Raw genomic sequence first — 870,220 nt, 5'->3', positions numbered from 1 at the left:
GAATTGTCGAGGACGAAAGCGAGACATCATTGCTTTTCTGCAACTTTTAATTATTCCGGAAACTTGTAATAAACTCGTTCAGTCGTGTCTTGTTATTCTATTTAAATGATCTATCTACATCCAACATCTGTTCGACATCGAGGAAGATTCTGCTCCTTTCTATTTGCTCATTCACTTACGCTGCCGAAACGTTCTATACGAGTTATACCGACATTTTAATTTCCGTATAAAAAAGTATTATACCGAAAAATGGGATATTCCGAATTTTTGATGAAATATTTCATTTTGTGTCCTTTTAGCTTCTTCCGTGATAGTCGAGCCAAGCGTCCGTGTACCGGGGATTCTACTATAATTTCAAGTTTTCTAAGAGTTCGCCGGAAAGGAGTAAAATTCGTGATGTTGGACGTAAAATTGTTATGCAACTTTAAAAACTTCTTTCATTCTATATGCCTTAGAAAGTTGTTCAGAATAATATTAAATTTAAGCGTAATTCATGATTTTCCTGGTTGCACGGAACCGTGAAATACTAAAAATACGGTGTACGCCGAAGCCAAGTACTCGTGAGCCGTAGCACGATTCTACTTTTTTCAAAATAACCTTCCTCTCCTGTCTCTGAATTTTACTGCACGGTAATTTTCGTTAAATTCGAATAAAATTTCCTAATGAAATCTCCTCTCCTGTAGGCCGCACTTCCGAATATCGCTTCTGTAAAATTTCACGAATAACTTGCTATAGTTTTCTCGCGAAATAATTCATCGTGTTTGCAAACGTAATCCAATTCCGCGCAACACTAGTTCAATTTTACCTGTAGAAATATGCTCGATGTAGCTATACATAGCGTGCACCCGCGTTATAGCAGTTTATGCGCAGCTCTAAGGTGGGAAAGTTACGCAATCGAATGAAAATTAACATTCGCTCGTCGATGCGTTTCATTGAAATTGTTTTTCGGGTATCGAGGTTCTAAAAAGTTTTAACAGAATTCTTTCGCAAAACGAACTCCACGGTTCTTATTTTTAGAAACGAGACAAGAATCTTTCTGAAAACCTGTATTTACGAAGACAGTTTCGATCCTCCAAATAAAACCAATAAATCCCTACAGCACTCCACAGTTCTAGACAGGAAAAAGATCTTTTCGTATTGCACGATCTCGCGAGATCACACACGTCGATCTCGGAATGAACAATTTAATAACTGCCGCAACGAATTTCTTGAGAAATTGTGACTGCTAACATTCGACTAAAGTATTTTCATCGGAATTGGAAGATTTCATCCGGATAAGTTGGAGCAAACTATTTACTCGGAGCAAACTGCTTTGAGCGGTTCCTCTCGAACACCGTGAACCCATTCGTTACAGTGCATGGAAACGGGGAGAAAGTTACATGGCGTTAATTTCGGTGTAACGTTGGTTAAAAGGGAGGATCTTGGAGGTTCGGCAATCGAACTTTCGCGTCACGTTGGTTCCTTTCGACGAAGAGAAATTTCTTTGCCACCCAAGTCAAGAACTTTTCGTACCGCGTCAAAAGGTGCCGATGCCAAATTCTGCGAAATCGTCGCGAGTGTCGTTTACGAAGTTTCCGGTACGATTCGCTGTACGTATATGAACGGCATTTCACCCTCCGCGATTCGTGCGCTTCCCTCTCTGACATTTAAAATAAATGCAATTTTCGGCTATTCTTCTCTTTGAAATATGTCATAAAACTTAACGAAGCGAGGAATTGATCGTTCGTTTTGAAATATTCAAAATTTGTAATGTCTACACGGATCTAGGGAACTAGGTAATTAAGAAGTCTCTCATGTTTTCCTTCCTTTCGAACATAATAGCCATGCTCTGTATCGTTGGAACTAATTCACTGGAACATTACTTATCGTCTATTATTTTCTATTATCCCACGGTGGTGATTAGCGTGCGAAAAGATCCGCGAGAGATTCGCGTCCGCCGCCGCACTAATGGTATCCACTGTGTTTTAAATTGCGAGACAACAACAACTTACTCTCTTAATTAGTAATTTGCAAAATATCCTTGCGTTCCGGTAGATTATACATCAAATATAGATACTGCTCGTCAAATAGAGCGTGCAAACGATACCCCACAGTTCCGCGGTGTTGAAAAACGACGCAAATTTCTACGATCTTACGTATTAAGATTCCGAAACTATTCCGATATTTCTTTTTCAGTCCTGTTAAGACATTAAAACAGACGAAGAGCGAAGAAACTCGGTAGTACGAATATCAAGCAGCAGATCGGTGTAGTTAATGCCAGTCCTTCGACCTGAATGCACCTGACGAGAAGCATTCGGGGACACAGGTGAACACCTCAGGTAAAAGGGTCCCTTTTCATTCCACGCTATTGTCGCGGAACCAAGAATCGAAATACATATTCAGGGGAACAGGTATGTATGCGCGTGCTCGTTAATTTATTTGGAAGAAAGACTGTCGGTCAAAGAAGGAACAAGCCTCTTTCACGTGCTTTCGAATGGTTTCTTTGTAAACTGGAGCGACTGCTGCAATTAAGGCTAAAGCGTTTCAGAACCGCCTTTGCTCGAACAATCGGGTAACAAAACTAATAACATAAATAACATCAAAATCTGGAATTATCGCTTAACCGTTTACGTAGATATATAAATGTCACTGCATCGCCATTTTTCTCTGCCGTTCGACACCGTTCAGCACTGACCTTCCGAGCTGACACTAAGCTCCTTTTCCCTGAAGACACAAGGGAAGGGAGAGCCCCATTACTTCGGTACTCGAGAATTACGACACGTTACGTGACAGTTAGCGTGACGATCTATCGCGGGAATGTACAACGCTTTTGATACGTACAGTTGCACGCGTAGTAATTCCTCCAGCTACAACGCTAATTAGCAAAATATTGTTGGCGAACGTAATCACAGGCGAGCAGTGTTTATAACCGAAAAAGCGAGCGTAACGCAACCGAGGATACGCGGAGGGAAGGGAATTTTGTTGCATCGACAAATTTCCGTGTAGAACAAAGGGAATAATTGAATTTGTGTGTAGGGCATACCAAGCGAGCGACTACCGGTAGAATGCAGCGTAGGCATCTGGTTCGTGTTCCAGAGAACTTTGGCTGCGAGACATCGAACTGGTTTCTTTCGTGAAGTCTGCCCGTTTCGGAGACAATGCCTCGAAAAGTTCGTTGCACCTATTTATCGAGTGTCCTTTTCGGTTGCCGCGATGCTCCTTGAGCGTTCTCACGGTCCTCTGGCCATCACGTGGCGCGAAAACTTTCCGGACAATCGCGAACGGTTCTCATGGAAATCCAAAGACCGTTTCCGAGCATATGCTCGTCACGTGGATCGCTTCTTCCAGATAAGCGGAATTCAAACTCTCGCTACAGAAACTTCTGTCGCCTCCAACTTCTTCTTCGATGTACAGGGAATAGGAAAATAACAAAACAGAAGGAAGAGCGTATTTCCGCGCGTTTCGGTACGCGGAGATTTGCGAGAAAAGAATTTTTCCGACAAATTGATCTTCGTCTTGAGACTGGAGATTAAAGTTTTCTTTATCTCGATCAAAAGAGACAGAATTTCGCGTTCGTTTTCCACCAATAAATTGTTCGATCTTTCGCGCAATTTGGTCAAATGCTCTCTTATGCGCGAACGCTTAGCGTTGTTTGAATAATGTCAGAAAACGTTATTAAAACCTAGAAGTCGAGAATGGTGAACAAAAGATTCTAGCTGCGAGGTACCATTGATCTGCCCATTTAAATTCTCCAAATCGCTTCTTTTATGAGGACGTTTGCATAATTTACCACGTTCATTTCCAACAAATGGTATAGCGAACTTACAACGGCAAGTTGAAAGTATCTGTTAGAATAAAGTTGAACAATTTCGAAGAAAATCGTTCATACAAATATGCAAGAATCGCGTTATAATAAAATAATTTTTATTGATTTTTATAAAGCAGGAAGATTCTAACGAAAAAGAAGTCATTGAAATTTAACTTATTTTTGCAGGAAATATTTCTTCCTCCTATGCCGGAGAAATTTTGTCGCGCCCTCCATACATCTTTTACCTCCATGACAATTTGACGTATATCGAATAAATAGTTCCAGCGCAATTCCCCGTTCTCGTAAATCACCATATCACTCCATAGAGATTGCGTTTATCGAGGGTAAACGCGGTGCTGTCGTAGGTACGGTTAGGTAGCCGACTGATGGCAAGGTAAAAAAAGGTGGCTAAACCTCGGCTTGAAGGATTTCATAGCCTACAGTCGACGTATTTATTTTCCCCGCGACAAGGGGTAAATGTACGCTACTCGAGCCGGAGGAAGTTCGACTCGATGGGATCGTTAAGCCACCATCCCACGGGAACCTAAGAGGCTTAAGACAAGGCCTGGCTTGGCTTTATTAAACCTTTCTCTACCTACGACGCCCATAGTGCTCGTCCACCGAGCGATCTCCGAATTTTAGAACGTTTGCTACGCTTCTGCAAGAATTGTTTATGAAAACACCTAATGATCGCGATCCGATACGGTGAAAGTGTAATTCCAGTTATAATATTAGACTTTGATTCGTTCGATAGCGAGACTTAAATCGAAAGGAAAAATGGATAACGGTATCGTTACTTGAAAAATAGATTCGTGTCGTAACGAGATTCACTGTTAAATAATGTAAATCGGCGTAATTTGTTGTTCGCGTCCATAAACGGTAATTCTGCTGGAAAGTGAAATTTCCCGATACATTGGCGGAAGTTCGGGCGGTAGTTTCGACAAAGCACGAAACAGCGAGGCGAAGATAGCACCGACGTCTCTTCGGAACGGGAAACAAAAAGGAAAAAGGTCCAAGTGCCGCTTCGCCCCCCGCGTTCCTTCGGAGAATCCTCGAAAACTTTTCGAGCGAAGACTGCCATTCGAAATTTCTTCGAACGAGATCCGCGCGCGTAACTTTTCCTTCGTCGCAAACGGAGAAAAAAGACAAGATTTATTTCTGTGATTCGTGGCCGGAATACCGAGTAAAAAATTGTAGCAGATAAAACGCGCCCAAATACTCTCACCGGATATCGGTGTTACCCCTAGAACCACTGCTTTCGACATAATTCAATATTTTTATTGGTATTGTTTAACGTCGAAAACGAAACGAATGATTTACGAATCTACCGTCATTTATATCGTTGAAAGGTTACAATGAACAACTAATTTGGTAAATTCGAAACGCTGTAACTTTTACGACGAATCAATTTACGAAATGATCCCTCACGATGTTATTCCGATTCATGAACGAAATTGGGATTCGCAATAATTTTATTATCTACGATGAAAATTATCCAGATTTAATTTCTCACGATTGGTAATTTATCGCGAATAAAGAGAGTTCGGAATACTGGCGCGTTGACGATACAATTGGATAGGTATAAATGCATCACCGTCGATTTCGCGCGAATGTGGCTCGACGAAGCGTGAAATTTCATATAATTCGCAGGAAAATCGTTACCCCGTTATAAAATTTATCGTTCCACGGGCACTTAACGAAACGTTTATCGAGTTTACGATTCGACCAGTCACGCTTGCCACGCGTTTCGATAAACGATCAACTTATAAAAGCCCGCGAAAACGTCTACGTTGTCACTTTGTCGAGAAATATCGTGAATATGAATCGACACACGTTTTGGCTGTGCGTGATCGCGTTGGCGACGATTCTGTCCATCTGCTTCGTCGACCATGGAATCGCTGCACCAGCTCCGAAACCTCGAGACACGATTTATATCGTCTCTCGTCGACCCAGGAGGCATCGACACATAGTTATCGAGATTCATAGGCACCCGAAACGGAAACACAAAACCCAAATCGTGTACATCGATCCGTGAACGAACCGTGAAGCGGAAAATTCCCAGTGGGTATTTGCGAAAAGCAATCTTAGCGGTTTGCTAATCTACCGATTATAATCTTCATTTATGAATTAATAGGTACCTAGATCGTGAATCGATTTTCTGGAATGTCGATTTCGATACGACGACGCGAGACGAGTGCTCGCGAAAAGAAGACTACGAGTTTTATAAATTGCAGCGTGATTGGCTTCCCAGAATTTCAATTTCGATCCGGTAACGAGTATCAGGTGTTTGTGAAAAGCTACTTTGTACAATGATCGATTTCCGGGATGAGAAGCGTCGAGATCGTGAAAAGTTTACCGCGATAAATTATAATCTCGCGAATGCGTGCTGGATACTTGCGAAGGAAGTTTGTATTTGTACAAGGAAGATCGAAATTTATTGGAAAAATGTTTCTGGACTGATCCCTGTAACTCTTGATGCGTGTACAATATAATTACTTTATTTAAAGCTCAGTATTTTCTGCTAATTCCGGTATCTTCGTTCGTTGCTGCAGCTTATTGATCGGTGCTTTAACTCGTTTAGTCTGTTGGCAGCAGAAAACGTCGAATCATCGACAATTCCCGTCTCTAACGCGTAGAATCTAATCAACGATTATTCGACATCGTTTTTATCGATTATACCGTAACGAAACAAGTCGAACTTTAACGAGAACGTTAACAAACTCATTCGATGCCATAACGAAGAAAAAAGGAAAATCTAATTTTACAGGGAGCAGTGAAAAGTGCAACTGAGTATGAATGTGCGCATACAACGTGCTTCAGAGGCAACGTCTTACCTTGACCGAGCGCTTCCGGTATTCCCTTTGCTCTCCGTGTTTTCAGCGTGAACCTCTCTTACGCGATACATTTTGCGATACTTTCGAATCTTTGCTTTTATTTTCTTTATCTTAAGCAACCTGCTGCCCGGTTCTTCAGAAATGAAATTTACTGCGATACAAAATTCCTAAAGTACTTCTCTTCAGCTAAAAGTACTTCGCGAACAAAAGAGAAATCATCGGCAACATTTGTTGCTCGAACAATTATTTTGGCGTCGAAGTGGAAAGTTCGGAAAGCCGAGGATTAGCAAGCATCGCGGATAAATCGTTCTGAAAGTGTTAGATAAAACTATTGGTGATGATATTAATTTAAATTGAAAATTGCGATGCGCATAGTTGCACGTGTAAAATTAATTTTTAAATTTCTCAAGAATTCCTAGAGATTCTGTAGTTGCTCTGGAATTTTCATGACGAGGTATTTAAGCGTCTACAGTTACCTAAGATCGATGTTACTTATCGATGCCATCGAATTTCTCGCAACCAGAGCCAAGGTATCGAGCAACCGTAACCGAGATTCATGCAACAGATGTGCTACGACGAATTTCCGGCCGGATATTTATTAATTTCCGGCAGTGACGCGAGATTCTAGCCTCCTGTTGGCCGGTAATTAAGTTCCGCGAGCATCATGGAAACCGTTCAATCGACCGGTCCTACCTTTTTGTCAACCGTTCAAGCTGCCCCGTTTACCAATGACACAGTTCTTGCTAAATAAAGCAATCGACCATTTGACAAATGTCAAACAGCGTCTCGTTTAATTTTACTCATCTACCGACCGGATCCTAATTTAAAATAATAGAGGGTTCTCTAATCGAAAAGAAACATCGGGAGTTTAGACGATGTTTAGTTTATATTTGCCGGTAAATTGGAGGACTTCCGATTCTAGGCCTAAAGTTAGCCAATTTTGTGGTAAAAGTCGGAAAAACCGCGTTTCGCCTGAAGGGTTCGCGACGAGAACATTCACGGGGATACCGCGAGAGTTTCTAGTTTGCTAGTTTCGAGCGTTTCGAAACGTCATTCACCACTGCTACCGGAAACTTTAATCGACGTTTCGACAACGGGATCGGTCGTAAAAGTTTCGAGATCGTTTGTCGAACAAATTGCTTTGAAACAAATATGTCGTTCTCCTTTTTTTCCTAATTTCCTTCGATGGCGTTACGTTAAGTTTCGAGCGTCTGAAATTTTCGAACAATTAGCGACATTCGCTTCGAAACATTTGATTGCACGATTTTTCAGTTAAAATACCGTTTACGCGAAGCGTGTTTGTTTTTCGAACAAACGCAGACATCGTAAACCCAATTAACGCGACACAATAAAATTGACTAAGTCATCGTTTCCCTCGAAGGTGCACGTTATTTTAAACTGCGCAATTTTCATGGCTAATAAAGCTTCGATAACGCGTAGCTAGATTACATAAGGGACGAGTTTATGGGGAAGACTATTTACGTGTCGGACGATTGTTTTTGTCTAGCTGTACAGCACGCCCCGTAACAGATTATTTCACGACTCAATTAATAAAATGTCAAGAACAGGCTGCTGCGATCCTTTATTAGGAGAAAGTACGAGGACAGCGTAGTAAAAATTGGTCGCATTTTTCCTGGCCGGAGGGTCATCGATCCACTGGAAAATTGTTCTTTTCTGTCCAATATCTCCGTGATGGTCCACCGAGTTAAAACGGAGAAGACCACTCGCGATTAAATCTAACAAAAAGGTCGGTACGCGAGACTAAAATGTAATTTACATCGGTAGAACATGTGGTAGAGTGTACCAGTAAAAATGTTCGTTTAGAATACTCGTGTAAGTTTATCTAAAAGAACGGAAAATTTTGTTAAATTAAGCTATCGATTATTCAAAATTTTGTCCTCGAAAAGACGAGTTAGATTGAGTCGAGCTTAGAATAGAAATTTTTTGCGGTAATTCTAAATTACAAGAGTAAGCGGAGGCAATCTCGTAGCTAAAGAAAGTCAAGTCGAATCGCATTTACGCGATCCGCTGCAGAAATTGGCTACGCGGATACGATTAATTATCATTACTGTGCGAATTCCGGAAGCGTCGGGTTCGTTTGCAACCGATATATCGCAGTTGATAACGGACCAGCAACCGCATCTCGTTTCATCGGGCCGAGTATCGTCGTAGTCGTTCATCCTGATCGCGCCTTCGTATTTCCGTTCTCTGTTTGCTGCTTGTCCGCCTCTCGTTTAATCTCTTCGATGCATACCATAAATACAGACTATTTCAAAAAGGAAGAAAAGTATACCGCCGTAGAAAATAAGATGTCTTTTTGTCAAAACAAATCGAATATTTATTTATCGCTTTGCGGGGTATGACTTCGATTTTCAGATACAAGCGAAAATTGCCTGTTTAACATCCGGCCTGCTATACTGAAATTCTAAACGGTCGAAGAAAACTCGTGCTTCAACGCGGTAAAGGACTTTTCGATTTTCTTTTATGGAAAGAATATGGATCGATACAAATTTACTTGTCTCTTTTTGCTCCGTAATATTATTTATTAATTCTTCCGAGCAAAAATCTAAATCTTCGGAGATATACGCGTCGTCTAACTTCTGTTTCCGTATCAATTAGCCACGTACCTCGATCATAACTACGTTATGTCCTCAAAGGGATAACTGTCGCCTCGATCGCTAGTCAGGACCAAGATGAAAGCTCGTTCGTGGTCCGAGTATTAATCAGAATTAAGCAAGTTCTTAGTTTAATAGTGTTTGGACATCGGTCTTCCCTAAAACGCCAATAAAGTTCTCTTCGAAAGGTGTTCTTGACTTTGTCTCCTGGCGAACAGATTACCTTTATCCGCTTAAGCGTTATCCTTGATGTAAATAGTTAATCATAATCTTCCTATTAACGAGTGCGCTGAACTACTAATAATCGATATAATTTCACTTGTTAGAAACAAAACTGCTATCGTTTGCACGCGATACCGTCGACGACGGAGAAGGTGGCAACAGATCATGTAGAAAATGATGGAAATACAAGTTGTACGAACAAACTTGGAAGCAGTCTAGTTATAATGGACTAACGTTGATCTAACTTCAGCGGAGTCGACTCGTAATCGTGTAATCAAAAGTCCAAGCGTGTGAAGGGAAGTTAACCGAACTGAGACACGCTGAATCCCATCCAGGCTCGTTTCAAACTGAATGGAAACCACATTCTGCAGCTTCGGTTCAACTCGGGAAACTACGTCTAGATGATTCATTATTAAGTGTGATTAATAACATTATAACGTCTCGCACGAGTCATCGATCACGTCAATGTACTTGTTTCGTTAACCTCCGATTCGCAGCTCTAATTGTTCCAGATTGACTAGAAACGTCGAGAAGCTTCGACAGAAATACGATCCTTTCGGATCGAATAACGAAAAGTGGGAATGATTATTATCAACGATCTCGTCGAGTAGTTTGTCGTATAAAGAATTCGTGTCGTTTTCAGTGTTCGTTCGTGAGTTCTGGAAAAGGATGCCTGGGGACCATTATTTGGTAGTTTACGAGCAGTTGGCAGGGCTCTCGAGAACGTCGTTTCGCGTTTGGCAAAGAAATCGGAAGTCCAGGAACCGTTCTTCCTTTCGCCGCCGTCTTCACTCGCAGACCTCGAAACCTCGTTACTATTCTTCGCCGGTGTATTTTGCGAGCAGCGAAAGGGGAGCTTAGAGAAAGCTGCTTTTGCACGTATCCGTTTAATCGATCGACTTCCATTATTATCTTGGCGTATTTCGAAGAAATCTATTAGGTTATTGCAGATGAAATGGTCGCTTTATGGAGCTAAACTCTTGAAACCGATAACGAGCTATTCTGCAATAACTGTATCGGTTAACGCTTTATGAATGAATACCTTCATTGAGGATGCCTATCTAATTTCATTTAATTTCATCGAAATTACGAGGAGAGAATTATCGAACATGTCAACGAGCGTGCTCGTGTTTCTCTTTGGAAAGGAAAGTGATAAATTAAAGAAAATTTGTCGTCGTTCGTAAGAAGCTCTTTCACTGGTGTATAAAAACACTTCGTATCCTTAATTTACCTTCTATTTATTCCAGTCTCGTTAAAATCCCCCATTCATCGTCCCCGTCGCACTGGAAGTTATAGAAATCCATGCCAGATCGGTATAAACAAAATAAATAACCTGCGTAGCCAAAACAAACTTCGTGTCAGTTATACGAGAGCTTCCCAAACTTTTATGAGCCGAGATTCATCTTCGAAAATGGTGATGGTCCACGATTTACTCGCTCGCGATGCATTACTTTTCAAATTTGCAAACTTCTACGCTTCCTGCATTCCTGAATTCCTAAAATCCCAAAGTCCCGAAGTGTCAAAGTTTCAAAGCGTCAGAATTACAAGGTTCAAAGACTTCAAAGATCTAAAGTTCAAAAATGTCGATATTCCAAAATCTCGAACGTTCGTCACTTCGACACTCGAAACTTTAATATAGTTCATGCGATTCGCCCGAAACCAGCTGTGATTAATAATTTTTTAACCGACTTCGAAAAAGGAGGAGGTTACTCAATTCGATCAGTATTTTTTTTTTTTTTAAACACAGAACGCTACCGACGCAACAAAGTTTTGGCAAAAAAGGGAGTTCTTTTTTTCATTTGGTATAAAACCGCACACAAGCTTTCCAACGGCCCACCCAACAAAGCACTAAAACGCGCTCGACGTTGTTTGGCGGCTTCGGTGATCGAACGGGAACCGGCATACCCACGCGATATGACCGTTGGATAAGTAATGTGCTTGCAATCTACCGTATATTCTACCGAATACACTGAAATCGCGATCAATTGTTCTCCCAATAATCGTTTCCTCGTACGTATCGTTCATTTCATCCCGTTTCGAACCTAACGTTCCCACATTTATCGTTTAGTCCAATACGTCCGTTCAAAAATGATCGATAGAAATTTCGTAGTAACGTAGAGGCTGTTTCAGAAGAAATAACCTCGTCAAAATAAATGAATTCCAGTGAAACGATGATTCGAAATTTATGATCGGGTCTTGATTGACCCGAAGTAGCTGTGCAGGAATCATTGATACAGTTTCGCGAACTAACCACATTCATGTATATGAAAAGCGGCGATCAACAAGATATACAGAGCGTTTCGCATTTAGCTTACGTTAGCCGCACGGATATTAATTTCTCTTTCAGTCTACTTTGACGTTTTCAAACGTTAAGCGGGCTAGTGACTAATCCGATTTACCAGCGTTTCGTTTCGGCGTTTAATCGGTGCTTAAATAATTAAATCGTTGCCATTTCGAGTAGTTAGGATTATGTATCATGAAATTCCACAGATTTAGCCTCCTTTAATTCTTTAACAGAGCAAATGGCGTTACAAATAATTTGTACGTTTCTTTTAATAACCGTTGCAATTCCCTTAATGATACGTTTATTTTCGCCAGAAAAGTATCAGTTCCTTTTTCGAGATTTACGGAAACAATAGATTTCCAGACGAGGAGGTCGTTTTCTCGAAAGGGAAGAAAGGTTGAAACGAAAAAGGACAATATTCTTCGATCATCGCCACGCTGGAAAGTCGAATAGCATCTCAAAGGTTGGCCTCCTATCCGAATGAAACACGTCGAATCGTCGAATTCAATAACGATAGCAATCGCTGGGGTTTAAAGGGGTGTGTCGAGAAGTATCTCGTTCGAGCTTTTTCGAAAAAGGATTGCGATTTTATGGGGTAACGTGGCGCGTAGGAAACGAGTATTTTAAGAAAGTTTTAAGGTTAATGATAATTTACGATCCTTTGGGACTGCATAGAACCTAACGCGAATCCTGCTCACCGTTATAACAACGAATTGCTTGCCAACGAAGCAAACCCTTAGTCTCTCTTCCGGTTTCTAGGGTCACTTTGAAGTCGTATTTCAATACTCTCGCTCCATTTATTCGTTATTTGAAAAAAGGTATTATTGTTCATTTAGCAGACAATACGTATGTGGTAATTATTCGTGACGATTCTATCGGTACGTTCTTGAAGACTCGCACGTATGTAGGATGAAAAACAAGTTTTCCATTCAGGGTTCTCGTTTGTCAGGCGCATAGCTCGTAGAAGCTCGTTAACGAGGAATTTTCGACGAAATAAATTCCGTCGGAATGGGCTACGAAAATGGAAGGAAAGAAATAAAATGAACGACGTCGTGTGACATTGCGCAAAGGAAAAACTGGAGGGGACACGGTTTTCCCTGGTCCGCTGAAAAAGGTGAAGGAAGAATCGTTCCAGTTTCCTCGGATTCGGCCTCCTTTCAAACGACACCGCGACCCTGAGCTTCCCTTCATGAAAGGAATACGCGGTGCATTCATCTTTCCTCCTCGCTAACCTACGAATTTCTACTTTTTTTATTATTTTTAACCCCGATTCCGACGCGACCATGCCTGCAAGTTTTACTTCGAGGCAAAAAATGTTTAAAAAAGTCGCGCCAACCGTGGAAATGTCAAAAGGCACGCTTGCACGTATTAATTTCCTGTTTGCGATTCAATGCCGTCACGGTAACCATTGTTTTTCCTCGTCTTCTCGTTCATTCTTTCGGTACTTACACTTTTGTTCGCCGTCGCGACGTTCGTTTGATCGAACGCTATCTTTCTTGCGTACAGTGACATTCGTATCCTGAGGCAACGATCAGCGAAACTTCCTTTACAAAGGATTATTTTCACGTTTTACGAGTTAGAAAACTCTATAAATCAATCTTCTCGTTCTGTCAGGTCCAAAATTAAAAATGAGAATTTAAAAAGGAACGAAAGTGGTAATACAACGCGTAGAAGTAGAAATACATCGGTACGAGTAGCATGAGAAAATTTAAAGCGATAAAGCATATAATATTATATGTGGGAAACGTTTATAAGAAACCTGTTGCGTTAATTATACGATAGCTGGTAATAACTCGCGTGTATTTATGAACTAACAGCTTCGACGATTTAATGAAAACGGATAGCGCGCGATACATAGCATAAAAGCTCATATTGTAGCGAGAAATTTTCCTGGATATCGTGTTTTGTTGAAGGTCATGAATGATTCAAGATACCAGAAGGAAGGAGCGTTCGATTCTTTTAGAAAAGAAACAAACTGTCCATTGATATTCAGATCGTTATTTCCGCGTACTCGTACATCGACCGGTCTTTCTGCATACAACAGATACGATATTTTAAACAGTTATTCAAATAGGGGTTTCATTCAATTTGCTCGAAACTTTGGACGATGCATTCGGAACCTGTCTTGTTTCCATTCTGATCTTTCCAAAGAAGTTTCCATCTTCTTAACGATATTTTCATATTTTATCCTCTCGGGGAACGTAACATCGTTCTTCAAAATCATTTCATCCAATATTCTCGCAATCGACTTTATCTGTTTTTCGTTGATGGATAAATGTTTAAGTAATCGCAGCGACTGAATCCAGTTTGCCTTTAAATGTACGTTAATCAGGCGAACTCGATGTTTTAATTATGTATTCGAGAGATTGCATGCAGGAAATCGACTGAACTTCGACAATTAAATCGCGAGAGAGCGCGCAATACTGTGATCGCATTTTCACCTATTAATTTTGCACGAATAGTAGAGGGGCTAGGTTATCCGTGAAACGGTGGTGATACTCGTTTAAAAGCAATTCGGGACTATATTAAAATGCATTTCAAACTTTCGAACTAATATTTTTATTACCTTGCACGTTTTTAATTTAGGTTCCTTGTATATACGCCGGTACGCGAACTCGTTTACTTTTTTATTAAAAACTCATACTCTACTGGGCTGTGTCATTGCATAGGCGAAATAACGCGGGTAAAGTATATTCTACCTTTTTATGGGATTCGATAATCCGGATTGATTATCGATTATGCAATCTATTTAATCCGAGGACCATTCGAGAGATTTTATTTTTATTTTCCACGTGTTCGACTGATCGATTGGATGTAAATTGATCTAACTTCTTTAACGATCTACGGTAGTCGACGCTATAGAAAGATAATAATAATCGAATCGGCGGAAAATTATTCGATTAAAAAATTGATTGTTCGGGAAAGCCGTGTCGGTCTACATTCCAGGAGAGGGTCGTGAAATTTAGAGCCGTTCGAAGAACAAGCATCTCCCCGGACATATTTCAAACAGGACCATAAATTCTACTCCGCAAAACGGAACAATTTTTCTCGTGACCGTGTCCCAACGTGTTATCTCTCTTTTTATCGTCTTCCGGTTGAACCTCGGACAAAGAAAGAAGACGAATACCTCTGTCCGCGAACTCTACAAACTTGAAAAAAGGGGATTCTTACCTCAGCGTGGTATCCAGCGTACAAAACGAGCGTCGATCGATCGACCGATCAAATTCCAGGGTAATTAATCGAATTCAGCCGAACGACTGCTCGTGACGCACTATTTTTTTCGTTTTACGTTTCACTTTCACTCCAATTTCATGATTCTGGAACACGCGCAGTCGAAAATAGCATTTGCGTCGCTACAAGCTATCGAAGGTCTTCGAGAATTTCCCTAACGAGTTTCTGAACGATGGAAAATCAACGGAAATGGAAGGGAAAAAAACAGCGAGGAAGCTGGATGAAAACGGGACGACGTTGAATATTTATAAGGTTGTCTCGCATAAACGAACGCGAAATTATTTCATCGTTTGTCGATACAGCGACTATTTGTGTCGAGCGAATCAACGAAATCTCGGTGTTGTTCGCTCCTTGAAACGCTGTCTTTGAGTAAAAATGTACGCGATGCGGTTGAATGCTGTTCGTTCGAATGGAATTTCATTCGATTTCGTAGCGAAACAGTTACATCGGCACAGGTCACAGCGCGCGTTTACAGATTTGACGGGTTCTCGGCAGCATTCGTCGTTCGAATAAGATATCAAAATTCGGAACACCTACAGTCGATTTACTCTCGTTCGAACGAGCATGGAATTTGAACTCGCTCGTTCGATAAAGAGTAAAAGGACCGTCGAGTAAGTACCTTCGAAAATCGCGAAAAGAAACAAACGATCCGATAGCGACGAAAAGAAGAAGAATTCGTCGAGAAGATGAGAAGACCGGGAGAAGTTGGAGACTATAGGAGCAGACAGGACGCGGCGAAGGCTTGGCTCTGGGATAATCGGGTAACCATAATGAAAATCGCTTTGTCGTCAGGACACCGAGCCGAACTCCAGGCCGGAGATAGTTCCACAATGGGTTGGTATTAATCAGAGTGCTTTCGCCGAGGCGGAGGCCACACGCGACAGCAATTTCATTTATCCTGGCTGCGAGTGCCGTACCCTCGACGCGTTATTTGCACGTTGAAGTCAGGTATTACAGGCGGAACCTGCTTGGAAAGAGCAGAATTGAACAGAAAAAAGAGAATAAGAAATACGAAACAAGAAACCGAGTCCCGACGTTGAAAGCATCACTTTTTGCCAGAGGGAAGAGAACTTGATTCCCGATGGAAAAGTCGATGGTTCGCGAATTTCTGTCGTGTTAATGGAACGTACCTCGACGCTATCGAATTCGGGGGATTTTAACAGAGCTCGTCGCGAAAGAGAGACATCCTGTGCTCCAACCGGTTGAAATTGAAGAAAATTTTATGAGATTGAAGTTGGTCGAGAGAAATCGAGAATCATAAATGAAGCTTTTTAGAGAACAGCGCGGATTTCTTTAATTTGTTCCGGGTTCGACATAATTGGAGGATCAGTTGGTCTTTTTTTTAATTTTACGTTTACCGATCGACAATCAATGAACTTATTTTTGTAACATATTCACAACGGAATGCAACGGATATTTAAAATTTAATCCAATTAAAAAGAGCTATGATTGCTTGCAATTAAAATTAATAACATTGGTTGACGAACGATGAAGTACGAGTGTAATCGATTTCCTCTCGCAAAATGTACCAAGTTCCTAACCAAAGACGATATTTCAACGGCAAATTAACACTCAACCTTTTAAAAAATTCTACACCGTCCCACAAACGCTATTCTTCAAACGATCGGGCAATTACTCGTTATGCGAGACATCCAGGTAGCAAAACGAAACGGGAAATTAGAAGATCAGGACAGAGATAGAAACGGATGAACTACACGAAATAGGTAATAGACACGAGATAGCGACTAGTCACGTACGCCGAAAGCAAGAAAAAGAAAAAGAGTAGATGAAAGGAGAAAAACCCCGAACATCCGAACGGCGCGAGAGTTCCTGCGGAACTGACAGACGGCTTCCGTACGAGCGTGGAAAAATCACGAGACTACCCCCACTCGTGACCCGGACCAGTCACGTGACTGCAACCCTTCGCGCATGCGCCCCTCGAGCCCTCGGTCCAACAACCCTCGGCTCTCGAAACCGAGCACCGTATGGAAAATCGCTACGTTAGGTCTTCGGGTTCGATGAATGATGGTCCAAACTAGACCTGTCATAGCAATTTCGAAGAATCGAAAATTTACGCAATATAGCCAACCCTTCCACTAACGCCTGTGTGTCACGGTTGTCAGGAATAAAATCTACGTGACGTATCGCACAAAGCGTTATTAGACATAAAGATTATGTACACGCGCAAGACAGAGAATTACTATAATTAACAATTATATGACCATCGTAAACCATTACCTTATCATTTCATTTCAACCCAAAGAAATTAGGTTGATGGAAAGAAAAACGATCACCCACCTGAAACAGAAAAGCATGCGAAATCGTTAGATCGTTATATTAAAAAATGAAAAATTTACTATACAGTAGGGTCAATTTCGATAAATATTGAAGTCTGTCAAGCGTTAAACTTGGCCATTTGCTGTGATCGTCAGTGTTGTTCGATCTAACCTTGCCGATCCAACGGATCTGACGACGTCGTAGCGGACGCTGAGCTTTCTCTGCTGATTCCTCGGGCTTCTGAAAGCATCCCTGGTATCTTTGGGAAGCTTGACACTGCCACGAGAGATGTGCGAGCTCAGCGGCTGATAAGTGTCCGTGGTATAACCACCGATGCAGCTGCAGCATTTGGACATCGCGTTTCCAGAGATCCAGCTTGTGCCGTCCGCTTTCGGAATTGGAAAAACTGGAACGTTCCTTACCGAGGACGTTCAACCGCGAGCAGCCACGATGAAATACGTTTCGACGAGCTTGCGAACCGGCACACGTCGTTGGTGTAAGCGGATTTACACCAGGAACCACGAAACATCTCGAACTTTAATGCATCGCAGCGAAACACTGACCACGCGCGTCTTCCAATATTTCATTTATCCCGTTCAAATCTTCGATAAATTTCAATTTCTCTAACTACGTCCGACCATTAATTTAATAGTCGTTTATTCGTGTTTTGAAGAAACAGCTACAACGTGCTACACGGGCACCGTTGGCTTCTGGATTCCGTAAGGCTCGCGACCGAATTCCAAAAGAAACGGTTCTTTCTTATTTTGCTCCAACCGTGCTGAAAATATGCGCGTCAGTTTTTCGATTCAGCTGCGCTTTAAATTATCCACTTTATCGCTTTCGATCGAATAGTTGTAATATTTTATTGTTTCGTAAAATTTACAAACGAGTATTCTAATTGGAAGGGAATTTTCCAGATGATGCATTAGGTCGTATGTCAAGACAGGGGGAAATTTACTGCCAGGAAACGTCTAGGAACATTCGTAATGTTGGTTTTGAAATGGACACGCTTGTACAAACTTTGTAATAGATGGTCGTTTCTGGAGTCAACGGAGCACATAGAAACAGTCTTGAACAACATATAGATTCCGAGGTGTTTCAACACCTAACAATTTCAAAAACAAAGTGGAAACTTTAGAGTTACGTTTTCGTTAAGTGCTCGTGATCCAACGGTGAAGACACTTTATGGATGTAATTTATAATAGCAGTAATTTAATGCCAGTTTAATAATAGTACCATTGTACGAGAATTTGATAAGTATAAATAGAGATCTTTGTTTCCTAAATGTTTAATTATTCCTTTGCCATTTAAAATATTTCGCACTACGCGGTTCGAAAATTCTCGCCGTCCGCTACGAATACGTTCGAAGAATGAAAATGAACGAGTCGCGTCTAATAGCGTCCCGAACGAGATATCTCCGTGAACGACGTTCGAGAGCTGAAATCGGTCCCAAAGCAAACGTCCTAGGGATTCGTTCGCGATTTCGACCACGATCGAAATTCAGAGAGGCACGAGAGTTCGATGGAGTGCAACAGCGGAGAGTTGCACGCGAGTACAGAGGAGACGAAACAATGTTGGTAGCGACCGATTGCGTGGCGATCCTCATTGAACATTTCAGGCACGTACATAGGAAACGTCGTTCGAGGTACAAGCTTTTTTTTTATTTCTTCTCTATCTCTCTCCTTGTTCCGTCTCTCTCGACCGACTAACCACCTCGTTTAATAATTGTTCGACGATCTTTAATATTCACGTTGCGACTTCAAGGCTGATTCTACATCTCGTACGTGAGTCTAACGGTTCACCGTGCTCCTCGGTGACGCCTTTCGTGGAGAACTTGGCTGTTTCAACTCTTTTAGCAATGCAGACTTTCATTCGCGTAAAACGTTTTGGATTTTCTATCAAAGCACTACCGTTAAACGATATTCTGTAAATGTAATTATTCAGGTTACGACCGTTTTGGTTTACCAATTTAAGTTTTCCAATTACTACTTTCCAAAATTATCCGTAATTTTCCAGGATACCCGTACGAGAAGCAACCGTGTTTCGTATTTTAACGCGTTTAACAATTGGTCGTTCGTAAAGATTATTACCTCGTACAACTTTGCATAAATTACTCTCTAAACAATTGCAATTGAATTTTTCACCGATACGTTATCGATGATTTACAAGCGACGGTATGTATCCATCGACGATGTGTACGAAAGCTACGAGCACAAAGCGAGCACTGCACAGGTTACACCATTTCAAAACTATTTCCAAAATTGCTCCCAACAATCGTGAATCGTTTGGCCGAGGATTTTCCAGACGACTACTCGCGCGTAAAATTATCTATTCGAAGGTCCATGCACAAATTCCGGAACGAATTTGGATTAACTGGTTGACGCGGTGGAATTCGTTGAACATTCGCGGGTCATCGGAATCGTTGAGTTCTTTCACGTCGGCTGTTTGAAACGCGACTGACTGGCAGAAAGAAGCAGACAACGAAGAAATGGAAGAAGCAAAGCGAAGAGAAGAGGAGACACACGTGTTCGCGAGTACATCAGCTGGGGATGTTTGTCCGCGTGGCGACCAACGTGTAGAGAGTTTAACTGCTCGAATTAACTCTTCGCGCTCGAACATTTATTTGCTACAAGTTATTACTACTTTAATATACGGATAACAATTTTAGCGAAATAAAATCGCAATTTTTTTAATACGTTGCAAAACTCGATGTCCGCTTCTGTACTGGAAAACTTTGTCCTTCATTGTTTCCCCCCAGAAGGATTAAACTTTTTTAGTCAGGCTAGGAATTCTTACTTTTGCGGTGTCTTACTAAAGAAGTTGCCAGTGCAGCCTTCTTGGAAACAAACGTAACTAGCTACTGCGGTAAAAGTGCAAAAAGACTGGTCAGTGCGCGAAATTATCTCCTTCGAAGACAAACGAATCGATTCTGTAGCGCTTCGAGGAAACCACTGCAAATTGGCATCGAACTCCTTACGGGATAATTAAGCGTACTGCTTACATCCACTTAAACGGTACTTGTCTCGAATTCGAACCTCATCGACCGGCTGCGTCTTCTGACTTGTACATTTTATTTTAAAGCACCCTCCGACTACTTGAAAATTTATTAAAAGCGTTTCACGATATCGTTGTTCAATTGCGTGCGTACGTAATTCATCGTATAGCATAGAATCGGTTATGCATTTAGACATCTCGAACATATTTTCCTCGGAAAGAAAGACGATACCGAAAGAAAACCGAAACTGCGAACAAAGAACATTTCTCGTTCAAATTTTACTGAAAGCTCTTTTAAATAAAACATGTATTTCCTCCTTCCTACACTGGGCATTCTTGTTCTTCTATTTCCTACGATACGTATATGTACGAAAATGCGTTACTTTTGTAAAATTATCATGATTTCTTATACGTTTGAAAGTTTCTTTTGTCCGTCACTGTACATACTGCTTCTCAACGGCGTGTTCATGCTATACGAGTGGATAAAACGAGAAAGAAACTCAGGTCCTGAGGAACGTCCGGTTGTTGATCCGTCTCTGTCCGCCTGATGCGAGTACCACAAGTGCACGCGTCGAGAAAACGCATTCGCAAACGAGTGTGCACGGTTGATGAACGTTCTTATACGATGCGATCGCATATGTTCAGCAGTGGCTAAGCAACCGGTCGTAATTCGACGCGAATACCTTCTCCTTTAGCGGATTCTCCGAATATCGGATATTCAAAAGTCGTGCGGCATTCGACCGCTCATAAATACTCAGTTTTTCCTATCACGGACCACGTTCTGAATTTAAATAGCGATCCTCCGAACGAACGGACGCGCAATTACCGCGTCTGATCGCGATAGCGAAGGAATTCTGCTCTCGCCGTGCTAATATTACGCGTTAAAAGGTGTTAAAATTAGTTTTCGCATCACCTCCTTCGTATTCGCGTTTCCATGGGATGTTCCGCGAGTATTCCAGTGGTGAAATGAAATCAGAGTCAAAATTAACTCGGTGCAATCGTAATCGATAGACTCACGGTTGCGTGACTCGCAACGAACGCGTTTTCGATTCGATCGAGCCGTCTCACCGTTCACGCGATCGCGATTAAACGAAATTTTCCACAAATTTACAACTGTGAAATACGATATTTCGTTACACGTAACGACGCGAACTTGAAAGAGGATGGTCGCAAGGACACGTGCTGACCAGCAGCGAGCAGAATCTCACGCTTCGCCAATCCGGATGACGTTACTTTTTGTCGCGTCTACACAGTTTGCTAGCGTACAACCAACGCTAACACTCTCGTATAGGTAATACTTATGAAACATTATTCTCGATGGTTATGCGAAGATACGATTACGCGCTAGTCTTTTCCTCGCTGATCCGGTATAATTACTACAAGTCCGAATAAATTCCCGGCTTTTTGTCTTTTAAAGATCGGCATTAGAGTTACGGAAAATGAAAGAATATCAATAATAAAATAAAATGTTGCAAGAAAAGCGTAACTATATCGCGTGAAGCGACAATATCCAACATTTGACGTAAGATCAAACGTGCTCGGTAGCCTGATCTCTGTTGTGCGCGAATCGGTGGCAACAATCTCGAGTACAAGCGCTTTCATTGAAATCTAGAAACGGCTAGGTCGAATATTGCATGCACAGAATGCCAGGGCAGAGTGCGGTAGACCGAGCAACGGCGCATCGACTTCCGGTTCTCGAGGCAGGCTTAAATGACGCGTGCAGAACTGGAAGCCGGGCTAAACGAGACAAAATGAGACGAAAAGAAGCGAGAATGAAAGAAAAAGGACTTGACTGACCTAAGCGATTGATTTCTTTCGTTCGTTCATGTACGTACAGTCTTTCTCAAAACGCGTGTACACCATCGTATGAGTGCAAGCAACAAATTGTTCGTTTCGAAAGAAGTTTCGTTACTGCCTACTTTAGTTCATCATATTTTATACGTCTATTCAAACAGGTTGATCTACCGCGTTATAACCGTACAGAATCGACTACCAACTTCTTGGCACTCGGCGGTACATATTATTATGACTAATGTGGCAAATCTATTAAAGCAGAAAGCAAATTTTCAAAGTTTCTCTGTGAGATTGAAAAGTTTTCGGACGTTAGTATGTATCGAATGAGGGGGCCACGTAGGAAAAGGCAACGTCCCCGTAACTCAAACTGGCAAGCAATATCGAAGATCTACAGAGGCGCAACGGACAGCGTGCTTTCGTATTTCACGCGAAACAGGTGGATATTGCCGTCGATGTATCACGCAGACGGTGCACCCTAGCCTCTCCACGTGTTACCCACAGTTAGACCAACGTTACATACACTATGTCGATCGCTGCCTATTTATTCTTGTCGACGCTCGTTCGCTTCATTTTCGCCAAATATCCTCTCCATCGGCTCTTATCGATACCTATTAATCGATAAGGCATCTAAGTTGGATACAATCTTCTGTACAACTAATTTATTCTGCCTTTCGGTCATGAAGCGAGCAGCAGATAACGGGGAACGGTAAAAATGTTCGCTTTTTCGTCATAATTATACGTTGCTGCACCGCGAACAATCCCCCTTGTTACCTTACGCGTTGATGTGACACGATCTTTATCTCTCTTCCTTTCGCTGTTCGCCATATCCGCTTTCTCTTTCGTCGCTGTATTTACCCCGTCATTTCTTTCCCACGATTTCGTCCCGCCACAATGTTATCGCTTTCTTTTTTACCTTCTTGCGCGGTAAAGAAATCAGAAACATAAAGTCGACTGAATCGCAGAATATTATTCATCGATGTTAACGAAGCTGATATACCGCAAGTTTCGCTATACTTTTTGGTCGCAAAATCGTTTCATTGTATCTCGAGCAACAACCTAATCGTTCAAAGCTAAGCGCGGAGCGTTTAAAAAGTTTCTCTTCGAGGAAGCTTTTATTCGTTATTTGTTCGTCGAACAAAGTTAGAGGCTCGTTGGGAAGAGGCTGTAGGACACTCGCGAAGACGGTAACGATATGCAGCAACAAAGGCGTTAAACGAAAATGTTCGCGATGAACGCGGCTGAGCACAACCCGGAGGATTTAAGATGGCCGATTTTCTCGCGGAAAGTTTCTCGACTCGTCGTTTACGGCCAAATTGCAGCAACGAAATTATTGCCGTGCAAACGAGAACAGCGGGATGACCGAGGATGACGACAAACAATTATTGCACCCTCTCCAACTGCTTCAACTGCTATTGCAGCGATTTCAAACGCTCTGCTACTTAGCACGTACAAAGAAATTCAATTATTTCTATCGGTTTTGATAATGAAACGGAAGAACATGTCGGTATATTCGAAGAATACATATAATTACTACGTTTCGAGTGTTATTTCTTAATCGAATCCTATCTTCGTCGTTCGTTTCGAGCCGACAGCGAACGCCTACAGCCTCTTCGAAAATATCTTTCCATTTTCGACGAGATCCTGAGCAACGAACGTACAGATAAATAATTCAAGTATCTGGAGCAGGAGTTTCAGACATTGGTCGAGGCAGCCGGAAGTCTGTTTTAGAATTCAGTGAAATACACGTGGAACGTGCATTTTCAAGTTTCACGCGAAAATTCGTTCGTTTCGGTTAAGTGAAATGGAATATTATCCGTATCGTGTAGTATATTTTATAGGGAAACAAGCGTAGCGTTACACGCGTACTTAAAGTTGCTTGAAAAATGAGTATCACCGTGGAAAATCGAAGAGAAACTGCATCGAACGTTGATCGGCGATCGCCTTTGAAACGAGTGCACTTGTGAAAGTGACCGCATCTGCAACGATTGCAAAACGGGGTCTCTTTCGTTGGCAGTGTGTCAGAGACGTAACACTTTGCGACATTCTAACGACTAAACGATCGTTCCCATGAACTATTTCTTTTCCTCTATACATACCCCGACAATTCTGCTAGCTTTCGGAGGTATCTAAACAATGGAACATATTTCGAATGTTTGTCCACGAACTTGACCTCTGCATTTGCACCACACAATGGCAGCTCCATGATTCTCTATCGGGACTACCTCTATAGTTACTTAATTTCGAAATTTCTTTGGAAGATCGATATTGACGGGAATTATAAAAAATTAGCGTATCGTTGAACGATGCGCGTGTTCGACACGAGGTAATTTTTCAAGCGAGTATCATACGTTAAATTACGTATTGCACATTTGTCAGCCATAATACATAGTTGGAAATCCTTCTCGCCATTTTGCTGGCTCTGAATCATGGATTTTCTAGGCTGCAAGGGATCTTGAATTGAAACGGTTCCAAGACCACGCTGTTCGAGATAGAAGTTAAACCGCATAGTTGGATATACTATAAGCGATATTGGTTTAAGTAAGATTGAATTCGAGCTGCAGCGAATGGTGTATGCTTTTCCGTTGCTAAATATATCTCGATAATTGAAACAGAGTCGTAGATCTCGCGACTCGCAAATAACGTTATTTGATCCTTTCCTTTCATTTGGTGCAAATTGAATGGTTATTCGTTAGTATGTTCATCAAATTTCGAAGAAAAATTGTTCTCTAGCATAACTGGCATACCCGAACGAGGAGTTCCCGTGGTAAAAAATGACTCGTTGTTTCCAACTAATTTCGTTTCATTCGCAATTTGTATTCAAAGGTTGCCCGAGTAAAATTTTACTCGAATAACGCCCAACCGTTGCTTGTTGCTAGCGGAGAAAGAGAGGAATGCGACGCGGTGCGGTCGCAACATCAAAGGAACGAAGGAACAAGACGGCGAGCAGTTTAGCTACGAGCTAGCAAACACGTTAAACCTGGCAAAAGCTTCGTGGCCTATGGAGAAGGCATTGTTCGAACGCACTCCCATCGCGAAAGAAAGGATCCCATTCTTCGTGAAAACTGTGAATTCGATCGTGGGAATCGTTCGATACTTTTTCCGCGACGAACATTTTTTACGTCATTATTTGTTTATTTAGGAAAATAAGCACCTGCTGAAAATACAGCTTTCTACACGGTAAAAGCTGTTAACGTTTAAGCCGACTCGAAAGAAAATTTATACGCTGTTCGGGTAAGAACGTTCTCGTATTTTATCACAGCTGGCTCGAGTCAAAGCGAGCTCGACTGAATTCTTATTCATCAACTTACATCGTGATTTATCTTCCGTGCGATCTTTGTTTCGTGGAACAATGAAAACGATAAGAAACAAGGTTCCTCGAAACGAAGTGTTCGCTAAATCGCAATTCGAAAGAATATACTGGCAAGCAAGGTTATATTTCAATGCAATTAAAAGTGTATTAACGTGTTGCACGATGATCTCACGCTTCAGCGATCTAATTTCTTATTCCTCGACTCTTTAACGCTCTTCGTTCGATCTCCTCTTTCAACAGTTTAGATTCTATTACTTTTCCAATGCTACGCCAGTAACTATAGGATTTCCTTCAACATTCTTTTCACGAAATTGCTTTACACGAAAAAGGCAAATACCGCTAACTACGAGTACCAAAGTTCCCTCGGAAAATGAAATAACGTTCGAACGACGCGATACTTGGTTGACAAATTGATCGAGTCCGAACGTAGGCAAACGAGAACATAATGGCTCGTAATCGAAGAGAATAAAGAAGGAATAGAAAGAGAAAAAAGATTGATCGATGTACCGCGGTCGGATCGAGGCGTATCTACGCTTATGAATTTATTAGCCGTCGGTGGAATTGGTCGTTCGAAGGTTCGTACAAAAGCGACAAACTCCATTCTACGGTAAGAACGTGGCGAGAGAGGCAACGCAACATTCCAAGGAGAAGAGAGCGGGCACTCACCTCTGCTTGTGGTCTCAGCTTCTGCTTCGACGAATGGCCTCACGGCAGTCAGCATCCTCCGTTTCTCGTCCTCCTCGTCCTCGTCCTCATCATCATCCCCCTGTCCTCCCCCAACCTCCTCCTCCCGCGAGTTATCTGCTTACCACATTCTGCGTACACGCGTAATCGAACACTATGCCCTGCAACGGTACGGCTAACATTAGTTTCAACGTCGAAATATCAATTAATTTCAACGACTGTTCGTTCCAGAACAGAGGGATTCTGTTTCATATATCTAATCGTGACTCTCTAGATATTTACAATCTGAAGTTATGCTTTTCTCGAATCGTTGCAACCCTTCTGACCAAGCAGCACGTATGTTACGTGGAAGTAATCGCGACTACCAGGGTATTTACGGCGTAAACTTATAGTTTCCGCGATTATAATCCGAACAGACCGATGTCGAGTCAGAAGGCTTAATTAAATCGCGAATCTCTTGCCAAAAAGTATTGCTATGTTTACTTCAGATACGAGGGAATGGTAAAATCAATTAAGGAATAAGATTTCGTGGGTTCATATTTCAGAAATGTCGATAAAATCGAGTCTTTTGATTGGTTTAGCGTCGAGACGATCGAACAGCCGTTTCCTCGACGCGATCGAGCGCTAACGACACGAGAGGAATTCGAGAGTACGCCCACCATAGAAATGCCTACCTGCCCGAGTCGTTCTCTCTCGAGGTTATGAGTCACGAGGCCGTCGCACGCTTTGCTAAATATCTCAACATTTTGTCACGCGTTGTTCTCCCCTTAATCACGGCACGTTCGGCGAACCTCACGTTTTATGTGCCCTATTTGTTCGAGGAATCAGGTAATGCTACACAGTAGTTCACTGTTTACCGATTACGTTGCTATACATTCGCGCTCTTACCGACAACGAAAGGGAAACAAAATTCGCCACGTGTACACCCGAATGCACCGTTTATTTCTCCATTTGCTCTCGATCTTAGCGAAGGAGAACCTATGGAAATCTTACGACTATACTTTAGATCCTAGAACCTACGACAAATCTGATAGCTCAAGGAATCCTAAGCTCTAGGAAAATTCTATGTTGTTGGGAAATCCTCGGTTGTACAAGAATCCTGAGGTCTTTACAAATTGTTAGATCCAGCAAAAGTTTAGAGAATAGAGATAATTTTAGTAAAGCTTACCGTAGTCGAAGAGTGCCGTACGTAGGAGGAAATGCTCGACAACGAAAGTTCAGAAACGATTGGCCCGTTCAACGAATACTTTATTTCACTGCACTTACTTCACGCACATATATGTATAAACTTCTTTTGATAGGACACACGAAACTGTCAAATATCGAGACACGCACTTGATCAGACTCCCACGGACAACTGTATGCCGTTAGGAAAAAATTTTATCCTTTAAAACTCGTTCTCGTCGAACGATATTCGTCGATCGAACTCGATGTTACGTTATCGAAACACAATTACTAAAAGTTAGCTCGAACAAAGTGCAAAGTCTGGAACGCGAAACAATAGAAAACTGAAAACGTTTAAACAAATAATATGATCTACCGAAACGAAGATGAAATATTGTTTTTCCGACAATAACATCGGTTTGCAATTTCCGACAAAACTGATTAAATTTTGAGGACTTTGCGATCGAGAAATACTATTTCGCGTGTAAATACCGTTCGCGAAACGCAAACATGGCTCGAAAAAAACTTGCAACGTTTTATTTACTTTTAATTAACGGAGTATAATATAGATAAAAACCGTTATCGGTCGGGCATCGACAAGGTGCACCGTTAACTCGTGAAATTCTCCATATGCATCGGTTAGTTTCAATTAACGAAACACAATGGTTCTTCACCTTGGTATATCGTATACGTAAATGCGGTTCGATATCGTGTACGCGTTCGCAGACGATAATATCGTGAGAAGATTCGTTCCACGAATCACTGAACATTCGTAAAAAGTTTCACTGGCAGCGTCCGTAGATCATCGCGAGGAGGATGCTATTCGAAGAGAAAACCGTTCTCCATCCTGGTATCGAAGTTGAAATTACAGTGCGATCCTCAAACTCTCCTTCAGTTCGCGAACACTTTCGACCGTTCCCAACAAAACGAGTCGATAGTTTCTCTCACGCAACGCCATCGTCTTCGAAGAACCAACGAGTTTACCGACTATGCGATACACAGGAACAAAAGTCTCCTAAACTTCGCGAAGATACAGCCGCTACATTTAACCAGTCACGTATCCGATCGATCGACGGTGCTTTTAAAGATCACTGTACACGCTCGCGAACGGCTGATACGAAGATTAATCGAACGAGGAAAAACTGCTTTCTATATCGGAGAAGATGATCAGAAATAAATTGTTGAAATTCGATGAAAGATCGATGAATTTGTGAGAGAAAAAGACCGCGATGAACCACGCACGACCGTCGTGAAAGCGACACGACACTGGATGAGAACGGGCAACAGGTTCGTCGAGTTGCCCTGAGGAACGTGACGACGGTATGAACAGGAGGGGAGGAAGTTAGGTACTGGCCAGGTAAGCCAGTACCGCCATTGCTCCTGGCGCAGCATCCACCGATTTGCAGTGGCGTAAACACACCCGATATTCCGCCACAAAGGAGATTCCCTGCCACGTCGATTTGCTTTACACAATTTATACGTTGCTCCCTGCCTGATCAAGGTTCCCGCCTCCCGCTGCTGTTCCCTTCGCGACACGCTCCAAACTGTAAAATGTCTCCTCGAGACTCGACCACACGGATGCGTCTCACGCGAAACGTTTATCGGGAACATTGGAAGGTTATCGTGTAAATTATGGGAACTTGACGCTTTCGGTAGAACTTCCTACACTTTTATGGGCTGAGGCCCACTTTCGGAAACGCGGATTCTTCGCATTCCACTGGCATATATCGTATTATTCTCCACGACTCTGAAATTCCAAACGTATACACGATTCCCAAAACCCTAAAGTCTAAAGCTTCAAAAATTCCAAAGTCCCCGAACTCCAAAACTGATTCTGAAATTAATAGAGTCGTTCGCTCCAGACTCTCACAGGCTCTGCGACGTCACCGAGTACTGTTGCATGACTTTATTTTACATAAAATTTTCGTGTTCAAATTCAATTGACGTATTTAGAGTTTACTATGTTAAGTAATATTTTCTTGCAAGCTATTACATTAATATAAACTTTGGACGAAATTCTGATTACGCCACTGCAGCAACAGGTTGCCGCCAATGAGAACCGTCGTGAATGGGCGCATATGGTCCGTTTGATAGCAACGCGACTTGCCACTATGAACAAACAAGGCGATCTTTTAAAGAATCTTTCGAAATCCCATTATGAATTAATATTTCGCATAACTGATTCGTTAAATTCAATTTTACCAATTGGTTGTAAAATATAATTACATAAATATAGAAGAAATACAGATATATACGTGTAATAATTATTACACGAAATGGAGAAGTATTAAAGTATACTTGAAAATTCTATCTTCGCTGTTTCGTTATCGCGTATATAACTAATTATCGTGTCTCTATTAATCATCAAACATAGTAATTAATTTAGCGCCATAGAATCAGTGGTGGTTCGAACATTGTTTGAAGCTTATTTAAATTACAAATCACGAGCATGCATTTTTTCGATAATTTTAAAGTGTTATCTAAACGACATGATCCTCCATGCAAGGTGAAAATGCAAAATTGAAATCAGTCGGCAGAGAAGAAAAAGAAAACAAGCGCGTCATCGCGTAAAAATGTCGGTTAACAAAGACCGAGGCATAAAAATAACGTCGAACGTGATGGACAGTGTGAAATAAAACCGAAGGATTTAAAAGTCTGAGAACCTCTGAAAGAACAGCGACGCATACGCCCGTCTCGGGTCAGTGCTTAGTTTGATCGCAAGGTGGAAGCACGATATTCGTTTTGTCTGCTCAAAGTACTGTCAAACATGAATATTCATCCCATAAAATCGCGTTGGATTCCGAGCAAAGGATTGGTAAAAAAAGCAGCACGGTAGGTTCGCGAAGAGTACGATGCACCGAACGGATAAGAGGAGTTTCTCCCTCTGATGAAAAACAGTCGATATTGACAGCTCCCGCCTCGGTTCAGGATAACCTCTCGGCCCGATCGACAACAGTGACAACTCTTGCCACGTCTTTAGTAGATTGCCCAAAACGCTGTGAAACAAACGATGGCTTGTCTGTTGCTGAATCAAAAAAACGTGCATATCAAAATACCCTCGGCAGATACCGTTGACGGTGTCACATATTATTGCATCGAGGTTAGGGTTGCCTCGATCAAATGGACCGTGAAACACAGGTGAGCGCCTGTCAGATTCTTTCGTCGTTTATTTCGGATTTAAATACTCTCGTCTTCAATGATCCTCGTATCTTTCTATTTTTAAATCTTTCGTTATTGAACGCGTGATCTAGGATCAATTTCTTAATTTGAACAAATAGTTCAACTAATGACCCATTTCCTTCGTATCGACCGAAATTTATCCAAGATACGCGATAAACTTGTTTCTGTCAATTTCTTTTTTTAAGATGGGTGTATCGTAAACATACTTTATCGTGAAATTTCTTTAAAATTAAACTGGTTCTAAATGATAATGATAATGATTTTTCAATAAAATTAACAGTATAGAAACCATATTTATTTGTAATGTTATAGGTACAACGATTTTGCAGAGCTCCATGAGAAGCTTGTTTCTGATAACTATGTTAAGAAAGATATATTACCACCAAAGAAACTTCTCGGCAATAAATGCGAAGCTTTTGTAGAGAAGCGTAGACAAAGCTTAGAGCTCTACTTGAACGAAGTTTATAGTTATTTAAAAAAGGCAATGCCCAGAGAATTGGCTGTATTTCTTGATATGCATATATATGATATATTTTTTTTGCTACAGAGTTTGGCTTTAGAATTTTTTGCAGAAGGTGACAGTTTGTTACAAAAGTCCAAGAGTTACAAGTTCAATCCAGTACAGGTAAGGTATAAAGATATAGAAATTTGGAATTATAAGAAATTAGAAATAAGATATATAAAGATTTAGAAATATAAATTGTTTTATAATATAAATGTGAATGTTATGTTTCAGTTGTATGCGATCAGTGAAAGATTGAAGCAGCCCTGCCCATCGCTAGAAGTCGTCGATAAAAAATACGATTTCAGTCACGTTTTGGATTTTAATTCTCATTTAACCAGCCTGGTAATCGAAGGGACTTCAGAACCTTATAGAACCAGCAATATTTATTCGTCTGCGCTCTCGATCGAATTATCGACCTTTAAGAACATAGAAGATCTAACAATTGATTGCTATCCTGTAGATAAAATATATCACATGGGCAATCTTAGAGATACAGTAAAATACCTAAAAGTGAACAATACGAAACTCAGAAATATCGTCGAGTTGGCAATGTGTGAAGAAGTACACAAAAACCTCGAAAATGCCAACGACTCACACGTTTGGTTAAAGGTCACTCATCTGGACCTTAGCGATAATCGAATAGAAACAATAGACGAAGCTATCAAATTATTACCTCACATAGAATGTCTCACGTTGAACAATAATCTGCTGTCGGAAATTTCTAACGTCACTTTGCTACCCAGATTATCCCAATTGTACTTGGCGTCGAACAATTTCACTACTCTACCAGATGATCTGCACACGAAGCTAGGGTATATCGTGTACATCGATTTGTCTCAGAACAAATTAACGTCGTTATCGAGTTTCTCGAAATTGTATTCGTTGGAGGGATTGGACGTGAGTTGCAATCGCATAGAAAAAATCGAGGAAGTAAAAAATATTGGACATCTTCCTTGCTTGGAACATTTACGGTTGACCGGTAATCCGGTGTCGACCATCGTTGATTACAGAGTAAAAGTGTTAGAGCCATTCGGTAAGAGGGCCGCGGATATTTGCTTGGACAACGAAAAACCTAATCAAAAGGAATTGGACACAGTTTCTGTTCATCAAGCATTACGTATAGCAAGAGAGGGTAAATCACCAACGTTCACCGCGTCCGATGCACCGCTATTCTCTGCAGAAATTCCTAGTATATAGGAACGCATGTAAATTATATTTTTATTACAGACAATAGGTTTCTTACGTGAAAGAATACTTTGATAAGAATTTATACAATTTATCAGAATTTTATCGATTTCCTTGTCTTTGAAGAGGTATTACTGTCAGAATTTGGTCAGCCTCTGATGAATGCGTTGTTTTTGGTACAGTGAAGTCCCGCTACAAGTCTGGATGAGACTTTAGCGTAGTATAAAAGTGTAGGTAGCGAATCTAAATTGCTTAATTTGAAAATTTAAAAATTGATAAATTAAAAAATCTCGTAACTCTCGAATTTAAAATAATGGGAATTCGCTTAACTAGTGATATAAATGGTGGCAATATAACGAGACTGCACTGTATGAACAAACAGGTAATCTTACAAGCGAACTTCAAAATCGCTGCTTGAAACGACGAATATCCAAAAGGTCATCGTATTATCTCGCCTTATAGTCCTTTTTTATATGGTATTTGTTGTCGTGTCGGTGCTTTTTATCACCTTTTAACATGATATCCTAATCAGTATAATATATACCAAAACAATAACAAAATAGTTTAAGCCCGATTGGTATTTATGGTAGTTACAGTCAAATGTTAGAACAACTAATACACACGAGATAAATCTTTGTTCAAGGATAATGTGTGCCACCTACCTGTATAAAAGAAAGAAGACAAAACAAGATTTGTGAGATTCTGCTGTGTACATAATTATTTTTAAATTGTATATTACGTGTTACCATCATATATTTTTTATACGAGTTTGAAATATAAAACAAATCAATTAGATTTGAACGACGACGTATTTATTTGTAATTTATATTGAGAAGAAACTTGATTTTCGTGCAACAATGTAGTGGTTCTTGAATTCAGCTTGATTCACGTGAGAAAAACATGATTCAAGATCGCGAAACGTTAATTTTATGTTACGTTTACCGAGAACCATTGTAACTATAAATTATACATGAATTATTTTAAATGAACGTTATTTATTGTGCATTTATAAATATATATATGTATATGTGCTAAACACATGCATGTCATACGTTTGTCAATGAAAAAGTGGATCAACCAAATCTTTGATACTTTTATTCGATACAGTCTCAAACGTCTATTATCGACATCTGTTATTTATTGGATAGATGTGTAATGCGATATTATTTTAAAAAATGCATCACGTTTCGTGCGTAACAATTTTATAGCGATTTAACTCGAAAATATTCCTGTATATAAGATGAGAGATATTTTGTTAATAAAGAATATTAAATCAATAAACTGTGATAACATGTAGACAGAATTTTTGTTAATTTTTAATTTCACGTCGTCGAATGATAACATTGGCGTAATTAAATATTTAATTACGTCAGTTGAGGGCAGCAGGATATCAACAATAAAAAAGAAAACTGATCTTTTATCATTTATTTTTATTTAAACTTCCACATTGTTTCGCATTACCTTTTTAAACTTCATACGTATCTCGACAATAGTAAAATATTCATAAATAATAATAATTATAATAATAATAATATGCTTAAAAATTCTAAGCATTCACGTGTTATAGTCTTTTAATGTAGTACACCTAAAACTAACACATACATAAGTTATCATTTTACAGAAAAGATCGCTTCTGTTTGCGTTCGAAAATCTTTTTAATTATTTTTTACGAAACAACATCTAAAGTTATACATATGAAAGGCAATGCGTGTTTCTAGAAAAATTCTTGTCACTTTCGAAAAGGAAAAGTATCGAAGCTGTACCAAAAAAAATGATTTATCAAATATCTTTGATTCTCTACGATCTTTGCGCCGTTGTTATGCCTTAAGATTATAATCATTCTTTATTTATATATGTGTATATATATATTTTTTTTTATATTTCGCCGACCATAAATACTTTAAATTACAAATCGATTCTGGTCGAAACGATGGTAAAAACACGTGTATCTTAAAGAAGTATCAAAGCGACAAAGCTAATCGAAAAAGAAACACTGCATATCAAATAGTTATATATTAATTTTTATACAAAATTAGGCTGTTCTCAGGATAATCTGCCAGCTCTCGAATAAACGATTAGTGAATTTGAAAATTCATCTTTCGATATGATATCGTGGCAAAAATTATCCTATTCGATCTCGAACGTTTATTCGCTGGAGTTAAATTTCTCAAAAACAATGAATTAATTCTTGTTTTCGATGTACTTTCTTTTCAGCATTGTACTTTGCATCTTGGGACAAAAATTGGTCGAAAGAATCCTAAACTTTTTCTCTTCGTTGAATACGCGCCGTGAACCCCATTTACTTTGTTGTACATCTCACAAATGATTTCTTTTCGAACAAGAAGCGATTGATCTTCGTGAATTGAAAAGAGGACAAAAACTTGAAGTCCACAGCGAAAGAATTTAAGAGGGAAATAAAGAAAAAAAAATTGAGTTTATTATAAAGGAATCGATGGAAAGGAACAGGAAGGAGCGATCTGAGGGGCACACGAATGATGGAGCGTCGAAGGGAGTTTCAAGGGAATCGTTTTCGTTCATGGGGTTTCTACTGGTGCGCGATGGGGATGAGCTTCTCGCCCGTTCCGATCGCCGGAAGTGGAGCTTCAACGGTCAGGACACCGTCCTTGCTCAACGAAGACTTGATGCTCTCTGGATTTGTTCCTTTTGGCAACAAGAACTCGCGGTTGTATTCCCTGTATACCGATTTGCTTTCCGTTTTTTCTTCGTGTTTCGCGTGGACCTGTAAAGAATAAAGAAAGAAACATTTTAAAATCGCCATGTGTTATATGCAAAGAAAGGCGATCGGATGCAAATGGTGGATGCGACTTTGCGTCATACGGTTTTTTCCCTCGGCTCGTAACCAAGACACTTATGTCGATCTACTCTAACGTTGCATATAACACGGATATTTACAACATAACGAAAACACAAAACAATGATACATTAGATTTAATAATGCGGTTCGGTAACTTCTGTAACAGAACCCAAATAAGAGCAGAACGAAGGTCAAAATGTTGATGAAATGAAGTACAATGTAATTTTCTTGCCAAACTGATCGCGTTACGTTGATAAGATTAGATGAAGTCGTGTTGGTACACTTTTGAACGCTTGGTATTTCGAGAAACTAAGAGTATTTTTCTCGTAAACTGACGCAAACCTTGCGGAAGAAGTAGGTTATTATGAAAGGCAGGGATAAAACTCTGATATAAGAGAATGTTTTACGAGTGTCATTCAGAGAAATTGCTATCAGTTGGGTTGGCGATAAAAGAATGGGAGGAAGAAGGAGAGCGAAAAGGGTGGAATAATAACACGGAAGAAAATGGCGGCAGAAGGGCGCCGCAAATTCGGCCTTGTTTCGGTGTATCTCTGCTCTTTCAATCGATATTTACGGACAACCTTCTTTCTTCGTTGCTCGTATCTCTTTATTCGCAATTTTTAAAGTTTTTTTCTTTCTTTTAGAAAATTTTTAACTACTTTTCATTTTCTACCGGGTGAAATATCCGCTTGAAAATTTCTCACGAAAATGTGTATCATGAATTGTCCGTAGAAACCACTCAAAGGTAATTCTTCGCTTTTAAAGTGGTCAAGGTCGACGTGGACTGGGCCTCGTTTGAATTGCATATCGCATGTTAATGCAAACTGGAAGAACCACCCTCCATTTTGCCAACAGCGATGAATCATACGAAGAACGACGTATTTCGGCTGAAGTACCGGTTCCATAATTTGTCGGGACTCACAGAAAAATTGGGACGAAATTCCTCCAAGCATCGTGTCTCTGTACAGTCTCTTTACTTTAATCGAAACAGGTCGAAACAAAATGTACCTTTAAACTTTCTTTAGAAAGTAAAGTTCGTCCAAATAAGTTCAACGCAGCGGAGTTTATTTTCGGAGCAAATATCTCCGTATTTATCAGCGAGATACATTCGCAATCGCAATTATTAGCGATATTTTGACCGCGTCGATTTATCAACAAAAGCGTATGAATAACTATGACTCATACTCGATATAGACAAACTTGTGAATATTCGAACAAAGTTGCCAAAATCGATCGTCCATGTTTTTCGTCTCGTACATTCCGATCGTTGGGTTTAAAAACGTTGATCGACTTGAACGTTGAGCTCGCGTGATCACAGAAACGGACTTGTCCTAGCTGATTTATTAATACGGACACTTAATCGAACTGGCGACCTGAATTCGCGTAACCCTGCCTTGACACGCACGCGCTAGAAAATTGATAGATTTTCCAGGAAAGTAGATTTCAGCTGATCTAGCATTAGTCCATCAAACAGTTTCTTAAACAGTAGGTGCAACGTCTACTTCTATATCAGATCTATAATTAAAGATATGGAAGAAAAGCTTTCTTTGGAGCAGACTATGGAAGGAGTTATCTATCACGACCTTGTACGTAACAATGTACGTGACAAGTCCACTCTACACAAGCACCTGTTATATATTTTTAATATTGATATTTCGAACTACTCATTGCAACGAATGTTTCTGTTAAGCACGAGAAGGAAGGTAACTGCAATCTTTGAATCAATGCAAAAAACTGTACGAATGATGTCATGAATCTTATTAGCTAAGATTGAAGTTTTACGTCGATTCGCGAAATCGGGCAACGTCTAAACTAGCTTACACGAGAAAACACATTAAAAATAGAAGTTGCATCAGGCAGATGCCTAGCGTCCGAGTAGCGATTCGATGCCATGCAAATATTTTCCCGAGCAATCGACAATTTCTTACGGGGTTTCGTATAAATGAATCTAATTAGCGTGACTGTGAATTACGTCACGACGGATAATAAAACCGATCGCTAAAAAACAGCTATGTCATCGACGCGTTTAGACGCACCGTGTGCGATTAAGTCAATTTATCTGAAAAGGATCGAGCAATTATCCGCTACGAGTATCTTCCTGGTACACCGCGATAACGTAACAACAAACGTGATTTTCTCGTTAAGGATGCAGACTGCATCGATCGTTTCAGAGATATTACACAGATTGCATTTTGGAGCGAAAAATTCGTGTCTTCGCAGGAAATGGAAGTTCGATAGCGAATAAGTTGGTCAAGAAAGAAAATGCAGATGCAAGACACGTTCGACCGCACCCAAGGAACACGAAGCGTGTGTTAGCCTCGCCTTCTCTCGCTAGAACGCGCTAATTAAGTTACGCAAACGACGCTAATTAACTGTCTTTCGATGCCCTCCTCGTCGAGGTGTTCTCATTCTTGGACCACTTTGACCGCGGACGATCTATCCACGCGTTCGTAGCTTGCCAGCGAACCAAATAACCTGGCCTTAACCTTGTAAAACAAGTCGCGGAACATCTACCGATCTTGACGCGCTTCGATTCTCGTTGTGCAACACAATGCGCTATCATATTTCGATTTGATAACAGGCGTTACTACGAGCAACCGATAGTGCAAGTCCATTCTTTTTACTTGCGCTTTCGTTAAACAATCTTTGATACACGTAGCATATTTTGCTTAATTAGCGAACGAGAAGAAGAGCAGTGGAATACGGGACGAGAGCGAAGCAACCGGAGAATCGCGGTTTTTCTGTAACGATAAAAACAGACAGACTCGTCTGCTGCGGTCTTGGAACTCATCTTCGCTCTACCTTAAGATATTGCGTTACGGTCGAAACTCTGCAAGAAAATACGATAAAACTAGGCAAGCAAATATTCTGCTTCCTTTAAACGAATATTTGATAGATTATGGTTAGACGCAGCGAAAGTAGACACAATTCGACCACCCAAATGAACGAGTACCTCGAATGTCGATACCCGATAAACACGCGAATCTTCCAATTACGTTTCACCTCTAACTAATGCTAATAAAATTACCACCACCGCGTGACGAGATTACTGATCGTTCAAACGACTATCGATAACCTGGAAAACACAATAGTGGAAGTAGTTCATTGTGGAAAAAAAACCACCTCCTTGTTTACCCTTCGTTTAACCCTACAAGGTTCGATGCATTCTAGCCGCTTAGGTGGGCTTTGTTCTATCGAGAGTAACCATGTAAACCGATACTAGCAATGGGTACTTAATATTTTGATACTTTTAATACTTCGAGAAAGGCTGCTTTTTAAAGAGAAAATACGAACTGTGTCGCGCGGGCTTTCCTTTTTCGGTCAAGGAGAATGTGCCATTAGACGGTCCGGAAGGTAGTCTCGCGTTACGCCGACGCTTTAATTGACTTTCGAAAGGTGGGACGCACGATTCGAAGTCTGGCTTTACGAGCGACCATGGAACCAACTAGAAGCCGAGAAACATCGTCAAATTTTAATAGTTATATTTAGTTTATGAGTCAGAGCGACTACGCGTTCTTTCTCGCGATTGGCTGCTCGAAATCATTCACTTCCTCGAGTATTCGAAAGTTTTGCTAAGTTCACGAGGAAAGTTCGCGACTACATCGACGAATTCTAGAACAGCTTAGCTGTCGTGGAAACAGCAAAAATCCGCGAAGACACGCAGACTCCGGAAGAGTCGCGAAGATGTAAACCGTAAGACACCGCGAATGCATCTGAATTCGATGATCGAGTGTCGTTTAGTAGCGGTTTGCGTAATCCTCTCGTGGCCTGGTAAGACGATATTCCAGCTGGAAAGTTTAGATCCAAGGTAGAGTTGAGTTACCAAGAACAGCGTGTAGAAGAGCTCGTCCATTCGTGCCTCCCTTTACCCTGCCATTTCCCTTCATTTCCCTTTGGCTAGGGCTAGGGTTACCTGTGGCGTGGCGCGCCAGTTGCTTGCCTGCGAGCGAGCTCTCCTCCTTTTCGCTTTTCGTCTTTTACGGCCAACGCGATCGATATCGCGAGCACGCCGAGCGGACTTCAGACCACCGCAACCTAGACGCTTCAACGAAAAGCCCAAGGAATCCTCGATACTCTCCTTGCATCTGTTCGCTACGTCTAACGATCGCGTTCGATGCGCACGAGTAACGATTCCTTCTCAATTTCGGTTATTTAATTACGCTCCTTGCAACCATTCCGAGGAAAATGTCGACGTCGAATAGACAGAGAGGATGATTCGAAATAAAAATATTTTATCAACACGATAAAAGCGAGCGACCATATCAAACTTTCTTTTGAAATTTGAGAATTTTTCGGCAAACCGTGCGTGGTAACGAGAAATTAAGTGCAAATACATGTACGTTGGTAGATGGATTTCGTTAAATTAACCGTGACAGAATCAAGGTATATCGAAGTACGATCGTTGAAAACAGGTTGGCCACGATCCTATCGTGCTCAAGGTCCACTTCGAATTCAGGTCGGCTCTGTTCGAGAATCGTAGTCCTTAAAGGGTTGTTCCAAGGACGCGTTCCAAAGGATGAGCAACAGCCCGAGCAAAGAATGCGATCTCCCTCTTATTGTCCAAGTTTAACTGCTTGCGCGAGCTGATGTCATGCTTGCTCGATAAAGTAAGTACTTGCTGGATAAATAGGAACACGAGGACCGGTTTTATTTAAACGAGTAACACCGTCGAGCTACTTTGAGGGAACGATTACGAAACGGACGTCCATTTACGTTGTTTGACGGAAAACTGGGTCGCCCCTCTTTCGAATAGATCGATCTTCGACAACGATCATCAATTTTGTCACACGAAAATAACGAAACTGACCTCGTTCTAATCTGCACCGTAATGTGCATCGATTTCTTTCTGACTACACTTTTCCACGAGACAATACAATTTCCGACGAAATTAATTATCGAAATCAATTTCAGTTTGATTTAAGTTTAAGAAATAAATGATCTTCGCAAGAAGAAAGTAAATATTAGCAACAAAAGCACTATCGAACAAGCACTGAAATAATACCAGTCATCGTCATTTTATCGTAATTTAAACGATAAAAAAGAAATACAGCAGAGTTTATCAAAAGCAGACTGGCCGTTTAGCTTGGAAATCAGAATAAAGCCATGCTTGTTCGCTCTGAAATTCCTCAGTTGCTTTGATCTTCCTTTCATAGCTGCGAAACACGCCATATCTCGGTACAACGACCTAAGCTTTCGAGCTTGCATAACATCGAGACTTCATTTTTATTACCTTATACTTTGCAAGTCTATTTTTCTCCACAAAATTTTCTTCTTTCGTCATTTTTGTTGTAACATTTTTTCGAATTTTTTTCAATTCCCGATCGTCGAGTTAAAAAAATTATGACTTCTTTCGACGTAGAATTAAGAGAGGATGAAATAAATAAAAGCGACGGTGTAAAAAAGGAGTAAGCAGCAACGATGTTCGAGACTCATAATGGTCGAACATTATTCGGAGCCGTCGTCGCGGTGTGACGAGCACCGTAAACTTATTTTTGGTGCGGGTTATTTCCGTGCAGGTCGGCGGGAACGCCGGCCAGAGAAGAAACTTGAACGCACGCATTCCTCCAAGAAAATTCTGGCTTCGACATCCTGCGTAAATTCTTCAAGAAACGAGAATCTTCTTTCCTCTTTGGGCACAGTCTGATTCGTAGAAAAATTCCCGAATTCGATACGGTAAATATCGTATCTAACGTTATGAAAATTTGCATATTGGGGGAAAAATACTGAATCTCAAGTGACTGCCAACGTGTTAGGGAGTTACGTACATGTTCTCGACGAGACAGATGCGAGAAGAGAATCTGGTTAGGGTCGGAAGTACCAAGACGCGCGATACTTTTAAGTAACAAGAATTGCCCTTACGCCGGTGGAGCCAACTTCCTGCCGGAAGTGACGTAATAAGAGCAATTAGAATGTTCCACGTCGCTCATAAAGAGCCGTCGAGAGCATCAGTAAAGCGACATAAAATTCTAAACAGCATCCTGTTTATGGTTCGAAATGTGCACGGGATACTGTTCAAAGTTAAAACAGAAATACGATCGGTAATATCTGATTTAGGTTTTCAATTGAAAATCGAGGTAAAGTAGAAAACACGTGGTAATATTTCTATAGGATACTATTGGCACAACACAATCGCCATAGATTCGTATATGCGTCGATTGCGTAAAAAGATGAACCAGTTTCGATCGGTGCCAAGTTGTGCAACAACTAGACGAACGAAATATGTGCATGGCGCGATGAATCAAGCATTATAATTTCACGTAAACGCGAAGAGCATCGTCTCAAAGAAGGTTGCATGCCAATTCTCTTTCCGGCCCAATTTAGTGCCGGATCATTACTTACTGGCTAGAGCAACGTCTCCATTGTTTTAATTCGTATCTCGACTACAATGTTCCAAAAATGTTTGGCAAAACTTTAACGGAAAGTTCTTTAACCCTTTTATATTTGCATGTATCTACTTAACTCCAACCGTGTCGAAGGTACGAGCCTGTTAATTCTAAGTAGCCTTAGTGGCGAGACAAAAGTACTTACCAACAGTTTATTGTCCACGGTTTTAACAACAATTTCCTCCGGGGTATACTGAGAGACGTCGAATCGGAGCTTCAACATTTTGCTATCGCCTTCATCCTGGATCAGAGGGCTGTTCAAACCGTCCAACCAAGCGGAATCATGCTGAGGACTCAGAGAACTGCTGTTCTGAGTGCTCTGCGTGGTAGTGCTGAAAGGTATAATAATGAATTCCAAATTATCGAATGCATTCCGATCGTCGACGCGCATTTATCGGGACAGGTGCGCGCTAGAACGATGAACGAAAAAAAATAAGTCGAGTGTGGGTCGGACGACGATGACGACGATCGTAAAAAAAACGATACAAGTACGAAATGAAAGAGGAACGTGTCTAAAAGACAGACTAGCGTTCGTCTACGAGTGACCTATTGTAGATGCACGGTTTCAAAGAGTCTTACCTACGGTGATGATGATGCAACGAACGAGAGGAACAACATTAAAACTGGTCACGATGGAGAAACTAAAAATCGTGCTTAACTACGTGACAAGATCGATTAGCAGTGTTTGTTTAGAACGTTTAAATTAAATGCCACAAAATTGCGCCAAGCGTCACTACAGTGTGCGTGTACACTACTAGCATGAGCCGGTTAATCGTTTCACCAAGGGGTTAATTACTGCCAACGATCTACGTGAACAACGCATTACCTTTTTTCCTAGTGTTTTCGATGGTGTCCGGGGTTAGTCGTAAACTAACTAGTAACAAGGACAGAGGTAAGTCGCAGGAAAGTGTCGGTAACTGTTTCAACGATGGTCCACGTTGACTCCGATAAAGTTTCATCAAATTTATACGACAATCATTTAGATAGCTTTAATGCGCGTTGAACAAAAATTCCAAAGTTTTAGCTACCGGACCATCGTTTGCGAGTTACAACGCCACGAACAAGTAGAGTACGTGTCAATTTCTCCGACAATTGGTGCAATGTTAAAATTATAATAAAACAACCGATAGTGGTTTTGGTTAATCGAAGAGGAGATTCGCTGTTGTGTCTGTGTTTTTTTTTTCTTTTACAGTAGCGTCACCTTTTGAAGCTGTCGAATGCGGACCGCTTTGGCGGTGCTGCAGGATCGACCTTGTCCCAACCTTCGGTCTTCGAGGTCGTCGATGTACGGTGTTCGCTGGTGCTCGTGTGATGTCGACTTCAAGTTAGTCACCAACGTGCCAATGCAGAGAGCCAATCAGAAGGCGAGACAGAAGTCGAGCAAGAGGGTAACAGGGGATCATTATTACTTTTGTTAACTTTGCTTTGGTTAGTGTCTTTTGGTCGCATTTTCATGTCGAACTTGCTTACGACACTCAATTTTCTTTTTTAATTTTTAGACAAGTTCACCGTTTCTTGACATCAAATTTTTTAAATTCTTCGTCAACTTTGATTGATCTCTATTTGCCATCTAGCGAATCGAAAATTATCTTGATATAAAAAACGTGCTAAGGGTGTATAAAAGGAATCATTTATTTCAGATAGAAAGATGTAATGATGATCAATTTTTAGTAGAAAAAATTGAATGATATATGAGAAGAGATTCCTTCGAAACGATTTATTGCCAAGAAACGGTGCGTACATGAGGTGTTCCAAAGAAGGTCCATTCCCAGGATAAAAGAAACTTATCTCCGTATTTACATATAAGAGAGGTATAAGAGTAGCGTTTGGAAATTATAATCTCGTCAATCACTTAACACGTTTCGCAACAAATATGTAAAACCTGGTCTAAAAATTAATAGCATCTTCCATCGCTTAATTAAATTTGTGTTTTTAATAAATGTGCCGTCACAAAACGTGTTAAGAACTCATTAATAATTAAAGATATATACATGGCACTCTTGTTTAAAACCTCTGCGCTGCTTATTTGTCCTCGCGCTTTGCAAAGCGGTATAAAACACGACAAAATTGATACGCAGCAGTTCCTAAACCTCTAAAATTAAAAAAATACTTTCGTACGTCGAGCACATTCTCGCGAAAGAAGTGATAAATTTAGGAACCACTGACGTAATCTGTTCGTTAACGCTTCACGTTATTGCAGGTTACACGATGTTACGTCACTCGGCAATTTAGTAATTAAATAGGCTAAAAACCAACTTGTCCGCATCATGCCAATCAGCAGTATTAAAATTATTTTGATAAGCTAGCAATCGATCATCGTACACCCGCGAAAATTCGAGACATCCTGGGAGAAAGATCTCGACAATATACCAAATATACCGCACACGTTATGTATTTGTATAATAAAAGTAATTCCTAACTTCGAAACACGTATATTCTTAATTCACCGTTTCGCGCAAATCGTCATTTTTACACGATACTTTGTACGTAAATTTCTTGGGCACAGAAGTAACGATAGCACTTCATCAGGTAGATAACCTCTGATCGATCGATGCTGCACTAATTGCTCCGATTAATCAACGATAATACCATCAATTCAGTACGAATTAAGTGGCATTCACTGACGAATTAAATTCGTTTCAAGCGAAATTCAATTTATTCCGTGTATTCTTATTTATGGCAGGAAAAGAGACGTACTGCGGTTTTCTCGAAACCGATAACCGGAAGTCACGACTGTTCTTCGGGGAGGTCAACGGTCAGGAGGATTCTAAAATAGTACACACAGCTGTGACATGCAGCATCAGTCTCTGAAACTTAGAGTCTAAACGAACTCTGCAGCTTTTCGAGAAAAATTGAAAAATGAAAATACAATATTCGACCTCAAAAAATAATTTCTAAAATCTTCCTGCCCGTCGACCGTAGAAACGACTCAAAAGAGCCGCAAGTTTTTGCAAAATTCTCATTTAAAGTTACACAAAAGGGGAAGAGGGAGAAGTTAATCGGGTGCGCGGAGCGGCTGGTCGACAAAGGATGAGAAAGTTTAAAGCGAAAAGAAGTCCTTTCTCTTCGGGTGGTCTCTTTCACACGGAACAAAAGCGAAGCCATATCGAGAGGATCGCGCTGTCTGTCAAAATGTCTTTCAAGGTACAAACGCGAGGGAACTGCTGCGAAAGACAGAGGAGAAAGAAGGTATAGAATGCGGTAGACAATAATTATTCGAGTCAGGAGAAAGGTCCTATCTGGTCTGGTGAAGTCACGAGAGGTCAAGCATGCCGAGATCAGGATCTTGCGATTGTACAGCTGAAAAGGTCACGCGACTCGAAACACACCTTCTGGTATGAGTATACCTTTCTTCGAAACTATTTGTCAAACTATACTGTTTCTACGAAGTTACAAGGTTCTACGATTAAATGAAGTTAATTTGGCCCGGTTGCGATAATTAGTCTCATCAATTTTACGACATGGAATGCAAATCGTCGTATGCTTGGCCTAGAAAAGACCCTAAACGCGCAATAGTTCAAGTAGATAATGGGAGACGCACGCGGTGCGTCGGCAATTACATCAGAATATGACGTTCGGTGCGCAAACTGAATATTTCCAACAAAATATCTATCGGAAGCCATAATACGTTTGCAGAGAATAAATATGAATGGCTATCGTGATATACTCTATTAGCAAAGATGCAATTTACCGGATATAACAATTGCTTATAATTCTATTTTCTCGTTAAGCATCGAAACGATCAACGACAAGTTAGTTGCATAACTCAATCGGGAGAAATAAGTGAAACGAAGGAACAATAGATTATCCCGAGTCTAGACGCGCTGCATATACGTTATAAATAAACTTAGACACCTCTAAAAGTAATCCACTGACTAGGAAACCGCAAGTGCCACGTATCACTTTCAATAAACTAATATTAGCAACGCGTTGAATCATTTGCATGCACATTTCATACTCGATACGACCTTCGATCGATAAGATTACTTTTAATGGAAAAAATCTGTACAAGTACAGTCCCTTTTTAGAATCGTAAATTTCTCGTACTGAAAAGCAAATCCGTGACAACAGAACGAAAGTAGCGCAGGTTTCGAAGATAAAACAGTAGCAAGAACGTACGTGCTAGGTGGGTCTTAATCGTAAGTGGACATAAATCTTGACGGCTAAACTGTTCGCCTATAAAGTTTCGAGCATCGATTCGACACACTGCTCGTACGAAGAGAGAGTAACGTGTTACACGCTACCTGTGAGATTAATTTCCTGCAGTTCTGTTTCACCTCCGACACGAGCCTACCACCTCGAACGTCTTGTTATAATCTCTTACGAACGACGCGATCGAACACTTCGTCCAATTTCCATGAAACATCGTGTTCGATTAATTTAATGCAAGGTGCGACGCTATAAATACGTGCCTTTGAAGCTTCCAAACATTTACACCGGCATCTCGAGCGAATAAAACTGATGGTATTGATTTATTTAGAAAACACTTGTGATGCGTTGCATATGATGGACAGTGTAAGACGCATACCGTGTGTCATCAATTGCGTCGCATAAAGTAATGCAGCACGTACATAGTGCTCGATGGGTTGTAGCGTATAAAATAATGCAAGACATATATGGTGCACCGTCGAGTGCTCGGAATAATGTAATATAAGATGCGTCGTCGGTTACATCGGATGCACGGTTTAAGGACACATTCAGGGTATCGCCGATTGCATTGCGTAAGTAGTGCAAGACGCACACGATGTGTCATTAAGCGTAATGAATAATACTCGGGACGCGCAAGGTGCATGATCGACGTTAGACGTGCTAATTCGCGACGTTTCTAGAAAGAATCGCGCTCAAAGGTAAATGTATTGATTCGACTCGGAACTAGACTGCTGAATGTACATAATGAACCACGATTGTTCAAATCATATTCATATGCAAACTTGTTCAGCTCGTGGACTAAAATGTCGACTAGTACTCGATGTAAATTGAGAGTCGATAAGAAGAATAAACAAAACGATGTCACGTTCCTTTTTAAGGCTATTTGTCAGCTCGAAACGATCCGAACAATTCGCCTCTGATCGAACGACCAAAAAAATCAAAAAAAAAATGTCGAAACGATTCGCGGTGCTTCGAGATGACTCATCCTGTAAATGTACTAGAAAACATTTTCGAAAGAAGCTTGCGAGAACATTTATTTCGAACGATACTTGTCTATTTGTAGCAAGCTGTCCCTGAATAAGGATTACGTCACTACCACGCGAGTCCTCGGACCTCGCAATGCTCCATATTTACCTCCCACGAATCGATCAACGATTTATAATTGATTCCAAACACCTGTGTGCTTTCGACCGTTTTCGTTAAATTAAACTCGAAAAATCTTCTCGGCACTTTCGGAGGATTTAGAGCATAAAGCATACTCCCTATCATTTGGGAGGATATAATTAGAATCCTAGGCACCCGAAATTCTGAAGGGAGACTATAATGAATGAAGGAGAAGTTGGAAGATGTGTATCCATGGGTATTGCACCTACCGAAGCTTGATCACTGTCGTGTGTTCCGCTGGATATACATCCCGATCGACGATCATGCTGGTATCGCGTACTACAAACGATCGATATCTCTCGATTCGCGATTAGAAGGAATCTGTCGGCGTGCTGCTTTCAACGAGACAGAAAATTTACTGCGTAAAACTGCAGGGTTACCGCAAGCTCCTCACTTTTTCCGCGAGTTGCAATTGCAATTTAGTGCACGATTCCGGGTGGGGATTGTGCAACGTGTCACTGTCAAGGATGAACTGACGTAATAATCGTTTATACCTCCGGTAGTAACCACGTTACTACTGGACAACGATAGTATCGATGATCTTTGTAATCTTACGTAACGCGACTTGACCAAATTTCAGTTTGCCCCACGATAAATTGAAAATATTATGACAATTAATACGAATCGATGGTTTCTTCTTTAAACAAAAAATAATATGCTGCTCTATTTAGAGAAAATGTTCAAACTTCCATCGTTGTACCTCTAAAAGAAATTGCATCGATAAGAACAAAATTTTTACTTTAAATTCAAGCTAAAATCTAGCTTGTGCTAGCTCGGGGACACACTCCGTATAATGAAAAGTCTTTAATTACTTTCCGGAATGAAAGGGTTACTGCAAGAAAAAAGATACGATGCGAAATTCGACGTTGGATTACAAAGAGTTAATGTAATGAATGAACTTCGAGCCCGATGTAGTCGAACGAGGACAATAGACTGTAATGATTTAATCACGGAAGTGCAAAAGAATGTCGTATGAAATGTTCCTGTTCGATGACATGCCACCGCGAAGCGTTTGACGAGATTACAGGAAGAAGAGCGTTCTTTGTCGGCGCAACAAGTTGTTAAACGACTACCTATTATGCAATGCATCGTTCAAACAAACGGTGACGTTTGTTCGTCATTTACATAATGATCGTTATTCAAAAGCTGAAAAATTCGCCTCGCAATTCGATGCTAGAACCAAGATGGATCGGAACAAGTATTGCCGCCTTCTCTTTTCTTGTAGTCACGTTATTTCAAAGAAACGTGCATTATTGCATTACACGTATCACGTATACGATAATATTCATCTTGTAATAATATCCGAATCCTTAAATACAATCGGCGCAATGCAATCGGATGAAATATTGCCAATACTTTTTGGGTTCTCTATATTTAAATTTGAAATTCCTCCATTTTCTTCGATCATTATTTATGCATCTGCTCAAAGGCGAGAGACAGTCGATAATATCTGAGAAATTTCGAAATTTGACATGACCCAAATTCGCATCTGCCAAGATGAACTCGAATCCGTAGAATTTAGTCAGGGCTACCGGCGTTCGTTGCTATCGATAAAATTTATCGGCCAGTGGGGTTGGACGAATCCCCAAGCTAAATAACGAGGGCTCTCCAAAATTTATGTTCGAGGGTGAAAAGTCTCGAGCACGATATTGCGTATTATTTCTCTTCAATAGCAGAAAATTTGTTTACAAAATTAAAAACCTAATGTTTCGAAGAATCGATCTAATAGTTCCTCGGAACTATTTATCAATTGCGTTGAAAAAAAGTTATGACTACGGTAGAAAATAATACGGTACAAGGTTTCCTGAAAATTTCACTGGAAGAATGTCGGACAAGAAGTTCGAGTCGAGTTCGTAGCAGGTGCAAAATTTTGGTGGGTCGAAGGTTTGTTTTTCGTTTACCCCCCGGCAAGAAACTGCTCGCCGAGGGGTCTCTCCTCGCGTGTTCCTCGCACCGAACGCACTGACGAAACCTCTATAAATAGCGGGTACGTTACTGAAAAACGTGAAACGAATATACATACGCATGCACGCGTGAAAAAGACTCAGACGTGACCTTAATTTGCGTGCCTACCTCGCTACCGACAGATCCTTTCAATATCTTACATCGATATATTACTTAAGTTCTATCTAGGAGATACACGAGAAAGAATATACTTGGAAAATTTCAAAAAGTTCTGATCGGTTTCCGAAATTCAAACAGCCATATTCCTTTATTTAAAAAATTCCAGGAATGTCGCAGTACCTCTTCATACATTCAGAAATTTTGCAAAGCGTTGCAGAATAAAACGTGCTGTCGCTTGTCGAAGTGACTGTACTGTTATGCTAATTCGCGATAAAAATCAACAAGCCTTGTGCAACGGCACAAACATCGATCCGAGAAAAACTGTGCGTGTAAAAATGGCGACTGTTGCGCTTTCGTTTTTACCGTTTAACAGCTAATTTTAAACGATCAATAATTTGTATTCTATATCAGTTCCGTTATAACATTATTTTATGCGAAAGGGAAAAGTCTTGTTTTCCTTTCCATATCACGTTTCGATCAACGATAAAGTTTAAAAATTACATCTCGTTCGAAACAATCACCTGACTTTACTAAAACATTAATCCCCGATGTAAAGTAATCTGACACGAGAAGCACTTTTCTTTTCAAAGTGCAGCATCGATCGCTTTATTTTACCTCGTTGTAATTTATGTTTAAAACGAAGACTTCCATTAATTGCTAAAAACAATATTTATATACAGATTTTCTTTGTCTGATATTTGCGATGAATTGTACGACAGTAGACACTATTCTAGAACGAAGGATATCTACTCGAAATCCAGAGCCCCATGTAAACAAACGTTTCTAGAATAACACAAAAATAAATAACTCCTGTACTCGGACCGGAAGTTAGGTAAACTAACTGTGTGTACGTCGTTATCTACAGTTAACATATTTTTTAAATTCTAATTGTTTAGAGCTGATATAATATACAGTTCCTATTTTATACCGGTGCACTACTGTTTTTGCACATAACTTAACATTTAGAGCAAGAATTTTCAAAAATGGTAGTCTTTCATGGACTGTTCTTCTCAAAATCTTACAATTTTGAAATTTAAAAATTTCGAATTCCCAACGGCAACAATAACTTCGACAAGAATTACGAAGTTTAGGAAGCTAAACTTCGCGACTGCGAATTCTAAACATTAAAATGATCATCGCAAACAAGAGGCAAAGAATAATCGTGCCGGTCTGTGCGCGCAATAAAAAGGTTAGGTGCGTCCCGGACAAATGCCGGTAGCAACGTACCTTGTGGTGCTCTTAAAGAAGTTGTTGCTTTCGCGATTCATCAGCTCGCTACGGAACCGTGACATCTCGTCCTCCATCTTTTTCATCTCGGCGTCGAAGCGTTCTCGTATGTTGGAAAATTCGGTGTCGATTACGCTGAAGTCACCCAGCTTGATGGGAATATTACGCTTGATACCACTGTCAGCCATGATTTTCGTTTTGACCACACTCGTGTTCCTTTCACCAAGCCACTAAAGAGGTACTCTCTCTTATACCGATAGCACTTCTTCCGCGAACGAAGATATATATTGCAAATAACTGTCTCGGTCACGTACAACCGTGCTGCACAATGTCTCGCCTAAGAATGAGCGCGGCTCACCGAATGCTCCTTAAATAGTCGCGACGTATTCGGCCGGTAGTTCGTAGGTGTCCGTTCGCGCTCGGCTCTTTTCGGAGGCGCTCGAGTCTCGTGCATGCGGTTCGAATCGAATACGAAATTTTACGAAGTTTAAATCGAATATGAATCAAATTTGTTTGATATAACATTTATTAAACAGGTATTTGTTTGTATATCTTAATTACATTTAATAATTCTATACAATAAATTTATCGATACGACAAGTAGCAGTATTATAACTTGAAAAAAACAAACATTAATATTTTAATTAAAGATTAATAGAAATAATTCATTTAATGATACTACAAACATACATTGCTAAACATAAAAATTTAATAAATCCGTTTCAAATTAATACATTTTGCCTAAAATTGCCTTACACTTTTTCTGGTTATTTAATATTCATCGCGTTCAATTTTTTTTCTGCGAACGAAATTTTATGAAATATGATGCATTAAATTTAAAATAGAAACTACATAAACCCACATATAAGGCAGTTGTTCGCAAGTGCCAATAGCATTCAAAGTTTTTGAATAAACATGTGATCTAAGGAGAATTAGTGGGCGTTGATAGGTTACGATTTCACAGACAAGAAGAATGATTCTGTTCTATACGAGAAACGGTGACTAATACACCGCCATATGATCATTTCCTTATTGATTATCTTTCTTAAAGATGTACATAGACGTCTGCAAGCGAGATTTTATTTCCACTGGTATCCGATTTCGAAAAACTTCGTTTGAAACGACCAACGCGAAGGATGATTTCATGACACCGAGAGAGATCACCATCAGGTAATAACATTTTTACAACTTCGTTCTTAGGGTTTCTCGAAAAAAAACATAATGTACAACCTTGTGAAGACTAATCTCGAATGATCATCCGATTTTCACGATATTAATCGGTTAATTAGATTACACAGTGTATCAAGAGTTTAATGAAGTTAACGTCCATTAAAAATGCCTAGACCTCAATTACCATGACAATTTAATTATGAAGAACCGTTTTCATAGAGATTAGTTAATCGTTAGTAGTCACTGATTAAAATTTCCTGATGAGTCGATTATACATCGTATATTCGTCTTAATCTAAATAAGATGATGTATAAACTACAATAGAACGATGATAAAAAAGCATCGTTTCGAGTATTATTAATTGCTATTTTTAGTACAAAATGTATCTGTATATAAAGTAAACAATAAACTGCTGCCAAGTTTCTCAAGAACCATTAACAATAAATACAGACTTCTTCGAGTAACTGTCAAGGAAGTATTAAGCTGTTGAGATTGAAATAGAGAAATTAGTCATAAAACTTTCAGTCGCAATGATTTTATTAATATTAAAACGCGGATCAACGAACCTATATTTCATAAAGTCCTGACTGCTTATTTACATCTATCCGACAGTACTATTTAGACGTTCGTATCTTCTAATTGAAGTTTAATGAATTAAATGGTACAATTTATCTCTGTGCACGTCGAATTACCACGCATCATAATTAATAACGAGTTACTTCTCGTGACAATATAACAAAAATTAACTGTGTATAATCTTTACTAAAGAATATCTTATAGATAAGTTTATAATTATCATGACTGACGAACATTTATTTTGTATTAAAAGCATTAACGAACTTCGAGCTTCAAATTGATGTAGCACACATACTACCTCGAGATACTTTTTAGTTATTCAATCTTTTCAGAAGTTTATGATCCGAAATCGACCTAATAAAATAATCCTTTTTATTACCAACATACGCAGAAATAAATGACCTCATGAATCAAACAATAGACTGTTGCTACGTAAAATTCTTCAGGGAAGAATGTTGTCAGTGTCTTTAATCTTGTTCACATTTTCCTTCCCTCCTGTAATCTCGCACGATAAATCCGAAGCTATGCTCAAAATTTTCTTCCAACGAAAAAGCTCGACCATTCGTTTCCTTCAATATATTATCGCGGCACGTAGCACGATGATAATTTACGTTTTATTTCGTATCCAGCCCGCAACATTACCGGTGATTGCGAGCCGGTTACCAGTTGGTATACATTCTTGTTAATCACGCGCGAACATTCAGGTGTTCTAATTTGGACACGCGTTCAGAGAAGCGCGAAGGCCACCTATATAACTACATAACTTTCTGTTTACGCCGCGAGAACTGCGTAAGATTTTTTCTTCTTCTTCTTTGCCGGTTTAAATCAAGTTGCAAATGATGCCGACGCTATTTTCGCGCGCTTGCAGCGTCACACACATGCTTCAACTGAATGGAGCATCGCGTCACGACGCCTCCTTATTGTTCAAAAATAGTCTTGCTTGCCCGCCCTCGTCAACCATTTCCGGTGAATCAAACCGTGTGGAATGTGTTCTCGAAATCCGTATAAGAGCGTAATCAGGGGTGACAAATGCCAACAGGGGGTTGAATTTCACCCTCGTTGGAATAGCTGTATAGGTATGTTGTGCTATCTCGTATTTCGAGTACATGAGTAATTTCGTTGAAAAATTTGTTTCAGGATATGATGCAATTTTTATTTCTCTTCCATTCGAAGTAGCATAATAATATTTAGCAAGACATTAAAACGATCTCTTTCGATTCTTCGACAGATTAGAAAGAAATAACTTCTGAAAATTAAGAGGCGACGATTCCGTTTCGCCTCGCGAGATTTACCATCCAGTTACAAATCGTAAAACAACGATGACGGTGTCGGTGGTCGACATTGAAATTTATGGCGGCAAAACGTAAAAGCAAATAGAAGAGAGTGGTCAAGACTGTTGAGATTCATGATAAACTGTGTCAATGTCAAACTGTTCATGCCTCCAGACGATGTCTCCAGTTCTCTTCTACGATCGATTTGTTTCTTCCCCGTGTTTCTCTCTCGAAACGTACACGGAATTCTTATGTGCGTTTCTCACTCGACTCTGCGTGGGAGAACACGACTAACATGACGTCACCTTTGCGGGGGTTTCACTGATCGATAAAACGCGTCACAATGGGCCCTAATATGGATTGGACCTACGCTTGTTACGTAGCAAATTGTCGATGCACGTGTTCCTCCTTTCTCTGTAACATTTTTGTCTAGAAAATGGTGGTCGTAATTTAGAAACGTTATTTCTACGTTACTGAGCATCGAATATCTATGTCGTTTTACCCCATGTTCCTTTCTACGAACTTCATTCGTCGATATTAAGGATAATTTTGAATAGCGTTATTATTATGCAGCAGACTCCCGTTATATTGCTTTGCTCTATATCGTCACGTTCCGTATCGGCGCACCCTAAGTTATTTGATTAACTGCATTAAAACGGTGTCAATGGCTTCCGTCGTCACCACTCAACGTGTTAATGTTTATGAGGGCACGTAACTCGTTTGAAATTATTTATCGAAGTTTATACGAGAGAAGATTCGATTGTCTTGTAACGATTCAAGCAACGTTTATTTTACGATAACAACATTGTTAGATTCGGTAGACAAGAAAGAGGAACGCGATCGTTTGCCAGACAAATTATATATGTAGCTATGGTATGCTGAAGAAAACAACTAAACTAAGGTTGCTGAAAAGATAGTAGCTCCACGCTACGAGCCGCTAACTATTATTAGCTGACAAAAGTTCGAGAGAGCCATAGCATGCGAGGCCAGATTCAACCGAAGGAATTCTTTGACCATTCGACCCCTTCGACCGTCATTCTTCGGCGATTCAATGTCGAGGGTACGATCCAATCTTACACCGTGTCTTCATCGTTCGCCGTATTAATTATTTTTAATTATGAATTATACGAAAAATATCTGAACTCTACCTCGCTCGAAATGTGTATCATCGCGTGTCCCATATACGTCTCGGCAGAAAAAGTGTCAATTTAATATGTGCAAGACCAAATCTGACCCTGTACTTAATGGTACTTAAGGGTTAAGAGTGTATTCATTCGCTGTTTCCTTACCAACCGGACAATGAACACTTAATGGTCACTCGTATACTTGGCTTACTTAGAACGATTCAATGAAGAGATGGCTGGTGTCGTACGACGACTTCGCATTGCTGCCACTGACTTGAGTACAAATGGGATTTGAGGTTAACGCGCTGTGATGTCATTCTCTGGTATCATACAGTTTATCAAAAGGATTCGACAAAACTGTTGGTCTTTCGTCAAGATTGCCATCTGGATTTAAGTTAACTCATGACTTAATGTGTACGGTTATAGTTAACGCTTGTGCAATCCCAATTTAAACATGGAGGATCGTAAGCCGAAGAAAACATATTGCCCATGTAAATACCATGTCAGACAGGTTCAATTTACAAATGTAATGAGCAAAACAACTTAAAATCATTCTCGTGTTGTTTGAAACATTTGTTTCGATTTCATTGCCGCATGTTTTTTTACCAAATATGTGCAACAGGTTAAAACCTTCCTTGTTATTCGGAGTGATTTCACCAAATGTCTGTCCAATTACCTCGCACACATACCGTGATATCGTTTCATGATTAGTCAAATGTTATCATCCAATTTACAGCTACTACTATGTAAACTCGTGTAACACGATACTAACCGGTTTATTGTAACATTCGCGCTACGTGGGTTTGCAACTCGATCCGGCTGCAACTACTTATAGCATTCGTGCACGTTTGTACTTGCGACTTGAACGATACAACTCGAATAAACTTTCAGTATCTATATTCCTCATCTGTTGTACAAGATCTTAATATTTTGTGTTCGTGCTGAAACCTGTATTTTTATTATATCAATTTCAAATAATTAGATTTTGTAAATACTTTTTTCTCAAACAAAAATTTGACACAAAATTAAACTAAATCTAACTCAGACTCGCCAAATATAGATGCTATTTGACAGTACAGCTGATTACACTGTTTATGTTTAACATTAGATGAACATCCTTCATTTTACTCCACGTGTGTGAAGAAATGTCATTACACGCAGGCTAATACAGTGGTGGCCAATGTCACTGCCACGAATAAACCAGACAATACGTAATACAATGATAAATGGTCGTAGTATATTAAACTAATTGTGCAAGTATCACTTCTGTACAATTATCTTTTTTAATACATTGTGACAGTGTATATTAAAAATTCGATGCTACATATGTGCTACTGAACTCTTACGTTAGTTAAATTCCAATAACACTATCTTTAGATCTTATTCGGATAAGTGGTTTATTACTTGATAAGATAACAAAAGATTATATAAATTTGGTAATACTATTAAAATTTGTAACAATAAGATCACGACGTTGTTTGTACGTAATCATTCCATCACTCATAAAAAATACCGCTACATTGGTTAATACATAACTGCACATTAAGTAGAGAGAATTGCATTTGAATTACCGTCACTTGACGCGCTACTTGATTGATCTTAACCTCCCCCTTGCGTTTGTTGTCGGTACTACGTTAACACGTCGTGAAGACTGTCAACAATCATGGAGAATCGTATCAAGAATTTATCTAGCAAAAAACAATCAGAGAAAGCGAACAATGAAAAGAAACCGTTCAATAAAAAGAAATATAGGTTACAAAAGTACAGCAATGATTATAAAAGTATGTTTCCAATCCATGCAATTAACTTTTAGGTTAAGTTCCTTACAGATTATTAAATGTAAGTATTATTTAATTATGTTATTTTTAATCAGTTAACCAATGGGAGGAACGTAGAAAGAAGGCAATTTTACGACATTTTTACAAAGACTTGAAAGAAGATCAACGGCAAAACTTGAAAAAAGTATTGCCATCAAAGAGTAGTGATCACGAAGGAAATGCAGAGTTTGTATTTCTATGTTAATGTTTCTTTGTATGAGAAATAGTGAATAATACTCTTGTTAATAATTTTCTATTTTGAAGGGATAAATCAAAGCAGAAAAATTCATTTTATAAAGCTAAACAGGAATTTTTGCGTAAGAAAGATGAGAAAAGGAAGCAGAAGGAAGAAGCACTTAGGATAAAATTGGAACGAGAGGAAGCACTTAAAACATATAAAGAGAAGAAAATAAGGACATACAAGAAACTTTCGAAACATACAAAAAGAGGTCAGCCAGTAATGAAGGACAGAATGGAAATATTGTTGGAAAAGATACAGCAACAAGTATCAAACTAGAAGAAATGCTGATGGTTGTAGCTGTAAATGCTATCAATGAATGTTGTTTGTTATCAATCTAAGAATTTTTTGAATAAAGTATTTTGTTTATAAAATAAACTCTACTCTGTGTATAATATGTATAATACTTCCTCTCGAATCAAATAGTATAAGATGAATGGCCACTCAAACTGCTATGAAAATAACAATTTTTGGAAGACCTACACTTCCCTTTTTACTTTTACTTCCCTTCCCACTAAATCTATTTTTGAATAATACAGGACACCTTAAATTTTAAAGATTCAAAATTTTGAAGTTGTGTAGTTACAAAATTTCATGGTCCCAAAGTCTTAATATTTCAGAGTTACAAAAGTCTAATAAATGCATGACAATAACAGAATTGCAAGAATAAACGATCGATGAAACGCGTTTGATTCGAAATACGAATTTGCCCGCGCATTGATCAGAGCGCAAACGCAGTGGCATTTGACGGGCAGCCGTCAGCTAGTCAGCGGTTGCAAATGGCGACAGCCACGAAATCTCTGGCACCGACTCGCGAATAGTTTCACGCCTACCAAGTACTGCGTGACCGAGCTGTGCGTGAACGTTACCCTAACCCAGATTGGTATGTACTTAAAACTGCCACGTTAAAAAACCACGCGTATAATGGATAACATTTTTTCTTGGAAAAAAATCTCACTGGTTGCAGTCGCCTCCCGTGCGACAGGTCATCAAAAACGAAAAGCCACTGTTCGGTACACCTATCATTTCCAAAATATTATTTCTGTACCCTGGATCAATACAGTATAATTCTCGTTTAATTTCTTAATAATTGTTACTATAGCTCGTTGACATAATTCTAAAAATTTTTGTCTAATGGGAGCCACTATCTGGCGTTTGCACGGCACTGCTGTCAAAAAGTGTTTGCCGTCGGAATCTAGGACGCGGTACCGGCTTAATCGCTCGATTTTCCTTTCGAGCGTCAGATAGACCTTTGATTCGCATGTTCCTCCTTATCAGTTTCTACCGTTTATACACTCTGCCAATTTTATTGAATGATACTGCACTCGAATGTAGTGTACTGAGTTCGATTTTGAAGTTGGTTTCTCGACTGAAGGGTTCGTTGATTCGAGTACTCTTAATCAACGAATATCGTTTAGATCGTTTTCTTGAACTTCCCCCTATGCATCTATCGCATGTCATTAAATAACCATGTGTATTTGTCAATCTATAAATAAATTTATAAATTAACCCTTATGCAGTTGCATCAGTTTCATTGACCTCTGTATATTTTACTTTACATTCATTTTTTAATAACTGTAATTTTCTAGTTCTATTATGCCAGTTGGTTGTATCAAATATTTTAATGATTAATATTAAAGCATAGTTGTAAAATAAATTTTAATTCATTAAAGTATAATAAGTGATAATTCAAATTTTTTAACCACTCAAATGAATGTATTTTATTTTACAGGTGGTTTTAAGTAAAACAAGACAAGATGCCGGCTGTAAGAGGAGATGGTATGCGTGGGCTGGCAGTATTCATTTCTGATATTAGAAATTGTAAGTTTAAAATGTGCTCTTTTAATATTAATTAATTTTTTATATAACATTTAAAAGCACTAAATTATATTTTATCTGAATTAAAATGTTCGATTGCATCTTGATTTCGTTAGATAAACAAGAGATATAAGTTAACTTTTGAATCGTTGAAATTTTGAGCCACGTTTCATTAAGAGATACGTTGCCATTGAAACTAGAGTGACATGCTGAGTATTTAAAGCAGTGAAGAGTAGAAGACAGGGGGCGGAGTTCTGATACAGACATATCTGTCTGATTATAGCTTGACTTTTATACGTTAATATGTAATACTTGGCATAATTTAATAAATGACTACTGAAATTGATACCCTTGAATTTTTTAAGAAACTTACATGAAACAGAAAATTGTGACATGTACAAACTATACTTGTGTATTATTTATGTAATTTGCTATAATAAATAGTTGCATAAAATGTAAGATAAGAAACAGACTTTTATAGAGCAAATCAATACAAGTAGGTTTTGATACTAGTCCAAGTGGCATGCAGCCATTATACTTTTCTATAAAAACTATGACAAATGTAGTTGTGTATATTATCCATACATGTATAAATATAAATATATAATTATACTACAGTTGTATTTAGTTTATTTTTTATTGATAAGAACAAATAAATTTTTTATTTCCTATTTATTAATATTTTTATTATTATATTATTAAATAAAATAAACTGTGTAATACAAAATACTAATATATTTAAAGTGAAATATAAATTTATTCATTCTATTAGGTAAAAGTAAAGAAGCAGAAATTAAGAGAATAAACAAAGAGTTGGCAAATATTCGCAGTAAATTTAAAGGAGATAAAACGCTTGATGGTTACCAAAAAAAGAAATATGTTTGCAAACTCCTTTTTATTTTTCTGCTTGGCCATGACATTGATTTTGGGCATATGGAGGCTGTAAATTTACTTTCATCTAACAAGTATTCAGAAAAACAGATTGTAAGTATATATGTTATTTGAAATCTATGCTGTAATCCAATACAATTATCACCATTTTTCATCTAGCAATACTATAAGTATGGTACATAAAAATGTTATATTTTCCAGGGTTACCTTTTCATATCAGTTTTAGTAAATACAAATAGTGATCTCATTAAGTTGATAATACAAAGTATAAAGAATGATCTTGCATCACGTAATCCAGTTCATGTAAATTTAGCCTTACAATGTATTGCCAATATTGGTAGTAAAGAAATGGCAGAGGCTTTTGGTAATGAAATACCAAAACTACTTGTATCTGGGTAAGTTGAAAGAGTTAATAGGTATATATAAATTATTTATAAAATTATAAATTATATTTTTCACTTTAGAGATACTATGGATGTAGTAAAACAAAGCGCAGCACTTTGCTTGTTACGATTACTACGTACAGCACCAGATGTGGTTCCTGGTGGAGAATGGACTTCACGTATAGTTCATTTGTTAAATGATCAACATCTTGGTGTTGTAACAGCGGCAGCGTCTCTGATAGACGCTCTTGTGAAAAGAAATCCAGACGAGTACAAAGGGTGTGTCAGCTTAGCAGTTTCACGATTGAGCAGGGTATGGTATGATTTGTTAATCCAGTCTTTGGCTAAAAGATAGTTCTTTGATCTTTGTTCTATCTTGTTAGATTGTCACATCGAGCTACACAGACCTACAGGATTATACGTATTATTTCGTGCCAGCACCGTGGCTTTCTGTCAAGTTACTACGACTACTACAGAATTATACCCCGCCTGGTAAATTACTTCAAGCCGATTTTTATCGTTTAGGTTCTTGTACATAGTAATTTTAATGATTAAAGTAATTTCGTAAATTTTTAACAGCTGAAGACCCAGGTGTAAGGGGTAGACTAAACGAATGCTTAGAAACTATATTGAACAAAGCTCAAGAACCACCAAAATCGAAAAAGGTGCAGCATTCCAATGCAAAAAATGCTGTATTGTTTGAAGCCATTAGTTTAATTATTCACAACGATAGCGAACTGCCTTTATCGGTTAGAGCGTGCAATCAACTCGGTCAGTTTCTATCGAATCGCGAGACCAATCTTCGCTATTTAGCGCTTGAGTCTATGTGTCACTTAGCCACATCGGAACTTTCGCACGAAGCTGTGAAAAAGCACCAGGAAGTTGTTATTCTTTCTATGAAGATGGAAAAAGATGTATCCGTTAGACAACAAGCTGTGGATCTTTTATATGCTATGTGTGATAAGAGTAATGCAGAAGAAATAGTACAAGAAATGCTAAACTACCTCGAAACTGCTGATTACTCGATTAGAGAAGAGATGGTTCTTAAGGTTGCCATTTTAGCTGAAAAGTATGCCACTGATTATACTTGGTACGTTGACGTCATTCTGAATCTCATCAGGATAGCGGGTGATTATGTCTCGGAGGAAGTGTGGTACAGAGTTATTCAGATCGTTATCAACAGAGATGATGTGCAAGGATATGCAGCAAAGATGGTTTTCGAGGTAAATAATGCTATTGATTAAGGTCGTTAGTGTTAGGAATTATCCAATTTATTTTGAATATTTATAACATTCGTTAGGCCTTACAAGCACCAGCTTGTCATGAGAATATGGTTAAAGTTGGTGGTTACATACTCGGCGAATTTGGAAACCTAATCGCTGGCGATCAACGCTCTTCTCCAGCTGTTCAATTTCAATTATTACATTCCAAAGTAAGTTTCCCGTGAGATGTATATAATTTCTATGAAAACACCGTAACATGTATTCTTTTTATTTGCAGTATCATCTATGTTCCCCAATGACTCGAGCATTATTGCTATCAACGTATATAAAATTTGTTAATTTATTCCCTGAAATGAGAAGTCAAATTCAGGATGTTTTCAGACAGCATAGTAATTTACGCAGTGCGGATGCCGAATTGCAACAGAGGGCTTCAGAGTATCTTCAACTAAGCATCATTGCATCCAGCGATGTTTTGGTAAGTATTAATAAGATTATGTTAATTGCGATTATTACAACTTTGGTCTAATCAATTTTTTTTATAGGCTACCGTTTTAGAAGAAATGCCTGCATTCCCTGAAAGAGAATCTTCCATTCTCGCCGTTTTGAAAAAGAAAAAACCAGGTCGTGTGCCTGAAAATGAAATCAGAGAAAGTAAAAGCCCTGCACCAAATACTAATCACCACGCGGAAGTACCAGCTAGCTCGGTACCATCTGTTAATAACACGTCAGCAGATTTATTAGGTCTTTCGACGCCACCGTCGTCTCAGCCAACTAGCAACACAGGAGTTCTTCTAGATGTATTAGGAGATATTTATAATATGCCGAATAAAGTCGCTACCAATGGTGCCCAGAATACATATAATCCCAAGAAGTATGTTAATTAAAAACAGAAAAGTTACAAAAAACTGTATACGTTTCTAACGTCTACATCTTTCAGATTCGTGTGCAAAAACAACGGTGTACTATTTGAAAATGATTTGATCCAAATAGGAGTGAAATCGGAGTTTAGACAGAATTTGGGACGCGTTGGTCTTTTCTACGGAAACAAAACTCAGTACGCTCTTCATAGTTTTCAGCCTCAACTTTCCTGGTCCGAAGAGAATCAAGCAAAATTAGCTGTACAAGTAAAACCGGTCGATCCTGTATTAGAAGCTGGTGCTCAAATTCAGCAAATGATTAATGCTGAATGTATCGATGATTATAGCGGTACGACAAGTTACATAACGTTTCTAAGAAAGACAGAATTATACATTGTTAATGTATGTTTTGCTGTTTATAGATGCGCCAAGTATGCTCATCTCTTTTATTTACAATAACGTGCCACAAAAGATAACGATGAAGTTACCATTAACAATTAACAAATTCTTCGAGCCAACGGAAATGAATGGAGAATCATTCTTTGCGCGATGGAAGAATCTCGGAGGGTACGTAATATTTTAGACAAAACATTAAATATTAATTCAAGTGTTTAATCATCAAGAATTTTTGCTGTAGCAAGAGTCCTATTGAAATTAAAAATTATTATTATTAAATCATTATGTTTCCAGAGCGAATCAACAGCGTTCACAAAAGATCTTTAAAGCACAACAACCGATGGATCTGGCGCAAGTTCGCACGAAATTGCAAGGATTCGGAATGCAATTACTCGATGGTATTGATCCAAATCCTGATAATTTTGTCTGTGCGGGTATAGTACACATGAGGGCACAACAAGTAGGATGCTTGTTACGTTTGGAACCTAACAAACAAGCACAGGTGATTCTTTAGTTGCAAGTCTTCATTAAACCAATCATTTTGTTTCAATTAATAATCAATTATATTCTTCCACCATAGATGTTTCGTTTAACGGTACGTTCGAGTAAAGAATCGATGTCGGTTGAGATCTGTGACCTGCTGGTGGACCAATTTTAAACGGCCTAGCAGGCGTAAAATTAATTTAAGATGTATTAAAAAACGCCGTGGGAAGACATATCGTGATTTACAAAAGGGATGTCGTCTCTCGACGTTCAGAAAAGATACTGATGATTATTTGTTAAGAAATATTCGTTGTACCCAAGCTTACAATCACAGCGCGATCGTAAGAACTGAACCCATTAATGTAGGCGAAGCGTTGTTACCATGCTGCAATCCGAATAAAGCACAGGATTGCATAGAATATGAACAAGATAAATTGTGTATATGAAAAACTAAAAACAAAAAAAATACCAAACGGCATATATACTGACTATGACGGACAATATTTAGTCCACGAGTGAAGGTAACAAGTATATAGACATTACCCTAATTTCTTTTTTTTTTCTTTAATTTAATTCGTGTCTAGAAAAAAATCATGATTCGTAATGACGCGTAGATATTCGCCACGAGTATCCGCAAAAGAACATTTGAGTTACCGCAACATTGCTAACGTACATTTTTTTACGAACAATTTTATAAACAATTATGGTTTTCCACTATATATTTTCGATGAGTTTATCGTATGTAAAGTAACAGGATTTTTATAGAAATTCTTTCTTATCTGCACACACATTCGTATACTCGTGGCGCGTTTCCATCTATGTCTTCTAGCTATTTTTGTACGTACGAGTATTTTCCGTACCAATTTCATTTCTGAGATTATTATCATTGTTACGTGAGCGATAGTAGATTTGGGCACGATGACAGTAGTTGTATGATATTAGTTGTTTATCGTAGAATTTCCTTGTATTTAACGGAGCTGAAAATTCCTCTTGTAATTAGTAGATTCGACATGGTCGCTCCTGGATCCCAACCCTTACCCACCATTCCGTTCCTTCTATCCTCCTTATCCCGGATTTTCTTTACCTCGAACGTTGGTGTACAAAATCCATGGCTGGTTATGTTCAATGACTCACGGAGAGGAGCGATTAAGTTCAGTAAGAGGTAAACAAGCAAAGAAAAAAGTAAAAAATCAGTAGAATTTTTCTAACCGTCTTTAACGAGTCTTGTGTGAGATGTATATTTCAGTAGTATATCTTGTACAGATGATGTTCACGAATGCGTTGGAGATTAATTATATATGTTTTGTCGTAAGTGTTTAAGAAGAAGATAAAGAAAAGAAAGGAGCAGCTCTGAGCGACGTCTTAAGGCCGTGTTTACATTGCGATCACGCTTCACGATTATAACAGTGTTACGTGGAAATTGTAAATCTCTAATTGAATTGTACATAAGAAATCCACTGATTAATATGTACCGATAAGAAATCATTGCAGAAGAGATACAGAATCAAGTACTTGTAGGCCGCAGTGATCTGTAATATCGTTTTACTTTTCTCTCCTGCTGTTTCATTTATAATTTCTTTATCATGCGAACACGAGATGTATGTATATTTTTTTTATGTTCGTATAGTATAAATTTATATTCGAAATTTTTCTTCTTATTCCACCTGTAAATCCTTTGTTGTGCATTGTTCATCACAGCATGAGTAGAAAATGTAGCATGATCATTTACCTTTTTCTTTCAGTTTAATGCATTGACTGCCATGGTACCCAAGTGTGGGCAATACTTGTATTTTCACACAAATACGTCATTCGTATTAATAACAACTTTTTTATTTATGTAATTAGAAAAAATTATATTAAATGCTTGAAATTAATGGTAAAATAATACATCAAGTTTTTAACAGCTTCAGCATGACAGTCATTGTATTAAATATTTAATGTTATCGACTTGTTCTTTGTAACTGAAATTTAAAAATTTGAGAGTGTTATAAATATGTATCAAGATCAAATAATATTCGATCTCAAACCTACAATTGGTGCTAAAAATTTTAGTGCAAAGAACCTATTATAGATTAAAGATATAAAAGCATTCTTTTATTGGACACTGATGGATCAAATTAAGTAGAAGTACATTATAGACAAACAAAATTAAAACATTTGTCTTTTTTCTATTTATGATTTGCGTTTTTATTTGAATTTTTTATGCAAGAAATAATGCTTATATAACTTTACATGTGCTCTTTTAATCTATAAATTTCTTGCGAGTTATTTTTTTTATGTTTAATTCAGACACAAGATACACTGAAAGTATACTATATCTAAGAAAATTTTTGCAAAAATTTCTTTACATAATATTTGCCTAACAAAATTGCAGCTTGGTTTAAGAAAGTGTGACATATAAACATTCCTTACCTAATGTGGTATAAACAAAAATATGTGTACATGTATGGAGATGTATTTTATATTTAAGTCAGTTATGTAATAAGTGTGAACATCTATTTTTTTCGATTTAATATCATTTAGACGTTTAAACAATCAAAATTGAATATTAATATTTTCATCGATCATTATATAAATACCCCATTTACATAAATTTTATTCGGTTTATGTACATATATGCAACAAATAATATTTCGATCTTTGCATACCAAATTAATTTCATTGCTGAATCCAGAGAGATGATAAAGTTGTTTTTGATGCCACCTTGATTTTATCGAATTTTAATATCTTTTACATTTGTTCCTTTTATGAATAAAATATGTAAGCTGCTGATGCATGAAAATATACTCTGGCATATTTCATTTCCAAATAAGGTCTCTGGATACGCTTATAACCATTTCAAACAAATACATAATGTAAGTGTAATTAATATAACAGAGTAAAAATTCTCAAACACAATCGCCCAGTCATGGATTTGTTGAAATGATTTATGTTTCAAAAAGCTCAATGAGTTTCATGATTACTTTCCCTATATGTATATTTTCGTACGTGTCTGTATGTTTATCGCTACGAATGTGTGAATCATATTTGTTCATTCGATTAGATTTACCTTCAAACGACTCGTATATATATTATATATATACACGCGCGCGGATGCATATATACAAATATAAATAAAGTATATATAATTCATATAAATATATATATATATATATTATCGAGAAAGAAATGTGTGGCGACACACGATTGTTAGATTATTATGTTGCGGCGTCCTGATGGAACGACGATCGCAACGTATACAAATGAAACGCGTTTGTTACAACGCTGCAGAGGTTTATTCCGGTAAAAATTAGAGCTTTTGATTTGAATCGAATATACAAAAATTACCTGGTTACTTAGGGAATATCCAAATAAATAAGATACTAATTTGGCCGACGCTGATAGCCTTTCGGTCATTTTCGACCAACATCGGTAACGAACGGAAACGGTCGAAAGACGATCCACTCCCGAATCGAGATTCTCGACTATCTTACGCATACCCGCGTAATTTTTGTTTACTCGAATATCTCAAATCGACAGTTCTAGTAAAAATCTTTGTCTGTCTCGTTGCTTTCTTATTCCCGTGTATAGATTTAATGTAGGAATTCGAATAAGAATGCGATTCAGTAAACTCTGATAAAGACGAACGAACTATGTATGTAATTGATAACTTTTATTGCGTGTTGCGTACATAATTCAGGGTCGCAACGCGTAAAGATATGCAATTGATTTATTTCTAATTATCGTTTACTCTTTTAATCGGTGACTAGTATCGTCATAGAACTCGATGTCTCGGCGAATAAAGCCTAATATCGGTTTCCGAAATTTTCTGAAGAATCTTAAGCGAATTAAAAATATTTTTGAGAACCACAAATCGATTCGATTTATTGATAAAAGTTTCTTACAATAGCAGAACAAATTATCCTTAGATCTATCTTTGTTAATACAAATCAATCTGAAACAATCGTAAGACTGGAATATGGACCGCGCGAATCGCTAATGGCTGTGACGTTCTATAATCGTATTTACTGAAAAGTTACACGTGGATTTACAGTTTCTTGTGGAGTTATGAAATTTTATATTATTTTCTTAAGGGCAAAGAAGATAGGGAAAATTTTCTGCCTATAAAGGTATTCAAAATAATCGAATAAAAGTTCGCTGAGCCATCGACAATTGTAGAGTCCCTTATTTGTCGGTGTTTAGATTTAGCTAGCAAGCTAACTTTTATATTTACGGCACAAAGCATGAATACCAAGTGCGTTCGCGAATTTATATTTTTTTTGCTGTAAATTTGGAAAGTGTAACACGTAATTTATAAACGAATTTTCTACATTTAATCTTTACGCGAAGAAAGCTTTAAAATTTACTTTATAATTACGTTTATTTTCGCGGTCAATAACACGCAAAATCCATTGATGAGATCAGCCTTGCGATTTTTCTGCGACCATTGTTTGTATCATTTAGTCTCCACGTACATGTACGTTTGTAAAATGCTATTGATTTATATTATTAAACTATACATATATATATATATATAATTAATCTCGTACAAAGTGTGCCCTCGATTACTCGATTTAGATTCGTATTAGAATGTCGTAAGCGCCTGAGTTGAAAACTTGATATAGCTGCCAATCGACGTATCACGATCGAGCGAAAGAATATAGAAAAGCAAGTTTTTCGTTTACATGTTTAACTCGAATTGCAATTTGAAACGTATCAGATTGAATAACAATTGTTCACGATTCGTCCATTAAAAAGAAATAATTATACGAGAAACAGTGGTCGCTTAACAATGTACAACGAACAATAAGACCAAAGAAGCTGATCGATGATTAAAAATTATTCAAGTTGTTGTTCGAGTAAAAAGATTCAACTCTGGAGCACGCGACAATCGAAATCGTCACATTTTGATCTTGTCATTTACGTACACATTTCGTCGAGTATATCATAGTTACTTGTATAGACTTAGGTGTTCAATATCCGAGCATCGTGCCAAAAAGAAAAAAAACCACCAGTTTCTGCTTCTCTTTGAAAGTATGGAAATTTACACGGGGTCCACACTATACGTCAATGAAAGAAACAAATTGTAGGACTGTAAAAACGAACGTTGTAAATTTGCTCAGCAATGTTTCGCGAACCGCGTTCATGACATATACAGTACCAAGCACGTTCGCTTTTTCTTGGGAAAACGGCGAATTAAGGGAAAAAGACTCCGCGCCATTCGTCTTGGCACATTCGTTCTTTATAAAGAATAATTATCATCCGAATATCGGCGGATATCCGGTAGTCGATTGCTAACATGGAGGGGCCGAGCTCAAATCTCGATGTGGATTTTTTCACGACGATAAAGGAAATATTAATAGACGGGTAAAGACATCGTATACGCATCGTCAAGTTCACAACCTGAATCGATCCCGGTAGCCATCATTTATTTTCTCGAGACCTTCAATTATCGAAACGCGCGACGAGAGCTCTTTCTTCCCCTACATCGTCTTCTCCTTGAAGGAAGATTAGCGTGCTTGGCAGTTTATACTCGGGTGGAACGTAGAGCACTTCTTTCCTGAGTTAAGAGATTCAGGTGTTGGAAGGAGCAGAGGGATCCATCTATTGTTACACGTATTGAAATTCTGACGTCCCAAAGTTTAGCAAAAGCACAGCTAGAGAACGTAGAGTTAGAAAATACTCCTTCCTCTACGCTTTCTTTTAACTAAGGAAAGCCCAGGTTGCAACCGAGTATACACAAATTTACGCCTAACTTCAAGCACGTCCGGAACACGGGGTTCCACGTTACGATATTTTTCCAATAACGAACAGAACTGTTTTCATTCTCCTTTTTGCAAGTTTTTATCTCGACGCAAAGCCCCAATAAATTATTCGGTAATGTCAAGGTAGCGATGTAAATTAGTTTTTCGCTTGTCGCAAGGAAGCGTGTATATTATGTTCGATATTTAACGTAAATGCAATTTACAAATTGCTTCGCAATAGCATAGCGGAGAGAATAATACGATACATTCAATGAAACAGGAAGTAGCTGAACAGTTAATAAACGTTTTGTATGTACTCTTAAAGTTCCTTAGAAAAAATTAGACGTGTTAGCCGAGGTTATCTTAATTGCTAGATAAATAATTAATACCAGTTGAATCGATATAATATGCGAAGATCGTTTTATTTGCATTTATCTCATTGTGGCATACTTTACAGTGACTTATTTTTATAGATAGGTTTTACGATAGAAAAATATAACGACGTTGTTTCAAATGATTTATAAAGCGTTTATATTATCGATGTTCATCGATGTAACGATAACCGACTCACGAGAAAACTTATTTAGCACACGGTAGCTTTGCTCGTTGTAGGGACTTTTTTCTGTTTGCGTTAAATTATGGCACGGACGATTTCACTGCTACCGATTAACGAGAATCGGTGAAATTTTGTAACGATTTTCTTAAATTGTCGTTGCTTATAATTGAAAATCTTTATAATAAGGAACGATGAAAATTTTTCTAAGATTTTTAACTAGGTAGATTAAAATTACATTAACAAGTTATGTGGTAACAGTGAAAGCGTAAAAGATAAATTCTCAATTTCCAAACCTCCGCGGTATCATGGAACTACAGTTACCGACTGATATATCGTTAGCTTCTTCTTTATCCTTGACTTCGAACTAGAAAAATGTCGTTCATAAACTAAATCGAAAATCAAACCGCATTAAGAGGAAGAAAAGAAGAAAAAAGTTATCATCGAACTTCATATATTATATATATTATATACATGTATACAACATAACTCGTATTAACATCTCAAAACTATTCGCTTATATTTTTCTTCGATGATAATAACTGTTTGTATCGTAGCGCACTGTGCATAATAATGATATCGATAATACCTGATGAATCACGCAATACCTGATGCGAAATATACATTATATACTTCGAAAAAACGAGGCGACAATAGATAGTTTCGAGATTGTAGCGACGCGAACGTGTTTGTGCATCGAAGAAACGTGTAATTCTTTCTATCGTTTATTGAGCGTGGACTTAATATAGTCAGGGAGGAGATGTAATAAAAAATGAACTTATATATAGATTATTATATATCTGTACTTTATTGTGTCTTTAGTAGACGTCTCTTGCGGCTACCGTTCATCGACCGATGGAACAATTACGTAAATAAATAAAACGGATAGCAAGTACAATGGTGCTTTGGTGAATTTTCATTCGTAAACGAGATCTACGCGCGTTACTGTCTGTTTCGGACAACTATTTTTCAATTTTTGACGATGGAATTTTACGTACCAGCTTTACGTAACGACTGCCACGACAATCGCGAACACCTGTTGCCTCGACAGAGCGGAGAACAGTGAGTGCGCGCACCGTGTCGCCTACCATTTATAGGAGTGGGGAGTGTCCGTTATGCGCATGCGTGTCATCTTCCCCGCCACCATAAGACTTATTTAAATACGGTTAACTTTCTTATTATATTAACGCGTTAAACTTTCCACCTACTATTTTACTCTTAACGCGTTAAAATAATTTCACGATTATTTTAATTTCTCAGATATTTTCTTTCTTTAAAATATTTCGCTGCAAAGCATAACATAATTCACGAGTATGGAACGAGAAGATACGTAATTGCTTTTATAAATTTATATATTATAAACGAGAAATGCATAACAATTTTTCAGACAGCAACCGATTCGTGTTGTTATCGTTTCTATATTTACAGAGGCGTATTTACACACGATTTTACTGATGACGCGTTTACATAAGAACCATGCAAGTATTTCCGGTTATCCAGAAAGTCGAGGAGCACACTGAAATACGATTGGTCTCTCCAAGAAGAGAGCGTAACGAGAAATAATGGAGATCTCTGGACATAAACACTCGTGTACACAAATTCTCTTTAAAGAAAAATTTGTTCGCTTCCTTTTTTTAAGTATAACTTTCCAGAGTACTTTTACGCGTATCCAGAGATCACCAACGAGATCTTTGGATGTACATAAGTAGACTTATAATGTTGACTGCCATTGTGAAAATTTATACATACATATATAGTAGAATACTAGAACAACAATTAATCACCATTTAATTACTCAATTTATAGTTTTAAAATTTTTAGCAAGCATAGTGCGCCGAATGTTTAAGTTACAGTGATATAAAGAGTTAATAATTTCTAAAATTTTTCTTCTTTCTTCGATAACTTGATTAAAGTGATCAAATTTTAACGACGGCGACATACATAGCAGTCAACGCAATATACCATAAGTGTATATTTAGATGTAACATATAAAGTTGTATAGTCAGGAATGGAATAAGTTTCGCTTACGGTAATATAAATTATGTGAGAGGGCGAGTGACGCGACAAGTACGCGAGTATACTACTATTTGTATATTACATCTTATCGACTAGTTATCAACTAAGTGACTAGCAATCGAGGATCGAAAGACTCTTCTCGATCCTTCTTCGAACTTATTAGAACTTAATGATTAGTATTGACGGAACGTTGATAGAACAAGCACCAAAGTTGACGAGTAATTCTAAGAAATACAGAGTATTTAAAGACAACAGATTCTTGCAAGACAAATGATATTATAATGTTGTTTTCATTCACACGTTGAACGTTTTTTTTCTTTAAATACTCTGTAGGTCTCTAACAAGGTCTCAACCAACAAGGTTCAACCGGAAGCGTAAATTGAGGCTGCGTATTACAATGAATGATTTAGAATCATTCAGCCTATTTGTGATCCTCACAAGTGAATTGTTAAGAAGAGGAACAGATTCCGCATTTTGAAAGGAATGTTCAGTCATCTATTCTCTTCAATTAGAAGAGGACAAGACTTTACTTTCTACTATCATCTTCGCCTATTCGATCAAAGGACCAAATCTAGGTTCGCCTTCAATTTCCTGAGGTTTAAAAGAAGTTCAGGATCCAATTTCTATAAACGCTCTCGGATCCGCTAAATTTTCACGACTTCGATGATGTCTAGTCTTGCGAGTCTCGATTCAAATTCGAAGCAAAGAATCTCTGGGGATCATCCTTCGTATCTTGTTCCATGAATTCTTCAACTAAGCGATCTTCTTCGAGTGCCAGTTAGAACAGGAGAAAACACTTTCCTTTTAGTCCAGGTGGCTCGAGGGAATCGCTAGTATCTAGGAATACTTTCGGTCCTACTTTTTCAGCAACAAAAGAGAATCATCGTCCACCGTTTTAAATTCTTTCCAAAGATCTCAGCTCTTTGGACATAATCTCTGCTTCCGCGTCGTTCTCCAGGACCTCTTCTCCGTCGTTCATTCGGTCTTGAACATCGGGTTCGTTCACCAGGACGCTCTCTTCTCCAGTTTCCTGCGCGTCTTCCGGCGCGAGGAAGACGTTGGTCCTGCCCTTGCACTTCCTCTGGTAATCAGAATTATCGGGAGCCGGTCTGTGACAAGAATCGCAGACGGTGTCGGTGGTCGAGGTGCAAGGATGCGCTTCGTACAGTCCTGGACCGCATCTCGAGCAGATCCAACAGGGTTGAGTGCTATGATGAGGACTATAGGTGCCTGGTGCGCATTTTTCACACTCCGTATCGCGTCCACGGGTACAACGATTCACTACGCCCCATCCTGGACCGCACCTGCTGCAATGAGTGCCGCCTTTCTGGTGCCTGATGCGAGGTCTAGCTTCGCTCACCTGGAACAAGAGCAGATGCGCTTCATCAGAGGATGCGTGGATAGCTTTTACTGCTGCTTTTAGTTCATTTGCTATTTCAAGATTCCCGGAATTGTTGGGTCAATACTGGGTTCGGAAATGTAGTACGCAGAGGTGAAACATTAACGTGTCGACCCATTTCCTCTGACACAATCATAAAGATAGAGCATTTGATATTAGTCGAACGAATGACTTTACTACGAGATGAAAAATGTTTTAAAACGTTGTCAAAAGAGGATTAAACACGCGTGGCAGGACCGTAAAAATCGTTTAGTTATCCTAATTAATGCAGTGGCTGAACGTGTGTCGCTTTGTATCTTGATCGTGGTCCACTGCGCGATGAAAGAAAGGTGCAAGGTGTTCACGCGGTCAGGTGTCTTTATCCTTTGGCACCTGTTCTTCGATTGTATGCCATGAATTTAGAACAAAATGGTTTCCAAGTTCCATAGCCACGTTTCGACTAACGTTACTTGTATCGATACAGAGTTTCAGTCAGAAAAAAAATTGTACTGCATTTCGTCGTAATAAGAACGTCGCAATTATTGTTGCAATATAAGAAAGCTACATCGAGGTACGAACTCATTATCGGTGTATATTGTTTCGATTGACTATAATTTATCGAGTCATAATCGTTCGCGCTTTTCGAGATCAATAACAAAATTGAAGATCGTTATTGACGATGAAAAGAAGTTTTGATCGAGATCAAAGATGTGGTTTCATCGCTGCAGCTGGTAACAGCCGGCTACTGGCACGCGCCAACGGTCACTGGTGCATCAGGTGCATCATTGCACCGGGCCCTATTCGTTTGTGAAATCCTGTCCATCTTTTTCTCCCTCTCCTTCTCGCGCGTTTCTTTTATTGTTCTGTTTAACGCGATTCTTCATGGGCTACACGGATCAAGATTAATCCTTTGAAGTAGTAATTTATTTTAAGTAGGCACCCTAACAGGTAGAATTTGAATTTAACGATAGTTCAATTGTTAATGTTGCATTAATACGGAGTAAATAGAAAGATATATAAGAATAGCTTCTGATGATCATGCTATATACTTTTTAATAACTGTACATGTACAATGTGCGAAGACACCTAACATGTACAGGCGTAAGTAGAAGCGTCATCGTATCGGTCCTGTAACACGAGCCAGGCTCCCCACGTAAGGATGCACCCTGTCAATTTACCAGCGAAACGAGTCCACTGAAAAGGGTTAATAATAGCATGCCCCTGTCCCCAGGATAAGTTATCTGACCACCTCATCATATGCATACGACATATGCCGGCACCCCCTTAATAAAGGAACTTAGAGGTCGATTTGTCCGGGAGTCAGCTGGCTACGCAAGCCTTTCTTCCTCATTGTTCGTACAATGTATGACCTACGTCTATATAGGTATCCGTTATGCGGAGATAATTGTGTTCGCAACCATATTTTAATGCGTTCTTTTTGGAAACCTTATGGAATTCCTATACATATAATACTCTCCACTTTTTAATTCAAATGTTCTACAGTTAAATTGTCCTAATGTAACAAATGTAATGCTGACGAATGCATTATTTTCGAAAAACACAAAACTCAAGAATTCTAAAGTTCTAAGACAATGAAAATAAAAAATAATGTTCAATTTCGTAACCGGTCAAGAGAACCGAGTAGAGGAGTTCTCAAGTTTAATCAATAACAAAAGGGTTTGCACGGGAAGCGAGGAAATTACATCCTTGAAAGGAGGAGTCGCAGCGGTTGGAAACGACCTTTAACAATTTCCGATCGTTTTTCCAAAGTAACCGCTCATCGTAAAACGTTGGTCGGAGTCATGGTGAAACGTGAACCCAGTAAATCCATGGAATTTGCGGCATGTCGGTAACGACCAGCTCGACTGACCAGGTTTCGAATGAACACGATGAAAATAAGGGAGAAGGTGCTTCTTTGAAAACTAACAGGACTGCTCGACTCGAATTTCAAGAGATAATAATGATCTTTCCAGCACCGAGGAGTCAAAGTCGAAAAGGACGATTTTAAAGGAAATTTCGAATGAAAATTATTCGACGCTGACAGCGTGGTTGACAATGAAAACTAAAAACGAGAGAAGAAAGGGTAGAGAGAGGATGATTTACGATCGGTCGTAGATCGGTAACAACAATGACGGAAGTAACGGCGCTCATAGTGACGAGTATGAATAGAACTTCCGGCAGGACGGGCGAAGCGGAAGTAGTAATTGCGGTGGCTTTTGTATCCTTCTTTCTTTTTTTTCTAACGCAGCTATTCCACTGGCGCGTCGATAAATTCCAATCGAAAATCACTCCTTCCTGGTCGACGACATAAAAGTTCTTTTTCCCTTTCAATTTTCTTTCCTATAAATTATTCGAATCGCTATCTTGCAATATTCTTATGCCATCTTTAATCATCGATTATTTTTCGAATATGAAATCTAAGCGATTGTTAATTGAAACAGACATTTTTGTTTTCGACTGCTATATTTAGCAATGACTCGGGCGGATGCTAAGCTGAAAACGGTGCACGTTTTAATCGATGCCCTTTGCTGCATTCATGCAACGACGTGCGAGCATCGCTCGATCTAAGAATAATGTTCGATACAGTTTCACTTCGTGAAATTCTCGTTTTAAAATCTCTTCAACGGGTATCGATAACGTATGAATTTCAGCTGGTCCAATTGAAAATTAAAAGCTTCTTTACTTCTTTTTTTATCGGTAATGAAAATAACGCCTGGTCGATAAATAAAGTTTGTGACGAAACGACAGTTATAACGTATCGGGTTTTGATTCACCGTCCTTTTTTATTTGCCCCGATATTTCAGTTAAATTGCAAACTGCATTCACTGTATTTATGCAACGGCGCGTGCAGCGGTGAACCGTCCGACTTTTTGTCTCCACCTTCCTGTGTCATCGCTGGCTAAAAACAACGTGCAGGAAAATACAAGAATATTTTACCTTCCACGGCGAAACTACCTTTACCGTTATAAAAAAAAAATAATACATTTCAGAAACCGCGCAAATAATTGCCAAAAACTACGTTGTTACGACAAAAGTTAATAATTAAATTTTACCGTTTACGTAAACCCATTATGAAAGTGGTAGAATGTAATTAGGCAAAGCAACTTTCTGCACATCCTACTGTTTCCTATTACGGTGTACCATACGAGTCACAAATCCGAGTAGAAGGGTTTAAGTGGAAGCTCGATACAGTAATATTTGCTATAAACAGCAATGATTAAACGAACACGAAACCGGTTAGAAAAATACATATGGGATCGGACGGTCGTCAGGTTGGTTGTGCAACGGTCAAAAGCCATGGGGGAAAGTTCAGTGTGCCGTGACAGCGTACTTTGGCTTCGCTGTCTCCTCGACGACCTTTTCTGTCCGCTTCCTCTTGAACACGTGCACGAGCTCGCAACCCTTTGACCACGTTTACGCCTCGTACGCTGGCATGGCCCGTTGCATAAATGCAACAGGCTACGACGGACAAGCGACGAGAAGTGGACGAAAACTTTCTGACGGTGTAAGGTTCACGCGACGCTACCGCTTTCGAGTCGGTGCATCTTTTATTTGTACATACGGAAACTCCTCAATTTCGGTGAAATTTATCGAGTCGAACAATTTATGATCTCCGATAAGCGAATATCAGATTTTATAATTTTCGAACTTTCTTCTTTTCTAGGGCAACTTCGACATCTAGCTTTGATTAGCGGTAATCTCCGAGTACATAGAGGTCTTACTTTTAGTCATATTCGCGCGAATTTCAGTTCTACAGAAATTTCCACTCGAAATTGCAAAAGTTAACCAAGCAAACATTTTCCGTTTTAGCAGGAAGACCCGACTGGTTTCGCCTCGCCTCGAGGGTGAAACGAATCGACGCAGCTGCGCCAGCAACGCTGATAATTATCTTCGCTCGCTGCCACCCCATTGTTCTTCGATCCGCCTCCCTATATCGTCCACCACGTTGCCCTTACTAGCTTACCCTTCTCCCTTCTGCTTTTCAGGGCCCTCGGGCCCCGAGTTCCACTCGGCCTGACTCCTACGCAGCTGTGCTTCGATGGAGTATCGAAAACGGGCCGTCATGAAACTGTTGCGATCTTCTTTGCGAAAAAATATGCCGGCTCCGCTTCGTTCAATGCTCGGGGCTGATCTTTCGAACGAACCTTAGATAGAATTTCTTTCGAGCGAATATTCGAGGTAAAACAATTTCGAACTTCGCGTGTTCGGTTTGTCGATTAAAGATGCTTGGTTGTTCGAGCGAAGCGGTGCGAAATTAAATTTGAACGCTTAGCGTGCTTTCCTTGATACGTTGTAAAGATATTAAAGCACACCTCGTGCGTCTTCAATGTATATACGTTGTAATTTTATAAGTACCGAAAAGCGAATGGAAACCTCGAGTAGTTAGTGAATTATTCTTCGCCAACCGTCCATACAAATCTATCATGAATCATGGTGTTCGTAAATAACCAAACAGGTTCCAAATACCTTTTTATTCCCTGTCCACCTATAAAGTTTCATTGAAATCGACGCAAACAACTCGCGTGGTTCCCTCGATAGAGAAATACGCGTAGGAAGAGAAAGAATAGGTAGCGAGAATTCGAAGCCGAACCTTTCTAGTCGAACACCTTAAACGAACAAGCTGTTCAACCTGCAAACGAATTCTTCCTCTCCAAGTTTCATATACACAGGAATTCCATACAGCCTACGCTTCGCTCCGGCAAACATAGACGTTTTCAATTAGGAATATAAGTCTATAAAAATCTTGACAATTCTTTTCAACGTTCGTTCAAGTTCAATGCAAGATATTTTCACTTTTTTCGATGTTAAAAAAAGAAATTAGCTACATTTCTGACGATGTTTTTCATAACACCATAAGTGAAACGAAAAAGCCGAGTCTTTATAAACGGATATTTAATTTGAAAAGATTTTTTTTAAATGAAACGTCGACTCGTCGCTGAAAGGAAGAAGCGAAACTGGGTCTGTGTATCAAGATAAGATTAAAACATATTTTTAATTAAACAAATTCCTTGAATCCGCCTAGCCGTGTTTTCATCGCCGACAACGAGAACAGAGTCGAGAGGGCAGAAATAAATAAGGCCACTAAACCGATTGCTTTTCCACGGTTCGCGTAAGAGACGAACACGTACAGAAAAAAGAAAAAGGAAAAGGGGAAAATTGAAATCCGGGTTAGTTATTTCGAAAAGACGCACACATAGCTTGCCGCGTTTCATCGCGAAAAAGCAGACGTCACAGAAAATCATAACGACACTCGACGCGTTGCCCGGGCAACGCTTGAAAAAGTCGCTTTTGCAAATCGCTTAAGCGTGCCAGAGCTCGCTAACGAGCTACCCGAAATTAATGACTAACCTTAAGACGTTAGCGTCAGAGATAAGACTCCTGCTTAAACGTCGTCCTTTTGTTTTTAAAATAATGAATAACCAATGGCAATTTTGCATCTGAACCGATGCTATTTAATGAGATGTTCAACTACCACTATAAATCACTAATTAAAAAGACTATGAAACCTAATCGACAATCGAATAACTAAAGAAGGAAATTCGATCGCGAATAAATCTGTCGCAACGTTCAACCGCGTTCGATATAACCTCCTGTCTCGAATCAATAAATTTGCTTCAGAATCCATTGAGAATACCATTGTTCTCTCCGCGTACGTAGCCGTATAAAAATTAATGAATCGAGCAGACGGTAGACCGACATCGGCCTCTAAAGAACATCAATATCCATGGCAATTTCAATTCCCCTGCAACAGGGAGCTTTGTCTCGCGAAAGTAAAATTAAACGCTCCCATTCTGGGAATATGTTCGAAACCGGAAGAGGGCTATCCCCAAAGACCGAAGACGAGGTTCTCTCGAGGCAGAAGAGCGTAGGTTGCAGGTTGACGATGCGTGGGTAGAGTCGAGGGTCGGGCATGGTTCGCGAAAACCGACGGAACTAGCAACTCTGTCGGTTCCCATGGCATGCTAATGAGCCTCGTAAACCACCAAATACCCCAATGAACCGAATACGATCGCTGACAACATCTTCTGTTGAAACGGTGGCCAACTAGTGAACGTGAAACAGCAACTTCTAGGAATTTTCTTGCGCTAGGCTTTCATCGTTACAGACACAAGAATCCTCGGCTATTTTCTCTGACTTATTGCGTTCATTGACAACATCTTTCTTAGATTTGCGAATATACTGAATATATCATTTATCTTGACTTTTTAATACGTTAAAAAGAATTCATCAATTAAAATCGACGCGATTATGAAATCTCTAAAATATTAAGTTTAAGTAGAATTATGTACGAAGGAACAATAGATTCATACGTCGACGATGCCAAACGGTAAGATATCTCTTCGTGAAACAGTTATTGTCGTCTCTCTGACGCTATTCGAGTCACTGCATTAAATCAAGTGGCGAGCGAGAGTCTCCTCTCGAGTGGAAAGGGTTGTAATGGCTTACGAATGGAGTTAAACATTCAAGGAAATATGAATCCCAAAAACAAATATGCATTAAATTAACTTGTTTTTGTAGCAAACTGACTTCTATATTTTATAATGGAATTTTAATGTTTAATAACTCAGACGGTAAAGTTTTACCCTGCAACACAAGTTAAACACGAGCCCAGTGATTCCGCAGAGCGTTAAAAAGGAAAAGAAGTCGTCTGAAAATATCAGAAAAATCGTTGAAACAACATTGGTTAAGAAACGTCCAGAGTATCAAAGGTACTAGGCTCCGGTTGTTAAAAATTTTAAGCAAACCACAGCGACTCGATCTTTATTGCATATCCTCAACGTTCGCGAAATCCCTTTGGTAGTTCGATCTCTCTCTGTCCGACTACCTTCTTTCGCCGTCCTTTTGAATTTTCCAACCTCTTTATTAATCGATTTCCCTGTGCTTTTCGCGAATGTATACGTTAGCGATGCGCTTTGTGCATATACCCAAGAGCTTCTCGCTAAAATCCTTAAATATTCGATGGACCAACGAAATTTAACGCGAAACGCGTTCAAGAAGCTTTCAAAGTCGTGAAAGGAGAGCCGTTTATTGCATTACGAGAAGTAGGTTACTTCGAGAAATGCAGTGATGTGTCGCATCCACGAAAGTAAACGCGTTTCGCCGTTTGGTTTGCCCCGTTGATTTATTAACGCGCCGACGATGGCCAGGTGGTCACCACTGACCGCTGCTACGAATTCCATTTAATCGGCTAATTGTAAAACGGCAAAGTTAACGCCGCAGCTCTGGATAGTGTCGATGCTTCTGCATTACGCGAGAATCGCATTGTCGCTCATCAAATTGGTTTCGTAACGTCAAATAGAGAAATGGGGAAGAGCACTTACGACACATCGATTCACGGTTCAAAGTTCAAAGAGAGTAATAAGTCCGTCATTGAACTCATCCGACAGGAGAATCCCAAAATACTACAGATTTATCGAAACGTTTACCGTGCTAAATCGTGCTAACCTTTCCATGTATATCTCTAAACCAGATATTTAGCGCGAAACAGAGGAAAAGCTTGAAATAAAAATTGAGAGGGAAGGTAAGTTATAGTTATCTTCGTATAATATCTAAGTTTAAAACGCTTTCCACGATGTTCAGTCGTCGATTCCTTGTCCGTGTATCGACTCCGCCTTTAACTCGCGTGCAAGTGGACAGTGACAGTACTTCGCACTTTGTTAGCACGCGCGAGAATAGCTACCAACACGAAGAGGAAACGAGCTTTCTCAGGAACAACGGAGCCTTTTGTCAGCTCCCACGACTATCTTTGCCTATCTTACACTTTTCACCGATGCCTGATCTTTCCGACTCGATTCCCTTTTCCACGGTAATCCCTTTTACATTTTATTTCCTTACCTTTCCCTCCTCTGTCTTGCCTTTTAAACTTTTAATCTTTTTACTTTCGTTTCTGCGCGGAGGAATGTTACTTTTTCTTTTGCCGACGCACGAATCATCCGTTCGAACTTATTTTGTTTTTCTAAAGAAACTGTGAACTTTTCATTTGCCAGACATTCTTTAAATATACATACAGAATTAATAAACTGCACGAAATGTAACTGAAGTTTGCAGTATGATATCACGAGTTTGCTCTTGTACGTTATGGTTTGTAATCCTGAGTTTAATGTAAGTAGAAAATGAAGTATACCTCTGGCTTTACATTTTCGTGTAGCTTTAAAAAAAGAAGAGGTTCGCAGTCACACTATTGTAGTCCGTTGTTTACATCCGTTCATCTACCTAGAGACTTCAGTCTTCGCCGTCTTTTGATCCTTTGCTGCGTGTTGTTCTTGTAATATTCTATTCCGTTTCCGTGCAACTCCTTTTATTCTATCCCCTGAACTCTTTTAGACACGGTTGTTGTTGCACTCGGTTTCCACTTTTCTCTGGCTTATCCCGTCCGCGTTCGCCTCTTCCGTTCCTTCGTAGCCTTTCTTTCACCCTTCTGTCTCGTTTTCGCGAACTTTCATTAATTTCCCTGCCTCGACCCTCAACATTATCTCCATTGTACGTCGACCTTTTGGCCTGGATCCTAATGCATGCGCATACACTACCGTTCAAAAGTCTTGGAACACCTGTCGTATTTAACGAATGAACGAGGAAGTTGAGTCAATCGTGACCCACGAATATTAAAACGTGGTGTACCACTCCCTTTCCATTATTAAGTGTTCAAATGTTTACAGCTTCGTCTATCGATCATATACGGTAGAAAAGTATATTTCGAATTAAAAGTGGTAGAGGCGCTGATGAATAAACGCGACAGACGATGAGATCGACGAGAAGATTTAAACGTACTATTATTTTCTCTGATAACGAAATCTTACCGTCAGCTCTAATTATCATGACGGTCGGTGCAGCAAAAATTATCCAATGCTAATAGATAAAATCGGTTCCCACACGCGGCACGGGAACCGCGCTTTGAAGACGGAAAAGGGAATGCGAGCGAAAAAACCGGCAGGAAGAGAGCCCTTTATTTCAGATCTTTGTGTACGCGGCGTTGGTAATACTTAATTGCAACCAAACTGCAACGTTATCTCCTTAAAGTAAACTAAAAGTTTTAAGCAAACTGAAGTATATTTTTTTTTTCGTAAATGTTAGAGATCTTTAAGTAAAGAAGTAAAGATTGAAATCATGAACGCAAACTTGAATGTCTTGTCTCTAGAGAGGACCGTAGTACGTTTTGCAATTACGGAAATTATTCTTGATTCTATTCGAATACTGCGTCAGAACAATTGTGCAGCTTTCTCGTACAAGTTGTGCATTATTTTATAATAAACGAAATGAAAAGGATACGAAAGAAACCAAACTAGCGACCTGAATTACAGCAGGATACTTTTTCCACTTCTCGTAATTACCAGGGGTATCGGGCAAATTGCGATTGCTTAAAAGCTAAAAGGAGCGAGATACTGGCAGCGTTTTTATTCGTCTGCTCTTCTGTTTCGAACCGATAATCTAGCTTCGGATTAGCCGAACGAAAGAGATCTTTTCTCTCTGGATTCAAACGCGATACCGCAATGTTTCTTCCTCGATTTCGTTGAAATATTTACAATCGGTAGGACGTAATTGTTAAGAATTATCGTTTCCTCCGTAAGATCACCGCGATCTTCCTTACGCAATTCATCCTTCTTTCGATCGTATAATACATTGTATCCGTTCGTACACGACTAATTTTGAAAATTGCGATAAATGGTCAAAGTCAGTACCTCAAGTTACTTAAACAGTCAGTACAAATTGAAATTTTTAATTCTACAAATATTTAAAAATCGGTGCTGTACTAGGAAAATGAATACAAATGAACCTCTACCGTAAATGCAGTAACAAAATGCGATATAAATTTTTCTTACCTCAAAAAGAGCGATCATACAGCAAACGCCAAGGGCGATAACGATTAATCCTCGTCCAGGAAGCATTTCTCCTTTTATCTTCTTTCGTTATTTCACGTTGATGCAGACGCTTGGTTGCTTCGGCTTACAACATCCCACGTAAACGTTCGCAGGTGCACATCGATCACGAATCGATAATACGGTTCAAAGACGATTTGCAAAGTTCACGAACCGACACGATGCCGTCACGTAATTTCTTCGATTCGATCCGATTCGATTGAACAGCGCTGACCGTCACTGATCGAACGTTGCCGATCGCGATTAATCGGTGCAGCGTCGAACGAATAGATTAGCACAATGTCGATGAACTGTAATCGGTTCCCTTTATAAGTATCGAGATTTTAGTTTCGAAAGAGCGGAGGGGTCACACCGACTTGCTTCGACGGAGGCTGAGCGTGAATTGAGGGAAGAGCAACAGTGCAGCAGCTGTTATTGTTGAACACGCGCTCGGTCACGTGGTTTACCACCACCATTCCTCTCAAAGGACCATACAGAGCGAGTGGTCATCCTTCACTGAAAAGGGTTCTATCAAATTTTTTAATGGTCAATGACCGATACAATTTCGAGCCATTTTTTACGCTGTAATTAGGTAACTTTGTTATTGGTACTTTACTCTCGATTGCTTTCCTGCAAGATGCAGCTTTCCAGTAAACTGGGAAGTTCAAGTGAAAAGGAATAAATTTTATTCTGACGTTAAATTCGATACAGAATAATATTGTTATATTTCCAAATTTGTAAATCTCCGATACGTAATACAAGTACAGTTGTTTCTAACAAACAGATAGTTTGACACCTACCGCAATTGTTTATTGCAGGTATAGTGCATGGACTACTTAAAATACGATGCGTCGAAAAGTTTCCAGATCACCGATCGAGAAACTCGAAACCAACCTGCACGTTCCGCAGCTTCGCAAAAAACTCTGGATTTTTAAAGAAGTGTTTCGGAAACATGAAGCTGCCACGCGCCACAAGTTTACATCGCGTGTGTGACGCGTTCCGTGTAATCAATGATGCACGTTATCATGCATAATTTACGAATCTTGCTTACGTCTTTCATTACTAAAAACTCTGTTTCCAATTTCGATAAGCGTTTTATTAGTAGAGGAAAAAACTGTAGGTTATCAGATTTAACGAAATTAGCAAAATTATAATCTTATGACACCTACAATATGTTGTCCCATTCTTTATACCCTAATCGTATAATTTTGTAAATATTTCGTATTTCTTCTGTCAGTAAGCATTGACAAATTCTTTTTCATCCAAAGTGCTATCGTTAGCTCCCTGCGGCACACAAGCGGCCGTATGCCTTAGATTAGTTGCGTTCCATTAGGCCTGGATTCAAGAAACGCATACCACCTAGAAGGGAATGTTAGGCATTCGACCACCTAACGAACGAAATATAATCCATAGATAATATGTAGCGTGCAATCGATTGGCAGATTTAAAAATCTGTAGACTGCGAGACAGCCGGTCGAGAAATTCGAGAGGAAAACGCGCACGGTCCACGGATCGAAAGTGGACTCCTCCCGATCTATACATATATCGTCCACATCTCGTATGAAAGCGATCGGTTACCTCAGCTGCGGTAGCAGCTGACGAGCCTTCTGCCGTGCCACCTTCGCCACCGGTAGATATTTTCTGTAGGACAGGTGCTTACAATCTGCCCATGCGACAGCCGGCTTTCGTGACGATTCGTTGCTACGCCCGAAACATCGTCCGAATCGTTTCGATCGATATGGACCAATCGTATCGTGATGCGACTCTTCTTAGTAATAACTCCGACCAACAATGTACGATTTTTGGTAAACCCGAAAGAGTATGCCTTTTGTGTTCTACGTTGTAAGTCTAATACTTGATCCAAGTAACTTATTGTTATATTAATTACGAGTAGGAAATCTACGAGTCAGTCCAAGTAAAAGTAATAATATCGAAGAGAAACGGGAAAACGAAGATTACGAAAGAGGCAGTATAGCTGCTAATTCCACGATCCCTGTAGACTGTAGATAGTAGAACGAAGACCGACTGTTTCCCATACATAAATAACGCCTCGCCTACACCCACCGTATCCTATGCTCCCATTATATCGTATTATATCAACTACCCATTATCCGAGCGGTTTTCTTGTTGCTTCATCTCTTCTCGAGATATCGTTGGTTATACCAGATATTAAAGGGGATTTCGATAAAAGTCGTAACAGATTATTCATGAACGAAGAAAGATTAAAAATGCACCGGCAAAACATTTTCCGGTCTATCAAGCTCTGTCGTTTCAATATTGATACGTTTGCTTTTTATCAGAAAGCTATTGCGTATGTTCCGTAAAGAAAAGTTACAATCTCCCTGGCTCGTATCGATGAAAATAGGCTAATCTTATTCTTACGCAACTTCTTAATTATTAATTTAACATTCATTATTCCCTAAATGTTGACTTTATTCAAGAATTTCCAGTTACGCGCTGGCATATTATTTTGCCGAATTATGGTAATTGTACTGCCCATAAATACATAACAAGATAATGTAAGCTTAACGTTACAAGTTCTTTAGAAACCATAGTATTTTTACTAGCGAAGGAAGATAGAAACAAGAGCTCCATCTGTCAAACACGAAGCAATAAATGACTTCTCGGAAGGAAGTAAGGAACCGGAAATGGAGACTCGAACTTGGCCCCTTTTTCTTCGTTCACGGCACCGTGAACGATCGCGCGAATTAACATTTTGATTCCGGGAGTCGTAGGGTCGTTTTAATTTATAATTGAGACCCCGAGCTAATTGCAGTCAAGCGCAGGTCTATAGCCGCAATGTCGAATAATTAACGGATCCTCCGTGTTGCGCACCGACGTATTGAACAGAGTATAATAACCAGTGAACTGCAATTATGTTATACGATTTCCGATTTAATCGTCCAACGATCCTATCTCGATTCTTGAAACCTTCGTGTAATCCTTTGCTACGTCGAAGAAAAATCTGTCGATAAAAACTATGAAAAAATGGGTACATTTTTATATTTCGTAAATATATAAACACTGTTGTTCAAGTGAATTCAGAAACTTAAATAGTTACTTGCTACAAGTATAATGTGTCGCAAACGCTTATGAGTCTTTAGACGATTTGTGATACGTACAATTAAAAAAGCACTAAATAGATAATGTTAAATGACGAAAGAAATAATTAAAATGTTTTTTTACTTAGTCAGTTTAGTCTGGAAATCAAGGAATCGTGTTACTAAAAAGTGATTAATTTAATAATCAGGAAATAGAGCGCGAGCTATATTTTTGAATTAGGTTTGCTTAAAAATTTTTTTCAATTGCAATGACATTCCCTATATTACCGACAAAGAACAGTAAACGAGTGAACTGAGTGCACATCAACAGAAATGGTCGATAAAGTAGGAAATCACATGCAAAACCTGTAGGGAAAACCATTCTCTAGTGTTCTATTCTATGCTTCGCCTGTAGTATTTCTTCGAATCATGTTCAAATGAGGTAACTAGGTCTGTTTGATTGAGGCGCTCTGCGCCTAACCTAACAATGTTGAGCGAGCGAGTAAATTTCACGATAAAACAAAAATAGTCAACCGTGTCATTCAGTTGAATTGGTTGAGTGGTGCAAGAGAAAAACGTGGACAAAAAAGTCGAAAAGTCAAGTACATAAGCGCGAGCAAATTCAATTTTGCATTAAAGTCTACGGGGATATGGTTTTTCGGTAATTATTCCTCCGCGGCATGTGCGGGCGGTGCGCAGGAGGAATATACACGATAATGAGCATGCAAAATCGTTAATTACTCACTTTCTGAGCACAGTCTATGAACTTTTACGATTAAAGAATGATCAACAATGCATTATTTACATGGTTCGATCATAAAAGTTCATAAATAATGTTCGGGTAATGAGTAATTAATTATTTTGTTGCAGCCTTGCGATACGTACATGAGCCGCCTATGTCAATTCTACTGCGCATGCAAAGTGCAATATTTCAGCACTTTAACGACGTAGTATGGTTCCTGAGGCATTTAGAAACAAATTTCTATTAGGGTTTGATGCGTTTTGACGCCTTATAAAGCCAGAAAATCAATTTTTGTCGAATTCGGTCGAAAACGGTACAGGTGGCGCCATCTAGCGGCGAGCGGCGGAACTACGAAAAACTAAAATTTCGATTTTCTCGAAAACCAGGAACTTTTCCGAAAATCTGAGATATACAAATTGTTCCTTGTCGCCTACGGAATCCAACGAACCTAATTATAGCCTGCTAGGACCATTATTAAAGAAAATAGGAAAATAGCCCATTTCATGGACTAAAAAATTGCCGTCCATCTAGCGGTGAAAGTTGGAACTACAAAAATAGAAAATCTCGATTTTCTCGAAAACTAGGGACTTTTCCGAAATTCTGAGATATACAATTGGTCCTTGTCGCCTACGGAATCGAACGAATGCAATTATAGCCGGCTAGGACCATTATTAAAGAAAATAGAAAAATGGCCCATTTCATGGACTAAAAAATTGGCGTCCATCTAGCGGTGAAAGTTGGAACTACAAAAACATAAAAATGCTATTTTCTCGAAAATTAGCGAACTTTGAGTACTTCTGAGGCCCGGAAAGTGTTATGTGATCGCATTAGGACCAAAATAAAGCAATAAAAATTTCCAGGAAGCTTTAATAAAGAAAATTAAAAAAATGTCATTTTATGGAGAAAATTTGTGGCGCCATCTAGCGGCGAAACTGCGAACTAAACTGAAAAAACGTATGTCCGAACACGCGTTAAAGGGTCAAATAAAAATTTATTTTCTGGGCTTAATACGCAATAAAATGAATAACTTATTTAACAAAAATTGTTTGAAAATGTCTAAAGAACCATACTGCGTCGTCAAAGTTGCGAAATATTACTTTTTGCATTTTTCTTTAACGCGTTTTCGGACATACGGTTTTTCAGGTTAGTTCGCAGTTTCGCCGCTAGATGGCGCCACAAATTTTCTCCATAAAATGACATTTTTTTTATTTTCTTTATTAAAGCTTCCTGGAAATTTTTATTGCTTTATTTTGGTCCTAATGCGATCACATAACACTTTCCGGGCCTCAGAAGTACTCAAAGTTCGCTAATTTTCGAGAAAATAGCATTTTTATGTTTTTGTAGTTCCAACTTTCACCGCTAGATGGACGGCAATTTTTTAGTCCATGAAATGGGCTATTTTTCTATTTTCTTTAATAATGGTCCTAGCAGGCTATAATTACATTCGTTCGATTCCGTAGGCGACAAGGAACAATTTGTATATTTTAGAATTTCGGAAAAGTTCCTAGTTTTCGAGAAAATCGAAATTTTAGTTTTTCGTAGTTCCAACTTTCACCGCTAGATGGCGCCACCTGTACCGTTTTCGACCGAGTTCGACAAAAATTGATTTTCTGGCTTTATTAGGCATCAAAACGCATCAAACCCTAATAGAAATTTGTTTCTAAATGCCTCAGGAACCATACTACGTCGTCAAAGTGCCGAATTATTCATTTTTTTATTTTCCTTACAATCAATGAGGATCAGTTTTTTCGGTGATTATTGCTCTGTGGCAAGTCCTATTTAAAATTTTTTTTTTGTGTCCATCTGGATGTACATACGTATGTGCGTGCAAAATTTTATGAGAATTGGTTGAGTGGTGCAAAAGAAAAACGCGAACAAAGGAGTTGCAAAGTCAAGTATAAGAGCTTCGCTCGCCTTCGGCTCGCTCGCTCAATGAAATGTGTCACTTATGCGAAGGAATTGTCCATTTCGTTAACTTCGACATTGACCGTCAGATAGCGGTAAAAGTTCTATCTTCGAATCGTCCATTGATGCAAAAAAAGAAAACATGAGTAGAGATAAAACTTACACAATATATTCTGCTTACTAATTGAAATATATGTAATAGCGCAACGTGATCCTCTTCTACAATAAAAATTAAGTACTTATTTTATAAACCAAATTGCGATAAAAATATCGTACTCGAAATAAATTCCAATTCTCGTTGACTAAAATAATGCTATCATTATATTATGTTTCGAAATTTGAAGAACTTTGGTTTCTGTTTATCGGTCAGAAACACTGATTAGTGTCACATGAAATATATATGTACGTTTTATACGCGAATATATGTATATTGAGATTATTTTTGGTCGACATTAGAAGGGGAAAAGATTACGCAAAACACCTTTTATATACTTTGTATAACTTTGAAGTCTATCAATTACTGCACTGTACATACTTATGCGAGATAGAAGATGAATTTCTATAGATAGCAGTTTTTAATCTATACCTTCAGTGACGTATTCACGTTGATTGAAGTAATAACACGACTTTAGTCGAATACAAATCAAGCAACAGTTTTAGTTTTTTTGTTTCGAACTAAATTATCAAATGGGATAAAATGTGCACATTTAGGTAAGGTTATCATAAAAAATTTATCAAAAAATAAATTTTGAAATACCCGGTGTCTCAGATACATATATGTATAATTCATTTTGAATCTTAGAAAAACATAAAAGGTATATGTATGCAAGTACATGAATCAGTTATATTGAATTATTTACTATATTGTTAAAGTTGCCATCTATTTTATTCGTGAATTATCGTTATTATTATTATTGTTAAAAATGAATCATCGTTAGATGGCGCATAAGTTTGACAGAAACCCGTATCGAAATTTAAAAAGGATCTATATAACATGCATATTCGTGTTGTGATCAGTGCACTTTCATTACGTATCGATTTTGAAAACGTGTTGCGCTCTCTTCGGGGCGTAACGACCTTTACCGAATGGTCGTTATTTAAAGAACATATCCATTGAAATTACGATTATATTTGTACACACTCGAAGATGCGAGAAGCGGATATTCAAGTGCGATATATTCGCGAGATGTCATCCGATCCAATCGTACCTATCGTCTGATCAAAACATACGATAATTGTACCCGCGGCAAGTCTGCAATCAGTTCAAGAGCAATGTCGACCTTATTATTACTTTTTTAGGAGTCGTGGCATGATAATTCTCACGAAACAATATTTGTTTTTTTTTTAAATACCTCGAAGCAACAAGTATCTGAATGAAACTGATTGTTTTTCAAATTTCCCGTAAATTTTCATCATTGATAGTATAATATCTAAGAATTAAAATTAATCTTTCATTTACAATGCCACGCAGTCGTTTGGATGCAGTGTACAGAAGTATTTTACTCACAAAATTTTTTACGAAAGGTTGGGGTAGCCCTGAAAACTTGAAAAGGTAAGAAACATTATTTCTAACCTTCTTTATTTCGTTTAAAACAAACCTCAACACTATATTCAGTTTCGAGTGTGTTCCATATTATTTATAGAGTTAACATTTCAACAAATCCTACATTGCACTGACATATCTTTTCTTTTGCAGTTGTTTTTGTAAAATGGTAAATAAACTAAACAATTAAAAAAGTAACAGAATAAAATTATTAACACTCAAGTATTAAATTAACGACAGGAACAATGTATCTGATTAAAGTGTGGATACTAATCATGATCTGTATTTCAGGATTTTTGAATTTAGAAAAGTTATTGCCAATAGAGAAGCATGTTACAATTTAATACCTCGTGACTATCCCATCAATATAAGCAAGGTATAATAAAAATTATCATAGAAATGATTTTAAAAAAATAAGAACATACAGTTTTACCTACTTATAAATTCTACTTATTGTTTCACTTCCAATGTATGCACTTAAATGTAGGATGAAGAATGGTCAGATTGTCATATAATAGAAGGATCTTTTGAAAGCCCATTCCATAAACATCTTCCTGGTATAATGCCTAGAGAAACCATTACTGCGCATTTTCAATTGGTTCTACCACGTAGATGGAGTTCCCACAAAGTAAAGCCCATTTGTTTACACCTTGCGGGTACAGGAGACCATGTAAGTTTTATTCATTTTATACTCTGTAAACTTTATTATCTGGTATATAAATTTTAGATACTATATTCTTGTATTATTAAACTAATTGTATGCCATTAGTATTTCTGGCGGAGAAGAAATTTAGTCGCTAAACCCTTACTAAAAGAGTCTGGAATTGCGTCCCTATTATTAGAAAATCCATTTTATGGTTCCAGAAAACCTGAGAATCAAATGTAAGAATTTGTATATACAAGGTTTGTAGTTGTAAGAACATATTACATAATAGAATATGTTTATGTTTATTTTGACACTGGTGCACTTTATAGACGGTCTAGTTTACATAATGTCTGTGACATATTTATTATGGGAGGATGTTTGATAATGGAATCAATTGTGTTACTAAATTGGTGCGAACAGCAAGGTTTTGCACCTTTAGGACTGACAGGACTGTCAATGGGTGGTCATGTTCGTATGCTTAGATTTAATTTCCGTTTAAAAAAATCTGTAAATCCATTAGTAAATATTAATTTATATATAGATGGCTTCTTTAGCGGCAACTAACTGGCCAAAACCAATACCATTGGTACCTTGCCTTTCATGGTCGACGGCATCACCGGTATTCACGCAAGGCGTAATGAGTGCTTCAATTAATTGGACACTCTTAGAAGATCAATATTTTGCAAATGAGCTTTACCAAAACGATCTTGCTAAGATGGTGAGAATTATTGGTGAAGAAGTAAGTAGATACTATTAGAGTATAAGAAAGTAGTATAAAATTACGACCAAATACCAAACATTTCACTTATACCATTTCTAGGATGCATTTTTAGCTGGTCAACATTTTGCTCAACATTATCCTGCAAGTATGAAAAGAATAAATGAATTACAAGATAAGTCTGAAGGTGCTAATAAAAAAGTAGATACTATAACTGCCACTGAAACTGTGATTAACAAAGAAACAAATCAGGACGGTGCGTCTGAAAACGAGGACAATAACATAAAAAATGAAATTACCGAAGAGAAAGCAGCTAGAATATTTCCTTTGAATCTTATTTCTAATAGATTCAAATTAAAAGATTTAAGTGCTCTTAAAGGCAGGTACTTTGCATGTGCAAAAACATGTAGATTTTTCGTCGAAATAACTTAAATAACCATTCGTAAATAACAGATACGGGTAATTTATTTATTTCTTTTACTTAAGCATAAAGAAACAAAATTTATTAAAATTATGTTGAATACTTCATGATTATTTTAATAATTGTTACTAACAAGATCGCCTGCTACTAAATGGACACATTTTTTTTTGCTTCTTCTCGAAAAAGCATGGTGTGACATAAGCATGATCATCGTACTTGTTATCTTTGGCAATAGGTGTTTGTTTGTTACCAGTTCCGCGACATCCGTTGTTTTCGGATTGTAAATGGCGTGAACGAGAAGCACTGCAATTTATGTGTGGAATAATGGATGAATGTACGCATTTAAAAAACTTCGAAGTACCTGTTGATACTGAACTGATTATTGCTGTCTGTGCGAGAAACGATGCGTACGTACCACGTGATGGTTGTATGAGTTTGGATAAAATTTGGCCAGGAGCTGAAATTCGCTATATAGACGCAGGACACGTAACTGCCTATCTTCTTCATCAGAAAGTATTCAGGTACATAAATATATTTCTTTGTACATATGTACATATGTCTGTTTAAAAAAATATAATGATATTTATGTATCTTTTACTTTCATTTAATTTACTTATCACTTTCAGATCTACTATTATTGAAGCATTTGAAAGGTCGATGAAAAAGTATCCCTTACAAATTAGTTGATACAAGTGCAATTTTAGTGATGAACTAAATCAGTTAGAGACAATGTAACGAAACTTTTATAAGTGACTATTTTTGGGATGTAATTTTGTGTGCTCATTCATAGTATTATTTAATTCTCCTTTTTTAGACACTTTACAATTTCTACCACCTTTTATTTATAAGGAGTCGGCCAAACGTTGATATTTTTGTTTCAATTTTTGTTTTTCCTACTGAAAGATCCTTATTATCGGATCATTTTTGAGAAAACCAGCTTTTAAAAACTTAGCATATAGTAATGATATATTAAACAAAAATATCAACTATTAGCCACCCTGTTGTTAAACAATTTCGCTACATTAAATATTGAAAAAGATAATCACGTCCGTAAATGGACGTAATTCGTTATACTCACAATCTATACATGTTATATTGTTAAATATAATAAGATGAAGTATGTATTTTACGAATCATGAATAAATTGTAATATATTTTGTAAAAAGCAATAAACTGTTTTATGCTTTTATTATTACAGTTTGATTACGAACAAGTCCAAAAATTTATTTTAAATCACAATGTAGTTATACATATGGATATATTAATGTACTAGTAGTGTAGCGGTATGACCAACTAATAAAATAATATAAAATAGAATAGTTGCTAATAAGATAAATGCGATAAGCGTCGATTGAAATTTGAAATGATTAGTGATTCATAAATATCGAATAAAGAATAAATACCGCTCAAATGTTACGGGTAATACGAAACAGGAAGTAACGTGGCGCTACCTACAGGCTCGATGACAAAATCGATTAAACCGGAAGCTCCGTAGCCGCTCGCGTAAAGGCCAGGAGCAAGCGTTGGCCACATGTGTTTTGCAGACCGCTTTTCCGTGGAAAAAGATCGTCGAAAATGCCGTGTTTACGTAATCCGTGGTAACGTGACGTTGAAACGGTGCTCCTGAACTTGCTACTGTGGTGACAAAATTTTTAACTTATATCCACGCAAACCGAGGAAGATCCATAAAATAAGGAACGCGAGGAAGAAAAATTACTCGTACTAACGAAGTGCACGCTGATTGTCTGCTAGTTCCCTTTTGTACTTGGCACGCACGGTGTGTATCCACGGTGCATTTTATCAACACTCTTCGTCTCTACAAGGTAGATTTAATCATCGTTTAATAACTCTTCGTTGAACCATAAAATTCATACCGGCTGATTTTCGGTCATCTCATGAAATCGTCGAGTCAGCGTGTTCTTATCCACGCAACCGATTGCCTCGTGTAATATTGCATTCGAAATTGCTGAAACATTCAACTGGATCTGAACACGAATCATTTACATCAACGTTTCTGTCTGTTGGGGATTAAAAAAAAATTCTGATACGAGTGAAATACGAATTTCGGGTATTAACGACCGCGTGTGTGCACACCGCACCTTCTGGAAAAAGCGATCCCTCGTGACGAGTCTCGAGTGGGCGTTTTCTGACCGGCAAATAGCCAGTAGCTGAGATTCTACGATCATCGTAGAATTTTCGTTAATTCAGCCAGTTCGTGCAACGGCACGGGCTCAGAGGGAGAATGCGTCCGGCCCACGGCATGGAGGATGTCCCTAGATCGGTGCTTTAAAGTCAAATCGACGCAAGGAACATTTCGTGATCTTTGATCACGCGACGAGGTTAGCTCGGGTAGATTAATGTGTCCGAGGGTGTTCGAGGTTCCTCGGGATTCCTCGACTGGCTGAGGGGAAGCAACGTTTCGTAAAAATTCCTCGAGTTAAATCCTCGTGTTCGGACCTCGTGTTTTGTCTTTCGGCGCGTACTATTCAAGATGGCGGCTAAGGTGGCCAGCGGTACTCAGGGAGGTATCGAGAGGGAGGAGGGCCCCGGGGTCTCTTACGCAAGTATCCTTAATCCTAAGAGTGGTACCGAAAATCGAGTTGTAAATAAAGATAATAATAAAGAAAATATTAGTGGTCAAGTAGTTCAGCAGCAATCAGTACCCATTAAGGATCGTATAGCTTCCCAAACTCTAACTACTAAGGGAAAATCTTATCAAAGAACCGAAAGAAGATTTAATCCTCAAAACAAATTGGAGAAACAGTATGGAAACGAAGCACCTCCTTCTACCGAACAGAAACAATTGGCAGTCCAGAAAGACCCTCAGGTTGAACGAAGGCAGGAAATTGTTGTTGAAAATGAACAGATGAACGGAGAAATTGGAAGCGATGGAGAATTCCAAACGGTAGCACCAAAGAGCGCCAGGAGGAAAGAAAAGTTACGAGAACAGCAACGCGATCACAGAGAGCAACACAGACATCGAAATCACAGGCATCCGCTTCGTGGGCATAACGGAAGCAATGAGAGATCATATAAAGAAAGAGAGCGAGGAGACAGAGATCATTTTGTAGGAACTAAAGATATCGTTAAAGAGAAGGAAGAAACGGAGATAGAGTCTGAAAATCAGTCTGTGGCACCGGTTAAATACGTAGAAGCTCCTTTACCCACTGTTAATCCTTGGACCAAAAGCAAAATTGTAGCACCACCGGTACCTGCAAATTTGGTTACCGTTGCACCTGCAGTAGGTGTACCACCTGCTGAAAAGCAAACCGAAAAAGAAAAGAGGGTACTTCAGCCACAACAACAAGGAATTGTTGGTAAGTGTTGAAATACAACTAAATTATTTTGTCCCTTATTATTAGACTGCGGGTGTTTATATATTTATTATACATCAAACTCTGCAGAATATACATCTATTCGTAAAATATTTTTTAAAATAATTAAATCTAGCACATTTTTACAGCAAAGACAAGGGGTTTGTTTATTTTCATTTCTTTGATTTATTTATTATATTTCAATATAAATAAAACTTCAATTCCACATTTCAAAATTCATTGGTAAATTATGTATATTTTGTATTTTAACTCTTGCAATTTTCAGTTTTTGTATCTCTCCATTTTATAGCGTAAAGTAATGATCATTGATTGAAATTTTTAATTGTTCTCTTTTTCATACTTTCTATATCAAAGAAATATTGTACTTTGTACACATGATGAAAGAGGGTCTTATCTAATTTGAGCTATGAAACTATGCCTCTGTTCCTTTGAAGGTGCTGCTGATATGTAATCAGTATCAAGAGAATGGTAACCATACATGGTAACTTACTCAAACAATATTACATAATAATTTATTTGCTTCATTAAGTTACCAAAGCAATTACTTTCCTAATAAATGTCTCAGTTAAAAATCGATTAATTTAAATTGTTGTTATTGCACTTTTGTTAATCTTTATCTTTGCTAGCTAAAGATAATATCAAAGATTGGTGTATACCAATTAGTTTCATATTTTTTTGTATTAATGTTACATAATGAAAAGTTATCGTTTAACCGTTACTAGTCAAGTATTATATGATCTAATTTTATATTGCGAGAAAATTTAACTCAATTAAATTGCAGTGTAATTCTCGCGTAAAATATGGAAACGTATATTTTGCAATGCGCGAATTCGAAAAATAATTACGAATGTCCAATTATGGACACGAGGTATCGCGGAAATGCGAACAGTTGATCATAATCTTTTTATAACATTTCTGAATTTAAAGTTATATGCGTTAATATTGCGCGATTAATTAAAACAAAATTCTACAGATACTTGAAACAATGTGGGAGGTGTATGCGAGGTGAGATATTAGTTAAAAAATCGGAAACGCAAATGGAAATTTAGTTTACAATTTATTTCACACGATATTAGAAAGTTCATGTATTTCGAAAATATTTTATTAGCCATGTATAGATCACTAAAATAGATTAATAGTGCTCATAGAATACGTTTAGTTAACGAGCATTCACGTAACCAAATATGAACATAGAACGCAGAAAAATGAGAAATTCTTAAATCTTGAAACTCTAAAGTTTCCAAACTTCTAAATTTACAAAAGCTGCATCGTCATTCTTGGCGTGGAACGTTAACGCTACTAATACGTAATTCCGCGTAATCCGAATCCACCGGCAGAAAAAATTCTAATTACGAAAAGTATTCGTAATTTCATTTTTAGGAAAGTTACAATTATTTGTTTTGCATGTTACGAAAGCAGTTATGTATGTTATTCGCCACCAAGAAAGCGAACAAAATAATCTCCGTTTTTATATATAATATAACACACATGTAACAAGATTTGTTCAGTTGTCGTATCATTGTAGAAAATGGCTACACTTCGATACAAGTAACCGAACAAACGCTACACGCGTCGATAATTCAGGTGTTTGATCATTCCGGCGATAATAATAGGCAATTTCAAGCGTACGATTCGATCATCTTATCTGCCAACGGGTCCTCGGTACACGTGGCAAGAAAACAACCATGCTGGCAATCAACTTACAACACGTCATCTACAGTCTTTTTTCATTTGCATAACAAATTTTTGATCCGCATCTCGCGACAGCCCTTTCGTATTTCGTAGGAGTTTTTGCATGATTCGATATCTGCAATAGCGATGTAATACTTTCTCTTATCAAAATTTTTCATTTTCTAATTGCCTAATTTCGAACTTCCTAAATTTCAGTAAATTATCAAGTACAGTGTAACCGAATAATCATTAAACGATGAATAGTTTGGTTACATGGTAGATGTATCGCGTATGTCAGAGTACAATATAATTAGTCAGCGAACAGTTAACCGGTTAGTAACAGGTGTAAAGTATTTGATGATAACCGTGTCGCTATTATTCTTGCTTCTGTTTTATTAATTCAGGGCTAATTTTTTTTTGCATCACGTTTATTCGACTGCAATTTTACGCTCGTATAATAACCCTATAGCCAGTTGCTAACTGGTTAAGCGAACAATTGAATGTCTGATTAAAAAAAAACCGGTTTTGTTAATGGTATTATAATAAACTCGAGTCTTGTATAGGGTGTTGCAAGCTAGAATGATTTATTTCTATACGGAATTAGTTAAAGATGCGAGAATATTGGAACGTCCACTTATTATCGGTGGAAATTTTGAACGATGAATTTAGTTATTTGATCACCATCTATTGATCCAATTATTGTATTCATGCACGCAAATTGTAAAGACGACGGGGGCAACGACATTGACACTCTTTCTAAACGGTTGACAGTGGGTCGCAGTACGTGATGCAATTACGCGAACCTCGTAACTGCATTACATTTTTCGCCATAATCGCGACATTCACTCTCGAATTCCTTCGATATTTAATCGAAGAACAACAGACACGGTTGATCCGTAAAAGTAAAAAATTGATTGTCAACGATCGGCGTTAAAATCGAACGAGAAATATAATAATTTTACGCATCTGCGGGGAAAAAAGTGATCGACGGTTATCGATACTCTCATTACACGGGCGTTCGATATACATGTATCGAAATGTGTCGCAGAAAGTGAGAGTGGTGAGAGGTGAAACCAGTTTCAAGTTGTAGGCCTTCTACTTTCGATAAAAGTAGAATCGTAAAGGCCAATGAATGCCTTTCAACCGTATACATACGTAGAACAACTATTTCGAAATAGAATAAAAAGAGTGGTAAAAAACGAAGCGAAGTGTCAAGATCATTTCTCTTTGCTTTTGAACGTGATAAAGTACACGTAGACAGTCGTAAGAATATCGATGAACTTGAACGGTTGAAATACTCGCTAAACTTGCCAATACCTTTTTCACTTCCTTCGAGAAATCATATTTACGAAGAATCGACTTTCATCAAATTACAGGAACAGGCAGCGCTAAAGCGTGTAGCACCCGTTATAAAAATCGATATTGTTAAAAAACATTTGTAGTTGATTTTGGATATGTCAGAAAATTTGTTACTAGAATTATATCATGCGATATTTGATAGAATTGATTTTCATAAAATTCGAAAGATCGTAAGGGCGGGGCCCGGGACAAATACCCCATTTTCCTGTCGCTATAACGGCAGTAGTGGAAGTAAGTATGGAGAATCGAGTTTTTCTTCGTGTTTGTACGCGAACGGGCTTCTTGTATGGGTACCCATGACTTGTTCCTACGACGAATTTATGTATTGAATTAACCGGAAGTTGTTGAACGTGCGTACGTGCGTATTGTGTTAGCTGATTATCGATGTAACAAGACGGAACAAATCGGTTGCCATATCGAACCTTTTTTTACTTAGTTACTACACTCGCAAGAGACATTGATTTCAAACAACGAGGACGCCAAGAAAATTATGAGCAACACTATTTACTATTATAAAAAGAAATAGTTATTTTCTATATTCCATATTGAGTTAGTATCTTTACCGAAGTGAAACAAATATCTTTAACAACTTATTATGTTAAATTGTTAACAGACCTATCGCATTACTTTCTTTAAAAATATCGTAAAGCCTTGACTTTTAAATATTCGATAATTAATGACTGATAAAAAAAAAAAAGGTAAAATCCATTTCTTTTTTAACTTGTTCGCGATAAAATTATTGACAAGCGATTAAGTGATATTATAAGTATGGTCGTGCTTAGAGTTTGCAGAGCTCTGCGTTAAACTCGCTTATGATTGCAAGTACTTCATCAGATTTATCATTATATCAGTATATTTGTTCAACTGTTACTTTGTAATCTAACTCTGTAGATGTCAATGTGTTTGTTATGTCTAGATAGCTAGGTGTATTTTATTCGATATTACGTCAGTTATTATTTCAGTATTGTGAATTCAAAAGTATATAAATTTAAAGATTTTTCAATTTTTAAACATTATAAAGTTTTAGGACTTTATAATCGAATAAATGACTAATTGTATTACTATGTTTCGAAGGTCGTGCATTCCCCTTAATATACCAATTTCATAATCACTGGTACAAATACTTTTTGTAGTACTCGAGATAAAAACGATATCGCAATATTGCGAGAGATTCATCGTTTTAGTTGCTATCTGGTCTGTAACGGACTTCTCGAAATCGATGAGGAAAGGGCTGCTGGCTGGTTTGGAAGAAAACGAAAATTGCATTTAATGCTGGTTGGATGTCAAAAGACCTAGCGAAGCAGCTGCCAGTATTTACCGTGCTTGGCCGCTGCAAGCCTTCTTCGATTCTCCCTTTTTGCCAGCCAGCTCAGTGCACCGTTGACTCTCGAGCTGCAGCTGCGTTAACGGAATGGCGGGCTTTTCGTTGTGTTTTTCAGTTGAAAAGTAAAGGAAATTCTCCTCTTGGCAGTGATTCAAATATTTCTTAAATAATTATCAACTTACAACCCTCGAAATTGTACGAGTACTAAAAGAATAACAATATCGTAATTTAGGAGATAAGGGAATATTTCTTCGTGCGATCGTGTCGTTCGTTGCAAACGTACTTTTTACCGGTTTTAAGCCGATAAGGTTCGTCGTGTTGTATTCCTTGAAAAATAGTAATTATCAGTAAAGTATATTTATGTACTTTGTCCGTTTTTTCCATTATCTTTTACAAAAGGCAATGTAAAACTTTCATAGCATATGGAAGAAGTTTACGCTGCTTTTAATCGGCACTTGCAGCGCCTTTTTTATGCGTCTGCAAAGCCGGTGAAATAAAACTCGAGCGAATATTTCGAATTATCTCCTAAGAGTCGTTGATTTAATACTTTTTTTCTTTAATTGTTTTATTTCACCGTACGCGTGGCTTTCTTGTTCAATTGCTTCTACAACTTCATCTTTCGATTTCGAGTGGAGGCGGTAAAAATATTTAATTGCAGAACGAGAGATAAAAAGTGAATGAAGTCGTACGCCGAGCACACCTGTTGCACTATTTCGAAGTTTGCTCGAAATAAGCTACGGTTAAAGTAACCGTTCGACTGTTAAATACGAACACGATTGTACGTCGAGTATAACCGTATTGTATCCCTTTTTGTTTTTTGTTTTTCTGTCGTTCTTAGAAAGTATCGACTTTACGCGCGTCCACGTTTATGTAAACGTTATGTAAAACTTTGAGGTATCCTCTTCTACGCGCGAAGTGAGGACTAGTGAGAATATCAGAAAATTTAGTGTCCGGCGAAGAAAATTACGCACAGGGTACACGATGAAGATCAATAAAAATAAAAATGCCATTGTACAACGTGAGTTCCTCGTATCTTTTATTTTTATGTTAGTGATATTTTTGAAATGGTCGAGCGATGTACGACGTTCTCTTATCGTATTCGAAGGCGAATTTTAACATCAAATTAAATATGAAATTGAAAATATAATCTACGGTTTCTCTTCCACGTCACGAAAAAGATATAAGGAGTTTATATAGTATCCGTATTTAATTTCATTTTTAGTCGCCAAATGTCGATAATTGTGGACGCGGCAATTTTGAAACGATATTTTAATTATTCTGATCAAGTTTCTTCCTTCGAACCAACGAGTTCTTTAACATTTGATAACAAGAATGACTAATGTACTATTGACATATGTATATGTAATAACATGAAATTGCAGGTGTCCTTTATGCGGAAAACCATCTAGAATCGACTGACGCCTGCTATAAAAACGTCGTACGGTTATTAAACGTGAATCATTGCGTTAACATCTACAATCATTCAATATTGATTATTCGATCGTTATACAAATCAAAATAAACTTAGTTACACTTAGTCACAATATTCTGTGACGTGGATACGTTCGGTCAGTAATGTAATTTTCATGACTACTCATTTCTTTTCATTTCGATTTACTTTTATGTAATAATAAGCAATGTTCTGTAATAAACGCAAAGTTAGATAATTCGAGATGCGATCGCAAAGATGTAACAGAATAGAGATTACACGAGATTATGAAAAACAAAGTAATGTTAACAACCTGCGAGATAAATCGTTGATTACCGCGACAAATCGAACATCTTATAAAAAAGAAAAATAAAGAACGACATTCTGTTCAATGAAGATCGGATTCGAATCTGATAGTATGTTAACGTGATTCGAACGTTCTAGGTTAGGTTATTCCCGGGAGAATTGAAATAAAGAACTGTGCTCGAGCAGGAGGAAAAAGCTTCTCGAGCATGTTTTTCTTACGTTATGGTTCGACATGATCTCAGACAGAGTTTGAACTCATTGTTTGCTGGTCGTGGGAGCTATCTTAGAGCATTATCTCCTTGGCAGACTGGGCTACCTCACTTTTGTCTGGTAGCCAAGTTAACTCTCAACAGGGGCTAAGTCTCGTCAGAATAATAATGGCACGCTATACATAAACTTGTATTATCAATAACCATTAGTTCGAAAACAATACACAACATTGTTCGATACATAGCACTCGTTGTATCTGATCTTAACAATTACGTCGAATTAACACGTGTCGAATTGATCTGACGGACGAGTTCTTGCGTACATTGTCAAAGAACCGGCAAACAATCGTCGAGCATTCGCTCGTTTGGTACAAACGCCATCCTGAGATTGCACCTTTTTATTTGATATGCTCTAGAATGGATGAACTCAAACTCTCTCGTACGATCTTCCGTCGAGTTGTATCTTACAACATGCTAAATTTATTTGTCTTATAAAAAACTGACTCTTGATGGACGATCATTCGGTTAAGCACAAAGTGCTAACTCGTAAAAATAGTTTACAAAGAAATGTACACCTGAGATGATGATCATATCGCGTTACGCCATGTTTTCTTGGAATTCGACATCATAGATAAGTTTTGTCCAGCCTGTTGGTATGAGATAATCGAGACTGTAATACGAGAAGCGCACGGTGGCAGGTTACTTTCGCTTTCGCGCTGATTTGTGTTTTTGAAGCAAACGAAAGATCGACTCGACTGAAAAAGAGGTCAACGAGCAAATCTACGACTGTATCACTTGCGTAACCAAGCCGTGGTTAGAGTAGCTGTTCACTTCTAGCGCGCACGTTGCATTGCTTATTTATAGAAAATAAGGAAATCAACGATAATGTCAAACTCTGTCCTGCGACAGTATATTCGAAAAAAAATTTCGGAAATATTTATCCTTTATGGATTCTTACAGCAGAATTTTAGGACATTTATATTTAAGACAAAGATTATCTGTAACGATAAAAGGATAATAATTTCATATTTTATCGCATCAGTAATATACTGCTAGTTTGAAGTAATTACCCAATATGTTATCAGCTACAATGTAAAATTAATTTTTTGTTGGATCGGTTAACATTGAATTTCAATAAATTTCCATAAAATGTGATATCCAAACGGACATTGTCTCAACAATAAAAATCGACAATAGGCACTTGTTTCTCCACATTTTTTTAACTCTAGCGGAGAGTAGTTGTAGATAAAAATATTTACGAAACACATGCGTCGAAGATAATCGAGGTCACGAAGTTCTGTATAGATTATAAATGTCACGATAAGAATACGAGTATAAATTGAAACATGCAATGTTAATTATACAAATAATATATTGATCTAATTGTTTGTTACAGAAAACGGTATTAACGCAGTAAATCATCCAACCATTGTCACAGCGTCAAAGGACAGGAGAAAATTTAATCAAAAGGTTCGTGATCATTTTATCATATAATTTGTAAGTTAATAATTTAATTTGATGTAATAAAAGTGTTAACGAACGTAATGTCATATAAGTAAAATATTGTATTATGTAAATACTAATAGTGCAAAATAATTTGACTAATGCTTCATTTTTTGTTTACGGGACATAATTAGAATTTAGTTTGTAACTTTAACAGGCGAGCGATTTCTCAGACATTGGTGATTGGCCCACATTGGGAGCTCAAGGAGAGGTAAGTTGACTATATTTACTGTTTTTATTTGTGTTTATGTTTGGTTTTTGAAATAACAAACTTTTTGGTAGAACTGTTATAGTTAGCGCTCCGTAACAATATTACGGTACAGTAGAGTTTTGCTATAGCGTTTGGTTGTCAGATATCTAGCGTTCATTCTCTGCGGTCGAAAATAGAAAATTTCTAAATTTTTAAGAGCAAAAGCTAGAACTTGTAGAGTGTAATTATATACCTACGAGCGTAGAACTTTTGCTAAATTATTAGTGAATTTGGCCTCATTGCGGACAAATTTGTTGTCCGTAAGATATTATCCGATTCATACAAGTTTTTATATCTAGGATTGGATCTTCGAATTTTTTATATCTGTTACTGAACAAAAAATATTTTCCTTTAGAAAAAGACAACTGCGACCGCGCAGAAGCAGAATGGCGTGGTTGAACAAAATAACCCTAAAGAAAGTAGTGGGACTACCATCGAAAGTAAAGAAAAAGAAAACAAAGAGCAAAATCACTGTCAGGAGGACAGCGACGAAAATACGGATGTTACTGAAAAGAAAAAAAGAGGTAACAACGCTTGATTCCTCTCTTTTATAAATGATGTAAGCATGGGGAAACCTTGCTAAAGGACATTATAAATATTTAATATTTGGCCTTTAAATTCGCAGTGAATAAACAGAAATGGGTACCATTGGAAATAGATATAACAAAGAATCGTGGCAAAAGAGAACGTTCTCCAAAGTATCATAATCAAAGGGAGAAAAGTGGAGATGGTATTTAATTTATAGCTTTATTTAATATTGTAGCTTTAAATGTGACTGTATATTAATGTAAAAATTCCATTTTTCAACAGAAACAGACTCTTACAGAAATAGAGAACACGATAGACCAACCTATAATACAAGAGGTGGCCGCGGTGGAAGAAGTTACAGAGGTAGAGGAGGACGAGGTGGACGCGGTGCTTATCGTGGTAGCTTTAGGCATAGACAAGACTATTCAAATTACACAACAGATTATATGCAGGTAATTATTTTAAGCTGCTTTGTATTATCTTAATAAATAAACAATGAGCATAAGTGGCTAATAATAAGAATGATGATAAACTACATTGGGAATCTCTCAGAAAAGTATTTGTTGAGAAATGAAAGTAGACCTGACTTTAATAAATATTTCAAAGTAATGACTGCGGTTTCCGAAACAACTTTGACAAATAATTCTTTCTTTTTTATAGATGCATAAATTTGGTCATCTGGATCCTCCTTATATGATGCCTTACATAGGAGCATTTTATTACAATAGCACAAATTGCGTCGTAGATACAACGACGCTCAAGGAATGTATAAGGAACCAAATGTAAGTTACACGATTCGTTTGAAATTATATGAAGCTTGGATTTTGTCATATAATAATATAACTTTGCAGAGAATATTACTTCAGCGAGGAAAATCTTTTAAGAGACTTCTTCTTGCGTCGTAAAATGGACGCACAAGGCTTTTTACCTATTACCTTAATTGCATCTTTCCATCGCGTACAAATATTAACTATGGATGTAGGACTCGTTATCGAAGCAATTATGGAATCGGATAAATTGGAATTAGTTGATGGATTCAAGGTACATAAATATATATATATTTATAAAAATTGCACAAATTCTAATCTAAATCCAAATACACTTTACGTGTACTGGATTCAAGATTTGTGCTAAAGCAAATAGAAGAGGATTCGCTGACACCATTAGGGCTTAATTTAAGTCCAATGAATGGGGTTTGAAAGTAGACCTCGTCACAAGTTATTTAAAAGAAAAAGATATTTTAACGCACTTTAGTATTCAGGATAACGGCCGTATTTAAATTTCTCGATTTTCATTTATCAGGTTAGAACGAAAATAGATCCTCTGAAGTGGCCTATTTTGGATGCAGCTGGAAATCCTGTGTTTTCGGAATCGTCTGACACCGCAAATGTATCCCAAAACGAAGTAATACTCTCCGTGTCCGAATCATCCGATTTTTGTCCTGCTGCCAGACCCTTATCAACGATTCCTATTCCCCCAGTTCCATGTGTTCTTCAATCCAACCACATTGTCTCGACCGTAGGAAGAGTCAGTGAATCAGAAAGTATATCCTCGTCGGTAGGCGATAGTTTGAATCCTGACGTACCAGAGTTTGTACCGAATGAATTGACAAATAAGATTAATGAAACTGTTACGGCTAACAGTGAAAATGAATCTGTGAAAACTCAGGAAACGTCGGATGAAATGAAAAGCATTCCAGCACCATCGAGTAATAATGATTCAGTGTCTGTTTCAAATAAAGAATCATCCAAAGTGTCAGCAACGACCAAGTGTTCTAGTCCAACCCGCGAATCAGAAGTACAAATTAATGGAGACTCGCAATCTGGCGATAATGTTTGGAAAGAGGTAATTCTTTTTTCATACATTATCAATATTATTTTGTAAATGAAATTTTCGCGTTCTTTTTAATCCACAGAATAAAAACACAGTCCTCCTTTTACAACTTAGTCAAGATCTTAAATTGAACTATATTTTCTTACTTAGAAATTTAAAGAATACAATGAATTTAACAAGATATAATAGAATATATCCTTACTGATTAACTAAGTTAGTATTTCATTGAAACATCGATGTAATAAAAATTGTCACAAACTGTGAATCTATTTTGAAAGTTATTACTATTAGTGATAAGTAATAACTGAGTTCATGAAAATGATAGGTAAGGCGAAGGGTGAAATCATCACATAAGGAGAGAAATGAAGAGAAAGAGAGAGTTGATAACGTTAAAAGTGAAGAAAGGGAGGAGTTAGATTTTCAGTTCGACGAAGAACTTGATACCCCACCTCCAATTGGACGTCACAATGCTTTCTCTGAATGGTTTGTTGCTGTTATAATTTTTTCTTTGCTCAATATTGTCCACCGATAATTATATGACTGACGTTTTCGTGTAATAAATTCTGTAGGTCCGAAGATGACGAAGATTACGAATTGTCCGACGGTGATGTTAATAAACTGTTAATTTTTACGCAAACAACGGTACCCATGTCTACACGAATTCCAAAACACGAGGGTCATGATCGAACTGGTGATTGGACAACAAGAGTAAAAATGACTCAAGATCTTGAGCAAGCTATCAATGATGGATTGTATTATTATGAAGAAGATTTATGGGTCAAGGATGGCCAAAGGGTAAGTTCAGACATTCTAAAACATTTCAGTACTGTGTACAAATTATTTCCTCACATTATAGTATGGATCTTCTTCGTCAATTGGAAGTTACAAAACTGTTACTGTGATTAGCCAAGAAGACTTTGAAAAAATGGCACCTAAAGTACCTAAGAAAACTAATCCGGAAGTTCCCCCACCACCTCCATCCGCGATAGAAGATATCGAAATATCGCATTCGCTTCCAACACAGGTATCTTATTTTACATCCTTCTTGAACGTTAGTTAAAATTTGCATTGTTTATATGTATTTCTCGAATTTGTGAAACAAATAGGTTCCAATGAGTATCGACAGTCAAGAGAGAAGAGATCGTCGAACGGATAAAAATCGGTGGAATGAAAAGGCAAGAAATAGTAGAAGCGGTAGAAGAGGAGTGGTTCCTCGTTTCTTCGCTGTAGTAAAGGACGAACCATCGGTAGATCCTAGAACACCGAGGAAAAGGAAAACTCGACACAGTAATAATCCTCCTGTTGAGCATCACGTCGGCTGGATTATGGACGTTCGGGAACATCGACCGCGTACATATTCTACAGGGTATGTTCTTGTTATTGAACTCTTATGGAGGCTCAGTATATGGCCGTGGACTAGGCTGCAGGAGTGGAGATAACTGTAGAACGGGTTCCACGAAATATTTTATTCTGTATTTCAGAAGTAGCGCAGGAACAAGTCCAAACGAAGGTTTCCTTGCTAGCAGTTACGGCAGCGTACCACAATCTTTGCCTGCTTTCCAGCATCCCAGTCATGCTCTTCTAAAAGAGAATGGTTTCACTCAGCAAGCTTATCACAAGTATCATTCACGATGCTTGAAAGGTAATATGAATTTCAGAGTAACGCTTTATTGTATAGTATATGATTATAAGAATTTATATGATGATAAATATTATATTTTATGTCTTCTTTTCCCGGCTGAGGGATAGTTATGATGCGAAAAGATGATCTGAAACGTATCTTACTATGATATAAAATGTTTCAAATAATTCAAGGACGCCAATTATAATCCTCTTATGTTTTATTTTACAGAACGCAAAAGGTTAGGAATCGGACAGTCTCAGGAAATGAATACACTTTTCCGTTTCTGGTCGTTCTTTTTGCGGGAAAATTTCAATCGTACTATGTACGAAGAATTCAGATCTATAGCCAAAGAAGATGCATCCGAAGGTTATCGATATGGTCTAGAATGTCTTTTCAGATTCTATAGTTACGGTTTGGAAAAGAGATTTAGACATCACCTTTACAGAGATTTCCAAGTTGAAACGATACAAGATTACGAGAGTGGTGAGTGCATTTATTTAATAAGAGTAGAACTCGATGCACATATTAGGTTGTTTAGCTATTATTTTAATTATTAGTTAAATGGTTGATTTGTGCTAAAGTAAATGAAATGTATTTTAAACATCATGAGGATAATTACCTCGTGTATGATATGTAACATTGCAACAAATTACTTCATGTAATTTTGATAAAAATATGAAACATTATTTTAAGCTTTATAACATTTTATTTTATATTGTACAGGTCAATTATATGGATTAGAAAAATTCTGGGCGTTTTTAAAGTATTACAAATACTCTGATCAACTTCAAGTAGATCCGAAACTACAGGAATATCTATCCAAGTTTAAGAGCATTGAAGATTTCAGAGTAGTGGAGGTAAATACATCTTATTATTACATTAAACTTATTTTCTCGGGTCACTGAGTCATAGGGAAAAAATATCTATAAATTCCTGAACTTTTCAAATTACAGCCTCAGATAAATGAAATGCTGCAAGGATTTGCAGCAAATTCGCGATCTCAGGCTGCAAAGAGACGCAACAGAAGCGTGTCCGAAAGTGCCGGCGACGGTGATGCTTCACCTACAAGTAGAGTTCGTCGACTATCTGGTGGTTCCAGCACCGTAACACTGTCAACTTCAGGTTCAGAAAATAATCACAACGCGTTGAAGCTTCGTGTGGATTCAGTAAATCTTTCTCAGCTTCGAAACAGAGCAGGTTCGTTCGGTTCGGGCCGATTGGGGCATTCCAGAAGAAGGAACGACATCGCCTCCTCGTCAAACAGCCAACGAGACTTAAATAAACAGGCACCTCGAAGCAGACACAATTCTGGTTCGTTCGCGAAACCGCAGGAGGTGAGCAAATCTCAGACCACTGCCAGGGATCGGTTGCAGACGACCTTCAAATCTGAGCAGACGAAATCAGTCACGATCAAAACGGAGAGCACGTTGATTTCTCAGAAGTGAGGTTAACACAAAACCGAGGGGTAAGTGCACGCAAGGCACTTGCCCGATTTGCTAAAAGGATACGAACGCGTTGCCTCCTGTGTTCTAAACAAAGAGAGGAACATCACGTTTGAAGTAACTCAGGAGTATCGTGAACGCGTAAAACTATGAGCACAAAACTTTTCTGTACATAGACGAGAATATGTCAGCGCTTGATCCTTGTCGATGAGGATCGTTAGGGAAGAAAATAAGTGAAAGAAAGAAACCTTCGTCCCCGAGACAGAGTTCATCGAGCTGTTTTTTAAGGTAGTTCGTTAAGGTTGTATTTACAAATATATATATTCGGCTGTTCTCGCTTGTATCAGGACTGTACTGAACACGAATTAAAACTATGCTCAGTTGCCCCGTTAGGATGCTCGTTAAATACCGTAGCGGAAATGAGAAAAGGACCCAAGGTGAACGAATCAATGAAGAATCCAGGCACGATAGCGTGTACGTTTAAAATTGTCAGTCTGAATTTATGCGTTTGTTCAAAATATGATCGTTCGAGCGAATTTCTTTCTTTTCTTCTTTTACGAAAAGACAAGACACGAAGTCACAAGTTTGATGCATGACACGTAAACGCACGATTGTCATCGTCCTTCGAGTACCTTATCTATTGGCGGATAACGATTGAAAAAAAATGCTCTTCTGATTTTTTCCCGATATTTGATTATTTTCTTATTTATCGAGGGTAGATGGAAACTGTATAATTTTAAACAGCGAAAAGAAATTGAAAAATTACAATTAAGTCGAAGAAACATTTTTATACTTAGAGAGATTATGATTCCTCACAATTCTCAAAGTGAACGGTACTAAATGTCTGATTAATGTAAACTATTAGCAGACATGTGAAATTAATTTATTTATCTCTTTTCCAATGTACGGTGATCAATTTTTTGGCTTTCTTCGTGGGCATAGCAGGGCGGGATGCAAAATTTATCTCAAGATATATTTCATCTTATTATTGTACTACGCCTCCTAGCTACGCTCATGTCTTTTTTAATATAATTGTTCGTACTAGAAATTCTCATTTTGAAACATCGCTGACATTTGAAGTCATTTAGAAAGTCAAATCGTACAAATAATGTTTAGTGGCAGCGTTTATGCTAATTTCAATTTTTCAATTTATGAAACATATCACGTGTGTGGTTTTGTTATTCGTCGTTTTGAGTACCAAGAATTGTACTGTCCTCGCGTAGTTTGCACAAAGTGTTGAATTACTGATTAAAGAAAAAGCCCTGAAAGGCACATCGTTTTAGGTAAATGCTTCTTTAAAGAAAAAAACAAAAAAAAAAGCAAGAAATAGGAATAAATAATTAGATTGATAAACGATTTCAATGTTTAAAGAATTGAACCAAATATTTGAGCAAAGCGAACTTTTCATAATTATAAAGAAGTTGTATAAAAATATAAAAAATCTTAGTGAATATATTGACAAACGAAACGTACTCAGTTCGTGGCCGGAGTATAATGATATATTAATTTTGAATATGAAAATGTATATGACTAATTTTTTTTTTTTGTAATTCTGTTAATGGTGATGAAATCGATATGCTTAAAGCTAAAGAAAATAACTATTACCAAGAATCAGTTACCAGTGGTCAACAATTACAAAGTTTTAAATATATATTACTTTATTTCCTTGTGCTTGCATTGTCATTACTAGGAAAAATCAATCTTATCGTCAAAACATAAAGCTTTGAATTCAATTTGTTTCTGCTAACTTTTTATCGCTAAGCTAAAAGTAAGCCCTATTAAAATTTTAAATATTCTGCTCAATTTTATCTGTAAAATTAAATCCCATATTTAAATTATCCGCTTGAAATCCTCGTTATTAGAAATACTTTGCATTCTTGACATTTATTTCTTCGTTAACAGAGAAAGAAATATAGCTGTCGACTTTCTACTCTTTCGCATTTACGATAATCAATCAACCTTGAACTTTTGCTGGCCAAGAGTCGTTTTTCCTTTATAAATAACTACAATTCAGAAACAATTTGTATGTGTACAGATCATCTTTCTACAAGTACAAGCTTAAAAGAATTAGTCCAATTGAAGTTCGTAAATCAGGACTATTAATACCAAAATGAAACATCTAAGTTCTTTTGAAAGCATCACTTGTGAATTTAAGAAAGGTTCAATAACTTTCAATGAATATTACTATTAAAGAGAAACAATAGGAGCAGCACGAATCAATTCACTAGAAAGAGTATCTCGAAATACGAATGGCTGGCTCATTCTTTGGATACACGGTGTTCTCAGTTTCTGGTAGATAATTTTGAACTATTTGTTTGCAGAAAGCGAAAGAGTGGAAAAGTAGACATGTATTTATACCGCACACTTATGAAATGTCTAGACTCTCTTTGAAAGGTAGTGCTCTAGCTTTTTAAATGGTACTAGTCACGCGCTGAGTCAAAACATCGTCGAGATGCATCGTTTTGAACTTCAACCGACCAAATGTTGTTGCTGTAATACTATAATTAATCAAACAATTGGTAACACCATAGTTGTTTTATCGAAATCTTTTGTAACAAAGTTGAGTTTCTGTCGTCAAAACTTGTTTATCATTATTCGCGTCTTAGCGAAAAAGATCATCTTCGTTTACATCCCTTACCAATAGAGTACTTACAACAGAACAACTTATTCAAAAGGATTTCTTGTTTTCATGTCCCGGTACACATATGGATATTTCAAACGATTGAAAGTTTCAAGGTTTCGCCCTTTTTTTTAATCTGTTTTTTCAATGTCCACAGTATATTTCTTTCTGGTTCGATATTTGGACAAATCGGTCGTGAGATGTAACCGTTAGTTAACGCATAGAGAAATATTGACGGTGTTCAAGTAGCTAGCAATAATACGATTAGTTCTCGAAGCTTATCAAATTCTACGAAATTTCTTTTTTTCAGTGGCCTTAAGAGATGAAAACAATCTGATCGGGCATCGAACTTCGTCCGAATTCTGTTTATCCAGAAGTCACTGACGAAGTTTTCAAATAAAATTAGCAATATTAAATTTTTATCTATCGCAACTTGTTTTCTCAGAGAAAAAAAGGGGCAAATTTTATCTTCCGGAGAAGATGTAGGAAATTTTATAATAGAAAAGTAACACAGACTATCTTAAGTGATACAAATGGTTTTACCATCTCTCTGAATCATGTGTTCATAATTCTCCGATATAGCAAAGAACGTTTGAACGCTTCGCGTAATCAATCCAATGTCTGTGCATCGGTCACCATGTAATGAATTTTCTCAAACCAGAGATGGACCTAATTTTTTACATTTTGGAAAATTTGCATATATGTATTTACTAATTATGTGATCCTCCAAAAGTGAGTAACAAAAATATACAATTATTTATTTATCAGCTGAGCGTGATATAGACCCAACTAAGAATGCACATACGAATGCAGAGTGTCGATAGGAGATGTACCAAAAGTCTTTTATAATTGCTGTTACAAATAAATTTAAACAAATATGAACATTACCACGTTCATTAAACACCCCGAAGAGCGAAAGTTCAGACTGTTACTTGAAAGTTTATTAAATATTTCTGAACGACATTCTTCAAATTATAGCAACGAATTTTGTTTTTACACCAGACTCTTGGTACAACTCTCTTGAGCACGTAGCAAACGTTCCCTGCATTCTTGCTATTTCTTCCCTTCATCGTCTTCCCTTGAATCGTTGCTAGAACCAAACTTCAACATACGAAACTCGTGTCACGTTACAATTTTCCAGATTTCATTCACTACTTTATTTTTGCACCGGAAAAATGACAGATCGATGAGGCTCAGTAGATTCTCTTAGTTTCTACTGTTTAATGCTTGTTGCCTCTTTAAATCAATCATAGTTATAGAATATAGAATGTCCGTAAAAGAGAGTCTCCTTAAAACACCAAAACGTAAAATATTCAATGTAGTGTCAAAGAATCGAACAGTCAAGGAGACCATCTTTCAAAGGCACTCCATAGATTCATAATTGTACAAGTTACGATTATCTTTGCGTCGATTTTCAACAGACTAAAGATTTAACTTGTCTTTGGAAATGGTGATATAATTTTAGAGTTCCTATGTCCCGTTCGAATTAACCCTTGGATGATGCAGTGGACAATTTAAATTTTAATGTGCCATATGCCTTCAATTTTGGGAAAATCCTCTCCGCGCTGTTCTTCAGATCTTCCTGAGTATTCCTCAGATTCTCTTCCTCGCCTGGGATTTTCTAGGATATTCGTAAGGCCTTCTCTAGCTTGTCCTGGAGTTCTTTCTGGATTCGTACTAGGTTCTCGTCGCTCTAAACTAAATTCTCTTTAGGATCCTCCAAGATTCTTTTCGAATACTCCTTGGAGACCCCCCAAATTCTTCCTGGGTTCTTCCAAGATTAAAGGCAAGTGGTGGAAGACTTACACTTTCTTTTGTCTAAAGGAAGTTTAAGCTGCGACTTCGTAACAATTAAATTTAAGTCGAGTTATTGGTTTTCAGAAATAAATTTTGTTAACGTGTTCAACGATAGACTTCTGGTTGGTAAGATGTTAATACACGATAAATTGCATATATATTATTCATTTAATATCGTTTTTCGCAAACGTGTCCACTCAGTTTCTCGTTAAGCTTTTTATTTTTTGCAACTGTTATGGTAATTCACATTTTATTTAGATCGAAACTGTTTCTTGTTATTTAGGTTAAATTCCCCGTTATTAAGCGATACATAAATCCCACAGGACAGAGTTGCAGTATTATGACAGTTTCAAAATTGACTGGTCGTTTATCAAATCACCCGATCATGTCTTTTTTATAACTATTTTTCAGTATTCAGTGACTCAGAGTTTCTCAAACAGATTAAAATAACTGGCATTATCGTAAAGAAACACTTTTGTTCAACATATGGTCGATTAAATATTTACCGATGCAAAATCAAAACATTGTTCGCGTTTCAACGTAGTTTGAGAAATTCTGCAATAACTCGGCCAGTTTATCCTGACTTCGTGATTAACATGCAATTAATAGGTATATCTTTACGTGTAAATTATGCTATGATTCCATTCAAATTTCTTTGTTTGCTTTTGACTGACTATATGAAGAAGAATAACACTTGGAAAGTAAGAATTCTCGTACATCAACGAATTTAAATCAGAAATATTTGCTGTATCGAAATGATTGTTATACCGATTTTTATTCGTGCTAAAAGCTAGACAAAGAATGGGCGAAGATCGATTTGCACAACGCAAACGTTGAAAAAACGGTGCCAGAAGTTGAAAAAATCCGAAAATACCACGCGATTACATTATGTACATAACAGTCTCCGTTTTGCCATTTTGTACGCGGTGACGCATATAGGATTAGACAGACTAGCTTTTAAGCGAATGACGATTCTCTACTTTAAAAAAAAAAAAAGAAAATAAAAAAGAATTAAAAAATAATGTTACAAAACGAAAAAAAAAATTAATGATCTTAGGATTAGTCGAAATATGATAGAAGTATCGCGTCGATCTCTATCGTCTAGAGATTGATAGTCATGATTGCCCGTTTTGTATATTAAATTGAAAAAACAGCTTCGTCCCCTTATCGTACTGTACAGTCATTCTTGTTTTGTACTCTTTAGGGACGATCTTCTCCAATTTGTATTATACAGTTCTTATCACCGAAATAGGACAATTAGTATGATACTAAAATTTTACTGATTTTTTATCGGTAATAATGATACGAATATCGATAATTTATAAACGTAGAAAAGATTAGTGCTTCGATTACGAAGGGTTGTCACACTTGAATGTGAATAGAATTTATAATTTGCAAATAAACTGGTCGACGTAGTTAGACAATTCTGAATAATATAGAAAAATAAATTAAAGGTAGAGTAAATTTAGGAAAACATAAAGCAACGTACAGTGAACTTCATTTACGATGGAGGTAGAAATGTACGATTTTGATCTTGAAGAATTACGTTCCAGTCTTTCATCGGCATTGCACAGCTAATTCTGTGTTCGTTAGAATTCTAATTGTTTAAATAGGCTTTGTTGAGAAGCTACATTTTTGTGTTCAAAACCACTGTACTATGAAATGTGATATAAAAATAAAAGGGGTAGTTTAATTTGTTAGCGAAAAAATAAGGAAGATAAAAACTGTTCCTTATTTAATGAATTACCTCAATAGGAGATGACACATTGCGTTAGTGTTGTTAACATAAATATTAAGTTATCATAAAAATCCTGCTTCCAGTGAACAATGAAATGCATTGATCTCATCGTGGAGTTCAAAATATAATTGACTCCCACAAAACTTAATAAAAACAGTAACAATAAACAATAATGAAATGGTACGATAAGGGGTTAAAAATTATCTACAAGGATGGAGTGAAAAGTTTTGTTCTCGCCTCTGTAAAAACCTAATAAGTTAAATAAGCGAAAAAAATGTTAATTATTAAATTATTCAAAAATAACATATTTTATTTTCAGTGTAACCTTTTCAAATTGTTCAATGTCCATTACATAATTTCCCACAAACTGATTCGAAAGAGAACGAACTATTTCAATTCATCTTAGTACATTTCTCCACAAACGACTATTCTATAACCTAAATGTAAATAATTTTTACTGGAAGTCCTTGAAACCACGGTCACCAAGCCAACACCCTGTTATAAAGGGAAGAAAAAGAAAGATAGCACGTATTGCAAATTCTGATACTGTTACTTATATACATACATACATATATATTCTATATATATATTCTATATATATGTATTTTGCTAATAAAATATTAATTTTACACTTAAGGCTTACGCTAAACGTACACTCATATGGGTGGGGGGTTGTCAATAAAACGAGATTAAAAAATATGAAAATAAAAAAAATGATTCCTATATAAATTTTACTCCATACTAGTTTCGTGTACGTTGTCCGTCAGAAATTCTTTGATTTCTAACTTGATAAAATTTCGAAATTTTCTAAAAAGGATATGTTGCATTTTATTTATTATACATTAGATTGTACTTCTCATTAAAGTATCGCAGAACAAAGTTTATAATAATTTCGATGCTAAAATATCTTTTGATCCGTCGTATTTATTCGAACGTAGAAGAATGTTCTGTTCAATACCGTGGGTTATTTGGCACGGAACAATATTCAGGAGATTTAAGATTACTCTTCTTTAACGCATAGACTATATTGTTCCTATTTTTTACAAACACGAAAAGAAAATATTGCGATTATTTATTATTAACGAGAATTTATCTTTCGTTATTATAACGATCTCGTGTTTAAATCGATTTTGGCGCGCGTCTCACTTATAGATACATAGAACAGAATTAGCCAAATGCCATGAAAATTGCAAGTTGAAAGATGAAAGGATCGACTGGCGGGATTTTGGGAAAAAGTCACGTATCAAATTTATGAATACGACAGCAATTGTTGCGATGCAAATAGTCGAAGGAAAATTTGCTCTTTTTTATTGGTGAAAATAAAAGCTTCTCGGGTTGCAGGAGAAAAGATAGATTTTCGTTCGCGCGATCTTTTTGTCTTCGACGCTCGCCAGTTCGTTCTTCGGTTCTTCTAATTCTGCTCCGGATTAATGAAAACGTGCCTGACTGAAAAAAGACCGATTTCGAGCAATTTTTTCACTCGAGCGATCAATCTTCCCATCGCACAGTGGTTTCAAACGAGGAAAACGTTGCATGAATTCCTAAATAGCATTAAAAAATCAAAAGGACCTAAATTATATTACTTTGTTAAAATTATCGGTAGATTATTAACGCGTTGATTGCCCTGGGTGTCGTCAGCGATAGTCGCCACGATTTTATATTATACTACGAACGCGAGATATCAAACTGAAAAATGAAATAATCATATGTTTAGTAAATTATTGTAATTTTTCGATAATATGTCGTACTACATACGTCCATTTTCACGGTGGCAATTAACGCGTTAAAAATATCACGAATACAGTTAATAGCGAATACTATGCTCAAACACACAGTACGTAGAGAAATTGAAATATTTTCAATAATTTTCATTGAAAATTGTTAGCCCAGAAGATAACGATAAACCACTGTGTATCGATTGTCAAAGAAATTCTTCTGTAAGCCTCATAACCCTGAACTGACGAAAAATCTCCAGGAAAACGTTCAAAGACTATCATAGCTGTATTACTTCATAACGAGGAAGCCAACTCGTAAATTATTTACAATACAAACGTATTTAGTCTCAGCGAAGAGTTACGTTTATCGAGTAACGTGAAATAGGTTCGGCGTGAGAATTCTTAACACTGAAACAACCAACGTTTAACGATGTAAACATAGCGTTTAGATTAGGAAATTGAACTCGCATATAAATTTTTTTATCTTCATAAAACTCGACATACATTTTGATATAAAAACAGCTTAATACTTTTTATAATTTAATGTACGATTTTTGCAATTTTAAAACGTCGAAATAAGAAGTACGAAGTGAATTTTTTTAGGAGTTTTGGTTGCTTTAGTGTTAAATATTTGAACATTGAGAAACACTCGCCAAATCTTTTCGATAAAAAGAGGCGATTAAATCCGGTCTTTTTCGCTAGAACGAAGAATATATACCGATGTATTTTTTCAGATTTAGACGAGCACTTAGAGAACGATAGATAGCGGTTTCTTACTGATCTGAACGTACGACGATCTTTTTTGCATAATACACGATTTAAAAAAAAAAACGATGTCGAGCAAACTTCGACCATGTAAATACGATATACATACATTAGCGTAACGAGCAATATATGTATAATGAATAATAGGAAAATGAAAGGATATGCGTGAGAAACAGTTGCGTATGTGTACGTGTATGTGTGCGTGCGTGTGTACACGGTGAAAGCAAAATGAAAAAAAAAATATAGATATATATATTATATATACATATATATAATATAAGTTACATATTGTAGATGTAGTATATTTGCCTAGGGACGTACGCGAATTAAGGGTGTAAAATGTGGTGAAAGGTGTCGCGTGAACGATCTCCGAATCCTGTATGAATAGTAAGGTTGTAACGTTTGTGAATGTATAAAATAAACAAAAGAAAAAAAAGGACAAAAAAACGGACTGCAAAACAAAAAATCGTGTCGATTTCTTTAATTCCCTGCAATAAGATCATAATTACAATTTGCACGCCAGTGAAAATCGTGTGGAAAACACGATTCGATATTTCATGAAGTAGATCCGAGTGCAACGTAATGGGGTTGAATTTCTTTTTTTAGTATAAAGACGGAAAGAGGAGGTCGAGAGGGGAGGGTAACTACGCTTGTAATTCCTCGACCGGAACTACCGTGGGCCATGTGGCAACGTGGAACTCCGCTCGTAACCATAAAGCTTCGAAACATTGCCAGCAGATACAATTTAATCTTCTGCCTCTCTTTGCTCGAGTAACCACGGGACAGGAATAACGCCCGTTCGCCACCTACGTATTTGTATTTCTTTTAATTACATCATATACCGCTCTCCTTCGATATTTTTTCTCTTCGTCTTTTCTTCGTAATTCCATAGCATCACGTTCACGGGAAATAAATATCTGTTCGTTGTTTTCACAGTCGGTATAATTTAAACATAATACACATGTATCGATGGAAGTGATAAAAAATGATATTATATTGTGAAAGCAGTGGAGAAAGTACTAATGTGGTATTTTTTTAAAGGAAAATTAACAAGAGGTAACAATATCGTCGTTTTTTTATAATACAAATAAATACAAGTCCTTTATTTTCTCTTAATTACACTATGTATTTTATCTATCTTTCTTTCTTGCAGCCAGTCGAACCAGTCTCAAAAGCGCGAATCTTCGGGATACTGTCTAGATTTTTCGAGCATGTGTAATTGACGTCCCAGTCTAGGGGAAGGTGTCCACGGTACTCGACGTCCTAAACGGGGTGCGAAAAGGGGAGGAAGCATTTGCTCTTCGGCGTATAGTTCATCTTGATCCTTTGGAAAACCATACGAGAAGAAGTCTTCTCCCGATTCTCTTCCCAAGCGAGGGGTGAATTGAGTCGGTTGTCTCTTCTCTCCTCCTGTTACAACATTTTAAACATGTATTTCCATCCATTGAACAGTCGATAAAAAATAATCCGTAAGAATTTTATTCGGCGCCATTTTGAGCCACGGTTTCACGGAAAACACGATCGAGACTAAACACATCGAAATGACGAAGAAAATAAATATTTAACTGTCCGAGAAAAATACCTGGAATCGTGATGACGGTCCAACGAGAACCATCGAGAAAGTTCGCGAGAGCCTCAAGATCCGGACTCGTTTCCAACTTCCTGTCGGCTCTTCGTCGTCGTCCCAATCGCGGCCCGAACCACATGCCGCTGCTGATATCCTGTGTGGTGCGTTTTATGCACTTGCCATCGGTACACGAGCCAAACTCGTTGCCCGCTGTCCTCTCGTTGCTCACGCTGCTCGGCGATTCTCTACCCTCTGTTCAGAAAATTTTCTTCGTCGTTATACGAGAAAAAGTTTCACGGAAGAATAGAAACCTTCACAAGCGGAATCCACTATTATGAATGAATTTCACGAAACAGACGTACCGTATTCGCCGGAAGTGGATGACACCACGCAGAAGAAGCAAAGCAGGGCGCACACGAAGGTGGCGCGATTAGGCGAGATTACGATCGAATCGAGCATCTTTCGCTGAAATGCACCGTATCACGGAACTTGTCGCCGAATGATGTCGATACGGTCGCGAAGCTCAGGTTTTATAGGGTTGCAAGGGCTACCCTTCTTCGGGGGTTGCTTACGTTCGCGTTTCTATCGTTGTCTCTGTTTGTCGCTTTGCCCGCGACCATTTTTCTCCCTTTCGAGCGTTCGATTTCATTGGAACGCAAACACCCAACCCCGCAGGGAACAATCTTGACGGCTCACGAAGCGATTCGTCTCAATTTCAACCGTGATTCGCGCTCTTCCATACCTAATGAGTCGAAGAATGCGTCCTGCAAACCACTCCTACCACCCCTGCAAGCCGGAAACGTTCCTACAGTTCGGATTCATTGACTCGACCGGGATTTGCAGGAATTTCACCACTATTTGTTTCACGTTTCCCTTTGTTTTTCTTATTTTCTTCTTTCTCGCTCTCGTTGTTAAAATACATTTTTTTAATCGTCGTCATTTCGAACTTTTTATACCTTCTTTCAAATAATGCCTTGATATAACATCGTGGCTTTACGGAATTTTAAAACACAATTGGGACAAAACGTTTATGAAATACAGCTAGCATCTTATCATTATCCAAGTTTATAGAAGTTTGTTTTACTTTTCATTCGCTTACTCTTTCGTGTTATTTTTTATCTAAAGGGCGTGAAACATAATACCCCAATGATCGAATACGAACTTTTTTAAGCTGCTAATTGTGAATCGGTGATTTGGCGGAATCTAAAAGAGAGACGAATATTCGTGGAATGACTCGCGACGTTCAACTTTAAACGAAAATAAGATTGGAGCCGAAAGCGAGATTCAATGAAGCACCCTCAGTTTCCTATTCGCTGAAACTCAGGGGGGTTCCGTCGGGACAATCTGTTCTCGATTAAGCTTGTCAATTAACCAATTCAATTTCGGGATCGACGAGATCATGGCGTACTGAATCTCGACCTATAAAAGGTCAACTCTGCTCGCCGATATAGCATTTATTGGTTGACCGTCGAACGACGCGTATCGTTTAATCCGTATTCGAAGTGACGTCAATTAAAAAGAATCTGTATCGTAAATGTCAGCGCATGTACTAATGTACGTTATATCGAGAAGTATAGTTCTATATCCCTAGATCCTTACGTATAGATCCTTAGATATACTGGATCCTTCTTACTTTTATTTTCAGGAAATTCTGTACAAATGTTAACGAAGGATAAGAAATTTGATTGCATAAAAGGCAACATCGATTATTCAATGCGAAAAGCGTTCACGTCGCAACAAGTGTTTCCGTTGACTATTTGCGGGATACTAAATTCGACTAGAAGACGTGAACCATCTCAGAGAACAGTATTGTTTACCAAAGCGCAGTAGTTTCGAAGGATAAACAATTTGAAGGGAGATTTGTGGCGTTCCACGCATAGTACGGTATATTTCCTTACAACCGTACGAATTTAATTACTTAGCGCTATATACTTTAAAAGTCAAGTATCGTTACAATTATTAAGTACTAAGAGCACGAAATAAGTTCGAACTGGATAATCATGAAAATTTGTTGTTGTTGTTCAGGCAGAGTCTGTTCTTTGATTGTCGAAGAAGAGTATCGCTGTTGGACCAATTAAGGAAGGCAGAGCGACACATGCAAGAGAAGGGACACAGTTTTTCATGAGCAACCCAAGTGGCCGAGTTATTGCTCTGTACTTGGACTTCTCGTACGTGGACCTTCGATACTTGTCAAAGCAAACAAACGTTTGCTTCATACTTTTTCTTTCTTTACACATATGTACGTACATGCTGTTCCCTCGAATGTCCTGAAAATATTCCCACGTAAAGAAGTCTTTTTCTTCATTTTGCGTTCTTGCTTGACTTTACCAGACAGAGAAAGAAATTTAAGAACAAGCAATGCTTAGGAAGCACGCGTTTAACGCACCGACTGCCACAGGTGTTATCACTAATTGACGAATTAAATTTTGTACAATCGAGAATTCTTTAATCGCATTAATTTCTTTAATGACTAATTGCGAACCACATGTAGAAAGATCAGATAATGTCCCTTCTGTTAAGGAATACCTCGAGCGACGATATAAGCGTCCGTAGTCAAGATTTCAATCTGATGTGGCTGCAAGTTCGAAATTGACTGTACTTCCAAAATGACCAAATGGCACGGTAGCAATGACAGTGTTCCAACTAATCAAGTATTTACTGTTAATCTTGATCTGCGTTCAAGGCAGTGATCGATCGAACTCGTGTCTGCCACATTGGAATACTTCATCAATTTCTATTTCCCTCGACCCCTTATTCTCTTTTTTATCTCCCTCGATCGCACAGCTACAGATTTTACTACCAGAAAGCATAGAAACGTAAATACGAAGAACAATTTGTCTCCATTCGACATGGAAGAATTTTTGTACGTAGTAATGTTCCGAAGACATCTCTGATTTCAAAGGCTTTTGCAACGCTGGTAGGTAACATTTTGACAAGGAAGCAACGATCTCATCGCAGCTACCGAGAATAACCGAGTTCCTTAGGTGCCGAGGAGTGTTTATATCGTCGATTTGGGGTTTGGAGGTGTTCTGGGCTTCGTCAAGCAAAGAGTTTACAAAGCGGTACCGATTCACCTTCTCGTGTCTTAACACCTTCTAGCAGGGTAGCACGTGCCTCATCTTCCTTCTCTTTTTTAAATTCTTTAATACCATGAAAAAAAACTGTACATTTTGTGGAGTTAATCCTCAACTATCGTACGACTTGGAAATGTAATATGCGCGATAGAATCCAACGCTTTGAGTGCCATGTTATTCATATTCGTGTGAATTTTTATAACGTGTTATTTATGCAAAAATTATTACCACTTTGCGTAGAGGTCTTACTGCAGCGACGGTAAAGCCGAAGGCCGACATTAGCAGACCGATTGATGACTGTTTGTTTATTGGAATGTACGTCAAGTGGCACTATATTATAGCCACATACATAGACACTCGTTGCTAAACTCAGGAAATGTATTCTACGTCTTACTTTTGTACAAACACTTCAGTCAACTTCCTCGATCATTTCGAAGTGTTTCGATGATATTTATTTGTTTTATCGCTCATGTATGAACATATTTGTTACAAATTAGGGTCAAATAAGTTTGATGTAGATATTTGAGCATAACAGAATTGTAGCTGAACTTGTTAGCTAATGTTCCATCATGTGTTTAAAAGAATACAATTTATTTTCTGATAAAAAAATTTTTGATCTGACTTTAAATATTCGTCGTAATCATTTTATGCGATAAGTATATAATCAGTTATAAACACAAAATGGAGCATGCATTCTATTAAGCGAGAGATACGATTGTTAATTTGCAATAAACAGACTGGAATGTCGTCAGCGTGAAATTATCGAATCGATTAAACAATGGAAACATCGTGGATAGAGATGTCTTCGAAGGGTACCGCAAATATTTAGTCTCGATTCTCGATCGATCGTCGAACGAGTAATTGTTTATTTTACACTCGGCAAAGTGATGATGAAGAGGATAACTGTGACGACATAAATGACACTTCGAAGATTGCTACGTGTCCGTTGTTCAAACCTTGATAAAAACGATCTCGAATAGAAAATTAAATAAAATGTTATTTTTCATCGACATCAACGAATTTCTTCCAGAGATTATGCCTGAATATTTTAAACAAAGTTTATAGCAAGCAAGAGCGTGTTAAATAGTTTCGATATCGTTGTATGAAAGGCAAAAGTAGCTTCTTCTCTTTCGATGGACGTATCAGGGAGACGCGAGGATTAAAAGATCAAGTACCGGCGCCAGGATATTCAGGAAATCCGAAACCGTCGCCGTTGAACAATGCTTTCTCAGCATGTTGCTGAAGAAAACACGTTTCCCACGTAATGGGAAAACCTGGGGACCTTGAGGGATAAAAAAAAAGGAAATCTGCGCAGTTAAAATGTTTGCATGCTCTGCCGTGAAAATGACTCGCTCTTTGTTCCAAAGAATAAAAATCATCCGCTTTTTTTTAATCTTAAATTTTTAGGAACGAATATTTTATTTTAAATAACATAAATTTTGGAGATGGGTAAAAGAAAACTTTTAGAGTTTAAGTTACGACACTCCGTTTATTGCTAGTGACTTTTTGTACGTCACTCGCTTTATTTGAAAGTTTGTAAGTAAAGCCAGTCGAATGTTTTGATAATAAAAAACAAATTGTAACGGGTAGAACGGAAAGTGAATATTATCGATTTTAAATTTACAAAATGTTTCCTCGGGAAATTACAATGGAATGAATTATAATCGAGTGATTCAGTAATAGCAAATTTAATATTGCACTAAAATAATTAAATGTGTGGTCCTAAGAGTTACCTAAAATTACACAATTATACACCTAATTTGTCATAGGTTTACCGATATACGTTCTACGCTCTAATTAGTCTTCCGCACTTTTATTTTTATTTCTTCTTACTATACAAATTTTATAAACGAAGAAGTTTAGAATTTAAGTTGTTGCAAAGCGAAAATGTAAGTTAACGAAAGTTAAATGTTTACTCACCGTGATCGATGGTATTTGGTGATGGATAGGAATGCGAAGAGAATGCAGAAGACTAATTAATATTAATTATAAACTAAGAAACAAGACACTTCTATTTACATATGTAACGTACACTCATAAACGCGTATTTACAAAACGATCACTTATCATTTTTCTTTTTTACATCTACTGTGTCAGTGTAGTCGCGCTCCATTTTTCCATAACGCCTACGTATGAATTTCTAATAAAATATTCAGAAACAAAAACGAATCGTGGTGAAAGTGTTTGGTCGAGAAGAATCTAAAATACTGTTTCGAATTTTGGTTCGTTTGATTTTCGATAACTATACTTGAACAGAAGTTGAGGATATAAATAGAAGTTGGTGATTTTATTGAATCTGGTTGGTTGGCGATTCCTGCTTCAATTCGAAGGCCCACATATGCTGCGGCCATCCGGTTCTTCCTTTGCTCTTCGACGATTCCTCGGAACCCAGACTCGACGTTGCGTGCAAACACGACTCGTTCTGTAACCAAAAACAATAATTTCTAATTATTATTAATTCACATTTCAGCACCATAGTGTAACGAAGAATAATTTACATATCAGAACATACAGATTTTTCCTTTAAACCTTTTACACTAAAAATATTGCGGTGTAAATAGTCGTTACAGTTATTATCTGAGCGGTTAATGGAATAGAAGAAAAAGTAGTAAACGTCGACGTAAAGTTTAGAATTCGAAGCATTCGGTGAAGATCTAAGAAATTGGATTAGGAGGTCCATGACCTCGGAAGGGAAAAAATCCACCGTGGGTGGCGAGAAAATAGAGAAAACCACAAACTACCGGGTCCGATGGTTACACGTCTCCCCAAAAGTCAAATATGACATGATACCTGGCGATCCAACCACGATCCATTTCCGTTATCGTTTTACAAGAATTCTTTCCTCTTTTACACATTAAATTTTTGCTCGACTCTGCTGAACAGAGGCATTAAGATGGAATTTTGGAGAATAGAATAATAAATAATAAATTTTTAAACAGTATTATTTTTGACAGTTTGACTATTGGAAAGTCTTTTCTCCAGATTTATTCTTGTTTTCCAATTTCTCAACTCCACGTGTCGCAGTCAGATTAATATCCGTTACAACGTCGATAAAAAACGTTTTTGTGTCACAACACGACGGCGACAAATGGAGAATTCAACAGCACGCGAACGGGACAAGAGATTTTTCTTTTCTCCGTTCCCCTCCTTCTTTAACAACTTCGTGGTACGATGACGAGTTTAAGGTCGAGTTCTTAAGCGACGAAGAACGAGCCTCAATTAAAAAGGGCGATGTTTATTCGATGGCGACGCTTACGAAAGTGTTCCGGGAGAGATTTAGAAAAGTTCACAAAGCCTTATATTTATGTTATAAATGTCACTCCACGAAATTTTCGAAGAGAACTGTAAAGCTGAGGAAACATTTTCGTTCACATATTTGTTCTTATTCAAAGGAAGCCTACGTTACTAGACACTTGTCATATTTCTGAACAATTTATTTAAATAATCACCAACCTGACTTGCTTGAGCCGTTTTGTTCCTCCTCCCATTCGACAAAATTTCTGCTCGAAAAGTCTGCGGCTCCTCTCCTTCGTCGCTCTCCAGCACCGCCATAAGATATCCGATGTACGAAGCTGCCAGCCTCAACGTCTTAATCTTCGACAATTTCGTGTCAGCGGGGACGTTTGGTATGCAATCTCTGAGATCGGCAAACGCGTTGTTTATACTTTGCGTTCGTCTTCGTTCTTTCTTGTTGGCCGTGTTCCTCCTTTTGGGTCTGATCACTACACCACCTTCCCTCGTTCCTTGCCTCAGATGTTGCTGAAGAGAAACGTCGACCTGATTCATCGAGGTGATCGTAGAATAATTGCTGTCTCTTCTGTGGGCTTGTTGCTGTTGTTGCTGATGATGATGATGATGGTGGTGCAGGTGGTGAGGAAGCTCTTGCTGAGGTGGATACATTAGATTGGAGTAGTGTTGGTTGATCGAGGGGTGAGGGTATTGTTGCAAGGGGGAGTAACTGGTCTCTTGGACACCAATTTCTTCGATCAAGGGTGGCGTAGAGGCGGTGGGACTTCCTGCGCCGGAACTACCCCCGGAGATCCCAGAATCCGCACCCCAGTACGTTGATTGGCTGTCCGCGTCGGGAACGTTCAGTGGACCTGCATACAGAAATGGTCGCTTTACATTTCATATTCCGCGATTCGATGTCGCTGCAGTATACAAATTCTTAAATAAATTTTAACTCGGCGAGTTGTTGCGAAGACAAACTGTTCAACGTCGTTCATTGTGGCAACTTTTTCTAGAAGCTTGAATGAACATAGACATTTTTTAGCGATGAAGTAATTCTGAATGAATGCATGACTACATCGATAATTTCACAGAGTTATGTCAGTATTTCAAAATTTTTAATATTTATTGCTAACGACAATTTATATTAGGTAAGGCTTGAATGTAATATGAGAAGCTACAACTTAACAGTGTAGCATATACTTTAGAGAATTTACATCTAATACGGTTTTTGTCGTGAGAAGCGACGGGTCGACGAGTTTAAGTGGTTAAGTGCTTTTTCGCCACTTTAAAAATATTCGTTCCTTTTGTACTTTAAAGACTTGTTCAAGGATATTTTTGTTAATGTAGCCACTGTTAAATTCTCAAGAATCGTAAACGAAATAGTAACTTAATTTTCAAACATGGTTTATAGTTTCGTGCAAAATTGTCACATTTTCGAATAAATCGTATAACTTAGGAGGTCGTTTCAGCAGAAAGCAACGCAAGAAAAAGCAAGCTCTGATTAAACTTGGGAGAATCATCGAATATCGCTTACCATATGGTAACTGTGTAACATAATTGTAGGGTTGATGCCACTGCGGATAATAATCCGGTTGCGTCTCGTAACCCCCCAGCATTGCAGCCCCTTCACCACGATCTTTCACAAAACAATCCACCAGTCACCCCAATAGGACTATTCAATTTTCTACGAAATAAACTGTAACTTGTCACATTCACCACAAACTAAATGAATCCTTCGACCCGATCCCGTAATCGTAAATCTTCTTCGAATTTAAGAGGAAGTAACTTCTTCGTCACCACACAGGACAGTAACAACCGTTAAAACTAATTCTTCTGTCAGTGCAAAATTGGACTGGACTTATCAAATCTGTCCTAAATAGTATTCATGAAATTCAACGTGTCAACCCTCCTAATTTGGGTCGAATCTTCCTCCAAGTATACTCTTCGAATCCAAAGGGTATCAAATTTTTTGGCGTAATACGTTCCAGTGTTCGAAGACGATCTTCCCAAATTTTGAAGATCGCGAAACTGGAAACCGGAAGATCACGATTTCTGCACTGTGATTCGCAACGATACCAATGCTCAGATTCTTCCAATTTGAAAAATTGCAAAATCGAGACAGAACCGGCGAATGTTGCTCAAACAATATTCTTCAAGTTCAAAAGTGAACAATTTCTTCGTAATGACTCGCGATGATTCCGGCGATCGAGAATAGTCCTTCGTGTTCGGAAAGGGTGTAGTGTCGGGGTTGAAGCGGCAACGAAAAATCGTATAGGTCGCGAGGGATGCAAGAGACATGCGTTTCCGGATGCAGTTTAAGTATCACTGAGAAGAAGGGAGATTTGGGTGACGCGCAGCCACGGCATGCGTTGCTGCCTGCGTTATTCAATGTAGTGGGTGTAGACGAGCAAAAGGGCGGAGCTTCGTTTGGTCGACGCCCATGCGGACTTTTTTTTATTCAATTAGTAAATTGAAAGGGGAATCAGCGAGCAGAGGGCCATGATTTAGGATTCCACCACCGGAACATCGTCGATATCAGTCATACAATTATTATTACTGGAGGAAGTGGTCCAAATATGGGCTCCCACTTTTATTTCAGGACATGTTGCCAAGCATGTTCAATACTTTTAAGATGTAACACTTCAATGTGTATTTATAATTTATCTGCTACATGATATTAAGTTAAAATAAGCTAAAGAATGTTTGCAACAAATTGTGCATTTAAAATAAAAATACAAATGAAGTATTCTATTTTTAATTTCATTTAAAATAAATTGGAATAAAGCTATTTGTTTTTGCTATCTATTTTTTGCGATGAAGAGTATTCAATACAATCACAATTATGATTATATCGAATAATGAAAGTCAGATACGCCAGCTCCAAAACCAGGATGAATAGAGTAGATCCTGTTCCAGAATTCTCGCTACCACATCTCTTTTAAGCCGTTCAATTTCTTCCGAATCGTCGGAGAAAAGCGGATACATCAGCTTGCGTTTCTCTGAATTTTATTCGAGAGTGTCCTATTTTAAATTCGTGGCGGCCTTTTAATCTGAACCGTCGAGTCTTACTCGAGTGGCTTTCGATAAAGGTCGCTCCTTCCACGAGCGCCGTAATTAGCGGCAAAAACAGCTGAAAATAGTATCGGTCAGCGCACGAAGATCGCTTTCAGGCCAACTTACAAGCGTAAGTGGCTTTATCTGTCTTTTTCCCAGGGTGATGCTTCTCTGGATAACAAAAAACCACCCCTATGTCACCATGGATTACCCTTAACTCTTTCGTTCATCAACTTTTTCATCGACGCGCTCGCGACTCGATGTGCAACGAATCGATACGAGTCGAGATGATAGTAAATCAATTAGATTCGATGATCTAACTTTACATCGATTATTAATGTATAAGGAAGTATTCAAGGGTCAAAGACGACTTTGGTTCGATAACTTTAATCTCTTAAATTAATTTCGGTTCGACCAATACGAATCGGTTTCTAGGATTAATAAACCGAACGAAATATTTGTTCTTTCGTGTCGAAATTCTGTTTTGACCACGTTGCCAATAAATTCTTCGTGGTTCGAAGATGAAACGTTGAACGCGAAGTTTAGGACGATAAAGATGATTTAAAGATCATTTTCCGGGAAGGAATATCTTTTTCGGTAGCACGGCTGTCTTTCAACCCCTTTTCAAACGCGATCAAAGGACTCTTCGATGACTCGGAGAAGGCAGAAGAACGTTCCGTCGGTGTTTCTTGAAACGCGACACCCCGGTCGAAATTTTTATTAGCCCAGATCAGGGAACACCGTGTTCCTTTAACAACTAGCCACTGTGTACATCGTTCGGGAACAAAAAGGGTTTGTTTATTATTCCAGAGGTGAAGAGTAACCGTTTGTCTCGGCGAAGATCTCGTAGAACGATACTCGATGCTGCTTACCTTCTTTCGCTTTTCACCAAATTTTTTCGCGAGTTAATGGAATTACGTTATAGAGCTTTAGCACTGTACGTTGTAAAATAATAAATTTTCGAAGCAAAAAGGTTCGAACGGAGAAAGCAAAGAGCGTCCACGTGCATCCACGATGGCGTTCACGGTTTTTAAAGGGCTGTCAGATTTTCATGAATGAACCCGACAAGCGGACGTAGTAAGCAAGAGGAAAAGACGACCGTCTAGTTTATGATATACAGAGGACACGTGTACGCAATCCCAGTGTTTACGTTTTCGATTTGTGACACCGGAACAGAGCTCCAAAATCTGGCAGAGGATCCTTCATATACCTCTGCCAAGGATTCTTCTTCTTCACGCTATTTTAATAAATCTACAATTTATAACGCATTCTTCGTTCTCATATGACAGCTTCTGTCTTTCTACGATCCTGGAGGTAAAGTAATAATGATGGGTCTAACGGATGTTGATCTAAACCCGGTATTTTTATTCAATTATCCCCGTTTCTGGCTACCATTTTCATGGTACTTACGGAAGAATCGGGATAGATACCTGAAAGAATGATAATCGCCTGACAAATTAGGATCAAGACCACACAAGAGTTCAAAGAACCATTTAATCTCTTCAAAGACATTGACACATATGTATAATCTTTCTTTTTTTTTGTGTCAATATGTAGATGTTTCCTCTTTAGTTAATTGATATTTTCTGACGTTTCATTCACTTCTTAAATCAAGATTAAAAATCAACGATTTATTTTAGTAGATTTTGTAATAAACTCGATCGAGATCCGAAGGTTGCTCTATATCCAAAATGTTTATATTAGACTTGTTTACGATAAACGATGCATGTAAAACAAATCGATCTGCAAACGAAGGCAAAGTGTGTTAGACGACCTCGTTTCTATTCGACACGAATCATTAAAGCGATTCGCGGTGTATACAATTCACGGTACACAATAAGAGATACAGCAGATACATTACAAGATTTACAGAAATCAATTACAAGCGAGACTTGGATCAATAAACATTATATTTGAATTAACGAAAGATTTTTTATCCTTTGATGTGATATTAATAATGGGACGACAGATATTTTTTTAACCGGTTTGCAAAAAATCTGTTTCAAACGAATTCTATGAAGTAATAAACAAAAATTTAACGACAAGCTAAAATTTACAGTTATCATTTCGAGCATATGCATCTGAAATTGTGAAATCTCAACGAAATGTGACGAGAATGTATCGGTAAAATTAGAAAATAAGAAAATTGATGGAAGATGAATGGTATTATTCCGGATTTTCCGAGCTCGACGGGCAATACCGTGTCTGTCTTCGTCTTTTGTATGGAAGGTCCATTAATACTCGGTAACGCAATAAACTATATTTAGGGGGCGGCATGGCGTACACGTAGTATGATTTGATATCTCCTGAAACGCCACATGGCCCCTCTGAATTTCTCTCTTCTGTCTTGCTCTCTCATCCCTTACGATCTTTACTTCCTCTATCTTTATCCGACAGTGGAACCTCACCATTTACCGCGTAACTTCTGCTCCTCTTTGAGAGATTAACTTTTAACGATTATCGATCTCCGTACAAATTACTTCGAAATTTTTTCATTCTTTTCTCGAGATTACTGGATATAATCAAAGTTTCATTTCCACTATTTATCTATTGCCAGCGATAACTCTTTCTTCTTGTCTAGATAAAGTGCAAATACATAGTGTTTTTAAAATTTAATAATTGGTCATTCAACTTTTGCTATAAGACCCAAAAGTAGACCATCGGATTTGGACGATGTGAGATTACTAAAAATTTGAGAAGCAAATTCGTAAAAATTGAGAATTCGAATTAGACGGGAGGCAAAAGAAACCGGAGTAAATGAAGAAAGAAGGGAAGAGGAACCACGTGTCATCGTGCGGAAAATAAATAAATTCCGGTAGCTTCGCTACCGATGAAGCGCAGAACACCGTGGTTCAACTCTTTGTTTACGTCTGTCGGTGTTTCCTGAAAAAAATAGCCTACTTAACGACGGAAATAATAATTAGTGAACGGGTAAAGCCCATGAAACTCGGGTCCACGAGACTGGCACGCGTTTAGTCGGAAAAAAATTCCCTCCAAGTAAATCATCCGCTATAGCAATCGTTAAACGTCGGATATATTTTAGATATCTTTTATTAGAAGATGCTCCAATTCTAAATTATACTATTTTTTATTCTCCTGTCCCATTTTTATCCGTTCGTTCATGAACATACCAGATGAGCGATAATTAACATGCTCGTGTTCCGATTAAACTTTCCACATACCTCTTAAGCCTCTTCTCTTCTACCCTTATCACCGGAAGTCTGTTTAACCACGATATCTATTAAGTAATAATCGCGACAGTTCCACACAAGTACCAGAGGGTAAAAAAAGAAGAAGGGAGCGTGCGTCGCATGGTTGTCGATAGAGGGGGAAATCTCTTCCAACCCCTGGTATCAGCCCCTGAAACACGCTCGTCGCCCAATTCGGTGTCTGCTACTCGACTCGGGGGTGTAAAAGTGCCGAGGGGAGCATTTGGACAGTCACCCGTTTCGAAACGCCGGCGCTTTTACGGTGGTGGGATGCAATCCAGAACACCTTTTCTAATCACCCTCTAATCGCTTCTCTCTGTTTGTGGGAAACCGCATCACAGTCTCTCCCTCTTCCCCTTCTGATCGGTGAACGCTTTTCTCCCTTTCCATCCGTCTTTCTTTCACTTTTTTTGTTTATGGCCTTTTCGCGCGATTACTCTAATCAAATTTAGCGACACCTCTGTCACTACAGAGGTTGTTTCACAAAGAAATCGTGTACAATCTTTTAGAGAAATAACGTAAAATCGAAGAAACCGTAAGTGATGCGCGAGTAGAGAACCGACAAATTTCACGACTAATGTCGTGGACGGTGAAATTGTGGCGGAAAAGCGTGGTTCTCATAAAAGGCGTGGTAATCGGTCGTCTGGCATCAAAGGAAAAAATTAGTCGTGTTTAGAAGTGGTTACTCGATCGTGCGGCATTTTCTTTGACAAACGCCTCCAAGACTGTCAAGAAGTTTCTGTGGCCAGACTGCCGACCAGCCACTCGACCAATCACTTTCTTTGCTATCTACCAGAAAAACCAGAAAAAAATATGAACGAGAAAAAATCGAAGAGCAAGAAGAACGTACCTATACGTGAGCACGGTGAAATAATTTCAGAACTCTGTCTCGCGCGATTTATTTTATCGTGGGTTTAGCGCTGCTATATTCGAACAGCTATCTTCGTGCTTTTTCTAATTAATTAGTAGTTACTCTGTCTTGCACAGTTACGACCACAGAATTTTACTTAAAAGGCTATTAATACGACTGATAAATAATTTGTGTGAACATGTGTATCGTGTCTGGCGACAATCGGGTATAAAACCAGATGCCTACGCTTATCGCTAACAATTTACTACACCTCTTTTTCCTCATTAACTTCTCGTAACTTCGTAATATACGTTTATGAGTATGACTCGCTCGATTAACATTCTTCGATCGTCGATTAATGAATCACACACATACATGCGTATATACTTTGTCATCTGGAATTACACATTTTAAATCGTGTGCGTGCATAAATGATATGATTACCGATAATTAGCATGATCGAGGCGACGAGGAGCACGTGTGATGCTGGAACAGGAAAACAGGTGTCAACTTTTGTATTTATGCGACAGGTTGTGCCGGTCAGAGGAACGTCCCATGGGATTATTACCGATTAGGGTGAATCCCTTTGACGGTAAAGAATACTCCCGGACGTTCTTTCAGCTCCGGTCGTAAGACTAAAGACACGACAATTAATCGTAACGCGCCGGAAACGGTAAACATAAAAGTTGATACATCTCTTTTATACGCTGCCACTTCCGTACCACCGATCTCTTTACATTACGGCGATTATTATAATTTAAGGTATTCCGCAGTTATCCTCCATCAATTTTTTATTCGCAAAATACAAAAATAAACACGATAATGTAACGAGTTCAAACTGAAAATATATTGGTAACGTTAAACACGCCATTTTGGAGATAATGGATGAAGTTGAGATCGGTAAAAGCAGAAGAAGAAGAAGAAGAAGAAGGAGCTTGTCGAGAAGAAAAAGAAATTGATGGTTACGCCCTTGTCTCAAATTACTTAGGATGAGGTCGTAGCAGTAGTGGGCGTCGATCGGTAGGATCTCTTACATGAAACTCGATACGGATTTTTTCCTCTAACTAAATGACATGCAAACTTTTTACAGAAATTTTCTGACATTCGACGATCTTTTTATTTCCACGTTCAAATAAGCTCCTTTCTTCTTTACCCTTTTTGCAGCATCAAGCAAGCTTTCATTTTTCATCCCTCTATGTTTTACGGTATTCAAAATTTCTTTGAATTATTCTGTTAAAATCATTGCAAATTCTGTTGCACAATGTGTGCAAAATTTATAGATACATAGAAGTATCGAAGAAACAGATGAATATTTTATTACGAAAGTGATGGATTGTAAAGGGGGAAAAGGTTGACCTTCGAATTTCACTTGGCGCCAGCATCGCTCGTCGCAGAATTTCGGCGTTTAGAAATTTATGAGTTTTCCCTCGACATTTGTGAACGAAGAGAAAGAGAAAATAATCGCTGACGTAGGTAACCGAAAAGTTTCGTCCCTCATGTGCAACCACTTGAGATTCTTTCCTTCTCTCTTCCTTCCTTTTTTATTGCAGCCTCTTCGTATTTCACACTCGTTCGAACTTCCAATTTGTCCTCTTTCTTGTACCATCTTCTTTATCACGATGAAAGTGTTCACCAAATATGGGTCTTTTTAAGTTCATCGAACGATAATACTTCAAGCTCTTTGTTCCTATCGTTATTTACCACATTTGCGTCATGAACATTTGAAGTTCATAATGTTATTTAAAAAAGCTCTTCGAGTTCTTGAAGACATCTCTCGAAAAGACATCGGTCCCAATCGAAGTGTGGGACCGCAGAATTTTCTCAAGGTTGTGACTTAAATGAAACATCCACGTGCGTGCCAGATATTAAGAGGAACCGTATTTCCTTCGAGCTCCTCGAACTCTTACAAAGACTATGTTGATTTTGCATTGTGAGTAGGATAGCTAACGCCCAACAGATGCAGTCAAGTTTGTGGTGCATTGTGTCCTATGTATTCGGTTACGTTTTATTGCGTTACTCGTCTTCCTCGGTGACGCGTGACACACGTTCTTCCTCCATGAAAGACGCTCACCGAAGAAAAGAAAACTCCCTCGTCGAGGGAGGTCGGCGCCAGTCTCATCGAGCGATCCTTCGTTCTCGTCGATATCGCGAAAAAAACTGTCCAGGACACGAGATCGGTGTCCTCGAAATTGGAGAACGTCCAACGGGTGATCCGACACGGTGTCCTTGAAATTCGAGATACTAAGCCGGAAGCAAGATGCGTCGCGATGCGCCGGAACAAAAATTTTTACGCTACTCTAGCTTTTGTGCAATTTGTTAATTAAATAACGTGGTAAACAGCAACCTAAACCAACACAAATTACCCACAAACATCGATATGTTCTGTATAATCCCGTTAAGTAATTCTGAAATGAATGGGTCCATGCAAGAACGGAGTTCGTGGATAAGATCGTTATTCGCGCAACGCATTTAGTTATTACCGAACAACGAATGACAGTTCGTGATTGCGTAAATTGGGGTGTCGTTTGAAGAAGGCGGCAGAAGGACGAAAGGACGAACAGCACCCCGTGGCGACGAACACAAGGGAATGGATTTCAGCCGGTGGTCGACATCTGCGAGCCCACCGTTTTTCCGCAATGAAAACGTTACCGAGGCATTCGTCCTTTCTATTCTCTTCCACGATTTACTCGCTTCCCGCTTCATGAATGTTCGGCCGCCTTTTTTCTTCCACGCGTTATTAGCATACACAATGAACCGAAAAACATGCTTCCGAAAATATGCATCGTTACTATACGCATCAGGACGGAATATACTTCATCTGTTTGTGGCCGTAGATAATTAAATAATCATACTGTATTTGGAAAAGAAGAAATTTGAAGGTAAATGTTGAACAATTTGAAGAAGATTGAGGAGCATATTTTTTTGAAAAGTGTAATGACACTTTAGAATTTTACAAATGCACCAGCTTTTCCAGATAGAAACTGTGGTCATTAAGACGAAAGGTCGAAATACACTTGACCGAAGTGTTCGTGAAAATATTACGTCTATTTTCCCACGGAAGGGAGATGGTCCCAAGGGTGCTTTAAGCACGTGTTGCAACTGCACTTGCAACCCTTAAAACGCCACCGTCCTCTGTTAAATAGTGTCATCAAATTCCCACATACCAAACGTGTTTTGGCACTGTTTCACTACAATTTATGTTACCCCCCGTATGATTTTTATTCTCCAATCCATTAGAGGGTAGCTAAAATCACCCCTTTTATACGATCGATATCCTTGGAAGCATGTAAAATCAAATATTCAAAAATAACAAAAATAGATGGGTTTGAAAGGACAGCGACAACAAAAATCAACACCGAAATAAGAAGAAAAGAGGTTCGATTGGCCGAGAAGTTTCAGGAAAATCAATTTCTCAAAAGGCTTCTTCCTCGATCGTATCGTATCGATTTCTTCCACGGACAAAAACAAAGCTCTATTGTCTTCTAGTTTCACCAGCAGGTAGTTCCTCCTCGTCTAGCTTTTTGGAAAAAGAAATAGATACATGTACCTAATTTACGTATGCACTCGAGCATTATGTAGGCTTTCTTTGACAAAAAATAATTGTAGTAAAAATAATTTGCTTTCGTAATTTTTTTTTATTGTAAAAAGGTATAACGGTTTTTAATACAAGAAAAAGAAAACATTTCGCGTTATAAAACTTATTACTGCATATTACATTCATAATATTATTATATGTATAATTAAAACGAGAACATTCGATGTTATAAAAAATTCGTGTTCAAGTAATAATTAAGTTACAGCTATCGTATACTTGACAAGATTCAACGATCTTTATAGGTTTCGATTTCCCCGCTTCATAATTTGTAAGCTACAATTAAAGAAGATTAATATATAATACTGTACTGCGTATTGCGTTCAAATTTATTATCGACTAAATTCAGGATAAATAATAAGAATATTTGTTGCATAAATATTGAATATGTTAATCGACTTCTTTTCTATTAATCTTAACGTCTATATCTCGAAGCGTCCACAACCATGTAAAAGTATTAGTAGGAAGAACTATGCAACGTTAACAGCCAATTTGATATATTTTAAATCAATGTATTTACTTCGAATTTAAATTAAAATTTAAAGTATGTTAAAGAGTTCGGTTGAAATTTGAATATATAGAATTTTTATTTTAATTAGAATGCTAATTATTTTAAGTTGAAGGCGCTATTCCGTGTTATCGATTTCAGCTACCAATCATGACGAAAGACGACATATCATTTTACCACGGAGAATACATTTCGTCAGTTCCTAATTCGTTCATCAAGAAGAAGGCACTGTACGTTACAATTTAATCGATATCATCGTTGGTTTCACAGCTTATTTGTACCTTTATTTCCTAACTATAAACTATACAACCTTACGCCAACGTCAATGAGTCAACATCGACTACGTATACGTGCAGGATAAATTCAATAATCCTGTTACCATCATCGAAAGAACGATTCTTTACAGAAATATAAATCTGCTTTAAAAAATTCTTTTAACAAACATAAATATAATCGAACGTTCAATTTATTTTCGTAAAGAGAATCGTCCTTTTTCTTTTGATTATCGCATCAGAAATTCCATCGTTAGTAATTGATAATTTATAGATAGTTATCAGAATATTCTCTTTATAAGTAGTGCTTTTAAACGGATCCATTCGATTTAACAAACGCTTTTCCGATATTGTTTACACTCTTCCTGCATAAATTAGAAGAAGAAAACTCACTGAATTACTTTTAGACGTGTCTGCCCTAAAAATCTGTGTAAACATTATCAAAGAAGTCGTTATCAATAATGTCAAACAGATCCTTTTAAACTGCATGGTAGGATCACTAAAAATATACTGATTTTATGTAAAAATATAAATAGTAATAATAATAATGTGTACTCTTTTCACTAACCAGCTTTCTATCTCTTGGAAATATACATAACTGGGTTTTGTAATGTAGCGCGATCCTACATAAAACACCAGGTGAGATCGTACTATATTTTCGAACCCAACTATATTAACAACCACGCCCATAAAATATGTATAACAATAGTTCGAAGATGCTATTAATTATCCATATAAAGAGTCCTTGGAGCAACAACTTTTTCCTACGTTTTCCGATATCTTCCGCAATTGAATAAATACTTGACCAGCAAGTACGTTTAAGTTCGATCAACCAGTCACTCGATCAACTTCTGTTCACCGTCGTCGTTTCACTGGCTCTGTCTCTCCTCGTCAAATCATCGCTGATGATCGATTCGTAATCGTGACTAGGTGTTTTTTCTATTTCCAACTTCTGAAACTCTTCCGAGTCCGAATCGAAACCGTTGTTTCGATGACTATTCCGAACTTTTGGCCAGGTGTTGTTGTTTTTCGATTCGTCCGTTACGAAGATGAAGGGGCAGTTGTCCCTGTCGTGTTTCAAATCTTGCGAACAATTGGTGTCGAAGATTCCTTGCTGGTAATTAACGTTCCCGGCGGAATCGTAGACGCTGCCGTTGCTGGAATCGTTCGAGTCGAAGCTAGTTTGGGAGATGTTGGGCGACGATTCTTCCGTAGATCGATACATCCCCTTGCCGGAATCGAGAGAACCGAATATTTGTTCTTGATCCGGTTTATAACCGAGGTTCGATTGTCCTTTCATGTAGAAAAAGAACATGCGATCGAGGGTCATGAACGGCATCTCGAAACAGAGGGTCCAGATAACGGATAGCAGCAATGTGAGGCACAGATTGCTGAAGAAACTGCGAAGCTGAAAAGTTTCTTTGATAAGTACTCTGGTTCAGGTTTAATAACATCAATTTCTGAATATGAATTGCTACTTGAAATTGAACTTTGGCTTGATCATTCAACTACGAAATAACTCTGAACTTGAACTTGTACCTAAACTTTAAATTGAATTCAATTTGAATATTTGTAAAGAATCGAATACTTACGATTCCCATCGAGGAAAGTATGCCAGTGGTTCGAGTGGATCCAATGTCTGTCAATAAAAATACGTAGTGACAAAGGTAAGCACTGTAAGTCAGCCTGCTAAAGGGAACCCAACCATTCCAAGACAGGAACTGACCCACGAAACCTTCAAAATAAAAAAAAAACGATTGTGTCACTTGCTCACTCAATTAAATATCACTTGGCAAGTAGAACAGATTTGAATGAAAAATTACCAGCATATCCATGTACGCTACAAAAGATGATCCAAGAAACAGACAACGCAAAGATTTGCCTGTGGAAACCAGCGTAGAAGCTCGCTTCCAATCTGTCGTAAGGATGATCATCGTAATACATCCACCGAGGAAAAACAATGACGAAAAATGCAGCAAAGAATGCGACCAACCAGCCGAAAATTACGTACGTCTAAACAAGGAACGACGGGTGTCAGAAAAATATTCTTCGATGTGTTTTAAACGAAATATTTCAAATATGTAAATACTTACTCGATGTATTTTCACGACTTTCGTACGAAATTTGTACAAGATATAACCGACAGCCAATCCGATTATGTAAGATCCGTATCTGCTGTAAACCTTCGTGTAAATTTGTATGTAAACATCGGCGACGTCCGTGTTACTAATAACAAAGAGAAAAGAGTCATTAACTAAATGCTGAGACAATCTGTTCGTTTAATGTACTGCTACTGTTAAGCGGGTGCACGTGGAAAATAGTAAATGAAAAAGCGGATAACGCGAGAAAAGAAGTGGTAACTCGTGAGATAAATCGGACGCAAATAGTAGGTGGTAGAAGATGCGATGAAGCTGGTGAAAGTGAAATAAGAAGTGAAAAAGAAGGAGAACGATAGATGAGAGCGGGTAAATTATCTACATCTACACTCACTCCTTGTAATAGAGCATAGTTCCAGTGAGCCTGAGACTGAATGTTATTAAAAACGGTATAAGAATTGATGCAACGAGGCCAAACGCGAACACTAGCCAGAAGAAGATTTTTCGCGTGAACTTGAGCATAGGATACAAGAAAATCGGCGACAGCCAGACCAGTTGCATATCGGTTGCCAAATACCAAGACTGAGACATGCACTAAAAACAGAATTAAGAAATAACAAAATTATTGAATAGGGTAGCACGAAGGAGAGGCGAAATATTTACATATTAAATCAGCCGAAAATTCATGAAACGTATACTACTGCGCTAAAAGTAGTACGATATCAGCGAATCGAAAGGAAAAAAAATCCATATTTTGATTCTACTAGATTGGCTGACTAGTTTCGTTCGTTCTACTGCCGCCACGTTTCGTAAGTAGTAAACATTACGAAAACGCTGACACGCCCAACAAATTCATGAGAGCACGAAATTTTAGAGTTTCTCGCGTGCATAATTCGAAATTATTTTTAAATATATTTAACACAAGAAGTGAAACACCTCTTAAATTTCTTCTACAACTACATACTCGAAAAACTACGTACTAGAAAATTCAGTTCATGCGCGGTACAGAGTGCACACACCTAAACTCATAATTTTCGTATGGTACTTACCATTCTTGGTAGATGAACGTAATTGTTAACGTAGAGCAGATTCGACCACCAGTTTTCGCGACAGTATTCCCTGTTGGCGCCAACCCATTGATCCCAATGTGGGCCAGATCCGAATTTATAGAAGATGGTAGCATAAAAACCGATCATCATAGCATATGCTGGTGTTAATCTAAAGTAGCGATGAAGGTATAAACCGATCACGTTGAAACGTCTTTTCACATCTTCCCCGATCTTCATCATCGCGGTGTACGCCATTAGGACACCGCTTATGAGGAAGAACGTGTCAGTGACGATATTTGCGTTCAAGACAAACATGTTGGCCCAGTTTGTGTGCATCTATTAAAGAGAAAGTACGAATGTTTAAATATACAAACTCGCAAGCTCGTACAGTTACAAAATCATTAATTCACGAATGTGCGAATATTTCTTTGGTTCAAAAATTTTTAAACGAGATTCCAAACTCTGAAACTGCGGATCGTAAAACCTGTAAATTTGAAAATTTCTCGTACCTGTGAAATCTTGTTCAGATTCATTTTAACACCCACAACCTCGGTATAATGCGTGTGACCATAAATTATCCAACAAATGCTAAGGTAACGCAGTCCATCCAAACACTTGATGGACTCTTTCCTTCCGTTCGTTTTCAATAAATTTTTTCCATTCGTGTAGATCGAAAACGAAGTAAGAAGAACGTGTCTCCTACCTGAACAGACATGACTAATTTAATAACAATGTTATTTGTTAACCATAACAATTTGCTGCGTTCACAAAGGTGCGCGTGTAAAAAATGCAAAATATTATGAAATAACAAAGTTAAAAAATTGCAAATGTACAGATTCGCAAGCGTCGAAATGTTAAAGAAATTTGTAGAATTCGTGATTAATTTTCATTTACTTAAGATAACAAACAACCCACCTTGTCGGTTTAACGTACTCAAACGGCCTTGCTTAGCGATGTCGTAACTGGTGCTGGCGATAACGATCACTAGGAATATCGCGAGAACCGAGCTATAATTTCATACGATTCATATTAACGACTTTTTTGCAAAAAGAATACGTAATGATTCTATTTGGGGAAATGCAAACACACGAACACAGACACACGGACTATTCAGAAATAGTTCTTAGAGTGCAAAGAACTATAACTATATTTTGTTAAATACCGGATACATATAATATACAGTGACGGACAGAAGAAAGTTCAAAACAGCCACTTGCGTATGCGAGTATTTGTAAGTTACATAAGGTATGAATGTAGTACTTGAGCAAATGTAAATATGACATTAGCATAAAAACATGCAATTCAATTTACCTTTGTCCAGTTAGTTTCATCATCTGTTACAGTCTTTCAAATAAAACATGCACTTCTCTTTTCCGTGCTTGGTTTTTTGCTCTTTTTTTTCTACCCGTATCGTTTTAGATTTTCTTTTATCCACCACTGTCTATAATATAGCGATGGTAAGATCGAGTGTTCAGTCGCTGCTATTCTAATAATTATAAAATAACAAAATTTCTACGAAATAAAATCGGGATGGATTTAACCTTGCACTCAAAGTTTCTCACAAACAACGACACATCCTCGTTCCGTTATGGTAAAAACCACGAATGTTTGCAACTCGATAAATGTACGTACATATAAATCCAGTCGGTTACGTCAAAAACAGGTTGATCCGATTCTGCGGTGCGACACGACACGTTTACCACCATGTCCACGCGATCTTCCACCTTCAAAGGGTCGAGGGCGAGCTCAAGGGCTTCTTGTATATCCGTGTGGTTACAACTCGACGGAACACACCACATCCACTCGTAGATCACCGTACTGCCAGATTTCCATTTCGTGTGGCCCTGAATTCGCAAAAATTTCGAAAATTAACTCGTATTTTCGTAAAATAGAGATAGAAGACACGGCCGCAGAGGAAGCAGTTTTATAGGATAAATAATTCAGATCCATGAATTCTAGCGACTAGGAAATCTCTCGTATAGCGCTATTTTTATTTGCAATAAACAAATTCATGAAAGAGAAAGATAATATGGTCAATTAGCAGTGTTATTTTTACTGGCAAGTCATTCGAGTAATCTGAATTCATTTGTTTTATGTATTGATTAGGTATCGTTACATTGTTGATAAGTATTACGAAAGGGAAATTTCGAACGAATTAAGATTCGAAATTAATTGAATTTTGCTCCGGCTAAACTCCCCGATAACAAATTTTTGGTTCAATGATAAGTAATCTTGATACTGCGATACGCGCTGAATGACTTGATAAATATAATCATTAATAAGATCAGGCGATGATAATATTTTCGAACAATGACCGATAAGGTGTTCAATCGGTTCGGGGTCACGTGTATTATCGGAATAAAGAAAAAAAGATCTCGTTATCGTTGAATTTTCAAAAGACTTCTTTTTCTTTTACGAGAGCTAATTGATACGTTCGTTAAAGATTAATTGATCGTTAAACAAACGTGTTAATCGCGTTTACTTACCGATGCAATAGCTACGTTGACAAGCAGATCACCTATATCAGGCTCCCGTGGTTTACCATTGTCCTTGGCGATTTCGAAATTCACCATGGCGCTGCAGGCCTTCCCCGTGAATCCGTGTTCGCTTTTTACCAGCAAACACTCGTCGTAATTACCAAGCTGCTGGTAATTACCCGTGATTACGCCCGATGGAATTTTCACGGACGCGTCGTACACTGGAATTCAGAAGGAAGAAGGTCTTTACACTTTCTTCTAACTAATTATTTTCCTTTCTTTCTTAGCTTATCTTTTGCTCGCTTTTAGACCCATTCGACGTTATCGATAGACTATGAGCATTTATGCAAATATTTATTTTCATATTAAATTGTCGATTTCGAAAAAATAAGTAGCATCGAGTATCGCCAAAGATCAAAGTACTTGAAGTTGAATGACGAGGAGGATGAGGAACTGTTCGATGATTAACGGGTAAAGAAATATTATTTTCATCGATATTTGAGGATCGCGAAATCTTGCGAACACGTGCCGGTCTCTTTGGCATTTAATAATAATCGATGGCGGTTTATCAGAAATCCGCTGGAACCGGTTGACGTTGTACGACGAAGCGTCAAGGAGTTCTTCTGTCCTCAATCTTCTAGATGATAACAACATTTCACATTTTGAAAAAAAAAGAAGAGGTGATCGAACTGGATGCTTACGATTTACTTCTCGATATTCATTCTCGTTTTTTTCTCTACTCAGCATACGAAATTTTTTCAGTTTATGCATACATTTTTATCGCTCTGAATGTCAATATACTAATAAATGTATGTATGTACCTTAATCTCAAAATATCAGCGAACCAATTAATTTGCAACTTTCCCGTTCTTTTATCGGTGCAGGAAAGTTTCACAAAAATGTCAATAAATTTGTTGTCATTTTAATAATTCCTATACGACACGCGTATTAAATTTCCATGAACTGAAATCCTTTGACGTCGGTGCTCGGTGTACCGATAAGATACACGAACAATGAAAATGAAATATTTTTGCGACAAAACAGATATCAAAGTTAAAAAATACCATTACGCATTTTCCTGCTCGCTTTTTCCTCCTTTTATCATTATCAACTTCCTACTAAATTACCTACATGCATTTCTTCTTCCTTACTTGTTAAAATAGGCTGTGCAATCTTGTTCGGGTTAGTTTAAACTAGAGATACAGAAACAGAAAAGTACAAGAATATTACGGCACGTGTAGATGCAAAAATTGAACATCGACGGAAATGAAAATTCAGCGTGCTTTCGAATTCAGTATTGCCAGCAAAAGTCGAACCTGTATGGTAATAATTTGCGGAGAGCGACGTATTTAGGTGAGCGAGAACCGCATGAAAATTAAACAAGATGCAAAACGGCGATGCCTCGTGCGATACGCGTACCTTGACTTCGAAACGTGATTGGAAACGAGGGAACAGAATCGGATCACGTGTAAAGCAGAAAACAATGCGTAATTCCCGGTATAAATATGATACGGACATTATTGTTTCATGAACGATTATCATATTACGATAGAATATTCTCTCGATGCCTTGAATTTTATCGTTATATCTTTTCCTTCTGAACGAGTTCGAACCAATTCGAACAAAGGAAACTAGTCGTATCGATAGACCATCTTCAAGGTTTAATCGAAACGAAGAAAAGAAGAGGAAATTGTTATGACTCAAAGAAGTCGTGTGTATCGATGTTGATCAGCGATACGATACTGCAACGACTCAATGTCGCTCGTTCGATGCTCGCTGCAACTGCATTCACGGAAGTGCATCGCCAGCGGGTGCAAGATTATAGCAAGTTGACGGGAAGTACGCGGTGAATTACGTGAATCGTGAAACGGGTCGGCAGATAAATGATTAATGAGAAAAAAAATAACAGTCGCTAGTGATAGCTTGGATTTTTCATTGATTCACGATAGCGAACATGTGCTGGTAAACAACTACATTCGACCGAATACAGAGGGATCTGTTAAGTCATCTAATAAGTTGCATCCTATGCGCCCTAAGATAAAACAAACAGGTACCTTCGTATTCGCTAGTTGGAAATACTTCTGACGCTAACTTTGCGCGTCATGATCAAGCAACAAATAGGGAATTGATCTATACATATATATGCTATACACTTATATGTAAATGCGGAGTATTTAGACCATTTGTTCCGGAATGTTTAAAGCAAGGACAGTCATTATTACACGATGAAATTCATTACATAACTTATGATAAAACAATCTTTTAATGCCGGCAGTGTTATGGTCTTAACAAATTAGCTCATGGTTCAACAGATTATTGCTAAAAAAATAAAGCGAACGATCAAATATTTGAAGCAGTTGAAATAAGTAAAATCGCACGTTCTTCGAGACGACGCGTTAACAATGATATTAATAATCATTTGTTTCGTACTGTAATCAATGCTTCAGCTAGTCCGTGTTTAGATCGTAGCCTGTATTTAGACCACTTCCTCCATCGTAGTTTAACAGCCAGCGAAGGTGAAGAATTGCATGGCCGCTTCTTGCTTGCGAAACAATTATATTTCTTCCAAGATAATGGAAAAGTTAATATATGCCGATGAACGGAAATGTATCGACGATTGGAAACGAATCTCGCGTTGACCTAATATATCTATTTGACGAATCGCATCGATAGGAGACCGCGGCCGTGTAAACATGTCCGGTTACATAAACGCCGGCGCTGTTTTATATAGATATTGCGCAAAATTGTTGAACGTCGGTAGTAAAAAATACCAGAGACGAACAATGCCGAGTACATGTGGAATTTTTTGACGCTGATAATTTTCTGCGTCGACTTGCAATAGATCTCGCGTCATTATCGTAGAAACGATTCGTGGAATCGGATGTCTTTTACCTCTCCCAGGACCTTGAGATCGTTGACTCGATAGGTCTGGGTTAGGTTAGGTATTCCCCGCGGTACAATAACGCGCTGATATACCGGTTGCAATTTTTATTGTTTCGTATTACACTTTTCATGACTTTTTACGATCGGTAAGTGGCACTTGGCAAACAATATCTGTCGTAACATTGTTTAACTGCGTCATCGTGGTTAGACGAGATAAAGGAAGCTGCGTTCTCTTACGAATCCAGTAATTTAAATGTTATAAGTGTTAAGCATCGAACATGTAAATAAAGAACACGAAAACACCGAGGGTCAGAATATCAGGGATAAAGATGTTTATCGTGAAAATTCTAATAATTACGTAATTGTAAATGCGCAAATGTTCACTTGATATTCAAATAGGAACTTCATAAATCGCATACGAAGATTAATGATATCGGCATTCATCTTCCTGCGTCGTCTCTTTAAATATTCATCGATACATATTTGGTTTCGGAATAAAAATGTTGCATTCGACCATCCTTGAACTGCAGGTTGACTCGTGCAGTTTGTTGCCCGATCTTTATACGTTCGTTCCTCTAGCAAATATCTTTCGGATTGGTTCCTGAAAAGGTCCCGGAATAAACGATTCGTAGAAACGGAGAAATACGGAGGAAGAATGCCGAACAAAAAACAAGAAGAAATCGTGAGATTGATGGGACTCGTTTGACTTATCCTTTCAAAATTATTAATGCAGGAAGAAAGATCAACGCGTTGATTGACATCATGCATATTCTATACCTGACACGATGCGTTAAAATTGAAATTATCAAGGACACGTTCCAAGAAAATATTTCGCTTCACGAGGACTCGACCATAATCAATATTTAATAAAATCGTAAAAAATTGTAATAAACTACGCAAGCAAAGATAGAAGAAAAACAGTGGCTCTTTATGATGAATGGATCATCGCTTCTGCATCCGCAACAAGAGCGTTACAATGCATTCATAATAACAGCGATTAGTGTCGTCGAAACACGCGTATATACGTCAAAACGATAGATGTATAATTGTGGTGCCACCAATAGATAAGAGGATCGAAAATCAGAAAGAAATACATTAAAACGTTTCTCAGACTGCGACGCTGTACGTTCGATAACGATGTAGAAACCAGCAAAAAATGCGTTCAAATCGACGTATCGTCGCAAAAACGATATCGCTAATGAATAGAATCATTAGAATTAATGACGAGCAAACGATAACTTAGCCGATTATTTTACCATGAACAATAACATTGAAATAGAGAAAAGATTCTTCTGCTGTTATGCATATATGTATAAAAGATACACGATTATAAGTACAGTTGCACCCTTATTACATATGTTACAGTGGTATACATTGCCCTGTCTCATAATATTTGCTGATAAGCTTTGCTTCTATCGTTTGTTCTATATCTTTGCACCCTACGTCGCCTTGCCCCAAATCACCTTAGTCTATATAAACCTTGCCCCAGATCACCTCGGTGCTCTATCTTGTTTCGTTCTATGTCATTTTTCTCTGTATCGTCTTATTCTATCTCTCTGTCCTCTGTATCGCCTAGAATCAAATTCCACAGAGATCTGTAAAGATTTACTTGGATAATTCCACAATATCGAATAGGAAAAATATATTCGTGGCAATGTAACGGGAGTTTTCTGTACTACTATTGACATGTTTATGCAAGTCGAACGAGAGGAGATCCGCAATTAGCAAAGAGGAAAGATCGTTCGATCATCGATCAGCGAATAAAAAGATCGACTGCGATACACAAGGACGGTCAACGACACAGACGTTATTCCTTATTGACCCAGTTTGTATCCGTCTCATGACGCACATACCGATTCGACGTTGTCGCACGAACTTTTCGCCTTTCGCGATTCGCGTTTCGAAGTATCCTTTGTAGCTGGCATTTCCTCGTCGCGTCATCGTATCGGTGCGATTTTCATTCGAATCGAGAAACGTCAATGCCCGAAAGGACGATGCAAAATGTCAGGTAAATAGTCGCTACTAGCATGTGGGGTACCTGACCGGTTCTAAGAATTTCTTCCCTGTAATTTCCTGGAAGGAGATGTTGAATTATGCCGGTAAAAAGCGAAAGGGATGTGTTAGGAATAGTTTCGTCGCCGCAAATTAAACTTTCGGAGAGTCCGAAGACAACTGACAGCGATCGAAAGCGTTCAAGGTAAAGCGAAAGTGTCCAAAGGCAACCGGATGCGCTTGGAGCCGACCGAATTCAAATTCGAATATAATTCGTCTATTTCGTTGTAAAGTCTTGGAACGATTGAAAACTCAAATAAGATAAATTAAAGGTCGTGCGATGCGGTCGAAAAAATGCATCGAGCTATCGGAATATATGTAAGTGAACGCGGCGTGTTCTGTCGCTGGTCATCGATGCTAACTTAACCCGACATATTTGTTTTCGATCGAAGTTCTGCCGGGAAAAACAGCGTTATTTCAAGATATGATGAAAACGAAGACAAATCATCTTATAAATAATAATTATTCAACCGCGATATTGAATAACAACTATGTCGCTCTTTTAACGATCATATTTCCTTATTTACATCGCATATTAAACATAACCCTAAAAAGAAAAGAAAAATCTTATGGAATTCTCTGTCGGATCAGCTTAAATAAAATTGGTAAAAAATCTGTTTAGCAAAGTTGATTTTCCAACGAGATGCTGCAAAATATAAAGCACCGTAACACGGTAACCCGTTCGTTTCCGACAACGAAAAACTTTGTCGCTTGGAAAAAAAGAATTTCTTCGAAAAGAGATTTATGCAAAAAACATCGATCGCGAGCGAGGGTTTATCGGGTATTCAGGTATATAGGTTTATCTGTTCGCAAACTTGTCCGACATGCAAAACAGTCGGCGAAACATGTGTCACGGATATCCTTACAAGATTCGCCGGGGTTATCCTCGTCGCTCTTCCGGGAGACTTGTTCGATCCCTGGCCAACAAGTAATTTATAAACAAAAACGGTTGTATAGCACATTATGAGGTAACGTTAATCTGTACAGATTACTTTCAATGTCATTGATATTGCATCATCGAAATTCCGAGTATACAATGTCCATTTGTGTGCATACGTTGTCCAAGGACGATTTTATTAACACTGACGTATTCGTCATTTTAATATATACTTTTTCCCGTCATCGATCTTTCCAGAATAATGCTTTCTAGATATAAAATGAAAGAGAGACTTCGAAGAATCTTTGATCTCGATTAGCATAGCGCCGTAGATATTTGTAGTCAGGACATTTCTAATCGCGATACGAAAGCACGCTTCTGTCGTGAATAAAATTCTATCAAACGAATCGAAACTTTGAGTAATTGACGATTCGTGACTCGATACGATAATTTTCATTCTGCAGTATGTTGGACGTTACAGCCGACTCTACCGACAGTTACCAGTGACCGCCATGAAAGCATCATTTTTTAAAAATAACTTGGAACGTTTGTAAACAAATGAACAATGTTGCAAAGCACGCGAGAAAATATGCAACAAAATATCATTACGAACTATTATGCAATTACCGTGATCTTTGGCGAACATTATCAACGCAATACGCGTAAATTTCTCGTTTATCTTTATTAATGGATTTGCGGGTCAACAGTGCGCGGTGTAATTAAAAGCGTGAACAAATAAGAGGAAGGAATATTATTTTCATTGCACATAGCATTGTTTCAGTTCCCGACGTAATTTCCTTACGTCGTCGTATCGACATCTCCATTAAGATGATTATAAAGACCACCGTTTATTTTCATTTATTCGTTTCGAACAATGTTTCGAATCATTTCATTCTTCCGTTTTTTTACCGATCAATAATAATTTCGCCAATTATTTTTCTACGTGTCAAATGTTCTTGAGATTAAAAGTGCTAAATAACCATAGTATAATCAGTACAAATAATCGTCAAAATTATTTCGTCATTTCTGAATAATTGAACATTCTACAACTTTAAATCTGTATGCCTCTGGATTCCTAGGTCCCTAGAAGTTCGCTGGAACACTGAATTCCTAATATCGTGATAGGTTTCCAAAAAGGAGCAGAGAAGAGAAAAGAAGTTTATAGAATACTTCGATGATTCCACGAATGGCATTTTTCACGATATGTCGACCGTTCGTAACATTGAAGCTTGACCTTAAGCTGAGGCAAGTAATATTCTGCATAGACATCGGCAAGTACGTAATCGCGATAAGTATAACAAATGGCGCTACATTCATTGTTAAATCGCGTAATTCTGAGAAGAAAACTCGGTTAATTTTCAGCTCGATGATAAATCCATAATCGTTCTTTATTCGTAATTCGTCGATATCAATATTTCCGTGATTTTTTTTATCGATCGAAAATAATTCACCAGAAATTCATTCAAATGTTGGCAACACGGGGCGTTCTCGTCGCCTTTAATGTTACTGAATTTAAATTAATTACAAATAATCACTTTTCGATTTACATAATTAATTCTCTATCGCAAAATTATATAATTTTTTATAAATTTCATTTTACAGGATATTATGCACCAATGTAAATATTATTGTGATTAAAAAGAAGTCATTAAAAATAACTAATTAACTGTTGGTTTAAACAATTAATAGTTTTCTGTCGAGAAAATATTTGAAAATATGTAATTGATTATGATAATCTGTTCACGTATTAACGCGATCAAGATAGACGTATGGTAAACAGTGAACCTTCGCATAAAAAATTCACATAACGAAGTCATTGAAGTCTCTGAAATATGCGTAAATGTTGTTACTAAATTTCATTATTAATTTCATCTAATATACCTAATCTACTAAATCCCAATACTTTTACATTACTAGTATGCTATTCTATTATTTCATTTCTGGATAAAAAGATAGTCTTTTGGATTTGAGTTGCATCCTATGTTGCTTAAGTTAAGTACAGCGGACAGATCTGACATGAAATTTGTTAAATCAATATGTATCTTCGAAATTTATTAATGTTTCTCATAAATCTTAAAATTGCACCATCCTGGTTTTTGGCAATATTCATTAAAATTTCTTTATCCCATATAAATAGACTCGATTACGAAATTTCAAGGATTCCTTCTCGATTTCGTACGACATACCGGTTTACGTTATCTGCGAACATTTCTCAGTTCTTTGCCGTTTTATCGAAAGAATTCCATTCATCGGCACGTTAATCGCGTGTAATTCTTCGAGACCATTTCGAATAAATATAGGCTCGGGATTATAATATCAAATGACATTTGTAATATTATTAATCTTCCTTACCCAATTACACACTACCAACAATCAATTATTGTTAATTATAGACGGAGTAAAGTGAACAGAGATGAACGGTGATCATTCGGTTTCACGTGAAACAACAATGATTTTACATATTGAAACTATTCCACTGGTTCGATCAAGTATTCGCGGATTTGTTCTTTTATCTGTAGAAGGAATTTTAACCAAATACGAAAGGAAAGATGAAGAAAGATGGCCGACTAATGTATCGAACAAAATTTCTAACTAGGGTAATTGCCAAATCTTTTCACCGAAACGTGTTCATCGTCGATGTCTTAGTGTTCACGTATGTACCTTTCTTTCCAAATGTCAAACAGAATCGTTCACCGTTAGTAATGAAATGTAATTAACTTTTTTACGGAAATTAGAACGAAGCAGGAGAAAAGGAAAACAACGACTTCCTTTTCGTCGAGTTTCTGGACTTTTAGTTAAATTCTTTTTTCTAAAAAGGACCGAAAATAAATGAATGGCCATCTAACAAGTTCTAAATAGATCAAACGGTATCCTCGTGTCGATTTCTATGACTTCATTTCTATTCCGAAGTGTTTCGGTGACGGTTCACTGACCTGCGAAACCAATTGAGCAACCTATGAAAAGGAGTGCTGTAGCCAAAAATTATACGCGTGTCCTAAAAACGTACAGACATTACCGCTGGCGTGGAACTCGACAAATGCAGAAAAATCAAGTCATTTCAGACACCTGAAATTTATACCTTCGAGAACACCGTGAGCTCGAAGAATTCATGCAATCGAGATGTTCGGAACATTAAGAAACTCGCTAAATCCTTAAATTATCCTACCAGAGAACAATATTTAATTTTTTATGGGATTTTGAAACCGAACATTTTTTTACCGATCTTCGAAACTTGTTTCAGTTAGTTATGTGGGAGGTTGAAAAATTAAGAAATTTTGTTGGTGAAATTTGGTTAATCAGAGCGTTTAATCGGCCAAAGAATTCGCAAATCCTCTCATTTTCGTTTTTATCTTCCATTTACAGAAACACATGAGGTGACCACTAGCCCTCAATTATCTCTGGAAAATATTATTATCTGCAGCTATTATAACCAGTGTAAAGAAAATATTTTTCTTCGAGAAAATGCTGGAACGACGATTACATTTTATCGTTGTGGATTATGCGCAAACGAAGATGCTTTCATTTCATATTATGAATTTTCACCTAAGCGGACACACAAATCATTAGGTTACATCGAAACAAAATAAAGGTAGGATTCGATAGAAACATGCACGCGCAATTTAACTGAGTGTTCAAATTTTGTGTTTCATCGTGAAGAATTATCGATTAAAAAATAACGTTAAAGAGGATGTTATTAAATACGTTGCATAGAAAAATTAAAAATGAAAATTTTCTACTTCAAAACGAAGTACAATCTGGTATTAAAGATACGAACGATATCTCGACGGATTACATGCTCTTAATGTGTTACATTTTGAAATTCAAAGAACCGATAAATTATCTGGAGGCCATCGGAACGGACGATTTTCAGAATATTCTGTAATGTAATTAATCATTTTTGCACGATCGATTATCTTGTTGTTTTCGAAAAAAACAGGGTTCATTGACTTTTGGTTACTCATATCAATACGTTAACACGTTCGGTACTCGAAGCGAATGTAGCCTTTTGTCGTAATCGAATCTTCGAAAAGAAAAAATATTTCTAGAGAAAACGAAATTTACTTACATTCAAATATTGAAACTAATAATTATTACGTGAAGCGGATGAAGCTTTCATTAAGCTTTCCATTACAGAGTAGTGGAAGAAACTCACAAAACGAGATTAAAGTTACTTTTTTCGTGTAAAATGAGACTTCGACGGTCAATCGTTTCGAAGCGCATTGATAATTTTCGATTCATTCAATAAACTTACAATTAGCATACGTGCAAGTTTAAACGTATCAACAAGTAATACGTGACTTCGAAATCGATGTATCTTCATTGTGAATTAATTTTGTTTACATTCGATCGGTGGCAAAAGTAATAAGAAGAAAATAAGAAGAATACCGCCGTTCAGACTACAATCGGGATGAACGACCAATAGTTTGAACTTATAAATGAAGCGACCAAGTTCATCGAGATACCGATTTTGATTCCAAGAAAAATCTATTCCTGCTTAGCGATTAGTCTCCCTGCAGCTGCTTTAACAATTTTTATTCTTTATACATTCAAAGGTTGAAACATGAAAACCTCGCTTCGTTCCGCTTTATTGATAAACGCCTATTAGAGCAATGAATTTTTTACCGGCATTATCAAAATCTCAGAGTTTTCTCGAGTTCATCTTCGATGACAAGACCCAGCAATGACGGTGATCGCGGGTCTACATGTTCGCATTGCACCTCGAACTTGCCCGATAAATCGGTCAGAGATCCCATGTTGCGAACCCTAGCAACATACACGTGATGCATCTCCTACACGCCATGTTTTCTTTATTTGTCCCCTGCGTGCATGTTGTTTACGCGATACGAAGATCGATGTCGTTCTTCTTCCAGAAAACGAAACGACAATGACACAACTTCCCCATGTTTCTCTTCGAACTCTATGTGCACGCGCTAGCTTCTTTCAAAATGGCGGCATTCCTTCTGCTGTCGCCAATCTTTACGAATCACTTTCGATTATGACAATTAGACCAAAGTGATTATACGCCTTCGGACAAGGTGTATTATTAGTGTAATTGTTAATCGACAAAGTTCGATTAACTTACCTTTCGAATATCTTATTTCATTTCATTATCTTATATTTTATTATCCTATATTAATTGAAATCTTCTTTTCCCGCTACTTTACTCTGTTATAGTATAAACATGTGAAACGAAACAAACTTTAACTAGTAGATCGAATAAACTCACTGTACAGTGCAACGATTATCATTCTTATCTATCGATATCGATAGATGCTTATAGATACGAATCGTTGTACCACTTGATTTCCAGCATCTCATTCAGTCGATCGATTATTTTAGTAGCACCCAAATTGTATTAAAAAAAGAGCGTTGCAAATATATGTATATCGAACTGTTTCCTATCATTTCTATTGTTATATGTTATCGAATAACATTTTACGACAAAAATATTGTACGATACCGCGCACAAGTTAATATTTCGAGTAAAAGTTAATATTTTTGTCATTAAAAAAAAGAGTAATTCACAAAGAATGGAACACTAAGAAGACCGAGAAGAGTCAGAAAAGACTTACTTTGAAGCGCCCAGGGTGCATATCTTGCGAGTTCCTTCAGATAAATTCCGCTGTCCTTAAGGCACTCGGCCGACACTCCATCGGAGGGTGCAAAAGGTTTCGCAAGCAAATCGAGTAACACAGTTTCCGGCCTGTCAACTGCAATTGCCGGCATAAAGAGTCCGAGAAGCATAACAGCGATTAAACAGGGGCATAGGTGAGAGATATGCCGGTGTAAAACGATCGAACGAAACATTTTGATCGATGGTGTTAAAGACTGGCACACGCGTGTCTTTTCGGCCGAAGCACGTGGCGTGCACTGTCATGTGCCCACTCGTGACTTAGGCTGGTGTCCTACGCAGTAAAAGGAGCGTAACAGACGTCAAAACGTGAACTGTACGTTCTGTCAATCGACGGTGCATTTATATATTGCCTCGAGGCGCTGGTACGATGATGGGGGTAAGAACATTCGACTCCCCGATGGGTACCTTATCGATGCGACGAGGATTACGCGCGCGTAATGTGTCTCCTCCTCCTTCTACTTTGGATTCAGAAACATTGGCGTAACTAGATAGGGACCAGGGTGGGCCTGCCCTACATCCCTCAGGAATATCAAATAAAACATCCCTACGTAGCGTCAGCAAACATTCGACGTAGAATACCTCGTATAACTGGTGTCAGCAATTTATATATTTTCAAAGTTACAAGTATTCTCTAATTATTGTATTTCCAACAGCCGAAATTTTCAAGAACCCAATTCTTAAATTTCTAATCTTATCAATTTTCTATTTTCCAAAATGTGGCCTGCTTTTTCTTTTTTATTAACATCCAAATTTCCTAACGTCAGAACTACCGTTTCTCGAAATAGAAAAACGTTTAAAGTTCCAAATCCATAAACTGCAAAATGCCCGAATGTTTAGGCATCTCTGGCGTAGGGCATCGACAGTGCTCGTAAGGTCAGAGGAACCGTTCCACCCCAGAATCAAAAATCTTAGTTACGCCAATGATGAGAAACAGAGAGAGGAGAGTGGGAGAGCGGTATCCATGGTAGGAATTCGACTCGATGAGAGAAACGACTCGAAGTCGAGTAAGATGATGAGTGGGCCAGCCACGCGCTTCTCTTAGATATACCTGTCCAAGAATTTGCCCTCGTGGCAGCGGCTTTATCGCGAGTGACAGTGTTGTACAAATGGGCAATCGACGCCTGACTCGAATAAACAAGCGATCCATTCAATGAACAGTGCGAAAGAGAGAATAAAAGATTCCGAGGGAGCTTCCTCTATTCATATTGCCATTTCTATCGTCTTTGGCCTTTAAGTTCGTCTCGCGACAAACCGTGATGCGCTGAACCACCAGGGTAACTTGTGGATAAGCCCTCGCTCGGCTGAACCGTAAGCATCCCTTAGTTAACAGCTTCGGCTCTTCCTCGATACCCTTCTTCTTAATCAATGCATACGCACTTTAGCTATACTATAGTCAGCGCATTGTAGTCTCGTTAATCGACCAGAAAAACGTATTTTGTAAGAGATCAAAACAATTGATACTAAATTATATGTATATGACAATGGGTATGGAAAATTATGCGCTCGTTTTTATGAAACTCTATATCGATTATCATCTTAAAAACTATACAAAAATTAGACCACTGAACTCACCCTGAATTAGGGTGAAACATGACCAATGTTGTAACCGCACACAGGGTGTACTCTATGCGATGCTAAGTACTATGATGTCGTTCGGAACCGTTTCTTTGGAGTTCAAGTTATAGCTACACTTACAGTTCACATTTTATGGGTCGAAACAACTAAATCTCATAAATGACCACCATCTTGGAATATCTGTTTTATCGGCGGGGACAGAGTATATGATCAGAGGTAGAATGGATGATTTGAAATGAGTCAAATATTTTAATAGAATTGTTCTCTAATTACAGTTTGGATAGATTTAGTAGAAATTATCATGGTAACAAATTACATTGTGATAGAAGATTTATCGAATTTGTACAAGTGAAGGATTTCATGATTGTTCAAACTTCGCTAGATAAAAATATCATGTTTGACTGGGAAGATATTTTTGGGCCTTTACGATTTTGTTCATTGAGAAATTCTGTGACAACGATTTTCTTAACCTTGGTAACATTTAATCATTTTGAACTCGTACACTTACGTCACACGTTTAAAATGAACAACTTCCACTTCGCTCCAAATTTATACATCGTCGAATTCAAGTCGCAAGAATGAAATAAATTTACCAGAAAGAATTCAAGAAGTGGTTGGCGACAGTTCAGCGGGATCGGTTGAATTGCCTCGGTCGAAAGGAGTAGCGGAACTTCAAAATGGCTATAACTCGACGACAAGGGCAAGTAGGTCGTACGTTTATGTGAACCTTTTTTTATTGTTCCCTTTTAGTACCGAATGCTGCATCGAAGTGGGACTCAGCAATAAAAAAAATAAAGTTTCCAGTTACACATATTTTGTGTAACGCAGTGGCTGGAATTTCGACAAAATTTTCATTCCGCTTCCTGAATGACGGCTCCGCTCATACATTACCTTTACTGTTGTGGAATTGGAGAATAGAAACATCAAGAATTATAATCGAAATTATAATCGCCTGATAGTTCGACGAATTGATAACGCTTGATTACCGATAGCGAATCCTATCAGAATCGCAAGAGGAAAGCTTAAATCGACATGAAAAAGGAACGAGAAGGAAACATAAGAAAATTGAAGTGGCATTACGTAAACCCGTAGAACAGGCACGTGTTTATCGTGTAATTGCCGCATCCAATTAGAGGAAAATATCGTGAAAAATACACGACAGGTTCGTTGACCGAAATCACGTGTAGTCGTTGCACCTGAAACGTTTCAACGAAAGAGTCGATCTGTACTATCGATAAAATGTTAATTATTCAAACAACGAGTTAACAATGACATTGTCCAACACTGCATATTGTTTAAACAAATTTCAATCACTTATACATCACCAGCTCTAGGTAGTTATATCAAGAAGTAAGTATGATCCAGTGCATAAAATAGAGAATTAATTATTTATAACTAACGACGTCGTTTACTACGACTCAAGTTGTTTCGAAGCGAAAGGTAATGACGTTTGCAATGGCCGTGTCTTTATCTACGTCAGTTTGAGTTGACGGAAATATGTTTCTTCGAATTATTGTTATCATCTGCTTGTCACAATTCATTTTCGAACACTCGTCATAGATCATTTTCGTTGATAACGAAAGGGTTCGAATGACGAAGGTTTGCGATTCTTCGATCTATACTTTCCATTGGCAAGGAGGGAAATTGTCTGACGCATGAAATCAGCAACCGAACGAGGAAGGGAAAGGTGAATCCTCTAATGACCGTCTCTCTAATGAGTCACACAGGATATTGTTCATTGACTTGAAATAAGAAGTCATTCGGTCAAAAGTCAACTAACGAAGTAATTTCATGAGAAATTATTACTCTATTCGGGCGAGTTAACGTGTGAAGATTTTAGAATAATTATCTGATTAAGTAAGATAATTTATCATTTGATTAAACACTTTCGTATAATTTTATTCAAATAATGCCCAGATCTGGCCAGAGTTTCTCGCTGCCTCATTAACGATACAGATTTCGGCTACCTGGATGAGAAAGTTGAAAACGGGTCGATCTTTCTGTCGGTGAAGGCACATTAACTTGAAACACGAGGTAGCGGGGATTAATTTATAATCAAGCATCGAAAGAAGTCAATGATCTCTTCGATGCAGAATTCCAGTTTCCAGTTATGCCTTTTGTCTACGTTTAAAAATAAACTTGTTCATCGTAGGCGTGTTTTTTTTCGGTTAAATTTATCGATCAGTCGGAAGAGAGAAGGAATTTTGCTTGATTCGAAAAATAATGACCTTTGAAATTTCTGTTTTGCAATATACCGTAGGACATTCAATTTCTGTAATTAGCAAAATACAAACTTTAATTTGTTTCATTTCTTTTGCTACGATACTCCTTTACACGGAATGTACCAACGAATAATTTTCATTCCATTCGACAAAGTAATACAATTTTTTAAATGCATTTATATATGCAATTATAAGAAATACATGATTGTACTAATATTATACTTTCTGTACCATACATCATTTTTTAATTGCACTTAGAAGAGATCTTCAATTTGTGAAAAAATCGAATATGTACATTGTTTAATTAAGATCGATTCGTTCACATTCATACTGGCACGTGTTCAAAGTAGATATCTTGTTCAAATCTTGCATAAGAAAATTCCATTCCGCATTTTCAAGTTATTTTTAGATCGAGAAATCGTCCTCTTTTTCGGTAATAGCATGAATTACGAGGCAGAACCTGCCTTCTCTCGGTACGTACATAATATGTATATTTCGGAGTTCACTAATTCATCGACTAATAGACTAACAGGTCATTAGTAATTAATATTGTCTGCATTCGAAATCAGTGCTTAATTTCTCTTTGAAGAAAATTTTGGGAGAAACAGTTATATACAAAATGAACTAAAATGCATGCTAGAAATTAGATTAATAGAAAGAACAGAACAATATTTTATTTTATTTGAGTTCAACATGAATTTTCCTTTGTTCCCACAAACAATTGTGATGTTAAAGAAAAAGTAATTTTATTTCTTATCTGTAATTACCACGTATTTACGAAACCGAAAGTTATTTTTATTATAGAAATCGTTGGCGCCTACAATACCGCAAAAATGTTTACATTGAATGTGGGTTGCCATTCTGCAGGGGATCAATATCTATAACAACGAACTCGTTACGTAATAAATTTATATTCATACATTCTTATGTTCTATAATAACATACACCAATAAAAATGTAACAATCTCAAATAATATTTAATAATTGTAAATTAATCATTACCATCTTAACAATGATGATGAAAGTTCATGAAGATACAGTAAAAAGAAATTGGTAGCAAATTACTATCTATGACAATTTGTACATAATCTATTTTATGAAAATAAAATTTGAGACAAGAGTCTTGGCAAGGATTATTTAAAAACAAGTCACTGCTGCATTCAAAAGTATATTTTAAGACCGGAATGATCTACTGTTTTCATAAATGCAAAGAAATACAGTGTAAATTATACACTATACTGCTACAAATAAAATATTTCTATAAAATATATATACTTTTTAAAATGACATAATTAATATATGCAGGTGGAGTATAACGTGATCTCATTGAGATCATTAACAGCTACTCCATTACAATGCATCACCATCCTATTTTGGATAAAATTGCTTTAGCATCTCCAAATACATCGTCCGGTGATTGCATAGAATTTAGTTCAAAAACCAAGCCTTGCTTTTCAAAATATTCAATTATGGGCATAGTTTCTTTAATGTAAGTTTCATGCCTCTTCATTAACACTTCTTCATTGTCGTCTGTTCTTCCACTGCCTGCAGCTCCACGTTTTAAACACCGTTGGGAACATACTTCTTTGCTACATTTACAGAACAATACTCCTTTTACTTTACATTTATCAGCCATTGTCTATAAACATAAAAAAACACCTATTAATAGGTACCACAACAACAAATATCAATCATGTTTCATACATCTAGACACAACTTTTTTAATTGTTTAAGAATAACAATATGTTTTTATTCTTAATAATTGAAATATGTAATATTTTTAAATATTGAAGCATATCATTGCTTACATACCTTATTCCAACCGTCGACGTTATCCTGATTTCGCGGGAAACCATCGATCAAAAACCTTTTATGAACACAATCAGCTGTTTGCATGGCCCGATCCAGAAGGCTACAAGTGATTGCAACCGGTACAATTGTTCCATTTTTAATATGATTTTCGATCAGTTCCCCGTATTGTGAACCCGGCTTTGCACGTTCTTCTCTAAGTAAGTCACCAGCTGACAGATGCACATAACCATAATTTTCTGTTATATACCGGCATAAAGTACCTTTGCCTGCACCGGGACCTCCCAAAACAAATAAAACTTCGGGTTTTTGGGTTACAGACATTGTAAACAGTCGTAGTCCAGCTACAAATACCTTAAACATAAAATACCGAGATATTTTGTTATACACCGAGCGTGATTGTTCCTCGAATGTTGAAGTAATAGCGCTATTTTTTAAAACCTTGAAATAGAATTGGGCATTAACTACAGATATATAATAAGCTATGCATGCTTTGTTCTCAAGCATGAATCTGTGGCTCGGAAACGAGCGTCATCTGCTCTACTTTAAGTGAAACACTTTACACTGTAGCAATTTAACACACGGTAAAGATAACAGTAGTTACCTTGCTTTGGTATTAACTATGATATGATTTGAATCGATAAACTAATTGTATTATCGATGAGATATTATTAAAGACTGTAATTATTTATATTCTACAAATGTATTACATATTCGACAGTATAAACAAGACAATAAATTCAAATTTTATAAACAAGTCAATAGGCAATCTCATCTTATCAAATTATTTTTTACAATCAGAGTATACTGTTTAAATGGATATGGAACGACACGTATCAAATTTATATAAAAAATTAATACTATTTCGATCATTTATGTAGTTTAACGTATTAGTAGTAATTTATATACAGTAGTTTAGCTTACTAAATAGATATTTCTTTTAAATTATTCACATATTTAATGTTAAATACATACTTACCGAAATATATGTTCAAATAAAAAAGATTCTTGCAAATACAATGATCTGACAATTTCTAAACCTGTCATACAACTTCATATCATTCTCTTCCACTACGTCAAAATGTAATTAATATCTGCGCATGTCGATTTCAAATAATTATGCAACTGCATGGATGCAGTTTTGTTACAAAGCATGACGACTTAACCTTGTAACTTTGGTTTGCCAAATCAATTATATAATGTAAGGAAATGCTGACGAATTTTTCTAAACAATGTCGTAAAAATGATAAAACAAAAATACTGATATCATAACTACGTAACCGCACAAAAAAATTTGCATTTCTAATGAAATAAATTGAATCGAAACAGATTGAGGTTATACAGAATTCATGAATATCGTTTACAACGAATAGAAAACACAAATAATGATAACAGTGCGGTGGTGTCATCACTTATTTCGGTCTGGCAAATGTTTAATCTCTAACATTCAATCTAGTCAAAGCAAATGTGTTATTAATTACTTATATCCTTGTAATGCAATTCATGTATCATCTTTCGCGCACGAAAAACAACATGCCGAAAATTACAAAATATCAAAGCAAGATGTACTAAAACCTGCTAAATCTACATTAAATGACAAAGATGGAACAACGCAATTTAATACAACAAATGTGTGGTCACAACAAAAAAATGCAACATTTGCCGCAAAAATAGTTAATAATGCTCCACCCAAAGTTCAACCGTATTTGAAACTAATAAGAATGGATAAACCCATAGGTGATATAGTCATTATTACAATTATATTGCAGCTTTAAATATAGTAACTAATTTCATATTAACAATTGCTAATCCCTATACATAGGATCTTGGCTATTATTTTGGCCATGCGGCTGGAGTATAGCCATGGCAGCATCACCAGGTGCACTACCAGATTTACAACTGCTAGCTCTTTTTGGAGCAGGTGCATTTATTATGCGTGGTGCAGGATGTATCATAAATGATATGTGGGATCAAGACATTGATGGAATGGTAGTAATTGATATATATAGTATTTTAAAATTGAATATTACAAGAATTTTTTAATGTTAGGTAACCAGAACAAAAGATAGACCATTGGTTACTGGAGAAATTTCACCTCTACAATCATTGATTTTTCTTGGAAGCCAATTAACTTTGGGATTACTCATATTATTACAACTCAATTTATATAGTATTATATTGGGTGCAAGTTCAATAGGTATTTCTAGATGCTAATATAAACTACTTCTTAAGTACTTCCGAAATTTCCATTTCAGTAATTCCCCTTTGATTTAACACTTATCAGGTTTATTATAAAAGAAGGAAAATTAGCAAATTATTAGAGCAATAATAAAAGTATATTGATATCTATTTTCTGTAATTATATTAACTGTCCTCATAAAAACATTCAACTTTTCATTACAGTATTAGTAATATTATACCCTGTCATGAAAAGAGTAACGTATTGGCCACAATTAATACTTGGAATGACTTTTAATTGGGGTGCTCTTTTGGGCTGGTCTGCTGTGCAAGGGTCATGTGATTGGTGTATATGTTTACCGCTTTATATTTCTGGAATTTGTTGGACACTTTTATATGACACTATATACGCACACCAGGTATACAAGAACTACATTTTCTATTATATTTAATCCAGTATGTTTTTATTAATAATTTATACATTATAGGACAAAATGGATGATCTCATAGTAGGCATAAAGTCAACAGCCTTAAAGTTTGGCAGTAAGACAAAAACTTACCTATGTGGATTTAGCAGCGTTATGATAGCAGGTTTAATTATGTCAGGAGCATTAGTTTCTCAAACTTGGCCGTATTATACTGCTGTAGGAATAGTTGGTACTCATCTTGCCAATCAGGTACAGAATTAAAATTAAAATAAATATTGATATATTTTCTTACGGTGACAAAGTTATAATAATAACTAAAATCATTAAATATAAAAAATTTACTTTTTAGATTTATAATTTAAATATTGATAATCCTGCAGACTGTTCAAAAAAATTCATCTCCAATCATAGAATAGGAATAATTCTGTTTGCAGGAATAGTTTTAGGAAATATCATAAAAGATTCTAAGCATAAGAAAGATGCTGTTGTTGTACAGAAATTACAAAAACAATCTACTTTGACTGTATAGAAATAACATTAATTGCATTATTTTAGCGAATACATGTATGTACATATGCGCGTGCACCACATATACACATACATAAATGTGCATGTGAACAGAAGGAACATGTAAATAACTGGCTGGTCCAGTAAATTACAAAAGCTAGTTTCAATCATGTGCCATTATATACTTTCAGTTCGTAATTTTGTACAGTATCATTATGAAAATTATGAGAACTATAGGTTGCACTTTAAAGCATTGAAAGCGTATAGCATAAACGAAAATAATTTTTGTTTCACAACAACTTTAAAGAGGTACACCAAAGATTACACCATTGTATCTGACAATTAATTAAAAAATTACAAATTTAAAATATTGATTATAACAAGACAAGAAAAGAATAGTACAAAGAAACACGTTTCTTATTATTTAATATGTATGTTCTCATTTTGAAATACATGAACATTTATTAAAAATTAAATTAAAAATACATAGCAAATCATTAACATTTTTGTATATTAGCTGAATTTGAAGATAATGTATTTAGATTTTCATTACATCTAATTTGGTTTTTATCATTATTTATGGTTTCTGAATCATTGTTTAACAAAATTTTTGCACATGTTTTAGATATTTCAAAATGATTATCAGCATTTTGACTCTCTAACATCTTTGAGTCATATTGTTCTTGCGTTAATAGAAATCCCTTCATTTTATCTAAAAGTTTTATGTTTGGAAGCACTATAGCTAAGTACCCTCCTTTATGTGGAGGTTCCAATAAAAGTTTTGGATTATTTAATAACGCTTCATTTACTTCCACCAACTTTCCAATTATACAACATTTTATAGCGTATGTTTTACCATTTGAGCAAGTAATTATACAAATATTAGAATTAGTTTGCAATGGTTGTGCACCATGTTTACTCTTGCCTGATACTTTATTTAAAACTCTATCTAATTTACCACTGACTTTAAAGTCCACTTTTGTTATTTCTATATCACTTCGAAAAACTGCATGACTCGGTGCAAGGGTAAGCATACAAATACGATTAGTATGCATTAAAATACAAATATCATCTGCAGGGCCTTGTACATTTAATTTATAGTAAGCAGTAAAATATCGATCTGTAATTGTAGGAAAAAATCCATCATATTCTACTTCTTCCACCATGTCTGTAATATCGTCATCTGGAGGAAATGAAAATAAACCATCATCCTCATTGTTATCTAATAATGTTGTCTCTACAACTTCATCGTCCATTAAATTTACATTTTCTTGAATTTCAGAATTCTTGTCTATATTATCTTTTTCTTCTAAACTATTCGTCATGTTACATAAAATTTTATTTATATCGTCAGAGGATTTTGTTTTCTTTGCAGTTGGTTCATTATTGTCTAATTTAACATTCATTGTTAATTAATAAAATGTTAATATAGACAAATTTACAATGCAACGAAAGTTTATTTAAGTTTTTGTTTAACAAAATCAGCAGTTTTGTTTACAAATACAGTTAAACTAGAATGGTTTAGAAACTACACTTTTAAGATTAGTGTATCTATTTTCGTATTCTCTTCTTGTTCTTGAGAAATAGGTACTTTCCTCTTTATTAATTTTTTCTATAAAAAATATTAAATAATTAGATGTTTATTTACATGTATTTATCTTTAAATGTATACAACAACTGTTGAAAAATAAAGAAATTTTTTAATTTATTAACAAAACTTACAGTGTTATATTAATTACAACTAATTACAATTTTACAAATTGTAAAGTTAATAAAACAGATATTAAAAGAAACACGATACATTTAAAGGTTATATTCACATTTACGTTCCATATGCACAAATTATATATACTAGTGGAACGCACAGTGCTACACACGGCGAATTAATCATTTGTTCACAAGTACAAACAGAATTCTTCTTGATCGACGATTTTGATAACAGAACTCATCTTGACCGACGACACTGAATTTTAAAAAAACCGCCACAAATGCAGTTGACAGCGCCATCTAACAACAAACTGCTGAACTATGATGAACATGTGCAAAGTACCGACCGAATTCTATCGGTAATTAATTGATTACACTTCAAGGATAATATACCATCAGCGAAGTTTCTATTGTAGTTCCGCGTATCACTGCTAGATGGCGCTGCGTCAAACCTGCCTAAGGGGGCGTTCAGATTAGGCAAGTACCGGTCAAAATAGCCTAACGTGAACGACATTTAATACAACGCAAGAAAGCAATGGTGCGATTTATGTATTTATCACATTTTCTTCCATAACTTACAGTTTTCTTTAACATTTTACAAGCAAATTTATTGCTACATTATCTTTATTCTCACAACAGATTTTTATTAGCTTTCTAAAACATCCCGTACTACAGCGCACACTAATATGTACATATTATTTTGATAATTCCGTTCTAGAAATAAGTATTAATAATGTATCTATTTATTAATAAAATATGTTAAGTCATTTGATGTACAAAAGTGTTTGAAAATAAATATGAATAAAAACATGTATTTGCATATTTACTTACTTATAAATCCCGTCATTCCGATCCCCAGAAATTGACCCAAATTTCAAAAAATAAAAAAAATTCCAAGAATTTCCGGGCGCGATTTCCAAAATCCCACTGACCGATTTTGAAAATTTGTATCAGGAGAACATAAGTACCGAGGAGGTATCCTTCCAGGGCGGGATTTTTGAAATCCCAGCAACCGATTTTGAAAATTTGTATCAGGAGAACATAAGGTGCGAGGAGGTACCCTTCGTGCCACTTCTTGGAATTTCGATGACGTCAAATTCCAAGAATTCCAGGGTGGGATTTTTGAAATCCCAGCACCCGATTTTGAAAATTTGTATCAGGAGAACATAAGGTGCGAGGAGGTATCCTTCGTGCCACTTCTTGGAATTTCGATGACGTCAAATTCCAAGAATTCCTGGGCGGGATTTTTGAAATTCCAGCACCCAATTTTGAAAATTTGTATCAGGAGAACATAAGGTGCGAGGAGGTATCCTTCGTGCCACTTCTTGGAATTTCGATGACGTCAAATTCCAAGAATTCCTGGGCGGGATTTTCGAAATCCCAGCACCCAATTTTGAAAATTTGTATCAGGAGAACATAAGGTGCGAGGAGGTATCCTTCGTGCCACTTCTTGGAATTTCGATGACGTCAAATTCCAAGAATTCCTGGGCGGGATTTTTGAAATCCCAGCACCCAATTTTGAAAATTTGTATCAGGAGAACATAAGGTGCAAGGAGGTATCCTTCGTGCCACTTCTTGGAATTTCGATGACGTCAAATTCCAAGAATTCCAGGGCGGGATTTTTGAAATCCCAGCACCCGATTTTGAAAACTTGTATCAGGAGAACATAAGTTATGAGGAGGTATCCTTCGTGCCACTTCTTGGAATTTCGATGACGTCAAATTCCAAGAATTCCTGGGCGGGATTTTTGAAATCCCTGCACCCAATTTTGAAAATTTGTATCAGGAAAACATAAGGTGCGAGGAGGTATCCTTCGTGCTACTTCTTGGAATTTCGATAACGTCAAATTCCATTAATTCTCATGTTCTCTTGATACAAATTCTCTCTTTCGAATTTATAAGTTTTTATTCGGATGGGTTTGTTAGGTAACAATAAATACACAATGATTGTTAATAAATTTTTCTTTATTTTCATCATTTTTCATACAATGCATAACTTAATTATACTTATTGTCTAATCATTTAATTATCAACTTGTGGAACGGCCGTGATATGCACGCGGAATTAATCAGTTAACTTTGGCACCTTGCGCAGATCTAAATCGTAAGGGATAGATATGTGCAGTAAATTTTTACAAAGAAAGTAGTCAAAGTAAATGCAGCCGCAGCACTCTCAATGATTATGTAATTAATTTTTACGTATCCTTTAAAAAGTGTCCCTTAATAAGGGTGCAACGTCTCAACATAACTCACGGGCATGTTTCTGCATTATATATGATGATACCTAAACAATTATTACGTCTATGACTATAATAAGCTCAGTTTATTAGTTTTCTTCGATTTCAGAAGATGGTGTTTGAATCGCTATCGACTTGTGGTTTGTGCAATTGAATATACATGGTGAGACAACAGGAAGAAATTGCCAGAATTGATCATCAACAAAGATGATGTGGAAGAAAGATACGCTGGGTATATATAAAAAGGTCATTTAGAAAGATTATTTCTTTTATAGGATGAAGCTTAAAGGCGTATTTTCAATTTGCAACAAAAATTATTAACTATGATTCCCTAGACTTACAACAGTCTTATTGGGCAAATATATATTTCTAAAGAATTTCTAAATTAGTAAAAGTAAATGCTAAAGCTATACGGGGGAATAATATACTGCTGGAAAGGAAGTCTTATCTACAAAAGGAAAGTCAAGGAACGTTGTACAAAATGTAATAAAATGAACCGTCTATGATCATTCTTTTGTACCGTGGTCTGCTTTGATTCTTTTTAAAAACAAGCTGAAAATACAGAAAAAGTTCCTATTTTTGTATCTGTGGTTATGTTCACCAATGATTTGAATAAGTATAATATATACATATGCTTTTAAATTATAAACTCTGCCGAGTTCGTAGGTATTTTGTAAATGACTTAGCAAAATTCTACACTATTTTTATATATCTACCACGTCATCTGCCGAATGGGAAAATACATTAACGGTAAAATATGTGCTTACCGAAATATTTAATTTCGTAATTTGAGCGAAAATGTCAGAACGAAAAGTGGATGTTGGAATTGTGCAGAAGCAGTGTACAAACGATACAAGTCTCATTGATAAAGCTGAAATTATTAATATATCTGCTTTTGATTGTGATGACATTGATGGCTGGTAAGTGACTTTACTGTAAGCTTCAATTAGTACAGTGATATACAATTACAGTTAATTGTAATTTTTTTAATTCTTTTTGTACCTAAGAAACTTAATGTTTGAAGATTTAATTCCTGCAAATTATTTACTGATACAAGTAATCCGTTAAGCATTGAAACTTTTAAATAATCATACAATATCTTATTTTCATTGTCAAAGCGTGTTATCAAAATGTTACAATTTAGTATAATTATAATGCTCATCGACAGATATGGTGTATTAATGAAAATCCTATTACTAAAGCAGAGGCATCCAATAGTTTTTCCCATGACCATAAATTACTTATGCATGTTATTGCTTGTTTATTAGGTTGTATATACCAACACGATATCAAACAGAATCCAAGGTTCAAGATTTGTACACCTGGTTAAAAAATGAACCAGAATTAAACTTATCAGGTATTTAAAATATCAATTAATTTATTATTGATGTGATTTTATATAATTTTATATTTAAATTTAAATATCTTGTACATAGCTAATAAAAAATTTGTGGACACGAGAACTTTTACAAGACCTAAAAAGCGGTCTAGTAGATCTACTTTTGAATCTATTTTGGAAACTTTATCATCACCTGTAGCAAATATATGGAAAACCTCAAATTTTCCAAATGTAGATGAAGATGTAAGTTCATATTCGCATATACTAAACAGGATAAATGTACTTTGAACATTTTCATTTATACATATCTTTTTTGTTTAAAGTTAAATAAATATTCAGACACAACTACTGCCAACAAAGATGAAACTGTACCTCCTATGTTAAAAATGACACCTACAACAAATGTTAACCTTCTTGCCGATGAAGTTGCAACAACATCAGGTCAAGAAAGTATGGAAGTGTTTTTAAATATGTCTCACTCAAAAGGAATTGATTCGTTTATTAATTTAATGGAACCTGGACTTAGTGACCCATTGATGAATGTTTCACAACCATCTATTTTTTGTTCGTCTATTATCTCATTGCCTAGAGATGATTCTTTACATAATACAGATTGTGATAAAGAAGAGGAATTTTCAAATTCAATTCATACCCATGACAAAGGAATTAATAAGTATAAGGATAGTAAAAATTCAAATATGAATGAAACATTTTCTAAAAGCAATGAATTGGATAATAACGAAAGTTACTGCCTAAGTCCAGCAGATAAAACATTTACAAATGAATCTGATACAATGAAAAAAATGGAATTAAATGAAACATATGATGCAGAAGTAATTTCTGCAGGAGTTATATCAAATTTGGATATAGATAAATCCAGTACAATTAATTTGTCTTCCGCAGTTGTAAATAAAGATGACAGAAATACAAAATTGTTACAGCCAAGAAATATTGAAAAGAAAGATTTACCTGATTTGAATGTTATGTATCTACCAACTTCTCAAAAAGCTGATAACTCATGTACTTTAGATGCTACATATTCTGCAACAGAAACTGATAAACTAGTTACAGATATGACTTTGACTTATGAAAGTAATGCAGAAAGAGATAAAGATCAAACATATGACTTACAAACAAATACAGGTAACAATACCTCAAAAAATATGGTAGAATCTTCCACATTTTCTGCAAATTCTTCCTTTACACTTATGCATGATAATGTTTTGAACTCCACATTTAAACTGCCTCTTCATTCAACCCCAAAAAATATAGATACATTAAATTCAACGTTCAAAGCAAGTAATAAGCATTTAGAATCATCTCGAATATGGAGTTCAAATTTTAAAGTGCCTACATCATTAAGGAAAGAATTGTTAGCAGAAATACATAGAAGTGGAGATCATAGACTTGATTGTACATATAATCATACAAGCAAAGAACACCAAAGTAAAAATTCTAAAAAAGAAATCGCTGAGGAAATATCTAACCAGAATGTTAAAAGTGATATTCCCATAGAAAATAAATATAATACATATAAAAAGGTATCATCGTTTGATAAAATCGAACCACAAACTGAAACAGAAAATGAAATAGAAACGTGTATTCAAAACTTGCAGGACAAGAAATACTACACCTTTACAAAAAAAAGTAGTGCTCATGGTGGAAAGACTGATGTGGAAAACGCTGAATCGTTAGAGAATATGGATGCTACATTTGTGAAACCCCTTCCAAAGTTACAGAAAAAAAAGCAGCATATTCCACGAATGCTTTCGAAATTACCACAGTTCCTTCAAAAATCTAATCCCAATCTTGTGTCTAATTCTCTGAAAACCGTTAATATAACTAGTTGTACAAATGCTCCTAGTTATGGGTACATGAAAGGTTCGCAGCCAAATATCGTAAGAGATGTTGAAAGGAGTCTGGTGAATAAATTATACCCTCTAGGAAAAATAAAAAGTGGTTCCGAACAACGGTTATTAGAACTGAATTCAGGCGTAGGAGAACTTCAAATTTTAGGCGCTGGAGGATCTACAGAAAGTATTGAAAGTACTCAGAGCGCTCACAGTGCACCTGATTTAGATGACAGACTCAGTACATGTTCAGATAGTAGTCACAATTCATGTACAACACAACCAATGAATATTGAACAGTTACAACAGATAGTACGAATGCAGGAGGAAAGTAAGTTACATTCTACATTTAAGTAATATTATTATGTGCAATTAGTTTAAAATATTGGAATGTATTGTATTATGATCATCAGGTTTAAAACAAGATACAAAACCTCAATTAAATAGGCGAGTGTTAGAAAATACATGGATTGACGCGAAAAAAGATTTACATTCTCCTATAGTTAAGAATGGACTCGATGGTTGTGAAAGCGATGATTCACCCTTGAGTATAGATTTTACTGTTAAAACAAGTTCTCCAATATTAAGTCCAACTAGATCTAGTCAGTCAATAAATGCTGATGGTAGGTCAATATATTTGATTTATATTTTATAATGTTTACTGTCTAGAACATATAATCAATTTGTTAAATAGAATTAAGTAATAATATGCAATAAGTACTTAAATATTATTGAATACATTATATAATTTTGCACATGTTACTACATTGTTTAAGGTCAATCTACACAAACTGTAATGAAACATCAAAATGATATAGATGTTGGAAAAGTTGAAGTAAGTCTAGTGTTTGTTTTGTATAAGAATTATCAAAAGATATTACGAAAATAGTTTAACTGTTCATTGAATATTAAATTACAGGTGTTTAATAAACCAATGATGAAAATTGAAAACAAAACAAGACTGCGACAACCAACGAATTGGAATACTGGAAATAGACCTACAAATCTTATGAGTGCTATTCCTAGACCACCATCGCGCATACCAGCTCCCAGGTTTGTGAGGCCAACTGTAAAAAATGTTCAAAGTGATATAAAACGAGGATACATGTAAAATTTTTTGAGGGAGCACTAAGAATCAACGTATGCGTTTTTAAACAACATTCTTATTCTAATTTGTATTCGTAATAATAATTTGTATAGAAGATATTTTTAAGTTATGGTCTTGGAGGGATAGTGAAGATTCTTACCTAACATGATAAAAAAATTCAGTATTAAATTTCCAAGGGAATAAAAGGGTATAAACAATACTGACTCCTCAGCGTATTCCAATTTCAGTAGATCTGTTATAAAACTATTGCAGTATAACTTTTTATGATAGCTTTTGGAAGTTTAATTATTGGTTAATTATTTCAAAGTTTGTGATTTTTAAATCCTTATTTAACGATTTAGTTAGGAATAATGTGAGAAGATACTATTATTATTTAAACCAAAAATTCCCCTCCAAATCATTTTTATTTTTCTTATAACTATCATTTTTACCATATTTATATTTTCATTCTAATTGAAAGTTTTTAATCTATTGCAAGACTACAATAGTATAATGAATATAAATTGCTATATTCGCAATAAGAAATATCCCAATTACACATATAAAAATATGCGAATAATCTTTTATAAAAATGTCGTGAATATGACATGGAATTTTGTATCGACAAGAAACTATATGCTTGACGTGTATATTATATTTAAAGGGTTGAATGATATACCAGTAATATCTGTGTATAAATATTAAAAGAATGTTTTGCTACTTCTGATGCAGGTCACTTTTTAAAAAATTTATTAAAAATATATTCACGTACATTTTTATCTAATAAAAATAGAACTTTTCAGATAAGACATCTGCAATAATTTGTAACAGTAAAACACACCGTATAGATAGAATTTTAAAAATCACCTCTTTTATAAATTTTAAGTAGCATAAAAGCTAACGTGGAAAATACAAATATATGGCCTATACAGAGGTAGATACACAGCAATTTGTGATACATCATTAACTCTATATTTTAAATACCTTCAAGTATAATTTCTTGCTGATCTGTAGAGTGTATATTCCTAAATTATGAAGTTATCAAAAATTGGTTATAAAATTATTCACATATCATAATAAGATTGATGTCAATCGTAATATTAAAAACGTACATTTTTAATAATTCTATTTAAATAGTAAAATAAAAACTTTGTATGCTGAAAATTAAAAATTACACGTTATACAAAATTATAGAGGTGTTCCATGATACACTCTATAATGGCCTTCCATTGCATAATAAAAGAGGTATAAATTCAAAAAATGTAGTTCAAAATAAAAGACTGGAACATTTATGCAAGGATAAGTAAATTTTTTTGTAATACAAAAAAACACTTTAGCCAAACTATAGTAAGATACGTGAGAAAATAATATAACATTTTCTTATGTTTCCAAATATAGTAACTAGCTCTTTATCTCCTAATAAAGAGCTTTCTAAACTGTGCGTGTCAAATTTTATAAATTTAATTGAACGGAAAAACCTCTAAAATACATGAAGAATTGTCTAAAGAATTTTAATTTCAGAATGAAAAAGATAGATAAAATATTTATCATATACTTTATATATTTTATTTCCATCCTGAAATTTAATTTCTTTTTGCAAACATAAAGGACATTATTATAAACATATTACGATGTATAGGTATTCATGAAATTGTAATATCTGAAAGATACGTTTATGTTGAATTCAGATTGCAATACTATTTCAATTGCTAATAAAATAAAGTATTACAAAAAATGCATTGAACACAGAAGCTGTATAAATATACAAAAAACTAAAATAACTAGGGCATTGATAAAGAGTCTCTTAAAATGTAAAAAAAAATAGTTTATTATTGTGGTATAGAATTTTTATACAAAGCATTCAAAATAAATTTTAGAACCCATAAATTTCTAATATTTTTCAGAGATATATATTTAAAAAAGATTTTCAAATTTTGTTGGCTCTTTAAAAATGTCCTATATGTATACCTATACATTACATAGAATACATCTTTTCCTACTTCTTACACCAACAACTTTCGTTAGTTATCTTTGTATTTGACATTTTTTAACTTAACATTTCTCTTCTGTAATTCTTTGCACGAAGTAATAACAGCAAGGGGAATAACGAAATACTTGTATTCTAATATGTTCTTTAAGATATTACTGGTTTTAAACATATCGTTGCAACTTGTCCATTTATCATTGAATTTTAATGCTGCATATTTTATAATGAATTGTTACGCTTGTTGCGTTATGTTTGAATTTGTAATAAGATGTGCATGGATCTATAGATACCTATGACATGTACACTGCAGAGTAAGCTTGGCTATATTTAAGAGGTTTATTTGTTGGATGCCAATAATTCTATTCAATTAGTTTAGTAATCATATATTAATAAATAAGAAACTAGAAAATAAAACAATTAAGATGTCCAGTTTTACATGATCAGAGCTTTTAAATATTTTTAAACAGTATAAAATCATTAGCAAAAAATAAAACAATAGTGAGATTAATAATACGTTTAAATACAAATACAGAAAAGATGAAAATAATATTCTTGAATTAATGTTCTTTTTATTAAACAGATTTCCATGAGAACAAATTTTAAAATGTATTCATGTTGTAAATAATAAATATAAAGTGATAGTCATGTTATACTCTTTATTTTTAAATGTTAGACCTTAAGTGCCTTTATTGTATTACGATAAAAAGAAGTCTTTTTATACATTCAAACTGAGGAAATTAAATATCTGCTCATTAATTATACTGTTCAGTATTTGTGTAAAAATTAAATGTGATCTTTTTCTAATTAAAGCTTATAGTAATAAATATTTTACAACTGCAAAATACATATTTTATGTAACACCACTGCCCCAACTTTATGTATCATAAAACAATGTTGATTTAGTGTTATTGCATATTTTGTACTTTGTGTGAAATTGAAATTAAACTTATGCTAAAACATTATTTGCTGATTTCTAGAGTAATAGTCTTTATTACATAAACCGTAAGTTTAGAACTAATATATCAAAATTTTACAATCTGTGTTTATTTTTCAGTAATCATTAAAAATATGAACTAACAATATGCTTACTCATACACAAACGCGCGCGCGCATAGTAAAGTGACATTAATACATATTTAAATGCAGTTTAATACTTACATTACTAAAATGAAAAATAAATTGATTATGAAATGTTACATTTATAAAATATTTAATCAATATCTCAGACATTATTAATACTGTTTAACTATATAATTCCAACTGATTTCTTCCTTTCAATAAATTATTTTTATCTTTTAATAGCACCTTTTCATTAACAAAACATGATTTGTACAGTTACAAATTTGTTAGTATCCTTGAAGGTGTTTTGGCTAATTTTATTTTATTTTATTTTTTTTTTTTTAAATAAATTTACACTTATCTGTACCACATTTTTTGCTACAGATAATATTAGGAGTTATAAAATCATAATTAATTTTTACTTCGTCACATCATAATCATAATAATTAACTATGTATATTGAAAATTTAAAAGTATACTTAATAAAATTTGATTTTGAATGTGAAAAAATTGCAGTACATAATATTATGTAAAGGCACAATATTAATATAATTTATTAATTTTATGTATCATTTATCTATGTAGACATATCTTTGGTATTTTTTTATCATATTAATTATAATGATATAATAGTGATTCTTTTGAAATAATTATATTTATATCAATAACAACAATAGGGACCCCAATAAAGTAATAGATATAAAATAAATATAATATGTATTTAGAATGATAGTTCACTCAAACACCATAAAATAACATGTGCTTAACTTTGAGAAAATAGTGGTGCTGTAATAAATAATTTATTATGTATTCTACATATTCTCAATAGAAAAGTTCATTCTGATTTTTTTGTCTTGGGCAGTAAATTGTGCAATATTTTAATATACTCATTGTGATAAGTTTGAGCATCCACAGCACTATTCGCGTAAACATTATGTCATTTATGACATCAAATCATCAATTTTTTCAAAAACTGAACAATGGATTAATTTGTATCTTTTGTTATTATGTTTTATGATTAATTAATGAAACGTTAGTAATACATGTTTTGGTATGTTTGTCTTTAATGTCACGATTATATCATTTATATTATTTGTCGTGGAACATTCATATGCAATATATTATTATTATCATTTTTAATACAGCTTCAAATATATAGTACAAAACGGAATATATAATATAATACATAAGTGTTTGCAACAATGCAATCATAACTGTTGTCTTGACATATAAATCTGATTACCATATGTATATTTAACGTTTAAAAATGTTATCCGTATATAAGAAAAGTGAACACACGATTTATACTGATCATTTTTTAATCCAGTTTCGATAGAATAATTATTACGAATATATTTATAAAAAGAAATCACTGCAATCTGTTGATTGTCCATTGCAGATGTTTCTGATCGATATGATTTACTATTCACAAACGTGTAATAAATTGTGTACTTAATTATATATTATATTCTTATTCACAAGCTAACTTACTATCGAAGCTGCTCAGAGCAATCGCAAATGCTTGTAATGTGCATAATGGAAATCTGTAATCCATTGTAAAAACATCTTCTGCTACACGACCAAATTGCATGACAACATAATCAACTGTAACACAAAATTTAATATTAATTTTCAGAATCAATCACTTGTTTGTTTAAATTAAATGTAGAAAATACAAACCATCACTATCATGTACAACTTGAAAATTTTTTACAGAAGCTTGCGTTACGCGTCCGTGAAAATTAAGTACATACGATTGCGTATCATCATTCCACACAGGAGTTTTATTATGTAATTCTATTAAGTTATCCATATTTTTGGTTTTCCAACGTTCTATAAAAAAAAGGTTCATATTGATATCTCAATTTTCTTAACGATTTACCCAATAAAATAATAGTGAAGATATACCAAGTAAAGTTTCTGATTCATCTCGTGGACAAATTTCAACTCTTTTTTGATCTGATGTCATTCCAGGAATGATAACAGTCATTTTGCGTGGTCCTTTGAATCCTAAAACATTAGTGTCGTATATCACTGCAGCTAATTCTTGTCTTGGATTAAAACGATCGTCACGTTTATCGTCTTTTATTAATGAATATCCATTATCGTAAACAGTAAACTGCGTTCCCAAAAGATTCGACCTTAATTTTCCGATGTAAGACTCTCCCGCCCGTGAGAGATCTGTAGGATCAGTGGAAATTAAATAATTACTCGTCGTACTTTTTTTTCTTTTGCGCCCAGCTAACAAAAATATCTGTAAATGAAAGACTGAACGTTGTTTCTATTCTTTAACAGAATAACAACCATTATTTAACAGCTCAACTGATTAGAAGAATCAATACACACTTTTTTGCCATAATCACGTTCTAAGTGTAAAAAATAGGTTGGATAGAGACCACGATCCATACCCTTCCTGTCACGTGTTATCCTACATTTGTAATGCATTTTTTTATTTGCTGGTTGTAATACAAAATGCTCAATATTGCCTTCTACGTTTCCTTCCAGTTCTGGGCTCTACATAAAAAGTATAAAATTTTTTTCTTTATATTCTCATCTTACCTTATCTTTATATATTTATGATATATAATCGTTATTTGCTTACTGAAGAATTATTTTCTCTATTAATGAGCATGCTAGCCCCATCCGATGGTGCTACCCTAAGTGGTGAAGGACATGGTAAAGATTCTGAAGGTGAATGTATATCTATGGGTGATGATTCTTCATCTGCACAATCAGCGGCTTCCATAGTTTGATAAAAACCTCCTTCTGTACTTACTTCTGTGTTAAAATCAATATATCTTTTTATATTACAACTGAAGTAACATAAATTTTTAATCAATATCATGATATTAACATACCATTAATTCTTGTTTCTATATCCTTATTCTCTGAAAATGTACTTAAATCAGGGTTTGTCTGTGATATACTAAACTGTAGTGGCCCATCGTATCCTATAATAATTTTATGAAATATATCTAGAAATTTAATTTATCTGCATTTTTTATATCCTTTACAAAAATACCTCGAAGTTCTTTATTTGGATTCATCCATTTTGTAGAGTGACTCGTAAACTGTGTACTTGATATATTAGATGCCTGTACCATTCCTCCAGCACCACTCTGTCTTTTTTGTTTCATTTTTTGTGCAATTAATTGCCTCTATAATATATTGTTAATTATTAGTTAATAAAATAACTTGTAATATCTTACAGGTTCTTAATGTTCCTTGTTATTAGTTTACCAATATTTTAAAAATAAGCATTTTGTGCATCTTTTTACACTTGTATAAACAGGGAGAATTTAAAGCTTGTCCCTATTTAAACAACAGTTTAATAATACTAGTACTCAAAATTTGTATACTTTAACATAGCCTTTAATAGTAGATTAATTACTTGAATCATTATACTTAAATTTAATAATCACTTAAGATTGACCTACTTTTTATTTCTGTGTATATATATATACTGCGGTAAAAATAATTATAAATTTTCATAGAAAATTCATAAAAATTATTTTATCAAATTTTTGTTTTTTTAAATATTAAGCATATAATATGTATTCTTGTACTTTAAATGAAATTTAAAATTCTTAAATTATCGTATGCAGAAGCTTATATACCTGCTGTTCGAGTTTTTGTTGTCTTAAATCTAAAGATGTCATACTGGCAATATGTATTGATGAGAACTGTCATATACGATTGATTTTCAGAATAATTCAACTTATCACAGAACCAGTTTGTTTACGCTAAACATATACCGTCGCCCATGGCTACCTAGGCAACCGAATGATAGAAAATTGTAATACATTTTTAAGGCATAATCGCATCAAAGAAAACTGTCAGTCATTGCATAATGTAAATAATATTTGCTCGTTTTATTGTAGTTTTATATAAGATTCAAAAATAATTTCAGTAATTTTTTGACACACTTCTTTTAAAATTTATATTTATATTTTAGAAGGAAATAAAATATTACATGACCCATAATTTATAGAAAGTTTTAGTCATAAATTAAAATTGTTATTCAAATGTTATAACATTAATTATTTAAAAAAAAATTAATTGTATTAAATATTCATCAATGATTGCAATGAAAAATGTATATAATTTATTTCTGATATAGTTCTTATAAAGATATAACACGGTTATGAGTATTACGGATCTGTGAGTTGAGACATGTTTCATAAAACACAGTCTCATGTCTATATCAGTTTTACCTAAGTTATATGTTCTACCAAATACTTTTATGACTAATCGTTTAGATTTACGATCACGCTATATTTTAGTAGGAATCATAATGTTAAAAATCTTATGTCAAGGTGAAAAGCGTTTATCCAAATCCTGCATTACCAACAATCCGATGTTCTAAAATACCAATCGTTTAAAAAGAAGTCAGAGTTATCAATCGTTGATGGTGAACAATAATTTCATTTACTTAATAACAATTGTGTTAAAAAATTTCTAATAAAATGTTGAAAATAATTTATTATTTATTCGCTTATTTATTTTAACCATGTATCATTGTGTTTGAAATTTATTTCAAAGAGTTTATGAATAGTGAATGCCAAAAAATAATTATTTTATACCTAACCTTACTTTTGATTTGTTACTTAAACAAATATGATTATTTTTGTTACTCTATCAGTATATACAATGTAATCAACATTTATGAAAAAATCACATTGATATGCACGTAATTTGTTGCTTAGGTTCTATGTTTCTCATTGACAAAATAATGGATGTTCCTGCTCCAACTCCACAAGATCTTCAAAGAAAGCTTTATTTTTTAGTAGAACAGCTTCAACATATGGCTGGGGAACTTCCTGCAAAATACCAGATGCGTCTTCCTTATGAATTATTGTCTGGTTTAGCTAATTCACTATTAAATGATACAATCTTTGAAATTGTTAAAGGATTAATGGAAATTCAACACGTTACAGAGAAACATCTTTTCCAACAGCGTCTTCAATTATTGAACCAACAAAAAATTGAAACTCAAGAGTCTATATCATCAACATCTACAGAAGAAGAAAGAATAGCAATAAAAGCAGCATTACATAAAAAACATAAGGAAGAATTAAAACAATTGGATATGAAATTAGTTTTACAGCTGGATCAAAAAGTAGCTGATCAACAAAGCATTTTAGAAAAAGCTGGAGTACCTGGATTTTATGTCACAAACAATCCAATAGAAATTCAAGTACAAATGAGACTATGTGATTTTATAATTAGACTTAGCAAAATGGAAGTTCCAAGTTAATGTTAACTGTAATTTATAAAAAACTGTATATTAACACTTTGCTAGTATCTTTTCAGTTAAGAATTTATAATTAAATTCTGAATTATGTACTTTAAAATTTATTTTAACTAGTAAGTTATGCAATGAATTAATTATTTTTCATACATGCTATTTTTGTAAAACTATTTTTGTATTCATTTTTATATAATTAATGTAATGAATAAAATAATTGATTTTTCAGGTCTTCTGAAAATCGAGGTATTTGTAACACATTCATATAAAATATTCTTTTTATTAATCGAGATTTTTGGAAATTATATGAATTATGTACAATTGATGTCTATATAGTAAATAACACTTTGTAATACAGAACAAATGATGTTCTGCATATAAACGATAGATCGTATTTACATTTTATTATAAGTATTAATTTCAAGTATTGAATTATTACATTATATGCAAAGATAAGAAAAGATAGTATTTACAACTATTTTCAAAATAAGGCTTATAAAAGAAAATTATTAATGTATTGTGATAAAGAAATTGAATTTATCATATACTGAACTTGCTTATCTGTCTTTTAGAATTAAATAAATTAGTTCTCTATTTGTACAAAAAGATTGTATAATTCAAAAACTGCAGATTCTTTATGCTAAAGTAAATCAATAAGTTGTTTAATATTTTACAATTTGTTTTGTTAAAAATAGTAAAGAACTTTTCAATTTGATTTGGCACGAAGAACCTACAATTTTCAAGTCAGGAAACCTTTTCAAAATTCTTTATATATCTAAATGACATACATATAAAAAAAAGTATTTGCCAAAATGAATTCTGTTTAATCGTTTTATACATCCAAATGTTTCAAATGGACTGTAGGTACGTAAACCTGTACGCTAATTAGTTTTTAAAATATGCAAGTACTTAGTTTTTAAACAATTCAGTCTTTTTACTCAAAAGTGGTGCACTTTGTGGAGTTGTAACATTAACATCTAATTTCTGGTATTGAACATTATTAGCAGTTTGCGGTTGCTCTGTTTCAAAACATATACGATATACGTCTTCAAAATGTGAAGCAAAGTGAACTTCAAGACCATCCGTTATGTACTTGGGTAAGTCGTTAAAATCCTTCTTATTTTCCTCGGGTAAAATTACACAGTTTACGCCGACTCGTTTCGCCTTAAAGAAATGTAAATTTTATGTATTACATGCAATTTATATTTAAATAAAATATACTTATGATACTTACGGCAATTATTTTTTCCTTAATACCACCAACAGGAAGAACTCTACCCATGAGACTAAGTTCTCCTGTCATTGCGACATTCTGTCTAATAGCTTTATTTTTAGCTAGTGAAATCAATGCTATCGCGATAGTAATACCTGCACTTGGGCCATCTTTTGGTGTGGCGCCTTCAGGAACGTGCAAGTGCAAATGAGAATCGTACAAGAAAGTATTAGATGGGTCTTCCCGTTTCAAAAAGTTCCTTGCAACCGTCAACGCTATTTGAATAGATTCTTTCATTACATCACCTAGATGACCAGTAACTTCAAAAGTACCATCTGCCTTTCCTGGTATCAATGGTTTCCTAATTGTTGTTTCAATAAATAAAGTAGAACCACCCATGGCAGTCCATGCAAGACCCATAACTACGCCCGGTGGTGTAATTTCATACATTCTATCATGTGTAAATACAGGTTTCCCTACGAATTCGTGCAAATTTTCTGCGGTTACATCAACTTTTTCCGATTCTTTCTTAACTACTTTGAATGCTACTTTTCGATGAACTTTTTCTATATGTTTCTGAAGACTTCGTACTCCTGATTCTCGGCAATAAGACTTAATTAATAAATGAAGCGCGCTATCATTTATATTAATTTGGCCATTAGTAAGACCCGATTCATTCATAGCTTGCGGTACTAAGTACTGCTTAGCGATTGCAAGTTTTTCTTCTGCTACATAACCTGACATATCTATCATTTCCATACGATCTCTCAAAGGTTCCGGAATAGTATCAATTACGTTTGCCGTACAAATAAAAAGAATTTTGGACAAATCGACCGTTACATCCAAATAATGATCTAGGAAATTTGCATTTTGTTCTGGGTCTAACATTTCAAGAAGAGCAGAGGCTGGATCTCCTTGATGACCTCTAATAAGAAACAAAAATAATATTAACAAATTGTTTAATACTTCGTGATTATAAATCCAATTCATAAAATTCTACAATTACTTACTTTCCAATTTTATCGACTTCATCAATTAGAATCAATGGATTTTCAGTCTTGGTTTTTTTTAAACATTGAATAACTTTTCCAGGCATAGCGCCCACATAAGTTCTTCTATGACCTTTGATTTCTGCTACATCTGTCATACCACCAACGCTAAATCTGAAATACTCTCTATTAAGGGCACGAGAAATTGATTTAGCTATTGACGTTTTCCCAACACCCGGTGGACCATGGAAACATAATATTTTTCCTTGCGTTGATCCTTTCAGTTGACTAACAGCAATAAATTCTAAATTTAAAAGAAAACAAAAGATGTAATTTATGCAATGAAGAAGTGCATATTCATCAAGCACTTCATTACCTAAAATTCGTTTTTTTATATCTTCCATTCCATAATGATCTTTATCCAAAATTTCAATTGCTTGTTGAAGATTCAAATTTTCAGAACTGGTTACACCCCAAGGCATGGAGGTTAGCCAATCTAAATAATTTCTTGTCACACTGAAAATAAGATTATACTACCAAATTAAAAATTGAACTTAATACTATGGTATAGAACTTGAATGCATCAAAAACTTATTATAAAATAATTATAAAATAAGTACATACTTAAATTCGCTACTATGACTTTCTAAGAAATTTAATTTATTTAATTCTTCCTCAAGTACATCCATTACTGCTTTTGGAACAGTTTTCTCTCTTATTCGTTCTCTATACTTTTCAGCTATTGCATCTTTGTCGTCTTTTTCTAGTCCCAATTCTTTTTTAATAACTTTCAATTGTTCATGAAGAATATACTTTTTATGTTGTTGTTTAACTTTTTCCTCGACTTCTCTACCAATCTTTTGTTGAAGTTTACTTAGTTCATATTCTTTTTTTAGAAGTGCAAGTGATAATCTTAGCCTTTTTAATATCTACAAGTAAAATTATTGCTTTAATTATTTAAATAATAAATTACTTTTATGAGTGACGCGGAAAACAATTCCTTACATCCATTTCTTCCAATACTTGTTGTAATTCCTGTGCATCTGCTCCTGTCAAAGCTGCACCTAAATCGCTCAAGTAAACTGGATTATCCACAACTCTTTGACCTTGGTGTAACATTTGTTGCAAGGACTCACGGTATAATGGATTCATACTTATTATGTCTCTGATTGTTTTAATTAACTCTTGAGTTAAAGCCTGTACATTAATTTTTTTGTCATATGTTGTAACAATTTTATTATAAGTTATATTTATTTATTAAATGGAACAAACTTTATATGTTTACCTTAATTTCTTCAGTTTGCCGGAATTTTTCATGAGTAATATTTACAACTTCTACCATCAATAAAGGCTGAGGTGAATTAGGATTAGCTTGAGGTGAATTAGGATTAGCTTGAGGTGCAGATTCAGTAGCACCAACTTTTTCTTCATTTTTTTCAACAACTGTTTCAACATCTTTATTTTCTGAAATATTAATTTCTTCAACTTTTTGTACTTTATCTGGTTCTGCTATTTTAGGTTCCATCTTTTTACGTATAAAGGATCTACGATTTGGTTTACCACTTGTAACTGGATCATCTACGAAAACGTAAATTTTTATCTTTAGTAAATATCACAAATGAAAGATTAAAATAAGAAACTTTGGTATTAAAGATACCTTATTGAGATATCTCATATTTTGTTAAAATATTATAGACATAATATATAGATTTTGAGTTAAACTTTATTCTTACCAGGAGCAGATTTTTGGAGATCTTCTAAAATCTGACCAACAATTTTAATTCTTCTATGTGCCATAACAACTAATCTTAATCGATTGCCTAAATCTTGGACTTCATGAATTTGTGCAAATGTTCCAACTGAATAAACTTCATCTAAATTTTGTACAACTTCTGCTTCATTTCTACCAAAATTATGTATTATATTTAATAAAATTCACTATAGACATTCATTGTAGAAACAACAATCATAATTATGGATTAAATTAAATTATATTACTTACTCTTCTGTTTTCTTTAAAAAGATTCCAACATAAGGTTGATTTAATTTGACTTTTCTACGAATTAAGTCCATAAGTATTGGATTAGTAAGTTCAACAAGTTTTATAAATCGTGGAAATACTGGATTTCTATTAATTGCTATGACAGGTACATGAGGCCACTCTTCTGGAACAACAACGGTAGCTGGTAATGCAGGTGGATCACTCAAGTAATCTTCACTGTTTTCACTGAAAATTAGGATATACATTCATTACATGTTAATTTAGTGAAATCATAATTCTAAAAATATTAGTTATTTAAATTTAAATATGTAAAAAATGAACCTAGAATGTATAAAAGATTTACTTAGGCGAATCCCTGTCAGATTTTTTAGTTGCAAATAACCTGACTGGTATAACGGCTGCATTTTGTCGACGACTATGAATATTTCTACTAAACATTCCATGACATTCGGTAATTTTTATTCTTCTATATTGCGGGCGCAAGTATATTGATAATTCTTCATGATCTAAACGGTGATTTCTGGAGAAGGATCGAACGTTCATCATACGATGCCGAAAAACGGGTAAAAGCTTAAAATTCATCGCTGTCGCCAAACGCATTATTTCCAATTTTAATCACAACTTATAAAAATATTATTCACGCGTTGAAACTACTTATAACTTGTATAAGGTTATAATTTTCTTCCCTTGATCTGCCTGATGCAACTCCGCTAACCTAGAAGAAATTCGTGTGTCGACTATATAAATATTGTACACATTATAATACTTATTGAGTTGGTACAAGCTGATATTATGTATATAATGATATTACAATTTTAGCTATACAGTAAAAGAGTGGAATGTATGATTTTCATTTGTTGTTTAACATAATCATTGATATTTTATTGATGTGTATGTGACATTAATTTATATATAGAAGTATTTACATAAAATAATCTTCACAGAATAATCTTCGTTCCACAGGAGATTATATATATACCATCTGACAAATTTTCGATATTATATGTATATCAGCTTTGATTGAATCAAACTGTAAACTCTACTCTAAAGTATGAATTTCTTTGTGAAAAAATAGGCATGATGAAGATTCGAAGAAAATTAGGAGATATTTGGGAAATTTATCCTTCTTCCTATTGTATTCACACTCGAGTGTAAATCTAGCTTTCCTTGCGATATCTTGCATGTACGATGTACGATGCATATTAGTTTGAACCAAATTTCAAATCGAGTCCAATATTATTTTTATTCGTTGCAAAATGACCCAACTTGCTTTTGAAAGCAAATGTTTACTTGGACAAATTTTTTATCCGCTTCGAAAATATCTTTTGTGAATTAGGCATAATGACCGTCAATGCTCTTGTACCACACAAATAGGGGGATTCCCTCTTAAATCTACCTCTGAATGTATATAATTTCCAATTTATAGGCGAACAAATTTGATCAATATTTCAACAAAAAAATAAAATTAATATCTGGTGTCTAGCAAAAGTTATTTCTATCATGTAATGTATAGACTTATTTATAATATAGATCTGTTTTTAAGTAGATAGTCTTCGGAATGCGTATAATGAATTACACGCATGTAGTCCTGCAGTCAAGTTTCGAGATTTTAGCTCATTCGTGACAAGAATTGCATAAGATTTATTAAATATTCTTTTCGTTATTTCTACAAATGCAATATTTAAATAATCATAATATTATGTAAGAATTAAGTGAATGTTTAGTTATCACTTATTCTTTAATTAATAAAAATACAAAATAACAATGTCCGTTTCTCGCGTTGAAGAACTAATTAATTATTTTAAATCACATAATAAAATTAAAGAGCAACAAAGTCATTCTGCTAAAGTACACAGCGTGGGATGGAGTTGTGATGGAAAACTTTTAGCTTCGGGTTCTTTTGATAAATCTGTTTGCATTTTTTCTCTCGGACCTGATCGTTTGGTATATAAACATAACCTTAAATACCGGTTATTTTGATTCTTTAATGTTACATACTACGTGATTTTCAATTAACTTTTAATTTGTATTTTGTTAAAATATTTATTAGATATTTTTAACCTTATAATAATATAATTAATGTTAATCATATTGAGTTTAATTAAGTTTGAGGCTATCATTTTTTATCTTCATGATATTTTATTTTTATTTTCTAATTACGTTCTACAACTAATATTTGGCATGCTAATGTTTTATAATGTTAAAGTTACATGTAGCAATATTTAGACTATTTAAAAATAAACTAATTAAAAATAAATTTTTAGAAGCAAGAAACAACATTTAGAGGACATGGTGGTAGTGTAGATCAACTGTGTTGGCATGCCTTTTACCCAGAATTGTTATCTACTGCAAGCGGAGATAAAACAGTTCGTATATGGGATACAAGGACTCAAAAATGCACAGCAAATATCAGTACAAGAGGAGAGAATATCAATATATCATGGTCACCTGATGGAAACACAATAGCAGTTGGTAATAAAGAAGATTTAGTGACTTTCATTGATGCAAGAGTAATGAAAATTCGTGCTGAAGAACAATTTAATTTTGAAGTAAATGAAATCTCATGGAACAAGGATTCTGATACATTTTATCTAACTAATGGCCAAGGTTGTGTACATATCCTTAGCTATCCAGATTTGGAACTATTACATGTGATCAAGGCACATCCAGGAACATGTATTTGTATAGAATTTGATCCAACTGGGAGGTATTTTGCAACTGGTTCAGCAGATGCCTTAGTTTCTTTGTGGGATGCAGATGAATTATGCTGTTTAAGAACATTTTCAAGATTAGAGTGGCCAGTGAGAACTATATCATTTTCTTATGATGGACAGTTATTAGCTGCAGCATCTGAAGATTTAGTAATTGATATTGGTGAAGTAGAAACTGGAGAAAAAATTGCAGATATACCTGTGGAAGCAGCAACATTTACAGTTGCATGGCATCCAAAACAATATTTATTAGCATACGCGTGTGATGACAAAGATACTTACGATAGAAAACGTGATGCTGGTAGTTTAAAAGTATTTGGATTTGCCAATGATTAAAATATTATTCTTAAACTTTTTTATAAAAATATATGATTACATTAAAAAACTATATAATTTGATTTTTGTACCTTTCCTAGTACATATTTAATCGATTATTTTTACTAGCAAATTTACTAGCAACTAGGATTTTTAGAATTCAAACTTAATTAATAAGTATATATAAGATTACAACTTGTAAGGATTTGATGAAAAGTTAATGCTATACAATTTTTATTTTTAAATAATCAAAAATGATTGAAAAGATGTTAAAATTAATTTTTAAATATTATGTTGAATTTTGGAACAAGCTTCAATAACAAAATTTGTTCATATTTCATTGTTATGATATTTGTTGACATGGTTACCAGTACTCATTTATTGTCTGCCTTCCTATACCCACCAAGATTGCTGAATTTTTTATTTAAAAAAATTATATTAACTTGTCTTTATGATGTCAAGTTTAAAAAACCATGAAATTAATTGTGAGTGCCAATATACATTAACATTAATGGACAAGGTTGCTGAAACAAAATGTTCTGAAATGAAGGATAGTTTTAATCATGTGCCCAGTATTCATGAAGTAGACGAAGAAGATACAGATGAAGAACATATTTGTGATCATGAAATTGACACTTCCAAAGATACTCAACAAATTACGGAAGTAACAGAAGGTATAGATGGGGATTCTATTTATAGTAATGAATCATTTTGTTCCGATGAATCTTATAGCGAATCTGAGGAAATCAATAACAGTTCAAGATATTTAAATGATTCTCACTCTTCATCTCGAATCACTGCTCATAAATGTGATAAGAAAAATAATGAAGACAATGGTCCACAGTCTGAAAGTGTTACAATAAACAGTGACATAAATTCTATTTGTAAAAGTTCAGTCTGCGAAGACGGTTCTCTGGCATGTAAACAACTGAAAAGTAAACGAAAAAACATGAGTTTTACAGATGCAGAATTGCGCAAGATTGAATGGGAAAATCAACTTCTTTTAAGAAAAATAATGGCTCAACAGAAACCAAGGGACAAGGTATTTCACAAAAATATACAACAACCACGAATAAGCAGTTCTGCAATAAATAGAAGAAAATTACAGAGAAAAATAGAGAATGAAAATATAGTATGTATAAATATTTAAATTTAACAAGGAGTATGATTAAAATGTTTCACTGTACATATAGTTGCCATGAATTATTTTATTAAAATATTTTCAGTTGCTACTCCAAAGGATACAACAGGCTAAACCATGTGTTATGAATACTATGACAAAATCTGGCTATAGACAGACAATTTTATAATCTGTAACAAACAATTTATATATTTTACACTAATCAGAATGAAATATATTTGATAATTTTTTACTTCTTAACTCGAACACTTGTCGTACAAACCTTATGGTTGTGATTTATATATGAAAATATATAACTGTAAGTGAATGTTTTTTAAAATGTTAAGCACATAAAAGCAAATAAATATATAATATTTTCGTGATAATCAATTATAATAAATTATTGTAGTCTTCTTTTGTTACAATATATTATACTTACTATTTGAAAAATTTTATTCAAGATGAAAACGAATTTCTTGTCAAGTATCTAGTTTTATCCAAATGTTAATAATTCTTTGAAGTTTAAATACGCAATTAAATATTCTATATTATAATCTATAAGAAATTACTAAAACACAGCAATTACCAGTCTTGAAGAGTAGGTACACATTTTTATTTTGTTTTGTATACATCACAACTTTGTAAAATGTTTTGAAAACTTACCGAAGAAATTTCTACAAGTCAAGACTATAAAAATCACAGTTCTCACTCGTTCCAAATAACTTAATTGTTATTTTTTGTGTAACGTCAAGACCAACATCCTTTAAGTATTGTAATCATTTTTCATGTACATGTAAAAAGTACAAAAAAAATGATACAGAACCAAGAAACAGAAATCTATAAAATAGGAGTTGTGGTCACACATTTATATTGGTTTCTTAATTAATCTGTGCTTTTTGGTTGTGAAATCTTATTTCAAATTCAGGTATGTATACGACTTTGGTTGGTCATCTAGACTCGACATTATTAACAGAAAAATGTAATTTTGTTTCAATAGCAGAAATTTCAGTAACATATTAAAGTATTAATAATAACATAGGCCAACAATTGATAACATGAATATTTAACGAGTACAAATGAATTTTGTCTGAACTTATTCAATATTACAATGCGAGGTACTATTTAACAACATATCACAATACGCGAAACATCAATAATAATAAAAACCAGCTAGTTGTTTTTAAGCACTATTGATCACAAAAGTGTGACTAATAAATATATAATTACTTTTCATTTAAGAAAAGAAAATTCTCAATCAGGTCTAGATATCACAAGACAAATATCGAAAATTTTTGGGAACGAGGTTAGTCTTCGTGCTTCTTCTTCCAAGATTCCGAAGATGACGGTGTCCATATTGTACTGAGTGAACGAAATGGATCAAAACCCGATCTTTCCTGTAACACCAATTCAAGTACATAAATGCGAATTCCTATAAAAACAAACATTCTCATGCTGAAGAGATTAATGATTATGTTTTTACTTGTGTATCTGATTCAGTTGGTAATGAGGGCAACTGAGAAATAATAGGAGGTGTAGCTGCACCCCATGGACCAGCAGCCCATACACCTCCTGTATTTACACCCCAAACACCACTTCGTTCTTCACCTACGGCTGTTCTAGTATATAAAGGTTCCCAATTTGTTTCTACTGTTGCCCAATTGTCTGAAATGTTATATTTATAATATATTTGATATTTAGCGTGGTATATGTATACATACATAGATTCATGTTAGGTACAGTAGACTTTCGTTATATTACTGAATAATCTAATATTTAAAAATTTGTTTCTACTCAACATATCGGATACATTTCTAATATTTACCTTTTAACGTATCCGTTAGTATCGAAGATTTTTCCGGAGATTTTGACGATTCCAATTGAAATCCACTTGTGTTATCAGATAATAACTTGAGCATGGAATTATTATCTTCCCATAACTGACATCGTGTATCTTCCTCAGGACTTTCTAATTCCATTAATGGTTCATCTGTTTCTGGAAGATCATCGTACGGCACCAATTCCCGTTCAAACTAAAAAGTACCATTTACACTACGACACGTAGAAAAAATTACATTCACTTATGACGAATGAAACAATTACTTACCGGTGATTCTGTAAAAGCATTTATGAAGTAACTATTTGAGTGTTGTGTGTTATTCTGTATCTTTAAAGAGTCCTGACTAAGTGGTTTCTCTTTTTCGATAGATTGCATACAAAGAGGCGGAGATTTCGATATCACCCTGTACTCCTTGGTATTTTGTATCAAGTCTTGACTCGAATGCTGTTTCATATAATCTACATCTTTGGTGTCGTTAGCAAAGACCATTGATAAATTATGCGTATTCGTTTGAGTTTTGTGTAATTTATTTAAGCTTGAGAATGGTGAAATACTTTCTTGATTTCGTGCCACAACATCACTAAATCTAGCTCTATTTTCTCCCCAGCATGCTGGTGGCGGTGGAATTGGAGTAGAAACTGTTCCTAGTGTACGTGCCGAATCTTCCCTTTGGTTTGTACTTCCGTTTAATGATGTTGCTGTGAAATAAAATATTGAATTTTAGAAATTGATGTTTCGGGTTTTGTACAATTTTCAAATTAAATTTACTTTTCATATGTCCTTTTTCAATGCCTCGACGTTTTTGAGATCCTTTATCCTTCCTAGGAGGATTTTTATTTTGTCTAGGTATTTTAAATGACGATTCAACGGTGCGAGATGTATGAATGTGATGCTTTATGGTAGATCTCGTATTTGTTTTCCATCTGTTTGGATTATTATGTCTGTCCTTATCGTACTCGTCGTCATCGCAATCGCCCTCATAATTATCTCTATAATCTACGCATGGCACCGGAGCAATTGATTGAGGCTTAGTTTTTTTAGTTACAGGTTTCCTTTGTAACTTCTCTGATTTTCCACAAGATTGATCAAAATTCTGTAACAATATATATTCTGATCAAAATACTACAAAAAATATTTTGCTTACAAATTTAAATAATTTCGGGACTTTGCAATTTGGGATTTAGTGGTGTCGATACTACCTGAATAGTATCATAACCGATCGTTGTAATTGACAGCTAGTCTGTATGTGTATGAAATCTTTTATCATAATATGTATTCTCACCTTACATGGTGGTGGATCATCTTGAACAGAACTTTCTGTCGTCGTAGACGACGTTTCTTCTTCCGATAGATGAACATTATTTCTTTGACTACTATTCGAGTCAAACTTTTTAAAAGATACATGATTGTTATTGCTACTCGTAACCGTACTTTGTTTTCTTTTATTATCTAATTTATTACCCCGTGTATTATTCAAGAGTCCCGTTGTGTCAACTTGGACTTCATGATCAACCAATTTTGTTTCCTCTTTAACATTCCCTGCTTGATTAGATTTCCCCTTTCTATTTGTTACTGGACTTGTTTTCACGAATGTATTTACAGTATACTTTTTTTCCTGAGTTCCCTGAATATCCGGAAATATGTTTTCCGTCACACAATTATCCGGCTGAATATCCTGCACGTTATTTTGTTTTTTATTATTCTTTTTCTTGGCACCAAGCGTAATATTACTTATAATATTACTATTATCTAAAGTCGACTCTTCGCATCGTTTAAATGACATTAAATTCTTTGTCTCGGTGTCTAATTTAAATCTGCGTTCTTCATCCGCGGACCAATCAGGAATTTTCAGACCTTTTTGTACATTGTCTTTATCCTTAAATTTTTTCACGTTCATTAATGCCCAATCTGGGTAAGTTTCTTCTTTCTTTATTACTTTTTGTTTATCCTCGTTTATTAATTTTTCCTTCACGGAAGTTGATTCTTGCGTTGAATGTACAGGCATGTGCGATAACAATCTTAAATCTAAAGGTGGTTGGACCGGACTTTCTCTTGAAAAGCTAGCAATGGCTCCTCGTAATATCCGGTCTGCTTCGAGAAACGAAATAGCGAGAACGCATAATAACAGTATAGATGAAAGACTTATGGCTGCCCAATGTACAGCATATTCCCACGATGGCCTTGTAAGTGCAGCCGTACAAGCTTCCAAAGAATGTGGAGGAAGCGTCGCAAGTAAATTAAGTATTACCATACCGTTTTCGATATCGCTATCGGAACCTAAACTCGTTGATATTAAAAGTTTTCTTTCGACTCGTGACAAAGTAAAGTCTGGTGTGAATGCTATTTCAACTTTCTTCGTCGCATTTGGATTCAGTTTAAATGACATACAATTTAATACTTTAAAACCGTATCCTTCACACCGTAAACCATTAATATAAAAATCGTACACTTCTATGGGTAACTCTCCCGTATTTCTTGCCATGAAAGATCTTTTCACTGTTAGATTTGGAACTGGATTTCGCTTAAGTTGTTCTCCTGTTATTAAAAAAATAATGTGTTATAACTTTGTTTAACTGTTTGGATTATTGGTAATTATTATGATTTATTGGTATTATGTGATAATTTAAAATGAGGCATTCTCATTTTCCCATTTTACTTAAACAGTAGGACGGAGGTGAAGAAACGTACATACGTTCACAATCTTTGAGATGTTTATCCGCAAGTTCAAATAATAATGGTGTAGTTGAACCTGGTTTGCGATTTCCAAACCTAAATTGTGCATTTGTTCCTTGGCCTATCACGCGTAGTACTTCCAAAATAGTCATATTGTTTCTATGAAATTTGAAAAATACAGTATTTGTACAAACACAATAGCAACATATTTCCGCACAAGATATAATCTGGCCTACTAGAACATATACACTAAGTTTGCTAGACAGTTTATGATAATAAAGAAAGAATACCTTATATACAAAAGTGCAGATGATAAAGAAGGTGAGAAAGGTGTGTATGACACTCGAATTGTTTTCGATTCCAAAGGTTTTAAATATAAGGGAATCGATTGTGGGGTTACTGTAACATCCCATTCCTTTTCAAACTTTTCTCGATCTATACTACTTTCTTCTAATTTAAATTCTTCTGCAACTGTTGATCCACATTCCACACATGTGAATTTGAACCTGCACATAAATTATCATAATTATAATTCATAATACTATAAATATTCAAAACGATATTTATTAATTTATGAATGAACTACGTACTTGGCTGGTAATGAATGATAAAGTCTTGCCCCTTGTGGATAATTCCAGTCCATTACTAACTGTATTATTAAAGGACTGGTACTTGGATTGTACACTTTAATCGTACTATAGGATGTATTTCCAACTTGCGTTAAAGGAAACATTAGAGCAACTTTATTTTTATTATTACCAAAACCAGTCAATAAACTGGGCCAATGTGGTTTTATATTTAAATAAAATTTGTGCCCGCGAACTTCCGTTGTATCTAGACGCATCGTAATATTGTCCCAAGAACGACCGCCTGTTGAATTGAGAAAACGTGTGTATCTTGTGTTTAATAAATTTAAATCAGAATCTCTAGTATGCGAAGGAAGAGCTAAAGTATTCAACCACTGCTTGCCAGCTGCAACAAAAAAAAAAAATATTATTTTTACAATTCATTGTAATACTACTATATTATAACATTAATAATTGTACATAAGAGAACTTACCATTACTATCTAATGACAGACCTAAATAACAATAATGCTTACAAGCCATTGATGGCTCAATTCTTACTGACCCAATATAATTTTCACCTTTCGTTATAATAGGCATTGATGCTTCTTCCAAAGGAATATATTTTATTCTATTATCTTTATTTACAGGCGCAATTTGCGTTACCTGCATGGGTCTTACAAATGTTGAATATACTTTTACTTGTTGTACACAAATTGACCCCTGCAACATTAATTGTTACATCAGTAAATGCTTTCTTTATTATCGTTGCTGTAATTACTTACGGGAAAACAATCAGTAAAAATAAGTTTCTTTACAGATATTCTTCCATGCGCAACTCGCATATAAACTGGTAACGTAAATCTGTCGTAAGTTGTTCTAACAAATACATCACCGACAATGGTAGCCTCCTCGACCACTGGAGTTTTTACTTTAATTTTAAAAATGGCCAAGTAGCCAGGTTTTATGTATTGCTGTAATTAATATATTTTTCAATATATACCTCATTTGTCAAAAATATATTTTCATTAAAATTATATCACAAGATATTATATTATTATTATTATTATTATGGTAAAAATTAGCTAAAGCGAATTTTCTTTCGGCCTAACTTATAATTGCTGCTAAACATAATGATTTAGGAATCCAAACATACCGAAATTTGACGATATGTATAGATAATAAAGAAATATAGGAACCTAGATGTATAAAAATCAGAGAATATAAAGATCCTGAATAAATAATACATACTTACATTGCCTGTATGACTGCATACAGTTATATTACGTAACTCTTTATCTAAAAAATCTGCTGGACCTCTTTGGCAACCCATAAGTTCCAGCACTGCACCAGGCATGTTAACTCCCCATCCATGCAAATCTATGTTAATTGGATTTTGGTTTTCTAATGCAAAGATTGCTTCATTTTCAGTTCCGCTTCCTACAGTACCAAAATTCATCGTGCCCTCGTCGCTGTCTCTTTCTTCAGGGACAATTTTTCTTACTTTTCCATCGTAGCTCAGTAATGGAACTTCAGTTACCGAAACGTTCGAATGTATTATAATTGACGATTCCATTTTCACGTTATCAGTTTTTCTATCTTTTGCGAGTTGTAAAGAAAATATATTGACCTTTTGTTCTGGCTTTATTACTCTCGGAATAAAATTTTTTATCTGAAAATTTAATATCAACGTATGCTTTTACGAGAGAATAAGTGATTTTTTCAAACATATTTTTAGCGCATCTACGTACCGTAAAAAGTGACTTTACATGCGATGACATTGTGACATTTGTGATAGCTAACGGCAATTTAAATTTATTAACAACACTAAAATTTCGTGCTTGATTAGATTGGAGAGAACAATAATGTGTAATTGATGCGTTTACTTCTAATCCACCCTGTAGAACTTGTGCTATCCATGGGATTATTAGCTTTTGACTAGAGCCACCGGGACCTATCGCTTTTATTACCAATTTCCCTTTAAAATGTTGTAATTCTAAACCTGTCTTCCCTAAATAACAAATGTACTTTGTTACATAATACGAAAATATTTGATGAAAAATATAAAATTTAACCACATACAGTCATAAATTAATGCTCCAATAGCAATGGGTATATCCGTGTCTCCAGGAATTACCGCTTGTTCAAAATGAAGTTTCAATGCTTTAGAAACTGGAGTACTAATTATATTCTGTAAAAATACAATTATTATGAACTTATAAATAATTTTTCTAGACACTACCAATAAAATTCTTTGTACCCCACCATAATTTTAATTGGTTTTTTCGCCGAGTTTTTTAAAGCAATAGGATACTGAATGGGAGGTTGTAACGATCCACCCATTCCAAAATTAATTACTCCAGAGTTTCCACCCCAATGAAGACCAGCCCCATTTTTGACTTCGACTTCAACTGTTACAACAAGTATCTCTGATGTATTATTTACTTTAAGTCTGTAATGTAAAGAAGAGTTTATTAAACTAGATTCATTTCGATAAGGAGATAAAAAGTATAAAGATACAAACCTAATGTATGCAGTGTGATTTTTTTCTGTGTAAGCGTTAAAATGTAATCTTATAATAGGCTTGGTTTGATATGGTGGGATTTCCCATAATTCACGTGAACCTTCAGCCTCTCCTGATGGTAATTCCAATTGAAACTCTCCACCGCTACTATATACTTCTAAAACCTGTGCAAATACAAAAAGGATATTGACAATACAACAGTAATACAGTTAAACAGAAAAATTTTAATAACAAATACATACTTGTAAAGCTTCTGCATGTGGATTGTGCATGTATATAAGTGGAGTAAATGTTGCATTTAAAGGTAATTTAACACCCACTACAGGTCTGAGTCGGTATGGACTACTGACACTTATTCCTTTTACCTATAAAAGCAGCTATACTTTTAATATGGTAAAATACATTGAAAATTCGATTTTATAAGTATAATAAGATTGTTACTTGATATTTCACAGTTCCATCCACGGTATGTATAAAAAGATGTGTATCAATATCTCCCTCTTCACGACCAAGAAAAATAACGTCAAATGTTGTGTTTCCCAATGGTGGAATCACCTACATATATCAAACTGTGATCATTTACCATTCATGACATATTACATACAATGTATTGCTATTATCTATATGTTCTTAATTTTTATATAAATATTATAATATATATAATTAATTAATTTTTGTTTCTGTTCAAGTACAATTCATAGTTGGTTATTTAAATTATTAAGGATGTAAAATTTTAGATTATGAAAAACTTACTTTGTTTCGAAAAAATGATGCATGAAAATGACGTGTATTTCCAGAAATAGATAAAAGATGGATTGTTTTGTTATGATCTTTATTAAATAAGATCACAGTTTCTTGGTGGGGTATACCAAGTTGTCTAAGCAAAAAGACATCATCATTGTACCTAAATTCATATAGAATAATAAAACTAATTAATCATAACTTAGTTACCTTTCCTTGAAATCCAAAACATGTGGTTTGAAATGAACATAAGATAATGAATCTTGTGTTTTATCTTCTTCAGATGTTGTGTCCCTTAAAAAATAATTTTAGAATTATAACAAATTTGTTAATAATCCTTAAATTGTACTTCTAATAGTGGAAATTGAAAATAGGAAAGGTACAAGAAAAATTAGTTTGAAGTAATCACAGTTAGTAAAGCAGTGTTTAGAATTTGATAGCTGTTTAAATACTGTATTATGATGAAATGATTAAATGGTTTAATACTTGTTAAAACATTAAATCCTATGTATGCATTATATCCTATAGTATATTTTACAAAAATCTTATATTTACCACATTGATACCTATATAATTTGTGTATCATATTGCAATAATAATCAATTACTGAATTAATATCCTTGTTTTAAGTGACTATTAAATATTTATGCTACATATAATCAGATCATCAATAAAAAAACCATAATGTAATATATAAATATTTTTAAAGTAAAGAAGAGAATTTATAATAAAAACCTTTCCTACTTCCACTCACCATTATTTTAATGAGTATTATGCTTACCCAGCCCCATGTACTGTATTAGCAAAATCCTAAAAATTAAATACATTATGGATTATATGATATAGACACAAATAATTTATGTATTACAGTTATATATATAATATGTAAAATACAATATATCTGGAATATATTAATATATGTTATATTAATTATAGAATTAAAAGACTTTTCATCTTTTTAAAAAAGAGCTAACATATAGTATAAAAAGGTAATACACCAACCTTATGCATAGACATTGGTATATTGTCCAAAAGGTATTGAACATCATTGTCATCCTGTACAAAGGCTGTAAGTAATTTAATCATATTAACTACTATCGTAAATACAAACACAAATATAATCAACACAAAGTCATAATTTTTATGTTACTGTCACTATCGTCATATACATTATTATTAGTCAAATTATCATTACTGTTATTGTCAATAAAAATTTCTTATCATCGTTAGAAATAATGTATGTTTTATATTCCACTTTTATGTTAATAAAGATCTTCATAAATGTCAATATGACATTAATATGATAATATTATGATGAATGTCTTTTTAATTATTTTAAGCGTGTGATAGTATTTAAAATTTTATTCATTAAAATATGACAATAAACATTTCAAATTTCTATTAATATAATATAACACAGAAAATCCACAAAAAACTTTGTAAGAAGATCTAACTTTAGATACAAATTTATTCATATTAAAGTAATATAAGTTCACTTTCTCAAACAAACAAATACAACTTATTTCTCTTAAACAATAAATATTAAACGATTTTTAAATTACATATGAATAAAATACTGAATAAAAATAATGTTATGTGCAAATATTAGCTGCTTATATATTAAATAATAGTGTATCATCATTTTTTAAAATGTGTATTATTGTAACTAAGTAAAGGTAATTAAAATAATGTAAATATACGCTCACCGTTATTGTGCCCGTGTAAGGACGGTCGAATTTGTGACGTCAGCTCGAAAAATGTTAACAAGAAAAGGCAATAAAGTACTTTTAACTCAGTCATAATAATAGTCTCACTGTGTTGTTTGCTGTTTTGTCTTTAGCAGAAATGAAAATCCGCTTTCGGCCATACTTTTGCCACTATCGAATTCCAAAGTATCGATTGTACTTCCGTCCGATTTGAAACCTTTCCACAAGTGAATTTCGGTGCAATCAATCTGACGAGGACAGATTATATGTATTTGTATCTTTTATTATTATATCAATATATTGTTGATTTTTGAAACTTATTTATTGATTTGCTAATTGTATATTTCAACCTTTTTCCGTACAGAAATAGTCTCTTCCTCTCGAATAAATCAAGTCGTTAGTTTCTCATTTTATGCAGTTATTATTGTAATTCTAAGATTAAAATTACATGTTTTATTATATATATATATATATTGTTACTATACTGTTTTTTAAAGTTGTTGCGATAACTATGCACGTAATAGTAATAACACAATATATGTAATTTGTTTTGTAATTTGCTGTTTTAGATTTTGTATAATTATTTTTTATAAGTAAATCACAAATTGCGTTTTGTCGTTTAATATAAAATATAAATCATCCAATCATTTTACTATATATTTTTCAATTTTACTATTATTCGTTATATAAAAGATCATACTTTTTGGATAACGAGTTTTCGTTTATCCTGCGCATGTTAGTTTTGATTGGCTCAACACGATATGTAGTTGAATGGAATGCTCATGTATATTTAGGATATTTATGATGTTAAGTTTATATATCTAATGAATAAAAATCTTGTATTATTCTTTATATTATCATTTTTTCACCCACTGACATATTTTTGTCCACTACGTATATAAATACAAATTAAAAAACGTATAATAGTAGAACAATACTAAATGGTCGGAGCTTCATGAAGTTAGCCGCATTGTGCGGATTGAGTATAATCCTCCTTGAACGAATAATAGTTTGGTAGTAACTATAGATATATAATCTAACTTGTTCTACTAATAAGTTGCATGTTTTATATGACTCGATCAATTAGATGATCAAATTGTAATTGGCTGATATTCCTATAATTTCAGAACAATTAGATACACAATAAATACAGATGCATAGAAAAAAGAACCAATATTATGACATATTATTATTGAATAAAAATGCAACAGTGCTATCGTTGAGTAAAGAACCTTGTAGTCACTGCTGCCATCTAATTCTTTAATACATGTGTTTCATATAACCTGAAAAGTAAACAAATGTAAAAATGCAGCATTTTGATGCGGCATATTTAGTCGTTGTTTAAAAGCATAAATAATATAATTATTATTAAATATTATTAATTACTACTCTTTGATATTTATTGTTATTAAGGCTACAACATGGGAAATGGTGGTATGTAATATGTCAATATTTTTAACTGTATTTATTTCATGAAACAACCATATAGAAGTATATAATATCTATTGTACATAAAATAGGTAATAAGACTGACAAAAAGAAACTTTCTTGGATCTATAGAAAAAAGAAAAAATTACAGAAGTCTAAGAATGTGACAGAAAATAGAAATGATAATGTGACAGAAGATAAGACACCTAGGATCATTGTGCGTAATGTGCCATTTAAGGTTGGTGACTTCTTCTATTACTTATATAATTAAAATACGATATTTGTATTGATATATTCATTTTTATTGATCTATACTCTTAGGCAACTGAAGAAGATGTGAGAAAATTTTATGAACCATTTGGTCAAATAGTAGAAATAAATTTTCCAAAACGTCCAGATGGGGCACCACTTGGATGTTGTTTTATTCAATTTAAACAATTAGAACAAGCCTCAAAGGCAATATTTAATACAAATAAAAAAGAATTACTTGGTACTATATTTTTATGATTTTAAAAAATATAAAAATTATTGTTCATAATGATTAATACATTCATAGTCTGGTGACCTTTGAATATGACACATTAATTCTTATTCAGATGTCTTGTGACCTAATATGGGTCATGAAGTATAATATATGAAATATCTTTTTCTTGGATACGTAATAGAAGAGTATGTTTTCGGACCAGACTATGAACCTATTAATAATTACTAATTAATAGTGCATGAAAAATTTATTTGCAGGGAGAATAATAAGTAGTAGTTGGGCTATTTCTAAATCTAAATATTATGAAAAAATAAAAACTGAATCTGCAGTAAATTTAGATGCTGATAAAGTAGATGATAATAATACAAATGAAGATCAGACATCAAATAAAGACGATGGCGAACAAGGTGGAGATTTTGATAACAAAGAAAAATTAACTCAAATAAAAAGAGAAAGGAGAAAATTGCTAAAAGACAAAAATCGAAAGAAAAGAGCAAGAATTATAGTGAGAAACTTAGCATTCCAGGTAAGATGTGATCTATTTTTTATTTTTTTTATTTTTTGACACCTTTATTTTTATTGTATCCTTAGGTAACTGAAGAAAATTTGAAAGATCATTTTTCTCAATACGGAGAAATAGAAGAAGTAAAAATCTTAAAAAGAAGTGATGGTAAAAATGTTGGATGCGCATTTTTACAATTTGATCATGTACAAAGTGCAGCTAAAGCTATACATTATGCTAATTTACAAGAACTTTTTGATAGGCCAATTGTTGTTGATTGGGCTGTAGCTAAAAATAAATTTTCTAAGAACTCTGAAAATGAAACCAATGGTGAAGTAAAAGTGAAAATAGAAAAAGATAGTGAAGGATCTGAGAAGTAAGTACATACTTCAATTATCATTAACTTTTCTATTACTTTTCATTTAAATTTCAAATCAAAATATGTTTTAACATATATGGAATAAACATTTTGTAATTGTAGTGAAGATGAAAAACACATAGATATTGTAACAGATGCACATAATTCTGATAGTGATGATTCCGTAGAAGTAGAAATAAAATCAGAAAATGAGAATGACGCTTCAAGTCAAGATTCATCTGAAGATGACGAGAAAGAGGACACAAAGGAGATAAAACGCCCACGATATGAGTCACATGATGTATCTGAAGGAAAAACTATATTTCTTAAAAATTTACCCTTTTCTGTAAAAAATGAAGAATTAAAAAAGTATATGGAACAGTTTGGGCCAGTATATTATGCTCTTGTATGCATGGATCCTCTTACTGAGTATTCAAAGGGTACAGCATTTGTGAAATTTAAGGTAAACTTTTGCAGCTTTCTGACATTCAATAACAGAATTTAGAATTTATTTTAGTCAAAATTTAATTTCAGAATGTTGAAGATGCCGAAAAATGTTTATCAGCAGGAAATGAATTACAAATGCAAGATCAAGTACTCGAAGCACAAAGAGCATTAGATAAGAATGAAATTGAAAATAAAGCAAATTTAAAGCATCAGCGTCATAAAGACTCTAGAAATTTATATCTTGTGAAGGAAGGAGGTAATATTTAAAGAAATACACTTTTTGTGATAATATTTATTTTTGCCAGTTGGTAAAGGGTTATTTGTTGCATTAATGTTAATTTCTTTTTAGTTATATTGGCTGGAAGTCCAGCATCTGTTGGAGTTTCTGCTGCAGATATGGCTAAACGATTACAAATAGAGCAATGGAAGTCACAGATATTGCGGAATTTAAATATGTTTGTATCCAGAGTACGATTGGTTATTCATAATTTACCACCTACATTGAATGATGTAAAATTTAAAAAAATAGTTGCAGAATACAGTCCTCGCAATGCAGTTATTAAAGAGGTATCATTCAATTTTAATATAATTTACAGCACAAATTTTTAATCGATCAAAACGTATTTAATAAACTAACTTCATGAAGGTACGCATTATGCGAGATCTCAAGAATGTAGATATGAATGGTGTAGGAAAATCGAAAGAATATGGCTTCGTTTCGTTTACAAGACACGAAGACGCGCTGGAAGCTTTGAGGAACATAAATAATAATCCAAACATATTTACTTCAAAACGAGTACGTAATACAGTGTGTACGAGTACGTAATAAATAAAATTGAAAATATTTGTGTTTTACATAAATTTTTATGTATTTAGAGACCTATAGTGTCCTTTTCAATTGAAAATCGAGTTCTGGTAAATGCTAAACTGAAGAGACTGCAAAGAAGCCGCGAGAATAATCCTCTCTGTTCTGAGAATAATAATAAAAGAAAAGGAGGAAATGCAAATGGAGAAGTTGAAACGAAAAAGTTAAAACTTGAAAATGCAGATAATTCTAATAAAAAATCATATACTGGAGTGATTGCAAAACCTGGTGAGAATAAATTACGATCGAAATTTAATGTAAAAACTCAAGCGATTTTGCACAGTCAAACAGTGAAGAAAGAAAATAAAATGAAAAAGTCTTCTAAAAAATTAGAAATAAAACGAAGAGCGAATATTGCCAATAAAAGTGAAATTAAAGTAAGTATTTGTTTATCGATATTAGTGTATTAATTGCAGTATTATTACAATTTCAATGATTTTTTTACAGCCAAAACAAAGAACAAAAGTAAACGCGGAAGATGTAAAACTGGACACACTCGTGAATAAATACAAGAATACATTGAAATCGATAGAATTAAGGAAGTCAAAGTGGTATGAATCGTAATGCAAAATCATTTTGATTCATCCATCTTAATAACAATGTATAAATACAATAAAAATATTAACAAATTTAATGTTTTTAATATTATGTTTACCTTGTATTTTATTTACTTTAAGATACTAAAATGAACCGTTTCACTTTCACATTTAAAAAAGACATTGAAAATTAAAATCAATTTTTGATTTACCATAATCTGTCATATACAACATGCAAAAGTATTCCCAATAAATAGTAGAATAATAAAAAACATTATGATAAATAAGGAGTTCGATTAAATTCGTCTACTATCCCCCTTCTTGCCTTGTATCCCTCCTTCCGGCGATCTGTGTCGAAACGACTAACACGATTAAAAGGCATGTAATAGTTGGCGGGAACTCTTGAAGAATAAAAGGAAATCTTGTACTCTTGTTCTTCTCATTCAAAAGTTATTCGTCGCGTACAGCGTGTTTATAGTCAACATGTATATACTCTCTTAACAATCAATTTTAATAAGATGTAATGTTGATAATTGAAATAAGTAATCATTTATTTGAGTTAATCTTCTTCTACTTTGGTACAAGTGATTGTGGTAATACGTGATTCCTTTGTGTTAGGTTTTAAGTGCGAATGCAGTAGATTCAAAATATTGTTACAGATTGTAATCGTATCACATCGAATTTGATACAATTAAGACTTTACTTCTACTTAAGTACTTAAGTATTTACCAAATTAGGTAAGTTTTGTGCAAGTTATATTTTCTTTACATAACTAACTTAAATATTATTTAAACTTTTCAGATAATTTCCTCAAAATGGAGTCCTTCAAACACAGACATTTAATATTTTCTGGTGCACTTATTAATCAAATATGAACAAAGTTGAATAACTGTTAGAATAAGTAGAAAATTAAAAGAACAGATTCATTTTATTATACTTTGTTAGCATTTTGTTTAACTTTTAAAGAGAGATATTTAAAAATAAAAGTTAGTAAAACGAAATATTTCTCAAACACTTTTTTATACTACAAGAAAATGAATATCTTGCACTACGAATTTATTAATTTGCGGAGGCACATCGTTAAGCAATCGAGTAACATCGTAAGAATGTTAGAAACTTTGGCAACGGAAGTCGAAGGGCAAGATTGGTCACATTGTCGTCCTTATTCCGAAATTCCAGGACCAAGACCCATTCCATTTTTTGGCAACACATGGCGATTTATACCTTTCATAGGTATTATCAATCATTTAAAAATCTTATTACTTTTGCCACGATCGAATACAATCATAAAGGGATGCTTCGAAATGCGGAAGAGCTTTTTATACTAATGTAACGCTGCACAAAGGAATCAGAGATATAAAAATGATTTATTACAGGTGACTTTAAAATTCAGGCAGTGGATCAAGTGTCGAAGAGGTTGTACGAAGAATACGGGGATATCGTAAAAATCGAGGGCTTATTAGGCAGACCGGATATGGTTTTCATTTACGACGCAAATGAAATCGAGCGAATCTTTAGGCAGGAAGAAAAAATGCCTTACAGGCCTTCTATGCCTTCGTTAAATTATTATAAGCATGTACTTAAAAAAGAATTCTTTAACGAAAATGCCGGTGTAATAGCTGTGTAAGTTTTACATAGATAATTTAAATTTAATATTAATTAACACAAGCGTGACAGGTATAGTTCGGCATATCATTGGATATGTATAGGGAAATGTTAGTAGAATAATGGAATGAAGAAATAGTGGAAGAATGAAATAGTATAATAGCCCGTAATTTGCATGTTCAACGCAATTCACTTAACAGAAAAGAAAAGGGAACATTGACACGAATGAAAATTATACGCTTACTATCGTATCACCGAATTAGAAGCTTTCACTGTTATTGCTATAGCATGTTCCTTCGGTCTTCGATGTTTGAAACCAAGCAAAGCATGTGACATGTTTGCTTTCACACATGAATCATCATTGTGCAGCTTCACCGTGTTTGCAGACTTCATTACATTCATAATGGTCAAATATTTGAATTACAAGTCTTTTAGCAGCGTTGCTTAACTCCTCATTAAACAAATCACGAGAAGCGCAAATATTTGCCGTGCCAGCTGAAGCTGTACTCTTCTTGAACGCGTTAGAGCTACACTACTTTCCCCTTCTGTACGCTCTTCAATGCACGATATGTTTGTACTATTATTAGAAGAATAATACGCATCAACTGTTTGTAAGCACTATGAAATATTTATTTGTTAAAAAGCTTGGAAATAGGTCTGTACTTTCTAAAATGTTTTTCAAATTAATTGCATGCAATTGTATCTGAACGTAACACGAATAATAAAATCATCCGTGTCGCAAGGAGGAGAAAGGGTATAAGTTTGGTAAAGAATTTTGTCTAAACGAGGGTGGAACCATTGATATCCGTGTCGTGTCACATCATGTTACCGTTTAGAAAGCAAACCTTGCGTAATCAGATATGGGTGCACGTTGCGGCATTACTTCCTGCATGACAACTTTGACTGCAATTGCATTCGGGCGACATACTTATCTATTATTGCTGTAACCAAAATGCTAATCAGCATAATTTAAACTTCCGCTCATCATTCAAACTTTCCGTTTCCGAGGGAAAGCAAAGGGAAATTGTGTTAGTTGTACCAACTAAAGTTGCAACTATATTTTACCACTGTTTTATTCTTCAAATTATTCTTCAAGAAAAGTAATTCTGATAACGTCCTCTTAGAAGTTGTTTTAGTAAACTCGATAAACGAACACTACTGAAAGAAACGATTGCAGGCATGGCGAAAGTTGGTACAATTTCCGCAGTAAAGTGCAAAAGGTAATGTTACAACCGCAAACTGCAAGAATGTACATTAACTCTATCGAGGAAGCGAGTACCGCGTTCCTTAGAAGGTACATACACGTAAAATGATCTTCTTTTAAACGTTACATATGTATCTTACCTTTCACTAGTTTACATTGTCCTTATTTTTTCCGATGCCTACCGTGTTACGTTTCTCAAGCGATCGTGTTTGCCTCTAGAATTAGAAAAATACGGGACGAGAATGACGAAGTACCGGACGATTTTCTCAACGAGGTTCACAAATGGTCTTTGGAATGTAAGTCTTATGTAATACCTGTTTTGTTAAACAAAAGATTTTCTTTTTACCCAATTGATTAATTTTGCTATATTTATTGATACCTACCGATGATATAATAAAATAAGAAAGAAGTTAAAATTTCATTTTGTCTACTGCAGTGTTTAATCCTTTAACTAAGGCAACAGTTAGTTCTAGTACCAAGTACTTTTTGCACTATTCACTGACTCTTTACTCTCGTTCGTAAGTGAAAGTCGTCCTAAATTCGAATCTGTAGAAGGTATTCGATTTCTTTTTCAATTACTGTTCTACGAATGATACAGATAACGGTATTCTTAATAATTGGGTTGCATTGAGCCCCCGCACACTGTGACTCACTAGTGCAGTATTCCAAACGGCACTACTTACAATGCGATACAGTAACATTATTCATTATTATATAGTTGCAATGTTACTGCTATTAATTATACGTTCAATTTACCTTAAGATACAAATAATATGTTAAAGAAACGATCACCAATTTTCTTTTATAGCAATCGCAAGCATAGCCTTGGACGTTCGACTGGGATGCTTGGATGACGACGCTAATGTCGAAACCCAGCAATTAATAGATGCTGTTACTACATTTTTCAAGAATGTAGGCGTATTGGAATTAAAGATACCTTTCTGGAAATTATTCAGTACACCTACATGGAAAAAATACGTGAATGCTCTGGATACTATCGTCAGGTGAAATAATAGTTAATCTAATTAAATCGGTAATAAATACGAAAATTATTCTAAATATCATTTTAGGATAACATCAATGTACACGGCAGCCGCTCTTTCAAGGATACAAACGGCGAAAGACTCTGGCAAGGAAGCATCTCTCTTGGAAAGAATTTTAGCCTTAGAAAATGATACCAAATTAGCCACCGTACTTTCTCTTGATTTATTTTTAGTCGGGATTGATACTGTAAGTATGCCGTGACTTATAATCTAACGAAAGAGAAATACAATTTACACTGCAGCCTCGTTGTTAACTTCCTTTTTATGCGATCCGTTAAGCGAGTTCTCCTTTCACAAATCCTAGACTTGCTCTTTCACGCGATACAAGAACAGCGGTTAAATTGCTACGGCACCTTTTACGTAGTTAGGCAGCGATTCTCCATTGTAACATAACGTTAAATTCTACGAATAAATCAAGTTTACTTTATTCGTAGACATCCAGTGCAGTGGCATCGACACTATATCAGTTAGCTCTGCATCCTGACAAGCAAAGCCTTGCTTACAATGAAGTATGTAAAGTTCTTCCAAAGAAAGGCGAGAGGCTCGAAGGAAAGCACTTGGATCAGTTGAAATATTTGAAGGCTTGCATTAAAGAAACTTTAAGGTTTGACCGTTAATCCCTTAAATTCTCTTAATCTCTTCGGTAATCCTTAATCCTTCGGTTGATTTACTCAGTTTGAGTGAGGTGAAGGTATTAGAAACCGTAAATTCTTCACACTATAATGTTTAGATGTACAGTTAAAACAACTTTCGTTTAGAAAATGTTAATACATATTCGTTTTTATTAGGATGTATCCGGTAGTTATTGGCAATGGACGTTGCATGACCAAAGACACAGTAATCAGAGGCTATCGTGTTCCTAAAGGCGTAAGACAATACTTCTCCTTTTTACACCGTTAAGAATAATTTACTCTAGATTATTGCAATGTATAAACATTCGTTGTTTGTTGGTTTAGGTACAAGTTGTATTCCAGCATTACGTGATATGTAATCTTGATAAGTACTTTCCCCGAAGCAAGGAATTCGTTCCAGAAAGATGGTTGCACAGTGACGGGGTACGTCATAGTTTTGCATCGCTTCCTTTCGGCTACGGGAGAAGAATGTGTCTTGGTCGTCGTTTTGCTGAGCTTGAAATGCTCATCGTTATTAGCAAGGTAAAAATAATCTACAGTCACGCATTGTTATATTCCGCTATATAATTAATTTTAATTATGTAACTCTGTGGAGATTATTTAAAAAAAAAAACAAGTTTTAGAGCAATATATCAGTTGTACACATTTGTCACTTTCCTGAAGGAACTAACTACAGTTGTGAACAATTGTGTATAATTGATAATAACCTGAGGAAAGAGCTATTCTTGTCTGTGTAGTTTTATTGTGACATTGATCTTAACTACGATGCTCGTTAGTTTGTCAGCGGTTACAGTAAATGCTCACAAACAATGACCTTCCTGAACACCTGAATCTTCTCTCCTTATTACAGATAACAGTATACTCCTTTATGGTGCCATTAATCTGTCACCTTAATGTTGTAAGACTCTTTTTGTTATCTGTATATCAAGGAACTCCAGGGTACACTTCCAACTTCTTCTTATCTCTTTTCTATCAACTTTGCAATTGCAATTTAATAAAAATATATTAAATGACATAAACTATCAGAGTACCAAATAATGAAAATGCTACTTTCACGTAAAAGTAAGAATACAAAACAAAAGCGCAATCGAATATAGTATCTAGGTGATTTCACTCGCAATTACTTTTTACCTGGAAAGAAAGGAAAGCGATAATAAAAGTGTACCGCTTCTTCGAGCGGAACGTCTCACCGTGTCTCGTCGCGCTAGGTCCTTTGAATACAGTTTTATGATTTCGATGTTCCTTCGCATTTTTATTACACTTTCCTTCGTCGACATTTAAGATCTTTCTAATCTGAAGGGTCCTAAATACGGACTTTCCTAAACTACCTGTGATTTTACAGCGAAAAGAATAAAGTATCCTAAACTTGTAAAATTTCCCTGAGTAAGCAATATAATTGTAATACATCTAAATATTTATGGAATAGATAAGTAACATATACCGAACCTACGGCAATTTATATTTTACAGAAACTTTTATTAAAAGGACAAACATAAATTTTGTTTAATATCAATTTTTTATTTTAGATTTTGCAATACTACAAGATAGAATATCATCACGAGAAACTAGAGTATTATATCAATCCTATGTACACGCCGAAAGGACCACTGAACTTGAAATTCATCGACAGATAGTAGCATCTTCCACGGTTGTATGTACAAAACTGAAAGGGTAAACTTGTAGTCAGTATTAATATACAAGGTTTTTTGAGCATTTTCAATTATCACAAAGCTTCTCGCATATTGGGTGTTATCTTGGTAGTAGTTTAAATTTGAGTTCGCCATCAGGAGCGTACATAAATGTGACTTTGTACTGCAGCGGCTTATGATGGTACTCCAATTTATATGATCGTATGAGCTGAAAACGAACAGTAGAGAAATATTTTATATATTGTAAGCATTGCATTTTTTGCATACCTTAGCAAGTAAGACTTGCATTTCTAAATCGGCGAATCTTCTACCTAAACACATGCGTGCCCCATGACCGTAAGGTAACGATGCAAAAGGATGTAGTTTCTCATTGGAAGATTGCTTTAACCATCTTGCTGGCTTAAATGTTTTTGCATCTGTTACATATTCTTCCATGTTTCCTGTTATCACCGTTGGGAACACTACTTGTACCTGTAATATATAATTATATTTATTTTTATATTTGACAAAGATATAATACATTTGTTGGATGTCATGTAAATTAAAGAGAAATTGTGGGGTCAGTAAATTAAAATTGTATCAAAAAGAAACATAACGTTTAAGACATTGTTTCATTCAATGTTTATCGTTAACCGAGTATTTTAAAATTTTGTACAAAAGAATTAAAGAAATAAATTATTATTATAGATAATAATAGCCTCAATGCTCTGAGACTGTATAGTACTTTTTATCATTTATGTTTTAATAATAGAGAGTTAATGATATATTGCTTACACCCTTTGGTATTCTATAACCACAAATTATAGTATCGTTTTGCAATGTTCTTCCATTCCCAATCACTGTAGAATACACTCTGAAACAAATGATACTTGAATTAACGAACACTGAAAAGCATATTATGTTCGACTACAATTAGCTGCCATTCAGTAATGATTGCTTACATATAGGTATAATCAACTATACCTGAAGACTTCCCTGATAAAAGCTTTTGTATAGACTGCTTTGTCCAGATGGCTGGTAGTTAGAGGAACAGATGGATCAGGAAGAATTTCTACCAGTTCTTGATAAATCTTTTCCTGCTCCTCCGGTCTGGTTGCCAATTGATACAATATAGAACAAACCGCCATTGAAATCTGAAAAATATCAAATTAAATCTGTGACGTGTTCTTCAAATATATTTCTTTCAATCTAACAACTAATGAAATAAAAATTCATTTTTACGTACCGTGTCTATTCCAACTAAAATCAAGTCTAATGCAAGTATATAAGCCATTTTGGGATCAGTTTCTTTAGCTAAGATTCTTTCTATTAAGGACAGATCAGTTTCGTCCACAGATTTCTTAGTTTTCAATCTTTCTACTGCTGCGTCAATGTATTTCATGCATACTCTGAAGAATATATATTGTTATTACTATCGTATTATTATTCAATCTTTTTTAAATAGAAAATATTTTAAAAATCGACTCACTCGAGGAAATAATTCATATTGCGTACATATCTTGACCAGAGAGGAGTTGGTATATATCTCCAATATGGAGCTTTTAATTCAAGCACAGCTACATTCCTCAAGGCAAACTTTGCCCCATCGATGATCTTCTGAGGTTCTGAATCTGGAGTCAAGTTACCTCCTAGGCATCCTAATCTTACATCAAGGGCAACTCTACCTATACCTGTGCAATCATTCAAATGATCATTTTTTAATATGCGATTGAAGCTTAAACAAAGAATACTTGCAGGTAATATACTAACATTCTAAAGCCCATTTATGTATTTCATTGTCAAAATCTTTTGGCAATTCTCCATCCTCTCCTTTGATTTCCTCCATTCTGAAACGATATTATTTATATATTAAACAACAAAAAGATAAGCACACGCAGAGAAATTCATTGGCCATCTAAAAGTTAGACCTACATTTTTCTGTTTCATCTTAAAATAGACTTGTTTGATAATCGATACCGATGACTACATCTTCAAGGTTCTATGTTCTATGATTGTATTCAGATTCGACTAAAGTTCAAGACGCTACGTAACCGGTGCAAATATCCTCAAGTCCCAAGGACAAGTGTAATTACCTCTTTATGAAGTCAGACGTGACCACTTCAATTGGCGTTATATACTTTCTTACGGTTTGTGGCTGAAGAACTGGTTTTTGGACCCGTGTACGAAATTCACGCCACGGTTCTCCGTGCCTGAAAAAATGCAAATATTTCGTTACCTTCATTGATGATTCAGGGCCAATCTGCGAATATATAATTGGATTTAAAGGTCGAAAATGCTCAGGAGTGACGATATCCTCCCAGTTTAGTCGAATGGACTGAATAGTTTTTATAGAATTCTGATGTATGATATTAACACGTGAAATGTTAATATATTCGAATCGATGACGCAACATATGCGCTCTGTAAGAAATTTAATATTCCCAGTCCACACCTAACTGCTTTATTGCTTTAATAGCACTCAGTTAGGGCATATATTAATTTTACAATTTTCCAGGTTTATACGTACACTCCAACGACCCCAGGTAAATCACCGAAGAAATCCTTCCTAACGACGCTTTTGTAATGAACCAAACACGGCATTGACGGTCTAAAAGGTGTAGGTCCTTCCTGTCTATAGATTTTTTCTATCTCATCAGCATCGTAGACAAACAACAAATCTGGTCTACCTATCAATCCAGTCAAACGGACGATTTTCCCATATTCATCGTAGAATATCTGCGAAACTTTGGCCATGTCCGAAATTTGATACTGTCCTATCACCGGGAACAAACGCCACGTGTTTCCAAGAAATGGAATAGGTCTCGGTCCCGGGATTTCTTCGTAAGGACGGGCTTGGATTGTAACATCGTGATCCAACGTGCAATCTCTGGTAGCAGAGGTCACTGTACCTGCAGGTAACACAATAGAAAACGTACGTAGGACGCATGTTGAATTTGTAATAAAAGTAAATGGGCGCAACGGGTGACTCTCGAATGAGTTCCTCCGCGTAGAAGACAAATAGCAAACATATTTGCAGCTTTCAATCGTAGAATAGTGTTCGAGATTAATATTACTGATCTATTTAAGCGAGCAATCTTTATACTTTCTAAAGATCATATTCGTTCTTATATGAATATTTTATTATTTTTATAAAATAAGAGCTCAAAAACACTGAACGAGCACTAATTATGTTAATATATCGTAATATAATTGATATGTAAATAATGTACTTTCACTTTCTTTTAATTGTAGGCGGTTTCGTAACGTTGATGATTTAAGTTCATAAAATTATAGAAAGGATTGGTTTTAATTGTAAAACGATGCTTGTTACAGAATTCACATTTTGGGACACCGTTACATATTAATTATTTATTAACTTCTCATTACCTGAACACAAAGTACGTTGGAGAGTATCCTGACATTTCGAAAGTCGACGTATCAAGTTGAATTGTAGTTGGTAATTCATTCTATGGACAGTATAATCAGTTATTAAAATAATTAATTGATCAATGATTGATTTGTGTATTTTAACTGTCCACAGTTGGTGTAAACGTTTCGAGTTAGGCGTAACAGATCTACACTTTCCCTATAATGAGCGACGTCCTTACCTGGAATTCATTGAATACTTCCGGCCCGTTTCTTAGGGCTTTTCCAACGGATTTCCCGTTATTAAACAAAGTGGTCACCACAGGTAACACTTCCAAACCGAAATCGATCGCATTCTACCACGATTCTAATATTTCAAAACGATCGCCAACTTTCTTCTTTATCGTCTGCGACCGCGCGAGATTGGGAGAGGGAACAATGGTGAAAGAAACAGCCCGGATGCACCGTTTCAACCAGACTCTTCGTAAATCGAGACTGCACGAAGTAATCGAGGTGAACTCCCCACTTCGAAATCTCCCTCCATGGGTTACCTTTAGTATACATATGAAAGCACCACGTCTAGAAGAAAATTCATCGTGATAGTTGAGAAATGATACTTTCACACGTAATTAAAAAGAAATTTCTTTAATGTAAATATGATATATAAAATTCACCGATAGAGTATTAAGTCGACAATATGACAATTGTACGGTGAAATGGTATTCAGAAAAATAAATCTCATGCAATGTTTGAACAGTCATATTTAATTGGGGGTGTTTATTAAATTTTTCGAATATCGAATAAAGCAGGTGTAGCAGTCGTTGCAACGAACAGACATTTCTAATAAATACGAAGTCCCATGGAAATTGGAGGGATTTGGGGAAATTGTAAAGATAGCGGTACAACGAATGGTCGCTAAATTTACCTACCTCAAAATGACCCTCTATGTAGGATCAAATAAATTTTCTAAAAGCACCTACCTGTGTCGCTTAACGTTCAGGATTCTATTACAGACAAAATTAAAAGGCCTAAAATAAGTATGACAAAAAGTTAATGAATTGATTTCAAATCGATAGTCATTCATCTTAAGGAAACCTATTAATAGGCTTCCGGCGTATGACATGTTCACGATGTCTGTATACATTTCTATAACGTGTACATAAATACTCGTATGGTTATGCAATGTTTTGTTTAAAATGGGTCGCGTATAGGTGATAAGAACTAAAACCGGTTTCAAAACTCGCGCTTCATTAGTAATAATAGATAATTGCATAAATAAATAAAGCGAGCATATTACCCCAATTACCTAATTCAATACAAAACAAGGACGCTTTATTCTATGCAATGATGTCATGGAAAGTAAATCACACTTTTCTCTCCTATTCATCCTTCGATTCATTCTTTCGCTACGTTCGCGATTAAAAAATTGATAAAATATAAGATTTGAAAATATGTATTTGAAATATTCTATAATACGTGTACTATTCAAAATTGCTGAAGAACGATTGTAATCCCTTCGACGTCCCTCAATAAATCCAGGTAAAGTGTTTGAAAAACTGTTCAGCAATTGACCCGTACTGAACCTTTCTTCTAAGAAGTAATAAAATAATATACCTCGAGAACCGTCGAGAATCTCCCGAATCGTTTCATTTGTCGGTCGGCGGTAGGGGTTTCTACCCCATACTAAGACTATATTAGGAACTCCTCGAGGGTTAACACGGCATTTGTAATACAGATTTCACGAAAGTACTTGTTCCGAACGATACCCTGCGCGAGTAAGAAACGCGGGTGATGATTTACTTGGCAAATAACATCAGTGTAACACGTGAACAACTCTGTTTATAAACACGTATTTGATCGAAAGTGTCCGTTTAAACGTCGACTCGTATAATCGAACGAGTGAATTTTATTTAATCGGTTTTATTCATTTTTGTTTTAACAATTATCGTACAAAATGGTTGTGTCGACAATGTGGATCAGAAATAATATGCTGTTTTCCCCTGAACAATGTGTAAGTATTCGTGAAATTGCTTTTTTTTTATTCTAAAATTGAACATTTATCAGTGATACAGTGAAGAATTGTTACGACTTTGGTTAATATCGATTAGGATAAAACTTTTTCGTTATACCCATTTTTCTGTTTTCATTTCGAAGTAATTATATAAGAATATTTCTTGTCAAACATTCCTTACTATAAATATCTTCGAACTTTGGAGTTCTTAAAAATGAAAATAATCCGTTTGAATGGCAATATGTGAATAGCGAAAATTTGACGGTACTCGTGTTACAATGAATATTGATTTGAATCTGTATTGAACAGGGAAGACAACTTACGGATGCGGAATTGAAAGTCCAACGTTCTCTCCAGAAACTTTCTGTTCCGGATTGGTACTTGAACAGACGTTCGAATTCGCCAAAAATAGTGAACGATTCTCCGATAGAAATTCGTCCACCGTCCTGGAGATGTCCTACACCGAAAAAATCTACCAATAATTCTTCTTATTTATCAGGTACTTGTTACGACAATATATATTTAATATTTTACTAAATAACAAACACAATACAACATATTGTTAAATAATTTCTTAGTATCAATAAGTGAATTCTAATTCAATCTTTTATTTCAGGTATATATGTAACCTCAGAAACTCCCAAGAATAAAAACAAATCAACGAACAACAATGCATCGCGTCAAGAAAAATCTCCGGAATTGAAACATGAAAAATCTTCATGTACAAAAGAAGAAATATTTGACACCTGGATTCCGGAAGTGCACCTACCAACGAATGTTAGTAAGACGTTTCCAAAGGTTTCACCATCGAGGAAAATCAAGAATATAAATTTGGTTTTGCCTCCTGGACCGAATTTGGAGGACGAAATAATTTCAAGTAATTGCGATATTTTTCGTTCACAAGTGCAGTCTTCTTCAAAGGACAGCACATCTCATAAGAAGAAAAGCAACGTTAAGGAAATTGTTCCAACGTCTGTTAAGACTCCGATCGTGAACGGAGGTTACAGATTCCGAACCAATTCTTCTCCCAAATTCTCTCCGGCACAAATATTCTCGTCCACTGTCATCGAGGATGATAACCCGAAACCAAAGAAGAAGGTCTCTCCAAATATTCGAGAAAAGTCGTCTATTTTCGAAAGCAGGAATCCTTCAGAATCTTCTATTGAAATTTGTCAAACTTCTAAAGATTTTTCTCAGAATCCTCTAGAGAAAACGTTCATCCTCGACGGTTCAAGAGCAGATCAATCGTCCAGAAATCACGAAAGTTCATCGATGGGCATCGCCAAAGATAGCTGCATATTCGAGAAAAACATATACTCGATTGAACCCATTGTCTTCGAGAAAGACGACACGGCACTATCTATGTCAAAGTCCTCCTCCATGGTTCGTGAGATGGTGAAGAAACTAGAGATGTCTAACAACTCCTTTGAGACGCCTCATAAAATATCAACGTTGACCTGGAAGAAACAAACATCTAAGAAGTCCAACTATGAACTAAAACTGCCAAGCATGTTCTACCAGAAGAGGTTCGATCTGGCCCCTAAAAGTCCGATTCATCTTCTTCGAGAAGAGAAGCCGAGCACAAACACCCAATCACCGTGCACCAGATTCCTCAACTCCGTCAGGAAATCCACGGACCTGGAGAACGTGGTGAGGAGTAAACAAACGACCAAAGAGAAGGGTGTCGTTCGAGGCATCATCGAGACCCTGGCCGAGAAGGTGAACCAGTCGACCTTACCCCGGCAGAAGCAAGCGACCAAAGTTAACCAAAACTTTGTGAGGAAGGTGGTAACTGCCTTAGAAAACGTAGACAGATCAAGAACCGGAACAGCGTCCCACAACAGAAGGATCTCCTTAAACGAGGACACAGGAAGCGGCAGTGAATCAGAGTTCAAGTCTTATACGACGTCAAATTCTGCCAAAGATACTGACAGCGACTCTGATCAAAGGACACCCAGTTTGAAGAGCGACGACGATGGCAAATTCACTTTTGCTGGTCTAGCAACAACGAACGTTTATCAGGAGGACGATTCCGTCTACTGGATACCAGTATCCAAGTGCAAGCTTCCAAGGACCAGCTCTTTGTTGAGCATGATGTCCAAGTTGTCTGAAAATGGACATTCCCCTTGTCTCAGCCCCATAAGAGCGGACAGCGAGTTGGAGTACCAACACCAGCCAATGTGGGACCTTGTCTACACAAGAACCAAATTATCCAGGAAGTTGTTCAGGATCGACGAAACTGTGGTAATTGATTCTGGCTACTCTGACAAGTCGGATAGGTCTGGAATTAGTTCCAGATACTGTATGGAGGATAGTAGTGTTGGACCTTAGTGTTGGATTTTTTAGCATTAGTATCAGGAGTCTCTGATCTCCTGTTTCTTAACCGTATTCTCGCAGAATGTCTTACGTTAGGATTAGTTCTCTCACTTATTGAATTTGTAATTTAATTTAACAATCTTGTACAACTGCAACAGAGTATCATTATTGTAGGGAAGTAGAATGACTAGCTTTTTCATGTTTGAGGAAAGAAATAATCAATTTTGAATGGTCAATGCAAGTTAGGAAACTGATAGCATAAATCAGTAGTTCCTTTTGTTTAATTAAGTTTTGGAGGTATAAGGAAAATGTAGGACCATTTTTCGAAAGATTTTGTAAATTATTTTGTGGATAATTTGAACTTCGATTAAGAAATATTTAAAAGATAGTATATATTTATGTAAATCTTTGTTTCGATGCTTGAATGGATAATTTTTTCAAGAGCAATGTTTACTTTCGAGTATTTTTTAATATCCCATAAATTCAAGCTCGAAGAAAGACGATCAATAATCAATACCTTTCGAGTCAATTATTCATAAGTGATTTCGAAATTCGTTATTAAATCGTAGTTATTAATTAAGGTACAAATATAGTTTCGTTAACTCATATCTGTATATACCATTTGTATCGAACTGTACTTCCTTTATAAATCTTATAATATTCATATTGTATACAAGCGTGCGTGACTGTGTGAGAATGTTATTTTATACATGTTCAATGAAACATGTTATTATTCGCCAGATGTACAATCGATTCAAGTTTTAGATGAAAAAGATCTATAACTCGTAATTCGGGCAAGTGCTTAAAATTTGGAAACATGGCATCTGGCTGCTATTTAGAGATAAATAGTTTCAAGCAGAGAGGCTGAAATTCCTAAATGAAAATATTGTTATAATTTGATTAGCTTGCTGATCTTGCGATTTTCATGCATTAGAGTGCCAATCAAAAATTCTGTATAAGTTTAAGTGGTATGAAAGTTTCAAACCGTGAGAGATGAGTGCTATAAAATGAATTTTAACGTTGACTTATTTACCTTGCAGTAGATAAAAGAATACAAGAGAAGAGAATGTTTTATACTGTTTAATTGAAAAATTTGGTCTTACCAGGATCAAATTCCTACAATAAAGTCTTAAGAAATATTCCAATGTTTTATTTTATTAATGAATTAAACTTGTTTCTTCTTTAAATAATTGTAATGATATTGTTCAATAAATAAACTGGGACACCAAGAATGGATTTCCAATTTCTGTTTTATTTACAAAAATTGTCAGAGATACTTTTACAATGACTTTATCATAGTGCTATGATCGAAGTGCTTTTGCGTGAGAAATTCGTGTGTCGAATTATCAATTAACAATTAAAATTCTATACGATTAACTATTTTTTATGTAACTCGCGTGTGATGACACACGGGACTTCCATGAATAAATAATCCAAAAATATTCAGCTTTGTTCTTTGTCCGTATCACAGAATTCTCCGGAGAAAATTGTGGGAAGAAAACACATTAGCCATTGATTTTTGACTAGTAAATATTCAAATTGACAAACGCACGTTTAGATAGTTTCTTGTTGGAATTTTGGTAATTTCGAGATGTGATCATTTTCAAGTTTTAAATGAAGTATACATTCTGAGTCGACCTCTGCTTGTATTTACCATCTGATAGAACAACAAGCTATACTTGTACCAAATTAGTACTTTCATCGTTACGGTTTCAATCGTCAACGTAAACGCGTGAAATCTATGGTTACAGAAACTCGAGAATCTATAAAAATATAAAAATTCAATAGTGTGCGCTTGTTGGTTTTCATTCGAAAGTAAAAATGGCGTTAGGATTAGCAAATGGACGTTCCAAGTCCGCAACAGACATTCTAGACGGTATAACAACGCATAATAAGGATAAATTTCAACAAAACTTCACGGAAAATCGTTATAGAACGTACACGCTGAAAGGCTTTGAAGAAGAAAAACTACGTTTCGCGGAAAAAGAACCATGTACACCGAAATCGACACAGAACTTCGTGAAGAAAATAATAGCTTCTTTGGAAAAGAGAAACGAGGCCTGCAAAGCGGATGATGAATTTTTCGCTAAATATTACAAAAGAAACGATTGTTCCAACACAAACATGTATCAAGAAAATTTAAAGACTCAAAATGCGATTTATGTTCTATCAAAGAGTGAAGCTGATAATAATTGCGCAAACAAAACAGTATTGTGTAGTTTAAACAAAAAAAAGAACGCATATAAAGTAAACGATCAAAAGATGTATCATGATCGATATCACACTTTTCAATCGATATGCGAATCCAATGCAAGAAAAGAATTTGATAATAGTGGAAAAGACGAAGATTATATTCATAAATACGGTTTTTCTTCTTACGATCGAAATCGATATCGAGTTCATTTGCAGAGTCAGATGGAAAATGTGAAACCATGCTCATCCAAAAAAAGCACAGATAATGATAACAGAAGTACTTTAGAAAGAATATTTTTAAAATCAAAGAAAAAAGAAGATACAGGAAGAGAAACAAAATTTATTCGAACTCCATCTTTCAAAGATTTTTTCGGGAATATGATGAAATGGCGAAAATCAGGAAACAAGAAGAAACCTAAACGTTTTATGTCCTGCGATCATTTAATCGAACAATCCAAAAATGGATCAACGTTGTCGACGAGTACTTCTTTACAAGCTACTGTACTTAGGGATTGCGATGAAAAAAGTATTTTACGGGTAAATAATTTTATCGCTTCTTTTAATTCATAATGATTGTTTGCATTTTTAATAATTCAATAATATGCGTAGAATAAGGAACGTAGGGCGACAATTCATCCAATTTATGGTTGTAGAAGAAACGAACAACTTTTAGAAATATTATCCAATAAAAATGGAGACCTGAAATTCTTTGCAACGGATGAGGATACAGAACATCTTGTGAAACCTTCTGCGGTTAAAAATATAGCAAAATGTTTCGCTCAACTTCCGGATAAATAACCAATAAACAATTAGCTTAATTAATATACAGAAAAACATAATTGACAAAATTATATTTGTTTGTAAAGTATCAAAAATATTTTTTTATGTAGTTACATAGAAAAAGATATAACCTTTAAGTTATCATGTTTTATCATTCAACTTTGACTATGTATTAATAAAGTTAATTACCAAAAATAAATATAAAATATTTTTATATTCTCATAATTTAAATATTCCGCGAAAGAGAATGAAAACTATTGCCCATTCGTATCGACATCCTACCACTAGATGGCCAAAGCCATCTGAAAAATATTTTCAGCTTTATGTCAGTTTACATTTGTATCATTATTCGGGCTATCGAATAACTATAATATTTTTATTCATTTTGCACATATTGTACAATAAACAATCTTTTATTTGATATGTCTTTTATATTATTATGTTTCTCCTTCATTCGTATACTTTGCTCATTACGTATATGGCAGATAAGGTAGAAAACTAATCATGGTAGGGTAGATACGTGGTAGAAGCGAAGTTCTCCCTGGGATTTTTTTAAATTCCCTCTAAATTCTTGCTAGATTTACTGTAGATATACTTATCTTGGTTTTTCTTAAAAAATGAATGTAGTATACATGAAATTTATTATTGCTTGAAGCATGTATTTATTTTAGTTCATACGTCTCTCTATGTCAAAACATTTGATGCTTCAACAAATATAGGTATAAGTGTGTGTATGGAATTGTATGGAATGAGGTTCTTCGTACATAGTTATATGTCAAAATTTTCTAGTTTTTCGCAAGAAATTATTACAAAAACGTAATAATTTCCATTGTTCTTGAGTTACGCATAAGAGTTTGACAGACTATGCAGGAATTTCCGTGTGTTTTATCGGAATATGAAGAAATCAATCCTCTTCTTTATAAGCCTATCACTTCGACTCAACGAATCAAGGTATTTCTTCGAACCGTTGATTTATTTATGATTTATATTATTATAACTCTATTGATCGAGTTTTTATACTGTTTACATATGCGTTATACACTTCTCGATTTAATTCATTAGACGATAAGTACCTGTAACTCGTGTTACATCGAATACAATTGGAACGTATCGAATGTTTTGAATTTGACAGTTTAATGAGTTCCAAATAATTTAGGCTGTGTATGCCTAATAAATTTGATTGCGAATAAAAAATAAAAGTATAAACTTTTCAGTGTAAATGTTATTAATCTTTCTTTTTATCTTATAGTATACGTGTTTCAATGTATCTCTGAATTATATTATATTGGGTTCAACCAGTGGCAGTATTTATCTATTCTCCAGGAAACCATGCACATTTGTACAATTGATACCCTTATCGGTACATACAATTTTCGTAATTTACTACAGTAAGAAATTAACTAATTTAAATTACTTTAGTATCACAGTTATTATAAAAAATAGTTCATGAAAAAAATTTCAATATTAGGAAGGACCAGTTTCTCATGTTCTCATATCACCTGATGAAAAAAAAATTGCTTTGTCAACAACTCGTGGAACAGTTTGTTTGGTAGCTATAAAACCAACTCCAAAATTATTAGCCATATCAACAGAATATATTAATGAACAAATTAACTGCCTTTGTTGGAATGATAATAGTTCAGAAGTATATATCGCAGATGGCAATGGAAAAATTTCTGTTCTGGTGATGTCCATTTTTACGGTAAGGTAGCATTTCTCATATTTGCAATTGTATACATGTTTATGAAAATATGAAATACATGTACAATAATGTATTTTTGCTGAAAAAAGAAATGGGTATATTCCAGGTTAATGGAATGTTTCAAGCACCAGCCTGTACATTAATGAACCTTGATTCTGCTGTTGTACAACTCAATTTTTGTTCACCATTACTGTTAGTGTCGACACTGACACGTTGTTACATATGTGATACAGTGCAAGAACAATACAAGCAAATAGGAAATAAAACACGGAATGGGGAATTTGGTGCTTGTTTTTATAAAACAAATAAAAGTACCGTGGTTACCCCAAAGGAAGAAAAATTAGTCAGTAGGAAAGGTTCCTTCAATTTTATTTCAGAAAGTAACAATAGCCTAGAAGAAGCAAATTATCCTCAAATTTTTTGTGCGCGACCAAGTTCTAGACTTTGGGAAGTATCTGCAAATGGCACTGTTATGAAAACTCATCAATTTAAGGAAGCCTTAGCTATTCCACCTACAACAATATGCAGATCAAATATGAGAAAATCCATTTACCAAAAACCAATGGAACAAGCCTGGCTGCCACAGTCTATTAATTTTTCTCACTTATTTACCATTGCAGAAAAGTATTTATTTTCATTCACTTCTACTGGTATATATGTACTTGATCCTATAACTGCAACTGTATTATTATGGAACAATGAATTTTCAAACATACATGCTGCAGAAACAATAGAAAATGAAATATATTTGATGACTTCAGATGGAAACTTTCATTGTTTAATTCTATCTGTCTTAGATTCCTTAATATTATGGTTGTACAATAGAAAAAAGTATCATGAGTGTATTGAGATCTGCCTTGTATATAAAATGCAATTAAAAAAGTTAATAAATAGCACAGAGATTAATGCTATATGTGATATGGAGAACAAACTACAGATACTTAGAGACGATGAGTTATCAACGTTATTGCATCCTTTAATTCATTTGCTAGAATCTAATTCCAAAATAACTCCAAAGAAATTAGATTCAGGTATCGTTGTTGTTAATAGTGGAAACTCAAACTTGAAGGAGGAAGAAAAGTTTAATTCTGTACCTTACCGTCTTTCACAAAATAATGAAAATTCCCGTGAAATTGGATTGTTAGCAGGAAATGAAACATTAACTAATTTATCGAAAAATTCTGTTGACGAATTGGCAGAAGCTAAAGATGCAAATTGCAATACAGCTAAAGTACAAGAAGATAACAATGAAGAAACATTAAAATTTGATGAACAATTATCTGTGAATAAAACTGTAACGCATAGAATACAAGCAGATTTAGAAATTATTTACGCGTTAATCGATGATATTAAACCTTCTATGGATGAAGAACAGATAGAAAAAATAATTTTAGATGTAGATTGGAAAATGAATGTTCTCAAAGATTCATATGAAATTTTTACTGAAGTAAAAGGTTTTGTGTACGAAATATTAAGAAGTGTCGAATTATATTATTTCAATGCTTTGTTAGAAAACATTTCAGTACAACTAATAGAGTCAAGTGATAACGAAACTATTATAAAACAAGTAATGAAAGCTTTCGTTAATATAAATGCGCAAAACTATAAAATGTGTACCTGTGGTAGTCCATGTCCGACAGATGAATTAGTAGACCCAAAGTTCCTGGAAATCGGTAGATACCTTCTTAAAAAAACTATAGACGAAAGTAAAGAACAATGTATAATTTTATGTAACAAAGTACCTTATATGTGGCGAGAATATTTGTCAGTCTACGTGAATCGGCATGACGTATTAACGAATGATTTACTGCGTCAGTGCCTTCAAATTAGGGATAGTAATTTGCTTTCCACTCTCTTAGTGTTGTTAGATGAAAAGCACTGGTGTCTCATACCAAGGTATGTGAAGGAAATGCAGGAGGGGCTATGTTTATTCTGTGGTAAATCTATAAAAAAAGGTAGTAATGAAGTATCAATAAACTGGACTACTGTGGTATATGATATTATGAAGAAACAGGGACCTGATATTGCTATAATGATAGTAACAAAGTTGGTACAAGCTATCCCAAATATTTCTGTCGATAAAAGGTAAATTTTATTATTCTAGATGTTGAGTTTGTTATGAAATAATAATCATGAAATTGTCTCATTTGTTTCAGTATATTTCAGTCGCTGATATTTACAAAAATCTTGTACCAGCATGGAATGAAACATGCTATTAATTTTAACAAGGAATCATCTGAATACAATACAATATGTTCCACAAAGGTAACCGATATCTGTAGTCATTGTTAATTCAAAAACTTAGTAACATATATATTACAGATACGAAATCAATTAGTAGAAGTTCTTGAAAAAGATTTAAGTCGACCAGTCAATAAGAATATATTTGGAAATGGTGCTCATCATTGGGGAATGCATTATCAAAGCAAATTACGTACATGTCCTTGCTGCACCTTATCTCTTCGAACGCAGGTTCTACTAGGTAACAATGGAATTGTAATATTTGATTGCGGTCACGCGTATCATGTTAACTGTGTGATAGAAAAAAAACTTACATCCTGTAATTTGCATTCCTAAGTGCACATGCGCCAGAAACAATAAACCTAGAGAAAAATATTAAACGTACAGACGCTGCTTTAGTGTATATTTAAAGAGGAATTGCTCGTTCTTCATCTAGTCTTTATAAATTGCTCGTATATCTATATGTAAATGTACATGTAAATTTATTGTCTTCGTACAAATGGTTTTATCACAAATTTCACGATTTAACAATGCAATTGAAGAGATCTTAAGAAGTAAATATTTATACTTTTAGTCTTTCGAAATATAATTTGAATCGTGAGCAATTAGAACGTTATAAAGTTTTACAAAATACAATTTCATTTTATATAGAAAAACAAGTATAAAAATTACAATAGTAATTCGCCTTTGTAATGTAAAAAAGTACAAAGATATAATATAAATAAAAGTGAAATCGAAATTTTTGTGTCTGATCATTTTTAAGATGAATTATTCAAACACTTAATTACTAGTAATTAAAAATAACATAACACTTGAAATAAAATAACTATTGCCGACTAATTTTTTTACAATCTATAAATAATCTCATTATTTTTTAAAAACTAGTATACCATTTTATATTTGAACACATTTGGTAGTTTGTACTTTTGTTGATCAGTTACACATTTAATGTATTTTAATTAAACAATAAATTCTAATTTCAGTTCAACACTTACCTTATTATATTTTCGTTTTAAAAACAATTATGTAACCTGAGGCATCTTACTTATGTGCAAAAAATATAAAACAAATTGTTTGCAATTATGAAAATTACGATTCAACAATGCCTCAAACTACATATGTTACGGTAACGAGCCAAAATATTGTCAAACATTTAAAAGACAGAACTAAATCATTGTTATAACAAACGTAGCGATAATATTATATAAAATAACTTCTTATTTTCACGCTGAACGAATTGTGTTACGCAGTGACTAAATTTTCGAATTTCAAATTTTTTTTAAATTAAATTAAAAGCACATCGTCGCGTCAACAAACAAGGTACTATATTAAAATATTGATTTTCTGTTAACGACCATTCGACTAGATGGATAAAGCCTGTTTTATCGCTGAACACTTACATCTAGAATAAAAAAATTACAATTTTATAACATAGTTGTAACCAATCTGAATGAGAATTGTTTTTTCGTTTATCATCGTAAAAATTCATTTTATGCGGACATGGAGAAGTATTTTCGCAAAGCAGTATTTTTTCTATTTTGACACAAACAAATGATTATCACTTTAACATTTATGTAATTAATATATAGTTTACGTGAATACACATTGTTCTCGTGTTTCCCTAGTGATTTTAAAGAATATCTAATTCGAAACTTGAAAAGGCACAGACAATTTGAATCTAATTTATACGCTGAAAATAAAAAATTGTAACTTGATCAATATAACGATACACATCAAAATTTTGATCGTATAAAATAATACAATATTTATATTTCATATGTTTATAATAATGCTCAAATTTCAATTTTATTTTCTCGAGATTATTTCTTTTAAATGTTTGAATGAAATTTGAACATCTTTTGGGGTTTCAGGTAAACTAAAAATCTCACATTGTGAGCATGAATATCATCTTTCAAATTATCGTAAACATAACATTAATACAAAATAATTAATATGACAATGAAATATTTGAATTCTGATATACAGTACAACGGAGTCTCCTTGTATAAGCTTGAAGAATATTGAAGCCTTGTCTTCAGCGATTTGCTGTCAAGCATTTGAGTATTTAAAATCGTTAAATTTCTAAACTCGAAGATTTTCACGTTTAGAAATCTTTGTATCAGCACCACTAGTATGCATGAAAGTTTATGTGAATAAAAATTTGTTCAACAGACCATGTAAATGTAAGTTATACAACGAGACTGCACTGTAACTTCAGTCCTCTTAGAACTGATCTCCCTTCGTATAAAAATTAGGACAAACATTTAAAGTTTACGCTTGTTTTAGATGTAACAGGGATATCGTACGTTTTGAACAAAATTTTAGCTCGTGTATCGTTTGAAGACTTGAACATATCAGACGAATATGGATATTAATATATACAGTGCATCTAAAAGAAATGTGATACCACTGGGAACTGCAATTATAAAATCGAAAAATCCTTCATTATATCATTATAAACAACTCAAAATTGTATACGTAATTTGGGTGGTGTCAAATTTAAAGGAGTGACTCGTATCAAATTACATTGTAAAGCGATAAAGGATTTTTAAATTCTTTCATCGTGAAGAATTGTCAGTTTTAATGGTGTACATGTTCTTTGAGACACCTTGTATATACAGGGTATCATGTAAGCGGTAACTGTCGAAATGTGAAGATTCTATTTCAAATTATAATATCAATAAAGTTCAAGTATTATTTAGAGCCTTTTTCTCTTATTTCATTTTGTAATTATTCGACTAGATTAAATGCATGGTCGCATTGACTTCCGTGGCAGTATAAGACCGGACAAGTTAATTGAATACATAACTTTACGAGGATTAAAAGTTGATTTCTTTGTGAAAGTAAGCTCCATACAAAACAAATTCTATACATTGTACTTATTTTTGTATGCATTCTATTTACATTACACACCCTGTATATCGCACAGAAAAGAAGATAATCCAAGAAGAATCGATTAGGGCTGTACAGGATTTACACTTACCCCTTAACTCCGTTAACATTTCTGTCCAGGCAATTCTATATCTGATTTAATAAATACGAAGAGACTTATATGTGTATACTTAACAATTATAAAAGAACGACATGCTGGTGTGAGATAAAAAAAATTTGATCGATCAATGGAAAATATCCCCTTGTATGGTACGCGTGTGTATGTATCATCGAGGAATGTATAAATTCTTAAACGCAGGCTATCCGCTAAAAAAATCACGCATTTATAATACATTATCCACGATTTTCGATTACGATAATTGCAAACCCTCGTACGTCAACCGCAGGGTCATTTTGACCTAGCTATAAAAAATAAAATATGCAAAATATAAAAAGTTCGTTTCTTAAGCTCATGCAGAAAATATAATATTTACACCTGACTGTGTATTTCGAATTTTCCATATAATTCAATTTTCGATCCCACATATACGTTTTAGTTACGGGCATTGGTGTAACTATAAGATATGGGCCAAGGTGAGCTTAGACTGCAGGCTCTAACGATACACCGCGTGATCATACAATGTATGGTAATATATTGCGTAACTATACTACGCATGACGATCCAACATGTGGCCATATAACGCATGGCCATCGTTATACAAAAATTTTTATGACGCCAATAATTATGGGTCAAAATAATTATAACCCAGAATGTCTGTTTTCCAAATGTTAACCGATTAATACCCGGAGATAGATAAATATATCATTTCCAAGATTGTACTTTCTATTGCAAACAAAAATACATGCAGATAGGTAACACTAATAATACGACCAAATTGTTTTCTTGGCACCGTAGAAAACTTGTTACAATAAATAAGTATTGTTAAGGATAGCGAAGGTCGTGAGCCAACGGTTTGCACGAAGCGAGCAACGGGTCACCTTTTCGAAACCGTCCGTATTTCAAAAAGCAGTTAGTTAGTCTTGAACCGTCGCAAGTATCAGTATAGTTTCCGTGAGCGCTCTATCGTTTTTCAAATCCTGTATTTTATTGTATATCGTCCTTTATCAAATATATATATATATAACCGTGTTTATTCATATTCTGGTGTGCGTCCAATTATTTTATTCAAACAGGTTATGGGCCCAGAATAATAAATAGTGAATAACGATCGGTGAGGTTTAATTTCGAGTGAAGAACTCAAGAGAAACGGTTACCGCGTGGTCAGTGATTTAACGGGAAGACCGTTACAAGGGTTATACGGACGATTGTGGTTAGTCAATTCGAAAAGATGGCAACTACCATTCGAATAGATCAATTAACTGGCGATAATTATGACACATGGAAGATTCAAATGAGGGCTATTTTGAAGAAAAATGACCTATGGGAATATGTGTCGGGTGAGATGCCTAAACCGTCAGTTACGGATCCAAAATATGCAGAGTGGAAGAAAAACGATGGAAAAGCCGAGTCGGACATAGTTTTGGCTGTTAGTGCAAGTGAATTGATAGCACTCGATGGCCTGGAGACTTCTAAAGAGATCTGGGATAAATTGAAATCGTTATACCAGTCTAGTGGTCCAGCGCGAAAAGCGTCATTATTGAAAAAGTTGGTACTATCGCGTATGCAAGAGGAAGACGACTTGCGCAAGCACATTGCGGATTTCTTTGACGCCGTAAAGAAACTCAAGGAAATTGGGTTGGTGGTAATAGATGAATTACTTGCAATTTTATTGCTGTACAGTCTACCGGATTCCTTTTCGATGTTTCGAACAGCGATGGAATCACGTGACGAATTACCAACGACGGAGGTTTTAAAAGTCAAAATCGTTGAAGACTATGAAGGAAGGAAATCCAAGTGCGCAGATCATGGAGCAATGTACGCGAAACGGTTAAATCCACGCTTCCAACGGAAAGGAAACGAAAACAAAGAGAAAACCGAAGATCAAATTCAAAAGGGTAACAGTAAAACGGAATGTTACCGTTGCGGCAAATTTGGCCACTTCGCAAGGGAGTGTAAAAACAAAACATATAGGAGGCCAAAACAAAGCGCTCGACAAGCGGAAGATCGGGGCGAGAGTGCAAAACAAGGAGGTCAAAGCAAATCATGCTTTTTAACGATCACCACCGAAGAGGCAATGACCATCCAAGCAAGTAGTTCTGTATGGTGCATAGACAGCGGGTGCACGGGTCACATGTGCAACCAAAAAGAATTATTTAAACAAGGATTCACTACAATGAAAAGTGAACTGAGCCTGGCCAATAATAACAGCACACAAATAAATGGGATGGGAAAAGTAAGCCTCGCAGTGGACACGGGCAGCGAAGAGCGCCAAATTGACATAGAAAAAGTGTTCTATGTGTCCGATTTACGCACGAACTTATTATCAGTGTCGAAGATAACGGATCGCGGTTTTGAAGTAAGGTTTCGGAAAGACGGTGCGGTTGTGATTGACAAACAAAACAAAATACATATGCGTGCGGATAGAGTAGGTAACCTCTACCACGTGCGAATGTGTCAGCAAAAGGCAAACCAAGTTGTTGTGTCGAAAAGACCTATAGATGAGTGGCACCGTCGATTAGGGCATGTAAACGAACGTGACCTCAAAACAATGGCAAAAAGTGAACTAGTGTACGGGTTAAATATTAAAGAAAACGATAAATTATCGGAATGCGAAATCTGTGTAAGCCAGAAGCAAACGTGCAAGCCCTTCCCAAAGGGTAGTGTGGATCGTACACAAGATATGTTGGAAATAGTGCATTCAGATGTGTGCGGCCCGATGCGACATAGTTCATTTGCCGGGAACCGATACTTCGTGACATTTATAGACGATAAATCGCGGTGGTGCGAGGTATTTTTTGTGAAAAACAAAAGTGATGTTCTCAGTGTGTTTAAAGATTATAAAGCGGAAGTGGAAAACTTTACCGGGAAAAAGATCAAGACTTTGCAATCGGACAATGGGCGCGAATATGTGAACACTGAGTTTGACACATTTTTGAGAATTAACGGCATAAAAAGAAGGCTAACGGTACCCCATACGCCCCAGCAAAATGGAATAGCTGAGAGGAAAAATCGAACGTTGGTTGAAATGGCGAGGTGCATGATGCGTGAAGCAGGTAGTCCGCCAGCATTCTGGGCTGAAGCAGTAAACACAGCGTGTTACATACGTAATCGGTGCCCTACGTCAGCTTTAAATGGACAGATACCGTTTACAATGTGGAAGGGGAAGACCCCCACAGTCGGGTACATGCAGGTATTTGGCTCGAAAGTGTTTTACAAAAACAAAACTGCAGACAAGGGGAAGTTTGACTCGCGCTCAGAAGAAGGAATTTTCGTGGGGTATGACGTGGCTTCAAAAGCATATCGGATTCACAATCCCAGAACCAAAAAGTTGATTGTGAGTCGTGACGTCAAATTCATGACGGAATCGGCCTTCAGACACGAATACAAGGAAATACTTGACGAAAATGAGAGTATAGGTGAAGGCGAAATAACCGTGGATTTAAACACACCAAATGTAAACAATGAGGACGCAATCTCTATGAATGAGAAACGTGAGGAAGAAGGAGAGCCACGCAGGATACTACGAGCAAGAAGAGGAGGGGTATCTAGAGCAAAAACGAGTGACAACGAGAGAGACAGCGAGACCCAAAATCAGGAAGAAGTTTGCAGTGCACCTGTACGCAGGAAGAAGAGGGATGCAACGATCAGCTGGGATAAGCTTGTGGGGCCATCGAAGAGGGGAAGAGGACGCCCGAAGCTAGTGCGTAGCGGTTCGGTGGGGAGACCACGAAAAGTGTTTACTACAGGTACGGTAAATGTGAGTGACTGCGAAGAAAGCAGCGAAGAAGACGAAGAAGCGACGAAGACGCCAATAACATCGGAAAACGATGACGTATTCGTCGCGAATTACACAACCGTAGAACCGAGCACATGGGAAGAAGTGAAACAGACGACCGATGCTGATGCATGGAGAGGTGCTATGGAAGATGAATACATAGCCCAAATTAAAAACAATACGTGGGAAATAACGACGAGACCTCATGACCGAAAAATAATTGGAAGCCGTTTTGTTTTTACAACGAAAAATATGAACGGACAAGAACGGAAGAAAGTCAGGCTTGTCGCCAAGGGATGCTCGCAACGACCAGGAGAGGATTTCCACGAAACGTACTCGCCGGTTGTGAGATCAACATCGATTAGGTTAATATCTGCACTTTCAGCGGAACTAGGTCTAAAGATGCATCAGATGGACGTCATTACCGCGTACCTGAACGGTGAACTGGAAGAAGAAGTGTTTATGGAAGTGCCAGACCAACTATATGAAGTGCTGAATAAAATAATCACAGGTGAAAGTGTTGGTTTAAGTGGTAAAGTTATTCGCGATACACAAATTATTAAGACAGCTAAGCGTTGGTGTCAGGAACTAAACACGAAGAAAAACAATGTGTGTGTGTTAAAGAAATCGTTGTACGGTCTGCGTCAATCGGGACTACAGTGGCATAAAAAGTTGGTCAAAAAACTAAGTGAATTAGGGTTCAAAGCACTGCCACAAGACCCGTGTGTGTTTATGGCTCGAAGAAATAAACGAATAATTTTAACCGCGATTTATGTAGACGATATGATTTTTGCTACGAATGATGATGCATGGTTGAGAGATATCAAGCGTGAGTTGTCAAACGAATTCGAAATGGTGGATTTAGGTAACATAAAACGTTGTCTAGGTATTGAGTTTTCGCGCGACAAAGAACACAGGGTATATCTTAAGCAAACGATGTATATTGAGAAAGTGTTAGAACGTTTTGGTATGAGTGATTGTAAGCCAGCTCTTACCCCTATAGATCTAAGTAATAAGCTTGTAAAACCAAAGCATGTAGATGTAGGTATAATGAATCGGTACCCATATCAGAGTTTGATTGGTTCGTTAATGTTTTTGGCGGTTTCAACAAGGCCAGATGTTGCGTACGCCGTTAATTATTTAAGTCAGTTCAATACAAATTACAATGTTGAGCACTGGAAAGCAGCGAAAAGAGTGTTGCGATATTTGAAAGGCACGTGTGATCTTGGATTGATGTATGAAAGAACGGAATTACCAATATTCGGTATCGTTGACGCGGACTGGAGTTCAGATGTTGTTGATAGAAAATCGTATACCGGTTACGCGTTCATTCTAGCTGGAGCTCCAATTAGCTGGGAAGCGCGCAAGCAAAGAACGGTAGCCCTGTCCAGTACCGAATCAGAATATGTAGCTCTGTCCGAAGCAACCAAAGAGGCTGTATATTTACGCGGGATTTTAAATAACCTCGGATTCGAGTGCGAGTGCGTTACATTGTTCAATGATAATCAAGGTGCAGTGAAATTGGTACAGAATAACAATTTTCATTCGAGAACGAAACATATTGATGTGAGACATCACTTTATTCGCGAGGTTTTTGAACAGGGTATTATCGATTTAAAATATTTGTGTACGGAAAGAATGCCCGCGGATGTTTTTACAAAAGGTCTGAGTGGGACAAAACATCTGGAATGTTTGTGGAATATGGGAATGATTGTTATGTGAAGTGAGAAATAGCTCACGACTTCGAGGGGAAGTGTTAAGGATAGCGAAGGTCGTGAGCCAACGGTTTGCACGAAGCGAGCAACGGGTCACCTTTTCGAAACCGTCCGTATTTCAAAAAGCAGTTAGTTAGTCTTGAACCGTCGCAAGTATCAGTATAGTTTCCGTGAGCGCTCTATCGTTTTTCAAATCCTGTATTTTATTGTATATCGTCCTTTATCAAATATATATATATATAACCGTGTTTATTCATATTCTGGTGTGCGTCCAATTATTTTATTCAAACAAGTATTTATATACTTATAATAGTAAATAGGTAGTAAAAGAAAAAATATTGTAATCAGAAAAAATACACCGTAGTTTTGGGTATTAATAGGTTAACAATTTTGCTGCAAAATTTGCAAAAATAAATGGCTTTGATATCGTTTAACAATACGTTTCGTCAATTTGCTTAATGAAAATTCACAAGAAGAATAATAATTTTTCATTTTTATGGAATGTTTTCTATACTAATAGCATATGTTGTATTATGTACATTAGAATGTTTCTCTTTAGGTGCTTATCGAGATCACAGAAAATGATTCGTAGTTTCCATATAATATTTCTATAATATATATATGCCTATGTATGTGTGTTTATATATATGTTATGCTATTACACACTTTACTTAATTATATTTGATTGACAAATTTTATATAATGCAAAAGATATGTATAATAATTATACGAGCATGTATTATCGATTTCTTTCTAAATAGTTTGCAATGTATCTGAAAATTATAATTCACTTTTTTTATAATACAGGTTGAACATTAATTTCGACTTTGACACATTTTACAAATACGTTTGAAAAATTGCAGACTGATGTTTCCAACGTTATGAAATCGTAATTTGAAATTAATGGACAAATATTTGAACAGTAAATTGTGTTGGAAAACCAGATGAATTATCTGGCGCATCTAATACTTGAGCGTGCAGTAATACTTAATTCGTTTCTTTTTTTTGTTTTTATATACTTGTGTCTTGAATAACATACAATTCTAAATAAATTGAAACAAAAATAAAAACGGATTTCTTATGTGTTTCATTGAATCATACCTAAATGCGATATAATAATACTTATAAAAAATGTCTAATGTTTTTTCGATATTATAAAAACGACTTTCATCATGGTTTCGAGAGACAGTAATTATTTGATACTTTGTTCCTCAACAGCTGGTTTTGTAAAACACTATGTCAATTCTATGTATACATATATATATATATATATGGTAATTGCGAAACCATGCGTTATTTATAATACCATATAGTATTAAGCGCTGATGTATGGAAATGACATATATAATTATAAAAATGATCAATCATAATTATTCAGTAACAAAGAAACAAAATATAATTTTTATATAAATAGAATATTGTTTAAATAATATAAAACATTAAGAAATAAAGCTGTGGAGGAAAACCTGTTACAGCTCTTTGTACTATCGATAAAAAATAATAAAATTTAGAATAAATCAGTCAAAACGCAGTTATAATTAAAAAGGAAACACTTTCAATAAAACTTTGAAAGTATCTCTCTAATATAATACAATATCTTCTTTTTCTATTTCTTAAAGAAGAAATATAACTGAATTATACTAAACACTTTAAAAACATTGATGTGGCACAAATCATCCTTTGTTCGATTACAAAGTCAATTAAGAGCAGGTACTCCTTTAATCGAAATATTGAGCAAATTTCTATTCGTAGAATTGAGCTTTGATATGCTAACATAAGAAAAAAAAAAAAAAATAAAAACAAAAATTGTAAAACAGCATTTTGATACGGTCCTTTCTTTCTTTTTGCACTACGTAACAGAACAATATTTATTATTCTCCGATAAAAATTAATTGAATTTTGGCCATGTAGGATAACGTACTTTCTTTTAAGACAAAAAGCTCTTCGATAAATATAACAATAAGAAATGGCCATTATGAATTTTGTTGTTTCAGTAAATCGCAGTAAAAGATTTTTTGTCGGATAGTTTGTACATAAAAAATGATGTGTATGTGCATTTCGGAAATTTTTAACAACTAGAAATACATTCGATTGTCTAAAAACTACACTTAAAGTCAAATTATTATTCGTAAAAATAAATTTCATTGTACTCGAGACGTTTCTTTCTGGAACTTGGGTAAAAGTACACTGGTTAAATCCTTTGCGATTCACAATTCAAATACCTTTTCTCCGATACAATAAATTTTTGAAGAGGATGTTTTGCATCCATCAATTTATCAATAAATTGCATAGTAAGACATGTTAGAACCTCGGCATTTCAAAACAGCATTGTTCATGTTTTTACTCCTTGCTCAAACAAATAGTTTTCTGTGGCTATTATGTAGTACCATTTTTGTATTATTTACAATCATTCAATGAGATAATACAGGTATAAGTAACAGAGAATCACAAAGGATTAGAGATGTAATAATTCAAATAATTAAATCATGAGTACATCCTGTTTAATCCACTAGTATCTCTCATAATCGAGTAAGTTACTTATTTCTGTTCTTAAAAATAAAAAAGAGAAAATAAAAAAATGGCACATTGAAACATAGTCGTTCATAAGAACATATGTAATATCATGCAAATTGTTTTCTGGTAAGTTACAACATAAAAAATTTCGGGATTTTTTCTTCGTTCGAAGATTAATTAATCTTGTACTGTACTCTGTGAAAATCCTTCGTCCGTTTCTTGGTACTTGCTACTAATAGGTATCAGACGCTCAGCCCTTTGCGGTCCTCTTCCCTTTTCATTCTCTCTAAAAAATGACGCGTTTCGTTAAAAAAAAAATAAAGAATATATCCAATCACACTATTAAATAAATATTACTACATGATATAATTGATCAATGTTAGACAGTAAAAATCAAAAAAAGATGGGAACCGGAAAGGGTTCAGCTAAATAACGAACATATTCATTACAGTAAGAACTAATTATGTACAGGCTGGTCTCACAGAGCAATTATCACGTGTATTTTTGTAATATATTTTTTATTAGAACTCCCATCGAAAGGTGAACCATTCACGTTTGTGGATTTGTAGATAAAATTTATGGTACAAAAGGAGGTGATATTTCTTTATCAAAAATAAATCGAAATAACAAAAAAAAAAGAACTTGTTTCGTTTGAAGTTCAACTTTCAAAAGAAAAAGTTTTAATAAATTTATAGCTTATACAAGACAGTTTTAATAGACGTTTGTTACGTTAATTAATACAATGAATAATTCAAATTGAAGATTCGAAAAAAGAAATTTTAATTTTTACTCCAAACGAACAAAAATTTATGATATAATTTAGATTTATTTTTGTACGAAGTATCACTATCTGTTTGACTTGCACCACAAGTTTTACCACATTATTTTTTATATTTTCTCCTTTGGGAGGAGTAAATCGACTACTAGTTCGTTTTACTTCTTTTCAACTCTTTCATGCGCGAGTAAATGCTTGCAATACCTTTCCGTATTTGTACTTTCAAAATAAATAGAACAAAAGTAAATTGTAAATAAAGTGGAAAATTCAGAAAGAATGTTCTTTATCCATCTTTAATATGTTCCATGCCTCGTGAAATATTATATATTGACTACGTTTATTTTAAAATTTAACATAACATCTTTGATAAGCTCCTTGGGTAAGTGATGACCAACACAACATGGAACATGTTAAACATAAATAATTTTTTTAAAGAAAAAGCTTGAACCGAAAAAACAGATGTCAACACATTGATTGTTACGAATGTCTGCTACTGAATAAAACTTTAAAAATGTAATTGAATAACTTTGAATAACAGTACTATAAATCAAGAACTTGAAAATTAATTACTGACGTTTTTGTGTGACAATCAACGTGTTGAGCTTCAAATCATGCTAAGCGCTGATAAATATACAGTGGTAGATTCTGAAACATGAAAGAGTTTGTGTATATGTGTATTGTTGCACGAAATATATAAATGTTCTCTAATCCTTGTACAATCAATAAAAGTTACTAATTACATATTCTCAAAAATATGTATTATACGCTATATATTTATGTACATTTGATTCTACGAGGATCGAAGTTGTGTGTAATGCTCTGAGCCAGTTATCTAAGAAAAATGGCTTTTTGCACCATGATACAGGAACTTTTTGTTCTGTGAACATGTTAACGCTTTCATAATATGTATTGTGCACTGGTATAAACTTTCTTTATATAAAATGATATTTGAAACAAATGTAGAGAAAACAAGAATGATATTTGATAGTATAAAAACTGATTTTCCAAAAAGATCCAAGTGAACATACACCACATTATTCTTTCAATTTTACAAAAAGACTTGGACATTGTTGATAAATCAGCTTTCAAGTAGACGCCTCCTACATCGGAACAACCAAGTCTTTTCTTCCTGTTATCGTGTACCACGAAATAAAACAGATAAAATTATTCAATCGTATTCCTGATACCACATTTTTGATCCCCCTATAATGAACACCAAGTACAAGAAATAAAAACGAAGGGGATCGAAAATGCGTGAATGTGTCTGATACTTAAAAATCGGTTGCACCTTTCGAGTATAACCTTTGGGAATGTAGCACGAAAAACAAAAAAAGTAACATTTTTATCAGGAGATTGTGTGTGCTGATGAATAAAGTAAAGACACGTTTATCACGTATATATTTTTTTTTTTTTTTGAAAGCGTATATATGTATTATATTAAGATACAATCTTGCATCGTTACGGGCAGCCAGAAGAAGATCGATGAGTCCATAGTGAAATCTTCATAATTCTGATGACCTCTTCTTCAGCTTCAAAACCGCAACTGAATACCACACCTTATCGTCGTGCTTATTACTTGCTGTTAATTCTCATTGACAACACATACTTATTATTCTCCAAAACTAAACGAAGGATACCTTTTGCTTTAAACATTACATATTTATATATATATATATGTATATGTATTACGTGTAGTGTACGCGTTTCGTTGGTTTCTTAGATTAGTGTAAAGAATAGTGTACGTCGCTTAGAAAGAAAAAACAAAAAAAAAAATTGATGGAGTTTAAGGACAAATAGATAAAACTGTTTAACAGTCTCGTGATACGACCATATAAACCCCGTGATAACTTGCTCTAAATACTCGCGATAAAATTGTGATGAAAAGTTTTTATAGAGACACTTTCCTAATCAAACTTTTCTATCTTTAGATGTTTTACATACCCTATTCGTGGTCTGCATTACATTTAAAAATAGATATATCTTATATTTAAAACAAGACTTACGAACATTCAGTTATAAAGCGCGAATAAAATAAATTATAAACTAGGGCATGTACGAATGCTTTTTTCTGACATTTATCAGGATGAACGTAAATTACTTGTATTATTGAAAGATGTTATGAAATTCTGTACTTATGAAGAAACATCTATGGTTACTTTAACCCTTTGCAATCTGATATTAAGTCCGATTCTATGTTACTTATATTTTATAAAGTTATACCATATTAAATCCCTAATTTCAAAATACGTAGAGCCTGATACAACTTGATCACATAAAAGTACAATAAAATTATGTTCAGAAGACTCATGTTATTTTTTAATTACATATGCAAAATGATTCGTGCGTGTTATTCTTATATCCCTATAATTTCAAAGATAAGCCAGTTAGTTTATATTAAGAATATTGATGAAATGTTTATGGAACTATTTACATCAAATTTTAAGGTACAATATGATATGCTATAAATGTTATTATGTGATACTTTCACGTTGTCAAGCTGTGTCAAAGCGTCCATCATCTTTCAAAATCAGAACGTTGATATGGTACAACTTAATATATTAAATTACTTTAAGAAGAATATTCTAGTCTGTTTGATAGCAACACAATATTACGTCTAGCCATCTATAAAAACATTACTGGACAGTAGTAACTTAAAATAGTTTGAAATTAAATTTAGACTAGATTACAAATGTTAATTTATCTTAAAGAGTTTCCTAAGTGTCCCCTTTAGATTTTAATAAGCTTTGAGATGTTGATAGACCATATTATTGTAAATCTATTCATATGTAGTTTTCATTTCTATTTTTTTTTTTTATTTTTTTTTTAATATTAGAGGATTCTTGTAACAATTATTAGTGATGCTTTTAGCGAAATAAAAATACTTATATTGAATAAATTCTTGGAAATAATCTATAAAACTAAAGTTCTAATAAGATGCATGTACTCTTCTGCACGTAATCTATCAACATGTAAAAACCTCAGAAGATTAAAATTTATGGGAGAGACTTAAGTGGATTTCCTTGTTAGCTTCAGAATTTCATGTATTAACGATTCGCAGAAACGATCAGGAAAGTGTCTAGATACTCTTTAGATTGACTTATACGAGAGATGAACGTCCTTGTCCTCTTGGGTTTGTTCTGAAGAACTTGCAAGAAAATCAAACACGACGAGATCGCAGCTAAATACTGCATGCTACATCTTGCTGTTCTTCTTTCTCCGTGTGTCTTGAGTGAAAATTCTTTTTTCATTTTTCTGCTGTTACTCCCACTGTATAATCGTTTTAATGTCTCGAACGATGCGAAGAATCTCCTCTTTCGTCGCGACGATCTCTTTCTCGTTCTCGTTCCCGTTCACGCTCTGGTTCTCGTTCTCTCTCTGATGGTCTCCGGCTTGACTCTCGTTCTCGATCTCTGTCTCGTTCACGCTCTCTGTAGCGATCGTCATAATACCTACACAAGTCACGTCAGCCAATTATCTTACTTTTTAGCAATGTACAATTATTTTGTTTCTATTGTACTTTGTTGTTTTTTCTTTTTAACACTTTGACGGTCACGAGTTTCATGGAATTTGTACAAGTTTGTACTGTTGTGTGTAGTTTAGGCTGCTCATAAATAACAAGAAGTTAAGAGAAGATCAAAGGTTCTGCATAGATTTGGCTCTCTCTGTCTTTAGGTTGACCTCTATTCTCTCTAAACCAAAGCGGGATTTTCCCTACACTTTCTTTTGATGAAAAAAGTTGTCAATGTATTGTCAGTTTATTGTCAATTGATGCAGTCTCGTTCACAGCAATACATACAATCAGAGACAAGTACACTCGTTAGGATCCACCGGAGCACACAGCTTGCATTTCCGAGCAATTCTCATTTCCCATCACTATCATAGATCTCCCATACGACGCAGATTCCTGCGCGAATAAATACAGCAAATACAGCTAATTCTTTGTAGTTCCAATCATATGACACGGATTTGTTTCCATAAATAAACAGCTTCGCGTAATGCTTCTTATTTCTAAATTCAAACAGAGCCTCCAAATTGCAGCTAGTAGCTACTGCACTATTGAGAAATGAAATCTAAATTATGCATGATACACCGACCGTCAAAGTGTTAACATTTACATTTTCTTAGATCTTTACACGCCAACTCTTTCTTTAATTAACACTAACTTTTCTATTAACAGTTCTTGTGTTTTATATATATATATATATATACACATATATATATTTACATTGTCATTATAGAATTTGTGTTCGTTCGGTTATTAATCTTTAAAATTACCAAGCTTTGCATGAGAGAAGAGAAGAATATTAATGCGAAAGTGATTTAATAAATTATACATAATCGTAGTATTGTTATACCAAATTTGAAACTGTGATCAATGACTCTAAACAAAACAATTATTGAACTCGTGAAACTCTATCGTGATAACATTTATCGTCGTCAGGTATATTACAAAAAGGGAGAAACTATGATAAAGTCGAAAGCTTATTCGAACTCACAAATGATTTGAAAATCTTTCTCAACGTAAAAATTGAAATGGTCTTTATTTATAAATTAAAGTATCATATTAACTAGGATGCTAGCAGTAACTAGCAGTAATATAACGTTTATTGGATATTCATGTTAGCTCTGCTTGAATCTGTTTTTTAGGATTGAATAAAGTAAATCTTTTTGTTTTGTAAAAGAGTCTACATGCATTCACTTTAATGAAAAAAAAGTATAAATTACCTAGACGCCTTGGAAGACGAGACGGGAGCCGTCTCTGGCGGTTCTTCTTTTACTCTTGGCCTGGCTGACTGACGTGTCGTACTAATGGAAAATGCATACTTTGTTATGACGTATACGGTTACCAGGCTTAGTAGCGTTGCTTTAGTTAATAAAATCTAATGTTATACAAAGATTATATATTTAATTCTCTTCCTATCGAGCAGTGATTTCTCAGTGACCACTCACTTAACTGGAACTTCGCTTATTCGACTAACATAATACGATTATACAAATAACTAATATGCTTTTCTTTAGCTACTTTCAATGGATCATCAGGCATATTGACTAAATTGAAAAATATGTCATAAATTACACTAATGGTCCAATAACCGTATCTTATATACGCTACATCAATTAATAAATTATGTGTGAGTATATTTGCGTTCACATATTCATTCTCGTAAAAGCGTATAACAACCGATCGTTAATCTGTAACCATATTAAAAATTCAAGAATGATACAATATAAAATTGACTGATGTTATGATGCCTCTACTTCTATTGATATGGTTTTAGGATTACGATGTACCTAGTTGCGACAAAATACATGTGTCTATATATCATTAACACGTTAAAATCGATATTACAATAGTCCTATAAATAGCGAAGCGTCTTGCGATTCTTTATTACATGTATAAAATCAATATTCAATGATCTTAATGCTTAAATACTTTCTCTTTTGTTATAGTTAGCAGTCTGCACATTACTATAATGTACACAGTCTAATCTTTATCTGATCTCATTCTAAATAATTATATACATATTAATATAATGAACAAAACAATCTTTATAATTATTTCATTTTACTTATTCTATCCATGCTTGTGTTTACAAGCACATATTATTCAGTATTCTGCATGAGAATTAATTATTTAATTTATGAATTCTTATTTTCAATAGTCACTGATATTTATGAAAATATTATAATAATTTGATTCAAACACACACTTAGCACTCAATGTTTGAAATTAGAATTATAATTAGCTCAAAAATTAAATAATTAATCCTCTCATCATATTTTTTCAAACACATGTAACAAAGATCCTACTTGCAATATTATGAGTAAAAGTATTATAATAGACTATGAACAATCATTTGCATGTAATGTACTATTTTCAGAAATTGTACAAATATAAGTAACAAAAAGTATGCACAATGTTTTACTTAATTAAATACTTCCAATGATGACAAAAAGAAAGAATTATAACTACACAGAAGGAAACAAGAGGGAAAAATGATATTGATGTAGAGTATAATTAGTTTTAAGGTAGAAGCTAAAATTTTTTTTTTTTAACTTTACTTCAAATTAATTCATTTTCATTAACTGAAAAAACTACATTACGCAGCTTCAACCTTTAACTTTTTATTGATGCAAATTAATGCAATTCAAAAAACATTAAGTGCACTCGTACACACACTTCAAATACCTTATTGTGATAAAAATGATTTGCTGAAGTATTATTAACATTGAGTACAAGAGTTCATACTTCTTTCCTCCAGTTTACAGAACAAAATAAGAATGCTAATACATTTTTTAAACTATTGCAGTGTATATAATAAATGAACATGAATTGTTCTTAATCTACATACTCCATACGTTAGTCACTGAAATAATTCATATGACATTTAGAGTTTTGGTTATTCAACCTTTAAAATCTTTGATTTCAGTTATACTGAATATTCTCGAATAAGATCAATTCATTAAATTACAATATTCTCATTTGGTGTATAGTAAAATTTGTAACATTTTACAAGATAATGTATAACTCGCAAACCGAATTGCTACCTTAGTTATATCATTATTTTCATTACATCATTTTTATGTAAATATTTCTAAAACATTACACCATTCAAAACTTGAGATCGCAATATTATAAATTTCTGTAAGTACTGTAAAAAATTTCTTTATCTATCACCTTCTAAAGTAGCTAACAAGAATCAATGATTAATTTTAACAATTATTTATCACTTATTAATGTGACATTTAAAAAATGAAATTAAGAATCTTTGTATCTTTATAACTTGTATAAGACTGTTTTATTTTGTTCTTTATCATTTGAACTTGCGGTTGTTGAACAAATAATAAACTTGTTACTGTGTTAACTAGTAATTACTACCGTTTATAATAATACAATAAACTTTGGAAACATACATGACAAATATTTTTTTTGGAAATGTTCTTGTACGCATTTATATACGTAGTATAATATTTGTATAGTATACTAAATAAAATTTTATAGTAATGCAGTAGTTTTTAACTGTCTGATTTCCGCTTACGTAAAACATAGCTGATACTCGGATATCATTCATTATATTAATTTTAACTTATACATGTTTCCGAATAATCATACGTAGTAAATTACAGTTAACACAGAAATGAAAGTTTAATATCCATAATTTATCTGTCACCTTGCAAATAATCGGCAAGAATGCACAGCACCTGAATTAAAATATTTGATTGCAATATTAATAATATCCACTTTTTATGTGAAGAAACAACATTAACTTCGATACGTTGCATATTATCTCGAACCGTGTAATTTTACCATTCATCAACCATACAACATTTTTAATTAAAAATATACGAGGAATAAAAAGTAGACATTATTGAATAATCTAGTACTTAGAGCAACAAAACCTACTTACTTAACACATTAATTGCTGCTCTATAAATTTGTGAACTATATTGTAATTAGAATTCATTTCTTTTTTAAATTATTATAAGCTTATAAAAAGGGTATGTACAAAACGATAATATTTAAAACGTAGAAATATCTAAAAGCAATTAATGCGTCAATATGAAATTAATGTTACTTAATCTTGTCGCTGTTATTTTTACAAAACTGGGTTCCAGTCACTTAGCCAGTTAAAAATATTACAGATAATAATTACTAAAGACTGTCACTCAAATGTTCTATAATTAATCAGTGTAATTTATAAATTGCTTAATAATAAAAAGAAACTAGTGAACGATGCATAGTTCATAAATTCTGTTGCACATTGGACTGCAAACTGTAAACATTTTATAAATTATTACACGATTGTATAAAAATTGTCTACGACTTTTATCTGTAATTTCGTGTAATTTTTTCTTAAATAAGTAATTGATACAATTGATACGAAATTAAAAATAAAATTACAATAAATAATTTGAATATCTAAAATCAGTTAAGTTTGTCTCAACTGAATGTTTTAATATCTAAGTAATTATTACTGCTTTACAATAAATTCGATTCGTTAGTGAATATTCACACTATAAATTAATATATAGTGCAGTCGCGCTATATAGCTCTTTTTGATGTAAACCCTTAGATGCGACTTCCTTTCGTACAGATCAATTTTCAAATTCCCGGACTTTCGACGATAGAACTTGGCAATAGTGTTACCGAAAGAAGTTTCACTTTTATAACGCTTTCTATAATTTATTCTGTTTTATAGACCCACATCTAGAACTATATAACAAGACTCCGCTGTATTCTCTTCTAAACATCTTTCACAGTATTTCTCACTTAAATTACTTGCATTCTTGTGGAACTTTGAACTATTTATTGCTATATTAAATTGAGACACTCGATTTAAATGTTTTAGATGATGTTCATGAAAAAAGATTCTACAACTTAGTTTCCCCTATTCGAAGAACGTCATACAATCAGTGAACTTATCTTATCTAAGTAATATCGTTATTACACGATATCTGCAACTTTTGTGATGTTTATAAAATTTTTTGAAATGTAAGATACTATAACAGTTCCTATAGTATATTATGATTCATTACAATATAAGTAATTGTAATTATAAATTTATCGTATTATTTTTAAATCATACGTATAAGCGCTATGATTAAACGGAGGCTATCAATGAAGCAGTGACTGTCGATAAATTCTTAACTGAACTGGATAAGGTGTATCCAATAGTGACAGTTAAAATAATTATGAGATGTTGAGCTTACCTTTCTTCTCTGCTTCGTTCTCTATATTCACGATCTCTTTCGCGTTCACGATCCCTCTCTCTGCTCCGTGATCTCTCTCGTGGATATGGTTCACTATAATAACGTTCTCTATCACGATCACGATCCCTCTCTCTTTCACGATCGCGTTCTCTGTCGCGTTCTCTGTCCCTGTCCCTGCTTCTCTCCCTGTATTCTCTGTCACGACTCCTTGATCTTTCACGTCTCCTTCTATGGCTGCGTTCTCTATCGCGAGAACGGGACCGTTCTGAAAAAATAAAAGGGTAAGAAATTTTTTTTGTAACTGCAAATACAAATATAAACTGCTTTTTTATTTACTTAGATCGTAAATATTTATTCTTTGCGTCATCCTTTACAAGAAAAAAGAGAAATATATAAAAGTTCATATTATAGAAACGACACGCGCCTGCGTATGTATGCTATTGAGGTGTATATTAAAAAATTCCTCAACTTCTAGTTGCATATAAGGTTTACACCCCTACAATCCCAGATAATTATATTACAGTGAAATTAAATAAAAAAAATTTACCTCTACGTGCTGATCCGTAGCTTTTGGTTTCGACGCCGCGTAAAGTATCTTGAAGAGAACTGATTAATATTTTGCATCTATCGTCCGCGGCAACTTTAGATTGTTTTATTAAAGAAATAGCTGTAACTAAGGTTTCTATAGCACTTGCATATTCTCCTGCCGCAGCATCAGACACTGCTCGAGCAATGGCTGATGAAGAAACCGTTCTATTTCTGCCCATTATTTCTTCAAATTCTTGCTCCGTAAGTGGAGGAGGGCCGTCTGGACGATGGTCAGGTCCCGGAGCACCATAAGGTGGCTATAAAATATATATTTCATTTTGAGCCTCTTTCATTAAGAACTTCGAAAATATTTTGTTGCAATTTTTTAACAGTTTCAAATAATCCTGAATGTAAAGAAGTGTATAGTATACCTGTGCTGTAGGTGGACCATATCCGTGAGGTGGTACATGGGGCGGCCCGTGAGGCTGACCGTGCGGAGGCCCATGAGGGGGACCATGTGGTGGCCCATGAGGCGGTCCATGTGGCGGTCCATGAGGTGGACCAGGAGGACCTGGTGGATGCTGTCCTGGATGTTGATGAGGTGGTCCTTGCGGGAAGAATGCTGGATTTACGTGTGGTGCTGGTCCTCCGGGAGGTCCTTGCGGTGGTCCTTGAGGTGGTCCTCCGTGTCCCGGTGGGGGTCCTCCTGGACCTGGTAACATTCCTGATCAATATCTATGTTAGCTTAAAACAACGTATACAGCAAGCTTCCAAAAATACTTTTTTCTGCAATTAATTTGATAATCGTGTGTCTCTTCTGACTTAGGATATGTTTGCACAATGTTATAATACATTATATTTGATCAAATATTCAAATATTATAACCTCGTAAAATTCGTGTATTGACTTTACAACAACAAAAAATAACATCATGTTTCATGTTATTTTTGTCTGAAACACCTTGTACCATCATACTCCTAAGCATGAATTTCCCTCAATATCATGCATTATATGAAAAACGAATAATGTTATGAATATTCACTGAACATTCTAAATGTCTCACCACCCATAGAACCTGGAGGAGGTCCTCTCTGTGGTGGGCCTTGACCAGGTTGCGGGCCTTGCATATGTTGATGTTGAGGGAAACCTGGTGGTCCCTGAGGCCCGTGATGCATTCCTATGCACATTGAATAATTATATCAGTTACCTTTTTTACAGTAATTTGATTAAATAGTGCTTTGTTATTTAAGGTAATTTAAAATGTGTATATTTCATACTTGCTTTTCATTATCATTCAGATACTTTTATGATACATTTTACAGTTATCATATCACACATCTATTCCATCATGCAAATTATAAACTGTAGAATGAAAAAATTATACAACAATAGTAAAGAAAATTAAGGAAAAGTAAAGAACATGAGTCCAAGATGTTTCAGCATGTCAACTAACATAAATTATGATATTGCACAAACCTGGTGGTCTATTCCATTCAGGACGTGGTTGGGCACCTCTTGGATCGCCTGGAGGTCCACCAGGATGTCCAGGTGGACCGCGTGGAGGTCCTTGACCAGGCGGACCAGGCGGACCACCATGAAATTGCTGAATGGAAACAAATATTCTATTTCAATTTACCATAATTAAATTAAAAGCCATTTTTTATATTTCAATTGATACTATACGATAACGTTAAATGAATTATTATTACAGTACTTTACTGGGACAAACCAACAAGAAGTTTCTGTTCATTCTATTTGATAAACTTTATAACAAAAAAAGTATAATGTACTAAGATATCAGAGCCAGTTAATTCATTAAAAACTTTTCATCAATGTGCTGCAAAAAATTAATTAATCATTAAACAAATACTTATTTTCGAAAATACATTTATACTGAACTGCTTACAAATTTTCTAACCATATTGATTGAAAGAATTTTAATTTAGTATTTTTACATTTCAATAATAAATAACAGAATATAACAAAAAAAAAAACAAAATAAATAGATATTAATAAACTTAAAAAATTATTCAGTTTTACAACGTGAAAAGCAAAAGAACAACACATTGTGTGTTACCTGTGGTATATGGTAACTGGCTTCTGAAAGGTCTCTAGTGCAACTCTGTTTACGCGGAGCGTAAGACATGTAAGTGCAAAAAATATTCTTGTAACTTGTACCCTAATTATGAATCAATGTGAATAAAACATGTTACTGATACCTTAAAAATCAAACTTTGTTAATTTTCAGAAAATTATTACAAATAATTTTAATTTTCATCGCAGGTAAGGTTTCCCCTAATAATTCCATGGTAAAAACATATATAAGATTTTTAAAATATCACATTTTAAAATATCAAACATTAAATGTTACATATAAAACAAATTTAAAGCGCCGATTATTAATTAAAAACAAATCAATGCAATTATAAAGCCAAAATTCTTGTAAAAAAAAGTTACATACCATTCCAGGTGGTCGATGTTGTCCAGGACCTGGACCAGGTGGTCCTTGTTGAGGTGGACCACCAGGTCCACTTGGACCTCTCGGTGGTCCAGGTGGACCATTAGGTCTTGGGCCATTCCATGGTCCTTGTTGATATCCAGGAGGCGGAGGACCCTGATTAGGATGTCCGGGTAAAGGATGGTGTGGTCCTGGTCCAGGACCCATTGGTGGACCATGCATACGTGGCGGACCTTGTTGACCAGGTCCACCTGGTCCTGGTGGACCCATACCTGGAGGTGGCATTCTCTGTGGTCTTACTTGTGGAGGACCCATCATCATCCTAGGACCATGATTCTGTTGTGAATGTTGAGGGTGTTGGGGATGCTGTGGATGTTGTTGATGAGGTGGCATTGGTGGCTGATGCTGATGTGGATTATGAGGACGCTGACTCTGACTCTGCTGAGGAGCTGGAGCTGGACGTGTCTTACACTGAGACTCAAACTAAAAGCAGATACAAAAATTGCAAATTTTTGAAATATCTATAAAATAACAATAAAGCTGTCATTACTTTCTTTCCCACAATAATGTAATTATTTTCTGGGCAATAAAAATTGGTATACTTACTTGATTCAAAGCTTGTTTAGTAGGAAATGTTACTACTGGGTTCTGTCCATGTAATTCTTTTTTAGGTAATCTTTCCATACATGTCCTCATGCTTTGTTCCGAGCCCAAAGATATTACACAGAAACCTTTAGATTGTCCATTTGCACGATTTTCAAAGAATTTTACTTCTACAAAATCAGACACACCAATACTTTGCACTGCGTCTGTTATATCTTGATCGCTTGTCCACTATAAATGTAAAAATATGACATTAATATTATGTAATCTTAGTTTCTTTTTAACTAGCAAAGGAACCTGATAAATAAAAATATACAAACATTAAATTACATACCCAAGTCAAATTACCAACATATAATTGATGACGTCGTCCAATTTGGTTAGGTTGAATGTTATTTCCAAGTTGATGGTAAGGGGCACTACCATTTGTCTCCTCATTAGGTGAAGTGGTGTCACCTCCACCATCTCCACTGTTTCCTGTAGAAACACCACCATTACCACCTGCAGGAGCTGCTATCACATCATCGTATAAATCAACGCCATCACCAGCAAACTCATCCTAAAAAATATAATCAAATGTATTGTTTTACTTAAATGAATTATTATATGAAGCATTTTCACTGTACTAAAATATATTTATGAGTTTTATAAACTATGATAACAATTACAGATTTGATATTTCTGGTAATATACAAGGTGTCCTAAAGTTTTTTAACATATTAGAATATTAATATTCATAGTTGTATAACTCACTCTCACTAAATTTCTTATAAATTATAGGCTTCTTAAAATTAAAAGTACAAGGAAAAAGCTTTCCATCATTTGCTTTCAACTTTGCCCTTTGCGTGCAAAAACATGAAAGTTTCTATTTTTTCTAGGTTCTTAAAAAGTTGAAAGCAAATAGTAAAAGGCTACATCCTTTATCTTCACATTTACAAAGCCCACCTTGCACGCGAATGTAAATATAAAAATAAAGACTGTAAAAAGATTAATTTTATTAGGGAAAAGTATACATACATATTTATATACAAATCTTTAATTACAACTTAAGCATTTGAACACTTTAATAGTTTAAAAAGTAATAAAATCACTCTAAAAATATAGAAGTATTAATATGCTCTACAAATAATATGCGTCACAGACGCTCATTAATGTCAAGCACATAGGCCGTAAAAATATTTGCTTTCTAAATAACCGCGAATTGTTCCGTTGTAAATGAATAACGTTTTAATAAATCTACATATAAAAGAAAGTACCACTTATTAAAATAATGGACAGACTTTCGCATGCAATAATAGTGTGTCAATTAAAAGTGAATTGATAAACGAAATAGGCGAAAAAGTGCTACGACATTTGCCTTACCGCTAACACCATTTTGCTTTTCTTGCTGTGAATCTGTATTACACGTATTTGCTTTTAGTATTCCGATGCAATGAACGTGCACACAAAGTACACTAATTATGTAACATAATACAGAAAATGTTTATCAACGATAATAATCGAATGTAACAAATATTTGTCACGAATAAAATATATGTATGATGAAACTCATGGATCGCCTAAACAAGATTTAGGTACCGCTCTTCGAGCAATCGTTACCGTCTCTCCTCCATGACGCCGAACATCCCGCTCTACTATCGCGTTTTTCTCACAGTTTTAAACGGTTTTTATGAAAGCAATCGATTAACAACAACGTGTACCCACCAACTTGTTATTTATTAACAAAGATAAAAACGAATTACCTGCGCGAAATCTTGCTCGAGATCGTCGGCGTACAAATCAATGTCACCGTCCGCCATTTTACGTACACCGACGCTCACTGCATTTGACGAAGGCGCCAAGCCTAAAGAAATGGTGGGTTATAGGAGAAAACGTGTTGGCGAATTACGTTACGTTTTCGTCCAAAACGGACATGACGTCATTGCGCCATTATTCTATCTTCCGATAAACTGTGAATTGAAGTGTAACCAGATCCAAAGTTGCCAATATAAGATCAAGAAAAATTGATTTTTCTTGCTCTTTTAAAAAAAAGAAACATATTTATTATTGCTCCTATTTTCTTATTTACTGCTAAATTAAAATCTAAAAAGAGCGATCTCACAAATTTCGAATTTTTTTCAATTTCTTTCTCAAATTATTGAAGAGAATTATTGTTAGAAAGATATTATTTCACTTTTTACGAAATAGTAAGATACTTATGTTAAAATAATAAATTCTTAATAAAAAGAATATAATTTTTCAAATTCTACAATTAATACGAATATCACGAATATCAAAATTATAAATATTTGAAATGATTCTCCGTTCAATGAAAAGACCGTAGTCATTCGCGCAGTGCAGCTAACTTCAGTTAGCCCCGCACTAGTCGGTGTAACTCTACTACTAAATACTTTTTACTTCATTCGTCATATACACAGTGAACAAAAATATATTAACAGGGCAAAAAAATAGTAACAGAGCAGAATTACCTAACTTTCATGGGTCGACAAAGCATCAATGGCACGCGTGTATGTTTCATTTTTATATCATAGATGAAATGCTATAAAGTGTAATACCTTGGGCCCCTTGATCTAAATTTATGAGTGCTAATAAGATCTATTTTCGGAACTGACCATTTATCGCTACGCATTCGTTTATTAAACATTATTTTGCAAAATAATACAAAGTTTCGTCATTCTAAAGCCTCAAAGTCTTAAAGTTCCATTTTAAAAAACTGCAATACAAATTTTGAGAACCTTTAGTACAATACAGTGAATATGCAAGATTCTTGCTCACTGTATATATAAACTCAGGATCGCAATGCCGTAAAGACGGTACGCTCGTTGCTTTTGGTTGTAATACATACTCAACCAATCATAGTTGACATGCGCAGAATAAATAAAAACTCGTGAAATGATGAGTACGATTTCCTGTTGAACGAATAATAATTTATTTGCACTAATTAAAATTTTTTCAAATAAACTTAAAAATTTCATACATGATTTAAATTGGAAAATGTGAATTCTCTACGAGAACTTCATTTCAAGCGGAAAGTAACGTAGGGAATTTTAGTATTGCATGATACTAGCACTTCACAGAAAAGAACTAGAGAACAGAAAAGAATACAAGGGGGACTAATTTCGTATTGTGCGATTTACTATCTACCGACACAACGACCGGTTCGTTGTTCGACTGTGGTTCGTATCTTTTGTGATCAGCTTCAGTTCTGAAAGGTATGTTACCGCTAATTATTAACGGTTTCATTTCTTCATTTCAATATCTTGAAATAACGCTTTCAATTAAAAGTAACTGTATTTGGTTTTTTGAAGTTTTCACGCATTTATAACCCTGAAAATAGTTAATTTTTGTCTGTCCCATGTGCATGCTTTTTATGCTCAAAAATTGCCTTTGTGATATTTTCTCATTTCTTTAATCAGTTACTAACTTAATAAATAAAAAAAGAAATGAGGAATACAGCGAACTTAACATAATTATATCTATCAAGTAATTGAAGAACTAATGTAACTTCCGCCTTTTTTTCATGATCTACGCGTTCCCTAGCAAATAACCTTTCTCCCTCGCGAACATGGTGACTTTCAAATGTCAGTTTAACATTGTATAGAAATCTAATTGTATTTTCTTATATAAAATGTTTTTTACAATATTAAAATTATAGAGATATGTAAATAATTACGATTTAAGATCCTTTCATAAATTAAGATAGAAAATACAATATCGCAATGTGCAATTAAATTTTAGCACGTTTGTAAATTGATTGAAGATTTTGCTTTATGCTATATTATTCAATTTTATATAAAATTAACGTTTAGTTTCAATATTTTTATTTTTTTAACTTTATGTATATTGCATATATATTCATTTTATTCAATATGCTATTTTTCTTTTTTCCATTTGTTTCTGTTACAGAAATATTTCTTGTAATGTACTTTTTATTTTATTACAAGTTAGCTACTTTCGTTTTAATCTCAGATTTAAATGCAAGAAAAAATATTTCTATTGATATTTTATTAAATATCTTTTCATTACTAATAAGAATAATTTTATAATTATATTACAAAAGTAATTAATAGTTTTTATATAACATATGTTTGTAATGCAAATAAAAATCTACTTGTAAGTTTTATATTTATGTAATTTAAATGAGTCAAGAAACTAAAAATGTGTATATTTTAATCTTAAAGTGTCTACGTAAAATTCCATGACTTCAGTATTTTTTAATTTCTTATTTCAAATGTAGATATATCATAATAATATTAGTTCATCAATTTCAATTTAAACTGGGCTATATTTTCATGTTGTAATTTAAATATATTTAAAACTGATTTAAATAAATTAAACTTTCAGTCATAAGATTAATTCTATTTTATTTATATATGATTGAAAATTTTTATTCTTGTACCCCTTTAAATTAAATAAATGTTCTATGTTAGCCAAAATGGTTAAAGTCATTTTCTATGTTATGAGATTTATGGGTCAATCCAATCTCTTCTTTTGGTTAATAAATATTGATTTATCATTGAAGTTTATTCCTTCCATGCATATTTATAATGGTAATAGGAATAAAATGAAGTGACAAACCATTTAAATTTTCTGCATAAAATATTATTTTATATTGGATACAAAAGTTTTTGAAAATTATGTTTTTTATTAAAATTACCACATTTATCTCTTTTTTTATAACCTGTAACTGCCCAGAATATTTGATATTCTCTTTGGAGATACAATTTTTTTTTTATATAAAAAGAATCAAATCTGGATTATAGTACTATGACAACTGACCCAGAGCGCGTTGGCGATAAGAGTGATATGGAATCTGTTGAAGATGAAGATGATAACAACACTTCAGAGTTTACTTCCCAAATTTTACGTAGACCTGATGTGTTAGCTGCTCTACAAGATCATATTCCTGCCCCAGGAATAGAGGTATTCAAATTTTGCATTGTGAACTGTAAATAATAATTGATAATTGATTTTTATAGAATTGAGAGAAATTCATTAATTATATTTGATCATATTATAAATTATATACTTTTGTACAACTTTATTGTTAATTGTATGAATTTTTGTTTAAATAGTTGCATAATTTTTAACAGTTTAATGTTCAAATAATTAATTTTGTATAACAATGTTTTACATTATTTTAACAAAATAATATTATTCATTATTGTTATGCATTCAAATAATAATATGCTTATCAAAAACTTTAAGTATATACTATGCTTTATTTATAAAATTTACGATTATGAACATATTGTTGTAGAGAATAAATGCTATATAAAACTTATAATTTTATTTCACAATCTATTTTTTTAAATTCATATAGTTGTTTTATATATCTAAATTTCATTTCATAAATTATGATTTTATATAATTTTAGTTTATGTGCATTAAATATTGCTTCTTAAAACACCTATTAATATAAGTTATGTATGCATTGTATGCAGTAGTTTAGAGTATGATTTCAAATTTCGTATGTATTAAATGTTGCTTACTTCACAAAAGTGGGAAAGTATTTTAAAATAAGTGTGAAGTATTTTAGATATTTATGAACCTTATAAAATATTTCTATAATATTTCACACTTTAAGTAGGACTTGTACTTGTAGTTGAGTTCAGATACTTATATTTAAAATGTTATACAATTATAAATTTTGACATATATATATATAACAACTAAAATAAATAAAAGTTGTTCTTGTTGATATGTCCAATTTGTAACTCAGAGAAAAATATTTCTTGACTATCAAACTATCATCAACTACTATGTGTAAGCAATTGTATTCTAAATAGTATTTTTAATTTTTAGCAAATGCAGAATCTTCCAGCTTCTGTAAAACGCAGAATTAAAGCTTTGAAACAATTACAATTAGTTACTACCAATATTGAAGCAAAATTCTATGAGGAGGTACATGCTTTGGAATGTACTTATTACAAAATGTGTGCACCTCTTTATGAAAAGAGGAGTGAAATAGTATCTGGTGTTTATGAGCCAACGGATGAACAATGTGTATGGGAAAGTGATGAGGATGAAGAGGGATTAACTAATGATTTAAAAACGAAAGTGAAGCTCGAAGATGATAAAGATGTAAAGAAAGAAGAGTATGTCTATTTTATGTTACATTTATTTCATTGCTTTGTTATTTTTTAATTATGAAATTGACTTATTGTTATAATAGAAACAGTGTTAATTAAATCTGATTATTTTAGGGAGTTAGCTGAAGATGCAAAGGGCATTCCAGATTTCTGGTTGACAATATTTAAAAATGTTGGAACATTAGCTGACATGGTTCAAGAACATGATGAACCAATACTTAAACATTTGTATGATATTAAAGTAATATTCCTTGAATCTAATCCAATGGTAAGTAAAATATATGTATTTCATAAACATTATACATCTAAAACATAAAACATAAGTAAAGTACGAAAAATAAACGAAATTGCATTAAGATGAAGTAAAACTTTGTTTTTAGGGTTTTGTTCTTGAGTTCCATTTTGAACCAAACGAATACTTTACTAACTCGGTTTTAACAAAAGAATATATTATGAAATGTACTCCTGATAAAAATGATCCATTCAGTTTTGAAGGGCCTGAAATATATAAATGCAAGGTAAATGTTAGCAATATTTAAGTGCATATGTGCGTAAACAAGACAACATTAAAGATGGCGTTTAAAACGTTTATTTACTTTTTATTTTAAGGGTTGCGTAATAGATTGGAAAAAGGGAAAGAATGTCACGGTAAAAACCATTAAAAAAAATCAGAAACATAAATCTCGGGGGTCCATGCGAACTGTAACAAAAACTGTTCAAAATGAATCATTTTTCAACTTTTTCAATCCACCAGTTGGTACGGTCGAATAATAACTTCTGTGTTCTATATTTTTATTTCATATGACAATTAATTTTTCATATCCCTAAATTTTTTTTTTCAGTACCAGATGATGCAGAAGCAGAGTTAGATGACGAAACTCAAGCTTTGCTAACAAGTGATTTTGAAATTGGTCATTATATTAGAGAGCGTATAGTTCCTCGAGCTGTACTGTATTATACAGGTATGACATATTTTTTAATGAAATTGTAACTACTATGCATAGCTGTACACTCGTGACATAGTAAAAGTGCAAAAAATGTACAAAGTAAATTATACTTAAAAAATTAAATCAATTATAAAACTGGATATAAAAATACTAATGCTATTTCAGGGGAAGGATTAGAGGATGAAGACGAGGACTACGAAGAAGAAGAAGGTGATGAAGATGATCCTGAAGATGAGGATGAAGATGATGAGGAGTCCTCTCCTACTAATGCACCGTCAGGTGGGAAACAGCAAGGAAATGATCCTAATGAGTGTAAACAGCAGTAGAATTACATACAAATTAAGATAAGAAAAATCGTTCATGCGTACAATAAGTGACAACACACGAAATCTGACCGATAACTGCCTAGATATCCTACACCTACGGTTCCAAACCTAATCTTGTTCGCATCAGTCATCTAATCATATCATGTCTCCTATTCCAGATCAAGCCTAGAATCTTCAACATACCAGTGACAAAATTATGCATACCTTCCCCCTTTATCCGATGTTGACGATGAATAGAAATACGGCTCATTTAATAGCTAAGATTTAATAATATCATAAGCATAAACGATTGCGCTCTCAGCTCTACATAAATCATGTCATTTTTAATTGCTTTATTTTATACTATTGTTACGTTTATACACACAAAAAAGGAAAGTTAGTTGAATTTTTTTCAAAACGCACGTTGATCTATGAACAAATTTTTGGGTACTGTTAAAGCATTTTTAATACAAAAATTAAAAAAAACAGCAGACAGCGCTTTGTTTCTTCTCGCCGTATTATAAACGTAGTGCCATTTTCTCCCTTTTTACATAAACGTTTCTCCTCTTAGAGGTTCTTACAATTTTCCTTAAGTTATACAGAATTATATCCCTTTTATACAAATTTTATACTAAATTGTTTTTGCTCCAATTTGTTATGGACTGAATTATATTGGACTTTGAAATCAACAAAGTTTTTCTATGTTACCTTTATGATAAATTTGATCGACGTTGGATATAATATTTGCAGCATGTATATGATACAAGTAACGGTCGAAGTTAATATGGTAAGTATTATATTTAAATTTATTATAAGATCTTTAAGTGATAAAAAAATGACATAATTTAAAGGGATCATAAATAGTAGTACATTCTAAATCGAATAAAATGAATAGTACTTGCAAAACAATCTTTATGACTGTTATGCAGTAGCTGCGTATTCTTAATTATTAATCAACCCCAAAATGCAGTCATTTAATATATTAAAATGGTTTTTAATTATTTTACATGAAAAAATACATGACCACGTATACGGAGTAACACTTATTGAAATGAGCATTTACATTTTTCTATATTGCTTTTATTTTATTTGAGAAGAAAATTCAGTAGGGTTATGTTTATAGCGACATCTTGGAAAAATTATACGATACAAAGGTCAATGCTACTTGTTAAGTCTTTGTGCATGCTATGTGTGATATGATAATTTTGTTTGTGACTGATAATGTGAAAGTTGCATTGACTGTTTCTTTTTTTTGCAGATTGAAATATTGAACGTATTTTAATGTATTAATATTAATATTAAGTTATTAACATGTCGCAAAAGGATAAACAAATTTTGAAACAATTTTATAATTGCTGGATTTTACGTGACGGTAAAATTTTAAAGGAGGATCTATGGGTTCGTGATGGGAGGATTGTCAACCCCGAGAAAATTTTTTATGATGAAAAAATTAAACCAAATATTAGTATTGATTGTAATGAAGCACTAATTTCTCCTGGCTATATTGATCTTCAAATTAATGGTATTTAACGCAAGTATAGTTTAACAAAATTATTTTTCAGTACATATTAATACAATTTAAAGTTGTAAAACCTTTTTATATTAAATAAATTGAATAATATAATAAAAGAAGTAGACTATAAAATAGAAGATTCTTCCATAAATTTATTGAAAATGATAATTGTTTTATTTTATTTAATAGGTGGTTTTGGGGTAGATTTTACACATAATGTTGATAATGTACAAGAAGGAATAAATAAAGTAGCAAAAAAATTGATAGAATTTGGTGTAACATCATTTTGCCCAACATTAGTAACATCACCCAGTGAGACGTATCATAAAATATTACCAAATATTAAAAAGAGAAATGGTGGAAAACATGGAGCATCTATATTAGGCATTCATTTAGAAGGACCTTTTATTAGTCCTAGCAAAAAGGGTGCTCATCCAGAAAATTGTATCAAGCAATTTGACAAAGCAAGTTGTTTAAAGGTTTTCAATATGTACATACAACATACATATTAGCAATATGCAAACAACAAACAAACTTTTACACATGAGTAAATATTTAAAATACATGAATATATAATTACTCGTCACTTAAAAAACTTTTAAACACACTACCATTTATGTATATATCTACTATAATTTTAACAAATGCTTTTGATATGTTTTAGGGATTTAAATCGTTAATCGAAATGTATGGAACTTTAGAAAATGTATGTCTTGTTACATTAGCACCAGAGCTTCCCAATGCTCCAACTGTAATTAAAGAATTATGTAAAAGAAATATTAAAGTTTCTGTTGGTGAGATATAAGTTTAATGCTCATTTATATCATGGTATTCATTAAACACAATCATTTTCATGCAATTATTTTAGGACATTCTATTGCAAATTTACATGAAGGAGAAGAAGCTGTAAACAATGGGGCTTCATTTATCACGCATCTTTTTAATGCTATGTTACCAGTAATTATGCAAAATACAAAAGTTTTTTCCTTTCCTTGAGTAATATAAATTTGCAATTAAATTCTTATTTACAGTTTCATCATAGAGATCCAGGGCTTGTTGGTTTGTTAACATCTGATAAAATTCCTTCTGGGAAAATTATTCATTATGGCATAATCGCAGATGGAATACATACCCACCCAGCAGCACTACGTATTGCTCACAGAACACATCCTGAAGGTTTGAACAATTTCTAACATTACAATAAAATACTTTGCATCACATTTTTCTGTTTTTATTTTCAGGATTAGTTTTAGTGACTGACGCATTATCAGCACTAGGCTTAGAAGAAGGTGTTCATCAATTGGGTCAATTTAAAATTGAAATGCGATCAGGACGTGCATATATTGCCGGAACAGATACTTTGTGTGGTAGTACAGCAGAAATGTCAAAATGTGTTCGTCATTTTAAAGAAGCAACAGGTAATTATATAATATAGTTTGTTAAAAGCTTATGTTTTTCAATAAGTAAATTTTTTTCTTATAGAGTCTAGGGATATAAAAATATAGAGATCTAGGAATATGTGTGTTTTAATAGAAAGACACTATTATATGTTACAGGTTGCTCTGTAGTAGAAGCTTTAGAAGCTGCAACTCTTCACCCAGCAAAGACGCTTGATATTGATAAAGTTAAAGGAACTTTAAATTTTGAAGCAGATGCTGACTTTGTAATGTTAGATCAAAAGTTGAATTTGTTATCGACGTGGATATCGGGAGAATGTGTTTATAGTATACCAAATGGTGCCCGAAACTCTTAGTAAACAAAAAATTATGAAATATGTATTAAATAATACTAAATGGCTGTGAATATTGTCCTAGCCATAGCAACGTTCATTTACATATTCATATTGTTACATATTTTATGTACAAATATTTTTATAAAAAGTATTGCAAATTTTGATACGTATAAAAATGTTATGTATTTTTATCGTTACATATAACTACAGTAAAGTTTTGATATAAGTGAATCGTTTGGGAGCTAGCTGTCGCTTATATTGTGTAATTTCTACATTGATTGAAGTTTGCGAAGCGTAGAAAAGGACAGCGAGTAAAGGAAACGACCGAACAACCGAGCGAAAACAAATAATAATATGCCGGTGGAACAATCGTAATGCAAGTATAATATATTTCTTATTTTTTATGTTTATTATATATTTACTTGTAATTTCAAACATTTCGCTTATATCAAGGTTTCACTGTATGGATGAATCAGGAGTGTTTATATCTTACAACATAATCTGTTATAGAATTCAGTAATTTTTGTTTTTATTAAATCTATTGTATATGGGCCAGTTTTAATATAACGTGATTTGTACGTGAATTGTTATATGTATTATTATAATTAATTTGTAACATTACTACAAAGAATTCAATAATACACAGTATTGACGTGTTAATAAATACAAAAAGTTGTCACATTTTAATATTGTATCTTGTTTTCAATATAGGAAACATGAATTATATACAACATTTATGTTTATTTGTGAAGGATTTATTTTATTCCTTTTTAAAAGTAAACTTACTGCACAATTAAGGAAAAATGAAGGCAACTGGTTATTTTTATAGATTTTTTATAAAACAATATGTCTTTCGATTAGAATAAAAGTTAATGCTTGCACAATCAGTATCAGTAAATTCCTAATATCTTTTCTTCAGTGTTTCTAGATTGTTAGCAGCACCAAGCTTTTAAATATAATATTGTATAAAAGTATTCTACGATTATTTTAGAAGAGCGTTAAAAATTGTTTACTCATGCATCATATTTTATACTTAAATATTGTTACATGTATACTAAATATATATATATCGATAAAGATATATTATATATCGATTGTATATAATTGATAGTTTTAAGGTAGAACGATGACAGAATTTAGTTGTGTAAAACACTTATGCTAATAAACGACGTCCTTCAAATTGCACATATATGGTGAATGTCTAATGCCAAATGAATGTGCTGGAGGAATATCAAGAATTACCTGTAAGGAGTAATTTTATGCAATTTTATAAATACGTCTTTTATGTCTAAATAAATAGAAGAAAAAACTACGCTCGCAAAGTTTGTGGATTTACTTGAATCTAATAGGTACATTTGTTCAACTCTCTAATTGTCTATTTCTTTGCAAAAATAGATTGTTTAATATCTTAATACACTGAATTAGAAATTAGAAATACTTTTTCTGGACAATATGCTCCAGGTCCTGGTATCTGAGAATGGTCATCAGGTAGCTGATATCGAGCACTGATGCTATAGGCGGGACTTTTTATTCTAACTGCATCTGGTTTCACAGCCTCGTATGTCCCAGGTCCGGGAACCAAGATACGATCGTCTGTGAAAACTTTTTGTCTACCCGAGATAGAATAAGCCGGTGCTGTTTTCTTATTGCCTTCTTTTGTTCCGCCAAGAGCAGAAGGAATGTTGTAAACATTTGGAGCTAAAACAGAGGAAAAGTGAAAACGGAAAATTTAGAATAGATGGCACAAATATTTCATATAACTGACTGAAAAGTAAATGTTCAGAATATTGTACATTGATAACACTTTTTGGATTATATGTATTTTTCGACTTTATATGATTGTTAATAAATTAGAGTTAACTTACAATGTAGTGGTTGTTATTTAACAACGAACATTAATTAGATTACAGTAATTTATTTTTCAGGGTTACTTCTTATGTTCTATTATGTCAAAAATAAATATGTAGAGCATATTACAAATAACATAGCAATACCGCAGTGTAGTAGTACATTAGTACAGTAAAATAGTAGAATAGAGGAGCAAGAAACAAAATACAAAGTAGCAGGTACAGTTAATTTCTTTATTTTACCTGGAATATCATTTGGTCTGCTTGTATTTGTCCTTAGACCAAAAGTAAATCGCAATGCTTTTTCTAATAAAAGCATAGCTTTTTCTGGGCTGTATGAACCCGGACCTTTAAAGGACATTAAATCTATTGAACAAGCACATAAAGAAGAAAATAAAAAATAACAGGTTTATAAATCCTACTATACCTGGTATAGAATCTATTCCATGCACTTCAGTTTTAACTCCAAAACTGTATTGGGGAGATTTATTCAGATTTACCTTTTCAGGGTGGTAACTTCCAGGAGCTATATTTTAAAAATATAAATTACATTCTTTAAATAATAAATTACATACTATATCGAAATATTACTTACCAGGTGTATCATTGGGTTTCTCGATGAATGTTTTTAAACCGAACGAGTATTGAGGCGATTTATCTAAATTGACTTTTTCTGGTGAGTAAGTACCGGGAGCTATAAAATTAAAATAAAAATACTAATGTGACTGCTTAAAGAAGTTGAAATAGGCGTACATTTACTTATATTATTATTATTTGTAGTGCAATACTAATATCGAAGCTTTATTTAATTACGAGTAAAAGTGGTAGTAATGTTAAAAACAAGTATAAACAAGAAGTTAAAGAATGAAGATACTGTACAAAAAACTGTAGTAAACTTAAAAAGTAACAGCACATAAACCTTTTATTATTGTTATTATAATTTAATATTGTTATTAAAAATTACATGAGAATATTAAAGATCCAGTAGCAGTTATTAATAATGTGTTAACCAACACCATTACCTGGTATATCCCTAGGCATATCCAAGGATTTTCTACTACCAAAACTGAAATAAGGTTTATGTTCCAGATTTAATACTTTCTCTGGATAGTAATCAGCAGGGCCTACCGAAGCAATCAAAACATTACTACTTGTTCTTACTGAATGTTAAACCAATACCGATTGAATTTTTTAAATAAAAAACTCCAACAATTATCCGTGCAAATTCACCTGGATTGTCATTTGCTTTTTCTGGCCTTCCTCTCCCAGACATACTAAACTGAGGACCTTTATCTAAATTCATTTTCTCAGGACTGTATGTTCCAGGAGCTTCAAAAGATACAAAAATAAAGATAACATAAACAAAAAAAGACCGATATATTATTATGTTAACTTAAAAATTCACCTGGATTATCATTTGGTTTTTCTGACATTCCTCTCCCAGACATACTAAACTGAGGACCCTTATCTAAATTCATTTTCTCAGGACTGTATGTTCCAGGAGCTTCAAAAGATACAAAAATAAATATAACATAAACAAGAAAAGACCGATATATTGTTATGTTAACTTAAAAATTCACCTGGATTATCATTTGGTTTTTCTGACATTCCTCTCCCAGACATACTAAACTGAGGACCTTTATCAAAATTCACTTTCTCTGGACTGTATGTTCCAGGTGCTTTGAAAGATACAAAACTATATGTAACATAAACACGAAAAGTCCGATATATTGTTATGTTAACTTAAAAATTCACCTGGATTATCATTTGGCTTTTCTGGCCTTCCTCTCCCACACATACTAAACTGAGGACCTTTATCTAAATTCATTTTTTCAGGACTGTATGTTCCAGGAGCTTCAAAAGATACAAAAATAAATATAACATAAACAAGAAAAGACCGATATATTGTTATGTTAACTTAAAAATTCACCTGGATTATCATTTGGTTTTTCTGACATTCCTCTCCCAGACATACTAAACTGAGGACCTTTATCTAAATTCATTTTCTCAGGACTGTATGTTCCAGGAGCTTCAAAAGATACAAAAATAAATATAACATAAACAAAAAAAGACCGATATATTATTATGTTAACTTAAAAATTCACCTGGATTATCATTTGGTTTTTCTGACATTCCTCTCCCAGACATACTAAACTGAGGACCTTTATCAAAATTCATTTTCTCAGGACTGTATGTTCCAGGTGCTTTGAAAGATACAAAACTATATGTAACATAAACACGAAAAGTCCGATATATTGTTATGTTAACTTAAAAATTCACCTGGATTATCATTTGGCTTTTCTGGCCTTCCTCTCCCAGACATACTAAACTGAGGACCTTTATCTAAATTCATTTTCTCAGGACTGTATGTTCCAGGAGCTTCAAAAGATACAAAAATAAATGTAACATAAACAAAAAATGACCGATATATTGTTATGTTAGCTTGAAAATTCACCTGGATTGTCGTTTGGCTTTTCTGGCCTTCCTCTCCCACACATACTAAACTGAGGACCTTTATCTAAATTCATTTTTTCAGGACTGTATGTTCCAGGAGCTTCAAAAGATACAAAAATAAATATAACATAAACAAGAAAAGACCGATATATTGTTATGTTAACTTAAAAATTCACCTGGATTATCATTTGGCTTTTCTGACATTCCTCTCCCAGACATACTAAACTGAGGACCTTTATCAAAATTCATTTTCTCTGGACTGTATGTTCCAGGTGCTTTGAAAGATACAAAACTATATGTAACATAAACACGAAAAGTCCGATATATTGTTATGTTAACTTAAAAATTCACCTGGATTGTCATTTGGCTTTTCTGGCCTTCCTCTCCCACACATACTAAACTGACGACCTTTATCTAAATTCATTTTCTCTGGACTGTATGTTCCAGGAGCTTCAAAAGATACAAAAATAAAGATAACATAAACAAGAAAAGACCGATATATTGTTATGTTAACTTAAAAATTCACCTGGATTATCATTTGGTTTTTCTGACATTCCTTTTCCGGATATACTAAACTGAGGACCTTTATCAAAATTCACTTTCTCAGGACTGTATGTTCCAGGAGCTTTAACAAATATAAAACTAAATGTAACATAAAGAAGAAAAAAGCCGATATATTGATTTATATCGCTTTAAAAATTCACCTGGGGTATCATCTGGTTTTTGTGACATTCCTTTTCCATATAAACTGTACTGAGGTCCTTTATTCAAATTTACTTTCTCAGGACTATACGTGCCTGGTGCTAAGATTAAGGTGGTTCATTAAATGAAAATAAAAACAAATGCAACTAAATAATTAATACAAAGAATAAATAAAATAAGCTATACTAACCAGGTGTATCAATTGGTTTTTCAGATGGTCTCCTACCGCTTAAACTATATTCAGGACCCTTATTTAAGTTTACTTTCTCTGGACAGTATTCTCCAGGCCCTATACAAAATAATAGAAAGAAACTATTTTTGACTAATTTTTAATAACAATAATAATGAAACGTTTAAATTATAAAAGAATTTTATGCCTGGATTGCTATGCGAATTATTAAATGATACTTTTAGTTCGAAACTATATCAGTGCGATTTGGAGTACAAACCTGGATTACTGTCCGGTTTATCATGAAATGTTTTTCCACTTAAACTAAATTGTGGACCTTTATCCAGATTAACTTTTTCTGGACTGTAAGTACCAGGGGCTGTAAAGAAGATTCGTGTATATACCATGAGCATAACTACAAAATAAAATATTTCTGCTCAATTACCTGGAGTGTCATTTATCCTCTCAAGAGGTGTTCTCAATCCGAAAGTAAATTGCGGTGCTGTATCCAATTTGACTTTTTCTGGGTAATACGTACCTGGTGCTAATAATCATTTTACGCGTTAATGAAATACATGTATCTACAAACTTTTAAGATATTTCAAAGTTTTATCTCATAAAAAATAAAATTACATACCAGGTATGTCATCAGGTTTCTCCTCGCGGCCCTTTCCCGCAAGACTGTATTGAGGACCTTTGTCCAAATTAACTTTCTCTGGACTATACGTACCAGGTGCTATAAACATAAATAATCATCACATGCCAATGGTAAAATGTTTAGGTGAATTCTACGTCTCTTTAGACACAGATGTCACTTTAATTTTGACTATTAAGTTTAATAATTACCTGGGGTATCGTTTGGTTTCTCGAGAGGAGGCCTAAGTCCGAAAGTAAATTGCGGTGCGTGGTCCACTCTTACCTTTTCCGGATAGTAGGTTCCAGGTGCTAATGTCAAAACCAAAACGAGTGTATTTATTTAAGAAAATAAACATCGTTACCGTACTTTAAGCGTTTAATCTAATTATTTGCACTCTTATTTCTAACTAATAAAGCAATTTATTTGATTCAATAACCATATCGTTGATCTTACTGCCCATGCACAATTCTTAAAAAATCATTTAAAACGCTTTATCTTGCAATTTGCAATAATAAATCTCGTAAACTGCATCCTTTTTTATAACAGTATAAAATCAAATGTTACGAGTGCAAGTAATCACAACGTGACAGTATGATTTATTGCAAGCGCCATTCATCTATACAGGCCAAGTACGTACGTAATAGTCTACATGAGGAGAGGAAAAAAATGGAGCAGCGAGAACTAAACTGTTTAACAAGCTAAAATAGTAAACATATGCAGAAAGAAGCCAGAAGAAAGAATGGTTATATGTAGTAATTGAAAAAGTAAAATGCGATACCTAAGGTTTAATAAAGTTTACGTCTTGAAGGAGAGTTACATCTGCGTTCGCGAACTTCTCCATTTTAGGTGATTGCTAATACCTAACGATTAGTCGTTCAGCATGACGTCGATCTTCCTGAGAAATCATTTTCTCGTCAAAGAAAATTTTGCCGTGTAAGTGTTACGAGTAATTTATTGATTCGCTGCCGAAAACATATGCTAATGACAATTAAATTTACTTTTTCAGAGGAGACATATTAAACCTTCTATAACCGTGAAATAATTTTTACTTTCTTTAAATGTTATAATCATATAGTGAGCTATTATTCTCAAAATTGCTACAGTACTCTTAGCGGTTTCCTAATTACCTTAAAACTGATTATTATATTGCTGCGATAGAAAATGAAGTATTTCATGATTAGTAATTTATAGATTAGTAATTGGAGAGGTAGAATCGTATGATGATTTTTGTTTAATTACCAGGAATATCGCTCGGTTTGTCCAGTACAGGTTTCAATCCGAAACTGTACTTGGGGGTATTGTCGAGATTCACCTTTTCGGTGCAATAGTCACTCGGTGCTACGATCAAGAGAATTATCGTCTACGTTTTAAATGTAATTCTTATACACATAAAGATTAAAGGACTATTAATCAATGAAAGAATCATGTCGATGATAGAGCAGCAGAGGGAAACTGTGCCCGCGAGAATTTACATTCTCGGGCAGTAATGGGTAGACAACTTATTATTTACTTAACGGGGACATTCTCCAAAAATTGATATGTACAGTTATGAGTTTTTAATAATATTTTTCTATTCTCTATTCAAAATGTGTAAGAGACTCACCAGGTGTACAATCAATCTTCTCCGTCTGAGTTTTGATACCGAACGAGAATTTTGGTGAACTATCGAGGATAACTTTTTCAGCCTTTTCGGGATTGTAATCACCGGGTCCTGGTGTGATTTCTTGTTTCGTAGATTTTGTGCGTCCGTGTAAAGAAGATGCTGGGGCTGCATCCTTTCCTGTTATCAACAAATATAAAATTCGTTTAATCAATTTTAATGGTTACATGGCTGTTAATGCGGTACCCTCGAAACAGTGAAAATTTTATTTTCAAAATTTATAATTTCCTTTTCATCATAATTCAACTGTTATTTTAAAGTTTAAGAAATTTCGAGACAACGCATAAATTACAGAACTGGAAGTTAAGGAATTTGCTAAACGAGAGACATTTAAGGAACCTACATTCTTGCGGAGTATTACCGCTTTGAAGTTTGATCGATACTTTATCTAAACGTGGAATACCACCGTCTGCAACATTTTACTTTTCTCGGGTCTTCAATCTTGAATCGTAATATCGATTCTAATGAATTTTTTGGTCATTTAAAATTAATTACCTTTTGCGCTAAGTCCAGAAACGTTGTATTGACCTGGACCAGGTCCAGGACTATCATTTTTTGCCGAGTGTCTAAACATAGCAAAATATCGAGTGTAATCAACTGAATGATATCTATTTACACTATTAATTACTTTACCTGCTTCCAAAAGAAAAGGCTGGAGCTCTGCCTCGTTTAGAGTCTGGAATAGTTTTTCCTAAACAATCGATTCGCATTCGTAATTTTATCGAAAGAAAGAGAAAGAAAACTTGAAAATAATCGTTCGTATGGACATTACTTATGATTAATGTAAAATGGTGTTGCGTTCAAACCATACCAATCAATGGTGGCAAGGTTACACAGGCAGGTCCTGGACTGCTGTACTCCGCAGCAATAGGACCTCGCCTCTTCGTCGGGGTCCATGGTCTTTGCGTCATACCACCCATGTTTTCGTCGATCTACCTTTGGTTTCCCTTTAGTAAGATGAAAAAGAGATTATTCTTATAATTTGATTCAAGATCGAATAGCGAATATCCTTAAGCCTTCAGCTTAATCACCAGTGACAATTATCGACAGGTAAGTGCCTTCAAGAGTTATATTTTTTACTGCAAGATAAGATTTCTTCGGAATTGTGTAACGAACACGGCCTCGAAATACGGTCCACAGAAACGACTCACGAACAACCATATAAGAATATGTCCATGGTGGGTATCCAGAATCGCCCACCATTCGACATTGGACTGAATAAAACATGAATATCACAAATTGTATGGCGTTTAAAACAAGCCAAATAAATGCAGGTCGTACGAATGACTCATGACCTACTTATAGTACTTTATCGCGTGCACCATGTGCGTCTTACAATTTTCAAACGAGTTTGGATTATGAAAATGTATCTCTGGGTATTTTAAATTGCAAATACAGAGTGTGATTGAATTATACACGAATACAAATTGTGTAAATCAAAACAAGCTGACAAAAATGTTTTAATCTCATGACAGATGCAATGAAAGTAATCATGCCCAATATGGCATTCCATGATACGGATGATTAACACGTTGACTACCGTAGGCATGATCATTGGAGTAACTAGTACTTTTTTCCAAGGGAGGGAGACGCGTCTGTTACCTTACGTTATTATATTTGTCGCTTACCTGTTAATATTAACGATTTTGCAAATCTGAATAAAATGATGTTAGAATTTCGTTTGCATCGTGACTCGAGTTTTAAAACTAATGATTCGTCATTTGAATTGCAATGATTTAAATAAATCTAATGTGACTGAAGAACAGAATCGTTCCACTTTTGTTCATACTTCTTTCGACAATAATTTTTCTTTTTTTAAACACCGACGTTTTCAAATATTGGACTTTCGTAAAAAACGAGTTGAATTGCTTTGCAATAAACTCTCGTTACATTATTGAAACTTCCGCGAAATTGTACAAATGCTCATACATGACGTTTTTTTTGCAATTATCTCGAACAACGTGATGAAACATTATTTTTAGATAAGTCTATTACCTATATATTTATCTTATCACTAAATTCGAAACTGGCTGCAAATTTTAAGTTATCGCGAATTTTAACGATTCATCGATTTTATCAAAACAATAATACTACGAGATACACAGCCATTTATACCTTAGAAATGTCGTACAGTTAAGGTATTCATTAATACAAGGCGGTGACATAATATTTGTTTACAACATGCTCGATTACTCAGACTTACTCATCGCAGTTTCTTATGGTCCAGGTGTAATTGAAACTGAAATATCCTTGACGAGCAAATATTAAATCAGTCAATTTTTTAAAAAAAAAATGTGAAACAGAATTTGTCTTATATCATCGATAACTTCGTTATATAAAAAACTACGCGAGTAAAAGTCCGATTATATAAAATCGTTATTTCTTTGTTATTATCTATTTAAACTGGAATTCCGACTTACGTACATTTGTAACTTTTTAATTGCAGTTTAGACGTAAAATTAAAATTTTCAATATTAATCGACTTCTCTGTTATGAACTTTGATGTTATAGATCAGCAACCCTTTGAGAATTCTAAACTTATTTACACATCTAAAAAATTGAAATAGCACAAATATATTTGTGCACGAGCTACATGACGAAAATATCTGATAACAAAAGGGTAAATAAATAAATGAAATGAAATATATTTTATGTCGCTTACCTAAGTTTCACAAAATACGTCACGAGGGAGAAGATCTTAAGGGCAATAAGACAACTCGTTGAAACACAAAAGGGAAAGAGATGTTTATCGAAGAAACACGTAAGCACAAATGTGATAATAGACCTGCACCTGAAGCGCGATCCGGAGCGACTGAAGATTAAACAACGCGCTACTGTAACTCATAACATGTGCTCCTCACCCCTACTATTGCATCTTTCATTTCAGCACATGCGCACACTCCAATTGCAATTATCTTTTGCAGCGAGTCACATGTACCCTTTCTTTTAAATTTAATACAATTGTTACAGTTAATAAATGAGTATGAATTAAAACTGTACAACTTAATATATGATAATGCAAAAACAAATGCCTGGTTCTAACTGGAGCTTAGATCTAGCTTTAAATTATAATTTTTTTACATTTTTCCAATAAAGGAAGCTACGCTCGCTTGTCTGGAATAATGCGCCAATTTATAATGTTGTCACCGTACATATGTAATACCTATTTTTAGATGTATTTGATTAATTTATCGATACTGTTTGTCTCTGGTTCAGAACTCTCGCAGCCATGGTCAAGAATTTTCATAGTCATGGTCAAGAACTTTCATAGTCACGATCAAGAACTTATAAATGAAATTTAAACAATAAGCGCAAAGAACATTCAGAGGAATAAATGATTTTCTAAAGAATACCGTAAAAAGCAGTGATGTGTTCTAGAAAGTTGTGTTCAAGATGTCATTCGCTTACAAATATAAAAAAAAGTATCTCCTTGACTCCTTTATTGGATATATGTATACTCGATTTCGCAACCCACGCACCCTAACGCTCTTGGTATCTCCATCCTTGGGTCTTCCGACCTTGTATCTTGTGTGTTCGGGGCAAAAGTCAGCTAAAATTAGGGACTCACGTTACCGTTGTCAATGACAATATCCAAAGGTGAATGCTAAAACCTGTGTTGACTGGCTAAAATATTGAGAAAAACACATTAGATGGGTGACGCAATCAATTAATTTTGATCAATGTTTCCTGCTGAACGGTATATTTTTAATACTGATTCCGAAATTAAAAATGACAATGAAATGAAAATAACAATGAACGTACAAAGTTTTATCAAAATCGGAGGGGGATACTTCCGCAGCTTCCCTTGTTAAACTTTCGATTCTCTGCGTAACTCGAATTAATTTTCATTTTCTCTAACTATGTATTTTAACAAATACATTTTTCTCTCGGTATGTCGGTAGTTAATAAAAATAAAGAAAATATTTTGAAGTTAGCATACGTTTCCATAAGAATGGAACAGTATAGCCGTTGTTTATAATGAACGAAAAAAGAAGTGCCCGCTAAGGGATTAATATTGTACATTCAATTAACACTTCGAAATGCATGCATTCATAGTTAACTGAAGCAGCACTGTTACAACCACTGTCTGACACTTGATCATGTTCCCCTCTCCTTGCACGGTGACATCACGACACAGAGAACTGGTCAGCAAGAGTGGTTCAGTCCGCTGGTTGACAGACGGTGTACGTCGTGGGATTTTCATTTCCTTTCTATCGTCGTAGCAGGTCTATTCAGGTTTTTAATTTTCTTCTTATTAAAAGTGTTCGTACGATGTTCTGATAGATTAGATACACTTTGTGCTTAAAAAGAGATTGATATATATATACTTCTAGAGTGCTTTTATGAACTGTTCTCAGAGGTGCGTTGTTTGATATGAAATGATTAAGTCCGTATTATTATAATTAGATGCATACTGTAGACCATTTAATCTTGAGTGATATCATAGATCAAATTATCAGTAGAATGTACAATAAACATTTTTCTATTTGGTTCAATCGGTTCAATATAACGAAGTGTTAATTTCATCAACGCCGTTTTAAATTTGAAAAAACCGGAATATAAAAGTATAATCGACTGTTCGATCGAAGGAATCCCTTTCAGTTGTTAATTCCGAATGTTATACAATAACAATTTGATATTCCATCGCTGATAAGAGCAATTACGATATCGTCTAAATGATACGAAAATAATCTGATGACAGTAGCTTTCACGTTTCTCGTTTGTCCGAACTTGAATTAATGCTAACGACAGGAAACACATCCGGATAGTATTTCTGCTTCCCTGCATGATAAATGCCTGTCTCGCGTTTGGAGATCTAATGGAAATTAAACGCGTGAAAATGAAAAGATTCGTGCATTACTTCCATGACTTATACACAGGATGAGATGATAAAATATATCCATTATTAATAGGAGCACAAAATATTTGATATTTATTTCGTTCATTTATAATCGGCAACACGATACTTTAAGTAGCTTCGTATAACACATTCTTCAAACGAATTATCTGTAAGCAGATAATAGGATATAATACCCTCGTTAGACTCTTAGGAACATGAATCAATGACATCATTGCTGGAGCTATATAATGACGACTGATACACCCACATCAGATTTCAAATTCCTTATTAAGTAATTTTAAAAGAAGTTTTTTTAATTAATAATTATCACATAAAATCAAGAATAAATTTTTGTATACTTGCTAGTAATTCGTGTAATTAATATTGGAAGAAAGCGTTGTCTGAGATTTCTGAGCGTAAGCCGAGTACACTCCGTTGCAATGTAAGCGTTTTAAAGGTGAAAGGTAAAATTTAAAATCGGAAGTAAATGGTAAGAGGATCTCTCTATTGTGTAGCGATACAATACGTTGTAATATCACGTGCGGCAATACAATGCATGAGTAATACAACAAATGCGTGGATACACGATTCAATGTAAAACTATACAACGCGGATTAAAACGATCATTTCACAAAAGTATATTAGAATGGAAAATTAACATGGAAAATTAGCCTAATAACAGTGCAATCGATCACGTTTCAGATCTAAAGATGGAGCCCGAGGATGAATCTTTACAAACGCACCTTTTGCACGACTATACTACCGCGCCAGCGAGATCCCAAATCATTTATAAATTACTACTGGACAGTTTACGTTCAAAGGACATTAGATCATTCAAGAGTTTGATCGAGCAAAGTTTGAAAAAACAACCGTTCAGTATCGATATAAATCATCCATATGCAAATCGATCGGACGAGACTTGTTTAGATATCGCGTGTAAAAATGGCCTTTCGGAATTTGCCAAGTTTTTACTGGAAAAAGGAGCTAAAGTGAACAGAGTCAATCAAGCTCACAACCGTGGACCAATTCACTTTGCCACGGAAAATGGATACGTCGATACTCTTCGTGTACTCCTAGACGAACCTACGATAAATCCGAATTTAGAAGCTGGGCAACAAACTGCTCTGCACATGGCTGTGAAGAAAAACGATTTGAACTGTGCAGAATTACTTCTAGAAAAAGGTGCCAGCCCCAATATTCCAAATAATAAAGGATTGACGGCTCTCCATATGTCGGCTATGAAAGGTCAAAAGGATATGGTGAATCTGATCCTGCAGAAATCGACACATGTTCTAGACTTGGATAATTATAAAGACTATAATAATCAAACAACTAGAGACATCCTAGAAAAGAAGCTACCTGATATTCCGCTTCCTGCCGTACAAAAAAGAGGCGTAAACGTTCATGATTTGAAATATTATTTAAATGCAAACGACGAAGCTAATTTCTTGAAGTGCTTGAAGCTCGTTCAAGACGATGTAGTAAACAACGTTGCAGAAGATCTAATTGAAATGGCTGTTCAACGAAATTTCAAAGATACGGTCGTTGCGTTGCTGGAAAGGACCAAGAGATGTTGTTGCAATTTGGTAAAACCCGCGAACATAGCGATTCAACAAGGTTTACCAGATATCCTCCTTCAAATATTAAACATGGATTCTGAAATTGATAAGAATATGTTGCTTTTAAATGCTTGTATGGAATTGGGTATACCAGGAAAGGAAGGATCAGAGAATATGTCCAATCATTTGGAATGTGTGAAGATCATTCTTGAAAGAGATGACGTAGACGTGCGATGTGTAGATAGTAAGTACAGGCACTGTGACGTTTTCTATCTAATCAATGATTTAACTCTCGCGTTGAAACTTCTTGAACCTTACAACTGGGTATTGAATCAGACTCTGTGCAAACAGGCAGACATTGTTTATTATGTTATTTTACAGGTAAAGGAAACACTCCATTACATTATGCAGCCAGAGCAAATTGTCGCGAAGCAGTAACATTATTACTGGAAAAAGGAAGTTACATTGGTCACATGAACAACTTTGGAATACCACCTGTTGCAGATATTTCCGTTTCTACATTATCCCAATATTTCGATAACTGTATCCAAGCTAGGAAAGAACGAACAAATGAGTACACTATCGAGTTCAATTACAAATGTCTGATGCCTCATGATTCGCCTTACCAAGAAAAAAATTTCAACGATCATGGGAAACGAGAGATGGATATTTTCCGATACATTGCCGACAATACCAGTTTGAAGCATTTGCTGAAGCATCCTCTTCCATCTTCATTCTTGTATCTGAAATGGCACAAGATAAGACATCTTCTTTTCTTGAATTTTGCCTTCTATGTTCTCTTTTATCTATTTTTGAATGCATATATCTTACACGTAACTTATACAAAGGATCCAGAACTGGCGACAAACTCCAGCGATTCAATCGATAAATCAATGCAATCAATGTCCGTCGACGTTTTACAAATATTCACAGGAATTTTATTAACGCTCTTCGCGCTCAGGGAGATCCTTCAGTTGATCTCGTCTCCTTGTCATTACATATCTAGTTTTGAAAATTGGGTAGAAATGACTCTGATATTTTTAGGATTCGCTATATTATGTGGAGCAGGCACGCAAGTTGCTGCTATAACCATACTGTTATCTGCTTGGGAACTCGTTATGCTTATTGGTCAACATCCGCGAATGTCTACCGGTATCGAAATGTTCAAAACTGTATCCCTCAATTTCATTCGTTTTCTCTTTCTTTACGCGTTTCTCATACTAGCCTTCGCTTTGGCTTTCTTTACTCTGTTCAAAGACGATGACGACGATAACTTCCCTGATCCTGGACACTCGTTGTTCAAGACCATCATTATGCTCACCGGAGAATTTGATGCCAATGATATTCCTTTTGTATCGCATCCAGTTTTGAGTCATTTCGTGTTCATTTTATTTGTTTTCCTCATCGCGATCGTGTTGTTTAATTTATTGAATGGTCTAGCTGTGAGTGATACAGCAGAGATTCTTGAAAAGGCAGAATTAGTAGGATTGATTTCTAGGATACAAGTACTTGCTTATATTGAGAACATCGCAGTTGGTGCCCCTTTTACACATGGACCACATTGTTGCATTTGTTATGGTTTTTTGCATAAGTGGAAGTGGAATCCATTCACATTCCTTGGCGAAAGAGTACTTCTTTTCCCGAAGTATTTGAAGAACGGCATGTTGAGCGTTAAACCTTATGATAGTCTGGAAGCCTTCGGTTATAGGATGTACCATAATGGACATTCAGACAAAAACTCAAAGGATAAAGTGTTTCCTACTTTTAAGATGGATCCTACTGTTATTAAGCGAGCCAAAGAAATTTTGTCAAAGAAAGGCCAGGAATCAGAAACAGAGAAGGTAATTAAAGAGTTAGAGGCAATGAAGGAAAGATTAGCTTTAATGGAAATCAGTTTAAATGCCATAAAGCAAGGAATTGAAAATAATAATTTTAATGTTGCCAGAGAAGATGAAAATTAAAGTATTAATATTGTAACATTTATTATTTCTAATGTATTGTTGGATACGTTATCAGTGCCTACAGAAAACTGAAGTAGTAATTTTATGTATCATTAAGTGTCGTTTAAAATTGACTTTTTCTAAATTAAATTTAATAAACTATTTAATTGTACACAAAGTTGCTCGTGTATCCAGTTAATTAAAAGATGTATGCAAGACTCATCCTTACAAATCTTTCTGCAAAGACTGATATTAAGACTGAATCAATTTTAAATGTAACATCGTATATACTATTTCACGGAAATGCGATACATACGCGTGTAAAACATTTGGCATATTATACATATATGTGAATAATTAAATAGTTTATCAAAACAATTGAGATTAAGAATTACATAATGCAATTAATTAATCCATATTGTATTAAAAATGTTGATGTCTTTCATAATTTTATTTTATGGTCAAAACATGGAATTTGACATGGATTAATTAATAATTGCATATTTTAAATATTATGTGTATTGTTTTTGTATAATATACAAATTTTAGAAAAATATTTTCAATTTAAACATTCCAGCATAAACGTTATAGATGTTGAATCTTTATAAAATATATTTTATTTTTTAAATGACAAAATAAATGGTTGTTTTATAACAATTTTATAATTGTACAAGGTGATAGATATGAAAGGATCAGTGATGTTTAATAAATTGAGGTGGTAATTTTGATATCTTAAATAAAATATTGTTGCATAATTAAATTGAATCTTTCTTAGCAACAAGATTTAGTACTGTCTTAATTTTTGTGGACGTTTTAATACTATATACAAACATTATGTGAAAACTTGTAGACGGTGTATAATATGACTGTAATTATATAGTATTCTACTGGGCATGAATGATTGATATTTAACCCGAAACATCTTCTTGCGTCGTCTTTTCTCTTCCACGTTGTATCAAAATGTCGGTATAAAATAAATTGAAATCTAGCCTAATTAAAAAAGTTGTACAAATACAGTAGTAATACTCAAAAATTTATCGTTCATATCTTTGTTCTATAGAAAATATAAGTACTCATTATTTTTTATAATACTTACCTACAAAAGACGTTGAGTAGCTTCTCATTATTATTATCACACCCAAGATCACAGATTCTGTCTAAAAGACGTATTAATACTTGAGTAAATTTCTCATCTAGTAATACAATCATTTCCTCGAAACTGGCTGCATTTTCTTTAGACATATCACCGTCTTCGCCCTGAAACATTATACAAAAACAATGCTAATAACCTTGTATTTTATTTAATAAAATTGTAAGACCCTTTTTAGAACTAAGATTAAGAAGCATACATTATAGAAAATGAACATAACCGATATACATAATGATGTCTGTAATACTGTATTATAATATGAAATTCTAGACTAAAATGTTCAAAGCAATGTTATTATTTAATTCTAATATACCTGCTGCTGAAAATAAAATCATTAATTATTACATGTATACATGTATACACATTACAATCAGACTTTACATTTTGTCGTATAAGGTATCATGCTAATCTCAATTATTTGCAATTATTAACTACAATAATCGACATATAATCGCATTAAAAAAAAAATATTACATAATATTATCGGAATCTATACTTCTATTCTCATGCATTTTATAAAAGTGTTTATTGAAAATATATAGTACAAATTATTCTTCTTTAGATATACACAACATATACTCAAACTCGTATTGTCAAGTTGTAGTATCATTTGCAAGGGAACAATTAAAATATTTATGTTTAATATAAACACTGCATGCGCCATTTCCATTAATTAAAATATAATAATTTTATAATGAATATTATCACATCCTTACTCTACGAGTTAGAAAAAGATTAGTACGTTTTTTTGTAAAATGAAATATGCAACATCAAAATGAAAATAAAAATCATACGATGAATTGTTTCATATACCAACCTATATTTTGAAGAGCTCTTTATAAGTTACTTGTTATTTTATATCTAGAATGCAATGTCGATATCAATCTTGAATACCCAATTTACTACAGCATACTCCTAAGAGTCAACATAACATTTACATGTTCAAAAGTTGTCTTTTCATTTATTGAAGAAATGTAACTATTCCTCGAAGTTTATAGGTAATTCTAATATTAAATCTCTTTATTAATATGAAAGTACGGATGTTAATAGCAATGATTGCGATAGTGCATTTTATTATGTGATTAACAGCATGTGAAATGAACAATTTTAATTTATTAATTTCTCTTTATTATTGAAAACATTGAAATAAAAAAAATGAATGTGTTTATATTATATATACAAAACATGCGAATTTAAAAATGTATTCTGTATGCACGATACAAAGATGATTGTTATAATAATTTTTAATCTTTACTAAAAAAGAAAAGCTTCATGATACTAGTACTATACAAATGCATGGAAGCAAAGTTATAACTTTGGGGATATACCTCAGAATCATAGACATCGTCCTGATAGGCGCCAATCATGGAAGTCAATTCGGCGTCAATGTAGTATGGGCTCATACGCTTAACATCGGTAAAATATTAAAATTGGTTTTACAACCAGTTTTTATGCTTGTTATGGATTAATATAAAAAAATGTTAGACTACAACCATCAGATGTCAATAATTATCTCAGTAACAAACATCATGCAGACCTAGTTAACATTTCTGACAATGATTTATCTAGTACCAAAGCAATAATTTCGACTTCTATCGCATGTAGAATATAAGAGTATGTTGAGTAACACTTAAATAAAATGTCATTGAGAAATACCTTAATTATATTCACAGTTCGGTGTATAGTTTTATTAATATTTGTAACTCCTATTTAATCCTTTTTAATGATTAGGTAAAGAAAAATATTTAAAAGAATCTGAGCTCAACTAAAGAATGCAACTTAGACAGAAAATTTTTATATTTTATACATATACGTATATGTATTACGTATATAACTGCATATTTTAAATTACCTTTATATACTTATATATTTCTATACTAAAATTATATCTCTTACCTCCATAAAATTGCAAAAATCAAGACAAGCAGCACAGATTCCTGTTATGCAACCAAGGAGATCGGGATCTGTTAACATGCACTCTTTTAAGTAACTATCCTGCAGGTCTTGATGTACACTTAAAACATCGTCTACGTTACTGACCTGTGTTAAAATTAAACAAATATAGGTAAAAATATATATTTCAAAATTAATTATTTTCATTTGCTGCCATACCTTACTCATTTTATTTAGAAATGTTAACCAATTTGGTTCTATAACTTCAACCATCATATAATATGCCAAATGTTGAATACAGTCAAGCATTCGTTGCCGTAAAGAAAATGCTTGCCTATATGACATTGCTACATTGTGGGTAAAAGTTTTTGCAATTTTATTACTAACCCACACCCTAAAAAGTAGTATTATTTCAATTAATACACACATATGTATACAGCTATATATTTATTTAACTTACAAATGTAATCAATTTTAAATAATTATAAAATTATATAGCAACCTGCATAAACGTCTTTCAATATATTTGCAATAAAACAGATGCCTGAATAACATCTGATAACAAGCTATTGCTTTCCTGTTGAGTATCAAAGAAACAGGCCACTTAACATCGTAATTAAATACAAATGCTTCCAAACCAGTTAAAGTTTTATCAGTTTGGAAACAATATTCTAAAATAAAAGATATAACTTAAAATAATATCAGGAATTTTTACTATACACATAAATATATTAATAAAATATACCTTTTTCTTCTCTGGTTTGAATGGAAAGTATTCTAAACATTTGGAACTGTAGATCATATGGTAAAAGTTCAGGTTTCAGATCATCTTTATATGGATCTGAATCTGCAGTAGACAGACGCAATGCCACTTCTAAAAGGGACGCTAATCGATGAATGACAATATCGTACATACTTTTATTTAATTCCGCCTCGCATAAGTTCATAAACTGAACCTAAAATTAAATGCTATCATACATATCTATGTAAAAGTATTATACAAATCATTAATAAAACATTTCGTTATTTTAAACTTACTACAAAATCGCCTTGTGCAAGAAGGAAATAACTTTTTACACTACGAAGTCGCCCCATTAAATCATTTTCGTGTATGAGGACTTCTAATAAAGTTTTTGCAGCCTCAGAATATGCTCTATCAATAGCAGCTATATATTTTTGACCTTGATGTTGATAAATTAAAGGTTCTTGTTTTCCCCATTGAACTGTTTTACCTACAAATGATTGAATAAACTTTTTAACTATTTAATGAGTTTCAGCAATTCCACAAAAAATACCATATAAGTCGAATATTACTTACCACATTGTCTAATTACATTAAAATATTTTCCAGTTCTTAAAATAGTTTGTGCATGTTCATTAAGGAATGTGGGAATTCTCTCTGGTCTCATAGTATATCTTTTTTCCCAATAATCCGCAGAATAATCAATAGGTAATTCCTCTCTATGAATTAATTCATTATCTTCTACAAAAAACTGAATAATACAAGAATAACATTTTATAAACTGTACAAGAATAACATACAAGAATAACAATTTAAAAATAACATTTAACTCCTACCTCCTCGTATGGATCACATATCACACCTTTATATACCCATTTTTCCAATATTTGCATGTATGGGACACTTGCTGTTTGTATAAGAAACAAACACAGTTCTTTGAATTTTGCTTCCCCGCTGATATTATTTGCTTGTTCATGCAGAAGGCTAAGTACTTTCCCACCTTTTGCATTTGCCTAAAATTAAACAGTCTTTTAGATATTAATTAATTCCATAAAAGATGAGGAAATATAACAAAAATAACAACTAACTTTACATATAGTAGATGTAATTTGAAAAAGAATGGACATTGCAATCATTGTGGGTTGAATATAAAACCATAGTTTTTGCAAATTTAATTTACCACGCATATGTTCCATTTCCAATTGTACAACAAATAACTGAAAAATGTTATATATTAAACAATTTCATACTTTGTAAGCAAACCCATTTTAAACTATGAATATATATCAAAGTAACTCTTCTATTATACATACTAAATAATCTTTAAGTAAGCATTTTATAGCTCCTCTCAATGCATGATTCACTTGACCATCTTCTGGTAAAACTTTTTCTTCTACAAATCTAACTGTCATGGAGTAATGAGAAGCAAGAGGTAATATTTGTTGTGTCATTTGTTTGTACGATATACCTATAAATAATAATGGTAGTAATATTACTATACATTACTTAATGCTTTGCACTATTTCTTCTCTGTGCTTAATCACTACAAAATTATTTTCGTTTTTTCTTACCAACATCTGAAGATATATTAAATGTTTTTACTGCATATGGACTTGTTAGAGGTTCAGAAACAATGTAAGATCCATCTATACCCTTCAAGCAATATAAAATGTCCCAAAGTAATATAGACTCTTGGGATACCACTGGTACAACTTCTGTAAATATTTTTCCTTTTATTAAGTTGATTATATTGACTACTTAGTTAATTATTTAAAATAGTCTTTACTTTGGCATGGTGTCACATATAATTCATTGTAAAAGTCCCAAGTTATTCGAGGTCTCTCGTGGACCCAATTATGCTTTATCACAGATGGTTCTAACTTTTTTGTGACTGTGCTTACTTGCTTATTTAATTTTTTCTCTCCCTCTACTGCAGCTTTAATTACATTCTTACAAATCTACATTATATATAATATATGTGAATATATCAATATTAACTTGATCATACCTAAATTAACACTTAACAAATTAAAAATACCTGTGGTAAATCCTCTGTGGTAATAGCAGAATTTTTTGTAGAACTTAATGTTAATGCTAATGCTTGTTTAGCCAAATAATTTTTTAATTCTTTATCTTCAGATATAAGTTCCAAAACCTGAATAAATAAACCTAATAAATCAACCCTAAAATATAAATATTACTTATTAATACATTAGATATTATTACTTCATTATACAAATATATAAAAGTATTAACTTTTTTGCTTTCAATTCTTCATATTTTTGAAGAAATAATTCAGGTCTTGGAGAATGTTTTGCTAAATTACGGACAGAGCTTTGTGATGCCACAACTGTTAAAGCACTTGCACTTGTTGGTACACCCTCTTTCTGCAATTTTTCTACATGTTTTTCTGGTGCGGAAGATGATCTAATAATAACAAAAATACAACTACTAGAAAATATACTTCTTATATTTTTATATCATAATATATGTATGCTGTAATCAACAAATTTAGGAAACTTAAAATAATATAATCAACAAAAGATTAATGAAATATTTCATTTATACTTACCCTAGTAATCCAATTAATTCAACTATCAAATGATGTAATTTAAATTCACTCATTATTTTAAATTAATAGATATATTATATTCCTTAAAGAAACATTTATCACTTGCATACCGTTCTGATTGGGATGCTAATTGTTAGAATTATCAGCATTTTTAAATATATTTTTAAAAAATTATTTCACTCATCATTTGAAGTAACTGGTTCAGAATTAATACTAAAATACATTAGGTTAGTTTAAAGATAATAAAAGGTTAATTATATAGTACAGATGGTACTAGGCGGTATATAGTATAAACAAATAATAATATCTTTGAAACGTTAAGTTTCTATTTAATGTTTACAACCATTAATTATAAACGTCACTTATTAGTTTGAAATTCTGCCGAAAACATTCGAGTTCATTCACTGTCATTCATACGATATAACCAATCGTGAATGTACGTGTATGCTCACTTGCATAAAATTTAATAACCATACAATTAACAATCTTTCAATTTCATAAATGCACAATAATGACTTATTCAATAATAATATGATAAAAATGTAATGCTTTAAATTAAATACAAAAGAACATTTTATTTTTTATAAGTATGTCACAAAATATTCAACATTAATTACATCAAATAAAAGTATGTTTAAAATTAAGATAATTCTATACATCCATAGAATTATTATCTTTCTGATAATGACTTTTATATTATAGTATTTATTGCACTACAAGTTGAGGATTGTCCATCATCATCAATTGGGTTATTATTTGGAGGTGTAAGGTACATTGCATAAAGTAAAGATTCTTCATATTCTTCTTGAAAAAATGTGGTTTCATTGATAGATATTGGTAAAATATTCTTTTGTAGTTTTGAAGCCATTTGAAATATATAATTATTAGAAGGATTTCTGAAAATGCTTGAATTTTATACTTCATACATATATCATGTTTAATTATAAGTAAACATTTGTTTAACAAATACCTCAAATTTGTACATAAAACATTAGAAGGAATCTTATTTGTTTGTTGTAAAATATTGTTAGCATTGATATTTGTTACTACATTCTGTGTCTTAATCATATTATTGTACACATGATTAGTTTTTGGAATACTTATATCATCTAATACTTTTACAGAATGACTTTTATGATTCCTATCTTCTTTAAATCTTTTAATAATATTTTCAGTTTCTTCATCGATTATAAATCTTTTCCTTTTAAGTGAGCTTATGCTTTGACAATTATTTGGTTTATAATTTTCATTAGAATGTCTAAATAAAAAGAATTAAAAATCATAAATAAAATATGATTAGCATGATTTAATCAAAATTTCCTTACAAGAGATCTTTATCAATTTTTGATCTTATTTTCTGAAAGAATAGATCATCATCATCTGATGTAATTGGAACTATTGGCTTTTTCTTCAAATTCTGTCTGGTAATGTTATCAGAACATATGATTCCTACAATTAATAAAGAAGTTACTCAACTTTATTAATAAACAGTTGTCAGATAATTTTAAATTATACAGATTCAAATTTACTTGAACTAAACTTTGTTAAATCCATTGTTTGAGTTTATAAAATAACAAATAAATCTTGAATTATATTTATATAGATTATTATTTGAAGTCTATGTAAATAGATGATTTTGATTTATTTGAATTTATTACATTGTGCGCCTGTGCAGTGACGCGTTTTTTATATAACTATTTATACATCAGATATGAGATGTAAAGTATGTTATATATAGCAATATTTGTTGTTTTTTATTCACCAAAGGTTACTTTACTTCTCTTGTAAAAGTTATATACAAATAAAATAATATTGTAACATATTAATTTGTTAAAAAATTATATTAAATTTGCGCGATGTGGTTAACTTCAGTAAATTCCTCATCAGTTAGTGTTGTCCTACTATTCTGCGCCTGTTGGAGCACAGTAATTATGAGGCAGTAATCATTGAGTTCTGAACCAATTGTAGTATACATATACATGGGACATGAAGTCACGATAGTTGATAAATCTATTTTGCACCTTGTTTATGATTATATTCAATCAAACAATGCTACTAACTTCAATAAAGTTTCCACCAAATCTAGTGCCTTCTATTTCATCGGTGATATATATATATATATACATATAATGGAATAAAGGAGAACGATAATGATAATATGCAGCAAGAAATGCACCGAACAAAAGATCACTGTGTCTATTTGGTGTCATGAAAGTAGCAAATACAGTTGTAGGTTGATATTGGCTATTAAATGTGTTCGGACCAATTAAAACTAATACGTGCAGATGAAATAAAAACTTCTTGGATAATGAGTACAATATATATAATTTATTTTATTCGCTATAATAAAATTTTTATGTTAAGCAACTTTACAGTAAATTAAATGATCAATAAAAAGATGAATAAACAGCTTATTATTTTCAATTATTAAATTATTTTGAATTTTCACCATATATTTGAAACATTCTATTTGGCAACACTGTTGCATAGGATTTCCAGATGATTTTCCTACGAATAAGTATTCCATACGTGCATGTGCGTATGTACAATTGTGGTAAACTCCGCTTGTAGTTTGTGGGAGGTTTTTGGAGTTAGGCGAGGGCGAATGTCGAATTTTCTTACCGTGGGTCGAAGATGCGCGTGTCAGGAGACCGCAGGAAAATGAATAATGACGAAACGGCCAGGAAGTAAAAAATGATCGAATCAAAATGAGGAGAATGTATAACACTGCAGCAGATGCCCGAACTACTGATTGTCTCGAACAAACGAGACGTTTGCACAAGTAATATTCAACTACAATAACGTTAAGACTATTTCATTGATATAGATCAAAACGAATTAATATCTAGGAGAATTCTATTTGATATTATTAGAATCTTGAAAATCATTTATCGAACATAACCTATGTTATGTACCATATCTTCCATTGGCGCGCTTTTATATAAAGTATCTGTACTAATAAAAGTTATTCGATAAAATAGTGACGATCTATGTGTACGTTATAAATAATTTACATAAATGTTAAATTAAATATGGAACATATTTACACACGCGAATAATGTATTATTGTAATATAAGAAATTGTCAATATAAATTTTAATCAGATTTCTTCCCTGAATGGTTATTTATGGAATTAATATATTTTTTAATTTACAATCAAAATATGTTCACATCATTAATTTAAATATGTTAGTATTAACATTATATTAATGTAAGGAGTATGCAATTTTATAATGAAATTAACATGTAAATGAGTTTTGGCTTACATAACATGTATTTATATACAATTTTGTAATAAACATGGAATTTTTATGATGTTTGTACAATTAATAAAGCATATTTCATTAACAGGGGTATAACAGATATTGCCAAAAGATTAGACGAACAAAAAAGCCGTGCATTAACGATAACAGACTTATTTACCCCCTTGGGGGAAACATTACGCGCAAAATTGAAAGATTATTGTGTAAGATTAATAACTAAAGATCCTGTTGGGTACGCACGTAAAACTGAAGAATTATTATGGAGAAAGGCATTTTATGATATTGTTTGTGCATCTAAAAAATTACGAAAGGTATTCATTTTTGCATTTATTATAATTCGTGTTTAAATTGTATTTTTGTAATGATTCTAACTACAGATTTGGTTATAGGGTAATACTTGGACTGATGCAGAAAAGGCAATGTTATGTGTTCATTTGGCGGTAGGAGTTGGATTTTATCATCATTTAATACTGAAAGTGCAATTAGAATATAATTTAGATCTAGTTGGCACTATTGATTTTGCATTTATGCAAAGTGAAACTGGATCATCAAATGTAAGCTATGTTCAACATACTGTTATTGTGCCACATAACAAGTAGTAAAAGAATAATTATAATAGATATCATATTTAACAAAATTAACCTAATCATTTATTTTTGATATTTTGAAAGGCCAAAAGTAAGGTAAATCAATTGAAACATCACAATGAAGAAGTGAAACAGTGCGTTATACGTTTAATTCATAGAAGTTTGGTATGTCTTGGAGACTTAGCTAGATACAAATTAGAATTAGATCCATATTGGGATCCAATGATTGCAAACAGATATTATAAGATGGCTATAGCAATTGATCCAAATATTGGAATGCCACATAATCAATTGGGAACTGTGGCAGGCAATAAAAATTATGGACTTGATGCAGTGTACCATTACATAAGATGGTTAGAATAATTTTTTATTTTATATTGGATTATAAAATAAGAATTTTTATATTTTTCTATTGATTATTTTTAGTGTCTTATGTACTGAACCATTTGAAGGAGCAGAAGGAAATTTAAAACGAGCTATTGTTACACACTCTATTTGTACAGATGAAAAATGTCTTACACAAATGTGTGTATGCAGACTATTTTCTTTATTACAATTATGGGATTATGATGTACCAAATTCTGATAGAATAAACCAAGAATGCCAGGTATAAAAGATTAATAAACACAAATGACTAACATATGGGCACTTATAAAATCTAATACTTATTAATCTTTTAGGATCTTTTAACAAACATTGAAACTTGCTTGAGCATAGAACAATCTGAATCAGGTGATACAAATTGCAACGAAAAAGAATGCAGTATCGAAGTATATCTTCAAAACTGCAAAAATGTACACACAAATTATTTAACAGATGATATGATATTCAAAATTGTGGCTATATGCCTAATGTCCATTTCAAGATTAAAAACTAAGGAATCAAGTGAGGTACAAGGTGTTGTAGCTATAACTTTGGCAATATTATCTCAATTAATGCAATTTACAATAACAAAATTACAAGAGTCTTTTATAGACTTACCATTGCCAAATATAGAATTAACTATAAACAAAAAAGAGAACAAATGTAATATTGAATCTATAAATATTGAAGATAAAGATAACGTAAAGCAGTTAAATTTAGATGAAAATAACAAATCTATAAGTTTAAACGACAATAAAATGTCTGAAAAAGAAAATGCAGAAGACAACGATGTTCATAATGGTACACGAAAAACTCGGGACAAGCCTAAAAGTTTACTAACGAAGCTTCGACGAAGAAAACGAAAAAACAGTAGTGAATCAGATGCAAGTGATGGTGACCATACAACGATGGAATCTTCTAGCGACGAAATAAATTCTGATGTTTCTGAAACAGAAGACGACATACTAAGCGAAGAAAATGTTTTATCAGAGGATGCATTGTCTGAAGATATTACGGACGACGAAGGGACACGTGTACAAATAAATAAAGAAACTGCCGAAAATTCTGAAACGGAGAAATTAAATGGACATCTAGAACCAAAAACAAAAAGTGGAATTTCTAATACAGTCAATGATTTTGTACAAAACGGCGAACAAACATCTGATGATCAAATAGATAAGAAACTCAGTGATAAAGATTCAGTAACTAATTCTGGTAGTACGGTAACAATTAATTCCAATAATATATTGGAAGAAAATAGTGAATCATCGGATAGAGTAACGTATATTGCTCAATTAAAAAAACAAAATTTAAAACCAAATGAAGTGTTGAACATTTTAATTGGAAAAGAAGTACTCGCATCTATCAAAATATGTTGTGATTGGTTAAGGAGTAACCCGGATATTATTAGGATATGTGGAAAAAGTTCACGCACTTTATTAAAACGCGTTACAGTTTTATTAAATTTAATCAACATTAACGTGGATGCATTATTCAAAAATTTTAAGGATGATAGTATGATTTTATCAAGCATAGATAAATTGAAGGAATGCGCTAAAATAATTCCATTGCCGGAGGACATTGATTTAAGAGGGTTAAACCTTTTAGAAGATTCTCATAAGTCTCTTAATTGGAATATACTACACAAACATAAAATGAATAAACGAGAAGAAACTCTATTAAGGGTGCTTAAGTTGATCGAATTTGGACATTTTCTTAGCTCTGTAGAAGATGCTGGTGTAAAGTATGAACAGGCAAAACAATTATTTGTAACTGTTGATTTAAATGCTTGTAATTCAGCAAAGAGTAACAGCAAAGATTGGGAAATGGATCATTCGCGAGGAAAATTAATGAGACATATGGGAAAGTTGTGGTTAAAGGCAGAAGTTGTTGCTTTGGAGACTCGTTTAACATCTCGTCTCATGTCTCCTTATCTGGTACCTGATCATGAAGCTTTATCCAAGCATACACCAACTCTTAAGCGTTTAGTGTATGCTAAAAAATTCATCGTTGTGATTCCTAGTGTTGGTATGTAGATTAAGAATTTCAAGAACGTACATTTTATGTTTTATGTATTTAATGGTATACATTATTTTTAGTTGTTTCTGCGTTAGACGAAGTGAAACGCATTAGTGGCCGAGCAAGAGAAGCCACGCGCTGGTTAGAGGCTCAATTAAAACGTGGTTCAAGATTTTTACGTGCTCAAAGACCTCACGAGCGTTTAGCTTTACCATTTATAAAAGGACCAAGACCAAAGGATAAAGAAGCATGGTTATTTTTTCAAATTATAGAATGCTGTCACTATCTTACTCAACAAACGAAAGTTGGTATAACCAATGATTCGGAAACACCAGTTGTAACGTTACTAACGGGTTGCAATCCAGATGATAAAAAAGTTCTTTCCTTTAGTCCAGAGGGATTGGCAAAAAGTGCAGGTATTTTCTGTTGGATATAATTCCTTTAATACGCTTCTTGTATAAATTGTAAATTGTAAACTAATAGTATAGTCATATAATGAAAAACGAGTGAATTAGTAGAATAGTAACTTAAAAATATGCAAACGGACAGACGGACACTTCTCGTTTAAATAAAACAAGAGATTAATAAAACATAATTTCATAAATATATATTATTTATTTTTTTTATTTTAGGTGTCAATATTGAATATATTGAATCATTTCATACAAAATGGAAGGCATCAAGTAAAAGTCATGGTTGAGCCTATTGGACTAATGAAGATGATCATCTGCTGCTTCCTCGTACCGAAATGAAGGTAAAAGACTTGGCCCTTCCTGAGAGCTGCAAATACGGTGAGCTACGGCATTAGCTGAGCGGGCAAGTCAGAGAGGGCTGGAAACCCAGAAAGGAAAATCGACGGTTCTCCTGCAATACAGCCAGTGGAATTAATATTCTTTTTCCATGAACGAATTTTAAATAATAAAATGGTTTTCCTTTAATTACTCATATTGTCCTTTATGTTTAAAAAAATTGTATTTTTAGGTAAATATTTTTCAATAAAAGTAAATATGTCATTAAGGTTTTTTCAATATGGAAGAATTCCATAGTAAAACACATGGAGTCATAAACTAAATGAGTGTAGCGTTAAAATGTGTTTTCTCAATTATAATTAATTTTCATGGACATAAAAATAAATGATGTTATCAGTCTGCAAGATCAACAAATTTTATATTTCTAACCAAAAATGGCATCCTCAAATAGGGAATAAATGAAATTATAAGTTAATTCGTAGCTATTAGCTCGATATCGTTTTCTGAAGTTCATTTTTAGAGAAATTAGAAAACGATATCGATTACCAGGTCACACCGCGTGGAGGTTGCTACGATAGTGACCCACCCTATCTCCAAATCCCTACCACCCTCCAATTGCAACTACCTCATTTATCGGAAGGATAAATGAGTTTTGACTCTACTTAGCCCGTTGGCTCGCAAAAATATACAAGTTCTCTACCATAGTATAGCAAAGAACTTGTATCGCACGCACACACGCTTTACATCTTAAAATTTAATACGCTCATGGGAGCCCCCACTCACACTCATACTAAACGCACGCGTACCTCTCATTCTAAGATTGCACTCATATAATCTATAACGCCGTAAAAAAGCAAAGGGGAAGAAAAGAAAGTTAGAAGAACTTTCTATTAAAAAGAAAAGAAAGTTAGAAGAACTTTCTGTGAAAAAAGGGGATCAGTATTTTTCGCCAAGTGAACCTCGCCTTCCATGGGTCAAAGGGTAGTCCATAGTGTCTTACGTGAACCACGAGACAGAGATGAACCGAAAATACTGGCAAGAACCAGTGACACATCCGCGGAGGGTCTCCCATTTCTCCCCGCTTGCGTTTGAAGCAAGTCTGACCGCAGAGAGGAGACCCCTGCCGTGAGGCGGCAGATCGAGATGGTTCATCAATCGATCGGCCCCGCAGAGATGTGTCCCTGGCGCTACACCAGCACTTGCAGCTCACCTCTGCCGCGTGTTCACAGCGCTATGAACCCCCAATGATCCACTTGGGTTCGGAACGATTGACAAAAAATAACTGGGTATACTACAAGCTAACGCGTGCAAAGTTTGAGAATTGAGAAGACGAGTGCAAGTTAGAATAAGAGGCACTTACAGGGACCCACCCGCCCGCCCACGAGCACACTTTACTTAAAACTAACATACGCATAAATTTAACTTAAAACTATCGCATGCATCCCTCGAAGATTCCTCGATGATCCCTCGATGATCGACGTCTTCAATCTTCGCGTATACGCATTTCACACATGCACTCATTCACACTGTAATATATTACAATAGACGCAACTTAAAATTAACTTAAAATTACTTAAAATTAATTGATGAAGTCCCTCGAAGGAAGTCTTCAATGATGATCTATTCATTATCTATACAATAATTGGAGCTGAGAATAAAAAAAAGAAATAGAGAAGTACATGCAAGATTAGAAACGTTATAATGTTTAGGCATGCACAATTCATGCTAACATGCAAAATTCATGCTAGCATTTTCGGAAAAAAAGTGAAATAAAACTCGAGTCGACTCGATAAAAATACATAAATATAATACAATATACTTGGGACATATACAATTACTTACAATTTTAACCTGTAACATAAAAATGTAATTAAGACACATATGAAACATTTCATTACCTAATTAAAATAAGAACCTGAAACATCTGAATGAAATTAAGACAAAAATGAATTATTAAAATAAAAACCTGAAACGTATAAATGAAATTAAGACAAAAATGAATTATTAAAATAAAAACCTGAAAAATCTAAATGAAATTAAGACAAAAATGAATTATTAAAATAAAAACCTGAAACGTATAAATGAAATTAAGACAAACATGAATTATTAAAATAAAAGCCTGAAACATAAATGAAATTAAGACAAAAATGAATTATTAAAATAAAAACCTGAAACATCTAAATGAAATTAAGACAAAAATGAATTATTAAAATAAAAGCCTGAAACATAAATGAAATTAAGACAAAAATGAATTATTAAAATAAAAACCTGAAAAATCTAAATGAAATTAAGACAAAAATGAATTATTAAAATAAAAACCTGAAACGTATAAATGAAATTAAGACAAAAATGAATTATTAAAATAAAAACCTGAAACATCTAAATGAAATTAAGACAAAAATGAATTATTAAAATAAAAACCTGAAACATCTAAATGAAATTAAGACAAAAATGAATTATTAAAATAAAAACCTGAAACGTATAAATGAAATTAAGACAAAAATGAATTATTAAAATAAAAACCTGAAACATCTAAATGAAATTAAGACAAAAATGAATTATTAAAATAAAAACCTGAAACATATAAATGAAATTAAGACAACAATGAATTATTAAAATAAAAACCTGAAAAATCTAAATGAAATTAAGACAAGTATGAATTATTAAAATAAAAACCTGAAAAATCTAAATGAAATTAAGACAAGTATGAATTATTAAAATAAAAACCTGAAACATCTAAATGAAATTAAGACAAAAATGAATTATTAAAATAAAAACCTGAAACATCTAAATGAAATTAAGACAAAAATGAATTATTAAAATAAAAACCTGAAACATATAAATGAAATTAAGACAACAATGAATTATTAAAATAAAAACCTGAAAAATCTAAATGAAATTAAGACAAAAATGAATTATTAAAATAAAAACCTGAAAAATCTAAATGAAATTAAGACAAAAATGAATTATTAAAATAAAAACCTGAAAAATCTAAATGAAATTAAGACAAACATGAATTATTAAAATAAAAACCTGAGACATCTGAATAAAATTAAGACAAACATAAATTATTAAAATAAGAACCTGGAACATACAAAAATATTTAAGACAAACATGAAACATTCAAAATTACTTACTTAATATAAAAACCTGAAACAGACAAATATAATTAGGCAAACATAAATCATTGAATTACTTACTTGAAATAAAAATCTGAAACAGACAAATAGATAAAATTAAATTACTTACTTGAAATAAAAATCTGAAGCAGACAAATAGCATTAGACACATAGGAAAAATTGAATTACTTACTTAAAATAAAAATCTGAAACAGACAAATAGATAAAATTAAATTACTTACTTGAAATAAAAATCTGAAACAGACAAATAGCATTAGACACATAGGAAAAATTGAATTACTTACTTAAAATAAAAATCTGAAACAGACAAATAGATAAAATTAAATTACTTACTTGAAATAAAAATCTGAAACAGACAAATAGCATTAGACACATAGGAAAAATTGAATTACTTACTTAAAATAAAAATCTGAAACATACAAATTTAATCAGACACATGAAAAATTAAATTACTTACTTGAAATAAAAATCTGGAACAGACAAATAGCATTAGACACATAGGAAAAATTAAATTACTTACTTGAAATAAAAATCTGAAACATACAAATACAATTAGACACATATGAGTAATTAAAATACTTACTTGAAATAAAAATCTGAAACAGACAAATAGATAAAATTAAATTACTTACTTGAAATTGAAATCTGAGACAAATATAATTAGGCACATATGAAAAATTAAATTACTTACTTGAAATAAAAATCTGGAACAGACAAATATAATTAGGCACATATGAAAAATTAAATTACTTACATGATATAAAATCTGAAACAGACAAAGGGGAATTAGACAAACATAAATCAATAAATTACTTACTTGAAATCTAAACCTGAAATAGACAAAAATAATTAAGACAGAAAATTGAAGGAGCAAGGAACGAAATCTCCCTCCGAAACAAAACACTTCAAAAATCGAAAACGTAGATTTTGAAAACCTTAAAATCCTCAAGAAATTACGATGATGAAAATCTGAACTCCGAAATAAAAAGACAAATAAAATAGTCGAGAAATTAAAAACGTCAGAACCGAATAGAAATGACGAGGTGATCCAAAAACTTTGACACTCGAAATAATATTCACGCATAAAATGAAAGAGAAACTGAAATCAATGTGCAAGTAATAATAAAGTACTAATAAAGTAAACCAAATAATAAAGTAAGAGAGAGGAAAAAATAGAATCTTGGAAACATTGAAGCTAGAAATAAAGTCAGAAAGAGTATTAGAGGCCCTATCAGTGAGTACAGGACGCAAGACACATTCACTCACTCACACATACTGTTACATATTCTAAATGCCCTACATGTACCTCTTATTCTAAAATTGCACTCGCATATAAAACTTTGAAAAAAAGCAAGGGATATGAAAGAAAGTTGGAAGAACTTTCTTTCAAGTTTGTGAAAATTGAAAAAAATGACAAACTATTACTACAGTCTAATATGCAAGTTAAAAAATTGTAAGAAAGATGAGTGCAAGTTAGAATAAGAGGCACTTACAATGTGCGCAGGCTTTTCGCCACGTGTTGTGACGAAAAACCTGCGCCCGAGCCCACCCATCCTCCCACAAGCTCGGAATTAATGTAAAACTAATGCAATAAACAGAACTTACCAAAAATTAAATGCTGAAACAGACAAAAATTGATTAACACAGAAATTTTAGAAGAGAGAACAGTGTAGGAACTTACGAAAAATTAAATTCTGAAACAGACAAAAATTTATTAACATAGAAAATTAAGCAAAGGAGTGAAATATTCGAAATAAAATCGCGAAATAAAACCGTAGCTCTCAGCTCGATATAGTTTTGTAAAGACTTTAAAAAATCTTTAGAGAACTATACCGATTACCGGGTCACACCACGTGGAGGTGGCTACGATAGTGACCCACCCTAACTCCAAATCCCTTCCTCCCTCCGAATGCAACCTCATTTATCAGAAGGATAAATGAGTTCTAACTCTACTTAGCCCATAGGCTCGCATATACAAGTTCTTTACTACAATCCAGTAAAGAGCTTGTATCACACGCACACACGCACATACATTAACTTAATACTAATTGCATAGGATCCCACGCATACGCTTAACTTATTCTAAACGCCGCACGGTACCTCTCATTCCAAGATTGCACTCAAATAATCTATGACGTAGTAAAAAAGCAAAGGGGCAAAAAAGAAAGTCGGAAGAACTTTCTACTAAAAGAGAAGAAAGTTAGAAGAACTTTCTACTAAAAGAAAAGAAAGTTAGAAGAACTTTCTGTAAAAAAAGGGGACCATTATTTTTCGCCAAGCGAACCTTGCTTTCCATGGGTCAAAGGGTAGTCCATAGTGGCTTACGTGAACCACGACGGCAAAGATGAACCGAAGATACCTTTGGCAAGAACGAGTGATACACCCCAGTTGGCGGAGGGTTTCCCATTTCTGACGCGCGGGCGACTTATACAGAGGACACCCTTGCCGTGATGCCCCTTGGCAGTATGGCGGCAGATCGGGGGGGCACATCATGCTATGAGAGGTGCTCCCCCCGTTCGGCCCCGCCGGGCAAAGAATATCACTCGCGCTACACCGGCACTTGCAGCTCACCTCTACCGCGTGTTCACAGCGCTACGAACCCCCAATGATCCACTTGGGCGCAGAACGATTGGCAAAAAATAAGTGGGTATACTACAAGCTAACGCGTACAAAGTTTGAGAATTGAGAAGATGAGTGCAAGTTGGAATGAGAGGTACTTACAAGGACCCACCCACCCTTCCCACAAGCACACTTAACTTAGAATTAACGCACGCATACAATTAGCTTAAAACTAACGCACGCATACAATTAGCTTAAAACTAACGCACGCATCCCTCGATGATCCCTCGATGATCCCACGATGATCCCTCGATGATTGATATCCTCAATGATGACCTATTACCTGTAGAATAAATAGGTGTAACAATAATTCATACTGACATGTAAATTTATATTAACATTTTCAGAATAAAAATTAAATAAACCTCGAATCGACTCGGTAAAAACCTGAAACAGACAAATACAATTAAGACACATATGAATAAATAAATTGCTTGCATAAAATTAAAACCTGAAACATACAAAAATGATTAAGACAAATATGGAACATTGAAAACACTTACATAAAATTAAAGCCCTAAATGTGCCTTTTGTTCTAAAATTGCACTCGTGTAAAGTAAAGGTAAGTAAAGAAAAGAGTAAAAGAAGAAAGTTGGAAGAACTTTCTTTTAAGTTTAAAGCAACTGTTAATAAAAATGATAGGCTACTACTACGAACTAATATCTAACAAGTTAAAAAATTGTAAAGATGAGTGCAAGTTAGAACAAAAGGCACAATTTGCGTAAGTTTTTCGTCACAAATCGTCACGATTTGTGACGAAAAACTTACGCCCGAGCCCACCCTTCCTCCCACAGCTCGGAATTAACTTAAAACTAATGCACTGAACATAACTTACCAAAAATTAAATTCTGAAACAGACAAAAATTTATTAACATAGAAATTTGAGAAGAGAGAAGAATATAAGAACTTACCAAAAATTAAATTCTGAAACAGATAAAAATTTATTAACACAGAAAATTGTGGGAGGAGGTGCAAAATTTTTCTTTATTTCATACAAAAATTTCAAAAAATACGAAACGCAATGAAAATTGCGGATTTGAGGAAACGACAAAACTTAGCAAAGAAGAAGCACTAAAACCGACAAAAATTTGTTAACTCAGAAATTCGAGAAGAAAGAGCAATGTAAGAACTTATCAAAAATTAAATTCTGAAACAGACAAAATTTTATTAAGGCAAATATAAATTATTTCATTACTTACGTAAAATAAAAACCTGAAACAGACAAAAGTTATTGAGACATATAAATTATTTCATTACTTACGTAAAATAAAAATCTGAAACAGACAAAATTCTATTAACACAGAAAATTGTGGGAGGAGGAGGAAAATTTTTCTTTATTTCATACAAAAATTTCAAAAAATACGAAACGCAATGAAAATTGCGGATTTGAGGAAACGACAGAACTTAGTAAAGAAGAAACACTGAAACAGACGAAAATTTATGAAGACAGAAATTTGGGAAAAGAGAGCATTAACTTACCAAAAAATAAAATCTGAAACATACAAAATTTTATTATCCTATAAAATTGTACGAGAAGAAGCGAAACAACCCTATCGAGACACAGAAAACACAATGACAATTACGAAATTAAGATCAATCAACAATAAAACAATTCAAAATCAATTCCTGAAACAGAGAAAAATAATTAACACATAAAAATCAGGGAAATTAAAATCGCGAAGGGGTATACAAATCTCGAAGCTCGAAATAAAATCGCGAAGGGATATAAAAATCTCGAATCTCAAAATTTAATCGCGAGGGATGCAAAAATCTTTAATTTCGTACTGTAAACGCGAGGGATGCAAAAATCTCTAATTTCGTAATGCAATCGCGAAGGGATGCAAAAATCTTTAATTTCATACTGTAATCGCGAAAGGATACAAAAATCTCTAATCTCGAAATTTAATTGGGCGGGCATAAAAATCTCGAATCGTGAAGGCATGCAAAAATCTCTAATTTCGTAATGTAATCGCGAAGGGACACAAAAGTCTCTAATCGTGAAATTTAATTGGGCGGGCATAAAAATCTCGAATCGCGAAGGGATATAAAAATCTCTAATCACAGAATTTAATCGCGAAGTTATGAAAAAATCTTTAATCTCGAAATTTAATTGGGAGGGCATAAAAATCGCGGGTGGCTTTGCTCGTAAAAATTCGAGCAAAACGATACATTTTGTATCGTTCAAAAAAATACATGTAAAATACAAAAAAATAATTAGCGAGCATAGTGACAAAATGACTCTCCATCCTAAGATGGACAGCCATTAATAGTTCCCCTCTTCTTTGGCAATTTTTGCCGGGGCTCTTCGGCATATAGCCTCTTCTCTCTTCGGCAAAGCCTCATAAAAATCACGCGCGAATTTTTACGGTAACTCGGACATTCTTAGTTTTCACACTTACATAAATTTTCAATTTTGCTATCAATCTCCATAAAAAGATAGCAGACAATTTTATAGAAATAAAATTGCAATACTATCCATTTATTTCGATCGATAACAAAATCGAAATTTTATATAATATGTGTAATAAGTTAGTTTGATAAGAAAGAAAAATTAGTAAAAATAAAAAGATATACGGACAGCGATTCTTAGAATGCGCTGTCCGTAAAAGAATGTCCGAGCAGAATATTTTTTTTCACTGCACTTCACTTCACAGTGTACTTCATTTTTGCAGTCGGATCTAGAACCCGACTGCGACTTACAAACTAAAAGGCCTGGCCTGAACGAAAAATCGAGTTCAAGAGAATATTAAATAAATTCATATTTAATATTTTTCTCTTCTCGATTTTTCGTCAACCCCCCAGATGCAAGCATCTCACGTGTAAGAGAGGAGGAGAGAGAAACATGAATGCTTGCTCTGGCCCTACCTACTTAAAACTAACTCATTCACACCAGAAGTAAACTACCTGCCTGCCTATCGCTATATTTAAAAAATTGCAAAGTCCATTCTCACAAAAACACACTCCACGGTTCTCACACATACCACCCGGGTGCAAAAAGCCTATTCCTAGGGAGTACGTCCCGGGACGTCTCCGACACCCGAGTTCAATACAACATTCACACTCTAAGTTCATACCTTTTTGCTGAAATCGATCGACAATCGACAGTGAACATACATATTTCATTTTCGTACTCTTTCGAATATTCAATGTAATATGTACATGTAATAATTTTAACTACTAATACAATTTTGTAACTTAATTTATATAACTTTGAAATGACTCTACTTGCATTTTGTATGCACAAATATAACTTGAAAATGACTCTACTTGCATTTTGTATGCACAAATATAACTTGAAAATGACTCTACTTGCATTTGTATGCATAAATAAAATTTTGAAAAATTTTTATAATAAATCTATAGTTTAAAATCGACACAAGGTCCACGACCTAACCACACACACACACGTGTAACTTGTGTCGATAATTCACTGTCAATTTGTCGATCGCCAAAACATCTTAAAACTAAACCGTGTTCACCTGCTCTAACCCATGCGAGTAGCATCTAAGCACGCGCATGAGTTTAGAGCATAAAAGTGAACACGGCCAACAATATCTGGACCTACCAGTTTTCTTCATGTGTGCTGAAAATCCTGAGCTAAAAAGCATAATTAGAAACATGCTAATAAAGTGTCTCCCAAAAAAATTGACTCTAAATTTTGTATGCACAAATATAACTTTAAAATGACTCTAATCGTTTCAAAATGGAAAATGGAGATCACTTTGCAAAAATCTAAGTATCGATTGTTTCATTCTTAACAGATTTGTGATATCAAAGTAAATTTACTAAATGATCAAAAACATTCATAATTAACTTTGATATCAAAATCTGTTTTCCGCGAAATTTTCTTGTACATATGTGTATTTAAAAAGAGTACGCGATACGTAAAAATTGAAAGTGACTCTATAATTGAACTAGCACGAAATCGGAGGGTCATCCGACTTCAATGTACTAATTTCAATTTGATTCGTAAAAAAGTTAAGTTAAAACGCGATGTACAAGAAAACCCTGACCTGAGCTAATAAATATAATAAACAGTTTGTACGAATTTTACACGATCGTACAGTCGTGGTCACTATGCTCGCTCAAATAATAAAAATACAACCAGTTCCCGTGTCGCTTCGGACCATTCGTCCTACGACATGATGGGAACCGGAGGAACCGTAAAGCATGCGACTCACCGATCGTTGACTTGCATCACTGCGATCGTTTTACTGGTAAAGCATCTGAGAGGCGGCTCATCTGATTGACTGGCTGCTTGGTTGATTGACTGCTTGGCTGTTTGATTGATTGATTGACTGCTTGGCTACTTGGTTGATTGACTGCTTTCGTTAGATTTGGATTTGGCTTGTCCGTGAAGTTGGAGTGGCCTTCTGTAATCATAAAAGGAACACAACGATTAATTAACTGTGTATCGATTTGCATTTTGATTAACATGCAAAAGTACAATAACTACAGTACAGAATTCGGTTATAAATTTGCAAACGTTTGTCAATAGTAACATCGTGAAATATTGTAAAACATTTGAGAACGTATGTCAAAGCACTTGAGTAATTACTTCATAGTATGTTAAAACGTTTGCAAAAATATACCGGAACACATAGATAACTACACAGTAAAACATACTAAACATTCACAAGAATTTGTAAAAATGCGTAGGTATTAACACCACAAAACCCAGTAAATTATTTGAAAAATAACCGGTAAAACATTTATACAACTACACCATAAAACATATTAAACATTCGCAAAAATTTGTAAAAACGCGTAGGTATTAACACCACAAAACCCAGTAAATTATTTGAAAAATAACGGTTAAACACTTGTACAATTACGCCGTAAAACATACTAAACGTTCGTAAAAATTTGTAAAAATTCGTAGGTATTAACACCACAAAACTCAGTAAATTATTTAAAAAATAACGGTAAAACACTTCTACAATTACACCATAAAACATACTAAACGTTCACAAAAATTTGTAAAAACGCGTAGGTATTAACACCATAAAACCCAATAAAATATTTAAAAAATAACGGTCAAGCACTTGTACAACTATACTATACATTACACTAATGCACTTGCACAAACATGTCTGAACATGTAGGTAACCACGCCATAAAACTCATTAAATATTCACAAAAATTTGTAAAAACACGTAAGTAATAACACCATAAAACCCAGTAAAATATTTAAAAAATAATTAAAAAGCACTTGCATAACACTATAAAATACACTAATGCATTCGTATACACACGCGCAATTATAAATTAAAACACTCCGGTAAGCACTTTGACACATGAGAAATCACACCATAAATCGTATTAATACACCCCCATATTTATTAAAAAACACTTGATAAAACACACTAAACACTTGCACTAATACTGTAGGTAACACATAGATGAAAACTCAATCGGTAAAGTATGACTTTGACTCGTACCGGTAAGTGTTGACAGGATACATCCGCCCTCGGTGACAGCTACAACAAGACTGATAGACACATGACCTTTCTCAAGTGCGGCGATTGGTAATTTGCGACGACCAATAATTTAATCGCATAATGCACCAATAAGGTGCGACTACCTGAATTGAACATTGCAATTGTTATAATACTAATTATTTTGCAATAATTTTTAATTTTACAATTATTAATTAACAAATTAATAGTTATAAATGTTTAAATTTGTTGTTTTCGTAACTTTTTCATACTGATGTGTTACAAAATTATTATTAAGCATTATATTATAATTTACTATGTTATAATTATTAATTTTTTCAATTGTTTATTTATTAAACTACTATTATATTAGTTAAAATTTATCATTTTTTAAACTTTTACGTGTGGATATGTTACAAAATAATGTTTATTAAATTTTTATCGTATCTATTGGAATTGCAATACATTGGCATGTCACAACTTTTCTAAAATTATTTTGTAAGAGTTTTTTCGTAGCGAAATTTAAAAAACTCAAAGTTGTATTACTTTCATTATTTTAAATAACAAATATAAGGACACTGTGATATAAAATCGGTCTAAATTAATATGATAATTTTGGAATTTCTCCTTACCGAATCTTGGAATGGCAGTACACAGTCGGATACGTCGATAACTGTTGGCGATTGCTGCTAAATTACCGATACGTATAATTTTCTACAAAATTCAGAGAGAGCGTGCATAAATATAAGTTTTAAAAAGTATGTAAAAGTGAAATTTTCAAAATACTTTCAATCTTTAAATTAATTACTTCATAGCACGACACTGTGTTTGTTATAAAATGATCCAGCTTCTTTTTAAAAGTAAGCATTGATCTGAGAGAACTTATTAATCGATTTCTGCCAATTAGGTATGATACGTACTATAGCAGGTAAAAGTTCCCTTTTCCTTGGCTGCCATTTTCCCTAGAAAAACCAGTTTTACACTTGAGTATAAAACGCGCCAAATTTACAATGAATAAAATTTACAGCGCGTCGCAATATAACAATTACTTTAAAATAATACATCGTTATGAATTTGTATAGATAAACTATCTTAATATATTGCGTTTGACCAACTGGGAAATGGCAAATATAATTTAAACAAAAGAAAGAAATGGCGCGCCCGGGAGAATAGATGGCGCTTTCTGTAATGATTCAAATTAAACTGAAAAGTCGTTATGCTGTACTACATGAGGGGTAAAACTTGCATCTTCCTGTCTGCGACACGAAATGGAGATTGTCGTTGAAGTTTTCTTTTCTTTTATGTACAGTGTCACTGGGGGATATTAACTTTTTTCGCGAAATTTTGTATTTTATATTTTAACAATTTGTGAGCAAATACAGAAGGTAAGCTAATTTTTTCATAAATAATTTCCTTTTTATTATAATATATTCTTTTATGACTTTATTTCTTGGCACTGTATTATGATAATTGTTTAATTTTATTATATCTAAATATTTTGAACACTATTGGCATTGATACTATTGTAAATGCTAATATAAAAGTATGTAATAAAATGTTATCATCTATTTCTTGTAATATCATTCATGGTTAATAAATATATTTTATACTTGCTTATTTATGTTTCTGAAAATATCTCAATTACAAAGAATATTTTATATATATTTACTTTTAAAGTAATGAATATTTTTCTATCAATTTTGTATTATAATTGCTATAATGATATATAAAAATTTAGTGAATAAATTAATTTGTATTATATATTTTTGTAATTAGTTGCAGTTCTTAAAAATGGGGACCAGATCAAAGGACAGAATTAAAGCAATGATTAGTAAAGATATTTCAGATATTCATAATCGTTGCATGGAAGTTAAAAAATCTATTAATGACAATCTTGACGAAACCTTGGATTATTTACGTGCTTTAATTGCTCAAATACCACAATCAACATCTGGTCCTCTGATTGCAAAAACTCCGAAGGTGTTAAGGAAAAGGGGAATGCAACGTATTGAAACCATACCAGAAAATGAAATTATTGATATTACTAATGTAACATCAGATTTTACTACAACAGACATAAAAGGAGAAAATAAAGATTCACATGTAGAACATGCAGAAGAATTAATGCATGGTCGAACAAAGCGAGTAGCTTCAAAAAAAGCAGCAGATAATATTAAGAAGCAGCAATCAATGTCTCTTAGTTCAAAACTACGAAGACCATCTTCAATTTTTGATAATAATGATGTAAAAAAGGTTTGTATTATAAATAGTTTGTTAAGTATATGAAACTAATCTTTATACATGTACAGGTTTATCATTTATGTATTATTTGTAATATTTCTTTTAATTCCTAGAAAAAGCGTGAAAGCCGAGCCAAGAGAAAGAAATCTACTGTAAGCAGTTCGGATGAAGAAAGTACGAAAGCTCCTGCAAAAATTACTAAAGTAGAAGAAACAATTCTAGTAGAAAGTGTTCCAGAAAAAGTAGTAAATACAAATGTAGAAAAGAATCCTTCTACAGAAGAAAACACAATCCAAACAGAAAATAGAGTTAAACAGGAAAATATTGAATCATCCAAAAGATCTTCAATGACAACACGAAGTAGTAGTAGAAAAAGAACTTTCTCTCAGACTCAGAACCAGAAGAGTAAAAAATCTGATATTGCTGATGACACAGTTATTGCACCTACAACAAATGAAATTGAAGAACCATCAATGTATGAGGATGCAATTGAAAAACCTATGCCTATAATGAATTCCACTATGAATTTCAATTCTACTTATACTCTGCAGAAAATGATAAATGCAACAGTAGTTTTGGAACCTTTATCTGCAATAAAGTTAAATGAAACTGTTACAGTTAATAAAAAGATATCCAATAGTACAGGGGAGAAAACAGTTCAATCAAATGGTAAATCGAAATCACCTAGGCTTCCCTCAAAAACCCTGCTGGTCAGGTTGGACCAAATAAAAGATGCTTTAGTAAATAAGGAGTTCGACGAGTTACTCACAGAAGACGAATCATCTCCTGAAATAAAGAAACCTAGACAAAATACAAAATACCAAAAGAAAATATTGAAATCTAATGTGTCAAGTGAAGATGAGATTCTAAATACTCCAATGAAACCAACTTTAAAGGAACTGAATGCGGGCCCAGCATTCCAGGAAATAAAGAATACGTATAAATCAAATGCTCTATTCAGTCCATATGCTAAGGAATCTGTGAAGAAAAGAGTTGAAGCATTCGAGCAAGTAGGTATGAATAGTCCAAAACCCACTGCTGATGTCGATGTTCCAACTAGAGTAACCAGAACAAAAACACGAGCGCAAGCAGCTCAGGCAGCGCAAGCAGAAATTACAGAAGATGCAAAAACCACAGAGAAAACAATTGCTCATAAGTTAGCGCGAAAATCACTTGCAAAAGCTAAAAAAATTTCACTAGCAAAACAAGTTAAGGATACTGATGAATACAAAGAGGTACTTGAAAAATACCAATCCTGCAGTATTTGCATATTTATTAATAATAAATTAAGTGCTATATTTTTAATTTTAAATATATTCTGATTGTTTTAGAACAAAGTTCAAGCAAAATCAAAAACTCTTTTGGAGAAAGTGAATTACAAACCACAAAAAACAACTCCATTAACTAAAACAAAAATTCAATTACCGTCCTCTGTTAGTCGTATTCCACAAACTCCAAATAATCAACCGAATGTAATAATTTTTTCATTTTTTATATTATAAACTGCAATAGATTAAAATTTGCATATATGTTAATGATCATTGCTCTAATTGTAGCATGTAAAGGCTTTAAGCGCTACACGTACTAACATTATTACATCAATGGACTCATTCCTCCAATCTTCAAAACCAGTTAATACCCGTAGTTCGACTGACAAGACAGAAGATAAAAGGAGGAAACCAAATGATGATGATGCTAGAAAAAAACGTGAGGAAACATTAAGACTTGTAACAGAAGAAAAGAGAAGGTAAGAATACAATATTTAATTCTTGATGCATATTGTTTAACATCATAAAAAACGTATTTTATGTGAAGGAAGAGGCAGGAGAAAGAACTGAAAAATAAATTGGCGAGGGAAGCAAAAGAAAAACAGGATATGGAGAAACGACAAAAAGCTGAAAGGGAAAGGGAAGAAAAAGCACGTTTAGCGCAACAAATGATGGAGAAACAGCGTGAAGAAATGGAGAAGAAACGTCTAGCTCAATTACAGCGAGCACAGGTATAATAATTTTAAATGAGTCCAATATATAATATTAAAAGTGGTGGTTCAGTTATTTGAATGATTTGTTAATATTTAAAATAATTTCCAGGAGAAAGAAGAAAAAAGAAGACAAGAAGAACAATTACGTTTACAACGTTTACAAGAACAGGAAGAAGCGGAACGTATATTAGCAGAGCAAAGACGTCGTGAACAAGAAGCTGAAAAACGAAAAGAAGCCGAAGCAAGATCTCAACAACAGACTGCAGCTGAAGCAATGAAAGTTAAAAATCAAATTGTAACACAGGTGAGATTATATGCATATGTATTTTTAAACAATCTTGCTATCTTTCTATTCTATATAAATAAATAGGTTTCTCATAACTTGTATCCTATTAAATTTATTCGTATTAATTTAATGTTCCAGTCAAAGTATGGACACAAATATCACGGCCCAACAAATTATATTTTGGATAGTGAACCTGACGAGGATGAATCAGATGATGAATCTAAACCAAAGCATGTAATTCCGTATTGGGCACATCGTAAGTATATTTTACTTATTTATATGAAAATTAATAAATGCCTTCATCCATTCAATTTTTCTGCTGTAGACTAAAAAAGATAAGATACATGAAGTAATTGATCTTCCATTCATTCTAGCACAAGTACGCAAAGCTCAACTCGCAATGCAACGATACATTCCCGATAAGGCAATTTTTGCATTTTTCGGCAGTAGAAAATGTACACCGGATTTGGCGGAAATATTCCAAGGTATAGATAAGAGTAGATTAAAACGTACGTCTAGTGCAATTTGGAGGACACCACCACGGTTTTCAATGATAGGATCTGAGAGGGTATAGTTTATTGAATTTATTGTTGCCAATTCCACGTGTTTACAATAAGAGTGCCTGTAATATAATATAAACTGTTATATCATATTAACATTAAAATGAAATATTCCGATTGATATATTAAGGAATGTAAGACTTAATCTTTTTATTTTCGTTAAAATAATCTTTAAATATGTTATATTCTTATCACATATATACATCAAATTTTACGATTTCTCTTTTCTTACGTATATCGTATCTATTACAGTGAAAAGAGAACTGTTGTATAATTAATAAGTAATTATACTACCATGACTTTTAAACGAAAATGGATTTTATTAAATTTGATGTGTCTTCATTATCTTTATACATAATATATTATTTAGTAAAGTAATTCGATTAATTTACATCAGTATGATATTTTCGTGTTGAGGTTTTTCAAATCGTATGCTTTATTTGTATTTTCTTACGTGACTGCGTTTGTTTGCAAAAGGGAATAATATTTATGAACACTTCCGTGTATCTATAATGGTATTTTTGTTTTAATGTTAGTTATAAGATTATTAATATTGTTTTAGATAAGTTAATATGGTATATATATATTTAGTATTTGACAATTTAACTGACACAATGCAGGTAACTTACAATAATTGATTGTGTTTATATATAATTATGATTTTGGCATTTGAATTATTTCCAAAGGTCTTAGTTTTAAATGTGTATATATAGGTATCTGTAACATTATTTTTTAAAATATATTTACATTTGATAGTTTTTGATCAAGTGATTTTTGATTAATAGTTATAGTGCAATCTCGACTCCACTATACATACAATACAGATATATTTACATATGGTAAAGAAGTATCCAAAACTGGATAATCCGCGAAAATCATCAATACTGATCTATCCATAACAGAAATGGTTAGTCTTGTTCCATCTAGCATAGGCTGCTTTTTTTCAGGAATATCTTTCAAAACATGTAACATATCATCCTTATATTCGGATATTTTGATAGTGCCTCCTTCGAGAACCTTTTTATATTAGTAAGTTAACGTATCTTAAACTATTTTACAATCTGAATATTTAAGTATTATGAAGACATAATTAAATTACTCTTATGGTAGTAGAACTAGCGAATCTTTTAAGATCTGGTGGAAATCTGTAATTTTTTATATACTGGTATGCTGGCATTGTTGGCAAAATAGGTGACCATTGTCTGAAAGTTCCAAAGGTTGAAATATAACGTCCACCTAGTGTCCATAAACGTACTGTGTGATCTGCACTTCCACTTTAAAATAAGGTAAAAGAAAGGGTTATAGGTATTTCTAAGTTCATTATGTTATAAATACAAATTGAATGAAGTCGATAAATTTTATCACCTAATAATGATACGTGCATCTGGAATTATTTGAACAGATGTAATAGCTTTTAAGTGACCACGAACAGAAGAAAGCAAAAGTGGTAGAGTTTGATTTCGTACTGCTCTTTGTGCTCTTCCTTTAATTTTTCTTTTCCATAAGAAGGGAAATTCTAATCTTAAACGAGGCATACTTATCTTAGAATGATTTGGTATCAAATAATTTTCAAGATACCAGACTTTAATATATCCAGCACTGTGTCCTAAATAATTGCAAATAATAGCAATTTAATTGTATAAATAATTAATACAATTTATCTTTTACCTGTTACAAGAAACTGGTTTTTGGGATCAGTTGCTAATGATAAGGCACAATCACCTAAAGTGTGAATAACTGAAAAAGCCTGTAAAAATCCACCACCAGGGTGATGAGTCCAAACCTGTACTAAACCGGAATCAAGAGAAACTAATAGTGTTCCAATATCAGGTCCAACTGATCGTGCACATAAAAATATCATAGCTCGAACAGAAACAGTTCCTATAATACTTAATGCCGATTCTTGATGTTTTGATACATTATGTTTACTATACATGAATGATTAAACATGTAGTGTAATTCAGTAACTGATAATGATTACAATTATTATACCTTTTTATGTATGTAAACTGTTCTGTTGTAACTCTTTTTGGTTTCTCTAATTGAATCACTTGTTCAGTCGTGTCAAATCTTATACTGAACCTACATGATATTAATTATTTTCAATTACTTTTGCACATTATATTATTAACATTATTATAATTTCACCTTGACATTGGATCATCTACTTTATATTTCCTGTATGGTTGACCTGTTTCTAATCTCCAAAGTATTATTTCTCCATTGTAAGTAGCTGTAGCTAATACTTGAGGATACCAAACAGCTGAGCAAAGAATATCATCAGTATGTATTAGTCCCCAACTTTTTTTATACACATCTGTATCAGAAGTTGCAAATTCTACAACTTGACGGTTCCATCCACTACATAAAATTCGATTTTCTATCCAAACTAAACTTGTTACTTCACTACATTAAAAATGTAGAAAGTGTATAACAAACTATGAACATTTACTTCCATTTTTTGTAACAATGGATATAGTAAAACATGTAATAATAGACATATACCACTGATTTTCAATTGCCATGTTTCTTAAGCAAGTACCAGTGTTAAAATTCCATATCTTCAATGTTCCATCACGAGTACCTGTTACCAGTAGTTGTTCAGACTCGTCGAAACAAGCAGCAGTAATTTCAATATCATGATGTTGACCATATAAGAATCTACTGTGGGCATGTGTTACCAAATATAAGCGATTTCCAAGCCATGGATCCCAAACTATTATACAAGAATCATATCCAGTAGTAACTACCTAAGTTTATGAAGAAATGAATCAGATGTTTTATGACATTGAAATCTTTAGATATTATTGAGTTTACTCAATTAAATTTTTAATTATTTCATTGTGTTAGGCTTTGAAAGTAATACCACTTTATATAGATGATTATATAAAACACAGCTAACAGATTTTGTATGTGTAAAGCCATCTGATGTTTCTTCATTTATCACAGGATCACAAACGATAATTGCTATCATTGAACTAGCAACAATCATTTTGTGATTTAATGTATTGTAGACTATAGTCATTGAAGTATGTTCACCCAATTCGCTGGGAAGACCATTGTATGTCTATGTGAAATAAGAAAAGGATTTTAGAGATTACATTTATAATAGAAACAATCAATAATGTACATAAATTATTAGTAAAACCTGAATACAACTTTGAGCAAGGACATCCCATACTTTGATGCATTTGTCTTTTGAAAGAGAATATATACGTTTACCAGCATTTTGAACTATCAATGCACAAATAGCTGTATGATGACCATGGAATTTGCAGTTTGGCCTTTTTGTTACAAAAGGGTTCCAAACTCGAACTATGCAATCTGGTCCACCAGTTATTAATAACTGACTTTCTAAATATTAATGACTTTTTTTTTAAATAATTAATGTGTATTAAAATATAAAATTATTCAATAAATGATACCTTCGCACAAAGTAAAACAAGATATTCCCATATTAACTTTAAATTTATATGGAATCCTTGTTCCTGTGAGATCACTGACTAAAAGAGAACAACTGCAACATCTACTGCTAGACATAAAAGATCTTATACTTTCATAATAGGCTACTTGTTTTACCCAATCTGTATGTTTGTTCTTAAATTCTGTAATCTTTAATCCTTTTACTTCACCCTATAATGAACATTTAATAATTAATAAACAAAATGATAGTAATAATATCCAAAATAAAGTATTTGCCTTCAGCACAGATTCATAACGAACAAATAAAGTATGGCATTGAGGATCTTGTTTAAATGGACCCCTTTCTGCTGGATTAAAAGATATAATTTTGATAGATCCACTCATGTCTCCACATATAATATGAGAATCTTCTTTGATATTTTTACTAAAATGGTAAGCCATGCATGTAACTGCATTATCTAAGCTTGATATCTAAATATGAAGTAAAAAGTAAATACAATGTTTAATAAAAATTAATATTTATTAAAAATGTAACAAACCAATATCCGAAGGTCAAATTTTTTAGCTACAGTATCATAAAATCTTAAATCATATTCAGTTGAGCTTGTGCATACTATTTGCACATCAGGCATTACTATCATGTCAGTTATTAAAGTTGACTGCACTTTCAAATATGCTGCAAAGATAAAGTTTCAAAAGAAGTAGAGATATAAAAGGATTAAAAAATTAAAATACTAACGATTCACAGATTGCACAGTACGCTCATATTCTAAATCTAATGACCAATAATTGATAATTCCTTCTCTAGTTATTGTTAAATAACATCCTCTATGGAAACTTGCAGTTCTATCCTAACTATGAACAGATACAGTTAATAACAATCTATATTAATAAGTATTATGAAAACTGCTGATGTACATGATTTAAACTTTATTTTCTCAATGTAAATTTCTCAATTTAATAAAGTACAATATATATTATTTCATCAAATGTAAATTTAATGAATAAAGTTTAAATCATATTTCAAATTTCTTATGTATTTTGAATAAAATATTTTTGTACAGATAAAACTTCAGGACAAAAAACTATTTTATATATGGATGTACGATGTCGGGACTTTAAAAGTTGAGGAATTCCTGTTATAGGAAGTTTTAATATTTTCCATTGTAAAGCGGCATCTTTCTTTTGAAACTCTACTAACAAATAAGAAATAAATTCATCCCATGTAACAGTTCCATCTCTTTTTAAGTTCATCTAATAACACCAAATAATACAATATTGAATTAATTATATCAAATAAAGCAGCAATTAATTAGGATATTGAATGCATATTTTAACCTTTTTAAATAACACTTCAAATTCATGGTTGGGCATTTGAATATGTAATATATTTTCAAAAGCATCAAATAATTGAACACTATCCATTTCTTCATTTTCTGAAATCTGTATTATGGTACAATGGAAAAAATGAAATTTGTTCATATTTCTTCACATTAATTTTTTAAAAACATTTGATTTTTCTTAATATACCAGAAATGCTTCGTGTAAACGAATTAAAAGTTCTTCTGTACATTGTTCCTCAATACTTTTCTTTTGTAAAAAATCATGAAAAGCTTGTGCAATGCTAAATCAGAATGTATATAATTAATTTATTAATTTAGAACATGTTTAAACATTCACCAACCTGAGGCTACTCTCAAAATTTTCCATTATTTGAAATTTTATACAAGTACTAATTAGATTATTAATTACTTTTCATGTACAGTTTAAATATAAATAATATAAAAAATAGTTATAAAAAATACACATTTATCATGTGAGATGATAATCTCTTGAATTTTGTTATGATTTATTAAAAGTATGTGATAGTGTTTTGTATAATTTTGTATATTAAAAATCTTCAAGATTTATTAAATATTGTAAATATATGCATATTTTTGAAGTATGCAAAATACATTTTGAGAATAATAATTCCATATTACTTGATTTTATTATAATTTGATGCATATTTGTTAAAAGATATGAAATAGCATATTGATCTCTCCTTTTATGTATAGAAAGTTGTAAGCAAAATAATCAATATCTTGCATGGAAAATTCGTTTATATCCACAAGTGTATGTAGATACAAGAACACGTTTTATTAAGCATTTTACTTTCTCTCTATTATTTATTTAATTTTTCTAATCAGTTTCAATCAAATTTTCTATTGAATTATGGAATTTTTTAAAGCTTTAAGTTTATTTAATAGAGGGAAGTATGAAGAGTGTGCAACAATATGTACAAATTTATTAAGAAAAAGTCCACTTGATCAGGTAAAAATGTATTTATTATTAACTTACATCAATAGTAATGATCTACCTAATTTTCTAATACAAAATTTTCAATTATAGGCTATTTGGGTATTAAAAATGCGTGCTTTAACTTTACAAGTATATGTAGATGATATAGAAGGCGAGGAAGAAGGTATTGCTGAAACTTTACTAGATAATTATACAATATCATCCATGCCTAGACCAGGAACATCTTTGAAACAACCTGCTACCTCCTATGCAGGACAGTATCTTCGACCCAAAACACAATCAGGTTTACTTCTACAAATTTCTAATAAATAGAATGAACTGAAACATTAGGATATAAATTTAAAAACATAATATATTTTAAAGGTCGACCAGTCACGGGAGTCATACGACCAGCTACACAAGCTGCAACATCTCACTCACTTGAACAAACATTAAGGACACCAAGAACTGCTATGACAGCCAGACCAATTACTGCAAGTTCTAGTCGTAATGTTAGGTATACTCATTACTTTGTATCATATTACCTGGTCCAAATAATACAATTTTTTTTACACTTATATTCAAAATTGGTACATATATGTATGTATAGATTGGGTACAGCATCTATGTTAACAGAACCTGGAGGACCTTTTATACAATTATCACGTTTAAATATTTCTAAATATGCTAGTCAACCTAGTATTGCAAAACCACTGTTTGAGTATATTTATTATCATGAACATGATGTAAGATACGTAAGTTATTTAATATTCTCAATTACTAGTTAAATTAATAAGGCAAATGTTACGATTCTATCAATTATTATATTGCACATAGGCATTAGATTTAGCAGTTCAAGCAACACAAGTCTGTCAGTACAAAGACTGGTGGTGGAAAGTACAACTGGGAAAATGTTATTATAGTTTAGGCTTAGTAAGAGATGCAGAACAACAGTTCAAGTCAGCCCTAAAAGACTGTAAAACCATCGAAACAACTCTAAGGCTAGTTAGAGTTTATATTAAACTTGATCAACCATTAGCTGCCTTAGAAACATGTAAGAAGGGTCTCGAATATTTTCCTAATGATGTAAATATTCTTACCGAAATGGGACGCATATTTGATGGTTTAAATAATATGAGTATGTCATTAAAGTATTACAAAATCATTGTACAAGAAGATGCTTCGCATACAGAAGCGATAGCCAGTATCGGAATGCATCATTTTTATAGTGATCAACCAGAACTAGCACTACGTTATTATAGGTAAACATGCAGACAAATATATCAATCAAAATTGGTTTAAGACTTATTTTTATCTTATTAACTTGAATAGGCGGTTGTTACAAATGGGTGTATATAACACTGAATTATTTAATAACCTTGGATTATGCTGTTTTTATGCACAACAATATGATCATGTTGTATCTTGTTTTGAAAGAGCACTTAGTCTTTCTACTGATGAAAATATAGCAGATGTGTGGTACAACATTTCTCATATTGCACTTGTACGTATGATTTTTCAATTTCATTTGTAATAATAATGATTGATAATTTTAAATAAAAATTTTTAAATACTCTTTTCAGAGTATAGGTGATATGGTGATGGCAGAAGAATGTTTAAAATTAGCTATTGTATGTGACAATAGACATGCTTTAGCATATAATAATCTTGGAGTTATACAAATTCGAAATGGAAATATAACGGCAGCAAAAACATATTTTCATGCTGCCGCTAATATTGCCAATTTTATTTATGAACCTCATTTCAACAGTGCCTATTTAGCTTATGAGGTTGTACCATACTGCAGTATATATATTCTGTATTTATTACATAATCCAATATTTTACGGTATTCCCATATATTGCAGGTTGGAGATCTACAAACAAGTTACATTGCCATACAAAAATCTTTAAGTGCATATCCTGGTCACTGTGATAGTAAAACACTTTTTAATAAATTAGAAAGATATTTTTCATATATATAATTTTTTTTAGAAAAAGGATTTTATAAATTATTTCTTTTATTAATCTATATTTTTAATTATAGTACTAATGTTACTAAAACATATATGAAAAAAATAGAAAATGCATCGTGGAAAATTATATAAATGGAATGATTACAATCTTAAACCATTTAAATAACTATTTTCTATATCACATTATTTAATTATTTTTATCGCGATTGTGTGTAAATACATTACAATTTAGTAATAGTATTTAAATATTATTTATTTATATTAATATTAACACGTTTTGTATAAGATTAATTAATTGACATTTAAACTGGTAAGTTTCTAAAGATATATGCACATACAGCAATATACTTTTGTCTATGAAATACTTAGTCCAAGACGTATGTTTATATTAAAAAAAGTTTTAAAGTACACTGCAAGCAATGCTCTGCTTACCTTTCAGTTTCTTTGTTACATTGTGCATAAATATGGAATAATGTACAGTCCGGCATTATGATTGAGTTATACTTTATTTTATCTAGTACGAGATAAAACCAACCATGAAATGACAAAATAGAATAAAAATATTGGATAGACAGCTAAAGCTTTTCTCCCATATGGTTGGCTATCATCAAGAAACGCCATTGATGCTACAATAAAATATTATATAATCATATTTGTAATAGAACAAAAAACTTATTTATAATATAGTGTATATTAAATTCATACTAACCATATGCAGCCCATACGAATCCCAGCATAGTGATATAAAACCTTAGACTAAATAAATCAGTAGTTTGTTCCACCATCAATAAAATTCTACAAATAATTAAAGCAATGGCGGTTGGTAACAAACAGTATCCTAAGACACAAATGCTTTGGAAGAAAGATCTATAAGACATAAAAATTGTACAATAGTTTATAACACTTATTAATGTCAAAACAAAAGAAATTGAATATCTTCCTGTATGCTTACATATTGCCACCTAGTAATTTGGAATTTAATGTAACGATCATAGATCCAATCCAAACGATCACAAAAACCTGTGCAAATTCTGGTCCCCCCTCATTTGAATTGTTTGCTTTATCAGAAGAACCTTGTAATGCCCTAAAATAATAATATAAGTGGTTGATAACATGAAATTAAAAAAATCATAAATTATAATAAACATACATTGCCATGAATGTACATAATACTAATGGTCCCCAAAGATCCCCTGAAATTTAAAATATATTTTTATAAAAAACCAGTGAACTCTTTATATAAATACATCATTCAAAATATATTTACTTACATTCTTTCAATAAACCCTTTGTATCATTCAGAGCAAAAACAAGATAAAACTTTTTGCCTACTGCACGAACATCCCTAAGCTGTAATGCAGAAATAAAAATACAATTCATTCAATATTACAAGTACTATAAATTTTATAAACTTACAATTGTATCTCTGATTGGTTCATCTAAAGTATTAAAGTCAGGTTCTCCAAGATTTGCTTTTTGTTTGGGTCCTACTGTCATCTCACCCTCAATATTTTGAGGATCAGCATATTCCATCGTAACTTTAAACTTATAAAGAATCATATATTAAATTTATGTATAACACAACTTAACATTAATTTGAAATTACACATATGTAAATACTTATAATATAGCTAAAAATAATAGAGAATATTTGAAAATTTATAACATATTTACATCAAGTTTCGCATCTTCCGCTTCTGCCATGTTTGTGTTGACGTTAATTTCCTATTACACGTTTGTAATCTTGTGTACTTTAATATTCCTCTCGAATAACGTCACTAAAAATATAACACCATAAGAACATTATCTGTTGTTCATAGTCATCGTACGATTACAAGGTGACAATAAATCTCCTAATTAGTTTCGTGAAAATCAACAGTGCAAGTTGACACATTAGATGCAAAAAGTTGATAGATGGCAGTAGTGATCGTATAATCACGGTTATAAACTTGCGGCTAAATTTCATTAACTAATTATCGATTGAAAGTAGAAATATCTGTAAAAGAACGTGAATAGGATCGACATTCGATAAATATTCTTTACATTAATATATAATTATCGTCATTACTTCCACATTCGGTAACATGCCACGCTTCATTATTTACATTGCAGTCGTGTCAGCGTTGACACGTATTACGCATGTGCAACAAGTTTCTTCGGCCATAGAGGATAATACACCAATGACCGAAAAGCCGCAAAATGGTGGTTCATCTGAAATTACGGTCTACGAAGAATTGTGTATCCATTGAACATAATTTAACTAGTACAGATCAAAATAATATAGCTATAAAGATTTACAGCATATTAAGATCATGTTTACTATATTCTTACCTCGATATATGTTCTCATACGTTTCATGGAATCTCAAGTTATTTAGTATATAGTTGTTTCGCGTTATATCGCCGTTCTACTATCTTTCTGATATGGAAGAAAAGTTGCATGAATGGGAATATATGTCATATATCTAGTGACTGTCAATACAAAGTATCTTAGTGATATAACTTATTGTAATATCGTGGCAATATAGTGTTGCGATATAACGCGAGACAATTACTGTAGAGGTAACATATATTAAATGACACTTCATTCAGTTATAGTATTACCATTTTTCTTTATTATTAAATATATTTTCCTATATCGACTATGCAGTCAGAAAATCGTTCACGCATCAACGTAAAGAGCACGCAGAAGCTATAAAACGTCTTCAAAATATAGACAGCTATGAACGTTTATACAAAATGATAATGATTCTTGGTACAAAGATGATCGATGTCGTGGAAGCAAGCAAAACGTTGATCGAGAGCATAGGTTTTAATCCAGACGACAGATCGTTGCCCAAAAACGTTACTATACAAAGCGGTAATTTTATTTCTATGCTATTTAAAAAATGAATGAACAAATTTTAAAAGACATATATTTTTTCAGCAATATCCACCACGTTAGAGAATACAGCGTTATTCGGAGACATTCTTCTCCGTTTCCCAGACATTACGCATCGCATACTAAAAACGCAAAAGGAATGGAATCCAGTCATAAACTGGTCCTTAAATTTTACAAATCGAACGAAACATTTATTAGACGCGGAAACGCTTACTGTAGTTCATTTAGCAGCTCAAGAGTTGAACATAATCGAACGTGAACCGGGATACGTGAATCCTTATTGGAAATCTACCGGCTCCCAGGACGCAGACGAAGATAAAAAAAAGAAGAAAAAACCGAAAAAGAAAGTACAGAGGGGGCCTCGAATAACTAAAACTGAACTCTGAATTTTTTAATCATTTATCAGAATAAAAGGTCAGGTTTTACTATTTATTCTTTATTGCAATAAAAAATGTTATTATGACGCGTATCTCCTAAAATCCCTCCTTTTCCCTAAGGAATGCTAGCGTGTTCGACAGCGTACTTGTTGCACCTGATCCCATGACTTGCGAAGTACTTGAGGCCATCACTAACGGTGGTAGAAAGTGGTCAGCCAATGAGCTAAGAACGGTTCCTACCGTCTGGTTCCCATGTAACCATGGCAGAAGGTATTGCTGACGAACCCCGGTTCGCAGTGCTGTAAGAGTAGCTTCTCCGCCGATGACAAATCTCCGTGGTACCACGCACCTGAAGAAACGAGTGTTGTGAAATTCGCGAGAGAAAGAACTAATTTAACTTTAATTACACACTTGGTGGAAACCAACAAGAAGAATGATGATGTTAAGAAGAAGAAATCGTGTGTTGCTTTACGCCTTCTTGATCGTCGCAGGTAGGAAAACCGTGGATAATCCGTTCATTTCTGTCGTTGCCTCGATGAAAGAGAAGATCAAAGTGTAACCGCCTGGTGATCTTTCGACGATAGAGAAACTTTGCGCCGAAAATATTTCAAGCTGGAAAGATTCTCTGGAGACACATTCCTTGGGAACGTACGACTGTTTCGCTAATGTGTTTCACGAATCGGTGAAGGAGAATTCTCCGAAGTATAGGCTTAGGAAAAATGTGTGGTTTTTGGAATAAATTTGATTCTTGGAGATTCTGCGAATATTTTATACGCTTATTGGGAATGCAAGAAGGTTCCGTTAGTTTAATTATGTGGCTTTCATGAGTTAATTTAGAAACATTTGTTTGATTTCTAGAAATATGGTTGAGAGTAGTAAAATTAACAAGTATCTCTTGCTCTTCTTTTTCCAAACGCATTTATTATATTATTCGTAGCATACGTTTTCCATATTAATAAACTTGTTTGAGAAGAGCCTAAAGCAAGGATGAAAAGAACAAAAAAAAACATAACGAGTTTCTTTCATCCGTATCATTCGCTTCTCCACGCTTTTTATTATTTCGAACAGACAGTGTAGAAAAAATTATCTTTAACATTGCTAAAATTGAATCATGTAACAAAGTTGTCAAATTAAGTAGTATCAGAAAATTACTGCAAACGTGGGTGCAACGAAAGAACGACCTTCTGTGGACATTCTCTTATTAACTTGCAATACCTCGATAAATTACTCGTTTAAAACGAGTTGTCTTAAAATATCTATGAAGAAAATGAAATGAAATGATTCTATTGAAAGTAATGAAATCTTAATCGAACAGAAAATTAACATGTACACGATTAATGGAATTGTCAATATCAATTAGCTCCTAGTTCAATTATTAATTAAATATTTTTATACTTATTTTCTTAACAATACATTTGTTGCTAAATAATAGTGACCGCAAAATTGTGGATCAAGCACGCGATATTGCGTGATAAGACATTCAGCTTTGATGAGATTACACAATTTCCAAAGTAAGCAAACACACGATACATATGAAGCGCTAAAAAATGATTTACTCAAAATGGAAGTTAAGGTAATTCTTTCAAAGTTTAGGAGAAAGTTAAGATAAACGAAAAGGATCAATTATGAAGTAATCTTCCTGAATGATTTTTTCTGCGCTTCATTAAATTCATAGAAACTATTCTACACGCGTCTGGGTTATTGACACATACATAGAAATGAAATGTCCCTGAGGGTCTCCGGGTGTATATGGTCAATAAAGTTGACACAGATAAAAGTAAGAAGTTGGAAAAAGCAAGTCTACGACACCGAGGAGCACTTTTAAATTAGGTTCTCTCCGGAGGTTTCACTGCTGTTTACATAAGTTTTGTCGCTCGTGTGTATACACGTATTGTGTCGTACGTCGACGGATCTGAATTGGCGGTGTAAAAGTGTACGTACACACCACGGCCGATGGAAATGCTGCACCTGAACGATTTACCACAACGTCATTGTCAGAGCAGCACCTTCACTTTCCACTTTGCCGCTATGCTTGATCTTTTTGTAGCAATGTAACCGATCGGATCAATTAAAGTACAAATATAGCCGCAGCATCCAATATTTCAAATATGCGTCGTAGACACGAACCAGTTTCAGTTCTCTTGAAAACTTCTTAAAAAGTACATGTATTTATATTTACGCGTACATGTTACAATAATATATTACAATCACTGCGCAAATGTTAATTAATTTTTCTGAATAGTCGAAGTTAAAAAGTTTGCAAGTTGTGATACAAAAAATTAAATATGAAGCAATGAAGAATATCCAAAGTTCTTTAGTAAGCTTACAAGTAATTAAACGATTTGAAGTCTTCAATAACTTAAGTTTTAAAGACCTTGAAAGTTGGAAGACCCCGAAAGTCTTAAAGGTCAAGAAAGATTTTGGAAACCTTGGAAGTCTGAATGATTTCGAAAGTCAATGAATAAGTTATTAGTCAATTTCTTCAATTATTTGTATATGTTATAATAAATTAAATTACTCGTTTCAGTTCCTATAATTTATGCATTACGTTATAAAATGATAACGGTAGTTAAATTGAACATCGTAAACGCGTTAACGTTAGTTTCATGCTTAACTGTTATAAAATCATAGGGAAGTGTCTTCCTAGGATTCTACTTTCTCCTGCTAGCACATCTGCACGAGATTTCAATGTATTCGAATCCCAATATTTCCACGTCGAATTAAATTTCTTGTACGATCAAACTTTTGAGTATCAGTGTCTTTGCAGTATTCAAACGTTGATGTTCGGAAAAATAACTGTAACGTTATAGAACATTAAATCACTGTCGAAACGTGGCCTACATAAAAAGAATTCAAGCATAGTAAGAATAATAAGAAAGTTGCGATGGTATTCAATAAGAAAGAAAGTTCCAGTGTCGATAAATGTTAACTCATTGTTATCTAATTGTTACTGTGATGCATGAAATGTTCTGAAAGAAAAAAGGTCACACCGAAAGATCACTATGTCGAGAACAATTATCCAGGTCATGAAAAAGAATTCCTTTGAGAATGTGTAGTATTCGTTTCAAAGCTACCACACCTCGAACCGGTAGGGATAGGATCGCATCAGGATACGCCCTTTTAGTTCGCGTTTTGAATAAAAAGCATTCTGTTATTATGGATTCTACTCGCGATTATCGAACATCGTTTGCAGACCATTGAGACAGTATAACGGTGGTGAAACGGCTGGAAGGACGAATAAAAGCATACCTTGCAAGGCATCTCTTAGTTTGCATAGTTGAAATGATTCTCTGATTCGTAATGGCTAGATAGGTGAATGAAACTGATCACTGTATCTAAAGAAAGGATTTGGAGCTAATGAAACATTGTGGCTATTGTATTGTATACCATCTATAATCTTAGAATAAACGATTTTATAAATTTTCATTTCGCGAAACGAATTCATATTTTAACGATAGTAACGGAGTCAATGTTGGTCCTTGATCTTGCCACTGACCCAAGTAACGCGCTTCTAACATATGGATATCACTCTCACTTTTATTTCTCAAAAGCAACTTTGTCATTACTCGTAACAAACACGTTTAAACATAAGTACATAAATATCCTTGAACCACTCATTCTCTAAAAAGTGTTTCGAAAATTAAAAAAGATGTAGCTTATACCGAAAACAGAACAATTAAACCGAATCATCTCTTCATTCTATGTAAAAAAAATATTAAGCCTTATTGTAAAGTTCATGAAATATTTTTAATTCAAAAATGAGATATTTTAAGAATGTACGAATTTGTTTATTCACCGATGTCTATTAGAAAACAATGAGTAAGCGTAAACGTTTGATTTCCAAGACTCATATGGCTGTAATGTGTCTTCGAACGTTGGAATTCTTTACCACTATACGTTTCTCGCTTTCTCGGCCGTTTTTTTTCTGTGATACCCTTGGAATTTCTCTTGCGCATTTTCCATAAGTATCTTAAACTTTCTGTGTACAGTGTACGTGATGATACACGGAATGGATTTGCTTCTTGAAATTCTTGTCTCTGAGTTATAGGCAAATCCTCCGAGAATTTAACTTCGCTTATCTTCGTAATATAATTATAAATTACAGCGTGCAGTAACTTGATACAAGATTACAAAAAAAGATACAAAAATATTAATGTCTTCCAAGAAACTCAACCTTGACCTTTTGCTGGGATTCGAGATTTTCAGACTTCAAAAGTTTTATATTTTTTTATAGAAACGTTTTTCTATAATGTAATGATGGAAATTTTTTTACAGTTTCAGGACAGAAAAGCGCGAAAAAGGATGAAGAGAAGAAAGATGAAGAATTTAAATGCCCTGAAGGCCAAGGTAACGGTAATTTTGCAGATCCAGCAACATGCAGAAGGTTTTATCAGGTATTTCCAATTCTATTTTGTAAATAACTATTTGTTTGCAAAATATGAATATAATTTTTAATATAATAATAGAACGGTATTCAATTAGCTTTAATAGAATACTTGTACATGATTTCAACAGTGCGTAGATGGCTATCCATACCTAAACAGGTGTCCATCAGGATTACACTTTGATGACATCAGTAAATTTTGTACTTTTAAAAATGAAGCAAGATGTGGTCCAATTGCTACAAGTAAGTACTGTTTTTAAAAGTGTTCAACAACTGTACTTTTTACTATTCATTTTTATATTAATATATATTATCTCAATTTTTTAGCTCCAGCACCAGTAACTGAACCACCAACAGACTTAGCAGAAAAATGTGATACTGCTAATTGCCAATTACCATACTGTTTTTGCTCTAGAGATGGTACAATAATTCCTGGTGGTCTTCACCCAGAAGATGTATGTACATTCCCTTTCCATAAATTAATTTTTTTTAAACTTCTTATCAAATTTTGTTGTACTTTAGACACCACAAATGATAATAATGACATTCGATGGAGCAATAAATCACAACAATTTTGATCATTACCAAAAAATATTTAACACCGATCGATTAAATCCAAATAACTGTCCGTTGAAAGGTACTTTCTTCATTTCACATGAATATTGTAATTATAACATGGTTCAAAGTTTGGCGCACGATGGACACGAAATTGCAACTGAAACTATATCGTGAGTACTGGTACAAATACAATAATGAATGAAATTATTATAATCAATAATATTTAATAATATTTAGATTGCAAAAAGGATTAGAAGACAAAGGATACGAAGAATGGGTTGGTGAAATGATAGGAATGCGGGAAATACTCAAACATTTTAGTAACATTTCAATAAGTGAAATTGTGGGCATGAGAGCTCCATATTTAAAACCTGGAAGAAATACTCAATATAAAGTACTGGAAGACTTTGGATATATATATGATAGTAGTATCGGAATTTCTCCATTGAAAGTACCAATTTGGCCATACACGCTTGATTACAAAATTCCACATGAATGCAAAGCAGGCACATGTCCTACTAAATCTTTTCCAGGTACTAATAAACTTTATTTATATTTTCATAAAACCAATAACATCAATCATTTATAAAGATAATAAAGAAAATTTAAAAAACAAATAATGTTTCACTTGTTATCAGGTGTATGGGAACTGCCTTTAAATGCACATTATGTTGAAAGCTATGAAGGAGGTCATTGCCCTTACTTAGATCAGTGTGTACTTCACAATCACGATCCTGAGGAAGTATTTGAATGGTTACAAGAAGACTTCAATCGTTATTATGAACAAAATAGAGCTCCGTATATGATGCCTTTTCACACTAATTGGTTTCAAATAAAGGAACTTGAAAGAGGTTTATCAAAGTTCCTTGATTGGGCAGTCACATTGTACGTAAAAATGGTGTCCAGATAAAACAAGTATAAATCTTTAACTTAATAAATACATTTGCAGACCTGATGTATACTTTGTAACAGCTACACAAGCACTTACATGGATAACTGATCCAAAACCGACAAAGTCTCTGAACAATTTTGAAGGGTGGTCATGTAAAAGGAAAGAAAATATTCCTGGGCCACCATGTAATAATCCAAACAAATGTGCTTTAGATTTCAAACCTACAGAATCTAATTTTACTACTACAAGGTAAATGTTTCACGATGTATATGTATAAAATTTAAATTAACAGTATTTAATACAATAGTTTGCATTAAAATAATGATAAACATTTTACAGATACCTAGAAACATGCAGAGAATGTCCCAATAAATATCCCTGGTTAGGAGATTCGAAGGGAACTGGATTATACAATGATAATTATAATCCTGAAAGGAAATAGAAATTTTTATAAATTAGACAGATTATTAGACAGGGTTTAATCAATTTTCATTTGTTGTTGTTTAAATGAATGATATATATAAAAATAAATTTAAAAACCTTTCATTCGTTAAAATTGAAAAGTTAATATATATTAAAATAAATAAAGAACTTTTGATAAATGATAAATAAAATAAAAATTTATTCCACGAATTTTATCAATAAAGATATTAAACATTTTTATATAATCAATTGAGATTATAACAAAACTATAAATTAAGTAGCTTGCAAAAATATTCTACTTATTTTTTATTTTAATTTTAAATAACTTTAATTTCATGACATAACTTTTTATCATAATATTACTGAATAATTTTAAACCATGAAAGTACATGTAAATACATTGAACTATGTTTATGTATATTATTATTATATCATAGATACAAATAAAAATATAATTCTTAATATAAGAGTATGACATAAAATTGTGAACATACTTTCATAAAGTATAATTATCTATATATTTTACTTTCATTCTCACTATTACAATTAAAAGTACAAATATTACAGTAATTACATTACTTACAGCTGTTTATCGAATCGGGAACCATGGTTCAATTATTTCTGCAAGTTTTTTATTTCCTAAAATATAAAAACCAGATGATTAGTCAATTGTTTGCTTGCTGATTGTATAATGACCTTTTAAATTAGCTAAACCTTATACTCTCTACAATATACCAAATTATTATTGATTATAAAATTTTAACTACGGAAAAAATTTCACAAAATGCTAATTAACTCACTAGGTGGAGGAAAACGTTCTGGATGAAGTTTTATATAATCTACTATCATTGCATCACGTTTTGCAAATTTGTAATCAGCAAAAATCGTTGCTGTTCTTCCTATTGCAAAACCAACAGCAGTCCAAAAGAAATGCCAAGGTAATGCTAAAATGAAATGACATAATATTGTAAAACATTACTGATAAACATTCATAGAATTGATATTGATATTAAATGAATCAACATAATTGGATTCTGAGAAGTTTTAGAAATAAATACAAATTAAAACTTTGTTTTACTAAGTGTATGGATTACAAATGTCTATGTATGTGCATTATATAATAGTAAATATTGCTAGGTTAGAATTATGTGATTCACGATCATTTTATTGTAGACACTTACCACTGTATAAAGGTTTGTGCATAATAAAATTAGTAACAAGCATTGTACCAGCACCAGAAATTGTACATGTTATTTCTGCTAAATATTTAATATAAAATGCCTCTTTATAAATTGTTGGCCCTCGCAGAAGATCAAGTGCCCACTGAGCAGGAAACTCTTGATCCTGATCAGTCATCTCTTCTTTTCCAAATACTTTAATGAACTATAAAAACAATTAGTCAGATTTAAACAGTAAATACAAAATATTGAACAATAAATAACAGCAGAAACTTAGACTACAACCTTCCTAGTTAATTAGGTACCGTTCACGCATGCGTATAACGTGTACGTTGCTCCATTCATCGCAAAAGCGGAACCGGTTCGCGCAGCATAATTTAATATAAGTGAACGTCCCGGCCTTTTGTAATTGCCGGCTTATACTTGCAACCTTTCTGCTAAATACCATGATTGATAAAATGGATAAAATATGCATGTATCTTATATAATTAACAGGGAACAACGTCCTATTATTAAAGTTGTGTACAACATTTATTAACATTCACATGTGTTATTAGTTTGCATTTTTCATAAAGAGATACATACATTGAATGCTATTTAAGTGATTAATTAAGAGTTTGCTTTATACTATATACTAAATATTTAAATATAATATTTTTCCATTTTTCTCATAGTGGTATATAAAATATATTAAATACACAATATTTGGTAACACAATCAAACGAGCTATGATTCCCAATAGTAATCAATTCATTACACTTCTCCAAATGGTCTTGATAAAATGAAATATTTGTGTGACTATTTCAATTTTAATACATAACTGAAATATAATATATAAAAGAAACATAATTAGTTTCAATTTTTTAGTTTCTAAAATATTTGGCATATTTATGGAAGAAATTCATGATAATTAATGATTGGGAACCATTGAGATCATATTTACAGTTCTGAGATCATATTCAAGAACAATGGTAGGTTATTTATACAAAATATAATATTGCAATAAAAGTTATTTTCTAAGAAAATACTGATCCATATTTTGAATCATGATGTACTTTTCATAAATTAAAACTATTAAATTCCATTTTACTATCACTTTGACTTTTAATTACACTTACATATCACAGAAATGAAATATAATTCAATATTAATACTGCTTACATGCAATTAAACAAGGCAAGATAAATCTAAATGTTAAAAACATTAATATTTCTACAAAATGAAAAATAATCTTTTTCATCTTGTTAGTTTATATAAAATATTAATTTGTATATTACATATTATTGCATCTTAATTTTTTCCTACTATGCTGAAATTTTAATTTCATAAACGATTTAAAATACAATAATAAAACAGATGACAGTACTTTCTTTTTTTCTCCCTTTCCAATTCTCTTACATAATGCATCTTTTCAGTTTTTGAAACTGAAATATGGAAGTATTATAATTATTATTTGAGATAATTATCATAAGAAATACTCCAAAAGATTGAATATGTATTTAATTATATAAAATGTTAATAATAAATAGAAATGCATACATACTTTTCTGTCCCTTTATAATATAGCACTTGATTGCATTTAAAGTATTAAAATTAAGAGCAGTCTTTGTTATAATTGCATTAAAAAAGCTCGTGGCACTGTTTAAAAGGAACTAATTAAATTGTAATGTGTAATTATAATGGTCACAATAATAAAATCAAAATTTTATATTGATAACAAGAAACAAAATGTTTCTTTCAAAATTATCATTATACAAATTTATCAAATTCATTTCTTACAGTTAATCCTGATCAGATGTAAAAGATTAATTTATAATGGAACAACAAGACTATTTATTAACTCAGTATATACGAAATAAGACACACAATTGAAACTATTTTGATGACTTTGTTAAGCACCTTTCATGTTATGTGAAAAAAAGAGTATTATGTTACATAGCAAATTAAATTGGCTTGTAAAGTATATAAATTATTACAATAGCCTATCTAAATAAAATAAATACTACCACATTTTTAGAATATGTTAGTGTATATATCAACCATGTGTGGACCATATCTTCGCAGCAGACCTTTATGATAAAAAATAATAATTAGTACAAAAAGGATGGAAATTATTTTGTATCTTCTAAATATTAAAGTTTTAGATATTAATTGTACAACTATAAAGAGACTAATGTGTAGGAATAAGTAAAGTTGTATTATAAAAGTATTAATGTAACAGGTATGTACCTTAGACATGATTGAGGCATCGTATTCACTTGATGCCATAACATTATTGCTAAAAAGATGCTCCAAGTACGTAAAGGGCATACTATAGTTGCTAATGTTCCATATGCTAACCAAAAGAAATAAGCCATGCTCGTTTGCATTACAATTAATAACGTAATTGGTAAATATTCCCAGAGGCAACATATTTTAGATGAGTGTTTCTCATGAAGTCTGTTGATATTCTGTAAGCTGCAAAATCAATGTTTTACTTATTATACAATATTATTTCGTACTAAATGATATATAATGTAAATAATATAACAAAACTTATACTTCATCTTACCGTTTATCTACTCTGTGCGCTAAGATTAACATTAGCGGTAAATGGAAGGAAAATAATTGAAAAAATCCATAAGCATAAGTAAAACCGCCAGGCAAATAAGAATTTTTGACGAATGTTCCCCAAGCGAAAATTATTCCTGTGTGATTTTCTATTATTTCACCAATTGCCCACGGTCCTTAAAAATTAATTATTTTATCATGAAAAGAATTCACTCGCTAGTTTAAAATTAGATAACACATTTAAGTTACTAACTACTTACCGACTGTTAAATATAATGCGTACAGTACTAATGGATAAAAAAGGCGGTCAACTGTAGACAATATCCACAATTTTTTAAACCATGCTTGAATAAATTTTATCTTGAACCGCGGTCGATGCATTTGTTTATCTATAAAAGATATTTTAAATTTCATTTTTACATCAAGAAATTTTTATAATATATGATCGTTATATATCTAAACAGATGATGTGAGAACTACAAAAAACAATGTTCTGCAAGTAAATTTTAAACAAGATACAATTTAAGGCATTGTTTTCAGTTAATTACATTTAAATTACTTCTGTGATGTGACTGCAAATTATTCCATTACTGTTTATTTAACTAATTTTGTAATTATTTTATTTTCGAGTAAAATTGTAAAACATTTATAATTTACTTACTTTCGCAGAATATATGAAGAAAACGAAGTAAACATAATGGGATTACTAACAAGACTAACACTGTTCCAAATAAGAACTGAAACTAGATGAAATAAATATTAATATACAGATTTATATCCAAATGAAATTGTAATATATCATTTAATACTTACAATGACACTGACATTGGACATAAGTAGAATTCTAGGCAAAATACGAAACGATAAACGAGATCCATCAAGAGCAAATGGTTGAAACACTATTGTTTCCCTGCCATCTACATCTACGACTTTTGCCTGCAATTAAATTATTACATTGATAAAATAATGTAAAATATAAATTATTAAAAGTAAAACTTACAAACAGGAACTTTACATAATAAACAAAAAATAAAAAAAAAAATATAAATAAATATATTTTACTGAACTCGAATAGTATGAATTCCTTCACTATATTCTGTTGAATTCCATTTTAAGACATACAATGGTCCATTAACATGTTCACATTTCAACCATGCTGTACTATCTAACTGAACTTCAACAATTTTTATCGAAGCGATTGAAAACGCCAGTATCCTACAAGAGACACAACACTAAACAATAATAGTAATTACTATTTAAACTTTGTTACAAAATATTTTATTCTAACAATGTTTACCTAATATGTGTAGATTTAATAATAGACATTATATTTTCTTTTCTAGGCATCATATACAAAGCATGTTTAGGATTAGTGATCAATACCACAGGCCATTCTTTATGTTTCACATCAATAAAAGAAAATTGACCATGATCTATTGCTCCTAAACGGTACCTAAAAATAAGCACAGGTAATGCTAACACTTTCTCAAACACAACACACAAAATGTATATACAACTTATTTGAAATACTAATTCAGATATTACAGTTAATCTTACAAGTATTACATTACATGTATAAAGTATAAATACTTTACATTCTGTTATCTTTCCAATCTGCTAATTCTAATTCAAGAAATCCTGCTCTCTGTATTGTATACATGTTAGGAGCTATTCCACCAAGCATATGATAGTGTCCACAAAGATATGCCATGCTTTCTTTGTACCTTCCTAAAAATATATATTTAATCTTAACAATATTCAATTAAATTTATAATATAATATATAAATGCACATTCTACTAATTTCTACCTATAACATTTCTGATTCCTGTACTTGTTTGTGAGAGTATGCATGAAGTAGGATAGTGACCAAACCATATTATATAATCTGCATTATTTTCTTGGGATTTATTTACAAACTCCTGCATACTTTTAATTTCATGTTCATCTAATACACCAACAAAATTGAATGGTCTTTTTGGACCAGGATTCAAACAAGCATCTATTGCAATGAATGTATATAATTCAGTACCAACATTCACAGTATACATGTAAGATCTTGGATGTATTTTTCCTTGAATAGAATAATTGGAATAATAATTATTTCTTGCTTCAAGACTTACTACATTGAAATTATCTGGAAGTTTTTAAAATAATTTATAGGTAAAACTATTAACATAAATTTCTATCTATTGTACACTCAGATGCAATATAGGATTTATTTGAATAAGAACTGACATAGGGTGAAGAACCTCCCACCATTGGCAACTGACTTGGGGAAATCAAATATTATAATAAAACCAATGATTAATGCAGCTTCTTTCCCCTATATCAGAAATTTTCTCAGAGAAATCTTTCATGTCTACTGGTGTACATATTAATTATGTAATATGAGTTATACCATGATTGCCTCTCACATCTAACCATAAGGTTTTTTTACTAACTTCAGTATCATCTAAAATATGTTTATAATACTGCCATTCTTCTAGTATTTGTTTTGATCCCATTTTGTCTTTGGTTTTTGCATCAGTAAGATCACCTGTTAAATTTTTAGATTATATAACAAAGATATAAAATTTCTTACAATATTTCTTAATGACTTTTACCTGAAGCAAGTACAACAGGTGGTTTAATAGTGCCAACTGTAATGTTACAAAATTCTCTTAATTCTGTTATCCTTAATGGATCTTGAAATATACTTATATGTATATCTGATATCTGAAAACAATTAATAAGATCAGTACTTAATAAAGCATTCTTTCATCTTAATCCTTAGATTCTTTTTAATACTAATGTATTTGAGAAATTATAAATAATATGTAAATTAATGAAACTGCGTTTCAGTTTATAAGATATTGATTGATATTACTATCTCATTACATAAGAAATAATAAATAATTATAGATGTCTTGACTAACAAACCTGTAAGAACCAAATTAAATGATCAGAGGATGTTCCAATATCATAATATTTTGGGTTTGACCATTCATTTCTCACATTTTTGTTTGTTATAGTATCATCTAACACGTGAGTATCAACATTAATTAGATCAGCAACATTTGCTACAAGTATTGATAACACTAATACAAAGATCAAAAGAATAACAGTGGATTTCGTTATTTTCATTTCGACAGAAATTTGTGAACGCTTTACACAGCAACTTTCTTTGCACTATTAAAGTAACATATATCCCTTTTTTAGTAAACATTCGATTTTTTTAATAAAACCACCTCCTGTGCATTTCTAAGTTTACTAATTCTATGCGATAGGTTATATTTCACGATAGCTATGACAGCTGAAATGGCACAATGTATTGAAGTGGGAAGACGATTTAAGATTTCGATTCTTCATAGTTTTATCATTTTTTTTACAATATGCTTGCCAATTATTAATCAAAATAAAGACACCGCCGAATCATTGCAGAACGTCGAGTGATAGAACTACTGCATTCTGCGCATGTGTAATTTATAGCAGGAGTGCTCATTAAATGACACAAATTAGTTAATATTATTTGACAATATCTTCTAAAATTAATCAGATTTTATAAAATTAGATCATTTTTAACAATATGACTAATTTTATTTTCTATATGATTGGAATGAAATGTACAGAAGACTGAAATGTTGCCAAAGATATTGGTTTCATGAGAGATCGTACTCAATTTGCGCAACTTGTCTAACTTCAGTTGGCTCTCCGTCAGCTGAATTGCTCTGCTACACTACGATTTTAGTTCCAGTAGTTATATACGCTGTGGACAAAATATGCGAATAACAAAGAAAAATATAAATGGAAATATAATGAAATTTGAAATTTTTCAATCCTAAAAATTTGAAAATCTGCGAGGTTAAAAATTGGAAAATTAGAATCTGAAAATTTTCTTATATTATACCTAAAGTGGAAAGTATGTAAAATAAAAACACACTGGATATATAATAGATGTGTGCGCAGACTGAAGGAAAACTCGGTGCGATGCGGACGGTTTCTCGTTGATCGAATAATATGTTAATTATTAAATAACTATATGTTTCTATTTTATAATTTAATTAGTAGGTGACTCTGGAATCTTTAGAGAATTTAATATGTTTCTGAATTGTCCTGTTGAAACATTACATAAATTATATAATGAAAACCACTGAAGTACAGTAATTTCCTTGTTCATATTGAGAACATCCGTTGAAAAAACAAGGGTGCATAGTGCTTAACTGATTAACAGTGACATATGTGACCAATTTTTAATTGAACAACGTAACGCTTTAACTTGATGTTCTAATTTCTTTTTTCCGACAGTGCCTGGGTCTACTTGCAATCGTACGTCAATTTATTTGTTAATATGATTAATATAATTTATGTTAGATAATTGATTCATAGAAATATCTACACTTTAAAGAGAGCATTATAACATTTCTATAACCTATTTTTAGATGATCATTGATCTCATTTACATGCCGAATTACTACAGTAACATACTTTTGATTACATTACATTTTTTTATAAAAGAAATAATTAAAACTAATAGATATACAAATATGTATATACATCTTAATATAGACACAGTGATTTCTAAAATAAAAGGGTACATTCTGAAGAGATATAAATTGTGTCATCACCATTCTTTCTTCTTTTATTGTTTTTATATCACCAATTATTTTCGTTGCTATAAAATGAAAAGCAATTGTGTTAAACATATTAGTATAACAAAGTACATATTGTAAGGTTGTGTTCAAATGATAAAGAATTCGGAAGTGAAACTGTTTATGGAATGAAATGAGTGGTGACACAAATAACTAAGCACTTTATAATGTCATTAAACTTATCGCGATTAAATTTATAAAATTTGTATTATGCTTAATTTATTTTTAATTTCTATTTTAATTGATGAACACTTTTTTAAAAATACAATTACATTTTATAATTAATTATTTGGTTTTAATTATTAATATCTTGGTGCTCAGGATTAGAGATCAAATATTATTACACCAGTAATAATATTCAGATCGCTATATTATTACATTACTGTTTCATTGATTCTGTTATACAACTATACTACTATACTATTTATACATATATACATTAGTTCTAAGACTACAACCATTTGACAATTTTAACTTTTTTCCTAAAATTTGAAAAGTGTAACATTATAGCTGTAGTTTACAGATAGCCTACTGATCCAGAAAAATATGTATTTGAAAGTTTAATGTTTAAAAAATATGATTCATATGTTAATTCTACTTTCTTGTGGTATAATTTCAGATGGCTTCGAGTGCACTTACAGAAAAGATCAATAAAATTCGACAATTGAATGAGGAAATTAAAAGAAGACATGAGGTATTTATTATAAAATAGAACCTCAAGATACTGTCCATGTATATATTTTTTTTATTTTAATAATATTGTAGTTTGAAATATAATTTTAAACAATTATAATGAAAGCATGTGCATTCTGTTTATTATAAATTTATGTTAGTCAATTTATATGATTTTTTAAGTTTATTTTGTGAATTATTTTCCTCATTAGGAAGTAGAAGAAGATAAAAAAAATGCAGCTAAACAAAATGCTTTAGTGCAAATGGTACCATCAACAGATTGGCCAGAGAGGAAAGAACCACCAGAATTTACCAACTCACCTAAAACCAAACAAAAGCCAACCAAAGAAAGACATGAATATGTACCGCAGTCTCATTCTGGTGAAGGAAGGAAAATACATTCTTTTGCCCAAGTATGCATCAAAATTTTATGGCACATTTATTTTTTAACATGAATTATAAAAATGAAATTTTTTAGGGTGAAGGACCACCACCAGATCCTAAATACAACTTTTTAGCAGATTCTGAGCGAGAAGAACCTACTGAATACACAAAAGAAACTGTTGGAAATAGATTTAATAATAAAGGATTAAGAGGCAGTTTCAGGAAAAAGATTGGTGGAAGAGAAAATGTAGAGAAGGTATGAAAGAATATGCTCATAAATCTAATTTGTGGTTTTTATGAGCTATTCAAGATTATTCTATTCTGTAGCAGGATAATAAATTCAATAAGGGAAACTACAAAGGTGAATCACAGTCAGGATATGATGCTTGGAGAGCAGAAAGAAATCGAATTGACGAAGATCGTATTAGTAGACAAAGAACAGCAGAAGGCAACTGGCTTAGAGAATGGGATAATGATAAAGTATTAATATATTTTTATAGTATTTTGTGTCAAATAATATTCATTTTATAGTATTTTATTATTTTTGTTACATGTACAATAATTTATGTTAGTTCACAACACATAATAGAAATGATGAGTATGAGAGAGATCCAAATAGAGAGCATGCATCTACACAGTACTACTCTGACAGGCTGCAGAATACAGCACTGCCTAGATTCTCCAATGTCAGGAAAAAATATAAAGATTCCGGCAGGAAATATGATAATAGTATGTTTCATTGCTGTTAAATTTTGTATTTTGAAAAGCTCACAACTGTTTTGTCAGAACATGTTTCTTACAGACAACGAGCATGTTAATTACAATCAAGGTGGAAATCATCGCCCTTACCGTGGTTCAGCAAAAAATGTTCATGGCAATCATGACAATCGGTCTCATACTACATACAATCAGCATAGAAATAATGCACCTACAACTGTGAAAAGGTCTGAATCTCCAACTTCTGAAGAAAGAACTGTTATTGCAACTGATAAAAGTATTAAAGTGACACTAAATCAGAGCAGTGCAATAAAAGGACCAGTTATGAGTATTAAAGGTATTTTATAGATGTTTATTTTATATACTTTTACCATTATTGTATATGATAATTTTGTTATGTATTATATCATGTTTTGTGTTTCAGTGAATTCTCCAAGCATAGCTGGCACAGGTAGAGTTGGACCACGCCAAAGAACTCGTGTCACATATAGTCATTCAGATGTTGATACACCTACAACTGAAAATGAATCATTCTTTCGTCAAAAATCATTTGAAGACAAATCAAAAGGAAGTTTCTTCAATAATCAAAAGTTTTCTAACATAAAGAGATCTCATTCACAAAAGAAGAAAGACAGTGATTCTAGGCCTTTGTACTATCAAAGAAAAGAAGGCAAAAGGGAGGACGATACAAATTTTCACAAATATCACGATAATGAATTTAGATCTTATCCACAGAAAGACCAGCAAAGAACATATACTCCTAAATCGCCAAAACCGATGAAAGGAAATACGAGAATAATAAAACACGATGCTTCAAATGTGAATGTTACACAGAAAAGTTCGGTTACTGATGAAACAAATGTTGAAAATGACGTTAAAACAGAAAAGTCAGATTCACTTGAGGTAACTGAACTTGAGCATACAGAAGTACATACTATAGAAAGTAGCGAAATGGATGCTGAAAATAAGATTGCAAATGATATAGTATTGAAAAATGAATCAGAAGAAACTTGCGCGGGTTTTTCATCAGAAACAGAAAGTCTCGAACATGTTGATAAAGAGGGTTTGAAAAAACTTGATTTAAATAATGAAAACAATGGTGCAGAAGTTGTAAATAACATAACACAGGATCTACAAGAAAATAATAATACGTCTTCCGAAACAAGTAATGCTCAATCTAAAGATGTAGTAGGTGCGAATGAAAATGATGAAATCGTTAAATCAGAAGAAATTCTTCCAACTAAAGATGATCAGCAACTGTTGGAACAAGCGGAAAATACTGTTTGCAAGGATTCTGAAAATGAAATTTCTTTGCAAGAAACTGTAGAAGTAGCAACCAACAATTCTGTATCTCCATCGGAGACTACAACACAATCTGTGATAGAAGTTAATGATCAATCAGTATGTAATAATGAACTGGTACAGTATCAAGCCGAAAAAACAAATGAAAACGATGAATCATCCGATACAATTTCAAGAGATATTACAGTTAAGAAAGAGATAAATGTAGAGGATATAAGTAATACCAATATAAATACTGTAGAGCAGGAAAAAGAAAAAGATAAAGACATCATTAACGAAAAGGCGGAAGATGCAGGGGGGTTATAAATTATAACAATGAAAATGATGTCGATTCTTGATAATGTATTTAACGGATGTTTCATTGATACTTTTTCACAGTAGAATTATTTCTAATACTCGCTTCTTTATAAATATTATTTATGAACAGATTTTATGAAAACATTGAAAATCGTATATTTTGTTTTAATAACTGAATAGTAGATTGTTATTTTTAAATCTGTTATAATTTTGATACAGTTTTTAAAAATTGTAAATGGATATATATAATTCGTTGATGTTATCGAGAATCTGATATATTACTTTAGAGTTTAAGAGATATTTCTGAAGCAATACGTTTTAAAGTTATTAACTAAGTTAATTCAAATACTAATTGCGCACAATCGTTGGTGTTAATTGATGAGTCCTTTGTGGCTGTAGTTTGGTCACGTTGCAAATCAATGTTACTTCAAGTAATTGTATTTGTTATCTTTCTAAATACATTGGAAGTAATGTATTAATTTTATTTAAAAATACTGTTTTGTTTTTTCTTATGAAAGTTGTTATTATTGTAAAAGAATTGAAAGCTGCAAAGGATTAGCACGTTGCAATTAATTAACATAGTACTTTTACACATTTAGAAATCTACGAGTTATGATTCATATTTCTAATATTCGGTGTAAAATTCTATGACAATAGAGTGTAGTGAAGTCTTGATGTATGGCCCTAGATAAAGCTGTAGATATAAGCGAAACTCCTATGCAGTGCTTGGTCGACAAAGCTTTGCTAACAATGAACAAATTTGCAATTTTTATGCCTTCGCGTCTTTTATCACCAATATAATGTGAAAGACAGTACGAAAGGGAACTCATTAAGCAGAACACATACGAGGGTACTATATAGCGAGACTGCACTATGCTAACATCTGTTCAGATATCGCACTTGAGTAATATTTTTATAATTGACTATAACGAGCAATTATTATTAGAAGTGGATATATGCGTATATAAAATTTATATTTCAATAATTCAAAGACCGTTCTTTAAAAAGAGCAGTCATTTGCAGTGTTCTAAATGATAACATAAATGTTATGATATATATATTTATTTAATTTTAGCAAAAAAATAATACTATGTTGCAACTAAAATTCGAAAAATCTAACCATGCCAAATCATGTATATGCGCGCGCGCGTGCAAACACATGTACGCACGCAAATTTTTTTTTACTGAAAGATTATTTATTGCACGTTTTTTTTTTTTAATTATATAATATTTTGTTATTCACTTGCTAAACATTGGCTGAAAATTGCACCGCTATATATTTAGTGAAGAAGAAGCAATAATCGAATATTATTTGCCTTTTTAAAGTGTCATTCTTTATTTCTCGTCATTTAAGTGCCATCATTGTTCAAATTGTTCCTCAAATTCTTCTTTACTTTGACTGTCGTTGAAATCATTGGTTCCTGTCACTAAATCTGGTGGTGTATAATCCAAAGCCTCCATCATATTTGTTATTCTCAGCCACAGTTTTTTATTTTTAAGATTGTTCTAATATATGAAAAAAAATGAATAAAAATTGTTAGTAAAAGTTTGTTTTATTGTTATTTATTACGTTCTGTAATTTTTTAGAATGAAGAGAATTTTTCTGAGGACTATTAAACTTGTCAGGCAGTGAAACGAGATGTACTACTATATATAATATATGAAAGTATGTTAAAACAAGTCGCAGTGGGCCTTGTAGTTTCTTATTTTACATTCAGCATACAAGTATATTGAATGCAATCAAAGGAAAATATACCTTGATCATTTCTGCATAACACTGGACGAACTCATCATACCTTTCAAGCGTCATATTTAATAAACACAAATAGCCCCATGTGTCTGGATTACTATTATCAATTAGATTTGCTTCTGTCAGAGCCATCTCAGCTTCTTTAAACTGTTCAAGCTGAAGTATAGTACAGTGATAATGTAATGATACCTCAGGTCTTAGTGGTTTATGTTAAAGGTTTTGCAAACGAAAAAATATTTTCTTACCTCATAGCAACACATACCAACTCCTAGCCAGGTATGCGAGGTTGGTGAGGCTTTACATGCATTCAGAAACATCTTCTTTGCCGAATCAAATTTATCGACATTATAATGATGGTATCCAAGTCTGACAGTAAAAAATGTACATTGTAATGACTAATTTTAGAAATAAAATTAGAAATAATGTTACCTAATTTCTACTAAATGTGCCATTTCAGGTCTATCAAATAGCATACAAGCGAAATCATAATACTCTACAGCTTTCTCTTCATCACCCATTTTTAGATAACAATGGCCCATTAAGCTACTGACTGAAAAATCCTAAATAAATAATTGAAAAGGGTCAGCGAAGTTGACTTGTTTTTAAGTAATGGATAAGTTGAAGATACAAACAACTCCAAAAGAACATTCTATCTGTTTCAAATGGGATAATGTGTCTTCATATCTGCCAGACAAATAATGCTCCACTGCTAGGTAATATAAGGTATCAGTCGATGCTTCGCAATCTAACATTGTCTGTGCTAGTGCGATCCCTGCAAACTGAAGACAATCAAAACATAATTTTGAATGGAAAGAATTTTACCTCACAAAATATTTTACAATATTTTACCTCACAGAAATGCAATTTTAGTAAAAATGTCGCCACTAATAAGTATATATTATCCGGAGGACAGTGAATCATGGTCCATGAAAGTGGTTCTTGATCAAGAACTACTTCTCGGTTCTTGTCTGTCATACATTTTTCTGCTATCCGAAGTGTCAGATCTATTCCTAAGATGTAAGATAGTATTTAATGAAATTTTATATAAAATTAACGCAATGATACTTATTGTACCATTGCTGACTAATGTCCGCAACAGATTAATGAATTTTAATATTCTCGTTACCTGGATAATATTCTGTTCGTATATAAAAAATGTGTAAAATACCCCAGCATTCAAAAAATCGTGGATAAAAATTAGTGACGGCTTTCAGAAAAACTTCTGCTTCTCTGTATTCATTATTTTCGAATAAAATCAGCGCATACATTAACAATCTGCAATTTTTATATAAACTGCATTAGAGTCTGTGTTTAAGAAAGAATTATGAGATATGCCTCATTTACGCGATAGCATGGTGTTTGTCTAATGAAATTGCTTCTAAGCAGCATTCTTTTGCACGCTCTACGTCGCCAATTTTTTTCAGAAATATTGCATACTTTGTCCATGAATCTGGATTAGCTTTATTCGACTCTATTATCTGTAGAATATTAATATTTTTGTTTAAGTAAAAAATTTAAAAACAGCTGGTAAAATATTTAAACAGTCTAAATATTCACCGTCGTGTAATATTCTCTAGCAATATCCAATTTTCCGAGTTCATAAGCTTCTTCAGCATAAAAATATATTAGCTTTGAATTTACTAAATGACTCGTCTGTTGCGTAAATCGGTTTTCCACAATTTTATTTAATGCGATACGCGTTTGTTCCGCCAAGTACGTGTATATTGACGCAATGAAATTCTGCAACCAAAAAAATTAATATAGGAATTACAGCTTTGATAACGGTAAAGAAAAATAAAACTTTAAGTACTTGGGCTTCGTTGGAATCAACCAAGTTAGCAGGCATATTAAATTTTTGATCCAACAATAAAGGAACTTTTGATCTTAAAGTGTTACGTATAGCCAAATATTCCCCAGTTTTATAAAGATATTGAGTGAAACATTCTATTTCGTCCTAAATTGTTATCGAGTCGTCATTAATTAATAATAATTGAATTATTTTTATAATTTATTACCGCATTAGGATTAAAACAATATTTTTCTTCTTCTGTTCTTTCTTCAGTTCGCTGGTTTTCCTCACAGAAATCCTAGCTTAAAGAAGAGAAACTATCAACTTTGATAATTCCGATATTTAAGATTTTAGTAATTTTAAGTTCATAATATGAGTAATTTTATTATGTATTTAGATTCGTACTCGGTAACATTCGGTGATGTGTTCGCTCAATTTTTGAATGCAAGTCATGAACTGTTTTTCAGCTAAGTCGCTGGTGTATATATAAGACGGCATCTTGTCTGGTTTGGTGACCATTTCACTGAGTCTGTAACAGATCATTCCTCCTTACAAGTTGCATATGAACAAATAAAAATATATTGGTGAATTATATATGTAACTTTTTGAAATCTTCCGCGATAGTGCAAATGACCAGAGGTTTGTAAAGTTCAATTTCTATCACTATGACAGTTGGTTTAGCATCCTCAGAAATTAATTCTGTGGTCGTTTCGTGTACCGTTTCTGTTTCTGAAGGTGTATGCTGAATTTGGCACGTTCTTTAAAGAAGTTATACTTTGCTTTAAAACCTTGATTAACTATCGTTTACCTTTGACGTTCTGCTCTTTTTGTCTTTGTCTTTCGACTCTCTGCGCCGTTTCTCTAAAACAAAGATATCTTCCTTCAAACCTGCTTGTTCAGATAAATCGGTCGGACTATATGTATGTAATTGTCCTACAACTCGACAACGTTTTCCTGTAAAAATATAATAATTTGATTACTTGTGATCAATATGAAATGTTCATGTTAAGTTACTTACTTCCTGGGAAAAGAAGTTCTGACACATCAATGGCGCATTGATACAGTGCTGTTGACGATTTTGATGGAACACCTCTTCCAGTAACCAAGATTTGGAAGGGCCAATATCTATATCTTTAAAATTAAATTGAATTAAATGTTTCTTTTTCTGCATATTAATAATTCTTCATTTTATAAAAATTAAATTAAATATTTATTACATACTTTATAATATGATTTTTCATAGCTTCAATTCCTGATGTCCATATGAGAGATCTGTTTAAAGAATTCCATTCTATCCGTGGTACATCCTCGCACACCTTATCCTAGAATTAGCACAAAAATATTAGTAAACATAATGTAGAATTTATTATACTAATCTTACCGTCAGATTAAACCATTCTTTAAATGGATTCCTCACGCCCATAAAATCGCAATCCAGTTTATATTTTGACAATTGAGCTCGGTTCTCTAAAAATTGTAAAGTGTTCCATCGTTTTGTTCTCTCGACGTCGCGATATTTTGTCCATGCTCCATTCTCAAAAATGATGTTCTCAGGAACCTGAACAAATTATATTTAATAAAATTTTGAGATGTCAATATGGATTTGTATAATATGATTAATATAAATATACCTCATCATCAATGTATTGTATGGTACCAGCTTTATACTGCATATTTTCAGTGAAAGTTTGCGGAAGATTATGTATACTTTCAATGGTGATGTTTAGAAAATTCATGGTATCGTATGACTCAAAGAAAGAAACATTATCTTGATAAACAGTCACGGTCACTAGTGGAAGATTCTGCCAAGAAACTAATGTTCCATCCATGGAAAATTTTGGGGTTTCTAGTATTAACTTCTCTGTATAACCTTTTTCTCCTGAAATATTGATTCATTGTAGATACAAGGTGAAATAATTGCTTCATCAAATTATACAGATCTGTGTAATTGAAACAAACTGAAGGTAAGAGAAGAAAAATTCTACGAATACCTAATATTGTTGGTAGTAAATCAAGATTACAAATTCCTAACATTGTTAATATAGAATGAGACGAGGATTTGAAAGTAAATACTGATTTTTTTTTAGTTCCTGTATCTGATATACTGGCTCTCTCATCTAGGCCATTTTCTACAGTCTGCATAGCTTTTACTTCAAATATGAAAATATATCAAATATATACATGTATTATCATTACACACATAACTACACAAATCATACTACTATGGAAATAAAATTAATGAATTGTTACTTAGCACTGGTGTCGATACAATTGTACTAAGACTTTGTTTGGTGTTCAGAGAAACTGACAAAGTAGCAGTAAACTCAATTTTGTAAACCATATCTTCACAGTCTGATGCAACTATTATTGGGTCACTTGTTCCTAAGATGTTACCATCATGTTCCACTATAAATGATAAAGAGATGTCTTCCTTTTTAATCTACAGGATTCAAAAAGTTTACTATTAGTGAATTGTCGGATGAATATACTTTTAACCTTTAAGTGAAGCTTATGAATACAAGCTTGCACATATTTTAAAAAATAATATCGAATACTTACAACATTCTGGATGGTGTTTATTGTGATTTCAATATTCTTTTTTCGTAATATACTATGTCGTGCTTCCATTTCTCGAGAACAAGATTCTCTGTAAGATTCCGGTGTATTAAACCGATAATGCAAATATAAACTTTATTCGATTGTTCGATCGAAACAAAACAATACAACGAAATAAATCGCAATATAACATCGCCAATTACATTACTTTATAATGTGTATATATTTCGTCGAGATAAATAAGTATACACATATGTACGACGTGTATATAGTTTAATATATAAATACAAATATCGCAAATGATTTATTACACTATAACAATGGACGGAACAATGAATTGAATTGCTTCACTTCGGTTAGTAAATAATTCGAGAAATTTGATTCAATTCGCCCTTTCTCAGAGAACTCTATGTTGTATCATTAATTTTGTACATATCAATTTATGTATTTACATTAAATTCATTAAAATTATATAATTACAATTTGAAATTATTAGCAACCATTTTTAAAATGAGCACAAATACTGGATGTTGTAATTGAATGACTAGTTTAATACAGGATGTTCAATTTGCAATATCTATTGAAAATAATACTAGTCTAATATATTCTTCACTGTTGACTTTGTATATCTTAACACTGGTCATTCAATATGCAACAGCCTAATATTTCTTCTTTTATCACAAAATGAGTAAAATACAATAAAAAATATAAACTAATGAAATAACAATCTGCATGATTTGATTAACAATAAATTTTCAGCAATTTGAAATGGAATCATTGCCACCAGCAATGATATTCCTTTCTTCAATAAAATGTAGTAATTTTCTTCCTGCAACTCCCAGTTGAAGAGTTGGTGAAGTAAACAAAAGCAACAAATGTTCTGTCATTACATCATTATAAATTTGCAATTTATTTGTAACTTAGATTGTTATTACTCATCTTTCAGTAAAACTTAATATGGTTTCATTACGTATATATATCACATTTTATTTGTATTAATAGTTATGTATATTAATGAGAAAGTATTGAAGAATTTTTTTTTTAATTTATAATTCATGCAATTGACTTTATGTTATTAAAATTACACACTTAAAATCTAGTCAATAATGAGATAATAGCTTTGTAAATTATTAACCCTTTGACTAATAATTTGAGCATTATATTTTAATAAATCATTAATATCAAACTCTAAATTACATTTCAAATATAAATCTTGTTAATTCTTTTCTCAATAGCAGTAAACTCTTTAAATTTTACAAGGCACTAAAATTTTAAATACAAGTGTCATCAAAAGCAATCATTGTTGACTTAAAGTTATATCAAATTGAAATTGATGCATAACAGACAATATAATAATCTGTAACGATGTTAAATTTCTCTTCTTTTCATATTTAAAAACATTCTCGCGCTAAATTTCATTGTTATGAAGCATTGCTTGCAAAGTGGAATGAGAATTATTTACACACTATGAATTTTTTATTTATCAAATAAAAACAATTTGGTCAAGTAAAAATATTATAAATCGTATTCTATCTACCAAACTGAAATCTTTCCTAGTCTCATCATAGTTCTATTAAAATATAACATTGATTACAAAAAAATAAAAAATAGTAATAATTCACATTATGTAAATAAACTAGTCCTATTGCAATATGAGTGTGCCACCTATACAATCGTATAAAAATGAAATGTACCAAGTACATCATAGTATCAAAATGTGAAATGTCGAAGGACATTATCAGTCATGTTTCAATAATGCTTCCTTTTCTCTTTCATGGCTGAACATAATATTAGATTCAAGGAAGAAAACATGGTTCCACGTACAAATAAATATTACTTGATCTACATGTCAATTCTTTTTACATACAACTCCTTTGCTAAGGATTTTTTCCATGCACATAGATCTTTATCAAAACACTGTACTGAATTCAAATAAATAGTTCTTTTATGTTTGCAAAGACAGTCTTGTTATATGGATAAAATCCAGTTGGTAAAAAGAGATGTGCAAGATATTGCATGATGTTTCATAGAACCATTAAAGAGTTTTCAAGGTTTTGTCGATGTGTCTCAAGGTGTTGTCTGGTACTGCATCTGTTAATGCTTTTTGAAACCCTTCACAATGCACAAGGCGTCTGAACATCTTCTTTGCATAGTTTCTATAAAGTGAACACATGTTATTATGTCTGTGTTGTTGGAACTTCAATCCCAACAGAGTTTCTTGAATTAGTTAAATAATATTGAACATGATCTTTCTGTATTTTATTTGCTGTAACAAAGTCAGCTTACCTAGCATCTAGATTTCCATCCATTAGTAGTTTAGCCCCTGCACTAAGCAGCTTATCCTTGACATCCTTTGGCAAAATCATTGTGTGCTCAGACCCTATTCGATCGACTATCGATGCCAGTAATCTAGCCGTTGCAGCTCTTACAATAGCATTTTGATGACTGGATAATCAATCAAAATAAATATTTTACGTGAAATCATTCGACACAATAATTATGATATTCAACCTATGAATAGATAATTCACCTTGCGCCGCGTTGAACGATTACGCCAATCGTTTTGTGAGGTGGAAGATGTTCGATCATTCGATCCAAAGCTGCGTTGCTATCCGCACGAAGGAATCGATTCGTGTCTGCCGTTCTGTGAAGCAATGGTTCAGCTATATCTTCAAAATCCTATTAAAAATAACAATGTTATTGAATTTTAGAACTTTGGAATGTATAATGAAGAAAAAGATGTTGTAACCTGATCTAAGCCACGAATCTGTGAACTGAATAAATCGCCAGCGGCTAAACATGCGTTTCGTGCGACCTGTGATCGAAGACTTTTAATTTGTTGGCCTATAAGACGACATATAGTAGCAGTTGCGCATACATCCAAGTACTCAGGTTGTTGCTTCGCAAGTTGAGATAACGTTTTCAAACCTTTCATCGTTACCTCCCTGAAATAGTAATAGATTCATTATTGATGCTAAATATTATTTGATAGCTTCACTTAATATTTATCTGTTTAAATTTATTTACCAGTCTTTACTCTCGAGTTGAGTGAAACATTGTTGAACTATCGGTTTCATTTTCTCAGGCTTATTCGAGTTTCGCTTAGTCGAAATGCCTCGACTTCTTCCTGTGACGCGAGGAACTTTGGACACGATTCTTTTAGATAGATTGATAGGTTCCCCGGTTTGACTCTGAAACAAAATAATTTAATTGATTAAATATATTTTAATATATTTTTTACCTCGAACCACTACCTCGATTTTTAAAATTCCTGGCTCCGTATTTGTTTCACTGGAACTATCTCTACTCTGTCCATCTTCTAAATTATTATTCTCGTTAGACTCGTTAACAAACTGAAACAAAGTATTTCAATTATCCATAAAATTCTAGTAAAATATAAAAAGCTCATCATAATCATTTACCCTGAGAGCATTATTATTATTTTCTGTTATTTGAACCGCCGTTTCCGAATGATTTTCAGAGTAATTAGAAATATCCGTCGAAGAATGAGGTCTGGAGGCAATAATGATTGTTGGTGATTCTCCTGTTTTAGATCCTCTGCGAGACTGACTGGTTTCCACTGCTTGAAAAGTATCATTTTGTTCTTCGGGAGAAGGCACTCTTTCTTCGCTGGATTCTTCGGTATCCTTATCTCCCAAGTCAAAACTCTAAAACATATATTTCGCATTAAGTAGAACAAATTTTCCACAAATTGAGGACATCAGTGATCAGTCTTACTAATTCTAATTAATTCTTGACTAACCAATTTACGCGAACTACTACGAGAATTCCGTCTCGGTGACTTCATTACTTCGAAGTCGTTCGAATTGCGGCTTGATGACCGACTCGATTTTTTAGGACTGACCGATCTTCTCAAAGGCGACGTCTTCCCATCTTGAAAGTCTGAATGTAGAATATCGCTAGAAGTTTGCAAGCTCTCGTTCGTTAACATTCGTTCATTTGATATGATGGATACGATGGATCTTCTTCGAACGTTCGATAATTCATCCGTCCTTTCAGCTTCATCGGAAGTGCTGAGTTCGCTCTCATTCTGATTATCTTCGCGAAACTCCGATTGTCTAGATGAAGTTCGTTTCTCATCCTGCAAGATTTCTCGCTCGTCACTGCTCCAATCTTTCGATGGTTCATCCTCGTTCGATGTGACAATTGCTTCTGCTGTTGCTTCCGCTGTTTGGTCCAATGAAATCTGTAAACACGTTCGTGCATTATAAAGACTCAGATTAAGAATGTGATTTTATGTCATTGATGATTTACGTTTACATGAAGTACGAATTTTTGAAACAATTTTAAGAAGTGATTAATTACATAAAAGGTACTTACAACAAAGTCAACAGTGTCTCGACCAGGAGGGCTAGATTGAACAGTGATGACATCAAACGCGGTGTCCACATTTTGTCTGTCAGAACCGGATGATCCGATGTCACTGTCGTCCTGCGTGTCTTGCACATCTTGTTCAACATCTTCTTGATTATTCTCTAACGCATCCGACGACGAATGTTCGTAATCATCTCCTAAAAAAAATTAATTAAACTTTAAATTTTGATAGTTTAGATATTCGGATAGGTAGGCAAGGTAGACAATGAAGAAAATTAATGTTCGATACGTATCATCGAGATGGAAGGTCACAGAAAAAAACACGATAGAAAAGAAACAATATAAGCAATTACACAACAAAACGAAAAATTCGAGATTTGTTGAGGATTCGAGGAAGAAATAAATTCCATGTGATATGTCATGAAGGATTTCGATTTAGATTACAATTCTTCAGGGTCTGTTCATTTATTGCCGTTGCATGCGTATCTCGTGGCGCATCTTCCCATTCCTTTGAAAAAAAAGATAGTGTAGCGTTCGATAACTGTCGCGACCTTCTGACTGTGCTTTAACCCTAGAACAGTCGGGTCAATGATGACCCAGACCTACGAAATGCAAAGGTAACTTTCATTATAACTTTGGTTGGAAAAACTTTGAGACATTGAAAAATATCTGAAAGACTAGAATAATGAATTTGGAACAACTTTCATATATTAGATATTATAATATTTAATAAAATTTGAAAACTTTCTGAATGATTAAATTTGTTTAAAAACTTAAAAGTTTGTGTTTATTAAGGAAATATTTTCTAAATATCTCCACGGTCACAGATGAATTTTTTATGTAACGTCGCTGTAAATCGGAAGGACGTGATATTGAACTGTAAACGGTGAAATTGATTAGAACCTTGAGATAGCAGACGAATGTAATATTGATCTCTTTTTTTTCATAAAAAGGACGTTTATTTAAGCGCGTTTAAACGTAACGAGCAAAATATTGATTGCATCCCCATCGTGTTGGCCCTAAGCTTTACACGTTAGTCCGAGGTTAAGAACCTCGCGTTCCAGTTCGTGTACTTTCGATCCAGCCAGTCCCACAGGTTGATTTATCGTTTGTTAACGAAATTCCATTGAAACGCGTCGAAACGTTTTCTGACTCACTACTCGTTTTCTATGGTCGCTAAATTTAATTCAATTGGTGTTAAATAATGATTTGACCTTCGGAAAATCGATTGCTGAAGAGAAATTTCTATGGACAAAGTATTGCGAGAGGTTTATATGCAAGCAAACAGAAGAGGAAAAAATTCAGAAAGAAAAATTAATTGGTGAAAAAGAATAATTAGTATTATTTTATATACCTTCGGACTGTGTTTCAGTTGCATTCACTTGCGGCACCCTATAAGCATCTTCCGATAAAAAGTGATGTTTGTTCTTTTCGTTGTACTCTTCCTCGTTCACCGTCTTATCTCTGAAACAATGGAACACACAATGAAAATTAACGAATCGAAAATTATCCTCTCACACTGAAATGTTCGATCAAAAATTTTATTCATATACGTTCTTTCTTTGTACGAAGAAATCGTGAAGTGTATAATTTATAAAATAAGGCTGAAATTGGAGAACTTGAAAATCGGGCAAATTTGTATATTCAAAATATTGAAAACATACATCGTATCGGTATTTTGGGTCAATCCCAAAGGAATCACAGGTGTAATATTGCTCGCAGTGGCTATCCTCAAAGCGAACTCCTCCTGCTCGATGTCCACGGATTTTCGACATCGAAAAGCACAAGGACAGTACCGAAGAACCGTATTGGTTATTTTACATTCTTTTCTTCTGGAATTTCTAGTGTCTTCGTTATAATTTTGATCTATTTCGATCGACGTCGAGTCACCGTTTTTCAAGACCGTGACCTTGTCGCTCTCCTTGGCCTCTTCGGGCCAAGAGCAGTACTTGAAGATCATTTTCATTGGTCCTTGTTCATCGATCACGATCAAAAGTTCTCGTCGAGTTTAAGATACATTTTTTCACAAAATTTCTTCCTTTCATTCTTCACTTTTCACTATTTGACAAATTTTTTATAATTTTGTTGTTTCGAAGACGGTACTTTTTGGTTATTTAATTAACTTTAATGGCACTGTTCTAACTAAAATTTCTAAAGTATCAGTATTGTTAATTTGATGAAAATTCATTTTTTAAAGTATCACTTCACACCGTGTTGTGACATTTAGTAGAAAAGTTGTAGAAAAGTTTTGTAAGGCGATTTACTATCGATTACAATAGTTACTTAAACTATTATTAGTTCGCTATGAAAATAGCGTTACGCGTAAATTATGCAACTCGGAGTATAATTTACAATCGATAAACGTAGTGCTTCTTCAAATTTAATTTCTACACAAAACAATTTGAAAACTCAAGGAACTGGTAGCAGAAAGTGCAAGAAACTTCGAAGTAGTAAATTTCACGTGACTAGACAATATGCAATTCTAATTCTCAGCTCTTCTAGTTAATCTTCCTAAGGTTAACGAATGATCGATTAACAACCTGTTATCAGACCAACTGTGTCCACATTGCAAGAATTCCGAAACAAAATTAATATGGAAAGAATACAAAGAGAACATCAAATCATTTTCTTTTTAAGTGTATCTTCATTCTTTAAAATAAATTCTGTTAAGATAAGATTCTATTCAAAACATTCCTGTACTTCAACCCCTTTTTTCAATTTTAAAATTGAATTGCATATGTGGATACCTAGGACCATTTGTCAAAACTAATAAATACAAGCATTTTAAAAATTGATTAAAATATTAAAGACTCGAATGAATGTTTGAATAATTATATCAACGTATACTGAAGTATACTTAAGTTTAAAAGAAAAGGAGACTACTTTGGTCTCCGTAATCTGCAGAGGGGTTTAAAGAAGAAACCTGTCCATTAATTTTTCTGTCATTAAGAGACAAATTGTTGTAAAGAATTAGAATATAAGCAGAATACATTTCTCTGTTATAAAATAACTTGGTATTTTTAGTTGCACCCTATGTTTTCACAATAACGTCACTTAAAAATCACGTTAATACCACAAGTGCACACTTTGATAAAAAGATTGATGAAAAGTTGTTGGTCACTTTGATCGAATTTAAAAAAAAGAGAGGGGGGTAATTGCAAACGACGCGACAAATGACGACGTACGCACGACTGTGCCCACATAGACGTCGGGCGTCCCGACGCTGACCGCTGCCCCTACTTTCAACCTATAATCCCCTCTTTCCGTTTCGCTCTTTTCCCTTCTACCATTTCACCTGTAACCCCGCGATACCATATCGAATGGCTATACACTGACCACAACCCCTTCTTCGACACGGGGTCGCAAAACTTACTTACGTGGATATAAGTGTTCCGGGTGGAATAACTAGTCATAACTCTTCACTCTTTAACTTCTGTCTTTCTAACTTGTACAAAGTTAATACTTTTACCGTCTACCTTCTTTTTCTCTCAGAGTGTAGTTTGCAACAAATAATTGCATCGATTTTTTTCTTCTTTGTGGAGTATAAATGGTACTTAAATAAAAGAAGGGTTCATGTTGGGGTAAATGTTGTATTCACCAGGAAGTTCACCCACGCTGATCTTCGAGTAACTTTTGCGATGAAATATGACGTAGACGCGTCGCTAAAGTTAGAGAAAAAATCGAATTCTCCATAGATTGTCATTTCGTTATAAAAGATACACAGTCAAGTTGGGGTACAATGCTCGTGGACTTTTCCAATGGGGTTGAATTATGAGGCAGATAGGGTTTTACAATGAGATATTTAAATCACCACAAAATATAATTACACGTCCCGTTCTCGTTACTTCTCACGCAATCATAAATCAGAAGGAAAGAAATGAGATCTAGAATGAGTTCCCTAGCACAGTTCCACCCATTTCTTGTTCTTTAATTGTTCTTTAGAAATAAACTCTATTTTATTATTATAACGATTGAAATTATTAATACCAAATTATTAAAGGAGATCCTTGAAATGTAAAATCATATCAAAATTTGATAAATTATTTTAAGGTTCTAGACGGGATGTCCTAGAATCTAGATAATGCGTTAAAAATAATTGTGCTTTGACTGACTCAAAGGATAAAACCACCAATCATGTTTCATTTAACGTCTCTAGAAATCGATCAAGTAAATATAATCGTTTCAATGCTACACATACAATGTCGGCTTAGAAACACATTCCTGGAACAAATTTTTCTACCCTATATTTGTCACGTGCCAGAACTGTGGTTAAAAAGTTATAAAAGCGGTGAAAATATATCTCGCACTAGAATTTCCAACGATTATCGCGTGTACGAAAATAAATACGTCACAATTTTCTGGTACATTTCCTGAGAAATAATAAAATGAATGCAGGGACGATAATGCCTCCATAACATTGCATCACTAATTTTAGATAAAAAAAGAACCCGTAGAAATTCATAGCTAATTATTCACTATCGTTACTCTTTGCTTATTTCAATGTTATCTATAAGGTAAAATAAATAATAAAACTTGCTTTAAAAAATGAGACAACAAAATTTCAATGTTCATAACAATTTGTTGGAATTAATTCCATTATGCAAGTTATTATTATTAATTGCATTATTAAATATCAAATTATAATACAACATGTGCACGAACGTACCATTAGTGATAAATGGTGAATAGATAAGAACTCTGACGGATAATTCGTGACTGAACTATCATCCCGCATAGAATATTATGTACGTGTCATGCTACACGTTTCACTAGCTATATTATTGATTATATGTGACCAACCAGGAATCTATACCTATTCTATATATTAAAATGATGTACTTACATATCATATATTTTAACGAACTGTTGGCGTTGGTACATTTGCGATGGAGAGATAGAACGTAATCTTCTTCTGGAAGGTGCGCCGGAAGATATTGCAGGGAAATATTCGCCGGTCTGAGCATCCGATGAAGATACTTGGACGTCGGTAATTTTTTGAGCAGCTGCATCTTTCGTCCTACGATGAAATTTTGCCTGTAACAAAATTGCGCTGTAAACTTTGGTCTTTGGTTTCACGGTGGTAAAATAATCACTACTTACTCGAGACATGTTACTGTCATTTTCATCAGTTCTTTGATTAAAATCCATAGTATTGTAACCATATGGTAATGGCGTGGGGGTAGTTTGCAATGGTCGAAAAGAATTTTCATCCGCGAACCGATCTTCCCTGTGTGAACCCGTGTTGTACCTAGAAAATTAAATAACGAGCCTTCCACCACTTGCTTCCACTTCTGAGAGATCATATGAACATTTAAACAAATAATTTTGCAGTGTAACAAAATCACACTCACATATTGTGCATTACAAATGATTGTTGAACATTTTTCGACAGTGAAGGCTGAGGACTTTCTATAGAACTCGAACAACTGCACTTAGATTTATCAGATTTTCGGCACGATTTATCTCTTTCGACATATTTTGGATGTATCCTAGGATTAACATTCGATAATTCCTGACTCGAATTTTCCAAAACACCCTGTAATGTTAATTAAATTATTAATTTATTGCACCAACATAAAAGATATATTTGATAGATAAAAATTTACACTGTATTCTGTGCTCGCGTTATTTAGATTCTTCGACGAACGGTAATTATCGTAATTCATATTTGTGCTATTTTCTTGTTGATCTTTTCTTCTTCGATAATTCATAGTTCCACAATTTCTGTTAACATTTCATTATGTAAGCGATAAATAATTTCTTTTCAGTTCCTTTTGTCGAATTAAATATCATATTTCAAATGAAAATTTAATACCTAAAATTTTCTTCCTCAGAACTGTTTTCTACACTGCTTTTGAATCTTCTCTTCGAATTAGTTTCGGAATTAGATTTATCCTGATTGTAGTTCATTTTTGCTGCACGATCGCGAATATAGAGTACAGGAATTCTGGATTCTGTTTTGTTATCGTTATCCTAAGATACAAAAGTTAATAATCATTCTTTAAAATAAATATCTAAACTTCATGAAATTTACCCTCCGATCAAATTTATCTTCGATGATGTTGCGATAACTCGCGGACTCTCTCGCAAACCCTGGAATTCTCGATTGATTTCTCAATTTTATATCCAAATTGAGACTATCACCTATAATAGACATAAATAATTATACTGAAACTAAAAGAAACATTATTTAAATAACAATTACCATTACGAATATCTGTAGCTGCACCCCTGGTTGTGTGCAATAAGTTCACTTCATCCTCGCATCGAATATCCTAAAAGGAAATAAATACAATTACATAATTACCATTACAGCAAAAAGATTAATAATAAATATGCTAACCTTAAATGTCTTTAACAAATATATGAAACATGGACTAAATATAATTTCAATAGATCACACGAGTGAATTAAATGAGTTCTTTATAAAGAATGACAAATATTGCGAAAGTGTAAACAAAATTTTCTCATACCGTTTATCTGACAAGGCGGCAAAAAGCCAACGCTGTTAATCTACTGTCTTGAATCCATCAGCAAGTCGATTTAAATTACATAATTTTACACTATACATTGAAAAATAAATTTATCTGGTACTGTCCATCGATAGTCTGTTTAACGTTATCATTACGAATAAACTGCAAACCATTGAACGTTGAAATGTCAGAATTTAAAGTGTGTAAATACATAGCTTATAAAAAAATAAAACCATGATTTGCGAAACTTAAATCTAGCCCTGATATAATGCGATTACATTTTCCAGGCAAGCTGTGACACGCGATCAAATGTCAACGCGAGCTTTTGGGCTTATGTTTTATTAATGAGTTCATTGAAATTGTTAATAACTGTAGTCGCATTCAGCTCAACAGTACATGTGCGATTATCGAATTACGGTGTTTGAATATCCTGCGATGGCCTAAATGCATTTAGTTTAAATAAATAATTGTAATGTATACAGAAACGTGATATTTCCTTATTTCCTAGCTTATTTCCTGCAGGTTCGTGTATATGAACATTAGCGTATTTATTTTTATTTAGTAATTGATATTGAGTAATGAGTACCCATTATTGTGCCAGTGTTCAATGTGAATGACCACATAAGTCTTTCGACTTTTAAGAGTTAATGATACCTGACTATGTGTAGGAACCATTTGCCAAACTACAGGTTGGTCTGTTTTCGACCGCATACCAACTCCGAGCGCAACGAAATTCGGTCTGTCAATCCATGGACTTTCCAAGTTATTCTCATTCCTACAAAGATTGCATACTTTGAAAAATATCATGAAAGGACAATCGCAATACTGTAATTTATCGGCAATTACCTTGCAAATCTTTCTTTTCCGGATGTCGTGGCTATAATTTGGCTTTTGGTACGCCCTACACTGGGTGAAAACGAACCACTTCCGGCTACAATCCAATCGACATCGGGTCCTGTAATACAATTAAATATGAAATATTGGATAATAATACGCTGTTCCAAGTACCTTTAACAATGCCAAAATTTATAACCAATATTAAGTGATCACCTGTAGCTATTTGCACAGTGGGCGAAATCTGTAAACCATACATAACAAGACCATCAGCAGAGACTAAGGGTAATGATTTCCGAGCTAGACGAGCTCTAATTGCTGACATCATTGCTTCTGCATCGTGGTAACCTTCTGATGCTCGTTTGCCTGCTGCCAATACTTCCTAAAAATTCATGAAAGAAGATACTGTAAGAGAGGGTAAACATTCTACTAACATAGAACCTCCTATTTAAAATAATGTACCTCAGGTTCATAAATCTGTGCCAGAACAGCCAAAGTGTCGAGTGCAGCTTGCCGCACTCTTCGTCGTCTATCCTTTACCATTTTAGCCACTTTGCTAGCTACCGTGTCCACTTTGAATTCCGTGCTTGGAAACGTTACCAACGAAAAAATTAACAACTGCAACGTGTTTTCTCTGGTCTGTAACAAAATTTGTTATTGTATATTATCATTACTGAAATAGATGAATTCGTTAGTTGGAGAAACGTCACCTTGGCGTTCCTAGCATTCAGACACTGCGGCTGCAGAAGCTGTTCCAGAAGAAGAGCAGGTCTCAGCCTGAGCATCGTGATCCTAGCCAATTGGGTCGCACAGGGTCCTCCGTGTCTTGCCAAGCCCCAAGCTAATTGTGGTAGTTGTTTCTTCAGTGCCTCCTCGCTCACCCCAGCTACGACTACCTAATTCGAACGTACTCTATCAGTTGAAATCAAATCATAAACCTCAATAAGAAATATTCGCGTTTCGTGATAAGTTTCCATAAGCTGAGGGATTTGCTGGCAGACCATCGAAATATCGCAATTTTAAGCGCCAACTTTGCTGGTCTTAGGTGACGAAATTTTTACTTACGCCAAAGATGTATTCGTAGTATATAATTTCTTACATGTAGCATTTATATAATTTTGTACACAAACTTTTTATTAAATATTGAATATTAGATGGTGAAGCGTTTAAAAGAAATGATAGGCCATGCATAGAGAATCAAGATCTCGAGGATGAAGAGGAAATTTAGGTACTCGTTATGTTGAGACATTTTGCACTTTTTTATGTGATAATTTTTAAGCGATCTGTATGTTAATTTAGAATATCATTTAAAGCGATCTAATGACACAAATTAGAGTTACCTTTGCCACAGCCAAGCCTGCAGCCGCTACTCGACAGCTCCTTTCGCAGCCCAGCACCGCATGCAAAAGAGATCCTAATCGAGGCTCTATCGCGATCAGCGCAGAAGACGTTCGCAAAGCCGATGCTACTCTTTCCAGACCCCTGACACGAGCTCGCCAATCCTCCTGAAATGTCATCAAATCGCAATTAATTCCAGAGACAAACCCTCCCATTAATTATTTCCATCAATGAAGTATTTATAAGTCTGCTTCTAATTAAAATAATAATGAATTCTAATCATTCACACAGCTAATATAATTAATAATAGCAATGCTACAACATAAAACAGGTGATTAAAGTTAAGATCTTCAACAATGATTTTGCAGCTTTCGTGAGAACTGATGCACAAATTATGATGTGTGACCCGTCAAAGATGTCATGAATAATTCATAGAAGTATCATAGAGTATCATTTAGTAATGCCGTTGGTCAAGAATCAGGAGTCGTCCAGTGAACATTATCGATCGTTGCAGCAACTCTGAATGCAATGCACTGGTAACATCTGCATTCACTTTTCGATTCAGTTGTATTTACACGGAAGCAATCAATATTATTGACATTTCATAATTTCATTGAACTTACGATATCACATGGATTCTTGAAAACTTTATGGAGTTAAGCATCAAACCTTTTCATCAAAGCGATTGACTTTTCGTTTAATCTTTGGATTCTATACCTTCCGATAATACTTCTTTAACATATAAAATTTTCGTACATAAATTATGAAATAATTTTCATTATGTAAAATATAAATGGGCAATTGAAAATTGAATATTATGGACAATATTGAGGAACTTTTATGTAATAACTTTTTTCGTAATTTGTACTTAAAATGTACCATGAGAGCCATTTTGAGATACTTTTATGTCATCGATATCATCTTACACATAATTGTAGAAGTTTTAAATATATTATTGAACGACATTGTTAATTAACCTTGTATTATAAAATAAATTACAGGATTAAAAGTGCAAATTGCAGACATCGTAAAGAATTCGAGGATGCCTCGTGAAATTCAAGTCGAATAACGAGTACAATTGCGAGGAGGAATTTGCATGTACACAGGAACGACGTTTTACACGCAACACGTTCCTAATTATTTTCTTGTTACCCAGAACCACGAGTTTCCCTCAGCCGCATAACTGTTTCGCGAGGAAATCTGTCGTTTTTCAACCGCGGAATATTCATACATTTTAACTGGACTGTTTCCACCACGTGGAAAATGAAACAGCATGCATAATTTAAACAGGGTGTTTCACTGCCACGAAGATACGACAAACGTCGCGTCGACGGGGAAAAATATTCCCTGGTGATGCGATCAATCTACTTAATCGGACAAACCGTAAAATTGCAACAAACCGAGGGTGTTCGAGATACGTATGAGAGACGGATTGCAATAACGAGCAATTAAAACGCATCGGCGTAAGAACATTCTTTCCAACGAAAATATCCTGCAACGTGTACATATTTTAACGCAGCATGAATCACGTTAATACTCCTTTATTACCCACGTAATTTAATTTGCGTGACGATGAATGTCTGCGTTTATTGAAGGTATTGTTTTACGACGATATATTATCGTGAAATACTTCGGTAAGGCGTAACCGGGGAATAGTAAATTTATTAGCTTAAACGTTCTCGCTCGTGCAAAGCGCTTTACGCGAGAGTACAATTCCGATATTTTCCTGCACTTAGGGCATTATGCTAAAACTTAGGAATTATTCTGTGTAGAATACCTTACATTACAAATTTTTTAACTTCCAGTCACATCAAGAGAAGACAAAACCCTGAAATTATGAAGGAATATTTCATTCTACTGCGACTAAGAAGTGGTCAGAAATAAATAATCTCTGTGCGAAACAGACCACTTATTTTTGTAACATTCTTATCATACAGGCGTACACGTGGATTAGCAGGTATAGGATAGCCTTGAACTTCCGTTGAATGAAAGGATACTTTCGCGGTCATGAGACTTACGGTTTTCCGTGATATCGATAATTGTATTAAGCGTACTGTTTCGGTATAGCATAAAATTGCAAATTAATAACTACGTGCCAAGTTTTAGAATGATTACACGTTACATTGTCATGCATCAAAATTGCCATCAAGCGCTTGATATCCGAGCTTATACTTGTTCGAAAATATTTCCAGTTACTCATCGCATAAGAAAATACGAAGAATCGAATTAGTATGCGACGGAGTTTCCCCCGCGTTTTCGTGCTGGAATACCTCTGACTCCAGGAGCGGATTTACGATAAGGCTAGATAAGTTTAATCAAGACGATAACGAATCATTTATAAGAACAGGAAGTTTGTTAAATCTTCATACCTATAATCAAGCTATGAACGATGTCTTAGTAGTTCAAGGACGACGTTATCATTGTATAATCATTTAACAGGCACGTTCGAAGAATGAATGATCAATTTGAGAAAGCGTTTAGAATTCAATTTTGGTAGAAATTTTCTTGCTACAGGTTCGGAATACACTGGATCCATCACTGTCGGGATACAACACGAAACCGGTCAGTCAGTGTCTCGATGGAAGCCAGAACTTTGTTCTTCTCTTAAATATATTCTTAAAGAACGTCAAAAACGTAGTGGGTAAAAAAGATTAATATGTATTTAGCAGCTTCGAACGAATAGAGAATGTTTCGAAATTGTAAAAAAAGTTTAATTAGAATTGCAAAATGCGTCATCGGCTGTGGCTTGATTCTTGTTATCATGAAATCGTTTCATTCGGACAAGAGCGAGGCAGTTCCTGAATTCGATGATTTGGAGCGATTGATGGTAAATAGGTAAACAAATGAAGATTCCTGTGTGTTCTTAAATCTGTAGCTGTCATAATATAATAAATGTTCATTTCCAGATTGAAGCAGAAAATGATAATTCCAATCGAATATTGGCGGTAAAAAATACTTGCTCGAAGTACAATTTAGGAATCTATAAGAAAAGTGGAGAACCTTCTATTTTTAAACATCCACCTACACCGCAGTACAGTGTTTTCTATATAGTCAGGTTCGTTATTTAAATCGATACATAAAGGTGAAAATTAACTAGCACTTTGACGTTTGCAATAGGCCTTATGATCTATCGTACTGTCCGATTTACAAAGCCGGTAGTACAACGTGGATTTATAATTTGTGTCTTCTAATGAACGCGTCCGAGGAGGAGCTAAACAGCGGAAAGGAGCAGCTATCGACCATTGCCCGAAGGTTAATACCGGAACTAGAGTTCCCAGAAGCTGACCAGGTAAATGTCCATCAAAAGAATATCCACAAATTCGATCGAGCAAGACTTGATTTATAGTTAGTACAAGTAACTTTCAAATTATTTCGACCCACGAAGGGTGAATGACTTTACAAATATTTAACAATTAGTTTCGCATGTAAATGCAGTTTCATGACTACAACTAAACTTGTTCTCTAACGGCCAACAAGCCAATGAGTAGTCTTGCAATGAGATTTAACAAGGAGAACTGATACAGGCTTTAAAGGCAACGAAGAAACTACTGGTGGTAAGGCACCCATTTGAAAGATTGTTGAGCGCCTATCGCGATAAGCTGGAAAACTCTGTGGCTGGAAGGGAACACGGGACACTTCACTTTTATCGGAAATACGGCGGCAAGATTGTTCGAAAGTATCGCGGTGAGTCACGACAAAATATCGATCCTGATATTTCTCACTCGAGTGGTTAACAAATGGATAATTGAGCGTTTGTCGCCGATCAGAAGAGAATTTCACGGGACCTAGAGATGATCAAGTGATCAGACGGAAAGATGTGCCTGAACCGGCAGGTATCGAACCCACCTTCAGAGAATTTGTAAGATATTTAATCGATACCGATTTGGCGAGCTACGGAGATGATCATTGGATGCCTTACTACTTTTTCTGCACACCTTGCCTTGTTAATTATGACATAATTGCAAAGGTACTTCACATACATTAATCTAATATATACATAATTGGAGCAACCATAGTTTGATCTTATAAACATATCTCAGAATATAGAAGTACATTATATAAAAGTTATTTGTTTATTAAACCTTCAAATTTTTAACGGGAAATTATCCAGTAGAATTTCGTTATAAAAACGTTGTCTACAAAAAGATCCGAAGATGTTTAAAACTTGAAACTGAAATCTGGTATTGTAATAGAAACGGAAGCTAATATGATTGATAGAGGATCTGATGTATGAATAAATTATTCAACTGATAATTGTGTTCATTACACATGATGTGTTCTATAGGTAGAAACATTGTGGAGGGACCAGATTTATACGATCCATAAATTACGACTACAAGAAGTAATTAAACCGAGATGGCGACATAGTGGCGGGCACTCGAATGTGTCGAGAATATATTTCCGTCAATTAAACCGAGATATGGTAAAAAGATTATACGAAAAATTCAAATTAGACTTCGAATTGTTTGATTACTCGCCTGACGTTTATTACCAATATACCACATAGAACTTTCTCAATAAACAAATTGATAATTTTTTATAGTTTCCTGTCTTATAAATTTATTATATAAAGAAAACTAATTCTTTGTTATTTGAGTAGCTTGTTTAATCGTAATACTTTAAATATCGACTTTCTACTAGTCCAATCTGCAATAATATATAAAACATAGTAACATGCAAGGAATTCAAATAAACTATAAGCAAACAGCTGGAACTAAATAACAAGTATGATTCAAACAGCAAAGAATTTGAGGCTCGTTAACAAGCACGTTGTTTTTTTTTCGTTCACCTCCATTCATTAATGTAACTCGAGGGAAAGCCTTCGACTTTAGGACAGATCGTTCTGATACATTACAACGAAGTAGGTCAATCGATTTCGTCGACAAAAGTTCGTCGCGTGGTGTAACATGATTTAAACTCCATTAATTAACATTACCTATGCTTATCGACTACACGCGTCTCCTCGTTTTCCTTTTGCATTGAAATCTTCGCGCAAATTGCGCTTACACTTTCGATAAAATCTGTGCTTCATCGGTTTACTTCGAAACTAACAAGATATGTCGATTGCTCGAGCTCGTTACTTTTATAATAGGCATTGATTGTTTTAACTCTCCTTTCTTCAAGTTGAATTGACTCATGTTTCATTTGTGTCGTATGATCATGAGTGATAATCCATAGAAATTCAGTGCGAAGTAATCTAACGTGGGGTAATTCAGTACGTGGCAGTATAACGCGTGGTGATCCAGCGCGCAGTGATTCAACGCGTGGTGTTTCAATACTTGGTAATTCAACGCGTAATAATACAACATGTGGTGATCCGACGCGTGATAATCCAACACCTAGTAATCCAGCGGGTACCAGCACACAGTAATGTAATGCGTAATAATACAACGAGTGATAATAAAAGCGTAATATATTAACGTGCGATAACGTTAACGAGTAATACTGTTACGCGTGGTGATCCACTACAGTGCAAAATATCCTTGCGAAGGTGTCAATATAACAATAGTCTTCTATAAATAAAAATAGAACTGAAAAATAATAAATAATGAAAGTTAACAAACATTAGCCATGTAATAAACAATTAAAAAAGTAAACAGCAATACAACGCTCACCTTATTATGTAAATCCTCTAGCACTTCTTGATCGACCAATCCTAATTCCTCCCAGCTGGGTTCTTCGGATTTAACTTCCACCTCGCCAACATCATTTCCATTTTTCTCGATCACACTAGGCGTAGCTTTATCGCGATCACCCCTCGACGTTCGTTCACAGTCCACGTTTCTCAACGACCTACGATCAACGTTATCGTGCTTTGAACCGGTCGTCGTACAACTCTTCGAATTACCACCAACTCTTTCCGCAATTTCATCTTCGTTAACTTCATCACGATCCTCTTCTGTTTCGTTGTATCTAATCGGCGAACCAAATAACGAATCCACTTTCCGAATACTCTCTGTCGTCACGTGTGTCTCTTCCAAACTTCTTTTCCCATTTTCCAAAATCTTCTCTTCTTTAACTACCTCTGTAACCTTGCTGTCAGAATCTTCTAAATCATTTTCTTCTTCATTTTCATCCTGTTTTACAATTTTCATCAGACTTTTATCACTTGTGTTATTGGAACTTGGATCGCTCTGAACTAAAATAACTTCCTCCGTTTTAACGTCCTCAGGTTTCACAGTAACTGCAGTGACCCTAGGAGGATTCTTATTATCCCCGTTTGCTTCAGTATGCTTATTGCTCTTCTTCCTCTTCGACTGTTCCATGGATTTCTTAATCAACAAAGGACTACTAGTCCTGGCAAGGATACTCTTCTTAGGACTCAGTTCCGCGTTATGCGTATACACTTCTCTCTTAGGACTGTTAGAGACCGATCTAGATGGTCTCTTCAATTTCCCAGCCTCCCTTCGAGGACTACAGGGTTGCGAAGATGGTCTTTGCCTCGCGTTAGGCATCTTCGTCGCTGGAGAAACAGGAACAGGTATCCTGGTCTTCGGGGTCGTCTCAATGGACTCAGTCTCATCACTGTCAGGAGTTCTCAATTTAACTATTTCACCGCCAAAGTGTACCCTTCGTGGCGTCTTTCGTCTATCGGGAGACGCGTCGTTTCTCACATCCGTTCCGCTCTCTTCGTCCTGCTCCTTCTCGCTATCTTCCTTCTCTTCGAGGATGGTCATCGTGATAGCCGTCTCTTCGTTGAATTTAATTTCAGTCTCCAGCACCACTCTAGCTGCTGACATAGTCGCAGGATTCACTTCGTCCTCTTCTTCGGCTATGCCCGACGTATCGCTATCACTATCCCACTTCTGGTCCTGTTGCTTGCTCTCCGTTTCCTTCTCGGTGCTCTTCAGATCGCTGTTCTTCTTCTGCGTCTTTTTATTAGACTTTATATTGTATATCTTCGACAGAATCTCGATGTTCTTCTTCAGCTTGTTGTCGTAGTCCTCCACGTAGCTCTCGAAGGTTTCCGTGCCCACTGCATCGCGGATTTTGGTGAGGGATTTCAGAACAGCTTCCTGATGAGGCACCTGAGCCAGACGCGAGGCCAAAGCTATCGTCGCGTCCTTGACGAGCTGAGGAGTCGGTGATGGACTGCTCGTCGATGGAAACAGCAACGATGGCACGCTCAGGATCACACCGGTGGTGACGTTCGTCTGGAACGAGTCGCACACCTCGGAACGGTTTAAGCCATCCTGAAGAATCTGCAAGAAAACGTGCAAGTGATCGATGAAATTGCGTTTTACGATCGATCAGTGTATTGGATAGTGGGGGATAGTTTACAAGGTTATCGGATATTTGTGGACTAACGTCTTCGAAGTGCTCGAGGAATATTTTGTACTATCGAAACTGGTGATGGTCAGAATATTACAAAGTTGGTGATTGTTACAGAGTGAACGTTTAGAGCATATTTTATCGGGAAGCTATGGAAAGCAAACCTTGAAGTTTAATGTCGTAAAGAACTACAATGTATTATAGGCAAAGTTTTAAGTAGTTTTAAGTGAACTTGATCGGAACTTGAGAAGCTATGTTTCTAGTGTAATTATAATTAATTTTAGAATAAAGAAAGCACACTAATTTTAAATGAAGTTACCCTTTTGATAGTGTTTTCTCTGTCGCGACTATGAATGAGAAAAACTCGTAGAGCGTCGAGAGCCCCTTTGCGAACAGCGGGCGCTGGGTGGCCCAAATTATTGACCAGCTCTGGTACCACTGGTTGCATGACCTTGTCCACGATATCAGCATTCAGAGTCGGTAACACGTCTATAAGCACACGAAGAGCATGCTGACGCACCTCCCATTCCGGATCACGCAGTCTCTCCGATATTTCTAAGAACGTAAGACGCGTGTCGACCTCGCTTGGGAACTTTCGAGTTCGTACCTACAACACATAAATTATATGGTTATTTGAATTAAAATTTAAGCTCCAATTTGGTGTGGTGCGTGTGCTATTTTATCTGTGATGTTCATGAATTTATGTGGACAGAAAAATGAATGTTTTAATAAGTCAGTTGTAATTGTACTGACCACGTGCTCCCACAGAGGAGTAAGTTGTATGGGTTGTCCATTGGGTGAAGCCAATGTCATCTTTCGAGGGAGTCGCTGACGATGATTGTGAACTGGACTCTTGGAAGTCGAATAAAAATCGAAAGGCGAGGAACGAGCAGAAAGAGCCGAAGAATCCTTTGGGGGCTGCAGAGGCCCCGAATTCGTCGATCCTGTCATAGATGACGAGAACTCGAAGCACTCGGACATACCACCCTACGTCTCGTCCCTTGGGAATCGTAGGTCCTTCATTGTCTTCCTTAAGAATCGTGTTGCCAGCTCCTGTTCGTTCATCGAGTCACGCGAGGACAAACCTGATTGATAGATTCGTTGGATATTTACAGTGAAACAAGTAACGCTGTAACGTTTGTACATCCATTATGTTCGATATACCAGGTGATCTACAAAATTCAGATCTGACTTCTCACATATATCGTACGTAAATTATTTAAAAAATTATATTAGAAATACATATATATGGAAATGTCTAACTACCATAATATCAAGTACTAAGATATTAAAATGTGATTAACGACTGTATTCTAAAAGTGTTAGAGATACATCGGCATAATAAATATCCTATTTTTTAATAGATATTTACATCTAGTATAATATCCTTCAACTTTAATTTTCATGAGGAATCTTTTCTGGGTAAATTAAAATTTCATATTGTCTTGACTTTCGTAATGTTTCCTCCATTTCCGGCAGCAGCTAGGTAGACATGCTTGAAATGATTGACATTGGTAAGACACTAACCGGCAAGCTCCTGACGCATCTGATTTCCGGTTTCAGTTGTTGAATTAACCACCTTGGTCACGAAACACGTTTCAATATTAATTTAGATCTCTTTAGCGTGTATAGAAATGCCGTTAACTCTTTTTCTAATAGAAACCAATAATTTGTAATAATCATACAAAACTTTGGTTATTAAAAAATATATTTAATCAAATAAATTTGCAGGAATAATTAAAAATAACTTTAATCTTTATGCTCCATATTCTTTCGTATATCGTATAGCTTAATATTTTGTAATTAGTAGTTGAAGAAATTATGTGTATAATTTTCCAAATATTACGCTCGACAAGCCGTTATCTGACTTGGTAGCCAATATTTAAAAAAAAGGGAGAGTCGGGGCGAAGTTTATCATTGAATCTCACGACACGAACCCTGCATAAAAGTAGTACACACGAAAGGTGATTGCATAATCCAAAGAAAACGTGCGTGCGTCTGAAAAGCTGAAAAAGAAAGGGTTGTCCTCTCACGAGGTTGCAATAAAACTGAATACTTTTCAAATTCTATTATTTCTCGCGCCTATGTATCGATAATCGATATCGAACTACAACTATTGCTGTACAGCCAGTATCGATATCATCAATTAATAATAATAAGTATTTTAAAGAAATACTGTGCAATATTGTTAGTTCTGGACAACTGCATTTTAATTTTAATACATTGTCTAATACAAATTATTAATTAATAATTAAAACTATTGAATCGGTTTCTTTTCTGTTACATTACAGATACCTATTTGGCGCGATTTTTAATGGCGCCAATCATGTGTCAAACTATCATGTGATCAAATTTATTATTTGACTTGACGCTGTCAGATGAATCATTTTTAGTAATGACTTTATACGAGAATCAAAATTCTATGCGAAATTTAATATAAGTACAAAGCAACACTTCAGAATAATTTTATTACATTAATGATATCACAGAAATATGTTAATGTAGCAATGTACAATTAACATACCTGTTGTCTTCGTACAAAGGCGACAAGAAAATTCATTAATTTCACGAGAACATATTTCACTGTTTCCGCTTTTGAGAAACTGTTCACTGTACGGCATATCAGGTTTGTCATTTCGTTATGAATGCACATTTCATAACAAACGGCGCGACAACCGGAAGAATATCCCGGTACGATGTTCACGTGACGACGGTCGACATGTGACTGCCGTCACTCTGTTCTCAAAGCAAGGTGGTTTCGAGGTAATATCGACCACCCTCTCCCCACTTCTCGAAAAATGGTTTTATACAGGTACGTATGCCGTAATCACGAACAAAATTACGAGAACATCAAAAGTAATTTACATCGCATAATTCTAGCAAAGAGATATGTGACTTGCTTTATCGATGTTAGTGAATCGATTTTCCCGCCAATTAAAATTCGGATCGATCCAAGAATTCCCTTTTCAATTTAAAATAGTATTCGATTCACTAGCAGGTGTTGTGTTATTTCGCCTCATATACAAATGGAATTTTCATTGATAATGTAATGTTATAATCGTTTATAAAAACACAGATTTTTATTTAATTGTATATATTTATATTAATTTTTATTTGTTATAATACAAAAGATCTTAAATTATAGTTAACATTAATATTGATCACTTAAATATTTCCGTGTGAATTATAAATATTTACACATGAAATAAATTAGTTACAGTTTATAATACTATATAAAAGTCACTTTCATTTTTATCTTATGCAAGTTGTTTGTATCGCTTAAGTACTATAACAATTTTATGTACAAAAAGTATACAGTAAAACATAGCTCTGTGAACACATATGTAATAAGTTTATATGAAGTAAAATACTTCTAGATTCATATATAATTAATACAAATTTCCTAAATTTATTTGACTAAACTATACTATCAGATATTAATTTTTCTTTGGTTCTAATGTTTTGTACTGGATTTTGAGAATATAATATCACTGCGTAGCTCACCATAGCAATAGAAACTACAGTGTTTAAATGGATAGGAATATTAAATATTATCCAGCAGAGAATTGCTGTAAATACCAGTTCCAACGCGCTAGCAAAGGTTTTTAAAATTGAATTTAAATTTTGTAAGAAAAAACTCGTAATTATACCGACTGCTGTATTGTTTAACATAATTATAATAACCTTTGGCTGCATAAGTAAGCTAGGGTTGGCATTGTTAAATATATTTGATGTGCTATTGTCTGAGATGTAAAGTAATACAAAAACTAAAAAGTTGCAGAAAATACTGTCAATGTACATAAATACATTTTGTACAAAAATATTGATATTTGCTCCTTGTTCTTTTAGTAAATATTCATTATATACTCCAGCCAGGCAAGAACAAATAGTCTGAAAAATAAACAAATATTAATATCAGATTTTAATTAAAATAACATGTTAATATTGATAATATATATGTACCTGTACAAATATTAAAATTACGTTACTATTTAAATTAATTTTGGCTTCAAATACACTGATGTTCAAGTTCAAATCTATATGTTTTACCATGCATCCAATAGTTAGTAACACTAGTGAAAGCCATTGTTTTAGTGACAATTTCTTATTAAAAACAACCTAAAAGAAATATCATTTTAGAAAATGCTTTATTGTTGCTCCATTATATGCCACAAAAAATGCCTCTGCTACATACCTGGAAAATAATTCCAGTCGTAACAACACGAAATTGTAATAAAACATAGTAAGTTGTTGGATCAAATGCAGCCAAATTGATGAATGCCAAATTATTGTACAGACAATATAAAAATGAAGGTATCATGTATAGAAGGAACACTAGAATAGAAGAATAAATAATAATTATTATGAGCACTTAATATTTGAAAGGTAAAATTCTGTAAATGTACTCTTTTGTACAAAATTTAAAAACTGTGACTTTATCTTATCTTCTAATTCGTTTGTTTTACATATCAATGAGATAGGAACTATTGATAAGATCCTTATAAAAAATTCCTATATAAAATCTGTAACTCTGACATTTCAAATATATATAAACTTTATAAATCAATCACTTCAGTTTACATATTTTTATCATTTTTATACAATATCTTATAAATATCTTATATATTTACCTTTCTTATGTCCCAGTGTTTCTTGAATGAGACGTGTAATGCTATTGCTGCAAGAAAATTATAGTTACATTACAAAATACTGAAGTTATGTGTATTACGTTAATTGAAGCGCTTGCATGGATATAATAAATACTACTTACTCTTTGCAATATAATATAACTGAAGCAAGTAACTTTAATACTTCTGTCATCAATACTACCATAACAATGTTGTATTCATAATGCCCATCGCGTTGAGACCAAGTTACAATAATGCCTATAATAAAAACAATTTAACAGTATAATTTATATAATAAAAATAACATAAATAAGCAGATAAATACAGTGATTAATACATATATATATATATAATGATAATAAGATGAATTTTTAACAAAACTTATCAATGTAAACATAAATAAACTTAACCATAATTACATAATACCTTGATTCACAAAAAGGGCCATGTACGAAATAAAAATGACAAGGCTCCATCTTCCTGGGAATAATTCCCCCCAATTTATAGTTTCCATAACAAATCTTCTTTTTGATGTTATTACGTTAGAAACAGAGCATTCATAAAATATACGTCATGACAGCTACTTCTCCGCCGGAACCTTCGTTATCAACTGAGACTACAAATAACTGTGTGTACCGAGTGATAAAGTACAAACGTATTAAATATTCATGTTTTCACATGTATGAATATTAATCTCCTTTCATTTAAAAAATTTTTATTTAAGCAATTGATTTTATTTCGATTTTATTTCGTATATATATCAATACATCCTGTGTAACGCGATAACGCCATACTTCAAAAATTAATAAATTAATAAATGTAACATATATTCATAAAAATTTTCTAGGATATTTTACTTATAAATAAATTCTCGCAATAATATTTGAATTATTAATTATTTAAATTAGTTTATTTAAATAAATGACGAACAATTATATCAGTGAATTATAAATATGCAAGCAGGATGCACTTATGCGCACTGATAGATAACACCTTGTAGGCATTACATTCATTTATTAGATATTAAAAGTTGTAATATTGTATAACATATGTCAAGAGGTATAATTATATTACATCTTTACAATCTGTTGAAAATATGTATTATTCGAACTCATTCGTGATGAATTACATAAAATTTATTTACATACAACTGAAGATTTATATTTAAGTGGTTTACAACACACTATAATTCTTTAAATTCTAAAATTGATTAATCAATAACTGTCCCATTATTAAATTTATCGTTCATGCTGGAAGCACATAAATAGAAAATTTATTTACTGTACATAAGAATAAAGTATGTTACAGATCACTATTATTACAATATTCACAATGCTGATAGTATCTACAAGATTGAAGATTCTGACAGATTTAGTTATCATATTTGAAATTACCCTTTTTATAATTTCAAACATAAAATACATACTTATACTTTCTAAATAATTCATTTGCGAGAACACATGAAATTACAACCATATTAAAATATTTATAGTCTATAGACAAACTAATAATTGTTGCAAATAATATTGTTTCGAATTATATAAAAAAGCAGTACAACCATGTGCATAAAAATTTATGAGACCAATTTCAATATGCTATCATTAGTATATTCCTGTTATTAAATTAAAAAAGAATCATATCATTTAGTTTAAATATAAACTCCAGAAAAAGACGGATAGTTTTCTTATGAAAGATTTTGTATGATCTTCAAATATATTTTCGAAATATCGTAAATCTTAAAGTTTAAAAATTCTTCGAAATATAATCAGGCAGTGTAATAGGTATGCCTGTAAAAGTGATATTACTGTTTACTTTTCAATGTATTTTGTACCATTATAAATATTTTGTAGACATTTAGTGCAAGACTACACTATAAAATGCAAACGTTATAACCATTCAGTAATATCTTTCAAATTGTATTATATTAGGACCAATTATCAGTTCATTATAACATATAAATATAATATAATATATTAAAACACTGTATTAGTTTTTGATTAAAAGTTTTTTAGTCCTATTTAAGAATGAATTATTAATCATTGTAAATATTTCTACTGATGGTATTTACACAAAAAAATCAGTAATATTTTAGTCCATGGCACATTACATTCCGTCGTATTCACGTTTATGAATAATTTGCAGAGTCCATTACCTCTCCTATTCATTTTTATAATAAGGCCACCGTTTAGCCATATGTAAAATACAAACAAAATTAAACACTGTTGACTGTTGATACTATCACAAAAAAGAAATGCAGAAAATGCGTTTTCGTAGAAGTTGAACATCTTTAAGAACATTAAAAGTGCAAAGTGAAATACAATAAATGTAAATATAATTCGAGTAAATAATGAATTAATAAAATCACAAAATGTTTAAAATTCAAGTATAAATATCTATCATACTGTTACTGATGATACATCATATAAATTATTTTCATGTATGAAATTGTACGAATTACTATTAAAATGTTTCATGCTATCTTCATGAATAATACGTTGCATTTGTAGTACCATTTAGTTGCGAATACTAAAAAAATTTCGGTCCTGAAACTTATTAGATAAAAACATTCTAAAATAAATTGAACTTTATCAAACGTGTACCATCGTGCATAATGCTATCATATTCCAACATTAATTTGACGTTTTCAATTGTTTTAAAATCTGTTGTGTAATTAATTTAGTAGCCTCGCTTGCATTAGGAATAAGAAACTTGTCCATATCTGAAATGACTGTGTCATTATACTGTGTTGTACCATATTTAAACGTAATTAAATCTGAATGTCTCTTTCTAGAAGTTATTTTAACGATACTCGTTAACGGACGTTTAACAATTACGTGTGCTGCACCCTTTCGTTCTTGTATTTCTCGAAGTACTATAAGATGAGTATCGGTAACTAAAAGTATACTGAAAAACAGAAATATATAAAAAATTAAGCCATAAAGCATATTTCTTAAAGCACTTATATTTTATTAAAATACCTATCACAGAGATCTCCATTAACCTTTACTTCTTGACACTTAAAGGAATGTAATAATTTTGGATCTTTCATCCATTGTTGAATCGATACTACTTCAATAGGTTCCTCGCTTTCGTTATTAGTCATTGTCATATCTAGAAGTATGACAAGCAGATAATATGAAATAAATACATGTTTCATTTTTACAACCATAACTATAATATAGAAACTAGAACTTACCCAATTCTTGATCATCGTCTATACTAAATACTGGTGCCGTCTTTTTTTGTCGTTTAATATACTCTAAATCTTTGCTATTTCTATTTTCCAAGTTAGTATGGACACTTGCAGAAGGATTAACAATGTAATCAAATAATTTTCCTTTCACTTTCTTAATTTTTCCAAGGAAATCAGAATTATTATTTTTTACTTTAATAGGACTTGTTTCATTAGAATTTGTCTCGGATATATTAGCATTACATACTAAACAATGTTGTGAGTTATGATCAATAAGACTAGAAACAACTTCATCACCAAAATATTCGTGTATGGCTAAAACAACATTACTGAGGATGAAGATATTATTGCTTTTATGAGCCTTCTAATTCTATATAGAACTTTTCCTTACCTTGGTAACCTGATGTAACCATACTGACATACTGAGTATGCTTCTGTAAAAAGGATGCAACTACCATATGCGTATAACGATCTTCTTCTTGCCTACCGCTTCCTAGGAAACAAAGATGTTCTCCACCAGCTTGTGAACCAACAGCAAGTGCCTGCCGTTGAGCCTGCAACAGACCTTGCACTGCTGTGGCAAAAGCAGCAGGTTCTTGAAGCATCTAAAATATCATTTCAAAATTTAAATAAAATACACGAATATTAATAAAGGTGCACAAAAGTAACATACCAAATTACAATCTAAATGAAACGCAGTCGGCAGGTGTCCTGCATTATACTGTTCTGCGGGTCTACAATCCACTAAAAAAAATCTAACAGACTCAACAGAGGTATTAGGTACGGACGGACTTTCGATAGAATTTTCAACCAATTCTTGGGCAGATACAGGTAAGCAAAGTGCGTGTGATATATACTTTTCATCAAAACTTTCGCCGAACATAACAGGATATAAATCATGTTTAAAAGATGACGGTGTTTTCATCGCATAATACTGTGCTAATGAACAAAAATCTGTTACATCTTCTGCTTCCAAAGCACAAGGCATAGCAGCAATTGCATCTATTATACTTTGTTTATCATTGTCTTTCATGCTTAGAATTTGCTCCCTATGAAAAAACAATCAAAATGTAATCTTATAGGAAATAAAATATACATGCAAAAGAAGTTGATTTTATAATCTTTACCTAGCATTTATTATCATAATAAGTGAAAGAAATAACATAAAAAATGGATCAGCTTGCATAAAATATAAATCCCACATTGTACAAACAGCTGGCAATGAACACACTCCAGAAAATAGAGTGGTTACCCATCCCTTTGTATACTGATCAGGTGATACTCTTTTTGTATCCAAAAAAGAACATAGTTCTGGTTCATGATAAAGTAATAACAATCTCAATACAGAACTGTATGTCTCACCTCTAAATACATATAATATTGTTATTAGTAAATAAAATGATATAACTATTTTAATAATAAAATATCATACCTAGGAATATAAATATCAATTATAGACTCAAATAAATTATATGTTGTATTACGTGGGAGTTTTAAAGTTATCAATGGGCCCAATAATTCTATCCACCCATTTCCTCTTTCATACTGCTTTCCTTTGCTTTTACAATAAAATGTTAAAATAGACTCTAAATCAGAAACAACAGAAACTTTATCCTCATCTTCATTTCCAAGTTTAGCTGTGACAAAAAAATAATGAATATTTCCTCCAAATATACATCTTAAAATTTTTAAATGTAATGGATTATAAGATACATGCACTTACCAACTAATTGCTGACAATCGTCACGAATAATATTTTGTTCTGGTAAATCAAAAACTTCATTAAAGTGACTCAGTTGATTACCCCGATCAATAACATCTAAACAAGCCTGCCATACATCTGGCCTTAAACTTGTGGGAACTGCTTGTCCTTTGCAAATTGCGTAAATATCAGATGCTGAAGGTGCTTCGGTATCAAGAAGAGCTGCTTCTAGCTCCAACACCCTAATTTAATTATTTCATTTCAATTTATTCATTATAACAGACATTGCTCCTAATTAACTTAACGTAATTGATATATAACTATTATTTAACGTTGATTTGAACATCCTTGTAAAATAATTAATGAACATTTGTGAATACATTAATAAACTTAAATAAAATATCAATTTACTTCTAAGACATTAATAACACACTTTAATTAAATAAAAAGAAACTACAGTCATTCACATACAATATATAAATTTCTTATTTTTAGTGTTCTATACTTTCTATTATTCGAAGACAATAGTAATAAAATAGTGTTGCACAGAATAAAAGATATAAATTACTGAAAATAGTAAACATCAATAAAATTAATTAAATTTCACGTTTACTAAAAATATATTTTCTATTTGTTTAAAAGAATGTTGAAACTGTAAAATCAGCTCACCAGGTGTTTTCATCTTCTTGTAGTGCCATTTTGGTAAACGTCACACTCCTATAAAGATGTGCGAAATCACAAATTTGATATATATTATAGTTTTCTATAACGCAGTAAATATTCCCAATCACTTAACATTCTTTGTCAAGTTTCATAACTTTCATAACATTTCTTACAATTTAAGCTGTCTTCAAAATTCAATGATCTATAGATATGACCACAGACAGAATTGCACTTCTGTTGACAGACCGTTGCCATCTTTTAGATAAAATTTTGTACACGCGTAAAAACAAGGCGCGAATATCAAAGAATGAAATAACATTCTTATATAACAAGTAAAAATAAATTTATACTAGCATTACATATTGGAGATAGTATAAAATTTCAGCATAAAGTAATACTTAGTATTCGCATCTTAACAAAGATCAATGATCATTTTGAAATACAATTTAATAATAAATTACAAATATTATTAAAATTAAATTAAAATAACAAGTGCATATCAATGTTTTTAATTTTAGTTCCTACCACCGATAGCGCTATAATGTAATACTAGCTCTAATCGATATAGCAGGATGTGACACGAAAACGATAAGAGGCTTATTTTAAATGTTCATAATCTTATAATGAATTAAATCAAATCAAAACGTGCCAAATTAAATTACGTGAAATTACATCGCATTAGATAGTTATAGTAGCAGAGGTGGTAAAGTGATGGAAGAATAAAATGATACAAAACTGCATTGCACAAATGATCTATTCTGTAGTTTGTTTGTGGTAGTAAGATTAAGCTCTAAGTTCATATGGTGGTAGAACTGCGTACTAAATAATTTGCTTCTTCGAGAATTCGTCTGCAAGTGCCTATAGTGAGATCATTCCGCATGGTCGCTCGACTTTGCATTACTTTTTACTACCCATTTTCGTATCATTGAGATTCAAAGAAGAACATAAAATCAGGATAGTCTGTAATAATTCGAAACAGTAAGCAATTTGTGAAAAATGACGGGTGCAAGTGGCGCGAGTAGCGTGGCCAGTAGCCCGCTACCAAAATGGCAACTCGCTTTGGTTGTTGCAGCGCCGGTTGCTTTAGGACTTGGATATATGTATTATAAAAACAGTTCTAAGCCTTCTTCAAAATCAAATCGTGGTAAATCAAAGGGTAGCTCAAAGGAAAATGGCGCAGCAGCTACTGACAAACAAATTTCAATTGATGTTGATTATCCACCAAAAACTACATTTGAAACCGAGGTTAGAAACAGTTTGATTAGTTGTAATGAAAAAGTTAGTGATACTTTACTCATAATAGAAGTTTCAGGTATTTTCAAATTATGTATTCTATAATTTGTCTTTAGTTTTTATCATTAAGTTGTTACAATGGATTACAATCTTGAGCAATTATAAAAGTAGAACTAAAACATAAAAGCTATGCTATTTATGTTTTATTATAACGTTAAATATTAAATATGTCAAATGAGGATCTATAATCGTAGACTCCATTGGATGAAGCTCAAAGATATAAAAATGAAGGAAATGAACAGTTCAGAAAAGGAAAGTATGATGAAGCAATAACACAATATAATTATGCGATTGAAATATGCCCTAAGGAAAATACAGAAGCTCTTGCTACTTTTTATCAAAACAGAGCAGCTGCCTATGAACAATTGGTAATACATTTTGTCATTAATATTGGTTTCATAATTTGAATGTTTATAAAATTATATAATAAAATTATATTTTACAGAAAAAGTATAGTGCTGTAAAAGCAGATTGTACAAAAGCTTTAGAATTGAAACCAAAGTATGCCAAAGCATTATTACGTCGAGCAAAGGCAATGGAACATTGCAATGATTTAGAATCAGCTTTAGAAGATGTTACTGCTGCATGTATTTTTGAAAACTTTTCTAATCAAACAACAATTTTAATGGCAGATAGAGTTTTAAAGCAACTAGGTAAATTATGAATGAATGAATAAACTACCTATCTGTTTACTTTCGAATATCTCATTTATCTCATGTACTTTGAGATATATACATTAAGAGAAGTAAAAATATATAATGTTTGTACCATTTTTAGGAAGACAACATGCAATGGAACATTTGGCAAACAAAAAATTAATAATGCCTAGCAAATATTTCATTAAAACGTATATTAGTACCTTCCACAAAGATCCTGTTTTTGCAAGGCTTCAGAATACTGATGATAGTAATATTTCTAAGTAAGTATTTAAAAAATTTTTAGTATTTATATATGGTGAAAGATATTTTAAATAATTAAAATTTATGTAATCTTTAGGGGTTTTGTAAAAATTTTAGAATGTGTAAAAGAACAAAAGTATGATGATGTAATACCACTGTGCAATGAAGAAATTAACAATTCTGAATCAAACACACTGCCACACAAAATGGAAATATTACTTTTAAGAGCAACATTTTACCTTTTATTAGGGCAGCATGATGCTGCAATTGAAGATTTTGGAACTATTATAAATAGCGATTCCGTTCCAAATGATGTGAAAGTGAATGCCTTAATAAAAAGAGCTACTTTATTTATGCAGTTGGAAAGTCAAGACAAAAGTTTTTCTGATTTTAAAATGGCTGCTGAACTTGATCCTGAATGTGGTGATATTTATCATCATAGAGGACAGGTATTACTGAAGTTCATTTTGAGTTTAGAAAAATCTATGACATTTCTGTGCAAAATAAGAAAAAAGAAATCATATAAATTATTATGACAGGTAAATTTACTTATGGAAAAAATAGATGAAGCCAGAGACGATTTCAAAAAAGCTGTTGATCTTAATCCCACCTTTGGGGTAGCATTTGTACAAAAGTGTTTTGCAGATTATCGTTATGGTATAGTAAAAAGGGATATGGAAGTAATAGCGAAAGCAATGAAAGGATTTGAAGAAGCAATTGAAAAGTTTCCAGACTGTTCTGAATGTTATACGCTGTATGCTCAGGTATAGATGAAAGTTTAAATGTCTTATTAAAATGCATATTAAATTCAGCGTCTAATTTAATATATAATATAACAATATAGATGTTATCAGAAACACAAGAATTTCAAAAAGCAGACATGTATTTTGCTAAAGCAATTGAAAAAGATCCAACTAATGCAACAATCTATGTACACAGAGGTCTATTACAGTTGCAATGGAATGCTGATGTTGATAAGGCTGTTGAATATATCAATAAAGCATTATTATTGGATGATAAATGTGAATATGGGTATGAAACATTAGGTACAATTGAAGTTCAGAGGTAAATCTATATTGCTTTTTCCATTAATAATTGTGTTTTATAATATTAATTTTTTTCTGATATTGTACTAAACTACAAACTTTATTGTAACAGGGGAAATTTAACAGAAGCAATAAAACTGTTCGACAAGGCCTTAGCATTAGGTCGCACAGCCATGGAACTTACACACATTTTCAGTTTGAGAGATGCTGCAAAAACGCAACTTACAATAAAAGACAAACTAGGCCCGAGCGTAATGCTTAATTTCCAGAATGTTTCATAAGTTTTTTTTATAAAACTACAATGATCGGAATCGAAATTTTTAATAAATAATACACGTGGTTACCAGAATTAGAACGAAATTTCGTGCCCATGATATGATTCATAAATATAATTTTATACAAGACTTCAGTAAAATTTTTACAAACACATAAATTTGTACTAGTTGTCATTTCTGTAGAAATTTCAAATGAAATATTAAAAATTGGTCACAGTTACATTTTAACTACATTGTTTCAGTAGTTTTTCAACCGTAAGTTCCTATGAACTATATTTTTGAAAACTGCATTTATAAAATATCTATTTTAGTGTTTCTGTTAGATATAAGACTACAAAGACATGATGCCTACTACCACTTCAATTGTTGATTATTTAAACTTTTATAAAATTTTTGTTTACGTAACAAGATTTGTTATTCACTTACATTTTGTGAATTATCATATTGAATATACTTATAATATATATAAGCATACTGAAGGTTGTTTGCTTAGATACTTAAAATATTGTATACATATATGTTGCTTATTGAAAAAAAAATTGTTAAAAAAATGAAATAAACAATTAATTTGTAATAGTTTATTTAAAAATTGTAGTTGTGAATCTGGAATTGTATTTTATATTATTTTGTATATATTATATTATAAAGTACTTTTAATCAAATTATGTACAATTTGAGATATAAAATATAATATAACTTACAAACTAGAAAGGAACATATTCATTTCCTGAAAATAAAGCAATATCTACATTGTTTACAATGGTCGATGGATGTACAGTGACACTATGAATACAAAATTTTTGTACCAAAAGTATAACAATTAATCTATTATTTCATTATGAAATAATAAATAATATTGTATTTCACTTGTTCATTTTTTTTAAATATCATAGAAGACTGAAGCAAGAGGGTATCTTATAACAAATGCTAACAAACTGCTGACAACCTAGAACATCAATAATTGTTCAATGTATTAGAGTATAGTGTGTAAATATTACACTAATTTGGTAACTTAAAAACAAAAGTCCACCTTATTATTCACTCATTATTCTACAACCTTACCTGAATTATCAGTAATGTTAATGTGAGTGTAGATTCTTTCATTGGACCAGTTTTAATAAGAACAAAATTAATCAATGTAAGATTATTGCAAGTAACAACACCTTTACTATCCTCTTCCCACTTGATTATATTTAAATTTCCAAATAGCCATAATATGAATGAACCTAAAAACAGTACTACTTAATCTGAGATCAAATTATTATAATGTTAATGAATTAATTTCTGTACAATATGTTCTCGTACCAATAACTCCAATATCTTTTCTATTAAATACTGTATTGCTAATCATTAATTTATCTGTTTCTTTATTATATCTGTAAATAAAAATATGCATATAGATTTTTAAATATTATGATAAACTGGGAATAGTTTATTACAATACTCACTTTGGTAATCTATGTCTAGGACATGGTATAAAATGAAATAATTGAGGTACACTATAAAGAAAATTAATTATTTGTGGAATGAAAAACAACAACGTTGTTTTACTAAAGTGGCCAATGATGCCAACAACAGCAAATGTCATGCCAGATAAATAACAAAAAGTATCACCTACAAATACTTGAGCTGGATACCTTAAACAAGACAAAATTTTATTTATGTAAAAAGTTAAACTGAATGATAAAAAATGAATGTTCAAGATAATGAATAATAAAATTTCCCAATTCTCAATTTTTCAAACCGGATTGTGTTTTATAAAGTCTAATTCTATATAATTTACATGTTCTCATTTTTTACAAAAATTATTGATAAATTATAAGATGGAAGATGGTAGATAGTAGATGATAGATGGTAGATGCAGATAATAGATGGTAGATATAGATGGTAGACTGTAGAAGGTAGATAGTAGATGATAGATCATAGATGGTAGATGGTAGATTCAGGATTCAGACGCGTGCGCCTTGAGAGGCGTTATAATCGCGCTTGCTGACGAATTACAGTCAAAGACCTGAAGAAAAGCATTTGGGCGTGGTTTTTGAACTCGTTGTATCACTCTTAAAAGGCAGCATAAGAAACTGAGTAGAATTTAACGAAACAACGAAGTACATACTAAATAGTACATTGAATTTGTTATGAAGAGGTGAAAATATGTGGCATTATGCAGCAAACGATCCTAGAATTAACAGAACACCAAAAGTTGATTAAAAAACACAATTTTATTTGCTTAAAAAAGTTGTCAACGAGTGATCGAGGCCATTTAAAGTTAAATGGCACGTCGGGGCGCGGTGACGTCACGGTTTAAACGTCACGACGCACAGGCATTCATATCATCGTTAGCGTCAAACTATATCGTGAGTTTGTATACAAATTACATGTATCTTGTATCTAAAATATCACTGAGAACTATTTACTGGTTAATATTCAGTATTTGTAAACATAACCGAAAATTATACTTTTTAAAGTAATGAAAAATTTTTAAACATATATAAATATTTATATTCTTTTAATATTTTAAACATGTTTTCTAAATGGTTATTATAATTTATCATGCTTGGTAACTACTCGACTAATTGTTTGATACAAGTAATAAAAAGTATGTGAATTTCAATTAATTTGATATACAATGTATCATCAACGACTTAAAACTCCATTCCATAGACATACGTCATCTACGTCAATTATATATATGCTTTTGGATGGTGCTCTGTTGTGCCAGAAGCGTTATGATTAAAATGAAATTTTTATAAGATACAAAATGAATAACTGAAAATTAAAGCAAGATATAGTGCCATGCAGCCCCGCCTAGATGGGAAGCTTGCCTTACTTTATACATTATTAGTCTTGCAAGTTTTAATTGTTATGATTTATGTTGCTACAACTCCACCTTCCGAATTAACTGTGTCTACAACTCATACTTCTGTTACATTTGTAAAATTTGAAGAACCGCAGGTAAGTAATGCATTCAAAGTATATTTTCAACTTGGATTGTGAAAGCATTTAACATTACCTGAGCAGTCAAATTTCTAATTCTATTAATAATGTGTCTATTAACTATATTGCAGAAACCTCAAATACAACAAACTAATTATAAAAAGTTTCCCATCTACCAGACAATCAATGGAGAGGTAATACTGAAAGATGTCAAGACTTTTGCACTATTTGAAGTATATAACCATACCATATGTTGGAAATATGGAGTGGATGATCAGAAAATGAGAAATAGTGAAGATCTTCAAAAATGTATTTGCGCTCATGGATGGCACGGTTCGGATTGTGGTCAACCAGAAGTTGTTTGGAGAGCAATTATGGCATCGAAACAGAATATTAAATTAAAACATCGTAAAATAGCTAGACGTATTATTCATGCATTTTTTCTGCATGAATATAATTCAGCAATCGCAGAGGTGATAGTAGAGGAATTATACAATGTAGTAGATCTTTTTGTAATCTGTGATTTCAGTAATGCAGAAGACAATTTTCATCATAAGCTACTTAAAGGTTTATTGCAACATAAGCAGAAGAAGATTTTATATATTAATGTAGCAACAAAGATACACAAACCATCAAGAGTAGTGTCTAAATATATTTGGGAGAAAATGAGAACTGTAGTACGAAATCTAAGGGATGATGATATTTATGTAACGACTGAATCAGAACAAATATTAAACTCTAGGGCATTAATGTTCCTCAAGGTATATAATGGATGGCCACAACCTATTGGTTTTAGACTAAGATGGTCCGTTTATGGATTCTTTTGGCAACATCCACTTAAAACAACAATAACAGTTGGTGCCTGTACGATTGGATTAATGCATGAAGCTTATCAATCAAATTCTATCATGTTGGAGCAATTAGAAGGAGATATCAGCGAAAGAGACAGCCTAGGCCTAGTAATAGGAGATTTAAATCATTATGGAGGATGGTACTGTTATCTATGTCAAGCACCTGCAAATATTATAACTAGTTTACAGAATAAGATCAAATCCAAAGAAATTGAAATAGATAAGACTATAGATGTACCATTCATTGAGGACCTAATAGGAAGTGGATTATGGTTAGATGGAAAAACTAATCTCCTAAGAGTCTCTAAATCTCGGGACCTCTATTTTGCGCCTGAAACAATATTTAATAATACATGGAAGTATGACTGGCTAGTAGAAAATTTTTATGCTAAATTAGACTATTACTAACATACTGGTTACACCTGACTGTGATATTAACTCATATTCAATACTCAATGTAAACTATATAATATTGTACTGAATTTATATACCAAAATAATATGTTGAATGAATTGTGAATGTTAAATGATTTATATACATATAACTTATAAAAAAATTAATTATTACTATTGTTTTTATTTATATCCTTTCATATATTACTAAAAAGAGGAACTGTATATATATATAATAACTTATACAATTTATGTCTTACTTACCAATTAAATTTCAATAAGCCTAATGAAGTAGCAATATATGGAATCATAAAATATAATGAAAACTGATGTGCCTTCCAAAGATTTCCTGATAATTCTATTATATTAAATATAAGAATGCTTAGTGCAATTATCAGGCTTTGACCAACTTCTAGACCATTTATACCAGCCAATATATTTATGGCATTTGTGCAAAATACTGCCAACATTCCCATGTATAAATAATAAAATATCCAAAGATCCACAGAGAAACCTAGCCATGATCTTAATGGTTTTGGTACAATAATTAATGTAGAGTTAAAATTAATGTAATATACCATCAAAAGTGGTAAAGAAGCAATGGTTGGTAATAATAATTTGTGCCGCCAACGTAGATCCAAAACATCATCAGCAAAACCCAAAAGTAACATACAACAAATTGAAAGTAGAGCAGCCAAAAATTCCATAAACTGTAATTGAGATTTTATGTATTATATGTTATTCTATCCATGTAAAATCATATTTAAGAATTTAATATTGATTCAATACTCATATTATAAGATATTAATTGCATACCTCACTATGAGGGAAGTTTGTGTCATTAAATATATAATTTGTAAATGGTATGGGAATAAACAGAAAAAGAGTTATAAGGAACAGACACCCAGTAACAACACCTATTGCTTCTGGCCTATAAAAGAATAAAGTACACAAATTACCTGCTTTTAACACATTTAAAATAGAAGATGAAGCAATGATGTAGTTTCGAATTCACTTACACTTTTTCACCACTACTTTTATTCATATCAATACCATATAGGTTAGCCTTAATAAACATGTCTTTTATCTTTGGAATTAAACGTATAGTTAAAAAATACACACTAATTGACATCGCGAAATTAATAAAAAGTGGAAAAATAAATTTCCATGTATCGTCATTGTATTCCATATTGAACGTTTTGATAAAAACAGTGTAAAAGAGTTGAATACAATAGACACTGGTAAAAATATAAAACAAGTCATATGGATTCGAATGATTATTTAACGTGGCTGAAGACAGGTGTTATCAATTATGTATCTTTTCTTATTGTAGATAAAGCAAGTGTAATTATCTTTAAGAAAAAAACCATCTCCAAATGTATACATTACTTCTCTCATATTTGAACATGCTAACGCGATATAATCCACTGACGTGTAACGGGCAACGGGCAATTGTGCCCTTGCATGATACACAACGTGCAAACAGCTGCTTCTAGATTTTCCCTAGTCTTTTCCTAGGGTTTTCTCTAGACATTCTACACAAACACGCCGGTGCCCATGAACTCTTCGGTGGGCATTTAATCTGCCCATCACTAGTCTGTAGTGTATGTACGAAAAAATTTAATTATATAATTTAATTTGGATTTATAAACTTTTGGTACAAAACAGAAGCTTAAAAACATAATACATATTTATTTGCATTACATAATTTTAAATTATTATATTTCTTCTGAGTTCAGTCGTGTTGTGCAAAGTGGTCCGATCCTACGTGAAATACAGTATTATTCCAATGTTCGTATGTTTAGAAAATTTGCATGGAATATATAAAATTTTAATTGTGGTAAGAATTTTATTTTAAATTTATTATTTTTTTTGTATTAACAATGGTTTGGTTAGTAAAAAATTGTTAAACTGTGTACACCTTTTTCTTAAAATTTATTTTAAAGCAGTGATTAGTTAATAATTTCTGTCCATTTATACCTTATTTTCAACGTTGATTTATAGTGTTAATTATATACTTCTGTTTGTTAATGAAAACCAAACATTGTACTGACTAGTTAAATTTTTGAAGTATCTAACCTATAACTGTCAAATGTAAAGTATATTGTATTTGACAAATCTATTTCAAATCACATTGCCAAAATTTTTATGCAGATTATATACATACATAAAATTTATCATTCTATTTTATTTGTTTCAGTGTTGATCCTATACAGTTCATTCTATAATCTTTTTTTATAATTGGTTTTCAAATTCATATAAATGGATGCTGAAAAACAGAAAGATGAAATAATTGCATTGGAAAGTATTTACAACACAGAAGAATTTTCATATCAAGAAGAAAATGGTACTTATCAATGTACATTTACAATATTTATAAATCTTCCTCCCAATTATTACACAACTTATAAGGATTTAAGATGTGTGGATGAACCAGAACAAACAATCAAGATATCTCATTTACCACCTTTAATGCTTCGCATTGTTTTACCAGAAAGTTATCCTTCCAAGTTACCTCCTAAATTTACTTTATATTCATCCTGGTTACACTTATCACTATTAACCAAATTATGCAAGAAGTTGGATAAATTGTGGATAGAAAACAAAGGACAAGAAATTTTATTTACATGGGTGGCTTTTTTACAAGATGAGACTTTGGATTTTTTACATATACAAGAAAGTCTCAACATAAGTTACATATATACATGCTACAAAGAAACTTTGGAAAAAGTGCAAAATATTCAGAAAAACAAAATAATAGATAATAATGACAAAGTACATACAGAGGATGTAAAGAATAAGGTGAAAGTAGGAACTAATAACAAATATGTCAGTAAAAAGAAGTTGATACAAAAATCCTATGATAAGAGAGCTATTTTAGATTGTCCTGTTGGAAGAAATCCAATTCAGATGTTAATTGACTACAATGAAAAGAGAAATCAAATTGAATTTAAGAAGAATTTCAGTACTTGTAAAATCTGTTTTGAAGACAAATTAGGTGAACACTGTACACAATTTTTACCTTGTTCTCATGTATTTTGTAAAGATTGCATAACTAATTACCTAGAAGTAAGAATAAAAGATGGAAATGTGCAAAACATTTATTGTCCTGAAGAAAAATGTACTTCCGAAGCTACTCCTGCTCAGGTGAGCTTTTATTTTTATGAAGTAGATAAGAATGTTTTATTTTTTTGTATCTATTATATACTCATAATTTAATCTACAATTTTCAGATTAAGGATCTAGTAAGTTCAGAATTATTTGCTAAGTATGACTCTATATTATTAAGTGCCACATTAGCTACTATGATGGACATAATATATTGCCCAAGACGTAATTGTCAATATCCAGTCAGTCTTGAACCAAATGAACAAATGGCAAAATGTCCAATTTGTCAATATGCATTTTGTGTCTTTTGCAAAATGGTATATCATGGTATAGAGCCATGTAAACTTTACTCAGGTATAAATTTAGTTACTAAATTTCTGATTATTTATGTTAGTAAAATATATGATATGAAATTTATTATTTTGTAGCTGGAACACATCAGTTAGTATCCGAATATCAAGAAGCATCTGATGATAAAAAGCTCCAGATGGAACAACGTTATGGTAAAAAGCAACTTCAGACTTTAGTAGAAAATACAATGTCTGAAAGTTGGATTCAAACTAATAGCCAAAAATGTCCTACATGCAAGGCTGCTATTGAGGTATTGAAAATTATGTTTCTATATAGTTGTTTAAGGGTTGTTAGTATTAGTTATTCAATTTGTTTATAATGTAATTACGTTTTAGAAATTGGATGGATGTAACAAAATGAAATGTTGGCGATGTAATACACCGTTTTGCTGGCTATGTAATACTGTTCTAAATTATGATAGGCCGTATGAACATTTTGAAGATGGAAATTCTAAATGCTATAACATGTTATATTACGGAATGCCAATAGAAGATGATGAGGAAGATGAGGATGATGATATCGATTTCTTACTTGAATTTCCTGATTACTTACATTACGAATCAGAATACTTCGAATCAGACGATGAATCCTGTTCCGAACTGTAATATACAATTTGAATAAACATAATATAAATAAGTTCAAAAATTTAGTATCTATTGTTACTTTTTATGAGCGTATTTTTTAAATGTATTGTTAGAGTTTAAACGAAATATGTGCTTCTATTTATCTTTTTGCGTAAATCCTAATACTTGTAATGTCCCGCGTATTCATACGTATTGTTCTTTGTAAATACAAAGAGACGCACAAATAAATGTATATTTTTGCTGGTTTATTATTTAAACATGAATTAAAAAAAAGGTATTTCCTGCATAGTATCATTTATAAGGTAAATTATTTTCTTAGAATAAAATATAGCAGACTTTAATTGTACGTTTTTGATATGACGAACTTAAGCGAGTTTTGATACGAATGTGCATAGCTTTCAAAACTTTTGAATACATATTCAAGAATTAAAAAATTCGGAACTTAGATAAGCCATATTAAGATTGTTATTACAATTCGTGTTTTCTTAATTCACGATTCAAAGGTTCTAGTCGCCTAAATTTAAAGAGTCGTGCGTATATGCCCTTGTTAAAACAAAATAGTCTGTAAAATAAATGAAAAATAAATGCACTTTTAACTTAAACGCAAGTCGTAATACTTAGCTCAACATTGTTTCCTAGAAATCATTTCCCGACAAATATTTAAAGTGTGATATTGATTATTAGATCACATTACGTCAAAGTGATTGGGACAATGACCTACCCGAATCACTAACTCTACCAATCATTATAACTATCTCATTTTTCGATTTCTAAAACATTTTACTAATGAAAGCAAAAATGAAATATTAAATATTTTTTCATTTATTGGTTCACCACTACAAATGCAATTATATAAAATCAGTTTATCAGGATAATACTTATGGATAATAAAATGAAGGTTTAATTATAAGAATACACATTATTATTGGTGATAATTCGTCTTTTTATTGCGAAAAAAAAGATATCAAAACGATAATCATGATCAGACTATTTAGTATTCTTCAACGCCTTCTGCTTCACCCTCGGCGGAATCCATGCCAACTTCTTCGTAATCTTTTTCAAGAGCTGCAAGATCTTCACGAGCTTCAGAGAATTCACCTTCTTCCATACCTTCTCCAACGTACCAATGTACGAATGCTCGCTTAGCGTACATCAAATCGAACTTATGATCAAGACGAGCCCATGCTTCTGCGATGGCAGTGGTATTAGACAACATGCAAACGGCACGTTGTACCTTGGCAAGATCACCGCCAGGCACCACAGTCGGTGGCTGATAATTGATACCAACTTTGAATCCAGTTGGGCACCAATCAACAAATTGAATGGTGCGTTTAGTTTTAATGGTGGCGATCGCTGCGTTCACGTCTTTGGGCACAACATCGCCTCTGTACAACATACAACAGGCCATGTACTTTCCATGGCGAGGATCGCATTTTACCATCTGATTTGCTGGCTCGAAACATGCATTTGTAATCTCTGATACAGAGAGTTGTTCGTGATAAGCCTTCTCTGCTGAAATGACGGGTGCGTATGTCACCAGAGGGAAATGAATTCTAGGATAAGGTACCAAATTTGTTTGGAATTCCGTTAAGTCAACGTTTAAAGCGCCATCAAATCGTAGAGATGCGGTGATTGAAGACACAATTTGGCCGATTAGTCGATTCAAGTTTGTGTAGGTAGGTCTTTCAATGTCCAAATTGCGACGACAAATATCATAGATGGCTTCATTGTCGACCATAAATGCACAATCGGAATGTTCAAGCGTGGTATGCGTGGTGAGAATTGAATTGTATGGTTCAACAACTGCAGTAGAGACTTGTGGGGCAGGATAAATGGCGAATTCCAGCTTTGATTTCTTGCCATAATCGACAGAAAGACGTTCCATTAAAAGAGAAGTGAAACCAGAACCAGTTCCACCTCCGAACGAGTGGAAAATAAGGAAACCTTGAAGGCCAGTACATTGATCAGCCAATTTACGAATTCGGTCTAGTACAAGATCAACAATTTCCTTTCCAATTGTATAATGACCACGAGCATAGTTATTTGCAGCATCCTCTTTGCCAGTGATCAATTGTTCTGGGTGAAATAGCTGACGGTAGGTACCAGTACGTACTTCATCTGAGAACATGGAAATATTGATTAAAGTTTTATATTATTATGCACTAAACATTTAGATTGAAGACACTTACCAACTACTGTTGGTTCCAAATCAATGAAGACAGCCCTGGGTACATGTTTTCCTGCACCAGTCTCACTGAAGAAGGTGTTGAAACTATCATCACCTCCACCAATAGTTTTGTCAGATGGCATCTGACCATCAGGTTGGATGCCATGTTCCAGACAATACAATTCCCAGCAAGCATTACCGATCTGGACTCCGGCTTGCCCAACATGAACTGAGATACATTCACGCTGAAATAAGATTAAAATTTATTATAATTATATTACAGTTTTAAGTTCTGAAAAATACATTACAAGTGTAATATTGATACTATAATAAATAAACCACAATAATTAACAAAAATTGTGACTATTCTTTTTGTTAAATTCTTTTATAATCAAGGATTCAATTTTAAAAAACGATTAAGATGTTGGATTAAGTGAAGGAAGATAATATTTGAGAAATAGCAAGCCGGCCGGTAGAAAACCGTTACAAAATGGCTACCTTCCCACCCAAGTATTAACTCATTTTTTAATTATGCTCAAGTACTTGTTTTAAATATTAAGGAAATCTTACCATTTTGTAACTGTAGTAGAGCTTCGAGTGTTAAAAATGGAATAATGAATTGACGAAAGACGTCGATAGTTGGCTAAAGCAAGTAATGGAGCTTTCGCTAACAACTACGAAACTTCCGTCCAACAATCAGCAAACGAGTGCATCACCGGCTTCTGGGTGCAGCTATTTATACGTTCGGTAGATGACCAGTCAGAGTAAGCTGATTGGTCAATGATGGTCTCATTCTCTTTCGTGATTGGTCCTTTCTTGACCGCAGTACTCACTTGCATCTGAACACACGATCCTTATTCGGAAAATATAGTCCCTCCATTAATGATATAATCAATTATTTCATTGATATTAAGAGCAATACAAATTTTTAAAACCCATGCGTAATATGAACATTAACAAATATTTAATTATTGATTATAGTATGCATCAACCTGAGAAAGGTCGAAAAACTTTTATGTAAAGACTCCAGTTGCGATGTGAAACAGTTTCTTCCATATTTGGATTGTACATTTTGATTGGTGACTCACGTAATTCATATATTTATTTTGTAACGGCAGATAGCATTTTAATAAAAAAATAATTGGAATTCAAATATATTATATTAAGTAGGTTATCAAATTATTTCGCTTGTGGTTATATGCACTTAATTATATGAATATTTTATATGAAATATTCAAATTTTCTAATATATGAAATTAATACTGATTATATATTGTATTGTACGTCTTCATTTATATACATTCGACATACAAAATTTTTAAATACGTGCATGTACGCAATTTTGTAAAATATTATAAAATTTTATCGAGTTAGAAATTTTATTAAAACTAGTTGATATCAATATAAATTTTAATATATTATTACTATATTTTTATCGTATATTAATAAAGTTTATATATGTATAAAAATAAATTTCAATTTTCAATTTAGTTAAGACATATGGCATTTATAACATTTGGCTTATGAACACCTATATTAGGTATTGATCCTGTCTCTACAGACCAGGTGTTCTCAAAACAGATTACTGTAACTGCAACTGTAAAATAATTATAATAAAATAACAGTAATACATATATCAATAGTTACCTTTAAATTATAAATATCTATTTAATTAAACAATTGATTTAAAGTATTATTTAATTTTAATTTGCATATTTTGCATATTTAGCACATTTTGATGAATTCATTTCATCTTTATACACTTCATCTAATTTTTGTAAGTGCTGTACAGTTTAATATGTTATAAATACATCAACATTTGCAGTAAACAATGAAAGAATTATTTATGTGTATGTTATTTAAAGATTTATTACCTTTCTACTTTTCTCATTAAATGCAAACAAAAATCGTACGTTTACATATGTATGTCATTCGTAATTTTTATAATAATTTATTTTGACTTCAGTGCTTCAAGAAAAGAGGTGTGTCTTGCAATAATAAATGAAATGAAAATTTCCGATTAATAATGCCAAAAAATATATTGCTGAAAAAATTAAAAGATTTCTGTCCGAAATTAAAGCGAAGAGTGCATATAAAATCGATACAGAAACTTCGACAGATTGATTATGCGTTGAATTGTAGTTGATCTACTTCCTGCCCATGAGCACAGACCGTATCCGCTCTCTACTCTTGATTCTGCGATCTCGCTTTATTGCGGTTTCTGACCTCCTTTACAGTTTCACGTCTCGTTCAATCTTCTTGAATTCCATAAAATCTTTTCAATGAAATTATGTAACAAATAATTTAAATTGTAATGAAATGACTTATTCAAGCCAGTAATGGTCATAAAATTTGGCTGCAGAGTATCTAAATAACGGAGTTAATAAATTGTGCGGTAAATATATAAATATGAATAGTATAACTTCAAATAAAATATGTACAAAAATTTGTAAATTTTTGGGCGATATATTTTTTTTTCTGAAGGTCTTCACAATGATATTTTAATTCTAATAATTAATGCACTAGAATAGTCGTACATTACTTATGCATAACCAGTAAAAGATAGTAGATTATGCATGTAGTACTGAGCAATAGTACATACTATACTTTTGAACGTATGCACATTTAGGTGTAATGTAGACTTCTTTTGGATGAAGTCTGGTGTGGAGGGAGATGTTCTTCTCCACACCACTTCACTTGCCACTAATTTTGGAAGATTCATATATATATAAATTATATATATTTTAAGAGCTTGTAAATTCCAAAAATTTTTAATTTTTAAATCCTCGATACAAACGAAATCGAACACACTTTCAAAGGCATTGAGTGATTTAAAATTTAAAGATGGCACTTACATCACATTTCCTGCCTATACGTTGCTAGGCAACGTTCCGATGCAAAAATATTAAATGGATGTAAATAAATATGCATATAAAATGGCAGCTACTATATTTGTACTTCGTGTAATAAATTTAAGTTGTTTTACTATAAAATAATAATGTATGTTGCACCAGTGGTGTATTAGTAAATATGTCCACACAAGACATCGATTTTATTAAAGGATATGCATTAAATACAGAAAATCAGCCAGAACAAAATCTGAGTCTATGTTCTGTACATCCTATTATAAGTCAAGATCACAAAACTAACGTTCTTACAACTGATAATAGAAATCCGCGAAAATTAAGCCAAAAAACGGACTTGGCTGAAGATGGATTATATGCATCTGACAGTCCTTTTATTTACAGTGACATTAGATTTCCCCAATTTAGTGACATGAAAATTGTGGAATATGAATCAAAGAATAAATATTATGGGAAACTTGTAGAAATTGTAATTCGAGAAGTTAACATCAACACGTTAACTGATGAAACAGTTGAAATAACATCTGTTTCTTTATTATTTAAAAAAAAGATTATATGCAAGGCAAATAGTCCCTTTAACAGAAAACTGCACAAATTATTAATTCGAAATAAGGAATGTAATAATCTTTCAATACAAGTACACATCAAAGGTGGGCAGTCCAGTATATTACCATTACCATTACCAAAGCGTAATGTTGAAAATAGTAAAGTTGAAATTGATTTTGCGATAAGTGATAATCTAGGTAAAATACATGCTGGTACAGTAATATGTACAGTTAATGTAAATAATTATGGGGAACACAATCAAGAACCTTACACATTTCAGGTGTATAAATTGAGTAATGATCCAAATGATCCTCAGAATAATTTGTCCTTACTTAGGCTACCCAAAAATATTTTTAAGAAAGAAGTAAAGTATTTTTTGTTGGAAGATCAAGCATTAACGTTTAATACAGATTTAGATGACATTGTTACAAAGAAAACCCAAACAGAAGAAGTAAAGTCACCAGATATAGTTGTTACAGAACAGCCTGCACTCTCTTTACTTGATACATTATTTAGAAACTTATTTCGAATTAAACAACCCCTAGAATCATCATCTGGAACCCGTAGACATCATACAATAGGGAAAACAATTTTGGCTGTTACCATTTTAAGAGGAATAGAAATACCAGTTAGAGAAGAATCAGCTCTAGTTCAACCTTTTATAGAAGTTGAATGGGGTAATACGGTTCATGCAACATCCATAGCAGATGGTCCAGCACCTGTATGGCAACAAACAGTGCAATTTGAGTTACCAAGACAGAATGATGAATATTGTATAAAATTTCGTTTGTATGATCTTCATCCTGTTTGGGGTCAGCAATGGTTAGGTGAAACAAGAATTCCTCTTGAGCATCATAGAAATTATCAAGAACTTGAACGATGGATTACACTATCACCTTTATTCAGTCCTGTATTACTTTTTGGCTATATACAGGCTAGTCCTGGTCAATCATGTACTCGAATTTATGTTTTAATTAAAATGGAACATCCTAATACTCCCAAATCTGTTGAAAATACTGCTACAAGTACATTACTAAAAGGTATTCAACGTTGTCTTGTTACACCATATAAAATTAATGGCTTAGAAAATCCAAAAGATGCTGCAAGAATGGTGATGTTTTTACCTTCATTACCAATTCATTATGGTCCAATTACACCACGTCAAGCATTAAATATAAGAAAAGTAGATCACTATGGAAGAGCAGCTTTACTAGCAGTGTTATTACAAAGCTTTGATTTACAAACATATGTTTTATTAGGTATGTAGTAATATTGTACAATTTAGATATTTTATTATATTAACATAAATACGAATTCTATAATAATATGATAGGTTCATCACAAATAAGTAAAGTGACTGCATTTGTTCTGAGTATCAGTAGTAATGGCATATATATGTTGTGGGATCCAGAAACTGGGAATTATCATAAATTGGATGATAGTCATTGTCCTTTAATGAAGGTTTCCCGTTTAATTAATCATTTTGGTGTTAGTATAATAATTTTCGAAATAAATTTGATTAAAATAATGTTAACTTTTCTTACTAAAGATGATGTCTTTATAGATATGGGAAAATTTGCAAAAATCCATTTTACCTCACAATCTGAAGTACGATGTGAAATCAAGTAAAGAGTGGCGACCCATTGATACTATTACATCAGGAAAAAGTGATCACAATGTACAAACACTTGAGATTCATATTACAGATGAAGATGTTAAGCAAATTAAAAGGACTGCTATGGATATAGAACAATGTTTAAAGGATAAATTGGCTCATTGGCGTAGTACAATTGGTTTAACAACTATATTTAATCGACATGCAACTGCTATTTTAAGAAGTTTCATGTCTAAGGTAGAACCTTTTTCAGAAATACAATTAGGAAAAAAAGACTTAAAACACCTATATAGAGCTTACCACATTCACGGTTTTGTGTTAAATAAACGCGAGTGTCCTGTAGATGAATTGTGCAAAGATTTATATGCAACAAAGGTTTATGATATTAATGGACCAGTTGAATTTGCTGTTGTATGTCACGTACAATCTTACATTGGTAAAATCTCCTCAATTTGGATAGCCATTATAATCCTTAGAAGCCATGATTAAATTATTTGACAATATAGTTTTATAATATGTAGGATATAATATTTGCTAACTATATTTATTTGTATATTTCTTTGAACTTAATAGTACAATGCGTGTAAAATATGTCAAATAATTACATTTTATCACATAGAAACTCTGCAAAAGCTATTTCTTCTAATAGAAATGATTAAATATGCGTGTTTATTAAAATTTCATATACAAAAGAGTATCTGACAAAAGATTGCATAAAAAGTGTAATTGAACAATGTGTTTTAAAATATTATGTAAAATCGCAATTTTTTGTCAGTAGTATCAAATGTAAAATGTATGAAGGTATTGAAAAATGTATAAAATTTCGGTAGATAAGCTAATCAGAATACTAACAACCACATAGAGTACTAAAATGTGGAATTAGAAATTCATAATACAAACGTATTTTTAACTCCTAATTAAGAAACAATCTTTCTAGTATCCGTTTGTTTAATTTTAATATATATTTTGTATCAAAATTGTTTGTTGTTCTTTAAAATATTGTATTTTTGGTATTATAGTTTTAAACAAAATTAGATACAAGAAACAAATATGTTTGTATTGGGAGAATTTTTAATTTGTTGTTCATACGTATAAGTAGTTATAATATACAATATACTTTTATCAAATTTTTAGTTTTGTTACATGCTATTTTGTATTTTCGTTATTCCACTGGAAAGGTTTGATGAACAGATGTCATTAGGAATAAACATAATGCATTTTTTTTTTCATTTTTACATTGCGCAGCAATGCTCTTTTTATAACAATTGTTTTTTACATATTGCGGCATTAATAAAATGCATTAACAATAATCTTTTGCCTAATAATTTTAAAAGTTTCAAACAAACAAACATTTATGAATGATTGCAATTCATTTCTTTGTAAACGATCACGACATTACACATCATAATTTGACGCGAAACCGGATTTAAATATTTTAATGAGAAAAATATTTGTTGGCGACTTTCAGTTTGATTTATTTCATATCAAATTGAAACAAAACGATATTTACCGTTGATTTATAAGCATGTTCGTGCCGTAAATAAACAATAAATCTTCAATTAAAATATACAATGTATATATTTTATTGTTCTAAACATCTGTTATCAATTTATTAAATAGAAGATTATTTACAAGTAATGTAAACATTAGACAATTGCAAAAATGCAAATCAATTTCTTTACAATATTTTCGATCGTGTTAGACAGGTATGTTCATTCGTTTAAAAAGATTGTAACATATCTAATATCACGACATGGTATATATTAACTATGTCCCGAGTGTGCAAATGTATAGGTACAACCTTATCGTGACCGGCATCATTTCAATCCTAATCTTATTTCTAGCACAAGAATAAAAACAGAAACTAAAGGCAGTTCCCGAGTCGACGATCAATTTTATTATTTTTTTTACAAGGCAGAGTTTACTCGTCGGTCACAAAAAGATCGCTTACTTCACGCTTATGCAATATTATCGTACTCGACCCCGTTGGATCTCGTACAATTCGCCTACTAACGACTAAACTGCTAACATACTCGACTATTTTGTATTTACAATACCCTGGACCAGCGATCCGTTGGACTTTGTGCTGCTGGTCCAAGAGTTCAAAAAATTGCAGGCCGGTAAGTTTGAAGTTGCGTGTATTCTTGCGCGCAATTTAGACTTCTGCTGCTTAAGAAGAAATGCAAGAGAAAAAGTATTTCGTTATTCGTCTTATTTGCCAGATTCTTTGTTTTAGAAATTTTCTTTGACATCTCTTTTACTTTTTCAGGTGAACTTGGATGCAATAGGCTTCTTTTAATTACGGGTCAGGGAAAAGCAGCCTTCCATTCTCGGTTTTGAGAGAATTTAGCATCTACAAACAACACACGAAGACTGCAAGAATATAATTTACAGTGAACCTAGAGGATCAATGAGGTTTTAATTCAGGATCTCCTAATGGCGACTAGTGAAACACTTTTTCCATTGTACTTCATTTGAACTGAGAAATCTAAATTGTACGCGAGCGCACAATTCGTCAAGGAAATATCGGTTTACGATTAAATATGACTTGAATAGTTACAACGTCCAGAACGTCGCCTATCGTGAACAAAGCGATTTGCAAGAACTAGAAACTTTGGCCAAATGAATTCCGGTTCCGGGTCATCTTACCAATAAAATAAGACTTTGTTTTCCCCTTATAATTATACAGCTTGCAATTCGACGACAATATTTTAATAGTGAATTTAGGAATGTATTATTTTATTGAGTCTTTTTGGATACACCGTTCGCATATCCGTTAACGTGTCCATTCGTAACATTACCGTTGCACACAGCTCCATCGGTAAGTTCTTTCTTCAATTGTGCGGCTGCTTTCATTTTCTCTAATTGCCTTTCCGCGTACGCCTTTTTACCCTGTACAATTAGATATGTGACGTGAATGGTTGTATCAAAAAGTTTGTACTATCGATTATGTTTATTTAAGTTTTGTTTAAAAAATATTGCGGTTTAATGTGTTTTAGATACATTACCTTAGCAATATACGCTTTGGCATAGAAGTTTCCGAATAAGACAATGAAGGAGATCATATAAATGACAAGAGCGTACTGCATCCAAAGTGGGAAGTCGCATCCTGATCGAATGCCGTTGATACCAAGAATCAAGGCAGTGGTGAACTGTATTAGCTGGAGAATTGTCAAGTATTTCTTCCACCAAAGATATTTAGTTACGGAGGGACCTAATGCTGCTAGACCGTAGTACGAGTACATGAGAACGTGAATGAAGCTGTTCACCATCGCTGGTAGGAAAGCTGAAAAATAGAAATTATTTTCGTGTCAAATTCTACTTTAATTGTTCGATAATAAGCGCATAAAATTAATAGGCAAGAATTCATATTAATTGATTACTGTTATCGTTCTATAGTTAATAAACACGGATACTTACTGGACCCGCTAGGAACCCACTTAATGCCGATCCACCACAACGAAAACATGGTGGAGTGATGGTACACATGAAGGAAGCTTAATTGATTATCCTTCTTTCGCAAGATGAAGAAAAATGTATCACAGAACTCTAGTAGTTTGCTGAAGTAGTACCACCAAACGGCATGAGCGATCTGGTGAGAAAAGAGTGTTGTAAAAGAAGGTATAAAATTTGTATGAACCCGTTAACACCCAAAGTTGCATATACGCTACATTTTCTTCATGAAGTACGCAATAGTGGACAAACTGCTCGGTTAATTATTTTATAATACAATAAAGAATAATATATTTTTGATCTTTGGGGATCAACGGGTTAATAAGATCAATATTTTTAGCATTTTCGACCTACTTGTAATTCATCTGGACGAGTCACATGCCTTATAGGTTGACATACGTAACTATAACGTAGCCTGGTGGACGCTACAAACAGCTGTAAATGATTTATGCAAGGATTAATATATTGATTGATGAACGAAGTGTAAGTTTAGGTACGAATCGATACTTTTACTTCCTCTAACGAGAGTAGTAATACCTATAAGGAGATTTTACTATCGTTTCATCTCTAATATGTATCCAAATAAGTTACCTGAATTGCAATGTACGCATTAAGAAGAGCCATCGCAAGGTTATATGGTACAAGTGCCCATGTAAGCTTGAAGGCTTTTCGATTTTTCATAACTTTCGGCCCAGCCCATACAATAAGTAAATACAACATCGTGTATATCAATGTAGGTTTTGGTGAATCGACCAAGAGCCATCCTCTCGTTCTTTCATCTACGATCACATTGGGCAATGACAGAGGTAAAAATAAAAAAGAATTTGTAACTTAGCTCTAGAATAATAACCTGAAGTCGCCAAATCACTCATATTAATATTATATTTAAATTCGTATTAAATTGTAAAATATATTTACATATTAATAAAAAATCTTGCCTAAAACTATTTAATTGGTTGACTTCAGATATTACTGTTCTAGGGTTTGTAAAGTCGACAAAATGTAGTGTCTTACCAGCAAGAGATAGCGTCCAGAGGTAGTAATCATAAACGTCATTTATTAGAGTTGCTGTGGAATTAATTATGCCCGCCATTGCCTGCAACAAAGTCGAAATAAGGATTGTTAGTTTTGGAATCAAGATTTCTTCAAACTAGCGAGCAGGAAATTCATAATACATTCTTTACACTTCGTGTATACCACCCGTGGAATATTTTCAACAGAAGAAATTGGAAACGGTCTAAAATGTATTCCATGATAGTAGACACCAGGGACATTCGTGAGTCTTATCTTTTACCGCAAACAATTATGTATTTCATCGTTAAGAACATGCAACTTTCTGCACATGCTATATAGGCATACATATTCTACGCATTCGTAAGGATTATTTTTATTTATACGATGAAGAATATTATAATGTATCGTTCATAATAGAGACATCGAAAATTTTGTGAAATTTCATGCTTGAAATTTCCACACTTTGCATGAAAATCCATCATTTGCGATTTTCTTGTGCAGATCACATTTTTGCATGGGTTTTCAAATTTAGGATTTTTTTATGTATGAAACTCATTTGATAGTGACTCTAGGAGTCTCTACGGCTATCTCAAATTCTGATTAAAAAAGATAAATCTGTAATTTGAATACATATGGCATACGAATGTACAGTAATATGGAAAGTGGATATTGGATTAAATTACTGTTAAAATCAAACAAAAGTATCGGGTGTAAGTGCGTGATCCTACTATCATTATACTGCGGTAAACGACTAATACCACGCACTTATGTTATCCGGTCGTTCACTCAAAGGTGGAAACGTTATATGTAACTTTCACGTTACCGGATAAACGAAATGCTATCTCCCGCTGTGTTTGCGGGAAAACATGTTTCGTAGGATCTTTCGAATAGGTTGATTTAGACCGGTTCGATGGTTCGATTGCATGGCTGGAATGTCTACTTTCATTTGCGGTTTAACTTCACCGTGAACTTGTTGCAAGTGCAAGTGTTCTATGATACATTCTCTTAGTTTTCATGCTTCTTGGCTTAACTCTTATATGGGCAATGATTACCATATTTTCATTAATCACTATCTGATTTCCGTATTTTCACTTTTTAAAAATATTGGTATATGTAGAAATACTTTTTGTATTACTATAAAGATAGCGCAGAACTCTTTTTTTGGACATTTGTAATTTTCAAAATGTAAATGTATGTACAAAGTATTAAAACCTCAATAGGAACCTCCTGCTCTATAGGAACCTCTATGCAGGTATTATTTAAAAAATTTTGTTTAGGGAAATTAAAATTAAATTCTTTAGTACAATTGTAGAATAAATTTTTGTTATATTTTATGAGGAAAAGGAAGTTCATATGGTTCCAGTAACGTAAAGCAAAATGGCACTTTTCACTCTCACTGATTGCACTTGGTAAACCTGTTGTATGCAATTAAATATATACGGAAATTGCTGTCAATTTAGAAAATTGCTTTTAACGTAAAACGTAACTGCTGTACTTTTTTTCAAAATTTCACACGTTTAAGTAAAGTACATAAAAAATAAGATTAACAAAATTGCTAACTATAAATAAGCTTAATGGCGCAATAAAATCTGAAAAATATTAGCTTGATATAAGTGCTTCAATTACTGAATATTTTTAGTGAAGTTAAGATAAAAAATTTCGTAAAGCGAATAAGATCAAATTGGTTTAATGTTAGAAAATCTTGAAGTTGTGGTGCGATGACGATTTTCAAACAGCTGCTCGACACGTAAATTGATCTCTTGGGAGAAAGTTCGATAAATCAAGTCATAATCTTTAGAAGTTGAGTGAAATCACCTACGGACGAGTTTTCTTTCTTATCCCGTGGAATGTAAAATCAATAATTTCATACTTTTTTGCACCTACGAACGCCTTAATACTCTTAACTCTACGTTTCACGCAAAACTGTGAAAGCAGATGATTCTGAAAGGGAAATACGGAAACGGAATTAAATATTCATTAGAGCATTATTTGCAATTCACACTTCAGAACAAAGAACAAATTTGTAATCGTACAATTATTCAAATTGAACAAATGACTCACTGATTTATACATTGAACCGAGTATAATTTGTATATACAGAGTGATAAGGAAAAAGTTAATTTGGGACAAATATTGTTGAACCTCTTGGAACATATTAATATTAATACCTGTTAACACTTGATCTTACGGAATACGTGATTTTTGTCGTACATTGAAATGATTTATGAACAAGAAAAGATAGACTTAGAATCGTGTTATTTCTATTCCTATTTGTACTGTTTACAAATTATGAATTAAGGGCAATATTCAAACTTTTAGTTATCAGACTTATAAAATTACTTTACTACATCGTCTTAGATTTCCATCAGTAGGTCCATCGATGCTTTGAAGAGAAATTGCAAAACGATATTCGTTATAACACTGAGGCTCGAAACGAAGGCAGCCATAAAGCAAAAGATAAAATTTTTAAAGTTACAAAAAAAACATACAACTGCCTTTTCACGATAATCCTTTCATCATCTTCGTGGGACATTAGAACCGGTAGATAGTGATTTATGGCCTCTACTATTCTAACACATCCGGACATCTGTCGAAGTCGAGCTACTTCAACTTCAAATCACTTCAAATATAAATAAATGTACTAAAAAATTGTAGACTTCAAAACTTTCTCCTTATAAATATGTAGAGCATTTGTGAGTTGTTTAGTTAAGGTACTCTAAATCACTTCAGGTACTTAGATATACAAATACAAAGATACGACTCAAGATGTTCAATATTTTTCAAGTTTTATTTGAAACGATTTGAAACTTTCTACAGGTGAACATATGGGAAGGAAACATTTCGAGTGTAAATTTATAAAGATTTTCGAGATTCTTTGAGGTACAATAATTCGTGATTCGCAACTCTCCTTCTTGAATGTATGAAATAGTTGGATGAGCGGTTTACCGACTCGGAGCTCCATAGTCCATCCCTAGTTCATTCACAACCCATTTAAAGCCTATTTGTAGCCTACCTTAGCGTTCCATATGTTTATATGGAGAAAGTTCTGAAATGCTTCGAATTATGAACGTCTTGAAAAATCTAATATTTATATTCATATTCGAAGCGCGGACTCATCCAAATTCATCAATGGTTCATCCATTGTAGCTCATCTGAGTATTCCATATGTTTGTAGGAGAAAGTTTTTTTCTTTGAATTTTATTTGAATGCAATCAGGCTTGAAAATTTTGACGCATTTATATATTCAAATTGCAACGTGATCTATCCATTCATATTCTATATGTCTAAGAAAATTAAATCACTTGGAACTTTCTTCGAGCTCCAGGGACTAAAAAATCATGACATATTCATTTTTATATTTCGAGCAATTGAAGTCTTAGCAAGTTTGCAAAAATATCTTGAAACTTTTTATAAGTTTGTATTTATATTCAAAGTTCTTTGCAATTCTCTATAACGTCTCCATGTCCCATTGAAGTACTCTATATATTTATACAAAGAAAGTTGTAAATCAGTCCCAAGTTCAATCGAACCCTACGAATCTAAGACGTCTTCCTATCGAAACGAATCGAAAGAAACCTACCCCTTTGTAACCCCAGAATCATCGCGCGATGCACCGAGTGCATCGAGAAAAGATCTCTTACCTTGAATGACCAGATCGACAGGAACTTAAGAGGCGGAACACTCACGACCCTTCTCGCCCGCGCAACTTCCTCAAGGTCCTCGTGCGACACCAATACAGGCAACTACTATTATTCGAGCAACTACAAAGAGTATTTCTTCACTGTCCCTGTAAATCTACTTTGGCTACGTATTATCAACGAAACGATAAAGGAACGCGATCCGTAGTGTGTCGTGACAGGTGACACCAGCGGAGGTGCCGCCAGAAAAAAAGGTCGTCGATTCGTTCGCGAGAGGAGGAGGATCGTGACACGACGAGGTCGATCAGCAAAGTGGCAGCGCCTTGTACCAGCTTCACCGGTGTGCTTTATAACTTTGGTCCTGCTTTGGTGTCGTTACAACGATATTTCCCCGGTGGTGTTCCCGGAGGTGGTACGATTTCCAAGACGTAAACGTGCAAAGGAGGCCAAAATCGTATGGTGGGGTCGATCGTGGGGATAGATCGTTCGGAATCGGTCAAGACAAGAACGATCCTCTTCGAGGCTGCGCATCCCACCCTAACTGTCTCCTCTTCTACCTCTCCGACTCGAGTCGCCCAACGAATCCCACCTATGGATATACCTCGACGTTTGTCCACCTCCACCGACTTGCCGCAATGAAAACGACTGTACGGTTTGTATAACACCGGCTACACGACGTCTTCGATGTGTCCTCGATTCCGAGGCGAGAGGCATAACACCGCATGGCACAGACATTTTCGGTACATGCGGCTCTACGGAACGTTTGAGACTTTCGGGAATCCCTCTGACCACGAACGGGAGAACGGTATCGAACGAGATCCAAGGTCGAGATGAGTAGAAATTTTTCTTTGAACTCGGCGATAGTGAATGCTCGAGGGAGACGAACATCAGCCGGAAGAGCCGTTGGGAGGATGAGGACTCGCGGCAGTGATAACATTGGTTCATGAATATTAGCGTGAATTATGATCGAATTTTAATCGCGTAGAAATTATACAGGACATATGGGCAGTTCGATATGTGGAGTAATTACTTCTTTATTCTAATTCATATATTGCAAGGTTTGACTGTAAATGATAGATATGCAAGATGCAAAGCTATTTATCACGAAATGAAGGAAAACGATAAAAATATGTAAATTGTGCAATGTGCGAAAACAGAAAAATGGTTTAAAGCATTTCTAGATAGAAGAAAATTACTTGATTACGTAGTCTATTTAATTGTTGAATAGGTACTCATGTAACGACTGTTTTTTATCGTACTGATAATGGTTTGAAGAAGTATCGTGCATTTAGTTAAACAGTTTTAGTGTATGCAAAGTATACCGTTCTGTTATCAGAAATCGGTATTGTGTCCTCATAATTTTTCATACTGAATATTTTAAAGATATACGATTGCATTAAGAAGCAAAAGAGATGCGAACTCGTACTTTAAGAAATTTATTCGAAATTTGCAGAACAAAGAAGGAAGCAGTATATAATCGAGAAGTAGAAAGACTACTGAAAAACTCATCAGCTGTTATTCTTTTGTAACGATTAAAATTTAGATTACGTGAGTCGTAAAATCCCATAGGATCCTAAACCTATTTTACGGCAGTTTTAAGAGAGACCTCGGGTGCGGATGTAAATATGGATCCAAGAGAAAGCGATGCAAAGCGTAAAAATCGTCTTCAGAGAGACAGATTAAAACGGGTCAGTGGTCCTTTAACTGTGAAACACGTTTCCAAATATTTTAATGTGTTGGTCCATGAACCACTAACGGCCTTTCACCTGCACCTTACTATTTCTTCGTAATTGAGTGGCTCGATTAAAATAGCGCCGAACAAAGTGGAATTGCCATTTTTCATTTTGAATCATTAACGACGACAATTTTCAACTCTCGCGAATAATTAACACATTAGCAGTTGTTTATATAGTCGTATACATGTGTTTTATAGCCGATACTCGATTACAATTGTAGATTTTTAATAGCTGTTTATATTTCGTATGAATTAAGCTAACGATACTTGTCAGAGCAACTTTCATTAACAACGATCTTTTTTCGATTCGATTTCGGAGCAAATTGGGGAGAAAGCGAAATGAAAGGTATGATAGAGTGTAATCTTAATCGCATTACTAATCGCATTACTTAAATACTAAGTAACAAATCTTTCAAATCAAATGTACTATCGAATAATTTTTTCGAAGCAATTTTAATTAAAAATTGATTCTCAATAATTTATTTGTTTAGTTAATTGATAAAGCAGGATGAAATGTTCACCAGAAGCTGTGTTATAAATAGATATTCGAAAAGAGAGAAAATTGCAAAAATATTCGATTAAAAGTTTTCGAATAATAGACAGATCTGCCTACGCATTCGGGGAGCGAGTACCATTTCTTCATTTGCATAAGAGTCATCAATCTGTTGTGAAACCTACTTCCTATGTATGCAAACAGTTTGTATATGCACATACATGTATGCGTTTAAACTTACATTTTTATCGAATTGATTGAGACCTCTTTCTGTATTTCGATTCTCTTTAGACGGAAGTAAGGGAAAACCTGTTTCGATTCATCTGGTTATTTAGTGGGCCGACTGGTTGGAACATTTTCTTTCAACGCGTGTATCCGTTCGATCGCATTGTTTTAATAGAAACCTGATGTACAATATTAATCTAATTTCAACTTCAAGGAAGAAAAATTACGGTGTCATAATCCATAGTTCATCTAGCAAATATTACTAAAAATCACCGAAGTCACAGATATTATCTTTTCTGTGGAAGTTTAACACTTTTTAAACGTTCAAAAACCATACACATTTTTCTGTCGTATTTGACAATTTGTCTTCTTTTTATCAATGTACATATTTTCACTGACAATGAGATCCTAAATAAACTTTTACAAATTGATTTTACGCGGAACTTTTACGCGGTCCTAAGTCCAGCTGACGTACATGTTAATACTAATATTAGAGATTGAATTTTTACCTTCACAACTCCATGAATGTAACGAGCTGTATCACTAATTACACTGCGTTAAGTAAAAGTTGCTATTATATTAATTTTTAACGATACTTCATTACAAACGGTATGTTATTGTTACAAGAAGCACCTTGAAACGAAAGTCAAAGGTCAAACGCAATAAAAGAGAACAGAGAAGCGCACGGTAGAATTCCAACAGTCAAGAGAGCAACTTTCATGCGACTCGTATGCACCCGAAAAAGTTAACAAACACAATATAGGTGGGTGTGAATGTCCACGGTATAGTTCGTGACGTTAATTCACCCTTTTTATCGTCTTTCAACAAAAGTCGGAGGCGGGAAAAAACGAGAGAAGGAATCTGGCTGCAGAAGGAGAAAGCGAGCCTGGGGGTTACCTGTACACACACTTGTTAGACCACTGTGCTCTTTTTCTTTTTCCTCTTCGTTTTTTCTTTCTTTCGGCTACGATTTTATTTTCTTTTCGTTTGATCTGCTTGGATCTCGGTCAAGGAAAGAGTTAACGGAAGTTCCGTTGCTAATTTGTCTTAGGATTTCGCATATTTTAGACGATAAGGAAGACAGGTTTTAATTTGATTCTCTGATATTTTTCGGTCAAATTAATTATTTAAATTCAGAGACTTTGAATTCTATTGAATCAGGTTCTAAGAATTCTTGGATTTCTACTTTCCTGGATTCCTAGATTCGTATATTCTTGGATTCTTGGATCTTTAGATTGCTACGTTAGATTCTAATATTTTAAATTCTATGTCCGCAGCTAGCAGCTCTGTTTAAGCTTAAAAATATGGACACATAAAATGACTATAGTTAGATACGGATTATTGTACAGTACCGTTAAATATTTTAGAGCTTATGTTAGTACCTCAAATACCCACAATCGAATGATTGTTTAAATTACTCCATCGTCAATTAGTCAAATTATTGAATCGAATGTCGCTGGAAGGAATTCTAAAAAATGTTCACACGAATAAAAGGAGATCAATAGAACCCAGATTCGCCTGGGGCAAACTTTCATCCGGATTTACCTCTTTTCCCCGTCTAGAGGTCATCCACAATACAGTGGAACAGGTGTCGTTTGTAATAATTATCAATGTGCCTTAAGCGATTATCAACCGGTAGCACCATCAGGGAATCCATTACGTTCAGCTCGTAATTGCGTTAACTTCTAACGATCCTAACCTCATTGCGTATGCATTCACTTTTTGGACTAATTGTAACCTTGACATAATGGTTCTCGATGTTCTAGGTTGCTCAAAATAACGAGATGAAACAATAAGTCAATCGTTTACAAATGAATTCCTAATTTCGTAGAGTAACAAAAAATTGAGTATCGATTATTTAATTTAAAAACCTGAGTATTGTTATATGCGTGCATTTCGAAGGATCATACGCTTGCAGCTAAACGTATGAAATACATTTGCAAAGCTTTAAAGTTTCTCTTCCTTAAAACGGTTAAAATACAGGTTTACACACCTAACAAATAAAGCTTATCATTATTACTACTATATTTCCATCGTGCGCGTTTGCATCTGTTTAATCCCGTTCAAAAACCGTGGTCCTCTAAGATGTCTTATTATACATAAAACGAGTAATATTCAAAAAAGTATATATCTGAAAGTTGTTCCAGGATCACGTGCTGGTTTTAGTGAAATATGCGTTCCAAGGATCGATCCTTATCGTTGATACACGATTATAAGGTTCCTTGATATGACACTCGCTGGCACACTTTAAACGAGCCATCAGGTAACACGGAAACGAATGTTACGGAATGTTGGCCAATGGAATCTATGAAATAATATTTGACGTGGTTGTCAAATATTTGCCGAGTCACAGACATTCCGAGAATCGATCATTGCATGTTCAACGTAAATACTATATTGTTTGAGCGATCCTCATCCTCATTAGTTATCAGAATCGTGTATTACAATCTATCAATGAACGACACCAACAGCTGTTGGTGATCGTGACCTAACATTGGCAAGCAAACGTTTAACTCGGTAGCGTTTATTTTGACGTGTTAGAATCTAAAACAATTTTCTTTTGAGTTTGTTATTTTCTTCTTCTTTAGTTTGTTATCGATTTCCTTTGTAGAAAGGTAGTTCTGAATTGTGGCGTTAATAAACTTATTAATTACTCTGTTAAGTTAGATTAGGTTGGGTGATGTATTATAGGGTAGGTATATATTAGGTTAGGTATTATTAATTACTATCACTCATTGTGACGTTGTGTATTTTCACACGGTATTTTGACGTGTTAGAATCTAAAACAATTTTCTTTTGAGTTTCTTATTTTCTTCTTCTTTAGTTTGTTATCGATTTCCTTTGTAGAAAGGTAGTTCTAAATTATGGCGTTAATAAACTTATTAATTACTCTGTTAAGTTAGATTAGGTTGGGTGATGTATTATAGGGTAGGTATATATTAGGTTAGGTATTACTAATTACTATCACTCATTGTGACGTTGTGTATTTTCACACGGTATTTTGACGTGTTAGAATCTAAAACAATTTTCTTTTGAGTTTGTTATTTTCTTCTTCTTTAGTTTGTTATCGATTTCCTTTGTAGAAATTGTGACGTTAATAAACTTATTAATTACTCTGTTAAGTTAGATTAGGTTAGGTGATGTATTATAGGGTAGGTACATATTAGGTTAGGTATTACTAATTACTATCACTCATTGTATCGATGTGTATTTTCACACGGTATTGGTTCGCATTTATTTATTGCATCTTGTATTTACTGCGAGTGGCGACGTGCCTCATTTTCCCATCCAGTTCTGACTTAATTTATAGCCTACATATACGTCACATATGTCGCGTATATCTTTAACAACTACTTAATAGTATGCTAATCATTATAATTCATATTAAAATATTCCTTACATCGAATAACATTTAAAAAGTTACCGATAAGATATACTGCATGGAAATTTATTATTTTATTTTTTTATCTAAACCGTTAATTTCTGGAATAGATGCCTTCCTTTTATTACAAGCATTCACGTATAAGTACCGTCATTTTTGGAATGATATCAATTTCTTATAGCATCGATATTCTTTCAATTTCACTAGCATTAGAACACTGTATTCGAAATGTTCTTTTAAAGTGAATAATTAGTTTTTTGCTAGACTTTCTATCAGCTGGTCCGATCAATAAAGTGCGAATCATTTCAACGATGATTTTTTACGTAAATTCAGGTATCTTAATCGCGAGTTTTATTGGTATAAATCTGAAATCCAATCTGATATAGACTACCAAGTGAAACCACTTTCCAGAGCAGTGCTCTTAGCACGATAGCCGATACCTGGCGATGACTCGCCTGAAACGAAGGGAAAAGTTGTTAGATAGAGAGTGGATGCATTTCCTTTCTCTCGAATCAACAAGTTTATCTCGTATCTGGCGCGATCATCTCTCACTTGCTGACTCGTTAGTCACAAATTGTCAAACGTTAATAAGATCATTAATTTCAATAATAATCTATTATAATATTCTTCATCTACTTCATGAGTGGCCTTAAATCTTGTTCTAAAAAATATCTATTATTAACATTTCAGAATATTCAGTTACTAATAAAATAAAAAATAAGCATATAACCTGTTATCTCAGATCAGTCTTGTAATTAATATGAAATTGGAAAGGCAATTTTTTTTTCTTCGATTCGTTATCAATTAAATCGACATTCTTATCATCGAACAGATATCGAAATAAAAAAATGTAGATCGATAACATTTATACGTGACGTTGATAAAAAACGGAGAAGTCACGTTACGCTATCTAAACGAACAAAATACGTTTCTAGCAATGTCAATGTCAACGTATGTGTCAATGCAGTAATTTACCCGGTGTTTTTCTTCAATTAAACTCATGACTGAGGGATCGGATGCTGGCTGGCACTTTCTTCTCTATATGCATGGTTCACCTCGATCACCTCACTTTCGAGGTCAATGTCTAGACTCCGGGAGATCAGAAATGGTATTCTGACATTTTGCATCAACACTTTCTTTAATCGTCATTTATATTTGTTTCATCATGCTTCACATCTTAATAACTTTATATTTAATTTAATAATAGGACTCTTGTTGTAGGAACCTTCAAACAAATTCCAATGCAAATCACTGCTGTGTGAAAGCATAATTTTTAATCTTTGCCCACGGCAATATAACGAGAGTTTAAAATAAACTTATTACTACTTCACTTAAATTCATACTTTCGATCAATAAATCAGTAGAAACTGATTATCATATTCTTCAAATCGAGTGTCAAATCTTTTATTCATGCATTTATATTTTTTGCAAACGATTCTTTTGAGATGCACGAATGTATAAATAAATTTATATTGGCGTTGAACGATATTCTCGTGTTATGTCGTATTTCAGAACTGTCATAATAAATTTATTTATTGCAACAAGTACAAAAAGAAAGACAGCTTTCTAATTACGACTTTCTTGTTTTGTAATCAGAATTAATGAATAAAATTCACAGCGATCAATTTCTAAATATTTAGTAATCAATCTTGTAACCGATCGATTGTTATGCTTTTACGGTTTCTTTCGTACAGTCTTGATTTTCGTTCTTTTCCCTGCGCGATTTCTCTGCATCCCGGTGTAACAGTCGTCGAAGAAGCAGCGAAAGTGAAATCTTAAATGCAAGTATAGCATGCAGAGCACGTGCATCTGGATCGTAATTCCACTTTGTTTACTATCGAGACTGTAATATTCTATAAATAACGTTTAAAGATAATTGAAGGGTGAGAAAAAATAACTTTCAACGAGCGAAGAAAATGACATATTAGACTGCTGACGATAAAATGGCTGAATTATTCAGCAAACTTTCGACTACAACTTTCCTGAAAATATTCACCGATCAAATCGGCATTCTTACAGCTGTGAATTGTTTAAAATCGAGGAAGAATGTTAAAATTAATTTTTATAAAAATTATTTACGTTGGTATACGAAGTTAAAAAAAAGGAGAAAGATTTGTATAATAATTTAAGTTGTATAATAATCTAATTCGAAGTTTAAAATATAAGCGAGAATTTGATGAAGATACATGCCCGATAAATTTGAAAGTTGAAAGACACAGATAGTGTATCTCGGTACAAGCAAAATAACTAATGGCCTAATACAATCGATTAGCAGCGATTGGAAACAATAACGGTATTACATCGATTCACGAATTGTACCGTATCGATCATGTACGCCGAATAAGGCCGGAGAAAGTTTAAGCATGTTTCTATATAAACGCAATCGTGAAACGTTTAAATCGTCTTAGTAACGTTAATTAAAAAGAAATTCTTGTGAAATTTCAAACTTGATTTTCGCTTTCGCGGCGGTCTTTCATTGTCAAGGATATAACACATCAAAATGTGAAGAGCGAAAAAGGTAAAAAGATGACACGAATATAATTGTGTCTCATCACCGTAAGTATTTTGTCTAGACATTTCACTCTTGGAACTTTAGAAATAAGGTAGGATTTTCGAAATCCTGTAGATTTTAAAGCAGTCGGTGTAATAATTTGAACCGCTAGTCTCGCACAGTCACAAAGGTTAATGCTCTTTCGTTCGATACCCACCCTAACACCCACACTCGAGCTTTAATTTCATCGTTTTGTTCTCCTTTCAGGTTTACTACTTAACCTTACAAGAAAATATAAAGAAGTATATTCGAAGGATACGAAGAATCTGGTGTAAGATCGAATGAACGTACGAAGACAATCAGCAAAAGATAAAATAACTCACCGTCAGCTTTAAAATGTCTCGCAACTCATCTCAGGAACATTGACACTGCCCGATCAAGTCAAGGACCTCTCTGGAACCACGAGATCTCGCATCGTTCGAGCAAGATTTCACCGAAACTCTCGATTAATCGTCCCGAATCGGTTCGCGTAACGTTTATCACGTACACGGTTAATTAGTTTTCACCTGGACCTCGTCACTGGACCAGTTTCATCGCTATATTTCGTGGAAAACACGGCGGAGCGATGCTGTTTCAGCTTCCTCGAACTCAGAGGGTGCAGGCGCCGGCCGGCCGCCATCATAGAAATCAATACAACCCTTAAGGGGAGCTTATGTCGCGTGAGATTTGATCAAACGCGCACGATTTAGGCTCATCGTCATTTTTACATTGACCTTCAACGAATTAATTTGTAATTTCACTAATTCTGTCCTTGAGATCAGATTAATTCTATAATTATCATTCAGGTATCATGGTTATACAAAAACTTTTCGAGCAGTATGTCACTGTTTCAAGAAATAATTGTTCATTTTCTATGTCACTGTTTTTCTAAGCTCCAAAACCTAAGCTTTTCTAAGCGAGTATAGTATTAATTAACAAAGAGTAAACTGTTGCAGTTTATTGCAAATAAACATGAAAGCCACCACACGTCATTATTTTCGAATATATTGCAACATAGATAAAGTCGATGAACAATAAATATGTTAATACATGGCCTATTTCAGCGAACCGTTTGAAACACTTTGTAGAACAAATAATTCAAGAGTTATTTCGAACTGTCATGTTCAGACTCACCCTGCATAGCAGAACGAAGTTGAAGACGACTTTGATTTATGTGAAATTTCTTGGATACTCTTTGCTACCGGCTACTTCCTATTTATGGCCATCCTCTCCATTCGGATCCCTAGCACTATTCGGTTCTCGTTTATGTTTCGAACACGACACGATTTCTACGATAATTAGTCCTCTCGAGAATGTTAAAGTTTTTGTTACGCGTGAAACTGACCGGCAAGAAGTTCGTACAAAAATCAGGAAGCAACACGTTGAAAATTATAGCGCAATCAGGAAGAATTTGTTGTTTTCTAATTCGAAATTACGGAACTGCTTTTCTTTTCGAAGGTTGAGAATTAGTTCCTCAAAGTTTAATGAAGTCTTTTGGATACGAGTTTGATAATTAATGATGAATGACAAATATGCAGGTAGATACTGTGTTTTCTTCTGTGTGTATAAATTAAATAACACTAGAAATACATTTCCTCTTATGTGTATAAATTAAATAACACTAGAAATACATTTTCTTCTGTGTGTATAAATTAAATAACACTAGAAATACATTTTCTCCTATGTGTATAAATTAAATAACACTAGAAATACATTTCCTCCTGTGTGTATAAAATAAATAACACTAGAAATACATTTTCTCCTGTGTGTATAAATTAAATAACACTAGAAATACATTTCCTCCTATGTGTATTAATTAAATAACACTAGAAATACATTTTCTCCTAAGTGTATAAATTAAATAACACTAAATACATTTCCTCCTATGTGTGTAAATTAAATAACACTAAAAATACACTTTCTTCTATGCGTATAAATTAAATAACACTAGAAATATATGCATATAGGAAGATATTGAAAGGCAGGAAGTTAAAAAATTTTTAAACCTAGGACTACTTCTAGCAACATTTGAATCTGGATGTATTTGAACCTAGATATGTGAAGACAGACCTAAAGATAATGAATTTAAATGAAATTAATACACCTGTACACCGAACAAATTAAAGGAAGCTACTTACAAAGTATAATCGTTAGCACAAGTTGCATATATGCATGAAGTATTAATTTCTAATTAGCTTCTTCTAAAGACTTTATCGCACTATCTATCTAGGACATCGTGAATCGTTCAACCAGAAAAGTGGAGTGGCACTTCGGTAACCTTTACAAAGGCCTTCAATGAAAATAAAATTGTATGGGAGTTTTTGCCACATACGAAGTTTCACTGATCCTTTCGACTACGTTTCTTATTAAGAAGTTAAAAGAAGCTTACGTTTGCTATTATTCGTAAACTACTAACTGTATCTGGCGCACGCGTAAGAAGAGCATAAATCGTGTTGTTCTAAAAACCACGGTAGATAGACTCAAACAGCTTATAACAGTAGTAATTTATTTTTAAATGTGTCTCACATGGTAAGAAATATGTTACAGAAGAATACAAAGTATGCTGGATTTCCTTGACAGTTTATGTGCTGTTATCAATTTTTCCTTGATGACCTTTGATGCGGGGAGAAAGTGAACGCTTATGCGTTCGTTTTATGGCTTTCCAATTTTCGATTCACTTAAATAAAGTAATTATAAAACACGATGATAGAACTTCACAAGGTAACATAAATTATACATAGTTCTATAATTGTGTACAAAGAGCAACGAAAGTAATAAGATCAAATGAAATCTAATTATATCAAAGAAAATTTTAATCGAGTGCTAATATCGCAAAAACAAATCGATTTTCCAACATCAAACACGGTCACCTAAGCCTGTTTGCACGTTCGCGACTTTCTCTGATATAAAACGCGTTCATTGCACCCACCGAAAAAGACTAAATTAACAGATAGATTCAGCAGTGCCTCATTTATTCACGGCCACGGAAATAAAACAGTTGATATACGATATTACAAGGAAAGTTTTCTTGATATCGTTGCACTTTTCCCGTCGTTCGTTAGGGAATCTTACGCTACGAACACTTTTCCTTATTAGAGAATTGGTATCCGGTTGTTGGTAACACTAGAAAACTACATCCGTGCAACGGTAAAAAACCTCACGTAATTAGTGACAATAGTCCAGCTAAGATCTCTTATGTGGAGAGGTTTGTCGCAAAAACGTTCTTCAGAGCCATTAGGTTTTCGTGGACGTTAATAAGAAATACAATATTTAAAATGTACATGTGAAACATTCTCAAATTGGTGACTTATTCCGTTATTCCTACGTCCCAATATGTTCTAATGTCTTCACATTTTGGTAGTACAATGTTCAGATCTCTTTGCGTCACATCTGATATTCCTATGTCTGATATCTCTACACGAGGATATTCCTACGTTTCCATATGTGTATGTTTCGATATCTCTACGTCCTGATATCTCTAGATTTTGATACTCTTATGTTTCGATCTCTCTACGTCACATCTGATGTTACCACGTCTGATATCTCTACATGCGGATATTCCTACGTTTCCATATGTGTATGTCCCGGTATCTCTACGTCCTGGTGTCCTCATGTTTGATATTCCTGTGTTTCGATCTCTTTATGTCACATACTGCTACGTCATATGTATTTACGCGTCGGTATCTCTACTTTTGGATATCCCTACGTACCAATATCCTTACGTCTTAGTAGTGTTATATCTCGATATCCCTACGTTCTAATGTACCTACGTCCTAATAGTGCTATGTCCCGATATTCTTACGTTCCAAAATACTTGCGCCCTAACAGTGCTGTATCCCGATATCCATGCGTCTCAATATACCTACGTCCTAACAGTGCTTTATCCCGATATCTATACGTTCTAATAGTGTTATATGTTGATATCCCTATGTCCCCATATCCCTACGTCCCGATATTCCTACGCCCCAGTATCCTTACGTCCTAATAGTGCTATATGTCGGTATCCCTACGTCCCCATATCCCTACGCCCCAGTATCCCTACGTCCTAATAGTGCTATATGTCGGTACCCCTACGTCCCCATATCCCTACGCCCCAGTATCCCTACGTCCCCATATCCCTACGCCCCAGTATCCCTACGCCCCAGTATCCCTACGTCTCCATATCCCTACGTCTCCATATCCCTACGCCCCAGTATCCCTACGCCCCAGTATCCCTACGTCCCCATATCCCTACGCCCCAGTATCCCTACGTCCCCATATCCCTACGCCCCAGTATCCCTACGCCCCAGTATTCCTACGTCCCCATATCCCTACGCCCCAGTATCCCTACGCCCCAGTATCCCTACGTCCCCATATCCCTACGCCCCAGTATCCCTACGCCCCAGTATCCCTACGCCCCAGTATCCCTACGTCCCCATATCCCTACGCCCCAGTATCCCTACGTCCCCATATCCCTACGCCCCAGTATCCCTACGTCCTAATAGTGCTATATGTCGATATCCCTACGTCCCCATATCCCTACGTCCTAATAGTGCTATATGTCGATGTCCCTACGTCCCCATATCCCTACGTCCCAATATCACTACGTCCCCATATCCCTACGTCCCAATATCCCTACGTCCCAGTATCCCTACGTCCTAATAGTGCTATATGTCGATATCCCTACGTCTCCATATCCCTACGTCCCAATATTCCTAAATCTCAATATCCCTACGTCCCGATCTCCTCACATTCCAGAAGACAATTATCTTCAGATTCCGACATTCTTAGACCCCAAAGCCCCTAAACCCCAATATTTCTAGACCCCCATATGGAAAGTCGCAGAAGCAGTAATATTAACCTGCGGCGTTATATTCGCTGTAGAAAAAAATGCATATTAAGCACGCAACTTTTACGTTTACCGTGAGAGAAGCTTAAATGGGACAAACTGTGGAAGACTATACAAGATGACTTTCTATCTACTAGCTTTTTTTGCTAACCACTGACAGTTTGTTCTTACGCCTACGCAATCATAGAACGTAATGCCTCCTTACAGTATCGTGTATGTTAATTTTATTGTCCTTTTTCAAACAAGAATATTGCTGAAGGTTTTGTACTTCTTTGTCACCATACCCAAACTTTAATAAACAGTTTAAATCACTGGACATGCTTTCATGCTCCAGATGCATGAAATTTTTAATTCAGTCATTGACACGAGTAAAGTTATTTCAGGAATGAAGTGAACTCGTTTATTTCCGATTAAAAATACAATAAACTCGTAAACCTACAGGTCAATTTTTATAGCTTTACAAGTCGTATCACGAGGATCTTAATTAAGCAATCTATTTAAGGCGTGAAGACTCGTAAATTATTCTAACGTTTCTATCTATCATACCTGTTAGAACCTCGTCGTTAGATAAAATAAATCATTCTTTTCTTTGTTTTTCACGAATTTACGATTTAAATCGATGAACCTCAATAAATACCGACGCCTCGTAATTTAGTGTCATCAAGATCCGCCATAAAACTTTTATTACTTTATTTCGACAAATTCTTCAAAACTGTTTATTCCTTTAATGAACAGAATACATAAAGTTAAAAAGTGGTGAAACCTCTAATTTCGGTGTCTTAATTGATTTTATAGCTGCTTCCGCAAATATTCGTCTAGTCACTGCTTTCTTCGTAGCCGGCAGCTAGGAAGCAAAGTATGAATGATTAACTGTTTTATAAAATTATTTTATCATGTATGATATTACATGCATTGAGTCGTCACGCTTTAAATTCTCATATTCTTTCTTCGCGCACTGTGTTTGCCGTACTATGACCACGTGTTCATGACCATGTATGACCACGTATCACCCCGTATATGTCTCAGCAACGTAAGGAGATCATTTTCCAAATACAGTTCCTCCCTGAAATTACGAGATGACGAAGAGTGACGGCGCAAATCGAGGGAAAAGTGTAGAAGTACTCATCGAGGTCGTCGATCGAGGTCGAGTTCTAGACTAGTGACGTCTAATCCTGGTGCATGTGGATGATGCTGGTACCGTTGTCCACTCATAAAGGTCAAATCCTGGAGAGGGGATCAAAGGATGAAAAAGAAGAGTCTGTACACGAGATCGGAATCTCGGTCTCTGTTCAGTCTGATGGTGTTTAGAGACGCCTCTTTCAGACCTTACTCTCTCTGGTCTTTTTCTTCCTCCTTTCGATATTCGGTTACTGTTATACGGGGTAAAGGCGTCTCTCTAGGCATCTCTCTCCGTAATAAATGGTTATCGTGTAAAACGTTCCTCTCTGAAAGTCTTCCACGAATTGTAATGGCATTCTTGCATTCCTTATCGGAAGTCTTGAAATATCGAGTGGAAAACGAGCTTTCCAATTGGTATTTGTTTTATAGGAACATTGTTTATCTCGCTGTAAAGTGTAAGTAATCGAAAGAGCAAAGATCAAAGTATTCCAATTAGTGTAGCATGAAAGACACACCGTGTGTGTCATGTACTCTTTATCAAATGCAACGTACATATTCTTGGTGAAAATACAAGAGAAGCAGACCAGAACGGATCAGAAATAGGTGATGAATGGGTCACGAATGGATTATGAATGAGTCGATCAATGGATCGTGAATGGGTTGTAGGATTGTAAATGAGTAAAACCAATTGCAAAAAAATTGTAAGTGCTTCAAGCTGTGAAAGTCAGCTACTTGGCGATTGAAAATTTTTACATCTTTTAGTCGAAACGTGTTCCTACATTTGGATGACAATTGACCCGGCCTTGTCAATCGATATTCCGATAAATTTCTAGAATACAGAGATAAATATAACAGAACTAAACCAAGAATTCCTCTGAGTTTCACAAGATTTTGTTCACCGAATAGCGGTTTCTATCACGTTGATTTTCCATGCTCAAAGAGTAACTAATGAAACGAGTCCAGCGTTTTAATCAAGATGGATATTTATGTTTTTGTTTGAATTGACGAAAACAATGAAATCTGATCGTTGCATAAACTTTGATTGAGTTTATCGTTTCAAAACTCGAATTACATGTTGATTAACGTTCGATGAAGCAAGATACAGGAGAGGATGCCTCGTTTGTACAACTTCATCCGACCGCAGAAAACGTTGCGCAACTCTAGAAAAGTAATAACAACCGGGCCCGAGGTATTCGACGATATTTGCAATTGAAGTAGATTGCGTGTAACTGCTATGTAATAGATTAATTGGTACGGATAGTTCGTTGCCGATCGGTAGGTTCGTCAAAACGCATCGGCAGTTGTCTAAATCTTAGGATGAAGAACGCGGTTCTGACAATTCTCTTTTACTCGTGCCTCAAGTTTTTCACGGAAGTGCGTTCCAGTGCGAGGTAATCCCTGCGAATTCACAAGAAACTTATTCCAAATTTTTTCACTGATCCGCTGATAATTAAGATACAATCTTCTATTCTTCCAGCTCTTCTTTGGACATGAAAAACTCCAGTCTGAAGTCGAGAATAGTGCTACCACAGCATTATGTAAAAGGTTTGTTACGTCTCAAACTACCACAAAAAATTAAGGCTGTTTAACTTTCCTTGTAAACGTTAATTAATAACGAGAGTAAATTTGGTATTCCCTGAGCGGAAATACTTTGTTGAGTATTTAATATCAGCTAATAAATCGCTGATTTGAATTATGATCACGAATCATGAATCAGCAAATGTTAATCGCGATATGTAGCAGTAATTAACATGTAATTAAACGTGTACATGCAGAGATCAGGCCCCCATCGAGACAAGGTATGCCAGTGATAGTGGACTTCAATATATTCGTAGCTGATATCAACTCGATAAACGTAGAGGATATGGATTTTCGGTGAGAAACAAGAGTATCCTTATTGTTATGATACAGAACCACCCCATGTTGAAGTAATTAAACTCTACTTATTATTTGACACGCATAAGTAATAAAATTCCTTGTTAAGTAGAGTGGATATGTTCGTTCGCCAGAGTTGGATAGAGACTCGACTCGATATGCCAGAGGACATCTTCGAAGAGGGTGACGATTACGTGACTCTGCCTCCTGAGTTCTTCGACAATCTCTGGCAGCCAGATCCTTATTTCCTGAATGCAAAAGTTTCTGGTTAGTCTCGTAATCTCCTATTCTAATTGATAATCAATTAAAAACATCATCTACTTTCAGAAATTGCCGCTCTGAATCACAAGTTCTCCTCGGTTACATTATACAGAAACAAGACGGTGAAGTATTCGGCTCGAATGCACGCCATCATCGCTTGCCAAATGGAATTTCAGCTCTACCCAATGGACATTCAAACGTGTCCTATCTACATAGAAAGTTGTAAGTGTAAGTTAGAAGACAAAGCCGCTTAAAACTCACCATACAATAGTTCAGTGTTTCCTAATTTTGCTCTTCCTAATGCTAGTCGTGACTCACAAAGAATATTGTAGGGTAATGAAAGATTGAACACAGGATCAATGATCTGGAACATCTAATACGATAGATTTCATAAAAAAGAAAGACCCTTGAATAATCCTAGATTATCAACTGCACTTTGTGTCTCATCAACATTCATCCATAGTTCTATCCAATAAATCTGATTCAATAGAACCTCTAGATTAACTTGGAAAACTGCGTTACTCGTGACAGTTTCCTATCACAAACAGAAGCTACGCTTGAGATGGGGAGTAGGTGGTGTCACGGTGAATCCGGAAATGAAGCTATTGCAATACGATATTGGGAAGCCTATTATTGCCGAAGAAACCACTGACTATATGGTCGAGAAAAACGGTATTAGTCTTCGTCTGATGTGCTTCAAGCCACGATGGAATATACATGTTAAACAATTCCACAGGAAACTTTTCTCGACTGGTAGTTTACTTTCGTTTCGAGAGGCAAATTGGTCATCACTTGATACAGACATTCGCTCCATCAACTCTGGTGGTAATGTTGTCTTGGTTCAGCTTCTGGTTGGGTCTGGATGCAATTCCTGGACGAGTAGCTCTACTGGTGACCAGCATGCTCACTCTAGTCACTATGTTTACTGGTCTCAAAAGTGACATTCCTCCAGTTGCTTATGTCAAGGTATGTTTTTTAAACACTTAACATAAAAATTGTTGGCAACAACTACAGATATATTAGATTAATACAATTTCTTCTTCAGGCATTGGATGTTTGGATGGCGGGTTGTATGATGTTTGTATTTGCTGCACTTGGTGAATTTGTGGTGGTTAAAGTGCTTGATTTGCAGAACCAATTGGAATACGATCTTCAAACGTCAATATTGTCTCGGCATTATTCAACAGTTTGTATAACAATTGTTCCACTATCTTTACATATACTGAAACTTGAAATTTACAATATTATTTTACTAAGGATTGAATTTTTAGCGAATAATTGCCATGGAAAAAGGCCAAAGCATCTGGGACTACGATGCATCGTATATGCCAAATACAAGAAATAAAAGAGCAGGTAGTAAACATCTTTTACAAAATGCGTGGCTAGATCATGAATACCCGATAATACGTATGTACAAAACGCGATCACAAAAGATTGACACTTATAGTAGAATAGGTTTCCCTATATTATTTATGCTGTTCATCGTTTTATATTGGCCAATACTATTGCTTAAGAAAGCAGCGTAAGTCTTCTGATGTATAATAAAAATGTATAAATTATTAGCAAAGTTCACCGATCGAATTATTGTATTTCACTGCACTGAAATACGTTATAGCATGTTTTAAGAACGTTTCGTGAAACATAGTACAATGTATAGAAGTGTCACTTGCTTGATTGAAGTGATTAATAAAAAATTGTTTAATTACAAGTGAAGCGGAATGTATAAAATATTGTATGCATTTTTTAAATGTATGTTTTATAATAATTTATGACCTAAGAAAATCACCAAAGAAAGAATTAAATGGAACAAATATTCATAAAAAATAATTTACAAATTTATTAAAAGTTAAGTTATTATACACAAGCGTGAAATATTTATGTACATACACACATTTACATTTGTGAAATATTCTCTATTTTGTCCTTTTTCAGTCGATATCCATTTCTTCGATCGAAGATATGACAGATTCCTCATCAGCGTTTGTCACGGCAATGATTGATTTCTTAGCTTTAAACTCTCCAAGCTTTTTCAGATAACTCATTGTATACTGATTGAAATCACATCTGTAAACAGGAAAATGTTAATTAGCGTTGATTATGCTATCGACTCTTGAGGTCATTTGTAAAAGTGAAATAACAAACATTTTGCTTATATCGTCATATTTCTTTTGCATATTTTTTTGAAGCATCAGTAATATTGGCATCTGAAGCGATGAATTAATTTTTGACCCATGTTTAGTTAATATTGTTTCTATCCAAAGAAGATAAAAGTGTATGTGCCTAGTTGACTCTAATTCTGATGCTATAAATTTCAATATTTTATCAACATAGATATCAGGTAAACTTGCTGTAGTTAATTCAACTAAAACAAAACGTAGTAAGTATTCATACAGTAAATAATTCGATAAGATATTAATAAATTTACTTACTATCAGTCAAGGGAATACTTTCTATAACACGTTGTATCAACAGTTTTTCATTTAATCTTAAAGACATCATTAATGCTAAAAATATTTATTATAAGTATATACTGTTTTATTCTGAATGAAAAGAAGATTTATATTTCAAACCTTTTGAATATTCCTTTGCGTTTAAAGCTATTTTCACTGTCTCTGGTGTTATGCCCAATTCCAGTTGAAAAGGATCAAATACTAGACCAACGTCTAGCGCGTATATAAGTAAACCTTCTGTTGTAGCAGCAGCCCAAGCCTGTCCTGATTATGTAAAAGATGATTTAAGAATATATATAATTTCACGTAATACTGCTGTTCGATTATCTCAATATAATTTATAACATTGATTTTACCTGTTGGCGAAAATTGTAAACTATATACTCTAATTTCCGGTTTTATATTTCTGCTTGCCATGTCTCCACTTCTAACACCCGGTAACTTTAACGATACATTTCCTCCTTCGTTTGCCCCACGTTTTTCAATTAATGCCTTATTTCCAAATTCTGTTAAATTTCGCTTATTTATATAGTCCTACACAAAATAAGATGTATACAAGATGACGCAATTCTTAAATAAGAAATAATAAACTTAACAATATGAAAGTAACTTACAGTAACACCATCTAATGATTTATTTTGTGTTACAACAAATTTTTTTACCAGCATACATTCTTGTACATTATAAATACATATATTCTTTGATTGTCCTCCGGCTAATATACACGTGCCATCGGCTGAATAACATAAGGAGGTGAACGCTCTAAATGTAAGATTGAATTAATAAATAAAATTTGTTTAGTTACAATAAGATGTTACTTCATACTCATGAATATACTTACTTTCCTTGTAAACTTTTCTTTGCTGTAATCAGATCGGTCGCGGACCTTCCACTACCTAAATCATTTCTTCCTTCAATACTACCAATTTGTCCCGCAGTTTTACAATTAAAAAATGAAATATGTCCGTCCAAAGTAGCAACTGCTACTTCTTCACCATTGGGTTTATAAATAACAAATAAACCATCTGAAGTTAATTGTATTGTTTCATGCGCTGAACCACTTTCAATTGCGTTCCATATTTTCAAAGTTTTGTCCCAGGAAACAGATGCTAATTCTGTACTTGTGATGCTTGGATTAAATGCTAAACTGACAACCGGGCCTTCGTGTCCGCTTAATATCTAACAAACAAATTTATATTTAAATAATACACGGAACACTTATACCTTTAAATACTGATATGCTTAAACATATACCTCTAAAAGAGTTCCCAGTTTGAGACTCCATAGGTAAATTTCAAAGACGTCTTGACCTCCCGCGGCAAGAAATTCATCACTTGAATCCAATGCGACGCAGGAAAATTGTACTGGTCGTGGTGAAGTAAGAGTTTTAAAATTTCTGTATCTTGCTAAATCATATGCTCTAACAGTTCCATCAAGTGATGCAGAAACAATAAATTTTCTGTTATGACTAAATAATACGCTTGTTACTGTTGATGTATGTTCATGAAATGTGATAGAGCAAAACCCATTCATGGTATTCCACAATTTCACTTTCCCATCATCACCTCCAGTAACAATATATTGACCATCTGGACTATATGCTATAGAATTCATATTATTACTATGTCCTTGCTGTTTCATTGCATAAGTTTCACTTTGCCATTCCCATACTAATAATTGTCCAGCAGTAGAACATCCTAAAGCAATCCAATCACCAGTTGAATTGACAGAAATTGATGAAATATATTGCTGTGATATACTGAAAAAGATAATAAAGGTATACGTTGTTAAAGTATATATTCATGTAGTAAAAAAAGATCAATGCTAATGTATATAAAAATACCTAAGAGAATGTATCATGTTTACTTCAGGCATTTCGTACAAATAGAATGAACCATTATTAAAGCCTACTATTAGAATAGAAGTTTCTTTGTGGTATGCAGCAGCAGTAAGTTTTACTACCTCCTTCTGCTCCTTTTGAACTATATTGGCCAAATAATGACGAGATAATCTTTTGTAACGTAATCTTTTAACGTCTGTATCATTGTCAGAATTATTATCCTGATCTGCTTCAACTGAATTTTCTGAAACATAAACCATATTATATGTTTTACAATTTCTGTTCATATAATATTTTTATTGGTAAAAATATACTGTTACAAAAAAATTACGTGATTGTTGTAAATTGCGTTCATAAGCTTTGATTTGTTTGTCTGTTTTCTCTATGGCTTTATCAACATCAACATCATCTTCCGTGTCACTATCATCTTTTTTATCTCTTTTAGTGTGTGGTTCCCATTGTACTAAATCGTCTGGATCAATTGTACACTCCCAAATAGAAAGTCGTCCATTTCTTCACAATAAATGTATAATTATATTGTAATAAAGTAATTTTATACTGATTGAATTTAAAATACTTACTTACTAATTGTAGACAGATCATAACTTTTCTTCTCAAAGAAACATGCTACTATCACATGAGAGTGGCTACCAAGACTAAGAGACCTAAAGTTCTCAAACTTTTCTATTCCATATACTTTTATAGACATATCTTTGGAACCAACAGCTATGAGTTTTGAATCATAAGACCAATCAATACAAGTTGTATCGGCTACAGCTCTAGCAAATACATGTTCCATGATGAATGGATTATATTCGCACGAATATAAGTTGGGTGCATTGAATATAAATACTGAAACCATTATTAACATCATTTATATTGCTGCATGTATATGAGTTGTACTAAAAACATACCTTTATGTCCTTTGCATACTGCAAAATGTTTACCATCTGGAGAAAACTTCACACATCTCGCACGTTGTTTGAAATGATACTTATGTATTACCCTCTTACTCATCATACTAATTATATATGCTTCACCCACTGAAAAAAATTTTCAAATATATAAATTAAACACTATTCGCAGACACAGAACTGTTGACTTATTCTAGTATATCAAATCATACCTGCATTAATTGCAATTAGTAAAGTACCATTTGGAGACAAATCCATACATGTATAATTATAAGTACTCTCTATAGGTAATGTATTTGACTTATTACTGGAAAGAATAGTTAAAAACTTATTTCATTTACTGTTAATAGTGTCATAATTATTATATTTAAATATCAAAACAAATCTCTTTGTGATATTATATTTAATAGGCTTACTTTTTAAGATCATATACTGTTATCCGATTCCCGACAGGGCTAATAACTGTTGATCCATCTGGAGTAAATATTAAATTTCCTTTGCGATAAACTGCTCCAAGCAGATTATTGAACTATAAGAAACAGTTAATACACATTTTACACTAATACTCTAATATTAGTTTAATTGTTAAACTTAATAATTACATATAGTATATAGTTATTAAGTTAATTCAAGACTATAAAACTATGTGGTATATATCAAAATTTCAAAAGATTCATAATTTAATAAATATAATATATATTGGAAGGAGAAATACTCTACTGAAATAGGTTAGAAACATTATACAAATAATGTTGACAATAATTATACGTTTTCCAACCATTTATTTAAGAAATTCCTTGTTTACAATATTTTTTTACCTTATATGCAAATTTCATGATTACTTAGTGTATACTCATATGATAATCGCTATTAAAATCTGTCAATTTCATTGAGCACGTTTATTATGGTGTTTGAATCAAGTATATTAAGACCGCTGAACGTTACTTCCGGTCAGTAAGTTCGAGCACGTGTTTAAAATTAAAATGTTGACTCAAAACATGTATCAGAAATTCCAAAACGAATATAATAATAGAAAATTAATGAATTTGTTATGTATTTCATAATTTTATTATAAACATTGTTATAAAATTGCGATACAATTTATATAAAACAATAATACATTATACAATTCTTTATTTATACATTAAAACCTTAAGCGGTTAAAGTTTATTTGTTTAATAGAAATTGTACTATAAAATAGTAACATTAACTAAAACGCTAATTTTTATGACTGAACATAAGGTCATTTTAAGGAGTTCAGGTGCTACATCAGTAAAAGCATCAAAAAAGTATTTAAATTTCATAATATAAGTAATCTTTAAATCGTCATAGTAATTACTGGTTTTTAAATTGAAAATACAGTGGTTCGGCAGCATTTGAATTCAGTCACGTGTTCACGAGAATTTAAACAAATAACCTCAAATCATTATGCGACTTCGATACAATGCTTTTACGTAATATATATTATATCTAAAGAAATATTTAATGTATTTTTATAGATGTTAAAGTCATAAAAATTTCAATAAACCGTGAAGAAATATAGAAAACGCCCGTCACGCGCTCAGGAAAGCAAAAGCTTGCGCAATAACGCTGCGCAGTGCTCAAGTGGAGAACCAATAAGAGAGCTTGACGTCACATACGAAAGATGAAAGACGCTTCGTAATTGGCTGGCAACCATAGGCTACAGCTTCGCCAGCCAATAACGAGCGAACGGACATTCTCGATTTTCGGCAGCTTCTTCTTCTTCTCTCGGCCGTCACTCGTCACATGACCCGCACTCCTGTACGGTAGGCCATAGTTGACAGTGGCACTAGTTTAGCGAAGTGAGTGCGTGAAGATCGTTCTTGATTCGACGTTCGCGTTTCGACAACCTGTAAATACTCGTGATCGAATTGACCTACGAGTCTTAAAACACATCACAATGGGCGATTCAGGAAATCCTCTTTACGGGCCCTTCTTTGGAGTGATGGGCGCCGCCTCAGCCATTATATTTTCTGGTGAGTTTCGATTGTTTGTAATTGGCCTGGACATTTGGTGAGAGAGAGTACGAGTGCTGTTATCAATAACTCGTATGGCAAAAACTCTATCGTGGTGTAGAGAAAATACGGTTTTTAAAATGCACCTAACCTTGGTTAACTCGACTGTACGCACGCCATTTTCTCTGCTACGAATCGACATAAAATATAGAAAACAGAATAAATGTAGAGGATAAACTAATTTCGTTTGTACAATGGTATATTGTAACATCCGTCTTGATTTGCTTATTACGCGTATGACTCATAAATTCTTCGACAATCAATCATGAACAACGTAAAACTATCAGTAAAGATAAACGCGCACCGAATTTTCATAATTCTATAAAATGGTTTGCGATACCTTTTGTCATTGTCAAATCTATTACATTGTGATGTATGTCTAGCGATACAGGTGTGTTCTAATCCGAAGTGCCGAACATGTCAAGGATACAGATTCAATTTTGAAACGCTAGTTTTTTAGACATGTACATCGAGAATTTCTTAATGTTCAGTAGACGCTACGCAATCCAACGAACTTAATTTTACATTACGAGAGAATTGTATCGTACTACCTCTTTAACGGTCGCGGTTTCTGTCTCGTTAATCGTCCCAATCATTATCCCTACTACTTTCTGAAATTGTATGGCCGCAGCTTTTGTCTTAGGCACGATCAACGATCAATATACCAATTAATTATCGAAACAAATATAATTTCATTAGATTTTATTACCAACGAGCTTAGCCGTATAGGCTGTACCGGTACCCGAAGTAAAGTCAATATTGGGCACGATTCGTCTAAAGATGGGGGGAGTGATTGTGTGTTTTTGGCACAAGATACTAATAAATGAAAAGAATATTAAAGGGCCAATAAATAAACAAAGATGGATGGGATGACTTTTAAATGTCGTTCTTTCAGGAAGAATGAATTAAACAAATGAAACAATTAACTCTCATTGTTTCTTATTTTCATACACATTATATTTAAATAACTGGTCTGGAACAGGTGCCTCCCTCGATAATCGTCGCGGGTTCCGGTTCGATTTATCGAAGTATGTTCACGACATTCGAGGCTGGGTACGGTTATTTCGTAATGCTGACCTCGTTGAGTACTTGTTAGTAAAAGTCTGGTATTGGCTGACGGGTAGAGAAAATGTAGGATTTACGAATCAACGGAAGATTCCACTTGATTTTTGAGATAATCGATATTATCTATCGATCTCTGTTTAAATGATTCTTGAGTGTAACAGACAAACAGTATTTGAGACGCGAAAACTTAAACTTTGAAGCGTCAGTCCCTATCAAGGAAATCAATACGAATCCCTTTTCCCGTGTGCGCCAGTCTTGAATGGACGGTGACACACGAGGAAGGCTTGACTTACGAAGCAAAAGCATGAGAACTTTTGAATGCATGTAAAATCTTCATTTCAGTTTCGAACAAATCCTATTCGTCAAAAAATCTAACGTTTCTATGTTTTCGCGCGCCTTTTATCACACGTAACCAGTGTTCTTTTGTCCTGTTTAATTTAAATGCACTAACTTTTCTGTAACAATCGAATAAAAAGTCGAAATTTAAGCGAAAAGAAAATATGATTGTCCGTTTGTGCCACGCCCCCTACTCACGGGATGGGACTTACATGATAATCATGTGACTGCCAACGTGAAAATCATGTGACTACGATTTCCAGTCTCGGCAGAATAATTCCTCGTAACATGACTGGAAAAATGTTCTCTTTTCGAGTCTATTTCGAAGTTCGAAATATGTCAATGAAAACAGTCACAAAATTGAATAATTCTGTTGAAATCGGGTCCGTGACCTCGTCATCAAGATCAATATTAAACGAGATCGATAGTCCCCCAATGTTCGGGAGTAATATTTCTAATGAACTACAGGAATCTATTAAATTTTTTATTACATAGGAAGATTTAAAATAGAGTTGAGTATTATTCAAATAACTTTTAAAAATAAATTTCGAATAAGCAGTTATTCAAGAATAATGAATAATTGTTTATTCAAAGATTTTTTAATAATAAATAACGTATAATCAAAGTAAAATCATATTTAAATTAACAATTATTCAAATTAAAGATTAATCTAATTGATAATTTGTTATCCTAAAATATCTTTGTTTCATTTCAAATTTATATCCTAACATTAATAAAATCATGTAAATAATTCAACAAATAATGTTAATTTTGAATAAGTAAGATTTAGTAACATACTGGTTATAATTTATCACATTAAATCCGATGAAGTATTCATGAATACACATGAAGTTGTTATAAAACATCCAGAATGATTCAAGATTATAATTTCTGAGAAATATATGAGATACTATAAGTTATAGATGATGTACCTTATGTTATGATATGGTTCTTAATATTACACCTTCAATTTCTTATCGATAGATGTTTATGAACAAAATAAATACAATGTCATACTTGTTTTACTTACAGCTCTAGGAGCAGCGTATGGCACAGCAAAGTCAGGTACAGGAATTGCAGCAATGTCTGTTATGAGGCCAGAACTTATCATGAAATCTATCATTCCTGTTGTTATGGCTGGTATCATTGCCATTTATGGTCTCGTAGTAGCTGTTCTTATTTCTGGTGAATTGAAACCAGCGGACCAATACCCTCTTTTCAGGTATGTTATAATTTTCTTAATTTTCATATTTGTATTAAAAGTAGCTAAAGGTGATGGTAGTACAATAATCTTGTGCAATACAAAAAAATTTAGAGTTATTTTCTTTTCATATTCATATTGTTATTTATAAGATATCATTGTTACATGAGTATTACTTATGGCCACTGAAATGTATAAATTGATTTTGGAAGAACATAATGTATATTGCTTATCTAGCATATGCTGAAAAATATTGAAGTTAAATATTGTATGCTATAATATTTACAATTGATTGCTATTAAAAAGTTAATAATGCTTATCTATATATATTCTGCTTAACATGTTGACTGCCATGCTGAATCTACTAAAACTTGCATTGGGTAGTACTTCTATAGTTAACAAGTCTTATCTATCAATTTCATAATATTTTATTGCACCTATTATCCGTAACTAAAAGTACTTACTATAAAACTATGCTATAAAAGCAACATGTGTGTGTGTATGTGTGTCTGTATGTGTTACATAGAGATCTATGTTTATAATTTTTAGATCTTCTATATTCACATATTCTTGAGCTCATATCCAGATTTCTATATCACAGAATTATTTACATCAGAGGTTTATCCAATTAAGAAACTGTAAAAGATCTTAACAATATGGGTAACATGTAGCAGTCAATGTGCTAATCAATTTGGGACTTCATTGATTTTAATTTTTCTGCTTTACTTAACATTAGTATGTTTCTATGTAATTGACTGTTACTATATTTTCTTATAGCTAACAAGCATATTTTTTCTTTTTTTACCAGGGGTTTTATTCACCTCGGTGCTGGCTTAGCCGTAGGTTTTTCTGGGCTGGCTGCCGGATTTGCCATTGGTATTGTTGGTGATGCGGGTGTAAGAGGTACCGCTCAACAACCTCGTCTGTTTGTCGGTATGATCTTGATTCTAATCTTCGCAGAAGTATTGGGTCTCTACGGTCTCATCGTTGCCATCTACTTGTACACCAAGTAAAAATATTTTAGTGGCAGGAATGCAAGACTCGTCGCCTGCAATCAACAGCGCTCCCCGACTATTATATTGCGACTTGTTTCGACATTTTACTTAAACACATTTTTTCCATGCATACTCACGTCGACTCATCTAAGCATCCTTCTGTAATACTGTATTCAAGTTGATATATTAGAAGTCCAAGCATTTAATAAGTAAACATATTCATTACATTAAAAGAACGACACAATTGTTAAAAATACTGCAAGCAAGTAACAAGAGTGCCGAAATCTGTTAATTGATTAAATGTTCGAATCAAGAAATATATATATATATAATAATTCAGTCTTGCAGGAAGAGGATGTATGTACAGAAGATACGAAAAAGCAACGGGCAACAGGGAGTTACACTGAGAAAAAAAGACCCCCGATATCCCATGCCGAACATTTCTCTTTCACTGTATAGTAATCATTTGTAGTGTAATTTGACATTGAATTATCATCAACTAAGATAATCGGCTCTACTGAGTGTATAAAGAAAAAAAATGTTATTGATAAAAGAATATTTAGCACAATTATATATTAATTGCGATTGAAGTGGCAGTATATACAGATTGCAGCTGGGAACGTCTAAACGACAAGTCTTAAGCAAAATGAAATTATAATATCTGAATGAGAAAGAGCGAAGAACATGCAATTTTGTGCGTGGAAAACAGTATATGGCGGTTCGATGTGTGCGTGGTTATTGGTTGAAGAAGTGTTTTGTGAGAGGGAGAGAGAAGAGAAAGGGGAAACGATAAAAAATAATGGATCGTCAACTTCATGCGTTTAATTATTCTTATCGCTAATACTATAGTATGTATACAGCTAGGTAAATTTTCGATGATAAAGTGGGTACTGATACTGTTTTTGTCCAAATTAAATTTTTATTAACCCTTTTATTGTGTTCATGAAGAAACGCACGTTAATTGTGTTCGGGTCAGATACGCCCAGAGACGAGAAACAAAATATACACGTATACATACGTGTTTCCGAAAATAAAGTTACAGCATAATAATTTTAAATGTGTACTGTGTAAAAAACAAACGTGTAATTAAATTAAACGAATATGTTATGAAATAAGAATTTGATTGAAAGGTTACAAAAATGAACAGAAATACAGACAAAAGTTTATGAAACAAAAAGTATTTTATATGTTAATTTTTTTCAATTCATACAATTATAATATGTGTGTTTTTTACGAGTATGTTTATTAAGTTTCAAACGTACTATATTATTGTGTTTTATTGCGATTAGACAAAGGACAGAATTCGCATTTTGTTCTTTTGGTCAATTGTTGAAAAATGAATAAGTTTTCGTTTATCACTGTTGTTATTGTTCTGCCATGGATGAAATTCCAATAGATGAACGCCTTTTGTATATATTTCCTTTCTTTCCAAATTAAATTTCAAAGTCGTGTATACCGATTATATTATATGTAACCGTAAGCTAGATCAAGTACAATTTAATTCAAAGTATTCACGATAGTCTTTAGTTTTGTACAATTTTTGTGTATTTCGTATAAAATATTCGAGTCATACAATGTGTTGTACGCATCGGTAGGACTCGTGGTAATTAGAGATGTGTGGATAATGAGACTTGTCGGGTGGGATTTAAAAATATTGGATAAGCTCGAACGAGGATCCAAGACATATGGGTGCAACGTACATACAGTAGGAGTAGATTACATATCGTTATTTAAATCTTTATTTTGTTACCGCGAGAGTTCATTCAAGCCTGTTTGATCTTCTCGGACCTGACCGGCAATAATCAGGCTATGTCAATACCTTCCCGACTCGAGACCGAAATGTCGGATATCCGCACATCCTTAGTGATATTTCTTTTAGAAGATTAGGCCAAATAGCATAATACAAAGAGAGTATTAATAAGATCATTTAAAACGCAAAAAACCTTGATTTTTTCCAGGTGTTCTGGTAATTTCCTTATATAAACTTGTATATTATGTATGTACTATTAGATAATCGCATAATGTCTATGTTTTTATTTGGCTGGTTTACTTGGAATCCATTGCTGAAACGGACATTGACCTTCAGAACGTTATTAATTGCTCGCCAACGTTAACGTTGCTGTTAGGATTCAATAATTTGGGTAAGATATGATCAACCCATACGTCCCATTATTCAACTGGTACCGATTTATCCGTTTACCATATTTCAGATCCTATCATCGAATCTGGTTAGTCGGAAAATTTGATGAAAACCCTCGAAGAGATAGCATTGCTCTATGTCCATTCTTAGTCTATAAATCTTCTGTTCTCTATGGGATCTCTATACACCAGCCAAGATAAGTAAACCTAAACCTGCTTTGCAACTGACAGTATTAAATACTTGATAAATTTAAATTAAATTCTCGTCGTTCGTTGAAATGAAAATTAGGTGCAATGATACGTTGAAAATATGGATTTTATATTTGTTATTTTCAAGGGAACGTTGATTCTTCGATAGTTAGATCATTCTATGGAAAAAAAGGAGTTATCAGTGACGTTTGATAAACTATCTTTAACTACTGCTAAATTATATCGCTGTTCAAAAAATATGCAGTGTTTGCTTTATTCGTTAGTTAACTGAGGAGTGGTTGAACTATTTTTTGTATAATTGAGGAGTTCTTATACACAGTATAGTTTCGCTATATGGCCCTTGGACTAAATTTATAAGCTCAAAATTTTTTATGGCAAACTAGTAACATTGCTTTAGTATTCGAGCAGTATACTGTAGACATCTGTCAGTCTATTCTGCAATTTTATTTCCATTCAAGGTTATACAACGAAACTCCACTGTACATGGAAAAATAGATTATCAACGGAATTATTCTGTCAGTCACCGATAAATACTTGTGCTACGACTTTGATACTTCACCGATAGCGACTTTAATCGTCGGTGACATAAAGTTTTCAGTCACATTTATTCAAATATTATGACAAAAGCGTTTACGCTAAGACAAACGAAGTTGGCAAATATGTCCTTAACAGAGTTATCACAAGGATCAGAATCGGGTCGTACAAACCCGAACACAATAGAAGGGTTGAACACGAATTATTTTGTAATATAATTGTTGATCAGTATCACTTTTTACGTTTAACGATAACTCGGTCCTCCGGTAAGAATGGAAGATAGCATATCTCACAGTATTTTATTTTACTTCCTCTTAATATTTCCTTTGTTCACTCGTGCATTTTTTTCTTTTTTTGTAGCTCGGCGTACATATACATACACATACTCGCGTATACCTTTTGTACATTGATTACTTTCTCTTAGCTACACAAGGTTTGTGGTATACGTAATAATATCTAACCTACTTTAGCCTAAAATTTGAATTGTACAGTGTAAAGCATGGCGGGTGATATATACATTACACGCGCACAATTTATGATTAGATAGCAGGTGTTTAATTATCATTATTAAAGATAGGTAACACATTTAGATAGATAAGATGACGATGGTGGGAGTAGGAGGAGAAAGGGAAGGGGAAAATGAACTTGCATCTTCTTCAATGTAAGCGTTAGAGTGACAATTTCTCACTCTTTCTTTCTCACATTGCAGGATACCATTTACCACCTATACTCCCTGGCTCGCTTTTGCTTCTTGCTTGTGAAGCTGTGTCTACGCTATAAAACATATCACGTTATATAGCAAGGTTATGAAACTTAATAGAAGATAATATTACATAACATTATGATAACCTGACAGTGCACAAATGAACTTCTCCAATATACAGGGATCAAAAAAGTTTTGATATTAGCTTCTTCTACTTTAGTATAGTCGCTTTGTTTTAAACTGTATATTTATTGAATCCTTAAATTTGTTACAGTTTAAACGGATAGACTAATTTTATTCGCTGTAAATAGGTTACTCATAGTCCTGTAAAGAGTAATATATATCATTTTATAAATGTTTGTTAACGTTCTTTACAAAAAAGCAAACAATTTATAAAATTATCAGATTAATATATTTAAGAGAACCGAATGTTAAAATTCGTTGAAAATGATTTTGTAATGAGTTATAGTAAATATATTGTACAACAGAATTATATAATAATTTGTTTTATATCGCTGTCTTGTTATGTAGTGTAGACGCAGCTCTAATAGTACCTACAAACGTTTCCAAAGTTCATTTCTCTTCCATTTTCGTTTAATTTATTATCTACGGGTGAACTTCGTTTCATCGATAGATAAACCTTGCGCAATTAACTAGATTGGGAAAATTTCTTGTCCTCGATCGTGACAGTATTACTGGAAGGAAATATGGTGGCCGATTGAGAGGGCTGTACACACTCGTGCAAAGAGCTTACTGTCAGCTCCCATGACAATAAACCCTTAAACAACTTTACTCGCACTTTTTAACTACCCTGTAACATGTCACGATAGAAATCCTTCCTAACCCGTGCTAACTATCAAAAGGAATATCAAATTACCTTCTTGTTTATCGTCCTGCATCCTAGTTTCCATGCAAATACTTCCTGCAACATTTAAAATGTCATTTGCTTTGCATAATTGTCGGTTATGCATCAAGCGAGATAAGTACGTTGAGTGGAAAGAATCTTTGCCGGTTCTTTGAGTCATCTACTATATTTACCATAAGTACAAAACTGGAGGCTTTGAATTCGTTTTTCTTTTCATAAACCTCATCCTATAGATTCGTGACTCGCAATTTCGATTGTGCAATGTTTATATAATGCTCGAGTTGCAATTTGCACATTATGTTCAGAGTAGAATTACCAGGAAATTATGAGTCGTAAACTGCGACAGTCGAAGATACAAAATGGTTTTGACCGATGTCCATAGGGATAATTAGCATAACCGGTGTGGCCTCCTAAAATATTCACTACCTTAATAAAAAGGATGTTCCACCCGAGACAAAATCCTAGTTACGCCAACGTCGTTCATTTTGATACTTTACTTTTTGTATCACTACAACTTGAAAATACTCCGATAATCTATTCGCAAATATAAAAGGTATAAAATTGCAGCAGTGTAAACGACAGACTTAGCAGTCCCCTAGTAGAACGGTCTTCCATTCCTTCCATCGTTCTTCTGCCTCTCCTCTCCATCACTCTTATACGTGTCCTCCCACCAGTAAAATACACGCACACGTTGAACCGCCATAGTACATAAGTCAATCTTTAATCCGTCAGATGTTTTAGCTTAATTTATTATGGAGATGTCCGAGGGAACCTCTGGGATTCCCCTACTCTATCTTCCTTCCTCTCGGATAGATTGTGGCAGACACGCGTAGATTTTAGCCTGTACAGTCATGTGCATTTAGACTTCTTTAATTAAGTGAAAGTAAAAGAGGAGTCAGTGGGGCATTAATTTTATTCGTGTGGAATAGATGGTACAAGGTTCCACTCCGGGAACCAAAGCTCTAGGATTTTTCAAGATTTCCCTTAAGATTTTTCGAAGGATCTAAAGTTCCAAGATTCTCCGTAGGATGTTCTTAGAATCTACCTAAGATCTAAGATTACACCCAAGACCTTCCCTCTTAAGTCCTCTTAATTAAGAGAAGCCTACGTTGCACCTGACCGTACCACATCTGCCAGTCTGTTTGAAGGGAAAGAACACAGAGCAGGGAAGAAACTTCCTCAAAATCGAAACTCATGAATTTGAAACTTTGTAGATTTATTGAGATTGCAATGGCAAGAACGACATACCTGGTTCGTGCTCAGGGTGTGAAACATTCTGCAATAACTCCTAAAGTACAAAAGCTATGGAAAAGTAGAGTTATAAAGTGAGGGTGTTCGTTCAGTTTTCGCACTCGTTTAGAGCGAACGAGGCATATCGTTGTCCCTGTCACAGATAACTCCAGTAAATTCGCAAAGTTTACTACAAGTTTGTGAATTACAATGATCTACAACGACGAAACGAATGCGTTTCATTTTTTTTTTGTCGATGCAATCTCGACATACTTGTTCCTCGCTTGTGAATGTGCGATCGTTGTTTACGTAACGTGTTCGGCAAACGTTGATAATTGAATTAACATTGAAGAAAAATTGCTGTTAAAACAGCGTACACAAAAGGGAATGCATACTTGTTACGTAACCAAACTCTGGCTGCAGATAGGCGAGTCTTATCTGTGCGTCGTCGCATATATACACACACACACACTCACACACACCTGTATAGATAGGCACGAGCGTGGTCGCGCGTGCACACATACGTACACGTAACATATACACATACACATGCGCATACATACGGTGCATAGCCGGGGTAAATTCAGGTCATTCTTGGAAATTACACGCGCATCTTATACGTATATGTTGCTTCGAAAAGGTTACATTAACCTACAAAAAAAGGAAAAAAATTTAAAAAAAAAGATACGGGCAAGTTTCGATCGAGAGATCGTTTTAGCGGCGTGTGTGTATCGAGTAATTAGCAAATATTGTTTTTAATTATCATCAATCTTGCGGAGACTCTGTAAATACCTTGAAAAAGAAATATCGAGACACGGTTGTCTGTGATTAGTTTATTTTGTATTATATTTGTATTCCAGCGATAATCGTTCAGTTTATATATCGCAAGGTTGGATTATCGGAAATTAGTTTTTAAATATTCGCGCTTTTACTGCTGGTCAGCTTTTTTATAGGTATTTCATTACGAAACGAAGATTATGAGACGCTCGTAATTAATCGTGTTGTTCATGTATAGTAAAAATATAATATATATAAACAGTGTTTTCCAAACTATAAATTAGTCATAGATTAACAGGAAACATAGCTTGGTCACCCGTTGGATTAGATATAGGGGCGTACCTAAGACTTGCTCGGTGGGGGTACAATGTATCTATCTAGTTATTGATATATTTCTTTAACCTGGTTATAACAGTATTATACATTTTAATCATTTTTTCACGTCATATAAATTTTGTTTCTGTTGGATTTATTTTATTAAAAGTATATGTATATATTTAATATTTAAATACAGAAAGAAAAATTGCTTATGCATTGTCCTCCATCAGCCACCCTTTGGCTCCGCCCTCGTTTAGACGAAAATTTGACGTGACGCAATTGGAAACGCGTGGTTTGGAAAACGCTGCAGTAAATTAGATCCTATATACATGCATAGTTTCGCTGTGTACGTTTAGCGACATGTTATTCTTTTTACGTTTAATTGGATTATCACGTGTCCTCGACACGGATAAGCAGGATTCGCATTAAGAAATAAAAGAAGAAAGAGAAAAAATATATAACTGGAAACGATACTTTTAAGTCATGCTCGAAATAACCGTTTGTGTGTTTGTCATTTTCGTGGTGAAAGTCTGTTGTTAAGGGATCAGTAGAGACAAATGTCGTAAAAAGGTAAGATTATAAAATAATGTTCCAACGTATCCGAAGTAACTTTTTACGATGTGAAAATAAAATGCAGTATTGTTTCGTTTATATATGTATATATATATGTGTGTGCGTGTATATATATAAACGAAAAAAAAAAAACAAATATAAATATACATATATACATATATAATAACATTAATGGTAGTTGGTAATGTATTACGTGTATTTAATGTAAATGTATAGGAAAATAGGAAGAAACAGAAAAAGACGCTCGTAGAGAAAGAACAAGAAAACCACTGAAATACATACATCGCGTATTTAGAATTAATAGTTAACTATAATTTGTTCATATGTACGCAGTTGTGTTTTTAAAAAAGGCTCTACACGTATACCAAATAAACATTGTTTATTGGAGCCCAAACACGTCTAATATATCGCATGCAGTAACACGTCGAATACATTTTGGTCTTTGTCAATTTTTTTCTTAATATAATTATTCGCGGACGAAGATTTTATTGGGTTCTACAACTCTCGGAAGTTGCATATCAATTATACGTATAAATATATTGTGATGTTCGTATAAAGTGTAAATTTTAAATAATTTCAGCAAGGTATCATTGATTAATCTTTTGTATAATTCACAGTATTTATTACTTGCTGAAAAGGTAAGTGGCAGTAATGAAAACTATAGAATACATCATTCTTGAATTATGTTAAACGATTTATTACTGATGAATGTATTTGCATGAAATTTACATTAAGTCACGTCTTCGGTAGCTGCATTTTTTGTCTGCTCTGATATCGTTTCATATTTGCAAAAAGTTGAATGAGTCATGAAATGCGTATTTTTACCATGCAAATCTACTATGTTTTAAACTTAATTTTACTTGAACAAATCTAACTTAATTCTAACCTTATTGCAACAACATAACTTACAACTATAACCTAATTTGACCTTTAATCTTAATCCTAACCTGATTTTGTTGCATTTTATCGCATTTATTTCTGTTTGAACCCAGTCCGATTTTAAGCAAGAATATTTTCTTTAATTTTGGTGCCTTTTAAAAATATCGCAGCATGTCGATATTTTTCGATAACAGCAGCCTTCCGCGTAAATTTCATCGAATTACGTTTATTCAGTCGTAAAGTGACAGCGTCGTGTTATATGGAGTCGAGGAAATTGCCTGTAAAAGGAACACGAGCTGAACACACTACTACATACAATGTTATTCTATAGAAAGCAAAGTGACGATTGGTCATATTACTATTTTTACGTAGGCTAATAACGATAGTGTATGTAAGGTAGAGGGGTTCTTAAGTCTTTCAGGGTCGCAGCACTTGTTTCTTCTTTCGGTGATCGTAACACAGATCATAGATGGAATATCGTGTGAGTACGTAAGAGTCCATTTCGTCAAAGTTTTCGTATATAAATGCTGTTATAACCAGTAGTGGTCGTCTGTTGATTCAAAGCGATGTACATATCGTACACTCGAGTGCAATAGGCTTCCTCTCGATATAGATAAGTTGCAAGGATTACCACACCATGTATCTTCTAAAAGATCAAATGTATAAACTTGGCAGTTTTCAAATTCCCAAATCGCCCAACTTCCAGATTTTTAAAATAACTACATCGGTAAATACCTCGTCCAGTTTCTGGTTAAGTTCATTCGCAAAATCGAATTATATCGACTTTAGTAACACGATCCCGGGACGCGAATGTTAAATCTGGAGTTTACGAGCAATAAAATCAGCAGTCATCGTCGGAAGTGTACGTTAACTACCTCGAGAAACCATCAGGTTTATAGAAGCGGGATTTATTATTTCGCCGCATTTATCACGTATAAAAATATACAAAAGGTACGCGCCGTTTAATAACGAAGTAACCTAAAATATTCAGAGATAACAACCTATGGCGCGAAAAATAACAGTGCATATTTGTATGAATATTCGTAATATAATTATCAGGCTTAGAATTCTTTAAGATTTAAAACGATTGGTCAAGTTTCATTTCGAAAAACGAAGTCGTGTTGCGGAATATTTTTGAAGGTCATTTGAGGTCATGTGATTGAGGTACATTCCCCGAAACTTTGTTCACAGATAAAATCTACAATTTCTACTAATTTTATTTTATAGGTAGATTTAAAATTTCTAAATTTTGAAATTTAATTAACTATTTGATCTCTAAAAATTGAGACACTCTTGACAAGTGAGACACTTTTCTTCTATACATTTGTATTGAGATCTTACCTGACCTCTCTCGATCTCGCTTTGAAGTTTGCTGTTCAGTCCCGAAATTTAAATTCTCGAAAGTAATTCGCGCCTTTAGGTAACCATAAAAAATTATCCCGTACACCCCACGTATTCATTAAAATTACCTCAAAAATGTAACAATGTTAAAAAAAATAAAATAAAATTTTAAAGAATACGGTGTTGTATTAATTTCCTCGAGGAAGATGGGAAAGTTTAAAAATATGGTGACACGGTAATATTATGTGATGATCTATGTATTAGATGAATATATTCAAAGAATAATCAATATAATTATTTATTTGTCATTCTACGAAAATGAACGGTGAGTGTCAGAGAATGACAGACATAATTGTATCGATGATAATCCTAGGAACAAAATGTTATTGATAAAGATAAAAGAGACTTTCCTTTTCATCGATTTAATGTCTATGATCAATTAAAAACGATTATAATAATGTAGTTCGTTACGTGAGAAATAATACTGACGATATTATACATGATTCGTACGTTTTTCTATTTTTTTTTTCTTCCTTTGTTCTCGGCTGAATTTCTTTATATTTAACACGTGGGAAAATAAATTAATCAAGTTGAAGTACAATATCGCACATGAAATTGCGGATGAAAATTGGGATATGCTGATCGATGCGTTCGTTTACTAATATCGTGATTAAATTATTAGTTATACGTTATGTTATTCAGTTTTTTTTTTTGTGTTCGTTTATAATAAAAAGGCAACAAGCAAAATACGTAAATATGTACCACAAATACCCATTAAATATTACACTAATGTCACTATATAATGTGTTTCACGTACAAAGAATATTATATTCAAATTAATATTTCATTCTTCGCAATGAGGCAATGAATCAAATCATTATCATCCTTCGATAAAATAAAAACAAAGATACGAATACACATTTTAACGCGTACAATTCCATTATTGAATTAATCAGAAATACAACACAATTCTTATATGACAAATATAATTTAACATCTTTCTCTTATTTAAATTTCAACGATATCTGCATCAAATGTGTATTCGGGAAAGATAGAAATAAGACTAACAATGATTATTCGACGTAAATGTTTGGACTGACGACGCTCTGATTGCAAACCACCTATTAAATGAAAAATGCAGTCTAATTATAACACTTCAGTCCGGCAACAAAGCTAGAAAGTGACATGACAATAGTAATAATAATAGTAGTGTTGGGCCGGCGCGAATATTTGCGAGGCCCGGTTCCAAAATTGTAGAGACCAAAAGAAATGTATTTATATGTTTAAAGCTCGGAACGTTTCGAGCTCGCAACGTCTTAAACATAGAATATTTCAAGCTGAGAACGCTTCAAACTCAAAATGCTTAAAGATGGCTTCAAGCTTGGAACGTTTCAATCTCGAAATGCCTCAAATTCGGAATGTTTCAAGCTCGAAATGCTGCAAACTCGAAGCGCTTCGGATAGAAAATGCATCAAACTTGAAACTCGTCAAACTAGAAACGTTAGAGATTCGAAATGGCTCGAGATGCTTCAAGTTTCAAATGTTTCAAACTCGGAATGCTTCCAGTTCGAAGCGATTGAAATTCGAAACGCTTATAAATTTGATAAGTAACCATATGCATACGACACTATGAATATAGTTGTACAAAGTTTGCGATGAACTTATAACGGACCGCTAGGCCTTTTGAAACGCTGGGTCAACATTTTGGGGAACTGTACCCACCTCGCACCGGCCCTGGTAATAGTAATTAATAGTAATAATAATAATAATAATGATAATAATAATTATAATTATAATAATAATATGTACAACATTCTGAAAGATTATCCACAAATAATGAAAAAATGTATCCAAATTCTTATATGTTAATATTCAGTGTATATCGATACATACAAGCTTAACAAGTTACAAATTGAAAGCTATGGAAGTGACGAAAATATACACGAAAAATCGATGATTAATCTCTAAATGAATGTCTGCTTCTTTCTTCTCCACCGATCACGAGAGCTGCGATATTGCACTAACTTTTGCTTAGGCGAACGTACGGCATCGTGTCGGTCTGAAGGTTACGCATTTCAATTAGATCACGTTGTCAATGCGTAATAAATTTATAAGGAGACTATAGGCGGGAAAATCAAGGTAAGGTGGTTCTCATCGACAGAACAACCAGGGGGCCATCTGTAATAAATTACACCAGGCACGACCAAGTGATTTCTCGCTGACAGCTGAACGCTTCTTGCTACCAACTGATCTGTCCCCCCATATTCAGTCTATCCGTACCCCTTTCGATAAACTAAATTGCAATTTACTAATTCATTCGTACCTTATGCGTGTAATTAAAGCTTGGGTACGGTAGACTTTCGTTACATTGCCAGCCAATACCATCTTCAAATATTAAAATTTATAAAATAAATAATTTACTTTTAATAATCTGGAAATTTAGAAACTTGTGGATTGAGAGAATTTTGAAATTTGCAAAACTTGGGAATTTGAGGATATAATTAACATCGGCAAGTACATAATGTTAGGAACCATTTCCTTATGACTTAGTGAAGTAAAGAAAGTAGGAATGGTAGCCGACTGTGGTTCGCGAGCAACCACTTGGTCATGCCTGAATTACAGTAAGTTATGTTTATTTTAAATACGATTTTAGTCGTATCGCTAATCTTTTTTCCGTTATGTTATGTTAAGTGAATCGTGACGTTGGCTGCTGGTTGTCATTTGATAATTAGTACTTAATACAATTAATGGAGCAGCAAATAGGTACATGGGCAAAGTGGTTGTTTGGTTGATTGGTGTATAAGTTTGACTCAGCGATTCGCTTCGAGAGAAGCTACAAATTCATTTTAACTTTAAAGAGAATTATTAATCACTTTTTTTATATTGTTGTTCACACTGTATACTAACTACTGAGTCAGTCCAGTTTCTGATCAATTTTTTGTTCAGTTTCTTTAGGAAAGTAGATGTATTTCGACTGTTGTGATCAATCATATAATAGTAATAATAATAATAATAGTTAATAATAATAGATAATAATTCCTCATAATAAATGTAAAAGCTGGTACACAGAGATAACAAGCGACTCACTGGTGCCGCGGACAAAAAGACTTATAAAACGTGACACATGCACAATACTAGACAAAAACTTTGACAACACAAATCACCAGACTAATTTTTATCTTTTCTGTTTTCTTTCTGCACCGATGTTCATACAGCGGCGAATTGTTGATATATCTGCTGGCCCAAATATGATTATTAAATCATATCAATCAATATATTCAATTATCTAAAACATTCTAAAACTTCTTGCTTATAAAGTCTGATTGCAAACCACTCGAGGGGTCTGCAAAAACTATCCATTCTTTTTTGGACAATATGATTGTAAAGTCCTCTTCTTCGATGCGAGGACTTGACAGACTAACAAGACGTTTGTGGCAATGGATGGAGATAACTCAATTAGTAAACTGAAACCACCTGGTTCAGTGATATAGATAGTAAAATCCTATTCCAAATTATAGGTTATCCTGTTGAACGTTATCCTTCTCACAGTTTCTGCATTCGGTAGTTTTTGTTGCTGTCGTCGTCGTCGTTATGATCATCACTTTCCTCTTCCGTTGATGCGTTATCCAACCATGTTAACCAACTGTTGACCTATATCGTTCAATAGTTCATTTGTTAATCGTTTTTTCATATAAATTGTTAAGTACACCTGGATACAACATAGGTTTCCTTTATCTTTAATGAAGAGTTTACACTTACTCTTAGCTAAAGGAAGCCTATACTGTACCTGAATTTACAACATTGTTATAGTTATTAATATTAATTTTCAAATGTTCACAAATTTACAAGTGATTTTATTTACCTCAAATAACGCTTTGCCTTTGCCAGGATAAGCGTCAGTAACACGCTCCTTCCATTTGAAGTAAGCTTCTTCTTCGATTACTTCTAATCGATACAGTCCGTCAAACCATCGCAGTAACATCCCTTTTGGAAAATTGTGCGAGAACCAAAATGCTTGAAGCGCATGTAGAGCTGTTACTTGAGACTCTATATCGACGAAGAGTAAACGCATCAAACGCGAATATTTTTCCAGTAATGCCTTTTCTTTATCTATTACTGATTTGGCTACATTAGATGGATCAACTCCAGGTGCCAGTATTGTTTCCTGTGAATATAAAAAGGCAAATGAAACATTAGTCATTTCAGAGCTATAGTGAGACTTTGCTTTTCTATCGTTATGTAAGTGTTTATACTAACTTGAGTAATATATTTCAGAAGAACATTCATCAAAGCATTAATAAACTCTGAATTAGAATGATGTGAAGGTTCTAACTTTTCTTTGATCCATTTGAAAAGAGTATGAGGATTGGGGTCATATTCTAATTGACGCCATATATCTCCTTGGATCTTAAGAAGCGGATAGAGGAAGGTCAGTTCTCTGTCCTCTAAAATTTCCGCTAATCTTTCTTTCGTCTTGTCTGCCTCAGGAAGTTGGCTGATAAGATTCACTTTGCTCTCGTTGAAGATCTGTGTGAGTGTTGCTTTGCCTTGACTTTTATGCAATTGCTGAAGTGTAAGTAAAAACAATGGATGATGTTGGCCGTTTTCTGTCACAGCAACAAGATCGGTTAATTGAATTAAATTATTCACAATGGCCTTAGCTGTTAAGAAGGCAACGTGAGAAGCTACACAAGGCACAGTACTCTCCTTTTCTGATATATTGGATACTAGTTCTTTCCATCCTTCGTGTACTTGCTGTACAGTAATCACGTCTGCTCTCACCAATTCAACTATGAGCTTGGCTGCGAGTTCGCGCTCAGAGTCTCCACGATCCAATGTATTAGAATATAATGTATAAACTGCATGACGTAAAAATCGTTCAGGTATCTTAAGATCTTGAAAAGCTGTTATTGCGTCCTGTATATTTGTATGTGAAACGAGATCGTCCATTAATGCGTTCACCTTCTTCAATATTTCTTCTCTAGAAGTTCCTTTATCTTTTCTGTCTCTAGCTTTTTCCCTCTTATCTACAGGACCTTGTTTTATTACAATTGCTGGTGGCAATTCCTTGTGCAATAATGGCGAGCTGGGTTTCAATGTGCTAGTACGCAGAAGAGGCAATTCTGATGCTCTTCCTGGGAACAGATCTATCGTTTCGTTTAATTAGAAAATATTCCTATGACATTCTTCTATTAGTACTTAATTGAGATTACATCTAAATATCTATATTATTAAGGTTTGGTTGAACCAATTATTTAATTATTATCAATCAAACCATATCTACAGTATTTTATACTATAAATAGTAGTTTAAATGTTCGTATTCGAAAAATAATAATATTGTATCAAGTACCACTTACCACTGTTTAGAGGTAGGTTGGGATTGATGTTGGTCTGTTTAAACATCATAGAATTAGCTGATGGTCTTAATGAGACTTCTTCTGGATGTCCAATCAACATCTTATTCTTATTGAAACGTAATTGCTCTTTACTACTATCTGCAAATAGTAAAAATATATTTATTAGTACGAATATCCATTCGCATTTCACATTCAGAAATGTTTTAATTTACAACATTACGAAACTTACTGTTATTGAAGTTTTGCGGTGAATTATGTTGCTGTTGATTATGTTTCCCTTGATAGTTATTTTGATGACGATTCTGGTTTTGGTAGTAACCCGGCTGGTTACGTTGATTGTGGCGTCCATAACCAACCCCGGAAGTTCCTGAGAATCCATTTGGGCTGAATGGAGATGACATGCCAAACGAAGGGGAAGTCAATGGAATACTTCCCATCATGTCCATGTCTAATCCGCCACGTCCCATTTTCCTTAGAAATTCAGCTCCGAGGCGATCCTCTCGTCTATGGAAGCCATTTCCCCTCGAAGACTCTTCGTTATCATTGCGGATTTGATTGATTGGCATTGGACCTTCGGTGCTAGTAGCCTTGCGTGGTACCCAGCCATCACGGCGTAGCTCAATGACATCACGCAGCATGAACTTGATACGTAAAGGAAGATCGCTGCTCTCTGCCAAAGAGTTCATACGTCGAAAATATTGATCCATGAGTCCGCGGCCTTTATCCGAGTCAAGGATGCGACCGCAGGTACGCATGATTTGACAGAGGCATTCGATATCCTCGGCAGTGTCCCCCCTGGATCTCCCTCGCCTTTTCTTCTCCAACAATTGCTGGATGCAGCGATGTAAAATCGGTTCTGATACGATTCCCAACTTTCCCAGTTCTCCGATGAATTTGATGTTGCCAAGCATCTTGCGCTTAGCCACCTGTCGACGTTCCTCTTCCTCTGGACCGAGTTCATCTTGATTTTCAAATGCCTCGCTTGCCTTTGATCGATTTTCAAATTCGTCTTTGCACTTGTTAAGAAGAAGAAGTGTGAATGTGCTTTGGCCTTTTTGATTATCAATAAGAGTTTTTCGTGGTTCAAAATTTGCAGCTTCGTCAGACAGCCGTTTGCACAGCTGTGCGTACATAGAACTGTACTTGGGTTCATCAAGGGCTTTTTCAAAGATCTAGAAAAATAACAATGCCATTAAAATCTGTACATATTGAACAAACAAATCTCAATCAATGACTGTAATGTTGTTCGTCAACTTACCAAGAAAATGACACCTTTAAGAATCACATGAGAATTAAGCTCAACGTTGAGCAGGTCGGTGCTCAGCTTTGCGAACTTTTCCGGCGTAAGCTTATTAAGAATACCCCGCACCTTTCGAAAGATGAGATCATTTCTGCTTTCTGGGGTGAGTGCATCGCGTCTAACAGTTGAAGGAGGGATCCAGCGTTGCTCAGTGGATAGGGAGCGAATATCGTCCCTGGAAGGCATCGAATTTTTTTAATTTCAGTGTTACCAGTAATACAATGCAACACAGAGGATTCTTTGGATGTAAGAAAAGAAGCAGCTCGTGTATGATTTTATACAGCCAAGGTAACTTTGTAGACCCTGACCTTCCTCCCGAGACACGAGAAGCACCCCCCGGTCCTGTGGGGTTGTCCGTTGTTGCGCGTGTTTCGGCCCCCTGAGTGATAAATCACAGCACACAGATCTTCCTTTAGGAAGCTGAAACAAAGGAAACATTACAATAAAAATACTAGTCATTTTTTCAATGATTAATTGCTTACACGCATGCTACTCCTTCCATGTTTGATTATTAATATGCAGCCTTTGTACCTAATGATGCAAAAATATGATATATTAAGAAACATGCAGTTAAAATGCTTATAGAAATACAGGTAATTATGCATTTTCTACCAAACATTACTGTTTTGCCTTACTGTATCAATTGCCCCTTTCATTTATGATAGATCAACATTGCAATATTTATCTTTAAAAGTATACTGCCTTTTTGTAAATGATACGATGTACATATTACATGTTAAATGTTTTTTGTCTTAACGAGTACATAACATGTAACATGTACATTAAGATAAATTCACAAAGCCAGTGTATTTTTATAACTATTACAATATTGTTTTCCCTTAAATATATGATTCACCCAAGTCTACTCAATGGTTATTACAGCAATATCATCAAATTGGTTTTGATAGTTCATGCATTGATTATTTATTTCTACAAGTTATAGTGCATCATAAAGTAAGAAATATTCGAGATTTTTAATGCTTTTATAAGTTATTTTAAGTAGTAAATATTCTACTATAATTTAGTAATGAATCTCCATTAAATATATAAAATATTCATGCAAATTATAAGTACAAATTTATACATAAAAATAGATGAAATGCTTAAATGCATACACCTTATCCTACATAGATGAAAAACATAAGTTCTTTCGATTGCATGTTAGCATGATAGTAATTAACTTTCCCTTAACAATCATCTTTCAAATAGGCTCATGCATAACTAATAAGTGGCATTCATTCTTATGGTCAATAAATAATCATAAGCACAGAAATTATAAGCTCATTCTGCTACTTATTGAATATTGTTTTTTCTGATTTGAATTATAAGTATACTCTCGACTGCAAAAAGAGTTTTGCAACACTCAGATATTTTTTGTGCACAACACACAATTAAATTCCTCTTTTCCTTCCTACATATGCTTGAAAATTGGTGAAATAATGACAAATTTTAAAAATCAACGATCATCAACTGTTCCAAATTTGTTTCAATATAACACTTTTCCTTCGACAACATACAAGAGAAGTTTAACTCTCGCCTCAAATGCTCAAGTTATGTGCTTTTTACAATGAATAGAACATTATTAAATTGTTAATAATGCAACTACTGTAACCAATATTTCCTTATGTTTATAACCATTCCAATTATAAATCTCTGTAGCATCCAACTAAGCATCCCGTCTCAAAACTGCCAGCTGCAAATGTGTTAAAATATATTTTCCTTTCATTCCAGTATTTTCTGCAAATAGGACTTAAGGAGGTTACAATTAGAATTAAATATAATATTGACAATAAAAGCAATAAATCTGTTTTCTTTTCATATTTCGCGTAATAATTAAGATCAGATGCTTTTGAATCTTCTAACAATTGGAATTTGAATGCCAGAAGGCAGAGAGTAACGTGTGCGGCCTTATCGCGCTCACAAGTGAAGGTCTTCAATGGGCAGAACGGGGACCTTCTCCAGGGAAACGGCTTTGATCTTGAGGTATAGGTTACGAATAAAACAACCAAAAGCCGTGGACGATGAACGTGGAGAGGATCGTATGTGGGGCGCGGCTCATGGTCAGACGGTCAATGAACTTTTCGTCGTCTCACCTCGACCGATGTCGGCTTCTATCGTCATGCTGATCGGGCGAGGTCGGACAACTTCGTCCTCAGTTCGACTAAGGTCGTCTTTGACCGCCTCTACCGAGCGTTTCACATATTTAGGGTGCGCACTAGGTAAACTTCTGTCTGTTCCCTTTACTACAGGGTAAAAGACTGAAGAAGATAGCTTTATCTTGCGTACGAGACAATTCCTGATATTCAATTCTGCGAAATGCGGAATTATGGCCATTTCTTAACGCAAAACTGTTGGTTATTACATTCAAGTACTAATACAAGATTTTTAATATGACTGTAGCAAAAGTTAAATACAGCTGAGTAACTATAACAATGGAACATAGCGATTGTAGGATTATACATACAATGAAAGTCGTTGCTACTCCATACTTTGGCATTAAAAAATTTCTTTAATACATCAAACCGGTACTCGATCTCATTTTCTTTTAAATTTGTATTACATTCGTGCTCGACGAACAAACAAAGGTTTCGTGAAGGTTAGTACTACTCAATTAGTTAAATTACCGAAATAACGATCGAAATTTCTTTGTAGCTTTAAATTTATCTAACCTTTTTTAAATTTAAACATTTAAATATTTATCGGAAACGAGTAAAGTATTTATGAGTATACATTTTTGGAATGACCTTTACACCTAACAATATGCATTTATAGTTCACACAAGAAAAAATACACATAGTTCTCACACTTTCAATGAATTTGAATTTTCAATGAATTGTAAATAAATTATTCATTTGAATAATATATTACCTTATTTGTCTAGATGAAAAGTAATATTCAACTTCGATTCAAAAAGAATGTAAACATAATTAGTACATTCGCAATGATTATATATCTCTAATTAAATTAGCGGAAATCATTCTTAAGCGATTCGAAGAAAAGAAACAAAATTATTTTTTTATCTTTTGTATTGAGCAATGTAATATCAATTGGATCCACAAAAGTGTTGATACATAAAATGGAAACGTGTGTCATTAATAAACAAAGAGATAGCAATGACGTAAAGGGAACAATATCGCTATCTTTCTCTGAATAATTTCGAACACTCCATTACTTGGTTTCCTCGTGACACGTCACTGATGCGCTGTGACGGTTGCTCTCTACGAGTTAGAACAAGGCTGCCAACTTTTGAAGGCCGACTCTGTATAAGATCAGCAGGAAAAAAAAGAGAGCGAGATACCTTTGCCTTTCATTGCACAGTTAAACGTTAATATTTGCGCGATATCTTTCATCCGAATCGAACGTGAAAAACAAGAAATAATTCAATCGTAACTAACAATACTGACAACTGGCAACTGCACGGTCGAAAACGAACAAGTAACACACTGTTACACAAAGGAAAATGAACTCTTTGTTTCCAAAAATTCCATCACATGATTCTCTCGATATACATTTCACTCGTATTCAATATTTCTTGATGTTTGCACTTAATAAACGTAATTTGTATCTTGTCTCGCACTGCATATTTTTATTCAAACAACATGCTCATGCAATCAAAATGCACATGCATTAACATAAAATTTTAGAATTTCAATCTGCGATTAGTAAGGATTTATCAAACTCTAGAAACTTCTCTCTTAAATGCAAGGTTATAATTTTTTAATAAAGCAATAAGTTTAACATTCCATCGAATTAACAATTTTCTATGTGACAAAATGATCACTGTATTAATTATGGGTTAACAAATGATCGTTTTAATGTGTCAGTTATAAGCGGTAAGGTGTAAATTAGCTGTACAAAGTGGACAGCTGAAAACAAATCAGTACGTCTATTCATAGTCCGATAAGCATTTAAGTTTGCTGTAACAAAGAGGCATAAGGCCGTCCACGTTCGACGTCGGAGCCAGTCATATGGGCGAGCATTTAAAGGCGCACAGCAAATGTTCTTATATGTATATCACGGGTGAGCGTGTAACATAGTACCGAAGTATTAAATGTTTCGAGGTTGTAATCATTAAAACTCTTAATTGTTACTACTTTCATAATAAGAAATATTCGCAACGCTTTTTTATCGAAATTGACACAACACTCGTTTTCAATTTAACAACACTTTCACTCAAGAGTTAGTTTCAAGTCGAAATACAGTGCAGTCTTGTTATATAGCCTTGGACGGGGCTATGGGAGAGGGAGAAACTGTGGAACAGATACACGGGCAAAACTATTACTCTTAAAGTTTTGTCGGCAAAGATGTAACTTGCAAATTCTAATTTCCCAGTTTAAAAATTTTCAACTTTTGTATTTATCGATCGCAAACAAAATGATATTAATTTTTGAAGTTGCGGTGATCTCCGTGAGTCTCTATGCTCTACGATAATTGGGAAGGTGGGGGGCACTAGTGAGGATGAAGGGGAACTCTTGCAACAAACCATATAAATGGAAGCCATATAGCAAGACTTACACTTTAAAATTTCTAATTTTAATATAACGGAAACAAGAGTTGAGATGATTGCCAAAGAACTTTGAACCTATTTTAAATAAATCTAAAATTAATCTATATCAATTATTACGGTATCATTCAAGTATTGCAAATAATGTAAAACGAAACATAACATATGATCAAAAAATAAATTTAAAATTGCAAAATGGAAAAGACGCTCGAGGCTTGTCACTTTGCATCTTAATGTATTTTGTAAATTGACTATGCAAGTAAGAAAATTTCATCTAAACGTCGTCAGAAACATGACAGTACACGCCTGTTTGGTTTCATGCACGCCAATGCGTGTAAGTACGTGCACACTAATCGATGAATACGTACGTGTGCTTTGTGCATACGTATGTTTACAAAAGAGTCTGCACAGTATCTGACTCTAAATAAATATTTCAGAATTTTCGAAAGTTGACCAACGCGAGAAAAATACTATTTTCAATGTACTAACAAACAACGGAAGGAACGAAATAATATCTTGGACTTCGAAATTCATATAAAAGGTATAAAAAATGGTTAAGAAATATTAAACGTAAGCAATGCGTCTAGCCATTTCTTGAGTAAATTGATGACTCTGATTTGTACTCAATAGCGAAATGATAAAAAATTTAATTTAGAATTTTTCAAAAGAGAAACTTAACAAAGCGACACACGCGTTACGATGAACGTCGAAAATATTCTGTATATAAAGACAAAAGAAAAGTACTTTGAATAAAAGTATGAAACGTCTGATGCATAAAACAAGCGTGCAAGAAGCCATACGATCAACCTACTTCAAAAGTCACACCGATTAAAATGTCAAAAGTAGGGTGTTGCGTAGTGTCCGCGAAACAACACTCGATTACCACTCGCGCATTGCTCTTTTTTTTTACTATCGAGACAAGAATAATTCGATAACGCGAAAAGATTGCGGTTATATTCAAGAGAAACTTGAAACGTGATAGGAACCCGACAAACGGAAGATGCGTTCAGAGCCGACATGACGCACGACCTATGTACGTACTGCATTAACTCTCAAAGCAACCCTCGAGAAAATTCTATCGAATTTCAGGATTTTCAGAGAGATTTTTTATCGGAAAACATACGCATCGAGGTAATCTAGTGTCAAATTTTCTTTTGTGACATTTACACAACAAAAAGCATACTATTTAAGCGATTAAAATGATGAGAAATCACAATAGCGTTTACTTACGGCCGACGGTTGTTGTTTCTGAAGGCTTTCGCAATCTGTCGGTCGTACTCGGGAACTTCCGTACCTTACGTCTTGTCAAGCCAGTGTCCGCCATGCGACTAACCTCTGGTTACAGAGGAAGGTAGCTCATTAATGATTTCAACTGTTCAATAAAAAAATATATTACTATTTTTCCTCACTTTTATCGTTGCAAATATAACAAATAATATTAAAATAAATTTATTATCAGTTTTATTCTTGATCCTAGCGGTAACAATATATACGGCGGTATTCCAGACACATTTTTATGAGTTAGCAGAAAATAATTTTACATTATTATTCGTTCTTCTGAACAGCTTTCGCGAATGATATATTTTGCACGTACATTATTAAATTCAATTTAAAGACTATACTTTAACAATTTATGTTGCAATATCGCGCAACAATATTTATTAATATTATTTTGAATCTAGTAGTATTGACGGTGTTATAGACACACTAAATTGTTCATATATTTTAATTTAGATTACAATCTGTGAAATATATATTATATAGTTATAAGTGTATTATTTAAGAGTACATAAATGCTTGTGGTATATTAATTAATATTTATATTTAATAATGACTAATTGAAATTTTTAAATCTTGGACATCGATAATGTAGGTTTCTGTTAAATATACGTTCACGAGTATAAAAGGACTACCGTCACGTGGACGGTGGATTAGATCGTTTAGGCAACTGTCAGTTTCTAAGATTCGATACATAAAAATAGTTCTCTTGATTTTTAAATGTGAATTAATGAAACAATTTATATTTAGATATTAAGAACACTTGTGATAAAACAGTTCAGGTTTGTTATAAGATCGACGATGTTTGTATACAATTATATATAATTTCATGTTCATTATCGCAACTCTTTGTACATGATTCATCATACACCATTGGATCTGAACATTGTTCTGGAACATATAATCGCGTAAAATAATTTTAATGCATTAAGGAAATTGTAATTTACAATATTATCTATGTAATATATCATAATATCTTTCATATTGCAAATGTAATTTTTACAACAAGTTCGAGGGATATATTTGCATTTTGTTAAGTTCTCATGTTAATAAAACTATTTTTTAATAATTTTATTAATGTTATAAAGCATAAAACCATGCAAATATTTATTGTACATAACTGCATTAAGATATAATTAGTTGTCATAGCTGATTATACAAATTATACATACTTTAATTGTTTTTAATTTTATATTAGGTTGGTGTATATCAAATGTTGTTTTTTTGAACTTTGAATTTTGTGAAATAGTTTCAGCTAATAAACGTTATTTTATAATTAATATTATAGAGCATAGTAGAAAATGAGTTTATTGTAATACATTGACTCCCAATAATATTTGTCATTAATCATTTGAAAATAATTTCTTGAAATTATGAATAACTTGGCCTTTGAAATTATCCTTGTTAATGTAAATGTTTCTTTAATGCAAATATAAAAACTATTCAGTAATAATTTGTGAAATTTAGTGAATCATCATTCATTATAAACCATACCAAGAGTTTAATGACAATGTAATAATGAAAACAACATTTCATATGCATGAACCAACATCTATACATAAATATTAATCAGAGTTATATATTTGTAAATAAAAAGGTAATGAAGTAGGATTATAAATGTGCCTTTAAATCATTCATGTACATTTTTGTTAAATACAAAAATTTGCGAGAATGTTTTTATGTATTTTTTAGAATGGCTCATAGTTCTCAAACTTATGGATCCACGGATCAACGGTCAGATGTACCTGATGTGGGATTTAGTCCTACTGAACTTTATAGTCTCAGTGAAAATATTACTGCTAACATATATAAAATCAACACAACTTGGAAGACACTTGAACGTTCATATAAGAATATTGGAACCAATAGAGATAATCAAGAACTGAGAGATAAGGTGTAAGTAGCTAAAACAATGGATTATAACAAATTATGTGATTATGTTTCATTGATTTGTTGAAGTATATGTGAATTTATTTTGTATTAGGCATGAAACACAGTTAAGCACAAATCAAGTAGTAAATCAAACAAGTAAAGATATTGCAAGACTGACAGTACTAATGAGGAGAGGAGATAAACAACAAAAATTACAAATAGAAAAGCTTACCACTGATTTTAAAGATGCCATGATGAGATATTCAGACATGCAAAAGGTAGAAGATATAATAGAGCATGCATAAGTTTGTGATATGTCTTTATATTATATGATAATAAATTTTTCAGTCAGTAGCAGCAAAAATGAAGAGATATATTTTACCTACAACTAGTATAGAGAGTCATATGGATCCAGAAGAGGAGGAACAACAACGTCTACTCCAAGTACAAGAGGATGAACACCAAGAGAAACAAAGGTTTGAAAATAAATTTATATTAATTTTTATAAATATGTAAGTGTATTTGCACATACAAGTAGTGAAAAAAGCTCGACTATTCCTCACAGTCTGCACACAAGCAATGGGTTCAGGGATGGCTAACATTATGTAACTTGTTAACAAAACAAAATTCAATAGGCTTTTCTCATGATTTTTATAAGATAAACATAATTTGTGGATTTTATAGCATGAATATCAAGATAGCTTGATTTAAAATTCTCAGTGAAAAAGATTATTAAATAATTGCAACATGTATTATTAATATAGAGAAGCTATAAAATGCACTTGAATGTATGGTAAGTCTGTTTCAATGCATATTAATACAAGCACTGAAATGACGATATTGATTACATGGAAATTAGGCTGCAAACAATTATTCTGTTTTATGAAATACCTAGGGATCTTGAATTCCAACAAGGATTGCTAATTGAGAGAGAAGATAGAGTAAAACGGATCGAGGGCGATATTTTAGATGTAAATCAAATAATGCGCCAGCTTATGGCACTGGTATATCAGCAAGGTGACTCAGTCAGTAAGTAATCACGTCTGTAACTTTTTCATAAAAATATTTACACATAAATATTTATGAATCTTTTCTGTCACAGACACGATAGATAATGCTGTAGAAAATATACATGGAAATGTGGAGCTTGGAACACAAGAATTAATTAAGGGAAGTAATTACCAAAGTAAATACCGGCGAAAGGTTTATGTACTGTTGTTACTCGCGATTATAGTCGTTGTTATATTAATTATTATTCTAGTCACTAAATTAAGTTAGCGCTCCTAACCATCATAGATATGAGTAAGTGAAAAGGGCTGTCTCAATCTATCTTATATTGATTGTAGAATGAATATCAAGGAAAATATGAATTGCCAGTTTGTATATTGGTCAATGCAATATGGGGAGAGGATAGACTTATTTTATATTCATCTTGTAAATTGATTAACATGTAATTTGAATGTATTATTTTTTATTATTTTCAAATGTTCAAAACGTTTTATATTATTCTTAATGTATCTCTGCTTTTTACCTTTACTTTCTGGATTATTTTAGATTAAAACATAACAAAGGTATATCGAATACCTGCACTATCCTTTATAATAGATTTATTATAGTGGCAAAAATAAATTTGTACTTTTGTTCCACGAAACGATTAACTAATTCGGAATAATATAAAGTAACTATTGTCACTTCTGTTATATCAAATTATAATCTTATACAAAATTTGATGAACCATTTTAACTGCTTTATATATTACTTACTAGTAAACTGTATAGCATTGTATATGCGACAAGCGTTTGAAATAATGTTAATGTTATAGTTTCAAATTTTATGGTGACATATATTGTTTGTTAAGAATACATATTAAAATTGTCTACTCTATTGTTCAACTATTCTATAATCTATAATACTTTTAATATTTATTACTATAAAACAATAATTTACAATTATTTATAAATAGCACGGTTATTAAAAAAGTATGCAAAATAATTTTCAAGAAGATTAGTTTCTCTACGTAAGAACTATACAGAATAAATGTGGCACTAAATTAATTGGTGTTAAATGATTGGTAACAAACGATCTAAATAAGGTATATCGAATAAGTAACATTTCGATTATTTTTTTTATAATTCTATATAAAAATATGTGCTGGTACGTTTCAACTTGCAATTTTCTTCAACAAATACAATATTTTTATTACACCCGAATGTTACCCATAGGCATTGCTCAATTTTTTTATTAATCAAACGAATGTGATGAAAAGTGATAATTAAATGTTACGGTACGTCTTTGGTTTCAGTAAGTGCTTCTTTCGCTAATTTGTTTGCTATAAAATAAGAAATTTTCTATCATTAAGTAACTGAACATGGTTTGTGTATGCCAACTATATTATAGTGCTATATAGAATATTTTTATATTTCAGTTTGCATATAAATTTCTACATGCTGTAAACAAGGTACAGAAATATTCTATTCATGCTTTATCACTTATTTGCATATATTTCAATTTTGTTATAAACTTACATAGTTTTTTACATAAATGTTAATCATTTAAAATGTTCCATTTTAAATGTTTTACTATGTAAATAAATTATGTATTTCGTGTGCTTAAATCTTGATATCTTTTGTTTTTATAAAAACACAGGTACTAAAAAATTTGTAGTAATATGTGCACAATTGTATGTACATGTTACAAAGGATGCATATAATAACATTTTTTGAAAATCATTTTTAAGTTGACGTTTTTTCTGACAAATTATATCATTGAAATCCTTATTAGGCATATAATGTATTAAATGGAAGTTTGTATGAACATACACGAAGTGACAAAATTTTCTAATCTTAATCTATGAAACGTAATAGAAATGTACAAAACTGTGAATATAATTTTTATAATCAGTCTTCATTAGGATTTTATCGTTTATTATAGATCGCTTGTACATCTGCTAAAGCTTACAAGGTTAACAATGAGAAATATATTACATATAATTGTAAGATTGAGACAGCCATTTTTTGAAGATCGATTTGATTCATATGATTATTAGGCATTCCAAAATCTAAAAATCCAGTGATTACAGTATCATTAAGATTATAACTTAAATATTGTATATACAACTAACCATTGACATTCAAAATAAATCACATTATATATATAAATGCTAACATTGTTACATCGTTAACATACGCAGATCTATCGATGATAACAATTTTGTTAAAGTGATAATGAACTGTGTGTTACAAAGTAGTATTAAGTATTGAATTCAGTTTCGTCTTTTCTTTTTCTCTTCTGAATGCGCCGCGTTGTTTGTAACATTTTATTACGAAGTAAGGATTTTATTTATTCAAATTCAAACAGAATACAAAAAAGAGCAATATATTGTATAAGGATTTTGCGAGCATTAAATAGCATATATTAGCGTAATATTTTACTTTGCATGGATTTTTCTCTTTATATTTTTAGTTTTTAATAAATTCCTGTATTGTGATAAATACTATAAAATCTAATAATTATGTGTAAACAAAAGCCTAATAAAAAGTATAAACAATTTTATTAAGTATTGGGAAATGGAACAATGATTATTTAGTTACGGTGGAGTCTTGATATATGGCCGATGTTGCAGAACAGAAAATTATAGAAAGAGCTATAAACAAAATTCGATTTATCGTAAAAAATTTGATGATCCGAAAAACGGCTATATAGCGAGACTGCACCGTATCACAATATTTATAATTTCTTGCAATCGCGACGAATAAATTATGTTTAGAAGGAGAATTATATTCTGTTTTAACATCTTTTTTGCATTGTGTATAAAATGTTTAATCCGTTTTATTTACAAGATATATATTTACCTGTTGCATATATTAATAGTTTAACAGTGATAGATAATTAATTTATAGTGTATATTATACTGCATATTTTATGATAATTAATTTTATTATTTACACTATTACTTAAAGCCGAGTTGGACATTTATTTTTGAAAATTAAACTGCTTAATTATTATACATGCATAAAATTCATTTATAATGAAGTATGTCATTTTGATAGTGCAAACGATATATAATATACATTGATATTTTATACTTTGTAGTTTACAAAAAGTAGTTAAAGAAGTATTATACAACAAGAATAAAATATGTAGGTGTATAATTTGCATCACATGTATCATTCTTAAATTCTACTAATACCTTGAAAAAAAGAATAATCGCATGAAAATTATAATCTCTGATATAAATTACTGGAGATTTATATTTAAATACCTGATAATGAATTAAAGATAAGTCATGAAACATTCAGTCTTAATTAATGTACATATCTTACTTTTTATTAAACGGCGTCACCTAAATATGTTGATAACTATACTTGACAAAAGCGGAAACGAAATGATAATGATGATACCACTATACTGGATACATTATATCTCTAAGCTTTTATTTTATTTTGTTGTTGAGATCGTCTAGTTTTTATTCTTGCTTGTAAAGTAAGAAGAAGGCCCGCGAGGACGTCGTGATTTGGCAGTTTTTTAGCAAACAATAGGCGCTTAACCGAGTCATCGTATGTCAATAAAGCAACCATATTTTGTAACAAAAATCCTTGACAGTATTCTAACAGTTGAGTCGCGTTATAAACCTAAAAAGTTTTTACATAATGTTAAAGTCGATAAGACAGAATACTTTTTGTGTACCATTTTTAAAAATGTGTAGGATGTTTCAAAGTTACACTTCATCAGTAATATTTGAATTATATAATATACCTTTGCATGAATGTACATAGAAACGATGTTATCAAGATCAACCATTGACGAGCACTGTGCTTCGCAGTACCTAAGCAAACCGTCTAACTGGAAAAAGTTTGCAGCAGCCATTAGCTCCAAGACATCACTTTGATTAACTTCTAACGTGGCACATCCACCGTGATATAAGAATTCCATAACCATCTGAAGGCGAGAAAGAAATTTTATTTACGGGATGTTTTTATAAGACAATGTATGTTCAGTATCTATTGAGATAAGCATACCTGGAAAATGTGGTACCGTATATCATTGATTTGTACAATCGGAGGATTCCCCTCACATAACTTGGAACTCAACATGTTTCTAAACCTTGGAGACGATGTTACTAGAACAATTTTATGGCCATAGAAAACTCTACCCTCCACTCTGAACTGTACATCGCTTAACTCTGGATTATTTACAAATTTAGGATCTATTCTTGATCCACTTGAAAGTGTAGTGTCTCGAATAGGTTTTATCGGTTCCCATCCAAAACATGTACAGAAAATATCAGCAAGAAGTAGCGTCGTGCCTTCTTTCTGTACTCAAAATATAAATAGTAGATCATAAAATTGTTATTTGAATTTTATTTATATTGTAATTGATACTTGCCTTACTGTACCTAAAAATGTTAAATAACAAAGGAAGACATTCCTGTACAAATTGTGTCGAATAATCATCTGGACACACTTGAAGGAAATCTTGAAGCAATTGATCTATCACGGAATCTAATCTCATTTCATGAGCCGTTGCGAGACTATGCATCCAGCAATGTAATGTCCAACCTACTTTTAATCCGCGGAGTTCCATTGTTATATCTATAAGATACATTGTATCTGAATAAAACTTGTTTTGTTTAACTATTTTATATTTCTTTAACACGTCGATTACCACGTTACTCATATAAAAATTTAGTTTACCTAAATGATTACTTTCAGCGCTGTGATACATTGCTTCTTGCAAAGCTTTTGTTTGAACCTTATTAAAAACTGGCTCCTTCCCTTCCCTTCGATTTCCTCTTCCATCTACGGTTTGCTGTTGTGGACTAGTGGCTGCGCTACCTTCCGCAAGAATCTCTTCCAAAGACAATACTTCTTTTTCCCCTCTCTTGGCAGAAAAGTTTAGTGGATGAGACAACAACTGATGAAGACAGCTCCTTTGACCATGAGCTGTCGCTACCGATATTGCGCTGTACAAGAGGTTGACAAAAGAAGATTAAAACAAGAGCTTTTTCCTTCAAACGTATGAGATGAACATTTCACTTGCCTGTAACAACCACGTTGGGCAGAACCAGAGTAAGAAAAGGAGTCTTTGATCAAAGTCGACAAGAATGGCTGAGCACCGTGAGCTAATAACAACGCCACCATTTCGTTGTTACCAGTTGCTGTAGCAGCTTGCAGTGGAGTAACTGTACATTTATCTTCACTGGGTTTAGCACCACCTTCAACCGCAGCACCTCTTTCTAACAATATTCTGGCGATATTACAATGTCCCATTAAAGCCGTGTAAGTTAAAGCGGTCCAGTGTTGAGTTTCAGCATTGAATCCAGTTTGATTGCAGCATACGTTGCTTGAAATATTGCTGGATGCATTTGGCAAACTAGAAGCTGAACCTGAAGACTGCATACTTTTTCCAGAGGACACTATCGAAGATGGCGTAACCGGACTCCTAGCATTCGATACACCTGGTGTTACCGGAACCTTGGAAGGTGTGTTCGCCAATTGACCAGTCGGTGGTGGTGGACTTTCAATGTTCAAATCTGCTCCAGCATCCAACAGAGCTAATATAGCTGTTTCATCACCGTTGATACATGCTATCATCAGTGCGGTGAAGCCATTGTCGTTCACCGTATTGATCTTCGTTGATGGCAAAAGAGGCATGGCTTGTGCGATCAGATCCGTACGACCGCTAGTTAACATTTTAAAGGCCATATCCATCGTGAGAAGACGAACGTATTCGGTGTCATCGATGCGTTTCGAGCAGACCGCTACTTCCTCGAAGCTATTGAGAAAATGCAATGTTTGCACAGAAGTTATTCGAAAGAATTTAGCAGATTTTGTATATCTAATCTTAAGTTATAACTAGGAGATAAAATACATTTGAAAATTGACTACATATATGGAACGCGAAAGGTTTACACAGTATTCCGTATAATATAAATATGATATCAATGTTCTCTACCATATAGGTCTAACTGGGCAGTCTACTCCAGGCAATAGCAGCCTAGCAGCTTGATTAATATCGTCTTGATCTACAACGAGACCGTGTCTATGTTCTGCATGAGCAGTTGCAACACGTAGCCACTCGACCAACGGCGGAAGGACAACGTACGCTCGTTCATAAGCGAGCTCTTGTATCCCGGAACCTCGTTCGCCGTGTTCCAACTACATAAATAATATTTCGTTATATTGTAAACGTATATCAACGCGTTAGGTAGAAAACATAAAGGTTAAACGAGCAAACCTGCGAACACCTCATGTAGTAGAACAAAGCGTTCAGCGCCTTGGTTGTTAATGGTATAGGTGAACGTCCGGCTTGTGCCACTTTAGAGATTAAATCTATTAGCTCTGACATCGACCCGACACAGGTGGTTAACAGCGACGGTTCCAGTGCCGAATTCGCTGCGTCCCTTCCACTGCGAGATGACGAAGAGGAATTTAAAGAACTTACGCTTGCCCAACGCGGCATTGCAAGAGCACCTGCAAATATAACATTCTCGTTTCTCCTCGACGAACGATAAACAAATTTCACAATTCAAACCACTGTGTCTGTACCTGATGCTGTTCGACCAGCGTTCAAGTGTGCATACGGTTGCAGAAGACCCCATAAATCTCCGCTGTTCGCTATAGCATGCTCCAACATCGTCGCGGTTAACGTTGTGTGCGGATCGGTCGGTATGCATTGTAACAATATTTCTTCCAGGAGATTTTCAATACCCGCAGTCAAATATATCGCCGCGTATTCATGTATCATTCTTCCAAGTCGTACGTCTGACATCCAACGAAGAAATCGTCCTACGGGTAGCTGCAATCCAGACCTAGAAGCCTTCGACTGCTTCAGTTGATCACCGGATACTGCGAACATGGCTGCAGCTCTTAAGCATGCCTGTAAGAAGGAATATTTTTAACAAATGTTTGCTGAGGTGTAGAACAATTCATTATATGATATGAAACCCCAGAAAATCTCCTACAAAATAATATTGTGTAGGATTACCTTTCCAATAAATTCCACTAGGAGCAAGACATGCATAGTTCATAAACACATTAATAAATGTTTCCCTTATGTCGCGGTTGTGTTTCTCCTTACCTTGGTGCAAGAATCAGCCAACGCCGGACAAAGCACGATCTTGAACGCGCTGTACACTTCGTGTTTGCTACAAAGACCAACAGGTTTGGCCAATCTCTGCGTTTCTCGACCGACTCTGACCAGAGCACGTTGCAACAAGTAAGAGAGTCGCGGTATCGTCTCCATAGATACTTGCTCCATGTGTTCCCTGGTCCGACCATTTTGCAAAACACGTAGCACATCGTGATGAGTCCAGGGTAATTGCTGCAGTTCCACCAGCCTATTGTGCGAGTCTACCCAGACGAATTCGTCAGCGCTGGTCACGTTGGTGTTGATAGTCTCCAAGCTGGAATGTCTCATCAACCTCCTTACAGCTGGTTCTGAACTCTCGGAGCCGCTTAAGGAGGAGTACGTCGAAGATGACTTGTGAGATCGCATGGTGAGCTGCTGGATGGCTAGTTTGATGTCTTCTAAACCGGAACCGGACCAGGGTACCTGTAACTGCAGTGATATTGTTGTATGCAGATCAAACAAATTTTTATGGGGGATTCTAAGGGACTTGGTGTGTACGTTTCTAAAATTATAGGTTCTAAGGTTCACATTTTGTAAGGGAACTTTGCAACTACTAGATAGTTTTCATATAAACAAAATGGTGGCAAACACAGGCAGAAAGCAATCGATTTTGGGTATTTTGCACTATTTTATCTACCTTGGAGAATATATTGTCTTTAAAATAAGTGTCATCAATATCTTAACACGAGATGACACCCTACACCAATGCGAAGTATTAAGAAATTGGAAGGTTTCCGCAATCAATAACGAGTCGTAAGGTTTCTACTTATAAATTATAAGGTAAAGATCATTCTAAGAAGGACACCTTGGCAGGTGTAGCTCTATGTCTGTTGCGATTCTGGCCGGACCTACTCCTGCCATTTCTCTGCGTAACCGAGGCCGACAAACGATCGTCTTCGGGTACGGAGTTCAACTGCTGAGGACTGTGTGCCCTGTGGTGACGGTGCGGTGGTGAACTGCTGCTAGTGTGGCCACCCGTGTCCGACATGCTTGCATGTCCCGACGATCGATTCTCATCTGAAGAGCTATTACCGGTACATTCTGGCCGCCTCTGAAACAAAAAATGTCGATGCTTTATGACACTGCGTTGCGAACATTGTAGCTAGATGTCTATGAATAATAAAAAACGGTTCTATCTATTAGATGCCATAAATAGATGCTGCATATCAAACTTCAAGTTCTTTTCATCTCATCGAAGTATGTTGAGCACGTTTCCGAGTCCGTTATTTGATATTCAACAATCTGATACTTGATGAATGAAAATCAGGCAAAATACATTAACTAGGAATTTATTAGCATATCTTCTTTCGTGGTTAATGCGACCGTGAAATGGAATACAATCATCAGATACCTGAAGCGCACGAATTTCGTGTAAACTGAGATGGTGGTGTTGAGAATGATGAGGGTGCTGAGGCGTTGGCGTTGGTGCCACGCTATCCGTGTCCCTTTCCGCTACCATGTGAACCATATTGTGAACACCGTTTTTCGGCGAACTTTCCGTGAAGTCCTTCGAATATGGAGGGCAGTACAATTCTCGCCCACTGCCACCACTGGGTCTACAAACGTAAAAACAGATTTAATACAAATCCTTTGCTGCATATCTTTAACGATACGTGAGGATGACCTAACACGATGCGAACAAGTGAAATATCGTTCACTTATTTTATACATAAAATATACATTTTTCATTCTTTCTAATCTTTTCTCTTCTTTTTCAGAAATCTCAAAGTATTTCACGAAACAGATAAAGCTGCAAATTGTATTATAAATAAGTAATAATTTTGGAAGTAGCATCGAATATACACAGAGAATACACAAGTTTGGTCGGCGAAAATGTTGAATAAACCTGATATCCTGTTAGGTAAGTTTCTCGTTAATTGCCTACCAAATAATTCCAGCGAGTCGCTTTCGATTCTTCTTTTTGACCGTGTCTCGAGAAAGCGAGCACATAATAAGGAATCTGTTCCCAAGGCTTATATTCCGTTAGAACGATGTTTCGAGAAAAGTTACGTTCACGAATTGAACCTAACCGACTCGTAATCTACGGAGCAATAAAAAGGAGCATGTAATTCCTTCGGGGGAAATATGAGAGATAAATACAGGATAAGGGACACTTTGCACGATAAAATATAATAATTCTCCGCTTGATAAATTTCTTTTTCGTGACGAAAGAAAATTTGCGAACATTAATCTTTTGAAAGCAGATACATTCTTTCTGGGTCTGAATTCAGTTTCTCATTCGTTTGCCGAAAGTATTCGAAACACGAGGACGAATAATCAGCGAGAACAAAGAGGCTGATCGAAATCGACGAAACACACGTGGATCACGATCACACTCCTCGAAAGTTATCGATCACGTGAATCTTTCGTTACTTTCGTCCACCTACGTTAATTTGCACGTTGGGACCACGTTCGCGTGTGATCTTTAAGCGTTATACAACTCGGGGAATGTCAGTTTGGAAAAATTAGAAATTTTTATCTAATCCAGGAAACGTTTGTGTAAGGGTTGTGAAATGATTAAGAAGATTTGGATCAAATTAGCAGAACAGAAACTTGATCTAGTTTTAAAAGGTATATCCAAAGGGTTCATTTACTTCTAATTATTTTTTCATCAAATAAGTCAAATAGGATTCCATGCGCTTCGATGTAATTTGATGCAATTCGGCGCAGAAGGTAACAAATGTGAGCCTATCATTTTCCTCCCTTACAGACCCTACGTCCTTTTGTTACGACACAAGCTACTCGATGCACTTCCCGCATCCCACGCGAGTTTTCTCAAAAACCGTTAAGGATCTCGCGGTCAAAGGGACCCTGAACAATCCACGGTCCCCGTAACGCTCGTTACTCATCGTCACAAGGAACAAACACAAGCATGATTTACCCCCTCAGGCGCCATTGCTGAACGAAGCTCCAGTCAGCCTTGAACCCGCTGTTGTCCCCGGGCAAGGACCAATAATCCTCGACCTGGCTCTCGTCCTCTTCGATCTTCAACACGTCCTCTCTGCTCGGAGTAACGTTCACCACGATTTCGTGAGTGACCTTGGCGTCCTCGTTTTCCAGCAGATTCGCCATCGAGCGTTGTCTCTTGCACATCGCGTCATCTTCTGCGCCATCCGCCTCGGTTTTCTCCATCTCCTCCTTCGAGCAAGCGTCTCTCAGCCTGTTCTCCTTCTGTCTCTGATTCGAGTCCCCGAAGTAGATGACAGTTTTATGAGCCACGTCTTTGTCGGTTCTTCTGACGTTGCCGACTGGCGTCATCGCCCTGTCCACTTCCGGTGGGTGACTCTTCTCCTCCAACGTGATGTCTTCCCTCTCGTCGCGCTTCAAATCGGTCTCCAGCCATTCCTTCGACGGCGATCTGTTCACGAAGGGCAAACCGCGACGGAGGATGAAGTTGATGCCCTCGCGACGAACCTGAGGACTCTCCGCGTTTCCGGCCATCTTGTAATCCTTCAGCTCGCGACAGATCACGCAGTAACAGTCCTTGTTACTGCATGATTCGCCTCGCGTCGATGGCATGTCACGCGTTAATGGACATTTTCGAAGAAACGAACTGACCGGAAGAGATACGAATTCTCGTTAGTCCGCCTAGCAGAGGATGCTCGCGGTGTGGCCTCCTTTTTTCCTGGTCATTCGAAGAAGACCGATGAATCTGCAGACGCTTCCGGTGACGAACAGCGTTGCTTTTGATCGAGATTCAAGCTACAGGAAACGTGCCTTTCTGAATGTGCACAAGATCTCTGACTAATTTCTCAGAGACCTGAACTAGAAAATGAGTATGCAGATATACGGTTTCGTTCACTTATGTCTGGGCATTTTATATCTCCTCTGAGGCGAAGGAAAATTATTTTGGGATGCGCTTTTGCAGTAGAGATTCATTTTAATTATCTGAGATTAGTTCGGCGATATATCGTTATTACGCTTCTCGGTACTGCTTGTACTCTTCAGTGACCCATTTTGATAACAACGGGCATTATTTTTAATTATAAGCGATCGATTATCTGCCGATTTTTGGTTGAAAGTGAAAGTCTTATTCTACAAAATCTTTCTAAGACTTTGTACTCTGATACCAAGTTGAAAATACATTTACGTAGAGAACATCTTACATCTTGCATTCCGAACTTTTTATCAATTCAGTTTTTTATTTTCAGTTATTTGCAGTTCTTTTTCTCGTGTCTGCGTAACATTTCAAGAATTCCCGACAGTATAAAAGAGGAAATGTTGAGTTGCCGGTAGATCCAGCGGCGTGGAATACTCGGATGCGTTTTTGATCAGAAATAAACTTTTCCGTTAGACGCACAGTAACAAAACCGTACCGCGTCCGAACTGATTGGAAAGCACGTTTCTAACGAGCGGCAGAAACTATTTGTACAGAAACGAACGCTGAATCGTACAGAGCAACGTACACGATGATTACCTACGGTTCGTGATCGTTTACGGTTTCTCACCGTTATAGTCCGACACGTTTCGCCTCGATAGCGACAAATTGCACTCGAAGAAGCGTAAATTACCGCGAACGATCGTCGTTGATACGCGTTTTTGTTCTGTTCACGAGCCGGCACGCGACTGAAACGACGTGCCTATGGTTCACACTGGATATCAACAGGTGAAACGCGTGCACTTCCTTCGCAGACCGCAATGTCGGCGAATAGAAGACGGCTCCGTATCACTTTCCATTCGTAGCTTCTTTTTTCTATCCAGAGAGCACTGGCCACGTAACAGTATCACGAAAGTGCTAGCTTATCACGCGAACATTTTACTTTTTCCTTTCTATTTTCTTTCGGGATAAGGTGAATGTCAATCTTGCTCACTCTGAATGACACCTGGCTTCGAACAAATAAAGTGCAACCGAGAAAATTCTTTATTTGCTACTCGGCTTATGGAGCAGAGAGGTCTTTATGGACTTAATAATATTTGAAGTGTAATATTTTTGGAAGTCAGATATTTTTATTTGAAAGAGTATTGTGAGGCAGTGTCAATTATCTAGGATTCACTGTTCAAGTACTTAAATTTTGCGATTAAATGGGTAACAAACTTGCATTTGCAGTTGCAGTTTGCGAAGATTGAGCAGAATGGTAGTTATTACGATTTGATACTTGGTGTTCCATTCTCGACCCATAGAAGTTGATCCATTGAGAAATCCATAAAATATTCGCGCGTTTACAAGCTGCGTGCACCAAACATAGAACACAAGAGAGACCAATTACGCGTATTGCGGACGCGAGTTTGCACGACTTTCACCGTTCTCTGCTCCATGCTTGAATCAATTCCGAAAGAAATACCTCCGATTCTCTGTCCATTAACACGCTGAATGTACTGTACGAACTTATTTTAACTAGATGAGAAATAAATGACTGATTCGAAGATGTCGAACGGATACAGCGAATCAAAAATAGACACACCCATGTGATAACTGTATCGAGATATAAACATGATATTTTAATGCAAACTGTAATCTTTTAATTTAAATTTTAATAAAACATCTTTTCTTCGCTGTATGTTTAGAGGTTATCGACTGCAAGATTGACAAAAGTGAATTACAATTAGAGTCCGATAAGAATGTACAAATTACAAGGTATTCTGACAGAAGACGTATAAATTATAAGACGTCAAGAGTACTCGCAAGAAAGTTTAAACAGAGAAATAAAAGTTAAAATAATCATAAGTCTACAGGGACATTCAACGTGTTAAACATACCAAATTTCATCCAGAGCACTAATCGTAGATTTGTAAAGTAAAAGGATAAATGTTTAATTATTTATTTGTCACATCACTCGCGCGTGTTTCAGAGCACAACGACGATAACAGGAAGAAAAAGAAGGATGATCAATAACAGAAATTAGATGTAACGAGCGAAGAGGGAAGCGAACTCGCTCCAGTTTAATCCGCGAGCGGGTATCACGCGCGTAGCTAGTTTCTTGTCCCTCATCGCGTGGTTAAGTGCTGGCTGCCACTTGTAAACTGTTATGCTCTTTTCACTGGACAAGCCAAGAGGAAACGGGAGAGTGCAAACGAACGTGTCTTTAGAAACCCCACCATAGTATGTAGTAGAGTAGAGTAGTTTCGGGGGAGAGACTTCCGGCGACCATCCTACTTCCTATGACCGTGCGTATACTCGAATTGTCCTGAACTCGTGCCCCGTGACGATTCTTGGACGTCGTCGCTTTTATCCTTTACGAATACTTCCTTTCCATTTCTATTCACAACACTTTCAAATTTTTTAGTCTTCTTTCAAATCTTCGCTCTTTCAAGCTTCCAGCTCTCGGATTTTCTACTTCCAAATCTTCACTCTTTCAAGCTTCGAGCTCTCGGATTTTCTACTTCCAAATCTTCACTCTTTCAAGCTTCGAGCTCTCGGATTTTCTACTTCCAAATCTTCACTCTTTCAAGTTTCGAGTTCTCAGATTTTCTACTTTCAAATCTTCACTCTTTCAAGCTTCGAGCTCTCGGATTTTCTACTTCCAAATTTTTAATTCTTCTTCCAAATCTTCACTCTTTCAAGTTTCGAACTCTCGGATTTTCTACTTCCAAATTTTCACTCTTTCAAGTTTCGAGTTCTCAGATTTTCTACTTTCAAATCTTCACTCTTTCAAATTTCGAACTCTCGGATTTTCCACTTTCAAATTTTTAACTCTTCTTCCAAATCTTCACTCTTTCAAGTTTCGAGCTTTCGGATTTTCTACTTCCAAATTTTTAATTCTTCTTCCAAATCTTCACTCTTTCAAGTTTCGAACTCTCGGATTTTCTACTTCCAAATTTTCACTCTTTCAAGTTTCGAGTTCTCAGATTTTCTACTTTCAAATCTTCACTCTTTCAAATTTCGAACTCTCGGATTTTCCACTTTCAAATTTTTAACTCTTCTTCCAAATCTTCACTCTTTCAAGTTTCGAGCTTTCGGATTTTCTACTTCCAAATTTTTAATTCTTCTTCCGCATCTTCACTCTTTCAAGCTTCGAGCTCCCACATTTTCTACTTCCAAATTTTTAATTTCGATGATTTACACATGTTCTTGCTAATTCGCACATTTTCAGGTTCGCAAATTCGCAATTTCAGTATTCATGAAGTTTTTACATTGCTACATCGCAGATTAAATAATGTTCAAATTTGTACCTTTGTAAATTTCCAAATTTGTTAAGGCATTAAACTACCTAGTCGTAGATGCTCAATTTTTCATATACATTAGCGATTGTATTTTATGTAAAAAGTACAGAATATTAGTTTTTGTACAAATCAATATTGCTATTGTAAATAATACAACATTTTGTATAAGTCAATATTATTATAGTAAATACTACAACATTTTGTACAAGTCAATATTGTTATAGTAAATACTACAACTTTTTGTACAAGTCAATATTATTATTGTAAATTCTACAACTTTTTGTACAAGTCAATATTGTTATAGTAAATACTACAACTTTTTGTACAAGTCAATATTATTATTGTAAATACTACAACATTTTGTACAAGTCAATATTATTATAGTAAATACTACAACTTTTTGTACAAGTCAATATTATTATAGTAAATACTACAACATTTTGTACAAGTCAATATTATTATAGTAAATACTACAACTTTTTTTACAAGTCAATATTATTATAGTAAATACTACAACATTTTGTACAAGTCAATATTTTTATAGTAAATATTACAACTTTTTGTACAAGTCAATATTATTATAGTAAATACTACAACATTTTGTACAAGTCAATATTATTATTGTAAATTCTACAACATTTTGTACAAGTGAATATTGCTACAGTAAATAATACAACATTTTATACAAGTGAATATTGTAATTGTAATTAATAAAACTCCGATAAATTGGAGTCAATTCAAGACAGATAAAAAAATGTGAGATTTCGAAGGCACAGTTATATTCGCGTTATGAAGTCATTCACGATGACGAAGTGTATACAAGTTAATTGAAACACATTGGGTCAGAAACTTTGGCTTAATGAAGCAGCTGCTCCAATTAGGAAAGTTTTTATAGAAAGGCTTAAACGGATACGAAGGGGGACAAGTATTTATTGAACAACGGAAATGCAAGAATGAATTTGAAACTTCAACAAATCCTAGTCTTAACGACAGCTCGCGCATAAGTGTACCTTTTTAAATGTTAATTAAATATAACGTGCAGAATTATCCTTCCATGCATGCTATCGTTACGTAAGCATGATGCAATCCGGTTTACGTTTCAATTACAATGCGAAATGCGTTCTCGAGATAGTAAGAGAGGATACGGTTCGGTAATTAATTTAATATCCTTTGGTTTAAAGCACTGTCGCCCTTGACACCGGAGTTTCGCCAGATGAACACGGACAATGCGCGCCTTGAACTCCTCCTCGCGAAACCTTTCTTTCTGGCAGGGACGCGTTATGTTATAGATTAAAGACTTCCGTCGACTTTGCTTTTTATTCTCGGAACATAAACTTCGACCGAGTGGACAATCGTTCGTTTGTGATCCTATCGCTCGTTAACGGATTCGGTAAAATTTAATTCGTATTTAATTGCCGACTGCTTCAACGAAACGATGATAAATTGTTCCACGTGGAATTAGGATTATGCAACTGACGGACTGGAGCAGAGTTCATCAAAGTTCTACGAAACCCATAATTCTCGAAGTAAATAATTTCCTGAATCTCTGCGATTTCAAGCTATCGGGTCCATAAATAAAAATTTCTTATATCAGACGGTAATTGCATTAATATTTAGTATTGCTGCCATAAAACGAGACCGCATTAACAAGTTCTAAATGAAATATGAAGACCGGACCGCCATTTTGCGGTTAATTCATCATTATGGAAAGGAAATGGATTCGCTGGAAACTGATAAAGTATCAAGCAAATAGTAATAAAAGAAGAAGGTTACTATCCTTGAAATTCGATAATACGAATCTCATCGACGAAACTGCCTAAGGAAATATAACAGAAACGAAATGACCTATAAAAGTGTAACGAGTTAATAAAAATGGTCGTTCAAGTTTATGCACCGCTAATTGATAGGCTATGTAATATTGCAGGCATAAAGTTAACAGTAACAGAGTTTAATAATAATGTTGTTTGCACTCGGTCGAACGTAGAATGCAGTTCGTAAATGGAAGAATAAAGAAAAATCACGAGGACCGGTTTGTCTAGGAAGTAAAATTACCTTATGACTTTCACGGAGAATTTACCAACGATGGATTTCAATGAGAACCAATGTTCGTGATCAATTAGCACGTTTTAAGTATCACCGGCGTTGTTCAATGGGGTTTATTGTACGTTTTACGGTAGAATAGTCGTTTTTAATGGTACCTTCCGAAGGATCCTGGCCTAGTTAATTGTCTACCTTCCGCATTGTACACCCTGCACGACGTTAATTACACGAAGAAAACTCTCCTGAGAATCTGCCTCGCCATTGTAACGGGTTACTAGAAAATGGTGACCGACTACTTTCGTTCTGTGTTATTTTCCTCTTTGTCAGTTAAATAACTTTATTCCAAATTTTGGAACGAGGGACTTTTGAAGGTGGAAGACTTTATTTTTACGGTGTTATTTTCCTCTATGTAAGTTAAATAACTTTATTCGAAACTTTGGAACGGGAGACTTTTGAAGGTGGAAGAAAACTTTATTTCTACGATGTTATTTTTCTCTATGAACGCAAGTTAAATAACTTTATTCAGGAAACTTTGGAACGAGAGACTTTTGAAGGTAGAAGACTTCAATTCTACGATGTTATTTTTCTCTATGGACGCAAGTTAAATAATTTTATTCGCGAAACTTTGGAACGAGGGACTTTTGAAGGTGGAAGAAGACTTTATTTCTACGTTGTTATTTTCCTCTGTGAACGCAAGTTGAATAACTTTATTTAGGAAACTTTGGTGCGAGAGATTTTTGAAGGTAGAAGAGTTTATTTCTACGATGTTATTTTTCTCTATGAACGCAAGTTAAATAACTTTATTCAGGAAACTTTGGAACGAGAAATTTTTGAAGGTAGAAGAAGACTTTATTTTTACGATGTTACTTTCTTCTATGAACGCAAGTTAAATAACTTTATTCGCGAAACTTTGGAGCGAGAGATTTTTGAAGGTAGAAGAGTTTATTTCTACGATGTTATTTTTCTCTATGAACGCAAGTTAAATAACTTTATTCAGGAAACTTTGGAACGAGAAATTTTTGAAGGTAGAAGAAGACTTTATTTCTACGATGTTACTTTCTTCTATGAACGCAAGTTAAATAACTTTATTCGCGAAACTTTGGAGCGAGAGATTTTTGAAGGTAGAAGAGTTTATTTCTACGATGTTATTTTTCTCTATGAACGCAAGTTAAATAACTTTATTCAGGAAACTTTGGAGCGAGACACTTTTGAAGGTAGAAGAAGACTTTATTTCTACGATGTTACTTTCCTCTATGAACGCAAGTTAAATAACTTTATTCAGGAAACTTTGAACGAGACACTTTTGAAGGTAGAAGACTTTATACAATGTAACGTGGTTATAAATTTTTGAAACGTGTTAGCAATCGAAGAAAGAGTTCGCCACTTTGTTAAGATGTACCGAAAAGTGCGCCGATAATGGCGATTGTATTTCGTAAGTTTTTGACGGCGGTAAGAAGCGTAAAAATCTATGGAGGCATTGCTTTCATTAACCGTAGAATTTCGATTACAAGGTTTAACACTCGTGTAAGAATGATTAGTCATCCAGTAATTAAGGAGTGAGTCATTCATTCAATAACAGAGGGCTGAGAAGCGATCCCTCATTCGAGTGGAGATTATAGTACACAGGATACAATTTGCGAGAAAATTATTATCGATGTTTGAAACGTATCGATGTTATAATTAATAGGTAGTTCTTTAGATACAAGTGACGATGAGGGTAAGATTCGACGCGATCAATCTGCTATCGGTATTACATATTAAAATGCCTGGGTAGTCGTTTTACATAATCAACTGGTGCAGTTAACTTGCGAAACTAGTTATTTAATCCGATAGATTGACAGGTGTAATCTATCATGACGTTTCAGGTAATAATCTACCGCTGATGTCGGGAAATTTGTCTCTTTGTTAATCGGATAGATTTCTCTGCATTATGCACGTGTGCTGCAAATGGTTTTAAACTTCAGACAACTCAATGAGGGTATTCGCGATTTCAGTAAAGTACCTTTCGATGAGAGTACTTGTTAAGTATCTCTGTAAAAATCTTTGAAAATTCTTGCTAACTTTTAATCAAATATTGAAGAAAATTCAACTGGGATCATATTGTACGCCATTGTGATTTGAAGTTTTACAGCGATCGAGATAAGGGTTATCAGTGAAATTGAAGAAAGTGAAATCAAACAGGAAGAACGAGGTAGATATACCTGACCTACCGAACTGAGAAGTAACCAAGATGTTATCGGTCACGAAAGAAAGGAAAAAGGTTGAGAAGAAAGGAGATAATCTGCACCGTATGCTTTGTTATTTCCATTACTTATTTTTCATACCATCTCGGATACGTTTTACTCCTTTAGCGTTCGTAAAATAATGCAGTACAATGCACACTTTAGATAGCACAAAAATGATCGAATATTCAAATCTTTCTTTCCTTTCTAAATCTTTAAAAGGTCTTCACTTGTCTGCACCAAATGTCTACATTAAACTAATCCTCTTTCAAACTAATCCTCTTTTCCCCTAATCCTCAAATTACCTAAATCTCAAAATTGTCTACGTCCATAAATATTGAACCAAGCACAAATTGCAGAAGTTTCCATGTAGCACGAAAGAAGTATGAATGGATAATTTGGAAATTCGAAATGTTCATCAGAGATTCACACGACGTCCCTGACCTAGCAACGCCAGCAGTGAATCGGCAAAAGATAGGAGATAGTAGATCACGATTCCGAATGAAAAGAGGAAAGAAGGAAAGGAGAAGAAAGGCCGTTAACCCAAATATCTCGGTCAGATCTGCTTAAGCATGAAAACGTGGATCCTCTCACGCACACTTTATTATCACGATCACCCCGTTCCCAGTTAACGTTGCCGCGACTTTCAAACGACTAATTAAACGAGGCTCTCCTTTTCGCACGATCGCGTGAAATTCGTCGCGATTAATACAATTTCTATTTCATCCGAATCCAGCGACGGAAGAAGAGGATCGCTTGTTCGTGCAAGGGAAAAGCGATTCCGGCTGATTAGTCGATGAATGAAAGGAAATTCGAAGGGGAAGATTATGAAAAGTGAGAGTCCGAGCTGCTCGCCTGATGAATCGAATTAATGTGGAAAGTGTTATGTGTGAGAGTTATTTTAATTATTCTACTGTGCAAATGATGTACGGCTGTGGTCGATGCAGGGAAATTAGTTGAGGAGGAATGTAGGAGGAATGTTTAGGTTCGACTTTCCCTCTGGCTAATCTTTTTGAAATTTGTAAATCACTATTCCTGTGTTTCCTTCGGAATGTTCTAACTCCTAACATTTCCATTTTTTGTGTATAAACTTGTGTCTAAACTTCTTCATCTCCAAACTTGCAGAAGTTGAACTTCTCAAATCCTCGCATTCTGACATTTCTGCATCACCAAATCCTTAAATCTCTAAATTCATGAGATTGTACTCTGAGTCTATAAATATCTAAATGAATAAATCTCCAAATCCTGAAATAATCAACTTTCAGTTTCCCAAATTACACAATGTGGAGTACGTGCATGATTAAAGGAAAATGTCGCCACAACGTCCACTGACAAGCTATCCAAGCAAAAAGAAAAAAAAGAGACGCAAGAAATAGACAATAGCGTAACAAATAAAAATGCGCTTGTATCAAACAATCCCTCTATTGTAATCATTCTTAACGGGTCGTTGAGAACTTTATAGCGTGTCAGCTCGTCATGGAAAACGTTCGACGTGTAATATCATGGTCTAGGTACGATTTAACGCTAGCCTGAATGTAATTGTTTTACGTAATACGACATAACCGCAACGTGTACACGTTGTTTCAAAAGCGTTGCACTCTGCAAATTCTTCGTATTAAAACGGAGCGAGTCCTTCACAATCTAATAGTTTATTTTACAATTTAAACTTCGTTGCAATCTATTGCAGTGTTTAGGACTCGATTTCCAGGCTGCTTTGTTTAAATTACAATCGCCAGAATGATCAGATGACGTCACAAAAGTCGAACATCCATTTGCAAATTACTAATATTTATTTAGCATAATTGTATTTAATTTTATTATCAAATATAGCAGTGGAGCGTAATACGATAAATTTTCAATTGCCAAGGTGTTGTATTGAAAGCACGAATCAGAGCACAGCTGATCGTACCGGAAGTCGGCCATCAGCATCTCTGAAGTCAAGCACCCGATCTTCGATCGCGTATATTTGTAAAACGAAGCGGTAGATCGAAAAACGGTGAAGGACTTTTGGGTCCGTTCTGGAGGGAGGAATCAGTACAGTTTTTGAGAGAGCGTGTATACGGGCGAGTACTGTTGGTGCACTTGAGTGGAACGGGACCCGTGGAAGAACGTCACCGTAAATCGGTTAGCCAACGAGTTACACGGACAGGCTTTCTCTTCGATAACCCTCGATAACCCGTGAACGATACGCGGAATATTTTACGCTCGCCCATCCTCGTCGTCTTCTCGCGTTTCGTAATTCATTGATACCTTCGCTCGATTTGTCCATGCTTGTTTTATGCGGGACGATTCCTGATCGATGCGAATTTCTATGGGACTCTTTGTTTTGATGCGTAGAAATATGATGCACGTAGCATAAGATAGATAACGTAGGCATTTGGAAATTGCCTATGAATTACATATGGACTGATCCATAGATTTCTTAGATATAAACATTTGGGATTTGGTAATTTTGTTAAGAGTGTCTTTGGAGACATAGATATTTCAACACCTTAGTGGATGTGGAAAAATGGGAATGTATACCTAAAATTGTAAATGCAAGGTATAGCAATTGTTGACACGAGAGGAGAAAGATATGTCACAATAATTTTGGTAGATTTAATAATTTCAGTAAACATTGAAAGTAGAAATATAGAATATGCCTTGTTATAAGACTATGACATTGTTACGGGACAAAGTGACCCCAGCTACCTGCATCTCGCGAAGGTAATTCTAATGGTATGTAATGCCATGAAGCATAGTTCATTTCCTTAGATCTATCCACAATACAAACGGCATAGGTTCGGGCAATCGATCAATCGCTGTAGAAATAAATCGTGATTTTTTGAACAGCCTTACTCGTTTGCCGGTCGTTTTACGGTGCTTCCCGTTGATTTCATAAATAATTCCCCATGCTTTTGAAGTAGCAGCTTAGGGAAGCATCGCATCCCACGTCACTCCTTCTTCTTCTTCTTCTTCTTATTTCTTGTGATTATCATTCTCGTGCACACGGATTATATTCGCGCATTCCATGATGCAGACATGCACGATTACAGCGAAAAAGATGACTGGCATATTTTTTCTGGTCACTGACTCGTTCAAAATACAACCCATCGTTTAAGCTTCCTTTAAACTGCTACTTCTTTTATTCCCTTTTGTACCCTATCTTTCTTATTTCCTCTTGTGCACCACCTGGTACTGATGATACACAGTTTCTTCGAGGCGCGATGCAACTCCTCAAATTACGAGTAAAAGTACTTTCTTCGTCCTTTATTTTTGACTAGGTGGAGGACGCGGATCAAGAGCATGAATCTATGGATTTAGGGATCTAGGTGTTTAGGGAGATTAGATCTTAAAGCGAGACTCGATAATTAGAGCGAAAAGGAACAGCAGGTTTAACCATAATATTAATATTAAGAAAGGTATACTATTATACGAAGTTAGCTTAAATGATAGTGTCGACAAACGCTATTACTAGTATTTTTTTATTCAATTGATGTTACAGGAAATATGTGTTTCAAACCCATAAACTTTATACAGGATGGTAGCTAATATCATACTATTTTAATTATTTTTAACTTACGGCAAGCTCTCACGGAAAAGCTATTATAGGATAATCATGGCTTACGTGAACGAAATAAATCGAGAAAATTAGGATAATTTTTAATAATGGTTTCTGTAACAATCAAGTTATTAATTTTCAGTCGATTTGTAAAATGTGAAACATTTAGCGAACGCAGTTCGTGTTAAATTTTCTAAGAGGATCTTAAACAAAAAATGTGTCGCTGGCTCTTCCGCGTGACAAGGGTTATTTTTAACAGATATCGGGGAAAAATCGAGAGGAATACGATACGCAATCAATAATTTTAATGTTACGCATCGATGGACAATTATTATCGATTATAATTCGCTGTCATAAATATTGATAAGACCGCGATGGGGCCACGTTTTACATACGAATCACCGAGTGTGCACACGACACGATCGCTTGACGGAATACCAATGAACCAAAAATGTATACAGAACCTGGAAGCGACATTCCCGACCTAGAAATCTTCGCCACCATATTACCAAATAATGCAACCGTTTAAAAACTGCATTAATCTTTTAACCACATCGTCCTAGTCGATCATTGACAGTTCAAGTTCTCCTTGGTTGTCACAATACGTCTTAGAGAACCTCACTAAATTTTGTATTGTTTACGTATCGTAATACAAAGCGTGGCTCATGATAAAATGTTAAAAAGAAAAAATAACCGAGTTATAAACAAAAAAGTCAAACTGTTACAAAAATTAATTCCAATTGCATTTAATAAAATGAACATACTTTTTTAAAAACGAATATTTTCCCATTAAAATCGAATGAAAAATCGTTGGAATAACCGAGTATTTTCGGTTTATTGAAACTGGTCTTCTTTGGTCCTCTCTGGTAGCCCTTGAAGAAAAAGCCCGTGTACGCCAGTACATTTATTTACACGTTGTATTAGTTCGCGTTCCGAACCCGTTACGTGTACACTGTGTGTACACGCACACAGGGTGAACGAACTTCCGAAATTTGTGGACCTATTACGTGAACCCTTAAATTTCAATACCTATTTGTATGCCGAACAGATTTTTCAGTGGCTGGCCAACAGGAACACAAGTGGTGTCGATGGAACTAAATGATGGGGAAAGGGGAGGTGTGTCTTACGCATATATGCTCGTTCGACATCGTTAATCGAATCGGTCGTAATTACGTACATCGTAAATTTTAATGATCCTTAATCGGATCGGTCAGTGTACTGGCTGATCTTTTAACGGGCAATGTTTTGAGATCCCGCTAAACATTCGACCAAAAAGAAATCAGAAACATTTCGCAGTTGTATCAATAAAAACTTTATGTCGGCTATTTAACTTTGAGCTTCAATTTGATACAGTCTTACAATTTTTCGACGTTATCGCACACTTTATGTGTTTCACAAAAATAATGAAATTTTCGGACGTTACATCCTTTAGGCAGAAAGGAATGTTGGGACTTTGGGATGTTTAATGTGTTTTTATAGCATAGAGATTTCCGTATAGTATCCTTTGAATTATCCTTTCGCGTGCATTATTGGCTACACACCTTCGTCAAGGATCTGATGACGCACCGATACCAGCCTCACTATCGTCTATTTAAGGAACCCGTGCTCACGTTACAGACCACTGCTCGCTAACCGCAGCTTTTTAATTAAAAAATAGGGGAGGGGTGATCTAAATAACTCGAGTCTCGAACAAGTCAAGTGTCCATTGAAGCACTCATGGCATCGTTTAATACCGATACCATCAATCGGCTCATACGTGGAAGCAACGGTGTTCGATTCATATTAACTAGCTCTAAATGAATAATGTAAAGATTCCGGACTATGTATTTACTATGCAATCGTTTAAATTAATGTGTACTTGGTGCAAAATTGAATTTGTTATATTGCATTAGAAGTAGAGCGAAACGAGGACTAATGGCGGTGCAGCAAGCCCGTCAAGGATGATCGAGATAAAATTATTTCCTCATCGATATCGAGCACAAAAGAATGATATTTCAAAGGCTATGAATGATTTTAATCTATTCTTATCGCAGCTAACGGATCACTGTGACCGTAGATCATTAATCGGATCTTCGTTAAGATGAATATCGGCTGCACGATAGCGGATCAGCGACACGGGGAAAAATAAAAGTACTCACCGGCGTGGCTTGGGTCGCAGTATCTCGTGGCCGGAATCGGATATGCAGATACTCAGACTCAATGGTCCCCCATAATGTTCGGGAGGCGCACCGGTTTGGACAGTTTGCTGCTGGGGACTGGATATACCGCCAGAACCGGAAGTCCCGGTCAAAAACAACGGCTGCTGACCGCAACCGTCCATCGTGGCTCGTTCGACGTTCATTGCGTCTCCCGTTGCGGATTACGCTGGAAGACCTGGAAATTCCATCACGTTTCAACGTTCTTTGTTTCGTCTTTTCCTCCATTCCATATCGATATTTCAATTAAATACATTACGTTAATATTAAGGTATTCACGCCAGGCGGGTATTTAGAACATTATACACTCGCCATTTCAGTTTTGTTGACTCGAGTCTCGTGCAACGAGCGCAAATACGCGTGGCGATATAAAGAAAATAGGGGTAGTATGATTTATTTACATTTGCAGATACTGCACTTTTATTAAGAAATGTTTCGCAAGGCAGGCAAGTCACTATTACCCACGATAATCATCGATCACGGAACTCTGAAATGTTTTGAACACCCTATCAATTTTCCTTAACAAAGTGGAGGTATGCGTGATACGGAATACGCTGGTAATTATCACGGATAGTACGTCTAAGTGATCAAGGTGTCCGAGTTTACGAGCGGCTGATTGAAAACCAGTTATCAGGTAGAATCGCCTGATGGAGCAACGGTGTTAATAGAGGACAGAACGACTTGGCTACGAAATAGGAAAATTAAAATTAAAGGTGAACGTGTTGCTAGGGATTTTTTCGTGATCGTTCACTCGTGACCGTCTGCACCGACCTGCACACGAGAATGTTGGCTCCTTCTCTATGAAACTTGCCCATTTTCCTCTACAGTGCGTTGTAACATTGTTAGTAACTGATAATGCAATTCCATCTTCTGGAGTTTTATTTAACTCGAGGTAACATCGCGAAAAGATGAAACAATATAAATGTGGGACAATACTTGAAGTATTATTTGAAGCAACCGTTACTCGAATAAATCGTTGTGTAGCAACGCAGGCTCGAATGGGTGTAAACAGAGATCGCATTGACCCGTAAAAGGAGTCGATTATTTCATACGTGTATTTTTTTCCATTAATGGGTTGCGTAATGAACGGGTATCGAACATACCTGTAATTGACCCCGAATGGAGTTCATAGAACGTTTATTAAAAGTCCATATACAGTCCGCGGGTTTTGCAACGACATTCCATCAGGGAATAGAAGTTTTAACATCGAAATCGAAAGCGTGTAAAATTGACCGACTCGTTTACTACGTGATACCTTGATGGCGATTTTCGTTATATAAATTGAACTTATTTCTTCGATAAATTTTGTTGCAAATACACAATAATGTTCCAAGGAGAAAGTCCGAGTTTTTCACGAACGATATTGGAATTCAAGCGGAGCAGGCTGGCGATATTTTCAATTAACAGATTCGCCGAGTTTCCAACGATAATTAACGCTATCCATGGTGTGACGACAAACGCGACGCATAAACAGTGGAGTAATTATTTCCTCTCATCTCGCGATAACATCGTGCGAGTAATTATCCAGCGGTTCGTTAATGACCTTCGAGATTGAGAAGAAAGTTTCGCATAATTACTTTCCTCCAAAGATTTTCCCAATCAGCCGGGTTTCTCACGAAATTTCTAAGCGCGCATTAACTCTGCCTTTCGTTCTCGGCGTCGGCACAATATCGTCATTGTTCCTTAATTATTTCACACTTTTCCTCAGTAATAATTCGGATGATTGAAAAAGTAAATCTGTTTCTTCTTACAATAAACACTTTCTCTCTCTTCTCTTAATTATTACTCTCTAACCCATGAACCTATCAAAATGAAACTAGTAACTTATCCGATTTGATCCCGTTGAAATTTTTTACCATTTCTGTGGGGTCTCATCAAACTTCCCTCGTAAAATTGCCCATAATTGTGTCCCGCATCCATATAAATAAATAATTAAAATGTAAGTCCTGTAAGAATCGACCCGTGGTAAGAATATTGACGCAGGTGGGTTCGATTTTTTTGGAAGTGTCTACAGACGAGAGAACCTGACCAGTTGCCTTGTGTTGGTCGTTTTGATGGGACCCCATGTATGCAATTACTCTGGCTGGCTCCCAAAGTGCTTCCTTAAACGTGCATATCGGGAACACCGTCTGGTCTCCTCCTTCTCATCCCCGTGTTTCTTCACAAAGTGAAAGCACGCGCACAATGTTCGCTGCCCTTTCGTAGAATTTTCATCCACGCGATATTCGCGGAATGTCGACGTTCTTCAGGATACTTCCACTGTGTTTTTATTTCTGAAGAAATCATTCTCCTCTTTTTGGTTCATCCGAAGTAAAAAGGTCCCTTCACCGTCGAAAATGAAATCGAGTAATAGGGAATGGAACTGTTGCGAGAAAGAAGAGTTATTGTTGGACCGAACTTTGTAACATGCTTTTCGTCCAACAGCCCCGGTACCAAACTTGTCTCATGATGATCCTGTTAGCAGAATATGTAAGTGGGTCAACTGGACAAATTGCTCTCAGCTTTAACGGACAAACTTTAAGAACACAAAACGTAAAAAAGGAAGTCGAAATAATGGACGCACTTTCTATCTCTCTTAAAAATATTTTGCTAAACTAACGCAACATTTCGTGTTGTAAGTGCGTATTGAAATATCCTTTTTATTTTTATGCGAAATAGTCTGATCGCATTAGTTCTCCATGGCCTAGTTCGTTCATGAAACTCAGTTTTATGTAATAGCTTATAACCCTCTTATAAAATAAGCGGTGCTTCGATTTTTTGTTATGACTCGTTTTCTTCTCTTACTCGAACCCTGCTCTACTTCCACCTCGCTATTTCTTATCATTTTCCCGGCCTTTCATTGCGTGCCTTACGTTTAAACTCTTTGTAAATTACTAGTTTGCTGTCCGTTAAAATAATTTTAATATTCATAAGTGTTTATACATACAAGACTTTCAAATTTCCAAATGTTCAAACTTAATTTAACTTCGACTAGAAGAGTTTCTCTCGTGTTTTGAATAATGGTGAATCAGTGTCACATTACGACTCGATTAATAACAAAAAGTGCGGACAAGTTTTATAATCGACTAAGTGAATTTCACGCGGTTGATAATGTATGTTCGATATGCCATTACTAGAAAATAACGGTGTACAACATTCTTCTTGTCCCGTAAGGAAAAATACAATTTGTCAACGTTAACAGATTCCTTTAATTTCCATAACTGTCAAGCAGCCCCACAGATACCAATCGGGGATCAACCTCAAAGGAACTAAAGGTTGCCGACGAGATTCTCGTTGGGTGACATGGGCTCGCTCTAACTCAAAAATCACGTTTAACCTTATCTTAATCTAGACCCGTAACATCTCACATACACGCATCTTCAAAAACCACCAAACACATCTTCCAGGCACGTAAGAATTCCCTCTTTATACAAAATTTACAAGCTACCGCCATTGGTTGAGCTGCAAGCAGTTTGGGAATTTCTAACGGAGACCTGTGTTTCAAACTGTAAGATATTACTGACATCCGAACATAAATGTGTATATTTCATAGTTTATGCACTTGTATACTGGTTTGATGAGTTTTGTTCTCAGGAAATAGTGTATACAAGACATAAATATGTGCATTAATACTTTTAATAGCAATTATCAGAAATATTTATATTTTGTAAACCTGTTTGATCAAATAATTGATCAAGTAAAGTGCATTCGTTTATTGAATTAATACTTGGACCTTCAGATTTATAAGTACAAAACAAGGGAAAATTTAATAAGACAATTATAATTTGACAATTTATTGCACACGTGCAATGAACATACAATAAAAATTTCTTGCCAAAGAACGATCTAATTTAAAGCACCCTAATGTGAGTCGTCCCCTTACTGAGTTCTACAGGCAGGCACCGAAGCTAGTTAAGGCTGATCCGATAAAAAAAATTATTTTGCAGTTTATAAACGTGATTGATGTCCATACGTGTATACATAAAAATATACTACAGAGTAGTAAGTTAAGTAAAGAAATATTTGGCAGAATAATTTCCTGTAGTTGGAGGCAGTGCTCCAGTTAGGATAGAGTTGAATCGTTCACGTAATTCACACGGATCAAGAGAAAATTCGTGTTCCAGGAAGGCGCACGTGGGCGTAAACAAAAGTACGATCCTGCCTGGGGCACGGAATGTGCTGGACGCGGTGCTGGATCCTGTACACTGGCCAGGTCGTACAGCATTGAGTGTACGTACATACGGCGTGGCATGGCGTACGGTCGTCCACAGTTCGCCCCGCAGCCGCCGCATTCCAACGGCTGCCCAAACCAAAACCTATATCGCGTATACCCATCTCACTCGTCCTTCCTTCTTTCTCCCTCGTCTTCACTCTTTTTCCCTGCTATCCTACTCTTTACCCTCTCCTCCGACATCTTTCCACCCCCACCACCGAGCCTTTTATTCGAACCCTTGCCGCGATCAGGGTAGCCACCTTATCGCAATATAAAACCCGAAGCATCGTACATTCCAACCTGGAGATTTGAATTCAAATCCGCAGATGAGATAACAAGTAACAAAGACAGGTTTATTCTAGAGACAGAATCGTCTGCAAAGGACGGAAACATTACAAATATCAATCTCTTAAATTAATCATTTATTTCGTATATAAAAAAGAACAGTATTTGTGCAGTGTCCTCTAAAAAATAAAGTGCACTGTTGAGGAAGTACCGATTTCCATTTTCTCATTTTTTTCTGTGAATCTCGATATTTATCTGGTAACACTAGAGCCAGGATGTTTATTTGAAAATCCAGACCAGGCAAAAATCGGAGAGGTGGCAACCCTGGCCGCAATCCTCTTCGCAGGAGAAACGCGGCTTTACATTGTGTCCCCCACCCCTTCTCTGCCTCTCTCTCTCACGGTGGTATCACAACGACACATGCCATGATCTTACAGCAAATTTTTCGATCGCTCGATTTCGTTGTTCGATCGTGGTTTTAGTAATCCTACAAAACGCGAACCGCGTCCCCGGCAGGATATCCCCGATGATGTTTCTCAGAAGCTAGCTATACGCTCGTGTCCCCATTTGTCATTATTGTTTTATCCGTTTTCCACTCTGTCCCATCGATCCAACGACACGGTCCATCGGATGCATTCCATCCACACGTATCACTCCGTACATTACCGATCGTTCTTTTTCATCGTTTCGCCTCGATGTTAATAGAATGCACGTAAACGCTTCCCGAAGGACCATAGATCAATATGATTTATGAGATCGTTACGAACCAGTGATCCATCGATGCGCTCCGTACGGGTAAACGAGCGCTGGATTTAATAAGTTGTACTCCAGACATTTGTACGATGCCGCTCAAACTTCGTGGCACTAAGTACCAAATTTATGGTCACTGAACAAATACGCGTGATTCGACGTTACACGTGATAGACATAATTCTACACGCGAGGCATATTTACTGGAAGTAAATCTGACTTCCACTGGGAAAAAATACGTTCAGACCGTGAACATATTACGAACAAAATGAACGTTCATATTTGAAAAGGAAATTTGGATTTGGAAAGGGAATTTTGGAAAATAGAGGAATGTAGAAATCGTCAGTCAAAATCGCAAGCAAGTAGTATTTCGCTCTGCCTTCTACCCATAGTTCCCCTTACGCAAAGGAAACCTAGCCAAGCGTGTGCGTAAGCTGGTAACGCGGATCATTCCGTGTAACATGATCTGTCGTAAATAAAGATGTTTGTCATTTATACCATTCTTTATCTTAGTTTTGATAGTACAAACAATCCATGGGATTCGTGTTGACCAGTAGATAGCAACATTCAATACGGACTCTGTATCAATGTCTCCGTATACGTCACTGAACCGGGCGAAAGTCGGAGAAGGAGGATCACGATCTATCAGACAAGAGTTCTCGCGAGTGTGCAATCTACACGGGTAACCGGTTAGCTGTAAATGCTTCCAGAGTCCCAAATTGTTCCTCTTCAAGGAACTACGCGATACCTCACGATTTTCGATCGAATTAGAAACGTTACTTATACTTCGAAATAAAAACAATCGAATGCCAGAAACATTCGGTGTCTCCGTTACAGGGGGACTTCGTGTGCGGTCGAGAAAAATTTAATTTTCGGGAAAACCGGTTTCCACGGTTATTAGTACAGGTGAAATACACCAACTTTGTAAACTGAACAATTTTCCTCAAATAATACAAATCGTTCACATAAACACTGTCATATGACTTCGATTATTTTTTAACTTACTCGACATATTTTTGTATAAATAACAAAACGATTTCCTCGATCACGATCTTATAATAATATTCTTACTATAGATACAATAATACAGAATCGATCAATCAATCGGATAACTTACCAAAGTATTTTCAACGTGTTCGTAAAGATAAACATATGTACATGGTCAGCACACTCGGTGAACAATTGAAAAAAAAGATTTAACATAAACTTCACTTTGGTGGTTCAATGTTCACGTTACAGTAGCATTTTTTACTTCCATTATTTTTCAAAGCGATAAACAAATACGAAATACGTCACGAACATATACATGACTGCTACGAAATGTGCACCACGATGTTCCGTGAAACTGTAAACACATACGAACTTTTTAAACTGGACCACGCAGACAACGATGTTGGAGTAAATATATGTTATATGAAAATCAACGATATGTTGCAGTGGCGGGTACAAAGAGCAATTCACCTTGTTTCGTTTTAAATCTTCGAGAATAATATTTCTGATCTCATTATAAGACACGAAATATAATCTTATACACGCGTCGGACTGAATCGCCGCTTTTCGGCAGCTGTCAATTACTAGCAACACAGGCGCCGCGTTTGTGCAGCATCCCAGCAGAACCACTTTCGGTCCAGCCTACAAAAAACACATCTCTTGTACGAGGAATGAACGTGGAAGACGGTGTTGATGCCATCTTGTAGCATCTATACGAACCGTTACCGATGATATATCAATAGAGTTTATCATTGACGTATGCACATTACCATCAGCACCTACAAGTGGTTACATTGCAGGGCAAGCTAACTTTCAAATTTAGAACTTGAAGAATTTAGGAATTCAAAAAATTGGTATTCTAAAATTCGAAAATTTAGGATTTTAAGAATTTAATCGTTGGAAAATTGGGAATTCGGAAATTTAAAAATTTGGAAGTTTTGAAATGCTGAACTTTAGAAATTTAGAAATTACAATTTTAAATAGTGTATCTTATCAGTTTATCGAATCCGATATGTAAGTCTATAAAAAACAATTTATAGGATCTAATTTGGTAAAGATAAAAATGTGTACATTACAAATACTGATAACCATACATTTGTTTAAATATTTGATAAATGTTTTAAATCTTTCGCGCATCAAATGAATCGCGATGTAATAAAAATCGAGTGTTGTAGAACTCGTGCGGTTACACGTCCGTATCGAATTTTCATTTGAAACTAACAGTAAAGTATACAGATATGTAACGAATGGAGCAATATAAACGAAATATAGAAATGAGAAGCAAAAGTAGATTGCATGAGAAAATGTCTTCCTGAATATAGTAATTTGTGCACTAGTTAGTATATCGAAGACGCAAGGAAACGGAACGAACTTCACGTAAGTTCGAATGACGATACAAGTCAGCAAGTGATCTGAAGCGGATTGTATCGGTGAACAGGGGTGTGCGCCCCGGTTACTTGGATACAAGTGTGGTTATCATATTTGACAATAAACCTTAATTCATACTATATGAATTGGATATAATACGTTATCAGTATGGGTGAGTTGTGTGATAATTTTACAACGTACACGTTTCCGAAATCATTGAATCTATCGTGTGAATATAAATACTGATCGAGTCGATAGACAACTCGTTGCATTTTCTACTATTTCTCCATAAGTCTGAAAGTTTCGTCTTTCCAGGAGGATTATTGAGTTATTTTCGAAACCTGCTTGGCAGTCGGGAAATGCGAATTTTAATTCTGGGCTTGGATGGTGCCGGAAAGACTACGATTTTGTACAGGTTGGCTGCACAATGACAATTTCGCCGTTTCACTTGACAGTTTATGTTTTGACATCTGTATACAGTGGCGAGCATATAAATAGGAACAAGTACTTTTGGTGATTTGATTGAAATTAACTTCTGTCTGTAAATTACAGACATACTTTTATGTAACACGATGAATTGAACACCATGCATTTTATGAATATTCACTAGAATTTGAAGAATATTTTGTACTATAATATAATAATAAATTTAGATATACATAGTACATATTTCATGGACATAGATAAATAGAAACATCGCATAATATAAAATGTTATTTTATGCAGGATGGAAAGTATAGCATAAATTGGCTTTTGAACCAAAAATATCTTATGCTCATTGTTATAATAGCATTGCATCATTTCTCTTATGAAAACAAAATGTTCACATTTATGTGCTTCCTACTGCATATAAATATATATATTTAACATTATATCATAATTTATTTCTTATTTATGTTAGTTTAAATAATATATTTTATATTTAAGCATTATCATTTTCATACAGCGTTTATAACTAGACATAGTGATCATGTACCTATAATACATTGAAATCTGCACAGTATACATATACTCTGTGCAAAAAAAAGTAACATGTTATATCAGGATATACAAAATCTCTAGTCTATTCATAGCCAAAAATTAAATCTTACACAATAGCAATCTTAGATATTATATTCATTAGGTTGCAGGTGGGTGAAGTGGTTACAACAATACCTACAATAGGATTTAATGTAGAACAGGTTACATATAAAAATTTAAAATTTCAAGTATGGGATCTTGGAGGTCAAACTAGTATACGGTATGTTGTATGTTCTAAATACAAATATATGTAACCCTCTATAACTCAAATTTAAAGTACCATTAGAAATATTTATACTATTATAGTGTAGCTTGTTAACTGTACAGAACTGTAGAAGCAGAAAAATTTGCATGAGAACATAGAGGGTTAACTTAATTGTTAAAAATAATATAATACATTTACAAATTATTGGTGTGCTCTAAATTTATAGACCATATTGGAGGTGTTATTATTCAAACACAGATGCAATAATTTATGTTGTTGATTCAGCAGACAAGGATAGGATAGGCATATCAAAAGATGAATTAATTTATATGCTAAGAGTGAGTACTTCCTATAATTAATATAAAATAAAAAATTTTGTAATTTTAAAGTTAAACAATTATTAACATCACAGTTTACCATATTTTTAAAATACATAGCATGTTCCATGATTTCATAAATTTGAAAGTAATACTTATTGAAGTTATTGATATCATGTACATGAAAATATAATATGTTCTTAGGAAGAAGAATTACAAGGTGCCATTTTAGTAGTTTTGGCAAATAAACAAGATATGGCAGGGTGTTTAAGTGTCGCCGAGGTACATCAGGCACTTGGGTTAGATGCTCTTAAAAACAGGACGTTCCAAATTTTCAAAACATCTGCAACAAAAGGTGAAGGACTTGATCAAGCAATGGACTGGTTGTCAAATGCGTTGCAAAGTAGAAAATGATTAACATTATTGAAAAACTTTTTTTACCTAAGCCTTACTAAGAAGACTAGTCACATGACTGTCACTTTGAATGACCCATGCAAAGTTGGGCACAACATTCTGTTTATTTATTATAATTATATTTTAAATACCATTATGAATTCCATAAGAAATCTATACTATAATTTATCATACTTTACATAATGTGAAGCAAGAAATAAAATTAAATTAAAAATTTTATCTTTTTACGAACTTCAAATAAAATGGATATAGATAATTGTTTCACTAAAAATTTTTTTATTGGATGTTTTAATATCATTGTAATCTAGTTTTTTTTTATTATTTAACTGCATAATTACGAATTTTCTGACAAGCGAATTTTATTTGTGCGCAAAGCAATTCATATTCCATCGATTTTCAATCAATTTTATATCAAATTATAAATTACAAATTCATTATTATAATCATAATTAGCAATGAAAAGTATACTGTACATTATAAAAAAATATATTACTTTTATTACACCATTAGACAGGGCAATCATTCATAGACATTACAATAAAATTGAAAATCATTTAAGATGTCAATAGTTTGGCATACTATGTGAATAATTATGTAAATATGTGTAACTGATTTAGTTTCATTCATATAATGTAAGACACTTATATATAAAATGTTCTTTTTTATATATATATATAAAAAATAATATAAAATGAAAGAAAATCTGACTTATAATTACAGCACAATAACTTGAATAGTGTTTATAAATTTGTTATAAAAAATTGGAAAAATTTCTACTGCCTTACAGGAATGAAATTAATATTTTAAATAGTATTCATTTAAAATCAATATAAAAAAAGAAAAAGAAATATACATGTTGTTAGCTCTTATTTATTAGAAAATTAGTTAATTTTAATACCAAATAATATTGAATAATATTTAAATAGATTGTTCAAATACATTTTTTAGTAGTGTATTGAAATTTGATAATTAATTTATGTATTTAAAATTGGTATAAATACTATTTCATAATAAATATTCCGCAAATATTCCTTGCATTTTAATGAATTATATTAATTTGTTCAAGTGGTTGTTTATATTAATTATAAACATAATTTTACCTGTATATTTTCCCGTAGTCACTTTACCACTGTGGAATTCCAAATCTCTCAATTCGCTTCATTTGGGTATCTAATTCCATCTGAACCTTTTTTCTCATATAAAATATTGGGCAATCACGACTGAAAAAGAGAAACAAAAGGAATAAATTAAAAATTATTCCGGCTTCATATATTTTCACAGAAACATACCTTGTACATATTACTTCTTGATGAAGACTTCCTTGGCATCTCTGACACTCTGTCCATAATCTACAAAATTTTTCCTCCAATTTTCTTCCAAGATATAATTCAGTCTGATAAAATTCTGCCTCTTTCGGTTCACAGTAAGCACATAAAGCCATTTTTTCTCTTTCTGGGACTAACACAGCTTTACAACCTAAGCACACTTCTTTTTTACGCGTGAAAGCAGAAAGAGCGCCAACTCTTGATGTAGCAACGGATTTTGTACGAGTGTGATCTCCTTTCAAAAGAAGCGATTCAGCTTTTTCACCAAGAATTGGTTCAAAAATACGCACCAGAGGTTTAGATAATTGATTTTCTAAATAATAATTGGTATCTATAGGAACATTATTCTCTAATACATAAATTGGGTCTTCCGCTTTCTGATAAGCTGGCGTTCCTTTCGCCGCTTTTATGAAAACATATGGAACTCGATCACCTAATTTCGGTGCTGTTCCTGCATCTCGTTTTTTCATTTTTGCTGCTAATTCTACGTGTGCTTGTTTAGCCGTGTAGTCTGTTTTCGTTAACTCTTTTGTAACTACTAACTGTGATATGTCAATACGATTACAGAGCAAATCACTAATAATTTGTTTTGCGTAATTTAAAGCATCATTAGGATTTCTGTTGAAAAATAAATAATTTTGTTTGGTTAAAGTGAATAGTATTAGACATACGACAATTAATTACCTGTCGATAAGTAATTTTTGTAAGCAAGTATTCATCATGTTTGCTACTAATGGGCAATTATCTCTTCGGACAGTTTCAAGACCTTTGCAATCCATCTTATCGTATTTGTCCGGACGAGTAAAATAGAGACCAGCATATCGCTTTTTGTTAATTAATAAATATGGAAAGTATACCTTTTCAAATTCTAATTTTATCGGTTTAAGGAATTTTGAGGTCACATACTCCGCTGCCTCTTTTCCAAGTTCCATAGCTTCTTCTATTGTCTTCACCCCAAATTTAACCATGACAGAATCAGTATCACCGTATATAACTACAGCATCGTTTTTGTACCCTTTCAGAACACAAAATTGATCTTCTACTTCTTGTTTTGTTCGTTCTATCATCGTCCGTCCATACGCGGTAACGCTCTGAAAATGTTATTATAAGCAAAAATACTAATACTATAGAAATTAATATTAAAATCTTACAGCAGATATCTCTAAGCACGGTAATTTCCCCACTTGTGCGCCAGTAAAGCCATACACAGAATTAGCTGATACTTTCAAAGCATACTGTCTACCGTCTAAAACCTTCTGTTTTAATGGATCAGTCTCTTTTTTCAATTCAGCTTTTGCCACTTTTCTGGCCGTCAAAAGATTTTCCAAAATCTCTGGAAGAATTCCTTTTCTAACATTAGCTTTGATAAACATTGAGTTACTTGGAGTTCTAGTTACATTGTCAGGGTCGATTTTATATTTATGCTGTGACTCGTTATTTAACAACGTTGTATAGCATAAATTGTGTGCCATAATAATACTGGGATACAGGGAACTAAAATCCAAAGTTGCGATAGGGTCGTTATAATATCCTCGTTTTGGTTCTATGACTGTTGCACCTTCGTATTGTTCATCACCGCCTTGGCCTTGATGGCCTGGCATCAGATAGTCTCTATCTTTAATCTAAAATTATGTATTTATCATCATCTATACAAGTATTACATTTTTTACTATTATATACCTTTCTTAATAATTGCGACACGACTTTTATTTGCTGTCCACGCGTTAATAAACTGGCTATGGACACACCAGTGACTCTTGCCATTTCCATGTAAATGAAAATGCACATTAGTTTATCCAATAACCTGAGTGGTAAATACGCATCCTTTAAGCAATAAACAGCAAGCCTTCGACGCGTTTGTGGATTACCGTTTTGCAATTCCGTGATAATACTGTGGTGCACATCCTCTTTCTGCTCTTGTAAGAAATGATATGAAACTGCGTTCAAAGTATAAGATCTTAATTTGTAATCTCTAACTAGTACCTAATAGAAAAATGTAATCATAATTTGCTATCATGTGCATATGTTTGTAGAAGATCCTAACATTATTTTTACCAAATATAAATCGAATGGAACTCTTCCTTCGAAGTTGACGGATTTATTCTCACGTCGGCCCATCTGTTTACTTTGAATCACTTTTGTTTTAATTACAGATTTAATGTTTTTTATTCGCCCAAGAAAATTGAAATCTTTCACGTTGAGGTGTTGCGCTCGATTAATTAGATATGGGAAATCAAAATTGTTTATGTTGTATCCTGTAAAAATATCAGGATCTAACTGTCTCACGAAGTCAGCCCATTTCTAAGGAAAATAAAATATAATTTATAGTTATTAAGTTGTTTGTTATGAATTATAAACTCTTGAACTCATACCTCTAGCAACATCTGTTCTTTATCAAAGCTCAGAACCTGACTACCAACAATTGGTGCACATGTATCAAGAGTAAAAATATTTCTTAAAAATGGTTCAGGATCTCCTTGTTTTATTACCATGTTGGCAATTTGTATAACAGGATCGTGATTCGGTTCAGGGAAAATACCTGCATGTAGAAAAGCCTTATTAAAAGTTTATGAAATTTTTTAAGCTATTGGGAATAAGTAATTTCACCTTTTCTTCCAGCACATTCAATGTCAAAACTGAGTATCCTAAATGGTGCAATCTTTGACCATTCTCCTTCTGGTGAATGAGCAATAAAAGCATCCCATGCAACATCTGCTTCTATTTGACACCTTGTAATCATGGGTAAATTATGCCCATGATGGTTACGCAATTTCCAGCTTTTTGGCGGTAATTCGATCCACGAACATCCAACAACTGAAGTGTCAACCATAAATCTGAAACAAGCATGACCATGTATTAAAAGGATTTAATTGCAGAGACTAAATGATACAATTTTATTAAAATTTGTTAGGAATACCTTATATCAAAATCAATATTGCTCTCAAAAGTACGGTAGTTATGATCAAAGTCTGGCAAAATGGTTTCTTTTTCAAGTAATCTTTTACAAGGTGCTATTAACCTTGGTAGTGCCACTGTAATTTTTAAAAACAATGATTTTTCATTTCCTGTATAACCATACATGTTTTGTTTGTATACTCTTTCAACAGCTAAAACAGCTATTTGAACTTTCTCTGGATTAGACCTCATATCTTTTAATACAGCTTTATCTAAAGCGTCCTAAAAGGTATATTAAAAGAGATTAGTTAGACAATGTTTATTCAAATGGTATTAGTAATTTCCAGGTTCATGTACCTTGAACCGGCTACAATGGGCATCATTAAAATTATGTGGTGCTGTAGTATAAAAATAGGGACAAAATCCATGAACATGACAGCAAACAGAGTTTCCTTGTTCTGTAATCCCATACATTCTCATTATTGGTACAGGTGCTAGTTTACTGCCTGGCATTCCAGGTAATGGAGCACCTAAATAAATACAAAATAATAAATAAATTTCTCTTCCCTGTACTCTTCACTATGGTAATATTTACCATTATAATGATCAATTTCTATTTGTTGGAAAATCAAAGCATCTTTCTGTGGATTTAAATCTGGAGGTGGAGGTCTACTCCACCTTGAAGATGTGTTCTCTTGTTCTGGTCCCTAAAGAAAATAATTTAATTTATAGTAAGGAGTTAAAACATTTGTTAGTGCTATGTAGCATACAGAATAACATTTAAGACTAATAGGGCAACGTTAATTCAAGCCATGATTACAGTACAATAAATGAAATGATACAAAAGCATTAAACAACTTCTTTAAAAAATCATAAAATAAATCAATGATTATTTAATGAACTGCAAATGAAATTACTTCAATTTATATGTTGCATAAAGTAAAATAAATAAATTTCAGCAAATGAACACTGAGATGAATACACTTCTGATATGAGCTTTAACTCACTTTTTTTGGCATATCATTTAATTGTAGTACAGCTGGCTAAAATAATGTATTGTTTATTATTTCATGGAAAGTATTTTGCAACTTTTCTTTAATACATTTAACTGTATCTTAATGAGTTTCATTTTTTAAACCAATAATCATTGTATGTTAGAATTTTGATGAATTTAAATATCAACTGTAAATTGTTTGATAATAATTATATTGAAGTATACCTCTTCAATAAATTGAGACATATCACCAAAATCATCTTCCATTTCATCCATAGTAGCCAATTCGGCTTCAAATGAACCAGGTAAATCATCATCGTCCTCATCCCTGCTAATTAATGAAATATAATAAAGAATTAACTAATACTAAAAAAGGAAACATGAGTTTGTAAAATGAAATAAGGTTAAAATTAATATACTGCTTATATTTACCTATACTTAGTCTTTTTTGCAGCGGAAGGCGTTGAAAACTTTTTCCTATTCATCTTGCTTTATTCTGTTCGAATGATATAAACATTAAATACGAATAATAATTCAAATAACAAATAACACTCATACGATTGATTACCGCGCACTAAACGCGCGAAAATGTTTCAATATCTAGTTACTTTTATTCTAAAAATGTCAGGTAATCAGGTTGCGTAACTTTATGAGATATAAAGATCCAGAAATGTAGGGATAGAGATTTTGGGTTCTGAGGATATGGGGATTTGCCGCCTGGGAACCAACATGTCCATAAAACACATTTTCCCGCGTTTCACTGTACTGTGAATTATTTAAAAAAGTTTTGTTCTGTTTTACAATTGATTGTTTCTAAATAACAATCTTCATCTAGTCCAATTTGATAGCAGTAATCAGATAAAAGTATTCCTTAATAAAAAATGTATGTTATATTACAATACATTTGTTGTTTAGTACAGTGTTAATTTAGTGCAATTTTACATAACTTTGATATTCATAAACTTTATACGTGTTTTGTAAATAAAAATAGTTTTATTAAAAAAATGGCACAAAATGAAGCTTCTACAAAAATAATACAAAATGATACTACTGTACAAACTAATTCTGAAGGGTACGTATAATATTGTAAGAGATTTTTTTAATAATAATTACTAGTTAATGTAAGTAATGCATTATTTTTATTTCTATAATAATATTAGGAATAAAAACAAAAGGTACTTAGATTGGGATGAATATTTTATGGCAATTGCCTTTTTGGCTGCAAAACGTAGTAAAGATCCAAGGACTCAAGTTGGGGCTTGTATTGTAAATAGTGAAAAAAGAATTTTAGGTATTGGATACAATGGAATGCCTACTGGCTGTAGCGATGATGAATTTCCTTGGGGAAAGGATTATGATGATAAATTAAAAGATAAATCTTATTATGGTAAGAATATGTACTTAATTATAAACATAGATAGAAATTTAATTTGTAAAAGAAATATAAAATATTTATATTTGAATAATATAATTTAATTCAACGTTATAATATTATAATAATATTGTAAACTTACAGTATGTCATGCAGAAGTTAATGCTATTTTAAATAAGAACTGTAGTGACGTTCGAAATTGTACCATATATGTTGCTCTTTTCCCGTGCAATGAATGTGCTAAAGTAATAATACAATCTGGAATAAAATTAGTTATATATATGTCTGATAAACAAGCTCATAAAAAGAAAACCATAGCTGCAAAACGAATGTTTCAGGCTGCAGGTGTTCAATACAGGTATGTTAATTGTTTTAGTTACTTATACTTAATTTTATTGAAGTTTTGTAACTTTTGATATTTGTACTTTTCAAGTAATTTAAATTAACAAATTTTTTTATTAGACAATATATTCCAAGGAATCAAAAAATTGTAATTGATTTTTCTGAGATAAAAGGTACAAGTGACAAAGTTCAAGATCTCTCTAATTCAAAGACAGTTGATAACATATCTCAAAATTTTGAGAAGATAATTTTATGACAAGAATAATATAACAATAATAATGGTAATGTTTATAGTAAAAAATGTCCTTATGTATGTATTCATGATTTATTTAATTTTCTTTGTGACATTTTGTAAAGTCAGATTGTAACTAATATTAATTGTTTGGTAACGCATGAAAATATGGCTCATGGTATTATTGAGTATGTAGTATAACATTTTCACGTTGACTTATTTAGTCAAAAGAATAATTACTATTATTTACATATAAAATTGTATTAGAATTAGGTACAGATGGAAATGAAGAATACTTCCTTTTTAGTTGAAATTTTACATATTTCCTTATTTTCATGTTTAATATTAACCACGTATGCTTATGGAAAATAAATAAAATAATGTACAGAAAGCGAAAGAATTTAGCAATAATACAAAGACATTATCAAGTATTAAGGTAATATTGTTCGCAATGATATTGTGAACTATTTACTGTACAATACGATGAAGTATGGTATGATAGAAATATGTAACAATATTTACCGCTTTTTCAAAACGACCGAAGGAAGGGCGATTGTGGATACGCGATATCATTTTTTTATGTTGATTCGTTATTAATATAACAACAAAGATGAATTGGACATAGAGTTTTATATATATATATATATATACATATAGATATACACATATACTACATATATATGTATATATATAGATATATATGGTGATGATGTTAATACGTTCATGTACATACTATACATATTTCGCTTAAAATATTTTATTACGTTTGTAGCGTCAACTACAATAGAGCAAAGTTACAAATAGAAACTAATTGTATATAGTGATTGAATTCATCATATAGAATAGTACTGATGTTACTAACTATGAATAACTAATGTTATTGATCTTATATGAATACTTATAGATAATATTTTTATGTTAATACGCGAATTTGTTCAAAAATTTGTCTATTGTTAAATGAATCATTGTGAACATCTTTTTTATAATAAAAAAGAACTGTAAAGGGTATTCTAATAATTTCTTGTAAATGATGGTAACATTTACAAATGTAATCTTGAAATAAAAAATAACAATTTATATTTAACGAACATTAATTTGTTTATTTTTCAAATTTTTTTTAATGTCATAAACCTCCTTAACACATTGATTGCCACGCTAAAACTATTAAAGATCTCCATTAAGTAGTATTTTTATTTTTAATAAATCTTATCTAATATTTTCATAATATTTTATTATTCCTATTACTCATAATTTCAAGTACCTAACATGGGTGTTTCTAATTAGGCAAGTGAAAGAATTTCTAATAATATTAATGATTGACGTGGCAGTCAACGCGTTAAAACGATGACCATATATTATAAACCTATATGATGAATTCCTTTGCACGGAGGAGATGGGAAAGGATAGAAGTTCAGATACCCATGCTTACTATTTATTTGTAAGATTAAATAAAGGACCAAAAGACAAGTTTGAACTGAATCTTCTAGAAATAGAAACATTATCCTTACTCAGCATTATTTATTCGTTTTTTTAAGTTTTGATACTTATGAGAGAAATAGAAATTTGTATACTTAGGTAACAACCTTCGATAAAGATTGGAGCATCCAATATGCGTATCTTTTGAAAGATAAAGTAGCCTGCAGAAATAGCTGAATAAAATAATAACATTTTATTATTGTTATTAACAGCACACTTCGGTAGATGCATGGTCGGAAACTTGGTACAATGTGAATAATGTACGTTAAATATGTATTAGGAATGAATGCTATTTGCACGAGAAAGTGTGTATATCGATAAATAGGTATGATGATAACATTTCTTTTTCTTGCGCTGTATAATGGTCAAATGGCTAATATTACAGTGAATGAGCAGAACGTTTACGTTACCGCTTACGTTACGATATTATTTGCATAGCCCTGAGAAACATTCCATGCATATACAGAAGGTATTTATTGAAACAATAACTGTATTTGTTATATTCTGATAGATTATTCCATCGATTGACTTTTAATTACATAGTAAATTTGTATCTGGTGTACTAATTTGCGAGTGAATGGAAACTTTAAATATTACATTGCCATTACTAATGCAAAAATCTTATTTTTATGATTACAAATTAAGTGGCCTTCCAATGAATTTTATTCAACGATGCCATAGTATCAATTGTAAATTATATTCTATTGACTTAAATAAGATACGAAATATGTGTACATACATGTATTGTTTAAAGTAATAGTTGAAATATATACAAACATTATCACTAATTTGTAGTGTCTGTATGATAATGCATTCTTTTACGGTTTCAAAAAAGTTTACAACTTCTATCATTATTTCCGAAAAATAAACGAGGTAAGCATATAACATGGTTCAAGTTTTACCGGTAAATTGTAACGATACTTTTTATTAAAATTTTTGTGATCCGTTCACATACAGATGTATGATATTTGTTCTTTTTGCTATCGACACTCATTGTTTTCAATTTATCATATACTTTGGTAATTTGCGTATACAATACGCACTTTATTGTTCTTATCAGTAACTTTCACAAGGACTTTCGCAAATGGACACTACTTCGTTATTGACTATTCTCGATGGAATTATCAGGGCTCCAATCCAAACGCAGATCATTACCCTGGATTCGAACGCGGAAATAAAATTAGTGTTTCTAGAAGGAAAAATGTTATGATCGTATGTTCACTTCGTGTAAACGGTAGAGGTGTGCAGGATCCCGTGTTTTCAAGACCGGGACGGGAGGGAAAACTTCGAGCGAGATCGAGCGAATTTCGAGATCCTTGTTTAGAGGAGTGATGGGTAGATATCTAAGTAGCATTCTAACCATGTTATCATGAATTTGTATTCTGTATATCAATGAGACACATACAATTGGTTAATTATATATTTCTTAAAAACGGAGTTAGAATTTCTTCTTTACATGGACTTCACGCGAAGAAAATTTCAAATTTCAAATTTACAAATATAGAAATTTGATAAGTTAGGAACATAGAAACAAGAAATTTTCGAATTTAGAAATTAACCGAGATACGTAGAAACGAATGAGAATTCTAATCGTGCATTCGATGCAAAAGAACCAGAGTGCATCGAAGAGTACATTAGGGTATCATAGGGTTTTATCCAGTCTCGCCGTAAGTTTTCTATCCAGTCCCGAAGATCGGTTTTTCGGGACTCGGGACGATCTACACACCCCTAATAAACGGTTCGCGAATGGAGTGAACTAGAAGAGATAGTACATGACTCGGAACAAAGTCTATTCGAATGTAGCGACGAACATGCGCGGTACAATTATATATCGGTTGCTCGATGATCGTCTTAGTTTTCCAAACTCTACACAGTAGAGTGTTTAATGCGGACATCGCTGAAAATAGTACACTTTAACATCAAGTAGAAATATCCATAGAGCGCGCATATGAATGTATACAAGTCTTGTATTTTGTACCAATGTGTTAGTTTCGCACGTCATATATAATTTACACACTGTACTTTTCCCGTCCCGCTCCTCTCAACCGCCCTCCCTTGAACCTTGTAGCACTAAAAACATTTCACACTTCGTCGTTGATCATTCCGTTTCAGCGTTGTCGCTCCGCGGCCAGCAGAGTTAATTCTATCGGTTCCAATTGTTAATTAATATTAGCTAAGCCATTCTTTTCTTCGTTCACCTAAAATTCGGGACCATGTTAATCGGAGGCACTGTTCCCGCGCCCCTTCGTATGTATAATTTATTAAAGATTGTTTATCCAGCACTGTTCCAGCACTGTGTTTCCCTCTCGCACTACGTGAAACCTTCCAGGAACGGTTCGTGTACATATATAATACATGTGTGATAATCGTTAATTAAATCCGCCAATTTCGCTTTCCTTCACTCGTGTCTCCCCCGTGTGTGTTACATCGTACGTTTCCATTCGACGAATTTCAACGTGGATCCCCGTTAAATGCTCCACGCCCCTCCACGCCATTACCTCGTCTAACTACGTAGCAGTTCAGTGACGCTGGACAGCGCGTGCCTGGATCAGTTTTTGATGGAATTCTCTGTCTCCTGGTGATTGGTTGTCGGCTTCGTTTCCGGGGGTCGAAAGGCCGTCGCGTACGGGAAACGTTTATGGCATTTCGCCATGAAATCGGCTATCGCCGTATCGCAATCGCCGAAGTCACCGTTGCGCATCGATTCCAGCACCTTTGTACAATTCTCTAGCGTAACTCCTTCAAGGTTATCGATGTTCGTCACCAGAGAGAGGGCTGTCTCCTCGTGGACAGACGGCAAGTCCAGGAAATCAATGACCTTTGCAGCTTGCAGCAGATGCGGTAGCGAGTTTCGATTCCTTTTCAAAAATTCCGCATTGAACTGGACGAGCGTCGAGACCATCGTGTTCGAAGTTGAGTAGATACCAGCCGTTTGCCGTTTCACCACCTCGTACACTACCTTCTCCAACCCTAAGTGGCTAATGTATAATATAAAATTTACTATACACGTGTGAAGATCGGGATGATTTGGGTCTAGCTTGTGGGCACGTTTGATCGACCTGAGCATCAGCAGCGCTTTACCTGCAACAAATGGTTTCTCGTTAAACAGGAAACGAACAAGTTTCACCATTTCCACAGTTACACAAATTTAAAAAATCTATATGTAATCATATTGTTGGTAACACCACTTTGACGTTGTTTCGCGAAGATAAAATGTGAAGCAATAATTCCTACGCACATTTACGATGATAAATTTCAAACGCCATGAGATGCGTCTCTATTCTGTCCGATGCCAGTTCTTGCAGAGGTTTTAAGAATTTGATTGCCTGCTCCAATGGATTCTCGACCTGGAAACGATTAATCGATTTCAACGAATGGTAGACCATTCAAAAAATGAGAGAATGAAATTTAATACAGAGAGAATTTTTAATACAGACCCTTTCCAGTTTCTCCGCTATAAGTTCATCTAATGTGGGTTGCTCTAAATCAGGATCAGTTTGTTGTCGAGACTTATTGTGCTGTTCCCTTTTCTCTTGTGCTTGAGCAGCCTGTTGTCGTTTCAGTTCAGCCTTTCTGCGTTGTTTTCTCTGCTTATTTCTTAATTTCTTCAACTCTGACGGCGCCAGGTTCTCTGTGAAAGAAAACGAAATCTCGTTAATATAATCGATACAAAGTCACTTAACAGCTACTTTAAAAATGGTAATTTCTCCGGACACTCGTTTGTGATACATTTTCCCAAATTTCTGAATGAGAAAGAAATCGAGGAACATCGGAAGAAAAAAAGAAATCGTGCAAATAAATTCCCCGCGATAATTTCAACGCTATTCACGGATTTACGAAGCATGGAACCAGTCTCTACCGCGTTCTAATAACGCATCGACTATTTCTTACATAATTGGAAAGCGCTCGTGATTTTAGTGTTATAAAACTGAATTAATAGAACGCTAATTAAAACGTTGATGCTCACTGAACAAGTTAAGTACCAGCAGAATTAACGCAATAAGCTGCTAACTTCATCCTCTTCGAAAAGCATTTCATGATTACGCTTCTAAATCATCCTGATCTACTGTTATCTAATAAGAGAATAACAATCCTTCCTTGAAACTATGTCATCATACAATGCTGTTGCTTCTATATTTCTGTTTTTAAAACAATACACGAGTGAGGTATCAGTTTCGGTACTTCAGAAAATATGGTACAATTATAAATAAATTAAAGAGGAATTCATAGAATTTTACATTTGTGTTTCCCTCTTCCGTTAGCTAAGATTGATCAATTCGATTAGGCTCGAATGCGATCGCGATACAATCAGGTTACAGTTTTTCCTCAGCTGTCTCACGTTAAAGTCGCGGCTGCACGTGACTAAGGTGCACGCGTGACACGTGCACGCATGCCAGACCTACTAACTGCTCAGTAGGCCTAACCACCAGCGGGTAGGCGGGGAAAAGTTAGAAAAGGTTTTGCGAAACCGGCGGAATTGCTTCTATCGTTGGTCTTGGTACACCGTTTGACCTTGCTCGACACACTGCATGCCGGTAAAAGTGCTCTGTGACGAAACGACATAGGACACTTTTAACGTTCCCGCATATACTGCAATTACAATGTTACCGTGCTTGAGTTCAACAATTTGCACTATTATACTCTTTTTCATCTATGAAGTTAAACTTTGAAGTGGACGTAAATTTGATGGTTCATCGCCATTTTCTTATATGACATAAGAAATTTTGACGCAAGAAAAATAGTGGAAGGTTAACGTAACTTCTTCTGAGATTTTTCTAGGATCCTTCTCTAAATTTTTTGTGGATCACTACATTAATTTACGAAGAGTCTATATTTTCTGTAGGTTCAGCCCTTCCCTTTTCAAATTTCTTCCCAGGCATTCATCTCTGTGGACTTCGCAAGAGACAGTAAATATCTAAGAATTTAATGGGCGTTTCGAAAAATGGCCAAAAATAGAGACGACCAGTTTTTGCAGCGAATCAAAGAGATATAATCGGCCGTTGTCGAACGGTGTAGATCGATTAGCATCGGAATGCAAGAGGTTGAAGTCTCGTTTCGTCGGGGGTTCAGCTTTCGCAAGGAGACGGTCGATACGATCGAATTTTCGAGGCGTTGCCCCGTTACGAGGAAACAGAATCGATTTTCACCGCGAATCAGCGCGGGTCAATGCGTATAATGACGCGTGCTCGCGCGCGTACGCGTTCACCTATTCGAGGGATGCAATTTGCATAAATGTTGCGTGCCGGTGCCGCCTGTTGCTCCACATTCCCGAGTGCACTCGTAATACGCGCAAGGTCCCCCTTTGTCAAGGATGAAAAATTCCTCGATAGTCGCATTCCGACCCCTAATTGGAAATAATATTTTAATACCATTACACTTTATCTTCCAAATATGACGTTCTTGGATAAACAGTTTTATGTGTTTTGTATTATGTGCCGTGTTCGAGGTAAATGGACTGATCAGTTTGTTAAAATTGAAGTTACTATATTAAAAATAAATTGTGGGAAGTTCATGTGGAGATCTTCAGTGGACTTCAAAGAATGAATTGGTATGGTGCAAGTACCATTTTGTGGTACTTTTAGGTCATCAATTAGTGCTTCATGATTTAATTAGTGGTCCATAATCAACATAGATGAAGGCATAGATGGAGAGTTGAGTATTGCTATAGTTTGTGATCATTTAACTTTCAGGTTGATATACAAGTACTATTTTGTGGTACTTTAGGTCATCAATTAGGGTTTCATAGTCTAATGCAACATATATGGAGGCATAGATGGAGAGTTGATCATTGCTATAGTTTGTGATCATTTAAGTTTCAGGTTGATACACTACAAGTACTATTTTGTGGTACTTTAGGTCATCAATTAGTGTTTCATAGTCTAATGCAACATATAAGGAGGCAAAGATGGAGTGTTGTTCATTGCTGTGGCTTGTGATCATTTAACTTTTAGGTTGATACACTGCAAGTACTATTTTGTGGTACTTTAGGTCATCAATTAGTGTTTCATAGTCTAATGCAACATATATGGAGGCATAGATGGAGAGTTGATCATTGCTGTAGTTTGTGATCATTCAACTTTCAGGTTGATACACTGCAAGTACTATTTTGTGGTACTTTAGGTCATCAATTAGTGTTTCATAGTCTAATGCAACATATATGGAGGCATAGATGGAGAGTTGTTCATTGCTGTGGTTTGTGATCATTTAACTTTCATGTTGATACACTACAAGTACTATTTTGTGGCACTTTAGGTCATCAATTAGTGTTTCATAGTCTAATGCAACATATATGGAGGCATAGATGGAGTGTTGTTCATTGCTGTGGCTTGTGATTATTTAACTTTCATGTTCATACACTACAAGTACCATTTTGTGGCACCTTTAGGTCATCAATTAATGTCCCACAGTCTACTGCAATATAAACAGCATATATGCAGAGTTGTTCATTGCTGTGGCTTGTGATTATTTAACTTTCATGTTCATACACTACAAGTACCATTTTGTGGCACCTTTAGGTCATCAATTAATCTTCTATAGTCTACTGCAATATAAATAGCATATATGGAAAGTTGTCCATTACTGTGGCTTGTGATCATTTAATTTTGAAGTTGATATACCACAAGTACCATTTTGTGGCACCTTTAGGTCATCAATTAATGTCCCACAGTCTACTGCAATATAAATAGCATATATGCAGAGTTGTTCATTGCTGTGGCTTGTGATTATTTAACTTTCATATTCATACACTACAAGTACCATTTTGTGGCACCTTTAGATCATCAATTAATGTCCCACAGTCTACTGCAATATAAATAGCATATATGCAGAGTTGTTCATTGCTGTGGCTTGTGATCATTTAACTTTCATGTTCATACACTACAAGTGCCATTTGAAGTACTTTTGATGTGACTCATAACATGAAATGTTTGATATGTAACAATTTAACAAAACATAGAAAGGAAAGGTTCATCAGCACCGATTTGAAGAATGTTTTATTTCTGCTGTTATAACGAGAGTATAGAAGTGCAGATTTCCCAGGAGAGTTAGGTAAGAAGCTCCAACTGGTGCAAACGACGGTGGGCGGCGAGGTCGCCACATAAAAAAATGCAGTGTTGCTTACATCGCGATCATTAGAATGAAGCAAAAAGAAAAACGAGTAAGCAATGACAGGCTTTTATCTTCGCAAGAGTACGCAGAAGAAACAGCCGTAATTTCGATTTAGCTAAGCACTCTGCCATAAACGCGCGCCCACGATCATCTTAAACGCGTTTCCTTTTCTTCTCCGCGCGTTTCCTAGCGTGCCGAGAAAAACAGCGAAGATTAATAATCATGGTTTTTCTAACGAAAAACGACGCCACATAATAATTACGTACCTATTATTGAATCGATGGGTGACTGTACGCTTAGCAGTGAGAACCAAGATCGGTGGAATGAAATTTCTCGAATTGCACAATGTTTTAGAAAAAAAACACACGTTCCCGCACACTTTCAACGATGATACTCGGAAACGCAATGACAACAGCACCAGAGACTTTAATAGATGATGCAGGAACTGTCGATTACACGAACGTCAACCGTGATTACGAGCGTGTACCGACATACAATGTTCTAGCATCGAAATGACGGTAATCACGAGAGAAGGCTGCGTCGCCGTGATAGTTCTTGCAACGCCACTCGCCCCCGGTGGTCTCTGTTCTATTTCCTAATCGCCATTCTTCTTTTTCAAATTTATGTGTTCACTAGTGGTCCAATTCTATTAATATTTATTTATTATACATTGTCTATTATTATTGATTTTAGTAGTTCTGGTTGTGATTAAAAATCAAGTAAAGCTGTTTTGTTATTATCACACTACAACAACTATAATAAGTCACACTACAATATTTGTTAGTAGAATAGTTATGCAAACAATCATGTAAGAAGTTGAAGTCATACATTGACTTTGCAGTGAAACCTAAATATTTCACAGAATACAAGTTGTAACTAGGATAAGGAAAAAGAAACTGTTTTATAAGACCACGCTCTCTTAATCAAGCCACAAACACCGATTGGCAAAAACGTTCCAATTTTTATTCTCGATAAAAAGATAACCTTCCAGCGATCGTAACGAGTACGGAAGAGACGAAGGGTTAAATACCGTCATACCCACACGTTCCACATAAAAAAGGGATACCAAACCCACCGATATGAAATATGGAAAAAGTCGATCGCGATGCACGCGCGGCGATAATAATTGTGACAATGTTCGTCGTATCACGGTAGGTCATTGTATGCAGATCGAAGAACACGAGCGGTATTCGCCGGTTGTAACTCATAAATTACATATTCGAAGAGTATCGTGACCGTAATGGCGTGTAGCGTACGGGAAGGCCGGCGCGCCGTTGACAAACGTTATTGTCAGAAGTGGACGACAACAATCGGACACGTCGAATCTCGAGATATAATTCTATTCTTCGAGAAAGTTTCGATCGATTGTTCTTGGATCGGTGAAGAAAATCGTGATTCATCAATCGATTGGCAACACGACCGTTCGATTTCCTGCCTTTTTCTCCGCTCGGATCCGACACACTTCGAACCGTAATATCGCAGTATAATCGCGTTAAATGATTTGTAACGCGAATTCATCGCTGAGCGAGGTTAGTCGAACTTTAGACTTCATTCAAATTCGGATGTTTATTGTGTAGGAAACATATATGTACTTGTACATTATGCACTGTGTATTATATATTGTATTATACACTTTCGTTATATTGTTAATGAATACACGGAGTTTTAAAAGTAGATCGGTATTCAATAAGGTAACACCTTCGAGGCGATCGAAGAACACTGCGCCGATTATACCTCATAGCCTCTCCCTTTTCGGCCTATGACGCAAATCGAGGTTCACTTGAATTCGCTCGCCTTTTCTTCATCGATTCTCACTGATTCAGCAAGCTCCTTCGTTTCATAACACGTACTGCGGTGGAAAATAGATTTCATGCGAAGTATGAATCCAACGTTCCGTTCTTGATCGTTCGTTGCATCAGATTTTGCAAATACAGTAGACTTTCGTTATATTGCCGTCGACTTGGTCAATTGTCTCTATTATTATGGTGGTGGTTTTTGAAAAAAATTATGAAGAAGAAGTTACGAAGTTACAACGTTGATGAATGTATAGGGGTCATTCCACGCCAAATCGATCACTTTTGGAAGTCACCATCTCGGATTTTGCTCTAATCGAAATATGTTGTAGTCCATGTGAAATTAGGGGGGGTTTAAGTCATCATTTTGCCGGTTTCGAATTTGTTAATGAATGACAGGTCGTCAAAATTTGCAATTTTTGCCCGTTTTGGCGAAAATGGGATTCACTTGGGAATTTTTTTCTCAGAAACTACTGAACCGATTTAGCTAACTTTTTTTTTGTTTTATTCGTGAAGGTTTGGGCTATTTTAAAATATTTTTTTTAACTTTGTCAATTTGTTATGAAATGTTGAAAAATTTAAACAAATTCTTTTTTTGCGTTTTTCTCAATGAGGGGCGTAAAGGGTTAAAATTTAAAAAAAATATGGTCATATTCTTTGAAGTTTGCCCTTTAAAATGAGCCCTTCAGAACGATGGAGCCTCGAAAATTGACGACTCTACAAGCTGGAAACGGACGCGGGGTACCCCCATTTCACATAGGCGAGTCGCGCGTTCAGCTATTATGATCGGTTGTTTTATATCACTGGCCTCAAAACTATACAAGAAGACTTCGTACGCGATTAAATGACTCTGTTGATACCTTGAAAAGTGTATTAGTAACCACTCTTGGTCAATGACACATTTTTAAATCGTAATTTGATTTATAGATATTAGTTCCTACATTTATTATTTATGTTCTACAAAAAGGCATTAATACTCGATGGAAACCGCAAAATAAGATTGTTTTCTTCAATCGGGATGGGATAAGAGGAATTATGATCAAAAGTATGGAGTGCACCACCATGTGGGGTAGTCTTAGAAATGGTAGCAGGAGAATGTAATGACAACTATTTTATTACAATAAACACTGGGTTATCATTATTGTACGGACAAGTTTTACGTAGCATTTGTTTATTTGATAATGGCACAAAGTTTTGCAAGCTTCCATTGCCTGTTATTCATAAAGCCGTTAAAAAATGAGTTTGTAAGCAAGCAGCCTGTTTAATATATTCATTTTGTATTACATAATTAAATGCTATGTTTGATAAAGATGATTGTGCCCATTCAAATAAAACTGTAGGATTGGGAATTTGATTTTTTAACGGTCTTTGTGGGCTAGTGCGCATTGCAAGTCTTTGAATGCTATCCTCCAATACTATCCTTTACCATGACTTATTGTAAAAGATTGCCATTCTGCAGAAACATCGAAATTATTAAAATGATAAGTTGAATTAATATAATTTCTTTTGCTTTTACATGTCGTAGCTGTTCTGTTAGTCATGTTATCTAGAACCTAACAACTTTTACGATTTTAACATTTTCAAACTGATGACCGAACAAACAGATCACAATGATATTACTTCAGAATTAAGTTTAACATATTACCAATAGACTTTTCAAGGTACCAACAGAGTCATTTAATCGCGTACGAAGTCTTCTTGTATAGTTTTGAGGCCAGTGATATAAAACAACCGATCATAATAGCTGAACGCGCGACTCGCCTATGTGAAATGGGGGTACCCCGCGTCCGTTTCCAGCTTGTAGAGTCGTCAATTTTCGAGGCTCCATCGTTCTGAAGGGCTCATTTTAAAGGGCAAACTTCAAAGAATATGACCATATTTTTTTTAAATTTTAACCCTTTACGCCCCTCATTGAGAAAAACGCAAAAAAAGAATTTGTTTAAATTTTTCAACATTTCATAACAAATTGACAAAGTTAAAAAAAATATTTTAAAATAGCCCAAACCTTCACGAATAAAACAAAAAAAAAGTTAGCTAAATCGGTTCAGTAGTTTCTGAGAAAAAAATTCCCAAGTGGACCCCATTTTCGCCAAAACGGGCAAAAATTGCAAATTTTGACGACCTGTCATTCATTAACAAATTCGAAACCGGCAAAATGATGACTTAAACCCCCCCTAATTTCACATGGACTACAACATATTTCGATTAGAGCAAAATCGGAGATGGTGACTTCCAAAAGTGATCGATTTGGCGTGGAATGACCCATAGTAATATTGACAACACATGATGAAGATATAACACACAGTGAAGATACGTATTTGTTCACAATTAACCCCTTGCCGTGCTTTAACGAGTCTGACTCGTGACGCATTCACAACTCAAATGCGATAAACCTTACTCAAATTTTGAATACTCTTTAACTTGAAGTTTAGATCCAACTATAATTTGCGTTGACAAGGATCCCTGAATATAAAATACTTCGAACATTTTAATTTTCTTTATTCGTTTTAATGTTATAGTCCTGAATGGTTAGTCTTGACTGACGCACCTCATAAATAAATGGCACGGGAAGGGGTTAAACAAAGATCGTAATTAGTGTCACTATAAGTGTCATACGTACATCCAAGTCTATTCCTGCTTTCCTAAAAATAGGCAGGAAAACAATACTTGTAAATTACTTATAAAATTAATTAAATAAAAGAAAGAATGAAAAGTCGCTTCAGGTAAGTTCTTCAGTGCAGAATAATACAGATTCAATAGGCAATGAACATATTATACAGTAAGAGTCTAGTTATGAGGTAAGGTAAGAGTCATGTATTAAATTCCTGACAAAATATCTTCTCAAAGAACAAAACTTTTTAGCCATTGAACGTCCAAATGTTAAATGAAAGGTATATTTTGAGTGTACTCCAAAATAGAATGCAGTCAAATGAAAGTAACTCAACGCATGATAGTGCAGCACGTGGTAATTCGTTACGTAGAAATTACAACGCGTGGTAATTCAGCGCGTGGTAGTGCAACGCGTGGTAATTCGACGCATGGTAATTCAACGCGTGGTAGTGCCACGCGTGGTAATTCGATGCATGGGAATTTAGCGCGTGGTAGTGCAGCTCATGGTAGTTCGACGCGTGGTAGTGCAACTCATGGTAATTCAACGCGTGGTAATTCTACGCGTGGTACTGTAATGCGTGGTAATTCGACGCGTAGCAATTACAACGCGTGGTAATTCGACGCGTAGCAATTACAACGCGTGGTAATTCGACGCGTAGCAATTACAACGCGTGGTAATTCGACGCATGGTAATTCAACGCGTGGTAGTTCGACGCGTGGTAGTTCGACGCGTGGTAGTGCAACTCATGGCAATTCAACGCGTGGTAATTCTACGCGTGGTACTGTAACGCGTGGTAATTCGACGCGTAGCAATTACAACGCGTGGTAATTCGACGCATGGTAATTCAACGCGTGGTAGTTCGACGCGTGGTAGTGCAACTCATGGTAATTCAACGCGTGGTAATTCTACGCGTGGTAATTCGACGCGTAGCAATTACAACGCGTGGTAATTCGACGCATGGTAATTCAACGCGTGGTAGTTCGACGCGTGGCAACTCGACGCGTGGTAGTGCAACTCATGGTAATTCAACGCGTGGTACTGTAACGCGTGGTAATTCGACGCGTAGCAATTACAACGCGTGGTAATTCGACGCATGGTAATTCAACGCGTGGTAGTTCGACACGTGGCAACTCGACGCGTGGTAGTGCAACTCATGGTAATTCAACGCGTGGTACTGTAATGCGTGGTAATTCTACGCGTAGCAATTACAATGCGTGGTAGTCCAACGCGAGTTAATTCGCCGCGTGGTAATTCGACGCATGGTAATTCACCGCGTGCTAGTCCACACGGGGTAATATACCGAGACTCAACTATAAAACCCAAGCAACAAGTTCGACTGCACTCCAGTTTAAACAGTTTCTCAAGATTAAGATAATCCGGAAAACAAAGGATCCTAAGATCGTAGCTCGATATACCGTGGTCATCCACAGTAACCCCATGTAAAGCATCGTATCGATGGTCTCTCAAGATCGATTCAACCATTGTTCGATTACGTTAAAAGATTATCGGAGAGAATTTACACAACAGCCTAATATATCGCGGAGTTCGCCCACGATCCGCGTGTCGTGTACGGTGAAGGGTGTGTAAAATGGTACCACGGGGCAAGTGCTAGGCGTGGCTCATAGGAGAAATAAGAAAGGGACCGTGGTTGTATCGAGTGGAAAGGCTTTACATTAACGGAGTCGAATCGCGGGCGACGCCACCGGAATGTTAACTTCCCATGGCGGTTTCGTGATCGACGCACCGAAAGAAAAGGCGAGTTTCGGGCAAGGCGAACGTGATCGAATCCCGGATTCGCTGCAAGGTCGTGATCCCTGCCCGGATGAGTGCATCGACAGGATCCCAAAATCCGATGCATCCTTTCTCTGGGGCGGAAAAATTCGGGGAATTATTTTTACTGCCTCTAATAGGATTAACTTTTTTGTACGGACAGGAATCTGGGATTTGTCTCGCGTCTAAAAGAGACCTATTCGGAGGTTCTATTCTACAGCTTTACAAAGGAGGCTTTACATCTTCGAGTGACAAACCCAATAAGCTAAAGATTCGGTGATAAATCATAAAGGTTGAATTTATCCTTAAAGGACCTGGTTTCGAGACTACAACAGAGGCAACTATTTTTACACCTTCACTTCGCAAATTAGATTTGTTATGGCAAATTAAATTACTTGGGGAATCAGTAAAATTAAAAAATAAAGATTTTCTTTCAAAAATTCGGAGACTAGTAGATGTATCTAATCATCTCGGTTTCTTAGCAAGGTCGATTTAATTATTTGCGACGTGTTTTCACGCGTTGGGTAAACTGAGTTTCTATCGGAAGGCTTAACGAAAACTTGGCAGTTTTTGCGGCACGAGCGAGTCGTAATGTAATCACTGTATTCATGGCTCGGGTCATGAATTACCCCGCCACGTAACAGTTCCCTAGGTATTTTCGCTACGAAGAACGCGAATACGAGAAATTGAATGACGAAACAGCAGCTGAATATTAATGTTCATTGCCCGTGGCTTAATGTACATCGTAATCGGGGCTGCGAATGCAAATCACACTTTTATTCGAATCGTTTTCGACTGCTCGACATCCTGAATAACGAAAAATCACGCACGATCTACACTGATTTTGCGTAATGGATATGCACGAAAAGATTCTCCTTTCTCGTCGGGAAGACGCGGAAATAATTTCGACTCGCGAGGAATATATAAATTTACAAATTCGGAAATTGGAGATCAAGTTTGTGAATCAAAAAAGTTGAAAACCTAACAAAATTTCATTAGAAAGTCTGAAAACTTTGCACTCGAAGGTAATTCGACTGTTTGCAAACAGCTACCTTAAAATTCAGTTAAAAAGTTAAATGAATTCTTTTAAGGTTTTATTATTTCTGTACTAATAATTTCAAATGTTGTTTGTTTCACTATGTTTATATGCAACACGTGTCGTATTATAGAATCAGTTAAAAAATGCTCATTTCAAATTATTGTATTAAATAAAATGGTGACTGAGAGTCACCTCTCGAGCGCAAAGGGTTAAATATGTAAAATATAATTTTGTCAGTATAATTTTGGGGACTTGGGAATTTGAGGATGTGGGAATTTGGGGACTTGGGAATTCGGGAGCTTGGGAATTCGGGAGCTTGGGAATTTGGGGACTTGGGAATTCGGGAGCTTGGGAATTTGGGGACTTGGGAATTCGGGAGCTTGGGAATTCGGGAGCTTGGGAATTTGGGGACTTGGGAATTCGGGAGCTTGGGAATTTGGGAGCTTGGGAATTTGGGGACTTGGGAATTCGGAAGCTTGGGAATTTGAGAGCTTGGAAATTTGGGGACTTGGGAATTCGGGAGCTTGGGAATTTGGGGACTTGGGAATTCGGGAGCTTGGGAATTCGGGAGCTTGGGAATTCGGAAGCTTGGGAATTTGGAGACTTGGAAATTCGGGAGCTTGGGAATTCGGGAGCTTGGGAATTTGGGGACTTGGGAATTCGGGAGCTTGGGAATTTGGGGACTTGGGAATTCGGGAGCTTGGGAATTTGAGGACTTGGGAATTCGGGAGCTTGGGAATTTGGGGACTTGGGAATTCGGGAGCTTGGGAATTTGGGGACTTGGGAATTCGGGAGCTTGGGAATTCGGGAGCTTGGGAATTTGGGGACTTGGGAATTCGGGAGCTTGGGAATTTGGGAGCTTGGGAATTTGGGGACTTGGGAATTCGGAAGCTTGGGAATTTGAGAGCTTGGAAATTTGGGGACTTGGGAATTCGGGAGCTTGGGAATTTGGGGACTTGGGAATTCGGGAGCTTGGGAATTCGGGAGCTTGGGAATTCGGAAGCTTGGGAATTTGGAGACTTGGAAATTCGGGAGCTTGGGAATTTGAGAGCTTGGGAATTGGGGAGCTTGAACCACATATAAGTTTTACAAAATTATGAGTTTAATACAATTGTGTTGAAGTTGGACCACGTCCGTATTTCCGAAGACCGTTCTCTAGTTAGCCGGTGTGTCATAAGTACTCGTACAAGTTCTGAAAACAGGGGGATTGACGTTTCCCCGATTCTTGACTCAATAATTAGGACTTAGTCGTTGAGTCAGCGATTCGGGACAGAGAAGTTATGAGAACACTGCAAAACCAGCTTATTTGCGAGGGACTTACGTACCGTGAAAGCGTTACAAATACGGAAAGAAATGAGCCGATACAAGCGGAGGTTACGTGCTATCCCATTTTTCAAAGCGTCAAAATATTTCCTATTACAGGTTTTCACTCGCATGCAAAATGCCATTGAAGAAGAATTTTATTTCTTAGAAGATTAACTCTTTCCGGGTAAAAGAGCGTCTACGGAAAGTAGCTTGCTTTTCTTTACACAATTTATGGCAGTAATTAAATTTAGACTCCTTCCATTTGTAATATTTTACTTTTTACCCTTGTACGTTATTCTTTTTTTCGCCAGCATGAGAGTACAAATGCCTGAGCATGAGTAGACAGATTCCGCGAACGATTTTACAATTAAGGAGACGTTCAATAATCGTGGTTGAAGAATTCTTCCATTTAGTACCGCTTCGAACGATATGACGTATCGCGTCTTCCACGTGCAGAAGAATTCGCAGTATAGATTCAATATTTTATCGTGGAGGCATGGATGTTCTGTGAGAAGTATAATTAAAATTTCAAGTATAATTTTATTGAAGTCTACTGAGAAATTGTAGAAACATTCGAGATATTTTAACGATTTAATTGTGGGAAAATGTCTGGTGTGTTAGGTGATTAATACATCAAATGGCGGACTTCGACACATGTGGAGTCTAATAAAAATTGATGACATAAAAGTATCGCAAACTTGCACTTATGTTATATCAATATGAAGGTTGAAGTTCCGTCTAAATGTCTACTTAATCGTTTTATTAATATTTTTAATGCAAAATGAATTTTTCATCGAGACAAAAAAATAGACATTCAGTAAAAGGAAAAAAGTAGGTGGTCAACTAATTATTTCATTTTTAAATTTGTATTAAAAATAGTGACAAAATATTTACACTGTCGTTTAAGTGAAACTTTAAGCTTTAAATTGATATGCCACACGTGTTACTTAATAATACTTTTATGTCATAAAATGTTATTAGACCGTGCGCATTCTAAAACCCTTCATTCGATATGCAACAATGTTTCCAAGAACGTGGATTCTCCTCTTCTCCATTCTTTTAAAGATGACAAGTCTCTGCTCATGTCAAACAATAGGACAGTTCAAGCATAGACATCAACGACCGAAGACAATCATGGAATACACCGAAAAAGAAAGAGACACTCGTCGAATCTCAAGTAAATCACGGCGAAAGTGACGGCGGGTATAGTTGCGGCTCACAGATATAGCGTGGTCGTAAAACATTTTAGGTCTTCATAGATTCAAAGCTCCCAAATTCCGAAGCTCCCAAATTTCCAAGCTTCCGAATTCCCAAGCTCCCGAATTCCCATGCTACCGAATTCCCAAATCCCCAAATTCCCAAGCTCCCAAATTCCCAAGCTCCCAAATTCCCAAACTCCCAAATTCCCAAGCTCCCCAAATTCCCAAGCTCCCGAATTCCCAAGTCCCCAAATTCCTAAGCTCCTGAATTCCCAAGTCCCCAAATTTCCAAGCTCCCGAATTGCCAAGTCCCCAAATTCCCAAGCTTTCAAATTCCCAAGCTCCCGAATTCCCAAGCTCCCGAATTCCCAAGCTCCCGAATTCCCAAGTCTCCAAATTCCCAAGTCCCCAAATTCCCAAGCTCCCGAATTCCCAAGTCCCCAAATTCCCAAGTCCCCAAATTCCCAAGCTCCCAAATTCCCAAGTCTCCAAATTCTTACATCCCCAAATTCCCAAGTCCCCAAATTCCCAAGCTCCCGAATTCCCAAGCTCCCAAATTCCCAAGTCTCCAAATTTCCAAGCTCCCAAATTCCCAAGCTCTCAAATTCCCAAGTTCCCGAATTCCCAAGCTCCCAAATTCCCAAGCTCCCAAATTCCCAAGTCCCCAAATTCCCAAGCTCCCAAATTTCCAAGCTTCTGAATTCCCAAGTCCCCAAATTCCCAAGTCCCCAAATTTCCAAGCTCCCGAATTTCCAAGCTCCCGAATTCCCAAGCTCCCGAATTGCCAAGTCCCCGAATTCCCAAGTCCCCAAATTCCCAAGCTCCCAAATTCCCAAGTCTCCAAATTCTTACACCCCCAAATTCCCAAGCTCCCGAATTCCCAAGCTCCCAAATTCCCAAGTCCCCAAATTCCCACATTTCAAGTCCCTAAATCCCCAAATTCTCAAACATCCACCACTGTAAATCCCCAAATTCTCAAATGTCTATTCCAAATCCCCAAATGGTGAAACAATAAGGACCTCGCTATACCGGTGAGCCGAAGTGTCCCACTAATATGCAACGACGAGCAATGACACTTTCGCCGTAAACGTTTCTTCTCCCTACAGAAGGTCATTGTACGTGTAAAAATACACGCAAGACACGGGGGGAATTCGTAATGAAGGCTGGAACAAGAGCGGCCGTGTTCAAGCCGAATTTCTAATTCTACGAGCGAAAGGGAAAATCGGTCGTAGGAAAGTTGTGCGAAAGACGCCGATGAATCGCAAGCAGCCCGACGACAATCGGCGTCTTTTCGACGCAAATTAACATTACAATATAACAGATTTCTATAGAAGTCGAAGATCGAAGTTCAACGATCAATCGAACCATTCATAAGATGGTTGATGAAACAGTGACCCATTTAAAATTATGAGATCATTTAATATCGTTTTATTTGTGTCAAGTGATCGTAAATATCTTCTCTTGTAGCATAATTATTTCCTGAAACCCGAAATGTGTCAACATAATTTTGATCGTTGCTTCATTCGTAAAAAATTCGCATTAATCTTTGACGAATATCATAAAATTGTTTTCATCGATCCTTGTTTACGTGACCACTCACTTTTTTTATCGCATTTTTACATACAGGATGTTTTTTGATGGCTTTTTCTAAACAGTCGATACGTTCGTTGAAAAAAAAGCTATCAAACTTCGTACGCTGTCTAAATTGCATTTACAGCATGCATTTGCGCTGCACCCATTGTCGTTGACTCAATTACGACAAAGTTAAATAGATTGCTTCTAATTACAGCCTAACGAACCATCAATTTTGCATCGTTCAACAGCCGATAGTCATCTCGACCTATATTTATGCGACCGCTAAAAGGTAAAACGGCTTTTACCTTTTATAACTCGTAGGTATTATTATTGACAGTAATTGACTTCTTCCATATACGCAAGTACAATAACAAATAAAATACGATATTGTAATTTGACTCTTTAAGAATATTTTTATTCTGTTCATACAATTATTAAAATTTGCAGTCGAGGTGTTAATATGCAGTATAGATGCAGCGTATTATATCTTTCGAACTGCAAGCAAACTTCTCGGAGCATTTCCTGTCCCGGCGTTAAAGTCACTGAAACGGGCAGCGAATACCAAGAACCAGCATGCAGGGAATCTTCATTCTGGTCAGATTCGCGTTCAACGATACCAACAATGTTTCAGAAAACGAATGACAAGACATTTTCGAATTTTTACATTCCACAATAGCGAACACGGAAGCCAAATGTTTCTTCCGAAGAATCGTCCTCTTTTTTAAATATTTTACCGTCTTTTATTCGTATAAAAATATACGATTCTACCGTCGTTAAGATCGGTATCATTGTTATAATTACACTTAATCAGTCTTTTGATACATCTCGCTTAGAACAGGAAACTAATCTTGCACGCGAATAATTCGTCGCTTCCTGATTTTCTTCGGAATAATAGCGAGGGGAAACTCGAGAAATTTTCCTCGCTATAATTCCATGAGAAAAGAACCGTTCGCCTCTAGCGTCGCAGAGAGATAATTCTCTCATTAACACGCCCTCGTGCAGCGTTCAATTTAACGATAATAAACGTCAGACAACGCGTGGCTGACAACGCGGTGATTTAAACACCGAGTTCCAACAAAGAGACGCAATAAATTTTCGATCCTTGTCGTACAAGGTCTTAATTGAACTTGTCCAAACGTCTTTTTCATATTCCTTTTTTCCCCACGATCATTGTCGTCGGGTACACGTATTTTCCCGCAATTTTGCACGAAAGCGAGAATGCAGTTTCTCACAGACCTTATCGTCGCCTATCTTGAGAACCGGGTCGGATTAGTTTCAAGATCATGGCGAAAAGGTTGTTCTTTATACCTCTGCCAGATGTCACGGACGTTGTCTCCCTACCAACATTTAAATGTAGTAGCCTTTTTATTAAGGGTCTGTAAAGTTTAGGCTGTCCTTGCTTTTTCTCATTCTGTATAATATTTAACACCAAACCTACTGGCATATAATGTGTACTTAATTTGAAATTAAAAATGAAGTTAAAAAATAAATAAACAAACAACGAGACATAAATTAGAACATATATTTATCCTTCATCTCGATGAAGATCAATGCTGATTTCAAGGGATGAACTTTAACAAAATGTGTACTTTATAATCAGACACTTGTGGAGCGGTCATTTATGAAGACTCTCCAGTACAAAGATTTGAAAGTCTCAAGATACAGAGATCAAGACAATCAGGCACTAAAATTCCGAAGACCTCAAGTCTCCAAAGCAGCAAATTTCGAAATATGAACAGTAAAACATCGAGCATTCCTGGAGTCTCAAAAACTGACCTCGCCGCAAAAATATGTCCAGCAATATCGGATGGCGCCTAAGAATCGATAAGAGGAAGGTCGTTTTGGGCATCGTCGACCTTGATGAGAATCTCTTTCGATGAGTCAGCCAACGCTAGACAGTTGGAAATAAACACGCCAGGCATTCGTGCACGATTTTCACGGGGCTCGACCGCTTCTGGGGACGTCCTTAGAGCAACCGTGACTCAGGACGTTCCTGGGAAAAACGTGAATGAACGATCAAGCCTTAAAAATACCGACTGATCGCTGCAACCCGTTTGCTGCCACCATGACGGTTCAGGACGTGCGTCACACGGGGCATCCGTCACTCGTGGCTCGACGGTGTCGTCAGAGACCGAGAATACTGTGTCGTCAACGATATATGGGATGCGACGGAAAGAATAACCTGGCAGCTGCTTCGAGAGGTCATCGTCGGTAACTTATGGATCGTTCGGACTGAATATGGACCGACGAGGAGGTCGTTAATAATGCAACGATCCGCGAATAGAGACGACAATTTCGGGAACCCACGCTGGATCGATGGCGGATTTCAACTGCTTCGCATTTGGACGCATCGAAACCTGGCGTGTGGAATCTTGGGGCGGAGGAAGACTTCCATGATTGATTTGCTTTGATTCTTTTGCGGATGTAGCGGTTCGTACGTGTTTTAAATATAGGCTGGTGCTTTATCCAGCTCTTATATATGGATCTTATAGGAATGTTATGGAGCTTCACACTTTTGGTACAAAGTTGACAATGTTAATGAGTTTTAAATATAATTATAACATAGGACTGGAGGAAATTTAATTCAGTCAAAATAGGTTTCTATTTCAGGTTTCATGTTTGATATTACAAAATTTTATTGACGTGTGCTTTGTCATTTTCTACTGAGGTAAGAAATAGTTTATGATATTTGATGTTTCAGTTCAGCTAATTACAGAAAGAGAAACTTATGCACTCATAACTTCCACATTATTTATACTAATTATCCGGTTCATTACCATGTACTAAATCTAACTTCAGTTAATTTAAATTTATATTCCTTGTATGACTAAACTTTCACATACAATAAAAGAATGCGTCGGTTTTATTAAAAGCAAGATGAAAATTGCGGTTCAAAAATCGTGACAGAATTTCTTGAAATTGATTAAACTTTCTCCTCTTTCTCCTGCAGTCGTTTGAGGCAGGATGCACGGAATATTAAAAACGTCGAAAACTGGAATTCGAGAAGAGCACATTACGTTGGTGTTTGTTGGAGTTTAGCACGATCGTTACGATGGTTATCAAATTTTTTGGACGCAGTTTCGACAAGTGGGCCGAACTTCCGCGCACGTTCGTGTTCGCTGCACGTGAGGAGCATCGCTAAACAAATTTCTGCGTTCGGTTATTCGGTTCGTTTTGCAGCGCAGAAATGTTTGACGATTAGTATTGTCAGGGATGTTTATCGACGCGAAACTGACAATAGGGTATTGATCAAGTATTGGCACCGTATTGATCAAATTGTAGTTGTATTTTATATCTTCCAACTAGTTGTACACCGAAGTTACTCAATATATTACTGAATAAAAATGGAAGTCATAAGGTAAATTTCGGTAATAAATTTAAAAAAATTACAGTTTATAATGATGGGAAGAAATGCGACAATTATTAAGGGAGATTAGCGGTCACGTCAATTAACACGCGACTCGTGATCATGCAAGGTGATTCTTGAGTGACACGATTATTCATGGGTCCGACGTTTCTGTTTCCGTGCTCATTACTGCGTTTCAGCGGGCACACGTTGACGCGATCGCTTGTCATGCAACTAATAAACCTACGTGCGAGGTGTCCAACGATTTCATGCTCCTCGATCTCTTTGTGAGATCAAATGACACGTTAATTCCTTTCGCTGTAACGTCCATTGTGTAACGATCGAGTTAAAAACTGAAACTGGATAAATACTGTATTTATCATTTCAGTAATCTCCTAGCAAAACCTCGAGTATTTCGATTGATAAATGAATCCTTCATAATTAATTACAGAAAGAATGAGAAAGACGTATCGAGTCCATCAGCCGGAGAATGTCGATCGTTTCTTTTATCTAGGAAACATCCAAGGATCCGCCTTTGGATTAATAAACCGAAAGAAGTTTTTGCGGGGTTATTGCAACTGAATGGAATAAAAATCCGTGGAGATGCAACTATCGAGAAGACCTGTTGCGAATATCTTTTTATATAGTCACCGTTGCTTAGTAAAAAGCAGGTTTTTCCACGTCCATTTCCGTCTACGACCAACGCGATTATCTTATTATTACATCATATACGTTTTTGATCGGATAACTGCATGTGTGTTATGTTTGTAATTGTATAGAATTGTTTCAATCGATGTAAACATCGACTAGTAAGACTCGAACCGAGTGATTTAATAAAGTTACCTTTATACAGTAACGTGGCGCAAGTAAGCAACTAAGCAATAAATTTTGAACATTTCCTTTCGTTTAAAGGAAATGATTTTGTTAGATTATTAATAGATCGCGGATGTTTATGCATTAATGATAAATCGAAGTGTACAGAATCAGCATAAATCATGGACTTTATAAACTGTTGATCTCACAGATTGCCTGGTTTATTTATACTTTCCAGACCTCGATATCCGCAATCTTCTATTTTTGGATTTTTTGGAATTAGACTAAATTTATTGATGTTGTTGTTACAGCATAAATTATAAGAAGCTGCGGTACTCAGAAGTGTAACATCATGTGTTGTAATTATAGTATCAAGTGTTATGAGTATAAGCGTTGTGAGTTATATCAAGTATTGTTGAGTTGTAATATCACGCGTACCGATATTATTTGTACTATCACAATATCATGTAAGAAGTGATATGTTGTAATATTATGCGTTGTATCACTAAACGATAGATTACCACGAATTAGATGTCTGAACGTTATATCACGTTGTATTGCCACGCGTTGTTACATCACGTATCGCCATGCGTTGTATCATGCATGTATTGTTCGCGAGTTATATGGTCAAGCGTTGTATCACGGATATATTGTTCGCGAGTTATATCGCCTTGCGTTGTATCATACGTTTTATCACACGCGTACTCAAGCTAGTTCATCAGCGTTAGTAGTCACATATCGCCGCAGGTTGCATGCTATAATAAGCATCGAATTACTACGCATCGTATCTGCAAAACCAGCTGCGTGAAATTTATAATTAAACGCCGGTGCACACCGAACGTGTCAATGCACGGAAGCATTTATATCGAAAGGGTTAAGAACCGTGCTGGCGGGATTTCGAGTAAAGAATCGAGCGCATAGAAAGAGGTGTTTGGAGTAGGTGTAGAGGTAGAAATCGCAAGCGATCGGTCGGAAAGCGATTCTAGGTGGAAGAAGGGAGGGCGCAAAAAGGGAGGGTGAAAGAGTCGTGCAAGCGGAACAACGCGATCATTTGGCACGGCAGTCGTAAGTGAACCCTCGCGACACACGCGCGACCGGTATCTTTCGGCTTTCGTTTTTTCGGCGCGAGAAACCGCGCGACTGGAGGCTGCTTTTACGCTCGAGCGTTCCTCGCGTCCATCCTCCAGATCGTGTCGTTGTGTGTGGCGTGCGTATGTGTCGGAGAGTGGGACACTGGCGCAGGGCCAGTAGGATCCACCGATATAAAAGATCTGCGGTCACGCGGACCGCGAGGCTACTCGTTTGTTCATCGTCGTCCAAGTGCAGTGAGTGGATAGCGACCCGCGCGGGCCGGTTTCGCGTGTTGTGAACTTGTCTCGGTGAAACGATTCGTCGCGCGAACACGCCGGAAAAAACTCTACCGGAACGACGACGCGAATCGCGTAGGTGCCGAGTTACGCGCGTGATTACGCCGGACATACTGCACGAGTGGATGTTCAAGATACATCGTGAGTTCCATTTTTTCATTTGCATTCACGTCTTGGTGCGAAACCAATATTCGATGCTGGATCGAAATATAACGTCAATGAGGATTTTGGGAACAAAGAATTTAAAAACAAAATGTTTGAGGTTTTTCATTCGATGTACTAGTGTATCGTTCAATTTTATTCGAAGGTGTTCAATGAAAGATTAAATGATAAGAGAACGATGAATGAGAATTTTAGAAAAATGCTACTGCAATATGTTTGAGGTTTTTCAATCGATCTATTACTGTGTCACTCAATTCTGCTCGAAGGTGTTCAATGAAAGGTCAAATGATAAGAGAAAGATGAATGAGAATTTTAGAAAAATGCTACTACAATATGTTTGAGGTTTTTCAATCGATCTATTACTGTGTCACTCAATTCTGCTCGAAGGTGTTCAATGAAAGATCAAATGATAAGAGAAAGATGAATGAGAATTTTAGAAAAATGCTACTACAATATGTTTGAGGTTTTTCAATCGATCTATTACTGTGTCACTCAATTCTGCTCGAAGGTGTTCAATGAAAGATCAAATGATAAGAGAAAGATGAATGAGAATTTTAGAAAATGCTACTGCAATATGTTTGAGGTTTTTCAATCGATCTATTACTGTGTCATTCAATTCTGCTCGAAGGCGTTCAATGAAAGGTCAAATGATAAGAGAAAGATGAATGAGAATTTTAGAAAAATGCTACTATAATATGTTTGAGGTTTTTCAATCGATCTATTCGTGTACTGTTCAGTTCCCTCTGAGGTGTCTAATGAAAGATTAAATGATAAGAGAAAGATGAGTGAAAATTTTAGAAAAATACTACTTAGTGTATTATTAAATTCTGTTCGAAGGTGTCCAATGAAAGATGAATGAGAGTTTGAGAAAAATGTAATGAAAAAGTTTGGGATTCTCTCTGAATTCTATGTCCGATGTGATGCCTCGAGTATCGAAGAGGAATGTGGATCACGTCTGCAGTAGGTCTAGGTTTTTTCTCTGAATTCCACACTGTGAACCATGTGCTCGAGTAATCTTGATTGAGTATTCATTAAGTTCCATCGGAGGTGTTTGGAAAAATGTAACTAATTCAGTGTTTTTCTAAACCTTCTGCTAAATCCGAGTATATATAAAGTAGTCTAAATTACATTCGCGATGAATTATCGTTAAAGCAAACTAAGAGATATCAAACGATAAACACTTTGAATCGATATCAAAAAGTTGTAATCAAATAGTAGAAGCTTGTGTTAAGTATTTGCTGAATGATCAATTTAGAATACTACGTAAAGAGAATAAGAAGTCATCTTCTTTGAATTCTACATTCAATGTACTTGTGGAATGAAATTATCAAAGAATAGACTCTTCTTATGTCTGGATCTTTTCTTTGAATTCTTGCTGAACTATTCGTGTATCGAAAGGAAGGAATTTTTTTATCGTTGACGTAAACTTGTTTTATGATCCAATCGTAGTACGCTGTTTACGTTCGCGATATCAACTGAAAGAATTCAACGTGGACGCGCACATGGAGCTGAAGTAGAATTCCGTTTAAAATAAGTGTACACACCACTATTTTAATACCATTAATTTGACTTTTTTTATTCTCTTAGGTAATTACTCTATCTTCCAAAAATTGTGCGAAAGTACATTTAAAAACTTGTACATCCGTAAATCCTCGATCCCCACATTCTAATTAACTTCATCCTTAAATCATACCCCAGATCTAATTAAGTTCGCTAAAAATTGATAAAGTCTTGAAAGTTGCTTTTAATTACGTAGGCAATTAAATTTCGATTTGAAGCGTTGATGATTGCGATTATTTAAACGAGACTGTAAAAAGGTAACGGAGAAACATTGACGTGCATCCGTTTCCTGGTATTCGAATCGTTTTCGATTCACGCTTTTCATGGCTTGTCAGGAAATTTATGTAACGGATACCGGTATCGGCATAGCTTCTCGTGAATCATCGTCGTATAGCGGTTCACGTGTCACGAACAATTATCGAGGGAAGGTAAAGGATCGAGTCCTTGCGTTTTCCGGCATGAATATTTATCGGATCAAATTTTTTCCCCGTTGATCGCGCAACAAGTATTTTACGAAAGAGGGGATATACCTACTAAATCGTGTCGGCGGAACGAAGTCACTCGATCGTTTACGCGATCGTGTAATCATAGATGAAAACTCGAGTGTGATCGATTTTATTGCAACTAGTCAAGATGCTTTCACAAATTGACGCTGATGTTGTTCGCAAATTTTGTACCATTTATTTATTAACTCGAGTGTGATCGATTTTATTGCAATTGGTCAAGATGCTTTCACAAATTGACGCTGATGTTGTTCGCAAATTTTGTACCATTTATTTATTAACTCGAGTGTGATCGATTTTATTGCAATTGGTCAAGATTCTTTCACAAATTGACGCTGATGTTGTTCGCAAATTTTGTACCACTTATGACACAATGATATTCTATCTTTACTTAGATTTAAAAATTACAAATTTTTCTAAATATATAAACTTTCAACTTTAGTACTATTTATGGACCTAACAAAAAATTTTTAATAAACATAACAAAGAATTAAAAAAATTAATGAATTCATAAAAGCACTAATTTACAAATTTCTAAACTGATCATAACTTGAACGAAGATTAACGATAATTAGAAATTTGCGAAGTTAACTCCTTTTCCATGAAACTGTTCTAAAAATTGAAGCGCACTTCCGAGAAACGTTCGAAACTGGCACAGACGGGATGTAGATTATTATTGTACGATGAAAGAGGGCAGACTAGGAGGGGAAACATTTCCCTGAACCCTGCACGGAAAAAGGACTTGAACTCGTTCATCATGAAAATCTATGCTCGACGATGGAAATAAAAACAAGTCATTCTACTGCCAATGATCGTCTCGTTCTCACGCGTTGAACAGTATCCGGTCAATTCCACGTTTTGCGAAAGTTTAGATTTCCGGCAGATCGATGCGTGTACTCGAGCGAGGACCATTCACGTTGTCGCCTTAATTATCCTTGGATTTGTCATTAACGTGGCAAAGATCGTCGGTGCTTTCTATTCGCCGCTTTCACTCTGATACGAGCGCAATTAATGAAAAACGACATGGAAAACGTGTGACTCGTTTTTTTCACGCGTGTCGCCGATGGGAAATTCGAGATCGAATTCCTGAGTGTTCTAGCATAAATCTTTTAGATTTATACCGTTCGTACCCTGCGTTATTTATAGAGACGTTCTATTTTCTGGAGTAATCGTGATTAACTTTGATAAACATTCGAATTCCGATCAGATTTTATGCAACTGGTATACTTTTACGATGATCATGCTACGATAGAATGTTTATGCAAATAAAACACGGACATTTTCCCATCGGGTGAAGTACATTGTGGATATACGAGTTCACATTTTTTATACGATTATAAATCTGCCCTATTAGAAATGCATAAACATCCGGAGGCTGCTAACGATCCATGAATTCCCAGCGGAATCTCGATAAATCAGCGCATTAAATGTCAGATCGAGGCACGATACAATGCACTGTTCCAAATAAAAATTTTACACAAAATATCGACGCATCAACGACTGCTTCATTTTCGATAAATGACTTGTTAGTTGCCACCACCTTGAAGTACGCACAAGTATAATAAAGAAGATAATCTCCCGTCAGATATTGGACCTTAAACCGCGTGCCATCAGGGTGCAAAGTATGGATGCAAATGAAGGTTCGAATTAAGCGTGTCAGATGTCGATCGTCGAGCAATTAAATAGAATTGTGACAAACGATCGTGCCCGTTTCGTGATTATTGCATTGAGTTCTCCGACAACCAATTGAGCAATGTGTCCTTGATTCTAAGATCGCAAAGATACGAGGTAAATTATGATCTAGAAATCCAATTTTCTTACACCTTCAGAGAAGAAACAGCACCGCTGTGTATACACGTGCTACCTTAATTCATGTCAGACCCTGATATTCACCCGAAAAAACAGAAATTGTGGTCAGGACCTTTTTCGGATAGATTAGGAGCACCGGAACCGCAACTACTTATCAACTTACGCAATGTTGCTCTTTCCGTTGACAGACGAAAAAGTCATAACCGAGCAGAGAAAGTGGCACGTCAGGCCTACGGTGGACCGTGTCTGTCTCGTGGTTTAAATGGTTTATCACGGAGAACAGGGTCGAACTTGTTTCTCAACCGGGTAGAATTCGAAGCTAGATACCTTTGGAATACTTGAGAACTACTGACATTTTTATTGTTACAAGTGTACAACTTGTTCGGGCAAGATTTCTAAGTTTGTTAACTGTTATGTGCATTTATAAAGAAATTCCGGTCATAATAAAATAAAATTCATTACAATTTTATGAGAAGAAATGTTTAAATACATCAATGATACAATTGTAACTACTAGTAACAAAGTAAATTTTTTAGACACAGTAGTTAATGTATTAACACTACCAAACTGGTCAAATGACCGCTCCACAGGTTTCTTATTATGAGGCACACATTTTGTTAAACATTCCTTAAAATCAGTATTAATTTTCATGAAGATAAAGGATAGATGTGTGTACTAATTTATGTTACGTCGTTTGCTTATTTATTCTTCAACTCCATTTTTAATTTCAACTTCATTTTTATTTTTAAGTATATATTCTATGTGGGTAGGTTTAGTGGTAAGCTTCCTACGTTACTGATATTAGTAACTGCAATTGCTTTCCTCTTGTAAATGCAACTATAACGATGTGGGAATTTGGGGATGTGGGAATTTGGGGATTTGGGAATTTGGGGATGTGGGAATTTGGGGACTTGGGAATTTGGGGATGTGGGAATTTGGGGATGTAGGAATTTGGGGACTTGGGAATTTGGGGACATGGGAATTTGGGGATGTGGGAATTTGGGGACTTGGGAATTTGGGGGCATGGGAATTTGGGGGCATGGGAATTTGGGGGCATGGGAATTTGGGGGCATGGGAATTTGGGGACATGGGAATTTGGGGATGTGGGAATTCGGGAACTTGGGAATTTGGGAGCTTGGGAATTTGGGGACTTGGGAATTCGGGAGCTTGGGAATTTGGGAGCTTGGGAATTTGGGAGCTTGGGAATTTGGGGACTTGGGAATTTGGGGACATGGGAATTTGGGGATGTGGGAATTTGGAGACTTGGAAATTCGGGAGCTTGGGAATTTGGGAGCTTGGGAATTCGGGAGCTTGGGAATTCGGGAGCTTGGGAATTTGGGGACTTGGGAATTCGGGAGCTTGGGAATTTGGGAGCTTGGGAATTTGGGGACTTGGGAATTCGGGAGCTTGGGAATTTGGGAGCTTGGGAATTCGGGAGCTTGGGAATTTGGTAGCTTGGGAATTCGGGAGCTTGGGAATTCGGGAGCTTGGGAATTCGGGAGCTCGGGAATTTGGGGGCTTGAGAATTTGTGGACCATAACGATACATTTTGCTATATATATCCTTCATCTCCGTCAAATTACAGTTATCTATAAACGCAGCAAGCTCGTCACAGTAAAAAGCGCCCGAAATAAAAGTTGGTCCGTTAATAAATAACGAGTTAACGAGCGCGGTGTTGATAAATTCTTATTGCGATCCGGGATAACAGGATCGGAAAGAGAAGAGAAGAGAGACGAAGAGTAAAAATACGAAGCATAGACCTTGGCACAACCTTCGTCGTGTTCAGCTTTCCCTCTCATCCAGCCACACGGCGGTCCTTAATTGCGTCTATCAAAACTGCGAGCAGCCACGATACGCAACAATCTCGACAGGGTCGCACCGTGGGAATGTGCGCGCACATTAAACGCGACGAAAAAGAATGTTCGGAATCGTTGTCAGCTGACTGTGATTCACCGGTTTCGATCTCATCAACAAGAGCAAATCTTTTTGGAATTTAGATTGTATATGCTGGATGGAATTTGAAAGACCGTGAAGAGAATCGCATTCCTGAATAAATCGAGAACGAGAAATAACGTTGGTAATGGGATTGAAGGTAATAGGTACTCTAATTGAAGGCAATAGAGATATTGTTTGTGATGAATGAAGAAATTGAAAAGTATCAGAGGAAATTATATTTTGTAGTCATAGTCGAATGATCAGTATAGTCATGATTGAATTATGGAACAGTGCATGACTTCAAAAATGTTAAATGGTAATAGAGATATTGCGATGAATGAAGAAATTGAAAAATATCAGAGAAGATTATATTTTGCAGTCATAGTTAAATAATCAATATAGTCATGACTGGAGATCTAATTATGAAACAATACCTGACTTCAAAAATGTTAAATGGTAATAAAGATGTTCTTTGTGATGAACGAATAAATTTAAAAATATCAGAGAAGATTATATTTTGCAGTCATAGTTAAATAATCAACACAGTCATGCTTAAATTACGAAATAGTACATGACTTCAAAAATGTTAAATCGTAATAGAGTTTATTGTTCGTGATGAATGAATTTTAAAAATATCAGAGAAAATTATATTTTGCAGTCATAGTTAAATAATCAATATAGTCATGATCGAATTATGAAACAGTACATGACTTAAAAAATGTTGGAATCCTTATGGTATAAAAGATATAATAAAAAATAGCTGTAGTTAGAATCTTCGTGTTTTGAGAAAATAATGAGAATACAGTTAATCGGAAACCGCCAACGCGAGTTCCACATTCAATAACGAATCGAGTTTTCATCACAGTCATCGCAGAAAAAGAGACCTTGATCGAATCGAGGTTTATTAAACGTTTGAAAATCAGTGAACACGAGGCTAATCGCTGACTAATTGGAAGGCGATGGATAATTGAAGGCCTCGGTATCGATTATTGCCTAAAACGGAGATCTCCGCAGCGGATATCCAGTTTGGATGTTGACGAACAGCGAAAAGTCATGATTTTTTTCAAAAATACATCGTATTTACCGCGAAGGAGAACGAGCGAGCAAACAGGTACAGAATAATCGTTCGAACAGGTTGATGAAATTAGCGAGGCTGTATTTATTGTGCTAATTATTATGTTGGACATTGTGGGTATACAGTGGTTCAATGTCTAAGAGAAGCGCAACCAATGATTGACGCTGGCAAAATTTCAAGTATACCAGGGTGAACGGTATGAACAGAAGATTATTGTATTCTGGGCGTAATTGAAATTAAAAATTTTTATTCTACGTTTATAACTTTTATAGTTTACAAATGTAGAATCTGAGGAAATATGGAAATTTAGCAAAGTGGGATTTGATACTTAGATTTTGAAGGAAATTGGAATTTTATTCTACGTCCACAACTTTCATAGTCTGCAAATGTAGACCATGAGAAAATTTAGAAATTTATCAGATTGGGATTTTTGAAATTTTTGATTTGAGGAACATTATAATTTTCCGACTTTAACATTTCAGAATTTAGGAAAAAAATAAGATAAAGAATGTTGCGAATTAATAATTGCAAAAATTCCATAAATCGGGATTTCCCAAAACTGTTAAAAAGATTTAGAGGACCAAGCTTTTGGGACAACGGGACTTTTGGACCTCGCTAATAGGGGATTTCTAAAATTTATACAAAAATATTCAAGCTACCAAAGATGAGCGTATCCTTGCGTCAAGAGATCGTCATTTGTTTGCAACAATAAATTCGCGGAAAAAAAAGGAAAGACCAGCGATGTTCGTGCAATAAAGAAAAATAAAAATTGGGCCGTTAACCTTGTCTGACCAGTACCGCTTTTAGAGTCGCGACAAAAACGTAAACCGGTATTCGATCGAGTGTACACTTACTTACACTTGCCGTATGGATTTTGAGGCTTCTGCATAATGCGAGGCAAAATGTTTAATAATAAAATACCATCGTCATTCGATACGCTACTGTCCAAATTTATGTACGCGAATTCGGTTGAGAAGTTATTTTTCCTTAATGAGATGTGCAATATGTAAAATCGTTTAGGGGGACTGGATACATGTAAATAACATTAAAGATTTCAACATATTGTTGCTTGGGATGTTGGAAAGAATTGTGAATAAAAATTTGGTGGTAGGTTTAAGCTTGAGAAGGTGGAGCTTTGTATGTGAGCGAGGAGGAATTTTGGGAAGTGAAGTTGTGATGTGGATGTTGGGGAAAATGGGGAGTTGGGGATGAAGGAATTTGGGGGCTTAGAGATTCGGGGATATAGGAATTTTGGGGATGTGGGAATTTGGGGATGTAGGTACTTGGGGGCGTAGGAATTTGGGGATGTGGGAATTTGGGGATGTGGGAATTTGGGGATGTGGGAATTTGGGGATGTGGGAATTTGGGGATGTGGGAATTTGGGGATGTGGGAATTTGGGTATGTGGGAATTTGGGTATGTGGGAATTTGGGTATGTGGGAATTTGGGGACTTGGGAATTCGGGAGCTTGGGAATTTTGGGGACTTGGGAATTCGGGAGCTTGGGAATTTGGGGACTTGGGAATTTGGGAGCTTGGGAATTTGGGAGCTTGGGAATTTGGGGACTTGGGAATTTGGGGACTTGGGAATTTGGGAGCTTGGGAATTTGGGGACTTGGGAATTTGGGAGCTTGGGAATTCGGGAGCTTGGGAATTTGGGAGCTTGGGAATTTGGGGACTTGGGAATTCGGGAGCTTGGGAATTTGGGGACTTGGGAATTCGGGAGCTTGGAAATTTGGGAGCTTGGGAATTTGGGGACTTGGGAATTCGGGAGCTTGGGAATTTGGGGACGTAGGAATTTGGGGATGTGGAAATTTGGAGACGTAGAAATCTGAAGAGTTCAAAAATAAAATATAAAAGCTCGAAAAACCACAAAAATATAAAAATTCAAAAACATAGAAATCTAAGAATATAAGTTAGGAACATCTCAAATTTCCGTCTTGGAATTTCATCTAAACTACGCATTATCAATATAAAGATTAACATGTGAAGATGTTATTATATTTTTACTGGACCACTGATGATTGTCAAAACGATTAGTGATTCGAGCAAAGAGCATCGATGATCATCGATGAGGTTGGCTGTCGGAGAAGAGTAGCAGCGAGTATAGTGGAACACCTTGGCATTGACCGGCTTGCTCTGCAAGGTAACTCGCTTGCATAATATGCTCGTCTCGTTCATCCCGACACTCTGCTGGATTATTTCTCCTCTTCTCGACAGCCATGGCTCCTTTAACGGTAGTACAACGGGAGAACGCGACGTGTTTCATCTTTGTCTCGATAGACGAGGGTGACTCATTGTTATCTTCGATTCTTTATTACGACTTTGTTGAAACGGGAGGAATAATTGGTACAATAATTTAGAGTTAGATCTGTCTTGCAATTACCAAACTGTCGATCCACATTTCTATCAATCCTCATTGAGATAATTTTTCATTTATATTCGTGTTAAGTTATTTATTAAATTCTACGTATATTGTGTTGTGTATAATGAAATGGAATTACTGGAATTTATTCTTGATATATATGATAATGTTCACTGCAGAAATTGCACGTAATGCATTTAATGTTTAATGAAGAATTTTAGTACAGATATTTTATAGCTAAACGATCGTTCGAAAGTAAATGGAATATAGAATTATTAATTATCAATTCGAGAGTAACGGGTTAATTAGGAAACTGGATTCGAATCCGAGTTTTTATTTTAGAAAGTCGAGCAGTTTTGCTTGAAGTTTTCGAGTTGGGAAAGTGCAATGGCATATCGACTCTTTAACCGCGACTGTATGTAATTGAATACTGTCTTCAGTAATTGTCACGATATGCACTTTGTTGATAACGAAGACAAAAATTACAACCACGTGCACAATTACACAACTGCATCAATTTTTTAAATATTTGTAACCAAATTGATCAGCACATAATATGTTATAGAAACATATTGCTATTTATAATAACATGTTGCTATGCACTTAATATATCTAATAGGCGATCAGTATAATAAAAGCAAAAGCATCAAAATTAGAATAAAATTAACAAGATGCACGATATATATACAGTCACTTAAATCTTACGTCAATGATTATGTAAAATTGTATAATAACGCTAGTAAAATAAGAGCGTAAAAATGAAGCTATTATATCAACCATATACTGAATGAAATGATAAATGAAAATACAAAAGTTCAGATAAAGAATCGGGAAAGCAGATTTGATAAGTCAAAGAAATACCGCAAACGTGACACTTTCCTTATGTAGAACGTTCAAACGAACTTCTCTAGGGAAACAGATAATCTGGAGTGTACTTTTGAACGTGGCGACAAAGATAAGCAGAACGCCGCGCTGGTTTCAGCTTTCACCGACTCGTTACGTAAACGCGAGGTTGTAAATTACGCGCCACATTGAAAATTTGAGAATAGTCCAAATTTCTGGAGATCGTATGATTTTGGTCTGTGGATTTAGGGATGGTTTGAGTAAGGGATGTAGGGATTTAGGGGCATAGAAATTTGGGGATGAAGGAATTTGGGGGCTTAGAGATTCGGGGACATAGGAATTTTGGGGATGTGGGAATTTGGGGGCGTAGGAGTTTGGGGACGTAGGAATTTGGGGATGTGGGAATTTGGGGATATGGGAATTTGGGGACTTGGGAATTTGGGGATGGGGGAATTTGGGGACTTGGGAATTCGGGAGCTTAGGAATTTGGGGACTTGGGAATTCGGGAGCTTGGGAATTTGGGGACTTGGGAATTCGGGAGCTTGGGAATTTGGGGACTTGGGAATTTGGGGATGTGGGAATTTGGGGACTTAGGAATTCGGGAGCTTAGGAATTTGGGGACTTGGGAATTCGGGAGCTTGGGAATTTGGGGACTTGGGAATTCGGGAGCTTGGGAATTTGGGGACTTGGGAATTTGGGAGCTTGGGAATTCGGGAGCTTGGGAATTTGGGAGCTTGGGAATTTGGGAGCTTGGGAATTTGGGGATATGGGAATTTGGGGACTTGGGAATTTGGGGACTTGGGAATTTGGAGACTTGGAAATTCGGGAGCTTGGGAATTCGGGAGCTTGGGAATTCGAAAGCTTGGGAATTCGGGAGCTTGGGAATTTGGGAGCTTGGGAATTTGGGAGCTTGGAAATTTGGGGACTTGGGAATTCGGGATCTTGGGAATTTGGGGATGTGAGAATTTGGAGACTCGGGAATTTGGGGATGTGGGAATTTGGGGACATAGGTAATTGAAAACATAGCAATTTTTGGGGGCATAGGAATTCCACTATACCTGACGATATGTGAAGCTGAAAAATAGTAATGAGAGAGTACAAATATTCTTGCACATAGTACTTCTGATACATAACAACTTCCCAACATAGCAAATTGAAGAATACATTAATTCAGAAAAACGTACATTTGTGACCAAAGTATGTGAAGTCCCAATTCAAACATCATACTATACTTATATTATCACATATGACCAGTTAAGCAAGTTCCTCATCGCACAAATTTTCTCGTAAACCCATCGATCAAATAGCTCGCTAAATTAGATAACCTTTTCCCGGTACAGCCCCGTTCATGGAAATACAACAAAGATCTATTGTATGCGTTATTAATGAATAACTCCGAGCAAAGCCAGAATGAAGAACGAACTCGCTGTCATAACACAGGAAGCATAGGCAAAGGAATGACGCACCGAAAGTTAGCTCGAAGGGATTAGCACGGCGTTAAGGAATTAATGCTGTTCAGCGAGCACAACGCGAAACAAAAAGGAAAGTAGCTGAAAGCGTAAACTCAATTGGATAACGGCCTGGGTCTTACGTGAAACGCGTTCTATATTACCCGAAACCTAATTCGATCGAGTCAGTGAAACGATATTCGGTCAATAAATCAACTACTTTTTTTTTTAAGTGTTCGAGCAGCCTTTTATGACCACTGAAAAGGTCCCGTACAGTTCAATGCCATTTTGTTGCAGTCGCAAAGATACAGTTTACGATGTCCTGCGTTCAAGGCCACGCTACGTAGCAATTCTAGTGAAAAACTGATTGATCGCGGTAACGTTTAGTGTCTTTGATTACCGTTAATTCGCGGTTCGCCTTCTTAACGCGTTCTTAATGGCACTATGATGATCGATTTGAAAAGCTCATTCATCGCTTCGAGCGTGGCGAATCTTGATATCGGTAAATGGAAGTAGTTTAAGGTTTCAGGTTCAAATGGGAAATATTTTATGATATCATACTATGCTGTTGCGCGTTTAGTTATTTTAGATTACTACAAGTGGAATTTGGCGTTGAGTTATCGCGTTAGGTATTATCACGCATGGAGTTACCACGCGCTGTACCGCTATGCGTTCAGTTATCGAGCGTACAGATACTACGCGTTCAGTTATCGAGCGTGGTGATACTACGCTTTCAGTTATCAAGCGTGGAGATATCGAGAGCGTGGAAATACTACGCATTCAGTTATCAAGCGTGGAGATATCGAGCATGGAGATACTACGCGTTCAGTTATCAAGCGTAGAGATATCGAGAGCGTGGAGATACTACGCGTTCGGTTATCAAGCGTGGAGATACTACGCGTTCAGTTATCAAGCGTGGAGATATCGAGAGCGTGGAGATACTACGCGTTCGGTTATCAAGCGTGGAGATATCGAGAGCGTGGAGATACTACGCGTTCGGTTATCAAGCGTGGAGATATCGAGAGCGTGGAGATACTACGCGTTCGGTTATCAAGCGTGGAGATACTACGCGTTCAGTTATCAAGCGTGGAGATATCGAGAGCGTGGAGATACTACGCGTTCGGTTATCAAGCGTGGAAATATCGAGCGTGGAGATACTACGCGTTCAGTTATCGAGCGTGGAGATACTACGCGTTCAGTTATCGAGTGTGGAGATACTACGCGTTCAGTTATCGAACGTAGAGTTATCTCAGAAAGCGTGGAGATGCTACGCGTTCAGTTATCGAGCGTGCAGTTATCTACCAAATTACTATGCGTTGAGTCAACCACGTTCTATCGACACGCACTGAGTTATCATTTTGAATTTCTATGCGTTAAATTATTACGTGCCATACGCGTTGTATTACAACACATTAAATGTCTCTGTAATTTGATTGTTCAAGTTACTACGCGTTACATCGCCACGTGTTGAACTGTGTAGATCATATGAACTTCTACACGTTGAATTATCACGAACTGAGTTCCCACGCGTTGATTTATCACACGTTATATCGCCACGTGCTAAATTACGTGTTGTATTACCACGCTCCGAGACCGGAGACTGCCCTTCGCAAGCGCAAAAATAGAACGAAGGATGTTTAATCCTTGACTACAGTGAGATGGAAATAAACCAGATCATTCTTTCAACACGCTTTATCTGGGTGGTCAATCGTATTCTTTCGACATTCCTGCTGTTTCCATTCGTGTTCTGTTTTTAGACCGTTGCTAAATTCGAAACGAACATATATTCACAACAAAAGAAACCGGTTAGTAAATTAGAATGATACGTGAAAAATTGAGATTCGACTGAATTTTCCTTTAGGCCTCCGATGACCTACATTGCGCGAGAGGTGTTGAAAGTATTTTTCCGTTTAAAAAAGAAGAATCTTTGAAATGTTCATAAGTCATGAAAGAAAAGAATATTAGGAACAAGTAGGAAAGAAAGTTCGACTGCTCTTTGTTATTCAAATCCCTAATCGAGTAAAAAGCACGGGGGACAATGCGCACGAAAGTGAAAGCCTAAGTGTCGAAACCTTTTTTCGTTCGACAAAGACGACCAGGTTACGAGAGATAGTAATCGCGCGTGGCGAGTAATCGACAAACATGGATGCGAACAATCACTGGTACAATGGGCGTGTTTTGTGAACCAAATGTGCGAATAATTTCAGTTTCCGACTTGATGAATAATGAAGATGCAAGACACAAATGTTCAAGCACCTTACACGTCCGAATTTGTCATTGATCAAATATTCGATTCCATGTGAATCGATCACATGCTTATGTATTAACCCATATTGGAGCCATTCGAAAAAAAAAATACAACTTGAAACCCATCGCTAGGAACATTCGAAATATCTGAGTACCGAAATTTGCACAACACCCTGCTGCGCCTATGTTTTGAGTTAAGAATAAAATAGTCTCGCGATCGTTAATGCAACGAACGTTAGTCAGCAACCACTTCCTCCTTTCTCACCTGGACATTGCCGCTTAGGAAATGGCTCCACCTTTCCGAACGAACGTCCTTGAAGGAGCTGGTGCACCTAGAAAGGTGATGAAAACCGGCCAGTCACGTGTACCGTGCCGGCAGGAACGGCTCGCCATTTTAGCTCGCGATCTACCGGTTTTCTAATGAATATCTGCAAGTGTCCGTTGAATTAGGACAACCGTTCGAAGCGTGATCGCGAGGGGAAAAAAGCCGTGCAGTCGTGCCTCGAGGGTGAAACGTGCCGCGAGACGCAACCGGAAATGAGTTTCACGGAAGATTCAACAGCTGACGCTCGAAGGATGAACAGCTGATGCGTTTTAAATCGATTCAGCTTGTAACGCGCTTGTGACTTGATGGACACGTTCAAAGTCATCTCTTCCGACGTGGAGAAAGCAACGCACGTGGAGACTTCCTCGATAATAAGGAATTCGAGTGTTGAAACTTGGATTCCGTCGAACGATCCTTGGAACTCTGACTCGATTATACCTTATCGGCATTGTTATTGACGCTCGCCGCCGATTAAACGATGCAGCATGCAACGGAATTCTCTTATTCTCCCGCGGGCTTTTCGGCGATTAAAAAGCGACTCGCGCAAGGAGATCTCTCGTATTCGAGCTAAAACGCTTTTACAGTGTACTCGCGGAAGCTCGTTATTGCCGTTCAATTATAGCAATTGAATGATCATCAAGGATAACGACCTGGTGAACGATTACCATTTAGTACCGTAACCATCGCGGAAACTGCGAAGAAAGGTACTTTCCATGGACTTATTGTTAGTGAGTGATTAATGTGTCTTGTAATTAACGCTTTGATAACTGCGCTTATTAGAACCTGGGAATCATCAAGGCTCTAAGGATACTCGCATTTAAGGTCATTAGTTATCAAGGGATATAGAAATATTCAGATTCAGAGATATATTAAAGATGTTGTCATTTAGAAACGTTGGTGTCTCCATCTATTGTTAGATCTTTCTCAAATCGTTAGCTTTAATTTATCTTCCTGCGATGCATACCGAAACAGTCTATCAAACCTCCCGAAACAAGTTGTTATTGGTTGCTTCCGAGATAGATGCAGTGGGAGAATGCAGAAACGTGAGTTTAGATTTGTAACTCGGTTACGAGTGATTACGAGCTATGGTACTCCAGTGACCCGTGAACGTTTGTCGACCGTTCACCGTCTGTTCACGAGGGAAAGGCGTGGCCCCCATCGGGTCCTGCATTCCCGCATTATTGCGAATCGCGTCAATGAAACCGACGAATTCCTGAAATTCGTCCGCATACGAAAACCTTGAAACTATTCCGTTAATTTCGTTCGTCGTTTAAATTAAAACGAACAGGCTCGTGATTAGCATTTGAAACGGAGAGACTCGACACGGGTCTATTTATAACAAGAATTACTATTTCCATGTAATAGTTGAGAAAATGTTGCTGTTTCAATGGGGAAAGCAAAGTTACTCCCGTGGAACGGAAACACCTCCGCGGAGTACAAATAAACTTATACTTTCCTTGCGGACTCGACACGAGTCAGTTTCTAGATACAGGCTTGTGCTGGCTGCTTTCAGCTATATGATATTATCCAAAATTACCATAGTATTACTTTTATTATACCCTCGAATGATGGATCGCTAATTTGAAGCAGTTACCATTTTCACTTTTTAAAACTGTTTCTTCTAAATGCTATTCATGTATTCGATATGTCAAGGCGATGTAACATGTGACAATACAACGTGTGGTAATTCAGTGCGTAGTAATACTATGCATAATAAAAGAAATTCAATGCTTTAAGTCCTATCTCTGCCTCCTACTAAATCCAACAATTCGATTTCTGTTACAGATGATGCAGAAAGGAATTCAGCTTCTGCTAACCTTAGCAGTGTTAGCGACATGTTTATCTATCGTAACACCATCTTCATCGAGCAGAGAAAGGAGGCACGTCGGTGTCGAGGAATCTAGTCATCGTCCAGACAAAACGCAGCACACGCTGGCGAGTCGAACCTTGAAGTCATCAACCAGCAGGTACAACGAGATAACCACAGAACCCGGAAGGAAAGTGACGCACAGGTTGATCGGAGGACACCTGAGGGGGGATGCAAAAAGCGATGAAACCTTGTGGGACGACGGGATCCTTCTGTCGTCTGCCGGAAGCGGCAAAGAAGGAAAACCTAATCGAAAGGACGAAGACGACGAGAAGAAAACGTTGTCGCAGCAGGTGAAGGAAGGAAAGTACGGTTTGATCCAGGACGAGATTTACGCGAAGCCACCGAAACGACCCGGCATCATCAGTTACCTGGGTAACCCAGAAGTACCGAAGGACACGATCAACAATTTGGGTGGATTAGACGAAGACGACATCTGGTTGGCAGAGAACCACGTGCTGGTGTTGAGAGGAGGGAAATTTCCTGGCCACGAGAGCACGCAAAAAGATAGTCGAACCTGGCCACCGATCGACAACTACAAAGCACCCAGAAGACAAGTCAAGATACCATCCAAGCCGAAGGTACCGCCGCCCTTTCCGGTTCAACTCACGGAGGGTGGTCCCATACAGATTATCGGGCCGAACGGCACCCAGGACATCGGCAACGGGACCGACTACAAAAAGGACCCGTTGTTCACGAAAGGATTGCTCGAGGAAGATGGTCCACTCTTCGCCGTTATATCCAACGGAACGATCCTGATGTCCAACCAGAAGAACGCCTCCGGCGAAGAAAATCCCGAATCGCTGCCGCCAGGCAATTTCCCGTCGTTTTATCACGCGATACCGCCCGGTGCCGTGTTCGTGCCGCCGCCCGTTAACCAGTCGGACTACGACGAAGAGGATCAGTCCATTTATTATCCACCGCCGTACAGCTTCCAGTACCAACAAGACAACACCACGGCCGTGCCGCCTGGTCCTCTGGTCCCGGGCATCATCCTGCCACCCCCGCCCGACTTCTTCTCTCCTCTCGAGGACAAGAAGCCCACAACGAAGAAGTATCCAAAGCGCCCAACCACCACTCCTTCCCCAAGACCAAGACCTACGTATCTGCCACCCAGGAAACTCACGACTAAGCAGTTCAAGACCACTACTTCGGTACCAATTACGAAATCGAGGATATCGATCAATGCACCGACTAATTCGAAGGTGTACGGTAGAACGTCCTATAGGAATCTGACGAATACAGTAAGGACGGTCCCGTACGTGGAAGTGACAACACCCACACCGGACAAACCGACGACTCTAGACAATCCCGAGTTTTATAGCGTCAGTCCTCTGACGGAGAACCAGGTGACCAACCAGGAGAACGTTCAAGAAAAGAAGGAAGCCTGGCCGGGTAAAACGATTCCTATAGTGGCCTACTACGCCTCGACCACGCAATCCACCTTGGAGAGACCGGTGGAGGTTACACCAGCCTCGATAAAGAATATCGTTACCACCGACACTCCTGCAAGGTCTAACAGTCAGGCATCGTACTACTTCTACGAAGAGTCCAACGAAGATCCTGTCGGAACTACCGCCAATCCGTCTTCGTTTTATTATAAGACTACTACGGAGTCTCCGTTGTACGAGACGGTGACGAGAGCACGCCCTGAAGAGCGGAGGAAACAGTACTACAGCGTGGAGACGTTTCCCTCGCAGGAAACCTCGAAGGACTACAATATCAAATTCCTCGGTTCGGTGGTGAAAAACTCTGGTCCTATTCGATACAGCGACTCGCCGAGCGGTTCAGGCAGATCTCAGGGTCAACGCATGTTACCTGATCCCGCGCCGCTTTACTATCAGGCGATATCTCGACCTGCACCGGTGCAACCTTATTACACCACTGCGAAGCCGCAGACCTACTACAGGCAAGAAGCGAAATCGAAACCGATCTACCAGTACAGCTTCGAAGCGGCGGACTACGCGAAGCGCGGTGATCAGAGGAGCAGGTACCAGCAGCAGCGACAACAGACCAATGCCTATGAAGAGTATCCAAACGTTAAAGTGACGAAGATCGATTACAATGAATATCAACGTGACGAGCCGGTGGTCCAAAAGCAGGTTAGACCGGAAAGGATCTACTCGTCGACGAGTCGCCCGGTGATCAGTACCACTCAGAATCCACAACACGCTTACTATACCCAGCAGGACGACAGGTTGTTGGACGAAGTGACCAAGGAATACTTTACGATGTTCGGGAAGAAACTACCCCATAAGAATCTACCTAGCACCACTCCCATTTACTCCAAGTCCAACGCCGTTACGGAACGACCAGACTATAACAGTTACGTGGACAACGATTACACTGTCGAGGCTCCTGTTTACAAGACACCTAACGTGAAGGTGCACTATGGGGATCAGTCTCAACGACCGTATTCTCTCAAGGATGACATTCTGGTTAATTATAGGCAACCTTTGCCTCCCATCGAACCGGACAGCGAATTCATCACGGTGATAGATCAACAGCCGCCAAACTACAGGCTCCCTAACAGGGAGAACCAACCTTTCGCCTCTATTCGTGCCTATCCTCAACCGTTGGTGAATTCCAGAAACGGTGCATCCACGAATTACGTGCCCATCGTGGAGTCTCCGGAGGAGCTCGACGAGTCTTATCCACAGCTACCGATTTCCCTGGAAGACGACATTAAGGTGAACTACCGTGATCCGAGGCCCACGATCAATCCTGACGCGGAATTTATAGACCCAGTGTCGACAAGGGAGAACCAAGCAGAAAAGCAACCAAAGGCCTACTTCGCGTACAGATTGCCGGGCGATGGAGGCCACTTTTATTTCCTGACGCCCCAGGCGATCACGCAGAGGCCGGAACAAAACGCTGGTCACCTCTACGCGAAATCGAGGGGACCGAGATTGCTGAGACGTCGACGGTGGCCGGGCAAAGTCTGATATTCTTGCCTGAGTTAGGTGTGATGCCATAACATATCATCGAGAAACGCACGATGGAGGCGCGTGTAGAAACGCGAATCGACCTACCGTTTATACAATGTATTTATTATATGTGTAAATAATAATAACGACTAAGATGTAGACCAGTGATGGGCAACTACGTCCGTTAGAATAGTCCGTAGACGCTGTATTTAGTTACTAGGGATGGGAGGTATCCCTAGATCTATCTAGGCTTTCCTTATCCTCCTTTCTAAGCTCTCCCTTTTCCTTAAGCCAGGTATGACCAAGTACCCCCATTCCCGCAATCAGAAGGCCCAGTATTTCTAAACTGCTAAATATAGAAACTTGAAAATGTTGATATTTGGAAGTGGGTACTACCTTGGTCATACCTTTCTTATAAACTCGTTATGAACTCCAGTGAGCGTGAGCTCTTTTGCGAACAATCGATCTGCCCATCACTGATGTAGATGTAGATGATTGTCGACGCCTTGTTCACTATCACTTGCTTAATTTATGCGACCTAACTCTGCCGCTTGTTTTAGATTGATACACATGCGGTACACGATGCTCGCGTGCGACCAAAGCGAGCGATCGTCGCGTACACGCGCGTTGTCTGTGATTAATGATCGAAGTAAACACGTACTGTGTATATAGTTACGATACGGTATTAAGAAATCTATCGTAGTGCGCAAAACACGTTTTCTTTCTTTCATAAAGCGTTAGCGAAGTATTTTATGTTTACTTTCGTATGATATTCGTTCAGATACTGTAAATATGTATGCGGTCAATTTTACATGTAACTCGACGGAACAGTAGCGTTTATTTAATTGATGGTATTATCGTAGAATTAAAATTAGAATGTAAAGGATAGACCTTTTAATATAGAACTTGCGATTATTTAAGTATGAAAATAAAGAAATATGGAAAAATGTATCCTATGTGTGTCTTTGCAGAAACGACAGCCACTCAATAAGTTATCAACATTGCTGATAAATAGTTGATGGAAAACTGTAGTTTGTATTTGAACTCTTTACGAAAATGTTCTTCATTAAATGAAGACATCCGATCACTAAAAGACTGGGGTACTGGCTTTTGAACATCAGAATAAATTATGTTAATTTTATGGAAAATTGTGTTGAAAAATAAAGCTAATTTTAAATCGAAAATTCTCCTCTTTCATTGTCAAACCGAAAACTTATTGGGCAGCCCTCGTATAACTGTATAATAGTTAAGTTGGTAATAATAAAATGTAGACTTACCGGTGTCGATTTCCTGCGCTTGCGTTGGGTCGGGAAGAGGATCGTCGAACAGTCGTAAGTAAACTTCGATTGCACACTGCGCTGCTTTAAAGTAGAACGGATGAGATCGAAGCACATCTTCTAGCCTTAAAAGACCTACGTAAGATCGCAAGGTCATCTTTCTCATACAATAGGTATGAAAGTCAAACTGATCTTCTATGATTTCGGAAAAGTGCTGCAACCGAATGTGTTTGTCAGTGCATTGCGGTAATCTTTTAGATACTGCAAACACAGGACGAAATAATGTAAACTTACCCTATCGACTTCGTAACATTTCTTCAGTGCTTCGCCATATTTTCCAAGACGTTTATAAGCATTGGCTGCTTCTGTCTGAATCCACATGCATTGCATCTCGTTCAGATTTTCCATGGCTAACACTCCTTCCCTGGTGAACTTTCCACATGTCTCTTCGGCTTCTTTAATTAGATTTGCACGCAACATGTACTTGGCACATTTGGAATTAATATATCGATCTGCAGTATCTAATCCTTGTGCTTCGTCCAACCATATATACGCTTCTTGAACATTACCAGCATGCTAATGATGATAAAATATTTTAGCGGTCTTGACCGGCGCTCAAAAAAATAAAATGTTTGCAAGAAGATTAGCATTTAAGTAGTACTAACCTTATAAATGCGACCTTTGGTAACAAAAAGTTCAATAAGCGTAGGAGTATGTTCTATGGCAGCATCAATTTCATTTAGTGCTTTTTCCGTAAATCCGAGATGATCGTAATGTTGTGCTAAATAATAGTAAGTCCATAACAGTGCCGAAGCTGGCTCACGTGGATTATCCTTTTCTTGATCGGTAAAATGTCCGTGAGCCTTTAAAGCTTCTTTATATTCCAAAACTAAAGACTGTATAATATCAACTTTCTGTTGATCACTATATAGGGAACGAAGATTTACAAACAAAGGTGGTACACCTTTATGAAGACCTGCGACGCAAGTAAAATTATTTATATTTTACTTCATCAGCTAAGATTCTGTATAAAAATGTATAGAATAATACAGCATAGTAAGAAAAAGGAAAAAAGTAAAAATTCACGATGTAATCGTGAATCGTACCTCTTCGTAAGTACCGATCAACTAATGATTTAAATTCATCTCCTACAGCATAATTTAGTTGCAAGCGACGCGGCGCTAGCGCTCTAGGAAACAGTTCTTCGTATCTTTGGAGCATAGCTAGTGTTTCTTCGGGATTAGCGTGTCTTTCAGCCTCTGCTAACCTAGCATAGTAAGTTGTGTTTTCTGGATTTATATTTAATAGCTCCTTATAAACTTGTGCTGCTGCTGCGTATTGTTTTAACTGTAATCTTAATTTACCTAACGAAACAAAGAACATTTATAGTAACACTTATATCATTGACACAATATTACAAGACTCAAAACTTTCCTTCTGAAACTTTCAACTTACCATAAGTTTCTTTCACAGTAACTTTATCACAAATTTGATCACTATATTTATCGAGATGTTTCAATGCTTGTTCGCATTCTCCTGATTCTTGGATAACCATGTTTTCATACAACAACAATTCACTGTGTTCATAATCATAACAGATCTGCATAATAACATTATTAACATAATAAATTTTATGAATTGTATTGTTGATATTGTACATATCTATCAATGAAATACATACCATTGGAGAATTCCTAAATGTATCTAAAATCTTAAGTGCCATTTCATAGTCTTTTAATAAATGATATGAGATAGCGAAACCGATCCATGAAGCACGCTGTGTAGGACGTAGCATAAACAATTGATATCTTGTGTCCTAGAAAAAATATTGATATTGTTAACAAAATAATATTTAATAGCCATACATGATACATAAACAGAAATATTAAATATATGAAACATGATATAAATTAATACATTGTTATATTATGTAACTTGAAATTATGTACTCATTATTTGTAATATTGTGCAATATTATTTATACACTTGGACATATAAATACACGTACAGTAACGAATTACACAATTGGCATCTTATAGAAATGAGGTTAATGAGGCAGATTTATTAGACATTAATGTAACATACAGAAACATAAATTATACTGCATATACTAAACACATACCTTATAACCCTCTAGATCTCTCATTTGAATTTGAAGCAACGATAAATCCCTAAGAATTTGAATGTTATCCTTGTCCCACTTAAGCGCATTTCTATAACATTTGATAGCTTCATCATATTTCTTATCCGAGCGTTGCAGAAGTCCATAAACGTGCCAACAAACATGAGATTGCAAATCATTCCTGAGGCCCCTCCGTACATGATCATAGGCTTCTTCTTTGCGACCCAAGCAATTCAGGGTAAGACCTTTCATCGCCAAGGTCTCCCCATGTTCGCTAAATTTAGGGTTCGACAAAATCTGCTTTGCAAACTTTATCCCATTTTTATATTGTTTGTGTTCGTAACACCTCTGCAAAATATATAAATACGTTTTATGGATGTTGAACAAGTTGGCATAATGGAGTGCCAGAAAATATACGCAAAAAAGCGCGTTTTAGTCAATAACGTGCATAAAATTTGCATGATTTATGGTTGCCAGTGAATTTTTTACAATTTTTCAAAGAATGCTCCATCATTACAGCATGATGAATACTCCTATTAGCCGGAGAGTGGGGTCCAAAACAGAGTATTTTGATTACGCGTTACTCACCAGAATTCGTTTAAACAAGGCATTTTCTTTGGGTGGCAAAGGATTGCTGGAGGGCATTTTTGTATAAATACAAAAATATACAGCCTTTTCCACCCAGTAAACTTAATTTTCACCACAAAACCTCGTGGCCACAAACGAAGAAGTCGATCTTCGATCACGTGATCATCTGCGACAATGTTGTTCCGCCGGAAGTTCTAAATCCACGGTGCTGTATACTTCAATGTATCTCACGGCTTTTGCGAACAAGTTAGACACCAACGATGCGTTTCTCTCGCACGTCTTCGTTTATATTACGTTATTCTTAATACGTTCGATGATTTTACTTTTTCTGGAGTTACATAAAACACATATTTTCAAGTAGCGGGAGCGAACGATATTTAAGGATCATCTTCATGGGATCGTGAAGGTCTTATACAGAATATCATTATCGCACGGTACAATTTAAAAAAAAAGTATCAGGAACTATATGAGCAAGACTGCTTATTGGATATATGTTCTCTGAATTTGAGAAATAAATTTTGTTCGTTGCAATCAATGTCTAAATTATTAATAATGTTACTTGTTATTTATAAATCGTTTATTATTCGTTTAATCGACAGATCGTACTCATCACATGACGAGTTTTTGTTCATTCTGCACATGTTTGGTTTGATTGGCTCGAACATCTTTCGTAACCTAGAGTAATGCGCATGCACATTTACGATCTTCGTGGTGCCTAGCGTGTGCACTTGGCGGGCACAAAGTTCTATAAATTTTGTTATATGAAATCTGGATATTTCAGTCTTCCTGAATTTCGCAATTTAAAAGTTTGAGACATTTTGAACATTGGGATATTTCGTGTTGCAAAGTAATCGTTTAGTCGGCAATATAAGAAGAGTACGTGTTACTACACGTACTACCATATTTTTGTCCACCGTGTATATATTAGACGCATTGGGAAACGAGTATAGTGGGGTCAGTTATATTATTGGTAGGAACTTATTGAAATTAGCTGCGTTGCGCAAATTGAATACGATCTCTCGTGGAACGAATGGTAAAATATGATTGGTCTGCTTCGGAAATCAAAATTGGTATATTTTGTATAGTTATTTGGAAGTACCTGATGGTCACATGGACATCCTCTTCATAAATTTGTATAAAAATGTTTGAAGCTAATTTATTACAGAAAACAATGAAATGTAAATCTATAAAAAAATAGCAATGTGTATTTTTTAATTGTAGTTTTAATATACAGATAGATGTAACTTTTATACAATATATCTAGGTATGATTTCAAATTTTTCATCACTGTACTCTTAAAAATACTAATGATTTAATAAAGAATTTTATTTGTAAAATATGTTTCAGATCCGATAGTTTAATGAATGAAGTTATTTATGTGGAGCTGACTGTGTGCTTGTTGAATGTTTTATCTAATAAATATCAACATGTCACTGATTTGCAGAAAATTATGTTCTTCTATTTTGTATGAACATTTTGGCCAAATTGTTCAGTCTGTAGGTGAAGATTTATTGAAATATGGTACGAAACCATTGGGTTTAATCCGTTATACAACAAAGTTACCTCTAACAAAGGTATAAGTCTTTTCAATTCTTTGAAAATATTCTTAATTGAAAATATTTTTGTGCAATATATCATGTATTTAATGTTCAGATAAAAGAAGCACTGTGTGTTTTAATAAAATATGGGATCGTCACACATCATCGAAATGAAAAAGGAGTGGAATATTCTTTAAATTATGAAAAAATCTTAATGATTCTTCGTTATCCAAGGTAATTTATATCATAAGTGTATAACATTTATACAATATAATTGCAACTGCTAGCCCTAAACATTTGGCATTTCAATAGGTATATGTTCTTTGTAAAAACAGTTTGTGGAGATGAATCTGAAATGATGTTAGAAGAAGTTTTAAAATGTGGGTACATAACAGCTTCTGACCTTATAATAAAGACGTATAAAAAAATTGAACAATCACCATGTATGTAAATTTATATTTATAATTTGTTAATTAACATGGAGATTAAGTTTTTGTTGTTCAGTAACTATAATTACAATTTTAGCCGAATTACAAGCCTCTGTACCTGTTTTAAAAGACAAATTTGACTTATTAATAAAAGACCAGTTTTTGATACGTAGTTTATATACAGAATCAGTTGAAGAGGCAGCTCCTATTAAGCCAGATTTTATGATACCTGATTTAAATTTAACTGCAATCACTAAAAAGATAGGAGGGGCAAATGCTGATTGTGGGGATGATAAAATTTATTGGGAAGTTAATTTTGACCGGTTTACTCAAGATCTTAGGTAAGATTTATAAAAGGTATAATAAATGTAAGACATGTAAAAACAGTTTTAAATGTAATCTATAGGGATCAAATTATTGTATCAGCTATGCACAAAAGATTGGATGAAAATGCGGGTGAATTGATGAGACAGTTATTATTCCTCATGTACTTGCGAACAGCATCATGGGCGGATACGTCGAATCCGATTCCTCTCACAGAGATAAAGGATGCTGTCAAAAAAATCAATTATCCTTCGCTTACACAGTATCTTGACCAATATTTACGTCTCATTGGTATGGATAATAGGTGTTTATAAAAGGTTTTGTAAAGTGTTCAAGTATAACAAGCAATATTGCATGATATTTGACTAGTATACTATTTTAGAGGAGGATAGTAGTCAGTTTGTAAAGAGAGTTGGAGACTCAGGAGGTGGGCAATATAGCATTAATATGAAAGAAGCTTTCAGTCAGCTAGCATGGACAACTTTAGAAAATATTGTGATGGAAAGATTTGGTTCTAAAGCAGCAAGAATTTTCAGGTAAGTTATAAACATTTGTAATTGATGATTAACAAGTAAAAGGGTTTCAGCCATAGATATTTGCAGTCGCATTTCTCTTTACAGGTTAGTACGCGATAGGAAGTATATTGAACAAGAACGAATTCAACAATTAGCCATGATTCCAGCAAAAGAAGCCAAACACTTGACATACACTTTGCTGCAAGAGAATTATTTACAAATGCAAGAGCTAAAGAAACCTGGGGTGTCGACTGCGCCGATAAAAACTTTTTTCCTGTTTCACATAGACTTAAACATGGTTGTTCGTATGGAAGTAGAACATTGCTACCATGCATTGTACAATACTATGCAAAGACGGGAATACGAAATAAGCAGCAATAAGCGAATGATCGATAAACAGTTACGAATGCAGACTCTTACGAGTAATTTGAAAGAACACGGTGCTACTGAGGAACAATTAGCCGAGGTGCGTATACTTATTATTATATTGTTTGCAAATGTACAATAACAAAATAATTACATCCAATTTGTATGCAGATTGCAGAGCTGATGACACCGTCAGAGAAACAACAATTAGAAAAAGTTCAAAATACAATTAAGAAATTAGGCATCATTGAATTGCAGATAGACGATACTCTATTTCTGTTAACAATGTATTTACGGTATCACAAATTAAACGCGCGCCCTAACGAAAAAACAAATACATAATGTTTCGTTCATTTATATAGTTATTTATTTATGTATAATAATGGTTACGCTTGTAAAATACAAACAACAAAGGATACCTAACTTTCAAATTATTGTAATAAATATAATTATATATCTATATTTATAATAGTGCTGTTCTCTATGTGATACAGTGCATTTGATGTCACTATCTATCAGGGAAAATGATCTTGGAGTACACACCTTTAAACGTTCCATCGTTTACAAACACTTTTCATATAATTATACCTTTTTGATCTATGCGATATGAATATGTGTGTACGTGTGTAGTTGACGCGCGCGAGCGCGTGTACGTGTTAGTTGATTAGAAACAAATTATTAAGAGTTATGAATCACAGCCAGCTCAAGGTGCCTTATGGATCAGTAAATAAGTCGAACGCTGCAAAATGCTATCGTATAATTAGCTAAAACGTAATTCAATTACGGTAGAGACCGGAGACCATCATTGTTTGGTGTGTCCCGCTACTATTAGCACGTTTTACATCCAAGTATGATTTTCCCCTGGTTTTCCTATTATGTATACTTGACACGTTCATCTTAACACTACCACCAACGAAGCGGAATTTCTTCTCTCATAATACATATCGATCGTGGAAGTCGAAAGCAGATAACGTCAACAGTGAAGATTCACCGATCTTAATGATAGTATACATTTTGATTGTACGCTATTGACACCAATTAATAGCCCGTACTACGATCTGTTTCGAGTAGTGATAAGATGATCGTGTGACCGCATTCAAACATGCATTTGACTGATTTTATACATACACACACGCACTCTCTTTTTCATTTACACGGTACTGCATAACTATGTACACTGTTCGTACGTACAAGTTTTGTCTAGAAATAACGTTGTGTATCTAAAACTAAGGTTGAATTTCGGTAAAGCGTTATTTTCATTATGTATATATATATATTTTTTTTATGTTCATACCATTAACAACAACGTACATGTAAATGAAGTGAATTTGTGGAATATTGAAATCGGATGTTAGTGTTCACTTAACTTTTTCTTTTTTTTCTGTTTCGTTACAGTTAGATACACTATAAGTATTAGTAATGTGTTCGTTTTACAATTTACTATTCTTACAGCTTCTTGCTTTCGCACTGGATGCATCCTTTCTTTTAAGATTTGATTAATTTACAAGCGAGTGCGTCGAGATTATCGTGAAAATCTTCATTTCCGTACAAAAGAAAAAAAGAACAAACGAAGAAGAAAAAGAAACTCAACCAACTTTTCACGAACGGGAATTCGAACTTCTGTATCGATCACGATTCATGGAATGCAGAACTGAAATTATTCCTAAAGCGGGAAACCGGTGAAAATTACACGAGAAAGACGCGAGATGCACTAGGGAAGGATAGAAAGGAAGTAATGAATGGGAGAGAAGCGAATTGTTCTGAGTGAATACAACGATATGGCACAATAGATATACATTGCATGTATTGATTTCTCGTTATTAATTTATTTACGCGGTACACATTGGCGTAACTAGATTTTTTGTCTGGAACAGGTGGTCAAGTGCCTGTTGGAAATTTGGATATTTGTTTTGGAATATTGTGTTAGTCCATGTGAGAAGAAAACTCTCACCTAGTTGCGCCAACAGAGACAAATAAGATTGAGAAAAGAAGAGAAGCAGAAATCCAATAACTTCGAAGGGAGGCAAGGTTTAACAAGAGTGTAAATTTCGATCTTCTAAAAGGTTGAAATATATTAATAATGAAAAATGAAGTAAAAAAGATTGAATTTTGTGCGACGTTGAAATTTGAGTATTGAGTGAGCTTTTCGTTCACTGGCGTTGTCATTTGAACTGGCACGTACCTCTACTGCTAAGCTTAATAAAGGTAATCGTCGAGAAGAGTAAGAAAAGAGAAAGAAATAATATAATATTAATAATAATCATAATAATGATGGTAATAATAGTACTAAATAAAATCGATGACAATAATAATTATGAAGGATAATAATAATAGACGTAATAATGACCGTGAAAATAATAATATGCATCGCATTTTAACATCGTTAAATCTACGTGTTCTCGAGTAAATTACATATATAATATGTTGCGCTATGCAGATACATCACAATATAGTTACACTGTACATTTAATAGTATTGACACTTTAGCGTCGGCCACGATTATTTCACTTTTTATCCATTCGATCGATGTGAATACCGTCGACGCACTTGTACAAATCCGTGTATATACATAAAATAAATTATTATCAACATTAAGCTATCCTATCTGCCGCCGGCCGCGGTATCGATCACCCGATGAAACCCGGGCATAGATACATCCGAGGATACTGGCTCTCTTTATAAAATTATATTAGGTACCTTGTATAGAATTGCACTGATTATAAATACGGTGGACTCCCGTTATATCGCCGGCCGAATTTCACTTCAGCGTACGTTGAGGAAGTTCCGATATTGTGTCTAAATGTTAGACACGTGTGTGCTGTATTGTTAAGCGTTAAATTGCCACGTGTTAGATCGCCATAGACGGCTAAGCGTTAGATTACCATGCGTTAGATTGCAACTCGTGTCACCATGCGTTGGATTACAATGCGTTGCATCGCCACGCGTTACATTACTGAGACTCGTATCGCTGCCAGTAAAATTATATAGATTTTGGAAAAAAAGTAGTTCTAATAATATTCCCATAAAGCTCCTAACGCAATAAAATATGAAGATTTCACCGCAAGTTTCGAATTCCAAAAATACTCGACATTCGTGGCAATATAACGAGAGTCTACCATAACAAGAAGAAGAAGGAGAAGAAGAAGAAAAGAAAAACAGTGAAAAAGTAGACGTAAAAATTACTATCGAGTTTCATATCGAGCCAACACTGGCGACCCGGTACCGGAGGGAACGCGACCTCACTTCCGGCCCGCGAAAACGCTATTTGGCACATAAATATTATCACATCGAGCTCCCGATCTTTGTTGTCCGGTTCGATTCGTTTCACAAGCGTTAACGAGACTTTAAACGCCTAATTAATAAATTGTTACGAAACGGTTCTCCCCCTTTCGCTCAGTACCGTTATCGAGGATTAGGTTTGGACTTGATCGATCCCCATTTTTCCGCACAACTCGAAGAATAAACGTAACAGCTTAAGAACGTTGAAGAACAAAAAAAAAATAACACAACGTCGTATTAAAATTTGATTATTCGTTCGTTACATCGTTTACAATAAATAACGGCTAATTCCCCTCCGCAATTTTATACAGAAGTAACATTGTACTAAAAATCGACGTCGCGCGTGCCTCTCGCTTTCTCTCTTCTTCCCACGTGTGTACGTACGTATCTCGATTGATTTTTCTCTTTAGATTCTCTTTAACAATTTCCTTTCGCTCTCTCTCTGCATACTTCCGCGAGTACATAGACAAACAATGACAGAAATATTTCTAACAAATGCTTTTTTAATTCGCGATGCCTTCACTTTTGCCTCTCAGCTAAATAATTTAAAGAAACGATAGTTTAACAATATTTTATTCGATCATCGTTTGCCAGTGTACACCAGCGAGTACGATAGACTTCCATAAGGAAAATGGTATTATAGAGAGAGGAGGATCCACTCGCTATAATACTCGAGTTACCACTCATTATATTTAACGAGACGTTTCATACCTTGTATGAGATATGTTCGTATTCGACAAGCAATACAATTTTGAACATTTAAAGGTCTGGAAATTTGTGATACTAAAAATTGAATGATAAAAAAATTATTTGTCATTTTTTCTAAGGAAACCCACAGTTTTCACCAATGTACACGATGTCCCGCTCGTTCAACTCTATCCCGACTAATCGTCGTTAACGTCACGGTCCATAAATTAATGACGGCAAAAAAATACTATAAGTACTAAGTGTTCGGATGAAACGAAAAATGACCACCGTTGACGAGCTGGTGAATCGCGTGACAGACTTTCTCCCGCGTTTTTTTCTTTCGTGCGAGCAACCTTTTGATAAACGCGCGCTCGCTTAGTGCACGTTAGGAACGCCTCCCGCTCACGCGTATTATCCACACACGAATTATTCTGTCGACCAGCAAGGAACGAACAGAATACGTACATTAGTGAGCACAGTAGACTTCCCTAGGAAAAAAGGCGACATAGAGAATGTCTCACTATCGGCTGTAATATTCGAGAGTTATAGATATTTTACGACGGAGCGATATAAATGGAGTGACCATTTAATTAATTTACTTTAGCGGGACGATTGCTCACAGTGTATACAATAGGGGTATAAGATGTACATTGAAAATATACTGAAAGCAGTGACTTTTACTGCAAAGATTTATTTGAAGTAAATGCAAAATTATTTTTGGTTTCATCTGAAATGTTAGTGAAACTGTTTGGTCTCCCCAGATATAACGCTAGGCGTAGCACGGGGCGATGTAACAAGTAATGTAGCACGTAATAATACGACGAGTGGTGATACAACCCGTGAGAATGCAACGCATAACAATACAATACATAAAAACACAGCGCACGGGAATACAACACGTGGTAACATAACGCATAACACTAATGCGTGGCAGTACAACGCGCGAAATTTTTCGGGATAACTCTCGAATATTTCAGCAAATAATGGAACCTTTCTTACATCGCCGTTTTCTCTCTAGAAAGCCGAAAATGCTTTTCATTGTACGGCGACCGTTCGGTAAATGCACGTTTTCGAGAGAAAAAAAAACAGATCTAAAGCCCGAATCGCGGTGATTTAACGAACGGTAACCGCACAGAGCGATTGATTTCGATTGTATCGATACGCGCGAATATGTAAACGTGGAATATTAATACGACCTAATCGCGTGCTTTCCGTATACCTATCAGATGCGACGAACCACAGGTTTTTGCCCTCCCACTTCGTTTCACATAGAAGACACGGCCGACCGGAATGGCGTATCGCTAGACACACACACACACACTAGAAGGAATAGGAACAAGACTTTTTTGGCCGCTCAACGTACCTTCACGCACGCACGTATACGTGTCACGATCGTCTCACGGTGTTCGAAACGCGATAAATGAGTTCGATCGAGAGATTGCATCGGATCGATCCTTCTGGCTCACACACGTGACACATGGCAGTCTTACGAGAAATCAGGTATGTATATATATATAATGTGTATATATATATATATATTTTTAAATTTATTTATTTATTTATTTATAATTCTATATACGCATCTCGTCGTACGTTAAACAGGCGCGAGATGGTTGCACCAACGACGTTACAATCGACTTACTCGCGCGCATCTTGTTACCTAGAAACGTTAGCTAACGACGATCAGACGTTATCAGTTCGCAGTTTTGATTACACAGAACAGAATACACCTTGCCGCCGTCGCGTTTCGCTCGACGTATTGCTCCCCAGAGTGTCCGTTAGCTCAGCCTGACAGTAACGAGCGAAGAGGCGATTACCTCTCGTGTTCACCGGTGTCCCGTGAAACGTCCGTCGTTAACGGATAACCGGACGAACGCCTGTACCTCCTTCGCACTGTCCCAAAACCCGAGTAGGGCACGAGGATGCCATCGTCCACCAGTGGCAGACGCTTAAGCGACGCGACGGCGTCGTACGATGGCACAGAAATAAATCGTTATATCACAACCTCTCGAGCGAGGCTTCGGGACGCTTGGTCACTCGTCGAGAACGTTCTTCGTCGACGCCTGGCGCCGGTTCAGTCGACCACGAAGAGGACACCGGCGCCTTCAGTTACCAGAACGCAACCCCGTGGCGGTGTTTCAACTTTGTCACTACCGTTGACGATGAAGCTCCGGGCGGCCATGGAGGCTGACCCGGAGCCGCGGTTCAATCCTCGTCGTGGTGCCGCGGACTGGCGTCGTAGCCGCCGATGGACCCGGAATTGTCCGGCGAAAAGTCCATCATGTCCGACGGCGAGAGACTATCCTGCGGGTAGTAGAAGGACGGGTGGTCGGAACTGGGACCAGCCGCACCCCCGTTCAACATCGTGGCGGGTGGCGACACGGACGGCCTCGCCGAAGGACCCGCACCCGATCCCGGATGGTGTTGCGAGCTCAGATCCGAACCTACCGGCGATAGGAAACTCATCTCCTGGCCGCTGTCGCGACACCAGAGCTGCCTCATCTCCTGTCGTCGTTGCCGCATCAGCGACTTGTACTCGGAAATTCGCATCTTCTTGCCGTCCACGATGCAGGTCCGTTTCGGCCGCGGCCTGTACCTGTAGTCCGGGTGCTTCTCCATGTGCAGCTTCGACAGTCGGGATTGTTCCTCGTAGTAGGGTTGCTTTTCCGAATTCGACATCGCTTTCCATCGGGCGCCTACGAGCAACGACAATCGATACAGACTTCGTCACCAATTGCACGAAACACAATTCTTTGATTTAGATACGATCGATAGATCGTTAGATACAATAATTCAGAACTAGGACATTTGATGCGAAAGGAATCGATGATTTATTCCATAAGATAAATGCGGTTTAACGGAAGATATCTTACCGAGTATTTTAGATATGTTCGAATTGTGCATGTCCGGGCAGGCTTTTAAAATTTTCCTACGCTCGTCTTTGGCCCACACCATGAACGCGTTCATAGGCCGTTTGATATGTGGCTTGTTCTCACCCTCCCTCTTCTGCTGTCTCACCATTTTAGCTGAACAGAGAGAAGACGTGTTAGATGTCAACCTGCTTCGTGAGAAGCGAATCTGATTTCGTGAGCATCACCTGCCGCTCTCGAAACAAAAGCGTAACGTCAGCCGCGGCTGGACGTCCGATGACTGCTTACCTTTTTCCGTTATGTCTTCCGGTACCTTGTAACCCGGCTCCCGCCACACTGTAATTTCAGAATACCATCGTTTCTTATAATGTCTAGAACTTATTGTACCAAGTAACTACTTTTGATAAATTTTAAGTTTTGAGAACTTAGGGATCCGTCAGTTTATAGATTTGGGAATTTACGAATGCGAGAATTCGAGGAACTGGGTATTTAGGAATGTGGAAATTTATGGATTTGGGAGTTTGGAAGTACGGGGATTTGGGGACTAAAAGATTAAAAAATTTGGGGAGTTGGGAACGTCGAAAGTTGAAAATTCGGAGGAGGAATTTGCTAATTAGTAGAATCGGAGAATGCAATAAAGGGTAAAGAAAAATATTTACTGTGAGATGTGGAGAGATAGTCTTGTTCCTCCTGCGCAGCCTCGTCTCGAGAACCAGAATGTTTCATCGGTCGTTGAGTTTGAGGCGAAGGAGGCATCGCACCTGCACTCGGTGGTATCGCGTAAATCCCGTGCATCGCGAAATGTTTCTCCACGGCTGCTACAGCGGCGGCTGCCACCGCGCCTCCTGGTCCACCACCTTCTTCCTTTCCCATCACTTTGCCCACTGCAATTGTTCACCACTTAATCTCTTCATCTTTAAAATAAAATTATCTAAAACTATGACACTATTTAGGGATTATTCTTTCGCTCTTCCATAGCTTCTTACAGTAATTTACTACCAATTAGCAAGGTACGCGGAGAGTCATTTATTAAAAGTAAAGTTAAGCTACTTTCCTTAAGCGATAGAAAAAACATTATTTAATTAAAGATGTAATTACAAGAGTAAACGCGAAGAGGACACGAATTCCAAATTACGTTGTAAGATCTGAATTGCTCGGTATACTACTTTACCAAGCAAGAAAGTCACCGATAGATTCCGTTGAGTCCGAAAGGGTTGACTTGCACCAATGGTTCTCTCATTCTTTGGACCATTTATAGCGATAAACAACGTTGAAAAAACGTTCGCTGGCGAACTCGGGAGTCTCGCAAAACAAGGTCGGACGTTTTACGCCACTGTAAGAGCTAACAACGATGATCACCCGACCGCTTGTTCTGATATTACAATGACAGCTCGAGGAATCTGCGTGCTTGTTCCCTTTTTCGACGATGTTATCTTGGTATCGCGTTACGCGTCGTTGATTGTGCTTTAACCGAAAGCAAAAACCGGACGCGAAGGGGAACAGGTTTTCTTAACGAACCGAGGAAAAAGCCGATCCGAACACAATCGGTTAAACGATTGCGCGCATACCCGAACATAATTAACCGTACGTTTCAGATCCGGAGCCGCGTATTTCTATGGAGCATTGATCGGATTTTTTCGACGAGCCTCGGCCTTGCCTTTCCACCGAAAAAGGGTAGTCGATCGTTTCTTTTTTCGACTCGCGAAACGATTCGACACGGAATCGAACATCGATATTTTACTTTCGTTTCGATCGGAATTTCCAGCGGGTTCGCGTTTCAATCAAACGGACAGAAAAGCCTGGCTGTAACTAGATTTTACATAATACCTCTACGTATCTTGCATTTTGTTGTTCCAGAGCCTTTAAATGTTGCTGTCACTCTCGTGACAGGTATCATTAGTATATCTTTGTTTTTGATAAATTATTGCAACGCCAGTTCCCTACTGCAGCTCGAACGTATTTAAATAGAAAATCAATTAATAAACTGCTTTAGTCTTTGCAATTTCGAAACATTACATACTTGTTTTTGCTCTAGTACTTGCTCGTTAATTTGGAATTTTATAGTCATATTTAACTCGAAACTCGAGGGTTAGATTTATCGGTTGCTCGAGAGGACAGAGAGTTGGGACCACTAGATGTCTCATGGGATGTATTCGTTCTCGTTAGTAGAGTAGAGCTATGGTATACTCGTGCGGTTTATGTAAAGAGTATTGCACATTATAGAGTACTTACTCGGAGAGGAAAGGGAGCTGAGGTGTGGCGGTAATCCCGCGTAAGGAGGAAGGCTGGGCAAATAATTCCGTGGCATCGGTAAACCCGGCTGAAAAAGTTTGGGCGCAGTCGCGGCCAAAGGCTGCTCCTGTTGACCACTGCTTCCGGCCCCGGTCGAGTGCGAATCGCTTCCGGGCGACGAAGAGGACGCCGTTGCACCCGAGGACGAGGATTTCGGTTTGGTGAGGTTCAATGGCGCGTCGAGGTCCTGAAGGGGAGGCGCCGTCGGTGCCACGGCGGACGAAATAGGCGTCGGTGATGCTTCTTTCTCCATTTGTGTGGTCATTTGCGCTAAATGCGCCGTCGCCCAGCTAGGACCTTCCCGGTGACTGCTGATCATCTGTAATAGTCATTTCAAACTAATAATTTATCTAATTGCGCGCTAGATTACTAGCTCTAGTAAATTGATCATACTAACTGGGTCAATTTATAGATATGTTCTAACCATTTGTGAAAAATTATAGAGGGACATTTCATGACAGTTTATTATGATCTGTAATCGAACTGTGGGATATTTTTGTAAGCGTAATTTTACATCCGTAAACTGCAATTGAACATTTTTTTGATCTTTCAATCGAGGAAGGCGTGAACAGAAATTCTACTGCTTCTGTGTAATAGATATGCCCGGTCGATTTTTCAGAAATCACATTGCAAAATATAAAATTTACTAGATTACGGATATGTTTACGTGCAAAAATACGCGTTTAATGAAACAGTTGCAATAGCAGATTATTATGGAACGAGTTCGAGTTATAAAATATTTCTAATATCGCACCAGGATCCTTTTAACGGCGATTTTTTCCCGAGGACAGCTATTTGGGATAAATTATAGCGAGCATTATGGATCACTGTTTCGACGAGGATATCGCAAGAATTATTAACGACGGATTAATGGCACGAATGGATGCCTTGCTGAGGTATTCTCGATCTCAACAGTTGCTCTTTAATACGACAAATAATTCATGCCGGTGATGGCAGATCTAGAGTTGTTTTTATGCCAACGAATGTTCAAACGAAGTCTCCTGTCTGTCGTTCCATGCTTCCGCGAACCACGATTATGACTTCCGGTGTTTCGGTTGCAAACTCGCTGAATTCTCTCTTTTATATCCTCAAGAATTGTTTTGGGAGCCACGAGGCGAAAAAAGATGAAAGATTGTGCGATGCGAGCAACTTTATTCAAATTTCATTTTGAATCGGAAAAAAAATACCATTAAAAAGGTTATATTTTCTGTATTATTGTGCTTCCATAATTCAGATAAAATCGAATTGCGTACTTTCAAAATTATTTACGTACAAATTTATTATTTAAGTAGAAGTTATATCGAAAGAAATTGTTTACAGCAAACTTTTAAATTCTTAAATCCTCAATTACTCAAATATTCAGCTTCAGACATCTTTTGACAGTATTTCTACACTTGTCCATTCCTACATGTCCCTACGTATATTGAAAGAAATTGCTTACAGCAAATTTTTAAATTCTTAAATCCTTAAATACTGAAATTCTCGATTTCAGATATCTCTTGACAGTATTTCTTCCATCCCTACATTCCCATAATATATTTTGATATTCCTCGACTAGTAATAAAAGTCCGAACTTTGGGAACAAATCGTCGAAATAATTTCAAGTTCTTTCGATGATCGGCGGTTCTATCGCCGCTCTCTGCATTTTTAATTCGATCGAGAGCGTCCGCTTTAAAGTTTCACGGTCTGGTTAGTACATAGATACGCGAATCGGGCAAACGGTAATCAAAGTTGAACCTCGGGGACGGGCAAATTGCGTTGGGTTTACGTACGTTGGCGATCGAATTGATATGTTTGTTGGTGGTGGTCGTCGACGTGGCCGGCGGTGGTGGCATCGGCGATTGCACGGGTAACCCTCTGAGCTGTTCGAGAAACGGTAGGAACATCAAGGATTGCGGTCCCGACATGCTCAACTGGCTCTTTGTCATCTGAGCTTGTAGCTCCTGGATGTTGTGCTGCATGATGTGCTCTTGCTGCCGCTTCAAGTGTTCCGTTTGTAGCCGCTGTATCTCGATTTGCTTCTGCGAGTCGACGCTCATGTGCACAGGATACGACTGCAAAAGCCACGGGACGAGCAATTAGAGCAGGCTTATCCGAGAGATGCCCCGGAGATTCAGGGCGCCGCAATTTGCCGCGAGATAAGACTCGGGGCAACGATCACAAATTCTAATATACATTTCGGGAAGACGCACCAAAAAGATTTCCACTCGCTTCATTTACTTTTAAATCCAAAATGGCGTGTCTCATAACAGTTTTCAGTTGTTCGAGCAATTATTGTTGAAACAATTTTTTAACGGTAACGCACAAATGCTACAAGTATTAAAATAGTTTAATCGTACTAGTAGTGTTCAGTAGATCAGTTTATTTTAAATGGCACATGCATTAAAAAAGTTTGAAACTTCATAGCATCGGTAGCGAATATTAACAAGCATCTATGAATAACATTAGCTCGTAAACTTTCAACAAGAATACATAATTTCTTCTCTACGAAAGTTTCGCTTAATTAAAATATTAACTAGAGCAATCGTAAGCTATGGAAAGAAGGTGGCGAGCCTTTGAGCGCTTATAACGAATGAAATATAAAAAGGAGGAAAAATCGTTTTCCACCAGTTCGATTCTCGGAACTCGTTCGAGATCACAGTTTCCCAGAAAATGTAATAAAAGGTGAGCGAGCACCGATATTATTTTTAATTGCCGTTTATAGGCCGAGTGAAACAGAAGCGGGGAAAGTGAGATTTCAAAATGAACATCAACGATCGAGTGATAATACGAACAGGAAGGAATCTGTATCGCCTTTAACACGCGTCTCTAATCGTTTCAGAGTCGTAATTATGGTACGCTTGCTGACAGTGTAGCATTCGTAGTTATTAAACGAGACGATAATTCAACCGGATATTTACTGAATATTTTAGAAATCGTTTTAAAATCCTGCTTGTTAGCATAATAAGAAAAATGACAACTAGTTAGGTATTTCCTGGCAAATAATTCGCTGCGATCTGTAACTGAACAGTAAATTATGTCCGTTTAACGCTTTGCTTGTGGTCGACGTATATGATCGCCGCAAATAAGCTGTTGATGTCGATTAGAAGTTCTAGTAAAACATATTGAAATTTTAGTTAACGACGTTGTTACGAAGACAGCATGATATATAGACTGTACTTGTAGATTCATACATTTTTTTCTATTATTTGCTACACGCTGTTGCAATAATATGGTCACTCGTTATATTGCCACACCTGTACCTGCGTTGTCGCAGAAAGTCGATTTGTAGTAAGGGAATATATCCATGCTTGGTATTTCTATGCGTGGTAATTCAACGCTTGGTAATTCAATGCGTGGTATTTCAACGCGTGGTAATTCCACGCGTGGTGATTCCACGCTTGGTAATTCAGCGCGTGGTAATTCCACGCGTGGTATTTCTACGCGTGGTAATTCAACGCTTGGTAATTCGGTGCGTGGTAATTCCACGCGTGGTAATTCGGCGCATGGTAATTCCACGCGTGGTAATTCCACGCTTGGTATTTTTACGCATGGTAATTCAATGCGTGGTAATTCGGCGCGTAGTAATTCCACGCGTGGTAATTCCGCGCGTGGTAATTCCACGTTTGGTAGTTCTACGCGTGGGAATTCCACGCGTGGTAATTCGGCGCGTAGTAATTCCACGCGTGGGAATTCCACGCGTGGTAATTCGGCGCGTAGTAATTCCACGCGTAGTAATTCGGCGCGTGGTAATTCGACGCGTGGTAATTCCACGCATGGTATTTCTACGCATGGTAATTCAATGCGTGGTAATTCCACGCGTGGTAATTCGGCGCATGGTAATTCCACGCGTGGTAATTCGGCGCATGGTAATTCCACGCGTGGTAATTCCACGCTTGGTATTTCTACGCATGGTAATTCAATGCGTGGTAATTCCACGCGTGGTAATTCGGCGCATGGTAATTCCACGCGTGGTAATTCGGCGCATGGTAATTCCACGCGTGGTAATTCCACGCTTGGTATTTCTACGCGTGGTAATTCAATGCGTGGTAATTCCACGCGTGGTAATTCTGCGCGTAGTAGTTCCATGCTTGGTATTTCTACGCGTGGTAATTCAATGCGTGGTAATTCCACGCGTGGTAATTCCGCGCGTGGTAATTCAATGCGTGGTAATTCCACGCTTGGTATTTCTACGCGTGGTAATTCAATGCGTGGTAATTCCACGCGTTGTAATTTGGCGCGTGGTAATTCCACGCTTGGTATTTCAACGCTAAGTAATTCAATGCGTGGTATTTCAACGCGTGGTAATTCAGCGCGTGGTAATTCAACGCGTGGTAATTCCACGCTTGGTACTTGATCGACTAGTAAATAGGGAAAATTCTGAAACATAGAAATAGAGGTAGTGTGTTTCTGAATGGAAGAACACGTTACACTGTCGGAGAATAGGAACGAGTTATTCGACGAAACCTCGTGTCCTGTGGCGATCGTAAATCACGAGCAGCGATCTTGCATCGAACGTCGAGGATTAATAATCGCGCGCAGAAAGGCAAGAGCAAGGGAAGAGGGACGCGAACGCGTCTAATATCGTGCATGTGTGACGTTTCAGCTGGTGCCCAGGCTGGATGAATAAACGTCTTCCTTATCGTCTAAAATAGACTTTAAACTTCAAGCATATCTGGAGCTCAGCCAGGTCGTAGGAAAATACAATGATATTAGGCCCGTTGAATTGTTACACCGCAGCCAGAGGTGTGCCGATAATCTATTCACAAGTAGCCAATAGTAGACCATACTTGTACCCTACGAATACTAACCTAACCCTTAAAAGTTAAAAAGAGGTTGATCATTATGAAATTTTTAACTTTTTTTATGATCACTGTTGTGACTGAGATTTTTTAACAAGATAGACTAAGAGAGCCTAAATGAATGCAAAGGATAATCTTATTTTTTTCAATCTAATTGTAATTTAATGATCGAGTTCCTTCTACCACGTGTTCATATTATGCAACCTAGTAATTGGTACGGTAACGAAACAATAACGTCTTATGATTTTTTTCACGCGCATTCAATGCAAATCGAACAATGCGGCGAATCCACTACAGACCATTGTTACGGTAGCTGATGTGGTTATCAGGGACGCGAAAAAATATCGTGAGCATTGCCGATGAGATTAATGCAAGGAATTTTCATAAACACAGGATTGAAACTAGTTCCGCAATATCTGCGTTGCATAAGGTGGAATCGGAAGTCTTGCACAAATAAATTATGATTTTAATTTCTTATATGTCCTTATGAAATTATTGTAAAATTTGGATCTACTTTGGGTCTCTTTATAATTATCACATTTTTAAAACAGACGTCTCAGACAGTAAAACTTTAATTAGTAGTTAGTACCTTGCGTAAGCGTTAATTATCTATACTGATATGCACCCGACTATACATCGCTTTTACTACGGCAGGAAAAGCTATAAACTCGTAACTGTCACCGGAACTTCTATTTCTAATTATAAGATCAACTGGTTATGTGAAAATTACACCTTTGCAATTTCATAAATTATTAATTTGTTATTCCATTTGATGTGGTCTTTAAACGGTCTTACAGTTAATAGGTTAATTATCGTGGAAGCAGTGGGAGCAAAATATCGTACCGTGTGGCGATATACCGTAGCTTAATACTCGGAGGTACCATGCGTGGTAATTCAACGCTTGGTACTTCAACGCGTGGTAATTCAATGCTTGGTATTTCAATGCGTGGTAATTCAGCGCTTGGTAATTCCACGCATGGTATTTCAACGCGTGGTAATTCCACGCATGGTATTTCAACGCGTGGTAATTCCACGCTTGGTATTTCAACGCGAAGTAATTTAACGCTTGGTATTCCAGCGCGTGGTAATTCAGTGCGTGGTAATTCTACGCGTGGTATTTCAATGCGTGCTAATTCCACGCTTGGTATTTCAACGCGTGCTAATTCCACGCGTGGTAATTCCACGCTTGGTATTCCAGCGCGTAGTAATTCAATGCGTGGTAATTCTACGCGTGGTATTTCAATGCGTGCTAATTCCACGCGTGGTAATTCCACGCTTGGTATTTCAACGCGTGCTAATTCCACGCTTGGTATTTCAACGCGTGCTAATTCCACGCGTGGTAATTCCACGCTTGGTATTCCAGCGCGTAGTAATTCAACGCGTGGTAATTCAATGCGTGGTAATTCCACGCGTGGTATTTCAATGCGTGCTAATTCCGCGCGTGGTAATTCCACGCTTGGTATTTCAACGCGTGGTAATTCAGTGCGTGGTAATTCCACGCGCGGTAAATCGACGCTTGGTATTTCAACGCGAGGTAATTTGACGCTTGGTATTCCAGCGCGTAGTAATTCCACGCGTGGTAATTCAATGCGTGGTAGTTTAACGCGTGGTAATTCATCGCGTAGTAATTGATCACACAGTAATTCGATACAACGCGTAGTAATCTACCTTACGTAAAGATGGCAATATAACGAGAACCTAACTAATATGCCCACCCGATTAATTTCCTGTTAATGTAACCGATGTAAATTCAGTGTCACTAACAACAGCCAACGCGTTAATGGCAAGCATAAATCAGAAAGAGTAACCCATATTACCAAGGTCCCCTTAATCGCAGTTACATTTTGTTTTTTTCGACCGAATCGGTAGACGAATCGTTAACGATCAAAGGGTTACTAATTTGTTTTCTGTCAACATCCATTCGTATCAAGAAATCTATTAATAGGCTCTTGATCGATAAGCTGTTAACACTTGTCCGGTAATGGAAAGTAGCACAATGAACAATCAGATTGATTAATGAATCGATCGTATCCTTAATGATTCTTATTAAAGTGTGTCGTATAGTCGTTTTCGCTGTACCAGTCAATATGCTAAACGAACACCGTCATAATATCGTACGGATTATCTTGCACATTCGTTTCTAACGGTATCCCGCAATCTACGATCAAATGTTCTTTATACATATTTTCCAACATATTCCTCTTTTATTATTATTATCGTTTCTCATGCATTATACAGGAACGCAATTTAATCAGCTTATAAAATATCAATGCAACACGCGTAGCTAAGAATAGATCCTCCGTAAGAAACAATAATACTGGAGGAAGATTTTGATATAATAAACGTATCGAATAATTCCTCGATCCAACCTTTATTGTTATCCCGACATTTTCTTTGCAGATTGAGCAAGCTAAGCATTAATTCCTTGTAAATGCATCTATTAAAAATAGAATCTACCTATTATCATGTATTACTGTCTCATTTGAACCAATTTCCGTCATATAAATCGTCGCAAGTGCTCATGAATTCTAACGAGAAAAGAGGAAACTTTATAATTAAAGAGAGGAGAAAAACATCGCGTATAATTATTTTATTTACCATTCGCGACGAGTCGAGTGTCACGTTTCGATCTCGCTCGGATGAACGAGAGCGAGAGGTAGGAGGTTTTTCCGCTCGTTGGCCGGTGCTGCCGGCAAGAATGGCGGCCGTGCGTTCATTAACAGATTCGTCGTGATCGTGGTCGTGGTCGACGAGGAACGGCCACGCGAAAATTGCGAACAATGTCCGTCAGAGGACAATAAACGACCCGCAAGAATTTCGTTCGGGTGCCGGTCGTTTGGTATGTAGGATCAGGTACGAGTCCCCGGTGCACCGAATGGAACTTCATTATTCATTTGCAAAGTTCAGTTATGCCGATGATACGTATCCATGACAGCTATACCGCCCACAGTGGCTAAATATAAACAGGCGGGGTGCCAGCAAGTTCCATTCACATTCACATCCACACGGGACCAGGCGGTTTAGTAAGTGAGCATAAGAATATGAGGAGCCCCGTTCTGAATATGCATCCGCGCATTGACGCCAACTGCACCGCCTAAACTTAGCCACGCAATTACCGAAACATACCTACCCCCATAATCGCTCTTCTCCTCCCTGGTTATCTTACTACCTTCCACAAACCAATTATTCTTTCTATGTACACTCTACTTCGATTCACCCTATTGTTACGGAGATTGTGGAAACTCTTTTTCTCTACTATTCACTTAGGTTTAACTCTAGGATCATTTTGTAGACATCACAGTTTCATCAAGTTTCACCTAGTATCATTTGCTGGACTCCAAGTCCTCTAAGTTCCACCTAGGATCATTTTCTAGACTCCAAGTCCTTTAAGCTTCACCTAGAATCATTTTCTAGACCCCAAGTCTTAAAAGTTCCACCTAGCATCATTTTCTAGACTTCAAGTCCTCTAAGCTCCACCTAGGATCATTTTCTAGACTCCAAGTCCTCTAAGTTCCACCTAGGATCATTTTTTAGACTCAAAGTTCTTTAAACTCCACCTAGGATCATTTTTTAGACTCCAAGTCCTCTAAGCTTCACCTAGGATCATTTTCTAGACTCCAAGTCTTCTAAGCTCCACCTAGGATCATTTTCTAGACTCCAAGTCTTCTAAGCTGCACCTAGAATCATTTTCTAGACTCCAAGTCCTCTAAGCTCCACCTAGGATCATTTTCTAGACTCCAAGTCCTCTAAGCTCCACCTAGGATCATTTTCTAGACTCCAAGTCTTTTAAGTTCCACCGAGGATCATTTTCTAGACTCCAAGTCTTTTAAGTTCCACCTAGGATCATTTTCTAGACTCCAAGTCTTTTAAGCTCCACCTAGGATCATTTTCTAGACTCCAAGTCCCCTAAGTTCCACCTAGGTTCTCCTCAGAGTCCAAGTCCTACATCCTCCTTAACTCCGCTGTCTTCATTCTCAAATCTTTCCGAAATCCAGATCCCAAACGTGAACATCCCCAAACAAGGAATTGAAAAACAATGACACTTTATAGATCACCTCTACGTCCAACCTCTCCTGCATATCTATCTGATTTCTAAAATCTTAAGATTCCAATCCTGGCACCCTCGATTCTTTCCAGATCCTATCTATCTCCTCCCAAGGATCTGTTAGTCTCCGTCTCCTCCATATTCTCCTCAGGTTCTATAAAATAAACGTAAAGAGATTTTACCCAAAAGATACTGCACGCGAATGAACCCCGTGCACTTCATGAATTAGCAGTACTTTATTTTCCCAGGCAGCAGCCAAATTTGTATTGTTTCTGTAGAGTTAAATTGGCGAGGTCGTAGAGTTTATTAACGACACTCCATGTGTACGGCGTTCAGAACGATCAGAATAATTCAGCGAAGCGTGTACTCCGCTCTCGAGGCTCGGAGGAAAATCGAGACAGAGAGCATTAGCTCTTGATGGACCTTTTGTCGCGGGCGAGTAACTGGTAACGAAAGACGAAGGCTAAAGGCCACGAAATTTGAATCTAGATTTAGAATCGGAGCCACTGGAGTGCAAGGGGACATGCAGGGATGACGTAGATCCACCGGAAGTGGTTCATACTTCACGTGCGTTATAAAGACTGTCACTGTGGCACTGTCTAAAATTACGACGGGACCAGCCAACACAGTGACTTTAATACAAGCCCGGCGAAAGTTGGATCGAAAGTACAATGTTCTCGAAACCGTGCATAATATTTACACGGATACTGCTCTTCGTTATCTTCTATCTCCTCATTATGATCAATTTAATGCAAACTGAGAGCTTGTTATAAACACCTTATAGTAAAGTGTTTTACCCTGTAGCTGCTAGATTAAATTCTCTTGAACGTTATGCACGTTGATGATTATATTTTACAATCTTGTTAACTACATTGTTTCATTCTGCTGAGACGTTGAGTTTCGTATTAATAATGGAAAGGGTACGTGAATAGGGTACGTGATGATGATTTAGTATGGTACGATAATCTGTATGTATTCATATTTCTATTGCCTGAAGCACCGACGCTTCATATGTCTTACTACACACGTCCCTATTCACTGCAGCGACGAACGTCAACTGCCACAGTGGAAATGACCGTATGTAGTCCGACATCAATAATCAAGCACGCGATCCCATTTTTCAACGATAGTAAACTCTCCCACAATAAAAGACATCCCTGAACGAATTTAAAAAGAATCTGATCGCGTTAGAAGAAAATGTCGCGTACATCTGGATCCAGCCGCTATCACAATCGTCCAGCGATGACGCGAGATGGAAACGAAACAAAGTCGTCTTTGTTGATGGCACGTCCCTCAAAGTGATCGGTGTATACGTGCATGATCGGTGGATAGAGCTGATGGGTCGTTCAGTCGGATAATATTGTAGTCGGATACAGCGTGCGTGCAAAGGGAATTATTAATATTACCGCTTTCGAGAAACTGACCCGCAGAGGTTCTAGCACACCAGTGATCGTGCAATTTGTTTATCCGCCGATGGGGAATATCAAAAGGATTAGAGGCGGCGGAATAGATAATAAACATCGGCCAATAAAGTCGCCCGAAAATATCTTCGTTGCAACGTATACCTCGGGGCATACGCGTTCCTACGCGTGCCTACGTTTTCTGTGATCTATGATTATGGATTCCACGATGTCGATACCAAACGTATAGCTTTTGACTCGTGCTTCGTAGCCGGCCTTTCTCGGAACGGGAATACCAAGGGAAAGCTGCACATGGTGTTTGTATTATGGAACACCGTTTCGCGTCTGACGACTTCAACCGACTCTTTGTTTCTGTGATATTCGACATTCCTACTCGTTTTACTTCATTTCCCTGCGTGCAGACAAAATTTTTGTTTCCTACAAAAAAAATTGTAATCTTCGTAACGATGGATATAGTAGAGCCTGACAAATACAGAGTATTTTTAGATCGCGTTGAAAGCCTAACAGGGTAAAATAGCATAAATAACCCAAGTATGAAGAAATAAGTTTGCCCACACGCATTAACACGTTGGCAAGGATCATCTGAGATAGGAAATTCTCTATGAATATTGTAAAGTGGATATTAATAACAGTAAGTTGACTTCAGCAGACACCCACAATGAACCTTTGTGTATAATAAGTCGATAGAAGTTGCTCGCTGCAGCGGAAGAGTGGAAGCGTCTTGAACTGGACGTATAATGATACACATTGTTGGCAATCGAGGGAAAAGGAACGAATGCTGTGTCAGATTATATAGCATGTTTCAATAATAGTCGCTGTTACTAAGAACAGACATTACAATGTTTGTCATAAATAATTTGGCAGTCAGCGTGATAATATTTTGACGGCAAGCCAATGTGTTAACATTTTGACGTACTCTTAGCATTGATATGCTACTTCTATCGAAAAATCGTGAGGACGCAGGACTTTCACTGATGGAACTTTAGTTTTATTAATTCTGATGAAAGTTTGGAGCAAAGACAATTAATTTTGAGCTCGTTTATTTATTTCAAGTTGAAGAGTATTCTGACAATAATTTATCTACTGAGATTTGAACTAACTGGAAATGCCCATTAGATTGACACTTTATCGATTATTTGAGCTATTTTTAATACTACTGTTTACACTGAATAATGAAAGATAACATCTTGTAAATCTATAACTTCCTAAATCAGCTTCAAATTCTGTAATTAAGGCTTATAAAAGAATGAGGGTAACATAAGAGAATTTGGTAGACAGGAAAATGTAACGTTGTAATGAACGAAACGGAGAAATTTGCAATATTGTCGAGTGGATGGTTGAAAATCGATCGAACAGAACGGACACGTAGTCATAGACGGACGAAACGAATCCCTCGTGAAATATACAACGCGAAACAACGAGCCACAGAAACGCGACAAAGAGAGCGTTGGTTGGGCTGCAACTCTTAATGGAATTTTAAAAGAGTGAAGGCCGGAATTCGACGACACGCAGGGGTGGCCTGGGGATACATAAATTATGGAGCGCTTTGAACGGGATTCGCTCTCTGCCGCCGGCCGCTGCAATGAAACTTGTGAATGCGGAATCTAGGGCAACCGGAAGCGGTATTTTGGTGGCACGGCTTTTCCACGGGAAGAAGAGAGGTATCGTCGCGTTATTGCCAGGAAGATTCACTGGCCATCGAGAACGATGATATTCTTTTACGGCCAGCCTCTGCGACACGGTTCATTGATTCCCACCGCTTCAAAGACACTGGCAGATTTTTCATCTGAAGTTTTACCTTCATTTCTCCCTTTAGTACCTTTCACGATTTTGTTTCATTTTGCGGTATTGTTACGGAACTGTATTAAGTTACTAGATAGTCAGTAGATACTTTGACACTTCGTTGCCTTTGACCGAAAGAAAGACATGATTATGCAGATATCGCAAGGATAAGATCATCGGTGTTCTCAGGTCTACCGGAAAATGTCACTGCTTTTTCGCTTTCAAAGACGAATCATTCTACAGAAATGAAATGAACAAGTTGGTTCTAAAGAGATCATCAGCAACGATTTAATTGTATTGTTCAAATACATGTTCCAATTTAAGAGTGTATAGAGTCAATTAGAGAGGGTTAATAATTTCGAGTCTCTCGAAAAAGTTAATCTTTCTTCGAATTCTACTTGATCTTCCAGCCGATGACGCCGTGGACTAAATGAGCCAGCCTAGCACGGAATAATATTTACGCTGGCGGAAATGACCGCGTCTGTGTAGCTCGAATCCATAATTCATCGCGAAGGTATCAATGAAGCGTAGAATGTTCTTCGGGGCGTCGCAATTTAGTTTGGAGGATGTTTCGAGGTCCATGTAACGCTGAAGGACCGTGACGTGTTTACAGTTGTAACAGACCACACGGTGGGCAAACAGAGTTATCGTGTGTTCGACGCGCACGCCAAAACACCGAGGGTCGACGTTAACAGCGCCGAGGAAATAAGTACTTTATAAGCGAGCACGGTTTCATCGCCTTCGAACTGTTCGCCGTTTTATTCCTTGTTCCCTTATCTTTTACGATTCCTGTCCACGCGAGTCGACACGAATACCGAGACCGACAGCGAGCGTGTTCGCGCTCGAAATCGGTGCTGGGCACGAAACGTTTGTCAGCGAGTGTACTATCGCTCTTAAACATTACTATGTCGGTAATGAGCGATTCTATGAAGAACTTTTGGCGAAGATGTTAAAAAAATATTAGCATTGTATGGTTTTTTACGTATAGAATTTAATTTAATAAGCGAAGATTAACAATCAAAGTGAACACTGTTTAAATAAATAGTCATTTACAGTATTTGTGTCAATTCTTTGATATAATTTGGCTCGTGTTCAAACATGCAGAAACGTCGAATAATTAATACGAAATGTAGGAGTGACAATATGCTAACTGATTATAATCAAATGGGTAATTGCTAAGTTGTGCATTAACAGCAACTGAAGAATCGGTAAGAGATAAGGAAAGTCGTGGTACTCGTGTACCCACAATAACGCGCTTTATGTTTCCTCGAGATGTTCCGGGCGTTTTTCTCTTTTATTTCATTGAACGGTCGGTCTGAATCGAGCTGCCATTCGGACCGTAGCGAGGCATTAACAGCATTAAAACCGGCGCGATGGCACACGGTCGACAGCAGACATCGAGGAGCGTGTTCCTCTTAACGGCTCAAAGCTGCACGTCGCATCGCCGAAATAAGCCGCGACGATGAGCCGACTGTCAGTAGGATTATTGTCTTCGGCTTCTTATCTCCGGCAGGGAGTTCTTTCCGCGAGGATCGTACGTGAAACGACGGACGTGGCTCCCGAGGGACCGAGGGGACGTCGAGACGCGACTAAAGCAACCCCGTCACCTTCCGCCGACTGAGCAGTCCTAACCGTAGCTTCTTCTCTCGCGTCGCAGTTTTCTTTTCTCGTTTCCTTCTTTTTCCCTCGACCGCCACTCTCCTTTTCTTCTTAGACACCGATCCATCTCAGACTCTTTTCTGCGCTTGTCCCTTTTCAACGGTCCTGCTCTTTTTTCCCATCGTCGCTGCTCCCGTCAACGCTTCGGATCCTCCGTCGACACGATTCTTTCCGCTCGTCTCCGTCATCGACGATACTGTCATCGTGCTGCTTCGACACCTCGATCGGTTCCTGCTTCCCTTGCGACCATTTTGTCGTCACCGTGTACGATTGTACGATTCCAAAAAATGTTTACACGGAGGGAGATCGTTTCGGTAAAAGGCGAAGGACAAAAATTCGAGCTGGAACTTTACTAGTATAAGGAGCATTCAGTATGTAAACTACCGATTCGTGACACTGAATCATTTCGGCACGGTAGTTGCGACACGGAATCGACTCCTGCGCTTTCCACAATGACGACGACGTCGCGCGAAAACCCTAACGTTCGCCCCACCGGGGAGAGGTACAATAAATAGCGTAGCCCTTGGCTTCCGACAACTTTAATTAATTTTATATGCGTTGCGGCCACGCGGCCGCGAGAATGAAGTCACAGGGTACCGAGAGTTGTTCCTCTCCTTTATTCTTTTCTCTACCTTCGCCCCTCGACCCTTCTCCTCGATATTCCTCTTTTTCTCTGGGTTCGAGTGAGCCGCAGAGAGAGGCTCCGGGTGCACCCGGATCACCACTCGAGCAGCGGAATAATACGCGGGATGCACGTGCCACGGTGGACCCTTTTCCTCTTCTTCTCTCCCCCCGTAACCGCGATTCTAATCCAACGATCCCGACGATCAAACAGTACGTTCACGCATAGATAGTACACAAATATTGACACATGAGGTCTTATTCAGATAACTGTAATTAAGCGTGTACATGTGTCGAAGAAAAATAAGGTGCTGATACATAATAAATGAATGAAATTGATGTAATGAAATTGATGAAATGATAACTGATGAAATGAATGTCATTTACTGACATTCGGTCAAATTGATCGGTAAAATTGATTTTCGTTGTATTGCCAGCTTTGGCAGAATTGTATGCAAAGTATAAAATAGCCGACAATTTGACGTTCATAACGTAGGCATTTCAGATCGTGCCAAAAATGAGGAAACAATTTGTCCGAATTGATTTGTCCGGCACTTTGTATCGGATGCGCCGTGCGTGAGAGGTATCCATTATTATTTGTTTCCTAGGAGGAAACGTTTTCTTTAGTTCTGGTAAAAACTTGTACGAGGAAATGATGCATCGTTCGCGTGCAATGCCTCTGAATCCACTATGTTCCTGGAATTTCTTGAGAACTCGTACGTACGTGAGAGCCAACATCCCCGAGGAATGCGACACTGTTCGAGTATCCGCAAGGATTTGCGTTAAACGGTTGTTTCATAGATCGTGTTCTATGATCGGTTAATCGATACATTCGAGTTTGACACCGCTACGAAGATTTATTCGCCGGAATGCGAGTTAAGGTAGGCTCTGGAATTGTTAAGATTTATGTACTGCGCTCAGAAAATTGTAGGAATTTCTTCAATGCGATTTTCCTGCACCAGCGAAGAGAAAGTTTCAAGATGGACGACCTCGTAGATTTGAACGTGGTTTTCCATTTTGATAGATTGTATTATTATGAATCTTCATATATTGTCGAGCGTGGATCTGTAATTTAAAACTTGACGTTTTCAGTAGGGTAAACTTGGAACTTTAATTAATGACTTGTGTGATGAGTTAATAGACGTTGTTTATTAAGACCTTCTAGATGGCAAATGATAATTTGTAGTAGTCTACAAAATCTGACGCTTACAAATGCCGCATGAACATCGAGAAATACGAGACTCATTGTCAGTACCAATGCTTGTACGATGACCAAAGTCACGACATCCAGAGAATGACATCTTTAAAACCGACGAAGAGTTGAAAAGATTAAGACGAACCATTCGTGTGGACACATGTCAAAGATCACAGTCGGTACCGTGACGTCAAACGGTATTTAATGTCACTTACGAACGTAACGATAATTGAGACGCAATCGTGTACACCCAAAAGAGAGCAAAGAGTAACGACAATAGAAGTAGCCTTGAAAGCAAGGAAGAATAACTATAACGGGGATTGACGAAGATTGTTGGCGTGCGCGCGCAAAGAAGACACGCGAGTATATCGTAAGCCGATATGAGTCGCGTTCCGGCGCGATGCATCCGTACAGAAATATGCAATATTTATTTCGGCGCACGCGCCTGCACCCGTGTGTCCCTCTCGCACGTCGGCGAAACGTGAGAACCGAAATAAAGATTCGGACGACACGCGGGAACCGGGGTAAACCAGAAATACGCGTGAATTGAAACTCGCATCCTGGCAGCGGGAACACCGCTCCGGGCCCGTTGCCGTGCTCGTTTTGGAATAGCGCTCGTTTAATTGCCCCTCGAGCCGCTCGAATTACACTTCAATTATTTAAACAGACCGATTGGCCGAGAATCGTTGACCGGCACAATGCGGATTCTAACGCCAGGAAGCTGACGATGATTACCCTCTTGGATGTGAACGTCCTTTCAAGAATTCTGCTTAATCCGATCTCCATCGAGAACAATTCTGCATACGCCAGCTCAAACCTTGCTTCGTTCTTCTCATTTTTGGACGAAAAATTTCCTTTTTTTCTATCTTTTAGATTTAGTCAAAATTATAGTCTCCACAGTTAAATATATCTTTTCACGGTGATAATCGTTTATTGACGAATAAACGCTCCTCCGTCTACTACGGATTACCGACGATGGCGTTTTAATTCTTGTCTTTTGTGTCAGCCGTGATGAACGAGTGTTTACATTCCGGTAAAAAATGTTACAGGGCGCTTTAATATAGTGCTGCTGTAGCAATCTTCCTTTTCTACAATTTCCAATGATTTAAAGCTGGAAATACAAAGCTCTCGTTGAATTATGGTTACTTATAAATGATAGCATAAATCATTAACCAAAAGTACCGTGACGTCTTTTAAAAACCAGAATATCGTTTCAACAAACAAATATTTTCCGATCAACAACTTCGGTCTTTCGAGACTGACGGTGCATTTACCACGGTACATACGACAGTTATTAAGAGTCTATATCATTGAAGACTGTCTCGATGAACAATTAAGTTGTATTGTCAGGAAAGTTCGCGGAAGTCGTTCGCAGTTACGTGCAAGTAGTTGATAATTTTAGCTGTTCGCTACATTGAAAATGTGGCACGAAGCGGAGAGAAGGAGAGGGTAGGCTCTCAAATCTAGCCGTGTCGAGCAGTGTATCCGCACGTCAATAAACTCGCGTCTATTAACACGGGTTCGAGCGGTGGTGGTTTAACGGCGTGTTAAAACGATTAACGAAACCGGTGTTCTCGTCGACGAATAGAACGGGGTCGACGAAAAATTTGCGCCTCGACGAGTTAAGGGCGAGAAAGAAGATTTTGGACGCGGGCCGAGGAAAAATCTGACAGGCCTGGCTCACCCGATGTTCCGCTAAAATATTGAAGGTGGAACGTAAATAAAAGAAAAGGGGGAAGCACGACGATGGCACACAGGAATGTAGCAGCTGCGGGGCTCATTCACATCCGCGCACTGTGGAATTCTTACTACACCGCGCTCTCGCGGTTTCTCTCGGGGTCGCCGTCCAAGTTACAAGTATAACCGCACTCAATGCCCGCCCAGTACCTACTTCCATTTCATTCTGGAACGTTTGCAAACGACCTATGCTTCTACTACGATGCCACTCTTACACCGACGACCACGATTTTCCGTAACACCGTTCGGCTTGTACCGAGGAAAAAGGACACTGTGACCACCAAAACTTATCGTTTATCATCTTTCGTCTAAATGATTACTTCAATTTATATTTGTATCGGTTATTTTTTTTTTTAAACTGCATACAATAATTCTTAACCCCTTGCACTATTTTGACGAGTCTGACGCACTCTTACTGAGGCCGTGATCAATTTTATTCAAATTTTTAATACACTCCAATTTGGAGTCCAATAATTTGCATAGTCAACGATTGAATAATAATATATTGACATAACATTTGAATTTCTTTCGTCTGTTTTAATATTGTAGCTGTAATTAGTTCTGACTGACGCACCTGGCAAATAAGTTATAGTGCAAGGGGTTAAACAAGATTAGGTATTAATAAAATAATCTCCAGTTAAACATCTTTTTGATACACGACTCGCAATGTTCGTAATACGAATTTTATTCAAATCACCATAAATCACATGTAAACTTGAATACATGAAACTTCATCGAATTGACCTTGAAATCGAGTGCATCGGTGTCCTCAGACAGATCGAGAGACGTTACACGGTCAGTTTCGTCCCTTTTTCTGAACGAATCGTACCGTGGGTATTTTCGTGCCAGAGCATCGTTTATCGAGGATATCAGTCGGTTTCCTTGGATGATGCTCAGCGAGCCGCAAGTACACCGTCGTCGTGGCGGCAGCGACGGATAATGTGTGTTTCGGCCGCGGTGCCGAGAATAGTTCAAAGTAAATAGCATGCCGTGAGTGGTGCCCTCTAATCTTCTTCTTCTTCTTCTCCTTACCACGGAGGATATTCTGATTGCATTATGACCGACCACGACCAGACACCACTTCTCCAAAGGGATATTCGACCGGGGCTGATGTAACGTTCGTCTTCTACTTGAACAGCCTACCCGAAGAACGCGATCAAAGAAGCATCACGGTAATCTTTGTTGTGTAACGTAACTTTCGACTTTGATGAAATGTTCAGGTATATTTGCAATGGTCAATTACTGTTTTAGATTACGGTACTTTACTTAACTGCATCTGGGTCTAGGAATTGCACCTGGGACGCGGAACATTAATATAAGATAATGTGCTAGATATTTCTTCGAGATGCACGGGCGATACGATGCGTGAGATTACGATGCGTGATACTGTGGACTTCAACGCGTGGTAATTCCACGCTTGGTATTTCAACGCGAGGTAATTTAACGCTTGGTATTCCAGCGCGGGATAATTCCATTGCGTGGTAATTAAACGCGTGGTAATTCCACGCTTGGTATTTTAACGCGAGGTAATTTAACGCTTGGTATTCCAGCGCGGGATAATTCCATTGCGTGGTAATTAAACGCGTGGTAATTCAATGCGTGGTAATTCAACGCGTGGTAATTCCACGCTTGGTATTTCAACGCGTGGTAATTCCACGCTTGGTATTTCAACGCGAGGTAATTTAACGCTTGGTATTCCAGCGCGTGATAATTCCATTGCGTGGTAATTAAACGCGTGGTAATTCCACGCGTGGTACTTCAACGCGTGCTAATTCCACGCTTGGTATTTCAACGCGTGGTAATTCAGCGCGTGATAATTCCATTGCGTGGTAATTAAACGCGTGGTAATTCAATGCGTGGTAATTCAACGCGTGATAATTCCACGCTTGGTATTTCAACGCGAGGTAATTTAACGCTTGGTATTCCAGCGCGTGATAATTCCATTGCGTGGTAATTAAACGCGTGGTAATTCAATGCGTGGTAATTCCACGCGTGGTATTTCAGTGCGTGCTAATTCCACGCTTAGTATTTCAACGCGTACAATTACAGATTGATGGTACGTGGAATCACGTTGGGTAAAATACTACAAGTGGAATTGCGTTGTAATTAAATCGCGTGGTATCGTCGAATGTGGAATTATAGCGCGTAGAGTTACGCCGTGCAGAAAACTATGGCTCGTGGTACGAACCGTGGGATTACGTAGCGTGGAATCACAGCGCGCGAAATTACGACGCGTAGAACTAGGATCTATATAATCACGACGCGTGGAAGATAGGTATAGAATTATGGCACGAAGAATTACGATGGTTAGAATTATGACACGTGTAGTTACGAGGCGTAGAAATTTACGACGTGCGGAAGTTTGATGCATAGAAACGACACGTGGAATTACTACGTGTGAAATTATGGCGCGTGGCTGTACGACGCGTGAAATCTCGTCGTAAATAAAATTTCCCAAACGGTAATTTATAATCGATGTTTACTCTCTTGCAGTGGGTAAGAACCTTGACGGTGTACCCCTTGTATTGTATAGTTCGAAACGAGACGAGACAATTTTCGAGCGAGCATCGGTACCGAGAATCGTGTACCACGAAGCTCTCTGACGGATCAGAGAACAGTTGGAAGAGTAAAAAAAGAGCGAACGACGAAGAGAAAGACGAAGCTGAATGAACGCGAGCGGGAATACAATGGAGCACTGTTGTGCTCCGGGACTCTCGGCCGTCGAAACAATGCCCGTTCCCGGATTCAGTTAACAATCCGTGTCGCGAACATGGGGACGCCGTTAGATAAGAGAACGTCGAGACACCGCTCGAACGTTCGCGGACCTCTTCGAATCTTTTCTTTTCAATCGGATAGAGAGACAAAGAAAAAAGAAAAATGGAAACGTTCGTTCGTCGGAACGAAATAATGGAAACGGCACGGTAATGGCGCGAACATTGTCGGTCTGGTTTTCACGAGAGCTCCGGTACCATTCTTCCGTGCCGAACCAATGCGACGACGATCGCGAGGAATCATTTTTTTGTTCCGTGGAAAAATGAAAACTCGAGGACGGAGGAAAATTTTATAATTGACGACGATGTCGTTTCTGTTCTTTTTCTACTCGTCGGTAGTTGTTTAATAGGTTGTTTATCGCTGACAAGATGGTCGACGATGTAGCCAAGCGGAACAGACGAAATACTTTCGAGATGAAAATTACTACGTAACTCCTAAGTTAAGGCGTGGACCTCGTCTGTGATATATGCTGAGAGACGCGGTTCTCGTGCGTGAATAATAACTCGTAATTGGAAGCGCGTGTAATTTACCTTGAAGACCGTGTTATTATTTTTGACGCGTGTTCGAATGCTAACGATCTAAGGAGTACTTGGAAGAATGTGCGCCAGCGTTGAAATTAACAGACTCGCGACGCTTAATTTGTATTATGGAGTTCAAACTTAACCGTACCGCTATTTTCATTAAAAATCTTCACATTTTTTACATACGTGTGACGTACTAGAAATCGTACTAGCGTCATATAAAACCATTACGACGGTGCTCAACACTGTAGGGTACGAGGGTTCATGTTAAGCGTTAGACCACTATAATGATCTAACGTTACAAAGCCACAACAGTTAAATTCCCACTCGGTAACTACGACAAACTGGAACAATTTCGAAACATTCCACAACGTGTCAGCTAACCGCAAAATAACAAAGAAGTATAAATTATTGTTTGTTCCTTGCCATCCGGTTTCTCATTCTTCGAAGGGTACTCGTCGAAGGGAGAGGGCGGAAAGTCCCTTAACGAGACTACAAAAAATTATTATCGGATGATCCAACGAGTAAGAAAGGCGCGAAGAGGCAGCAGAGTACAATCGTGAACGGTCTGCCTTTGAGTTGAGGCCTGGCTGCACATAGGAATGTAATTAAAATACCGGGCGGCAAGACTATGCCTCTCAACGCGGCACAACACAATGGGCCACAATGTTAATGAGGAAAATAATTATATGAGAGTTCATTTTCTTCCTCCAGAAAATCGGATGCGGTGGCTGAAGGAGGCGCTGCTGGCTGGCTGGCAGCAAGGAAGAGTAGCAAGAGTAGAAAAGGGTCCGTAATGCGAGCGCCAAGTGGTCCAGACGTCGTCGTGCATGCACTACTGGCGACGCCTTCACCCTTAACACAACCGAGAACCAGCTTCCTCTCCGCATTAAGACGTCCGTCCGACATAAGTGTTTTGTAATTAACGCTGTACGCACGATACTCTAACCCCCTGCGCGACCTCGCGCCGCGATTAGGAACACTCGTGGTCGACGTCAAAGAGAAATCGGAGAAACTTCATTGGCGACTCGTGAACGCTCTTTCGAAAGCCGCACTTTGATTCGATTTATTGCCACCGCGATGCTTAATCGAGAAAGAGGTTAATTTAGTAGTTAGAAAGAGTCTTTGAAATTATTAGCCTTTGGTTCTGACGATGTAACGTCTGTTACATGCGAGTCGAAATAATGTATGGTGATGCTGTATGATGGCAAATATATGAGTACTGATAACGCGCGTGAGTTAAATGAAATTACAATGTGTAATATTAACACGTAGCCTAACAAAATGTATGAAGCCTACAATTATGAGTAGAATTCCGTGGCATGAAATTACGACGTACGGAATTGCGATGCGTGGAATTACAATTCGCGTGAAGTTGCTGGGCATGTAATTGCAACACGTGGAATTGCGACCCATCTAATTAGCCCGCGTGAACTTGCGACGCATGGTATTGCACTGCGTAAAGTCGCAACGTATCGAATTTCAACGCGTGGAATAAAGCTTGGAATAGTGAAATATTTTCTACCAGCGATATAACGAGGCTTCGCTAGTATTGTCGACTACGCATAGACCTACGAAAAGCATTGAACTTTTTTAACGGGTCTCATGCATCGTACGAGTGGTGCAATGAATAAAGCACTAATCGTGCCTACGGGTAAACATCAATGGAGGTCTAAATCGAACCCGATGAAAAACGTTACTGTTCGGTGTTTTAATCTGTCGCCGATAGCCAGACCCTGCTCTTGGTACGAAATAGAATTATTGCTTGGAAAACGGCGTTTGTATTGATCGAACGTAGGCGTGCCGCTTGTAAAATGTACCGAGTCAATTCGGAACATTACGAAAGCCCGGCATATCGGTCGCGGTATTGAAATCGATATATTGCCTGGTCGAAATCTGGCGACGCCGTTAAACGAGCCCCGAATTGCCGAACATCGTTTCCAATTCGAAAGCCCGATCGAATTTACTTGCGCGGCCCGCAACTCGTTCATTCTGTACCGTGAAACGGATGTCCTGTATCGTGTCCTGTACCCGCGTCGCATCGATGTTTCCTCTCGAGTTCCAGGAGCTGTGTTGGCCTTTCGAATCACGCAAACGCCGACGCTGCAATCCGACCTCCGGTCACGTACCTTTATTTCATTAATTCCTTCGTAACCGTTTTCCCCCTGAACGGGCAAAACTCCACGATCTGTGACCCTCTGCCATCCTCGATTCACCGGAAGGAGAATTCGCACGGTCTTTCATGGGAGGGGGCCGAAAGCTGCGTAACGATACTTCAACTTTGACTGCTGTTTGCACTTTCAGTGCCACGGTAAATTGTCGATCTGCTCTTTCGGATTGGGCCATGATTAAAATTGTTGCAATTACTCATACTCATAGATTAATTCAGTTAGGGTGAGAGTTACTAGTTGGTAGTGGTATAAGCAGAGTTACCTGACAATTCTTTATAAAGAAATTAATCCAATTTCGAGATACAATACCCAGACATCCAGCTAATTAAGTTAGCAATTCTATAACGAAGAAGAAAATACGGCGAGGAAGAAGCGGCGAAAGGCAGCAAACCTGGAACGAAACGTAAATCGAGATTCCGCCTTCGGAATCCAATGCAACAGAGGCAAACAGAGACGTTAAAACGCAGACGGATAAAACGCTGCGGCGCGCCGGCGCGCCGGGGCAAAAAGCAAAAACGTGGGCGAGAGAATCGTGGAGAACGCGGAAAACACGGGGATAACGAAACGAGGAGAGAGTCGGTCGGAACAGAGATTAACACACGAACGCGGTTAGGAAGAGGGGCAGGGGGTTGTAGGGGCGAGAAGAGAGACGGGCAGATAGGAAGCAACGGGAGAGGGACGCAATTTGAGCGAGTGGCATCAGTCGGCGGGTTTAATGAGGTTAGCTGCAATTACATGCATTAGTACAACATGACGAGGGCAGCGGACCCGTACCGGGTCCTCTGGAAGAGATATTGGATGTACGAGCCTGGCAAAAGGGTGGTGGGCAGAGGGTGGAACGCGAGGAGGACGAGATACAAAGAGGAGAGAGGGTTGTCGGAGCGAGAGTGACGGTTAGAGGGGGGCGAAGAGAGGAGGAGAAAAAAGAGGGCAAGACGCGGAAGAAACGGACGAGCACGGTTAAAATGCGTTAACGCGTTAACCTCACCGTGCAGTGTCGTGCACCGACACGGACAGCCGGAGCAGAGCCGAGCGGAGCCGAGCGGAGCGGAGCGTAGCACAGTCGCGGCAGGTAACGCGCAAAGTCACGCATCGTTGCCTCGCGATCAAACGACAAACACCGTCGGCTTGCCGCTCCGCTGCGATAATTCTTTGATCGCTCGAAAAGATACACCGACGAGGCCAACCCTCTCGCCGCCCCTTGCCAGAGACGCTCTCTACGCCGCACCCTGCCACCCGGGCAAAAAGCCGGTGAATCGGATAAGCGAGGCAGCCGTGTAAGTTGATGCTTCGCGCGGGGCTGATGGAAAAAAAAGAAAGGGGAAGAGGCGAATAAAACGACGGGTGCGTTCATTTAGCCCCGTTTAGGCGGCTACCTCCGACTACGGAATCGTGCGAGACACGCTTCACTGGCTGTCAGAGAACGACGCTTTGCGCAGGAAAAGGACTCGCTTGTTATCGGAACGTTCTTCGTCGGAGTTTACGAATTTACATTGCTGGAATTCCGATCGAACTCGTTAGTTATATTTTCCAGGTAATATCTGGGATATCGTCTGATTAATATTGCCGTTACTCGTACTATATTTCGCAGCGAAAAATACGTCCGTAATCCCCAAAAAATGAAACCGACACCCCTACGAATCGTTCGAAAACGCCTCCCACCCTGTCCGAGTTATAATAAATTAAAATATTGCGACTCGTTCCGTTACCAGCAGATTAATCATCTATTATCCTCCGCAGTAGCATTGAAACGTAGATCGATCACAAAAGATACGACCACGTATTCCCGATAAAACAAAACAGATACGCGTATTGAACCCCCCACGAATCGGAGCAAAACGCATCGATGATGAAAGGGAAGATAACGGATCACTGTTATTGGAAAACAAAACGACCCAACCCTCCGACCCGTGCCGATTCCGTGTTCGATATTACCGCGACACAGAGGCGAGCACTTTTTCCCCGGTCGGGCAACGGGTATTGTCGGTCAATACGGATTTCACGAGCGGCGGCATTCTCCAGAGAGCGAACGCGCAGGGATACGTTTGATACAATATATAAGCGGTCGGATTGTGGACGAGCCGGTGGAAGGGGTTGTAGGCGGGGAGAGAGTCACAAAGTAGCATTCTATTGACAGAGAGCCCCGGTCCGTCGGTGATTATACTTGGTGATCATATCGCTCGTATATTGACAAACAGCGATACACGGGGTCGAGAGGGACGGAGAAAGAGAAAGGAAAGGGTGGAATCATCCCCCGCTGTATCCCTACCCGGTTCCCCGTAACCGCTATCTTCCTTTATCAACGCGCAACCTCGTATCTTCCCTTGTCGCTTTCATCGCGCTGTCCTCGTCGATCATCCCCCGCATCCGCTGCTGCAACTTCTCTCACCGGGGACGATGGTGGTGGTGGCTGTTTCCGTGGACGCTTCTCGTGCACCGGTGCACACAGACCGCCCACTGGCGACCCACAATACGCCGCTAATTCCCATAAAGCGACGGCCGATACGCAAATGGACAAACGTATGGACATACGCACAAGCGCCCCTGGCTTCTCGCTGACCGGCCAAACACCGTGCACCACGCCACCCCTGCGTACCCTTGTTCCACGTTTCTAATCCGGCATTCGCAGCTCGCATATCGCGGGATGCTTCTCTCGACCCGCCTTTGAGGATTACGCCAGCGTGTAATAACGGCACGCTCGCGCGGAAATATACACCGATTCTCGGACTCGCGTGTTTAAGACGCCTCGTGTCGCTCCTCTGCGTATCCTGCCCTTTTGATATCGCGCTATTTAGTTCTGGATTTGATCACTCTTTCATGCGGTTCTTCAAAACCAAATTTCAATGCTTCTGCTATTTTCTTTAAAGAGGTCAAAGGTTTTATGGAAAATTAAACGATAAAGATATAAAGGTGTCCTTATTTGGTAAACAATATAAGTAACAATTATTAAAAATATTTTTTATGATTTTTTATTCAGAAAGAAATATATAAGAACGTGACAATATTCCTTTTTATATTTTCATGAGACTCTCATTCCACTAAAAAATTGATCGAAAACCTGGTTCACGAATTAATAAGCGAATAGCACCCTCTAAAATATGAAATGTAATGCAATTTTAATTCGGTCTGTTTCTCAAAATATTAAAGTATGCAAGTAATAATTAAAGGTAGTATTTTAAACATCATCTTAATGCATAGGGTGTTTCACTTAAGTTGAACATTTTCACTGCTATTAAAAGTAAAAGAAAATAAATGAAATTTACACGACTTTTTTATCGCCGCTAAATGTATGTTCTGAAAAATTATTATACACACAAGTTTAATTCTTACGTGGTTAGAAATTTATTCCTCCTCTTATTTTTCATTTATTTTAACCCGTGTAATAAGTTCACGAATTTTTTTTTAATTTTAGCCAGCTCTCGGTATTATGCGCATAAATTGATTTCACCTATATTGGTTCAGTAGACCGTACGTTCATACAGATTCTTTTTGCTGTTTGTAAAGTAAATCCTACCGACGAAGATACTCTATTTAAGTATTTACTATTAATTACCAGCGATAATATTTGCACAGCACTCGAGAGCCTTTCCATACAAGAAAAACACGGTAAATTACATTGATGCTTGTATAAAAGAACATCGTTATCATCGCTTCAAGTGCTTCAAAAGATTCGAGTGTAATCATTGAAACGTCACATATGCGTATGTGGAATTCCACGTTCACGTTTCGTGAATAGTCATCAGTTATAGGAGGAAGGTCATACGTGCAAAAAAGGTCATGAAATCGGTGAATGAGAACCTGTGAATGAATTACGCATTGTATGTCTTTTTTAGGAAGACGGGGCTCATAATTTTAAAATACGCAAACAATCTATCTTCGGGGTTCCTTCAGTTATCGATGCTTTACTGTTATCTGGTTTTTTATGAAAACGAAATTAATTTGTTAGTGAGGTGTCAGTTCAAGACTACCACTTTTTTATCGTAAGTCAAGGCTTTGCACAGAGTTCACGTGTTTTGCATATGTAACATTGTCAAGAGTAAGATTTACTCCACGAAAGTGGTTTACGAGGTAGTGTCGTTTTCTCCGCCATGACAAAACTGCTTCAGAATAGTATACATTCCTAACCCTTTCAAGTCTCGAGCTCATTATAATGTACACGACATTTATTATGATTTAAATTACACTTATCGTCGTAGTATACATGCAACCGCGCTTGTATAGGTGCACCGTAATAACCTGTTCGGTTGAAAATTCAGTGTTATTAGCCTGTCTGTCGCGAGAAAAGTTTGTTTTCCCTCAGACGCGCAAAAAGACCAGGTCTGAAAGGGTACTCACGGTTGATCGTGGCAACGAAGACGGTACTTGTTCGGCGAAATATCCTTGAGCAAAACGCGGCTACATAGAAGGCATCCTGAAACAATGCCGATTTTCCGATCCTCGTTCGAGTCTGTCTCGTAGCTCGATGCGGCGGGAGTCCCTGGGGCGGTGAATAAAAGAGGAGCAATCGTCGGGAGCGTTGCATCGGGCAGTGCACCGGGTCTGCACGGTCGAGCCACTGGGCGTGACAATATGCTTCTGCACAGGTGCACCGTCGAAGGTATAGGTAGGTTCCCGGAGGCGCCTTGGGAAAGAGGAACGAAGAGGAGAGACGCGGGCGTTCGCCGCCCACGCTCGATCGTCCGGCTCGCTCTTGGAGCAAGACAGGAAGACGGGAAGGTAAGAAAGGAGCGAAGAACGTGGCTGGCGTACGCCTCGTCGGAGAAAACGAGAGACAGAGAGAGAGAAGGAGAGACGAAAGCGGCGGCGATGTGTGCGTTCGAACGGGTACGTGGCCGCACACCTGTGCCAATGCAGCATGGCACAGAGTCGCATAACAGGTGGAAAGGTAAAAGAGAGAAAGAGAAAAAAGGGGGAGAGAGCGAGAGAGGGGAACCGAGGAGAGGGAGATCCCCACTCGACCCCGAGTCTGCCAACTCGAACATTACTATACGCCCTCCGAGAACCAGAGAGGAGGAGAACGTTCAGACTACCGCCTTCCTCCTACGTTCTCTCTCGCTTCCTTCCCTCCCTCGCCCCGCCGCCGAACCTCTCCTTTCCTTCACGGTCGCACTTCCGTTTTAACGTCAGCTAACTCTCGAGGCGGTGGCTGCCGCGCAAACGCCGCCGACAAATGCGTTTTCACTCGGTGCCGATGAAATGGCCGACCAGAAAACGTTCTCCACCCTTGAAAGCGTCGACACGCGGCGAAACGCGAGAACGACCTTCTTCGTCCTCTCGAGAGATCGCTTCCTCGCACCACAGATTTTCGAACCGTGTGTCCAGATCGACCGGAGGTTCCCGAGCTAATTTTCATCGGGTCCCGTTAAATGTTACAGCATACAACATTTAAGACCAGCCAAGCGATACTTTTTACCCAGAATTCATTCGTAAGAACAGCATTAATTTAAAAGTACCTTGGTCGAATAAGACTGTGTAATTAGCATTTCGAATTGGGTTGAAGGTTATTATCGTGAGAATGGCAGAATTTGACTGGTCAGGTAATTTACTTGACTTGGACGCCATCAAAAATGTCTGGGGCAGTGGTTCCCATCTTGTGCGTTTGCAAATATTTTATTATTTTTTCTTCTAACTATATTACAGTTTTATAGTTGTCCAAGTAGCCCAATACCCGACGGTCATCCGCTCGAATATAGATGTTATCGTAAACACGTACAATTAGGATAATGTACCGAATGCATATGACAGGCTCAAAGCTACCGTTCGATTACTCGAAAACGTATCGGTGAGAATGCTCGGCTACCTATTCTGCATTGGTCAGATAGCTATTGTACGGTCAGAATGCACGTAATAGCGTTCAGGTATCCAGTGGGCAACGGCTGAAAGCGTGTTTGCTTAAACGCGTTCGCAGAATTTTGCCGCGAGGTGAATTTAGCGGGACATCGGAAGGGGCGCGGAGGAGAGCCGTCTGTGCAGCACGTAAATGACTGGCATAATAACGGTAATACAGCGGGTATTATCTGCACGCGCTCGCATTTTTGCGGGCAGACAGGTTTCTCGGGTCTCTAGCCGAGCGATTCCATCAGCTAGCGAAGCTGTTTCGCTTCCACGCGATGACCCGCGTCTTCTCAGGTCGCCAACAACTATCCGAGTCATCGCGATATCGTTTCAGATAGGATCGTCGATCGAACGTCCTATCGTTCACGCATTGTTCGCGTATTATCCTCGTTCGATCGTCTTTGCGATCGCCTAACGGCTTTGCGTTTCCGCGGGACGATTCACCTCTAGTCGACCGGGTTTACCGAGGAATGCGCACCGTCGTGCAGATATTTTGCAACGTAACGTCCGCTTTCGAACCGGCATTATCATATTTTAAGATAGATCATTCCATGCATCGACGATTAAGGACTTTCAAACGCAGAAATTAATAATTTGGGGAACTTTGCAACTTTATAACTCATCGAAAAAACCTGCATTTGAATTACAACCATTTCATAGTCCACTTTTCTATTAGCACATCCATTAAAAAATATAAAAAAACATTTTAGCAAGGTTGGTTCGGTATGTTCGAATAACATGTACGCGTAGCTCGAATAACATGAAAATTGTAGCAAAAATGCGAAATAAGCATTGCTGTTGTTGGTAAATATTGCAAAAATTTGTAATTATAAAATAGTTGAGATTGCGCAAATTTATTTTCTGTATATTTTATTAGAGCGCTTAATTATTTTTTATCGCGATAATTTATTTTGAAATGAAAATAACGTTATTCTTCGCAACTATTGTTAGTATTGTGTTATTCCATGTATGGTCATTTCAACGGGGTAATAATTTCTCGCGACGGGTGTTTCCGCGCGTACGTGATTTCAATCAACTCCGAATCCGTGACGAGCTGATTCGCGCGATTCTGTTCAAAGAAGAGCGGCTCGACGGAAATACGAAGAATTCAGATGTAGATTTCAGAGATTCGCCTCGAAGAGGTTTCGTTGTTCGCGTTATTCGAGCATAGAACGGTAGATACAATTTAAACGACGAAGGGGTTTCAGCTGTCGCTTGCGATTTGAAAATGAACGTCCGTCGAGCTGACTGCAACTATTAATCGATAAAGTTAATGGGTAAAATAGAAAAATAAAGTGATTTATAAACAGATCAAGAATAAGGCCTCGAGCATTTAATTATCGATGCAACAAAATTCAAATTTAGAATCATTTTATGATGTATTAATTGTTTAATTGATGGAATCGTTTCCGCGTTAATCAACGTGTTAATTGAATATTGAATACATCTTTTCATCGGTTTATTCGCCATCATTATCGAATGCAAATGAAACTTACATTGATGAATGTAAATGAAATTGACCGACAAGAAGCTACTGCCTTCATTACGAGATCATCTGTTTAATTACCGATACGTTGACTACTCAAGGTATCACAGTAGGATTTGCAAATGGAGCTTCTGATCGTAGACACGAAACATTTTTGAACCAAGTAAAATAGTTTATTCAAGCGTCGTCGAGTAGCCTCTCAATTTCATGTCCGTAATTCTGAAATATTCCGTATAATTGTTGAGATTGTATCTTTCTATGCTAAATCCGATCATTATCGTTCTTTCGTTCGAGGATCGGCAAGAACGCGTTTTCCTCTCCCCTTTACACGGGACTAACGATCGCGTTTAGCGAAACAGTACACGAAGATAATTAAGTTTAATTGTGTACAGTGTACACGGTTCCATACAGGTTTAATTGAAGCGATTTCAACCCGACGATATTTGTTTAACTACACGCAGTAAATAGGGTTGTTGTACCCCGTTTCCCGGTAATAACCAAATATACAAATAATTTATTACCGGAATCCCTTAAAACCCACATACTTTTAATTGTTCTCATTCCTTGTTGTGCTCTTACTTATCATTAATTGGATTTCTATTAACTTCTACGCTCTTAAAATTTTTACAGGATCTCTTTGTATTTTACCTATGATTAAAATTCTAATATGACCCTAATTCTGGTGTCTGCAAATTTTTCCCAGATTTCAAGATCGAAAGCAAATAATAAGAGGCTCCAACTTTCCCCTAATGAAGAAAAGTCTACATTCGAGTGTGCAGAACGTGTACGTTCGATAGCTAAGTTAAACGCGGATTGGGAACGGGATTGATCACCGGACTAAGAAGATTAACGGATACTGAAATAAACGTCACGTTGTAACGAGTAAGTTGGATCACGGAACGGCTTAACAGTACTAGACAAATTATCAGCTATTGATAGCTCCTTACCGATCTCGGCAAATTCGAGCCCGCCAATCTATAAATTTAGAGCCTCCCCCTCCCCTCGTTCCTCCATCGGATCGATAAATCTCTAAACGTAATATCGTCTCGTCACGTGTACGTCTGAATTTTGTATCGGCGTTATTAGCTTGCCAACCATGCTGTCTCAGACAATCAATTTCTCTGTTGGCCTCGATTAGCCGAAAATAATTCGCTGCAAGACCGCGTTAACCTCATCGGAACCATAAGCCGCGTAAAATCGATCCGTTCGAATGGAACGCGCGAGTGTTGTGACGAAATGTGAATGTGCATTATGAAAGGATCACGAGCGATTGTACAATTTCCTTTGAAAATATGGTAACCAGATTTTAGTGCGTCGGCCAGCGAGGGAGATTATAGGTGATCCGTGTTACGAAGTTCACTTAATCGGATAATTAACGCGCTGAACAGCGTTGCTATTTATTGACGAATATTAAGAGTTTAATATACAGGGTATTCCCGTAATATCGACTGCTCTTCTCGTGTGCAAAGATTTAAATAAAACGCGAAAACTCTATGGTCTGCTAGAAACACTTATGTCAATTTTTTATATTTTCACCTCTTGAGACTTTCAGTTTTTTAAACTAAATTTTTTAGTATCGCATGGAAGAGTGTGTCAAGACAAATTCACTCGCGTCCACATCAGATGCAAAAAATTAAAGATAATTCTAAGTGCAACAGTATTAGCGTTACATGTTGCAATACACATATTGTAAAATTTAAATTTAGAAATGAAATAATTATGTGTATCCAGTCTGAATAATCGAGTAATGTATACAGCAGTAGTTATGCTACAAAATTATACTATAAAATAAATGGAAGAAGTAATCCTACCTTCGTCTGATCTTGCTGTTGCAGCAATTGTTCCCTGAGCAGCTGCAGCTGCAGGATCATCTCGGATAGCCTTCGTTCCTTTTCCGCGAAGCTTTCCGCGCACAGGACCCTGTGCAAAGCCGAGGCACCATCCTGTTGAACTTGTCCTTCCGTGTTCTGCATCCTTCCAGAGGCTGGGGGTGAGGGTGCCACGCTATTTGGCACGCTGGCGACGCCTCCGCTGCAACGTACACCATTGGACTACGGTCAATTACGTTCTGGTAGCGCGTGTATGCGACAAGGGAAACCACCCCTCGTTCATCCCTCTCATTTATACGAGAGGGCGTATGTCAACGTGCCTTATCAAATCTCTGCGTCAATTGTCTTCCAAGGTCAATTTTTACCATATTTAATTTCGTTAGGAGGAGATAGATCATTTAATAGTTGCATTCACATTTGCAAGTTTAATTGTGTAATTTAAATTATCTATTTTTCTGAGGTAGAACTTCCGAGTAAAACTGACGTTGACCTCTTCGAGTCATGCTTGCACGAAACCTCGGGCGGTGACCTAACCGACGAATGGTCGCCTAACTTCCCAGGGACAGTTTTCGTAAATAATCTCATCTATCTTGTCTACAGTAAAGAATGTCTGTCGATGAGTTTAGATCTCCTTAGCATGTACAATGCGACCATTTGTCTCTGAGACGTTTATAATGTAAACCACTATAGTCATTGAGTGCGACTGGACATGCTGTGGTTCCAAGTACCCCAAAGAGCTTTACTTCAGACTGATCAATATAAATTCTCAAAATTTGCAGTGCCTCAGATTAGGTTGTCAAACTATTAGTATAGACAAACTATTAGACTCCAGGATACCTTCAAGCATGTATAAGGTGTCCTATTCTAGTTCGTCGAAACAGGTGTTTAGTTTTCCGCGGATCATGCAATACAGGCGGAGTTGTCGAGGGAAGAGTTTATTCCTGGTCTCGCAAGAGTATCCAACGGCAGAGTCTCTGGAATGGAATAGTGGTCGGGGTACATAGAGGGCCGGGAGCCAGGTGAATAATAGATAGGGTCGCGGCCGCGCAATCACGGCAACCCGAGTGTTTGCCCCCGTGATGGGGTGTTCCTTTCTACCCTTTTTCTACGTTTCACTCTGACGCACGCGTTCCCCGGCCGCTCGCCGTTTCTTTCTAACCCCCTGCTGGTCTACGCCCCGGAGCTCTCGTTCCTCTTTTATGCGCAGGAAAATGGACCACGAATAAGTGATACGGACGCATTGTACGGTGGCGAGCGACCACGATGAGCGAGCACGAAATCGCGAAGGACATCGTGAACGAGGATAAGGATGAAACGGGCCGTGTGGACTTGAAAGAACGCCGTCTTTCGGAATCTGGGGCAATACGTGTCTGTCTGGGACGCGTGTACCGCGTTTCTTATGGGTCAACGTTAAAGGGACCGAATTTTAAAGATGGTCTGGTTTTCAGCGATTTTCATAAAAACTTGCAGGCAAAACGTAGACTGCTCTGGAAATCATAATGTAGCTACAAGTTGATCTTTTTAAGATGCATTTGAGCATAAGACTTATTTTCGTGCAATCTTTCATCGCATGTTTTGACTAAGAAAACAAAGAAAAGTATTTGTTGTTTCAAATCAAGAAAAAAAAGAACACGAATCTAACTAGACAATGTCAACAATTTAATGTAAATTTAAATTTAATGTAAAATTTAAATAATAATATGGAAATGTAATTGTCAAAATTCGCGAGGTAGTTTCGGGCAAACTAGAAGAGTTTATTTTTGCCACCGCGTTGGTCGAAAATAGGTGCGTTGTAAAATTGGCCCGATAAAAGAAGCAACTCGGTGTTGACAGTTTATTTTTGGAAAGCTAAATCCACCGAATGTGTCGGTCGACGAAGAAGGGATGATAATGGCAACAGAATGAGCCTTTTGTTGCCTGATACCGAGGTCAACAGGCGCGAATAGAATCTTGTAGCCGCCCACCGTGCGTTATTATCGCGTGAAAGAAAGCCACGCACAGCAAGGGTCTTTCATGAGCGTGCAAGGATAAAAGACGTTCTTCGATAAGTAACGGTTTCACGATGCACGATTTTTGTTCTGCACGACCAGACAGCCGCAAGAAACGTGTACACTGTAACGTCTAATTAAATTCCTCGAGCACAATGCGGAATTCATTTACCAGCATCCTTTGCCAGCCAATTTTTCTCTTTGACTCCTCTTGTTCCCTTCTCTCTCGTTAAAATCTCGATATTCCGCCGATAATACTTGTTTGAGGCTTAGTTATTTTGTTGAGGATGGAAGATTTACTGGAGTGGGTGAAGGGTTGTGTGGAGATTTATGGCGATTGTGGAACTTACGAATTTTTGAATTCTTGTCAAGAAAATTTCCGTAAGTCCAAATTTCTTAATAGGATTTTTGAATCGTCAAATTTTCTAATTTGTAAATTTCGAAATTTTTACATTTCCAGGTTCTGAGGTAAATTTTTAGAGTATAGAGAATCCCAGAATCCAAGATCGAATTCCAAAATTTTCGTATTCTTGAATTTTCACTTTTCCATAAGTCTAAGTTTTCCAATTAAATTTTTGAATCGTCAAAATTTATTAATTCGTAAATTTCGAAATTTCTACAGGTCCTGTGCTAAATTTTTAGAGTACAGTGAATCCCATAATCCAAGATCGAATTCCAAAATTTTCTAATTCTTGAATTCTCACTTTTCCATAAGTCTAAGTTTTCCAATTAAACTTTTGAATCGTCAAAATTTACTAATTCGTAAATTTCGAAATTTCTACAGGTCCTGTGCTAAATTTTTAGAGTACAGTGAATCCCATAATCCAAGATCGAATTCCAAAATTTTCTAATTCTTGAATTGTCACTTTTCCATAAGTCTAAATTTCCCAATTAAATTTTTGAATCGTCAAAATTTACTAATTCGTAAATTTCGAAATTTCTACAGGTCCTGTGGTAAATTTTTAGAGTCCAGTGAATCCCATAATCCAAGATCGAATTCTAAAATTTTCTAATTCTTGAATTCTCACTTTTCCATAAGTCTAAATTTCCCAATTAAATTTTTGAATCGTCAAATTTTCTAATTCGTAAATATCGAAATTTCTGCAGGTCCTGTGCTAAATTTTTAGAGTACAGTGAATCCCATAATCCAAGATCGAATTCCAAAATTTTCTAATTCTTGAATTCTCACTTTTCCATAAGTCTAAGTTTTCCAATTAAACTTTTGAATCGTCAAATTTTCTAATTTGTAAATTTCGAAATTTCTACAGATCCAAGGTAAATAGAAGTGAGAATCCCAGAGTCGAAGATCGAGTTCCAAAATTCTCGTTTCCTTTTCTGTCCTCCTTTCTTTACTTATCGTTAGCTTAAGCTCGCTGTAACATACGTTCATTATGAAATTGATAGTTTTATCTGTGGCGTGTACGCAGTTTATATCGTTGAATGCTCGCACACGCGTGTCACGCATGGTGGAAGTTGGCAAGCAGATATTAGTATCGAATGTGGAGCGTGTAATAATAATGTACAAAACATTTTTAAACGCGTCATAATCGTTTCCATTCGCACTCTTAATTGTAAACATAATTTATACATAAGATATACAGTGTTTTGTCTTCCTTTAGGTTCTCCCTAATTCTTCTCTAAGATTATTTTATATCCTCACGTCTTTCCTGATCTTACGTTATGTCCTTACGTTTTTCACCCCTTAAAGTTTCAACACAAATTTTCTTCCTGCAAACTACATTTGTCTCAGTATCTGAGGATTAAGCAGAGTCTGTACCACAGCCAACATTTTTTGTAAGCGTACTTCCTCTATCACTCATTTATCAAGCTTAAAATTAGTACACACAAAATGATACTGTGACGCAACTTCTTCCTCGGTTTATCTCTGCTTATCATACTTGCTTCTATTATTCCTTCGAGCCACCTACGCCTTTATAAACAGATAACGATCAGCTCGTTAAATAAAATTAGAATTTTGTCCCTCTAAATCATCCTATCTAAAGAAACATTTAACCAAGAACAAAGAACAACAACTTTATTGTATCATCCTTAATTTTCATTCATTGTAATAGCGACACATTAAAGGACTAGCATTTATCCCGCGTGCAGCGTAACGAGCCTGTTGTATATTCGGTTTAAAAGATCTTAGTATCTAAACCCAATAACGATTACAAGCGAACAACACTCTTGTTATTGAAGAAAACAAATTTTAATCGCTGATTATATATCAATTATAACACGGGACTACAGGCTATCAGGTTGAACTTCAAAAGACTTCAAAAGAGCGTGAAATTCGCAATCGAGCGTTAAACAAGTATTTCAGATCCGAGTATCTCGTTGTACGGGGAGACAAACGTAGTGGTCGAATCCGGAATTGAATGTATTCCAAAAAACGGAGGAACATCGGGCGTAAGTGGTCGGTTGTCATACAGTTGGCTGAATTTTTGGAAGAATTTTGGCCCCGGTATTCGCTGGGTGTGGGCAGCGTGAACTGACACAATTTTCGCGGCTTCTTTGCGGCTGCCAAGTTCATCGGTTCGCTGTCGACAAATGTGCATTGCTTAAAACTACGTTTTTGTTCGGTTTTCTAATCGCTTTGGTTATTGGTGGCACTAGTGACGTCATGGGGAATGGACAAGGGTTGATTTACTGGATTGTTAAAATTAAAAATTTGTAAGCTTTGTAAATTAGTAATTTTTCAAATTGACAGACTGTCAAATTTCATAATTTGCAAAATTATCAAATTTGTGAACTTTCAAGTTATTCTGATTACCAAATCTCGAAATTCTCGAATTTGAAAATTTATGAATCTCTAAGTTTCCGAACCCCTAAATTTCCAAATCCCTACATATCCAAATCTCCAAATATCCAAATCTGTAAATAGTCAAATACCTAAATTTTTGTATCCCTAAGATCCCGAATCTCTAAATTCCCGAATCACTAAATTCCCGAATTTATAAATTTCCGAGACCCTAAATTTTCGAATCCTTAAACTTCCGGATCCACAAATCCCCGCATCCCTAAATTGTCAAACCTGTAAATCCTCAAATCTCTAAATTCCCAAATCCCTAATTTTCCAAATTCCTAAATTCTCACCTCCCTAAATTTCCAAATCCTATGTCCAAATCCCAAACTCCCCAATCTCCCAAAATCCCATTCTCCCAAATTTCCAATCTCCCAAATTCCCATTCTCCCAAATCCCCAATCTCCCAATTCCCCAATCTTCCAAATTTCCAAATTCCCAAATCCCCAAATTCCCAAATCTCCAAATTTCAAAATTTCCACTCTCCCAAATCCCCAATCTCCCAAATTCCCAATCTCCCAAATCCCCAATCTCCCAAATCCCCAATCTTCCAAATTTCCAAATTCCCAAATCCCCAAATTCCCAAATTCCCAATCTCCCAAATCCCCAATCTCCCAATGCCCCAATCTCCCTAATTTCCAAATTCCCAAATTTCCATTCTCCCAAATCCCCAATCTCCCAATTCCCCAATCTCCCAAATTTCCAAATTTCCAAATCCCCAAATCCCAAATCCCAAAACCCCCAAACCCCCAAACCCCAAATCCCAAATACCAAATCCCCAAATTCCTAAATCCCGTCTCCAAATACACCCCGTCCCGAATATAATCGAATTAATTATGCAGCACTACCGGTATCGTCCCAGAAACGATTCAGTTTCCTGCTTATCGATTGCCAGATTATACTCTAAGAAGGAAACTGATACCATAATAGAAGCTCGATGAATTATTCTAATAAATGTTTCTTGAAATTGACGACCGGCGATCCATAATTAGCCACGTGTGGATAAACGATTACTCCGCAGTCTCGACTTTGTACATTGTATGAAGGATTCAGTGGGAACGGAAAAACTTGACTGGCCCCCATCGTTTCGATACAAAGAATCAATTCATTGACGGACCTGATTACATACGGCAATTATTATTACGTGACCGTGCGATATCGTTGAATGTAGACTAATCGTTTCATGCGATAACTTCGACACAAGCTTCGATCGCTGTTAATTTCAATCATTATGTTTTTTATTTTCCGATAATTATTGCCTTTACTGGTACACCAAGGATTTAAAAACAACTTTTGCACAGAAAAAATGGTATTGTTTTTGAACTGTATTGCAGGTATAGTAGACTCTTGTTATATCGCCATTTTACACTTTTGTATATATTGTGGGGTTTGATAGGTACGGGTACCATAATATTATGATATAATGCTAGATATAATGCAATGTGTACTGTGTACCGTATCTAAAATGTATATTTTAGGATACAGGTATCCAAATCTTATTATATTGCCACACTTCCCTTTGCCATAAGTTAATCACGCAGATTCCTGCCTAACTGTTAATACTCCTTGCCTAACTGCATGAAACGATAGAGAATTATGTATCTCAAATAATGCACCGAGATGCTTAGAATATAAATTTACGAGGCCGTAATCTGAAGAAGGGTTGAACGTATCGCTCCGAAAGTGATTTAAGGAGGGAAAGCGAGTGACCCGATAGGAGTTATAACGTCGAATTTCCGTCGCTTTTGTCCTCTGTATCAGTGACTCGCGGTGAATAACAACTTGGACCGCTTAAATTTGGCCCCGCGAGTGGTCCACAAAAGCGTCCATTGTTCGAAGAACGACAAGATCCACAGATTCCAGTCGTAAACCGAGTCTTCGTTACCGAACAGATCCATCTGAGAAATACAAAGAGAGCGGGCGAAAAGGAAGTCGGAAGAAGGGAGAGAGCCGGACAAAAAAACAAGGGGTCTACAGAGAGCCCGAAAATATCCGACTTCTCGGCTCGAGGACAAAGAAACGTGTCTGAAGAGACGATAAGAAATCGGACGAGTCGACGTTCCATCCTGGAAACCTCGTGTCGCATTAGCTGCTACTCGATCAAAACATTAATCTTGCGATTCGTACATTTTGCAATTTATTGGTCCAACTGTACAATGTTGTAATACTTACAATCAGGATAAAATTGAGTAGAGTTCATGGAGGGTCCTCGTAATATGCCTATCAAGAATTCGACCGGCGGATCGGCTACTGAAGCACTAGTTATCCGAATTCTGACGAAGTATCTCGAAATTGTGACGAATATTATTTCTTAATATTCTGTCGCAAACTTACTTATCTTATAAACAAAACAGAAGAATGTTATCCAACATTTGGGTCACGTAACCAAGATTACCAAAAATACACGCGACACGTTTAGCCGGTAATCGAATTAGTTCACGATCGGCGAAGCTTGCGAAGGAAATCGAGACTCATCGACGACTCGACCGGCCGGGTTTTATAATTTCAATTCGGTCATTAAGCGATAAACATTTTCGACGAGTCGAGGAGATCCGATTCGGTGGTCTATATTTACCGGTTATGTAAAAATGTATCGGGCATGCGATACGGTGAGTGGAAGACAACGGCAGATTAAACCTCGATGATTGCAACATTAATGAAATTTGTCATAACGTCGACTAATTAAAAAGAGACGTATTGCGTAACCGGCGTCGTCGAACGGCGTACGTGACACGTCGTTTTGACTGGATCTCGTAAGCCGAATCCGTGAAAACAGGAAGGAACACTCGTCAATGGAGGCACTCTCATTTCCCCTCGCTGACTAGTTACTTCCTGGCGCTGTTTAATTAATGGTCGCGCGGTATCGCGTCCGAATCTGAGAAGGGAAAACTGTAAACAAGCGATACGTGGATCATTTCCACCCTCCTCGACAGAATTATGCCACGATTTGCAATGCAAATCCAAACGTTCCCGTTGTAATTATTTGCTCCTTAAATGATTGCATCGAGCTTAAACTTTTGCGAATGGCAGTTGTGACAGTGATGATATTGCTTGAGATGCGTGACGACATGTAATCGATTACGATGTAGCACGTCGTCATCTAATATACCGCGAGTGACCAACTTGTCGGTGGTCAGAAAATCCTGTATACAGAGATTCGAAGAAGCAATTCATAGAGTCTACTGTACCCTTATAAGAATATAATACCCAGTATCCCAGAACCCCGTAAAATGAGGTGAACTAACCAATGCGTGTTGTGTCCCGTCGGCGTGGAGGAGGGTGGCGGACTCGTCCGCCTGTTGTTGCTAGTGTCGTCCTGCAAGGACAACGACTCGCTGTTCATCTTGCAGGTTAACCTCTTGAGTACGTCGTCCATGGACCTCTTGGTACCCGCTGTGGTAGCGTTAGCACCGTTGCTGTTGTTGTTGTTCTGCGTGACGGTATTGTTGTTGTTGTGATGAGGATGGTTGGGGTAGTAGGGGTCGACGGTTAACGGGGTAGGCGGTGAGCCGCACTCGGAGGAGCTCGCCGGTTCCACGACACCACCCGACGAAGACGATGTGTTCGTGTGGTGATGGTGATGGTGGTGATGGTGGTGATGATGGTGGTGAGGATAATGGTAGGGTGCGAGCGTCTCCTGGCTGGACAGAAGGATCCTTTGTCCTTTGCTGGGTCGTAAAGAGTTGGAGGACGGCGATGGCGAATCCCGGAGATCCGGTTCGCTGGTGGTCGCCGGCGACGAACAGCCGGACGACTCGCAGTCACCTCCTGTCTGATGAGGGTAACACTCCTCGATGTCGACGGGGGTGGTGGGACCTTCTTCACCGACGGCTACTTCGCCACCGGGACCACCGGTCACCGACGAGGTCGTATCCTCCTCCTCCTCGTTGGCGCCTGCCACTGTACCCGTGCCGCCCCCGCCCTCCGATAGCTTCGTTGGTGGTGACTTCCTCTTTGAGGACATCCTCAATCTGCGAACAGAACGGAAACGGGGCAGGTGAGATTCGTTCTTTGCCAAACTCTACGAATCTGTCAGGGAGTCCTATCGTGTCACACTTGTAACAGTTCATATGTGACGCACCACTCTCGTGTTTTTATTTTCAATTTTAATTCAGTTTTAATTCAATTTTGGGTCAACTTTAATTATCTTCACAAAGGGTCTCTTAATACAAAGCCTGACTTTTAACTTCTTTCACTCGTCTTCACGTTACAGCAATATTATTTGTGCATGGTGCAGTTGCTCAGAAAATTATACGTTAAGTTAACGTGTTCGATACACTGACGTTTGCGATCAGACATGCTATAATAAAGATTATCATGAACAAGACTAATCTTTCAATTTCATCTTTTAATTTGTCGATGTCACTGCCTCAATATTAAAAGCCCTCAAATAATTCACCTGTCACATATGACCTCAGTGAAAACTGACGTTTCTCGCCACACAATTTTCGCGCGAAAAGATATTCGTTGAATTGCGATCAATCATAAACGTTAACAGGCTGAAGGATGACACTGAAGAATTAATACCTGCGCGTTCGATAATTTGCATTGTAACGCGTTTAATCGAGTACGTCCGTTTTCACCGCGATGAACGAGCTAATGCGTTCGCGCTCGGTAAACGTACGCGCATCAGAGAGGCGAGTTTCAAAGAGGTCATAAAATCACTTAGGCATGAAAAAACGCGAACAGCATAGGCGCCAATTGATGTCGCGGTGCTCAGGAACGCGTGTTGCTTCTGAGATTCGCGACAGCAATCAGTGGTTTCCTAACGGTTTAATTTACGACTCCTTACCTCGACACGGGAGTTCTGAAATCGGGTTTTCGTTGTAAAAAAGGTGTTTACAGAAATATGTGCATGGATTTTGCGCTTCGAAAATATACGGAGCATTCGTGTTATTAAATGTCGAAATAGTTTGATCGAGGAATGTGTGGGCGGGAAAGTTTCGAAACGTTGTTGTTACTTTTAGAAATGTTTTCCAGAAAGTTGCTCGTTCATTCACGTGTAATACTAGTTGATAGATAATTTTCTGCCTGCTAATAACTAGTCGAGTGAGTACTTTGTTTCCTCGTGTCATATTCTTACATAACGTTCACAAAGTTGCAATCATATCACGCGACACGGTACAATTATCTGCTTTGCTAGATTTATGCATGAATATCGTTACGATCCTTACAGCTGCTATTATGTAGAATAATATTCATTCCACGTGCCGCGCTGTACATTATCAATAAGCTTCTTTTATAAATCAGTGTAGCACGTGTCTCTTCACCTGACGTTTTATTGTTCAAATTTATTTACACGAACTTGTAGATATAACTTAACCCTTCGCGCTCGAGAGGCGACTCTCAGTCACCATTTTATTTAATACTGTAAGCGGTTTTTTCGTGCGTCGAACAGTCTCGTCAGAACCGTAAAACATCATCTCATTACTGTACAATAACAAGCACCGAATTATCCCGCATCACTCGATGTATCGCCACGCGTTACATCGCCAATATACCAATCGTAAATGCGTCATAAGCGATTCATTTATCTCCGTTGCCAGTGTACGCGTGACCGAGCGTACTTTTTCGCGAGGAGAGCAGGCACAAGCCTTGTTGCGCGTGCAACGGAACACGCGCGTGTCGGCGCGACGATTGGGCGCGGCGGACACGTGCTTTCTCGCGAGTCGGCGCATGTGTTGCGCTCGAAAAAGCCGGCTCTCGATAAAAGAGCCGAGTTTCTACGATGAATCGACCGTCACCGAAGAATTATAGCCTACGGATAGAACCGTAATTTTGATCAAAGCATCGTTATGCGCGTTTCGTAGCTCCGGGTCGCAGCCGACCCAGCCTCTCTGATCAAACGTTCGAAACGTTACGTGTACCGCTTCGACTTTGCGGTGAAATGTTGCGCGAGCAAAGTGTTTTGGCACGAAGTTGCGCTCGAAAGTTACGGAGTAAACGTAGAATATTAAATTGTTGCTAAAGATGCTTGAAAATACCGTAAATCTTTGTTAAACTGTCGTAGCAGAGTCTAATATGATAGTAAATTTGCGGGAAGTATCAAGAGATAGCGATCTATGTCTGAGAAACCTCATTTTGCATGAAACAGTAGCTTTCTCGGTAACTGTCAGCCGAGGAACTGGTTTGATCCCAAAAACTACTTCATTTCTAGATGGTAACGCTTGATAGCGAACGTCCAGAATGCGTGTAATTACATAAAATATTCCACTTTCTATAAACAGGAATAGCCACGGAAACAACAACAATGTAAACTTATATTAATAACGCCTTATATCGTGGATTTTATTTGGGAAACTGGTTTACCGTATTTCACCAATTGACTCCACCTTCGCGGCAAGTATATGCATATATTATTCCACCAATGCGAAAAGAGTAGCATAAAATCAGTGGACAGGTCATGACGCGGCCTTCGTCACTAAGAAACTGCACTACAATTACGAAATTAATTCGTTTCTATCTTGAACCGGTTTCAAGCGAGTATTTAAATCGCGTCTAAGTCTGCTACTTCTTTTCAAAATGTATGTACAAGATAACTCAATGTTGTTACGCGGTAGACCACGCTACAGCGTTACGCGTTAAGTTGCCACTTATATGCACACTGCAAATCAATCTTCTCTACCAAAAATTACTCTATTTCTTAAATTTCAGCTTCGAATTTAGAAATTATGTATGCATAGGAATTTGAATATTTAAAAATCGAATTATTTGATTCTTCACAAATTTTCATTCAAAGTTTACATCGCATCGAGAGCATAATATAACAGATTACAAGCTCCATTTTTCTAAAACGAAAGTTGCATGTTCTGGTAAGACAACGGAGGAGCGATAAGGATGCACTCTAACCGATAACAGTGAGGAAATAATTCTCCCCAGTGATTTCAACACTCGGGTTCCCAGAAAAGGAGAAACGTATTAGAATTGGGAATCTCCAGAAGATTAATTTCATCGTTGAAAATCATTCGCGTAAGATCGTTAGCGACGTTTAATTCTCTGGAAGCACGAAGCTGCATAATTATAGCATGCAGAAGGGGCAGAAATTGCGAACAGTAGGTTTAACAAGTAAACTGATAGGCTGTCATCTTGCGGCTTTATCGACCGTGTCTCCGTTTCCGTTGCGGAAATAATGCGCCCCCTTTCAAAAGTATTTTTTATTCGGTAGCATTCATTTTCGTGAGGATCCGTCGAAAAGTATTCGACATTTCAAGGATCGTTGATCTCTGTATATTAAACTGTACCGTGTAACTGTACCTGTGACCGTACCACAAAGGACTGTAAATAATTAGGTGAATTTACGAACCATGATTTCGGAGACAGCGATCGATTCGTTCAGCTTTCAGGCTGACCTCACAACCTCCGTCTTCGTCAGAAGCCGATGATAATCGTCGCCGCGTATTCTCTTCTCGTCCCTCGCCCACGGTTCTCGATTGATGGAAAGAGAGTTACGACACGCACAACAATAATTCTCGCTCAATAATCACGTTTGATTATTGCGCCTCGTGCTCGATTACGTAAACCGTTTCGCGGGCACTGCTTCGACCTGCTTGAAGATCGTGACCGATTTAGATTTAGATTTGGTCATTTGGTGACGGAAATGAGCGAGCTGTCTGGCCAGTCGGTAAATTAACCAGAGATGGAGTTTAGACGTCGAGTTTCGATACGTGTGACGAAGGGTCACCGGTAAGGAGTTCATCAGGAGCTTCTCTCTTGCTTCACCCGCCTTTAACCCTTCAAATATTAAGCGAGCTGCTGTCCAACTAACTTTAATCGATTTTGAAGATTCGTACATTTGTTTGTTCACGATGAATTTTATTTAGATATGTTTTATCATAGATTGCAATTTTTTAACCCTTTACACTGCAAGGTAATTTAACTGTTTGCAAACAGCAAGTTTTAAACTTAAGTTAAAAAGTTAAATGAATTTTTTTGAGGTCACTATTTCTCTACTAGTAATTTCCACTATTGCTTGTTTCACTATGTTTATACATTATACGTGTGGTAATTCGACGCGTAGCAATTACAATGCGTGGTAATTCCACGCGTGGTAATTCGACGCGTATCAATTACAATGCGTGGTAATTCAGCACGTAGTAATTCAACGTGTGGTAATTCAATGCGTGGTAATTCAGCACGTGGTAATTCGACGCGTAGCAATTACAATGCGTGGTAGTCCAACGCGTGGTAATTCGACGCATGGTAATTGGACGCGTAGCAATTACAATGCGTGGCAATTCGACGCGTAGTAATTATAATGCGTGGTAATTCAGCGCGTGGTAATTCGACGCGTAGCAATTACAACGCGTGGTAGTCCAACGCGTGGTAATTCGACGCATGGTAATTCGACGCGTAGCAATTACAATGCGTGGTAATTCGACGCGTAGCAATTATAATGCGTGGTAATTCAGCGCGTGGTAATTCGACGCGTAGCAATTATAATGCGTGGTAATTCAGCGCGTGGTAATTCGACGCGTAGCAATTATAATGCGTGGTAATTCGATGCGTAGCAATTACAACGCGTGGTAGTCCAACGCGTGGTAATTCAACGCATGATAATTCAATGCGTGGTAATTCGACGCGTAGCAATTATAATGCGTGGTAATTCAGCGCGTGGTAATTCAACGCGTAGCAATTATAATGCGTGGTAATTCGATGCGTAGCAATTACAACGCGTGGTAGTCCAACGCGTGGTAATTCAACGCATGATAATTCAATGCGTGGTAATTCGACGCGTAGCAATTACAACGCGTGGTAGTCCAACCCGTGGTAATTCAGCACGTGGTAATTCAACATATGATAATTTAATGAATGACAATTCAACCCATAACAATATACATATGAAATAAAGAGCTCCATACTGAGGTGCGTGCAGTATACCTTCTGCGCCACAGTAGAAATAATCGTACATAGCACGACACACGCTAACCTGACTTATTAAGAATCCTAAGTAATTTTTTTTGTAATTTAGTATTTCAAGGTACTTCTACCAATATAATTTTCAAGATATTTAAAGACCCTTCTCTTTACTTATTAATTATTTGAGGTAATTAAATTCGGCAATGATCTCTGCTTATGCAGTTGTAACACACACCGCAAAAATGATGTAACTTACAATTTAAACTGTCAGTACAATTGAGAGAGCGATAAAAACGTATACAAGAAACATTCGCAGATAAAATGACATAATGGTTTAGCTACGTGATTCGTTCTGTAATAGTTTGAACAGATGATAGTTGAAAGTCCATGATTACCTCTATGACTTTCGTCGTACGATAATTTATTTATTCATATATATACATGTTTCAACTCAAAAATCATCATGTGAGATCTCTAACCTCCTGGTTGTCATATGTTCCCTAAGGAAACCAGATTTGCTCTGGACTGTACACGGCTGAGAAACCAATTTTTGTTCTTTTTTTGAGCAAAGAATCGATTGCGCAATCGACACGTTCTTTGCTTGACGTCCTTCGTTTTAGCCTTTGGCTCCTCAGATAAGATACGTAGCGAAATCCGTAGTACTAATTCAGAAACTTCGAACTTCTGAAGATTCGTACTAGTATGTCATTTTTGTCACTAGATGACGCTTATTCGCTCGGTGTCAAGACCTTCAATAAATGACTTCAAACAAGGTCAGTGATTTTTAAACAAAGATCGTAATTAGTATCACTGTAAATGTCGTACGTACATCCAAGTCCATTCTTGGTTTCTTAAAAATAGGCAGGCAAACAGTACTTGCATATTACTTATAAAATCAATTAAATAAAAGAAAAAATTAAAAGTCGCTTTAGGTAAGTTGTTCGGTGCAGAATAATATAGATTAAATAGGCGATGAATTCATTATACAGTAAGAGTCTAGTTATGAGGTGAGGTAAGAGTCATATATTAAACTCCTGACAAAATATCTTTTTCAAGAACAAAATATTTTAGCCACTGAACGTCACAATGTTAAATGAAAGGTATATCTTGAGTGTACTCCAAAATAGAATACAGTCAAGTGAAAGTAACACGTAGAAATTACAACGCGTGGTAATTCTACGCGTGGTAATTCAGCGCGTGGTAGTGCAACGCGTGGTAATTCGACGCATGGTAATTCAACGCGTGCTAGTGCCACGCGTGGTAATTCGACGCATGGGAATTTAGCGCGTGGTAGTGCAACTCATGGTAGTTCGACGCGTGGTAGTGCAACTCATGGTAATTCAACGCGTGGTAATTCTACGCGTGGTAATTCGACGCGTAGCAATTACAACGCGTGGTAATTCACCGCGTGGTAACTCGACGCGTGGTAGTTCGACGCGTGGTAGTGCAACTCATGGTAATTCAACGCGTGGTAATTCTACGCGTGGTAATTCGACGCGTAGCAATTACAACGCGTGGTAATTCACCGCGTGGTAATTCACCGCGTGGTAACTCGACGCGTGGTAGTTCGACGCGTGGTAGTGCAACTCATGGTAATTCAACGCGTGGTAATTCTACGCGTGTGACTGTAACGCGTGGTAATTCGACGCGTGGTAATTCTTCGCGTGGTACTGTAACGCGTGGTAATTCGACGCGTGGTAATTCTTCGCGTGGTACTGTAACGCGTGGTAATTCGACGCGTAGCAATTACAATGCGTGGTAATTCGACGCGTAGCAATTACAATGCGTGGTAATTCGACGCGTAGCAATTACAATGCGTGGTAATTCTACGCGTGTGACTGTAACGCGTGGTAATTCGACGCGTAGCAATTACAATGCGTGGTAATTCACCGCGTGGTAACTCGACGCGTGGTAATTCGACGCATGGTAATTCAACGCGTGCTAGTATCACGCGTGGTAATTCGACGCAAGAATAAGTACCGCAATTCTGTAGCAGCAGCAATGTTATTTAAAACAAAGTTGATCGCTCAGATGACCGCGAAGGAAACTCGAGAGAAGCGGTAAATTCACAAGAAGAACGAACCTTCAGACCTCGCGAAATTGCGCTCGGTAAATAAATTTCATGGTGTAGCCACGGTTCCATCATTGTCACGTTGCGGGCCGGTTCTCCGTTTACATTGTCTAAGCGTGACAAACAGCGCGTTCCAGATTTCGCGCGCTAGAATCGGCTCCGTATTTTCGTCGAGAGACGGACAGAGGGTTCACGCGTTGCTTAATTGCTTCGCGAAACGTGGACCTATGCCTAGTCGGTGTCTAGAAGGCGGAACGGAAGCACAGAGAAAGCATATTTTTAACCGCCAGATGCCGTCGGTGACTGAAAAAGACACCATGAGAATGAGCGATGTTCCTCGATTGGAATTGGAATTATCTCTATCTGCAATTAGTGTACCTATCGCCCGGAATTCATTTAGCAACTCATTCAGATAACGTGCGTTCATGGGAATTTTTGTTTACCTTGTTTTTGTTTACGGCTTGGTGCAGTCACAATATTTATGCGGAACGCAACACGCAAACTTAAGTCACACGCAGAGTCATTTAATAAATGTAATATGTAGATACATATCTATTTTGTAAATGTAATACAGACCTACATTTGTGGAGTAAACACAGACCTGCATTTATGCACTCTTCGTCAAACTTTCAGATTTGAACTGTTGTTTTAATAAATCTCTGTATCAATGAGTAGTATCAAATTGTATTGAAATAATGGTTTTATGTATGTACAATTAATGTCTGAATTTATGTACTCTTCATCAAAACTTTCATCTTTAAACTGCTATTTTAACACATCTTTGTATCAACAAGTATCATCAAATTGTATCGAAATAACATTTTTATCTACATATAAATAATGCCTGAATTTACATACTCTTTATCAAACAATCATCTTCAAACTGCTATTTTAATACATTTTTGTATCAACAACTATCATCAAACTGTATCCAAATAATGTTAACGAAGTTATCCTAAAAATGTGACCATTTTCATCTGCCTCCTCTCCCTACTGTTTGTTTTCACCGAATCTGAACCCAGGCATGAATGATCGTACGATCAGCTTCCGGACACGAGTGACAACTCGAAGAAATGAAACACAGATCGAAGTTCGGAGTTCGAGCTTTCGTTCTTACGCATTGGTTTCGATAAACGGGCCGACATCGATAAACCGTGGACTCGTCCGTTGTGAACGTGAGATAAATCAGCGAATCTGCCCCTTTCTGCTCTACAAGTACTCCCTCTTCATTCATTCAGATACCGATTCATTAACATCGAGAAACGAGCAATTAAGTACATTAGTGAGTTTTTTTTTCGACACTTCGAGTTAAGGAGCTGCTATCGATTATTGGTAAATTATTAATATTTATTGATACTTCACGATGTAACATCTTCCAGATTATTCACAGTAGTACGATACAATAGGCAAGTTTGATACGTTACGATTAGGCAAGTTTTGTCTGAAGTGTTATTTTAATTTAAATTGTGTATGAGTTAAAATACAAAGGGGTGTATAATGAGAGAATAATGTGCTGTGATTATGTTTGGCGATTCATTAGAACCTTGATGGCGCAGAAATTACAACGCATTGTAACTCAACTGGTAGAAATTACAACGTGGTAGTTCAATGAATAGTAATTACAACATGTGACAATGCAATGAGTAGCAATTATTATACGTGATGATTCAATGCGTAGAAATTCAGTGCGTACTATTTCGACGCGTGGTAATTCAACACATAGAGCTTCAACGCATAGCAATTAACACGTAGCGATTAACGCATGGTAATTCAACACGTAGCAATTAACGCGTGGTAATTCAACACGTAGCGACTTCAACGCGTGGTATTTTAATGCGTAACAATACACCGCAATAGAAATACAGTATATCGTAGCACCACGCGTAATTATTCAACACGTGGTAATAACTCAGCGCGTGGTAACTCAACGCGTAGTAACTCAGCGCGTGGTAACTCAACGCGTAGTAATTCAGCGCGTGGTAACTCAACGCGTAGTAATTCAGCGCGTGGTAATTCAACGCGTAGTAACTTAGTGCGTGGTAACTCAACACGTAGTAATTCAGCGCGTGGTAACTCAACGCGTAGTAATTCAGCGCGTGGTAACTCAACGCGTAGTAACTCAGCGCGTGGTAACTCAACGCGTAGTAACTCAGCGCGTGGTAACTCAACACGTAGTAACTCAGCGCGTGGTAACTCAACGCGTAGTAATTCAGCGCGTGGTAACTCAACGCGTAGTAACTCAGCGCGTGGTAACTCAACGCGTAGTAAATCAACGCGTGGTAACTCAGCGCGTAGTAACTCAGCGCATGGTAACTCAACGCGTAATAACTCAACGCTTAGTAACTCAGCGCGTGGTAACTCAACGCGTAGTAAATCAATGCGTAGTAACTCAGCGCGTGGTAACTCAACGCTTAGTAACTCAGCGCGTGGTAACTCAACGCTTAGTAACTCAGCGCGTGGTAACTCAACGCGTAGTAACTCAGCGTGGTAATGTAATGCGTAGTAAATCAACGCGTGGTAACTCAACGCGCAGTAACTCAGCGCATGGTAACTCAACGCGTAGTAACTCAGCGCGTGGCAACTCAACGCGTAGTAACTCAGCGCGTGGTAACTCAACGCGTAGTAAATCAACACATGGAAACTTGGCATGTGAAAATACAATGTGTGCAAATACAATTACTTGTAGTTTTGCTACACATGTGGCGATACACCCCTTAACTATACCCTTAGCTACATAATTCATTTATTTATTCTCCTGACTCTCCGCGTTAAAATTAGTAATATCATAAAAAATTTCTCTCCCCTCTTCTCTACCTTCCTAAAACTATCTTCCCAAACGAAAATTATTTCAACAAAAACATCGTAGCAGCTGTTGTCTCCGCCAACAAATTTTCCTTCCAACCGCTGCAACTTTTATCTATCCATTTTTTGTTGCCCTCATAAATTCGAAGTAGTTTCGTTATCTGATAATCGAGAGATGAACGAACGTTTCCCAATACGGAAAAAAGAATGAAGAGATAGGGAGTCGAAGAGAATCGGTGCAGTCGAAGAAAAGAAAACAAAAGGAGAGGCAGGAAACGTAGATACGTTCGAGACGAGTTCGGTTTTAATCACGGTTCCGGTTGTTCCCGTTACGACTATCGTTTCATTATGAAATTTCCTCGGTTCTTAGACGTATAGTAAACCGAAACGCTTCGACGCAATTATCTTGCCGCTTACGTACGAGTCGAACACAATACTCGACTTATCGGGAAAGGTCGAACATCCCAGTTACATTTACTACATAGATAAATTATCATTGAAACCAATGTTGTGGCTGCATTTCCAATTGCGCCTGCATCTTATCGCCGAACACGAGTTCGATTATTGATTGAGTTTCGCTCGAATCAGAATACGTTCACTTCCTGCATCGCCTATAAGGAATTAGAACGCTAACAGGATTTTATACTTTTTTAAAATACATTCGCTTTTTATATTCTTATGAAACTTATTATAACTCGAAACTTCTTTAATTTCTTTAACTCGGGAATAATAATTAGATAATTAGCTATAGTGCTGCTTAATAATTAATTCTGCATAGCTACATTTCTTTCGAATAAGAATTAAATTATTGTTCAATTTTAAACGAAAAATGTAGTTTGATTTTTAACACAATAGAGATTGAAATTCTTGTCTCGTAACAATTGGTTCAACTTGAGTTGCTATAAATAATCACGACCGACGTTTTAATTTCTCCACAAGATTTTTCCAAGTAACTGTCCCTGCGTCGAGACCAATTAAAGGGGCGTCGTAACTGACAGTCAAATTCTTCGTCGCGACCAGTAAGCTGACGCTTGACTTTCTATTAGTGGCACAATGAGAACGTGGTTTTTTGGGGATGCAGCATCTGTTCGAGCTCAAGTAGCCACACGAGGGGTGGCGATAGTGTGTTTCAGAGTCGAGGGGCGAGGAAAGTTGGAGCCCGACTCGACTTCCGTCTTTGCGACGGGGTCACGAGTGTCGAAGATTGAGACGTCCTTTAGAACCTCTAATAAGGGATGAAGCCCGTGGAGAGTGGACCAATGAGTCGGAAATTCCCATGGATCGTGCGAACCCCGCTGAAACGATTAACGAAACGTAAACAGGAGATACCTCCACTAAAATGAACCAGGCTTTTAAATAAATCTTCACATACGGTAATAATATCAGATAAAACTCTGTTGATTACTGCGGTATTTATTATTAGCTTTGTTTTACGAATTTAATTATTGTGATCCTTTGTTGCATTGCAAACTGAAAGATTCAAACCGTCTGTCTCTCAACACTCTTGATAAATAGATGAGTTAATTTATATTCACTCATCAAGCTTAAAAGTATTAAAAACTGACTGTGCTAGGTTTAATAAAAATCTATTTATTAATTCTTCATTTAACTCTAACTCAATGTATTAACTTGTCAAGCAAAACTATTTTCAATGTCTTTCCAATAAATTTCCAACAACATTGTTATTTTAAAAGAACGCAGACATCGAGTCGTTGAAAATCTGTGTGGAGATGAAAGTATGCGATCGGTTTAAATGTTGAAATCATTATACGCCGCGTGCTTTATAATTAAGTCAAGCAAGCTCTGATTACGCGATACGAGGAACGATCGTGTGCAATATCGACTAATTTCGCGCTGTCGAAGCCGAGGCCCTTCGAGGCGTCCGTACAATACCCTTAAGAGATCATTAATTTACTTTCTCGTATTCTCTGTTCTCGTTATTTCAATTACTCTTCGCGTTCCCCGACGCGAAACCGTGGAAGAAGGAATAATATTCTGGCGACGAGAATCGACGCGTTTACGCGTGCTTCATGCTGAAAATTTCCTGAATGCCGTTGAAATCCTGTTACGATAATATGCAAAAATTGTTGAAGAATGCGGAACAAAATTCTTTGGATGAAGTTCTAATACAATCGAATTTCAATTGTTTCTTATGCAGACAGAATTTTATTGAATTGAAACTTGATTGCCGAATGTCAAGAAAAATGTCTTAAAAAATGGAGGAATGTACGAACTAGAGAAGCTAGAAAAAACCGAGGAGCAAAAGAAAGTTGCGAGGAATGAAAAAGCACAGCAGAGAGGGTGTTCGAAGGCGTTGTTCAGTGGTTCTCAGGCAAGGAGAAACGAAGCGAAGAAAGGAGAAAAAGGTAGCTCGAGCAGAGAAAGCCATATCGTTAGTATTCTTTATAGGAGCGCCGTGGGATATGGTGTACATAATGGAGGCCCAGCTAGCGTCTCTTCTTTTGAAGCCGCGTCGGCCGATCTCTTGTTTATGTATGAGCGGGCGCGGACCACACCCGCACACAGCGGATCCACGCACAGTGGGTAACGCACCACCACCCGTTCGCGTCCGTGTCGTCGCGACGCTATCAGAGACTAACCAAGCACCCCGAAGCTGTCCCAGGCCGGGTACCTCGTGGTTTTCACGACGAACAGACGACACAGAAACGCGTCGACGAACAGAGAACGAGAGGAACACATTCACAGGAACCGACAACGCTCGCTGCTGTCGGCCGCTGTAAAAGCAATCTTCCGTCAGTCTTCTTCCTTCTACCGAGAATACGTTATCAGCGGACCTCCGCGGTCTCCCTCCCTGCGCCCTCGACTTTTTCCCTACCCGCGCTGTCTACGACTTTTCCGCCGTGGACGACTTCGAAATTCCTTATTTCTATGCTGACACATGCGGTACGGCGCAGACGAGCGCTTTGAAAAATCGCTGGATCACGAGGCAGCTCGCGACATTTCACGCTTTCGACGCCTTTTATTTTCGTTCTTTCTCTTTGGACGTTCCGAACGGTAACTATTATCGTCGTCTTTCTTTGGAAGGATCACGGTGGTCTTTGTCCCCTCGAGCTTCTCTCGATACGAGAGAACAGATTTGGTAATTTTCTTGCGCCGATCCGCGAACTCTTTGTCATTCTAATGGCCGAGCGGTATCGTGTAACGAATTCTGAATACAAGCTTTCTGTCGATTCGATTGTTTACGTAATTATACCGAAACGCCCTGTAGATAATCTTAACGCGTTAACGTTTTAAATCGCGTTAAACAGACTTCATTTGTTCCTCCCAACTATTAAATCGAGAACAATGAGCTCATTTCCTGTTTAACAAAACAAATAGGATTAACGATCACGCGATAATCGCGTAAGAACCACAGGCGTCAATTAAAATCTACAAAGAAATAGAAAGAGAGGAGGAAATCTTGGTGCGGTCACGGTGAAGTAGTTCGCATTACGTAAAAATGCTTTTTACGACGTTCGATACGAATAGACAACAAACGCGAGTTCCATCGTTGTTCGTTTTACAAACGCGTTGCATCAATCGACTTATCTCCGCGCGATTTGTCGGAAGATTCACAGCCGCGTGCATGATACGTTCTATTTCTACTTCTTTTATTTTTCTTGGACGTTGATGAAAGCACGCAATGGCGCCTACTGTCAGCCTATCAATCAACCAGCGAGAGATTACGCTTCCAGAAATCGTGTCGTGGTCGTTCATTGTTGAAGCTTCAATGGAGTCGTGAGTAAAGTTTGATGTCGAAACCAAATTTTTTATTTAACTAGTAAGTTGTTTTTGTCCTGCAAGTAAGTTGTTTTAATCTTAACTTGTATGTACAACTTTTTATCGAACACCAAGAGTATGCCCGAAGTAATCTTGATTTTTGCTGATCCATCAAACGAAGGTTAAGGTTATCTTCACTACAATATACAGTTGTGCACGAGCTCCCGAACGATATCGATTTTTATACGCAGTATTTAAATTCACAGAATTTGACAATATATTATCGGTGACGCGTGATTATACAATTACTTCTGTTTTAAACAGAAAGCCCATTGCGAACCAATGCGATCCGCGTAAAAGCTATAAATTACTCACTCGTTTCAAGATCACCCAATACATTCAAGTAACACCGTGTATCGTTCATGGTAATGAAAAATGTGACCAATTGATAGCGTACAATCGATTGCGCGAATGGCGAGAAGAGTGACCTGACCTTTCGCCGATGAAACATAGACAAACTGTACTTTTCCTTCAACCACAGGAACCAGATTTCGATCTCTACATGCGTTTCCTTTTACGATTCGAACATTTAATTGTGTTTATGACAGAAGTGAATGGTATTGTTAGATGGTATAATATGTTACAAGGTAAAGATTCAAGGAATAGAATTGTTGATAGAATTGATACATGTTATCATATATGTATGCAAGAACTTATGTTTTAAACTTCTATATTTCTCGAAACTCATAACCTATTTCTTCAAGCCTTTCTAATTCGTCCAAAAACAAAATGGAAGAACCAGAACTATTCAGAAATTATTCTTTTAATCACTCTAAAATTATCAGTAAGTTACTCCATCCACCTGATCCATCAAAAAAAAAAAAAAAATGAAAGAATATTATAATACAATAGAAAATTGTTTCCATCGTTCCAGGCCCATCCTCGTTACTCCGAGAGTATACTAACCCGTTAAAGAAGAGTGAAAAAGAGAACGAAAGTGTGTCGCAACGCATCGAGCTCATTAGGTTACCAAAGAGACGATTTGCTCGGAGCGTAAAGACGGATCGGATCGCGGAGGAACAATTGGTCTCGCGGGCATCGGTATGCGGAGCCACGAAATCGTGCGAGTGGCGAAGAAAGAAACGGCATTGGGACACGTTGAACAAAAGTGAAGGAAACCGACTAAAGCTCGAGGGAGGCAGGGAAAGAAGGGCGAGCAAGAAGAGACCGGAGGGTCTTCTGGCCGAGTGTGGGCTCGAGAAGTGGGGCCATGTGTTCAGTGTCAAGTTGCTCGAATCTTAGCCCGGTTGCCTCCTGTCCTCTGTACCAGCTCAGCTTCTTCCTCTTCTTATTCTTCTTCGCTCGTGTTCCTCGCGTACAATAGGAACGAAAAACTCCGAATTGGATGAAAGAAAATTTTGTCCAAATAATTTCTGCAAGCTCCGGGTCTCTAAATTCTTTGATAGTTTCGAAAACAGACTTACGAGGCGCGTAAGCGAAGCGCAAGGTACAGTAGGAGGGTAAATATACAAAAACAATCGAACGGAAATACTTAAGCGCGAAACGACTCCACGTGCAACGGAGAAAGGGGAGAGAGGCGAGGGGAGGTGGACGCGTTGACGGTGAAACGACAAGGGAAAGAGAACGGGAGAAGAAAATTTTAGGCATTGCGAGAGAGCATCGATGGGAACAAAGCGGACAGCATCTGGAACGCGTTAGTATTCTCCGTAACAACCGCCCCCGTCTTTTCGGTGTTCCCGGCAGCACCCACACGCCGTGCCTGCACCCACGAGACCGATTCGAACAGAGAAGGAAAATTCATCGCTGTCGAAACAGCCACGTGCGTGCTACTCCACCGAATATGTTCTCTCGTTCATTCGTTTCAATGTTACAGGAACAATCGACGTATCGATGAATTTGGGGAAATATTAATTTATAATGAACCCATTTTGTATCTTAGACTCACTCATAGTCTAACCATAATTTTAACCCAACCTTGATCTAACTCAACATAATCTGATTTCGTCGTACTCAGATAAAATTATAGGATCGTAACATCCATAACCTAACTCAAATTTAACCCTGATCTCAATTTAACCTACTCTATTTAATATGGTCTAAATCTAATGTACATCTGAATGTAACCTTCACTGTAATTCTAACTTAATGTTCCTACGTTGATAAGAACGTAATTAAACGTCAAGAAAGAGACATTTAAATAAAATAGATCTTCAGGAAGATCTTTTGGGGTATAAGAAAGTCAAAAACATTTATAAATTTGTAATTTCAAACTGAATGTCTGAAGTGAGTAGAAGTGCATGCATTTGGGATCCTCTGGCGTCTGTCGTCCTTACCGAGGGTCTAAAATGGAGACGACTTAGGATTTGGAGAGAGAGACGTAAACTTTTCTCGAGTGCTCCTATTCACACGCAGTCTCGTTTCTTTTGCTCTGACGAAGGCTTTCGTTTTTAACTTTTAACTTATCAATTTTTTCACATTGGCTGAACGTTAGTCCTTGACATTTCATTGTGCACTTTTAACTACTAAAACTGCATATTACACGATAAAAGGTTGTTATAGAAAAATTGTGCAATGATAACCTGCGGTAAACGAACGATGAAACAAATGCATAGATAATTTGACCCACGGACCGCGTACATCATCCAGTTATATTACAGACGGTATAAATACGAATCAAGATTTCCCTATTACGATCGGACACCATTTACAACTCCATTTCTGGACTCACTCAAAGATTCCCATAAATTACGACGCACCTGTGTTCGTAAAAGCGATCCGCGGGATTAAGTAATAAAGACACCGATAAACTGACCCGGGCATCATAAATATCCTTTAACGTTATCCTGCTACTGGACGCGATCCGATTAAAAGGCTAAGTGTTTCAGAGTTACGACACTGGGTCGGTTGTGATGTGGAACAACGGGTTAGGTTTAAAAATAAACGAAATAATGTACTGCAGCGGGGAAAACAGATGTCGGTTTTCAGCCACGGGAATAGTGACTTCCAAATGCATGCGGCGCCTAAATATCATTTATCGTTCGGCCATTTTACCAACATCCTCTAACAACCAAGATTTCTCACTGTCGCCTTTCTTCTCTACGTTCAATCGTCTGTGAATTTCCAGATATTACAAACCCAAAACTGAAACAAGTACCATAAATAGATATCTAGGGACATAGGGTTGAGGGGACATGGGGGCTGCAAATCGGTGGACATAGGAAGGATCTAAGGTTTGGGGACATAGGGTAGATTCATAGATTGAATTATAGATTTGGATGTGCAGAGTTTTGGAGATATAGGAGATATGAGGATATAGGGATTGGGGTTGTAGAGATTGGGGGATCTAGAGATCTAGGTTGGTGCATAGGTAGAATAATATGGAAATCTGGGGGTGTAGAATTCTCAGAATATAGAGATCTGGAGGTATAGAGTTCGGGGATGTAGAGATTGGGGGATGTAGAGATCTAGGGACATAGCGGTTGGTGCATAGGTAGAATAATATAGAAATCTGGGGGTGTAGAATTCTCAGAATATAGAGATCTGGAGGTATAGAGTTCGGGGATGTAGAGATTGGGGGATCTAGAGATCTAGAGACATAGCGGTTGGCGCATAGGTAGAATAATATGGAAATCTGGGGGTGTAGAATTTTCAGAATATAGAGATCTGAAGATATAGGAATCGGGGATGTAGAGATTGAGGGATCTAGAGATCTAGAGACACAGCGGTTGGCGCATAGATAGAATAATATGGCAATCTGGGGGTGTAGAATTCTCAGAATATAGAGATCGAGGGTTTTAAGAGATCTGGAAATTGTGATACAGGGATCTAGAGATCTAGGTACATTAGAGTCGATGTACACAGAGATCAGATAACGTACAAATTGGGGGATGTAGAGATCTCAAGGCATAGAGATCCACATACATATGAATCTACGTATTCAGTGATCTAGTGCCCCACTAATATATCTAAATACAATACCTACATCTGTAATAACTGGTGTAGCAGAAGTCAGCAACGTATACAACATAGCTAAATTTGAAGCACCACAAAATTAGTCCGCCAAATTGTAGCCCTGACAAATTTGACTCTGTCGGTGAATGGGAAACGGTTACATACGAATTTGTCTTTTCGATAAATGATCTGAACGTCAGCATACAGCTGTAGGTAGCTTGATCAGAGGCACAAAGACTGTCACTGATACTACGGTATCACAATCCTACACCGACATTCTCGTTCAATTCCTTTGTCACGATAGGATATTGTAGCGGTTGTTCAGTTGTAACGGCACAACGAGCACGACGATTATAGTGTAATCGGCCTCTCTTACCTCATTACATTCTGAGAAAAGATCGTGCGATTTCTCGATGACAACCTGCTCCCATGCCGCAATTGTCCCTGCCCATAAACTATCAAAAGCATTATTCTATTGTTGTGTGAACCTGACAATGCGCTGCGTCAATGTGCTCGTGACTTATTTTTAAGACTTGTCGTTTTATTTTTAGACTACATTAAGTTTTCCTTACTTACTCTATTCAGTTCGAAAGTAAATGTAGCACACGCGAAAATGTTTAATAATGAAAATTTTATCGAGCGTGATATTTTTCAACGAAGTAAAGCTGTCACTTTGAGCCAGCGAGTTAATTTGAAATTCCGCAACAAAGTTCGAAAATTAGCCAGAAGATCCAGATCGTTTGCAGCGATTGCGTATCCGTAAAGGGGTCAATAATTATTTGCCCTCACGACATATCGGCACCGACGACGGCAACAGAAACGGAAACCGTGATTGCAGGTTGAAAATCCCTTTCCTTTCCGTGTGGCGTTTTTTTCCTGGCAAAAAGTAGCGATTGCGTATCCATCGATCTCGCGGAAGCATCGTAATTGGCGCAACGGCGACAAACCTTTTCCCAGCCATCGAAAAGTTCGACGTTATTTTCGTGGCTAATTAGCCGCGTCGAGACTTTTAACTACGATATTCGATAGAACTGTCGCGGTTTTAATCGTCTCTGCCGGGTGGAAAAATGCGGAGGAAGAGGCACGATCTAACAGATTTATCGTTAGTTCACTCGTTCTTCGCTACTGACGTAACCCGATCGAGATGACTTTGAATCTGTAACTCGAATTATTTGAAAAAGTCGTTCGAAGTACGAGTCAATTGTTCGGCTAACAAAGGAATTAGCAATTCAATATGGTGCTTTATTAAAGCGGTGAACCATAATTAACACGTTGAGAGAAATGTCCGAAGTTGCTCCATTTTGTTTTACTATGAACGTGTAATGAAGATTACGGCGTAGAGGTTATGATCCTAGAAGGAGCATCTCATGGATCAGCAAGCTCCTAATAAATTTCGAAACGAAAAAGTATGCAAATTTGATGAGTGGCAAACCGAATCGAGGCTGTACGAATCGTTAAGTGTTAAAACGCGAGATATTCGAACACCCAATTCCAGTAAAAAAATGAACGATAAAACGTGCTCCAGGCCGTAGAATATCGTTGAAAAGAACGCACGAGCCAATGTTACGCAACATTCGTGTAACAATATGAATAAACATTAACGATACAGAGTATCTCTATTAGATACACGAGGCCGGATAAAAAGCATTCTTTCAGCGGCAAAAAAACAAGTTTCACCAGCGTACATACAAATGGATGCGTGCTGATAAACGTGCTCGAATAATCGTTGTACCAGAATTCTACGAGATTTTGACTCTTTCGCTTTGGATTCGCGCGTGACGAGCAAAAGATAAACGCGCACGTAGATTTACTTGCGCTTGGAATCGCTCGAAAAGGAAGCGCAAAGGGCGCGTTTGAGGGTCACCGATGCTCGATGCACTTTGTCCGACACGATATCCTACTTCGCGAAATTGATTTATCGATTCGGGAAATTGATGCGTCGAGAAAAAGGGCCGTTCGAAATTCATCGCTGTTTTCCTAGATACATCGAACGCGACGTGTCAATTTCCCCATCACCGTAATATAATGCTAATTGCGCCCGCAGAAAAAATGTTGGACTATGCTTCTGCGATACTTTATGATCGCTTCGCGATCATGCTTTATAACCTTCGCGTTTATTACACATCTGTAATTTATATTTTACAAATCATTTCATTAATAACGAACGACACTTTGTAGCAGCGCCACGTTTCTATACGCCATTATAATTAATTGATGTATCAATCGATGATTAAAGTTCTTTTTTTGTGTTGTGCTTTTGCAAGTCAAATATATACCGTCGTGTCATACGAGCTGCAAAAAAGATATTATATCATTGCTAAAAAATGATTTTACACTTTGAATTACTTTGTATCGTTTACGACGCGTTAAATGTTACGGTTTTTATATATATATGAATATACACAACATAACATTTGAACTTCCGCGTATCTAAGTGCAGTTCGCAACGCGTGCTGATAGAACTGGAAGAATTAGAAAATTTAACTTCTACAAATTTAGCGCTTGAAACGATTGTAAACCCCTATAGAATTTATTATGGCAGGAAATTTCGAGCAGGAGTAAATTAGCACTGTCTATTAAGTACGTAGATACGTGACGATTCCCTCGAACCGTTCTCGTTTATTTCAAAACGTAGTCATATCTGAGGCATAACGCTCAATAATGCCATTATAATTATTATGTAACCGGCTGGCGATTAGATTGCGTCCATCAAATAGCATTATCATGGCGTTTATGCGCGATACTTTTGACGCGAAATAAAAATAACGCGTATCGCCGCGGTTTAGAATAATCATCCGGGTAATTTGATTTGGAGTTTGTCGAAAGACGTTACAATGTTGCACGATTACATCGCTTTTAGTCGCAGCTTACAGGTATCTCTGATTATTATTAGTCGGAGCACAGCCTGATAATCCATTCAGCGTCGATTATGCGAATCGATCATACAGATGTAAAAGAGATCGATAAATATGCTAATACATGCACGCTTCGATAACAAAGTCTGTCTTTGTGTATTCATTCGACTTTTTTCCCCCTTTTTTCTCAGCCTCTTTTTACCACCGATCGTTATATAAAGAAATGTGACTGCCTTTTTTCGATTGAACCGACGAATGGACAGGTGACAAAGTCGAAGAGCGATACGCGTGCTGCACCGGAGAATCTCTGTTGATGAGGATGATAAAAAACGAACAATGAACTCCTGACATTTTTCTCGTACGTTACGCTCTTGAATTTAATCTTATCCGTAAGCGAGTGACGAGTAATTTATTGTGCAAACTTTATTTGTAGAAAGACTCTGATTGAACGTATGGTGAAGATTTGCAGATAGACCCACATAATAATTATTGTTTTAACCTAGGAAGTGACGATACGAAGTTTAATTAAAAAGTGAAAGATTGAGTAATGTGTATAAGATCGCTGCAGCATTTAACGTGTTAATCTTTCAGCAACCCTCGCACTCGAATAGTCCACACGAAAGGCGCTCAATTTGTTCAGTATCATCTGGACAATGTTTCAACAGCGGGATTCTCTCAAACAACGGAAGAACGCAAAGAGTTAATGACACCCAGAGAACGGTGCCGTAATTTCTTCGACTTTCACCGATGTCACTGACAATCTCGTAATAGTCTTCTTCAATCTTCTACAAAAGTGGACACGCGTCAATTGTTACACGACTGATCTAACAGCGCAAACAGCTAATGCCTCGAGACATAATTAAGGAGATGAAAATGTAAATGACGGAATAATAGACTCGCATCATTGAGCTCTATAACATAGCACGTGTACGTGAGAGTTTGATGGTATAGTAATGACAACTACAGAGATATAATCGAGTGTCGGTGATAATTAAGTTGTTACGCGAGAATGCGTGCGAGAAAGCGACTATAAAAGGGAAATAGAACGACTGTTGAGTTATTGTTGTATTTATTAGATAATGTTTAATTTAACCTTTTCAAGGATAACGTTTAGTTTGTTTTTAAATTCATCGACGAAAGATCACATATGTGGATATTGCATATTATATGAGCTGTTTCATTTATAAGGAATCGTGGAAGTAAAACTGCGTTTTCGTTAATTTGTATGGATGATATGTGTAGGATCGTTTAAATCTTTCAATCGAGTGTGTTATAAATAATGAATTTGTCACGTGCTATCTTTATTGATTTATATGAGGATACATAGTAATAACTGTATGTTAGCGTACAGTATCGAGTATAGTAGATTTTTCTAAGGAAAATGGCGGCGTACTGGAAGGGCTCACTACACCTTGACTTTCGGTTGGTGAGTTTGGACTTCTAGAATTTCGGATTGATATTTTCTCTAGGAGAATTATACACGTTTCATCCCTTAAAATCGAAGGCAACCGATTCTCCTATCCACAATGAAAGTCCGTAACTAATCCAGTGTCCGTTTCTCATTTAAGTCAATTTTGCTCTTGCTACGAAACTTGCAACTCATTGCGTTAGGCTCTATTTTCGGGATTCGTTATTGTTCCAACGTGTACACGCGTCGCAACTTTCTTACTCTACCGACTGTTGGACGACATACGTATACTGTGGCAATTTCTATTCTAATATCGTTGCAAGCTCGTAGGTTAGTTTCGTAGGCTGGATAGAAGAGAGAAGGAGATGGAGAGAGAGAGGGAGAGATGGAAAGAGAGAGAGTGGCAGAGCCCGAGACTCGGGAATTCGCGACTCGTTTGTCTTCCTGGCACACCGAGAGCATTGTGTTCGCCTGGGACAATGTGACGTGGAACAATCGTGCCGCGTTTTATTCTGGGCAAAATTAGCTTAACTAACCCCGCAAGTGTTACCGTGTCCTCCTCTCGCATTCTCCCGGTCTACGCGACTGGAGAATCGTTCGCTGCTCGTTACTGCCACTTCTCGTGAAATTTTACAGATATTTATAGACGCGAACCGAGTTAATTTGTATCTGTTCGCGGCCGCGAGAAAGCCCGATTGCCCTGGCTCGTCGGAGCACCGTGAGCCGTATGATTGATGCCGCGATACAATAAAAACACGATTACGCTGATTTTAATTACCGTCCCGTTGAAAGATTTATCCCGGTCGCGACTCTTTAGTACGATACCATCGCCAACCCCTCTCGCGAGCTACCTCTGTTTATGCAAACCGGAAACTTTACCCTTTGATGTCGAAATGGAGCTGATTTTACGCCGAGCGTTTCGGGAACGGCCACTTGAAATCTTGAAAAGCGTTGTCTACCTGCGGCTTTCGCTCGAGATACGGACATTTCGAATCTACCTTCTTGGTGAATCATTACGGACATCTGGTGAAATCCCACCAAAACTTTTCCTTTCAATTTTTCACGTGTCAACGAATTGCCTTCGAACTGTCAATATTAAATTGTTCCCTCATATTTTTTAAAAGAAATTCGACGGCAAATCTTACTCTTATGACTACATTTGTATTATACAACCTAACAACTTTTATATAATTTATAAGATGCTTATCTTGTATCACACATTTTTTGTGCTTCTATAATTCCTGCAACTGTTTGTGACTTCTACAACTGTTATTTTATCTTCTACTTTTGCAACTTGACAGTTTTGACATTTTCATATTTCCAAAATTCGAAAGCCACGAAATTTATAGATTTCTAAATATCCGAATTTCTAGGCCTACATTTATATCTAAAGATCTAAAGAAATCTCTAAAATTCAACGAGTACGAGGTTTCTTCTCTTTCAGATTCAGTTTTCATTCCCCTAGAGAAGCCAGATCTCGACTACGTATCCCCCTTTCGGTTCAAGTGTCATACTTTTAAACAAATAGCGTTGCAACCCTCTGCGACAGATCGAAAGAAACATAGCTTCCTGCGGATGCAGGATAATCCAGTTCAATCACGTTTCAGACTTTCTCAGGATTCGTGTCCCAGGCCGGTCGAGAGAGGTTCGAGACAGAAGATCGGTAGACCGTCAAGTGGTCGCAGGCAAGAAAGGAAGACGAATTCATCCGGGATTTGGAAGAGGGTCGCAGAGGACATAGGAGAAGCCGGGACAGGAAAGAGCGGAGTAAACGGAAAGCGATGGAAGAGGGAAGAGACGAAGGGGCCAGGCAACAGGGAGGGTCACTGGGTCAGATGCATCGCTCGCTCCCTCTCTTTCTCTGCCACCCTCTTTCGTCGCGGCTCTTTCCCTCGCTCGCTAATTCCCTTTCTCCGTTCATCTTCCGATCCGTCACTCTCTCTGCCGATCTCCTTCTCTTTCGCGTCCTCTCCCGGAACACATGGCCCTGCTACACGGCTGTCTGGCGGTTGCGGAACACACGCATACGCGTGCACGTCTGGACGTCTCGTCGGTGACGTTATCGCGTGGATTAGGCCGCGTGCTCTTTGGCTACGATCTATCTATCGGTTCGCATGGAGGTTTCGCGAATCGAGGGGAATCGGCGGAATACGACACGGGCACACCAACGGTGGTCACGTGTTCGCGCGTCCCACTCACCTGCCAAGCGTGCTCATATCATCCTGCTCGCGCGCTGGTAGCCTCGACTACCCTTCGACGCTTCTCCTGCCACTTGTCACGCAATTACGATATTACACCCCCGCACAGAACCGGCACTTGAACGAAAGCAACGATCCCGAGGCTGTCAGGACTCGTCGCGGACACGGTCACTCGTGCAGGCAGGTTCGATCCACTGGAAAGCCGGCTGCTCGCGAAACTCGAACAACTTCGAAAGGATCGCAACACCGCCTCGTTCCCCGGATCTACGTCATGGTTCCCATCGTCTCACTCGCGGAAGGTACACCCTCTCGGCTGGTCGACGGTCAGCGCGCGCGAAGCACAGGTAGAAAGGACGACGCGGCTCGTAGGACGGGTATCGCGACGCCGACGCTCGGTATCGCGGTACGACACTATCGCGGGTCTGGAACGCGCGTTCTCGCGCCACTCTGGAACGCGTCGAGCCTCGGAGCGACAGCGGTAGGCCGCGAGGGCGAGGAATCGGGCTGAGCGAGAGCGAGAGAGGAAACGAGTGTCAGCGGTGGAAGGAGCCCCCCCTCGAGCAGCGGGCATACAATGGGAATAATCACCGCGTCTCGGAGCGTCGGCTGACTGACTGAAGCCCCCGAGGACCGAACGGGATGAGATTCGGAGGCGCTGCCTAGCGGCCGGCGCGGCGCGGCGCGGCGCTCCTCGTCGCTCCGCGCCACTCCGCGCCACGCCGCTTCGGCGCCCGCGCTGCGCCACTCTCGCTCCCCGCTACTATTCTCTCGGTCTCCCGCGCTCCTTCCTTCTCCCTTTTGCTTTTGTTACCCGCCTAGCCGCCTCTCGCTCCGACCACCTCGTTCTCTGCCCCTTCTCGCTTCGTCTCCCTCTCTGCCGCCCGCTAGCTGTTTCTCGTTCCAACTTCCCTTTCCACCGTCTCTCTCTTTCTCCGTTGGTCATTTGAACCGCGTCTCCGTCGCTCGACGGCGCCCGTTCTGCCCGTTCCGTGCGGCTGCGGCGGCGGCGGTGGCGGCGGGTTCTACCGGCTGCCACGCCCCTTTTCGCTCGTACGTACCGCCCTCTTCCTTCGACACCCACGCCGAGGCGCAAGCTATCTGCCCGACGCCACCACCACCGTTGCCCTCGTCCTCGTACTCGTCCTCGTCCTCGTCTACGCCTTCGTCTCGAGCTGCTCTGCTCCCGTCGCCGCCACCGTTGTCGTCTCGTTTTTCGCCAGGATCGCTCTTGTTCGTCCGCCGATATCCCTTTTCCACCCTCTCCGCGACCTTCTCTCTGTTCTCCGTGCCGCGATACCGAGATCACCCCCCACTCGGTGCGCCAACCCCTTCCGGGGACGAGGACACGAGTAGCGGTACCCGGAGTTGGGCGTAGTAGCGCCGTGGATGGGCAACGTGCGCGTTTCGAGTTCTTCGGCTCTCTTTCCATCTCTCTGTTCGCCCTTGCTCCCCACCAGTCAACGGAGAGCCCCGTCACGTGGCACGCGAGAACGGTGAACGTCGGCAACGTAACGCGTACCGTTTACCGGAGGTTGCATCGCCGACACCGATTTCCTGCCACCGGTTCTGCCTCTGCTTTCGCGTTCGACCCTGCTTCTCGACAGTTTTGATCGGCTTCTATTATGTGGAGGATTCGTTCGGTAGAACAGATCTTGGTAACGGTAGTCGAATATCGGATCGCTTTGGTCCGCAACAATGTTATCGTACTTCACTTATATTTTTATGTATAAAGATATACTGGGTCAAAATGATCCTGCATTCGACATGCAAGGGTTACCATGTCTTTTAAATTATTCAAAAGTCACCCGTAAAGGGTGTGACACATCGTTGAATGACTATGTGAATACTGCATGCAAATGACATATAATGTCTACAAGACATCTTAATAAAACGTGTACGTTCCGATCCCATAGAATATAATTTGTGTAAATAACAGCTGAGAAATCTGTCTCAAATATTGGGGCATAGAACCTAACCAAAATATAAAAGCACTTGAATCTTGAACAAACTGCGAATCAATGTATCAAAGATTATCATTTTCTTGATCGTTTCGGTATGAATGCTTAACATTTTTTTATGGAATTAACGTTGCGAATAGAAACTCGTGATCTCATCGACCGAATAAGTTGTAAATTAGACGTTAAATCTGTGATATTTAACAAAATTGGAGTTAAAAACGTATGGAATCAGGTGGGGCGACGTTAGCGGTGCGCATTGTCTATTGTTTCGGTCGGAGGCGGCGGTCGCGGTACAACCCCCGGCCGCCGGTGACGGCCCTACGACGGAGCCGTGGAGGTGGTGGAAGCCGACCAATCAGAGCCAAGGCACACCCGCGCAAATCACAATGCTTATTGTTGTCGCCGAGCTGTCCGCCCACATCCCTGAATCGCTTCTTCCACCTCCGCTGCCACTGGCTCCTGCGGTTCGCTCAGGTAGAAATCTCTGCAGGTGCGCGATTACGCCATTGCTCCCCGCTCTGTATTTACCTATTATCATACTCGTTCTCTCCTAGAGCATTACAGCCAACTGTCTTTTCTGTCGTTATCAAGAATTTAACGCTGACGGATGTCGTTGAAAGAGCTTGATTACGGAGGGTAATTGTGATTACCTCCGATTGAATTTCAGGAATTATAACTGTTAGGTAAATTGTTCGAAATCGGTCACAGTTAATGGCACTTTTGTTCATTCGTAATGTTTAACCCTTTCTACCCCCGTGCACTTTACAATGCACGTGACATTTGGTACGGGATATTTGCTTTGAATGTATATTCGTATTTCTTATCTCAATAGTGCATGTGTTTGGCCAATCTTTATTTATTTAAATTTATTTTTTTTGAGATTAAAGGAACATTGAAAGTGTTTATGCTATAATGCAAATCCAAGATAATTGAACTTAAACTGAATTTATTTAGCAATCTGACTTCATGTAATTATAATTAAACATTACGGTAAAATTATGGATACAATTTATGTTAAATTAAGTTTGAAGTTCAAACAAAAAGTAGTAACATTAGTTATCTTGACACGAAAAGAATGTTGTAAGGTGAAGAATGAAAAAAATGGGATGATAAGAATGCAAAGAGGAGCGCGAGGAGGTTTGCGCGCGATCGGCGGTGGGTCTTGTATGGCTCAGTTTGAGCGTCGCGTTCGATCCTCGTTGCATTTGCCTTCGCCGTGTCAGATAAAATATCCTGTCTCGTCTCCATCGCGCACGCACAGGTACATACGGTATATACGGTTTGTATGTACACCGGCACCCCCGGCCACCCTCGCTGTTCCTACCGCTGCGAGAGGAATGGACGAGAATGGCGTCGGCGCGCATCCCTTTCATGTCCTCCGCAAAACCCCATTCCCCCTCTTCTCTTGGCTGCTGCTCGTCCTCCGCACCAATGCACCCTTGACTTGCGCCCCTTACCATCCCCACCGACGCGCTAAACAGAACACGCACACACGCGCGCACACGCACGAACGCACACGCGAACACGCGCGCCTCGAGGTTCGTCCACTTCGCGGATGCTCCCTTTTTATTGACGCGACGGCCACAAAACGCGGCGATGCGCTTTTTCCTTGGACCACCGGGTGCACGCCTATCCCTAAAATGTGTTCCTCGAACGTTTTGCGAAGATTATTTCGATTCAGAACGATGAACTGCCTGTCGAGGGCTGTTAATTTACGAGATAACCCGGGCTAGCCAGATATTACAAAAACTGATGGTTTCGCTCGAAATATAGCGTGCTCGTAAATTTACTCGATCGGTATAAAGGACGCGGTTTGATTAGGACTTAGGTTTTAGTGCTTTTGGGGGATGAGAAGATCGATGTCGAACAGACGCCTAACGATGTAGACGTAGACATGTGCGCAGAATCGTGAGTATTTGGGATGTTAGAGATTTGGAAATTTGTGGATTTTGAATTTGATGTAAAAGTGTCTAGGAATTTGTAAACTTATGAAATTGTAAATTTCGGAATTTAGAGATTTGATTCATAAAAAACTCGAAAATTTGGTAATCTGAAAATTGCAAACCATAGTAAGATGTCCAGTAGTATCAAATAGAGAGGTAGAAAAGCATAAAACAGTTGTCACGGTAATTAAGGACTACAGTCTAACCGCTGATATTACAAGCCGAAGATTGCAGCACGGAAATAGCAGGGCCTGCATTTAGTAAGTGGAACAGGAAACGCGCGATTCTTCCAGCGACGTACCATCTCAAACAATTTTCCAAGAAACGCACATTTCCCTTAGAGACTATGTGCACATGTATCTACACCCACGAATGAAACGTCACCGTACAAACGCGATCAAATATTCCGCGAACATCAACCGCCCACAATTTCACAGCTGTAACATACAATCACCCGACACCCACGTATATTACAAACTCTAATCACGGCTGTTAATTAAGCCTGCAATTTAAGGCGTGTCTGTCGATCGGGAACTCGATTAGGATGTCCCGAAGGAGAAAAATACCGTACGATGTCAGACGGTACGCTTAAGCTTCTCTGGCATTCACGTACATTATTAGCATATTCGTTAAATCCGAAGAGCATCGTTCATTTATTTTATTATCAACGCTATTTATAGAAGATTGGTATAAATGTGTCATGGACTCAAGATGAGTTATGTAATACGATGATGCTTGCTTAAAATTATCTTAACCCTTTGTACTCGAAGATTTTATTTTATTGTTTAGATAACAGCTGAGCGTTAATCTTTTAATTACGTATTTCAAATATCTATTTATAACATTATCAATCTTTTATGATATCTTTTCTTCTGAAGAAAATTTGTAGAAAATTATATTATTTATAATTTTGTTATGAAAGTGTTACGTGACGGGTCATAAAAGTAGTAGAGAACATAACTATCATATCGTGCCTCGCTCTATGCGTCTGATTCTACTGCAGCAGAGTGAACGAGAAGTGTTAAAAACGTGGTCAGACCAAGTAGTATCGGTACGCCCGCTAGTCAGCCAAATATCTTATTCTCCTGAATGAACCGCGACGATGGAACCTCGACTGTAACATTTTTCAGCGCACGCTTTGATATTTCCCCCGACAAAATTTATATTCGCAACATTATCCGTTTCTCTTTGATTTCTCCCAGCGCGAAAACCGTCTCGTGTAATCTGCGGAGGCCAAGAAGAGCGTGCAAAATTGTCACGGACAAGGCAGCAAACGGAAACGCGTAGGGCTAAATTTCCCCGGGTACCGAATAAAAGTCGACTTCTGTTTCGTTTTGTGTTTAGACTGCGTTGACCTCGCGGGTTTCCGACGTCCGCCCGCGGGAGACGATTCGTTTCGAGATGGCCCATCGTCGCGCGTTCCGCGGCACACGACGTATTAACCCGTTCCACCGGCCACGGGATACCGTTCTATTCCGATCGCGGGTACGTGTGCGGGAGAAAACACTGGCGTAACCGCGGATGAACATTTTCAAAATTCAAAATAACTCGGTATATGAGGGTGAGGTAGGAGATATAGGGTGCTAGAAATTTTCAAGCTTTCCCAAATGCTCAAATTTCTATAATTTCAAATTTCTAAATCTTCAAACCTTTAAACCTCTAAATATAAAAATTTTCACATTCCTAAATGTCCAAATCTACGGACTTCTAAATCGTGGAATTTTCAAATCCCCAAGTTTGCAAATTCCTAATTATATAAAGCTTGATATTTTCAAATTCCCAAGTCAAATTCTTAAAGTCGCAACGTTGAAATTTGTAAAGCAAGAAAAGCGTGTGGTTACGCCACTGGCAGCAGACAAGAACAATGAGTGTTGTGCGCGTCCTGCTGCATCCTCTTGGCGGCTACTTTATAGTGGGTGTACGAGGGAGAGAAGCTCGCAGAGGGGAGTAGATTTATGCAGAACGACGACGACGACGTCGGCGTCGGCGGCGGTGGCGTCGGGACGTTTTGCTCCGGACGTCGACGACGAGCACGACGACCACGAAGAGGAGGCAGCGACAGCGGCCGCAGAAGAAGAAGAGGACCAAGAAGAAGAAGACGAGCAGGTCGTGGCCGCTTGTGAATGAACATTGGCTCGCGAGCATTTCCGGCGCTCTCTTTCGCTCATCCTCTCGCTTCTCCGTCTCTGTTCGATCCTCTTCGCGGCTACCTCTCGCGTCCTCTTCTCTTTCGCCGGATTCTCTAGCCACGAGTTCTCCGTGTCTCTTCTCATGAATGAGAGTCGCCGGCTCGCGAAAGAGAGGGACAGGCTCAGAGAGGAGAGGACCGTTAGCCTTAAGCCAAACGGTTGCAACGAGGTCCGCGACGAATTTAGAACAGGAACCGAGAGAGCAACGGGTTAGAGGAGGACGCGAACACGGTGTTCGTCCCCTCTCGTAGCTTCTTCTTCTCCTTCCTTTTTTTTTACTCCTCTTGTACCTTATTCTTCTTCCTTGCCGCTTTGTTGCTCCCATTATTAATATATCGCAGTCCCCACGCGTGACCGGCCCCGTTCGGCTCTTCCTTTTTCACCTTCGCTCCTCGTCTTCTTCTTCTGCTGCTGCTGTTCGTATTTCTCGTTGTTCAGCTGTGTCACCCCCGCGACGCTCATCCGGTGATGTGCATCCCGTTGATTATAAATAGTATCCTTTGTCGGACGCTTTTCTTTGGCCCTCTATCGTTTCATCGTAGTTGTCTCCACCCTTCCTGAGCCGCGTGTCACTTGAAAGACTTTTTTACCGAGGATGACTCGCTTACCGTGCGAACGCGAAATCTTTCTTTCGTGGCCCTGTTTCGCTCCGAAATTACTCGGCCTTTTCGTTAGGAAGATGCGACGCGTTTTTCGAGATAACGAAATATAATCGCTATCAAGATTAGGGGTTCTAATTTTTCTATAAGATGATCCGAAGTTGTGAGCGCTTTAGAAAATGTCTATACGTTATGTCAAGAAGCGCGATACTTTGAAGGCATATTTCATCTCTAACTACAACCGTCAGAGATCACGATAATAATTTCATTAACCGCACAGCTCGTTTGCAACGGAACGAGGGTTAAAGACTCGACGCAATCGGTACGATACATCGATTTATGTAGATTTATCGCACCACATCGTGTCCCTCGGAGGCGAGAAGAAGAAGGTGACAGGTATCCAAGATAAAAAAGCACGATAGCCAGGAAGCAGAGAGGGAAAGTAATAGTCCATAAGCAAAGAGAGAAGGGGAAGCAGTCGCGTGGCGGCGCGGGTGTGAGCGTTGCACGCGAGTCCTCGAGGAACTTGCTCGCTCTTTCTGCCTCGCGGATCTTCCTTATGATCAACGACCGTTCGCACCGGTCACCGTTAAACGCGCCCGTATAAATAGAAACGTGGCTCTCCGTGCTCGCTGGCACGCGCTCGCGCTCGGATACGCGTGACAGGTGTCCGCGGACCGAGCAACGATCGAAATCGAGGCGTATCGCATCCATAATAGGTCAGAGCTTGGTACACGCGCTCGCGTGCACATCGATCGCCATTTACGCGCTGATTTTCGCGTCAAAAGAAACTTGGTGATTTCGGAATTTGGTTATTTGTGAACTTGGGAAAATTGGAGATTTGGAATTTTGGGAATTTGAGGACTTAGAAAAATTGGAGATTTGAAAATTGGGTGAATTGGGATCTTGCTTGTTTGGTATAGTGAAAGATTTAAAACTTGTCGGTATAGGAAATTGTGCATTTGGAAATTCAGGAATTTAAGAAAAGGGAGATTCGTAAATATGACACCATGGTAATTGACAAAGTCTTTGTCATTTTGAGACTTAGATATAATTTTTGATATAACAATATGAAGTACCTCCAAGCCGTTTCGTAGTACTTTTAGCTACACTTGTATCCCGTCACCTTGTAAAACATACAACGGCACCTTACCGTGACTCCGTAAAAACGGCACCTTACCCTGCCGATTGTCCAGCGAAAAATTAACGAACGTTGAAGACTGGCCTGTTACAGGTCGATGATCGATCATCGCGTCGCAACACAATTTAATTGGAGTCAACGTAGTCGGTGATTGACAAGCGTTTCGCAATCTACCTGTTGGCCAGGTGCTCCGGACTCGAAGGAATCTGGAGCAGAGCGGATTAATTGGAGTAAAACGACGTTGGTGCCGTGTTTCTCGGTACGGTTTACGAGTAACGTTTGCGTATTTGCGTAGAAATTACATAGAAGGGTGTTTACAGCCTAAAATTTCCTCTTTCTTTTCCTGGACCAGCCGATCGAAATAATTGTCACTCATGTTTGTTCCTAGGTTGTCAATCGATTAGGTTATTTCACGCATAATCGCACTTAATACGCTTTAACAGGCGGTATTGGAGGGTTCTCGTTATTCGTGATCGACAAACCGCATTATTTTCGCGCGTGACAGGCGTTAATTTTGCCCAGCTGCCAGGGTAAATTTAATTAAGATAGGGAGCAGCACAGGTGTTAGCAATTGGGCCCATTTCATATTCCTCAATTAGCTGTCAGAGTTAAGATCGGTTGTGATAATACGGAGCTGCTTTCGAGAAATGATAATTTTAGTGGACCGAGTAAAAAATAGCTACGTTTAAACAGAAGCTATATTATACGAAACTGTTTGAACACGTAATAGTTACTTATCGCTGCATCGAGCACGGAATATCTGTCGAATAACTCGTTCGATCATGACACCTGAAAAGCGGTTTAAAGTGTTAGGCTTGGAATTCATGTATAACTTACGGTGAAGTACGATTTTCTTTCGGTGAAGTAATAAAATAAACTAACGATACTCTTTATGGGTACATATTTTGAGTAAGGACAAAATTATTCGTTCACGAGGAAACAAAACGGTGTAACTGAAATAATTTAATCGTCTCCCTACAGTAGTTTCTGTAGAACCCTCGGAGCATTTTCAGCATCGTCAACGATCGGTTGAACGCAACTCGGGTAAATCCATCAGATATTTCTTAATTGTACATGCACTCGATCGGGCCGCGCAAGCCAATGAGTTTGCGCGGCAGATTCAAAATTACGATAGCAGGCATCGAGCGTGCGAATATGGCCGGGAATGTCGAAGGAATCCGCGTCGGTTATCTCGATCGTTCCCGGCCCTCTTGTAACCTTGTACCTCTTTGGCGTGGCGCTCGAGCATCCAGCAGATAATGGAACGGGCTCGCGAACGCGGTGCGTCGAGAGACAAGCGTAAAAGGAAGGCTCGCGGGAGGAAGCGAGAGGATCGGTTCGTTGGCACGGTAAAAACGGTGTATCCGTTACCGACACGCGTGCGCGTATGCACGCGCAATTAAAGCGGCGTGGCCGCACAGTGCGGATCACTGTTCTCCGCGCGACTGCGTTCATGAATGAAGCCCGCTCTCTCGCTTGGGCTGGAAAGAATGGCGAGGATATTTCATAAAGGCGAAGCGAGAAAACGGTGCGACGCGACGAGACGAGACGCGACGCGAGTAACGGCTGGCGAGAAGGTTGCCTCGCGAGCGTGAGCGCACCGGCTATTATTATCGTCTCCGCTCTCTTCGCCTTTCTTTGCCGCGCCGTTACGCCTAGCGGACGCTGAAAAACAATAAGCAGTTTGTACTCGAACGACCGGCCGAGGTCTTGCCGCTTGCTCTTACGCTGATGGATCGTCCATCCACGATGTCGGATGCTTCGGACGCGAACCACGGCTGCAGCGATCAGGACTCCGTTCCACTGAATCACGGCCTTTGTGCCGCTACGGCTCGTTTTACTCGTGGTTGCTGTCGTTTCAGCTACCGTTTGATGCCCGCCAACGAAACTCTCTGGGATGCCACTTCTTTTCATGTAGCTGATACGGCCCGAAGATAGTCCGCCAAAATTTTTCGGGCTTGATCGCTGTGCCCTTTCACGGTTTTGGATTTCGTCCACGGTTTTCAGCCGAACGATTTACCATAATGACTGTTCGTTCGAATTCGGGGATTTGCGTGTGCCGCAACTTGAAAATTTCCATATTTGTGGGCTCGGGGAGTTTTGGGTTTAGAAAGGAGACTTACAGATTTGAAAGTTGGGAGATAAAACTTGGAGATGCTCTCGAAGATGGGAACTTGAAGATTTCTGGACTTGCGAACTTAAGGGTTTGTGAACTGCGGCGTTAAAAATTTGCAGGAACTTGAAGATCGTGAGTTTCGAAACTTATAAACTTTGAGGATAACTTCAGAATTAGGGATACGGTAACTTAGGCACCTGCGCGTATAAAATTTGCAAAAGAGTCTCCAGGCTACGAATACAACCTTTACCAACGTTTCAAATAACAACTGACAAATCACCGCTTACGCTCGTATACTATTTATATTACAACCACTCCATAATTAAAAATGCCTATAATTTGAAACTCCGTTCGAACGGTAAAGGACGGGCAAAAATACCAGTTGCATGCCAATTACGAACTATACACACGTTTCAAAGACTTAATTACCAAACGCGGTTCCTATTGTTTGAGCGTGAATCGCGCGTCGAACATAACGTTCATAATCCTTCATCGAAAGAAAAGGTTAGCGTACAACATTTTCATTGTTGAACGCAGACACACGATCACGTAATCGGTGTATCATCGCTTTAACCGTTCGCTGTTAACCGAGGATTAATAACATCGTTCGCAATTATTCCTCCAGGGGCATTGTTCTCGAGATCTTTGATCGTTGCAGCGAACACATTTGTGTGCATCGCTGCGCGGTGATTAGTATGCCAAGCTCGACAGCTTCAAAAGACTACGGATCGTACAACAACGCGTGTGTACGCAAGATCACGAGCTGTTCCGATCTCGAGACTAGACGAGTTAATCGGCCACGGAAGCACAATAAACTCGAAGATAATAAACGAAGCGCCGTCCGTTGGTTTACCATAATAATGCCTTCCATCATGCCAGATCCCTGCAGCACCGAAAGCCACCCGAAACGAATAGAACGTTATAAATAGGCAGAATCCTCTCTCATTCTCTCGTCTCGTGCCTCTGTTTCGCTCGCCTCTCTTCTCGTCTCCGTTTCTCCTCCGCTTCCTCTGTTATCTCGTTCTTCGTCCCGCGTCATAGACGCAGCTCCGATCATCATCTTCGCAGGCTCGACGACCGCGCATGCCGCCCGCAAACCCGCGGTTATTTCAGAGAGCGAATTTCCGCACCCGTGCCTGGAAGATATTATTATGCGGCCGTGCTTCCAGCATTCTTTTTCAATATTTTCGATTCGACGTTGGATATAACGATTTATCACGTGGTCACAAAGCGTTGCCGTATAATTCGCGGTACTACGCGTTTAGCCGTAAACCATTCAATATGCGAGAGAATATTTCCTATTCGATCAAGATCTTGACTTGCTACTGAAATTTCAAATTATCGGCCTTAACGTGTAGTTAAGTAAACGGTACCGACAACTTAGCGAATCTAATATTTTAATAATTGTGCGCTTTGAACGCGTAAGTATACACCGGTGATTAAAAATTATTTGGCCATCCGTGTACGATTCCGAGCTGCAACTGACCCCGTATAGAAAAGCGATTCTGAAAAGCACGACGAATCGGTTGGCTAATAATTGATTACCGTGTGTCGTTTAATCCTAGTCGAGGTCTATTTGAAAGGCTGTCCGTTGGATCGGCTGTCGTGGCTCGTCGAGGACGGAAAGTAGGGTGTTCACGGGAAGAAAGAACACGTCGAGAGGCGGTGGACGTGTCGCGGTGACGGCGACGGGAGGGGGTTGTTTCGGTACAGCAAAGGCACCCCCTCGTGCTACTTGCTTCCGAGGACCAAGGGGATGGTTAAAGGTTAGAGCGGTGACAGGAGCGAGCGTTCGCAATGATTAATGGCTTAGCGCATTAACAGGCTATTGACAAACACGTTTCTCGTTCGCGGAGCCAGTAGAGCCCTCTTCGGGGTCTGGTTCGCGCGTTGCCGAGCTGTTTCGTCGTGTCAGTCGACGAAGGCGGTCGGTCGCGGTTGTGCTGAGCGATGAAAGGGAAGAAAGGGACGAGAGATCGAAAAGAACGTCGGATAGGGTGGGCTCTTTCTTAACCGCGCCGCCTCGACGAAAGAAAGAAGAGAAGAAACAACCTTCTCGCCCTCCTGTAACGACCTCGACAAAAACGCGACCTCCCGAAGGTGCTCTGCTTACGTGTCTCCTCTTCTTCCCTCACCCCTTTCCCTCGCGCGACACCCTCCGACGCTTTATCGCTGCCTTCTTCGAACAACCGAGAGGAATCTTTTGAGCCCCGAGGCTCTTCGAGGCTATTGGTTTCTAAATAGAGGACCCGCTCGACTGGGGTGCGAGTGTTTCTGCTCTTTCAACGTTCTGATTGAATTCCAAAATTATTTCTTTGTACACGCTGTTCCGCAGAAAAGGATTATGGATTTTTACGGAGATAGTACTCGTTGCTGATGCTTTCAGTACATTTCGGGACGATGAAGAATTCTGAAGTGAAAATAATTTCGACGTTCAATAAAAGTTTTTATTTGACATAACAATTTATTTCAATTTAAAGGGGTAATTTGTTCTGTATTCATAAATATCAGCATCTTACTTAAAATTTGAATACCGAGTGTAGTGGATTTTGCATATCTTATAGAATTATTCGAACGGATTTAAAGCAGAAGTAGAAACCAGCTTGCTGGAATATCGAAACGAGTTCATTCACCGAGACGAATGCAAACTGGAGAAAGATTTTTATCATGTTAATGCGATACGGAAGCGGTGAAAACCAGCCGACGAGATTGTCCCTCGATCAATCACGATCCGTGTCAATCACGCGGGATCTCTAGGGAACCTCTGCAGCTTGTAACCGTTGTCCACGATCAGGCCGTGATACGGTCAACGGCTAGGCAGATTAATAATACGCGGTTGAATTAATATCGCGAACCAGTACCGAACGACGTGAACGCGTGTAAAAGTGTGCTAGAAGGATGGAGAACCGGCGTGAGAAATCGTGGTTAGACCCGCGACGATGTAAATCGCTGGAATCCAACGGCGGACAAGACAGCGACCGGCCTCGATTAACACTCGAACGATTAATAGCAGGTGCACGAGCTTGACATTTGCTTGCATCGGGTAACAACCGTAAACACGACACTTTTCAATTACCATCTAACGCGTGGCGATATAACCTGAGGCGTGGATCGAATCCTCGACGGTAGAACACTTTGACGTTTAACGCGTTGAGGATACAATCTTTGGCGATCGAAAAGCTCGGTATGGTACACGTAACTTTAGAACGAGTTTGACACGACCCAAATACAACGAATAGCTAATAAAGGCGTGCAGCGCAGAGAATGTATGGCAATTTAACGCGAACCGTTCAACGAAGGATTTAGTCGATCAGAAAAGGACATCGACCGTAGCATTGATATTGCGGCAATATAAGTAGTGCCGTAATATTCAAGAACATAGCGAAGCTTAATCACCGCTACTGACCTTTCGAATGGTTTCCATCAATGGAGAACCTGGAGGTCGAGGTTGCACAATGAAGCGGCGCTGGCGCTATCGCTCTATCACGATACAAATGTCCGCCAGGAAATGTACGAGAGAACCTTTGTGATCGGTTATTTGTTAGGGAAATATAACTCAGTTTAAAACACGCGAGAAAAAGAAGCGAGATACAAATGTTTCAGATTAAATAATCTGAGTTATTGATGGATCTCGGAGATAGGGATTAATTACCGTCCCAATATCTCAACGATTTTATTAAACCGACAATCAATCTCTTAAAATGTTTATCGCCACCGGCACACAATTTACCGTGCGCGAGTAAGCGAGGAGAACGAAAGCATACTCAGTGGCAAGGTATTTGTAACGCTTTCGTATTTTTCTGTTAGTTGTTTGCTCGGTTAATTCCTTCCCTCGATTGCTCGACTTTTCCTCGTGTTTGTTAATCGCGGCCAATCAATTTTTATGTAGACGGCTGGTATGTAACGAACCAACGAGCAAGGAACGTTGATTCTGATCTATTAGGTGTTGGGGAAAGTTGGTCGTATTCTTTTTCGGAAATGCAGTTGTGCTCGTTCAAAATAATTTCTAACGACTTGCGTAACTCCTATTAATTAAGTTCGAAGATTTTCTGTAAATTTAGACACTTGGAAAGACCTCTTTTTGTACCGGCAGTATTTTCCGCTCGTACACAGCTCCGTCCATGGCGATAGAGCGAGACTGTTACTCGAACGAATCGTTCTCAAACTTTCCTGCCCGATTCTCTTCCGATCAGTCAATTTAATCTTTAGGTTATCCTTCTCGTTACGCGTAACCCGGCACGCGCCCCGCCGTGTCGAACAATGAAATTCCATTGATCTTGATTAAGAGGCTCTCGAACCGCGGAGGAAGAGCAACGGTGTAACAGGAACCAAGACCAGAAGATAATTATCCCCGTGAATGTGACTCGATCAGCATAGACCGAGGGTGTATCGGTAGGACGAGCAGACCGATTCGAGAGGGGGTGGTTGTATCGTCGGGGGTGGATTAACGCTCGCACACACGAGCACAGTAATCACGTCGAAGCTCGCGTCTCGCCGCGCAAAGGACTCGAATGTGCCTTTCATATAACGCGTACGAATACCTGCGTGGTGTAGGTAGTTATTCGGGCATGGCTGTCCATATTGAAATTCGACGGGCCAGCGATACAGAGATCATCGTCTTTTTTTGTTGCGATCCACTTTGCCATTTGATCGGATTACCGGCTGCGAGTTGCACGGGCCCATAGAGTCGCTTCTCCGATATAATACGCCGCGATATCGTACGCTCCCCTCTCTTTTCGCCTCTCTGTTTATCTCCGTCGCTCGCTACGGCGCGTACTCGGCCGACGTTTCGAAGCTGCTCGCAAGCGCACCGCCGCCCCGTTAACGTGTCCGTGTACGGCTAAACCAGAACGCGAGAGTATGAGCCGTATTGCGTACGAGCCAGAAGCGAGAGCACGGAAGAGGAACGTCGACGGAAGGGCAAATTCGAGAACCGGCTCTTTTTATACTCCCGTCTCTCCGCTTTTCTCTTCCTCCGCGAGCCTCTCCCTCGCATCGCTGCCTCTTATGTACCCTTTCGAGCCTCTTTTTCCCTCGCCGTGAATCGAACCACGTGCACGCCGCACCGAGCCACGCCGGCATGCCACGGATTTCATTCCGCGGTGACGTTATTACCATTCGATTGATTCCCCTGGCTCGACTGTGTCGCGGCTCTTTCCATTTCTACCAACGCGACTGACTTTATTATTTTCTAGCTTATTTCCTCTGGAATACCTTGCGAACTTCTGTCAAATAAACGAGACAAAACGGCTCCGAAAAAAATTCCTAGGAATGCTTAGAATTTATTAGAAACACCTGAACTACCTTCGCTATTCGAAGAAAAAGCGCAGCTAATACTTAACAAGCAAAGAAGCGTAATCACAGCGTAGTCGTTATCGTGTATTATGAGTTGAACGGAAATTGTTGCAGGAACGGTTACAGGGCGGCTAGTGTTCGACATTGAAAGCGTAACACAGCGTTCGCGATAAAATTGGATCGACGGCAGCGTTCAAGCAAAAGGAGCGTTTCTCTAGCATGAAATTTCCAAGAAAGGCGGAAGGCACTCGAGAAGAAGAAGAAGAAGAAGAAGAAGAGGCATAGAGGCAGGCTCTTTTCATACGTGGCCTCCTAGATCGGTAGCTCGCGTACAATTGGTCTTGCAGTCTCTGGTAGATGTTCCTTGTCAGAATGATAGGGGAGGGCAGAGGGTGGCAGGGATGGAACGGCGATGATGGTGGAGATGGCGAGGCGGAGGTAGGAAAAAGGGAGCTGGAAGAGGATGTGGCTCAACTCGTTCGACCCATTCATGGCCCGATGAAAAGGCCGCGTCGAACAGACATCGTGAAAAGAGAAGAGAATTATTATGATTATTATTATTAACGTTTCTATAGGAATGATTTCCCCCTTTATATCTGTCTTCGACTTTTCGTAGATAAAGGTCGAGGATGCTCCCGTTTGGACGGCGAACGTGAATCTCTCTCTTCCTCTTTATATTTCTCTTTCTGGCTTCGCCAAGTCGATCGACAGGTTCAATGTTACAACGTTGCTAGTGTTCTTTCACCCTTTCAAACGCGAAATTACCAGCTCCTCGACTACGTTTAATTGCGTCTCTTCGCGACGGAATCTCCTAAATATTCCACCGTCGCCATTGCTACCTGATCTTTCTGCTAATTCTCGATATCTGCGCGGCTTTTGTCGAACTTGTCCTGCACGTTGCACGGAATCAGTTTATTTTATTTCCGTCCATTAATTCTGTTCGATGAGACAAATTCATAATCCAACTGCAATCTGAATCGGTATATTATTAATGTCGGAAAGTTTGAATCAAAAAGTGATCGTACTTGAGTTATAATTACAGTACGCAGTATCGCGTAGTCAGTTAAAATATTAATTGTTCGTTTCGTCGAAACGTAGATCGAACTTATTCATTATTTTGTATCAACATATAAATGACTGATCATTTTCCGATGAAATAGCTTCGTTCAATTTTGCACTTCGGTTTATAACGGGAAAGCTGTTTATCGATAGCATAATCGCGGCCCCGACGATATTAATGCACGGCATGCGAACGTACCTTATCTTTATTTTGCAAGAAACTATTCATTAGCATCTTTCAGAAACTGGTTCGTCGATGAAGAATGCAGATGATACTCTGTCGTTCTCTGAGAATTCTGAATCGTTTTATTTCAGCAAATAATTAACGGTAAATCGTCGAGGTGATCGTCTCGGAGTGACAACGTGTATCGAGAAATCGATTCGGTGGATCGTTTCCGAAGAATTATTCGCGATAGGCGTAGACCGAACATTCTTCCTTCTCTCGTTTTCCTCGACAGGAGAATTTATCGAAGTTCGTTGTCCATTTAATGAGGTATCAACGTCCTCGCTGATACCATTCTGATTGCAGCAAAACGACAGAAACTTCGGAGCGTCCAGCTTCGATCTGTATCAACTAATAATATCGATTGCGACAACGGTATACGATAATTAACATATTTGCCTACACAGTTATAGAGTCTAAGGTAAATAATGGTATTTCGGTACTGAAAGTTCAGCACACGTTTACGAAAAAAGTAATTATTTGCATTATGAGGAGATAGAGATCTAGAAATGTAAATATGTAGAAGTAAAGGAGGATACGTTTCGCTTTTATGGTACAGACGCGAACGAAGACGCGAATTATTATATTGACGGATGAACGCATGAATGTACGCTAAATTTCGTGCGTTACTACTACCTTTTGCAAACGAATGACTGTATTGCATAGTTTGCACATATTTTTAGCAACTAGTGAGTCACGGATCTGTCCCACGTGTCATGCACATGGTTATTAAGAAAGCTCAAATTGCTTTATACTTAGCCTCATTCAAAAATGATATAATAGCAATGGTATGCGACTGTCGGTTGTTTTAACGCGATGACTGGCGCAGTGGAAGCAGCCAGTACGGCTCGCAATCAATCGGGATTGTTAACAATTCTATGATATAATTCTTTGATTTAATCGAGCAATTTGTTACCTCGTACCGCTGGTAAATCAAGTTATTCTCGTGTTAATAGTTGCAAGTGTTTCTTTATCGACAGCGATATTTTGCGCTAAATTAAAATATGAGGTTAATAGGCAAAATTCCAGTGCACGTATAATTGTTCGAGTTAAGTATTATCTGATCGCTATTTCGTTCCTGGCACAAAGCAGTACCAATTTTTCAAACGATCGCTTTGTGTTCACCTTCGCACGGATTATCGCTTAGCACGGGGTAGGACCCTTACGACATTTGTCACGGGTCGTTAGTCGATGCGGAGAAAATGACGCATACTCGATTCGCAGCCGACTCGTAATCGAGGCTGGTCACTCGAGTCGATCGCTGTACTCGAGTCCTTTTCCAACGGCCACCGTCGACCCCATTATTCGCCGATCCCGCTAATATGGACCACGTGTTTTGAATAGCGAAACTAGAAGACGAGCGTAGGGAACGCTCGAGAGTCGCGCTTCAACGACTCCACGGACGAGCACGTGCATCGTTCCTCCGACCTTCGACATCCTTCTTCTCCTTCTTCTGTTTCTTCCACCACCTAGCTGGCCATTAGCCTTTCCGCGTCAAACAACAGACTCGTTGTGACCGCCTCGATATGCACTTGCTCGACCATTTCGTGAGCTCTTCAATTCGATCGCTTTTGGAATTTACCATTCGAAATATTTTGTCAAAACGCATTTGTTTCAAATTATTTCACTGCAAGGTACTTAATATGAACAACCAGTTGGCATTGTTTTATAAGATCCAATGATCAAAATTTCTAAAAATGAACATACACATAACGAAGGAATAAATTACTTATTCGAGTGCAATTTTTTTTTGGAAAATAACTTATCATTTAAAAAGATTATTTCTTTATGAAAGATGCAAGATTTGCATACATATTAAGTTTATTTCGATTACATTGAAGTATCTATCACGATTTAAAGACGTCCCCGAATAATTTAACATAAGACCATTAAGAGATACATGAAATTTCGTGTTAATAGTAAACGATATTTCGTGCAGAAATTCTTTCTAAAGATATTTCATCGAACAAAGAAGATTCTCTTTGTTATATTCATCGATGCAAATCATTCGGATTTGAGCACAAAGGACGAATATTTGCATACCCGAAGAAAACGAAATCCCAGCTTGATACACAGGGGCGGTGCACGGCCTCTTGATGTAACTTTACGACTAGCACTTAGCTTTTCACATAAAAACCCGCCTATAAATACCGCGCGTTATTTTCGTTGAAGAAATACCGGCAGACATCGGGAGTGTAAACGCGCGAGCCATAGCGATTCGGCCGCGTGCCACGAAACACATAATTCATTTCTTTTTCGTCGACCGCTTTGTCGTTAACCCTTTCACATATATACGTCCCCGATTAATTAATTGTGGGGGGCGTGAGTACGCGAACGTTCCAGATGTCAAATTTGGATGAGCAGGACGTTTAAATTTTCTTTTCTGGAAGATGAAATTGAAGGTGTACTTGTAATGCAACTATTGTCTAAATAAGATCAAAGTCTGACTCAAATTTGATTCAGGACGAACTGCATAATGATCAAACCTCAGGTCGAAGTTTAAGTACTAAATTCAAATCTACATATGAACTGTAAAGTCTAAGTGCAAGTTTAGAATGTGTATTTCAAGTCCAAACCCTAAGTCTGAAGTTCAACCCCTAATCCTCTAAACTACATAATGTATGATGGTGTAATTGATATTGATTCCAATTTACTGAAAAGATTGTCCCAGGGAGTAATACCTTGTATCATTACAATTTTGTCAATCGATCCCCAGGATATTGCGAAATGTAGTTTCTCACGATGGTTAAACGTGTCCCTTTGATCTTCAAGAACATAATGCACCACCCTATTGCCACACCCTTTGGCGACCACCGATGTCCATTAATTCATCGGGCCATCATGAACGCGGGCTTTCTTAATAACGTAAGAAAGAGGTTGGAATAAAAGGCTCGATGGCGAAACGAGGATGTATTCCGGTCACGGGACGAAGGTTGGTATCACTGTCAGAGGGGTTGTCGAGCAAAAGGCGGCGCGTTACCGTCGAGGGGTTGTCTCATCTCCTGGACAGGCTGGTAACGTCATAAAAATAATCAGCTTCGTCCGATGAGCCCGAGGCGTACTTTGATCTCGGACGCATTTGTTTCGAGATTCTTCAACGGCTCTATCTCTCGCGAATCTTCTTCTCGATTTTTTCAGAGGGACACCTCGTTTGAAGGGAGGCAACGAGGGCGGAAGAGAAAAGCCGAAGAGGAAAGTGAAACGAGCGAAGCCGGACGAAAGTTCATCCGAAGAAGCGACTTTTCGTGCTCGGGGAAAATAAAAAGTTAATGAGAAACCAGGCAACGGTGGGCTGGGGCCAAACTTGCACGGTTATTTAGCTTCGGCGAGCAACGTTGCAAGAATCGAACGAGCTTCGACGAGCAAGAAATCGACTGCTTATTTCGAAATTGACCGAGCCACCGAGTTTAACCACCGTTTCCATTTACCTTTTTTCCATTCGGTTCTGCTGTGTTTTGTAATTTCCAAGATTCCGCGATGCTTACGACGGGAATACCAATTTCCGTGGGTGATTGAAAACCGATTGCCGTGGATCGACCTCGGTTTTTCGGGGTGCACGCTCTTCAGAAACAACGAAGAATGTACCGTTTCGTTGATTGCTACTCGGAAGATCGTTCGATATGTGGAACGTTTTCAAGTGCCTTTTCATTATTGTATAAGTGTCGACGGCACGTACTTCAATTATCCTACTACTCTATTACTTTACTAATTATAATACCAATACTCGAACGTATTTGGGAAGTCGCGATTCGATTAAGTCGGTTTTCGAGAACTCGAGTTCGGGTACTCGTAGATCCGAGAGCAGCTCCAGTTAAAATAACTACGATTCAACGTTTCCAATTCGAACAAACGCTATTGAAAACCTTGAAAAATGAACCCCCCCTGAATGGTCTAAAAAGAAACACTCGAGAAGCGTAGTGTCGACCCAATTCGTTCGACGAATCATAAATAATCGATCCGGCGCGGTGCGGCGGCGGTGTCGAAAGGGCGAGAAGCGGTAACGCGGTGTCATAGCCGATGGCAATTAATTTCCTCGCAGGAAAATATCTCGATGGTCTACGAATTTTCGCCGCGATCAGGGTACGCGTCGCGCAACTCGGTGCATAAATATGCTTTCGCGGTGTGGTTCGCGGCCGAATCGCTCATTGAGACCGAATATTTCCGCTTAATAGATCGCAACAAACGCAACAGCAGAGGGTGAGCGTGGTGGCTCGTTTCTATAGATAGCTATTCAATGCACAGAGTATCGACTGCAACGGCACGAGCCAATGAGAGGATTCCGTGCATAATGTATACCTAGGATATATCGCAGTCACGCGGCACAGTAAAACCCCCGGATGCTAAACCATGGAAAGCTATGAGTGCGTTACTGTATGCAACTGCTTCCTCTCGCTCGCCCCGCGCCCACCCGATGCTGCTCTGTGTTTAGCTAATAATTATAATTACGATAATGCAGCGATGCGCACCGCATTGCCCTAGCAACCGCCTGTTCTATTGATTAGATCGGTACGCGACGGCTTTATAAGCTTACAGATATCAAATAATCGACCTTTTCCATTGCCAACCCGAATTTCTGCCCACGCTCGCTCCGATTTCGATTCGTGTTTTGTCAGGTCGTTCGCTTTGCGCCCCGATATCGAACCGAGTCGATACATTTAATCAGTATTTACCCTGCAACTGGTTTATTTTGTGTGCAAGTACCGATGTTCCGATGTTCAACGATACGTGGCATGATTCGCCGGTACCGCTCGATTTTCAGGGTACACGAGATTGCTACTTTCGGCCTAAGTTTGCAAATTCGAAAATCATTATACCCTCGAAACGTAAAACTTCCAAACACAAGGTTCCTCGTTAACAGATCTAAAACACCTGTTACTTGCAAACATCGGTTGTACACGCTCGACAACATTCGTCGATGTAACGCTTCTGCGTCGAATGAAAAATTGTGTTCCGACGACATACGTACAAACAGGTACCTGTTACACGATCGAGTACAAGGGACGCATTAGCAACACAAAGAATCCCGGCAGCGTATCAGTCGGGAAGCGTTTCTAATCTCGTCGGCTATTAAAGCCTGTAACGCGGTTATAACAGGACAGGGAACAGCGGTTCCATCAACGTCAACAATGACTAGTAAAGCATGTCGTTGCATAATACATTCGGCGTAGCCGAGAAGGTAGCTAGGCGAGGTACAGTCGAAGCTGTTTCCGATCCTCGAAGTTCGTAGCACGGCATACAGGGACCGGACCCATTAGCAGGATATATATCGAGTCCCGTAGGATTAGCCTAGTTGCCCCGCAGCGGCTCTCCTATCAACTCAAAGGACAAACATAACTACTTTAGTCCCGGCCGCAAACTCAAGGGTTAAGCGAGCCTCCGTTCCGCTTTACGCGAGTCCTCACGCACCCCTCAGGACACGAAATCCTTGAACCTTCCTGACGATGGCGGTGGTGGTGGCGGCCTCCCTTCAACCTTCGCCCCCTTTCGATATATACCCGCACGCTCTCGTCCCGGGCCAGAGAGCCCAGGATTGATTCCGGCTGAATATTTCATGGCGTGCCAGAACCGAACTTGTTGCCCCCTCGCAGTTCATTAAGGTCATTATTGTATGATGAATTTATCGTCCGTCGGTGACCCCCCGTCGATCGCGGCCATATGGACACGCCGAACATAACGAGCAATTACTCGCCAACGTTAATGATTCTCCCGGGGACCTTTTGCCTCGGAATTGAATCTTTCTTACCTTCCTTAATAAAGGTGTCCCGTTTTTTACGTTTCACCGCTTGATCCAAACATTAGTTCCTTTTTTTTTAATACGACGAAAAAGAGATCTACGAAATTCGATTCTTTTTATCGAACATAAATGTAAAAATTCAGCTTTCGATAAAATAGTAGTTTAAATTAACTTTGATAAGTTGCAAGAGTGCGCGTCAATCCCGTTGAACAAGAACCACGAGAAAGGTTCGCAGACCGACCAAAAGGTAGCCAGGAAAAAATCTTAAAGCAGAGGCGAAGGAAGGGGAAAAGGGGGTCATTGCAAAACGAAGAGGCACAAGATTACCGGTTTCGCGATAAACGGTTCGCTCGATCAAATCGCCAGGAAATAACGGACCGAGCCTAACGAACGCGTTATGTAACGCAGGTGTAATCACCTGCCAGGACTCGTTCCTCTCGGCGGAAGTTGAGGATCGTTGCCGAACTGCTACGGCCGGCGCATCCTTAGGTTAATTGCATTTTCATTTCACTTTTCACCGTGTTAACTCGTAGAATATTTAAGTAAATGTTTAAGAGAATTAAACTTCATTATTATACTAATTAGGAACATTGAGCTGTATCGAGGGAATCGAAGATTATATAAATGTGGGAATTAAGACTCTGAGGATGTAGATAGCTGGAGATGTTACGAACAAATTGTTGCTATGGATTCGACTTAGTATCTACATCGAAACCGTTATCGAAGAATCGATCGACCGTTCGAATAGCTGGAGGAACCTGTAGACAGTGGAGGTTTGAATGGATCCGCGAAACAAGCGTTGTCCGATTTCTGGTTCGTCTCGCATTTCTCTCGGCCATTTTCCCGGCAAACGACCCACGTTATCTGCTCGTTTGGTAGCCCGTTGGGGAGGGTAGGGAGAGCAGCCGGGCCATTGTGAACACGGCCATAGAAACTGGTCATAATGAGTAACGAGAGAGAAGCTCGGTTCTCTGACGGGGGCGTCGCTGAAAGACCGCGAAGGATTCGCGATGAAGGAACAAGGCAACAGATAGAAGAAGCCAGGTATCCTGGTAGAGAGCGAAAAAAAAAGAAGAAGAAAAAGGTCGAATGGGAGAGTGTGAAAGAAGAAGAGAACAGAGGGGGTGTCAGAGAGGGAGAAGAGCTCACCCGACGGGGCTAATGAGTCGCAGGATGATTGATTCGCCTATTCGTGCTCTGCCAAAGCTGTGCTTTCACTCGTCCTTCCACCACCCTTCAACGGCTTGTTCCTTCCTGCAGGCATCTCGCTTCTTCCCGTTCCACCCTTGTATCTCGTATCTTTGGTTCACTTGTTCTTCACCACCTTTATCTTTGTCCGCTCTGCTGGCTCCGTCCGCCATTCACGGCCCGTCACGACGCCTATGGCAACAACGTTCAATAAAATATCGCGTAAATGCTTTTCAGCCTGGTCGAGCCCTTGAACCGATTCAAGCCGATCACTGTATCGTAATATCGAAATTAGACGGGTTACCGTCGAGAGCTTTTCATTCCGACGACTTCCGTCGGCCGTGAAAGGTGTCTCCTTTCAAAAGGCAGACGCGTTGATCGAGAACCAGGGAATTTCTGCGATAAACGCTCTTCTTTTTTCGAGCGAATTGTATATTCGGGTGCAACTACCTTTGGCGAAAGGTAAATGCGAAGCGAGGATCCTCCCATCACCTTTCTTTTAGATAGTCCGAAGGTGAGCTTAAGGGTGGGCTAAGACCCTGGGTCTTAATATTCTTAGACCTGCTAATGATTACAGCCAAAGTTAGCATAGTTTACCCTAATTCAAAATAGAAAATTAAAGCATCAGAATAAGAAATGAATTCATATCAGACCAGTCTATCACGTGTCGTGCTAGGTATAAATATTTCTACTAGAAATAGTCAACGTGTCAATCTAGTGATTCGAATTAAGGAGCGAAGAACATCCGGGTACTGATAAAATTATGCTGGTAATTAAAAACAGAACGAGATATTAAATTTAGGATTTCATCCTCATCAATCTGCACTACCATATGATGTATGAGACATGCCTAGTCAAATTTTGGATATATTTCCAAAAATTAAATTAAATTTTTAAAGTTTCCCTTGTGACCCTATCTGGGACAGCCTCTGAAATCAGGAAACCAAAAGAAATGCATTGAAGTTACGCAACAATTCCCTGGATTGTAAAACAGATCATGTTTAGAAATGTGTAACTGCAGGTTATTAAGTCAACGTTACGATTTATCGAGGAAACTAACGCAATCGATCCGACGCGATATTTCCGGCATCGAACGACACCTTTCTACTCGATGTCACGCGACCTCGCCTCCTCTCAATGAACAACGATCGAGGAAGGAGTAAGTAGGAATAATACCATGAAACTCAATGAAAAGCTGAGATCATCGACTGCGGTTACTCGCGCCTTCTTTACTTGTTAACTTTGTCGAATTTTCTGATTTTCAGTTGGCGCAACATTCTCAACATTATAAAGGAAAATCCTGTGCAGCAAATATTTTCAGCTTCCCCTTTTCACGCTTCCTGCGTGGTTCAAGTGTCGCAGGAACGATCGAGCGTTATCGGGCTATTGTCCAGCTGTCTCTCCAAGATGGATCACGCGTACACACAATATAATGGTTTCAGTGTCGAGCAATAAAGGTCTTTTTGTGGCCTCGGCATGATAGAGCACCGTGATTAGAAGCTTCAATTCGGGACACAGAAATTTGACGCGGACGGAACTCCCTCGTTCATCAATGAAAGTATCGTTGATATAATCGGTACTTTCTAACTGCCCAATCAGTACAATTCGGTGATTCAGGAGTATATCTAATCGAATATGTACATAATTGTTAAATCTGCGTCAAATGCGTTTACGGTTAAACCGTTCCACATAGTGGTGTAACATCGTATCAAACGATAAACTTGGTATCAATGTTCGGTGAACCAGTAAGCAATAAAAGTAGATGTCCGGTGACGAAAAGATCAGAAGGGTAACCCTTTTGCAGATCGCGCGGAATCATTAATGCATAAGTCGATCCGCGATATTCGCATTGAACGGGATTCCGGTCGGCCGGCGAATCGGTCGAAACGTCAGAAAATTTGTACACGCGCGACATCAAAGGCCGTCGTCGAAAGTAAGCGGCAACCTTCGATTCCGGTGACGAGCGTGGGGTGAAAAAAGGAAACGTAAATGCAGTAGCCGCGCTGCAGAGAGGTCCGCGTTCACTTAGCCGTATTAATGGGCGGTCGATGGATGCCAGCGTCCGTCTGTCCGTTTCGACCCCTCCTAGGGCCGTCTCGTCGACGACGCAAGGTCGTAATCGGTGTCGGCCCCGTCGGGCTGCGAACAACGCGCATCGAGGGTCGAAAGCGAAACTCTTTTTACCAGTCGGGGTCGAAACGAGACGACGACGAGTCGGCCCGGTTCAGCCGGCACCGAACGAAGCGAGACGAAACCGAGCAATCAAAGGGAATAATTCAAGAGGCGGCCACATTGTTCCCGTGTCTCTCGCGTATCCGGCTGCGTCCCGCGGGACCGCGACGACCGACGCAATGACGAGTTATGTGACCCGGCCCCCGATAATAAACGACGAAACGCCGTCACGCTGCTGCGCCCAGAACGAACCGACGAATTCCCCGTGTAATGCCCGACACCGGAGGCGAGAACTTGCTTTATCGCTGCGCGTTCTTCTATTTGCTCGACTGCGCCGGGGTGGATGTTTTATTTATGATTGGAAACGTTATTCTTACTTCTTTTCGTTTAGTAACAGCTCGTTATATCGGATCTACCGGAAAGTTCTGTCTGTTTTTCAGTTCACAGAAAATAATACATTTGCAGTTCATTTATTTGATACGTTTACCGAACAATACCAGTTATTTTGCCCAACGCGCTGGTAATTTGTACATTTCGTTTCTGGACAATGATTTATGTTCGCGGGCAAAAACTCGAGCTGCGACATTATCGGATAGAACTTTCCGCTAGACTTGATACGTATCTCCGTTTCTTTTTTTCAACGCGTTTCATATCGGTATTCGCGATCAAATGGAAATTCGTTCGTCATAGCGATGAACGTTAAAGTTAATTAACGCACTTAATTGATGCTTACTTCGAAGATATCGTGCAGTTCTAGCAAGTATATTAGTTACCGGATTTGTGAAACAATACTTAAGCAATTTGCGCTGCACTCAGAATTCATAACTGAAATTGATCGTTTTGCAACACTTGCGAAGTAAACACCTCCATTAAACATATAATAACCGAATGCATAAAACATCAGAACACGAGTCGTTGCAAAACTCTTTCAGACTCGCATAAAATCTTGAACGTATCGATTACAGTTTCTCAGAGACATAAATTAATTGTAATTGACAAGTGGCTAATAGCCGAAAGTCGTAAAAATTGGATTAGCGAGGAAAACTTAGAATTAGGGTAAAGCTCGATATTCCAAGAACATTTCCAATCGTTCATTCTCCGTCTCTACGTGTCAAGGAAGAATACGCGGGTCGTACACCCTCGTTGGAGAGGTTAGGCGAGGGAGCAGAACGGCAGTGACGAAAGTACAAAAGGAAATGTTAGCAAATCCGATACGATCGACAGATTGCCAGCACCCCCTAGACTCATCGAGGACGCGACCATCGTCCTTGCAAGCGTTCACCCTTGCAGGCGCAATATTATATTATAATCCCGACAGTGACTTCGGTGGAGGCTGTATAAAGGAAGGGGTGAGTGGGCGCGAGGCTCGAGCTGGCGTGTTGCAGGCACCGAGGAAGAAGAACGCGGAAGGTGGATGGCGAGAGAGAAAAAGAAGGGGGATGCTGGGGGCTTGTCTGGAAGATTAGCACCTCGTATAAAAGTGGTGTAGTGGGAATGAAACTCGAGGGAAAGGTGGCGAGGGTGGGGGTAGAGGTAGGTGGCAACATTGGCGAGAGAAGGGTGGCGAAGTCGGAGGTGGTAGCCAAAGGGTGAAAGACGGAACGAGAGGAGAAAGAAGAGCGACGGAGAGGCAGCGGGAGAAAATAGGAAGGGGTAGAAGAAAAAGAAGACGAGGAAGAAGAAGACGAAGAGGGGTGAACGAAGGCCGTTCCTTCCTTTCCTTATATACACCCCGCTGTGCCGTCCGTATAAGAGGAAAATTAGTTTTCAGAAATTTTTATGAAAGCGCTGAAAAGAAACTGTAAGGTTCCTTTTCTCATTGGGGGCTATTTTTGTTCAGAGAGGCATGGGAGATTCAATAGCCTTTATTTTACTCTCGTGTTAATCTCGCGCACGCTATACGATTCGGCTTACCCGCTCCGCACACGGTGTCGCCGGTTTCACGAGGGAGAGCGAGCGGGAGCGCGCGACAGACCCAAGAAAAGAAAACGAAGACGCGACGGAAGCGAGACAGACGGAAGCCGTAGAAGGAGCGTCACCAGTCACCGGGTTGGATCTTTATGAAGCGCGGCCATCAAACGGGAAAGCGGGTATTATATGCGGCCCGCGTAATAAAATCTTCTCGGCTCTCTAATTAGTTTTCAACAATCGGGAACGGGCACCCGTGGCCGCATTGGCGCGGCGTTAATTTTTGCAATTAAGCGGTCGCAGCAGCCTGTCTCGCGTTAAATAAGGGTTGCGCGGTACGGCGGACTCCTCGCCAAGAAAAAAAGCCCTCTTGTTCGTTGAATCGCGGCTTTAAATAATGTAACTGCTATAACCTGTCGGACGGAGGACGAGCGTTAATGCGAATAAACGTCCGCGCGGATGCTTCAACGAAAAGACTATTTAAATAACTAGATCCGAGTTCCGTTTCGCGCGATGCTCCTTAACGTTGAAAATACGCGTGAACTTTTTCTCGCTGGCGAGCTGCACGGGGCTGAGGTGCCTTTATGTTCTCTTTCGTTTTCGACAAAAGTCGCACCATCGTGAAAGAACGGCTGAATGATAAACTCCGTGATCTTCGTGCATGGAAAACTGAAATACGTGTCCGTCTTTTTTCCCTCCCGCGTTTCTTCTTCTTTTCTTTTAAGGAATTGTTAGTCGAGAATTCCTCTATACGCGTTTCAATTCGCTGCTTTCTTAATTTTTCTCGTTCCTCCATTCATTCGCTTTGACTCGTAACCGATTCACCTGCAACGTCGAGCGTGTAACGTTTTGCAGGACGCTCCTTGTTCGAGATAATGAAATTACCGCTACCGAACCGTGAGTTTTATTCTCGCTTCCATTGTTACTCGAGTACTCATATTACCCAATTATCTTCGATATCGTTCCGCCAACATCGTACATTTTATCCCGTACAAATTTGCAAATTCAGAAACGTGGATATTTGGACATTGATAATTTGGGAGCTTAGAAATTTCAGAAGTCGAGGTTCGAAAATTTTGTCAATTATTCTGGCGGGTTTATTCGCTCGCCTCGTAACGGATTCACCCGCGACGTCGAGCGCGTAACGTTTTACAGGACGCTCGTGTTCGAGATAATGAAAGCAGAATACCGAACCGTAAGTCTTCTTATTCCCGCTTCCATTGTTGCTCGAGTACTTCGGCGAAGTACTATCCAATTATCTTCAACGGCGCGCCAGCCGCATAACGAACCGATAGACGCCTCGTTACGGCCGGCCCATAATTCTTACCGACAATAAGCTTGTCGAAATGAATTGCCGGTCGCGCGCGTGTTCCTGTACACTCGCGTACACCGAGTGGCGTGAACGAGGTATTATGTGGTACTTAAGTATTAGAAAGCGGGCGAAATAATTCTCCGTGACGTTCACGGACGAGAAACGTGTCCCCTGTTCCCTTTTTCTCTTTTGCCTTCTTCATTTTTCTGCTCGACATTGAAAAGCATTGTTTGAAACGTTGCAAACTAATCAACTTCCTCGCGCGAGTAGAAGGTCCGCGTAAAAGGATCGAGATCGAGCGTTGTCAGCTTCGATGAATTAACAAAGAAATCGAATTACGGATTCTATCTTGTCCAGTATGAAAATGTTGGTGCAAAATTGCCAAGATGCGTAATGATTTTCCAGCATTACAGCGAGAGGCGAGGGTCTTATTTATCGGTATCGCTATTCATTCTAGGGAAGGCGTAACCGTACAACGAGTAATAATTCAACGCGTTGTAATTTACCGCGTGGCAACACAACGCGTGGTAATCCAACGCTAATTCAATGCGTGGTAATTTAACCAGTCGATAACCTATGTGTGATATTTCAGTGCGTGGTAATTCACGTGGTCGTTCGAATGGTGTGTCGATGCATAGTAGTTCGTGTGATAGCCTAACACGTGATAATTCAACGTACCTCCCTGCATGGTACTCTAATGCGTGATAGTTCAACGTATGATACTTGAACGCGTGGTACTTGAGTGCATGAGTAATTTAGCACATGATACTGTAACTGAAAAGTCAGTTTCCATACACTGTAGACAAAAACGACATAACATTTTGGCCAACCAGTAGTTTTCGAGTATTAAAAAGACGTATCCCCATCCCCTTATCGGCTTTCTGTTTAGAGAAGACTATCATGCTCGGCATCCACGTCCTTAGCCCGGAATGTGGCTGCAAAGCCGCGTCAATACGTTCTCTGGCAGTGCGAGGGAAAGGGTCGGGGGGTAATGCGAGAGGGTGGTAGAGGCGCGAGCGTAGGAGCGACGAGGTTCTTGGAAGGGCGGCGGGAGAGAGGGTAACGGACTTGGGTTCGTGAGCAGACGGGGTGGCTCGCAACGTCGTCGACGACGAGGACAGAAGAGGCCGAGGGTGGCGGAGGTCTTCAGGGCGAGAGATCACTGCGCCGCCAATATTACAGCCAGCCCGAAGATTACCAATATCCTTGAGAGGCGCTCTAGTCCTGTCATAAAAGACGGAGCTTACGAAGATATTACGGCAGCGGCTCCGTTCACTGCGACGTTAGACCACCTCACTTTTCGCAACTTCATTTCGGAGAACACTAAAAATACAGAGGAAACGGCCATCGTGTTGGATACGCGATCCGAGTATTAGTAACGTCGTACAGAGAGGAGCTTGACTGTGATACGGGGCTGGTGGTGAGGGATGCGCTGTAAAAGACGCTGCACCTCTACGTGGCTGCGAAAACCACGGATAGAAAGACGACCTAGGTATTACGTTATGGCTAGCTGCTGCCGGGGATCTTGATGCGATGTCGATGGATAAACCGTGTGCTTTCAGATGTTATGGCTTAATAACAGGGGGAGCAATTAGGCTGTTCCGGAGGGTTCCGGGAATTGGATCTTTAAGCACTTTGTCTTCTAATGATCCCACAGAGATGTTCATGTAATGCGTCCAAACATTAGGGCCGTGAATCTGGTACTGATTTTATATTCTCATCATTCATAACCTATTGTCAAGGTTATTTCAATCTCTTGTTAATGATATTATAGTCCAGAGCATAGTCGAACTTCAATCTGGTTGAAAGTTTAGGACCTTAGATCATGCAAAATTATGCGCCAAAGTAATTACAATGTCCAGAGGCGTTTGTTAGAAGGTATAAAAAGCCGAAGGGTGGAATTTCATCAGGACCCAGAGGATTTGCATGGGACAGGCTCCTCCTGAGCGTCGGACAAGACAGAAACGCGGTTCGTTTCGAGGCTGATGGAGGAGAGATTGGCCGATAGCTATCTGGTCGTCGAGTGTGCCTGAATCCTTAATAGGAAATCGACAGAGTTATTACGTGCTGGCAGGGTGTTGCTTCGGTGGGGTACATAAGGTCGTGCATACAACGGCCGACCATTGTGACGACGCTTTGTGCGACACAAAGCTTTAATCCGCCAACAGATCTGCTAATGTCAACATCCTCCTGCCTTTCTGTATCGACGTGCGTGAACGTACGAGGCCTTCCACGAACGTGTACGCGCGTACACACGCGTGCGGGATCCGCTGGGGACATCAGCTAGCCTCAATAAGCGTCCCATAATCCACCCCAACCTGAATAATCGCCATTCTCTAACCATTGTATCGTTTTCTCGTAAAACCCTCCAGCGATTTGGGGCGAAGATCGACGTACACACCGCCGGGGGTATTATATGCGCATGTCCTCTTATTACGAGTATTCATTGCGGTTAGCCGAGACGCGACTTTCGCCCAGCCTGAGACAACAGTTTTTGTTGGGGAGCTTCGTCATTAGGAGATTTGCAATTGTAGTTTTAGAGATTGGGGCGATGTACCGTGTTCTTTTGATTGTGCGGGGATGGTTTCATGGATGATAACTTTCCAAATTCGGTTCGTTTGAAATCTATGAGTATTTAGATGAATTTTGATATTTAATAAAATCGAAATTAAGATGGAAAATTATGAAAGAGCAATGGACACTAGAGGAAGCACCAATTGGCAAAGGCGCAAGATCCGCATAAATAGCGATAAGTTGTCCGATAGAACGTCAATTTTCCAATTATGTACGTACACGTTCCACATTGGTCTTATCGGACAACGGTATACCCGTTAGCAGCAATGAGGAAACATGTCTCGAGCGCCAGCTATAACCTCGGCCACGCATCCAACTAATGATTTCCGTCAGCGAGAGAAGTCGGATGAAAGCCGGGGCCGAAAAACGGAAATCGTCGGAATATCGTAAAAGGAGAGTGTCCAGATGCCACGGTAGCCTGGGTCAGCGAGAGGTGAAGGAACGCGGTATGAGCGTGAAGGTGCGAGATTTAGTAGCAGTTCTCGGCATTGCTTCTCTTTAACGAGCAAATCGTCAAATCGAATTAAACGACACGCGAAACGTTAAAAGCAGCCGCGCTGCGCGTCGTTAACTCACGCCACTTTCCAACGTTTCAGCAACCTGTACTCGATACTCGAACCGCTGTGTCCGTTCAATTAGTGACGTTACACCGAACGCTGGTCAACAAATCACGCCGATTCGTTCGTCTAACTGTCGGTTTAGTGTGGGAGCATCTCACGCGTTTCCTATTCAAATTGTTCGTACAGTTTTCGTTGTCAAGGAAATCGTTTAGTAAGGCGGTGTAATGAGTCATATAATGCGAGGACGTGTAGCTTAAATTGACGCGTTGTAATTTGGAGCGTGGTAGTTCTGGTTTAAATAAAACGGTGCGAGGAGAAATTCAACGGGTGGATATTCGACGCGTGATAGTTTAGCGCGTAGAAATTGGATGCATGGTAATTCAACGCACTGCTAATTCCACGCGTGGTAATTCAGTGCGTGGTAATTCGACGCGCTGATATTTCCACGCGTGGTAATTCAGTGCATAGTGATTCCATGCGTGGAAATTCGACGCGCTGGTTATTCCACGCGTGGTAATTCAATGCGTGGAAATTCGACGCGTTGATAATTCCACGCGTGGTAATTCAGTGCGTAGTAATTCGATGCGTGGAAATTCCACGCGTGGTAATTCAGTGCGTAGTAATTCCATGCGTGGAAATTCGACACGCTGATAATTCCACGCGTGGTAATTCAATGCGTGGAAATTTGACGCGCTGATAATTCCACGCGTGGTAATTCAGTGCGTAGTAATTCGATGCGTGGAAATTCGACGCGCTGGTTATTCCACGCGTGGTAATTCAGTGCGTAGTAATTCCATGCGTGGAAATTCGACGCGCTGATAATTCCACGCGTGGTAATTCAATGCGTAGTAATTCGGCGCGTGGTAATTCAGTGTGTAGTAATTCCATGCGTGGAAATTCGACGCGCTGATAATTCCACGCGTGGTAATTCGATCCGTAGTAATTCGGCACGTGGTAACTCAAAGCGTAGAAATTCGACGCGTCGTAATTCGGCAATTCGACAATTCCACGCGTGGTAGTTGGATGCGTGATAATTCAAAGCGCGACACATCGCCCGATAATTCAGCGCGTGGCTATACAACGGTCACACAAGCTAATCCCAGCGTTTCCAGCGATAACAATGAACAATGGTGAAGGCCACATTTGTTCTGCGAGACAACTTTTGACAGACTTGATCCAACGCGATACTTTGTTGGCTGGACCGAATGTACTCGTTTAAAGTCGGCTTACAGTCGAGGATATTTATGTTCGAAGCGACAGTCGGTCGTTTGTAAGCGTTGAGAAACGCGCGACGCGACGTCTGTCTGTTCGATAATGAAGATAGCAGTGGATCCGCGTGAAACACCGGAATCGAGCGGATGCAACAACGGTGTCAAAGTTTGATCGTGGGGTTTCTTTGTGGGGGCAATTAATAGTAGATTACCGGGTGCAACGAGGGTAAACGGAGCTTTGGAGCGACGAGGAGAGAGAGAGAGTTAGGGAAAGGTCGAGAAGGGGGTTGGCAAAGGGGCATAGGACTCGCGTGCAGGGTAAAACGGAGACGGATGAGGGGATGAGATTACACACGCCGCCTCGGGGATTACCGCACTCTGATTCTCCGATAAGAATGTCAAAATAAGCTGCCTCTCGCTACGCCACGTGTAATCTCTCGTTTCTTTCCCTTCGTGGCCTTTGGCCTCGTCAGCCGCGTAATTACATTGTGACGATTTCGTCGATTGCTCCGGTGTCGTTTCTTCAACCGAGTCGACTCCGGTCATTTGTCCGACTGTCAACGCTTTTGCTGTTTCAGTGATATTGCCGTACGTGATCAGACGTACTATGACACAAGCTAGAACACTGTTAATCCCTTCAGGAATACTTGCTCGTACATAAACATTTAGATTTTTAAGTTCCTCAATAAAAGCTGATACATTGTTTCTATATATAAATTCTTTTACGATTTATTTGCACAGTTGTTACAGATTTAATGAGTCGACGCATATCATGGGATCAATATCAAGAGCACTCTAAAAGTTTCTGTCTTTTATTTTCTCGTCGAATAATTAATTCAGTTGAATTTGTAACGCGGTTACCGGTGAGTGCCTTGGCAACGCGTTAAGAAATTAATGCGGTCGTAAAGTATAATAAATTACAATACATGGAACGTTCGCGTGACCGTACACGGTGTGTAAGTCGGGACTTTGACCGATACGCTCGCGGAATTCGAAATATCCCCACGAGTCAACCACCGGGACAGACGTTGTCCGAGGACAATCGAGAAGTGGATGTAAGTCGGTATTGTCCAGGGAATTGCCGATTGGTCGGTTTCCGTGAATAGGAAAGGATGCTTTCAGATGGATTAGACATTGTCGTCGAAAATTGGGAAGATAATGGTCGCGAGGATATATTTGAAAGTCTGATTTAATCCCTGCATAATAAAGGCCCGATCGTAATTCAAATATATGCAACATGTGCAACTTAAGGGAAATTTATACGGTGCAGAATTTTTGCGAGGGAATTTAACGGAGATTAGTCCTAAGGGAAGTTTCATATGATCAAACAATGTCTCAGGAAACGTACAGTTATGAGAATAGTACTGAATTTAAAATTAAATTGTCTGTAAGTTGGCTAGTGTATTCGCTAGAATGTCAAAGCGATCAAATAAACACATTGTGCCGACTGCTTAATGTGATGCGGTATTTTACCGCTTTGGCTTGCCCGAACTACAATGCGTTCCATAAATCTACGAACTCGTCTCGCGCGTGTTCTGCAACATTGTAACTGAAATATAAAGAGAGAAATCCGTAAGTAGTCTGCAACAATTCAGAATGACTTGAACGGCGTATTGTGGCAAAGTAAATTTGGAGAGGCAACGATGCGACGCATTGACGTCGTTGATGAACGGGTCGCGTGTGCACCATGCACGCCGCGTACATCTTGATGCCGGCATAAAACGCGTTAGTCCCGGTGCTGACACAGTAAATACACCGTGAACCCTTCACGAAAGTCCGACATCCGGTAGCTGGTGCGTGCCAAAACACGAAAACTTTTTGAAGCCCTCATTATTGTTGCGCCGCCTGATTATCTACCCGTTTGTCAGAAGCAGGTTATTTCCAGCAAGGGATGCAGTTCAAAATTAGAACCTGAAGACTTGTGCTAGGTTATGGCTATAGGGTGGGTTCGGGCTTTAAAAGAAAAGTCGATACTTTTTGGGTCCTCATGAATTTCTGCTTCACCGATTAAAATTTGAAACAAAGTTTCTAAATGTCTGCATCTAAATACCTAACCGAAGTCGCAGTTAAAGTAGCAAATATTAAGAAAGTAGTAAACGACTAAAGTCAGACCGGTTTATAGCAAACAACATCGTCGAGCCGTAAATCTATGCGACGTTATTTTGCAGAAACATTATGTATCGTCGATAAATAAACCCCGTTTTGATTCTCACAAGTTCAATACGCATAATTCACGCGGCGATGAGCATGCATCAGCCGCGGATAGGCGCATTAATAGAAACGAGATACGCTTAAGCCGCGAGTTTTTCATCCCCGTAAAAATTGGACGTTGATGGTTAAGGGGTCGAAGCCGGTTAAAGCGGAACCGTGCGACCGGCTTCTACTCGCGGCCACGATAGATACTCCGCTGTTCTTCGCGCGAAGTATAAATCGAGGATGTCATAATTTAATGGAACATCGTTGTAGGACCGCGAGATGGATAGCTACCACGAAGCAAGGTAACCAGTTCTAAACGGCGTTCGACACCAACACTCGACACTCCTGTGTATATGCACGCCCGGGTATTTCAGACAATAATAATTTAGACACGTGTGGACCATGCGTGTTCTCCGAGCGGATAGATAGACGCGACGGGGATTCAGCTCGAAGCTACCGTTCGGTTATGCTTCGAGCTTAATGCTCGACTTACGAGCATCGCATACTTATATGACAGCTCGTTCTCGATCAACACGCGCGACCCGAAGGCCAAAACGTCTTTCCTTACCGTTTCGATGCTTCCGCTTAGCTTTTCGATTTTCATTCTCTCTTTTCTTTGTACATTGATAGCTACCAGGACTACTCAGTTGTGTGATGTACCAACAGTAATTTTCCTAGAGAAAATATGACAAACTGGTAGGAAACACTTATTGGTCTTTATGGATCTCTGGGTATACAAGTTTATAAAAATCAAGATTGTCAAGCTTACATTTCATTCTCCGTATGTCGCCACATCAAGATCTCAATTCTGATAAAAATTTTTGATTCGCGATGAAAAGCACTCATTGCCCGGAAAACTGGTTGTTGACAAGTTCGAGGAAATCGCATCCCTTGTCCCGTTAATTAAGTTTGCAATTAACTCTTAATAATTCGCGTGCGTGCTATCGTATCGTAGGATCTCGCGATCGGCGATCGCAGTGCCGATCGAGAAAGAAACCTCGAATGGAAGGGAGGCAGTCGAAGGGAGAGGACGACGGTGGGCAATTCGTTAATGAATCGCGTAAAGAATAACGATTGCATTGAAAGTCAACGAGACTACGGGTATTCTTCTTTCGGTCTGCTTTATTGCCGGCCAGCTTTTAATGGAACATCAATTCGTACCACGCGCAATATCAAACCACCGCTCCGTACACTTCGTTAGCGGTTCCCGCGTTTAGCCATCGGTACCAGCAATTAATACTCGCTGCATATTGTTACCGAATCTCGTAAATCTCTTGTAACGGCCCCATAAATTGTCCGACCGACTACGCAAATAAGACTGATTATTTGCTAGCGCGATTACCAGCAGCGATCGGGCCATCGAAGGCTCGCCTCGTCCAACAGCAACAAAAATAAATCATCGACACGTGATAAATTGGGTGGAATTAAAATTCTGAATGGTGGATGAAGTGCCTTTGGAAAACAGTTATGACATCAACGGCGAAGCATGCTTATTTTTCTCGAACGTTTGAAAATATTGCATAATTTTGCGGATGTAATAAAGAACATTACTCATTAAATCCTGCAAGATTTTGTAATAAGAAACAACCGTAATGTCCATACGTGGTCGATGAATTTAAAAGCAAACATGTAAGAATTCTTGAAGAAGATAACCTTTCTAAAAGATAAATCAACGGCTGATAGAATTCATTGATCAGAGAATTCCTAAGTTGCTACTTAGTTACTAACCATACAATTAGTAACCGAGCGAATAACTCGTGGTAGGACCAAGTGCCTAGCCACGATGTAGAATAACCAGTCACGCGTTGGAGGAAAGAAGTCTGTCCCCGATCGTCCATAAGAATCCTAGAGTCCCTTTGAACCGATTAGATAGATCGGCAGCGAAGCAATGGTTCCGTGGGCCGCGTAGAAGGATCAGTGACTCTTGAACGAGTAGGCAGCAGCAGTAGCCAAAGAAGAAGAAGAAGAAGAAGACGAAGAGAGACGAACCGTAGCCATGGCGGTAGCAGAAAAGGGACGAGAGAGAAGAGATAGATAGCAAAGGAACGATGGAAGAGGAAAAGAGGTGTGGGACGGCAGGAATAGGAGGCAGCGAATAAATACTCGGAGATGTAATCGCCGAAGGAAACAAGCGGCGGGATTGTTCGAAGGGAATAATTGAAAGCGCCGCTTGAGCTTCTCATTCCCATTCCCGGCGGCTGCGCTGCTGCCGCCGCTATTGCTACTCCCGCTGCTTCTGCTGCTACGGATGCCACCAGTAGGCACTCTCATCCGGCCAACTTTCGCTCTATCTCTCTCTCTGTACTATGACTATTGATTTCAACCAGGTATCTTACGTACCTGGGTGCGCTTAGTCCTCGCGATATAGCGTCATCGTAAAATCATTTCGAAGCACGCAGGGGGTTATCAAATGCAACAGGGATGTCGAGCACGTATCCTCTTAATAAGTATTATTTGAAATATTTTTAGTAGTAATTAATAATTAGGGAAATTGCGTTTATCGTTTAAAATAGGAATGTCCATGGTAACCCAGGTCAGACAAGTAATATTCAATATAATGTTAAATCTGTAGGAAATCTTCTTCTTCTATCAATTTAATTTATTAAATCATTTCAATTTAGTAGACCAAAGAGCGTTAAGCATTAAAAGAATCGTCGGCGAAGGGGTTAAGTTACAGCTCGACTATATATGATGGCGGCGCTAGGTCGGAGAGGAAGGAACGGAAGCCAATCTTCCCGTAGCCATTCCGATCCGATCGCCGCTACCGTGATCGCCGTTTCTTCTCCTAATGTATGCGTAATGCCGCGGCAGACCGTCTCTGCTCATTAACGCCCGGATCGAAGCGAGCTCTCGCACACACGGTCGATCCCTCGAACTCGATCGTGTAGGTTCGCGTTACTAGTCGGGAGGACCGGTCCTCCTGATCCTGTCGCGAAGAAGGGAACACCGATATAGACCTCATGGTTTGTCCTTCGTCCTGTACCGGCGCTCTTTAAGCACCAGCGAATAAAACCGGCTCGAAGTCTGCGGCTTCCGATGTCCGATAATCCTCTCTCGAACGATGCTACCTATCGTCTGAAACAGGATAGGGCATCGAATCGACGCGAGTTGCGTATGGATACGTTTTCGCGTGACAGTAAGTCGCGACTTTTAACGTCATGATCGGTTTTTTGTCGTCGCTTTACAAAAATTACCATATTACCTCTGTGTTACAATTTCTTCTCCCCAGATCCGAATAAGAATGCGTATATTCCTGGTTCTATGAAATATCTTTACGCGTCGTAGAACGACCTGAATCGCAAGAAATAAAGCCATTATGAGGTAACGCTGGTATGTATCGAGCTAAGAGGAACGTTTACACAAAAGTAAACGCGCGTTACATAATGAACAATCGTACAATACGAATTAAAAAGAACGGTAAGAACGGCCATTATTTGTGCGCCAACTTAATAACAACGCTTCCATTCTGCCGGGATATTAGCGCGGTAACACAGCGGACAGATAATTGCGACGCGGTTGTTCTTTCTTTTTTTCTTGCGGTCGGTGATTAAGACAGGTTTCCGATCGAGGTTGTCCGACTTTGTCGCCACGGTGAATGATACATTAGATCATTGTCTTCGTTTTTGCCTCGAGTGTTTTTTGCGCGACAAACGTCAAGGATCGCACCAACGTGCAGCGTCATTATCGCGAGTAGAACAAGAAGCGAGTAATAACTCTCTATTATTTCCCATTGTGACGGCTTAACGATCGAAACGGGAAATACCTGAGACACGAAGATCGCGAACGCTTTACGGGGCTGCCGAAGTTCGGATGAAATCATTAAAACTTTCGGTTTCGCGGGAGATTAGAAGAGGATAATCTGCGATACGGCTGAGAGACGAGCCAAGTTGCACCGAGGCTTTCGTGCTTTTCCGAAGAACGTCGGCTTGGAAGATAGTTTATGTCAATAATAATTTTCCCCGATATCGACTTCGCTGTATCAAACAAAATTTTAGAAACGACTAAAGTTTCCACCGTCGATTTACCACAATCCGCTATTAGGGCACTTTTATCGAGTACTTGAAACGGTAGTTCGCGTCGTTAAGGATAAAAGTATCCTTTCGACGAAATACGTTTCCCGAGGAAACAAATCCGTTAGCGAATAAAACACACGTGTTACGGTGCGCGTGCTAAACAACATCGGGAAAACGTGTTCGGCGCTTTCTGCAGAAATTTCTGCCGACACGCGACGGTATTCAAACAGTAATATATTCTCGTTTATCCCTATGTATCGCGTATTCACATTTACGCGTACAACATTGCAAGATATGGCACTTTGCAAATTACACCATCGTATAATTTTCGTTTGAACTTGCCGCGTAAACATCACTTTCCCTGAAGTTGCATCAACTATTAATTTTAAAGATCTCATCAGGCAATTTTCCGAATTTGAACGCGAATAAGTCTTCATTGTACCCGAGTGTATTCGAGAGTAAAATACTATTCATCGAAGAGAGTGGACGTCCCTTCGAAATCTTTCGGGGCACGAAATTTGGTCCCTTAAAGAAAACAGCGGGAGGATACGCGCACGTGTGCCGGACGTCGTTATTAAAACATTCGGCAACGGGGATAAATGGTGGCAATAATTCCGTGGTTGGGTCGCGCGCCCCGATTGTAGAGTAAAAATCGACGGAAACACAACCGTCCCCTTTCCATCGCCATAAATGATCGCTCTTCTTTCTTGGCCGCGTTTATACTCCACGGGCCGATAAATACGGGTCCGCCGTAGGGTAGAGGCGAGACTCGACCACGAATTATGGGCGTTTTAAAAATATTGTTCCATTACTTATTCAACCAGCGGGCTAAGGTATCGCTTTCCAATAGTATCCTTCGATCACAATTTCCCAGCGTCTGTATTATTGAAGCCTGTTCCCGAAACTCGGATAGGAAAGACGCCGTGGGTGGGGGTTGGAAGGTGGATCGTCTATTTAGTTGGGGTAGTTCGGCTGGATAAACGGATGAAATATGACTATCGAAGTGGTACGGGTCGATGTTTCGTTCTCGATTGTGTCCCGTTCAAAAATGTATCGCTTCTCCATCTACTTCTTGCATCGACCTCTTATTTACCGGCATTCCGAATTCAGAATTTCATTGGCGCCGTTTAATTATATTTTCCGGATTTATCAGCTGATAATCGCACATTAATTACGAATTAATTTACACATTTAATAATATATAATAACGAAGTCGGGAGAATTATAATTTCCTTAATGTATGCCATAAAGTCAAGGCATAGAAGTAACAGATATGCGGAAGCAATTATCGAAGTGTTAAAATACGATCAATTTTTTTTTTCAAATGAAAATTCATGGAAAATTAAAAGGTGGAAGATTTTCCGCGTGAAAACGAGAATGGCAGAACGTTACGATGATTTTTCCTCGCGCAGCCTCGCTTGAAAGCGCACTTTCTACGATATTCGTTTGAATCCGCGCGAGAAAATAAGCGGGACGCCTAGCACGCGCCTCGTGTAAAAAAATTGATTCGTCGATGGGCTGAATCCCGCAGAGAAATCACCGGAAACCGATTCAATAAACCCGCGTGCGAAAGCGTTCGACACGTTCTGCTTGAAAATACGCATTATCTATAGATATGCAAACGAGCGGGTACATGACATCGATTCGATGAAAGCGTGCGACTCGATGACCAGCTTCGCTCTACCGCGTTGCGCGCGAAATTCTCCTCGGATTCTTCCACGTTTACCGGAATATTCATTGCCTGTCCGTTCGAGGAAAACTACCTGCCGCCCGTTAATTTAGCGAGAGCCATGGGAACATCTTCATCGGCCAACATCCACTCGCGACCGATTCGTGTTTTCAACTATGCTATTCCATTTACGCGACGAACATTCTGCTCCAAGTTTCCCTCAATGGATCTATCGCGTTTCTATTATTTTACGTAACGTATCGGAAACCGATATTTAATCCTTCGAAGGCAATTTTTGCTGCAGAAATTCGGTGCTTTTGTACATTGAAATTTTACGACTCGAAGAAATTCGGAAATACGAAAATTTGGAAATGTAGGACTTCAGAAATTTGCAGAGAGAAGAATCGAAATCCACGTATCTCTTTACGAGATTATAAACTGTCATCGATAAATTGGAATTCCAGTGGCCATCAGGCGCCTAGATCACGGTGATCTAACTGGAAGATCCACACGGTGAGTTCACGTTAACGACCCCGTGTGACGATCCGCGGACCGCTCGTTAAAAGTCCGGTCCGTTTTACGATTTTGATCGACTATAAAACTTATCTGGCTTTCTATTCCATTGGTATGTATAAAGGCGGATGGACCGACTACTTTCTCGTGCCCGCATTGGATTGTCGTGAAAGCAGGACGCACTTCTTGCGTACGCGCACATACTCGCCGCGAGTGATCGGTGTTTATTGTGCTTCCCGTTGTATCTTCTTAGGTTGGAGCAGCCCGTTGCTGGACGCGTCGCCCATCGGTGTACACACATGCTCCACGACGACGTTACGACAACCGGGGCAAAAAGTAGCCCGAGGGATGAGAAAAAAGAACAGAGAACAATTTATTGCTCACGATAGCGGGCTGCCGGTAGTGTATCTTCTTCCGTATAATGCTGCCGACTCGTCGCGACGCGACGCGTCTCTCCTCGAGAACCGTTCAACGGCCCTTCTTCCTGGCGGCACCGCAAACCGGAAACGAACACGATAATGGAACAAGTATTTTTGGGATCCGAACAACCACCGTTGCTTCTCCTTTTTGCCGACGATCGGTCTGTCAACCGACGAAAACTCGAGTACGTAACAAGTTGCGTAAGTATACATCAATTTTTTACAGGAACATTTGGGAGATTATTGAACCGATCTGAATGCTTCTTAGAATTATGTCCATTCTAGCTTTCTAACAAGGTGGTTACTTTGTTTTATTTCCTGAATAATGATGAGATCATCTTGGATATTTTCTGATCGAATGATCGGTGTATTATAATGCGTGTTACAGTTACGGGTTAACGAGAAAGCCTCGCTTTCCAGTAGGATACATTTGACAGACGTCGCGTCGCGTCGTTTGTAAGGCAAAACACGAGTTCTCGGCCAGGTCGGAATTGATTCATCGGTCCCAGCGAGCGACCGTTTTGACACGAAGTCAGTCTCGAATACATCAACGTCTCGGCACATCCGCTATATTGATTGCGAGAACACAAGATACCTGGCATGAAAGCACGTGCGCTGGCGCGATGGCAGGGAGGCAGTAGGCGCGGATTCCGCCACACCATGCAAGCGGAAGCCTACATCGTGATTATCATCATATCTCCGCTAGACATCAAAGACTTATCTTTCTCCCTGTTCTCCTCTCTTTTTCTCCTTCCACCCTTGGCATAGCCTTTAGCAGATTCTCTTCCCTCTCTCTTTCTCGCCACCGTTTCCTCCCTCGCGTGTTTCTTCCTCTCTGCCTTTCCCTTCCTTCTCTTTCCTCCGAATGGTACGCGTGGCTTTGGCCTTCCGAGAAATGACCATTTGTAAATTACTCCGCGAGTTCTTTGATACGGACTGCTGCCATACTTACGATACTTGGGACCCGGGCAACGATAAAACACCGCTAGAGGCTCGGCCATTGGCGTAACTAGATGGCCTGTACCTCTTACGATGGTACCCTCTTCGCGGAAATACCTACAACTACGTAACCTGTATCGATCTTCGACTCCCGAATTTTTATTTGGACCACACAGGTAAAAAGTTACAAGTTCGGAAGTAGACTATCCAGAGGTGATCTCGACGTTCGAGCTGGATCGCCGATTCGACACACGGCGATATAACGAGTCGCGGGCAAATATTCTAGTTACGCCAATGGTGCCGACAGCATCGCGAAACGGGACGAACGTTTCGTGTCCTGGCCATTATTTATGGGACCTTTCTAGCATAATGGCGGCGAAACAAGACGGCGAGAGGAGAAAAAAAATGAAATATTTGACGCATTGTTCGTGAACGAAGCGGTCTCGTCTTCCAGTGAATAGCGTCCGGCTGGAAGATTGTCTCGTAGACAATCCCGGACAGCTTAACAAAGAACACGTGCCCTTCGAATTAAGAGAAACGACGAGGAACGTGTGGGACGAGCGTAGATCGACGGCTAGACAGAGATTCTGCCGCGAGAGGCTCGGTGAATTTTCGCGCCCGGCAAAATGGAGATGAAGGCATTGTATCAGCTCGCGTCTACGCGGCCTTGGTCCGTGGAATAACATTTATAACGGACGGAGAGAAGTCGAAGAGAAACGATAGGAGACAAACACATGTTGCACACTCGGTCGTCGGTGGAAGCTGTTGGCTTCTTTCGTCGTAGAATCTCTGTGTTCCTCTCTTTTCTTTCGGCTCTCCGTCTTCTTCTTTTCCTCGCGCGAGTATCCTTCTCGCTCCTGCTTTCTCTCCTCTACGACTCTCTCTCTTTACGACTCGTAACGTAAGACTAACAACACAATGGAAGCAACAGCTGCATGATAGATGGTCCCAACCGACCGACCGATTCCATCCACCGTCCGCTCCGTTCTTTCTTCGAACGGAGCCGACTTCTTTTGCTCCTGCGGACCGGTCGTTATCGTCGCATTTATTCGCGGAAGCAACGAGAAATGGACGTGCACGCGCGCTGGAATTCGGTTCCACCGACTCTGACCATGGAACGTTTGTTTACTGCCCGGAAAACACCTTCTTCACGCTGCTTTGATCACACGGCAGCCATTAATCCTCCAACTATTTTCGTAGAAAGTAGATCGGGCTAGAACTGCCATACTATGCGTAAATAACTGTAGTCTTCTTTCTTACACCATTTGCTTTGTGCTCACAATTATGAATTTAAAAGTCCGACAAACTTGTCAAACTGGCAAAAAATATATACATTGGAATATGAAGTCTAATGACAAGTTAAAGCAACGAAAAAAGTTGTGACAATATTAAGAGTTATAATTTAGCGCCACTCGGAAGCATGGTTTTAATGAAAGAGTAGAAAATAAATAAGCTTGTTCTCTGACTATTTTGCGGCGCGATTATACAGCGCTTCACTGACGCGTGAGTTTAAGTAACCGACCGCGTAAAATCGGAGTAGGCGATAATTTCCTTGGCCATCGCGTCTTAATGAGGCTTCTAATGCGTTCGTAATTTATGTAATTTTAGTCAATCAGGAGTTTGCGCCGTTGTAGAACGCGAGTTAGATCGTATTTTCCATTGCTCGCGCACCCCTCCTGTTTCTGTAATTGAATCGTACGATTTTATGTGTATCCGGAGAAGCTATATCGAGTAGGGTGTTTAATCCGATTTTAATGAAGCTTCTAGTAGGGGAATTAGAAATTTAAAGTGGACGAAGGAATTTCATGCGCGCGAAGGGGACGGAAAATTTGAAATTCGTTCTTTTAGAAAAATCAAGTCGCGACAAATTGATCACGTAGAGCGATATAAATTAATGAAAGCGTTGACGATCAATCTTTCGCTTCCATAAATTCGTCGTTATTCCTCGATTTAAGTACCCTATAACCAGCTGAACATTCGCGCGAAACGAGTCTTAATCTACGGTTCATTCATAAATTATCGACTCGTTCGCGGTGAAAACTTGTGCGTAAGCAGCGAATACGTATTAATAGGCACGGTTACGCAGAAAATCCCAGTATCCCAGATCAATCGAAGTCTCCTCTTTGTTTTCCCTTATCTAAGATCGAAATCGACGATGCTCGCTGTACTATAATACATCGTCCAACGTCGGAGAGCATCCAGTTTGTTTGATGCTGTCGGATCGTCGTGACAAGGGCGATGTTACTTTGACTACTCCCCTGAGAACAAAATCTCCCTTTCCGCTTCTACGGTTGTCCCGCCCTTTCTCCGGTTTCTCTCGTTCTTCCACGTCCGTCCTCGTTCCTTCATCCCTTTGAGTCTCTCCACTCGATACGCCTAGCCTTCTTTGCAAATTGCGCCTTATTTTCTTTACTTCAACGGAATCATATGCTTCTTAATCAATCTTTTCTCGAGCGTGCTCATCCTTTTACAGCGCCGGTGCACTGGATTCCCATTATGTTGCCGAGCTATACATGCGAGTATTTTATTCGCGCGACACACAGTGCCGACTATTTTACTGCGGCGTTAATTACCTATCGACAACGCATAGTAACGACAGGCGTATTATCATTTGTTATGCAAACAATAATACTAGTAATTGCGAGAATACGAGTGGCGATAAAATGAGAGTTAGAAACGGGTAAATTTGTGCAGCGGTAATAGGTGAGAATTAATTTGATTAGACGTCAATATCGGAGATAACATAGCAATGTCCCGCGAATTGGATTAGCCGAGAATATATTTGGTACATTTAGTCTATCGGGGGATAATAATAGGTTTAACGGTGGTTAACTCGGGAACTGATTTGATCGTTGATATAACAATAATACGTCTTGAAGCTAAATCGACCGATTCACTCACAATTATAGTCATTTTGGACGGCTATTACTAGGTTACGTTTAAAGACCGCTCAAGATAATTTGAAGGTTCGTCTGATCGAATGAGGTAATCAATACCTTCATACCTATTCAGCCAATGTTCTACCAAGTATATGGTATTTTTAACGATCTCGCAGAGAGTTCCACAACTGTTTTATCTATATTTGAACTTGCTTCTGCAGGCATAAATTTCAATACTCCGAAGTTTTCTATACATGGAACGCCTCTTTAGATATTTACCTACTCCATGAAACAGTGTCCCTGCTGATTATCTCTATATGTAAAGTTCGAACCGTCAATCACTCGAGCGCTAAATTCGTTTTTTTAACGGTTTAGCTAACTCACAGTCAGCAAATACTTGGGACTAACCCCATTCGACGGTGAAAGTGTCGGTACCATTAAACTAGATCTGGAATCGAGGGAATCATGCAGGATACAAACGCGTCGCGGATTCCGCTCGTTCGCGGCCTCCTCCGGCTACTCTTGAAGCAACCTTGATATTAACCAGTTGTGGAGGGGCCATTGTCGGCCGGCGACTATGGACATTGTGCTCTTTGAACGTGCCACAAAGAGGAGCAGCTCGCACGCTCGGTGTGCGTGCGGCATTCAGCGAACGGGATGAATCCGTGGCCACGTTCGACGACGCTCACACACGCAGCTAAAATCGCCGCTAAAAGCGAACGGGTCCATTGTGCGTCTTTCGAAAACGTAACGCTTAGATTACGCGAGGTGTTGAACGCTGGAGGCGGCTCGATGGAAATTCGAGTCAACTGGAATGGGGTAGAAGGAAGAAGTTTCAGAAGGTTCGACCATACATTTTGGGAATGTTCTCGAAAACTTCTGGACCCAAAATAGTGTTAGAGGTTTCATTCGATGTCGACAAAGGTTTCCGACCTCGATCTGAAAAGATTGGTATTCGCGCACTAGATGGGCATTTTTCAGAGCGCGCTCGTCCGCCCACGCTCGAAGCGAGACGTCAGAATGGGCGCGAGGAATTTCCTGCCGCGGAGATTAATTGGCCCCGGGGATTTTGTGGCGGGAACCGCTCTGAATTCGTCCGCGTAGACGCGCGAGCGTGTACTTATCGTCCCCGATGTTTCTTGGTCAGAATGGAGAGAGGAAAAAAAGAGAGAAGAGGCACCGCGACGTTCGCACGAAGCTCGCCCTAATGCCTTAAGCTCCTTGGCCGGTGAACGCGAGCACGCATGCGTGCAAGAGACTAATGCATCGCCGGTAGCACAATGCCGTCGTCGTGCTCGCGATGAATGTGAGCATTAAATGATTATAGCCAGGGATTTGTACGAACAAATGGATGACAATGGTAGCGTGGCGCTGCGCCGCTCGTTTGGCCGAGCCGCGGCCTTGGTTGTTCTTCTCCTTTCCGTCTGTATCTACTCGATCGCTGGGCCAATTTAACCGTTCGAGTGCCGCTGCTGCTCGCGGCAGTAGCCAACTGTTCCTTCTTTCATTTTTTCTACCTTTACAACGCAAATTCGCTGCTGGTGTCTCGCATTCGTCGATCGATTTCGTGTCAATATTCTAATTGCTTCAATTTATGAAAATATTTTATGACAACCCTAGGATAATCTTGCGGTGACAATCTGGTGGCATTTTTCAGATTGTACGTATCATCCTGTAAAGTCTAACCTAACCATATGATCTGACGAGCAGCGTCTATAACTCTAGATGTGCTGTACCGCGTTCACAAAACGGTCTACGAGCGTGATTTTACCTGAAAGCGAAGCGAGGTAAAATCTGCGGATGCTCGTTTATCGTTGCCAAGCTAGCGTGTAATATTTCGAGATTTTTAATTCCTGAAAGACGACGTGGCGCGAAAACGAGACACGAGCTCGCGTCGACGCGCATCGGATCGCCTTAAATTTCTACACCGGCGAAAAAGCTTCCAATTACACGCGAATTTATGTAGATCGACCGAGTCATTAAGATCGTGAATTACGCGCGATCGTGAGCGGCTTCGCTAAGAGAGTAAGTACGAGCGACTTCCTCGTGCGCTCGACCTGACAACATTTTCCGTCAGGTTACTCTCGCCTTTGCCTTCACGCGAGCAACGATCCTACTCGCTCAACACCTCGTCTCGCTGATACCTTTAATTGGACGCGCGTAATTAATCGATCGGGTAGAGCCGGCGCGAACAACGAGCTCGATCTGACATCGATTTAAACGATAACGCGTTAATGTCCCTCGGCAAACTTTTTTTTCTGACGATTAACGAGTTTTGTCATTAACACTTTGAATCTGATACTGGTGAAATCTTACTGATTTACGAACACTGAATTTTGATTTTATTAAATTTAGAGTGACATAAAATCACAATCCAATTGTGATATGAAGCGAATGTCTGTATAACAAATGTTTGTTAATGTTTAACCAAATATACTTGGGGAAAGTTTGAAGCTGCACTTGCCATGTAATAGACTCCCCTTATATCACCATCCTTACACGGACTTTTGCCTTCATATTTATGGCGCCATGTATTTTTCAAATGAAAAATCGTCGATACGGAACATGATAGCGCAACATCAACATAAGAAGCTCAAATTTAATTATTCAACTCCATTGTGGTTACAATCTTATACACTTATCACTTAACAATATGCAACAAAATTAATTGCCTTCGTCTTTCACGGTACTTAAACATCCTTTATTATCAATAAAAAGAAGTAAAAAAACAAGTATATAAATCATTCGATATCACAGCATCAGCCCTGAAGCTGTATAAATAACATATAATAGTGGAACATCGGTAGCCGGATCAACTTAGAATTATTATAATGAAGAGTAAATCAAACTTGTGATAAGATCAGCAACAACGATGTAGATTTTATAAAATAAAAATGAAGGGAACTTTGAGATAAAATTTCTACTGGAGAGCGTATTTCCAGTGGCCAAAAAGGCAAGTTTACGTTCGGAGGGTTAACGTTCTGTTGAATGGACATCGTTTGCTTCGGTTCTTCCTAATTGACGTTCGTGTACGCGTCCCGTAAGGATCACCATTAGTAGCTGTCACACTTTATCCCACTTTATTCCACGACAATCTTTATAATTCGCCTTATCGTCGGGGAAAAAAGAAAGGGAACTGTTTCGTTCGGAATCGTAACCATTCCATTAGCACGGTAACAAAATAAACAGAGCGAGGCAAACCGGTAAATTGTACCTCTGGTTCGATCGTCCAAAGTGGTTCGTACTCCGAGTGCACGTTTCGTTCTCGTGAAGTACTCGCTCTATCCTTCTCGTTCCAGCATCGTTTTTCCTCTCTCTCTTTCTCCCCGGTTCTCTCTCTGTTCTCTGTTTTTTATTCCACACCGGAGAAGCAGTGGCATCGGGAGCAGCGCGAGCTCTATCCAGAGGGAGACACGACACGAGGGCTGGGTCGGGAGGAGGCAGGGAGGATGACAGGTTGCCTCTGTCCTTCCCGAGGGAGCAGCAATTTATAAATAATTGAGCCGAGTCCGGTAAAAAATGAATTACGCGTCCCTGTACAATATGAGGAGTTGCTTTACAGTAAAACGAGCAGGGGACCAGCGATACCCGTGGCTCTACCGCGCACACGAGCCAACCGTAGGACACAAGAACCATCGTCGACAGATACGAAAAAAGAGATAGACACGGCAGAGGGATAAAGGAAGAGGAAGTAACATAAGCCGCATCAATTTTGCAATCGGAGAATTTTATGTTCTCGCGGTCGTCATATATTATGAAAGAACTCCTCGCCAACGGTCTTACCCCGGCTTCGATCAATCGACCTATTCCAGCTCCACCTAGTCACTGATTTCTTCGTCCAATTCTGATCAAGTTTTGTTTCTAGTACGTCATCAAACTTACTTGATCTTATCGGACTGGAAATTTGTCGGGGGCGATGTCGAGTAACAGCATTCGCTCGAAACCAAAGGTATTTTCATCGACGAATACAAAGTTTCTGATCAACAGAAGACTCGTAACGAATAATGAAGTCGTAAGGAAGATTGTTGCAACAGTAAAAAAGAAGCAACTGAAAGCGACAAGAATTTCTTCCTTTAGAAAGTGGCATGAGTCTCACCGATCAACCGGTTTATCATAATTGGTGCGACGGAGCGATGTTATTCGGATCGCTTCCTGCGAGCCAAATTCTCGATTCGTTATTAAAGAAAAAATGTCGGACTTCGACTCGTTAAAAATCCTATCGCGTGGAGAACGCGAGACGAGCGTCAGACGAAGAAAAGGGGAGGAGAAAAAGAAATCGTTGAACCCGGCGTTCTTGGAAATTAAGAGAACAAATATTGTGGAAGCGAGGACAGATAAAAGGGAGAGTAATACGGCGCACTTCAGAAGATAAAGTCGGTAATGCTTTTGGCTTTCACGCAAACATCATTTTAATCCCCGTTTCGTCGGAGGAAGGACAGGGTGGTAGGCTGAGTTGGAGAGGTCGTGAAAAGGGACGGCGCCGGTGAGCGAGTTGCCGAACGAGAGAAAGGGACGAAGAAAGAGAGCGAGGGAGAGATACGGGAGACAGGGTGAAGCGACGGAGATCGAAGAGGGATGGCTCGAGTTGAACCGAAGCGAGTAATCAGGGAGACATTATTTTCCCTTTGAGACCCGGCCCGTATTTTAATACGAAGGAAAACGTATAATCCGCTTGTACAATTTCGAGCCACCGAATTTGTCCTCTCTGAACGATCGCGGCCGCGATTGGCGTGCTCTCGAATCTTCTGTCGCTGCTCGAATGGAAATCGAAGGGTGGCGATCTTCCTTCGGTTCCGCCCCTCGATCTTCCTTCGAGAAATATCCGCGAAACAAAAGACACCCGAGACCCGTCTCGCTGAACGATTCAAAGCGCCCGCTAAAGTTCTTCGAATCGTTAACCCTTCAATTTTCATCCAACTTTCGTTATGAACCGCGATAAAACTGCAGCCTTGCAAAACTTATCTTTCAAAATTTAATCGAGTTCGTTTTAGTCGATCGACAAATTTGTTGTCCGAATGAGACCGGTTAGTACGCGAATTGTGCAACGAGTGACGAAAGGATCGGCAGTATTGCGATTTATTGACAAAAATTATGTAAGTACCTACGTATTAGCAAACATTCGTTGGGTAACGTATTCAAATTTTTCTGGAAATTTGACGACTACAGATAACAAATAAGAATTATGGTCATAGTTGTTGAAAAATTAAAATGCAATCGTTAACATGGACATCGCGTTTGAATACTTTGATTGCGCGTAACGTGTGCATACTTTGTTGCGGTAAACGTTGTGTAATTTGTGTACGTGTTGTTTAAGCTTTCTTTAAGCTTACGTAGATTTATTTAATGATTAGTACACATGCAATTTCTTTCAATAAACGACGGTATATCATGGAATTTTTTTATAAGGAATTATCGTGCCGTTTGAATATTTCACTAGCTGTAGGCTGTGACGAGACAAACGATTAAACGTACTGTCATTTGGAAATTTCTTTCATGTGTACCATCAAAGAGGCATTTCGTTTAAAATTAAATATGTCGAGATAAAATGTGAACCAAACGGTCGTATTCCTGATCGTGGTGAAGTATCGAGTAATCGAACCTGTCCAATTAAAGTCGTATTAAAACTTTTGTCCGTGTCACGGCACAATATCCGATCGGCATCGATCGACATCGACACATTGGTATCGATAATACATGAAAGTTGATTTAATACTTTCCAGGAGCTGCGCTGTTACGTGATCCTAGGTCTAAGAGGATCTTCCTCGAACATTCGCTTCTCGTTTCTCGACGCAGAAGACCGGTTTCGGAAATTTGCTAATGACGCAATTATATTGGTCCGCAAGACATTGAACCATCCTAATTCGCCGCGGAACCGTTAAAAAATCGTTGTCTCCGGTACGGGGAATTCTTGCCATTATACACGGTTCGGGCAAACACCGACGAAGAACAAGAAGAAGAGGACGACGAAGAAAAAGAAGAAAGAGAGAAAAAAATGAACGCGTATTATACATGCGTGCCTGTGTACGTATAGAGCGTGTCCCCTCGTTCTTTCTCTCCCCGGGTTCGCTCATCGTCCAAAGAATAACATTCGCACTTTACGATTATGCCTGCCTACTTTTTTTGTCAACCAGCTTGGCTGTCGGTGTCAACGACAGATTCACGATCGGCTCTCGACTAACACAGGCTCGAACAGAAAACCCGACGAGAGACTAGCAGGGAGCAGCATTCAACGACCGTCGAGTTCCACATAAATCGAGATCCTTGAATTAAATAGGCAAGGTTTTAGCGTCCGTAGAATCTCTTTCTCCGATGTGCCACGTCGTTCGCTTTAATCCTCGAAACCGATCTTCTCTAAGTAATCCGTGTTATTTAACAAAGACGCGGATCGTTTTTCGGAACCGTGAATAAATTATCGCGTTCGCGAGTGCCTCGTGCCACACGTAACTATTGTGTTCACCGAATTCCAACGCTCACGGTCTTCAAGGTTTAAGACGATAATTAACACGTTGTTTCGACGCGGATTTGGTGGCTCAGAATGCTTCGCGAACACGTTTACTAAGACTCGTGGATTAGAGGTTCGTTGCTTAGGTTGGACGTAAAACATGTCTTACTATGCACGACCGATTCTACTGAAGCGGAGGTGTGTCGGTCGAGCCACATACGGCTGTATCCACTGTGGCTCCGATCGATGCCATCGATGCAATTAGAACGGACCTTTTAGAACAAATTAAAGCTACGATTTATTTTTACAACATGTCTCAACTTTTTTCAACTTCGAAAATAAATTAGACTCCCGGCACAATTCTACGATTAAAAATATATAAACTCTTGGCTCTACAAAATATGCGGTGATCGAAAAGTTAATTACTTGATTGTAATTTGTGATGACTGCCGATCCCTACATCGTGTTAGTCCAGCAAGAAACGAACAAAAGAAATGCTATCGAGCTCCGTCACGGTTGGAGCATCGAGCTAACAGAGACTCCCTCAGTCAAAAGTGTCAAGAAAAATAGAATCGTCTAAAAATAACCGGTCGACAAGGATATTTCGACCGAAAGATGAAATACGCGGTCCATCGACCGGCATAATAGCGTAGGAACGAGCGAGAAGATCACGGGCTCTGTTTTCGCGCGAGTCTCGTATTTTATTCGATATTTTTGAAATACCGTTAGCGATGGTGACCGGATGTCGTAACGACGTACCGACAAAAGCTCGCGTGTGTCTCTTCCTCCCTCGTTCCAGCAGATTTTCTCGACGAAGGCGCTTCTTTCAGACTGCATTCCGCGCGGATATTCCGTTACAGCGTCTAATGTACATTAAACGTTTCGAACACTAGATATAAGTAATAACATGCTTAATTTAATATTCTACTTATCTCGTCTCGACGAACAAGTTGTGGGTGGAATGACCACAGCTCGTTTTTTAACGACGAGTCTACCGAACGATTTTCAGCAAAAAGAGGAAACAAGTTTCTAATTTGAATAGAAAATGACACAATTTTACAATGTTTATTGCTCAATAACGAGGATGGCGCTTTCGCAGTATCTGTAGACGAGTACGTTTCCACGTAGCGCGTAGTAAATTCATCGTGAAACGAGTGTTATCGCTTGCGTTCACGCCAAAAAGCGATAACGCATCAATGTGCTTATGTCAATGCGGAACTTAGTTATGACAAATGTACAACTCGTCGCGCTAAATCTTTCATTGTCCGAACAGATTCAACAAACTGGCTGAAAAATTTGATTATCATCGCCATGGAAATTCGAGTTGCGAAGTTATTTCGCCAGATTTACGAGCAGTTTATGATCACCGGGTTTATTCTTGCAGACCAGTGTCTCTCTTTGGTTCGATACGCGACAATATCGCAGTCGATCGAATCCGTTCGTCATCCGATTTCGTTTTACAGCCATGATTTTACGTCTGTTTTACCGATGTACGCGATCTTCAAAGCGTTTTTACGCATTGGCGACAAAACAACCGACTTTGCCTGTGCTCAAATTCGAGAATTACGACCGGTGAAAAATAAAGTCTTTTGTCGGAAAGTTTATTGCGACCGCTGGATCATTTCTACCCTCGACGACGGCGGATCGTTCCGAATTTAACATTCAGCGTCTCGTATAAGCGATTCTTACGAGAAATACACGGTGACGGTCTGTGAACCCTTGGTCCGCTTATTCTACAAGATGCACAAAAATATTATATTTTATCCGATATTTTTTTAGGATGTACTTGAACCATGCGAGGACTTGTAAAGATTCGAGAGTAAATAAGTTAATCTTCTAAGATGTTAAAAGCGTTTTCTGGAGTAAAACTGTTCTTTCGTAAACGTCTAAACTTTCTTTTCAAACAGTCGTTTCGAAGAAGATGGTAGTCGGTCCGGTAACTTGTCGCGAAACGCGGTTCGATTGTTTGCGCAAACGAACGATAAGATTAAGGGTACAACCTTTCCCACCGTCGAAAATCGAACGCTATATTTTATCGGTTCGCGACAAAGATGATACGCGTTGTATTGACAAGGCTCGAATCGTGGTCAGCGTTGTTTGCTCTCTGTTTCCATTGGTAGCGTTGTGTCGATATCTTTTACGAATACAACGAATCCGCGGACGATTCAATAAGAAACGATAAAGAACGCGACGATTCTGTCGTTGCGTCATCGTTCACGAGGAAACTTCCGGTAGGTGGGGCACGGAGGACGCTTCGAATTGAAACGGCAAACAGCGCTTTTTTTATTCGTATGATCGGCTAAACAAACAGAAGACGCTAACAGAGTCGAGCTTCGTTGAATTGTTACCGAGATTTTTCGGCAACTAGAATTAACGATTACGTGTGTGCCAATGGCAACAGATGCGCTCACGGATTTCGTAGTTTCTCAGGGTCACGCTATCTCGCGTTGACAGAGATAGCTCCTTCTCGAGACTTGGAGCACAGGAAGAGGGGCTTTCGATTTCAATGCTGCTTCTATAGAGACACTGACGTAATATATCCAGACCCTTCGTTTCGGAATCCACGATGATGCACGACGAACAGTATATTTAGCACGTTCGCGAAATTCGACATCTGGTTCTTCGGCAACGTTTAATTTTATTCCTTGAAATTGACCTCGTGCAACTTTTCAACAAGTTCAGAGAATTGATAAGTTCAGAGAATGCACCGATGTTTCATAAGAGGTTGAATAAATTGAAAATATAAGAACTACAAAAATTTAGGAATACATGTCTGTTATCACGCAGGATTATATTATTCCGCAGGATAAGGTAACGTGTTTGCAGATGCGTGTCTTCGAGTTATAAAGTAAAACAAGCGACACGTAATAGGTCAACACCGGAAAGTTTGAGAGATTCAAGGATTCGAGTATCGATACATTCGAACGTTCAGATTGATAAGCCCTATCGGAAGAATTTTTAGTATTAGATATACGGGATATCTGTGTAATACAAACAGGACGATTCTGCATGAAAGAGTGAGACTTATAAATGATTCAATTTATAAAAAAAGTCTGAATTTGAAGATCCTATTCTCCGAAGTTTACATACATCGATACAAAGGCTTAAAGTCGGTGTATAATTTAATGGAGGAAGGAGAAGGAACGCGATGGAAAATTGCTACCTGTATTCAAGCAAAGAAGAATGTACTTGAGCGTTGAATGGATGAAAATCTACGGAGAGAGAATGGCTGGCACAATCCACAATTGCGCTGCCGTCACACAATCGAATCAGTGTGGTATCGAGAACGCGTAAATCGTGGCGGACCTGAAATAATTCTCCCGTTGGCGTGTCGGCGAATCTTGTGGGCTCCGCGAGCGAACGTAACTCGATTCCCTTTACGCAATTTCGTCGATTCGCGGTTTCCCATTCGCGGTTCGCGAAACGCACCACCCAACGGGTGTTCCTCGCCAAGATCATCGATCGGTTCGATTCTTCTCGTCGAGAAAAATTACGCCGGATTGCGAAACGAAATTAGTCCACAAACCGCACGAATCAAGGATTAGCAAGTTCTTACGATTCCGAAGCGCGCCGCTTGTAAATTGATCGTGGCCGCGTCCAGCTTGAAAGCGATCTGCTCGTTAAGTACCGCAGACTCGAACAGAGACGGCGTTGGAAAGTGATCCTGCGTGGATCGAGATCGAGAAAATAACAACGAAACGTGACGCACTCGCGATTAATGGCGTAAACAGGTACCATACGTCGCTGTCACGAACCTTTTCGAATCGGTACTTTCAATTTTTATTTAGGTAATTAGTACTTTTAGCGTAGTAGTATAGAGAAGCCAGTACTTGTCATGTTACATGTACAGGTGATTCCTATGTGGTGCAATTCGGTATTTGTATCGTGTAGTATTTTAATTAAGGTAGGAACGTTCGAATCGCTATCACTCGATGAGACATTTTTGGATTTGACGTTATCGATCGATAGCTTGGAAATCAATATAAAAGATATTTTTCGTACAAAGATTTGTCACGTGCGAAAGTAATCCCTTGATTATAGATAACTTTCGCAATATTTTTGTAGTCTGGATCGTATTGATCAAATCTCATTTGACCGTGTCAGCTATGGTATAATAGACAAATGAAATGTCACATCGTGTGTGGATGTATTACACTAGGGTTGTTCTTAAAAAACACACCGACGATATATGCTAGTATGGGAAATGGTTAGAACATTGCCCGTGACAACATATTTCAAGGTCATCGAAATCGGCAAGGTGCGACCTTTCCCACATAATTATCCGACTTTCTTCGGCTCCGAGTATCGATTAATCCGAAGCTAAATAATCCTCTATCCGACAGGCAGTAACGAACAACAGTAAAGTTAGAAAACACTGAATCATTGATTAGAAACGATCATCAACCTCTACGTACCCAATCAGATCCATGCGAAGGATGCGTCGAGGAATCGTCGGGTGAAAGGTGGTTCAGATGGTCGTTTGCTCTGTTGGAGACGCGCACACACGCGTACACGAACACACTCGCGTCGAACCGGCGCTGCGCGGAGACGGCGACACGGATATCGGACTCGCGCGAGTCTTCTTGTTCACCGTGTGACAACGTTCGCCGAACGGTCAAGCCGACTGTCTACTCGGCGCTTGTATTTTTCGCGATCGGCTCGTACGAGAGCGTGGAGTCCGGGATCGGGTCCAGTTTTCACGGTGCCACCCCGTATATCGCATGGGAAAATAAATCTTGTGGACACTCACCGGGAGGGAGACTGGACACTGGACGCTGTCACCGGACACGGGTTGCAACGACTGCAACAGATCGCGTGCGTGAAAGAGAGGACAGCTATCAATGGCTGCATTATACAATACCGACGGTGGTGTGCCCGCGCCGGCCGTGTGCGTGCGCGAGCGCGCGCGAGTAACGTATCGAGAGGAGATCCACCTAAAGGTATACGGGTGCACGAACGTTTTTCCCGAGGAGGATCTGCCGCGTGCTACCTAAGACGCGTCCGCTCGTACACGGGCAACGTCGTTTGCGAGAAACGAACGAAAACGAACAAGGTGCATGCCTGACCGACCGCCACGGTGCTCCACCCTGTTCTCGGGTTTACTTTTCGACAAGCATTCCGTCGATTAGATATCGACTCTTTTGCAAACACCGTATTGCACCGCGGAACCGTTCGATTATTGTGACCGACCTCTCCTTACCTCTTTCGCGTACGTTCTCTTTCCTCTCTCTGTACATGCTTGTATTTTTATTCTGTTTCGCTTCTCCTGAATGTAAAACCTCCGCTAGATTAGATAACGTACCTACTTGAATTCGAGGCGATGTTAGTACAAGTCATGCGACGAGTCGAGATTTCGAGACGTTCGAATCCGAGTAACCTGTCTTCGAACTACGTCGAACTGATATTTGCAATTACTTTTCGCGTATGGAAATACTTTGAAAAGTCTTGGTCCTTCGTTTATTCGGGCGAGTAAAACGAATCAGTTCGCGTTGGTCAAGTAGAGCTACGCTTAGTTCGAACGGTTTAAAATCCAATTAAGTCGAGAACAAGCGTCGAAACCTGACAGGATATTTCGAGTCAAGTAAAATAACAGGTTGACATTGTTCGAGCGGTTTCGAACGACTTCGCTTCGAGCGACACGAATTCAAGTAACTTGACTAATCTGAACCCGGCTTAAGAGTCTCTCGAGCGCATTCCTTCTCTCTCGATCGTTCCTTTCCATCCCCACTAGATTCCGTTTCTCGCTCTGGCCCGTTTTTACCTCCTCTTCTTCCCTCTTGTCTCGATCCACCTTCTCTTCCCTCTTGCCATTACGTTCCCTCTGTCCCCGCTCGACTGGACTGACCTGTTCACGTGTGCACCGCACACACAGCCGCAATAACTATATCCAGCCTCGCTTTTTTGTCAACCCGTTCTTACGTATGCTCGGAAATGAATTGAGTTATTGTAAAATCGTGTCCAGTCGGCTGTAATTGTCCGCGCGTGTCTGCCAGCCACGAGCCTGACCGACCGACCATTCGCCTATGCAACTCGAAGCTCAATTTTTCCTTCGGCTCTTTTGCTGTTTGACCCCTGACCATTGGCGTAACCACACAGGTGTTGGGGTACGCTAACCCTCCGAAATTTTATCTGATCTTACACACGGAGATTGACTGGTCGTAAAACGCAGGATATTTGTTATATGTTTAATATCAGAAATTTTCGAGTTACCACATTTCTAAATTTCTAAATTCCTAATTTCGAGATTTCTAATTTCCTAATTCTCAATTTTCTGAATCGACAACTTTCTAAATCCCTAAATTCGTAATTTCCAGATTCCTCAGTTTTCAATTTAAAAAACATTCTAAATTCTGAGTTATCAATTTCCAAACACCACATCGCTGAAGGCGGAGGTCCAGCAGAACGTGAGTTACGCCAATGGACTCGCCACGTGCATCGTGCCGCGACGATCTCGTAAATCGTGTTCGCCGATATTTCGACGTATTCCCTTGTCGACATGTATTTCTCGTAAACTAGGCGTAATAGATTTGTTGTCGACTTTGTCACGGATAATCGAGTCCCCGTAGATCAAACGTATGGACCGTTTCGTATCGCGGAAACGCCACCTCGACACGAAACTGTCCCGAGTCTCGATGTAAGGCAAGGAACTTTTTCGCGATGGCCGTACGATTTATGAGAACAAACGGGTCGAACGAAAGGCTTCGCGCGAAATTTTATGACGTCTGAATGACCTTTCGAAGTCCGAGACTCAATGGAAGCCGCGTGCCCGTTCAGGTTCGTGCTCATCTTGAATGAATAAGCGCAATATGCAGGTGCTACTACTCGACTCACCGGCTTCGAATCTCCTTCCAGCTGATCGGGTTTATGGCCGTGACGACCCCATCCACCGGCGAACAATTACGGCGAACATCAGGAAGCACACCGTTCTGAGAACACAACGAAGATTCTGTTAGTCGTTCGTGAAGTTGGTGCTTTATTGTAAGCGTGTACTCGCTGTTAAGTGTTTTAAAATTATAGTTAATTAAAGTTAAATGCTACGGGCAGTTTTAAGTGCCTTGTGTCAATCGACACTCCTTACAGGTACATGGGATATACTACACGTTTATGCTGCAGTACAATAGCACCTCGATAATAGTAGCAGTAAAAAATTACATTTCTATAAGTAAATGTCTCTGGTACATAGTTTGACTATATCCGCATATTAGACCGAATTAAACGCAGGTTTACTTCCAAGAAGTAGAATATTGCAGAAGAGAAATTCCTCGATCAACGTGCAATGACAAATAACCAAGACCTCCCCGGTTGCATCATTGACATCTAAAAGTTTCAATGTTTCTGCGAAGATTGTATTATCAGAGTTCCCGATAAGTGATTAACGCGCGTTTCGCGGAGGACTCGCAGGAAGGTCGCAGGACCCGTGGTACGCGGCTGGAGCCGACAGATACGAAGGATCCAACGAGAAGACAAAGGACGATGATTCAGAGGTAGTAGGAGAGAACTACCTGGTAGATGACACGAGATTCCTACGAAGGTGGGTACTACGTCACTGTCTTTTTCTTCTCCGCCTCGCTGGATTCTCCGTCTCGCGTGCACCAAACCCACGGTTTAACGTTTTCGACTCGAAACACCGGCATTCCTCTCGCCGCGAGGAATCCGACGATGTTAAATGAACCGTCCCGAGAAAATATAATGTCCGCTAAACATTCTTCCCCGTTTCCGTAATTTATAGTCGACCGAAATCTTCTGAATCACTCGGCGAGACTCCGCGGCTAACTGACGAGAAGACCGCTCGATCGAACGAGTGATTTTATTGCTCGAATGATTGACCAAAACTCGCTCGAAAATTTGATGTTTCAATAGAGTATTTATCGTGTAGATACGTATTATTAGGACTCAAGCAATTTTCAATGTGTATTAAGAAATTGATAACACAATTTTCAAGCTTTACAATGTGGTCGCATTATCATTATAATACTTTCGACATGTTGAATTCTTTATTAAATAGAAATTATGTGTATACATGTGCAAAATGAAAGGAGCAAGGATACAAGAAGACATTGAAAATTTGTAACTAAATTTCGGAAGAGAAATGATTGTCCGATCACGGTATGTCTATCTGTCCCTAATTTTGCAAAATACCCGTAGAGACGTTGACACTGCAAAACGTTCGCGATGAAATACGAGCTGCATTAGCCGGTGTCTCCGCAACGGCATTCCTAGCTGATCGTTCCCATCTTTCTACGTTTCCACGTACGTCGACCGGGGTAGCGTTTGCTCTATTAAAAGAACGGGTTGATCAATTCGCAGGCCGACGAGTGCGGGGGTACCTACGGCACGTGGGCGTTCCCGGGTAGCAGGGAGTCGTAAAGTCGTTAAGTAGCCACTTCGGACTTCAGAATAAGGAGATGATGGATTATTAGCCCTGGGGATCCTCGAGTAACTTCTGCCTAGTCAGTCAGCATCGCATACCTGCGATTTGTAGAAAAACAAACAGCCCGAGCTGACGTTCGCTCTTGCGAACTGATCGTAAAATCTGCAGTGGCTATAAAAGTCCTGATACGATACAAATTGAAATTTCGCAGGGAGTTATGTGCCAATTAATTTGTTCCGAAAATGCGCACCGATCATATTTGCGTATAATTCATTTTTACGAACTTTCCTGTTACGCGATAACTAATTAAATTCAAGCACGGTATCAATTTTCGAAATACGTGACATCTTTCTCGTAATGCAGGTATATGAAATTTATCGCGTTAAACGGGTAATAGAATAATAAATAATTAATATTTATAATAACCGGCAGCAGGTGTATTCCGTACTGAAAAGTGCGGAATAAATTGTTTCGATCGAAATTTTTCTTCAACGAGAACAGTTGCGCGATAGGCGTGTATTGAATGAAAATACGGACTGCGGAAAGGTACAATAAGCGTTGTCGTGTTTGCATGATGTTCATACGACTTCACAAGCAGCAAGAAAATTAATGGTAATTGAAGAATCAAAGGAAGCATGACAGATGTTTGAAGTTTATTCCACGTCGAGAAGTATTATTCCTCGTTGCCGTGAGCGAACGCGTGCCCGTCCAATTACGAATACACGAACCCTGCTTAATGTCTCCTGACCTTTCCTTTCTTACGCATCAAAAATGTGTTGTCTGGTGAATAGCCTTAAACGGCAGAAATCCTCGGCTGTCTATGATTTTCTCTTGACACTAAACATGACAATCTATTCCTCGCATTTAATCGTTGCGACTACCGTAACCAATCCGATTGAGAAAAACACTGTGTCCGATCCTAATAAAAAGGAACTCGTTCCAGAAATAATTCAAAATCGTACACGTTTAATCGACGCGTAACCGCGCATAAATTATTTACGATTAAAGCGTAAAATAATAAAATACTCGGAAGGTAACTGTATATCTATGCGCTAAGTAATGCAACCGTATAGAGAAGAAAGTGATGTTGCAGCATTAGCTGCAGAAGGATAAGATTCGAGCGAGTCGCATACCAAAGATCGGAGAAAAACGTATAATCTTAGCTTGTATTACGCGCAAATTGTCGGATAAGGTGGCGGTGGAAGTTGTCGACAGAAGCGTAATGGTGGTTCAAGTGGTCGAGTCTCGATCGCGAAATACGAACGTCGACGATAATGCGCCATCTCTCGCTTTCTTTATGTCTCGTTGCCTCGAACATTTCGTCGAGGCGATTCAATTCAACGCGAGTCACTTCTACGAAATTTCATTTCACGCGTTTCCATTCTGGGCAATTCAACTCGACGCAATTTCACTCCAACCTGTTTCAGATTGCCGCGATTCAATTCGATGCAATTAAATTCGACGCGATTTAATTCGAAGCAATTCAACTCGATGCAATTTTATACCGCTCGTTTCAGTTTGACGCGATTCAATTCGATGCAATTCGGTTCAACGCGATTCAATCCGATGTCGACAAACTTTATTAGCAGCGAAGATATGTCACGCCGATGTTTCGCGAAGAATGGAGCTTTTGGACGAAACGTCTACGAAGGAAGTAGTAATTCGTGGTAAGCATCAGAGTCAAAAGTATCGGAGCAGAACTGGCAAGACCGTGGGCTCGCCATTCAGGTCTTCCAGAAAGCCGAGTTGCCCGTTTTCCGTGGTTGCATTAATATGCTAATAACGCGTGGGTGTGCTTCTTAAGAAACAAGGAAGCGTGTACAACGTCCAGTCGTCCGGCCATTTTTGGAGCTGGTCAAACAGTACAACAGACTAGCCTGTCGTCGTTCACGGAAAGAGAAAATTGAAAGTCGCGTGCCGGATTGGAGGAGACGTTATCGATCCGCGCACCGGTCGTTACCGTATCTCCAGATCGTCGGGATAAAACGCAGCTTAGTCGCGAGCGTTGGACAAAGCGTCATTATTTACTAGGCGAACATATTGACTCGCGAGGCGAGGAATTTAAGCGTGCCCCGATTTCTAGGCACGCGAGTACGACGAACGCGGCGCAATTTATGGCATCATTGTTACGGCCATTGTAGTCTCGTGGATGCCGAAGAGAGCGCGTGGGCGAAATCTACCGGGTACGTTACGCCGGAACGGAAACTCGGTGCACGGAGAGTCTCGTGGCGAACGTCACGAGACGATATTGGAGGAGGAAGTATCGCGGACCGATCTGGATGAGAACTGGTCCCCGTTCCGCGAGTTCGAAGAAAGTCGAACGAATCCTTCGGGCGACTATCGACGAGGAAACTGAACAGCTGATTTACCTTAGAGATATGGCACAGATTTTGCGCCGAGTACCTGTGTAGCAATCACCGAGCGATCACTTTGTTCACTTTAGAATGCGCGAATTCGTTACTTTCGATATGTTCGAATTCTCTGGTGGTGTCGTGTTTTACATGGGTACAAGTGGGGAACCAACACTTTCTCCTTCTTACTCTCATCTTAGGTAAGAAGTATTTTTCAAAAAAGGGTATAGCGTCACGTGTTATTAGTGGACGTTGTGCAGGTGTTAAGGTCGATTTAGTGGTTACGGTACCGTCATGGTATTGTTCCGTTACTAACACCGAACCATCACCGTCCCATAATACTGCCATCACGCCACGGTATCGTCACCGTTAACATAGTAATCTCCTCGGATCGCCAGGAAAAAGTGGACAACACATTCTCCGTCGTACAGAGTGCAACCCACGTAAAAATAAGGATAGATGTTGAAAGAGCGACGAAACGGAAGAAGAGGCAGTTGAATCGAGGAAGAATCGGCCTGGAGCAAGAGGAACCCTCGAGATCGGTCAGGTAGGAGTCCGGTAGACGAGCCGTTTGCCGGTTGGAAGGCAAGTCTTGGACGCTGGAAGGATGCTGGAGAGGCCGAGTGGTGGCGGCACGGCCGGTGTGGTCAGGTGGTTCGCAAGGACGCGGCAGGCCGTTCACCCGTTCACCCGTTCCTCTTCCTCTCCCCAACCCTCCAACCTCCTTCTTCTCTTCCTCCTTCCCTTCGTCCTCTTTTTCTTCGATCTCTCTTTCTCTCGCTTACTCTCGCCGACAGATCTCAACCCTTTCCTCTTTCAACTTCGTTTCAACCTCTTACTACTCTCTTCTGTTCTGTCCCCCACCTGATACCTCGCTGGTTTCTCTTCTTTCTTTCTTCATCGCGGAGCAGCCCCTTCTTAGATCCAAACACACCGTCTTAACTAAGTTACACCGGTATTTATACTCGCTGGATCGCTACTTACCGGGCCGCACTGTTCATGTAAACACGATAATTGGCCTGTTACGTTTCGCTTTTTGCCCGGCGTCGACATTTTTCTGCCGATAACGCTCGTGTCCCTATCAGGCGGATCGGTCCCGACGTCTTCTTACAATTAGACGAAGGCTGTAAAACGATCTTTACCTCTCTATGACGACCAGCGTGAATCGAGAGGGAACTTTCGAAAGATAATTTCCCTAAATGTTCGTCGAGACGAATTCGTTTGTCATCTGATCGACATCAGCAGATATAAGATTGCCTAATTGGAATAAATGTTTGATAGATACACCATTATCTCTTAACGATGGTTTCAACCGTTTACGAGTAATTGAGTCACTGTAGGTTGTCAGATGGCAAACTTGCGAGAACGTAGACAGATCTTGCCGTGTCTTACGAGTCACAAGAGCTCGCGTGCTGTCGTTTCGCAAAAGCAGATCAAATTCCACGAGAAACGCTTCGGACCCTTTCTCTGTCACGGAATCTCGTTCAGCTGTTGCTGATGAAAGGTTTCCTCTCACGACAGTGGACACTCACGTGTCGCTAATAAATGCTCGTTGGTCGAGTCGAGAATTGATTTCGATCTACCGCATCGTCCCGTATAATAAAAACATTAATACCGTCCACGAAACTTAGCGTCGTCTTCGAGAGGATCAAGACTCGTTTAGAATAACTCTTTCTCGTCTTCCTCGTTGTTTCGATGATTACCATAATTTGTAACAGCGTGACAAGTGTCCACGGTTTTCAACGGTACTTGAACCTGGAATTTCAGCTGGACCTGCTCGTTTAGAATGCCCTTGTCCTTCGGACTCGGAAACCACGCTACAGATTTTTATCCTCCCCAGGCATTAAAGTCCCCGCAGAACGTTATCCCCGAGTTAGTTTGATCGAGCAGGAATTAACAGAATCAACGGCTCGTCCGAGGGCCCCCAAAAATTCTAGGAAGACGTATTACGCTATCGCGCGTTCCATCGCGCTATGTCACGGATATCCAGCTTTCCAATTAGAAAGTTTTTTCTGATATTTCACGCGGGACCGTGCGGGCCAGATACCGATCGAATTCCGCGCCGCGGAGTGAAATTCACGGGAACAACGCGTCACGAGCGGAGTATAACGCAGGAGGTCTTTTTCAGCGTCGACGTGGGGTCGTCCACGGCCGAGAGAAGGGGACCGCAGCCCTCCCGTGGGGAACTAATAACCGGGTTTCACGAGGCGTGTCCCGATGCACGCGTACGCGAAGAAAGCTCGCGTACCCCGGGCCAGATTCGTTCCACGGGCCGAGACGAAGCGCGCTGTCCTCCCGATTTAGGTTTTGCGGGGCGAACGTCAAAGCAGGTAGCCGATAAATAAATAGACGGGCCACCGACTGTTATTAGCTTCTTTCGAACGTAATACGTGCCCTGTCAGCGCCAGCAAATAAGAACACGCTCCGAGACGCGGTAGCTTTGTCAGCTGGCGACAATAACCGCCGACTAGTCCCCCTTCTTTCTTGTTTCTTTCTTTGTATCGGAGAGCTATGTACAAAAGTTTCCTCTAATAACAGTAGCCTTTGCGCTCGTCACGATGTTGCGTAACAACTCGAAGCAGCCACGAAAAAAGTGCGTTGTTACATATGGAAGTCTCGTGTCTGTTTCTTCTTTGCAAATGTCTAAATGCAGATTCTACTTTTCCGTTCTTTTTTGTGGTAGTCTTTAAAGGTTCTTACAGTATCCTTGAAATTGTCTGATATCCTTTTTTGATGCACATTTCGCAACCGTTACAATTTCGCAATTGTTTCATAAACTTATTAACAGGTATCATTCGAATACCGCTTAAGTCGAGTGACTACGAAAAGCAAAATGGAATCGAATGGTGGAATAATAATTGCGGTCAGAGTCGATGCAGGTCTCGAGAGTGGGTTTAAAAAGTGAACAAAAGGCGATTGGAGAGCAACGGCGGGCAACAACGGCACGCGATAAGAGCACCGAGGTTCAAAGTCGAAAGCATGCTCGAACAAGGGCTCGTGGCACTAATAATGTTAGCGTAGCGCCGCGGCTCGAGTGCAGGCATCGAGGAGGTGGAAAGTGGTAGGTCTGTAGGCCACTCGTTCGAGCGTGCAACTACCCCTAATACGAGTCGTCCTAGTCCTGCTCGCGTCAGTTCCCATCGGTTCGCAGTCGCTCGTTCATCCCTTCCACTTATTCGTCACCAACCACCCCTTCTCCGGCTCCTCCAACCCTCCGGCGACGTGTAACGCAATTACGATTGTTGTTTGAATGAACAATCAAGCGCCCTCGAGCAGCGCGCTCCCAATCATTCAATTTCTGTTCAATCGACTTCGAAGCTCGCCTCGACCGCCCCTTGCGTTGTTACGCTTCTTCTCACGAAGAACGAGGAAGATTCTTTGAAAGAGTTTGTTCGAAGGAAAAAATCCTTAACACTGCAATTTTGACAACTTTTGCACTCATGTCGTAAAACGTTTCAATTTCATAATTCGTGAAGAACCAGTCGACAAAGTTACTCGAGGACACGGTATCCTTCGAGACGGTAAACAGTTGCCGCAAAGTGGCACAAACTACGCAGAGTCCGTCAGCGACAAAAATCGCTTCTACGTCCTCGTAGAATTAGCTGTCGCGAGGTCGTTTGTTAGAACACTTGTGACGCGGCGAAATAGGCAAGCTCAATTTGCAAGTTACGGGTCGCGTATGTCTCGAGGGAGTACGCGAGGATCGGTGGTATTGTGCGAGTACACAACAAACGTTCTATCCGCGCGCGCAAAGAGGCCTCCCTCCTCTTCTCGAGCGGCAACCGACGAGTCAACTAATGATTTGCTTAGTTAATATTTGTTCAGCTATATGTTCCTTTTCGAGTCGCTTCCTAAATCGAGGTTGACGCATTGTTACCGCCTTCGTCGTGATTAACATAATAATGCAAACACAATGACACGACGGACCCGATGGCTCGGCTACTATTTGAGCAGGTGAAAATTCCTGCTTGGCCTACGACGAATTGCGTAGGCGTCCACGACTTCGGCGAATATAATATACACGCATACGCGCGTACGAAGTATTGAAAGTACCTTCGCGAACGACCAACGCGTGACAATTGTTTTCTAATTCAATTAGAAGAGACACGCGAATTTTCGGCCCCTTTCGACTCCTCTCGACTCTTTGTCTTCCTTCCACTAGATTTTTACAAAGGCTGTTTTTACGTCTACGAATTTTGCGCTAACTCTTTGTGTACATTCTTCTGCGGAGAAGATTGCGTGGACGTTGAAGAAGCGACTCTGCGTTAGCCAAATATTAACGTCTTTTGTTCGTACGATGGAGTCTTCTTTCTTTGGATATCTGGCAGGATTCTTGAGTCGGGATCGTAAAATTGAAATTTCTGAAAGCCGCTTGGTGGAATATCGATATCTTTTTATCTAGTAATATCTTATGGACGCCATTGTTTAGTGGAGCTTCATTATTTTCGCACTGATCCCGTTAAAATACCGATAACAATGGAAGAAGGAAAATAATAGCCGCTATTATTTGAATAATCCTCGAAGCCTGTTCGAAGCGTATCTACCGAAATTGATCGATCAAAGGACCGATGAAAAGGCTCGAACGAGCGATGGAAGACAATCGGTCGCATCGAAGAGCGGCTTAAAGAGCACTTTTTCATTTTGTTTACTTCCCATTGAGCTCGTTCGATCGCGGAAGCGAACGTATACCGGAGATTTCTCATTTCCAGGTAATTAATTTACAATGAACCGGACGAAGGGAGAGCTAGCCCTTGTTCCGAGGGCTTCTTGTAATCTTCGGAGCCTTTCAACGAAACCAGGCAAATAACAAACGCTCGTTCGTCGCTTATAATTAACCTGTCGGTAAACGCTTACTCTCGCGATCCTGCTTCGAGAGCTCGCTTCTCTTCGGGATCGAAACCGTTAGATGACCATTGTGATACGAACAGCCCGAGTTAGCCTTGAAGGAGGAATTAAAAGAAGCCGTCCAGCTATGCACGTCATTCTCATCTACCTGTGTAGTGGTATATCCCATATTTTACAGTTCAACGATCAACAGATTTCTGTAGCTACTTACGCTGTTACGCGACCACGGTTCGAGGCTACGAAGATGATACGGCAGAAAGTACTCGAATCATGCTGTATGTGCTCGTAATCGAAAGAAATCGAGATTACCTCATTTGCTGGAGATTAACTGTAATGGATGGACATTAAAATCAGCATCGAACTCGAGTAAACGCGAATTGCATGGAAAATACGATTAATTCCTGTCGGAGACGTGTCAATAGTTCGCAGTTACGAAGCGAATAAAACGCGCTGAAGAAGACGCGTAAAAAGATGCAATTGAATAGGAACAAAAAATTGAATATCTACAAGTTAAAAAATAAAAATAGAAAGTAATATGATGACGTTTCGAATCGTCAGTGTACGATGGATCAGGCGAAATACCATTACCGAGATCGATGACTGTACAATCAGAAGATAACGGAATATCGTACAATGCTTCGCCGTCATGGCAGACGTCGAAGGCACAGGAACAACCTCGAACCGGAAGTCGATTAAGTCCCCGTTTGTCCGAGGCGTAGGACACAAGTGGCATGGAGGATTGCAATCATCGCGGGAGCAAAAACAGACGCCGGGAATAGACTACTTGATCGTGAAAAATAATCAAAAGTAGGAACACGCGAGGAGAGAAAAAGCACATGGTCCCGGATGCCAGCCGGAAAATGACAATCACTAGGCACGGAACCGTTTCCTCTGTCTGACGTGAATATGATGTCGGGGAGGTGGTTCGTTCGCTGCAGTCCATCAGGATAGTAAGAGGGTGAAAGAGGGAGCGTGTAAGAGTTAGCAACAGGGGTGCCTGGGGCTCGATCGCCCTTCTCCAATTTAATAGCCGATTTTCTCTCCTCGGGTCACCTATTCCATCGATCTTCGAACTCTTCGTTCTTTAATAACATTATTCATTCTATAATCGTGTTCTTAGATAAACTATTTAACGCTTGAAAACATTGTCGCAATTAGAAAGAGCATGTTCTCGTAGAAGCGATCGTGTACGAGATAAAATTACACGAATTCAAACCCGATGAACATCGTAGGTTAATATGAAATACCGAGGATAATTATGCGTTAACGCGAAGTACTAGTAACCAACAAATATTAAAATTAACTACGTTGTTTACAACGGTGAAAATATCCGAGTGACTCGAAGCATCATCGGCCTGAAAGATGCGCACACGTAAGCGTGAGAAGCAGCGTTTCGCGGGAAGATTTAATATCCAGCGTGAAACGAAGGCGAAACAAAAAAGCGAGTAGAACAGCCCTCATCAAGTTTTACGAGCCACCGCTGGGCACCGGCACGGGGTCGAGTCGATCCAACATAGCCAGGAATAAATTTCTTCATTACTTTGTAGCGAAGCTCTAATGAAATACTTAATAACGGCATTAAACCGGCTCGTTAAGTTGTACTGGAAAACCGCGCGGCCGGTAGCTCCGTAAAAAGTTGCACGTTCGTATACGTAACCTGGTTTCTTTCTCGAACCGATCGCCAAAAGGCGAAACATCGAGGCGGTTAGAAAGAAATTAACGAGTAATTAGAGACGTCTGTTCTGTCGCCGATAGAAGAGGGATTACGTGGCCACCCTGCAGATCCTATCGCCGTGGAATTAATGAGAATCGGTCTTAAGAGAACCGACGCGACGGACGTTCTCCCGTGATATACGAAACCGATTATCGACTGGAATCGTTCCCACGTGTCACGCTACGCGAACGATCGGGTCCACCGTAGAAAAAAGAGGAGGTTACGAATGATCGTGATAGCACGGGTTACGTCAGCTGCCCGAGAGATCGTCGTCCGAAGACGATCGAACCGAACGAGGCGTCCTTGGTGGACACCTGTCAACCAGCCCCATGGATTATGGAGTGACAAACAAGTGGACGCACGCTTTCGTCTAGACGACAGGCGAGGGGGATCGAACAGAATGGTCGAGGAACCCGAGGACAGGTTATCACTCTCTCGTATACAACTTTCGGGACACCGCTCTCGAACAGCAAGTTTCTTTTCACTCGGTATTTGTATTCGTAATAAGCACCTTATAATCTAGGAAATTATGTTTTATTTAACACGTCAGAAAATTAGGAACAAAAGTAAAGGTGTTGTTTCGCAATGCGTAGAGGAAGTCCGACCAAAGTGGAATAGAGCGTAATTACGGCTTACAAATTATAAGTTTCTTAATTGTGAGTTGTGCAAAGAAAATGGTAAAAGTCATGTAAAGTAGTTTCGTGATTATGGCTCATTAAATATTCTTCATTTAGTCGCCATTTATTCCGAGACAAATAACGCGAAGCATTAAAAATAAAGAAACACCTTTCACGCTACAACTATCTGCTAATGGATTCATTAGTTGATGATTATCGACAGTTGATTATAGCTCTCGAAGGCTTCGATGACTTTTAATAGATAACTGCGCTGTATCGATGAGTATCTGATCGACGATACTCGTGAAATGGTAAACGATATTTAATTCGCTTTTATCAAATGTGCGTGTAATCCTAAATTCCTATTCTTGTATCCCTAAGTAAAGAACAAACAAGACAATGTCTAATTAGCTCGGATGTTGTCACGCTGATACTTTAGACCCACAACGAGAATCTGAGTAATTTGGTAAATTTTGGTAAAGTTGGCCGCGTTTGTAAGTAGGTTCGACAGATCCTTAAAACGTTCCACTCGGCCCAGAAGGAAGATGAATCGAAAAACCCGCGAAGATTATTCCTCTTTCATACCTTGCTCATTGTCCGTCCGGCTAAAGGCTCGGCCAGGTCTGATATCTCTCGCGGTTGTATCGCGAGGTTCTTTGAATCGCTTTATGCGATCTTCATTGTCCATTACTCCGGCAGCGAGTCGAGAGAGACAATATCAAAGCCGTTATTTTCCGCATTCGTGTACCGTGGCCGTAATGAGGCCAGAGTCCCCGGTTGGAAACGCGTTTGCCACGTCGCGTCTCTAAAGGTCCGAGCCCGTTCCTTATTAGTTATTAGTATACTCGCTCGAGCGAGCGATATGGGAGGGTAGCCGGGGCGAGAAGGGGGAGGCAAACGAAACGGTTTACAAATGTAGGAGCAAGAATAGAGGAGAGATGGCGGGTTGAATGGGGTCCTTTGAATTACCGGTGGCTGCTTGTTTTGTATAGACACATAATGTGTACGTATTCACGTAGACCTGGACTCCGTGGAGCAGTGTGTTAGGCGTGTAGGACGTTCACGTATAGGGGCGAGCGCGTCTCAGCGAGTAATATATAAGTATGGTCGAGTCGGGTCCGCCTGTATGAACTTATACACGCGAATCCGGCAAAGTCGGTGCGGAGAGAAAAGGCGCCATAAGGTTGGCTACCAGCCGACAACCATCATCCACCCGACTTCTCTGTCCTCTCCCGACTCCCGGTGGTTCTTTAGCCGCCCAACCCTCTGTTCGACCCTCTGAAAGGTCTCTCGCCGAGTCGCATGCCCTGTCATCTTCTGAAAAGAATAATATCTCTCTTTGAAACATTAGCAATTCTATGATCGCCACCTTTATTTATACGGCTTACCGTGGTGTGGCTCGATGTGGCTCGTTGCTTCCTCGCGCTTCTTTCCTCTATTCGCGTATTTATACGTACACGGACACGCGTACAACCCGGAGAAAGACAGACCATCGTAGGCTGTTTATTACGCGCCGCGCCACACTGGATGCGGAAAATCCGCTCAGACAGGGAGATCGCGGCTCGGCTACCGCCATTGCCGCCTTGTTACAAAATACTTTAATTAATGACTCCTCGGAACAAATTTACCTTCATTATTAGCACATTCACGTGGCGTGTCCGCCGCGACTCCGCAGCGCGAACGCGCGTGTGCACGCAACACGTGTACCGACGGCCCACAAAGACGCCATTGTGCGAGACATTCATAAAAGGCGCCTGTTCTTGCGCGGCCTTTAAATAATTCAATTCACCGAATGCCCGCTTCCTACTCCGCTTCGCGAATCGCCTTTTGCTGCCTCCTCGACGCGACCGAACAACCGCCGCCACGCGCAACACCGAACCGATCGTAAAACCAAAGAATCCCTGCCGTTGCCACTTTGCTGCTCTTTACTTTTTAACCACCTGCTCCGACGTTCTTTCGTTAACGGGAAATTCTATGCGAGATCCGACGATCGATTACGAATTCGCCGATTCATCTGCCAGGCTGTTTACCCTGTCCCGTTTGGTCACTTAATTTATTCTGATTGAACGATCCTTTCCGTCGCGCCATCTTATCAAGTGGATCCCACATTTTCTACAATTTATGCTAATCGATATATTATTCCCGATTTCGAAATCATTGATCGAATTGGAAACTCGCGTTTATTTCGATAGAACCGAGCTTCTCGAATTTCCCGAACTGGGTCAGTGAGGATATAACAAAAGTGCTATTACCATGGGTGGACGTTACCTATAAAGCTGTACCTCGAAATCGCAACGATCCGTGTACCAAAGCCCCGACGTCTCAAAGACCAGCGATCAATCACCGCTAATGACTAAAAGTAAACGCGAACGTCTACCGGAAGCGTATCGATCGATCGCGGTTCCGCGGACCGCAGACGCTGAATCCGAACAGCCGGAAGACGAAGAAAAAGTGACTGGAAGACGCTCGAACTTGTGGCGCGTATAGCGGTATACAATAACTCTTCTGTTCCGATCCTTCGCACGTCCAGACTAGGGAGTTAATAAAGTGTGTAAAGAGAAAAGGCTGGCAACAGGGACGCTCCTTATCCAAAGTAATTATTCACGCGTGCTTAAGGAGTGCGCGCGAAAACCTTCAACCGATTTCATCGTCTATCTCGAGAACGGAAACATCGTTTTCACAAAACCTCTGACAGCCATCTCTTCCTGCTATTTTTCACCGAGATGACTCGCGCTAATCACTCGGTTTAATGCAACGACATGAAGTAGGTATTTTTCAACAGAATGTATAGCGTTATATTAATAATAGAGACACGAGTTCGAAAGTATTCATTCAGCTTTTTAAAAGAGTTGATTCTTGATACGGAGCTCATCGAAGTTGACAAAATATATCAGGACTCTATAGCCTTTTTAAGACGGGTTAATATTTAGCAAGTAACCTAAGGGATACTAAGAGTCGGTAAAGTGTGATAGCAAGCGGTGAAATGACCGGTTCGCAAGGTTTACCGCAGGCGATCGAATCCAATTATAGTTGACCGATGGCACCTGTAGGCCACGCGACAACGCTCTTCCAGGCTCTAACGCATTGTTCGGTCGAAATAGGACAGCAAGTGCAACGTGGTGGCGATAATCACCGGCAGCGAGGCTGGTGTGTTTGCATCTGCATACAAGCAAGCGAGTCGACGCGGTGTGGCGCGGTGCGGCGAGAGCGTTCAGCGACAACGGGTAAGGGAATCACTCCGTAAATGTAAAGTTGAACGAGCGAGTGCAAAAACCGCGAGACTCGTGCATCGTGCAAGGGGCCGTTTGTTTGGCTAGAGGACGGAACGAGAGGAGCCTTCTCTTCTTCGACCGTGTATACCCCTGTGTTCTCTGTTCCCCGTTGCTTTCTGCCGGTTCTAGTGTCTCCTCCTCCTCCTCCGTCGGTCGTTCTTGCGCGTACTCTCATCTCCATTCCGTCCACGATTCCCTCTTCTTTTTCCTTTGGCCGCGTCCACAATCCCGGAAAACATGCTCGGCTCCGGGATCGGCTCGCTTGCTCGTCCGCTCATCCGAGCCACATTATCCTGTCTCGCGTCTGCCGAGACTTTCCCCCGGACACGGAGAAACGGCCATGCTTTTATTTCCTTTCGTTTTTCCCACGGAAAAACGAACGACCCTATGAAAATAGAGAGACGAGCAAGATTTTTTGCGGAACGTTTCGCTTATACCATTCCACGGACATTCGTGTTAATCCTCCTGCGTAATCTGTGTTAATCAGGCTACCTATCGAAGCTTTTTCCCTCAGCCAGCCACGAGATTCGCTCTTTCGTTGATTCGTGACGCGATCGCTTCTTTTTTCTTATGGTTTCATTTTTATTTTCCAAATCTTTTCGATACACGAAACTCTAACGCTCGAAGCATCGCATGATGCATTCAGAAGTCTGAAGTCATGATTCTTCCCGTTCGATGGTGCTTTAAAGGAACGGGAGTTGGAGGTTGTAACGAAAGAAGCATCGCAAAAATGTATAAAGTTGCAAAGAAATCCGTATTCATCTCGCCATTAATGCAGATCGTAAGTTGCTGAGCAACTTTGTTGTTTATGGTTGTACTTGAAGCTTTTGCAACATTGAAAGGTATCAAGATTGCAAGCACCTTTATTGAAAAGCTGATTCGACGCGATGCACTTGCGTATCCGAGCCAGAGATAAGTTGCAGGTAATGCCGGTTGTAACCGGTGAAACATCAAATCGCTTAAGCAGAAAAGAGAAAAAGTTCGCTTCATACCCGGAAACTTCGATCAAGATAAGCTACAGGTTTCACGGTGTCGAACGCTTATCCTTTCCATTAACCAACGACAGTTATTTCTGCGTTCAGTGAAAGAGTACATGTCGACGGTTAATCCAATCCAACGAGAAACATCGCAGGCAAATAGCAGCCTACTCGCGGCGCGAAAGCGCGGCGTACACGCTTCGCGATCTAACCTGAACCAATGATAATCGAGTGAAAAGTTGTCTGGTTTGGACGAGGAGGAATTTCGCAACGCGTTTTCACGCCGACCATTATGAATCGCGGTAAACGTTTCCTTCGCTGGTGTCATTTTCACCGGAAACGTCCAACTGTAGCGGCGCACGCAACCCGCCTCGAAACAGATACATATACTTGACGAAAATACTTCAATAATTTTTAACAGAGAACAACGATGAAATAATACGATAACACGGTAAAGTGACGTAATAACGAAATTATAAAAGAGCATAATAAAAGGGCAAAATAACAAAACTATGCGATTAGAACGTACACGTTGCCGATTTATCAAGATCAAATCACTGTGCGTAAATCAATATCGAATATACCGTAACAGTTTTTAACCGATGATTATTCATATAAAGAGATAGAAAAGTTATCACTCGGAGAAGTAATACCGCATTGTTTCGCGTGCATGAACATCACGAATACAAACTCAACGACGCATTTGTTAACGTTTCTATATTACTGTCATTACCGGAGCCGGCCTATAGGCCAGCCCCTCTTGTATCCGCGCGGCGAGCAATTTACAAGCGTGCGCATGGAATAGTCGCGAACGTTTCCGGGTGAATAAGTCACTCGGATAAATGTCGTTACTCGAAATTACAGTTCGATTCCGGCTACCAGCCTGTCCCAACCATCGTCCCGTAATTTTGCTCGTTAATGAAACTGGACTATCACGGCGGTTAATCGCGTTATCACGATCGTTATTGTATAATTTAAATATTTTATTCGCGCGGCCCTCCATCGCCGGCGATTTTCTTCTCGTTAATGAACGCTTCGTTCGACGATCACTGCACAACTTTTTTTTATTTGCGTGAATTTAATTGGCTGCGAATCCAGGAAACGTTCCACGCGGAAAACCCGCACAGAAAGCTGACTGTCCCGCAAGGATGTTTGTTGATGCTAACAGAACTTATGATGATTAGAGTAGGGTTGAAGATTTGGGTGTACTAGAGTGATCGAGAGTTCGAATTTCAAAACTATTAGAAGGTTTAAAAATTTGGAAATTTGAAAATTTGAGGATTAAAAGGATTCAAAGTTTGAATGTTTCACCCCCCAGAGTTGAGAGGATAATGGGTGCTCCTCGCACAGGTATTCTTAGCCAAAGGTTGCATCGAAATGCACCTAAAAGGATGTCTACCCTCCGGATAGGAAATCGTTATCTTTATCGGTGGTCGAGTACGGTAGAATCGATTACGCTATAACATGCGATATCTTCTTTATCGTGAAGCTAAGTTTATGTCGTATAGAAAGAGAGAAGAGAAAGAATCGATGAGGAAGAGATCCGTAATAGAATCGGTAAGTAATGCATCGGGTTCCGTTGAAAATGGTCACTATCCGTGAAATTGATTCCACTTAACAGCACGGTGCTCGATTTCTTAATTAATGAATTACAGTACCGGTAATGCGAGTTTAACAGCGTAGGGAAATCAGCCTTATCATCGTCGGATCGTAATTAAACGCGTCAAAAATAAGCCAACCAGCACGAGTGTTGTTGTTACCTTTTACCCAGCCAAACGTGAAAAAAAAAAGAAAAACAAATTGTATCGCATCCGAGTTTCCATTAATTACGGGCAAACGGCGCTAAGGAAGATGTCTTCGTTCGTTTCGAGTTGCGTCAAACGCGAAACGGACATTTTTATGATTATCTCCCCGAATTATCTGTTTGCTTCGTTCGGCAATCGCGTATCGAATCAAGACACATTATTTAACAGTATGCAAACATTTCGTAAATATCGAGTACGTCCGACGTAAGTTATCGGTCTTAAATATTCGAACATCTGGTAAGCTTAAATTGCCTTAAATTGATGTCACCGCACGGTGCAATTTATGAGTTTAAAGCAACGTTCCCCTCCACGGAACTGGAGAATTATAAATCAATTTATGGGTTAAAAAGCTTATTAGAAATTTCTTATTATAATCTCATCTGAAACGTTTATTGTAACACGGATAGATTATTTACTTCGTTAATTAATTTTAATGTTCTTTTGTGCACTGTTTATTGCACTGCTCTCTTTTATACGTATACCTACAAATCCAGATCTGACAGCGCTGACACACTCTCAAGAATTTCTTATCTGTATAACAGCATCCGCATAACAGTATCTCTGCCTCCCAGTCAATTACCCACGTTTTTGTATAAATTCCAAACGTGAAATGTTTTCATTCTAATTGGAATTTTAAGAGACACGTCACGTGTACGTTTATCGGACTCCAATAACGCGAACCCACACCCTGCACGAACAACTTACTGGACCATCGACTAACGCGCTCGGTAGAAAAATTCATCGTTACCGTTACGAATAAAATTTTTCACATTGAAGGAAACCATAAACATCGAGCTTTCCTATCGTAATTAACGTTTCCGTTATACGAGATACCTTTATTATGAAAAATGATAACGAGTATACATATTGCATTAAGATTATGACACGTTTGATTCCCTCTCGATTCGTGTAACATTTTGAGTTTCACTATTATCCGATCTGCGCGAATCGTACCGAAGAAGCGATGTATGCGACCAAAAATCTGGTCCGGTTGGAGCAAACAGATAAAAGGAACGAATTCTTTGAAAACGAAGAATACTGTCGAGTTAATTAACGAACGTTATCTGCGAAATACCGGACGGCTTTTATCATCTCTGTCAAAAAAGGAAGGGGCGAGGAAAGATGGCGGGAGAGATTGAGCGGATCGGGTAGAGGGAATCAGCAGGTGCCGTTGAATTAGTATAGATCAGGCTCGTTGGCGCACGTCAATTACATAATCAACGAACGATATCGAGGATGATAGCGCATAACGAGTGGAGAGCATCGACGCGATGGGGCCAACCGCTCTTTTCAACTCGGCTCGAAACTGGTCCCGGAATGAGCTCGTCCGTTTCTTTCTTTCTTATTCTCGGCTGGTTCGGAACGGAAGGAAATAAAAGTGCGCCCCGAGTCAACGGCGAGTCAAGTTGTCGAACGGGCTGTTTATTTAGTTTATTATAGGCCCCGGTAACGGTATCGGTCGCGCATCTGACTCGTCCCTTTTCTCCGTTCGTCGCGTTCCTTTTTGCGAATTCTTCTATCGATTCCGGCGTCGAGAGAGCGGCTGGGAACGAGCCCGATAATTGCGTGTCTTAAGTGGTCGACGATGCAGCGACGTCGAAGACGACGGGAACACCGAGTACTCCGTCGCGATCCGGACCCTCGGTTCCTCCACCCTTCGTTTCCCCCCCAAGCCCGATGCATATTAGATAAATATTAATACACGGAACGGTAACGATCGACTCCTGTTACCGATCGATGTAAATTGTGTCTAATTGCCACGAAATCGTCGCGCGAAAGAAACCCCGAGAATGCAGTCGATTTCGAGGCTAACGATTCGGAACACTCGCCGAGAAAGGACTCCTCCTTCCAGCTGCCATCGATTATTCATCGACGAATTACAATTGAATCGGCCAAAGTACCAGTACACGTTCCGGTACAAGATTTTCTATTGTTTTCATTAACCGTGAATGCCGCTTCTATGTTTTTAAATGAAGGTAAATGCACCCATTAGTGACCATTCTTTATTGTGATTTATTAAAACTGATAATTAAAGTGATATACTGTTCATAATCTTCCAATATCGCGGCTTTAATTTGATAATACTGTACGGAGAATTGTATTGCACGGACTTGTATGATCTATGGGGAGGAATATATTAATATAAAAACAAAAAAAGTGGTATTTATGATTGCCGTTGAGAAACTGTTTGTGTGCAAATTTTATTTTATTTCTAGCAGATGCGCCTCCTAGTTTTCCAATTAAAATTTTGTATAACTAATACGCGGAGTAATAAAATTATTTTCTGTAAGAATAAACGGAACACACGAGATTAAAGATACCGAGAAATTGAATTCTAACGTTTCAATTATGAGAAAGCATTTAATTCGCTGATCATCAATGACCCATAGCGCTCTTCTTGCGTGTAAGTTAACCACGTAAAAACGGCCATAATCGATATTAGCCCACGATAAATAGAGATTATCGTTATTAAGTAACTAATTTGTTTCTAATACCGCAATTTGCTATTCTAAATTACCACAGTAATTTTATTCAGAATTCTATTTCCTTTTCTAAGTTCTTAACACCAGTTATCAGGGTAATCAACGCGTTGATTAAAGATTCCATTTCAGCTATCGTGCAACTTAGATGGGAAAAGGAAAAGTGAAACGAAAGTGTAATTTTCCTAATACAATTACGGATTTTTATAAAATGTTTATATGTAAAGGTTTAGCAGAAACCTGAAATTTTTCGTGACACTAACTTAAAGAAGGTGACACAAATAAAAGGTAACGGCGTAAAATAAAGAGAGTCGCTTTTGCCGTTCGACTTTGTCTCGTATGACTTTACAATTTGAACAATCATTCAAACTCGACGAGGAACTAAGCACAACTCGAGATAAAGAGTGAACGCTCTAAGCCAATTTCTTTTCATCCATGTAATTCCTTTTCACGGTAATCCAGGCTGCTCGAACGTCATCGTGGCTCAAGAAAAAGAATGGATACACCGTTTCGTTTGTGCGAACAGATCGAAAGACGCGAGGATATCTTTGCTCTTTGATCCTTTTGTTCCTCCTGGTCGATTGAGCAATAGTCGGCGACTAGAAAATACGGAAACACAGGCGAGAATAATCGCTGACATTTGCTGAAGCTCTCAATATTCCATCGCGAGCGAACACCGTGACAGTTACAAATAACTTTTACACAGACGTCCGATTGAAATTCAAATTCCAGCCTAACGTCGTTTTATCCGCATTGTCTAAGCGATTCGAACGACAATAACTCGACAGTTTCGCGTGACGAGGTTACGTCCACTCGAATTTATTTGTACTCCGGAGATGTCTTCGGGAACGCGTTTATTTTTCGAAAATATCAATTGTACGCGACAATAATAACGAACGGACAAACAAAAATCGAGCTATCGTAAACACAATTATCGACAACCGTACTTTTTACGAATTGACGTAAAAACAGGTTATTCGTAGATGAAGTAACCGTTCCGAGAACGAGAAGTCGAATCACTCGGGTTTTTATTCTCGAGAAGAAAGGATTATACACGATTTGTCAATTATGCGAGATCGTTGCACATCGGAATGACAGCTGCGACTTCATTAACCCTTCTCTAAGCGGACTGTATAGCGCAGCCATGCGTTATATCATCGCTGTTATCGTATCTCTGCTCGTAAAAAGTGTCAGGAAAGACGGAAACGTGGGAAAAGGGAGGGTCTCGCGTGATGGGTGTTTTAAAGGGTCGTCCTCTCGTTTATAAACAAAATATTACCGTAATCAGTTGGCGCGAACGACGTTGCTCGAGCAACCGTCATAAATTTATTCTCATTGGTCACGGTCCAGAACGTCTCGGACAGAAAGGAAACGCATTAACAACGGTGCTATCCCCCTTATTATTGTCTTAAGGTGTCTCGAACGTGATCGAACGAGCGAACAAGAGAACGATCCAACAACGAGCAGCGAACAGAAACAGACAAAGACACGTGTCACCTCGAAACGAGGGAAGAGAACAGAAACAAAGAGACCAGCTTTCGAGCGTAGGAGCCAAACAATTTATTACCCCTTCGTTGCCGTTGTAGTTGCCCAACACGATGCGTACGTAGGCTTTAAAGGTCTACAATGAGTCTGGGTCATTACTTTCGGTGATTACCGCCATTCTTTGATTAGCTCTTGTATCTCGATCTTGAGGCACATTTTAACGCGATACTATAAATTGCCGTGTCCCTTAATGTCCTCGTTCTTGTCGTCCCGACATTGCCTTTCGTGTCGGGACTTTAATTTTACTCTATCGAATTTTACATTTATTACGTTCTCACGCGACAATCGCCGTATATTTCCTTGCACCGATGTCATCGCTTTGCGAAAATTAACAGTCGTTTTGCCGCTATATTGAATTTAGGGTCGTAACTTCGACGTCGTGGCATCGAATTTCACGTGTATTACGTTATGTTTTCGTGTCACGGTAAACCGCGATATTTAATCCCACGAATTTCCGTAGTTCGGTCACGGAAATTGTGATTCGCACTGTCATGAGATTTTCGAGTCGCTTAGTCTATCGGTCGAGTCCGCGGCACTTGGCGGTCACAATGCGTCGTCGAATTCCTTAGCACTTTTAAGGGGATAGCCGCAGAAGGAGAAGAAGAAGAAAGAAGAAGAGAAGGAGGAGCATTTCGAAATTCGTGGCGATAATTTATACGGGGCCCGGCCCAAACTCCTCGGGCCCTTTCGTCCACGATAAGATTGGATCGTCAGGGGCCTTTACACGGATATACCAGATACCTAAGTACCGGATAACAGGCGACTCACAAAGGAATAGAGGTACTTATTCGCCGGACAGGATCGACGTTTCCCTGTATCTCAAAATTCGATTTACGATCGGGACCCCTATCTATTAAGCAAAAGTGATCCACCGATAATACCCGAAACGTATACATCCGAAAGAGTCTTGGTGGATACTTCGGTATCGGTGATTCCCAAAGCTAATGGGAGGGAATCCCGTTCCAATTTCCCGTCGTGTCATCAGATGCTTCTCTATTCTTTCTTCTTCTTGGAAGATCGACCGGTTTACTTTAGTCACGCTAAAAGCGGTCGTCCGAAGATAACCTTCTGCTGTAATTATTCACAAAAGGGGTGTGGATACTCTGCTCTGTATTCCGATGTCTTAATTAAATTATTTAGAAAGCAACTTCGCTCGTTCACTTCTTATTGCAAGGAGAAATCACCTGGAACATGGTGTTCGTTAAGTGAATTATGTTATGGAGACCTGGAGCGATTAATACACGTTGCCAATATTTATATGACAAACTGTATTTTCATCGCGCGGTCAATATTTATTGACGGCAGTGAAATATTTGAAATACGTATATCGGTGGTCTCGAAATCGTTGTACACGTACAATCGTGTAGATACCGCTAAAATATCGACAGATAATTGTCCGAGGTCTCCTTCAGTTGTTGCAGATAAGTCGATTTATTTTCATATTATTAACGCTAACATTTAATCGAAATATACTTCAACGCCTCGAGACAGAGTAATAGACATTTTATATTGAAATCATTAACAAAGTTTATATCGTGATATTTTTAAAAGTTTAAGTTCGAAATTGATATGCGTAAGCTGTTCGGCGGTGCTTTTCTGTCACGAAATCGAATACCATTTGATACTCAACAACCTAATAGTAACCGTTTACGGTGACAGAAACAGATAGCCGTTGATTTCGCGTCGGCGGCGGCCACTGGCAAGAAAATTCGATATAAAATCGGCCCGCGAACGGGTAATTCGATTTAACCGGCCACACCGTGCAGGCAAATCGAGTTCGGTATCGGTGATCCCATTGACAGTACAATGTGAAAGAGGAAAGAGAAAGGGGACGGTCGGTTCGGTGCCATGGAACGTTTTAACCGAACAAAAGGAGCCAGCCAGCCCCCATAGGCAGGAAAGCTCGACGTCGTTTCATAAAGATACGGATTTATCGCCGGACCGGCCGAAAGGGGTTTCGCCGTGCCGACGAGCTGGCCGCGACAAAAATACGAGCCTTTAGCTTCAACACCTTGCCGCGTAGCCGCGATTCAACGCTGTCACGTATTACCCATACGTGGCAGAGCTGACCGGACACGGTCATTCTAAAATTAAGTTTCATCACGCGAATGAAACGTCCAGAGCGGCCGGTATCCCCTGCAGAATCATTGCTCATCCATTTCGGAACGAATATCCTCCTCTTTCTTTAATCCTTTAACGACTCGTAAGGAGAATATGTGATACTTGCAACGTCTTTCGGAGATTATCCGCTGTTAAAGAGGAAAGGAATTCGCGTTGAGAATTTTTTCACTTTCTCAAAGTAATTTTAATAATTTGTTAATTTGTAAATTTGCGATATTAAAATATGAGAGTTCAAGTATTGAAATTTTTATTGATGGTAACCTTTGATGGACAGTTGCAGTATTGTATTTAGCAAATAAACGATCAGAAGAGAATCACGAGAGATAATTTCTTGGTGGCGACAAGCGAAAGGAGGATTCGATGCTGAATCGGGACCAACTGTCACCAAGTTGGTCGGCAGATAGCCAGATTATCGCATAGAGTTTCCATAGAGCGTGGACACCGTGGCGATCTCCTGCTAGCGTGCGCATATCGATGAAAGCCTCGGGACATCGAGATTTTCCTTTCAATAAAGCTGATTTACGGTTGGATTGTTGTCACGCGACGACACGATGACAGAACATTGAATAATTACAGGACCATGGAGAATTATGGGGCCTCGCATTAGCCTTTCTTCGTTTTCGTCAGAATTCCTGTGAAAGACAGTAGACGAGTGGAGCTGCAATTATGCCATTTTTGCAGTCTTAATTTTATGTCGTAGATTCTGAGACGATCTCCAGCTAAAAAACCGATATCGTTTCCTGTGTTTAGAGATGAAAGTGCAACGTTTAAAATTTTCTGGAGGATGAAATAACGTCGGGCCGTTCGATGTAACTTCACTCATAGCCAATTACGGTTGGCCTAAACGATGTCGTAAATTTCGGTTTTGCGCGATGCCTTATCAATAGTACATAATTCTTGTCCGAGAATACGTTACAGTCGAGAACGTATTCAAAGAGAGATTTATTAGTCAGGACGGTTTCTACCGATTTAACGTTCAGCTCGATTGGTCATTCGCGTATGAAAGTAGCTACTCTTCTGGGTAAGTGTTTTCGAAGAAACAAGCGCGGGACAATCGGGGTCAAACGATGATCTACGATTAAGTCGACGTGGTCCATTATGCAAGTGTCAGTTACAACTGTCTTTTAAATGTGGTAATCTCGGCAAAGCAGAATTCACAAAAACAATAAAGGAAGGCAGACAAAACTGCGAAATTGAAAAATTCCAAACTTGAAAAATTTGAATGTCCAAGGTCTTACACGTGAAAATGTTTACTTCACTTTCGCCTGATCGTAGTGTTGGTACGTGTTAACGCATTAGAACTAGTCACTGGCAACACACCTGCAGGTGTTACTTCCCCATAACAGCAGCGAAGAATGTACTCGAAAGCAACTCAAACCACTCGAACCAAATAAAGATGGTACACGGATAAATGTGCCCCTATTGCGTACACTGTCTAGACTCGGGAAAGTGACGCTTGACTCGCGTAACGTAACACCTCAGCCAACTACCAACACACGTGTAAATACCTGCCTTGGCTTTGCTTGAAATTAAGTAATTGATAGCGCACACGCGAGCATCGTATCGCGAAGAAAATCCAATACCTGTCTCGATCTTAAATCCGACTCGATATTGTCCTAACCCGATTCTATTATACACAAACATCGACCGATTGCGTTACCTATCCACCGTCAAATATTAAATCCAAGCTTGCTCATTAAATTTCCGAATGTGGGGATTTTGCCGCGCTCCGAAATGGTCAGCAACATTTTTACAAGTTAAAAATATAACATCGCAATGAAATTAAGAACCGCGTCAAAAATAGAGGACCACGTGTCAGAAGCACGACAGTATCATCGCGCTCTCGTATTTTCTCTGTTCTCCATCTTTACCCTTTCTCCTGCACCGGTTAAGCCTTATTTACATTCGTTCACCTGTTCGTCCGTTTCAAGCCCTGTTTCAATCACTGTTCTCGTGCAGTTCAGGGCAACATTTTTTTTGGGTGAGGACATTTACGTGAACTTGGAAATTTTTATACTTTTTCGTATTCTCCCGAGACCAACCTAGAAAAGCTATATCGATTCTTGCCCTTATTTACGTTCACGTGAGTTAACTACAAGAAAGATGTAATTTCTTATCGCGAGCATGTCACACGGTGTTTTGTACACGCATTCGTTGGTCATAATGACATTTTAAGCAGGTAACGCGATAGATAAGACGGGGACGTGAAACCGGAAAAGGGGGATGCGATCAGCAATGAACGGTGAATTGTGCTGCATAAGGGGCTTACATGCGTGTATATCTTGACATGCATCGGATATCAGTGCGTCCTTAAAAAACTCTTGTCGAGCTTAATTGCAAAGCTGACTAAACGATGAGAATAAATTACTAGTAATCATAGCACACAGCCGGGAATAGTATGGTATTATAGCGAAATGGGTATAATAGTGAAAATAATAAAGTAATAAAACGTGAAATCGATAAAATGACAAAATGCTCGGATAGGAATAAAGTGGTCGATTACGTTAACAAAGCTGTCGTGTAAAAAGCAGATGACGTTGATCGGATAAAAACAGCCCCCTTTCGTGCAATTACTCGAAATTAACATAAGGGCTAATAGGGCAGTTAGTTTTCATGGGAATATGATAAATTCTAGCCTGTTGCGCAGATCGATGCGGTGTCATTAAAGGCGATAAAAGTGAAGCCATCGCTGGCTGCGTGTATGGCGCCTAATAAAATTTTCTCTTTTGCTAAACCTATACGTAATTAGAGTGATAACTGCTTAATAACGAGTGGTATCGTTACGGCGGATAAGCATGACGATATATGTACGATAGCATCACTGTCCGTGGATACCCTTTAGGCTGCTTTCAGTTTCCGATAATGCCTCTTAATTAACTAAATTATGGTAATTGCTAAAACAGGGTACGTACGAACGAGGGGTTAGTCCTACCAGCATGTCTTACTTAATGTAAATGAAGTATTATACAAACGCGCAATTATTACCGGCCGTAGTACATATATAGAACACGCTTATTTTCCTGCGAAGCTACTATTACTCGAGACGGCAATTTTAACGCTAACTATCAAATACACTCAGATCGTGTTATACGCTCGTTGTCGCTTTTTGGTGTTCAACCATCGAGACAAATTTGCTCCTTCGTTTTCGATTAACTCTTGAACCGGGCCAAGATACTGATCGTAATTACAAACTGTGCAGCTGGAATATTCATAATATCCATTATCACCGTGTGATGGAACGCGACAGCGCGTTCGATTGCCACTCGTTCTATCGCCACGCGTTCTACGGCCAAACGTTATATCGCCAAGCGCTGAATCACAGCACTGTAAATAATACCTGTTTAACCTTTTCCTCGAATCGCATGACTTATATCAATTTATCACGTTTGCGAGATCGCAGAATTAATGGAACGATCAAAGTAACGAGTGTAAAAACAATTATTCAAAGGCTCGTTGGAGAACGTTTCCTCGATCTCTGCCTTAGTTAATTCTTATCTCATAACAGAATACTCCATTCACAATTCTATCAATTATTTTGCCATGAAACGTAATCCATAAACGTTTTATGCGCAGTGCGTAACAAATGGAATCGGTTTATTAAATTTGCACGATGTTCTCGAATCGATAACCAACGCGTTTATACCTAGATTAGACCTCGTCAAATGTTCGCACTGTCGCAAGACGATCTTTCTAACAAACTTTGTTAAACAAAAAAGGACGGATTTACGAGCTGAATAGCGAAATCTAGAATCCGTTCATGGGTTGATAGACGAACAAAGCCGAACGAAAAAAACTCGATTGCTCAATGCGGTCAATTTATATGTTTGCGTAACAGCCAATTAAACGCGACGAGCCGCATGTAACGGGATAAATTAGGATAAAACGGTGAGGATTAACGAGCGCCAGGAGACGATACAACAAATACGATTTTTACCGGCGCGTAAATCCACGTGTTCGTCGCCGTTGGTTAATGACTGCTTCTCGGGACCTTGAGCAACCATGAATAATCGAATATATCTCGATAAAGTAACGACGAGTACCGTGCATTTAACAGGACTTGTCCGAAACTCGTTTTTCTAGGCTCGATCAGTTTGGTACGTGACATCGTTTCGGAAAGAATAAATTAACGGGTCGGTTAATGGTAAATCAGCAGGAATTCGGGAGTTTAAAGACCTCATCAACAGCCGACACAATAGACTCGTCGTAAATTTCGTTTTATAGCCCATCGTAATTGTTCAGGCTGAATTCTGGACTTTCGCAATTTCAGTATTCCTTAGAAGTCGTGAAAGTACGAGCCGGATCGCGGAAACTCGAAACGCGCAGAAATAAATTTCAAAATTAACATTGCATTGCAAACTAGGAAACCTACGAAGCCTCGTCGTTATTTATTTTGTTCAGTTATTCTTTTTACGATACCGAAAAGTCGAAGTTACCAGTTTTTGCAGTGCGCTATAAAATGGAAAGTTGTGTATTGTCGCGTTTTAATATAATTACTTCACGATATTTATGAGCTGCGATGTCGACGCGTTGTACAGTGGCGAATTGTATGTATCTTAACGCGTCGTATATTGTACAACACGCGTTGTTACGCAACGCGAATGCACCGTCGACGTTGTAACGCGTGAACGTTGAATCGCGACGAGTAACGTCAACGCGTTGCACATCGACGATGCGAGTATTCTCGCGATAAAACAGCCTGTTACAATCAATTTCTTCGAATCAAGTGTCAAGTACTCCCCTCAGAACGCGAAGCAACGAAACGAAACTCTCGTGCCCGCCTGGTTTCACCGAGTGAATCATTTTTCACTCGCATCAACGTCCAAATAAATCTCCCGTAATAATTCGTTGAAACGCGAGGCACGGTATGCGATCGTAAAGGGACCGGGCGAGCGAAATAAAGAAAAAAGGATGGCTGCATAAATCCTAATGAACGCGTTTAAAGAAACTTCCCAGGACTGGTTTCGGGTGTCAGCCTTTAATAAGCGACAAGGTAACGCCGAGGGAAACGATTCCCCGGTTAATAGTCGTACGTAAGTTTCGCGAAAGGCCAAAAGAGATACGTTCCGAGAGGATGCCGGCAAGAAAGAGGAAGCCTCGAGAGAAGTGGCGATTTTATCGGCTTCGGTTTTGCCGATCGACGACGCTCGCAGCTACTCCCGTGAAATCCATCGGGGGTGTAAAGTGTAAACGATCCGACCATCGACGGCTCGATATTGCGCGAACCTGCCGTTTCGATTAATCGGAAAGTGGACGTTCGCTCGATCGTGAGAAGCTCTCTACGATGTGGCAAGGGGAACAGGAAGGATAAAAGGTCGATACAACTTCGACAAAACGCATTGCTTCAGTTATATACAGGGTGTCACAGTGAAGAGTTCAACATCTTTTTCCCCCAAAGCTGAAGCTTTCCAAAGAAAATAAAATTAACATCTTTCAAAAACATTGGCATGTTTAAAAACCCGAGCATACTGAGACCATTGCAGAATTAACCAAAGAGGGAAATATAAATCTACTTCGTTATTTTAATGATTTTTTCGACAAACGTGTAACGTGAAATTGAGTCGTGCATTTCTATGATACAATTAAGAGTGAATAGCAAATCATTATCGAAATTTCATTGAAAATGTTTTACCATCATATTTAGAGAACGTAGTAATTGGAAGAAAAATGTGGTCATAACAAGATGATGCATGGTCAAATATTTGAAGAGAGGTAGTCACGTTAAACGCTCATTTTCCGGGCCGATAAATTAACAGGTACGGACCCGCATTATGACCACCTAGATCGCTAGGTTGGACTTGAATTCATTAAATTTTTTTGGGGTTGTTCAAAATCAAAGGTTTACGAAGACGAAAAACCATAAAAGCATGGGGACTAATAAAAAAAGTTTGACGTATCCCACTACGGTTGAAGTACCATGTCAAAATTCTTTTTACGAGATTACGAATTGTTCGGTTCAAGAAATAATTAATTATTAATTTAATACTTTGCGTTAACTTTATAAATCTGGTGAACAGTTTTCATGATAATTCCAACGCAAGATATATGGAAAGATCGTAGGGTGACGTGACACTCGAGGTTAATTGACTAACGCAAGAAAGTAGAGTTATGGGGTGCAGGAGGTTTATCGTTTATGATCCGCTGAATACGCGATAAAAGTTTGTTGAACTCTACGGCGGACACCCTGTATAGCGGTAACCGCGGGAGGCTGCGAGGGGAAGTATCGTGGCTGTAAAGTATAAAGCATTAAGCGTTAATCTCACCGGTGGACAAGATAATGCTCTGAGTCGGCTCCGTGTGAGGAGCCTTTGAGTGGCTATTTATCTCGAGTTTAAATCGATTTGTATGCTAATCCAGCCGAGAAATCCGCCTGCGTACATAAAACTGAAGGAGGCCTACAAAACTCAGCCTCCATGAGATTCCAGATATATCCCTGACTAATTAGGCCCACCGTCGCCCTGCCTCTTTATTCCCCTTAGGTCCGTTCGCTGCTCTGCCGCTGCGCTGCGCTGTGTCGTCCCTCTGTCGCCCTTTTTTTCTTTTCTTTTCCAATGATATCGACCTCCCACCCATAGGAATTCGCCGTCTCTTCCTGAAGAAATCGTCGTGTGTTTGTCCGTGCACCACGAGGAACAGCGATCGTTTCGAACGCGGAGGGACCGAGAGACAACGAGAAAGAAACCGATGGAACAGCCTACTTCTTTTACGAAAACGATCCAACCGTCTTCTCGTCGTTCGTTTTCTTTCGCTCCCTCACACCCTTACTCGAGATCCCACAGCACGTTTCGTCCAAAGAATTGGCTGCGATTTCGATGTACCTCGCTGCTGAAATTTGATAAGGAGACAAAGAGAAATCTAAAGGGATGCTTCGGAAAGGATCGTAATTACGAGGGTACTTTCGATAGGTCGTTGCATCGCTATCGTATGATGCATGTTACGTTTCTGCGCGTTACATTACCGCGCTTTGTATTGTTAGAACTTGTGCAGTTACGCGTTACGTCATCGCGCCTTGCATTAATACCGATTTCTACTGTTACATATTCCGATAATCAAGTACGAGTCCCCTTTCCATATATTGCCATTTCCTGCAGAGAACCCGTATCACGTCCGGTAGCGAAAACTTTTCTAAAAGGTTGAAATCTGTATCGTCCACTTAAGTTATCGCGTTTCTCGACGGAACAGTCGGAAAGTATTTAACGAGATCGAGAGCTACTTGCGATATACCCGATCCCTAATCGTACCCCGGCGAACGGACAAGGTCCGTAGACGTTCCGTAGACCTTAAAAGGCAAAGTTGTTAGGTCGAAAGTGTTTTGAAGTTCGGGTCGATGACCGGTTGATCGGCGTAAGCAGCTGCAGGTAAACGAATCGGGTTCACAGGTAGGTGATCCGCTTTTTAGATGGAAATTCGGGAAGAATTCCATACGAGCCAACGCACTGTATCGTTTTTAAACGGACGCGGCGCGAACGCATAACTCGAGGATATTATAGTCGCCGTTGGTGCTTTCCGCTTCATTTCAGCGCGCAAAGCCGCGCGGCGTTTTTCTGCGCGCTTTTTATATACCTGCGACGCGATCGAATTAACGATCCTCCTTTTAACGAAACATCGTCCCGAAATAGTTTGCATAGAGGAGCCACACGAAAGAATGAATTCTGAATGGAAAAAGGAACAGGAGAGAATGAGAATCAAGCTACCTCTACCAACAATTTATTCCGGGGCTTAATTTAATCCGAACGGTGAGCAAACGCGCAACTTCCTATCCTATCCTCCCCTCTACTCGTAAATAGTTTAGTGGGCGTGTTTTGTTTGAAACGTGAAAGAAATGAGAATCGTTTCAAAGACTCGGGCGAACCGTCTGTCTTACTTTATTTCTCAGTTGTTGGCCGTTTTACGGGGCTCGACGGAATCGAGCGTTAAACCCGAAACGCTTTGATCTTTTATACTTGTTTCGTAGAACCGTGATTCGATGAGTCCAAGTGGGCGAACGGGTCAAGATGAGACTCCGAACGAGTGTTGTTTCATACGCCGCGAATGATAAACGTGCACGCCATTCTGTTACCGGGATTTCTTTCGCGCCTACCGTGTTGAAACAGCTGATATTTTTGCTGGAAACTGTCGAGAAAGTTTTGAGCGGCTATTGTTAAAGAATATTCAACTTCGTTTGCTTCAATGCGATTCAACGTGATTTTGGATTCAATTCGATTATTCGAAATCGACAAAATTCTACTGAAGAAGATTCGGTTCGACGCAATTTAATTGGATGTAATTTAATTTAGCGATTGGGTTCTCTGTCCGGGTTGGACATTATCTCAAATAATCCCATGACCCACATTTCGAATAAAACGGAGATATTTACGAATCAGTTAGTGTCAATTTTTATCTAATAAAAACCATTCAGCGTTGCAGTAAATATTCGAAAATATCATAGATCAAGAATTACTCGTTCGAAGCTTCTGTTACGAGACTCGCGAATAAATCTTCGACGTAAAAATTGTTCTCGTTGCCAGCGAACTGTTTTCTACACCGGTTTAAGCTGCGCTTAATTCACGCTCGGTAGAAACTCCATAAACATTAGTTCGTATTTAGCTATTTGGTGTGACAGTTTGCTAGGTGGTCGTTTACACTAAACGAGCAACAGTTCGCGGTCGCTTAGCGCGGAGTCTTAAAGGCGCCTGTGGAAAACGGACGAGCAAAACGAGCTCGTAATTTTTCCCGAGGGAAACGCTGATATTAATTATCTGGGAACGGTCGGGCGCGATCTTGAAAAACGGCCGTGTAACGCTCGGTCGTTGCGTCTCGGTCGCATAACTCGACGCGATAATCAGATCCGCGCTATAAGATAGGTTTCTCAATAAAACAACGCGTGTACACGGCGTGTACGCGTTCTATCTATCGGTCGGTCGGCTGCGCGCGCGAGAGCGCGCGATACCGGCTGGATTTGAATATGTTTACATTCTTGTTTTGTTTATCGAGCCGCGATCGCCGGTGAACGACGCGAAACTGCACCGAGGATACCGTTCGGACGATGCCATCTGATTCTTTTGCGAAACAGGTGGTTTTAACCGTATAGGCCGATCGAACACAATGAGACGTGTCTCGCCGTGGACCATAATCCATCTTGGAAGTCAATCCAGTTCGCCTTGGCATGGAAAATGCCTCCTCTTCGACGAAACTCTCTATTGTTGTTGGCGGCTGTATCGTGCTCGACAACGTTCCACCACGAGCGAACGACCATCGACGATTCAGACGAGTTTCGAATCGATCGATCAATCGAGCCGAGATCGATTGCAATTTATCCGATTTGAATCGACCGGACGAAACGAGGCGCTTTATTAAGATTTCATCTCGTTTCGAGTGAAACCGCGGTCTGCGGCAATCGCGATCTTTTTTATCTCCGTTTCGTCTTGTTCGATCGTCGCCGTAGAAACGGATATATTCGCATAAATTTGTTCGACGATGAAAATTTATGCAAATGTCAAGATTTAATCGGGAAATGTTTGCGGCTCATTCGACTAACATAATATGTAACAATTTTGCGATATAATAACATAATAACATACGATCGGGTGCAAAGTAGACTCGCTGAGATTAAGAACGAAGTAAACTGTGAATTAAGCGTGGAATATTTGATATGGATTTATAAGCGCGTATCGAGTTTGATCGCATCGCTAATCACAAGTTCATAAAGGCACGGTATGCAAATGAAAGGTAGTAAAATAAATCAATGAGCGTGGAGCGTGGATATCCACGACGGCAAGGTTGAGTGACAGGAAACGTCAATATCCCCGATGTCTCGTAGAGGAACGCGCGAGATTCGTATGCAAATTACTGTACGCAAACTGAATATGCCGTGGTTTAAAGGATTTCATTTCGAGCGTTTACGAGTCGCTAACGCACAACAGAAGCGCGGCGCAGGCCGACGAGCGACAACTCAACGGCGATCGTTGAAGAGCACGCGAGAAACAAGCGAAGAAGATTTACGACAAGGGAAATATACCTTCCGTTCTGTCTGCGTACGCATTCCGTTCGCGGAAGAATGAGAAAGGGGGATGGCGCAACTTGCGTTATAAGGGCTGTAAACTCGCTCTCCTTTGTGACGCAGCGCGTAAAGGGTTTAACCCTTCGGGGCTTCCCAGCGAAATCCAAGCGGAGACGCTTCCTTGCCTGCCAACTTTTAGCTGGTAATGGCCACCGGCTGTAGATACGCGAGACAGACTCTCTCTCGTGGTTTTTTATTCGCAGACTTTCTTCCACGAACGTGATTTTCGTCGCGAGACCACGATGACGCGTTCAGTCATCTTTTCCGGAAACGTTGCATCATTATGCGTTCGCGATTGAAATTCCACGGACGAAACCACTCGCGAATACGAGCTTTTCAGTCTTTTTTTTCGACGCAGACGAGTCGAGACGCGTAGATTCGTGGAAATTGTTCTCCGCGCATTTTGACCAGCGGGGAATTTCAATTGAATAGATCCACCGAGAGCCCAGACATTCTTAACGTCACCTGGAAATATCGGAACTTTTCTAGACACTCGCGTTTCTTTTAATCCGTTCGCTCGAATCGCGAATAAGTCACCGATATCCTTTCTACGCCGTAACGAACGGATTACGGTAAATGGGTACAACCCACGGGTTTCGCGTGACTGAAAAGCGACAAATTGCCAGCGAGTTTCTAACATCGAAGTATTCGAGCCTCTTTCGAGGTTGGAATGACTCGGAACTCATTAAGCAACGTGCCTGTTACGCCTTAACGTAACCCCGAGACCGGCTGCTCTACAACGCTCGCAGGTGCATAAAACGCAAACGTGCAAAAAATTAAAAGGATAAAAATAATATAGCGTTATGCGGTCGTGTATCGCTAGATTCGTAATTAGGAAATTACCATTCCTGTGCTTTGTTGCAAACAAGAATTCGAGGATATCTAGATCGAATATATTGAAAATTTGGGGCATTCGAGAATTTGAGAAATTTGAAAGTCGAATATTAGTTGCGTGCAGTCTTCGCGCAAGAAGTTTCGCTTCGATAACCGACGAAGGAGAGAAATTAATTAGGAAGGAGAGAAAGAATTCGATGGGATCTCGAGAGCCGATAAGCCGCGTCGATTCGTCACGTGTTCCCGATGTTTCCGATTCATTTCGATATTTCATTCATGATCGGAGTAGAAGGACGAACGATTCGAGCGTGACGAGCGCCGGCCGGCTCTGTTAGAGAATGGACTTTTTCAGCAATTAAAAGGAGGAAAAAGAAGAGGCAACCCGGTGGCGTTCGTTCAAACATTCGAGACGTGGGTTCAGCTTCCAGGAACGCGGAGGCCCCGGACTTTCTTGGCTGTATCTGGCTGCCGGACGTTTTACGACGCTCGCCGCGGCCATAAATCGTACAACCGCGGCCCGATTTATACATCGATATCGGTGCACTTAAGTATACAAATGTGCCCTTAATTGGACTGTCTCCTCCCGTGCGTACTATAAAAGCGGCACTTCACTCGCCACCCAAATCACTGCTGACAGCAGCTCCTTTTAAGTTGGAAATATGGCCGGTTAAACGTTGGGGGCCAACGTTGTTCCCCGCCTCGGAACAACAAAATTGTTTCGCGCCGCGATACACCGACCTCGTAGAAATGCTATTTCGACAGGTGTCAAACGAGATACCATCGAGTTTCGATGTTCCTATCTGAACGCGAAACGACGAGAGGCAAAAAACGCGAACGAGCTTCGGTGTAAAAATCACGATACACGTGGCTCGTTAACTGGCGCGTTTGGATCGCGCGCGGAACAGGTGCGCGAATTTTTATTGCAGGAAGATCGAATTTGCTGCGTTTTACAGTCGCGATTTAGCCTGGTTGCATCACGAACACGTTTTATCCCGAAGCTGTTTTCAAATTTAATGCGATGGATGTTTTACCGGGTGTTGCTGACCAGCGCTACGTATATTAATATTACAGCGGAGTCTCGATACGTCGACGATTTTAACGCGAATTTTAACGAAAACCGGCGATATACAACATTCGGTAGAGGGAACTGGTTCTGGTGCTCGCATCGATGTTCTCGACGCGGTTAGGTCGATGAGCAACGAGCGCGAACGAATCGCGCACGAATTACGAGCTGTCCCGATTTGGTAGCTTGTCCTCGCGCTGTATGGCCGCTATAATTTCCGATTATTTTAATTAAGTTGGCAAAAACGTCTGGTTCGCCGCGCCGGAACAATCGTTCAATGAAATTGCTGTTACGACGGCGGCGACCACGATGGCGGCGGCATGCTTTGCGGCCGAAGCGTTGTCTCGCCTCCCGACACGCTTGACTTTCTCGGCCAGCTCGCTTTTTACGTATACGGTAGCTGCGGTTAAATCAGCCGCGTCATCGCGCTACACGACCAACAGGAAATTACTCGGAAATCGTCCGTCGAGGGGATTCACGAATATGCAAACGCGCTGGCGCCTGCATCGTCGTTCCTGCTCCTTCGAGAGCGCGGTCTCTTCGGAGAAAACTCTTCTCCGATTCGTTTCTAACGAAGTTTGACACGGCGACAAAGTATTCGCCTTAGAGAGGATGTTCGCGCGCTTATTAGACCATCGCGCTTTGCATCCAGACGCTCGTAAATTATGAATCGGATACTTGCCTAATTACACGTTTCTGTCGGGGGATAAGAATTTGTTAGCGTACGGTGAATTGCTCGTTATTAACCCACGGGGTGCAGTGATTTTTTTTTCTAACACGTTCGATCAAAGTGGTTGCGTGCAACGCGTTAACGCTCGACGATATAATCGTGGTTTCGCCAACCGTCGAGATGCTCCGCGAGCGAGCGAGCGAGCGGTGTCGCGGAGCCAGATCAACGCGTTACATTATAAACGTGACCGAACAGCGGAGCAATATTTTCGTTTCTCGGCGAGAAATCGGTCGCGGCGGCGATCACGTGCGCTCGATAACGGGTCGGAGTCCGACGATGTTTGTTCTGCCGTGTCTAGAGCGGAGCGCCGCCGCGAACGATTATCGACGCTCGACAATCGAAGGATTTATCGTTCGATTCGACTTCGGCGTGCTCGCCACGAATTCGAGATGCCTGAAGCGCACGACCCTACGAGGTGCCGCGAAACGAACCGGGAACTCCTTACACGTCCCGCGAACGCCGACCGTTCCGCGAACGTCAGCCGATTCCTCTTCACTTATCGCGTTCGCTTTATTAGGAGATGCCTTTCGACAGATACTCTCGTCGAGGCCGCGTTTTTTCGCTACTCTAAACCAGACCGCGGACAGGAGTTGCAGCTTCGATCTGGAAACTGGAAAGTTTCTTGCCTAACAACGGATCCCGACTGCTCCGTTTCAGACGCGCGCACGCGCTCCGACCGATCGCGGATACGTCGAGCGACTCACCGTCGGTTCCAACTGGTAGCTTCCGCGAGAGAGGATCGCCGATCCAGCGGATCATCGATCACCGCGATCACTCGTCCGCATAATCTCTCCGTGGAAACTCGAACGAGCCCCGAGACGACGGATGTCGTTGGATATTTCGCGCACAACGATTCTTCGGGATACCTTCGCACTGAGATCACCCACCGCCACAAAAACGCGTGAGTACGATCACCTATCGAACCAGTCGACTAGTTTTGCGACCAACACCGCGTTTACGACCGATCTAACCGGGGTTCGTTGTAACCGGGCTGCATCGGGAGCCGGCGTCCTGTCATCGTCAACGATCTCGAGTACGAACAACGAACCGAACGGTCGACGAAACAGGCGATAGTAACGACACAGCACAACAACGGACACCAGTTTTCACGCCGTACACCGTTCACTTTTATTCACAGCCTGGAGGATGCCGATGACAACCGCGCTCGCGTGGACGGTTCAATCCGATCGGGCTCGCAGAAAAGGAACGATTAAAAAAGGCGGGTCGGGGAAACAAGAGCAAAGGGTCGCGGGACGGGAACAGCGTCGAAAGAGGCAGAGTAGAAAACGAAGAGAAAAAAAAACGAAGAGAAGAAGACGAAGAGGAGAGGACACCGGTTCGGTGGACGCAGACAGGAAATGCCCTCGACGTGGCAAAGGTTGCCGAGACACGAGACGTCACTTATCACCGAAATTTTCTCGTTGAACTCACCGACGTCGATCAACGAAACGTCGCGTTCCTCCCGTTCGATCGGACTGGCCGATCTCGCGACCAAACTCGACGACGACGACGACGACGACGACGATGACGGAGCTGACGTTCCAGAACAATTAACCCCAAAGTCTAATCGATTTAATTAGGCGTCAAGCTCGGCCTCTTTCCGATCGATCCTGGCCATCTCGTCGGTCGAGTCCCTCGACTTCCTTCTCTTCTTCCCCGTCATCGGGTCCCCCCGATTCCGATCGACCAACCGACGTCTTCGTTCGGTGTCCAGCTGAGAGAAATCGGCCGGTAACGATCGCGAGTTAGAAGGTTGCTTGCAGCGTCGTCTAATTCGAGCGTTCGTTCGTTCGTCGATCGAGGATCGATCGGATCGCAACGCGCACGCACGGAAGCGAACAGACACTGGTGCGGACGATCGAGGCTGGCGAACAGGTGGATCGTGGTCGTTGTTCGCGCGGTAGCGAAGAAGGGCGGCGAAAAGGAGGATGGATGCTCGGTGCGACGGGTGGCGGTAGCGATTTCCCACGTGTTCACACGGGCGGGCCGCCCCGTGCGCGGCTCGCTGTCAGAGGGCGCGCCGGCGATGCCGTATATCCCGTCATCCTTTGACCCTGCAGAGTTCGCGAACGAGAAGCGTGACGGTGTCGCGGCGCGTGCACGCGCGTACCAGCGCGCTTCGACGACGATTTTTCCAGACGCGTTTTCGGCGGGGGACACCTTCGGTCCGGCGAACGACACAGGGCAAAACGTACGCGACACGCGGACCGGCTACGGGCGCGATTGGCCACGGACGATGATAATGATAATGATATAACAATAGCGTGCGTTCTCCGCTGGTTCAGATCTTACACTGAAGACCAAGGTACACATACACATGTGTGTCGGCCGGGCCGGCAGGTAGAAGAAGGAGGTAGAGGCTGAGAGGTAGGAGGAGGTGGAGTGTGGCTCCGGAGGGAGGGGAGCCACGCTCTTGTGCACCGGCCACACACAATCGCCTCGCTTCGACTCATACAAACGCGCGCGTACTCTCTCGCGTGGAATCGGCGGAGCTCTCTCGCGCGCGCCCCAGCTAGCGTTCCTTCATACGCGGACAGCTCCATAGGGAAGTCTGTGTGCCGGTTCTGCTCCGATCCCGTACGTACGCGCCGCGGACCAGCGCGTCTCCTTCGCGCGTTTTCCTTTCTGCTTCCTCTCGTTCTATCCCCGCGCGACTCGCCGCGTACGCGTCGCTGCGTGAGCGCGCGCGAGAGAGAGTGACCGCGCGCGCGAGCGCCCGAGCGTGTGTGCGCGGTTACACGCGAGGAGACAACGCCATACCATACCGCGGCGCACACAAGCGAGCAACAGCGTCGGACCAACCTCGCCTCGTCCCGCCACGGCACCGAAGCCGCGCTTACATACGATACGATACGAGCGAGCCACAAGGCAGGCAGGTAGCGCACAAAACTAAAGAGACTCGGAGAAGCCGGCGAGAGAGACGGTGACGGAGCGCAAAGGAGAAAGGAGGCAGACGCGGCACGGCTCGAAACGGGGAGCGACGGAGACGGAGAAAAAGCTAGTAGAGACAACAAGCACCGACAGGTGCGAGAGAGAGACGCCGCGAGAGGAGGGAGGCCAGGACTAACCACTAAGCGAGGCAACGGAACAGAGTGACCAGAGAGAAGAGACGAGAGGAGAAGAGGCTGGCTGTGACCATTGGAGGGGTGTACGTTGCTGCTGCCGCTGCTGCCGTTGCTGCCGATGTTGCTGTTGCTGTTTAAGCCGCGAGTACGCACGCTTTAAGGCAGTCGCGCGAGTATTATCTCTCTCCTCCCTTCTTCTCTTCGTCCGCCCATACGCTTACCAACCTTCTAGAACTTCTGTTCTGGGGATGAAAGTGGGGTAAGCTACCGAGCGGACGTATCGGCGTCCCCGCGTTCATTGATCGGACCGATTCGTCGGGTCGCGAGCGCCGCTGCTCGTCGTCCCTCTTCTTGTTCGTCTCTCCGATTTGCAGGGCCAACGCCGTTTCGAGGACTTTACGAAGACGCGTCGCGTCGCCTCGGCATCGGGCAATTAGTCTCGACCGAGAAGCCTTCGATTCCGTCGTGCCGAGGGCTTATCGCGACGAGGGATCGACGAAACCGGCCAAACCGAGTGTAACAGGGATTAAGATGCGGTGCATTTGGAGCACCGGCTGTCTCCTTTCCGTCGCCCGAATTACCTGTCATCTCTTTTTACCTCGAACAATCCGTTGATCCGTTTCTCGAGCCACGATCTCTCACGAGGGCCGTGCTGCTCTCGTTTCATTCTTCGCTCGTTTTGCTCGTTCGAATGGCGCGCCGCGTCCGACGCGTTCAAACTAACTGGACGATCGCGAAATTAATTGAACCGATACCCTGTGCGACGCGTATCAAAATAAATATCGTTCGCGCGAGATAGCACGGGTATCCGCGTAGGCTGTGCCGCTGCAACGGTTCCGACGAATCGACGACAACCGTGCGTCAACAATAGCGGCGGCACCGTTACATAAATCGAATTGCCTAACAGCTCGAGTCATTGCACAACTGTATTTGCGCGCCTCGATGGTACCAAAGTGATTTGTTTGCGCGCAATTTAGAACATCTGTGCGCGCGGCCTTCACCGACCGATTCGTAGGCACGCTCGTGATAATAACCTCGCGGTGCGCGAAGGACGTTCTCGAAAAGCCCGTAACACGCTCGGACGAAAAAGGAAAACCGAGAAAGATCGCGGGAGAGAGAGAGAGACGACGCCTTTCCTTCGTAGCCGTTCGCTTTGTCTAACAGGCAAAGAGCAAAGAGAGAAGCGTTCCACCGGGGAAAAAAAATAAAGAAATCGGGCCACTGGAAGGGTGGTTGATTTATCGTCTCCTCGAGTCCTGGCCTCTCGGAGTGGCGGCGGCGTGATCGGTTGCGCCACGTCGCGTTCCAATTTTGACTTCCACCGGCGCATAATGAATCGGTATGCAAATCCTCGAATAAGGATCATAACTCATTCGTGCGATATCGTGTTCTCACACGCGGTCAATCGGACGTGGCCGGTGGCAGGACGCGACGAGACGCTCGGCTCTGCTCCGCTATGCTCGCCTGTCGTCCACGCCTGGACCAGATAAAAATACCGAAGACCGACCGGCGTCAATTACGCGCGTGTGCGTGTCACGATGCACGTATACGTATTCGAGGCATCGCGAGAAAAAACGTCCAGTCAAACTGACATGAAATATGTGATCGCGTCCGCGTAAAAGTATCGGCCCACCATCGTCCCTGTTAAACGTGTCCGCCACTCGCTCGCGAAACCCACTCGCGACCGGCTTTCCTAGCAACGTTTCACGGCTGCGACGTCTTTTGCGACGCAAAACCTGAAGCCACGGGAACACACCGTCCCGTGATTAATGGTCGACCGGTCGAATTTCGAGGAACTGTTATCTCGACGACGGGAGTTAAGAGCTCGCGTTTACCCGCGGGTTTCGAAAAAATCGATTTTCCAATTTTCACATTTTCAAATTGCTGATACAGAATCGATAAGGAGAACTTACTTGTTCGGAATTTGCGACAACGAGCGTATCTCAAGACGCCACGAGGGTTCGAAACGACCGAGGCCACATACGAGGAGGATACATAATGGATGATTCCGTCGCGCGAGCACTCGCGTGTTAGCACAGATCGGTGTTTATTAAATCGCTTCGATTCGGGGGCGGATTTATCGCGTGGCCCCTGGACATTAACTGGGCAAAGTGTCAAGGGCGACTGAGCTCGTTGCGGCACGGATGGTTCGCTTTATCAGTGGCGGAACATTGACGGGAAACAGCGAGAAAGAGAGACGGATAGGCGCAGATAGAAAGCGGCCAAGAGAACGTTACAGAGAAGCAAGACTGACGACGAGAGAAAGAGGTGTACAACGACGACGAGGGGGTAAGAAGGGCTCGTTCGAAAAGCAGGGTACCCGTGTCCATTGACCGTAGGTACGCCAGTGTCGACCGCATCGATAATTCGATAAAGTGTCCTCACATTACCCTATTGATTGCTCCATTGTCCCACGACGCTTCTCGCCGATGGTCCCCGTCCGAAGCTTTCAACCCTTGGTTCAACGCTTTGCTTCCTCTTCCTTAGTCTCAACGACGCGCCGACTCGTTTGTGTACACGATTATAACGATATTTCCATACGTAAAAGGGATAGTTCCGTATCGATCGAGCTTGCTGCAGCTTCGTTAATCATACCGGCCACAAAGGACGAGCCTATTGAATTTCTAGCGAAGCTTCGTCCGCACTCCAAAGCGGTCTAATGTGCATCGCGTTCAGCCTCGAAACATGCTTGGAACGAAGAAGCGTATTCGAAAATAGTACACCGAGAAAAGATTTGATAGACTTGATTCGACATATTTGGAACGATCGTAACTAGACATTGAAGACACGTCGAATGCACTCGTCTCGGTACTGTCAAAGATAATTTTGACCAAGCGACGTGCAAGTTTAAACCTTGACTAGAAAATTTACAAGTTCACCTGAGTTCTAAAAATTGCTGTCGTTGCAAAAAATCTGTGGAGTATAATTACCAGACTGGCAGTACATTTAAGTAGAGATCGCGTTTAATCGAAAATATTTTCGAGGTGTTCGTCGAAACAATGCAGCAGGGTTCGAGCCTAATCTTCGTATGTATATCGGAGGCCACGCGAGCGGAGGAACGGCCGTAGGAAGGATCTGTGGTGAAATCGAGGATCGATTATACCCGAGGAGGGTCTGGAAAGAAAGCTGGCACAGGAAGACGACCGAGAGAGGCCAGGCGAACGGAGAGAGATCCGAAGCTCTGCTGCATGCCTGAATCCTAATTGAATCGTCAAGATGCTCGACTACCGGCCCTCCTCTGGCCTGCTGACATCAAGAATGTGACAGACAGTCAGGCATCGTGCCCTTTTCACGATCCCATCGCGTCGAACCTACGGCGACCTGCCTTACGGATCCGGACGTATTGCCTGTTGTTCCATCCAGCTCGTTTACGCATAATTTGCCCCACCGCCCCGTGAATCGGGTTTACGACGCGCGAACCCCTACGCTCTCACCGCCTGCGAATCGGACCTGTGGTCTACCGCTTCGACCGCTCGATGACTTCTCTTAACAGGTTAACGCGTCGAATAATGGGGTTACCGTCGCCGCGATATCAACACCCTCGAATAAACGAGAAAACAATAGCGCGATAACTAGCATTGTTTCGAGATTCAATTTTTACTTTAACTCTCATTTCTACACGCTGTATTATTTACATGAAAAAATTTTAAATTACATAATACTTCACACTCGACAAAATGTGTGACCCTCGAGATTAGATTTTTCGACGCCGAATGAAATGTAAATGGAAGAACGGGGAACACAAAATTTGTCTCTGGTTTCTAGAGAATCTTCTGACATTGGACTTGAGGCTAAGCTTATCGTCGTGGTGTTTGTACCTGTTCTTGTGGGCGGAGCACAGCGTGCCATTCTATTTCAGCTCGGCTTTCATTCATAAGTTGGGTTTTTAATAGCTTGCCGTGGTACAACGCGCAGCGCCTCTGGCGACATTCGAGGATAGCCCCGATTTCTTCGACCCGTTCCTGCGATACGCTCGTCTAAAACCTTTCTCCCGATTTTTTACCGCGTCAGTCCACGATCTAAATCCTTATTCCGGTCCCAAGCTTTTAATCGGAATTTTTCTCGCGAGATCTCTATTGTTACGCTTTGAAATGTTGGACCGGGTATTTGTCAAAGCCGGGGATATGTGTGGAAATGTATCAAGAAGACCAGTTTCAAGAAGACTCCAAGAAATATGAAAATGAAACACGAAATTAAAGTGTAATTGTTTGAAGTGAAATTATATATGAATCCGAGTATTGCTGTTGGTAACGTAGAAATCAGTGCCGAGTAAAGTGAAAGCAAATTAGTATTTTATGATACAAAAGCTTTTCGTGTATGGAACAGTTTTAATCTTTTATTGAATTCTCTTTTCCAGAATACACGAAGACGAGGATCGATACGAAAATGTAAATTTGTTCGATACTTTTATTTGCACCTCGGTTGGACCAGGTGTATTGTAAAAAGTATTTCCCTCGCTCGCTATCTCGTAAACGTCGAAGATTAACATCTTAAATATTTCGAACGATGGTATCGCTATTTACCGAGTCTATCTTTAATCCTGTATAATTATCTTGCGAAGAAAATCTATGTTTTAAAAATCTTGAAACAAACGATTGATGATAATTACATATACAACGTCGAGCAATTTGAATTTAATTGCTTTTAATTCGATAAATAGGAAAGTATAATGGTTTTACAGAAGAGTTAGCGATAGAGTAAAACAATTTCGCGCTGTAGCGAAGCAAAATGATGTGTTCTGTACTCGCAAGTGTACTAAATATGATATTAATATCTAGGAAGTAAAACGAAACGATTAATACTCAAGATAAGGTACTGCGGAATTCATAAATTCTGCATAAATCTTGTTCACCTTCTATTATTAATAACCGATAAAAAGAAATGTTGAATGCCGTCCAAACGAATTCTGGCTCGAAAGAGTTAATAAATTACTCGGAACCCCTATATTAAAGAATGACAGAAATCGACAGAAGAAAAATAATGCAGCTGCCATGTAGTTCGATAATGCATACACGACTTTTCAACGAATACAAATGGGGCTTAAGGAAGGTGCTAATGAAGAAATCAGGCAGAGCGAGACTCGAGCGGTGGAAAACAGGCTGGTTCGCCGAGATCGCGAGCAATTTCATTCGCAAGAAACCCGGAATTACGCAAGCGAGCATGGTCCGCCGGCAATGATATATTACAGATGCGATACGAAGATTAGATGTTTGAGTGCAGATATAATATTATTGGTGCGGAATGCGTTTCCTGTTTGACAAAAGAGAAACGAGCGCTAATCTTTCTTGAGCAGCATTTGCGGAACGAAGCAAATGACACCGCGAGAGATCGACGTGTTTCCGGTGGAAGAACCGGAAGGGCATTCGGCGTTATCGTCGTGCCCACGGCGCGCATCTGCTCGCGTAACACGTAACTCGATCCGTAGGAATTCTGTTTGACATCGGAGAATAGGGCGGATCTCGTTCCAATCGAGATCGTAATCTCTCATTTTTATAAGGCAAACTGTTAATTCGTTCCGTGCGTTAATGTTCGAGCGAGACCGGCTTCCTTCCAGCGCAGCGGCGGCCACCGCAAAAGAAACGCGGCCGTGCAATTAATCTGACAGCGCACGGACGTATTTCGCGTTCGCGTTCGTTTCCGGTTCTCAAACTTCCACGGAACGTTGCGAAACCGATCGGCCGTGCAACGACGCGACGCGACGTCCATTTCGTGCTACGTCGCCCGATTGTTGCCGTGACTTTTATTGCTTTTTATCGACGGGATCGACAGGAATTTCGCGCGATCGAGCATCGATAACATCGAACACGGCGAGCTTGAGTGTACCTGCAGCGTGTCTTCGTATTTAAATAACCGGCGGACACGAATTTGCTCCAACAAATAGAAGTCGATATGATACATCGACCGACACGGTGGAAATGGCCATGCGTTACACCTTGCGATAAAACAGTCCTGTCCTAGACATAGCGCAGAAGGACGATTTTGGCGAAAATTTAACTAGGAGGAAAAGTCGGCGAATACCGGATGTCGAGGAATCCTCGAAGGAGAAAGTTCATCGAGCCCCACCGGGCGATCGCCATTTTTGTCGCAGGTGCGGACGAATGTTCAACAACAAATCATTCCGCTGGTTGGTCGGCAAGCCGCGCGAGCGTGTCTTCGTAAGCCGATTAATCCTATCGAGCGTATCTCCAAAGGGCTCTGTTCACGCGCGCTCGCGCTCACGATGGACACGCATATAGGTAGAAACGCGCGAGGTCCTTTGGGCGCGATCATCTCCTCGACGAGAAGACGAAGAATAGAGCGGGACGGGAGGGAGAATATTCGAACAAAGAATTGAAGAGGAATAAGGAGAGAAGGTACATGCGCAACGTTAAGGACGAGAGGGCGGGCGGGCCGAGAGGCGAGGGCGACGCCACGAGGCTTATAAATAGACACGCGGATAATCACTCAGGATTTATGGTAACCACGGATTATCAAGTTGTACAAGGGGGTATATTTCATATTCGCGACGTTACCTTATTTCAATGGGGGAATACCTGTTCCTCGCGTTACAAACTGCATGAACGCGCATACACGAGACGACACGTGTGTTGCCTCCGCGTCGTCGTTCACCTGTGTACGTGTATACAGGGTGTTCGCGCGCCAACGTTGCCCTTCATTTTTCAACCGTTTGCTACGACGTTGTTAAAACATTGTCTCGTCGTAGACTGCGCATTCGGACGTAATCCGAAACGCGTCAGCGAGAGTAACAGCTGTTCGACTATCTCTTTCAGATTCGATTCCGATTCGACTTTCGATTCGCTCGTCGCGTAATAATAATCTGACCGTGATCTTAGCTAATTTATTCGGGATATAACCTAATCCGTATCGTGGCTACGAATCAGAAAAAATGATAGGCAGCGTTACCGCGAACACCCTGTATGCATTTGAACACCGAGACACCACGGAACTGGCTCGAAGAGGCGTCCAGGTGCTCTCTCTCCCTCTTTCTTTCTCTTTCGAACTCTACCTGTTTCTGTTCCGATCTCACCGAAGGGGCTGGCCTTCTCTCAAAATCATTCCCACGTTCAGCGGCTACAAAAGTGGCCGGCCACTTTTCCGAGAGACCGATCCCTTGACCGATCACCGACGACATCGTACACCGGCTCGATATCCCTCCCCGAGATTAGAGGCAGTGCCGTTAACGGGCGAAACGGCGTCGTTGGCGTCGCCCGTCACAACTGGAATTTCGAAACCACTCGACCGAGAGGATGAAATTGCAGGCGAGATACTGGGCTGAGACCTCTTTCGAACGTGGCAAGCAGGCAGAAATTGCTACCATGCGAGAGATGCGCCTCCTTGCGTACCGCGAGAACACGGAATGCGTTTTTAAAACCTGTCATCGCTCGAGCCTCGGATCCGCATGATTTTAACGCACGATCGATTCAATTGGCCGTTTGTCGGAATGGGAATCGTCTATGGGCTGCTAGGCGTGAAAGAAGCAAATGGTGACCGTTAATAAACGTAAAATGAATAGTGTTGTGCAGTCGGGTATGCGTCGCGAGGGAATACGCGAGATTCCAACTTATAAATAAATGTAAATGCGAAGACTTCTGCCAAACGCGTGATGCCGTTGCGAGAAAGATTCAGACAAGATTGCTTGAATGACACGTTTCGCAAAACGGAAATTCGCTATCTTAAGTTCGAAGTCCGAGAACTTGAGACTCGAAGGGAAATTTTTAATAACTGTAAAGAAGCATCTTGCAAGGACTGGATGAATACGTTCGCTAGCGAATGTATCGTTAGCATATGCAGATGTTTCAGATAGCGCGCTGTTAACTAGTATAGCTACCCTCGGTAACGGAAGAGTTGAAACGAAATGTTCGCGAACGCTCGGCATCGAACAAAACGCAGAATCGATCGAAACTCGTAAAAGTTTCATCCAGCCTAACAGTATCCGATACTCCGTTGAAATTTTTCCAAAGCGACGTGAGAAATGCCTGTAAGCGTAACCTCTTGCCTCGCGACTCTTATCGGTCCAGCATCATCTCGCGTACCCGCGCCGATTCATCGCGATCGTTCGAGGAGGAAAATGGAAAATGATTCTCTGGCAACGCGTTTATCGATTTCGAACAAAGGCGCGCCGCGAGGCCCGATAAGCGAACGGAGATCTGTCCACGGCGATTGCAGCAGCGATTCATTCGTTCGCGGCAATTACGAAGGAGCTCGAAGGAACGCACACGAGGCTTTAAACGCGAGTCAACTCCGTTGCTTCGCCGACAGAGGCATCGCGTGTACCGCAGATAATATCGCCGGGATGCAACAATAGAGCCGAGTCTCTCCTTCCTCCCTACCCTCCTCCTTCGTGTGTCCACCCTCATCCCCTACCTTCTTCTCGAAATATTCCCACAGAGCAACCTTACATGCCGGATTAACGCACCCACTGGGCTTCCCATTGTCAACGCACGCACACACCGCTCACCGATCGTCCCACAATGGCCCAATATTCCTCAATCTAAAACGGACCGGCGTCTTTCTATGCAATTGTTAACGGCCACCTTCTATTATGCAGCCGTAGCGCAGACCCTCGGATCAGGTTGCTTCGATTTCCACTATCAGCTTGGACCTGGCAGCCAGATGTTTATGTACGTCCTTCCTTTTCGGCGCTACCGCGACACGATATTTACGATTTTATGTCGGCCTTAAGATATTTGAACTCTTGATACGAGTAAGTTTAGAGATTGCAAAGGGCTAATTCGGGTTACGATGTTAAACGAAGCAAATTGTAATACTTATGAGGTCACCGAGGTGCAACGTACCGGATGATAACCACGTTAAATTATAGCAGTAAACGATACAATGTTGAGAGAAACATACCGCGATGCGTCGTATAAAGCGTAAAGGAGTAGATTGGAGTCGTGTTAAGTGAAGCAACATGGTTTAGTTTATTAGTTTCATGAAAGCTACCAGACTACCTTGTTGGACGATTATCGTTCCAAACACATACCTGTAACCCAACACGTGGAGCTAAACTCCTGTCCGTTCCGACGTAAGATGTTCAACGGTCATGCAATCCGGTCGATCCTTGACCTTACCCCTGGAATCTCGTTTACAATTATTCCATCATATCGGATCGATTGTTCGGTTCCATCGATAGTGCCCTTGGCGTAAGAGCTACCACCCGGTTAGCTAAAGGTAGCCACGAAAAGAAAACACGCTGGTTGCGAGGTACCGACCGACACACGCGAGTGGTAATTGAAGAAGATGCGCCCCTATCCCAAGCATTCATCTGACAAATCCATTCATCCGTTCACCTCAACCGCATCGGCCTTGAACGATCCAACGGCGTATACGGGCGAACGAGAAGTAACCATCGCATTCCACCAGCAATGAAAGCGCGCACGGTTCGAAGCGTGTCGACGAGGAAGAACGAACAAACGGTACCTAAGGGTCCATCGGTCTTCTTGTCCCGTCACTCCACGACGGAAAAAATACTTTGCCCCGATCGTCGCTAAGCCGACCAAGATAATTCTAACGAATTACACGACGATTCTTTACTAACGCATGCTTGGGTCATTGGCCCTCTAATGCGGAGATACCATTAGTCAGGATGTTAACTTTTATTCGTGCTGTACCACTTTATTTTCGATACAGGTTGGCCTACGCAACGATGTCCTAAGTATCAAAGTTCCTTTCATCTTTGAAAATTAATCGAGATTCGCGTGGGCCATCCAGTACTTTCCTAATAAGTATAGCGTAAATGGAAATATACGATACACTGATTTCTTACCCGATCCGAATCACGCGGAATTATATCACGGCATCGAATCGAGTCACGAGCGTGGTTTACACTCGAATGTTACCAAAGTAGAAATCTATCGTAGCTCGTTACTCGATCCAACGTTCATTAGCACCATAATGGGCAAGTTCGACAAAGTGCGTCTCTCTCTTTCTCGAACAAAACGTACGTTAGATTACACGCATTCCATTTACCGATACATAGTTAGGATTCGAAGAAGCAGCAATCGTGAAAAGCATTCGGCGGAATGTTGTGCCGATGCGATTCCTGCCGCTCGTTTATCGTAATTCGAGCGAGACGGTCGGCCATAGAGATTCACCGCAGAATTGGTGACAGCTAAACGCGGCAGATACACAATGTCACTCATGGGCAAAATCCGGTCGCGTGTATAATACGAATCTACTCGCCTGTTAACATTCCTCTCGCGGAACGGGTTGCAGTTAGCGACTCCCGGCTCTAGATCCCTCTAATTAGCTCTGGATTTATAATGCCGCGGATCCGAAGCTTCGATTGATCATTTTAGGAGTAGCTATCGCGAAGTCGGCCTTCGTTATTACCGGTTGGCCGATAGGAACGGGGCGCGTAACGAGCGAATGAAAAGCGCAGGGACCTCGAAGTCGCGCGATAAACGTGGCCAAACATCTGGACTCGTCGATCGAAAACGTCGATAAAACGTCGTTCGCCTCGTATAAATACCCTATGATTCTCCTTATTAATTTTTCGCCGTCGTAATCCCTTCCTTCCAGCGAGCGGGATTCAGCTTTCGCTCGTAATTATATCAGCGACGATTTAAATTCTAATGCCCGAACACGGTAAGTCCGCGGCGGTTAATGATCTCTCGTCACCGGCTGGAGAGAGGGCAACAGAGAGAGAAATTAACGCTAAAAGTGCCCGAGAGCAGATCAAAGCGAAACGCGGTTAACGTCGTCGTCGGGTGTTGTCGAACGTGAAACGACGCGGAGCCGTCGTTATGAAATAAGCGACGTCTCCGCGCGAGGACAGCCGACCGACGAACGAATTTTTCGTTGTGCCCGGAAACGAAATTGCGCGGAAAACGAGCTCGTTACCGGAGTTACGTATCGCGGAGAGAAAGAGCAGCTTCTCGCGGGAACGTTTCGGTGTTTACGCAACGCGTGCTCGATCGTACGTAGTCAATCGGTAATTCTTCGCGTGGAAACGGCAAATAAAAGGCGGAGCAACGACGAAGAAAAACGCGCTCGCCGGATCGAAACTGTTCATTATCCTTCGTCTTTGAGAGAGACGCGGCGCATTTGCGACTTCGTCGATGCGTAACACGACCGTACGTTTTGAATCGTTATTACGTAACGATCAAACGAGAGTAATAAGCCGTTGTCGCGTAAACGAATGTACCTAACGACTCGCTGTCGGTTAACGATCAATCGTTGGATTCCGTCCGCCGCGAGATTCTTAACGTCTTATCGATTGCATCGCTAAGTTTCTTTTATATGTACGAGCAGTTTCTTCTTACTTCTTTGGGAACGGTTCCAGCGAGGATCGTGAGAAAAGTTAAATCCTAAAAGCGAGCACGAGATTTAGATCTCTAATACACCGAAAGTCGTGGATCGACATCGTGAATTGGCTATACGGTAGACATTCGTACGAAATAAAGTAGCATTGTAGCACGCGTTGTATAATCAAGCATTATATCTTCGAACATTACTCTTTCTTCCCACCAAGAGAAAAAAAAAACAAGATTTCTTCATCGTTTCGCGAATCTATTCGACATTAAGTAAATTTGTTCGAGGTATCGTACTTCCACCGCCTATGCACGAGAACCTACAAAAGCATCCTTCGGGGCAGACAATGCCACTTGATCCTTCAGCCAGTGGCTCCGCGTCTCTCGTCTATTTCCCCTTGCGTGTTTTCTTTCTACCGTTCTACGTTCTCTCTCCTGCTCGCTCTCCTTACCGCGCCGTGGTTCTTTCTCCTTCCCGTTATAATGGGCAAACACATAATAAAGAGGGTAAGCGCGGAGCGTGTACGCGATATGTGGGGCGTTTAACAATGGAGCACACCTGAGCACGGGCCGGTGCTTTTGAGGTGGCTTTAGGAAGGTAGAGAAGGAAGGTACCGCATGGTGCATCGGTATGAAATGTGGTGGGACGAAAAACGAGCGGCGAAACGGAGCGAGGGGTACGGAACAATGCTTTCAACCTCTTCTTCTTCTTCTTCTTCTTCTTCTTCTGCTATGTGCCCCTTTTTCTCCCGTGTCTCCTCGCCACCGAGTCGGGGTGCCGGCACGATGCTCTCCCATTTGTTCGCGAAACACCGAACACAGGCAGTCACCTCGTACGCACGTCGTCGTAGCATAGCCTGGCATTGTCCACGACGCGACGTTACGCCGCACCCCTCCAACCAGAAACGCGGCCGTGCGCTTCTCTGACGTATCTCTTTCAACCTGCACCGGGATATTCTTGCGTGCTGGAAAACTGCCACCTTCCAGTTTGGCTTCTCCCTTTTTTCGCTCTCGTTGCACTTTTCTTTTTCTTCCGGAAATTCTTCGTTACTTCGACCTGCTAATTATTCGCACGACCGAGTACCTTGAATGCCGACAGTCAAATTGGTTAGCGGGACTCTCGTTCGGTGATGAAAGAAACTTCGGAAAATTAATCCTTCGTCCGTGCTTTTTAGTCGTAATGTTTGCTCGAGTGAGCAAATTCTTACACACTCGAGAAGACGGTGTGTCTTTCCCCTACGTTCTCATTTTTCCTGAGGAAGTCCTATCGTACTCGGCAAAGTGCATAGGAGGTAATAAGTAGATACTTTTGCTCGTTCCGATGTGTTTACATTATGTTCGCCGACCCACGGCGCGCCGTTTTCTTGTTCGTCTCGCGGAAGTATTTTGCCAGACCATCTCCGCGGCGAAGAGCTACGGCTCTTTATTCCCTTTCGTATGCACCACGCACAGGGATACGCGGTTGATTTTTCAAACGAGCAACGCGATTTCCCTCGGTTTCTAACACTCGAGGCGTATCTTACGCTAGGCATTGGATCCGAGTTGGAAGAGGGTTCGCTACGAGAGGCATAGCCAAAGGGATTTACGTGGTACTCCGAGGCGACCCCAAAGGTCGACCTATTGAAAAATTAGTAAATTATTTAAGACTCTGCCGGCCACGTCGGTGCTTGTTCGCGGTTGATTTATTTCGACTATCGTGATACATGGGCCGGCTATCCAATATTGTAATACGTTTTGCATACGTACGCGCGTATCATTGTCGACGTTCGTGGCCTAGCGATTGAAACACTACCCGGGCTATATCTCAACAGGTTCGCCGGGCGTTATGAGTGCCTGCTCTACACGGCATTATGTTCCTCAGGATGGAGCGAGCCAGAGGTGGGAGAAGAAGATACCGGTCGCCGCGCCGTTGTCGGATCAGAATCCTATATTATCGCGCTCTAGAAGCTCCGGGGCAGGTGTATCGGTGACCCTTGTCTTAGCACGTACTCCGCACGCATTTTACACCCTTATCCGACGGGATAAGACAAAGCGAAATATACCCTGACTCGTTTCGCGGCCGTACGTCTTCCATACGTGATGCGGCGTCCGAGTGAAACATTGTGCTTTTCAGTCTCGTTTATCGCGTTTCGATCGCTTTTATATTCAATAATCCCTTTTTCTAATCCACTGTTTCCTTCCCACTCGTTCAGAGAAATATTCAGAGAAATCTATCACCCACGTTATTACAGCGAAATAGTAGGATAAAAGATTGGTAAAACTGATAAGGTGATTTAATCGAATTTAAAAATAGTATAGCGGTGACTGTGTTCACTGTTCGAAGAATTTAACTTATTTAACGAGTATTTACGTATCTGTTTTGCGTACGCTCGTTATCTTATCAACATATGAATAATTCAATCTCGCTCGCACGTAACATTTAAACATTCGAGTGTACACATCTTAATTTTCAGGTTGAACCAGTTTGCATCCGTTAACGTTAAATTAAATTAACCATGTATTCCTCCAGTTATTTCAGCTAAAATTTATAAGCGTATACGTAACCTTTAAACAAGAAACAGTTAAGTTAAATTCTCGGCACATTACACTGCACCCTGCGTCATTTTTCACGCGGGCATTCGCCGTAATTAGCAACGCATCAGGCTATTCTATATTCCAGTCGCGGAACTTGTCAGATTCGAAAATCGCAATTTTCTCGTTAAATACACCTCGCTTAGTTAAGGGTTACACGCTAAACTTTCACGCCTATTAAGAGGCGCGCAAAGCTAGCTCGAGGTCCAAGCTATAAGTTGTATCAACGTCTCGGACACTCAATCCCGGCACGGATTGCGCGAGCCTGCCCGGTAATGAAACATTTAACGCGCGTTCCCTTATCTTCGCATCTGGTAATATACTATGTGTACAGCGTACGGTGAGGCGTGATAATTCGAACGCGCATTTCGCGGCTATTTTCCCCTCCTCACCTGCATCGCGAAGCGTTCCCGTTAGGGTGCGTTTAGAGCAAACGAGCACGAACGTGTAGCAACGGCAAGAACATTTATTTCTGCTCGTTTAGCGCAAACGGCTATCGAGTTAAATATTCGATCATACCAAACGGCTAATTGCGAGTGAATGTTCGCATCGAGCGCTGTGTTCGGTAAGAACAAACGATCGAGTAGCGTCGAATTGGATCTCAAAGAATCGTGTTCGACGCGGAATTGAACCGTAGCGAACGGAAAGCGCGACGAGGTAAATTTGCCGAAGCGGGGAAAGAATGGTCGTTTTCTCGTCTAATCTAAACACACCCTTATATAATGACCAGCACCGAAACGATCAACGTTGCTACTGAAAAGCAGCTCGAAGCAAGCCACTCTAACTCGTTAATCACACGCAGAACACCAGCAGTTTTGAAAGCGATCGTACACGCTCGGAGCGTACACGACAGTGTACACCGGACTCGACAAGGTTTCACGTCGAAACAGCGTCGATTCTCTAATTCGTAGCTCGCTTCGAATCGATTTATCGCCAGATCGAGATATCCTATCGGCGCGGACGACGATGCAGCGCGAAAACGTTTACCCCCTCTTATTGGCAGAACGTGTTGTCTCTGAATGCCAACGTTCTACGATTCGCCTTGACTTTTGTTCGAGACGCTTGAATTATGTTAAAGTCGAGTCGAGAAAGCGGTATCTCGATTCGAGACAATCGCCGCATTCTACCGTCGTCTACGCGTCAACCCGTCAATAACGGCGGGCTTATTCCTTTACCATCGATTTCTTTGTTAGCCGCGAGTGTGTTTCGAATCGACTCGTAATCTGATGAAACGTCGAAAATGATCGTACGTTCGAAGAGAAAGAGATTGTGAGAACTTACTCGCGTTGACGCTCGCAGAATGACAACGTTCGTTGGCCTGAAAATCTCGTCGCCACAGTGGTTTGTAAACGTTGTTGCTTCAAACAACGACAAACTCCCGAAGACAACGTCAACCTCGTCGCCACGCGCATTGATGTCTCGGACGACAAAATTTCAAATTGCAGCGCGATCTGCGCGTGCGTTATCTCTTACTATCGATGTTATCTACTGAACAGGTACATTTAAGAGATTTCCTACTTTCTTATTTCTAAATTATCTTAACGGAGGTATCAAATATTCTGCATGCGAAATGGTTTTTTATTTTACATTTTGAAACAGTAGCCTTGCGAATTCATCGGAATACGCGATGTCTCTTTAAATTGTAAAACATTGTTGTATGAAGTGGCGATGCAAGATGTTACGATACAAAAAATTGATACATCGAATTCGACTGATCGTCGTATGAGATTTCCGAAATCGATGGCAGGCAACGATAGACTCCTGCGCTTATCTTTCTCCAAAGAAAGTCCGCGTTGCACCGAAGCGTATGTATTTATGTAGAAGTTCGCAAAGGTTTCGAACGGTCGGATAATCGGAACGTTTTTAATCGATCGCCTTATACCGTACGCGTTGTCACTCGATTCACGTACGTCTATCGAAGGCACGATGATTCGTTCGTGGCGCAGAACGATTAGTAATTCAGATCACCGCTAAGTAAGACATTACGCGAACGGAGTAATTACGGTGTCGGTCGAAGTTCTGAAGAGTTCCTCGGATTTTTCCGCGGCGACGTGTCCGTTTAGGATGGCCGTTAATTAATGGATCGACGTATCGGCTGGGTTAAATTTAGCGAGGATTCAGCATAACGCGCGGTTAATTAGCCGAATGGAATCTAAGGCATCCGATTAAGGGGAGTTCGGAATAGGGAACACGGGATACGGGCAGAGGGAACTCGCGTGCGTGTAGATCGCGTCCTTGTGTAGCCAAATAGGTAGTGGCGACATCTACTTGGCGCCGGTCCACTCGTTCTGCAAGAGCAGCATCCCGACACACACTCTATACCTTGTCGAAGAAGGAAAGGGTAGAGAACACGGAGAGCAGAGAGCACGACGACGAGGACGAGGTGGACGACAACGACAACGAGGCGACGCGTTGCTGCAGCTTCCTCCGGTTTGAAGTTGCAGCTCTCACCGTCGGGAACACGCGGCAACCGATCGGCTGGAGAGAAAAAAAGAACTCTTCGCAAAACCAGCGGCGTAATATACGATCCTAGGGTCCCGACCGAGAGCGTCCAACGTTTATCTCTTTCCGATACGGAAGTCTGCCGGAGGAATTAATTGCCTGCCGTGGCACCTTACCACGGCTCCGGCGTCCCGATGCAATATCTGTTCTCCTCCGAGCCATTAGCCGGGCGCATACTTTACATTAGAAAGCACGTAAGAACCGTGGGCACAACGAGGAGACCTGTTCTCTCGCGAAACCTTGTTTTGCGGAATTCTCGCTTCTAGCGTTCGCACAGACAACTCGGAGGGGGAAGGAAAAATCCGCCGACGAAAAGTTACCGGCGTGCAGTGGATCGTTAGCGGACCGCGTTCGGGTGTCACTGCTGACCCAGACCTGCGCACGATTTCTTAGTCACCCAGACATTTTACGACCCTGCTGAGCCGACCGATCGCGGTTAGGCTCGTCGTCGTGTACTCGCTGCGTTTAGAGATCGAACTACGATATTTTTCCTGCGATATCTTTTAAGGGATTAGACTACTTCTCGATCGTAAATTATTTTAAGAATAACATATGACAGGACGTGTTGCATCGGTTTCTCAAAAATGCGCACGGTACGAACTGACCTAATACTTGCGGTATGGATTAATTCTTCAGTATCGTGCAATAAGCTTCGAAATATTTTTATAGCGTACAATATATCAGAGAAAGCAATCAGACTTTTTAATACAACTGTTCAACGCGCCAGCTAATGTTCAATATGAAAAACGGCCGTATAGCATAACTCCGTACCAAGAAGGGTATATAAGCAAAGATTGCGGTACCTCGATGAATTTTTGAGCGAATCGCGTGAAAAGTTGCCGATAAAGGTGACACGTGACAAGATAGCTCGCATAGCGGACCAAGCATTAATTTCGATCGAGGCGTTATTAACCCGCAGAGGCTGGTCGGGGCTACGAAGCGTGAGAATTTGTCTCGCGGTGACTGGATCGGAGATCGTTCAGGATCAACGACGCCGTTTCAGCATCCATTCTCTCCGCGTTTCCTTCTTCGTGTCGGTCGTTGCGATAGGATAATGCTGGCTGCGCCCGGGTGACGAGACAATCGGCAAAAGAATAGCACGCTCGTACCGCGAGAGAACCAAACTTTCACTTCGATCCGCGGCGCTTCGATTCGAAACGAACGACGAGTCGACGAGGAAATCTACGAGAGACAGCGAACGAGTCGAGATAACCTCGGCGGGCCCGTACGACTGCGTTTCGTTATTGGCCGATTATTTACGTTCACTTTTCCGCGGGTGATTTCCGTAGAAAGGAAAGCTCGTAGAATTATCCGTTGCGTGATACAACTGCTTCTACCTTTATGAAAGAGCGAACGAAAGGAAAGCGATATGCAAATGATCTTCGGAAATGTAGAACTTTGGAATTTTTTAATTACATGTTCTAAAAATATACGATCGTTTATGCATTGCAAATGAGAGTCTACTGAAACATCTGTTTTGGGTAGAAAATACTAAAGCTTACTTAGGAAGTGTCACCGCTCCTAGAGCGCTAAAAGCATGAATCCCGTGAACGATAAACTTCGCACCACGATATCCGCGGGCCGTAACGAACGTGTTAAACGATCGAAGAATAAAAGGTTTGAGAACAGCGAGAGGTTCGACAACCGCGACGGTATAAGAAACCATCAGAAAAGAGGAAAATTCATGCTGCGTTGCGTACAGCCAATAAAGACTCCTTTTCTCTCGCAAGAATCGGTATATTTTCCGACAGACAGGAAAACGCACGAAGCACGCAATCGAAATGATTTATACAGTTGGCGATGACAAGACTTCCAACTAGTTAACGTTCGCTTGCGTAACCGGCAAATTATACGGTACAGGTAACGATCTCTTTGCAGTCTGCTTAAAGACGTTTCACTCGGCTCGTTGTCGCTCGACATGCAATTCGAACGTGCGTTGTCCCGTTCGCTATATAATAATACTATTTTATGCGACGAATAACTTTAATGCTATACGGACTTTTCAAACAGCCAGTGATTTCTCCCGAGTCTCGCGAGAGAGACAGAGAGGGTATCGGTAACGATACCGCGTTGCAGCAATTACTCGCGAAAGAATATCGATAAAACGATACATTTTCGAGATTACGAATAAGTTTCTCTCCCTGTATAAACTGCGCGATAATTTCAAGTAGTTAATGTCTTAATTTCCCTGATATTCAGTGACCAGGCAACGGTCGCGCGGAGCATAAAGCGCAGCTAATTTCGTGAAAAATCGAATGGTCGTTATGAAAGCAATTTAACTAGTAATATGTTGCACGCTTTGAAATGTCGTTAATTCGTGTTGTGAAAGGATATCGGTTTTCTGTATTGCCAGGACCGATTAAACACAACGATACTATCGTTCGCTGATACGCAATCTACTTCTTAAGGAGAATCTAATTCATCATACGAAATAGGAACGCTAATTCTGTGTCAAGATCTCGTTAACACTTTAGTTATCAGCGCCGTTAATACGGGACATGGTCGATTTCTCACGTGACAGTCGTATGGAACTATCGCGAGAACGTTGTGTCGGAACTTTTATACCCGCGTTGTTGCCCAGTCTCGTTATATCGCCACGTTCCAGTCGTTATATCGCAACGAAGTACATTGGAAAAGTATCGACTTGTTGGATCGTCGACACGTTGTATCGGTTGTTGTAACGCATAATCGAATAATCAAAATTCATTACAGAATATATAAATTTGATCTGAATAGTTGACTCTTCGTTTCGCAAGACACTCGATTATTCGGATTGAATGATTCTTTCATCCATGAACGTTCCAACCGAACGAACTCTCATTAGCTTGTAAATCAATTCCATTTTCCTTTTGAAAACGATCGTTCAACTAAACAGTGGACAGGCTATTATGGATTGGCTCTCGATCCGTGGCTTTTTAGCATTTCATAACAGCGAAAAGAACAGCTTGACCGTTAGATTAAATTGTACATTGAACGTAAAGTAGCGTGCACAGCCGGCGGCGAAAATTCCGCGTACTCGTGAATCGATCTATCGCGAGGGTTGAATAGCCATTGGATAGGTTCGGATTTTGGTACCGTTGCTCACTTGCCCGATAGTTCGTGCAACACAGAAACGAACGTACAAAAGCTACGTAACAAAAGTAGCGCAGAAACTATTTGTAAATGTTCGGTCGAAAACATTCGAACAAACACCTGTCGGTTTATCATCGAGGATTTTTTCCATGCGAACAAATAATTCCGAATGTCGAATCTCTGCCATAAAAGCGGAACGTATTTGTTACATCGAGATGTATTCCTAAGTTCCTAGTGCCCCTATAGTAATTAAAATCGAACACGATATGTGCATACCGTTACGGCCTTTCGACGCGTTAATTCTGGGATTAGGATACTCGTGCCCGATGATTCTTACGAAATCATCGACAGTGTAATTTGCAAAGACCGTTAACACGTTCTACGCTCCTTGTGGTTTCCTCTTTTTTCTTCGAATAAAATTACACTGAAATGTCAGCAGTCGCTAGGAAGTATCCACCATTTGATACATTTACGTCGGCCAAAGTTAGACTTTAATTTATGATGCCGAGGTAAGCTGTTCGCGTGTCGTGCCGATGATCAAACGGCGAAGCTAGAGCGCGTTAATTGTGAATTGGCTTCAGGTAAGCGAACGGAGTAGAATCGGCTGGTGAACTGTCCTCATCCGAAGGGAATACTAATTTTATCGCGGTATCGAAGTCGCTACCGACTATTAATAAATCATAACTAATACGCTACACGTCGCGAAACTCGGGAACTCGCTCGTCACGCCAAGAATAAAGACGTTAGGCCGGGGTCCTCGAGTCGCTTTTAATAGCGATCTCATTCTTCTTCCGTTAATATTGCTTGCGTAACACTCTCGGCAGGATATTAAACTCGTTGCGAGACGTTGATGTCCATGTTTTATATTGCGCTGTCTTATCATCGGCCATATTCGCGATCTAATAGTTCGTAGTTAAGGACAAGGTAAAGAGTATGCGCTGTACGCTGCTGCCAGGCCATTGATGATGATACAAGAGAACGGTACAAATTCATATTCTCACTTTTGACAACCTGATGAATATAGCGCCTACAGGTTAATATGCATTACCGCCATTTATATTGCCCGCTGAGCGAGTTTCCCTTCGCACGGACTTTCATATGGATTAGACATCCTATTACCGCTACCACAAGTCGTAAATGTTATTTAATAAATTTTCGTAGAAACTTCGCCTCGATAAATTCTACGCGAATACTCTTTGTATATAATGGGAATCGGTTCATCGATGGATTGTTGGGATACTTTTAACCTGAGCGGCGACATCCGCTCACGGACTTTCTACCATCAGCGTGCACTTTATTCGGTCGCGACGTGGAAAGCGCAATGTTGCAGGGGTGACGATAAATCAAGGTGGAAGGCGCGAAACGGACAAAGAGTGGAAGAAAAGTGGCTAGACCGGGGAGAAATAAAAATCAAATACGATGCTTACCGTTCCCCGGGCACGTCGAAGCGGCACGGATCGGAAGTCAAGTGCGTTCAATCGTTAATCATGCGGCCACGCAAAAAGAAACTCCATTGGAAATCACGCCGTTTGATTGTGTGCACGTTACTCGGCCTGTACGGCCGGCATCTCTCTCCCCTATATTGTATCGACGTATTGTTGACTCACATACATTTTCAGTTCTGGCAACCTATAAATCTTCGCCGTTTCCTCTTACAAGCCATTACCGAACGAGAACTCGGATACTTGTGCCGGATCGTAAGACGACAACGACAACGACAACGATAACGACGAGGACGAGGACGAGGACGGAAAGTAAGAAGCCATTGAGTGGCACGAACGTGGTCGGAATTAATTTCATCTGTTGCCGTGCTGTTAGCACTCACGCAACCACGTCGAATGAATGGTTCTGCACCTGCTTAGAAAAGAGTCATTACGCCCGGCGAAGACAAGAGAGCCGCGCGCGTATATACTCGCCTAGCCCTCTTCTTGCGACAGAAACGGTCAACGGCAATTTGTTTGGAAGCTTCGTTAACGTCCGTGGGTCCTTCGCGTCGAACATCTTGCGCAAGCTGGCCGCGCGTTTTACGCACGTGGAGATAATAGGCTTTTTCATCGAGCCGGTTAGTCACAGGAAACCAATTAATAAACCTTCGATAAGTATTAACTCGCTTATAACTCACTGTCAATTCGAAAGATGAAAGTTGGCTTTTATCGACATCTCATCGATTTTTTTCAAATTACACGCTCTGACAGCGCGTCTTCCGAGAAATATTGAATTTTTAAGTTGATTCGATGAATTTTAGAAATCCGCATTCACAATGGAAGACGTTTTATTTTCATAAAAAATTGACGAATATCAGCTACTTTCTCGACTTTCTGATTGCCTATGACTCTCTATAATAAATTTAAGTAATCAAAACGAACAATGCAGAAATCTCGGCACATAACAATTATGGTGTATCGCCGAGCAAGCGTTTCCCCGTTAACGGTCTGAAAACTGGAAAGGAATAATTTCAGGGCGTGTACGAAGGACCCCGTCCTGTTTCTCGTTTCCCTATCTCCGCTGGTTTGTTCCCCTGATTCGAAATAGATATACGACACAGATGGTCGGTTTACATCGTTCGTGATATTCTCGAATCGCTCGCGTACGTACGCAGCACTCGGTTGAAGTGGCCAGACGGGACAAGTTCTTGGTTAATTACCGTCGAGTCTTACGTATACGTATATATTTTGCAGAAAGAGGCCGAACACACGGAGATAAACGACAGAGGTTGGCAGAGTTGAAGGAAGAGGAACGGCGTGCAGCGACGCCGGAGGAGAGGAGAGGAGAGCAGAGTAGAAGCGGGAAAGAGAATGAGAGGTGGACCGAGAGAAAGGGGAAAAGGGAGCACGAGGAGAGGCTGAAGCGGGAGCCAGAGGAGATGACCGAACGAGATGCTCTTTGAGACACTGAGAGCTCCAATAAAGCCGGACCAATTACTGGCTACCGTCCTTTCCCATTCCCTATTGATTTGCATTCAAATAGATGTTATACTCTAAGTAGACGGATCCTAATGGATTATCAGTTCGAGTCATCGCGAGAGCTTCAAAGCTGTACTCGTTCCCTTTCCACAGAGAACCGCCTCCTTTCCAATCCTCCTATATCCACTGTTTCATCCATTTCCTAATGAAACCTCCTCTTGGATTGGCCCTTTTTCTAAACTTACCTAATGATCAACTCGAAACTTATCCCGCTACCACGTTACACACCAGCTTCTTCCGCTTCTTCGACGGAGAGAGGAATTACTCCGTTCGCCTTCGAGTAGAAACCGTTTCTCGAGATCCTCTCCGGGGGTAAGTAGTTAAAAAGATGCTCGAGAGCAGCGCGGAAGCAATTTTTGCGTCGTTCGATCCTTCCCGATGCACGGTTTAAAAGACCGGCAATCCGCGTAATCGCGAGTCATCGTTGTACGAATAATCGGCCGGGACGGATTATTTGAGCGAAAAACCGGCCAGCCGGATCTAACGATACGAATTTTCAGCTTTATATTTCGGCGTATCTCGAGCGTCTAGGGGTAGGAGGTGGGCAAGCACACTTGTCGAGCGCCATTCTGTGTCGGTGGACCAGAGTAATGAGTTAAAATGAGTTTGGAATAATCGCGGAGTCTGGGCTCGTCCCCTTTCTCCCCGGGCAGTGACCAGCAGCGTTAGCAGAGATGTGACCGTGGGGTTGGAGAAGGAAAGGCCAGAGATAGAGGCGGAGAAAAGAGGGAGAAAAAGGGGCAGAGAGAAAAGCAAGAGCACCAAGTACGGGACGACTTTGTGGGCATACTCCGGTGGTACGTACGTCGGGATAGGACGGGGGGCAATGGGATGGGTGCAGTGGTAGAGCGCGTGTCCGGTATCCGACTCGCTAATTAGCTGCAAGGTGGGATAAAGAGTGGCCGAGTCGAAAACATTAAAGCCAGCAGCCGGGTGGAAGTGTAATGGACGTTGACGTATGGCCGGTATAGCTACCGAGGTCCAACAGTCATGTCGGAGAAGTAAGTACTTGGCAACGACCTTTCATATACACGGAGTACCCAAAGTGCTCGCGTTTCGACGATTCCTCCACGATTCTCCGAGCGTCCGATCGTTAATTGCCATACGATTATCCTCTAGTACAGAGGTTCTCATAGTGCCGCTCTAGACCTACCCGTAGGTCGCCTACTAAAATTATTTAACAATCTCTCATTTAAAGACCTTTAGGGGTTCGGAACTTTTGTACTTCATCGTGTTCCGAGACCTTGGAAAATAATTAACGAAAGATTACCATTACCGAAAGCACCGCTAAATCTGTGAAACTTTGGGAATCCCTGTGTTAAGGGATGCACCGCGTTATTATTCAGATGCGTGCAGTTATCGCACCGTGCAATTTCACGAAATTGGATAGAACGCCGGATACCAACGATCCAAGCTCCCCCGTAATCTCTCGCTGTTACATTGTAGTGAACCACCGCGGCCGTGTTTAACGTCGATGTTTTTTTTGGTCGGAGCGATGGTTCCTAGGCACGCTTGTATTCACGATCCCTCGTGCTCGTCTGGACCCTTGACCTGGCTGTTTCGTCGGGTATTTGCATGATTCGAGAAGTACTCGCTGGACATCGGAAGAGCGAGTTCGAAAGTGCTCGATACTACTGGCACGTCACGTACGTCGATGAAATCGGCGCGGAAAGTTTCGAGCGGCAAGATTAAAGGATCCCCTCGGATCGCAGCGAAGTGCAAAGGACCTTAGGGACCAACTCGATCCTCGGACACGTTCGCTGTTTTACATAACACCATGCATTGTTAACGGTTACGTCCGTCCTCGATTTTCACGAAATCAGGTCGATTCGTATTATCCTGATTCCATTCGGACAATGACGTTTATATTGTCAATTTGTATTCGGCAACTCCCTCAACTTGCACGAATTTGTAAGATATAGGGATGTATGATGTGACGATGTAGAATCCAGAAATGTTGAGGGATCTGAGACTGAAGAGATCTGGAGCCTATGAAATCTACGAATCTCGGGATCTACGAATGTAGGAATTATGGAATGTACAGATGTAGGGATGAATTTTGTAATATACATTGCACACATGTTTCCATATTATAGCCTAGATTCGCAGCCAGTCGGGCAATATATGAGACGTTCGTGTCAATGCACCGACGATACTTACGAGCGTAGCTTAGCAGAACATCTGTACAGTCGAGAGCAAATCTGGTTTTACTATAGAAAATATGGTGACGAAAGGGAAAGATTTATCGCGCATCTTGATTTTAAGAATTGTTGAAAATTTGAAAATTTGGGGACCTAAGGAAATTTAGGAATATATGAAAATTTGGAAATTGAAACGTTCTCGAGTTTAGATACGCATCGTTATGCAAAGGAAGCGTGCGTTACAGCCGAGTGTACGCGTCAGAGATGTTCGCGCGTAGGTGCAGAGCATTGCGCGGTCCGTTTGCTTTACGACGACGTTATTCGCGCTAAGTCACGGCATCGTGCGTAATAAAGCGCGGAAAGCGAAGGGTGAACGATAGGCGAAAGGTTGCCGGATGGTTGACGGTTTTCAGCGGATCTCGCGGACACCGCGTTGAAACTCGCGGACTCCGTCTCGCTCGAGGGGACGACGAGGGGAGGCGTCTCGCGTAAGGTAAATTTTCCACTCAGCCGGACACACTCGATGCACAAATTAAAGGATAGAAAGGAGCCGTTGGGATCCGGGAAACGAGGAGAGGCAGAAAAGCGACGGCCAGATAGAAAAGACAGAGTCGAAGAGACGAGTAACGGGGGCTAAAGGGGGTTCACAGGCCGACGACTGAAAGAGGAGGTCGCGTGTTGGTTGGTTGGTTGGCTTCGAACGAGGGGTGGAGAGGATCGGCCGGGCGGTCGGTCGGATAGGTTATACCATCTTTCATGTAATTACTGACATAAAATGCCAGAAGATTTTCGCCCTCTCCTTCCCTCTTACCCCACCTACGAACCCTGCTCTCTCGATCACCTTCTCTCTTTCCCCGCCGGCTGAATTTCTCGCCGCTTCTTCGTCCGTCCCTGTCCGATTCCTCTTGCCCTCCTCTTTCACCTTTTTTACCGCTCCGTTCCTCCTTCGCCCCGTGCCGGTTCTCTCCCGCTTCTCTCACTCGTTCGCGTCTTTTTCTCCTCCGCGGAGTAGAAAATTTTCAATTCCATTCATGTAAATTATTGTAGCGCACCGACTCTCGACATGTGCAACTTGTATTAATGACGCAGTAAAGGAGCAGACGGGCGGAGAGCTGCCCATTAGCGGATGAAAGCGGAGGGCTCTCAGCGCATAGCCCGATAATAGCCCGACTTATACCCACCGAGGCTGTGTAGTTTAGCCCACGTTACGAGTCTGCCGTGCCTCTGCCCTGCCTCTCTGCCTCGCTGCCCTCTCTCTATCCCTATCCCTCTATCCCTAGCCCTATCCCTGCTCTGCCCGTTTGCTCGTCCACCGTGCGCTTCTCTTCCACCGATACGCGTCTTTCCTTATCCTCTTAACACCTACGTATCCCACTGCCGCCGCTTTTCCTCTTCCTTCGCTTTCTCTCCTTATCTCTGACTTATTTACTTTCCTTTTTCCTAGCCCCTCTTCCGACTCCACCTAACGATTCCACGAGAACGATTCTCTTCTACGATTCGACCAAGATAGTACTTCATTCTTACCGCGCCGCGCTCGTTAACTTTTACGACCGATTTCTTTCTCTTCGCATTAAGCGACGCGACTCTTCCTGTCTAGATTAACGCCGGCCGGGTATAAAGCTAAGTCCGCTAACAACGACGATCTCTTTGTCGACGTTTCTCGAGAAACCGCTCGTTCACCAATGTTGTTCCACATTTATTCTTACCTCCGTTCTCGAACGCGTTTCTCTTTGATACCTTCTGCCCGATTATTGCCAGCGAAAGCAGTTATTTTTTGCAACATCGTACAACGTCCGCGTATTCCGTGACGAAAAAAACGTTCGCTCGCAATTGCGATCGTCCACTTTACGGCGCCACAAAGTTGAATTTCTCGCAGGAACCTTCCTCGAAGATAACTCGTACGCGATACGAGTTGCCGATACCCTGTGTCGTAATTCATATCGCCGTTAAATTTTCTCCGTGCAAACAATGGCTACAATATTGCGAGCGATGTAATACCGAGCACGCTCGCGAGGAATGTATGCAGCTGCAAAGTGGACGGACCACGTCCCGAGTAAAATTCCGTGGCACGGCGGCCAATTGCTGTCGAGATACAGCATTATCGAGCCGCGTGGGAGTGGATTTTTCATGGTGGCGATAACGCCGTCGAGATACCGAGAGTGCACCGTATCTAGGGACAAGCTCGTCTCGATTTTCACGAGCGTTCTCCGCTCGAGAGTGGCCGCGCGCGCGCGTGGAACGACGCTGGCCGACGATCGGGTAAATTTAAACCGATGCAGGTGATACCGTTACCGTGCTACTGCTGCCGGCGATATAGTCGTTGCTACTGAAACCGCACTACTCTGTTGGCGGCTCGCACGCCTCGCGCACCTCCTTTTCTTCGCCTTTTTTCTCCTCTTGGACGCGCGACGAATACGGGCCCCGTTATCGCGGCCCGGCTCCTCCGCGATGTAATGTTACAATTTGTCTTCGCGACGTACTCCCACTTGCGTTCCGTACGGGCTCGTTTATCCGCCGCGGGATAATTGAGTATCGACGCCAGTTAATAAATCGTTCCAACGCGTTCTTTCAACGCTCCAGCGAGGTGTTCGGCCGGGACGCGAGCTACGGCCCGTGCTGGCCTCTAACGAGACCTCGTATCGATGCTGCCCGACTATTAGAACGATCGACATGCCAGCTTTACAAGGTTTTCGTCGGCTATCGATGAATTTCGTCGACGTCCCTGACAGAAGTTTCATGGAAACGGAACAAGGATCGACTTTCACGTCGAGGAATATTTTTACCGCTGTCATCTCGCTATCTTCGAACACGCTCGCGCATCGACCACCATTTCGTCATTCTAAAACCTTTCTGTTTTATCGTTATACTATTTTTTATACTTATTGGCCTACCGTTATCGTGCAGTACGAATCCCGATATTCTATTTTTCAGCATGTACGCGTAATTTATATGCAATTTGAGCATCCGATAAATCTCGAGAGTAAGAAATTACCAAGCACCTACTAATTTCATTCGATATTGCAGATACTCGATAGCGAAGCAAGCGTACATTTGAAACCATTATAGTAAATCTCTAGTAACTTATGTATAGAAATTTGTTCATCAAATAACATGTGCCCACGGCTGTAAGTATGTTAAAGTTGAATCCCCTAAGGTGATGAACAGTCAATGTTTTCTTAGTCGCGAAGATGTTAGCATTAGTTAGAGTCAATCTGATAGCACGGAATTAGTTTGTAGAAAAGAAGACATACAAGATGGTTTATGATTCGAATCCTTTCAAGCGAGAAGTTCAGACGATTGCAACAATCACGAGTCGCTTTGATCAATGTACATGTAGGTATGCAGGCGCGTATTAAAAATATTGTTACCATCTCTTGCCAATATACCCGGTTATCTAAGCTTGAAGAATTAAGCACGCAAACGCATTTGACATTCTGAATAGTGACTGATCACTTTTCAGATTCTGCGCAGTTACGATTTGCGATCGGTTTTCTAGCAGAATTGATTCGAAGAATTAGAAGTCTATGTTGTTCTCAAATATGCTTAAAATAATCGCAAGAGGAGCGCTGATTGGATCGATCGATCGAATTTGAAGGGTGAACGGCACGGTAGTCGATCCAAGAACGGAAGATAAGATCGCGTACCCTTATCGTTGCACGGTCGACGAGGAATTTCAGTTGGAATTCTTTTAGTTTGCAAACAGAAGAGATGGAAGCTGGCGAAGTTGCGATTCCAAGCAAATGGATCGATTCTTCACGTTTTCCACCTGCGAGATCGCAACTCGAAACGAGCCCTAACGAGCCACGAGGATGTCTCGCGGCCGGTGAAATGAGATTCGAATCTTGGTCGGTGATCGCGAGGAAGCAGAATGCAAAAAAGAAGGACGAGAAGGATACAGATAGAGGAACTCGCCGACCGTCACCGAGAGGGTACAAAGTGCAGAACGCGACGGTAAAGGAAAACCTGGAGTATCTCATCTTTAATCTTTAACCCGTTGGATTCATCTCCAGTTTCTTTGCCGCTGCTACTGTCTGTGCGTTGTCTTTTTTCGAGTCGTACGGGAAATGCAAATACACGCTAGACGTACACCCACTCGTCTTTCGTCTTTTTACGGTTTCCGTTTCGTCAGAAATGAAAATTTATGGTTATAGCGCGTTAGTAAGTTGCAGAAGCGGCGGGGCGAACCAGCGATCATTAATCCTTCCATTTCTAAGCAATTTTGACAAACGAGATGTTTGCGTGCAGAGTGTTCTTCTATTTAAAACTTGAAAAATTGATCGCTATATCGCGATCGTCCGAAATGGCAGTCCGAACGGTACCCGTGTCAAGAAGAAGGTGGTTGCTATTCCATTTGCCGATCTATTCGAGAAAACTTCTCGTTCGGGACCGTAACGGTATTTCGATGCGAGCTCTCTGTCTTCGATCGACCAGCATCCGAACGTAGATCGTTATATCGTACATCGTGATCTGCCGTCGTTAAAGATCTCGCATAATGCTTGTATCGGGTGAATTTGATCTAACGGGAACGCGGTGAGTGCTTGTCAATTGTTAACCCTTTCGCTACAACGAACTTCGACGGCAATCTGCTGACGCCGAAGCGAACATAGTTGAACGTTGCCACAGAGCGTAACATCTGCTACTTTATTAAAATCGTAAAAATGCGGGAAATGTGTAAAGTAATTTGATTCGAACGCTGTGCGTTGTGAAAGCAATTGAAATGTCCAATATTATAAGCGAATTTAAGTAGATTGGTTAAGACGAAGTTTCGTGTTTAACGCGTTGACCGCTGCAGTGAAAACTGACATTCGTGGTCAGACGCGCAGTAATACGGATTATTAAGAACGAGGGTACTTAATCTTTCGCTTTCATCGTTTAATCTATTAGCGTAAAACTTTTCCTACAAATAATTAATTTAATAGAATTTACAGTGCCGATCAAGTGTGACTGTCATGGACGCGTTAATAATAGACCCATACAAACGCACGTATAACCTGTTAGTTCAGATAAGAGTCGTTTCACCGTGTATCGATATAAATGACTAAAGAAGCGAATGCAAACAATCTGGCGTTTATTTGAAACGCTGATTGCAGTGACAGGTAAGAATCACTCGAAACAACTTGCACGATCCATCATGGAGCCACGACTCCCTGAGACTTGTCTCCGTAACTTCGAAACGTGAAACGCGAAGTGAATTAGCGAATTCCGGAACTCTTCGACTCCGATTGGTTCGTTGGAGCCTGCCGGAAGTCGTGCAGTCTTCTCGATGTGTTTAGCTCGACGTTGCTGACCGGTATAGGGCAACGATTTTAACCGTTTCGATAGCATCTATCGATCAGTGAGCGAAACTTGACCTCACAGAAGCTGATTCCACTCGTTCGACACCTACGCAACTCGGGCCTCGAGTTCTTAAATGCGACGACGACTCGATACCACGATCACTTCCGTATCGCCTTGTTTCGCGTGGTAAATCGAAAAGACAACGGTCCGACCATTATCGTATAATCCCGTGCACACGCCTCACTCAAGATCGTTACGATAACGATCCTCGATTTCTCGGAGAAACTCTTCTACAGGCTCGACTAGAGAAGTTCATAGATTGAAAATTTCAAGTACGAAACGCCTACTACTTTTGTGGGAAAATTAATCGGCTAAATGAGACAAACCTAGAGCACTTAACTTTCGCTCGAAAACTTGAAATTTTTAAATATTCATCCTAGAAAAGAACAATATCCGACTAGTCGAGTTCAGCCGAGGAAACCTCGACAAAACAACCTTGCTGTTGCTAGAAAATCGAATATCGGTAAATACAATAATCGAAGAGCGGTAATTTAATTCGTAACCCTGAAGCGGCGGACCTTGTCTCGCCCCCGTGGTTGACGCCGTAACCTCCGCAGCCTGTTTATTCTCAGTGGCGATAATGCGATCGGGAGAGAAGCGTCGTTCGCTACCAGAACGAAATCGATTTCCGTCTTCGTCGTCCGTCTTTCACGGTCTATCGAGCTCGGGCAGCGTGTTCGCGTGGAAACAAGGGGGCAAATCGGCGGCGGATCGCGGAGAGAGGGGACAGAAAGTGGCTGTAATACCGAAGACATCCGTGTCCGAAGGTTGCACAGCGGCTCGCGAAAGCCGTACGCGGCGAAGCACGGATCTCCCGACTGGCATAACTTGTTCAACACGTTCCTCGCGCGCGATGGGGTCACCGGCGAACGAAAGATGCATCGACCAGCGGGGTCACCACGGGGTTGCGCTGCACACGTGGCAGCCTGCCGCCGGCAATTCGGTTGCCGCCAACAATATTCCGGCCGCCTATCTTTTGACCACCGTGCCCGTACGGTGCTCGCCGTATAAATCACTCGCGATAATCGTGCCCGATGGCTGCTTAATCGTAGAATGTATCACGGTGCCGCTATTTCGCGCCAAAACTGCGACTCCACTTCTCCCATACGTTTACTCGCATCGCGATCAATTTTTAAATAAGGACATAGGTATTCCTATTGATATAGGAATTTGGTCATGTACGAATCTGGAAATACAAGAATTTAACAATATAGAGATACTGGAATCTGTTAGTAGAGGGATCTGAGCCGGTTATTGGAAAAGTATCCAGGAAGAGATACGTGCGCAAGAAGAGCGAGCGTAAAAGTTCAATGGAAACGGTATAAGTTGGGATGCGTTTACCGCGATGGCAAGCGTTCGAATGGCAAAGGCAATCGACAATCTTATCCGTTCCGAATCAGGCTAAAAGGGTAAATCGAAGATGTTCGCGCGTTAGTTGGTCGCGAGAGATCAGGTCTCGCGAAAACGTTGACGGGTCCATGTTGGAGGATGAAGATCGTACGAAACGGTGATTTATTGGCGCCCGAAGAAAGGGAAGAGGCGAGAGAGTGGATGCTCGAGGCCGACGATGCTCAAATTGATTTAACGTTTTAAATGGAATTGTCGTTTACTAATGAAACCGGCGGCTTCGATAGCATCTTCGATTGGGAATTCATTTATAATTCTTCGGCTCGAAATGGAGACGTTACTCGGTGCTTCACGAACGAGCGGCAGGTACTATTCAACCGATTGCCATTCAATCTTGATCATTGTATCGTGGAACGAAGTCGACGGGATTGGTCAACGGAGAAGTTGCGTCGACGAAAAGAGGGAACAAAGAAGGTGTCACGGTAATCGAGTTTCCAGAGTTACCGTTTCACCGAGATTCTTTCTAATTTCGTGCCCTGCTCTTTACTTTGCCCCTGCGAAGCCGGATAATATGAGAGCGCCCGAGTCAGAGGGCGGCCGCCTCCGTTACTTTTCTAATAGCAACGGCGCCAATCGGGGCGACTCGCGACAAAAGCAGGGTAATGAGAGCAGAAGTAAATCATCGACCATTGTGAGGTAATCTCCGGGTATTGTCTGGCAGTACGCGCGTGATGTATTATGTTATTGGGGCTAGCTAGCCTGCCCGTCACAGAGACGCCGCAGACTTCTCTGCCACCCTCTTCTTCCTTTACTTCTTCCGATATCGGGGCATTTATACGCCTCGTCGTTTACTAAATTCATCCCCGTATCTAACTTGTTTCGCTGCCTTCGTTAATAACGGAGTAGACGCGGTTCGCATTTATTCGCTGACACGTTGGTTGTAGCTGTTAAATGGCACTCGGGAAACCTGTAGAAATGCAAGAAAACAAGAAACTGTACAGATGCAACTTTTCAACGGAACAATTCTCGAAACATCCCATTGCGCTTGTACACTTTGTGCAACCATTTCCAGTAAGCTCGCTACTCGAGTAACAAATTTGCGAACAGCGACGTTGGAGGATCGTTCCAGGATCGTAAACGTAACGAAGTGCAAGACCGTTGACCCGCGGCAGAGTTAGAAGCTAAGACGCGGAGAACGAAGGAGGTCGATGATGCGACATGCACGAGGGTGGAAGCGCATCGCGAGTAGCGCGATGAAATATGCATAGAGAAAGGGGTGAGAGGGGCGAAGCGGAGTGCGAAGAGAACGACGAAGAAGAAGTAGAGGTGGTCGAACGGCGGGACGAAACGGAGAGAGTGGGTGGAGGGTCAGAGGGAGTTGCGTTGCATTTGAATCTCGGTGGGTGGGAGAGACAAGGAGACTGCTGCACCTCGGAGAACATCGGCTAGAATGCCTGCAACGAAAGGAGAGTGCGGATGTGGAGGATGGGGTCCAAGAGCTGCCACCACGCGGAAAGGGAGTTGTCGTAGATGTCTGCAAAAGGAAACGAGGGGAAGGAGGGAACATTTTACCCACCCTATCTTACACCGTGACGTCGTGGGTCGTCCGTTGACCTCGCTAGCTTCGCGTAAACTTGTGACGCGTACTATTATCTCTACGACATTCAACCTGCGCGTATCTCTTAGAAAATTACACGCCTGCCTTTCTATCTGCTCGTTTTATAAGCAACGATGTTCTTTTTGGAATTAAGTCCGAAACAAGGTACACGGATAAACTGTTATAGTGGAACAATGTTAAAAGAAATATTGTTTTAAAAACGTGTCTTTCGAAACATTTTATACATTATATCACTGCTCAGATTTCTACAAAGTATTTCTTTCCGCTTCCTAAAATAAATTACGTTCCAATAGGAGCCCGTGCTCCGTAGTTGCCGCCTCTAATGGAAATCAAAGTATGTAGGGGAACGAGGGTAAAGGACAAGAGGAGGCGCGTGCTGGATCAAAACAATTAGAATAAATGCATCGTGCGTCGACATGGGCGACTTTAAAATAAATATGGTTGTCATATGGCGATTAGTAGGGTGTTCGTGGCGATTCTGCCTAGCCGGACGATGATCGATGGCGGCCATAAATAATGCAACACCCCTCGGTGCGATTCTGAGTTGTCGGGCCACCCTTGGAACGGGAGAGAGTTTCAGAGTCGGTCCTGTTCTAACCCTCGTCCCTCTGTACCTTGTACGACACACCCTATGCCATTTCCGATACACCACGCGTTGCGGCATTCATTGCTCCGTGTCAGCGGTCACCCTCGACCCTTAAAGCCATTTAATTTGGATCCGGGTTATTAATTATTAATTAGCGCCAGTCCTATTATATCTCTATCGCCTGTGCTACGCCTCCCCGTCGCTGCAACGACGTTATGCCATTAAATCGTTGCTGCTTGTTAGCGTTCAGAAGGTACAGACGTCTTTTGCTTTGTTTCGAGTCACGAGAATTTGAATCGTCTCGGCGCTTAATTAATCACTTCGTTATTACGACGACGCTTCTCTTTTATCCAAACGCTCTTATTAGGGGTGCGCGAGGGCCCGAAATGCCGTGATTCGGTGTTCAGGTCCTGGAATGGATTCCTGAGAATATCTTGCGACAGAAGAATGTCAGAAATTTTAAGTTCTCAAATTTGTTAATTTCTTTATTTGGAAGATATAGGAATCTAGGTACTTCAAATTTATTGAAATATACGAATATTTATGATCGTATCGGATATAACACAGACACGTATTTCGCGCTTACGGTATAGCTATACGGATTTATACGGATACCATTCATGAAGCATCGCTGGATTGTCAAACTGTCGGTAGCGAGAGGGTTAATTGCGCCACTTGGAAAGATGGCGGTGACAAACGAAAGGAAAAATACGAGCACGGTTCGAATAACGCCGAAGAACCCGATGAGTCCTGGTCGACAGAACAGAGCCAGGATCCCATTACGACCCATTGTCCCGGCTTTACCTGTCGCCTGACATTTCCTTGTCGATCGTCGCTTCGATAGATCGATTTCGCGCGGCGCTACTTCTGCTGCGTTCCCCCGAAAGATTTATATCGTATGCGCCGATCGCGTATAATAGGTTGAACGACCTCGACTTTATCTTGAACCTCGGGCCGCGAACAATCGATCTCTCGCGATCTTCAACGTTGGCCGGCAGAAGGACGAGGGAGCATTACAGAGACGCGGTGTGCGTGCGAAAGGTCATGACTGGCACTCGCTTCTCGTTTTTTCCACTTTCTAACGCCTTAGGACGCTCGATTCGCGCCGTACGGGGCTAACGATAACCATGATTCCCGGCTCTGTCGATACCGAACACCTCTTGTTGCCAGCAATTACAAGCTGCTTTCAGACTCTGATCCAGCCTCTATCCTTTGCAGTTCCGTAGATGGAACACCGGTGGCAGCGCGGAGAAAAAAAGAATACCAGCAATCGATAGTAAACGATTCTCGATAGGGAATTAATTCCAGAAGGAGTACGCAACGGCTCTGTAAAGTTGCTTTCAACCTTGCTACCTCGGAGTTGCTTACATTTTTATGCGTCAACAGTTCCTTTCGAAAATGCTTACTCCTTACGACTCGCTCTTTGGTAACGCATTATTTCGACGCTACGCAACTTATATGCGTAAGATTTCTCCGTTTCGTCTAAAAATAGATAGCAACATTATTAGTTAGAGAAAGTTGCCTTACCCTTCACCCATATAAATTATTGTCGGAATATTGGAAAGTTTGGGAACGGCGTCGCGTTACAATGGCCATGAATCTTGCCATCGATCAATGCTTTTTTCATCCCAAATACATATACCGTGTATCATAGGAGTTTCCTGAGACGGTGCTTGTTTAAACATAAATTCAGATTATTGGTGATATTCGTGTCGGAGATGGCCGAGCAAACGGCACGCGATAAATCCAGAGGCTCGTGTTCCGGCCCGAAGAATGGAGTTTCCCGACAAGCGTCGATTTGTCAAGAAGGGCTTCGAATGCCTCTCAATGGCAACAAGCGGAAAGCTCACCCTCCGGGCCATTCCGGGTGCCACAATGCCTTGAATGCGGTCTTTATCCCGGCGGCGGAGAAACGTGGAGCCGCGGGAGAAAGCGTCGAGCCAGAGAATAAATTCGAGCTCTCCTTTTTGCCGATCGAACGAAGCCTACAAAATTTACTTACCTACGAGCCGCTCTCTTTACTTTTTTCTCCTCGCGCGACTCCGCTCCGGCCCATTCAGCGCGGATAACTGTATTACGTCTCATTGTGCAACGCGTGTGCGTGTACCATTGTCGGATTTCTCGGCCCTTCGACGAAATCTCGAGGGTCGTTTTGCATCTTCGCCATTGACCCAGTCACCGCGTTCGAATCGGAAGTCTGGCTCGAATAAACGACTCGATACGAGAGAATAATGTCGCTCGCAATTATTCGCGTTTCCGCGTGCTCAACAGCTGTATAATTTGTTTCGTTACTTTATCGTATCCACCCTTCTACGCGGGTGAGCCTGCTTTAACCCTCGCGAGCTGGGTTCGCGTAGATACATCGTGCTACTTGTCTCGTAACGGCGTATAGTTGTACTACGGACGAGATTGCGGAAATGGAAAGAATCGCGCAAATCGAAAGGGAAAGATGGAGCGATCGGTTTAGAGAAGGATGATTGTCCCTTCGAACGGCGAGAAGAGACGACGGCGGTGGATTATCGGTATCCTGGAGACGCAGGAAAAAAGCAACGGGAAGCCATTTCCGTCGTGTCCTTATTTAGAGTAGGGACACGTCCGGGGGTAAGGCAAGGAAACGCCAAAGAAGAGGCAGTGTTTCGCGCGTAAGTTATTGCCTCGGCCCTCGGTGCATATAAATCCACGCTTAGCGTATTGTTTTCCAGATCAGGAGAAAATATATGTGCGTTCTCGCTGGTGTGGTGCACACACCTAACCTATTGAGGGGCGAGAGTCGGCCTGTGCACCCTGTTCCCTCTTTCTTGTCGGGGACGAAGTCTGGTAGAGGAAGGTCGCGCCTTTATGCTCTTCGTTCACTTTGTGCTGTCCTGGCCGCGAACGCGGAGAGCCGAGGAATCGGCGGAATGAGATTCTCGGATACGAAACCGGTGTCGGATAGTTAAAGGAAACGTGGCACCGCGGAATGCGCGGTGAAACGTTCCGAACCGTCCACGAACAAAGTAATCCTCTGTCGGACGTTGCCGCGGAGACGTTTCACAGGCGACGTTATGGGGATGTTTTGGACTATGAACTCTGCGTTCAATAAAATCTCCGGGATAACAGTTTGCATTAGCCAGGCTGTTATTGTTGATTGGATTTAGCGAACGTGTAGAGGCGAGTAAGTTTCCTGCGGCGCCGTCAGAGATATCGAGGATACCTCTTCTAACGAACCCGAGTATTCGATGATCGAAAATTGATTCGCGCTATCGAGAAAGATGGAGTGATGGAAACTGCTTGGATACGCTTCGACGGTCGTTGGACATTCGGCTCTAAACGCATAGTGATGCTAATTAGCAGTACACTTACAATTTTTTAAGCGGCAGGCTAATAACCGCGAAGGCGCGATTATTTTATGGCGTGTTCGAATGCACTGGCGACCAATAAGTTGTCGACAGTGTTTAATAAGGCTCGAAACGCGTGACGCTTTATTAAAGATTAAGTTTCGCTTAAACACCTCGTATCTCTCTTCGAATTTGTCGACGGCTCCGAGACGTTTCGTTATTTTTAAAAAAATCCCGTGATGGATCAATATTAAAGACATTTGTGAGAGGAGAATTTTTATCGAGAATTATAGTATGATAATACCGCGACTATTCTTGCGAGAGACGCGAAAGATACCGCGAATATTATACCTGGCTAAGAATAAAATATTGCGCGTATAACGCGAGAAGTGTACGGAACTTCGTCTAAGCACTTAGAGATTAAAGCATAAAGAATGGTGTAATATGTAGTCGGGATCAACATTTTCTTCGTCAGTTTATTAACCTCGTAGCAAGTTTTAATAAGTTTCGAATTCGAAAGAATATAAGTGTATTAGCATATTAAGAGACTGCAAAAATCGGAAAGATATACCCGCAAATTAACTCCGACCCATTAAGCGAACGCAAACAATCAAATAGCGTTTTTACGCGGCATTCAAATGCAAACGCGAGAAAAGGGAAATGAACGAAATCGTATACCGTATCGTGGAAGGTAGATCGGCACAGCCTCGGAATGTTAAACAGGATCGCGATTTAATCTTTCTCGATAACGCGGTGATAAATGTCAGCATTCGACAGGTTTCTTCTGCTGCCCGTTGCTCGAGCTGTTCGTTTTCTACACCCACGCGACCGATTCGACCACGGTGCAAGCCGGATCGTTCCTGGAGGCGCTTGTGATCCTTAACGCACCTAATCGTCCGTGGATACGCGTTAATTGCCCACGTGTGTCGTGCGAGGCGTGATTTACCGATCCGCCTGCACAGCGACGCGAGCGAGGCAGGTGAGAAAAAAAATTGCACGGGAACTGATCGTAACGAAACAATTGTGAAATTTAACGGCCTACGCGTGCTTCTGTCGAGTCACGCTAACAGATACGTTTAACCTTTATAAATTAATCTTTAATAAGTCGGTAATTAAATGTATGACCTTTTCGCATATATCTTCGAGACCGTACGAGTTATTCAATATCATCGACTCGGCTCATCTCGATCGGGAATTCTTTACTAATGCACTCTTGGCAAATAAGAGTTTTAATAAATTTCCTCGTGCACAGCAACTCTCGAAAGATAATCAAAGGCGCTCGTCGAGTCGGGTGATTGCACTTTTACAAGTATCATTAAAAACGTCTACCTGCTCTTCGAAGATCATCGAAGATGGACACGCGACGAGTTTCGTCGGCTCGCGATTATAATCGCACGCAACAGCCGTTATTTTAAAACGCGTACTTTCACTGGTCGCGATACCGATCGGTCGCGAGCGCCACTCTAATTAAATTCCCTACAATAGGAGCGTGCGCGAACGTGAACGCAAGCAAACGACCCATTAAATTTCCGCCAATTATCCGGTGTCGAACGGACCAAGGGACGTTCCGCGAGAACGAGTTCCAGCGCCTCCTCTCGAAACTGGTCGGTCGAAAATTCGCGCCAGTGAATTCGCCGAATTTATAGAGCGATCAGGCCGCGAGCGGACGTAATTTGCCTACAAGGTACTTGTTAATGCGGCTTTAATTACGCGAGATCGAGCCGGACGAAAATATCCGGATTGCCGCGAAAATAATAACACACGTTGCGTCTAATTACGTATGCGTGCGAGCAGGCTGTGAGGCGAACTTTCGTGGAAAAAGGCAGGTGATTGGTTGACGGGACGCAAATGAACCGTGGATACTCTGACTGCTTTTTACTTGCTTGTTTTCTCGCGCGATCTCTCGCTCGCCTTTGTCTACCCGCGAAGAGCATGGAAAACGTGAATCGTTTCGTTGACGCGCTCGCTGTCCTCTCACCGGTAATCGGCATCGCAAATTATATGTAATTGACTGACTGTGCAAAAATAATTAAACTGCGCGTTTAAAGTAGCACTTTATATTATAGAATAAAGGGATCTACGAATACTGAGATTCAAGTGTATTCAGGTATGTATAGAGATCTCGGGACGAATCCGTCTCGACGTTATAAATATGCGTCTCGTGACTACAATTGAAATATTTCATCGATGTCGAATTAGGATAGAAGTTATAGTACAATGGAATACTTGTGAGCCTTATTTATGGATCATCAGGGTCGACAACCGAGGCAGGACAGGAATATCGCTCGTAATATATGGATGATGGAATTAATAGAATTGAGTCGTTTCGGGTGTTCATAAATAGTCGAGGAATCGATAAATATTGAAACGATCAAACTGCTCGATGGTGTTGATGAATTAATGAAGGACGTATAAGAAACTCCTCTTAATTCGTAATGTAACGTCGTTATTAAATTACCGATGGATCGAGAAATTGGACATTGACTGGCGTGCACAAAAATCTGTGCAAAAAGAAACTGACAATATAAAGCTTGGCAATGTAAAACAACGCGCGATATTATTGAGCTACACGAAGCGTGGAGATATAGAACGTGGAAATATGATACATGGCGACTTAACAAAAATCTTCAGTAAGGTAATTCTGCAAAACGGGTAGCGGAAAATTTAAATTAGAAAATGCCATGTTCTCCGTGTTCCACCTAATTATAATTATAGCGTGCCGCAGTGGCATAAATAACGCAAAAACGTAATTTCCATTTTATCCTGTATGTTCTCCAGAAGAACAGCAGGAAACGTACCGTGACTGGACGTTCGACATAATTCATTGGGTTCATTTCCAATATAAGAAATGTCCAATTAAAAAGGTGATCTCGTTATTCAGCGATATTGACGTTCGCGTGACAATTACGGAAACGGAAAAGAAGACGAGTACCTGTAAATGGTACAACGTGTCGAAGATTTCACGTGGGACGTCGAAGATATCCGGTGTGCGTGCACGCGGAGCGCGTAACACGCTGCCACGATTTCCGAGTCTCGCACGTGGGCAGGTCTCGAGATACCGAGACAATCCTGGACGCACAGGGTGCCTTCGTGTACCAGGATAACCAACCCGGCTACCGATTTGCCAACGTCGGACAGGTTTATCTCGCACGGCCTTATACGACTTCGTCCGGCAAGGAAACGACCGAAATTCGATTCGGTTTTATTTGTCGAGATTTTTCAGATTTGAAGCGTTAATGTGACATTTGATAAGTTACCTTTCGAAAGTATCGGAGTGATTAAAATACGGTTCGAGTGCTTGTCGACCGATAACTTGTCGAGGAGAACCAATTTATTAATTTTATTTCTGTTTGCTCTGCCCTTAACGATACGTACACTTTTTTGTAGCGACAATGCTTTAACGCGAAAGGTGTTCTTAACACTGACTTTATCGAGTGAGTCATGGCTCCATAAAAACTATGTAAATCCTGCACCGGACAATTCTAATTACACCAGGTTTCGTATTATACATTAAACAGAAAAGATCAAATAATACCCCCTTATCGTTTAACAAATCCTGTTCTACCACATATTTTTATTTCCACCGCGTCGGTGAACGTATCAGGCATTAAACATTATCGACGCGTACACGGTCGAAATGTCAAATTACCGAAATAGAATTTTCTATCAAAACCTTTCACTCGTTAAACGAGTAAAATTATTTAATCACTGCATTAGTCCCCGTTTGGAAGTAAAATTTAAAGGTCCTTGCTGCGAATATGACGCGAACGGAGAATCGCGCGCAAACTAAAAACGTGCACGAAGAATTTCTCTGTCAACGAAGAAGAAGGCAGAGCAGGAGAAAATTCCATGGATTCCATAAACTGTCGGGACTTGAACGCTTATTAGGGTAGTCGAGTCGAGGCGGCGCGACGCGCGAACATAAGTTAAGGCTGAAATAAACACATACTCGTCGGTTCGTGTCTGTGTGCAGGCGCGTGCACAATTCAGCGAACGAAACGACTAGCAGCTTGATTGCCTTATCTGCCTAATGAAACGCCTCGCTAACTAGCCCCGTCGCGGCCTATGTGCCTTACGCAGATATTGTTATGGCTGTTTTTGCCGGTGCGTTTCAGTTCGCAGACCGCTTTAACTCGGGCCGGATTTACATGACGCGGCTCGCTGACGAGCAGCTCTTAACGCGATAAAAACTGGGATGCTGAAGAGCCCGCGATTCCTCGCAAGGCCTCGACCAGCTCTTCCTTTCTCTCCTTCCTCCTTTTCCTCCCTTTTCTTTCTTCCCCCTTCGAAAACAATTACCGATCACTCGATGGAACGACGTGCTTCGGCTTTTATACGCGATGTTTTGTTGGACGAGGTGGATTCGCGGTTGATTAGGTCGCGTTATGGCACCAACGATTCTAAGACGGCTTTATCGCGAGAGAGTTATGGTTCTTGGTTATTCATCGCTGCTGCTCAGAACGCGGTTAATTCGTGATTCCGAAATTTGCAAGGGTAATTAGTTTCGATGTTAACCGTAAGAATTTCTGCTGCTTCGGGGTGGTCCTCGGTTCGCCACGAAATACATTTTCTAGTAGTATCTTGTAACCGAGTTGTTTGTTCCTCCACTGTCGTTAACTTGTACCCTTGCGGATAAGATTGCTGGTCGCGAACAATGATCGATTCCCGATGCCAACACTGTCCCTATATTTAACGGATTCCTGCGATATAGTCCCACGGTCGTGAAAAATTACGAAGCGGGTGAACAATGGCGAACTACGAATGCAACTAATAATGGTAGTCCAAGAAGGTAGTTGAAAGCAACGGTGCTCTCTTCAATCATCCTCTAAGACGCTCCCATCCTGTAGACGTCGGTGCTTATCCAGGAACAAGTGGTCGATAATTAATGGCCGATTACCGAAAAAGGTCTGCGAGCGTGAACAAACGAGAAAATGAGAACGGGGGCGCGGGGTTGAGAAGGAAGAATAGAAGGACGGCTCGTTAAGTTTCTATCAGCTGACAGCGTGGAAGAGGGACGAGCCGAGAGTGGAAGATAAAGAAGGTGCAGGTTTGCAGAAGATCCGCCTGACTAAACGGTGGATAAGCCTTTAACCTATCACGTGGCACGACTATCGAGCCGATAGTATTTTCGAAGTACCGTATGCCGGTGACGAAAGGTTAACTTCGTAATTGGTACGTCCACGGTGAGAATAATTCGTGCAATGTTGCGAGGGTCTCGTTTCGCGCGTTATGGAGCCCGGCTCGATACGCGATGGCTCCATTAAATCAGGAACGCCGCGACGTGGAACACGATCGCCTAGAAATTGAAGAAAATTACAGAAGCCAGTCAGCCGGCTATGATTTATATTCGTGGGTTTGCTAGAACGAGGTTCGGCTCACGGCTGCTTCTATCGCTGCACCGTTCCGCGTTGGTCAGCTCGCGTCCGCTCCAATGGCTTCGCGCTTCGAACGTAACGCGCTTGGAAATCTCGTTAGACACGCGCCGCTTTATGCTCGAGAATCGTAGATACGCCGCTCATAACCTTACGCCGTAACGTTACGGCCGCTCAACGAGAGGGAGCTCGATTAACTTGCTTCTCATCTTTACACCGTCTTCTTAATTAGTAACCTCTTTCGCGTTTTGCTTGGAACAGGTTGCTCGGTATTTATTATACCGGTTGTTCAACGTCCCCGGATACTTTCCAACGATTGATTGCTCGAAGATCGATACCGTTTTCACCTCCGTGTACCATTGCTCGCATTCGCATATTCGAATCGGTATACTAGATTTTTTTAACAAGACTGACGAGGCAGGGTAAAACGAATTTAGGACCGTGAATAGTTCTATTCTAATCGAGAAGTCTAGGTGTATAGGCGCAATGATATATATTTAACGATTCGTTACTGCATGCAACATAGTCATTTTCACCACGGTAATCAACGTGTTGCATCCAGATAGCCAGGGCAACAACGACCATTAATCATCGGAAATATGTTCGCATTAAAAAAAAAGAACAAGTGTCCCTGCACGTTGAGGATACACACCGAGATCGATAAGAACACGTTTGCCGAACTCATTACACGTTATTTATAACGTATTTAACATCCCCGTGCCAGTGTTAATCGCGAAAGCGAAATCGCGGTAAAAATCTTGCCCGGCGACTTTCAGCGAGTTCAAAGCTGACCCTTTCAATACGAGGCATTAGTTACAGCCATTAATATTCTGCCACCGATCCTCCGGAGCCTAGTGTCTTCGAACGCGGACGACAGCCCACGTACGCTGTGAAATTTCCATAATTGCAACACGCTCGGACGTCTACCGGGCGAGCAGCTCGTAAATCCCAAAAAGACCGAGCTTCCGTGGCGCGACTGTTAGCTGACGCTTCTGCGAGGAGCGTGTGTCCAGAGGCAGGTTAATCCCCGGCGTTTAATAGTGGCAGCGAGTCAACGAGAGGGCAAAGATTTTCCGTTGGTAGCGTATCGGATCGAAAGAGAGGCGAAGCCTCGTTCTCCTGCCCGAGCGAATGCACGCCGATAGCAATGAAATTACGCCCAGGCACAAAGAACGCCGCGGGCGCACCGTCCCGTAATGATGCTGCGCGTTTATGTTAAGAGCACACCAGTTGCCTCTGAACAGAAGCAAGCTCCTCTTACAGCTCATCGACTCGCTGCTAAGTTAGCCGGGTTTCTATGTACAGTGACGAGCACGGATGCTGTTCCTCGTTATGGGCAACTGCAGGGCAAACACGGTTAAACCTGCTCTCCTCTTCCTTCCTTCTTTTCGTACGACGCTGAGGTCATACCACCGCTTAGAATGCCATCCGTCCTTCAACGTCTTTGCATAGCGATGTGAAATTATTTGTACAAATTTCTTTGACACTACTTGATATTTCTATATCCTTAATTTGATAAATTCGAAGTCATTCATTTCTTATACTTCGCGTGTATTTACACGCACTTTCGTCGGATCCGCAGTGCTCTCCAACACACGTGCCCCTACGACGCGTAAAAAATAATTTGTCGATATAATGTTTCAATTTGTTATCGAACATTATCGAAACTGCCGTATCATTTACATTTCTTAATCGTTGAGCCAAACTCGGTTGAATTGCTGGTGTGAAGGAATACATTAAAATATTGGTAAGTTCGTCCCAGCACGTCCAGCACGTTTCGTATTAATTATTATCAACGGACGTCATAAAAACAGGAGGCAACGTATCAGACGACATTTTTCACCGATCAGAGCCGACAGTTTAAGCGTTCGTGGCTCGGACGTTTAACGGTGCCGCGTCGTTTCAGATAGCGAATAATATATGAAACGTTCGATGTAACAAATGCGAGACAAGAACGAGCGTGGATAAAACCACCCGCCGTTGAGCGAGAACTTAAATATACCGTGCAAATCACCATGTGTTTATATCGTCGTTGCTCCATTTTTCCTTCCGCTCCATTGCGCGTGGCGTTATGACACCCGTCGTTAATAAGTATTAACAATCCGGACATTGGCTGTAATGGGATCGAGCTAGGGCGATCTACGACACCTAGACGATCAGTGAAATAATTTAGTGGATCGTTCAGCTCGTAGATTTCGCTTCGTCGGTGCAGGTCCGGGACTGAGAGACCATGAATGTCACCGATAAAACGCGAACGTTTCGGCTTCTCTCAAAACGGAGTCCATTAATATGCACGGTGTCGACAGCGGCACAATTTTTTCACATTCGCACGAGGTTCGAAGAAAACTTTCGATGTTGAACAAAAGATAGAAATATCGCTTACTTCGATGAACGACGCGTGGATAATTTTTTAATCTTACGCTCGTGGTAAATGAAATATTTTATTAAATGACGTTACACGGAGTGAATATTGCTCTCAGGATTCAATAAAAATGCTGATAGTGATTTATATAAGGGTATATGGATCAATTAATTGCGCGAGAGAGACGAGTGCGAAAATTCCTATCTTGCAATGGTTAATTGCTTTCCGTGCGGGAAGTGCGTTCGATGCGAAGAGAAAGGTAATTCGGTTCGTGGATGAGTGTGCTCTCCTCTCACTTTCATCGTTTCTTTTATTCTTCGTTTTATTTATACGCGATTACGCGATACGTATCTACAAACTGAACCATTTCTTTGATCACGCAATTAGCTCCTACCGTTCCGTTACTTTTACCGCTTTTGTCGATTTCATGATTTTTAATATTTTACAATGTCATTGTTTTTGCTATGTTACATTGGATAATCAGATGTAGATAAGATCCGTATCGGTATCATAATTTTACTACAATTTGCACCAAAAGAAGTTTCATACAGCAGAAAAGTCGTCGCAACTCCGATAAGATCAAACAGTCGAAACTTGGCGTGGTAATTTCATTCTGAAATGACTTCTTGCCACTCGTGGACCGCATGCAACTATCCTGGAAGCAATTTTCATTTACGTACATCATCGAGACGATGGAGTACCGTTGGAAGTTCCGCTGCGGTCCGCAAGAACCAGACGTTTGTTTTCCCCTAGTCCCAGAGTCGCGTAAAGTAGAAACAAACCTCGGGCGAGGGTGGAAGAGCAGGGTGGCAGACCGTGCGAGGGGTAGAGATAGAGAGAGAAAGTCGGGGAAGTTCTTTTGATTAATAGCATATAGAGGAGGTCGGTGAGCTTTCGGTTATTGAAATGGAGAGGGTAGTTGGCGGATGGGTGGTGGGTGGGTTGGTTGGCTGGTCGGGTGAGCGAGAGAACGAGCAGCGGCCCCTTGTGAAAGTTCCCTTTACCTTGATGACAAAGAACCGGGCGAACGGGCGAACCGAACCTCACTCAATGGAACGGACGAATGGTTATGGAAACAGCATTTAATTTGCATAGAAGGAGCCTCTTTGTCGACTGGCTGAGAGTCCGGAGTGCTCCTCGCTCGGTCGTTCCCTCTCTTTTCCGCGTTTCTTCGCTGCTGCTCGCGCACCCTCCTCGGCCCCGGGTCCGGGCCCCGGACGATCGCGGTGCTCTCCTTCCTGCCGTCGGTGAAAAGAGCATTGTCCTTTATCTATCGATTCGATCGTATATTTTATTCAGATCGCACCGAGGCTCGCGCAAAAACGGCGAATCCTCTTTATGATTGGCAATCGCCGCCCCATTGTGACGCGCTACGGGGGATGACAAGACGTCCGGGCGGTTCGCGTAAGGGAGGCCAAGCTAATTAACGAGGCCACGCGAGTTAACCAGCCGAGGAACCTTTTCGAGATGGCTTCTCGAACGACTTACAAGAAGGGACTCGCGAGAAGGTACTTTGCTCTTTTCTTTCTTTCGTCGAGAGAAAAGAACAGGGAAAGCGTGTGCCTTTTCCTTTCGAAGCCTAAGCGGTATGGGACGTCTGAGTGACTTGTAGCTGCGTCCTTTTCCGCGGTAGGGAACGGTCAAGTGTTAATTAATAAGATTGATCAGCGAAGTATCGACGTAAGAACAGGTTCCGATATGTAGGAGACAAGTTGGCGGCTAGGGTAGCTCTTTGAACGGACGTACATCTTCTTCGAGGTTATTCTTGCGTAGCATCGGTAGCGTACCGTTGCGGTATCGCGTAAGAACACCCTTTTAGAGCGTAGATTTTTCTTTGACGACACTAATGGACGCGTATAGTGACAAACGCGATTGATTTATTTCCTTAACTTTTTACCTTAATAACGTTTAGCCTTAAATGTCTAATCGAGAAGCTACGAGGTAATGATTTGAATTGATTTATCGATAATTGACGTGTCTTAATACTATATTACTATACTTTCGTTCCATTCCACCATGGTGGCTAAAATATTTTGAGCATGAAATATGTGTTTAAGATGACCCCCCACGACAACGGTGTCGATACGAAAGCATCCTCTTCGAAACGCTTTCCTCGGTATTTCCGTTGGTCATAAAGCATCGCGTTATATTCCGAGCGGTCAAACGCGAATTCCTCTCGAAAAGGCACCCTCCGATTCTCCGCATCGGATCGATATCCTTTTCAGAATACGGCAGGAAGAAAGAAAAAACGCGGACGGAAATGGGCCAGAACGAGCGGTCAATTCATGAAGATGTTCGAAAGTCAAAGCGGCACTGCCCCTCGGTAACAGCGGAGGGGAAGATATCCTCCTTTTCGCGGAGAATCAACGATTGTTTGCGGAGGGTAATCAGGCGACATCAAACGAGCCGATCATCAAGTGGAATTGTTTACCTAGCTACGAGTCCCGCGGGGTGCATCAGCGTCCTGGGTGGCCCTGGCCGCCCCCTCTTTGTCACAACAATAATGTTAATTTAACCCCCCGCCTCGTTCGACGTTTCTCTTTTGCTCGAGTCCCCGGCCTCTGTACCGGCGGCGACAATTTGCCGAGCACACAAAAAGAGTTGACAACTTGAAAGGGAAATCGAGCCTATTGACACAAGGAAGGGCACGGAGCGGGTAGCCGGCATGCTGCTCTTCCATCGAGCATAATACGTCCCGTTGGGCGATCCCCCGACCCGGCTCCCGTTTTTCGTCCGGTCGGCCGAGCATAACATTATCGTGTGGATCCTCGAAATCACGTCTCCTCGTCCACGCGTACCCTTTCTACCGATCGATCTTCCGTTTCCGTTTCATCCTTATTTTCTCTCGGCGATCGAGCAGCTTTATGGGAAAAGGCACCGTACAGTGAAGCAGCGGTCCGATTAAATATAAACTACAGATACGGAGATACGGGAATCTAGGTATCTAGAGAGCTAAAGGCGCGGGGATATGATAATGCGGAGATCCAGCGATAGCGCATACGCGTTTCGCTTTTATAGTAGAGGTATAAAGTTACAAATGCCTCTAGAACGAGCTACCTGAATTATCTATTGGCAGTTTTCATTTCTCCGCATCGTTCGCGTCGTCTCCTCTTTTCGCCCATTTCACAGCGTTTCATCGAACGTGTCACTTTGTTCCGATTCTCCTTCCGTGCTCTCGCTCTCTTACTCTTTTTTTCGGGGCTCTTTTATCGTCCCTCTGGCGTTCGTTCTCGTTTAGCCGGAGAATTCTATGGATCGACTCTCGAATGAACGGTAGTATCAACAGGCTGCATCTAGAGGCCTGATCAATCACCGCTCGCTTTTGTTCCATCGGGCTTTCTAAGCCTCCTTTGTATCGTCACGTTACCACCGCTATGATCCTGCATTCATTATACCCTCTCTACGTTCTCTGTTCCCCACCTCGTCACTGTTCGCCGCCGCCTTTTTTCCCCCTCGTTCTGATCCATTAGGAAAGATTGCATTTTCTAATCCAACCCCTTTGCATTATGCCTGGCAAGGTGTTGCGCATTGTGCGGTTGACCCGGTTCTTCGCTGTTCTTTGCGCGAACGGAAAATTAATGAGCGAGAGGAGAACAGACAGAGAAACAAAAGATGACGGAGATGGACGATTGACGTGAAAAGAAGGGAAAGAAGGTGGAACATCGCGTATTTCGTTCGCTCTATTTGGAATTCATAAGTCTCACACGAAAGGAATTGAATAAAAATTGTACTATTTTTAATATTGTCAACATTATAGACACAAAACTGTTTTCATTGGACGAATGCAAACTTGTGATAAAGTAGAGAGATCTTGGATTTTGAACTTTATGCACATGGAGATAGACGTAGGAGGAAGCACTAGCGAGAAAGTAGAGTCGAAGAGACATCTAGTGCCTAACTGGAGCAATATAGTAGAATTGAGAACTGCAACTGGAATTAGAAGCTGACGCAAAGCTCAATGCAGAGGGCACCAGTAGAGTGCATACCGCGGTTGTACCGAAGTTGATTTATAATAGAAATCGATTATTTGAGATTGAAATGCAACAGAAATATGAAAAGAGCTATATCGGAGAAAAGTGGGTTGTAGTCAGCTTCCTCGTTCATTTGCGATAATCGGTATCAAAGACGATAAGGACGATAAACGTTCGAACAGAGAAGAAAGCTCGTAGCTCCCGTTTAACCTTCAACGAACGAATTATCGAATCGAATGAAGGGGGTGATGGCGAGTAGGGGGGTCGCATTCGAATTACACGCTCGAAGAAGTTGGTTGGTTTTCGCGTTTGTGCCCCTTCGGCTCCGACAAACCGAACGCCTATCCAGGAGTTTGCGTCGTCTACGTCTGCGACGATGTTTGTACCTCGGCGCTTTCCGTTTGACGTCGACGGACAGAGAGACAGAGAAGAAAGGAAGGGAGAGAACTACCCCGTAGGTAACTACGGCTGATTCGGCGGCCACGATACCGGGGCGAGCAGTTCGTAAAGCGCGAGACACAAGCGGAACGAGAAAGAGAGGAAAGGAGGAGAAGTCCTGTAACTCTGAAACAGAGTTAGCTGATGAGTCTGTGGGTGGCTGGCGTCGTTTGTCGGGGATAAAAGGACAGAGCAAGAGAGAGAGGAGGTGGAAGGAGAAACAGGAGGAAGGGTGGAAACAGACGGAGAAAGAAAGATGGCTACAAACAAGAGAGCGAGTAACGGGAGAAGGAACACCGCTTCTATATAGATATTTTCATGGGCGTACCACCATCCCCCGTTCCCGTAAACCGACGTACACCCACACCCCTTCCTTCCTGCCTGGCTCCCTCGCCCCTCCGCGCCCGCCTACCCTTCGTCACTCCTTCAACCGCTCCCTTAGCAAGTTACCTCTTCGTTACCGTCTCTTTAGTATCACATGAACCAATAAACATCTTCTTTGATGTACAGCGCATTAATTAGTAAACGACAAAATTGTATTTAAACAATGGCGGAAGATTCGAAGCGGGAGAGCGAACGACAGAGACGAGACCGTGGATGAGAGAGAGACGCTACGAGATACGAGTAAAGTAAGCGTACAAACAACCGACGGAAGCTTCGTCGTTACCGAGGTCGTTTGCCACGATGATTCGCAGTAAGATCTTTGCGAGAACTGGAGTGTTCCCTGAGAGAGAACAGGGGAAGGGGGTGGAAGGCAGCGATAGATCTTGTTAATTCACGAGCCCGCCTCTCGGCGTGCTCGAATAATTGTTAACCGTAATGTTTCGCCCTTCGTTGCTGCTCGAATTAAGGTCTTCTTCTTTGCCGACCAAATCAATTAACCACTTTTGCTACGCCAATCTATCTGTTCGAACTGACCTACATATAATTATTGCTTGTTACTTTTTCGTAAGATACTTTGTCGAAAATATCCTGATATTTCGATGCTATGATCACCTCCAATTTTGAACCGTCTAAAGACAGAAAGAAAAGTGTCTTTTAATGAAAAACACTGGTTGGAAACAGTGGTGACAAAACACGAAGCAGATCCTCGGTGCAAAAGGATATAATCGTGAGTCCTTCAATACCCGAATAATAAACGGACGAATGCTGATTCGACAAGGGGTGTGCCCCCGCGCGACGATTCATTTATAAATAGCCCGAGACCCACCCTGGCCAAGCCAGAGAGGCCAACACTGATTGCGAACATCCCACGTCTATTTGTACAGCTTAACCGAAGCGAAACAGAGGCCGAATATCCCTTTAAAGGATTACATCTGTATGGCGCTTAGTAACGGGCGCATCCGATTCATTTATATCTGTCAGAGGATAAGGGGAGGCTATTTAAATCAATCAAACGCGCGTTCGAATACGCGGTTATATATCCGCAGGTATTAATCGACAATGTGCACGGCAACTATGCGAGGATGAACGTTGTAAAGTCGCGATGATATTGCTATTGCGATACTTCCTGAATATCGTCTTTAGCGTCTGAGAATTCGTCACGCAAATCGCCACGCTACTTATATTGCCACGCGGCAAATGGCCACGTATTAGATCGATGCGTGCGATACTACTACTCGGTGAATCACCACGCGTTATTACTTCGTAACTGTAATCAGGGGATCTCTAGTACACTCATTATAGTCACGCCATCTAAAACAGTGGATGTGCATTTAAAATGGAGAGCTCTGAATGGTCTAAGGAATCGATTAGTTGAAGAAAAAAGGAGATATCGATAAAAGCAATATTCTGCTTTATTAAAATATCGTTGACGCGGAAGATACGCGCGTAGAAAGTTTGCTCGTTGGAGCACGGTATTAATTAGCCGAGAATTCGGGCCGTTTGCCGTCGAATCTGGTCGCGAAACTTCGCCGCTTAATTCTTCGAGATATATCGACTAACAGGAGACAGTCTCATCCCGGGTCCGTACATTGGCAGCCTTATATAGATTCGCATCCGCAGCCGCGGCTCTTCTACCCGCGCCGAAACACGGCTATCGAGGATTTCGCCGAAGTCGACTTCCCGATATGTATACACGCAGATTGCAGAAACTCCGTGGAGAAACTTATGCGGGAACGATCGTTACCCAGGAGGCACGAAACGGAAGCGTAATCCCGGGGCCCGGTGCTCGCTGTTTGTTCTATACGTAAGATCTGCGCCGTGCTGTGTATCTTGGCCCGCCGATATCTCCTCAGTCAGCCAGGAATATTTAGTCAGATGAGGAGACTCGAACAAACGCCTCTAAGGCTTTCTATTAAGACGACTCTTTGATGTGAGCTACCGGTAGAGCGCTTTGGTCCCTCGTTCTCCATCCGCTCATCTCTCTATCTCTCTCTTCTTTGCTGTCTCCTCGTTTCTCTTTCGCTCCGCGGTTCTCTCTCGAATCCCTCCTGTTTCACGGTCGCCCTCTTTTCCGCCGCTCCAAAACCTCCCACCAAACGGCCACGCGAACCGAGACACATACCCACCTACGGTACCAAGGGATCCTCTTCTCCCTTCCTCTTCGCCGAGTCCACGCGTGGCTCCGCATCGACTCCAACCGCCTACCCACCCGCTATTTGTTTCCAGTAATTCAGAAATTCGCGACCCATCCCACGATCGCCGCTCGTCCCTCATCCTCGAACCGGGTCCGCCTTTGCGTGCCTCGGACGCCGACGATCGCTCGCGTACCGACGCGACGCGATGCTTTTACCGGACATGCATTGCTCCACTCGAGATTGCTCCTTGAACCTCTTCATGGGTTGATCGAATAAGAAAGGGTTGATCATTTTTGTGCAGTATAGTAAAACGGCAGCTAATAAGTAACAGATGCTTCTATTCGTGCAGATCTCTTTGCCCATGCATATGCTGCATTCTCGTAAACATGGAACGGTATTAACGCGCGCTTCGATATTAGTACGCTTATGGACCACTGGCGAAGCTACCGGCAGCGCTGATGAAACGTCAAGATCATCCTTCAGGACCCGGCTCTCACCCGGAAGCCTCTGCTAGTAATAACTTCGAGACACCGGTTCGTGAAAGCCTTAACATTACGATAAATTAGGTTCTTAGCGCTAGTCACCGATGACCTCTATGGTAGTTAACATGTTAAGCAAGACGTTTGCTATTTGAATGGGAGACAGTATAAAAACTGGAAAGCTACCTGGGAGGTAACAACGAAAGAAATCTCTCCGTGTTTATTAAACCACAAACTACCTGCCATTAACGCATGGTCAACGATTTGACCTATCTTCAGACTACGAATCCTAACGTTTCAAATTAATTTCAACGAACGTTTTCGCGACGAGGAAACGAGCAGACGTCGACGCGAGGCTCGCCTCGAAATGATATTCGCGTATTCGAGATCAGCCAACCGATCTTCGGGATTCTAACGAGAACATTAATTTTTACGTTTATTGGAGGACACCGTCGTTTTTCAACCCCTTTCGCGACCACCAAAGCGTGCAGTACCGACGTGTACGAGTTCGTCGCCGTTAACGGTGAACCATCAGCTCGTGCTCGACCACCGGCAGCCACTTTAGATTCCGACCAAGCAACGACATCTTAATAAGTGCGGTTACACCGCTACTTTTCTCCGATTTTTTCGCGCGTCTGCGGTGGCTCGCATATTGCGTTCACCTAAACAAGATGGGGATGCTGTGCACGTGTAAGAATACACGCGCGCCTTTTCACCTATTGTGGTCGCTGAAATGGGTTCTGTGGCCTGGCGAGGCATACCAACTGTTTTCCATCAACTCGACGTTGTTAGCATTGACGCACTGGCATCTTGTTCTGTTTCCTGTCGTTCGCTTTTTGACACTTTTTTCAAATTTTAACTATTGGAAATTGTACACGGAAGACTAGTAAGCTCTTCATATTCGTGCCGCATACATGCAAATATCTTGTTTTTACCTCATCGCCGTTTACTTCGCGCGTTGGTTGCTGCAGCGAAAATTGCTAGTCACACGGTAAATGGATTATTAACGGATCGTTCAAGACTCGATCTTAAATCTGAAACTTCTGTAAGCGAGCACGGGTGAAATGGATATCTTAGACATGGTCGAGTACCTCCTCGTCGACAATTATACGGTCTTATAACCTAATGGGACTAATTTGAAAATATGTAAATTTGTCAAATGTCCTTGTGTTCGTGAAAACAGTCGATTACACGAGTCTGACATTTTCCTCGTGTCCTCGCTCCAATCTGGTCAGTGTACCAGGTACACGTTGATACTTAGCGCTCCGCGAATTCCGTGCGGACGTTGCGTGTTTATGTCGCTCAAAACAGGTAGGTACCTACGTGGAAGCGAGCTACGTGGACTAGAAAAACAGGTAGGTAGATCGGCCGGACATGGGACAGTCGATTCTGAAATTTGTGGATCTGTTGCTGAAACCGATTGTCGGTGTTGCGAGCCAGGTAAATGGAACGCCGTGGATCGGGTTTCGTCAACTGGATTAACTTCGGTCGCGATACGACGTCCGATCCGGTTATAATGGCAAGCGATATCGCTTGGTCGATTCGCGAATCGCGACATTAACTATCGTTATCGCTGTCGTTACTCGTATTTAGCAGGTGCAACCGTTCAAACTAATTAAATTAAATATTAATACGCTTTAACTAAAGTATCGTGTTCAGACCACGCACTTTTACGCATTTATAATCAAAGTTTGCAAAACAGATATCGTAATTTACGGACTACGAATCGAACCGTTGGAAAGAAAGTAACTTTTCCTTCGTTATATTTATCGCTGAACAATGAAATTTCTCGAAATTCCTTTCCTTTCTCCGTCGCTAAATAATCGTGGAGATCCGCGCGTCATCCAAACATAGGCAGACGATCAAAGCGTTAGAAAGGCCTCCTCGCGATACAAGGCATATAGCCGGACAGTATCGCCAGCCAGCATCGTGTACCACCGTGCGTCGACAATTAACCATTCAGTCACCGAGCGAGTAGTAGCGATAACCCTTGGACAACGTTTCCACGAAGGGCAGCCGAGGTAGACGATCATCTCCAGCACGTGGACTCCAGCCGAGGATTACGCAACGCGCCTCTCGTCCTGGTACCGTGTCGACGCGACCATCTGACACCAGGTAGCTCGAGACGTAGCGTGAATCGAGAATAACAGCGCGTGGCTGTCGGCACGAGACATCCGCGTAATCTTCGCGAGAGATCCATCGTTGACTTTGGGGACACGGTGGCTGATGGACGACGGATCGCGATGCACGACGCAACGGAACCGACGCACGAGTTTCTCTCGAAAAGCACCCGCGATCTACAGGATCACTCAGAATTGAGGTAACAAGCTTCGACGTACGAATGTCTATTACAAGAGCATTATATCAGCACGGACAATGTCAAGATCAGCAAACGAGTCTTGTAAGAGTCACAGTCTGTAGGCTATGACTTTTTACGATTTTCAAAATCTGCAGCTTACTAGCGAGGAAAGCGGGTCGGGTAAAAATTTCGAAAGAAGGACGAAGTTTAAACGAGATGAAGAGTTGAAAAGTGTCGGCGAACAGTTTTTGACAGAACGCGGTACATAGAGCAGAAGTGGTCTGAAACGAAGCGAGAGTGGCGGATCGCCCGGGGCGCTGCCGGATACTCGAGCAGCTCTGCTCCGACAGTAGGCTAACTACGATAGAAAGTAGGTCCCTTCTCGGCTGTGTTTGGCTCCGATCGAACACAAACGAGAGTCGTTCCCGGCCGTTTGCCTCCGCGGAGCAGCCAAGAGAATACTTTTACGAAGAAAGCCCGAAAGGCCGAAAGGACGTTGCACCTTGCACGCACGCGGCTCGATTGAAACGCCTGGCCCGAGAATAGGATGTCTAATGAGGCTTTGCGTAACGCGAAAATGGGCTCGCCTGCACCCCGTTACGGTAGCATCGCGTAACTGCCACCATGGACGTTGCCCGATACTTTCTTGCCGCGTTTTCAACTTCACCGATTCGGAAGACGTCGCCTCCATTCTCGACAGAGACTTTCCGTGTAACGAACGCGGCCGCCTGATCTGTACAACACTGATCTACTGCTCGCTCGGAACGCTCGCGGAATGTCCGTGAGAGATTTGTCGACAACGATGCTGCGATCGTTTTACCGAACGCTACATTCTTTACGCTTGTATAGTTATGCTCGATTATGACCATAACCTGCAGCTTAGTAACTTAACACGGTGTATGGCTGGATAATTGAAATACTGGATGTGTCATATAAGCTAGGAAATGAACGTTGTAATTGTTTAGTTGCAAAGGTATAGTAAAAACAATTATAAATGATTCAATACTTTATCGAATATGTTAAAGTTCTTGTTCAAATTGTCGTGCTTGATTGACTCCGCTACCGTTCGACTTTCATCTTGATTTGCATTTCTTCGCCGAGCAAGAAATGCGGAATCAGACAAGAAACGAGTCACTTATGATTTTGGTGTTTTTGTTATAACTCGTAATAAAACGTTTACGACGTTTATATAACTTTTCTTATCGTTAACCATAAATCATGAGGGTATCGTGAGGTGGTAGAAAAGTGGAACGTACTGTAAATTAATATCTGTTTAGAACAAAGCGGTCGCAAGGAACGGAGGCGTGTCGCGATAATCGATTAATAAATTAATCGCAAGTGCGTTCCCACGGAGGAAAATCACAGGCTAAGGCGAATATGACGTAGGTTTGGGTCGTTACATAAAACGCGTTTTCATTACGGAGATGCGGGCCACCAGACTACAATAAGATATATTGAAACGTGATACGCCGTATCGTAAATATTCCGGTTGTGATTTAAGCGGGAGTCGCGAGCACCACGAGCGACAGAGAATCCGCGCCGTACGTCACAACCATTTGTCTTCGGCGTCGTCTCCAGGTATACACCAGCTTTCTATCTTGATTTCTATGCTCGGACAACGAGTCGCGGCTCTCTTACACGAAACACGCCTCGTCGTGGCGCTCCACCCAGAAAAAGGCTCCTTTGCGTGTCACACGAAGTCGCGTGTAATTTAATACGCGTGTAAATCTTCCGTGGATACGACGGCCGGGCGTTCTTTATACAGAAGGGAGAAAAATATATCGCTATCGTTCGAAATCGGAAGAACCGCTGCTTTCCCAGCCTCGGGTCGTTCGCGGTTTTCGAGTGCCGCGCGTTGTTATAGGACGACGAACTCTTGTCCTTCCTGCCGGGCTACTCGAATCTATTCCATCGAAATTCTTTCTTACCCAAAATTTCGTTCGAGACTTTATTGCAGAGATAAGTCGTTTAATCGAAACTCTTACCACACCCTATCGATGAATTTTTTATTTAATGATATTTTGCCGAATTGTTTGAATTCGTTGCATGTGCATCTTTATCAGTATTTATCATGACAATATTGTACGAAGGCTTATAGTGATCGATAAGTCGCAAATCGATATCTAATCAGGGTCTTATTGACCGCGCCTTGTTAATAAGAATTTGCACCGATCAAATTTGACCACGTATTTCGTAATATTATGCTGAGTCCACTTGCAAACTGTGGGATTAACGTTGTCTATCACCGAATTATTTATAAGGTATACAATCTTCCAAACACTTAGTACTCGGACACGTTCGAGGTACATCTCACAATGATGTAAAGGAAAGATTGACTGATATTCTTCTTTTCCAACGATACAAATGAATTAAGTGATGTACATGCGTGCACACGTGCATACGGAACGATTTAGCTTCAGCAGTACCTCCTAGAAAACAAACAGCGCATCCTCGTTTGTATATACGTCAGGGTTCGAGGCCGACCGAGGCACATCAAATATCCATAGAAAAAAGTAGGCAGGCACTGTTTAAACGTCCACAAAGCAAACTAAATAATGTTAAATAGCGGGGCGTCGTGGCCTCTGCACACCGTGTTTGTTATAACATTTACTTTGGTGCGCCACTGTTAGCCGGCTTTTACTGCCCGTCCGTAGAAATGTGTCTGCCAGATATCCTTCGCGCTCTCTTACGACTCATCGGTCTTACGACCCCCGTGTATTCGAAACACGATTTCACCAGGACTCGTCCCGAGTCCTTTCTTCTTTCCTCCGCTCTCTATTCTTTTCTAAGAACCGCGGTTCTTCGACTTTCGTTGGCTAATTGGCGTCATCGAATATTCTCGTAACTCGTTTGATCAGGTAGCAGCAGATTATTGCTTACGGAGATTCCGAGAACTTTTACTTGGGATGATAAAATTACAAAACTCGAAACGATAATTTGACGCGGAGAAATGTTGGATTCAGCGTGTTGGAAAATGACGTGAAGATATAATTCGTGGAGACATAACGTGTCACAATTTAACACCTGAAGATCCAACGGGTGGTGATTCCACACGTAGAGATCTAACGCGTGGCAATTTAATGCGTGGAGATTTACGGTGCAGAGATCTAACTCGTGACAATTTAATGCACAGAGATTTAACGTGTAGAAGTACAGCGCGTGGCAAAGTAACGTTATGAAAGCGGGAGTGCCACCACCTCGTACAAAGCTGCCAGTATAACGAGAAACTACTGTAACACCTTTACTCGAGAAATAAAGATAGCTTTAAAACGACTATTCCGAAATTATAAATAATCAGTTATCTTCCATGAATATCGACTGAAATCGAAATTTTATGTAATTGCTTGAGAGGTCAATACTGCAAAGAGCTTTAAAAATTTGTGTCGTTAAACTAATGTTTAAGATCCGTAAGGACGATAATTAATGGCTATCAGGTAGAGTAGTAGGAGAGCGAGGACCATGATAATACCATAGTAATTACCGTAATAACTAGTTACCTGTAGAAACGCACAGTAGCCTTATACCTATTTGCTAAATGCATATAAATTTCTACTTACGGTCGAAAGTAACTAGGAACATTAGGTTTTATAGTTGTTGGCTATAAATCGTTTTATTCGTGTCATAATTTATGCTTTAAATAACAGTTTAGAATCAATTACGATTCTTTGCAGTCACTGTTTGATCGATAATCATTGGTTCGTTACTCGATCAAAACATTAAAATTCAAGTACCAGATGCATGTGGTGCAATATAAAGAAGCTTATCATTGTGAACTATATTTTACACTTCAAATATTTCATCCTATATACCGAAATAACGCTTCCACGCGTGTATAAGCCACAACTCAAATATACTCCGAATTTTGCCGAAAAAAAATCAACATACAATGGCAAGGGGCTGAATGGCTCCCCATACAAAATACCATCGCGTTCGCTGGGATGCAGCGCAATCGCAATGATACTCGTTTACGGTTAACGTTGATCCTCCTCGCACAGGTGCGTCCGTTTACTTTTACAAAAGCATCCGACGAGCCGATCCGGCCGAGTTTCCATAATTTATCGCTGGAAGAAATCGGAAGTTACAATTGTAGCGATCCTGGAAAGCGACGTCCGACGTACGCGGATTCGTTCGGCACCGCGAACTGGAGAGGGCTCGCGACCAGGTTTCTCGAAGATCGAGCCTTATAAGCACGTTATCACGGCTCGTAGGAAGCCGCTGGAAGCAAAGAAACGTATAAGGCCGTGGCGAGTCCGGTGATGCAACACAGCTTCGTTGCATGTGAATCCGTTGCACCGTCCAGAGAACACGTTTCGAACGAACGAAACTTTTCCATTCTGCCAGATATTTCTGAAACGAATCTCTTACAGCATACTCTACTTATCGCAAAAGTGCAAACCGATCGTGTAGACATGGCGCAGAAATGCTTCGATGGATTCCATTGTCGATTTTGATCAATTTTAACTCTCGGTTAGACTGAATGTAGAGGGTGTATTGATTTTTCTAGACATCTCAATCTCAGTTTTTATTTTCTTAACCGTGCTATTCGTATTAGACATCCTCCCCACCAGCAAAGATCTCAAAGTTCTCAAAAGTGGTATCGCTAATTTTCCAACGCTACCCTACTCGAAAATTCCCTGTTTTATTTCTCTGCGTCGTTTCTTAGAGGCAGCCCCATTGTATAGAAACAGTTTAAACACTACTCCGTTGCTCCTTATGTCTCTCAAGAGCCATGGAAAGCATCTTCGGAAGACGCCAGACTGGATTAGAAAGATTTCAAACTTTCCCCTGTCCCGAAGCAGCACATGTATACACGATCTGGAGCAGTGTCAAAGAAAAATGGGGAATAATAAAAATGGCCGGGAGAATCGTTGCGTGTAGTGCATCACTCGTCGCGCGGATAGGCGGCACATTTGGACTCCCTTTCTCAGGAGCAAGAATGTTACGACGATACTCGGTTAGTTCCACGGGGTAAAGACAGCAACAGAAGGAATATCAATCAATCGTCGGTCCTTTGCAACCGGTACTGGCTAGCCGGGCAACGTAAACCGAGAACTCGGTTTAAGAGAATTGTTACGGTAAGATCACCACATGGCTGCTTGCGTGCTCGAACCACTCCACGCCTGGTCTTTTGAAGTGGCACGAAGGAAAATAGGAAAGCATCGTTTTCTATGGCCACTCGAATATTACTGTCAGGCAGTCGCGGACGACTACCAGAACAAATTGCTTTATCAACATGGTAGAATACAATTTGGTACCGTATGTACTGCACATGTTAGCTTTGTCACAGAGGCAGGAAATGATCCGAAGTGGAAGATTATCTGCTAGATTCAGCATTTTTATATGTATTTCGAGAGCGAACTAGATACGCCACTGCGATCAAACGTAAAGTATAAAACGAACGTTCGCGTTCATGCGGTTAATTTCATCGGATTAAATCGACGTTCCACCATCTTCGACCTGCTCCTTTCTTTCTTTTTCGCGACAAGTCCTACCGCGGAAAATGTCGCTGCTTATCCACCGTGACAAGCACGCAAGACGGATTTTCCTCGTCGCGCGCGTGTACAAGAGCACGTTTGCGATGAAACGTGAGTTCGTGGAATTCCGTAAGAGTCTCCGGATACGCTTTCATTTTAAACGCGAATAACGGGAAGTCGTAACGCGCGTGTTGCTTCGTTATCGTTTATTAGTTCGGCAGCTTCGATACAGTTTCGCCCGGAATTAACGAGAATTCGAGCCGATACGGAGCATTGCAGAACGGCAATAAGAAATTCTATTTAACGATAGCTGCGATAACTCTTCGTCCTTTCCAATCAAGTTTCTCTCTTCTTTTCGGATTTTCCCGTTCTCTATCGGTCTCTCTCCGTCCTCGTTCATCTTGCTTATCTATTAATCTCTCCGTTTCTCGCTTCTGTTCCGCCTCGCCCGTTTTTCATTATACGCGTTGAACGAACGTTTGCTACGCGATGCTCTTTTTCTCTGCATTAGTTTATTACCACTCCGAGAAATTATCTAAATTACTGGAAAGAAGAATTTATAGGAATCTCTACGCGTTGCTGGCCTCGCTCGGACTACCGACAAAAGAATTTCCCCTCTCCTCAGACTCGTTGAAAAATGAATCGCTTCGTTGTTAGCGAAATTAATAAGTCGTACATGCAGGACGAGATGAATTGCGCAAGATTAATACCCGGCCTATAACCGGATCAGCGATCTGGTCTGTCGTTACCTGGACGTAGCCAGCGACAAATCAATAAAAACTGGGAAAAACCTGATAAATAAAGTGAGAGAATAAAAAAAAAAAAACAGTGACATATTGACGTGTTCGTTTGTTCAACGTTTGGTCGAACTAGAGAATTTTGCAATAACCGTGGAACCTTTGGATATTGGAATCTGGAAATTTTCTGTGTAATATTGGAACATTGCACAGCTAAGATTAGGAATCCAAGTTTAAAAATGAAAACTTGAACGAATATAAAATGGAGTTAGGTCCGTGAAGTCAGCGGTTGAAAAGTAACCTAAATTGCAGCATTGTGGGAAACCAAAGCACCTTACTTTAGCAAAGACATGCCAGAACAACCCACCGTTCAAAGATTAATAGTTTAATCGTACAGGTCGACATTCCGAGCAACCGGACTTCCAGACAACACGATTTTGCCGTGCCGGCAAAACCTCGTTCGAACAGTTAGCAGAAAAATTTCGCACGTAATAAAGCAAGCAGCTTAGGTACTCGGGGACAAACAGAGATAGTGGTACGAAGTTGGTAGGTAGCTCTGAGGAAACGTTCGGTGATCCGCGAGCGCTCTGGTTGCTGCCCTAACAATTATCTCTAATGGGCCGTTGGATACTATAAATCGACATGGGCTAGAGGCCGTCCCGATGAAATCGGTCAGGCAACGCGAACACGGTGCGTTCGGGATGGCAGAAAATAGAAATCGTTCTGGTAGCTCGATGCACGGTGATCCGGGCTCACGGTGTGCCCAGCTCGGTCTCCTCCATCCGGCTCCCGAGATGGAATCCACCAGGTTGTGCAAGTAGCGGCACCTGACTGCAATGCTGATGACTCGACCAGACACTGGCACAACCTGTGAGAGAAAGATGGACAGAGGCAGAGAGAAAGGGAGAGGCCGAGCGAAAGAAAGAATCGGATAGACAGCCGGCCAGATACGTGCGTGCGGACGTGTGCGTACCTATGACCACGTAACAGAGCTCTGCTCTAACTTATCCTCGGGCTAGATCGTGCCTAGATGAGGCTGTATCGCGGCAGTGGCCCGCAAGCTTCGTGCTGGACTTTGCTACCGTCGGTGATTGCGACTCGGATGAAAGGATGTGAGAGGAACCGTGGTCTCGATCTCTGCTGCGAGAATGCTGCTTAGATTTTCGTTTGCTCGCCGTGATGATTAAACACCTTGCACTATTTAATAAGTTCTGTAATTTGATTGTATAAATTTTCCGTGCATTTGAAAAAGGTTGGCAAGGCCAATGTTTGATAAAGTAAGTGGCACAATTAGTAGTTTACGAGGTATCGAACACCTGCTCCGAGATGCACCGTTGCAGAGTATACGGTACAATAACAAAAAATCGGTCGTAAAATTTGATTCGGTACTTCCAGAAGATTATAGATTTTTAAAACCGGCTCGATACGTAAAATATAGAATGAAAGCAGTAAGATGGCTCGAGGGATAGGTTCGAGGGCATCGACTGCACGTGGACATTTCGCAAACGTTAGAATTTACTTCATTAAGGATATGGTATCGTAACAACGATCATACGTTGTGCCGTTTCTTGTTGATTGCCTGAGATACTATTGAAATAGAAGTAGATCGCTTCTTGCCACATCCAACTTGCTTAATCTGCTATTAAAAATCCCTAGTCAAGGATTACGTTTCCTCCCGGGCTTAGCCCTTTCATTGCGGTCTACGTTACGCTATAGATAAAACGAGATAAATAATTATTGTGGTTCTATAGGGTGTCTGAAAAATGTAGGTTCATTACGAATTCGCGATTCGATTCGACGACGTCGACACCGCGCGATTCGATTGAACGCACAGTTTAATTCGACGCGATTCGATTTCTTGCTCGTTTAGTTCGAAACGCACCCTAACACAACGCAACGGTACGGCTCGCGGATTCGCGAACGCGTATAATGTAATCCTGTTCTTGATCGTCCGTTTCGCTTCGCCTCGGTGTCCAGGACTCTCTCGTTCCTTCGTCTTCTTTCTCCTAAGTCCCTTCTTTCCATCTTTTCTTCCGCCTGTTCTTCTTCACTCGGCCAATGTCCCTCCCTTCCTTTCGCGTTTCACTCGATTTCTTCTCATGCTCTTCGGTCTCGCTCGCTCTCGGTCGCCGGTCGCGCGCTCGATCTTCCTTCGTCTTCAGCGACTGGCCGCGTTATTTATTGCCGGCAGCAACGGCCGCAAAACTTAAAGCCCATACACGCGTGTACACTTTCTGCGTACGGTTTTTACACCGTGCATTACAATGCGCGCGCATGTACGCATTATACTGTCCGCGTGATTCATTACCGGCCGATCCTCCGGCTGCTTAAGAAAATACGGAAACTATAATTGCGCGAGACTTATGATGCCCGGCTACGTAGCGACCGGTCGACTCGAGCACAGCCTCGTATTCGCTCGCTTGTCCGACTAGGGACTGGAATAACGTCCAGAGGATCCTATGGGTATACCCAACGAGCGTTTATGATCGGCGAGAAACTTGGCGAGATCATATCGCCGGATCTCTTCATCCGCGCTGCCTCGCTCCCTCCATTGAGTCGTCCATTGTCGTTGATCGTGACAGTGCGTAATCGTGGCTGTTTTATTGGCGGTTGTAAAGTAATCAGTCGGCCGATGGAATGTTCAGTATTTGATTCCGAGACGCGGCTCGCGGCGTGCGTGCTCGCGTGAGACGAACGAGTATCCGCGCATCGTCTCGCGGTCGTCCGATGCCATGGTATTTCGTTAGCAAACTTCTTTCGAAGGATTCTCGTTTGAACGGGAAACGGTGATTATAGATAAATGTGAACTTAATGGCTACGATAATTACGGGCAACCGTGGACTGCTATTACCGCTAAGAACGCAGCTACGTATTTCGGGGCGACAGAGGGATGCTGCGTTCAGCCTGCGGTCGTTGCGTTGCCGATACTTTGCACGAGCTACCTGTTTTTTCCTATTATCGATTAGAGTTTAATTATCGGATTTACGACCGAGATCCTTTATCCTTTCACTTCGATCGACGCGTGTACATATTTATCGATGTAAACCGACTGATAATGCTTTCCAATAGAGAAACGTGTTTACGCGGTAGTTGTAAATAACGATGTAACCTACTCGGTTTCGTTCTTGGAAGTCCGTAAAATTGCATCGAGGAAATCACTTTTTGCGAGAAGTAGACAGAAGGGCAATTTCGTGTCAGAACTGTCGATTCGATCCCAGTGCCATTTACGCGGGCAATTTTGTTTCGTCGACCTGTCGACCAAAAGTTGCCTAATGTAAACGACGGTAGATGTAAATGCCGGTTAACAGGCTGTTCGTTAAGTCCCGTCTGGTCGATCGACAATGACAAATGCGCGTCTCGGTTAAAGAACCAGGAATCTCGGTCTTTTTCTCGGCAAAGACGAATGGAAGTGGCCGTGGAACGGGCCTAATAAGCGTCTAATTTGCTCGAGCGACAGTGAGAAAGTAATTCGGATCGAGGTAGAAGAATTCCTCGAGGCGTAATCACCGTTTTAGCATACCACCGAGGCATAGTCCGAGAGAAAGATCGCGTACGAGCTTCTCGGTTACGCGATTTTCGCTTATCACGGGCGATCAGTCGTGAACGTGTAGAGTAATTGCAGGCGATCGTTCACTTGATCCTTGGAGGCGAAGCGATTTCCTCGCGGCGAAGATGACCGGTGCGCCGTTTCGTAGACCCTCGCGTACGCCGGCGACTTATCAGTAAGAAATTACCTTCGAGAGAGAACAAGGCGCTGCATTCTCGCACGCTCTAACGACGCGGGTATCTCCCGGTCTGGACACGGCTGCGTTTCTCCATCGCTTATCCATCCCGAGAGAGTCGGCGCCGCTGAACGCGCGCGAATACGCCACTTATTACGCGCTTTAGAATCTGCGACGATCGCGGCTAAATCTACTAGTCTACTCCTATGAATAACGTTGTTTCGTAATATAGCGGAAAAATGCTAGAAAAATATTGCTGTGAAAAAAACTCGCTGAATCACTGCTACTTTTATCAACAACAATCTTATACACTCGGTTGTTGCCCGGACTTTCATTAATTTTGCATGTAACCAAGTATGACTGCTTCGCTACATACCATTTAGCGCTAACTTAACCGTGATAGCTTCTACCTAACGTAAACCTGGCATAATACTACATAATGCAACAACAAACTACTCTAACATAGAATAAACTTTGTTGAGACCTATTCTAACCTTATTCTAATCTAGATATTCTGTCAACTCTTTGTCAGGTCCTCGCCTAAGACCAGGGCAATTTCGAGCGAGAAAAACGTCGGAGGATGATTAAACCTTTCGAGCAAACGATGTGTAATCGGTCGTTTAAAAGTCGTTCGATGCAAATGACGCTTTAAGCGTCGTCGTTCAATATATGGTTGAACCGTGATTTTCGTAGCGCGGCGTTTCAAGCGGGTCATCAGTCAGCTGAGTAGCGTTATGAAATATCACCGTTCCCCTCGAGAGACAGCTGCTACCTGCTCGCTACTACCTGCTACCCGCTCGGCCGACTGAAACGTATCCGAGGCGAGCGCACGCGTCACGGTAGCCGGAAGGCGCGGAAGATATTTGTATTCGAAATCGGCGGGCTTGCTAGAACCGTCAAAACAAGAACCACTTGCATAACCGCGACGATATCGCCGCGCACCGGTTCAACTACGCTTATCGGCCTGTGATTCGAGTTTCACCCGAGTCGAAAATGAAAATACCACGGCGATACGTTGCATTAGAAAGTGGACACCGCTGGACAACCTGTAATCAAGACGTTTTGGCGTCGCGCGAACGAGCGAGAGAATATCGAGAAAAACCTTTCTGTTAGCTCGCTATCGAAAGATAGTTGATTATTAACAAAACGAGCAACAACGTTGATAGACTGTTTCTCTTTATCACAGTTCCTACTCGAGAAAACTGTTACAAGTTGTTGCAACTCGCTGCGAGGCAAGTGGACATCGAGCCAGTATTTTGGCGCTACGTGATACATTACGATTCGTATAAATCAGGATACGAAGGCGACGTGTCTTAAGTTGCGACGATGTTATACTTCATACTGTCGGACAGTATTTACAGTGCTTATGTAAGATTAGGACCTGATCAATGACTGGCAAAATCGGGGATCAGAGTAACGTATCAATTACAATTGCAAACATTCGTCGAAATCTCAATGCAGTCAAGCAGCGTTATCGATTAAAAGCGGCATATCATGCTGTCGTTCTAATTTATTCGAGTCTTAAATCTAATCAAATTTCGACCTTCTAGGATCAAGCCTTCAACTTTAAGGAACAAGATCGAACACGATGACATGTTAAAACAGCGTGTCGCCGTGATTCGTTGGAATTACAAAGTGTCTCTCGGATCGCTCTAATGCCCGTCCCATTCTAAAGTGGAGAAACTCGCAGAACGAATGAGGACTCGTACGCGACGGCAGGAAGAAAAAGGGACGCAAGAAGAGCCGGGGTACAGAGCCGCGGATCGTCGCCAGCAGGAGGAAGCAGCAAAGCCGGGTGCACGGCCAAGGGTCGTCCCCATTGTTGTTTGTCTTGCTGAATATTTTAATTGGACGTAGGCTCCGCCGCGTTATTTATCGTCTAACAATGGCTGGAAGACTGGTAATTAATTACGTTGTTTTGTGTTACTTTATATAAAGATAGCAGGTCGATAGGAGTTAACCGGCTGAGAGCAACAATGGTATACAATGTGCAATTAGCGGGAGCGCCTCCCCGGAGAACAATGCTGCGGCTCGGGCAGCGTCCGTGTGCTGGTTGCGTGCCGCTCAGGTATTATCTGACTTTACCCGCTTCTGCACGCTCGTGTGCGATCCTGTGCGTGAATACGCCGCCAACGAACCAGACCTAAACTTCTGCCCATTCGTTCTTCATATTTTATCGATTATTTATTGCCTGTTTAATTTTATTACTTTATTTTTCGCCGATTCATATATCGCTGAAGTATCTTTAATAGAGAGTTCGAACTCCATCGAACTTTAAACAGAACACAACGTTGATATTGTCGACGGTATCGATAGTTACACCTCTACGGGCCAAGCGAAGCGAATAAGGTATCGTTGCACTCTAGGCGTCGCGTAACAAGAATTCTTTTCCCCTCGAGCTTGAATTTTTGATTGCGCTATCGAGGGGACAGGTGTCCAGCGGTAATAGGCCGCTCCGCGTACTTCCCGCCGGGTAAACTGTATCGAGATCCTTATCGTTATGTAAATGCACGAATAACTGTGATTAATTGCATTGTACCGAAACGGAAATATCGTGGAACCGCGATACTATCGATGCACCGTATCGCGATTCCCTATCGGTCTCTTTTACCTGGTCTGCCTTTTTTATTCTGATGCGCACCGCACGCTTTGGCCGCGTTTAATGAAGACGAATCGCTCGAGAGTGACACGCGTTCTGTTATCGCGTGTCGATTATATAATTGTACGAGCGCTCGTTACGCGACTTTCATAATTGAAATAATTAACGAGCACCGGCACGAATTCGATCAACGAAATAATGTGAAACGTAATTAAGGGATCGACGGAAATGCAACGGTTTTGTGCGATTACCGGGCGGACGGTTTCAGGGTTGTCTCGCGTTATTATTTTTCCAATTCAATTATACCAACGATTTCCTTATGGAAATTACTTCCTGCTCAGTCAAATACATTGCGGTCGCTTGAAAAGTCGCTCGCGACGGCGTGTCTTCTTTTTCTGGAGTAATGAAATTATTTAATTCGATTAAGCAGGAATGCTCGGGCATCGGCGACGATGACTTCTTAATAATTTCCTCAATTAGCTTCAGTGAAGGACACGGATATTCGGTTTCCGAACAAAAGCAGGCAATATTAAATGCCATAGTGTAATAGCTTCCTAATTACAAAAGTTTAGTGCAAACGTGGACACAGTGCCACGTAGTAATAATTTAATTATCTTCTGCATCTGACGAGCACGATGGTCGTTGCATGATTTTCGAAATTCCATGGTTAAAGGGTTAATTAAAACAGTAAGATATCCTAAAAAGCGATGATACAATAATTTATTCTTTCTTGTTAGAAGAATACCAGCATACTTGTTAACAGTAACTGCATAGAGCGTAACAATCGCGCGGAGCGAATCTTCAAAACGTTCCCGGTGCATTTATTAATATTTGTAACCTAGGCAATTACCATTTTCGCGCGATAAAATTCCATCGAGCCGGGAGCGGCATTTTTTCCCAGCACGATACCGTACGCGTCTCGCTTATCTTTAAAGCTTTAATTCTCCGACAGCGGGTCGCGCGTTGCCAGTCATGGCGCATTTACATGAGAAAGGTCAGTTTCATTGACTTGGATCGCAAGGGTAGGCGATAGATTGAATAGCCCGAAGGTGAACGTCAATGTCACTAGGTTTCTGGGCGAAAACGCCCAAGTAAATGCAATTACGTTCGAATCAATGAAAGGGCGCTTGGTATTGATCGACCTGCCACGACTATTGCCCCCGCGTTATCGGCCATTTGAATGGCACCTAATGAAAGTTGTTGCCGAATAAAAATCCCGACCGTTTTGTTCCGTGGAATCTTCCTTTCGCGTGCACGTATTGCGATAATGCGTGGATCTGAATTTCAAATCCTTGTAATCCGTATCACCGATCAGCAAGTGTATATCGTGTCGGTGTATATGAAAGTTGGACACAATTTGTTACAGAATATTTTCCATAAAAACTAGTCAGTTGTCGAAGAACTGGTTTAAAATTGAAAAATTGACTATCTAGCGCTGCTTCGTGTTCACAGGTTAAAGCATGTTCGTTACGTATCAAGCATTTAACAGAAATACCAACCTGCACGAACAAATTGATCATTAATTTATAGGCGTATCAAAGAATTTCGAACGATTATCACATCGAAGTTTTCACTTTGTTGTTACGTTCGATCGAGAACAGGTATTTTAATTCCTCAGAATTTCTACAATGTAATTTCAAGTTTCAGTATGCAGAAAATCTGATCGATTACAAAGTTTCGTAAATTATAAGTTATTGGTTCGTAATAACACCCAATTCATCATTGATGCTATTAAGCATACCGGAAAGTTGTCTTTATTACTAGCCAGGAACTTTCGAACCATATAATTAAAACCAGTAGGTATCTGAGAATTCATTATGGTAACCGTTAGAGCTAAGCAATTCACGAACTTCCATGAAATGTTGCGTGACGAAAAGAACGCATGCAGAAAAACCGGAAACAAAAACGAAGAAAACCAGGTGTCTGCAGTGACGGAAGAAAAGACATGACCAAATTCGCGAATAGAGGTAGCTGGTATCGGTTGCAAACGAGCGTTCTCGTTCGCGTCATATTCCGGCAACCCTCTAAGCCGATACTCTTCAGCCTCGAATGTACGTCATTGTCGAGCAACCATCGCGAGGGTCACGGAGAAGCATCGTGCCATTCTTCAGCGCGCGGATTACGCGTTGCGTGTAGCGAGCGAACCAACACCAACCTCGTCGACGACGACGACGACGACGACCAGGAAAACGATGGCAATGACAACGGACAAAGAGAGTACACCGAGACAAAGAAACAAATTTCTAAAGAGGATGCCTCGTCGTCGTGGTCGTCGCCGTCGTCGTCGTGGTTGCTGACTCGTTTCTGTAATGTTTCACGCACGCGATCGCGACTAACGATGGTTAGGGCGACAACCACGAAAAGAGGTGAGACACGGGGCGCGAGAACGACAGAAACAGACCGAGAGAAAAAAGAAAAAAAGGAAAAGAAGTCACAAAGGGCCGTGGTACACGTATCGCGCATATAAATGACAATGCCGGCTGCCGGTGGAACTGATGAAGTGTCGTGTCTGTGTTTCTCTCGTCCGCCCTCCAACAACCACCCCCGTGAGACTTTGTCGTCGGGGGTCTTCTCATCCGTCGCCTCGCCCTCACACCTCGACGAGCCGAGGGTGGCTGCGACCCTCTGCCGTGGTTATTGTTGCGGTTACCAGAAGCCCTCCGACGACGGAGTTAATTGGGCGACGATTGTGCCACGACTACGCCGCTTTTCTTTCTCTTCGCGATGCACGACGAGCGCGACCAAGCGACCGTATTCGTTGACCTCCGACCAGAGGACGACCCTGACCGTAAGGGAACAAAGGTACGCTAGCTTTCTTCGCCAACCACCGAGTGCTTGGTCAATGTCGCGGATATACCTTGCCGGTTGCTGCACCGAAGTAACGGGAATTTCGACTTTCTTTTATGGCAACGTTGATGTTTTTTAATATGCAAGCTGAACTGATATTACCACAGCTCGTTAACGTTTATATGGATCCGACAAATGTCCTGCTACACTTGACACGCGTATTTCGAAAGTGATACAACCGAGGAAAGTATAATTATCGTAACGCTCTGCATATTTATGATACGTCTTATGTTATATATCAAGTATGTCGACGAGCTTCGTGCGCTGAATAGCATTAACGACAAATATTAATCGTCGGAAGTGTTCTTAATAGTAGTAACTCGAGGACATTATCGATGTACGAGTTTGTACCTGGCATGTACGAAAGGTGACAATCTTCCGGCACAAATGAAATTTCGCAAGGAAACAGCAGCGCAGTTACTGCACGAGTCGAGGAGCCACGTCGACCGAGAACGGTTGTACGTTAAATCAATTTGCATATCCTTCGACTAAGACAACGCGGTGAAGCAAAGCCGGCGGCGGGTCTGTCCCGAATATATCGCAACACGTATCTCGCGTTGGAGCGACGCGACGTTAACTTCGAGGAGGTGCGGTGCGGCGGTTTGGTTAGCGCGGGGCCAACATTTGCATGGAAATGGCGCGACTTAACGTCCGTCGCGTATCCTTGCCGTGTCTGACGCGCTCTCCGCCAGAGTTTCGGGCGATAATTGCAATAATTGTCACGGTCCGTATTGTTCGTCCACTTGGAGAAGCGACGAGCGGCGTCCGTGGTCCCTGCATATGGAACAAGCGGTCGCTTGATTCTCGCCTGATTGTTCCATTCTGAGAGCTCCACCAGCATCATCCCCCGTCCCGCTTCGGCCCGAACGAAACCGTGCTTCCTCCACACTCCAAGCGTACACGTACGGCCGGCATCGCGTCGCGTCATCCTCGCCTGTCGACTCCACGACTCTTCGTCGAGATTCATCGAGAAACCCGCGACACGTACTGTTACTTTCACGACGACACGAATACCGTACAGGGTGATTCTTACGATAGTGACCCTGTGTCGCGAATTCGTATTGTTCTGGGTCGAAAACTTGAGGGTTTCCTGCAGCGAGTAGACCATCATAAGTAGAATATTCATGTTACAAGACGAAAAACAACAGCATAGTTAAATATATGTAGAATATAGATCGCGTATATACAAAAATTTTGTATAGGTTTTTGTGAGACAGACTGTACGCGACGATCGGACGAGTAACACGAAAAGTGTCTGCGGCCAGCTTCCTGGTTGGGTGGTTGGTTCGACGTCCCGACTAACCTAACAACCCTCTCCTCGCGCGGACGCGAGACGAAAACGAAACAATCACCGATTCCTTCATACGTGATTGCCCGTATTGTCTGACGGCAGTGGCGGACAATGGACCGACAGTTTATGACGCCGTCGCTTGCTCCCTTTTCAAGACACCCCGCTGCACGACGTGCCGCGAGCCGACTGCGTGGACGCCGCGGGACGTCGAGGTCGCCGATGCTCCTCGACGCGATTAATTCCGCGCGTATGAAAAATTCCCAGGGAAAAATGTTGAGTTATGCCTGAACACTGCCACCCGGTATCGTGCTCAGTGGGTGCAACTTGGACGATTGCTGGACCTTGAAAAACTTTTCCTTTCGTGATTTATTAACGCTTTACTCGTGTATCAGCAAATTTTCTGTACTTTTTTTTATTATCGAAGCTGCGTGTAGCAAGTAAGATGATTCCTTTACATGGTCATTGTGATCATTAATACTTACCAACGTTCGATTCGCCTCGTCATGGTCGAATGAATTTTTCGATAAAAAAAAAGCGAACGTTTGCATTTTTACCCGAAATTAAAGTGGGCGTTCAAAGCATTAAACTCGACAAACCTGACGCCGGTAGTTTCTCTCGTTCTAACAAAATAATCCCGCTAATGAAAACAAAATAGTCGCGACAGGCAGTAACCAGGCCATTTCTCAAACCTGATTTCCTTCGAACGTCCCTCGACTACGGAATCTCGATTCCATCTTACTTAGACTGTTCGCCGCGTTGTCGGTCCCACCCTCGGCACGCTTGTCGCGACGTCTCCGTTCCGTACACCGAGGACAAATAAAAATAAAAGCAATTAAATATCTTAATTAAGGCTATTAATCAAGCTGTCGGGACGTGCGGCTACCGTGCGGCCTGATTCAGGAATGGCAGCGGCGCGCAGTTTCTTGCGACCGTTTCGCTCGTTCTCTTTGCCGACTAACTACGCGGCGCTACATATTATATTCCGTGCACACAGAACACCGGATCTCCAGGAATGCGAGGTACTACGGCTACGGCATCGATCGGATCGATAGGGGCCCGCTCGCGATCGATCTTGGCCGTTTTTGGACTCGCGAGCCTCGAGATCGATCCAGCCACTTCGGTTCGTCCCACTTCGATCGAAATTTCGTGTCGAGCCGAGCTACGTACGCGGCTGTCGCGTGTTTTCGCTGTATGTAACACTACGCGATTGCGTGACCGTGGACCCGCTCGAGCCAGCGTCGGAGTATGTAACGCGTCCCGACCGAATTTATGCGGTTCGTCCGCTGTCTGGTAATTGTTTCGTACGATTATCGCTCGGACGTTTAACATCGCGTTATACGGTTGTAACGAACGAAAGTTATCGGACGAGTATCGCGACGAGCGAGTGAACGGCGCGATAAAAAGCGCGTATCGAGCGGACCGAACGAGACTGTCTTCTTCTGATGCGGACAGAATAGGAAAAAACGGGATTGTTGCGGCAGAGAATCATCCTTGGTTCTCCGAAGAGCAAGGAGTAATTTCTCTTGGAACACCGCACTTCGATTCATGTTACATTACGCATCGAACTTTGGAAATTTGGGATTCTAAGACTTTATGACTTAAAAATCACACTGCAATCAAAGCTGCGTTACAACAGTACCGTCTGAACAGTAAAGTTCGAGATGAGCATCACTCTCGCTATATTGGGAAAGGTTGATTAAAATGCAAGGTACGCCAGCGGTTGGTTTTTATTTGTAGGTGGCTCGTGTCACAAGAACTGGTTATCGAATGACGAACTTGCACTCCTACGCGATCGTTTTTAGATCGTTATTTAATGGCCAGCTAATGACCACGCGAGTGCAGCACGATATTGCGCGGAAGGAATTAACGTTGACGCTCATGCGAGACACGAGTATGAAATATTGCTTTTTTTATGCGATTAAGTTCAAGGTCACTCGAAGATCACTTTTTGCGCAAAAATATTTATGCTTTCTTTTGGGTAATTCATCATTGGACTTCTTATTTATAGACTGACAAGATTATTCATCTACCGGCTGCTAATTAACTCGCTCGCAATAACTGATATATTATTGTACCTTCTCAAATCTTCTCGTTACGCAAATTTATAGGTTCCTTAGAGCGAAAACAAACATAATCTATCAGTTAACTCTTTCGATTTTAATGAGTTACGCTCTAGTAACTGTTCCTGATCCGTGGGACCATTTGTATCAGGTGTTACTTTATACTTTTTTGAAAAAAAGAACCAGTCTCGAAAGAATTAAAAGAATGTAGCAATATATCATTCAATTTGTAGATATAAAAAATGAACGGACATATCAACTTTAAATGAGATCATAAGAAAACGAAATAGTGAGCAGGAAAATTAGTTCTAAACGTAGTTTATACATTTCTAAAATATAGCAAAAGTGAAGATGTACTTCGAGATCAAGATTAATCCCTTTTTGGATAAAGATCCCCGCTATTATCGTGGCCCTGTCAATTAACATTTTTCTGCACATATCAAACAATTAAGGTGCATTCCGAACGGCTGCAGTTTCCTTAGATCGAGGGAATTTTTTGCGGCCTTTACACGTACGAGATCTCGTCGATGTAACCCGACGTCTGGGCACTTTAAAACGGCCGCGCGAGCCGTAAAATGCTCGTATTTATTTGCATTGCATAAGGAGTCGAGCAGCAATGCCAACAGGCGAGCGTAACACAGCTACCATTCGTTATTAGTCACAGTTCCTTACTTATCCGCTTCGCTTTTTCCAACGGCCTCGTATCGAGCCGAGCTTTTACGGTAATGGCCGCCGACTAAGATGTTTCGGGAAAAGTACGGCTTCGAGGGAAATCCAGTTGCGCGTTACCTGCCAGCTATTTCCATTCTAATTACACTGAAACTTACCGAGGTGTAACTATGTATTTAATTGGTTAATAGGACTGGCAGAAGGGTACGCGGAGCTTTTGATAATTATAGGTCGGCATACTAGAAACGCAGACTTTTTAAACGTTTCGATCGTTGGTTTTGTTCTTTAATAATTGTACCGAAATTAATGTCTCGAGCGTTCAACGCTTCAACACGTTTAAGTGTATACCTTTGAGTCGCAGGAATCTAGTTCGTTTAACTTGAATTGTATGAAATTCGTTTTCAACAGCCGGAGTAAACTGAAATTTATGAATAGACCGGCAAATTCTTGACCTTTTACTTTATTCTATTTCAGAAACCCTCGAATTCTGCAACGCATGACCTTATTACGCCTGACGAGAAGAGAAAAATATTATCTTTCAGATTTCGGCAATCTTTGTGAACCCCCGTTCGCTGCAATCCCTTAATAGGTGATATAAATGATGGCAACCTAGAGTTTACGACATAAAGACCGATAAGTTTTCACGACTCCATAATGCTATATAAAATTTGATGTTGAAGATAGCCATCACGGCGAAGTGTTCAATTAAACAATAAAACGACGATAATCTGAATGATTACAGTTGTAACGTGTCGTATCACGCTCGTCCGTTTTCACCGCGCCATTTAACGCACTAAACACGCGCATTTGGTGAAACGCGTTGGGTGTACTAAGGATTGATCTCGCAAAGCCAAAGCGAGCTTGCTTCGATTTACGCGTGACTGAGAGATTAAACTTTACGAGCATGTGATATAAAGGTTAACGATTAAAAACTGACCAACTGAGCCGGTTATCAATCATTCCCGTCACGCGTACAACGATCGAGCCGGACTAAAGTTACGAGCCGTTGCTTCGCGTGATTTTCTACTCATTTTTCAGATTGATCCGCGTTTTTCAGGAATCCTTGAATCGCGGCTGCGAAGTGTCGCCGATAGTCCCGAACGATTTATCTGAACATCGTTTAACGTTATTTATGGTCCGCGTTATGGCAAATCCGTTTAAAATAAAACTTCCTAGAAGGATTAACAAGTTTTATAGATACATATATCGAATACTTCGATCGGTGAAACTCTTGTAATTCCCTCGATTTTATTTATCGCGGCTCGAGATTTATAGATTCGGTACACAGAACATAGGATCAATGCTGCCCTTTCGATCACTGCTTCTTGGTATTTAAAAGTTAGTTACGCTAATGCATTGTGCAGGATACAGCATTAATAAGGTCTGCTATTGAAGTACACTGCAACCAGCTACGGCATAGTTAATACATATTCGAGTTAATTGCCAAATAATATTCAGATTACAATCGTAAACACTTAAAACCATATCTATCGAATCTTTCTCCCGGTAAAAGCATAAACTGGACTATTGAAATGTCATACTAGTCACCGACAAGTCCCTGCTGCACCGCTTTTTTCGTCACTTTCCTTTCACGTTTTCATTAATTTGTAACATTTAGTGCAGCAGTTTCTCGGAACTTTCGTAAGTTTCAATAGGTGCTCGTTAACTTGTTACCTCAGAATTTAAGCCTGTCTTAGATACCGATCCTAATCAGATCCGATGCAGATCTAATTTGGACCTAATCCAGGTGGAACTCGTAGCTAACGAAAAGTTTTGTAACTCATTGATGCATCATCGCGTGCACGCGCGCTGCAATCTTCGCGCGTCAGGCTGCGTTTCGTCTCGCGTCGATTATTACGAGGTCACGTTTCGCTCTGTCATTAATCCCCGATGTCGTCGACATTATCCGCGAAACGAGCTTCGCAGGTTCGCTCGTGTTACGGCGTTACGAAAGGGTTTTAATTTATCGGATGCAGGAAAACGCTGGCAACACGATAGCGCGCGGACGCGAGCGTAAAAATCGCTAACGGATGATCGTACACAGTCGTCGCTCCTTCTCGTCTAATCTGTTGAAACGTCTCGTCCATTAATTGATACGTTGCCGATCCGCAGGCTCGAGCGACGCGGTCCGTGCGATAGCGACACCGAACGATTAGTCTTGGCGGGAGCAGTCACACTTTTCCCATCGTGCTCGCTGTTCCGATACCATTACCAGATAACCGAAACGATGTTTAACTTACGAACAGGTCGATTAAAGCGTACCGTGTCGTAAGCGCCCTTGACTCGACTCGCGGTGAAAGTGCCATGAAAGGGCATGTCGAACGCTTTTATTGCCCGCTTTATGAATCACCGTCGCCGTTATTAAAGCCAGCATTGTGTTCGAGCAGGATTTACTCGAATGTGACGAGTATCGTGAAAAGGACAAACGAAATTTATCCCTGAGAACTATTCGGTTCGGCTTCTAACGATTACGTCATTTTTTACTACTTCTACGAGTAACACGAGTGATATGAATTTATCTGTTCTCTACTGCTTCCGTGATACGATAATCAACACGCACGAAATACAAAATATTTTTCATGAAGCTATTTGCGAAAGTATGTAGCAGAGTTTGAGCGCTGGAGAAGGGGGTTGAATGGGGAGAAGGAAGAGGAAGTTGGAAGGAAAGGTGGGTGCAGAAGCAACGAGAATATACGGGAGGGTAGCCCATAGCATGGCGCTATGTTGTGATGTAATTAGGTTGTCTGGAACACTCACGTCACGTCACACAGTGCGCTGCAAGGCGGACGGAGACATAATGCGCGTCTATAGCCGAAGCTTCTGGTTTCCTTCCTCGAACGTTCCTCGAGCGTTCCTCCAGCGAGTCACCCATCTATCGCTTTTCCGCCCTCCGACACCCATTCAACCAACCTTCATTCTGCGCGATTTCTGTTACTGCGAGTGCTAATAATGTCGACAATAATTAGATCTCTTGTCCCAAATCTGCCCGACTCGATGCCTGAACGCATTTCCTTTAATTACAACGAGGATCTTGATGAAGTTCAACGCTCAACCACAGAATTACCCGTTACGCGGTTGGGATTTTTGCCAATCCAATACTGTAGCTCTGTAAGAATGGCTTCGTTCAAGACATAAAAGAGAACGATTACAATTTTATTACTCGTACGAAATCTTAAATAAATTCTGAAATAATGTCCAAGAATATCCATAATTTACAAAGGCAATGGTCCAGATGATCTTTGATCGATGAATATAAAAATGAATTAAACGTGTACCATTGAAGAGGTTAATTCGTTATAGTTTACTTCGTAACAATGGTCCATTTGCATCTAAAAGTAAAGAATCGATGTCGATGGCAGGTTCGTTGGCTGAGCTTTCGATGAATTTTTTCGCGGTAAGCAAATGAGTGAGCACGATTATCGTGTTCGGTATCTCGAAGCGAGGAGCGAGCAAATAAGGGTGGCCAGTCTTTCTTTCCCTCCTCTCGAGCGGTTAATGCAATCCTAACGTATGTCGGTCGTCGCCCAAATAACACGCTTTCGCAGGCAACTGTGAATTATGAAGTTCTTTCTTGGTATCGGTGGTAAATGGCAGCCGTACCGAGTTGTACGGCTTCGAGGTACGAGTTAAACGAAAAATATGAAGCGTATCGATGAGTAAACACGATACAAAGCACCAGGAAATATCATCTCGAATTTTTGTGTTAATACGAGGAAATACGCGCTTTAACGATTGATACGTTAATAATTTCTTTTTACCTCGTTTCGATAACGAAAATCTGAATCGATTATTTGTTCAGCGTGAAAGCTCGTAGCGATCCTTTAAACAGAAATCATTTTAATATCGGTGATAGATTGCAACGCGAATTCGTGGAAAGATTATTATTATTTCGTTTTTTAGCCGCAAAACATGTTTATCGTATTATATCGAATGAAGTACAGCGTACAGAAATGATCGAAACTAAAGACATAATTAAATGGAACTTCGAAATGTGGTTTTCGTACCCTTTTTTGCTTTCTTATAGGTACACCTGCAAAATATAGGGCTCGGAATACATAATAAAGGTGTATTAAAGCGTATGAAGTTGACGAAGGACGCTTGTACGTTTGTTAATGCGAACGGCTTAAAAAGGAATTTGAACGTTATCGTACAATCATGATACGTAGAAACGCTTTCGTAAACCGAGCGAATAGGATTATTAAGAAGTCTTAAATATCTCATTAAAATGCACATTTTATAATGCTCGGTACATCCGAGGAGATGGGACTCTACCCAAGAATGTGGCTCAATTAAAAACGGCACAGCTGTACAGTACACTAATTGAGAATATTCGAAATACTTGTTTTTTTCTACGGAATACACCTACAACACATTAAGGAGATGCGCCATCGTAAACACGTACAAAAATGGGCGAAGAATATTTTTTTTTTTGATAAATATTCGGTGAAAAATTTGGGCAACTGTTGCTTGTTAGGGAACGCAAACTTTTAGGTTTACGATGTTTAAAAAGGTAATTTTGAAACTTTCGTTGGTAATTGTCAGTCAACATATCACAACAGATGTTAAAGTAACTCTGTCGTTTCAAACTAACAATTCTACCTGAATGGTAATATTTCTACGATATTTTAACGTTAATGTTTGCGCAAACGAGAAAGAAAATGTAGCATTGCCGAGAGAGCAGTCAATTTTTCAAACTTCCGTCTGTTCGTAGCTGGCATCCTGTTCAGGATATGGTTCTGGAACGAATTTAGCTTCGCTTATGTCCTTATCAGCTCGACATTGGTGCGTGCAGACATTCGAAGATCGTAGCAAAGAAGCAACTTCCGCGAACGCGACGACAGCCGGTCGACGTTGAAGCGAAATCGAGTTCTGTATTCGATCACAGGAATTGCCAGAACGACCGGCGTCGCCTCCTTAGTTCGCCAACTAAAATTACCTTCGACTTTCTTCTGTCTCGATCATTGACAGCTTTTTCGTTATCGGAGGTAAAAAAAATTGTTATCCCTTCGAAAGTTGCAACCTGCGCGTTAAAGGATCGATCCTTCTTCGCCGTTCCCCTCTACAAACGAGTTTTTCGGATCCCAGCGAAGTTTCTTTTTTTAATTTGATCACAGATTAAACGAATTCCACGATAAACGATGTACCTCGCGGTTCTGAACCGACGAATTCACGGAGGAACATTTGTAAACACGTTTAATGGGGATTTACTGCGTTGCGATAAAAAACCAGTTGCCTGTTGGAAACGAGTGTGATCTGCTCGAAAGCTTGTACTTTTGACTCTCGATTTGTTCGTCGATGGTTGCGCGATCGATCATTGGAAAATTCAACTTAAATATATTTTATTTGCACGCGTAATCGGATCCGTATGTCGAAGGATGCTTTTTGCAATAAAACATTGGTTAGCGTCGAGGATTCTCGGTTATTACGCGCGTCGTGCTCCGAGTTGTTTTCAAATTCATATAATTGGAACACGATTAAGAAAAATTATTGTGCGCGTGCTTATTTGTTAACATATACTCGGTCATTAATTTTTCAGCATGGTTTTATCGCGATACTTCGAAGCAATTACACCACGGCCCATAATTATTTTAAGATCCATTTATTTCATTTCTATGCATACAATAATTGCAACCGGTACGTAACGCGATCGTAAAACCGATCACGCGTAAATTTGCACGAAATGTAATATGAAACTTCTGTCGAGATAGTGCTAAGAAACGTTCAATAAATCGACAATGTAGTTTATATTACACGAGAATGTTACTATCGCCTTATACGACACTGTATGTACAAAGTATACCAAATATTAATTACGAACGCTATTTATTGTGACGTACGTAAAAAGTAAAAAATATTGAAATGTACACAGAAAATACCAGAATGGTCCCTGTTTCTATACTTATGAGAAGATGGTAATACAAATCAACGTTCTCGTTGCTTTCAAATAGCACCTCTCTAGCTCCCAACAGTAGATATCAGCTCGAGATCCCCAGCATCCACGCACGTAGATCATCCTGCAATCCGTATTCACCGGCACCACTATTAACTCATCAGATTTTTTACGCGACGATATTACATTTAATGAGCATAACGGTACCGACGGCGTCCCATCCACGAAGCGAGTCCCCGTCTCGCAACCTTGCCCCTACTTCTTCGTACAGCTCGGCCCTTTTAACGCGCTTTAATTGTTTCGACTTGGCACCACGTCGAGCTAAATCCGTATTCGTGCAGCGAAACGCGGTGAAACAGGTGTTGGTAGGATTTTGGATAACGACGCTGGAGATCGAGAATTCCGCGCTGGGAATCTAATATTGTTTATTTAATCGAATATCCGTCGGTGGCGTACAATCAAACGTCATTACGAACGGCGTGGCTGAATAGAACGCGAGCTGACTGCCGTGGCTTACGAGGCGCACTGTTCCCAGCATGGTAATTGTATTTCCATGCTCGGTAGGTCGACAAGCAGCGAGACTACTTGAGCCACGGCTGGCTGACTGACTGACTGACTCAGTCGAGAGAAGCCTGATTGACTGCCACTGATGGGAAAATGGCTCGTGCGACCACCACAATAAAGGTGCGTATTCAACGGCAAACTGTGCTGAACAATATTCATAAATACTCGTTAGCATTATTTGAAGATCCGTAATTATCTCATGGTAATAACAGCTTCATTAATTTATCAAGTGCTTACATTACTTCTTGAGATGGGAGATATACGATGTAACGTTAAAATGTATACAATACGAGGATATACATTGTAGTCAATATCGAAAATGATGGATATATCCATGTTATAATAGTCCTTGAATTGTTTTCTGATCTCTGGGAAAAATAATTCTAGGTTTGATAGTCTATGCGTATACCAGTGGAGATGTACCTTTAACATCCTCCCAAAAACCCACCCCTCGTTTCTCCTTGTTCTCTAATCCACTTCTCCCCGTCCTCGATTTTGTTCACCCACCTTAGCGACCCCTGGTTCACGCTATTGTCGTTTTCTGAGCGGAGCCCGCCTAACCGCGTTGCTTCGCTTCGAAACAATATCCGCAGTGATATTGCATGGGTTCGATAATTCTCCGGCGGGAAATGCGATTGTTGCCTCACCCTCGGAACTCCACATTGCTCAGGGGTGCGAACTTCGCTCAAGGAAGTTGCCAACGGACGTTGTTACACACCTACGGCTGCAAACAGCCTGAATTCCGGAAGAAGGGGATGTTAACGGTTTATCGAACAGGCGGTGACAATCGCGAAGACGCTGGTACATGCGTCAGGAGAGTTGATTATCGAGTGGACAAGTGACAAATGCTTGAGGGTCGATGTTGGAATCTTTCAATTACATTTTTATTATTACATCTCGACGTAGGAGCCCTTGACCTGCCCATGTAGAATTTTCGTATCCCCCGTTACATTTCGCGCGGGTTCGGATACAACGGCGTTACACAAAAATATATACATAAATTGCGCGTTGTTCGTAATTTGTTTCGATTCTCGTTGCCCTCTCCCCCACGGTTGGTCGTTAGCCGTGGAGTATAATGCCGGACCCGATGAGCCGAAGAGGATGAGGTAGAAAAGCAGCGAGGACCTTAGAGGCGAGGACAGCGGCGAGACAATGAGAACGAAATGAATGAATACGCTGATGAATGCGTACAATAGGAGAGCAGAAGTGGCAGCAACCCTGACTAACACAATGGGGCGACAAAAACTCGGCTCTTCTCCGCTCGAGCCAAGTCGACGGGCGACGAGGGGCAGAAGAGAAGGTGTGTAACCAACGAACGACGGAAGAAAAGAGAAAACGTCGCTCGCTGGCCAACGAACCTGCATTATTTGCAGAGAAGAAGCGCGACTGTTTCACGCTCCACGCCGTGTTGTTTCGCCTCCGGTGGCGCGACCGGGGACGACGATTAAATTGGTTTCGATTGGCAGCGAAATTGTCTGGACGAGTGGGGCCAGTTGAAAAGCTTTCGTCTTATTTACAAAGATACATTTTTGCACGCACCGCGCAAACACACAGCTCTTGCCGATCAAAAGGTGGAACGAACGTCCACTGTTATTAGACCTTTCGACATATTGTCATGATTCCTTTTTTCAATCTTCCTCGACCATGTTTCTTCGCGATTTTCTTCTTCGATCATTCGGCAAAGTGAAACGAAAAGTATTATCTGTTCAGAAATTAGTCAGGAAAGTAGAAACGTACAGCCATTAAATTTAACGCTCATCACTGAAATTAAATACATAGTCTAATGTTCAACGGTTGTAAAAGCATTTTCCATCGACCGTAATGAGTAATAAATTACAATTTTAGATATAGAGCGTAGCTAGAACGAGAGTCATTCGATTATCCAATCATCTTGTACGTAATTTATTAATATCGGATAATCGAAATTCTACTGTATTAATATAGTGTTACGAACCGGGACGAGCAACTTTCCTGTTAACTTTTGAAATAGGAGAAACGTGGTGCACAGTATGACAGATAGATCATAGGTTGAAAATGATATACAGAGAGAGGATTACGTGATCGAGATGATATATAATACGTTCGTTATTAGGTACCCCCCGAGATGATGCTCGAACAGTTGCATGAAATAACGATAAAGAGAATAGGCGTTTTTAATTATTCATATAGAATTCGATGATATACAGTCGCGTGTTTGTCCGAAGGACGTCACGATACTACCAAGAAGACAACTTTCTAATTTTATTTACACGCACCTTGGATTTATGAACTTTATTAATTTTCAACCGAATAGACGTTTATGAGGAATTTATACCGTCGATTAAGCGCGGAGTAAACAAGCCAAGAACAATCGATCACGAGACTCTTATTGGCGCGGAAAAAGATGGATGTACGATTAAGTTAAATATTATAAAACATGTATCTACTAAATTTATCGCAAATAAAAATGCAGTACACTTCCGGTGTACCGCTACGGAAGAGACTGCAAAAGCGGAAAATTTATGGGATCGAATTAAAGGCTTTTTCTTTCCGTATCCGATATTGTGGCTAAGTATTAATTACACGGGATAAATATAGAAATTTTCTAAATTTCTATTTACAGAGTAAATTACTCCTATTTACGAAGCGAAGAGATAGATGAACGTTTAGAGAAATTTCCGTTAAGGAAGATTCATCGCTCTCATAAAGTATAGTTTCGTTTCGTAAAATTATGGTGTCTTCGTATCGTTTATCCTTTTAAACTTTCTTTTGTCAGTGATTCTTTTTCCCGGCTCACACTATCTCGTTCCAGTCTACGCCAAGCTGCTCGAATCCGGGAATCTTTATGAAAGGCATAAACGACTATCTTCCCTAACGGTACCCTCGGAAATGGTATTCATAATTATACAGTTGCGACACACGCATACACGCACGCATTATTTGTTCGGAATTGTAATGGCTACGGGTTGGTTCTTCTTTTCATTGAAACGTGCCAAGCATCGACCGGTGTAAAACGTTATAATCACCTTGCCACGAGAAGATGTCCTTTACGATCTATTATAAATCGTCGACTTTCTCACCGTGTTATGCTCGCTCGACCTGCTCCATGCCATAATCGTATTCACGACCCGGTTAATAGCTGATCGTCGAATCGATTTCGATCGCTGATGATCGCCTTTAACAATCCTCGAACATGTTGCCGGAAGTGTTCGCGAATCTTTTATTCGATACGACAGATGACAGTATAGAATCAATTATACTGATATTTTGAGTGTCATCTTCAGTTAGTGCAATAGTTGTATCGTAGTTGTATTGTCACTTTCACGTATTAGTGACGTTCTCTCGCCATCGTGGCACAAGAGGATCCATGTTGAACACCGAAGGTTAGATGGCTAATCTCGGTACAGAAGTTACAAGTGTCTAAGGCAAAAGTTACTGGTGCGTACAAGTATCTATTTCAAAGTATCTTTCACCGGGGCTGTAGATGGACGTTCAAAGAAACCATTGTGTTGGAAGATTATGCAAGAGCGGTACTGCTTTCAGGTACTAAACTAACCGGCAAATTTAACCGGATCTTAAGGTAGACGAAAGAGAGAGAGAGGCTGCGAGGTAAGCTAATAGAATATTAAGCGTGCCCTGATGGAGGTACTATTTATATTCCTGGGACGTAGCCTAATACGTCCATTTGTCTAGCAATTAAAACGGATGATTGATAGCATCTGCATCGTGACGTACGGGGTTACGTCCACGAAGAAGTAGGAAGTGGGTGAAAATAAACGCTCGTCTCGACCCATGCTCCGCGCTGTTTCGAGCGTAATCGAAGCGTGGCGAGGATGATACCTGATTGCCAGGATTATCTTAGCGAAACGGGACTGTTCGAAACCTCTGCCGCGTTTTGAAAGTCTCTATCCGCGGTAACCCTTTTTTCCGATTAAAGAACGTTTTGCGAGTCGCGAGCTTCGGAGCGTTATTCGAGGGAAACGAATTTCCAAGAGCATCGTCGTGGCTGGCTGCGACTCCGCAGAGCGATGATTCAATAAATAATGAGGGGTTCAAAACCCTCTCTATCGCCCCAATCGAACGCTATAAGCCCATGTCAAACCCATCAATATTATATTCGCCCGTTTCCGAGCGCGTCGAGGGAGAACGACATTAGTTTCCGCTAATGGTTCAACTTTAACAATTTGCATGGGATTATCGGAATCCTTTTGCCCGCGCCGCCTCTCTCGCTTATGCAAATAAACGACTTTTCGGCTGTCGTCGCTCTCGTCGTTCCTCCACGTTGTACGCGCTCGCGAATTTCTCGTTACTTCGCCAATGTATCATCGCGGCCCGATAACGGACGACCGGTAACAGATACTTGGAAATCTCTGCCTTCTCAAATTATAATTCAAAATAATACGCAAAATAATACGACATCGAATCTTTGTATTTTGTCGAATACGTTACAGCTGAGAGTGGTTTTGGGAACACCCTGTATATCGTTAGGCGAACGTTTCTAATCGTAAAAATTGCAAGGGGAGAAAGAAAGTAACACCTCTGGGCGCTTAGCGCAACCGAACGCTTCAGTTAACTGTACTCCTATATGATAGGTTGCTCGTTCTCTCTTAGATCGACTAATATATGGCGCATGAAATGAGCTAAGCCATGAACCAAGAGAAGGTGGGGGAGTGGACGTGGAAGAGGGGTTAAGGTGTAACGGAACCCCGATGATCCACGTATTCATCATGCGCGACCTTAAGCGAGAAAAAAGTGACAACCAATTTATAACCGAGATAATTACAATATCAAGTGGCTGGCTTTTAATATATGCTTAATAACCAATAATGAGCGTGTCGACCGATCGGTTCGCTGTTTCTGTTTATGAATTCACCTTCACGGAGCGAACTATTTCGGGAAAAGATTCTTCCACGAAAATTGCACCATTATCGTGATTATTCCTTCCTTCTTCGAAATTCGTCGTCCCATCAGGGGAATCGTCATTTACGCCGGAGATGGGCAACCTTGCTCGCGAAAGGCTTGCAAGTAAATACAAATCACTGCACGCACCGTATCCACCGATGCCCGTGAGCTGTTCGACGGTCACTCGATCTATACATCATCGATTTATACCCGTTTCCGAAACTAATGACACGCGTTTTAGTTACGGGTAGGTGGTACGTGGTAATTTTCAGCCATTATTGTCTCGAAATTGCCCTCCGGACGATTTAGCTTGCAAATTAATTTTTGGTACGCGTCAATTTGAATACTAAAATGGGACACCTTGTAAACGTCACAGGTAAAATGCGAACAACACAGGATACACGGGCGACGTTAAATACGCACCGATGTACAAGTATGTCACCGAAACGAGCGAATCTCGCAGCAGAGGACTAATTGACAAACATTGACGGACCGTTCGTTGTAGCGCGAGCCAGTGTAATGTCCGAAGTGGCCTTTGTTGACACGAAAGACCTTTACTTGAACAACGTGCACCGTGTTCCCCATAAAAGCCCTACACCTTTCAGTCCATTTGCTCGTCGCCTCTCTTCTATTCTGGCGTTGCCATTATCCCTTTAGAACACAATTTGCCGTGATACCTTAGGAAGATACTAGCAGTACTTTGGTCGACGCGAAGATTCGTAACGAAGCTTTTCTAACGAAGATTCATCTTAAAGTTCGCGTTCGAATACACAGCTCTGTCGGTATTTGTCATCTTAAAACTTTTTAAGCGATCGATCGTTTACGAACAAGGAACAAGTTAAACGAGTTATCGACGTCTACGTGGACTCGGAGGATCGGGAGAGCCGCTGTTACATCTTTATTATTTAAAATTGACAGAACTTTTACGCGGTATAGTAGGATACCAGTTTTCAGCACCTAGTTGTAGTAAGCCGCTCTCTCGTGTCCACTTCGTTTCCTCTTTCGTGCTGTCGCTTATCATTTAATTAAACATCAGCGAGAGATTTTACGGATTACGGTACGAAAGAGCATCGAAACAGGACGGTTCGAAAACAAGCGTGAGAAAGATATTCAGAACGTTAATGGCAATCCGTCGGTAGTTATGCAAGCCATAAAATTCGAGACGACATTCTCATATTTTTACCGACACTTTGTTGCACGATCGTCTCCCGCGGCGAGTTTACCAACCGGGCGTTGTGACAAAACAAAAAAAAAATAACTCGATCGGTCGGTTCTTCTGGTCGAAGAACTTTCTCCGTCAAAAAATGTCTTGACAGTGTACGCGAATTCTCGTGCAGCGTCCAAAGATGGACGAGACAGCCGCGTATCGCGACGGATCCTTTCGATGCGCCTTTTCTTTTCACCTTTCCCTCTTTCTCCTTCCTGCACTTTTTTATTTTTCCATCGCTCGCCTGACGGCGACTTAACGGCAAACCGTTATGATAAGCTTAATGCACGGCTGTCCGTTCGTCTGCTACGTGCGCGTCGATCCGATCCGTGACGTAACAATAAAACATTGTTAACGCTGATTGCCCTGCGGTCGGTATACCGTTTGCCCGCTGGAATTTCTTGTTCCCGTGCCTCGGCACCGAGGAAAAAGCCGACGATGATGACGATAATAATGATTATGATGACGCCGATACACGCGGGATGAAATACACGCACGTGGACACGATGAGCTTCTAGACGCGTTCTAGATGATGATACCTGCTGCTTCTTTTAACTTCATAATTTCACCCTTCAAACTTGACGACTTGTAAGTACAGTAGGAATGCCGTTTAATCATAGATACTTAATCGTGTTTAAAAATTTCCGATTTTATCCCGTTTGGCACGATAAACGCGCACACGTTCGCGAGATGCTGTCAGAGCTTTCCATCTTCCGTTGTAGGAACGAATTAGCGTTGAATCGTACGGTTGATTCTTTCATGCGTAATTCATTTTGATTTCACGTAGTCGGTAAACGATTCTAAATTTTTAAAATTAGAGACTCGAACTTCCGAGGAAGAGGTATTCGACGTATCGAGTTATCCGTGCATTCTTATCGAAGAGAAACTGACTGGATGCTGTTGCACGATCGACGACTACCGTATCGAACCGCTTTCTCTAGTCGCAAATGGTAACCGTCTCTCGAAACAATCGTCCATTATCCGATATCGATTCGCGGCGAAGATGCACGCATGGTAGGGTCCGTATCGAGGAGTATCGAACGCAACCGGGCTCCCGCAGGTGCACGAACCAAGTGATGGGGCCGGAGTCTACGCTGACCAGAAGACTCGTAATCGGTTTCGAAGAATCGCATCGCAAAGGAATCGATGAAGACACGTCGGATCGCCAATAACGATTATCCGGGCTACGAGGTATAACGTGCTCCCCGCGCCGCTCCGTCCAGGTCGTATTCAACGAGCCTTGTTATACGCTCGTTGCGGCAAATGCATTGTCGATCGAGCTCGAATGGTTTCGTGGAATCCTTCGTCGGTGGCCAACGATCGTAATGACCCTGCCTAGCGGAATAAGTCGCCGCGTATGCGAACATATTCGACTACCGGACGAAGATTACCTCGTGAAATCGGATCAACGGTATCGCAGAAATCTAGTTTTACATACCGGCGTTTTTTTTTTGATAGACGTACTTCGTAAGATTGCATACGTGCTAGGTCATCGCGTCGATGCAAGTAGAAGATGCCGAACTTTTGAATTTCGATACTTACCTGGGCCCTCGTACTCGAATACTTTCTGACCCTCGTTCAACTCTGGAAGCCCTAATCTCGGGTACCCGCACATTCTTGCTTTTCATGTTACTCGTTTCTCGTTCTCCCGTTTCTCCGCTGTTCGATTTCGAAAATGAAACGAACGGAAGCGAGAAGTCGTTCGAGGCACGGGGAGCAAAAAAACAAGCGAGGGTAAATCCGTAGGTGGGAAGGTGGTGAGAAAGTACGAAACGGCAGAAAGAATGGAGGAGAGGAAGGGAGGACTAGGGGAGACGGGCGATGGCTAAAGAGAGGGCAACAAAACGCATGGAACATGGTTGCTGGGACGCAAAACGAGGACCAAGATAAGCCGTGCCTCCATCAGGCTGCTATTTCTCCCGTGACAATAAAAATTATAGGCTATCTGGACTGGAAAACAACAGGTCGAGCGGGCTGCCTCCGGATCGTGGTTTGCATTCATTAAGCCTCGACACGCAAGCAGTGGCGGTTGATGTTCTCCTTCTCTTTCTCTTTCTTCTCTTACTGATCACCACCGTGTTTTCTCCCTCCCTCTCTCTTTCTCCCTTTCTCTCGCTCCTTGTCCCTCTTTCTTTCTTTTCCTTGCTGTTCGATTGCTTTCCGTCTACCTTTTGCCAGGTACCTTCTTTCTCCGTCGTTCGCAGCCCCACCGTTGCCCTCTCGGGGCCAGGTACCCCATGCGACGCCCCTGGGGTCCCCCCTTTCGCTCCACGGTACCCCCTCGCAACATCTCTGCAGCCAGTTGCCTGGCTGGCTGCCCGACTGCCTCGAGACTCTCTCAACCTGCAGTTCCAGGTTGCATCGAACGCGACCACTACAACCGGCCGTCCATTACCACTTTACATATTACACATTATAAATTACCGGTCTCTCTGTCCCTCTCTCGGGCCCCCGTTTCTCCGCTCCTCGACAACCTCCACGCTCTTCCATGGCTGATTCTTTTATCCTGCATCCTCGCGAGCCAACCGCACCGAACGACCGCACTCGTCAAACTTTCAAAGGGTACTGGTTCTCTCGTTATCGTATTATCGACAGTGCCAACCTGACGATTTCACGAGACTCCTTTCGATTTCGATTTCGATTTCAAGTGGATCAAGTGTACGTTCTTCGACCGTTACAGTCGCTGTTGGCTGAGTTTATCGCGTACTATTCGTCCGCGAGCCCTGGTTCGATATTCCCTGATACAAGGACGGATGCGATCGATTCCAAATAAAGTGTGCTCTTTGCGTTACGTATACTTTCGGTACGAACGAATTATTTACGCCAGTCATATACGACTGTCGGATCGAAAAACGAGGAAAGTAAACACGTAACAATACTGCGGTCGGCAACTGCGGTCGTGACAATGTAGCAAAAGTCTCTACGTAGATCTCCGTACACTATCACGATATGCAAATGCAGCAAGTGTTCGTTAACGTTCGTTTGAAAGTGGCAACGAAGGTCCACTATATATAACCTGATTTATATATAGTATCATTCCTTTGGCCATTGTTAATGAGCTCCCACTTTGTAGCTTATTGTTAGTCATATCCTTTGAAGCAATGGTGAACACATATCGTAACAAAAGTAATAGTATGCAATAGGAAGGATCCTCAAAATCTGAGGACGAATGAAAGTATTAATTGTATTAATTGTATCATGGCGATTGGTGAACACGCGCCACCGTTGCTCGTTGAAAATCTATTAAGAAAATAACACCTCGTTAAACGGATCGGCCACCGGCGGGACAACGCGGTAGCAACAGCTTTCACTGGCCATGTTCTAATAGATCGATGTTTACAAACCGGTGTGTAGTGCAACGTGGTGTTACGGAGACCTGATCTCTCGGTGGCGAGCTGCAATTTAGGTAAACTGTAGAGGGGACACCGGGGTACTTGATCTCCATAGACGATACCAGCGTCTATTTCGCATTTTTACAGCTCGTTAATAGCCCTACCGGAATAATAATCCTAATTGAAAATCGCGAGCTACTGCTCTGTATGATCCAGTTTCTCGATTTTGATTTATTTCACACGAGTGATAACATATAATAACGTCGGTTAACACTAAACTCGTAAATTAATGTTAGTTGCCGTGTTGCATAGCTCAATAATTTTGAACTATATCCCAGTTACAAGAATAGGTAAAGAATTGTTATAACTGGTAAGCTTTCGTGATCGAAAATAAAAGTATCAACGGAATACCGAATACAACGTTCTTCAAATAATTTTCAGGTATCTTAACTCGTAAAATCAAGCTTATTTTAAGCAAAGCATTTATTTAATGGAAGGGCCATGTAAGAGCGAAATACGAAGAACCAGAGTCACCTGAACGTATTCGTTGTTACGAAGCCGAAGGGACGAAAGATCGTCAACGCGGTATCGCGCGCGAATCTTCCTCGACCGAGGGCCCCGTTAAGGCCACTAAAAAAAAACACGAAGCCCCACGCTTATCGATGTATCTGCGGTTTAATAATGCAAGTAAAAACGCAGCTCTTTCGAAACCCGTGGACGCTCATCGAAGAGACGTTTAAGAGAATCGACAATTATGGTCGACAGGCCATTACCACTCGCATATAACGCGTTTTAAATGAACCCGCCTGTGCTGCCGCCTTTAACCTGGCCTGAACAGCCAAGCTCACGTATGTTCGTACAAAGTAGCGGACTCGTCAAAATGTTTCACAGAGCAACCGGTCGTTAGGTTGCGTGACACAGTCTCACTAATCGGAGTCTCTCGCGTGCACACGCGCATCGAGCATTGTGGTCAAAAAATTAAAAGTAACTGGCCGCGATTACGTGCTGGACCGCGCGAAAAAATATTAAACGTTTGATCGAGCATCCCCAATTACTTGTCATTAAAATGGAGGCTGGAAATATTGTCGTGGCACAATGTAGAAAGTGATTCTTGCCAAATTGCCGTGATTACGACTCGTCGTGGGGCGCCTAGCAGCCACGAGATCTCCTACCAGTCCATCTGGACAAGCGTTTGTTACGAAAACGCGAAGTTAATGTCGCTCGCATTATGCTGGAATAACACGCGAAGGAAAGGACGTCTGCTCTCCTGTTCTCGTCGCTTCAACGAGAGTATGCTAATGTATTCTTCGAAAAGTAAAGAGAAATACAGCGAAAGAAGGCAAATTGCGCCGTTTTTCGTCAGACTCTGTCGTCGAATTCGGACGTCCTTTCTTTTGGTTCTGCTGCATGACGCAGTTTGAAAGGAAGGGTATCTGTGGAGATGAAAATTTGAAGATTATGGTACCCACAGATTTGAAAATCTGAATTTATTAATTGTTAAAGAGACACAGAGGCGTTTTGCCTAGAGAAGGTACCGTGCCCGGTGCTATACGAGACAGAAAAAAGACTGGGTCGATCGCGGTAGAAAATCACGCGACGCACAGCGAATCAGAATTTATTAGGAAGACGAGAATAGTGCGAGCCGTCTACCACCCGCAAACGGGACGAAACGACCAACGACGCAGCCTGTAATGCAAGCATATAATTATACATAAAGTATCATTAAGTTGCCATAATTCTTACGTTATTGCATTATTTAGCTTTGGCGCCCCGCTGAGGGGTACGTGGGATCTTTGCGAGCAGGGGCGTGCAAACGCGGTTTTACATCTTTGTACACGGACGAGTATCCCAGCTATTATAAGTAATACACATGCCGCGCGTACTTTCCAGCCGTTCCACGCGAAAAAAAGATGTGGCCCGTCGCCTGATGCGAACGTACAGGGACACAAGGAATCGAGAATGATGTAGGGGTCCGCTTGGACCATTCAGCTCTCGAGGATTCCTTCGATAACTTTGAGCGTCTAGGGGTCAAACGAGGGAACCTCGTGGTGATGCTCCCTGTGCCTTTTACCAAATTAATCATTCGTAAATTCTACGACGTTCTAGCTGGCAATTATCCCCGCGTCCGAGTTGCAATAAGTTCTACGATAAAATATTAATTCTACTTTAACCCTTTCGGTTTTCGTACTCGATGTCAGAAAGGTGAAGCTATTTTGGTTGCTTCCATGGATCTATTTCGAGCTATGGATCTTAGGCAGTGAAGAATAGAGTCCTAGGGGTACGAGGATATATACCTAGGGATGTAAAAATATACATCTCCGCGTGACGTGCGCACGTGTTTCGCTTTTATGGTATGGATTTAGAATAGTTCACGGATGAATTAACTAACAGGTACAAATCACGTTCTACACCTTCTACCTTTCCAGAATACACTGTCCCCGTCTAATTTTACGATCAGAAAAGGGCAATGGGGAACAGCAGGGGACCCAAAGGTTGAGTGGGGTTCTAACTCGTGAAGCGACCTCGGAGGACCCAGGTGCGAGCGTTGCTTCGGCAAACCGATCAGTCGATTTTTGCCCGAGCGGATATTTTTATTCGAAGGGGCATAGTCGTCAGCGGTTGTCGCATTTCCACGCGGCTTCGTCGAACGCTCGTTGGCACAGGTGTCGAGCTAGACGCCGTTGGTATTCGACGCCGCTCGGATAGATACACGACGCTCGAATCCCGCGCCGCTTGAATCCAGCTTTTCGCAATACACGCGGACGTTTTGTTCGTCCCGTAGGCAACGAGCTCGCTTAACTGACTGCGAATTAAAATTCCAGAATATAAGCGATTGCTTACGACGATTAATCGCACCCCTGCTGGCACGCTCGCAGCGCGCACTACGCGCCGGGCACATCGTCGTCGACCGAAGAGACGTTCCTTTATTTTTAGTATCGAACGATTCTTCGAGCGTTTTCGAGCGGTCCGACATACATATATCGGCGCATTTGCCGCATCGGGTTTCGATAAATCTTGCTTGTGTCTTCTACCGGAGGTACGGTCACGCAGCTTCTCCGCTCGTCCCACTCGAACCGAACGGATACACACGAGACGTACAAAGATCCTGGGGCCTCGACTACTCGGTACTTTGTATCGGCGACAACCATTTAACTGCTCGAAGATAGATCATTCGATAGATGGCTTTTCGTCCGTTGTCATGCCGCCAGATTACTTATCTCGCGTCTTTTCCGAATACCAGTTCTTCTGCATGCGGACTTTTTACCTCTCGTGCTTAAATCTAGTCGCTTACGTGACGCCGCGACGCGCCACGCAGAGATGCCACCATCGATTATCGACAAATTATTGCGAAGCTTTATGGAAATGATCGATGTCGAATGTAACGTGTAATTTTATCGTTCGAATCCATTTATTTCTTGTAAACTTCAAACCTGGTCTAACCTAACACAACTTTGTCATCCGAAGCTGTTTATTCGCGTTTAAGCACTGTAAGTAGACTTAAATGATAGAATTACGAGTTAAACTTTGCCTGGGTAATTTTCATTCGCTTTAACGGCATCTTAATGATACGATGGACTTATCGCCAGCGTTTCGATATTATCGACGTATACCGATAACGTTATCGGTATCAGCATTTCCAGTTCGACGCACGCGTTAAAGATTCTCAACGATTCTTGGTGAGAAACGTTGAACGGAAGCCATTCATGTCATCGTAATTTTGCTAAAGAATTAATAGACCGTATCATATATCGCACAACGCAATCATCGACCGGCAGAATAACGGCATATATAGGATTCAATTTAGTCGCGAATCGAATTAAGTCGGCGAGACAGTAAAATCTTCGGGACACGCGATATCGATAGGACAACTGGAATGCGGAGGTAGATACTCGTATCTTGATACAGTTTTAATTTATCTAAATCATCGGAGCAGAAGACACGCGCGTGTGCGTCCACCGGGAAAAAATCCGCTCGTAGCCGCGTTGCAGCAAGAAAGAAACGAGAAACGGTCGCGTCACGCGGCTGCGCATGCGCCCGTGCCGCGATCCTGGCTAATGCGCATGCGCAAAAGCGTCCACGCATGCGCCGTAGAAAAGGAGGAGTCTCGCGGTGGTTGCTCGCACAACGGGCGCACGATGCGCCCGGCTACAAAAAGTACATTGCATTTATAAGTCATTTATTATGAATTACACGATGGTATATTTAAAATGGGAGGCATGTCTTGTACGTGGATATATGGGATATCGAGATTATAACGCATGCGGCGGAGAGAAACCGGGACTACAACGGCCTGGGATACGCGCAACCGGACGTTATCGTGTAGGTGTTCTCGCGTGCGTACGCAACACGACCACGCGAGGACTCGCTCTGTGAATCGTCCGCGCCACGCATGCACGCGCCTACAAATTGGCAGCGCGTAGCCGCATGCTGGCTCCCGGATAAAACGTGGAAATCGCCTTTTTATTTTTCTACAAATACTCCTGCACTCGGTACAGGAAATTAATTTCCTTCGTCGATGTCTCTCCGATGGCTTTATGTTATCGAGACGCGTGTTCACGGCTAACTTGCAAACTTGTACGAACGATCGCGTTCTATATCGTTAACTGATGAGATACATACCTTGGATTCGCATTAAAATACAGAGAAAATTCTTGTCTATGTTAGGTCTTGAAACTTATCCTCTCAGATATATTGGTTGGATTGCAATGTATATGGTGAATCGTTCAACGCTTCTTAAACATTGCTCAATCATTTCTCGTACAAAATTTATTCATCACTTTCCAAGATTTTGCGAAAAAAGGGACACATTCTGTCATCAGTATTCTGTCCCCGCCTCCGCTCGCTTCTAGGCAATCAGAAAATCCATTACAGCAGCGTTATTGAAAAACAAAAGGCTGGCAAAGTAAACAGCAATTTCGGCCTATTTAAATTCCACGAGGACCAAACCTGCTGACCGTTATTAATCACCGAAAAAGGCGGCCAGACCACCGCGCCGCGTTCTCGCGTTTCACGCGTCCAGGCGTTTAATACCCGTTCGAAAAGTGACCGTCGTCGATCAGTCAGCTCGTACGCGACAACGAAACGAGATTATTAGATGTATAGGGTTAATACGCGATCGTAACCATGGAATAACAGAGAAACGTGGAAAATGAAGAGAGACAAAAAGTCAGCGGTGTGTTGTGTATCGTGGTAAAGGGTAAACGGCCTCCCAACAACCTAGACGCGCCTTGACCCACGCGAACGAAAGACAGAGATCGAACGGTACGGTGAGAGGCGACGAACGATGAAACGAGACAGGATACGCGACTCTCGGAGGACAGAGAGAAAAGGGAGAGAAGGAGTTTAGAGAACAGGTGCGCGACCATTGACCGCCGCCTTTGGTTACCCACTGAATTATCATATAGGTACGTTCATTGCGTCGGCGATCGGCCGATTTAATCGCGCCGATTACCGGCCAACCGTGCACCGTTGGGGTGAGGTCAATTAAGATGGGTTACTGGATAATAATACGTTTAGGGGTGCGCTGGAAGACGCGTCGAATCGTCGTCGAGATAAACAGTGAATCTGGTTCGCGTTGTGCACAATCGTGCACGTATAATGAAAGTTTCTAGCGTGGCACATCCTATCATTTGCTTGCAATTTTTCAAACGCGCGAAAGTGACGCGTTTTCCCTAGGTTTAGGTTTTTTCTGGATTCAGACTTTTCTTGGGTTTACGTGCAGGTCCAGTAGCAGGTAATCATCGGATTTCTTATGAAAGTTAGATCGATTAGTTGTGCAATATCAAATTGCATAATATAAAAATTAATTTTCTTCTAAGTCGTGAGATTTCCCTTCGAGTTTTGTCTGTAGATCGTGAAGGGATGACACGATAGGTCTGTAGGTGAAAGGTGAATCGCTTCAGATGCGGAAACGCGTCGGCAGGGTTCCGGTGCACGGTCATCGTGACACAGTCATCCGCTATCTCCGAGCCCGATGGACAGCTCTGCCTTTCACTGAGCGACTCTCCGTAGATTTAATAGACAAACAGCGAGATGTTCGTCCGTGTAATATATGATTATCGCCGGTTACTTTCCGGCTAAACTGCGTTAATACGCGTTTGAATGGTAAATAATTGCGGTGCGAGAAAAATGCGCCGAAGAGAAACTAAGCAACTCATCCGTCGAGTATAATAGTTAATAAATACTTCGACAACATCATGGTTATTGAAGGTTCGTATCATTTACAGGAAGACAGCCTCGTCGACAAGCCTCGCGATTGATTATCATTGACGAAAGCTTTTCACCGACACACTGTACAGCTGTTGTAATTAATCGCTTATTCTTTGACTAATTAGCCGGCGATGAGGAGTGCAATGTCACCGAGGTAAGGTTAATAAACGTCGTCGACAATTACCTTCATTGCAGGAATATAATAATGTACAATGTATTTGTCGTTAAATTGTTTCGAGTGAACTTTCGAAAGATAATAAAGTACCTTCATTATATGCATTTTCAATCTCTAATTAATTAACGTCATCTTGATAGAAATCTTCGCATCAACGATTATAAAGTAAGCGTAGATTCCTAATCATTTGCTGTCTAAACAATCAACGTAAAGTATTATATCGCCAGCGTTAAGCCTAAAAAAAATTGCCTCAGTGATTCGGTGTAGATTTCGAGTTGAACCTCGTGTTTCGAGTAAAAAGCGATAAAATCGACCCCTTTTCGAACAACATAAATGACAATCGATTGCAGGTCGAACAACTTGTTCGAACACGTCCGGCGTGCATGATGTACGACACCCCGGCACGATCGTAACTTACCAGGAATTTTATTAATTATCGCGTGCGTTATTATTACGGATCGGTGTAAATCATCTCCAACCGTGACTTATTGGCGGGGTAGATAATCGCAGCGCACTTTGAAACACGATTCTTATACGTATAAATGAAATAACTCAATAGGACGATGATAGATGCCCGTGGGTATCAAACATTTTTATCGAACGAACGTCCCAGTTTGAGAACTCCAATTCGAGAACGTAATTTAATTGGTCGAAGTCCAGCGCGTCGATATTCAGGACGTAGCTAAACACGTTACGTAATACGCGATGATGTAGGATAGCTTTCTAGGATAGAAACGTTGCAATAAAGTGCGTAGCGATAGAACGAGATATTTCGTAGATCTTCATATGTTACGATAAGATGACACTATTGTGCATATAAATGTAACGTGGCAATATAACGAGAGGCTACTGTACTTGGAACACAATCCTCGTTGTATTTTAGTAGCTTAAATCCCATGTTACTACCAGCCTCTCCATGCTTTATTCCCTCGTCGAGAAACGTCGAGGAACGGTAGCTCGTAAGTATTGCCACTGGGTAATTCCGATGAAAGTGCAATTCAGGCCGCGAGTGGCATTAACAACGCCACTTTCGCACTCCTTTTTCTCCTTTTGCCTGTTCTTTTATTCGATCTCGAACCGGTTACATCAACGATGGAAAAAGACAGTTACCGACGAGGAAAAATCAGGAGAACAGCTAACGTAGGTTCGAGTACAATGAACGGATAGAATAAGCAGATTGATATCGGAGCCAGAAGCGTGATATTAATTCCAGGATACGTGTGACCAGCACAGTGTGACTCCAGATTGTGAAATGTTGTTGATAGCATTTTCCGGTGCTTCCGATTCAACTGGGGTGGTATAAAGCTGCTGGAATCGAAAACCGCTTATTAGCGCTCTAAAATGCTAAGAAAGATTCAAATTGTACAAATTACAAGTTATCTGCGTCGTAAGCAGAAGCTACCATAACGTGAATTATTCGAACATTGATACGATTAAGCGCAATAATGTATATATCTGTGGTCTATAAAGTTTAATTAGCCAATTACTAGCTCGTAATTAATTAAGCATCTATTTTTCCAGCCGACATGAATCATGCTTATATTAATTGCTGGGTCTCGTACGCCTTTGCACCCGTTACGCGCATTCCGTTAATTCTTGTTGCGCGATTAATAAATCAGCTTCCGAGAGAAACGAGTTAACGGAATTATTGTAGTAAAAAGAATCTCTAGATGTTGATTTAAACTCGATGATTGTCTTTTTTTGGCTCCGATAATGCTACATTTCAAACTCGCTATTTTGAATGTTACGTTTTATATGTGTCCGAACACGACATCGTTCATCAAACTGATTGAGATCTAGACAGCGGACCGTAAGAGGTTTGTCAAGAAAATACAGGTTTAACGAGTAAAACGATTTGTTATTGATGATACACAGTGTTCTATGCGAGCTTCTGTAAAAGGAATACGTAACTCCGCGAAAGAAAGGCATCTCGTGAATCGATGTTCGTTTTTAATCGCAGGAAAAACTAAATACTTTATAAAACGTTTCTATACACCAATTAAATGTATGTGTATAGCAGAAATCCATTTAAGGGATTAGACTACATACTCTCAGCTATGGAAAATGCCGACACTGATATGTCTTTATCGGTAAACTGTTTCCACCACTACATTACCAAAGTTATAACCACTGTTGAACTTATCTCGAGCTGAAAGTGCGCCGCGCGTGAAGGCTTCAGCCCTTCCGGCAGCGGATGAAAGGATTGTTCCGAGATTTCCTTAATCTTACAAGATCGAAAACTGCGGAGAATCGGATCGAGCGAATCCAAACGCCTTTAGAGGCGAGAACCGCGCGCGGAATTTTCGAGGAGCGCTCGTTAAAGCGGATCGAAGCGACGCGATGTCGAGGATCCTACGACTAATGATGTCCCCGTACGGTTTGCGGATTGGACGCGTCACACCGGTCTAAGTACGCGTCGCGGACCGTGCTCGGAACAATGCGTGCCGAGCGGTTTAAATGTGTACACGGCGCGAACAGTCCGCGCGAGGATCCACACGAGGCTGACTGCCGCGGTGCCAACGTGCGTGGGCTGACAGGCTGACAAGCTGACAGCAAGCTGGGTCCCGACCACCCGACACCTCACTGTCAGACGGACCTCCACTCTCCCGTAACTCCTCGTCTCTCGTCTCTTGTCTCCTACCTTCCTCTCCCTGCCTCCCTTACGCTCGCAGCCAACGTCGCCTCTGTCTTCCGTGATCCTCGAACTCGATCCTTCGGAGAACCACTTGCACGGATTTCGCTTCGACTTTGCGCCTCGAATCGCGGACGAGGTTCTACATTGTCCGTGGCAACTTTTTAACGCCGAGGAGGAGAAAGCTTCCATTTTTGACAGAGACGAGATCGTGCTCGTTTCAAAATATTTGCAGAAGAGTGCACTTTCATTGGTAATTAATGATCGAGCGCATTGATGAATCTTCTTCTGCGAATAACGATGAACAAAGTGCATTGTTAAGTATGCGTAAACCGGTACGATCGTATTGCAGCAACAAATAGAAACATAAAAGTTTTTATCGCGATCGGCCATAAATAATTTTTCCTACAATATAACTAGTAATCAAGGCGACAAGGTAAAATTAACTGCGATCCTAAGGACAAGCTAATTAAAACGGTATCCTTGAACAAGTCGAGCCTACCGCTGTTCCACGTTAGCGAACTTCGATTACCTCGTTGCTAGATTTTAAACCACATTCTCGCCGACCGATCAATTCGCGCCTAATAAAAGTCGCTTACCCGAAGACATACGGGCGCCAAATTGTCGCCTGTTAGATTCGTTAGCGTGGTTAAAAGCATCCACCGGAGATGCTTGCGCGTTTATTAAGGATCGCAGTTTATGATCAACGTCCGATCGTCGGGACGCGTTAGCCAGCTGTAAAGAAAAGTATTTACGACGATTGAGCGCGCGAAACGCGTCGAGAGGAATCCGTAATAATTCGAGACGCTCGGTTTTAATGGCTCCCGTTGGTATCGGTGCAGTTAAAGGATCGGCCACGGAATCTGTCGTGAATCGACGGAGCTAAAGAACCAACGCGTTAATGCGTCGTTGTGCTTCTGACGCGGGTTTGGGGAGGATGCATCGAGTTTACATCCGCCGAAGATATGCGAGAATTATCCAAGCATCTCGTGCGTCGTCGACTTGGCTTTCCAATGTTTCGCGAGATAAGCTCCGGGACACGCGAGGTACAATTATTAAAAACCGGTAGAATCCACGCTTGTTCCACCGCCCGAACATCCCATTGGGCCTAAGTACCTATTTGTTGTTGTCGTGTGCAGGTATGCCTCTCCTGGTAAGACACGTCCCGTGTTCAGTGATAAATTTCATCGGAACGACGAATGGTTGTTCGGGATTTGTACTTCCTGGCCGAGGGAAAATCTTTACTCGTGGGCTTCTCGGAATTTACCTTTGCATACGTGGTGCCGAGAAGGGTGTTTTTCTCTTCTTATCCTTCTTTCCTCTTAAACGCAGCCAGTCGCGGAAAAAGCATCCATTGTACGATGAGGGGATTTCGTGTAAGACCATCTTGTCCGAGATAACAAATGAATCGGTGACTCGAAAGATAGTACAAGCTGAAATCGCAGGTACTCGACGTACGATCGTTTAATTCCTCCAACAACGTAGAATAAGTAGAAGATGAAAAATTGCCTAGGTTTTTAGGAATAACTCGATTCACCGATTCGAATGCGTAGAACAAGATATCGGCAATAACGTCTTGCTCTGGTTGGTCCACTTCTTGTTAAAATACAGATCTCCCGCTTTACGAGTGTTAACAAGTTGAATTCCAGGCCCATCGAAGCGTGCAGAATTGGAGAAATTTCATTTTTATGGGTTTTTAACCGGATGAACGTCGTAAGAAGAGAGTAACTGTCGATTAATTGAATTTTGTAAATCGACGAATTAGTTGAAATTATCGACGCTCTATTTACGAAAGGTTTTCGAGTTTGTCCTGGTTCTCGCGATTGATACCACCAGCGTTAATTTGCAAACGTGTGTTCATCGAACATGAAAGATTCCGATTGTGCAATGAGACAACTTGCACGCTCGTCACGACCACACGAGATATACTGGTTCGTGCATCGGTTCGAATCGATACTCCAGAATATATGGCGTGACAACTTGGAAATGATTCTCGAGGGAGTGGTTTAAACATATCGGAGTAATCGGTGAGGATAAAAGGACAACGATTCAAATCAATTTTTTCGCGAACATTCAAACGACGATATCAAATAATTTCTCGTCGTTAATGTTTTGATTGCGGAGAGGAGTCAGGCAACATACTACATGTCGTGTACATGCATGATTCTCCAGTTCGCATGGGCCGATGTATCGATTCAAGATGGATTACCGTTTCATGAGTGTATTCGGCTTTCTCTGTCAACACTGATTTGCGACTCGAGTTCTGAGCGCCTTTGAACTGCTTGCGCAATTTCAACTCTGTCTTACGAATAGCAAATTATGAATTGTGTTTTACGAGCGAGCTTAAATATAGGATTGAGCATATGTGATCATTTTCAAATTATAAATGTTGATTTATAAACTCTCGGATCCCTATATCCTCACCCTCTTAGATATCCACACCCGCAGATCTCTACATTCGGATTCTCAAACCTCTCATATTTCTATATTTCTGTGTTCTTGTACTACTAGGAACAATTAGTAAGAAGGAAACAATGGTTTCGGAGTTCCGATGCTTCTTTGCATCGCCAAAATCGCTACACGTCGCAAAACGTTTTGGCTGTCGAATCGCAGCGCTATAAATTTTAGCGCGACATAATAGCGCGACAGTTGCGTGACGGAGATTTATAGGCTGGATCCTCGGTACGATCGGCATGGTCGGGTTACGAGGCTGCGGTACGTATACCAAATTGGGAGCAATCGTACGTCTCATTAAGTATCGAACGGTTCGGCCGGTCCCGGGGCAGAGACAATTACCGCGTGAGCGACAGCAGCTTCGAGATAATCGGCCGGATAGAAGGGAAACGTGCACGTATATTTCACGTGGCCGTGGCCGTTCCTTCGATCCGTTCGTTTCCATCCGCGGCCCGCCGGACCGCCGTGCCGGTGTCTTACAATTCACGACAACGTCACCGCTGCAGATAACATCGGATGCAGTGTGCAACAATGCACCGTGCCGATGCATACGACGCCGCATAGCCGGTTAAAGGACCGTTTCTACACAATCGTACCGTTAACGTAACGTCGACGCAACGTCCCTCGATGTTCGCTCTTCGAAAAAAACCTGAGTAACTGTTTAGGATGTTTAGGGTAGGTACTCAACCCTCCGTCGACTCGTCCGTTGCGGACAATTTATGGACACCGAGAATCCGGAGAGTCGGCGATGCGTGGGACTCAGGCCCGATGCACTTACTCTCGTTACGCCAAACCGGACTCGACGCGATTCAATTTGACGCAATTTGACTCGGCGCCTTTCGATTTGACGTAATCCGATCCGACGCGATTCGATTCCCGTGCGACGATTTAACGTCAATTCGGCGCTAGTCAATTGGGCCTGATTCGGCCTGTCGTCGTTCGGTTCGATGCGAGTCGTTTTCGGCCGATTCGAAGTAAAAGTTCCTTGGGCTTTCTCAACGCTGTCCTGGAATTGATAAATTAATTTCCTTACGATTCGCCCGAACCAGTGTCTGTCTCCAAAAACTGTCTGTCGCGACAGAACAGGTGTAATTAAAATATTATTGGCCATCTCGATCGAAAGGAACCGCGTACGGCACGGTGCCATTGATCTTCGTTAAAGCAATGTCCGGGCAATTAAGCGCCTAATGCTTCTCCCCGAGCGGATAAAAAGTCGGAGTACTTTCTTCGTATCGTGTGCAGCGTATAATTAATTCTTATACCATTAAACCGCTATCGCAGCCTATCGGCCGTCGTACATGCCGCCTCAAGAGCGTAATTAAGCATGTAAAGTAATTACCATTTTTCTGCCAATGTGAAGCAATAATTATACCTCTTGCGTAATCTGCGAAGGGCTGACCTGCACGGTCGATGCACGACAATGTTGCGAGCTCGATATCATCGACGCTTCTGCTCTTTATGTTGGGAACCATAAGCGTCGTTTAGTACAATGTAAGAGATTTTTGATTAGCGATTTCGCGTGATATAGCGGGCTATTAAACGATGCACGCTTGTCCAGTGAATTTGATTGGAATTAAACGTTGAACTCTGCTACTCTGTAATCGTTTCAATTTATCGTAAGTGCACGCAATTTACCAAGAAGCCGTTCCGGCTCTCTGTAATCCGGTTTATTCTGTACCTACCTTATATTTTTCTGTAATGCAGGCATTTACAAGCTATCGTACTGATCAAATTAGATATCAAAATTAATAAGTCGAAATGGTCAAGGGCTTAAGATTCTTGTATCAATGCGTCGGTTCAACAAAGAGGACTCTTTTATCGGGTAGACTTCTTTGTTACGTCGTTGCTCGTCTTCTGTTTGAATAGGAACAACCCTCGAGAATAACCCAATATAGCAAACAAGGAGGGTATCAAAGAAGTTTCACTGGCTAACCACCGTTTCCGTCAGCTTTCAGACATTCTCTTGCTTATTCATTCTACTCGCAGAATCTTGTTATACTGCGGTATTACCAATTTCAGAGACATTAGGTTACTGTAGGTTACTACAATTGTAGGTTACTGTACAATTGAGGATAAACTTTCATTGAACTTTTCGTGATTGCAAGAATTTTTAAACGTGTCATACAGCATCTTAGGCGAGTGAAATCAGCAAAGGGGCATCGACTAGGGTTTGAAAAGAGTGAAGAACCGGGGCATCGGGGCGTTTGAAAGCTCGGCAGGCTGGTGTCGGACGAGGCGAGACGAAGCGGAAAGAGTCGAAGCACGTGGGCTCCGGTTCGAAGCAACTCGTCTCGTCGTGGTACGAGAGGCATTGTTCGTCGAGCGCAGTACATCAATTGCGAGAGCTCGCTGACCGCTCGCTCGGTGTTTGGCGGGTATCGCGCACGCTCGTACACGCCTGCCCACGCGATGCTGGCTCCGGCGTCTCTCGTAGCGCGAGCTGCAAATGTTTCTCGGGCTGTTATAGATACTTACATCAAGAAAGGAATGATGTATGCCCCTCGATGGGTAATATAATGTAGGCGGCTAACGAGAAAGGCCTGAACTCTGCTAGCAGAGGCCAGCAAAAAGGGTGGATCCGTAAATTCGCAGCCTTCAACTAAATCAGCCCGAGTAACGACGCCCGTCGTCGCCCTCGCTGGACGTCGTTCGCGCGAGTCAGTCGCCGGAAGGCGCGTCCAATAGCCGAGAGACAGCTTGGTGGAAAAAATGTTGCGGGAGGAAGTTATCGAGAAGTTAAGGGTCGTTGTCGATTCTCTCGAGAAAATTGAAAAAGAACGAGGCTCGAGGAGCGCGAGAACTCGCTAACGCGCCCTCGCAGTCTCAGTGTTTTATGCTCGCGCCTATGCATGCGTAACGAGCTCGTACGTCTCTCTAGTTAAATCGATCGTTTTGGTGAACGGTCACCGGACAAGTGGCTAACAATCGTTCGCGTTCCAGTAAGAATGCTCGAAGAATCGTTTTGTGCCGCGTCTCGGTTGCGCCATTTTGCCTTGGCGTCCCTTAATTGGACGATTCGTTCGACTTTATTTCCTCTCCGCTCAGCCGTGGACGTTTTCCTTTCTTTTTTCATCTACGACGAGGTTTCACGACGAAGAATTTCGAGTCGAACATCCGGAGAAAAAGAAATGGAAGGCACGTCCAGAGTACGGTCTAATAAACCGGTGGTACAACGTAAACGATTCTCGAGCCGTTGCCATGTTCTATTCCGTAATGGCAACGATATTAACATAAGGACTTTCAGCTGGCCCCGACGAGTCAGCGATTTAATAACCGATCGTACCGGGGGCATTCCGTCAACCCAGATGTATCCAATTAGTTAGTCCGGCTAGGTAATGAGTTTTACTACCTATTGACAGTGGCCGCAGATGCACGGCCATTAGCAATTCTAAATGGTGTCGTGCAAGAGTCGGTCATTAGGAGCAAACGTAAATAATAATTACACGTCGAAGAACAATCGGGCACCGTGGTCAATCCCTACGTGTCTCGAGTCTGGCGACCGTGCCACGTCGCGTTGTTGTCACGGTAGCTTCTATCTTCTCCTCCTCTCCTTATTCTCTATCTTCCTTTCCCCCGGTCCATTGGCGTAACTGGGATTATTGTCCGAAGGGGTTAGGTTAGGTTAGTTAACCCTTTCGATTTCTATATTCACTACCGTGTGCATCACATTTATTTTCTTTCAAATTCACCAACGTACGATAAAATTCTCCAGTTAAATTACGATAATCTTTTCAGTCCGAAATTCAGTCCCATCAATGTGTTTCTTATATAAACAATATGTCTAATTGCACAAAAAAGTCGAGTCTATTAGCGTCAACTTTAAATTGCCACCAACTAGACTTGAATAAAAAGAAACGTTCTGTGCCTACTGATTATTACGAGTCATCCTGTAGAGGTATCCAAGCCGTATTTTCGGTGGCAGGCCCCGCCTTGCCCCCTACCTAGTTACGCCACTGATTCCGTCTTCTTCTTCTCCGTCGCGTACGCCAGAGAGCGAACCGCGGCTCCTTCGAGCGCTAAATAAAGTAAAAGTTTAATGGCGCACATCCGTTGTTCCGATAGATATCTTAATGCGACCGGATTTTCAAGTCCCTTGAGATAAGTGCGCGAGCCCCGATGAAACCCAACGGCGAAAGGGCCGATAAACGACGACGTTCACCGGGTTCTCCGTGTTTTTTGGTCAACCCGCGGACAAGCGAACGAATCTAATGACCGCGATCCGTAACAATGTCGATCGACCGAAATGGTTATTAGAAGGGACTCCGCGTCCTTTTTCTTCCGAAGATTACACGAGATAACAATTCGATTCATTGTAATATTTTTTCGCGAGATTCGAGAGATTCGATATGTATCTATTCTCGAGTCGACTTGTGCTCCTCTCGGTTCTATCCTGTGCGCTCAAACGTATAGAAGCAAACCAGGAATGATGCATGTCTTCTTCGAGTGAGAAAACTTTGGAAAATTTGAGAATATAATATAAAATTTTAAATCGTAGTATTAAATTAGTATTGACGTAGCGATATCTGTTGCAAACAGTATTTAATTGATCGTTAAACTGGAAGTATTGCCTGAGGATACCGATTAGGCTGAAAATGTTCCATTGATACGTCATATTCAAACCCACCGCTGCCCAATTCTAATCGCGGCACTATAAAGGCAGTAACCGTTCATGAAAGTAGAAGTTATTGTGGTTCGGCTTTGTAATAACCAGTGGCTTTCCTTCACTTCCTTGTTCACGCCCACTGTTCTACGTAGAACAGTGCACAATTAATTTTCGCCGCAATGGTAACTAATCTTGGATTAATTTCTCCAGCACGGTCAGAGTACCGTTTAGTCGGGGAATAGATCAACGATCACGTCCTGTGCAAAACGAGCAGAAAAGTACTTGAACTCCGCCTCTCGACGTGATTTCAATCATAATTACAAGCGTGTGTCGAATTCTTGGCGGCAGCTTGGAAAAAAAATTAAAACGTGTCACGAAATCGAATGTTGAAAGCTTTTTATAGGATATGTATAAAATCTATCGAGCTGAAAGGCATAATTACTGATTGTTACTTCGCATTGCGCGGTTACGACGATGAAATTATAGTCCTGGTGTTACGAATCGTACAGCTATACTCTTTAGAATGTGTCAAACAGCGAAACACCTCGGGAATTGTACAACGAGGAAGTATAATCGTTCACGGTGAAAATTTATAATAAACGTGAAATGTAGGATCAGCGTTAGAATGTAGTTTGGTAAGTATATTCATAAAACTCCGGAAAATGGCAGGAAAATTCAGTCAATTTTACCACTACAAGTTAGAGATACTATGATTTAACAGATACTACAACATCATCGAGTATAAAAATGTACTACTGTTTAGAAATAAGAGATATTGCAAAAAACGAAGGAAAAGAAGAATGGAAGGTTGAAAAGAACAACGTACCGGTTCACGCAGGATAGCCACGTTCCGGCAGCCCGTTTGATCGATACTCCTGTCAAAGGGAAGAGAAGTCAGAACGATGGTCCGGCGCGATTACATTAGAGGTTTGGTTGTCGACACTCGAAAAAGGAACACGATCGCGACACGAAGGTGTAAGACGAGACGACAAGGGTGACGAGAAGCGCAAGCTCGAGGAACGCGCGAACGACGCGACGGGCACAGGTGGGAGGACAGGGTGGTCGAATGTTTAAGGGATCAACCGACGAGTAAATATTCCGGTCGGTGGTGAGGGACAAGGAATGGCGCGAGGCTGAAACGACACCGTATAGAGACGGTGTACCCTGGCAGGTGAGTTATATTCGTTAGCCGGAACGGACGAGCGGAGGACCTGGACCCACGGAAACCCCGGGGGGAACCAGGTATCCAAGCTTTATTCCAGTTTAAACGGTCCGTCAAAGTCACCATTACCATTCCGGTTCGCGCGAACCATTTATTTACGCGGTGCCGGGACGCGCCGCTTATTTATAGCCGTCAATTAATTATCGCTGAATAATGAGCGCGTACAACCGCGGAATACATTAGCCGAATCGGCCATTCTTACCGGCGTTTACTCGCGTCGGGGGCGGCCGATTCCCCCTTTTACTCTTCTGCTTTTTTTTCTTTTCTCTTTATTGTATGTACATCGCCGGGCATCGTAACCTCGACTAATGAAATGGCGACGCGAGGAAAGATATCCTTCTATTCCTTCGTTCCTCACTGAAACATTTTCAAATTTTTACCTCTAGAACTTTAACTCGGAAATTTAAGAATTTGAAAATTTTCAGATTTTAAAGTTTCCAATTGGCATATTTGGTTCTCCACGATCGAGGGTGAATAGTGGGAGGCTCCTTCCCGCCGACTAGTTTTTATCCGAAGGAAGCTTACGTTGCACACGAGTGTACGTTCCCGTTCCAACGCTTCCCTCTTACCCTTCTGGACGGCTTCGATTTGTTCGGAACGAGCTTTCCTGTCCGTTCGTGTGGTTCATTGTTCGTGTCCCTGAACGACACGGCACGACCGCGGTCTTCGTTGTACCGCTCCCTGTTAAGCTGAAATAAGATCCGGTTCAGGTGTTGTCCTTTATGGTCGAGGACGAAAAAACTCTCGGCGAGACGCGATCTCTTTCTCGTTTCCCCTTTATGGGGAGGGAGGTAAATTAATTTGCCTTCGCGACCAAATTGATGCACTTATCGGTGCTATTCAAACTCTTTGGACATCTTACATATTATCGCGACACTGTATTATTTCACAATTTCTCAAAATCATCTACGAGTATTTACAATATACATTTATACAATGTCAATTGAAGCAAACAAAAAATAGCAGCATGTTGCATAAAATGATAACATTATGGTTAACGATAAGAAAGATCAAAAATATTCTTCGGGTAGAATTTATATCATTTCACGATCAAAGAAAAGGAAACATTGTGGTCCACGCAGGCAAAAATTCCAGCTCCTGGAAGTCAACTTATATATTACAAGACCCTAGTCCCGAGTTAGGTTAAAGCAGCATTGGAACGTTTGCAACAAATTTGCATAAATTATTACAATACTGAAACCAATTTGCACGAATGTCCACGATCCCCGTTGCAACCTCAAGTGGTTGTATTTCAAGAGCAAACGTTCCACGCCTCGCGTCTATTAGAACTCTGCTGAACCCACCCACCCATCTTCGCCACAAAGGAATAGCAAAACAGGCAACCGCTTATATTCGCTGAGCACGCATTAAATAACGTGCATGCAGTCGACCGGAGTCGAAAGAATTCCTTTCGATGGCCGGATCCCAGGGAACGAGTCTGACATTCCCTGGGAATAGCTACTCATCGATTACGCGAGATAGAGTGTTGAGTGCCGATCGCTGGTATATGTATATGGGATGCGCTCGAATAATAATAAACGGGGATAAATAGCTAACGAAGAACGCGTATGGCTCTGTATCGATGACCAATTTATATACAGAGTGTCAGAGTTCGACATATTTACGAATAACAAATAATAAACTATAGGGTTAGTCTAGTTGCTGCAATTGACGAACATGTACATTCGAGCTCAACGTAGGTTTGCTTTGGATAAGGTAGAACTTTGCGCTATTTGCATATTAGGGAAATATGTACTTAAACGTCCATATCACTAAATTCTGAATTTCGTGATACAGAATGTTATTTTACTCTTAAAGTTTTAAGCGAGAATTTCGTATAATTTGTCGGAGTTATGAAATAACGGAACTCGATCACCCTGTAGAGCGGGTGCTGAGACATCGACTGGAGCCTCCTCACACCCCTTGGTGGGCAGAGCAGACCAGGGGGGTGCGCTCTGGCAAACTGTGCTTGTCCAGCAGGGACAATAAATGACATTGGACCCGTGGTTCTCGCGACGATACGACGGCACGACCGCCAGTTTCTACCCGGTTTCACCGCTCTCATCCTCCACCTTCGTCTCCAGCGATTCCTCCTCTTCTCTCTCCCTTTCTGTCCGTCCCGTTCTTCCTTGCCTCGTCCGAGAGCGTAGGCAGGTTGGCATACGAGCCGCGGTCAACTCGCCAGCTCCTCTCTCTGCTCTAATGAGCTTGCTATTATTTGCTTTATTGAATGCAATTAGAGCTTACTCCGTGTCCCTGTCCCTTCGTGCGTCTCGCCTCGCCTCCCCAGGCCTCTCCGCTAGACTCTTCTCATCCTCGTGCTTCTCGTCTTCGCGGTGGTACGAACGCGTCAGGGTAATCCTTCGTGTTGGTGAATAAACGCGAAGCCGTGTGTCGCGTTCCGCGCGTTCGTATGCGACGCTCGCGTGCTTACACGCGCGCGCAACGCACGGTGTATCGCCGTAAGGACGGCGGGGCATAGCAATCAGCCACAGACATGCATCCCCGCACTACTGTGTAATTTCTAGAACAAAAACCTCGCCGTAATTGTGTTCATTATCCTCAGAGGCACAGAAACAAAGCGGGCGCTGCCGGGGGACGCGAGAGGGATACGCTCGGATATCTCGAATCGCGCGAAATTTCCTCCATGCGCGTACGATCGACCGATCTACGCTTTCAAACGGAGACTGTGTGTTTTCGATCGATGTTCAAATTTCTGATTTTCCGCGAGCTCGACATAGAATGCTCTTTGACCTAACATTCGTGTTTATCGATACAGAATCTACATAGGTGCGATGGGACTACAGTGACGGAATCTACGTAAGTGCGAGTGAACGCGTCAAAGTTTCGACGTGTCCCATTTTCCCAGAAACATCGATTTTACCAGAACCAGAAGCGTGGAATTATACGTACGTTAACGTTATGAAACGCGGACCTGTTCTTTCGACGATCGCTGCGGATCTCCGCTTTTCGTTCTCGTTAAGGCAGCCTGTAAACGGTGCCGACGACTCTGCGATTAACCAAATTTCAAGGGAAGCTTCGTATCTCCGCCGGATACCGCTACGGCGTGCCCTCTTTCTCTCTCTGCTCGGATTTGAGTCATTAAAACTCACTTAGGGTAATATCTGGGTTGTTCGTTTTTAAACGGAACGCTTTCTTGGAGCAATTTATCTCGAATTTTCGCGGTACCCTGTGGCTGTTCGGAATCGTATCCCTGGCAGAGTGAATATTGTCGTTACCACTAAATTGCCTAGCAATTTATAAGAGAAGGTGTTGAAAAAGTCTTAAGAATTCTTTTCTTCAAATTCCTTTTCTTGGAAATTTAATGTAATATTATCTTCAAGCATTGTTATTAAGAAATTTTCTATGTAAGTTTATTTATTCATAGTTAACCGCAGGAAGAATTTATTAAGTAACTATTCATAGTGCATCGTCTAAAAGGTCAGGTTAACACTTTTGCTTGTAACATGTTACAGGAAAGATGCATTTTCGTTGAGAATCAAAGTAGTACGCTCCTGTGTATCCAGACCGATGACGCTACACGACATCGTGTGTGTAATTGCACATTACCAGCCATGGAGATCACAATCTCAACTAGCTCGGTTAGATGAACGACTGAAATCGAGAAATTACGCTTAATGGGAAGACCACGTTAAATATCATTCAAAGTAACCTGGGAGCTGTATCGGGGGAATGCTGTTCAGCTTCCGTGAAATTATCTTTCATTTTGCTGCGTTTATGATCGCTCATGTATTTATGAATGGTTCGTATCAAAATGTCAAAGAAACAAGCTTTGTAAACGACGTAATTGTAGTTCGGCGGTAAAGACGATAAATCGGACGAAGTACATGAAGTGTAATCTATATGCAGATGAAATAACAAAACAGCTTAACCACTTATTGGAAAACTGCTGTATTAGATGAATAAATCCTATTAATTTGAAGATGGATATTAGAGAATTAGTAGAAGCTCATCTAGGAGTACTTGTATCTAAATTGAGTGGATGTTTAGATTCCAGAAATAGCAAAGCGTCGATTGCATTCCATAAATAATCTATCCTCAAATACATCCTAAGTTTGAACTATCATTGACGTCGGTCAGCCTCGACCTACGGTTGAATATAATTACCCTGCAACGTAATCCAGATTTATTCAAAGGTGTCCCGTGACTTATAGAGGAGGTGCATAGGCATACGTGGCACGTATCTCGCGAATGGCAAGTACAAAGAAGAAAGGGAAGTAAGAGAGAAATATGGGGATCGAAGGGAAGGAAAAGGGGAGCCGAATCGAGGCGGCCGAAGCAGGGCTCAAGGTGGTGGGTAATCTACGTAGCGAGTTAGGTAGGATGGGCAGTGGATACACCGGCTATGTATAAGTATAATGACTGGCACTTCTATGCATTATCATACCGCTGGGGCTGGTTGGCTCCGGTGGTGGTTGGCCGGTCCGTGCGGTGCTTGGGATCAGCCGCGGTCGGGGAGATGAATAATTTCAGGACGGGCACGCAATTACGTGCGCGTACGTCTCGCGTACCAAGTAGCCAGTCGACGGGCCACGCACGCATACGTGCACACGTGGCAAGGAGCCACGGACACCGTAGAAAACAAACCCTGTAACCCATCCCCCGTCTCTCTTTCTCCCCATCGTCGCTCCACAATCTTGGTATCATTTATATTTCACTGCAGGCAATTATTTCGGGCCCCGGCGGTGCCCATCGGGTGTCCGATAAGTTCGAACCAAGGTCCGAGACCACCGCTCGCGGTGCTAGCATACGGCTTTCGCCTTGTCCTGGACGATCTCGTGGGTCGATACATCGCTGCTGAGTCGCGTTCGGTTAACTCGAGACTTCCATCGAGGACGCGACTCTTTGCTTCCGTGTACTTCGTCGATTATGTGCATCCGTTCTTCGATGCTTTTCAATTTTTCCTCTTTTACTAGCCTCCTTCTCCATTTAACCTCTTCAAGGATACTTCAGCATACATATGTAGACATTTACATTGTTATTTCATTTCTACACGTATGTAGACACTCGGTTTGTTATAAAATTCATTGACTGAAAATCTCTTTATTATTTTACAATTTCACTGTTATATTATTTGCTAAGCCACATTGCCACTTCCCTCCCTGGCGGCTGAGCTTTAGCAGTGGAGTATGCCATAGAAAGAATTCCATTTGTACGACAGTCTTTTCACTTCTTTTCACAGACTTTTTCGCTCCTACAGCCGCACCTAATGCGGAACATCGATCCTTATCGAATCGATAACTGTAGAATCGGAACTCGATTACACCGGTTGAAACGCTTCGCGAATCGCGAAACAACAAAGAGAAATACAAAGAATGCGTGAAATTCGCTCGCAAATATATTGCATAATCAATCGGTAATAACTCGGAACCGGCCGGGCGTTTCTCCTGCCGGTATCGGGACATTAATTATCACTACGTGACGTTTTGCTCGATCTTCTAATAACGGTCGTCCAGAGGCGGATACGCTCGTAAGCCCGGGCGATTCAGACCGAGGCACGTTACCCGTTTATTCCCACAGCCTAATTTTACACGCGCTCGTTGCTCTCGCTACAAGCGCGTTTAGAAGCAATAGGTGTAATCGTGTATACACCTCGCGTATAATTTACACGAGACCATGTGTCGCGCATAGGCAATGATTAAAGCCTGTTAATTTCCGGCAGTGAAGTTATATCCGGCGCTAAAGTCCGATGCAATTAAACGTTAGACGCCGAGGCGGTTCGCGCGGCCCTGGTTAAAGCGTCATCCACTCGGCTATAACGAGGACACTTTGAATCTCAAGGCAGCCAAAGGGTGGCTTGCCACCGGGAAGGGTGAACGAAGGGGATAGGGTGAAACGGAGGACGGAAGGGGAAGATACTTGCACGGTTGCTCGCTTTAGTAATTCTATATCGCAGTCTCCTATATTCGATCGTCTCGAGGATTTTCTTCATTATAAGTTTCATAGCTGAGAAGAACGTAACGCGGAAGGGTGAGCGGGGAGGCTCATAAGACTTTCCCGTCGCACCTCGCCGCAACGGAGACGTCTATGCCCGTTCATTTTCGAGTGGATGCGCTTCAATTTCACTTGACGCTCGCGCGGCATGCACGACTTACCAACATGTCTTTTAACGAATCGCCGGACCGGGGGATCTCAGTTACCACTTTGAAGATGAACGCCATGCATGCGTGTACTAGCCGAGTATTTGCAGACGCGGCCTCCGCCCGACGATGCAACCGTCAACGGATTATCGGCCTGGGTCATCCTGAACCGAACTGTCGCGCGCGCTGAACACGTCACTGGGAAACCGATTTTGATTACGCTTTGGATCCGATACACTTTATTCGATTTCGTCGTTTCCTGACAAATTTTGTAACGTATCACTGATATCCGAGAATAAACGTTACCGCTCGCAATCGGTATCATTTTATAGAGTTCGCGATTTTCCGAAGACGTATGTGGAAGAATTTTCACGTTACCAACGAAAATACTCGAACCGACTGACGCAGCACCAAGAACATAATCACCGCACAGTTTCGCGCGTACACGATTACGCGTGTTGACCCGCCGTCGATATATCCCACAATCTGTCTGTTACTTACTAACCGCACTCCCTAACTGTCGAGTGGAACAATGTCGACGTATTATTACACCGGTGGCCTGTCACCCTGTCTCTTTTCTTTCCCCGCATATTTCTCGCTCGTTGTTGCAGTCACGTCGTTGGCGTGAGCGATATCGGTGACAGAGGATACGTATATACAATATATATATTATAATAATGTGGGCCACAATGGATTCGCGTCATATCCTGGCTCTGTCCCCAGCTCGGCCATCAATTAGATCAGCTCACCCCAACCTGCGTCGCAGAATATCACTCACACCCACCCGGCTATGATCCATCTTCTCTTCTTTCGACTCTCCTCTCGTCCCGCCTCGTCTTCGCTCCCTGTCTCTCCTCCTCCGATTCCTAAGGGTCTTTCTTTCGCGTTTCCGTTTCAAGTAGTTCGGGATGAAGCAATTACCGACGGACAAGCGAGGAACTCAATTTAAATTACGACTTCTTGCCGTTGTTACGACCGTTATTATAACGTTAGCGTTTCACGGTGATTCCTTTGCTCGCGTGCGTGCAGACACGCCGATCCGAGCGGCTGCTTGCGCCGATCGTGGCTAGAAGAGAATTTCGTCGTTCGTGAGCGACGGTTGTTCATGCCTCCGATGCAACGTGCCGAAATAACAGCGCACGATGCTAAAACGTGTGCCTATACAACGCGTAACCATGCTAATTTGAAGAACCCACCTGTCATATAATAAAAAGGTCCGCACGAACTTAGAGTAGGGCGTAAAACCGAAAGCGTTCGTTCCTCGTGTTTCACGATATCCGACGTGCCATGGTAGGTAGCCATAAAGTTACGGCAAAATTCTGGAATCTACATGGCGCGGAATGATAATTGTTGATCCTTAAAAGTAGGCGGTGTAAAGTCGAAAGGCGGTAAAAATACGGAAACGATAAATTTTGGCCAATTGGGCGTCGCGAAAGGTAACGAACCCCTCTTTTTTTGTTTCTTCTTTCCTCCGACACGTTCCCGTAATTAATCTATCGTACGGTATTCGGGCACCGTAGGTAACGCAGGTGGTCCCGTCAGATGGAAACACGTTGCCGCGATTCACCGTACAACCGTATGGAGATTCGTTTCGCGCGAACTCGTAGACTGTCGTAATAGCGTATGCAAATTTATGATGATACATTCGCGATAATAGTATGAATTAGCCGGGCGACGGGAACGTTCGGCGTATTCCATGAAATTTAGCGAGCAATCTCGAGGTTAATTTAATGATTGTTCGCGGAGTAGGGAGAATATGCGGAAAGACTATACACGGAATTTCTTTCACAGTTTCCTTATTCCCACTTTTCGTTTTATGATGGCTGCCAAAGGAGGACATCGTTCCCGCGACTCTGACATCACTCCATGAAAACGGAACATGTCTACGATTGTATCAGACATTTTGAAATTCTTTACGTTCTACATCTCTAGATCTTAAGGATCTTCAAATTTTTCGATTTTCGGAATCTTGCAAATTTCTAAATTGCTGGATCTTTATATTCTCAGAATTCAAGCAAACGATAGTTTTGCATTTCTTGTAACAAGTTTTTTGACACCACGGTAATTGCATGAATATCTGCACTCTAATAACTGCAAGGTTGAATCCTGATTCCAGACTGATGAAGACATAACGCCGCATTTCTATCAAGCACGCGAAACAACACGGTATAAAATTATAATTATCGCTTATTTGATGGCGGCTCAGCGGAAGTAACTGATTACCTTTCGCGCATCCACCGGATTGAATACGCGTCTCGTTTCTTTTTCTTCCTTCTCTTTGGTCTCATTTCCTTTTGGAAGATGAGACAATGATGTCCGACCTCCGGGCGAGCGAGCGGACGGGTGGTCAAAGAGAAAGAAGAAGAAGATCAAAAACACGCGAAGAAAAAGGCTGTTATACCGGCGAGAGGCGCGGGATCAACGAAGAAGAAGCAGAAGAAGAGGAACAAGAAAATAGTTAGGTGGAAGGAAAAGAGAGAAGACGAGGATGATCAAGAAGAAGAGGAAGACGAAGAAGAAGAAGAAGGCCAAGAAGAAGACACGAGGAGATTGACCCTCTGCCCTGCTCATCGTACGCAGGCGAACACGCACGCGACCGGTTTGTTTCACCCCGATGCGATGCTAAACGAAGTTTTACCAGCCGGTTGCTCCGGCAAATCGTTTCTTCTTTCTCACTTAATACACGGACCTGACAATGTTCTTTGTAAAGTTGATCGCGAGACGGTGCAACAACCAGATACGAGAAGGTTCTGAGATATTCTCGTGCCGAGTAACTGATTGGTACACAAAGGCTTTTTACGCTCCCGACTACTTGTAACATTTACCTGGTCTCCGTATAATATTCGAAATTAGATCCCGACATTTTTACTTATCCGGGATAAATTTATCTACTAAACACAGACCGCGTAACAAACAACGGAGCGTATCTGAGGGGTTGTTATCTTCCCAACAATGCAGAACACCGATGCTGAGTAACACTGGCGTCGAATAATAAAGCAAGGGGCATACAATTCACGGCACGTAAGCTTCGCTTCGTGTAATTTACTTTATTCAGCTTGACGGACGCACATGGCGATTAACGTAGCCCCATGAAAGGAGCAGCATCGCAAGGTGTTTCGAAATTGTAGACCGCGCGAAATATAAATACCCATGATACGTAAATGGTATCTGCTTACCCGGTTGCATATTGTTTGCTTCTTGACTGCTCGTTACCACCGTAATATTCTACGCCTTTGCTGCGCAGCATCGACGGCTAACCGCTGATTGAACTGTAATTTTCGATGTTAATAATTTATATCGGACACTATTTTATCGTGAGCATTCGAAAAATAGAGAGAACTCATGCGCGTAACGTCTACAATTTGCCTCGCATTCCTGGCACTGCTAGTTAAACGCACGTTTACAAATGCGTTTTTAATTATAGTTTAGCTTTGTGATGCTTGTTAGAAACTAAACGTTCTTCTTATTTTACGTAAACTTTTATGAAATGTCAAGGAAGATTCTCAGGCTTTTTACTCAAAAGTGGGTTCATTGTTATGTAATATGATTTCTATCGTTCGAGCATTATTTGGTCATCGCTTGGATAATTTACAGGTTTCATCACGAAAACACGATACCGGTTTATAGTCTATGACACGTGAAATTGACCTAAACAGTGACCATGTGACGTGGACTGTCTCGGCGAATGTTTACGATGATCTTTTTAGTGGATTATACATATAACATGTGGCCGATCGGTGTCACGCAATTAAACGTCGCGACGTTACTGGTGACAGAAAAATGGCCACGTTCCTGTTTATATATTACTTAATTTAGTGAACTATTAAGGCGTTTATCCTATAGAATGGTGTGAAACTGCGTATATTGAATTTATCAACTGGTTATTTATTATTTGACATGCTGGCGATTTATAAAATAACGTTTCTGAATATGCGATTATACGCGAAACAAAAATATACCGCATAACATATTCACGGATTTAATTTATAATATACGTAAATAAATGCGCGAAAGAATATTTGATGACAGATTTTTCGTAGAAAGCAGACAGCAAGTCTGGTCCATGAATGGAATCTATATTTATAAATGACTCTGACGTAATCACGAATTGCAGAAGCATTTCAGCTTGCGAACCATCCTCTGCGTCAGTATTTTCTCCTGCTCCTGTTCGTTAAAATGCGGATAACGTTTCTGCTAAAAGCAACGCGAACAATGAACATAGGGTCCGTGAGAACGAAAAAAAATAAATAAAAGAAGAGTAGATAAGGATGAGTCGTAGCTGCGTGTCACCCCATCGGGAAAGCTCCTAAGTGGTGTCTAAAAATGTTCCTCGTTCAATGGGACAATGAGTGCACAATGCGTCGGTACAATCTGGGATTTCGAGCTACCGAGCATTTAGGTTTGCAACTCACGGTGAATCGGAAAAACTCCCTATGGAGTTTACGTGGGAACGAAACACCTTTTCATCGACGTCCCTCGGGCTCCCCCCTTCTTCGTTAAACGGAATCGAAACACCGGACCAGATAGTCCTTTCTCGTGACTGGTACGAGCACGTTGACCCCTTTGTTAGTTTGGTTTTGTCGACACATTTTGGTGTTTGTTTATAATACAAGCAGAACTCGAGATAGTTATTACAGTTTTCTGTATTTCCTCATTATGTAATGTAATTTGAGGTTGAAATTGAACCGGTATTGTTTAGGCGAGTGTTAACGAGTGTAGCTTCCGCATCTTGGTGATTAAGTAAGCGGGAACATAATGTCGCAAAATTATGCGTTGAAACGGGACGTAACGATACAGCTATCATTAAACGTAATAATCATTATGAAAATTAATGCTCGCGCATTATTTATCTGATACGTACACAGACAATTAATAATACGACGCGGAAAAAGATACGTCTTGTCACGCGTATACCTGTCGCCGTGGAAATGGCGAGGACAACGGATTGTTTTATTACATTACTTATGAGAAATATCTTCATTCTAACGACACTTGGTTGTATGCAATCGGAAATGAGACAAGTGGATGCCTTGTCGATGACAATTCGAGTTAGATTATTTATAATCACTATGATAGAATTTTTACAAAATGTTCAAGCAAATTATACAAAATATTTTATATCGTAAGTTATTAGTTTAATGCAGTGGTTCGTACAACAGAAAAAATAAATAAGTAACATTCGTGGTATCTTTGACATAATCACACGACTATAGAAACCATTGCATCCGTACAAACCATAAAAGTACGAACCCAATTTGTAAAAAGAAGATGAACACCGGTGTATCAGAACGATCGTGACTCTATCGAATGGTTTGCATCGAAGTTGAAATTTTTACGATCGGTAAGTACTAAACCAGTAGCCAGACAGAATCGATCATACCGATGTCGTGTCATTGGCAAATAAATTTCCGATCGAGCAACAAGATCTGTTGTCGATAGTAAACAACGAGTACGAGACATCAGCCGGCGGCCAAGTAATGATGTAACGCGGCTAAGAATGCAATGGGCCAGCGGAATGACATTTATTTTCGCCAGACAAGACGAACAGCGTACTTAACGTCGATCGATCAATCGTTCCAGCAACATTGCCGCGAAACGATCTTACTTTGGTCCACGATCGATCAACGAGAGAAAGATAACGGTGTCGGTGGACAAATGATCATCGAGTTAATCAAAGGACGAAGATGCGGCCAATTTTCTTCGGTTATAATTAAAAGTTATGCTGCTTTCCTTGCTGGTACTCGACAATGTCCCGATTACGAGCAACAATATTTTAATTTATGCATAAGGTAACGGGTAATATTGTGATAATTCTTTTGGGACACACAAAAATGCTCAAGGATTTAATACGTTGGGCCAGTATCGCCGTACCGCCACGCGTGCGCATAAATAAATTTAATTGTATCATTACGATTTGATTTGAATTCCAAAATGACCAAATACCCAAAGATAAATAACGACAATTTTATCAATTTTCTCGCTGACTTACATTACATTCGTTTAAAACGAAATTGCTACGGATAATTAACAATGTCCATTAAGATTTGAGGATACTTGTCAATGATATCGGGGATTTTGTTAAGAGACACTGTTACCGCAATTAAATAAAGTTTGTACATAATCGCTATTAACTTTATCAAAGTTAACCGCGACTCCGAGGTAAATATACATCGAAAGGTAAAACTGTCGCGCTTTGTGCTAATTACCGACCTCCACTTAAAGTGATTAACGCAGGGATTATAAGACACACGATGCTTTCGGTGCGTCTGATAGTGTCGATTTCCAATTAGCTGTAATAACATATAGCTTCGCCAAGCGGTAATTGCTTCTTGAATAAATTGCAGCGAACGTAGAAAGCGGTGTCGTTTAAATATTACATCCGCGACGTAGCACGCTGCCAATGCTGTACGCGTTATTTATGTTAATTAGCCGTGGCATTTTAGAAACGATGCACGTATTAATGTCGTTCGTTCAACGCTGCCTCTGTGCCTCAATTTTCACGAAAATACCTCGATCCTTCAAAGGATACGTTCTTTTACCGAAAGGAGCACTGGCTGCAACTTAATAATGTTAATTAATCGAACTATGTGATTGTCACCTCGGAGTACAGTTCGATCACAAAATGTTTTCTCAACACGTTCTTACTTGACAAGTGGTAACACAGTGTCATAAGTAATCTGGTACAATGATTGACACTATTTATTTTATATTACTCCGACAAGTATAAAATTTTCACATATATGAAAAGATTGCATTCAACATAAAATTTGAATGAACCCTCAACGGAATTGAATGTGTCAATGACCGGTGTAGTGGTAGAATTAGCACGTGCAATAACGCGACATAAATGCGAAGCAGGGTTTGGATCGTCTGCCAGAAAATTTGATGAGTTTTGTAAGCTTTCGTAAGATGTTCGGGTCACATTTAGAACGGAACGCGAGTCGTAGCTGGCAGCAAGGTGGTCGCAAATTCGTAGGCGCCAGTAGGCCGGTGGAAGGCAGCGCAGCGTTCGACGGTGGCGCCGGAAGCGCGAGCAACCGGGCGTGTCAGCGCTGACCAGCGCAACTCCGCTTCTTTCGCCACTGTTCCGTTGCGTTGCACCTGCACACGCTGAATTGCACCGTGTGTTGCCTGGAGCTACCGTGATTGGTCTTCCACCCACGCGTGCCCTCGCCATGGAACCAGTCCCAAAGGCGGTCGAAAGCCGCACTTTTACCTGGCTCGCCGGCACCCGAAACCCCGTATTTGTCGATACCCCGGTGACAACCTGTGTTTAAACGATCTTAATATACCGATAAGGGCTGCCGCGGCTAGCCGGTAATTATTCCGTGTGGCTCGAATCAATTAGAGGATGATCGCGCAAACGGCGCGGACGTGACGAATCCGGTTAAACGAACTGCTATGTCCAAGGCAATTAACCCGTAGACGAACCGGAAAAACATAGCATGACTTTTCATTTACTAGCGCGTACACTATGGAATTCTTCACTTACTTTCAGAGATCGAATTATTGTATTTGTGTAGTAGGTATTTATTTGAAAATGGGGAGGGTCTTGTGTCCATTTGGTTCGTGCAGGTTTGTCAAAAATATCTTTTCCTCGAACGAAGAGGATAAGAAGGAGAGGTACATCGAGAACGTTTGCCAAGACAAGGCTGGTTCTCTGGCACATCGCGTTCCTGGCTTTCCGTCGGTGGCGTTCAAGTGGAAGGGCACAAGATGGCTCGTCGATATCGCGAAGGAGGGGTATAGTGGGTGAAGAACAGACAGAGAAAGAGAAAAGGAGAAGGAGAGACAGACAGACAGAGAAAGAGAAGACGGCGAGGAAGAGGTAGGGTTGCAAAGGGGGTACGATCGAAGTACGTCGGACAGCAAGGAGGCGCCGGTACTGCGCGCCACACCCCAATGCAGCAACTCCATTGATTATTGTTGCCGGTGCACTTCCTACCCCGCCTTGGCGAACGACAAGTATGCCCTGATTCCAGCTTCCAGCCAAGCTAACCGTGGCTCGCAAGGTGTTTCGTGCCAGCAACATTCCATGTTAGGAAATTTGTAAGAGACCAAGTTCCGAACAAACAATGCTAATGTCGTCGGGACTGCTTAATGCTTTTTCTTCGATGGCGACACCCTGTTTGTAACAGCCGTTAAACAAGGATCGTGCGTACTTTCAACCGGTGACCAGATTTGGTCAAAGGAGTATGCAACTTCGCGTCTGTTTCAAATTACAATTAGGCAAGCTTTTCTATTCTAGCAAAACAATAGTCCGATACGGTAATGGTTTCTCGGTCGTGCGCTCGGAAGCAGGCTCTTCTAAGGAAACTGGTGACGCAAGAAGAAGGTTGCACGAGCAGATTCATAAATTTTCATCGCGGACAACGTCCCTCGTTAAATATCGTAACTTACGAAATTATACGGACCAAATAAAATCGGATTTGCACGTTCTCCACGCTGGAAGAGTCAATTCGAAATGATTCGGTTGCTGAAACCAATCCTATCGTTCGCGACACACAAAAGCCGAAGATAATTCTGCCAGGGTTGCCTATCAACTCCGAACGGGCAAAGTTACAAAGGATAACGGACCGTGTCATCAGCAAAGCGAGCAGGAGCCACGTCCAGCGGCATTTTCCAGAAAGGCAACACACGTGAACAGCGTAAATAAGCGAGAATGCGGGTCATGTCGTGCGACATAGGGTTGCAGGTATGCGGGAAAATCACGGAGAACCGGTGTCAAGTCTGGTGCGGTGCAAATCCGCGCGGGTGTCGAAGGGGAAAAGAGGAAAAAAAAGAACGGCGCGGCGGGCAAAAGCGCGTCAAGCTGGCACACGCCCGCTTCTATTTCCCCGCGGATTAATCTCGATAATTAGAAAGCGTATCACCCACTCGTTGCACGCGCCGTCGACTTCGAGCGTTTCACTTCATTCGCCTCATTCACCAAACTCGCGTTATACGCTCACTCGAGTTACACACCTCACTCACGCTACTCGCTAAACCTTCTCCCCTTCTCCGTCTCCGGACCCGCCACCACCATCGTCTCACCAGTCATTCACTTCACGTGGCACCTGCTCTGTGCCACCGCTGTCTCTCTCTTTCTCGTCGCTCCACCTTCTCGTCTGTCTTTTTCAGCTTTCTGTCCCTGCTAGTAACGGCACGCACGACCGGACGTCGTTGGTGTCAAGAAACGCGCTTATCAGAACCTACGGGATCGAAACGAAACTCTGCTTGGAAGACACCTAGAGGTTTTATTCCGCTGCGATTTCAGTTCCGAACCTACTCTTCGACTGCCTTGCATCGATGTTACTCTTTACACGAATCGTTGCAATCTATAGAACAGAATTTGAACTGGTTCAAGGATTTCCTAATCTAGAACCTCCGTAGCTCGAACACGATCCGTTTCGAGGATGATCGGGTTTTCTTACACCCCTAGCAGAATCGTCTAAGCGTAACGCGTACCAGGTAGGCTCGAACGAACGCCGCGGGTCGTTTCTTCGGTGATTTTTACTCGCGGCAAATAATAAATTATCGGCCGGCCGTGCGTAATCGGGCCTGGAATATAATCTGCGCATGGACAACCGTATCGCGCTGCGGTAGCTGCGGAGGCTCCCTCTTAGCCTACAATCTGTCTTACATATTCATTATGGCTGCAGGGTGAGCAGGTATTATCTTAGATGGTCGGTTTGGAACAACGTATAGCTTGTAATTTTCAAGGGGCCCCACGGACTGCCCCTCTTTACTCTTCCACATCGTCGTCCTTTCCTTCTGCTCTTTCTCTTCTCCCACACCTCACCCTCGGACCTCAACCATCGTCCTCGAACCGTGATTTCTTCCATCGCTCTGCAAGTTGCCTTTAGTCACAGGTATTACGCGAATCAATGTAACCTCCCTTACGTACCTACGGTGCTGAATGTTATCGGTGTCATTGTGGAATCGTCTTAACGACCGGCGATTTCGTGCACGCTTCACGTGTCTGTGCTCGTGGAAGCGCACGCCTCCACCTGATGATATCGACTCTCGGCCGTAATTGTCGACCCGTCTACCTGCTTTGCGAAAGCTCCGGCGACGATCTTGGTATTCCCGGAACTCCGAGCGGCGCCTTCTCCAGAAAACAATCAGCGAGCGTTGCATTCGTGTCCGCTTCGCACCGGACTCAAGCGCGTTCTTTCCTCCAGGTTTAGTAAATCTGAACAATTCAACTTGGTTGGTCGAAGTTCCAGGGACAACCTTGGGAAAGTTAGAACTACAGAAGTGTTAGACCCAAAAAAGGACACAGATGCTGGAGACCCTGAGCGCGAAGAACAACGTTCGGAAACAGGCGGTGAAAGATCCTTCTCTGTGTCTTCGCTCTTAAGAAGTGTACGTTCACGATTACGTAACAACGAACTATACATCCCGGCGCTGATAACGAGCGTATAGTCGAACAACCTCGCGATGAAACTAGAAGAGAGTCGTGTCCTAGCCGTAGAGCTCGAGATCGATGAATGAAGCTCGCTAGACGGCAGCTGCTTGTCCGGTAGCGCGGAATGCTGCGCGAGATCTCGAATTATCGTTATTACTATCGTACGTTAATTATTGTACGTAAGCCGAGCCGCGGGGAACCGGTATTTCATGATCATCAAGGATAAATAACGCAACGTATAATGGCCTGACCGTCGGAAATGTATTTGTTTTTCTGCGCTCTGTATAAGTTATGCGCCGTTGATGTTATCTCGCGTTGAAATTCAGCCCCGACCGATACCGCGCTGCTTAAGAAAATTACTTTTAATTACGCCCGGCAAGATTCATCGCGGGCAGTTTCTTCTTGTCCTCGCGTCCGTTAAGCCGTGCCGAGGATCATCCTTCTACTTCTGCGGTTCTTCCAACCATCCTGGATCATTTGGAACTTAGGAAACAATTATCCCGTGTCTGCTTACCGCCTTACGGACGGGATATCTCGCTCGGTCTATCGAACGAGTTATGTTTCGCTCGGCGTCAAGAAAGAACTGGGGATCTAATATTCGAGTAGATGATTTCCAATATGTAATAAATCATTCGCGCGATTTACTTTATGACCTGAATCTCGATTACATACTGCAGCAGCGTTGCGAAACACTGCGTAGAAAGCTTCGCTGATCAGACTTAATTTGTTTACCGAGGTATGATCTGGCGATTAATCGAGATCTGGTTAGAGGTTCACCGTTCGATCAACGACATTCTTTCCACCGTGGATTCCGACGGCTGGGGGAACAGATAGCTGAAACCAGTCGGACAATTGAACTTTTCTTTTCTCTACGACTTTCTCCGAGCCGCGTTTCGGTCGCCGTGTTTGGAAGCGTGACGAACGTGCGTGGAACGTGAGGTCGCGTTATGTTCCAGCGACCGCTAGCTCTCCATTGAAATTTATTTAAACGCGCGTCGTTAGTTCGGATTCAAGTTTCCGTAATAACACGTTGGGACACTGATAAAACGATCCAATTATGAAAACAAGCTACACCATTCTTTAGAGAAACCTTGTAAAAACCGTCGACCATGGACCGAATGGGTCCATACGGAGCGTGACGAAATAATACATGCCCATATAATATCGGAGGATACGCGACAGGGTATCGATCCATTGGGTTAGCTAGAAAGCCCAATATCCTGTTCGAGTCAGGGTTAAGAACCGTGGTCCTGTTGGAGGAACGAGCGTCGTCGAAGAAACGGGAAGCGGAGGGCTAAAGGGGGCGGCAGGTGACAAAGTCGGGTGTTTAGGCGTCTTTCCAGACTAAAATTGGGACCTAAGCGACCGAACGACAGGGTGGAGTGTGGGGTGGCGACGAAGGAGCAGCGTTCGAGTACAAAAGGGGAGGAAGAAAGAGGGACCGATAAGAAGAATGAAGAGGCGACTCGGTCGGTGGAAGGAATGCCGTCGGACGAGCGCCGGAGGGCAGCCGCGCGGTTTCTCTCTCGCTTCCAGAACGCTTCGTCCCTCCACCCTTTGCCCTCGCGGTAACAGAGAATACTCGATCCCTCTATCTCGTTTCCTTCTTTCGTTCACCAACACCTCTTCGTCCGTTCTCCAGCTGATTCCCCTTCGCTCCCTATCCCACACACCCCGTGCCTCCCTCGGATACGTACGCGGCATTCCGTGTCAAAATTCAAATTTAAGTTTACATCGATGAAAACGTTTCTGTTTCCGGCGATTACCGATGCATTAATATTGGACGTTCGAAAAATTGGAGCAAGCCGGAATATTTTGTTACTTTAAACGTAAAGCTTTGATCCTTTACCCGTGTACCTTTTTTAAACATCCGCACAATATTTGATTTATCATTGATTTGCAGGTTATTTCCATACTTGCTATTGTATGGCATATCGTTTGCCGTCGCGCAAACACCACGGACGGCCAAATACAGTATTTACCGATCGGTACTCATGATCAAAAGATTACGTTTAATTAGAGCGGTAATAACGCGATTGAGACGACGAGGTTGACCAGCTCGTCGGAAATGTAATGTTTCGAAAAATTTGCACATCCTATGACGGAGATCGTCAGCGAAAGCCGAGAGTTTAAAAAAAATTGGTTACTACGATCGCAACACTGGTGGGTTTTGACGTGGAACGACCGGTACGCGTCCACGCGATTGTGGTGGTTGCTGATACCTCCCGGGGCCTCACTTGTCACACACGCAGGGGCCCCCTCTCTTCTCCGGTCGGCTGACAGGGCTTGAGGCCCCGCTCCCTCCTCGAACGTGTCCTCTCTCCCCTCCGCTGTTGTTGCACCCCTGGTTCGGGCCTTCGGGTTGCATCGGCACGCCAGCGGCAATAGCCGTGGGCCGTGGGCCGACACAGGTGATGCACGGGCCTCCTTACATCTTCGATCCACTCTTAGGCCTCTTCTTTCCCACCGGCTCGAGCGTATCGCGCTCTCCGTTCTCTCCCTTTTCTCCCTTGTCTCGGCGAGTCGGACTCCGCTCGCGGCCGTGTCGCGCGGCCTCCTCGTCGCTCTCTTTGGTGTCGTGTACGCGTTCGACGTCCAACATCGTCGAGCTGCGCCGCGCTCTAACGCCTGTTATTGTCCGTCTTGTTACAGGTATGCGAGCGACACGCAGCGAGCGTACGGGCCGCGTGACGGCTGCCCGTTGCGAGCTGCACGTGTTTCCTGGACCGTTCCGTGACCCCGGGTCGCGTCAGGAGTCGATACCGCCAGCTTCGATTCCGACTGCCGGCGCAGCTAACTTCTTTCGCTTTTACAGATCGCCGCGAAACGAACATCCTTTACGGTGCTGGTACTACACGATGTTGTTGCCGACCCACGATGCTGCCCGCGAAACATTCACCGCCCGATGAAACACGCCGCGGTTGTCCGTTACGGATCTTCCGACGATGAAATTCGTTGCGATCTATTTGTTGAGGCATGCCGATGCGCGAAGGCGAGCGGACGGACAAGGAAACGGACGGAGGGATTTTAAATAAACGGGGCTCGTTTGTAACCGCGGAAGAAAATGCGCTTCCAACACTGGTTCGATAGCGAAACAATAAAAGAGTAGCGTAACAAATGGACCGCGAATGTTTATGTAGGTACGTGATTTTGATCTTTAATTTTCTGAACCAAGTGGGCGAATGCAAAAAATTAATAACGACGTAAAAACGCAAATAAAGAAACTGTACTGTCCGAGCGACAAAAAGTTATAAGATAAGATAATGTAAAAAGAGAACAGCAGGGACGTACACCTGCTGCTTAGCTCATCAGCTGTTGTTTTCGAGGCTGGACCGCCGTGGCTGCGAAATTATGAGCATTTTGTCGAGATCCGATACCGTAGGCGCAGCCAGCAAGAAGACCAATTAAATTTCGTCCAGCTACGAAGCCAGTTACTTATTTAGTGCCCCTCGAGAATAATGTACTGCATTTCAAATGAGGAGATTTACACAATCGTCGTGGTCGTCGGAGCACCGCTTCAGACCCTCGACCGAAGCAACAAGTCTTTTTGCGGGAACCCATGGTCCCGATGACGGTTCTTTCGAAGCTGACTACCTTTTTCGCGAACGTGATCCACCGTAGCGGGCAATTAGGAAGCCCTGATTTCCTGAATTACGGACATCGGCCGTTTTTACGCGACGACCGCGGCGAAACCGAACAACAATCGACGCTGCGACTCGCGAACGAAACGGAGGAAAATTTACTGGTTAAGAAGGCGCATTAAGCGGTCAGCGTTATTTCGACGTCGTTACCTTCGAAACGACGCGATGTGGAAAACAGGTTTCGGTATTAAAGCGTTTTTTAAGTATCTGGCCGCTCGCGGGTATTACATTCAATACACGAATCAACCATCCAGCGAAAAGTGGATTACGATTATCGCGAGCAACGCTAACCGTCTAGGAATGCCAGATGCGCTTCAACGATCCTTATTATTTGCTCGATGCTGGGAACGAAAAGACTTCCAATGGCAATGGAGATTTAAGATATACCGTATAATTGATGGAAAGATTGCGAGGAAATGATTAGGCTCGTTGAAAAGTACTAAAAGTTTATTTTAAGAAAGACGATAGTTAAGTTTAATACGTTCGCTGCAAACTGAGGGTCGTGAGCGTTTCAAGGGGAAATGAAATAAGTAAAAATGATGTTATCTGTACTATAAAAGTGAAACATGCGTGTGGGTTACGTCGAATCGTGTATTCCTAAATTCCAGAGGCCTATATCCCCAGATCTATATACTATTAAATTTCCAGAACTTTCAATCTTCGAATACCGAGATCCTTAGATTTTTAGATCTCCGTATTCTCAGATCCCTACGTAGCCAGATACTTACATCTCCGCGTCACTAAATTACTAGATTCCGTATCAGCAGGCTCCTACGTCCTCGGGTCTCCGATCTCTAGACTCTCGTATCTCCAAGTACCCGCATCTTCAAATCTCTGTACTATTGATTTCGAGTCGATAATTAATATCTTCTCCGCTTGAAATAGTAATGAGAATAATGGAATCGATACCATCAATTTTAGCGAGTTGCAATTCTATCTAGTGTTGTTAATTTTGAAACTATCGGTATCGGATATTTTTGAAGCACTACCTGAACGAAGACATTATTGACACCTATTATGCTAAACCGCAATCAGTAAGAGTAAAAAATGCTCTTAATAAAGCAAAGAAAATTCTTCTCGAGCATCTTCCAATCACACTTCATACCCCATATTCTATTTACGATAATCACCATCAAGTTCAAGTAAATGAGAACTAAAATGGAATCTTCAGTAGCGATAGCCTCCCGCAGGGACAGCATCGTAGACCACGGATATGATTGATATAAATTAGCGTTTACGATGCCACACATGAGAAGAGAGAGGCCATTTCCACCGGGATGGGGATCGTTTCCGTCGAGAAACAGCTGTCTCATTTAGCGCTGCATTTATGTATATAAAATGAAGTGTTCTGACTCACCGGCGATCGAGGCACGGCCTAAACAGTTCAACTTTGGAACCTAAACGTTACCTTCCTTTTATTGCATAAGTAATCACTGAATATTACTTTCCTTTCTTTTGACAGGCAGTCAATATTTGTCGCAACTATTTAGCGTTTCACCGAACACTAAGTTTACATTGAACTACGTTCTGAACTTAACCTAGCCACGTTTAATCCAATTTAGCTTAACTAACGTGACCTAACGTAAATATAATCTAAACCTCGTGCAAATAGGATCTAATGTGGTCTCCTTGACAGTGGATCGTTCTCGGACTTTCATTTGACTCTTATAGTTCCAATGTCAAGTTTCCAGACTCTTAGTAAGTTCCGCTAAGTTATGTTACGTCGGATTATTTTGTACTAAGTTGGGTTATGCGATGCTTCGTGTTGGGTTAGATCGATTCAGGAGAGTTTAGTTGACATTTTAAGTAGGATTCGATTCGCCTAAAATTGATTCGACAGCGGAGTCGTTTAAAAGAGCAGCAAGTGTCATCGATAGAAACATTGTCAAAGCGCCGTCGAGTGAAACCCCCAATAATTGGCAGCTACCGTAACGACGAATAGGCTGCATAAAATTGTCGATCCGCTCGTTTCCTCGCGAGGCGAACATAGTATGGTCGGGCTAACAATGTTGGTGTTTTAGCGCAAATCGCGGGACCGGTTCGCCTCGGTGTATCCTCTTCTCGCGGTCGTCGTCGTGTGGCTTTTATAAAGCTGAACGAATCGGCCGATTCCAACGCGGACAAACGTACTTACGCTTCCACCGAAGGGAATAACGAACGTATGTAACGCATGCGGCGAACCGTCCGGTATAGCAGCCAAGTCTACGGCCTGTATACGATGCAGCAATCTAGCCGCGTTGATTAGAGTCGTATGTAGAATCGAGAACCGGATTCCAAGAACCTGTTTCCATGTTCACGTAAGATCCCCGGAGTAATCGACTGACGGATCGGCGACCGTTCGAGTCACCGACCCCGACCGACCGACGCGAGACGCCGCGCCGCTCCGAGCCGCTCGCTCGCTCGATTCCTCTCGATGCCAACCACTCCGCGACTGCGTCGTCCCGACGATGCCTAGTCAACTCTTCTTCCCTTTGTCCGTGCATTCCTGCGGGACACCGTTTATTCCTACCGTTCCCCGCTTGCTCCTTCGACACAGGATGCCTTCGTGCTGCTGCTTTTACTCTCGTGAACGTGTTACGTTGCGCCATCCGGATTACGTTAATGTCGAGCTTTCCAAACTTTTATGATACATCGAAAAAAGTGCGGAAATTTAAGTATATCATTCCCGGAATGATGATTGACTGTGTCTCACTTTTTTCTTGAAAAATGAGTGATTGAGGAGCTTTTTGTCGAGCGATAAATTAACCGGCACGAAACCCAGTAACGGGTTTACATAAAGAAACGTGTTATATACTTTGATTACTTCGCTTGACATGTGAAGTTTAACTTCGAGTTTAACAGTATTTCTTTCATTAGCAATTTTTCAAGAGTCGTCTAATTTCTGTTCTGCTTTTACAAATAATATAAAGATGTCACAAATCAACAGGTGTACTACTTCCATAAAGTCAAAATATTTTTAAAGATATTGAAGCACCATGTTTCCGATTAGAATTTTCCCAGAACCAGATCTGAGTGGCATATAAGGCGCACGTAGACCAACGATGACCCAGAACAGAAAGGTTTCGGTTCACTGGGTCAATCGTGATCCGACCTTCTCTGCACGCAGCTTCGCAGAGCGAACCTACTTCTTCCCTCGCGATGCTTCCATCAGCTCCGACGTCGCGTGTGATTCTCGTGGGCATTCTATCGAGTTCGAAATAGCGGGTGAACGTAGATAAGGGTAAATCACGGCGGCGATTAGCCTCGATTGTAGTCGTTCGCCGCGCGAAGAGATCTTGGGGTCAGGCTGGTTCCACGCGTTGGTCCCGGTCGTTGACTAGCTCCCGGCGCGTTTGAACCGCCTTCCCCGACGCCATGGGACGATCTCGCGACGATTATCTCTCGCGAAGATCGGCTTCTGAATCGACGTGGCTTTGGAGGCGCACGATACCGTGTCGCGGCCCGAAAAAAGGAAAAAAGATGGAAGCGTTCCGGCTTGTAAGCTCGGAATCCTATTAATAGAGCCACTCTCTCAGAGAGAGAACCGTTCATTTACACGCGCGTAGCGGCGTCTATGAGCTTGGCTACACCAACGACGACTGCATCTATTAACGCATCGAGTAGCTACACTGCCTATAATATTATCTGTACTAAGAGGCTTATCGAGCTCGGGGTGTTAATTAATTTTTTGCCCGGTCAACGGGCGATCGAGTAAACACGTCGAATCGATCTGCCGGTTTTCTGGCCTGGGAAGACAAGCCAGCGCGAGATACTAGTAGCGTAGATAACGCTGGCAAATCGAATCGGGTTTTATCGCGGCGCCAAAAGAACGGAATTCCGGCCGATTTGTCTGTTCGAGCAGCTGATAACGCGATCTCCGTTATATGTCGGCTGTCGTTTCGCGACTTTGCAAATGGAGCGCAATGCTCCGGGTTTTAGGAACGATGTATAGCGCTATATCGATACTTTCCTGTTAGATAAGGTGCCGGTTGTCGATACACCGAACAAACGGGAATCCATTATCAATCTGGGCCACGTAGTACCGATTAGCGTCATTTTTTCAACTACTTCATTCAACATCTCATCGTCTACATTCTTTTAAAAAGTACATTTTTATAAATAATCGCATTAAATTATCCGACACACGTTTTGCATAATTCATTTCAATGTTAATATACTTTTTAACTTCGAATCAGAACCATCCTTAATAGTAGCAAGCGAAGAAAGAAGCGTCATTATCACGAATCACGCAGTCTTTGAAAAATTTGCAGTGATCAAAACCGTAAAACTTTCAGTACAGAAACGTCTTACAATTTTGGGTTTCAATAGAAGACGAGATCTCACTGTACCGTACCCATTTTCCCGGATTCTGGTTACAACTTCCTTTGAATACAAGATGATAAACATTTACAGAACCTTACCCGTTTCAAAAGCTGGCAAGAAAAATTGGATGAACCGAGAAAGCTTTGCAAGAATCTTTCACAAGCGGGAAGCACACGTTAATACCGGATTTACGAGCGAAACTATTTATCGACCATAATGCATCGTTCACGTTCAATTGAGAATCCGCGAGGCGTCTTGTCGCGAGCGGAACGCCGCGAAATTTCACAGCAACCGTCTTGATAATCAGCTTTTATCGCGTGTCGCGGGTTACTGAACGGCCACCATCCACCGTAAGATCGCATTATGATGTCCCATCGTTTCACCGACCGATGAATAACGGGGACCATTCTCGTTGGCCGCGCGAGGAGTCGAGCGGTAAACTTCCTTTTCTGCGCGAGCAGGGAAGAAAGAGGAGAATTAAAAAAAAAGGGAAAGAAAGGAAGAGAAAACGGAGAAGCATTCGCTCGACCCGTCGTCGTCGACGTCGTTGTCCTCGTCGTCGTTGGAAGCCACGAGTGGCTCCGATGGACCTCAGTCTCAGAGGTACTTATCTTCCCCTCGCAATCGGTGCAATATATTCAGGGTGCAAAGCGTCGTTGTCGTTAGTTGAATGGACGTTTTCACTTAAAGTCGCGTTCACTCGCCGGACAAAGGGATCATTACCCGGGGGTAAAGAAAGGCTGCCCGCCGCGCCGCGTTAAACCGCGCCGAGCCGTGGCGGACACTTAAATACGCAGAATTCACGCCCCGATCACGTGAATACGGAAACGTCCCGGTGACAAAGCAGCCACGAGCTGGATGCCTGCTAACACCGCCGTATTCCTCTCCAATTAAGGTAGCCCAATTTCGAAATTCTCGTACGAATGCTGCTCCTCTTGCCTCTTAGCTTTATCTTCCACGGAGCGAAATAACGTTAATGGTACAGGGGAGAAAATGAATATGTTTTGTGCGAAACGACGATCGATTAAATGTTCAACGGTTTCGATATGCAAAGCGTTGCTCCGTTTCATTTAAGAATACGTTACTCACGTATGATGCATATATGGTTGAATCGAACCATTTTTGTAATCGAAGATGATATTAACGTGGCAACCTTTAAATCTTGTAATCTAAAATCGCTTGATTCGGTCCGTAATAATGGCTATAAATCGTTGGGCGTTCGGTTATAAGCCAGAAAATATAACGGTACATTCGACGACTCGACGGCGGCGACGTCGAAGAATGCAAATGCAATTAAACGAACCGCGGGATGGTAACCGATCGTCCCCGAGCGGCGAACAGGAAAATCAACCGCGAATCGAATTAATCAGTCGAACGCTGTAATTAACATTATAGGTACGAAGACTACGCGTCACGAGCACGCCACGCTATTATTAGCTTTTAGACGGTAATCGCGTGACCGGTTGCCATAACTCATCGACCTCTAAGACGGTTGTCAATTAACACGACGCACACCGAATATGCATTTCCAATTGCCCACCCGCCGCCACACTCTCCGATCGAATCCGCGAACATCCTCCTCCTGTCTCACGCGCACGGTCTTCTGGAGAACGCTTGATAGACAGTGACGGGCACTCAATGCTCTTTCGCGCTGTTTAATGCTTATTCGATACTTGCTCAAAGTATGAAGTTATTGAAAATCTCGGCCAAGCATTAACGCTGCCATAGTCGGGTCACTGGTGACCGTTGCGTCACAGTCCGATTTCTTAGACGTGACGTGATATTTCTTACTCGCTCACCCTTTATATACCTTTCCATTCTTAAATGTACATTAAGAAAAGAAAATATTAAAATTTTGTATACAATCATAACTTTCAAATTTCCAAGAGTCACGTAACTGCGAGAGGTTCAAAGAATTTCTTAATTTTGAAGTGAATGGCTGTGAACGCTATTCCCATCATTATTGATAGGTCAACGATTGATGAAGTGGCGCGTCGTAGCGGACACGCACGATATCTCCTTCGAATCGATGCATGCATTCAATTTACTGTCAGTGGCCATCCATTAACATTTAGCCTCGCGCCGCCTGATAGCCAGAGACGTGGAAATAAATAGTAATTTCTACGGAGTATTAATTTTGCCGGGGATACCGATTTCGAGGATAGGATGTATGTATACAAGCGCGTAAGCGATGGTAAATTTCCTGAATTACAGAACCCGCAAGCTGATCTATGAACCCTACGAACCCGCCGACTGTATCCTATTCTTCCTCGTGTTGAAATCGAGGGAAGGTATTGATTTCAAAACGTTGAATCCGTTTGATCATCAATTTTCGAGAGCTGGAACACTGAACGAGGACAGTACGGCTACCTCCGTACAATTTTTATAAAACATCGACGAAATTTTTGGTAAAGGCCTCACCTGGTTGCTGAAATATTCGAGTAGCCGTACACTTTTTACACCGTTCGCACCATTTTTATAATTCAAATATTATGTAATTCCAGCATGGTTCTCAGCATAGAAGCACAAATTTTTCACCTGCACACCATACATCTTTTATCATCCCGATTAAAAGATGGCAAGGGGGACTCAGTCGTAGCAACTTTCTCTCAAACGTATAGTAGCCATATTCCTCAACAGTTTTCACTCACGACATAACGAACGAGGTATACAAAGTTCAGCTGATCTTACACGTTTTGAGTAAAATACACCGAAATTACGAGTATTAAATCGAACAAGCATATATTACAAGTATTACGGTAAGTATCAGTTGGTACGAGGAATACATGAAGCTTGACTACCGCTAAGTGGAAACGAAAATTCCTAATGGTTTTTAAAGAGATAGCCCTGACGCGGAAGCGAATCGAACAATCCCAGATGAACGCGTGTTACACAGGATGAACGAAAGAAACGCATCACGGTACCGACAAGGGGATTGCATGCGAGAGGTGCATGCATCTCTCATGGAGAGATTCGTTCGTGGTTTATCAAGATTCCACGTAGAGAGCATTGTGGTCGCTGCATAATATTAACATTAGCGGTGATTAGTGGGCTGCCGGCCAATAGCTCTAAATGCTACTCTCCTCTACACGCGACCTTCCCTCCATTAACGAGCTTCACAGGCCGAGGTCGACTCGGATTTTAGGCCCTCCCCTTTTCTACGTAGGTTGCACGGGAACGACGCGAAACCGCTTCATCGTTTCTTCTTCATTTTCTCGTCTGTTCATTTTACGTGATTAGTCGATGCTGGAAGCCATTAACCTTTTCACGGTTTCGTACTTTTTACGAATAGCAGAGAACATGTGTAACACTGTTGCATATTCGTTGCCGCACAATTAGAATAACTTTTGTTCGAACATCGGGTTCGACGGTAAGTGATACCCGTAACATTTCAAATGTACGATTCATCAATTAAGTACGTTACGTAAGAATTAGCGAGAGTTCTGAATATCGTTATCGATCGGCTGTTGAATATTTAGGTAGATATCTCTTTATGCACGAACAAAAGGGGTATATAACCAGTGATTGAGGATAATAAATTATTAATGATCAAAATTCAGGCTATAGGTAATAAATCGTAAAAATTTTCTTCCGCGCCTTGAAAATAAGTAACGAGTATATCTGATGAAGTTTCGTGTAATAAATTGACAACTAGCACGAAAGGAAGTTGGGGTTAATTTAGCGAGTGTCTTTCTTTATTAAATTAAACTTGTAACGAATACCAATGACCTATGCGATACGGGACATGTTAATTGACGAACTCGATCGTCTTCGGACAAGCATCGCAGCGGTGAGCGATTAATATTCATTAATATAGAAATGCCAGCAGGTATTAGTCGATGTCTCGTTCGCGGATAAAAGTCTATGCTTCTTATGCTAATTACATTATTGACAGATACGCGGGGAGATTTACGATCGCCTTTTAACGCGACAACCGACGAAGCAGCTTGCTGTTTATTTATGCTCGATTTCAGCGTTGATCGTCCGATAGGACGGAATTTATACCCTTTCTATATAAACGTGTTTAATGGTCTCGGCTAGTTGGCGCTGGTGAAGTACGCTTGATCGTCGGGTGTGACGAAGGTAATTAATTAATTGACTCGTAATTATCGAAAATTCTCGCTTTCCTGACTCGAAGGATCAAAACTTTAACGGCCTTCTTCAACGCCACTCGTTCCATCGATGCTTTGTTCGACTAAACGAATCATACATGAATTACTTTTAATCTCACATTAACTAAGTCTGACAGACTGTCCGATAAGACGGAGAAAATTTGAAATTCTGCGAAGATCTAGACGAAGATATGTAGATTCTATGCAATTAATTTAAAATATATGCTAATGATTAGGTTTCACTTTTACAGGTGTGACATTATCGATGAGTACAGGAGCGTGTCGCGTAACCAAAATTTTGCTCGCAGATAGAAAAATAGAGATAAAACAAAGCAGGTGAAAAGTTAAAAAATTCCGATCTATACTTTATAAAAGTATTACGCAACGTGAGAAAAGGAACTAAAGACTTCACTGGAATATAAATCGAGACTTCAGAAATTTGTAGATTTGTAAATGCAGAAAAGGAGCTGTGTAAACGACAGATTTTTCACGGTAACAATCTCCAAATCGATCATAAAGATTCAAGAAGCGGATGCTGACTTGTTTATGCCCTTGGCCCGACTACTTGGCCTCGTGGCGGCCAACTAAATCATACCCCGCGGATTTTATATTAAAACAAATAATTAATTCACGTGCCTGGCTCATCGGGAGGTCCTGCGGTCTCGCGGTTGTGCCGTGCCGTTACAGAACCCGAGCGAACCGCAAGACACTTTTGTTTGTTCGCGAAACCAGTCGAAGAAGGAGCAAGACGAAGGGATAAAGTCACGCTACCGCTTTAACACTATGACCCTCAGCAGGAGTTGACGCGAGTTATCGGACGAATAAAATTTCGGCATTTACACAATTTAGAAATGTAGGAATTTAAAATTTTCAACAAATTCATAAATTTCTCTTGGCTTCGTCTTTGTTGCAGTTTCTTCGTTAAAATAATTTTATACCGAACAAAGTATATAAAATAAAATTAGCAATCCTCTACGTGTATTTATCGTCCTATTAGTCGATATTCTACGCGATAAATTCACGGATAGAATACGCGAGGAAACGAAGGGACTTCCGTGTGAGATGTACCCAGGGTCACCGGGAACACTGTAAAAAGCCGAATTTGTTGGCGAAGTGGTAACTACGTCAGCCCTGTCTCGTGTATTTCCACGTGAAAGTCGATACTCGGACAAGTTATCCACTAGAAGTGTACGGTGAACATTACTCGATAGAAGAGAGGCTTTTTTATTACCTGAATGTGCCTCGGGTTTGCTATAGCACATTAAACCGGGCGTAATTTTTATGTTCGAGGGTGGTTCTACATTGAATGCTTGGGAAGAAGAAACTGTTGATATGAATGCATGTGAATTTTAATTAAAATTATTTTCTAGTAGATTTATTAACAAAAATTGTACAAGTCAGAATATGGCTGTTGCATTTGCAAGCAAATGAACAACTTAATTGCTGCGGAAAGGTAATTACGATTGTTCCGAGAAGTTGATCCGTAGATATAAACCGTGTACTTTGCAAATTTGATTGGCAATTATATTCATGTCGATATTGTGTGTCTAACTCGTCCCATTTTTATTGCAAGATTGTTCACGTTGGAAATTATTACATGTCCAATTTTAATAAATATGATTCAAGTATTAGACATAAAATAAAATACTTCGGGTATCATTTGGACCATGGTTAATAACGATAACAATTCGTGAATCAGAGTGACTCGCACTTTCGATCCCCGATTTCGTGCGTTGGCGCAATGAAGGGTCACGAATCTGCTCGGTTTTGACTCTTCTTTTCACCTCGGGCATCGTTATCGACACAACCGTCGCCGTGTCGTCTGGAATTCGTGCGGGATGATAAATCGTACCGCTGCATGCTCGCGGAATAAAGTTACATGATATAAGAGGGCAACCGTCGAAAGAAATTATGGGAAGCCATTGGACGTCGTGCACAAGCGCCGAAAGAAAGCACGCACACGTGACGAGGTAGATATAAGCCGAAAGCAATTAAAGTATGAAATTTGTCCCTCTTGTTCCGTATGTTTCCATGAAATATGTACGACATGTTTCGCCGCATGAACCTCCTTTTCACCTGTCGGCAGGGAAAAAATAAACAGCGAGCGAACGCAATGGCAGAAGTAGAGTATGTCATCCTGATCGTTAATAATTAAATTCTGTTCCACGATTCTAAATAACATCGAACGATTACGAGAGCAAATTTATAAATAATCTACTAAGTGCCATCGTATTTGACTGTCTACATAAATTTGTTGTACATAATAATTTCGAAAGCGTTCTCATCTTTTCATTAGCGTGTCCATTTATCAAGAGCACATTGGCAAGTTCTGAAAGTGCGTTACCTCGGATCAGAAATAGACACGCTTGTTTGCCGGGGAATTCTCCAGAGTCTCGACAAATCAACCTTCCTTCGAAGTCCTTTCGAAGAAGTCGATAATGAACTAAATGAGAGGAAAGTCCTTCGGAACTTTGTTCATTTGTAACAGCGAATTATTCGTCGGAGGGTGTGTACTGCAAGTCATAGTTTGTAAAGAGTGGCGGTATTCGTTCGCTTTCATTATGCGCTAAAGCTGCTCTCGCGATCTGGCCCTTCGAAGACCGAGAGGGTGTGGGTCGAGAAGTTTATGAATTTCGCGAAAGCTCAACCCCATTCTCTAGGTACCCTCTTTTATGACGCTCACGCTCGTGTAGGTCGCATTGAGAACGCGAAAATCTAGCGGCTCACGAGTCATTTCCGTCGCGTTCGCAATGAAACGATCTCTACGTGAGATGAAAGTAATCAGGATCGAGGATAGTTGCCCCGTGGCCGTGCGCTTTTTCTCCGACTCGCACGGACGACGATTAAATGACTTCATTTATGATTCTTTCTGGATCAATGGATACCTACGTCTTAATCGTTCGAACTTGGGATGACTTCGTACGTCTATGGAGCTCGCGAGACGATTGGATTTGAAAATATTTTAAGAGAAATTCTAGCCATTTATTTTTAAACGAGTGCTGCCGGCATGAATCGAATTTTGTAGTCTAAAAAATTCAACGTCCTTAAGTCTGAAAATTATATTTCGAAATCCGAAAGTTCCTAAATGAAAAAATTCGAATGTTAGAGCGCACGAGTACCGTGAAGTCTTAGAGTTAGATCACACTAAAGATAGTTGTGGAAATTTTTAATTCAGAAGCTGTAATAAATATATAATAAATTCCATTTCAACCTGCCAAACAATTCAAGAAATATCGACGTGTCTCCTTCTCCCGCGAGTCTAAATTTATAGACTTTAGCATCGCCTGGAGTTAAGACTCCGAGACATCTGCCTATAAGTTATTCAGTATCTAAAATAAATTTATTAGCAAAAAAGATCGATTAATTTTAGTAATATTAGTGACGTGAATTGGGTAGATAAACTCTAAGCAAAGGAGGTTCGTAAATGTATACAATGTAACATCAGCGCAATTATCTCATGAGTGGCTGCGTTTTCTCGCGTGACTGAATTAACACACTCCTCGAACGTTGCCTCGAAGCGCAAACACGATATCTTCGCGAACGGCGCGCCACGGCCGTGTCGGCGAAGCAGACGCGTTGCATCGTTTAACATATAAATATAAAAAATCCGCTCGTCGAGCAAGCTGGCAGTGTGTACAGGTTGGAAAAAAGATTTCATAATATCAAATAAATGCAAACTACCTCGTTATCGCGCGCAGTTGGTACACAATTTTAATTAGATGATTTTCCCGGACTCGAGGGAAAAACCGTTCGCGATAACGTTCCTGCAGTTGCTCGATTATGACGTTTCCGGCAGCGAACACTTCATTAACGGACGTGGGTTTTCGCGTGGCGACCAGCACGGATCCGTGCTCGGCTCCATTATAAACGTTTTTCAACGCGCGTACGAGCAGAAAAGCGGCATCGGACGCTGTCGAAGCGGCGATGCCGGTTACCCGTGGGACTTTGACATAGATTAATAACCGACCACCTCCTTTGTTCAACGCCGTGTTTCTTTTTGCGGATCAGCGGGACTCGCGTTTAAAGCCTGTCCCTCTTTGCAAATCATGCCTCGGCCGTATCTTCCGTTTTACCCACCGGTTGCAGTGAATGCCTTAACAGTGCAAAGATAATCGAGTGTTGGCTGCGGAACGCGGGATGACGGTGAATTGCAGAAACATCCCTCTTTGGCGCGGGTAGTCTCGTTAGCGCGAAGGGTGATTGCAAAGACGGAAGCCAGCTACGAATTATGCAGATCGGTTGATGTGGCTGGGGTAACTACCGACCTTCCGATACGAGCATTTCTTTCCCTTCGACCGCGTTCTTTCTGCGAGTCGTTCACTAGACATACGTTAGATTAGGGTGCGCGTAGATTAAGCGAGCGGTAGCTTCCATTGACAGAATAAATATAGCAGGAAAAGCTTTTCATCTCGTGTCGTAACGCGAAATATTTTCGGGAAACGACTGGATGAAGCGCGAAAGAGTTCGAGAAATATATGAATCCATGGTAGAGTTAATTTCCCTGAGCATACTCTGATCGTATCTCTCCGTGCTTTGTCGAACGAGAATGATAAAAGACGGTGCTCGTGAAAGAACCGAAGCGATTTTTCAACCTCTCATGAACGTAACTAAAATTACTTGCACGCTCGTGTAATATAATAGACCTTTTTGACGAGCTGGTACGGTAACTCTTTCCATTATCCACGAGGAAGGCCGGAAATTACTGTAACCGGCGGGCGTGCTCGGCGTTGACCGATTACACAATTAATTTCTATCACTCACAGGTGTTCAACGTTTACGCGGCCCAGTAATTACCTAACCGTTTCTCTGACATTCGCGGAAACTTCCATTAATTTAGCTCGATGCTCGACAGCCACCGAAACCGCGCGAAACGATCAGACTTTTCCACCTTTCTCTCTCTCGTTCGACGAGCGATTTTTTGCATGGCCGGCGGACGAGAGAATGCCAGGGAGTCCCGGCGTTCGGTTTCTCGATCCGTATGCCGTCACCCGTTGAGCGATAAACGGCGACTTTAGTTCGGACAATGACGTTCAATGTAGCGTGACGGGATGATACGTTGCGGGTGCCCGACCACCCGCTGGCAAGCTCCTATGGTCGCCGACTATGGGGGCCGCACATCATTACCCGCCGTTGTTGACACTACCTTATAAACGTCGTCATTCGGGCTCGGGGATGTGTGACGGACAGTCAACACCGTAATGCCGTGTCACGGTTGGGAGCCAGCTTTCGATAGGGGTAGCACCATTCCTTTCCATTCGCTGCCCGTCCGGTAGCGACCTTCTTCCAGACGATCTTGATGATCATGCGTACACGGACTTTCGTAATTGGACGAGTCATCCGAACGATCGTCATTCTTAACAATTTGCCTCGCCTCGTCGATAAACTGACAGATATTGAAATTACACGTGGTTCGAACTTTGGTCATTTAATTCGCATTTTCTCTGTCGGCGTCTGCTGCAGGTGGCGGCTACTTTGCTTTTATCCGGATCAGCGATATCTAGATCACTCTTTTTATTCGGTCATTCTTTATTTTACATTGAACGTACGTTACGAACGAGTAAATCATGAGAGCTTATAGTTTTTGAGAGCGCTAATTTCGGCACTACGAGACTTCGTAATTTATATATTAATTATTTTTTAATCGAACGGAGCGTCAATAAGTAGCTGATCGTATACTATTAAAAATAACGAGTGAATATTAATAAATTGGTCTTATTAAACTCGAAGGTTAACAATTACTAACTGCCGTGAAAGCATTATCGAACAGTTGATTCCCGAAGCGTAGTCACCGCATCGGTTTCAATCCAATTTGCTCGGATCGTTCGAAGAATTATCGGTCGGTACGTGGATGCGTGGTCGGCGCGTTCTCTTTAGAGAAAAGGTAAAAAAAAAACAAGGAGAATTCAGAGGGGGAGATCAGGGTTGAAATATCCCCGATCCAATAGGCGGGACCGGGGGCCGTCCGCGCAGCAAACGGAATATAAGCCTCGATAAATCCGGCGCGCAGTTAAAAATTGATACAGTAGTTTCGGAAGTGCACGGGGCCGGCGTGGTTTAACTTACGTATGTAGTGAACGGTAAACGGAAGCCCATATCGATAAGTATCGTTGGTTTAGTAGAGGAGAGGAGGAGAGAGAGTGGTGGAGAGAAAGTAACGGCCACGCGAAGATAGTGACAGAGCAACGGACCGAAACGCGAGAGAAAGAGAAAGGGGGTAGCGATGCGGGACACAGACGAAAATAGAGTCGAAGGAGGGGAAGGACGAGGTCGTGGGGAGGTTTTGCACGAGTCGGTAGCCAGGGTGGTAGCGGCTCCGCGGCCAGGGGGTGAAATAATGGGGGCGGACGAGTCCCGAGTCGAAACATTGATGTTGCCCGGCGCGCTTACAAACACACCGACACCAATCGAGCATGGCTTTTCCTATAGAAAACCAATCCAGGGGGCTCCGTTAGCTAGGCGGCCGGTCGGTTTCAAAGGGTGGAAAAGGGAAGGAAGACGGGACGGGACGAGAGAGTGGTGGTGGGCTTGTAGGGGGAGGTGCACTGGGAGAGGGCCAGAGTACTACGCGGGGATGTAGAGGGAAAACGAGAATATGTACAGGATGTCCTAAAATAGGTGTGTCTAACACGCGTAGATAACAATGAGTCCAATTCAAATTTTATATCGTTTCTCTTTCTTTGACCAAATTAAAAATTGATCCTTTATTACAATACAACTTCGTTCTTAATATTTCTGGGCAAAGACCTTATGTGTATAATGTTACAATAATTTTTTACTAGCGTAAACACGTGTCAAATATTTGTCAATAATTCTATTAAACAATATTTGCTATTTTAATGTCTCGAGAGATACATAAGGGAATTCTATCTGTCTCGAGCAGTGGGTACACGGAATTTCGGATGCCCGTACATCCTTAACATCGTGTTATTCCGGGTCAGTATGCACAGCAGAAAGCATACATGTTAGGACAAGCACACATGGCTATTCCTTTGGTGATACAGTGTAGTCATTAACCCAAACATCGAACCTTCAATTGCTCATATGATATCCCATTACAATTACCTTCGAAATTGCCTATTTTTGACTAAGCGATATTTGGATATTAACTTGAGAATCTGGTAACTTGCATGACAAGCCTATACTTCTGTAGTCAACATTATTATAATCTATCTGATTTTCATTTGAAAGATGCAGTTGGCCCCAGTTACATGGGACATCCTGTACATATGTCGTACAGCGCTCTACGCCGTCGATGTGGCTCGTGTTTAACGCCCTTATAAATGTGTAATGCGTATGCTTGAAAGGTGGGGGTAGAACGTACCCGCAACTCACCAGCCTGGTCTCTCTCCGCGTATCGATAAACGATCAATCAACCGGTACACCTATGGAAGAGGCCAGCGAGAAGGGTAAAAGAGGCGGGTTGGGTGGCGGCTGGGAGAAGGTGGATGATTAGACGAAGAGGTGGAAGAAGAGGAGGAATTCGTAGAAGGGGAGAGCAAGCGAAAGGGATGAGAGAACGGTACGATGGTTGGCGAAGATGGGTATGTGAGAGGAAGGATGGAAGGGGTGGAACGAACAGAGATCGCGTTCTCGTCACAACGGGGGTGAGAGAGAAAGGGAGGAAGAGAAAGAGAGATTGCATGGCAAGAGAGCGCGGAGCAGGTTGGGAGCGGGTGGTGGCCCGCAGAGTATCGACCCACCGTGGAGGAGAAGGTAGCTAGGGTCGCCGTCGCCGGGTTTTGTTGCTATAGGTGTGCCGCGTTTCCGTCTATGAGGAACCTGCATGAAGACGCTCGGGGGCTCCAAACGCGATACCGAGGAACACGAGCTTCGTCGCCCTTCGCCAACGGCTAATGCATCGGATGCCATCTTCCTGATAGGAAACGTTACTTTCTTGGATTATCGAATCCTTTTGCAACATAACAGACACACTCTCAAAAAGAGCGACGTCAAATTAATCCGATTTTAATATAACAGCAGCTTGTCCACGATGAAGACCTCACCCCCTATAATTCGATGTCCACTTGAACTGATATTGTTACTTTGGAAAATGATTTTTAAATTGCGTTGTCATTTACAATAATTTATTTACGAGTGCACCCTATTGTCAAAACATTTGCTACCAATTGCATACACGTGCACCATAAATTTCTATGTCGCGAAATAATACAACCGGCTACAGTCATCCAACAGTTTCAATCGAGAAAGACATCGTATCTCGCCACATCTTTCTACCGTTTCTCAAAGTTTACATTTTCCCCGGGCCTAGCCGGACGACCTCTTCATCCCCACTTTTTAGCAGAAGTCACCCCACCAGGGGGTAGTAGCGACGTCATCTTTGGTGCTTTCCCTTCTTCGCGTCAGAGATGTCTCGCGGACAGAGGTGGTTAGAGGGACAGGTTATCAAGGCGGAAAGAGAAAAGAAGATTTGGAAAGCGCGGAAGAGAGACCAAGAAGGAGAGACATGTAACCGATTCGAATTACCAGCTCGACACGCTCGCCCTGGTATTCTGGAGGACGTATCGCGATCCGCATCACTCACGCTCCGTTAAACGCGTTAACGACCCGGGCCCGGCCACGTAGAATGCGCGAGCTCGGAATACATCCTCCGATTCTTCGTAGTCGTTGTCGCGGCACGGTCGTTTGTCCTCGTCGAGGACGAGAGAGCGTGCACGTCGTGTTTCACTTGGCCCACCCTCGCGTTGGTTTCTGCTTTCATCATTGGCGTAACTAGGATTTTTGTTTGGAGACATAGATCACCACATGGATCGCGACATGGATACAAGGACTGTAATTTCCCAATTCATAACTCTTCTAATTTCAAGTCCTCTTGGTCCACAGATACTTTCTCAAATTTATAATTCCCGGAATTCCAGCATTTCCAGCTCCTTATATTGCTAATCGCTACATTTGCAAATACTAATATTTCCGAACTTGAAGTTTTCAGATTCTCAGCCCGCACCCTCGCGATCTTGCGACCGGTGTAATCACCTGCCCACCCCTACGGCTCACTGTACAATGCAAGCGAGTATCCCCAATTCAGGGAGGACCAGGTCTACTCTGACCCCTACCTAGTTACGCCAATGGTTTTCATCCACTGTCGGTTACCCCGTCTCTTCCAGCTCATGATATCCATCCAACCATCCCCTTGTAGTCGGCGCGCGCGCCACTCAAGTGGCCATGGAGGGAACAATGCAGCCAGCGTGCCGTGTGCCAGCGTATCTGGCCATTGTGGGGTCAGGTGGGTCGTCAGTCGGCAGAGAGCCCGTTGGCTGGCTTCGCGGGGTGTGGCCATATAACCATAGCCGCAACGATCTCTTCTCTCTTCGTCCTCCTTCCGCTTGTTCGATCTCTTTTCAGCGTTGGTCGCGTTGTCTCGTTTGGTAGCACGCGTTTGATCGCTCCGTCTCGGTCCGCGCTACGATATCTCTATAACTCTGTCTCTCGTTCGCAAATTCAACCAGCTACGCGCTCTGATAACAATAGGTGCTGCCCTCTCTGTTGCTCCGTCACGCGCTATCGCGCTTCTCCTCGCGTTCTCCGCGCTGGTTCGGTCTCCTTCGTCCCTCTTTCCGCTCGCGGATTTCGCAGTCGCCTCGAGGTAGGGATACGCGGCGCGCGTACGGCACCGAGCTACCAAGCAGGCGCATCGTCGACCTATTACAATGGCCAGCCCGCCTAAGCGTTTCATTGTCATCGGTCGCGCGCCTTCTCTCTGCCCATGCGTCGATGCGCACAAACCATTGTTTTCCACGAATGGGCGGCCCTCCGCATCGCGACGCCATCGGCATCGTCGCGCTTCGGTGCTCCTAGTTCTCTCCGTTTTGCACCATTCTCACATTTTTGTTCGAAATATTTAAAAAAACACGCAAAAAATCAATTTCAACGCGAACCTTTATGTGGATAACCTGGTACCCCGATACTCGCTTCCACACTTTCATGGAGATACCGCTTTGAATTGGTTACTTGTTGAAAGTAACCAACGATTCATAAAATTTTTGCGAAAACTAAAGGTTGATGTTATAATATGCGCGATATTCCATATGAGAGTAAATTATGTACGAAAACGAATATAACAGATGCCACATAGCAGCATAAGTAATGGATGTTGTATACGCAGACGTTCTTTTGGAGACGTGGATATTCGAGTACCCCGGTTGCTAAACAACCATGATCATCCTGGTTGCCTAGAAAAGGGAACTGTTGTATAATAGAATTTAGAGCACAATTAGGAAGAAAAAAACGCGAAACCTACATACTGAAGGTTGGAAAATGTACCGCGAGGTCATGCGCGATCTCTTTCCATTTATTTGCACGCATTAGCAAAAGGGAAATTGAAGTTGGCCGAGTTCTAAAGCGAAAACACGGTTTTCGTTGAAAAAGCGGTACGCCGTAAGGCAGGCCGGCCATTTGAGCGCGGCATTTTCATTCGCGCGCAACATTTATAATTCAGAGAAATAAAAGTGGCGAAAAGCGGCGAGTCCTCGGTGTTTCCTCTAGTTTCACGGCTCGGGATAAATATACGAAGCGTTCGATGAGCAAGATACGACGGTACATCGTGTCGGTCGGGGCGCGGCCTCGATAATGAATTCCCAATTAAAGATTCCATCGGGGCTCGGTGCGCGTCGATGATTTACGTCGTCTCCGTGAAACGAACGGAGGTCCTCTTTTCTGGCCGCGTGATTCCCAGCGACAGGCCGAGCGCGAAACGCGCACGAAATCCTCGTTACAACCGAACGGAACAAAACAAAATGGACGTGTTCCCAGTGAAAACCGTATTCATTAATAACGGGCTGCGAGTATCATTCGATCGCGCCACGTAGATATCCGACGTAGAACCGGTCGAGGATAACTCGACATGCGAATCTCTCAGATAAGCGGGCATCGTGAAGTAAATCAGATCTGTTCCCTCGCGCGGCCGTGCATTCTAAATGTAATATACGCGGACAGCGGGGACAATCAACCGCGAGCCTTATATCCAGCCACGCTCGAGATAACGATGACCGGATCTAGCCGGCATTAACGAGCCCCGTCAGAATACGTTCCTCTCGAACCGAATAAAACTTTGCTCTTCATACCTGCAGGCTGTTCGCGATGCGTTGTCTCGTTCGTTTTTACGTGTAATCGTTACAAATGGGAAGCTCGCCAGAACATTCTGATGCGTCCTTCCCACAGTTTACTCGGCGATTTCCAAGGGGAGTTCATCGACGGTTGCCTCTCAAAATTTAACGCGTTTTATCCTCCACTGGAAATTATTTGATCGCTCGTATCGGTCTTTCGAATCGAATACAATACGTGCACAGTAGCTACCGCTGCGAATTCTCTTTAAATATATCTCTGGTTAGGTTGGAGATTGAGAAATCTTTTATAAAATAACTTTGATCGCATGTATAAAGAGATAAATTCGTGTTTTATCTTTTAATTCTCCGACAGCACTAATACAATAGAAATGCTAATGGCTGAATTGGCCTTTAATCGCGTGCATAGCTTGACGTGTCCAGTGTTCGGGAATAAACGATCGAATCAACGCTTTTTCTTCCCACGTTCATTCCACGATTGGCGTAACGGGTCGTGCTCGCGCTGAAAATTGCAGTCCTGTCGGTTCTAACATTGCGATCCCCCTAGTCTACTGTTACAGCACGCAAAAATCATTGCAATTGCGCCAATAAATCTTCCACGCTAATGCCAGCCCCGGAGAAACAGTTATCAGATCTTCGAGATGCGATGGAGCTTTAACAATTTCCCGGCTATTATTTTCTCCGTTCATTAACGATTCGTTGAACTTGATGATCTAACGGAGGATCCATCGTGCTCTGGTATTATAGTAACAATATATCGAGTTCCAATGTACTGCACGTTTATACGTACGTACATATAGGTACTATTTATCTGCCGTATCTGTACATCTGATGGGAAACAAGTTTCCAGGAAAAAATGCTGGAGTTGTAGAAGTAATATTGTAGTGTACTACTGGTCTTACGAAGCGCTAAAACATTACGGAGAAAGCTGACAAGGAATTAGTAGTTTCTTCGTAACAAATTAACCACATGAACTTCAGCTTTTTATTGGCATTGCGTTCATCGCGGTAAACGGTAAACTTACAATTAATATTCGCGTTGAATAGTATTCACGATGAATAGTTGATTTATAAAAACGACAAGTTTCGAACATAGAACTACCTTTGGAACTTACATAATTATACAAAGTATAAAAACATAGCTCTTACAATAATTATAAATAATGAGTAAGCTATACCTAACTGCTTGACGAGAAACAGAAAACTTTTCATGTACTATGAACTTTGAATAAATTCGAAACCTAACCATATAATGGGAACGTAAAGATCACTGTGCATTGAGAATCATAGTTTTCTCGTGTCTTTCTATGGCGATCTTCTTGATCCTTTCCCACAGCATCGGATACGGATGTATGGTCCTAGCAAAATCGGCTCGGTTCAATCTATACAACTCGCACACCTCGCAAGCGATGACACTTGCCACCCTCATCTCGTCCGGCATAACCAACGCAACCTCTCCAAAGTGTGCACCGTCCTCCAAATGACACACTTCCTTTCCAGAATCCGTATAAATGGCGACGGTTCCCGTGCCGATGAAGTACATACAGTCACCAGTTTGGTTCGCCCTTACGATCACGTCGTTCGTAAGAAAGATCTCCGATCTGAGCAACGACACTATCCTGCTCAGCAACGACAGCGGAAGGTTGTTGAAGAACGTGACGTTCTCGACCAGCTTCCTGCAAGAGTGCATGCTGATCTCGTTACGCATGTGAGATGATAGTGTATGAATGATTTCAGACTCCCGAAAGAATCGATGCTGGAAACGAAACTCGTAGTATTCTATAATTCGTCTCTGGGTCGGATAGGGCAGCTGCTTGTGTCTCATGTATTGCCTCAACTGAGCCACGGTGCCCTGGTACCTCAGACGGGAACTGTTGGCACCCTTGAAGTACTGCATGACTCGAGTAATCAAGAACCAAGGTGAAACGATGCCGATCAACTGCATTATGATGATCAGATATATGTCGCCTACGTTTCGAGGATTCGAGTGTAGCAATCCACCTCTCAGGAACGTGGCAATGGCGCGTAACGTGCTGGCCAGGTACTGCTGATTCCTGGGAGCGTCCCAAAGGTTGGCAGCGTGTATCCACGAGTCGTTCTTCGGCGGTTGTGGAAGATACATCGAAGCTGCCGCGATGGGAATCAGCCAGTGGAAACAGGACTGCCAGTGCAACGCCATTAGCAGCCAGAAGACGATTTTGCAGAACTCGTAGAGTGCTATAGGCAAGTCGTAAACGAAGGCCAAGCGATCTATGTATGAACCCAAAGAGAACACGCGGAAAACGCAAATCAAGGATAACGTTTTGCGAATCACCATATACTCCTGCCACCTGGTTACGAAGAATAAATCTGTCGGGAAGGAACCTATGAAGTCGGGGATGAACGTGCTTGATTTGATGTAGTGCTCGACTATGCGATGCTGATCCAAAACCACTCCGTGCTCTTCTTTGTCAAAGTACCTGTAATTCGAGTTAATATTTAACACCCTTGGGTTCGGTATGGATCATGCCAGGCTTCTATAGGACAAATCGTTACTTACCCCGTGAAGAAATTGATCACTATGTCAACGCAGCAAAGTAGCAGGAGGAAATTTTTACTGGCAATCCAAGCTTCAGACTTCCTGATCATCTCGAAGGTGGCTTGATAGGGCACCAGCAGCAGGAGACTAGTTATCATGAAGATCATCAGGAAGTTCCAGAAATGCCTGCAAAAATCTGGGACGTAATACGTCTGCAAAGTGGACCGGATGCGCAAACGGGTATCAACTACTTTCACCAGCCGATTTATCACTACGTTAACTGTAACTCAATTTCACGGTCTCATCTCAATGAAAGTAGTGCACGTTAAGGAAAATGATAAAGTTTGGGAACGAGACTTCACCACCTGCCTTGTCAAATTCGAGAAGTCTGTGCTAGGGCGTTCTTTCCCTATATTATTATTTTATTGAAGAAAACCTGGCAAATTGACCCGGTGTACCTGAACATGCTGAACGGATGAATGATGTGCGGGAAATGTCGCAAATGACGTCGTTTTTCATAGACAATGGAGGCGCTGCTTCGCAGATACTTCTGAGCCGCTGGATTACGGCGAGAGGCTATCAGCGACAGACGAATAAAATCGAAGATTTTACGGAATGGCCCTCTGCCAGGTACGAACAGTATGTCTACTTCTCTGACGGAGAGTTCGCATTGGTGCTCAACGTGCAGCATGATTCAGCGTTCTGATAACGTGCGAAAGATAGGTACCGGGTCCTTTGAGAGAAGGTTATAGCAACCACAGGCGAGTAAAGATAGGCATTATGTAACAGTATTATTTATGCGCTACAGCTTCAGCCGGTTCGGTCGGGTTATGGGATAATAAGGACGTATCGATTTTCATGGAGTACTCCGTAACTGCGTCATAAGCAAGGATATCATTGATGTAATTCAATATGAATTTGGTATGCATTTAAGTAAAAGGGCAGTAGCCGTCTTTAAATTATAAACACATTTGAAAACGATACATTACTGAAACGTTTTATTGAATATGCATACATGTACTAGATTATAAATTTATTTAGTAGATAATATTTCTCACGCTCTATTATCAAAATAAATCGTTTAAATTATTAATTAAACATTTATGTGTTTGGGATCAGTTCCGAGCTACAAGAGTGTACGCTGTTTGATATCGCGGTGCTGTATAAAGTAATGCAATGTGTTAATTCATGGTTTACGAACTAAACTGCTCGTCAAACACGTGTTATATTTTTTAATTTAAAAAGGTTCGTCAAAAGGAACATCTCTTCCTTACTAGCTACATCAATAAAGGACAGAAGGCTGTCCTACTAGCACCATCTTGTGGTCGAAGCGAGAATGATGACGTTGTTTGTTATTTTTTGTATGAATTAAAATACAATTAAAATTCGATTACATGCTCACTTTTTCAACTATTTTAAATAAGAGGTGGCATATGTTATTTTTAATATTGCAAGGAATAAAGAGGAGAGAGTTTTACTCATCCCTGGAGATGATTGATCATAGATCTAGAGGAATTAATCAATATGATGAACGTGTATTAGAGAGAAAATTCTATATTTTTTTTTTTTATGGTGTTTGTTGAAAAATCCTTAAAAAAACATTTTAATAATTTTTCTTGAGAAGGGATGAAGGATACAATCATTTAGGAAAGGGTTAAAAAAACCTCCCATATCTTAGTTAACAAAGAATGCTACAGAAAATTTATCTTACCCACCTTCGGTTCAACATTTTAGAAGTTGCATATGTAAGAATGAAAGGCTTATTCCAAGCTATGCTCACAGAGGACCTTTCAGAACGTTCCAAAGTCGGTACCATTCTGTCCTTCAGACGGTAAAGGAGGTAGCTTCTCGAAGAGCGCACTAATGCAATATACTGCCATATAATAGTCTCAGTGAATGCAGTAAAATGTAATACGAAACTATTCAGTATCTCAGTGATTGCATATTTCACTAATCTAATAATCTTTTTAATTACCTTAAAATTACTGTCTGCTGGCTATGTAGGTACCTTTCCCAATTTCGAAATACTAAAACAACTAATTTTACAATTATGAATAACTAAATCACTTATATATTATGAATCCACTATCTCAAATTATAAAATTTTCATATCAATTTGTAACCAACTGATGTTTCATTACTGGCAAGGTAACTTTCCACTTGCCAGTAAAGCAGTTGAACGATATGGTAGTTTCCGGACGTTCGAAGGCAGCACTTCCGTTACTCCATCCATCATCCATCCAAATAACCAACCCTGAATTAACCAGCTTTTAATTACTTATTTGAAAGTATATTAAATGTTTGCTCGTTTCACAAAAAGGAATTGAATTCAATACGTGACACAGAATGATCTACTGCCACTTTAGATTTCTATTGTACGAAATCATCGATCCCTGCCACATAAATTCCAAGATTACTCCTCCAATGAAAAGCACGGATTTTTGCATATGAAAATCGTGGACCCACAAGATGGATGACCTTGCTCGCGATACATTTAAGCGACCTTATACACAAGTTAGCTTTACGGGGGCTCAGACCTCGGTTGCGTGCATGGCATAAGAACAAATTTCCATGGTGCACGTTGAGCGGCGGTGAATTCTCCGCGTAACGACAAGGTTTTATGGGCGATTTTATTTCTTGATACTGCGCGAACGAATTTTCACGGACGTATTTATTATATTCCGGCCGATATCGTGTACCAGTCATAAAAGCTCTACTCGTTAGGGATTCAACGGGTACGTAACTTCGCTAACCACATTTTCCCTCCATTTTTTACCTTTTCCTCCCTATTTTTTTTCTCAACGAGTACATCGACGTGCAACCTCGTTTAATTAATGTTCGCATGTCAACGAAGACTATGGACTTCACCCCCTCGGTATGTCCGAGTTCAGTGTATTTGCACGCTACTATTTCTGCAAATATTAAAAACACAGCAAAATTTATTGTAAGATAGATCTTTTCGAACAGGGACCTAATGCGTGCATATGTACAATTTTAAATAAAATGACAGATTTTAACCCGTTGTATGTACATTGCAGTATTCGAAAATTTCCGAAATTCCCAGTAAAAATAAAAGATCGAATGTCCGTCCCGATTAACGCGCATACGTATTTAAATTTTTTGAAACGTTAATGCATTGTACATGTTAAAGCCAACGAAGATAGATTGTCTAAAATGAAGTTGTCGATTACCATGAATGGAAATTTCATAACGTTGAAAACTTCATACTGTCAGACCGTCAAAATTCTCTTCTCGAAACCGTAAACCTTCGCCATCAATTTACCATCACCGTTCTAACTCCCAGACCGGAGAACGTTCTCGACGGCGCCATCGAAACTGGGAGGTTTCGATCCCTGAATCGATTGGTTTACGGTAATACGTAATCTAAAGTCTCGGCTCGTTCCCGTCGAAAGCAGCAACCACCGAAATCGAGGGAACCCAGTTCGGCGTGGAAGTTGTGTTCGTCTTTTTCTCCGCATCTCGATAATAAATTTTCAAGTTGTCCGGCCGAGTTGTGGAACTCCGGTACGACGTTATGGACGATGCTCGAGAACAAGAAGGGTGGTTACACACAGGCTACGCTCGCAACCCTCTGCACATACTAACGTGGATTTATTGAGACCATCCTCCTCGTAACGACAAGTGACTGCGGACGAGTTCCTCTTGCTCTCTATCTTTCTCTCTTTCCGCTCGCTGTATCAATATCTCGTTAGAAAGAATGATGAAAATAAGAGTAAAATGTTTGTCCTCCGACCAACCTCTACGCATATCTTTTATTTCGCTTTTATCGCGGATTTACCTCGTCCACGTTTTATCACGGAATTGCTTTCAAATTTAACTAGAACTTAACTCGTACTCTATTAATTACTCGGTATCTTCGTGCACGCGATGCGAATGTGGGATTTAATACGTTCAAATTTGAATAATCATCGTTCGATGACTAAATAAGTTTATCTATGTCATCAAGCTCGAATGAGATCGCTAACATGGAAATCGTCTGTCCGTCGTTTTTGCGCAACTATAATCGTAATTCGCAAAATGGAACGGCCTATCAGCTGGCGTTAGAACGTATCGGTAATCGATAGTGGCGTGCAGTAGAATCGGCCGCGGTACAAAGACAATTATCGTTCTTGGAAATTGGCGACAAGTTGGCAATTGGCGATTTTCGGCGAATTGCTGTTTTACGCGCGCACAAGCGTCCACTGGCCAGCAAATGGAATAATGCACGTGGTGCAAGATGCGTGGGACGCAAAACGGGGAAAATGGAACTGCATCGAGCGAATTTTTGAACGTATCGCTTTGGTAAATAGCTTTTAACTACGTTCTCTATTTTTTCGCTTTTCCTGGTCAACGCGCTCGCCTCTGCGTAAATATTATCGTTGCGTTCTCAAATATTTTACAAATTAAACAAGCCGGAGTATTTAAACGAATTCAAGGATTTTCGAAGTTTTTGAAAATTTAAAGAATTAGCGATACGAAAATTCTACTAATACAACACTGCCAATGACGTCTAACAATCGAATATCTGCAGTCGAATCATATATTATTACTAAAACTGATATCGAATAAAAAATACAAGTTACCGTGTAAATTCAAAATAGTTCCCCTCGAGGCAGGAACAAGATAAAGTATAGCGTTTCTTGAATACCAGTTAGATGTCGCGTGCCCGTTCACGATCAAAGAATTAGGTCGGAAAGTAGCAACAATTACCATCAATCTGTCGGTGTAATTCAGCGGGAACGACGTGTTTCGTCGAAGAAAATCAATTTGTCGCTGTTAAATGGCCTGTATGATTTTTAGCTGGTACTTAGGTGCACACATTGATTTCATTACCGGCAAGCGTCGCGTTTCACTGCTCATTAAACCAACAGATAGATCTTTTGAACTCTGTGTACGTTGCGGTTGTCTTAGCTCTCCCTCGTGGATGCTTAACCAAGTTGAAACTTGATCGCAATTTACAGTCGACCCATGCTATCGAGCGTAAACGTGTACACGCGCGTGCACACAAACATACGGTAAAGGAGAAAATAATTTTCCGTTCGCAGGCGAACGAAATTAAAATTTCTCCGTGCGGCACACCGCTTCAACTTCTACACGGCTGATATCTATTGCCACGCTGCGCTGGCCCCTTGTAAAAATTACAGTTCGAGCAATTATTCCCGCGGCAAGCGTATAACGGCAGATAAACATGCGAGAACGCGCTTAAATTCATTTTAGACATGGCCTGAGAACGTTTGCTTCTACTCGCAAGAAGCAGGACGTTATTTCAATTTTCAATTCAGCACGCTGAATTATATAACAAGTTGATCGAGACTGAGATAAAAAGATATGAAAGGAAAGCTAAATTATAGCAAAATTAGGAGCATGGGGACATACAAACGTATGACTATCTTAGAGCATAAAAGTACACGAAATAAAAATATAAAAATTTGAAGATACCCTAATTTTCATCTTTCTAATTTTTAAATTTAGAGAACGAATTTGAAATTTCCATAAATCTCTCGACTGTTCATCCGATCCGTCCATCGCTGTACATAATTTGGTGCGTATATGATTTGATAGTTTCTAAAGGGTTGACTGATTAAAGCGATATTAAATCCGCGAGCTCCGTTCAAACAGCCCCCGAGTTGAAACTTGGTAGACTGAACAAGCGAACGCGGTGGATGCAAGAAAATTAAAAAGGGGAAAGATTACGTTGAATTGGCAGCGGCTTAATCGATTAAGGAGTCGCGTCACGACGCCACGAGTGCTCAACGAAGATCCATCAAAATGTCTTGGAAGATGCGCTTCGGGCAACTTCCGCTCGTATCTCGCGACTCCACCGTCAAGAGTCTCGGGAAGAAACTTTCAAGCACGATCTTTATTCGCGTGGATGAACCACCGATGAACCATCTGCAAGCAACATTAACCGTGTTTAACAACGATTCCACGGAAACAGACTCACCGTTGTGTACGAAATATACCGTTTCAAATATCGTAGCTCCTTGACTCAGAAAAAAATACATAAGTTGACTCTAAAAGGATATATTAGAAGCGTATACTGTCTCGTGACAGAAACTGCAGTCATAATCGTTATCGTACCGGTTACATTAGTTTTGACATTAAAAATAAATAAACATAAATGATAAAACGTGAATGGATGTACACGTTAATTCTTTATCTTTCTAAAAATCAATACTCGAAGGAAAGCCTCTAAAGAAATTGTGTAATTTAAAGTGAGAGAACCGGTTGTTGGACCGGTTTGAAACGGTTAGTGTTAAGTGTGCAGCTTCAGGAAGGTGCAGCTGTAACATTACCACGATGACCCTCGGCAGAGTCAAAGCACGTTAAGTACGGGCAGGCTTTTCCGATTGCCATCGATTCGTCGCAACAACGGCGCAAATAGGCTGGCGTTTTGTCTCGCCGTGGAAGAGGATTGCCAGCAAACGCGGTGCCTGGCAAACGGCTAGGGATCCTGCTAGCAACAGCTCGCTTTGACAAGTTTACGACGTTTAACGGGATGCAAATGTGAGCGTGGAGTCGGGGGTGCGTTCGTACGCAGCCTCGAACCGACGATAAAGAGTCGAGTACACGGTGATCAAGAGGAGCGAGAGAAGGGAAAACCGGCGTAATTACACGGCGTGTACGGTAATCCTCATATAACAACGTGGACCAGCCAGCCCTTGAAACGGGTGTCGACTACGAGACTGGCCAAATGCCAACTGCTCGAAATAGTACCTTCGACTGGCGAGACTGTATCGTATGTCAGACACCCTTGCGATCCTGCTGCGTGCGATTCACACGAGAATGTAAGTTCTACGACCACCAGTTGCCTGCTCTTCCAGACGATGCCGAAGATCAAGCGAACCGGGTTTAATGATAGCAGCTGGAGTTGCTGTCGTTGGCTCGCGCCCTGGAACGATGGAAATGTTCCAAAATTTACGTTGCAAATTTGAATTTAAAATTTATGTCGTTTAGCTATAAATGTCGTGACTACCGCGCTGATAATTCTTCTCGCGAACTTTTAGCCACGAGGAACTGGTTTTCACAAATTGGCCATTCATGACCTACGGACGTGACTCTTCGTAATGGTTTCTGTATCAAAAATAAACGAATGCCCGGCCGAACCGGAGTTAATTTTCAAGCAAAATTGCTCGGACGTATCACGTCGTTGTGGATCATTATGAGGATGCATGGCCAACGCGCCTTTTCATCTGTGTCGTACAAAGACTTACAACCCTATTAGCCGATAATGGTGAAAAATACGACCATACGGGGTAACGATCTTAGCTTATAGCGATCATAAACGTCGGATAAAATGTCGTCGCAACGCGAGAGGGGTAATGCCGGCAATGCGGCCAGACCGGGCATAAATTCACGGCAACTGGCGTGAGTTATGAAAATTTCATGCTGGAACCGAGATGGTTTATCCATTCATTGGCGTACGTCGTTATACTGCACTAAGAATAATGCGTTCTTTTGTAAATTTATACGACTAATTAATCTTTTACAGTTCACGGCAGAAAACGTGGAATTTTTTTAGATCGATGACTAAATTTTTCATCTATCTTTAGCATGGAAGGGTCAAACAAGATGCCACAAACAAGATAGCCTAGATTATGTATCGTGTAGCAACTTAAAATTTTGCTATCAGCGTCTTCAACTATTTTAATACCAAGACCTAGCTGTAAGTTTCGTATTTTTCTAACTCAATTTAACTTGGCTTGCTTTTTCTGAAAAAATATCTGTCTGAAATAATTCTGAGAACCGAGCTCGCAAGTTTCTTAATCTTCGCTAATAACTTCTATAAAATGGAGTAAAAATCGTATTAAAATACCTGCAGATGTAATCAGAAAATAATTTCAAAGTTAAAAGAGACCACAGCTAGGAGGAAATATTATTTCCAGGCTACTGATGCAACGGTGAAAGTTGTTTCGTGTTTCACCCTCCTCCTGCCCGGGTAAACGTTTCATAAATCTTCCTAAAAGATCCAGGCTTATATTTGCCGCGGTGATTGCGTATCGTTAGAAAAAGAAGGGAAAAGAACAAGGTAAACCTTTAATCGTGAAATTATTTCGTCACAACGTGCACTGCTTACGTCACGGACGCTGTGCGACCTAAGCCCGTTAATCCTTTATTGCGTTACTATTTTAATTTCGAAAATAGGTTTTTAACTCTTCGAGGTAAGAATACGAAGCAACGTAATAACCACGATAAACGAATTTATTTGAAAAAATATGATACTGTATTTTCGCAATATTTTTAAAAAGCAGAAACATTGTAATTATTTTTTGGTATTAATTTCTTACCGAAGACCTTAATCCTTTTTCGGTGCTTTTCAAGAAAAGAAGCAACGAGTTTATTCCGCGTATAAAAATCGATTAAACAAAAAAATAGAAAACGTGGATGTGGGTTAATCTGGCTCTCAGGAACGGAATTATGAAATTTGCAATGCATGAATGTTTGATATAGAACAATTCTGGGGTATATTTGCAACACAATGTAACGAAGGGTTAATTTGATCGCGAGACGTGTCATGGAGTAACATTCAAGAGGAAACTGGTACGATTTTAATGAATATTAAAAGGAGCGACGTGTATCGAGTTAGAATCTGTGGTCGCAGTCATAGATAGCAAATTGGGAAAGTTGTCGAGGGGAGAGTGGTGAGGTCTCGACCGTCAGGACGCGTTCGCGTCTTGTTGCATTATCTTAGAAAGTTCTTGACATCTTATAAAGTTTCAAACTTTTGTTATATACGTATTCAAAGTAGCGTAGCAACGTTGCGGCGTGACGTTATTATTGAATATGGAACGAGTGAATATGAAAGACTTACGAGTCGCTCGTTGGATAAAAGTGGTTCGAGTCTTTTAACTTTTCAATCAATTAGAGGAAAGATGTTGGAAGCGTGCGTCATATTTATGGATCACGAGCTGGCATTGTCTCGCATTAAATATTAAAATGTAATGAATTTTAAAGTATTCTACGGTATTTTGTATTCAATTTCCTTTTGTTTTAAAATATGCATTACGTGTAAAATTGTATGTGTCACGAATCGCAAAAGTCTTAGGATGTTTAGCGCTGTTTCATAATCGATATTAATTTCTTCTAACTTAATCTTTTGCTTCTTTCAATCGCGTTAATTTACTTTGACGCATCGCGGAAGAAACGTATCGTACAATACAATTTTCATCAAGTTGAAGATGTTTATTGTTTGCAACCGGAGTAGCGCGTTCTCCGACGTTTAATCAGAATATTTCGAGTCGGTTGCGTTGCTTCATGGCAACTGTAAAACTCTCGAGACGGATAGTACACACTTGATACATTCTTTGCCGAAGTTAGGGTAAACATAAACTTCAAACTCCGCGGAGAAATGGAGAGAGAAACCTTGGCTGAGAAAGCAACCGACGGTATCGTCCAGGATCTAACGAGCATTCCATTTCGATGTTTAATTTTGTATAATCGAGATCATAAGCAAAAATAGTTTACGGACACCCTCCTTCGTGCTACAGATTAAAGTGGATCTTACTTGAACCAACTTTTATTGTATACAATACATGTATTTTATGTCATGTACAATAGACTGTGCATCAATTCTAAATTTATATTATGTGGTAGAAGCCATAACGTTCACTCTAAAGTTTCATCAATTCATCGATTTTTATAACGTTACCGATAACAAGCTTATCTCTTTCGTGGCAAAGACAAGTTTATAGAAGCGTCTTTACGAAGTGTTAACACAGAAATTCTCAGGCCGTACAAGTACCAATAAGCGGTGATACGAAATGCCACGCTATCACGACATTTTACTACCACCGTAAAAATCCTCTCGAATACAGGTGTAATATGTAGGTTAACGTTTCAGATGGTGATTTAGATACGGAAACTACTTCAGTTCAGGTCTTTAACTGCTGTATATTCTTCTAAAAATAGACATAACGAACTACAAACTGTATTAATCGGAAGATGTAGTAGTGTCAAACGTTACAATTACGGAAAGTGCATTATAAGCGCAGAATGCCAGTGCTAACAACTCGGCTGTATTTTCGAATCAAGTTAGAAATAGAAAGGAGTCCAAGGAAAAGCGGGACGGTAAAAAAGTGGAACAGTGCACGTCAACATATTTTACGTAGAATTGTTCGAAACATTCTGCGTAAGGTATAAAGATGTTTTCGAATTGAAAGTAGGACGAATAAAATATTCCTCGGGCATCTTGTAGTTGATTAACATCGCTCAATTTGATACGAGGTAACGCAACGGGTATACGAGCTCCATAATTGGCACGTTATTTTGAAAATTCGCGTAATAGAGCCTGCTATCACAGGATGATGAGATATGAACTGCGGTATAACGAAGACACGTAGAAAGCACGCCGCAATATATCATGCATAACAAGTGACTAGCCTGACTCCATGCCATGTGCAAGCTGTCTAAGGGTGCTATCGCGTCAGACACAATCAGAATCATATTTCTTACATGATACACAAGAAAACTTGGTTGTCTCGTCTTCCATTTTTAACGTGTCGTCCTTTTCATGCGCCTCATTCACGTCCAATTTCCATGTATCAATGATTTGTCACGTTCCCTAAGAAAATGTTAGTTCGATCAAGATAAACGTTCCACGGAAATGAAACACTGGAAGGATGTGATTTCACTTTACTGAGAAAATGCCTCTGAGGTGGTACTCTTAAATTAAGCGTAGCGGTTTTAAATTAGGATCTGTAGACAAATTAATTTTCCCAAAATCTATAAACTTTCAAATTCTCAAGTTTCTAGATATCTAACCCAACGTAATTAAATAATTAGAAGACAAATTTGACTTCCGTTGGATCTTCGAATGCTAATTGATGTTTAATAATTTAATGCATCCTCTGAATTATTG

General features: G+C 38.4%; 70 protein-coding genes and 4 long non-coding RNA genes across 200 annotated transcripts in view; 37 read left to right on the top strand and 37 right to left on the bottom strand.

The window, feature by feature from the left end:
- The window catches only part of LOC100876690 (uncharacterized), a 123,905-nt gene extending 95,371 nt beyond the window's left edge, over nucleotides 1-28,534 (bottom strand). For 5 of the 12 annotated variants that reach the window (XR_013038165.1, XM_076531707.1, XM_076531711.1 and 2 more), the window contains exon 1: nucleotides 17,422-19,691. Coding sequence is in view for 9 of the 12 variants with exons in the window: in XM_076531707.1 (XP_076387822.1) it covers nucleotides 17,422-17,606 (185 nt within the window). In the remaining 3 variants the exon portion in view is untranslated. Of the gene's footprint in view, nucleotides 1-14,913; nucleotides 15,148-17,211; nucleotides 17,272-17,421; nucleotides 19,693-26,014; nucleotides 26,194-27,200 lie in introns of those variants that run through there. The other 7 variants (XM_076531721.1, XM_076531710.1, XM_076531714.1 and 4 more) reach the window with 6 other exon arrangements.
- LOC143264447 (uncharacterized) lies at nucleotides 8,287-13,331 on the bottom strand. 2 transcript variants are annotated; one of them, XR_013038167.1, is made up of 4 exons: nucleotides 10,811-13,331; nucleotides 10,501-10,741; nucleotides 9,930-10,391; nucleotides 8,287-9,855 (listed from the first exon to the last, which is right to left on the bottom strand). It is a non-coding gene; the product is annotated as an uncharacterized LOC143264447 (long non-coding RNA). The 2 variants fall into 2 exon arrangements; XR_013038166.1 differs by having other exon boundaries at nucleotides 8,287-10,391.
- A 1,353-nt stretch (nucleotides 28,535-29,887) lies between the features above and the next one.
- Nucleotides 29,888-33,486, top strand: LOC100876910 (nischarin). 3 transcript variants are annotated; one of them, XM_076531733.1, is made up of 4 exons: nucleotides 29,888-30,028; nucleotides 30,108-30,334; nucleotides 30,689-31,001; nucleotides 31,113-33,486. In XM_076531733.1, the coding sequence occupies exons 2-4, from the start codon at nucleotides 30,207-30,209 to the stop codon at nucleotides 32,076-32,078; spliced, it is 1,407 nt and encodes a 468-aa protein (XP_076387848.1). In that variant the 5' UTR covers nucleotides 29,888-30,028; nucleotides 30,108-30,206; the 3' UTR covers nucleotides 32,079-33,486. The 3 variants fall into 3 exon arrangements, with proteins under 3 accessions (XP_076387848.1, XP_003703254.2, XP_076387849.1); XM_076531734.1 differs by having other exon boundaries at nucleotides 29,890-30,028; nucleotides 30,125-30,334; XM_003703206.3 differs by having other exon boundaries at nucleotides 29,889-30,334.
- Nucleotides 33,477-50,233, bottom strand: LOC100877020 (alpha-crystallin B chain). 3 transcript variants are annotated; one of them, XM_003703208.3, is made up of 4 exons: nucleotides 49,869-50,233; nucleotides 42,466-42,582; nucleotides 41,410-41,596; nucleotides 33,477-34,806 (listed from the first exon to the last, which is right to left on the bottom strand). In XM_003703208.3, exons 1-4 carry the CDS (start codon nucleotides 50,054-50,056, stop codon nucleotides 34,612-34,614), a joined length of 687 nt encoding a protein of 228 aa, XP_003703256.1. In that variant the 5' UTR covers nucleotides 50,057-50,233; the 3' UTR covers nucleotides 33,477-34,611. The 3 variants fall into 3 exon arrangements, with proteins under 3 accessions (XP_003703256.1, XP_076387851.1, XP_003703255.1); XM_076531736.1 differs by lacking the exon at nucleotides 49,869-50,233 and adding an exon at nucleotides 46,787-46,903; XM_003703207.3 differs by lacking the exon at nucleotides 42,466-42,582 and having other exon boundaries at nucleotides 49,869-50,230.
- A 5,371-nt stretch (nucleotides 50,234-55,604) lies between these two features.
- On the top strand, nucleotides 55,605-56,442 carry LOC100878855 (uncharacterized). Its single transcript, XM_003703307.3, has 3 exons — nucleotides 55,605-55,790; nucleotides 55,883-56,012; nucleotides 56,091-56,442. The coding sequence occupies exons 1-3, from the start codon at nucleotides 55,673-55,675 to the stop codon at nucleotides 56,341-56,343; spliced, it is 501 nt and encodes a 166-aa protein (XP_003703355.2). The 5' UTR covers nucleotides 55,605-55,672; the 3' UTR covers nucleotides 56,344-56,442.
- A 351-nt stretch (nucleotides 56,443-56,793) lies between these two features.
- On the top strand, nucleotides 56,794-69,186 carry AP-2alpha (adaptor protein complex 2, subunit alpha). Of its 3 annotated transcripts, none has more exons than XM_003703209.3 (14): nucleotides 56,794-56,947; nucleotides 57,797-57,885; nucleotides 58,655-58,866; nucleotides 58,975-59,168; nucleotides 59,238-59,469; nucleotides 59,540-59,648; nucleotides 59,736-60,379; nucleotides 60,457-60,588; nucleotides 60,657-60,854; nucleotides 60,922-61,250; nucleotides 61,317-61,585; nucleotides 61,659-61,803; nucleotides 61,927-62,134; nucleotides 62,213-69,186. In XM_003703209.3, the coding sequence occupies exons 2-14, from the start codon at nucleotides 57,822-57,824 to the stop codon at nucleotides 62,288-62,290; spliced, it is 2,814 nt and encodes a 937-aa protein (XP_003703257.1). In that variant the 5' UTR covers nucleotides 56,794-56,947; nucleotides 57,797-57,821; the 3' UTR covers nucleotides 62,291-69,186. The 3 variants fall into 3 exon arrangements, with proteins under 3 accessions (XP_003703257.1, XP_076387846.1, XP_012140624.1); XM_076531731.1 differs by lacking the exon at nucleotides 56,794-56,947 and adding an exon at nucleotides 56,977-57,077; XM_012285234.2 differs by lacking the exon at nucleotides 56,794-56,947 and adding an exon at nucleotides 57,231-57,440.
- Nucleotides 60,921-82,125, bottom strand: LOC100878963 (uncharacterized). Its single transcript, XM_003703308.3, has 3 exons — nucleotides 81,604-82,125; nucleotides 65,443-71,767; nucleotides 60,921-64,076 (listed from the first exon to the last, which is right to left on the bottom strand). Exons 1-2 carry the CDS (start codon nucleotides 81,667-81,669, stop codon nucleotides 71,303-71,305), a joined length of 531 nt encoding a protein of 176 aa, XP_003703356.1. The 5' UTR covers nucleotides 81,670-82,125; the 3' UTR covers nucleotides 60,921-64,076; nucleotides 65,443-71,302.
- Nucleotides 82,126-87,808: 5,683 nt separating this feature from the next.
- LOC100879072 (protein ABHD18) lies at nucleotides 87,809-91,844 on the top strand. Of its 4 annotated transcripts, none has more exons than XM_076532050.1 (10): nucleotides 87,809-88,038; nucleotides 88,799-88,879; nucleotides 89,162-89,246; nucleotides 89,358-89,540; nucleotides 89,640-89,752; nucleotides 89,846-89,984; nucleotides 90,058-90,255; nucleotides 90,337-90,613; nucleotides 90,909-91,176; nucleotides 91,282-91,844. In XM_076532050.1, exons 1-10 carry the CDS (start codon nucleotides 88,025-88,027, stop codon nucleotides 91,340-91,342), a joined length of 1,419 nt encoding a protein of 472 aa, XP_076388165.1. In that variant the 5' UTR covers nucleotides 87,809-88,024; the 3' UTR covers nucleotides 91,343-91,844. The 4 variants fall into 4 exon arrangements, with proteins under 4 accessions (XP_076388165.1, XP_003703357.2, XP_012140628.1 ...); XM_003703309.3 differs by having other exon boundaries at nucleotides 87,811-88,038; nucleotides 90,891-91,176; XM_012285238.2 differs by lacking the exon at nucleotides 87,809-88,038 and adding an exon at nucleotides 88,126-88,531 and having other exon boundaries at nucleotides 88,627-88,879; nucleotides 90,891-91,176.
- A 287-nt stretch (nucleotides 91,845-92,131) lies between these two features.
- Nucleotides 92,132-110,855, top strand: larp (La related protein). Of its 3 annotated transcripts, XM_012285245.2 has the most exons (18): nucleotides 98,416-98,539; nucleotides 99,183-99,362; nucleotides 101,685-101,758; nucleotides 101,949-102,002; nucleotides 102,397-102,565; nucleotides 102,667-102,771; nucleotides 102,852-103,021; nucleotides 103,230-103,351; nucleotides 103,421-103,610; nucleotides 103,872-104,414; nucleotides 104,728-104,885; nucleotides 104,972-105,197; nucleotides 105,259-105,426; nucleotides 105,509-105,768; nucleotides 105,884-106,044; nucleotides 106,255-106,509; nucleotides 106,750-106,883; nucleotides 106,980-110,855. In XM_012285245.2, exons 2-18 carry the CDS (start codon nucleotides 99,326-99,328, stop codon nucleotides 107,469-107,471), a joined length of 3,318 nt encoding a protein of 1,105 aa, XP_012140635.2. In that variant the 5' UTR covers nucleotides 98,416-98,539; nucleotides 99,183-99,325; the 3' UTR covers nucleotides 107,472-110,855. The 3 variants fall into 3 exon arrangements, with proteins under 3 accessions (XP_003703258.2, XP_012140635.2, XP_012140634.2); XM_003703210.3 differs by lacking the exons at nucleotides 98,416-98,539; nucleotides 99,183-99,362 and adding an exon at nucleotides 92,132-93,972; XM_012285244.2 differs by lacking the exon at nucleotides 98,416-98,539 and having other exon boundaries at nucleotides 99,171-99,362.
- Nucleotides 110,856-114,797: 3,942 nt separating this feature from the next.
- Nucleotides 114,798-122,080, bottom strand: Pban (pheromone biosynthesis-activating neuropeptide). The gene is made up of 3 exons (XM_003703310.3): nucleotides 118,033-122,080; nucleotides 117,686-117,922; nucleotides 114,798-117,513 (listed from the first exon to the last, which is right to left on the bottom strand). Exons 1-3 carry the CDS (start codon nucleotides 118,127-118,129, stop codon nucleotides 117,272-117,274), a joined length of 576 nt encoding a protein of 191 aa, XP_003703358.1. The 5' UTR covers nucleotides 118,130-122,080; the 3' UTR covers nucleotides 114,798-117,271.
- Nucleotides 122,081-122,213: 133 nt separating this feature from the next.
- On the bottom strand, nucleotides 122,214-126,326 carry Hand (heart- and neural crest derivatives-expressed protein). The gene is made up of 3 exons (XM_003703211.3): nucleotides 125,510-126,326; nucleotides 124,198-124,844; nucleotides 122,214-123,166 (listed from the first exon to the last, which is right to left on the bottom strand). The coding sequence occupies exons 1-3, from the start codon at nucleotides 125,589-125,591 to the stop codon at nucleotides 123,032-123,034; spliced, it is 864 nt and encodes a 287-aa protein (XP_003703259.1). The 5' UTR covers nucleotides 125,592-126,326; the 3' UTR covers nucleotides 122,214-123,031.
- Nucleotides 126,327-134,703: 8,377 nt separating this feature from the next.
- Nucleotides 134,704-152,857, bottom strand: LOC100879412 (O-acyltransferase like protein). Its single transcript, XM_003703312.3, has 11 exons — nucleotides 152,468-152,857; nucleotides 141,092-141,303; nucleotides 140,238-140,449; nucleotides 139,521-139,612; nucleotides 139,115-139,308; nucleotides 138,606-138,941; nucleotides 137,951-138,150; nucleotides 137,554-137,686; nucleotides 137,284-137,473; nucleotides 137,053-137,195; nucleotides 134,704-136,868 (listed from the first exon to the last, which is right to left on the bottom strand). Exons 1-11 carry the CDS (start codon nucleotides 152,700-152,702, stop codon nucleotides 136,305-136,307), a joined length of 2,511 nt encoding a protein of 836 aa, XP_003703360.3. The 5' UTR covers nucleotides 152,703-152,857; the 3' UTR covers nucleotides 134,704-136,304.
- Nucleotides 152,858-157,476: 4,619 nt separating this feature from the next.
- Nucleotides 157,477-159,253, bottom strand: Dak1 (cytidine/uridine monophosphate kinase Dak1). 2 transcript variants are annotated; one of them, XM_012285247.2, is made up of 3 exons: nucleotides 159,115-159,253; nucleotides 158,139-158,489; nucleotides 157,477-157,965 (listed from the first exon to the last, which is right to left on the bottom strand). In XM_012285247.2, the coding sequence occupies exons 2-3, from the start codon at nucleotides 158,457-158,459 to the stop codon at nucleotides 157,687-157,689; spliced, it is 600 nt and encodes a 199-aa protein (XP_012140637.2). In that variant the 5' UTR covers nucleotides 158,460-158,489; nucleotides 159,115-159,253; the 3' UTR covers nucleotides 157,477-157,686. The 2 variants fall into 2 exon arrangements, with proteins under 2 accessions (XP_012140637.2, XP_076388166.1); XM_076532051.1 differs by lacking the exon at nucleotides 159,115-159,253 and adding an exon at nucleotides 158,577-158,658.
- Nucleotides 159,254-159,274: 21 nt separating this feature from the next.
- On the top strand, nucleotides 159,275-162,045 carry Coq2 (ubiquinone biosynthesis protein COQ2, mitochondrial). The gene is made up of 6 exons (XM_003703313.3): nucleotides 159,275-159,872; nucleotides 159,958-160,124; nucleotides 160,185-160,332; nucleotides 160,539-160,732; nucleotides 160,802-160,990; nucleotides 161,091-162,045. Exons 1-6 carry the CDS (start codon nucleotides 159,521-159,523, stop codon nucleotides 161,268-161,270), a joined length of 1,230 nt encoding a protein of 409 aa, XP_003703361.1. The 5' UTR covers nucleotides 159,275-159,520; the 3' UTR covers nucleotides 161,271-162,045.
- On the bottom strand, nucleotides 161,658-163,532 carry LOC105662490 (protein Abitram). The gene is made up of 2 exons (XM_012285246.2): nucleotides 162,971-163,532; nucleotides 161,658-162,860 (listed from the first exon to the last, which is right to left on the bottom strand). The coding sequence occupies exon 2, from the start codon at nucleotides 162,652-162,654 to the stop codon at nucleotides 161,746-161,748; it is 909 nt and encodes a 302-aa protein (XP_012140636.2). The 5' UTR covers nucleotides 162,655-162,860; nucleotides 162,971-163,532; the 3' UTR covers nucleotides 161,658-161,745.
- Nucleotides 163,533-165,534: 2,002 nt separating this feature from the next.
- LOC100879633 (uncharacterized) lies at nucleotides 165,535-169,690 on the top strand. 3 transcript variants are annotated; one of them, XM_012285249.2, is made up of 8 exons: nucleotides 165,545-166,110; nucleotides 166,459-166,547; nucleotides 166,627-166,772; nucleotides 166,853-168,070; nucleotides 168,146-168,710; nucleotides 168,793-169,002; nucleotides 169,156-169,214; nucleotides 169,299-169,690. In XM_012285249.2, exons 1-8 carry the CDS (start codon nucleotides 165,989-165,991, stop codon nucleotides 169,488-169,490), a joined length of 2,601 nt encoding a protein of 866 aa, XP_012140639.2. In that variant the 5' UTR covers nucleotides 165,545-165,988; the 3' UTR covers nucleotides 169,491-169,690. The 3 variants fall into 3 exon arrangements, with proteins under 3 accessions (XP_012140640.2, XP_012140639.2, XP_003703362.2); XM_003703314.3 differs by having other exon boundaries at nucleotides 165,548-166,110; nucleotides 166,853-168,710; XM_012285250.2 differs by lacking the exon at nucleotides 168,793-169,002 and having other exon boundaries at nucleotides 165,535-166,110; nucleotides 166,853-168,710.
- Nucleotides 169,691-173,813: 4,123 nt separating this feature from the next.
- Nucleotides 173,814-176,393, bottom strand: ktub (Tub domain-containing protein ktub). Of its 2 annotated transcripts, none has more exons than XM_076531670.1 (8): nucleotides 176,130-176,393; nucleotides 175,535-175,670; nucleotides 175,371-175,487; nucleotides 175,115-175,290; nucleotides 174,859-175,026; nucleotides 174,421-174,766; nucleotides 174,193-174,345; nucleotides 173,814-174,117 (listed from the first exon to the last, which is right to left on the bottom strand). In XM_076531670.1, the coding sequence occupies exons 1-8, from the start codon at nucleotides 176,169-176,171 to the stop codon at nucleotides 173,984-173,986; spliced, it is 1,272 nt and encodes a 423-aa protein (XP_076387785.1). In that variant the 5' UTR covers nucleotides 176,172-176,393; the 3' UTR covers nucleotides 173,814-173,983. The 2 variants fall into 2 exon arrangements, with proteins under 2 accessions (XP_076387785.1, XP_003703262.1); XM_003703214.3 differs by having other exon boundaries at nucleotides 175,371-175,463; nucleotides 176,130-176,385.
- A 243-nt stretch (nucleotides 176,394-176,636) lies between these two features.
- Nucleotides 176,637-178,989, top strand: gdl (gonadal protein gdl). 2 transcript variants are annotated; one of them, XM_076531675.1, is made up of 2 exons: nucleotides 176,637-176,828; nucleotides 177,219-178,989. In XM_076531675.1, exons 1-2 carry the CDS (start codon nucleotides 176,708-176,710, stop codon nucleotides 177,767-177,769), a joined length of 672 nt encoding a protein of 223 aa, XP_076387790.1. In that variant the 5' UTR covers nucleotides 176,637-176,707; the 3' UTR covers nucleotides 177,770-178,989. The 2 variants fall into 2 exon arrangements, with proteins under 2 accessions (XP_076387790.1, XP_003703264.2); XM_003703216.3 differs by having other exon boundaries at nucleotides 176,759-176,923.
- Nucleotides 178,564-183,329, bottom strand: Lon (lon protease homolog, mitochondrial). 3 transcript variants are annotated; one of them, XM_012285252.2, is made up of 11 exons: nucleotides 182,891-183,329; nucleotides 182,308-182,679; nucleotides 181,965-182,189; nucleotides 181,696-181,865; nucleotides 181,248-181,540; nucleotides 180,968-181,159; nucleotides 180,587-180,891; nucleotides 180,339-180,478; nucleotides 179,984-180,266; nucleotides 178,995-179,898; nucleotides 178,564-178,924 (listed from the first exon to the last, which is right to left on the bottom strand). In XM_012285252.2, exons 2-11 carry the CDS (start codon nucleotides 182,562-182,564, stop codon nucleotides 178,670-178,672), a joined length of 3,024 nt encoding a protein of 1,007 aa, XP_012140642.1. In that variant the 5' UTR covers nucleotides 182,565-182,679; nucleotides 182,891-183,329; the 3' UTR covers nucleotides 178,564-178,669. The 3 variants fall into 3 exon arrangements, with proteins under 3 accessions (XP_012140642.1, XP_012140643.1, XP_076387751.1); XM_012285253.2 differs by having other exon boundaries at nucleotides 182,776-182,906; XM_076531636.1 differs by lacking the exon at nucleotides 182,891-183,329 and having other exon boundaries at nucleotides 182,308-182,735.
- A 342-nt stretch (nucleotides 183,330-183,671) lies between these two features.
- Nucleotides 183,672-185,068, top strand: tex (THO complex 3 homolog tex). The gene is made up of 2 exons (XM_003703215.3): nucleotides 183,672-183,908; nucleotides 184,229-185,068. The coding sequence occupies exons 1-2, from the start codon at nucleotides 183,729-183,731 to the stop codon at nucleotides 185,009-185,011; spliced, it is 963 nt and encodes a 320-aa protein (XP_003703263.1). The 5' UTR covers nucleotides 183,672-183,728; the 3' UTR covers nucleotides 185,012-185,068.
- A 137-nt stretch (nucleotides 185,069-185,205) lies between these two features.
- Nucleotides 185,206-186,510, top strand: LOC100878107 (uncharacterized). Its single transcript, XM_003703217.3, has 2 exons — nucleotides 185,206-186,122; nucleotides 186,217-186,510. The coding sequence occupies exons 1-2, from the start codon at nucleotides 185,442-185,444 to the stop codon at nucleotides 186,298-186,300; spliced, it is 765 nt and encodes a 254-aa protein (XP_003703265.3). The 5' UTR covers nucleotides 185,206-185,441; the 3' UTR covers nucleotides 186,301-186,510.
- A 182-nt stretch (nucleotides 186,511-186,692) lies between these two features.
- Tmem131 (Transmembrane protein 131) lies at nucleotides 186,693-197,025 on the bottom strand. 3 transcript variants are annotated; one of them, XM_076531634.1, is made up of 24 exons: nucleotides 196,858-197,025; nucleotides 196,158-196,405; nucleotides 195,454-195,518; nucleotides 195,233-195,261; nucleotides 194,662-194,745; nucleotides 194,464-194,587; nucleotides 194,152-194,265; nucleotides 193,953-194,075; nucleotides 193,711-193,874; nucleotides 193,452-193,638; nucleotides 193,269-193,377; nucleotides 192,938-193,197; nucleotides 192,442-192,858; nucleotides 191,972-192,160; nucleotides 191,681-191,909; nucleotides 191,211-191,592; nucleotides 190,911-191,126; nucleotides 190,640-190,779; nucleotides 189,230-190,482; nucleotides 188,716-189,040; nucleotides 188,215-188,645; nucleotides 187,933-188,140; nucleotides 187,591-187,772; nucleotides 186,693-187,504 (listed from the first exon to the last, which is right to left on the bottom strand). In XM_076531634.1, exons 2-24 carry the CDS (start codon nucleotides 196,249-196,251, stop codon nucleotides 187,415-187,417), a joined length of 5,415 nt encoding a protein of 1,804 aa, XP_076387749.1. In that variant the 5' UTR covers nucleotides 196,252-196,405; nucleotides 196,858-197,025; the 3' UTR covers nucleotides 186,693-187,414. The 3 variants fall into 3 exon arrangements, with proteins under 3 accessions (XP_076387749.1, XP_076387748.1, XP_076387750.1); XM_076531633.1 differs by lacking the exon at nucleotides 196,858-197,025 and adding an exon at nucleotides 196,508-196,600; XM_076531635.1 differs by lacking the exons at nucleotides 194,464-194,587; nucleotides 194,662-194,745; nucleotides 195,233-195,261; ... (1 more) ...; nucleotides 196,158-196,405; nucleotides 196,858-197,025 and having other exon boundaries at nucleotides 193,953-194,087.
- A 148-nt stretch (nucleotides 197,026-197,173) lies between these two features.
- Nucleotides 197,174-200,875, top strand: LOC100879850 (RNA-binding protein 28). The gene is made up of 11 exons (XM_003703316.3): nucleotides 197,174-197,591; nucleotides 197,678-197,823; nucleotides 197,907-198,075; nucleotides 198,327-198,595; nucleotides 198,661-198,947; nucleotides 199,053-199,392; nucleotides 199,464-199,632; nucleotides 199,726-199,943; nucleotides 200,023-200,172; nucleotides 200,253-200,618; nucleotides 200,689-200,875. Exons 1-11 carry the CDS (start codon nucleotides 197,579-197,581, stop codon nucleotides 200,803-200,805), a joined length of 2,244 nt encoding a protein of 747 aa, XP_003703364.1. The 5' UTR covers nucleotides 197,174-197,578; the 3' UTR covers nucleotides 200,806-200,875.
- A 221-nt stretch (nucleotides 200,876-201,096) lies between these two features.
- LOC100879963 (putative cytochrome P450 49a1) lies at nucleotides 201,097-207,613 on the top strand. 2 transcript variants are annotated; one of them, XM_003703317.3, is made up of 11 exons: nucleotides 201,097-201,514; nucleotides 201,579-202,010; nucleotides 202,154-202,400; nucleotides 203,560-203,676; nucleotides 203,806-203,882; nucleotides 204,395-204,590; nucleotides 204,657-204,816; nucleotides 205,064-205,233; nucleotides 205,418-205,496; nucleotides 205,586-205,783; nucleotides 206,788-207,613. In XM_003703317.3, exons 2-11 carry the CDS (start codon nucleotides 201,812-201,814, stop codon nucleotides 206,893-206,895), a joined length of 1,551 nt encoding a protein of 516 aa, XP_003703365.2. In that variant the 5' UTR covers nucleotides 201,097-201,514; nucleotides 201,579-201,811; the 3' UTR covers nucleotides 206,896-207,613. The 2 variants fall into 2 exon arrangements, with proteins under 2 accessions (XP_003703365.2, XP_076387784.1); XM_076531669.1 differs by lacking the exon at nucleotides 203,560-203,676 and having other exon boundaries at nucleotides 201,098-201,514.
- Nucleotides 206,759-210,636, bottom strand: Cyp301a1 (Probable cytochrome P450 301a1, mitochondrial). The gene is made up of 11 exons (XM_003703318.3): nucleotides 210,497-210,636; nucleotides 210,276-210,355; nucleotides 209,416-209,797; nucleotides 208,983-209,099; nucleotides 208,660-208,736; nucleotides 208,379-208,580; nucleotides 208,136-208,298; nucleotides 207,874-208,043; nucleotides 207,685-207,763; nucleotides 207,178-207,381; nucleotides 206,759-207,118 (listed from the first exon to the last, which is right to left on the bottom strand). Exons 1-11 carry the CDS (start codon nucleotides 210,505-210,507, stop codon nucleotides 207,011-207,013), a joined length of 1,593 nt encoding a protein of 530 aa, XP_003703366.2. The 5' UTR covers nucleotides 210,508-210,636; the 3' UTR covers nucleotides 206,759-207,010.
- Nucleotides 210,637-211,977: 1,341 nt separating this feature from the next.
- Cpsf6 (cleavage and polyadenylation specificity factor subunit 6) lies at nucleotides 211,978-247,496 on the bottom strand. 17 transcript variants are annotated; one of them, XM_076531660.1, is made up of 13 exons: nucleotides 247,312-247,495; nucleotides 246,932-246,964; nucleotides 245,904-246,128; nucleotides 245,573-245,800; nucleotides 244,970-245,449; nucleotides 244,586-244,630; nucleotides 243,985-244,111; nucleotides 243,572-243,685; nucleotides 242,940-243,232; nucleotides 242,528-242,825; nucleotides 241,981-242,245; nucleotides 237,994-238,074; nucleotides 211,978-232,779 (listed from the first exon to the last, which is right to left on the bottom strand). In XM_076531660.1, exons 1-13 carry the CDS (start codon nucleotides 247,366-247,368, stop codon nucleotides 232,671-232,673), a joined length of 2,355 nt encoding a protein of 784 aa, XP_076387775.1. In that variant the 5' UTR covers nucleotides 247,369-247,495; the 3' UTR covers nucleotides 211,978-232,670. The 17 variants fall into 17 exon arrangements, with proteins under 17 accessions (XP_076387775.1, XP_076387781.1, XP_076387780.1 ...); XM_076531666.1 differs by lacking the exon at nucleotides 237,994-238,074 and adding an exon at nucleotides 233,843-233,913; XM_076531656.1 differs by lacking the exon at nucleotides 211,978-232,779 and adding an exon at nucleotides 234,654-236,717.
- Nucleotides 212,126-215,720, top strand: LOC105662491 (uncharacterized). The gene is made up of 3 exons (XM_012285256.2): nucleotides 212,126-212,265; nucleotides 212,575-212,764; nucleotides 212,882-215,720. The coding sequence occupies exons 1-3, from the start codon at nucleotides 212,209-212,211 to the stop codon at nucleotides 214,594-214,596; spliced, it is 1,962 nt and encodes a 653-aa protein (XP_012140646.2). The 5' UTR covers nucleotides 212,126-212,208; the 3' UTR covers nucleotides 214,597-215,720.
- On the top strand, nucleotides 216,403-217,975 carry LOC143264441 (uncharacterized). Of its 2 annotated transcripts, none has more exons than XM_076531673.1 (2): nucleotides 216,403-217,311; nucleotides 217,428-217,975. In XM_076531673.1, exons 1-2 carry the CDS (start codon nucleotides 216,403-216,405, stop codon nucleotides 217,461-217,463), a joined length of 945 nt encoding a protein of 314 aa, XP_076387788.1. In that variant the 3' UTR covers nucleotides 217,464-217,975. The 2 variants fall into 2 exon arrangements, with proteins under 2 accessions (XP_076387788.1, XP_076387787.1); XM_076531672.1 differs by having other exon boundaries at nucleotides 217,384-217,975.
- On the top strand, nucleotides 218,363-224,200 carry pink (WD40 repeat domain-containing protein pink). The gene is made up of 6 exons (XM_003703220.3): nucleotides 218,363-218,505; nucleotides 218,804-218,914; nucleotides 219,023-219,256; nucleotides 219,363-221,341; nucleotides 221,413-221,521; nucleotides 221,579-224,200. Exons 1-6 carry the CDS (start codon nucleotides 218,419-218,421, stop codon nucleotides 221,831-221,833), a joined length of 2,775 nt encoding a protein of 924 aa, XP_003703268.1. The 5' UTR covers nucleotides 218,363-218,418; the 3' UTR covers nucleotides 221,834-224,200.
- Nucleotides 247,497-248,621: 1,125 nt separating the features above from the next.
- Nucleotides 248,622-253,404, top strand: Nap1 (Nucleosome assembly protein 1). Of its 3 annotated transcripts, none has more exons than XM_003703222.3 (8): nucleotides 248,622-248,781; nucleotides 250,333-250,492; nucleotides 251,375-251,667; nucleotides 251,776-251,929; nucleotides 252,042-252,179; nucleotides 252,271-252,418; nucleotides 252,504-252,623; nucleotides 252,774-253,404. In XM_003703222.3, the coding sequence occupies exons 2-8, from the start codon at nucleotides 250,337-250,339 to the stop codon at nucleotides 252,932-252,934; spliced, it is 1,170 nt and encodes a 389-aa protein (XP_003703270.1). In that variant the 5' UTR covers nucleotides 248,622-248,781; nucleotides 250,333-250,336; the 3' UTR covers nucleotides 252,935-253,404. The 3 variants fall into 3 exon arrangements, with proteins under 3 accessions (XP_003703270.1, XP_076387786.1, XP_012140660.1); XM_012285270.2 differs by having other exon boundaries at nucleotides 248,669-248,781; nucleotides 250,314-250,492; XM_076531671.1 differs by lacking the exon at nucleotides 250,333-250,492 and having other exon boundaries at nucleotides 248,655-248,781.
- Nucleotides 253,214-266,462, bottom strand: LOC100878778 (uncharacterized). 17 transcript variants are annotated; one of them, XM_076531637.1, is made up of 29 exons: nucleotides 266,290-266,461; nucleotides 264,439-264,574; nucleotides 264,261-264,318; nucleotides 264,123-264,193; nucleotides 263,571-263,747; nucleotides 263,207-263,305; nucleotides 262,177-262,275; nucleotides 261,968-262,066; nucleotides 261,776-261,874; nucleotides 261,611-261,709; nucleotides 261,352-261,450; nucleotides 261,164-261,262; nucleotides 260,986-261,084; nucleotides 260,811-260,909; nucleotides 260,636-260,734; nucleotides 260,461-260,559; nucleotides 260,286-260,384; nucleotides 260,111-260,209; nucleotides 259,936-260,034; nucleotides 259,761-259,859; nucleotides 259,586-259,684; nucleotides 259,411-259,509; nucleotides 259,236-259,334; nucleotides 259,028-259,129; nucleotides 258,601-258,699; nucleotides 258,433-258,531; nucleotides 258,249-258,353; nucleotides 257,597-257,856; nucleotides 253,214-257,400 (listed from the first exon to the last, which is right to left on the bottom strand). In XM_076531637.1, exons 2-29 carry the CDS (start codon nucleotides 264,545-264,547, stop codon nucleotides 257,317-257,319), a joined length of 2,946 nt encoding a protein of 981 aa, XP_076387752.1. In that variant the 5' UTR covers nucleotides 264,548-264,574; nucleotides 266,290-266,461; the 3' UTR covers nucleotides 253,214-257,316. The 17 variants fall into 17 exon arrangements, with proteins under 17 accessions (XP_076387752.1, XP_076387761.1, XP_076387760.1 ...); XM_076531646.1 differs by lacking the exon at nucleotides 258,249-258,353 and having other exon boundaries at nucleotides 266,290-266,462; XM_076531645.1 differs by lacking the exon at nucleotides 259,028-259,129.
- LOC100880306 (N-acetylglucosamine-6-phosphate deacetylase) lies at nucleotides 254,225-257,470 on the top strand. The gene is made up of 7 exons (XM_003703320.3): nucleotides 254,225-254,435; nucleotides 254,616-254,890; nucleotides 255,091-255,220; nucleotides 255,295-255,383; nucleotides 255,458-255,602; nucleotides 255,668-255,844; nucleotides 255,983-257,470. Exons 1-7 carry the CDS (start codon nucleotides 254,225-254,227, stop codon nucleotides 256,177-256,179), a joined length of 1,224 nt encoding a protein of 407 aa, XP_003703368.1. The 3' UTR covers nucleotides 256,180-257,470.
- A 1,218-nt stretch (nucleotides 266,463-267,680) lies between the features above and the next one.
- pain (transient receptor potential cation channel family member painless) lies at nucleotides 267,681-274,782 on the top strand. 3 transcript variants are annotated; one of them, XM_012285278.2, is made up of 3 exons: nucleotides 267,681-267,853; nucleotides 269,170-270,270; nucleotides 270,408-274,782. In XM_012285278.2, the coding sequence occupies exons 2-3, from the start codon at nucleotides 269,178-269,180 to the stop codon at nucleotides 271,985-271,987; spliced, it is 2,673 nt and encodes an 890-aa protein (XP_012140668.2). In that variant the 5' UTR covers nucleotides 267,681-267,853; nucleotides 269,170-269,177; the 3' UTR covers nucleotides 271,988-274,782. The 3 variants fall into 3 exon arrangements, with proteins under 3 accessions (XP_012140668.2, XP_003703369.2, XP_012140666.2); XM_003703321.3 differs by having other exon boundaries at nucleotides 267,683-267,863; XM_012285276.2 differs by having other exon boundaries at nucleotides 267,848-267,987.
- On the bottom strand, nucleotides 270,371-278,745 carry LOC100879071 (gamma-tubulin complex component 2). Of its 7 annotated transcripts, none has more exons than XM_012285271.2 (17): nucleotides 278,324-278,745; nucleotides 278,008-278,178; nucleotides 277,790-277,934; nucleotides 277,538-277,709; nucleotides 277,323-277,481; nucleotides 277,065-277,219; nucleotides 276,840-276,968; nucleotides 276,588-276,764; nucleotides 276,328-276,502; nucleotides 276,048-276,241; nucleotides 275,755-275,965; nucleotides 275,512-275,680; nucleotides 275,229-275,403; nucleotides 275,013-275,156; nucleotides 274,445-274,522; nucleotides 273,063-273,223; nucleotides 270,371-272,956 (listed from the first exon to the last, which is right to left on the bottom strand). In XM_012285271.2, exons 1-17 carry the CDS (start codon nucleotides 278,374-278,376, stop codon nucleotides 272,875-272,877), a joined length of 2,550 nt encoding a protein of 849 aa, XP_012140661.2. In that variant the 5' UTR covers nucleotides 278,377-278,745; the 3' UTR covers nucleotides 270,371-272,874. The 7 variants fall into 7 exon arrangements, 6 of the variants coding, with proteins under 6 accessions (XP_012140661.2, XP_003703274.2, XP_012140662.2 ...); XM_003703226.3 differs by having other exon boundaries at nucleotides 277,323-277,466; XM_012285272.2 differs by lacking the exon at nucleotides 274,445-274,522.
- Nucleotides 278,746-278,878: 133 nt separating this feature from the next.
- On the bottom strand, nucleotides 278,879-280,677 carry LOC105662494 (uncharacterized). 3 transcript variants are annotated; one of them, XM_012285282.2, is made up of 4 exons: nucleotides 279,853-280,677; nucleotides 279,649-279,772; nucleotides 279,294-279,581; nucleotides 278,879-279,228 (listed from the first exon to the last, which is right to left on the bottom strand). In XM_012285282.2, the coding sequence occupies exons 1-4, from the start codon at nucleotides 279,875-279,877 to the stop codon at nucleotides 279,015-279,017; spliced, it is 651 nt and encodes a 216-aa protein (XP_012140672.2). In that variant the 5' UTR covers nucleotides 279,878-280,677; the 3' UTR covers nucleotides 278,879-279,014. The 3 variants fall into 3 exon arrangements, with proteins under 3 accessions (XP_012140672.2, XP_012140673.2, XP_076387791.1); XM_012285283.2 differs by having other exon boundaries at nucleotides 278,879-279,219; XM_076531676.1 differs by having other exon boundaries at nucleotides 278,879-279,170.
- A 179-nt stretch (nucleotides 280,678-280,856) lies between these two features.
- On the top strand, nucleotides 280,857-285,568 carry Smg5 (Smg5 nonsense mediated mRNA decay factor). Its single transcript, XM_003703227.3, has 8 exons — nucleotides 280,857-281,105; nucleotides 281,675-281,897; nucleotides 281,976-282,140; nucleotides 282,258-282,526; nucleotides 282,600-282,780; nucleotides 282,854-284,564; nucleotides 284,636-284,971; nucleotides 285,188-285,568. The coding sequence occupies exons 1-8, from the start codon at nucleotides 281,032-281,034 to the stop codon at nucleotides 285,253-285,255; spliced, it is 3,027 nt and encodes a 1,008-aa protein (XP_003703275.1). The 5' UTR covers nucleotides 280,857-281,031; the 3' UTR covers nucleotides 285,256-285,568.
- Nucleotides 285,569-293,590: 8,022 nt separating this feature from the next.
- On the bottom strand, nucleotides 293,591-297,458 carry LOC105662511 (uncharacterized). The gene is made up of 3 exons (XR_013038255.1): nucleotides 297,422-297,458; nucleotides 296,505-296,570; nucleotides 293,591-295,436 (listed from the first exon to the last, which is right to left on the bottom strand). It is a non-coding gene; the product is annotated as an uncharacterized LOC105662511 (long non-coding RNA).
- Nucleotides 297,459-297,704: 246 nt separating this feature from the next.
- Nucleotides 297,705-301,707, top strand: Incenp (Inner centromere protein). Its single transcript, XM_012285294.2, has 9 exons — nucleotides 297,705-297,886; nucleotides 298,278-298,754; nucleotides 298,856-299,977; nucleotides 300,074-300,214; nucleotides 300,299-300,489; nucleotides 300,558-300,741; nucleotides 300,833-301,027; nucleotides 301,148-301,265; nucleotides 301,384-301,707. The coding sequence occupies exons 2-9, from the start codon at nucleotides 298,293-298,295 to the stop codon at nucleotides 301,581-301,583; spliced, it is 2,613 nt and encodes an 870-aa protein (XP_012140684.2). The 5' UTR covers nucleotides 297,705-297,886; nucleotides 298,278-298,292; the 3' UTR covers nucleotides 301,584-301,707.
- A 135-nt stretch (nucleotides 301,708-301,842) lies between these two features.
- Nucleotides 301,843-305,843, bottom strand: WDY (WD repeat-containing protein WDY; the record flags this gene model as incomplete). Its single annotated transcript, XM_012285293.2, has 14 exons — nucleotides 301,843-302,286; nucleotides 302,404-302,586; nucleotides 302,669-302,843; nucleotides 302,935-303,175; nucleotides 303,238-303,497; nucleotides 303,562-303,651; nucleotides 303,718-303,975; nucleotides 304,075-304,319; nucleotides 304,436-304,636; nucleotides 304,718-304,923; nucleotides 304,995-305,202; nucleotides 305,269-305,463; nucleotides 305,532-305,668; nucleotides 305,732-305,843. Coding segments are annotated over 14 exons (2,574 nt in total), but the record flags the coding sequence as incomplete, so codon positions are not given.
- A 146-nt stretch (nucleotides 305,844-305,989) lies between these two features.
- On the bottom strand, nucleotides 305,990-306,828 carry LOC105662496 (WD repeat-containing protein on Y chromosome). Its single transcript, XM_076531825.1, has 4 exons — nucleotides 306,677-306,828; nucleotides 306,523-306,616; nucleotides 306,331-306,435; nucleotides 305,990-306,246 (listed from the first exon to the last, which is right to left on the bottom strand). Exons 1-4 carry the CDS (start codon nucleotides 306,700-306,702, stop codon nucleotides 306,025-306,027), a joined length of 447 nt encoding a protein of 148 aa, XP_076387940.1. The 5' UTR covers nucleotides 306,703-306,828; the 3' UTR covers nucleotides 305,990-306,024.
- Nucleotides 306,829-307,049: 221 nt separating this feature from the next.
- BBS8 (tetratricopeptide repeat protein 8) lies at nucleotides 307,050-311,119 on the top strand. 4 transcript variants are annotated; one of them, XM_076531820.1, is made up of 8 exons: nucleotides 307,050-307,305; nucleotides 307,384-307,576; nucleotides 307,657-307,789; nucleotides 307,883-308,027; nucleotides 308,110-308,534; nucleotides 308,605-308,776; nucleotides 308,856-309,062; nucleotides 309,140-311,119. In XM_076531820.1, exons 1-8 carry the CDS (start codon nucleotides 307,207-307,209, stop codon nucleotides 309,254-309,256), a joined length of 1,491 nt encoding a protein of 496 aa, XP_076387935.1. In that variant the 5' UTR covers nucleotides 307,050-307,206; the 3' UTR covers nucleotides 309,257-311,119. The 4 variants fall into 4 exon arrangements, with proteins under 4 accessions (XP_076387935.1, XP_076387934.1, XP_012140679.1 ...); XM_076531819.1 differs by having other exon boundaries at nucleotides 307,053-307,305; nucleotides 308,856-311,119; XM_012285289.2 differs by having other exon boundaries at nucleotides 307,057-307,305; nucleotides 307,657-308,027.
- On the bottom strand, nucleotides 309,735-311,064 carry LOC100880755 (protein YIPF6). Its single transcript, XM_003703324.3, has 7 exons — nucleotides 310,922-311,064; nucleotides 310,664-310,792; nucleotides 310,519-310,597; nucleotides 310,398-310,440; nucleotides 310,200-310,331; nucleotides 309,957-310,114; nucleotides 309,735-309,873 (listed from the first exon to the last, which is right to left on the bottom strand). The coding sequence occupies exons 1-7, from the start codon at nucleotides 310,949-310,951 to the stop codon at nucleotides 309,758-309,760; spliced, it is 687 nt and encodes a 228-aa protein (XP_003703372.1). The 5' UTR covers nucleotides 310,952-311,064; the 3' UTR covers nucleotides 309,735-309,757.
- A 212-nt stretch (nucleotides 311,120-311,331) lies between the features above and the next one.
- Nucleotides 311,332-315,928, top strand: LOC100879411 (coiled-coil domain-containing protein 134). Of its 2 annotated transcripts, XM_003703229.3 has the most exons (4): nucleotides 311,332-311,485; nucleotides 311,897-312,106; nucleotides 312,173-312,541; nucleotides 312,625-315,928. In XM_003703229.3, the coding sequence occupies exons 1-3, from the start codon at nucleotides 311,332-311,334 to the stop codon at nucleotides 312,511-312,513; spliced, it is 705 nt and encodes a 234-aa protein (XP_003703277.2). In that variant the 3' UTR covers nucleotides 312,514-312,541; nucleotides 312,625-315,928. The 2 variants fall into 2 exon arrangements, with proteins under 2 accessions (XP_003703277.2, XP_012140678.1); XM_012285288.2 differs by lacking the exon at nucleotides 312,625-315,928 and having other exon boundaries at nucleotides 311,423-311,510; nucleotides 312,173-312,559.
- On the top strand, nucleotides 312,604-319,838 carry Cda4 (chitin deacetylase Cda4). Its single transcript, XM_003703230.3, has 9 exons — nucleotides 312,604-312,995; nucleotides 316,780-316,898; nucleotides 317,020-317,131; nucleotides 317,216-317,343; nucleotides 317,411-317,616; nucleotides 317,684-317,979; nucleotides 318,085-318,331; nucleotides 318,396-318,587; nucleotides 318,678-319,838. Exons 1-9 carry the CDS (start codon nucleotides 312,938-312,940, stop codon nucleotides 318,778-318,780), a joined length of 1,461 nt encoding a protein of 486 aa, XP_003703278.3. The 5' UTR covers nucleotides 312,604-312,937; the 3' UTR covers nucleotides 318,781-319,838.
- Nucleotides 319,839-319,938: 100 nt separating this feature from the next.
- Nucleotides 319,939-326,160, bottom strand: LOC100880866 (transmembrane protein 62). Of its 4 annotated transcripts, XM_076531815.1 has the most exons (14): nucleotides 325,411-326,154; nucleotides 325,095-325,206; nucleotides 324,890-325,027; nucleotides 324,299-324,625; nucleotides 324,085-324,217; nucleotides 323,787-323,942; nucleotides 323,557-323,704; nucleotides 323,303-323,425; nucleotides 323,151-323,232; nucleotides 322,750-322,878; nucleotides 322,491-322,665; nucleotides 322,169-322,396; nucleotides 320,225-320,373; nucleotides 319,939-320,144 (listed from the first exon to the last, which is right to left on the bottom strand). In XM_076531815.1, exons 1-13 carry the CDS (start codon nucleotides 325,612-325,614, stop codon nucleotides 320,229-320,231), a joined length of 2,100 nt encoding a protein of 699 aa, XP_076387930.1. In that variant the 5' UTR covers nucleotides 325,615-326,154; the 3' UTR covers nucleotides 319,939-320,144; nucleotides 320,225-320,228. The 4 variants fall into 4 exon arrangements, with proteins under 4 accessions (XP_076387930.1, XP_076387931.1, XP_003703373.1 ...); XM_076531816.1 differs by lacking the exon at nucleotides 320,225-320,373 and having other exon boundaries at nucleotides 325,411-326,153; XM_003703325.3 differs by lacking the exons at nucleotides 319,939-320,144; nucleotides 320,225-320,373 and adding an exon at nucleotides 321,808-322,008 and having other exon boundaries at nucleotides 325,411-326,153.
- Nucleotides 326,161-326,326: 166 nt separating this feature from the next.
- On the top strand, nucleotides 326,327-332,040 carry LOC100880979 (uncharacterized). Of its 2 annotated transcripts, none has more exons than XM_012285300.2 (8): nucleotides 326,327-326,796; nucleotides 327,739-327,813; nucleotides 328,004-328,204; nucleotides 328,270-328,431; nucleotides 328,506-328,655; nucleotides 328,748-328,904; nucleotides 328,978-329,229; nucleotides 329,317-332,040. In XM_012285300.2, exons 2-8 carry the CDS (start codon nucleotides 327,739-327,741, stop codon nucleotides 330,498-330,500), a joined length of 2,181 nt encoding a protein of 726 aa, XP_012140690.2. In that variant the 5' UTR covers nucleotides 326,327-326,796; the 3' UTR covers nucleotides 330,501-332,040. The 2 variants fall into 2 exon arrangements, with proteins under 2 accessions (XP_012140690.2, XP_012140689.2); XM_012285299.2 differs by having other exon boundaries at nucleotides 326,367-326,796; nucleotides 328,503-328,655.
- On the bottom strand, nucleotides 331,538-336,729 carry LOC100881091 (cilia- and flagella-associated protein 70). Of its 2 annotated transcripts, XM_076531813.1 has the most exons (20): nucleotides 336,590-336,729; nucleotides 336,281-336,470; nucleotides 335,662-335,909; nucleotides 335,412-335,588; nucleotides 335,252-335,352; nucleotides 335,049-335,161; nucleotides 334,839-334,984; nucleotides 334,633-334,772; nucleotides 334,436-334,559; nucleotides 334,257-334,328; nucleotides 334,052-334,195; nucleotides 333,799-333,981; nucleotides 333,586-333,719; nucleotides 333,368-333,516; nucleotides 333,091-333,251; nucleotides 332,874-333,020; nucleotides 332,671-332,801; nucleotides 332,487-332,607; nucleotides 332,248-332,397; nucleotides 331,538-331,997 (listed from the first exon to the last, which is right to left on the bottom strand). In XM_076531813.1, exons 1-20 carry the CDS (start codon nucleotides 336,656-336,658, stop codon nucleotides 331,851-331,853), a joined length of 2,847 nt encoding a protein of 948 aa, XP_076387928.1. In that variant the 5' UTR covers nucleotides 336,659-336,729; the 3' UTR covers nucleotides 331,538-331,850. The 2 variants fall into 2 exon arrangements, with proteins under 2 accessions (XP_076387928.1, XP_076387929.1); XM_076531814.1 differs by lacking the exon at nucleotides 336,590-336,729 and having other exon boundaries at nucleotides 335,662-336,180; nucleotides 336,281-336,499.
- Nucleotides 336,730-336,842: 113 nt separating this feature from the next.
- LOC100881202 (uncharacterized) lies at nucleotides 336,843-359,851 on the bottom strand. Of its 5 annotated transcripts, none has more exons than XM_012285304.2 (28): nucleotides 359,363-359,851; nucleotides 358,366-358,417; nucleotides 357,592-357,923; nucleotides 357,158-357,445; nucleotides 355,182-356,768; nucleotides 349,569-349,733; nucleotides 348,939-349,124; nucleotides 348,691-348,867; nucleotides 348,445-348,610; nucleotides 348,241-348,349; nucleotides 348,049-348,169; nucleotides 347,127-347,196; nucleotides 346,956-347,065; nucleotides 346,737-346,894; nucleotides 346,528-346,645; nucleotides 346,273-346,457; nucleotides 346,022-346,169; nucleotides 345,765-345,955; nucleotides 342,276-342,385; nucleotides 340,928-341,118; nucleotides 340,350-340,793; nucleotides 340,009-340,254; nucleotides 339,841-339,939; nucleotides 339,614-339,777; nucleotides 339,336-339,531; nucleotides 339,117-339,265; nucleotides 338,873-339,031; nucleotides 336,843-338,742 (listed from the first exon to the last, which is right to left on the bottom strand). In XM_012285304.2, exons 3-28 carry the CDS (start codon nucleotides 357,817-357,819, stop codon nucleotides 338,622-338,624), a joined length of 5,886 nt encoding a protein of 1,961 aa, XP_012140694.2. In that variant the 5' UTR covers nucleotides 357,820-357,923; nucleotides 358,366-358,417; nucleotides 359,363-359,851; the 3' UTR covers nucleotides 336,843-338,621. The 5 variants fall into 5 exon arrangements, with proteins under 5 accessions (XP_012140694.2, XP_076387924.1, XP_012140693.2 ...); XM_076531809.1 differs by lacking the exon at nucleotides 359,363-359,851 and adding an exon at nucleotides 358,776-359,221; XM_012285303.2 differs by lacking the exon at nucleotides 358,366-358,417.
- LOC105662497 (carbohydrate sulfotransferase 11) lies at nucleotides 351,642-354,108 on the top strand. The gene is made up of 6 exons (XM_012285302.2): nucleotides 351,642-352,393; nucleotides 352,473-352,621; nucleotides 352,684-352,855; nucleotides 353,091-353,250; nucleotides 353,334-353,533; nucleotides 353,852-354,108. The coding sequence occupies exons 1-6, from the start codon at nucleotides 352,253-352,255 to the stop codon at nucleotides 354,071-354,073; spliced, it is 1,044 nt and encodes a 347-aa protein (XP_012140692.2). The 5' UTR covers nucleotides 351,642-352,252; the 3' UTR covers nucleotides 354,074-354,108.
- A 238-nt stretch (nucleotides 359,852-360,089) lies between the features above and the next one.
- senju (UDP-galactose transporter senju) lies at nucleotides 360,090-362,194 on the bottom strand. Its single transcript, XM_003703232.3, has 6 exons — nucleotides 361,893-362,194; nucleotides 361,610-361,724; nucleotides 361,470-361,516; nucleotides 361,034-361,173; nucleotides 360,802-360,957; nucleotides 360,090-360,729 (listed from the first exon to the last, which is right to left on the bottom strand). The coding sequence occupies exons 1-6, from the start codon at nucleotides 361,978-361,980 to the stop codon at nucleotides 360,256-360,258; spliced, it is 1,020 nt and encodes a 339-aa protein (XP_003703280.3). The 5' UTR covers nucleotides 361,981-362,194; the 3' UTR covers nucleotides 360,090-360,255.
- Nucleotides 362,195-362,348: 154 nt separating this feature from the next.
- On the bottom strand, nucleotides 362,349-367,355 carry TBC1D23 (TBC1 domain family member 23). 2 transcript variants are annotated; one of them, XM_012285306.2, is made up of 10 exons: nucleotides 367,198-367,355; nucleotides 367,031-367,078; nucleotides 366,383-366,603; nucleotides 366,092-366,296; nucleotides 365,787-366,023; nucleotides 365,333-365,708; nucleotides 365,051-365,264; nucleotides 364,663-364,974; nucleotides 364,445-364,577; nucleotides 362,349-364,370 (listed from the first exon to the last, which is right to left on the bottom strand). In XM_012285306.2, exons 2-10 carry the CDS (start codon nucleotides 367,057-367,059, stop codon nucleotides 364,097-364,099), a joined length of 2,001 nt encoding a protein of 666 aa, XP_012140696.2. In that variant the 5' UTR covers nucleotides 367,060-367,078; nucleotides 367,198-367,355; the 3' UTR covers nucleotides 362,349-364,096. The 2 variants fall into 2 exon arrangements, with proteins under 2 accessions (XP_012140696.2, XP_003703281.2); XM_003703233.3 differs by having other exon boundaries at nucleotides 367,031-367,344.
- Nucleotides 367,356-367,601: 246 nt separating this feature from the next.
- On the top strand, nucleotides 367,602-370,765 carry Tom70 (translocase of outer membrane 70). The gene is made up of 8 exons (XM_003703234.3): nucleotides 367,602-368,269; nucleotides 368,512-368,685; nucleotides 368,763-368,970; nucleotides 369,095-369,236; nucleotides 369,314-369,665; nucleotides 369,756-369,980; nucleotides 370,061-370,281; nucleotides 370,375-370,765. The coding sequence occupies exons 1-8, from the start codon at nucleotides 368,021-368,023 to the stop codon at nucleotides 370,541-370,543; spliced, it is 1,740 nt and encodes a 579-aa protein (XP_003703282.1). The 5' UTR covers nucleotides 367,602-368,020; the 3' UTR covers nucleotides 370,544-370,765.
- A 335-nt stretch (nucleotides 370,766-371,100) lies between these two features.
- Nucleotides 371,101-376,179, bottom strand: Alg7 (Alg7 dolichyl-phosphate N-acetylglucosaminephosphotransferase). Its single transcript, XM_003703235.3, has 7 exons — nucleotides 375,734-376,179; nucleotides 375,531-375,645; nucleotides 374,979-375,424; nucleotides 371,986-372,174; nucleotides 371,843-371,913; nucleotides 371,600-371,763; nucleotides 371,101-371,483 (listed from the first exon to the last, which is right to left on the bottom strand). Exons 1-7 carry the CDS (start codon nucleotides 375,901-375,903, stop codon nucleotides 371,418-371,420), a joined length of 1,221 nt encoding a protein of 406 aa, XP_003703283.1. The 5' UTR covers nucleotides 375,904-376,179; the 3' UTR covers nucleotides 371,101-371,417.
- Nucleotides 372,240-374,888, top strand: Mgat3 (beta-1,4-mannosyl-glycoprotein 4-beta-N-acetylglucosaminyltransferase). The gene is made up of 2 exons (XM_003703236.3): nucleotides 372,240-373,489; nucleotides 373,603-374,888. The coding sequence occupies exons 1-2, from the start codon at nucleotides 373,331-373,333 to the stop codon at nucleotides 374,728-374,730; spliced, it is 1,287 nt and encodes a 428-aa protein (XP_003703284.1). The 5' UTR covers nucleotides 372,240-373,330; the 3' UTR covers nucleotides 374,731-374,888.
- Nucleotides 376,180-376,182: 3 nt separating the features above from the next.
- Nucleotides 376,183-379,359, top strand: LOC100881314 (E3 ubiquitin-protein ligase RNF14). Of its 2 annotated transcripts, XM_076531821.1 has the most exons (6): nucleotides 376,183-376,318; nucleotides 376,454-376,554; nucleotides 376,915-377,861; nucleotides 377,948-378,176; nucleotides 378,251-378,423; nucleotides 378,509-379,359. In XM_076531821.1, exons 3-6 carry the CDS (start codon nucleotides 376,977-376,979, stop codon nucleotides 378,776-378,778), a joined length of 1,557 nt encoding a protein of 518 aa, XP_076387936.1. In that variant the 5' UTR covers nucleotides 376,183-376,318; nucleotides 376,454-376,554; nucleotides 376,915-376,976; the 3' UTR covers nucleotides 378,779-379,359. The 2 variants fall into 2 exon arrangements, with proteins under 2 accessions (XP_076387936.1, XP_076387937.1); XM_076531822.1 differs by lacking the exon at nucleotides 376,454-376,554.
- A 317-nt stretch (nucleotides 379,360-379,676) lies between these two features.
- LOC100880305 (tubulin alpha-1 chain) lies at nucleotides 379,677-381,654 on the bottom strand. Its single transcript, XM_003703237.3, has 3 exons — nucleotides 381,495-381,654; nucleotides 380,947-381,169; nucleotides 379,677-380,875 (listed from the first exon to the last, which is right to left on the bottom strand). The coding sequence occupies exons 1-3, from the start codon at nucleotides 381,495-381,497 to the stop codon at nucleotides 379,749-379,751; spliced, it is 1,353 nt and encodes a 450-aa protein (XP_003703285.1). The 5' UTR covers nucleotides 381,498-381,654; the 3' UTR covers nucleotides 379,677-379,748.
- Nucleotides 381,655-382,947: 1,293 nt separating this feature from the next.
- Nucleotides 382,948-392,887, top strand: LOC100881425 (coiled-coil and C2 domain-containing protein 2A). The gene is made up of 8 exons (XM_003703330.3): nucleotides 382,948-385,593; nucleotides 385,668-385,822; nucleotides 385,899-389,226; nucleotides 389,349-389,660; nucleotides 389,743-389,895; nucleotides 390,140-390,208; nucleotides 390,466-390,678; nucleotides 392,775-392,887. The coding sequence occupies exons 1-3, from the start codon at nucleotides 383,955-383,957 to the stop codon at nucleotides 386,436-386,438; spliced, it is 2,334 nt and encodes a 777-aa protein (XP_003703378.1). The 5' UTR covers nucleotides 382,948-383,954; the 3' UTR covers nucleotides 386,439-389,226; nucleotides 389,349-389,660; nucleotides 389,743-389,895; nucleotides 390,140-390,208; nucleotides 390,466-390,678; nucleotides 392,775-392,887.
- Nucleotides 385,665-402,905, bottom strand: LOC100880416 (very long chain fatty acid elongase 4). Of its 5 annotated transcripts, none has more exons than XM_012285312.2 (7): nucleotides 402,764-402,905; nucleotides 390,417-390,498; nucleotides 389,994-390,181; nucleotides 389,757-389,837; nucleotides 389,370-389,541; nucleotides 388,958-389,235; nucleotides 385,665-388,841 (listed from the first exon to the last, which is right to left on the bottom strand). In XM_012285312.2, the coding sequence occupies exons 2-7, from the start codon at nucleotides 390,493-390,495 to the stop codon at nucleotides 388,689-388,691; spliced, it is 951 nt and encodes a 316-aa protein (XP_012140702.2). In that variant the 5' UTR covers nucleotides 390,496-390,498; nucleotides 402,764-402,905; the 3' UTR covers nucleotides 385,665-388,688. The 5 variants fall into 5 exon arrangements, with proteins under 5 accessions (XP_012140702.2, XP_012140700.2, XP_012140704.2 ...); XM_012285310.2 differs by lacking the exon at nucleotides 402,764-402,905 and adding an exon at nucleotides 394,058-394,578; XM_012285314.2 differs by lacking the exon at nucleotides 402,764-402,905 and adding an exon at nucleotides 392,287-392,419.
- A 6,620-nt stretch (nucleotides 402,906-409,525) lies between these two features.
- Nucleotides 409,526-412,315, top strand: alka (glycine receptor subunit alpha alkaliphile). Of its 4 annotated transcripts, none has more exons than XM_076531469.1 (9): nucleotides 409,526-409,757; nucleotides 409,844-409,911; nucleotides 410,142-410,241; nucleotides 410,351-410,508; nucleotides 410,569-410,730; nucleotides 411,034-411,174; nucleotides 411,239-411,468; nucleotides 411,548-411,688; nucleotides 411,774-412,315. In XM_076531469.1, exons 1-9 carry the CDS (start codon nucleotides 409,684-409,686, stop codon nucleotides 412,026-412,028), a joined length of 1,329 nt encoding a protein of 442 aa, XP_076387584.1. In that variant the 5' UTR covers nucleotides 409,526-409,683; the 3' UTR covers nucleotides 412,029-412,315. The 4 variants fall into 4 exon arrangements, with proteins under 4 accessions (XP_076387584.1, XP_076387585.1, XP_076387586.1 ...); XM_076531470.1 differs by having other exon boundaries at nucleotides 409,529-409,757; nucleotides 410,354-410,508; nucleotides 411,774-412,313; XM_076531471.1 differs by having other exon boundaries at nucleotides 409,530-409,757; nucleotides 410,569-410,724; nucleotides 411,774-412,312.
- On the bottom strand, nucleotides 412,316-416,670 carry LOC100881642 (periodic tryptophan protein 2 homolog). Of its 4 annotated transcripts, none has more exons than XM_003703332.3 (15): nucleotides 416,525-416,670; nucleotides 416,123-416,235; nucleotides 415,919-416,013; nucleotides 415,707-415,835; nucleotides 415,374-415,644; nucleotides 415,124-415,305; nucleotides 414,796-415,036; nucleotides 414,207-414,711; nucleotides 413,794-414,131; nucleotides 413,567-413,714; nucleotides 413,309-413,486; nucleotides 413,073-413,216; nucleotides 412,932-413,006; nucleotides 412,645-412,864; nucleotides 412,316-412,566 (listed from the first exon to the last, which is right to left on the bottom strand). In XM_003703332.3, the coding sequence occupies exons 1-15, from the start codon at nucleotides 416,540-416,542 to the stop codon at nucleotides 412,431-412,433; spliced, it is 2,793 nt and encodes a 930-aa protein (XP_003703380.1). In that variant the 5' UTR covers nucleotides 416,543-416,670; the 3' UTR covers nucleotides 412,316-412,430. The 4 variants fall into 4 exon arrangements, with proteins under 4 accessions (XP_003703380.1, XP_012140709.1, XP_076387583.1 ...); XM_012285319.2 differs by having other exon boundaries at nucleotides 412,645-412,804; XM_076531468.1 differs by lacking the exon at nucleotides 412,932-413,006 and having other exon boundaries at nucleotides 412,645-412,804.
- Nucleotides 416,671-417,449: 779 nt separating this feature from the next.
- Vha16 (vacuolar H+ ATP synthase 16 kDa proteolipid subunit) lies at nucleotides 417,450-422,519 on the top strand. Its single transcript, XM_003703239.3, has 3 exons — nucleotides 417,450-417,703; nucleotides 420,176-420,365; nucleotides 421,153-422,519. Exons 1-3 carry the CDS (start codon nucleotides 417,628-417,630, stop codon nucleotides 421,355-421,357), a joined length of 471 nt encoding a protein of 156 aa, XP_003703287.1. The 5' UTR covers nucleotides 417,450-417,627; the 3' UTR covers nucleotides 421,358-422,519.
- Nucleotides 417,555-419,643, bottom strand: LOC143264440 (uncharacterized). The gene is made up of 2 exons (XR_013038158.1): nucleotides 419,356-419,643; nucleotides 417,555-419,262 (listed from the first exon to the last, which is right to left on the bottom strand). It is a non-coding gene; the product is annotated as an uncharacterized LOC143264440 (long non-coding RNA).
- An 11,005-nt stretch (nucleotides 422,520-433,524) lies between the features above and the next one.
- On the bottom strand, nucleotides 433,525-443,452 carry NAT1 (N-acetyltransferase 1). 6 transcript variants are annotated; one of them, XM_076531624.1, is made up of 8 exons: nucleotides 443,302-443,452; nucleotides 437,876-437,987; nucleotides 437,526-437,742; nucleotides 436,497-437,439; nucleotides 436,268-436,405; nucleotides 435,166-436,055; nucleotides 434,771-435,073; nucleotides 433,525-434,559 (listed from the first exon to the last, which is right to left on the bottom strand). In XM_076531624.1, exons 4-8 carry the CDS (start codon nucleotides 437,398-437,400, stop codon nucleotides 434,452-434,454), a joined length of 2,343 nt encoding a protein of 780 aa, XP_076387739.1. In that variant the 5' UTR covers nucleotides 437,401-437,439; nucleotides 437,526-437,742; nucleotides 437,876-437,987; nucleotides 443,302-443,452; the 3' UTR covers nucleotides 433,525-434,451. The 6 variants fall into 6 exon arrangements, with proteins under 6 accessions (XP_076387739.1, XP_012140723.1, XP_076387741.1 ...); XM_012285333.2 differs by adding an exon at nucleotides 438,050-438,098 and having other exon boundaries at nucleotides 437,526-437,987; nucleotides 443,302-443,401; XM_076531626.1 differs by lacking the exon at nucleotides 443,302-443,452 and adding an exon at nucleotides 442,883-443,082.
- Nucleotides 443,453-443,971: 519 nt separating this feature from the next.
- Nucleotides 443,972-450,854, top strand: Syx13 (syntaxin 13). Its single transcript, XM_003703241.3, has 6 exons — nucleotides 443,972-444,131; nucleotides 445,042-445,245; nucleotides 445,334-445,499; nucleotides 445,570-445,697; nucleotides 446,117-446,250; nucleotides 446,324-450,854. Exons 2-6 carry the CDS (start codon nucleotides 445,043-445,045, stop codon nucleotides 446,497-446,499), a joined length of 807 nt encoding a protein of 268 aa, XP_003703289.1. The 5' UTR covers nucleotides 443,972-444,131; nucleotide 445,042; the 3' UTR covers nucleotides 446,500-450,854.
- On the bottom strand, nucleotides 448,107-477,506 carry LOC100880865 (ankyrin repeat and BTB/POZ domain-containing protein 2). Of its 8 annotated transcripts, XM_076531613.1 has the most exons (15): nucleotides 477,138-477,506; nucleotides 476,794-477,021; nucleotides 470,394-470,628; nucleotides 454,703-454,907; nucleotides 454,157-454,402; nucleotides 453,301-453,780; nucleotides 452,769-453,099; nucleotides 452,458-452,693; nucleotides 452,176-452,378; nucleotides 451,261-451,995; nucleotides 450,915-451,183; nucleotides 450,603-450,812; nucleotides 450,240-450,529; nucleotides 449,977-450,159; nucleotides 448,107-449,852 (listed from the first exon to the last, which is right to left on the bottom strand). In XM_076531613.1, the coding sequence occupies exons 3-15, from the start codon at nucleotides 470,594-470,596 to the stop codon at nucleotides 449,646-449,648; spliced, it is 3,798 nt and encodes a 1,265-aa protein (XP_076387728.1). In that variant the 5' UTR covers nucleotides 470,597-470,628; nucleotides 476,794-477,021; nucleotides 477,138-477,506; the 3' UTR covers nucleotides 448,107-449,645. The 8 variants fall into 8 exon arrangements, with proteins under 8 accessions (XP_076387728.1, XP_076387723.1, XP_076387722.1 ...); XM_076531608.1 differs by lacking the exons at nucleotides 470,394-470,628; nucleotides 476,794-477,021; nucleotides 477,138-477,506 and adding exons at nucleotides 456,233-458,518; nucleotides 459,049-459,543; XM_076531607.1 differs by lacking the exons at nucleotides 470,394-470,628; nucleotides 476,794-477,021; nucleotides 477,138-477,506 and adding exons at nucleotides 456,233-458,178; nucleotides 459,049-459,543.
- Nucleotides 477,507-477,860: 354 nt separating this feature from the next.
- Arl1 (ADP ribosylation factor-like 1) lies at nucleotides 477,861-486,277 on the top strand. Its single transcript, XM_003703334.3, has 5 exons — nucleotides 477,861-478,206; nucleotides 478,350-478,449; nucleotides 479,158-479,274; nucleotides 479,486-479,597; nucleotides 479,781-486,277. Exons 1-5 carry the CDS (start codon nucleotides 478,203-478,205, stop codon nucleotides 479,988-479,990), a joined length of 543 nt encoding a protein of 180 aa, XP_003703382.1. The 5' UTR covers nucleotides 477,861-478,202; the 3' UTR covers nucleotides 479,991-486,277.
- Nucleotides 479,615-485,778, bottom strand: PolD1 (DNA polymerase delta 1, catalytic subunit). Of its 4 annotated transcripts, none has more exons than XM_012285336.2 (15): nucleotides 485,637-485,778; nucleotides 485,430-485,535; nucleotides 485,218-485,253; nucleotides 484,806-484,917; nucleotides 484,568-484,740; nucleotides 484,233-484,492; nucleotides 483,923-484,149; nucleotides 483,688-483,854; nucleotides 483,371-483,616; nucleotides 482,996-483,298; nucleotides 482,467-482,937; nucleotides 482,000-482,406; nucleotides 481,280-481,933; nucleotides 481,091-481,210; nucleotides 479,615-479,919 (listed from the first exon to the last, which is right to left on the bottom strand). In XM_012285336.2, the coding sequence occupies exons 1-14, from the start codon at nucleotides 485,687-485,689 to the stop codon at nucleotides 481,114-481,116; spliced, it is 3,312 nt and encodes a 1,103-aa protein (XP_012140726.1). In that variant the 5' UTR covers nucleotides 485,690-485,778; the 3' UTR covers nucleotides 479,615-479,919; nucleotides 481,091-481,113. The 4 variants fall into 4 exon arrangements, with proteins under 4 accessions (XP_012140726.1, XP_012140727.1, XP_076387729.1 ...); XM_012285337.2 differs by having other exon boundaries at nucleotides 485,430-485,532; nucleotides 485,637-485,777; XM_076531614.1 differs by lacking the exon at nucleotides 485,218-485,253.
- Nucleotides 486,144-488,629, top strand: LOC100881967 (deoxycytidylate deaminase). Of its 2 annotated transcripts, none has more exons than XM_012285335.2 (4): nucleotides 486,144-486,276; nucleotides 486,365-486,591; nucleotides 486,721-486,934; nucleotides 487,039-488,629. In XM_012285335.2, the coding sequence occupies exons 1-4, from the start codon at nucleotides 486,209-486,211 to the stop codon at nucleotides 487,172-487,174; spliced, it is 645 nt and encodes a 214-aa protein (XP_012140725.1). In that variant the 5' UTR covers nucleotides 486,144-486,208; the 3' UTR covers nucleotides 487,175-488,629. The 2 variants fall into 2 exon arrangements, with proteins under 2 accessions (XP_012140725.1, XP_076387744.1); XM_076531629.1 differs by lacking the exon at nucleotides 487,039-488,629 and adding an exon at nucleotides 487,010-487,037.
- An 893-nt stretch (nucleotides 488,630-489,522) lies between these two features.
- Naa15-16 (N-alpha-acetyltransferase 15/16) lies at nucleotides 489,523-535,744 on the bottom strand. Of its 2 annotated transcripts, XM_003703244.3 has the most exons (11): nucleotides 535,602-535,744; nucleotides 535,014-535,361; nucleotides 534,573-534,707; nucleotides 534,347-534,491; nucleotides 533,998-534,255; nucleotides 533,557-533,867; nucleotides 533,186-533,467; nucleotides 532,892-533,105; nucleotides 492,064-492,257; nucleotides 491,865-491,973; nucleotides 489,523-491,707 (listed from the first exon to the last, which is right to left on the bottom strand). In XM_003703244.3, exons 1-11 carry the CDS (start codon nucleotides 535,656-535,658, stop codon nucleotides 491,175-491,177), a joined length of 2,586 nt encoding a protein of 861 aa, XP_003703292.1. In that variant the 5' UTR covers nucleotides 535,659-535,744; the 3' UTR covers nucleotides 489,523-491,174. The 2 variants fall into 2 exon arrangements, with proteins under 2 accessions (XP_003703292.1, XP_076387737.1); XM_076531622.1 differs by having other exon boundaries at nucleotides 534,347-534,707.
- Nucleotides 512,242-532,565, top strand: LOC105662501 (uncharacterized). Of its 3 annotated transcripts, none has more exons than XM_076531616.1 (2): nucleotides 512,242-512,692; nucleotides 528,606-532,565. In XM_076531616.1, the coding sequence occupies exon 2, from the start codon at nucleotides 528,606-528,608 to the stop codon at nucleotides 531,630-531,632; it is 3,027 nt and encodes a 1,008-aa protein (XP_076387731.1). In that variant the 5' UTR covers nucleotides 512,242-512,692; the 3' UTR covers nucleotides 531,633-532,565. The 3 variants fall into 3 exon arrangements, with proteins under 3 accessions (XP_076387731.1, XP_076387732.1, XP_076387730.1); XM_076531617.1 differs by lacking the exon at nucleotides 512,242-512,692 and adding an exon at nucleotides 526,859-527,524; XM_076531615.1 differs by lacking the exon at nucleotides 512,242-512,692 and adding an exon at nucleotides 526,859-527,548.
- A 125-nt stretch (nucleotides 535,745-535,869) lies between the features above and the next one.
- On the top strand, nucleotides 535,870-539,241 carry Polr3C (RNA polymerase III subunit C). 2 transcript variants are annotated; one of them, XM_076531628.1, is made up of 9 exons: nucleotides 535,870-536,007; nucleotides 536,949-537,175; nucleotides 537,255-537,373; nucleotides 537,452-537,582; nucleotides 537,665-537,908; nucleotides 537,974-538,182; nucleotides 538,274-538,427; nucleotides 538,512-538,872; nucleotides 538,944-539,241. In XM_076531628.1, the coding sequence occupies exons 2-9, from the start codon at nucleotides 537,005-537,007 to the stop codon at nucleotides 539,112-539,114; spliced, it is 1,560 nt and encodes a 519-aa protein (XP_076387743.1). In that variant the 5' UTR covers nucleotides 535,870-536,007; nucleotides 536,949-537,004; the 3' UTR covers nucleotides 539,115-539,241. The 2 variants fall into 2 exon arrangements, with proteins under 2 accessions (XP_076387743.1, XP_003703384.3); XM_003703336.3 differs by lacking the exon at nucleotides 535,870-536,007 and adding an exon at nucleotides 536,685-536,865.
- Nucleotides 539,242-542,283: 3,042 nt separating this feature from the next.
- Nucleotides 542,284-799,098, bottom strand: Sox102F (transcription factor Sox102F). 4 transcript variants are annotated; one of them, XM_076531618.1, is made up of 10 exons: nucleotides 799,018-799,098; nucleotides 671,512-671,606; nucleotides 587,792-588,517; nucleotides 579,738-579,957; nucleotides 549,673-549,954; nucleotides 547,841-548,219; nucleotides 546,268-546,492; nucleotides 545,897-545,944; nucleotides 545,612-545,764; nucleotides 542,284-545,434 (listed from the first exon to the last, which is right to left on the bottom strand). In XM_076531618.1, the coding sequence occupies exons 1-10, from the start codon at nucleotides 799,081-799,083 to the stop codon at nucleotides 544,944-544,946; spliced, it is 2,685 nt and encodes an 894-aa protein (XP_076387733.1). In that variant the 5' UTR covers nucleotides 799,084-799,098; the 3' UTR covers nucleotides 542,284-544,943. The 4 variants fall into 4 exon arrangements, with proteins under 4 accessions (XP_076387733.1, XP_076387735.1, XP_076387736.1 ...); XM_076531620.1 differs by lacking the exon at nucleotides 799,018-799,098 and adding an exon at nucleotides 708,146-709,995; XM_076531621.1 differs by lacking the exon at nucleotides 549,673-549,954.
- Nucleotides 799,099-816,038: 16,940 nt separating this feature from the next.
- On the top strand, nucleotides 816,039-821,102 carry LOC143264538 (uncharacterized). The gene is made up of 3 exons (XR_013038281.1): nucleotides 816,039-816,634; nucleotides 816,763-817,170; nucleotides 820,698-821,102. It is a non-coding gene; the product is annotated as an uncharacterized LOC143264538 (long non-coding RNA).
- A 36,730-nt stretch (nucleotides 821,103-857,832) lies between these two features.
- Nucleotides 857,833-860,179, bottom strand: LOC100882401 (potassium/sodium hyperpolarization-activated cyclic nucleotide-gated channel 4). The gene is made up of 3 exons (XM_003703339.2): nucleotides 859,821-860,179; nucleotides 859,384-859,548; nucleotides 857,833-859,303 (listed from the first exon to the last, which is right to left on the bottom strand). Exons 1-3 carry the CDS (start codon nucleotides 860,051-860,053, stop codon nucleotides 858,112-858,114), a joined length of 1,590 nt encoding a protein of 529 aa, XP_003703387.1. The 5' UTR covers nucleotides 860,054-860,179; the 3' UTR covers nucleotides 857,833-858,111.
- Nucleotides 860,180-870,220: the final 10,041 nt, after the last annotated feature.

This window comes from Megachile rotundata, chromosome 5 (assembly GCF_050947335.1).
Source record: "Megachile rotundata isolate GNS110a chromosome 5, iyMegRotu1, whole genome shotgun sequence".
Classification (NCBI taxonomy): domain Eukaryota; kingdom Metazoa; phylum Arthropoda; class Insecta; order Hymenoptera; family Megachilidae; genus Megachile; species Megachile rotundata.
This window is presented reverse-complemented; position numbering and strand designations above follow the sequence as displayed.

Excerpts from the sequence above, each read along its gene's own strand:
- LOC100876910 (XM_076531733.1), top strand. The coding sequence starts at position 30,207 with ATGGCTTGTCTGTTGCTGAATCAAAAAAACGTGCATATCAAAATACCC. Across the intron at positions 30,335-30,688 it reads AAATGGACCGTGAAACACAG|GTACAACGATTTTGCAGAGC; the intron begins GTGAGCGCCTGT and ends GTAATGTTATAG. Across the intron at positions 31,002-31,112 it reads ACAAGTTCAATCCAGTACAG|TTGTATGCGATCAGTGAAAG; the intron begins GTAAGGTATAAA and ends GTTATGTTTCAG.
- LOC100877020 (XM_003703208.3), bottom strand. The coding sequence starts at position 50,056 with ATGGCTGACAGTGGTATCAAGCGTAATATTCCCATCAAGCTGGGTGAC. Across the intron at positions 42,583-49,868 it reads TTCTTTAAGAGCACCACAAG|TCGACATCACACGAGCACCA; the intron begins GTACGTTGCTAC and ends ACTAACTTGAAG. Across the intron at positions 41,597-42,465 it reads GCATTCGACAGCTTCAAAAG|CACTACCACGCAGAGCACTC; the intron begins GTGACGCTACTG and ends TATACCTTTCAG.
- LOC100878855 (XM_003703307.3), top strand. The coding sequence starts at position 55,673 with ATGGAGAATCGTATCAAGAATTTATCTAGCAAAAAACAATCAGAGAAA. Across the intron at positions 55,791-55,882 it reads GTACAGCAATGATTATAAAA|TTAACCAATGGGAGGAACGT; the intron begins GTATGTTTCCAA and ends ATTTTTAATCAG. Across the intron at positions 56,013-56,090 it reads GATCACGAAGGAAATGCAGA|GGATAAATCAAAGCAGAAAA; the intron begins GTTTGTATTTCT and ends TCTATTTTGAAG.
- AP-2alpha (XM_003703209.3), top strand. The coding sequence starts at position 57,822 with ATGCCGGCTGTAAGAGGAGATGGTATGCGTGGGCTGGCAGTATTCATT. Across the intron at positions 58,867-58,974 it reads AGTATTCAGAAAAACAGATT|GGTTACCTTTTCATATCAGT; the intron begins GTAAGTATATAT and ends TATATTTTCCAG. Across the intron at positions 60,589-60,656 it reads TTCAATTATTACATTCCAAA|TATCATCTATGTTCCCCAAT; the intron begins GTAAGTTTCCCG and ends TTTTATTTGCAG.
- LOC100878963 (XM_003703308.3), bottom strand. The coding sequence starts at position 81,669 with ATGCTTCCTGGACGAGGATTAATCGTTATCGCCCTTGGCGTTTGCTGT. Across the intron at positions 71,768-81,603 it reads GTATGATCGCTCTTTTTGAG|GTGAGCGAAGCTAGACCTCG; the intron begins GTAAGAAAAATT and ends CTCTTGTTCCAG.
- LOC100879072 (XM_003703309.3), top strand. Across the intron at positions 89,541-89,639 it reads TTGCGGGTACAGGAGACCAT|TATTTCTGGCGGAGAAGAAA; the intron begins GTAAGTTTTATT and ends GTATGCCATTAG. Across the intron at positions 91,177-91,281 it reads CTTCATCAGAAAGTATTCAG|ATCTACTATTATTGAAGCAT; the intron begins GTACATAAATAT and ends TATCACTTTCAG.
- larp (XM_003703210.3), top strand. The coding sequence starts at position 93,147 with ATGGCGGCTAAGGTGGCCAGCGGTACTCAGGGAGGTATCGAGAGGGAG. Across the intron at positions 102,772-102,851 it reads AAGGGAGAAAAGTGGAGATG|AAACAGACTCTTACAGAAAT; the intron begins GTATTTAATTTA and ends ATTTTTCAACAG. Across the intron at positions 105,427-105,508 it reads CGCATTCGCTTCCAACACAG|GTTCCAATGAGTATCGACAG; the intron begins GTATCTTATTTT and ends TGAAACAAATAG.
- Pban (XM_003703310.3), bottom strand. The coding sequence starts at position 118,129 with ATGCTCGATTCGATCGTAATCTCGCCTAATCGCGCCACCTTCGTGTGC. Across the intron at positions 117,923-118,032 it reads ATCCACTTCCGGCGAATACG|AGGGTAGAGAATCGCCGAGC; the intron begins GTACGTCTGTTT and ends TTTTCTGAACAG. Across the intron at positions 117,514-117,685 it reads GACCGTCATCACGATTCCAG|GAGGAGAGAAGAGACAACCG; the intron begins GTATTTTTCTCG and ends ATGTTGTAACAG.
- Hand (XM_003703211.3), bottom strand. The coding sequence starts at position 125,591 with ATGCTGGGGGGTTACGAGACGCAACCGGATTATTATCCGCAGTGGCAT. Across the intron at positions 124,845-125,509 it reads TGTTACACAGTTACCATATG|GTCCACTGAACGTTCCCGAC; the intron begins GTAAGCGATATT and ends TTCTGTATGCAG. Across the intron at positions 123,167-124,197 it reads AAACGGCTCAAGCAAGTCAG|AACGAGTCGTGTTTGCACGC; the intron begins GTTGGTGATTAT and ends TTTTGGTTACAG.
- LOC100879412 (XM_003703312.3), bottom strand. The coding sequence starts at position 152,702 with ATGTTTCGTTCGATCGTTTTACACCGGCATATCTCTCACCTATGCCCC. Across the intron at positions 140,450-141,091 it reads TCAACGTAGCTATTGCATCG|GGCCACACGAAATGGAAATC; the intron begins GTAAGTAAACGC and ends TTGCGAATTCAG. Across the intron at positions 138,151-138,605 it reads ACGTTCATCTACCAAGAATG|TGCATGTCTCAGTCTTGGTA; the intron begins GTAAGTACCATA and ends TTCTGTTTTTAG.
- Dak1 (XM_076532051.1), bottom strand. The coding sequence starts at position 158,642 with ATGCTTGAGAACAAAGCATGCATAGCTTATTATATATCTGTAGTTAAT. Across the intron at positions 158,490-158,576 it reads ATGCCCAATTCTATTTCAAG|GTATTTGTAGCTGGACTACG; the intron begins GTTTTAAAAAAT and ends TTTATGTTTAAG. Across the intron at positions 157,966-158,138 it reads ACGTCGACGGTTGGAATAAG|ACAATGGCTGATAAATGTAA; the intron begins GTATGTAAGCAA and ends TTATGTTTATAG.
- Coq2 (XM_003703313.3), top strand. The coding sequence starts at position 159,521 with ATGATAACAGTGCGGTGGTGTCATCACTTATTTCGGTCTGGCAAATGT. Across the intron at positions 160,333-160,538 it reads ATTGGGTGCAAGTTCAATAG|TATTAGTAATATTATACCCT; the intron begins GTATTTCTAGAT and ends TTTTCATTACAG. Across the intron at positions 160,733-160,801 it reads ACACTATATACGCACACCAG|GACAAAATGGATGATCTCAT; the intron begins GTATACAAGAAC and ends TATACATTATAG.
- LOC105662490 (XM_012285246.2), bottom strand. The coding sequence starts at position 162,654 with ATGAATGTTAAATTAGACAATAATGAACCAACTGCAAAGAAAACAAAA.
- LOC100879633 (XM_003703314.3), top strand. The coding sequence starts at position 165,989 with ATGTCAGAACGAAAAGTGGATGTTGGAATTGTGCAGAAGCAGTGTACA. Across the intron at positions 166,111-166,458 it reads TGTGATGACATTGATGGCTG|GTTGTATATACCAACACGAT; the intron begins GTAAGTGACTTT and ends CTTGTTTATTAG. Across the intron at positions 166,773-166,852 it reads TTCCAAATGTAGATGAAGAT|TTAAATAAATATTCAGACAC; the intron begins GTAAGTTCATAT and ends TTTTGTTTAAAG.
- ktub (XM_076531670.1), bottom strand. The coding sequence starts at position 176,171 with ATGACATCTTTAGATTTAAGACAACAAAAACTCGAACAGCAG. Across the intron at positions 175,488-175,534 it reads TCCAAATAAAGAACTTCGAG|ATATATTTCATAAAATTATT; the intron begins GTATTTTTGTAA and ends TTAAATTTCTAG. Across the intron at positions 175,027-175,114 it reads ATAGAGAAAATAATTCTTCA|AGCCCAGAACTGGAAGGAAA; the intron begins GTAAGCAAATAA and ends CTTTTTATGTAG.
- gdl (XM_076531675.1), top strand. The coding sequence starts at position 176,708 with ATGTCTATATCAGTTTTACCTAAGTTATATGTTCTACCAAATACTTTT. Across the intron at positions 176,829-177,218 it reads GTTAAAAATCTTATGTCAAG|GTTCTATGTTTCTCATTGAC; the intron begins GTGAAAAGCGTT and ends TTTGTTGCTTAG.
- Lon (XM_012285252.2), bottom strand. The coding sequence starts at position 182,564 with ATGCGTTTGGCGACAGCGATGAATTTTAAGCTTTTACCCGTTTTTCGG. Across the intron at positions 181,541-181,695 it reads TCTCCAAAAATCTGCTCCTG|ATGATCCAGTTACAAGTGGT; the intron begins GTAAGAATAAAG and ends ACGTTTTCGTAG. Across the intron at positions 179,899-179,983 it reads GAAGTCGATAAAATTGGAAA|AGGTCATCAAGGAGATCCAG; the intron begins GTAAGTAATTGT and ends GTTTCTTATTAG.
- tex (XM_003703215.3), top strand. The coding sequence starts at position 183,729 with ATGTCCGTTTCTCGCGTTGAAGAACTAATTAATTATTTTAAATCACAT. Across the intron at positions 183,909-184,228 it reads CTCTCGGACCTGATCGTTTG|AAGCAAGAAACAACATTTAG; the intron begins GTATATAAACAT and ends ATAAATTTTTAG.
- LOC100878107 (XM_003703217.3), top strand. The coding sequence starts at position 185,442 with ATGATGTCAAGTTTAAAAAACCATGAAATTAATTGTGAGTGCCAATAT. Across the intron at positions 186,123-186,216 it reads AAATAGAGAATGAAAATATA|TTGCTACTCCAAAGGATACA; the intron begins GTATGTATAAAT and ends AAATATTTTCAG.
- Tmem131 (XM_076531634.1), bottom strand. The coding sequence starts at position 196,251 with ATGACTGAGTTAAAAGTACTTTATTGCCTTTTCTTGTTAACATTTTTC. Across the intron at positions 194,588-194,661 it reads GTTTTGGATTTCAAGGAAAG|ACAACTTGGTATACCCCACC; the intron begins GTAACTAAGTTA and ends CTTTTTGCTTAG. Across the intron at positions 191,127-191,210 it reads TATCATTCATTACCAGCCAA|GTTCAAATTCACATGTGTGG; the intron begins GTACGTAGTTCA and ends ATTTATGTGCAG.
- LOC100879850 (XM_003703316.3), top strand. Across the intron at positions 199,393-199,463 it reads CAGCATTTGTGAAATTTAAG|AATGTTGAAGATGCCGAAAA; the intron begins GTAAACTTTTGC and ends ATTTAATTTCAG. Across the intron at positions 200,173-200,252 it reads ACATATTTACTTCAAAACGA|AGACCTATAGTGTCCTTTTC; the intron begins GTACGTAATACA and ends TTATGTATTTAG.
- LOC100879963 (XM_003703317.3), top strand. The coding sequence starts at position 201,812 with ATGAATATCTTGCACTACGAATTTATTAATTTGCGGAGGCACATCGTT. Across the intron at positions 205,497-205,585 it reads GCTATCGTGTTCCTAAAGGC|GTACAAGTTGTATTCCAGCA; the intron begins GTAAGACAATAC and ends TTGTTGGTTTAG. Across the intron at positions 205,784-206,787 it reads TGCTCATCGTTATTAGCAAG|ATTTTGCAATACTACAAGAT; the intron begins GTAAAAATAATC and ends TTTTTATTTTAG.
- Cyp301a1 (XM_003703318.3), bottom strand. Across the intron at positions 208,737-208,982 it reads ACGTCTGACTTCATAAAGAG|AATGGAGGAAATCAAAGGAG; the intron begins GTAATTACACTT and ends ATATCGTTTCAG. Across the intron at positions 208,299-208,378 it reads AATATGAATTATTTCCTCGA|AGTATGCATGAAATACATTG; the intron begins GTGAGTCGATTT and ends TATATTCTTCAG.
- LOC105662491 (XM_012285256.2), top strand. The coding sequence starts at position 212,209 with ATGGTTGTGTCGACAATGTGGATCAGAAATAATATGCTGTTTTCCCCT. Across the intron at positions 212,266-212,574 it reads TGTTTTCCCCTGAACAATGT|GGAAGACAACTTACGGATGC; the intron begins GTAAGTATTCGT and ends TGTATTGAACAG. Across the intron at positions 212,765-212,881 it reads TAATTCTTCTTATTTATCAG|GTATATATGTAACCTCAGAA; the intron begins GTACTTGTTACG and ends CTTTTATTTCAG.
- LOC143264441 (XM_076531672.1), top strand. The coding sequence starts at position 216,403 with ATGGCGTTAGGATTAGCAAATGGACGTTCCAAGTCCGCAACAGACATT. Across the intron at positions 217,312-217,383 it reads ATGAAAAAAGTATTTTACGG|AATAAGGAACGTAGGGCGAC; the intron begins GTAAATAATTTT and ends TAATATGCGTAG.
- pink (XM_003703220.3), top strand. The coding sequence starts at position 218,419 with ATGCAGGAATTTCCGTGTGTTTTATCGGAATATGAAGAAATCAATCCT. Across the intron at positions 218,506-218,803 it reads CTTCGACTCAACGAATCAAG|TATACGTGTTTCAATGTATC; the intron begins GTATTTCTTCGA and ends TTTATCTTATAG. Across the intron at positions 218,915-219,022 it reads TACAATTGATACCCTTATCG|GAAGGACCAGTTTCTCATGT; the intron begins GTACATACAATT and ends TTTCAATATTAG.
- Cpsf6 (XM_076531656.1), bottom strand. The coding sequence starts at position 247,368 with ATGGCGGACGGTGACATTGATTTGTACGCCGACGATCTCGAGCAAGAT. Across the intron at positions 246,965-247,311 it reads TCGAGCAAGATTTCGCGCAG|ATTCACAGCAAGAAAAGCAA; the intron begins GTAATTCGTTTT and ends CGTGTAATACAG. Across the intron at positions 244,112-244,585 it reads CCAGTTACCATATACCACAG|CAATTTCATGGTGGTCCGCC; the intron begins GTAACACACAAT and ends GTTTCCATTCAG.
- Nap1 (XM_003703222.3), top strand. The coding sequence starts at position 250,337 with ATGACAACTGACCCAGAGCGCGTTGGCGATAAGAGTGATATGGAATCT. Across the intron at positions 251,668-251,775 it reads AAAGATGTAAAGAAAGAAGA|GGAGTTAGCTGAAGATGCAA; the intron begins GTATGTCTATTT and ends TGATTATTTTAG. Across the intron at positions 251,930-252,041 it reads TCCTTGAATCTAATCCAATG|GGTTTTGTTCTTGAGTTCCA; the intron begins GTAAGTAAAATA and ends CTTTGTTTTTAG.
- LOC100880306 (XM_003703320.3), top strand. The coding sequence starts at position 254,225 with ATGTCGCAAAAGGATAAACAAATTTTGAAACAATTTTATAATTGCTGG. Across the intron at positions 254,436-254,615 it reads TATTGATCTTCAAATTAATG|GTGGTTTTGGGGTAGATTTT; the intron begins GTATTTAACGCA and ends TTTATTTAATAG. Across the intron at positions 254,891-255,090 it reads GTATCAAGCAATTTGACAAA|GGATTTAAATCGTTAATCGA; the intron begins GCAAGTTGTTTA and ends GATATGTTTTAG.
- LOC100878778 (XM_076531637.1), bottom strand. The coding sequence starts at position 264,547 with ATGGGTGGTATGACGCAAAGACCATGGACCCCGACGAAGAGGCGAGGT. Across the intron at positions 260,910-260,985 it reads AAAACCAAATGATAATCCAG|CTCCTGGAACATACAGTCCA; the intron begins GTGAATTTTTAA and ends TATCTTTTGAAG. Across the intron at positions 259,130-259,235 it reads AAAAGCAAATGACAATCCAG|GCCCTGCTGATTACTATCCA; the intron begins GTGAATTTGCAC and ends TTGCTTCGGTAG.
- pain (XM_012285278.2), top strand. The coding sequence starts at position 269,178 with ATGGAGCCCGAGGATGAATCTTTACAAACGCACCTTTTGCACGACTAT. Across the intron at positions 270,271-270,407 it reads AGACGTGCGATGTGTAGATA|GTAAAGGAAACACTCCATTA; the intron begins GTAAGTACAGGC and ends GTTATTTTACAG.
- LOC100879071 (XM_012285271.2), bottom strand. The coding sequence starts at position 278,376 with ATGAGTGAATTTAAATTACATCATTTGATAGTTGAATTAATTGGATTA. Across the intron at positions 277,935-278,007 it reads GAAGAATTGAAAGCAAAAAA|GGTTGATTTATTAGGTTTAT; the intron begins GTTAATACTTTT and ends TTTATATTTTAG. Across the intron at positions 277,482-277,537 it reads ATATGTGACACCATGCCAAA|GAAAAATATTTACAGAAGTT; the intron begins GTAAAGACTATT and ends ACTTAATAAAAG.
- LOC105662494 (XM_012285282.2), bottom strand. The coding sequence starts at position 279,877 with ATGGATTTAACAAAGTTTAGTTCAA. Across the intron at positions 279,582-279,648 it reads AAAATTGATAAAGATCTCTT|ACATTCTAATGAAAATTATA; the intron begins GTAAGGAAATTT and ends CTTTTTATTTAG. Across the intron at positions 279,229-279,293 it reads GTTTTATGTACAAATTTGAG|CATTTTCAGAAATCCTTCTA; the intron begins GTATTTGTTAAA and ends ATAAAATTCAAG.
- Smg5 (XM_003703227.3), top strand. The coding sequence starts at position 281,032 with ATGAGGAGAATGTATAACACTGCAGCAGATGCCCGAACTACTGATTGT. Across the intron at positions 281,106-281,674 it reads CAAACGAGACGTTTGCACAA|GGGTATAACAGATATTGCCA; the intron begins GTAATATTCAAC and ends TTTCATTAACAG. Across the intron at positions 282,527-282,599 it reads GTGTACCATTACATAAGATG|TGTCTTATGTACTGAACCAT; the intron begins GTTAGAATAATT and ends GATTATTTTTAG.
- Incenp (XM_012285294.2), top strand. The coding sequence starts at position 298,293 with ATGGGGACCAGATCAAAGGACAGAATTAAAGCAATGATTAGTAAAGAT. Across the intron at positions 300,490-300,557 it reads GTAACAGAAGAAAAGAGAAG|GAAGAGGCAGGAGAAAGAAC; the intron begins GTAAGAATACAA and ends TTTTATGTGAAG. Across the intron at positions 301,266-301,383 it reads AATTCCGTATTGGGCACATC|CACAAGTACGCAAAGCTCAA; the intron begins GTAAGTATATTT and ends CATTCATTCTAG.
- LOC105662496 (XM_076531825.1), bottom strand. The coding sequence starts at position 306,702 with ATGGAAAATTTTGAGAGTAGCCTCAG. Across the intron at positions 306,617-306,676 it reads AATTTTGAGAGTAGCCTCAG|CATTGCACAAGCTTTTCATG; the intron begins GTTGGTGAATGT and ends ATTCTGATTTAG. Across the intron at positions 306,247-306,330 it reads TTGAAGTGTTATTTAAAAAG|ATGAACTTAAAAAGAGATGG; the intron begins GTTAAAATATGC and ends TGGTGTTATTAG.
- BBS8 (XM_076531818.1), top strand. The coding sequence starts at position 307,207 with ATGGAATTTTTTAAAGCTTTAAGTTTATTTAATAGAGGGAAGTATGAA. Across the intron at positions 307,306-307,383 it reads GAAAAAGTCCACTTGATCAG|GCTATTTGGGTATTAAAAAT; the intron begins GTAAAAATGTAT and ends TTTCAATTATAG. Across the intron at positions 307,577-307,656 it reads TCGACCCAAAACACAATCAG|GTCGACCAGTCACGGGAGTC; the intron begins GTTTACTTCTAC and ends TATATTTTAAAG.
- LOC100880755 (XM_003703324.3), bottom strand. The coding sequence starts at position 310,951 with ATGGCAGAAGCGGAAGATGCGAAACTTGAT. Across the intron at positions 310,441-310,518 it reads AAAGGGTTTATTGAAAGAAT|GGGATCTTTGGGGACCATTA; the intron begins GTAAGTAAATAT and ends TTTAAATTTCAG. Across the intron at positions 309,874-309,956 it reads ATTCGTATGGGCTGCATATG|CATCAATGGCGTTTCTTGAT; the intron begins GTTAGTATGAAT and ends ATTTTATTGTAG.
- LOC100879411 (XM_003703229.3), top strand. The coding sequence starts at position 311,332 with ATGCCACGCTTCATTATTTACATTGCAGTCGTGTCAGCGTTGACACGT. Across the intron at positions 311,486-311,896 it reads TACGGTCTACGAAGAATTGT|TCAGAAAATCGTTCACGCAT; the intron begins GTATCCATTGAA and ends TCGACTATGCAG. Across the intron at positions 312,107-312,172 it reads AAACGTTACTATACAAAGCG|CAATATCCACCACGTTAGAG; the intron begins GTAATTTTATTT and ends ATATTTTTTCAG.
- Cda4 (XM_003703230.3), top strand. The coding sequence starts at position 312,938 with ATGATGATGTTAAGAAGAAGAAATCGTGTGTTGCTTTACGCCTTCTTG. Across the intron at positions 316,899-317,019 it reads CATGCAGAAGGTTTTATCAG|TGCGTAGATGGCTATCCATA; the intron begins GTATTTCCAATT and ends TGATTTCAACAG. Across the intron at positions 317,344-317,410 it reads GTGGTCTTCACCCAGAAGAT|ACACCACAAATGATAATAAT; the intron begins GTATGTACATTC and ends GTTGTACTTTAG.
- LOC100880866 (XM_076531815.1), bottom strand. The coding sequence starts at position 325,614 with ATGAAAATAACGAAATCCACTGTTATTCTTTTGATCTTTGTATTAGTG. Across the intron at positions 322,879-323,150 it reads TCTTCATATATTCTGCGAAA|ATAAACAAATGCATCGACCG; the intron begins GTAAGTAAATTA and ends TATCTTTTATAG. Across the intron at positions 322,666-322,749 it reads CGCATTATATTTAACAGTCG|GACCGTGGGCAATTGGTGAA; the intron begins GTAAGTAGTTAG and ends TTAATTTTTAAG.
- LOC100880979 (XM_012285299.2), top strand. The coding sequence starts at position 327,739 with ATGGCTTCGAGTGCACTTACAGAAAAGATCAATAAAATTCGACAATTG. Across the intron at positions 328,432-328,502 it reads GAAGAGAAAATGTAGAGAAG|CAGGATAATAAATTCAATAA; the intron begins GTATGAAAGAAT and ends TCTATTCTGTAG. Across the intron at positions 329,230-329,316 it reads ACCAGTTATGAGTATTAAAG|TGAATTCTCCAAGCATAGCT; the intron begins GTATTTTATAGA and ends TTTGTGTTTCAG.
- LOC100881091 (XM_076531813.1), bottom strand. The coding sequence starts at position 336,658 with ATGGAAGCACGACATAGTATATTACGAAAAAAGAATATTGAAATCACA. Across the intron at positions 335,910-336,280 it reads TGTATCGACACCAGTGCTAA|GAGAAAAAGGTTATACAGAG; the intron begins GTAACAATTCAT and ends TCAATATTTCAG. Across the intron at positions 335,589-335,661 it reads TACAATACATTGATGATGAG|GTTCCTGAGAACATCATTTT; the intron begins GTATATTTATAT and ends TAATTTGTTCAG.
- LOC105662497 (XM_012285302.2), top strand. The coding sequence starts at position 352,253 with ATGTTTCGAAATTGTAAAAAAAGTTTAATTAGAATTGCAAAATGCGTC. Across the intron at positions 352,394-352,472 it reads ATGATTTGGAGCGATTGATG|ATTGAAGCAGAAAATGATAA; the intron begins GTAAATAGGTAA and ends GTTCATTTCCAG. Across the intron at positions 352,622-352,683 it reads AGTGTTTTCTATATAGTCAG|GCCTTATGATCTATCGTACT; the intron begins GTTCGTTATTTA and ends CGTTTGCAATAG.
- LOC100881202 (XM_012285304.2), bottom strand. The coding sequence starts at position 357,819 with ATGTCCGAGTGCTTCGAGTTCTCGTCATCTATGACAGGATCGACGAAT. Across the intron at positions 348,350-348,444 it reads CACTGTGCAAATAGCTACAG|GACCCGATGTCGATTGGATT; the intron begins GTGATCACTTAA and ends ATTGTATTACAG. Across the intron at positions 341,119-342,275 it reads AACTGAAACACAGTCCGAAG|GAGATGATTACGAACATTCG; the intron begins GTATATAAAATA and ends AATTTTTTTTAG.
- senju (XM_003703232.3), bottom strand. The coding sequence starts at position 361,980 with ATGGAAACTATAAATTGGGGGGAATTATTCCCAGGAAGATGGAGCCTT. Across the intron at positions 361,725-361,892 it reads GGCCCTTTTTGTGAATCAAG|GCATTATTGTAACTTGGTCT; the intron begins GTATTATGTAAT and ends TTTTTATTATAG. Across the intron at positions 361,517-361,609 it reads GTTATATTATATTGCAAAGA|CAATAGCATTACACGTCTCA; the intron begins GTAAGTAGTATT and ends ATTTTCTTGCAG.
- TBC1D23 (XM_012285306.2), bottom strand. The coding sequence starts at position 367,059 with ATGGCACTACAAGAAGATGAAAACACCTG. Across the intron at positions 366,024-366,091 it reads ATTGATATTTATATTCCTAG|AGGTGAGACATACAGTTCTG; the intron begins GTATGATATTTT and ends ATATGTATTTAG. Across the intron at positions 365,709-365,786 it reads ATTATGATAATAAATGCTAG|GGAGCAAATTCTAAGCATGA; the intron begins GTAAAGATTATA and ends GTTTTTTCATAG.
- Tom70 (XM_003703234.3), top strand. The coding sequence starts at position 368,021 with ATGACGGGTGCAAGTGGCGCGAGTAGCGTGGCCAGTAGCCCGCTACCA. Across the intron at positions 368,686-368,762 it reads CAGCTGCCTATGAACAATTG|AAAAAGTATAGTGCTGTAAA; the intron begins GTAATACATTTT and ends TATATTTTACAG. Across the intron at positions 368,971-369,094 it reads TAGAGTTTTAAAGCAACTAG|GAAGACAACATGCAATGGAA; the intron begins GTAAATTATGAA and ends TACCATTTTTAG.
- Mgat3 (XM_003703236.3), top strand. The coding sequence starts at position 373,331 with ATGCAGCCCCGCCTAGATGGGAAGCTTGCCTTACTTTATACATTATTA. Across the intron at positions 373,490-373,602 it reads TAAAATTTGAAGAACCGCAG|AAACCTCAAATACAACAAAC; the intron begins GTAAGTAATGCA and ends ACTATATTGCAG.
- Alg7 (XM_003703235.3), bottom strand. The coding sequence starts at position 375,903 with ATGGAATACAATGACGATACATGGAAATTTATTTTTCCACTTTTTATT. Across the intron at positions 371,764-371,842 it reads AAAAGATATTGGAGTTATTG|GTTCATTCATATTATGGCTA; the intron begins GTACGAGAACAT and ends TACTGTTTTTAG. Across the intron at positions 371,484-371,599 it reads TAACATTACTGATAATTCAG|GTTGTCAGCAGTTTGTTAGC; the intron begins GTAAGGTTGTAG and ends TTGATGTTCTAG.
- LOC100881314 (XM_076531822.1), top strand. The coding sequence starts at position 376,977 with ATGGATGCTGAAAAACAGAAAGATGAAATAATTGCATTGGAAAGTATT. Across the intron at positions 377,862-377,947 it reads CCGAAGCTACTCCTGCTCAG|ATTAAGGATCTAGTAAGTTC; the intron begins GTGAGCTTTTAT and ends TACAATTTTCAG. Across the intron at positions 378,424-378,508 it reads CATGCAAGGCTGCTATTGAG|AAATTGGATGGATGTAACAA; the intron begins GTATTGAAAATT and ends ATTACGTTTTAG.
- LOC100880305 (XM_003703237.3), bottom strand. Across the intron at positions 380,876-380,946 it reads TTTGGAACCAACAGTAGTTG|ATGAAGTACGTACTGGTACC; the intron begins GTAAGTGTCTTC and ends CCATGTTCTCAG.
- LOC100881425 (XM_003703330.3), top strand. The coding sequence starts at position 383,955 with ATGTCCACACAAGACATCGATTTTATTAAAGGATATGCATTAAATACA. Across the intron at positions 385,594-385,667 it reads ACAAACATATGTTTTATTAG|GTTCATCACAAATAAGTAAA; the intron begins GTATGTAGTAAT and ends ATAATATGATAG. Across the intron at positions 385,823-385,898 it reads GTTTAATTAATCATTTTGGT|ATATGGGAAAATTTGCAAAA; the intron begins GTTAGTATAATA and ends ATGTCTTTATAG.
- LOC100880416 (XM_076531823.1), bottom strand. The coding sequence starts at position 390,676 with ATGTCCCTGGTGTCTACTATCATGGAATACATTTTAGACCGTTTCCAA. Across the intron at positions 390,182-390,416 it reads CTGGACGCTATCTCTTGCTG|ATGAAAGAACGAGAGGATGG; the intron begins GTAAGACACTAC and ends ATGTGATCGTAG. Across the intron at positions 389,838-389,993 it reads ATGCGTACATTGCAATTCAG|CTGTTTGTAGCGTCCACCAG; the intron begins GTAACTTATTTG and ends AATCATTTACAG.
- alka (XM_076531469.1), top strand. The coding sequence starts at position 409,684 with ATGAAGAACGCGGTTCTGACAATTCTCTTTTACTCGTGCCTCAAGTTT. Across the intron at positions 410,242-410,350 it reads GTAGAGGATATGGATTTTCG|TAGAGTGGATATGTTCGTTC; the intron begins GTGAGAAACAAG and ends TTCCTTGTTAAG. Across the intron at positions 410,731-411,033 it reads CTACATAGAAAGTTGTAAGT|TTTCCTATCACAAACAGAAG; the intron begins GTAAGTTAGAAG and ends TACTCGTGACAG.
- LOC100881642 (XM_003703332.3), bottom strand. Across the intron at positions 413,007-413,072 it reads CGCAAAGGAATATTCAAAAG|CATTAATGATGTCTTTAAGA; the intron begins GTTTGAAATATA and ends AAATATTTTTAG. Across the intron at positions 412,865-412,931 it reads AAGTATTCCCTTGACTGATA|TTGAATTAACTACAGCAAGT; the intron begins GTAAGTAAATTT and ends GTTTTGTTTTAG.
- Vha16 (XM_003703239.3), top strand. The coding sequence starts at position 417,628 with ATGGGCGATTCAGGAAATCCTCTTTACGGGCCCTTCTTTGGAGTGATG. Across the intron at positions 417,704-420,175 it reads CTCAGCCATTATATTTTCTG|CTCTAGGAGCAGCGTATGGC; the intron begins GTGAGTTTCGAT and ends TTTTACTTACAG. Across the intron at positions 420,366-421,152 it reads GACCAATACCCTCTTTTCAG|GGGTTTTATTCACCTCGGTG; the intron begins GTATGTTATAAT and ends TTTTTTTACCAG.
- NAT1 (XM_012285334.2), bottom strand. The coding sequence starts at position 437,753 with ATGCCTTCCAGGGACGATATTCGCTCCCTATCCACTGAGCAACGCTGG. Across the intron at positions 436,406-436,496 it reads ACCGCAAAACTTCAATAACA|ATAGTAGTAAAGAGCAATTA; the intron begins GTAAGTTTCGTA and ends TACTATTTGCAG. Across the intron at positions 436,056-436,267 it reads CAACCTACCTCTAAACAGTG|ATCTGTTCCCAGGAAGAGCA; the intron begins GTAAGTGGTACT and ends ACGAAACGATAG.
- Syx13 (XM_003703241.3), top strand. The coding sequence starts at position 445,043 with ATGGCTCATAGTTCTCAAACTTATGGATCCACGGATCAACGGTCAGAT. Across the intron at positions 445,500-445,569 it reads GATATTCAGACATGCAAAAG|TCAGTAGCAGCAAAAATGAA; the intron begins GTAGAAGATATA and ends TAAATTTTTCAG. Across the intron at positions 446,251-446,323 it reads TCAGCAAGGTGACTCAGTCA|ACACGATAGATAATGCTGTA; the intron begins GTAAGTAATCAC and ends TTTCTGTCACAG.
- LOC100880865 (XM_076531611.1), bottom strand. The coding sequence starts at position 456,870 with ATGCCATCGACGCGAGGCGAATCATGCAGTAACAAGGACTGTTACTGC. Across the intron at positions 450,539-450,611 it reads ATTTAACATTTTTAGGTACA|TACAGAAAGAAGGCACGACG; the intron begins GTAAGGCAAGTA and ends TTATATTTTGAG. Across the intron at positions 449,853-449,976 it reads CTATGTACATTCATGCAAAG|GTTTATAACGCGACTCAACT; the intron begins GTATATTATATA and ends AAAACTTTTTAG.
- Arl1 (XM_003703334.3), top strand. Across the intron at positions 478,450-479,157 it reads AAGACTACGATTTTGTACAG|GTTGCAGGTGGGTGAAGTGG; the intron begins GTTGGCTGCACA and ends TATATTCATTAG. Across the intron at positions 479,598-479,780 it reads AATTAATTTATATGCTAAGA|GAAGAAGAATTACAAGGTGC; the intron begins GTGAGTACTTCC and ends ATATGTTCTTAG.
- PolD1 (XM_012285336.2), bottom strand. The coding sequence starts at position 485,689 with ATGAATAGGAAAAAGTTTTCAACGCCTTCCGCTGCAAAAAAGACTAAG. Across the intron at positions 484,493-484,567 it reads CCCATTGTAGCCGGTTCAAG|GACGCTTTAGATAAAGCTGT; the intron begins GTACATGAACCT and ends TATACCTTTTAG. Across the intron at positions 483,299-483,370 it reads TTCCATTCGATTTATATTTG|GTACTAGTTAGAGATTACAA; the intron begins GTAAAAATAATG and ends TTTTTCTATTAG.
- LOC100881967 (XM_012285335.2), top strand. The coding sequence starts at position 486,209 with ATGGCACAAAATGAAGCTTCTACAAAAATAATACAAAATGATACTACT. Across the intron at positions 486,592-486,720 it reads AAAAGATAAATCTTATTATG|TATGTCATGCAGAAGTTAAT; the intron begins GTAAGAATATGT and ends GTAAACTTACAG. Across the intron at positions 486,935-487,038 it reads GCTGCAGGTGTTCAATACAG|ACAATATATTCCAAGGAATC; the intron begins GTATGTTAATTG and ends TTTTTTTATTAG.
- Naa15-16 (XM_076531622.1), bottom strand. The coding sequence starts at position 535,658 with ATGCCCTCCAGCAATCCTTTGCCACCCAAAGAAAATGCCTTGTTTAAA. Across the intron at positions 534,708-535,013 it reads GAGATCTAGAGGGTTATAAG|GACACAAGATATCAATTGTT; the intron begins GTATGTGTTTAG and ends TATTTTTTCTAG. Across the intron at positions 533,106-533,185 it reads AATGTTACGAAGTCGATAGG|CACTTTTCCGAAATCATAGA; the intron begins GTAAGTTTACAT and ends ATTCGGTTGCAG.
- Polr3C (XM_076531628.1), top strand. The coding sequence starts at position 537,005 with ATGTTTTATCTAATAAATATCAACATGTCACTGATTTGCAGAAAATTA. Across the intron at positions 537,374-537,451 it reads ATGATTCTTCGTTATCCAAG|GTATATGTTCTTTGTAAAAA; the intron begins GTAATTTATATC and ends GCATTTCAATAG. Across the intron at positions 537,583-537,664 it reads AAAAATTGAACAATCACCAT|CCGAATTACAAGCCTCTGTA; the intron begins GTATGTAAATTT and ends TTACAATTTTAG.
- Sox102F (XM_076531618.1), bottom strand. The coding sequence starts at position 799,083 with ATGGAAGAGCGTGGAGGTTGTCGAGGAGCGGAGAAACGGGGGCCCGAG. Across the intron at positions 549,955-579,737 it reads AACAGCAAGATCAGACGAAG|TCGTATCCTGTGCACATGAG; the intron begins GTAGGATTACTT and ends TGGCTTTTGCAG. Across the intron at positions 545,945-546,267 it reads CTATCTCTCCACATCTCACA|TGTGGCGGGAGCCGGGTTAC; the intron begins GTAAATATTTTT and ends CTGAAATTACAG.
- LOC100882401 (XM_003703339.2), bottom strand. The coding sequence starts at position 860,053 with ATGCTGCACGTTGAGCACCAATGCGAACTCTCCGTCAGAGAAGTAGAC. Across the intron at positions 859,549-859,820 it reads CATCCGTTCAGCATGTTCAG|GCATTTCTGGAACTTCCTGA; the intron begins GTACACCGGGTC and ends AGATTTTTGCAG. Across the intron at positions 859,304-859,383 it reads GTGATCAATTTCTTCACGGG|GTACTTTGACAAAGAAGAGC; the intron begins GTAAGTAACGAT and ends CTCGAATTACAG.